The 1,095,835-nt window shown below is 45.2% G+C and overlaps 2 protein-coding genes across 3 annotated transcripts in view; one reads left to right on the forward strand and one right to left on the reverse strand.

Moving 5' to 3' along the window:
- Positions 1-248,717: 248,717 nt before the first annotated feature.
- Positions 248,718-964,057, reverse strand: COMMD1 (copper metabolism domain containing 1). Of its 2 annotated transcripts, XM_085612578.1 has the most exons (4): positions 963,741-964,015; positions 688,608-688,889; positions 448,820-448,912; positions 248,718-248,985 (listed from the first exon to the last, which is right to left on the reverse strand). In XM_085612578.1, exons 1-3 carry the CDS (start codon positions 963,912-963,914, stop codon positions 448,865-448,867), a joined length of 504 nt encoding a protein of 167 aa, XP_085468704.1. In that variant the 5' UTR covers positions 963,915-964,015; the 3' UTR covers positions 248,718-248,985; positions 448,820-448,864. The 2 variants fall into 2 exon arrangements, with proteins under 2 accessions (XP_085468704.1, XP_085468703.1); XM_085612577.1 differs by lacking the exon at positions 448,820-448,912 and having other exon boundaries at positions 963,741-964,057.
- Positions 964,058-1,054,335: 90,278 nt separating this feature from the next.
- CCT4 (chaperonin containing TCP1 subunit 4) overlaps positions 1,054,336-1,095,835 on the forward strand; it is a 114,250-nt gene continuing 72,750 nt past the window's right edge. The window contains exons 1-7 of the mRNA XM_085612579.1: positions 1,054,336-1,054,617; positions 1,076,055-1,076,107; positions 1,076,270-1,076,359; positions 1,078,083-1,078,191; positions 1,081,527-1,081,669; positions 1,089,870-1,089,991; positions 1,090,115-1,090,247. Of these exons, the coding sequence (XP_085468705.1) occupies positions 1,054,497-1,054,617; positions 1,076,055-1,076,107; positions 1,076,270-1,076,359; positions 1,078,083-1,078,191; positions 1,081,527-1,081,669; positions 1,089,870-1,089,991; positions 1,090,115-1,090,247 (771 nt within the window). The 5' untranslated portion in view covers positions 1,054,336-1,054,496. The remainder of the gene's footprint in view (positions 1,054,618-1,076,054; positions 1,076,108-1,076,269; positions 1,076,360-1,078,082; positions 1,078,192-1,081,526; positions 1,081,670-1,089,869; positions 1,089,992-1,090,114; positions 1,090,248-1,095,835) is intronic.

Here is a 1,095,835-nt window from a genome sequence, read left to right on the forward strand (position 1 = left end):
ACCTTTATTAATTCAACTGGAAAACGAGTTTCAAGAATTTGAAACAGTGCCTCACAATTAATCAAGTCTAAAGTTTTCTCAGCACCGAGAAAAATTATTGCTGCAGTAATTTCATTTTGGGTAAAGTAATCAATTGCCCGAATAAGATAATTTGGATTAGTTGATATAGACCTATTTCGTAAATAGGCAGTCTGATCAAAGGGTATTAGAGTGGAGCAACTTCTGTAATGCGGTTTGCCACAACTTTAGTGAAAAGCTTCTAATCCACATTTAATAAAGTTATTGGACGATATGAACTACAGTCTCTTGGTGGCATGCTAAATTTTACAACTTGAGCTTCAGAAAACTATATAGGAGCTCTTCTTACCTAAAGAATATTATTAAAAAGCTTCACTACTACCTGCTTTAGAACAGAATAAAATGACTAAAACCCTCAATAGTAATTCCATTGCTCCCTGTAACTTTGGCATTGGGTAAGCTATCTAATGCAGAGTTAACCTCTTCTGGGGAAATAGGTTTACTCACTGTAGCTCTGCTCTTCCCTGAGCTTAGACATCTGTAGCTCCCTTTAAATACTGTACAATTAAATCAACTTGAACTTCATCCTGACTTTGTCAACCTTCTTGTAATGTCCAAATAAATCTGTTGGGCAGAGCTTTGATCACAAAAAACTATGTTAATTTCAAGATCAACAACTTCTCTAATAAAAATCTTATTTGGCCTAGATTTCGTAGGCCATGACTGGAGTTTCCCAACATGCTAATTTTCTTCATAGCACTTCTGCTCAATTTGCCTCCGATTCAAGACCTCTGCTGTGCTGTAATAATCCCCTTTTGTTTTGCCTTTGCGCCTTTGCGCCTTTGCGCCTACTTCTGCCTTGGTGTCCTGGAACTCACTCACGGTGGCAGATAACAGGGTGCAGCAGGATAGGATGGCTGATCAACAGCTGTTAGCTGCTGAACCTGCCTCATTGCAAACTGGTGATCTTGAGATATTTGCAGACGTTTAGAGAACTGACTTGAAAACTGGCTCGCCGTTCAGTTATTGAGTCTTGCTGTGCTTGAGCTCCCACAGGGAGAGACTATTTGATACCTTGACTTTACCTTCTTCTTGACAGTCTTTTTGGGGAGCTGACAAGCTGCTCATGTTGAGGTAAGTGGCAGAGTTGAACCCAGAGTTAAAGGGAAGTTAATCAGGAACTGGAGGTTTCATGCCACTACAGGCCATTACAGGTGCAGGCCCAGGTCATCAGGCTTGGGGAATCCCATGGGTTACAGCAGGAGATGAAGGTGTAAGGATAAAAATCCATACTTAATTGTGTGTGTTTCTGTTATACTTATACCCTGTCATTCACTTTGCTTGGAAGGGATGTGGAACACTGCCTCACCTTGTGTTCCACATTCTACGGGCGATAGTTGTGTTCTATTTTGGTCAGTTAAAGATTGGCTGGCCGAAGGACAGTCACCTTTATGACGCAGGGCAAATCTGATCAATGAACCCTTCTTCCAACTTACCTGATTTGCTGTAAGTCTTCTTTCCAGCTTTCAAGAGTTTCATCTACTGCATTGATCAGCACTCCATTCATTGGTTTCTTTTGGCTGCTGCTGAGACCATGCTGTCTTTATCACCCCCACCTCTATTGCCATATGTTGATGAGACCGCACTTAAATAAGGACATATTTGTGAATCCAGTGGACTGTCTTTTTCTAACCCCTTGCTACTCTGAGTGTTAGTAACGCTAAGAGAACGAGATGGTTAGGTGTAAAATTCGAGAAAAGGTGGCGATGAGGCAGATAGTCAGGTCCGCAATTCAAATTTTAGCCCGAGAGTGTCTGATAATGCTCCCATGCAGTTGTCAGGAGGTGTGATGGGAGCCCATATCAGTATTTTCCATTTTATCACACCAGATTAGGGTGGATCTATGCCCAGTGTCTCTACTAGTATAATAACTAATACAATTAATACCACTAATATGATTAAGACTAGTAATTTGAGGTGAAATGAGGGAACAGTTGCAACTATATTAACAGGACCCCTAGATTCTGACACGTCAGTCAACATAGATCAGGCGTCTCCAACCTTTTATGCAATAAGAGCTACTTATCTTCAATGAAAATCCTCCAGAGCCACTAATATTATTAGAGCTGCAGTAGTAACCACATCAGACAAGATTACATTAGTGGCAACCAGATGCAAATTACTAGCAGTGATTACCTCGTATATTAGGCACGGTTACCAACAGTTATGTGAAAAATGCTTTGTCAATGTGCAATGGCTCTAAATGGGTAATACATAACAGCCATGCCTGAGAGCCTGTAGCGCCAACTTAATACTAATATTAATAGTCTTACACTGTTTGATTTTTATCACTCAAATATCAGCTTTAAAGTTAAATACATTTTGGAAATTCAGCCATTTTTCACCAAACATCAATTTATAAATTCTGTAAATCACACATTTTCATCTCAAGTACATACTTTTCAATATTGCTATTCATACATTATTTCAACAAAGCATAAGCTTCACACACAGGAGAGTCACTTACAGGTAGCTGGAGAGCTATCAGTTGCATTACAGGCTACTTGTTGGGAAAGCCTGACATGGATGATATAGGTAATGGCCATCTGATACACTGTAAAGACCCTAAAGGAAAAATGGGAGAGTTGGTGGCCTTAGAGAAATTGGCACTAACTGCTCAATGTCCAATATTTAACTCAAACACTCCACAGGATATCTCTATAATAGCAGAGCCACCAGGCCCCGTATTACTGAAAGGGTTCACATTCCCTGTTTGTGCCACGGCACACTTTTAAGTAGGTGTGCCGGTGCAAACAGGGAAAGTGTGCCCTATTATGAAGAATAAGCTGCCCTCCCTCTACCCCAGGGCAGCGCATTCAAGAAAAATACAGAGCAGCTGTTTAAAAGCAGATCCGTGTTTCTCTGGGCAGGCAGCAACACGCCTGTACTTTCAAAAGGGATTCGAGAACCCCTTGCAGCAGGTGCAGTGAGTGACTTCACCCGCCAGCAAGGTGATGTCTGGGAGTCCATGGGGCCCCTGTCCTCCCTTTCTGTGGTGCACTTTCAGTGCGTCTCCTAAGGGCATGTTTGCCTCTGCGCCCATGTTGGTAATACAGTGTGGGCGCAGAGGCAAAGTGATTCCCTCAATTGTATGAGGCCACGCCCCCTGAAAATGAGGCAACACTCTTCTTGAGATAGCGCTGGCGCTAAACGTGCACCAGTGCTATCTGTATTACAGAAGGGGACTCATAAACGCCTGTGGCCCCTTCTGTGATACCAAAGCGGGTGCACATGCTGGAGCAGGATTTTCTGATGAAAATCTATTGGGTTTTTAAGCTCTGGTTTGTCTATTTGTCATAATTAAAATTACTAATTATTAATCACTAATTATTTGTTTTGTGTATATGTTTAAACTTATCAACATGAACTAATGAGAAGAAAACTGACACGAGGGAATGCTTTCGTATTGCTATTTAATAAATGTGCATGTTTTATTAAATAAACGTTGCTGAGTGCTGTTTATTTTAAAGCACGAAACGCTTTTGAATTAATGCTTTTCTGTGTTGCAAAAGCTAGATAATTACATACACATAAGGGTATTAGTGGGGTTAACACTGTTTAATCACTATGCTGTGGTAACGTTGTTTTTGTCTCTTTTAATTAAGATGGTCCATTTTGGCCTAGCATAAAATGTCCGCCGTTTGCAGCCTGGCCTTGAGTGAGAGATTTGTGATGAGAGGGCCTTGCTGAATATGGTTGAATCATCTGACCACAGTCTTCGCCTGGTTAAAATTTTCCGTGAGGACAGCAGTAGTGCTGGGCAAGTCTCCAAGAACCAAGAAATGTCTGAATAACCTTGGAGGACAAAGGAGCCATAAAGAATGAACTGAATGGACTCTGAAGTCATTATGTTAGTTCTGAGGATATGTGGATGGTGAAAGATACATTTTTTAGTTCCTGTTCTGTCTTTTTATTTTTGTGATTTTTCCTGAGTGGAGATTTTCCAAATGTAGCGATGCTACATCCTTTCCTGCTCGCTCTGCTCAGCGGTTCGGCGGACGTGTAGAACATTTAATGTTTCTATAATATTGCAAGTTTCATTATAAATATTGTTAGCCTAGAGAGGGTGGGAGGCCACTTTGCCATTTCTTCCCAAACCTGCGTTGGTGAGGATCGATGCTGTGAGGACGGTGACTCGGGAGACTTCTACTGAGAGACTTGTCCTGATGACCCATTCTGACATTTAGCTAGAATAGGTAATTATGAGAAAATGATTTACTCTGATTAATTTCTTTTGACTAATTTTAGATAAAGAATCATAATTTTAAATACGGTGTTGGTGATTATTTCTTGTCAATTATTGAGTACTCTATTTGATTATTGTTGTATAGATTGTTTAGATTATGACTCAGGACAATTACAATAACTAGGTCTTTTCGACCTCAGTGTAGATGTGGGGTGTTTAGGAGATTTCTTTCCACAGGTTCAGTGCTGGTGGAGTATTTGAGTTTATGTTAGTGAAATGGGCCCTAGTGTATGGTGAGTGTATGTGCGTGTAACTGTGAAATTACTCTATCCGTGGAAGTAGGGAGATTTTGTACACCCCAATCTGCATCAATTTCCTGGTAGCAGAGTGAGGATGGTTATTGATGATTGTCTTGATCTGATTAGATTGCTTGTACATTAGCTTATTGATTATTGATTATTGATTGATGTTGATATATGTACTAATTCTATATGTTGGAGTCGTCATGTTGAGTTATATGTAGTGCTTCTGGAACTTGGGAGCTAGTAGCAGTTCCGTAGTAGGGCAGAGGAAAGTATATCCTGCTCTCGGGAAAGACGGGATTGTTGGTCCTGTATGTATGCAGGAAAAAGAAAACGTGTGACAATCGAAGTTGCGCGTCACATTGTCTGGGTTCGGAATCAGTGACATTGTCGTATGTTACTATTAGAAATATTTCTGGTATATAAGGAGTGCGTATGGTAGTGAAGGTTATCTGTGAAACTCTGATCTTAAGTCCCAGGGATCCGTAAGGTTCGCCGTTAAAGCTTATCGCGGGAGAAGTAATAGGTATTCTCTGAGCTTGTTTGAGAAACTGGGCAGAGGTAAGCTGCTTGGTTAACGTGTGTTATAATTCTGTAGTGGAGCAGATTGTTCGCTGTTCTCGGGAAAAGCAGGATTCTGTGTGTATGTACTATATATTTTCTTGTATGAATGTGCGTGAATGCTCATATTTAGTTGATTGTAAGACTCTTTGGACAAGTCCTAGAGGAAACAATTAATGAATGTATGTTAGAAGGGCAGAGTAGAGGGATGTGCTACTGTGTCAACGGGATTCTTGTGAAATAGATTTTCTTTACTATTCTGTGGTTAGCGAAGCAGACAATGGAGATGTTTATATGTTGTAACTAATAGGTTTTGTAAAATTTGACACGGAGTCTACTGAGAAATTTTGTAAAGGAGGGGTAGACGAGTGACAAGAGACAGGAGACAGAAGCGACTGCAGTGACTGCTGACGTCAAACAGACCGCGCTCTGATTGGATATTAGATCAGAATAGTGCTCGCGCTGAGATTGGTGCATTGGTGTGAGCCGCGCAAGGATTGGTAGAGCTATTCTAGTGACGTAAACGCTTCAGGATTGGTGCGTTAGTGTGAGTCGCGCTGTTATTGGTTGAAAAATCATATTGTGTAGTTGTATTACGGAAGGGATTAGAAAGTTTTGGTAAACGTTAAAATGTATTACCAAGAAGAGAAAAAGAAAAAATCTTTGTTCAGAAAGATTAAAAATTGGTTCGACAAGGATAAAGATGTTAAAACGAGAGAGGGTGAATTGTTACCTCCATCGAAAACGCCTGCATCCTTCATGGCTGCGAGATATGGGTATCATACCTGTATATGGTTGGAAAATTGGGTTAGGTATACCAAAGAAGATGGAGTTTTAGCATTTCCAGAACATGGTTCATTTAATCTGGCCGTGTTGAAAAATTTACGGGAAAAGATGTTATGTCTTGACCCAAGACCAAGGCCGACGCAGTTCGAGGCTTTAGTGGAATGGGAAGAGGAAGTGCATGAGCGAGAGAAACAGAGGTCTGGAGGCAACTATAGGTACATGTTCGGGAGGAGACATGGTCGTGAAACTCATCATGATCGAATGACGAGATGGCGAGATGCTAGTATGTCAGAGGGATTATATCCTATGAGAACAGTTGAAGAGGGAACAGAAAGGGTTCCTGAGGCAGAAGTGAGAAGATATGGAGTTAATGAATATGAGGATGAGGTTTTAAATGACATGATTTACAAAAGACCACCTCCATATAGACCGGAACCAGAAGACAGTACACCAGTTGTTTCTCCGATAAGAGATACAGTGTGTATCATTGAGAGAGAAAATGTGACACCTGAGTTAAGAAGTGGTAATCCTTTCAGGGAAAGAGAGAATAGAAGCAGTGGCGAAAATACAAGAGAATTAGCCAGAACTACATCGGAGTTGACTGAAAAGATTAAAGAGCTGACAAAGAATCTAGACGCTGTTACGGTGCCCGTAACCATAGGTCCGGTTATGCCTGTTTTTGATAAGCAGAGGACGGGTGAGAATGGTTTGGTGATTCCATATGTTGGGAATAGATTGACAAGTTTGGCTGGTCCTTCAGGAGATTCAGGAAAAAGGGCAGGAAAATTCAGACATGACACATGTAGTGAAGGATTAGAGGTAGAGTCTAATTCAGGACTGGATGCTGGTGAAGCTAGTTGTTCAGGGATGCCAATTTTAGAACCGCAGAAGAAAGTGGTTCCAGTGAGAAAATCTACTGAAATAACGGCTGAAGATTTGAATGAATGGATGAAAGTTCTTCAAAAGAGGGATAAAGATTCACAAGCAATTGATGTTGCTAGGTTACGTGTAGAATTAGAAGAGCTTGTTGCAGGGACAGTTCCAACAGAAATTCTTAAAAATCATCATGATGGTGAATTGTTGTTTATGTGTAAAAATATCACCTGGAGAGCGAGAAATACACATGACAGATTAAGAGCAATAGCAAATGACTATGGAGTTGACATTGATAAAGTGAAAGTTTTGCAGAAGTCTTACAGGATGGATTTCACAGATAAAGATATTGAAAATTTGAATGGTACTGGTAGAACAGGACAGATTAAAGAGATGATCGCTTTATTGCGAAAATGGGGTGATGTTGAGAAGTGGAAGGATAGGTGGTACAAGAAGAGAGAAGAATCAGGAGATAGGACTTATTCAGCATTTCCTGTGAGAGAAAAAGAGAAACCAGTGGATACTTATCCTATGAGAGAAATACCTGGAGGAGGATATGTACACGTTCCATGGACCAGACAGGATATTTTATCATTTACGAATGATTTCCCTCGATTGAGGGAAAAGCCCGTCGAGTGGTATAGGCAGGTAGACAGGTTTGTGAAATTGTCAAAAGTGCTGTGGATTGACCTGAATAGTCTGTTTGATATAATTGTTCCAGCAGACTTGTGGGCTGAGTGTAAAATAGTTGTGAGTTGGCCTACTGAGGAATATCCAAGAGATCAGAGAACAGGAGCACCAGATCCAGAAGTAATGAGAAAGTATGAGCAGGTGATCGTATACCTGAAAAATAAAGTACCTCCAAAAGAGACAGACTGGGTTAAAATAGATCGAACACATCAGGAAGCAAAAGAATCAGTTCATGCTTTTTACGAGAGGCTGATACTGGCATTTAAACAATTCAGTGGAGATGAACACCTGGGTGACAAGGATTTGAGTCATTTTGTATACAGATTTGTATATGGCCTGAGACCTGAGATTAGTGAAAGAATTCGTGAGCATACTGTGGATTGGCAGAGTAAGAAAATAGATGAGATTCTGAGACATGCAAAATACTTCAGTGATGAAATTGAAGCAAAACAGAGAAAGCTGAAAGAGAAAGCAATGTGGGCACAAGTGAAAGTTGCGGAAAGACAGGAAGCACAGTTGGTGGAACAGGCGAATAATGCAGGAAATAATGCAGGGAATAGACCTAGGTATGCAGGGAAAGGAAAGGGGAATCTTGAGGAAGCTAAAAAAAAGTTCCCATGTCACAACTGTGGCCAACTGGGACATTGGAGATCTGAGTGTACCAATCCACCATTAGTGAATAATGAGGGAAAATCCTTAAATCAACAGGTGCAGAACGAAGGGAATAATCAACAGCAGCAACAACAGAAAGTTGTGAGACAGCAGAGTCAAGAGCCAAAACCGCCCTTGCCGCAGAATAGAGGATCACAAAAGTATAATCCGGATTCGGGATTCTACAATGATGAGCAGGTAAACAAACCAAGGCGTTCTAACCAGGTACAACAGTACTTGTTAAAGAATGAAGGGAGTGAGTCTGAGGGTGATTATTGACGGTGCCAAAGAGAGGAGGAAGAAGAAATAGACCAGGCAGGACCATTTGTGGATGGAAAAATAAATGAAGAAGGTGTTACTTTTTTGGTAGACACAGGTGCGACAAGATCAACTGTCAGGTCAACAGATATTAGAAATCTTCCTCTCTTGGATGAAGCAATCCAAGTAGTTGGTGTAGCCAATACACAAATAAGGACACGTCTTACTGAACCAGTAAGAGTACAAATAGGGACATTTTCAGACATGCACAGATTTATCGTCTGTGACACAAGTCCAGTGAACCTGTTAGGTAGGGATCTACTTTGTAAGATGAATTGTACAATTTTTTGTACACCGGATGGAATAGCTTTTGAAATACCAGATGAGGATGTTTTGTACCGAATGACTCTAGAAAATAGAGAGAGTGAGTTAATTGGTGTATATGCTGTGTTTGATCCGGAGGATTTGCCTCAAGAGCTGAGAGACACAGTGAAAAGGACAGTTTGGGATTTTACTGGAGAGGATGTGGGATTGATGAATAATGTAGATCCTGTGAAAATTTCAGTGAAAGAGGGAATTACTTATCCTAACATTCCTCAGTACAAAATGACACCAGAAATAATTGAGGGAATAACTCCTATAATTGAGAAAATGATTCAGCAGGGAGTTCTGAGAGAACTACTGAGTAGTCCGTGTAATTCACCGATAATGGGGCTAAAGAAGCCTAATGGGAAGTTCAGGATTGTACAAGATTTGAGAAAAGTTAACCAAATTGTGGTGGCATGTTGTCCTATTGTGCCAAATCCATCAGTGATTTTGTATCAGATTCCACATGATGCTGAGTGGTATACAGTGATTGATTTGTGTCATGCTTTCTTTTCAATTCCATTGCATCATGACAGCCAGCCGATTTTTGCATTTAGATTTGGCCAGCGTATTTTAGCATGGTGTCGTATCCCACAGGGGTATACAGAGAGTCCTTCAATATTCAATCAGTTATTGAAAAAGTCATTGGAGAGTTTGATCATGCCTGAAAACTCAGTACTAGTGCAGTATATTGATGATCTACTTGTGGCATCAAAGACACGTGAAGCTTGTGAAGTAGATACTATAGCTTTACTGAATCATCTGGCAGATGGAGGGTTAAAAGTATCTCCAGCCAAATTGCAATTCTGCAAGAAAGAGGTGCATTATCTTGGACACAATATTGAAAAAGGTCTGAGAAAAGTGACTGATGACAGGATCAAAATTATCAGGGAAATGAAGGCCCCAAAGACCCAGAGGGAAGTGAGAATGTTCCTGGGAATGGTGGGTTATTGTCGTCAGTGGATAATTAATTTCTCGCTGATAGCAAAGCCACTGATTAAGCTGACAAAAAGTGAGATGACAGACCCATTGGAACTAGATGGAGAACAAATGGCAGCATTTGAAGAGTTGAAAAGCAGAATGTGTGAAGCCCCTGCTTTGGGTATGCCAGATTATGAAAAGGAATTTGAATTGTACTGCAGTGAGAGAAATGGATGTGCACTTTCAGTGTTAATTCAGAAGCATGGATTACTGAGAAGGCCTATTGCGTACTTCTCATCGACACTTGACCCTGTAGCTGTAGGTTTACCAGGTTGTCTGAAATCTGTGGCAGCAACATGCAGAAGCCTAGAACAGAGTGAGGGAATCATAATGGGATATCCTGTAAGGGTATTCGTACCTCATAATGTGGCAATTCTTTTGACAAGAAGCAGAACTCAGTACATGTCACATAGTCGGTTGACTAAATATGAGAAAGTCATTCTGGGAGCATCAAATGTGACTCTTGAGAGATGTGTGAATGTGAATCCAGCGACATTGTTGCCGGATATTGAAAATGTGGGTGTGAAAACAGAAGATGATCACAATTGTTTGGATGTGCTTGATTACTGTACAAAACCGAGACCAGATATAAGGGATCTTCCCTTGCATGAGAGTGATCATGTGTTGTTTGTGGATGGATCATGCCTGAGGAATGATGAGGGTGTGCTATGTGCAGCATATGCAGTGTGTAAGGTTTCAGAAGTAATGGAAGCATCATCATTGAAAGGAGTGAAATCTGCGCAAGTTGCTGAATTAGTGGCTTTGACAAAAGCTTGTGAAATTGGGAAAGATTTGAGAGTGACTGTGATGACTGATAGTCAGTATGGATTTGGAGTTGTGCATGACTTTGGCCAACTTTGGCTGCAAAGAGGTTTCTTGACGTCGAGTGGGACTCCAATAAAGAATGCTGAAGTGATTGGGAAATTACTTGAGGCGATACAGCTGCCTAAAGAATTAGCAGTTGTGAAATGTGCTGCTCATGGACAAGGAGATGATTTTGTGACAGTTGGCAACCGATATGCAAATGACATTGCTCAATATTGCGCCAAGAATAACCAATCAATTAATCGGGAACGAGAAGGTGAAATGTCTTTTTGTTCTGTGATGTTTACTAATGTCTTAGAGACGTGGGATGAAGTGAAACAGTTGCAGGATGAGGCAGAGGAGGAAGAAAAGAAAGATTGGATCAAGGCAGGTTGTGCCCCAAGAGAGACAGATCATGTTTGGGTCTATAGAGATGGCAGACCAGTAATGCCGAACTCCATACTGTCAGCAATGGCAAGGATGTATCATGGCCAGGGACATTTGGGAAGGGATGCGATGATCAGGTCTTTTAAACAAACCTGGTACAATGCAAAGTTCAGGACAATTGCAGAAAGTATCTGTCAAAGATGTTTGATTTGCCAGCAATTTAACACTGGGAAAAAGACAGTGGTGAGTCTGGGAACAATAGGCAGAGAAGGAGGTCCTTTTACAAGAATGCAGATTGATTTCATTGAAATGCCCCAAGTGAACAGACTGAGGTATGTACTAGTGGTAGTCTGTTTGTTTTCAAGATGGGTTGAGGCCTATCCGACTAGGAGAAATGATGGAGTAACAGTGGCAAAGTTACTGTTAAGAGAGTTGATTCCTAGGTACGGATTTCCGGTAACGATTGAGTCTGATAGAGGTGGACACTTCTATAATGAACTCATGAGTTTGATTTGTGAAGCATTAAGCATACAGCAGAAGCTACATTGTGCATACAGACCAGAGGCTTCTGGTGTTGTTGAGCAGATAAATGGCACAATCAAGAACAGGATTGGTAAGATGTGTTTAGCCACTGGTATGAAATGGCCGGATGTCTTGCCTCTAGTGCTAATGACTATTAGATCTACTCCAGATAGAACTACTGGTTTAAGTCCGCACGAAATCATAATGGGACGTGCAATGCGACATGCATATGTACCTGTCAATAAGTGGATGACAATAACTGATGACATGATTTTGGATTACTGTAAAGGCCTGGCTGACGCAGTTCATTCTGTGTTTCACCAGATTGGAGAAGAAGCTACCACACTTGAGAAGAAGCAAGCTCATGATCTGAGTCCAGGAGACTGGGTGAGGATTAAAGTTCACAGAAGAAGAAATTGCTTGGTTCCAAGGTGGGGAAGACCAAGACAAGTCATTCTAACTACGACAACTGCAGTGAAGTGTGCTGGTGTGAAAAACTGGGTAGATGCGAGTCATACTCTGAGAGTTCCAAACCCAAAGGATGGGACTGGTAGAGAGTATTTTGAAGAGTCAGATTCCAGTGATGATGAAGACCCAGAACCAGTGAGAAAAAGTCAAAGTTCAGGAAAAGAAGCAGAAAAGACTTCAAGAGAACCATTGAGAATCTCAGAAAAGAGATCAGATTCTGAAAGAGAGCCTGAAATTCCAAAAAGCAGTGGAGGAAAAAGAAAAAAAAAAGAGCAGTTCCACAGAAATTACTCCTGAATCAGAGGAGGAGGAGATTGAAGAACCACTTGAGATTATACCTGAAGAAGTAGGGTCAGAAGAAGATAGAGAGGGACAGATTGCGGAAGACCCCCGAGGAGGTGTAGGGAACGTTCTTGACAAGCTAGGTGAAGGGACAAGTAGACAGCAAGAAGATTGCGTGTCGGAGACCCGAGGAGGGACAGAAGTAGGGAAGTCTCAAATAGTGGTGAAAAAGACTGTGGAGCGAAAGAAAACTGCTGAAGAACAAGAGGCATTTGAAACAGAATCGGATGAAAGTGAGAATGGAAAATCAGAGGGTCGAGTTCTGAGAAAGAGAACTTGGATTGGAGAAAGAAATAATACAGAAACAAGACCGAAAAAGGTTGTGAGAGGAGATTTTTGGCCTAACAACAGAGTAAAGAGGCTGAGATACAGACTGATAAGAGGGAATACATCGAAAGCTGAACAAGTGAATGAAGTGTCGAGTCAAAACGAAGTAAAGAGGAAGGAGCAAAAGGAGTCAAGAGAACCTGAGGAAATAAAGAGAATTAGAAGACCCAACCAAAAGTACAGATCACCGGAATGGTCTTATGTGGCACTGTCTGAAGAAGGAGAAGAAGAAACAGTGAATCGAGACAATCCGGAAGGGATCTTGAGAAAAGTGGTTGAGGAAAAGGAAGAATCTGTTGGAATCTTAAAAGTTATCCTGACTGACATTGGAGAAGAGTCGGATGCACAGGATGTTGTTGATGATCTGATACAATTTGATGTTGCTGAAGAAGAAGGAGTGAAAAGTGATGAATATCCAAATTGAGTGAACTGAAGAAATCACTTGGAGAAAGTGATAAGGAGAAAGTCTGGAATTCAGCTGTCTGAAGTAATCCAAAGTTCGAGAAATTTCAGTAGTGGAGTAGTAGAGGCTAAGTCAAAAGACAAGGTCAAAGTAGTAAAATGGCTAACATAGAGAATAATCAAAGTAGATGTGCCTTCTTAAGAAGATGGTGTAGAATGTGCTGCTGCTGTACTGGATTATTAATGCTACTATGGGGTGTTTTAGCTTTATTAGTTACATTTAGAGTTTCAATAGGTACATTTGAAATAAATACTGAGAATGAGACTAATGTGGAGGAGAGTTCGCAAAAAGTATTCCAACTAGAATTAGTAATACTTACATGCATAAAGATAGGTCAATTAATGATTTTTCTAGTAATGTTTTTTCAAAGTTGTTATACGAATATGTGAAAACAATGGAAGTTAGGGATTGCTATGTTTGTATGCAATTACCTGCATCCGTTTCAGAGGGTGTTACTTATCACCATTTACCAGCTACGTATGGAATTTCTTGTAGTGTATTAAGTAGTGTTTTTTATTTGCTAGGGAAAATAGATTATAAGATGTCTAATAAAGATAGTATTTTTGGGCACTTGCCAATGAACAAAGAGCTGAATCCAGCTAAAGAAGCTAACATTTTTGGTGAGATTTTTATTGAGAAAGAAGAATTAACATTAGATTACATTTTTAAGAATAATTTAACTTGTAGTTTGGAAGAAGAGGAGAAAGCTTTCCTAAACATGGTGGAGGAAAGGAGATTGAGTATGCATGAAAAGGCAGGGAAATACAAAGTGAGTGAGACAATTTGGGACATTGAGATGGGAAAAGAATTGAGAAATGGAGCTAGTCCAACTTTAGCTTTAGATGCACCACAGAAGGGTAAGCTGTGCATTACAAGAGGGAAATCCCAATATGATACATATTTTGTTGGGACTAGTGAATGTCATGATACATACTTCATTGCAACAGGATGGGGTTTCAGAGGTGGAGAAGATACAATTTTTCCAGGAGTGTATTATGTTTGTGGGAACAAGGCTTATTACAGGTTGCCTGACCATTGGTATGGCACGTGTTATGTGGGCCTGGTTTTTCCAAAGATCTTTCATATAGATAGAATAGAAGATGTAGAACATATTAATTTACTAATGCGCTTCAAGAGGGAAACTTGGTCTGAAATAGTGGGTGACAATTTTGGAGCTTTAATTCCAGCAGTGGGAATTTCTTTGAATGCTTATGGGATTCGGAAACTGTCAACAGTGGTGGATCGCTTATCGACAAATACCGCTGGAGGGTTTCTTTTGGTGAATACGGAACTAATTGCCGTACGTGCCATGTCTATGCAAAATAGACTTGCTCTTGATATTCTATTGGCTAAGGAGGGTGGAGTTTGTGGAATGCTGAAAGTTCAACATTGTTGCACTTACATTCCAGACGAAAGCAAAGACCTGAAGGTCTATATCAAAAATATTACTGATTTGCATGAAGAATTAGTACCACTTGAAGCTGAAAGTATTTGGACTAAAATAGCTAATAAAATAGTTGCTGTTAAGAGTTTTATTGCAAAAATAGGTAGTACTATTATAGGTAAGATATTGTTTCCTTTAACTTGTATAATTGTTGCTTTATTGATATTGAGATTGGTGTGTTTGTGTAGTAAAAAAAGGGGAGGGAAAAAGAAATTAATTAAAAGAAACAATGAAAAGAGAAATAAAAGGTTGAAAAGAGAACCACAAGAAATTGAATTAGAAGAATTAAGGGAGAGTGTCTATTTAGAAACAAAGAGGGATGATGAAAGAGTGTCTGGTGTGTAGTGTTGTGTAAGGAGGAAAAAGACATTTCCAATTTCTCCTAAAATGGGACTAAATTTCACTAATTCTTTTTTTTTTTTTTTTTGGGTTATTTGGTGATAAAATCACCAAAGGGGGGATTGCTGGAGCAGGATTTTCTGATGAAAATCTATTGGGTTTTTAAGCTCTGGTTTGTCTATTTGTCATAGTTAAAATTACTAATTATTAATCACTAATTATTTGTTTTGTGTATATGTTTAAACTTATCAACATGAACTAATGAGAAGAAAACTGACACGAGGGAATGCTTTCGTATTGCTATTTAATAAATGTGCATGTTTTATTAAATAAACGTTGCTGAGTGCTGTTTATTTTAAAGCACGAAACGCTTTTGAATTAATGCTTTTCTGTGTTGCAAAAGCTAGATAATTACATACACATAAGGGTATTAGTGGGGTTAACACTGTTTAATCACTATGCTGTGGTAACGTTGTTTTTGTCTCTTTTAATTAAGATGGTCCATTTTGGCCTAGCATAAAATGTCCGCCGTTTGCAGCCTGGCCTCGAGTGAGAGATTTGTGATGAGAGGGCCTTGCTGAATATGGTTGAATCATCTGACCACATTCTTCGCCTGGTTAAAATTTTCCGTGAGGACAGCAGTAGTGCTGGGCAAGTCTCCAAGAACCAAGAAATGTCTGAATAACCTTGGAGGACAAAGGAGCCATAAAGAATGAACTGAATGGACTCTGAAGTCATTATGTTAGTTCCGAGGAAATGTGGATGTTGACAGATACATTTTTTAGTTCCTGTTCTGTCTTTTTATTTTTGTGATTTTTCCTGAGTGGAGATTTTCCAAATGTAGCGATGCTACATCCTTTCCTGCTCGCTCTGCTCAGCGGTTCGGCGGACATGTAGAACATTTAATGTTTCTATAATATTGCAAGTTTCATTATAAATATTGTTAGCCTAGAGAGGGTGGGAGGCCACTTTGCCATTTCTTCCCAAACCTGCGTTGGTGAGGATCGATGCTGTGAGGACGGTGACTCGGGAGACTTCTACTGAGAGACTTGTCCTGATGACCCATTCTGACATTTAGCTAGAATAGGTAATTATGAGAAAATGATTTACTCTGATTAATTTCTTTTGACTAATTTTAGATAAAGAATCATAATTTTAAATACGGTGTTGGTGATTATTTCTTGTCAATTATTGAGTACTCTATTTGATTATTGTTGTATAGATTGTTTAGATTATGACTCAGGACAATTACAATAACTAGGTCTGTGGGGTGTTTAGGAGTTTTCTTTCCACAGGTTCAGTGCTGGTGGAGTATTTGAGTGTATGTTAGTGAAATGGGCCCTAGTGTATGGTGAGTGTATGTGCGTGTAACTGTGAAATTACTCTATCCGTGGAAGTAGGGAGATTTTGTACACCCCAATCTGCATCACACATGCCTGTTGTGCCTCCGGGGCACTCTCTGTAATACGGCCACAGGTCTGTCTATCAATATAGATATGGATAAGAATGGAGACCCTTGATTAGCAGCTAACAACCAGGATGGCAGTATTACAGCCAGTCCAGTTTTTAGTTGTTTCTTCACTGTCTTTGAAGCTCTCTGACACTGAAGACAGCTCCCAGCTTCCATTAACCAGATTAGGTTGTATGAGTAAAGCGCCAAAAAGACTAATTGCTGAGCTATAAATGTATGTGTAAAAATACTGATTTGTAAAGCGAAGATTTGTGTGTTTTTATTTAACAGAAGGGGAGATGTACTGTGTCGGGAGTCACTGACCTCACGTCCCGATACGAGGTCTGACTCGCCTCCGAAAACAGGCTCTCTCTCTTTTCTCCAGTTGCCGACGCCGACTTAAACCTGGGAGACCAGGCTCACCGTTTCATCTTCCCGGACTGGCCCTTTAACTATTCTACGGATGAGGAAGACCACACCCCCAAGAAGACGGACGACTCCAGACTCTGGCAGCATAAGAGGGAAGAGACAGACGAGAAGGACGTCATCGACCGGAAGGTGGAAGTTGAAGGAGTCCGGACGACCGAAGACGTGAGAGGAGCTGTTGCAGAGGAATCCGAAAGCACCAGAGAACGACCGGAGGACACTGCGCCCCGCAACGGCCCCGGAGGGACGTGGCTTCAACAGGTGCGTGACAGATTGCGAGGAGTTGGGAGTGGGGAGGGAACGCTTGGGTCTACCGGCGAGGTCGGGAATCGAGCAGGGCTAGGCTAAACTGTTCTGTGAGGGACTGCACCTTGATTCGCACTCCTCTCTGTCCTGGTGTCGGTTCTACCCACCCCTTCCCACACTTACCTTGATTCGGGTGCGATTCCTTCACTCCCCATCCCCATAGCTGGTAGATACCCGGGTCTTACATTGGTTCCTTTCCTTTTGTTTATCGTCCCGGGAAGGAAATCCGAGGAGCGAGAGCGCCAAGGAGGAGACGTTAAATCCCCTGAAGAGGACGCCATTGGACAACCCCGGAAAACGTGCTAATTCTCTACCTGTCATTTGGAAACCAAATAAACCTCCCTAAGCAGTAAACTAACTGTGGTATTTTTTCTGAGTGGTCCCTTCCGCTACCGACATAGTGTCTTATGAGTTTTTATGATGGAACCTTTTTGGTACTCATTGGACTCTGTACAGCTGTGACGTAAGTGTTAGAGCGGATTGCACTGAAAGCTTGGTTTCGGCTGTTGAGTTTGCATTTACATGCAGAAGAATAAAGACGTGTAATATTAAGCTACATGTGTGGCATAATCATTGGCAGGTACCCAGGGTGGGGTAGACGCTACACTAGGCAGCATCGGATAGTCACTAGTTGGGTTTGGTGGAATCAGTCCAGCAGCAGTGGCAGGAATTGCTCGCGGGTGTGGGGGCGGGCACTAGGGGGAGGATTCGTAGGGGTGTCGTGGGCTGGGATTCACGGGGTGTCGCGAAAAAAAAATAAGAAATAACATTTTACTTTTCCGCAACGTCCCGCGTCTTCTCTGCTCCTGCTCTCCTGCCTCCGACAGAAAGCAGGCAGCCAGGCTCCCTCCCCTAAGCCAATCACAACACTGGACTGCAGCATTGTGATTGGTCAGGACAGCGCCCAGCCAGGGGCTAGTGGGGTGGGCATGTTTTGCAGCCTGCATGGAGAAGGGCAGAGTGCGCATGACTGCTTTGGGTGCCCGAGAGGGCCGACCAAACAGTCTTTGTGCACTCAGGAGTGGACAAACCACTCCTCCCCTGCCCTGCTCGGAGAGCAGAGCAACCCTGCCTGCAATGCCCAAAGCAAACATAAAATGGTAATAACTAAAAGTTATTACCATTTTATGTTTTGGCTTTCTCGCACTGCGAGAAAGCAGTGGGGCAAAGCTCCTCTGCCCTAGTGGAGGAGCTGCCCCTGCGGTCCAGTCTTCATTAATGCTTCGGTTAAAAGTATGTCACAGGGGATGGTAGGAGTTGCATCACTATCATTTAATTTACGAAATCCTTAACAGTTGGTGGTTGAAGTTAAGTAATTAAAAATATTGCAATTGCTTATTGCCTTTTAAATTGAAGCTAAATTGGAAATTATATATGGGAAGTTTTAGGCCTTAAATGAACAATGGGAAGAGCTGGGGGCTCCTGTATCAACTATAGAAGATAATTTTAAGTACACAGCAGAACACACATTCTTAGCTGCAAAATGATTTGAAGTTCAGTAAGGTCAAAAGTGGAGATTTGGAAAATGGACATTATTTGCTATACTAGAGACCTTTAGTGAGCAGACGGGGACGGCGGAGGTCATTATCAAACTGATTTGTAAGTATGTTATGGAATAACCTGAGTCAGATCTCTCAAGTGCAAGGGCACACAGAGTTCCCTTTGATAAACCAAAAGAAGGCTCGAGGCCAAGAGGCATTGTGGCACATTTTCAAAACTCCAGGATTAAGGAAAGAATTTTGAGAAAGGCAATACAAATAAAAACTGTGAAAACGGAAGGTTTCTCATTTAAGATTTTCCCAGATGTTCCTTTGAGACTTCTGGGCGGAGGTGGGTGTTTAAGCATCTTATGGGGAAGTTTCATGGTCTGGGGGTAAACTCACAGATGATGACTGCAGCCAGATTGAAAGATCTGTGGGCAGGAAGGTTCTACACTTTTTCGGCGCTCCTAGAAGCCAAGTCTCTCTTGACCACTATTTAGGACTCAGAGTACAGTCTAACCTAAAACTTGATCCTTTCCTATTTTAAGGAGTGAGTTCCAGGATTGTCATTGGCGAGGTTCAATGGTACCAGGGGAATGCTGAAGCATCACAGCTGTACGCAGCTTTTAGGGGCTAAGTACTTCGAATAGAAGGAGGAATCCAGGGTGGGAGGTGTGGGCCTGTTGGGGGGGGGGACAGGTTGAGCTCACTGGGGAGGAAAGTGTGGTATGGGCCAAAGACTAAATTGGCAGGGGTCATCTGTGTGGGCTGTTATTTTACTATATCTTGGATCTTTCCTTTTTTTCTATTTTTCTGTTCTTTAGGATATGGGAGCTCATTAAGATTATATTTTACAATGCAAATAGTATCAATAAGAAGAGGAAATATTGCACTATGTTAAACTAGATAACTACCCTTAAACCAAATGTTTTGTTTTGACAAGAGACCTGTTTGAAAAGCAATGATCTTAAGATATTTATTCTTAAATGGGTGTCCCATGCTATGTTTGCATCTGCTCCCGCAGCACATAAGGGGGGCAGCATATTATTTGAATGCACGGTAGACTGGGAACTGATCAGTACCCACTTAGATCCATCGGGGCGCTTGACCGCTTATACCAAATATTTGGACTTGATAAATTACAATGGGCGAATTGAGAATGAAACCCGGGTGTTGGAGGATATTTATGAAATGGCAATGGATTGTGAGGGCCCTATAATTATGGGAGAGGATTTTAATTGTATACAGGTCCCAGATTAGATGCTTCTAGCAGGGCTAAGAAACAGACTAAGTGCAAAACAGTGGCCATTATGGCAAGTCTTTTTTTTAAGTTTAAAAGCTTTATTGAAAATAAACAAAATATAGAAGAGACCAACAATACAGGATAAACACAATCAATGGAGAAGTAACGAAAGCATTGGTTAACATCATTAAGAAACAAAGCTTTTTTTATAGGGAATGAAGGGAAGAAGGGAGGTAGGGGAAGAGAAAAGGGAAAGTGAGAGGAGAACATTATATACATTGCTATACTAGAATAGAGCATATTACAAAGTAATGTGAAAGAGTAACTAAGTAAATAATTCCATACAATAAAATATCAAGATATAAGAAATAGAAAAAAAACTGAGAAAACATACATTCAAGGAGGTTTAAAATTCTCTGAATGTAGACGAGACTTACTCGTTAGGACTGTTTGATCTAAGTAATTAGTAAGGGGTAACCAAAAAAGATCTCTATCAATTCTTGGCTTACAAGCGGAGGCGAAAGCAGTGTCAAGATGATGAAATTGGCAAAGGCTATTCCACCAGTGTAATATAGATAATTTTGTAAGTGTTTTCCAGTTGAATGAGATATGTTGGAACGCTAAAGCAAGCATAAGGTCGTAAAGGCCATGAGAAGAGTGTCAGGAATCCCCTCCCGCACATGGATTCCCTCCCACAATGCCACTTCCGTGAACCTGGTGCGCATGGAGGAGAGCGGACTACAACTCCAAGAATGCCCTCCGGCAACAATTGCCTTATGCCACTCAAGAGTTCTGGTTACATAACACCAAGGGAAACGCCTAGTTTTCATGTTATGCAACTCAAGAGTTCTGGTTACATAACACCAAGGGTAACGCCTAGTTTTCATGTTATGCAACTCAAGAGGTCTGGTTGCATAACACCAAGGGGAACGCCTAGTTTTCATGTTATGCAACTCAAGAGTCATGGTTATACAACGCCGAGAGTACTACTTAAGGAGAAGATCACTGGGACTCGGCGTCGGATATTCTGATCTTTGCCGGAGTACCTGGTTGAGGTACACGGACCCGTTGGTGAGTTGAGCGGCGGAAGGAACATTCTAAGGAGCGGAGGAGAGGTGCTGGCGTGTGCTTCCTGCCCGTGTCCTGTCCCGTTCTGAGAGCCGTATTCAACGTCATTGGGCACAAGTCCCGTTGGTAGAGCCGAAGCTCCCAACGGCCTGACAATTTGGAGAAAACGAGGTTGGTGCGAGCCGAAGCTCCCAACCCTCGTTCCTTGGGTAAACACACGCTTAGAGCTAAGACGCTATCCCGGAGGTGTTTCCGCGTCTTAGCCATCGACACTCGTAGGAGAACTGGGATAGGTAGAGCGGCTGCTCCCCTTCATTCTCTGCGCCACCTTGGGTATCATCACTTAAACCCGGATACAAGAGACGCACACTAGGAGGTGTTCCCAGCGTCTTTGTGTTGTGGCAGTACTCTGGGGGATACTGGTAGAGCGGCTGTTCCCAGGTGGTAGAGAGCTCGGCCGGGTGACTCCCACGTGCCCCCCCGTAGATTCCACAACCTTGGAACAACCCTTCACAGCGGTCGAGTGGCATTGTCAGCTACTGCTTAGCACTGTGCCCTCCGTTGGAGCATACCGGGTCCGGTGTGCATGCGGAGGACGGTTAGACGAGCTGTGAATGGGTATCGTACTTTAACTGGTGATTCCAGTACCGGTATTCTTTGTTGTCTGTAGTTGTTTATCTGTTTATTAAATCATCCTTAAACCTCCATTTCTCTGGTCCGTCGTCTGTTTGTCCCAACCCCGAGAAAGCCAGGACGTTACATAATATCCGACCTCTTCCATAACTATCTCCTGGTTGGGCGAACGACATGGCCACGATTGAGGATGTGTTGGCCGTCTTAGCCGCGATGCAAATCGAGCTCACCGCTTCCAGACAGGAAACAGCAGACGTTAAGGCTAGAATGGACGCTCTGCAGAACGATCCGCTACAGGCGGGTGCCTCTCACACGGCCACGGCTCCTGCGGTTGTGGTAGAGATGCCCGTAGCCATTCCTTTGGCGACACCAGAGAGGTACAGCGGAGACCCCAACACAGTGCAGGTATTCCTCACTCAAGTAGCACTGCATCTGTCCTGCAAACCAAAGGCCTTTCCTACCAGCCAAGCCAGAGTGGCCTTTCTGATCTCGTATCTTGCTGGGAACGCGGCGCAATGGGCAGTCCCACTGGTGAGCAGGGACGACCCTATCCTATGTGATTGGGGAGCCTTCCGCGAGGAATTCTTGAAGGTGTTTGATCGAAGGGCGGACTCGTATACTGCCGACCGAGAGATGTTGGAGCTGAGGCAAGGCAACAATGATCTGGTGCAGTACCTTAATGCTTTTCGAAGGTTAGTGGCCGAAACCAAGTGGCCCATAGCCAAACAAACCGCGCTGTTTCACCAGGGCTTGAGCGAAGAGCTCAAAGATGTGGTAGCACAAATCGACCCCCAACCCAAGACATGTGAAGGCTTGATCAACCTGGTGCTACGGCTGGACCATAGATTGAACGAAAGAAAGGGCGATCACAAGAGGAAAGGGAAAGCGCTGCCATCGTATGTTTCGATGGGTGGCCCTGAGACCAACTCCTCCACCAGGACGGAACCCATGGACATAGGAGCTATAAGGGCGAGCCTTACAGCCACTGAAAAAGAATCACGCCGCAAGCAAGGCCTTTGCCTTTACTGCGGAAAAAAGGGGCACTATGTACGCGAGTGTCCAGCCAAGCCAAAAACCTCACGATACCGAGCGAACAAAACGGTGACAGCAGTGGTGGAAGCACCGGCGGAAAACTGAGGGACTCCGGGTCTAGGGAAGGGGCATCTTGGAGTCACACCCACATCCCTTCCATGTTGAGCCCGAATCAAAAAGGGCGAAGACATTTGTTTATTACCTTGCACGTAGGAGTGCAGGACCAGTGGATACCTATGGTAGCCATGATTGATTCAGGAGCCACGGGCATGTTCATGGACTACAATGAAGCACGGAGACTGGGTCTCACTCTCCTTCCCAAACAGATACCAGAGGAGGTGTATGCAGTGGATGGGAGAAGTCTGGTGACCGGACCTATCGGACAGCACACAGGAGAAATACCGGTGAGGTTCGGAAAACTGCATAACGAACGTATCGATTTTAGCATAATCAGAGCCCCGCAGTACGGGGTCATATTGGGTCTACCCTGGCTCCAAAAACATAACCCAACGGTGGATTGGCCTACGCATCACATTGAGATGACTTCCCGTTTTGTGAACAATGGTGCGGCATGCGGCAGGACCCCCACGAAGGTGAGGTAGGCGAAGGTCACACGGTCGCCACGGCAGCAGAAAAGGACGTAAAGCTGCCCAGAGTGTATCACAGTTTCGGGGACGTCTTCGATGAAATCCGAGCGGAGGTGCTCCCTCCACATAGACCGTTCGACTGCCAAATCGACCTGGTTCCGGGGGCTAGCATTCCCAGCGGCAGACTGTATGCGCTCACAGAACCCGAAAACGTACATCTACGGGGATATTTGGATAAGTTACTAGGGCTGGGGTTCATCAGGCCGTCGAAATCCCCTGCCTCATCGCCTCTCTTTTTCATTCCGAAAGCGAATGGCGAATTGAGGGCCTGCGTGGACTTTAGGGCCTTGAACGCGATAACCATAAAAAACCGGTACCCCCTGCCTCTCATAAGCGTTCTCCTGGAACAGGTAAAAAAGGCCCAAATATACACAAAGCTTGATCTCAAGGGGGCATACCATCTTGTGCGCATGAGGGACGGCGACGAATGGAAAACCGCCTTTAAGACCAGGTTCGGGCTCTTTGAGTACCTCGTCATGCCGTTCGGACTATGCAATGCCCCTGCCGCCTTCCAATACTTCCTCAATGAGGTGTTCCGGGAGGTATTGGATATCTACGTGGTCGTTTACATAGACGACATACTCATCTACTCCAACTCAGAGGAAGAACACGTACAGCACGTATCCGCAGTTCTCAAAAAACTGAGGGAAAACATGCTATACTGCAAACTCAGCAAATGTGACTTTCACGTCACATCAGTGGAATTCCTTGGGGTGATGCTGAGCCCCAACGGACAGGAGATGGCGGAACGCAAGATCAGAGCGGTGGAGGAGTGGCCGGTGCCCCGAGGAGTAAAGGAAGTCCAGAGCTTCATAGGCTTCGCCAACTTTTATAGGCGTTTTATTGAGGGGTTTTCAGGCTTGGTTGCCCCGATCACGCAACTACTAAGGAAGTCTCAGGAGTTCGTGTGGGGACCAGAAGCACAAAAAGCATTTGTGGCCCTCAAGAAGGCCTTCAGCACCGCCCCGGTGCTAGCTCACTCGAATCCGGAATTACCCTATGTGGTAGAAGCGGACGCCTCTGATGTGGCGCTGGGTGCCATTCTATCTCAGAGGAATGAGATGTCGGGTTTGCTCCATCCTGTGGCGTACATGTCTCGTAAATTGAACGACGCGGAACGCAATTACCATATTGCGGAGAAGGAACTACTCGCAATAAAGGACGCATTTGCTGAGTGGAGGCATTTGTTAATGGGGGCCAGACACGTGGTTACAGTGTATACGGACCACAGAAACCTCCAGTTTCTGACGGCGGCCCGGCATTTGTCTCCCCGTCAAATGAGGTGGATGATCTTTTTCTCCGGTTTCAATTTCCACATCACATACCGACCCGGTACGGAGAACAGGAAAGCGGACGCGCTTTCGAGGCAATCAAATGCCAGGGATCCGCAGCCGGTTGCCGAACATTCCATCATCCCTCCAGGAGTTGTGATAGGGGTGATTCAACCACAGACGTTCCTCAGGGGGGTCCAGAAGGGGACCCATACCTTCATGTGGCGGAGGTGGCTTCGCAGTCACAAGGAGTGGCAGATGAAGGACGGGATTCCGGTGAAAGGACGATGTATGTTGTTACCCACGCCTAGGCTTCGAAAACAGGCCTTCACCTGGTGCCACGTGTCTCCCTGTGCCGGCCATCTGGGTGTCGAAAAGACGGTAGCGAGCCTAGGACGGCAGTTCTGGTGGCCTGCCATGAGAACAGACGTCCGGAATTGGTGTTCATCATGTACCGTTTGCGCATCCATGAAATCGGACCACAGAAGATCGCAAGGACTCCTCCAACCCCTTCCTACACCCACCAAACCCTGGGAAAACATATCCTTAGACTTCATTGTCGGGCTACCAAAGGATCAAGGAAAGACGGCCATACTGGTGGTGGTGGACTATCTCACGAAGATGGGGCACTTCCTCGCTTGCAAACAGGTACCTTCGGCAGGAGAGCTGGCGTCGTTGTTATTGAAGAATGTAGTGAGACTACATGGCCTACCCAACGTGATCGTGTCGGACAGGGAGTCTCAGTTCACGTCGCACTTCTGGAAAACTTGGTGTTCGGCGTTACACGTCAAGTCTGCCATGTCCACGAGTTATCACCCGCAGACGGACGGCCAGACGGAGCGCCTGAACCAGTCGCTCAAACAATATCTACGTTGTTTTGTAGAGCAAGGGAAGGATGAGTGGGTGGACCTACTTTGGATCGCGGAAATCGCGTACAACAACGCCACACATTGTTCCACCAAGGCCTCCCCTTTTTATAGTAACTACGGCCATCATCCCCGGTTCTTGCCGTTTCTGCACCCGGTCAGGGAAGACAGATTGCCGACAACAGCCAAGAGGGTGGCCCGCATCAAGGAGGCCTTGATGAGTTCTCGAGTTGCCCTGGAGGGGGCTAAGGCCACGTATAAAGCCTTTTCTGATAGGAGGAGAAGGCCTGGACCGGTCTACAAACCTGGAGATTACGTCTGGGTCTCTACTCGGCACATGAGATTCAAGAAAAGTAGCGTGTTCCATCCCCGCTTCATGGGCCCATATAGGATCCTTCGATGCATCAGCCCGGTGAACGTGAAAGTGTGCCTGCCCCAGTCCCTGCGGATCCATCCCGTGTTCCACGTTTCTCTCTTGAAACCCGCGAACGCGGTGAGGCCTCGTACGCCGGTGTGGGTGACTGTGGATTCGGAGGTGGAGTACGAGGTGGCTGGTATCTTGGATTCCAAGTGGCGCAGGGGCAAACTATGGTATCTGGTGGCATGGAAGGGGTACGGACCCGAGGAGCAGTCATGGGAACCTGCGGCGGGGGTTCACGCTCCTCGTCTGGTATCGTCGTTCCATCGTCGATATCCTTCCTGTGCTGGTCCTGATGGGGGGCGCTGATGGGAGGGGGATGTACTGTCAGGAATCCCCTCCCGCACATGGATTCCATCCCACAATGCCACTTCCGTGAACCTGGTGCGCATGGAGGAGAGCGGACTACAACTCCCAGAATGCCCTCCGGCAACAATTGCCTTATGCCACTCAAGAGTTCTGGTTACATAACACCAAGGGAAACGCCTAGTTTTCATGTTATGCAACTCAAGAGTTCTGGTTACATAACACCAAGGGTAACGCCTAGTTTTCATGTTATGCAACTCAAGAGTTCTGGTTGCATAACACCAAGGGGAACGCCTAGTTTTCATGTTATGCAACTCAAGAGTCATGGTTATACAACGCCGAGAGTACTACTTAAGGAGAAGATCACTGGGACTCGGCGTCGGATATTCTGATCTTTGCCGGAGTACCTGGTTGAGGTACACGGACCCGTTGGTGAGTTGAGCGGCGGAAGGAACATTCTAAGGAGCGGAGGAGAGGTGCTGGCGTGTGCTTCCTGCCCGTGTCCTGTCCCGTTCTGAGAGCCGTATTCAACGTCATTGGGCACAAGTCCCGTTGGTAGAGCCGAAGCTCCCAACGGCCTGACAATTTGGAGAAAACGAGGTTGGTGCGAGCCGAAGCTCCCAACCCTCGTTCCTTGGGTAAACACACGCTTAGAGCTAAGACGCTATCCCGGAGGTGTTTCCGCGTCTTAGCCATCGACACTCGTAGGAGAACTGGGATAGGTAGAGCGGCTGCTCCCCTCCATTCTCTGCGCCACCTTGGGTATCATCACTTAAACCCGGATACAAGAGACGCACACTAGGAGGTGTTCCCAGCGTCTTTGTGTTGTGGCAGTACTCTGGGGGATACTGGTAGAGCGGCTGTTCCCAGGTGGTAGAGAGCCCGGCCGGGTGACTCCCACGTGCCCCCCCGTAGATTCCACAACCTTGGAACTACCCTTCACAGCGGTCGAGTGGCATTGTCGGCCACTGCTTAGCACTGTGCCCTCCGTTGGAGCATACCGGGTCCGGTGTGCATGCGGAGGACGGTTAGACGAGCTGTGAATGGGTATCGTACTTTAACTGGTGATTCCAGTACCGGTATTCTTTGTTGTCTGTAGTTGTTTATCTGTTTATTAAATCATCCTTAAACCTCCATTTCTCTGGTCCGTCGTCTGTTTGTCCCAACCCCGAGAAAGCCAGGACGTTACAAAGAGGGAGGAAGATCTATGGAGTCAGAAAGGCTTCCAGAGAAAAGAAGAGGAATAGTATAGGGGATGGAAATATGAAATAGACGAGAGATGTAGGACCAGACTTTCCCCCAAAAGATAGAAACAGCAGGGCAAAGAAAAAGAAGGTGCATGAAACCAGCATTAGGATAACCACAGGTCCAACAATTAGAATCAGATGAAGGTGAAAAATGCACAATAGATAAAGGAGTGAGATAAAGTCTGTGATAAAGGAAAAATAGAGATTGTGTAAGTGAGGCAGATCGAGATATTTTTAAGGAGCGGGACCAAAGCTTGTCCTAAAAGATAATATTCCATTCACATCTCAGGTCAGATTCCCACGAAAGTTCCAACTTGGATTTTACCCGAACTGGATTAGGGGCTAAGAAGTACTTATAAATAAGGGAAGCTTTAGGGAGAGAGAGGAGTATTAGAAGAAGAGAATTTTGAACAGTAGGAAGAGACGAAGAGGGAAGAGAGTAATAAACATTAAGAAGAACTTTCATTAAATTAGTGAACTTCTGTAAGAAAGATCGGGGCAGTGGAATAGAGATTGAAAATGAGGAAATGAGCATGGGGATAGTCCATCGAAAAGATGCTTGACCCAAATTAAACCCCTTGACCTCCAAGATTTCCAGAAAATGGGTCTATTATTAAGGAGGATAAGAGAGTTGTGCCAAATAGGAGAATCCAAAAAGGATTCTCTAGAGATAGGATCTGGATGAACTAGAGGTCTCAAAATGGAAGAAGTGTGTCTAAACAAAGGGAGAGTGGTATGGGGTTTTTTAGCTGAGAAGGCGATAACTTCCTTTAAAGAAAAGGGTAGTAATAAGATTTGTTCAATATACAGCCAAAGAGGGGTAAAGGGGGAAGGATCGGGAAGGAGCCATTTTGATGCTTGACGAAGAGAGAATGACTTATGATAGAGATGAAAATCAGGAAAATTCACACCACCATTGGATTTTGGTCTACGTAAGGAAGATAAGGAAATCCTAGCTCTTTTATCTTTCCAAAGAAATTTTGAAAGATACGAGTCAATCTTCCTAAAATAAAAAGCAGGAATATGAACAGGAAGCATAGATAGAGTATAAATCAAAATAGGGGTGATCATCCTTTTAATTGAGTCTAGCCGACCCCACCAGGAGAGAAAGAGGGGATTCCAAGAAGAAAGTAATTTATCAATTCTGGATAAAACTGCAGACATATTTAACTTAATAGAGGAAGCAATGGAATTGGAGATCCACATACCTAAATATTTAATTTTTGAATTGTCCCAGGCAAACCCAGTGGTAGAAAAATCATGAGGAAAACAAAATGATGTGAGGGGGAGAATTTCAGTTTTGTCTGAGTTAATTTTATAACCGGATACAAGGAAGAAAGAGGCAAATTCATGTAATAAAGGCGGAATAGAAGTTTCAGGTGCAGAAATAAAGAGTAAGATATCATCTGCGTAAGCAGAGAGTTTTAGTTGGTGGTCACCGTAAGAGAACCCAGAAATGGAGCCATTATTACGAATAGAAGATAGAAAGGGTTCAAGAGCTAAAATAAAAAGAAGAGGGGAAAGAGGGCAACCTTGGCGGACACCACGCTGGAGAGGGAAATAAGATGAAACACACCCATTAACTAAGACTGAGGCTCTAGGGGCAAAATACAATAAGGAGATAAGAGAAATCAGCTTAGGACCAAAACCATGCCACTTCAATGAAGCAAATAAGAAGGACCAATCTACTCTATCAAAAGCTTTCTCTGCATTGACAGAAATGGCCGCCAAGGATGTGGAAAGGGAAGGAATTTTATTTAAAACATTGAGGAAGAGGCGGGAGTTGTCAGAAGTCAGCCTGCCCTTAACGAAACCACACTGTTCTTTGCCAATTAAATGGGGCATAAGTGGGTCCAGGCGTAAAGCAAGTGATTTGGCAAATAGTTTATAATCAACATTGACCAAGGAAATTGGGCGATAATTCTTATAAAACAGGGGGTCACGACCTTCTTTATGTATGAGGCAAATTGTTGCTTCCTGAAAGGTACCTTCTGTCTTACCAGCTAGAAAAAATGATTGGAAAAGATTTAAGAGTTTAGGGAGGAGTTATTTGGAAAAGTGTAAATAGAATTCAACCGAGAAACCATCGGGGCCAGTAGTCTTTCCTTTGGTCAAAGTATTAAGGGCATTGGATAATTCAGGAAGGGATAGATCTGTTTCGAGGTCAGAAAAATGAAGATGAGAGTTGGATGGAGTTGGAAGCTTATTTAAATAGTCTTGGATAAGAGTACAAGAAGGAGGGGATTCAGGGGTATAAAGGTCATTATAAAAGAGTTTAAATTCATTAAGGATATCTTGATCTTTCTGTAAGAGAGAACCATTTGGGGAATAGATAGAATCAATTAGAGTACGGTCCTTGCGTGTTTTTAGATAATTTGCCAAAAGTTTGCCCGCTTTATTACGACCACCGTAATAGCGAGCGTTGCAGCGGAGAAGTATGGAGGATGCATTATCAGTAGTAGTTTTATTAAAATCTAATTTAGCGCGAATCAGTTCTGGAGGAATTGAATCCATTGAAGAAGTATAAAATGTATGTTCTAAGGATTTAATATTCGCCAAGGCAGTCTTCCGTTTTTGAAGGAAACATTTCTTTTTCTTTGAAACAAAATCTATAATGAATCCTCTTGCAGTAGCTTTAAAAGAGTCCCATACAATATGGGGAGAGGATTCGGGATCATTATTAAGGTCAAAAAACTCATTTGCAAAAGAGTGAAAAGAAGAGGAGAAAAGAGGGTCTAGAAGAAGAGTTATTAAAACGCCAACGAGAGGACCTGGGATGTGGGGGGGAGCAAATCAATATCAGTGATTATTGGAGCATGATCTGAAATAACTATAGGTTCAATAGAGGAAGATAAAAGATTCCGAGACAAAGATTGGGAGAGAAAGATATAATCAAGGCGGGAAAGGGAGAAGTGAGGAGGAGAGAAAAAAGAGAAGTCAAGAGTGTCTGGGTGGGAGAGTCTCCAGGAATCAACTAGGTGTGCTTGAGAAAGAATGCTAAGAAATTGTTTGTGAGTCTTATGAGGGACAAAACGAACTTGTGACTGGCGGTCAAGGAACGGATCTGCGATTTGGTTGCAATCGCCTCCTAAAATAAAGAAACCATCTCTAAATTGGATACATTTCTGCGTAATCAATGTCCAAAAGGAACCATCAGGATTTGTAGGACCATAAACATTAAAAACAGTTAAAGAAATATTATTAATTAACAACTTTGCTAATAACCATCTACCATCTGTATCAATTTCCTGTGAGACAACTTTACAGTTCAATTTTTTGTGGCACAAAATTATAACACCATTTTTCTTATTGGCAGACGGGGAGAATAAAACTGAGCCCACCCAGCCTCTTTTTAATTTTAACGCTTCAATTTCTGTAAGATGGGTCTCCTGCAAAAGAACCAGGTCAGGATTATAGGAGGCAAGGTGGGAAAGAATTCTCTGCCTTTTAATTGGATTACTAAAACCCTTCACATTCCAGGATATGACTCTGAATGTAAAATCATTAAAATTGTGTACATAGCAAAAAATGCAGTAATGAAAAACTGAAAGAAAGAACAAAAACAAAACAGGGAAAGAGAAAGGCAGGAAAGAGAGGAGGGAGAAAGAATGAAGAAGAAGAGACAGTACATGTCAACAATGAATACAAATTGGAGTGATGAGCAAAAAGAGAAACAAAGAAAGATTGACGACTGTAATACGTACCTTTAAAGGGGAGTAAATAGAGGTAACAGGTGGGAGGTGGCAACACAGAAAAGAAGACGACACAGCCAATCGGGGAGGAGGAAGCACCACAACGGGGACTAAATGAGATGATTGGGAAACGAAGAGAGAGAGAAATATCAAAGGAAACATCTGCAAAAGAACAAAGAGAAAAAGTTACATGGAGAATTAGAAACAACTCATTATTAAGAAGTCACCATTGATAACCTGTAAGAAGAAACATAAGAACAGGAAATAACCATGCATAATAATAAGTATGAAAGTCACGTTATGGGAGATATTGAAGAAGCATGAGGACTGGAAGTTTCCATAGAAGAGGAAGAATGTGAGTTGATAAATTTCTTCAGATCAGCTGGATCATCAAAAGAGGAAGTGTTGTTTTGGAAAGTAACCTTGAACGTGCAGGGATGAAAAAGTCCATAGCGTGCTCCGAGAGAACGTAAGGCTGGACGAACATCAAGGAACTCTTTCCGTCGTTTTGCAGTTGCCTGAGATACATCCTGCGAGATGAAAAGTTTATATCCGAGCCAAACTAGTTGCTTTTTGTGCTTGACTGCGTTTAAGACTAGTAACAGATCTGTGAATTTCAAAAATAAAAAGATCACACCCCTTGGCTTCGAGGGCGCAGCAGTGGAAGATAGACGAGGACCCAACCTGTGAGCGCGCTGTATGCTGAGTGCCGTAGCGAGAGGAATGTCCAAAAGCTTTATAAGAAAGGTGTTGAAGAACTGGCCTGGGTCAGACCCTTCCAAACCCTCCGGAAGGCCGTACAGGCGTAGATTATTGCGTCTGTTTCTGTTTTCAAGGTCCTCCGAAGATTTCTTGAGTGAAGAGACCTCCCTCTCTAAGATTGATACTTTAGTCGAAAGTTTCTGAAAGTCACCAACTTGATGCTCCACATTAGTGATACGGGATTCCATAGACGCCCATTTGGTGTCCAACAGTTGGAGACATGAGTTAGTCTCTACAACAAAGGGGCGTAAGGCGCGGATTTCCTCAAGAACTATATCTGAAGAAACAGGAGATGCCGGTTGCGGTGGAGAGGGAGGATCCTGCTTGAGGCGCTTGACAGTAGAAGCAGGAGACTGCATTTTGGTGGAAGGTACAGACGAGTTTGAAGATTTTGAAGAACCAGAAAGCGCCATTTTAAAAGCTCCACTGAGCGTAGGATCCAAATGAGGAGGTTGCAAAACAGGGGCGCGGAGCGGAAATCTCCTGCTGGTAACAAGTGGTCTCCTACTCCTACCCATACACCGGAGGAGAAGCACACTTCAGAAGAAACCACCAGCAACAACATCCCCAGTATCTAAAAAACTGCGCTGAACAAAAAAATGAAAACTAATAAAGTACTGTTGAAATAAAAAAAAGAAATACAATGGCGCTCAGAAGATTAGGTACCTCGTAAAAATAGCAAATTAAGGCCAAGGGGTGAATTCAGAATCATGAGGAAAAGCAGTGTAGGTGAGGTAAGTCCATATTTGAAGAATATTTGAATAGTCCTCAACGCACAAAGGCGCAATTAATCCAAAATAGCAGGATGTGCAATGGAAACAGTCATTGTGCGCGCCATATAGCTGAAAAGCATGAAATTTCAGTCATAGAAAAAAAACAAAATGGCGGCCGGAACCGAGTTTTCTGGAGATTAAGCCATTACAGAAGAAAGAAGCTCTAGAGGCGCGCAAATAAAGAAGAGAAACCTGCAGGAGCACTTCCGAATTGAGGAATTCCCCGTTTCATTGAAAAAAGGCAGCTGGAACCGCAATAATTAATGCGGCATTCCCCGCTGTGGTGCGGAGCTCCGGGGCTAAGCGGCCAACTTGAACAACGCCGCGCGCGCTCCCCTCCATTATGGCAAGTCTTAAGTCGGATTTTTGGCTGATCGACCCTTGGAGAGTATACCCGTTTTTTAAAGAGATTTAACTCTGCCTCTAGGATAGATTTTTTTTTTTCTAGGGATTAGTTAGAAACAGTTGTTCAATTGTAGCAAATAGCTTATGTCCCTGGATCTTAAGATAGGATTTAACCTTCCCTCTAAAAATATACATATTTTTAATAAGACCACATTGCAGGATGAGGTGTGGGTAACTAGGACTCAGGGGCATAAATTATCAAGGACGGCGTTAAAATTATCGCCGCTTTAGCGGCAGGAAACTGCCGCTAAAGCGGCGATAATGGGCTTGATAATATGCCGCAGAGAATTCCAATAGAAGCCCATGTTCACACCAGAAGCGGCGATAATTTTAACGCCGTGCTTGATAATATGCCCCTCAGATTTTTATCAGGGAGTGTTTTTTAATTGAATCTAGGGCCTGCATCACTGTCAGTAATCTGGTATACATTCGGAGCCAATTTAAGGGTGTCATGTTATTTCATGTTTCGCTACATTTTCAAGAGACAACAAAGAGAGGTGTGCTTCTCTTCAGCAAGCAGAATAGACTGCAGCTGCGAGAGTTGGTATCTCTAGTTCCCCAGAAAAAAATCATATAGTTTGCGGTATTATAGCTTTGTTTTCTGTGACGTTTGTTATTGTTATTATCTGGGTGCTATACAAAGAAACCGAAGTGTACAAAAAAGTGATGGGTATTCTCAGCCATATACAAATCAGTCTTGACACTGCTCCAATGGGAACAGTACAGCCAGAACTGCCGGGCCAGGTCCTCCCTGAACCAGAAGACAAGCAACCCAGGACTGGTTTCAAACAAATTAGATCTCATCATCCAGTTATAGCTTGGCTCCAGTAACACAGTGTGCACGGGACCCACGTCTGGGGATACCAGTCCCACTTAGGGTGACACACTATACAAAAAGTGATGGGTGGAATGCTTGAACTAATCCCAGCCAATGGTAATTACTTGGGACCGCATCCCATTCCATCATTCTTTTGCTCACCATTTCACCTCAGTTTGGACCCAGCCATATATTCATATCACTCTTGGTGCTGTTCAAATGGGAACAGTCCAGCTTGAACTGCCTCCCTGAAATGGAACACACTATGTCCAGGCTGGAATATTCCAATTTGTGCAGGGTCAAGACTGATTTTCATAAAGTTGGGTCCAAACTAAAGTTAAAAACTATAGATTTGGACACAGCCCTGAATTAAAATGTGATTCATATGCCATGGTGGGTGGTTTGTCTGCCCACTGAGTAAAGAGTATACTTGGAAAAAACCTAATAACCAGATTATTTGTTTGTGTCACATGTCTGCAAATATTTTGTCTCTAACATATCTGCTTGTAGTGCACGTAAGATTTTTGTATTAATGTCTCGCTTATTTTCAGAATAGCTGGGTGACATTAAATAGTATAAAGGCCTGATCCACTCAGCATAATAGGGCAGATAAGCCCTTCCAAGTTCAAAAATCCCTTCAGGGCCTGAATTTTCTTAATATGGTCAAAGGTTACAAAGTAGCACATTTCTGTAAGAAATCTGGTGTCAATCCTTTGCCTTCACTGGAAAAGTTCACACTGAATAAGGCAATCTTTGTTTTGCAGAAATACATTTTACATCTGTGCCAGGCTAAAACAGTCCGTATTCTGTCCACCCTTTCCATATGTTCATCATAGTCATTGTCAGTGAAATATATGTCATCCATATAGGACGACACATTAGGGAGCATCCTGTGGAATTTCTATTATTCTCATTGTGAATAAACTTGAACTGCTTGTATACCCTTATGATATTCTCATATAGGTACATTGAATACCACCAAATGTGAATGCCATCATGTGTTGTGATTTAAGAAACTATATTCTGATTAAAGAAACTATTAGCAATATCAAGAGCTATCTTGAACTTCACCATACTAGATTTGACATCAGCATAGTACTTCGAGCAATTCGCACTGTATTTGTACGTGTGAGAATCCAATTTTCGATAATCCAGTCCAATGCGGTTAGCATTGCCCATTATAACCACCAGAAAAAGACAAGTGTTCATGATTGAATGACAAGGTGCTATCTCTCCCTGATACTAATTGCGTCAGCATCATTTTTACATTGCGCTTCGCTTGTGGCTTCAATGAGTACTTAGCTTGTACTTGTGACTTACTCTGAAGAGGAATCACCTGTGGCCAAGAGCCTTTATCCCACCCCATTTCAATTCTATGCACTGCAGGAGATTGTTTTAACTCTCACTCGTGTGCATATCCCCACACTATCTGATGTTTCTATCTGAGTTTGATGAGCTATTCTTATTTTCACTGCACTGCCCAGAACTGCTGCTGCCCACATCCTTTTCCTCAAAGGGACTCTCATTCTGAAAGGCATGGGTTTCCTTTTAGTGGTCAAGTGTGCCACTTTCTTCTTTTTATAATAAACCTTTGAATCCAAACCATTCTTCGTCATAATGTGCTCAGTATTCCGATAACACCACTTCTCAACTTTCTAGTCTCTTCTATGATACTCACTCAGTTCAGCTGTTCCTTTCCTCTGTAGAGTATTTCTCTAAGCGCCTCCTATCCCCTGAGTCCTGTGAAGAATGACTATAAGTATACTAATACCAACTAAGCTCTTTTATTTTATTGCGGTCCCTCAAATTATATCCACTTCCTTTAAGCTCCTGTTGTTGTGGAGGTCTAATGTATGTTTTCTGTTTCCCCTTCTACTTCTTTTTTTTTTACCTCAGAAGGTTTATCTTTCTGCGCTCCCTTTACCTCTGCATTCGGTCTAAGTTGCTAGTTCGAAGGTTGAATACCTAAGATTACTCAACCTATAGAGATATTTCGAAAAACATTTTTAAGTGGTTCCTATTCCAGCTCATTGAGAGATGGATGCAGTAGCAGGATGCTGGTGTATGACCAGCAAAGCATATTCTCCTCAAATGTTACTGAGAAATATATAAAGAAACGTAATCAAATTTACAAATCAATATCACACCCAAAAGATCAGTTTCATGTTCATTTTGTACCTGATTTAGAACATCTAGAAATACTGCAATAGAGTATTTGCCGAAAATGTTATAATAGTACATATGGTAGCAAATATGCTTCCCCATTCTTCAGTGGGTGGTACTACTTACAGTGCTTCTCAAACTTTTTAGAAGGGGGACCCAATTTTTAGAATGACAGAGTTTAGTGACCCTCCTACCTTTAATGGACACGAGGCATGTGATTTTTCAATGCAACTAAAGCATTGTGCGTTAGCACATTTGTGTTTACAGACAGCACGTTTTCCACAAAAAAGGCAAAATTTGCACAGACACACAGTTTTACTGATAAAGCTATACAGTACACAAATGATAATGTTTGGAAATCAGGTTTCTATGATTATTTATAATTTCTGCATCATCAAGTAAAGTGTTCTACACATGGTGTACCAGTTATGGGAAAGTTTTTAAGGTCGAGGGGAACATGTGCATTTGTAACCTGTCAAACTTGGTTGGATGAAAGAGGTCCACAGAAGGGAAATGTATGTGAAGAGGGCAGGGAGGAAGATAAACATGGATGTAAAAGTTCTGAACATACTTAACTGGAACATTCGATGAATGGCAGGCCTGAAAAAATATATGGGGGGACACCATCTCTAGGCTACGTAAAAAATGGAGAGGGCAGCTATATGCTACCTCATATTCGGGCTTCGCGCGGGAGGCCTTGGATGGGTTGCGCCTGGGGTCCTCTTTCAACAGCTGCACCATGTGCTGGACCCTGAGGGGATATATGTAATCTTGCATGGGAAATGGGAGGGTAGAGAGCTATGTATTATTGACATTTATGCCCCTAATACAGACTGCCCTGATTTCTTCCCATCAATCCCGAAGGCGGCAACACCCTATATATTGGTGCAGAGATTATCCTCATGGGGGACTTTAACTGTGTCTTTGATGCGGTACTGGATAGGGAACCCCCAGAGACAACACTAAACCCTGAAAGAATTCGCAACTCACTTAGAGACAACATGCACAAATAACCTTCAGATTCCGCCGCACATATTGCAGGAATTCCTGGATAGCACTGTACTCCCTACTCTAGGGGAAGCAGAGGCAGAAGCCCTAGAAGCACCCATTTCAAAAGACGAAATTCTAGCAGCTATCAGGAAACTGAAGCCGGAGGAATGTCAGGGGGTGACGGGCTACCGGCAGAGTTCTATCAGAAATTTGCTCCACTACTAGCTGATCTCCTATTGGAAGTTTTTAACGAAGCCATAGTAAAAAAAGAGTTACCAAAAACTATGCTGGAGGCGGTGGAGACTATGTGTCCCAAGTCGGACAAAAATCCCTCTCTCCGAACTCCTATAGACTGAGTTCCCTGCTAAATATAGATGCCAAAATACTAAGTGGGATTCTGGCGTCACAATTGTTGCTTTATATACCCCAATCGATCCACCCGGACCAGGCTGGGTTCATTCCTAAACGGAATACTACATATAATCTGCGTATATTGGCACATGTGTGTCATGCACCGAGTATAGAAAAGGAGAGCTACATGCTGGCATTACTGGACATACAACAGGCATTCCATTCAGTAGAATGGAATTACATTTGGGCAGTACTCGAAAAGATGGGAATAGGAAGGCAATATATAAAATGGATGGAAATATTATACACTAAGCCAGCAGTTAGGGTGCGACTCCGGGGCCAAGTATCGGAAAGATTCACATTATGGAAAGGTGCCCGTCAGGGGTGCCCCCTATCCCCGCTCTTATTCGCCATTGCAATGGAACTCTTGGCAGTCACCCTGAGAAACAGAGGGGAGAGATAGGGAATTCAGTTGGGAGACAAGAATCATGTGGTCTCCATGTACGCCGACAATACTCTGGTGTACCTGCGTCAGCACGAAGAAGCAGTACCGGTGCTTCTCATAGAGCTTGAGATGTTCGGGGAGTTATCTGGCCTACACATTAATCCGGGGAAATCCAAACTGTACCCCAAGGGGAATCTGGTAGGCACAAGTGACGCTGAATTGCCTAGAGTGGGGATGAAGTGGGTACGAGACGAAGTCAGATATTTAGGGGTCAGACTGACACAGACACACACGGCATATCTAGATAACAACATAGGACGGAACGTGGAGAGCATTAAAAGATCAGTCACTTTCTGGAAAGAGCTCCCCCTGATGGGCAGAGTGCCGCTGACAAAAATGGTCATCCTACCACGATGCCTATATGCCCTTCAGAACTCCTTGTACAGAGTCTCACATAGGTATTTCACACAATTAGAGTGCCTGATAGTAGAACTGCTGTGGGGAACCAAAAAGAAATTAATAAAACTAAATACTTTGCAAAGAAAATGGGAATTGGGGAGAATGGAGGTCCCTCGATTAGAACTATATTATATGGCTACACAAGTCCAACATGCGGTACACTCGTTGGATGAACACGATAACTGGGAGAAAGAACTGTTGGCAGGTATGATCCAGCGAAATACCAGGATAAACTTTTCACAAATCAACGTATCACACAATGAGCCCATTATACACATTCAGATTTCCTGACCGTTTCGCTGGGGGTCAAGTTTTATTTCTCTTTGATCTGAATTAGTCAATGCTTAACTAATCTTCACAGGTCACCACTTTTCCTTTGGTCAATGGACCATTAGTCGAGTAGTTGATGGTGATATTAACAAATTCATTAATCTATCTTATAGCTTTTCAATAAAATGATCACAGACTCCAAGTAAGATTCAATGGATTTTATCTAATAATTCAATCAAAATGAACGCTCATTTGTACAGATTCACAGTGCAAACTCCATCAACTTTATTGGGAGAGAAAATTCATTTATCAAATAACATTCAAATACACAAATACATTCAACAACCCCAACGCATTAGGAGTGATAGATGAAGAGACAAAAGGCAAAATAATTCACACTTGGCAGAGAGTATGCAAAATTTAAGGTAAAATAATAATTACCAAGGTGAAAGAGGAAACCCAACCCCTGGCCAAAAGGATTGGTGGAGGTCACCTGATTAAGAATCAGGAGACAAAGACTATAGGACAGGTGCAGTATATCATTATATTTACTATACTTCTCTAGAACCCGACGCACCGGAGCACATCCCTCTCTTACACTCTCTCCCTCCTCGATATTCTTCCGCAAAATTTCAATCTAATCAGGCTATCTTAATTATTGAATCTTCTTGGTTTATTCTTCTGCAGTAGCAGCTCTCGTCCACTCCTCACTCAGCATCAGTGTCTCCTCGAATCAGCTCTCTCTCTTCCCTAATCTTAAGTCACTCAAGTTATACCCTTTCAATTTTGCATGTCCCACCCTCAAAGGTTGCAAGTATCTGTGAATCATGAACTGTGATTGGGCCGGGGCAGGGGAGTTGTCATCACCTCATGCGATCATCCCAGAATTCTTAACTAATTCTTTGTTTAGTAAACCCTTCCCACTTAATTTATTCCATTTTCAGGACACTTCCTTTCACATGCATTTCACAAAATAGATAGATACAATTTTTATATAATTTCTTCAGTTGAGGAACTTTCCCCAGCACACGTCCTTGGTTCTTGGCAGCCGATCAATGTCCCGGTCAGCAGGTCATTCCAGGACTCTAATGTGCAGACTCAACTTTTGTTACGTTTCACCCGCCATCTTTTCTTTTGGCTTAACACATCATGCCCAAACGCACACTATTGACAAAAGAATCATAAACAGAGGATAACTTTTCAAATATGTTATTATCATTGTTTACCACCCACTTCTACTCTATCCCATGTTATTTTTTTCTTTGTTAAGCGAAAGCATTGTCAGCGGCCGCTCTTTTACATTCAGGCAAGCGTATGCCAGGTACGCGGTACTTCAAGACCTACAGTTAGCAACTTTTTGTGCATGCGTGAGAGTTTTCCTCTCACGTGGGTTAATCACGTGGTCATTTACGGGGAACGAGTTTGCACATGCGCAAAGCGATTTTCGGTTTTAAGCGGGATATCAGTTACGTGGCACATTACTCTTTGTTAATTAAGCAAACAGAAAACCTTTTTCCCCATATGTGAATGTCGTGTGTATGTTAATTTTCCTTTCAAGTTAATATTTCTACTTGCTAGTACTTGTTAATGAGAGGTTGATTCGAGCAAGTTTCATTTCTTTGAATCCTTGCTCCATTAGGTACACACGGGGGACTTCTCTCCCAGAGCTTCTTATGCTAGGTTCCGGAGTGCCCCAATCCTTCCCATACATTTTAAGGCAAGTAGCTGCGGTCAGGGAGGCAGCGGTACAGAAAGAAGTTAGGCGAGCACCCTATGCCCCAGAAACACCACTATGGATTGTAAAACCCTCCAAAATGATATGGCAAACAATGGCAATTAATAAATGGATAGAGGGAGGTTGTCAAACAATGGGAGACTTATACAACAATGAACGGTTTATAATGAGGGAGGAGGCAGAGAACACATTTGAGCTGGGCAGAGGGAAGTACTTACAAGAGGCAAAAATCTCAGCAGTGGCCCAGGATATATGGCCTGCATTCCCACGGGAACCACCCATCACAATCGTCCTGCAGGTGATAACTACTCTAGCAGGAGGTCGTAGACTGGTCTCGCACATATATAGAGCACTGAGGGAGTATCTCCCCAGCAGCCCCCTCCCAATCTACACAAAATGGGACAGTGCAATTGTTGAACCCTTAACAGGGAAGGAATGGAGGAAAGTCCATGAAGGGGTTAAAAAGATAAGCTCTAACGCAAGATTCAAACTCATATAATTCAACATAATACATCAGGCATATTTAACCCCACGAGTAATACATAAAATACCTGGAGCGCAAATCAGCGCCCTAGATGCAGTTATCAGGACGCTCATTTTATACATATGGTGTGGGACTGCCCAAACTGAACTCAGTGTCCTCAATAAAGGTTTGGGCTTTGTGCCCACCCATCTGGGTGACCCATTTACTATGCGATGTGAGTTGGAGAATTTCTTTAGGAAGATTCGACTCCACACTCTTTTTTCGAAAATAGGGCACCAGAGGTTGACACTGAGTCTAGCCTTGATCCCAGTCTGGCCAATACAGGATTGCGCCTAAAAAGTAATTTTACACCCTTGGCACACCAGGTTCCGTCTCAAGTGTGCACTTTTGAAAAGGCGGTTACATTTGACGCAATGGCGCTATGTGACATCCAGTCTAAGAACTTTTTCAATTTTTCCAAAAAAGATAAATTAGCCCTCGAGAACCTAACCAAAGACATGTCCATTACTATCAAGCAAGCGGACAAGGGGGGCGCTACTGTCCTGCAAGATACTGTGGTCTATCGAACCGAGTGCCTCCGGCAACTCATGGACACCAAATCATATCGTGTCCTAGATACTGATCCTACGCCAAGGCTTTCCCTAGAGATAAAACATCTGGTCGAGGAAGGTGAGGCAGAAGGGTGGATCACGTCCCAGGAAGCCTGTTTCCTGGTGACTAATAGTCCGGTGATCCCCTACTTTTATTGCCTCCCTAAGATACACAAGAGCCAGCGGCCCCCTCCAGGACGTCCCATTATATCTGGGATTGGCTCACTGTTGGAGCCATTATCCAAATTCGTAGATGTCTTTCTACGACCTATGGTTTTGGAAATGCCCACCTACCTGAAAGATACGGCTGATGTCCTGCGGATGCTACCAGATATCGAGTTCGATAGTAGGACCGATATTTTGGCTAGTTTTGATGTAGAGTCCCTCTACACGTGCATACCGCAGATTGAAACTCTGGACTCCATCAAGATACTTCTTGAAGCACGTGACCTCAACAGTATAACTCCTGTTTCTTTCATCATGGAGTGTGCCAGGATAGCCATGACCGAGAATTTTTTCAAATTCGAGGATCAGATTTTTTTACAGACCTCTGGCACATCCATGGGGAGCGTTTTTGCGCCTAGCCTGGCCAATCTCTACGTTCATCTCTTTGAACAACAACATGTATTGAACCACAGTAACCCTTTTTTTGAACATCTGGTGCTGTGGAAGAGGTACATCGACGATGTACTGGTGGTATGGCGTGGCACGATCCAGGAGATTGAAGCTTTTCACACCTGGCTCAATCTACAAAACACCTTCCTTAAGTTCACCATCGAGCACAGCAAGGAGAGATTGTCTTTTCTAGACATTTCCATCTTTCCTGTTGAAGGGATTTTACAGAGTGAACTCTTCAAGAAAGCCATGTCTAGAAACTCGTTACTCTCATTTGACAGCTACCACCCAAGGGCTCTTAGAGATAATCTCCCTGTGGGCCAGTTCCTGCGCATTAGGAGGAACTGTTCCACCAGGGATCTCTTTGAGAAACACGCCAAGGCACTGGCATCTCAACTTCACTCACGACGATACCCCAAACGTCTGGTGCGGAGAGCGTGGAAGAGGGCTTCCAACAACAATCGGGATGCACTGTTGGACAACAGGATTCCCAAGACCACTAATGACAGATTGACCTTTGTAACTACTTTCTGTTCCCATTCCAATAGGTTACAGAAAATCGTTCGCAAACATTGGCATATTCTCAATGTAGCTTCAGGTAACATTCCTTCCCCTTTGTTTGCTTTCAAAAAGGGCCCGAGCCTACGTAACAGTCTAGTGCACACACGACCACCAACACGGCCAACACGTACTGACAACACCTTGTGGTCATTACCTCCAGTACGAGGCCATTATCCCTGTGGCTCTTGTAGCGTTTGCCCCCAGACAACTAAGGCCACTTCGGTTGACATAGGTACCAGTCGCCCCTGGATACTCAATAGTCATACAAACTGTAATTCTGAGGGCGTAATATACATGATCACATGCCCATGTTCTCTTCATTATATTGGGCATACGACGCGCAAAGTCAAGCTCCGCATTAGTGAGCATAAAAGCACGATCCGGTGCAAGAAACAGTCCACCTGCCTCACAGATCACTTCTTGGCTAAACAACATAAAGCCGATGAGCTAAGGTGGGTCGTGCTGGAACGACCGCTGATTCCCCAGCATGTAACTGACATCACTCGTTTTTTGTTTCTGAGAGAGCAGAGGATGATTTTCAGAATGGGCACAGACACACATGGTTTAAATGACAAAATTCCATGGACCTTGGTGTGAACTGTGTGTCCGCTATATTCGAGTATGGGTACCTTGAGACTCACACAATATAGTGGTGATTTCATGATGGCCTCTGACTGTTTTCGAAATTATGCAATAATGTAAGGTTCTGTTGGCTGCACGATAGTACATCTATGAAGAAGTGATTGTTGTATTATTTCCTGCAGTAATTTTATTCTGATATATTTACAAAGATATCGGAAGAATTATGCCAGTGTCACACACTTTAATCTCTTGGCAGCGTGCGATCTCCAGAGCTGTCTACCATATATAGTGGTTGTAGAAAGTGGTTGTAGTGAGTGGGCCCTCCCCGTCCCTTACACCTCGGCATACATAACGTTCTGGATGGCTCTTTTGGTCCTTGTGTCATTCAACGAACATCTCTTGAGTAGTTTACGAAAGAACCGTTCTATGCCATATTGAGCCTTTACCTGACTTGATTGTGCCGGTGCCATTTTTTCTGTTTGATCATGCACCATCTGTGCTGTTTGAGTAGTTCATTTGTATTTTCCCCTCTTGCCATCTTCAGGATGGCCAATTGTGTATGGGATCACTAAAAACATATTCGTCTTCACTTCGGGACGTCCAGATAGTGTGATTTTTATAATTGTATACTGTGTCGGGTGGTTATACTCATCCGTTCCTTGTATACAGCAAGCGCGGAGATCACTATCGCTTCACGCATTTATTTACTAGACCTCGGCCTGTATATAACGGGTCTTTTTTCCTTCGACTATAAGGAGTGATACATAATCATCTAACGACCTGAAACCCGGGTCGTAATGTTTGTTGTATCCCTAAGCGGTGGCATACATTGTCCCGCATTGATGAGGATTGCGCATGAGCGGGAGACTAGTGTTCCTTCGTTGCTCCTATCATGTGACCATTGAGTTTTTAAGTGTATGCTCATGGGCTATGGGGAAACGCTGCACATACTCTTGCGTAGGATTTTCCGACCTGCGTATGCGCTTGTGACTAGCGTTTCGTTGCTGGCTCATGCTCACCCAAGATTCTTGATGATGGACACCAGACGATTGCTCACACCTGTGAAGGATCGCTCCTATTAGAAGGGGTATTTAAAGAGCCCTCCCCTTCCTGCCGTCACCTCCCAGACTGCGCGGAGTCCGGCTCGAGGTATCAACGGATAGGTAAGGAGAGGGAGTTGTTTCATCTCGTTACGAGTAGATTTAGCTTCCTGACCCTAGTTTTGACATTCTGACTTGGGTTACAGTCAACGTGATGGTACCACTTCCGTTTAACAACTTAACCAAGGAGGGCCAGAACATTGTTGGGTCTTGTCTTTAGAAGATCTATAGAGTAAGACTGTGATTCTGGTATCAGAGGAAAGGTGCCCCTATCTGACTGTATAACTTTTATCTAAATATATAGGCATACTGGGATATAGACAGCTGTTTGGGGTTGGAGGTGACAGATTGCCAGTTTCCCAGACACCCGGCCTATTTTTGACTTTTTAGGGCGGATCTTTTAGAGTCATTACCTTGAATGGGGTTGTGGTGTTGAACGTAGAGTAGGGAACGTAGATGGACAAGTATCCATGTGCAACTTGTTGTGTCTTTTCCTACCTGTTAACAGAGCGGTGCCTCCTTCTCCGAGCAGTCAGCCGGGTGAGGTGAGGCTGTCCTCCCACAGAAAGCTGGGTGAGTTGAATCTTTATTATTTTGCTTTTTTAAGAAGTAACCACATTTTGGGTTTTATGAGTCCGACAGTGTCTAATAGTCACTGCGAAAGCTGGTTATGGAAGCTGTTTTTCATTGTGTGTTGTACCCTTCTTTTGTGTGTTTCAGGAAAGAGGACCAAGTTCCTATACCCGAGCAAAAAATTGCTTGCCTGGTAGGGTGGCTGTTGCCACAAACCTTATGATTTCCTGTTTTTCACATTGTCTCATTAGACATATCACTTTTTCGCAGTAGTTTTAGTTTTCATCGATATAGGTCCTGAAGAAAGCCGGGTCAGGTGACCACCTCGGCTGAAACATGTCGACCCTTTGAGACCAAACCCAGTTATAGTCTATTTTTTCAAGACTATTTGGTCCTTTTTAGATATGACACCTGGTCAATCTTTATTAAAGTCAATGTTTTGCCCACGTAGTCATTTTTAGCACACTATCACATTCCCTAGCACTGCACTTTTTCTCTTGAGTCCACACACTGTGTCAGGAGTTTCTACTATCGGGGATCATTAGGTCGGGCACTCAGTAGAGCCGGCTGATTCGACATTGTTGGCCCAGACTTTTGACCCCTTAGAGTCTCAAATGACGATGCTCCGCCAATAAGGGTGGGCTGATGGACTCTTTTCTCCTGACACAATGATGTATTTATTTTTCTGAGAGGTCCTTTCACTTTGTTCTTAGCTTCCTACTAGCTCCCCGTGTTTGACTTAGTACCTTCTCTTGTTGTTTCCATGTAGTTAGGGGTATTAGGGTACTCTAGTCGTTAAACTAATTCCCCTTGGACCCTTGTATATATGGTGTTTTCGACTGCCCAAACTAACACAATACTGGGGGAAGGTAATAGACAGCCTACAAACCGCTACTGGGTGGAGAATACCAATCATTAAAAAAGTGGTGGTGCTAGGACTCCTCCCCACACCAAAAACCAAAAAGCTCAGCAGAAAATTAGCTTTACTGTGTCTTGTATTAGCAAAAAAAGTTGATATCAATTAGGTGGTTGAGCCCAGATCCCCCCACCCCCACAGTCGAGAGATGGGTAAGAAATGTGAACGAATGGGCCACAGAGGAGCTATTCCGAATGAAAAAACTCAGACAAGACGATAATCTAGAAGAAGATGCGAGGGCCTGGTACTTTATGGCAGCAGATATACAAAAAAAATAAAAGACCCCCTGGCTGGGTAGAACTGATTCAGTCAGGACAGGAAGAGATAGACGCAGAGGTAATGACCAGAGGACCTCCAACAAACGAGCGGAGCATGGATGGATAATATATATTAAAAAGTAGGACAGACTTTTCTCTGCAGGTGTATGGTATAACCCAACCTTATGGGGGGAGGGGCATAAGTTAAATGTTGCTGTTATTCATGGTTGATAAAAAAGGAATATGCAAAATGTGAACACAAAGCATCTCAGAGGAGGCTCTGAGGACATGAGCTTGTGATACTTGAAATATGCATCTACGCAGATCGGAGACAAGTATTATGTAAATTGATCTGACAAACATGAATGAAAATGTACTGTTATTATGCAAAATGCCAAAAAATACATATAAAAAATCAAGTAAAGTGTTTTGATTTGTTTTGATCCCACAAACAAATGTGCTTCATTTTTGCTTTCCTAACAGCTGGATGCATATAGTTCATATACAGGTATTTTAATTTTGTTGTGAGTTGCAAAAAAGGACACCCTGTAGTCTTTCCTGTTACACTCCCTGTACCCCAGCAAGGTTGTTACACAGATCACCATAAAAACTCCTCTCGCTTTGCAGTCAGTGAAAGAAAAGTAAACACTAATCCCCATATTAAAAGAATAAACCACAATTTGTTAGAAGATATAGCCTGGAATTTGGCCCATGTCTTTAAAGCACTGGCAAATGTGACGAGATAAACACAGAATTTAAAGGCATTTTTATTTATTGTTTGGACTTTCCTAACCCACCAAAAATTGGTTCTCAACCCACCAGTGGTTCGTAACCCACAGTTTGAGAAATGCTGCAATGTTCTATGCTTGTTTTAGGACAGTGTAGAAGAATAGACCACCTCTAATTGATTAACCTTGCAAGCAATCCAAAATGGGATTTTGTCTCGCTTTGCTGTTACTTTCCCCATTACTGCATTTATGATCTATGGACTAACTGCCTGGCTAGATGGTTCAGGTTTTACTACTGGAGTCTTCCAACACTGGTCTCTGCTGTCTTTAATACTATATACAGTCACTCATTCCCGCAACAATTTCCTTAATGGGCTTGCAGTCAAGGTTTGTACTTGTGGTTGTGGTGTGCATCTCACTAACACTGCACTGGCCAAGTAGGTCCTGGAAGCCTTAATGGGCCCATTCAAACCAAACCCACTGCATGCCCTTTACCCCCCACCCCCCGCCCCCGAAAGAGGAAATCCTTGTGATGTCAAGTTATTAGTTTATGGACCACTAATCATTCACCCTTATTTACAGAGTCCCATCCACCATTTCAACATATTCAGAAAGGGATTCAAAGTGCTATCAAATGTCTAGCAAATGTTTTACTAGATAAGTGCTTCACAAACTCTCCAGAAGAATAGGGAATATCTACCTGAACTGGAGAAGGAATTTCTAATATTACAATGGACATCTCTTCATATTAGTAATAATTAGGGAATAAAGGGGAGAGGAGTTGGCCTAACAGCTAGGGCGCTCGACCTCGGACCTGGGGAACTGGGTTCGAGTATGGTAAAGACGCTGATCTTCCTGTGATTCTGGGCAAATCACTTAATCTCCCTGTGCCTAACAAAAAATGAATGTGTGTCCTCATGTAACGTAACTGGTGCTATGTAAAGCGCTCTGATACCTGATTGGATTCGAGTCAAGTTTGTGCTATATAAAACTCTGCCAAAAAAAATAAATGACAATTATATGTGTGACCCCTAGGGTACTCAGATAGCCTGATCCATGATTTTAGAACGATGTTTCATTTCCACAGTGTTTTGTGAACACTACCCATTAGAACCGTAATGACCCGTAAGCAAGAGCAGACATGGACCAACTTAACATCTGAGCACACTATCCTTCTAACAAGGACTGCCCTAGTCTGTGGATCCACAGGAACCAGATGTTTCTGCAACCACAATGAATATAAGAACCTTCTTTTTCAGGCTTTGGCTCTCAACCCGTAGCACTGGCAAGCACTCATGGAATATTCATGAAGGGCAGTGTAGGGTACATCTTCAGGTACAGGTAACACTAGAAATGTATGCAATAAAACAATTGTTCATCAGTGTTATCAATTAATACAAGAACAAGACTATTGTTCAAATGAAAAAAATCCAGTAGTTTAGCAAAATGATTTATATTTAGCTTGACAGTAAGTTACGTTGAGCACATATGACAGCTCTTCTGAATATGCGTTTGCACCTTTAGAACATTATTTGCATTAATAGTATCCATGGAAATGTAATTGCAAGCATACTGCTCATGCGGCACGTCGGCTGTCCAGAAAATGCAAAGGGGTGTTTTGCAATGTTTAATGTGTGTTTGTGCACTGATGGTCCAGTGCAATCACAGAGACTCTAGAACATGCGTCGAAAGAGCACCAGCTGGTGGCAGCAGGGTCACAGGTGTTAGTAGAGGGGCTCAATCTATGTAGCTATGCAGCAACTTGGAGTTGTAAAATCTGTGAGGTATGCAATCTCAGGGGGTGTTGCATCCTTCTGAGTCAGCATATTTGCACTCAAAGGGGGAAACCGAACTTGGCGCAGAGGACAAGCGGTCAGGAAAGCGGCACGGCAAGAGCAGTATAACCCTGAGTTTATTGATTTCTCCCCCTCCCCTCCTGGCTTCAAGACAAAGCATGACAAAGCATTCCTAATCTGTTAGGCAGAGAACGTATGAGAAAGTCTCTGTCGATGGTGTCATTCTTTTGTTCTGGCTAGACAGCAATGGCAAGACTCTGGTCTTGGGCAACTCCTTGCTTGGGCAAGTTCTCGGCATGCAGGGCAGTCTACCTCATAATCTATGAGATCACAGCAAGACCAACCCTGTTACTTTGTCTTTATACCCTGGTTCTCAACCTGATGCAAGTCAACCTTCTTGGCCTTCTTTCAGTCCTCCCTCTAATATTTGTGCAAATCTTCCACTTGAAGTCAAACGTGAACAGGATGAATACCTTCATTACAGGGCTAGCTTATATTCACAAGCCACAGGAATCGGGTGAGCCTGACCAACCATTCAAAAATGGGGTAGAACTTGATTTTTGGAGAGATTGAAATAGCTCACTAGCTCCTCCCCTAGCATACCCATTCCGAGCGTGCAACTCCATTGTCCAGAATCTCTTCCCACTGGGCACATTCAGTTGCCACCCGCCCTACTTTCCCCCGACTTCACTAGCTCTCTTCCACTCCAGGGTCCCCGGGACCTAGCCTTCCAATCCCATCCACACACCTCACTGGAAGGCCGCCTGAGCTAAATAGCACTCTGCCTACAACAACTTAAGTCAGAGGTCTGCAGTCTACTACATATCTCTGAGGCTTTGTCTGCTAACTCCAGACCAAGCTGTGCCACCACGAAAAATCACCATCTCCGCTCGCTCCCTGATTGTGGGTGTACCGGGCTGCCTCCCTCCCTGATGCCCCGAGGTCACCTTCTCATGTCTCCCACATACCTCATAGGTGGGCCTCCGCTCCCTAATGACCCTGCTCACCCCTCCTGATGCAGAGTCTCCCTGTCTGATACGGATATTCATTCTCTCCTACATTCTTATGTTCCAGCACATCCCCCCCCACCATAGCAAACTTGCAACAAATTGAATCCATCCCCACGGATCCCTTCAGGGAACCTAGGCCTAACACCAGAACCTTAAATGAGAACAACCTCACGTGAGTCACCACCACACTACCCGCTCCAACAGACAGCACCATTAGTCTCAAATGCGTGCTCCTAAACTGTAGATCGGCAACTAAACACGCTGTGGACATTGCCGACCTCACCGTGGCGCAGGATCTTGACCTTTTAATGTTGACAGAAACCTGGCTAAATGACTCAGCTGCCCCCTTCTTGGACCTCTTAATACCTCCCAACTATGATATCATTAGGTTGTACATATCCTGCGGGCAAGGTGGAGGCATTGCATGTTTACATTGGAGCAATCTTACAGTGAAGGTACTACAGACTGACCTACTGCCGTCCTGTGAACTCCTATGCATTGAAGTGACTGGTGGCAACAATCACTCCTGCAAACTGTACACGATTTACCACCCCCCTCGCGACAACCTTCCCTTCACTGAACAGATCATGGACATTATCTCAATGAAGACTTCCATGGCTCTCAGATCTTCCAGGGAGATTTCAACCTCCATTGGAATGATGTAAACGACGTGGTGGTCAATAGCCTTAAATCCTTCCTTCTTGACCTCAACCTAATCCAAATCTGTGACAGCCCAACGCACATCAAAGGAGCTACCTTAGATCTTGTCATTGGTAAACCCAAATCCATCCTCCTGGATTCGATCCTCCTATGTGATTGGACAGATTATTATTGCATCACCTTCCGTATCCTGTAATTGGTAAGAACAAGTAAAGCCCAGCTCAAGAACCCAAAACAGTTGAAAAGATGCCTACGGAACATCAACCCGCATGATCAGACTGCTCTCTGTGATAACATCCTGCCCCCCCACCGAACATGTCAGATATCCACGACCTCACGGCCCACTATAATCACACAATGCTGAATGTACTAGACTCGGTCGCTCCACTACAGCTTAAAAGAATCTCCTCTAAACTCTCCACACCATGGTTTACTGATAGTCTTAATTCAGAAAGAAGAAACCTAAGACTTGCTGAAAGGTTGTGGCGGTCCTATCCCTCCCTTGAGCATCTTTACCATTGAAGATCCCTGAGCAGCATATATAATAAATGCATCAGATGCTCGAAGGCCACCTTTTTCAGAACTCAGCTAGACCAAGCAAAAAAAGTCCAAAAAACTGTTCGAACTGATCAAGTCCCAAGCCACTAGTCATCCGAACTATGCATCACTGGGTCAAGGGACATTGCCTAATTGCGAAGAATTCACAGATTTCTTCACAGATAAGACCAGTAAGCCACCTGTCGATCAGTCCACTGACCTCCCTATGTCCACCTGGTAGGGATTTCACGGTCCCGGCACAACCACACCTACCAAAAAACAATGCATCCTGGAGTCTTTTCCAAACCTGGGATGAATGCACTATACGCAAAACGCTGTCGACTCTGAAACCTTCCAACCACTACAACGACGCTGCCATCGAACCTTTTCCCGAAAGTTAGATCCTCCTTACTAACATTGTGGACTACGATCATCAATGCATCACTTCGGCAAGGTGCTATTCCAGATTGCCTAAAATCGGGTCAAGTCACCTCGATTTTAAAGAAACCTACTGCTGATCCCACGGACCTTCATAACTTCGGCCCAATCTCTAACATCCCCACCTTAGCAAAGCTCCTGGAGAAATGTGTGCTTGCCCAACTCTGCAACCATATCGACCATTTCCAACTCCTGGACGAATGCCAATCTGTTTTCCGCTCGGGCCATAGCACAGAGTCGGCTCTAACGCACATTGTCAATGATGCCTTAAGAATGCTGGACCACAATGAGTCGTGCCTTCTGATCCTTCTTGACCTTTCGGTAGCATTTGACACTGTCAAACACGATAACCTAATTGACCTCCTGGAACACAGGATGGGGTTGTCTGGGCCTGTGCTTAATTGGTTCTCTTAGTTCCTCCTGAATAGATCCCAACGCTTCAAGGTGAACCAATCCCTGTCCCATCCTGCACCGGTTACGCTGGGGGTTCCCCAAGGTTCAGCACTCTCTCCCACACTGTTTAAATTGTTCATGGAGCCTCTAACAGAAATGCTGAAATCATCCAGCATTCACTATCACATGTATGCAGACGATACTCAACTATACCTGAAGATCGCCTCCCCTGAGGACATTCAGTCCCTCAACTCAGTCCTGCTGGCAACACAAAGCTGGCTGACACGTAACCACCTGAAACTAAATGCTCTAAAAACAGAATTCCTGCTAATCTCACCCGACAAGCAATCACTGGTCATGACACACAAAGCCATCTACCTCAAGACCCCAATGTACCTCGCTCAGAAATTGGAACTCTCATGTGGTTCACGAGCCTCCAGAAATGCCAGCACCCTCTTACTCAAACCACAAAAATTCAAGAAAAAAAAGACCTATAATCGAGGATTCTCAGGTATGGCGCCAAGGATCTTGAACTCTCTTCCCCCGAAGTCAGGTTGATCCCTTCCACTGTCCTCTTCAAAATAGAAGTTAAAGGGCTCTTGATGAAGAAATATCTGCCTCAGTCTGCCTTCCCCACTTGACTCCAGGGCTATCGACGCTGTTGTGTGTCCTAGAGGCTAGGCTCCCGAGAATGTTGGACATTTTAAGTCTATGTACTTTTTGCTATGTTGAATATTTGTGTTTGCACGTACACGTCCTACTGCACAATCTGTAAAGCGCTCTGATACCCTCGGTGGTCATGTTCAGCGGTATATAAAACTTTCTAAATAAATAAAATAATAAATAAAATATTACTAAACAAAGCGCCCTCCTGAGGTCAGCGCCCCCCCTCCACAGGTCAGCACCCAGTGCGGCTGCAACAGTGGCAATTCCCTAAAGCCGGCCCTCATGTAGATGCATAAATCATCGATGTAACAAAACACGTTGTAACAGCATCTTCCCCAACCTAGGATGCAAGTAAAAAGACCTGTATCGCACTCATGACTAACGACTGGTCCCAGCACGGCCAGGTCATTAGGACAATAGTCATCCATGCTACAGGAAGTTCATTTTGGTACGAATCCAGCAGAATGCAACCCTCTGCTCATGAGCAATTGTACCCCAAAAATATAGAGCATTAGCCAGTGGGCTTGGGACAAGGGGCTCTCCCATGAGGAGAAGCATACAAAGCCAGTCAGAAATGTTAAAGTGAGGAGCAGGGTATAAGAGAACTGCTGCACTGGGGGCGTGTGACCCTACACCGACATGCAGCTTCTGCCTCCTGTCACTATTGGCTCCTGGGAGAGGCGCTAAGTCTAGAAACCAATTGGGAGTGATTAAAGAAAACATATTATTTTAACAGGGAGAGCAGTAGCGCCGGTGAACGAGTTCCTGTACCCATTCTGTAGTCATTATTGTGCGTTCTGTTCAATGTTTAGGGAAAGGGAATAGAGTAATGGAACAAAGTCATAAAGCTATCGCGTGTTTTTATTTGTCTCGTTCGAGCCTGCCTATAGACAATACAATTATTATCGAACAAACCCAATGTTTGTCCTCAGTGAGCCATTTCGTAAATGCATTCTCCTCTGCTCCAAAGATACTTCCTGACATCTGGTTTCAATTTGCCTTCCTATCGTTTCCCCTTCTATCATATTACCCTGTCAACTCTACCCAACAATAAGAGAGAGGCCTGGGAGGATTTAAGGTTATTTGTGCTGCAATCAGACTCTGCCGCCGCCGTTAATCAGCTCGGGCCTGGAACACAGATCCCTGCTCTCGGCTGCTGCTTCCCTTTGTCCGGGTTTTTACAGCATACACCAGCCTCGGAAAAGAGAGGAGATAAGAAGCGAGCTTTAAGCTCCATTTAGTGTTACCATATACTCTGTTTGATCCCACCAGGCAGGGAAAATGGCGGCCTGTGTCCGTCCGCTGCCAAGTCTCCAAGCCTGGGCTGCACTCTTGAAGAGAATTGGAGATGTTGGGTGCAGGAGCAGTGTGAGGCTTTGCAGAAGTCTAGATTAAATAGCATGTTGCCTGATGGAGCACTCTTCATACTCTGATTCCCCTCCCCCTTTTTGTGTAATTTGGAATCACGGCTGGGGGGCACCTCAAAGCTACTGCTTTACTTTGCAATGCAGAAGTCCAGTCCTTGGCTTGACAATATGTATAATGCTAAAAACGGCCTCAACATTTCCAGACTACCTGTTTGCTTGGGCTTAGCCCACTTTCCCGCTTGATCGGAGCTTCTCCATTCTGTGCCCCCTCACACCACTGTCACACTTGCAATTGTACGCACTGCCCTGGTAATATGCTGTGCTTGCAGGGAGAGCCTGGAGCATTTTCCTGGGGCTTTTCCATGAGTCCTTTCTTTCATAGCGTCTGAATCAAAGGCATCCCTTGTTTTGAACCCAAAGACGTGACACAGGTTTGTGATACAACCAATCTGCTTCGTTGCACAATTCTTCACACTCCCCCAGAGAATGTTTCCAAGCCACCACCTTAATATTATTCCTTCTTTCCCACAAATTCAGAGCATTTAGTGTCACACTGCCCACTTCCATCTTTACCTCACTCAGTCCCAGTACTCTCATTATCAGCCCATTCCTTCATATCGCCTTCTCTCCTCACATCAATTTCCATTGGTCAATTGAGCATCCACTCCCTCTGTCATAAAGCTTTTTTCACCTTTTTCTCAATCTGAATGCTCAGTTTCTGAGTGACAGCTACCGCCTTTCAACACATGCCATGTCTCATGTTTTGGAAAGCAGCACCCTCTACCATCTATTTTGGATACTATTGTAGAAACTTACCCTCCATATCTAAAAACACCCCAAGTCCTGATACTCCATCACTGTCCTTACAATATTCTTGTATATTTATTAACATATTTTTATACGCACTGACATAACGTCTTCATCTCTACAGAGCACTGAAAAACTGTCTTGAGTGTTTTAGAACCCAAACGAATGTACTGGTCGGTCTTAAAACTGTGATTCACCAATTGTCCCTTGGGACTGGATGGTTCCAGTTGAATCATGCAAAAAAATGTTTTTTAAGGGTTCTTGAATTCAAGTTCATTCAGCTTGAAGGTGAACCTTGAGGGTATTGCAGAGTTTCAGGCCATGGACTCCTAGGGATCGTCAACCATGTTTTAGTCTCTTGATGGAGCACTTTTGGATCAGTCGAAAGAAAGAGGTTGTGGTCTTGTACACAGCGGCAAATCAGCTTCTGTAACCAGCCAGAAGTCAGACCCCAGAATGCTTTTGCATGGTGTAAAGTGTTTTCAATTTTATCCATTGAGCGCTAGATGTGTTTTTAAGGCTGGTTAGACCTAATCATATCTTCACAAGTGTAGACACTTTCTGGCTGGTTAGTTCTGCACTCTTTAAAGAGAATCAATTAGTCTTTGGCATAGACGCGTAGATACCACATTGTAATGTGTCCACTCCCTCATGGAATATTCTGTTACCCTCCAGAGCTGCGTAGTTTGCGTGATATCATCTCAAAATTTTGAGGCTGGTGCAGAGTTGAGAGTTGGGACTGAGCCGAAGACAGAGCAAGAGATAGACACCATATCACTTGAAGACCCTACTTGTAAGGTAGTGTTTTGTAAAGTTTTCAATTTAGAAACATACCTGGAACCCCTGTCCTGTTAGACAGTTCCCAAGCTCCTGGAGTTTGACCCAATCATGTAGAACTAAATACTTACATTAATATGGCCCTGAAGGTCAGGGCTGTATCCTGTGATCACAGGACCAGAGATGAACCATCAGCATTCTGACTTCAGCAACATTAATACAACATTTGCTGATTGATGAGGAGAAAGGCAGCCCTGTATGAATGAGGGAATGAATAGTGAAGCAAGTTTGTTCCTCAAAAAGCTTGACGCATACACTACCAACGAGTAGGGTGATCATGCGGCAACTGTTGTGTGTAATACCGATCTGGGGGAACCATGGAGTTGAAAAAGGTTAATGTTTAAACTACAGGCTACTCACTTTCAGACGAAAATTCTCATTTGTCCTCAGGAAAGAATTACTACAAAGTGCCTACCTTCACAAATTCACTATAAAAAGCACTGATATAGTCCCTGTCAACTGATTTTATTCTTATAAAAGATAACAGTATGCAAATAAGGTATTTATACATTAGAATAAGATACTGAATATGTTCTCATACCTCCAACATTCTAATACAAACTCATGGCATACATTTTGCTTGTACCTCTCCTAAATGCGGGTGGCGGGAACGCAGGCACCTCTAAGCACAAAAGGGATGTGGTCTAGAGGTGACGATGACTATCATCTATGTGTCAGAATGACTATTCTTCTTTCAGGAAACCCTGCAAAGTAGAATGGTGTAATTCATTTCTTCTAGTAACTTGTCATTTCTTCAGCTCTGAACATAATTAGTTCTGGAAGCAATCTCTAAGATGTATGCATTTGCTGGCGTCCTCCTTGATAGGATGCTTGTTGTTGGAACAAGTAATACTTTGCGGGATTGTACTGATATATTCTATTCAGCAAAATCTCAAGTATACAACACTGCATGTTTGTATATAGCTAAGGCTGTTAATAAACAGAAAGCTTTGCCCCAAAATGTAATGGTGTGAGTAAAGGGGCTAGTTTAACTGGCTATCTATGCATGCAACAGGCTACATATTATCCGAAATGTCTCAGTCTCAGGACTGAAAAAGTGAATTGAAAGTTTTTTTTTCATTAGAACCTAACATCCCTAAAGTATAAATGAGGAGCAGGGTCAAGACTGGTTTGCGTTAGTCGGTGTCCAAACTTGGGTGTCATAGTGAGCAGAAGAACGATTTTAGGGTGCTACCCCATGCGATTGCCAGTGGTTAGATTTATTGCAAGCAGCCACCCCACCCTAAGTGGCATGGGTATGCCCAGACGTGGGTCCCATGCCCACTGTGTTACTGGAACCAAGCTGTACTTGGCTGATGAGCCCATAACTAGGGCGAAACCAGTCCTAGGTTGCTTCTGTTTGGATCAGGGAGGACTTGGCTTGGCAGTTTGGGCTGGACTGTTCCCATAAGGGGCAGGGTCAAGACAACTTTGCATATGGCTGGGTCTAAACAGACATAGCATGGTGAGAAAAAGAACAATGGGTTGTAGTTCTACCCTGAGCAATTGCCAGTAGTTAGACTTATTGCAAGCATCCTCCCATTACCTTTTGTGTCCCTTGGCTAGATTAGATACTCTTGTTTCTGCGAAAATTGCCCGACTGTTCTTGGGCTCCTTTTTGGAAGGCTCTGTTTGGTGTAATATTGGACTGGGGTCTGAAATGCTTTTGCCCTCGTGATATGTCTTGTTGGCTGGCTTAAACAACTTTGAAGTCAAGAAGGATTGTGAGGACAACTTCTGGGTGTTCCTCAACATTACTGTAACAGGGTAGGATCTGGATTTGGAGAAAGTGGGAGTGAGTGGACATGTATGGCCATAATGCAAGTTTTCACCGGCCACTTATGAAAATTCTCCTAGAAAGAACTCAGATTTCTGTTGTTGGGTTGGATCGTAATAAGGCCGTTAACCTTGGCCTTCATTACATCATATGGTTGTCCCCTAGTTCTTCTCTTAGTCCCTCAACAGCATCCTAATTGATGCTTCTCCTAGACCTGGAGTCAGAAGGGCATTTAAAGGCACTGCAAGAGGAATGCAGAATCAGCAACTGTTACCCTTAATTGTCTTCCATGTGTCCTCTTTTGTATTTATCTTATTTTTGCAATTTTATATAGTGCAAACTTGGCCCAAGGGAATTAAGGCACATTACAGATATTGTATATGAGAAGCAGTTGTTGAACTTTTGTAAGGCATGGTGAGGGCATGTTATTTGCTCAGGATCACTGGATGTTGAGGCAATGCCTGGATTCGAACTAGCCTAGGTTCCCAGGTTCCAAATTCAGCAGCACTAGTCACTAGGCCACATCCTCTCTTCGCGTACAAAAGGTAATCAGCCTACTTCCTGTCTTTCCTCTCTTCATTGTAGACTAGGGAATCATACTTAACATTAATAGTGGTGCTACACGTGAGTCTTTCCCATGTTAATGCAGGTTTTTCAAGTGCCATTCCTCAAGTGGCGTAAGAGAATATATGCTTGAAGTCCCTGAGGGATGCTGCTCCACACTGGCTAGTTAAGGAACCATCCAGAGAGCATGTTTTATTATCTCAGCCAGTGCTGGACAGGTTCCGGGATCAAGTGCCGTCTGCTATAGAGGGTGCATGCTCAGCCCCCTCTAAGTGACAGGTATATCTTCTCTGCCAATGCACCTTTTTCTATAAATACACGCTAAGATCTGGTTGTGATGCAGATTGGGGTGTACAAAATCTCCCTACTTCCACAGATAGAGTAATTTCACAGTTACACGCACATACACTCACCATACACTAGGGCCCATTTCACTAACATACACTCTAATACTCTACCAGCATTGAACCTGTGGAAAGAAACCTTCATAAACTCCTAAACCCCACACCTACACCGAGGTCGATAAGACCTAGCTATTGCAATTGTCATAATCTAAACAATCTATACATTAATAATCAAATAGAGTACTCAATAATTGACAAGAAATAATCACCAACACCATATTTAAAATTATGATTCTTTATCTAAAATTAGTCAAAAGAAATTAATCAGAATAAATCATTTTCTCATAATTACCTATTCTAGCTAAATGTCAGAATGGGTCATCAGGACAAGTCTCTCAGTAGAAATCTCCCAAGTCACCGTCCACACAGCATCGATCCTCACCAACGCAGGTTTGGGAAGAGAATGGCAAAGTGGCCTCCCACCCTCTCTAGGCTAACAATATTTATAATGAAACTTGCAATATTAAAGAAACATTAATGTTGTACACGTCCGCCGATACCGCTGAGCAGAGCGAGCAGGAAAGGATGTAGCATCGCTACATTTGAAAAAATCTCCGCTCAGAAAAAGTCACAAAAATAAAAAGACAGAACAGGAACTAAATATTAAATGTATCTTCTCAACTTCCACACATTTCCTCTGGTGAGCTCAGAGTTTAGAGTCTTTCTTTAAAGCTCCTTTGTTTTCCAAGGCTGCCAAGGCTGTCCCAATGCATCTGGAGACTTGCCCAGATCTGCTGCTGTCCTCACGGAAAGTTTTAACCAGGCAAGGACTGTGGACAGATGACTCGCATCCATATTCAGCAAGGCCTTTTCCATCACAAATTCTCACTCGAAACCTGGCTTCAAAAGTCAGCCATCTTTGATTAGGCCACAATAGGCCACAATAGACCATCTTAATTAAAAGAGACAAAAACAACATTACCACAGCATAGTGATTAAACAGTGTTAACCCCACTAATACCCTTATGTGTATGTAATTATCTAGCCTCTGCAACACAGAAAAGCATTAATTCAAAAGCGTTTCGTGCTTTAAAATAAACAGCACTCAGCAACATTTAAACATGTAAACATGCACGTTATTATTAGTTAGCACACATATGCATTCCCACGTGTAATTCTCTCTTGTTAAAACACACATGTTGATCAGTATAAAAAACACTTACACAAAACAAATAATTAATAATTAATAATTAGTAGATTAAATTATGACAAATAGACAAGCCAGAGCTTCAAAACCCGCTAGATTTTCAAAAGAAAATCCTGCTCCAGCAATCCCCCCTTTGGTGATTTTATCACCAAATAACCCAAAAAAAAAAAAAAATTAGTGAAATTTAGTCCCATTTTAGGAGAAATTTGAAATGTCTTTTTCCTCCTTACACAACACTACACACCAGACACTCTTTCATCATCCCTCTTTGTTTCTAAATAGACACTCTCCCTTAATTCTTCTAATTCAATTTCTTGTGATTCTCTTTTCAACCTTTTATTTCTCTTTTCATTATTTCTTTTAATTAATTTCTTTTTCCCTCCCCTGTTTTTACAACACAAACACACTAATCTCAATATCAATAAAGCAACAATTATACAAGTTAAAGGAAACAATATCTTACCTATAATAGTACTACCTATTTTTGCAATAAAACTCTTAACAGCTATCACCTTATTAGCTATTTTAGTCCAGATACTTTCAGCTTCAAGTGGTACTAATTCTTCATGCAAATCAGTAATATTTTTGATATAGACCTTCAGGTCTTTGCTTTTGTCTGGAATGTAAGTGCAGCAATGTTGAACTTTCAGCATTCCACAAACTCCACCCTCCTTAGCCAATAGAATATCAAGAGCAAGTCTATTTTGCATAGACATAGCACGCACGGCAATTAATTCCGTATTCACCAAAAGAAACCCTCCAGCGGTATTTGTCGATAAGCGATCCACCACTGTTGACAGTTTCCGAATCCCATTAGCATTTAAAGAAATTCCCACTGCTGGAATTAAAGCTCCAAAAATGTCACCCACAATTTCAAACCAAGTTTCCCTCTTGAAGCGCATTAGTAAATTAATATGTTCTACATCTTCTATTCTATCTATATGAAAAATCTTTGGAAAAACCAGGCCCACATAACACGTGCCATACCAATGGTCAGGCAACTTGTAATAAGCCTTGTTCCCACAAACATAATACACTCCTGGAAAAATTGTATCTTCTCCACCTCTGAAACCCCATCCTGTTGCAATGAAGTATGTATCATGACATTCACTAGTCCCAACAAAATATGTATCATATTGGGATTTCCCTCTTGTAATGCACAGCTTACCCTTCTGTGGTGCATCTAAAGCTAAAGTTGGACTAGCTCCATTTCTCAATTCTTTTCCCATCTCAATGTCCCAAATTGTCTCACTCACTTTATATTTCCCTGCCTTTTCATGCATACTCAATCTCCTCTCCTCCACCATGTTCAGGAAAGCTTTCTCCTCTTCTTCCAAACTACAAGTTAAATTATTCTTAAAAATGTAATCTAATGTTAATTCTTCTTTCTCAATAAAAATCTCACCAAAAATGTTAGCTTCTTTAGCTGGATTCAGCTCTTTGTTCATTGGCAAGTGCCCAAAAATACTATCTTTGTTAGACATCTTATAATCTATTTTCCCTAACAGATAAAAAACACTACTTAATACACTACAAGAAATTCCATACGTAGCTGGTAAATGGTGATAAGTAACACCCTCTGAAACGGATGCAGGTAATTGCATACAAACGTAGCAATCCCTTACTTTCATTGTTTTCACATATTCGTATAGCAACTTTGAAAAAACATTACTAGAAAAATCATTAATTGACCTATCTTTATGCATATAAGTATTACTAATTCTAGTTGGAACTACTTTTTGCGAATTCTTTTCTACATTTGTCTCATTCTCAGTATGTATTTCAAATGTGCCTATTGAAACTCTAAATGTAACTAATAAAGCTAAAATACCCCATAGTAGCATTAATAATCCAGTACAGCAGCAGCACATTCTACACCATCTTTTTAAGAAGGCACACCTACTTTGATTATTCTCCATGTTAGCCATTTTACTACTTTGACCTTGTCTTTTGACTTAGCCTCTACTACTCCACTACTGTAATTTCTCAAACTTTGGATTACTTCAGACAGCTGAGTTTCAGACTTTCTCCTTTTCACTTTCTCCAAGTGATTTCTTCAGTTCACTCAATTTGGATATTCATCACTTTTCACTCCTTCTTCTTCAGCAACATCAAATTGTATCAGATCATCAACAACATCCTGTGCATCTGACTCTTCTCCAATGTCAGTCAGAATAACTTTTAAGATTCCAACAGATTCTTCCTTTTCCTCAACCACTTTTCTCAAGATCCCCTCCGGATTATCTCGAGTCACTGTTTCTTCTTTCCCTTCTTCAGACAGTGCCACATAAGACCATTCCGGTGATCTGTACTTTTGGTTGGGTCTTCTAATTCTTTTAATTTCCTCAGGTTCTCTTGACTCCTTTTGCTCCTTCCATTCCACTAAAGCCTCGAATTGTGTAGGCCTTGGTCTTGGGTCAAGACATAACATCTTTTCCCGTAAATTTTTCAACACGGCCAGATTAAATGAACCATGTTCTGGAAATGCTAAAACTCCATCAGAGCTTCAAAACCCGCTAGATTTTCAAAAGAAAATCCTGCTCCAGCAGTTGCACTGTCAACAGTTGTGGAAAGTGCGGTATTTCCGAGTAAGTTTCCATGTACTTGTGTACAGCAGAGTGCTGTTTTCCGTACTGCTGAAGACTGCTTGCATGATCTAAGTCTCTGGATGATGAGCAGTACATAGACCAGAAACTGAATATTCTAGCCCAATATGTGTCCTTTTCTAAAACCTTCAAACACAACATACCACGGGCAGAGGCCTGGAACAACCCCGCCTCGCACATTCAGGACAAGGGACCATAACACTAAGAGAAGTAAGTCACTTTCACTTCCGGTGCTCTGCCATTTCCTATCTCTATTTCCCGTGCCCGTACAATTGGACAGACCCCTTTTCTGGGCGTCAAACAAACGTAATCCTTCCATTCTTTCGAAGTTGCAAGAGAATTAAACGGTAGAGAGAATTTGGTGAATTGGTCAGTTCCGTTTTTTAAGTAATTCAATAAAGGGTCAGATTTATCAAACTTTTCACTGGTGCAAATGTCCTGCAGAGGGATGCAAACCAGTATCGCTTTAGTATCTACTTTGCAGCGTAACACTTGTTTTTTGTTTTAAAGTTGTCCTCAAAGTAACAAAAATAGAGCTTTGTGCTGCTTGGTGTCACTTTGCATCACTTTGCATTAAGGGTATATCCCATCAGCCGCCCATAGGTGTTTGCACACTACCACCCATGATTTTCAATGCAAAACCCTGTCTACTAAAATTGGCAGACAGCGCTTTGAGAAACCCCCCAAAAAACAAAGTTATAATGCACCCTTACATAATCGAATTTTTACAGGTTTATATATTGCCAACATATGGCCTACAGTAGACATTATGTGGGGACTCCATGTCAGGAGCAAATACCAATAGCCCCTATTATTAAAGCAAATTCCTAAATATACACAATCAGAGACAATGTCCAAATATTTATTGGTAAAGTAAAGTTTCTTTTTAGGGTTATAAGGTTTACCTGCAATCACGATTTTATATGCCCTCATTGGGCACCAGGGGGCCTAGTTACTAACATGTCACACAATGCAGAGCAGCAAGTTGCTGCACTGCATAGCGTGAAAGAGAGAGAGCAGAACAGCACCGTATTTTGAAAGGTATGGTGCAGTTCTGCTCTCTCCTAGCGCAGGGCCTGCCTGTGGCTGCCTAGCACCAAAGCAGGAACCCTTGTGTCTGGTGCAAAGGTTGCCTGCGTTGTGGTCAGGATAGTTTTTGTGCAGAAAGTTATCCTTTGGAACTATTTTCTCTGTGGATGTGTTCTGCAGAATGCAGCACACATGCAAAGAGTAAATAATGAGGAGAAATAAAGATATGTATTTTCATTATGCCAGCCTGAGGTAGGCACACCTTTTTGGCACAATCCCATTTTTACAAAACGTTGTAAATATGGGTTTGCCTTAAACTACATGGGTGGATGCATGGGAACGTGCATGCACCACCCTTGTAACGCCTACTTAATGCAAAGCAGCGGTATGTGATGTGTTGCATTACTTTTTTTTATTATTTGTTTTTACAAAACCAATCGGAAAGGGATTTGTGTGGCTTTGTAAATCCATAATGGATTTGGCATTGGGGCTGCGCCAAATAAGTGATGCAAACACAACACAAAATCTTAGCAAATCTGTGCCCACATTTTTCCAAGAACAGTATCCTTTAAATATTCCTGAAAGCCATTGGTCGGAGCGGCTCCCATCCCCCTGTTGGGGATAGGGATCCCGCCCGGCCGCGACAGATACTTCAGTGTTTTGAGGTGTAGGGTGGGGGGTTTGTTGGGGGGGGGAGTTGTTCATGGTTATAGATCGCGCGTCCGCAGTGGGTTCACACCTTTCCACATATGCACCGAAAAGTTCCCATGCTTGTCATAGTGATAGATGCCCGACCAGATAGCCAATACACCGGGCCCGATTCACAGAATTAACTTAAGACTAAATCCTAAACTTACTACTTTGTGGTATTCACAGAATGCACTTGCTACTTTTGTTATTCACAGAATGCACTTACTGCTTATGGTATTCACAGAATGGATTTACGACTACTAACTTTACGTCCGCACTCGGGCCGGAAATTCCGGCCCAGAGGCGGAGCTTCCGGCCCGGAGGCGGGACTTCCGACTCGGAGGCGGAGCTTCCGGCCCGGAGGCGGAGCTTCCGGGCTGGAGGTGGGGATTCCGGCCGGTGGCGGAGATTTAGCCATGGCCGAAATCTCCACCTCCGGCCCGGAAGCTTCTCCTCTGGCCCGGAAGCTCCGCCTCCGGGCCGGAAGTCCCGCCTCTGGGCCGGAAGCTCCGCCTCCGGGCCGGAATTTCCGGCCCGAGTGCGGACGTAAAGTTAGTAGTTGTAAATCCATTCTGTGAATACCATAAGTAGTAAGTGCATTCTGGGAATACCACAAAGTAGTAAGTTTAGGATTTAGTCTTAAGTTAATTCTGTGAATCGGGCCCACCGTGTAGGACATGGGTGACCCCTGGTACCCTCCTCATTGTTAGCTGGAATGTTCGCGGGGCCTTAGACAAGATTAAACGCGGGGCCATACTTCAACAGGCCAAACGGGCTGGGGCCGATGTGCTCCTGGTACAGGAAACGCATCTAATTGGCCCGAAGGCCCTATGATTGCAGAGATACCGGTTCCAGCAGGTCTTCCACTCTGTCTTTACGAGGGGCTCACGGGGGTGGCGATATTGATACACCGCAGGGTCCCTTATGTACATGAAAAACAGTGGTCAGACACACAGGGGCGATATATTTTCCTTCGGGGCAAGGTTGGGGATGATCTCCTGGAATTTGGCAGTGTTTATGCTCCCCCTCCCCTGCAATGGAATATGGTGGAGTGGATCATGACCCTCTGGGCGGACATGCCAGAGGCGCTCTCGGTGGTCGGGGGGATTGGAATGATGTCATGGAGTTGGGCCGGGATAGATGGTGGCGGTCTGGAGAGCAGTCGTCCCACGAAATTGCACTCCCTAGTGACAGGTCTTGATTGGGTGGATGTTTGTCGGCGTCACCATGGGATAGTCGGGAATTCACTTATTTATCTGCAGTGCATGATTCATACTCCAGGATTGACTATCTCTTTGTCCCCAGGGTGACGGTGAGTAGAGTGGTGTCAGCGGACATTCTGCCCCGGAGCCTGTCAGATCACTCCCCGGTGGCCCTTACGCTTCAGATAGGTCAAGGGCGTCAACCGTTCAGGTGGCATCTGTCTGTTTGGCATCTGCAGAATGATGATTATAAGGAGCGCATTAGTGAAGCCATCGATCACTACCTGACTGCTAACGTGGGGTCCGTTCCCTGGGCCGAGACACTATGGGAGGTGCTGAAACCCACGCTGAGGGGGGTGGATATTTCCTGGTGCGACGCAGCGCGTAGGGAGCGTAGGGAGGAGCTGCTGCGAGTGGAGGCAGGAATAGAAGCACTCGAACGCAGGAGCTGGGAGGTAGAGGGGGGCCAAATTAGGCGGCAATTGTTGCTGGCACAACAAAATTATGCGGCCCTTTTAATGGATGAGGCTCGCCAAGCCTGGCTGGCAACGCGCAGCAGGGAGTATCAATGGGGCGACAAGTCCAGCAAGATGCTGCATCGACTTTGCCAGGGTACCCTCGTTTCCCAGGCTTTACCGGGAGTCCTGGGCCCAGCGGGAGAACCAATAATCGACCCCCCCGGCTATTGTGGAAAGCTTCACCGTCTATTATGCTGATCTTTACGCTCCGAAAGAATGTCTATCGGCTGCCTTTATAGATAAATTTATTGATGATCTACCTCCCAAAGCCGTGTCAGATGAGGTGCGGGAACAATTGGAGCTACCACTGACAGATAAGGAGCTGGGCACGGCTCTGGGAGAACTCAACCCCGGGAAGGCGCCGGGACCCAACGGGTTCCCCAGTGAATTTTTTATACAATTTTTTATACAACTGGCCCCTCACTTTAGACCGGTGATAGAAGAGACTCGGGAGCGAGGCTCGCTCCCCCCGGACTGGAGGGAGGTGGTTGTATTCCACAAACCGGGCAGGCCGCCGGAGCAACATGCTTTGTATAATCCTTTTTCCCTTTTGAATGTGGAGGCGAAGGTTTTGGCCAAGGCGTTGGCCAACCATCTCCTGCCCCACATCTCCACCCTGGTGCACCCCAACCAGGCTGGGTTTATGCCCCGGAGGGCGACCAGGCACAATATCAGGCAGGCGCACGTGGCGGTGGCACCCATTAGGCAACTGGGGGAGCCGGTGGCACTGCTATAGGCCGATATGGATAGGGCGTTTGACTCCTTGAGCTGAGTGTACCTTTTTTCCTTGCTGCGAAGGCTCAACTTCGGCCCGCGCTTTCTTTCCTACCTAACGCTACTATACACAGATCTAACGGCATTGGTGCGGGTGGCAGGGGCACTTTCATCGTCCTTTCCTATTGGGCGGGGCACGCGGCAGGGCTGCCCCCTGTCCACATACTTATTTGCGCTAGCTATGGAGCCTCTGGCTGCATGAGTGCGCATTGACGCTCAGATTCGGAGATTTGAATGGGCGCCGGGGCTGTCAGATAGGATTGCATTATATGCGGACAATGTTCTTTTCTTTCTCACAGCTATGGATAGGACGGGGCCACGGCTATTATGCATTCTGCAAATTTTAGGGGAAAATTCGGGACTATATAGGAACCCCCATAAGTCAACACTATGGGTTCTAGGGGATCAGACGGGAGTAGGAGCGTGGGCGTCCCTCGGTCCAGCTGGCGGCGGGGGGGCTGAAATATCTGGGCGTGTTTTTATCGGATATACCTGCAGTTTCCTGGGAATGCAATCTGGTCCCCGTGTGGGAATGGACATGGGAAGATCTTAAGTCCTGGTCCCGTATGCCTCTGTCTCTATATGGCAGATCGGCGATATTTAAGATGGTGGCGCTTCCCCGGCTCCTCTACCAATTACAGAACCATCCATACCAGATCTCGCCCCAATAGTTTAGACAGGTGAACGCTGCACTGGGACAGTTCCTGAGGAAGGGGGGAAAGGTGCGGGTGGCTCTGCGCACATGTTTCCTGTCCACCTACTGCGGGGGGCTGACGTCCTCTGATGTCCTCTCGTATTATCAAGCCTCACACTTGCTGGTTCTTAACGAGTGGTGGTACGGTGACAGGGGAGACCTGACATATGCAGTTGAGCGGCAGCTCATGGGAAGCCATTCCCTGCATACCATATTATATTCGGTGCCGCTGCGGGGGTCGTTGCCATCGGCTACGCTGTGGTGTTTCTGATTTAGAGGCAGGCGCTATGCCGAATGGGGTGGTGTAACACTTTGACCCGTGAGAACCCCCTCTGGGACAACGGGCGTTTGCCTCAGCTGGCGGCCCTCCAGGGTTTCCGGGGTTGGGACGCGATAGGTATCTCAGTCCTTGGTGATGTCATGAAGGGCCGGACGCTCAAATCTTTTCAAGACCTGCAGAAAGAATACCTGATGCCGCGATCCCAGTTTTACAGTTTCCTTCAATTTAGACATGCCATGTCCCCTAGCTTAGAGGGCTTGGAGTCGCTGCCGAAATTCAGCCCGTTAGAGGCGAAGGTCTTCATGGGAGACCTAACTGACCGGAAAATCTCTCAAATCTATCAATCCCTATTCACTCACTGCTCCCCCACACTGCAGAGGCTTCGGAGGGCTTGGGAGGAGGATGTGGGCACACTGCAGGAGGAGCATTGGACTGAGGCCATAGCGATGCGCCTTCGTCTGGTGCAGTTCAAGTACTTACATAGGGTCTATTTTACCCGGGTGCACTTGTGGAGGGCAGGGCTGATCGCCGCCTCTGTGTGGCTTCGCTGTAATCGAGAGGAGGGTACATTTATTCACACCGTTTGGAGCTGCCCGTCTCTTGGTCGCTTTTGGAGTGGGGTATATTCCTGTCTTTCAGAGGGTCTGGGGTGGAAGCTACCCCGTACGCCACAGCTGGCCTTACTTCATGTTATGGAGGGGATAGGGAGCAACATCTATAAGTGACATCTCATGCAATTGGGCTTTACACTGGCGAAGAGAGATATTGCCAGGGCATGGAAGGTGCCAAGGGCCCCATCGGTGGCCGCATGGAAGAATGAGCTTGACTTCTGCATGGGGCTAGAACAACCTATTTTTGTTGCTAGGGGGGTGCCCACGCAAACACTACAAGATTTGGAAACGGTGGGCAGATTATCGGGGTCTGGTGTTGGACCCGCCACCGGTGGTAGAGGTCCATTTGTCGGGATAATACATATGCTTACTTTTAGACCGTGGGGGCATGTTGCGGGGAGCTTGGAGGGGCTTGCCCTTCCCGCTGTATTTCTATGTGGTGGACAGGATTATGTGGATCTGGTGCGATCAGGGGGGTGGGGGGAGGGGGGAGGTGTTGTTAATATGTGTTTGGATATTAAGTGCAAAAGTCAAAGTTGTCATAACTGTATAGTTAAATTGAGCAGTTGTCTCTGGGGTGCAGAGCCCTGCAATATATGTGCAACTTGACAAATAAAATTTGTTTAAAAAAAAAAATATTCCTGAAAGTCGATAAAGAACTTTTTCTATTCTAGCCAACCATACCATGTCATCAGCGTAAAGCAACTAGGGTAGGTGTGAAGGCCATTAATCAATGGTCCATCTTCTTTTTGCCCTATAGGTGCTACTCAAGGTCATTAATAAAGATATGAAATAGTGCTGTGACCTGAAGACACCTTTAACCACTCTAAATCGATGGGATACCGCTTCCCTGGTTTCCATAGTGACCTGGGCGGTATTGTTGGAGTACCTGGAGAAAATTGCATGAATCAGTATACATGGAATATGGTAATTGATTACAGTCTCCCTTAGTAAAACTGCATTTACAGCATCATAAGCTAGCTTCAAATCCAGAAAGGCTATAAATAAAGTTACTTTCTTTAAAGCATCATATTTGAAATTATGGTGATGAAACAGAGGCTGTTCTATGATACCAAACCTTCCTCCTGAAACCACTTAACAGTCAACTAGAATGGTGGCTTTATTTAATCTTGGGGAGTCTTAGACACACATCTCAGAAAACGCTTCAGACTCCATTCAGCAGCAGGATTTCACGGTAATGACTCGGTGGACTCGATATCACCTTTATTTCATAAGTGGGAAAAATTATTGCATTTAGCCATGAAGGGGTACTCTCTTCACCTGTAAAATTATATTCACGAACAGCTGAACCAACCATGTAGCCATCTCAGATTTATAGAAATCAGTAGGTATCATATCCAGCACAGGTCTCTTTCCATCCTTCTAGTCAATAATGGAAAGAGCAACCGCATCTTCACTAAAGAGAGGAGGTTGTGTTATAGCGGTTGTCGGATCTCTCTCATTTATCTGCACTGAGGCCAGGTCCCTTCATCTTCAGGTAACCTGTATGATATGACCACTGATATGAGTTTCAGTTACTTTTCAGGGCACGCTTTTCCATTCTGCCAGCAGCATCCAGAAATTTAACCATCTCTTTCCATGGACTGCGTTCTGGATTTTTCCATATCTTTAAATGGCGAAACCCCTTTTTGGGGCAATCAACTTTTTATATTCCGTTGCCCGGGCTATTCACAGGCTCTTCACCTCTCTGCAGTCTTTATCGAACCATGTATAAGTCTTTCGATTAATCACAGTTTTAGTGACTGACTTGGACAGAACTAGTGCCATAAAATTCAACATTGAGATCATAAGGTGCGTAAATAGGCATCCAATTTGGAATGACTAACAATTAAATAGTCTGCCTCCTGTCTAAGTGACCTTCCCCCATTAATAACCTTTGGGGACAAGACAGTATCCCCCCACTTTGAACAACATGGCACTAAAGAGCGAGCAAAGTGAGCTTTCCCACCTATTTCTATTAAAGCCTGTGGGAATTGTTAATCTTTTATTTCATTGATCATTCCTTCTTTTCTTCTTACTGTCCTTTACATCCTTCAGTCAGCCCTTCCTTCTTTCTCTTTCACACTTTCCATCGGTTTCGCCTCTTTTCCTTATTTCAGTTTGTTGTTAGTCCTATCTCTCATTCTTTTACCCCTGCATTCATTCTTTGTGGCCATCCTTTTTTACGTCTTTGCAATCTTATGTATTTCCTTCTTTTTCTCACTCCATTGCCCTCCCACTTTTGTTCTTTACTATTTATCATTTCTCCTTTGTTCTGTCAAGTGTTTGTGCCCTTTGGTACCCTTTTGTCCTACCCCAAAGATTTGTTATGTTAGCTTCTGTCCTGCAATATTTAGTAGCTTATATCTAGTGTCCTGGGTCACAGATCAAAGTTTATTATAGACAATCAAGAGCAAGTTATTCTAACCCCGCCCCCCCCACTGAAGCTGGTATAGCAGGTGCTTCACCACACCCTTGACCACCTCCGCGAGGGTGCGTGGTAAAGGCATTATCAATATGACTGAGCACTACACCTCTGTTGAAAGTAGCTTAAGCTAGCCTGTTCCTTCTAAACCTTCAATTCAAAGCTCTCATACTGGGCTTCAAAGTAAAGACAAGTAGCTTGCTTTTTTCGTATACCTGGATGTATTATTACTATCTTGTTCTAGGCTGCCTAGTGCTCTGTCACTGGCAAAAAAAAAATTCTGGTAAGGGCTTGCATGATCAAATGAGTAATTAAACCACCTACAATAAAAACAATTTCATCCTACTTAGACCAAAGCTTATCTTATTATAAAATCATCTAGGTCACTAAATGTAGCTAAATATTTATTTGGTACAATTATCTGTTATAAATATGATATTTGATACTCTGATGGTTTTTTAAACAGTTTAATTGGAGGTTATTATTTGTTCTATCTTTATGGTTATTCAAAAAAATATAGTAATCTTAGCACAGCTTATGAGTCCTTCTGAGTCTCTTACCCTACTACGTAGAATTGTATTGACTTCTCTATCTTTCTTGGAAACAATATCTTATTTTGGGATAAACTCCAGCTCATCTAAATCATTTATGTACGTCAATAAAGCCTTTACTGTAATACATATTTATGTGTACATGCCCTTATCATGCAGTTAGTCCACGTCACTCTCAACGACTTCTGATGCAATGGAGGTATACTATTACCGCAGCACCCATGGTATGATAACGGCTCAGCTGACTATTTGCAGTGGTTTTAGCATCATTTGTCGACATTTGTTGAGTTAAGAGTTATCTCTGTTGACTCGACTCTTCTTGGTTCTGGGTAACATATTTTACTTGACATAGAATGTTGAGTCCCTTGCACTATCCACATCTTTGATCTTCTGAAGTTAGCATGTACTTATTTGGATATCGGTGTGTGACCTGCAATATACCTATATTCCAGGTTAATTAAAGCCTGCACAAATGTCAGTATTTGCAATTCACAATCTAAGTATACTTCCTTTTAAATGAACCAGGAAACCTCCAACGTTAGATATTTGAACTGCAGGTTTGATGTTACTTGTAATTATGGAATAACAGCCCCTCACTGTAGGCACTTAGTGGATGACCTTATTACATAATGTATCCACATTCGACCTTCCCCACAATTTGGAGGCACCATTTCCAGATAAACAGTATGTAGCTCATCATCACAACTATTATTCCTATACATATATGTTCTGCTGTGTGCAGGTTGCTATACTTTGTTTGAACCTTTGTCTTCTTCCCTTGGAATAATTATCTTATTATTCACCTGGACAGAGATATTGCTGCTTAACTATTAACATTTTACAATATTAATTTGTGAGGTAGTTACCATTATATTTATCTGATCTTCAGAATTTGTTTCCAATTTTAGTTTCTTAAACATTTCTTACTCCACTATGCTTTGCTTAGAGCTTCTTCCAGATACAGGGTATGTGCTACTAATCCTACTAGGATCAGTTCCTCCAAATGCAAAGATTGGTAAATCAGACACTGTCGAGTTTAACTGATCCACATAGTATTTGAGTTGATCAGCATCTCTCTTGCAGTCTAAAGAGTCTCTTTGAACAACACTGTCAAGCATGCAGTTTGTTTCACAATAACACTCCCTGCTGGCTGCCATAATAGACAATAAAGGGTACAGAAACTCCTCTTTCTGAGGTGAATTGAAACAATACCACAAATCTATTATGATAGGGCTTACTGGTTGAAACCCCCCTTTCTCTTTAAATTGGCGCTCCAGCACTAGCTTCATACTTTCAGCAGAGCCCTGCCATATTAAACTCTTTTTTGTTGTAGCGGTGTCTTGCTAACAACAGTGCTTTATCTTAAAAATTATATTTGTATCTGTTTAACTTTACCAGCATGTACAGTGCCCCCTTTTTTGCTTTTACTGTTGTATCTGCCTTTACTCTGGTTGAACCTTTAATTAAGAAATTAAATTAATATTCTCCCCTAATTAGGAAATTTGGGGAGAACAGGACTCTCTGAGTCTCTCATACATTAAGTCCAATGCTATTATTAAAACCTGCATGTGACAAGATTCTAAAGTTAATAACCTTGTTGGTGTGTTCAAAATAGAATCATTACAGAAAGCAAAAAGGTTAATTAATACATCCAAAAAACTAGGCTAATTATAAGTCTCTAAATAAATCTGCAAATAAACTAACATTGACTCTCTCTCCAAAGAAAGCCAAAAGATCACTGGCTATCCTCCCAAATAACAAGCTTTAATAATGTTTTGAAACAGAAAGCGCACACATTTTCATAGCATGGCATTACGTAGAAGGGGCAGAGTAAAAATGTTTCATTCATGACCACCAAGCTATTTATTAGTTGGTACAACACCCCTTGTAACTTATACTTCCTAAAGCATCTTATTGGTTAAATCTGTACATATTTAGTTAAGGAGATCAAATCATACACTATGACACACAGTAATACAATAGCTTGTTTGACTACAGTGGAGCTCAGCTAAGTAACCGTCTTCATAATCGATTATACAATAGCAAGCCAAATGCTGTTTAATCAGATAGTCAACTACAGCATCGATCACCTCCCACGGAGCTACCACCAGTCACAAATTGTAAATTTAGCAACAAGCATAGTATCATTCCAAAACTCCAACATTTTACTCGATGATGCTCATACAGAGAACCTAAAGAGACTAAAGTGGTGATAAGATGAGGAACCAGAAATAACAGCTAGATGTATTCACCTGTTCTGAGAATACAACACCGTAGAGGAAAACCTCATCATCATCTGCGAAGAGTTTGTCAATAGGGTGCTAGCAGCCTGCCCCAACAAAGCACTGTCATTTCATCGTGCACCAGGGACACACTGTAAAACCCCTTGGCTTACAAAGGGACTCAAAACAGTGAGGTTGAATTTATACAAAGAATTTCACTGTTTAAAGATTTATCCTCATGATGATCAGAGTCAAATGGGCAAGGTACGATATTTCTGGAAACTTTACATAAGAGAAGTTTGGCTGGCTAGGAAATATCATCTTGACGACTTTTGGGCAAAACTGTGGTTTTCTAGCAAAATGAGGAACCACAACATTTCTGGAAAATAATCAATTCCATAGAAAAAGTTGTTGTCAGAACTTCCACCACAAACATAAGCAAATCTCCAAGGGTAAACTATATGTACTCTAATTACTCAATCACACGTCTCACTGTGTGTCAGGGACCTTTACGTATCTTAAATTCTAATTATCATAATATTGAGGATCCAACAGGTAGAAGAGTTGGCCTAATGGCTAGGGCGGTCGACCTCGAATCTGGGGAACCGGGTTCGAGTCTCGGCAATGAGCTGAACATCCTGTGATTCTGGGCAAATCACTTAATCTCCCCGTGCCTGGCAAACATTAATGTGTCCTCATGTAAGCAACTAGTGCTATGTAAAGAGCTCTGATACCCGATACCTTCGGGTCAAGTTTGAGCTATATAAAACTCCATTAAAAAAAAAACACCTGGCAATGATGCATCTAACTATACAGTAACAAAGAGTGATCACAAAAGCAAACAGAAGCATATCTCCCGTTCTCCTTCTTTGAAGAACAACTGCTGAAGGCGATCAGGAAGTCAAAGACTGATGGGGCCACAGGCTTTTTAAAATCCAACCTTGACGTCTAGGCAAAAGAATTAAGTACGTGTACATGGCTGTCTTAAACACACTTTAAGTCCCTACCTCATGGAGAGGGTCAATTATACATACTATCTACAGGGGGGTTAAAAAAAAAAATCCAGTGAATTATACCCCTTATGGATAACAAGACTAAGTACTTCACCTGCTTGCTATGTCAAGATCTTAATAATTCAGCAATTGACAAGAAAAGTGTCCCAAGGATTCAGACTCAGTTCCGCTCGAGATCAGGCACCCTGTCAAATTTAATAGTTATGGAAAACACCTTTGCAACTAATTCAGTATTCTACTTATGTTTCGTTGATTTGAAGGCTGTCCTTGACAGTATGCTGAGAGATATCTTGTAAAAAGAATAATTGATGGACAGAATACAGAACAATGTCATACATTCACCCCAGTACAGAGATCTGAGACTAAATCCATTGTTTATTTGCTCCCCATGCCATCCCAGTTTGAACCCAGCCGTATGCAAATCAGTCTTGACCCTGCGCATAGTGGGAACAGTCCAGCCCGAAATGTCAGGCCAGGTCCTCCCGGACTGGAAACAAGCATCCTAGGACCGGTTTCAGAGTTTCACCCTTTATCAGCCAGGATAGCTTGACTCAAGTGGCATGGAAAGCACCGGATCGATGTCTGGGCATATCCGTCCCCCTCGGGTGACTAATTCAAAAAGAATAATTAATGGACAGATTGCAGAGCAATGCAATACATTCAACCCAGTACAGAGATCTGGGCCTAAATCCATCCTTTTTTGCTCACCATGCCATTCTAGTTTGAACCCAGCCATGTGCAAATTAGTCTTGACACTGCGCCGAATGGGAACAGTCCAGCCCGAACTGCCAGGCCAGGTCCTCCCTGGACTGGACATAAGCATCCTAGGACCGGTCTCGGGGTTTCACCCCTCATCAGCCAGGATAGCTTGACTCCACTGGCATGGAAAGCACGTGACCCACGTCTGGGCATACCCGTCCCAATCAGGGTGACACATGCGAAAAGAATAATTGATGGACAGATTGCAGAGCAATGTCATAGATTCACCCCAGTCAGGGCCGGACTGGGAACCAAAACCGGCCCTGGCAAAGTGCTCGGCTGCCCCCCTTCCCCCCTCCTCCCCCCCCCCCCCCCGGGGGGTTGGGGGTGCCGCGGAGCTCTTTGCCAGGGCCGGTTTTCAGACGATTTTGTTACTGGGCCGATTTTGCAGCTATGCTTCAAAAACTGCCCTGTAACAAAAACGGACCCCAGGGGCCCAAACCGGCCCTCACCCGTGCGGCTCACCGGGGGATTGCCTGGTGCCCGCTACGGCCAGTCCGGCCCTGACCCAGTACAGAGATCTGGGCCTAAATCTATCCTTTTTTTGCTCCCCATGCCATTCCAGTTTGAACCCAGCCATATGCAAATAAGTCTTGAACCTGCACCGAATGGGAACAGTCCAGCCCGAACTGCCAGGCCAGGTCCTCCCTGGACTGGACATAAGCATCCTAGGACCGGTCTCAGGGTTTCACCCCTCATCAGCCAGGATAGCTTGACTCCAGTGGCATGGAGAGCACGGGACCCACGTCTGGGCATACCCGTCACACTCTGGGTGACAAATGCAAAAAGAATAATTGATGGACAGAATGCAGAACAATGTCATACATTCACCCCAGTACAGAGATCTCAGCCTAAATCCATCGTTTTTTGCTCCCCATGTCATTCCCGTTTGAACTTCCACTCACTTACCAGGAGCATAATCTCTGGTTTAAAGGTGCCCTAAAACATCACAAAAACATTACCAGGCTCGGTCCACTAGGTAGACCAGGAGCAACATGGCCGATTCTAGCCGGCTACAACCTTATCCTGACATCGAAGGGATGTCAGACGAGGAATTACTTACTCAACTACAAGAGTTAATTAAAAATATACAGACAATTAGTCCAATATGTCATGCGGACTTTCACAGTCCAACCACCAATAATTATTCCAAATCAAACCCCTTAACAAAGGTATACACTAAAAATTACTCCACAGACTTTACATGCAGTCATCGGCAAAATGCCCACAAACCGTGAACAAATTCCATTCTGGATAGCTCAAAAAATTACTCAAATCGAAGCAGTATTTCCAAATACTAGCCCTTATGAGAAACACAGAATCCTAACAAAATGTTTACCAATGGAGATCACACCACAACTGGAAGACTGCACCACTTGGGGAACAGTCTTTGCTGCCATCTATACTGAAACACATGGTGTTCCGTCAATTGCAGTAATACCAGATGTCCTGAAACAAATTCAAAACGAATACGGGGCAGAGCCTGCTCTGAATTTAGGTGTGAAATTACTGAAAAACTTCAACCAGGTCTCAACAAAAATATTATCTAATATTAAAGGGGAGGCAGCATCAGTGGCGATCCGCCAAAGCTTAAGGGAATTTGATGTAACAGAACATCAACATGAACTACCCAGAATAATAGAAAAATCGTATGCTGAATTAGGCAGAGACAGTTTGGGTGCAAAACCTTTGAAGCCAGAACTGTCTGAAGGTCCAGAGAAGGACTCTAATATTCAAAATCCTACATCTTCTAAAAAGAAGTGGGAAACTAATAAACAACATCAAAAAGAGACACGTTCTCAATCCCGAGGTAGATCTCCTCAAAAGGAGCCCTCTGAAAGGAGGTATAACCTCAGGAATAGGGATAATTTAAGAAAACCTGCCAGGTATCAAGATACTGATACACGTTCCTCTCGTACCTTTCAGATATCATCACAGACATCAGAAAGAAGAGGACCATCAGATCACAAAGAAGAACGCGTGAAGTCCAAAGACGATCAACACGTTCAGAAAAATAAAACAAAACCTCAATTCACAAAAAAGAAGGTAGCAGGTCTAAAGATCAGACATGCCGAGAATACTGAGAACACAGCTAAAGAACGGAGAATGGGCTCAAACAATTCTGGACAGTGCAGCAGAAGTAACAATAGCTCGCTAGAACCAGAAGGAACTTCTGGAGATAAGGACTTGAATGAGTACATCACAGTAGAGACTGTAGACAACAGTGTTAATACTCCACAAAAGTTATATGAAATAACACTCCGGATGGAGGGAGACATACCAAGAAAAGTGAAAGCACTCTTTTGGAAAAAACTTTCAAGGGGTTATGATATACTTCTAGCAGAACAGGACTGGCCACCAAAATGTGTCAGGGAGTGCCCACATGGAGAGTACTTAACTGCTATCTCAATAATGGGGATGCACCATCAATTTTGTAGACTCCCACAAGGGTTCAAAAACAGCCCAGGGTTATTCTCAGCAAGGGTAACAGAGCTACTGCAAATTTATGATAACAAGGCATTGTCATATGTCGATGACATCTATCTGACAGACGATGACCTAGATAGGCACTTGAACAGGGTGAATACCATTATACTGGGCTTCGTCTCTGAGGGCTATAAATTCAACTTTAAAAAATCCAGAATTTCCCATCTCAATGTCCTTTTCCTAGGATATGAGCTTTCAAGTGAAGGCAAAAGCCTGGCAGCTAACTTTTTAGAAAAGTGTGCACTGCTCCAACCTCCAAAAACGCTGAAAAATTTACAATTCATCTTGGGTTTCCTAAATTTTGGAAGAACTTACATTCTAAATTACGCAGAAAGGGTTAAACCTCTCTATGAATTTATCAAATCTGATTTTTCAACACAACATTGGACAAAGGAACACACAGACATCCTGCTTTCACTCCAAGCTAACATGTTAGCAACAAATCACTTACAAACACGCGTAAATAAACGCAATTTAGTGATCCGAATAATTTCGGGTGAATGCGGATTCACCTATTTAACATTTAATAAGGGTGAAAAAGTACCAATAGCATACAAATCACATTTGTATACACAAGCAAAAATGCACTTCACTTCAACAGAAAAGATACTGACAGCAGTTCAAACCGCTGTAGCAAAAGAAAGAGCACTAGCTCAGGGGAAACGCATTATTGTCGTGACTCCAGTACCAGCTTTAGAGGCGGTTACAAAAGCGAGCATTCCAAATGCAAAAGCTTTACATCCTGGATGGATACAATGGGTTTATTCTCTTGCTGCAACAGATGTTGAATATGTTTTTGATCCTGATTTAAAAACACAAGCGTTCCTGCAATATGAACATGAATGTCCTCTGCCCACTGAAATTCTGCCTCTCGATCAGTACGAATTTATAATTTATACTGACGGATCAGCACAACCTGCTACAGAGAGTAATCAAGCTTACAGTGCAGCGTGCGCAATCATTAAAGGTTGCATGCGCGATGGTAACTTCCGACCAATGGTCACTAAAACTCAATCTCTAGGAGATTGTACAGCTCAGCGAGCTGAACTACAAGCATTCAAACTGGCACTTGAAAGTACAAATCGCGAATTCCCCACACTTATAGTGTGCGATTCTTTTTACTGTGTTCAGTCATATAATTAATATTTACAGAATTGGCTACAAAACGGATTCAAAGATGCAAAAGGTGGCATAATAAAGCATAAAACGCTTTGGAAACAAGTAGTTCAGTTGAGAAACGAACTACCAAAAGCTCACGTGATACACACGCTGAGTCATCAATGTGATGGCGTTCACGTTACCGGGAATTCATTGGCTGATGAAGCCGCAAAGGGGGCTGTACAAACGGCTTCCGTAGCTGTGATCACTCCTTCAAAAACGAGAATAGACAGTGAGATATTGTTGGCTGTCAATGCTTCAAGCAAAGGCAGTGGTGCAGCGTTACCAAAGAAATTTCCACTCAAGTACTCTTATGTAACTGATGCGAACAACGTTCCTTTTGCTCGAATCCCTGGAGTGGGGGATAGGGTAATTCCAAACATGGAACGTAGATTAGGACTGATTCTAGCAGCACATGAAGGGATAGCGCTTCCTATGCAGGTGTTTCTGCAACAGTATCTTTACTAAAATAAGGATATTAGTGGCCTGGCATTAGGAAACAGACCAAAAACTGTGTTTTGTAATGTGAAATATGCCAACAGATTAAAGTCTCCACAGTGAAATGTCCTGCGCAGACACCCCTGTTGATTTCAGGCAAACCATTAGCTTGTGTTTACCTGGAACACTGTGGTTCCTTGCAAAGGGACGGTAACTATAAATATATAATGGTCACAGTAGATTCCTGCTCACGGTTCCTATTAATGTGGCCTCAGCGCTCGGCTGACGCTCGAACTGTTATAAAAGACTTGCAAGTCTTTATCGGCACATAGGCAATTGGCACACTACATACTGACCAGGGCCCTGCGTTTAGCTCTCGGGCTTACAAAGAAGCCATGGCCAGTTTGGGCATAGCATTGCGGTACTCCTCTCCGTTTCATCCTGAGGGAAATTCTGTAGTGGAAAGGAAAAACCGGGACATAATGCAGTCTATAACAGCCAGAGTATTAGGTTCGGGTGATGGGTGGGTCAAACATCTTTATGGGGTACAACGGTCATTAACCCCTTGCATGCCCTTGACGGAACCACTCCGTCATGAGCCACGGGCGGCGTGTGCTCATGACGGAGTGGTTCCGTCATGCTGCGGCCGTTGGCGGCCGCTCCTCCCACGCGGCGCTAATTCCCCGCCTGTGCGGGCGATTAGCGCAGTGGGTGGAGTCATGACGGAACCACGCCGTCATGAGCACAGCTCGCCCGTGACTCATGACGGCGTGGTTCCGTCATGAGCATAGCGGCGCCGTCAACCCCCCCAGCGCTGCGGCGGAATTCGCGCCGCAGCGAAGGGGTTAAATAATTTCTCTGGGGGAGTCACTCCATATGAGGTCCTATTTGGGACAAGAATGTGGGTTCTTGATCTCGAATGTAGCGGCACAGTGGTGAAAAATAAACCCTTTGATATCAAAGATCGTTTGGCTGTTTTACAGAACTAAATGAACTAAGATCGAAACAAAGCAACGTGCTCCTGAAGCCAACCATCACTGGGGAATAACCGGCTGTCCCAGCAAGGCCTGTCTGGGTCCCAAAAGTTGGGGATCTAGTCAGAGAGAAGATTGCGGACAAGAAGGAATTTGGACCTTCTTACAGACAACCAGCACCTGTCCTAGCCGTACACGGAACAAGAACCGTACTTCAGTCACCTCTTGCTGGAAAGAAGGAGAAAAGATTTGTGTCAATCTACCTCATCAAACAACACGATGTGGCTGATACTAAATAGTAGGCCTTGTGGACTCCGACCTAGTAGCAGACACCCTCCTCTCGCTACTATCCAAGAGGTTCAGACTAAAAGACTCATAACCATCGAGAATTCAGCATTAATAAATGAAGGACTAAGCAACAATGCTATGTAACTCATCCATCTTGAAACTCAAGTAACCGTTCATCTAGATACACATGTCTACACAAACGTAACACGTGATCAACTGGTTCCAGCGATTTTGACGAATCCTGATGCAATACCAACAATTGACCAAACTGCTTTTGGCTACTTCATTAACTTTGATATGTTTTCTGAGGATCCAAGTGAGCCTGAAATGGCGCCAGCCCTAAAAACATTCAAACAACAAGTACAAGATTTTTTTCATTTTCCGAAAGACACTTATCTGGTTAACAATGGATTGAAATATGGATTATTTCTGGAATATTTTTCTTTCTGCTTTGGCTAGCTTTGGTAATGACTCTTAGCGTGCTTATGAATGGCAGCTACATTAATTTGGACACTGAAAGTAAAAATGTGAACTTACTTTTAAAACCACAGCAATCTTCCCATTGTGAAGCAAGAGACTTCTCAGCTGTGAACATCACAGCCATTCCTATACAGCACGGGTACTCATAGTACGGCCCGCGGGCCGCCAGCAGCCCGGCAAGCCTTCCTTGGCGGCCCACTGACCTTGCAGACATCGTACCTGTACTTGTCAGCAAACACCGTCGAGCTATGGGGCCGGGCGATTCTTTTAAAGACCATTCACTTGTTAATGAGGCTTTGTTGTATTTCACCTCTTCTTAGCGCCCCTGCATCTCCCCTCTGATTGAGTGGAGATGCAGGGGCGCAAAGAAGAGGTGAAATACAACAAAGCCTTGTTAACAAGTGAATGGTTTTTAAAAGACCTTTGAAGTACTCGGTGCGTCAATGGCTGTGTGTGTCCAGGAAGCAGCCTGAGCCCAGGGTGACACACGCGCGGGGGTGAGGTGACAAAGGGTGAGGAGGACAGCAGGGTGTGACAGCAGCGGGTGAGGTGACGGAGGGTAGCAGGGAGTGACAGCAGCGGGTGAGGTGACAGAGGGAGACAGACAGAGGGAGACAGATGGGGACAGAGAGAGGGAGATGGAGGGAGGGAGACAGAGACAGACGGAGGGAGACAGAGAGAGAGGGGGACAGAGAGAGAGGGAAACAGAGAGAGGGAGGGAGACAGAGAGGGAGGGAGACAGAGAGGGAGGGAGACAGACAGAGGGAGACAGACAGAGAGAGGGAGACAGAGAGAGGGAGACAGAGAGAGGGAGACAGAGGGAGGGAGACAGAGGGAGGGAGACAGAGGGAGGGAGACAGAGGGAGGGAGACAGAGGGAGGGAGGGAGAGGGAGGGAGGGAGACAGAGGGAGGGAGACAGAGGGAGACAGACAGAGGGAGGAGGGCGACAGACAGAGGGAGGGAGTCAGACAGAGGGAGGCGGAGGGAGACAGACAGAGGGAGACAGAGGGAAGGAGGGAGAAAGAGGGAGGGAGGGAGAGGGAGATAGAGGGAGGGAGACAGAGGGAGGGAGACAGAGGGAGGGAGAGGGGGGAGACGGAGAGAGAGGGGGAGATGGAGAGAGGGAGAGAGGGGGAGAGGGAGAGAGGGAGACAGAGAGAGAGAGAGGGAGAGAGAGAGGGAGACAAGCAGAGTGAGTGAGAGAGGGAGAGAGAGAGAGAGAGAGAGAGGGAGGGAGGGAGACAGAGAGAGAGAGATAGAGAGAGGGAGGAGGGCGACAGACAGACAGAGGGAGACAGACAGAGAGAGGGAGACCGAGAGAGGGAGACTGAGAGAGGGAGACAGAGAGAGGGAAACAGAGAGAGGGAAACAGAGGGGGACGGACAGAGGGAGACTGACAGAGGGAGGGAGACAGACAGAGGGAGACAGAGGGAGGAGGGCGACAGAGAGGGAGGGAGACAGATAGAGGGAGACGGAGAGAGACAGACGGAGGGAGACAGACAGAGGGAGACAGACAGAGGGAGACAGACAGAGGGAGACAGAGGGAGGGAGACAGAGGGAGGGAGATAGAGGGAGGAAGACAGAGTGAGAGAGGGGGAGAGACAGAGAAAGAGGGAGACAGAGAGAGGGTGGGGGACAGAGAGGGGGAGACAAGCAGAGTGAGTGAGACAGAGGGTTGACAGAGAGAGGGAGACAGAGACAGAGAGAGGGAGACAGAGAAAGGGAGACAGAGAGAGGGAGGTAGACAGACAGCGGGAGACAGAGGGAGGAGGGTGACAGACAGCGGGAGGGAGACAGATAGAGGGAGACAGAGGGAGGGATACAGAGACAGAGAAAGGGAGACAGAGGGAGGGAGACAGATACAGCCAGAGGGAGACAGAGGGAGGGAGACAGAGACAGTCAGAGGGAGACAGAGGGAGGGAGACAGACAGACAGAGAGAGACAGAGGGAGGGAGACAGGGAGAGAGAGGGAGGGACACAGAGAGAGGGAGGGAGACAGAGAGAGAGAGAGAGAGAGAGAGGGAGACAAGCAGAGTGAGTGAGACAGAGGGAGACAGACAGAGGGAGACAGAAGGAGGGAGACAGAGACAGACAGAGGGAGGGAGACAGAGAGAGAGAGGGAGGGAGAGAGAGAGAGAGAGAGGGAGAGAGGGAGGGAGACAGAGAGAGAGAGGGAGACAATGAGAGTGAGTGAGATCGAGGGAGACAGAGAGAGAGGGAGGGAGAGAGGGAGAGAGAGAGTGATAGAGAGAGGGAGGGAAACAGAGAGAGAGAGAGAGAGATAGAGAGAAAAATAGAGAAAGAGATGTGTGTATACCGGGTCTGGTGGCTCAGTGGACGAAGGCGTCCGCTGCAGGGGCCTGTGTTCAACCTCATGGGCATAGTTATTTTTTTTTTGCTCTAGCCCCACCCCCACCGGCGCGGCCCTCGGCCATAAACCACACTGTAAATTTGGCCCCCGAGAGAAAGTTTGTGAGTACCCATCCTATACAGGATGGTATAGTTTGGGCCAAAACTGATTTTGACATATTTGGCCCTACGGAACTTCTGAAGATTCCACATTTATTTTAAATTTCATTAAGTGACTTTATTACCTCCAGTACCTATTCTGATGATTAGGACTTTGAGACTGTTAATTACACGATGTCTGATCTAGAAAGGTCTGCTGCATTGTCTAACAATGAAAACTTAGAGGGTTCATCAGACTACGAACAGCTTTATCGTTACAACCACTATGGTCATCATTTCTTGCATAAATCTGCACCACCTAGAAATGCGTTTATGTTTAACCAATGGGAACATTATCCTACACCACCCAAGGGTAGTTCTAAAACGTTTGCAAATAAGTTTCCATACTTTTCAGGGTACAATACATCTGATCCAGAAACTTTCTTCTATAGAAATGTAAACAAAACAGGACAGAAAAATATGTTAACGAATACAAAACAGAATTATTCTGCAGCCTTTATTGCCCAACTATCTAGACAAGGATTGGACTTTTGGAAAGACACAATCGACACAAAATCTGTCTGGGGTTTTAAAGATTGGCACGTGCAGGGGATCGAAGCTTTGTTTAGAGCCTGTATCATCCCACAGCAAATAATGTTTTTGAATGACACTGTGCAACAAACGTCTTGCCTTGGATTATCCAAGATCAAAGACATGAACAAACCTTCTGTACCAACACCTGCAAGTAATAGCACTACACAGGGAGCGGTCACAGTAGACACAATACTACAAACCAACAGATCAGATCCTGATTGGGAACAATGGTTGCTCTGGCCCACAGACACACACATCTGTCAAGAAAGACTCCTGAATAGAATACAGGGCTTTACTATCCATAGGCCAGACCCACGTTATGTTCAACGACAGCATCCGGGGGTAGTAACAACATACAGTGTAGGAAAATTGTGCCTCGACTGGCTACAAAAATCTACACTCAAGGATTTGAAACAACAATTATCTTTACTTAAAGAAGACGCAGACCTTAGGAATTTCTTGCTAGGACCAAGACATGCCGGCATTTATGCTGCTTATAATGAACTATGAAAGGTTTCAAAGTTAGAGGCCGCAGAATGAATACGTGAGCTTGATCGTATTAGAGAAATCTCTCACTGTGGTCGACAATGGGTTAACAACTTTGTCATCCAGAATATATTCACTGGACAACATTGTATCCTCTGCTATTGACATACTGGAACAAGATTTAGCCATGTTACAACAAGGCCAATCTCAGTTACGTTCTATTACGTTATTAGGCTGGACGCTGCAATCCTTGTGTGCAGGCTATGCGCCTTGGCGTTTTATCAACACGTCGTCTCTGTTTTCAGAATACAATCTCACGGATAAACAGGTCGAACTGGCACAAAGGGGAGCAAAGTATACAGTGCTGAGCATTGAAAAACTGGAAAAATTACTATTTACGGTAGCAGAAAAACCAGCTACAGAATGGCTTATCCATGGCAAAATAACTCTGCCTGTCACTACTTTTCATTTTCAGTATTGCCTCAAACAAATGCAAGCAGGCAAATATGAAAGGTTTGGTAAAGAATACATCCTGGGTTTTACCTTACGAATACAGATGTTGGAGTGGGGGTCGTGAAGTGGTTCTAAGCAGTACACACTGTGAAAATGCACTGAGCAGATCTCTCATATGTCAGGACATTTCTTTACACGGGGCTTGCAATGGTTCTGTGGCAAACTTGTCCTGCCACCTGCAGGGTACACCAGCTGCTGTGATTAATCCAGCATCTGGCCAACTTTCTAACGGGAGTTACCTCATATTGAATGATCAAAGTTGCTGTGGCATGTTGATAAACAACCGCAATGGAGCGCACACCGCTAGCCCCTCCTCCGGGTCGCCCTAAGGGAAGCTGGTACATGAAGTTCCCGAGTTTTTCACCCCAGTGGGTGCAAGTAAGTACTTGTTTGATCTCTAGACCCGATACATGTCCCGGGTTTTAAAATATCACCCGAGACATGGCTCGGGTTTCGGGATAACTTCCCTCCTCAGTAGAGAAAATAGTTAGGGGTGGAAGAGAGGGCCGCCAAGCAACCGTCAAAGGCCTCAGTGCCCGCACAGGCACGCAGGTGCGTCGTCCAGGAGCTCGTCAGCTCAAAGCTCGAGGGAGCCATTTTTATAAACAACCGCAATGGAGCGCACACCGCTAGCCCCTCCTCCGGGTCGCCCCAAGGGAAGCTGGTACATGAAGTTCCCGAGTTTTTCACCCCAGTGGGTGCAAGTAAGTACTTGTTTGATCTCTAGACCCGATACATGTCCCGGGTTTTAAAATATCACCCGAGACATGGCTCGGGTTTCGGGATAACTTCCCTCCTCAGTAGAGAAAATAGTTAGGGGTGGAAGAGAGGGCCGCCAAGCAACCGTCAAAGGCCTCAGTGCCCGCACAGGCACGCAGGTGCGTCGTCCAGGAGCTCGTCAGCTCAAAGCTCGAGGGAGCCATTTTTATAAACAACCGCAATGGAGCGCACACCGCTAGCCCCTCCTCCGGGTCGCCCCAAGGGAAGCTGGTACATGAAGTTCCCGAGTTTTTCACCCCAGTGGGTGCAAGTAAGTACTTGTTTGATCTCTAGACCCGATACATGTCCCGGGTTTTAAAATATCACCCGAGACTTGGCTCGGGTTTCGGGATAACTTCCCTCCTCAGTAGAGAAAATAGTTAGGGGTGGAAGAGAGGGCCGCCAAGCAACCGTCAAAGGCCTCAGTGCCCGCACAGGCACGCAGGTGCGTCGTCCAGGAGCTCGTCAGCTCAAAGCTCGAGGGAGCCATTTTTATAAACAACCGCAATGGAGCGCACACCGCTAGCCCCTCCTCCGGGTCGCCCCAAGGGAAGCTGGTACATGAAGTTCCCGAGTTTTTCACCCCAGTGGGTGCAAGTAAGTACTTGTTTGATCTCTAGACCCGATACATGTCCCGGCTTTTAAAATATCACCCGAGACATGGCTCGGGTTTCGGGATAACTTCCCTCCTCAGTAGAGAAAATAGTTAGGGGTGGAAGAGAGGGCCGCCAAGCAACCGTCAAAGGCCTCAGTGCCTGCACAGGCACGCAGGTGCGTCGTCCAGGAGCTCGTCAGCTCAAAGCTCGAGGGAGCCATTTTTATAAACAACCGCAATGGAGCGCACACCGCTAGCCCCTCCTCCGGGTCGCCCCAAGGGAAGCTGGTACATAAAGTTCCCGAGTTTTTCACCCCAGTGGGTGCAAGTAAGTACTTGTTTGATCTCTAGACCCGATACATGTCCCGGGTTTTAAAATATCACCCGAGACATGGCTCGGGTTTCGGGATAACTTCCCTCCTCAGTAGAGAAAATAGTTAGGGGTGGAAGAGAGGGCCGCCAAGCAACCGTCAAAGGCCTCAGTGCCCGCACAGGCACGCAGGTGCGTCGTCCAGGAGCTCGTCAGCTCAAAGCTCGAGGGAGCCATTTTTATAAACAACCGCAATGGAGCGCACACCGCTAGCCCCTCCTCCGGGTCGCCCCAAGGGAAGCTGGTACATGAAGTTCCCGAGTTTTTCACCCCAGTGGGTGCAAGTTAGTACTTGTTTGATCTCTAGACCCGATACATGTCCCGGGTTTTAAAATATCACCCGAGACATGGCTCGGGTTTCGGGATAACTTCCCTCCTCAGTAGAGAAAATAGTTAGGGGTGGAAGAGAGGGCCGCCAAGCAACCGTCAAAGGCCTCAGTGCCCGCACAGGCACGCAGGTGCGTCGTCCAGGAGCTCGTCAGCTCAAAGCTCGAGGGAGCCATTTTTATAAACAACCGCAATGGAGCGCACATCGCTAGCCCCTCCTCCGGGTCGCCCCAAGGGAAGCTGGTACATGAAGTTCCCGAGTTTTTCACCCCAGTGGGTGCAAGTAAGTACTTGTTTGATCTCTAGACCCGATACATGTCCCGGGTTTTAAAATATCACCCGAGACATGGCTCGGGTTTCGGGATAACTTCCCTCCTCAGTAGAGAAAATAGTTAGGGGTGGAAGAGAGGGCCGCCAAGCAACCGTCAAAGGCCTCAGTGCCTGCACAGGCACGCAGGTGCGTCGTCCAGGAGCTCGTCAGCTCAAAGCTCGAGGGAGCCATTTTTATAAACAACCGCAATGGAGCGCACACCGCTAGCCCCTCCTCCGGATGCTGTGGCATGTTGCCAGGAATCCCATATCTGGTAACGATTAGCTCCGGGGTTACTTGTTGTATGCAAGTATTGTTCCCCCAAATAGACACAGTCAGGGAGTCGCCTCTATGGCCTTCATTGAATGTTTCTTTTATACGTTTTGATACTTTAAGCAGGTTGAAAGCCATGCTTTTGCAGCAAACCGTGCCTTTGACCTCGGCCAAAGAAACCTATGATCTGCAAATTACAAGGACTTCAGCTGAGATAGAGGCTCTAATTTGTACAAACTGCCCTATACATTTCGTAGAAATGATGGGATGTATCTTAAACATGTCTGATACAAACCGGATTGTACATGTATTTAAGACCATGTGTACAGGACTGGTAACACCTTTTCAGGCAGTCCTTGGAATCATTCCAAACTTTGTGCATTCAGTGTTTGGTGGTCTGCCATTAGTTCTAGCATCCTTTCGGGAACACTGTTTCTATTCCTACTGCTACTCTATGGCAAGCCTATCCACCGGCGTCACTACCACCAACTTGGACAAAGCTCTCCTAGAACAGAAGTGCCGTGAGCGCATAGTGCAACTTTTGGGCATACCTCGTCTACGGGAACTTAATACAACATGGTTTCTGTCATTTAGACCAATCTGGCAAGATTGCATCTTACCTGTTCTACGCTGCCTGCTTTGCGGTGAAGAATGCGTGCTAGACATATGTCTAACACTCCCATAAGTCATGCCAAAGGATATCGATACTGTGCTGGACCCGATAACGGCCCATGCTCTGTGTTGTCCCCAGAGGCTACCAATCCTGATGACGGCATTCGTTGAGATCTCACAGACGCTTCCTGCTGCTGCTGAAGTACGAGATGGATCAACAGGCACACAGGTAACAATGGACGCGAACATTGCTGCGGCATCCCATGCTGAAGGCGATGCTTCACATCTCTGTGCAGCTAACCTTCTAAACGATGTGTTCCAACTGTCACCGACATCGGTAGACAATTTTTTTTCTACAAGAGTTGATGATTTCATATTTTCTCCAGGCCCATACACTGACTGTGATTCGGCTCACAGTGTACCAGGAAAGCAATGAATTTGGCCTCCATATTTTCACAACAGAGCAGATCTTGGAACTCTTCCTAAAATTGACTTTTTTCAAAATTTGAAAATACATGGCAAATCAATCTGCTTACAGTAGAACTATTCATATAGAACGGACTTCTTTGAATACTTCCAGAGACACATTATCACCATATTTACCACAATTTCATTTAGTACCATGTTATGAAATGGCTTTGATTTTTTTAATACTTTTTGACCATTTCGTCATATGCATATATTTCTATTCATTCCTATTGCATTTATATCCGATATATGCTTAGAATGAAAAACTGCTTTAAAAATGTACAGTACCTTTGCATTACATGTTTAGCAACGGTTTTTTAAAACTTATTTTAGTATGATTTTACAAATGTTTTTAGCAACATGTGGTACTAAGTTTAATGTTCAACATTTTATGTTTAGCATTTAGTATTATCGATCATTTGAAAGTAGAGTTGGTGTTGTATTCCCCTTTAGGTGTCTGTATATAGGTTTTCCTGATACATGTCCTTATATAGGCACAATTCGCATTGCCCTTATATCGGCATAACATCCCAGTCCTTATTTAGGCATTACCCATGCTATCCAAATACAGGCATGGTCACCTATATCCGTCCTCCCCAACATCATAACGAGTTCTTAGAAACCAGACCCTTACGTTCTTGGGAGTCCCCCTAGCACAGGATTATTCATTTCTCTAAGAACTCATTTATTATGCATGAACCGCTATTCCTTAAGGGTTCATTCCTGACGTCTTCCTCTGCCCGACTTTACGTCAATGCTAACATTCCAAGGCACCTACCAGGTATGAATGTACCTTTCCTTGCCCAAGCAACCTTCCATATTTCATTATGAGCAGCACAAATGCCTGCATAGATGAAACGTTTTTGACGCAGTTTTCTTGGTCCTAGCAAGAAATTCCTAAGATCTGCGTCTTCTTTAAGTAAAGATAAGTGTTGTTTCACACAGTCGAGGCACAATTTTCCTACAATGTATGTTGTTACTACCCCCGGATGCTGTCGTTGAACATAACGTGGGTCTGGCCTATGGCTAGTAAAGCCCTGTATTCTATTCAGGAATCTTTCTTGACAGATGTTTGTGTCTGTGGGCCAGAGCAACCATTGTTCCCAATCATGATCTGAGCTGTTGGTTTGTAGTATTGTGTCTACTGTGACCGCTCCCTGTGTAGTGCTATTACTTGCAGGTGTCGATACAGAAGGTGTGTTCATGTCTTTGATCTTGGCTAATTCAAGGCAAGGCGTTTTTTGCTCAGTGTCAGTCAAAACATTATTTGCTGTGGGACGATACAGGCTCTAAACAAAGCTTCGATCCCCTGTACTTGCCAATCTTTAGAACCCCAGACAGATTTTGTGTTGATTGTGTCTTTCCAAAAGTTAAATCCTTGTCTAGACAGTTGGGCAATAAGGCTGCAGAATAAATCTGTTTTGTATTCATTAACATATGTTTCCGTACTGTTTTGTTTATATTTCTATAGAAGAATGTTTCTGGATCAGATGTATCGTACCCTGAAGAATATGGAAACTTATTTGCAAACGTTTTTGAACTACCCTTTGGTGGTGTAGGACAATGTTCCCATTGGTTAAACATAAACACATTTCTAGGTGGTGCAGATTTATGCAAGAAATTATGACCACAGTGGTTGTAACAATAAAGCTGTTCGTAGTCTGATGAACCCTCTAAGTTTTCATTGTTAGAGAACGCAGCAGACCTTTTTAGATCAGACATCATGTTATTAACAGTCTCAAAGTCCCAATCATCAGAATAGGTACTGGAAGTAATAAAGTCACTTAATGAAATTTTAAATAAATGTGGAAACTTCAGAAGTTCCGTCTGGCCGAATATGTCGAAATCGGTTTTGTCCCAAACTATACCATCCTGTATAGGAACAGCTGTGATGTTCAATGCTGACAAGTCTCTTGCTTCACGATGGGAAGATTGCAGTGGTTTTAAAAGTAAGTTCACATTTTTACTTTCAGTGTTCAAACGAATGTATCTGCCATTCATAAGCACGCTAAGAGTCATTACCAAAGCTAGCCAAAGCAGAAAGAAAAATTTTCCAGAAATAATCCATAATTCAATCCATGGTGAAACCAGATAAGTGTCTTTCAGAAAACGAAAAAATTCTTGTACTTGTTGTTTGAAAGTTTTTAGGGCTGGCGTCGTTTCAGGCTCACTTGGATCCTCAGAAAACGTATCAAAGTTAATGAAGTAGCCAGAAGCAGTTCGGTCAATTGTTGGAATTGCATCAGGATTCGTCAAAATCGCTGGAACCAGTTGATCAAGTGTTATGTTTGTGTAGACAGGTGTATCTGGATGAACTTTTACTTGAGTTTCAAGCGGGATGAGTTCCATAGCATTATTGCTTAGTCCTTCATTTATTACTGCTGAATTCTCGATGGTTATGAGTCTTTCAGTCTGAACCTCTTGGATAGTTGTGAGAGGAGGACGTCTGCCACTAGATCGGAGTCCACGAGGCCTACTATTTAGTATCGGCCACATAGTGTGGTTTGATGAGGTCAATTGTCACAAATCTTTTCTACTTATTTCCAGCAAGGGGCGGCAGAAGTACTGTTCTTGTTCCGTGGATGGCTAGGACAGGTACTGGTTGTCTGTAAGTAGGTCCAAATTCCTTCTTGTCCGCAATCTTCTCTCTGACCAGATCCCCAACTTTTGGGATCCAGACAGGCCTTGCTGGGACTGCCGGTTTTTCCCCAGCGGTGGTTGGCTTCAGCAACACGTTGCATTGTTTCAGTCCTAGTTCATTTAGATCCTGTAAAACAGCCAAACGAGCTTTGATATCAAAAGATTTCTTTTCCACCACTGTGCCTTTACATTCGAGATCAGGAACCCACATTCTTGTCCCAAATAGGACCTCATATGGAGTGACCCCCCCCCCCCCGAGAACTTCTTGGCAAATTATTTATTGAGCATTGGACCCCATAAAGATGTTTGACCCACCCATCACCCGAACCTAATTCTCTAGCTGTTATAGACTGCTTTATGTCCCGGTTTTTCCTTTCCACTACAGAATTTCCCTCAGGATGAAACGGAGAGGAGTACCGCAATGCTATTCCCAAACTGGCCATGGCTTCTTTGTAAGGCCGAGAGCTAAACGCAGGGCCCTGGTCAAAATGTAGTGTGCCAATTACGTCTGTGCCAATAAAGACTCGCAAATCTTTTCTAACAGTTCGAGCGTCAGCCGAGCGCTGAGGCCACATCCATAGGAACCTTAAGCACGAATCTACTGTGACCGTTATGTATTTATAGTTACCGTCCCTTTGCAAGGGACCGCAGTGGTCCAGGTCCAGGTTGCAGCAAGAGAATTAACCCATTGTATCCATCTACGATGTAAAGCTTTTGCATTTGGAATGCTCGCTTTTGTAACCGCCTCTAAGGCTGGTACTGGAGTCACAACAATAATGAGTTTCCCCTGAGCTAGTGCTCTTTCTTTTGCTACAGCGGTTTGAACTGCTGTCAGTATCTTTTCTGTTGAAGTGAAGCTCATTTCTGCTTGTGTATACAAATGTGATTTGTATGCTATTGGTACTTTTTCACCCTTATTAAATGTTAAATAGGTGAATCCGCATTGACCCAAAATTATTCGGCTCACTAAATTGTGTTTATTTACACGTGTTTGTAAGTGATTTGTTGCTAACATGTTAGCTTGGAGTGAACGCAGGATGTCTGTGTGTTCCTGTGTCCAATGTTTTGTTGAAAAATCAGGTTTGATTAATTCGTATAGAGGTTTAACTGCGTAATTTAGAATGTAAGTTCTTCCAAGATTTAGGAAACTCAAGATGGATTGTAAAGTTTTTAGCGTTTTTGGAGGTTGGAGCAGCGCACACTTTTCTAAAAGGTTAGCTGCCAGGCTTTTGCCTTCACTTGAAAGTTCATATCCTAGGAAAAGTACATTGAGATGGGCAAGTCTGGATTTTTTAAAGTTTAATTTATAGCCCTCAGAGGCGAAGCCCAGTATAATGGTATTCACCCTGTTCAAGTGCCTATCTAGGTCATCGTCTGTCAGATAGATGTCATCGACCTATGACAATACCTCGTTATCATAAATTTGTAGTAACTCCGTTACCCTTACTGAGAATAACCCCAGGCTGTTTTTGAACCCTTGTGCGAGTCTACAAAATTGACGTTGGGACCCCATTATTGAGAAAGCTGTTAAGTACCTGCTTTCAGATGCTATGTTTTGACAAAAGAAATCATTTGAAATGTCCAATGTGGTTTTATACTTTTTACGCACAATGTTATTCATTAATGCTGTACTATGTGAATTTTGCACTACAAATGTTTTGGATCAAGTGTTCAAGTGTCTGTAATCCAAAAATAGACAATATGTATTGTCTGGTTTTGATACAGGAAACAAAGGATTGATCATTGAGGAGGTGCATGTTTCAATCACCTCTTGGTATTCAAGTTGATCTAAGATCTCCCTGACCTGTTTTTTTAGCTTCTTGCTTTATTGGGTACAGCCTTTGTGCAGTAGTTTGATTTTTTAGCTGTATTTTGTGGTGAGGTGAGTCCTCATCCCATCCTACATGATTTTTGTATAATGCTGGGGCCTGGGCTACTGCCCATTTCCTGGCATAGGTATATTTTAGGTGAATTGGAATATGGTTGGAGAAAGCTGGCATAATGTTGTCCTCGCCATGTGGGCACTCCCTAACAAACTTTGGTGGACAGTCCTGTTCTGCTAGAAGTATATCATAACCCCTTGAAAGTTTCTCCCAAAAGAGTGCTTTCACTTTTCTTGGTATGTCTCCCTCCATCCAGAGTGTTATTTCATATAACTTTTGTGGAGTACTAACCCTGGTGTCTACAGTCTCTACTATGATGTACTCATTCAAGTCCACTATCTCCAGAAGATCCTTCAGGTTCTGGCAAGCTACTGTTACTTCTGCTGCACTGTCCAGCATTGTTTGAGCCCATTCTCCGTTCTTGAGCTGTGTTCTCAGTATTCTCGGCATGACTGATCTTCAGATCTGCTACCTTCTTTTTGTGAATTGAGGTTTAGTTTTATTTTTCTGAATGTGTTGATCGTCTTTGGACTTCACGCGTTCTTCTTTGTGATCTGACTGTCCTCTTCTTTCTGATGTCTGTGACGATATCTGAAAGGTGCGAGAGAACATGTATCAGTATCCTGATACCTGTCAGGTTTTCTTGAATTATCCCTATTCCAGAGGTTGATGTTGTTTATTATTTTCCCACTTCTTTTTAGAAGATGTAGGATTTTGAATATTAGAGTCCTTCTCAGGACCTTTAGACAGTTTTGGCTTCAAAGGTTTTCCGACCAAACTGTCTCTGCCTGATTCTGCATAAGATTTTTCTATTATTCTGGGTAGTTCATGTTGATGTTCTGTTACATCAAATTCCCTTAAGCTTTGGCGGATCGCCACTGATGCTGCCTCCCCTTTAATATTAGATAATATTATTGTTGAGACCTGGTTGAAGTTTTTCAGTAATTTCATACCTAAATTCAGAGCAGGCTCTGCCCCGTATTCGTTTTGAATTTGTTTCAGGACATCTGGTATTACTGCAATTGATGGAACACCATGTGTAGTATAGATGGCAGCAAAGGCTGTGCCCCAAGTGGTGCAGTCTTCAATCTGTGGTGTGATCCCCATTGGTAAACAGAATGTTAGGATTCTGTGTTTCTCATAAGGGCTAGTATTTGGAAATACTGCTTCGATTTGAGTAATTTTTTGAGCTATCCAGAATGGAATTTGTTCACGTTTTGTGGGCATTTTACCCATGACTGCGTGTAAAGTCTGTGGAGTAATTTTTAGTGTATACCCTTGTTGAGGGCTTTGATTTGGAATGGTTATTGGTGGTTGGACTGTGAAAGTCCGCATGACATATTGGACTAATTATCTGTATACGTTTATTAACTCTTGTAGTTGAGTAAGTAATTCCTCGTCTAAACATCTCTTCGATGTCAGGATGAGGTGTGTAACCTGCTAAAATAGGCCATGTTGCTCCTGGTCTACCTAGTGAACCGAGTCTGGCAATGTTTTAGTGATGTTTTTGGGTGCCTTTAAACCAGATATTATGCTCCTGGTAAATGAGTGGAATTTCAATATCCTCGAAAGGAATATATTCCTCAGGTGGTTCATCTTCTTTAAAGTGAAATACTTTTGTTACTGGATTTGATAGTGGGAATACAATCAATGAATAGAATACCTCTGTCTGAAAGGATTTGTGTGCCTCTATCACGAAAACTGCTCTACCACCTCTTGGTGTTAGGCCGTATTTTATAAGCTTTAGAGTGATGGCTCTCCTTAAGTTTGGAGGGATGTTTATAACACCCTCATCGGTTTCATTTAAACCTGTAAAATTAAAAGCTGTTACGACTGGGTCAGCCGCAGCTACACTGTTCTCAGTGTTAGTATCCCCATTCAGGGACATTGTTTTTGAAAAATGTAGAACAAGTTTCAAGGAAACAAAGATAAGGTGCACAATATTTTTGGAACACTGTATCCTTCAACGTTTAACAAACCAAACAGCTAATATATAGGATTTTTTGTCCTATTCAGCTTTGGTGGATACTTATCCCTACCCACTCCAGACGTCTTATGGAGTATGTGAGTAAGGATCTCTGAGAAAAGCACGACTGAGTTACTCAGTATCTAGTGTTAAATTAGTGCCTTACCAAACGTTGGGCACCATGTAGTGTAGTTCCTATTTCCCTAATAGGCTCTGTGCATTGGAATAATATACCTTATAGATTTGGCATAGGACTGAGGTCAGTATGCCCCTATCGAGTATATTAAATAAATTAATGTGTACCAGCTAACTCAGAGGCCAATAGAAACTCCTTGTAAACAAGAAGGGATTCGTTTCTGGCAACTGCATAAACATGACAACTTTGTTTCCCTTTAGAATCGGAACACTCTCAGAATCGTGGAAACAATAGATAACAGTTTCACTCAGCTAATCGTGCATGCTTAGTTTCTTCAGAGTTACACAGAAATAATAGACAGGTGTTTCAATAAAAGGATTTATTGAACAGTCTTGAGATATGAGCTGTTACAATCACAAGACAGTATGCAAGATACATTATGTACAGCGTAAGCAGTCGAAATAAATAATACTGCGCTAACATTATCTTTTAGCTATGACACATATATTCATATACATAAATAACATAAGCTAAAAATGTGAGTACTCATGAGATGCTTCTCTAAATAGTTCTACCCCAGTGTACTTAACCTAAGTGTAGTACAAGGTAAGAAGTAGGTGCTATATGCTATAATATGGTAGGCTATAGTATGGTAAGCTAAGTCTGTTATGCCAAGAGTCCCTCTAGGTTCTAGTCAGCTCCGTACCTTGAGAATGAGAGAGGTGGGAATCTCTTTCCGGGTTTCGAACTCTAACACCCCACGAAGGGAGTCCGAACACTGGAAGCTGGATTCCCTGCGAACAGGGATGACAGCGTCTCTTGTAAGTGCCTCAGGCCGGGACACGTGGTCTCCTCCCACTTGCTTGGGCAAGGAAAGGTATATTTATACCCAGTAGGTGCCTTGGAATGTTAGCATTGACGTAAAGTAGGGCAGAGGAAGACAACAGGAATGAACCCATACAGAATAGCGGTTCTTGCATAATAAATGAGTTCTTGGAGAAATCAGTAATCCTGTGCTAGGGAAACTCCCAAGAGCTTAAGGGTCTGGTTTCTAAGAACTCGTTGTGACGTTGGGGTGGATGGATGTAGGTGACCATGCCTGTATTTGGATAGCATGGCTAATGCCTAAATAAGGACTGGGATCTTATGCCTATATAAGGGCAATGCGAATTGTGCCTATATAAGGACATGTATCACGAAAACCTATATACGGACACCTAAAGTGGAATACAACACTAGCCATATGCAAATCAGTCTTAACCCTGCTCCCAATGGGAACAATCCAGCCCGATCTGCCAGGCCAGGTCCACCCTGGACTGGAAACAAGCATCTTAGGACCAGTTTTGGGGTTTCACCCCTCATCAGTCAGGATAGCTTGACTCTAGTGACATGGAAAGCACGGGACCTACGTCTGGGCGTTACCGTCCCACTCGGGGTGACAAATGCAAAATGAATAATTGATGGGCAGAATACAGAACAATGTCATACATTGACCCCAGTACAGAGATTGGGGCCTAAATCCATCATTGTTTTGCTCCCCACACCATTACACTTTGAACCCACCCATATGCAAATCAGTGTTGACCCAGTGCTCATTGTGAACAGTCCAACCCGGACTGCCAGGCCAGGTCCTCTCTGGACTGTAAACAAGCATCCTAGGACCGGTTTCGGGGTTTCCCACCTCATCAGTCAGGAGAAATCTTGCAGCAGGAATTGGTCAAATGGGGCATCTCTGACAATCTGCTCCGAGCAATAGTCTCTGTACACGGAAACATACATGTTAAGTTAGGTGAAGGAAACAAGCTGTCCAGAAAAGTTTATACGTTCTCTGGCCTTTTTAACCTGTTCATCTCAGATGGTAAATGTAAATCTACCAAATCTAGTGGGCAAATTGATATGAAATCTGCTCTATGCCGACAATCTCCTGCTAATGAGCAAGATAAGAATAGGCCTCCAGAGACTGTAGGATAAACTGCACACTTTCTCCACAGCAAATAAATTAGACGATAACTTAAACAAAACATCAGTGCTTAAGATAAGAATAAACATAAAATAATCCAGCACCTGGTGCTTAAATGTTAAAACCAATTTAAACAAAAACAAAAGTACAAATATTTGGGGGTCATCATAGACAATCGGGGCTTCTTCATCCAAAATAAGCTTCAAATAAAGACAACACATGTGCCCTAACCTCTTCCTTCGTAACAGATCATTGAAGGGCCTGACATTTGGCACCCTACAAAAAAATCCTTTGTGCAAAATTGAGTCCCATTTTAATGTACAGGAGTAAAATAATGATTGGGAGAGGTGTTGAGCTCCTAGACCAGCTAAAAGCAAGAAGGTATCAAACAATCTTTTGCCTCCCAAAAGCTTCTTCCGGAGCCCAAGTGACCCTGGAGTTTGGCCTTCCAAAACAGAACCTGGCTAGTCAAGACTATTTCCTCAAGGCATGCCATCGGTCCAAAGCTGCACAGCCTGGCTCTCTGGACTGCAAAATCTGGGAAGAGATTAGTAATACTAGCTGTGCCTAGCTGTTTAGGAACTATTTAGAAATCTCTCCTCATCCAACCTGTGTGCAGCTCCTCTTTCAGGTAACAAATTCAAAAATATTTTAAATAAGTCAACTCAAAGGCTGGCCTAAATGCTGGGAAGGGAAAGCTGATTTCTTACATATGATGTGGTACTGTTCAACCTTGGTCTCCTTTTGGGTTCAGCCCAACTACAGATGGTGACAGGATGAGAGATTCCCCGTGCAGTTGAGAAGTGCTTATTGAGGCTCCTCCCAGAGAACTCGAAAAAGAAGCTCAGGAGGCGTTTCACCATCCGTCGCATAACAGTGGCAAAGAGACGGACATCAATACATCGGATGGTTGTACGGACCCCAACGATAAAGGCCTGGGTGACAGACATGTTAGAGCGGGAAGCAGCAGAAGAGGCTCACCTGAAGAAGACTAGGAGAGCTGAGGGAGCTCAGGAGGTCCTATTGGCGTGGGATGCAATTACATTGTCTTGGTTCAGACCCCTGACCCATGGGTTGATTTCCCGGAGGGAGGAGGGACTAAGGAACCCTGAGGTGATGTGATGGCCTTTGCAGGTCAATCCCCAGGTTTGCTCATTTTGGAAACTGGGTAGGAAGATCATGTGAAATACTAATTGATCTTAGTCCCTTTATCTGTGGGAACGTAAGGGGCGGGTCCGGGAGGGGGGTGGTGGACGATTTCTGACCAGTTGTCAGGTGCTTTTTTGGTTATACATACTGGATATGGTTTAATGTCTTTTATGTATGGAAATAGATGATCACTGATCAGGTATGTACTGATAATGAAAATGATAATAAAAAATAATATTTTCAAAAAAGTCAACTCGAAGGCTAGCAATGTTGAAGGATAAAATTGCCCATTCATGGAAAATCATGAACAGTTATGCCTTACATTTGGCGATGCAGCGCGCGCAACGAAATTCGTTTTTTTTTTTTGTAACTTACCTGAAATCGGCCGTATGCCGCATTTTGCAACCCCCCACCCTGCCCCTCCCCCGCCCCACGTCACCGCCCCGGTAGCACGCCCTATACGGTCCGTGGTTGGTTTTTGGCAGCGTGAATGGTCTGTTGGGTCCCACACCCCCAGGAGTACCATCCTTGGCGTCAGTTCCTAGGGCAATTCAGTTACTTCCTCAAGTAATTTCCCTACTGCTTCCCATAATGTTCTAATGTGGGGGCAGTGCTACAACGTGTGTAGTAAAGTACCCTCTAGACCACAGCCTCTTAGGCAGTCTGCAACAGTCGCTCTGCAAACCTTGCAGAGCGGGGTGCACCTATAATACACTCTATGTAGGATCTTGAGCTGAATCAATCTGAAACTTGCCTTTATTGCCACCGTCTCAGGGAAACCCAATGCTTCCCCTCAATCCCCCTCATTTAACTCCCCCAGGTCCTGTTCCCATTTGCCTTATAGCAGGGGCACCTGTGTATTTCTCATTATTGTACCATACGTCAGTGAGATCAGTTTCTTGTCTACCCTCCCGCCCAGGAGTCTGTTTTCTAACAGGGAATCTTCCTCAGTTTCATCATCTAATGACACCCTCATGGAGTGCGTGATGCAACCAACCATAGTGTAACAACTGCGTTTCCGCCATCTGGTATTCTTGCCTCAAGTAGGAGCAAGGGACCACCCCATTAGCATCCTAGACATACCCCATTGTAGATAAGCCAATGGTGTCCCAATCAGATAACCCTCACAAAGCTACTACCAGGCTACGTTTTGTACCCTATTTTTGGAGTCAATTGGTGTTCCCAACCCATTTGCCTGGACAATTTCTTCCAGCTATCCACTTCCGTTCTCGTTGCGGGGCACACATCTGGCGATAATCCATACAGTACATGGAAATAGTTGTTTTTCCCCATTTGAGCCATATTATGTTTAAACGGTGGGTCATCCCAGTCCACGTATGCCCATTCATTAACCACACTGACCTGTGCCTCCTCATAATATTTCCTCACGTTTGGCAGGGCAATGCCACCTTTGTATTTTGACCAGTGAAGGACCCTTAGGGCTATTCAAGGTTATCCCCCGCACATAGCAGTATCTGTATTAATGCATCTGTTGTAGTTAAAAATGTCTCTGGTACCTTACATGGGCTGTTCTGGAGTATATATATAAACCTCGAGAGCGCCGTCATCTTGAACACTGCCGCCGTTTCCCAACAAAGAGAGTGGTAGTGTTTGCCATTGTTTCACTCTTGAACATTGCATTTGCCAGTGTTTGACGCTTTCGTCAAATTCTTGATGCTGTTTGAAAAACGACTCAAAAGCATTTGTCTTGCTACACAATTTGGAATCGCATCAATGCAGGGTCCATCAAATTGTGTAGCATATGTTTTGCTAGACAATTTGGAATCGCATCAATGCAGAGTCCATCAAATTGTGTAGCATATGTCTTGCTAGACAATTTGGAATCGCATCAATGCAGGGTCCATCAAATTGTGTAGCATATGTCTTGCTACACAATTTGGAATCGCATCAATGCAGGGTCCATCAAATTGTGTAGCATATGTCTTGCTAGATAATTTGGAATTGCATGAATGCAGGGTTCATCAAGTAGAAACGTGCAAGCTTCAGCTGACTACACCTCATGACTTTACTACAGATCCCATGCAAGCTCAAAATCATGGACAGCCATTTCTATCTTTACTAAAAATGTATGCTGTTTGATTCGTGTCTTCATAGATCCTCCCAACAAGGGGATCATTTTGTGTGATACCAAACGATCAATGTCCCTGTTGAGCCAACAGTCAGCCAACCAAAGTCCCTAGGACCTAAATGCACTTTTAAATGACACCTATGAAGTGTAACGTGCGATGTATTGAAGCTCAGAATGGTTGCACAGTTATTAAATGCACTTTAAATGTATTTTGAGTAAAGTTCTCGGGGCAGTAATTCATTGTAAATAAAACCTTTAAAGCTCCTCTCACTATTTACTGGAGGTAAGCCTAATTGTACAAACACTAAATGCACATTAAATGAGTTTTATGTAATATAATCTACCCCCAACCTGGGGGCCGCTTCTGCTTCGGTAGAGATAAGCCATGAACTCTCACCATAAGTTTCTTGGACTCATGAAATGTAACATATCAATCAGTGGTGGTCATCTGTAATAAGGGTTGTTGCAGGGATTCTGCTTATACGCAGAACTATGCGCAGGAACCCAGGCCCTCAGTGAATTGTGGTGTACCAAAAACTCACCTCAGAACCCAGAACCCCTTATCCGGCCAGCATCAGTGTCCCATTCGTTATCCGAGGTTTAGCTCGGCGGTCCCAATGTATAGACAACCCAGAACAAGCGACTTAGTATATTTCTCAGGAATGGTGGGAATCAGAAACACCTTTTCGTAATTATTCTCGTACCAGTAACAGAATAAACAGAGACACGGTAAAAGTTTAAAGAGTTTATTTTATAAACCTCGTGTCCTAAGATGCAGCAGTTTGGCTAACATTAGCAGACAAACGATTAAAATCAAAACCATCAGCATAGTTACAATACCATAGATAATGAAAGGAGCAATCATACTAAAATGACAGTGGATCTAAGCCACCTTCCTTTCTCTAACACACTAATAGTATTATACGACTAATAAAAGGTCTCTAGGCCTGAATGGGGAACCCCATACCGTAAAGATCAGCTCAGAGAGTTCACATCACAGGATCAGCTATGCTCTGCTCCTAGGAACGCTCTTCTTCCGAATGTAATGAAAACATGTAACACTGCAATATTAAAAGCACCCGACTTTCAGGTATTTGCAGCTGCGTGCGTGTTATGGCTAAACTAGTGGGCCGATCAACCTGAACTCAACAACATGCACCGTCTAGCGACCCAGACTGTTTCTTTACACTGTGTACAGACCAAGGTCGCTGCTCACTGTTTGGGATGTTAACAACAGACAGTTCTCATGTGAAGCAAAGTCGAGTAAGCATTTCTCAATTTAATAACATGTGACTACGGTGTCGTGTGCAAAAGCAGCAAGATGGCTTTCTAACATCTAACGCGGTTGTGCTAACTTAGCATTGTACATATGTAGATAACGATCTTCACTACAGGGTGTTTTATTGAGCACTGTCACTATTTTATGTTTTTATATATGTATATGGGATGGATTTAATGAACTATGCATGTTAAATAAATACCATCTGAAATTGTAACAGAAACACATCCTTCTCTCAGGAGAGAAGAACAAAGCCAGACCATGACTGAGGCTGTATTTTTGTTGATTTTCTGAAATAAAGACACATGCACATGGAACACTTGTACACCTAAAATAAACATGCGTTTATCTGCAGCATTGTCAATTAAGCTTGGTGTGGCCTAGTTATGCTAACGGAACATTCCTAAATTAATCATTATTTTGTAGAAAACTAAAAGTCTTTAATACCCCTTAAAACTGAGGGGCACCATTTGTAAGATCATTCACAGAACCCATCAGCTTTTCAACTTTCCCATGTAACCTATCTCTGTATCCAGTTAACCTATATGGCCCGGTGTGCTCTTCCAATCCCCATGTAAATTTTCTGGCAAAGCAATTAAGTGGACTTCCAACCACCTTTCTTTTTTCTCCGAGGACACAGTTTGAAATCCAAACAGGTTACAAAAAAAAATCATAAATCAATTTTAAAGGGATAGAAAATGCACTTCAAAGGGCAATTGTTCATAAAAGTGTGCTTAAAAAGCACACAGGAGACAGCAGAGAAACGTGTCTGGATAGGGCGTTGGCTCACATAGTCCCAGCACTGCCAAGATTCCCATGTCCATGCATGATTAGCTGCTCAAGACCAGGGTTTTTACTTGAATTCTGGGACTTGTAGTCTATTTTATTCCATTATAAAACTAGGACTACACGCTCCAGAATGCAAAAGAAAAACCTAAACTGGAGCAGCTCATAAGGTATGGACATGAGCTGAGAAACTAGGCAGCTCTATAGGCCGAGACCGCACTCTCCTAACAAGTCCACAAATCCTTCCCATCCAATGTAGGGTTATAACTCTGGACCCCTAATCGGAATACAGGCAACATTCCAAATACAAGTTTGAAGAATCAGGACTTCGAGACAGAGCAGAGCCTCTTTCAGCTGCAGTGGGGCCACAGACCGCCCCCGTGACCCACGCTTTGCTCGGGCCGCGCCGGCAGAAGACCCATGCTCTGCATGAGCCTCTTCCTGTTTTATTTAATTTAGCCCCTGCCTCGGGCTAGAGAAAGAGACAGGAGTTGGTAGCCAGAAAACTCTGAGGGATCTTGGGTATTGTAGTCTTGAATCAAGTGCCGCCTTGAAGGTCATAAAGTGGTTGTAGGATCTTGTTGTGGAACAGGCATGTGGGTAACAACAGTGACAAAGCATGTATGACCCAAATCATCTGCATATTGGACAGTAACGGGAGTGGCCTGTGTTTGGTGGCAGGGGCCTCCCTCCCCCCGCTCTTACCTGCAGCATCACCAGCACCCCCTTGTCCCCCACTCTTACACATGGCCGCGGGGCAGCCGCCACCGGTATCGCCAGCACCACCCACCCGCGTTCTTACATATGGCCACAGGGTGGCCACCCCCAGGACTGCCACAGGCGGCAACTAGTCTAGCTACGCCACTGAGTAACAGTGAAACGGCATTCATAATCCAGCTGTGAACGGCCTGTTTTCGGTTTAATTTGAGTTTAAACCCTACACCTGGCTGGAGTCAGAGGCAGGGACTTGCATTATTGTGGCCTCAGTAGTCGTAGCAGCTTTCTGGAGAACAGTCAGCAAGGGTGAAAAGGCATGCATGACCCCCCAAATCATCTGCAGAAGAATAAAGAGGTAGCCATACAGAACATGCCTCCCTTCCATCTGCTCCTAAATATAAAAAGAACATAAGGCCCTCTGCTGTCCAACCTCACTTCCATGTACATTACCCTTGCTATCCCACCAAAACTGAAAAGTAACCCAGTGTGATACCACTCACCCACACCACCCTTTCTTCCACTCTTTACACCCCCCACTCAGTTATAAAAAATATACCTGGCCTTCTGACCCTCACCAACAACCTCGGTGCATTTTCTCATTTCGATACCGGAAGTCACATTCTGTGCTCTCACACTGAGATTGGAGAGCTGGCCCCATGCTGACAGGTTCTCTCTGGGAACAGCTAGTCAGTGTGTCATGTTTTCCCACCAGCACTGATGGGGAATGTGGTGGTTCGCACAGGTAGAGCACCACCCACATCCTTATGCCTCCACTGCATGTGTGGAGGCCCAAGAGAGAGAGAAGAAGGCAGGTGAGACCACAAGTCATCACAGCACTGCCTCACTCATGTCTGTGGAAACCAAAGAGAGTGGGCATAACACCAGGGAAGTGAGCATTTTGCCTGAAGAAGTCACAACAGTTTGTTTGAAACAACGTTTGTTTTCCACTGTTGCTATGTCATAGCAGTGAATGACCAGATTTAGATCCGGTTATAACGATTATTCACGGAAAAGTTCTGAGTTTCCAGTATGTCAGCTTATTATCAGGAGGAGAGCCACGGGTGAGTCAGAGTGTTGAGGAAGTCTGCCCAGTATCATGGTCAGAGCTCTGAGTGAGTCACTCATCAGAGGATGAGTTATAAAGGGCCCGTTTTGAGTGGGCTGGAAAACAGCCAGATGGCTACTGCCAGCCCCTTGAATTATTCTCCGATATGAATTTTTGGGGCATAAGATGCATAAATCTGTGTTTCTGTGCCAATTCCTTCATACTTTCCCCTGGTGTTTCATCTGGGCATGTTGCCTGCCTCTAGTATACAAAGGTTTGAATGAAAAACTCCGACCTGTTTTGTTGCCGCAAATCTTGCAAACCCAATGAAACTGGTAGCTCCAAATACCGGCCTGATTGGTATTACCAGGGCACTTGTAATGTGTACCAGAGTCTGCATATTATGTGTGAGTCTGTGTATTATGAACAGGAGATCTATGAGTAACTCTGTGTAATATCAATAGTGGAGCTCTAAGTGTGAGTTCTTACATACTATCGGATTTTTTGACAATGGATCCCCCGCAAGCCTGTATCTTCAGGAGACAAATTCTAAGTAACCGTGTTTTCAAGAGCACAGCTCTGAGTGACTCTTGTAGTACTAAGATAAGGGGTCGTAGGCATTGAATTCTAAGTGTATAATCAAGAGTAGATTCTGAGTGTGGGGGATTCAAAGGCAGAGTTTTGACTGGACCTTAATCAGGAGCAGAACTCTGAGTAAGTGTGTATACTACAAGTTGCAGAGCTCTGACTGAGTGGGTAATTGATAAGAGCAGAGTTGGGAGTGATTCAAGGCATTATCAACACCGAATTTTGTGTCATGAAATATGACAAGAAATCACCTACATCATACACTGGGCACTATCTAGAGCTGATGCCTAGCTATTGATAAAGTGAAGCTAGATGTTATCACAGTGTAAACTGTGTTTTGTTTTGTGGAAAGTAACAAAAGCAGATCTGTGAGTGAGCCTGGGATTTATCTAGAGGGGAACAGGACTCTGGGAATAATCAAGAATTCTCCGATGTACACTTGATTTCTATTAAGAGGTGATCACAGAGCATGCCAGTATTATGAAAATAAGAAACCTGATTACTGCTTTGTTATAAGGAGCAGACATCGTGCATGAACCTAGGACAGAGCCTTAAGTGAGTTTGCAACTGCCAAGAACACAGTTTGAAGTGACCGAGGAATTGCCTATACTAGAGTTCTGGGTCCCATGATTATTGGTAACATCAACAAGCCCCAAGTGATTCTGGGTACTATCAACAAAAAATCTGTGATAGATTCTTGGTAATTTTAGGAACAGAACTCTCAACATGTCAGTATTATAAGGAGAAGAGAAGGATTATTACCCAGATTGATGCAGCGTTTCAGGTTTATAACAGAAAAGAACAGCACGTCTATGCTCAGAGTGCTCAACCTTGGAAGAAATAACAATTTTACTTGAGCCTACTTAGATAAAATATAAATTAAAAAAACAAGCTTTTTGGTCCATTTTCAAATAATAGGCCATTTTTTAGTATTACCCTAAATCTTTTCAGGTAGCAATAAGGCTATATTGCTGTCATTCTTTGAAAACATTATTTTTTTCAGCAGACTCAATTCATCAACACAATATTTTGAGACTAGTTTCAGTGGTGTGTAACTGATGTGGACCCCGTATTCTGGTGGGCGCGGTAAACTGAAGGGCAGTATCCTGATTTTTTTAGTCTGCCCTGGTTACACGTTCAAGATGGAAGTGATGTGGCGGTCACGAAAACAATTTCCTAAGAGGTATCCAGGATTCCAATAGGGTGCAAGTTCCTCCTGATGGGTATATCAAATGTTTTTGTGCAGAAAAATAATAATATATTGTTGAAAAAGTTGAAAGTTCTCCTGAGATGAATTCTTGATGTCCTTTACTGATCTGATTTTCTGAGCCCATCAAAAGTTGTGAAAAGTATTAGAACCAGCTGTCGCCACCTATGACAGCGGTGGCTGGCTTCTGGTTGCATTCGGTGGTTAACTGTCAGCACCAACATCTACTTTTGATGTACAATGGAGTCCGTATAAATAACAATAAAATACTGTACTATAATATATTTATACCACACTTTAACCAAGTATTCACGAATATGTTGCAAATGGTGCATCACTGAACCCCGTTTTTGCAAATATATATCCGAGGACTTCCCTACTAAACCCGTCCTCAAAACCACACCCAAAATGACATATTCCAGCTTAGCAGTGCTTGCTTTCCTTGTTCGGTAACACTGAGATTTTTCGAAACCCCTATGATTTTACATAGCTGATGACAGCACCCTAAATCGAACAAGCATTGGCATAGCCAATAGGTCTCGCCTTTGGGACCTTATAAGTATTTAGTTAAGCAGCACAATATCCTTGGTGCAACAACATTTACTGTTGCATGGCTAAACACTTAAACGGTCCCAAAGGCGAGACCTATTGGTTATGCCAATGCTTGTTTATTTTAAGCATATGCTACAAAAGAACATGCCACGGATTAAATATGGTGGCCAAAGGTTTCTAATAAAAATTCAAATAAAAAAATAATGAAACCATTGTTTATAAGTTTTTTTATAGACCAGTATGGGTGCGTCCTGGCAGGCAGGTGTGTTTAGAACAGGTAAAGAAAACCTTCTTTCACAGGAAAATATTACTCTTATTGGCTTAAAGAAAAGATAAACCAGGGTTTGAGTTACTGACATAGCTTACATAAAGGACTTAAAAAAACGGTAACATGATAAGGAATGAAATACATAAGTATTTGCCAGTGCTGGGCCACCAGTACTGGTAATAAAGGGCACTTTTTTTAGACAGGTATGCATATGTGTTTAGGCAAAATGCCATCACTCAAAATGTGTGGGGCAACGGATGGAGTGAGCTGACCTACAGCCCCATGCTATGACGAAAGGAAGCAAAATGAGAACGACAGATGAGCAGGTCAAAGGATGAATTTTCATATTTATGAATGTTTAATTACACGAGGTCACCAAAAAGCTAAAGCTCTGTCTATGCCAGAAGGAATTAGAGTTTCTTAAAACCAAATAACCCGTGTCTCTACGTTACATAAGTGAGCCACATCTAACACAGCTAACAACAAACTTCCATATAATTAGTTAAGGTGCCATCACAAAGACGTCAATCAGGTTGTGTTTTTCCTGTATGACTAGCAAACAACTTCCTGTCTCAGCTCTCAGAGTGTTAATATTATTAACTAGCAGACTTCCCACGAGTTTATTTAAAACACTTGCCTTGAGCATGCGCATAGGAGACCAACTCAGGATATTTTGGGAAACTTTAATTAAATATAAAGAATTTCAATGTTATGTCTCAATTCGATTTTTATGAGTTTTTTCTTATTCTTTGGCATTTTCTGCCGCACTTTTTCTAGAGCAGTTTATGAACAAGATGGAATTATATTAACAGTGAAGAATTTAACGTAATTCATTGTGAGTGCAAATTTCAAATGTAGTTTATTTGTAAAACCCAATGTTATTAGGTCAGAGTGCATGTGCCAGAGATCTTTTGGAAATTAAGTGGAACGCCTAACATTATGTCCATGAAATTCAGATGTTTAAAGGTAATAAAATAAAAAATGAACAAAACAGCTGAAATTGTAAGCGTGTGTGTGTGCCTGATGCCAATCGTGATGTGACTTACGTTTGAAGAATACATCAGAGAGATACTGTTAGTTGAACTAAATACAGGTGATACAGGTCAGAGCAAGATGATAATTTTTTCGGGGTGTACATAGAGTTTACGTAGAGTATCTTGGTTTGGTGGTCATGCATATATGAGCATACAGTGTGGGGTCTACAGTTTTACGATAATGAGAGCAGAACAGCGGCAGAATCCAACGTAGACTCTTGAAAGCAAAAAGAAACAAGATGGAGAGGCGGAGCGAGGCGCGCGCGCTTGGGAGAGTTGCTCTTTTTCGAAGCACACACTTGTGCTTGTGGCGCGCCCCTTCGTGTTCACGCAAGGTGTATGCCGCCACAAGCAAGAGTATGTGCTTCGAAAAAGAGCTGCATGCCGGCTAAAGGTCTCCTAAGCGCCGCATGCGCGCTGCGTAGGCGAGACCTAAAATTGGCCTCAACACCATTGCCGAACACAGCCTCCATCTCAATAAGATGCTTACACTTTCTTGTAGGTTGCAAATTACACAAACATCCAAATCAAGTAGAGTACATAACATACTCCTAAACAGCTTGTAAGGAGATGGATTTAAATATAAAATAATCAATTGAGGAAATTTGAATATGGAAGATGTCTAATGCACTTTTAAAGAAAGATGTGCTTTTTTCAACTTGCTGGTCACTCTGGTCACTTGTTTGCTTTCTCAGGGTCCTGAAGATTTATTTACATGCATCTGTAGCAATGCTCCTTTGGCAATCATTTGCTCCATACCCTTCTCAAGCAAAATCATTTAGGTCAGGTGTACTGGGTGGAACACTGGCTCCCTGGCATCTTTGCGTTGGAACAGGATATGTGGACATACTATGGTGCTCCTTCAAACCCCTTCTCAGTCATTGGTGGTAATTGGGCAATTTCAGACACATCCCAAATTTTGGACCTTAGCGTGGGGTATAACACACAAATAAGTTCATGTTCCCTCATTCAAAGATGCAAAAACTCAAAAGTGTGCTATTTCCCCCAACATTTGTTGCCAGATTTTACCTAGAACAATTCATGAGGGCAAAATCCCAAAGTGTGCAATTTGTACACCAGTTATAGTCCGACATCAAGAAAGAGGAGATTGAGTTCAAAATTAGGGGTGGGAAATAAATTCTGCTAAGCTGGCGGAGTCCAATGAGTTTTGACCACTCCGCGTTACGCTTCGAGCGGAGTTTTTACTTGCGTTCGGCTCGTCAATGTTAAGTTGGCGAGCAAGAATTTGCATCCCCTCTCATGATTTTCAGACTGAAGAACGCCTCCCGGACAGATTTCTCTATGCAGGCAGTTGTGGCAGGTCATGACCATTCACGTTGAGAAAGCTGCTGCTCGAGTAGAAAATCTATTTGAGCAGCAGAAAGAAGCAGTGCCGTCTGGGGGCTAAGTGGTGTCATTTGCTCGGATTTCACAACACGTAACAAGCTCCCGGCGCTAAAGATCAGCACGAGCAGCCCGCTCTCAGAACTTTTCAGAATCTTGCAGAGTTTCTATGTAACTCCGCAGAATCACTAGGAGTGAAACTCTGCCAGTTCTGCCTACCCCTACTCACAATGTGAGTCATGGGCCAGCTGGATTGAGGGCTTTACCATATACTCATAGATCAGCAAAGTCACTCATGCAATCAACCTGGCCGTACAAATCTGCTTTTCACAAACTGTCAATTCTGCAATAAAAACTGAGCACTTATTTTACTATTGGCTTGGTGGCTTTTAGCTGTCCCGTTACATGATGTGCTTAAGAAATTGAATGCTTTTTTGCTCTTAAATGAGATTCCAATTCAAATATTTCAGTCCTAACACTCATAATGAATATAATAAAAAGGCTTGAATACAGCGGCGGCCAGTTCCTTGGGGTCGAAGGGCCACACCCCCCCACCTTTTGCCCCTCACCAACAGTGTCTGTCAGGCGGAACAAACATCAGCCTGACAGAAACTGTTAATGTTCAGGTCAGGCAGCCAGGAGCCAGACATGCGCTAAATGTGCAGGCTCCTGGCTGCCTGAGCTGAACTTTGCTGGGCTGAAAAAGTCACAGCTCCTGTGGGCGTGACCTTCTCAGCTCAGCAAAGATCCCGGTGGCCCTGCCCTCGGTGATGAGGGATAGTGTCACTGATTGCCTTGCACCTGGACGGTTCAGTTTTAAGCCCTGAAGCGCCCAGGGTTTAGTGTCAATCAGTGACACTTAATCACAGAGTGGGATAGGGTCAGCAGTTTCACTGACCCCATCTCACTCTGTGATGACGCTGGGACTGCTGCCTACCCTCATTGGCTGACTATAGGTCACCCAAGCCACTCTGGACCTCAGCGGCAGAGCTGCAGGTAAGTGGGTGTGTTTTTTTTTAAATTAATGTTTGGTGCGTGCGTGTATGTATGAATGTTTAGTAATAAATGTTGTGAATGCATGTGTTTAGTCCGACTTCAAGAAAGAGGAGATTAAGTTCAAAATTAGGGGTGGGAAATAATTCCGCTCCACTGGCGGAGTTCAATGAGTTTTGCCCACTCCGCTTTACGCTTCGAGCTGAGTTTTTTCTTGCGTGCGGCTCGCCAATGTTACGTTGGCGAGCAAGAATTTGCATCCCCTCTCATGATTTTCAGGCTGAAGAACGCCTCCCGGCCAGATTTCTCAATGCAGGCGGTTGCAGCAGGTCGAGACCGTTCGCGTTGAGAAAGTTGCTGCTCGAGTAGAAAATCTATTTGAGTAACAGAAAGAAGCAGTGCCGTCTGGGGGCTATGCGGTGCCATTTGCTCGGATTTTACAGCACGTAACAAGCTCCTGGTGCTAAAGATCAGCACGACGTGCCAAATTCTGCCCGCTCGCAGAATTCTGCAGAATCTTGCCGAGTTTTTATGTAACTCTGCAGAATTACGCGGAGTGAAACTCTGCCAGTTCCGCCAGCCCCTACTCATAATGTGATTCATGGGTCAGCTGGATTGAGGGCTTTAACATATACACATAGATCAGCAAAGTCACTCATGCAATCAACCTGGCTGTGCAAATCTGCCTTTCACCAACTGTTAATTCTGCAATAAAAGCTGAGCACTTATTTTACTACTGGCTTGGTGCCTTTTAGCAGTCCCGTTACATGATGTGCTTAAGAAATTGTATGCTTGTTCGCTCTAAAATGAGATTCCAATTCAAATAGTTCAGTCCTAACACTCATAATGAATATAACGAAAAGGCTTGAATACAGCGGCGGCCGGTTCCTTGGGGTTGAAGGGCCACACCCCCCCCACCTTTTGCCCCTCACCAACAGTGTCTGTCAGGCTGAACAGAGTTCAGCCTGACAGACACTGTTAATTTTCAGGTCAGGCAGCCAGGAGCCAGACATGCGCTAAATGTGCAGGCTCCTGGCTGCCTGAACTGAACTTTACTAGGCTGAGGAAGTCACAGGTCCGGTGGGCGAGGCCTCCTCAGCTCAGCTGGGACTGCTGCCTTCCCTCATTGGCTAATTTTAGGTCACCCAAACCTCCCTGGACCTACGAGGCAAAGCTGCAGGTAAGTGGGTGTGTTTTTTTTTATTAATGTTTGGTGCGTGCTTGTATGTATGAATGTTTGGTAATGAATGTTGTGAATGCATGTGTTTGTGTGTGTGTGCGCGCGTGTGAACGCATGGCCTGAAAGTGCGTGTGTGTCCCAACCGCCCCCTCCCTTCTTAACTTACTGGCATACACTGCTTGAATATAAAGGAGGAGCTCCACTCATAAGAGAATACAAAAAAGCTACACAACTGCAAATTATATACAAAAAGACACCTTGATATCTGCACTGTCACCAGCTATCTGCCACGCCAAAGTCGGTCAGAACCTCATGTGTGTATGTCCTATTATATATCCTCTAAACATTTTACTGATATTTTAATATGACGGCCCATCACAGAGGCATAGCAAGCATTTCAGAGAATGTAAAAAACATTTGTAATAAACATCAGCAGACAATATATTTCCAATGAACAAATATCCATTAAGTATTTTTTTAATGATGGGGCACTCTACAGAAAACACAGTAGGGACAAGCATTAGTAAAGCCAACATGTATGGCTTGATTTACATGTAAGTGTTCTTTGTTGTAAAGCGCACATGTTTTTGTGTGACTTGTTTAGATGTCAACACAAACAGAAAACAGACATCCATGGCTCCATATGCACACACACTGAAAACATAACACACATGCAGTCAGAGAAAAAACAAATGGGCACATAAGGTCACAGGGGTATATTGGTTGGATGGGTAAATGGACTGATGGCTGGGTGGCTGCATATAAGGATGAATGGACAGTTAGGTGACTATAGGTGCATACTACGGTGGGTGGGTAGTTGAATGGGTGAAAGTGAGGTTGGATGATTGAATAGTTGTGTGTTGATGGATGCTGGGGTTGGATATGTGTTTGGGTGAAAGTGGATTATGCATGGGGATGGATATGCATATATGTGTTCAGATATTTGCAAATGAGACAAAAATAGACGGCTGAATGGGTGGATATGTTCAAATAGAAGGCTGGAAGGACAGATGACGGGGGCTAGGTGGGTGCATAGGTGAGGTAAAAAGGATACATAGATGTCATTGCAAGGAATAAGTATGTAATTTCCAATAGCTCTAATCTGCTACAGAATAATAAGTATATTATGAATGAGAAGACCATATTTGCTCTGATACAGAGTATGACAAACATAAGCTACCCACATGACTCACCAAGTCCTGCAAAGTAAGCATTCCAAGCTTTATTGCCTGTGGACTGACTGTTCAGACTGCCAACTGTGTCCTTTACATTTTCCCTACTCCCACTCTCTACAGGCGCTCGTAACATACACAAAAGTGCTAGAAATGACATGGTAATCTAACAAGACTCCACCTCAGGACTTTACAGTGGCACATCTGTACAAGTCCTCTGAAGTAAATAAGCCCAACCACCTCCCAACTGTGGTGCCCATCTTTGTCTTGGCCAGAGCCTGATAATCTATCAAATCAGCCCCAATCCAAGGCCACTGAGAACCTATCAAGATCACATTAGGACAAGAGGAAAAAACACTGACAATTCAAACAAAGAAAGGCACCATCAAAATAGAGCTAATGACTGCTTTTTAGGAAAGCCTCCAACTAGGGAAGCTAACTGTAACCCATCACCTGTCTGTCCTCAAAAGGTGAGACCAGTGAGTGAACATAGCACAACAAACACGCCCAAACCATCAAGCCAAATCACTGTAGCACTACACCTCATCCAAAATGATCACCACTTATTAACCCTGATGCATTGTACCTCAAGCACCAATCCAGAGCCAGGTCACAAAGGGACTATGTGAAAGTATAACTGTAGCGCAACAGAAGGACACACAGACATTTACAATGCTTAGATTTCTGACTTTCAGGGGATACTCATGATTCCTCACTTCAAGTATTTCTTAAGACAAGCCCCAGATCCTTCTCTAAAACAAGACCCAGACCCCCAGGTGTTTGGGCAAAATATTGTGTTCAAAATTTTGGAACACAAAAATTTCAGAAAAATATTGTGATGCAAAAATATCAATAAAGTATTAATTGAAATTAAATAAATGAGTAATGATTCATATTTGTTATTTTTTGTAGTTAGTGAAGTGGATATATATAATTTTATTTTTTATTTTTTAACTTGTATTTAAACTTTTTTTTAGAAATATATTTATTTCTGTATACTGTAATTTAATAATGTTTTGTTGTAAGTGTTCTCAATTTTTAGATTCTAGATTAATAGGATCTCTATTCATGTATGTAATCCTTTTTAAATGAGATACTTTCTTTGCTGCTGCTTAGAATGGAGTGCGAATAGTATATCTATTTCCTCCAAAGTCTAACACTTTCCCTACTGTTGCTTAGACTTGAATGAAAATAGTATTGTTATAACCTCTGAGGTCTAACATTTAGCCTTCTGTTGGTTAGACTGGATTGGGAATAGCAAATGTATCCCCTCTGAAGTCTAACACTTTCCCTAATGTTGCTTAGACTGGAGTAGGAATAGTAAATCTAATCCCTCTGAAGTCAACACCTTCTTTACTGTTGCTTAGACTGGAGAGGGAATAGTAAATCTAAACTCTCCAAAGTCCCACACTTTCCCTATGTTTCTTTAGACTGAAGAGGGAATAGTATATTTGACCGTTCAGAATTCCAATGTTTTTCCTACTGTTGCATAAACTGGAGTGGAAATAGTATTTGTAATATTTCCAAAGTTCAACACTTTTCCTAATATTAGTTAAATAGATTTTATATTATTTGCTTATATATTTTTGTTTTCATTATTCATTTTTTTAATGTTTGCAATTTTACTAAAATGTGTTTTGGGGGTTTCAAATTATAAATATTTTATAATTTGGTAAAAATTAATTATTATATTTTGTTATTAAATCGTTTTAATTTGACTATATATATGTATTTATATCTATCTATATATATATATATATATCCACACGAAAAGCAAGTTAGTTGGTGCGCTCTCAGTAAGAAACAGGTAAACAGCGAGGTAGGTAATCCAAGTGTTTAATTCACACTACGCGTTTCGGCGACAAGCCTTGATCACGTGTGACAATGTGCGCTTCAAAACGTCCTTGATAAAGCATTGAAAATACGAGGTCATCACAATAAAGAAGGGACTACATACAACCACTGGTAGCGGCCATCTTTGAATGGTCAAAACAGTAAAAAGCATTAATACAGCATTAATACAGACGTAGACATTGCATACTGAAATGAATAAGATAATCAAGGATACAAATTATGAAAAAAGCAATGTGGACCGCCTACCCAAGTGTGGTCATGTTATTAACAGTCTACGGGCAAGTGCCCAGGCAACCTCCTAGTATGCTAATGTCTCATGTTAGACTAAAGTAGCTAGAAAGGTCAGCATAATACTCGAATAGTACTGCTCACAAACCTTAAATGTGCAGGTAATGACCTTAGTAAAAAACATTAATACAGAAGTAGACTTTGCATGCTGAAATGAATCAGATAAACAAGAATGCAAATTGTGATCAATGAAGCAATGTGGATCGCCTACCCAAGTGTGGGACATCCCTTAGGATACATTGCTCGACCAGAGAGTGGTACCCCTGAGCTTGCAAATCAGACATGCAGGGCTAACATTCAAAGTGAAGAGTAGTCGCCAGAGCAATATATTGAGTGAAATTACCACACACTAAAATCAAGAAAAATGCGTGAGCATACAAATAGGTCATGTTACTTACAGTCTACGGGCAAGTGCCCAGGCAGCCTCCTAGTGTACTAGTGTCTCAGGCTAGACTAAAGCAGCGAGACCGGTCGGCATAATACTCGAATAGTACTACTCACAAACCTTAAAAGTGCAGGTAATGACCTAAGGTCAAAAGGACTTATCTTAAATCAAAAAACGTGCTCGTATGCTTTAACAAGGAACCGTCAGTGGAGCAGATTGAAGTGATGAGCTAGTGAAGAGTGATACCATGGAGGAAAAGGGTAGGATGCCCGTGCCGGTGAGTCTAAGTGAAGGGCTCCTTCCTTCTCTCCTGTAAAAAATACAAGAAAGGTAAACATGTCAGTGCAATGAATAACATAGCTCATGAAAATTAACAAACTAGTGAAATACAACACATTCACATGGAACAAGAGACGGAATAGTTAAAATGCAAAGAAGCAAAATGCTAAAAGTACTGTGGACAGATGAGCATAAAGTCACCATATGCTGTGAAAATAAAGCAGAGACCAAGAAAATTACTTATAGTAATACTAATAATAGCCTGCTGCAGTCACATAGTTTTCCATTCATGTTATTTCAGGTGGATTGACATTTCTTCGTCCATGTTCAACCCACCTGGGCTCTTAGTTTGAAAATCTATAATGTACCTGGATTCACGCTGTCTGAGGTTTAGAGTTCTGTCCCACCTCTGGGATTCCTAGGTATATGTTCCAGAATACAATAGCTCATATCGTTTATATTGGAACCATGTTTTTCGTAAAAGTGACGGGCAACAGGGTATTTAGGGTCATTGTTGGTAATAGCTCTCAGATGCTCCATCACCCTCTTTTTGGCAGGACATGTAGTACTCCCAATATACCAGAGACTGCACGTACACTCAATGGCATAGATCACGAAACAGGTACTGCACGTAAGAAATTGTGTGATCCTCTTGGACACCCCTCCATATGTCAGATTGTCTTTAAATGTGCTGTTTCTGCAAGCTTTACAATGGCCACATGGGAAAAATCCCATGAGGCCATGTCCAGTACTGGTAGTACGATCAGTGATGTCATTTCTTACTACGATGTCCCGTATGTTCCTATCTCTCCTGTAGGTTATGCTGGGCCTGTCAGGAACCAGATTGCCAACCACCCCATCAGATTTCAAGATATCCCAATGTTTGGCAAAGATGCGTTGGATTCTGTGCGCATCAGAATTATATGTGAGAATCACACGGACCTCATCAGTGTTATCTTCAGTCGTTCTCTCAACTTTGTCTTTAAGGGTATCAGCCCTACTGATCTCTTCTGCGCGTTCTTTCGCTTTTTTGAGAACCCAGTTAGGATAACCTCTGGTTTGGAAACGACTGACAATGTTGTCCCTCTCAGCTAATTAGGCATCAGAATTGTTGCAGTTTCTCTTAGCCCTCAGCAGCTCCCCGTATGGTATGCTCCATTTGAGAGTGTCAGGGTGGCTGCTGAGGGCATGCAGGATGCTGTTGCCTGCTGTCGCTTTCCGAAAAAGAGTGGTACATATCTTGTTCTGTATTACTTCCAGTCCTACATCCAGAAAGTCAGTTTTGGTGGCATTAATACTCCCAGACAGAACGATATTATAGCTGTTGGTATTCAATTTCATGATAAATTCCTCAGCTTCACCTCTGGAACCATTCCAGACGATGAACAAGTCATCAATGTAGCGACGCCACATGACAACTTTGTGGAGATCGGTTTCCAGGGTCCTGCTAGCTGTTATTTCTTGCTCCCAGTAGCCCATGAATAAATTGGCGAAACTGGGAGCAAAGCAGGAACCCATGGCTGTACCGTTCACCTGCCTGTAGAGGGCGCCATTAAAGGAAAAAATATTATTTTTGAGACAAAACTCAATCATTTCCATTATCATTAGGCTATGTTCCCTATACCTGATCGGTCTTTGCATCAAAAAGTGCTCACAGGCTTCCATCCCCTGTTGATGGTTGATTATTGTGTACAGGGACTGGACATCCAGCACAATAAAAAGATAGGTAGGCTCCCAGGTCAATTCCTCAATTTTACAAAGAAAATCCTTAGTATCTCTCAAGTAGCTGGGAAGGGATATGACAAATTCCCTTAAAAAATGATCCACATACTTAGAGATGTGTTCACTTACACTCCCTATGGAAGAAACAATGGGGCGACCAGGAGGTCTGACTTTGTCTTTGTGGAGTTTGGGCAGTAAGTACAATATGGGAAGTTTCGGGTGGTCCCTTTTGAGATAACAAAATTCTTCCCAAACTAAGAGGCCCTTGTCCTTCCAATCAGTGAGTTTATCCCAGATGTACGTGATACTCAAGTTATAGATGTCCCAGGATATGGTTATGTAGAAGTTGGTGTCTTGGAGTTGTCTGAGGGCTTCACTAATGTAGTAGTCTCTGTCTAAGATAACCACGTTACCCCCCTTGTCTGCCGGGCGTATGACTAAAGTGGTGTCACTGGCTAAAGTTTTGAGTGCCTGTCTTTGAGTGTAAGATAAGTTGTTGGTACAACTGCCCGAGTGTTTTTTGCTGAATCTAAGATCAACCAAAGATTTTGCAATGCAGTCCTGGAAAGTGTCAATGCTATCGTGGGGAAGAGGAGGCACAAAAGTGGATTTAACTCTAAAATGAGTACACGCTGCAGCCCCTTGGGTGAGATCCATTTCGCTCAAAAACTGAGTGGTGTGGATTTCACTACCATTGGATATGTTGTCTTGTGCTAGTTCAGCCAAAACAAGAAGATTATCAATATCATTGATCATGAGATTACCCATAACATCAGAGTTGGTAATGTCCCTGCCCGGTACATGTTCTTGTCCTTTCAATTTGAACCATTTTTTCAGTTTCAGTTTCCTCACATACTTAAACAAATCAATACGTGTTTCAGTGTAGTTAAAAGGGGAGGACGGACTGAAGGAAAGACCCAAGCATAGGGTTCTCTTTTCTATGTCAGACATGGGCCTTTTGGATAGATTCACTACAGTTAAATTTACCATGTTCATATCCATTAGTAATTTCTGTTGGAGCGTGTTTTTCTGTTTCCCATGGCTCCCCTTCCTTTGTCTGTGTTCCCAACGTTGTTGTAATCTCTTTTTTCTGTTGCGGCGCTTCCCCTGCCTCGTCCTCTTCCTCGTCCCCGGGTTCTCGGTTGTGGAGATTGTCCCGTGTTGTTTGTCGGTCCCTCTGCAGGACCAGAAACTCCTCTAAAAAATTGACCTGTCTGATGTTACAATCCTCGCCCGATGTGTTGCCTTCAGACACATCCGATTCAACGTCACTTACAGTGGGGGTGTCTACCACCATGGTGTTATTAGTGGTAGGAATGGTTTTCGTGGAAGTTTCCTGCGTGGTGTACAGGTGGTCGTATTTCTTGCTAAACGTCAGGATCCTTCCCTTCTCATAATCTGAGTAATCTCTGTTCATCTTTCTTTGTTTTCTAGCCTTAATCTCTTCCTCGTACTTAGTGAGACGATCCTTCATGGGGTCCAGGATTTTCTTAAGGGCATCATTGTCCACCATCTGTTGCAAGTCTGCACTGAGGGCTTTGATCTGTTTCAGGAGCTCTTCCCTGTCCTGCCAAGCATACTTGATCAGTATGCCCATCATGCCTTTAGAGCTTGCAGCTGAGTGTTCCGACCATTCCTCCAGCATTTTGGGGTTGGGGGCCTCGTATGTGGGAGTGATAAAAATTCTTAGTCCTCTCGGCGCCATGTTTTGATCTACATAATTCTGTAGAGAAATCGCCTCCCACCATTTTGACACTTCATTTCTTTTGAGTTTCTCTAGTTTCTTTATTGTATCTTCCAATGGTTGTATCGAAGCGTCCCCTTTATGGGTATTGTCCCCTTTGTTATGCACCCCTGTTTTTCTACTGAATAGGGTTACTGCTGCTGCTCGTCGTTCCGCCTCTTCTTCCATGTTCCAATGTCACTGGGACTACTCCCCGCTGATTGTTCTCTGTTTTACCCCCCCCCCATACAATGGGGAGTTCCTCCTGCTGTCTGCTCAAAGTGATATTAGTTACTGGACAGATAACCGGAGCCAACTGTTGTAATAGTCCGTACGTTGTATGTGAACTCGAGCGAATAATGCTCGTAACAGTCCCGCTCCTAATATCGGATCAGACTGCGTAATGGTACGCTGATATCCGTATATCACTTTCTCACCGGGCTGTGGATCAAATGCGGATACACCATAGTTGAAAACAGCCCACCCGTGCTGATTGTCGCTGCCCCGAGGGACGAAATACTTCCTGCACCCTCCGATGCGAGAAAATAACCCCCCACTAGGGACGAACAAAAACAGCAAGCAGGCTTACCTTCATACGGGTGATTCAGCAGGTGCCAATTCCCATCCACAGAGTCACTGACTCTATCCCAGTAGTAGCAACACAGCCGGTCCAAGGTTGCAGTCCTCACGTAAAATCCACCAAATGAGAAGCTCCTTCCGGATCTGCTGGGACCCTTGAGAGGTGGCGCACACGCCGGCGGAGCACGCCGGCAAAGATAATATCCACACGAAAAGCAAGTTAGTTGGTGCGCTCTCAGTAAGAAACAGGTAAACAGCGAGGTAGGTAATCCAAGTGTTTAATTCACACTACGCGTTTCGGCGACAAGCCTTGATCACGTGTGACAATGTGCGCTTCAAAACGTCCTTGATAAAGCATTGAAAATACGAGGTCATCACAATAAAGAAGGGACTACATACAACCACTGGTAGCGGCCATCTTTGAATGGTCAAAACAGTAAAAAGCATTAATACAGCATTAATACAGACGTAGACATTGCATACTGAAATGAATAAGATAATCAAGGATACAAATTATGAAAAAAGCAATGTGGACCGCCTACCCAAGTGTGGTCATGTTATTAACAGTCTACGGGCAAGTGCCCAGGCAACCTCCTAGTATGCTAATGTCTCGTGTTAGACTAAAGTAGCTAGAAAGGTCAGCATAATACTCGAATAGTACTGCTCACAAACCTTAAATGTGCAGGTAATGACCTTAGTAAAAAACATTAATACAGAAGTAGACATTGCATGCTGAAATGAATCAGATAAACAAGAATGCAAATTGTGATCAATGAAGCAATGTGGATCGCCTACCCAAGTGTGGGACATCCCTTAGGATACATTGCTCGACCAGAGAGTGGTACCCCTGAGCTTGCAAATCAGACATGCAGGGCTAACATTCAAAGTGAAGAGTAGTCGCCAGAGCAATATATTGAGTGAAATTACCACACACTAAAATCACGAAAAATGCGTGAGCATACAAATAGGTCATGTTACTTACAGTCTACGGGCAAGTGCCCAGGCAGCCTCCTAGTGTACTAGTGTCTCAGGCTAGACTACAGCAGCGAGACCGGTCGGCATAATACTCGAATAGTACTACTCACAAACCTTAAAAGTGCAGGTAATGACCTAAGGTCAAAAGGACTTATCTTAAATCAAAAAACGTGCTCGTATGCTTTAACAAGGAACCGTCAGTGGAGCAGATTGAAGTGATGAGCTAGTGAAGAGTGATACCATGGAGGAAAAGGGTAGGATGCCCGTGCCGGTGAGTCTAAGTGAAGGGCTCCTTCCTTCTCTCCTGTAAAAAATACAAGAAAGGTAAACATGTCAGTGCAATGAATAACATAGCTCATGAAAATTAACAAACTAGTGAAATACAACACATTCACATGGAACAAGAGACGGAATAGTTAAAATGCAAAGAAGCAAAATGCTAAAAGTACTGTGGACAGATGAGCATAAAGTCACCATATGCTGTGAAAATAAAGCAGAGACTAAGAAAATTACTTATAGTAATACTAATAATAGCCTGCTGCAGTCAGTCGTTTCCAAACCAGAGGTTATCCTAACTGGGTTCTCAAAAAAGCGAAAGAACGCGCAGAAGGGATCAGTAGGGCTGATACCCTTAAAGACAAAGTTGAGAGAACGACTGAAGATAACACTGATGAGGTCCGTGTGATTCTCACATATAATTCTGATGCGCACAGAATCCAACGCATCTTTGCCAAACATTGGGATATCTTGAAATCTGATGGGGTGGTTGGCAATCTGGTTCCTGACAGGCCCAGCATAACCTACAGGAGAGATAGGAACATACGGGACATCGTAGTAAGAAATGACATCACTGATCGTACTACCAGTACTGGACAGGGCCTCATGGGATTTTTCCCATGTGGCCATTGTAAAGCTTGCAGAAACAGCACATTTAAAGACAATCTGACATATGGAGGGGTGTCCAAGAGGATCACACAATTTCTTACGTGCAGTACCTGTTTCGTGATCTATGCCATTTAGTGTACGTGCAGTCTCTGGTATATTGGGAGTACTACATGTCCTGCCAAAAAGAGGGTGATGGAGCATCTGAGAGCTATTACCAACAATGACCCTAAATACCCTGTTGCCCGTCACTTTTACGAAAAACATGGTTCCAATATAAACGATATGAGCTATTGTATTCTGGAACATATACCTAGGAATCCCAGAGGTGGGGACAGAACTCTAAACCTCAGACAGCGTGAATCCAGGTACATTATAGATTTTCAAACTAAGAGCCCAGGTGGGTTGAACATGAACGAAGAAATGTCAATCCACCTGAAATAAGATGAATGGAAAACTATGTGACTGCAGCAGGCTATTATTAGTATTACTATAAGTAATTTTCTTAGTCTCTGCTTTATTTTCACAGCATATGGTGACTTTATGCTCATCTGTCCACAGTACTTTTAGCATTTTGCTTCTTTGCATTTTAACTATTCCGTCTCTTGTTCCATGTGAATGTGTTGTATTTCACTAGTTTGTTAATTTTCATGAGCTATGTTATTCATTGCACTGACATGTTTACCTTTCTTGTATTTTTTACAGGAGAGAAGGAAGGAGCCCTTCACTTAGACTCACCGGCACGGGCATCCTACCCTTTTCCTCCATGGTATCACTCTTCACTAGCTCATCACTCCAATCTGCTCCACTGACGGTTCCTTGTTAAAGCATACGAGCACGTTTTTTGATTTAAGATAAGTGCTTTTGACCTTAGGTCATTACCTGCACTTTTAAGGTTTGTGAGTAGTACTATTCGAGTATTATGCCGACCGGTCTCGCTGCTTTAGTCTAGCCTGAGACACTAGTACACTAGGAGGCTGCCTGGGCACTTGCCCGTAGACTGTAAGTAACATGACCTATTTGTATGCTCACGCATTTTTCTTGATTTTAGTGTGTGGTAATTTCACTCAATATATTGCTCTGGCGACTACTCTTCACTTTGAATGTTAGCCCTGCATGTCTGATTTGCAAGCTCAGGGGTACCACTCTCTGGTCGAGCAATGTATCCTAAGGGATGTCCCACACTTGGGTAGGCGATCCATATTGCTTCATTGATCACAATTTGCATTCTTGTTTATCTGATTCATTTCAGCATGCAATGTCTACTTCTGTATTAATGTTTTTTACTAAGGTCATTACCTGCACATTTAAGGTTTGTGAGCAGTACTATTCGAGTATTATGCTGACCTTTCTAGCTACTTTAGTCTAACACGAGACATTAGCATCCTAGGAGGTTGCCTGGGCACTTGCCCGTAGACTGTTAATAACATGACCACACTTGGGTAGGCGGTCCACATTGCTTTTTTCATAATTTGTATCCTTGATTATCTTATTCATTTCAGTATGCAATGTCTACGTCTGTATTTGAGGTTGCCGAGTCGATCAGGTGGTCCTTAGATTCAGGGGCATCAGCCATGCTGGTGCTCCTGGATCTATCCGCTGCGTTTGACACGGTAGATCACAGCAGACTGCTGCGTCGACTTAGGGACATCGGCCTTGGAGATAAAGCACTTAACTGGCTACACTCCTATCTCACAGATCGGTCCCAGAAAGTGGCTCTGGGCCCCTTTTCTTCTGAACCTAAAGGCCTCTGGTGTGGTGTCCCACAGGGGTCGGCACTCAGCCCTCTGCTGTTCAATGTCTATCTGGCCCCTCTTTTCACTCTGATTGCTAAATGGGGGGTCAAGGCAATATCATACGCGGATGACACTCAATTAGTCTTTCCCTATTCAGATACGTCAGAGGCAGCTTTTAGTAAAATCAGGGGCTGTCTTCGAGATGTGGCCAAATGGATGAACACCAATAAACTCAAAATGAATGCTAGTAAAACAGAGGTGTTATTCTTTGGTAATCTCAAACACCCCCCTCCGGATCTGTGGTGGCCTACAGAAATGGGTCCTGCTCCATCTCCCGGTAACCATGTAAAAAATCTTGGAGTAAGATGGGATGAGAATTTGTCCTTCTTGCCACACATACAACAGCTTACCGCTGGCTGCCTGCATAAACTTAGAAATTTGCGAAATCTTCTGCCCCTGCTCCCAGTCGAGTGTAGAAAAACAGTCGTTCATGCAACAATCACATCTCGACTTGACTATTCTAATGGCCTCTTTCTTGGCCTGCCCAAATATGCGCTGCAACGCTTACAGATCGTGCAGAATGCGGCTGCGAGACTGATAAAACGTGTCCCTTTCAGGCAGCATATCTCTCCGCATCTGCACGAGCTGCACTGGTTGCCAGTGGCAAGCAGGATTAAGTTCAAGGTGCTCACCTTGGCTTTCAGAGCACTAAAAGGTACGTGCCCCAACTATCTAAAACTTCGACTTTCCCGCTATCACCAAACACGAGAGCTGCGCTCAAACTCTTTGCTCAAGCTTACTACTCCACGTGCGAGAAAAGCCAGACTTGGTGGCAGGTCCTTTTCTGTCGGCACGGCTAAATTATGGAATATTCTGCCCCCTGCCATTCAATCTGCCACGAAAGAAGCTAGTTTTAGGAAGCTCCTAAAAACTTGGCTCTTTAGGCAATATTCTTGATCCCCCCCTGACTACTCACCCTAGGCTGTAGGACTCGCTAGCGCCGGGACACCTCTCTGGAGGTAGCTGTTCGCGCTCTACAAATATCTGTATTATTATTATTATTAATGCTGTATTAATGCTTTTTACTGTTTTGACCATTCAAAGATGGCCGCTACCAGTGTTTGTATGTAGTCCCTTCTTTATTGTGATGACCTCGTATTTTCAATGCTTTATCAAGGACGTTTTGAAGCGCACATTGTCACACGTGATCAAGGCTTGTCGCCGAAACGCGTAGTGTGAATTAAACACTTGGATTACCTACCTCGCTGTTTACCTGTTTCTTACTGAGAGCGCACCAACTAACTTGCTTTTCGTGTGGATATTATCTTTGCCGGCGTGCTCCGCCGGCGTGTGCGCCACCTCTCAAGGGTCCCAGCAGATCCGGAAGGAGCTTCTCATTTGGTGGATTTTACGTGAGGACTGCAACCTTGGACCGGCTGTGTGGCTACTACTGGGATAGAGTCAGTGACTCTGTGGATGGGAATTGGCACCTGCTGAATCACCCGTATGAAGGTAAGCCTGCTTGCTGTTTTTGTTCGTCCCTAGTGGGGGGTTATTTTCTCGCATCGGAGGGTGCGGGCAGTATTTCGTCCCTCGGGGCAGCGACAATCAGCACGGGTGGGCTGTTTTCAACTATGGTGTATCCGCATTTGATCCACATCCCGGTGAGAAAGTGATATACGGATAAAAGCCTACCATTACGCAGTCTGATCCGATATTAGGAGCGGGACTGTTACGAGCATTATTCGCTCGAGTTCACATACAACGTACGGACTATTACAACAGTTGGCTCCGGTTATCTGTCCAGTAACTAATATCACTTTGAGCAGACAGCAGGAGGAACTCCCCATTGTATGGGGGGGGGTAAAACAGAGAACAATCAGCGGGGAGTAGTCCCAGTGACATTGGAACATGGAAGAAGAGGCGGAACGACGAGCAGCAGCAGTAACCCTATTCAGTAGAAAAACAGGGGTGCATAACAAAGGGGACAATACCCATAAAGGGGACGCTTCGATACAACCATTGGAAGATACAATAAAGAAACTAGAGAAACTCAAAAGAAATGAAGTGTCAAAATGGTGGGAGGCGATTTCTCTACAGAATTATGTAGATCAAAACATGGCGCCGAGAGGACTAAGAATTTTTATCACTCCCACATACGAGGCCCCCAACCCCAAAATGCTGGAGGAATGGTCGGAACACTCAGCTGCAAGCTCTAAAGGCATGATGGGCATACTGATCAAGTTTGCTTGGCAGGACAGGGAAGAGCTCCTGAAACAGATCAAAGCCCTTAGTGCAGACTTGCAACAGATGGTGGACAATGATGCCCTTAAGAAAATCCTGGACCCCATGAAGGATCGTCTCACTAAGTACGAGGAAGAGATTAAGGCTAGAAAACAAAGAAAGATGAACAGAGATTACTCAGATTATGAGAAGGGAAGGATCCTGACGTTTAGCAAGAAATACGACCACCTGTACACCACGCAGGAAACTTCCACGAAAACCATTCCTACCACTAATAACACCATGGTGGTAGACACCCCCACTGTAAGTGACGTTGAATCGGATGTGTCTGAAGGCAACACATCGGGCGAGGATTGTAACATCAGACAGGTCAATTTTTTAAAGGAGTTTCGGGTCCTGCAGAGGGACCGACAAACAACACGGGACAATCCACAACGAGAACCCGGGGACGAGGAAGAGGACGAGGCAGGGGAAGCGCCGCAACAGAAAAAAGAGATTACAACAACGTTGGGAACACAGACAAAGGAAGGGGAGCCATGGGAAACAGAAAAACACGCTCCAACAGAAATCACTAATGGATATGAACATGGTAAATTTAACTGTAGTGAATCTATCCAAAAGGCCCATGTCTGACATAGAAAAGAGAACCCTATGCTTGGGTCTTTCCTTCTGTCCGTCCTCCCCTTTTAACTACACTGAAACACGTATTGATTTGTTTAAGTATGTGAGGAAACTGAAACTGAAAAAATTGTTCAAATTGAAAGGACAAGAACATGTACCGGGCAGGGACATTACCAACTCTGATGTTATGGGTAATCTCATGATCAATGATATTGATAATCTTCTTGTTTTGGCTGAACTAGCACAAGACAACATATCCAATGGTAGTGAAATCCACACCACTCAGTTTTTGAGCGATATGGATCTCACCCAAGGGGCTGCAGCGTGTACTGATTTTAGAGTTAAATCCACTTTTGTGCCTCCTCTTCCCCACGATAGCATTGACACTTTCCAGGACTGCATTGCAAAATCTTTGGTTGATCTTAGATTCAGCAAAAAACACTCGGGCAGTTGTACCAACAACTTATCTTACACTCAAAGACAGGCACTCAAAACTTTAGCCAGTGACACCACTTTAGTCATACGCCCGGCAGACAAGGGGGGTAACGTGGTTATCTTAGACAGAGACTACTACATTAGTGAAGCCCTCAGACAACTCCAAGACACCAACTTCTACATAACCATATCCTGGGACATCTATAACTTGAGTATCACGTACATCTGGGATAAACTCACTGATTGGAAGGACAAGGGCCTCTTAGTTTGGGAAGAATTTTGTTATCTCAAAAGGGACCACCCGAAACTTCCCATATTGTACTTACTGCCCAAACTCCACAAAGACAAAGTCAGACCTCCTGCTCGCCCCATTGTTTCTTCCATAGGGAGTGTAAGTGAACACATCTCTAAGTATGTGGATCATTTTTTAAGGGAATTTGTCATATCCCTTCCCAGCTACTTGAGAGATACTAAGGATTTTCTTTGTAAAATTGAGGAATTGACCTGGGAGCCTACCTATCTTTTTATTGTGCTGGATGTCCAGTCCCTGTACACAATAATCAACCATCAACAGGGGATGGAAGCCTGTGAGCACTTTTTGATGCAAAGACCGATCAGGTATAGGGAACATAGCCAAATGATAATGGAAATGATTGAGTTTTGTCTCAAAAATAATATTTTTTCCTTTAATGGCGCCCTCTACAGGCAGGTGAACGGTACAGCCATGGGTTCCTGCTTTGCTCCCAGTTTCGCCAATTTATTCATGGGCTACTGGGAGCAAGAAATAACAGCTAGCAGGACCCTGGAAACCGATCTCCACAAAGTTGTCATGTGGCGTCGCTACATTGATGACTTGTTCATCATCTGGAATGGTTCCAGAGGTGAAGCTGAGGAATTTATCATGAAATTGAATACCAACAGCTATAATATCGTTCTGTCTGGGAGTATTAATGCCACCAAAACTGACTTTCTGGATGTAGGACTGGAAGTAATACAGAACAAGATATGTACCACTCTTTTTCGGAAAGCGACAGCAGGCAACAGCATCCTGCATGCCCTCAGCAGCCACCCTGACACTCTCAAATGGAGCATACCATACGGGGAGCTGCTGAGGGCTAAGAGAAACTGCAACAATTCTGATGCCTACTTAGCTGAGAGGGACAACATTGTCAGTCGTTTCCAAACCAGAGGTTATCCTAACTGGGTTCTCAAAAAAGCGAAAGAACGCGCAGAAGGGATCAGTAGGGCTGATACCCTTAAAGACAAAGTTGAGAGAACGACTGAAGATATCACTGATGAGGTCCGTGTGATTCTCACATATAATTCTGATGCGCATAGAATCCAACGCATCTTTGCCAAACATTGGGATATCTTGAAATCTGATGGGGTGGTTGGCAATCTGGTTCCTGACAGGCCCAGCATAACCTACAGGAGAGATAGGAACATACGGGACATCGTAGTAAGAAATGACATCACTGATCGTACTACCAGTACTGGACATGGCCTCATGGGATTTTTCCCATGTGGCCATTGTAAAGCTTGCAGAAACAGCACATTTAAAGACAATCTGACATATGGAGGGGTGTCCAAGAGGATCACACAATTTCTTACGTGCAGTACCTGTTTCGTGATCTATGCCATTGAGTGTACGTGCAGTCTCTGGTATATTGGGAGTACTACATGTCCTGCCAAAAAGAGGGTGATGGAGCATCTGAGAGCTATTACCAACAATGACCCTAAATACCCTGTTGCCCGTCACTTTTACGAAAAACATGGTTCCAATATAAACGATATGAGCTATTGTATTCTGGAACATATACCTAGGAATCCCAGAGGTGGGGACAGAACTCTAAACCTCAGACAGCGTGAATCCAGGTACATTATAGATTTTCAAACTAAGAGCCCAGGTGGGTTGAACATGGACGAAGAAATGCCAATCCACCTGAAATAAGATGAATGGAAAACTATGTGACTGCAGCAGGCTATTATTAGTATTACTATAAGTAATTTTCTTAGTCTCTGCTTTATTTTCACAGCATATGGTGACTTTATGCTCATCTGTCCACAGTACTTTTAGCATTTTGCTTCTTTGCATTTTAACTATTCCGTCTCTTGTTCCATGTGAATGTGTTGTATTTCACTAGTTTGTTAATTTTCATGAGCTATGTTATTCATTGCACTGACATGTTTACCTTTCTTGTATTTTTTACAGGAGAGAAGGAAGGAGCCCTTCACTTAGACTCACCGGCACGGGCATCCTACCCTTTTCCTCCATGGTATCACTCTTCACTAGCTCATCACTTCAATCTGCTCCACTGACGGTTCCTTGTTAAAGCATACGAGCACGTTTTTTGATTTAAGATAAGTCCTTTTGACCTTAGGTCATTACCTGCACTTTTAAGGTTTGTGAGTAGTACTATTCGAGTATTATGCCGACCGGTCTCGCTGCTTTAGTCTAGCCTGAGACACTAGTACACTAGGAGGCTGCCTGGGCACTTGCCCGTAGACTGTAAGTAACATGACCTATTTGTATGCTCACGCATTTTTCGTGATTTTAGTGTGTGGTAATTTCACTCAATATATTGCTCTGGCGACTACTCTTCACTTTGAATGTTAGCCCTGCATGTCTGATTTGCAAGCTCAGGGGTACCACTCTCTGGTCGAGCAATGTATCCTAAGGGATGTCCCACACTTGGGTAGGCGATCCACATTGCTTCATTGATCACAATTTGCATTCTTGTTTATCTGATTCATTTCAGCATGCAATGTCTACTTCTGTATGAATGTTTTTTACTAAGGTCATTACCTGCACATTTAAGGTTTGTGAGCAGTACTATTCGAGTATTATGCTGACCTTTCTAGCTACTTTAGTCTAACACGAGACATTAGCATACTAGGAGGTTGCCTGGGCACTTGCCCGTAGACTGTTAATAACATGACCACACTTGGGTAGGCGGTCCACATTGCTTTTTTCATAATTTGTATCCTTGATTATCTTATTCATTTCAGTATGCAATGTCTACGTCTGTATTAATGCTGTATTAATGCTTTTTACTGTTTTGACCATTCAAAGATGGCCGCTACCAGTGGTTGTATGTAGTCCCTTCTTTATTGTGATGACCTCGTATTTTCAATGCTTTATCAAGGACGTTTTGAAGCGCACATTGTCACACGTGATCAAGGCTTGTCGCCGAAACGCGTAGTGTGAATTAAACACTTGGATTACCTACCTCGCTGTTTACCTGTTTCTTACTGAGAGCGCACCAACTAACTTGCTTTTCGTGTGGATATTATCTTTGCCGGCGTGCTCCGCTGGCGTGTGCGCCACCTCTCAAGGGTCCCAGCAGATCCGGAAGGAGCTTCTCATTTGGTGGATATATATATATATATATATTCACTGAAAAAAACATAGGCTTCAGGCACGTTATAGTTCGAAATTAGCATTTAAAAAACCTTAGAAATTCACAGAAAAAAAATTGGTTTCTGGGACGTTATAGTTAGTTGGACATTTCACTCGTACAAAACCATAGCAATTCGGCCGTTATAGTTAGTTCAGCTAACTATAACTCGCGCCCTCGCAATGCACTGCTGATGATGTCACATATTACATCATTCATGACATGGTCAGTGACATTACTGATGACATCTCAAATGACATCACTGATGACATCATCCAGTGACTGTGTGTTTCTGTAAAGTTTAAATATGTTTTATATATATGCCAAGGTGTATTGAAAAATGAGTGGGTGTATAAGTGCCTGGATGGAGGATTTAGTATGTGCGTGACTGACTGTATAAGTGAGTGATTAAATGTGACTTACTGAATGCATGGGTTAGTGACTACACTGTGTGAATGTCTATATCAGTCTGTCTGTTGTTGTGTAAGCTGCTGCATGGGTTGGTCAGTAGCTACATGAGTTGCTATATGGGTTATTGATTGGTTGCCTGAGTATTTGTATGGGAGACTGAGTGTGTGTGTGGGTGGGTGGGTGGGAGGTGTGTGACTGTGCATAGATGTGTGAGTGGTTGATTCATTGGGTGTAGGGGTTTAAGAGTGCATGTGGAAACAGCTGTATGGGTGGATGAGTGTGTGTATGGGTGTGTTGGTGAGTGAATGGATGTCTCAGTGGTACATTTCCAAGTATTACATATGTAAAAGGCAGCGTATGTGAGAGTTGGGTAGATAAATGTCTATACGTGAGAGTCAGTGATTGTGAGAGTGGCTATATGGATGAGTGTGTACTTATATCAGTGATTGTATACGAGAGTATGTATGCATTAGTATCTCTATGAATAAGTGAGGTGGTGTGTGTATAACTGTATAGGTGAGTAAATGGGAGAGTGATTGATTCTTTGCATGACTGTTTAGGTGTGTGAGTAACTCCATGGATGAGTGGCGGTGTGTGAGTGTCTGTATAGGTGTATGAGCGCATATGATAGTGTTGTATTTATGAGTGACTGCATGTATGAGTGATTGTATGGGTGAATAAGAGGATGTGTGTGTAGACCTATGAATCAGTGAGTGCGTATGTAGAAACTGGTATTGGTGTGTCAATGGTTTTGAAAATGGTAGTCTGTATTTTACAGTGGGTATATATCAAACGTTATATTAGAGTGTGAGGAAGTGCGTCAGATTTTTACATGGACAATGTCATCAGTGATGTAATTTGAGATGTCATCAGTGATGTCATCAGATATGTCACTGACCATGTCATGAATGATGTAATATGTGACGTCATCAGCAGTGCATTGCGGAGGCGCGAGTTATAGTTCGCTGAACTAACTATAACGGCCGAATTTCTATGGTTTTGTACGAGTGAAATGTCCAACTAACTATAACGTCCCTGAAACCTATTGTTTTTTTCAGTGAATTTCAAAGGTTTTTTAAATGCTAATTTCTAACTATAACATACCAGTCATGTTTCCTCCGAAACACCTCTTAGCAATCCCACTGTGTGGGATTTACTGGAGGTAACAGGAGGAGTAGTTAGCTCCCAATGTCAACCTTGAGGGCCAACTACCCCTTTTATTACCACCAGTAAGTCCCACACAGCAAGATTGCTAACTTCTTATGTCACGCCCGCCCCCTCCCTGCACCACTTTGCAAACGCGCCCCCTAGCACGTTGTAAATTGGTGGAATAAGTCCCCTTGAATCCTAAGGGTCCCTGGGAGCCAACTAGCCCACCAGGTACCTCCAGTAAGCGCCACAGAGCTGCTTTGCAGAGAGGTGGACCGAGTCCACGCCCCTTTTTACACCTCTCTGCAACGCAACTCTGTTGCGCTTACTGGAGGTACCTGGTGGGCTAGTTGGACCCCAGGGACCCTCAGGATTCAAGGGGACTTAATCCCCCAACATACAATGCGCCAGAGGGTCTGTTTGCACAATGGTGAAGGGAGAGGGGGGGCCTGATGTGACAAGCGTGCAAACACCCCTTGCCGTGTTTTAAGTTGGGGGATTAAGTCCCCATGTTTCCTGAGGACCCCTGGGGCCATCTAGCCTACCAGGTACTTCCAGTAAGTGCCACAGAGCTGCAATGCACACTAGTCACATCAGGCCCCGCCCCCTGCCTTCAACACTGTGCAAACGCACCCGTGGCGCGTTTTAAGTTGGGGGATTAAGTTCCCTTGAATCCTGAGGGTCCCTGGGGTCCAACTATCCCACCAGGTATCTCCAGTAAGCGCCACAGAGCTGCATGGCAGAGAGGTGTAAAAAGGGGCGTGACCTCAGACCACCTCTCTGCAACGGGTTGTCAAAACATCTTTCCCGATATCTGAGAAAAATAGGGGGCTGTGAGGATCCTGTACTTATCCAGAACATCCAAGTCAGCGTTATGTTTCTTGAAATAGGGAGAATGTGGTACATCTTGACAGACTCTGGGAGAAGTTTTATAACATGTTTCCATTGTAGAAAGAGAACACTGCTATATTCCTCATCTAGACACTGGTGGCTGGTGCCCAATGGGTAATAGATTACCAATTACGTTTTTCAATGCAATTGAGGTAATGGGGGGGGGAAAGGCACCCCATTTTACAGAGTGATTTTTAGTGGTGAAATTACAACTTTCTGTATCCAAACAGGGTAGGAGTTTGGCTATTTGCTCCCTTATTCGCAAGATATTGTAGGGAAAAGGGAGTCTTAGTCATTATTCTCGGACACAATGATGGAATACAAACTCTCTAGATTGTTTTGATGCCAAATGTTTCAGTTTTAGGAAGGATTGTGTGTGGCCTATACTTTACTCATAAGCTTTTCTGATATGCAGATGTGAGGGATTTTCTCCAACACGTTCCAGAGATTCTTAGGGTTTTTGGTTTCTTGTTTATGTTACCATTGTCCCAATTTCAGATTTTCTTGGATCTTTTCGATTTGGGGGGCTACTGTGTTCAAGACGATTGAGATCTCATTGTTATAAAGCTCTACTTGCTTGACGGATGTTGTCATTGCTGCTGGTTGTTTTATGCAGTGGATCAATCATTTTTGTCTATTTATTGTTTTGAGGTCCCTAGGTTTTACCATTTTAGTATCTGGTTTATCCTAAGGAAAGTGCATTAAAGTCAGATGTTTAAAAGGAATAAAGATTAGAGATGAATATGTTGGTTTTCTTTACATCAGGTCCATGGAGCAATCCTGTTGGAGGTCTTTATCTTATAGGAAGGATTTGAGAAAAGATGTTGGGACGTGTTTCTAATTTTCCCAGTGGAAGTTAAACTCAAGAAACGGGTTGATCAGGGGTAGGCTGAAGCAATCAAGGCTGTTATCAAGGAAGCCACTGATAAAACACTTTTTGCTCGTAGGTGGGCATTATATGGTGTTTAGCCTCAGGGCTTTATGTATCGTATTTATAATCTCCACAGTGGGACATTGAAATGAGAAAACGTTTTGTTAATTAGTTTGTATTTAAGGAGCTCCTTCTGAATAAAGGCAACCCCCCACTACTAAAACAATTTTTTTTCATGTATCAAAGTTAAGGATTTATCCTACTGGTAGGATACTATCAAATAGTGGTAAGGAGGCAGAGCAGCACATGGCTACTGTCTTGTGGCCAGGTATGAAAGCTGCATTTGAGACCACAGACCTACAATTTCAGAAGGCAGGCTTTGATGTGATTTGCGGGAGAAGGCTCACCGAGCATCTTCTGAGGATGCTAGGGCAGACTTGCCTTTGTGTTCAGGACATTTATTATTGCAGATTGCAGCTTCTGATATAACAAATGATTTGGGTGTGTGAGGTGCGTTAGAGATCATATTCGAGGTGGGATTTTTCAAAGTGTTGATGTCAGCATCTATATTGGCCACTAAAGATGTAGGGCTCTAAACATGTGGGTTGAGTAACATGTAACAGGGGCAGGAGAGCAGTTCCTGTGAGCAGATTCCATATGGGTCAGAGAGATTGACACAGTGGTGATGAAGCATGATTTTTGCGAAATAATCTTGCTTGATCAAATCTGCTCATATGTGTGTTATTAAAAAAACAAATGACTAATAGTGTGAAAATTAATGACATGGGGTCTTAAAAGAATAAAATGGAAAATGTGCAAGAGGGAAATGGCACAGTCAGTAATCATAAGCTGCAATAGTTCCAATGCAGAGAGAGATTGAAAACATGAGATATTATGCATAAATGAGAAAGAGACTTTTTACGTGTAGTAGAACTTTCACAAGTAGAATAACGAAGTGCAAAACATTGAAAACGCTTTTGATGGAGCAAGGACTCGTAGAAAAGAGACTGGCTCGAAAGCAATCCACTCCTTTAACTCATTAACAAGTTATTAAAAAGGTTTCGTGTAAAACTAATGCTCACCACATGAACTTGCGGGTTAGTGAAGCTTGCTTATGTGTTTACTAATGTGGATAACATGAACGAAGGACTAAAACTACTTTAAAACGGGAAATATTTACTGCGCATGCGTCAACTACATCTACGTAGGATGGCGAGCTATCGCTTGGAGGGAAATTCTTGCGCATGAGCAGCAGACACTAAAATGGAGTCTTGAAGACTCGCATGCATGGCATCTGGGTAGCTGAAACGAAAACAAGCTATTGTACTAACGCTAATGCTGGAAAAGTATTAATAAGTAAAGGGGAATAGAGTAGAGGTGGGTGGTATGCAGTGCGACCACTTTATTTGTGAGATTAATATTTGTCTTTCTGACTTTAGCATTAGTGCACATTTGGGCCTCTCATGTGTAAATGAATGAAGCTGAGTCACGTGACGACTGCGCATGTCCTCTGAAAGTTAACCCGGAATGACGACTTAGATATTGAACAGGAGCCAAGGACACCAGTGATATACTCTGGGAACAGACGGTGAAGAGTTCAACGATGAGGACTTGCATTCAGAATGTGAATAAATTGTTGCAAGAGAAATGTGAATGCGTGTGAGAACTAAAATTATGAATGCAAATTAAGGGGATGGGTTTGCAAACAATAGTTAAATTGAATTTAATGACATATAAGCATGGTGTGATGGAGCTTCCCCCTTGCCTGACCAATCATAGTTACGATATTCACACTTTAGTGGGTGGGACATGGAAAACGAAAGGTATAATTAAGATAGCCTTAGTTAGTTAGATGAAGAGAGAGAGCGATGCTGAGAACCAGATGCTGCGAGGCGCGTTGAGAAGAGATGCTGATGCTGGGAGAGATGTTGTGAGATGCTGATGAAGAGCTGAATGCAGGACCTGAATCAAAACTTTCTATCCTAATTTAATTGGGTTAGATCAGAAGATCGCGGAAGAATCTCGAGGAGGAAGAGTTTCAGACAGGGGTGCGGAGCAATCATCGGTATTCTAGAGGGGTCAACTATATTGTCCTGAATCCTGTCCTGAAGTCTTTGTCGCCTGATCTATCCCGGGGGACCCTTACCAGCTCCTGGGCCAGGGTGTTGGTCTTTCACATCATTCTCGGTAATCATAATTTCACGTTATTTGCAGATGATATTTTCTCTCTGTCCTCTCCTTTTCTGAGCATTGATGTATGAGTCCGAAGTATGTGTTTGATATTTAATTAGTTGAATTTTCTCTCCTATGGATGATGGTGACTGTACTGTATTTTTGAAGTGGTTCACATGCATTTAATTTAGATAAAGATTTAAAACTTTCCTGAGTCTGTGGTTATTTAATCCACAGTATAGAAGAGTTAGAATTATGTTAATTATCACCATCAACTAGTTCAACTAATGGTCCATCGACAAGAGGAAAGAACTTTTTGATCTGTGAAAGGATTAATCAGACATAAGCATAAGTATTAATTAACTATTCCTAAACATTATGAAAATATAAAACTTTGACAACCAGCGGTTTACTCAATTGTGTGTTTATGGGCCCAGGTGAGTATATGGTAGTAGAGTATCTGTTGTTGGTACACCGCTGGATCACTTTCATGAAAAATATTTGCTTGAAAGTTTACTCTTTTCTTAATACTAAGGAAGCAATAATTATCACAGTTAGAAATAACATATTACGTGGGTTTAATTAGAATAATGAAAACTAAAATTATGATTTCTTATGTATTCCTTTGCAATCATTTAATTGAAGCATGTTTTATTTTCTCTAGAAGAGAAAATTATGATTTTACAGTTTCTTCAAAAAAAGACCTCAAAAGCTGCTGCTAAAAATTATTTCATTTCCTAATGTAGGCCTCTGAAGAATGTATTTGTCCTTCATTATTTCTAGAAGCTGATTTATTTGTTTAGTTTTGTATACCATGGTGCCGATTACGATCCGGTAAAAACCGGGTACGAACCGTCGGTCGGAGCGTTTTCCCCGTCCGACTCGTACCCGGTCGTAAAACTTTACAAACATGGAATTACGATTCGCACGTAAACACCATTTCCGTACGAATCGTAAGAAACACCGACCGACGAAAATATACATACGAATGTGATCCGGGAATGCTGCGACGTGACGTCGGGACGCTTTCAGGCAGCGTTTCACGACCCAGGAATTACGATTCGAACCGACAGCAGTCCGGACGGCAATATTTTCACGGCACCCAAAAAGTGCCGGAAAAGCTTAGTACGGCGCGAATCGACCCCCCCCGCCCCCGTACGTACGCGCCGACCCCCCCCAGCCCCCGTACGTACGCGCCGAACCCCCGTGTATGTACACCCGTGTACGTGTCGAACCCCCCGTGTACGTTCGAGTCGTACCCCCCCGTGTACGTTCGAGTCGAACCCCCCCGTGTACGTTCGAGTCGTACCCCCACCCGTGTACGTTCGAGTCGAACCCCCCGTGTACGTTCGAGTCGAACCCCCCGTGTACGTTCGAGTCGAACCCCCCCGTGTACGTTCGAGTCGTACCCCCACCCGTGTACGTTCGAGTCGAACCCCCCCGTGTACGTTCGAGTCGAACCCCCCGTGTACGTTCGAGTCATACCCCCACCCGTGTACGTTCAAGTCGAACCCCCCCTGTGTACGTTCGAGTCGAACCCCCCCATGTACGTTCGAGTCGTACCCCCACCCGTGTACGTTCGAGTCGAACCCCCTCATGTACGTTCGAGTCGAACCCCCCCGTGTACGTTCGAGTCGAACCCCCCCCGTGTACGTTCGAGTCGTACCCCCACCCGTGTACGTTCGAGTCAAACCCCCCGTGTACGTTCGAGTCGAACCCCCCCCGTGTAGGTTCGAGTCGTACCCCCACCCGTGTATGTACGGTGCGTACCCGCAGCGCTACGCGCTGGGGGTACGCACCGTACATACACGGGTGGGGGTACGACTCGAACGTACACGGGGGGTTCAACTCGAACGTACACGGGGGGGTTCGACTCGAACGTACACGGGGGGTTCGACTCGAACGTACACGGGGGGGTTCGACTCGAACGTACACGGGGGGTTCGACTCGAACGTACACGGGTGTACATACAGGGGGGTTCAGCGCGTACGTACGGGGGCTGGGGGGGGGGTCGGCGCGTACCTACGGGGGCTGGGGGGGGGTCGGCACGTATGCGGGCACGTCTCCATGGTTGCTATGGGAGTTCGGTGCCGACGGTGTTTTTTCCATCCGGTTGTAACCTCGGACGCACGGGATGGATCGTGATTCCTCGGTCGGACTTCACCTTTCTCATTTGTACGGTAAATCGTACGAGGACGTGTCGGACACATTTTCCGACCCGAGGACGTGTGGGGAATGATTCCCAATGCGGTTCGTATGGACTTTTTACCATGCGAATCGTGATTGCCAGTTCGTACGGCACTTGTACGATTCGTACGGTAAAAAGACCGGATACGAGTCGCATGGGGAAATTTTTTACCGGATCGTAATCGGCACCCATATCTTTAGGACATCCTTTCCGTATGGTTCATGTATTTTCTTCAGTGGATGAACTTTGTTGACAAATGTTGCAAGTTGATATGTGCGCGAAATCACCGGAAAGAAATAAAATGATTTCCTCCTGCTTCCGAAGAACGATGACGCCAATTACTTTAACAAAGAACCATTGAAAGACTCGGACAAACTGAATGGAATGATGATCACCATATAATATTTAGCCAATAGGAGTTGAAAGTTTAGTAGAGCGATCCCTAGGGAGGGTTGGACTTTTATATTTAGAGTATAATAATTACTGTATGAAAGACATTTTAGGAGTAGCTGTTTCTATAAGAGGAGAGCTTTTCAGCTGTTTTCTCTATGCTACTCTGGCTGGCTGCTACTGTCTTTGCAATACCTGACTGAGGCTGTCCGGATTACTTTGCACTTCATCGGCTGGTGAAACTGCCTGAAGCTATACCTTTCAGGCCGAAAGGTTAGTTCTTCCAAAAGTATTGCATATTATACATTAGTTCTCATTTGATCTAGGTTCGTATGAAATTCGATTTGCATATTGATATTGCAATGAACCCTTTCTTTTGTCTCTTCTTCTTTCCACCCATGCCTGTTATTGAAACAAATTCATTATAAACTGTATTTCTCTTATTTGTGATTTTCCTGCAGCATTGAACTAATGATTGATTCTGATGATGTTTCTTATTGTATTTGTGCATTGACCATTCATATTCTGAAATATTAGATAAAAATAACTTGAGTTTGTCTTTCTTGATGAGTTGTTGAGGTATTCAAAATTATGACTATGTTTGTTAGTTAGACATTTCCTTCATTATAGGTCCTCATGAAGGGATTGCATCCGTCTTTTCATTATCGAGTCCCCATTAGCTCTACAAAAAGGTCCATCGGTGGACCTGGTTTTGTAAGTGATTATTGAGTTCTCATGGGTCCGAACTCCTGGTTATAAAGAGATCCAGTATATTAAGTTTAGAGTTATTATAAATGGTTAGTGTCATTGGATGGTTACTTTAAACTAATCATACTGGGCAATGAAAAGGATGGAATTTGTAGGGACAGACATTTAATGACAACGTACCTTTATGTTATATGTTGTGGTCCGTCATTGACCGTAATAGAAGTAACGGGTCTGTCGTTGACCTAAGATCCCGGGATAAGCCTAAGAGCAGTCTTAGTATACACTAAGTGAAGTGCGTTGTCTGCTGTTGATGTAGTGCTGAGCAATGGTCTGTATTGCAAAGGGAATCTTGAAGTAGGAATAGTGGAGATTTATTTGGGTACCATCGGAAAGCGCATCTGGAGAAGGCCTGAGAGTTTTCACTTGAGTGAGGGTAAAACCGTGCTGGTCGAGATTTTGCTGGAAGCGAAAGAATTTTCTGAGTATATGTTTCTATCAACTTCTTTCTATTAGTGGAGCAGACAGGCTGTTTTTTATGTAGTCTGAAATGTTAAAAGATCTATTGAAAAGACGCTGACGCTGATTTGTAAAGTCGAGGGTCAGTCGCAGGAGTTCTACTGACGTCACAAAAGTGCCGCCCGGGTATTGGTCATTTGATGTGAAATCGTCACAGAAAGTGACGCCCTGGTATAGGTTGGTTAGTGTGAACCACGCTGGGATTGGACAGTGTGACTAACCAATTGTAGTAGAGAATCATAATATGGAAGAAGAATAGTTGAAGAATTACTTATATAATTTAGCGTTAGTGAAGAACAATCATGAAGTTACTAAAATTGCTGAAGACTTTATTTAGTAAAGATGAGCCTATACCCATTAGAGACGGAATTTCTGTAGCACCTGAAGGAACACCCGCTTCTTTTCTGTCATTAGAAAGAGGTTATCATACGTGTACTTGGATGGAAAATTGGGTGAAATACACTGAGCAAGAGGGTGTTTTAGCATTTCCAGAGAATTGTACTTTTAATACTAGAATTTTAGAGAATCTAAGGAGACAAATGAATGTTTTGAGATCTAATCCTAGACCTATGCCGTATGAAGCTCTTGAATAATGGGAACCTGAGGCATACAAAAGAGAAAGAGATAGGTATCAGAATAAATTAAAAAATACAGTGAGTAGATATTCAGAAACAAAGTGGGATAATCAAACGAAAATGTGGAGAAGAGATGCAGCAGAAGGAACAGGAATGTTTCCAGTTATTATAGCGGAGACTAAAGAAGGAGAAAAAGAAGAATGTTGAGGAACAAACATCTAAGAATACTGAATTTATTGAAGGTATTGATGACATAGATGGTGAGCTTTTAAACAAATTATTAATGAATAGACCTCCGCCATATGAGGAAGAACACGACAGGATAGAGATAAATCCTGTACCAAATGCCCCAAGTATTCAGAAAGAAGCCCCTCAAGAGAAAAATTCTGTAAGTGTGAGTCAGAACCAAAACCCAGTTAGTGAAGATTTGGTAAGGAAAATAACACAACTGAGTCTGAATCCAGATGTTTTGTTGGTACCAGTAACTATTGGTCCGATTGTTCCATTATACAATGATGTACACGGTATTTCTCAAGTGCATCAGAATCATTAATTAATATTTCAGATAGATCAGTAGAAACTCCAAAAGGAGGTATATATCTAGATCCAAAAAGAATGTTACAGAGTGGAAAAAGAGTAACACCTACAGCAGGAGGGTCAAGAAGTGAGTCAAGTGAAAATACTCAGAAATCATTAGTTCTTCGCCAGAAGATTTAGATGAATAGATAAGAGAAATAGTACCTGGTTGTAGAGTGCAGAATAATAATGATTTAGGAGTAGATGTGAATAAATTAGAAACAGATTTGGAAGCAATAATTCTTGGTACGATCAGCCAAGATAGATTAAGTAAATATCAGGAAGAAGAATTACTATTTAGGTGTAAAAATATTACAAAGAAAGCGAGAAATTTACATGAAAAATTTGCTGAGGTTGCACAAACATATGGAGTTGACATAGAGAGGTCTAAAGCCCTACAAAAGAGATATGATTAGATTTTAGTGATAAATATTTGGAGAGTTTGAATGCTTCAGGAAACGTTTACAAATAAAAGAGTTAATTAGCACACTAAAATGATGGGGAGAACTAGATTGTTGGAAAGGAAGATGGGCTAAAAAGAAAGAAGATACAGCGATGACTTCAGTGGCTTTACCATTATATCCGATGAGGGAGACAGGAGCAGAAATAGTTGATGTGACAATATATCCTATGAGAGAAGTACCAGGAGGTCGGTATGTTCATCTCTCATGGTCAAGGCAGGATCTATTCATCTCAGTCATACTTACTGCAAATATTAGCACCAAATTTTTACCATCAATGATCTATGGCTCAGAACTCCAGAAGGGCAAAGACGCAGCAATTCTCAATACTTTACAGTCAGTCCTGTTCAAAAGCATCTACCGTTTATCACAACACACCTGCGCCAAGCTCAAGTGCGCTTGGAATTTGGGCTCCAGCACCAGCTCCCGGTGAGAATGGCTTCCCTACTTAATCTGTGCTGGAAGTTGAGAGCTGCCATACTTGAGTCCTTGGCCGCCTTGTGTTGGTCTCACATGGAATGCCAGCACATGACCAAAAACAGCTGGCCAACTGGGCTCCGCCAAGCTTTGTCATCCCTCAAATCACACGAGGCTTGGGAGCTAAACATTAGCCACTCAGCATTTAAAAAAATCGCCAACAAAGCTGCCAAACTAAAATCGTGGTCAATAGATAAAGCGGAACTAGCAGGCAAAAAACAAAGCTGGTCAGTCTTACAATCTTACAGCAGCTGGGGGCCCCAACCATATCTTATGTGCCATATTGCCCAAACTATCCAGCATTTGTAACTAAAAATACAAATGGGAGCCTTTCCTTCAAAAGATCATGGCCACATTGGGAACAAAGATGGCTGAACCTTCTTTGCCGCCTTTGTGGTCAATTCAACAAAAGTTTACTACACTTTTTGTGCATCTGCCCAGCCGTGAACTTTTTAAGGCAAAAACTACTTTGCCCCACCGTTTGGGCACTCTATATAAGATCATGCCATTCTGCAGTGCTCACATACCTAAACAGTGAATCAAATCAGCTCTCCTGCAGGGCCGCAAAGTTCCTTCTAAAAGTGAACAATTTACTAACATCAGTTCGGTCACCCCATAAAAACAACAGCAGTCTTGGGGCAGGGATCCTCAAAGCAAAGATCTTGCCAACCACTACTTGTACTGTGCGCCAACTCTTTATTACTGTTAAACAAAAAATCCCCGTCATCAAATCTCACGGCTGTACCCACGCACAGAGCACTTGATGGACCACAGTTTTTTTACAATGTAAGGAAATTTTAACTATGAACCACTTTTAACGTATAATGCTTTCTTAACAAGATATTTTATTCAAATTGCAATGATTGTAACTAATCTGCAAATAAATATTCACTTAATCATCATTTACGAATGATTTTGCAAGGTTGAGAGAAAGAACAGTGGAATGGTACAAACAAGTAGAAAGGTTTGTGAAGGTTTGGAAAGTTTTGTGGAAAGATTTGGATAGCTTGTTTGATATTGTAGTTCCAGCTGATTTGTGGGTTGAATGTAAAATTGCTGTAGATTGGCCAAAAGAAGAATCTCCAAGAAATTAAAAAACAGGCGCACCATCTGAAGACGTTCTGAAAAAATATAATCAGGTTATTACCTACTTGAAAGGTAAGATTTCACCAAAAGAAATAGATTGGGTGAGAATAGACATAACTACTCAAGAATTGAAAGAGAGAGTGCATGCTTATTATGACGGGCTTCTACAGGTGTTTAAACAGTACAGTGGTATTGGACACATTACTGAAAAAGATATGGGACATTTTGTATATAGGTTTGTGTATGGATTAAGACCAGAAATTAGTGTTATGAATCAGCAGCATTTGATTTGTTGGCAAAGCAAGACTATTGATGAAATTCTTTGTTATGCAAAGTATTGCAGTGATGACATTGATACAAGACAAACAAAAGTTGAAAGAAAAACTAAGGAATTGGTCAGACTACAACTGGTATGAGAAGTGTAGTACAGAATGGAAATACTGTGACACAAATGATACCGATTCCACAAGGGAGAGGTAGAGGTAATAGAGATGAAACGAAAAAGAAGTTTCCTTGTCATGCGAGCGGCAAGTTGAGGCATTGGAAGCGCAAGTGTAGAAGTCTATTGGTAAATAATGCTGTTACAGGAGCAAATGAAATTATTCAGATGCAGATGAATCAACAGAACCAGAATCAGCAAATGTGAGTCGGAAGGGATCAGCAGATGCTTCAAGCTCCTATGCAAAACCAAAATGTGAATGGACAAGTACAGAAATACAATACAAATATGGGTTTCCATACAAATGATCAAGTGGGTTCAAATGTGCAGGTTGCTTCAAAATTTTTGAAGCAGTGGAAAGAAAATGATTTAGATACATCTTCATGACGGTGTCTGAGGGGGAGGAGGAGTGCGTGCTTGGCGCATCCTTAGAGTTAGATCAGTGTGGTCCCTATGTGGATGGCGAGGTTGACGGAAATTCAATTACCTTCCTCGTAGATACTGGTGCTACACATTCACTGTGAGGAACTCTGGAAATTCCCACCCTACCCCTTTCGGGAGAAAGTATCCAAGTTGTAGGAGTTTCAAACAAATTGATTAAAACCAATGAAAGTGCAGATTGGAGGATTCCAAGATTTACACCAATTTGTGGTGTGTGACACAAGTCCAGTTAACCTATTAGGAAGGAATTTACTGTGGAAGATGAATTTTTCCATCTATTGTACACCAAAAGATGAAGATGTGTCCTTAAAATGGCAAGGCAGGGAACAGAAGTGAATTATTTATATCCTCTATTTACAGCGAATGATTTGCCTGTTGAGTTGAAAGATACGGTGTTGACGAATGGATGGGATTTTTCAGGGAAAGACATTGGATTAATAAAAGGAGTAGCCCCAATTCAAATTACATTCAAAGAAAATACAGAATTTCCAAGAACACCACCCTACAAAATGAGTTCTGAAACGATTGCAGGACTAACACCTGTGATTGTAATGTTGATTCAGCAAGGTATCCTAAAAGAGATTCTAGGGAGTCCATGCAATTCACCCATTATGGGAATTCGCAAACTAAACAGAAAGTACAGGATTTGCGAAAAGTTAATCAGCTAGTAATACCTTGTTGTCCATTAGTACCTAATCCAGATGTAATTCTTTATCAAATTCCCTGTGAAGCAGAATGGTTACAGTGATTGATCTATGCCAAGCATTTTTCTCGATAACTTTGCATCCTGATAGTCAATATTTATTTGCATTCCGGTTCAGAAACTGTCTTTTGGCATGGTGCTGAATTCCTCGAGGGTATACAGAGAGCCACTCCATCTTCAATCAGATATTGAAGAAATGTTTGGAATCACTGGTAATGCCTAATAATTCATTTTTGGTGCAGTACATTGATGACCTATTGGTTGCATCAAAAACAAAAGAGGCTTGTGTGACAGATACAATTGCTCTACTGAACCATTTGGCAGTAGGTGGGCATAAAGTGTCACCAGCAAAATTAGAATTTTGTCAAAAAGAAGTTCTTTACTTGGGTCACAAAATTGAGAAAGAAATCAGGAAAGTGTCTCAAGATCAGATTATTGCAATTTGGCAAATGGATCCTCCAAAAACTCAGAAAGAAATTTAAATGTTTTTGGGAATGGTTGGATATTGCAGACAGTGGATTAACAGTTTTTCCTTAATAGCCAAGCCATTACAAAGACTGATGCACAAAGACGTGTCAGATCCAATATATCTTGATGACGAATGCATGAAAGCATTTGTTGAGCTGCGAGACAGTTTGTGTCGAGCACCTGTATTGGGAATGCCAGATTTAAATAAGGATTTTGCATTACTCTGCAGTGCGTGTGATGGATGTGCACTCTCAGTTCTAATACAAATTCATGGAACAGCACGCAGTCCAATGGCATATTTCTCTGCCACACTTGATCCTGTGGCTGCAGCTTTACCTGGTTGCTTAAAAGCAGTTGCTGCTACTTGTATGAGTTTGAAGCAGAGAGAAACAATTGTGATAGGAAATCCATTGAAAGTGTATGTGCCACATTCAGTTGAGATTTTGTTAACACAAACTCGCACACAGCATCTTACAAACAGTCGGTTAAAAAAATATGAAAAAGTGATTCTGGGAGCTGAAAATGTGACAGTGACAAGATGTAAAAATTTGAATCCAGCTACCTTGCTGCCAAATCCGAGTTATAACGTTGTGGTGGATGAGGCAGATCATGATTGTTTGGATGTTACTGAGCTATGTACAAAACCGAGACCAGACATACAGGACACTTCTTTGCCTGAATCCGATTCTGTACTGTTTGTGGGTGGATCATGTTTGAGAAATCAAGAAGGTACCTTGCAAGCTGCATATGCAATTTGTACAGTGGCGAGTGTCATTGAAGCATCATGGTTGAAAGGAGTGAGTTCAGCACAAGTAGCTTAACTGATCACTTTAACAAGGGCATGTTGTCTTGGAAAGCACATGAGAATAACCATATTTACTGATAGTCAATATGGTTTCAGAGTTGTGCATGATTTTGGGCAATGGTGGTCCATACGTCGATTTTAAACCTCTTCGGGTTCACCAATACGAAACGGAGAGTGTGTGAAGGATCTGTTAATGGCACTACAAATGTCAGCACAAATTGGGGTGGTGAAATGTCCAGACATAAATCTGGCTGTGATTATGTTACTGTTGGCAATAGATATGCTGAAGAAATTGCACGTTATTGTGCTCAAAATTCAATCACAATCAATGGGGAACAATTGAAAGAACGATCGGATCAAGCAGGATATAGTCTAATGTCTTCATCTGTTGAAACATGGGAAGAAATTAGACATTTACATGATGCAGCTAGTGATGAAGAAAGAGAAGGTTGGATCAAAGCAGGTAGTTTACGCAGAGCAGATGATGAAGTGTGGATATACACTGATGGAAGACCAATGTTGCCAGATAGTCTATTGTCCCAGATGGAACGAGTGTGTCATGGTCCTACACATGTGGGTAGAGATGCTAGGATTAGACTAAACAAACTTGGTTTAATCCCAAGTTTAGAGTCATCGCAGAAAGTCTCTGTCAAAGGTGTGTAACTTGTCAGCAACAAAATGCAGGGAGGAAAACAGTTGTCAGTTTGGGTCGAATTGAAAAAGCAGCAGGTCCATTGACGCGCATGCAAGTAGATTTCATCGAAATGCCTCCTTACCATGGTCTAAGATACGTTCTAGTGAATGTGTGTCTATTTTCTCTTTGGGTTGAAGCTTATCCAACAAGATGAAATGACAGCCTGAATGTTGCTAAATTGCTTTTTAGAGAGATAATTCCTAGATTCGGATTTCCAGTCTCATTAGAATCTGACAGAGGAACGCACTTTAATAATGAAATAATTCGGGTGATTTGTGCAGCATTACAAATTGAACAAAAATGACATTGTGCTTATCGACCTGAAGCATCAGGCGTGGTCGAACAAGTAAATGGCACAATAAAGTCTAGACTTGCTAAAATTTGTTCCTACACAACACTAAAATGTTCTGATCCATTACCATTGGTTTTGATGAGTCTGAGAAGTGTTCCTGAAAGAAGAACTGGACTGTCAGCTCATGAATTGTGATGGGAAAAGCTATGAGATGGCCAACAGTCCCAGCGAATCAAATGCTGACTATAACTGATGATTTAGTGCTTGATTATTGCAAAGGATGGGCTGATGTGGTGCGTTCTGAGTCTCATCAGGTTGGAGAAGTTGCAACTACAGTACAACAAGTACAAGCACACAATTTTAGTCCAGGAGAGTGGGTCCTCCTCAAGAAACACGTGAGCAAGTCGTGTTTGGAACCTCGTTAGCATGGGCCATATCCAGGGATGCTTGTGACAACAACAGCAGTTAAATGTTGTGGTTTGCCCAATTGGATATATGCCAGCCACACACGTAGAGTCCCATATCCACTTAAAAGCACAGAGTCATTTGAAGGTGAACAAGGAGAAAAGAAGAAACCTGAACAGACTGAGAATCAAGTAAAGTGGGAACAAGATACTGGGTCTCGTAACACAGTCATTGCTAAAGCTGGAAGAGAGCTGGTACCTGAAAGAAACAAAGAAAAAGAAAAAATGTAATCAGTTAAGAGAAGTCTTGAATCAGATGAAAGAATAAGAAAAGGTGACAAATGGCCAAAAGGAGTAAAGAAAGTGAAATATACACTGAATGAAAATGTTCCAAGAACAATAATTGAAATATCTAGCCAATCTGAACAAAGTGATACCGAAGAAAATACACTACGCAGAGCAAAAAGAGCAAAAACACCAAACAAGAAGTATTCAGCACCTGAATGGATATATTTGGCTGCTGCAACAAACGTTTGGGAAAAAGAAACCATTGAATCATGTTCCAGAAGCAACTTATCATATGAGCCACCCTAAACAAACTGTGCTAAAGAAAAAGGGTGCAGAAAAAGAGAGAGCAGATTTCAGAAAAAATCAAATTGTGATCTGAGGCTCGAAAAGTATGGGATACACAATTGTGTTTCAAACAGAAATGTTTGACTATTTTTGACTTTTGATTTTCATTTTTTCCTTACAAAATGGCTAGAAAAGAGACTGTTAATCAAAATCAGGGTTATTTAGGTGAAGATGTCTCAATGCTTGCTTTATATGTGTCCTTTTAATATTTTCCGTCTGGTTTATACAAATTTTAGTAGTGCCTTATTTAATGTATTATACTAAAGTTAATACTATTAATGACTATGTTGATAGAAAGATTAATGAAAAGAAAGATCTTAAAGAAGATCCAGAGACAAATATTAAAACATTAACAGAAAATGATATACATCAAGATAATTCTATTAATGATTTTTCATTAAATGTCTTTACAAAATTATTGTACGAATATGTAGATACTATGGATGCACGAGATTTTTATGTATGTATGCAATTACCCTTGTCTGCGTCAGAAGGAGTGACTTATCACCACCTTCCATTAAAGTATTTCGTGTAGTGAACTAAATAGCTTATTCTATGGCAAAGAACAGTTTCAATACTTTTATTCAAATTATGATTTAGTATTTTCAGAAGTTCCTCTTAAGAAGAACATGAATATAGTGAGTAGTGCAAAGCATGCAGAATATATGGGGGGATTTTTCTATACTACAAAAACTATAGATACTGTATATGCGCATCGAAATAATCTGACCTCTAGTTTACAAAGTGTAGAAATAGAATTTATAAATACTGTAGAAGATAGGCAACGAGATTTTAAGAGAAAAGCTGCTGAACAAAAGACTAATATGCCTCCTTGGGCTCACAGGGAGGGTGATTAAAAGAAGGGTGAGACATATGCTGCAATGACTCTAGATTTGCATCATAAAGGGAAGCTTTGCTTACTAAGACAAAAGACTGAATATAACAATTATTTCATTGGTTCTAGTGAATGTGAACATACCTCCCTAATTACAGGGGGTTGGAGACTAAGAGGTGGTACTGATCCCGTTTATCCTGGAGTTTATTATGTGTGTGGTAAGAATGCTTATTACAGATTGCCACAACATTGGTATGGGTCCTGTTACATGGGAATAGTGTTTCCCAAAATGTATCATGTGAGTGAAAACCATGGAACCAATTAAAAGAAACTAACATGGAGTAAAAGGGGAATAAGTGCTGCATAAATAGTGGGAGAGATTTTTGGTGCATTGATACCTTCAGTGGGAATAATTTAGAATTCACATAACATTAGAAAATTGTCTACAGTTGTGGATCGCTTATCAAAGGATACTGCTGGTGGGTTTTTGATGATTGATACAGAGATGGTGGCTATGAGATCTATGGTTTTGCAAAATCGACTTGCCCTAGATGTATTATTGGTAAAAGAGGGCAGAGTCTGTAGTATGCTGAAAATTCAACAATGTTGCACGTATATCCCTAATAAAAGTAGAGATCTAAAGGGGTTTTTCAGTAACATTACTCATTTGCGTAATGATCTAACTGAACTGAAGGTTGACGGTGCATGGGAAAAACGTGCTAAGGGGTTTTCCCCAGTAGGTAATTGGTTTTTAACCCTGAGTAATAGCTTGTTAGGGAGAATACTAACACCAATAATTGCTATTGCTGCTGCATACTAATGGTAATTGTTGGACCCGGCCTCGTAGAATGGCCCTCCGTGCCCCCGCACCACCGAAACCTGGTACCTGCAGCCCAAGCACACGGCCCAGCCGAACCTCCCCACCAGGACACACGCACCGACCCGGACATCCCCATCCCTGGCCTCTCTCCTTTCGGCCACCCCGGGCCCGCGTGCCCACTTCATGCACCAAGATGGCCGCCCGGCCCCAGCGCGACCCGGGCCTAGAGGCGCCACTCCGGCTGGAGGACATCGCGCTTCCAGGGGATGAGAGAGGGAGGAGCAGTTTCTATCGCACCTCTGAACTCCCCCGGGACGATGGGTTTCGATCGGCCCTCCGGCCTCCCTGAGGGCTGGCTCCATGCCTGCTGGGTGTCTGGGACTCCTCCCGACCCGGCCCTGAAAGGATCAAAAGACAATAGCAGGAAATCCCGACAAGCGACCCCCAGGTGACAAGACCCCTGCCTGCACAGACTCCGGACATCAAAGAGGGGTCGACCTATAACAAGGGGTGCTCTGGGTCTGTCCGGCAGATTCGACGCTGGAACAACGAGAGCCTGCCGACGTGGTCGCGGCTCCTGGAACTTGGACCCTCCTGAGCCCTGCTGAGTGACTCGCGGCTCCCGGAAGATCGTAAGACCTCCGAACTTGTACCTGAGCCCTGCTGAGTGACTCGCGGCTCCCTGAAGATCGTAAGACCTCCGAACTTGTACCTGAGCCCTGCTGAGTGACTCGCGGCTCCTTGAAACTCGTAAGACCTCCGAACTTGTACCTGAGCCTGCTGAGTGACTCGCGGCTCCTTGAAACTCATAAGACCTCCGAACCTGTACCTGAGCCCGCTGAGTGACTCGCGGCTCCAACAGACTCTCACGGTCCCGCCGGACCCCGACTACAACATCGTATCCCCCAGCTCGAGGATTGTGAGCTGTGCGCCGGATACGTCCCTGCTTTGAACCTTTACCAGAGACTGTCCCGCTACCCCCTACCCCTTCCGAGACTCTTGAGCCCGTGCTCACCTTGTACATATTTGCCGTGATAACCTACTTGATAAAGATTGTTTTCTCAGAATACCCGGTGTGGTCACTCTGTCGTGTGGTGCCAGAAGTACGATCCTAGATACGAGATTCCTCCCCTTGGGGAGTCTCCCGCCAGTGCCCGGCTACGACACTTTGAGGGTGGGTCTCAGGGTAGTCAGGACCCCTTCCAGGCTCCTCTGAGGTCGCCGTCTAACATTGGTGGCAAGCGACGGGATTCGGGCCCATCACCTAGAGATCGTACCGTGAACAACGGAAGCACTACCGACAAAGATGGCAGAAGGAAGCGCCGTGAGCCCCGCAGAAACCAACGCCAACAGGGTGTTCCAGGTGGAGCAGCTAGAAGAATACACACACAAAGAGCTAAAGCAATTTTGCAAAGAACTTAAAATCGCTACCACTGGTCTCAACACTAAAGAGGATTTGCAGAAAGCACTGAAAACTTGGGTGGAGACCGGGGCCTCCCGCCCGGAAGGCACGGGGGAGCGCCCCGACGAAGCCGAACCCCCCCAAAGTGAAAGCAGTAGCAATCAGGTGCGAGGCATCGTACCAGACGGGGGCCTATCCCCGGAAGAGCTCGCGGACAGAGAGAGAAGCCGCAATCATGAACTCGAGTTAGCCAAACTCAAAATCGAGGGCGAATTGAAGTTAGCGGAAAAAAAGCTAGCAGTAGAGCAAATGCGTGTACAAGGCGAACTAGAAGAAAAGAAGCTCCAACGGGAGCACGAAGGAAGGAAGCTCCAACTAGAGCACGAACGCAGCTTGAAAGAAATCGAGCTCAAGGCCAGAAGCGAGGAAGGAAGGCCCCCGGGAAACCGAGAGACGGCCTCCCCAGCGGAACAGAAGGTCCACATCCCCAAGGATGTGGTCAAGGAATATTATAAAAACGATGACATTCAGCAATGGTTCAGGGCCTACGAGGTCGCCATGACCTCCCATCGGATCCCGCAGAAGGACTGGGGGGCGGGGTTGTGGGGGCGGTTTCTGAGCGAAGGAAGGGACACCCTGCTCGACCTACCCCTCTCCCTGCAGACCTCCTACAGCCACATGAAAGAGGCTCTACTCACAAGATACGGCCTCACCCCAGAAATGTACCGTCAGCGGTTCCGGGACTGCAGGAAGATCCCGGGCACCACCTGGGTGGAGTATGTAAACTTTTTCAGTCGGGCCTTCGATGGGTGGATCAAGGGCAGCAAAGTCACCACCCTTGCCGAACTCACTGACCTCATGTTGTGGGAACATCTGGCGGCGAACTGCTTCATAGAACTACGTCAGCATCTGCTTGACAGCAAGCTCACAGATCCCCGGAGGCTGGCTGTGGAGGCCGACCGCTGGACCAACACCCGGGTCTCCCGGGGCATGGTAGGAGAGTACCCCCGAGCCAGTCAGGGACCACCCCGCCAGAGAGGGGGAGGGAACCAGGGAGGGCCGAGAGAGTCCCAGCCTAGCCCCCCGAAGACACAACCTCCACCTTTCCCGGTGCCCCCCCACCGGTGACAGGGCCCCCTGGGAGGCGGGGACACCGGGTGACCGTCACATGTTTCCGTTGCCAGAAACCCGGTCACTACGCCAATGACCCAGAGTGCCCCATGGCCACCCAAGTCTCCCCTACCACCCCTGCGAGACAGATAGCCAACGTAGCCCTGGGGGAGGAGGTTGAGAAAGCCGAGGAGTGGGAACCCGCAGCGATGGCCCTAGTATCCCTGGGAGATAGGGAGATGATCCCTGGTAGCCTCCTACCCTCCAACACACAGAAATACGGGCAGCTCGTCAAGATCAATGGCCACAAGGTAGAGGCCCTGCGGGACACCGGGGCCAGTATCACCGGTGTCCTCAGGCACCTAGTCCCCGAGGAGCAGATCCTCCCCAACGTCTTTTGCCCCGTCATATCCGCAGACAATAGAGAAAGTATGTGTCAGGTGGCCCTGGTGCCGTTTGAGTGGGGAGGGGTGATAGGTAAACTCAAGGTGGCCGTAAGAACCTCCCAGCCAGTCGACTGCCTCTTAGGGAACGACCTGGAGAGTTCTCCCTGGAAGCACGTCGAACGCAAGGCCCACCTAGGAATGATGGGACTCCCCGAGTGGGTGTGCGCCACCACCCGATCTATGTCAGCTCGACTCACTCCCCGGAAAGAAGTCGAGAGCACCCCGATCGAAGAGACCAGTACAGTCCCCACCGAGGGTCCTCCCGTCCTCCCATCAGAAGGGTCCGTCGCCCGCGACGAACCCGCACCATCCGACCCCGCCCCGGTCCCCGAGTTGGGAGATCTACCCGAGTTGGCCCATTGGCGCCACGAGGGCGGGCCCACTCGGGAAGAATTTTGCCGGGAGCAAGCCACTTGTCCTTCCCTGGTCGGGCTGCGGCGCCAGGCCGAGGGCCAAGCCGCAGGTGACCAGACCGGGACACACCGAATCTATTGGGAAAATAACATTTTGTACAGTGAGCAGAAGTCGGTGGAGCTGGGATCCGGACGGGTACTGGTGGTACCCCTCCGCTTCCGAGATTTCCTCCTGGGCTTAGCCCACGACGTCCCCCTCGCCGGCCACCTGGGTCAGGACAAGACCTACAGCCGTCTCGTGACCCATTTTTACTGGCCTAGAATGAGAGCAGCGGTAGAAGCCCACTGCAAGTCCTGCCCCACGTGCCAGGCTAGTGGGAAGAGTGGGGGGAAGTGCAAGGCTCCCCTCCAACCCTTCCCGGTCGTCAGTACCCCTTTTGAACGAGTCGGAATCGACATCGTGGGACCACTGGACCCCCCCACCTCCCACGGCCACCGTTTCATCTTGGTCCTAGTGGACCACGCCACCCGCTATCCTGAGGCTATTCCCCTATGCACCATTACGGCCCCCGTGGTGGGCCGGGCCCTGATGGGGATCTTTTCCAGGGTGGGTTTTCCCCGCGAGGTCGTGAGCGATCGCGGCACTAATTTCATCTCGAAGTATATGACGTCCCTGTGGCAACAATGTGGGGTGTCCTATAAGTTCACCACCCCGTACCATCCCCAAGGGAACGGCCTAGTAGAAAGGTTTAATAGGACTTTGAAAGGGATGATCGCTGGCCTAGAAGAGCCCCTCCGGCGTAAGTGGGACGTCCTGATCCCCTGCCTCTTGTTCGCTTACCGGGAGGTCCCCCAGAAGTCCTTAGGGTTCAGCCCGTTTGAATTACTCTATGGACACCCCGTCCGAGGTCCCCTCAGTTTGGTTAAGGAAGGGTGGGAGGCAGCACCCCAGACCACCCCCCGAGATGTGTTCCAATACGTCCTGGCCCTCCGGAACCAGACCAGGAAGTTCCGAGAACTGGCCGAGGCCAACCTGGAGGCAAGTCAAGAGGAGATGAAGCGCTGGTACGACCAGAATGCCACTCTGGTCGAGTTCCAGCCGGGCCAGCAGGTGTGGGTCATGGCCCCCGTGAAGCCTGGCGCCCTCCAGGACCGATGGACTGGGCCCTACAAAGTGGTTGAGCGGAAGAGTGAAGTCACATACTTGGTGGACGTCCAGTCACCTCGGGATCCCCTCCGGGTCCTGCACGTGAACCGCCTCAAGCCTCACTTCCAGCGGACAGAACTGAGCCTCCTGCTGGCCACCGATGACGGGGCCGAAGATGAGTCGGATCCCCTCCCGGACCTCCTGTGTGTCAAGGAGCAGGATGGCTCCGTGGAAGGAGTGAACCTCTCCCCAGCCCTCACTGCCCAGCAACAAGCGGACTGCCGCCAGCTCCTAAGACAATTTTCTGACCTCTTCTCCCTGACCCCCCGGGTCACCAACTGGTGTGTTCATGACGTGGACACCGGGGACAGCCCGCCGGTGAGACACCGAGCCTACCGGGTTCCTGACCGGGTCCGGTCCTGCATTCAAGCGGAAGTCTCGAAGATGTTGACCCTGGGGGTGATCGAGCCCTCTGACAGTCCCTGGGCCAGCCCCGTGGTCCTGGTCCCGAAGGCAGCGGCCCCCGGTGTCGCCACCGAGCTCCGATTCTGCGTGGACTACCGGGGGCTCAATGACGTTACCCGAGCCGATGCCCACCCCATTCCACGAGCCGACGAACTCATTGACCGACTAGGGGCAGCCCGGTTCCTCAGCACATTCGACCTCACCTGCGGATACTGGCAGATTGCGCTCACCGAAGGGGCCAAGGAGCGGTCCGCTTTCTCCACCCCCGATGGGCACTACCGCTTCCGCGTAATGCCCTTCGGGATGAAAAATGCCCCGGCCACTTTCCAGCGACTGGTGAATAGGGTCCTGGCCGGGCTAGAACAGTTCAGCGTGGCATATCTGGACGACATCGCTGTCTTCAGTTCAGAGTGGAGTGAGCACCTCCAGCACCTCCGGAGGGTGCTAACCGCCCTGCGCCAGGCAGGCCTCACAGTAAAAGCCAGCAAGTGCCAGATCGGGCAAGGATCCGTGGTCTACTTGGGGCACCAGGTCGGGAGTGGCCAGGTCGCCCCTCTACAGCCAAAGATCGACGCCATCCTGGCCTGGGAACCACCCATCACCCAGACGGAGGTCCGAGCCTTTCTGGGACTCACGGGCTACTACCGAAGATTCATTCGGGGGTATGGCAGCCTTGTCGGCCCTCTCACAGAACTCACGTCTAAAAGACAGCCAAAGAAAGTGCAGTGGACGGCTGCCTGCCAGGAAGCTTTCGATGCCCTAAAAAAGGCCATGTGTACTGCCCCCGTCCTCCAGGCTCCCGACTACGCCAAGGAGTTCATAGTCCAGACCGATGCCTCCGAGCATGGCATTGGGGCCGTCCTGTCCCAAGTAAATGACCAAGGCCTAGACCAGCCCGTCGCCTTCCTCAGTCGGCGGCTGTTGCCCCGAGAACAGAGATGGAGCACCATAGAGCGCGAAGCCTTTGCCGTGGTCTGAGCACTCAAAAAGCTACGACCCTACCTGTTCGGCACCCATTTCAGAGTCCAAACTGACCATCGGCCCTTGCGATGGCTCATGCAGATGCGAGGAGAAAACCCCAAGCTACTGCGGTGGTCAATCTCCCTCCAGGGGATGGATTTCACCGTGGAACACCGCCCTGGTACGGACCACGCCAATGCTGACGGCCTCTCCCGGTTCTTCCGCCTCAGCGAAGAGAACCCCCCAAGCTGATGGGCAGTTCTCTCCGGCTTTCAGCTGGGGGGGACGCGTGTTGGACCCGGCCTCGTGGAATGGCCCTCCGTGCCCCCGCACCACCGAAACCTGGTACCTGCAGCCCAAGCACACGGCCCAGCCGAACCTCCCCACCAGGACACACGCACCGACCCGGACATCCCCGTCCCTGGCCTCTCTCCTTTCGGCCACCCCGGGCCCGCGTGCCCACTTCATGCACCAAGATGGCCGCCCGGCCCCAGCGCGACCCGGGCCTAGAGGCGCCACTCCGGCTGGAGGACATCGCGCTTCCAGGGGATGAGAGAGGGAGGAGCAGTTTCTATCGCACCTCTGAACTCCCCCGGGACGATGGGTTTCGATCGGCCCTCCGGCCTCCCTGAGGGCTGGCTCCATGCCTGCTGGGTGTCTGGGACTCCTCCCGACCCGGCCCTGAAAGGATCAAAAGACAATAGCAGGAAATCCCGACAAGCGACCCCCAGGTGACAAGACCCCTGCCTGCACAGACTCCGGACATCAAAGAGGGGTCGACCTATAACAAGGGGTGCTCTGGGTCTGTCCGGCAGATTCGACGCTGGAACAACGAGAGCCTGCCGACGTGGTCGCGGCTCCTGGAACTTGGACCCTCCTGAGCCCTGCTGAGTGACTCGCGGCTCCCGGAAGATCGTAAGACCTCCGAACTTGTACCTGAGCCCTGCTGAGTGACTCGCGGCTCCCTGAAGATCGTAAGACCTCCGAACTTGTACCTGAGCCCTGCTGAGTGACTCGCGGCTCCTTGAAACTCGTAAGACCTCCGAACTTGTACCTGAGCCTGCTGAGTGACTCGCGGCTCCTTGAAACTCGTAAGACCTCCGAACCTGTACCTGAGCCCGCTGAGTGACTCGCGGCTCCAACAGACTCTCACGGTCCCGCCGGACCCCGACTACAACATCGTATCCCCCAGCTCGAGGATTGTGAGCTGTGCGCCGGATACGTCCCTGCTTTGAACCTTTACCAGAGACTGTCCCGCTACCCCCTACCCCTTCCGAGACTCTTGAGCCCGTGCTCACCTTGTACATATTTGCCGTGATAACCTACTTGATAAAGATTGTTTTCTCAGAATACCCGGTGTGGTCACTCTGTGTCGTGTGGTGCCAGAAGTACGATCCTAGATACGAGATTCCTCCCCCTGGGGAGTCTCCCGCCAGTGCCCGGCTACGATACTTTGAGGGTGGGTCTCAGGGTAGTCAGGACCCCTTCCAGGCTCCTCTGAGGTCGCCGTCTAACAGTAATCTTGATATATAAATGATGCAAATGCAAAACAAAAGAGAATAAACGTAGAGCTAGAAAAAGGAAAAGAGAAGAAATAGAAGACAGGAAAGGAGCTTATTATGAAGTAATGAGAGATGTAGAGGGTGTTAAATTGAAACAGATGAAAAAAACATAATTTTGAAACAAATCAGATAGTAATCAGATTTATAGATTATCTGATGGCTTAAGTCGCCATCAAATGAGGGATTGGTGAAGCATGATTTTTGTGAAATAATCTTGCTTAATCAAATCTGTTCATATGTGTGTTATTAACAAAACAAATGACTAATAGTCTGCAAATTAATGACGTGGGGGCTCTAAAAGAATACCACAGAAAATGGAAAATGTGCAAGAGGTAAATGGCACAGTCAGTAATCAAAAGTTGCAATAGTTTCTATGCAGAAAGAAAATGAAAACATGAGATATGCATAAATGAGACTTTTTACGTGTACTAGAATTTTCACAAGTAGAATAACAAAGTGCAAAATAAAGAAAAAGCTTTCATGAAAAATGTTTGCGTGAATGTTTACTTTTGTCTTAATACTGAGGAAGCAATAATCATCATAGTTAGAAATAACTTATAACATGGGTTTAATTAGAATAATGAAAACTAAAATTATGATTTCTTATGTATTCCTTTGTGATCATCTAATTGAAGCATGTTTTATTTTCTTTAGAAGAGGAAATTATGATTTTACAGTTTCTTTAAAAAAAAAAAGGCCTCACAAGCTGCTGCTAAAGTGATTTCCTTTCCTAATGTAGGCCTCAGAAGAAGTTATTTGTCCTTCATTATTTTTAGATTTGTAAAGCATATCTTTAGGACATCCTTTCCGTACGAGTAATGTTTTCTCTTCAGTAGATGAACTGTTTCGACAAATGTTGCAAGTTGATATGGAAGTGCGCCAAAGCATCGGAGACAAATACATTGATTTCTTCCTGCTTCCGAAGAACGATGATGTCAATTACTTTAACAAAGAACCGTTGAAAGACTCGGATAAACTGAATTGAATGATGATCACCATAAAATATTTAGCCAATAGGAGTTGAAAGTTTAGTAAAAAGATACATAGGGTGGATTGGACTTTTATATTTAGAGTATAATAATTACCGTATGAAATACATTTTAGGAGTAGCTGTTTCTATGAGAGGAGAGCTTTGCTGCTGTTTTCTCTATGCTACTCTGGCTGGCTGCTGCTATCTCTGCAATACCTAACTGAGGCTGTCCTGATTCCTTTGCACTTCATCGGCTGGTGATGTTGCCTTCAGCTATACCTTTTCGGTGGAAAGGCTAGCTCTTCCAAAACTATTGCATGTTGTGCATTAGTTCTCATTTGATCTAGGTTCGTATAAAATTGAAATTGCTTATTGATATTGCAATGAACCCTTTCTTTTGTCTCTTCTTCTTTCCACTCATGTCTGTTATTGATATTAATTCTTTATAAACTGTATTTGTGATTTACCTGTAACATTAAACTAATGATTGACTCTTATTGTATTCCTGTATTGACCCTTCATATTCTGATATATCTGATAAAAGTAACTTGATAAGTACTCAGAGTTGGTCTTTCTTGAAGAGTTATTGACAGTCATTGCAATATTATGATTATGTTTGTTAGTTAGGCATTTCCTTCAACATAGGTCCTCATGAAGGGATTGCATCAGTCTTTTCATTATCGAGTCCCTATTAGCTCTACAAAAAGGTCCATCGGAGGACCTGATATTGTAAGTGATTATTGAGTTCTCATTGACCCGAACTCCTGGTTATAAATAGATCCAGTATATTAAGTTTAGTGTTATTATAAATGGTTATAAAAATTTGCACCGCTTCCACTGGATCAGTGGTTATCAGTTTTTGTATCATCTAATGAATGTAATCCAACTTCACTTTCTTGTGTTGAAGTCAGTTTTTGGGAGCGGATAAGAGATTTGTGCTGTGATCAGCACTTGTGACTGTATAAGTTGAGTAGATTCACCTCTCATGGGAATCATGCCTCCAATTGTTCAAGTACGTGTGCTGTTCTTTTAGTCTAGGTGGACTGCACAGGGAGGACTGCTGAGAGAGGAAGTCTGTATTAACCCCTTCTGTGCCACGCCCTTTCCCCCTCCTGTGCCGGGCGTTGTATTAGTGGGTGGGGTTCATGACGAGATAGTCTCGTCATGGGCACAGCGCAACCGTGCTCCATGACGAGACTATCTCGTCATGGGCACTGAAGAGGTTAAGGGGTGGTGGAGGCCGGGAGGGCTGTGTACGTGGCGCATGACGTTATTTCATTCTGTGTAAATGAAGGAGTAGCTTTATTCCAGATTATGAGCCCCACTACATTTCTTTCTGTCTGGCTTCATTCCGGAGGGCTTTGTGGGTAGTAATGGAGCGGTGGGGGCATGTAAGAGCGTGAGCTAGAGGTTTTGTAGTCAGTAGAGATGGAAGGCATGATATCATTATTAGCATCTCCAGCCACAGTAAAATATTTTAGGGCATTCATGGTATGAAACAATGTGGTGAAGATATAAGGATTGATATTTATGGGCTGGATCACAACATTGCATTCTCATATGCGTAGATCACAATTTGACACAGTTATGTTTTTGTGCTCTTGTTGACCATGAAGTCGAGGATGTTATGCCCAATGTATGAAAAAAAAAGCAGGTCAGTTTTAATGGAGCTCAGTTTGAGACTATAGCATTTGAGACAGAATTCAGAAAGAAGCTAAAAACCTGGCTCTTTCCTAGGGACTAAGCTGACCCAGTTATCGCACTTTTACCTACAGGTTACGTTCATGCAGGATAATCTCTAGCGCCAGGATACCAGTAGGGTGACAGAGCGCTATATAAATCTCTATACAATACAATACAAGACAGATTAAGGTTTTCTTGTTTTAGGCTTGCTGCCCATAATAAGGTCACACAAAAAACGTATCAGGCATTGAGAGCTTGAGAAGCAGATTCAGTATGGGGCGACTGTATTATGCGGCCATTGGGTACTATTCTGTACCACTCTGTAAAGTGAATGCAGTAGTAAAATGTTGCATAGGTGTAAAAGGTGGGCATAAGCACGATATCACTTTTAGTTAGCAGCACATTAAAGTGCAAAACTGCTCTTGATTTAACATAAGCATAAGTATTGAAGAACGTTTATGAGCAAAAAAACACATTTATGTCCAAAACCATTTCAGTGTAAAAATACATTTAGATGCAAGATCATTATTGGTGTCACGTCAACAGGAGTGTGGAAAGATCTTTGGAAGCAAAAACACATTTGGATTTTCAAACTCTGGGGAAAAATCTGATTAGGTGCGATATCATCTGCAATGTGGTATCACATTTAGGTACAAACTCACTCAGTATAGAGAGCAAAGGTGGCATTAATGTGCCATATTATTATGAAAAGGGAACATCAGTATGACATAAAATTTGTTTGACAACATACTGAGTTACAAATCATCCTAAGTGATCATCAAGTGTGGAAACAATTTCGGAGAACAAATTATAGCTAGGAGGAAATACATAAATACATAATTAGGTGCAAAATCACATTTATGCCCAAAATCACCATCAGTGCAAAATCAACAGGAGTGCAAAAACTTTTTTCGGAGCACAGATTGCATTTAGGAGGAACAAAAACACATGTAGGTGCAAAGTCACATTTGTAGGTGAAAAGATAGATATAAGTGCAAAATCACATGTGGGTGCAAAATTACATTTAGGTCGAAAATTTCATTAATAGGACTGTGGAAACACTTTTAGGTATTTAAACTCACTTAGGTACATTGCTCGAGCAGCAAGTCAAAAAAAGTGTCAGAGACATTTTTAGCACTAGCGACAATGTTTTTGGTCAGGCAGTGAAATAGTGAATGAAGAAAATGTTTCTAAAGGAAGAGGAATGGTCTATGGAGCTGATCCAGGGTCACCAAAGCAACATTCATTTGTTTCAGAAAGGCTAAAGGGAGGTAAACAAGGCAATCCACAGAAAGTAAACAGCCTTAAAGAGAGGTTTACTTTCTGTCCTTGTTACAATCTTCATGACCTCTGTGACCAGGGGTCGCAAGGGCATCGCTAGGGGTTACCAAGGTGACAGCTAGTGATATCATCCGCTATCTCTGTCGACCCCTAAAGGACCATGAATTACACACCTCGAAAATTGATGAGTTCGTAAACAACTTTTGTCTTACCTTACCTGGCACAAAAAACCTCCTTTAATACTGTAGCAGAGCACAGCACTCCGTGCACTGTTACAGAGCGAAGGTATTGCACATCACTGGTAGAATATGTGCAAAAGGCCCCCAACCACAAGGACTTTTGAGGGGAGGTGTGCCGTGTGGGCCCTAGTTGCTCTGCTAGGTATTGAGTCAAAGAACACCTGAACTGATATTGAGAGGAGATCCTCCCCAGGGGAGTGCATGACTGAATCCCCTGAAAAAGTGCAGCATCAATGCTTGGATTGCATGGAGCAGTGTGTGCATAATTAAAACCTTTCCAAAGCGGGAGACAGGTGTGCCTCACTTGAACATAGTTACTTGGGAGGTAAGTGGGCTGCTCCAAATGATATAATACATTGACAACTGTACAAGTAACACTATTCAATACATGGGGGACTGAAGATTCAACAAAAGGTGCAGCATCTTCTAAATTACCCACAACTTCATGGTTTCTTTTCATAACTAGGAGACCAAAGTTTTGCACATCGACTCGTTTGCGGCTGCACCTTAATTTTTTTAATTGAATTACTGTTGCTTCACATCGCAAACTCCCATTCCGCAGGGAGTCGAAAACTGCCTAACTAACATTTAAGAGGCTAGAGCCCTTCTGTAACTCCATATGAGTGTCTGCCAATGTATGGATGGGGGCTTGCAAGTGACAGATGAACGGCTTACAACAATTACTGCAGTCACACATTATCTAGACATTGCACACCAACTCACAAAGGAGAGGGGCCATCTCTGAAAATACATAGTGGCCAGTTTGACCACCACTTTGATCCAGACTTAGGGGTTGATTATGACTTTGGTGGTGCGGGAGTGGGGCAGTGGCATGCCAAAGTCAACCGCCGCTACCAGATTAGGAGTTTTTTCCGGGTCTGGTGGGCAGTCCTTTGGCGTTTCTCTGGCGGTGCCTATAAAAAAAACAAGTTCCTGCATGTCATGGACTGTTTAGTCCATGCTGTGCAGGAACTGGGCGTGCATGCACACAGGAGGGTACAACATGTGCCCCCCTGCATGCATCCCTTTGTTTCCCCACTGCCAGCTTTACATGGCGGGCTCAGCACCATGAAAATGCTAGCAGTGGGGAAAATCAGAATATGCTTGGTAGTGCCGCAGTGGCAGCGCCAAACATTTTGCTGCCCCAGACCGGTTAGTCAACGCAGGAACTCGGTTCCCTGGCAGTTGCAGCGATCCCAAAACGGTCCGACATCCGTACTTGTAATACAGCGGTCGGACCACTGGTGCAACGGTCCCCAACCATTAACGCACATCCACCATAGGTTCGCGGTTGTGATGGACTGTCAAACTCGTAATCAGGCCCTTACTCCTGACTAGGACAGAACTGTGCACCAGTAGAGTTGAGGAGGTTTGAGTTGCAGGGACAGTCTGCCTTCTGCTACCATTTTCAGACGAGGACCAAGACCAGGAAAAGAATTGGGGGCACGTAATACCCAATAGCCGTAACTATTGTGAAAAAGAATGAGTGGAAACAGGCAATGGACTGGTGTGCGACACAGGAGAGTGGCGTATATGAGGCCTGGGGTTGTCTGCAAAAACATGCAAAGGTATGGGGTAGAAAATGGTTGGAATACGGTGGACTACCATGATGGATATGTGCAGGGGTGATACAGAGAAGTATTAATCCGCCCTTATGTTACTGTAATGTGCCTGGGCTCACATTATGTGTTGTTTATGCTTTAAAAAACAACACAATTCAGTCTATGAAAGAGGATGCTTGACTGCACCTCACAGAAGAGAGCCAGAATGGCAGACAGACCACCTGCATGTGAGAGTCTTTGGGAGCTGTCACGAGGTCCGCAGAGCTCAAGAACAGAACGTCGCCCAGCTGCAATGCAGGAGGAAAAGCTTATACCATCTGTCTGGGTTCCATGGGACCAGAAGGCGTGTTGTTGCCTATATTTCAGCAACTCACCTGAAATCAATGATTTCTATGGGAAAATGTCAGGACTGGAGACAGTGTCCCTCAGGTGGTTACCCTAGAAGTGCAGCAACCTGTGTTGGTGGCTGCAAACCCATCCAGTGAAAGATCATCTGGGTGCTATTGACAGTTGAGCAAATTCAAACTGAGTTCTCAGATCATAGCCCCAAGTATATAGAACCTGTCCATTGAATAACACCTTACAGATTCAGGGTTGAGGGAACTATAATGTGTAACACATAGTTGACATAATGTTTGGGGTTCTGGATTTCTTTGTGTAGCCTTATTTTTCAGTAGCACTTACCATATGTGCATTAAAGTATTTTTCTTTGTAGAAAGTAAAACACTGCCTGGAGTGGTAAACATACTTTGTGATATTGTTGTGTTTTTCTGTGTTCGGAGTGTCTAACCCACACACAACCTCTTTGAATAAACTGTCTGCTTCTCTACCACTGAGACTTAACTGATGCCGCAGAGGACTTGACAACTCAATGTGGCGGCCAATGGTATCAAGGGTCCCGGACCCCACTTATAGGCAACTCCAGTTGTCAAAATCAGAAGCCAGTTATCATTGAATGCTCTGGGACCTCCTGGGCCAGGCCTCACAGTAAGTGTTAGTGAAAGTGGGTAACATTGCTTTTCCTAGATGAATGCCAATCTAGTTGGCATTATCAGTGTTTGTTTTAGGCATGAAGAGGAAGAAAGAGTGGACTCCCACAAATATGTTTCATAACCCTCCAACGGCTCCATACAGGAAGCGATACATTCTGCTAATCCTAGTGTTTTTAGCTAACACTACAGCAATGTGCATGCTGAGATGTGTAAGCCCCTACTTCTAACAGGACTAGCAAAACTACAAGTCCTAGAATGCAAAACCTGGCTAGCGAAACATCTATAACTGAGTGAAAGTGTCAAATGTGACATGGGGCTTCCTTCCATCGTTTGGTTTTGCATGAGGAACAAGCAGTCAGATTTTCTGAAAAGCAAAACAAAGTTTCAGTTTGTGATCTTCTACCTTTTTTCCGAGGCAAACAATGGTTAATGGACCTAGTGGAGGAGAGGGAGGAGACTGCATTTCAAGTGCAGGTGTTCCCATCAAAATGCTAATGGACAAATGTTTACACCCTTCTAAAACAACGGGGCATGATAAGAACTCTTAGTTCCCGAAACAATACGAGCCACCTGTGGTTCAGAATAAACTAAAAGGACAGGAAAACAGTATCCGAGTCATTTAAACCACTAATGGAGAAAGGGTTTTAGGATAAAGAAAACCCATCCTTCCCCCCTCCCTATTCACCGCTCCCCCCCCCCTCCTCGGCCGCCTGTGATGTCCATGGTAAGGGCAGGAGTAGAGTATGTCTGGACACATAAGACCCACCGTACTCGCACCCCTGGTCCTGGCAAAGCCTCGTTATGCTGCCATTTCACAGGCCACACCTGCAGGACTCCTGTGGCATGCACCCTGCCTTGAAGTGGTGAGGCACAGGGAGAAGCTGAGGGAAGCACAAATGGGTTCTCATGGCCATTTTCGCCTCACTCTAGGTGACCATCTAGGAAAAGCAAAACAGTGTGTGCGGTCTGCATGTTGGGGTAAAGGGGAGGCCTGGCTAGGGTTCAATAATAGGAAATAAAATTGAGTTGCATAGAAATTCCCAATTTGTAGAGACTCCTTCACCACTGTAAGTGTGCAGCCACTGAAACAGCTTCTGCAGACCTTACTAACCAAAGGCAAAATAGTGTTTATACTGACAGATGTGGGCAGGGATTTCTAACTATACTTATAAAATCACAATAAATGGGAATGATAAAAAGGTGAAGACTGAAGAAGTAAATAGCCGGGCGGGTTTAAACACGTTAACCAAATAGAATATAGTTTTCCTGAGACTGTATAGAGACAACTGAGTTGTGAAGACCTGAGGCCTAAGCAAATGAGAGTTGAAGAAAAGCTTCTCAAACAGCACAACATGGGGATGCAGGAGGAAGCACCCTTGCAGTCGCTCAATTCAATATCGCCCCCCGTCCCCTCGCTGAATTACGTATCCTACGTCCCCTTCCCCTCAATATTGTGTCTGCCATCAGCAAACCTATGTACATTCATTAAACGTATGACTTTCCTATGGTTGTCTTCAGTGTTCCATTGTTACTGCAGTATAAATACTGTTGGGATGGAAATGTCTCCTGCATTGTAATACAGATGTGCAACCACATCCCCAACTAACCCTGGCAACAAGTTACCTGTCATCCTGACATTTTTGTCCCAGCACACGCAACAATCCTGCTTGTATCTTGAGGCTTAGGCCTTGAATTGACCATGAGACCCATGGCATAGCTCTGAGATATGCAGGGCAGGACCACTCTTTTTTCAACATGAGTCTACCGTACTCGCCCTGGGACATATACATTAACCAGTTGTGGCAGCAGATTGTTTTTCAGATTGATGATACTAAACAAACCTTTTTATTTGTTTAGGTATGGTGGTGTTTCTACAGGCCCCAATCGAGTAAAGTTCTGCTTGAATGTAATGTCCTGAACCTGCACTGACATCCCAAAGATTGTGTTATGTGCATGGCGTCTATATGGTGACTGGTTTCAGTATTGCAAGTTTATTGAGAATGTATGGTTGCAGAGACTAATGGGATCAATTTTGGAAGCCCCTTGTAAAACACAGCAACTGATGGCGGTTGTAGTAGTCTCCTCAGTCAGTTATAATGTATTGCTAGCATTTTCAAGTAGAAGGGGTAGCCCCAGTGGTGTAGCATGGGTTGCCAGTGCCCAGGGCAAGGCAAGTATTGCGCAGGGCAATTCAAGCGCCCAATTTTGCACCCCTAAGAATTTTCTGCCCGGGGCAATCGCCCCTGGGGCTCCCCTGTTACTTTTTTCTCTGATGTTTTGTCCAAACACCCTAAAGGGAACAACCTCTAATCTCTACCAGAACCCTAGCAGTGGGATCAGCATCTCCAGTCTGGAAAATGATTATATTGCCTGGGGTGTGGGAGCCTGCCTGTCTTGCTGAGAGAGAGGGGGGAGTTTTTACTGCCAGAAGAGGAGAACCACAGCTGCTGGGCCCACAGCATGGGGCTATCCAGAAGAGTGAACTGAATCAAGGGAGTGTAGGAGCAGGCCTCCCAGCTTCCTCATGTGTTTCCTGACCACGCCTCCTACGCCTAAACAGCCGACAGCTTCCCTGAGATTTAGGTGCAGAAGGGGTGTATTTGGCACCCAGCTTGCAGTGCCACAGTAGGTCAAGCCCCAGGACCTCAGTGGTAAAAGGCCCCCACCACCACAGTTGATGCCGGGTAACCGCTACATGCCCTGTGGCCCGAACAAGTTCTGACAAATACTCACTTATACAGCAACATACATAAAAGTTGGTTTGTCCTCAATGAGTCAAATTAAATGTTATAAAAGTGTCTGCTCACTGTTTTTCCTTGGCTAAAGTCTATTTGCACTTTCTAGTTTTGCAGGCATTCAAGCCTGTTTTACAGTCACCCAGTTCTCTTACCCAAAGAAAGCTAAGCATAGCAGCCTGGAGCCAGAAACCTGACTTTCCACATTGTCTCAGTTCTTGCCTTTACTGACAGATCAAGTGTAAAAATGTTGTCATACTGGCAAAGTTAGTTGTGTCTTCCGCGGGTAAGTACAAGTGAAGTTATGAAGACACAGGCGTGCAACTACGATTGGGGTGAGAGGTCTTTAGCCTCCCCCCACCCCCTTCAGGTTCCCTGGGCCAGGCTGGAGCTGCTGGCCTGACCCTCAGCCACAACAACAAGGTATTCCTGTGAGGACAGTTCCATCCCTGGCAGTCCTGTGTGTCTTATTGCTTGGACAATCAAAATACAAATCCATGTTATCTTTATATAACATAATTGTTTCTTTCCCTAATAAAGAGTTGTGATTGGCTATTTAAAATGAACAGGTGAAATAGGTCAAAGCTGCAATTATCGCATCCCACACTCACCAAAGAATAACAGCGGGAGCCCAGGGATACTTTTACTCCAACCAAAGAGCTAGAATAAGTGCCCATCAAAAGGCACTTAAAAGAAAGACAAGTTTTTGCCAGAAGAACTTTACCTTCCATAAAAGTCTATAAAGTCAGCCTCGTATATTAAAGTATAACATGCATTTTAATAGTATCTGATCTAATGTTCTCTTGGTGCTGTGAAGACTTCGATATTGTACAATACTAATTAAACATAAAGTGACAAAGTGCACAAATCAAGGAAAAAAGAATGTTCCATTCTGTTTAATGTACATCGTTGGCAACAGCATATCGGTAGTAATATGTACAATTATTGTACCATCTGCGGACATCTACACACAACTTGCATAAATGTTGAATTCCAGTAGGGGTGTCTCAAACTTTCATCTTTCTGGTATTAATAACATGCATATGACTTCATTTAGGTCAGCACACGTCATTTGCAGCAATGCAAAATTGGAGCAGGTCCCAGGCTGTTTTGCATATTGCTGGTTCCAGTCTGAGGTCACATGGTGGGCAAAAACACAATGGACTAGATGCGGCTCTAAGTAATTACCAGTGATGAGATTAATTCAAACATTCCATCCATCACTATTTTGCTTTCTGCGGTGTGACACTCAAAAAGCGATGGGTGTGCCCAGACCTGGGTCCTATGTTCAATGTGCTATAGCACTCAAGCTGTACCCTACTGCTGAGGCCCAAATAGGCCAAAATTGGTTTAGGGTTACTTGTGTTCCCATTCATAGGGTTCCTGGCCTGAAAGATTTTCCTAGGCCATTCCTATTTAAGCAGGACTAAGGCTGTTTTGCATATTTCTTGTACCTGTCTGAGATTGTATGATGGGCAAAAAACAAAACCAATGGACTGGAACATGGTCCCAAGTAATTACAAGTGTCTGATATAATTCAAGCATTCCACACATCACAATTTTATATATTTGAGAAATAAAAAAAAGATTCCACGAATGCTGCTGGAGTCGTGGTACTCATACTACGGCCCGCGGGCCACCAGCTGCCCGGCAGGCCTTCCTTGGCAGCCCGTGGACCTTGCAGGTAATGTACCCATGGCCTCCCAGAGAGAGAGAGTGGAAAGAGAGAAAGTGGAGAGGGAGTAGAGACACAGTGGAGAGACAGTGGAGAGAGTGGAGAGAGAAAGAGAGACAGTGGAGAGAGAGTGGAAAGAGTGGAGAGACTGACTGACAGACTGACTAACAGAGAGAAAGATTGACTGACTGACAGAGAGAGAGACTGACTGACAGAGAGAGAGAGACTGACTGACAGAGAGAGACTGACTGATTAAGAGAGAGACTGACAGAGAGACTGACAGAGAGACTGACTGAGAGAGTGACTGAGAGAGAGACTGACAGAGAGAGAGAGAGACTGACTGACAGAGAGAGACTGACTGACTGAGAGAGAGACTAGCTGACCGAGGGAGAGAGAGACTGACCGACTAACAGAGAGAGAGAGAGACTGACTGAAGGAGAGAGAGAGACTGACCGACTGAGAGAGAGAGACTGATTGAGAGAGAGACTGACTCACAGAGAGACTGATTGAGAGAGAGAGACTGACTCACAGAGAGACTGACTCACAGAGACTGAGAGAGACTGACTGAGCGAGAGAGACTGACTGACAGAGAGACTGACTGACAGAGAGACTGACTGACAGAGAGAGAGACTGACTGACAGAGAGAGCGAGAATGATAGAGAGAGACTGACTGAAAATCTTGTACTGCCCTAACTGGAACCCATCTCTGATAGCTACCTCCTCCCTTGGATAACGACAAGCCTCCTCCCAGTCTTCATCTTCAAGGGTACCACTTCACACTCCGACCTGTTCTTCAACGGAGTAATGGCAGGCTGAGTATTACCCACAAGTGGGAAATGGCGTTTTTGTGTAGTGGTGTTGCCAATATCCTAAATTCTAATGTTGTTTCCTCTGGCACATCCAGCAACCTGTCCCTATATCCCATCAGGATATGTTGAACCTGGGCATACATCCGTAATGATGTGTTTCCGACAGGGCGCACTGTTTCTTCAGTTCTATGAATGGGAGAACTCTCCTGGATTTCCAGATGTCTCGCAGCTTTGAAATGCCTAGTATGTCCCATTGTCTTCTGCTCTCTAGATCCAGTAGATTAGCCAGGACTAGAGTCCCATAAGAGGGTTTAAAGTGTCACTACTCCCTCCCATCACATTACTCATATGGCTTTACTCCATATGTTAACCATCTCCGTCGGAGTCATATTCCCCCTAAATCTGCCCCTACTGTAGTCCTGACATGGGTAGCCCCTTCTCCTATACTCTGTCTATCTGCCTGTAGTGCCGGCTCCTGTTGGGAGGCGAAGCCCATTTGTTGATTACTTGAAGCTGGGCTGCTCAGTAATACAGTTTCAGATCTGGGAGTGCTATGCCCTCGTCCTGGGTGTCCCTAGTCAGGGTTGGCAAAGCTATTATGGGACATACCCTGTTCCATAGCAGCTGTCACGCCACTATGCCCATTGCCCTGTAGAAAGACTTCAATATTTCGCACATTGTATTTTGCAACAAATACGTAAATTTGGAAAGGGTAATAATTTTATGAAGTGATGCTGTGTTCAGTAACAAGATCGTGAACTTCTGCCAATGACTCACATCCGATTTATAATTGTCTAGTACCCTTCCTATGTTACATTGTGCAACTCAGATGCATCCAGTGTCACATATATTCCCACAAACGAGAACCCCTCCTGTGCCCACCATATAGGGCACCCCCAATCCACCAGGAGGGGCACCATGCTGTAATCGGAAAGGCCATAGACTTGCCACAGTTAATATGCACCCCCAAAATTTCCCAAAACCTTTCAGAATCTCTAGGGCTCTAGATATGGAATGAAGTGGGTCTGACAAATTTTAGTATAATGTCTGCATAAAGTGATATAACAACGTTCCACCACGATGCCCATCAGTATCCATGAAGTTGTGCATCTACTCATACCCAGTTTCCAGAGGCTCAAGAGCCAGAGCAAACAGGAGGGAGAGTGGACGTCCCTGCCCCGTCCCCCGTTACAGCTCAAACTCTTTGGAAAGCACTCCATTGTCCGTAACCCTCGCATGAGGTTTAGCGTAGCGGAGCCTAATCCAAACCATACATTTTGGCCCAATCTCTCTAGTACCAGCAACAGATAGGGCCACACTGCATAATCAAGTGCTTTTTCGGCATCAAGGGCCAGGAGGATGGCTGGCTCTCTTAAAGTCTTACTTCCGACCAGGCAGTCGAACAGCCTTCTGAGGTTGTGCCTTTCGACCTTTGAGGCATGAAACCCAATTGATTGGGGGATATCAACTTCTTGGTTATTTATATTAGGTGGTTTGTCAGAAGTTTCACTTCTATGTTTAGGAGACTGATTGGCCTATAGCAGGCACATCACTCTACTGGCTTTCCAGCCTTGCGTATAAGAACAATCGAGGCAGTTCAGAGGTCCCTTGAGAGGGACCCCCCAACATTTTCCTTTAAATACGTCATCAGGCATGTGACCTTCAGTGCCAAACATTTGAAAATTCAGGTGGAAACACATTAGGACCAGGGGCCTTCTTCCCTGCAGCTGTTTAATGGCCGCTCTAACTTCATCAGCTCTGATTTCACCAGCTGGCATTTTTGGTCAACCTCACCTAACAGTGGGTTTGGGATATCGCTGAGAAACCTCTGCCACTCCTCTACTGTTTCCACTAGATTGGTTCTGTATAGTTGAGAGATATGCACTGTAAATGCCATTCTCTTCTTCAACTATCCACCAGGGAATCTCATCTCTGCGATATAGCCTTGCCAACAATTTCCCCGCTTTGGTTTCCATTTCACAGAGCTTATGCTGCCTGACCCTGCGCTATGCCTTCGCCTCCTCCTCCTCCAATATTGTCCTGTTTTCATCCCTCTCAAGTGTGATCTGGTGCATCAGAGTTCAGCTGGGGCTCATCAGAACATCTGCTTCCCACTGGCTTCATTTATATTTAAGGTCTGGGACTGCCTTGGTGCCTTCTGTTCTTTTACCTGCTACATGTGATATCAGGAGTCCCCTGACAACCGCCTCCAAGACACTGACCCTGGACTGAACTGATGTGCTATTGTCTCTAAAGTATTGTTCTGTTGCTGTTTCCAAGGAATTGCTTTGTGTGCCAGTCTGTTATTTCCCACGGTTATAACCTTCACTCATAGCCTTAGATTGCAATGTTTTCATCTGCAAATGTTTGCCCCAGTGGCTGATTTACAAAAAGTAATATGCTCTTACATCGGTCAAATACTAATGGTTGCTGCAACATTTATTGCTTATTGGTTGTCCAAAAACAGGTGATACCCAGAGCCAACAACTGAGCTGCAGCTTGTAATGATATTTCATGTGTACCAACCATACATCAATTCATAAGGTAAAATGGAATGAGTGAAAAATGAATATGCAGGAAATCTAGACAACTTTGAAATGTGCGCTAGGTACTGAGCTTAGGAATAGTAGTTATATGCACAACTCTATAATTACTATAATGTAATTCAGAGAGCTGTTTGCAAAATGTGTTCTCTCTTGCATATTGGTTTACATTTAGAGGCCATAAATGGAGAGAAAGTCAATTGTTATTAACATATGATTTACTATTCTGTGTTCCCACACGTTTCCCTATAGAAACGGTACGCCACTTGTGCAACTAGAAAGGTCAGAACGGCTGCAAAACGCAAGGCACCCAGGCGTGTCCAGGGTGGTCTGATTTGTGTGGTTCTCACTACGTTTTCATACCAAGAATGCACCGCCGACCTCAAATTATTAGTTAAAATCATGCATTTTCCTCCCCCGTTTGCGAGGGAAAGGTCTGAAATATGCAGGGATCCAAAAACGTCCTACCCCCAAAAGTACCCACACTTCTCCTGGTAAAAATAGCACCCCACTTGCTTTTTCAAGTATGAAATATGTATGCTTATGTTAAATATCATTGGCAGCATTGGGGAGAGGTGGTAGTGGAGAGTGACCTCCTAAAAGGCATCAGCAAGAACAGACCGGCGACAAGAACTTGGTGTTATAGCTCAGCAGGGCTTCAAGCGAGATGAAAAAAGGGGGTGGCCTATGTATTTATAGGCATGGGTTTGTCACATAAACTACATTTGTGATTCCCATAGTGTGCCAATTGACCGGTATTTTGGTGATTCTCTGATCTTTCTGTTATTGCATCCAGATATATAATACAACAACTGACATATACCTGAAACCAGCCAGGCTTTGTCAATGGATGTATGTGTGATCTGGAGAAAAGCCAAGGATTGGATGACCATGCATTCTGAACATGAAGAACAAACCCACTACCAACTCAACATTAGGTGTTTTCTGTTCCTTAGTCCTTGTGTAAAAAGAAACCATTAGGTTCTTTTAAAAGAACCTTCACTCACCAGCCTAGTTGGTGACATGTTTCATCATTGGGTTCCCACCCTGGGTGCCGAATGCCCCCAGGGTGTGCTTCGATGCCAGATTACAGCAGAGCTGTTTTTTTGGAAGTGCGTGAAGTGCAAGTGATTTAAAATTGTCTCAAGATCTACCACCTAGTATGGAGCTTTATTTAATGGTGACCTTTGGCAAGTTTAAAAACGTGGGAGATATCTTTTAGGACTTCAATGGTCTTTTATATCCCTTGCTGTGTGGTCAACCTGTTTCAGCCATTTGCCATGTGTCCTTTAGGGTCAGTATGGATTTCAACAGGACCAAAATGCATATTGTGTATGCACCCTAAGGCACGCACTGCAAGAATCAGTTATTGAACTTACTTATCAAGGATCACCTCTTGCGACTTTACCTGTTGGGATAAAGAGATTCAAATATAAATGAGAGAGACAATTTTAGTCATGTTTGCAGTATATTTTATGTTCATAGACATGGAAACCTGGCGTAACCTCTTGCGGGGCGCAAAACCGGGCATCCACTAGTTACCTTTTAGGAATTATCTTGGTTGCCTCGATATGAGTGCAAGGGCAGTTCAATTACCGAGTCAGAGGTCAACGCAATCTAGAATTTGATTCTTGGTGGGAATATGAACAATTTCCTGAAGTGAAACCCTAGAATGACCTGTATTCTATCCACACTTTTTCAGATGCCCAAGCCTCTGGTTGCACCTCTGTACATGCATTGTTAACTTCCTTTGCCATGGTCAGCTATCCTCCTTCTTAGGTTCTCTCTACACTTAACAATCCAGCTGGGACTCAAACTGCTTTCAATACCCCCAAGCAATTAAGCCTTCTGCCAAAATATCATTCACCCACATGGTGTCTTGGTTCTCCAGGATGCACATCAGCGGTCAGAGGTGATCCGGTGATTGTGGCTACTGACTGGCTAGAATGGGCTTCTTCAGCTTTTGCAGCCCTTGTGCTGTAATAGGAAGTCAGTCAACTAATTCTTGGAGTTCACTTCTTCTGTGTGTGGTTCAGGAGTGACCTTTTCACAATCCAGGCACCACATGCACAGTCCTCTCTTTGCTAGTCCAAGGATAAGCAGGTGCAGTCAAGTGGTTGGTGCAGCATCTCTTTCCAGGTCCAGGGAACAGCAGGGCAGTTTTTCATTGATCTTCTCTCCAGTACTGATATGACCTGAAGACTGGATGCTAGGGGTGTCATATTTATGCCCAGAAAGTGCCTTCGGGGATGTAGCGGCAAATGGGCTACCAGATCCCTTCCCATCTGATGATGACTTCCTGCAATGTGTGGCATCTAGCTGTCTCACAGTGCACTATTCTGCCCACTCCCAAAATGGTAGAACCCATCTCTCGGTGTGTGGAGCTTGGTAGCCCACTGTAGAGATGTAGCAATCTGAGAGCTACATGTCCATGGAAAAAACGGTTTGGCAACTAGTCTCCCCTTTATGTCTCTGACGCCAACCTGTTTACCTGAATAAAAGAGCAGCCCCTCTCTGGTTTGTCCACCATATGCCCTTAAAAGGCGACTTCCCATTTGAAGCTCGCCTTTTGGTCTCACACTCTGTGAGGATTCCTGCCAGGAAAAGGTGACACCACTTCCAATGGCAGGCCTCTACTGTTCTCACTCCTCGGCAGGAAGCTGTCTGGAGGCCAGCATCTGTGAATGGCCACTGGAAGACTTGGGCAACAGAGTGGCAGCTTTCTAATGTTGCCTTACACTTAAAAGTTACATTAAATTCGACTTGGGCATCAAGAGTTTAATGTTTTGTTTGTTTTGATACCATGAGTACCACTTTGGTAGTTCCATTCAGGAGTTGCCACAGCTGAGTTGTCAGCACATAACCCTGTATCTTCCAATGGGTCTACTAGCCTTTCCACAGTACAAACAACACTTTGGTGTCCCCATCATGCACAGTTTTCCCAGCAATAATTTTATAGCAAGTGTTGCAGTGATATCAAGGATGTCATAGAAGATGTCATAACTGATGAAATATGTGGGGTATTAACAGTGCATGGTGAGGGTGCGAGTTATAGTCACCTTAGGGCACATGTTATGGTTACTTGGTGGATCACGCACCTGGAGGCTCGAGTGTCAGATGCAGATGACTCCACTGCTGAAACCCAACAACGATTGCTCAAGATGGACAAGGTCCTGGACCTTATACGTGCCAAAAATGAACAATCTTCGCATTACGGGCATTCCAGAGTCCACACCGATGGGCAACATGGAGGACTAGCTGGAAACTATGCTGCAGGAACTATTTGGAACCGCCCTTTCTGAATGCTTCATAGTGGAGCATGCTCATCGCTTCCTGGGCACGGCGCTCCCCTCCAGGTGCTGCGGCAAGGCCGATCATTGCTCGTATCTTAAGTTACAGTGACGCCATCCTGAGAAAGGCGAGAGAGATGAGGGAAGTCAGGCACCAAGGGAGCACCCTCGCATTCTACCCTGACTTTACCATGACAGTCCAAAATGCCAGAAGGGACTTTCTACCTGCTAAGCGGATGCTCCAACAACTTAACATTACATATGCCCTTCTCTACCCCGCTAGGGTGCAGATTGACACCGAGGGTAAACCTCAATACTTCATGGACCCCAAAGAGGTCATGACCTTTGTGAAGCAACTGCAAAAGTCCCTGAACCGTGTCCCACCGACGAACGCTGAGAACAGCCAATTGAGTGATAATGACTAGAATCCTTTACTGCTTAATCCCGTAAATTCCACACGCTATTACATCCCTGCTGCTACACGAGCTCCAAACTGCAGCGAACCTTTACATATGACAGGTGAGCATCAGCCTGGCTACTGGGCTTTGTCTTTGTTTCTACACACCTTAGCCCCGTCACCCCACTGCCCGACTGGGGGGAGGTCTGGCTGAGCCCTCACTCCCAAATGGGGTGAATCCCATTTGTTTTTTGTTTCATACATATTGGGTGATTGTGGGAGGAGGGGGGTACGTATCTCAACCTAATTGGGGGGGGGTTGGAGTGGGAGGTGGAAGGTTCGAGTTTGATGTAACCAGGGGCCTGAATTTTCCCCATACCCATGGGTTTGTTTCGCTTTGACTAGCCTGATGTTTTCAGCACACAATGCACATTACCACAAACGACTATTGTATGATAACCGGCAATACACTACATTCCAGCGGCGGCCCGCATGATATCGTGGACACCTTAATACACATCATAGACTACCAACATGACTGAGGTAACGTTTATCACTTGGGACGTTAGAGGCATAAATGATCACTGCAAATCAAGATTTATCGATGCCTACTTAGCCAGGCATAACACTGACATATGTTTCATGCAGGAAACGCATCTTACCACCACCAATACCACTAGACTCATAGCACGCCACTGGGGGGGATGCCTACTCTTCGGCTTACTCAAATTACGCTAGAGGGGTCACTATTCTGATGAAACGAGGACTTCCGTGGCACAATGACCAAATGTACAATGATACAGCAGGCAGATATGTTATATTGACCGGCACACTTTACTCCCAACCCCTAATTTTGGCAGCCATTTATGGCCCAAACCTGGACGACCCGGGCTTCTTCCTTAATATATGGAGGCTGCTCACATCCCTCGGCTCATTTCCTATTATATGGGCCGGGGACTTCAACAGTGCACCGCTCAACGCAATAGATCGCTCAGGTGCTCGACTCCAACACCCTCAAGTCACAGCCACTTTTCACACATTAATGAAGGAGAATGCCCGGGTGGACCGCTAGCGACACACACACCCAACAGGCTCCGAAGACACTTGCATATCCACCACACATGGCTCTTGGTCACGTATTGACCTATGGCTAATGACCAGAGACGCGGCGAACATATGCCCCGCACCTTGTCTGACCATGCCCCCATATGCTTTACCCTAAAGATACCACAAACCTGGCAGAAAATGTTCTCATGGCGTTTACCCTCCCTTGCATTGCGCAACGCAGTAGTTAAGGAAGAACTGCGCAGCGCTATTGTTGAGTTTTTCGAAATCAATACTGGCTCGATCAAATCCCCCTCAACTCTTTGGGAATCTTTCAAGGTTGTGATTGGGGGATATGCATTGCAAAGCAGGCCGGGGCCTCCGGGCCAAACGGGGAACTCAGAGACGCTTAGAAAATGACATCAGAAACCTTGACCAGACATACTGCTCCAATCCTAACCCTGATATACTGGCTGACATCAGGGTCAAACTTACACAGTATTATTCAGAGGCTGAACGTGAAACAAGCTGCCTTGGTCGAGAGGCGTCGGCCCGCAGATATGGAGAGGGTGAGCGCCACGGAAAAACACTAGCAAATCTATTACGGAAACCCCATGCATCAGCATATATGATGGAACTGCACACTGAGACTGGCAAATGGATCACTGCCCCCGATGATATCACTGAGACAGTAACCACTTTCTTTTCCCGACTGTGCACTGCAGGGTCGGTACAGAACCCAGACTCCTTACAACAGTATTTTGATTTGATTGAGCTCCTGTGGCTTATTCCTGCCCATTGCGAATACCTTGATGCCCCATTTACAACTGAGGAAATTACGCAGGTCATTGCCAGCCTCCCAGCTGACAAGGCGCCGGGCACAGATGGACTTATCCCAGCGTTTTAGAAAGAGTATGCCCCTATTTTAATTCCCCACTAAGTAGACATGTACAATGAATCTATTGCAGTCGTCACCTCCCCCCATCACTGTGCGAGGCGCTCATCACACTCATTGAAACCGGATAAGACACCAACATCCTGCGACTCGTACCGCCCCCTCTCGCTCATAAACACAGACAACAAAATACTAGCCAATAGACTACTCCCACACATGCTGCTAATAATACGCCAGACCAATCTGGCTTCATTCCAGGTCGAACATGCAATTGAAAATAAAATTCCTAGGCAATATACAATTTGTCTAAATCACAGTGAAACAGTTTTCAAGAAAAGTGTACAGTGTATATTATATATAATAAATGTATTTTTAATGATAGAAAACAGATATGACATTCATATTCAAACAGTCGTTTAATAAAAAGACATCAAATTGATGACATTATATAGACAGTGTCATGACTAGCTCCATATACATGAAACATTAAACATACAATACAGTTTAAAATCAAGGTGGCAGAAATTTAATCTTCAACGCGCGTTTCGGCGCAAGTGGCGCCTTAGTCAGGAATTGCCACAGGTAAACTTCTTATATACTCTGATATTGTTCTACGTGGTGATGATGACACCGAAATATGGTAACTTTCTATTTTTTTTCAAAAATAAAAACAGGTCTCTCCAGTGGTAGTTGATATTTTTACAGGTATTGTTCAATGAAGAAACTTAGAGAAAAATGATCACCATTTCCTTAGATAATTGATTTGAGAGTAAGAACTGATAAGTTGCACAGGTCGCAGAACCTCCTGTAGTATTAACAACAATACGTTCCAATATGTTTATAAATGGTGAAAAGCGGCGAGAACTGCATTGATGGCAACCCTCTTGTGTTTAAAACCGTGATCTTTCTATGTCTCGTATTAGATCTTCCTTGGTAGTTACTAGCGTGGATATCGCTTTATGCAGTTCTCGCCGCTTTTCACCATTTATAAACATATTGGAACGTATTGTTGTTAATACAACAGGAAGTTCTGCGACCTGTGCAACTTATCAGTTCTTACTCTCAAATCAATTATCTAAGGAAATGGTGATCATTTTTCTCTAAGTTTCTTCATTGAACAATACCTGTAAAAACATCAACTACCACTGGAGAGACCTGTTTTTGTTTTGTTTTTTAAACGAGAACGTTCCCATATTTCGGTGTCATCACCACGTAGAACAATATCAGAGTATATAAGAAGTTTACCTGTGGCAATTCCTGACGAAGGCACTACTTGCGCCGAAATGCGCGAGGATTACATTTCTACCACCTTGATTTTAAACTGTATTGTATTTTTTAATGTTTCATGTATATGGAGCTAGTCATGACACTGTCTATATAATGTCATCAATTTGATGTCTTTTTATTAAACGATTGTTTGAATATGAATGTCATATCTGTTTTCCATTATTAAAAACAAATTTAGTATATATAATATACACTGTACTCTTTTCTTGAAAACTGTTTCACTGTGATTTAGACAAATTGTATATTGCCTAGGAATTTTATTTTCAATTGCATGTTAGCCCTGTCCTAGGAATCGAAATTTGCCTAGCAGAGTAACGGTAAGTTTCAATTCTATTAAGGACACGGAGGCGAGGATTATGCTATTCCTTCTTCGCTTTAACAACACATTTTACTCCACAGCAGCCAAAAAAAATAGAAACCGACAGCATTTCTATCTTTAAACAAGAAAAACGATCTGAGGAGAGTAACCACGAGCACCAACACAGTCCGCAAATTACAGCTCCCATCAGTCTCAGTCTTATCCCAACGTAGTCCTTCCTCAGTGTTAGCCTCCAGTAGAAGGTCTGCTACATCCGTTGTCCCTCCTCTTTCTTCGCGCGAACGCCTCCGCACTACTGGTCTTGTTTGGAACCATCATTCCCTAAAGGCAAAGCACAAGGCATAAGATCCTGAACTGCGGAACACATTATCACAGCATTGTGAAACAACGAGCAGTAAAGACAACCTCATAAAGAGTAACAAAACATCTTACTTACTGCCATACGGGAGGGTTCGCACCGATTGTGCCAAGGGAGGGATAATCCTCGCCTCCGTGTCCTTAATAGAATTGAAACTTACCGTTACTCTGCTAGGCAAATTTCGATTCTATGGCAGGACCGGAGGCTCCGATTATGCTAGTTCAAAGCTTACTTACCACCAAATGTGCCAAATTCACCACTGGTTTAAAATAAAACCATTTAAAAGTCGAATCTGAAGACCAGTCCGCCGCACGCATTAAATCCTCCAAGCGCGCCCCCAAGGCGAATGCTTTTGACGCCATCGCTCCTCTGGCCGAATGAGCACCAAACTGCTTTGTGTCTATCCCCGCCTCCTGCATGACCCACCGCACCCACCGAGCAATGGTGGGTGAGGAGACTGCATTGTGCGGTTTTCGTAAAGCAATAAGGAGTTGTCTTTCGCCCGGAGGGCGTAACTCAGAGGTTTTATCCTCATAAGCTTTCAAACAATTCACGACACAAAGTTTGGGCATCTCCAGAAAGGCCGGATACGAAACTGACCTTGAAGCCGACTTCGTTCGACGACCAATGGTAAAAGTCACTCCATCCGGAGAGAACACCCGCGCCGAAATGTCCAGCGCACGCACATCCGAGACCCTACGACAAGAGACTAGACATAGCAGCATGGCTAGCTTAGCCGAGAGTTCCTTCAAGGAGAGGTACTGATTTGATTGCCAAGACAGGAACAAGTTAAGAACCACATTGACATCCCACAAGACAGAGTAACGAGGCTCTGGGGGCAAAGACAAACAAATTCCCCTCAAAAGACGGCAAACAAAGGGGTGCTCACCCACCGGCACACCCTCTACAAGACAATGGGCCGCAGAGATAGCCGAGCGCATTGCGTTAATGATGCGATATGCCAGGCCGTCCGATGCCATTTCGGCTAAGAAATTCAGGATGGGAACAATGCCCGCGACCACGGGATCCAAACCCCGTCGAAGACACCAACGAAACCACTTCGTCCAGGCGGACCGATAGCGTTTGGAGGTGCTTGCGGCCCAGGCCTGTGACAAGAGGTTCTCAGCCGATCCCGAAAGGCCTGGGAGCGACCAGCGTCGCCGGAAAGCCGCCATGCCATCAGTAGGAGAGAACCCCGAGAGATCAGGTGGTGTTGCTCCCCGTTCGGATTCAGAAGAAGATGAGGAAACAGGGGGAGTGGGATTGGAAAATCCCAAGAAAGTTCCAGAAGAACTGGAAACCACACTTGGTACCTCCAAAAAGGCGTTACCACGACCATCTCCGCTTTCTGCCGGCGAACCCGCGCCGCCAACCTCACAATCATGGAGAACGGAGGAAACGCATAACTCCGTTCCTGACTCCACTCTTGCAGAAAAGCATCTGTGGCCTGCGCCAGAGGGTCCGGCCTCCAACTGAAAAACCTCGGAAGCTGATGGTCCAGACGGGACGCAAACAGATTCACCGAGAACGGGCCCCAAAGGGCGGCCAACCACTGAAAAACCTGAACGTTCAGCTTCCATTGGCTTGAATCCCGTACATGTCGGGAATGCCAGTCCGCCACCTGATTGGCCTGGCCCGGCAGATACTCTGCCGTCACAGATATGTGATGATCCAGACAAAACCCCCAAAAGTCCTTCGCTAGGTTTGCCAGAGCCTGCGACCGAGGGCCCCCCAGGCGGTTGATATAGCGACCCGCGGAGATATTGTCCATCCGCAAGAGGACGCAGGAGCGAACCCTGTCTCTGGTCCAACACTGGATCGCGAACGACCCTGCCAGAAGTTCCAGACAATTGATATGGAGCTTCTGCTCTTCTAATGACCAAGCGCCGCCAGTAGAGAAGTCACCGCAGCGAGCGCCCCACCCCGACCTGCTGGCGTCGGACTCTATCACTATGTCGGGAGCGGCTCCGAAAATGGCTCTGCCATTCCAGGCATCCATGTGGGCGAGCCACCAGGACATTTCGTCCTTGACCTCCTCTGACAGAGACACCCTCTGGTCGTACGACACGCCCCTCCGAAGATGTTGTGCCTTCAGGCGCTGCAGCGCAGGATAGTGCAGGGGACCCGGAAAGATTGCCAGGATGGATGAGGAGAGCAGACCCACCACCCGGGCAATCTGACAGAGGGAGGTGTGGGACTTAGAGATCGTCTGTCGCAACAGGTGTCGAATCTTGGACAACTTCCTCTGGGGAAGACTCAAAGACGCGTGAACCGAATCCACGACGAACCCTAGAAAGACTATACTCTGAGTCGGGCGCAAGAACGACTGGTCTGCGTTGATGATGAAGCCCAAGCTTTGCAAGAGTGACACCGCTTGATGAAGATGAGAAAGCAACCGCTGCGGGCATTGTGCCATGAGAAGAATGTCGTCCAGATATACGATCATCCGCACCCCTTGGCTCCGCAGAAACTCCACCACCGGATGGAGCACCTTTGTGAAGCACCAGGGCGCCGAGGACAGCCCGAACGGAAGGACGGTAAACTCGTACACGTGGCGCCTCCACTGAAATTGCAGGAAACGGCGATGAGGCGAATGGATCGGGACCACCAAATACGCGTCTTTTAAATCCAAGCGCGCCATCCAGTCTCCCTGAAGGAGTACATCCCGAAGGAGGTGGATCCCCTCCATCTTGAAATTGCGATATACCAGCCAGCCATTGAACTCTTTCAGATTGATAACCGGTCTGCGCCCCCCATCCGACTTCTCCACAAGGAAGATATTGCCCTGGGGGTGCAAAGTCGACCGACAGATCGCCCCTTTGCGGAGCAGCGCGGACACTTCCTCGTCTATCAGACTGGCATCGGCCACGGAAAAGCTTATAGGATGCGGAAGGCCTGCCTGGTGGGGTGAATCGTAAAACTCTATGTGGAACCCCTGAATGGTCTGCAGAACCCAAGCATCGCTCGTGAGGGCTCCCCAGGCCTCCCTGAAGTGCGCTAGCCGGCCCCCAATTTGAACTTGAGAAGGGGAAATTAGACTTACCACCACCTGCGGGTCCTCCGGCGGCGTTCTTGTAGCCTCCACGCCCCCGGAATTTCTGCCCTCTGGTCGGGTAGAAATTATTAAAGTTGGCAGAGGTGTTACATTGGCCTCGTCCGGAGCCTTGTCCCCTACCAGGGTTCTGCTGTCTGCCACGGCCGGTCGCGCGGCCCCTGCCACGACCGGCCCCGCCGGAAAAACGAGACTGGAAGACCCGCTTAATATTGGACTGGGCCTTGTCCAAACTCGTGAAGGTGGCCACAAACTTGCCCAATTCCTTCACAAAAGGCTCGCCAAAAAGCCCCCCTGCTGCGACCGCTCCTGCCTCGGACGAAGCCAAGTCGCCTAGCTTGGGGTCCAATTTAATCAGGAAAGAACGTCGATGCTCCGTCGAGAGGGCACAATTGGCGTTGCCCAGAAAGACTACCGCCCGCTGTGCCCAATTCGAAAGAACGTCGGGGGAGATGGTGGAACCTGTTGCCTTGGCCTCCTCGGCCATATCCAAAATCTTCGTCAAAGGCCCTATCACGTCTAGGAGCTTATCCTGACAGGAGCGCCAGGAGCGGTCTATACCCTTATGGGGATCCTTCATACACTTGGCCAGGAAGGTGGCCATCTTGAAATCTAACTCCGGTGTAAGGGCCACCTTCCCGTCCAACGACGGCCTAGGCCACTCTGCCCTCAGACAACCTCTAGCCTCTTTCTCTAAGGGCTTCCGGAGGCGACTCGCCACAAACTTCGCCACCTTGTCACCGGGTGCCCAGGCCGCTGACCGCGGATGAATGATGTCATCCGGGTTGAGCATGCCCGAGGCATCCTGCTGCAACTCCGCGACAGAGCCAGTAGGACGCCAGGACCGTGAAGACCCTTCCTCCTCGTCCGAATCACCCGGCGAACCCGCATCCGAATCCGGGACCACGGACGCTGCAGGAGTTGGGACCGGGGATGGCGCCGGGGGCGACAGGGGCGCCTTTGCTAGAATCGCACGCTTGAGACGATCAAACGCGTCCCTGTCTACCCCCTGCGGCTCCCCGGGGCCCCCCTCCGTGCGACTCTTTTTAAGGAAAGGCGGTCCCTCCCCCAAGGAAGGGGTGGAAATGGAACCCTGGGAAAAAAACAATTTTGCGCACTCCGCAATAATGCGGTTAGAGAGGCGCTCCTCCATAGGCCCCATCACATCACTCACACATTTATAGATGGAATCATCCACTGCCTCAAAGAATTGGTTGTCCAAGGGCAAGTACTGAACTTTCTCCTCCTCTACAAACTCCGAGTGACTCATGGCTAATCAGCACCACTTCGCAGCCCCACTGCCCAAGTAACCTGGCGGCAATCACTCCCAATGTGAACACAGGGCAAGCCTCCTTTGGAGTTCAACAATGGAGGGCAGCAACCCATAGTAATATTCGCGCAGCCTGGCAGACTGCTAAAGATTTGAGCAGTGCGAAGCACCGCAATAGAGGCCGCACCCGCCTCACGCGCGCAGCCCCCACAGAGTGACGGGGCCCAACCGCCACCCAGCGCACCCAAGCTCCAAGTGCGGATATAATAAAATATGCCCGCAGGCAATCTCCGCGGCACTGCCGCTATACAGACCCCCGCCGGGGCGTCCACGATAATCGCGGGAGATACAGACCCCCACCGGGGCGTTCAGGTGTGGCGGCGTTGGGGACAAGGCTCGACGGACCGCTGGTCTCGCCTCGCGCTCCGACAATCCAGGAGACGCAAAGCGGGACCAACGAGACGCGCGAGCCCCCCCTGGTGGCGGCAACAGTGTACCGCGGAGGTGGAGAGTCCGCGAAAGGAGCGAAGGCGCTCCCGCGGCACCGGGGAATCTAAAAGAAAGCTCACAAAGGAAACCCCGACAAGTGAACCTGAGAACCGCAATAACGGTCTCAAAAGTACAGAAGAAAATCCATAAAACACACCCAAACCCGGGAGAAACGAAAAACGACTTATCTGGTGCTGCGGAGCAGCGAAGAAAGAGGAGGGACAACGGATGTAGCAGACCTTCTACTGGAGGCTAACACTGAGGAAGGACTACGTTGGGATAAGACTGAGACTGATGGGAGCTGTAGTTTGCGGACTGTGTTGGTGCTCGTGGTTACTCTCCTCAGATCGTTTTTCCTGTTTAAAGATAGAAATGCTGTTGGTTTCTATTTTTTTGGGCTGCTGTGGAGTAAAATGTGTTATTAAAGCGAAGAAGGAATAGCATAATTGGAGCCTCCGGTCCTGCCATAGAATTACATTTAGTAATACAGGGGGTCCTTTTCATTCTAGGTCCAGCCACATCACATAATCTCAGAACAATCTTCTCCGTAATGCATCAAATTAATCCCACCCTACCCGCAGTAGCAGCGCTCCTAGACGCCACAAAGGCATTTGATTTCCTTGAATGGCCTTTTTTGTTCTCGCTCCTAGCCCGATTAGGCGTGAGTCAGGATTTTATCCGCAATATTAAGTTATTATACACCCTGCCTACGGCGCGCATTAAACTTAATGGGCAGATAACCAGACCCATAGCAATCACCAGGGGCACCCGGCAGGGATGCCCACTTCGCCACTGCTTTTTGCCATCGCTATGGAATCCCATGCAGCTCGATTACACCAACATCATACCCAGCGCAGCATTGGTTTCTCTGCCCACGCTTTGGTGACCTCTATGTATGCCGACAATGTCGAGTTATATATTCCAGAGCCACACATAAATGTATACCCCATGACCAGGGAGGCCGTACAATTCGGCGGATACTCTGGTATTCACATTAATTAGAGCAAATCCATCTTATTCACCCTCACTGATGCAACGATACCCTGCCCGACAGAATATCCACTTAAATGGGCTACTAAACCGATCAGATATCTAGGGATATGGCTCAGTACAAACACGGATGAACTCTGGACAGCGAACTACGGAAAGGTAATGGAATGGCTGGAAGCCAAAATACCAATATGGAACAAAAACTCCCGCTCTCTAGCTGGCCGCATCGCAATAGCTAGGATGATTGTCCTGCCGAAATTTCTCTATCTGTTTTTAAATATTCCACTCCCTCTTGCAACTCAATTTTTCAAAAGGCTGCGCTCCAATTTATTCATGCTCACATGGGCGGGCGATATCCACAAATTGCATATGATATCCTGACATTGCCCTTTTCACATGGAGGGCTGGGCACTCCAAAACTGAAATTATATGCATATTGTGCTCAGGTTAGTTTCCTACATTTCTGGCTTCATCTTACACCCTTTCAGCCACACACGGCGGTGGAAGCTGACCTGGCCTCTCCCTAGCCTCTAAGCACGGCACATTTCCTACCCTAGAATCCCAGGAAAGAAATAAACACGGTAGAATGCTTGTGCTGGGCCTGGGAGGGACTTCACAAGCTAACTGGCACTGACACCCTATATGCTCCATCAATGAAACTTGCTAAAAACGCAGACCTCTACCCGGAGGGTCAGTTTCTTCATTACTGGACAGCCTTCTGTATTATCAAATACGGGCTACTCGTAAAGACATAAACAGTACATTACCGACACCACCACCTACAAACATGGCACTAGAATATATTCACACAACTACTTCGCACCGGAAACTCATCACTAGGCTTTATTCGTTGACCTTGGCAGCCTCCCCCATAGACACAGAATGCGTGCGCTGCATCGCAGAGAGACCTGCTTGATGGCCTCACTCCAGAGCAGTGGCATTACTGCTGTAATCAGACTGAAAGACTATCCCCCAATTATAGGCTGAGACCGATACACTTTAAATTTCTTCACAGGCTCTACCGCACCCCTATGATGCTTCATAAAATGGGCTTAGCTGCAGACATATGATTCATACGTTGCTCGGCACTCGACGCCACATTTACTCACCTGGCTTGGTCATGCCCCAAAGTGGCTTCTTACTGACTAGAGATATGCGAAGCCATTAGCACTATTACTTCAGATCCCATTACACCAGATCCTCTCACTTGTCTGCTTGGCTATGTGAAAGAGATTCCTGATGCCAGTCGACGCCTCGGTGCGATGGTGCTGGTGCTGGCCAGGGATAGGGTGGCGATACACTCGGGGTGAAAACCTGCACCATCGATTAAATCCTGGCTTGTGGATGCCACACACTGCCGGACACAATTGACAGAATTCTGGAACCTTATGTCAACGGCAAGCTGGGCGCATGACATTTGGGGACCCTTGGTTACCTACCTCCAGGGCCTGTATGTCACTGGCCGGGCCGCAGCCCTCCAGCGACTGGCTCCCCACCCACACCAACATAAACGACAACATGCACACCAATGAGATTACTCTCCCCTAGATAATGTCAGTGCAGTGACACAACACTAACCTCCGTTTGTCTCACTCTCACTCTTGCTGCCTGGTGTACGATTTGATACTGTGGGTTGCTGCTGGTTACCTCTGTTTAAACATGCATCGATAGTCCACTATGCTCTGATGTATTAACTGCTGAATTGGCTGTACTAATGTGCTAATATCAGAAAATGTTTAATGAGATAACAAAATAAAACTATAACTGCTGAATTTCAATGGTTTTGTATGAGTGATATCTGAGCCTAACTATAACATCCCTGTAACCTTTTGTTTTTTTCAATGAATTTCTAGTTTTTCAAATTTTATTTTCTAACTATAACGTCCTTGTAACCTTTGTTTTTTCCAGTGAATTTAAATTTTCTTAAAGCTATTTCCGGACTATAACATCCTGGCAACCTGAGTGTGTGTGTGTAAGTAGGTATGACTCGATGTGTGGGTCTGCGTGTGGGAGTGGCTGTGTAGGTATGTGAGTGGTTTTGTGGGTCTGTGGGTGGGTATGTGGATGGTTGTATGGGTGTATGAGTGGCTGTATAAGTAGTTGTGTGGGTGTGTGAGTGGGTCTGTGAGTTTCTGTATGGGTCTGTGAGTGGTTGAGATGTGTGGAAGTGGTGTGTGAAAGCTCTGTGGGTCTGTGAGTCATTTTGAGGGTCTCTGAGTGGGTGTGTGAGTGGCTGCATTAGTGTGCATGGATGCGTGAGTGGGTGTGTGAGTGGCTAAATGGGTGTTTGAGTGGGTGTGTAAGTGGCTGTGTAAGTGGTTGTGTGAGTGGGAGGGTGTGTGAGTGGTTTCGTGGATATGTGAGTGGCTGTTTGGGTGGTTGGGTGTGTGAGTGGATGGGTGTGTGTGTGTGAGTGGGTGGATGGTTGTGTGGGTGTGTGAGTGGGTGTGTAGATCTGAGAGTGAGTATGGTTTGTTATTTTGGGGTCTGGATCCCCGGATCGTTCCCTGAATCCACCCAAATCCATGAGGATCCGCAACTCCTGGTGTGGTAAGTAAAAAAAGTTTTTTGATCAATTCCTTACCAATGAGGGATTCCTCATAGACCCCTCCATTAATCACATGGGTTCAGGGTACCTTTACCCTGATCCCTTCTATCACTTTTTAACGTAATTTGCCTTGCAAGAAACCGAGTCCCAATGAACAAAATGGCGGCTGCAACTTTCCTCTCAAGTTGTAGCCAGCCAAACACAGCATTGCTGTTGGCGCATGGATTCGCAAATCCGGGTCCCTATATGTACACATTTGGATTTTGGTTAATATCTCTAAAACTAATAAACAGATTTACATCAAATTAGAAAAAGGCACTCCTCTGGACCAATATCTTCCTTTCTGCCAAATTTGGTGTAATTCCGTTCAGCGATGCGGGCTGTAGCTATGTCTAAAGTCCCTATGGGAATTAACATAGGGCCACACTTGACGGATCACCACAAAACTTTCAAGACAGCAACTGCAGTGAGCATTGTATTCGTTTAGAACATTTCACTAGGATTTGTCAAACGACGGGAAAGATATTGGCAAAACCGAAAACACTCTTCCTATGGAAACTAGGTCCTAAATATAACTACCTACAGGCGACTGCCAGTAGGATATATATATATATATATATATATATATATATATATATATATATATATATATATATATATATATATATTGTCAAACAAATGAGCCCTTGAGCTCCAATGATTACCTTGAGTAGGCTCGGTCCCCCTGTCTTAATTGCACATATATTAAAACCTATAGTAGGCATGAGACAGTCCAGTTTGCGCGCTGTTTTCACCTGGGAGAGCGTACTTCACAGAAAGGAAACCGTTTCCCCTCCGAAGCCTTCCCATCCTGAACTCCGCTTCTAGTAAAGGACAGGAATGGTGCTCCTATTCACGGCCATGCACAAGGCATTTTTGTTGGATTCTAGCGGCCTGCTTGGTCACGAAGACGCCCTGCTGTAGTAAATGCGGACCTGCGTCATCCTGAAATGTGGGATGCTGAGAGGATGGAGAGGCCGTTATTGAGGGACGTGAACGGCACGGCTGGCAGTATTTCAGTCTTGGATCGACCCACTGGGATTTGTGAATTTTAATACGGCAAAATTGCGGGAGCACCCACTGTGGTGTCATAAGTGGAACTGCCGGTACCATAAAGCCATATGGCACACGCCCACTGGGACGGGACTTGGGACAATTAAATGGCGCTCCACTTTGCTGCCGTTCTTCTGTTTCCAGCCAGTGATCAAGGGCACAGGTTGCCCGAAACACGTTTGGCTACATTGGGATCGGAGTTGAAAGTTGTGAGCAGTGTCATCCCCATTAAAAGAAGGTGAACAACTCTCGTGTGCAGGCGTCCTTAATGCAAGGCATTTTTGTTGGATTCTAGCCGCCTGCCTGGTCGCGAGGACGCCCCTCTGCAGTAAATGCAGACCTGCGGCAACCTGAAATGTGGGATGCTGAGAGGACGGACAGGCCGATATTAAGGGACGTGAAAGGCACGGCTGGCAGTATTTCAGTCTTGGATCGACCCAGTGGGTACCATAAAGCCATACGGCACACGCCCACTGGGGCTGGACTTGGGACAATTAAATAGTGCTCCACTTGGCTGCCGTTCTTCTGTTTCCAGCCAGTGATCAAGGGCACGGGTTGCCCGAAACATGTTTGGCTACATTGGGATCGGAGTTGAAAGCTGTGAGCAGTGTCATCCCCATTAAAAGAAGGTGAACAACTCTCTTGTGTGCAGGTGTCCTTAATGCAAGGCATTTTTGTTGGATTCTAGCGGCCTGCCTGGTCACGAGGACGCCCCGCTGCAGTAAATGCGGACCTGCGTCAACCTGAAATACGGGATGCTGAGAGGACAGAGAGGCCGTTGTTGAGGGACGTGAAAGGCACAGCTGGCAGCATTTCAGTCTTGGATTGACCCACTGGGGTTTGTGATTTTTAATACGGCAAAATTGCGGCAGCACCCACTGTGGTGTCATAAGTGGAACTGCAAGTACCATAAAGCCATACGGCACATGCCCACTTGGGCGGGACTTGGGACAATTAAATAGTGCTCCACTTGGCTGCCGTTCTGCTGTTTCCAGCCAGTGATCAAGGGCACGGGCTGCCTGAAACGCGTTTGGCTACATTGGGATCGGAGTTGAAAGCTTTGAGCAGTGTCATCCCCATTAAAATAAGCATTGGCATAGCAAATATGTCTCGCTTTTGGGACCTTATAAGTATTTAGTTTTGCAGCACAATATCCTTGGTGCAACATCAGCTGTTGCATGGCCAAACCTTGTAACTTATAAGTGTTTAGCCATGCAACAGTTGATGTTGTTGCACCAAGGATATCATGCTGCATAACTAAATACTTATAAGTTCCCAAAAACGAGACCTATTGGCAATGCCAATGCTTGTTTATGGTCTGCTGGACCAGTTTTCCGGCCTATTTCCGCGAAGATAAAAAAAAATGACTGCAACAAGCTCAAATTCATGCAGTCTTCCAAATGTTGCAAAACACATAAAGAAAGCCTTTACGAGTTTAAAACTGCCCCAATTAGCAAACAAGGGCCACATTTTCAGCTAACTCACTAATTGAGGCCATTTTTGTTTTGTTGCCTAGGCCTATTTTCTGTCCAAGTGCGACCCGGACTCCATTGTGTGCCTCTCACCCTGCATTTATCTCCCAATCCCCATGTTGTTTTCTCCCTAGTATGCTTATCCTCCACCTCCACCGACTCCCCTCATAACTCCTCCTTTTTTCCCTCCAACCACCCTCCCAAGTCTTTGTTTCTCACTTTGCTCTTTGTGAAAAGCAAGCCAACATGAAATAATGATACGAAAACTGTACCAGAGAAGAACCAACCTCTATTCCAGGCTTACCCATACCAAATTGTGTGATCCTGGCGGCATCATATAATCTTCCTTTCTAAGCAATTCATCATCTGTAAATTGAGTATTTAGAGAGTGCAGCCCCAGATATAAGTGCTACACTGCTATATTAAAAGTAATGTGCATTTGCTTTGTAAACAATACGAGAGCATGATAAAAGGATAAGGTTTAATGGTGATTGAGCTCCAAAAATCATAAACCCAGCATGCTTGTTCACTTCGTGCCGATATGGTTTTGCATGTCAGATAGTTCAGCGGTTTAAGCGCCCACTGCGGAGGTCCGTGGTAGATCAATCGTCGGAATCTCGACAGGTCGACTCAGCCTTTCAGCCTCCCACCGACGATAACGCACGAGTACAGAATTTAGTAATAGCAACACTTCTTACGCACAGCCCAATAAAAACCTGCGTTAGCCAGCCATTGCTTAAAAACGTATATTAGTATTGGTACTTTTCCCATTAACGACGTCACAACTCAACTCCTCATTAACGGCTTCCAATGCTCAACACAAACAAGAAATAAGCTTGCTTTAGCTTGTAATCATTTGATAAAATTATATATTTTAGTCGAATAATTTGATTAAGGTGACGTGAACAGGAAAAATGTGTGTGACAAATTTTCAAAGAGGTCTCGAAAATTCATTTAAATTTGATACAGGTTGTATTATATAGTGCTTCATACTAGCTTGTAGTCTTTTGTAGACGCTTACAGTATTGATGGATGGCACACAGGGAGCTTAAATGTGCGAAGATCACACACTCAAGTGTGGTTAGTGGGGGTGCTAGGGTTAAATCCCAACAACCACACATTTTTAAACCGTCAATTCAGCCCCTAGATTTTATCCCCGAGTTGCTCCCCTGACAGCACAAGATCACACAATGCGGTATAGTGGGGCGTCAGGATGCCTCCATGGCGTAAGCAAAATTATCGCCCCCCCCACCATCCATAATATGATGATCCGAGCCTGTGAGATCTGGAAGGGTGCCATTGCAAACAGGATTTGATTTGATTCTTTTTTTTTTTAAAGTAAGATACTAAGATTTCTAGTTCAACAAATGCTGCTGTGTATTACAAGGAATGTGTATAGCGCTTACTTCCTTGACAAAGCTTATTACACGGAATCGGTGTTTGCCACATGGGCACACAGTAAAGATGCTGTTGGAGGTAGGACCCACCAACCCAACAATGGAAACTAAGACACCACTATACTGGCCTTGTACTCTTTGGACAATGTCCGTTAGCTGCATGCGCGAGAAAAATGAAAGCGATGGTCGGTGCTTTACAGACTGACATTTTAACCTTGAGAAGGTCGTTTGGCAGTACCAGTGGTCTGTAGAGCTCAAACTGTGGTCAGACCCCGAAGAATGCAAGTTATTTCCAAGTCGGGCACGTCAGAGATTTTTCCAACACTGTCTAGCTGGTAATAGGTTAAATTCTTTTTGTCATGCATTGGACAAATACATGAAGACACTTTGTCGCACTTTCATCGTGAAGAGTACGACTCATCATTTTCTTACTAAATATAGATAGAAGTGTTCTTACATTCAGAACATATTTATCTTGAGCCATGTACTAGAACATTCCAGATGCAAAAAGTAGTGCCCATCTAAACTAGCATTCTGATGTTAGAAGACTGAATGCCCCAGATTGCTTGAACGCAGTTTTGTAACTGCCCTGCAGGTAGCATATAGGTATAGTCATTAATCGAGGGTGATTCTGGAACGGCGGCCACTCTTCCCTTCAACAACAAGTATGGGCTTGTTGGCAAGATGCCTGAAAAGGAGGCAGATGGGGTGCTGCCAAAATACTAAACGCTGCAAAGCTTCAGGAAACAGGCACCGGTGACTTGACAGGGGCAAGGTATGCACACAACTTTAACCTTGTGACGGTGCCCAAGTCACACAGGTTCCCCGAACCATAGAGAGGAGGTGAACAAGAGCGACGCAGTACATGTAGGTAAGAGTGTTAGAAGTTTACAGAAGCTCATAAAAAGACTGGGGATTAAACTACTGCTTTTAGAAGGCTGTCTGCACACGCTTTCGCAGAGACTCTTAATCTGGCAGAAAATTGCGGATCAAAGAAAACAAAATAGATACAAAGAATGACAGGCTCTTTCGAATCAATAATGATGTCAAGAGTACTCTTGTGGACGGAAAATGAAATAAAAAATAGCAGGCATGCATGTCGACAGACGGAGCACGGGCTATTAGCACTTACAAATGTGGAGCAAGATGTTGATAACAGCAGAACGTGCTCCACATACGCAATAATAAATACTGGACTTTGGATATAATTGGCAACAACTTAAAGATACATTTAAACAAGATAAAGCTGGCAGAGAAAGCCACGCTAGCGAAAATGCGCGTGAGTGGACAGAAAATCGTAAACAAGACGTGCGTCCCTGAAGCCCGGAAGTTATGTGCGCGCGCCAAAAGAAAAAAAGCTGCCGGCTGCGCGCGTGTAACCACAAGCGCTAGGCCAGCAAAAGCGTGTGGCAGCACTTTTAAAAGCCACTTACTAAATGTCTCGCAGAGCAGGGTATGTGCTGGCTCAGGCGAGACCTAACAAAGGTGAACAACTCTCTTGTGTGCAGGCATCCTTAATGCAAGGCATTTTTGTTGGATATATATATATATATATATATATATATATATATATATATATATATATACACACAAAACTACCAAGATTGCCAAAGTCCGTGGCCCGTAGACAGGTGGCGAGTCAAACCGGCAAACCGGGCAGGTCTCCCGGTAATTTAAATCACGCACAACAATCTTCTTCATAGAAGGACTCGCGCTCAGAACAAAACCAGAAATGTATTCACCGAGGTTACGCGTTTCGACAGCCAAGCTGTCTTGATCACACAAAGTAATACACATTTCAAGTGAATCTATATAGGTACTGATACAAAGAAAGGACTATTGTTTGACAAGTGGTGATAGTAAACACGGCGGCCATTTTTGAGTGTTGTCAAAACATATATAACTGAAATAGATCACTTCTCCTAGTGTTATAATATATCATCTATTATTGTTATAGTAAACATGGTTAAAAAATCATATAATATGGTGCAGGCATACGAACAAGTTCAAAGTGCATAATTTGCCAACTGCAATATAACCAAAACATACGCGACAATGCGCGCGATGAATACAACGCTGCAGACACATAAAGTGTTTTTAGGATATAAAACAAGCAATAGTGCCTCCAATATTATAGCGTATGTTGTTGACAGACACAGAAAACATGTCCTAAATCCAAAGATATGCCTCTAGTGACAGTATATTACCTAAGGATACTGATATCTCAGATATGTACTCGGCAATAGTGCTGCAATAATCATAGCATATGAGATAATTAACCCACAATAACATGTGCCCAATAGAATCAGCGTAGTGCTGTAACACGGAAAAATTACTAGCGGCATAGTGCCCATGTAGTAGGCTATATATATAATTCAACTATATGTATACAGTCAGAGAACTTGAAAGATATGCATACAACGTTGCTACCATGATGTATCTTGAGAACACATAGCATATGAGAGATCATTACAATGTTAATCGGCCGACAACACGTCAAATGTATAAAAACCTGTTATCTAGCACCCTTAACGGATTCCTGAAACAAAGAAGGGAAAGAAAACACCCAAAATTAAATATACAATCTAACAAAATAGAAAATCTTATCTGGGATGGACCCACAGGACGGGGAAGAAAAGGGTAGGGTGACCGGAACGGATGAAACAGTCCGCAACTGAGGTCACCCTTCCTTTCTTACTGTATAAAGAAAAACTTAATATTAAAATCTGATAGTATAAACTATTACTGCATAGTTAATACCCATAATTAAAAATAGTTCAACAGTAAGAATACATGCAGTCACATCAAAATAGCTCTTGTCCCCAGGTTGAAACCAGTCTTAATCATAACGTAAATGTGAACTCAATTCTTCATCAAGATTGTGGCCCTTCGGGTACTTAGTTTCAAGTTCAATTATCCACCTGGATTCTCGCTTGCGTAACAGTAAAGTTCTGTTACCTCCTCTGGGACCGGTGTGAACTTGTTCCAACGCAAAATAACTGAGCAGGGAGCTGTTAGATAAGTGGAACAGCTCAAAATGTCTGGCAATAGGGTAATAAGTGTCGTTTTTATTTATGGCACACATGTGTTCCAGCACTCTCTTTTTAGCCATGAATGTCTTACTACCCACATACCACATTTGACATGGACATACCAGGACATATACACAGTATGTGGAACTGCATGTAAGAAATTGGTTAACAGTCTTGGATGAACCATGACCTGGAATTGGCACTGTTTTTTTCATACAACTGCTGCGGCAGGCTTTGCAATGCCCACAGGGATAAAAACCTTTTAGATTGTGTTCATTTATAGGTTTGCTAGATGTTATATCATTCCGTATGAGAATGTCCCTGATGCTGCGACCTTTTCTATAAGTTATTTTGGGTCTCCGCTGAAAAGTTTGGCCAATAATGGGATCACTAGTGAGTATGTCCCACTTGTCAGCAAGTATTTTGCGTATCTGTCCTGAGTTCCCATTTTAGGTGAGAATAATTCTACTTGTCTCCTGAGAGGTATTGACAATTTCAGTGTTCACATTATCTTTGGGACCTAATATTTGAGTACGATCAACTTGATTTACTCTGTTGATGGCTCTTTGAATTACCCACTCGGGGTATCCCCTGTCTCTAAATCTCTTGGTCATGGTCTCTCGTTCTCTTTCAAATGCGGTGATAGTACTACAATTTCTTCTCGCTCTCAGCAGCTCCCCATAAGTGATACTCCATTTAAGGGTATCTGGGTGGCTGCTGAGGGCGTGAAGAAGAGCATTACCGGCTGTTGTCTTACGAAACAGATTAGTTTGAAGTGTATTTGCTTGGGGTGTTATAAGTAAATCCAGAAATTCAATAGAATGTCTGCTCATATTACTGGTAAGAGTAATATTGCTGTTATTTACATTGAGTTTATCTATGAATTCTGTAGCTAGTCCCTCAGTATCTGACCAAATGAGAAAAAGGTCGTCAATATAACGGAGCCAAAGTTTAACTTTGGTAAAATATGGGTGAAGTGTTATATCCTGTCTAATGTCCTCCTCCCATTTTCCCAAGAAAAGATTAGCGAAACTAGGGGCAAAACATGTACCCATAGCAGTACCCGATGTTTGCTTGTATAGAGTGCCATTAAACATGAAAATATTGTTGGTGAGACAGTGACATCATCTCTAAAAGCATGTTTGTATGTTCAAGGTATTCAATAGGTCTAGCTTTCAAATAGTGATGACATGCCTTCAGTATGGTTTATAATAGTGTAAAGTGAATTTACATCTAAGGTTATCATAAGGTCATTGGGTTCCCAAGTAATTCTTTGAAGTTTAACCAAGAAATCTGTAGTGTCTTTGACATGAGAGGGGAGTTCTGTGACGTACTCCCGTAGAAAATGGTCTACATATTTAGATACGTTTTCTAAGGCACTCCCTATTGATGAGACAATAGGCCTACCAGGTGGTACTGTAGGATTTTTGTGGATTTTAGGCAAAAGGTATAAAATAGACAATTTGGGATAGTCCCGTTTGAGAAAGCAGTATTCTTCCCATGTTAAATAACCTTTTTGTTCCCATTCTTTTAGTCTGTCCCAAATGTCAAAAATGCTAACATTATACATGTCCATGTTGAGTTTCATATAGAAATGATGATCATCTAGTTGCCTTTGTGCCTCCAATAAATACTTGTCTTTTTCCCAAAGGACGATATTTCCTCCTTTATCCGCCGGGCGGATAATAATGTCGGTGTCATTAGCCAATGTTTTCAAAAAGTCTTTTTGTTTGGTAGATAGATTGAACTGAATGTTATTATTCGTTCTATGTTTCAGTTTAAGAAAGGCTTGAGTAACAACCTCCTGGAAAGTATCAATGTTGTCGTGGGGGAGGTTGGGGTAAAATATAGATCAAGGTTTGAATTTTGTAGATGTAATAGAGTCAGTAGGGATATCAAGCTCCCATTCTTCATTGCTTGTGGACAAATTAGGATCATATCCCATTGCTAAGTCATGCATCTCATGTAGCATTTGAGCATCAGCAATGTTTAAATTGGAGAAAGGACGATTTATGTTCTCAACTCTAGGCGGTTTGTTACCACTGTCATATTTGTACAAAGAATGCCATTTCTTTAATTTTACTTTCCTAACAAATTTATACAGGTCGATACGTGTGTCTGCATAATTGAAAATTTCCGAGGGGCAGAAAGTTAAACCCAGGCATAATGTACTTTTCTCAGAAAATGTTAACTGTCTTTTACTCAGATTAACAATAGTTTTGTTTACAGTGTCCGGATCCATAGTTATTTGCCTCTTGAGCCGCGTGTCTTGGTTCCCATGGGCTCTCTTGCATTGTTCTTTTGTTTCCCTTTGTTTTCTTCGTTTGCGTCTCTGTTTGCTCCTCCCCTCCCTCTTCCTCCTCCACGGCCTCTGCCTCGTGGTTTCCCTCTTCCCGGTGTTGATTGGGGTGTCGATCTTGGTATCTGGTGGCCTTTTCTCAAGACCCTGAACTCGTCTAAAAAAGTCGCCGTTTTTGCTGGAACGGGTCTTTCAGAAATTGAACTCACTGTGGAGATTGAAACATCAGTATCAGATCCACTTGCTTCTATTGTGGGATTCTCCGCTTCCATTGTTATGGGTTCTGTCGTTTCTTTTGATAGTGGTAAGTTTTCATATAAATAGTCATATTTATGACTGTATGTTAGAATACGACCGGATTCGGAGTCCACACAGTCTCTATGTAATTTCCGCTGTTTGCTATTTTTTATATCTTCCTCATGTTGTTCCAATTTAATTTTGAGATCTTTCATGACTTTACTAATTAGATCTTGCTCCTTATTTTTGGACAATTCATCTTCAAGTGCGCTTATTTCAGACAGGATTGTCTCTCTATCTTCCCAGGCGTACTTTATAAGTATATTCAGCATGGTTCTGGAGCTATTGGCTGAGTTCTCTTGCCAGTCTTGCAACATCTGGGGATTTAAAGATTCATATGAGGGCATAATATAAATGCGAAGACCCCTGGGTACCATTTGCTTGTCCACGTAGTCTTGTAATGAAATGGCTTCCCACCATTTTGCCGTTTCAGATTGTTTGAGTTTTTCTAATCGCCTTAGTTTGGCGTTAAGCGATGTATCTACTTGGTTAATACTGTTGATCGTACTGGTACCTGGTGCTCGTGCCAGCAGCGTCACTGCTGCCGCACGGCGCTCTGCTTCCGTATTCATACTGTGTAAAACTGTGAATCCTAATGTACTTATACGGAGTACATCTGGTTTGTGAACTTCTGTAGGGACACCTTCCCTGCGTTAATCTGGTTGTATTCCCCTCCACAGACTGGGGGTTCCTGTTGCCGCTCTGTATAGTAAATAATGGCTCAGGTTCCGTTTCTATAAAAACGCCATTATCGTAATGTCAACTGACAACAACATCAACTAAGGGGATCGTGTCTCCTAAAAGCGGTACGACGGGCGGGGGACCGGGCGCGTCTGTACCCAAACGTACTCCCGCTCCTCCTTTTATCTCCCCGTCTCGCGCTCCCCAAAGGCGGGCAAAGGAGACACTCACCTCTTGGATGTGTTTGTAGATAGCTCGGTCCTGAGCATTCAGCAGAGAATTTTTCCGTGTTACAGCACTACGCTGATTCTATTGGGCACATGTTATTGTGGGTTAATTATCTCATATGCTATGATTATTGCAGCACTATTGCCGAATACATATCTGAGATATCAGTATCCTTAGGTAATATACTGTCACTAGAGGCATATCTTTGGATTTAGGACATGTTTTCTGTGTCTGTCCACAACATACGCTATAATATTGGAGGCACTATTGCTTGTTTTATATCCTTAAAACACTTTATTATGTTTCTGCAGCGTTGTATTCATCGCGCGCATTGTCGCGTATGTTTTGGTTATATTGCAGTTGGCAAATTATGCACTTTCAACTTGTTCGTATGCCTGCACCATATTATATGATTTTTTAACCATGTTTACTATAACAATAATAGATGGTATATTATAACACTAGGAGAAGTGATCTATTTCAGTTATATATGTTTTGACTACACTCAAAAATGGCCGCCGTGTTTACTATCACCACTTGTCAAACAATAGTCCTTTCTTTGTATCAGTACCTATATAGATTCACTTGAAATGTGTATTACTTTGTGTGAGCAAGACAGCTTGGCTGTCGAAACGCGTAACCTTGGTGAATACTGTTATATTCTTGTATGGGGTTCTCTGATGTATTCCTGTTGTCATACTATCTATGTATCCTAGCAACGGAGCTTCACTGGGAATTCTAGATGGTTGAGACCAGTGAGAGACTGGGCTGTGGAGCTGGAAGGATACATCTGGGGGTCTATGCTCTTTACTGGAATAAACCTACATTTCAACCCTGTTGGAGGTGTCCTGTGATCCTTAAAAATGGCGACGAGGATGGGATCTAAATAATCATCTTACTAAGGATACACAGAAGAACCAGTTGGGCAACAATTTCTGAAGAAGACCTCCAGTTTGTAATTGAAGCTTTTAAGAAAGTGATTTACATGGAGTGACCCTCTCTACGCTGTAAACCTTCAGTGATTATTTTGTCTTCAAGGTGTAAAGACCACAGTGTGAGTAAATTCTTGTTTATTCAAAAGAAAAGGACTCACGAGCTACAGCACTTGAAGCGGATTGGAGAGTTATGCGTTGGAGGCTTGTACTACTAAATGTATAAATGAACTTCCGAATGGCTCTGTGTGTGACTCTAAGCAGATTTTGAGCTGCGATTACATTTCGTGATAGAAAGATGCCAACACACCGTCTCATGTTTGAGCTACGCTTGGAAAGTGAAGTTTGAGAAGTTATGTCCGAAGAGGTGCGTAGCGGTGAAAACGAGGATTAATTTACTCATAAAGACATTTGGACAGAATTCTGTCGGGTACGAACAGTTACCTGTTGATCTTCAAAACGAGGATTGTAACAGCTGGGAGCGCGGTCGTGAGCGCGAGTGCCGGTATTGTAGTTTTCGTTTAAAAAGATTTCTCGTGAGCGAGTGCATCGCGCATATTCCAGGATTCCAGCCTCCATTCAGGTCGTCTTGCACGGGAGAAGGCTTCTGACGTCGACAAAGCAACGAGCACCAGGATTGGTCGAGACTGTTTCATATCAATTGTTGTGGAACGAACGCTGCAATTGGTGAAGGATTTGTTGTTCTGTTACTAAGCTACGGCAATTTGTTGCGTGTCAACAACGAAGATCGAGGAACTCACAAGAATAACAGAACAGCGGCGGAGAGTGTGTAAAAGCTTAAACGTGGAGTTGTGTGAAAAGTGAAATGTTAACAGGCAATTATTAGTAATTGTGGGAAGGTATTTGAAATTGAAACAAGAATAGCAGAGTTATGTGTGTGGGTGACCATTTGGCTGTATATGTTAAATCATATAGCAAAATTATGTGTGAAGGTGACCATTAAGATACTACATATCAAATAAGTCCCATTATTGTAGGCTGCATACGTTAGATAATTTTTAGATAAAGTGTGGTTTTTTTTTCCAACCAACAATGGCCACACAGAACATTCCTCCACCTCCCACTTTCTTGCAAGAGCCAGGTCCCACGTGCATGGAATTGGAGGACTGGAAGGAGGCTTTTGTGACCTATCTGGAAGCTATTGGCGGCGATGTGTTTTTACCAAAGAGAAAATTTGCCATACTAAAATTGAGTTTAGGCATTGAAGGCAGGAAAGTCTTAAGCACGTTACCAAGCTTTTCTGAACAGGTAGAAAACAATAATTCCGAGTCTGAGGATGAGCAATTCGACATATATGAATGTGCAATATCTGCATTAGCTGAAAATTTTGGTAAAAAAATGAGTATTGTGGTAGAGAGACATAAGTTTTTTTCACGTATGCAAAAATAAGGGGAAAAAAATTGAACAGTATGTAGCGGCTTTGCGCAGATTAGCCATCACCTGTAAGTTCAAAGATCTAAGGGACGAAATTATTAGAGACCAATTAATTAACAGGACTAATAATTCCAAAATTCAAGAAAAACTTTTAGACTTAAAAGATCCTACTCTAGATAGGTCCTTAGAAATAGCTAAACGCATTGAGAACACGTCTCAATATGTTAAGGATTTATCAGATAACAAGTCGAAAGCCAACACAGACATATGTAAAGTATGCGCAGTACATGTTTCTAAAAAGAGTTACAAAACTAGCGGTGATGACAAAAAGGCACCAGTCGTAAAACACGATGGTGACAACAAAGGGAAGGTATGCTATAGGTGTGGTAGTAATAGACACACTGCTGAGGCTAACCACTGTCCGGCTGTGAAAACCCGTTGTTATAAATGCAAAATAATTGGACATTTTTCTAGGGTTTGTAAAGGTGTGAACTTTCATAATGGAAGGAAATCTGTAAACGTGGTAAACGAGGATGTTTCTACTCGTTCAGTGGTTGAAAACACAAGTGACATTGATTCTGACATTGAAGTGATGGTGGTTGGGGAGGATGCCACAAACAGTAAAACATCTGAAATGGAGAAATGTGTTAAGTATATACCTCCCAAGTGCATAATCAGCATAAACAATGTGGATACGGCTATGTGGGCTGATTCCTGTTCACCATTCACTATAATAGATAAACAGAAATGGAAAGACATGAAGGGGAAAGAATTAAAGGTGACTGATGTTGAGCCTCAGGGTTATTGTGGGACAAAATTACCTGTCATCGGTTATTTTGATGCGTTTTTGTCCTTCAAGGATAGGCAAACGGAAGCGAAAGTTTATGTGGTGGAAACTGGGAAGTGTCTTTTAGGATGGGTAGAAGAAAGGAATTTGGGAATTATTCTTGATCCAAATCATCCGCTACAAGTATTACTGACAGGTGGGGAGGACAACATGTGGACAAGGAAGTTTCCCAATTTATTCAAAGAAGATTTAGGTTGTCTTAAAAAATTTGAACACCAGATAATTTTAAAAGAAGGGGCCATTCCCAAAGTGCACAAGGTCCGAACGGTACCTTTTGCCTTGAGGGATAAATTGAAACAAGAATTAGAAAGGTTGTGTAAGGAGGGGATAATTCAAGAAATAGAAGCTTCAGAATGGTTAAGTCCCATCGTTATCGCACACAAACCCAACGGAAAAATTTGTATGTGTGTAGACTTGAGAGATCTTAATGGGTGTATATGGGTAGACAGACATCCACTACCACATATTAATGAGATGCTTGCTACAGTCTCTGGGGGAAAATGTTTCACGACATTAGATTTGTCCAGCGCGTATCATCAGGTACGTTTGAAGAAAGAATCCAGACATCTAACTTCTTTCATAACACCGGAAGGCGCTTATCAATTTTTAAGAATGCCTTTCGGGTTAGCGTCAGCGTCTGCTGTATTCCAGAGAGTAATGCAGACTATACTGAAGGGCATTGAGAGAGTTTTAGTATTCCAAGATGATGTACTTGTGTGGGGAAATGACAACAGTCAACATGACGTTACCCTATTGAATGTTCTAAAAAAGTTGGAATCAGCTGGTTTAACCATAAGTCTAGAGAAGTGTAAGTTTGCCCAGCCTTCTGTGGAGTATCTAGGACACACATTGTCATGTGAAGGCATTAAACCAAAATTGAATTTGGTAGCCGATTTAGAGAAAGCTCCATCTCCGTGTGACAAGGAACAATTGAGGTCATTTCTGGGATTGGCCGAATATTATTCCAAATTTGTGTATCATTTTTCTAATCTGGTACATCCTTTACGCTGTTTAATGAAAAAGGGGGCACCTTTTACATGGTCTGTGGAATGCCAATCTGCTTTTGTGAACATTAAGAAAGCGGTGGCTAATGCTACTGCGTTGAGTCCTTTCAATCCAGGACATGATACAATGATTGTAACGGATGATAGCGGATATGGTTTAGGCGCTGTGTTGATGCAGAGGCACAAAGGGAAGGAGAGAGTGGTAGCATTTGCATCACGGACTCTCAAAGGTGCGGAGCCATCTTATTCCACCATAGAGAAGGAGGCTCTAGCGTGTTGGTGGGGAGTCCAACATTTCAAAATTTATGTATGGGGTAGGAAGTTTGAATTGTATACGGATCATAAACCGTTGATAGATGTGTTTACTACATCAGGTGCTGGAAGAGCCACGCCACGAATAGCCAAATGGTTATATCGGTTGCAAGAATTCTCTTTCGAGATAAAATACATGCCGGGAGGAAGTAATGTCAATGCTGACTGCTTATCCCGTTTGCCTGTGACCAGAAATGAAATAGATTTGTATGTGGATGAGGAATGGATGGTAGCTAGTGTTGAAGAAGTGTGCAAAGCTATTACGAAGCAGGAATGGTTGGATGCGATTGTCTCTGATGCAGAAATGGTGGAGGTTGTAAAACAATTACCTGTGTCTTTTGGATGGAAGTTAGCTGAATCGGTGAAAAGTTATAAGGAGGTATGGGAAGAATTGTCTGTGGTTGATGGCATAGTGAGAAGGTGAGATAAATTGGTTGTTCCAGTTGCACTGAGAACACGGTTAATTGAGCTATTACATGAAGGTCATGGTGGCATGTCAGCTGTAAAAAGAAAAGCCAGGATGGATTTTTGGTGGCCAGGGATGGACAGAGAAATTGAAATGTTTGTAAAAGAATGCATATCGTGCACTTGCAGTGATAAATCTCATGTTCTGAGAGAAACTCCTATAACTCCCATTAAGCTACCGGTAAGACCTTGGGAGAGGTTAGGAATTGATATATGCAGCCCTTTCGATTGTTTGCCACCATCAGATAGGTATGCCATTGTCATGATGGATTATTTTTCAAATAGGCCGGAGGTAGCTTTTGTAAGAGAGATTAAAGCTAGTAATGTAGTTGCATTTTGTGAAGAGGTGTTTAGGAGAGAGGGTTGTCCGGCAGAGTTGTTATCAGACAATGGGCCACAATTTATTTCAGAAGAGTTCAGTGGCTATCTAAACAAAATGGGCATAAGGCACTTGAAAACTCCAGTATATCATCCCAGGGGTAACGGGTTGGTGGAGCGCTTTAACCGAGTCCTGGGTGATAGTATTCAGATGTGTTTTTCTTCTAACAAAAATTGGAAAATTGAAGTAAAAAATTTACTTTGGAATTACAGGACCACTCCTCATTCGGTGACAGGGGAGACCCCATTAAGACTACTCAAGGGGAGAGTGCCTAGTACTATATCTGTACCGGCGTGGATGGGGAGGTGTGGTAAAAAGGGTGCAAGGATCGCTGAGGTGCGAGCCAAAGTTGAGAGACATCAGAAGGCTTACCAAAAAAGGCATAATGACAGATTAACCAGGGGTGCAGTGGTCGTTAGAAAGGGGGATGTGGTGAGATCTTGTTCTGGAAACATATGCAAAAAAGGTGGGTCAAAGTTTTCTGATCCTAAAGAAGTGATTAATGTGAGAGGAAATGTAGTAGAGCTTTCTGATGGCAAGTGGTGGAATACGAGGAAAATCACAAAGTGCAATGAAGCGGAGGTAAAAGTGTGGTTGGATAAGACTGCTCATTGCGATAAAACACATGAAGTGCCTTTTAACTCAGATAGAGTCAAAAGTGCGTGTATCAAACATAAACCCAAGAAGTTGGATGATTATGTATGTGATTGAACTAGGAAGTTCAACTGTTCGTGTTCTTTCTGCCCAACATATTTGAGTCAATGAAATGTACGGGAATATTCAAATGTTTTTTTATGTATATAACAATAGTAAGTTAGGTTAATTTAGTTATTTTAAAAAAGGGAGATGTGTTATATTCTTGTATGGGGTTCTCTGATGTATTCCTGTTGTCATACAATCTATGTATCCTAGCAACGGAGCTTCACTGGGAATTCTAGATGGTTGAGACCAGTGAGAGACTGGGCTGTGGAGCTGGAAGGATACATCTGGGGGTCTATGCTCTTTACTGGAATAAACCTACATTTCAACCCTGTTGGAAGTGTCCTGTGATCCTTAAAAAATACATTTCTGGTTTTGTTCTGAGCGCGAGTCCTTCTATGAAGAAGATTGTTAGATTGTTGTGCGTGATATATATATATATTTTTTTTTTGGGGGGGGGGGGTGGTTGCTTATAACTTTGGTGCAGTTTGACGAATCTTCACAAAACTTTCCCAAAAAATGTACAGAGTTCATTCACCTACCTCTGGTTCTTCCTGGAAAGTTACAGAGTGATCCATTAAGCGGGCCATAGAAAAAGAGCGGGGTCCCACAACCCGTGTTTCCTATGCAATTTTCAGTATGAAAATTAGGCACAGCTACAGCTAAAATGGCTGAACGGAACGACACCATATTGGGCAGAAAGCTAGATCTTATTCCAGAAAGAGTGCTCTTTGTGATTTGGTGTAATTCTCCGTTCAGTAGTTGTTAAGAAATTAAAGTTCAAAATGCATGTTTATATCACGCTCTGGAGGATCCACTGAGCCAACAACTCTAATGGTTAATTCTGATTTGCTACCACCACATCAAGAAACATGAGCTGGTAGCCATTTTAGGACTCGGGTACTCCATTCCCTGTCCTGAAAATGTAAGTACATATAAAAATAGGGGGGCAGGATTTCCTTAGGGAATCCTAGGCCTGGTTGGGGGCAGGGAGTCATGGGGTGATATTCCCTCTGAGACAAAAACATATTTTTTTTGGGTACCGCAGATCCACTAGAGACCCACAGATCTGCGGCACTGAGATAAAAACTGATTTTGCCCCCTTTCAAAAGTTTACAGGCCGAAATGGGCCCGGGTTTAGAGGGTCAGTGGAATTTTGTTTTTTGTGGGGACCCGCATAACTCATATCCTAGCCATGCACTACTGATACCCTCAAATAATACCTCACTCGTGACATGTTCTATGATATAATTGATAACATCACTGCTGATATCTCAAATTACATCATTATTTATTTTCCATACGAGTGGTACTAAATCAAGGACTATGTTATTGGAGGTCTGGTGAAACTTGAACAGACTTGTGCTGCTGGACAATTGCAATAGGAATCCTACCTCATGTTTTTGTGGAATATACCATGGAGGTGCTGGTGCCCAAAAAATTGCTGAGTTCACAAAAGGGAGACCACTATTGGAATAGTTGTAAAACCTGAAATCTGCTTCCGTCAGAGAGAAAAGATGCTGGGAACAGAGGCTGTCTTCATTCTGAAGCAAGAAGGGAGGCAACAGTACAACAGCTCTGTGAGCCAAGACTGTGGCGCTGGAGAAGCTTTGTCTTCTCCTTTTCCCAGATGTGTTCTTTAATACCACCCAATAATGTTCTAACCAAGGCAAAACATTTTGAGAACTACTTTGTGCACTACCAATGCACAAGGTCAAATTCTAAAATGGATTGATTGAAAAAACCTGCACCTCAATTGTGAATAACCTTTCGTACTACTTCTAAAATGTTGTACAAATAGATAGGGAACAAAGGTTAAGCACTGCATAAACGTTTCTACCAATATATATACATTTTATTCAATTACTATAGATCCAAGAATCTTTCACCCAGTAATCATTTAAACTGTAAATAAGAATATAAATGTATTTACAAAATAAATCTTTCTGTATAAAACCAATAGACCCTAACCATTTCCAAGATTTTCCGTATAGGTTACAGCGTTAATTGTTTTTGGGAAACAATTGCAATTACAACTTTTATAGTTTGCTGATAAAACTATTGTCATCATAGATCCCCCCACTATGGAAAGATGCTATGGCAGTTACAACAGCTTTGCACTTGGTTAAGTCATTTTCCAGTATTTTAGTGTGTGGCCCCCTAACCACAAAGAATACAAATGTATCTTTATCTTGGTGTCATTTCGAAATTTTTTATCCTAATCTTTAAGTTTTTATGTATGTATGTATGTTTATGGAACTTCTATAGAGCAACCCTAGTCAAAAGGCAGCGAAGCGCTGTATAGGATCAAAGACAAGCATAAAGTCAATGAGTGAAAGGAGAGGTAGCTGGGTTGTGGATGGTTAATGCATTGTGATGTAACAGTCTTCAAAGAGGTGCATCTTCAATTCTTTCCTAAATCTGAGCAGTGTCTGGGCAGACCTGATGGCTACAACGATGCCGTTCCACAACCTGGATTCCCTGAAAAAATTCCAGCTGCCTGGTTTCTCTGTTTTACACTATTTAGTCTGCAGTTTGATGGTGTCCTGTATGAGAGTCTGCAGAGAACCAGTAATGATGGCGAGTTTATCTACAAGATAAGCCGGGATCTTCATAACGGTTTTGTTAATGATGCAGCTGGTTAGGAAGATGGTTCAGGTCTGCAAGGGGAGGCAGAGGAGTTCCATCAGTGATAATATTTCTTCAGGTCCTAGATGCAACATGTTGTGGCATGTAGGATGCTCTTATAGGGTGACAGAGTATCGTCTGGAAGACTAGACAGCAGAGGGTTACCACCATCCAGATGTAAAAGTACGAGGGCTTGAAGAGAGTTTTGAAGTCGCTTCCTGGAAGATGCATTTTTACTATAGAGTTGGTACTAGGCTGCCTTTGTGTCCAAGGTAAATCCAGTGACTTGACATCTGGTTAAAGTTGGGGTCCGAATCCATCAGGGTTCATGTCATTGAGCCAGGCTCGGCACATAAAATGAATTCTATCTTAGTTGGGTTGAGCTTCAGGAAGGGGCTGGACTGTGGGTTTTAATAATATGCATTGAATGTCTGAAGCATCGGAAACTTTTAAGTAGAGTTGTGCCGCGTCAGCATACTAGTGAATGTTGATGCTGTTATCCATGAGCGGAACACCAATCGGGTCCATCTAGCCGGGATCTTCATAACGGTTTTGTTAATGATGCAGCTGGTTAGAAAGATGGTTCAGGTCTGCAAGGGGAGGCAGAGGAGTTCCATTAGTGATAATATTTCTTCAGGTCCTAGATGCAACATGTTGTGGCATGTAGGATGCTCTTATAGGGTTACAGAGTATCGTCTGGAAGGCTAGACAGCAGAGGGTTACCACCATCCAGATGTAAAAGTACGAGGGCTTGAAGAGAGTTTTGAAGTCGCTTCCTGGAAGATGCATTTTTACTATAGAGTTGGTACTAGGCTGTCTTTGTGTCCAAGGTAAATCCAGTGACTTGACATCTGGTTAAAGTTGGGGTCCGAATCCATCAGGGTTCATGTCATTGAGCCAGGCTCGGCACATAAAATGAATTCTATCTTAGTTGGGTTGAGCTTCAGGAAGGGGCTGGACTGTGGGTTTTAATAATATGCATTGAATGTCTGAAGCAGCGGAAACTTTTAAGTAGAGTTGTGCAGCGTCAGCATACTAGTGAATGTTGATGCTGTTATCCATGAGCGGAACACCAATCGGGTCCATCTAGAGCTTCAAAATCATAGGTGATAGGGATTTTTAGGGATCTGGAGATGCCCACTTGAACAAACTGGTGTCATGAGAAGGCAAGAGAAGGAGTGAAGGGCCCTGCTCTGTAATGCCCCTACTTTTCTCTAAAGATCTTTCTGGCAACTAGAATAAAGTTGCAGCATAATCTCTCATTTAGTTTCCGGATTTGTTTCAATAACATACAGTCTTTTTTAATCTAAAACTCAAAACCAATATGAAATCCCCAACAGCAGCATTTCAGTGCACACCTTAAGATAGTATTTATATAACACTAGATAGTATTTATACAATGCTGTTATTAATATATTGTCTAGTGTGACCATCTTGCTGGGAGATGTGCCGTTCAGCAATCATTTAATGGACAAATAGTTAGGCTTATCTGAAGCTAATATTGAAGAAGCTAATCTAAATACAAATCTATTTCCAGTAGCTGATGTTTGACCATTTTCCCAGAACTTCGGGCACATATTCCTTGTGGTCCTTCTAGTGAGCCTACATCATTGAATTCAGAAGTATTGATGTAATTATTGTTTCTCTTAATTGTGAGTCTTTATGGTCATAAGGAGTCTATTGAGTTTTTGAATTTGATTACTATTTTGTCAATTGTTGCCTCCTTGTCCTGAAGAAGGCTGTTAGACTTTAGAAAAAAAAATAAAAAATAAACACTTTTGATTAAAAAAAATTATAAAATGTGTATGTTTAGCTGACTGTATTTTTTAGATGGACATTGTGTATCTTTACATTTTTTACTGTTGTTGTCTCCACACTTGTAACACTAATCAAAGGATAGTGAGGTTAATCCCACCTTCTCCCCTTAAAGGTGGTCCTACTCCTTGAATCACAATCCAAGAAAATATGGAGCACCTGGTTTAAAAAAGGAAGAGAGGTGAGGGACAGAGAGGTACTCATTTCCAGCAGGATGGTTCCAGTCAGCCTTTCATCTATCTGAGGTCAATACAATGAGTTCCACTGAGTTGGGTAACAATACACATCTGTTATTCAGCACATAGATGCCTACGCGTGAACGTGCGCTTTACAAATACACAATCTGTTATGGGTCAGTACAAGGAATAGGGATAAGGGAAACTGAGGGAAGTAGACACAGGGGAAAAACAACAAAGAGGAGGGAATGGAACTACAAGGGCAAACTATAACGTCAATCGAAAGAGTCGTATCGACCAATGTTTCCAGACACGTCTTGAGCGCTCACTAACTCTTTATAGATCTCTGATCTGGAAGTCAACTACCAGTCCTCTGGTGACTGAGGCGGTGTGTTCCAGAGCTGACCCTGGAAGTTATTATCCTCCATGACTGTAGTCTTTGTAGCCTCTTCCCAGCTGGGGTACCCGCCAATGATGATGCCACACACAGAGCTTAGTAATGCACGTCTTTATATGTATGTGTGTAACTGCGAACTCAACATTCTGAAGCAGCCTTCACTACAATTTACTCTATTCAATACATCATAGCTCTACGCCTACGGAGTTCATGAGGAGCCAAACGTGTTCCGTCATTGTTAACTTGTAAGACACTACACATCTCCCCCTCTGTTAAAAGAAAACGTGCCAATTTTACAAAAGATTCACACATATCTACATTTAAATATTTTCATGTAATCTCTTCTGCGCTGCAATGGTTCGCCCTCAATGTATCATGTGAAGTTGAGACCTGCCACCATCATGATCCAAGATCTGCTGGGATGGTAAAAAGGCATCAGCAGTCACTGGTGTTTCAGAATCAGTCTTTCCTTCACCATGGAGATCTGGTGAACTATAAATCAAATGCCAAAAGTGAGAAAAGTTTCTGGTAATAGAGTTCCCAGAGCACTGGGCAGTCACCATGTGTCCCTTTCTCAACACTACGTGGAAAGATTCTGAATCCAAGGGAGCATCAAATTTTCTTTTCCGTATCTGCTGTGCGAGCACTCTGTCTCCTCTCTGGAACATTATGTTTTTCGCATGTCATCTTCGGTCACCATATCTTTCCATTTTTTTACTTCTGAACCAAGTACCTAAGACAAGTGTCATTGTCATCTTTCTCTCCAATTGGTCCACTGGGGTATCTTGGTTGTCATTGTTCTTCTGAATATCAATGTTGCTGGACTTTCACCAGTGGTCAAGTGAGGTGCTGAACGGTAAACTCTCAATGCAGAGTTTAATACAGTTTGCAAATTGAGCTTTCCAAGTGTAGCACGCTGCACCGCTTTCTTTAGTGTACTCATAAATCTCTCAACCAGTCCATTGGTCTGCAGCCACAGACGAGTGCTCTTTTGATGCTTAATACTCAGGTGCTCTAAGAAATCTTTGAATTCCTGACTATTAAAAGATGGGCCATTGTCAGATTTTAGTATGGCTAGAACACCCCATGTTGCAAAGATGCCATCCAGTCTTTTAATGACTCATACTTGAGAGGTGGCTAAGATTCTCAATTAATGTACAACGAGAATATTCATCCACAATCACCATCAGGTGATATCCATTGTCGAGTGGATAGAAAAAGTCAGCGGCTATCCTCTACCAGGCATGCTGTAGTTCTGTCATGTTTAGGGTCTGCTGAGTAACTTTTTTAGATAGGCAGTGGCATAGATGACAAGCCTTTAATTCCTTCTCCACTCGGTCTCAGAAAGCTTCTTTTATGGCAATGATTCCCCTATGCTCTTCATGGAGCACTTCAACCATTTTCTGCTGTAATCAAGGTTCTCGACCCTTGCAATATAATTCCCTCTTAAGTTATGGATAGTCCATCTTTGACATTTCTGTATTTTTGATATTCACCCTCACTGGTGAGAGGTTGAGTGTGCTGGATCCACGACTGATGTGTAATTATTTCTTTCAACTTTGGCACGTCACTATCATGGCAATAGTAATCTGGGATAACGTAACGGCAGCTGGTGTGTTTGAATTTATGATGAAGTTGATAAAAGCTTCAGCTGAATTGGATGCAGTGCCATGACCTTGAGTGGGCACTCTGGAAAAATAATCAGCAGGGTTCTGATCCTTTCCTGGACAATGCACAATGTTATAATTGTACTCTTGTAGTCATAGTCTTACCATATATTGCTACTAGAGCCTGATGATCCGTCACTAGCGTAAAAGGTTTTCCATACAGGAATATATGGAAGTGTTCACACAACCATATCACAGCTAAACTTTCTTTCTCAGGTTGTGAGTAAGAACGATCTGGTTGAGACAAACTCCTATGTGCACATGTCAAAATATGCCTCCGAGCATATGGGTGTCCACTGTACTGTGCAAGGATAGCACCTAACCCAACTGGGCTAGCAACAACGACAACCTCTGCATGAAGTTTCAAATTGAAATAAGTCATTACTTCAGCATACTCTATAGCTTGTTTGATTTTCTTAAAACGTTTCTCACATTCATGTGACCACTGAAATGAAACATTCCTTTTCGTCAACTCTCCCAATCGAGGACTTACAAAGTCTTGCATATATCTAGAACAGTAGCTGGCCATGCCAAGAAATTAACGCACCATGGAAACATCTTGTGGGGGATCAGCATTTGACAGCGCTTGAACTTTAGCAGGATCTGGGGTCATACTATCATCAAAAAACATATGACCAAAGAATTTTAGCTTTGTCTTATGGAACTCATATTTATCTGCATTCAAAGCCAAATCTGCTCCAGCAAGTAAACAACATCCTTGAGTAAGAGCTTCATCTGTGATCACTAAAATTGAAAGCATTCATGACTGGTTGTATGATATGTCGAATGACATCTTGAAACAGTTCTACAGAGGATGACATACCAAAACACAGTCTTTTGTATCAAAACAGACCAACATGTGTAGAAAAGGTTGTAATGTACCTGCAATCTTCTCTAAGTTCCAACTGATGATAACCTTTATTTACATCAAGGCGTAAGAAGACCTTTGCACCATTTAGTTACGTTATCATATCAGCAATGTGAGTGCCTGATGTCATTCTATTTCAATTGCCATGTTTGCCTGGACATATATCAACACATTTGCGTACTACTCCTTCACTGTCCTTTTCCGTCATTGAATACACTAAACGAGAGGCAATAGAAATGTATATTTAGTGTAGATAGATGATCATAAGCCTGGAGTGTTGATGCAGAACTTTTCTTTAATATATATTTTCAAACAAGCGCAGCCAAAGCATTTCACCTTAAGAAAGGCTTCATTAGGGACAATGATCTGAAACACTGTCAGCGCCAGAAAAATTCTTGGTGCACCATAATCTGTATCGGCATTCTAAGAGGCACATGCAGTTCAAAATTAGTTTAGAGTCAAAAGATATTTGTTTAGGGGTTGTAACATCTAACTCCTGATCTGACCAAGTGCAGCATATGTCCAAATGCGTCATGCAATTCACAAACCAGTGGTTCTTGATTTCACACTGTCTTCTTTAAAACAGTAGCTCTGTTACCCCTGTCTATATGCATGAATGGAAAGGCCATTTACATCACAACATCCCAAACCTCTAAATGTATAATACCTCCTGACTGGCCACAGCTGCTGATCGGCCCTTTGGACATAAGAACATATACACCCCACACTCCCTCCGCTCCGTACATACCTGGTCGCTGTTGCAGTTTTAGGCATCGATATGTAGCGCATTCGACGTCAGGGGATACGGTACAACCAGCGCTCTTCACTAATGACTGGATGCAAGTGCAATATTGCTGCACCATTGCCACCCGGGGCTTCTCGAGCTGTATTGCACACTGGGGGACACCTGCGAGTGCAAGTGGGCCCTGCCTGCCATTGACTACTCCACTGCCTACACCTCATTGATGGCCTTCAAAACATTACTTCAGGGATTCCTGATTGGGGCTCTTGGCATTGCCATATTGCAACATCCACACCGGATGTCCTGTTCCCATGACATGCGTTAGCTGCCCTTAAAGCCCAGACACACTGAAAATACCACAGCCACTCCGCTGGACTTCAATCCCTTGCTTGTTTGTAATGTCACTTGCCTGTCGAATTGCTTCCTCTGAGAGGGGAGCGAGGGAGAGTGTCAGTCTCCGTGACGATTGGCTCATCTGGGGCTGCTCGTAGTGCATGTCCTGCAGTGCACAAGCGGGCACCTGGTGCTCCTTTTGGTCTTTTAGGGGGTGTAATCCGCCACCTCCTGTCATTGTGCTTCATACAGACACTCCTGCCTTGTGACCCTTGACGGGAGTGATGTCCTGGAAATGAATGTCTCTTACTGTCCCACGAATTACACAATGGGCGCCTGCCGGTGATTGTGGTGATGCTCTCCTTAGAGACAGGTTTGACACACTAGTGATGCAAACATCCCCTGTGTCATCCCGGAGAGCCTCTTGCAGTAGGAGAGAGAATTCCACCCAGCTAGGCCCATACACAGTGGATCGTAGACCCTGCAGGAGAGGGGTGGAGTGAGACTGACGAATGTGAAGAACTACAAGGCTTGGAGACTGTCAGTTATGGGCCCCGGCTCCGACACAAGGGTCTGACATCACTAGGCACAGTCACTCCAGCAGATTATCCACGATTGGTGGCTACCGTGCAATGAGACATGGCCAAGGATAAAGATCCCCAACTCCACAGACAGGGCAGACTGGAATGCTTATAAAGGTGGTGGCGCCACCACCGAAGATGGAACCGGATCCCCAACTATGCCAGATATTGCAGCCTTGTTATTAGCAATCCAATCCTCCCGAGAGGCCATAGAGGGATGAATCAGAGAGGTCTGATCCGAACTCTCCTTCCTACAGCAGGATCTACGGAATGAATCGGAGAGGGTCACCACAGCAAAGACTCGGATCTTGGAGGAAGAGGACACAACTCATGGACTACAGAGAGATGTATCGGAGATTGGCGCTGCAGTAAAAGACCTAAATTGGAGGGTGGATGATGCAGAAAACAGCACTAGAAGGAACAACCTATATTTTGTGGGCTTTCCAGGGGGTTGAGAGTTCCAATATGGGTGCCTTCAGGCCAAATGGCTATGGGCCTCCCTTCCTTCACCACAGTTCTCCACCTGCTTTATTATAGAGCCCTCGAATTGAGCTACATGGTGCTGTTTCCTACAAAGCTCAAGGTTTTATTCGAGGGAAAAAATAAATTCTTTCACTCCCCGGAAGAATGCTTAGAGCTCGCTAGAGGAACGCCCGTCCCTGCAAAATACTGGGGATAGAAGAATGAATGCAGGGAATAAATCTGAGGAGTGTCCCGGCGCTAAATGGAAAGCATGAAAGCACCCAAAGTCATAATTAGAGGGTAAAAGGACAAGTCTTTTCTGAAAGGCTGCTCACTTCCGATTTGGAGTAATTAGTCAGGCAAGCTGTTCCAGGCCAGGGAGCCCAGGTGGGAGGAAGATCTAACTCCAGTTCTTGCTCCCCTAACCCTGTGAACTTTAGCCAGGGAGCGCAAACTTCTAAAAGGAATGTAACATTGGATTCTGGAAGATAAACATTCAGGTCCAGAGTGGTTAAGAGCTCTGTGCATGAAGGATAAGTTTTAAACAGGGTCCTCTTTTGGACAGGGAGTCAGTGTAGTTTCTTCGAATGAGAAGAGATCGATGTTCGTCTGGGTAACCTAGGGACCAAGCGGGCAGCTGCATTTTGAACAGTTTGTAATTTCCTTATCAGGTATTATAGAAGACTGGAATAGAGGGCATTAGCATAATCCAGTCTGAATACAATCAGAGCCAGGATGACTGTAATCCTCACAGCCAAGGAAAAGAGATGCAGGAATTTTGTTGCCGTACACATCAGACCAAAGCAGGTGCCTACTACTGTATTAACTTGATTTTGCAGCGTAATTTGTTTCTCGAATTTGACTCCCAATTATTTTTTTTACTGTTTCTACTAGGGCTATGGACGGGGAATCCCCATCCAGGCAATGAGCTTGCAGGTTACAGTTATACCCAAAGCAGAGAACCTCTATCAAATCAGTGATGCATTTAAGTTGATTGGTAGAAAACCTCTGGAAGACAGCCGAAAGGCAGGGTTTAATGGCATTAGGTTCATCTGGATAGACACAGTGGAGGTGCTCCTTATCCTGAAAAAAAACCAATGGATTTAGGCCCAGATCTCTGCACTGGGGTGAATGTTTGACATTGTGCAGCATTCTGTCCATCTATTGTTCTTTTTACATTTGTCACCCCGGGTGGGACGGGAATGCCCAGACATGGGTCTTGTGCTCTCCATGACACTTGAGTCAAGATAACCTGGCTGATGACGGGTGATGCCCCACAACCGGTCCCAGGATGCTTGTTTCCAGTCCAGGGAGGACCTGGCCTGGCAGTCCGGGCTGGACTGTTCCCATGGGGAACAGGGTCGAGACTGATTGGCATATGGCTGGGTCTGAACTGGAAAGACATGGGAAGCAAAAAACAATGGCTTTAGGCCCAGAGCTCGGCACAGGATGAATGTTTGACATTGTGCAGCATTCTGTTCATCAATTGTTCTTTTTGCATTTGTTACCCCGAGTTGGACGGGGATGCCCAGACATGGTACCATGCTCTCCATGCTAGTGGAGTCAAGCTAGCCTGGCTGATAAGGGGTGATGCCATGAAAATGGTCCCAGGATGATTGTTTTCAGTCCAGGAAGGACCTGGTAGTTCGGGCTGGACTGTTCCCATGAGGAACAGGGTCAAGAATGATTGGCATATGGCTCATATGAACTGGAAAAGCATGGGAGTAAAACTACGATGGATTTAGGCCAGGATCTCTCTACTGGGGTGAATGTTTGACATTGTGCAGCATTCTGTCCATCAATTGTTCTTTTTGCCCTTATCCGGAGGGGGTGCGTCCTAAGACACACGAGTATGGCAGAAGGAGATAGAACCGGACAGATGGGCCTTAGTGCAAGGGGGCTCCGATGGTAATACACATAAGGGAGCGAGGCCAGGTATATCCTCTGACACTGAGGGTGACGCACCATCACTTCACAAAAAGTCAAAATCTGCTTGTGAACAAAGCTGCCCGACTCCGTATGCCTCAGGCGGAGACCTATTCTCGGACACGGATGACCTGCATCCAGTGGCTAAACAGATTGTACTTCTGGAAGAGGGACAGACGTGCGATGCCCCTCCAACCCCGTGCAAAATGACACAATGGACAGAGAGGGGCTTGGTAGCTAAATGGTGGTATGGAATTAAAATCATAGCTAATAAAGGTGACTGGAGCCTCTATCCCGCCCCTCCCAGGTTCTCAGAATCATCTGCGAGCTGGTGGTGTTAAACTTATTGCTATTGCTTTCAATATTTGGTAGTTATTTCCTTTTCCCTTTGGCTCGAGGTTAACACAATTAGAGGTGTGAGAGTGTATAAAAGTGAGCCCCAATTTGAGTGACTGACTACAGCTGTAGATGACTGAGAGGGATGGAAAGGTCTGTGAACCACAACAAAGTTCCTACTCTTTCGGAAGAGTGCATGAGGGACTGCTGTGAACGTGAGGCGAGCGAGTGGAGTGCATGGTTTTTAGATAATGTATAGTTATAAATATTTTTTGTTGAACTGTTTGAGTGGGAGGGCTACATACCGGTTATCTCTGTAGTGTGGTAGTCTAAATAGGCATGTGGGTGTTCGCACTCAGGGGAGGTTAGGCGAGGGCAGGGGGAGAAGTGTTAGATGTTAACTATTTTTTGTTCAGAGTTGTTTACTTTTCAGCCACAAGAGTCAACCCATGTTTAATGGCGGTATAACCTGTCGGTGTCCATGGAAGGTGGTCAGACATAATTAATATGCAGAGATTGCAGGCAGCGGAAGACTAGATCGGGGAATGATATCCATTCTGTCATAGAATGTGAACGAATTAGGCAATAAAGTGAAGAGAAGATTGGTAACCACCTCTATAAGGAGGTTGAAACTGGATGTAGTCTTGCTGCTGGAGACACATCTGATGGGATCCCAAAGCCACTTTTTAAGTAGAGGAGCTTTGGCGCAGGCCAGCCTTACCTCTGGCTCTCGGGTAGTAGCGATCCGGATTCAAAAATCGCCCCCTTCAGCATAAAAAGGTAATGGGTAGACCCTAATGGAAAATATGTGGCTCTGTGGGGTATAGGGGGTAGATGGGATGTCACATTCATAAGCTTATATACCCCCACGACTACATTAAAGCACGCTAGAGAAGGTCACAGAGATACTACTCAACACTGACTCTTCCTTAGACATAGTGGAGGGCTTTTTCAATGATGTTATGTGTCCTGATAGGTCAGGACCCTCTCCAAGTCCTTCCAGGGAGACACTGTTGGCTAGCTTTGCACACACCCTAGGACTAGGGAGACCGTGGATCCCTGCTACTGCAACGGACTGTTTTCTCAAACCAGCTACAAGGCCACTTTCCGATTGTGGAAATTAAGCAGTCTTGCAATTATAGGTCACCAGCAATCTTTCGACAAACAGATCGAGGCGCCCCGTGTTGGTGGACTCCGTAATCCCCAAGTTGCGCAGAGTATTGTGCCCTTATCACGCCTCCAAGTCCTCGTTCTTGATGGCCACAGATTTTAGCAGTTTATCCAAGCATCTAGTGGACTGCGCAGCCCCATCTTCCAGATCCAACACCCGCCTCTCTGTGGCATCCAGTCTGTTTTTGTGACAGTCAATTTGTTCGCCCATTGTGTTTAGTCTTCTGGCCAGGATGTCCAATCTACCATCAATGGCTCAGAAGCCTGCCCTAAGTTCAGCCATTATGGTGTCTTTGCCCTCCAGTTGCTCTGGGTTCGGACATCCTGTGGCCCTACCCTCCGCCATGGGTGTGGGATGTGCAAGGTCTGTTTGAGCTTATCGAAGTTGTGACGTCTTTGTTTGGGGTTCCAGCGCACCATATCCAGTGAAGTGGAGAGTGCTGTCCTGAGATGTGTTAAGCTTGTAGGCCATAGTGAATGGCCCTATAGGAGTTCAATAGAGAGGTGGCCAGTAATAGATTTGCCTGAAATTGGGCATGGAGGATTAAAGTGTAGGCAGGGAGAGGATCTCACGGGAGAGTTAGTGGCAATTGAAGGCTTAGCAGAGGCTAGCAGATATACGCTGTGTGCCCTATTTCTTGAAGGGAGGTTGCTTCAAAGAGAGGGGGTAACATCATCAGAGCATCCCCACGTGGGATCCGAGTCTTCGATGTCTGGGGGGCTCCAGGTGAGATGCAAGGGCAGTGCGGACAGGCCCCCACTGTTAGGTGTGTGATGCAGGGAGAAATACCCCGAAGTTGGCCATCAGGCCGCCCGTAGTCGTATCCTGAAATCTGAGGGGGGAAATAAATTGCATCCAGAGGGGCCCAGAGGCGCCGGTTCAGTGATCGGTCAGGGATGTGGCATGTGCCTTACAGGCAATTATTCCAAGTATGTGGCTGCAGGGCGACAAAGGGTATGGAAAGATCTCACCCCCCCCCCCCCCCCCCCCCCCCACTGCCGGTTCAAGCTTAGGGAGCATTATTGGCATGGATTTTGCAAAAATGTCTCTTGGTAGCCCAATAGTTGGTGCTGGTCCCCTGCGGAGAGCAGTGTAGTGCGTTCAATGAGGCACGTAGGGTAGGGCTGGGAGCCCGATGATTTAATTGGTAGTGCAGTGGGGCGCAGCTTTCAGGCCCAAACAGGAGGAGGAATATTGACAGACAATAGCCCATGGTAGGTGGTGGCCGTAGCAGTGCATGGGGCCAAGTTCAATAAGCGCTGCTGATAGGCTGCGTGTTGGGACTCTAACTCGCCCGCTGCTCCCGTTGAGATCTTGGGTGGCCCTGGGGATGCTGCCACTGCAGCTGCAGCTCCAGCCCCAGTGACTACCACATGCTAGGGGTGTGGTGTGCTAGCCGTTCCCCACCCTGCCGCTCTGCGGGTCTGGATTCTGCACTTGGCGCTGGCCTCGGTCGCAGCTGACTTCTTGGGTGTTGGTCACTGCGGCTGGCCAGCGTTTCTCGCAGCGTGGGCTCGTGGCTGCCCTGGAGCGTATTCATGCCTGCCCTGGCTGACATCTGGGGGCCCTGGTATGCTGTTGAGGCCTTCTCCTGCTGCCCTGAAAATCCGCCCAGAGACTGCCGGTGAGTGACTGCTGAAACATGCGGCTGGGGCGCGCTGATTGGGACTGCCGCCACTGACTGCTCTGTCATCAGCCCTTTTTCTGTTTTCTGGTTTTTCTCCTGATCTCTCTTTTTCCTCCTTTCATGTTTTCTGCTTTACTATCATTTTCTTTCACTTTCTGCATTTTTCTGCTCTTCTGTCACTTTCTGTTTGTTTTTCCACTTTTCCAACTTTTCCTCTTGTCACTTTTGTGCATTTTCCTTGCTGGGTCCATCCCACTGCTCGTCCCCGCTCCACTCCAGCGCCACTTTCTCGTTTCCCAATTCTCCCACCTCCCAGCTGTCCATCCTCCCCCTCACGTTACCTAATGGTGACCGAAGCACGTCCGCGCAGTGGGCTTGCCGCTAGTGTGCCAAAAGCACTTGCACCGCGCCCAGCGCCATGGATCCTGGTCCTCGGACTGTCCACTGCTATGACACCAGCACTCTCCAAGTCCTCAACAACGGGCGTCACACCGCCTGCTGCAGGGCACCGCAGAATGAGACCCAAGACCCTTTTTCGAAACTGCAGCTGCACCTTTGCCTGCCACTACACACCAGCCCTACCCACTGCACAACCGACATACACCAGACCCGACCACCTCAGCTGTATCCTGCTCAACAAGCGCTCCCTCCACAAACATTCTATTGAGATCTGGGACCTACTCAACTCTGTCGACCCTGAATCACCTTCCTCACGGAAACCTGGATGAACTCCACTTCTGCCCTGAACATCGCCACTGCCATCCCAGAGGGCTACAAGATCATTCACAAGGACCGCATAAACACACTGGGTGGAGGCATCGTACATAAATTAGGAGCCACGGACTTGACATTGTTTCCTATGCCGACGGCACCCTGCTGATCCTCTCCCTCACCAATGAACCCACAGTCGCCAAGAACAACTTCCACGACGGGATGAAGGCTGTGGCCACCTGGATGAAGGACAGTTGCCTCAAGCTCAACCCAGAGAAGACCGAGGTCCTCTCCTAGGCTCCACCCCCTCCACCTGGGATGACTCCTGGTGGCACGCAGATCTTGGATCCACCCACAGACAACGCACAAAGCCTCAGCATCATCCTGAACTCCTCGCTCACCATTAAGCGCCAGATCAATGCGTTCTCATTATCTTGGTCCACACGCTACGCCTGCTCTGAAAGATCTACAAGTGGATGCCCACTGAGTCCAGAAAGACTATCAGCCGCAGACTTGACTATGGCAATGTACTCTACGCCGGTATCACAGAGAAACTACTCAAGATACTGCAGAACATACAGAACGCCTCCGCAATATCCCCCGCCACAGCCACATCACTGGCCACCTGACAGACCGCAACTGGCTCCAAGTCAAAAGAATAACTTTCAAGCTCCTCACATATGCCTACAAAGCCCTACACGATGCAGGACCTGCATTCCTCAACCAACGCCTCGCATTCCACGCACCCACCAGAGGCCTCTGCTCCCCCCAACTGTCCCTGGCCACTATCTCACATATCCGCCAGACCCGGCTGGAGGAAAATCTTTCTCCTACCTCGCAGCAAAGACCTGGAACACCCTGCCTCTCCACCTCAGGTAATCACCGTCACTGCCTCAATTCAGAAAGCACCTCAAGACCTGGCTCTTTGACTGAACCACAGTTCCTTCAACAGATCGGCAGCTCCCCCCAAGCGCCTCGAGACCCTTATGGGTGAGTAGTTGCGCTTTACAAGTCACTCCTGCAGAAAAGGAACATGAGGTGGCAGGTGGCCTGGCCTCTCCTCCGAGGCCCCGCGATGACAGGGACACATGTGATCCTGAGGTGCAGAGGTCATTGGGCCTCACTGGTTCGCCCTCTTAGATCCGCTAACCGATCGCAACTGCTACACGCCTAGGCACTTAGCCTGGTCTGCTGGCCTGCAAGAGGCAATGCTGCCACCACTGCCTCTTGCAGGCCTCTCATGCGAAAACTGCCGGCAGGCCACACCCACAGCAGCTGGTTGGCTGGGTGTGTCTAGATTACCCTGCGGGTATAGAGCTTTCTCTTCCACGGTCAATCAGCCGCCGGCTACAGGTTCCCACGGGCCACCTTCCCTGTTGCTCTCGCTTCCGGCTGTTGCCTCCACAGTACTACGGGCCCCTGCCACTACACCACAAAGCCCACGGCCGTTTTGGCTTCGCGGCTCTCTGGCCTTCCCCTCCACTCTCTGGCTGCAGCGTAGGGTCCCAGGGCACTGAGGTACATCAGTACTAATCGCCCTCCGCTCATTGTCTGAGCCCTGTGGCACCTTATTTGAAGCAGGCTAACTTGCTCTGTGGGTGCTGGAGCACTCAGGTCACACGACTGGCTCAGTGAATCTCCAGGCCACGCTCCCCTGCCAGAATTCAATTCATGTTGTGCTACATAAATCACAAGGCATACATGAGCAAAATCAGCAGTATTTATTGTAGTGTCTTGTGAGTTAGAGATGACAGGACCCTTTTGGTCCATGATGGACTCCGTAAAACAGTGACATAAGTGCTTATGTGGGGGATAGAATTTATGCTGTGGTATGTTCAGTTAACGGTTACACGTTGAGGAATAAAGATGTATAAGACCAAGCTCCATGTGTGGTGTGATCATTTACAAGTACCCAGGCTGAGGGGATTAAGTAAACCTCGCAACTCAAAGAATCAAGAGTGCTCTCCGGAGGAGTTTGCTGTGGTCCAGCAAACTACTCATACGTGCCACGTGTGCCTCAGTCAAAGTACATTTTTTGATGGTTGGAGTATGTGGAATCAAAGCATCACTCCCGCTAGTAAAAGGTCTGAAGAAATGAAAGGCCTCACAGAAAGTTTGGTTGTCGTCAGCTAGACATTTTCTGATAAATTTGAGACAAGAGACACTGCACTACAGCATAACAGAGCCATCATTCATACAGTACAGAAAAGCTAAAGACAGGGACAACCAAGTAACAGAAAAGCTACAGAGGCAGAGATCGTCAAGTGCATGGAAGCATAAAAAGAGGAAAACATTTCTAACATAACAAAACGCTAAAGGCAGTAGAAACCAGGTAAAATGCAAAGAGGTGAGAGTGGTGAAGACCCCATGCAAGAAACAATACGCTTCTCATCGCCAAAGATGAAGACAGAGCCTCACCACCAGGGTGTGGGCATGACAATCCAAATGTTAGCACACGGGTAAAAGTGGGCAGCCAACGCTGACGAAACGAGCTCCGCTCTCGACAGCAGAAAGTTCCACAGGTTATGATGCAACTGCCTTCTTACAACCACAGCCTCCCTTCAATACCACCAAGAAACAGAATATTGGCGACAGTTGGACTGCCTAGATTGAAACCTTTGATGATTTCATTGATGCGCTGGAAGAAGCCAATGACAAAAAGATAATTAAGTATCTGAAGTATATGGCGTGTGAAGTAGTTAAAGAAGTAAAAAGATAATTAAGTATCTGAAGTATTTGGCGTGTGAAGTAGTAAAAGAAGTGATAAAGAAAACACCACACGGTGAATTGAGATACCGTCAAATCAAAGACGCGTTAAACACCAAGTTCAATCCAATGCCAAATGTCGACTACGAAAGGAACATCTTTTGTCAGGAAAGGCAGAGAACTGGTGAAACAATGGGTGAATTTGTAGAAAGACTTGATTCGTTCATCAAGTATTTAAAGTTTAACGAGTTCAATTATGAAAAGGCCATGTGATTCAGAGTAATAGATGGCTGTCTCTACGATTCCTTCGGACGAGGACTGCTGAAAGAGACACTCAGCTTAGAGCGAGTACTCCAAAGAGAAAGAATTTGTGTTTTCGATGTGGATTTTCCGTTCCACATGAAGGAAAATGTCCCACCATTAGACCCATATGTAAAGGCTGCAGGAAAGAGAACCATTTTGTAACGGTTTGCAAAGTGAGGGAAAGATCAAGTGCATCATGTTGAGAAAACAAAATGGAGGAAAGATCAAGTGCGTCCCTGCGAGAAAATAAAATGGATGCCAGAAAGTTCCAGAAATGCTCCAACCATGCCCGCAAGGCTAAGAAGCAATATCAGCTGAGGCAAATAGAAATTGAACAACGTTGATTGTCGTCAAACTCCTCATCTAAAGGTTCATCACCGTCATCGTCGAGTGAGGAAGATGGGTGTACCAGGTCAATGATAACCACTGAAGGACATGCACATGTAGGATTAACTTCTTACAAGGAAGAATTCCAGTCGAAGCTAGATTGACAAGTGAAAGTGAGAAATTCATTTGGACACTGTCCCAAAATCACACTGAAAGTGAACGGATAATCCAAACCTTTTATCATAGACAGTGGCATGTCAATAAATATTATGACAGTGGAAAAACACAATGAACTGAACTATGTCCAGTGCCCTGTTTAGGCCTGTCGAAAACCAAAGTGTGTACGGGGCCTGCTTCAACACCACTGCAAAGTCAAGGTTCAATTATAGCAACTGTGAAACACAAAAAGACGAAAGTACAAGCACCAATTCATGTCCTGCTAGGCACTTCGTCGAGGGCATGTTTATTCAGTTTCAGCACTGCTGCTGACACGGAACTGATTTCTGTAGACTACAAGGTCAATGACTATCATGAGATAGTGAATCAGTTTCCACATTGTTTCATTTACTAGAAATCTTAAGACAATGAAAGCGCAAATTCACATAAATTAGGACATCCGTCTTGTTGCTCAACGACATCGTAGAATTGCATTTAATTTACAAGAGGATGTTGAGAAAGAAATTATTGAAACATGACATTATTGAGTGATCCACTGGTCTTACGCCATGGGTGTCCCCCATATTGGTAGTGCCGAAGGATAGTGGAGGCGCCTTGCGCATCTGTGTTGATATGCACCAAGCGAACAAGGCGATTAAAAGAGAATGACATCCAGGTCTGCACAATGCTGACATGATTACACAGTTGAAAGAAGCCAAAGTATTTTCCCACCTCGATTCGAACAAAGGGCATCACCAACTTGAACTGGAAGAAAATTGCATGTACATTACTACCTTTTCGGCTCATGTTGGTTTGTTTTGATTTAAAAGACTAAGTTACAGAGTGCCCTCCGCTACAGAACTCTCTCAGGATGTCATTTGTCACATAATACAGCCAGTCTCAAATGCTTTCAATTACAGTGAGAGTGTTTTGGGACAAGAAGAAACAACATGATTAAGCTCTTACACGTGTCATATACTTGCTGATGCAGATCTCACTTCAAATGCACAAAAGTGTGAGTTTCATTAAACAAGACTCAAGTTTCTCAGCTAAATATTTTCTGATGGGGGAATGACTCCAGATCCAAGTAAAGTACAACCCTTGCAATCCACTTCTCTTCCACAACATGTAACTATGCTGTGATCCTTCCTTGGTATGCTAAGTTACTGTTCGAGGTATATACAAGATTTGCCACTGTGAGTGCCCCATTGAGAGACTTAACAAAATGAAATTTTACATTTCAATGGTCATGTGACTGTAAACAATGCTTCAAGAAAATCAACATGCAATGGAGAACGCCAGTGAAATGGCATACTTTGATCCGAAAATGCAGACGGAGGTTGTTGTTAATGCAAGCCCAGTGGGTTTGGGTGACATCCTTGCCCATCACACTGGATATCTCGAATCACCAAGACGCATTGTGGCTTATGCTAGCAGGAGTTTGTCATCAATAGAACATGCCTATACACAACCTGAAAAAGATAGCCTTGCTGTGGTGCGGGCTTGTGAACATTTTCATTTGTTCATGTACGGGAAGCAATTCACAGTTGTCACCGAAAACCAAGCATTGCTCACCATTTTTGGCAATCCTAAAGCCAAGCTACCCCCTTGCATTGAGAGGTGGTGGTTGAGACTGCAGGAATATGATTATCCGATTGCGCATTGCCCAGGAAAAGTTCAAAATCCTACTGAGTACTTCTGACGTACCATTACAGTGCCAAGGCACTACTTCTAAAACGGCTGATGCTTACGTTAACTTCATCGTGAAATCCAGTACGCCAGCTGCCATATCAGTAGAACAAATCTGTGTTGCCACGAGCACTGACAGAGATGTGCAAATACTCAAAGACATCATTGCATATCAATTGTACAGAAAGCATCCTCAACCTCTTCATGTTGACCTACAATACCAGAAATTCTAAAATGTGCAGGAAGAACTTTCAGTCACTCTAGAAGGCATCATTTTACGAGGAGCGAGAACTGTCATACCTGAGAGTCTGAGAAAAGTCATTGAACTGCCACATGAGGGACATCGAAGAATTGGTGCTACTAAACGAGCTCTACAGGACCAAGTGTGGTTCCCTCGTCTTGATGAAAGAGTTGAAAATTAATTAAGGGCCTGTCATTTGTGCAACTACTTGTCATCCAAAACCACCACGCATCCATTAAACATGTCTGATTTTCCCAAAGCATGCATGGGAGAAGACTGCAATTGATTTCTTTGGACCCCTTGACAATGGACATCATCTACTAGTCACTGTTGATGAAGACTCACATTTTCCCCTTGTAGAGGATCTGTCATCTGACAGAGTAATTGAGATATTGGAAAGTATTTTTGCAACATGGGGTGTTCCTTCGATTTCAAAATCTGACAATGGCCTGCCTTTCGATAGCCGAGAATTAAAAGAGTTTCTCACTCATCCGAATGTCAAGCATCAGAAAAACACCTCTCTGGCCACAGGTGAATGGTGTTGTCAAGAGGAGCACCCTTAAGAAGACTGTTCAGCATGCTGCGCTAGAAAAGCTTGACCTCAAATCAGTTCTTCAGTCTACACTTCGTGCATACAGGTCAACTTCCCATTCTAACACAGGTGAAAGCCCTTCCACCTTAATGTTTGAGAAAGCCATACGAACCAAGTTGCCACAATGGACCGTTGAAAGATCTATTAACAATGATAAACTTGGGGGTGTGTGGCCAAGATGGCGACGGGAGCGGACGCTGCCCAAGCAGCTCCGCGCCCGCCCGTGAAAGAATCATGCAAGATCCTACCCGTTCGGAGCCCCACGCGTCATATTTGCCCCCAATTGTTGCTGGGGGGGGCGGTGGCCAAGTATCTGGGGGTCCCGGTCGCTGTGGACTGCTCCGGGGGCGATATTTTGCGGCTGGGGCCGCTGGCGCAGTGCACACCAGGCCTGTGAGGAGCCCGGCCCCGGAGAAGACTGGTGCGCTGAGGGGTCGGGACCTTCCAGGCGGCAACCGCGGTCCCCCCACGGCGATCCTGAGACCCGCGGACAGAGGGCGGAGAGGAGAACCGGCGCCTGGATGCGGGTGCAGAGGTGAGCCCAAGGATCAGCCGGAGGTGGATTGAGGCCCGATTGGGGCATCCCCGACTTCGAGGCCGAGTCTTGCATACTAGGCCGTGCTGGTGCAGCATAGATCAGGCCTGAGAAGAGCCCTGGCCTCGGAGAGGACAGATACACTGGAGAGTCGAGGGCCTCTTGGAGACAGCCGCGGTCCCCTTCAGTGGCCCCGAAATCCATGGGTAGAGGGAGGACCAGTCGCCTGGATGCGGCTCCGGAGGCGAGCCCTGACAATGACCAGAGTCGAGTATAGGCCCAATCGGGGCATCCCCGCCCTTGAGGCCGCGCTGGAGTGATCGCCTCTCCTCCTGTCTCCCTTCTGCTGGCCTGCTCCGAGGAGGATGGAGGTTAACCGAGCTGACTGCTGCGGGTCACGGGAGAGACCCACACTGCCGTAAACGTGGCCCATGGATTGGGGCCTGCCTGCTCCCTCTCGCCCATCCTCCCCTCCGTTGTTGGAGGCGCCGTGTCTGGACTGCAGCACCGGCTCCACGAGCGGAGGTTGAGAGGATCCTGGCCCTTTGCACGTGCTCACTTCGCCCTACTCTGGAGCGCTGAAACGCGCAAAATTTACCGGGCCCCGTGGCGCCACTCGGACCTGACGAAAAGAAGGTTCAGAGGTCAGACCAGGCCTACAGTGCTGAATGGAGGTGAGGTGGTACCACTAGGGGGATAAAGTTGGACGCGCTTGGTTTGGAGAGAGGGAGACATAAAGGGAAGTGAACGCTGGGCCTCCACGTGGGTCGCAGATGAACACCTGAGAAGGACAAGGGCTATATCTGTGAGGCATTAGCTGGACCTGGGTACATTGCCTACCCTGCAGCACCTGACTGCAAGTATTTGGGATGACTGCCTGCCCTGGCTTAGACGAGCTGGCGGGGGGCCGCCATACTGGGTGCAAGGACATTTCACAAAGCAGATCGGTACTCCCAAACGTGCACGCCAGGTGACGCGACCTACTCCCTGTGTGCGGTTGGAAGGGCGCCAGAGCTGTGGACCGGTGGGTGCGCCAAGCAGCATACTAAGCAATGGGCAAGGATCATCTACCGAGGGCTGCCCAGCTAACAAAGATGAACCAATTTACAGCTCAGGGTGCACCCCCAAAGATGGCTGCGCTGCCAGTGATGTAGACGGGGGAGGTTCGGCACAACCTGAGCCCACGGGATCTCAAATCTTGGCTGCTATCGAATCCTCCAGTGCAAAAGTGCAGGCAAAAATAGACGCGGTCTCCCTGGACGTGGGGCTGCTGCGGGCGGACCTTCGCACGGTCGCAGATTGGTCACTAGCCACAGAGCAGTTAGTGAGCTGCGGGAAGAGTTCTCTGCCCTGAAGGTAACACTTACTGAGCTCTCACAAAAAGCGGTGTCCTTGGAGCGCCGAGGGGGGGATGCAGAAGGACTATCACGTAGATGTAACCTGCGTTTTGTTGGGTTCCTGGAGAGGGCTGAATGGAGGGAACCGGACCACTTCCTAGAAAAATGGATCAAGGAGGCACTGCCTATGGCCGAGCTTTTCTCAGTCTTCATAATAGAGCGTGCACACTGGGCGCTCAGTGCTTAATAAGAGGACACAGTGGTGAACAGAGTAACCCCGATACAGGTATTGTTGGGACTTGTCCCTTCACCCTCTTAGGGGAGCGTGGGTTTGGAATATGAGTATCATAATGGTGTGGGGAATCCGGATAGTCAATGCAATGGTGTGGGTGGGCATCGTCTCTTTCCCCCCTCTGTACCCTCTCTTTTTCTCTATACCCTCTCTCCTTACTCCTGTATCTCTACCATTCTCTTGATCTCTCAACTTTCTCTCTGGGAGGTGGTATTGCTTGACTGGGGACATAATATTGAGGGGATTGACTATGGATGACTGAGGTATGCATGGGAGTGAGTGTCGATTGGGCTACGGTGGGCTCAGCTGACGGACGCCCCGGTGGTCAGGGAGGGGCACAACCCTTTAACCTGATAGTGGAGATAAACAGAAGTGTCAATGGGTATTGGTTGCGGTGGTACGAGTGGCATGATGTCTGAGTGGAGTGTGTGTGTTTTTGATTTTGTTGTCATTTTCTATTGTACAGATGGAAACTGTGCTATTTTTAATGAGGTGTACAACTGGGGCGGGGGTGTGATGTTTGGGGATCATATGGGGATGCGCGTTGGTTTAAAGCAGTGTTTACCTGGGGGGTTGGGTGTTTTCAATGTTCAAGATATGGGGTTGTTTGGCAGCGACCGCAGCGGAAGGCAGGTCAGTAACATACAGGTTGGGACTGGTGGTTATTGTTGGTCATGGGGCACTGTGAGAAGTTGGCCTGGCATAAGCTGGTCACTAGTTATAATGGCCACCTTGCACCAGTCCAATTCGACTCTTATGGTACATAGGTTTAAGACCACCTTTTAAAGAAAGCTATCCTAGTGGTAGCTGTGGAGAGCAGCCTTCATGCTAAGTCTCAGAGGAATGTAAAGCAGCTTGTTTTACCTTATAATCTCTTGAATTACCAAATGAAAGGACACCACACAGGTATATATATAAAATATATATGTATTTATTTCTAGACACACTCTACTAATCTCTTTATGAGATTAGAAGTCAGGAACATGTGCAAATATCAACGTTTCACAATAAGTTAAGCACAAATATGGCTGGGGCCCTAGGGGCGTACCAGACCATATACTAAAAAAGAGGTTTAGGAAAGTCAACATGCAAGGGAAAAAGGCCTATGGCCTGTAGAATCGCTGGGGCTCCATTAATCCACCCAAGGCAGGTAAGTAAAGGACCCACGGGAGACGCGTGCAGTGTGAGAACACAGCAGCGGGTTCCCTATTGATTTCAATGGATCAAGTCGCGGTTGGATTTTTAAAGTTTAAGAGTACTTCTAGAGAGTCTGCAAGCAAGCCACTTACAAGGTAAGTAGTTCGAGGGCCAACACCCACAGGAGCACTGGAGTGCACGAGTTACCTCACCCAGGGAAGCCGGGTGCATAGGTGTCTTTTGGTGTCGGGTCACGTCGTCGTTTTCTATGGAAGCCGAAGAAGTTTTGCTGCTTGTGAAGACTGGAGAAGTGTCCGGTGGAATCCAGGGCTGGATTCAAGATGAAGAAGACCTGAAAGCAGAAGGGACAGTGTTCATAGTCACTTGCCAGTGACCCGGGGCCAGGAAGATGGATGCCCACGGAAGTCGGGTGATTTCAGGTGCTCAAGGGTGTTTTGACTCTTCAGCCATGAGGTCCAGGAGGCGTCGACGACGACCAGGAGCTGGATTCGGAGTGTCCCACGAAGTCTGCAGCTTACTGATGTGTCGGCAACCGGATTGGAGACAACAAGCCTTGGCAACAGCAAGTCTTGTGGAAATTGAAGAAAGTCAGCGGTGCAGACCAGCAAGGTCTGAGGGACTCACCCGATGAGGGTAAGTCAGGGCAGGCCTGGAGCAACCAGGGGAGCCCTTTGGTTCGATGAGAAAGTCTTCAGGGGACCCACAAGCCAGCCGGCAAGGGATCGCGAAGACGCCTCGTGAGGATTCGCTTCACAGGAGCTCACGGTCACTCGGGACGAAGTAGGCCTCTGATTTTCGAGGGAAATCCTGCTGGAGGCTTGGACCACACGTGGTCCAATGCACAAGTTCGTAGAACGTCGTGAAGGGGTTGCACTCGACAATAGTGCACGGTACCCGGGTATTGCTGTTCCTCGTCACTCGTGGGGTCCACTCGCCTCAGCTCTGCTGGGGACTCACGATGGCCGTCGAGAAGTCAGGAAATCCATTTCCGGGGCTGCAGGGACTTCGGACTCCGGTGGGAGCGGGAAAGTTTGCGACCGTTGATTCAAGTTTTTGGTGCCTGCTAAGCAGGGGAGTCACTCCTTGACTCCAAGGGAGATTCTTCAGTCTTCCAAAGGTAGTGGAACGTCGAATGGCCAGGATTTTTCTTGTAGAGCGTCGTCCAGGGATATCTGATTTGCAATGGCAAGGTTTCCCTATCTTATACTAAAGGAAAGGGAGGTACTAGCTCTATGACTACTCCTCTGGGAGGGTCAGGGGAGTGGGTGGTTACACCCACTTCCCTTTGTCCAGTTTTGCGCCAGAGCAGGGGCAGGTAGCCCCTGAACCGGTTTGAGCTGGCATATGCACAGAGGAGCCTACTGCTCCCCCAGTGCAGGACTTTAAAGCACTCTATGAGTGCACCCACCCAGCCCCAATACACTAAATCCTGTCTGGAAGGTGGTGACACCTCCCTGTGACAGGATGCCTATTGTTGGGCCTCCTCCACTGAGTTTCAGTCAGTAGCAGGAGGGCAGCCCAGTGTCTGTGCTGGTGGCATCCATTTTGTGATGCCAGGGCTCTTTCAGATTTCTACCGTGTTTCCACAGTAGGTACATGTCGTCCCCTCTAGAAGGGTGGGATCATACTCCCACACCAGTTACTGGTGTGGGGATATGATTCCAAGTTGTTTGACACCAAACACAACATGTTTTGATGCAGTCATTCCAAAGTTAGCATTTACCAGTAGGTTATAATGCACTTAAGAGTATATGGTTTAACCGCATCCACAAACAGCCACAGGGAATAGACTCTGCCAGCTGCAGAGGGGCCCTGCTCATGCAGGGGCACCCCCTCACATTGTAAACCAAGCACCCTGCCCTCAGGATTGATAGGGCCTGCCTTAGGGGTGACTGATAGGTTTATATGTGTGTGTATGGTGAGATATAGGAACCTATACCTGAGTGAGGAGTGCTAACACTACCTCACCCAGGCTGCAGTAGCAGGCCTGTGGTGTCAGATTTAGTCTGCTTCCGAGGGGTGGCATAATACATGCTTCAGCCCTGGTAGGCCTGTGAAGTACCTATGCCCATGGTACCTAAGGTACCATATACTAGGGGCTTATAAGGTACCACAGTATCCAATCACTAGTGCATCTAATATGCACTCCAAGTTTTTTAGAGAGAACAGAGAGACTGGGGCCCTGATTAGCAGGGACCCAGCCAGACTATAGCCAGAAACCAGTGTTAACATAAAAAAAAAAGTGGGGGCAACATAAGTGCAGATCCTACTCTCCTACACAACCCCCCCCCCCCAAACGCAGGGACACTAAACTAACCTTGACTAGTTGAGTCTTCGTGTTCTAAATGGAAATACCTTGAGAGTCCATCTGCATTGGCATGTTGGGTCCCAGGTCTATGTTCCACTGTAGAGTCCATCCCCTGTAGGGAACTGGACCACCTTAGCAGTTTAGGATTTTCACCTTTCATCTGTTTAAGCCATAGGAGGGGCTTGTGGTTAGTCTGAACTATGAAGTGAATCCCAAACAAGTATGGCCTCAGCTTCTTCAGGGCCCACACCACAGGAAAGGCCTCCCTCCCTATAGCTGACCAACGTTTCTCTCTAGGGGTCAGCCTTCTGCTTGTAAAAGCTACTGGCTGGTCTTGACCTTCGTCATTCAGTTGAGACAGTACAGCTCCCACACCCAGCTCAGAAGCATCTGTTTGGACAATTTACTTTTTTGTGTAGTCTGGACTCTGTAAGATGGGGGCAGTGCACATGGCCTGCTTTAGGTCATCATATGCCTTTTGACAGCTAGCTGTCCGCTGAACCTTCTTTGGCATTTTCTTAGAGGTAAGATCATTTAAGGGGGTCACTATAGATCCATATCCCTTAACAAACCTCCTATAGTACCCAGTCAGACCTAAAAAGGCTCTCACCTGTGTCTGGGTGGTTGGAGCTACCCATTCCGTTATGGTCTGGATTTTGCTCTGCAATGGTTGAACCTGGCCTCCACCTACAAGGTGACCCAGGTACACAACCTGACTCTGCCCTACCTGGCACTTAGTGGCCTTGATAGTGAGGCCTGCTTTTTGCAGGGCCTCCAAAACATTTCTGAGGTGGACCAGGTGATCCTGCCAGGTGGAACTAAAGACAGCAATATCATCTAGATAAGCTGAGCAATAAGTCTCCATACCTGTCAGAACTTTGTTCACCGACCTCTGAAAAGTGGCAGGTGCATTTTTCAAACCAAAGGGCATCACCACAAAGTGGTAGTGCCCACCAGGGGTTGAAAATGCTGTTTTGGCCTTGGCATCATCAGCTAACTTAATTTGCCAGTAGCCAGCTGTTAGGTCAAATGTACTCAGATATTTGGCTGAGGCCAAAGTATCAATGAGCTCATCTGCCCTGGGAATTGGATAGGCATCAGTCCTGGTTACTGCATTGAGGCCTCTGTAGTCTACACAAAACCTCATTTCTTTCTTACCACCCTGGGTATGAGGTTTAGGCACAAGGACTACTGGACTAGCCCAAGGGCTATCTGAAGGCTCAATTACACCTAGTTCCAACATTTTCTGGACTTCAGTCCTGATACAGTCCCTGACATGGTCAGGTTGCCTGTAGATTTTACTCTTGACAGGCAGACTGTCTCCAGTGTCCACCTCATGGGTGCACCAGGAAGTCTGACTAGGGGTCAGGCTAAACATATGTCTGAACTGCTGCAGAACTTGTCTGCATTCAGTTTGTGGATGATCAGTGAGGCTGCTTGCCAAAGCAACACCATCTACTGACCAATCATCAGGGTTCTGTGAGAGCAGGTCAGGGAGAGGGTCACTCTCCTCCTCCTGTTCCTCATCAGTTGCCATGAGCAAGCCCATGTCAGCCCTGTCAACATATGGTTTCAATCTGTTGACATGGAGCACCCTAAGGGGGCTTCTGGGAGTTCCAAGATTCACCAAGTAGGTGACTTCTTCCTTTTGCTCAACAATTGTATGGGGGCCACTCCACTTGTCTTGGAGATCTGCTGGGGCCACAGGCTCCAACACCCATACTTTCTGCCCTGGCTGGTATACAGTCAGCACAGCCTTTTGGTCATGCCAAGCTTTTTGTAGTTCTTGGCTTGCCTCCAGGTTTTTGGTTGACTTCTTCATGTATTCAGCCATCCGGGAGCGGAGACCAAGTACATAGTCCATCACATCCTGTTTGGGAGGTTTGAGAGGTAACTCCCAGCCCTCCTTCACCAAACATAATGGACCTCTTACAGGATGCCCAAACAGAAGTTCAAAAGGGCTGTAGCCAACCCCCTTCTGTGGAACCTCCCTATATGCAAACAGAAGGCAGGGAAGTAAAAGGTCCCATTTTCGCATAAGCTTTTCTGGGAGGCCTTTAATCATTCCCTTTAGGGTTTTGTTGAACCTTTCAAATAACCCATTGCATTGTGGGTGCTAGGGGGTAGTGAACTTGTAGTTTACACCACACACCGTCCACATTGCTTTTAGATACCCTGACATGAAGTTGGTACCTCTGTCAGATATAACCTCCTTGGGGAAACCCACTCTGGAGAAAACTCCAATTAGGGCTCTTGCCACCACAGGGGCTGTGGTGGTCCTGAGGGGAATTGCTTCTGGGTACCTGGTGGCATGATCCACTACCACCAGGATAAACCTGTGACCAGATGCTGTTGGAGGGTCAAGGGGACCAAAAGTGTCAATCCCTACCCTTTCAAAGCGTAACCCACCACAGGTAGTGGTATCAAGGGGGCCTTTGTTGTGCCACCTGACTTGCCACTGGCTTGGCAAGTGACATAGGATCGGCAAAACTCCTTTGTGTCCTCTGACATGTGTGGCCAATGAAAATGTGGAACAAGCCTGTCCCAGGTTTTGTTTTGGCCCAAGTGTCCTACTAAAGGGATGGCATGTGCTAGGCTCAACAGGAACCCCCTAAACGTCTGAGGTATTACCAACCTCCTGGTGGCTCCAGGGGTAGGATCTCTAGCCTCAGAATATAGGAGTCCCTCATCCCAATAAACTTTATGGGACCCACTAGCACTCTCAGCAGCCTCAGCAGCAGCCTGCTGTCTGAGGGGTTCAAGAGAGGGGCAGCACTGTTGCTCCTTACTCAGTTCTTCCCTGGAAGGTCCCCCTGCCCCCAAGAACTCAACCTGATCAGGCTCAAGTCCCTCTGGGGCAGTTCCTTCTTCAGGAACTGCTTCTCCTCCCTCAGGAGGGGAATCTGAGATCCGAGACAGAGGGAAAGGCACTGCCTTAACCCTACAGCTCCTCCTCTTGGGTAGCACCTGGTCCATACTTTCAGGATCCAGAGCTGGTTCAGTTTGATGCATTTTGGCTTGTGACCTGGTCACAGCAAATACCTCTGCAGGTATGCCCAACATCTCAGCATGAGTCCATAACTCTACTTCAGACCAGGCTGAAGCCTCTAGATCATTGCCCAATAGACATTCGACAGGGAGGTCTGCACTGACTACTACCTTCTTGAGGCCAGTTACCCCTCCCCAGGAGAAATTCACAACTGCCAGACTATGGTTGGTCCTGACATTGCTTGCATTGGTAACCTGGTACATTTCACCCAGGATGATCTGCCCAGGGTCCACAAGATCCTCTGCCACCATGATGACACTAGCACCTGTGTCCCTGAATGCCAAAGCCTGTTTGCCATTTATTACAGGCTGCTGTTTGTATTTGCCCAGATTACTGGGGCTCACTGGGAAGGACATATCAATGTCTCCATCACAAACCAGCAAAGCCTGAGTGGGTACTCTGACTAGGCCAGAGTCCACTTCAGAACCCAGGGTCAACCCTACTACACCCTTATTCGGAGTACCACCTCCACCAGTAGCTGAACTAGGGGGAACAGATGCTAGTGGTGGTGGTTTGGTCTTTGGACTTGTTACAATCAGAAGTCCAGTGCCCTTTCTGTTCACAGAATTTGCACCAGGGCTTCTTTTGGCCTTTTCCCTTTGTAGACTGTGAATCCCCACCAGATGCAGCTTTTTGGGGGCCCTTGTGAAGACTTCTGGTCTTTTGACTTATCCCCACCTTTCTCAGAGCCTTTAGGATCCTGCTTCTTAGTGTCACCCCCTTGGTTCTGGGTTTTCTGCCTCACCCTGGTTCTGACCCATTTGTCTGCCTTCTTTCCCAATTCTTGGGGAGAGGTCAGATCAGAGTCCACCAGGTACTGATGCAACAACTGGTTTTGGCAATTATTAAGGATCTGTTCTCTCATCATAAGATTATACAATCCCTTAAAATCAGTTACTCTACTACCAACCAGCCAACCCTCCAGAGCCTTGGTTGCACAATCTACAAAGTCTGTCCAGTCCTGATTCTGTGCTTTCTGGGTGTCTCTGAACTTCAACCTGTACTGCTCAGTGGTTAAGCCAAACCCATCTATTAATGCACTTTTCAGGACTTCATAGTCATCAGCATCCTCTTCTCTAACAGTGAGGAGCTTGTCTTTACCTTTATCTGAAAAGGAGAGCCACAAGATTGCTGCCCACTGTTTCTGGGGGGCCTGTTGTACTCTACAGGCCCTCTCCATAGCAGTTATCCATTTGTGGATATCATCCCCACTCTGGTAGGGAGGAACAGCCTTGGGCAGGTTCCTATGGTCTGGAATGTAATCTCTGACTCTAGGGACACTGTTGCTGCCACCAGGGGGTTCTACCCCTCTTTTCTATCAGCTCTCTGGAGCTCAAAGGCTTCTTTATCTAATGCCAACTACTTGGCCTTAAGTGCAAACCTTGCTTCCTCATACTGCAGCAGTTTGTCATTCTTTCAGTGGAGGTCTCTCTTCTATTAAAGTATGAGCTCCTCTGATGGACAGAGTCTCTGCCAGAGTGATATGAGTGGTCAGAGTCCCTAGAAAGGGACTTAGGCCTCTCCTCCACTCTGTCAGTTCTCTTAGGGAGAATTCCTCTGTCCTTTTCAGACCCATGTGGGTCTGGCCCTTCAATCACAGAGTCCTGGTCATCTTGATTTTCATCATCTGACCCAGACACTGTAATTGACCCACTCCCTTATTCAGATCTGTTAGCTCCTAGAGCCAACCTCAGATCATCTGCTGTCAGCAGATCTATCAGGCCTAGTGTGGAGGGACTCTGTCCTAGCTTCAGTTGTCTTGCAACACACATGGCTTTCAGGTCAAAGAAAGTCATGTCCTTATAGTGAGGCTGGGTGGAGCCACTGGCTCCATCCCTTGAGGACATTCTAGTGTTGTGCAGTGTTTTACTACCAACACTAGTTTGTGGCCTACTGATCTTAGCTTGAGCTGTAGCAAGGGTGTGCTATCCCTTCACAAACAGCTCTAAGTTCAGTAGAACTTATTGATACTAAGCTTGACTTTATATGTACCTTGAGTACCTTTAGTGGTTTTCAGTTAGTAATTCAAATAGAGATTTTCTGGTAAAACAATGGCAAGCTGGAATCCCACACGCTGCCCACCAATGTGAGAAGTTGGCCTGGCATATGCTGGTCACTAGTTATAGTGGCCACCTTGCACCAGTCCAATTCGACTCTTATGGTAGATAGGTTTAAGACAACCTTTTAAAGAAAGCTAACCTAGTGGTAGCTGTGGAGAGCTGCCTTCAGGCTAAGTCTCAGAGGAATGTAAAGCAGCTTGTTTTACCTTATAATCTCTTGAATTACCAAATGAAAGGACACCACACAGGTATATATATACAATATATATGTATTTATTTCTAGACACACTCTACTAATCTCTTTATGACATTAGAAGTCAGGAACATATGCAAATATCAACGTTTCACAATATGTTAAGCACAAATATGGCTGGGGCCCTAGAGGCGTACCAGACCATATACTAAAAAAGAAGTTTAGGAAAGTCTACTTGCAAGGGGACAAGGCCTAGGGCCTGTAGAATCGCTGGGGCTTCACTAATCCACCCAAGGCAGGTAAGTAAAGGACCCACGGGAGACGCGTGCAGTGTGAGAACACAGCCGCGGGTTCCCTATTGATTTCAATGGAGCAAGTCGCGGTTGGATTTTTAAAGTTTAAGGGTACTTCTAGAGAGTCTACAAGCAAGCCACTTACAAGGTAAGTAGTTCGAGGGCCAACACCCACAGGAGCACCAGAGTGCACAAGTTACCTCACCCAGGGAAGCCGGGTGCATAGGTGTCTTTTGTTGTCGGGTCGCGTCGTCGTTTTCTATGGAAGCCGAAGAAGTTTTGCTGCTTGTGAAGACTGGAGAAGTGTCCGGTGGAATCCAAGGCTGGATTCAAGATGAAGAAGACCTGAAAGCAGAAGGGAGTGTTCACAGTCACTTGCCAGTGACCCGGGGCCAGGAAGATGGATGCCCACGGAAGTCGGGTGATTTCAGTTGATCAAGGGTGTTTTGACTCTTCAGCCACGAGGTCCAGGAGGCGTCGACGACGACCAGGAGCTGGATTCGGAGTGTCCCACGAAGTCTGCAGTTTACTGAGGTGTCAGCAACCGGAGTGGAGCCAACAAGCCTTGGCAACAGCAAGTCTCGTGGAAATTGAAGAAAGTCAGCAGTGCAGACCAGCAAGGTCTGAGGGACTCACCCAACGAGGGTAAGTCAGGGCAGGCCTGGAGCAACCAGGGGAGCCCTTTGGTTCGATGAGAAAGTCTTCAGGGGACCCACAAGCCAGCCGGCAAGGGATCGCGAAGACGCCTCGTGAGGATTCGCTTCACAGAAGCCCACGGTCACTCGGGACGAGGTAGGCCTCTGATTTTCGAGGGAAATCCTGCTGGAGGCTTGGACCACACGTGGTCCAATGCACAAGGTAGTAGAACGTCGTGAAGGGGTTGCACTCGACAATAGTGCACGGTACCCGGGTATTGCTGTTCCTCGTCACTCGTGGGGTCCACTCGCCTCAGCTCTGCTGGGGACTCACAATGGCCATAGAGAAGTCAAGAAATCCACTTCCGGGGCTGCAGGGACTTCGGACTCCGGCGGGAGCGGGAAAGTTTGCGACCGTTGATTCAAGTTTTTGGTGCCTGCCAAGCAGGGGAGTCACTCCTTGACTCCAAGGGAGATTCTTCAGTCTTCCAAAGGTAGTGGAACGTCGAAGGGCCAGGATTCTTCTTGTAGAGCGTCGTCCAGGGATATCTGATTTGCAATGGCAAGGTTTCCCTATCTTATACTAAAGGAAAGGGAGGGACTAGCTCTATGACCACTCCTCTGGGAGGGTCAGGGGAGTGGGTGGTTATACCCACTTCCCTTTGTCCAGTTTCGTGCCAGAGCAGGGGCAGGTAGCCCCTGAACCGGTTTGAGCTGGCATATGCACAGAGGAGCCTACTGCTCCCCCAGTGCAGGACTTCAAAGCACTCTAAGAGTGCACCCACCCAGCCCCGATACACTAAATCCTGTCTGGAAGGTGGTGACACCTCCCTGTGACAGGATGCCTATTGTTGGGCCTCCTCCACTGCGAGTTTCAGTCAGCAGCAGGAGGGCAGCCCAGTGTCTGTGCTGGTGGCATCCATTTTGTGATGCCAGGGCTCTTTCAGATTTCTACCGTGTTTCCACAGTAGGTACATGTCGTCCCCTCTAGAAGGGTGGGATCATACTCCCGCACCAGTTAATGGTGTGGGGGTACGATTCCAAGTTGTTTGACACCAAACACAACATGTTTTGATGCAGTCATTCCAAAGTTAGCATTTACCGGTAGGTTATAATGCACTTAAGAGTATATGGTTTAACCGCATCCACAAGCAGCCACAGGGAATAGACTCTGCCAGCTGCAGAGTGGCCCTGCTCATGCAGAGGCACCCCCTCACATTGTAAACCAAGCACCCTGCCTTCAGAATTGATAGGGCCTGCCTTAGGGGTGACTGATTAGTTTATATGTGTGTGTATGGTGAGATATAGGAACCTATACCTCAGTGAGGTGTGCTAACACTATCTTACCCAGGCTGCAGTAGCAGGCCTGTGGTGTCAGATTTTGTCTGCTTCCCAGGGGTGGCATAATACATGCTTCAGCCCCTGGTAGGCCTGTGAAGTACCTATGCCCTTGGTACCTAAGGTACCATTTACTAGGTGCTCATAAGGTACCACAGTATGCAATCACTAGTGCATCTAATATGCACTCCAAGTTGTTTAGAGAGAACAGAGAGACTGGGGCCCTGATTAGCAGGGACCCAGCCAGATAAATAGCCAGAAACCAGTGTTAACATCAGAAAAAAAGTGGGGGCAACATAAGTGCAGATCCTACTCTCCTACAGACACTATAAAATCATAACATGGAATGTGAGAGGGCTAAACTCATTTGTGAAGCGTTATAGAGTGCAGACTTATTTGCGGCCGCAGGGCACACAGGTGGCTATGTTACAGGAGACTCACCTACTAGACACTGAAATATAGAAACTCCACAAAAAATGGAGGGGACAATTGTTCGCATCTACATTCTCTTCCCATGCCAGGGGGGTAGCTATATGGATAGCTACACTGGTCCCGTTTAAGTTCCACAGCTATGAAGCTGATGTAGTGGGTAGATACGTAATAGTGCATGGCAATATAGATCAGATGTTTATGCCCCATACATGGATGACGCAGACTTCTTTGGTGAGTTTGAGAATCGTTTACTACCATACAGTGGGATACCAGGGTTTACTTCACTTGCGTGCTAGATGGTACACTGGACAGACACCCCTTTAAACACCAAGCCAAATTTGTCGGCGGTCCTGAGAAGGGTGATGAACAGGCTTCACTGTATGGACATATGGCGTGAAACACACCTTGAAGAGCGGCAGTATACATGCTATACGCCGGCCAGCATGGTCTACAGTAGGCTCGACAGGTTTCTGCTCTCCTGTGAGTTTTGTCGCAGTGTGGGCGGGGCTACGGTACTGGGCCGCTTCCTATAGGATCATGCCCCAGTGCTGTTGGAAAGGGGACCTGAGAGGATTAGGCCGAGAGTCCCGATATGGCGATTGCAATCATCCACGCTAAAAAACCAAGGAGTCTATTAGAATGGCGGGCGGATCGCCGCTGCCGGTCTGGCGGTGGCAACCGCTGTACTGGCACCCGCGGTTGAAACCCGGATAACCGCCGCGGTGTGATTTTCCGCCCGCCACTTTTCCGCCAGTTGCAGTCCATCCGCTTGCCTGGCGGGCGGAGATGGACCGCTACAATTGTGGCAGATCAGGGCCAAGCACCGTTGGCACGATTATGATGCCGGCGGTAGCCAGCCTTTCCGTGGCAGTGAAACCGTCATGGAAAGGCATGCGGAGACATGTTCCGGGGCCCATTGCGGACCCCCAATGTGTTGGGGGGGTGGGTGCACTGGGGGTTACCCATGGTACCCTTCTACATTTCCCTGTGAAAGGTGACCGGCACTGTGCAGTGCCTGCCACGCAGTGCAGGGAGATGCAGGACATGCTCCTTTCCACATCGCGGCAGTGCTGCTGGCAGCAGCGACCGCCGCAATGTCAGTGGCCAGAATCCGACCGCCACGGTCGGATTTCGACTGCGGAGCATCATAATTGGACCGGCGGTTATGCCGCGGTCCTGGCGGGTGGTCTTTTACCGCTACCATGGTGGTCGGGGAGGCTTTCCGCCCGCCCTCCTAATAGACCCCCAAGTATTCAGAGAAGAACTTAGGCAAACCATAATAGATTATTTCAATGAGAATTGGTCTACTACTAAAACTAGCAATAATGAGTGGGATACATTCAAAGTGGTCACTAGAGGCGACTGCCTCTCCAGAGACGACTAGAGACGGAGCTGAGTGGGACGGAAGACACACTGGCTAGGCTACAACGCAAGGGATGTGCGATGGATCAGCCTTCAGATGCCCTCTTACAAGCATGTGTAGTGTGGGAGACCTGGGATAGATTGGATTGCTTGACCCGCAGGGAATATCGGCAGTTACTGCATAGAGAAGGGGACAGATCGGGAAGACTGCTCGTGTGGTTGATAAAACATGAAGGCCCACCCCCGATAATTCTTACACTGCATTGCCCCGAGGGAGGGACAGCTAACACACAGGTCGGTGTCAATGCCGTTCTATTTGCTCACCTGGCTGATACATGCCACAGGATCGCGGGTGACGAGAGTGAGGAACTTCGATTTCCGATCGCGATCGAAGCGACCCGCCATTTTGTGCTCCGCTGCCATTTTGTGTTGCCATCACTCAGGCAGCACGGCGAACAAAGTCTATTCTGCTCTTTCTGCAGCTTCGAGTTAAAAACAGCCTTTCTGCCTATATTCGCAAAGCTGGTGTTAGGACTGGCCGAGTACACTAATCCCCGTCTGGTTTTCTAATCCCCGTCTCAACTATCTGTTGATTCACACTATTCTTTTCTGACTTTATCTTATCGTCTGGCCTTCACTATCCTCTGTTAGCATTCTCTCGTTTCACAACTGTCCTCCAACACACACAAACGTATCTCGCCACCTGCAAGTTAATTACGAATCCGTTAATAAATTAGTTTGAGGGAGGGGTGACAAACATAGTTGGAGGAGAGGTTTCTTCGAGTCATCTGACACTTTGTTTTCTAATCTCTTCTATTGGTTCTGTCATGTTTTCCAACTTTCCTTATTGGCTCTTTCTTGTATTTTCTGGGTGTACATTTGGTTAATGTATATGTTTCTATATGGTATAAAAGATTGTGCGCCACAGAGTGAAGTGGCAGTCTCCTGAGAACCTACCTTGTGTACTTCTGGGATAACTGTACTAGCTGCAGCTAATACATCTGATCTTCTAACGCCGACAGAGTGTCCCGTGTCTCTGTGTAGCTGAGCAGGTGAATCCAGGAGATCAAGGCGTACCCTGCGCCGCCAGGCCCAAAAGGTTCTGGTTCTTCAAGAGGTCAGATGGGGGTGATTTCCTTCGAGGGTGTTTCGGATGAACAGCGGGAGGTACTGGAGGCAGCACTCCAACTGCAGGACCTACAGGAAGCCCTATGGGGGATGGCCAGGTGCAAGGCGCCGGGCCCAGACGGTCTGCCCATTGAACTTTATCAGGCGTATGCTGATATAATCCTTCCGCGTCTGTTAGATACCTTGCAGGAGGCTAAGCAGGCTGGAATCATTCCCCTGTCCATGTGTGAGGTGCAGATTTTCATGCTCCCCATGCTTGACAGGAACCCTGAGGACCCGGCTGCATATAGGCCCCTGTCCATGCTGGGAGTGGACGCTAAATTACTGGCCAAAGTTCTGGCTCTAAGACTACGTAGAGTAGTGAACTCATTGGTGCATGAGGACCAATGCGGTTTCATGCCAGGGAGAGGAACACATATGAATCTACGTAGATTAACACATGTCCTGCACTCAGTAGCAGACACACCTCGGGGCGGCAGTAGTCGCCCTGAATATTGAAAAAGCCTTTGATACTCTCCGGTGGGACTATCTATGGGAAGTACTGCGGAGAATGGGGTTTGGAAGTGAGTACATAGGCTGGGTCAAACTGGTATACCGCAAATAGATGGCCAGAGTGCGTAACGAGGAGGCAGATGTCGGACATTTTAAAGAGATTGGGGAGGGGTACAAGGCAGGGGTCCCCATTATCCCCGCTGCTGTTCGGTCTGGCCATGGAGCCTTTGGCGGTACATTTGCGTAGGGATATGGAACCATGGATATAGAGGTAGACGGTCGTCCACATGTGGTTTTCATGTATGCAGATGATGCCCTTCTCTATGGTGTGCGCTGGAAGGAGCGATCCCAGCGGTTCTGGAAATACTGAATTAATTTGGGACTTCCTCTGGACTCCATATCAACTGCCAGAAAACAATATTGTTCCCACTCGCTGCATTGGCTCAGGGAACATCTCACGATCTTCCCGTAGTTGGCATAGACTGGAAGTACGATTGTTTCCGTTACCTCGGAATGCAGATTGCTCATCAGCTGGAGTCCCAGTTTGAATTAAACATGGGGAGGGTCCCTGATGGACTGCGGGCAACGATAACGTTCTGGAACAGGTTACCACTGTCAGTTATGGGGAGAGTGGCGTATCAAAAATTTTACTTTTGCCCCGCTGTCTCTACGTGCTCCAGAACTCCTTTTGCAAAATCCCGAAGTCTACTTTCGACACATTGAAGGTCTCCTGACTTCCCTGGTCCGGGATGGAAAGCGAACCAAAGCCAAACTGGAAACACTCAAACTGGACATGGATGGGGGTGGCCTAGGTTTGCAAGACCTAAGGCTATATTATATGGCTGGTCTATTACAGTACGCCGCACAATGGTGCATGGGGGAACGCACAGTCAAGGCGGACCTACTAGGACGATGGAATGAGGGGACGCAACTACTGCAGCATCTAATGATGGGCTCTAGGGTCCCTAAAGATTGCCCGCACATAATTCGGCGGGTCACAGAAGTCTGGGAGCAGGCAGTGACCCTGGTTGTCGGAAAGGCCCCGTATGCTAGTGCATTTCCACTGCCTTGGTTGAAGGGTTTCCAGAATATCCAAGAGGCCATGGATATTTTGAAATGGTATGAGGGGGGCTGTTTGACCGCGGGAGATCTATACCAGATATCATGACCTTTCAGGAGGCTCAGGACGTGTTTCAGGTGCAACCGGGGCATTTCTGACAGTATGCCAAAATATCACTCACTGTGCATGAGATGTGGACCACACTCCCCGATGAACCGAAAGACTCCTGCACATTGGTAACACTGCTAGATCCACCATCTAGTCGAGGGCTCATTTCACACATATACAAGACATTGAAAGAGGACCGGGGGTCTAATCTTGACATGATCAGGGCGAGATGGGACAATGACATCCCCGTCCCGCTGACAGACGGCGAGTGGAGGAGAGCTTTGGCACAGGTAGCAGAGACTACAAGTAATGCTCGGTGCAAACGAATCCAGTTGTATTACTTACACCGCATATACCTAACTCCACAGCGACGTGCGTGGTTCACCCCAGGGTCGTCTTGTGCGTGGACCCCGCCGCATTCTTACACATGACCTGGAGTTGCCCGCCCCTACAATGGTTCTGGAACCAGGTGGTGCTGCCCTTAGTACAACAACAGCGGTGCGGATCGACATCTCCATAAAACACTGTATCCTGGGCGTACTTCCGACACCCAAGAAGGGGGCTAGGATGTGTTACAAGTTTGCGTTGCTAGGATTAGTCCTGTCAAAACGGCGGATAGCGATCCATTGGATACATCTAGCCCCACCCAAGAGGGAAATATGAAGGGATGATCTGCGGGAGTGGGGGGTAACTGAGGAATGCCGCGTCAGAGCAGTACGTTCAGATGAGAATGCGGAGAGGGATCTCTTGGATTGGGGACAAATGTTTACTGCAGTGTCTACAGTAACGAATCAGAGTGAGAATGAGAGCACGCATATTTCACAATTCGCCGGGCCCACTTCATCACCAACTAATGCAACACCACCACATGACTGTATCAATGTCTCTCAGCAGTTCCAGTCATGAACACTTCTCCTGTATTTCCGCAGCCTCACAGCACAGGATCTGGGTCAGTGACTCGAGAACCAAAACAACTTATTCAAAAGTTGTGATGTATATATCTATTATCTGTACTTTTTATTTAACTAAGGGGGAGACATAGTATCTTGTGAGCTTGAGATGAGGGAAGCCTTTTGGTCACTGATGGATTCCGTAGAACAGTGCTTGGGTGGGGGGATAGAATTCATGCTGTAGAATGTTCAGTTAACGGTTACAGGCTGAGGAATAAAGACTTGTAATACCAGGCTAGGTGTGTGGCGTGATCATTTACAAGTACCCAGGCTGGAGAGGACGCTACATTTAGCATAACCCCTGATTATCTCTGGTGGTTTAAGGGAAAGGAAGTAGTGGCACGCTCCTCCTGGAAATGCCTCAGCTCAAAACTAACTCATCCCAAAAACAATCCTCCTCAGGAGCTGGCATTTAGCATTACATTCTCTGCCATCTGAACTAAGAAAGATAACCTTTTTCACTACTTTCAAGAAGCAGCTAAAACTCATCTATCCTATGAACCAGAAACTACTTTATCTCTAACAACTTTTCAAGAACATTTTCTACTGCCCACCTAACCTTCCCAAACTTCTTGCTTCAACATCACTTTGTAAACCACCCAATTCCCTAGACAGTTCAACTTTCACACTGTGAAATGTTTATGTAACTTCTCAGTTGCTTAGTTATCCAGTTCAGATGTAAAGCACCCTAATACCACTCGGTCACAGTGCATGATATAAGTTCCAATACATAAATTAGATTATATAATTTCCTCTTATATCTCATTCCCGCACACTACAATGGTAATAGATTGCATATTATACTCTCGTCATCTGTATACTTGAAAAAAGAAAGAGATGAGCAGAGTAAGTTGGTGGGGGTTTGATCATATACCTCATCCGAAAGATCTGTGCACCCAACATTTCATGGGTGCCAAACCCCCACTGCACACAGTCTGGGCCATGCGCAGCGGGGGTCTGGTGCAGGGGCTGGCTGGTGGCAATGTCCTGTACTCAACCTTCCTCAGGCGGCCAACTCTTCCTGCTCATGGCCTTTGGTCTTAATGAATCAACATAAAATTGGGCAAACCTTTATTAGGTTTGATTTTTTTCTTAGTATGTCACGTTTTATGCAGCCTAATCAAAAGGGGGCAAATTTAAAGGGAGGTGGACACAATGTTTTTCAAACTATAACAACTCTGGTGCCTTAGCTAAAATCTGGAGGAAATTTAAGAGTCTTTTATTGTGTTCAGCTTACTCTTTAAATATTGAGTTTCATACAAATCCATAAAAAATGGCAATTAAAAAAAAAACGTTATATAGCGCGGCCAAGACCCACGGGGTATCAGAGCACTTCACAACAGAGCGAGAAAGAGGAGGCATATAAATCAAACAAAAAGTTTGTTCCAGGTGATATTTACAAACCATGATGACTTTGGCCTTGTGGTTTGAAAATAATACAAGAACCCCTTGAAGGTAATGTAGGTCCATATTACACATTACTCATTTTGTATATTTCTTGATTCATTGACTTCTATACTCTTAAGAAAACTGTTGATAATTTTAGCCTCATCCATTTACCTTTTCCCTATAAATGGCGTCCTAGTGCACAGATCTGCACCAAACTTTGAGATCGCGTGGTCAGCTTAAATTCAGCTTGCAATTTTTAGAGAAGATCCGTGGAGAGGGAAAAAGGTAAGGGTGTGAAAAAAATGTATTTATCCATTTTACTTTTCAGCCGAAATTTTGCTTGCACCTACAGCAAAAACTGTACAAACTGATTTGTTCCACTGTTGGCATAAAAGAAGAACCTTTCTCAGAAAGTGTGCTTTCATTAGTTTGGTGTAAATCTGTTAAGTAGTTTTTGAGACATAGGAATTTAAAGAACGTGTTTGATGAGATTGAAAGGATTAAGGCTTTTGTATATCTCTGCTGATTTAAATCATGGTTCAGAAAATCGCAAATTCTATCAATCTTATTTAATTTTTTTCTCCCATGTGACTGGCTAATTAAAGGGAATATAGATGGTACGAAAAATAATGGCCATAGACAGTTGAAGATTACACAGGACCCAATAATAGGGAATCCTCAATCCAAGAGACCTTACATCACCTTTAGAAAGTTAAATCCGTTCAGCATAATTTACTATGAGAAACCGCAGGATATGTGATTAAATGGAAAACCCGGATTTCATTGCTGTGTCAAATAAAAAGCACCTAAATATGTTATAGAAAACCCACACTAGGAGTATCCATTTACAGGTAAACTGATCAAAATAAATGTAAGTATGACATGTAAGAGTGATTATGTAGTTGATGTCCTAGTTTATCTATGCCCTAAAAACTGCATTGGTAGCGCTGTCCTGCCGGTAAACAATAACAAGAGTGAAGGTGAATCCCATCCTGCCTCGAGAGACTTCCATGAACATCATGGCGGGAAATGCAATGTTTTGAAATATTATACTATTGACACTGTACCATGTAATACTTGTGGTGGAGACAGGATAACATCTAAAACATTTAGAATCCATACATATTCTGGGATTAAATACCAAGGAAGCTGTAGGCCTAAATACTGAAGAAAAATTAGGCTGACAATTATCTTGTTCTGCTCTTTTCTCCATTGGTTGTCTGTTGTAAAAGATTGTGTTTTGAAAACCTTTTCAGTCCTTTACAGATTGTTGATTTACATGATGGCCATAGAATGAACTACTTACATTTTGTCTCTTCTTTTTCTGTGAAGGACTATTTTTCACAATGATTCTGGATCATGGTTGGGTAATTCTATTTTAGCATGTAAGGAAATGCCTCTTTTGTAGATCACCCCCACGTTTTTGGGGTAATTCTGCTGTTTTTTCAACTTTAAGAGCGCACTGAGACCTGCTAACCAGACCTCAGTGCCAGTGCTCTGACCGTAAAATGTGTAAGTTGCATTGGCTTATACCTAATTGCATAAGCTAGTTTACCTATAGGTCCCTAGTATACAGTACAAAGGGTACTCAAGGCATGTAAATTAGAGGGTAGTCCCAGGGATTGCAGCACTGGTTGTGCCACCTTGGGTATGACACGGGTAAAATGAGTCTCCCAGTCCACCATCACAAAATGCAAGAGCAATCCTAAAACTCTTGCCAGACTTTGCCATTTAAAGCAATGGTAAAGCCAAGCCTTCCCCTGCAATCTGAGTAAGTCACCCCTATGGCAGGCTTACCGAGCCCTAAAGCAAGGTGCAGCATATTTCATGGGCAGAATATGTATTTTATGTTTTCTGACAGTAAAAACACAAAACTGCCATTTTTCTTGTGGAAAGACTTGGTTACCCAATTGAGGGGTACATAGTTACAATGTTGACCCATCAGCTGTGTTAACTGCTGAAGGTGCAACCAAAGTTGCTACTCCAAGGTATCAAATAACTTTTTACACTGAGCCCGACTTGATGCTCAAGTAAAAATTAATGCAACTTGTTTCAGTGTGCAACTTTTACAAAGTTGCCACATTGTTGCCTTTAGCTCCCTGAGCCCTTAATGGGTGCACATGGGGTTTGTCCTCGAGGCAGCTTTCTGCTCTCCTCAGGAGATGTGATAAGGACTCCCCGGAAAATATAGAATAGGGGCCTTCATGGATGAGAGGTGTTACCTCCCTCCTGCAGGAAGCCACACAGGTGTTGGCCCAAACGGAGAGCTTCAAAGGAGAAGCCGCCTTTAAAGGGCAAACGGAAAACACTTGGGGGAAGGCTGCTCTATTCTTTACGTAGACAGGCCACCTCTCCCACATCCTCCTGTTCTGGCACAATCCCCCCTCTTGCTGGTTAATCTGTTTGTCCATCCACTGTGAAAGTGCTCCTTTGTAAAGAGAACATTAATCGTTCCCTTTTAGTTGCCATCACTATGGCCATTTTTATGAGCATGCACCGTTTTCCTTCCACCAGCTTTCAATCCAATTACAAATGTTGCAGGTATTTGTGTCTCTATTTCTTTTGTGCACACTTCACAAACACTTGGAGCCTCTCATAAGCATCAGCGAGACATAGCTGACAGATCGGAGTAGTAAGCATCGACATTAAATGTCTTCTTTGATGCCCATCATATAATATAAAACAACATTGTGTGCTTTAGCACATCCATGTGCAACCTCGCCTCAGCTTTTATCATGGGGGCTACATTTCCAGCCCTTTCCCACTGAACCTTGCTTTGCATTTGCAGAGATCATCCCATGTGGTCAGTGGTATCTGCTATCCTCATGTGGTGCCGGCCACAGACTTCATGAACTGACAACACCAAAGTAGACAACTCACTGGATAAGAACCTTCGATGATGATCTCAAAGATTGCTATTAATCGGAACTAATCTTCAACACATTGATAAGTAGCCAAAGGGGGTCACTGGGGCAATACAAAAAACCTAACAGCGAATCCTTTCACATCCATATTCGAAAGATTAACCATGGGGGGGGATGACCATCTAAAGTTATTAACGCAAACAGTGAACTTCTTGATCTAAATCACGAACATTTTGAAAGGAAATATTTGAAGTCCATGTTGCATATTATTGTGGTTAAAAGAAGTCCAAAGTGCAATGCACTAAATGCTATTCATCAACTGCAGAATTATAAACGTAATACTCATCTCTGCCTTAAATCTAAGAGAACAGCGTCATCACCGTGCACTTGCTTCATGAGTAGCAAGCATGTGGATGCCAGGTAGCAGGAATGGTGGGACTTGTGGGGTCTTATAATGGTTTCACGCTAGGAGCGGGAGGTTACGTGGAATAAGATGAGACATGTACATTACTAGAGTTCACACGAAGAAGACCAACTGAGAGGGGTTTCAGACTGCTAGACATGGTTGTTTTGTGGTTTGATTTCTCATAGAAATAAAACTTTGTGCTAACTTAGTCTAGACAATCTCAAATATTTCTTTAAAAACAAACGCGAAGAGCTCAAACATAAAGGTGCACAGAAAGTTCTACTCTGAACATCTGCCTTTATTGGTGGCATCACACTACATGACCTATGACATCACAGATGCTGCCTCTGAAACCACCTATACGTGTTCCAAAATCCCATGCAGTCTATGATGACAACTTCACAGCAAGAGTTAGTTGTAACGTAACACTGGTTTTATTGTGACTTCACTAGTCTTCCCTCTGTTGGTTGTTTTAAAAAATTTTACCCTGTTAGTATATAGTATTTTTAGTCAGCGCCACACAGCTCTGCGTGTGTGCGCTGCGTGTGTGCGCTTGAGGATAATTATAACATGCCAAAACAGGCATGTTATGTTGTGTTGCTATGTACGAGGCCTTATACTTGGTCTGAGCTTACAAATGCGTTATGACTGAATTTTAGAACCCTGTACCTGTACCGGTGTTTGATTGATGGGTAGAAACTGGAAAACCAGGAGGCGTTTGCCACAGGTCAGGAAAGTCATGGGCAGCAGAGCAGGTACCCAAATGCCAATTCTAAGATTTACCAAACTCCCTTGTAAATCTATGATCTATGTTTTTAGCAGAGAACAAGATAATCTAACCTAAATATATTGTAGATTGGCAGTTGGTCCCTTTGTGTTTCTGTATAGGAAATTGTAACAGTTTAACTATTGAATTATTTAGTAATAGGACTGAGTTTAGCATGTTATTGTTTGTGCCTGTGCAACACAAAAAGATGATGGCCGGAATGTTGAAACGTTTCAGCACTCCGTCCGTCACCTTGTTGTGTTTGCTATTGTTTCTGCCTGAACAGATCTAGAAAAAAATGAGTATAAAATAATAAATGAAAGGCACACAAGACTTGTCATCTGAGAAGTGTTGTCGCTCCGCTGCTTGCCTCACAGCGCCACCTGTCGGCACCCTTACACCGCCTGGGGTTCTGTGTCTCAACATCACCGACCCCCTCGACACATGATCCTCTTCCGGGTGCCGACTTGTTTGTTTTGTGTTTTGGTGCTGGACTATACCCCTGGTAATTGTGTTGTCGGTATTATGTGGGATTTGCCGCCGTGTGATCGTCTTCCGGAGTCAAGCTCTGGTAAACAATGCCTTGCATCACATCACCTGGGAGCTGTGTGGTCATATTTAGTGTAAGGTTACATCCTTCCTTCTGTGAGGTGCCTGCCGGCTGGGGCTCCCTCTATACACAGCTCTTGGACATTCACACTCATCATTCAAGAAACAGAACAGATAGTGACGAAGAGGACACTCAGAGGCAAAGCTCGCACAAAACGCTTCGGGCCTTTATGTTTGCATGAAGGTATGCTGCAGGCACAAACAGACGCCTGTGCAGGTCAATGAGCATCAACAGGCAGACATGCTGCTGTCTCTGGGCCGTTCAAGTCCATCCTTTGCAGGCAGGGAGGGGATCAGCTGCTGTGAGTCAGGGCACTCATGCTCGCCTCCACTTCGGACAGCCTCTTCAGCATCAGGCCGACGGTGGCCTCGTCAAACTCCAGGCACAGAAATTCAGAGGCCTACAGAAAAGGGCAAGAGAAGAAAGATGTTAAGCTTTAGCTCATGACGGTGCGTGGTATGGTTTTTTCAGTGCAATCTGTTTTTGACTAGTACTGATAAGACTATATTTAGATAAAGGTTATACATGAGTGGACCGGAAACGACATCAAATAAGTGTATGGACTCAGTAAAAGTGGATTGATTCTGTATAAATGCATAGACTCAATATAAGTGTATGGTGGACTCAAGGTAAGAGTATCGGTATAGGTGTATGGACTCAGTGTGGTGTATGGGCTCTGCATAAGTGAATAGACTTAGTATAAGTGCATGGACTCATAAGTGTATGGGCTCAGTATAAGTGTATAGACTCATAGGACTCAGTCTAATTGTAAGGACTCAATGTAAGTGTATGGACTCGTAAGTTTTTGGGCTTAGTAGAACTATATGGACTCAGTATAAGTGGATAGACTCAGTGTAAGGGTGTGGACTCATTGTAAGTATAAGGACTCAGTGTATGGGCTCAGAGTAAATGCATGGACTCAGTGGAAGTGCATAGACTCAATATAAATGTATAGACTCAGTATAAGTGCATAGACTCAGTATAAGTGGATGGACACAGTACAAGTGGTTGGAATTCCAGTATAAGTGGATGGAATTTCAGTATAAGTGTATGGACTCCAAGTCAAAAAACTTTATTCGACAATTAAGTCATAAAAGTAACATATAAAAACCATTTACATAAATGCAAGTTAAAATACAATTATCAATATAGGTTTGTACATATATGCCTAGGACAAGGTTATACTCCATTTATAATAAATAGACTAATGCCTTTACATCCAGGTATAAAACATGCACATTTCATATTTATGCAGTAATATGCCGTCCTCCCCTGGTTTAGATAATTAGACAGCAGAACATCCTAACCTAGAAGTTATATATTGACGCCTATTCGATGGGCACTTTGGGATTAATCTGTTTTGACCGAATTACCCAAGCCCATTTTAAGTATTTTGCCATGGCTATTGCAATTGTCGGGCTTGGGTCTGAACACAAAATTCTCATAGCCTCTTCGTGCCTTCGAGTTCCAATTAGACGGCAAATGGGTAATACCCATTTCTTACATGGGAGAATGTAAAGGGGACAAAAAAACACGAAGTGACTCAGAGATTCATTCTTGTCCCTACACTTTGGGCATTTATCTTGGGACCCTTCGACCCATTTGGATGTAAATGATCGCAGTGTATGGACTCAGTATAAGTGGATTGACTCAGTAAAAGTGTATGGACTCAGCGTAAGTGTATGGACTCAGCGTAAGTGTATGGACTCAGCGTAAGTGTATGGACTCAGCGTAAGTGTATAGACTCAGCGTAAGTGTATAGACTCAGCGTAAGTGTATAGACTCAGCGTAAGTGTATAGACTCAGCGTAAGTGTATAGACTCAGCGTAAGTGTATAGACTCAGTGTGCGTGTATGGATTCGGTGGGTGTATGGATTCAGTGTGTGTATGGATTCAGTGTGTGTATGGATTCAGTGTGTGTATGGATTCAGTGTAAGTGTATGGATTCTGTGTATGGATTCAGTGTGTGTATGGATTCAGTGTGTGTATGGATTCAGTGTAAGTGTATGGATTCAGTGTAAGTGTAAATGAAAGTACGCAGTGTAAGCGAATGGACACAGTGCTGCGTATAAGTTCTCAAGATAAATATATGTTCCTAGTGTAAGTACACAGTATAAGTGTATGGACTAAGTACAGCTGTATGAACTCAGTATAAGTGTATGGACTCAGTATTAATGTATGGACTCAGTATAAGCGTATGGACTCCGTGTTAGCGTAGGGACTCCGTGTTAGCGTAGGGACTCCGTGTTAGCGTAGGGACTCCGTGTTAGCGTAGGGGGCAAAGTATTAGCGTAGGGGCTCAGTATTAGTGTATGGAGTCAGTATTAGTGTATGGAGTCAGTGTAATCTGGTAACATGTATCATGTCCGTAAAATCGAATGTAATAATTTAAAGGCGCAGCGTTAGATTTGCTAAAGGGCCAGTAGTGTGGGTTAGTAACACAGATGCCTTTACACTGCGACTTTGACTAATGCCCCTAATCACTAAACTTCAGTTATTTACAAAGGTAATAGAAATTTCCCATCCACAATACAAGTGTATGCAACTAAACATACATTAAAAATAGTTCTACAAACGTCCGGAACAAGATGCATAATGCACACTATTTCAATCATTTTTTTTAAAGATATATACATCCTTTTGATTCATGATGTTAACTGCTAATAGGGTCTCAGAATACTAAAGGAGCTCTCATTGACAATGGACACCAAATGCAGGAGCTAGATCCGTGCACTCGGTGCCCATTAACACCGGGCACAACATTAAAGATGGCGCACATGGTCTTGGGCTTATGAGTTAACTTCTTCAGTATGGGGTGTCCTCGGTGTGCCAATCACACCACAAGACAACAGTGACGTCACACACATTCTCTCAGGGAGTGCCAGACATGCACTTCAATTCACCAAAATGCCAGGGGTAGCAGAAGTGATCTCATTGACCCTCCCCCCATGACGTCACAGGAAGTTGTGTCATGTGACCTTTATACCTGATGACCCTACAGGAGGTGACACATTTTAAGGTCTACAATAAAAGACTAATTAAATAATATATATATATATATACAAAAGTTGATAATACTAAGTTACTACCCATATTTTAGCTTAGGTTTAGCCATATTAAATCAGCTGTGCCATCATCACATTCCAGTGGCAAAGCCAAGCTAGGCTGGGGCACACCTCTCTCAGACCAGCACTGTAGCTGTCGCACAGCCAGGCACAGCCACGGTACTGCCACATGTACATTCAAATGCCAGGCACAGCCACGGTATTGCCACATGTACATTCAAATGCCAGGCACAGCCACGGTACTGCCACATGTACATTCAAATGCCAGGCACAGCCACGGTATTGCCACATGTACATTCAAATGCCAGGCACAGCCACGGTATTGCCACATGTACATTCAAATGCCCTACAAACAACCTCCACATGCCTAGAAGCACAATCATATCAAACCACCATCATTATTCGGAGACCAGCCTGGGTGGTGCATGTGTGGCGTTTTCCTGTTCAGAGCTAATCTGCACACAAGCTACAAAGATGTGTCTGTGTTCCACCCCTAACAACTGAGCGCGTGCTCTCGAAACTGGGCCTTTCCAGGAAATAAAATCACTTTAATCACTGATTTGTGTAGCTTATGTATAGAGCTGAAATATCACGATAACTATAGTCATTTGGTTTTTCAGATTATAAAGCACATCGCTTTATAATCTGCTAGTTGGTTTAGGAATGGCAGGTGCTAGGATTCAACATCTCAGCGGGGCTTATTTTACAGAGAGCAGAAGACGGAAGTTGAGTCCAGACATTTCACTGGTAACAGCACATTCTACACAGGGTTCAGCCGCCAGCATTCAATGGATCATTCTGACCTATTGCACGGGCTACATACACACTTCTAGAGCTATTAACGGAATAAAAGGCGTATGGAGAGCATGGCTTGCCGATAGGAAGGACCTTTTCTGACTCACACGTCATCAGTTTTGGAAAAATATATACATTGAATACATTCGTGTTGCCCAAAGTGAGTTACAGTTGTGTTTGAGACAGGTAGATATGTTTGTCAAAAGGATTTTACAACACATTAAAAAACGCTTTGTGATTTAAGAAAATCGATTAAGGAAAGTTTCTATGAATTGTATAAGGTTGATTTCTTCTTCTCATTAACTGTCCCCCTCCTATTATTTTGGATTTCATTTTTATTCAGGAGGCTACAGAAAAGATGTGTGCAATCTCTAATAGTGTACAACTCATTTTTGACAACATCACTTTCATTTTCAGTGTTTAGTTCTCTATATTGAGCTATGGAGGTAGATGGGATGATGTTCAACACCCTGTCAGTACCTTTATCCATAACGTACTCTGCACTCCCATGGATATTACCCCTCACATGCATGCCCTAGTTATATTGAATGTCTGTGGCCTTTGCCCCATGAAACCCAGAGCACACTGTTGGACCTGTCAGCCCTAGGGTGGTCTCCCCTTCCATTTTTGTATCGTGCCTCATTTTTTCCACCCTCATTTTTATGTTGGACTAGGTCTCCGGGCGCCTTTTCATTGCCAATCAGTGTTAAGGTGCAGGTGCTCCCTTCTCCCAAGATGGCTGCCACAGGCCCCTGCTACTGCAGAGTGGTCTTTCATAGTAGCACCCTAGCTGCCAGGAGCTGGCTGGAACCCCACAACAATGTTGCGACTCCAGCCCGCCTTTTTGTCCCATAGGTAGAGTGGGGAAGCTCCTGGAATGTGCTGGAACCTTCTAGAAGGGAGGTATGGTTTTTCTTTTGCCGCCTTGGCCAGAGGTCACCTGACCTAGGGCTACTTAAGTGAGGGAGGGAACTTTTTGTAGTGAGTTGGCCATTGGGGTGAAGCAGAGCTGGAAGAATCCACCAGGAGTGTAGGCGGTAGGGCCTAGCCAGGGACTTATGCCTCTGAGAGTGACAGGATCTAGGTGCTACCTCTTAAGTGAGTGAGGGACCCTGTGAAACCCACTGATCTTGCCCAGTAGTAGGAGGACCCAGAGAACCTCTGCCCAGCCTGACTAGGAAGGACCTAGTCGCCTTCTCCATCCCTACCCCCCTGCAACAGAACCCCTTAAGGGCGCCAGATACATCTGCGCCAACAAGACCTTATCTGACATCTAAGAACCGAAACTTACAAGCAAGCACTGAGACTGCGTGTCCAGACTGAACTTTAAACTTACAAGCCAAAGCACTGAGACTGCGTGTCCAGACTGAACTTTAAACTTACAAGCCAAAGCACTGAAACTGCGTGTCCAGACTGACCACTGAGCTCTGATGTGAAGCTGATTGGAGAACCACCGGGGATCGACCAGGTATTAGCGCTGTGATCCGTGCGCTCCCTGCCCTGGTCTAGAACCCCCGGCAGCGGGCTCCGCTGAACACAGAACCCCCATCCTTAACTTTAGCACCCCCCGTGTTGTGCAAGCCAGCGCACTCACCGCTGCGACCCTGAGGCCGGAAGAAGTACCCTGCCGTGTCGTGAGGCCCGTGGAGAAGCCCAGGACCCAGTCGCTGCCATCGCAGCTGTGAGGAGAAGTGCGCGAGGCCGAGAACGAGTGCCCCCATCATCGCGGGAACGGACGCCTTCCAGCGCGGAGATCGAGGTAAGCCCGAAGGCTGGGATCGCCCCCGGTGCGCCCCCTGCTGGTTGGGAGCCACACCGCACCCTGGGCCCGGGTTCCCTCTCCGTGGGAGTCCCCCCTGTCATCGCGACGGAGAGACCCCGCCGAGGGATCCCTTCCTGGTACCCCCCGTGTCTGCCCTGAAGCGCGGTGCCTACGAACTGCACCGGAGCAAGAGACTCGCTCCGCAAGTCCCGTGTGCTCCCTGCGGACAGCCCCGTGTTAGACACTGACTGCACCCGAGCACGAGTAGCGCCCTGTGATTCATATGCCATATTGAAGTGTTACGTGCTATTGATTCCGAGTAGCGCCCTGTGATGCATATGCCATATTGAAGTGTTAGGTGCTATTGATTCCGAGTAGCGCCCTGTGATTCATATGCCATATTGACGTGTTACGTGCTATTGATTCCGAGTAGCGCCCTGTGATGCATATGCCATATTGAAGTGTTACGTGCTATTGATTCCGAGTAGCGCTCTGTCATTCATATGCCATATTGAAGTGTTAGGTGCTATTGAGTACGAGTAGCGCTCTATTATTCATATGCCCTACTGAAATGTTACGCGCTATTGATTACGAGTAGCGCTCTGTTATACAGGTTTCCTACTGCAGTACTAGGTGCCAGAAGTTACGAGTAGCGCTCTGCTGCTCCTGTTCTACCTTGAAGTGCTAAATGTCCTTAGTTGCGAGTAGCTCTCCATGCTAGATGCCCCGTTCTGAGGTCGTCACCGGTTAGCGCGCACAACGCGACAGGAAGGTGAAGAGCACGTGTACAGATACGTGTTTGGTCGTTGTGCCCCAGGCAGTACTGTTATCTCATGAAATGCATATGTGGTATGAACAGCCTTTATAGCTCCTGACTGATATGTACATCGCTAGCTATTGTATTATCAGCATATGAAATGTACTGCTACCTCATGAACTGCATCTAACGTGATCTACTTGGATAAACTTGAATATTTACATAACTCCTACAGTGTGGCGTCACTTATTGTGTGTGTTCCTCGTCGCATGTGAGGTGCGTGTTGTATGGTTGCTTTACACACAGACCTTTGGTGGCCCGACCGCTCGTGTCACGTTACCGCCCCATAGGGCCTGGAAACCCCAGGTCTTACACACACTAATATTTGACATATCGTCACTGCACCATACCCATCCAGGAGGAGCCACGCTTACTGGGATCCGTGACCTTCCTCCCTCTCCCTCCTCGAATAGCATGATGACAAATGAGGACACCTCCTCCAAACCACGTTGAGAAGGCCCTAAAATGTCACTGCAACATGGTGCTGAGCTGGAGACCAAGTAAGGCCCATCTGACAGTGACAGGCTGGGAGAGCCAGTCAGTATCTGGGTTGGCCAACTGAATGTTTCTTCATTGTCACCAAATCAGGCAGAGAGTTTCAAGAAGTGGCTGTGCTGCACCAAAAAGAAACAGCCACTACCTTTCAAGTACCCTTCCCCCCCCCACCGCCCCCCAAAACAGTGCAATGTCTTTTACTCAATATATGGAAACGCCTCCTACAACATTAGGCAGTTAAAAAGGATGTGTTGGACCAGAAACAACGGCAGGTGAGCTAAAAACGAAGAACACAAAGCCAGGCCCTGAAGGGGTACTCAGGGCTCCTCTTGCTGGGATATTTTTTAGGGTCATCTAATGCAGTGCATGTGTCTGGCATGCAGATCAGCCTTAATATCACTATTGGCTTTGTAATTGATGGGGGTGCATTTGCAGCAATGACATACTGTCTCTTCATGCATTTCAAACTCTGCATGTGTCTGCACACAGCAGAAGGTGCTGTTTAATGTAGCAGGTTGGCAGATTTAAACCACGCAGAGTTCAGGTAGGATGTTAGACTGAAATCATAATAGAGAACAGCTGTTTAAACCCTGTAAAAAAAGTAATTGTAAGGATGCACATTAAAACATATGAGAAATTGAGTATTTCTGTCTACTGAAAAACAAAATTATTTGACAGAAATGTGTTAGCTACTGGTTTTAAAAATCATATGTCCACGCTAGTCCAGAAACTATTACTGATAACTCCAATGTATAGAAACGTTCTACTTCTGTTACCCTTTAATATTTCTGAGTCTAACAATAATCCACGCTTTCTTATTTTATTAAGGTGTTACATCTTTTCATAAACACACGTGCACTGTTTATTTCAGCCCTAAACAGACTGCATGCAAAAGCATTCCAAGCTTGCCAGACTATTTAATCATTTCAAAAACTGAAGGAGACAACAATCGCCTCAAATTTCATCTTTTTAGTCCATTCCAAGAAATGATGGCAGGAATAGACTGGAGAGACCGTTTCCTTCTACAGGTGCTGGGTCAGGGTGGTAGTGAGGCAATGAAAAGGCTCCTGGTCTGTTCAATGCCTGGCACTGGTCCATCTCCATGATATCATTACAGCTAGTGGCACACTCACGGGGCATGGTATGTATGGCAGGCGTCTGGGAAACGCCTCTCATGTTGCATCACACACACCACCCTGGCCTCAGAGAACTAGTCCCTTCAGCAGGGAAAGCCTTACACGTCTCCCCGGGTAACTCACACACTACGAAGGGAGGAGGAAGCGCCTTCTGTCTCCATAGATGACGCACCAGGCTCCTGGTTGTTTCCTGCATGAACGTGAGACCTGATTCTTGTCAGCTATTGCAATGCGGCTGGAATTTCTTATCTTTCTCAGATCCTGGTAATCCTACAGTACAAAAGTGAAAAACGTATAAACCTATTCACTGCTTTGTTTTAATGAAAAACACCTGCAGCCTTTTTAAAAAATGCACTTTTCCTCTTTGGAATGCAGCCTTGGTCACTTTCTGGTCTTGTTGCTTATATTATATTCCTACTGCGAGGTTGCAAGGGCTCTGCCAGGGGTCGCGGTAGGCAAACCGGGGGTGGCAGCTGCGACCTCGTTGGTGACCCCCAATTTACGTCCATGGTTCCAGAGGGCTGCATGATATAAGTCAGGGCTTTAAGTGGGCCGGGTCTCACCAGGTCTGAGCACCGGCAGTGTTTTAGGTCTCGCCTGACCCAGCGCATGCGCTGGTCTGGCGAGACTTTTTGTAAGGGCTTCAAAAAATGCTACCGCAGGCTACAGCTTGCAGTGCATGTGCGCGGGAGCGCGCTTGATCAGAGGCGCCCTATGGCATTCCTCATGCTCTTTAAGCACATCGCTCGCGCGCGCGCTTGATCGCGATCACTTTCACTTTTGCACGCACCACTTCCTTTATACTCTCCCTTCTTTTACATGGGGTTCTTGAACTGTGTACACTGCAATATGGTCTTGAGAGGAATTCACAAAAGCAAAACTGCTTGCTCTCCCAATCCGGCTGATAATGGGTAGCTATAGTGATCTACTGCTCTCATTTTGACGATAGTCCTGTTAAATGAAACGGAGTTTGTGGTGGGCACCCGTAGTAAACTGGAATTTTCTTGCTGCTTTGTTAATGTAAACGAATTCCTGACAAACCTTCAAAATATAAACTGAACCATACAATGGTGGGTTATTGCAGTGTCTTTCTAAAACCCGCAAATAAAGTGCATTTAAAGCAGCAAGAAAATTCCAGTTTACTACGGGTGCCCACCACAAACTCCGTTTCATTTAACAGGACTATCAAAAATGATTTGCTGAATTACCGTACTTGGCATCTAATGTATTTCTCTAGGTTGACCTTGGACTTCCTTGTCCACAACGAGTGGTACAGTTACCCGACATAGCTTGGGACCAATATACCACCAATCTCGGAAACGTTTTAAGAGAATTTCGAAACCCAAAACGCTCGAGCAGGAAAGTGAAATTGACCTTTGACAAAGGTAAATGGAAGAGTATGCATGTATGATCTCAACAGATCGATGGAATTGGATGTTGTTTTGTAACCTGTATTTTTTGGTTATCGTAGTCTTACCTGTAAGACCAAAAAGTCCAGTAAAACTTTTGAAGGATCGGGATTCCCCTACATACTCTGTTTTGCCTATTAGCGATGGTCCAGAAGGTTCGACTAGCAGTAACACTGAGGTAAATGCAGAGTTTTAAATAGTAGCCCTTCATTTGTGTGCGTGCGTGCACGCGCACACACATTCTTGCTAGAGTTTGGTGTTTCAAATATTAAAATAGCTTAGATGTTCGGAAGGCAGTTATCTTCCATTAGATAACACGTCCTTAGACTGGACTGCTTTGAGAAACAAAATTCCCATATGTCTTCCACATTGTCGTGTTTTAATGCCTGCGAGATCAGAGACTTTCTGTTACTTTTTATGTTGGACTTTGAGTGGAAATAAAGACCATTGTGTGGCAGTCACAAGGAGACTTGGCAAATTCATTCATATCGCCTGTTTCTCAAATGCACAGCATCTGATTTTCACTACCTTTTCTGCTCAAATACTAAGTCAAATGAGATGTCAAAGACCATCTGCAACCTTTGTTCACTTACATATTGAACTGCTTCTCCAGTGCTGGGGATTCCATGCTTAGGGTTGTTGAATAAATGATAAAAAAAGAATCCTTTTATTAACATTCAACTTTAATGTTCTTGATGCACCATTTTGTATCTCTACTGATAGCCGTTTTTTTTAATCTTCATGTGACTGATAGTTGTATAATGTTTTTTTTTTAGTTGCTCCTACTGGAAGGTTAAAATTTACCCAAATAGAAGAATGGATATCTGGCCACTCGAATCATGCAATTCAGGAATACACTAAAACCCAGAAAAAATATATACTTTTAAACAAATTCGACTGAAATAGTTGCATCATCTTCCAAAGGAGTCAGTTCTGATAGCTTCACTTTTATAGACTATTGGCTAACAAGTTATGTTTACCAGGGCTTAAGAAACTGATTTAATCAGGACCTTGCTAATTCTCTGCTCATTCAGGAATTTAATGTATGCAGGTCTATGCATTTAAAATGATCCAACATTGTGATGAAAATGTATCAAAAGAGCCTCTTTTATAATAATCGTCATTCAGATTTTCATCTATATTTTTGGGGACAATTTAAAGTTGTAGCGCCACTTTCCTGCAGAGACCATAGCAGAGGGAACTTGTTAGCTGAGTAGCATGAACTGTAAAAGAACAACTATCCTTTGAGCGTTATGAAAGCAGGGAGTTACGATTATCTATCACAGTTACATAAAACTCTGGAAGATTGGAAAGCGTGTACTTTTCCCTGTAGAAATGCAGGACGGTCGTGTAGGGAATGATGCACTAAGCAAAATATTTTAAATCTGATATGATTGCTTTGTCACCAAAAGCCAATCTATACTCTTTAAAACGAAGTGAAATGAGCTTGTAGGGCTGTATGTGAAACCGCTTTTGCAGCAGCAAAGCATCTTAACTGAGAGGCAAAAGTAAATGTCTATTTAGTCCAGCCTAGATCTCATGAGTACCTTTGTGTTATTTAACTTTCTAGGGCTACTTAAAGTTGGCAATGATCTTCACTAATGTGTTAAGATGGAAGAATCCAGTCTTACCCATGGTTACTTCTTAAAACACAATTATGAGATTACAGTCTGAGAGTATTCCAGTTCTTCACCACATTAGCCAGTGTAGATGATAAATCCAAATACACATTCTGGGGATATTTGGTTGTCAATCACTGACACATTGTTTTTAAAGATTTAGTTTAGTGCCATTTACATTGATCCAACTGTCAAGGGTAGGTATACATTGAGTAAACAAAGGCTTTGAGCCAAATGACGTGATGGGTGTACTTTGTTTTTAGAATAACCTTTTATGCATGTCAAACTGGAGAGACATTTGTTAAAATTGGCAAAGTGAAAAGGGCGGGGGAAATGGACTAATGATTAGAAAGAGGTAATTTAAAGTCTAAATTGGCTTAAGGCAAGACAGCGTTTTTTGGTAAACTCATTGGGGAATGGCTCGTAGCATCAATACTTTCTAGATGTTTAATGGCAAACAAAAGTGCTAGGTGACGTACCCTTCATCAAAAAGTAAATTCTGTCTTGTACATCCTATTAAATAGTTGATAAGAGGAAGACCTTGTGACGAGTCGAAACTGGAAACATTTAACCAGCTATGGTCAGTAGAAGAGCTGGTAAATGATTGAAATGTTCATTTCACATCCTAAATGTATCCTTTCTATTCTAACTGGAAACACTGCATGTTTTATTTGAAAATAACCTGTTTTGTATCCAGGTTCCAGCAGTTTGGGTATTTTGTGCATTCTTTAATTTTCTGATTTGTTTAAAATGAAAATGATGTTTTCTAGTTCCCTCATAATCTTTTAATTCCCTCTTTGTTGATCTGTTTCACAGTGGTGATTGGTCACTTGCAGTACATTTGATGTGCTAAATGAAAAAACATTGCAAAATTTACTTTACTCCACAGGTTGTGATGCTCCTAGAAAACTTCATTTGGCACGTATTTTGTTTTTTAGACATTAGTATTTTATAGAAGTTCCATTTCGCTCTCTGTCTCTGTTCTGCTAAGTGATGAGGAGGTACTAGTAACTGGTGAATTTCAGTGCTTTGACAAATTTGAGCCAGAACTCACGTTTAAACTTTTTTTCACTGAACTTCATTGTTTTTTTCTGATGTACTTTAGAAAAAAAATAGAGAATAACTTAATGAACAAATATCACCGAAACAACAAAATATACAATAAGGGGAACTGGAGAGAATAATTTTTAAAGTGTTTAAAATAAAAATAGTACCATAAAGCATTAAGCGCCAACCACAGTCATCTGGTTGCTCTTAACCAGAACTTAGTCCTAGGGGCTATTTAAGGCTGACGGCGATTAAGTGCAGGTTGAATACAGAAACCAGATTCATCCTTCTCTGAAGTTTAAAGGTCTGACCTAACCTCTGAAATGTAATTAAAATATCCACTGCGGGGCAAGGCAGCATGCTATTCAGAGAAGGGCTCAATAAGGCCAAATAGCAGTCGTGCGAGGTCCCTGTGAAGCCGGTGACTTTTGGTGGGAAAGCTCAGAGTGGGAGAGATTCAAAATTTGCGGCCATGGACGGCCCCTCACCTGCTGAATCCTTTTGGTTCCTTCACACAGTCAAAATTTCTACATTCGAGCTAAGTCACTTTTTTGAAGCTCTGATTCCTCCAGCAGGACAAGGCTGCAAGCTATAGCTGAAGAAAGGTCTAGAAGGCCGGATACCCTCAAAGCATCATCCTGCTGAAATGGATTTGCTGCTGCGGAAAGCTCAGAGTTGGAGCAACCTGGATCTTTAGCCCAGCAGCAATGCATTTTTGCAAAGTTTGACTTGGTTGGTTGGTCTCAGTCCCTTAGAGATCCCTTATTTTTTCTAAGACCCAGCTTTTCCGGCCGGTCTCGTTGGAACTGGTCAGCTGAGCTCTTCGGGTAAAGGGCTTCTAGCAGCTTTTTGTTTCCCTGTAGTGTAACAGGTCAGCCATCTGACCCATGGAGAACACTTATTTGTCCTCGGTACAAGTTAGAGCAGGTCCAGCCCTTCAGGTCTCCTCACAGATCTCAAAAGCAGGTGAAGTCCTCCTTCTCCCTTCCACAGGTCCAGTAATGGTCTCAGGAGGGTGCCCAGGGGTGCCACATTTAACTCACTAGCCTGTGGTTGGGGATAACTCCTGTCCCCTCCCTAACCAATATCGAAAAATTCCCAGTTATGGAACTACTCACTGTTGCAGCTGTTCCTTCCTGTGTACCCTACTGCAAACAATCCCACTGTGTTCCACTCTATCCAATTCTAAGATGGTGAAACCCTTCTGCCCTGGTGCAGGGCCTGTGGGCCTACCTCGGACGTGTAGCCAAGGAATTGAGAAACCCATCCTCTGTAGTCACTTCAAGCCTGTACTGGGGGCAGCTCTTCCTCACTGATTGGTGCCTGCCTGCCTGAAGAAACCAAGAGAGGCCCTGTCCAGGTGCCGGCTAACATATGCCTGTGACAGTGTAGACCTCTTTGAAGTTAATAAAGCTCCTGGGCACAGCCCAGATGGTCATCCTGCCAGAGGAACAGAACACCCACCCACCCGATAACCTAGCCGCTCCCCCTACATCCCTCCCCCTCCAAACCAAGTCCCTTGTCTCAGCTCTGGGAGCTGGGTCACATCTCGCGGGGCTACTCGGCTCATAGGTGACAGGTTAGAGCTCATTTAACTGGGAAAAAGTAACTTTTTAAACCTATCTTTTTCAAATATATTACAAATCTGACTTTCCCATGTGAATTGGAATTGTAATACAAATTTTAAAACTCAAACAATGACATTTGTAGAGGTTTCCTAGCCAGAGATAAGTGTTAAATGAAATATTGTATCCCAGTGCTTTCCTATGGAAGAGCCAATCCTGCTACAGTGAAAATAGCTTTTCTGGCATTTCACGGTAAGGACATGTTAAATGTTTACTTATCCTACCTTATAATGTCATGCACCCTGTCTTCTGGACAGTAAGGCCTTCCTAGGGGTGACTTATTATTATTTATGGTGACATCTAACTTACAGGCCGTGGGTACCCTTGTTACCATATACTAGGGACTTATAGATAACTTAAATACGCCAATTAGGAGCAGAATGAATACCAAATTATAAAAAGCAAATTTTCTGATGAAAGTTGTAACTTTTTGTCAAATGTGGTGTAATTCCATTTATCTGTTTTTGCTGAATTAGAGAGAAATGTTTCGTTTTGGAATTAACATAGGAAACAACACTTTTGGGGACCCCACTTTTTGTTGGAGACCTCTTGATGGATCACTGCAAAACACTCCATGAAGAAGGTGCAGTTTTTGCGAAAGCTTTGTGCTGATTTGTGGAATGGCGGAAAAAGTTATTAGGAAAATGTAAATTAGTTTTCCTATTGAAACTCCGACATTATAACTACACAGTGGCAGTTGCCACTGTGTATATATTCCACTGAAAAAAACAAAAGTTAAAGGGACTTTATATTTGGGTGAAAATGTCAACTAAAACATACTGTGTTAAACTAATAAAACCACTGAAATGCCCCAGAATAGTTATCTTAAGTAACTATAACCCATGCATAAAGTAACTAACGTGTGCCCTCTCCATGCACTTCTAATTATTTCCTGTATGACTTCCCATGTTACATCACTCATGACAATTTGTGGCACCATTGATATCACTGCAACATCTGAAAATAAATCATTGATAGCACACAAGGTTATGAGAACAAACTCTGTTGCTGCCCAAGGTCGTCTCACACTTTCATGTTAAATCCATCTTGCTGCCAGATTTCTTCCAGCAGCTGAAGAAGTACGCAGAAAGAGCATTGCAAACATTGGATGTACAGAAGAAAGTCATTTTCTACCTCCAGAACACTAAACCGATGAGGAAGAGACAGTTCTTTATTTCCTCTGCACCTACAAACTGATGCTCACCCATGTCCAAGGGGACCCTGTCATGATGAGTTGGACTGACAATACAGACATGCTATAAAAAAGCAGGAGTAGCACAAGAGGAGAAATCTAGAGCCATCTCCACAATCAACAAGCATTGGCATAGCCAATAGGTCTCGCCTGTGGGACCTTATAAGTGTTTAGTTATCCAGCACAATATCCTTGGTGCAACAACATCAAGTGTTGCATGGCTAAACACTTATAAGGTCCCAAAGGCGAGACCTTTCGGCCATGCCAATGCTTGTTTAAGAGGGCTTTGAAACGGATCTCTATCGGGCTTTGAAACGGATCTCTATCGGGCTCTGTTTTGTGCCCTGGCACAGACGGTCCGTTTTTTCCCCCGGACTGCAGTGACAGCAGGCACATCAATGTGCGCGTGGTGAGCGTTGTGGAGGAAGGGAAATCCCTTAAAGAGAGTCATTTTCTCTCTGGATTTCCCATCTCTTTTTGAAACTCAGGAGCAGCAACATTGTCGTGGGGTCACCAGGGCTTAAAGTGGAATTTGTTTTCAATACTATATACAAGCCATAGTTGCAGCTTATTTATCTTATGCAACTAGCAACCATTGACAAAGCCAATAGTCCTGACTTGTAGATATGATGTGACTTCTTGTATCATATATCTAAACACAGATTTTTAGCCACACCCTTAATTACACTGACCACACCCCTTTGAGAGACCCCCCCCCCCCAGTTTTTTCATCCCACATAAAGCCCTGATATAAGTCATTGTAGTGGTCCACCGGCTTCTTTACCACAAGGGTCGGCTGCACAGTTTGGCCGATGCAGATCCTCACTAAGAGACGTCAGCCGGGCTTCATGGCTTTGCAATAGGGAAAGACCAGTCTGCCTCCGAGAGCAGGTCAGTCCCCCCCACCTGTGGGGTGTTCAATTAAACACTTGCAGGGTGGTGCATTTCATAACTGTGTTTCCTTGTGGGGTCGCAGGGATCTGTGGGATCCACCTATCACAGCTCCTTTCAGGAAAGTCAAATCTGTATGCCACCCCCGAGTGGATTGCATTACTTGCATTTTTCAGAAGGACGTGCTCTGTAAATAGATGCCAACACAACAGGTTTTTCTCTCACTTTCTTTGAGAACACCCTCTAGGCAAGAGAGCGACTGCCCCTCAGGAAACACTCCTGCATTGCTCACTTATACCTACATGAAGAACCTGTTGAATATTAGATCCATTCCACCATAAGAGAAGCAATTTCGCCACTTGATGTGGCTTAATGTCTTCGATACGATGACCCCGGGTGTGTTACATTCAAACATTTTCTATCTCAGACTTCAACATTGTATCAGCAATATATCTGACTAAAATGCATTGGCCTGCCAATCTGCTGGGGCCATCTTGGCACCTCGAACTGTATGTGGCCAGTTTGGAGTCTAGTCTGTTCCCATGGACAGAGTCCATTAAAACCCCTCTTACTAAGCCATGGATCTTGGAAATGCAAGGTATGTCAGTCTCCCTAGTGAGCATTAGCTTAGTTCAGCTCCTCTTGCCACCAGTTAAGTTTCAGATGAGGTACTGGGCTTAAATCACAGAATCAGTGCAGACTACTAAGCTACTCTCTTGACCTCCAACAGGTGGACAAGCTAAGAAGAAGGGCAGTCACATTATTGCCCTACAAGGCACACTGTCAACCCCTATACTGGCCCGGTTAATAATGTGGAAACTAAAACTTGTAAAAAAAACCCAACAAAACCTGTAAGGAATCCAAAGTCTGATGCGTTTTAGCCACCTCGGTCAACAGAACAATAATGACCCTACAATCTCATGTTTGCCCAAGCATAAGGCCTTACGGTGTATGCTCCATACTTCGGTTCACATGGCTTTAGTTTATGCGATTACTGTTTCATACTGTAACTTAGCTCCAAACTTGACACCACTTCCTAGAGTAAGCTCCAAATGCTTCATTTTGCTACCACTGTACAGTCTAGTGTACAATGGGAATCTTGGCTATCCTATCGAGTGCAAGATCCGGGAAGCCCGTGGTGAACGTCAAGTAACCATCCTGTGGTTAACCATTTCTCACTAACGGAGAAATGCCCTCACCAATGCCAGGGCAGGGGGAATAAAATGATTTCCATCTTTCCAGGAGACAACTTCTTCAACATCTATGATACACACAACAGTGCACAACATATATATATATATATGCTTGGGGATGCACTGAGCATCATTCTTCTAGTGAGCCTAAAGACCGTTGAACCGTACATAGAGGAGTGATTTCTCTGCTCTGCATTATAAACTTCAATGAATTGGACAAACGGTGAATACTGCAAGCATATCTTTGCAAAGAAAAAGAAAATTAGAAGCTGCAGCAGAAAGAAAGCATCGTGTCAGTAGCAATGGGATTGCATTGCTCTGTCCTAGACACGCTAGATAATATACTGTTATTGAATAGAGGTGAATCAGCTCACGTGCATTTGAACTGCAGCTCATTACCAGGTTGGCCTAGTGATAGATAGATATGTATATATATCACTAGGCCAACCTGGTAATGAGATATATATATATATATATATATCTATATATCACTCCAACACCTGGCCTGCCAATCTCTCGACAGGACCACCATGCAGAGACCTCTTGAATGCCTCCAAGGAAAATTCAAACAACTCCAAGTTTGAAGTGCCTTGACTTATTGAAATTATTCACTCCATAGCTGTTCAGGCCTAGTGCCCGCGATGACGCGTTTCGCTCGCCTCACGCGAGCTTGATTACATGACGCGCCACATAACAAGGAACAATTAAATACAAAGTTTGCACTAATGGCTTTAGACAACTATATGCCACGTTAGTGAAACTCGAAAACAGACTGTAAAATGCATTCATACCGATTCCTAAATTGCAATCACAAATCAACAGTTCAGATGTTTGAAAAAGCTATATACAAGTTCCGACTAAAAAAGTTTAGACACAAGGTGCAAATACGCAAAACTGATAAAACACAGCACTTGATATATGCAATAAAAAATGACATATCGTACTAGTACCAATACAACAAGGAAAGAGTCAAATGCAAACGAAAGAATGGTCTCAAATTCTCATATCGGTCAGGATTGAACTTAAAGCTCTAGTGCTGTTAACTAACCCCCATTAAATATCCGAAATTACATCATATGTAAATACATTTAGGATAATAAGGTATCATAAAACACTGTTACCCGAGTTTAACAAATGATAAGAGATACAGACTGTATATAAGGTTCAAGTGCTTATTACACTAATTATTCTTCCATGTTATGCAAAAAATAAGTAAAAAGTGCTGATGCAAAATACCACATCCCAATTGAACTGTCGAACTGAAAAACAATAGAGCATCATCATTCAGTGCTGATTTGTTCATACTTCATTGCACATTATGTACACAACTCTGCACATAAAAAAGATATACAATTCAAATTCATTATTTACGTCTTCATAAAAGTCGATACTTGGATAATAGTCCACTAATTAAAACAGTCTAATATTATAAAGTGCCGTGCTGTGTGCAAATCAAACAAATAACCCGTGCAAAAAGTGCTGTGCAACTTATTGATTTAATAGCAGCATGTACTGATTATCCAAGCCCGAATAATACTAAAGTGCAAGTGCCAACAAAATATAAAGCACAGAGAGATAATAAAAACGTACTATTTACAGATAGACATGGTACAGGCAAATTCATAGGTACCTGAGAGACTAGGAGTCATTATTCCAAAGTACCACTTAAAAGCTTCCTGATTCAACATGCAACTACAGCTAAAGAAAGTTGTGCATATCTTCGCTAGTGTTAAGACCTTTGGGTATCTTTGTATTGAGAGCCAGGATAAAATGGGTTTCAAGTTGGCGCACGCTTTTTTTTCGGTTCCCACCCCAGCCAGAAATGGGAACAGCCCCTAACACAGAATACTCCAAAAATTCGAGTTTATTCTGGTGTACCATCTTAAAATGTCTGGCAACAGGATAATTCGGGTCAGAGTTGACGATTGCCCTCACATGTTGTAAAATCCGTTTGTGTACAGGGAGCTTAGTGCTCCCTATATATTCCAGGCCACAAATACAACGTAATTTATAGATTGCAAACTCGGTGTGACAAGTTAGATGTTCTTTAATTTGAATCTTTTTGTCACCAAATGCAGTCACTTAGCGTGTTGCATTGGTCGCGACACGAGTTGCACAAAAAAACAAACATTTTAGCCAGCCATGCACATTTTGGTGTTATCTATGGCTAGATTTACCTAGGGCATCCCTCATAGAGGGTGCCCTCCTGAATGTGATGGCTGGCAGGGTAGGCAATATTAGTTTTAACATTGTGTCAGTTAATATATATACATATATAAATATATACATAAATATATACATACATATATACACACACACATATCTATATATATATTCCTTTTTTTCACTGAAAAAACAAAGGTTAAAGGGACATTAGAGTTAAATGAAAATAATTTTAAGTTAAAATATACAGTTTTAAACATTATGAACTAAAAAAACCACTCAAAATCACCAGTTATAGTTATCTCAAGTAACTATAACTCGCGACCCCGCCATCCAAAGTGTTGTCATGAATGATGTCATTTCAGATGTTGCAGTGATGTTATCAATGATATTATAGAACACGTCGTGAGTGATGTAATATTTGAGGGAATTAGCCGAGAATGGCAATGGCAGTCACCACTTGGTAGTTATACTTAGAACCATGTTTCCACAGGGAATGGATTTTTTTGTTTGCTAATAACTTTAGCACCATTTGCCGAATCTTCACAAAACTTTCCACAAAAAAAATGTCTCATCCACCTCAGTCCTTCCTGGAAAGTTTCAGGATGATTCATCAAACGGAGGCAGAGAAAACATGGGGGTTCTAAAATGCATTTTCCCCATGCAATTTTCCAAAGGAAATTTACACAACTACAGCCAAAACGGCTGAACCCATTTACACCAAATGTGGCAGAAAGCTGCATCTTGGTCCAGAAAGCGTGCTTTTTGTGATTTGGTCTAAATTTATTAAGTAGTTTTTGAGACATGAAGGTGCTAAATATTTGTATATTTCACACCATGGATGAGTTGCAGATCCAACAGATCAAAAATATGATCTTTTTTTAATCATTTTTGGACCCCAGAAACCCAATCCACCAGGGCCAAGTTCTAAATTGTGAGGAAGGGGCAATCTCCCCCCCCCCCAAAGATTGGCCCCATGGACCTGATCCCCCAGGGCTGGAGGAGTATAGTGTCCCGGGAACCCTGTCCACCATGACACTGCTGTGTTCCCTGCCTATGAGAGTGTAGGCAGGGAATATAAACTTTATTCCCTACCTGCACTTTCCCAGACAAGGCACACAACTTTGTTCCTGCCCGGGCAGGAGCAAAACAACGGAGCTGGTTCCCGTGGGCACCACCATAAGCGATGGCCTGTGGAAGCCGGGGGCTTTCCCCGACAGCCCTTAACTTAAAAAAAAAAAGCACATTTGGATACCCACGGAAAAACTGCAAGGGGCACCCCATGATTCCCTGCGAGGGCTTTTTGAAATTACATTTTTCTTCACCTTCGAAGGGACAGTGCTACCACCAACCATTTTTTTTATATTGAGGAGGGCTGGAGGGAGCACAGCAGACCCCCAGCAACATTAAAATAAAACACAATAAGTCTCCAGGGTCATTGAACCCATGACCCAAAGAGAGCTTAGCATATTTTCAAGTGTTGCATTAGCCAAGACCTTTTGATGTTACTAAGTTATGCATAATTAGCTAACAAATAGGGGCTTTCAGCCACCTCTCTTCACCCACTGGTCTGTTGCTGTGTCATTCACATTTTGATTCCGCCCACTACAGCATAAAGCCTGGGGCAGTGGGCCAACCTACTTCTGCTCTCTCACAAGGCGCACATCTGCACACAAGCTGGTTCCCTTCAGTGCCAGTGTTTTTGTTTGTACTTTATAATTAGGGTTCCGATTTCCATTTTTACTGATTGTTACAAATAAATACAGACAGAAACATTTATTTTCGTGCCTGTATTTATTTTTAAATGTGGATAAAAACGGAAATTGGGTTGCTTTTTGAGGAATTCGAAATTCTGTCTGCCGAGTCAATAGCTGCATGGATTGATAGAAAACAGGGTTTCAAAAGAAAGGGATTTTTAGTAAGGAGGCTTTAACAGCAGTAGATATACACAAGGTTGATAATGAAATGTGCATATTTTCATATAAGAGCATTGATTCATCTTCAGCGGGTGTTCACAGCATTGAAACCTGGCAGGCATTCAAGCATGAGTGCATATTTATTGGTTAAATAAATGTGGAAATATACTAATTTCAGCTTTATTTTTTTCACAAAGACCAAAATAAATATGGATAAATACAGATAAAATTAGCAAAAAATAAATATGGATAAATACAGACGGAAATGTCAAAAAAAGAAATACCATAAAACCGGGAGAACTTTTAATAATTACTTTAGTGTTGCCTTTATGTTTGGAGCCTGATGTGATAGCACAACACTTCTGATGTACATTCCAGCTTTATCAGAACCCATCTACTGTTAATGCTGTTGTAAATACATTTTGGAGTATTTTGCTTTTCTGGCTGCTGCTATTTGACAGCATACCGGATTGTATCTATTTGAAACTGTTCTGTATTTTTGGTATATTATATAATCTCTTTTTATTTTGATTTCTCTCGTTCTTTCTTTCCTTATCATTCTCTTTCTTTCTTCTTCTCTATTTCTCTTTCTTAATTTCCGTTTTTCCTGCTGTTTCTTTCCTACTTTCTCTTGCCTTCTTTGCTTTTCACGTCTTCCCTTTCTTTCTCTCCATTCTTTTCTTTCTTTCTCCTCTTTCTTTCCTTTTTAATTCTCTTCCTTCTCCCTGCTCTTTCATTCTCTTACCTTCTTTTTCCTTTTCTCTTTCCTTCTTTTTCACTCTTTTTGCCCTTTCCTTTTATCCTTAGACCTTCTTACATTTTGACTTGATCCATTCTTAATTTCCTTCTTTTTTCTCTTTCCTTGTCTTTCTTTCTGTCTGTCTTTCCTCTTTGTTTCCCTCTCTCTTTCATTCTTTCGTTCTCCTGGCTTCCTTCCCTTCTCTCTAGCCTTTTTTCTTGCCTTCTTGCCCTTTTTTTCTTGCCCTCTTTTTTCATGGCTTTTCTTTCTTAAACGCTTTCTTTCTTTTTTTCTCTTTCTCTCGCTCTCTTAAAGGCAAGAGGATTGCAGCCAATGCCAGACTGATAGACTTTTTAAGCAGTTCCCATCAGTGTCAGGGAGTACTATGGTAATGTGTGTGATTTTTAGACCAAACAAAACTTTTTTGCCTGAAGCAAATGTTTTTTTTTTTACATTGGCCATATTTCCAAACAATAAACCTGTTCCACAATCAAAACAAAATAAGAATTGCCAGAAGGCTGGCGTACAACTACAGACCTATTGACTTTGCCAATGCTTGTTTTTAAAGCACGCAAAGCTGCAGCTGTATGTTTTTCAGCTGGAGTGCAGCAACCCCTTGTGCTGCCCTTTGTGACCTAAGATGTTTTTAAACACTCCACAACATGTTGAATGTTTTTTTAATGCTTTATTAAAAACATTGAGACAATCACTAATATTAACCCCTTCTGTGCCCATGACGAGCTGGACTCGTCATGGGCCCCGGTTGCGCTGTGCCCATGACGAGTCCAGCTCGTCATGAACCCCGCCCGCTAATGCAACGCCCGGCACAGGGCGGGGAAAGGGCGTGGCACACAAGGGGTTAAACATTGCAATGTGCACATTTATGACAAACATTTGCTTATAGTTATTGGTGACTTTTGGATGAAGCCAATATGTCTGCTTTACATATGCTGATGTACTGACCCTCTGATAAAGCCTATAGGCCCAGCCACTTTTATATTGTGGCATTTTGAGCCCTTGACAAAGCCAATAGGTTTGCCTTACTTAAAATGGCACTGTTTATATAGTCAAATGACAAACATGGTGGTTGGGCACCTGTGCTAGGCCAGGCCCTGCACCAAACCCCAAGCCCTGCACGGCACGGCAATGGACATCTTGCTTTATGTTAAAAAAACATTGAAATTCACAGGGGGGAATACGGTAATTTGAAGTTAGCTAGGAATTGTAATTACCTTCCACATTACATCACTCATGACATGTTCTATGACATCCTTCATAACATCACTTCAACATGTGAAATAACATAATTGTTAACAACAACTCATGGTGGGGACACGAGTTAAAGTTACTTTAGGACACAAGTCACCGTTAAACTTTATTTTTGTCAGTGATAGACAGACAGACAGACAGAAAGACAGACAGACAAAGACAGACAGACAGATAATCTGTCTCCCGGTGATATCACTAAGGCAGCAATGCTGAAATGTGACATCTCGGAATAAACACAAGGGTGTTATTAGCTTTGGTATTTTTTGTTCACAACACAAGGAGGACACAGAGACTTGCAAATAGTAACCTGATCCAACACAGTTTGGCAAGGAGCTGTTGCTGTAATTCCCCTTGCCTGGTCGGCTGTCAGCTGCTGCTCTGGCCGCAGGCTTCTGTCAGAGGAGGCCCAGACGTCGAAGATGTTGCTATGCAGGTTCCTGGAATCAAATGTGTGCTCTAGTAACCTCTCACTGCCCTTCCTGGAGCACTGAACACGAGGTGTGCTGGAGAAGACTCGTCTGTCCAGCTTGTCATCAGTTCGAGGAAGTGTTGGTGAAACTGAACACATTGCAGAGTGCGGGAAGTCCAACTGCCCAGGTGGGAGCATCTGTACTCCTCATGGCCCTTCGCTCAGTTGTGTGGCGGGAAGGATGTCCGTGGAGGTCAGAAGTACTGAGGACAGAGAGGAAGGGAAGATACTGACCAGACAGTGGACTAACCAAGGCATGCTGCACCAACAAACACTGAGCATTAGTCTAGGTAGCAGTAGTAGGGGTTCGGCCACATTCCTACAAAAGGTGGGGATGACCCTGCACATGTGCATTCCTCATACATGGAAGCACATGAAGGACGCGCGTCTACTCCAAACACTCAGATGTGGTGTGAGTGAAGAGGATCCGTATTATCAGCCGCTCTGAGAATCTCTCCTGTGACACCGTAGGAGGCGACCGACCACAAGCATGCTGTAGGTGCACGCAGGAGGGTGAAGCATGAGCCCCCTGATTTCAAGAAGAGAAGCACAAGCTTCTTCTGACACACAACATGAAGAGTGTGCATACATGTGCACGTCTAGGACTGTTCAGACACACATGCACAGCAGACGTCCCACTACATGTGGAGGGACTGAAAGCACTCTACAGGGTTGGCAGAGCAGGCAGTGACAGAAACAGGCATGCAATTACAGCAGAAGATATTAAAGGTAATCACAGACCATATGAATCTGGATATGTACAAGAATTACGAATTGCAATAACCTAATATTCTGGAAACACAGGTAATACTTCTGCATTTACAACTTTGTAACTCAGGAGGACTCCTTGAACCATCAGGATCTAAAGCCGTATGTCATCGAAAACACCAGCAGTGCGTAAAACAAACCAAAAATGAACCTAGCACAAAATGATGCCCTTTAAATAAAAGAAACCTATTTTTATCATTATTTATGATATATGGCTTAAGTGTTTCTTAAAATGAATTAAACACCAGTACATCTAAAATATTGTCCATCAGTAGTAGGACCATTGTTAAGAAGTTCAATCCAATCAGGTGCTGATATGGGAAGTTTGGTCAGCCACTTTTCTGTTCACAAAGTTAACATTCATTTTCCTTTTAATGCTCAATTCGTATGTTCCTCGATTGGAATATACTATACATTTCCAGTCGGTTTCTCCACTGAGGACAAACTCCTGCATTGCAATTCCCAAAAATAAATAGGTTAAATCTCTTATCATTTTCTATGGGTTCTTCCACATACTTTGGCATCTCAACAAAAGAAGGCCCCAGAATTCAATAGGTTTATGAATTGATTTACAATGCCATTGCCTTAACTCAGTCACGGTATGCATATTTCCATATGTTTAGAATGCCAAGTAGCAAGTAGTTTGATCCTGGACTGTACTGCCAGCTGAGACCAAAGTCACTTTTCTACAAAGTTTAGTATGCACAACAGTAACATATCAGGAGATAAACTTATCATCTTTGTTTTGATTTAAAGCTGTTAGGGAACAGATTTCAGACCGATCACTAAAGATCAATATGTCAAACTTCGAAAAGTAATATCTGCCAACGATAACACTGCAGATACAAGTTCCGAGGCACAAAAGAGAAAATAACTTAAGGAACCTAAAAAGAGAAAATAATATGGTAGCACTCAAATAGCCTAACGGAAAAGCATGATAAAACCCCAAAAAATCAAAATCGCAAATTGTCATTTTTGATTCAGCCCTATGATATTAGTAATGTTGCATTTAAAAGAATAAAGAAACACTGACTTATTCACACACGGGCAACTTGGCGAAAGAAATGGAAATGGCGGAGTCCAGTAGGGGCACCGCTTTGCAGTCCTACCGAGGTATCCAAAGATATTGGAATAGATGCCTCACTCACTTAATCGTGACATGCTTTATCATCGGCGCCTATCCACACCCTGGTAGGGAGGTACCACCAGGGCGGACTCAAAGAACAGAATGGGCGTTCTTAGATAATGTTTTTCTGGATAACACAGGGCCCAATGTGAGTGAAGGGGCGTGGCCACAGACACTGACAAAAGGTGACTGGGAGAGGTGGTCAGCAATTTGTCGCCTATGAAGATCTTTAAGCATTCAATACATCACATGCTGGCACCAACTATGCTAAAGATCAGATTAAGTTTAAATATCATATACTTTAACAGAACGTAACTGCATATTGTGGGCATGCAAGTCTGCATTCCTGTTCTATCTGCACACACAAGAAGGACTGGTGCTGTTTGCATTCAGGGCGTCAGTGTTGTAGGTCAACATTTTTTCTAAACACGCGGACTCCACCTACTACCTATTTTGTGCACATTTCGTAGTAAATGACTACAACGATACAACTACCTAGGAAGAGGGGATAAACTTAACACAGATTAGAAAATCAAAAAGAAAACCCTTGGGGGAAATGAAAAAGGCAGGTCTAAGGGAGAATAGAAATGAGAATTAGGCCCTCATTATGAGTGGCCTCTTAATTCCGACCGGGCCAGTGACAGCAATGCCCAGCCCCATCAGAGTTATGAGATCCGATGGAGAAAACCAGTTCTGTTTATTTTCACACTGAAATTTCTACTGATGAAAGTCGATTCATGCTGTGTGTGAAAACCTATGAATAGATTACCAATTACCTGGGGAATCGGACACAGAATTACCGATCCTCCAGATAATTCCTAATTTTTAAGGGGACCCTCAAGGTCCCACATGCCCGGTAACTCCAGAGCTACCGGTATCCCTCACATCGGTAACTCCAGAGTTACCGGTATCCCTCACACCGGTAACTCCAGGGAGCCGGAGTTACTGAGCAGATTCATGGAAAACTCGTACTGAGGGCCAACGTGGGCAAAGTAGCAAACGCCATTAAAAATACGAATTATTGAATCATGGCATCTGTATTACACCACTACCTAAATAGGGCCTCTTGGCGGTGGTCTTAAGTAAATGTTCTTAAAAGAGCATTTTATCCATGTCTGTACTTTTAATCCTTCAGCTTTCTCCATTTGCAACTTTTCTAGACAGCACCACCGATGCCGCCTTGCAGACTGGATCATAAAATGCATCCAAACTATGAGCGTTAAGGATAATGAAGATCCTGGTCCTAGGTAGCCCACCCCAGACCCATCTCATTAACAAATGCTTGCAAGTAGGAAAAAGTCCAGCTCTGGCAGTACTGTGAGGATGGGTCACTGTCGACTATCACCGCCAGGGTGTTCCAGATCCAAGCACCTTAAATGCAGATGAGCCATCCACTCACAGTCTCGCAGCACCTGGATACCCTCACGGGTGACAAAAAGCACTCTACAAATCTACTGGTTGATTGATTGATTGATATATCTAGCAAGCAAATGGAAAGTAGGAATTCCTAAGAAAGAAGATATGGCAGGGAATGACGAGGCCTGACAGGCAAAGGGTAGGTTGTTGGTATGGAGCCTTCTGTAGAAAAAGAGCAGGATCTGTAAGTTCCTGGAGTAGACAGAGTGCAAAAACATACCAGTGGAAATGAGATCTGAGCTAGGCATCAGTGTGTGGTTTTGTTCCCAATTTAGACACTGGTGCAAAAAAATAGACATGGGAAGTAATCAGTGATGAAAATGGAGAAAGAAATAATCCAGGACCCCATAAATCAGGGATCAAGGTGTGGAGCAGAAAGGTGGTGGAATCACAAGGTCCAGAGTCACGTGCAGGGATGTCTGAAGGTCACCTCAAACATTTATGTTATTAAAACTGTGGCCCAAGGAAGTTGGGAACAAGAACAAATGTGACAGTAAATCAGTTCTGGCGTACTTAACTTGTCACACACAAGCTGCATTTTAAAATATCTTACACTGGATATTTTGCGTAGGCAGCATTTTTCCAGCGTATAACTAAGCTAACTTGTGTGGTTAGTGCACATACTGGAGAGAACTAGGCAGAGGTCTGACTCATTATAAAATAGCATAGAGGGTTCATGTGCCTGTTCCAAAGCATAACGTAAAATGCAGGTCACTGTTGTGTATTTTAAGTAACAGTCCAGTGGGTTACTGTTTTTGTCACAAAGATCCTCATGTTGCCTGCAGGCCATAAGTTACAATCCTTGTGATATAGCACGATGAGTTATGAACCAGCATCAAGGAGTCGCATCAACTTTTGATCTTTTATTAATCTAAGATTGCTACAAAAGGGCCCTGTGTGGTAGTGATACAGACTAATTACTGGAGACAACCCCAACCACTGCATTCTGTAGGCCAGCCACGTTTCAAATCATGACTTTAGGTTTCTCCAGAACAAGCGCTCTTTAAATGTAATGTCTATGAGTTTGGGTGATACAGGACTCCTACACCTGGTACCCCTCATTGCCTTATGTAACATTTCCTATATAATGACTTACACACTTCTATGATTCATGGCACTGGTATAATATCTATGTGATGTAAAGCGCGCCAATACCCTACAATTGGCGAATAGAGCTATAAAAGAAATTAAAGGAAAATACATTAATAAGTGCTAAATAAATGGTTATGAGTGTAGTTATTACCACAGACACATTTGAGATGATTACAGCGCACACACGTGTGTTACATACAGAGGTTAAACATGTCAAAAACCTGCTTCCAAATCATAGACGGTCTCTTAGGGACTTATTAAGTGACAGCAAGCTGAGCATCTGCCTTTGTTTCTCTTCAAGGCATTTGTCATCGAAGTATTATGTTCCAGCAAGCTCCCACCCTGAATTGACAAAAGGAGTGCTGATGACCTGATAAGTGAAACATTTGTGTTGGGCCCAGCGTGGCTGAAATAAGAACCCTCCCTTACCTCCTGCTGCAATGGACGCAAAGACACCGACAAAGTGCCCCCCACAACGTGTCCCGATGTCAGCAAATTACACAAGGACAAACTCAAGATGCCTCACTGGATCCTGTTCAATAATAGATCACAGATCCCGTTGGATCCTCCTTATTTCCTTCACTGGGAGTAAAACATGCAAATATGTTTTGTGTACATCTTGCCCAACTACTGGCACTTTAAAAAAACTTTTTACAGGTGCTGTTAGCAACTACAAAACAGTGATGGGTCCATCATGTGTGTCCTCAGTAAAAAAACAACCAATTGCACCTATTTCTGCACTACCATTTGCACCAAAATGCCACTCCAATGCGTTTTAGATATTATTAATGAGGCTAATGGCAACCAATAAATGGCTTGATAGCCATCTCAAGGACTTTAGCAGGGAATGGGAGCAGAGAGATGCGGCGGTCCTTCTTCAGATCCCTCGGGTCAGTAGAGGGTTTCTTGAGGGGGGGGTCTGACCTCTGCGTGCTTCCATCCATTGGGGAAGGTGGCTATGGTAAAGGAATTGTTGAGAATGTCACTGAGTTTGCCACTGCGCTCCTTGCTCCCGAGACTGAAGAAGTTGTGGGGGCAAGGCTCTGTTGGTGCTCCAGAGTGGATGGAGTTCAAGGTGGCTGTGTTGCTCTGGGTGGTCAGCTTTCCCCATGCGATGAGCGGGTGGTTGTAGGTGACCTCAGTCGGTGTGAGGAGGTTGTAGAGATTGGTAGGTTGGGGTTCGAAGTTACTGTAGATGATTGATATCTTGCTATGGAAGTGGTCCACCAGTAGATTGCTGAGTTCCTGGGAAGGGGGGTTGTGTTCTCAATAGCAGATGGCATGAGAACTCAGATGAAGCTGAGGAGTTCCTTGCTGTGGTTGGAACTTGCTTCGATGTGGAGAGCCAGGGCGCCTCTTTTGTGTCTTTTGGGTGTACTTGGTATTTGTTGAGGGCTGGCTTGAAGGTGGCTTAGTCTGTGGGATCTCTGCTGGTGTGCCATCTTCTTTCTAGCCGTTTTTCGATTGTGTTTCATAAACTTTCATTGCCTTGAGTTCTGGTGTATATCAACTGGCTTGTTGGGTGGATTTGCTGGCCTTGGCTGGCTTGATGTTTAGCACCTCTGTTAGCACAGTTGTTGATCCAGACAGAGAAATTCTGGGAGGCCTGTCCAAGGTTAGTTGCTGTGTCAGGCCTAATGGTGTTAAGGACTTCCATCTGCCCATTGGGTCTCTTTCACTTTGTTCCAGCTGCGGTGGGAGGCGCTGGTGGACCTGGTGGTGGTGCATGGGGATCCTATCATGGTGAAGTAATGATGACATGGTCGGTCCAGGTGAGATCGGTGGCATGACTGTACTTGACTGTTGCTGGCAGTGAAGATCGGGTCAATGTGGGAGTTGAGATCAGCGAAGAAGATGTAGTCCTTGCAGTCAATAGTGAGTGAGGTGATGAATTTGGGGATGGCATTGTAGAAGCCTGGGCGTAGTCCTGGGGCTCTGTAGGCGAAAGTGCCTCTGATGGTAGTTTTGCTGTTGGTTTGGAGTTGGAAATTGAGGTGTTCCATGACAGGTGTGGTGTCTGGGATAACTCCTGGCTGTTAGAGTAGCCAGGGAGCCAAATGTACACAGGCGTAACTTGGTGCAACAGTAAACATCTAAGCCCCTGGAATATCAATGCATTCAATAGTCAGCACCACAGGCACAAGGTGTGCGCCAGGACAGCAAGTAGAGGCATAATACTCTCTGTTCTGTTGAGGGTCGTGTAAACACATTTAGGTGCACAGTTGATGACCAAGTGGAGACAGGTTGTTTATCCAGGTCAACTTATTGGATCTGAAATCAATCTTCCTTCCACTGAACTATAAGTGTGTGTAGGAAAGAGGCCCTCTTTGCATGGTTACTCCCTAACTTTTTGCCAGATACCTGATGCCAACTTGACTGTGTGCTAGGAACCTGCTAACCAGGCCCCAGCACCTGTGTTGTTTCTTAAAACTGTACCTTTGTACCCACAATTGACACACTTCGGGGCCACCTGTAAGTCCCTTGTAAAATGTACCCCTGGTAACATGGGCCTTGTGACCAGAGAATGCCTCTGAGGGCTGCAGCATGTATTATGCCACCCACTGAGACCCGTCACCTTAACACCCCCATCCTGCCAGTGCAGACTGGGTGTTTTGGTGCAGATCAAACTAAAGAGTTGACAAAGTACACATCCTGTGTGCCATGCCAACCAACACTGCCTGTTGCATGGGTAAATCGCCTCTCTAGCAGGCCTTACAGCAATAAAGGCAGGGTGCACCATGTCCTGAAGAGGGCATAGCTGCAGGCGCAATACGCCCCTACATTGCCTGTGCCATTCACAGACATTGTAAGTGCAGTGAAGACATTTTGAGTACATGGGCTTGGAGTTTGTCAACATAAACTCCATAGCTCCATGATGGCTTTGCTGAAGTCTATGAAGTTTGGTATCAAACTTCCCAGCACATTAAACCCACACTGATGCCAGTGTTGGATTTAATAAAAAATGTACTGAGAGGGCATCTTAGAGATGCCCCATGAAAAATGACCAACTCTGGTGTGATGTCTGACTGTCTCCGAGCCATCTGCCACCACCAGACAGTTTTCTGGGCCCCTGGGTAAAGATCCCTCCCCTCTCTAGGTCCGGGAACAAAGCACATCCTGGGCAGAGATGCTTCATGCCTCCTACCCCAGGATGGGCAGGGTCAGCAAGTAGCTCCCACAAGTTCTGACCCCCCCCCTCCCCGAAGAACCGGCGGAAAAACCTAGTCAGTATGGGAGGGGTGCCCACCTTTGCCAACCCCACCCCTCAGGTGGGGGAGGCAAGGTGAAGCACACATCCGAGTCCCTGCCATCTTGTAGATGGGGGAACCCTCCAATCAGGAAGAGGCTTAAGCCTCCCTCCCACTGGAGGGTGGCATACTAGTGGTTGTAGACACCCCAGGTAAGGGTCCCATTGGTCCCAACCTGCACACCCCTGTAACGCCCCTAATCTAGTATTATGGGGCACCCTTGAACCTTGCCTCTTCAGATTCAACGTGAAAAGAATGAGAAGGAACGAAGACCTGTGCTGCTTTGGTCCCATCCCTACCGGCCTGTCTCCTACTCTGAACCCCTGTGAGCTAAACCCAGCGTATCCTGCAGCCAGCAGCCTCCAAGAACCCGGGGAAAGTGCCCTGCCTTCTAAAAGAACTCCTATCTCCCGTGGACACCACATTTGTCCAACACCAAACCCAGCCAGGACTCCAGATCCAGACAGATCCGCAAGTCCTCACCACTCTGCACCCAAGACCCACGGCCCGTGTGGCCCAACACCCCAGCGACGTCCCCCGGCAATCCTGACCATGAGTGCCAGCATTGGATGACCTCCACCGACCTGCTCCTCGACACCTGCAGCCTCATCCTGAAAGGTCCCCCCAAACACGAGCAGAACCAGTGAGGAAACTCCAACATGAAAGGACATCCCTGCACCTGCAGCTCCTGAGGTGCCCGACCGACAGTGTCTTGATGTCCAGCAACTCTTCATCTTCATCCTCCAGTCGTTGGTTCCCTTAATCCAGTCTTCTGGCTCCAGCCTGCAATCCTTTTCCGTGACAGTCATTCTTCATTGAAAAGCATTGAGCTTCTGACACCTCCTGAGCACCCTGCACTCGGCCGCCCCTGCGATGCTGGTGGTGTAGACTCGGTGCCAACCTGGGACCCCCTTTTCTCTGACCTTAACCCTTGGAGCTTGGCTTCTGAGACCGAGTGGCCTGCCCGTGAGTAGTCCCCAACCAAGCTGTCCCTTAGCCCCATTGGCTAACACTGGCACCCTGCACCCAGCTCCCCTAGTGCCGCTGGTGGTGCCCCTTGAGTGCCAACCTGAACCTTGGGGAACCTTGGTTCTACCCCCCAAAACTCCAATCCTAAGACCTGTTTTACTCACCTGTAAACTTAACACTTCGTTTTTCCCTTGGGACTGAATGGTGTGTTCTCTCTGAAAATTCTTCCAAGGGGCCGATTTCGATGTCGGATAGACCGGAGTCCGTCTGACATCGTTCAGGAACTGTAACGACCGACCTACTGTCGTCGGTTACAAACCAGAAGTACGATGCGACTGAACCCTGTTTGGTCGCACTGGTATACTTCACAATGGGAGCATGCATTCCGAATGGAATGCATGCTCGCATTGTGAAATGCAGGGTGCAGTTCATCCCTGCATCCTGTGGCAGACACCCCAAGGTGCCTGCCACCAGGTGCAGGGATCAACAGGGGGCACCATTCAGCGGCCTCGCACCCACGGGGGCCCAACTGGGGTACCCCAAAGACAGTTTCCAACTGCCTTTTTGTGCCGGAAAGACCGGCACGAAAAGGCAGTGGGAAACTGCCATCGTACTCCCTCAGCCGGAAAGAGGCGGCCGGGGGAGTACTGAAGGGTGTCCGGCTGGCGGACGGGATCCATCCGGAAATCCGAGTCAGATTCCTTTCCAACCGAGCACATCGGAATGGCTCGGTCGGAAAGGAATCTGACCGGCACGTTCTGATGTGGGCTGAAGGGCTCCGACCATCGGTCGGAGCCCCTCCGTCCGACATCGGAATCGGCCCCTAAGTGTTGAACTGTCTTTTACTGCACAAAAAGTAACATATTGCTTGCACAAGAGTTAACCTGCTTACAAATGTTCTGTGTTGTGTAAACTGTGTTAGGAGTGGGTTTCATACCAACCTATAACAGTAATCTAAAAGTAATCAAAAAGTAATTACAAGCATTTTTTTTTTTAACGGTTTACAAATTGTTTTCTCAATTGAAAAAGTAATCTGAATGTTCCTGAAAAACCAGTGTTCACTGTATTTTGAAAAGTCACATTGTATGAAGAGTTTAACTTACCTGGTATTAAGTACATCTTGTTTCTAGAAATAAAACAATAAAATAACTTTTTGCACAAACAATTGGTCTGGATTCAGTCTTTGGGTGTGTGATATCATTTCTTGCCTGAGTGTGTACAACAAAAGCTTAACACTACCCTCCTGATAAGCCTGACTGCTCAACCATACTACCACAAAAGAGAGTAAGGTAATATCTACTTTACCTTCTATAATAATAATGATAATAATCCATATATGTAAAGCGCAAACGTATCACCCCTTAAGATTAAGGTGCTGGGGGCCGTCGGAGAGATTAAGTGAGCTATTGCCCAGAGTCACATGGTGCTGAGCTCCTGCCGTGAGCCCCGTGCTCGGGAAGCAGACGCTCTGGCCACTGTGCCATACCTCTGCCTTTGCTTCTGCTGTACCTCTGGGGATCCACAGGACTCTGTGCACACTACACCTTACTTTGGTATAGTATATACAGAGCCAACTTCCTACAGTGTGGTAAGTAATCATTATAATCATTAGCATTATTTATACAGCGTACACCACAAACAATGGCTTCCTAGCTCGAGAATTGGTGTTATTCTTACCAAAGTCAAGAGTACTCATTTTAATGAAAAGGCGAAAAGCTAAGTCTGCCCTGATGTTAACTTTACTTGTAGGTTACACATAGAATGTTCAAGGACACTGAGCTACCTTTTCTTCCAGACATGAAGGGCAATGCCACATTTGCACCACAAGTCTCCCTCTCTCCTTGGGAAAAGCAATGCAAATTAAATTCCTCAGACAAGGGAAGTACTTCCGGGGGTTAAAGAAAACGCGGCCCATCCTCAGGGCAGGAGAGTAGTAAAGGTACTGAGGGCCCTAATATACGCCAGGAAAAAAGGCTCTACTGCCCCCTGCAAAAAATCAGCTACAAGTGAGGTGGAGGGGGACCCTCGGACAACTGGGCCTCGGTACCGCTGCAACACCCCTAGCTCCGGACAGCAAGTGCACTATATCAGCAAGTGAACCAAAACTGCGTACTCAAAAAGTGCCACTCTCCCAGCAACCGTCCAAAGCAAATTGGGACTCGAGAAATATGCTGTTTTACAGTTTCAGTTTGTTCTTTGTTCAGATTTACTGAAGCGTGTAGTTTCTATGTGACTATAATTTATTTTAAACAACGTTTCGGCTACGATGTTTCCAAATGCCTTCGTGCTTTTGCTTCGATGAGGTTTCACTACATTATTTGCTACAAGGTCTATTTGTTGCTCGGCTGTTTGAAGAATAGGCCCAGAACATAAACGCAGGTACGCCAATGTTTGTCAACGTGTTAGAAGACAAGAATGGATTTTATATCCTTATTGAATAGCTTAAACTCTTTTTCAATAAAGATTTTACAAAATATACATGTAATGTAGAACAATATGAATGACTGTGTCCTTTTCGAATGAAGTTCATACACAAATGCAACAAAAATACCAAACAGCACAGCTCTGGTCCTCATGCACAACATCTACATTAGGTAACTCAACTCAGAGAAAACAGAAGTCCTCTTCCTTGGCTCCATCCTTTCTGCATGGGACAACAGCTGGTGGCTCACCGCCCTCTGAAATCCCCATCATCCCCATGGACCACGCACAAGACCTTGGCGTCGTACTAGACTCATCACTCACGATGAACCGCCAGATCAAGGCAGTGTCCTCGGCCTGCTTCAATACCCTCCGCATACCCCGAGAGACTTTCAGATGGATCCCACCCGAATCCAGAAAAACTGTCATGCATGCCCTCATCAGTAGCAGACTGGACTACGGCAACGCTCTCTACGTCGAAATCAGCAAAAAACTACTTCGCAAACTCCAGACTGTCCAAAACGCTGCAGCCAGACTGATCCTGGACATCCCCCGTCACAACCACATCACCCAACGCCTCCGCCATCTCCACTGGCTCCCCATCGAAAAAAGAATAACCTCCTCACTCACGCATACAAGGCTCTCGACAACATCGGACCAGCATACCTAAACAACTGCCGCTCCTTCCACGCACCCAATAGCCCCTCCGATCAGATTACCTCTCTCTGGTGACTGTCCCACGCATCTACAAAACCAGAACAAGAGGAAAGTCCTTCTCTTACCTCACAGCCACGGCCTTGAACAACCTCCCCTTCCACCTCCGGCAAGTCCCCACACTGCTCCAGTTTAAGAACGACCTCAAGACCTGGCTTTATGGATGGCTCCAGTACTCAACAAAGCCACTGCCGCCCCCCCCCCCCCCTTTCCCTCAGCACCTTGAGACCCTCGCAGGTGAGTAACTGCACTTTACCAACCCCTGATGGATGGAATATAAGCCATATGACAAACACTTAAATCGTTGGGACTCCAGCCTGCTACCCGTCCAAAAAAGTGCTTCTGCGCCTCGCCAGGGATGAAAGGCGCTATTTAAATACACTTACAATGCAGAATTAGTTGCATAAACAGTCAGTCCCATATATGACGAAATCTCTGTCATCAGGTTTCAGATAAATATCAGAAATGCATAATACATAGAACTAAGCACCTATACTCTTGATGTGCCTTTGACCCCTCATCCTTGCCCAGAGATTTCAAGTTTATATGGAATTACTGTATAACAATTATCTGCAACTGGGACAGTTGATCAAATCACAGCACACATCCGTTACAGAGGCAAATGAAGGCTTGGGTGGTGGGTCAAACACGTGTGAGTGGGAGAGCTGTGTGGCTCGAGGGTACACATTAGGAATGCAGTGGCATCAGGGGCCTAGACACCCCCACCCCCCTGTGGCTTTAGCAGCTTCAGCAGGGATGCCTGGGGTTCTTGATGGGCCTCTTCTGTCTGCAGCTCGCAGACAAAGGCTCATAACTAACGTTAGAGGGTAAGCGAGTGAATGAATTGCTTGATAGGTGCATGGATGGATGAATGGATGGATGGATGGTTGCAAGGATGGATGAGTTAAAGGGAGGGAGGACGGATGGATGAGCGAAAGGGTGGATGGATGGATGAGTCAAAGGGTGGATGGATGATGAGAGAAAGGCTATATGATGAGAAAGGATGGACGAGTGAGTGAAAGGATGGATGAGTGAATGGTTGGATGGAGTGAAAAGCTGGATGAATGGACAGAATGAAGGGGTAAATGGATGGCTGAGCAAAAGGATAGCTGGATGGATGTATGAGTGAAAGGGAGAGTAGTTGGTTGGCTGGATGAAGGGGTGGATGGATGAGTGGAAGGATGCCTTGATGGAAGGCTGAGTGAACGCATGGATGGATGAATAAAAGGGTAAATGGATGGATGAGTGAAAGGGTGGATGGAGTGAAAGGGTGGGTGGATGATTGAAAGGATGAATTGATGGATGGATGAAAGGCAGAGTGGGTAATTGAAAGGATGGATGACTGAGCGAAAAGGTTGGATATATGGATAGATATGGTTTGAAGATGAATAGATAGGTTTAGATATGGTTTGGTGGACAGACAGACAGAATGGTGACAGACTGACAGATGGATGAAAGATTGAACGGCTGTCAGAATGTAAAGAAGAAACTGTGGATATCAGCGGGTAGATGGAATGATGAAAGGTTGAACAGATCAATACTTGGATAGAAGAGACAAGCAAGCTCTTCTGGGGAGGGTTTCGACGACGTGCTTCGCCTGCTTGGTGCCATCACAGCTTTGGTTCAAAGTGGGGGTATTTTAATTTTCTGGTTACTCCCTTGAATGGCGTAACATAAAATGGTTTAGCCACCCTCATGGAGCGGACAGGGGGGCTGTGGAACTTCTATTCCTCATAGAAATGTGCAGGCCTTAGGCTGAATGCCCGCCGTGCCCCGTGCCACAGGGGCAGCACAGGGGCTGCATTAAGCCCCGGTAGAAATGGCGCGCTCTGCGAAGGCTCGTGTTTCTGATTTTCGAAGAGTACTCTGTGTTCAAACTGTGCTTCTGTTCAGCAGCCGGCGCCTTCTCTGGTGTCTGTGTCTATATCAGACAACTAGTGACCTAGTTTCGGCACTGCAGACGAATACCATTGAAGAGTCCGACACCCTGTGCCAACTTCCGACTGGAATCTTGAATACGGTGTTATATGCAGAAAACACGTGATCGCCCCGCCCCGCCACCTCCTAGGTACTGGTGTGGCGGGAAACCCTCGTCTTTTCAGAATAACAGGAATCCGCATCTGTGCTATGCTCTGCTGCTGACGCATCTCTCTGTCCTCTTGCCAACCATAAATACCAACAGAACACACCCTTTTCAGGCGGGAGACTAGCGAATTTTATAGCCAATAATGGTTTTCTTTTAGTTTCAAGCGTAAACTGCCTACGCTTCAATGTTAGTCATACGTGAAAATAAATACCCTGGATTTTTTCCCACCTACTCCCTCTTTCCTGTTTGGAAACACTGGCATGCATGTATCACCGTAATCTGATGACGTTCTAAAAAAACCCTTTCTGGGTGTGCTCCCGCCCCTTCCACTTCTGAGCATCCGGTAAAGGAGAGCTCCAGCTGAGGTCTCCAGCTGTTACTTCAACAGCACTTGTGCATCTTATAACAAAACATCTTCATCAACCAGCCACGTGCTGGCCATTTTAGAAAAGAGCACAGGCAAAGCCAATAAGTCTGACCTAGGAAAGGATGCCATGTATTTACTTTTTGTGGAAGCATATGCAATAGATATCAAAACTTTAAACGTAAAAAAACGAAACAATGCTTCAGTTGAAACTTCGTGAATACAAAAATGTATGAAAGGAATGCTTTTTTTGGAGGAAAAAAATAGTTTATTGCATTTTAAGTATTTACGTTTCACTGTATACATGTTTTGCATCAGATATAACGCTTGATATAGGGAGCAACGTGCTATGTATGTCCTGCTGAAATAATTTCCAGTCCATCCCCATGCAATCGTATTGTCCGTTCGTGCATAGGGCTGTTGAGTCAGACCCAACATATTCTACTGTATGCTTTTTTGTCATTCAAACAAGTTTTATAATTCAACATGAAAAGAAAGTTCGATCAATTCCACTTTCACAAGTTCCTCGCTATCCACCAGCTCCCCGTGTTGTCTCAATATATGCTCCCAGATACGTTATGCACTCCGACTGGTGCTACTCAGTGTGTCGGGGTTCTTGCTGTTCTTTTAATGTGTCATGGTGGTCTCGGGTGGGATGCTCAAAGGTGGTCATTATTGCACTCGAATGAAAAATTTCCTAGCTATCGAAACGGAAAGTTTCAATTCTATTAAGGACTTGGAGGCGAGGATTATGCCTTCTTTCTCCACTTTATTCTTACAGCAGCACAGAAAGAACAACAAAGACTACGTTTCCCATGAGTCATCGGGAAAAAACAGTAGTCAGCAACTTTGTGGTAACAACCAATCAAAACAACAAAGAGTGTCCAATCAGAGCTTCTCCAGTAGATGTAGTCCCTTGTTAGTGTCTAGATCTCCTCTTTCGGAGCGCGAAGACAGCCCGGCACTCAACTTCAGGCGTCCTGTTTGTGGGTATCAGAACCTGCAACAAACAAGGCAGTATTACCAAGGGGAAAACACAACCCTAGGTAGTTCAGAAAGGGAACGGAATCGTTAGGACATATCAAGCAACAACTTTCTTCAATATAAACATGAATGGAAAAAATTTTACTTACATCTATACGGGGAGGGATCTCCTCTGAGAACACAGGGCGGGATAATCCTCGCCTCCGAGTCCTTAATAGAATTGAAACTTTCCGTTACGATAGCTAGGACATTTTTCATTCTATGTCAGGACTGGAGGAGAGGATTATGCTTGTTTAAAGCTTGCCCACAACCAATTGCGCCATATTGATTATTGGCTTGAAGTAAAACCTCTTCAAGGTGGAATCCGAGGACCAGTCTGCCGCGTTGAGGATGTCCTCCAAGCGGGCACCCAAACCGAACGCCTTCGAGGCCATAGCTCCCCTTGCGGAGTGAGCTCCAAAATGTCGGAGGCTAATGCCAGCCTCCTGCATCACCCAACGCACCCATCTCGCAATGGTGGGCGAAGAGACGGCCTTAAAGGGTTTCCGGAGCGCAATGAGCAATTGACGCTCACCCGGAGGACGATAGTCCTCTGTCATTTCTTCATAGGCCTTGAGGCAACGGACCACACAAAGCTTCGGCGAATCCGTGAAGGCCGGGTAAGAGACAACTCTTGTATGACACTTTGTTCGGCGAGAGAGGGTAAATGTCACTCCATCCGGAGTGAACATCCGACTCGAGATATCCAGAGCGCGCACATCTGACATTCTACGGCAAGAGATCAAGCAAAGAAGCATTGCAAGCTTCGCCGACAACTCCTTACTGGATAAAAACCTATTGGGTTGCCAGGACAAGAAGAGATTCAAGACTTGATTAACATCCCACAGAGCCGAGTATCGCGGCTCCGGGGGTAAGGAAAGTCGAATGCCCCGTAGGAGCCTGCAAACCAAAGGGTGTTCAGCCACCGCCAAACCGCCAACCGGGACGTGACCCGAGGAAATGGCTGATCTGAAAGTGTTGATAGACCGGTACGCAAAGCCATTGGAGGCCAAATGCGCCAAGAAGTTTACCACGTGGACCACATCTGCGACCGCGGGATCGTAATTTCGTCGCAAACACCAACGGGACCATCTGCCCCACGCAGATTTGTATCGCTTAATGGTGCTATCCGCCCAGGCTTTAGCGATGAGCTCTTCAGCTGACTGCGAAAGGCCCGGGGCTTGCCATCTACCCCGGAAATCCTCCACGCCATGAGCCACAACGAGTTCGTTGCCACTAGAGGATGAGGAGCTCCGTACGGATCCTGGAGGAGATCCGGAGTCCGTGGGAGTAGGATTGGAAAATCCCATGAAAGTTCCAGCAGAACTGGAAACCACACTTGAGATCTCCACAGAGGTGTGATGAGGACCAAGTCCGCTTGCTGCCTGCGAACCTGAGCCGTCGCCCGGGTAATCATCGCAAAGGGAGGGAACGCGTAACCGCGCTCCACGCTCCAGTCCTGGAGAAACGCATCCATGGATGCTGCCCGAGGGTCGGGCCTCCAGCTGAAAAATTTCGGAAGCTGGTGGTCCAGGCGGGAGGCAAAGAGATCCACCGTAAACGGACCCCAAAGATCGCTGAGGGAGGCAAAAACCGAATGATCCAACTTCCAGAGGCTAGAGTCTCGGAAGTGACGAGATTGGTAATTGGCCTCCACGTTGTCTCGGCCCGGTAGATACTCCGCTGTGACCGATACCTGACTGTCTAGGCAATACTGCCAGAAGCTCACCGCCAGATCCGAGAGGGCTTTCGACTTGGTGCCCCCGAGATGGTTGATATAACGGACAGCTGACACGTTGTCCATTTTCAAGAGTACGCAAGACTGAACTGAGTCTTTGGTCCAACATTTCACTGCAAACGAGCCGGCCAGAAGCTCGAGACAATTTATATGTAATTTCCGTTCGGCGGGAGACCACAAGCCTCCCGTGGAAAGATCTCCACAGCGTGCGCCCCAACCCAGCCTGCTGGCGTCTGATTCGATGACCAAATCCGGAACGGAACCGAAAATTGCCCTGCCGTTCCATGCCTCCATGTGTGATAGCCACCACTGGATCTCGTTCCGAGCTTCGTCGGATAGGCGGATCTTGTGGGAGTATGGATACCCCTTCCGCAGAAAGTACGCCTTGAGGCGTTGAAGGGCCCTGTAGTGTAGCGGACCCGGAAAAATTGCCTGCATAGAAGCCGACAGAAGACCGACGACCCGGGCCAACTGGCGGAGGGACACGCGCTGTTGCACCAGAACGCGACGCAACTCGTGGCGGATCTTCGCAAGTTTCCTGGACGGCAGACTGAGAGTGGAGGACTTGGAGTCGACGACGAACCCCAAAAAGGTGACGGACTGCGCGGGCTGGAGAAGGGACTTCTTCCCATTGATCACAAACCCGAGGTCCTGAAGCAAGGACACTGTCATTTGTAGTTGGTTGGTCAAAAGGACGGGACAGGGAGCCATCAAGAGAAGGTCGTCTAAATAGACGATCAACCGGACTCCGCGAACTCTCAGGAATTCTACCACTGGTTTGAGCACCTTTGTGAAGCACCAGGGAGCGGAAGACAACCCGAAAGGGAGTGATGTGAACTCGTAAATCCGGTGCCGCCACTCGAACTGGAGGAAACGACGGTTAGGCCAAAAAATAGGAATCACCAGATAAGCGTCCTTCAAGTCCAAACGAACCATCCAGTCGTGAGGACGGAGAACATCCCGCAGGAGATGAATACCCTCCATTTTGAAATGGCGGTAAACCAACCACCCGTTGAATTCGCTGAGGTTTATGACTGGACGTTTGCCTCCGTCGGACTTGTCCACTAAAAAGAGATTGCTGAGGAAACCGCGTGGGTGGAGCGTCGCGAGAGAGATGGCGCCCTTGCGAAGCAAGGAAGCCACCTCCTCGTCCACTAGAAGAGCGTCGTGACTTGAAAACTGAATGGGGCGAGGGGGAACCCGTTGCACAGGCTTTCCAAAGTATTCTATATGAAACCCCCTTATCGTCTGAAGAACCCAGGCATCGCGGGTGAGATGTGACCATGCCCCGTAACAGCTTGCCAGGCGCCCCCCTATTCTTTGTGGGGAAAAAGGGATAACACTCACAGGAGTTTGCGTTAGATGGTCCTCCCCTGTGACCTCTGCCTTTGCCACGGTGTCCTCTCGTGGGGTAGAAGTTTCCAAACTTCGACAGGTCCTGATACTGACCGGAGCCTCTTTGATTGCCTTGGTGACCTTGGCGACCGGCTGAGCGGCCCCTCCCTCGACCGGCCCCGCGAAAAACACGAGGGAACACATTTTTAATAGTGGACTGCGCCCTGTCCAGTGATGTGAAGGTATTCATGAACTTGCCTAATTCATTAATGAAGGGTTCACCAAAGAGACCTCCTTGGGCGACTGCCCCTGCTTCCGAATCCGCTAAGTCGCCGAGTTTCGGGTCAATCTTAATCAGAAGGGACCTCCTCCGCTCGGTAGAGAGGGCACAGTTGGCGTTGCCTAAGAAGACCACCACCCGCTGAGCCCAGCCCGAGAGGGTTTCGGGAGAAATCATCGACCCGAAGCTTTTGCTTCCTCCGCCATATCCAGGATTTTCGTGGCGGGCCCCAAAGCGTCCAAGAGCTTATCTTGGCACGCCCTCCAAGACCTGTCAATGCCCTTTTTGGGGTCTCGGATACATTTCTGGAGAAACGTCAACATCCTTGGATCAATATCGGGGGTCAGGGCCACCTTACCCTCTAGCGAGGGGCGAGGACACTCCGCTCTGAGGCAGTTGCGGGCCTCTTTTTCGAGTGGGCGCCGGATATGTTCTGCGACGTACGTCGCAACCTTGTCAGCTGGGACCCAGTCTGAAGAGCGAGGATGTACAATGTCATTAGGGTCCAACATGTCGGAAGGAGTAGGAGGAGGTTGTAAATCAGAAGGCCCCAAAGGGGTCTGTGAGGGCCGGGCCGGAAGCCAAGACCTGGACGGGCTGGCATCGGGATCCCCAGAAGGACCTAGAGGCGAAGGGGGGGGGATTCAGATTAGGGGTTAGTGAATCACCCATACCCCCAGAGGCTGGCTATCAATAAAGGCCCGTTTGAGGCGCTCAAAAGCGTCCACATCCACCCCCGGGGCCCGGGGGCGTTTAGGAGGGGGAGGGCCCGGGAGTTCCTGGGCATTGGAAGGTAGAGACGATCTATGTTCAAGTCGCAAAAATGCTTGTTCAATTTTTTGCATCAGCCTGTCCTCCAAAGGAGAAATGGCCTGGTCCACCGCCCTGTAAATGGAGGTATCCACCGCCTCATAAAAGGCATCGCCCCACGGCATATCCGCCAGAGAATCCTCCTCTTCATCTTGATAATCCCCGTAAAAATCCATAATAGGGGAAGAGGGCGAAAAACCTTTGCGCTGCACACGCAAGAAGTATTTACAACTGGGTGTCAGTTGATAAACTTGAAGGTGGCAGAGCCACAATTTAATGACAGGGTGACTGGCCCTGAGGGGACACAAAAGCTGGTAGAAAGAAATTCGAAATTTCAAGTGCAGACGGTCTGGGCTGGAAAAAACGTCCCCTAAGCAAGCCTAACGGCGTATACAAGACCTCCAGGGAGGCGTCAGCACTATTGTGCACAATACCAGACTCGAGTTCCCCTTTGCAGAGCAAACATGGGGCCCGAGCGTGAGAAATGCAAGAATTAGGCCCGCGAGCAGAATATTAACTCGCGAGGCCGATACAGACCGCACACGACGTCAATCTCAGCCCAGGGCTCCGGAGGTAATCGAACGCGCGCGCGTCTCTGGAAACTTTGAAAAAACCAGAGACGCGTCGCGATCAGTCACCGCCTCTCGTGCCCTCAGGCGGCGGGAGGACCAGAGCGCACCAGCGTTGCCGCGTAGGAGCGAGAGCCGATCTCTCGGTCCCGCGGCCAAGGAAACAACACGAAATGGACAACAAAAACCCCCCTATCTAATAAGCGGGGAAAAAACCATTTCAAATATCCGTGGCAGGAAAAAACAACCTTGACGAAATAAGAGCCATACTGACGAGCAGTAACACAGAATACAATGAAACATAAGCAAAAGCTCTCAAATACAAATGGAGCACAATAGTTATGAAAAATGATCACAAAGCCCCCCAAACAGTATAACCCTAAGGGACTTAACTGGCTGCGCAGCAGCGAAGAAAGAGGAGATCTGGACACTAACAAGGGACTATATCTACTGGCGAAGCTCTGATTGGACACTCTTTGTTGTTTTGATTGGTTGTTACCACAAAGTTGCTGACTACTGTTTTTTCCCGATGACTCATGGGAAACGTAGTCTTTGTTGTTTTTTCTGTGCTGCTGTAAGAATAAAGTGGAGAAAGAAGGCATAATCCTCGCCTCCAGTCCTGACATAGAATTCTCAGCTATCGGGTATTTCCTAATACCTTTCCGGTCTTCCTGCAGTTCTAGTTGACTCTTGGCCCACTTACAGACCTCACGCTTCCAACGTGCCAATGGTGGCTGTTCATCTGATTTCCAGTACATGGTGATGCACCTTTTGGCCAATATAAAGACCAAGTCAATAACATTTACCGCTCTGCTTGCTTTACACCAATGAAACATCCCCAAGAGGCTCAATTATGGTGCGCAGGGAGTTCCCTGTGCACCCCTGAGTTCGATGGTTGCACTACTTGTTCCCAATAATATGTCAGCGGCCTACTTAGCCACACCATCTGTAATGCCACACCTCGGACACTACTTTGTATCAGTTCCAGGTATGTGGTTGAGGGGTCTAGGTGTTATCTATGTGGCGTCTAGGTAGTTAAATTGGATATATTTGACTCTTGCATTTTCAGAGACTCCGAGTGTATTCTTTGGTCTCTTCCCATTCATTATCCACGAGTGATGCAGGAATATTTGAATTAATCTCAGCAGCTGGTAATTACTCGCAGCCGCATCCCGGTCCATTGTTGCTTTGCCCACCATGCCACCTCAGATTATACACAGAACTGTTGAAAGCAGTCTCTGTCCCATAGCAGTAAGCACAGCCCAGGCCGAACAACCCAAAACAAGCCAGGTCCTCTCGGAACCACAACACAAGCAACCCAAGACCTGTTCAACCAATGTTGGTGAGCATCATTTTTCACATTCTATCAGGTAAAATGCATTCACTCGCAGTGCAAAACAGCCACTGGATGAAGTGGGCTGACCCACTGCGATATGCAGTATGGTATGGTGGGCATAAGCAAAAGGTGAATGACGCTTGAACAGCATAGCATGAAGAGTGCTGACCCAAAGCTGTTAGGCAGGGTTTGTGTGGGCCCACCACTGATATCTCGAGTTCTTCTGAGACAGTCCGATGCAGACGGGTGTGAAACAGTGAACAGAGACAAGCAAAGCTTGGATGAAATGTAGTTCAATAAGTGCATGAAAGAGCCTTCCTAGAAGTCGCAGTGACAACAGTACATGAGAAAAACAGGCACAAATGCAAGCTTCCTGGAGATTCAGAGAATAAGCAGAGCCAGCAGCAAGTGTAACATTCCCTCACACACACATACGAGGCACGTCATATGTACCAAAAAAGCAAGATGCAAACATAGAAAATGGGAAGAGTACGTACAAAAGCCATAGTAGCTGGCCTCGCACAGTGGACAAGTGTAGCCCAAATGTAATGAAGGATTGTAAACCTGCCTTGTCCAGCAGCTAGGAGCCATTGCATATTCTTCTGGCAGAGTTAGCACTTTAGTTTTTTTTTCTTCCCTATCGTAGTTGTCTTCATCTATAAATGAGTTGGATCCACAAATCGTTTGTAAGTAGCACACTGTACCACATGTATACTGGGGCAGAACGTGTTGCGTGGTGTAAAAAATGTATTGCAACACTGGAGAGTTGCTGATGGTTGAATATGGGGAAGAGGGTGGAGGCCTGAAGACCGCAGTGAGTCAAGTGCGGTCGCAGAGACATTTTGGGTCAGAGGGTTGGTGAGAGCCTGGAGATAGTCAAAGTGCTGCGCAAGTCCCCTGAAAGATGGAAAGGGCAGCTGACTGCGGTGTCATGGTAACCAGTACTGGCACCCATAGCAACCTAGTAAAAAGAGGATGAAAAATGCAAGTTAAGGCCTAACGATGAGGGAGGGCTAATCAGCATTAACGCCAGCAGAGCGCGCCAGCAAGACATAATGAAAGACAAATTGTGACTCTTAAGAGTTTATTCCTTTTTAAATGTCACGTCTGCCAGTGCTCCCCCTTGCTCTGAGAGGGATTCGTCAAGAGGAACAGACATTCAGTAGATAGGTTCCTGCCTTTCCAAAACCAGTCTTCTTGCATACAAGAACACCTCCCTCATGGTGGTAAACCTCAATAGCCACGTTTACATCTTCCTGGTGCGCTCAACTGACTTTGATGGTGATTAGTCCCTCGCATCATTACATTACAAACCTGCAAGGGGTTAGCATGATTTTTGGGTGCGTTCAATAATCTCTTTTCCTCCTGATGATGACCCATATAAAAGTAATTCTATGGGGTCGAAACATCGACAAGATACTAGTGGACTGTTTTAATTTGATTTGGAACATGATACTCTAATTCAAAATGGTATTCAACAATAATTGTATCAAATACTAGTCACAAGTTTTGTATATATGCTTTTTATGCAGCATTTGAACACATTAAACTCACATATTTCAGATTCACTGCCCCATTGTATTTTTAGGAGCACCGTACCACCATACAATATATGAAAAATAAAACTTTAACCTTATTGTTTTTAAATTAACTGAATACATTTGATTTGATTATTGTTCAAACCAATCTATTGATGGTTATACATGGTTGCCAAAGAAGCTGAGGATCACACTTCCCCCTTAGGGACCATTGTTTTCTTTATTAACTTGTAATTGCAGACATTCACAAATACTGTTTATAACTTTAAAGCCTGCCCTGTTAGCTTTACCAGCGATGGGGAACAAAAATGGCAAAAAATGAACAATTTCCTATACAGTGCACACAGAAGATAACAGATTGATTGTGACAGACAGCACAATGATCTAGGGTACTGTTCAGATGTATAATAGCCCTTCATGCAGTCCAAAAGAAGCTTTTCCTCGAAGGAGGAATGGATTGTCAATAGATAAGGTGATAGAGCCAAATCACACTCCATTTCTACTTGGAATAATTGTAATAACAACATAGCCACGCTATCAAGCCACAGCTACACCTAAAGTATCAGGGGGCTGTTCAGTCTGAAAAGGCAAAGCTAAATCTGGAGCCCATATGAGGTGTGTGGACGTACTGTCTCCCCACCAGTTCTTACCTACCCTTGCATGGAGACCACAGAGTGTGCTTGCTCCAGAAGAGCGTAAGGGGATGCACATGATGAGGTAATTTACTTCTTTGAGAGAACTCACCCTGGTACTTATTTATTTATCTTGAGTTTTATATAGCGCTGGCTAGACCCGTAGGTATCAGAGCGCTTTACATAAGGAACAGCGAGTTGCAAGTTATACATTTTACATAGGTTACACAATGAGGATCAGAGTTACAGGCTAACATGTTACATTTGTTAAAAGAAATCAAAACTTAGTAACCAAAGAAAAAGGGCAGAGTTACAGAAAATTTGTCATGGGAGGGGGAGGGGAAGGGAGAAACAGGGAGACTGGGAGAAACTGTGCCCAATGTTCGGCTGGGTAGGTGACGACCGAGGTGATGAACCAGGGCCGATCTCCTCAATAGCTGAACCAAGCAGCTACACAGGCGTCGGACATAATGCTCGGACTCCGCTGTCAAGATAGTGAACTGGTGAACTCAGAGAGTGTCAGAATAGCGTTGGGGGGGTGGGAAACCATGGAACAGGAACACAAGGAACGAGGCGGAGAGGTGGGAAGGGACAGATTCCAAGGTCGGAGCTCCTCGTGGTGAAAGTCTCCTCATACACTCCAGCCTCCAATAGGATAAAAAATGTTATCAAGAAACATTGGGGGATATTTAATACTGGAAGCATGACCCTTGAACAACCACGCTTTGCTTTCAAACAATCAAGGAATTTGAAAGACATACTGATCCACACCAGGCCTAAGACACGAACGGTTAACACACAAAGACAGTTGTGGGACCTTCCGCCTGTTCAGGGTCACTATCCGTGCAGCACTTGCAGAGTCTGCACCCTCATAACTGTGACTAAGAATATCACCTTCAATGCAACCTTCACATCGGAATTGCGCAAACACACCAATTGTAATACGACAAATTGCATTTATATGATTACGTGCCCTTGTAATCTCAGCTACATAGGGATGACCACACGTCCGGTCAAAGTGAGAATCAAGGAACATCGCAGTCATTTTCGGTGTCAAACAGTGAATACCAAAATGTGCACACACTTCTTTAACACCCAACATTCACCAGACTCTTTCCCGTGGGTCCTTCTATAGTGATCTCCAGGGCAGACCTAAACACAGATGACATAATTAAAGAAAACATACAGACACTAAAAGCCTCTGAGCTCTACTCACACCCAACTCGTGGTGACAACCTTTCTTCCTGAGTATGCATAACTTATCTGGCACAGCGAGGACACAATGCATGTTTTGTTGTCACAACTCCAAAGCCCTTTCTGACCGCTTGCTTGAAAAACGTATGCCTACTGACAGACACGCGCCTGCAACTGTCCTTACTGCATTTGATCAGTGTTAACTAGCTGTGGTGAAGCGCCAGACTGCATACATCAGTTGCACTGCCTTTTTGTATTTGATGGCGCTGTTTTCTCTGAAGCAAAAGCCATCAGCTGCACTACAAGTTCTTAGAGGCGGTCAAGACGTTTTTAACAGAAATGCTTTACCGAGTCAGTACATTTTGAGAAAAGTGACTGATCGGTTTACAGTGTTTGGGGATTGATGCTAGCACACAAGTACAATGTATGATCTATTTTCATTGCAGAGTTAGGGGCGATTTGTATTCTATAGTCGGGGTGGGAAGCAGGTGTAGCTTTCCTGTCTTATTGTCTCTTGGTTTGGGGGAGATGACTTTTCACACCAGCCCTGAACACAGGCAGAGGAAGAAAAACAATTAAAATGGCACTCCTTTGCCAGCGTATTTATTGTTGGGTTCGCTAAACTGCCCATGTACCTACGTTTTGCATAGACCCAAAGATGAAGCATAAACAAGGCCCTGGTGTCTAAGTACACTGAAACCTAGCTGTCTCTCGGTCTAATCTGTTAGTCACTGCAAGAAACCCTTTTTTTTGGTCTCTCCTGCGTTGCAGCTCATGCGCTGTCCGCCTTGGCGAGATCTATTGTCGTTGGTTTTCTGTCTGGTTTCTTTGGAAGTGGGGTTAGTGACAGCCCTGTCCCCCTTAGGCCCCGCCCACTCACCTAGCATTGCAGCGCATGCGCGCTGCGTCTCTTCACGTTGTGTCTTTGCCTCACGCTCGAGCCCCCCTTCTCTGAGGGGCTTGCTGTCTCTTCCTCTTGCTCGCCCGATTTTACTTTCACAAAGGCAGCACGTCGCACTAACATCAGCGGCCTTGTTTCTGGAGTTGCTCTACAGAGGCCTTTTAGCGCAGTCATATGAGTGCAGAAGGCTCAATTCTTATTGTTATTTGGCACAAATAGCGCTGCGCTACCGGCCATTTGTGTGGCAGGGCATTCGAGGGTAACGTTTCAAATAGTTGAGGTTTCCGTGACACGTGGTGGTTCCTACTGTCATCGGCGCAGTGCTCTGCACAGCCGTGTAGGGTAAAATGAGGCCCTCACCCCCTGCAGAATGTGGCGAGGGGCCACAGAGTCTCCCATAACTGACAGATATTCATGGATCTTGAGCTGAAAGACCCCCCCGCCCCTCCCCTGGAGGGTCCTCACCCTTCTACTGCTGCAGAGGCTTGTGGTAGGCCCTGGCTGTGCAGTGCACGCCTGTGTGCGCACGCTGTCTAGTGATGCGCTGTGACATGATTTTCCTCCAGAGAGTGCCGCGTGGTGCAGTTCTGTGGGTGAATCCAGTCAGTGAATAAGTGCAGTACTAAGTTATGTAGCGCTACTCTATTTGAAGTGGTCTGCAGCACTGTGCTGTGGTGTTTTCTAACTATAAGGGGAGTGTAGTGTAATACGGTCGGAGACTGGTGTTTATTTCGTGAGTGTGCCAGTACAGTTGTGTGTGTGTATGTGTCTGTGTGGGGGGGTGTTAGTAGTGGGTTGGGGAGAAGAGAGATGATTGGATAGGAGTACTAGTGTTGCAAGTGCTGTTCGTTAGTTAAGTCAAGGGGAAAAGCCATATATATCTGATGTGTCATCACTGAGTAACGAATGAAGCCTTCTGTGTGCATGTAGATACATCAATCCCGGGCAGTTTCGAATCGCAGTAGTGGCGGCTCTGCCTTTTGTTGTGTTTCAATTTAGATACCCGTATATAGGTTTCCCTTAATCATCTCCTTATATAGGCACAATTCGTATTGCCCCTATTTAGGCATAAGAATCCCAGTCCTTAGCCATGCTATCCAAATACAGGCATGGTCACCTACATCCGTCCATCCCACATCACAACGAGTTCTTAGAAACCAGACCCTTAAGCCGATGGGACTTTCCCTAGCTAGGATTATTGATTTCTCCAAGAACTCATCTATTATGCATGAACTACTATTCCTTAGGGGTTCATCCATGACGTCTTCCTCTGCCTGACTTTACGTCAATGCTAGCATTCCTAAGCACCTTCCAAGTATAAATATACTTTCCCTTACCATGGCAAACTACGGCACGACTCAGCACGACTTGACTGCACGGTTCGCCACGGCAAGTTTGGAAGAGACCATATCCCGGCCTGACGCACTGACCAGACGCTGTCATCTCTGCTCGCAGAGAATCCAGCTTCCAGTGTTCTGACTCCCTTCGCGGGGTGTTAGAGTTTGAGACCCGGAAAGAGATAGCCACCTCTCTCATTCTAAAGGTATGGAGCGGACTAGAACCTAGAGGGACTCTTGGCATACTAAACTTAGTATATACCATACTATAGAAAACAGCACCTACTTCTTACCTCGTACTTAGGTTAGGTTAGGTACACTGGGGTAGAACTATTTAGAAGCATCAGATGAATATTCACTTTTTAGCCTGTGTTATTTATGTATGTATATATGAATATATGTCATAGCTAAAAGACAATGCTGTTGCAGTATAATTTCTTCTTACTGCTTACGCTGTGCGTATTATATCTTGCTTACTGTCTAGTGATTGTAACAGCTCACATCTCTTACACGAGAAACAAGACTGTTCAATGAATCCTTTTATTGAAACGCCCGTCTATCTATTTCTGTGTACCTCTGGAGAAACTAAGCATGCACGATTGACTGAGTGAAACTGTTATCTATTGTTTCCACGATTCTGAGACGCATTCCGATTCTAAGGGAAACAAAGTTGTCATGTTTATGCGGCTGTCAGAAACTAGTCCCTTCTTGTTCATTCGAGAATTTTCTAGTGACCTCTGATTTAGCTGGCACACACAAAGTAATTAAGTTTAATGTACTCGATAGGAGCATACTGACCTTAGTCCTATACAAAAATGTATAGTGTATATTATTCCAATGCGCAGAGCCTATAAGTGAAATAGGAACTACAGTACACTTTCGTCCTCCCAAAATGAATAAAACGGTGGTAACCTAGATTATTCACAGCCCTTTGATAACAAACAACGTATCGCCAGACATCTATGTGTTGTATTTCACCAACTAATTGTAACCAGGATGGTGAAGGGCTATGTCACCTTCACATGACGCCAGAGCTCTGACGTGAAGTGCTAACCTGCTTGTGAACTGGAGTGAGGCACGGTGGCGTCAGATTCTGCAGCATGCTGTGTGACATCTGGTTTGTGAGTAAGGCCTCCACCAACCCCTTGTAAGATGTGCTTCCCCACTAGTTTAGGTTTTTTTTGTGGGGGGGTGCGCAAGGGATGTTTCTTGTGGCTAAAAGCATGCAGCCTGGGGCAGTCCACCGCCAGATTGCGGTGACGCGGCAGAGGCCCGCGTGCGGCTCTAACTGTTGGAGTTGCAGTGTTGTGTTGGTGAGGAATGAGGTGCATTGGAAGAGCCCTGTTCTGACTCTAGTGCTGGAACAGCAGTGTGCTGCAGATCAGGACTGATGTGGTTTGGCAGAGCTGCGCGTGAATCCCAGCGGAAGAGCAGCAGATTTGCAGATGATTTTATTTTTTAAAAGTTTTATATAAAGGTGAACGAGGGTGTGCGGGAAATATTTTTCCTTGTGGTTGAGTCGCCTGCTCCTCTCTACACACTGCCAGCCCCTGATGTGATGGCGCTTCGGTGACCCCGAGAACATCACCCTGCAGGATGTGCGTATACTCTGCCCTGCATGCTTTCCATCTGGGCATATTGAGCCCATATGCTGTGCCAGGCTTATACTTGTGCCCAGTGTTGCACATGAATAATGTGCTACTTTCTGCTTGCTGCCCTGCGTATACTGTGGGTTAGGTATAATTTGGTGCGAACCCTGAACTCAGGGCTGGGCAGGCAGCCTACACTAGGTCTCCACTTCGTGCCGTGGATGCACACAGTTGCCCAGCTCTGTACTCACCACGGAGAACATATATTCAGAGATGCACATGCACTCGGCGCCGCCCTACATTTAAGCACTGCTGCCGTCCAAGTTCCTTTTTCAATCATCTCTCATACTTCCCCCACCTTCACAGTTTTGCTCTGACTTCCGCCACTCTTTCGCTCAACCTCATCTCTCTGGTTCTCCACCTGCACCACTCATTCTTCCACCCACTCCAGCTTCACCAGTTCACTTTCTCACCACTAACTTTACCCCTCTCTTCCTTACCTCGCTCTCCCCTATCGTTCCTTCTCATGCACATTCCTCAGTGACTTACTCCGCGCACAGACAAAAGGGACAACAAATCGTCAATAAAAAAATATAAACAGTTAACCTCCACTGCTCGCTCTCACTTTCACCCCTATTTCCCAGTTTCCCTCTGCTCCACTTTTATTCCCTGGTTCTCTCCCACCTCCACTCTTCCACCGTCGCCTGGATATTATCCACATACCCTCATTCTCTCACCTGGGTCTCTGCCTTCTACTTCTATGTATTTCTTAACTGTTTCTCTGTCTCCCAGTTCCATTGTCCTCTCTTCCTCCTCGTCCTCCTTCAGTCAACCTCCCATGTCCACGTCCTACAGGGTCTCCCCATCATCTCCCACCTTTCTCTTACCTTCGCCTCTCCCACTCCCTCCCCCTCTAGCTCCACCAGTCTCCTTATAGATTCCACCTTTCTTCTATTTTTTTGCCCTCACCTTCTGCAATCGGCATAATTTCTATTTCTCACCGCTCCACCATCACCCTTCCCTTTTCCCTCTTATCTCTAGCGCTTATTCCCTCACACACTTCCACACCACACAATTCAACTCTTCATATTTCCATTCCACACCACATAATTCAACAGCAAACCACATCATTCAACTCAACAACAAAATTACACAACACACCACATACATTCAATCCATACCACAGAATTCCACATCATGACACAAAAGACAACAGCACACCACATAATTAAACTCCTGTACATACCACTCCTGAACACAAAATACCATTCCAAATAATTACACTCCATAATGCACAATGCCACTCCACATAATTCCAGTGCACTCAATACCACATCTTTACTATCCACAAAAAACCACTGCACACCATACCACATAATTCCACTACACTAATCCACTCCACACCACACAATTTTACCTCATAGAATTCCACAACTAACAATACCAATTCAATCCACACAATTCCACTCCACACCACCTACATCCACTGCACTCCAAACCAAAGCACATGGGTAAACATTTTTAGCATTTACAACGCCAATAGCTCTAACTCTCACAAATGCGAGACCTATTGCATTGCAAATGCTTGTCTGGAGTTTGGAGTTGAAACCTGAACCGGTTGTTTCCTGTGCACCCTCCCTTTAGCTCTGTTAAGCAATGTCCTGCGCGTCTGTGCGATAGGCGCAGTATCGGTGACATTCAGACTCTAGATTGGCTACTTTTTAAAGGAAGCCAGGAATTGCCGCATGCAATGGCCACCACGTGTCTTGAGAGGGCAAACACACCATCTGCTTTCTGCTTAAAATGTTCGAGCAGAAAACATTTGTATCTCATTTAACAGAATCAAGGTGAGATTATCCAAAGCAGGGGTGTTAGAGGCACAGCAGTCTTTATCCTGCCCCCCCCCCCCCCCCCCCCAAGAATTCTGCAGGCAGGAGAACTGATTGGGGTGGTTTTCTTTTCCAAATACCGCTCTATGCAGTTTTGCAGACACATTCTTTGTGTGGGGTCATGCTCTTCACAGCACGGTAGTCTCCAGCCTAGAGCACCCACGGTGAGGCACAAAGACGTGCTAACTATCTGCTCCTGGCTATGAACAGCCACAAAGACAGTAACCAAGAAAAAGATAAAATGTTGGTTTTACCTAAAAGACCCTTCTCACTCTGAACAATTGGCCTGCAGCCCACTTTTCCCCCATCATCTACCAAGTGGCAGTGCTACAGGAAGGACATGATCGAATGTCTATGGGAGCCTTGCCTCCTTTATTCCCACTTCACTAATGAGGTCTCCTGCATTTTTTGTGATACACTTCCATTGTGAGGGAAAAACAACAACACCGTCATCATGTGCGCAGGAACAGCCTCAAGACTTTCAAAACAGAACCCACAGGCCTTCATCACTTTGCTTCACTTATAAGTAGAATGCATATGCTACAATAGCCACATTCACAAATGCGCACAACATACACTTGGATGGGATTAGGTGACAAAACAGGGCATAACTCTGACTGTACATTGGCAAGACACTATCAGCCAGTGCCAAATAACTCATGTTTAGTGAGAGAAAAACCTTTAATTACAGAGTAGTGAGGAAAGATCTTTAAATGAGATCTTTTCTTTTTTCTGCGACAATTCTGTTGCTGCAGTGTACAGACCCCGTACCAAGGTTGGGATACTCCAGAGTATGTTTAAAAGGGCTGCCATAGGCCAATTTCAGAATTACAATAAGAAGGATTAAGGCATCCATGAGGCTGAGAGGTCAAGAGTTGACTGCATCATTGTGCTTTTTTCTTTTAACTTCAAGCCAAGTTGCACAGCAGCATGTGCTGCTGTGCAGCATATCTTAAAAAACATTGACAAAGCCAATAGATCCAGCATAGGCGAAACCTATTGGCTTTGCCAATGCTTGTTAAATGTATGTCAACAACACCTGGAGTTACAGTTGATTGTCAGTCTTGGGAGGCAACTAAACACAACAGATCCTACAGAAAGAAAGAGAGCCAAATCTCTTTGAAAAGAGGCAAACTGAGATTCCACAACTCGGTATTAAAGAACCCACGAGTCACCGGTGTACATGACTGCCAAAATCTAAAACAACCACCAGTAAATACTTAGAAAGCAGATTACATTGGAATAATTTTTTATGTACACCTTGCATTTTCCAAAAAGTGAAATTCTGTGATCTTAGGCATTAACCTACAACTTGTCCCTGCATCAAAATATCACCTTCTCCTTGTTTTTGCAAGTCATTTATATAGCGCTCAGCTACCCACACAGGGTTTTCCAGTGCTTTATTGTTAGGTAAGAACTAACCAGACCATGCGGACTCAAAACATCCTGGTCTTCAGCTGTTTTTGAAAAGTGGTCAGCGAGGTGCTTCTTTCCAAGGGTTCCGGTAGGGCATTCCAAAGCTTAGTGCCCTGGTATGTGAAGTACCGGCCTCCCATGTGTGTCCAGTTGACTCTGGGAACAGTGCATAGGGCAAGGTAATTGGAAAGTAGGGGAGGAGCCGACTGACGTGGTCTCACCATTTCATGAAGGTATCACGGGCCGACCCCTGATCGTGCTCTATGCACATAGCACAGGGATTTGAATTGAATCCATTCCTCCACCTTAAGCCAGTGAAGCTCGCGAAGGAGAGATAAGGCTCAACACTTTTCCTTTACTGCACTTTTCTTTCACACAGCCAATGGGTGGAGCTAATGAAGGTCCTAATTATGGAAGCGTTGTGACATAATGTACACGAATCCCTTAAACACTGACTAGTAAGTTATAAAGAATAAAAAAGAAGGTGGCCAGAACATGTGTAAACTTAGGCACCAGCAACCACATCATTAACTCACCAGATAGCCGCTCGCCCCCAAATTGGATCATATTTAAAAAAAAATTCCAGGATGTACAGGGCCTATTGGAACAGATGCCAAGAAAATGTGAAAACACTGGCACTTCACTATAAGCAAACCCCAAAACCAAAATCAGCAGCCACACATCTGACCCACCAAAAGGCATTTAAGCTACAAAACTGCTTAGACATATTCTGATCTGTGAAAGTTATTAAGTTTGGAAATATCATACACATAAAGAAAACTAAGGGGTCGATTCCGATGCCGTTTGGAAGGGCTCCGAATCGGATTCGGGTTTGCCGAATCCGATCCGGAACTCTTATTGCCGACTGAATCGTGCACAGTTCCCAATGACCAATTACGAGGCCCGGAAACCGGCAGGGCTGTCCAAATCGGTTCCGAAAGGCATTCGGACAGGTCACGTCTTTCGGAGCCGAATCATACAGCTCTATGGACTTGTTTTTCAAGCGAGTGATTACAATGACCGATTTGGACAGCCGTTCCGATTCGGTTTCTGCGGAGCGAATGGGCTGCCTGAATCTGTCTTTGGGGGCCCATAGCAGTCCCCCTACACCCGAGACCCTCCAAATCAGGCCCGTGGGGGTTCCAAGGGACCCCCCCTCTCCAACCATGCACAGTGTGGCAGGCACTATGGGGTGCCTGCCACAGGTTGCAAGGTTTTCCCCAGCCACCCCTGACTTCAACAGGAGCCTGTGTTCTCATTCGGAACACAGGCTCTCATTGAAGTTTATGGGAGTCTGGCCGAATTGTATCCGGAAGCATCCGGATACATCCAAATCGCTCAGTCTGACTCACCCGATCCGAGTCTTCTGGAAAGCGTTGCGGGACCGATTCAGTAGGAATGCTTTACATACGAGATCGTATTCGGCCCCTATGTGGTGAACTCTGGAATTACAAATTACACTGGGGGTACAGTGATTTTATTTTCAATTGAAAAGTGGCGCAATCTCATTGCTGACAGAAAAACAAGAAATAACAGATCCTGTATTAAAAGATAACTATGTACTTTAGACATAGAAGCAAATCCTTTATGCATAAATCAATCATTTTCTCTAACTTTGGAATGCAGTAATATGGATAACCTTTACTTTGAGCAAAAGAGATGTATTTCTACACACAATGGATCCTAACAATATCTAAAAATAAAACAAAACAGAATACATGCCATTTACCGATTCCTTATTAACTGCATATATCAAATCAACAATATCTTAATTGCAAATAAATGCTGTAGACATTATATCATTGGCAAGATATACAGTAACTCACATTGACAAGAGGAAAAACATATCAATGAAATGATTCGGATTAAATATTAGGCAATATTAAACTAAGTAACACTATGAAGAACTCCACTGTATATAAGTCTGCACCACCGAAGAAATGCAGAATTTATTGCAAAAATCAAAATGGTGTAGAATAAAAATACAATGCAGTTGAACATATCTGAGATTAAGGTAAAGTGCAAAATGTTTCCTAAAATAAGAGGAATATATTTCTGGTGGCAACATAAAAAAAATCAGCCGAATATCACAAGCTGGTATCCATGTGAAAATGAAAACTTGCATATCAGTGTACAGAACCTACAGAATCTGTTCAAAAAGCACCGTTTAAGGTCCTGTACCAAGACAAGGCCTTTTGCTAACATATTTTGCTAATCTGGTGTCCCAGTTCAGAAGAGAATCAATTTCTTTAGCAGGATTGTAAGTGTACTAACATAATGGAATTGTCAATTAAGTGTTACATGATTGCTGGACGAACCGAGATTTATTTAATGACACATGGTTTTACTTTTTGTGCCTGCTGCAGTGAGCTGCTATGAATCAGACTTTCTATTGCAATACTTTTACAAACCCGCCTCTTGTGGGCAAAGACAGAACAGACAACAGTGACAATAACAGGGGCTTAGTGGTGCCTTGAAATCAAGGCAGGAAAAACATACAGAATCAGCCAAGTAAACACCCTGCATGCCTTGAAATGTCCGCATTGATTTTGTTGTTCAGGACCTCCTTTCTTTTGAGGCTGCACGGAATCAGGGATACCGGATTATGGAACGCCATGAATCCAGATCTCCAAGTACAGCAAAACTACCTGCATTTTAAAAATCTCATTAAATTGGAGTTTCCAAAATGTCTAGGCTAGGGGCCTCCAACATTTTGTATAATAAGAGCTATTTCTATTTAACGAAAATTATACTGAGTTACTAATATTATTAGTGTAGCAATAGCGACTATGTCAAACCAAATTATATTAGTGGCCACAACATGCAAGATTACAAGCAGTGATAACCTCACTGCATCAGGTAAGGTTGCTAACGTAACAAGCATTGGAAATGCAATAGGTCTCATATTTGTTTCAGTTGGAGCTTCTGGCATTATAAATGCCAATGTTTTTTACCTATACAATAGATATCCCCTCCAAACCTTGATAAAAGTAAGAAATCCGTTGAGTTTATGTAGTACACCTGCAATGTGGCCATAGCGCTGGGAGTGAAAACGGCAGTTCCATCTCCACATTAAAACAAGCAATGTTGTGAGGGTGCAGTACCACAGGCTGTCACTAGGTGTCTCTCGGGACCTCTTTTGGCCACATATCGTTAATGCACGCTGCAACATGGCTAGACAAAGGATATGGCGCAAGGGTGTGAGTTGGGGATACGTGTTCAAGTCTGCTGTTAGGCTCAACATCCTGTGCTAATTGACTGATTGTTTAATTTCTCTGAGCCCATAGCTAGGTACGTTATAAAAATAAAAGCGTTTGTAAAGTAACAAAAAAACTAGAAAAATGGCAGTGGCCTCGGAGAGGTGGTGGGGGCGTGCATCGGCGTTGTGTGAGGGGAGACGCACGGAGACATTAAGGGACATGAAGTAACCAAAGAAATGTTGTGGGAGGGGTGAGTTGGAGGCACAGGAAGATAAAGCGAGGGCAAGCAAATGATGCCACTGAAGTTTCATTGCACAAGTAAACAGAACAGTTAACGAGCAAAGAGGCAGGCCAACTAAAAAAAGAGTTCTCTCTAAGTATGAAGAACCTGAACAGTAAGAACACATGTACGTGGGTGAGTCCTCATGGGAGAATACAAAATCCCAGAAGGAGGGACTACTAAGTGTATTCACAAATGAAAAGCCAGCATTTCTAAACAACAAAAACAGGAACCAATGAAAAAGATGGGTGTTTTTTCAAGCCCATATCCTAGATACAGCATGTCACGAAGACAGGCGAGACCTAAAAAAGACTATCATTGTGAAATGCCGCTATATGGGTAATACATGAGAGCCATATCTGCTATGCCTCTAGCAGCAATGTAATACTATTAAAGAAATACCTTGTGAATTATGGCTGGAATATCAGTTTTTAGTATATTTGTGAAATGCAACAATTATTTTCCAAATATCAGTTTAGGAGTTATGAAAATACACACATTTTTATCTAAAATATACGCTTTTCAATTCTGGGATACATATATTAATTCAGCGAAGCACCACTCGTTGCAGAAGCCTGATTTAGGCTATTGCTCTCATGGGATTCATAATGATGATGGTAGGGAGTGAGCAATGCCCTGTGCGTGGGCACACAGAGTATCCAGCTGGTTTTTAACTGCAGGTGATCTATCATGCTGATCTATCTTTACAAGACCAACCTGAAAGAGCAGGGTAACGCGCACTCTTTATGAAACTTCTAGGGGAATAACTAAAGCAGTGCAAGCTTCCCACCTCATCTACAAATCGGTCGCTCAGTGATTTACCAACCTGCAAAGGGCTCTGATTTTATTCAAGCAGCAAAGAATTCGGTTTCAGCTAAGATCTGCTCGGTCAACTTCGTAAACCCAGCCTGCTGCTATCTCCTGCCACATACCTGTTGGTGCTTTGAAAAAAACATGATGATTCAATAGAGAGCATCATGATCACGCCTCAGACACAAAATAATAGAAAATGATGGTGGAATACTCTTCCTTAGTCGCCAATATCACCTTCACCTCATGAGTTAAGAGTGGTCCAGTCATCGCAACCAGGCTACACGCAGCACAATACAGAACTGAAGACAACTTCAAGTTCCACTCTCACTACCCTATTAACTAATAATGCACTAGTCAAAATTAGTAGTGAAACCATGGCTGGGCCTTGTAGCAAAAAAGAACCATGAACTTTAGCCTAGTTTAAAACTCCTTCAATCATGGAAATTGAGCCATATTTGCATCTCTAATACATCGTAGCTTTCAACATTCAGTTTTGTTTTTGAGTTTCTGTATTATAGTTTGCAAAGTAAAGACATACATAAAAAGTCCTTTGGCTGGTACTGCACACCTTTCAGTTAAAAGCAGAAGGCTGTACTCTCTTGTGCCACAAAGACTGATAGCGTGTATGTTCCTACTAGGAACAAACCAAGTCGAGTGCAAATATAGCATTTTTAACAAAAGCGAGGTTAAGGTACAAAAAAAGTTAGACACTTTTAGCAATTAGGTTTCTGAAGGGGTGGTTAGGGGCGCGAAGTGACGATGGGAAGGTAAATGAAGATGGTGTGGGACTGGGGAGGCGAGAACACAGCAAAGAGGTGAAGGCAGAGTTCAGCAATGAATAGAAGCCAGGGAAGGAAACCAGTGCCAAATTTGAGCCATTGCTTTCCATTGCTCAGCACTGACACTTAATAATCCACACCGGCGCTTTTCATGAACACCACTTAAGGACACATTTATTTACGGGGAGATTAAGTGATTTCCCCAGAATCACAGGATGTTGAGGTGATGTCAGACTCGAGCCTGGTTTCCCAGCTCTGAAGTCAGCAGCTCTGGCCATTACGCCACATTCTCTCCCCACTCTCATGGTGAGTAGTTGCTTCTGTTTTAGGCGGCGCTAACTGGAGAAATAGACTGGAGCAAGCTGCCTCCTGACGAGAGCCCCAGCACTTAATGTTTTACAAATTAACCACTTAAGCCAACACACCACACAAAGAGAGATGGGCGGGAGGGAGGCAAACAAATGCTTACAGATGAAAGGAAGAGTACCTTCAAAGCAGCAATGGAAGGACGCAATTCATCCAATAAGAACACTTTGGCACTGAAATGCTCTTGGGTGTGAAAAATACAGGAATAGAAAGTAATGCCTCAAATCAATAACAGGCACCACAGAAAGACAACAAAGATATCCAACCATGAGAAGGGGCTGAGGCAAAGACCACTCTAAGCATATGGTATGTACTGGAAACAGTAGGCCAAAAGCGGTCTATAGCCAAAACCTAGATGGGCACCTTTGCTCACGAAAGTGCGTTAGCAGAGTTAACAAGTCTAATGAGAAGGAGTCAGAAGATGACATTTTCATTGCAAGTAGTAAACTAAAAAGGCATACAGTGTAAAATATTTTAAGGTAGATTATTTTGCCAAAGGATCAGTATTTCGTTGCAGCTTTAAGAAGAAAGCCTATATGTGTGCTCATCCTTATCTTGTGAATGAAAAAGGCTGAGAATCCAACAACATGTTATAATGACTGCAAATTAAATGTAATGAACGTGCAAGGCTGATTAATGAATAGATGTATGCCTTTATAACATTCTAAGGTATCCACAAAGCATGCACGTCCTAAACAAAAAAGCCTTACATTAGTCATTAAATTGTCGTTTTGTGAGCAAATTCAATACATCAAAACATGCACACAGGCTCTAAAATAAAAGCTACACATCATGTTGCTTCTGCAGTCTGACAAAAAAAAGTCTACGTAATTCTCATTACCAGAACATTATGGAAACACAAAAGGAAAACGTAACTATCCATAACATGTCATTGGTTTGATTGACAACCATTCCAGGCAATAGCAAACCATAAAAAACAGATGAAAGCCAGTGGTCTACTGGAGATGGCCCAAAGCCCACTCTGTGTACTTATAATTACACTTTTGAAGAATTGATTGCATGACGTTTACACAGCTAGACAGATCTATAGCCAGAAGCCATTTTATAGTCAGTCATTTGCAATAAGAGCATTTGAGAATATCCGAGATTTGGCTCACTAAAATGAGTCCTGGATTTCAAAGTATGTCAGCATAGTTCATCTTTTTCATACCCCAATTAGAATGATTAAATTATTTGGATCCTTCGTGTCCAAATGGAAAGACCTTGCATAGTTGAAGATTTTGAATGTTTTGAAAACAGAAAAAAAGAAAATGCATGAAATTGTCTACTTAATAAACAACAAACGCATTTTTGTGCGTGCACACTTACACTCTAGCCACCAATTTTGAACGTCATAGTAATAAATAGCAAACTGGTTTATTAAGAGAGCTGGACTTGCAATGTTATCAAATTAGAAACAGGTTTTCTTTTTACCAGCCAGATTAAACTAATAAATACTGAATGATTTATTGCTTAAATGTATGCATTTGTACCATACTCAGCACTTTAAAGTGAATTACACCCATCTTCAGTTGGCCTGTCAACTGGAAACAACATGACCACTTTTCAGGCAGTCACTCTGTCTCAAATGACACCTGTATCATTATGTTTTACCCACAAAAAAAGATTATGTTGCCCAAGGGCTTTAATGTATGGGGGTAGAAAGGCAGGAAATTAAATGCCTTTAATGCACATATAAATCACAGAAGGTGCAGACATGTTTCGACCGATATCTAAGCCCATACAGGTCAACAGTCTTCTTCACGGCTAAGGAGCACCCTGCCTAAACAGTGCACATATTCCGTGCAAATAACTGAAGCATGCAACTCTTATACCGCTCTACTGTAGTTCTATTTTACAGAACAAGGGAACCCAAAGGAATTAAGACAGGGACCTTGGGCAATTTCATGTTATAGAGAACAGTGGTCCCTATTCAGGAGGAATACAGTGTGATAGATAACCATACACTTAGAATAGAATGTATGTTTTTTGTCCAGCCGGACAAGAATTTATTTTCATAGTATTTTTCAAAAGTAGTATCAAATAAAACATTCAAATGACAAGTGGGCACAGCCGTGACCAACAGAACACAAGACAGAACAATGAACACAGAATTGGCCAAAAGGCAAGCCAAAATGGGTCTGTACAGTTGTTCTCAGTATAGACAGACACAAATTAATCATTTAACACCGTTGCACAATGTGTTATAGCTTGAGTCTAGTGCATAGGGTGTTTGGGTGTCGACGACGTTTCGTTGCCACATTAAATATAGGGCATCATCTTCAGGACAAACAAATAATGCACTCCATTGAAACTCCGAAGCAGATGCGGCGATACTGCCCACGCTCACTGAAGTAATGCGATCGTGCATTCTCCAACAGCTGGCAGACAGCACCCAACAGGACTTTCTGCCATAAAGCAAACAGAATTGATCCCGCTGGTGTCAGCAACCCCCAAAGCCCAGATGTTGAGCGCTCCTGCGCCTATAATGAACCGTTGACTCTCTGCCACCTTAGAATTGTAAAAAGTTGTGATATATTATCAAGACAGCAGTGCATTATTTGTTTGTCCTGAAGATGATGCCCTATATTTAATGTGGCAACGAAACGTCGTCGACACCCAAACACCCTATGCACTAGACTCAAGCTATAACACATTGTGCAACGGTGTTAAATGATTAATTTGTGTCTGTCTATACTGAGAACAACTGTACAGACCCATTTTGGCTTGCCTTTTGGCCAATTCTGTGTTCATTGTTCTGTCTTGTGTTCTGTTGGTCACGGCTGTGCCCACTTGTCATTTGAATGTTTTATTTGATACTACTTTTGAAAAATACTATGAAAATAAATTCTTGTCCGGCTGGACAAAAGACATACATTCTATTCTAAGTGTATGGTTATCTATCACACTGTATTCCTCCTGAATAGGGACCACTGTGCTCTACTGTAGTTCAGCAAAGACACGCTATTTATGGATGCTTAAGAACATCATGGTCAGGGTAGGCTGATGGGAGCTATCTAGGTTTGTCAGTTTGCACCTACTTCTTGACAATTTTGAGACTAAAGGGGAGGTGGCGCTTATCCTGTTCATGATGTCAATGAGAATAGTGACGGGAGCTCTCAAATATCGGGGCTTTTTTGTGACTTCCTTGTGATTTACACTACTGGCCATCAGTGGCGGCCACTTTGGAAATGTAGTGGTGGGGTGGGGGAGGGAGGGCCTCGATTTAAGAACTAAATTATAGTTCACTTACCTGAAGGGCTGCCGCCTCTCCTCCGCCCTCTTCTCGTCTCCTGGCAGCATAGAAGTACAGGCTCCCAGACTCCCCTAGCCAATCACAACTCTGCTTTCACCAGCATGCAAGCAGTGTCGTGATTGTTCTGAACAGCCTGATTTACCGTTCAGACGGGAAGTGCGATCCTATGCATGTTCTCCACCCGGCTGTGCAATACAGCCGGATGGAGAACATGCTAAGTGCGCATGATGGTTTGCCCGGCTTAGACAGCGGCTTAACCGCCATGTGCTCTTAAGTGCACATTATACCACTCCTCCTCTTTCTCCCTGAGACACAGCCCAGCCCAGCCCTACCCTGCCCTAACCTGACTCGGGTTCCTTACAGAAAATGAAATGATAATGACATAACGTTATAAAAGTTGCCTTATTATTATTTTATTTTTCCTTTTACAATCAGTGGGGCGACGCTCCGCTGCTGGCCATTCTTTACTCAAACACCTTTTGTGATGTAAATGTTAAGCTAGGAGGACATGCTTGGGTTCTTGTCCTATTTCTTATTCATTGTGATTGCGGGCATCTTTAATGTACACCTGAAATGCACATCATACTGTGCTCCTCAATCTCTGGCCGGAGCTTTAATTTATCAGCCCCCGTGTCAGCCAGGCCGTTTTCTCAACTCCCTGTCCAATGCCTTGGCCCATTTGACCTTGAGATATGCCCACTTTATACTATCAGGAGACTTTGACCTCCATATGGAAAAAAAGGAGGATAGAGAGGTGGCCTCCTTATATGACACTACATCCTCCCTGGGACTGTCACACTTTGTATCTAGCTCTACGCACCAGGCAGCGCATGTGTTGGACCAGATATTTTCGAATGAGTCTCTGGAAGTGGAAACCTACAGCCCACAAATCTGGACCGATAACTTTTAGATCATATTTCAATGGGCGTGGGCAGGGAAATCTCCCTGTGCTTCAATAGCGTTTTATAAGATCCAGTTAGAGTACTTGCTTAGAACATTGGAGGCAAGAAACCCGCCCTTGTCAGGTGACGTGAATCTTGACACTAGTATCCTGGTCAATTGGATTGGAGATTCAGCTAGGAAGCTAGTGCCAGAAATCAAGCGAGTCCCACATAGAGTCAAGCCTTCATGTCCTTGGTATACTGACACCCTCAAAGAAGGCAAGAAACAGTGTAAGGCTCTAGAAAGACAATGGAGGGAATCTTATAATCTCATCCCTAAAGCTCAGTTCAAGGCTGCTTTAAGCAAATACTATAGGGAGGTCTGCTTAGCAAAGGAAGCCTATTTGGGAGACAGAATAGAACTAGCCGGGAACAAGTCGCAAGAATATTTTTAAATTGTAAAAAGCTTTATGTCCCCGGAAGCAAGTTTCATATGTCAAGAACCATCAGCTGAATGGTGTGAGCAGCTGGCACAATTCTTTCATGACAAGATTAAGAACATCCAGGACAGTCTCCTTTCTAGCAGGTTGCCTGATGGTGTCAGCTTAGACAGTATCTATGTAGGTTTTCCCCTAAATTCCATAGGGTCTCTTTCCAAATTTGATCCTATTTCTCTGGAAGACTCTCTGATAGCTATCCAAAGCCTTAAGGCAGGCTCTACGGCTGACCTTTTTACCCACCTAATGTACTGGCACTGGGTGCAAGAGTGTTTAACTCTTTAGCCAATATACTCTAGATTGAATCGCTATCATCAGCATTGGTACCCCAGACCTGGAAGCAGGCTAAGATCCTGACCCTACTGAAAAAATCTCAAGCAGACCCAGCCGAATTATCTAATTACAGACTTATATCCTTATCCCAGCTCTGTCAAAAGTTTTGAAAAAACACGTGAACTCTCCCAATACCTGTAAATCAACAATTTATTACATCATACTCAGTCTGGCTTCTGCCCATGTTTCAGTACTGAGACGGTGCTATTGGAGGTGGTGGATTACATCAGGAGTATTTTAGACTGTGGGGGGGAGGGGGAGGCATTGCTGATAATGTTAGATCTTTCAGCTGCCTTAGAAACAGATCCCCATGGCGCTCTACTGGCCAGTCTCAAAGATATTGGAATTGGGAGTACAGCCTTATGCTAGATGACATTGTTCCATCAAGAAGTCGGCAAGAGGTCTGGATCCCTCCTTTCTCATCTGAACAGCGTGGATTGCAAGTTGAAGTACCTGAGGGCTCAGCTTTGAGCCCTACTTCATTCAACATCTGTTTTACTCCTCTTGCTCTACTTGTGGAGGCCCTGGGAGCAAAAATAATTTCATAAGCTGATGACACCCAGCTTCTGTTTTCATGGAATTGTAAGACAGGGTTCCCTGGTGCAAATATTACAACTTGCTTGGTAGCTGTCTTCCAGTGGCTAACTTCTCATCAGCTCTAATGTAATGCAGAAAAAAACAGAGCTGCTATTTTTTGGAAGTAAGGCCCATGAATCATGGCAATCTTTTTGGCCAGTTGAAATCCCCTTTCCAGGGCTCCAAGCAAACTCGGTGAAGAATTCAGGCATTAAAATCGATGAAGATCTTATATTCTTACGGAAGGTGGAAACATAAGTAGGGTCCTGCTTTGGATTTACTCCATATATTAAGGAAGTTTCTTCATTTTCTGTCCTCCTTAGCCACGAAATAGGTGATACAGGTGCTGGTGTCATCTAGGCTGAACTATGGCAATGTCTTGTATTTGGTCCTGCCGGACTACATTATTAACAAGTTACAGGTGGTCCAAAATGTGGCAGCACATACTCTCCTGGGTTTGCGTTTGAGAGCACATGTGTCTCCACATCTAAAGGCACTGCACTGGCCTCCTATAAAAACGAGAATCCCATTTAAGACTCTCGTACTGGTTCATAAAGCCCTTAATAAGACAGACGCTGAATATCTTAGGGCACGCATTAGTTTTTATGCGCCTTCCAGATGCCTTCGTTCAGCCAAAGCCTTCTTAGCCAAAACTCCTAAGATTAACCGCGCTAGGACTGGCCGCAGATCCTTCTTCTTAGGCCCGTCAGCTTGGAACAAACTTCCCTCTGAGATTCAGAGCATCACAGATTTGCCTCATTTCAGGAAAAGATTGAAAACATGTTTATTTAACCAAAGTCTAAACTGATTTCGCCTATGTGTGGGCTGGGGTGCAGAGCGCCAGGACACTCCGTGGAGTAACAGAGCGCTGTATAAATGCCCGTTCATTCATTCACTCTACTGATATAATAAGCATGTTATTCTCTGCAGCACATCATTCAATGTCACCATTAAGCACATCACCTAGTGTGCCAGTGAAGCACATCAACCAGAGCTCCATGAAGCACGCCACCCATTGCTTGCCTGATGCAAATCCCCGTCTTCTCTGCTGATGCACACCATTATATGCCAGTCTTCTCCATAACCAGGGCTGGTTCTAGGATTTTCGGGGCCCCGGGCAAAAGGGAATGAGCGAGGCCCCTCTAATTTAAATAAGTGACACCTTCTAGGCTTCAGAAGCTTCTTTGTGCAGACTCTTCAAGGGCCGCAGCTCCTCCTCTAAGCCACCTACAAGCATCTCTTTTACAGCCCATTTCAGGCTGAAGGTGTGAGAATTGCTTGGGGGCCGAGAGTTAAAACTGTGGGGATGCTAAAGTGCTGGACAATGGGCATCCGGCGGTGTCTCTGAATAGGTAGCCGGGTAGGAGGCCTAATAGCAGGACACACCTGCAAAATGTGTCTCCTTGCAACTGGGATAACATCCCTACGAGGCCCAGGGTGGGCCCCTTCCCCTCCCTCTCATGGGCCCAATTGCAAAGAGACGCCTTTCTTTCAATTGAGTACAAGAGGGCTGGTGGTGTGTTAAACTGGTGTGGGCCCCATGCTGGTGGGCTGAGTGCAAGGCCCTGGGCAGCTGCCCACACTGCCCATGCCTAGCACCAGCCCTGTCCATAACTATCCCACACAATTATATTGTACATCACTCTGTGCTCCACTTCTGCACATCACTTCTACTCTGTTCTTGCAAAGCACAGTGTTCCCAGCCACGGCCGTACATTAGACAGTTTCCTGCTGCAAAATGTTATGTATGATTGTTGATCTGAGTGCGTGGCTGTACATCACTTGGTCTGTGTGGACAGATGTCGCATCTGTGTTTGCGTGCACGGGAGCAAGTAGCTTTGTTGGTCTTTGTAAATGGGTGCCCATCTTTATGTCCTTATGCATGTGAGCCTCCGTGTTTATTGCTGTATGAAAATGGAGCCTGTGGCTGTGTTAGTCAACGAATACTATTTGTGTTCTGTGCATGAGTGTATTCTTCTCTGCCAAACAATACAAAGGCCAAAACTACTAGCTTTGTCCGTATTTGTTTCAGATGGCTTTGAATAATTTGATTTGGATCCTTTCATGCTGTGATTACAGCACAAGATCAGTCATTAATCTCAATATTGTCTTCATTACGTATTACAACTAAATAACAGCAACAGTGACATAAATCCGCTCATGTTTTTTATCATTTGCACTTCTAGCTACTGGTGTTTTTAAGTACCTGGCACAAATTGTCTTTTGCCCATCAGAACTGGAAGGAACAAACTGTTCTGATGGTTGGTAGCCAGGACAAAGAGGCCCAAAATTCTTTAAATGGACATAGTAAGCGCCGGGGCATTTATGCGCGTCACGCTGTGGTCTAATCACTGCTTGGCCCCTTTCAGACCTTAAAAAAACCCTCCAGCACAGAGCTGGAAAAGCCAGATTTCCTAGTCAATGGGCTGCAAGTTCCCCATAATGATCTTATGGGGCTGATAAACTACTTTTCTTCTTGCTAGAAATGGCACTCTCCCCTGGGTTACTGAGACAGGCGATGAATACCGAAGAGTGGTGTGTGAGTGCCTGCAAGGTATCAGAGTTCTGTACCAGGTAAATACTAAAACAGCCTCCTCCCACGTGTGGTGTTTGGCAGCCAGAGTACTCACGAGGAAGACTGACTCTTTCAAACTGGTAAGCTAGATAAGAAAAGAGGAGGGGTTTCATGATGAGCCTGGCATTTTCTCATGAACTGAAACGAACCCGAGATGAGTGAAAGGAACGAAAAATGAATTTAACAACCTTCTGCCGAACTACCGCTACCCACGCCTTCGAGGCAGCGAACATCCACAGCAATAATGAAACCTTGCAAGAATCCAGATCAAATCTAGAAAACCACATGGCACAAGCGATTACAAAGTCGATAGGTTTTGTACAGTTCATACACACCTCGACACACAGCCCAACACGCTGCTCAGAAATCCCATGGGTTGGGATCTGGTCCCATCCTCATGTAGGTCATGCAATCTGAAGTAAACAGCAACTCCGCCATGCTGGCCTCTCACACAATTCAATTCTGTCAGGACAAATCATTATTTACCATAATATTTCAAGGCCACCAGTCAAGACTCCCACATGGGTCGTTTCAAAAGAGAAATACTTCATCGAGTCATCCAGTCAAACTAATTGCAGATTAGGGGACCTCACTGATTTCTCGGCACCCCAGGGAAAATGGTCATAAGTGACCCATATTAAAATAAAGCAAGTCATCTTTAGTGCTACAAATAGGTCTCTTTTTTGGATCCACTACTCCTTCATTCTCCTCTTATTCACTTAAATATGGCGAGGGCGTATCATTTTCTAGGGAGGCAATATTCTTCGTGCATCCTGGTCTTGCCAAGGTGTACACCATGCAAACATTCCTCAGTTCTTGGTCACCAGCCACCTCTGTAACATCCACCCACTGCTTCCAAGAAGCAGCTGATGGACCTGCTATATTTACCTCACCATAACAGACCTGGGACCCTGGTGGCTTCCGGGGCAGACCTTGGGCAGGGATGTAACAGTCACAGTAGGCCGTGCTGCCCACTACAGACCACCCCCGCTCACAGCCTTCAATTGGTTGCTCATATGGGTGGAGATGTTGCTCAAGATCCCAGTTGCATACAACAAAAGCGCTTGCGATTGTTTTTCTGCCCGATAGGCTGATGCACCTGTCATTATTTTCATATAATAAAAAAAAGACAGACAGTGACCTGCTTAATAAACAGTCTCTCCTGTGATTGAGGAGAGTGAGGATGAAGGAAGGAGAAGAAAAAAAATTATAAACCGAGTGTGGTCAGGGAAACACAATAGGAAATAATTATATTTTTTTAAAGTGCCATTTATTTACGTTAGACCAAACATTTGGTTGGAGAGGGAAACGAGGAATACACTTCAGTTTGGTGCATTGCGTGCAAGACAAAGCAGAACATTTATCTGGACGTCAGTTACTGGCGAGTCACCCCTCTTGCCTTCACGTCAGAGGGAAGCTGGATGTGACCTGAAGACCAAGTCAGAGCAGCCATGAGCGAAATTCAGGGTCGAGACTCGAGCAGCCCGGAGGGTTCTTGCAACTAATGTGTGCCCTCGTATTCTCTGATCCTATATTAACAACACCCCCTGGCAGCCCACTGTGTCAGCAAGAAGCAGCAAAATGTTGATTTGTGTGTCTGGAGCAGGCGATGAGCAGCTCGGCGGGAAATGGTCGGATGTCCCTGTCTCTCGCAGAGCTGTGAGCACTGCACCGAGGGTTAAACACTCTTTGGGTGCCAGAGAGAGGAACAGTATTCAAAGTGTCTGCTTCCTAACAGGTCTCTCACACAGTGCTTTACAATAGGACAACATTTGATACCAGTCTATTCAAACCTCGACTATGCTCACCCTAAACCTGAACAAGTCGACTGCCCCACCCCATCACTCTCTTCCCAGCCCTGAGGAGATCTGTTTGCTCTACATCAACCGGACCATCAGAAGCCCGAAGCTCATTTGTAATTGTAAAAATAATCCAGCCATTAATATATCAATACATATTTAAAATGTCGATGTATGTATAAGAGATTGAGTGTCACCGAAGGTACAGGTTTATTTATTTATTTTGCAGAGTTTTATATAGCGCAAACTTGACCCGAATCCAATCAGGTATCAGAGCGCTTTACATAGCACCAGTTACGTTACATGAGGACACACATTCATTTTTTGTTAGGCACGAGGAGATTAAGTGATTTGCCCAGAATCACAGGATGTTTAGCGTCATTACCAAGACTCGAACCCAGTTACCTCAGGTCCGAGGTCGAGCGCCCTAACCGTTTATATTAGCACAACAAATCAATGACGGCAAATGAATGAGATACAATAAAAGTATATATAGTTTATTAATTCTAAAAGACCAGCTCCCAGGTGTCTCATGGTCATTTTTGCCCCTCGTCCCCTTATCTTTCAAAATCACAGCTTCCACCTCAAATAAATGACAACAAGCATTTGCAATGCAATAGGTCTCGCATTTGCAAGAGTTTGAGCTATTGGTATGTAAATGGCAAGACCTTTTATTTATGTGTTTTGAAAACCTGCAAGCAGTGCGTAAACACGCACTTTGTACTTATAGTCCATGCTTATGAGAAGTAAGGCTGGCAGTAAAAGAGGCGCAGGTACTGCCAGCCTTACTGCCAGTAAGCAACGACTATAAGTATAAAGTGCGTGTTTACGCACCGCTTGCAGGTTTTCAAATCACAGATTTATTTCAGTGAGTATTGTGCTTAAAAAATGTCACACTCACTCACTTGTGCTGTGCCTCCCTGCTCGCTCAAAGTGACGGATTAACACCGCACTCATGCCCCGTGTGACACAATATGTTCCACTTACTTTTCAGCCAACAGCACTTTGTTTCGGGAGATAGAAAAAAAACATTAAACTACAAGTGCCAAAAATGCAAAGTGCGGTTGGCCATACACAGGGTTCTCTGGGGTGGGAATGCTCCAGTTAGCTGATGTGTCGAGTGTCAAAAGGGGGCAGCCATTTAGAAGCTATCTTAGTTGCACGCGGCACACGTTCTTGGGAATGTCTGCCTACATCCTTTGTAATGCGTTACTTGTTTTTTTAAGGCAAGTGGCTACAAAAAAAGGTCGCTGTTTACATTGTAGCTACTAGGCCCTGATGTTTAATGTACTTTTTTCTTTCTTGAAATAGATCGACGATGTTCCATTAGGATGTATGGATTGCACCGCAGGGAAGGGGGGAGGAGGGGATTACGATACCAAAGCACCTTTACGTGGTAGTAATGCACTGTATTTGCATTTTGCTAGTCACTTTCTTTATGCGTGGAACTCAGTTGTCCTATGGCAGCTCTGTGACGCTCATTTAAGCCCAGGCGCCCAACGCCCATTGGGATCAAAGGGGTCCAGCCCCCCCCCCCCTCATGTGTTTCAGCCCGGACTGAGACAGCTTCCCGGGCACACACACAGACGCACCCGAGTACTTCACAGGTCTTTAAAATACCATTTACTTGCTAACGAGGCTTTGTTGTGTTTTCACACCTTCTTGAATCCCTGCATCTCCACTCTGCATATTGCTGGAAGAATCAGCCCCCTCCTGAAATTTTTAGTAGACCCCCCCTGAATTTTTTTTTAAAATAGTTGCGCCTCTGTTTAAGCCTGTTCTATTTTTGCGTACTGGTAGTTGTAGCTGTGAAATTCCTGTTCGAAAGCTGTACATTAAATTGACACATATACTTCGCATGGGGGGTCGGGGTGCCGGGACTTTACCATTATTCCGAATAGTGAGTACCTGCACTTCGACAGTCTTAGTTCAAGCACTGTACAAGTACCAGAATGCAAAGAGTAAAACAACACTTTGTTCAACCACATGGAACAATTTGTATTGTGTAAATTCATTATTAAATATTATTAAGGCACAAAGTTTGCAGTCGTCAACTTTATGTTATAGTCCAGTGCAATCAAATATTTTACTGCTACGGATTCAGTTAAAGTGAACCAAGACTGTAACTCCCAGAATGCATCAGCAAGTTAAAGTCCAAACCTGCCCCCATGATATACCCCTGGCGACGTGGAATCACATGCCAACAGTAATTTAAGTAATTTAAAAAACTGATATTGTCCATGAGCCTGAACGCGATACAAAGGAATTGTGTTCATACAACAAATAACCACATTTAAAACCAGTTGGCTGTAGAAAAGGGCCTAAATGTTCCCTCTCCAGATAACAACATGGAAGGACCAGTGCTTGATTTGTAAAATTTTAAGTGCCAGGGCTCTGACCAGGAGGCCACTGCAGCTTGCACTACCCATCGCCCTTGTCATCACTGCCAAAACAACTACTAACCATCTCTCTCTCATGTAAATACGACAGTTCAGATTATTCCAGGTCCCGAAAGCTAAAGGAATGGTTGTGGAGGCAGGTATTATCAATTCTAATGAGTATTGTTGTCCTAAATTACCGTTGTTCTGCTCATCTCTAAATTAGACGAGCAGCGCCACCATGTGGTGGACTGTTCTAAGTATAGTTTTGGCAATTAGGTGCCGAGCACCGGATACCAATTAAGTGCCGGTGCTGAGCACCGGAAAGCACTGGCTCAAATTAAGCACTGGGAAGGACGCTGCATTTGCACGTGATGGGAGAGGGTGTGTGAGTGAGGAGTCAGAAGATGACCAGAGCTGGCCAACCAAAAGAATCAATTGGTGATGTCCACTCGGAGGGCACCAAGCACCAAAGATGCACAACATTAACCAACCAGAGAAAAGGAATTTTAAAAAGCAGCCCAACTAATGAACCAAAAGGGGTGGGCGTGTCCAAAGTCCCCGATAACCTATATTCCAAATACAGCATGCTTTGTACAGCAGCGCATGCGCTGCCCAGGTTCGACCTAAAAAAGTGTCCACCACGTTTTTTTATGGACAGTGGGCTGGAAGATTTCCAATCTCGAGTCTAGCTGTGACTATTGAGATAAACCGGATAGGTAGATATAGGCCAGGTCTACTCAAGTCAATACCCACCATGATATTCTTAATATACAAAGTGAAATTGACCTAGACCCTACTAGATATATATCTAACAATTTCAGACCAAAAACTACAAAATTCTGGGCAAGTAGTGAATATATGTACAACATCTACAAACTCTAATGAAACCCTTGGATATGGTATCTGTCCTTTATCTTTTCATGTAGACATGTTATCCAGAGAATAATAAAGCAAGCAAGGCCGATCCTAATGACCCTAACAACCTCCGCCCCATGTCCAATCTCCCCCTTGTCTCCAAAGCCCTTGAAAAATGTGCCCTACTTCAATTGGATAAACACATTGACACTTACAACCTGCTCGACCCCCTACAATCCGACTTCCGCAAAGGCTGCAGCACAGAAACTGCTTTGCTTAATATTCTGGATGAGATCCACCATGCCCTGGATAAGGGAGAGACCTGCCTACTCATTCTTCTCGCCCTCACTGCTGCATTTGATAGTTAACCATTCAACCTTACTTAAAGCACTCAAAGATCGTATCGGCCTTAACGGCACTGTCTTAAACTGGTTCGCCTCCTACTTCCAACACAGAACCCAACAAATTAAAATTCATAACTGCCTCTCTTCCCCCACACCTTCCTCCCTCGGTGTCCCCCAAGGATCTATCCTCTCTCCCACTCTTTTCAACCTCTTTATGGAGCCCCTTACCCTCATACTTAAACAAGCAGTAATTAACTATCACCTGTATGCTGATGACACCCAACTGTACTATAAAATTAAATCCCACTCAAATATCTTACACTTCAACACAGCCCTATCTAAGATTCAATCCTGGTTCTACTCCAATCATCTCAAACTCAACCCAAACAAAACTGAAATCATTCTTTTCTCTCCTAAAAACGACCCTCTCCCCATTCAAACATGGATCGCGGACCTTAATGCCCTAAACTGTTCTCTCTCCCTCGCCGAATCAGTAAAATCTCTTGGCATCACCATCAACAGTAAGCTAACGCTCCACTCCTATATAAAAGATTCGGCAAAGAGAGCACTCTTCACACTCCGACATCTCAAAAAAATCAAACCTTTCATTCCAGCGGAAGATCTCAAATCAGTTGTCCAATCCCTAGTCCTCTCGAAAATTGACTACGGAAACGCTTTACTCTCCGGGACCCCCAAAGTTCACCTTGCCCCCCTCAAATCTGTTCTCAACCTAGCGGCCAGGCTAACAACCGACTGTAAACGTTTCCACCACTTCTCACCTGCCCTCAAGGACCTTAAATGGCTTCCTATTGAAGGCAGATCCTCCTATAAAATTGCCTGCATTACACACAAAGCCCTCTATCAAAAGACCCCGCTGTACCTCTCAAACAAACTCAACAAAGCAGGTTGCGCCCGCTGAGAAGCACCAACTCTCTTCTCCTCATCCCCACTCTCTTGCAAAAAAAGCCTCCAAATCCCACTCCTTCTCTGGTAAGGCCCCCAGCATCTGGAATGCCCTCCCTAAAGATGACCGAGGTAACCCCTCTTATGTCAGTTTAAAAAAAGACCTTAAAATACACCTGATCAACAAATATTGGGGTACATAATCCCTCTTTTACTGTACATGCGATACTCTCCCTCCTCCCTAATACCCCTACCTTCTCCCCCTTTCTCCGATACATCCCCTTCCCGACCCCTCTCCACCCTGCTTTCCCCCTCTCCCCATCCTAACATCACCCATCCCACCCTTCTCACGCGCTCAACCCCGCCAGCTTTATTCTGTCCATTGAGCCTACCCCATGTGTACTGTATTGTAATATGTTACGTCATCTTTTCCATGCTGTTTTTTTAAACTGCCCTTGCTGTCGTTTTTCTCGCCAATTAGCCTATAGCACTCAATATGCTCTTTTAGTCCACCATGTATGAATGCTGCATTTGAAACAACTTATGTATTCCTTTAAGATCATCATACTAATATTAAGCGCTTTGATACCCCTGGATGGAGCCAGCGCTATATAAAACTTCTTAAATAAAATAAACAAATAAATAAATAAAAACGTTTTACAGTGCTGAAAGTCTGGCAGATATTTAAATTATATTAGTCAGCAAAAAGGATTGCTCGATCATCTCCGGATATACAGTATGACCACTTCTAGATGTCCATTTAGCCACTAAGAGATCCAGATCACCTACTCTGTGGGATGAAAGGACGTTATAGAATTCTCAGATAGTAATTTTATTTGCTTCAGAGGACAGGAGACCTAGTAAATCAAATCTATCTGAACTAATGATGATGTTTTTCCCTTTCAAGCCACTTTGAAAATAATCAAGGATCTTTAGATATTTTGAAAAAAAGGGTGTTGCAGCAGATCAAATTTCTTTTGCAGTTTCAACCCAACAAGCCTCTATTCACGGTGCTGCTATTTTGTGAAACACGTTGGGCTCTGTCAAAAGAGGTTGGACCATCACCGATAAGAGTGGGAAGTGAGCAATAGCTCTGTTGGAGTTTGATCACGCCACATACAGTAAATGTGTCATATTTGGCCCTAATAACGATGACCCCCCAGATGTTTGATACTTTGGCAATGGAACTGGTTGCTTGGCCTGGATTGGTAATCATGGTTTGTGATTTTAACTGCGCAATGAATTATAAAATTGACTCCACAAATCAGCACCCATACCAATGTACGCCTAAAGTCAGGAAAGCAATACTAATTCTTTTGCAGGTTCATGTTCTCTCAGATGTATAGCGGGCTGTCAGAGGTACTGAGCCAAGATACACATACTAATCTGGGGTTCATAAACACTACTCTCTTATAGATCATGTCTTGGCTCCATCCCAGATACTGACCAACATATAGGTCGATATTTGACTCAAGAATCTGTCTAATCACAGTTCACCATTGCTTGAAATAAAAGACATCGCCTTCCCCTAAAAATGGGCCAAGACCGGTGCTCCTTACCCCATCATCTGATGCAAAAGTAGGCACTGGCAAGGAAGCTTTTGGTCCAGCAGATTGGGACCTTCTCATGTGCATATTTGCAATACAGCAGCTTACAAGAAATCGCGGTTGATAAGTGATTGTTGGATGTGTAGCATATTCGGTTTATTCATTAACAGGAATGCCTGGTAGGGTAGCTAAGGCATTTGACAGCAATGTCATAATAGAGAAGAATCCAACATCCGAGATGCCACCAGGATTTTTTTTAACCCCTTGAGTGCCCATGACGAGATGGTCTCGTCATGGGCCGCGGTTGCGCTGTGCCCATGACGAGACTATCTCGTCATGAGTCCCGCCCGCTAATGAAACGCCCGGCACAGGGCGTGGAAAGGGCAGGGCACTCAAGGGGTTAAATATCTGTAGAAATAAGACGGGTGTCTCAAGGTAGTTAGGCAGTCACTATTGTTTATGTACAAGCATGGGAAAACACTCTTACCTCCCTTACCCTTAGTTGGGTTTTAGCAGCTTGACGCTATAAGCCAACAAAGAACATGACTAGGGGTATTAGTGAAATTTAGATTAGGGAGCCCTATATAGAAAACTAGACACTTTATCATACAAGCCATGTCGAAGAAAATTATCAGGTGAACTGTGAGTAAGTAGAGAGACTTCAATATGGCAAATATTAATCTGATACTGTAAGCCGGCTGAGGGTCGGTCACCTTTGGTCTGAAGAGTGTTTAATCTATTAATATAGTTTGTAGGCATATGTAAAAGCCAATGTAAGGTTAAATTGGTATTAAGTTAATACCAAAGCATATTCAGAGAGAAAACAACAGGAAAGGAACGTGTGACCACGATTAAAGAAAGGTTGATATTTCTCGATCTGAAATTCACACTAAAATGTGGCAGGATACAAACCTAAGTGTTCACCAAACAAACAAATAAAGATGCCCTCCTCGGCTTTGAAAGTCATCATCATTACGCGGCAGTCTTCTAGTAGGACTTATCTTAGGGAAAACTGTTGCTCAGACCTAACATTCAATACACATGCAAGGGAACTAAGAAAAAAGAGCGTAATTGCCCAAAGAAACTGATACAAAAAGCAGACAAACATACAAGGAACATTAACAGGGAGGCTCACCTGGAAACACTAGAATTACTTTGGTAACTACTTTTCTAACTTTCCAATCAAGTAAAGAGGCTAACCAAACAAACACTGGTGCACTTTAAACATAGAATCCCTACAACCAGAGAAGTCACTTTTTGCGTTCCAAAGTGGTTGTAGTATAAATGACCAAATTATGCACACTAGCCCAAAAGCCTAAACAAATATAACATGCCACAAGTTATGGGGCACTTCCTATGTAGAACCTATAGTGTACGTAAACATACCATATATACAAAAGAAACTGGCCTGGGACAAGCAATCCCTTCGCAGCATAGATCCCACGTCAACTGTAACAGCCAATTGTCACTTCACAGGATCAAGTGTCGCTATAATATACATTACATAGGCACGACCACTCGTAAGTTTAGAACCAGGTATTATAACATATGTGCACCATCAGGAGTGCCAAAGTAACACTTAAACTTGTGACCCAATTTATTATAATTAAACATTCAATGGACCAAGTGAGCCAGATGATAACTGAACAATTAAAAATAACAGGGAATGACCAATTTTTATTACGGAAACTACTTTAGTTAAATGACCAAAAATGGGTGAATATATTATCCACTAATAACAAAGCTCTAAACGACTACGCTGATTGGCACTAATTATCTTACCAACATTACTAGAAATTCTTATAGAAAAATAATTAACTCTAATTGACGCACCAGGTCATATTGCGATTACCAGGTTCAATTAAGATAACAGTGACCGCGCAGGATGATAAACGACACATTCCATGATTTTACAGTTTTATAGAACAAAGAGCTATATTATTTCTCACATCTATACTCCCATTGCATACGGTATATATATATATATTAAGGTAAGATCACCATAACTACGGGGAAAATCCCGGGACTCTACAAGTCTACATATTAGTTGTATTGAGTAAAGCTGTACAATTCAAATATTGATGTTTCCTTTGACACCTACTATCATGATAATGTTGATATGAGAAATAAGAACTACATAGCCCAGAATTCTACATTACGATACAGTAGTAAGTAAAACATTTTATTTGCCATGCTCTCAATGTGTAAAAGATATAAATAGCAATCATGCTAAATTTTACAAAGGAATTCTCACTCCCCTAAACATTTATCATCAACAAGAGTGGAAACAGCGCCCATATCAGACATAAACAAGAAGCTACACATGACATACATATTACACTACGTAGGCAGAGTGTGGACTAGAAAAATGATGTGCGCCTCACTATCGACCGGATCCGATCCAATCCGATCTGGGAGAGCAGCGTCCGAGTGGAGGCACAAGCAAATTCAGTGGCAAGGAGGTGAGTGAAACACCTCATTGTGAGCTTCCTGTAGTAAAAATAGCAATCTTCTAAGGATACCCACAGCCGATAGAAATTCTACAGCAGACCACTTGGCTGATCATGATACAATAATTAACAACAGGTTAGTTGTGTGAAACACATCACAACAAATGGGCATGGTTCATGGTCCAATTTGTTGTCTGAACACATGTGGGGTGTGTATGATATTGGATAAATACCTACCTATGAATCAGTCATACACATGTAAACAGGAGTCCAAGTCTGTTTTCATATGAACTAAAGATTTAAATTATGTTCTGGCCAGATAAAGAATGTGCTTTGACAATGTTCCAAAACAGAAATTGCATAATAGACTGAGGGGAACCAGAAACATTGTCATATTTGCCTAAGACACCACTCTCACCTGACACACCAAGATAGGGTCAGGACAGGGAGAGGCTAGCTAGTGGGGTCAATATGGTCCTGAAAAATGTCCTTGACCATTCAGACATTTGAAGAGAAGGAGAAATATGTTGACCAACCGGGATAGACAAAGCAGGTCAAAACAACTCCACCCATGATTTTATTCTAATCTTTTGTTAGTAAGGGAATCAAAAAATAAGCCTATTATTGAAGCAGACCATACAAAATTTTGGCAGCAATAAGACAACAAGAGACTCAAAGAAAAGTCATAGTTACTCTACACAACAAAAGTAAATGTGGAGAATTTGCTTAGCAAAATTAGTTGGTGGTGAAGAGGAACCCCAACGATGAAGCATGAGGGAGAGGGTATGTTTTGTCCTTTTCAAGGAAGACAAAAATATCTAGAACCTTCCAACCAACTGGAAACATAAGAAATACCAAAAGGTTCTGTTGGCTGCAGTACCCTTTGATTTCACAAAGAGTGAGAAAGGCCAATAAATTGAATGTTTATGGTTTCATTATTTTATAGGACTCATCAACTTCATGCATTGTCCTCTATAATTCTGCTCCTCGAAAAACTCTGATTTCAGGTGACTTGAATTCTTTATATTTTGTCTGTTTCTGATTGATGCAAGACAGGTTTCTTCAAATCGAAAGGTCTATCCCTTCCCTCCTAAGTGCTGAAGTCTGTAATGTAACAAGTGAGAAAGGTAGGAAAATGTTTATTCTGAATAAAAAACCCACAAGCAAAAGAGGAACTACACAATGCAAGCTTAGCTTATATTTAGCTTGCCCCCCTTTCAGACCTCTTTTCTCACTTAGAGAAAGGGCAATAGGTTGCAGGGAGTCCAAAATACACAACCTGACCTAGGTACAGCACGAGGGAATCTCAGGAGCACAGGGACTGGAGCTTAGCCAGCAGCGTGAACCATCGTGAAGTGTTCAGGAGTGTTCACTTCGAATTGGAGGGCCTTGTTTTAGCTTCCCAGTTTTACAGTGCCAACTAGCTAGAAACACTTCTAAATTGGTCCGATAAGCCAACTCAAGGCATTTACATGTAGAAATCTTGCAAATGCCTTAATTGTATGATTACATTTTCTTTATCCAAAGTCTCACAGGAACCCCCAAAAGGAACATGTGGTCAAGTTGGTACCACCACAAGGAAGCGCCATCTCTTTTAGGTACAACAGATATTTCATGTCATTCTTTTTTAATACACGTAAATATGGTTTTCCATCATTTTGCTTTCTTCCTTTTCTTAGTGAACAGAAAATTAGATGCACCATTTAGAAATACATTCACACTTTGAAATCCTACATACTGAAAGAGATGGGAATGGCACACCATTAGATATTTGCACAAAGTATTGATACAGCTAATTCTGGACTGAATCAGGATTGAGATCTATCACTTATTCTGGTGGTTATATTCCGCCATTTGACATTATAAAAACTTAGATACACCAGTCCTAGATCATAGAAGGATCGTTTAATCGCCATTGATGTATAGTAACTAATCTTTCAATATTTAATAGCGCAAAACGGACATTTCTCTGAATAAATAGCTGCTGACCTGAACACGATTAAACTGGAATCTAGCTGCACATCTTGCAGTAATACCTTCCTAAAACTATTAAAGATTTTGCACAACATACTTATATGGATTTCATTAAGGAAAACATGCACATGCTACAAGCACGAGGAATGGACTTCTGGGACACTCTCCCTGTTCACCGTTCCATTTGGTAATTAATACAGGGCTATAATAGAACGTTACATTTTGTATTGCTGCAAAATATACTTTGTAGCCATTGAAGCATAGTATACATTCACCAAGCACTTATGACATCATACTGGCATACAGAGTTGTATAAATCTTGAATAACATGGAGTCCAATAACTTCAACGTGAATAGATGCATCACTCAGGTATTTGAACAGTGGATTTCATTAAAAGAAATGTCTAACTTGATGGAACTTAATTTCTGAGTCAGTCGTTGGAAAGTCACAGGCATCACAAGGAAGAGTGATTTCAGCACTTACAATTGCAGCCATGGAACATTAAGAGGGTTAGGGAGTTGTCCCCAGATTACCAACGCCCCATGCAGGGTTTTGTAGAAATGTCAGCATCTTAGTCATAACAAAAAAATGCCAGAAGTGTTTTGAATAAAATGGCTTTAAGGAAGGTAGTGCCCTCAGCTTTCACAAAGGCTTCCCAGGAGCACAGAATATATAGAAGAAAGAACCTGAGTCTTACCTAAATACCTAAGGACACTTTGAAGATATTGTTAGTTTTTAGGTTGAGCCTAGCGCAGCGCGCATGCGCTGCACGACTTTATGTAGGGGCTTTTAAAATCTCACCACACGCTCGCACACGCTCGCGCGTGTGCTTTTGGTTTTGTCCTAGGCTACTGGGATTTGCGTGCATCTTTTTAACAAAGACAGCACGCAATTGGGCAAAGGCGGGCGCATGTTCTCCCTTTGCTCCGCCCATGGCCTATTGCTTGCTGTTACCCGCACAGGCCACATCTGTTTTCAATTATCGTGCCCAGACACGGGTGGGATAATTGAAAACAGATCGCTTGCAGTGGTGCGCGCGCGCGCACCACTCGCGTCCTTGAATTCCTTGTTAAGGGCTTGAGCACGGAAAGGTGTGAGGGACTCCCGAAGCATCTTGTTAACTCTTATTAGGCCTTAGGGCGTTGCTTGCTTCAAGTGTGCTAATAAGGCACTCCAAAAGAGTGACCATAGACGTCCACGAGGGATAAAGGTATTGTTATTATAAACTTCACAACATAGTGGATCGCACATCATGCCCAATGGATGACAATACAGACTACAGATGTAGCACACTTGCCACTGGTATTACACAAAAGCAAACGGAGCCAAACGCGCCGAAAAGTTGTTCATGCAGCGGAGACAGTTTACAGCAAACGCATGCGTGCCTAGCATGGTTGTAGTTCTGGTTGAAGCCTCCCCTCCCGCCTGTTGCCCTGGAAGCGCTGAAGGTTAGGGAGAGTGCAGCTGCGGCACAGGCCGCTGATGGAAAGTTATTTCCAGTGTCCTGCGCACATGCTTTAGGACCCCCAAGCTGAGTGTCGTGCACGGTGTGAGCATGCGTGCTGCGCTGCTTGCCCCAGGACCGCAGCGGTCCAGGGAGTGGCTGTCGAGGCCCCGGGCGGAGAGGGGCTTTAGGGGTGGTGTTCCACCCTAGAGTGCGTGCTACCACCGCAGGGCAATGGCAGGGCCCACGCCGCGGCTAGAGTGAGTTTTGTCCGAGTCTCCTGTGTGTCACTGCTGCCCCTGCACCCGCTGTGCAGGTCCTGGAGTCTTTAGAACAAATCATTTCACCCGTGCCAACCCCCTTTCTTGCTGCCAGAACCTGCAGGTAAGATATGACCTCATGGGACTGTGTGTGACGTAGGTCGAAGTGAATGGGAACTAACGGACCCACGTACTGTTAAATTGTACTACTTTCTATAACTATGGGCCCTTTTACGACACTTATTTCAGCTTGCCTCTTTATTGTACTGTTTCCACTTCTCTCTTGGCCGTTAGTTATTAATACATGATTTATTGTTTGCTGTGTCTCTCCTAGGTGGGCTCACACTTTCCCTCTGGGTGCTTGTAAACCACATTGTGCCGTGTGTACAGGTAACCTACCAAGCCAAAAGGTTAATAAGGGGCGGGGGTCCAGACCACAGCTATGGGTATGACTTAAACTTAAGCGCACGAGCTTAGATGTCAAAAACATTGCCATGTAAATCATGCCGCAACTGTCAGGTGGAAAGCAATTAAGATTCTTCAAAATCGAGGACAGTGTATTTTTTTAACCTTTGGTAGTGTTTAACTTCAGTACACTAAATGGCGTCGCTGCTTTTAGTATCATTAATTAGAAATAATAGTTGCTAAACATGAACTTAGAAACATCCATGAACTGCCCCCTCTACCCTGATGATGCTATTAGTGGATTAAAAGGCAAGTCCTTTGCCACGTGCCACCCATACTTGAACTGTAATGTTATTGCAGATGGAGCAGCATAGTAGTTTTAAACCACATTCTGCAGAGCCCCAAGTAGAAGTATTTCAAAGTACTTCACGTGTCGAGGATATTCTAGCCTTTAGACTAGCCTTTAAGACCTGGCTTTTTAGAGAAGCTTATCCTTAGACGTTCTAAGTTGTCCTCCTGTTGTTGTGTTATGCTCTGAAAACCTCCTACAGCGCCATGAAGCCTACGGGCGTACGTGCGCTTTATAAGCTAAATTTAACATAACATAACATAACATAACAGTACTTCACGTGTCGTGATCAAAGAAAAGGAGGACCAGGAATGTAATTACTTTAGGATTACACAATGTGGTCAGACGAGGAAGCAGGTGTTCATCCCAATTTGTTTTCTGAGGAATAACTTGTGCAATTCTGCCACTGGATGACTATCGCTCTCTCTCCTGTTTAACACCAAAGAGCAATACCTGCGTTTAATTATTTTGGTTACTAAACCACTAGATGTACTACTTACATGTTAAATCAAAGTAACTGCAATAATTCTTTCTAGAATAAGCAAAAAGTTAAGGGAAGGCAGGGCAATCTGTTTTATATTGATTTCATCCACTTCCCCCGAGTTGAGAAAGAGCCCACACTTAAAAGATTTCAATGATTCACGAGCGAAGACAGGTTTTCACCTGCATGTTCTGCATTTGAATTAAGAGTGGAATGACCCAACTCACTCCAGGTCACTACGGACAAGGTCTCCAGTCCTGAACTTTCAGCTTACAAATCATTGATTTCAGGTGTTTTTGTCTAATTAGTTCAATGGAAGCAAAACAAGATTACGCCTAAGATTAGGTTGGCACACAGACAAGTCCTGAACTGGAATCAGTATCCTCATGACCTGGAGGGGGGGTGGTCATGTTAACTCCTGAAAAAAAAAATTGAAGCAGAAAAGCCTGATTTCAGATTTGATGAATGCGTTCATCTGTCCTGGATTTATAATTTTTTCCTTTTAAGATACGGCATTAGCCTGGCCTGCCCACCTATATTTGTGTTTCTAACACAGGGGCACCAGCAGCCACTCCATCACTCAGAGCAGAGTTCACATTGACACTTGTGATACCTAGGCTCATCAGCTGCCTCTTCCAGAACAGGAAGTAGAGACGGTAGCAAGTGTTTCATAGAATCACCAGTGTTGATAAGGTTGAGATGAGAGTGTGTGTGTGTGTGGGGGGGGGGGGGGGCTGTCTCTTTATCATTGCATTACTTTCATGTCATATATCAGATCTATTTTTTCCCAGAGCCCACTTTGGGGAGATGAGGCACAGAGTAGCGCCTGACAGCACTAGTGAACACTATGGGCCACCATGAGAGCCATTGCGAATCACCTAACAATGAACGATGATCCGTACTTCAATTTTTGGTGTGCTTCTGATGCGACACCTTTCATAGGTGTACCTCATGCATAGATGTGGTGTATTTGTACGTGGAAATTATAAATCAGCACAGCAGCAGACGAGATGCCGTCCTTCTCTGTGCCACTAGATTTTTGCATGTTTGATTATCCCCCAAGAACAGATCCTAAAAAACAAACAGTGGAGTGGTGTCAACGTGCTTGGTAGGAGGAGATGAGTTTCTCACCTTTGTGGAGGCGCAGGACCAGTGTGATGTACCCTGAAGGCAGTTTTCATAATATGCAAAACTAACCAAAACTGACAGATTTGGCTGGAGTTCCAGTGTGCCCCATCTACTACAGCAACACTGGACATGTTGCTGGAAATGGGACAGTGTTGTAGATTAATGACACATATTTATAGAGCCCTGAAAAGAGATAGATGTAAAATTCCATTGAAAGCATGTCAGCTGTGGGAGACAGGCTTAGAGGTGCTGCTCACAGACACAGAATGGAACACGGCATGTGTACTGGTTCTTGGACTATCCAGTAATGCATGGTTTAAATAGACACATTTCAATTTCCTCCTCTGCACTTTCATGACGCCCCTTAAATTACATAAAATGTATCTGGACAGATCCACTCTGTCCCCCAAGTGCAAGTAATATTAGGCCACATTTGCACATATGACGTGGGCATGTGAGAAGGTCACTGAATACTGACTTTGGGTGTCAGCCAGGCTGAGGACAATAACAAACCTAGCTATAACTGTTGTATGTTGAGGTGTACACCAGACCCAAGAGAGTGAGAATACAGCACCCTGCTGGGGTTAGCATTGGTGAAAAGATGCAGAGCAATCAGATGGATCCAAGCAGAAGGACCAACAGTGGCTTCCTGGGAAAGAGAGTTGCTGGAATGGTCACTGGCAGAGGAACTTGGGGTCACAACAGCGATGGGGTACCCTGTCTGCCAAATATATCCTCCGGAATAATAGAAGAGCTGACCGTCAGGCTTACATTGACAGAGTAAAATTTACTCCATCATCATAAACCTTCCGTTTACAGCCTGAAGGAGTACACGTCTTCAGAGGTAAGCAGCTGACCATCTACCCAAATTAGAGTGGGCCATCGGATGTCTTTCTCTTAGTGTCTGTCACCATCAGGAATATCTTGGCAGTGAGGGCCAGTCAAAATAATTTAAATTACCTGCCACACCATGAGAAAATAATCCCATGGTATCTGGGCCATTAGCCTTTTCTTTTCCAACTACAAACTTCCACTTTGGGAGTCTTATAAGGTCCCAAAGGCGAGACCTATTGGCTATGCCAATGCTTGTTCTATCCTCCCATGGAAATATACCCCAGCTATACATGGCACACCTTTAACAGCCACTGTAAATAGCACTACAATGGCACATCACAAAATGATGAAGTCTATTCTAATAAACAGTTCTTCACGTTTTCATCCCATATATTTTGAAGTTATGTATCTCTATAGCCCTTAAATGTGTTAATTCTTGAATCAGCCCATCCCCTCATCTAAGTCTTCAAACGTCCAAAAAAAATCTCAAAGTAGTTCATGTGGACGCAACAGTGTCCACACACACTTTGCTTCCATGAGCCTATCTACGTCTCCCGCCTTCTGGCCTTTCCAGCTCCCTGCTCTATAATTTACAGTCTTTCGAGCTTGACTGGCTCCTTCACATCCTCTCAAGGTTTAAGAGGCGTGATATAGGTGCAGGAGTACCCCTGAAGTGATCAAGGGGTCGGCCACACAGGGGCAGGGGTGAGGATTTGTTTTTTTTCAAGTGTACTTGTTCAAGGGACAAAATGCTACAATATTCTTCTAGCCCTGTAAAGAAATCTACTTGTCCCATCAACTCTGTAAAACAGTTAAACCTATTGGTTCACACTAAAGAAATTGAAATCTATACATCAATACATACACACACTACCTACTCCCACTCACTAACCTTACATAACAGCTCCTCAGGCTCTGTGCCCCTTGCCCACTTTTACTACAGGTTGTCCTCATCCTCTCTCAGCAGAGGTATATTCCCCTCTAGTCTCTGGAGCCCCATATCCAGCGCTAAGGGATCAGGGTATTCTTTTTTTAAACATTTTTTTCTGGGACTCAGCTGAAGCCGAGTCCCAAGATGGCTGCCCACACTTGCTTGAAGTGTTAACAGCCGATCAGATCTCAGCACGAGATCAGGAGGGTTTGCAGGGCCTTCTCGTCCCTAAATATCAAAGAAAAAAAATCTTTAATATATCCCAAACTACTGAATGGATTTACACCAATTTACACAAAGGTCACTTTCTGGATCAACAGCTACCTTTCTGTCACATTTGGTGCAATTCAGTTCAGCACTTCGGCTGTAGTTGTGTCTAAAATTCCTATGAAAATTAACATGGGAAACATATTTTTTGACCCTCTCCTCCCTTTTTCTGGGCCCTGCTTGACGGATCACCCCAAAACTTTCCACGTAGAACAATAATCACCGGGGCAATTTTGGGGGATAACTTCATGAAAATTTGTAAAATGGCGCCAAAGATATATGCAAATTAAGAAAAGTTTCCATAGGAAAAGCGTTTTTTGATTTGCCAATAACTTTGGCACCGTTTGACAAATCTTCACAAATTTTCAAAACGAATGGCCCGCTCAGGTCAGCTACTGTCGTGAAAGTTTCAGGGTGATTTATCAAGCGGGGGCTGAGAAAAAAGGGGGGTCCCAAAACGTGTTTTCTCCTTGTTAATTTCCATAGGAAACTTTAGACACGGCTACAGCCTGAACTGCTGGACAGAATTACACCAAGATAGATCTTTGTCCAGAAAGCACGCTTTTCTTTAAATGGTGTAAATCCATTCAGTAGTTTCTTTTTAGATATTTAAAGATTTACCGATATCGATATCTGAGAATTGTGAGATCTGATTGGCTGAACCCTCCCGATCATGAGCTAGTTTCTGATTGGCTGCCAACACTTAAACCAGGAGGTGTTGGCAGCCATCTGGTAAAAAAAGGTGAAAAAACAAGATAAGGGGGCAGGGTAGAAACACCCTGACCCCCCACAGGGACCCCCAGGTCCAATACAAGCATTTGCAATGCAATAGGACTCGCATTTACACGAGACCTATTGCAATGAAAATGGGAGTGCGGGCGGGCAAGAAAGCACGAACGGGAGGGGGGGCAGGGGGGCAGAGAAGTCACATACTGAGGCGGGGAGGCACGGGAAGAAAATAGTGTTTGAAGTAAAGGGGTCAGAAGCCATGGAAGGACACAAATGATGACATGGCAGTCATGAGGAGGGACTAACAAGGCTAAAAACCAATCGGAAGGCAGCATTTAGGACCTGAGCCATTGAAAAAGATGGGCGGAGAGTGGGCGGAGCTTACATAGAGCTTCCACGCTATACTGAGTACTGCATGCCTCGCAAAGCGAGCAGCGCATGCACGGTGCCGCTATAGGCTCGACCTAAAAAGCATTTTTGTTAAAATAATTTCGGCAGGATTCGCAAATCCTGCCGTAAAAAAACAAAGCACAGTGTCCTGCGCTTCGTTTTAATGAGCCCCGGGTGGGCCAAGTCCCGGGGGCAATATGCAAATATATGCGAGGGCCGCGCGGGCCCCCGCAGCCCCGGAGACTGCCACCTCCCTGGGGCTTTATTCATTATGCGCGGGGGCACGTGGCCCCCCCGCAGACCCGGGGACTGCCACCTTCCCCGGCTAGGTTCACGTTGGGAGGGGGGCCGCGTGGCCCCGCTCCTGGAGCCCTCCATGGCCCTGGGGACAGCCACACCCCAGGGCCGGCTCCAGCAATGTCCCGGGGAGCCCACCCCCGGAACATTGCAATTTGCAATGACAGGGCGGGAGCTTTGAAGCGTAGCAGAATTGCTTTTGGATAAGAGGAACTGCATGTCAGCAGCTCCCCTTATCCAAAAGTAATGCTGGCTTCCGCAGGAGACAGGGAGCCGGCTGGGACCCCGGGGGCATTGGTCTTCTCCCACGGTCCCCTACATGAGGCTAGGCCCCAGGGGATGGGTCCCCGGGCCAAAAGTGGGCCAGGAGAGGGGCCATTCGGCCCCCTCCCTTCTAATTTATTATTATTTTTTTTTTTAAACAGAAGGCTGGCCCCGGGGGATGGGGTCCCCGGGGCCATAATTGACCTCAGGAGGAAGGCCACGTGGCCCTCTTCTAAAAAAAAAGAAAAAAAAAAAACTAAAGGCTGGCTAGGCCCCGGGGATGGAGTCCCCTGGAGGATGCGGTCTCTGGGGCCGAAATTGGCCTGGGGAGGGGGGCCCCACGGCACCCCCCCTTTAAAAGATAAAAAAAAGGAAAGGCCTAGCCCCGGGGGATGGAGTCCCAGGGGCCGTAATTGGCCTTAGGATGGGGGCCTCGCGCTCCCTCCTTTTCACTAAAAAAAAATGGAACAGGTCCCAAAAGGCTAATAATTTTTTTTTTAGAAAACTGCAACTGCCCCGCCCCCTCCCTGCATGACTCTGCAAACGCGCCTCCTGGCGCGCTCTGCTTTGGGGGATTAAGTCCATGTTGCTACTGAGGGTCCCTGGGGGCCAACTAGACCACCAGGTACCTCCAGTAAGCCTCACAAAGTGGGATTGCTGAGAGGTGGTCCGAGGCCACGCCCCTTTTTACACCACTCTGCAAACGCGCCTCTTGGCGCATTGCTAGTGGGGCAATAAGGCCCTCTTGTGTCCTGAGGACCTCAGGACTAAATTGGACTTCATCCCCGGAGCAGCAGTGCGCCAGGAGACCCGTTTGCAGAGTGGTGTAAAAAGGGGGCATGGCCTCAGACCACTCTCAGCAATCCAGCGGTGCAGGGCTGACTAGAGGTAGCAGGAGAGCTAGTTGGCCCCCAGGGACCCTCAGGAGGCACGGGGACTTCATTCGCCAACCAAGAGCGCGCCAGGAGGCATGTAAGCAGAGTGGTGGAGAAAGGGGGCGTGGCCTGTGTCCACCTCCCAGCAATCCCACTATCTGGGGCTTACTGGAGGTGTCAGGTAGGCTAGTCGGCCCCTAACGACCCCCAGCAACGAAGGGGACTTCAATCCCCATCCAAGAGCGTGCCAGAGAGCGCATTTGCAGACTGGTGGGCAAAGGGGGCGTGGCCTGCTTTGAGAACTTAGCAATCCTGCTATATAATGTCAGATGTAAATACAATAGTCTAATGCGGAAAATAAAAACATGCATCTATATGCACACACAAGACACGGGAGAAGTAAGTATCTCTGGGTATGGACATAAGTGGCCTATCCTCACAGCACTTTTAGTTCTCAACCGTAAATGATCAAAGATTTCAAGAGTGCACCCAGTGCTTATTTTACAAAAAGGTTTTCTCAGGAACTCATACCATGCGCCCCCGAATACCAAGGCTACTAAGTCTAGACTCGACATCATGCATCTTTCTTTCACCGCCCCACGCTTCCTTTCTATTTAGGTCACATTAGCAGGTTATTTTTCATCCCTGTCATCTCCCCTTGACGCAGTTACTTTATTTCTGGTCATCCACTGTTCTTTCTTTTCTGCGTTTCTCTCTCCTGCTCTAGGTCAAAGTTTGATGATTAACTAAATAAATCCTGGTCCCCAAACATTAGGTCAAGATAACACCATCTGCAAACGACAGGGACACATTAAGCACTAGCATACCACCATAGTGTCTCAAATTTTCATCCTGAAGAGCTGTGGACTGCAACATGTTATGTGACTAAAATGGATGCTTTGAAAAATGGAAGCCCCATCATGGGCATAAGGAGTGCATCTCTCCCATTGGAGAAACAGAAGGTGGTAAGAGTTTGTATGCAGTGTTGCAGCTACAGCCAGGCAATACTAAGACACCATCATCAAGGGGGCGGCAGATTGTCCCGGGTTGGATTGCCAGGGGCAGGGTGGTAATATACCACTTTGCTAGGGAGTTACTTTCCTTTTATAGACTGCCTGGGTGGTATGCTGCTGCACACTAAGCAGTGAGGGTTCAGTGCAGGTGGCAACAGACTACGAACATGACTCAAAAGCAACCGAGCGCCCCCGCTGAAACCTTGTTCCAGCTGTGACTCAATGCCACTTAACAGCACACCTCTAAACAGAAAAGCGCATTTTTTTGTTCGGAGAAAAGGCCCACTATGTGTATTTGGAATTCCCCTACAGTAGTACACAGCAGACGTTAGTAAGTGCAGCTTGCGGCGCGCATGTTGCCGAAAGGAAAACTATGACCACAGGACAGGGATCCCGCATCTTTAATTTTGACTATGTATCAGTGAACAATTTGCTTAATTTTTACAAACACGTTCAGTTCTTAAATTGGGGGATTTTTAAATGAAATAATGTGCTCATAAACAAAAGCCCAGTTATTTTAGCGAAGGCCAATTTGACAAGGATGTTGCAAATTCTGAGCAATAAAAGCCTACTGCAGTCTGTAGAGTGCCCTCCGACCTGTACGCACCGTAATGACGCACACCCTGTGGGCGCGGCCAAAGGGTATAAATAAACACGCAGCAGCCCGCTCGTGGCCACACCCAGATGGGTTACTCCTGTGCACGTTTGACTGTATAATTCCTCTCGAGACCCCGGGGGCTTCTTAGCGGACCTCGGTACTCTACACAGTCTTCCCGCCTACGGCAAGCCACTGATGCCAGAATGACTTGGGCCAGCATATGCACAGAATGGCTTCTTATGGTTTAGTCAAAATCTTTCTTGCATTACATACCTTTATCAAGAGAAAGACTTCACATACAGGCGCTTGATGGACATTGAATATTACTGCATAATATAAAACCAGCAATTTAGCTATTTAGTGCTCCCTGTTGTAGCAGGTAAGTTGTACTTAACTTATGCAGGTGGTTGTGGGCACAGACATTCACTTTGGGGACTGGAACTTATATTTCCGCATCAGTATTTGATCCAGTGAAAGAGAAACAAAGGTAGAAAGAAGGAGGGAGAGAACGATAGGAAAACAGGTAAAAGGAGAAAGCAGGGATGAAAAATGTATTCCCATCGATCTTCAAGCTACAGTGGTGATCTCCCTGGGGCTTTCGCGCCTGGATTACTGTATTGCCATCTATTTAGCCGCCCAACAAGGTTTGTTGAAAGAGCTTCAGAGGCTGTAATTTGCAGCAGTCCGGCTGAAGAAAATCTTAAAAAACATGAGTCTGCCAGTTGTGGATTTAAAGAGCTCCGCTGGCGGAACGATTAAGAGCAGAATCGCCTTCAAATCGCTTTGTGTGGCACATAAAGACCTTCATGGAACTGGCCCTGAATACTTACAGAATAAAATGAGATGGTACTCTCCTAATCGATGTTTGCGTTCAGCTTTATCTATGACTATGGTAGTGCCTAGGATTCATAAAGTTACTTGGGGCAGTAGAAGCTTTAAACATGCAGCGGCTATACTGTGGAGTCAACTGCCACTGAATCTCATGTCTCAGCCGAACCTTAGTAGATGTAGAAAAAAGCTAAAAACCTGGCTCTTCTCCTCCCCTTGCCAATATTTTCCTTGCTTATTTGTCTTTTGCTTTGGTGACTAGCGCCAAGACGCCCTTTGGGCAATCATTGTGCTTTATAAATGTAATCTAATCTAAATTTCATCTAACATTCAAGAATGAAATGAAGAGGAAGTACGGGGGATGGAAGAAAGAGGCCTAACATGGAATCAAACCAAGGCATTTAGTATATGGAAGACATCTTGTGAAAAAGTAAAGAGCCTGGTTCCACTGGCAGCATCTGAACCACTTGCTCACATCATCTCTAATCTTTAAGGTATGGCCTGAAGATAGGTTTATGTTTCCCAAACAAATCACAACAAAAATACATACATATATAGGGGCTTTCAATCAACACTCTTTTGCCAAAAGCACTCAACTTAGGCTACCTCCTACCACAGCACAAAGTATAGGTTAGTGGGTCATATCACTTCAGCCATCGGATACTTTCACTTTCAGTGACTGCATTTTCCCATTGCACATGTACATATCCGCCTAAAAATAGTTCCCCCAAGAGTAGCAATTTTAAAACACTTGCAAACAAGTGATTGATAGTGTCTACACACAGTAGGATGTAATTAACTACTTACATAGCAATCAAGGCATTTATTGAAAGTTGTAATGTTGACTCATCATCATAAACCAGCTTTGGAACATGGATTTATTCTATAGAAAACGAGCACAAATCATTAGAATAGCAATAGTGTATATGCAAATTTCCAGGTTGAGCTCTATGAATGACATTTCAAGCAATTGCACCTATGGCTAGAGGGACACGTAGTAATGACTTGAGAAACTACAGTTTTGTGAAGTCTTGAAGCCATTAGATCGGATTCAAAACGGATGTTGAGTAACCGCTTGAAGTACTGAAGCCTTTTAAAAAACGTTATACTTTTACACATCACTCAAGAGGGACTTCTGTAAAAACTTGCCAAACTCAAGTTTTCTAAAATAAAATTACCTTTACTTTTATTTTTAGGTCAGACCTTTGAGAAAGCTCTAGCTGTCTCGTCAGACTATAGGCTTTCCACATAGACACATAATATGTAAACAGAGAGGAGATTTTAGGCAGAGGTATTTATCCCCATGTATGTTAAATGGTCACTCATTTTGCTTCTGCTCACCACAGCATGGAGAAACTGGTAGGTCTACTTTACCCAATGGTTTCCTTCCTTTACTTTGACTGACTGCACAGAGCCTGTGCACCATTTGTTCACATCCACCAAAAAATAGTCCCTGTCTATTCAGTGACTACGTAGGCCTCAAAATATGTTCTTTTAGTTTATTTACTTTGTATGTTAACACTAAATACTGGCTATTTATTTTGCCTGCCCACTTGGATGGTGCTTTATTTTCTGCCTCTTTTTAAAGTTATAAAATGTTTAAACAACATTGCAACTTCCTGTGATTTGGTGTTTGGTTAGGTGGCAATGTACTCTTCTGCCCTTCACAACTAATAATATAGAAAAGGCATGGCACAACAGAATGGCTTATTATTTAAAAAACATGACTCGCAAAATGGCCACATCAGTGATTTTTTTAACGTTTTAAACACAGGCACACAGTATCCATGCTTAGGTTGCCCTGTTTTTTTTTCCCCTTCAATTTTGCAGCATATACTCGCAAGAAAAATACATTACCCGCTGACCTGACAGCCTGCCAAGGCCAGACCTATTGGCTTTGCCAATGCTCGTTTTAGGATGGTGAGTAAATAAGATGCTGATTTAACATACGACTTTTCCAGGATTGTGCCCTTAGATCTCTTTGTTACCAATCATTTACATTCCTTTTTCATAAATATTTGTATTAGTTTATATTAAGTACACCACACCACACAGTAAACCTCACTGCCACCAGAAAGGGGTCTTCTGAACCGAACAGACAACCATTATTTGTCATCCTTTTAGCAACAATCAATAGATCAACACAAGGACATCTAAACCCCGAGCAGGAATAGTGTCTCCATATCGAATACAAGTTACATGACAATCTGGGACACCAATATTATAATGTAAATCACAACAGTGAATGTTCATAAGGCTGGCAAGCAAACTGCAGCAGTTTAGAAGTAGCATAAACACAGTGTGCCAATGAAATCTCAGTTTATGACTGCATTACCATAAAGTTTTATTCCTTGGAGTGACAAAAAAACATTATTGTTGGCTACGAGAACGTATAAAATATGACATAGCAGACAGAAGAATTGGATTGACACTCTGGCATGCTAGGCGCAAGGATAGTTCATTTATCCAAGTCTAGTGAGAACGACCAAATCTGCTCTCATCACTTGAAAACAAATGTAAGATGTTCAACTTATACCTGTAAAACAATAAACAATAAGTGTTGCATCCTCGAGAAGCTGCACCACATGCAAGAGAGATTTCACAAAGACGTGACTGTGCCTGGGTTCTGAAGAAACATTGATACTTTGGGAACACTTGTGCATGAGACATTTGGTTGGGAGATGAGCCTACTGAAAGCAGAGAACATTAAAAGAAATTGTATGGACTACATAATAGACGCCATCTTTGAGCCTTCTGGATGTTCGTGCAGCCCCCATCACAGGATAGTGAGGGGAATGTGAGTGAGGCATGCCAGCTCTCAGCCAGTGGTAGCCCAAAGCCTCTGCCTTCCCCAGGGCTCATGAAGATGTGTCACATTATCCACTGTCTCTTCTCGTCTGTCATTGATATATGTACCTCGACTGATCCTGCTCATCTACATAGTGATTGCATTCATCTATTATACACTGTATATGTTATTGTATTCTTAATGTGCCGTCTCCAACAGGCGGGTCCTGGTGGTCCGCCCCATAGTTCAATTACCTCCGCAATGATAACTGTAAATGTCTTCTCCTATGGTGGTTCAGCAGTCTAATACTGTAGGTCTTCGCATAATTAGCTGGAATGTGCAGGGGGCTCTTGACAAAATCAAAAGGGGTGCCTTTTGACACTTTGGGAGGAAATCCCCCCCGGTACGGCTGTTATTGGTGGTGACTGGAATGATGTGATGGATGTGTCCCGAGACCGCTGAAGACGGGGCGGCTTGCCCATGGCCTGCCTCCCAACTAAATTGTACTCCCTTGCGACTGGTATGGGGTGGACAGATACCTGGCGTGCATTACACGGCCTGGACCGGGGCTACACTTATTTTTCCTCTGTTTATGAGTCCTTCTCCCGCCTAGATTATTTATTTGTCCCGAGTGGTGCTATCCATAGGGTACAGGGGGTAGACATTCACCTCCCCCCCCCACCCACACACCCTGAATTTTCGCACCCCCCGCCGCACGCTCTCCGCTGTCTGTGCCTTTCCAGCCCCCTCTTGCCCCCCTCCACCGCCACTTCAAATGCTTGCTAGAAGTTGCGTTGGTCGCTTCTGTATAGGAGCCCTTAAGTTGGTCCGAGGAACCATTATTTCACCCAGCCTCACACACGGAAACATGAATGTGTGTGTTTGCCTGTGTGTTTGTGTCCTTGTGTGTGCCATCTGTGTGTGTGCCTGTGTGTGTGTGCGCGCATGGGTATGTGTGCATCTGTGTGCGTGTGCATCTGTGTGTGCGCGTATGTCTGCATCTGTGTGCATGCCTGTGTATATGAATGCATCTGTGTGTGTGTGTGCGTGCGTGCCTGCGTGTGTAGTGGAAACATGCCTTCTATTTCCCTTCTTATGGGACAGTGTTTTCTAGTGTCCTCGGTCACATACTGTTAATATTTCATAAAAATGCACATGATTTGCAAAACAAATCTGTAAACCTGCACCAGTAGGTTTATACCTACGCGTGGAAGTATACGTATACATTTTTGGTAATTCTCAAACAATTCAGTAACCCCTTCGCCGCGCGGCAAATTCCGCCGCGGTGCGAGGGGGGGGCGGGGCTGGGCGTGGTGCTCGGGTACCCAGGACGGCTCCCGGCCATCATAAATCACGGTGGGCGTGTGCTCATGATGGCCGGGAGCCGTCCGAACTCCGCCCACTAATTATTTCGCCCGCACAGGCGGGGAATTTGACGCGCATGGGCGGAGCGGCAACGGTCGGACGGCTCCCGGCCGTCATGAGCACACGACTACCGTGACTCATGACGGCCGGGAGCCGTCCTGAGCACCCATGTGGTTAAGTACTGGTGGGACGCTGCGAAAGGTGAAGCTTTCCCATGGTGCTTGCAAGCGTAAACTGTTTTGCACACATAATTGTGTATAGTTTACAATTATGTGTGTGCATATGTTTATCAATGGCATTCACAATTGCTATTTTGTTTAATCGTCACTGAAAAAAACATTATTCCTACGATGAAAAATCCCTGTCCTTACTGCTAACAATTGTTTTTTACTTCCACTTTGAAACGAACTCATCCCTGCCCTAGACTAGAGTCAATTTCTGAAAGTTTTCAGTGTGGAAATAAGCACAGAAAATATTTGTGTACATCCACAACCTCACAACTTTGTGGATGTGCACAGTATTTCAACAACTTCATCACCTTAGAGCACCCACTCAACTCCCACAAGAGCAGACTTACTGCTGCGTAACATTGTAAAATATTGAGGTAACATCACTTGTGAGCTAATGGAGGGACCAATGTAAATTCATATATCGTGAATACTAAACAACGATGTGCACTCTGCATGTGTACGCTGAGTTTATACGTCCAAAGCGTTGTAAGGATGTACCTAAAATTATAACTAATAAATTAAGGTCCACGGTAAAACACTCAAAACAAATCGCCCGCAACTGTAAAAAAATACAAAAATGTCTTCACATACGCTTAACACATAGCTTTAAAGTAATTTCTAAAGTCCGTAACTTTTTATTTCTTGTTATAGTTAAAGATACACTGCAATAATATTTCCTACAACAACAAAAAAAAAATCCGCCATTTTCAATGAATTTCAGGAATACTCCTGGGAAACTACAACTGTCTCAGATTACCAAGAGGGTTTGCCGTGGATATCTGATTAGGTACACAAACTGTGCAAATGTGCATTCCCTCTCTCAGAAACGGGAAAGAGCTTGTATACATCTTCCTGTGGTTGAACTGGATCTGGGCACCCATCACATTTGTGGTTGTACACAGACAACAGTTAGGGGCACACGTGCCAACCAGGGCATGGCCCGTGGTGGCCCTGACACTGGCTTTTCTAACCCTTCTCTTGAGGGTCATGAAGCTGCGACAGGAACAAATATTAAGCAGAGCTCTGGTAGTCCAGGCTACTTTTTGTAGTGTACACTCCTTCCATTTCTATGGCACCTCAGCTGCAAATATGAGGCAGCTTTGGGACTAAAGGTTGCAAAAGGGGGTCATCTATGTAATGGTATCAAGACCAGAGGTTGTATTGTCACTTCCACTGCGCCTGGCATTTTGCTGCAGTGACGTCTGAGGGGTTGTCTCCTTCCGTTCCATCCTAAAACAAGCATTGAAAATGCAATAGGTCTCGCCTTTGATTAAGTTACAGCCATTTGCTTTGCTAATGGTATTGTATAGCAAAGCAAATGGCTTTTTTACTTTTAGCGCGAGGCGCGCGCGCTAATTGCAACGTAGACAAAATTGCCTGTCTTCTATTTTTACAAATATTGAAGCTCCTTAAACAGGTCTGACATTAGTCTTGCGACGGAATGTTGCCATTGGTAAAGCTATTTAGCAGTTTTGACGATATTTCGTACGAGGTTTGTCTACATTTTCCATATTTTGCTTTTTTGATTCTTATGGACTGGGGGATCACGTTTTTTCTAGGCTGTAAAGCATGGGGTGATTTTTGGCTTGTCTCTTCCAGCACACAATAAATTGGTGTTGAGATCGCCTCTGCATGGGATGAGGTGCTATGTCGATACCCAAAATATTACTGAAGGCTGCCTCTACTTCAACGGCTCATGATTCACACAAAAAAATCAACAAACTAAAAAGACGGATGCACCATAAAATTAGGCTGCCACAAATCCCAGCATGCCCCTTTACCTTCCACTTATCCCTAACACAATCAACAGAATTTCAAGTCAAACACTCAGACAGGAACCAAATACTCGCTCTCTACTACTCACTGTCTACTACTCTCTCTGTACTACTCACTCTCTACTACTCTATTACTCACTTTCTGTTACTCTGTACTACTCTCTCTCTACTACTCTCTGCTACTCACTCTCTACTACTCTACTACTCTCTACTACTCACTCTACTACTCTCTACTTTTTACTACTCACGCTCTACTACTCACTCTCTACTACTCTCTACTACTCACTCTACTACTCAACTACTCTCTACTACTCACTCTACTACTCACTCTCTCCTACTCTCTACTACTCACTCTCCACTACTCAATCTCTACTACTCTACTACTCTCTCTCTACCACTCTCTACTCTACTATTCACTCTCCACTACTCACTCTCTACTACTCTCTCTCTATTCTCTCTCTATTACTCTCTCTCTCTCTACTACTCACTCTACTACTCTCTCTACTAGTCACTCTACTACTCTACTACTCACTCTCTACTACTCTCTGCTACTCACGCTCTACTACTCTCTACTACTCACTCTCTACTACTCAATATCTACTCACTGTCTACTACTCACTCTCTACTACTCTACTACTCACTCTCTACTACTCTACTACTCACTTTCTACTACTCTCTACTACTCTCTACTATTCACTTTCTATTACTCACTCTCTACTATTCTCTCTTTACTACTCTACTATTCAATCTCTACTACTCACTCTCTACTACTCTCTGCTACTCACTCTCTACTACTCTAAACTACTCTCTCTCTACTAGTCACTCTCTACTACTCTCTACTACTCACTCTCTACTTTCTACTACTCACTCTCTACTACTCACGCTCTACTACTCTACTCCTCACTCTCTACTACTCTCTACTACTCACTCTCTCCTACTCTCTACTACTCACTCTCTACTCTCTACTACTCGCTCTCTACTCTCTACCACTCTCTCTCTACTACTCTCTACCTCTCTATGTGCATACATATGCACATATATATGTATATATGCATATGCATTTATATATATGTATGTGTATATATACATATATAAACATATATACATCTGCATATCTATATAAATACAAATATAAATGCATGCATACATATACATACATATGCATGTTATGTACATGAAAGGTTTAAAAACACTAATAAAAGCAAAGCTAAAAAGCCACCTAATTACAAACAGAATTGCTTTAACTTTAACGAGGGCGAGACCTATTGAATTTCACTGCGTGTTTTATCTGGTTTGGGTCTCAAAGTTGGCCACATTTGTGCAGACATGAGTTGGTTGGAATTAGGCTCATTCTTGAGTTGTTGTCATCAATGGTTGGTCATCATTAGTTGTAATACAATGACGCTACACCCATGACGCTAGGGATGAGAAAGCTATTCTTTCATCGCTTATGGCTATATCTCAGCGAAACTTGCTCCACTCTTGTGACGTCAAGCAGACAGTGCACTATCCTGCTGTTCATCCGCTTCTTCATCAAATACACTGATAGAGATATTTCAAAAGATAGTGCTGTCAACAGGCTGTTGTTAGTGTTTGTGTGTTAATTATACCAGTAGCTGTTGCTCCGCAGGCAGTTTTGCAACGCCCTGATTCCTAATGAAGTAGAAAAGGGCTAGGGAACTGGTCAACTCTCTCTCTTGTGGGTGACGCCAGAACTTGAATAACCTGTCCAGTGACACAAAAGATGTGAGCTCATCACTGTTGATTCAGTCAAATGTGCACTTTCATCCTGTATGTGTCACTTGTAATCTGCCTCACACGTCTGCTGCTACAACAAATTCCCACTCTGGTGGCACTTCAGAGGGCTTGTGGGTGGAAGTAACAGCCTGCTATTCACCGGCCTACCAGCATCCTTTTGTGCAAAACCATGCTATCACCATACCTTTCTGTGTCTGTTCCCCAAGATCTGTTTCATCAATTACAAGTCTACCGTGTGTCAATTGTTTTAGCTTAGACCTCGGGCATTTAGACAAGACCACCTAGGAACCCGCTGTACCTCCGCTACATGTGCTGATCTGGTCTAGAACATGCAGATGCTAATGGCTGTTTCAGTCCATTAAAGGTATCTGCCGAATCTTTGGCAAACATCCTTTGCAACGCAGTTGTAAATACGCAGCCATTACAATGCAAATCTTTACCATGTTTACACCTTTACCGTGCATAGTACGTATAGTTAAGGTAAATTTGTGTGTGTATGTACACACAGACACACACACATATATATATGTGTGTGGGGGGGGTTAGGGGGAGGTATGGGTATAGGGAGCGTATAGGGTGATAAGACGTGGTTTAGGGATGGGTAAGGGTATTGGTTGTAAAGGTGTTTTAGTGTAAAGGGGTTGGTAGTGGTATAGAACGGAAAGGGTATTTTAAGGTTTACAGGTAGGAAAGGGCATAGGGTAGTAAGGGATTTTTTTTTTTACAGTTTAGGGGTGGGTAGGAATAGGGTGGTAAGAGTATCTTTAGGGTTTAGAGGTGGGTGAGGGTATTGGGTTGTAAGGGTGTTTTTAGGGTTTAGGAGTGGGTAAAGGTTTTGGGTGATGAGGGTATTTATAAGGGTTCAGGGGTGGGTAGGGGCATAGGGTAGTAAAAGATTTTTTTAGTTGGCTTCCCCCCTTCTGCCCCACCTACCCCCATGTAGAAAATGTGACGTCTACTAATATTACTGTTCTTTACCCGCACCTGCTGCGGATGCCCAATGACGCTGGAAATGCACTGTTTATTTTGTTGTATTTGTGTTTCTTTTTCTAATTCACGGTCATGGGCTGATTGGCACAGCATGACTCTTCACAGACCCCTCTACTCAAGAGTACTATATCACTATATTCCATTGAATGATATTGTGGAAATGTACCCCCGTGAGGGCACACTGGTACAAGGTCACCCTCTCGTCCACGGGTCCGAAGACTAACAAAGAGAGATCGGCACTGGAGTTGACGTAAAACAAGCCAAGTTTATTAAACACTCATGAGTGGGACTGCGTCCGGACAACACTCTAAAATGTTGTGGGAGGAACTAGAGTGAATACAAAAACCATCACCCTTCTATACAGTTTGCTGCATTGTAATTGCATGGGAAGGAAAACTGGAGGAAACAGGTTTAAGCACGGAAATAGCTACAGGCAAACAAGAGCAGATGGGTGACCAGGTGGTCAGGAGATGAGGAGGGGGAGTAAGGAATGTTTATGGCGGCAATAAGCAATCAATTGATAACATCTGAGACCAGGTGCACCGTTAGCTGCAGCCCCCCAGCACGTACATCAGATTGACCATGTCAGAGAGGTCAGCTAAAGTTAAGAACACAGGCTGGGTGAAAAGGCTAACAGCAGAGAGTAAAATGAACACGACAGAAATGAAATGGATGCGACAGTCAAAAATGGCTGCCGCTTATGCGAACATAGAATTTACACTTTTCCACAGACGACCCTTTTAGCATAAGCTAAGAAAGTTTTTGTTCCTTCTAAGGGGCATAGCGTACATCCTCAACGTCTATAATCATTAGCCTATGTATTTCTCGTTCCACTGCTAAGCGGGCATTTACATTTTGGACATTTGCTTTAGACGGTATGCAGGCAGTACAGGCAGAAGTACAGAGTGAACAGAGCATTGGTCCACAATGAACACACAATCAACAAGAGAAGATAATAGCTACTAATATGAACAGGACTGATAATACTTTCAAACCCCAAACTGAAAGTAAGTTCCAAAACCACCCAGTCCAAGTCCATGTTCCTGGGTCTTGATGTATTTCGGTAGCTATCTTGTGTAGTTTGGAGATGGCCGCATAGACAGATGGTGAATTGTCCGGTATGAAAACACAGCAGCTAGATCCGATGACACGGCATGCTCCACCACGGTCAGCTAGAATAACATCTAGAACAAGTCTATTCTGTAAAGTGACCATGCGGATTGATGCTTGTTCTTCCGTCAAGTTTCCTAACACCGCAGTTGTCTGATTAATCACTGCCTCCATTGTACGAGTGAGGCAACGGACCAGCTTGCTGTTTTGTACTGGGCCAACGAAGAAAAAGAATCCTTTATTAAAGTATGTATATTGTTCCCATGTGGTCTCTGTCTGATCGACTACAGAGACATCGATGGCACGTTTTCTCCTAATACCAATGTGGTGATTGAACAATTGCAAATCTTGGTGGTATATTGGGGGAGCTGGAAATACAGGTGGCAAAAGGAAGGCTATGTAACCGTTACCAGACCAGCCTGAAGGTAAGAAGTAGTATGCCTTAGCTCCACAAATGAAATAAGTATGACGTGATGCGAGGAAGCTGCTTTGGCCCCTCGTGGACATTTACAACACTGTAGTACAGTTACTGTGACCCACTAGCACATTGCCTGTACTCTGTACACAGAGGGGGCCAGTAGCCAGAAAAACAGAGATAACAGATGGCCCATTGCCTTTAGCCGATCTAGAGTTTGGAGACACATATTTTGTTTCTGCATTTCCTCTACTATATTCTTCCATCTCTAAGATGGTCCCCTTGTCTTGTGGGTCCCCACCTACGTTGGGATAGCATACTTTGTTCAGTTTGGCGTTGAGGTCGCACACATCTCATGTTTCTGAGAGGTTAAATTTGTAGGAAGCATATAGAAGCACAAACCATGCCCGGCATGAGCCATTGTGAGAAAATGGCAGTGGTGGCAACGGGATTCCTTTTATATTCTGTTGAGGAGGAATCTTGCCACAAACCCAACAGTTAAGTAGCATTGCTTAGCTGGTGCACCATCTGAAGAAATTAGTTGTTTCTCAGATTTTGCCGATACCCCTGTTCATGTTGCAGCAAATCGAAATAATGGTGTTCCTTTGTGCCCAAGGTGTGTTTGCAACAAGCCCAGAGTGTGTTTGCGGTATTGATCTGATGGAAAGCCGTGCTAAGGGCAATGCATCAGGCCATTTTAAAGAAGTGGAAGCCTGTATTTTTGCCAATTTCAGTTTCAATATAGAGTTATAACGTTCCACCAAGCCTGCTGACTGTGGGTGAAAAGCAGCATGAAACTTCTGCTTGACCCCTAGCCCTTTCATAACATACTCTACAACCTGTCCAATGAAATGAAGCCCATTATCACTCCATAAAACTCGGCAAACACCGAATCGAGGAAAGAATTGCTTCAGGAGTATTTTTGCAGTTGTGAGGGCTGTATTGTCTTTCGTAGCATATGCCTACACCCATTTGCTGAAGGCGCAAACTACTACTAAGACGTATTTGAGGTTATTGCAGCGCTCAAACTGGATATAGTCCATCTGAAGGGCCTCAAAGGGTGCAGTTGGTGTCGAACCCTCCTACTGGAGTTTGTGTTCCCTTCCCAGGATTGTACTGGAGGCAAACTAGGCAAGACTGGACTGGTTTTTTAGAGGTAGCAGCAATTTCAGGATGGTCCCAGGTTTGCATAAGCTGCTTTGCTACTGAAGATGCGCCACCATGGGCTGGACCATGTGCCATATGGATCGATCAGAGGGTAGAGATATGCAGTGGGCAACTTCCATTTAGTCATATCTTTGCTCCTCCAACAGCCCTCATCGTCCAATGCTCCCTCCTTAGATCATTGGTCTAATTCATAAAAAAAGGCACCTCGAGAACAACAACGACACCAACACCACCGCCCTGATCGACAACCTCGCCAACCTTGGACTCAGACAGCTCGTCACAACACCCACCCACTCCGCCGGCCATACGCTTGACCCCATCTTCTCCGCAAGCTCCCACAACTCCTTTAGCCACACCACCGAACTCCACTGGACCGACCATCGCTGCACTCACTTCACTTCAGGAAACCCACCAGGCACCAACGCACCCAACAGATACCCCGCCGCAGCTGGAGCAAAATCAGGGAAGACCAGCTAAACATCGCCCTCGCACAAAGCCCACACGCCGAACCCACCAACCCCGCAGCCAGCAACCTCAGGCGTTGGATCGACGACTGCGCCAAAACTCTCTCCCCGATCAAGAAACCCTCCAACAGACGCACCAACAAGAATGCCAGCTGGTTCTCCGCAGACCTCCAGGCCTCCAATCAAACTTGCCGAAAACTAGAGAAGAAATGGCACCGCGAACAGACACCGGAGAACCACGCAGCCCACAAGAACACCATGCCCCAACACCACCACCTCATCAGATCCGCCAAAAGGACCTCCTTCAAGGACCGCCTCGACAACAACGCACACAACAGCAAAGAGCTCTTCAACATTGTGAAGGAACTCTCCAACCCCAGCTCCAACACTAACGACATCCCACCATCGCAAGGTTTGTGCAACTCCCTTGCCACCTACTTCCATCCCAAGATCACAAACATCCACGACAGCTTCGACAACCTGACCACCCCGACAGCCAACGCACCTCAGACCCCACGGCCAGTACCCACAGCGACCCACTGCTCACCTGGACTAACATCAACGACGACGACACCATCAAAATCATGAACGCCATCCACTCCAGCTCCCCATCAGACCCGTGCCCACATCACATCTTCAACAAAGCCAGCGCCACCATCGCACCCCATCTCCGCAAGGCCATCAACATCTCCTTCGAGACCGCGACCTTCCCAGAGAGCTGGAAGCACGCCGAGATCAACGCCTTGCTCAAGAAACCCGAGGCAGATCCGAGAGACCTCAAGAACTTCCGGCCCATCTCACTACTCTCAATCCCGGCGAAGGTCATCGAGAAAACAGTCAACAAACAACTGACCCGCTACCTTGAGGAGAACAACATCCTGGACCCGTCCCAGTCCAGGTTCCGCAGCAACCGCAGCATCGAAACTGCCCTAATCGCCGCCACCGATGACATCAGGGCCCTGCTGGACAACGGCAAAACCACGGCCCTCATCCCCCTGTACCTGTCAGCCGCCTTCGACACGGTCTGCCACCGCACCCTACACACACGCATCCACAACGCAGGGATCCGAGACAAGGCTCTGGAATGGACCACCTCCTTCCTCTCCGACAGAACCCAGAGCACCCGCCTCCCTCCTTTCCGCTCCGAAGCCTCCAAGATCATCTGTGGCGTACCCCAAGGATCATCCCTCAGCCCGACACTGTTCAACATCTACATGGCCCTGCTCGCCCACGTCGCCAGAATGCACGACCTCAACATCATCTCCTACGCCGACGATACACAGCTGATCCTCTCCCTTACCAAGGACCCCCTCACCGCCAAAACCAACCTCCACAAAGGAATGAAAGCCGTCGCCGAATGGATGAAGAACAGCCGCCTGAAGCTGAACTCGGACAAGACAGAGGTCCTCTTCCTCGGCTCCACCCCCTCAGCCTGGGAAGACTTCTGGTTGCCGACCGCCTTGGGAACAGCACCGACACCCACACAACCTGGGGTTCATCCTCGACTCAATGCGCTCCATGACCAAGCAAGTCAGCGTCGTCTCATCCTCCTGCTTCAACACCTTTTGCATGCTCCGCAAGATCTACAAATGGATCCCCACCGACACCAGAAGATCAGTCACCCAGGCCCTCGTCAGTAGCAGGATGGACTACGGAAACGCCCTCTACGCGGGAGCCCCGGCCAAACTGCTGAGACACCTTCAACGCATACAGAATGCCTCTGCCCGCCTGATCCTTGACATCCCTCGACACAGCCACATCACACCCCACCTGAGGGACCTGCACTGGCTGCCCGTCAACCAGAGGATCACCTTCAAACTCCTCACCCACGCACACAAGGCACTCCTCGACACCGGACCAGCATACCTCAACAGACGACTCAGCTTCTATATCCCGAACCGCCAGCTCTGCTCCGCCGACTGCGCCCTCGCTACCGTCCCCCGCATCCGAAGAGCAACCTCCGGCGGTAGATCGTTCTCCTACAAGGCCGCCAAGACCTGGAACACCCTCCCCATCCTCCTACGGCAGCTGAAGACCTACTAACCTTCAGGAGGCTACTCAAAACCTGGCTTTTCAAGCAGTAGCAGCACCTCCCACCCCCTTCAGACCCTCACGGGTGAGTAGCACGCTCTACAAATGAACTGATTGATTGATTTATAAAATAATCCCTCATGTAGTTCAATGCAATCACTCAAAGAAGGCGGAATGATACATTGCAAGTAAGAGAGAATACACACTAAACTTCAATAGCATCAGATGAAAGAAAATAGTCCTGTGGGCTGAGCCAAAACATAACTAACAAATTCTCAATCCCAGAGGTGGCGCATCGCCCTACTATCCTAAAACAAGAGAGGCAAAAACAGGAGACGAAACCCCAAGCAGCTGGAAAATAATAGCTACTTGCTGCTCTGTGACGTATTTCTCAGAATCTATGTTTTTTTCTGGTGAGAAAGGGGTTGAATTTGATTGTGGCTTGTTGCGCATGTGCAGGCTGAGCGAGGGCTTCTCCGTCCTGGAGTCACAAGCTATTCCAGTGACTTCATAGCGGAGGTCGTGTTAGATTACAATGGCAGGTACAGGGTTCCAATTGGGGCGTTTCTTTCTATGGCCTAGGATGGAGTTCATAGAGCTCCATTCATTTAAATTGCCAGGGGCAGGGCAGGCCGGTGTAGTGGGTGGGAACCACTGCAGGGCATCACGAGGGGAGTGGCAGACCGGAGACTGACAAATTAGCACGTGTGCGTGTTTTGAATTCTGCAGCATCAGGGAGGCCGTATTGTGGAGATATACCCTGCCGCTCGTTTGAGTGTACTCGAATCAGAAAGGGGGAAAAGCGGTTCCACTGCTGGAACAAGAAAGAACACAGGCACACAGTCTGCCCATGACCGAAACAGTTACAGTAACCTCATGCGCACTATAATGACATTTTCAGGAGCAGAGAAGGACTCGGTGAAAAGAACTGAAGCCCAGGGACATGAAATAAAAATGTCAGATGTGATTAACTTCTCCTTTGAGGAAATGCAAGGTAAGGCAGTCGTGCAAGCGAGGCGATGGGTGGAATACATGGGCTCCAGGCACTAAAATCTATTTTAGTTAGAGGTGGGCGACCCACACAAAACTGGAGCCAGGCTTGAATGTGATGTCTGGCTCACCTCGAGGTACTCTTGACATCTTGAGCCCAAGACAAGTCAAACATTCACATGAGGCTATGTAGCCTACTTTCTAATGTTGCTGAGTGTGTTACCTGTGAGTATCAGGGTCGAATCCCGGCCTCCCCTCACAGCATCTTGTGAATCGCAGCAAATTTCCCGGACTAAAAAGAAATACAAATGTGTAACGTAGTATGTGTTTGTTGTGCAGTGCACTTTGGTCCCTGGCGAAGTTCGCACTTCGTAAAACTGTAAAAAATTAAAAATGGATTCTATCACTCACCTGCTCTCCTCTTGGTCTCAAAACATTAAGGACAAAGCATTAATCTTTGAAGTCAGAAAGTGAAACCCATCTAGTAGTTGAATTGTATAGTGTGAAACTTGAAAATCTGAGCTCAATCCCGGCTTCCCTGTGTGAACAAATTTTGCGATCCTAGGCAAATTCTTTATTGCACCAAGCTTCCTTTTTGTTCATTGCAACATATGAAAGCACCTTCAAATATGTGAGTTTGTAAAGTATGGTTGTTAGACCTGGCATCTTAGGCGTGTTTATCCCCTGTCTTTTCTGCTTCTGACCTCCTGTTTTATACTGTGTGCTTCATTTTGATTTGCTGGATTTAGAACTCTGGGCAGTTGACCACTGCCGATCAATGCTAAAGTGCAAGTGCTTCCTGTGCAAATTGTATTTGTAATTGGTTATCCCTGATTGGCATATTTGATTTACTGGTAAGTCCCTAGTAGAGTAAACTGTGCTTGCCCAGGGCCTGTAAACTAGTGGGCCTGCAGCACTGATTGAGCCACCCACATAAGTAGCGTACCTAAAGCACCCAGTCACATTAAAAAGTGAAGATTCAAACATTGTTCTCTAGTCCCCAAGCCTTGACTGAACAAATACTGTTCCTCAGAAAGTGCGCCTACCTCAGTAGCCCAAAACCTCCTGTCGGCCTAGCAGAATTCTGCCCAGCATTTTGGTGGTAGAATCAATGAGGGAAATGAGGCGACAGAAACAGGGGTCTGTTCGCTCCTCCTTCTGAAAGATGGTGATGATGATTGAGTTGGACCATGATAAAGAGGGGCCAACAAGTGTTATCCCTAAACAAATCAATCGGGACCCCATCTAGATCCAGTGCTTTATTTCGCGGACACCGATCAACTGCCAGGATTACCTCCTTTAGGGTGATTAACGGAAAATCTGTTTTTAGCTAAAAAGGGTCGTTCAGAACATTATTAACCAGCATGTCTGGCAACATATAGCTGTTGTAACCCTAGAGAAGTATGTCACCCACAAGTGTTGCGGAATGATTGTATTCATTCTTGTATGATGGCTCTATTAACATTGGCCCACCAAAATGCGTCGACGCAGAATATCTTTGTTAAATTTGAGGAGAGTCAGTGGCCTCAAATAAGACATGGAAGCCCTTTCCCCTGCAGGGTGTTGTCTACAATAGTCTCGAATTAACAGTTCCAAGACAAATGTTATTGTCTCTTGTAGTTTTCTTGTCCAGGGAAGTTGTTTTTTGATGAATTGGGGTCTATTGGAGAGCCCAGGTTTTTTTAACAGGTTTTATTGCATTGTTGTTCACGATATGTATTTTTATTGTATACATTTTATTTGTTTTGATATGATTTATTAAATATGCACATAAGTGCTTACACAGTCTGAGTACAGCTTCTAATTGTAAATCTGGGGTACAGGTGGAACATTAGATATCCATTGGTATGATTGTAGTATGAATGAATAAGAGTGGAAAAGGAGTTCCAAATGGAAAGGTAAATGCTACTTACCAGTATGCATCTGTTCTTGGCATGTAGAGCTGCAGATCCACACACTTAGCATAGATCGCCATCTGGTGCTGGGCCCGGATGTTTGCACTTGTTTCGTCCTGGAAAGTCTTTGGAAGTCACGAGATAGGTGACTCCTCCTTTGGATCATAGTGCGCATGGGCATCGGCTCCATCCTCAGATTGTTTTTCGCCAGCAGGGAAATGATGGAGCTTTGTAAGAAAACAGGAAAGATGCTCATGTATGCTGTATCTAAATAAGATAGTACTGGAACAGATAAAGGTAGCCGGGGAGGCGGGTGGATCTGCAGCTCTACATGCCAAGAATAGATGCATACTGGTAAGTAGCATTTGCCGTTCGAGGCATATGAGCTGCAGATCACACACTTTGCATAGATTGTATAGCAGTACCCATCCCTAGCGGCGACCACCGGTATCTGCTGCAGTAGTTTGAAATAGTGTTTTGAGGACAGCCTGGCCCACACTAGCTTGTTTTGTTTGCACATCCACACAATAGTGTTTTGTGAATGTGTGCGGTGTAGACCATGTAGCTGCCCTGCAGATCTCATCTAAGGGAATGTTCCCTAAAAATGCCATAGAAGCCCCTATCTTTCGTGTAGAGTGTGCTTTAGGAGGAACAGATAAAATGCGTTTTGCTTTGTGGTAGCAAATTTGTTTGAATTTAACGATCCATCTAGCTATCCCAGACTTTGATATGGGGTTGCCTTTGTGTGGTGGAGAGAAAGACACAAAAAGTCGTTTTGTTTTACAAAAAGGTTGTGTTCTCTTGATGTAATAAAGCAATGCTCTTTTAACATCTAAAGTATGAAGAGCTCTTTCTGCGACTGTTTGTGGTTGCGAGAAAAATGCGGGCAACTCCACAGACTGATTGAGGTGGAAGGGAGAAATTACTTTTCGAAGGAATTTAGGATTAGTTTGTAGACCAACCTTATTATGATGGATTTGCAAGAAAGGTTCCTGGATAGTTAGTGCTTGTAGCTCACTAACTCTCCTAAGAGAAGTAATGGCTACTAGGAAAGCTACTTTCCATGTTAAGAATTGTAGCTCACATTTATATAGAGGTTCAAAAGGAGGGCCCATTATTCTTGTGAGAACGATGTTTAAATTCCACACAGGTGAGGGTGGAACTCTGGGAGGAATTATCCTTTTAAGACCTTCCATAAAGGCTTTGATGGCAGGTACCCTGAAAGGTGATAAGTGTTGTCTATTTTGTAGGTATGCTGCTATGGCAGCAAGGTACAGTCTAATAGACGTATAGGCTAAGTTGCACCTTTGGAGGTGTAAAAGGTACCCTATGATGTGTTGGATAGACACGTCTAGGGGATTGATGGTGTTGTTAGGACAATATGTCACAAATCGCTTCCACTTGGCTGCATAGCAGGCTCTAGTGGTGGGACGTTTAGCTTCTCTAATGACGTTCATACAGTCAGGGGGAAGATTAAGGTAACCAAACTCTAAGACCTCAAAAGCCATATCGCAAGGTTGAGCTGAGCTGGGTCCGGGTGTCTGATCTCTCCACGGTTCTGGGTTAAGAGGCGTGGTGAGAGGTGTAATTTTTGGTTCGGAACTACGGACAGTTCCAGTAATGTGGTGTACCACGGTTGTCTGGCCCAAGTTGGAGCAACTAGAATGAGAGTCAGTGAGTGTTGCTGTAGTTTGCGCACCACCAGTGGAATGAGTGGGAGAGGCGGAAAAGCGTACGCAAATCTGCCTGACCAATTCATCCATATCGCATTGCCTTTGGACAATGGGTGTGGTTATCTGGCGGCAAAGCTTGGGCACTTGGCGTTTTCGTGGGTGGCGAAGAGGTCTATCTGTGGTTGCCCCCACATTTGAAAAACGGCTGAAGAACTTGTGGATGAAGTTCCCACTCGTGGATCTGTTGTGTTTGACGACTTAACAGATCGGCTATAGTGTTTTGGACTCCCGGGACATTTTGGGCTAGGAGAAAAATATTCTGAGATATAGCCCATCTCCATATGCTCTGTGCTAGCTGAGAGAGCTGCAGAGATTGTGTCCCGCCTTGTTTCTGTATGTAGTACATGGCTGTCATGTTGTTCGTGCGGACTAAGCCAGCTTTGCCTGATATTTGCTTTTGGAATGCTTTTAAGGCTAGGAATATGGCTAGTAACTCCAGGTGGTTGATGTGGAGTAACTTTTGTTGAGGTGTCCACCTGCCCTGCATGGTGTGATGTAATAGGTGAGCTCCCCAGCCGGAGAGCGATGCGTCTGCTGTCATGACAATTTGAGGAACTGACTCTAGGAACGGTCGCCCTTTGTAAAGGTTCTTGGTGTTCCACCACTGCAGAGAGCGATGAGTGCGACCGTCTACCAACACCAGATCTGTTCGCTGACCTTGAGCCTGGTTCCATTGGCGTGCTAAGCACTTCTGTAGCGGACGCATCTGGAGTCTTGTGTGAGGCACTATAAATATGCAAGAGGCCATCATCCCTATGAGCTGCATGAAACTCGAGCTGGAAGAGAGTGTTGAGGTTGAAATTTGGGGAGGAGAGCCTGCATGCTTGCTATCCTGGCTGGAGTGGGATAGGCTAGCGCTCTTGAGGTGTTTATCGTGGCACCGGGGTACTGTTGTATGTGGGACGGTTGCAAATGAGACTTGGTGTGGTTTACTGTGAACCCTAGGTCGTGGAGTAGTTGGATAGTCGCGTGAGTGTGATGTACACACTGGTTGTATGAGCTGGCTTTTATGAGCCAGTCGTCCAGATATGGGAAGACGTGAATGTGTTGTCGTTTTAAGTGGGCTGCTACTACCGCTAGGCACTTGGTGAATACCCTTGGTGCTGTTGTGACTCCGAACGGGAGTACTTTGAATTGATAGTGCTGCCCATTCACTATAAACCTGAGATACTTCCTGTGAGCTGCGTGAATGGGAATATGGAAGTAGGCGTCCTTGAGATCTAGAGTAGCAAGGAAGTCGCCCTGTGAAAGAAGGGGAAGGACCTGCTGAAGTGTGACCATGTGGAAATGGTTTGAGTGTATGTATAGGTTTAGGGGTCTGAGGTCTAAAATAGGTCTCAGAGAGCCGTCCTTCTTTGGTATGAGAAAATACAGGAAGTAAACTCCTGTGTTTTGTTGGCGCAGGGGAACCAGTTCTGATGCATTTTTTTGTAGGAGGGAGATTACCTCCTGCTTTAGCAGTGATAGATGTTCTTGTGACATTGGACGCTGTTTGGGTGGTATGTTTGGGGGGGTAGAGGTGAGTTTGAGACAGAAACCCGATTGAACTATTTGTCGCACCCACCTCTCTGTGGTGATGTTGGTCCAGACAGGAAGGAACTGTTGTAGTCTTCCCCCGACCGGAGTGGAATGGTCCGGGGGAAGCGGAGGGAAATCATTGGGTAGGGGTGGAGGCAGAGCAGGTGTTAGTCTTGCCTCTGCCCTTGTTACTGTTGCGTCTGTAACCTCCTCTCTAGTAACCTCTGGTGAAGGTGGACTGGGTGGGAGCCTTGTAAGATGTGGAGGGGTTGTCTGATGAGTAGCCTCTGGATTTGCCTTTGTAGGAGGAGCGACGAAAAGAACGTCTGGGAGATTGCGACTGCAAGGCTCCCATTGACTTGGCTGTGTCCGTGTCCCTTTTCATTTTCTCCAGGGATGAGTCTACATTAGGGCCAAAGAGGTGCTCTTGGTCGAATGGTTGGTTCAGGATTGAGCTTTGTACCTCAGGCTTAAAGCCTGAAATGTGTAGCCAAGCATGCCTACGCAAAAAGACACTTGTATTTACAGCTCTGGAGGCGGTATCTGCCACATCGAGACCGCAACAGATGGAGGTATTATAGGTAATTAGTTTACCCTCCTGTATGAGGTCGTTGGCTTTGTTTTTGTATTTGTCAGGGAGGTGTTGCAAAAGGGACTCTAACTCATCATAGTGTGCCCTATCGTATCTGGCTAGCAGGGCCTGAGTGTTGGCGATGCGCCATATGTTAGCTGCTTGTGAGCCTGTTCTCTTGCCGGAGGCGTCCAAGAGTTTAGACCAGAGCTTTCCAAACTGTGTGTCGCGACACAGTACTGTGTCGCCTCCCATGTGTGGGTGTGTCGCAGGACCATGACGTCTGCAGGCAGATTAGGGCGAATGCTCTCTTGGACGTTTGCATTCAGTGACGCAGTACGCCGAGGAAGAAGAAGCGTTAGACGAGCGTGAGCTGAGCACGAAGCCTTGTTTACTTTGCGACGCAGTGACCACCTCTGCTCCCCATCCCAGGCGCTCAGTAAGTTTTTCGGCCTGTTACTTCGTTTTCTGTTGTGCGTTCATAACAGTTTGTTGTTTTCTGCCCTCGGGTTTGAGGAACAAAGCTCTTTTGTTTGCGTTGTGAGAGACGGAGCATTTGTCAGCATCCTGTTCAGTGCGGGATGGTTTGCATGCCGGCTGCAGAGTCACAGATTTGAATTCTGCAAAGACAGACTCAGTTTTGATACATTAGGAGCCGTGGAGGTGGTTATTAAATCTGTAAGAGTAAATTCATTCTTTCTGTTTAAATGCTTGCAATTCTCGATAGCACCGCGGTGTTTATTTTCTTGCACTCCTTATTTCCTTCAAACTTCCAGTCCCTTTCTATCGCTTGCCCTTTTCTCTCCTTTGCGCCCCCTATTTTATCTGGCCCCCTTGTAGATTATATACAGATCTCGCCAACAGGAACGGTAACCACTTAAGCAAAGAAGCAGTGACAGGTCAAGTGCACACGCGATTTACAGTGCTTCTAACTGAAGCACTGTGAGGAAAAAAAAGACTTACCAACATCAAATAGAAGGGAAGTACAGAGCCACAACTGGAATCTTAGGGAGCAGGTCACTCCATTATCTTCCTGTTCTGTGCATCGTTCAGTCAAGCACCTCACAGCATACGCCATTTCACAGACTATAAAAATCATCTATAAAAACCCTGTAAAAATTACATACAAACTTGAACCTATAAATTCCCTTTTCTAACTTTGTTGGTTCCGTTGCACAGGCGGTGTTCATGCTTTATGTACCTGCACCTCTGCAAATTACAATGTTGATATTGGAGAGCGGTTTTGAATTAGCACGTGTTTCTTTTAACCACTGGGTGAATTACCTTGGTAAATAGACCCTGCGAGTTGCATTGGTCCTTGTGAATAGTTGCAGAAAAGATTAATGAGTCGTCTGTTGAGCAAACTTATGCTCACTCATACAAGGACTGCCAGAAGCTTCCTTCTTTGCTGTACTGAAGGAAACCTGGGGGTGCAGAAATCAATTATAGAATACTGGAAACATTTTGATGTTCAATTTTGAACTCAGTTTAGCTGGGAGGTATAGAAGAAAACAAACACTGAGAAAGGTATTTAGTCTGTGTTGCGTTTGCTGTAATAATTGACGTCCGGCCAGCCTTCTTTTTATTTCACAGCACTGGGCTGTGCCTACAGCCACACAAGTCCTTGTAAAGGAAATGGGTAGTAAGTGAGAACCAGCTAAGCTTTACCCGATCTTAGGTTCAAAAGAAAGAGGCACGAATGAAGGTCGCCATGCGTTTAAGGCCACTCTTTGGATCAACTTGTACCTGACTTTGAGATCTCAATCAACCTGTCAGCTAAACAGAAAGAAATTGAAAACACAACTCAAAGAAATCTGTTTCTGCTTGCATGAAAAAACCTAACACCACCACCTTTCCTGTTAAAAGAACCGGGACCTTTCTAGAAAGCTAACAAACCCCTCAGAATATATGCCACGCTTTATAAACCACCCATAAAAATAATTGTGAAGACAGTGTAAGTGCAGCGCTGTGGTGAAAGTACAGCAATGCCTGGTAGTGGTATGTGATGCTAATGAAGCATAGTAGGGTGCATGTTATGCTATCTAGAGAGGTAGAGTGGCACCGAAGGTGGTAGTGTAGCAATGTAGGGAGATAGGAATTGATGTTAGTGCGCTGAGGAAAGCGGACCCACCTGAGTTCAATGGCAGAGACCGGCTGATAAGTTGCATGATTGTTTTACCACTCACAATTCCCCCTTCCTGAACGGATTTTTGTATAACTCTTATTCAGCAAGGCAGCAGGCGGACTTTGTGCATGGTTGAAAGGGTTGGCAGTGCGTGCACCCGCCCTTTTTGTGCTGTAAATCACTGGGGCATGTGTCAATGTGTGCGTGATTATATTCTTGTTTGCAGGCAGAAACCTAACCTTGCTTACACCCAGTATTGCCAGTCACTGTCTTTGTTAGAACAGATTCACAATTTCTTTATCAACCTTCCTGCTTTCTCACATTTCCTTGAAAATGCACCATTTGCCCACTATTTTTTCAAAATTTTCTCGGGGTGGGGGGGGGGGGGAGGTGGTTTGGGCTCGCTCGTTACGCTCACTCACATTACCGTGTCGCAAAATGAAGATTGTCTAAAAGGTGTGTCACCAACATGAAAAGTTTGGAAAGCTGTGGTTTAGACTCTTTGTCGGGTGGGGCTGCGTTACCTGATGTCTGAGAGTTAGCCCTCTTTTTGGCATTGGATACCACCATGGAGTCTAATGGAACAGGGCCCTTAATGTAAGCTGGGTCTGTAGGGGCAGCTTTGTATTTTTTCTCTATGCGAGGGTTGATGACTCGAGCCCTAACAGGATCTTTAAATACATCAGGAGCATGCTTAATAACTCCTTTGAGCACGGGTAAAGTAGATATGGACCTTTGGGTGTTGTCGAAAGTGTCCAACAAGAAATCATCCTCCACGGGGTCTATGTGTAGGTCGACCCCGTGGTAAGGGGCAGCTCGGTGTACGAGCTGATTGAAGCCCATGGTGTCCTCTGGTGGGGAAGGCCTAGAGGGGTAGATGTCATCTTGCGGGAGAGTAGGAACATCAGGTGTATTATAGTCATCCCAGGGGTCAGGAGAATCAGGTGGACTGGGATCCCCTAGTGGCACATCATCCACACCCCCCCTGTGTCATCAGAGGTGTCATCATCGTCTACTGGTGTAGGAGATGGTGTAGAAGAACGAGGTGGTGGAGGAGGTGGTGGAGGAGGAGGAGGTGGAGAAGGGACTCTAAGAGGGGATGTAGCAATGTCACTCTTCTTAGGTGGTAGAGCAGGTGTAGGCTTGTCCAGTGGTCTTTTCCTGGAACTTAGTGTCAATTGACCAATCTTTAGGGTCTTTAACAAGAGTTTTTTGTGCAGAATCTGTTCGAAAAAGCTCTTCTGATGAAGGTTGGTTTTTCGGCACTGACCCTTTCAGTTCCGGGGGCTTTTTCGGCACCGGACCCGGAGTGTCTTTGGGTTTGGACCCGTGTTGTTTTGCAGCCCCTGTACGCTTTTTCGGTTCCGATGATTTTTTCAGGTCCGAAGAGTGTGAGTCCGAACTCTTGGGTAGTGGCCTCTTGGTCGGTTCAGAGTATTTTTTCGGTGCCGGCGAGTCGGTGCTCGTTGTTTACGGTGTCGAGGGCTTTGAGGTGGAAGCAGCGGTCGCCACAGAGGAGGAGGGCGGTTTCTTTTTCGGTGCCGAAGATTGAGTTTCGGCACCGGTGGCAGGCTGACTCGAGCCCGAGTCACCTGAAGGCTTGGTAGGCTTCTTTGCCGGGCCATAGAGCAAGGCGTGGGAAGCGGTGTGTCGGTGTGCACCTGGGCCCGAAGGTGAAGGTGTGACCGAAGCCTTTTTTGCATGGAGGGGGTCGGGGTCGACGTCTTTACTTACGACCCTCTGCGCCGGAGTGAGTTCTTCGATGACGGAGTCATCGGCTTCGATGCGCTGACGAGGCTATCTTCGACCCGCTCCCGCTCCAGTACAACGACGCCCTCTTAGAAGATGTCGTCGGGGATGGAGGTCGACGAGCGAGCCATGGTCCTCTGAGCTCGCCGATCCCGAATGGTCTTTTTGGAGCAGAAAGAGGCACAAGCTGGACAGTCTCTGGCCTCGGGCTTCGGTGACAAGCAGAGGTTACACACCTAATGCAGATCAGTGTTGGGAATCTTTGACCCATATTGAGGACACTTCTTAAATGGCGTCCTTTCCATGAGCCAGAAGCTAAGGCCCAGGTAGGCCCGAAGGCCTTCATCGACGACCGGAATCGAAGACTTCGAGTTGGAGAGATGCGCGAAAAAAAACAATCTGAGGATGGAGCCGATGCCCATGCGCACTATGATCCAAAGGAGGAGTCACCTATCTCGTGACTTCCAAAGACTTTCCAGGACAAAACAAGTGCAAACATCCGGGCCCAACACCAGATGGCGATCTATGCTAAGTGTGTGATCTGCAGCTCATATGCCTCGAACATTTGGTTTTAACTATTAACCATTGATTTGAAACAGCGATAAAATCAATCAAACCTCTCTTAGTGAAGGTAACTTGATGCAAGGCTGTAGCTGGAACTACATTTAGGGTGAGTACTAAGTTCAGCCTACTCATAATCTTATTTAAAAGATCCCCACAAAGATTATGCTCAAAATGAAGATGCTTCGCATCCTTATGACCCAGTTTACTGGAACACAGCATTCCTTGAAATGAACAAAGTCTACTGTCAACCCCCCTCTCTCCCAAATTACAACAAAATCCCCATTTATCTCTCCAAGTACAGCACTTACGGTCACATTCAATGGGTTTGCTATATCAACATTCTTACAATTTGAATTATTATGATAAAAATTGATAAGAAGAATGGTTGAGCTAGCACAAAGGGAGAAGCATATAATTTGAAAACAAGGCGAGTTAAGGTAAATTTTGCTTCTCTTGCCCGCTAAAGAGACAGACACTAAAGTTAGCAGACCTCCCATATGGTGTCCAGTTCTAGAAGCAATAGCAGGTGTCTCAAGGGAGTGGAACCCATTAGTATGAACATTATCATGCGCCCAGGTTATCTGTAGGCATGCAATATGATAATCCCTTAACAGGCTGCTCCCATTGTCATCCTTCAATTTACTAGTAATACTGGTCACATGCCACCACAGAACATATTTTGGAAATTAACACTGCCTCAGTTTCCAAAGATGGAACGGCTAAATCAAAATCTGTGGTAATTGTGTCTTTAACCAGCTGCAAGGCATGATCTTCAACATAGACATGATTTCGCAAAGGATGTGTACAAAATTCTACAGACCCTTGATCGGCCCATTTTTTACCTTAGGGCATTTACTGCCTTTCCTCGGATACTGGGCCCCTAAATGCTGCCCTAGTCTCACCATCAATAACATGTAGCACTGGATTCCTTATCCCAACTGAGTCCTTTATACTAGTGAATCAATCAACCTGCTCCAGCGGGGTAAATCGATTGTGTGTTGCAATGGATGGCAGCATAAAAAGTGATGTTGATGAGACAGCTGGTCCATTGGGCAAAAAGTTGTTGGGCCTGCAGAAGTAGCCAAGAGGAATTACCTTAATGTTGCTCTGCAGAGCTCCTCCCCTGAATATATCAGTCTCTGGAGTAAAAAAACAACCAACTGCCGATGCCTGAAATTGATTACAACACAATCCTGCATCTCCCTTTTGGGGCCATCACCCACACAGAATACTCGCAGTAAAGCAATTATCACTTTGTACAAGACATCACAGCTGAGGTTTCTAAGTTCTTTGCCCTTCTGGGAAGTCACTTTGTGTTTTTTAGTTGCTATTCATCTTCAGTTTCATTTGATTGTAAAGTTGGACACTTCTTTAGCACAATCACTAAGGGCGTGGCTTCTGGTTGGAGTTGCAGCTCTCTAGGATGTTGTCTATTACTGGTATCCACATGGAAAGAATTAACATAACGGGCATTGTTGTTTCTGGATCTGAAGAAGGCAGTATGACCTCTGTATTTGGCACTTGACTAGTATGCCTTGGGATCATTGTGAAATTGGTGTTACCACGAGGATCCTTTGGCATACTGGTTTCCACTGCGGATTTTATAATGATTGGTTCCTGGAACTCACCCCTTGTCTTTTTTTCACCACTTATACTACGAGTGCCCTCATGCGTCCTAAAAACGGTCGGTGATTTACAAACTCTAGTAGTTTCTTTAGTGTCAAGTCTATATAGGGTCGATCAATGTGGTAGGCACACCCTCAAGGACCTTGATTAGTTCATTTTCCACCTTACTTCCAGTGCACTCAGGATTTAATACTTGGCATGGGGTGGATCCTGGCTCATGTTGCCTGTTGTGGGCTAATGGGCTAGCCACTGATTTAGGAGGCAATTTAATTCCAATAGGCATTTTCCTTGGGTGAATTTTTGCGTGGTGCAGTGTGCCATATTTTTTTCTTTTTGAAATGTGGAGAGCACAAGGGATCATTACTATCAATTGGAGTATTGTTGCTTGTGACTGGCAAATTGCCAGTGAAAAAGCAGTAAATAGTGCCTTGTCCACCTGTACATTACAATAGACAAATGGACTCATTGACTGAATGCTCACTGATAGTAGTTGGGGCGAACCGATTCTCCTTAACCTTGGATAGTGCTTTTTTAGTTGTCCTCAGTATTTCTTCCACACACTTAATCTCGGAATTAATTGCACCCATATATTAGTTAGAAAGCTAGTTATTGAAGTTGTACTTGGGAGTTCCTTAAAGGACATAGGTAAGGCAACATATTTTCTCTTACCCATAGATTCTGTTCGCAGGTGGTCGTGGCATCACCAAAATAGGCAGTTGTTAGATCTAAGGGTGGTGGCCTAGCCCAGCCTCGTTCGTCTGCAGATGGGCAGACCGGTCCGTTCATGGCCCAGTCTTCACCGGGAATGTGCCCAGAAGCAGAATCCTCAGCAGTTTTTAAAGCACCCGCCTGACGCAGGAAATTAAGTAGCCACATCTCAGCCACAGGGAGATCTGGGACAGGTAGTCCACGCCCCCACAAACAAGCAGTGAAGCGGTAGAGCGTTTTGCACCGCAAAGATCCTCCGCAGTTATTAAAGCACCCACCCGGTACCAGTAGCGGCCAATCCCATTGCAAAGTGGTGAGGCAGGGGGAATATAAACATAAAACATCACAGAAGACAAAATTAAAAATAAATTAAATTACACTTACCTGCTGCTCCAATAGCTTTGCCTTCCTCCCGATCCTCACCTCCTGGACATCCTAGAACTGCTGCACACTGCGCAGGCTCCCAGATGCTAATCTCAGCGCTGCTCTCATGCGATTGGTCTGAGCGCCATGGTATGGTACTGACACAGGGACTGGGAGCCTGTGTGTTGGCTCTCCACCCAGCTGTACAAGACAGATCGGATTGGAGAAAGGCTAAGTGCACATGACGGTTTGGCTGGCCCCAGACAGCCGGCCAAATCGTCAAGTGCACTTAGCAGTGCCCACCACTCCCCATCCTCCCTGTTGCTGCAGCGTCAGTAGGGATGTGTCCGCCCTTCCCTCGTCTCAGCTGCAGACTGAAGGACGAAAACAAAATGATAATAAAATTGTTTTATTATCATTTTATTTTTCTTGTTTTCCTCTGCTGAATTTCAGCAGGGGGGCGATGCTCTTCCACCATAACAGAGGAGCCGCCCATTCCCGGTTCATGAAATACAGTGGCCACCTCCCAGTCTTGGAGGGAGATTTGGGATAGGTAGTCCGGGCCCCCACAAACAGTGCGAAGAGGTAGAGATTCCCTCGACATGGGAATCGTCAACAGTTTTTCAAATGCCCGCCTGGTGCAGGAAATGATTAGCCGCCTCCAAGCCACAGGGAGATCTGGGACAGGTAGTCCGGGCCCCCACACCAAGCAGTGAAGTGGTCGAGCATCCAGCGCTCCGAGAATACTTTTTAGAGCGGGCCCCCACCACGCAGAAAATGATGCAGCTGCCTCCCAGGCACATTGAGATCTGGGACAGGTAGTCCGGGCCCCAAAAAACAAGTGGCAAAGTGGTGGAGTTTCACTTTCGTTTTTGGTGAATCAGATGGGTTTCATTTTGACAACTGTTGAAGTCTTACTTGTACCACTGGCAGTTTTCACATTATAAACCTGTGTTTTGGCAAATGCCTACTCTTTATAGTTCTGACTGTCGAATTGCCAAGCTGGCTTGGCTTTGCAGATCACAACAGCTCTACTTTTCGAACTATTCGTCTGAGAGGCGGCTTTCTCATTTTAACATTTATAGTTGAACACACAAATGAATGGAGAAGGCTGACCGAAACCCATTCTATGCATGTATGCATGTATGTATATGTTTTTATTTATGATGAATTTAATTACCTGAGGCTAACGAGACAGGTGAAGCTGTCACTGGGTCAGGCCTAAAAAAGGAATAAAAACTGTAAAGGAAGCACCTGGAAAAGCATCAAAGTTCTCTTCTCCATTGTTTGCTACTTCTGTAAAGACGCGAAGACTGGGCCTGAGGTGAAGCTGCAACTCAAGTCACTACCAATAACACACACTCTATTGATTTATGGCCTAACTTCATACGCTGAGGTTCTTATGGTTAGCTTCACATATCTTCTATGCTACAAGGTATATGCCATCTTATGTTTGGAGAAACTAGTAGCCCATGATTACAAATTAACGGTTAATCAACACCATGCACAATTACAGCCACAGGTTTTTAGGTCTAGACTGACAGCACAGGCATCTGTCTGCAAGGCATGTCATTACCAATTAATTAAAATCAGGGGCGGCTTCTCCATTACGGCGGAGGAGCGTCGCCCCACTGCTTTCTCGCAGTATTTTAAATACCATTTTATGTTTCTGCTTCACGCGCTGCAACAAAGCAGAACGGTATGCCTGGTTGGGGGCGGGCAGGGTGGGAGGAGTGCCTTGCCCAATGCTTTGGGCCCTGACTGTTTGGTTGGCCCTCTGGGGCAAACCAAACCAGTCATGCGCACTCTACATTTTCTCTTTGTAGGCTGCATGCAGCCTTCATAGAAAAAATGGCCTCTCCATGGGTGCCTGGCTTGACGCCGTCCGTACCAATCACAACGTTGCCATTGCAGCGTTGTGATTGGGTTAGGGGATGGGAGGGAGGCTGCCTGCTTCCTGGTGGAGGCAGGAGAGCAGGAAACAGCAGGAAAACGCAGGACCTGGCCAAGAGAGGATGTGTCGCGCACCCAGTAAGTTAAGTCTTATTTTTAAAGTACCCCCGTGCGAACACCAGCGCGACCCCCACCCCACCCGCCCCAAATCCGCGAGTCATGCCGGCCGCGACCAATTAAAATATAAATAGAGTGGATTTGATTCCAATCATGCTACTGGGTGTTTGGTTTGTTCATGGTGTATCATTCCACCTTCAAGAACTGCTTCCATTGGAACCCAGGAGAGTCTATTTCACATCGGAAACGGCACACAGAATTATCACGCTGTTTTTACATTCAATTCTTTGCCTATGTACAAAATACATTGGGGACAATCTGTTTTTTGATGTTTTTCCCACGGCATTGGCAAAGCAAACAGGGCCGACTGTAATGTGATAAACAGCATTGGTGCACATAAACAGCATTTCTGAATGCCTGTTTACATATGTTGGCAAATTATGGGCAGTGATATTTTTGTTTTCTACTGCCTGTCAATTTTTGTTCTCCATTATTCTATTTTTTACATTGTTTATATTTTAATCAAATCATCTTGTCGTTGAAAATCCCAGTTTTTCATTGTTGACCACGATAATAGAGTGATCCACCAAATTCATACTATAAAGCATAAACTATCATGCATGTCACCACTCACATTAAATAAAAACGTTTCCCATAGCTGGTCATTCATCATTATCCATACATAATACCAAAATATAATAAATGATGCCGGTGCTTCTGTCACTCAAATCCTATCTCTGAACCATGCATGATATTCCAAAATGTTCTCAGGCATACGTCTGGTAATAGGAAATGTTTAAAAACACATTGAGAGAGCTTTTTTTTTAGGCGAACATCCAAAACAGGCACCTTCCTTAGGACATCTGTGTACAAAAAATACATTAATACAGCTATTCGTGGATTGCAAGTCGGTTAGCACTGAAAATGAAAACCTGTGGTGAGTCAGGATCCCTACACAGCTCAAAAACACTTCTTTTGGAACTCCCAGTTTTTAAATTGGAGCGTATATTGGCACAATCCTTCACTCGCAGTGGGACTATAATTTGGGACTCTCCCCCCTCAGAACTATGAACCACTGCCTCTCTGGACACATTTAACTTGGAGCTGAAACTTCTCCTCTTTCAAAGATACTGATCCTGTGCTCCCAAATAAACACTGTTGTACGTCATCTTTCTTGCTTGTTGCACTCTTTCTTTTTTCTCTCAATTCATATTCCTAGCAGATGCTCTCGTCCCTGCGGCCCACCCCCACTTTGCTTACTTCTGTGCTTCTTTTGTTCCCTACACCTTCTCTATGACTATATTCTTGTCCTTAGGTTTGCATCACACACCTACTTCGCTGGTCTATGCTGACATGTGCGCCCCCTATTGGATTGTTACTCACGGCGAGGACTGGAATATACTTCTGGTTCATAACATACTCCCTGCCTCCCCTGCTTCCTTTCTTATAGTACTCCTTCCATACATGCACAGTTTCTAATTTATTTTGCAGATGACTAATTCTTATGGATCACTAGTTCTTATTCTGTCAAGAGAGAAAACCTCTTCAGGCCATGTTTTCACTATGTAAAACTGTATAAATACATATATGAAGAGTGGTTGGGACTGTGGAGCTGAAGGGGACCCCCTTGGAGAAATGCCCTCCAGCTGGTACCCCGTAGTCGCCAGATATAGATTTGTTACAAGAGATTCACATGCTTGTAGTTTTATAGGCGGAGGTAAATCATACTGTTGCCCCATGTAGGATATACTGCGGAATCTCGCAGGGAAGTAGCTCTTAGAAAACCAACCCCTTGGTTGTGCACTTTGCGCATAGACCCCTTTGGCTGCTTTGCTGCAGGTACAAGGATGTGGAATGGGCCACTCATGGCTGCGGCCTCACTATATTTTCCCTGTAGTCTTTAGACGCACACTGGAAAGGGTGGGGGCTTTATTTCTAAATTTCTTTAAAACTATTTTGATACTGGGAGAGACTTTAATGTAGTCACGGACAAAGAATTGGACAAGTCTTCTCTTGTTCCCCAGAGTTGACTATGGATTAAGGCAAAGTGGCTCTGATACCACACATGGACTTGTAGACTTATGGAGAGAGAGCCAAGGTTATGGTAGGTGCCTCTCCTTCTATCAAAATGTACATTATTAGTTTGCACAGCTGAACTATTTGTTAGCACCCCGCAATGAGTGATATTTTCTGGCACACCTACCTTCTGCCATTATTGTATTTATTTATAAACCATGGAAGCCTCTTGATGATTGTGCCCGTTACAGGATGAAATCCCTATTGAACTATGAAACTAAAACCCTAGCAAAGATTTTTGTCAGCCTTTTGCTTACTACAAAAGTAATTTTGGCTTATCATGACCAGGCAGGATTTTTGTCCACAACATACGCAAAACTGAATTGGAGCCGACTGCACTGCACACTTAGACTGGAGAAATCTGCAGTGATGCTGTCCTTGGATGCTGAGAAGGCATTTGATTCAGTCAAATGGTTGTTTATCTTTGCCATACTAGAAAAGATGGGCATGGGCCCGATGTTTAAAATGAGTGTTAATGGGTTGTTTTCCATGCTATTTGATTTAGAAAGCAGTAACATGAAGGACTACATCCTCTACCAGCTGGCCTTGTGGAACCCCTGGCTTGTTGGTTTAGGAATGATGCTCTTGTAAGGAACTTAGATGTCACTCTGGGAAGACAGTATATCACTGTATACAGATGATATTCGTTTCTATATTGCAGACCTGGTGGATACCATAGATAGGCATCTATATATTTTCAGAATGTATGGGTTATGCTTGTGGTTTAGAATAAAATGGGCTAAGTCAACCTTCTTTCCACTAAAAAAAATGGCCCCCTTTACCTGGCTTCCTTTACCGCTTTCAGTTATCCAAAAATGACTTAAAGTACTTAGGAATCTGGGAGCCTTGGGACCGGGAAGCTGTGATAAAGGCACTCTCCCAATTTCAGGAAAAAATGAAGCACTAGAGCACTACTAGGTCATACAGCACTATTTGCAATGATGTCCTGTCCTCCCAGTATTTAAGAGGAGGCTTGGTCTTCTGGCACCTCCATTCTCATTCTACAGCAATGTCCTCTGCATGTGATAGTCTGAGACAAGACTACAAGTCATCAGTCAGCCATCCTTTAGTGTCGATTGGGACAAATGGCCAAAACATTTCTATTTGGAAATTGGGGCAATGAACCACATGTAAAGATATTTAAAAGTGTTCTGTGCTACTGGTCTGAAGGCATCTACATGTGATACAGCCAAACTTGAGGAAAACAGAAGCCCTCTGGATTTGCTGCTCTGTTGGACAAAAAGGACTGATGTATGTTTGCTGAGAAAGTCATCTATGCCGACCGCGACTCTCCCTGGGTGCAACTAGTTATTTCTAGATAATAGGGAATAGACTACTTTTATCTTTACCTCAAGTTGAAGACTTCTACACACAGGGGAATTATTAGCTGATATCTTTATTTCTAAGAGCTTTTATAAAGTGTTGGATGTCTCCTTTTGGGTTCCGCAGAGTGTTTGAATGAAAAGTAAAGGATACAACGATATCTAAGACCGGGGAGGTTAGAGTCTAGATCTGACCAATCCTCAAATTCTGATAATGTTATACCTTCTAGCACAACATCGATCCTACAATAATCCATGTATGTGTACATCACCAGTAACTAAAGGGTGGGAGTTCTTATTTAATAGAAGATCTGCTGTAATTACAGCCACAAAAACACCCATCTCAGTACTTAGCAATAGCTTAAGCTGACACAAATATAACCAGTTTTTCTATGTCATCTTGCACAAGCCTCCAATTCCTCAATCATTCCTTTCCAAAATCAACCCAAATACCACATCCAGCAAACATAAGCTTTATGTCTGCATCCTCCGTGTCACACACTAAGCAGCAGGGGTCTAAACCTTCACCACAATTTCTGTGTTGTAGAACAGAACTCATGGGTCAAGTGGAAGTGTTTTATTTTAGGGTTCACTGTAGTCCCCAAACCATAATCCGTTAGAATGCTTTCGATCTCCCCAGCCCTGCCGACCATGTCATTGCCTTCTGTTCCAAACCATCATTCAGATTTCCAACAAGCATTGTATAAAACAGTCTATATGTGCAACCTTCTCAACCTGAATCTTCATTTCAACAAGTGTCAGATTATCTAAATTAATTTCTCCAACCCTCACTGGAGTAGTGTGGCTCACTGGTTAGAGGCGGCAGACCCGGAAGCAGAGGACGGCCCGGGACCAGGGTTCAATTCCTGACGCGGCAGGGTCGTGGACCAGGGCCAGCGGACCGATAATTCTCGCCTCGGTGCCTACTCTAACCAGGGATCACACTCGGCAACTCTGGGCATTAGCTTGCCTCATCTCCACAACGGACCCCACATTCGCCAGGGATGCCTGGTTTCACCTTGGAGATACCCAGGAGGGACCATCTCACAGGGATAGCCAGGACGGGTTCCCCAGCGGTCTACAGCGCCACGACGCCTCGGCAGCAGTGCGCTTTACAAAAAACACTTACATTTACATTTACATTACTTGCGCCAGAACGTCGTCGGTCTGAAGGTACTTAAAGAACCCCCGCCATAGGGATGTCATATTCCCCCTGTACATCCTTAAATATGCACAGCATCTCATCACTATACAGCTGCCCTAAATATTCAAATGGAGGTTTGCACTGCAAAAACCCTGGAGTGGCCAAGCAGCTTAGACCACTGCCGCCAAAGAGAGAACAATACTTTTAGTCTCTTAAATTGCAACTTTTTTAAATACTAAGATTTCAAATAGGAAAGCAGAGCTCTATCTTTATAAGGCACGAGAAAGTGATCAAAGACAGAGGGCCCTGGACCTTTTCTCTACATCAATTCACCCAGTCTTCTTCTTATGGCAGAGGAGAAATAAGAGAATCATGACATGTTCACCCACCCCATGGACTGGTAGTTTACAATCCCATAGTGCTCACCTAGGCTTTTTTACGATGACACACGACGCTTCCAATAGCTAGGTCTGTAGAGCCTTAGTGGCTCTGTTCCTAATTTGTTGAAAGAGACATGTACTAACTGCCTGCAGCAATTCATGTACTTTTAACTCACTAGCAAAAGGTGGATACCCTCAAGCAAGAAACCATTTTTCAGCTCCAAATCAACCACCAATCACCAAACAAACATCAGGCTCAACACTGGCCTCTTTACTACTCGGGATCATGACACTACGGGCCTTATTCAGAGTCTGGCGGACAGGATACTCTGTTGAGAAAGAGTTTTTATTCATTAGTAATAATGTTTATTTAGCTGTGTTTAGGTTAGCATAACTAGGCCGCAAATTGACATTAATGGGCCTCAGGCTACATGCACTGACATCCATTTTAAAGATGCTGAAGGAAAAGTGTTGCTTTTATTTTCCATGAATTAGAGTTCATGTTCGTGTTTGTAACTTGTTTTTTCCTTTTTGAGAAAAAACATTAGATTCATTTCCATGTGCTGTAAGAAGTTGCAAATCAAATGGGTTACTCTGTCTTCCCCCAGAAGGGAGCTATGTGCTGAATGTAACTGCAATTTGTAACATATTCAAGGTCCCTTGTCAGTCTGCTTTAGGAGTTATTCAGAATGCTCCTCAACAGTATATTCAGAAATGAAAAACTATACTTAGACATTACAAACAATACTTCTCACGGTGTGGGAAAGAACTATCCTTATACAAGTACACATCATTGCACTTTTAACTATGCCGCCTGTTATAAGTAAGATGTATTTGTACAAGGAGAAAATTAAATATTGAACCACAAGATGCATATGTATATCAGGTCATGTCAAAATGTGCTGCTTCTATATACATTTAGGAGCGTAATTAGAGGGTTATGCCTGCTACTAATAATTTCAATAAATGCATGTGTATATTTTTGCGTATATAAGTAAATGACAATTATTTGAAACCATAAAAAAGTACTTTGTATTGTTTCCACTCATTGCATAAATGCCATGTTATTTTTCTTCATTTCCTATTCAAAGTAGGTGTTCCTAAAGTTGTTTCAAATTTGATGTAACATATTTTCTTGTTTTATTATTGGTTATTGTTATGCATCATTGTTACTACATCCCTATGATGCTGAATCTCAACATATCGAGTGTATGGTTATCCACACTGCCTGAAATCCATCAAAGGTGCCCTTTCTGAGATGTGTGGTAGATTTTCTTTGCCTTTCGAATCGAGCAGTCTATATGTCAGACGGTTATCTTGTTCTATAGACTTTTTGCTTTCATATTTGAAGGCTAAGTCCGCGTTAGACAGTCTGCTGGTTTATACTTAGACCTTTTATCTCTTGCCTCAGGGACAGACTTCATGTCATCCTCTCGCTGATTTATATTTGGACTTTCACTGAGTTATGAAATGAGTACATTTAAGCCGATTCTTTGCTGAACTATATTTTGGTTTTGGCTCTTAACTTGCTTTGGAGTAGAACCTTATTTAATGACCTCTCGTAATATAAATTGTTTATGCCCTGCTAATGCTGATTTAAATCGAACTACTTTTTGCCTTCTGTAATGATTCTAAATTTTTAATAAACATTTATGGTTTTGGCTCTGAATTTTGGGAAGGTTTTCTTTATTTGCACAGGAGACTGCGTCTTTTGGGACTCGTACAGTCCTGATTCTGTGCATCAACCCTTTAAATGTATTAGTTAAAACCCTTAACAGCATCACAATCGTAGCTGATGTCCCATCCACTGAATTACGCAGGCATTGTAGCCTACGGCATTTGTAATATGACAGAAGAGGTGCCTGTCATGTTTTGATGAGGTAAACATCTGCTGCATAAGGCCCTGACCACCTTGAGGGGGTCCCAGAGAGTGGCTATTAGAGCTGTATCCCAGTTAATTTCAATAAATTCTCGTATAGCCTGGGATAATCACTTCCTAAATTCCATATTCAAACGTTGGGGTGATCAAAAGCCCACCTTCAGGCACCTTCACTAAACAGCATTCAGAATCGTTTCACATCGAAAGGCTGAATGTGTATCTTGATATTTTGAGGCTGAATATGTATATGGGCATGCTTTAACAATGCCTGAAAGCATAATACCCAACCGGAGTAATGTGGATGAGAGGTGAATACTGCCATCATCATAAAGCTTTATTTTGGCAATTTCCCTACACGTAAACACAACAGCTTAAAACTGTAAAGGCATGCATAAAAGCACTTATAAACGTAAGATAAAATAAAAAGAATAGTTGAAATATTGATAAAAACCCACAGTTAAAATATTTACAATGCCCACAATTAAGACTAGCAGCATAAAGGGGGGGACATCACAACAAGTTTAAGATGAAAGAGGATTGCATCTAACATCTCCTATACTGGTTATCTACTGTACACAGTTTAAGAAATAAATCCTAGATGACAGCAGAGTGCAACTCAGACTCAAAAGATCCTTAGGTGCTAGATACTGGGCAGCAATGTGGCAATCTTTTTCTCTCTGTGTCTCCACATATATTTACAAGAAACCAGGAGACAAGAAAGACAATTAATTGAGCTGTGTCTGCCCTATATAACCTAATTGCAATGTTGCAGTCCCTAATGCCCAAGTTGCGGCATAACGGAAGAATCCATTTCCTCCTGTGTGTATGATACTGTGAGCAAAAGTACAGGACATGATCTACAGTTTCCTTGACCTCTGGGTAAAATGGGCAGCTTAGGCCAGGTTCAACATAAACGAGGGTGCGCCGCCTCTTCGCAGTAAATGATCAAAGTGGCAAAGTCCCAATTCGGAACTTAATGTAGAGTGTCTTAACACCCGGAGGATCGATTGTGTCCCTATACCTTTTCAAGAGATGGGTCTTTAAATTCCAGAAAGGTAGAAGTTAGGGTACCTTCCCCCCCCCCCTTATACTGATGCAATCTACCATCTATGTATGTCCAATACCGCTCCATGAGCGCAGACTTGGAAATGCCACTAGACCTTTTTGGGTGAGCTCACATCTCACGGCACCCGATCTCCTCAAGTGATTTCCTGATGTACCCCAACCATGGAATCTGGTGGTCCATGGGAGTTCTGTGATCTCTTCCAAGCCCAGCCGATGAAATAGTAGGTCTGCTTTCGGATCAGATCCTCCCCTAGTACTTTAAAGGTCTGAGTTTTACTTTATAGGTAAGTGGACGAATGCCAATATCTAAGCAGAGTGGCACTAGTGAAGCGCTAGGGGGAAGATTGGTGAGGAGTCGGAGGAAACGATTTTCCATCAGCTCTAAGTCGTTGGCATTAACTTGCCCCCAGAGCTCCCTACTATATAGGGACCACCTCCCCCCCCCCCCACACCACCCAACGGGCTTGCCAGTTGGAAATTTGCAAAGCAGGTGTCATCTGACGAAAGATGAATCCCTTCAAGGCTCCCTGTAGGCCACCACAATAATGTTCTAATCTAAGTTTGGACTTGTGAATCTGAGGTGACCAGCCAAATTGCTCATTGAGAATAAGCCACAGGTATTACAAGGTGCGGACCCTCTCAAATTGGGTACCATTAAGGAACGGGTGCGATCTGGCATCTTGCAAGGGTTCAATACCATGTATTTGGTCTCACTTGTATTGATTTCCAGCTCTCTCTGTCTGCAGAAGAATCCAAACTGGTCCAGAAGATTTTGGATACTCATTGGGCATCTCGAGACCGGTTCGGTAATGTGTCATCTGCAAACAGGAGGTCTGTGACCTTCCTGTTAGCCAGACACAGGGCGTCATGCTTGTACTGTTCCAGCATGTTAATCAAGTTGTTAGTATATAACGAAAACAAAGTCGGGGCTAATATGCACCCCTGTCTCACCCCAAATCAGTGGAATTGGAATCTGTCAATTCCCCTGCAGGGCCATACCTAATTTGGAAATTGCTATCCAGGTGAAGCCTCCTAAACACATCAATTAGGTATTTCCGGACCCCCATGTTGCTTAGAGCTGCCCACAGGCCCATAATGGTAACCAAATCAAAAACTGACCATAAGACGACAAAAATGACAAAAAGACCTCCCCTCCCTAATGATATACTTTCAGTAAATTAATAGTAGTTGTAACAATTGATCAATCGTGATTGTCCCAGCCCTAAAACATGGTTGGAGGGGTGTCAGCACATCCACTTCCTCAATCCAGGTTTACAATCTACTCAATAGAATTCAGCAAAAAAAGCTTCTGTGAGCTGTCGATAAGGCCACTAGGACAATAATTTGACGGGGCCGACCTCATGCCCTTCTTATATAGCACGGGGACACTCCTCCGAGTAACCAGACGCTTTACAAACCCTTTAACATAACATATATTGGGACAATTTGAGCTCCTTCCTACGTCCATGGCACAGTAAACCCATTTATGATATTGTTGAATAGAAGCTCAAAATAGGGGCACCAAATCTCCTTCTCAGCTTTAAACACCTTCAGCTTTAAACACCTTTATACACCTTGTCAAGCCCCAGTGTAATTCAGTCTATTTCCGCATCAACTTCATTCAATGTGATGGGACTAGGAGCATAGTCAATCCAGAGGATGAGCCATCAACAGGGAAAACGCTGGATGATTGAGACTCATTTTCCCACACCCCCATGATAGTCGGATATTTAGCATGGGTTGCCAAAATCAGTCCCTCATTTACCCCTCCAGTCAGGCTCAATGTCGGGCCAGCAGCAAGGCCCCCTCATTCCTTCACCCATCTTGGGCATAAAGGCTTGTAGAATGTTCCACCCAAACATCAGCCGCTATATTACCACATAGCAGGGACGTACAATCTGAGCTCTTGTCGGCCACTAATTGCCAGAAGGAGCAATGGTCTTTCCCCTTTGTTGCTGCCAATAGATCTTCCCATTTGGCCTTTTCGTGGTCTCTTTCAGCCCTGCCCAGTGCAACTTTGTACGAAGCTCTGGCTCCCTGAATGGTTGCTCTGATCTCCCCCTGAGAGCAGCCGTTAGAACCCCCTGGCTGATCGACATGCTTTGTTAAAACATTTTGCCACATGGACCAGTTTGGGCAGACCAATGAAAGCTCCTTTATAGTGCGGCACAGGGTGCTATGAATATCATAAAGGATCCCCCATACCGAAGCTGCAAATACCTTCCCACCTTGTGCCAACACTGCTTCCTAAGCTATTGAAATGGTCTTGTACAGCTGGACCTGTGGGCAGGAGTAGCAGCGATAACGCACTATCTCGGCCTGCGTCTATTACTAGATGGGAGAAGCCTCCTATCGAGGGGTTCTAGGTCATATATGATGCAATACTAGGGCCCAGTGGGGTGAGGGAGCGGTTTAAGGCATTGTGGCCGCTGTCCTTCCTGGATACCTCCTCAATGTCAATTACCAGTGACTACAGACTGACATCTATCAAGATTTAATCAATACGACTAACCCCCACCTTGCCAATTAAAAGTAACATTCCCTTCCCTGTCTGATGGTGTCCCTCGATTGCAGGCTCAAAGGCCGTTGATGAAGGTAAGAGTATTAAATTGCAAGGCCATTTTTTTTATAGTTAATAGTGTGAGCTCCGGAATTGCCCCCATTTTTTCCTCTTCTACCCCAAGTGCTTCAGTGGTAATAACAAGAGGTTCAAAATTGCAATTAAAACCCCCTACCACAATTCTATAGGCATCTACCGTGAGGGATGAAAGGTGCTTGTTAATTACATCAATAACAGGTATACCAGACATCTTGCCCTCATGTCGACAATAGACATTGTACAACCATAATGAAAAATCATCTGAGAATTGCAAATGCACACACAGCACGTCGGGGGACCCAAGATCAGTCAACTCTGAAGTACAAGCTAAGATAGTTCCTACCCGAGTTGCAAGCCTCCCCCCCCCCCCCCCCCTGCAACCCCCCGATTGCCTACCCTTTCCTGAAAACTGAGCAGGTTGATCATAACATACAAACCCAGGCCGAGATTGTGGCAGGACAGCCCATGTTCCCTGAATACTACCAATACACAGCCAATTCCCCTTTCAAAGATAGCAAGCCATCCCCCAAAATTCAAAACCTCTGGTAAATGGAGTCCTGCAGCACAAAACTTGACCATCCTATTTTTCCCAGTTTATTAAAAACGATCACTGGCAGGATTAACAAGTACATTAAAATCACTACAGTACAGACAACATAAAAAAAACACTTGGTCTGGTAGTTCTACTAAAAGCTCTGTTCATTTCCCAGAATCATCTCCATTATGCCCATTTACTTAGTAAGCCACTCAATGCTTCTCACCCTTCATCAGACTTGCAATGGCCCACAGCCTCTTATCTGTCTTGAGGTGTACACTCTGCCACATTTACTGATCATACAAAATTTCACACCCAACAGATGACCTTTGGAAGCAGACACAACATGGAACCAAAGCTAATTCAGAAACTCCACCTTAATTGTCCCACGTTTTTAGGTGTGAAAGAAAGTCATATTGTAGAAACACTGATGTTCTATCGAAATATATACTAATATCCTAACCTGGGCCATTGAAATGAAAAAAGCACTAGTCCTATCATATATATTGAGACAGCTGTGTAACCTGCAGAAAACTACTTTTTACCATTTTTGGCACATCCTCAGGGGCGTAACACAGGCCACCGCAGCCCCCGCGGTGCGGGGAGCCGCAAACTCCAGGGGGCCCCCTCAGCACAGTAATTCGGCTGTAGAGCTCCTGATTGAGCTCAGAGGGGGCCCCTCCACGTACCCTGCAGGGGAGCCCCCTCAAGTTTCGTTACGCCACTGCACATCATCTTCCCATGCCCACACGCACAGCGACCTTACAGATCAGTCACCAGCTTCCTTGCTGTCCAACCAACAGCCATATGGATCTCACTTTTGGACTTTTACTGACCACCAGGCATAGCCAAAGTGTGAAAGGCAGCAGAATATATATTCAGTGAAGAGAAAAACCCACCCAACTCAAAATCACCTTTTGAACTCAACTCATCGCCTAAAGAAAATAAGAATAAAGCTGGAAGCATTTATCAGTATGCATCAGGGACTATTCTTCCGTGTCTGTCCAAACAACCCTGGAGGAGGAGAAATATCACATCTCCACATGCAAAGACTCCACCTTCCACACGCTGAAATATTCCTGTGCCTTTATTGCTGAGTTGTAAAATAAAGTATATTTATTATAAAGTATCTTGCACCTAGTGTCTGAAGAGGGGCAATCATCTCCTGCAGCTGCCATCTTCTCTGCTACAGTGAGCAACTTAGGGGGAAGGAGGAACGATTAATGCCACATAATTAAATTAATTTCTAACAAATACGCGTAAGGGACTTGGCTTTCCCTTTCCTTGCGATACCCTAGGAACCCAGCAGACAACTCCATATCCCAGTCTGCGATGACCCTAAATGCTTTTTGAAATAGCTCCATGACAAATGAGAGCACGTCAGTCCCATCTATTCTCATTTCCCAATGATATCTGTATGCAAATGCATACATTCTTGGGGAACTCGTGAAGTTTAAGCCTTATAGCTTCCACAGGATGCTGATTAATTTTGTCCCTTGATTATCAAGGCGGTTGGTAATGTGCCCATTGATGCATTTAGTACTATTATTCTTTGATCCACCTTCCAAGCCCTTAAGTATATACTGCAGCTTGCATTTTTTAATTTTGCTGCCTTCACAACTATATGTTCCCTGAGGTTCTCCTCTCAGAGCATCATTATGAGACTGAAAATCACATAATGGGAGATCTTGCACCTGCTGCTCTTTCACAATTGGTGCATTGAAGATTAGTAACATTAAACGGTCTACTTACAGAAGGCAGTTTCTTTTTTTTTTTTTTTTTTTTTTTTGTAAAAACCTTTATTTTCAAAAGTCTGGACACAGCTATTCAGCCGACAACCCGGAGGTTCGGCAGCTTCGATAAAGAGGAACAGAGACGCGTCCACAGTACAGTGAAAGGAGGAGTGCAAAGGTTCCATTTTTAAGTAAACACAAAACACACAACAACCCCCAGCAAGGCAAGAACACTGAAAGCCCATGGTGAAAGCCCCCCAGGGGAGGCAGGACCCCAATCATCTACCAGTTACAGTACAATGAAAGGAGGAAGAAGGGGGACAGCAGAGGCCAAAGAAGTCCATTAACCATACTGAGCTGGAAAGAAGGTTAGGAGGAAAGCTGTTCCTCGGGGGGATCCAAATCAGGGGCAAGACATATTCCCCCCCTGTATTGATTCCACCGCCCCCAGATGGCGTGCCACTTCCGAGGGCGGCCTCTAGCGCAATATACCGTCTTCTCCCTTAGCATACTCCAGTCCATATTTTCTTTCCACGCGGTCAATGTGGGGGGCCCCGCGGAGCCCCACAATCGCGCGATATCTCTCTTGGCAACCATGTTACCCAGAGTCACCCATTGGGTCTGTGCCTCATCGTGGTCAGTGGGCCCCCAGACATTCAGGAGGCAACACCGCGCTTCCGGCTGCATAGCAATGCCCGTCACCTCCCCCATCACTGCATGGACTCTCCTTTAGCGGCATTCGTCACCAGGTCCTTATACTCGGTTTGCTTCAAGCACAGCTCATGCAGTGAGGCCTCTGTAACCTCCTCCTCCAGCACTCCCTCCAAAGCCGCGATCTCCTCCTCAACCTGCAAAACCTCGCCATCTCTCCGCCGCTTGGCAGCCACTACAAGGGAGAGGGCTTCCCCTCGCAGCACGGTCTTAAATGCTTCCCACAGCGACACTGCCGAGTCCACGGATCCCTGATTGTCCTTGAAAAAATTATCTACTTTCTTTACCAGCGCGCTGCGCATCTTGGGGTCTCGGAAATACCACGGGTTGATAGGGGCCACCCTTCCTCCTCCCTCCCGACCTAGATCCAGCCGGACCCACACTGGCGAATGGTCAGATATACCACGCGCCATGTGCCTGGCCTCGGACACCAATGAGGCATGCGCAGCCAGAGTGAGTAGGTAATCAATCCTGGAAAGGCTACCATGCGCCCCGGAGTGGAAAGTGTATTGGCTCTGTGTGGGGTGCCGGAGCCTCCAGCAGTCTATCAGGCCAAGCGTGTCTAGAAAGTCTGGAAGCCACTTCTGAGCCCCCCCTGTGTCTCTGGGCGGGTATCTATCCAGCAGACCGGAGCCAACAGCGTTGAAATCACCTCCCACCACAAGCATACCCCCCGGGAGATCCAGCAAGGCCCTACCCAGATCTGTGAACGTGGAGGCCTGCAGGGCCGGCGGGACATAAACCGAAACTAAAACCAAAGTTCTTCCTTCCCACCGCCCCGCCACCGCCACAAACCTCCCCCTATCATCAACAATGGTGGAGTCCACCTCAAATGGTAGCGAGGCTCTGACTAGGATGCCCACACCCCTGGACCCAGAGGAGAATCCCGAATGTGCTATGAATTTATAACCCTTCCTATTCAGAGCATAGCACGTATTACCTATAAGATGCGTCTCCTGCAGCAGGGCAATATCCGGCAATGACCGTTTCAAGAATTGCAACACAATCCCACGCTTAATGCGATCCCCCAAACCATTAACATTCCAGCTTATAATACTTAAACCCCTACCCCCCATCCTCAAACGTAAAGAGGCCCACCCCACACCCGAAGAGCCACCATGGAACAGTCCTGGAAATAATCACTATGCCTTGCAGAAACAAACCCCCCAGCAACAAACCCAAAATCCCGGAAACCCCCCCCCACCCTGCACCCCTGCTGCAGCTTACAAAGCCCCCCCAACTTGCAGTGTGCCTGTCGCCCTACCAAACCCAAAATCTACAAAAAGTACCCTAAGGGAGGAAAGAGCTCCCCTCGTCCTCCCACAACCTCCGTATTCACTGCAAGTCATTGTCTAGAGTCAGTCCGAGTCAGTCCGGGTCCGAAGACATCAACCTTGTTCATCCCGGCCACTGTCCCCGTCTACAGCAGTGTCCTCTTCCGGGCGTCGTCGAGGCAGAGCGTCCAGCCATTCATCCGCCATGGCAGGCGACTCAAAGAAGAATGTTCGATCTCCATACACAACACGTAGTCTGGCAGGGAAGAGCATGGCGTATTTCAGTTCCCTCTCCCGAAGCCTCCTCTTCACCCCCAGGAAGCCCTGCCGCTGCCTCTGCACCTGCTGGGTGAAGTCAGGATAGAAATTCACCGACGCGTTCTGGAAGGGGACCGGGCCCGTTACCCTCGAGGCCTGCAGGATAGTGTCCCGGTCTCGAAAATGAAAGAGCCGGGCGACAATCGGCCTCGGCGGGGCTCCCACCTTGGGCCGCCCACCCGGCACTCTATGGGCCCTCTCAACTGCGAAGAACTTCCCTAGACCCTTAGGCCGCAGATGGTTGAGCACCAAGTCCTCCACGAGCAGGTCCACGGAGGTCTCGTCCGAGGACTCCGGGACCCCGATAACGCGCACGTTGTTGCGCCTGGCCCGGCTCTCGAAGTCCTCCAGCCGACGGGCGGCGAGATCACTCTCGGTCCGCAACTTACGGACCTCGGTTTGCAGGTCCGAGACTTCATCGGCGAGGCCCGTGGTCTTGATGTCCAGGGATTTGACCCGTTCATTTGTTTTGCCCAAATCCGCGCGGATCAGATTAACATCCACCAAAATGGTATCCACCTTATGCGCCAGGGCATCAAACTGCCTCCCAATCGAAGTCTGCAGCCCGTCGAGCGCGCCCATGACATCCTGCAGTGAGAGCTCCGGGGCCAAGGGTGAGGCAGTCTTCTGTGTGTCCGGGGACTGGCTCGGTGCACCCGGTGACCCCCTCTGCTGGGCATAGCGGTCCATATTATTGGCTTGAGTATAGGCTCCCCGCCTGGTGGCCTTAGGCTTCGGCCGGTCCACCTCTGCTTTGCCCGACATGGCGGGCTCAAGCAAGTCGGTTCAAACAGGACTGCCCTCTCTCAGCGAGAGAGATCAGGAGTGCTCCGTCTTGCGATGGGTCGCCAGTGTGGCATGCAGAGCGTCCAAACGAAAATGAAGCAGACGTAAGCACTCCCTGGGCTGGGCAGACAAAGGGCGAGAAAGCGAAAGTGAAAGGATAGGGACCTCCGTCCGGCAGTTCACACCTCGCCTATCCGCTGTTGTTCAATTAGAGATCGGGCATCCTGCCAACTCGAGCCCCTGGCATCCCTCGGAGATAGGCCTCAATCTTCCGCCATGCATAACTCCGGTTCCCGGTGAGCGATTCGACCTCGGGTGGCATCAATCGCCTCCCTGACAAGTCATCTACACGTTGCCATGCATACAAACAGGATTTTAGACAGGATAGACGACGGAGGGCACGAGGGTCTCGGGAGCTCAAAGCTCACGCGGCCATCTTGGTCAAGCGCTAGGCTCCTCCCCACAGAAGGCAGTTTCAAGATTATATGTGAACATGAGGTCCATTGTGCGCCGAGCTATGTGTGCAGGGCCTCAAGCAACTTGGCTTTAGCTGAGAAGGTCAACAGCAGGTTTGGGATCAGAACTGTCTGTCCACAAATTGAAGCTCCTCCTCACCCTCCAAAAATCTGATTTTTTTTCCCCTTCTGTATGTAGGTGAAGAGTGAGTTCAAGGCATTATTCAAGGAAGGAAGGGTTATCACCAGGGTGTGGTAAACGACTACTATCACTGAGGAGTTATTGGAGTTATGGTACAGTGGCTGCTATGCGCTCAGGTACAGGATGCAAAGGAAGTAACTAGATGTCGGCTCAAGGAAGGAAGGGAGTGCACAGCAACACAGCTTCATGGAGTAAACTAGCATTACACCTCCCCCTCATTGCTTCCCATCTCAATTCTTCAGTACGTTTTTGTGGATAGAAGGGAGGATATGAGGAGATCATTTAAGGTTGTGACTAAGGTGCCGCCAAACAAAGCTTCTGTGAGGCTTCCTAGGGGGTGTTGGAATTCAAATAGGAGGTTGCTGATGTCAAGGATGTCTCTCAGAACTTAAGAAATGTAATTAGGTCAAGTTTAATGTAGAGTAATGGGTTTGGAGGTCGGCATAGGGAAGTATCTTAGAAGGTGGAATAGCTGGATTGGAGAGAGGCAGAAGGCGGGCTTGTAGATGGCATGGAGTGTCATTAGGATGCTGGTTGGTGGATAGTTGACATTGGGCTTTAGGGACCACAGAGGTATTACGGTGGTGGTAAGCAAGTACAGAGTCGGTGGCTATAGGCAGGGCAGTCAATTGAGGTGGGATTGAGAAGTGTGGAACTGGCTTAAGAAGAATTTTGTTGGCCTGGGACATGAATGTGGTGAGACCTGAAATTCTTATTTTTGCATTTCTAAGGCTCTGGGAGGTTTCTTCATAATCCCACTGGTTCCTATTGTTGGCTGAATCATGATAATGCCATAAGTGGAAACATGGAGGCGTGCTTCCTGGGAATGGTGGAAAATGATGCACCCCAAAACTAGTCCTAGGATGCATGTTTCCAGTCCTGGGAGGCTCTGGCTTTGTAGTTTGTGCTGGACTGTTCCCATGAGGCACAGGGTAAGACTGATTTGCATATGGCCAGGTCTAAACTGGGGTGGCATGGTGAGCAAAAGAATGATGGATTTAACCCAGATCTCTTGACTGGGGGTGAATGTTTTGATTTGTTCAGCATTCCGTCCATCAATTGTGTGTCTTTTGCTTTCTCGCCCTAAGTGCGCCGGGTATGCCCAGACGTGGGTCCCGGGCTCACTGTGCCACTGGATTCAAGCTAACCTGGCTGATGAGGGATGAAACCCCGAAACCGGTCCTAGGATGCTTGTTTCTGGTCCAAGGAGGACCTGACTTGGCAGTTCGGGCTGGACTTTTTCCATGAGGCACAAGGTCAAAACTGATTTGCATATAGCCAGGTCTAAACTGGGGTGGCATGGTGAGCAAAAGAATGATGGATTTAACCCAGATCTCTTGACTGGCTGTAAATGTTTTGATTTGTTCTGCATTCCGTCCTTCAATTGTGTGACTTTTGCACCATTGAGTCTGGGGCACCTTGGATTTCTGAAAGCTGAGCTTGTTCCTAATGAAAGTAGAATATCAGTTAAGAATGGTGGGTGAGTGGTAAAGAGGCAGTCAGTCTTGGTGGTTTCTGTCTTCAGACTTGTTTAGATATTCAAAATAAGGGTTTCTGTGTTTAATCTCAAAATATCATTGTTAAATGACGTTTTAAGTGACTTGGATTGTAGGGGCCAGCATAGAACAAATCTCAGCACCTATGCATAGTAATTGGGACATGTCGCTTTTGCTGTTACTCATTGTACTTTCCAAGGTGGGAAGGGTGGATGGTGTCCTGTTCACAGGGTGGAGCGAGTTTGGTCCTGCTCACAGACAAATAGGCAAAAGAATGCAGCACTGACCCCGTCTCAAGGAGGTGAGGTGACCAAACATCTGTAGATAGCGCTTTGAGGGGAGAAGAGTTAGATTTTCCTTGTCAATGTTGGTGTCCTAATTTAAGCACACGATGTTGAAGGTGACTTCAGAGCTAGCATGGAAGAGGGTGTAGGTTGAGAGGTTGCTTAAGTATGGTTATTCAGTGCTTAATTTGTAGTACAATGAATCCGGTGCCAAGGCTCTGCTCAGAAACCAGCAGCCGGTGCTTTTAAATGCCCATGCACAGAATGCCAAGGCTGCATATTCTTGAATCAACCTAATGGTTCTTTAATCCGCTACGAGATGCTCCCTGCCCCTCTACCTCATTCGTGCAAGTTCCTAATTTCTCCCTCTGCAGCGCTTGTTTTCCATCTGTGTGTTTTTTGCTTGCAGTCAATATCTGGCTCCCACTGCAGTCAATCACCGGCTCAAATTAAGCTCTGTGGTTAACTGTCCCACCCATTATGTGGAATGTGGTTTGGGTTTGTGAGGAGAAATCCTGTGGCTTTTGCACATCTGGCTTGATTAGGTTCTTCTTGTGATGTTTTGGTGCCTCTGGAATGGACAAATTCAGTCCTAATTTGAAGTGTGTTGAGAATAGCTAGGCCCTCATCCAACATGGCTTTGCATATTCTTGCAAGCCTCTGTGAGAAGCTCTGATGGTAGCTTTCTTCCTCCGTATGGTCTACTCTAGTCTTCAGTGCTGAAACAACACCACAGCTGCTATAGTCTAGTCTTTAGTGTTAAAAATCAAATACTGCTGCTACTATGTCAAGCTCGGACATGACTTAGGATTCCTTGTGTTGGAGAGTGATAGAGAAAACTGCATCTTTTTCTTCTGGCCCCTTGGAAGTTACTGGATGTCAGCTAAGGCCGGACTGGCCGGACTGGGCATCAGGTTTTTCCCCAGGAGGCTGATAGGATGGGGGCTGGTTTTGCAGCGGTGGGAGCCGGTTTTGTTTCTGAGGGCCAGTTTTGCATCGGTGCTTCAATATCAACCCCCAGTAACAAAAGCGGCAGTGCCTCACACTTAAAACCCCCCTGTGGGTCCGACAAAATTGCAAGGGCTGGTTTGAGTTCCCAGTCCAGCCCTGATGTCAGCTCAAGGCTGGAACGGTATGAAAAGCAGGGCAGGCCTGTTCGTACTAATTAGCCATTAGCTGCAACAACAGAGTCTGAATAAAGTAACCAAGAAAAATAATTCATGTTTGCAAAAAACAAAAGAGTGAAAGCAATTATACAGAAATGAGTGTCATAATTGCTTTCTAAATACACACTGTACTTTGGCAATATTATTAACTATAAGTCATGCTGTCTCCTGTAAAGCTTTTATGGGTTGTCGCTGAATGTTTATAGGCTTCATACATCTTTATGGGAAAGGAGAAATAATGCACTCATGTCAATTAGTTAAAGCACCTCGTAATTTTAGGTAAACTTTTGCAACCACAAAACTCTTATTCTTTTAAGTGTTGCACTACTCAAATTTATTTAGTTGTAATCCACTTTAACAAACTTTTAGAAATTATTAAGAAGATGGTAGGAGTGGCGAAAGAAAAAAAGTGGATTACAACTAAGGAGGCCGAGTTCCTGGTTAATAATAAACCTAGGACTCCGGCCTTCTATATTTTGCCAAATATCCATAAACCACAGCGGCCCCCTCCTGGTAGACCGATCGTTTCCGGGATCCAGTCGGTGCTAGAACCCTTGTCGCAATTTGCCGACTTTTTTCTGAGGGAGTCGGTTGTTAATCAACAATCGTTTGTTAAAGACACCATGGAAATCCTGAATATCTTGGAGGATCTTCATTTTGACCCTTGTAATGAATTTATGGTGACCATTGACATAGAGTCACTGTATACTTGTATACCTCAAGATGCTGCGTTGGTGGCAGCAGCGCATGCTCTTGAGGGGCAAGAGTGGTTCTATGACGCCCCCCAGTCCTTCGTGCTACAATGCATTGAGCTGGCTTTGACCCGGAACTATTTCTGCTATAAAGATAAAATGTACCTCCAAACAACGGGCACGTCGATGGGCGCTACAATGGCGCCCAGTCTGGCCTGCATTTATGTGGGCCAGTTCGAGGAACACGTCTTATACCATCCGTCTAACCCCTTCCAGAAGAGTATCCGTCTCTGGAAGAGGTATATAGACGACGTGTTCTGTATCTGGTCCGGACAAGAAGACGGGTTACTGGAGTTCCTCAATTGGCTTAACCTCCAAGACCCAAGCCTTAGGTTCACATGGAACTACAGTAGCCATACAGCGGTGTACCTGGATTTGGACATCTACGAAGAAGGGGACTGATTGTGCTCCAAAGTTCACCAAAAGGTAACTGATAAGAACTCACTCCTGTGTTACAACTCATACCATCCTAGAGCACTTAGGGATAGTCTACCCGTGGGACAGTTTCTTCGATATCGTAGGAACTGCTCATCCACCGCCACTTTTTTGGACCAATCAGAAGAACTATGTGCCAAATTGGAGAGGAGACACTATCCACGGAAGATCATCAGACATGCCAGAAAAAGAGCAATGAATACTCCCCGTAGTGTTCTACTCCAGAAGAACGAAAAAGCAAGAGATGATTGTTTACCTGTGGTCATGACATTTGACCCTTTGGCCACCAAAATTCGCCAGTCAATACGTAAACATTGGACATTGTTGTCCACCAAGGATTTTACCATGCCCCCACCCAGGTTTGCGTTTAGAAGATCGAGCAACCTAGGAGATAAACTAGTGCACACCCGTGTAAAAATGGCATCTAGGTTGACAGAGTCGACTATTCTCTCAGGACACTATCCATGCGGATCTTGTTCCGTATGTAGTTTGACAAAGAAAACACAGAGTGTCACTCTAACTTCAGGTAAAACATGGTATTTGAAATATTTCAGTAACTGGAATACCGCATATGTGGTGTACAGACTGACCTGCCAATGTAACCTACAATACATAGGGCTCACAACGAGGAAGGTAAAAGTGAGAATGCAAGAGCATCTCAGTACGATTAGAGCCGGTAAACTTACGACCAAGCTTGTACAACACTGTCACGAATCCAAACACGCCTTTACATGGGTAGTCCTTGAGAGAATAATGGACACATCCCAAAATATTGAGGATATATTGGCCTCAAAAGAAGCCAAATGGATTTTTCAGGAGAAATCTGACCAATTTGGACTGAACGACCAAATTGAGTGGGGAAGGGCAAGATTCTAAAGTGGTTGAGGACATTCTGCAATTGAAGAACATTGTGGGCTCTAACTGTAACAGAGTTTCTTTGGCTTGAGGTTTGCCTCCTGTGGGCAGTTATTTCGGGTCGTATACATAACCCCCCAATTTAGCTCTATTTATGAACCCAGTGTAACATAGGAACGCGATCTCCACTTGGCTATGGGGGACATATGTAGATTATAACATAGTCTATACTTATAGGCTAGGATAAGTTTCCATCATAGACTACAGATAGAACCACATTGAAAAAGAAAACTATTATTAGGTATCTATAAGCACTGAGCCTTTCAAAATAAACACTATGGGCCCGATTCACAGAACTAACTTAAGACAAAATCCTAAACTTACTACCATTTTGGTATTCACAGAAGGCACTTACTCATTTTGGTATTCACAGAACGCACTTACTCATTTCGGTATTCACAGAAGTTAGGAGTCCTAACTTTAGGACTCCTAAATGCCTTCTGTGAATACCGAAAGCCTTAAAATTAGGATTTTTCTCAGTTTAGTAGTAGTATAGTTAGGACTCCTAACTTTAGGACTCCTAAATGCCTTCTGTGAATACCGAAAGTCTTAAAATTAGGATTTTTCTCAATTTAGTAGTCCTAAGTCTAAATTTAGGACTACTAAATTGAGAAAAATCCTAATTTTAAGACTTTCGGTATTCACAGAAGGCATTTAGGAGTCCTAAAGTTAGGAGTCCTAACTATACTACTACTAAACTGAGAAAAATCCTAATTTTAAGGCTTTCGGTATTCACAGAAGGCATTTAGGAGTCCTAAAGTTAGGAGTCCTACACTTAGGACTACTAAATTGAGAAAAATCCTCATTTTAAGACTTTCGGTATTCACAGAAGGCATTTAGGAGTCCTAAAGTTAGGAGTCCTAACTATACTACTACTAAACTGAGAAAAATCCTAATTTTAAGACGTTCGGTATTCACAGAAGGCATTTAGGAGTCCTAAAGTTAGGACTCCTAACTTCTGTGAATACCGAAATGAGGAAGTGCTTTCTGTGAATACCAAAATGAGTAAGTGCCTTCTGTGAATACCAAAATGGTAGTAAGTTTAGGATTTTGTCTTAAGTTAGTTCTGTGAATCGGGCCCTATCTTTTGAAATAAACACCATCTTCTTGATATCCACAGTAAGATGGTGCTCATCGTGATATTAGACTGGGACAGGAATATGCAGGAACCTAAACCCATTATGAACCACTTCTGTGCCCACATTACTTTTTCTGAAATGACATCAACGATATAAGAACGCTTGAAGGGGATAGTACCATTTTGAGTATATTCCAGTATGAATACTAACCCTATCTAAGATGGCGCCCAATGCTATGCTCCACAACGCAGGGGTTGTATATATGTAAACAGGATACCTATGACTCCACCAGTGAGGTCCTTCATTATTCTCACAAACAGGCATCATTGAGACAATAAATTATGAATAGACGCTTGGTTTCGTATCAGTTACAACTAGATCGAAAATTAGGAACCTCCCTTAAAACCCTATCTAAGATGGCGCCCAAAGTTATGCTCTACAACGGAGGGGGTATATATATAATCAGGATACCTATGATTCCACCCGTGAGGTTCTTCTCACATTATTTTCACAAACAGGCGCCATTGATACAAAAAATTACGAATAGACGCTCATTTGTTTATTAGTTACAAATAGATCGAAAATAAAGAACCTCCCCATTCCAAGATGGTGCGTATTATTGACGCGCAAGTGAGCGGGTGGTTTCTGTATAAAAGGAGCGTGGGGAGGATCCCACGAGTGACCGGCGGAGAGAAGGAGCTCTGTGAGGCTTTGGGTGGTAAGGAGGCGTTACTGAGAGGGAGTGGGGACATAGACGTGAGGCTGAACTCCCAGTGTTGTTAGGACTCCGTGGTGTAGTTTTGGACTAGTGATCTTCCTTTTATGAATAATAGGAAGGTGAAGGTGGTAGAGAGTCCAACATTGCACTTAAGGTAACAGAAGTAAGGGTTGTCACCCCGATATATATATATGAGACCAACAGGGATTCATAAGCAGCCTAGACATCGCTAAAAGCAGAGTCCCTTTGTGTTCTGTATGTGCTGGTGTGTACCACTGGAGATAATACAGTGAGTTTGAATATAGAACATGTATTTTGTCTCCAAGGTGAAATTGTAGCAGGGATGAACAGGCAGCTGGGTCTCCTTAAAAAGAGCCATCAAATAAGGGGTTCATGGTTTTTAGTTGGCTTTCACATTGAACACAAGAGTGTGTGTGTTTTTTACATCCAATACAAGATTGGGATTTGAATATATCAAAAATACTCTCATTGTAGATTCGCATTACAGCGGAGTGCGGAATCACTGCGAGGACTCACTTAAGGAGCCCGCGCAAGACCTATTGGAGTGAGCTGGTACGCGAGGCCATGGCTCACTAAGGGTAATGGATATATTCAAATGAAAAGCAGAGACTTGTATATGTAACAGGGGTAGTGGAATGAGCTGAAAGTTGTGTGTGTTTTTATTCCCTTTTACCTCTGGCAGTCCCCAAGAGAGAAAACTTTAACAGTGTCCTGTGTCTGTGCCAAGCGACTGGAGCAGCCCTGACGAAATCGCCAAAAAAAGATTGGGCGATGAAACATGTTGGCACTATTTAATGGTATGCATATTAAGCAACCTTTTTAATTGTTGATTTGGGTGCACATCAAAGGAGTAATAAAGTTTGAACCTATTGAGGGTGTATCCTCCTCAACCTTTTACTTTCACTATTCAGTCGTTTTTGGTATGTGATTTCTTCACCACGTACCTTAACAGCTTTGGTTTATTTTTGGACACTTTCTTGATTATTTTCTGGAACGTGATGGCAACCAATGATGATAAAAGTGGGCAGAGCTGATGAGTACCAATCAGCAGGCTCAATTGGTGTTGCGCACGTGAGGTGCCATCTCGTTTCTTTCACATTTTTTCATATTTCTTTTACTAATTGTATTTGAAATAACACCCGGTGTAGTCTATGTGTATTCATGCACCTTGAGGTTTGTCAAGGGGATTGCCACAGGTAAAAATCTCATTTTAAAATTGAAGGTGGCTAGCGTAGTGGATGACTACCCCTTTTTCAAAAAAGTGGGGAGTAGCACATACCTAAAGTAATAGGATTTAATCCACAGCTAAGAAGAAAGCATTCTACCTCCCAAGCCCTAGGCCTTTGTTGATAGATATAGATTGAGAGGAGGGCGGCCTAGGTTCTTTTTCCCTCTGAAGCTTCTTATTGTGTATATGTATGCAGTTCAGTGCCTTCTCAACTGTTCGAGATGGGTGGTGTTTGGGCCCTTCCTCCAAATTCTTTCCAAATGTCTTAATTTTCTTTCATTGAACCATGGTACTGCAGTTTTTTTGTGTGCCTTTTTAGACGTAACAGAGTAGCCTTCTGGACTATGTAGGTCATACTGTTGTTTTAGAGGTATATCAGTTCATGAACTGATGTTTGGTCAGTCCTAGGTTCCAAAGAGGTTTGGCAGAGTACTACCAGTTCTGTTCTGTTTATGCAGCTGTAGTCCCTCATCCACATTTTCTCCGTTCTCGTTTGACCCTTTTTTAGTTTCTTGTGTGTATATTTGAAAAATAATTTGGTAGTGGTCAGACCAGTCAGTGATGTCTAGCACATTTATTGATCCCGGTTTTGTGATGATGAGGACAAGTGTGGCACCTTTGTTGTGAGTTGGTTCATTGCATGCTTGAATCATGTTGAGATCATACAGCAGGTTACTGAGTGCAGTCACTGTGGGGTCTTTGTCGTTGTTCCAATGCAGGTTGAAATCTCCTAAAAGTATTGTATTCGAGCCTTAGGTAGCATTGATTGTGATCGTTTTCATGAGTTGCTCCTGGAAGACTGTGTTGTTCCCGGGTGGATGGTATTGCCAGCAATCTCTTTCCAAGCTTGCTTTCTTCTCCCAACTGCTCAAATGATGATGTATCTCCAAGAGAGAGTGAGTTTAGGGCAAGGGATTTTCTTTGGATTATAGAGAGACCTCCCCCTGCTTTAGTGTGCGGTCTAGACGTAAGATGGCGAAATCCAGGCTTGGGGTAATAGAGTTCGAGCTACAGAAAAAATAAAATAACATTAAAGATAACCCATGACATGAAAAAGGGCAGTTTAGAAGGATCCTTTGTGCTATCAGGTGTGGCTGTCCCTTAAACAACGGAACTACTCTAAGTCCGATATAACCTTCCCTCTTTTACCTTTAATTACATTCCACCAATTGGTGGAAAGAGGAGAAGTAAGAAGATTGGTGTTGCTGGTGGAATGAATCAGAAGGGTTGAAGAGTAGGATTCTGGAATGGGTCATAGGATTACCTCTTTCAACATTACAAAATCTGCTTTTATACTCCTCAAGCCAAACAAAGCATGACTTTGTTTTTATAAAACACTCATAGACCATATGTTGTCAACAAAGGGGGAGGCACAAACCTAACATTGAACTCTGCTAGGTCAAGGACAGACCTCAGAGGCTGTATTACAATTAGTGACCCTGGGCGCAATGAGCCTGTGTGCCAGTTTTCTGCATCCCTGATCCACTGTAGTATTACAGAATAAGGTACAAACTTGTGTGTGCCCTCTTCTGTAGTACAGATAGTGTGGGGGCACATAGAGCACCAGAGCTTTTTCCAGGATCATAAGCATAGGACATGGCCTGATACTAATGAGGGAAACACTTTGCCTCTGCACCTGCAGCCTATTATGGACTGGGGATCAGAGGCAGAGACCATAAGGAGGGGCACTGACTGCATGCCACTAAAAGGTGATGCACAGTGTGCCCCTGGTGAGCAAACCCTGCTTCCCCCATGGAACCCCCTATCAAGGCATCCCCCTGCAGGTGGGTGCAGTCACTCACTGCATCTGCCTACATGATTGCTTGAAGTGCAGGCCGGTGCCGCCTGCACAGAAGAAGACAAACCAGCTGCTTCAGTCAACCAATCTATCATCCACTATTGTGCGGCCCCCAAGGCAGCGCAAGTTCAAAGCTGCCCTGAGGCAGTGCTTTACTTGCAATAGGGCACACTGTCCCTCTTTGCACCCGACGGACCCATTTAATGGTACGTCGTGGTGGAAAAGGGTCTATGCACCAGGTATGTAATATGGGCATAAAAGTTCTTTGCTGGTGTGACCGGAGGATGGCTCACTGTCTTTAACAAACATATCTGGGGCACACACATTTCTTAATAGAAATTGCAATAGATAATACTTCTCATTCACTCTTTAAGCGGGCTTCTACTTCATTCATGGTTAATCCACTACTTCTAAAGATGTCCAACATCTATCACAAGCCTTGGTCATGTTCTTCATCTTTTACACAAGGCATGCAGTGTCACTGAAATAATTACAGAGGTCAACAATAATCATCTTCTTGAAAACGAATGACTGCTCAAGAGGGATAAAGCATGATAAATAGCGGGGTTTCCAATTGTAACTTTATTTGGCGCAAAGCAGAGAACAGGTTTTATAAGGAATTGCCTGCCCCTTTAAGCAATGTCAACATTTCCCTGCTATAAGGCATGGCGTGCCATGTGCTCAATGGGCCAAATCACTTTAAACTGTCTATATTTTCAATGATAGCCGTGTCACATATTTTCTTCAACTCCTTCCTCAACACTCCCTCGGTTGACAATGAAACATGTGTGCACATTGTGTTATACACATTTTCTTTTTTTAGTAAATTTTTGGATACAAGCTTCTTTAATTTTTTGAAATCTTCTTTAAAGACAAGACATATTTGTAAAAAGCTCTGACCACACTGGCTGCCAAGTGCTAAGCACTAGATCTTGGTAATTAGGTTCCAGTGCTTTCCTTAGATTATGTTGTTCTGAACATCTCAATGAACAAGTTACTTACTTTCGGTAACAATATATCTGTAAGAAACATAGGTTAGTTATAGATTCCTTACCTTAGAATTACACCCAAGTGTCAGACTGGATCCGGAAAGTTTTTTCGTCAGCTGTACCCATGCATGTCGGAAGGTGGCGCTGGTCGACTCCGCGTATGTCGGCATCACCGGGATGACGCCGCAGTAGCTTCTTAGATGCCGCCCTCGCGCGCTGACGTCAGTTCTGTACACAACTTTCCACTCCAGAAGCGCAGAGCCATGCAAGACCCTGACCACTGGTGTACAAAACTAGGGCCCTGAAAGGAAATCCTTAACCCTAGAAGTCAGTTCGCAGAACGGGGAGGATGGGTGGGGCGGTATAACTAACCTATGTTTACTACAGATATATCGTTACCGAAGGTAAGTAACTTGTTCATCTGAAAGAAACAGTTAGTTATAGATTCCTTACCGTAGAATAGATTCCCCAGCAATACCAACCCCGGAGGTGGGTCTGCGAACCAAGTTCACACCAGAAAGTCCTGGGGAACAGAATGACCAAAGAAGCCGTCTCTCCGGACTTGGCTGTCTAGGCAGTAGTGTTTGGTGAACGTGTGCAGCGATGCCCATGTAGCTGCCTGACAGATGTCATTTAAGAGGACTCATTGTCCCAAAGCACTGGTAACTGCCGTCGCCCTGGTGGAATGGGCGCACAGTCCCACTGGAGGCTCCTTCTTTGCCAAAGAATAGCAGGCTTTGATGCACAAAACGACCCACCTGGAGATGGTCCGTTTGTGCACGGCCCGAACATTCTTAGCGCCCACGTAACCAACAGAGAGCTGGTCGTCCACCCGGATTGGTTTGGTGCGATCCAAGTAGAAAGAAAGCACACCTTTTGGATGCAGACGGTGGAGCCTCTCTTCCTCTTTCGAAGGATGCGGAGGCAGAAAGAAGGTGGGCAAAGTGATGGGTTGGCCAATGCGGAAAGAAGTAACCGCCTTGGGAAGAAAGGAAGTTCTAGTTCTAAGGATGACCTTGTCCGGATGGACAGCCAGAAAAGGAGGCTTGGAAGAAAGAGCTTGTAGCTCACTCATCCTGCATGCAGAGGTGATGGCCACCAGAAAGGAAATTTTCAAAGTGAGAAGTCTGAGAGGACTGTTATGCAGCGGCTCAAAGGGAACTCTCATAAGATATGTAAGGACCAAGTTCAAGTCCCACTGGGGCATTACGAAGCGGACAGGAGGAAAAAGATGAGTAATGCTTTAAGGAATCTATTTAAAACAGAGGACTTGAAAAGAGAGGGCTGATCAGGAAGTCTAAGGAAGGCTGAAATGGCCGAGAGGTAGCCCTTTAGAGTGCCCAGAGCAGAGCCCTGCTGGTCCAAAGAAAGGAGGAACAAGAGAACCCCAGAAAGAGTGGCGGAAAGGGGATCCACAGCCTTTGCTGTGCACCATGCCACAAATTTGTTCCATTTGCAGGCGTATACCGTCTTAGTAGTGGGACGCCTGGCTGCAAAGATAACTTATTAGACTTCGGGAGGCAGGTCAAACAACGTCAACTGCCGCCGCTCAATCTCCACGCAGGGAGGTGGAGGCTGGACAGGTTCAGGTGGAGGACCATTCCCTGCTGCTGCGACAGAAGATCCTCCTGAAGAGGCAGTCTGATGCCGGAGACCAGAGGCCTCGGATCACTGCCTCCCCCATGTGGCCGCCCCATCCCAGAAGTGATGCATCTGTCACCACTGTGAACTCTGGTTGAGGAAGGGAGAGGGATCTGCCTTTGACCCAATCCCGGTTAGTTAGCCACCACTGCAACTGGTGTGCAGTGCACTCCGAGATCTGGACGCAATCGGACATGTTCCCCTCATGTTGAGTCGAAGAGCGACGCTGCTTCTTCGACTTCAGCTTGTGCTTCAACTTTCCTGACCCCGAGTGCGAAGACTTGGATGAAGAATGGTGTTAGCTCCGCGACCAGTCCCTCAACCTCCTACGTGACCCGGACCTCGAACGGCGTGGAACCGATTGCCGGGCCTCGAGTAGCTTTCGGGAGCGCTCCCGCAAAGACTTTGGGGCCATGGTCCGGCAGTTGGAGCACGACTTGGAGTCGTGGTCGCGCTCCAGGCAGTAGAGGCACACGCGGTGCGGATCCGTCACCAACATCAGTCAGTTACAGGAACCGCAAGCCTTGAAGCCGGGCATCCCTCGTACACCAAGAGTCGAAGACTAAAAAAAAAACGAAGTCGACAAAAGTCGAGAAAAAGTCAGTCAAAAAGTGACTGGAGGTACCGCTCTCTCCGGATCTGCGCTTGCTGGTGCGGAAAAAAAGAACTAACATCAGCACGCAAGGGCAGCGTCTAAGTAGCTACCGTGAAGTCATACCACCAACCACGATGCCGACGACGAACGTGGAGTCGACCGACGCCACCTTCCGACACGCTGGGGTACTGCTGATGAAGAAACTTTACGGATCAAGTCTGACGCCAGGGGGTAATTCTAAGGTAAGGTATCTATAACTAACTGTTTCTTTCAGATAAGCACAACAATTCTCTGCCACATACACAGTATTAATTATTTTACCCTTAAATAGGAAGTCTGTAACAAATTCCCAACCACATTCATAGGCCTCCTTGCATATGCCTGTGGTTGGATACTGGCTTTTGTTAGGTTATCCGAGGACTATGTAGCAAGTCCATTCCCCTTTCAGGATATAGGGAGAGCCTGAAACTGCCAACATAGAAAAGTCCAATCCATCTAGCAATATTTTACAATAAGGACACCCCCTCTCTTCTACTTGCACTTATATGCAATGTCTTCCATTTCCTCTTAGTTTACCACAACCATGTCCTACTTCCATATGCTGGATTCAATATAACCTTGGGAAGTGTCCCCTAACTATTATAATTGTTGCAAGTCTCACACAGCTGGACAGCTCTTTATCTTACTGTAGGCAATTTCCTACAATAACAATAGCTCATATTCAACTCAAGGGGCCTTTCTGTACCTTTAACCGTATTCTATTTTCTTTCATTACCACCCTGATGCTCTCACTATGCTGGACACAGTGTCTTTCCCCACCCTGCACCTTGCTACTCGTAGTATTTCCCTTGTGATTTCCAGAGCTTGGCGGTATTAAGTAGACAGTAACTTTTCATCAACATTTTTAGGTCTGCCCTAAAGACGGCTTTGGTTGTCTTATCAGCAATGTGTTTTCCAAAAAATATTATGTAAAAAATACATGCATTTATAGAGGCTCCGAGTCAATACCCTTTCGCCATTGTTCTGTTCAAGTGTCACTAAAATAAGGCTCCCTCCACCACAGCACAAAATATAGGTAGATGGACCAGTCCACTTCAACCGTTGGATACCTTCACTTTGAGTGACTGCATTTTACCTATGCATTCATACACCTAAAAATAGTTCTCATGAATAAAACTGTTTAGGCATTTTACTCTTATAACTGAAAAACGTTATGTATAGTGAGGTGTCCTCAACTATTTTGATAACACTCAAAACATTTATGGTAAGTCGCAATGTTGATTCATCACTATCAACCAGCGTTGGTATATGTATTTATCCTTTTGGAAAATGACAAGGCACTAGAGTAGCAAGAGTGTAGCTTGAACCCCAAGTTTCTTTCTTGAAGCCACACCTCCTCAGTTTTCCATCTCAATAGCACTCTTCTGTGAGGACCTCTATTGGTGGTACATTGCAACTATCGCTTTCTCTCTCCATCACACTATTCTGAGGACCTCTACTGGCAGTATAGCGCAACTGTTGCTTTCCTCCTCCCTTGTACTCTTCTGTGAGGACTTCTATTGGTAGTAGAACAGCGCATGTATACATACACCTAAAAGATAGTTCCCCACAATAAAACTTTTAAGATAATTTTACTCCCCAGTGTCTGCTACTCCCTATGCGTAGTAGAATGTCATAGACTATTTTCATAACACTCAAGACATTTAATGTAAGTTGCAATGTTTACTTATCACTAGCAATCAACTTTGATATATTTATTTATTCTTAAAAAATAAAGTGGCAAGAGTGTATATGAACTAGGTTAAAGCCACACCGCTTCAGCTTTGTCACTGACAAAAATTTTCTGACAAGTTAAACTTTAGAGACACGTGTACTGCCCAGTGACTGGTAGTCCCTATGTATAGTAGGTGTTATCAACTATTTCCAAAACACTCAAGACATATATTGCAAGTTGCAATGTTGACTCATCACTATAAACCAGCTTTGGTATATTTATTTATCCTTTGGGAAAATGACCATAAGGCATTAGAACAGGAAGAGTATTTGTGAATGTCTAGGTTGAATCCATACCCCCTCAGTGATGTCAATAACATTTCAAGCAATTGTATCTGACGTGAGAGAGACATCTAGTAACAACTTGAGGAACTAGAGCAGCTTTGTAGCCCTTGCACTTCTTTCCAGTACACTGGTGTTGCCATTCATTGTGTGTAAAAATTCCAGGATGTTAGAGTCATCTTGGAATAGTTGTGCAGTTGTCATTCTCCATTAGGGTGCAGGAAAAGTAAAATGGTGGAAGTAAGTTCATGGCAAATTGTTTGAGGAAATCCAAAATGTATGTAAACACCCAGGAAGGGCTATGACACCACTGCACTCATCACTGAGTAAGCTTTTCATCTCCACTGCACGCTTCTGTGAGGACCATTATTGGTAGTATACCGCAACTGCAGCTTTCCATCTCCATGTATTCTTCTGTGAGGCCATCTTTTGGCTATGTAGTGAAACTTCAGATTTAACATCACTGTATTCTCTTTAGAAGACATCTGTTAGCAGTAGAGTAAAATTGCATCTTTCCTGGTCCTAGCTTGGTTGCCACTCGAGGCCCTCCGAGTAAAAAGAGGAACAGCCTTTTACATCTCTGGGTTGTGTGGAGACTTAAGTCTCCTAGTCCGTCAAAGACAAAAGCAAATAAAAAAAATCCTTCTGCAGTGCAAAACAAAAAGAAATGCTTTGTATATAAAATCCATGAAAGAGATAAAGAATTAAATGTGTATCCAAAAAACAGAAAAGAACACATCTAAGCTAACAAAAAGACATGAGAAAAAAGTGCTAGTGTGGGATGTTCCAAGAAGTGTTCAGAAATGTCTCAAGCCAATCGTGGAAGAAGACTGTCTTGAAGTCCCTCTCTATATGTATGGAGAATGTATTGAAAACAATATGTTTGACAAAATGGTGCAAGCACCATTATATGTCAAACCTAACACTGGTGCAAGCACCATTACGCATGAAACCTAAAAACATACAAAACAGTCTAATTCTTTTACTAAATTTATCACGCATTCAAAATAGCCATATAAAATACACAGTTGAGGCCAAAACCTCTTGGCTTTGCTAATGCTTGTTAATATTTATTTTCTTTGGTTGGTGTGCTCACCATCTTACCTTGGAAATATGTAATCGCACCTGGCAACTAGATTCAGCAGTGCATCCTTACAATATTCTACCCCTTCTCTCAGACATTTTTCCTCTTTAATAAACCCTGTGCCTTTCCACGCCAAGTTCTGCCTAGGATTACCTCTGGAATCAAATATCCTCACCACACATTCAACTACTTCACCGTCACTGTCCGTGTCAATTTTTACTGGCAAATGCTTGAACGCCTTCTGTCTTTATCCTGTGCTTTAATAAAGAAAGCTTCCTGTAGCTGGTATACACATCCCCACCTAAAGTCACTAAAAAGTTCTCAAACCCCTCATCCTTCTGTTCTGAGTTCAGCATAGGGCCTCCAGGCAAATGCAAAAACTGAGCTGGAGGCGTGATGATCTGCATGTCTGATTCTGTACACCTTCATTGTCCTAAAAGCATGCACCCACTGTGGGCATATTCAGAGGTACTGTGGTACACATGTGAGCAACGAGTGGTCAGTTCTACCTGGCTCATGATGCACATGATAAGCTGTTCCTTGACTTTCACCACAAAATGACCTTCCTGCTTAAGGTTCTAAGGAATGTTTCTCCCCGTTCTGACTAAACCAGTCCATTAAGTGGTGATCCTGGCGTCCATATTGAATTGGCTGGAGGTCTCTTGAGGAAGCTACATAGTGTACAAAATGTGGCAGCTCATCTGGCATTTGGAGGTCCACTTTTCTCCTCTGCCCCAGAGGCATTAAAAACTCTGCACTGGTTGCCAGTTGGCAAGAGAATTACCTTCAAAGCTCTATGTTTAGTGTACAAACCGGTCCACCAATACGGTCCAGTGTAACTAAGGCAGAAGTTCTACAACTATATTCCACCTCATCATCTGCATTCCTCAGAGGCTAAACTGTTGCTAGCGCCTAGATACAAACGAGTGCGAGCTGGAGGAACAGCCTGTGCGGTCTCAGCCGCGATCCGACTGCCTCCCACTCTCATTCAGTTTAGGAAGGCCTTTAAGACATGTCTTTTTAAGATCAGGTGTTACTAAATTGATGGAGCGCAAATCCTTCTCACAATAAGGCCCTTCAATCTGATCTGTTTCCTTTTACTGTTCTCTGCTCTTCATGTTTCTTTATTTTTACAGCCAGGACACATCGATGGGTGATCGCAGCGCTCCATGAACTCAATAACATAACTTTCACCAGGCTCATTATCACAATCCTTTTCTCCCTCAGCCTTACAGACTAGACTGTAACTCTTAGGTGAGTGTTACTCCTTTCTTAAATTTTCCTTTAACTACATGTTTGGCTTCTGCCATCAAGAAAGGTCTGTAGGAAAAAATGTCCAAAGTACCTGATGAAAAGATCTCCTGAGACTTTTCCCTGCCTCTAACATGAAAACGAAGGTGCTTGCAAATAGGGCTGAAAGGTGACCTTCGGCAGCTCAATTCAGGAACCTGCTCTCAGAGAAAAAGCATTTGAGAGGGGGCAGTGACTTGCCACTGAAAGAAGGGATAGGATGCTGGAGTATTTTTCTGTCGCTCCTGGAAGAAGGGAGGGCTGCAGGTTAATCAACATGGGAGCAATCAGTTCCAATTTACTGCCAGTAGTTAGGACAATTTTTAAATGGTGTGTGTGTGGGAATTTTTATCAAAGGTCATGAGATTATGGATGGGGTGGTTCGGATTCATGGAACAACAAGAGTTCTAGAAGAATACACATTTGCAGACAACATGCACATAATTCGCATGCCACACTCTACATGTTTTATGACCCCTTCGAAATTTGGAGAAAATGACTCAGTGACATCAGCAGCAAAGCCTCCTTCACTTGACACAGAACAATATGAGGCCTAGTTTTTGCAATTTGTCATTTTAATGCCACATTATTTGGAGCATACTTTAATGTGAGAATCATACACACAGACCACAAGGAAGAGATGAATGCCTGGTTTAGAAACAATACAATGAAGCCCTATACAGGTAAGGAAGTGGGTGGGGGGGGGGGGGGTTATTAAGTGATACAAAACACAAACGAGTGTTGCCAAAGTCAATAGGTCCAGGTTTAATGCCCTAACCTATGGAAAATACTGTGCTAGCACAATAAAGTCAAACGCGTGTCACAAATGTGAGCCTATCTCTATTGAAGACTCCTTTGCCTTCATTGCAGTCCTGTTTTTGTTATTATGTGAAATGAAGGTCGTATGGCACGGGAGCATTCATTGTACTCTGTCGATCATTTCTGTGACATAGAAATAAACAAAGGACAATCCTAAATGGTCTGTTGACTCCAGAGTTACATTTGACATAGAAAAAAGAGGACAGTAAAATAGAAGGCTGGAAAGGCAAGAAAATCTTTAATCCGTAATTAAAACTCCTGCCACTCACTTCAAGTTAAAAACAAGCATTGAAAATGCAATAGGTCTTGCCTTTGATTAAGTTAAAGTCATTTGCTTTGCTAACTGTATTGTATAGCAAAGCAAATGGCTTTAACTTAATGAAAGGCGAGACCTATTGCATTTTTAATGCTTGTTTAATCAGCTACTTCACTCGCTTGGGTGGCCGGGGGTCCCCGCTGATTCTGGTATGTGTGAGTGCGCTTGCAACATTCTGGGCTGCTGAGCAAGCCACCCGAGAGGGAACATTTTATTAAAGCATGGCGCCTGTGTTGATAATATGAAAGCGGGCACCGTGGTGAAGTATAAAGTTATGAAATTTTATGCTACAGCATGGCGCCTGCTTTCATGTTATCAACAAGCGCGCCACGCTTTATTAAAGAGTGGCGCCTGTGTTGATAATATGCAAGCGGCCCTGTGCTGAAGACTAAACTTTATTCTGCAGCACGGCGCACGCTTTCATATTATCAATAAGGGCGCTGTGCTTTATGAAAGCGTGGCACTCATGTTCATAATATGAAAGTGGGAGCCGTGCTGCAGGATAAAGCGCTGCCCATAGTGATAATAATTTTTAATTCTCATACACCGGATTGTCAGCTGGCCTCATCCACGGCTCCTACCCAGGCGAGGGAGGGCCGGGTGCTATATGGGTGCCCTGACACCATGCCCTGCAGCAGGCAGCGGATGCACACACATAGGACTCCGACACCCCCACATGAGCCTCGCATTTTGCGGCAGCTTCCAACCCAAACAAGCGGGGTGTGTGATGGAACAGGGCCCCTCCTGCCAGTGGGGTGTGCCGTCACTGGGCAAGGGTAGGGATAATACGGCGAGAGGCCACAAGCTCGCTTACATGCCAGCGCTCAGTTGTATGCTGGGTATGCGCCCGGGAGGGGAGGTGGGGGGGGAGGGGAGGTGGGGGGGGAGAGGCGGTGGAGGGGGGTGAGCTATGCCTGATCATTCACTCGTCAGCAGCGAAAGAAAGGTCCTGCTGGGGTAAAGAATGTGCTTCAAAACAGAGCTCCGCTGCAGCCCCGCGTAATAACAAACCACTTTCCATACTCGGCTATGAACATTATTGTTTCTCCATGTTGCTTGCAAAACTCCAATAGAAACGAGCTCCTATTTCTGTACCAATACAGGGTTGGTCACGTTATGGTAGAAGTAGCACAGCCTGGCATATTTTCTCGTGAATTGGTGAAGCCTGCTGAAAATAATTAGGGGGTAGAAAAACAAGCAGTCGCGAGTGTTGCAAACAGTCCGGAAGTGAAAGCGCAGTGTGCGTGCTGAATCTAAACAAAGCACGTCATCCGGTCCTGCTTCAAGTAGGACAAACGCAATAAAGACCAAATTGCTGAAAATAATTAGGGGGTAGGAAAACAAGTGGTCGCGAGTGTCCCAGTCCGAAAGTGAAAGCGCGGTGCGCGCCCTGAATCTAAACAAAGCACGTCGTCCGGTCCTGCTTCAAGTAGGACAAACGCAATAAAGACCAAATTGCTGAAAATAATTAGGGGGTAGGAAAATAAGTGGTCGCGAGTGTCCCAAACATTCTGAAAGTGAAAGCACAGTGCGCGCGCTGAATCTAAAAGCACGTCGTCCGGCTTCAAGTAGGACAAATGCTATAAAGAACAAATTGCTGAAAATAATTAGGGGGTAGGAAAACAAGTAGTCGCGAGTGTCCCAAACAGTCCGAAAGTGAATTACAGCAAAGGTAGAGACTGGCTGATGGTGGTGTGGAGAGGGGAGGGCACGGCGAGCAGAGGCAAAATAAGCGCAGCCGCTTGTTATTGCAACGCATTACACAAATGGGAAAAAAAAGTGCTTAGCTAATAATTAAAAGAGTCTGTGTACTGCCGCCAGTAAATGATCCAGTCCGGGTGCGCAGGGCCAATAGTGGACAGGGCGGCAACAAGGAGGGACTAAAAAGCCTCCTTAACAATAGAATGCCAGCATTTAGCCTACGCTATGACGCAAGCCAATGGCAAGAGGGGGCGTGGCTTCAAGTCCCCTTCCGAAACTGAATTGATTACAAGAAGCCCTCGCATGGCAAGAGCAACGTATGCGCGCTGCTAACGCCAGGCGAGACCTAAAAAAGGAAACAAAAATGAATGCCCGGACTTAGCACCTGATGGCACTGAGAAGAGAAAGGGATGGGGTGAGGAGCATCAAGGGGGAAGGATATGAGGTATGAAGAGCGGTGCTAGACAGAAGAAATAAGGAGCGAAAGATACATAAAAGCAGAGCTCAAGTCCTAAAAAAGGAAGTGGGGGGGCTCACCAAGTTAGGCAGAACGGTTGTGACATCACTGCTTGTGAATCACAGGAAGTGATCTCGCATGTGGCATCACAGGAAATAGCATCACAGCCTATGACCTCACAGGAAGTGACATCAGATTTTAAGACCTCACATGTTTAGCAGGTCTACCATGAGTATATTTGAGCGCATTACAATATTTAACAAATTAGATTTTACATTGAGGTTGTGCCAAAAAATTGACACAACCCCGATGCAAAATCTGGGCCTCAATTTGTACTTTTTTTTTTTTTTTAACCCTGCCACAAGGAAATTGGCAACAAGGAGAAACATGGCAGTAAATCTGTTCTGCTTAGTTGGCTGTAATGTCTGTATTTTAAAATATCTTATGGGGTTAAGGTACCTGCTGCAGAGATCTTTGTGTGCTAGCTAAATCTCGATGAATAATGGTAAGATAACTCTGGAGGAGAGGATAACGTATTTGCTGTGTCCTAGTTTTGGATCAAAGTAGCATGTTAATATGTCTCCTACAAAGCACATTATGTAACACCCAGATGGAAGATTTGTATTCTATGTAAATGGGTAAGTGGGTTACTGCTTTTAAGACCGAGATCTTTTGTCACTTGTGGTTCATAATTTGTAATCCTTCTAATATAGGACAGTGAGGTATGATGGACATGTGGCTCCTACACCTTGTAACCCTCACCGTCTTATGTAACACACCCTTTATACTTATGTACACACATGATTTACTGTTAATGTATAATCTGCACGTGTGATGTAAAGTGCTCTGACACCCTGCATTGGGATGAGTACTGGCACTACTCATCCCAATGCAGAGTGCCTGAGCACTTTTCATCATACGCACACAAATAAATTAAATACCACTGTTTTGTTTTATTTCTTTTATAGAGCTTTAGAGCTACTGTATTGCAAACGCGCTATAAAAGAAATTAAACAAAATAGTGATATTTCAAGATAACTACAAGGTGTGGGGTGACTGTGTACAAACATATTAGGATAATAGTAATGATGCCATCCCGGAAACGGATGGGACTACGTGTTGACACGGGGTGGGTGGGGTGGGTGTGGGAGTCTGATGTTTGCAGACTAGGGTTTGGGGGCGGTAAATCAGCACAATGTGTACCCTGGGGGATGTACTTGCACCATAATCTCTGGATAACTGTGCTGGTTGTTCGTTTAATAAAATCAATAAAATATGTTGTTAAAAAAAATAGTGATATTTCAATTATTTGTGTAAATAATGGGGTGAACAACACATCTGACATTCTTACAGTATATGCTTATTTATCTCTTATACACAGTGACTGAATAAAGTCAAAACCATAGTTTCTCTGAAGTACCCGTGAAGTGATAAGATGTGAGGCTTTGTTTCCCATCCATCGCATCCAAGTGTGAGGCTCCTGATGGCTCCTAGCCAGGATAGTCCAACAAAAAGAGTACTGATGGCCCTTAACTCTGGCTTTTGTTATGGGCGAAGCTGGAATCTGATAAGCCTCCATCCCCGCCTGCACTTTGCTGCTGGGAACAAAAGCAGACAACCTGCAGGTGCTGCTGAAAGTGTCCTGGTGTAAGGAAATTACACTGGGGCGAGTTCAGCATATTTCTGTGAATTCCGGGAGAAGTAGGAAAGGAACGTGGCACTCCGCTGAAAGTGGCCGTCTTTGCAGCTGTCTACCCTCTGAAAATAGGTGGCAGAGGGCGCCTACCCGTGTGTCCCCTCGACTCGAGCCCTGCTTTAACAGAATCGGGCTGAGAGGGCCGAGCGAATGGGGAGCAACAAGATACACACTGGTGTAACGAAACAAGAGGGGGCCCCCCTGCAAGGTCCATGGAGGGCCCCCCTCCGGACACAATCAGGAGCTCTCCGGCCACTGTACTATGCTGAGGGGACCCCCCCTGCACCGCGGGGGCCTGTGTTATGCCATTGAAGACACACCAGAAAGTGGCAGTGGGTTGGAAGGAAAAAGGAGAAGCGACCGACACACGTGGAAACAAGCATTGGCATAGCCAATAGGTCTCGCCTTTGGGACCTTATAAGTGTTTAGCCATGCAACAGTTGCATAACTAAATACTTTTAAGTTCCCAAAAGCGAGACCTATTGGCCGCGAAAGTGAAAGTGATCGCGATCAAACATCAAACCGGCCGTGCGACCACGAAAGTGAAAGTAATCGCGGTCAAGTGCGGCGCGCGCGCCCGGGCACATGCACTGTAGCTCTAGGCTGGCCTGGTAGCACTTTTGAAGCCCTCTCAATAAGTCTCACCAGACCAGTGCATGCGCTGGGTCAGGCGAGACCTAAAAATCGAAGGGGCTGGAACGAGCACCAAGGATCCGACGGAGTGTCTTATAGTAGTAAAAAATCAATAAAAAAGTCCACCATAGACTTCAATGCAAGCACTCCACTGGAGGCAGATAGCTACACCCTAACGGCAACAGTATCGGGTGAGAGAGTTAAATGATCCTCTTGCTGTGCCAATCGCTGAAAGAACCCGGAAGAAATAGCCATTAGGGGAGAAGAAACCTCACTCTCCTAGAGAGAAAGGTCTGAGCTGACAAAACACAGACCTGAGCAACAGACTTTTTTGCTTCTTTGTTCACTCCTCTGTCCTCCTTTCCTCGCTGTTATCTACAGTTTATGGAACTGAATTCATAATTTCCAAAGAAAGAGCTAAACTGAACAAAAGCGCAACGAAAGGTAAAATAGAGCATAACACAAACGTAAGCGAACATGGTTAGAATTGATATATTTTTTTAATTATAAACAAATAATTTATAGAAGCACTTGGGGCCATAAAGCTGTTGGCTCAAACGAACAGGCTTTGAACTTTTCCAAAGTGCCACTCTTCCTCCTGCGTGTGTGTGCGCTTCTTTGTTTTATAAGGGGCCATTTTCTGTGTCCTTGCGTCTGAAGGCGTCCTGAATGGGATTCGAACTGCCACTCCCAAAGGTGTTCAGGGGCGCTGTCACCTCCCCTTCAGGGCCCTGCAGGTAAGGCGAGCTCAGAGAGCTCGAGTGACGGAAGTCGCCCCTCTAGAGCCCCAGACAAGTGTTGAGCGCCCGCATTCGGAGCCCTACAAGCAGGGCACAAGTCCTAAAAAAAGAAGTGGGGGGACGCTGTCACCGGAAGTGACGTCACAACAGGAATCTCATGAAAAGAAGTGGGGGGACGCTGTCACCAGAAGTGACGTCACAACAGGAATCTCATGAGTATTCATATGTCTTTAGATGACGGGGCATTTCACAGCACTGCTACCCCTGGTCTGTTCCTCGATGTCCTTTGCAACCCCCCCTCCCCCCCACTCCCCCGAGGGGGTGCCCCAGTTGCACAACGAAGTGCTCAAAAGTGCACAAGATACAGAAGGACACACATTCCAAGCGTTAACCGCCAACGCCTGCTCGCTCCGCCTCCCAATCACTCCAGCCTGCACACACCACCGGTGCCTCTTAAAGTCTCCAATTACAAATATTAGCATATCTTTGGTAATTTACGGGAAAATTCCCTCCCACCCGGGCTCTCTGCTCACACAATGCTGTCCAGCTTTTGAGCAGGGGGGACGGCGTCCACCCGGAAAAACCTGGTAAAATAAGTGGGGGGACGCCGTCCACCCGCGTGGTACCCCGACTCGAGCCCTGCCTACAAGGCCGATTGTGTGGCCACGGTCAGATGAGAGTGCCGTAAGGGATAATGTGGCGCCGGCACTCGGAGAACAATGGAGGCAGGCCTGGGTAAAAAAAGTTGAGCCTGGGGTTTATTAGAAACGTCTCCGTTATCAGCAACACTCGCTGCCGAGGGCATGTTTTCATTCTTAGCAGCCTCTGTGCTTTTTATTTCCAACAGGAAGTCATTCACAGTGGAACAGTCAGATATGACATTTTTTTCTGCTATGATTCTGGCTGCTAACTTGTACTATTTGTTGACATGACGGCGCCCGTTTGCCACCTGACCCGGTATTAGTAAAAGCGGCATGGGCGTGAGTATGGCACGTGTGCTCGTTTTCTGCACCCTAGGACACCATGGTTTCACAGAAAGAGGTGCAGGCTCGTGTGCGCCCTCCTTTGTAATTCAGATCGCGCCAAGGACGTTTTAATGCATGAGACAAAGTGGGCAATTGCCCAGGGCCCCAATTCCAAGGTGCCTCCTGGGGATGGAAATTCCTCTCTCCCTCACATCTGTCTATTTATCCAACTTAACCTTTACTGCTAGATGTACACAGTATTTTTGCAGTCACAAACGGCCCGATTTGCAGAATCGGGCCATTTCCGAACGCAAAAATGCATTTTGGTATGTATTAATGCGAAATTGCGATTCTGTTGCATGTTACCAAATCGTAACTTGGAATTGCTAATACATACCGATTTGGTATTAGGAAGGGGCGCGCAACTAGGTAGTCCCTTCCAAATACCACATCAGAATAGGGTGTTTGAATGTTTTGTGACCAAAATGTGGTTGCAAAACTCATTTAGCAGTAACCCATTCGAAAATGATGGGACGAGGTACCCTTGGGACCCCTTCCTCTTTGAGAAGGTTTAAAAATATATATTTTTAAGTGCCAGTAGAGGTCCCAGGGACCTATGCCTACTTTTAGAAAATTAAAATTAAACTTTTAATTTTCAACACACCCCTTTTCCTCATAAGGAAAACAGGCTGCATTTAAAAATATATATTTCTTTATTTAAAAGCAATGACGGACATGGAGGTCTGCTGACCCCAGCAGGCCACCATCCCTTTGATGACAGCGAATCCTAGTGGGTTTCAAATTGCGACTCACCTACCTCATTAATGTTCATGAGGTAAGTCTATTTGTGACCCACTACAAATCGCTAATGAGACAGATATTACTTTCGTAAATTGGTAATAGAGATTACCAAATAGAGATTCACAAAAAAATTGCCATCACTAATCTTTGTCCATCTAGCTCTTAATGTATTATTTAATTTTGTTTGATTTCATGGGGCTTGAATTAACAAAAAATGGGTTATAAAATACAAAGTTGTTCTGGACAGGGGCCCCGAAAGTATGCTTTTAACAGGAACCCCAAATTCTTAAGATGACACTGAATAGCGCCAGGCACGTAAATCTCTGGTGCTCACTAGGCCTGGGCGAAAATTTCGTTCCGTTCGTGGAAATTGCGATAATTTGACATTTTTGCGTTCCGCGGAAAGCGCGAAAATGTCAAAATTTCCGCATTCCGCAGCTTAGCGATAATTTGGTTCTTGCTCGCGCTGTAAAATAATACATTCTCGCGCGCGCACGATCGCCTTACCTGAATCCCTGCGTTCGCCGACAAGTTTTCTTGATCCGGTCGCGTTCTCCATGAGATGTTGTATTGTTTTTAGCCATTTGCGCTGTCTCGCGACAGTTCGCGCCCGCAGGGACGTCATGCGTCGCGCGATCACGTCTTTCTTCTCGCGATCATGCACCGCGAGACAACTGAAAACAAGATGGCCGCGCCGGCGAGCAACCACATGGGTAAGTTGGCGAGCCGCAACCATGCAGAAAATCTCGCGAACATGCGGGAAAAAATCTTCCGCATCTTCGCGATATTTCCGCGTGTTTGCGATAATTTTTAACATTTTCGCGATAATTTACGAAAGTGGATTTCGCAAATTCCGCCCACCCCTAGTGCTCACCCGCCCTATGCTAATGAGGGAAACTCTTTGCCTTTAAGCCTGTGCCCTGTTATGGACAGTCGCTCACTGCACCTGCCTGCAGAGGGATCTCTGTTCTCTCCTTAAAGTACAAGCAGGTGACGCCAGCAAAGAGAAAGACGGAGCCACTGATTCAAAAAGCTGCTCCATATTTTACTAATGCAGTGCCCTCGAGGAAGCATAGTAGTTGTAATAGGAGGCACTGCCCCTGATTGTTTAAAGGTGTGTCGTGGCGCATACAGGGACTGTTCCGTAATATGGAACCAGGTGGAAAACTCTACATGCATATATATAATGGAAACTGAAGGATACGTTTGGTTAATAGAATCCATAGACTGGCGCAAAAGACCCCTGACAGCAGTAGCCCGCTGGTGGGATTAACTACAGAGGCTATTAATTGTCCATTGACTCACACAAATCACATTTGTTTCTTTTCTTGTGTTTGTTTTAATAATTACTTGCATTCACAACTTGCTTTGCATACATCTTATTTTCAATAGTCACCTCAAAAATTTTTCACTTTTTCCATACTTAACAATAAATCCGACTAACTCCTATAACCCTACAAGTGTAGGAAACATTGTCTAACCTAACACCCCCAAATCCACAGCACATATCAAGAAATAACTTCCTGTATGTCATTGGTCATATTATTAAGTATAACCAAACTTCAATTAAAACTGACGAACTGCACTCTTACCGAATTGCTTCCCAATTTTGGTAATCTTTTAATAGTAGGCATAAACTGCCAAGTGCTCTTTGGAAACGTATACTAGAAAGACAAAAAATAGAGTTTATTGCATTTAATTAAATGTTCCAGAGGGTCCCCCAATCCTGGTTTTGCTTAGCACAACCTGGAGATGCAAGGTACCACTCGTCATTCTGATGCATGAACTGCAATGACACACATAGGAATGTGTTTAGATCCAAAATGTATCTACAAAAACTACATGATTTACAAAGTATACTTAAATATAGGATTGCAACAAAAAGAAGGTGCACAAATTAATGGTATTATTATGTTGTATACTCTTACTGCCATGAATTTGTTCAGCGGCGTCACTATGGGGGTGCGGGGGGTGCGGACCGCACCGGGTGACACCCTCACATGGGGTGACACCAACAGGACCGGTGTGTAGAGCAATCTAACCTTTCAGGAGGAGGAGGTGCCTGTGCGCACTGTGCTCTGTCTCCTCTCCTTTCTTTTATTTGCTCCCCTGTGAAATGGATCCAAAAAAGAAAATCACTTTTGCTGGAAATCAATGTCGTATTTTTCTGACATTTATTTCCAAAATGCAGCATCGGAAATAAAAGTTTAAAAATATGAAAAATAAATAACTTAATAAAGTAAGACAGAGTGGTAGCAAACTGTCCAGATTGATTTTATTCACACCCAAACACATTAGCGCCACTTTTACAGAGTTTGCCAGTGAAGCGCTATTTTTGTTGTTTTGGCTTTGTTCTCCCTGGGTTTGGAACTAGTGCACCAATCCTGGAGGTACTGCAATGTGAGAATTGAAAAACAAAATTTGTACTGCGGCTCTGCGTCCAGGGATGTGGTCTTTTTACCATACTGCTTACGTTTTGTAAGGATATCAGCAATGGCTATTGAAATGGGTCCATTCAGGGCCCTGTTGTCATGTCCTTAACTTGTCAGGCAAAAGCACTCACTGATTTCTGAACAGTGAGTGTAATAGCGCTAAGGTAACCATGTTGTTCCTGCTTACATTTCACAAGGTTTGCAAAATTTTGCATTCCCTATGATTGTTTGCTTTTTCCAGGATGCTGTCACTTTTTTTTGTAGGCCACATAGTGCTCTTGCCCAGTGTGTAATTTAAATTGAGCCGCATCCAGGTGTTTATAGCTGGCAACAATTGGGTTGTAGCTGAAGGCAGTCTGAGTTTTTCTCAGTGGGGCAGTATGGTGTTCAGTGGGGGAGAGGATGTGGCACTATGGCCAGAGCTGCTAAATTTGGAACTGGGGAACCAGGTTCAGCCTTAATAACCAGTCCGCCAGACCACTCTCCTGAGAGAGCACTATCTCATGCTAGACCTTAGAAGGCTTCACAAGACATTAGAAGCCCCGGTGTCGTAGCACCAGCAGGTGGACCCTAGCATGACAAGTGTAGGTTAACCCTTAAGGCTTGTCCACCACTATTCATACTGAAGTTCACCTTCAGTCTTGCGGGCAGGCCTATGAAGCAGTACACCCTAGAACAGTGACCCTGTCACTGAGATCACAGGACCCTTGAGAAGGGCCAGCTCTAGGGCGGTGCAACCGGTGTGACCGCACCAGGTGCTCACTTTAGGTGGAGGCATCATATTTGCAAGTATATTATGGTTTTAAAAGCGCTTGCTGCCTCCTTCCTGGCCTCCAGTAATTTTCGGTAACAATAAAAATGTCATGATGATTCTGGTGATTAATGTTCTTCCTAGAGAGAGATCGGAATTTTGTCTAAAGGAAGATTTGACTCATGGAAAGGTAGCTCAGAGGGTTAATGTACCTGCTGCAAAGAACATGTACCATGCAGATCACAAAGTGCATATAATGTAAATAGGCCAGTGGGCTACTGCTTTTGTCAGAGATCCTTTTGTTACTTGCAGTTTATAAGTTAAAATCCTAACATAGAACAGTGAGCTATTAACTGTCCTCTACTCCGCAGCAACACAAGTCACATTTTTTATTAACTTTTGATACGTTTGAGCTACAAACAATTTATTAGTTTAAATGGTCAGATCATGCTGCAGATCTTGCATTATGAGGCAAATATGGCAGAGCCATTATTATTTAGAAAACATTTGCAAACTAGTATTTTTAGCCATTCATGTTTGAACTGTTGTTGTGTAAAAGGGAGAAGTGCTGATGACAGAAACTCCATGGCTCGGAGACAAATGGCTTGTGCTTCCACATTTTATTGTATTTGGGGACATTCTATGATTAGAAGCATATCCCACTTTGTGAACACATTTTACTGTCAATAACTCATTATAACGGGGCGTGGCTTGGCGCCCGCGAGTGATGGCGGCGCCCGAGTAAGGCTCCGAAGCGACACCGTGAGACCAGCCGGTTCCTGCTTTCTACTCCTGGGGGCGAACGGATGAGAATGCGTCGGATTATGTCCTGATCACACCCGACGGCGAATGAAGCTCTTTCGCGTCTTCGCGACGCTGAAATTGCCGCTTGAACGCTCCCTCAGGATTTTCTCGTTGCGGCGGCCATCTTAGTTCTGCAGACTAATGCGTGTTATCCTGAGGTAACTGCTTCGTCAGCCCAGCGCTGTGAGCGCTCGATATTACACATTCCTTGTGGCTCACAATTCACTTTCATGACTATTCTTCACCTCTACACTGATTTTTGCAATGCCTGCCTTCTATTTGGAGCACTAGTCACGTATACTGTATTTTAACAATGTTCCTTCACGAAGCGCCCTTCTCTCCCATATTTACCGCTGAGCTCTTTTTCAAGTTATGACATTATCAACGTCCTACTGGGATCTTCTCATGCCTTCATCACGGTTGCACGCCTGGCTGTTTCTATATCATCAATGTTATTAGTTGTTGTAGGCTTCTGTGAGGTACATGAGAAGCCATTTCGCTTCATATCTCGCTGATTTGCTTGAGAACACCTTGCACTACGCAAAGCGATGATACTGACATTCTGCAAAACAATGCCACACTAACAGCATCCTGATACCATCACAGTTGGTTCTCCTGTTTTTCCTCATGAGCCCTGGCAACTGATTGCGCCTGAGTATTATGGAGATGGTTGCTTTCTTTGCCTGACGTACTTATCACCCTGGAACGCCTGCTGTGTCTTCTCCTGAGCTCTCTTTGTTCTAGCTTTTTGAGACCTTTAACGAGTCAACCATTCCACGGCTCTGTCATATGGGTAGACTCAAGTCAATGTCGCATTCATCTCGCCCGCTCAAACCTCAGATTCTGAAGAATTCAAAGGTTTTCTCTGCTCTTTCTCAACTGGAAGACTCTCTTAATTTGTCTGGCTCTGTTACGCCAATGCATCCTTCCAGGCACTCGCCGGATAACTCTAAATCCAACACGAAGAGGCTTAAGTCGAACTCCCTCTCGCCTCCAAAGCACTCTGGTCCAGTGTCCATGGAATTATTGTTAGAAGAAATAAGATCCTTGCGTCCTTTCATGGAAGAGACAAACAGTAAGCTCCAGGTTCTCACGGACAATTGGTCGCAAATGGAGACGAGGGTCACATCAATCGAAAAATCTGTTCAGTCGTTCCAAGAAACATCCTCTGTTGTCTCGAACCTGAAATCTCAAGGTTCAGATCTCCAACAACAAGTAGAGCAGTTGGAAAACAGAAACAGACGCGATAATCTTCGTATTTATGGCCTAGTTGAAGGACTCGAAGGGTCTGACCCAATTACTTTCCTCAAGACGTTTCTTCCCAAGCTCTTGCATCTGCCACAGGACAAGGCTCTCAATATTCAGCGTGCTCACAGACTGGGTCGGCCACCTTCTTCTGCTTCTCCCTCACAGAGACCCAGAGGGGTCATCATCTATTTTTTGGAATACTTAGATCTCTTGATGGTTTTGACGGCGGCCAAATCCTCTCCGAATCTGTCTTGGTCTGGCTCATCCCTATTCTTTGCACAAGACTATGCTAAGGCCACCGCCAATCGTCGCAAGGTTTTTCTGAGCCTAAGAGAAGATCTGCGCGCGATGGGAGCACGATATGGCCTTTATCACCCATGTTTTTTCAAAGTTACCTATAATAATAAGACTACAACCTATGAAGACCCTGTGCGTTTACAAAGCTTCATCAATGCGCACAAATCATCTACCATGGATGTCTCCGGACCATCATCCTCTGCTCCTGGTTGACTAGTGCTTATATGACTATTTGAAGGCTCTCTCTATCTTGTTCTTGTTTAAAGACCCTCGTTGGACTGCAGTTACCCTAAGTTCTTCTGATTATTTAAATATCCACTTTGCCGATGTTCTATTGTTTATGCATGATGCTGTCCCCTGTTCTATTTGTTAGTCACGATCTCATCATAGTCCCCTAGCATGCTTTAACTCCTTGTTCTTCTTTTTTCGCCTTACAGGAATTTTTTCGTGTTCAATGGTGTCTCCCGGTCCCTGCTTCGTTGCTCGTGGATGTGCTGCCTCACCCATGTGGTTCCTACCCTCCCCCACCCTTTCTCGCACCCTTCCTCTGTAGGTATGTTCTTTCATTATTCCCTCAATTGTTCTCCCCGTGCATCCACTGTTCTTTCCTTCTGTCTCTTCCTATTCTCTCTTCCCTTGTTCTCATTTTTGTCCATTTGTATCCATCTTGTCTTCCTACATCTGATCGGAACCTTTAGATTGTGTAAGAGATGTATCCTTTGTCTCCTTACATACATTTGTTTCTCCACTGTTTTCTTACTTTTGACTTTCTGCTTAAATTTCTGTACTCCTCCCTTACACTTGTCCTTTCTTGATAACAAGTATGCTCTTATTTGCCCTCTTTTCCTCCTTCTCTTCAACATTTTCACGTTATTTTCTCCTCTTTCTTTAGGTCTTTTCTTCTTTTCATGGGTTTTTTATTCACTACTCATGTTTTCCACATTTTTTGTGGGAATATTATTCTCATGTCATTAAATGTATTGTCATGGAATGTGAAGGGTATTAATTCTCTGATTAAGCGTCAAAGGATTTTGTCACACCTAGCCAAATTGAACGTTGACATTGCATTCCTTCAAGAAACGCATCTAACTGATACAGAATCTGTTAAACTCAAACGTGGATGGGTGGGCGAACTCTTTTATTCCCAGGGTGACGGTAAACGGAATGGTGTGGCAGTTCTTTGTCGTAAATCTCTCCCCTTTCAGGTCCTCACCCAAGAATCTGACGCTTCTGGTAGATGGGTCTACGTCAAGCAATCACTTAGGGGTGTTCCAATCTCTCTCCTTAACGTTTACGGCCCAACCACGGGCGAACCCTCTTTTTGGGCCAATTTCTCTCCACTTCTAACTAAATTTATGGACCACAATTTTATTCTGGCGGGAGACTGTAACCAACCGCTAGATCCCTTTATTGATAGGACATCCAAGACCCCCTATACTCCCAACAAGCCCCACAAGCTGTTTAGTCATGCTATTTCGCATCATAAGTTAGTAGATTCTTGGCGCCTATGTAATCCAAAATTACGGGAATACACTTTTTATTCTCCCTGTCACCACTCCCAATCACGATTAGATTACATTTTTGTTTCCCATAATCTCGCCCAATCACTTTTACACTCCGAGATTGGCCCGATACTGCTTTCAGATCATGCTCCTGTTCTCACATGTGTTGATGTATTCCCTAAGATTGTTGGTCCCAGAAGATGGCGTTTTAATAACTCCCTCCTTGCCGATTCCAAGTTTACAGCTACCTTCAACTCCTTTTTTGCCGATTTTTTTTTGATTAACGATAACGCCGCCCTCCCGGAGCATACAATTTGGGATGCCTTTAAAGCAGCGGCACGTGACTTTATCATTAGTTACGTCGCAAACAAACGTAAAACTGCTCGATGGTCCACCAAAAGCCTCCTTTCAGATATTAAGAGATTGGAACATGCCTATTTTACATCCCACTCTGCTGATAGCTTGACGGCCCTTGTTGCAGCAAAAATGAAATTTAATGAGAAATCTACAGAAGATGCCTCCCTGTATTTGCTGAAGTCGACTGCTAAATTTCATGGGGGTAGGAACAAAGCAGGGAAGCTCTTAGCTAACTATTTGAAGATTAAGCATAATAAGTTAAATATTGAATCTATTTATGACTCTGATGATAGTTTGAAACATGTAGATGCTGACATTCTTGCTGGGTTTTCACGTTTCTATGAGACTTTGTACACACCTGGGACTCAACCCTCTCCCAGTTCCCTTGCCCGCTTTTTCTCTACCATCCACACACCAGCCAATTTCCCCCTTGACCTTTCTTCCTTAGAATCTGACGTTACACAAAAGGAATTGCTCATTGCTTTGCAACTTCTCAAACTCAACAAGGCTCCTGGTCCAGACGGGTTTACCGTTGAATTTTACCTTCATTTTTCTAAGTTGTTGATTCCAAGATTGCATTCCCTTCTTCACACTTTTATTGCCCAAGGCGCTTCCTCAGGGACGTTTTCAGATGCTCATATTTGTTTGATACCCAAACCTGGGAAGGACGTTAAGTATTGCAAAAATTACAGGCCTATATCCTTAGTCAATATTGACTACAAACTTTTCGCTAAAGCATTGGCGATTCGACTAGACCACCTTCTCCCTGATCTTCTGGGCGAAGAGCAGTCCGGATTTGTCAAAGGCCGACATATTACGGACAACACCAGACTCCTATTTAATATATTGTCAAAATCTTCCCGCTGTCAGCAATCCCTTGCAGCAGTAGCCCTTGACGCCGAAAAGGCGTTTGATCGGGTCGAATGGCGCTATCTTTTTCACACCCTCACTTGGTTTGGCTTTGGACCTAGATTTATTTCTTTAGTCTCCCTGCTGTACTCACACCCCAGAGCTGCAGTATTTGCAAATGGTCAAATCTCTTCTTATTTTGATTTAGGCAGGGGCGTCCGTCAGGGTTGCCCCCTTTCCCCCTTTCTTTTCAACCTCGCTTTAGAACCTTTTCTGTCCAAACTACGTCAGAATCCCGCTATCCATGGATTCCAGATTGCAGATTCTCAAATTAAGCTCGCTGCTTATGCAGACGATATTTTACTTTTTCTTTCTAATCCTGCAGAATCCATCCCCGCTTTTCTAGACGAAGTCCGAAATTATTCCTCCATTTCCGGATATAAGCTTAATTATGATAAATGTGAGATCCTACCCTTGACTAAATTCACTTTCAAACAAGAATTTAGTGTCTCCCAGTTTACTTGGTGTCCCTCCCATATTAAATATCTGGGGTTATATATCACTTCTTCCATTCCAGACACTGTCTCTTTATTCATGTCCAAGTGCGCACAAAAGATTGCAGACCTCACTGCAAGGTGGCATCCTTTATACCTGTCCTGGTGGGGTCGCCTGGAGACTATTAAAATGATGATTTCCCCCATTATTCTTTATACATTGTCCAACATTCCAGTATCAATCCCATCGCGATTCTTTAAAAAGTTTAACTCAATATTATCCTCATTTTTATGGAACTCAAAAAAATCCAGAATGTCTCTTGCCAGATTAATTCGCCCTGCTTCTGAAGGGCGTGTCAACTTTCCTGACTTTCCTGCATATCAGAAGGCCTTTTTGTTACGTCAAGCTTCCCTCTGGCTGCAAGATCCCACCTCTCCCTGTCCTTTGTGGGTTAAGGTTGAACGCAATCTCCTATCTCCGTTTTCTTTTGCAGAATATCTTGCTTTCTCCCGTAAACCCTCTTCGCTTCCCACTCCTATCCACAAGTACACTCTCAAGCTCTTATTGTCTGCTGCCCCTAATCCCCCTCTGACCATTGATGACTTCCTCTCCTCCACCATTTGGCATAATAAATATCTCTTAATTAGTCGTAAGCCCTTTTACTGGAAATCTTGGAGAACCCGAGGTTTGATTTGGATCGCGCAACTTTTTTCTGGTCCCACCTTTCTTTCTTTCTCTGATCTCTGTTCTTCCTTTGGTCTACCCTTATCCTTTTTCCCCAAGTATCTTTTACTCAAAGCTGCTGTTCTCGAGACTTATGAGCGGATCTCGAACTCTTCGCCTCCCCTTGTTTCACCCATCCCTATCCCTCAACTCCACTCTCTCCTACGCAGCACCCCCAAGGCATCTCTGATCTATAAATACCTCCATACGCATGAGTTGCCTAGACCTAAATCCAAGGTTGAATATCAATGGGAATCAGATCTCGGAATAAGCTGGCCGATATCTATATGGGATAAGATATGGGCAAAACTCTGTAAAACCTCCAGAGCGGCCTCCCTGACACAATCCTTATTTTTTCATTTATAACAGATTGCTTCTTACGCCTTCTACACTAAATAAGCGTTTTTCAAATACCCCAGATTTATGCTAGTCATGTGGTACCCCTAATGCTACCTTACTCCACATGCTATTTCTTTGTAAACATGTGCATGACTTTTGGTTACAGGTGTGGGCTCAAGTTAATGTTATTTTCCATACTTGTATTCCTTTTTCTCTCTCTCATCTCTTCTTAGGTAGCTTATCTCCTTGCTGGGATAATGTAGATATGCATGTCCGCATTGTTGATTTATTATTGGCTGTAGCTTTTCAACAAATTACTGTTAACTGGAAAAATGCATCCAATGTTTCCCTCAAAGCGTGGTGGTATAATGTCTGCCATAATCATAGACTTGATACTGCCTTTGTTTTTCCTGTTCACTTAGCAGCTAAACGTGCAGACTTATGGCTCCCCATTACGCTGTATTTAAATAACTGTGCTGCCCGTTCTTTTAGTCCAATGCCTGTTCAACAATAAGTTTCTAAACCTCCATGATACCCTTTTCACATTCACGTTTTTCTAGCATATTGTTTTGTTTTTATTCTTCTAACGATTTGTTGTTTAACTTATAACGGTTATGCCTTTTATGATTCTTTTCTATTGCCCATGATTACTGTTTCACTGTAGTTTTCTTATCTCTTACATTTTGCATATGTTAACCCTTCCTCCCCCTTTCTTCCCCTCTTCCCTCCTCCCTCCCTTTTATAGCGGATATTGTGTATTGATTATTCCCTTTTCATTCCTTAATAAAATTTCATTGAACTTAAAAAAAATAACTCATTATAACCGTAAATAATCATGTGTATCCATTGGCCGATTAAACTGGGCAGTGAAACCAAACAAATACAAAAAATTGGGATGTTTGCGCATTCTGGCCACGCCTCTGGCTCTGCCCACTGATCCAATCCTTGGGTTATTCCTGCCCTCTGATTCTCCGCCCACAGTTCCCCTACTTTTTTTCCCCCACTTCGACCACTGATATGTCGTGTTGCTGGATAGTGGGAACACCACACCAGTAAAAAGTACCATACCTATGATATTATAAATTCCAATAAACTGTTGACTAGCAGGTAGCCCACTGTACAACCTGATTAATGAATCATTATCACACTGTTGTTAACAGGCACATTTTGTAAATATAGGACCTACATTTATAAACGTTACTAAGGATTCTGTATGGTCCCGTTATTTGCCAACTGTGTCCACTGGCGGACTCTGGGCGGAGGAGGTCAATGCGGTAAGTCGTGAGGGGGTGACACCATGAGTTACCCGCACCGGGTGACACCAAACCTAGTGACGCCACTGAATTTGTTTTATCTAGAAGTTGTTCCATGTTGCTAATGTTTTTAACTAATTTCAATGTTGTTTTACTAATGATGTAAAGGCACAATATCATTTTTGACTTCTTCATTGGGAAATCCCTTTCATTGCACACATATTTAATGCGAGAGCGCTCCTCCTCCTTCTCCCTATTCATACTCTGCATAAGCATTTGCTGCAAGCCATGACAGGAGTCAATTTTGAGGAGTTTACCTATGAGGACATTACATGTAATGGTAAAGGAGGTTTGTGGATGTGTAACACAGGTTTGAGCACTCCTGAACCCCCTGCTATGCAAAAAGCATGGTCCTGGGCGCTACCTATGGAAACAAGAAAGGGAGACTCACTTTTTCAACCCGTTGAGGATAATGTGACCTGGATCTGTTGGTCTAAAAATACATCTTCATAAATAAACTTCAGCTTTAAGAGGCCAGCGCCACTGTTCTGTGCGTTTTGATTAATAGCGCCTCTCCTGCCTCACTCCTTCACAAGCAGCCTTTCCCCTTCAGTGTGACTGTTACTGATTATATTTGCAGTCTCCACCCCAACACTTTATCAGGTACTGTGGTACGCTGCAGGGGCGGCTCCGATGTAGTGGAGGAGCGTTGCCCCACCTAAATGCCACCGAGCCCGAGATAAAAAATAAAATGATAAATCATCAGCATTACCATTTTATTTTCCATTCTAACATCATCCAGTCCTGATTGAGTGTCAGAACGGGGGAGGGGCTGCTGCTAAATTACAGCAGCAGGGACTGGGAAGGAGAAAGGTGGGTTGTAAGTGCACTTTTCAAAGAGTGCATGTCTGTTTGGCCGGCTGTCTTGCGATGGCCAGCCAGACATGCGCACTTTGAAACCTGAGTGCTATGCAACTGCAGGCCTCCATAGCGCTATGGAGAACCGAGACAGGCCGCTCCCCCCAATCAGGGCTCTGCTCTCATGCTAGTGAGAGCAGCGCCCTGATTGGTCAAGGGAGTTTCCTGATGGACGGGCTGCAGCGCACTGAGGTCCGGAGCAGGAGGTCCTGTTGTTAGGTAAATGTTTCTTTTAGTATATATTAAGTTTATATTTGCACACACGTGGCCGTTTATTTAGGTTTTTAAATTTTCTTTGAGAACGCGCATCCATCCCTGTTGATGCCAGCCGCCACTGGTAAGCTGCTACCTAACAGGACACACACACTCTTCTTTCACACCTCCGACCAACTGCTGCCAATCACCTGGAGCACAGTGGAGCTCCCTCAATCAGTAGATGCGGATAAATAATCTAGAGTCCCAGGCTTCGGGGGTAGGGTGTGCCTCTTACCAGAAGAAATTCGCTACCCAAGGAGCAGCACTACTAGTTTGAGCCACAAGGAGGAGCCTCACACCCCTCTCACCCTAGAAGAGTCCAGGATAGCTTCTTGAGGCAGGAACAACCCTCAACCTAATTTGTGACGCCTTCTCCGAACAGCTTTTGACAAGACCACTTCCTGTCACTCTGTTTCAACTTGTCCCAGAATCCCCACAATCACTTGCTCCACAGTGAAACCAGGTGAATCTAGCCTCAATAATCCACTGTGGCATTTGTGTCTGGATCACACAAAACACTTCACTCAGATACAGCACTATGCTCCAGCACATTCACAAAGACTCACTTCTTCACAAAGAAAACAAAGCATTCAGGGCACATACTAGCATTCCTTAAATTAAAACAATACAAAACCAAACTGATCCTGGGTAAGAGATCTAATTTACAAGCAGGTTCAACCGAAAACACCCACAAACCGTCTCTAACACTCGCTTTACACAGAATTCCCAAAACCGCACGTCACAAGTGAAAGAATAAAATCCCGACAATACTAATTCGTGGAAACAGGATTGGCAGGTAAGTCTCAAATGGACTTAGAGCACACACGTTCAATTTGGATGGACAAAAATATCGCTTTGTGAATTTTGCCCACGGGGAAATCCTCCATTATAAGCAGCGCTGGCTCAGCGCCTGTTATTTCTGCATCTCATGCGTCTAAAGTTCATACTATAAACTCGGAATTTCTCCGAGTTAATATTAAGACAGAACAAGTCGGGAACAGAGGAAGGTAATCTTTACTCAACGTTTCCGGCTTGTTCTGCATAAAATTCATGCATTAACTCAGAGAAAGTGTCAGAAACGGAAACGGTCGACAGCACTAGAATACATGGCTAGTGCAAAGGGCAAAGATAGGGCCGAATACCACACCTGCTGAGATCGTAAGATTTGTATCATGCTTTTGAACATGTGATGTTTCTCTGACTCAAAATCTTCACTATTTAGCGGGGCTGACTTCGTTTTCTTCATATTTTTGGGAATGACATAATTCCATCACGTGAAGCTGTGAAATAGCTTTCCAGAATTATCGCTTTCCTCCTCTTTGGTAGTTTCATGTAGAAAAGATGTAGCCCGGCCTACTGGCACGAGGACGAGTCCTGAGGTGAACTCGCAGCCAAGGTCTTTGGAAGAAAGATTACTAGCCAATCACAAGCCTGCTCTAGCTCTGTGACAAACTGTGGCCGCCTGTCAATCGCCTTGGAACCCCGCAACCAGGGCTGGTGCTCGGCAGGGGCAGCTACCCAGGGCCCCGCAGCCTTTTAACTACAACAGGGCCCTCCACGAGCCCTTCATCCTGTTGAGAAAGTGCCATTGTACGAGTCAGGGCCGGTCCTAGAACTTCTGGGGCCCCGGGCGAAAGGGAAGATGTGAGGCCCCTCTAATTCGCATGTAACATCCAGTCGTGGCCGGCATGACTCGCGGGTGGGGGGTCTCGCGGGGGTTTGGGAGGGGGGGCGGGGGGGGGTTAATTTAAAAATAAAAGAAACTTACCTTTCCGGAACAGGAAGCAGGCAGCCTCCCTCCCCTCCCCTAAGCCAATCACAACGCTGCAATGGGAGCGTTGTGATTGGTCAGGACGCCGACCAGCCAGGCGCCTATGGGGAGGCCATTTTCTCCATGTAGGCTGCAAAGGCCAGAGTGTGCATGACTGGTTTGGTCGGCCCCAGAGGGCCGACCAAACAGTCAGCGCCATTGGCAGTGGGCAAGGCACTCCTCCCCTGCCCTAAAGCAGACCCGCCCGCCCCCAACCCAACACTTCTGCTTTCTCGCAGTGCGAGAAGCAGAAACATAAAATGGTAGTTTTAGCATTTTGTGTTTCAGCTTCTCGCACTGCGAGAAAGCAGTAGGGAGAGGCTCCTCCGCCCTAGTGGAGGAGCCGCCCTTGGTAACATCACAAAGTGACATCACATAAAGTGACATCGCAGGGCTATTGATCTTATTTGGCATCACTAAAGAGACCCAACGTGGATATCAATAACTTGGACAAAAAGATAAATATACAAATGAAATAAGTCCATATATTTTAAAACTGTATTAAATGGATTACATTTGTCACAATTGATGGAAAATCTAGGTTAAGGTCTCACAAAGATGTCTATTAATTTACTCCTCGTTAACTGATTTTTTCCAGATGAGTGCATGATACAATTTCCAGTTCTGCCTCATAAAGAGGGGAGATCCTGTTGAGGTAATGGGGGGTGGGATCATTCAAAATATAAAATTACACAAGAGAAAACCTCGCACACCATGGATTTAATTGCAAATTTAAAAAGGATCCCGTATCTTTGTGTGCCATTATTGTGCTACCTTAGGATGACATTAATACTTCGTAATTTGTTGTAACATAAATCCTCTCACCAGTATCCCACACGCACATGCTAAGAACGTAGGACCATCTTTTTTGTGTGTGGGCTCTTTACTCGCCAGAATTATGTTAAGAGCAAAAACACAACACATAAAGTACAAAATTACAAGACACCATTGTAAACAAATAAATATTGTACAAAAATAAAAAAAAGACTTCGAGACCACTGCTAAATCATACATTGACTTGAAGGTATGCTTCAGATTCAGGGGGTTTTCAAATCGTTTTTGATTTGGTGTTAGAACTGTAGGAAGTAGAAGTGCCCAGCTTTAGCGCTGGTGGAGCCCTGTGCGACAATGTTGGTGCCCCCCAATGACTCGCTATGCCACGGATTCTCTAACTACCACCCTTTAACAGTGCCCCTCAAGTCTCCATAATCGCATTCTCGCTCAGATGCATTTAATTTGATTTACAGCACCACTGATACCAGTGTAGGGTGTCAGAGAACTTTATATCACACATTACACAGAGACAATCAACCATACGTGTGTAAATCACAATAGGGAATGTTACATAAGACAAAGGACTGGGAGTCACATGACAATCATACTAGTAGGCAGTATAGTTTAATAGTGATTGATCTGGAGAAACACAAACTCTGAATTTAGAACCTAATACCATGGTTGGGGTTCTCTTTAATAACCAGAATTGATTTCTGTCCAAATGAACCCTTTTTGCAACATTAGGATAATCAAAGACTGGGGAAAAAACCATAACGCTGTAATTTATACCTTGCAGTTTGCATGCAGCTCTTAGATGACAGTTAATAGCTCATTTTTTTATGTTAGGATTTTGACTTATAAACTGCAAGTAACAATAAGATCTCTCTGACAAAAGCAGTAACCCACTGGCCTATTTACATTATTTGGACTTAGTGATCTGTATGGAACATGTTCTTTGCAGCAGGAACATTAACCCTCTGCGCTACCTTTCCACAAGTCAAAACTTCCACTTGACAAAACTCCATCTCTCTCTAGGAAGAACATTAATCACCGGAATTATCATGACATTTTTATTGTTGCCGGAAATTGCTGGAGGCCAGGAAGGAGGCAGCAAGTGCTTTTAGAAACATAATATACTCGCAAACATGACGCCCCCACCCGAAGTTAGCGCTCAGTGCGATCTTACCGGTCGGACCGCTCTAGAGCCTCCCTGCTCAAGGATCCTGTGACCTCAATGACAGAGTCACTGTTGCTCTAGGGTTTGCTGCTTCGTAGGCCTGCCCAAAAGACTCGAGGTGAGCTTCAATAGGGGTTGTAGTGGACAGGCCTTCAAGGTTAACCCACACTTGCCACCGCTATGGTCCACCTGCTGGTGCTCAGACACCATTCTTCGAAGGTCTTTCGGGGCCTTCTAAGGTCTCGCATGGAAATGTGCTCTCTCAGGAGAGTGGTCTGGTGGACTGTTCATGAAGGCTGAACCTGGTTCCCCAGTTCCAAAATCGGCAGCTCTAACCATAGTGCCACATCCTCTCCCCCACTGAACACCATACTGCCCCACTGAGAGAAACTTGCACTGCCTTCAACTACAGTCCGATTGCGCCTCGCTATTAACAGCTAGAGGCGACTCAATTCAAATTACGCACTAGACAAGAACAATATGCTGCCTAAAAAAAAAAGTGACAACATCCTGGAAAAAGGAAACATACATAAGGAATGTAAGATTAAGTAAAGCATGTAAAATGTAAGCAGGAACAACATGTTTACCTTAACGCTTTTGCATTTATTATTCAGAAATCAATGAGTGCTTTTGCATGAAAAGTTAAGGCCATGACTACAGGGCCGGAAGGGACCAGTTTCAATGTCCATTGCTTATATCCTTACAAAACGTAAGCAATATGGTTTAAAAAGACCACATTCGTGAATACAGAGTCGCGGTATGCATTTTGGTGTCTAATCCGCCTATCAAGCAGGTATTGCAGTACATCCAGGAATGGTGCACTTCCCCATCCAGGGAAAAGAATGCTGTTCAGAGAAAGACAAGAAAACAAAAGTAGCTTCACTGGCAAACTCTTTAAAGTGGCACTAATGTGTTTTGGGTGTGAATAAAATCAATCTGGCCCCTTTTTGACCCACTCGGTCTTGCTTTAGTTATTTTTTTACACTTTTAACCTTTTATTTCTCTCCATCCCAAGGCTGCACTTTAAAAGTGAAAAATGTTAGAAAAATGACGATCTTTCCAGCAAAAGTGTTTTTTTTTGTTTTTATTCATTTCACAGGGGAACAAATAAAGGAAAGGAAAGAGGGAGTAATGGCTACACGCCCAGAGAAGGGGGTCCCCACACCTGGACCTTGCAGCTTGCTCTAGTGCTTAGAGGCCCAGGGAAAGAGGGCCCCCTCCCCTGGGCCTCGAAGCAGTAACAAGGCATTTCGTAAAACATTGCTCTAGGGCAGTTCTACATATATTTTAAATACACATTCCCATAAAAACAAGCATTTGCAATGCAATAGGTCTCGCATTTACGTGAGTTTGAGCTATTGACATTGCAAATAACTATACCTTTTATTTTTGTTTTTGTTTTAAAAACATAAATAAAAGGCATTGTCATTTACAATGCCAATAGCTTATACTCGTTTAACTGCGAGACCAAATGCTTGTTTGCAGTGGAGTGATTATTTAAAAGTAAAAAAGTGTTCCAAAGCCATACATACTCCACGTGGTGGTGGTGTGGCTCTCTCAAAGGCTTCAGACGGTATGTAAATAGTTCTTCAAGTGGGATACTATCCATTCAAATTGAATAACTTGTGATCGCCATGGCATCTCACCAGCGAGTATCTAGGTAAATTAATAAAAATACCCTTAAGACATGTTTTCTCAGTAAACCACGAGCGAAATTCATGTGAGTGACCACACTGCTGTTTTTGCTACACCTAGAAAAAACCACCACCTCATCACAGAAATGTTGATATCATTTTGAAGTGCGTCCTAGGGCTCCTATTCCAACTGCAGAGGTATGATCAGTCCCTACGATGCAATAGTCGGAATCCTGTATGTGCGAGTGTCAGACGGGAAGTGAGAAACCCAGCACTCGCGGCTAATTAGTTAAACTACGTGCGTCTAACCTGCACGCCGTGGGATGATAGACGTGGCACGGCCGAATAACGGCGGCATCATATGCATGGAGAAAAGGCTATCCTAACTGGAAAAATGCAATGAATGCATTTCAGACTGTGAAAAATAAAGAATACATCACCATTCTATATTCTTGAGTACAAGGGGACAAGTCCAATACTAAAAAGATGGCAGTAACTCAAAAGACAACATTAAACCGTGCGTCCTAAAGTGTTCTATTTAAACACGCTTTCACGTGAAACAAGGATGTGATAACAAGCAGGAAGTGGGATAAGGGAGGGGCTGGCAAATGGTGAGCACTTTCGCGGCCGCTTTGATGTCCTCAGTGGCCGCGGCTCACTGAGGACATCAAAGCGGCCGTGAAAGTGATCAGGCAGTGCTTTTCAGGCTGCCAAATGGTGCACGCGCCCGGCGCACATGCACTGTATTTGGAGGCCTGAAAAGCACTAGTTTGCACTTCCAGATCCCCCTTTTACAAAAGCTCTCGCGAGAGTAGCGCTAAAGCACTGGCTCAGGCGAGACCTAAAAATGGATGATGCAAAAGTTAACAAAAGCCAGTTGATCTGGGTGCTCCCTCCTCCCCTCACCCACCTAACCTTACCTGTGTCTGGCTGGTCCTAAAACAAAGGGGCCTTCTGTCACCTAGTAACAAAATGCAGAAAGGGAATGGCCGGTACTTAACAGAGGTGCTGCCCCGCCCCTGACACTGTGAGCCATAATTGCTGGCCTGGCTGTTGTGCCATCCCCACTCTGTTTGTCCCTTCCCCAAACCCCTGCACCCCCAGGAATGTCAACACGTCCTGACCAGCAAGGTCGACTCGAGACATCTCACATATGTATTGTGACTGTGTGGGGAGGGGGCCCTGGAGGACCAGGTGGGCAATATGTGAAAGTGTGGCATTTCACAGTGATGCGGGCCCCCTCTCTTTTAGCTGAGCGCGAGGCCCTGGGCAGCTGCCCATACTGCCCATGCCTAACGGCAGCCCTGGTAAGAGTTCCAGGTGGGCGGCCCTCTCCCTTGGGGGTTGCAGTCATGTGAAGCCTGAAAGACCCAAGGCGGGGCGCCCCTCTCCTGGGCCATGCTGCCATGGGCTGAAAGGGTAATATGATTACTGCATCCATTTCAGCTGCTGCAGACTGGGCAGGGCTGGGTTTATGGCCGTCCTTTACTGACACCTCTTTCTCTTAGCCTAATCGCTGCATCTGCATGATAACAGCGGTTAGGCCGATGCTTGAACTCTCCTGAGGTGTGAAGTGAGCCCTGCCCCTGCATGAAGGAAAAGAATAGCATCCTGCAGGGCTCGCAACAAAAACAAGCATTTGCACTGCAACACGTCTCGCGTTTTTAAGATTTAGAGCTATTGGCGTTGTATAAAATAACCTGGTCAAGCAAAACATGACTGTTTAGTGCGAGTTAGGCTACTTGCTGATTTACCATGTGCGTGAAGTTTAGAATGCATATGGCCTTCAGGAGTGGATGCAGAAAAGCAGCCTTAGTAGCAAGAAGGGAGCAAGTGATCGGAGATAAAAAAATAAAGCTGGTGGGGCTGAGGGTGAGTGGAAGGAGGTGGGGGTGGGAGTTGGGAAAGCAGCGGAGGACATGGTGGATTATGGGAACAAAAGGAAGCAATGATGGAGCTAAGGCAAGGAACAAAAAAATGGCATTTGACTGGAGTTGTAGAGGTGTGAATTGGGCTGTGGGGCAGGGAGATCAGGGCACTGGTGGGGGGCAGGAAGACAACTTCAGAGGGTGGAAGGATAATGTGAGAAAGAGTAGGAGCAAGAAATAAGAGAAAGGAGGGTACAGGAGAATGGAGAAAGAACAGAGGAATAGAAGAAACAGGAGAGGTAAGGCAGGAAGAGGTGCATGGGCGTTGAAGTGGAGTTATGGAGCATTATGTTTAGGAGCAGCAACACTCATTAGTATACAAACTCATACATGCCAATAGTCCCAATTCAGGCAGGAGACTACCGATTTTTCAAGCCAAAAATGGCTTTATTTGAGCGGTCTCCTGCTTGAAATTGCATTTTCTACAATAGAAGTCACTGGGGAATTTTCATTCTCTCGATTTATTATTTTAAATCTCCCACGTCCCGTTTCTAAAATGTTGGCATGTATGCAAACTGGTTGTCACTCTCCGTAAACCCATGCGCTTCGACCATGCAATAAAGCCGAGGCGATCGTCTGTGAAGCACCGGAAAGCAACCATCTCTATCCCGCAGTTTCGCTCTCCACTTTCTCGCAGCAGGGAGGAGTTGGAGGCTGTGGCAAGGGGGCGGGGAAATAAAGTACGATCGTCTGAGTCAGCTGAGAAAGGCCCTTCCTGTGAAGCAGGTTTAAATGAGCACTCTGTACTCTGCTTGGATTAGTGACACATTCACAATAGAGCCCTATATATTCTATTTTATTTATGACTACGGTGGCATCCTTTGCTGGAGAGGAGCATGGCTACTGTTACGGGCATCACGCTGGGCTGATGGTATACCCAGTTTAGTAGGCACATGCCAGAACGGAACAGACACCAATGACTAGCATGCATTGAAGACTCAGCGCACTTCTCGCTCTTAGGGGTTGTAGTCCACAGGACAATTCATCTTACTGGCAATATACCTCATTAGGACTACAATCCCCAGAGGGGCTTCTAAAGCTAATTTTACAGATGGGACACGTTGGACGCAGTGAAGCATAGTGGTGTTAAAACTAACAAGTGGTGGTTATGCTGCTAGCAAACCGCAATAATAGCTGCCCAAATGGTAGCCATCTCTGCGATATCCACTTCTTGCAAAGGTGCTTCAACACTTCAGCCCCCCCCCCCCCTCACTCCCATCGTGTGAGTCAGCCTTGGCTGAGACAGCTTCACGGGCTGGCGACCGTCTAATTGCAGCCGCACCCGAGCACTTCACAGGTCTTTAATTTATTTAATTTATTTATTTAATGAGTTTTATATAGCGCTGACTAGACCCGTAGGTATCAGAGCGCTTTACATAAGGTTCAACAATGTTACAACAATGATAATAATTACACGTTACATACACATTAAAGAGCGAGAAGGGGAGACAAGTAGAGCAGATAGGGGGAGAGGGGGAGTGAGAAGGGAGAGGAAGAGGGGGTAGACGGTATGAGAGACAAAGGGAAAGTCTGCCCAATGATCGACTGGGTAGGTGACGGCCGAGGATGGAATCCACAGCCGGTCTACTCTTTAGCTCTCAAGGTAGCTCCATCGGGCATTGGTCAGATAGCTAGGTCTCAACAGACGAGGGAGAAATCGTAGAAGAATGTCCAGATGTGAAACAGGATGGGAACTCAAAACCAAGTGGGTGAGGGCAAAGGTCAGGAACTGGAAAGGAGATAAGTAGAGTGGAAAGGGGTAGGGGGTAGTATGAGGGGGGAGGAGGGAGATAAGGTCAGGAGAGACGAAGGAGAGTTTGCTCAGCTGGGTAGGAGACTGCCAAGGAGGGAATCCACAGCCCATCTCCCCAATAGCTATCGGGGTAGCTCCACCGGGCATCAGTCAGAATAGCTAGGTCTCAACAGTCGAGGGAGGGTACCCAGAGTAAATGTCCTGGTGGGAGTGCAGGAACAGGCTTGGGTGATGGCTGAGATAGAACACCAAGGAGGGTCCCACTGAGGTGGCCATCATGAGGTCAGGCAAAGGGGGGATGAGTTTTTGAAGTTCGAATTCCAACGGTCACCAAAAATCTCTATAACCCAGAGGGATAGAGCCAAGGACCGCCAGTCTTCAATGGGGGCATGTGATGTCAAGAAATAACCGCCAGCGGGAGAGACAGCCGCCATTGGTGGGGCGGGCAGGGCGCCTCTGGTGTCAATCAGGATTGTCCCTCAAGATCACAACAGTAGTTGCGGATCCAGCTCGATGTTGTGGCCTTTACGCTGTAGCTGAAGACGGGGGGAAACCCTAGGAAGTTGTTTTGGCCCCTCCCGTCGATTGAAATACGGGCGCCATTTTGGAGTCAGGCGCGATACACAAGAGGCGTCTCACTCGAGTAAATACATTTTGTCCAAAATGTCTTAAAGAGGACATGGACAGGCACCACAGCCTCCCGGGCTCACCGTCTGGACTCCAATGCTCCCAATGAAGTTTTTGATGCCCCAGCATTAATGAGGCTTCTATTGTGTTTTCACCCCTTCTTAGAGCCACTCTGCCTATGGCTGGAAGAATTACCCCCCCCCCCCCCACCCCCTCCCCCTCCCCCCGAAATCTTTTTCAGCCGAAATTTAGCTTTGATTGCCCGCCTGATGTGGCGTGACAACCCGAGCTGCCGATTTTGGAACTGGGGAATCCGTTAAGAGTCTCGGCGTCGGCTCAACATCTTGTGATTTTGGGCAAATCACATAATCACCCCTTGACTACATGAATGTGTCCTTGTGTGATGTAGCTGGTGCTTATGTAAAGCGCTCCAATACCTTTCAAATCGTGTTCGCGCTATATAAAACTGCAAACAAGGTGCAAATGCAGCTCCTTGTGGCTGCCTACCACTATGACAGCATTTGTTCCCCTAACTCATCTGAAGTGTGCCAGTGGCTAACTGAAAAGGATGGGCCCACCTGCAGAATTATGGAAATATCACAGACATTTATGATTGGGTCCCCGCTGCGGTACAGGGGCTTTAAGGGCCTGTGTTACACCCCACCCCCGACTCTCAGAAGGACGTGTGCGTTTTAAACCAGTCCTCATTCAATGAAGGAGCAAGGATAGCTCCACAGTAAATCATTCGACTCCTCTTTGGCGCTTTCAGGGTCAGCGAGCTAGTGGCTAAGTCTAAGGAAGACTTGTCGGATCGCGCGCTGGGGATTACGGATGTGACCCTCAACACAGCACTGGAGCTGCGCATCCGCAGATCTAAAACAGATCAGGTGGGGAAGGGGAAGACGGTGGTGTTACAGACCCTAGGGGATAACAGGTATTGCCCGGTCCACCTGGTTAGGGATTACCTTGCACTGCGTCCAGCATTTCCCGGTCCTTTTCTGGTTCATGCGGACGGTTCCCCCCTGACCAAATTTCAGTTTGAGCGCCTACTTGGGGCTTCACTGGCTAGAGCCGGTCTAGCGGGGTGTGGGCGCCGGTTCTCCTCGCACTCCTTTAGGATTGGTGCGGCCACATCGGCGGCCAAAGCCGGCCTGGGCCCTGAAGGTGTAAAAGGGGTAGGCCGCTGGGAATCGGACTGTTTCAAGAAGTATGTCCGTCCGTGATGCTGTGATACAACCCGGAGCTTGTCACCGCTCCATGTTCTTGGTCCATTGTCATGAACGCATTGAATTTTGTGTGTTTAATAAAGTCACGCTTACCTAAAAGCCGTTTCATCGCTTTATTGACAGGTGCCCGGGTCTGGTTGGTAGGCCATTCCTACATCTCGAGGATGGAACGCTGGGCAGCACACAGGAACTGGTCGCAGAACTTTGCTACTACACAGCTTGTGTGGTTGGGTTCCCCGGGCATGAAATGGAGTGAAGCTCGCGGCAGGATTGAGCAGCGCCTGGCAGTTGTAGGGGTCCAGCCCACTGTTATCATCTTGCACTTAGGGGGTAATGACCTGGTTGCCAGGGGGAGGAGGGCACTGCTACTGTCAATGCAATCCGACTTGCAGGCCATCAGCCAAACAGTGGGGTCATGCGAGGTCTGGTGGTCTGAAATCGTCCCTCGCAGAGTGTGGAGAGGGGCTAGGTCTCCGGCGGCGGTAGAGCGGTCCCGTAGGAGGGTTAATAGGTCCATGCAGAAATTCATGGAGCGCAGGGGCATGGGCTTCATTAGACACGCTTTGATCCAAGAGAAGGTTGAAGGGTATTATGAGGCTGATGGGGTGCACCTGTCCAGGGTAGGGATGGACATGTTCCTGCTTGACGTACAAGAGGCACTGGCTAGCAAGGGACATCAGTAGCACTCGTTAGGAGGGGGGGCTCTGGCAGCGACGGGAGCCTCCCCAGAGCTGTGGCGGAGTTACAGGGCGATCTGGATGCAGACGGGTACAGTAAGGGTACCCCTGCGACAGGCGGTACAGTAAGGGTACCCCTGTCCGGCACAGTAAGGGTGCCCGAGCCAAGGTCCACGAGCCGAAGGGGGTTCTGGGAAGACCGCGACGGCGCCCCGTTAGTCCTTCGGGCGGTTGGGGGGCCTGACCAACCGGGGGTGTGCCACAACACGCTCCGCCCCTGTCCGAAGGGGCGGGAGTAAGGAGACAGATCACGTGACCCCGTGGATGATCTGTAAACAATTATGTGCCACACTGCCGGGCATCGACCCACCGTGTGTGCGGGCTCACCAGGCGGGTGGAGCAGCAAGGGGCTGCCTGCCCTGGATCGCCCGTAAGATAACCCAATTTTATTATCATACTGTGTTGTATGAAAATAAACCTGCAGCAGTTTTCACCCACAAATAAAGTGTCAGTGTAATCTTTGGGTGACGTCTGTGTATGCGTGTTGTCTGAAGCGGATGACGGTGTGGTCACTAGGACGTGTGCGTTTTAAACCAGTCCTCATTCAATGAAGGAGCAAGGATAGCTCCACAGTAAATCATTCGACTCCTCTCAAGTCTGACATTCTTCCATTGCTCAGTAATATAAAAACAACACAGACGGCTGATTATAGTCCAAGACGCAAAATGAACCGTCTCCTGGCACCTTAAAACTGGGTTTATTATTAACCTCTCAAAGGCACTCCTCGTCAACGGCCTCGACGCTGCGTGTGACCTGCGGGTACAGCCAAGTCTGAACACGTGCAGTCATAACTGTACACAACACGAGAGTGTGTAATCAAGGAGGGGGGACACGAGAGCTGGATATTTAGAGAGGTCCTGTTCTAATGCTCCCAGTGGTCTACGTAGGAAAAGACAGGTAAGAGCAGTTCCTCTAATTGGCCAATTTGGAAGTATAGTAGTAGTTACTATGATCTGAGAAGGGAAATTTCAAATTCAGATCTTGTTGCCCTCACACACCTGTTAGGGTGTCATGCTTCATCATTGGGCGTGCTCCTCGTCGGACCGGCGGTGCAATGTCCGACGGGCCTGGTGGCTTCTTTTTCGGAGGTCTTTTGATCTGAGTACGCCTGGATAGGTGAGGAGTAGACACGTCCTGTTGTGGCCTGCCCCCGTCAACGTTCGGAGGGACCGTTCCAGTGGTCCGGTTACTACTCCCTTACCTATGAAGCTTTGAACCCCTCACTCTGAGGCGGAGCCTTTTATTCTGAACCATACTTAGGTCCAGTTGGTATGTGGTTGACCTGTAATACCCCGTTATAAGGAAACTGAGGTATACGAATTCTTTACTGGTCCCACGGTCCTGAAGAAGTGTCGCTCAATCTTGAGCACCGTGACACGAAACATGTTGACCCTTGTCAACTATAGGCTACCCTGATACCTTGCATCACATAAGTAGCCTCCCTGGTTTTATTTAGTCCCAGCCCTATTTAACCTTATTAAAACTATTGAGGGGCCAGGGCCTATTTTAATTTCTCTTGAATCCCCACATTCTTAGGAGCTATTACCCTCCATAATCATTCACATGGTCTTCATACAAAACGGCGTACTCAGATCAAAAGACCTCCGAAAAAGAAGCCACCAGGCCCGTCGGACATTGCACCGCCGGTCCGACGAGGAGCACGCCCAATGATGAAGCATGACACCCTAACAGGTGTGTGAGGGCAACAAGATCTGAATTTGAAATTTCCCTTCTCAGATCATAGTAACTACTACTATACTTCCAAATTGGCCAATTAGAGGAACTGCTCTTACCTGTCTTTTCCTACACAACACGAGAGTGCCACGTGACTCAACCGGAGCTACAAAATGGCGTAAGCATGCGCCGAGAGTGCTCAGGGCTCGCGCGGGATTTGCTTCAGTTGGCCTCTTTTCATACAAGCACACAACGAGGTAAGCGGACACCCGAGAAGGGACCTAAAAACCTAGATCACAGCTAAACATTTCATCCAGCAAATATGAGGTTTACTAGTAGAAACGCATACGAGCGGTGACTAGCAGTGAAATAATACATCAAACTGGAATGACATAAGCCGAGTCACGCCATTGTAAGGAGGGAGCCCAGTCGCTGTATATGTAGCAAAAGGAGATGAATGGCTAGTCCCATTAACAAATATTTATGTGTTCTTTAGCGTCAGCGTTTCTTATGTTTGATGGGCCTACAATTTGCTTAGGAAACAAATATTTGTTGACGGCACTCTCCATTCATCTCCTTTTGCTACTGTTCTCTGATGCAAAACCAGCAACACATGTCACAAAACACAAGTGCCAAAATAAACACCTGTGAGAAGGCATGAAGCTATCACTTTATTTATTTTAAACCGATAGCAACCAATCGTCTGTTGCACTTCCACATATCACCTAACATTTACCACTACCCTCTATGTCTGTTGGATCAGACTCTCGCTATCAGTTCTCAACCCCAGCCCAAAAACATTTACAAAATTGATATAGGCCAACGAGTACCATGCTTTAGACTCACCTCACACATTCTAACAGGTACTTTTATTGTAATTTCATTTATATAGCCCTTACTACCCTGACGAGTCGAGTACTGGTGCCAAGTGGACCAAACATAATATTTCAGATTCTTTTTCCCCAATACTAGGACTCTGACAATCCAAGGTGTGTGCTTTTCATTCAACATTTTCTTAACCATAAGTCAACCAATTCAATATTGAGCCCATTTCTATACATTGTATCATAGGATGCCAATAGGGGAGTCGATTAAGATTAGTTTCTCTCTGACTTTGTTCACTGACAATTAACGTTGTGACGTTTGCTGGAATACAATTCACAAGAATGCAGCAAACACAACACTAATGAAAAGCGCGACATCGCCTCTGCTTATACCTGTAAACTTCTTTTCTTCAATCGTACATGCTTGGCTTTATTGTCGTGTGTCCACATCATTAGAGAGGCAACCTATTGCTAACATACAGAATTCCTAGATCATGACATCCCCCTTACACATGCCCTCCCCTAGGAAGTACCCTAAAGGAGCTTCCACTAACTAATGTCTCTTGTATGACTACTCTGGCACACCTGAGACGGAGGCCCAAGAACATCTCTGCGGAGGATGGTTATGACCCAAACGAAGAAGGGAGATCTGTATAGAGAAGATCACTGGGATGGAATTAAAATGTTACGGTCTCAATACCTCCCTCTATTCAACTCTTTAGTCATTGAAAATCCTGATGCTATACAACATGTCTTCGCCCCATCCCAGCATCTGAACAAAAGACTGCCCTTATATCAGGGCACGTGCACATTTTATCTCATATATTCCAATGGAAAAGATAAAGACACCGCTGGTATGCATACAGAGAAGACAGTAGCACCATACACTTGCAACACCTTTTGCACTCGTCATGATGGAGACCTGACCAAACACTGTGACTGTCTTCCAGGTGAACAAGAATTAAAGTCCTCCATCTGCGCCAAAGAAGGTCCAGTTCTTCAAGTAGACCCCTCTTCACGAATGTGACAGAACCCACATTGTCCGCAAATTAAGTACAAAAGATGTCCAGCTTAACTTGCACATTCATGGTTAAAAGGACAGTCCAATTTCATACTTGTCAGACAGCTACAAAAAAAAAGGTGAAAAAGTGCATGTTCCCTACCACAACAACATTGGTGGGACAAAGCCTAGAGGTATCCCTTCAAACCAAGTTGATAGGAAGATAGACCTCACACGTACTGCACTACTACTGAAGGACGCGAGAGTGCACACACATGAAGAGCTGCAGGTCTTGTTGATTACTGGCCTGTACAGAGACTCTTCAGCAAGGGATTCATATATGAGGGTGTCCTTCTACAACAAGCGTCAAAGCATTTCCTCCATTAATAGCACCCAAAGCACAAAAACCTGAGCCATTCCCCACGAGGAAGCACATAATGAGATCCGATAAAAAAGTCAATGGACTAACTGCAACCTGAAACATAATCCTGGTCGGTGGAGAGGAAAACCTCTTTAACCACAACAACCCAATCAAGGTACTTTGTCGTTAGCCTCAAGAAAGAAAGATTGTCAGCGTGACAAAGATAACCAGAGTCCTGATGCCTGTGTAGCCACCCACTCGGCTCCATCATCCATAAATCAAAGATCCAAAACAAGAAACAAATTCCAGGGAAGAAATATGAATATTGACTCCTGTAACTATTGAAGCTGCTGAAACATGAAGCGAAGTGTGGCTATTGCACACAGTAAAAAAATTGGATTTCTGGTTGAGGGGGGTGAAGTCCTTCTCAAACAGCAACCACACTTCTCAGGGAGGCTTAGTTCAGAGGCAATGTGTAAAGTATTTGTGCAACACTTCTAACAGTAACACATTGAAAGCACACATCAAAAGGACTCCACACTAGTTTAGAAAACTAGAATAATATTTGATAAATAAAACAAGACCAAAATCCAACATGAATTTTTAAACCGTTTAGTGTAAATAGCGCCAAAAAGCCCAATACTCCACTCGCGACTATCTGTTCATGCAAGTCCAGGAGAGAGTCACAAGTTCCGGCTGACTGCAATGAAGCACAGGTCGGATGCAGGGACCAGGTTAGTCCCGCTGAAGGGTTACCTTCTCAGTCTAGCGCAAAGAGTACCTTTTGCGGTTCCAAGGAGCAGGGAAGCGTTGCGGACAGTCGTCGATGTTGCATGAAGAGCAGGCCTGGAGTCGCAGATGGGAGTCGCTGTAGCGCAAAGATTCTATTGCCATCTCGAGAGAAATATGCTGTAGCTCGAAAGGTCGCCGGAAGGAAACTTCACGCTGGTGGGCTGTGCGAGTGACACAGTTTTGGCGCCAATGGGCCCGTTCAGGGTCCCATAAAGCCCAGAAACTTCAATTCAGCCTCTCTGAGGCCTCATCAAGGGTACACTTGTGGGTCAGGGGCTTTCTCCACCTAGTTCTGGCTGCTGGTTCAGGTGGTGGTGAGCCTGTTATGTATCTGTCGCTCTGAATAGGAGGCCAGCAGACTAGCCCTTTGGGTCACTCTGGGAGTCCTGGGTTCAGGTGCAGGTTCAATTCCTCTGACTCAGACAGGAGGGCAGCAATCCAGCAGGACAGCAGTCCAGCAGAGTGGCATTCCTTTCAGCAGCACAGCAGTCCTTCTTCCTGGCAGAGTATCCTCAGGTCCAGAAATGTACCAGAGGTGGTGTCTGAGGTCCAATATTTATACCTGGTACCCTTCCTCTGGAAGGTGTAAGAAGCTTCTAAAATTCCCTTTGAAGTCTCCAGGCATCATGCCTTCCCTGTCCTGGCACAAGACTAACTACAGGGAATGTGCAGCCCTTTGTGTAGAGACAGGACACCAGATCCACCCTCCCATCTTGCCAGTGATGGCTCATCAAGGAATACCTAAGCTCTTTATTGTGTGAGGAATACACAAATCCCAACAGTCATCTACACCCAGTCATGTGACCAGAGACAGGCTACAGGTACTAAATGGCTAAGGCACGAAATTGGCAACTTTCTAGAAGTGGCATTTTCAAAATTGTAATTTAAAATGTGACTTCACCATAAATTAGGATTTTTCAATACAATTCCAAAGACACCAAACATGACCCATTTGGAAATTACAGCTTATTAAAAGTAAAGCCTTGCAGTAGTGAAAAACTAATTTAAGAGTTTTTTACTACCAATACATATAAAACTTAAAAGTACATGTGCTACTTTTTAACTACACTGCACCCTGCACTATGGGCTGTTTAAGGCCTATGCTAGGGGTGACGTATATGTATTACAAAGCAAGGTTTGGGTTTGATAAAAGGTTTATTTTGCCAGGTTGAAAGCACACTTTTAAACCACACACACAGGCTGCAATGACAGGTCTGAGATGTGTTTAAATGGCTACTTAATTGGGTGGCACAATAAGTGCTGCAGGCCCGCTTGTAGCATTTAATTTACAGGCCCCTTGGTACACATACTACCAGTTTACTAGGGCTTATAAGTAAATTAAATATGTCAATTGGGGATGAGCTAATGTTACTATGTGCTAAGGAGAGAAGAGCACATGCACCTTAGTAATAGTAATCAGGGGTAAAGTGTGCAAAGTCCTAAGGCCAGCAAACAAGATCAGCAAAAATGGAGGAGGCAGGCAAAAGGTTTAGGGAAGACCACCCTAAGGCTGGCAGGTCAGACACACATTATATCCAATATCTTGCAGGAGAAAAATTAAACTCATTTGCAACCCTTAGTAAAAAATACAACCTCCCTGGTCAAAGTTTTGGCCTTCTTGATTTGAACATTTGTATAGCGCACGAATGCCCGAGGGCATTCGTGTGTCTTTACCTTGAGACAGAAAACCTCTCATCTTAATGGCCCATAGGAGTGTAAGCAACACCAGACACACTTAAATCCTGGAAATCCTTAAATCACAAGAGTGGAACTGGTACTCTGTGACATTTACTGCCCTGAAGTTGCATGCATCCACCAAATGTCCAGATATTCTAACCTTTCTCTGACCAACAACCCAAACAAGAGTTGGAGGAGACAGAAGCAAAAAACGAGAGCCTGAAATTGTATTATATTCCTTCGAACACGGATCTCCAACAACTGTTGTTACCCTGATCAGATCTGTGCAGGTGTTTGAATCATGCCAATGATTTGCCTTTGTTGCTCATGCCAGGAATCATCAAAAGGCCGCTGAGCTGCACTAACTAAAACCAAACCAGTTGACCTCAGGTTTCCGATTAAATGGTAGTATCCTTAAGAACACTATTACACTCCAGCTAAGGACACAAGGTTTCCTTCACACCAACACACATTTCCTATACAACAGTCTTTACCATCCCAGGCCTAGAAGTCATGGAGATGGGAAAAGGGAAGGCAAAGATGTCCTAACAAGTTTTCTGCACCATACTAGCTGAGATGGACCCTATCATTTCCAGAGCTCCTCCAGCAGCCAGTCCAGAGGCTAATAGGACCATAGAGGAGATAAATGCTATGGTCCACCATAGGGAAAGATGGGGCATTTCCTTTGTTTCTTTTCTGGAAGGAATAGCCTGGGACCAACATTATCTGACTAGAAAAGAAAGATTCTACATTCTGCGTATAAAAAGTGACAGACTGTTTCAGAATTAGAATCCCATCCCTCACTAACAATTCTTCCGAGATCTAGTGGCCCTGAAAGCTTCTCTATAGCTCGTAGTTACTCTGATTTTTGAGCCTACAGTTGCCATCATTCCCTGCAGTGTCAGGGTATCCTATCCATCAAAGGCAACAACAAATGAATCCTGCATGGATATCTGCCTCTGTATTAGGGAGACAACGGCAGTCCTGAAATATATTAGAATGGAGATAAGATGGGCGGGAGATAAGATGGGGGTGTGTAGCATGAAAGCTCCTCCTAAACCTGTGACACTGTCCAACCAAATTGACTGAAAAACAAGTGGGACGGGCCATCCACTGTTGCAGAACCCTTTCCAGCAATTCAGTGAGTTTGGGAGTGGAATGGTGAACGAACTAGCAAAATCAGAAGTCATAATAAGGCTGAACATCCACAAGAAGCAAAGGCTTAGTTGAAGCTCAGTTTCCCGAATTATAGCTTCCTGCAGGGTAAACAAAAATCTCAGGAACATATCCAGTATTACAATGTTCAGAAAATAAGGACCTCGCTAAATTGAATAAGGAACCACATAGGAGGGAGGCAGGAGATGACACCGAACAGGTAACAAAGTTCTCCTTTTTCTGGACATTACAGAGCTCCATGAGAGACTGAAAACACGTTAGGACATCTAGCTGTAAGTAACTGTAATGACAGTGCCCCGATGTACCTGAAGATATTTATTTCCTGTTTTTAGAAGGTGATTAGAGGTGGTAAACAAGGGAGACTGGTGTGGGTAAATAGGGAGAAGTGGTTAGTGATCTTGGTAAAATTGGGAGGGTGCCAAGTAAGAAGTATGATGGTTGTTGACGGGGCTTAGTGGCGGTGATAATTTGGTGGTGATAATAACTGAACTGATGCTGGAAAGGGATTGTGGAGCCAGGTGATTAACTGAGGGACAAGTTGTGGCAATGTAGGGAGATTAGGTTTATCTAGGCGTGCTGAACTCAGGAGATGGCGGTGGTGAACTGGGAATCATGGTAGACTGTGGGCAACTTAATGGTGATCTTGAACTGTTGTGTGCTGATGCTAGGGCGATACTGGTGATCCTGGTGTTGATCTTGGGTTTATGTCAAATGCAGGGGTGGCTCCTCCGTGTGGGCGGAGGAGCGTCGCCCCACTGCTTTCTTGCAGTGCAAGAAGCAGAAACATAACATATTATAGATACCATTTTATGTTTCTGCTTCTCGTACTGCGAGAAAGCAGAAGGGTTTGGTTGGGGGCGGGTGGGTGGCCAGTCCTGCTCAAGGGCAGGGGAGGAGTGGCTTGCCCACTCTGAGGGCGCGGACTGTTTGGTCCGCCTCAGGGTCGACCAAACCAGTCATACGCCTTCTGCCTTTTCTCCGTGCAGCCTACATGGAGAAAATGGCCTCCCCATAGACTGCTGTGTGGTTGGCGCTCCAACTAATCACAACGCTGCCATTGCAGCATTGTGATTGTCTTAGGGGAGGGGAGTGAGGCTGCCTGCTTCCTGTGAGGATCAGAGAAGCAGAGACGACGCCGGACCAGACCGGGAAGGTAAGTTAACTTTAAAAATTTTTATTTTAAATTAAACCCCCCAACAAACCCCTCCCTGTGCGACTCCCCGCCCCCCACCCCCCACAACCTCCGGCCCCCCACCCCCAAGTCATGCCAGCCACGACTGGTCAACAGTGGTGGACCAGGAGGGTTAACAGTTAACTGAGAATCAAGTTAGTTGGTGTGTGGAATGGGCACAGAAGCAGGGTTGAACCAATGGAGGTAGGCTTCAGTTGCCTTGGACTTCCTCCTCAACTAAAGGCAGAATTGTATCTCCATTACATAAATAAACTCATTCAGGATGTTACAACTGAGCTCCACAAATATGTGGAGCAAAATAACTTGCACTGAGATTGCTAGTTAGGATGAAGAGAGTGACTGAAACTATAATAGCAAACAAAACTAACAACTTCTTCAACACTCTGGATGGACAGTAGGCAGCCCTGCCATTCATCTTAGCTCCGTTGCCTTTGTTACAGTAGATCTTGGCATCCTCCTAAAATGACTGTGGATGAGACTCATAAAAACTGCTAAGGAGTGGATCCAATTAGTTCTTCTCAACCACACAGGCCATGTGATCAGTGTTTGCCCTTCAAAACCTCCATGTTTAATGCCTCATGGATAGCAGGCCAGGCTTCCTCCCGGTCACTCTTAACTGTTCAACATACGCCAGTGTCCACTAGCTCAACTAATCGTATAACATCTGTTTGAATTTCAAATACATCACTGTTGGGGAAATGGAGCTGCAAGATCACATGTATAAATGAAAGAATGGAGAGAGACTTCTCTATGTTAACAATGTCAAACAAACATTGGCAAAACTAATAGGTCTCACTATTTTTAAATCAACAGCATTCACATTTTCACGACCTTCTAAAGTTATAAACACTACTTTCCTAAAGCAGGCTGCAGTACCTTAGGCCATTACTATGAGCTCCTTCCAATTAGACACAAATGCTTTTAGAGTCACTTCAGGTACCACGCAAATAAAGAACCCCTTTTTCACAAAACATCACATCAGGTGAAGCGTGAGATATTCATGCTGGAGATCTGGTGGTAGGCTAGGCGGGAGACGTTATTTATGTTAGGTGTGACTGGCATGGTGGATTCGGACTGGTAGGGCTGATAGGTTAGTTATGGAAGGCTGATTATGTAAAGTAATGCTTGAATTGCACTCAGCCGCTGGTGAAGGTTCAAAGCGGCATTCTAGTCCACTTTCTAAAATTTATTTTAAGACAGGCTTAGGCATTCAAACTGCAGTGAAGCCATAGGTCAGCAATTTAAATGTTGTTTCTGTAAATACATTAAAGAATACAAACTGATACTCAATTTCAAGCTACATGTAATGTTGCATCTACAGTTTTACAACAAGACTACTTGATCCTATCACCAGCCTCTATAGGGAACACAAATGAGACAATGTAAATATACTCAAAATGCCACCGCCTTGACGGACAGGCCATCCAAGCAAAGGCAAACGACGAAGAACACAGGAAAGCCAAAGCCATTCCCTCTCTATAATCAGTCTTGATGCATTGATAATGAGGACTCTTGCAGCGTTAGCTGTCTGTAGTGAGATGTAAGAATAGAATGTAGTGCTAGACAGCTTAGAGGACAAAACAGACTCAGTCAGACGCTTTCAGATCCAGAACTCCAGCTTCTCCTCACAAATTAGGCCCAACGTTCCTAAATATGTCTGGGGTTGCCTGTGTTCGCATACACAGAAGATGCATCATAGTGGGTCGCACTGAACTGCCACTTATGGGGCGGGAGCAAGTGTAGTTTCAACAGGGGCAGCTCCTTCGCTATGACGGAGGAGCGTCACCCCACTGGTGCTACCCAACAGAGGCAAAAGAGAGAAAAAAAATAATTTTTATTATCTTTTTCACCGTTTGCCTCTGCTGGGTAGCTGAGCGGCAAGGCGGGGCCATCCTGAGCCTCAGGAGGAGGAGTTGTGGGCACTACTAAAGGCGCATGCCGGCCTGAGTGACTGTCTTAGGCCGCCCAATCTGATGTGCGCACTGAGCATTTATCCACCCGGCTGTGTTGCACAGGCTGGTAGAGAACAGTCCCAGGGTCCCAGGCACTGCCTGAGTGGCAAACCCGGCCACTCAGACCTATCCCAGCGCTTCTCTTATGCCGGGAATAGTATTCCCACCATGAGAGAAGCGCTGGGATTGGCACCTGGGAGCCTGCGCAGTGCGCACCAATCGAGGATCGGGAGAGGAGCAAGACAGTAAGTCGTAATTTATTTATTTAAAAATCTTTTTCTTAGTTTTTGTATTTAGGTACTACTCCACCCCCCGCTGTCGCCCTACCACGTCGCATCCGGAGCAGCCGCCACTGAGTTTCAATATGTCTGGTCTGTGACTGCAGAGATAAAGGAAGTTGAAAAATGATGGACAGGAATGCAGCCCTTGTGGTGACGGTGGGGTTATAGCGCCAATTAAAATTGTGAACACACTGTGATTTGGCGCTGTGCCCTGATACTTGTGCATTTCCCATCACAGCAAAATCAGTACCACAACTAGTAGATGTCAAGATACAGGCACCTTATCCATTATAGCACCCTCAGGGCATATGGTCCTACTATTTTACTTAACATCCCCATCGGAAATACAGATACCCGTTGAGCTCTTAGCTTAACACTGAATTCCAGGGAACAGGACTTTGTCCCTACATGGTAGAGAAGTCGTACTGAACAACTTAACCAACCGGGAGACAATTGAGAATTTCATTAACCAGAGCAGCTCTGTAAGCCCTGATCACTTTAGAACTGACCTGAGCTTCAACATACCAGGCCAAGCGTTCGAGGCACTGCTCAACACAAATGTAGACTTGAAACAAAAATAAAAGTTAACAAACTAAGTATTACTTTTTAGAAGACAGTTCTCGGTAAAGCTGGGTTCATTGCATAAACCCATGTCATCTACTCAGTGATAAATATTCAGCAATCAATATAATTTCCATCATTATCAGAAAAATGCCCATTTTGCAACAACAAGCCATTACATTTGTTTAACCATCTGTTCCTAATGGAACACTCAGCATGACAGTAAAAGCAGAAAATGGCATATGTAAGAGCAGATGCAACCCGTTCCCATGATACACAGAAGGTGCAATCCATAGACAGCAATTAATTCTCATTAGCTCAGTCTCTGGCTTCAAATGAAGTACTCATGTAGGCTAATGACCCAGAAAGAACATTAGAAAGAGTCCGCGTAGGTGTGACAGCGGAGCACTGATACTACTTTGGGCAGGTAGATAAGCCTGAGCCAAATATGGAAGGTGTACCTGCCAATTGAGACTTCACTCCTGGCACTGAGGTATCTGGAAAGGTCAAAAGTGCCTCCTTACCCGCGAGGGATGGGCTATGAGTGCTGCGGCCTACAAAAGACATCAAACCACAAAATTCATGTGCACGAAGAAGGTTATCAATGTAGTAGTCAATTTCTCTAATGGCCTTCTTCATTAACATTACATTGTTTTTAATTTCTTACAATCTTTTCAAGTACTAAAAGTAGCAATTTATGTAACACTACTAATAGAAGTAACCGATTGAAACTTCACACTTAACATAAAAACAACTAAGCCTTTATGAAAATAATTCATAGTGTTACCTGTAAACTTTAACATCAACTTATGTTTTTAAGGTCTGTCTTCAAAGTACAGCTGTCTGCAAGACTGTTAGGATAGAATGCCTCCTGGATGGTACAAAGGCATGCACCCCTGCCCTGAAAGTCCACCTGCATGTCAAACCTTTATTCTGACCTTTTGTTTGTCCCTTTCGCCGAGCTAATCTTCTAGCATGAACGCAGAGAACTAGCCCTTTCCCTCATAACACAAGGTCCAGACCCTGTTCTGTGATCTGGAGGGGCCCAAAAATATTTCCTCATAGCACACATGGGACTATTTCCATGCCCTGGGTAAGTCACACAATACAGTGGTGGCAAGATACCAACTTTGTATGAATCATTAGTGGGTCCATACCATTTTCTGTGTGTCCTGTGCGTCAAGGAAAGTTAGTCTATTGATCCCTTGTATGTAAACTTTCACTGTTATGTGAATCTCAGGACTTGCACTGACATTCCATGTGTGTGTCGAGTGAATGTGTGTGCAGCATGTGTATGGGTTATCTGAATACTGGGACCAGTGGGATCCATTTTGGATGGCTCCTGGTTTAGCATGGCCCAAGAAGGACGGTGGATGCATTTTTCCGAGACAGTGGAAGTGCAAAGACTGCATTCCTGTGACTGGAGAGGGGCGATCCAGACACTGCAGCTAGGTAGAATGGAAAAAAGGCTACCCTTAAACATTCAATGATCAACTTGTTAGCAAAATTTGCTGATAAGTTCTTCCTGAGGACTGCCATTTGGTATATTAAAAAAGGGGGTGAGGCTGCAGTTTCTGCTGTTCAAGGTAAGGAAGTTTGTAGGCAGGGCCGGCCATTTTGTCTGTTTCTGATTACTACTACAGGAAGGTTGTTGACAGCCAGGTGCAGAAATCTTACACATCATTGTGCCCTTATTTTGGGTGCTCCTACTTGGAGCCTGTGTCATATTAACTGCTGTCAGAGCATCACCTTGCACAAAGGCTGAGTCTGAGGAACATCTGAGAGAGAACCAACCCAAACCGATTCTAAAACCTAGGACACTGGATTCACATCCACTGTATGGAAAATGTCCTCAAATGTGGGGTCCAAACCATCCAACTTTGTTCCAGTTCAAATTTAATGATGACGGAAAGGTGTGCTCCACAGCATACTCAAAGGCCTATTGTGTTTCCATGGCTAGCCTACCTAACAACCAGTCTCCCAGAGGTGATGGGAATGCACTTAAAAGTCTGCACGTTTTGCTCGAGGAGCTAAGGGCCTGCCTAGAGCCTACTGAGAGAGCAAAGGAGTATGTCTGGCCCTGCAGCAGGAGAGAATGTCTAAGAGGAGAAGACCCAGAATGTTCCTGGTGTGAGAAACAACCAAAGGAAGTAGACACCTAAGAGGGAGCGAAGCCAGGCACAACCTGTGTGTGAAGGGCCCCAGGGGCGCCCAAGCTGTTTTTGCTGAGAACTGCAAACAGACCCGATTGGGCGAGACGGGGCTGAAACATATCAACCTCATTAAAAAAAAAATTTACATTCAGTGCATAAGATCCAGTAACATGATCGATAAATGCACACCTATTATTTTAATTTCTTGAACACCCCACTGACTTTTTTTCAATAAATAATCGCGCACAATTGAGGTTGTTCAAAGAATTTTAACCCACTTCACTGTGAGCACTTAATTCTACTTTTTCTCTGGACACTACTGCGAACCCAGTGGTTACCTCCAGGTGGAGGTTAGCATACCAGAAAACAAAACCCTATGATGATGCATTAACGCTACGTTAAAGCGGAGAATCAAGATATACCGCTTTACTATCTACGTGCGTGTATGAGGGTTTTTTTGAAAGGCACTAAGAACCCTGGCAACGTAGTTACAAGTGGTCCATTCTCCCCCCATTTTGATTTTTGTACCATGCCAGGAAGCTGAATGGATCTTGATCTAACTTCTTTCTCCCCCCCGTCCCATTTGATTAAAACTATCAATAATGTCTGACATGCCATGAAAATGACTTCCTTCAGTGTTCATGCAAATTTTTGATACATTACTGACCTGGTTCTCAAACAACATTTATTTCAGGATGGCACTCGAAGTAGAAAAATATCCCACATATTGTACTTCTCCTTTTAAGGTTTGGTGTCTTAAATAGTCTTGATCCTTGTGAAGGAGGAGGTGGTTCCTTGGGACACGGAGGGTTGGGCCACTAATTATGATAAACAGCCTAAAAGGATGCCACCCATGACAATCAGTTACAGAACCATACACTAAGCATAGAGAGGGGAAAAGTCACTAATAATCAGACAAGCCAGACCTAAGGAACTTACGTCGTGCCTTCACCAAGCAAATCTATGAGACAAAAGCAGACTTGATCTGAGGTCCTCAGGAACAGACTTGATCTTTTTATAGTAGAATACGCATTTCAATAATTTCTTAGAGACAAATATTTGCAGTTTATCTCAGATTTATTTCCAGGACAAAAACGAAGCCTTTGAGTTGATCAACCCAAAAGAAAAATGGCTAACGCATGTTTTGTGACATTCAAGTCACTTCTTCGGGGCCAATCTTAAGTTTTTGAACAGTAGAAAAGCACATACAATTTGCCACATGTTATACACAGACAGTAAAAAAAAATCAGTATAGATAAAAAAAAAAAAATATAACGATTTACAGGGCAAATAAAGAAATAAAAAAATCTATCAACAAATATAATCCACTTATTTTCAATACATAAAGGTAGGAACATAAAATGTCTTGTAAAAAAAGTACATGCCAAATCATGCATGATTTACACATACATTATACAAAGTAGTGACAAACAACTATATCAATGGGGAATGATCCCTTTTCAGTCCTTCTTTCGGAAAACATTAACTGATGTATAAAAGAGACCAAACAGCACTTTGAGCAAATTTAAGTGTTAAAATAAAACTCCAATAGGTGTGAATGAGTAAAATAAGGTCTGAATTAAGGAGAATGAATAAAAGCGGCTCCCCAAGGAAAGACAGGAAAAGGTGACTCAAGAGACTTGTAGTTGATGAATAGAAAGTTGAATTCTGGATTTACAGCCATAACAGCAGTGCTTAATTTGTTTTTTTTTAAAAAAATTAAGTACAGTGCACTGTTCAGGAGCCCACTGCAGCTTGCACCGCCCATTGTCTGTGCCAACACTGCCAAGTACAGTACCAGAGCAAGTACTAACCATCACACTCCTACAAGTGTGATAATTCTGGCTATTCCAGGCCACCCAAAGATATAATAATGGCTTGGGTGGCAGGTATGAGTAATTTCTTATCGTGTATTATATTATAAAACAACTGTTGTTGTGCTCATTTCAAAATTAGACAGACAACGCCACCATGTGGTGAACTTTCATAAGTACCGCTGTTGATACTTAAGTTCTGTGCTGAGCACTGGAAACCACCGGCTCAAATTAAGCACTGGGTAGCAGGGAGCACGTCCTTGCAGTACAGGCATCATGCAGCTGGAGCACAGCAGGTATTTATTTGTACTCACACTTTGTGCCCCTTGGGGCACTTTATTATTACAGAAGGGGTCACAGATGCTTATGCATAGCATTTTTGACTATTGTTCGCATTGGTGTGCACCTGCCCTATCAAAAGACGAAGTCTCTTCATTTGCTTGGGGCCATTGCTTGATACAAATTAGGGAACATCCATGCTCACTCGTTTTTGTGCTCCCTGTTTTACCTTTTTCTGCTTGCTTCTTCCCTCTTATCGCGGTTTCCTCAAGACCTGGCTTTTCGACGGAGACCTCGCACCCCAGAGCACCGATACCCCAAGAGGTGACAGTGCTGTACTCTACAAATGCTGATTGATTGACTGAAGTCCAGGACTGTAAACTGTCCGGAAAGACCTGGAGGATGGTGGTTACTCAAGGTCTACCACAAACTGCCCCTCTTTTCCTCCCCCACAGAGCGGTTTCCCTTTTCACACATTTTTCCCCGCTCCCGCCATTCCGCCCACCCCCATCCTCCACGCCTCATCGCCTCTTCCCTGGTCTGTAGTGCATTTTCAGTAAAAAGCTACGCAGCAGACTGACTGATGAGCATTAGCAGGCAGCAGGAACATTGAGATGATGTACAAGGAAATAACAAGATTATTTTCTAAATCAAACATTACTCTCTTATTACAGGTCAGTAATGATTACAGATGTAACATTCGACGAGGAAATTACAAGCGGAAAATGGTACCTCCATTAGTTTACTGTGATTACAGCTGGAGAAGAAAGCTAGAGGCTTAATATAATATCTTGTTTTCACAAATTAGCAGTGGTGCTGAGGAGAAGAAAACACACATTGTTCCGACCTCAAAAACACTGCCCACAACAAGTACATCCTGTGGATGGTGTACACTAAAGTGCACCATTTAAGCGGATCAGCACACAAAAAGGCTTAATACAAAACTGGCGCTTCCAGGTTTGCGGCTTAACCGATTTCCTCCCATGGCATTCTTTAGCACAAAATCTGCCACACAGTGTGAAACTAAATTGGAACACTTGCCAGTCCAGAAATCTATTTACTTCCATTTGCGCTGGGTTTATGTTAGACAGACGAGTCCCAACAAGCAGGCAGAGGCGAGGCCTACTGGTATTATGGTGCAGTAAACAGGCTCTTAATACCCTTTGAGGTCACAGGAGCTCCCCAGGACCCAATCCTGAGCCCAAAAGCCATGCACAAACCGTGCAGGATTAAAAGCAGCATTTTGTGGGAAAATGGATGCAAATGGGGCACCTTTCGTTAATCAACAAGATTAATAGGGTTTGACTGAGAGTACGCTTAGTCAGCAAAAAGGGCTTACAATTAAGATGTGAAAGCCTTTAGCATCAATGCTCTGCAGCTGGGTATGTGAATGGGAGAATAGGGATTCTTCTTAATGTGTATCCGAGACTCAGAGTGAGGTCGCATGAACCAATGAATGAAAATGTATTTTTTATTATTAAAACACCATTACAGTAGAAATAATGCACAAAACCATCGCATCCCTAAACCATAGCATCACAAGCAGTCCTAACCAGTTGATATCTGCCCTAAATCCATTATCTGACCACGCTGTGATAGGCACTGTAAGCAATAAACAAGACTTATTCCGATTATTTACCTTCTTTGCTCTGTTTTTTGCCAATGAATAAAATATGACAAACCTGTGTTTTTCAAAAAACGGTTGACAGAGTGCACACCAATTCTGCCATGTTTAATCGTTGTACTCTGTTTAGCGTGCAAGCCCGGTATCGTGGTCTGTCCAACCACGTGAATTATAACAACACTGGAAATGTGGGGCTGGTTGATATCCCACTCCGGACGCACAGCGTTAAGATGCATAAATAATGTTGCAGAGTTAATCAAGTTCAAAATGTTTATTTGGTTTAGCCATGTTCATACATTGCGTTGTTCGAAGTTTATTCAGTCGCATGTCGGACACTATGTTCACTTTAAAATCCTTAATGCTGTAAATGTGCCATTACGTGCCTCCTTCTATAGCATGGAACGCTACATAGATACTCTTTAATTCAATCGATTTTTACATCCTCTTTGAAATGATCATAACAGACTATTTTTTTAGAGCTAACATTGGATGAATTTTGGCTGATACCATGGCTGTATTCGAGATACGATATGTTTATCTTTTTGCACAGGATATCATTTACCTGAGGATGATTTGTTACTTGGTGTAATCAACATTGACAACAATTGTTGTGGGAGGGCGGGGAATTTGCTGTTGTAATGTCCTGGATATTGCGTTAAAGATGGGGTGCCTTAAAATCGGTTCTGACCGAAGTTATATCATTATAGATTGAATAAGCGCATTCAGCAAAGAAATCACATTGATGTGAAATTATGAGATCTCACATTACATTCCTTATTTTTTAACAACAGCAAAGGTGCATTATGGGCCGAGCAGTTTGATTAGAAAGGGGGAGTAAACAGGAAGGATAAGGATGGGCGGGAACAAGACACAGGTGTTGTTAATAGGAGGAGGAAGTGTGGTATTCAGTACCGGTTTGAAAATAAATGGAGGCAGTCATCAGAGCACTCGAGGTATGGGCTTGTTCAATCTATTTTGAAGGGAGATTCACGAAGGTTGGACAAGGTGGTTTTGGTGAGAGAGACAGGTCAAAAAGATGTTGAGGATTATCGAGGGTCATAGAAAGAATGGGGCATTTAACAGGTGTAATTAACAGCATGAATTCTGCGGGCAAAAATGTTGAACACGGGGTGAACTCAAGGATGTTTTATCTGATATGGTGTATATTAGGTGTAAAATTGTTAATTACAAGGCAGTCATCTAATGGTTATGTTTTAAATTTGTAGAATAACCCCTGACGAAGTGCCAGGAAAGGCACGAAATGCATTGGGTAATGGAATCGATTGAATTAAAGAGTATCTATGTAGCGTTCCATGCTATAGAAGGAGGCACGTAATGGCACATTTACAGCATTAAGGATTTTAAAGTGAACATAGTGTCCGACATGCGACTGAATAAACTTCGAACAACGCAATGTATGAACATGGCTAAACCAAATAAACATTTTGAACTTGATTAACTCTGCAACATTATTTATGCATCTTAAACCTGTGTTTCTCACACATTTCACTTAAAGCTAAAACATAACGCGTTCTTTATTCGATTATCAGCATCATCAACTATTTACATTTGTAAAAGAGCTTATCTATAAACTTCCAAAAACAGATGGGTTGACGGTATGTTCTTCCTTTTCACCGCTTTATTATTTTATTAAAGGTAGTACTATTTATATTTTTTGCGATACTTGAACTTATGGTCTCATTCCGAGTGTTCCAGAGCAAAAGGGTTTTAATTCTGAACCCTCGGAGCTCACCATACCGCAGGTCCCATTAATTTCGGGAATGTAGAATTAATAGGACCGCCATTTTGAACCCGAGAATTCTCTGAGAAAACGGGGATTATCAAAAGAATCGGTAATGCCGGGGTCGAATCCCAAGCAAGTCCTCATTTTCTGCAGCAGTTTCCCACCCAAAATAAATTGGATGCTTTAAGAAGCCAAAATGCCCAGAGGAACATGACAGGTCTATGGTGTTTCTGCACCCTGCAACTCCTGATGGAGTTGATAACGTCATGAAAGAACATAACTACAATGAATTTGCCAGAAAGTTAGACCTTTACTCAGAAAGCGTGCATTTCGTTTTTTTTTTGTAAAACTGTTAATCTGTTTGAGAAATGTGCATTTAAAGAGGAGTGCAGGGTGGACATGAAGATGTTAAAAAATAGGTATATCTGAATGGTTGGTCCTGCAGTACAAAAAAATAGGAAGTAAGGCCTTCTGATTCGCCGAGGGAGCTTTTACTCCTGTCTACTATTTCTGTATAGCAGGACCAGTACCTGTCCCGCAATACCGAGAGCTGTGATTGGATGGCTGTAACCCAAGGAAAAATGTTGCGGCCGCCATTACAGGACTCGGGGACTCATTTCTTGTGTCATGAAGTTAGAAAAAAAACATTTAAGGGGGCAGCGTAGAGACACCAGTGAACCACTGGCACGTGTGCGGCAGAACGCATTTATAACATTTTCGGAGGGGGCTTTAAAGGGTTAACATATTTGTACAGATCTGCTGTTTGGGATTCTCAAATTATACGCTAGTCCAGGAATTTAATATTTTATAAAAAAAAAAAATCTGAAAAAAAGAGATCTAATTGCACCAGAGAGTCTTCTCGGTTGTTACTTTCGGAACCACAGTTCCAAATGTTGTCCTTAAGTGACAGGATAGGCACACCCTGACCCCAAAGCTATAAAGGGGGAGGGGGGACCCTAATGAGTCTCCCTTTAGCTTAAATTAAAAAAAATATCACAGGATTCAAGAGTCTTTTTTTTTTTACATGCAAATCCTGGACACGTAAAATGGAGGCAGCCGTCTAGGTACCACAGTCCCATGGTCACCGTTTTAGATATTAGGGAGTCCAGAGCTGGAAATAGGCATTCAGTTCAGAGGCAAGCTTCAGAGTATGAAGTTTGCATTAATGGGCCAAAAATGTACATTGGATGAGTGAATCCACGGCGCCGATTAAAAAAAACAAAAAAAACACGACCTCCAGCACTTTTTAAATATGAGGGTTCCACTCCCTCCTTTCAAAATGGCCTTCGGGCCCCAACTGGACCCACTCCTTGCAACACTATTTAACTCATTTGGAGACACAGGCATGCTCCCACCCACCACGAGCGAGGCAGTGATCACAGTAATCCTCAAACCTAGGAAGGACCCAACTCAATGCTCGGCCTACCAGCCTATCTCACTCCTTAATGTCGACGCCAAGATTTTTACCAGTATCCTAGCAGCTAGACTTAACCCATACACGAAGGGCCTTATTGAGCCCGATCAAACCTGGTTCATCCCTGAATGGAGTTGTAGAAACAACACCAAATGCGTACTACACCTGATAGATGCAGTCTTAAAGGCCCCCACCCCTGTGCTACTGGTTTCCATTGATACTGAGAAGGCGTTTGACCGTGTCCACTGGTCATTCCTGTAAAGCGTACTAGCCAAGATGGGTCTGGGACAGTTCCAGACAGGGATAGGGAGCAGCTACTGGCAGCCCACGGCTTGAGTCAAGGTCAATGGCACCATCCCTCGGCCTTTTACAATCCACAGGGTAAATCCTCCTGTCCCTACTCCATTTTGCAAGGTATATGGAGCGACTAGCAGAACGCATCAGGGGAACCAGCAAATTGCGGGCATCAACATGGGGGGCCAGCCTCATAATCTGGCCTTATAGGCAGATGATGTTGTGGTGACTCTCACAGATCCACACAATTCGATCCCAGCGCTCCTGCAGGAACTGACAGCCTTCAAACGAATCTCTGTTTTTTGTAGTCAATCTGGCCTGTGACAGAGCACAGCTGGAATTCTCCCACCCCCTCCCCTGGTCTACACAATGGGTGCCTTATCTTGGATTAATGATCTGTTCCTCCCTACCCAAGACAGTGGATCATAATTATGCTGACTTGTTGAACATGACACGCCCTGAACTGCAGGGCTGGAGACCTGCCGGCTTTACCTAGATGGGGAAGATAGCAGCGATAATAATGACACTGTTACCCCAATTCTCTAAATCATGCAGACCTTCCCTCTCCAACCCACCCCAATGCACTCCATATACTCCAGCAACTTCTTAAAAAGCTTCAAATGGGAGAGGAAGAAGCCGCGAATTGCAGGGAAGAGGGCATGTGCAACAACCTCAAATGGTGGCCTCGGGATCCTGAGCTTAACCAAGTACTACCTCGCTGCACAACTTCGCTAGATGGTTGAATGGGCCAGGCCCCTTACGGAGAAACACTGGTGCTTTCAAAATGAGCCAGTTGCTGGCATCCACATCTGGAAGATACTCTGGCTCCCAAGGAAAAATATATACCGCCTGGGGGTATATATCTCCCTGGTAACACAAGCCACAGTGGCAGCCTGGGATACAGTGTATGTCAGGAAGGATCTCTCCTCACCCGTATCTCCACTCACACCACTTATTGGCAACCCTGACTTTCCACCAGCTCATTCTGGAAAAGACTTACCAGGCCTGGCAGGTGGCGGGCTGCATGAGATTGGGTGATTTGTTTGGCCACACCGGCTCCAGACCTTTGCCAAACTGCAAGATTACTATGGCGTTACAGTTCAAGAAGAATGGCGGTACACAACAGTCCGACATGGGTCACCCGACCCCAGGTCTATCCTCAAGCTAGTCATAAACTGACGCTGTTCGAAAAGTAGATGATCACTCATGCTAGTGACAAGTGACTGCTCTCTGACATTTATGCAGAGGCAGCTGATACAAGATAAATGTGGTGGGGTGGGGTGGGCAGCGCAGAGGGGGAATCGTAGGGGGGAGCGCGGGGGGAGGGGGCAGTGCAAGGGGGCTAAAATAATTAAAAAACAAGAAAACTTACCTGCCGGTCTTCCGCTCGCCATGCTGCTACCCGGGCTTCTCCTCTTGGCACAGGCTGAAGCTCCCAGCTTCCCCTGCGATCTGAGACGCATTTGGTCATGAACGATGTCAATAAAAGGGGATGTTACTGGTGGTTATTGCTTGCTGATCTTTGTTTGAACTGCCCAGGAAGAAGGGCTAGTGCCCAAACCGGGTATGCAGAAACCTGGAACTGCGTGTTTTGCAGCGGTGCTTGTGCTTTTCCAACGGAGTCCCCCTGTGAGTGCATCTCAAGAAAAGGCAACTTTTGAATTTGGTATTAAGTGGCCCTGCCTGTGGCCACGAGATTGCATGGCCACAATAACCTTGTGGGTCAGAGCTGACTTACTGGGGCAGCGTGAATCGGAACAGAGTGTTGTTGGGTGATTTTCAAGTAGTTGGCAGAGCTAACTATAAGTTGCACCCCCCCCATGCACTGCTTATGATTTCACAGATATTATCACTCATGATATATTCTATGACATCAGTGATGACATAACTGATGACACCATTCAAGCTTCTATTGTACACATTGCTCTATAAACTGTTATGGCATTAGAGCTATGAAAGCAAGTGCTGCCAGACCCTGTGTCCAAACACCAAGCAGGCTGCCAACCCCACAACACGCACAGCCTTTGGTGTGCAGGGCGTAGGGTTGGCCTTCAGGCACCAGGGCCTCCATCCCCCCGAGGCCAAAACCTATCTGTTAAGGGAAGAGGATGCCAATTCCCGAGCCTTAATTGGCCCCAGGGATCCATCCCATAGGTCAGTTCCAATAAAAAGGGGGGGTGCCTTAAAAGGCCCCTGGGACCCCATCCCCTGGGGCCAAATACATGTAAACGATGGGTTTGCGGACCCCCTTCTTGGGCCCCAGAGACCTCATTCCCCGGGCCCAAAATCTAAGTGGAGGAAGGGGACATGCAGCCCCTCTGCCAGAGCCTCAATACGCCCTGGGCACCCCATTGCCTGGGGACACCATCCCCTGGGACTAAATACAATAACAACAGGTAGGGGGTCACGTGGCAACACTCACTGGGCCTTATTAGACACAGGGACCCCATCCCCCCGGGGGCCGTGCGTTTTGCAAAAGGGAAGGGGGGATACGTAGCCCTCCTCCCTGAACTTTATCAGGCCCTGGGGTCGCATTACATTATAAAGAGGAGGTGGGGACGAGTGGCCTGTCTCCCCGAGCCTTACTAGGCCCCAGGGATCCCATTCGCCCAGGGATGCATTACATTATAAAGGGGAGGAGGCCGTGTGGTCCCCCTCCCTGAGCCTTATTAGGCCCAGGGCATCCCATCCTCTGGGGAAAAATATAATTAAAGAGAGGAGGGGGCTTTAGGCCCCTCTTCCCAAGCCTTATTAGGCCCCATGTTGCTGAAAGCCAACCAGAGCGCTCGTTCCTGCGGGAATCTGACTCCTGAGGGAGCAAGATGGTCCAAGACAAAACAAATTTCCCTGGGCAAATCAGAACACTCTATTTTTAAATGGGCGCTTCCGTGAGACTCTCAAGAACCTCTTAAGGACCCAACCATCCAGATATGCAAATATTTTTAAACCTTAATTTGTCAAAAACTACTGAATGGATTTACACCAAACGACAAAAAGCACTCTCTACTGAGCAAGATTTAGTTTCCTGACAAATTTGGTGTACTTATGTTTAATAGTTTTTGCTGTAGTGTTTCTTACAGAACTATGTAAACAGAGAGTCACCCAAATTAAGCCAAGAAGGGACTGGGTAGTTAGCCAAACTCAAAAACAAAAGGATCCCTTTTGTGCTATATATTACTAGGTCACCTATGTTCAAACAGAGTGCACTGAACAAAAATTATTCTAAGGAATGTATAAATCTAAATCTGACAAACAAAAGTTTTAGATTCTTTATGTGGTAGAGATCCATATGGAAAGGGAAAAATGTTTTTAATGTGTGTTATGTGAATTGATTTTACAAATGTATTTGTGTATATGTATATTTTAGATAAATTAGGACACTGTATAAATAATTTTGGAATTTATGTAATTCCTTCTCATATGGATCATTATGAAATATGTATTTCATAAATGCAGTGAAACAATTTTATAATCAATTATTTTTAATATACATAGAGGAAACAATATTTTGTTTGTCTGATTTGGATTTATACATTCCTTGGTATAATTTCGGTTCAGTGGACTCTGTTTGATCATAGGTGACCTAGTAATATATAGCACAAAAGGGATCCTTTTGATTTTGAGTTTGTGCTTCTTAAAGAAGACCATGGAAAATGCATGAGGATTTTACGTTTTGGGCCCCCCTTTTTTCTCGGCCCCCACCTGAGGGATCACCCTGTAATTTTCCATGCACAAACTAGGCAAAAAGAGCACTTTTTTGGAAAGTTTCATCAAATGATGCCAAAGTTCTTAGCAACACAGAAAATGCATTTCCTATGGAAATACTGACCTAACTATAACGACCGCTACTGGGTAAGATATCTCAATTTCATTTTGATTTTATTATAGAGGTTTCACTGCAGATTCAGAATCACTGCCTCCAGCATTCTGTAAATGGATTTTAGTAATGATTTACTTTAGCAAATGTAGAAATTGTATTTCCCTTGAGCCATTACATTAAGGATATTAACAATGTGATCAGTGATGCAGGAATGTGCCACACAGATCCGATTTGGCAGTACCTGTTGATCCTGTCTGTATAGTTCACAGGTTGCCACCTTATGCTGGGCAGTGCACTGGTGTGGGAACAAAACATGGGCCACTCTGATAATATCAGGTCTGTCTAATAGCGATCCGGGTTTATGCACAGAAGTGGAGGATTACTGGTATCACTTTAATCTGCGTGACAAAGAAATGGCAATTATCAATCCATTGTCTCTATTGCTGTTGCTAATGCGTTTTTGGATCAATTTATTGTATTTACTGAACTCAAGAGTGTATACTATCTCTGGTAGCGTGGGTCAGAAGAGAATCTCAATTCTTAAAGGTCTAGCAACAGCAAATAAAAGTAAAAAGGGGGCCCACTGAGTTCAACTATTTGGAGTTGTATTTTAATTTGAGCTGTATTGAGCATTATTCCAGGTGTACTGATCAGCATTTTATAATTAGTGGAAGCGCCTTCACATATTGTTTAACAACTCAGCTGCATTGGTAGGACCACATAATTCACCACCTCTCTGGAATCACTGTCACCATAGTGCGGTATTGACCATCATCATGATGTTAGATGTAGAACCCTGGAACACTGATAAGAATACATTTATACATTAACAGTCCCATATAATATGATGGAAGCCATTCTGATAGGATTTTACTTTCATTCACAGCCATTCTGAAAGTATATTTGACTGGAAAAAACACTGTAAAGTGAAATCTTGCTGCCAATGAGGGTTCAGTTCAATTCTTTACCTCAAGAAATTATCATATCACAAACTCTGAAAGACATCACTAGCCCCTCCACCCCTCTCACTTCTGTGGTGACCGGCCAGTTCCCTAATTTATTCCTCTCAATACATTTGGTTTTGCACTGACGCTCCCGCTTATCCGTATAACTGTGCAGTCCTAGGGGGCAATCTGAACCTATGGATTTACAACCCTCTTGACTCCATAGTCAAGAGTACAGCAGCAGACATAGGCTTTCTACATGGGGTTCACATAATGAACCTCCACCCATGAAATGGATCACAACCATGTCCTCTTGTTCCCACTAAACAGAATATCCTGTCTTCAAATTCCTCCTTCTCTCATGGTTTAGCCATCTATGTATGAACTTCAAGCTACCTGAGGAACCCTGCACTGCACAGCAACTGTGTCCACCAAATGATGTGGGAGAAACCTTCTAATAAACAGGCTAGCCCAGACATTCAAAACACTGACTTCACTAAAAATTATCTAAACAAAATTGTTCAGAGCTAGGTTTAATCCATTGCACTTTGATGGTGTACAAGGACTTAAAAATGAGTCGAAGTCTAGGAATGGCTTAAATCTAAATCACCTGATGATAGACTCATATGCCATTTCAAAGCGAACATCACTCCCAAGGCACTAGTCACTTATTTTCCAAAAGATAACATACTACCTCGCAACTTCCTCCACACTACCCATTCACAGCCACTGTGCAAAAGCATGCTTGATAAAACCTACATTGTACAATCAACTAATATAACACCTACTCCTTAATTACACTACACAGCTGGCACAGTTCTTTAGAAACTTGCAGAGTAACTTCTATCAGGATAGCTCTTGATTCTGACGAGTGGGTATCCATTTTATCAACTCACTCAAAAAGCCTTCTTCACCCACCAATGTCTGTGCTGTAAAAATCAAGTCATTTCTCTTTTCATTACAAGACTAATCACTGCATCTTCTTGAGAGGGATACTTTCTAATGTGCCATGGCTAGATACTAGAAATTACAGACACATTCTTGACCTGCCTAGCGTTTTCATGGTAGTTAAACCAAAATAAGTAAACAAATATTCTACCTGGAGCAGAACACTCTTCAAAGATTCTGCCAATCAGGGAAGAGCCCCAGATAAGCAACAGGACCGATTACCACAAACATAACCATCCACAATTCATTGTCTTCCTCTCAGCAACCTTAACACCATTGACCACTGATTTCTTGTTCCAGGTCTACTTTAGCATTATGGGAAGGGGAGGATTGTTTTAATCCTTCCCAATGTTTTGCACCCACCAAGTCAAACTGTCCAGTCCCACGTTCCCCTACCGAGTATCACAGGGCTCAGGCTCCTCACCGATCCAGCTGAATGCATACATGGCTCTGATAGACTGAATCACTGAATGTCTTTCGCATTGTGCTTACAACATACAGATATACCTCAATCTATAGAAAGACACTGGAGATCATTGTGACACTGCAAAAGAATCAGCATCATGAAATAGACTTTAGGAAATACGGGAAAGTTGTGAAGACCCACCTTTTCTGATCAGTGGATGAAGGTTTATATTCCATGGAATTGGTCATAAACAAGCAGAACATGCTACAATTTAACTAGTCATTCATCTTATGGAGCAACGTTATGCTGCAGTTGAAGCAAGACATTAATGCTGTGCAAGGGAACAAAGATAAAATAAAATAAATAAATATGTGTTTCAGAAAACTCCAATTTTAGGTGGGGTGAATATTGTTATTTATGTATTATTTAAATATATTCATATATCACGTACTAAACTCTGTGGGAAGCAGAGCACCTATCAAATACCTATAGCAAAAGTAACATCTCAGCGGGGAAAGAGAGAAGAGGTAACAGATAACTTGAACAGAAGAACAAAATAGTCTACAAGGTAGATTCTTTAAAGTATAGAAGCCTTTCTGGAAGGACATCAAGTTAAGATTGAGTATGATGGTTTCAAGACGGCTGTTTCGCAGACTTGACAACTAGCAGGAGAAAGCTTCGTTTGTTTCTGTTTTCTATGATTTCTAGGTGGTGGGATTTGTTTCTTATACTTCTTTGATCTCCAGTAGTTCATAGTTTATCCCTTCAGAAGATAGGAAACCCAATATGCAGGGCATGTATGTGGTACAGGCCATTCTAAAGACGATTTATGCAACACGGCAAAGGCAGTGAAGTTCATTTAGAATGGGGGTTACGTGTTCTGATTTGTTTCTTTCTTGTGTGTGGTGCCTCTTTCCTTGCGATCTGCCCTAGACTCTGTAGAATATGATGCTCTGTGTGTGTTCTGTGTAGATTGTGTGTTGTGGCTGTGAGAGGTAGAGGCACAGGCTGAGAGGTCACTTCGATAAATAACAATTTTGTTATGCCTTCTTTTACACATATGTTGCCTGATTAAGTATATTTCTTTTCTCCACCTCTGTGTCTTATCTCCATACATACCCATGGAGCCAACCCGCTCTCTTATGAACCCTAAGAACATTTTCATGCTAACCCTTTGTGTTTTTATGCTGTTCTTGTCATATAGTAATGTATATATAACATTCTGGGTAACTTGACGGCCTGGATACAGCTTTGCTCACTTCAGCAAGGGTGAGAAAGGGCATTTCATTTGGAAAGTAGGTGGTTGCCAAGAGAAACAGACATGAGATGGTACCTATATTTACTTCAGGGTGACTTTAAACTGTCTAGTCGAGGCATTACAACACCACTGATGTTTAGTTTTAAAATGAGTTTTGCAGGACAGTCTACTCATTTACACCCTTTACGTAAACCTTTTCACTCAAGGCAACTGGGCTACACATAGAGGAATCCAGACCAAAACCTTCTATGGTACTGTGGCTGAACATACAATGTTTGGTGGTCTGTCAATTCATGGTGGACCAATCAAGGCATATACCTTGGCACGGTGTACCATGCCCATTCTTATGGTCTGCTCCCTGTTGCTCCTGAGTGAGCTCCACTTAGAAAATACCATGGATGATTTTACAAGTGCACCATGCCACTCCTGAATGGACTCTTCGGGCTTATGCTGTAGCTCATGACACAATGGTTGCTCCTCTGTCGCATCCCAATGATCCATCACAAGACAAACTACGTCTTGTTGTATAATGCCCATTCCTATGGGTTTACTCCTTGCCACACCATTTTGAAATATTTAATAATTTAATATGGCTGGACTTTTACGAAATGTGCCTGTGTTGCGCCAAGGTGAACCCATCAGAACATCTAATATGGTTGGATGCATAATGCCCATTCCAATGCTGTTCTGAATGCTGCTCCTGGGTGGATACATCAGAGCATATACCACGGCAGACTCCATAACTCTCTACAGTATGGGTTGTTGCTCAGCATGCAATAAGTACTATAGAGCACTTACTACAGTTGATGCAAGATTGCTTCTCCTTCATCTTTGGGCACTTTCCAATGCTAAAATTCAATATGGTTTAAACTGTATATTGCAGACCAATCCAAGTGATAATCATCTGATCCATCAACAACCACGTTTTTTATACAAAATTGCTGCAACGCAGTTTGAGCAGTCTATACCATCCACACACAACACTAAAATGTGGTTGGGGTTTCAAGAGATAATAACAGTTCACTAATGTATTCCTTGTCTTATCTTTCAGAAGGACTTGTTTCAGGATGGCGTTGTGAAATTCTTGACTTCCAGTGGATCTTCACGATGTCTGACCTGATGTGTACCACCGCTGTTCCATAACACCTTAGCTGCAGGGGATTTTCCACCATCAGTGCTGAAACCTTTTTTGATATGGGAGGTGCTTTGTCTTAATAAATGTTTTCCCACATAAGGTATTCACCCCGCATTTGGTGCCTTTCTTTCTAACATCCTGAGGATTCTAAAGGTAGCAAGTGTTTGTAGAGTCCCTTTTAGTGCATTCTAAGAGGTAGTCCATTTTTCCTAATTTTTGCGGTTTATAACCTACTTGTAGGTTGTGGTACAAACAGGGGCAAAACCCATGGATGATCCCAGAAAGCTTTACATTTCTCAAAAGAGCAGATAGACCTTTTTAGTCTCGGAGAGATATAGGGTTTGTAAGTTCTTCAAAAACACGCACTACACAGAGTCAAAAACTGAGCTGTACCTTACAATGGTTTTTTTCACTATGTACCAACTATAAAGCAATTCATATGATAAAATAAGAGGAATGATAAATAAGTATACCGATGTATTTCTGAAATGTACACCAGATACTGAGTTTAGAAAGAGTGGTTAATTGTACACCTCTGAATTTGTGATTACCTGTACTATCATGTGATGTAGTGGGCATTTTGCAAAATGTCTTCTTTCTTGCACACTGGCTTACATTTGGGAGCCACAAATGCAGAGAAATCTAATTGGTAGTTACAAATGTTTTACTTTTCTGTATTTCTACATTTTTACTGATATAAACGGTGCCTTTCTCCCCCACTTGTGTGAGTGGGCATAGCGACAGCAAGAGGTCCAAACCGCAACATGAACAGATTACATTTTTCCACTCAAAACCAACTCTTTTTTTACAATGTGGGTAGCTGTGGATTTTAGGTCTGGGCTTACCTGCCACCCAGGGATAGCTACCAAACCCAGACATTTCTGAAAACTAAACACCTGAGAGAGTCCAGAGTGGTGAGACTTGCGTGGATCCCACAAGGAGTTTTTACCCAGTAGCCCTTGCAAACCTCAACTTTGGCTAAAAACACATTTTTCCTCACATATTTGTGAGGGAAATATCTGGAATCTGCAGAGGTCAACATATTTCCTTCCAACCACTTCTCACATGTCTCCCCATAAAAGGAGTGCCACACTTGTGTGGGTGGACCTAGTGATGACAACAAGAAAAGTAACATTGACAGATCAAATATTTCATCTCAAAACCGACCCCAGTTTTCTGGTTTTTTTTTACAATGTGGGTGGCTGTGGAATTACGACCATAGGTCATCTGCTACCCAGGGAAACCTACCACAACTCATATTTCTGAAATCTATACACCCGAGGGAGTCCAGGGTGGTGTGACTTGTGTGGATCACACAAGGTTTTATTACCCAGAAGCCCTTGAAAACTTCAAACTTTGGCAAAAAAAAAAACATTTTTTCCTCACATATTTGTGAGGGAAAGTACAGGAATCTGTGGGGATACATACATGTTTTACCACCTAGCATTCACACATGTTTTCCGATTAAAACAGTACGCCACTTGTGTGGGTAGGCCCTGTGCCTGGAACAGGGAAGGCCCCAAAACACAATGTGGAAATATCAACATTTTCTATAAAAAAATGTACCTGATTTGGCATTGTCATAGCTGCAGTATTTGGGTCTGGGCTCGGCAGCCTCACATGGAATCCTACCAATCCCAGACACTTCTGAAAAGCAGACACCCAGGGGGTTTCCAAGGTCGTGTGCCCAGTGTGGATCTCAAGTCGTTTTTCTTACCCACAATGACCTGCAAACCTCAAACTTTGCTTACAATCATGCATTTTCCTTGCATTTATGTGACGGAACATCTGGAATCTGCAGGGCTCCACAACATTCCTACCATTCTTTTGTGGCTTGGCCTAGCACCTGTGACAGGCGGCCACCCATTGTGCTTGGTCTGATCAGTTCTTGGAACAGCCACATTTTTCCCTGGTGTCTAGTAGGCTTTCTGCCGCATGGGAGGGCAGATAGTGGGTAACGACCCCAATCTGCCCCCTCGGATGGGCATTAAGACTAATATGGCCAGGCACGGGGTAAACACCGGTCCATATCCAGGAGGGGCACCGCCCACTCACCCCCCCCCCCCCCCACCTGGGGGTATGGTCAACACAGGTCAATGCCCTTGGGGGGGGACACTTTTCCCTTAAATTACTAATCAATCAATAATCTCTGGTGATTAGTGAGCTTTATCATCCCACCACTCCCAAGGTCCAGACTGAATAAACACGGCATATATGTCCCCCAGGAGGGGCAGAAAGACTAATAAACTGATGGGTCGGAGGAAGCATGGGCCCATGTCCGTGGGAGGCTGCTCTCTCCCCCCAAATCACTCGTAAATCAATTATCCTTTCTGTCTAGTGTGCATTTTGCCCCTTGGGATGGGCAGATCCAATAAGGAAAGCTAGCACTAGAAACTTTTTCAATGTTGCATCATCTGTGTTGACTGTGCTCAGGAGCAGAGTTATGCCCCTTGGTATCAATCAAAAATGAAAGCTGATCGTGCCATTAGCATGGTCTGCATTCACTTGTCTTCTGCTGTGACATCAGTGCTCTGTGTATTCTGGCTTTACAGCAAAACAAAGAACAGTCAAAATTAGGACGAGAAAGAAGCGGTTCCCTTACATCTAGAGTTTGAGTTATGAAAAGAAAATGCTTTTGATGTTTTTTCAGAAACATTTTCTATTCCTGTGTAGAGGGCAACTAGTTGGCCTCATACTTGCTATGAAGGTAGTGCTGAGAACATCAACGTGTGATCTTCAGTACTTAGGAGGTTAATCAACTATGTAAATATTAAGCAAGATGGGATTTTACTTGTCAAGTGTTCTTCGCTTTCAGAGAGAGAGAGCGTGTGTGTGAGTTTGTATGTATGTGTGTATATATATATATATATATTCACTTAAAAAACCATAGGTTTCACACATGTTATAGTTAGCTGGACATTTCACTTGTGAAAAACCATTGAAATTCCCACGTTATAGTTAGTGCAGGCAACTATAACTCACACGACCGCAATCCTCTGCTGATGACGTCAGATATTACATCACTGTATTTAGACACTTATTTACCCATGTCTTCTTCCATTAATTTTTAGCTATACATATATTACAAATATTTTTTTTTCAGAAAGACACATATGTCATCAGTGATGTAATATCTGACGTCATCAGCAGAGGATTGCGGTCGCGTGAGTTATTCGAACTTATCCGAAACGCGTATGGCAGACATGGTGGTACTTTATGCTGTGAGGACGTGTCTTAGCCTGCTGCTGCCTCCCAGACAATAAAAGGTTAAAGCGAACGTTGTGTGTGGTGTCTTCAACTGGGAGCAATTTCGAATGGAATATTTTGTGGTCCGCTCTGACCACGAGGAACACCCCACTGTGTGAAAAGCAGGTCCGTGTGCTCAAAGCACAGAAAACGGAACAACGTACCTGTTTGGAATAGGCGTCACGAAAGCAGCAAGCGGGATTCTTCCGCACAACGACCCAACGGGATCATATTTGGGGAGGTGAAGGTAAAGCGACATCCACTATGGACAGCACAATGCCAAGGACTACGTCACCCAGAGTGCCTAGCAAGCACACGCCCAGTGGGGCGGGAACATTACTTGAAATCATCTGTGATAAATCAGCAAAGCTGCTCCTTTCCCCCTTACACGCCAGCCAGTGAACAAGGAACTTATCCGAAACGCGTATGGCAGACATGGTGGTACTTTATGCTGTGAGGACGTGTCTTAGCCTGCTGCTGCCTCCCAGACAATAAAAGGTTAAAGCGAACGTTGTGTGTGGTGTCTTCAACTGGGAGCAATTTCGAATGGAATATTTTGTGGTCCGCTCTGACCACGAGGAACACCCCACTGTGTGAAAAGCAGGTCCGTGTGCTCAAAGCACAGAAAACGGAACAACGTACCTGTTTGGAATAGGCGTCACGAAAGCAGCAAGCGGGATTCTTCCGCACAACGACCCAACGGGATCATATTTGGGGAGGTGAAGGTAAAGCGACATCCACTATGGACAGCACAATGCCAAGGACTACGTCACCCAGAGTGCCTAGCAAGCACACGCCCAGTGGGGCGGGAACATTACTTGAAATCATCTGTGATAAATCAGCAAAGCTGCTCCTTTCCCCCTTACACGCCAGCCAGTGAACAAGGAACTTATCCGAAACGCGTATGGCAGACATGGTGGTACTTTATGCTGTGAGGACGTGTCTTAGCCTGCTGCTGCCTCCCAGACAATAAAAGGTTAAAGCGAACGTTGTGTGTGGTGTCTTCAACTGGGAGCAATTTCGAATGGAATATATATATATATATATATATATATACACACATATATATATATATATATATATATTGCATGGAGGGCTGCTCCGATTTCCTTATTATACATGAGTTGTGGAGTCTTTGGTCACCTGTAGCAAAGAAATTATATAGCTGATCAACAGTAATAAGTTATTACAGTTGAGTTCTGATGTCACAATAACTCCTGCAAGGGCTAGCAACCAAAGTGAAAGGCAGGTCATAAAGCATAACTACAGCTGCAATTCAAACAAGGCAAACAGGAACATGCTTTTCCTTGTAGTATATTTCTCTAAAAAGAAAAAAATGGTCAGCAGAAAAAAAGATATTTAAGGTAACTTGTTTATTTTTGTCCACACTATTGGGCATCGCACGGAAGATAGAATCTCCACATTGCACTACAAAATATGAGCCACAACTTTTTAAAAAGAAAATCTGGCTTGGAATAAAGGGCTTCTAATATCTTTTTGCAAAAATAACTGCTTTTTGGATGTTTAATTCTCAGTACAGGTGCCGCATTTATTATTCTGGTCTACAATGAAAATGAAAGCGCAACATAGATGTAGGGCAGAAAGTACTTTATTTTATTGCTTATGATCCATAGTCACAAATCCCCTTTCACATAAACCGATTTAAGCAGTTCTGCCCTACATTAAAAAGATAGTAAGTCACTTTGGAGTTCCAGGACTTATGAAGGAACATAGCTTTCGACCTTGTTCCTCTATATGGTGATAGAACTCCTCTGTGACTTTCAATATCCCTATAATGTACAAAAATGGCTACTTTATACCGCATATATTTTATATGGAATCCATTCGATACCTAAGGTTTATCAGCGCTGTACTTTTCAAGGTTCATAAGGTTAGTATTAAGGTTCATTAGTCCTACATCCTGCTATACTTTCCAAAGTTAGTTAGTGTGGTTACTGCCGAGGAATCTCTCTGCACATCTTAAGAAATCCTTAATCTGCCACTTGGTCATCTGGTCCTTCCACCTGTGTCTTTTTTGTAAACTAATAGGTCTAATAACAGAAAACTGGTTTAAACATAAACACAACTCCAGTCCCACTTGGAGTATCCCTCATAAACCCAGTCCTCCTGTGTTCCGTTCTCCCGATCTGCCTAACCAGTTTCTTAGGGTTTTAGAATCTTGCTGTCAAAAGTGCCTCTGTATTTCAGTGTCTCAAACCTTACATCCTGGCCAAGTTTTCTCTTCCTAGTTGCATTGTACGTGATTTATCTTTGGGTCATGGTTTAGGCCAGTGGCACGTATACCTTGGTCTATAGGTTATTCTTCATACTCATATTCTTCATGGCTCCACTACATCCACGTGGTCTCCTCGCAGGGCAGACTTCCTCATCTTGTCAGCAAAAGAGGATCCTCTATGTTGCACCTTAGTCTTCTACTTAGTGGATCACAGATTCATAACCCCCAACAGACATCTTCTTAGTCCCACCTTGTTTGCCATGGAAGTTGGACTTTTACAGGGTTCTCATCCTTTACTTCTTGCTCATCCTGGCTTTGAAGCGTCAGATCCTTCTTGATCCCCAGGACGATCAAAGATTTGGAATATTGGTGAAGCTTTATTTGGTGGCACGCACTCTTCAAGTCTAACTTTGAGAAGTATCTCCCACCCTTCAGCACTGAAACAAGTTCTCAATATTGGGTATGGGAAAAGTGCCAGCTACAACAAATTGATTTAGGGACCTGAAGTCAACGCAAACTGTTAGCCTACCATCAGACTTCCTCAAATGACGACAGCTGACACCCAACTTGAAGCCTCTACAGGTTCTATGACGCCTTTGTCTCACATTTCCTGGATTAACATTTTGACCTCTTTCCTGAACCACAATAGGTACTCTCCTGAGTTTGTGTTGCACCAATACAGCTTTTCTCTCTAAAACAATTTTATGAGTGTACCCTCCGAGTTGGCCCAATTTGTCCTCAAAAACTTGTTTCACACTGCCCAGAATCTCAGACAAATATTTGTCAATCATGGCCATAACTTGTGTCGAAGCCCTAGGGTTAACTATTACATGGATGTTGTACTGTTGCAACCACCCTAAAATTGGGGATCTCTGCTCGGCAACGTACACTTTGCCCTGTATAGATTTATTCACAAAAACTATGTTAGCATCCATGTAACCTAATTAATCAATAGATTGTCCCTGATATCCACCTGGGGAAATGTATTTGGGTTTTCAATTTTACTCCATTCCACTCATGCTCAAATATAGATTTAGGAATTATAGTATACATCGAACCGGTATCCACCATGAGCTGGATAAGATGCCCATATATTTCAAAACAAGCACTGGCATAGCCAATGGGTCTCGCTTTTGGGACCATAGAAGTATTTAGTTATGCAGCACAATATCCTTGGTGCAACAACTTCAACTGTTGCATGGCTAAACACTTATAAGGTCCCAAAGGGGAGACATATTGGCTATGCCAATGCTTGTTTGTTTTTGTTGCTGTTTTGTTTAAGTTGTCAGATCTACAATAGCTGGACATTGTTTTTGTTAACAGTTCCTTGCATCAAATGAACTTGTTTTCATAGCTCTGAATGTTGTTTCCATTCTGGTTGTAGGTAGCAGTCATTCCCGGGAGGTGGGGGAGGCCTAGCTGTGTGCATGCACAGAACTTTGCACATTAGAAAATGCCTGGTGCAGGCACAATTTGCAAGTGTGGAGTGAGTGAGTCCCAGGGAGCGTGACTCACTCACACAGGAGGTCACGCACTGCACCTGCATACTCTGCATGTTTTAAGGAAACGCGACCTACTCCCACCCAAGCATCGAATACATATTTGCAGAGAAACTCTGAGTAGAGCCTGCCTGCTGCACTGACTGCTGGTGGTGTGTGTGCCTGGTGGAAGCGTGCACTGACGGCTGGTGGTGTGTGTGCCTGGTGAAAGCGTGCACTGATGATACCAGTACTGCGCCTGTGTTTGTGAGAAGCAGGGGGTCGCTGCTGGAGCTACATTCCAACACCGCTTGCCCTGTGGCTGGTGGGCCCTGGGGAGGGTGCATGGCTGGGCCTCTTTTCCAAATGTTCTCCTTTCATATGCAGACTGTGGCCAGGCACTTAAACGCTGTCACACGCAAACAAAAATACGTAAATTGTAACTGAAAGCAAAAGAGACACCCCATAAAGCAATTACCACTGCCCTGGGGATTTACCTGGCCCTGCCCCCGCCTGATAAACAATCTAAACATCTCACCTCTGCATCTGCTGCGGCTGTTAGCATACATTAGCTGCTGTGAACGTATACCTAGCAGAAGGAGCCCAGTGTGTTTGTACAAGAGAAGACATACGCAAAACAGTAATTACGGACAACGGTGTCTGTGAAGAGCGACAATATAACCACCAGCGTCACGCATTTCACCCCCGAGCGCGCCGTGGCCGTGGAAATAAACATCACAGAATAATGCATGCTATTGAGAGCAATTGGACATACCAACGCACATTCACAGATTTATTACAACAGTGGGAAGGTCAGATTCCCGTTTATCACCACAGTTCATCGACATCAACATGAGAAAACAAGCGAGCGCGGCCGAGACAAGTGGGAGAGGTGGGGGGAGTGTGGCCGAGAGCAGCGACACGCAGCGTTTACCTTGCGCGATAATTGCTAACACATGGCGCCGCTGCTCGCTCCCGCAAGGGAAACGCCAAACGTACACACGTTGCAATTGAAAGCAATGCAAAACGTGCACGTTTTTGGGCGAAAAAGCAAATCGATTCCAAGAGGTCCCCTCCTATGAAGCGCATGCACGCTGCGTAGGTGAGACCTAAACAGCTTTGGGCCTGTTCCTTCTCTTGTCTTCCTCCACAATTTCTTCCTCACCACCAACACTAAGTATTCTGTCATGGAATTCAGATTCCATTGTCGCAACTTCTGAGACAGCAGCCACTTTGCCACACCCCTTAGATTTGCACACTCTTGCAAAATTGGCAATGCATCAACACTTACTGCAATCTTTATTACTGGCAAAGCAAAACTTTGAGTCTGCCATTTGACTCGTACTCCCACAACGGTTGCAAGTTTTGACAACAGGTTATCTTATACAAAACCTTTACCGGGGGGGCGTGGCCAGGAGCGTCAAGATGGCGGTCGCACTTTAGAAGTGCTCCGGACCCTTCCGTCATACGCTCCTAATCTGCCACCATCGGGGAGTCCTTCAACCCGAAATCCGACTGCCTGGCTGTCCCAGACTCCGGAGCCCTACCTGGCGGCGGTATTGGAGGCATATGGGCGGCACAGTCAGTCTTGCTGAAGGAGCCCTGCCTCGCGGCGAACCTAAGATGGCGGCCCTGCGGCGGGAATCTCCTGATCTGTTCTGAGCCCTGAGCTCTGGGGCTGCTTGCAGTGTGGTGCGGAGGAGTGGGTCCCGGGGAGCTGCTGGCACCATCCCGGCTGGACTCGTGGTGCTGACACCCCCTTAGCGCCAGACAGTGCCTGACGGACCTGGGGGCGCTGGGGAGGCCCTGCTTACCGCGCATCGGTGGAGGACCCTGCGGTGCTGGCGTCCTGAGGCGTACAAATGTCTGTCGGTCAGACGGTAGCGCAGAGTGGTGCTTCTGCCCCGGCGCCCCAATGGTGCTCTGATCAAGCGGTGCTTGCCTTGGTTCCTGGCTGGGTGCCGGACTTGAGCCCTAGGTCTGGAGCTGGCGGCTCCGGGGGCTGGGCTCGTGCACCGGCTGAGTGTGGCGGAGTCTGCGGTGTCCTCGGCTGTCATTCAGGCAGCGGCGGGGGGGTGTGAGACCCTTTCCCCCGCGACATTTCACCGCGCATCGGTGACAGACCCTGCGGTGCTGGTGTCTTGAGGTGCGTGATCGGCCGTCGGTCAGGCGGCAGCACGGAAAGGTGCTTCTGCCCCGGCGCCCCTCTGATGCTTCGGTCGAGCAGAGCTCGCCTTGGCTCCTGGCTGGGTGCCGGACCTGAGCCCGGGGTCTGGAACTGGTGGCCCGGGCCCGTGCGCCGGCTGGGTGCTGTAAAGTCCACAGTGTCCTCGGCTGTCGGTCGGACAGCGGCGAAGGGGGTGTGAGGCCCTTTCCCCACCTGCGGCATCTCATAACGATTGGGCTGGATGTGGGGCCCTCTCCCGGCAACAAGGTCTTCTTGAGGACTGCCGTGCTACGGCACACAGTGGGTTGTGGAGGTGGGGCGCGGGGTTGGCCACTGACTCAGACCTGCTGCCGTGGTTGGCCTGCCCTGGGTGGTAGAGGTTTGGCCGTCAATCCGGGCGGCAGGGGGTACGTCTCCTTGCAAGCTGGAGCCCCCCACCCCCATTGTGACCTGGGGCTCTGGATGTACGAGATTCCTTCTAGATAGGGGCAGTGGTCCAGGACCAGTAGATACTGTGGGGCGCAACCTTATAACGCATGCTCCCCTCCCTGGCGCACTGGTGGAGTGCGAAGGGCACCTCAGCTGCTAACTCGAGCGGCGGTGGCGTGCTGAGTGACCGCTTCTAATCTTGTGGGCCGCTGTGGATCCGGCAGCCGGGGGTGGACGGAGCCACTTTGGGGGAGTTTCAGCCACCACATCGGATGGCGTCAGCGAGAAGCCTTGTCTGTTTTCTGCCCCCGCCCTCCGGCTGGCCCTCTGCCTGCACTGTGACCTGTTCCCTCACCTGAGTTGTCCCTCGAGACCTGGTCCTGACATTGATCCCGCTCCACCTGTGGGACCCCACACATCCGAATTCTCAAGTGGGGGCACGGGGGGGCCTGCCGGGGAGAAGTCTCGGCCGTTGATCGGGCGGTGGGGAGACGCAGAGCGGCCCGGGTCCTCCCTCCTCGCACTCCTCCTCCGTTCTTCCTTCCTCCCACTTGATCACCAAGGACACGTCTAGACCTCGTACCTTGCTGGGCGGCGGCCATGGGTAGAGACAAGCCAACAAAAACCCCCGTCACCCAGACTAAAATAGACCGGTTCACTACCACGGACTCTGGGGCAACTTTTGGGACCGCGGACAAAGACGCCTCACCCGCTGCGGACCTATCCACTATCCTTCAGGCTATTCATGCCTCACAATCTTCGGTGGAAGGCAAGATTGCTGAAGTTCGGGTCGATGTGACCCTTATCCGGCAAGACCTTCTAAATCCCACGGCCTGGATTAAAGAAACCGAATCCCGTATATCCACCGTGGAGGATGAGGTCCAGCAGCTCAAAGGTCAAGTTGCTCGTCTCCAGTCTCACACCCAGGAGCTTCACTGGCGGGCTGAGGATGCAGAAAACAGATCCCATAACAACAACCTTCGCTTGGTGGGATTTCCGGAGGGTGCAAAACAGGGCCGGTCGGCGGACTTCGTGGAGCGCTGGTTACACTCATGGATGCCCGAGGGCTCCCTCTCCCCATGTTTCGCGATCGAGCACACCGCTCACTTGCACCTAAGCCGCCAACGGGAGCACCTCACAGACCGATCAAAATACGGATCCTCAATTTTAAAGACTGCAACTCTGTTCTGGGCCAGGATCAGCGCCGCTCGTTTGGGGAAGTCAAGCAGAAGCTGCGCGCTCTCAACATACAATACAGGCTCCTCTTCCCGGCTCGCCTGCGAGTTGTGTTTCAAAATAGAACCCTCTTCTTTGACACCCCTGAGGAGGCATGGACATGGGCAACAGAGGAGCGCCCCTTACAGACCAGCGGAATCCGTCACCCGCAGGCACCGCTGGAGGTGCCCGTCGGGAAGTCCCTGCCCCCCGGCTGCAACGCAACCACTCGCGCAGGCCGCGGCGTCAGAGGTGGGCCCGTTCAGACTCACCACTGGGCCCCTCTTGTCAGCTGACGCCTGGGACTCTCCCCGCGGGCCCCCTAGTGGTGCGGTGATCTGGTTCCTCCGGCCGCTCGGACCCTGGGAGCGCCTCACCTCGCCCATCACTGTTGGACCTGCCTGATACGGATTTTTCTAGTAGCCCGACACTTCTCACGGGTCCCGCTTGAGCCCACCTTTACCTTCTGGCTGCAACCGGCTCCGCAACCGGGTGTGGGGCGTCAGCTCATCACTACTTCAATTGTCCGATGGACACAGCTATGCACATCCTACTATGAGGAGGGGTCTTCCACGATTCCCCATTCCCAAGCGTTCTAGTTTGGTTCTCTCGTAGTTCTCCACTGTTAGGGCAAAAGATGCTTCCGTTCCTGAAGTATAGGGTGGGGGGGATGGGGTGGGGTTGGGGGGGGGGGGGACTGTTGTCCCGAGTTGTATTGGTTGCTTCCTTTGTTTATTGTACCACCACTTCTCTTCAGCTGTGAAGCAAACACGCAGAGCCTGACACAGTAGACTTACACCCGCTACCCCGCACAAACGTACCACTTCACCCGCAATCACTGCCGAAGCCGGGTGTCTGACCCTTTACTCAGTCTCCCCATGTCTGACAGCTATACCGGGATGGCGTCGCTCCACATCATGTCCTGGAATGTTTTTTTTTTTTTTTTTTATAAATTTTATTGTGCAGAGAAAAAGGGTACAAACACGGGCCTACAACCACCTGGGCCGGCCGCTAGTATTCAGAAATGTTCAAGCAGTTCAAAAACAATGACTGGCCCGCAGGGGCCCCGCTAAATGACAGGAGATCAGGCTGCACATAAGGGAAGTCAGGATACACCCTATTTTACATAAATATCAACAAAAGTAAAGAAAAACAAAAAGCAAGGCGAAAAACATTAAAAGGGCGTCTAACCACAGCAGAGGAACTCCACATAGGACCACCCTAGGGTGGTCAATAAAAAGGGGGTCTGAGAGGGAGGGGGGGGGCCACGGGAAAACCAAATCTATACTCAGATGAACAAATTAAGCAAGGAACCCTCAAGGATCAGGGGGACAAGGCAACATCAGACGTATCCACCAGGGGGGGAGAACAGATAGTCCCTCGATACACATTCCACTGACCCCAGATTCTACCCCACGCCCCCGGTTTACCACGAGCCACATACACAGTCTTCTCCCTGAACATGCACCAGTCCATGTTCTCCTTCCATACGGACACGGTGGGAGGCCGTTGGGAACCCCAAAGCTGCGCAATATCTCTCTTTGCGATCATGTTCCCAAGGGCCGCCCACCGAGCCTGGGCCGCATTATAGTCATTGGGCTCCCACACATTCAGAACACATCGGCGCACCTCCGGCAACAGAGCGACCCCAGTGACTCGTTTCATAACATCATGCACCTGGCGCCAATATTCCGCCACCTCGCGGCACTCCCAGAGGATGTGGAGAAAGGTGGCACTGAGCCCGCAGCCACGCTTACAGAGCCCGTCGTCAGAAAACCCCATCGAGACCAAACGGGGACCCGTCACATAGACACGATGGAGAATCTTAAGCTGGACCAGACGGAGACGGGCCGGGATGGCAACCTCCTTAGGGGATGACAGCGCAGACTGCCAGTCCTCGTCGTCCAACTCAACCCCATCTCCCGTCCATGCCTCCCGAAGACGCACCAAGAGATCAGCCCGATTATTTATTAGGTTTTTATAAATCAGGGAGATAGTACTGTCGGGGACGTGTCCGTCGAGTATACGGTCCTCGAGAGGCGAAGAAACAGGGACCGTGGTCCCCTCCCCAAAGACCGAGAGTAGGGCGTGCCGAACCTGGGCATAGCGGAAGAACTCCCTACGCCGCGAAGGATTTAACCGCGCCTTTATCCCATAGGTCCCCCACTCTGCTAATGCCGATCGTATCCCAGTGCTCAAAGCCTTTCGTTGTCCAGAGGCTTCCCAAGCGCTCTGAGGCGAATAGAGGAGTAGCACACGTTAACCGCTCACTCCAGCCCACAGCTACATTCGCCGCCTTCCACACACGTACCGCAATCCTAGTAGGGCCCGTGAGGGTCCTTCCGGCAGATCGAGAGTAGAGCGCTCTGTTGTAGTTACCGCTGGGAAGCAGGAATTTATCCATCTCATATGCCGGGTTCGAGCCAGGAGCGTAGGTAGCATGGTTAATGGCAGACAGCTGGGAGGCCCAATAGTACCTTCTAATGTCAGGAAGCGCGATGCCCCCGTCATACCAGGGAAGAGTCAGCTTTGCCAAAGCGATACGCGCACGACCGTCCCAAACCAGTCTCCTCTGCAAACTCTCCACTTCCCTAAAGTAGGCCGCCGGAATGGTATCGAAGGAGTTCTGGAGTGCGTAAAGAAATCTGGGAAGGGACATCATTTTAAACAGTGCTGCGCGACCAAGTGGAGACAAGGGCAACTTACACCACCGAGCCGTATCCGCCCTCAAACGCCGGAGGGGAGACAGGAGATTCTGCTCGTAGCGGACCGCCGGATCCAACGAAACGTATACCCCCAAGTATTTAAAGCCGGATTGAGATGTTTGGATCGGAAGCCGAGGCGGCAAGAGAGGGAGGCCACCGGAGATAGGATACACGCAAGATTTGGACCAGTTAATTATCAAACCCGAATTTCTCCCGAAGGAAGTAAGGACATCAAAAAGCACATTGAGCGACTTCCGCGGCGAGGTGAGGTACAGAAGAATATCATCCGCGTACAACGAGACCCGATCCTCGAAGCCCGGGGCCCACCGGATCCCTCTGATCGAGGGCTCCCAGCGGAGCCAGGCAGCGAGCGGTTCCAAGGCGAGAGCAAAGAGCAGAGGGGACAACGGGCACCCCTGCCTAGTACCCCTCCCGAGAGCGAAGGGCCGAGAAACCCGCCCATTGACAACAACCTGAGCCATTGGACCAGCATAGAGGAGCTTCACCCAACTAATAAATCCCTCCCCAAAGCCAAACTTCGCCAATACGGCCCAAAGGAATGGCCACTCGATGGTATCAAAGGCCATCGTGGCGTCTAAGGAAACCAATATGGCCGGTTCAGAGAAGTACTCCGCCCTAGCGAGGACGCCATGTAGACGCCGCAAGTTGAGAGCGGTATTACGATGAGGGATAAAGCCGCATTGATCCGGATGTATCAAATCACATATAACTTTCAGCAAGCGATTAGCGAGGACCTTGGCAAGGATTTTCGGTTCGGCATTTAGTAGGGAAATAGGCCTATATGAGGCACAGCGGTCTCTTGGCTTACCGTCCTTGGGAATAACAACTATAGTAGCCAGACGCTGGTCGTCGGGAAGGGAACCCCGCTCGAGCGACTCCAGAAACATACGACGGAGGAAGGGCGCGATTTTATCCGGGCATAGTTTATACAGTTCAATCGGCAGTCCGTTGGGGCCCATAGCCTTGCCCGAGCGAAGGGAACAAATCGCGGTAGCAATCTCGTCGACAGACAGGGAGGCATCCATCTGCTCACGGTCCTCGACGGATAGGCCGGGCAAGGCAATATCCCGCAGCAAGAGACGAGAGTCATCCTCATCTCTATCAGACACCGGGGAGTACACCGCCCGGAGGTGGTCAGCAAAACACTCCACAATCTCACCAGGGTCAGTCACACACACTCCATCCGAAACCCGAAGCTCCGGGACCACACGATTCACTCTCTCCTTCTTATCCAACCAAGCAATCAGTTTACCCGCCTTGTCCCCGGCATCATACAACCTACCCTGTTGCTCCCTATACATGGTCTTGGCAGCGTCAGTGACAAGAGACTTATATTCAAACTGCTTCAAGCTGAGGGCATGAAGCCCATCCTGAGTGACACCCGTCTCCAAAGCCGCCTCCAGCCCCGATATTTCAGTCTCCAGCTTCACCACCACCTCATTCTTAACCCTCTTAGCCTCCACTATCTGGGATAGGGCATGCCCGCGGAGCACTGTTTGAAGGCTTCCCACAGGGACACTGAGGACAACACCGACCCCTCATTCTCGAGAAAATACTGATCAATCGACTTAACAAGGCTATCACGAATCTTGGGGTCTCGCAAGTACCAAGGGTTAATAGGGGCGATCCGCCCAGCGGACCGCATCCCGGTGTCGAAAAGAAACCACAGTGGGGAATGATCAGAGATACCCCGGGCCAAGTGCTTTACCTCTCGAATCCGGGCAGTCTGGGCCGCGGGCATAAGAAAATAATCCAATCTGGAGAGACTCCCATGGGCCCCAGAGTGAAATGTGTACGGACACTGTGTCGGATGCATTAACCTCCAACAATCCACCAGACCGAAGTTATCCAAGAGTCCGTCGAGCCACGCCTGGGCAGCAGGGAGGGCTCTGGGCGGGTGGCGATCCAACTCACCCGAAACAACCGAATTAAAATCCCCACCCATAAGCAAAAGACTGTCAGGAAGCTCAAGCAGCATACGACCCAAGTCTGAGAAAGTGGAGTTCTGGAGGCCCGGGGGAACATAAACCGAAACCAAGGAAAGGGACTGTCCCTCCCACCTCCCAGTCAGAGCCACATAGCGCCCTCTATCGTCTAGGACAACCCTGGTGATCTCTAGCGGAAGTGAAGATCGTAGGAGAATGCCCACCCCTCTAGAGCCAGTGGTGAAACCGGAATGGGCCACGAGTCGGTATCCCCCCCTGTTCATGGCATGACAAACATTACCAACCAGATGCGTCTCCTGTAAGAATACCACATCAGGAGTCAAACGACGCAAATACTGCAGCACAACACCCCGCTTGATACGATCCCCCAATCCGTTGACGTTCCAAGACATCAGTCTCAACCCGTCCCCCCCCATCCCCTCCAGTAGATCAAGGGTCCCCCAGCAAATAGCGCGACACCTGAAACTGAAACAGAGCCAATACCTCGCCTTGAAAACAAAAAACACAAATCCAAACAACCCCTCCCACCCACCAACCCCCCCCCCCAAATTCAACTCCCCCCACCCTGCACCCCTGCGGTCCAGAAAACCACCCCAACTTGCAGTGTGCCTGTCGCCCTAAAAACCCCATTCTACGAAAAGACCCCGGAGGAGGAAAGGGACCCGTCCCCGCCCGCCCCCAACACAGATCATAATTAAACAAAATGTACAAAAGAAGTAGAACCCAGCCGAACAAAACAAAATATCAAAGTCAAGGACCAAAAGTCACTACGAAGGAGGCCCGCCACCCTCGGTACCACCAGAAGGCCCAGGCCGGTCACCCCGGTCCGGCAGAGAATCCAGCCAGTCACTCACGGTCGCAGGACAGTCAAAAAAGGTAGTCCGGTCTTCGTATTCCACTCGGAGCCTGGCAGGAAAAAGCATCGAGTACTTAAAACCCAGGTCCTGGAGACGGCTCTTCACCCCCTGGAAACCCATCCGCTGTTTCTGGACAAGTTGGGTGAAGTCCGGGAAAAAGTTAACGGATGAGTTCTCATATCGGACCGGGCCATGTACTCGTGAGGCCTGCAGAATCGCATCTCGGTCTCTGTAGTGAAAAAGTTTTGCGACAATAGGCCTCGGGGGAGCTCCCGGTCGCGGCCGACCGCCTGGGACTCGATGGGCCCGCTCCACGGCAAAGAACTTACTCAGGCCAGCGGGGGCAAGCTGTTTGAGGATGAGTTCCTCAACCATAAGATCCACCGGGCGATTGTCGGAGGTCTCCGGAACACCTATGACGCGGATGTTATTGCGTCGAGCCCGTCCCTCGAAGTCCTCCAGCCGCCGGGCCATCAGGTCGTTGGCCGACTTGAGGTCGCCGAGAGCAGTCTGCAGGTCCGACACATCCGTACCAAGGGTGGACGTCCGCAAATCCAGCGATTGAACTCTCTCATTGGTCTTAGAGAGATCCGCCCGAATTAGCGTCACATCAATGGCCACCGTGTCGATTTTACGGGCCAAGGCCTCGTACTGCTGAGCGATGGTCTCCTTGATGCCGTTAATGGCGCCCATGATGTCCTGCAGTGACAAATCCGGAGGGGCGGACGGAACACCCCCAGCGTCCTCCGGGAGAACACCGGCCGTCCCAGGGGACCCCCTACCATGAGTGTAGCGGTCCATGTTGTTGGTCTGGACCGGTCCCCCACGCAGGGATGTCTTGGTCTTACGCCTCTCGGGATCCCCTCTGCCTCCCATGTGGAACCACGCTCGCCGAAGGGGACCACCGAGCAAGCGTCAAAGTGGCACAGGCGAAGCCGACACGAGCCGTACCAGGGACCGCAATGTGGCGGTGCGAGAGGATCAAAGTCAATGGGCACACTGGTTTCAGGCGGAGGCAAAGGCACGAAGCGAAGGCCGAGTGAAAACCCAGCCGCACAAAGCAACTCCGCTGTCCAGCCACTCAGAGATCCAAAAGTGAAACCGAAAGTGATGAGACGGCCGCTGGCACAGCCCCGATGCCGTTGTTGTTCAACTATGCCCCGGCTCCACAGTTCACCTTCGCACCGGGCACAGCTATCAGTTGGGCCTCAAAAGTTCAAACCACCATAGATCAGGTCTCCCAGGTCCGATTTGGTTTCTGAAAAGAGTTTAGGGTTCAGCCAACGTTCATCTTCCAGAATCCGTCAACCAAGTCAGGATAAAGTCAGGATAAGTTCCGAGGAGCAGCGAGGGTCCGGGGAGCCCTGTGCTCACGCGACCATCTTGGATGCGTGCTAGGCTCCTCCCATGTCCTGGAATGTTAATGGCCTCTTGGATAAGGTCAAGCGCACAGCGGTCCTGCGATATGCCCAGCGTCACACTGTAGACATATTGTTGCTCCAAGAGACCCGCCTGGTAGGCAATCACTGCCCCTTCCTGGCACGATATGGTTATGGCGGAGTCTGGCACTCTGGCTTTACCCGAGGATCACGAGGGGTGGCTGTCCTGATGCGCCGCACTCTTCCATTTGTGGTGCGTAAAGCAATCCATGACCCTGAGAGCTGCTTCGTCATCTTGGAAGGGAACATTAGGGACCGGCCTCTGAACCTGCTCACTGTATACCCCCTCCTCCCTGCTGTCCCCCACACTTCAGCATCTCGCCACACTAGTAGCTGCCCTGCCCCCGGGAACGACTCATTGGGGGAGACTTCAATGCAGTTATGGACCCCGGCTTTGACACTGCTGCGGCCCCTTCCATCTCCAGAGCTGTTCAATCTAACCTCCTGTGGAATTGGGCTGCTTCTTTAGGCCTCGGATATGCCTGGAGGCTCTGGCAACCAACAACTCGAATGTACACACACACACATCGGCTTCCAATCACACACATGCCCGGCTGCCCGGCTAGATTATGTCTTACTGCCGGCCTTGGACTGTCGAACAATTTAGGCCATCACAATCCTTCCCAGGGGTTTATCGGACCACTCCCTAGTGACGATACAGATGGGCAACCGCCCGGCATCTTCGCGCCTTATCTGGCGGTTAAACGCCTGGTTTCTCCAGGACAAGGAACTCAGGGAGCAGGTAAGGGATGAGCTTCGTCATTACGTCTCCACTAATCAGGGATCGGTTTCCTCTCCTGGCACCCCATGGGAGGCCTGTAAGGCCACCATTCAGGGGTTTGCCAAAGGCCAACTCAAACTTAAGCGTGCAAAGCAGGACTCCTGGCTCACGCTTCTGGAGGCCCAGGCTGTCCTAATCGAGTCCCAACCTCCTGAGGAGAGAACTGAAGCCCAGGATGGGAGACTAGCATTTCTGAGGGACGAGATTAAGCAGACCTCCCTGGAGGCCGCTAAGCTGTTGTGGAGGTCCTGTGTAGCACGAGTGTATGGGTGGGGGGACAAAAATGGGAAGCTCCAGCATCGTTTGGCCACCTATCCTATGGCCAACTGTTTCATCCCTGAGGTGATTAACTCAGATGAGGCGATCCAGCGGACCCCCGTGGCGGTGGCCCAATGCTTCGCCACATATTACGCTACTCTCTACTCTGAAGAGCCTCACAATCTCTCACTTCCGGAACTCCTCTAGCGTGAACAGCTCCCCCTTCCACGACTCCGTGAATCCGAGGCGGAAGAGTTAGACCGTTTGGTCACCCCAGAAGAGATCAATGATGCCATTTCACGCATGGCCGCGGGTAAGACACCAGGGCCAGACGGACTCCCGCAGGAATTCTAGGCGTCCTATCGAGACATTGTGGTTCACCACCTTTTAGAGGTGTATCATGAAGCGGCTGACCGCGTCTCTTTCTGTCCCGAGACGGACTTGGCCACCATTGTGGTGATTCCTAAGTCTCAGCCTCCCTCGAAGCATTGCTCTGACTACCACCCTATCCCTCTCATTTATTCGGAGCTCAAAATATTCGCCTCTGTCCTAGCTAACCGCATACGTCCATATCTGGACAAGCTGGTCCACCCTGACCAGTGCGGATTCATGCCCTCCCAGGGAACCAGACACTGCCTCAGACGTCTCCAACTCACTCTCGCGAATCGGCAACAATTGACCCCCTATTTATCTATTCTTCTCGTGGATTTCGAGAAAGCATTCGATTTGGTGGACTGGCGATACCTAGAGGCAGTGTTGGTCAGGACGCTATATTGTAAACCACGGGCCCAGGTACTGGTCAATGGAGCTCTGTCATGCCCCTTCTCCGTCAGGAGAGGCACGAGGCAAGGATGCCCCCTTTCGCCCCTCCTTTTTGCGTTAGCGATGGAGCCCCTTGCATGTCTTGTCCGAACTGATATGCTTCTCACGGGATGGAGATGGCCCGGCTTGGAGGAGGACAAGATCGCCCTCTACGGTGACGACGTTCTGATATTCTTGTCAGATCCAGCTCGAGCGGGACCTCGGTGCCTCCGAGCCCTGCATTTCTTTGAACGAATCTCTGACCTCCGATTGAACTCAGCCAAATCTGTTCTGGTCCCCCTCCACCTTTTGAGAGAGTGCTTTGATTGGCAGTCGTCGATACCCCTTCGGCGACAGACATTCAAATACCTGGGGATCTGGGTGGCCCTCCTCCCCGACCTCGCTTGGTCACTCAATGGAACCCCACTAGTGAAACAGGTTCGTGCTGACCTCCTCAAATGGCAAACGTTGCCATTGAATCCTATTGGAAGAATAGCTCTTTTTAAAATGATGATTCTGCGCAGATTCCTTTATATGCTTCAGAACACGCCCCTCTCCTTCTCACGGTCATGGTTCCGGGAGATGGACAGCTTAGCCACCAAGTTCTTATGGGGAGGTCAGAGGCCGAGGCTGGCCTTCACCCAGTGCCGGATCCCACCCTTTGATGGCGGCCTGGGAATGACGAATCTATACCTTTATTATTTAGCGACTCGGCTGCTTACCGTACATGATTGGTTTGATGGCGGCTGGACGGACCCGGCATACCGCTTGGAGCAACATAACTTGGGTTTGTCTAACATTCAGGGGATGCTGTACGGGAACACCATCTCCTAAACTTTACCTGAGGTCACGCACGGGGTGCTTCTGGCCTGGCGAGCCTATCTGCGTCACACCCACTCGTCGGATAAACTGACCCGGTATACCCCATTGTGGTGCAGTACATGGCTCCGGGAAGTCGCCAGTCTCTCAGGCTTTAGAGCATGGGATCTCATTGGGATTTCACAACGGGGGGATGTCTGGGGCGGGAACATATACGCACCTTTCAAGACTTGCAGACCCGGTACTCCCTCCACGCCTCCCAGTTTTACCGATACCTGCAGTTACGCCATGCCCTCCACTCTCATATCTCAGAGGACACCTCCCTGCCCGAATATAGTCGGCCGGAAGCCCAGGTCATGACCGGCAACCTGGGGAAGGCTGGGATGTCCCACATCTCTCGTTCCCTCACAAATAACACCCCCAACTCCCTATCCCAACTCAGGGGCAAATGGGAGGGTTGGCTTGGGTTCCTGGATGACGCTGATTGGAGAGACACATTGATGGCTCCTAAAACAGTCACAGCCTCAGCAAGGCTTCGACTAGTTCAAATATACTAAGTGCATGCTGCTTACCTCACGCCGCTGCGTCTTCATCGTGCTGGGCTCCGATTTGATGCATCTTGTCCCCACTGCAAATACCCCCAGGCTGACTTTTATCACATGGTATGGCTTTGTCCCGCAATCACGCTCTATTAGGAGTCAATAACTGGAGAGCTCACTGAGATCCTGGGCTGGGAGGTCCCCCTTAGTCCAATGAATGTGCTCCTGGGTATTACTGAGGGAATGGATGGTTCCAGAGCTGAAAAGCTCTTTCTAAACACTGCTATGATAGTGGCCAAAAGAAGCATTGTGGCCAACTAGCTGAACTCGGCTGCACCCACCATGGAGCGTTGGCGCAGGGCGGAGGATTGGTGCGCTGCACAGGAGCGGCCAATGTATGAGGTCAGAGGCTGCCCGAAGAAGTTTCGTAGAATGTGGGGCAAATAGGTCGGGGTGGTACAGGATTGATAATCTCAGAGGATCACTTATGGACTGGGACGAGTACGATGCTATCTTCTTCTTGCCTGTCAGGTTCTGCATGCTGGTGTAATATTCTCCTGTCTTTGTTTTGCACTGATAACTGTACTAATGGCTGGTATTTTTTTTCTTTTGTTGGCCTTCATAAAGTCAATAAAATTGATTATCAAAAACAAAAAAAAACATTACCAGGTTTTGCCGAAGACCTCTCCAATGCAGCTATAGTTCCTGACTCAGTCCTATTGATCTTCCCACTTCAAACACCTCAGACACATCATGATCCTGGTTCTGTTTTTTTACAATTCCTGCATACACAAATCTGACTGTTCTACAACCTTCGCCAAATCTATTGCATCCTTCAAGGTGGGGTTTTTGGTTGCCCATAACCTTTCCGGAATTTTCTTACTCTTGCACTGGACTATTAGCTGGTAACGGATGAGTTCATCGGTCATACCACTATATTGACATTTGGTCAACAGTTTTCTTAACTTAGTCACAAACTCATCAATTGACTCCTTCCCTCTTTGATGTTGAGTATAACATTTATATCTGGTCATGACCAAGTTCTCTTTTGCGTATCTAGTTTTCAATCTATGTATAGCCTCTTTATATACATCCTGAATAGGTTGACCATTGGGTTCAAGAGCCTGTGGTGAATATCTAAATACACACTGCCCCTCTTTGCCGAAGGTGCTTAAAAGTTTCAATTCTCCATGCTTTTTTCTGTGCCAAATAGAAATGCTGGCTGTCTAAGGCCTCCAAATAATTCTTGAACAAAAAGCTCTAATCCTCCCATGAAATTGGTGGAGCACCAGCCTGGGCTAAAAAACATGGTGGTAACACCACAGAAACATGAGGAGCTGCCATGTTTTACAAGCAATGACACACTAGATCATAAATAGTTGTATAACACCATACAAGTCCCATAAGGTCCACAGCAAATATAACTTAAAAATATATGAAAGGTGTGCCTTTCCAACCAATGTGAATAATGTTACTGCAACACGCAAGATGTAAATAATGCAAAGAGTTCAGCCACCAAAGGTGTGCGTATCACCGGTATGCAACATCCAACTTTAAAATCTTGGAGAGAACATTACCTTTTTATGTTTTTAAGTATTACGCAATTTTAAGGTGTGCACATCACCGCTACGTAATACGCCACTTTGCATAAATGTTGAGCATATCACAGTAGAACAGATGCAGCTCAGAGCCAAAATCCCAAGTGAGAAAATGACAAATACTATGAAATACAAATTTTCTAGTGTGCATATTACCGTTGTCTATGCGCGTTGTCGGTGACCATGGAACACCGTAATACTGGCAGTGTGAAGGTGAACACCTCCGTTTGTCAGTGTGCGCATCACCATTCCAAGATGTGCGTTGCCCAGACAACAGTATTAATATTTCCCCCATTTAAGATGGCTGCCTTATGCGTCACGCCGTCCACTCAAACGAAGATGGCCGCTGACAGTGGTGACGCGCATGCACCACACGTCACTGCGACCAGTACTGAGCAGGCCCACTGAGGGGCTTGCAGTCTACATGCCAAAATGGGGGCACCTCCGCCCTCCAAATACACCAAAATTACTTGCCGCACAGGTCTGCCGAACAAGAGGTTGCTTCCTTTTGCTTGTGTTTCCCCATGGCCTTCGCGTCTTCATGTACACCAGGGTCCTGTTTGCTGCTGCTGCTCCGGCACTCAAATCAGCTCGTACCTTATCCCTCTGGCCAGCTCATCAGCAAAATTGTAGTACAGAAAGTACGAGTCACACACCAACACGTATGTTTCACGAGAAAGGTTTATATCAGGAGCAAAGGGAAAACAGCAAACGCTTCATAGCTGGCCAGAGAGTAACTGTCACAACCAAGAACATTCCAACATTCCCTTTCAAACAAACACATGGAATCTGACGTATCTTAGATTCCATGTCCCAAGACGGCACAAGGCCTGCGTGAGACGCAGGAGCATTACAACAGCCACATGGCAGACACAGAAGCTTCCATCCATAGCACTCTTACAGAGTAGCATGTTACCTATCCGTAAATGCATTTAGTTCCTCATTAGTTATAGTAACTTCTATATAAATACAACTACAATGCAGTACATCTGTGTATCTATCTTATGTATACTTGTTGGGCAAATCAGATATTCTCTAGCAGTTTATTCCAAAACAGTGGGCTACTAAGGTGGGGGCAGCACGTGTCAGCCTAAATCACAACAGAACCAAATAATGGCTACCTGCAGATTATAGGCTCTCAAAAGGATGTAAAACTTAACCCACCTGTTGAATTTGGGGCCGGGATGCTCATTTTCATATGTCTATATCTGTGAAGTGGACATGTGCTTTCACGATAAGCAAGTGTGTTTTTTCTAAGACCGGTGAGATGTACTCTTAGTTTAACATAAAAGTTGCTGATGTGGCTACCAAGTTTTACAGAGCTTGGAAGCAATGTATGAAAAATTCAGCTGAGCCATTGTAATTAGAATTGAAACTGTTGATTGTGGGCCCATTAAAGGCCACGTGATGACACCGAAGGTGTTTCTGTGAGAGGAAAGGCTGGGGCTTGCCACAGCCGTCTTAGGTAGCAGCTGGAGCATCTGACTACCTCATAGAGCTATAGGTACATGGACGTTCTGAACGACTGAAAAACTAACAGTGCAGATATCTGTTGGTACTTATCCAAAGTTCCTCTCGACTTATGCTTTCAGCTATGAAGAAACTTTTCATTGTAGCTCATATGTGTGTGGATTTGATGTAATAAGACAGCACAAATGCAAACTGCCCTGCCAGCGAGCTTGAAAATTACTTGACATGGTTCCACAGGAGTTACTTCCTCGCAACACTAACTCAGGGAGAAGTTGAGCACAAATACCAACGGAATATGAGAGACCTTCTTGATGCCTGGAAGGACTCAAGTAATGACACTCTTCTGCGTCTTTGCTGATCCAGAAACCAGAGGCACGTAGGTCAATATATCAATCGCAATAAACTGAAAAGGGATATTGAATGTGCCACAGGCACTGTGCAGCGTAAGGCAGCCACAATTTTCGAAAGTGCATCTTGGACAGTCTATGTTCCCCTTGAAGCTATAATCCCAGTCTCCCATTCACCTAGGACTCCATGCTTCTCTGTTAATGTCTGAAGCTGAAGATAGCCTACCCAGCCCAGTATCTTTCAACAGAAGAAGCACTTTGCCTATCCCGAGATCTGATGAAGTTTTGCTGGCGAGAAGGGCGATTCATGATTTTCATACCATCTCTGGAACAGCGAAAGCAGAAAAGTAGGGTTGAGTAAAGTCAGTCACTACAGAGATCAGAACTGAAATACATTCTTTAATTATAGGCAAGGAATTATGACTTGAAGGTGGTGAAGCAGCCTTCACACTGAAATCAAGATCAAGGGTTAGCTCTACCGAGTCTGAATAAACCCTGCAGCAAGATTAGTCAGATGAGGGCACTATTCTAAGGAGACGACATGGAGCCCTGCGCATAGTCATCATGCCATTTTTCCTATGTAAAGCACTATGCTCTTCAAACGCTTCTCAGTAGAATTAGGTAATACATCTATCTGCACCCTGTAGAGCTAGTTCTTACCAATATTGATAGCTTGTATGGGCACTGTGTAGGCCTGGCCTGGAGACAGCTTTAGCTGCTTAGCCTGCCTAACATTAAAAAGAAATCATAAATAAAATATAATATCTACCTAATCAGAAGGACTATGGGTCAGGTTTCTTCTTTCATCGGTGCTTCCAAAGAATACAGCATGGGGCAAAGGATCAGCCTACTTCCACCATTGGCCGTCTTGCACTAAAGGTGACAGTGTTTTGTTTGACACACACATGCACTGCTACCTATAAAGAAGTGTACTTCGGTGCAATGGCTAGTGTGAAAAATGCATTTTTCTTTCCAGTTTTTATCTCTTATTTTTTTTATCATCCGTATGTGTTTAAATTACGTCTTCAGATTACGATAATTCAATGCCAATAGGACCATTTCATTGCCCCAATAAGAATCATATTTTCCTCTTACATACATTAAAACTAAAACGAGTTTCTATACCTACACAAGGCTCCTGAGGCTTGAGCCGGGAGTGCACAAGAGTGTTTACTGGTACTCTTGTTTTAAATTCGTAATTTTTTATATTTTCTGAGCGCGTCGCTATCTCTTGCAAAACACAAACTTACTTGTTCTCTTAGCTCTTTTGGGGAACTGCGGGAGGAATTGTGCTGCAGTGGGCGGTGGGTGAGGCACGGGGCTGTCGCTCTCCGACAGGGCGGTTAGAGTGTTTCCGCCATCTTGGAGGAAGTGGAGGTTGGCGGGACAGTTGTGTGGGCCGGATTGCCCAGGATTGTACAAATGCAGACACAGCTGCGACCGCGCAGTGGGCGCGCCGCTGGCGCGCCTAAAGCGCGCCTAAGGCAAGCCCGTCTGCGCCCGTCCGCCGCCAGGAGCCCTGCATATTGCGCTGCGGATGGTATCAGGTACTCGCGGGAGGAGCTCCTGGCCTTGGCCTCCAATTGCCCGTCCCTGCCTTGGTCCTTCCAGGATCAATCCTTCCATTGTGACTTTTGTTCGCTTAGACTGACCTCGGCAGAGAGGGACCCATGCCCATCAGACCATAAGGAGTACAAGTTCCTCAGCCTGAATTGCTGCTTGCTGGCAAAGCATCACGCAGAGGTGTTCGACCTCTTGGCTGACGAGTCCCCTGATGCCCTTTTTCTAACAGAGACTTGGCTTAACCAAGACTCTGCGGCAGAGCCTTGGATGGCCCTTCCTTCAGTTTATATGTTGGAGACTATAAATCGAGAGGGGCGGAGAGGAGGTGGTATTGCAGTAGTGGTTAAGGAAGCATATATCCTCAACCTGTGTAAGGAGAACATAGTGGGCTGTGAAAGTGCTTCATTTAAAATCAGGTTAACCCATAATTTCACAATATCCGGCCTTCTAATCTATAGGCCCCCCGGGCCCACTAGTGGTTTCAGGGAGGACCTACTAAGTAAAGTAGGACACTTTGCCAGAAAGGCGGCAAATTTTACTATTCTAGGGGATCTTAATCTCCACCTCGAGAACGGCGAGAAAGCTGAGATTGTCAGCTTCTTGGCCGATTTAGAGGCCTTCCAGCTGATGCAACACATTCTCGAAGGTACTCACGTGGCCGGCCATCTGCTGGACCCTATTTTTTCCAATCTTAACCCTATAAAAATGTATCTGCCGATCCCGCAGGCTTGGACAGACCATTTTTTGGTTTCATTCTCTTTGCAGTTGCAGGGCAAGGCTGATATTACTTGTTCAGCCCAAGTTCTCAAAAGCCCATGGCACAGGTTAGACCTGGAGCTTTCCTCTGCCTGGCTATCTAGATATAGGCCTCAGCTACCATCAGACGTGGACGTGGCAAATTCATGTTTCCATGAATGGCTGATTGCCGGCCTGGATAGATGTATTCCAGCTAAATGGAGAGGAAAGGGACGTGGGCCATCGAACCCATGGTTCAATGATGCTCTATCCCTAGCTAAGAAGGGCTGCAAGCAGCTGGAGCGTGCCTGGAGACGCTCATATGATGCGGCAGCAAAGTTAGAATACCGGGCGGCCATCAAGCAGTACCATAAGTGTATTCGGAGAGCACGAGCAGAGTTTGTGGCAAGTAAAATCATGGGCAGTTCTAATCCCGCCAAGCCTATCTTCTCCCTGTGTGATGGCATGAAGAGCGCAGGTGTCACTAGGGCTTCCCCTATCGCCTCCAACCATCAGTGCGATGAGCTGGCTCAGTATTTTGTCAACAAGGTGGAGCAGATTTATCTTGCTCTACCAAGAGCATCTCTGTCTGGGGAGGGGGGGGGGCCCAAGAGGGGGTGATATATCGGGGGCAACAGCTTGGCTTCATTTCCTCTTTTAACGCCCCTGGAATTTGAGTCCTTGTGCTTAAAAATCAAATCTGGCTCCCCGGGCGACCCTGTGACCCCCACCCTCTTTCGCCAGTTTCACCCTCTGATCTCCGATGTGAGCTTAGAATTAGCTAATCTATCTTTGTTGTCAGCCTCTGTACCACGGGCGTGGAAACACGCGAAAGTTATTCCTTTGTTAAAAAAGCCCTCCTTGGACTCGGCCGATCCTAGTAATTATCGGCCCATTTCCCAGCTGCCTTTCTTGGCTAAGGTGGTGGAAGCACATGTGAACTCCACTCTGTCTAAATTCATCGAGCAGTTTGCCATCCTTGATCCATCACAAAATGGCTTCCGGCCTAGGCACAGCACCGAGTCAGCGCTATTGGTCGTGTCGGAAGCCATTAGGGGCAGTTTGGACGCAGGGGACTCTGCGGCCTTGGTCCTTTTGGACCTAAGTGCCGCTTTTGACACTGTGTCCCATAAGATACTGCTCAAACGCCTACAGGATATTGGGATCAGGGATTCGGCTCTGGCTTGGATTCGGTCTTTTCTAGAGGAGAGATCTTTTCAGGTCTTAGTACCTCCTTTCTCCTCTAAGGAGTTTGCGTTGCATCAGGGGGTGCCACAGGGCTCCATACTAAGCCCACTTCTGTTCAATCTATATGTCAGCCCCCTGGCGGAGGTGGCTAAGGGTAGGGGGTTGTCTTTGGTGTCATATGCTGACGACACCCAATTGGTGATAGCTTTCTCGAAGAAATGCAACACCAATTTGGACAAGTTTAGAGAAGATCTTCTGGCTATCTCCGATTGGATGACAGCAAACTGTTTACAGCTAAATGCCAGTAAATCGGAGATTCTGTTGTTTGGGAAGGACCGGGAGCTATGGTCCGAGCAATATTGGCCGGACCGCCTCATACCCGCCCCACTCCCTAAGGAGGCTGTAAAAAATCTGTGTGTGTGGTTTGATAATGGCTTGACTTTCGAGAAACAAACGAAAGTCGTTGCGGGGGTCTATTTCGGGCTCCTGCGTGGCCTAAAACCTTTGCTCGGGTTCTTCCCTCCCAAGGTGCGCCAGACCATTGTCCAGGCATCGGTCTTGTCAAGATTGGACTACGGAAATTCCCTCTATTTGGGAGCTAAGAAGGCTAGTATTAAGCGCCTGCAGAGGGTACAGAATGCGGCAGCACGGAGTCTGGTTGCATTGCCCAGATCTTGCTCAGAGGTGCACGTCGTCCCCAAACTCCATTGGCTGCCGGTTGACAAGCGTATTCAATTCAAGGCGCTGTGTATTTCACATAAGATCTTGTCACGACAGGCTCCACCGGGGCTATCCCATCTGATAGAGTCCTATGTGCCCAAGCGCTCGCTGCGATCCGCTGACCTTGCCCAGGTTTGTATTCCCCGAGTCTGGAGAGCAAGGGCCGGGTGGCGTTCCTTTCGCTGCATGGCGGCGAAACTCTGGAACTTGCTCCCGACCCCTATCAGAACTATTCCGAATCATTTGGCATTTCGCAAGGCCTTGAAGACATGGCGTTTTCCTACTTCTACTGTCTAACCACTCTGTCTCTCTCCGTGGCTCTCGTCTATTGGACCTTGGTTTGCGCTGTGACGCCTCGTCGCTGAGGCAGCCATGCGCATTATAAATTCGAAATAAATAAATATTACCAGTTCACCTGCCTGCTAGGAAGCGCACGTGCTGTTCTAATAAAATGATAGGCAATTTAAAGATTTTTTTTTATTGCAAGCATATGGCTGCCATGTTCAGGCAGTGCCATGTTTTCTTTTTTTCCCCCCCGTCTTCATTTTATTTTTGTGGCACATGCTTGTATTAAATAAAAAAAACATTTACCCATAGCAAAGGCTTACGGAGGCCAGATCTATTGGCTTTGCCAAAGTTTATTAGGCTTTGCTAAGAACCATTTATCAATTCAGTAGTTCCTACCTTGCATTTGTCATGGTGGAGGTGAACCAATTCTAAATAAGACCTGGTTTAGCTATCTGGGCCTTTATTATGTAACCTTTAAACAGGCGAGCCAGGCACAAAAACGAATTTTGCACACTATTAAAATCAACTTGCTGACCAAGGGAAGCAGCAGCTGCTTGAAGCAGCCGCTCTTTCTTTGACTCAGCAGGAGACAGGTCAGTCCTTGTTTTACCTTTTAAACATTGGTCAACTCGCTTAGAAATCACAGCAATTCTATCCGCTGACTGTATCTGATGGAGCCGCCGACTGCTTCTCGCGCACACCTCCCATCCAAGCCGCGTCTTTCTTGGTGAAGCGGATTAGAGACATTTTTTCCGGCTGAAGGGTTATGCACGTGAATTTGTTGGCTGACATTTACCTTTGGCTAATACCCTCTGCAAGAACTTTCATTTCATAACAGTGACTCTGTGTTTCCCTGAAAATTCATCGAGCAGACAGCTATAGCCACTGAAAGCATGCTAAAGAGAGAAATGGGCAGGAAACCACAAGGCTGATTCCAGTAAAAACCAACCAATTCACAAAACGCAACCAGAGCAGAAGAACTAAGTCATTTGGAAACCCAGGCTAAGCAGAACATGAGGCCTTTGAGTGATCACAGGCCTTTGATACAGCAGAATCTCCTTTTAAGATCAGAATCCTGGGTGGGGAAACGCGAAGATGCCACTAAAAGCTCTAAAATGTATATTAGCCTAAGCAAAGGTATCGACCACCAAAGGCCACCTGACACCGAGAAAGGGCTTACATAGCTTGGTGTACACACACCCACGACGTTTGTGCTTACTCTGTTTGTCGAGCACACACTGGATGGTTCCATGGCTTCTAGAAAAGGGATACACTGAGAGAAGGTTACTTACACTCTTCTTGGTTGTAGCAAGGGGCATAGTACTCTGAAACGGTTGTTTGTTTGTTATGCATGGTTCTCACTGACGGCCACTAGCATGATCTAAATCTGGATATTCACTGCTGAGACAAAGCAACCTGTAGGCAACAAAAGTCGATACCCACTTTTGCTACCTCGTGAAGGAATGTCAGGCTGCTCCGAGAGGCCTCTCTGGCAAACTGTCAGGTCGGCCCTGCTCATTCTCCTCTGATGGAGGGCAGAGGGCACAACTTCGGGAGAGGAGGGTATGGAATGGTACAGAGGGTGGTGGGTTTTGGTGGCATCTCTGTTTTTCTCACCCCAGATTTTGATCCAAGATAGAAATTCTTCTGTATCCAAAGAGAGGCTTTTAATGACTCCAAGGTCTCATCTTCCGCTTAGTCGGTTTTTCAGATAACATGGTTCCTTCGGCTCTAGGTATGTACTTAGTGGCTTGACACCAGCTGTTTTTTAAATATTTTGGGCAAGGAGGAGAGGCCACGGTATATATGGCTCAACATTATTCTCTAACCGGCTTAGCAGTAAAAGCAGGGACAAATTGTTTTGGCCCATTGTAATGTATATTGTATTACACACATGGCGTAGAATTGTATTTGGTAATAGAATGAGGTAGGCAGGGTGCGTGTGCGTGGACTGTAGAACGGGAGGTGACAGAGCTCCAAGTGTGACAGTTAGCGGAGTACTTGAAGAGCCACAGAGATGCTCTGTTCATGTACCTGCCTGCTCTTTGTTACAAATGAAGTAATCTCCTATACCAGGGCCAGACTGGGAACCCAGAGTAGCCCTGGCAAATTTGTCGAAGCAGCCTCCCTTACCCACAACCCCCCCACCCCTCCCGGGGGCAAGGGGGTGCAAGAGTGAAGCACTGCTGCTTTCGTTTCTGGGGGGTCGATATTGCAGTACCACTGCAAAACAGGCCCCCAGTAACAAAACCGGCCCCACCCTTCCAGTCTCCTGGGGAAACCCCGATACCCGCTGCGGCCAGTCCAGCACTGTTCAATACTACATTTCGCCCTGGACTTTATCTTAACAGCCTTTTATGCAACATAAAATTACACATGAATAAAAACTGAATAACAGATGTTTTTCATCTTGGGGCTCTGAATGACCACATAGACCTCACCTCAGGGAACCGAAAGGTATCTTCGTTAACTCGCACTTCCCTCTTGTTGTCTATTTGATGTCACTTAGAACCCCTTGGTGAAAAACATCCCCATTACACACTGTTACTAATCTGTAATTCTATATGTTGTTCATTCATTTTTACACATCACAACAGTGAAAAACAAGTTATTTTTCACTGGAATTACATCACTCAGGAAGCGCTAGCTTCCCTGATCATCTCCTTCCCCTTCTGGAACATCTCCGCTACCCATACTCACAGTCCTAGGGTAGGAGTGGGAAGATGGGTGACGATACTACATCACAAACTGCTGTTACCCCTATCAGCCGCGGGTCTGAGCAAATCGGCAGTTGATAGGACTGGTCGCTAATTTATGTTCTCACAAGGGCAGCATGAAATCAAAAAACTGTATTGTCACTGGGAAAAGAAGAACAAATGGTGCATATCAACCGAAATACAAAAATGACTTTTTTACTGTAATAGTATACCAATTTCTTCAGTACTTTATTGGAAAACAAATTAATAAGTAGGTTACAAACCTGGTAGACAGTGCATGGATGTTAAAAGCTGTATTATCAAAGACAGTATCTATAGATGCACTCACAAAAATTAAGTAGCGAGAACAATGTGAAGTTGCACTGATGTTGCCACTGATGGAGCCGAAACTTCATTTAACAAATTTAGTGACAAAAGAAATGATTTTGACAACATTTTACACAAATGATGACAAACGTGTGTTAAAGTTCCACGTCACTGAAAAATGACACACAACAGTGATTCAGATACTGCATCGTAAAGCATGCAGATGGGAAGATAGTTTGAGATATTTCGTACTTAAATTCAATAGATGTGGTCATTAAACAAGTACTAACGGGTTTGTTTTTTATGATTATGAATGTGATATAAAGACTAAAAGACACTAAATGCGTAACAGATCGATTTCCATGGGAAAATGCAAAATTATTACCTCATGTTATCACTTGTGCACCGAAAATGACAAAAGAAAAGTAGGTGCTACACGGCTTTGTTAAGTGTTTTCGGGACACTCTAAATGCGTATATATGTAAACCCTGAATAACATTCATATGGTGAGATAATAACTATTTTTCAATATGCGAAATGTTGATATTTACAAACATTTTATGAGTACCCTATACTTACATGTGTTAATTTTGCTCAGTACTGAAATGTTATTGTTTTCTGAAGTTATATGTTAGTATCTTATTAAGGGTTGATTCACAATTTAACATGGTTATTGTTGTATGTTTGCTAAGTTTCATGTAGGCCTTATATTTTACTTCCCCTTCTTCCAGTGAAGTCATAGACTGAATGCTTCAAAGCCCATGGGAAAACTCACCAGAACTGCAAAATGTATTTGAACCAATAACTGTTTCCTTCGACATACTTTGGGTAGAATGGTACGATTGATACAAATTAGCAGCATCCTAGAGCAGCTGCTTGGTAAAGTGAGTTGTCAAACTCTATCCCTATTCTTCTGAAATATTTAATTGTTCGATGTGTCTTATGCCTACATGTCTTAATGAAACTGCATAATCGATTTACTTAATTTTTCGGGATTTGTATCTTCTTTCCTGCTACATCTCCCATGTCTCATTTTTGACAGTCCAAAGGAAACCAAGTGTTCTGACATTTTTGGTGATGCCAGGGGGTGTCACACCAGAAACTTATGGAGTTTAATTGCTCAACTTTTGGAGTGAGAGGGTGTGCGAGAGCGAGCAAAAGGGTGATGGTGACAGCTCGAACATCTGAAGACTTGTGACGTAATACTGCGATTTGCTGCCGACCAGTGTGCCAGCACAGTTTGAACCTTTTGGCTGAAGGGTTCACGTCATGCTGCTGTGATTTGCCGTAGCAGCGATAGACTGAGACATATTGCTGTCTTTAATGAACTGGAATTGGTCAAGTGGAACTTTGCTCAACTTTCCTGAGGGATTGTATGAGGCTCGACTGATTTCCCTATCAACACATATACCATATGAGTCCAAACCTGCCTTGGCTAAGGAAGGTTTCGCCTTGTAATTTCAGAGGCCTGATAGTACTTCATTAAATCCCTTACTAGCTTGATATTAGGGCTGTATGTTATCTCATTTTTAAATGTTCATGCTCTTAATTTACAAAATAACTAAACTCGTAAGAATTTAGACTAAATTCTGCTGATTCGGTCTCATGTTTTGTGGGTAAATCATTGAGGTTTGAATCATTTAACAATTGCTGTTGAGTATTATTGACTGTAAGGTATTAGAGAAAGGGATGGCAATTATCCTATTCCTGGTCATCATTGGATAATGGCTCATCCTCCGAATATCCAGTCCCTATGAGCTCAGCACAAGATCCATCGGAGGACCAAGTTGAGAGTAACAGGTAGCAAGAGGTTCAAGATAGAATATATGAACAAATTGTCAAAAGATATATATTTGGACCCAGTGGACGCTACAACAACACACACAATGCAATAAGAATACAGCCTAAATGATTAATGTGTCAGGAACTGATAAATTCCATACCTGCTAACATTTCACTGGCCCACAGTCTCCCAGATATCCTGAAATATTCAGTACTGAGATTTGCACCACCATGGCATAGATCAACAGGAAAAAGGTAAGATATGTAAAAGAGGCTTGGGTGCTGGAGACCTCATCAGCTCTAGATAAGGAAAAGGTACTGTTAGAAACAACATTGATATATTTTGCAAAAATAAAAGAATTAACTTGTTCAATATTTCGCAGGATAGAGAATGTCTTTTGGTCAGGTTGACACTCCAGAATTCCACAAACAGCCCATCACCAGAACTCAGAGAAGAGTAACACAAGGGCACAAAATAGAACAAAAGTAAGTATTAAAAAGCTCCCCAAAGTGAAGCATCCAAAACAAATAGCATGTGCAATGAACTGGGAACCAGGCATGAACTGTACTCAAGTGAGAAACCCACCAACACAAACTGTTGTCATGCATTGTGCATTTATGTCAGGGTACTTTTACATAGTCTGTCATAGGTCTGATCCAAAAGAAGAAATCCTAACCTTGCTTGTGTTCCTGAATTCACGCTTCCCTAATCTAACTTGCCTATCAAGTTTTGTATGAGTGTGAAAAGGTTTTTGCATTAACCCGAAGATCTGAGAAATGTCAGGGTGCCAGAGATGCCAAAACACACGACCAAGCAGTGGAGTGCATTGAGGTAGTAAAGCAACGAAAGCCGGGATTACGTGCAAGTAATTATCACAGTCTCTGAAACATAGTATGTGGATTAGACACACTGTTAAAAACGAGCATTGTCAACGCCAATAGGTCCCGCCTATGTGAGAGCTATTAGCTTTGCCAATGTTTTTTAGCCATGTTATACACCAGCTTGGTTGTTGTTCAGTATAGCTAACAGTGGGTGGAGTACAGAGGCATAGAGGAGAGTGGCATGGAGTGAAGTTTCAAATAGTAAAGTAGAGCAGAGTAGCGTAAAGTAGAGAAGCATAGAGTAGAGAGGCATAGAGTAGAGTGGCGTAGAGTGTGACACAATAGAGTGGCGTGAGGTGGAGTGTCCTTGAGTGGCGTAGAGAAGAGTGTTGTAGAAGAGAGTGGAGTGGCGTACAGTAGAGTGCTATAGCGTAGTGCGGCATGGCACAGAGTTGTGTAGAGAGGTAATCCCAAAAAAGAGAAGTATTGACTAACTGACCGCACAGGCGTTTTGTATTGTTGATATGCATGCAATAGCACTCAACGTTCTAATGGTCCTACTGGTCCGAAATCCTAAATCAAAGTGAAAAACAATATATAAAAAGGAGTGCTTAGGAAGTCCAATATTTTTACAGAAAGTTCACTTAATCACATATTTATCCAGATTATTCAAACATATGAATTCTTCTTGTAGATCCAATATAACGTAGGAGCCACAATATGATATTCTCAAAACGATTTACTTTATTCTTCACAACATCAAACTGCAGCCCAGCCAACACGTACATATATTTCTGTACATACACAAAATACATATTCATAAACCAAACCAACATGTGTATATTCAAGTTACATGCTAAAACATACAATGGCTCTTACAACCATTCGTAATACAACAAATAAATCCATAAAACATGTAGATATTACTACATCAAGAGAAAAAAGCCAAAAGCACATATACCACATAATAATATAACAACATCATATCCCTTTCTTAGAAATACATCTATAGCATCACCCAAGAAAATATATAATATTGTGTTTCTTCTGCTAAGAGTGATATAAAGAAAAGACAATCCTCCATTTATAATGTATGATTAATTTATGAAAAAGAATAAAAGGCTAATGCAGTTACACTCACTAGTGACAGATGTCTTCATAGACATTCAATACATGTTTAAAACTGCAGTAGTACTGTTGTCAAAGGGATAACATAGAGACAAGCTACACTGATCTGAAAAATAAATTGTGCATCGCTTCAATTAGGTCAATGATCACTGTAAAACATTGGAGAATTAGTGGAGAGGGGTAGTTACCCACCTAATAACCACAATCCTTGGTAATGTGAATCACTAAAGTCACTAAATTAGTCTGAGCTCAACCCATCGGTAGCTATCGCACAGAGCAGACAGGCTTAAGTTAAAGGGAATGTAAAGTTTTTATGCAGATAGGTAGTAATACAGTCAAAACACAACAAGTAATAAAACGACACCAAAATGACCAAAAATCAGATAAGGGAAACCAAAGTTATGGATTTTTAAAACATAAATATAAAATTAACGCTAAAAAGCTTTGAGCGCCAACTGCTGTTATCTGGTTGCTCTTGACCGGTACCTAAGTGCAAGTTAAGGCTGCCACAATCGAGCACGGATTGGATACAGAAACCAAATTCGACCCGGCATGAAATTTTAGCTTCAGATTTAGTCTCTTAAATGGAAGTCAAAACTCCTCAGTGGGCAAGGCTTCATGTTATCAGATAGCTGCTGGAAGAGGTCTCAGTGAAGCTGCTGACTTTTAGCGGGAAAGTTCTGAGCGGAAAAAAAATTCATGGACAAATGAAGGTCCCTCATCGGCCAGATACATCCACCCGTGACCTTGTCACTTTTTGGAAATTTGATTCTTCCAGCGAGAAAGGCTGCAGGCTGAAGTCGGAGAGGGCTCCATGAAGCCCCTACTCCGCGATGTCCTGCTGAATCACACTTGCTGTTACGAAAAAGCTCTGATCAGGAGCAACCTGACTTTTTGGCCCAGTGGCAATGCATCTTTGTCGGACTGGCTTGGCAGGTTGGTCCAGGTCCGCCTGATGTTCTTGGAGCCAAAAAGTTTCTAAGTCCCGTGTTTCAGTAGATAAGAGTAGTATATTTTGATACCATGAAAAAACTAGGACCTTGGGGCAGCACTAGGATGTCAAGACTCACTTCAGCAGAGGCTGGCAGAGGGTCCAGGGCAGTTCCCATTGGAACTGGTCAGCTGGGTAGCTGCAGGAGAAGGCCACTTGTAGCTTTTTGTGTCCCTATAGCTTGAACAGGAGGACAGACTTATGACCCTTGGAGTCCATTTATTTGTTCTGAGTGCAATAGGGCGAGCAGATCCAGTCTTCTGGGCCCACAGGCCATCTTGTCAAGAAGACCCAAGTCCCCACACTCAAGTCCTTTTATCCCTGCTCTGGAAGCAAGTTCACACCTCCTCAAGGGCGCTATTCAGCTGCCAGATAGAAGTGGCGCTTCTTGTAAATGGGCCCCAGAGGCTTTAGGTAAGGAAAAGGTGACTTTTTAAAGGTCCTTGTTCCAAAATATTTATTTGAAAAATCTGACTTCACTACTGAATTGGGCTTTTAATAAATATATTGACAAAGTCTAAGAATGAAATCTGTAGCTGTTTCCTAGCAGGAGATAGCCATATTAACTAGAATATTGCACACCAATGCATTTCTACAGAACAGGCATCCTTTCAACAGTGAAAAGAGCTTTTGAGGCTTTTTCACTACAAGGACATTTGTAACACTAAACTTTTACATGTCCTACTTTTAAATACCATGCACCTTGTCTTATAGGCAATAAGGCCTATATAGGGTGCCTTATTAATATCTGAAAGGAAGGTTTTGATCTCTCAAAAAGGGGTTATTTTGACAGGTCGAATTTGCAGTTTAAAACTGCACAGCCAGCCTACTAAAAGATAGGCCTACAGTCATGTTTGCACTGACACTGCAGTGGGTGGCACAATGGATGCTGCAGTTCACTGGTAACATTTAACTTATAGGCCCAGGTAAACTTTGTACCATATGCTAGGAACGTATAGGTTAGTTAAATAGGCCAACTGGTGATATGCCAATTTCATCATGTTAAAAAAGAGAGTACAGGCACTTTACCCTTGGCTAGCAGAGGAAAAGTGCACAGAGTTCTAGAGCCATCAAAACAAGGCAAGAGAAAAATTAGAGTAATCTCACAAAAGATGCTCATTTCCAAAAATCATATCATATTGATGTCACCAACAAAGTCAGCGGTGAGATCATCTGTAATGTTATCTGTGAGGTTTAGAGGTGCGGTTGAGAGTCAAAGTGAAAGTGGGGAATTTCAGTGGTCTTTAGATTTTGGACTATAAACACACCTTCCCTCCAAATGAAGTCCACAGAGATGTGAACACCATACACATAGCACCCCTGTGTACAGACAAGTTGGTCAACATGAAAAGTAATTTTGGTTTGCTAATAACTTTGCCACTGTTTTACCATTCTGCATGAATTAAAAAATATATTTTACTTCGGCTTAATCATTTAAAGTTGTGCACTGATTGGTGATGGGCTGAAAGTTCTAGTAAGGGCCAACAATACGAATGTCCCAGTTTGACTTCCATAGAGAGCTTTGACATGAGTCACACAAAAACGGATAAGTTAAATGACTCAAAATGTAGCATGTGCATTGAGGCTAGTTTCTTCAGTGTGTTTTTCCAAATGTGCTGTTAAATCTATGTGGTAGATTTTTAATAGTTTTAAAACTGAAATTTGATAGCGATTTGGGCGGTCTTCACAATTCTATAAAATGGATATGGATGGTCGGAACTGACCATAATGTTTCTTGAAACATTTTGGGATGTCTGTGGAGGGAAGTCTGCAGACATTGTTTTAGAAACTATGTTCCTGGAGCCATGGAGGACAGAGTGGGCACAGCCCAAACCTAAAGAGTGATTTAGCATTCTGCAAGGAGGTGGAAAACATCCTTCACCATCCAAAAAACACCTCTATTTAGCCAGCAGAGTCCACTAACTATATTCAGATATTTTATTTCAAATCAACTTTAGCGTGTGATGCCATTGATGCTTCCTTTCACGAGAACCAAAACCCTACCACTAAACCTGAAATATGTACAGGGGTCAATATATACAGTACACAGGACCATGAATTGTCATTTGCTTCACCTTGTCCCATATGAAGATGTAGGACTGTCCTTTAATTGCTTATAATTTTGCCATAGGCACCATGGGCTCTACTGCAAAATAGGCAAATCGCCCCATGACTACTATAGAGGTAATAAAATACAGCAAAACCTAGGTTTCAGTGGGCCCCTTAGGCTCCTGTGCCACTGTACCTGCAGCAGCATTTACCGTTGTGCCCTTGAATTCTGGCATTGAATCTGCCCAAAACGTTTTAAACATGGAATAGGTCAGCAAAATACTAACCAAAATTATTGCTTTGAGGCTCCAGCCTTATATTAAACAACTGGTCCTGCTAGATCAAGGTGGCTTCACACTCTGACATGCTACTGCTAATAACCTCCGTAATTTCTATGCCATGCCTCACTAGACTAAGCCTGACCTCTCAGCAGTCGCTATCCTATGCGGCGAGGAGAGGGTATTTGATTTGCTGGACTAGCCTTTTGTTTTCATGACTCTGAGCAGAATGGGGCAGGGAGAGGGTGTCTTGGGGTGGATAACCCTGCTTTACACTGTTCCCAAGGCCCAAAACTTAAAAGAGAAATATCACCAAACATTGGAATTAAAAAAGGGGCACAAAGTAGGGATTCCTGCTGTTTCCGCTTTTAGTGTCCATTAGCTACTGAGGCAGTGGCTTGAAGCCTGCAGGAATACCCATTGCATAGAGTACTATAAAGGAGAGGTTGGCCTTTTTTTAATATCATTGTACACTAATGATATATTACTGTACATACATAATCCGATACATAACCGCTGCCACATAATTCCTCACCTCATGGTTGCTGCTGTTTCCACAGTCTAGAGACACTCAGAGGAGTTTTCCAAAATAAGGATGAAGAGTCCGAAGAGTTGAGCAGCGACAGGATGGCAGAGTTCTGCATTGGGCAAAGTAGGTTACACTTGAGCTTTGACGTCGCCGCTTAGGCCGATGACATGAAATCCATGAGCAAGCCATGAACAAGCTTTATGAACTTTTCTAAGATGGTGGTCTGTTCAGGGAACTCTGCCTGAGGCTCGCAATCTAAGAAGAAGTTGAATCTTCTCCTGTGCTGTCAGTTCCTGCATGAATAATATATAAAGAGACATTTATGAGTGATGGATGCTTCGCAACATGTTTTATTTTTCCTTCAGTTCATCTCTTCGTTGCTGCTATTATTGTCCAGGGGCAGGATGTTTGCTCCTTACAGTTGGAATCTTCCTTCAGATCTCCTGCGGGCTGTCTTTTCTTGAGTCTTTTCTATTCACTGAAATCAGGAAGAGTTTGACAACTTCCTAATTCCTTCTGCATTATTATTTATCTTCAATGGAGAGGTAATGTCCAAGATTGCCAAGGAAGCTTTGTTTGCCCAGTGTGGCTCTTACCTCCTTCCTACAACCTTCTGAAGGAGAAATGCGACACCTTTGATGTGAACAATTCAAACCAGTGTGGCACTACTGCTAGTGTCAGGAGATGCTCTTTTTGAAGGCAACCAATAACAAAACCTAACAGACCTTCTTAGCATCCCATCCATAACAATGAGAAAGGTCTAAGGCAGCAGGAAAAGGGATGACGCCAGCTGCATCCCAGCAACTGACTTTTAAAAAAATGATCTATATAGAGGACATGATGAAAACAATTTATTTTATGCTGCATACAGTTTGGAAACTGCTGAAGTGGAACACCCGCGGTGCTCAATCACAAGCCACTGCAGCCAGAGAGAACATGGCTGCACAGAGCAGCAGAGACCAAAGAAAAGCGTAAAATGAACTGGCTCCCTAAACGCACTTGCTTATTCTTATTCCAGTCCAAAAGCTGCAGCAATGGTTAGTTATCTATTTAGCTTAAACATTTATCTGCTAAAATCTGTATGTAGATTCCAAAACAAGGTACATAGGATGTGGTGGAGGCGTGCAAAACAGCACAGGAAGCGTAAAGGCTCAGCAGTTGCTTGGTGAGCAGGATTTGTATACAGTGACAATACCTGGTAGTTAAGAGAACCTTCCTTTTGGAGAAAGTAGTTTCAGGTCATGTTCAAAGCTATTTACATAGATGGCGGATTTAAGCACAAGGGGTTGGCATACAAGTGATGCAGTGAAAGGAGTGTAAATGAATAAAACTGAGCTGGACTGCAATATCCTTTGTGGTGGAGAGAGCAGTCAGTTTGCCGCAGCAAGTAGTGTAGAAGGAGATAGTGGAGAAATCTTTTTCTTGCCAGGAGACGGAGGCCTCCCTGACATACCACCTGGAATTAAATTTTAGCACATCGTGGATAGTAGAACCGATACCATCCCTACCTTGCTCAGCCTTATAAACATTAACAGAAATGCTCTAGTCAGGACTAGTCTTGATTTTGGGTACCAAACATCACTTGCTGGCAATTGGATACGGAGAAATTGGATGGACCAAATTTCACAGTCAAAGGGGAAGACTCTGGAGGGAGGAGACAGACTACATGCATATGCCAGTTATTGTTGGAATAGAATTTAGACCTAGGGGCTTACTCCAGTAATCAATTTTTGGTCACTGAGTTTTTCAGAAGAGAATCTGGTCACATCACAGGAGTGGGCACTGCAGTGATGAAGCTCCAAGGCAGCGTACACACTAAAGCAAGAGGCAGCAGTGGTTTCCATTTAGTGGTCAAGCACCTAGGCCAGTGCGCTGCTGATCATCTCAAATGGATGGATTTGCTCCTTCTGCGTCGTCTGTGTCATATCTGACTCAATCAGTGAGAATGGACTGGCAAACACAAGAAGCTTTGTTTCTGTGCAACTTACGGCAGAGCCCCTGTTATGAATGAAATGGAGTTCAAAGATTCAGGGACAAGCTTAGGAAAAGAGCAGCCATCTTTGTTGACTTGGGATACGCTCCAGCAACCATGTCTCAATAGGAATGTAATCTCCTTTGAATTCAGCTTCAGTGCTGAGAACGGAGATAGGTGCGATACATTCGTGGGCTAGTGCACAAGTGAAGTACTCTGCGTGTACCCTCACTCAGAGTGACTATTGTGGGTCAAATGCATTCCACAGTTCTCAAAACAAAAAGGTTTTTTATATTAACGATTGATTTACTGATGTACAATTGTTAACGTGCTTTTTTATCTGTTTTATTGTAAAGGACAATTTCTCTTTTAATCATTTGTTACTGTTTTAATTAACTAAACAATAAACGTTTACTTACTTACTTACATTCCACAGTTAGCAAGTTACACGAAAGGAGTGGAATTGTATGTTACCTAAAATCCTTCTCTAAAGAGAGCAAACAAAAAGGTGGAGGGAGATATTTAAAGTATTAAAACTGAATTATCGTAATGATATTATATTTTTAACTGGATGATGGATGTAAGTGACTAGGCCCTCCTTCTAAGGTAAGTGCAAAGTTGTATTCTAACATTTATTTAGGAGTATTATACATTTAACACTGCCATCTATACAAAACACTTTTCAGAGACCCACCAACCCCTCAAATTTAATGGAAAACACCAGCTCCCTGACACCATTAGTTCCATACAGGAAGTCACCTGTGCTGCTACACACATGCCTGATTGGGTGTGACTAACATGTCCTTAATGAATATTAACTACAGACATTTATTCAAAGAAGGTTCTCGGCCTAAATGGTTTAACCTGTGAATTTTAGAATGTTTTCGATTGACATTAATCCCAAAAACAATGGAGTCATTAAAATAGATATTGATCAACGTTCGGATCATGGCAGGAACATTTTAATTGGTTTAAGCGCTGTCGTTCAGGGAGCAGGAGCCTTCAGCCATGCAGTGCATACATGCTTATTTTTTTAACTTAATATTAATTTTGAATTTTTTGCTAATGCAGCCGAGATAATGTACCTCCACCTGAAGATGCCGTTCATCAAAATGCATTAAACGAGGCCAGAGTTTATTTTCGAGACCCAGTTTACAGAAATAACTACATAATGGAAATGTCCATAAACTATGTGTTGTTCCTTTTTCGATGTTGATAAGGCATCTAATTTTGACAAATGAAAGTTTAGTTAAGTGCTTAATAAAAGAAATAGCAGCGGGGGGCCCACAGTTTTTCCACGAGTGCTGCCAAATTCAGGGCTTGATGAGTGGAAAGGCTGCATTGCCTTCATTTCAATGCAAGCACCTTTTCTCCACTCCACTACTATTCTTTTTCTTTATGTCATTCTCACAGGTTCTTTTTCATCTCTGCTTTTTAGGTCTGGACTTTGAGACAGTTTCAACTTTATCGTCAGACTGGTGTTTTCCAAAAACATGTGCACACAAAATACATACATAGATGGCTTTTGGCAAGCAGCCTTCATCTACTGGTCTTTAATTTATCATTAACATTTTGCTTCCTCCCACAACATCATACAGTGCGTCATCCCACTTTACCCATGTGCTCCTTTTACTTTGAATGACTGCAAAAAGTCTATGAACCTAAAAATAGTTCCCTTCTCTTTAGTGACAAACCTACTTCAGACTGTGTTATACTTTATATTGTTATAATTTAACTTGAAATTCCAGCTGGTGATTTTGTCTGTTCTTTGGAAGCAATGTTAGATTGGTTATTAATTTTCTATCTCCTTTTGAATGTTGCTGTTAGGTAGGTACTAAATGATATTGTGACATAGTAGCTGCCTTGCTAGTTGAGTGCTTCGATAGATGGTGATTTATCGTTGTTATTCTCCTTCGAAAATAACAATAATAATTATAATAACATGCTTGGTGCAACCAAAAGTCTTCTATTTGAAAAACATCGCACAAAAACAACAAACTCATCAGTGATTTTTTTTCTTCTTCAATTTGTATTCCATGCATATGGCAGATGAATTGATATGGCTGCATAATTTCCTTTTTAGGTCTCGCCTGGCGTTAGCAGCGCGCATGCGCTGCTCTCGCCATGCGAGGGCTTCTTGGAATCGATACGATTCCAGAAGCTCGCTTTCTGCTCCGCCCGTGTTTTGCATTGGTGTGCGTCATTTTGCATCATCAATTATGCAAAACCGGGTGTTATGATTGTCCAGGAGGCTTTTTAGCCCCTCCTGGTTACCACCCTGTCCGCTTTTGGCCCTGCCCACCGGGATTGCATCTTTTACTGGCTGCGGGAGACAGTGTCTCCTAATTAGCCGCTATGCACTTTTTTGTTCTCATTGGGCTTTGGCAAAGGCAGCCGCGTGTTTATTTTTGCATCGCGCTTACACTTAAAGTGAAAGCGCGATGCAATTATAAACAAGTGGCTGCCTTTGCGCAATGCCGAGAGCTTGTTATTTATTTTAGTTAACTCGCTTGTCCAGGGGCGGCTGGTGACATTTGAAAGTGGTGGGGCGCAAAGTTTGTGGTGAGTGCGCGGTGGCGAGCGAGCGTAGCGAGCGAGCTCCAATGTTATAGGGAGGGTTGAGTATAATACTGTACTCCGTCCTGGTCACCCATTGGCACTATACAGAACGCTTTGCATAGTTTTGATGCATTTCTTTCAGGTGACATTTAGTTGCGGACGGTGCATCCATCAGAACAATAAATGACAGAGAGGGGAAACGTGTTAAAACGTCGGGTGGGCAGTGGGTAAGTATTGTGTTTTAGTAGCATGAATTGTACTAGGGTACTTGCATTTAAATTGGCAAAACAGACATATTCTTTCGGCAGATTCTGTCGATTAACCGCTAGCGCCGAGACACCTTCGGGTAAATGCGCGCTTTATAAAATACAGTTAAAAAATCAAAATGTAGTTATTTGAAGAAACAAAATTATTATTTATAAGTTTCTTGCATTTCTTACTCCCACCCCTGCATATAAAATCCAGTAGACCTGCTCAAATAGAACCTTTCAAGTGTAAGCCTCCCAGTTGTAACATACAGACAGGTCGAACACAATACACACATAGATGTAGGGTGAAAGAAAATGCATTTTTGGACGTTTTCGCACTTTTTTATTTCGACATGAAAAACATTTTTCCATATGGATAAACAGTGCTTGAAATGGAACAAGAGAAGTGCAGGTACTCTGTACCAGAGTACCTGCTTGTTTCTGAGAAGTGCTGGTACTCTCCAATTAAAAGTATACCATTCTCTTGAGAAGTGCCGGTACTCTCTCTTCCAAAACAAAAAAGTGCTGGTACTCCGTACCGGATACTAGTACCGGCCCATTTAAAGCACTGTGGATAAATCCATTCACGTACACCTTTTCCATACACTTTCCCTTTTTGAAAAACACCACTAACTTCACTGCCAATGCTACCGAATAACTTTGTGGATGTTAACCACTTTCACAATAGATACTCCAGTGGCACTCGTATGGGAATATCCATTTTCACTATGACTACACACACTTACGACATTTATTTTCAAACATCTACTACCCTCAAAGCAGGAATCCCACCTTTCATTTAGAATTCCTCAACTTCACTTCCACTCTTTTTACTACATGAACATGAAAGATGTCCTCAAGGGTAACTAAAACTAGAAACAAGGTCCTTAACAAAGTTAACACCACATGCACAAAGGCAGAATGACCACTGCAGACAGCTCGTTCGGAGTTCTGCAAGAATAAAAACAAAACTGTCTTGAGAGCAGCAAAAACGTTCACTCCTAGGCAGAGTTCGTCTTTGTATAGTTGCAGAAATCCCATGGTTTGGTCGAAACCGAGACTGCTTGCTTTGAAATAAAAGGATCGCGCCTTTAATTCTGACACATTTACAACTTTTAAATTCTGAGACGAGGTATTCCGCGCCTCCAGACGGTCTCCTTATCCGTGTTTCAATCAGGTATTTTACGGGACAGGACAGCGCAGAACGGAGGTGCTCAATAGCACAGGGCCCTTTTGTTAAAATCTTCAATTAATCTGTCATGGTCGGTTTTGAGTCACTCCGTTCTGCATGATTTGAGCCAGGCCACTGAGGCCAGGAATATTAATGCTCACTGCATTACCCCCGAATAGGTGAATTTTTTACCGGTGCTTAATTTAGACAGGAATGTGAACGGTCAGGTGCCCAAAGTTTTTCACAGAAGTGCAGCAGAGCAGTTGTGGAATGTAACGGTTACCGTATCACAAGGGTGTCTAATAAGCAATTGACCCTCCCAACCAAAAAAAAAGGAATGTCCGTCTGCCCCAAATGCAACTACCGGCTCGAATTAAACACTCATCACCCAGCTCATGGTTGGTACGTTTTAGGAGTTTGTTTCTCGTTCTAAACTGCATTTATTATAATTGCATTTATATAGCACGTACTATCCCTGATGAGGCTACAAACACTTACACACTGCTAATAGTTCAAATCAAACGTGCACAGAAGGAACCACGTGACATACACCAGCGGCGGCCCGGGTCACAGTCAGGAAACCTTAACCACCCTAAAATAAATTAAAAAACACTTACCTGACCGGTGACCGCCTCGCCTTCTCCTGGCCCGCGTTGGCGCCTCTCTGCTCCTTCAAACGGTCCGGAACACCGTGACGCGCAAGTGACTGGCAACCCGGCCCTCAGCCAATCCTGGCGTTGCAGCAGCGCCAGGATTGGCTGACGGCACCGCCTACTCCTCGCCCGCCGCCTGCCCATTAGGAGACCGAGGGGCTCCTAATGGGCATGCGCAAGGCAGCAAAAACACAAGTACGCATGACTGGGCACGGAGTAAAATAATAAGCTCCATGCCCACTCATGCGCACTTGTGCTGCCTTTCCCATATGTGTCTGACAATGATGTCAGTCAACATGACGCGGACCGCCCACGGTCCGACGTCATGCTGACTGACATTCACAGAGGAGGGAGAGCTGCGGGCGCGAGGCGCGGGCTTCAGAGGAGAGGGAGAGCTGCGGGCGCGAGGCGCGGGCGGGGGGGCTACGCCCCCACGCCCCAATGGACGCACCGCGCCTCGCGCAAATCAGTCTGACCCTGTGCCTCATGGGAACAGTCCAGCCCGAACTGCCAAGCCATGCCTTCCCTGGACCGGAAACAAGCTTCCTAGGACCGGTTTCTGGCATTTCAGCCGTCTTCAGCCAGGCTTGCTTGAATCCAGTGGCAAAGTGAGCAAGGGACTCAACGTCTGAGCATACCCTGCCAACTTATGGCGAACACAGTGGTACAAAAGGGGGTGGTGATGGACGGAGCATCAGAACCAATCAAACACTCACACCCAGTCAAGAGATCTGAGTTTGATCCATCACCGTTCTTTAGCCCACTCTGCCACCCCAGTTCAGACATGGCCATATGCAAATCAGTCTGACTCTGTGCCTCATGGGAACAGTCCAGCCCGAACTGCCAAGCCATTCCTTCCCTTGACTGGAAACAAGCTTCCTAGGACCGGTTTCTGACATTTCAGCCGTCTTCAGCCAGGCTTGCTTGAATCCAGTGGCAAAGTGAGCAAGGGACTCAATGTCTGAGCATACCCTGCTCAGAGATAAGTGCTCGATTTTTTTGTCTTGCTCTTCTCTGGTTAATTAGTGCTTTATTGTGCATTTATTTGCCTGTGGTTAGCAGTTAACTTTTTGTATTGCAGCCTATTGGGGTGTGTGCAGTGTTTGTAGTGTTGCCTTGTTGCCGATACGCGTGTGGTGCATGCAGCACGCGAAGCCGCCGCGCAGTCACTTAAGCTCTCGGAAGGTGAGAGATCTGCTTTGCGAGCGCTCCTCACCTTCCGACTGCAGTTTCCTCCGTTTCCATACTCCCGGCAATTTTTGCCGCGTTGGCAGCGGCTGGCGGTGCCTTCCCTCCTACGGGCCCGCATTTCCTGGAGCCTCACAACGCGTAGCCCAATTGGGCTCGTTTTGGGCTACGCGACTCCCAATCTGATTTTCTCCTCGCTCCCCGTGCTTTTTCATTGCATGTCGGAGCTGCTGGTTGTTCTTCTTGTGCCCTTGAGTAGACGCCTTACTTTGGCTGCATAAAAGTATCTGGTCCAAGCTGTGTGCAGGCTTGTATATTTTGCAGAGGCTCTTGATGCCTTCGGGCTGCTTATGATTACAGCTTTGCTGAGGAGCACTTTTGTTATCATCATAATTAATATTTGCACCAGGGTTGCTCCCCCTTGATTAATCCCTTTGGGATTCTTGATACTTAGTCTTGGGTTTCACCTACTACTCGGTGGACATGGAAGACTGGGCCTACTTTGAGGAGGACGAATATGGGTACTTTGAGGAGGAATATGCCCTCCTCCTCGAAGACAACCTTGTGCATGCTTTGGATGCCTCTGTTCAGGACTCCGTTACTAAGGCGGTGGAGGTGGCGGTCCCCAAGACCATGAATAAGACTTTGGTGTCGGCTTTGAAGCCTATTACGGCGCAACTGGAAAGTTTTGCGAAATGCCATGGCTTATTACAACAGGATAATGCGCCTGCTTCTACGTCTTCTGGGGATAAATCTGCATCTTCCAAGACATCCAATTGGCTGCATGCACAGGCCATCACCAAGTTGCCGCCCCCGGCAGCTAGGGATCATCCATACTCCGGGTCCCCGAACCCTTTGCCCGCAGCTCCCAAGGTGGTTACTGATACAGATACTGACACGGACACTGACTCCACCAGCCACACCATGTCCCCTAAGAAGAAGAAGGCCAAGAAATCGGTGGTACGCCCTCAATACCCCCCTATTTATCAGCCCTCTACCCTCTTTGATTTCAACCCCCAAGATATAGTGCACCCCAGGTCTTCTGATTGGGCCCCTCCTTCTGAGGTGGCAGATAATATCCATCAGAACCTGCGGCGCAGTTTCGACAGAGATGTGAGGAATCGTCGGGGGTCGGAATGCCCAAGTCCCGATGTGCCGGATAAGGTCACGGAGACCCCGGATATTGACCCTAATATGTTGGCCTTCCTGAAAAAATTCCAGAAGGATCCCAAAAAAAGCTTCGATAGGGCCTGGCGCGGGTGTCAGGATAAGTTGTTAGACACCATTCACCCCTTGTCTAAAATCTTTGAAATGTCCCTGGTGGCCAAAGAGACAGGTGATCTGATCGACCTGGACATTCTCGCGGGCAGGACCCAACGCGCAATTTGCTTTTTAGGCAATGCAAACTGCACCATCTCCGCAGAGCGCAGGAAGTCTCTCTTGATGCACATGGATACTAATTTGACTGAGTTGGCTGCAGCTGAGCCGGGTCCCTTGGCAGATGGATTGCTGTTCGGGGACCGTTTTGTGAAGGACGTTTCTAAATACGTGGGGACCTTCACCAGTCTAGACAAAGCGCAGTCTAATATCAAAAGAGTGTTCAACGCGGGCCTTTTTGGACGGGCCGGGAGAGGCAGGGGCCGCTCGCCAGGCCGCCAGTACTACCAAGGTCCCGCGAGAGGTGGTTACGGGCGGGGAGACTTTCATGACTCCACCAGAGGCGGGACCTTCTACCCAACCAGACGCTCCAACCGTCGTGGTTTCCACTGGGGTGGCCAAAGAGGGAATTCCCGTCCTCAAATTACAGCGAGAAAGCCCACTGTCTCAGTCTGTTTTTCCACTGGGGGGTCGGATTTGCCATTTCCTTCACAATTGGCAGGCCATTACTCAGGACGCTTGGGTTCTTCAAACAGTGCAAGGCTTCCACATAGACTTTTATCAAACTCCCTTTCAAGGGTTCCCTCCTCCCCCTCTATATTTTTCCCAAGAAGACTAGCGTTTTATAGATCAAGAATTAGACGAGTTGCGGCAGAAGCGCGTGGTTGCCTATTGCGAGGACGGCGGACCGCCGGGCTTCTGCAGTGCCGTCTTCCTGGTGCAAAAGAGGGGTGGAGGTTTTCGGCTGGTTCTCAACATGAAGGGGTTCAATTGCTTTGTTCTTTATCGTCACTTCAAGATGGAGGGTATCCATCTTCTGGCGGATCTCTTGAGGCAGGCGGACTGGCTAGTCTGCCTCGACCTCAATGACGCATACCTTACAGTGCCCATTTTTCCTCCCCATCGCAGATTTCTACAATTTCTGTGGCGCGGCAAACGCCTGGAATACTTGGTCCTGCCTTTTGGTCTTTCTTCGGCTCCGTGGTGCTTTACCAAACTCCTGAAGCCGGTGGTAGCGCATCTCCGGGAGCAGAGTATACGTCTCATAATCTATCTCGACGATATCCTGATTATGGCTCCCTCGGCACATCTAGCATCCCTTCATCTTCAGATAACGATGTCCCTCCTGGAGAATCTAGGCTTTGTAGTGAACAAGGAGGAATCGGTACTCACTCCGACGCAATCCCTGGAGTTCTTGGGGTTTGTGATCAATACGCAATCAGCACAGTTACTACTGCCCAAGCAGAAACTCAGGGACCTGAAGAAGGAACTGAGAAAGACTCTGGACACGGAAGTGATGTCACTGAGGGCGATCGCTCGTTTGGTGGGCCTACTGGCCTCGTCCATACAAGCAATATTCCTGGGTCCTTTACACTATCGAGCCCTACAGCGTCTAAAAATCAGATACCTCCAGAAGGGCCTCTCTTATTCAGACCTAGTTCCGCTCATGGAGGAAGCCTGAGTGGAAATTCAATGGTGGTTGACCCACATGGATGAATGGAACGGTCGGGCGATCTTCGGATCTCACCCCGAGTTGATCATAGAGTTGGATGCCAGCAGGTTGGGCTGGGAAGCCCACTGTGGAGAGGTGACTACGGGGGGCAGGTGGTCTCTCCAAGAGTTGAAACTTCATAACAATTGTCTCAAGCTCCTGGCGGGTTCATTTGCAATTCACACTCTCTCCCCCAGGAAGGTTTCATGTTGTATTCTGTTACGAATGGACAACATATCAGCTGTACGCTATATCAACAAACTGGGGGGTACCAGATCCCCGATGTTGGCGGAGATTGCCAAAGACTTTTGGCATTGTTGCCTAGCGCATCAGATATCGGTGATAGCGGAATACCTTCCGGGGCGAGACAATGCTGTTGCAGATTGGCACTCACACCATTTGAAGGATTACAGCGATTGGAAGCTTCACCCACCCCTGTTTCACCAGATTCAATCTCTGTGGGGTCCATTCAACACGGACCTTTTTGCCTCCAGACTAAACTTTCAGTTGGAGGCGTTCTTCAGCTGGAGGCCGGACCCCTTAGCGAAGGCAACGGATGAATTCACTCAGGATTGGTCCCTGAGTCTTCATTACGCATTTCCCCCATTTGTCCTGATACCCAGAGTGGCGAATCAGGTTTCTCGGCAAGAAGCGGAGATTGTGCTTTCTCGGCAAGAAGCGGAGATTGTGCTGATTACTCCGATTTGGAAATCGCAGCCGTGGTTCCCAGTTCTCCTGGAAATGACATGCGATTGCCCGCTTCGCATCCCGTGCTTCCCACTGATGCTCCAGGGCACTCAGGGAGAGCTCCACCCATTAGTCCTGGCAGGTCAGCTATTCCTGATGGCCTGGAGGCTTTCCAGCAACAGTGGTGTTGCCAGGAATTTCGGAGCAAGCTTCCAGTTTTATACAACAAGCCTGGGCTCCTTCAACCAGAAAGCGATACGGGTCTGCCTGGAAGGCTTGGTTGGGTTAGTGCTTGGAGAAACACCTGGATCCCGTGGAAGCAGATCTCTCTCACATATTGAATTTTCTCTATCAGAAGGCCGCTGAGGGTTTATCATATAGATCAGTGAATAACTTTCGTTCAGCCATTTCAGCAGGTCATTCTCAACTGGATGGCAAGCCTGTGGGCATGCATCCGGTGGTGTGCAAGCTTTTAAAAGGAATTTGTGTAGCCAATCCACCTAAGGCTAAGTATACTTCCTTATGGGATGTTTCAAAAGTTTTGAATCTGTTTGATGCTTGGCCTAATAATGAGTTACTGTCTCATAAGCAATTGTCGGCTAAATTAGCTATGTTATTATGTTTATCCTCCTGCCGCAGGGTTTCGGATGTTAAAGTACTTGATTTAGAGGGTAGGATTTTTTCCCCTGAAGGTGTGTCTTTTGTTATTACTGCTCGTATCAAGACCTTTTCCAGATCTATTGATTATAATGCGTTTCCTTTAAATGAGAAACTTTGTGTGGTCAGATGTCTCAAGGCATATGAGGATTGTACTCGACCACTCCGCCCGGCTGGTTGTTCCAGGTTACTTATTGCTTTACAGAAACCGTTTAAACCTGTTACTTCCCCTACTATTGCCAGGTGGCTGAGATTTGTCATGTCAGAAGCAGGCATTGACATTAATTTGTTTGGTGCACATTCAGTGAGAGGTGCTATGGCCTCCAAATTATTCATGCTTGGTACCAGTTTACACGATATCTTGAAAGCTGCAGACTGGTCGTCCAGTTCTACTTTCAAACAATTTTATTATAAACCTGTGGGCGATGTAGCTTCTGTTGTGTTAGAGAGGCGTTAAACTAGCATAATCTGATGCCTTTGGTCCTGTAATAGAATAAAAAATTAGCTAGCATTCGGGCCAAGAATTTTCTATTCTATTAAGGACACGGAGGCGAAGATTATCCCGCCCAGGTGAAACAAAACAGCTATTATGTATCATAATGTCTTGTTTGCCCACCCTGCTTTACCAGTTGATGACAATTAGTACGGGTATGCAATTTTTTTGTTTCAGGCGCTGACCAGAAAGGGGAATAGACCATGGTCCTAAGAGATGTTGGTTCTGCGATCTTCAGTTTCAAGTTCTACAGTTCCTGTTGGTTCAGCATTCTACGTGGTGATGGATGCATTACCGTTTTTTCTTGGACTGTTAATTATAGACTTGGACTCTGCTCGTTGGGCAAAGAAAGAGGAGGTATTCCGGTTTAAGGACTGTTATATAGGGCTAGTCTCTATGGTTATTGCTCTTCCACACTAAGCATTCTGGAAATGTGTTTATAAATGTTATAAATGATCTTATTGGCTGCTGTTTGTTTGCAGTAAATGAAAGAGAAAGCATAATCTGCGCCGCCGTGTCCTTGATAGAATTGAAAATTCGTGGCGCGAATGCTAGCTAATTTTTTATTCACCTTGACTCAGATAAAAGCAGAATATTATCACAATTAATTAAAATTCCCTCAAACAAGATACAGTAGTATGTATACGATTTTGCCTTGCCACAACCACACGCAGGATGTCTCATCATTACTGATTGATGTGAGTCACAAAGTCTCGAAACCCTTTGGTTGGCGTCAGCATGCAGACTGCTTCACTAAGTCAAAGCTCATTTCTTAAAACGTGCACGGAATCCTGACAGTCATAAATATTTCTATTTCTTTTATTTTCATTTTACAAGGTGGTGTCTCTGTCTCTGACCCCGAGTGCCACTGCTGCCTTTCGTCCTGCGGGGTCAGGTCAGCAGCTCCAAGATGGAAAGTTTTACAGCTCGTCTGGTCTGTCTCCCACCGCCGTCTCCCTCGTGCGCAATGACGTTACTGGCGCAGCACACAAAGAGGGAGGAAGGGAGCAAGAAACAGAAATGGTGAATCACTGAATGGCTTCAAAATAAAGCCGTGCAGTGATTGGCCACTGTTCCGTGGACCTGAATCTCCCCACCCGATTGCTGCCTCATGTGCGGGACCACTAGACCAGAGGCCCAACGCATGTGGTAAGCCAATCCAGATGCTGCGCTCTTATTGTTATGGTAACAAAACAACATGAGAGCAGCGTTAGGATTGGCTTGGTCAGGCGAGACTTAGTAGTCCGGAGGTTGTGGCTGTGATCCCCTGGCTCACTTATTGCGCTGGTGGTGAGCGGCCTCTGGTGCGCATGTCATGCTGGTTGTAGAAAGGCAGCCGGCCAACTTGAAATGCGCACTTTGACAGTGTATATGTTGACGACCCATGTAAGCCTGCCTTGCAATCATGCCTTGCTGACGTCAATCGTAAGTCCCACTCCTCATGCTCTATCTCAGTCACTCATCCGATCCTGCAACCCCGCCTGCGGTTAAAAAAAATTACGCTGCAGCTAAATAAAAACATTTTTATTTATAATTATCTATTTACATTTAATATGGAGCAAAAGGGGGGGCACTCTGAGAGAGGACAACACCAACAGAAGGGCAAAGCCCCCAACACTCCTATTGAAGGAACTACATTTTTCTTTTTGGCTCAGCACTGCATGAAAGTGCATGTGTTTTCCAGCTCTTTTCCTCTTGCGCTTCTGCCCCGTAAATATCTACCCCACACACTACTGTTTCCCTTGTGTGCTGCAAGCTCTGTCTCATGTTCTTTCCCTTGCCACCTTGTTCAGTTTTGCGGTCTCCCTACTGTGCTTCTACCCCACCCTCCATGTTGCTTCTCCCTTGTATGCTGCTGTCTCCCACCCCCACCAAGTTTCTTCCTACCCCGCCGGTTCCCTGTCCACACAGGACATAAAAATATATATAATTTATAATTCGAACATCGCCCAAGGTCTAATTTCCTTCATTGCACAAAAGCCCATAAACTGCTTGCTGAGCCTGAAAAATGACGTAGCCAGATGCGTCATCGTGCTTTTCCTGTACTTATTTTGCTTTTGACGATGTTGCACAGCATCTTGCGGATACCTACTGGCTTTGCCAATACTTGCTTTTTTTCCTGGTACCTCATAAAACCTCGTTACGGGAGCAGAAAACACGTGAGCATGTCATCTTGCCCACTTAATGGCAGCAGAAATCTAAGATAAACACGTTGCTGATGTTCCGTTAGAAATGCCAAGACCCCTAAATCCATCCGCATGGCCCACACAAAAAACCTAAGTGCGGGATCGCAAGCCAAAGGAGCTCTAAGTGCTTGTTCAAAGCTTTCCTTAGCCAGCAGACCACACATTACGGCTCCTAAATGAGCCTTTTGAGAACCGCGCGGGCGGGGTTGTCTTCAGCAAGTAAATGCAATTAGAGACAGGAGAGACAAAACTAAAGTAGGCCTGAAAATCGAAGCAGGCAACATCTGACGGACACAGTAGGGATACTGCCTGTGCAGTCTACAACGTATTGCTTATTAAATCCCCAAGCCAACGGCTTGCCTCCCTCAGAAGCTCCTAGAAGCAACTGAATTCTATATTGTGTACACACAAAATAATAGACACAAATAAACATTCCCAGGAGAGTCCTTCAATTGAAACAAAACAAGACTACAACTTCAAGTGTGTAGGACTGAAAGTGTATTGGTCTAGTTTCATTGAGTTTATATGGTCATCCAACCTATATAGGAAAGCTGTCACGTGGCAGCAGACACCGTATCACAAGGTTTGCCATCACTCAGTCTTAGTATTTTACCCACCAACACATTGGATGGTGGGACTTGTAATTCTGCCTTCACCTTCCTAATCATGGACATAAAAAACCCCACAAGCTAAATGCTCGGTGCTGTAAATCCGGAAATGGGTGAAGGTGACGATTGTGACAGAAGGCAGCAGTATGCAGCCGGGCATATCGCCCTTGAGAGCATATAAGGAATGATTTTAAAAAAAAAATATTCGGATGCAAATACACACAGCAAAAGATGCGGTATGCTGCAAAACCAAGCACGAGATTAATCGGGACGCATTAGGGCATTCGAGTGGCAGATTGTATCTACTGCGTCATCCGTTCTTCCGAGGGCGGTCTTTTAAGGGATGAAGGGCTCTCCACTGAAGAACCCTGAAAGTGCAGCCGCGCGCTAAAAGCAGCAACGCATTAAAGCCAGTGTTAACGCTTCGGATTGGATTACACCCCCGCCCGCCTGAAGGATGTTGTTCATCATTAAAGTGCTTCTCTTTTTAGTCACTTGGTTTTAGAGTGGGTGCACTATCTCATCTGTTAAAAATGTTTTCCAACACTTGCGTTTTTAACTTATATTGCAACCATAAGTAGAGTGCGGTTATTTATCTGGAAAACAATGCGGTAGGGTCAATGTTTATGTGGAATTATAAGTTTGTTGATTTGTGTCGAGTTACATTAGATAAAATAAAAATGTAGGAGAAAGAATGACAGAGTATGGCACTCAGTTAGACAAGTGTGTTTTGTACATGACCAGCTCTCAGTATATGCAGCTCTCTTATTTTCTCGTCTGAGAAAAACTCAAGATGTTGGGCTCAGAAGCGAAGGAGTAAAAGCCGCCTCTGTGGGATCCTCTTAAAACTGGAGCAGTGGGGCTCAGCCCAGAGGTAAGAGTATGTTATGGTGGGTATCGGTGGGGGACTTCTGGGCACGGACCAGTGGACACCCTGAAGAATTCCCTCCCTCGCAGCTTACTTGCTAACTAAAGTTTGGACTGGACTGTTCCCATTGTGCGCAGGGTCAAGACTGATTTGCATATGGCTGGGTTCAAACTGGAATGGCATGGGGGGCTAAAAAAACGATGGATTTAGGCCCAGATCTCTGTACTGGGGTGAATGTAGGACATTGTTCTGCATTCTGTCCATCAATTTTTCTTTTTGCATTTGTCACCCTGAGTGGGACGGGTATGCCTAGACGTGGATCCCGTGCTCTCCATGCCACTGGAGTCAAGCTATCCTGGTTGATGAGGGCTGAAAGCCCGATACCGATCCTAGGATGCTTGTTTCTAGTCCAGGGAGGACCTGGCCTGGCAGTTTGGGCTGGACTGTTCCCATAAGGCGCAGGGCCAAGACTGATTTGCATATGGCTGGGTTCAAAGTGGAATGGCAAGGGGAGCAAAATAACGAAGGATGAAGGCCCAGATCTCTGTACTGGGGTCATTTCTCTGCATGCTGTCCATCAATTGTTCTTATTGTACTTGCTAACTGGGACATAGGAGATGCACTCAGTTCAGGTTGTCAGGATCCCCATTACATCCCAAAGAGATCAAGTTGTTACTTTTCAACAGATCCCAACTTTACAAGAAACGTATTAGCCACAGCCTATCATGACCATGAGATTGTGACTACCATGTAGCTGCCCTGTGCACACCTCCACTCAGCTTAACCCCAACTCTCATTCCTGTAGAGTGCCACCCAGCCTCTACGTGGCTTGATGACTATGCAATACCAGCCTGGAGTCCGGGCTCGGCCGAAGGGTATTAACAAAGGGGCTGTGGACCACTCATGGCCACACCCACTGCAACCATATATCTGTGTGCGGTGTGTCTTTGTAAAGTAAGGTCCGCAGCCCGTGCCCACGGGGCCTGCGCACCTCCACATTGGCAACAAGGGTGGGTTCCTGCCCGCATTCTTGAATTGTTTCGGTGACATCACATCCCCGCTACGGTTGACTGCGGCCTCAGCTCTCTGGACCGACCTGCCTCCCAGCTGCTGCCACGTCACTCCCACCAGCCTCCAAAGTGTCATCCTGATCGGCACTAGCTCCTGGCAGTGACGTGCCCGTGGGGAAGGTCTGCTTGCAACTGGCTGCAACCGCTTTATAGCAAAGCGTTTACCCACTGTCTGGCCAAGGATGTCTGTGGACTGAGGGAGCTGACTTGCTGGCTGTCCCAGGTGAGTAGTGTTCGGAATCCTCGTCATGAGAAGATGCGCCACCTGGTGGTCTGTTGAGAGTACTGCCCCTGCTGCCTACAACCACCAATCCACTAACCAACACTGGGTCCTGGCTCAAAACAACTCAGTAGGACTGAGCCCAATTAACCGAAAAAACAAAACATATTGTCCTAACTGAGAATGACTAAACATTTCACTTTGAAACTCCTATCATGAAGAATAAAACATGAGAGGAGAGCTTTATGAATTTCCTTATTACTCAGGAGAATATTTATTATTTATTTCACATTTCTCTCATATTGTGCGCTTAATAATAATTCATTGCGCGTTTATCTTATATACAAAACAACAATACAATACATTTCACAACAAAACATAATAATCTTAATCCCCTGAATGAAAAATGCATACTACATTCACTCTTAAAGCATTCATGGCCAATATACTCTTACATACAATACACATGCACTGAACAAAAGAGGTCCTAATGACACCTTTCCTTTTTTTTGGTAGAATGACTCCCAATAACTAAATGAGTCAAAGTACTTTCTCTCTTTTTGGTACAATAAAGGTACAGAAGAACGTTGTTAATAGGAAAATCACAGATGGGTGCAAAAAGGACCAAACTGGTCGACGCGTTTCGAACCCCTATCTTTTTGGGTTCTCTTCAGGACCAACCAATTTCTGTAACAAAAAGACAACAAGTCCGTTTTAGATATTTTAACACAACTCAGAATTACTAAAAAACCACCAGCAACTAAGCAAACCCACCTTCAATAAGTGCGTCAAAAATGGAATCTTAACTGTCTGTCACCGATTCAACTTGCCCTAGGGCTGTGGAACACAAATGAAAACCACTTATATTATCGTTTTTCATCCACAGAACAGAAGAGACATACACACAAGACAAACAAAAAGGTTGTTGAACGCGTCCGTTTAACTCACCATTCGAGATCGAACTGTTATCTCTAGGGGGCGGCTCAAACACTGAAATAGAAGTTGATTGAAATCAATCGGAGAATGGATGGGTGCTGCCAACCACTCTAATTAAAAATAAATAAAAAATAAATCCCATATTGGCTTACCGGATTCGGGGAAGGCTACCTTCTTCACCGGCTAACAATCAAATGATTAATTTTTCTTTCTAAGAGCAAAAGGACACACTGATCGGTAACCTCCTAATGATCTCGAAGGGCTACAGTGAAACACTAGTACGACCCGGGGAAAGGGTGCTTACCTAAGTGAGTTCGCTTGCTCGTCTCACGTTGGAATCCCGTGCCGGCATCTGAAAACCAAAGGCGGTAGAAGTCGTCGTTAATACTGCTCCGCTAGCCAAAACTAAGTTGAAAAAGTCTGTGTGAAACTTCCTGGAGGGGGAGACGGCTTACCGAGATTCCTCCTCCAGCTTCTCGTGGCTGCATCAGTCCATTGGTAACACTCCTATGGAGTCTGGGGGCGAGTAACGACTAAATGCTACCGGGTCAAGAAATCCCGTTGACTGATGGGAAATGTAGTTTTCTGTGCCAATAGTTGAGCGAATAATGGGATATGGAGTTTTTTGGATGGAATGCTAGTCAATCGCCTTGTTGGTGTCTCTATGCTTTCTCTGCATTTAAAATACGAACGACAAAAAAAGAAGAAGGGCACCCTTAATTGAACATCTTCAATCTGATATGATCTAATCAAACAGAAATACCACCACGAGGTCTTATGCGGTGGCCATCGCAGTATTAGACCAATGGTCTGAAGATCTCCGCTATTTCATTTAGACCATTAATTGCCGTGTTAAATTTCATGATAAGCAATGCTTCACGTTGACTTAAATGGCCTTCCAAATCGCCCCCGCGGGGGTCTCTCTCAATTTTGGACAGAACTGTCCATTTGAAGTCTTCCTCACTATGTGTCATTGTGACCCAGTGGCTGACTAGTGGGGCATTTTCCACTCGTCGTCGAATCCTCGACTTATGCTGGGTAATGCGCTGCCGCGCCTCCTGGGTGGTCTTCCCGATGTAAAGCTTTGGACATGGGCAGGTGACTGCATAAACAACATTCCTCGTTTTACAGTTTGTGAACGTATTATGTCTCCAATAAATATTGTTAAACGTGAAGACATCTCCTTCTGTAGTTTGCTCACAGCATGTGCAGGTTCCGCATTTGTGGTGTCCTACAATTGGTGGCATATCAAACATACTTCTCAAAGTCGGAGGTTGCTGTTTCGGTAAAGCCGCTCGCACAATATAGTTGGCTATACTTTTCTCTTTTTTGTATGCAAACAAAGGAGGGATGGAAAATTCCTCATGAAGGTCCTTGATCAAATGCCAGTTAGCGAGGATGAGTTTTCGGAGTTGGTGTGTATTAGGGCAAAATGTTGTGACACAGACTGGTCTATTGCCCATTTTCTTTGTTCTTTGCTCCAACAATGTTTCCCTTGGTGTCCACCAAGCTCTCTTGAGGGAATGTTTGAGTAATCTTTTGGGGTATCCCCTCGCCAATAGACGATCTCTTAGTTTGTTCGCATGCACAAAATACTCCTCTTTTTTTGTGCAGTTCCTGCGAATCCGCAGGAACTGGCCATATGGTAGGTTTTGTCTCAGACTTCGAGGATGGTTGCTAGTATAATGTAGCGCCTTATTCCTATCCGTCGGTTTCCTAAAAAGTGTATTTTCTAGATGTCCATCTGATACCTCCACTTTAACATCCAAAAATGTGATCGATTCATTTGATGATGAACAGCTGAACTTAATGTCATTTGACCTTTCATTGAGCCAACCAACAAACTCATCGAGTGATTGCTGTGTGCCTGTCCAGATTTAAAAAATGTCGTCAATGTAACGCATATAGCTGGAGATGTTTGCCAGAAAGGGGTTGTTATTGTATATGAAATTATTTTCATATAGACCCATATATAACACCGCTAATTCAGGGGCAAAGGGACAGCCCATAGCCACGCCTCTTGTTTGGAAGAAGAACACGGCACGGGATTCCAACGTGAGACAAGCAAGCGAACTCACTTAGGTAAGCACCCTTTCCCCGGGTCGTACTAGTGTTTCACTGTAGCCCTTCGAGATCATTAGGAGGTTACCGATCAGTGTGTCCTTTTGCTCTTAGAAAGAAAAATTAATCATTTGATTGTTAGCCGGTGAAGAAGGTAGCCTTCCCCGAATCCGGTAAGCCAATATGGGATTTATTTTTTTATTATTTTTAATTAGAGTGGTTGGCAGCACCCATCCATTCTCCGATTGATTTCAATCAACTTCTATTTCAGTGTTTGAGCCGCCCCCTAGAGATAACAGTTCGATCTCGAATGGTGAGTTAAACGGACGCGTTCAACAGCCTTTTTGTTTGTCTTGTGTGTATGTCTCTTCTGTTCTGTGGATGAAAAACGATAATATAAGTGGTTTTCATTTGTGTTCCACAGCCCTAGGGCAAGTTGAATCGGTGACAGACAGTTAAGATTCCATTTTTGACGCACTTATTGAAGGTGGGTTTGCTTAGTTGCTGTTGGTTTTTTAGTAATTCTGAGTTGTGTTAAAATATCTAAAACGGACTTGTTGTCTTTTTGTTACAGAAATTGGTTGGTCCTGAAGAGAACCCAAAAAGATAGGGGTACGAAACGCGTCGACCAGTTTGGTCCTTTTTGCACCCATCTGTGATTTTCCTATTAACAACGTTCTTCTGTACCTTTATTGTACCAAAAAGAGAGAAAGTACTTTGACTCATTTAGTTATTGGGAGTCATTCTACCAAAAAAAAGGAAAGGTGTCATTAGGACCTCTTTTGTTCAGTGCATGTGTATTGTATGTAAGAGTATATTGGCCATGAATGCTTGAAGAGTGAATGTAGTATGCATTTTTCATTCAGGGGATTAAGATTATTATGTTTTGTTGTGAAATGTATTGTATTGTTGTTTTGTATATAAGATAAACGCGCAATGAATTATTATTAAGCGCACAATATGAGAGAAATGTGAAATAAATAATAAATATTCTCCTGAGTAATAAGGAAATTCATAAAGCTCTCCTCTCATGTTTTATTCTTCATGATAGGAGTTTCAAAGTGAAATGTTTAGTCATTCTCAGTTAGGACAATATGTTTTGTTTTTTCGTACAACCACCAATCCAGCACCATCCTTGGCCCTGAGCAGGCCTGCTTCACCATACTTGCATCTGTACTCTGCCATGCATGGGAAGTTGCACCCACTACCTCCGACACCTCTATTACACCCAAGGGACCCCCAGTACAGTGCCCTGTCCATGTGCTTGACATGCCTGATTAACAGAACGCTGCTCCCCCCACAACCACCACACGGTCAGAGCTCCCACACCTCCCTGACAGCACTACCTCCCTTCAGCACCCTGGCCGTCCCAGCCATAGCAGCACCACAATGGCACTACCACCGGACGACTGAGCAACTGCTCCCACACGAGGTGGGAGACAGATGGCACAGTGAAAAGGTCTCTCTCTTGCACTTTGGAGGTGGGGACATTTTCAAGCTCTTTGAGAGCCTACCAGGGTGTAAGCGGACGACAACTATGATGAGCTATGCAGGCCCTGAACACATACTTCGAAGTGCAACTAAATCCAAACTTTGACAGAGTGTAACTGCATGAGGCCCACCAGAGAGAAGCCGAAAACATCAACGCTTTTCACGCCTGCCTGCGACACCTTGCCAGCATATGCGATAATGATCTTCAAGCAAAAGAAGTTTGCGTGCAGCTCATTCACGGCTGCCGGTCATCCACCCTGAGGTGCTTCATCCTTGACAGGCTGGTATGACCCTGGAAGCAATCCTCGTGCTTGCACAGACTCTTAAATAGCCTAGTAAAGGAGATGGAGCTAGCCCTCACCAAAGTTTTAAAGGAAGCGGGTTCCTGCGACACCTGTTCCATACAGCTCAAAGAGGAAACAGTAGACGCTGTCTACAGACAGCCACGGCATGTGCAGACAACAGCAGATCACCCCAACTCCACCTGAGTGTGAAAACTGCAACCTGTAATTCACACCAAAAGGGACGCCTGCCCAGCAAGATGCAAGACATGCTCCAGGTGAGGAAAAGAGAACAAATACGCCCATGTCTGCGGGAGCGTGGAGAAAAAGCACAAACTTCTGGGCAAATCACGATCACTGGCGTTGATAAACTGCCACATGGTAGACGATAACACCTCAGTTGATGGAGGTGTGGCTGCGTGCTCTGGTAGGAGCACCATGGACAGTGAGGAAGACTTTGTTTTCACCATCTCCGTGACTCAGCCGGAGAATGGAAAGAGAGAGCTGGTCCCAATGTACACCATAATGATAGGAGAGGTAACAATATCAGCCCTGATCAACACTGTGGCATCAGTGAACATTATGGACTTTCAACAATTTGAAAAGCTGAGCCCACGAAATCCCCGTTTTTCGCATTTTGAAGCAGGTGCCTACTGCTATTATCTGGAGTCATTGAGCAAGTAGTGGTAAGAGGCGACCGGAGAGTACGTACCGGCTTCCATGTCCCCAAGAAAGGAACAGGCACTCTACTCCAGAGTTTACATGGAGCACCATTGCGGTATCTGAGGGGAACCGATTGGTGAGAAACTCTGTAGATAGTTGAGTTGGAATAACTATATTGACTTCTAGAGCCCTCTGACCTAAAACTACTGACTGTTACATGCATATGATGGTCAAGAATTGAGGCTTAAGTACCACTTTCATTATGATTTATGCACCTTAGCAGAGTGACGGTATAGATCTAGATCCTGATGAATGCCCTGAACTTGATTGTCAACTAGGCAGAAACATGTTGATCATTAGAGAGGGTATATATCTATAACCCTACTCCCACTCGCTTTTTACTTACTACCACATAGGATGGAAAAATAAAGTTGTCGCCCCTATGTAGGTAGTTTTTAACACACGTTCACACCTTATATGCACTCTTCCCCTCCTTGCCTTATTGAGTTGGTAGATCCAACATGTGCTTTGCACTCCTGCTCCTTCCCATTTGGGTGAGTCATAGCCCACACGGGGTGCCTTGCGGTCCCCGTGCGTTTGGAGGAACCCAATGATGAAGCATGGTTGTGCCCCCTTCCCTTCTGCTTTCACATTACTCTTTTTAGTGCTACCCTATATATTGTGTGGGTATTATGATTACGGGAGTAGTATAGGATAGATTTTCTATTTTGTAGCATAGTCCTCCTCCAGACCCTCTTGTGTGTGATATATATACTCTACTTAGTTGCCACACTGCTGAAGAACTATGGCATGTATTCTTTGCCCATCAAATTCACAACAACCATGCAGATATCCTAAACAACTTTCCACGCCTCATCCAAAGCCTTGCCTGCCTGAAGGACACGCATGTGAAGCTCCACACTGACCTAACAGTCTGCCCAGTGGCCTTGCAGCACCGAGTCCCTTTCTTCTTGAGGATCCTAGTGGAGGAAGAATTGTTAAAACTGGAGCAGCGCAACGTTATAGAGAAAGTATTGGGGCCTACCCGGTGGGTGTCCCCATTGGTAGGCACGCACAAGCCACGAGAACTAGGAGCCACCCACCTCTGTGTGGACATGAACCTCCCAAACGCGGGAGTCTGCCATGAACGTCATCTAAGGCCCACCATGGACGATATAATAACGGATTTGAACAGGGCACAGTAGTTTTCAAAGCTGGACCTTAATACACAACTTTCTCTACTCACCTTGGCCTGAGGAGGTACAAGCACCTAAAATTTGGCATCTCATCAGCAGCTGAGGTCTTCCCAAACACTATCAGGGAAGTACTAACCGGCCTAGCTGGTGTCAATATCAGCTATGATATCTGGATATACTCCCGAATTCTGGATGGCCACATTGACCTAGCTCATTGAGCATGGTCTCAAGCTTTACAAGAAAAAGTACTCCTTTTTCGAACAGTCCATCAAATTCTTCCGATATATCTTCTCCAAGAATATCCTGCAAATAGACCCAAAGAAACCAGATGCAATCTGTGGAGCACTGGTGCTGAAGAGTGCAGCAGAGGTAAAGAGCTTCCTCAGCTTGGCTACGCGCTGCAGGAACTTTATCCTGAACCTGGTTACCCTGTTGGAGTCCATATGGGCCCTCACAAAAGCAGATGCCAAAATGACAGTGGAACAATTGTGGATGACGCATTCCTGCAGGTGGAGGGGTCCCTCATAAGCGATGCAACTGTGGCGAACTACGATCCACACGCAACACTGAACTGGTGCAACACTGAACTGGTGGTTGATGCCAACCCCGTTGGTTTAGGAGCTGTGCTGCTACAATAAAAGGCCCAGAGGTATGGGTCCCAGTCGCCTGTGCTAACGGGGCCTTCACGGGGACTGAAGCCATGTATGCTCAGACTGAAGGGGAAGTCCTGGCCATCCAGTGGGGCTGCCACCAGTTCCTTTACCTACAGATGGCGGTTCTGTGTCATCATGGACCACAAGTTACTGTTCTCGGTCTTCGTAGACATGTCACAAAACCACCCACCTAGAATTGAGAGGCGGGCTGTTCAGTTGCAGAGGTATGATTTAGAGGTCACATACCAGCCTACTGCCCACATTTCAACTGACTTCTTGTCATGGCACCCACAGACTAGAGGTACGAAAGTCAAGGACAAGAGTTCTGAAGAATTCATCAGCTTGGTATTATAGAATGGCTGCCCCGTGATGATAACAGTAGAAGAGGTCAGGACAGCGACTGACTCAGATGCCTGCTCACAAAAGGCAATTGAGGCCCCACGATGCAGCACATGGAATTGTTTCCTGGACAGCACCCACTGATGGTGTGCAGCGGACAAGGCTACCCTGACCCAGTTTTGGTGTGTCTGCCACCGACACAGCTACACCATGGATGGACTCCTGCTGCAAGAGCTTCACATTTTTATTCTGAGAGCAATTTTGAAAACGTTGATTGACATGTCACTCCAAGGGAGAGCCAAGACCAAATCTGAGCTGAGTAGGAAAGTATGGTTCCCTGGGATGGAGGAGTTAGTCCACAATACCATCCAACAGTGCATCACCTGTCAGATCACTGGAGGAGCGACACCTACCCTCGTTGTGACTGAAGACTACCCCACTCACCCATTGACTCACTCAAGTGTGGACTTTGGTAGCTTTCCAGACGGGAGGTCTACTGTTATCATCATGGACAATCACTCCACATATTCAGTGGTCTGGGTAATACATTCCAATGTCCCAATCATTGAAGCCAGTAATGGATAGGACATTCGCCCTGTTCAGACTACCTGAAGAGGTCAGAATGGACAATGGTTCCCCCGTTCCTAGGCCAAGACTTTGGAAGCTAGCTCTAGAACTTCAGGGTCAGGCACAGGAATGTCATGCCGCAATTGCCCTAAGTGAATGGGGAGGTCGAGAATTTATGAGGACAATCAACACGATGCTATGGATCTGGGGTCAACCAAGCAGAAGACCTAGAAGTTTGCCTACAAAGATTTCTGGTGGCATACTGGCAAACACCACACAGCACAACAGGGTTCCCCCCGGTGGACCTTCTGGTGATGTGCGTCACCCGTGACACCATCCCTGGCAGCCGTTGCTGGCGCCTGGCTGCTTTGGACGTCGAAGCTGTGCAAGGAAAACACAGGGAGACCATTGAGAAAGCCACTAAAGAAAGGAGGGCTGCAACACTAATGCTTTGAGTGGGTGACCAAGTGTTCATCAAGGACAGTCATCCCGGCAACAAATTCCTGACATCATTCCACAGAGAACACTGGCTTCAAATTCAAGAGACAATGGTCATCACAGCGTGACATGGAATGTGTCCTGGCTCATGGCAACCAGTAGCATAGAGAGTCCTGATCCACCACATCAGCTGGGACCGAGAAGAGAGAGAGAAAGTAGTGAATACCCTGACAACACATTATCTAGCCTGGCGGCATCAGGTATGAACAGTCATGAGCGAGCTAACAGTACCCCAACCACGCCTCCCCAATGAGGGGTGCTGTAACCAGCCCTGAGTGGATCCAGCCTAGAATCATGGATGCACTCAGAGGTGCAGCCCAAGGACGACACAGCTGTACATATGCGGCCTCTTCTTGAACCAAGCAGAATCCTCAGACACTATGTATGGAACCTGGAAGAGGTCAGCGAGTCCACCCGACTGAAGGTTACCTCTGTGAACTAACTTGAGGAGGGATGCAGAGTGCTACCCGGCCCGTACGTGACTTGATGGCTACGCAAAAAGCACCTCAGAGGCTGGCTTGGCTAAAGTATCAATAAAGAGGCTATGGAACAGTCATGATCACACCCACTGTGAGCATATCTGTGTCCGGCATGTCTTTGCAAAGTGTGGTGCTCGGCACCTACCCAAGAGGCCTGCGCACCTCCACAATTCCTTCCCTCTCTATAATCTGGCTATGTCCTGTTCTACTCCTACAACGTTGTTGGCCGGTGGAGATGGGAGCTCTACCCACGCCAATCAAGGTAAAAAATCTGGGAATCTTGATTGACGATAAACTGAGTTTCAGGGACCAGGTTAATTACGTTGCCTCTTCTACTTCATTCATCCTTAAATCCTGCAAAAAAAATAATGCCTCTTCTGCCGAAGGATGCACAACAAACAGTAGTTTCGGCCCTTATCATGTCCAGATTAGGCTATTGTAATAGTCTGTATCTCACGATCCATAAAGGGTTGATGAATAAACTACAGATGCTGCAGAATGCTGCAGCCAGACTACTTACAGCTACACCAAAGTACAAGTCTATTTCTGATAAAATCAAACAACTTCATTGGCTTACAGTCAGTAAACGTACTCAATTTAAATCTCTGTGTCTGGTATTCAGAGCACTCCATGGAATCGGACCAGAGTTTTTACAAAAACGCTTTCACTGGTACCTTCCCAAGAGAGCACTGCAGTCAGCTGACGCAAAACTCATTAATGTCCCTCGGATAAAAAAAGCCACCTGGGGCGGTAGGAGCTTTACGGTCAATGCGGCTAAATCATGGAATGCTCTACCATTAGCCCTTAGACATATACCTAACCTTCTGCCTTTTAGAAAGGCTTTAAAAACATGGCTATTCTCCAACTGATCAGGTGCTCCAGCTCCCACCTTTCTAGTCTACAGTAGGTCTTCTCATAGCGCCAGGACACCTTCGGGTATCAGTTTGCGCTCTATAAGCATAACTAACATTAACATACACCCAGCTTATTTTATTTATCCTCTTTACTCTCTCTTCCCCCACCCTGAAGATGGATCCCAGAAGTACTTCTGGCTTAATCACCAATGTCTGCCTACTCTCCCTTATATCCTGGTTCATATATACATACACTTTTCCATATGACAGTAGCCTATTGCCTTTCCTTACTAGCCGTTCGCGTTCTTCTCTTGAGGACATGCACCTATCGTATTCCCATATTAAATGCAGAAACTGCTTAGTCTCCCCTGTGCTCCAGTACTTGCTTGTTCCACTTACACGGATGGTCCAAGGCTTTGCATCATTTTTCATGGCCTCACTGCCTCCTCACTCTTTCCGATACAACCCCTAAATTGTTCCTCACTCCTTCCTCTATAAGTGTATTTCTCACTGGCGTAACAAAGCTTGAGGGGACCCCCATGCAAAGTACATTAAGGGCCCCCTCTATACTCAAGCAGGAGCTCTCAGGCCATGGTACTGTGCTGAGGGCCCCTCCCACTCTAACTGTGGGGGCTGCGTTACGCCAATAGGTACTTCTTTGACCTTCTTAGACAATTTTGCCATGACTAGACTCTTGTCTACTGCCATCAAACCCAGAAAACTTCACTGGTAGCATTCCAGGTACAGGAAGCCTCACTTTGGCACAAATTCTTAAGAAAGCGCTCTTCCTTTTCAATCAAGCACCCATGAGTTATCTATGCACCCAGTGTGAAGCACCCATGTAATTATGAATTTCTGCTGCATTTATTATTCTGATTCACTGTTGCCTAGACTAAAGGATTTCCACTATTTCCTCTCATATTGCTACCCCATCTCTTCTACTTGATATCCTGTAAACACTGCTTCTTGTAATTTACCTCTGTTGAAACTAAGCCTGGGCAAAGCACTACGCTACGCTCGCTTTTCGTTTGCGCTACTTCGCACTACGCGAATTGCACGTAGAGCAGTGCAAACACGCATAGCGTAGCGCAGTGCAGCGGTCATCTTTTGCTTGCTCGCGGTCCTCAACGTCAAGTTGGCGACCGCGAGCAAGCAAAATGACATCCTAGCAAGACGTTTTCCTCGTTCGCGATCAGCAACATCAAGTTGCCGATCGCGAGCGTGGAAAATAAACCTCCCGGCGAGCTTCTCAACGTGGGGAGGACAGGTTTCTCATTGAGAGTGGTCGCGTATGCTCGCGACCGCTCGCGATGAGAAACTACCAGTCCGCGTTGAGAAAGCTGCCGCTCAAGTAGAAATCTACTCGAGCGGCAGAAAACGACAGCATGCACTGTGCAAGATGCAGTTTGCACTGATTGCACAGTGCGGACAAGCATCCGGCACTGTGCAATCAGTGCGAACAGCATCTTGCACAGTGCACTACGCAGTTTGCGAAGCTACGCGTAGCTCACGTAGTGCGAAGTGCACTTCGCGTAGCTACGCGTAGCGCTACTCCGCAAACTACACCCAGGGTTAGTTGAAACCCAGTCTTTTAGACCCCTTCACACAGTATGCCCTACACCTCTCTACTAGCCCTCTGTTCACAACTGTCATGGATATTCTGGTACAGATCCTACTTTCTATACTTCTTGTCCAAATTTTTATTACAACTGTCAAATTTGCCTTGTGATCCAGCACTTCAAGAAAGTTAGCATTGCTACATCTGTTTTATAGCCGGTCTCTTGGCTATTTTTGCTGCCACATGACTTGCATCCTATCTTCAGTGCCCTCAGGCCTTCAATAGGCAGGGATGCACTATGCAAAACAGTAAACATTTATGAAAGAAGTATTTTGATCAAGGCTTTATACCTGTCTGGCACAAGTCCATGTGGAGCTACCAACCCTTACAGTCTAGATAAACAGCTATCCCAGATTAATTTATCCACCCTACAGGGCCACCAATCTTAATTGGTGATTTCAACATCTTACCCACTCACATATTTTTTTCCGGTTTTCCCATACACTGTGTACGCAGCGGAAAAGTCCAGCCCTCATCTGTCCATTCAGAGGTGATGGGTCAAGTTCTTCACAGTTTACAACTGCCAGTGGCTCAGGACCTGTATAATGTCTTGACCATCTTTTAGTTGCACTTGAGCCTTCCAAGGAACCATTGATACACATGTTGGGTGTGCGGTGTGCTCGTAGATTCCACTGCGACTTAGGCACCTGCAAATCCCGTGCTTCCCCAGCCGGACAAATACCTTTCCAAGCACAGACTCAGATCATACATACTCCTATCCAGTTTGTCTCAGGCAGTTTCAGCTTCCTCTATAACTCACTCTGTTGCCAGGGAATACCTAAAGTTATCTAACCACTGGCAAGTGTGATTAAAGCACTGTTAACCTCAGGATAACCAGACAACATTTATACTAAGTACTCACCCTGCTAAACTAATATACATGCATCCACCACTTCAAATTATTCACCCTCACCTGTCATTGTTTTAAACAGCCATGTACAGTGCTACTCAGTAAGGTTGTGCCCTCTTCCCCCATCATATTTGATTTAATACTGAACCTCCTAACATCAGCATGTAGGATGTAGATCATGAGAAAGATGTGTTCTCAAGTGAATATAGTCCTCACATGAGGAGGACGCTCAAGACCGGTGGCCACAGCACCGGCACAAAGACATTTTCAACCAGGACAGTCGTCATCTCCTGAAGTCATGTCAATGGATTCCTTATGAGAAAGTGGTCCTCTAGACACAGAACAGGATTAGAAAATGAATTAATAAGAAAGAGCGCAACCACCTAAGAGCGGAGAGGCCTATGCCCACAGGGAACAGCAGGTTGTTTCAGACCCCCAATCTAGATCAAAGATGGCAACATTCTTAGGTAAATTAACAAAATAAATACCCTAAGCATGTATTGATTGTGAATGACCTTCATGCAATGAGAAACTGTTGGACCTTAGGGGCCATGTAACAAATATAACAGACATGGCTGAATGTGCCATGGATGCCATCATAGATCCTGAAGTTCTATCGGGATTGATTCAAAGAGCGATTATTCTGCATGATGGGCAATATGGATTTTGTAAACAATTTGTCAGGGCTGGTGGAGGAAAGACTGGATTATAGAATAGTTGATTCTTTTCATTCAACTTTTTCTGAGGGTGATTAAAGGTAGATGGTTTACTTACTGAGGGACACCATTTTATTTTCAAATTTTAGAACGGTATAAGATTGTCTTCCCCACAAGATCCAGTGTACTTCCACCTGTTGAACATCAACAGGGGTCTGCCCCTCTACAATAGCTGGGCAGCTGCAAACAAGGATTTGCCTACGATGGAGAGCTCTGAAATTAAGACATGACCACAGAGATTAGACCCAGGAGTACTTGACAATTTAGTGGGGTGTCCTCTCCTTCTCTTACACAGTAGATTAACTGAATATTTCATGAGGTATCACAGATATAGCAGTTTTTAGATCACACTTGGTTAGTGGAGCCATGGAATGTTTACTCAAATTAAGGTTGGAGGATATCAGGAGAGCAGCAGTTTGGTCTTCAGACTGCATTTAAGCAGGTTTATTTTAAAACCTGTACCACATACAGCATCAATGGCCTCGCCTCCAGTCCTGACATAGAATAGAACATGTTGTAGCTGTTGGGAAGGGCAGTTTAAATGCTAAGGAAAAGTTTTCCCTATCGTTGACTGAAATACTTTAATATCAATGTGACCCCCTTGCCATGGTAGGGCAAGCTAATTGATACTCATTGTTGAAATTGTCAATTTATTATTTAATGTACTTTGAGTGCATCTTTCCTGAAAGGAAGTTATTAATTTGATACGGATGGATAGCATCTTCATAATTAAAATTTGATATCTTCTTGAGTAGGACCGGAGTGTAAACAGGAGTAGCACAGACGGAATGGTGGAAGGAGCAACATCGATGATTTGCTAAAAAGAAAGAGGTTGATATGGATGCTTGCAAGGATTTTGATGGGACTCTTGATACACAATTGGCTTCTTTAGGTCATGTGTTTTTCTTAATTTTACTTTTGAGTTCCTGGTTCTGGGAAGCATAGCTTTGGTGTTAAGTTCTTTATAATGGCTTTGAGTTGAAAGTAAACAAAGGAAATGCATATGTTCGCCTCTCTAACATTAACCCCTTCGCCGCGGCGGGAATTCCGCCGCGGCGCGGGGGGGTGCGGGGGGGCAGCGCGGCGGGCCTGTGCTCATGACGGAGCCGCTCCGTCATGAGCCACAGTTGAGCTGTGCTCATGACGGAACGGTTCCGTCATGACTCCGCCCATTTGCGTTGTCGCCCCGCACAGGCGGGGAAACAGCGCCGCGCAGGCGGAGCGGCCGCCGACAGGATTGCCATGACGGAACCGTTCCGTCATGAGCACACGGCAACCGTGGCTCATGACGGAACGGTTCCGTCATGAGCAGGGAAGGGGTTAAAAGAAAAAATATATATTTTCCGATTGAAAGGAAATTCTTTGTTTAGCACAATATTGTAAATCTTGTGCACCTCATCAAGTATGCCTTCACTATAAAAGTGCCACACCCATTGGAGAAACAGAAAGATACTCAAATTGTATTTCTGTTGGAATCACATTCAGATATTACAAGGCAAAGTACAGAACAGGCTGCCATTTCAGATGTCCCGTTTCAGAGGCAGAGACAGATGATGCCTTCAAGACTACAAAAAGAGCTCCCATAGATAGATTCAATGGAGTAGAGAATCCACCATGCTGACTGCAATGCAGGCGTAGCAACTGTAATGTCGCCTTAGTTGTCCTCCAGCTAGTACCAGGCCTCGAGCTAACACTTTCCACACAGCATCACCTCCTTTGACGCTGTTCGGTGTATCAGTATACAGGAGAGGGGACAGCAATTGGTCCTCTGGGAGTAGGAAATATCCAAAGCCCCAGTGTTTCTGTGTCGCTGCACTCCTACTGGGAAGGGAGCAGTTCAGGTTCAGATCTCAATCGCCTGAAACCAGTAAATGAAGTGCCTCCAATCCAGTGTGAGTCTGAAGCATGATCCACTGGCGGCCCAGGCTCCCTAAACCAAACAAGGAAGGGATATGGCCGGTGAACCAATATTCCATGAGCTAGGCGTAGCAAGAGCTTGTGCGAGGAATACCCTGGAGGAGAACGCCATCATTTGGTGGTTGGACAGTAGGAGACCTCGGCGTTAGGTAAAAGTATAGGGAAGCTGAACTTGCAAAATTTCAGCAGTGAATCATGTGGAACTAATCTCCTTCCACTGAGCCAGCAATAGACATGAGTTTTCCATGTTTGGGTAATCAAGAAACAACAGAGTTACACCAATAAAACAGACACCTGAGACCATTGAGTGAGAGACACACAACCACACATGCACGCACACACACATACGCACACTCCCCCCTTCCTTTCCTCACCTCCGTACCAGTTAACCCGCACAGACTCCACTCTTATATCCCAGATGGCATAATCCTCTCCCTTCATCACAGATAATCTTTCCCAGAGAATGTCAAAGAAGATGCAAGCAGGGACCCACACCCTTTCCTGGACTGGGCACATGATCTGCGTCTCCCAAGACAATCAGAAATAGGCATGACAGTAATTTTACATTTTGCAAATGTAAACGAGCAGGCGGCTACCTGAATCCTTTATGTATTAGGAAAAAAACATGAGCCCACGACAGAGAAGACAGGAACATCCGAGAAAATGTATAATCCTGAAATACTGTGCTTAGGGAGCTCATCAGTGAGGCCACTGCATTGAACTAATCAGGAAAAGGTAACTCCTCTAGCGAAAATAAATTCCAGGGGAATTCAGCTGTTTACGTTTTCGAACAAGATAAAAAAGTGAAAAACAAACCTGTCAACTCAGTGGTTACACATGCGGGTAAGAACACAAGATGAACAAGAGAGAAACCAGTGCTTTCAGATTGATTAAAAATATGAGATGGAGGGGGGCGTGGCTTGGACGCCGAACAAGATGGCCGCCTGACTCCGGAGCTCCGCTGCGCCGAGACGGACTTCTCTTCCGTTTCTGCTGTTTTTCAGCACGTTCCTGTGGGTTTCTTTCGGCTGCCGCCTACGGACCGTGGTGTGCCTCAGATGTGACCGCCAGACCCGTCCTATATGCGGTAATGCTCCGTTTTTCGTCTGGAACTGTAGGTGCCTCAGCGCGTCCGCCATTTTGAGGCTGGCGCGTCTTTCGCGCGCGGCCAAATCTGTGTAAACTCTCCTCACAGGAGAACAGTTGATAGCGCATGATGGCTCCTCCTATACCTGCCCGCTGCTTCTGATCATCTGCACCTTCCTTTGCCTCTATTTTTTGACAGCTGCTTCCTACTCTCCCTCATGTTATGCTGCAGCTTTTCCTCCTCACCAGCCATTACTCCTGCCTCATGGGTGACTTATGCCTCTCTACCTCAAGTATGAATAAGAAGTTTTAGACTTCCCATTTTCCTTAACAAATAAATATACTCTGCATGGCTCCTGGATGCCCGCAGGTCATTTTTGCTACTCTTTTGAAAGTCAACTCATCGTTAGTTGGGACTACCTTTGATACCTGGTGTGCTGCTGCCCCTTAGTAAACGTCTCTGCTGGTTTTCCACACATCTCTATGGACCGTTATTGAGCTTTACCACGCATAGTTGAACACGGTTGCCTCATTTTTTGAACTTTGTTATTTGTGGTACACGACGCTCGCCAGGGTCCTTCTCATTCTGTTTTCTGCTCGTTTGGGCTCTATGGGCAAGCTACGCAATCCAAAGTTCGTCTTTGTGCCCTCGAAGTCTTCTCCTACGCCCTCTTCCTCTTCTTCCTCAACAGCAGATCATTCCTCACTCACAGATACAATGGCGGCAGCGGCTCCCACTCGCCCTTCCCCATCATCATCAGCCTCTAATAAAGCGTCTCCTCCTACTACTTCTTCTAAGCGCTTGAAGCAAGATTCTCCTCCTCCCGATAAACCACCGTCTCCTATCTCTATGGAGCTACTGCTGGAGGAAATTCGCGCTTTACGCCCGTTTGTGGAAGAGACCAATACAAAAATGCAAATGTTTGAGGCAAGATGGGCGACTATGGACACCCGAGTATCCTCCGTGGAGCAGCAGATTACAGATATCCACACTAACTCTCAACGTATTTCCTCGCTGGAAAAGTCTGTTCTCACACTTCAACAGCACACTGAGGACTTGGAAAATAGAAACAGGAGGAATAACCTACGGATTTATGGTCTGCCGGAATCTTTGGAGGGAGATGACCCTGTTGCATTTTTCTCTTCTTTTCTTTTGAAACTTTTGGACATCCCCTCCACTACTTCTCTTAGTATCCAGAGAGCACATAGACTTGGTCCTCGCTCCTCAACCTCAGCTAAACCACGAGGAGTCATCATCCTATTTCTGAAGTTCACTGATCTCCTTCTGGTCCTTTCGGCAGCCCGATCCAAACGCCAAGTCTCCTGGATGGGCCAGAGGGTGTTCCTCTCGCAAGATGTCTCTAATGTTACTGCTGCGAGAAGAAAGGAATTTTTGAGTCTTCGACCTTCTCTACGCTCTCTGGGTGCTAGGTATGGTTTATTCCATCCCTGCCTCTTCAAGGTGACCCATCAGAATCAAACGTGGACTTTTCATGATCCTGCCGAACTTAAAAATTTCATTCATACTCAGACTAATGCTGGCATGGATACCTCCAATGCTGCCAATGGTTGACTATCTTAACCTCTTTTCTTCTCTTGCAGGTTTTCTCGGTTAATGTTTTGGTGTGGGCTTCACTTTGTCGCCTTTGTCATTGTTTTTTATTAGTTGTTGGATTGTGTTTCCGTTTCCTATGTATATTCTCTGCTTTTATATTGTCGTTTTTTAGTCTAATTGTTTGCATTATCTTTTTCCTTCCCTAGATTGGCTGGTGTATTATTATTATTCTCCATCCCATGTGGTTCGTTTTGTTCCTTTCCGTCCTGGTGCAGTTGGCTCTCCTGGCTTTGGGTGGTCATTCTTGTCGAATCCTTCCATAACCCCATTATCTCCCCTTTCTCCCTCTCAGGTATGTCTTTTTCAGTCGTCCTTTTTGGATATGTACTGTCTCTTCTTGTACTTCCTTCCTCCTGTCCTTCCTCTTCTTCCCCTTCCTCTTCGCTTCTTCTGTTATTTATTCCTATCTTTTCTCTGCCTACTCTGTTATTACATCTTTTTTCTCATCCCCTTTTAACTGCACCTTCCATTCTTCTTTTTCCTTCTCCTCTTCATATGTATTTATTGGCATCTTTTTCTTATTTTCTGTTATTGTGGCTTTCTTTCCATGTTCAACATTTACTGTTTTTGCCTTCAAAGTTATTTCATGGAATGTAAAAGGTTTTATTAACCCGATTAAGAGACAGAGAGTCCTTTCCCACCTAGCTTCTTACAACCCCGATGTAGTACTTTTACAAGAAACTCATCTTACTGAAGCGGAATCGCTTAAGTTGAAAAGAAGCTGGGTGGGCACGGTTTTATTCTCTCCCTCTTCTAATAAAAAGAATGGTGTTGCTATTTTATGCCATAAAAGGTTAAAATGTAAAGTTGTTTCTCAAGATACTGACACTGATGGTCGATGGGTATTAGCTAAGTTGTTAATCAATTCTGTATCCCTAACTGTTCTTAATGTTTATGGCCCTACTCACCCTGATTGTAATTTTTGGCCTGTAATTACCTCGAAATGTTTTCAGCATAAAGATACCATGTTTGTTTTAGGAGGTGACTGCAATCAGATTGTTGACCCATTTCTTGACCGCAAATCTTCTGTCCGTTTTAATCCTCACAAATCACACAAACAATTTCTCGACACCATTTCACAGTCACATCTCATTGATTCATGGAGACTTTCACACCCTGACACCCTTGATTACTCCTTCTTCTCGCCTCCTCATGCCTCCCTCTCCCGCCTTGATTACATCTTTCTTTCTCAATCCCTTTCTCAGAATCTTTTATCCTCTTCTATCGAACCCATAGTTATTTCTGATCATGCACCTATTGTCACTACCTTCGATCTTCTCCCTGCATCTCCTAAACCTTCCCGCTGGCGATTTAATAATTCCCTCCTCACAGATCCTCTTTTCTCTTCCTCTTTTCTTTCCTTTACTAATGAATTCTTCTTACTTAATTCCGACCCCTCTTTGGCCCCTCATGTTATTTGGGATTCTTTTAAGGCGACTGCACGGGGCTTTGTTATTGATTTTGTTTCTAAAAAGAAGAAACATTTTCTTAAAAAGCAGAAAAGTGTGTTGGCTCATATTAAATCTTTAGAGCATAAATTCTATACTTCCTCTAGCAAGTCTGTTTTGCCAGATCTTATATGTGCTAAAATGGATTTTAACAAAACCACGACTGACAATGCCTCTTCAATTTTGCTTCGGAGCAGTGCTCGTTACTATGGGGGTCGCAATAAATCAGGTAAGCTTTTAGCTAACTATCTTAAAACCCGCAAAGAGCGTACTTCTATAGACTCCATATACTCTTCGGATAATCTACTTCTTCACAAGGAACAAGAGATTCTTAACCAATTCCAACTTTTTTATCAGTCCCTCTACACACCCGAATCTCCTCCTTCCTCTTCTCTTCTCCAATCCTACTTTGAAAAGCTCCCTACCCCCTCCACCTCCCATCTTAATTTCCCTGATCTTGAGCACGACCTTTCTATCACTGAACTGGATAGTGCCTTAAGGACTCTCACCAAAGGCAAAGCGCCGGGCCCCGATGGCTTCTCTGTTGAGTTTTACAGGCATTTCTCTGATATTTTGCTCCCTAAACTTCTGTCACTTTTTCAATCCTTCTTTCTCTCCGGCTCTGCAGCTGGCTCTTTCCATGAGGCCACGATCTGCCTTATTCCCAAGGAAGGTCGTGATCCTCAACTATGTAAAAATTACCGTCCGATATCTTTAGTCAACGTAGATTATAAATTATTCGCCAAACTCCTTGCCTTACGTCTGGATCCTCTTATGCCCCATCTCATTGGGAAAGAACAGTGTGGTTTTGTCAAGGGTAGACTCACTTCAGACAATTCTCGCCTCTTCCTTAACGTTCTAAATAAAGTCACGTCTCTTTCCATTCCTCTTGCTGCCATCTCTGTTGATGCTGAGAAAGCTTTCGACAGGGTGGACTGGTCCTTTTTGTTCGCTGCTTTACGTTGGCATGGCTTTGGTCCTAAATTTATTTCCCTTATCTCCTTGCTTTACTCAGCCCCTAAGGCATCTGTTCTTGTCAACGGCCATCTCTCTTCGTATTTCCCTCTCCAACGTGGTGTCCGTCAAGGTTGTCCCTTATCCCCACTTCTTTTTGTTCTTGCCCTTGAACCTTTTTTGACGTCTATTCGAAATAATGTTTCTATTTCTGGCTTTCTGTATGGCAAGACACATCTGAAACTCTCTGCATATGCTGATGACATCCTTTTATTTATCTCTGCCCCTGAACAATCTATTCCAGCTCTACTATCTGAGTTTACCTCCTTCTCACAAGTCTCTGGGTATAAGATCAACTCTGATAAAACTGAGATTCTTCCCCTTACAAAATATTGCCTCCCACATCAATTCTCTTCCACTGGTTTTGCATGGAACTCCTCTAAAATTAAATATCTCGGAGTATGGTTCTCAAATTCCATCGCCACGTCCATTCAATTGAATATGTCTATAGTTCTCTCCCGTATTGATAAATTATTATCCTCTTGGAACCCTCTTTATCTTTCATGGTGGGGTCGACTTGACTCGATTAAGATGATGGTATCTCCCATTCTCATATATACTTTATCCATGCTCCCTGTGCACATTCCGGATGTCCATTTTAAACGCATTGATTCCTGCCTTTCTAAGTTTCTGTGGAGGAATAAGAGGTCCAGGATTGCATTAGCCATCCTTCGTAAACCTAAACCGAACGGTGGAGTCAACTTTCCAGATTTCCGTCTCTATCATAAGGCTTTCTCTCTGCGTCAGGCCTCTAGGTGGCTTATCTCACAACCCTCTCCTTTTGATCCTCTTTGGCTTTCTATTGAGCGTTCACTACTCTCTCCGTTTTCTCCTCTTGAAGCCGTACATTTCTCTGTCAAAAACCCATTCACTTCTCTTCCTTTATTCAAACATACCTCCTCCCTTCTGCATTCTCTAGTCTGTTCTACTCCTATCACTCGTGAATCCTTTTTAGAATCCCCTATTTGGTATAACTCACTTATCCTCTTAAATAACAGGCCTATTTATTGGTCTTCTTGGAGGTCAAAGGGTCTCGTATGGGTTAAGCAGCTCTTTGACGGACTTATCCCATGCTCCTTTCCTAGCTTTCGCCTTGTATTTCACTGTCCTCAGTCTTTCTTTCGCAAATTCACTGTTCTCATGACTCTCCTTCTCGATGTTTACTATTCCCTCCCTCCTTCATCATCTCCTATCTCCCAGCCTCCTCTCCTTCAAATTTTGCTCAATCTGCCCAAGGCATCTCTTATTTATAAATCTTTCTCGTCCCCTCCTCTGAATCGTTCTAAATCTAAGCTGGAGAACGCTTGGGAGTTAGATCTAGGTTGTGACTGGTCGACTATTCTTTGGGATAAAATCTGGTCCAGATCATTGAAAATATCTCGCTCTGCTTCCCTGACTCAGTCTTTGTTTTTTCTTTATCACAGATTATATCTCTCCCCGGTTTCGATTTCTCGTTTCTCCCCTACTCATGGTTCTAATTGTTGGACCTGTGGTGCCTCTGATGCTGATCTTCTTCACCTTCTCTTTCTTTGCCCCCCTGTTGCTACTCTGTGGCGTGAGGTTTGGTCTTATGTTTCTCGACTATTTTCCATATCTCTCCCCTACTCTATTCCTCTTCTTTTCTTAGGCAGCCTTTCTGATTCCTTAGGTATCCCCTCAGACTGCTCTGGTCTATTCGACCTTATGCTTGCCCTGGCATTCCAACACATAGCCTTTAACTGGAAATCTCTCACTAATCTATCCATAAAATGCTGGTGGAACTCCCTTTGTCATCATCATAGGCTTGATGTGCGCTTTGCTGCCTCCTCCACTCCCTCTCTTAATAGAGACTTGTTTTGGTTGCCCCTCACATCATACCTTGATCGCATGGCGTCGAGGCGTACTTCACATTGCTCTTCTGAGAATTTCAAACCCCCATGAATGATTGTTTCTGCTCTGTCCTCCTTATCATATCTCCTATACTGTTTATTCTCTCCTTTACTCAACTGACAATCACTTTTTGACTTCTTATCTACTTCTTCTATTTTTTTTTTTTTTTTTTTTTTTTTTTGCCATGTTTGCTTCCTACCCTCTTCATATTGTTTCCCTCTCTTCTTTTCTTCTGTTCTCCTTCCTCCTCTTTTCTTTTTCTTTTCTTTCTTTCTTTCCCTCTTCGGTTCCCTCCCCTCTCACCCATAAAACCTTATAAAATGCTTTTTGTTTACTTATTAGATAGTATTGGCCTACTGTCTCTTTCATTCATCATTGTTAAGATCATAAGTATTGGTCAGTATTTCTGTATTCTTTCAAGTTATCTCAATAAAGCATTTTAAACTGAAAAAAAAATATGAGATGGAAGCCAGAAAGTAAGGAGAACAAGGGAGGTGTGGAGTACCATACATCTAATAGTAAAAAATGTCATGTTTTTGAGACCGCTGAGTTCAAATCCAGTTCAAATGCACATAATTCTGAATCCTGTAGAAGGTGGCATGTGAGAATGCATATCAAACCTCGCCCATCAAAGTTAAGGAGCAGAAAGTCACTGGATCAAGTGCTCCAAGGTCAACTGGAGCCATCTTGAAAGAAACATGCTCTCTTGCCTACCAAGAAAGACTGGAGCCAAGCCATGAATGTACTCTTGCCCCAAGCTCATCAAAGCAGCCTTCCATGTTTAGGGTGTCAGAGGAAGCCATCAAAGAAACTGCAGATGTGTCCAGAAAGTCGAAGGACTAGTCCCATGAGTCAATCAGAATATGAAGTGAAACCAATGGATCGTGGCATTGTGTCCAACACAGACATATAACTGTGTTATTATACCTCACTGTTATGGAAAGTTGGAGATTCACTGGAAAGGGCTTGAAGCATAGGCCTTCTTTAAAGAATGAGTTCGGGAGAGCCCCTGTGGTAATGTCCTCGATTATATGTGAATGTGTAGAACTACATTAGCACAGTTTCATGCCTCCAGGGAGCCATTAATAGACAGAGTATAATATTTAGTGACGGAAAAAAGTAAAATAAAAATGGTGACAAACCTAATCATAGGAAGTTCATAGGATTAAGACTGAAGTGAATGGATTAGTGAATTAATATCTGCTGATTTCAATTTTGGAGGAGACAAAGTGTGCGCTTGGGCACATTGAACAGAGGAGGTGGTGAGAGGCTACAAATCCCCAAAGAGTGGTAGTATGCTCCTTGGCCCATAAAAGCAGTGACTAGTAAGAACAAGAGGCAGATTCTGATTGTGTAATCCAATCCCATCAGGTTATTTTATGCATAGCCAATCACCTTTCCCTATTCATTTGTGCTTTGACCTTGCTGGGAGGATATTTGGATCCCTGGCCTTTTGCAATGCATGAGGAACCAGGAGTCTGATCCTTCTCCGGAATCACCAGCCAAATATACAACACGCAGAACTTGAAATCTGATGGAAACCAGCAAACCCTTCATGTCTGTCCATTTTTACCAATCCCTTAATCACAGACCATAAATAACTTCAAGCTTTACCCTTCTTTCCTTAAATCTGTTGGTGTTCTGTTTTTGCCTATGAGCTATTCCTCAATTTATATACTGTTTTGCTTCAACTAATTCTGCTGGGATGTACATTGCACTGACAACCAGAGCTGTCAAAATATCTACTCTAACCTTACACTTAGCACACCTTAGGTAACCTATAATAAAGTGTGTTAGAAAGACAGAGAACAAGTGTGTGCCTAGGGGCTTCTGTGGTGAGTGTGTAAAAGTGAGAGTCTATGCGAGTGTGTGGTAGAGTGAATGCGACTTGATGTTTTTGAGTGTAATTGGGCAGCAGGAGGTACACTGCATCCTACTCCACACACACTGTTACTGCAAGGCAAGCATGCTAAAGGAACTCAATCAATCCCCAGACTCTTTGCTATCTGGTGACACTGCCAGGTTTGTTGACATAAAAATAATCCCTTCCTTGAGTTCTTGCTTTTTCACAAAACTTTAAGTAACTCTTCTATAAAGTCCCTTTCTTTTCCTATCAAATGCAACATCATATTAGTAAACCTTGGCATGCCTGAAAAGGCAGGTCAAGCAACTGCTCAGTATCAGGAATACATCTCTCTAATCTGTCCCAGTAAAAGCACACTGCATATTTTAGAGGCCAATAACCGCCACTCACGTTTGCCCAATCGCTACATTGCTTGGAGTGTACTGTATTTTCCACCATTTTGGTGAGACAGTGCAGCAATGCAGAGAGAAGGTACGGTCTCCAGTTACCTCTGATAAAATCACACATTATATTTAGGCATTCATGAGGTAACCCCTCTATTCTCTTTCTGGCAGAAGGAGAGCACAGCACTCGGAAAATACATCAGCCTTCACCTGAAGACCGTATGAGGCCTGTGTGCCTGAGGACTTGAACCTTCTTGAACGTCAAAATAACATAGTCAAACAGGGCTTCCGACACAGAAGGGGGGGGCAGGGGGTATTCTTCCGGGCGGTTCACAGAGTGGCTCGGTGCTTGCACAACCGCGCACTAGAAGCCAAACAGTTGAAACCCTTCATTTAAGGCTCATATCTTATCAAGATACAAGTCAGCAATGCTGTGAGAAGATCCACTTCCGTTGCAACAGAGGTGCTTATCCCCTTAGAAAGGGAATCTTTTATCTTGCACTGAAATCCTATATACACACCCTGAACCTCACCCACTGTACCGAAGAAACCTGCAAAGGAACCCCAAAAGAATGTACTGTGCTTTGGGGTGTTAATGCAGGAGCTGTTATCTGTGAATTATTCTGATCTGTTTACTCAGTTGTAAGCAGCTCAGCTGCCATGCAGCTCTTTGCTTTGTGACACAATAAACGTAGAAATAGAACAATAACCGCTGACCACGCTTCTCAACTGAAAAGGAGGGTGAATGTTGTGGGAAGCTTGTTGGGGGGTCATGAAAACAGAAAAAGGCACTAAAACAACCAATTCAATGACTTACCTCACGTTAGAGCAACATCGAGTTCATTTGTGTAAAAGGCAATCCTTGAACAAGTACTTATAGGTGGACACGACCAACAGGGGTGGAGTTGAAGGGGCAGCCGAGCCAAATGTTATTTTTATGTAGAACCAAATCTTTAACTATTTAGGACAAATAAACATTAGCATACTAGAGAGTATAGAAGTAAAGGAAATTATAAGCTCAGCGTGCAGGACTTAAAAGCCTGGTGCAATTATGTAAAAGGAAGGAGAAAGATAAGCATGCTACTGTATTGTAGTTACATGTGGTGCAATCGAAGGGTGCGGGACCGAGGGTTTAGTACTTTAGAATAAGATGAAGAATACTGCTGGGAAACTCCCTTCATGCAAAAGACTGATTGAGAGGGTTTAGGATGTGTGCCAATAAGGTTGTAGGTACAAGGGACTACAAAGGGTCTTTAAAGATGGCAGTTCACTACTCTATCTGAAGGAGACCCTTGCAAGTTAAGGTGAGGGCTGGATCCATCCCAACACCAGTAAAACAAAAGTATTGATATTTGGGAAACTGAAGGGATAAGGCAAGAACGTGTGGAATCTCGGCCCGGCGAAGATCAGTTACACCAATACTTACAACTACCCGGGAATACGGCTAACAGATACAACTAAACCACAATTTCACCTGAGATTACTGAAAAACAATATTTTAAAATATTTTTTAATGAATGGTTACAAGCCACCAGATGTGCCTAGGACTTACTGCGCAATCACTTCCTGAGACTGGCATTAAGACTAATATAATATGAATTTTATAGGCAGAGCTCTAAATCTTGAATTCATTACAAATGATTTACTGGTGGTCATTTTTGTAATTTTTTTAGGTAATCGTATACAATATAATTTGCCATACATATATTTTGAAACGCCAGACTTTGTCCAACGGCAGCAGTTGCGTCAAAGGCTCTTTGCAAGGGTGGCAAAAAGCTGCTTTAATATCTCGTTGCCAGTTCCTGGTCCAAAGCTTTTTGGGCTCAACTCAGTACTAGAAAAAGGTTCAATCAATGGCAAAACGCCATTAACAGCGTCAGATTAGGGCAGAAAGTAGGCCCGAGCGCCAAAGCACCAAAATAAAAGTGGCACCAATTGGTGAATTAGCTGGGGGGAAAAGTGGCCCATGTGCGCAAATTGAGGCAGTTTGAAACTTGCAAAGACACGCTGTATAGGTGTTTAACAAGATATGGACGACTGCATGGATTTGAGCTTGCTGCAGGCAATGTTTGTTTTAATATCAGGGAAATTAACCAAAAAGCTGGCACAGCAGACTATAAAACAGGCCCACTAACAGCCAACAAAACAGCCCACAGATAAACCGGTCATCACCAGCCACTGACTGATTGCCCTATAGGCCAGTCATACCCTAGCCATTAAGATATGCGCTTCAAGCAATGGTCAAGGAAATTAAGTCATGCCACATATGTATGAGAGCAGTAAGTGACAAAATGTAAACAAAAGTAATGTATATACAACGCATGTAAACGGAAATCAGTTGGAGGTTATCTTGGAAAAAATGTGGCATTGCTTCAGCTCTGATGGATCAATGTTGGACACCCATGAAATAAGGGTTTAGCCACTTGGCTTGAAGAGGGTTCCATATCCATCAGGCATGAATTTCCATCATGACTTGAGCATAACAAGACGTTCACGGTGTGCCTTAACGAGTCATTGTATAAATAATATGTCTCCTCTATTGGAATTAACTAATCAGTTAATTATTTGAGATTATTAAGTTGAATACCTAGAATCCTGACAGATGCTGTAACAGAAAGAACATCTTGAGCAAAATAGCTACTTCCTCTTAAAAGGTGACCAAATGGACTGCTTTCAGCCACCTGCAGGACTCCAAGGTAGTTCAGGGACCAATTCAGACTGGTATAAGCAAGAACTCTAGGGATGGGAAATCCACCATCCTCTTTGAGAGGAGAGGCCTCTCTTAAATAGTTTTGATGATTGGAATTTTGTGCTTTAGTAGTGTTTGGCACTTCTGATGCCACGGTGTGTGGAGAGTAGTGTTGTTTTCTGCTGTGTGGCATGTGGTAGTGTGCGGTGGTATCTGGTGCAGCAAAGTGCTACATTGATAATCATGTACTGACAACTGCGGATTCATTAAATTGACTTCAACCTAATCCCTACCGTCAGGACTAATGAGACCTGTTTTCATTCAGTGGCGGTTCCTCTGCTGAGGAGCGTCGCCCCACTGCTTTTTGGCAGTGTAAATAAAGGAAACATAAAATTATAATAACAGTTTGTTATTATCATCTTATGTCCCTGCTGAAGCAGCTCTGTGGGCGGGGGGAGGCTGCTCTGCTCTCAGAGCAGGGCAGGGGAGGAGTGGTTTGCCCACTCCAAGTGCGCATGAATGCTTGGATGGCCGTCTCGGGCCAGCCAAACATTTATGTGCACTTTGCATGTTCCCCACGCAGGCTGCAGCATAGCCTGGGTGGAGAACATGCCCAGGCCCCCCGTCCCTGGCTGAGCGCTGAACCACAGCACTCAGACCAACCACAATGTTGCATTGCAGCGTTGTGATTGGCTATGGGCAGCCTGGAAGCCGGGTGCTTCCTGCTTCCATATTCCGGCCTGAAGAGACGACGGATGAGAGACGAGGAGGGACGTGGCAATCAAGTACATTTGTTTGTTTTTATTAAAGCCCCCTCCTGCCACCTCCCTCCCCGCCCCTGATCCGTGCCGCCCGCCACCGTTTTCATTACTTCACTCACCTATTTCTTTTGGGTATCTAGATAGAAAAAATTTAAATAATTTAGTTGGGACTACCCAATGAACACTCAACAGTTTCTTGAATTTGTGCAGAATTTTTCATATGCTATAAACTGGAAAATATTTTGCATGTGATATTATTGATCAGTAGGATCAGCAACGTCATATAACAACAACAACAAAAACAATAGAGGAACAAGTATTAATTATTCCACCATTTCAAGGATAAGAATAATTGCCTCTTACTCATCCAAATTTTAATTCACTGTATGCCTATATCTAGATCTCATTCTTGAAAGGGGGTCCTGACAATGCAGAGATTCAATAAGGTACTACAGGAGCTTGATTTGAATGGCAGCCCAACACTATAGACTAGGGAGGATATTAGAATTTCACAAATGGTAAACAAACAGATGAGAACATCCCTTTGGGGAAGAAGCCAGTTGAAACATTTTAACACGTCTCTTAATATTAATAATACTAGGTCCATTTAAGCAAGTTTTCAATGCTTTTGTCGCGTGGTCAATGCAAGCTGGAGATAGTGTTTACAGTGTGTTGCTAAATGATGATGTATGATATTTTGAGTTGTGAGATACTGTATTATGGTAAGTGGTGGTATACAGAGGATGGCAGATTTTGATATGTATGGGTTGCGGTGATATCACTTGCGGTGACGTGCAAAAGTAAAAGGGTAGATGAAAGAGAAATGATGGGCCTTTTTTATGGTTAGCTGCCATAACACCTTAAATAAATATTTATAAATGCAACAGGTTTTGACTTGCCCCACTTTCTCCAAAACCAGGGCATTGGCAAAGATGTATCTGCCCTAGATTGGCTAAGCGTATACAGTAGCGTGCACAGCACATATGTTCTGTTGGGTTCATTCATCCTTTTTCTGGGCCTGCACGAACATTAAGGAATTCAAAATTATTTACATTCAGTGCCAGGATACCCTCATGGGTGATAGTGAGCTCTACAAATCTGCATAACGTAACATTTACCTTGGTAGCATTGTACCATGATGGTAACTCCTCGAATGTTCTAGACATGTGGCTGCCCACAGCTTTCCAGGAATTACCATCATTAAGTCAGGGCCAGTATTAAAGCAGGTGCCTTTGATTCCTACATATCAACAAGTAATACCACCATTGTGCAATGAATTACCATCATTGTGTCAGAACCACAATTATTCTTTGGGTGGATTTCACAGTGCCGTGAATGCGTATAACATGTCAAGAATGACCACCATTCAGTCAGGACCAGCACTGTGGCAGAGACAGGTCACGATGAATGCCTTCAATGTACAATAAATGCCCACACTATGACAGGAAATACCACCAGGGCCTGCATTTTATGAGCTATGGCATTATGACACAGATGCCAACCACTTGCAAGAAACACCACCATTATGTGAAGGCCAACATTTTATCTAGGATAAGCAATGATCAGCATCCCATGGATGCCTGTAAGTTGCTAAGAATAGCCACTATTGTGCCAAAGCCTGAAACTTACCAGGGTGGGCAGTGGCAACAACAGAAACAGGTTACAACAGCACTTCAGTGACTTAAGGCCTAGTGACACACTGGTCCTCTATCAGGCTGCTCATGCAAGGCTGAAATTACCTTCCAGTGCTCTAGATGATAATGGGGAAAGGAGAAGCCGTGAGAAACGGGAGAAGGGCGACAGGTAAGTGATGAGGAATGAAAAAGGAGAAGACTGATGAGACAGAGTAGGGAAAGTGGGACATAGGAAACCTGCCTGCTGATATTAGCACATGCAGCCAGTTGGAGGATCTGCCATCTTGTTTGCGCAAGAGTCCCTACTGCAGGTCATGTGAGGCTGCTGTTAAAGGCGGGAGCACCATGGTCGAGTGTGTCCTGCTGCCATCCTATGACATCCTGTAGAATAGGTAGCAAGGGATACAGAGTTAAGAGAGAGAGACGTGGGGAAGGGGAGGTTGGCAAGCAGGCTGTGGTCTGAGAGCCCTTCCTTGACAGCTGAATGTTAATGCTTTTATATTCCAGATAGGAAGTGCTCAGATGCTACCCTGACCTAGCTTGGTCAGTGAGATTGTGGGGGAGGCTTCAGATTTTCCCACAATCACGCTGGCATACCATGTTAAAATACATTATACGACAAGCAGTTTGCGCATGAGAGGAGCTTAAGAGGCTGCAGAAGGAGAGGCAAATACGGACTGGTAGAGGTTCGAAGTGAAAGAAAACAATATTTTTTAAACTAACCAACATTATTTTAAACTTTCATAACAGAGAGGGAGGAAGTGTGTGTGCGTTTTTGTCTGTGTGTGTGTACAAATTCCTGGCATACAATGAATCGCTCACAATGAACCGCCAGATCAACGCTGTATCCTCATCCTGCTTTCACACGCTCCGCCTGCTTCGACAGACATTCAGATAGATCCCCACGGAATCCAGAAAGACGGTCACCCACGCACTTATCACCAGCAGACTCAACTACGGCAACTCACTCTACGCCGGCGTCACCCAGAAATAGCTCAGGAAACTACAAAACGTCCTAAACACCACAGCCAGACTGGTCCTTGACATTTGCCGCTGCAGCCACATCTCAGAACGCGTTTGACAACTCTACTGGCTCCCAGTCAACAAGAGAACACCTTCAAGCTCTTCACACATGCATACAAAGATCTCCATGACGTCAGCCCAGCAAACCTGGACCACCGCCTCTCATTCCACGTACATTCAACTACTAACTTTAACCCACCATGCTCTCCATGGTTGTGGTCCTCTCTACTTGCAGAGGCGTCTCTCCCTCTATGTTCCCGCGCGCTCCCTGCGATCCACGTCTCTCTGTTATGCTCAGGTCCCTCGATTCAAGAGACAGAGGATAGGGGGTAGTTCATTTGCAGTGAAAGCGGCAGCTGCGTGGAATGCTCTTCCTCTTGCCCTGTGTACCATCCAGGACCCAGTCGTGTTCAAGAGGAAGTTGAAAACACATCTATTCCCCTTAAGTTTTCTGCTCATACCCCGTTAGTCTCTGTGCCGGGACACTCATGAGTAACCGCACGCGTTACAAATTCATATAACATAACACATTCCCCCCCAGACAACTTCACTCCACCCAACTTGCCCTGGCCACCGTCCAACAAATTCACAAGACAAGAACCAGAGGAAGATCCTTCTCCTACCTCGCAGTCAAGACCTGGAACACCCTGCCCCTCCACCTCAGACAATCCCCGTCGCTGACCCAATTCAGGAAGGATCTCAAGACCTGGCTCTTCTACTGAAACTCCACACCCAGACGGATCAGTAGCCCCCCCACCCCCTTCAGCGTCTTAAGACCGTCACGGGTGAGTAGCCGCGCTATACAAAATACTGATTGATTGTTGGTAAAATCCAACCAACACCTCCCCATACCCGAGTGAAAGCACCTGAACCCAACTATTTACCAGAAAAACGTTTATAAGGGGGATGTAACACCATTCCCTGAAGCTACACTCTTGTCCGCGATGGAGACAAGCAGCCAGAGGGTCCAGCACTAGAGGGAGAAAAAGTACCTTGTATGCCCGACCCAACAAATACCAACTGAAGTCTGGGAAAAAAGAGCAACAATGATGCTTTCATGTGGGTGTGATTATGCAATAACTTTGGGACGGCCACCCCCTAAAAAGGATGCCGGTATGGATTGAAGATCAGGACTTGCAATGAGGTTCTCACAAAAACATAAAAGAGTCTGCTTTAGGCATAAAATGATTGAAAGACGAAGAATTTTGCGAGTGATCACTGGATATCAGATTGCAAAGATTCCTTCAATGAAGTGAGTGTACTTATCTGGGTGAATTATTAACATACTTGCTGCTGTGGCGTGTTTTCACAAAGTTGCTGCAAGGATGCTCAATATGACTTTAGAGCTAGGAAAAGGGTGATAAAATTAATGAGGTCTCTTAGAAGGAATTAAAAACCAACATAGGAGCCTCACTAAGAGAAATACCTTACACTGGGAAGCAAAGAACAAACATTTGTCGAGGATAAAAGGGCTGAACTAATGCAATGTATTATAAAGTACGACTATACTCTTCATAAGGTAGAGAAATCATAAAGAATGATGTCAAGTGAAAACAAGCAATGTCAAAGCCAGTAGCTCTCGCCTTGGCAAGCTGGTGCAATGCTGAAATGTGGTTTTTTATTGCCAGCAAAAGAAAAATATGTATGTTGCCATCTAACCGTGGCTACCACATGCATACATGTTACATTTAAAAACTGCATTCACCGATGAAGCTCTTTTGCTACTAGTGTTTTATTTTAAATAACAAGCCGCACAATCGTGCCCAGCACTTTAGTACTATTTTTTGAAAGACACCCGACTACATCACCACATTAGCGAAGCACTCAAATTGCAGGCAGCTACAATGTTTCAATGCCACTTTATAACTCCAAACTTAACAAGCACTGGCAAAGCCAATAGGTCTGGGCAATGCCAGAGCAATTGTCTTTTGGCCATGTTGTCTAGCAGCACATCTGCTGTTCAGCGTGGCTAACACTCACTTAAAAAAGCGCTAGGATGCGGCCAGCGCAGGCGACGTCATAATGTTTTTCTGTATGTGAGGGGACAGGACAATGAACTAGTCATGGGGTGCGAAAATGATTAATTGTTGGCTCAACATCCTGTGATTCTTGGCGAATCACTTACTCTTTCCCCAGCCTACGACAATTAATGTGTTATTGTGTAATCTAAATGTTGGGCACGTAATGCGGTCCAATACCTTTGGATCGTGTTCTTGCTATGGAAAACTGCAAAGCCAAAAAAAGAAAAATATTAAAAGCAGTAGTGACGAGGGAGGTAGTGGGGGGACGGGTGAAGCAGGGAAGCAGAAGGGGATGGGGATGGGGAGACGGGCAAGTAATGACAGGGGAGGGTGGGTGGAAGCAGCAATAGAGGTGAAAACAAAATAAACAAGCCATAATGGCTCCTTGGTAGAGATCTTAAATAACAGGAGAAAAAACAGATCTCTTCTGCATGCTTCATATGACTAACTTGGAAGAGGATTTTGCTGTGTGCTTCATACATATGGAACAGAAAGTTGGACGCCCATTTAAGAGTGGTATCCGTTACTCATTGCACCCTATATTGTGGCACACAACGGAGCTCCTTTTGTCATATGCAAGACCAACCGGCTGCTAAAGTAAGTAGGCCAGGGAACAAAAGAGCTAGAGAGAAAGGTACAATCTGTCTTAAAATGAGAAATATGTGTGCCTGAAACATCAAATCTAGCAGCTTTCCTTAGGACTGACTGCCTTAGTGCTTAAAACTCTGAATGGCTATTGTTTTATACTGTTCGACATGAATAAAGCGTTCAAACAGTAGCAGTTTGATTACCTTGTTAAAATGGAACGGAAGTGGCTCATGCTTGCGAAACGTAATATAGCCCAGAAGTGGGGATCGGGGCAGGTGCCTACCCTGACGCAGTGGATCCGAGATATGGACCTTGTAATGGTGACTGAAAAAACTGTGTATGTTCATAGAGGGTGCCCCAGGAAATGGTCCCAGGTCTGGGGTGGATGGAATGTTTACAGGGGGAATATCTGTGAGCCCCCACCGGATGCAGCAGACTCGGATCTCAGTGACCAGGACTAGTGGCTCCACCGCTGGAGATGGGCGGGGAAGGGAACGATGGTATGATATCATTGGGCTGTTTATTCCTCTCTGTGACACCTGTACTGTCATTGCCGCGATACCTCGTAACCTTTGTATGCCATGCCTTGCACTAAATGAGTGGTGTTTGTTTTCTGTGTTGTTGATAAACTCAATAAAAATATTTTAAAAAAAAAAAATGGAACGGAAGTAATCTGCCACTTACAATACACATGAAGAGAGAGCACAGTGCTGTAAAACTGTCATACATATAAAAAAAATGCTATTTTTTAAATAAAATGCAAATCTCTTCATGTGTTAAACATGTAGATTTATATATTGGCGCTGCAGTCTTCGATCCACCAGAAATTGTGTTGTTTGTTTTCTTTTTTACAAGGTCGTTTTCAGTTGGGATGTCATTTAGTATACATCCACTAGATGGTGTCAGAGGCCATGCAGGAAATATACGCCATCAGCAGAGGTTAATGAAAGAAATAAGCAATGTCAGGGGTGGGGCGTGACCGGCGACAGGGGCAAGCAGCGAAGCAGGGAGGGTGTTGAGGGACGGGCAAGCAACACTGGTCATTAAAAAAAATCCTATCACTTTGAAATCAGAGAAAGAAAAGTAAACAGGCACCCGAGGAAAACAGCATCCGACATTTGACCTCGGTCTCTGAATGCATAGCAAATGAGACGAGATAAGAACAAGATTTACAGGCCTGTTTACAGAAACTGAGCTCTTGGAACAATACTGAAAAGGGCAACAGCAAACAGAGAATGGAGCGAGTGAAACACGAGCGCTCGTGTGAAGTGCTCAAAAACAAAGAAGGTCTTAAAATGGTCCTAAAATTAGAGCAGTGGATGGATACTAGTACTTGGTCCATGCTCTTGTGGAAGGCTAAACACAAGAAGAGGCATAACGCATGAATGCCATTGTTGTGTTTCGATTTAGATGTCCGTGCATAGGTTTTCCTAAATCATGTCCTTATATACGCACAAATCGCATTGCCCTTATTTAGGCATAGAATCCCAGTCCTTATTTAGGCATTAGCCATGCTATCCAAATACAGGCATGGTCACCTTCATCCGTCCATCCCCACGTCACAACGAGTTCTTAGAAACCAGACCCTTAAGCCATTGGGACTTTCCCTAGCTAGGATTATTGATTTCTCTAAGAACTCATCTATTATGCATGAACTACTATTCCTTAAGGGTTCATTCATGACGTCTTCCTCTGCCCTACTTTACGTCAATGCTAACATTCCTAAGCACCTTCCAGGTATAAATATACCTTCCCTTACCATGGCAAACCATGGCTCGGCTGCACAGCTCAATACGGCTCGCCACGGCAAGTTCGGAAGAATTTGAGTCCCCGCCTGACGCACTGACCAGATGCTGTCATCCCTGCTCGCAGAGAATCCAGCTTCCAGTGTTCTGACTCCCTTCAAGGAGTGTTAGAGTTTGAGACCCGGAAAGAGATTTCCACCTCTCTCATTCTAAGGTATGGAGCGGACTAGAACATAGAGGGACTCTTGGCATATGCAAAACTATAGCTCACCATACTATAGAATACGGCACCTACTTCTTACCGTGTACTACACTTAGGTTAGTTACACTGGGGCAGAACAATTTAGAAGCATCAAACGAGTATCAACTTTTTAGCCTATGTTATTTATGTATGTGTATATGAATATATGTCATAGCTAGAAGACAAAGCTGTTGCAGTATTATTTCTTCTTACTGCTTATGCTGTACGTATTATATCTCGCATACTGCCTTGCGATTGTAACAGCTCATATCTCTTACACGAGAAACAAGACTGTTCAATAAATCCTTTTATTGAAACGCCCGTCTATCTATTTCTGTGCAACTCTGAAGAAACTAAGCATGCACGATTGACTGAGAGAAACGGTTATCTGTTGTTTCCACGATTCTGAGACATGTTCCGATTCCAAGGGAAACAAAGTTGTCATGTTTATGCGGTTGCCAGAAACTACGCCCTTCTTGTTTATTCAAGGAGTTTCTAGTGGCCTCTGAGTTAGCTGGCACACAAAGTAATTAAGTTTAATGTATTCTATAGAGACATACTGACCTAAGTCCTATGCCACAACTATAGTGTATATTATTCCAATGCGCAGAGCCTATAAGGGAAATAGGAACTACACTACACCATGGGCACATGGAGAGAAATACCTTGAGAGCAACAATGGAGTCAGCAAATGGCAAGCCTATGGGTGGGCTGAAGCCCACATATTGAATACAATAGTTGCTTCTAGACAGCGCATGTCTAACCAAGACCTGAAAAGGAAATGCAGAAATAAATCTCCAATTCACTGGGAACGGCAGCGGCGGCTGCTGCCGATCCCGCCTTGGGGGGCGTTGTGGAGAAAAAAAATAATAATAAAAAAATACACTTACCTTTTGCGGCCAGCCACCGTGATCTTCTGCTCCCACGCCGCGCTGCTCCCGGCACTCCAATTACCAGGAGCAGAGGTTCCCAGACTCACCACGCAATACCAACGCTGCTCTCATGCTATCACTCCCAGCATGAAAGCAACACTGAGATTATGCAAAGCGGGCTGGTCTCACAGTCCAGCAGGGAATGGGAGCCTGTGCCATGAGCACTGAGGATATCTCCAAGAGAACAGCCTGGAGATATTCAAGTGTGCATGTCAGTTTGATCGACATACGCACTTTAAGTACATGGCCCCGCCCTAGACTAGTGCATTAGAATTAAAAAATAAAATGAAAATAAAATAGTTTTATTGCCATTTTCTTTTTCTTCTGCCTGCTGCGTTTGAGCAGTGGGGCAACGCTGCTTTGTCATAGCGGAGGGGCTGCCCCTGGGGTACGGTATGTGCAGACAAAATGACAAGCCAGTATTTAAAGATAATATTTAAAAAATTTAAAATAAAAAAACCTCACTTTGAACCAGCTTACTAAAGAGTAAGGAACAATGTTTATACTGATGGGAACAATTTGCACATGCTTTGTGCGAAGGGGCTGACTCAAAAATTCTTGGGACCCTACACAATATATCAGAGAGATATTGTAAATTACATGGAGGCCAAAAGAGTTCAAAATGCACAGAGAGAGCAAAGTCAGCAATTAAAAAAAAGAGAGAAGGTACTTTGGTAAGCACAGATATTACAATAATCCAGCCAAGAAACAAATGTGAGGAATTCAGGAAGAATTCAAGAGACATTTGGAGACATCGCGAAGTAAAACAGCAGAATTTAGCAGTAGCCTCAGTCTGATGGGAAAACTGAGATCATCAAAATATATTTTACAAACTATTGGGATGAGAACCAGGCAACTAATGAGGTGGTTATGTTATTAAAGTAAGGATCCATTCACTGATGAACAACTACTATGCAGCCATGCCGGCTTATATACTGGTTGGGGAACTTCTCATAAAGATGAAAGATCTTCAGTGAACCATTCATTCTCCTAGATAACAAAATCACAACCAGAAGTTGACAATATGTGACTTTTTTTTTTACGAAGTGGATGTAGAGTTAGAAATCTGATTGGAAGCTGCACAGTTCATGCTTAATTTGAAACCAATAAGTACAATAGGTAAAAGGCCCAATGTTTTTCTTAGTATCTTGCCTTGTGTACCAATTTGCTAACAATTGTTTTGCCATCAATTTGCTAAAAAGATAATACTTGTCCTGACCTATTCCCCCCCTCGATATTCCTATGGATCGGCGGGGTCCCCCCCCTAGGGGAGCACATGCTGTTATTTCCGATTGTGGGTTGCCTTGTGGACTTGTTTTTTGTTGATTATTTATATAAAAATGAAGCCGTTGTGTGGGGTCCGGATGGTGTGGCTACCAACGCCTCTTTTAACTCCTGTGATTTCCCTTCTGCCGCAGCGTGCGTTCTACTGTCTGTATTATATGCTCCTTCTGTTTGCTAGCGGCCGGCCTGAAGGTTGTAGGCCCATCTTTGTATATTTTTTGGATTCTGTAATAAACGGCTTCAAAAAAAAAAAAAAAAAAAAAAAGATAATACTTCAGAAAACGTTGTAAAGTTAGACATGTTTTGAAAGACTAAGTGGAATTTACTAAGAGAAATCCTTTAAAAAATATATATATATTTTCTCAATCAAGCCCTGTGAGGTGCCACGAGGGTTTTACCTGCACTATATAAACAACTCTAAAAAGCATATCTGCCCTGTTTCTAAGCTCATCTGATCTTCTGGATGCAAAGAGTTTTCATATGTTGCTGTTACGCAGTTTATCATTCACCGAGACCACCAATGCCTTGACTCACTGTACCTTTCTCACAATTGCTTGCTGGCAGTTCTACAGTACAGGCCTCAGGATTTTTATGTTGAATGCTTGCAAGGCTGGAATTATGATCATTGGCTGGAACAAAGAGCAATGGGATGGTGCCGTCTGGCAACCATGGGTGCAGCACCAATAACTCTATACAAGGTCAAGTCATATGGCACCATTTTGGATGAGTATCCCTATCTTAATGAGACGGGCTCTCCCCTTTGGCTGTCCGCTTTCTTCTAAGAGATCTCTATGTGGGTCTCCAAGGTGAAACATGCAAGTCTGGGGAGAGCTTCACTATGTTATTTATTGCGTCCCACATTAGGAAAATATTTGCTTCTCCATCAAAGCCAGAATAGCTCACATATCACCTACAGGAAGACCATGAAGACATATCTATTCTGCTAGGTTATGATGTGAAGTTTCTTCGCATTTTGCATAACCCACTTTTTTTGGGCACATCTTGTTAGATTGCCCAAGCTTCCAAAGATGTGGGTGTCGCGTTATTTCTGCAGGCTAAGGAGAAATCAATATTTTCCGGCCCCACATTGAGCTATTGGGTCTAAAAAGCGTGCCTGTAGAACAGACCTGCTCGAAACTTGCAGAAAATATTAGGAAACAACCCTGTTCCAGACCCACCAATTCAGTACACACATTATAGGAAATTATGATAATAGGGATTGATTATACTCAAACTATTGTAGCAAACATGGATTTCAAGAGGCAAGATAATAACAAATATTAGAAAAGTGTAAATGAGGTTAGGAAAAAAGAATATAAATACCAAGCACTATATTTCAGTGGTTCTTAACCTTTGGTCCGAGGATTCCTGGGGGTCCGCAAGGCCTACTCAGGGGGTTTGTGGCTGTTTCACAAAATTTAATAATATCAAAATTAAGAAATCAAAATTGGTAGCGCAATAAATTAAAATTAGGTACATGCAAATAAAGAAGCAAAACTGAAAATTTGAACACGTCTGTATTTGATTTTGAATTAAACACAATATTTGAGAGGCCAGGTGTTCCCGGCTTCAAATAATGGCTTAGTGAGGGTCACTGGAATCAAGTATCTAGTCACTGGGTCTCCACAGAAGTCAGAATGTTAAGAATGTCTGCTATATCTTATTAGTCTGTGAAAATCCTGCCCTGCTATTATTGTCTGATCGGCCAAGCTTTGTAAAATAGCTCTTCATACCTTGTTACTGCCCTCGTGCCTGAGCTGAGCTGGCCTTTTGGCAAGAATATCTTTGGGAAGGGCCTGGTTCCAAGGCCAGTGGATGGTTCTTCCCTCTCTCACTGGGAGACACAGGTTGGTACAGTGGTTCTGCTTGAGTTAGCCGGCTGCTTGATGAGGGTGGCATGGCTAACCATTCCTTTGAGAAAACACATAGTAACCTGTTACCACTCCCCGCTGCTAGTGAGCCTTTGGGCAAGGTGACATGGCATCCAATATATCAAACAGAGACCCCAGCACAAGCACCTTTAGTGAATAGCTCACACCATTATGGTCAGAAAACAAAATGTGTACACAGCTCTGGAAAACAATACATCCTAGTACAAAATGCGTACAACCAAATACCATTAGGCCCTAAAGGCTTATACCATAAGAGGTTGTTATTACAGTCAATTAGTAAGGCACTATACCCTAGAACACAGGTCACTTTGTATCAAATAGGAATGACATAAAAAGGTGTATCTTCCGTAATAAGGAAAAGGAACATAAAAAAGATTTCTCTCACACCCACTGTTGATTTTATTCTTAGAGCTAAGAAGCCTTCTAGGGATATGTTGTGCCTTAATAGTATTCAAATAAAATCAGAGAAAGTCACTCTTTTTCACTTTTCCAGGGTGCCTTCTCCTGGATATACACTTATCACGAGGCCTAATCCTAGTTCTAACACTACTAATATAGTCCAGTATCGAAGAAGGAGAGTTCTGTTCATGCTTCACACGGCACTCACTCTAAGGTTAGCTCTGCCATTCAGAATAGCTCAGTCCTGAGATCAAGCAAATGACCTATTGGTATACACTCTGGGAGGCCACAGAAAAACAGATGATTCCCTTTATATAGAGCTGGGATTTAATGAGAGAATGTAGACACACGATAACAATACAAAGTGTGTTTGAACTGTAAGTGAAAACATGGTCTATGTAGTTACACTGTAGTTTATGTATAGTTACATAGGGCCACATGCTGACCATTTTAGTGAATTTGCACAAATATAAAGCAACAGACACAACACCGTAATGGATCAATGCCTCTTGTAAACCCATGAAAAAGGTTAAACTGCACAGTTGAGGCCAAAACCTGTTAAGACCAAACAGGAAAAGGGAAAATGCTCCATAAAGTACTAGTTGCTCACGACAAAGTGGTCACTGTTTCTGCGGGAAAGCTATAAATGGTTCATATATTTCAAAAGGAAAAAACTTGTTTTAGTTGACTAAATCCACAAAGCAATTTCACTGCACTGCCTCCCCCTCTCAAGTGAGGACATGAACAGGTGCCTTGACATTTACATTGATGCAATGAGACAGGGAATCTTTCTCCATCGCTGAACACCTCACCAGTGAAGCCTTGCAGGAACTTAAGTTCTCAGACTGTTGCAAAGCAGAATTACCGTCCACATCTGCTCATCTCGGATCCAGTCAGAATCAATTAGTCCACTCATCTCTAGGAAAGTGATAACTTTCCACAGGTGGCCAGTGAGGAACACAGCCCCTCGCTGGTCTTCTCGATCAATCCACAACATTTGATGATGAGGAGCTGAAGAGTCTGCCTCAGGTGTCCAATCAATTCTGACAGCAATCAAATAGTTTGGATCATTCCTTTTCTATTAAACAACGAAGGATCCAACTGGACACACCCCGTTTGAACACAGGTAGCTTCATCTGCGGGTATCCGACTCCTCTTACTCATCCTAATGGGTTTGACAGTTTAGTCTTTGAAAATGAAAGGATCTTTCCTTGTCCGAAACTAAAACTCTGAGGGTGGGAGGTGGAGGAGCTCTGCCTCAAACCTATTCATATTCACCATATACACTCAATGCACCATAATGGTGTCAGGGCATACATGAACATTCCTCTAGCACGCTCCCTTATTCTACAGCCCAGCTCTGTTCCCCCCTAACATAAGGGGCTTCCTAAAAAATGTAGGTTTCACCTTGGATGCAACTCTGGCTCCATGAATCATTTGTCCATCAAAGGATTTAGCTCTATAAACTACAAACCATCCAGAAATCAGCAGCCAGGCTCATTCTCAACCTTCCACACTGAACTCACATTACACAACACCTCAGGGAGCTCCAGTGGGTCCTAATACACAAACCGGCTCATTTCAAACTTCTCACATACAAATTCAAGGCAATACACAACTGAGGCCCCACCTGCCTGAACAGTCGCATCTCCTTCCTGCCACAACCCAGAAAACCTCCACTCCGCAGGACTCCTACTTGCACGCATCCCATGCATACACAGAAACATAATAGGAGGACAAGCGTTCTCCTACATTACTACTGGAGTGTGGAAAGGCCTCCCATTTCACATCAGAGCCTCCTCCTTTCTTGTTTTTTTTTTTAACTTCTTTTTATTGTATCATAAATGGCACACTTAAATCATTCATTAGCATTATGACTTTGCATACAGTTGCTCTTATACAATATCTGCAGCCTTTCTTTAAAACGTTACATTGTTGCTCATGTGTTGCATCATTGTAGTTTCGTCTCATTACAACTTTAATATCCATCCCTTATACTACTACTTGTTCTTGAAGCATTGTTGGTAAAGCACATATACCTCCTCTATAGGTGTTCCATCCCCCCACAGTCGTATCCACTTTATAGGGCAGCCTCTACACACATATACAGCCTTTTCTGCCACCATGGCCATGTCCATATCCATATCTTTGCACCATTTTGTGAGTGTGGGAGTGGTGGATGCTCCCCAATGTTTAGCGATGTCCCTCTTGGCCAACATCATTCCCAGTGTTGCCCATATCTGCCTTGTGGAGTTAAGTTCTGTTGCTTCCTATATGTTTAGCAAAAAGCGTTTGGGCTCTGGCGGGACTGGGTTCCCACTTATTCTTGTGATAGTGGCCATAATGGACGTCCAGTATGTCGTTATTGCGGGGCAGGCCCAAATGGTACATTAGAAGGTACCGACCGCACAACACTTTCTCAGGCAAAGCTGGGTGTCAGTTTTCCCTATTTATAAAGAGTCGTACTTGTGTAGTAAATTCTATGTAGTATCTTAAGCTGTACTAGGCGCAGTCTGGATGTAATCGCTACTTTCCTTGGTGATGCTAGTGCTTCCTGCCAGTCAGTGTCATCTAGGTCTCTTACCTCTCCGCTCCATTTGTCTCGGAGTTTTTGCATGGGGTCGGGCATGTTATTGATAATTTTCCAGTATGTCATAGAAATTGCTCTTTTGTCCATATGTTCCATCAGTAACCTATCTTCTAATGGCGAGGCCTCAGGTGGAGTACTGTCAGGGGGGATTGCTGTCCCTAGGGCGTGTTTTATTTGGCGTTATCGGAATTGCTTCATCTGTGCCATCTCATACTGACATTGGAGTTGTGCAAAGGTGAGCATCTTTCCCTGCACCCAGAGATCCCCAACTTTGGATATCCCTATATTATCCCAATGCTTAAAGCCTTTACTCTTGCCCAACCTGCCTACTGTATCCGTGACCCAGAGTGGCGTTGCCTGTATGATCGTATTTTGCCATCCCAGTTTTTTACGTGCCGTCTGCCATACCTGGAGTGTGTGGTTTGTCGGGCCCATCAGGGCCCTAGGTTTGCTATATAGGGCGTGGTACAGGCCCTTCTCTCCCAATTCTACTCTGTCTGGACTGTAGGCCGGGTCCGTGTGGGGGACGTGGAGCCAATGGTTAATTGCAGTTAATTGGGACGCCCAGTAATACGTTTGGATACTCGGGAGAGCTATTCCACCATCGTACCATGATCTGTATCATTTTGTCATAGCTATGCGATAGCTATGTGGGATGGTTTGTTATTCCAGAGGCGTTTGGTGATTTCTGCTTCTATGGCTCGGAAGTAGGACTGGGGAACTGGGAAGGGCGTATTTTGAAGGACGTAGAGGAACCTTGGGAGCGCCATCATTTTAAAAAGCACCGCTTATCCCAGGAGCGTCAGCGGCAGTGATTGCCAGTGTTTGGTGTCTCTTTGTAGCCGTTGCAGGGAGGCTTGGAGATTTAGAGTCGTGAAGACCTCTGGATCATGTGTGACGTGGATTCCTAAGTATTTGAAATGTCCTTCCGCAATTGTTACGTTGCACCCAGCTGGTAGTCTTGGCGGTGGTCCCTGCAAGACATACAGCAAGGATTTAGTCCAATTTATCATGTAGCCTGAGTGTTTCCCGTATGAGCTATGGATGTCCAATAAACAGGACAGGGATCGTCTGGGAGAGGCCATATGGCCATATATAGGAGAACATCGTCTGCGTATAGGGAAATATGATCCTCGCAGTCGGCAGTCCAGCGGAGCCCGCGAGTGACTGGGTCTTGTCGTACCCATGGCCGCCAGAGGCTCTAATATAAGGGCGAAGAGCAGCGGTGATAATGGGCAGCCCTGTCGCGTGCCCCGATGCAGGGGAAACTCTCCGGATATGTGCCCATTAGCCACTACATGGGCTAGGGGATTGGTATACAGTAATCTAATCCAGGAATTAAATGTTGGTCCGAACCCCATTGTTTTGAGGACAGCAAAAAGGAAGGGCCATTCGACCATATCGAAGGCCATTCGCGAGGCTAAGGACAGCACGATGGCTTCTTCTTGTATTGTGTGTTTACGTCCCAGGAAGTTATGGAGGCGTCTCAGATTTATGGCCATATTTCTCCCTGGCATGAATCCTGATTGGTCTGGGTGTATCCACCTCTCTTCTTGAATTCCGCAAGAAGCTGAAAACCTGGCTTCTCAATTAACCAACCAATAATTGGCAGGGCTAGGCACATACACCAGCTCAGCGCTAGGATACCCTCTCAGGTGATAGCGCGCTTTACAAATTACAAATACACACAACCTAAAGAGGACTATGTGGTATTAGCAGAGCCTTCATAATGGGTCCTGTTATTAAGGCCTCATAAGAGTATTGCAGCGTCATCTGCACTGGTCAACTTACTCCATAGGCCAACTGTTCTTAACCTGGATTTTGCTACACTGACTGTTTAGACAATTAAATAATATTAGTTAGCATTCTATATATACACACACACAAATAACATCTACAACTGAAATGTTTTGAATGCTCTCTGAAATAATTTTAAACTGGTGGCTAAAAATTAAGTTGGCTTGATTCATGGGAGCAGCACAAGTACAGCAAAGAGAGTTTAAATGGCCTCAAATGAAACACTGTTACGCGACGGTGAAAAGAGAGCATGCATTAAGACCAAAAAATAAGCAGGAATGAGCTAGAGCCAAGCACATGGTTTCATCTGGTAGAAATTAAACCAAATTTTATAAAGCTTAAACTTTCCCATTACCATTTTGACTTGTGTGTATTTGTTTTGAGAAATATTTTACAATTTGATTGTGCTTGTGGTATACTTGTTTCTGTATTTTTGTGTATTGTTTGGAGGATGGAATCACAGAAATTGCTAAGATAAGGTCCTCTGCTCCCAGCAGTGAGTCACTGGAGGTCTATAGAAGTCAAAGAGTTAAGAGCCGCTGCCATAGACTTTAGGAGACACCACTGCTCTTTAGGTAATTGAAGGGATTAAGAACATTGCTAAATCCTAAAAGCCTGAAGGGCTCTACATTGGTGATGCAACAAGGAGAGTAGTAGCATAAAGTGACTTGCTTGGTCACTTTCTTCACTTCTCGGTGCCTTGTCAATTAAATGTAAAGTTAAAGTCTGCATCCCTGGGGGGCGTGGCCTGAGGTATCAAGATGGCAGTCGCACTCTAAGAGTGCTCCGGAACCCTCCGTCATCCGCCTCGTATCCCGTTGTCTGCGGCTGTCATCCGCACTCCATACCTGCTCGTTAGGATCACCCAGAGGGCACACGCTGCACCGGTGCCTCCGGGCGGTTAATTCCGGGCAGCAGGCGCCTGCTTGGGTCCCGGACGTGGCGAGGCCTTGGGGCCGCAATATGGCGGACGCCACCAAGATCCGTGAGTAACCACAGCGCAGTCTACTGGGAGGCGTAGGTCGGCGCTGCACCTCCTGTTCCATAAGACTCCACAAGACGCACTACCTGGCATCCGTGATCTACCCTGGACATCCGCCGGCCTGTTTGCTGTTCTGGCTCCGGCGTCCCACACATGCAAGATGGCGGCCTCCGGCGCCCGTGGGCGGTGACTTGCGGGGTGTGATATCCGCCTTGGTGCTCTGCACGCAGTGGCCTGGCCTGTGAGGAAATGGCTGAGATGTGGGCGGCAATGTGCTGAAGAGCTGCATCCCTGGGGCTGAGTCACCACGCCGACTAACAACTGAGACCGGCGCGGAGCCTGAGGCAGAGGGATCACCCGGTGAGTGGGGACGGGACCGGGGATCGGCTGCCGAATCAGGCAGCGGCGCACTCAGGCCTCTCCGCCCCCCCGCCGTTTCATTGTTATCTCCCGTACTGCGGTGTCCCACTGCCCATCTGAACTGTGGACCATGAATCTTTCCGGTGTCTGAGGCCCAGCTAAGTTGGGTGTGATGGGCTCTCCTAGCGGGGTGGTGTGGGTGCCGTTCGGCTGCATGCTTCGGGAAGCAGGCCCCCCCCCCAGGTAAATCACACCGGCCTCCTTTCGCCCCCGACCTGGGCTCCCTTTGTCCCCTACACTAGGTGTGCGGGGGCTGGGAGGCCTGCGAATGAGGAGCGACAGGCCCTGCCAGGGCCTGTAAGCAACATCTAGACTGGGAAGAGCTAACCCCCAGGACCCTGTGCTGACATTCGTGGGGCAGGGTGCCCATTCTTTCTCCTTCGGCTGCCCATTTGGGCGGCGGCGCGGGGTTCGGCCGGTGCGCCCCTGGTCCATCCTTATTTCCTGCAACCGCCTCTCCTGGGCACACTCTTTAAGGCGACCGCCACATCCCTCCGAGGGGTGCCCTCTCTGCGTGGGCTATCTCCCGGCGCCCGGTCGCATCCAACTGCAGGTCACCACGTACCATTGGTGGCAGCACACGATGCGGGACATTGGCCTTTCGGGCGGAGGGTGGGATCGGCTGCAGTGATCGGGCACCGGGAGATTCCGGGATTGGGACCCCCTCCATCCACGTGATTTTGAGATGTCACCCACAGGCAATTCCGGCCTCCTAACTTTGGCCTTCAAGAAGGCCTCATCGTGTCTCTACCCAGAATTGGGAGCATCACAGTGGGTGCCTGTCTCCTCGTTCACGGCCCCACACTTAATCTCCCACATTGGAGGGCTTCACCGACAACCTGAGTGACTGAATCCATCCTCATCTGCCTCTCGTATAGTGGCCTCAAACCCTGCCTTACGGCCTCAATCCCGGGGAGGTCGCATACTCCTCATTGGGGCGTTTGACTGTATTTGATCTCCTCCTTCTGGCTCCTGGAGCTCGTACTGGAGCGCATCCCGACATCGAGCATGGGGAGAGATAAGGCCTCTAAATCCGCAACCGCCCCTACACAAATGAAGATGGACCGGTTCACCACTTCCGAACATGACCTCTCTGGGCAGCCTGATGGAGCCCCCCCCCTTCCGGGCAAAGACTTGGCAACCATCCTACAGGCGATCAGCACCTCCCAGGCTTCGGTGGAGGGGAAGATCGGGGAGGTCAAGGTGGATGTGTCCCTCCTTCGGTAGGACCTCCGCAATGCCACGGCCCACATAGCGGAGGTTAAATCTCGCATCACAACGGCGGAGGATGATATCCTTCAACTGAAAGACCAGATGTCTACTCTACGCTCACATACTAAGGAACTGCATCGACGTGCCGAAGATGCGGAGAACCGGGGACACCGCAGCACCCTCAGCCTTGTGGGGTTTCACGAGGGGTCGAGACGATCCAGGTCGCCGCCTTCGTAGAGACCTGGTTCACGTCATGGATGCCCAAGGACGCGTTCTCCGCGTGGTTCGTGGTGGAGAGAACGCATCGGTCCCTCACACCGAAACCGCCAATCGGGGCTCCACCTCGCCCTATTATACTAAATATCCTCAACTTCAAGGACCGAGACGCTACCCGGCACAAGGCGCGCTCTCAGGGACCTCTCAGGTACCAGAATCACACTATCATGGTTTTCCCAGACTACACCAAGGAAGTGCAAGACCAACGCCGCTCCTATACAGATGTTAAAAAGAAAATGCAATCCTTCGGTTTGCAATACCAACTACAGTTCCCCGCACGCCTTCGCGTCATTGTCCAAGGAAAAGTGCAGTTCTTTGACTCTCCCCAGGTGGTCTGGACCTGGTTAACGGAGGAACGACCCCTCCGCCAGCAGCAAAACCTGTCCCCCATGCCGTCGGGCTCTCAATCCACGAGGCCTCGGTCGCCAGGGCGCCAGCGCCAGAGGCGCACGCAATCTCGCAGGAGGCGCCAGTCACAAGCAGCGGTTTCCAGATCATCGAGCCTGGCCGCCCACAGAACCTGAGACTCCTCAAGCCCATCAGGCTCTCCTCCCCGCACCACTCATCTGGCGCGCCTTCCATGGCTCCTCCTTCACCAGCCCATCGGGGCTCACCGAAGGTGGATTCGCACCTTTCTCGCAGCCCAGCTCTCTGAGAATCCAAGGGGCGCTGCCTGAGGTGCGGTCTCTCTGGGAACATGCTCTGACCCCATGGGGGCGCGGAGCATCAGCAGACTTTCTGCTCTAATTCACCGTCTTTCTGCCGAGACACTGTTCATCCATCTACATGGAGGGGTCCTCCACGCAACTCAAGTTTGGTTCCTGTTCCACTACGGGGGCTGACAGATGCTTCTGTTCTCGAAGTATAGGGTGGGGGGAGGGGGTGAGGGGAGGGACTGGGATTGTTTTTCCCACTGTTGTAGTTTATTGTTTTTTTTGTTTCTTATTGTTTTGTTGTACCAGTCATCACAAGACATTCTCTGTTAATCCCTCACGGGGTATACAAGGCCCCTTCACAAGCGTCCTTCCACATAGGCGTGAGCCCCGCGTGTACCCACAACTTTTTGTGAAGCTGCACACCACCACTACGACCACCAACCACCATGACTGACATACCCGTTCCAAGGGCCTCCCTTCACATTCTATCATGGAATGTTAACGGCCTCCTAGATCGATTTAAACGTATGGCTGTCCTATGCTATGCGCAACGCCTCGGTATAGAGGTCCTCCTGCTTCAAGAGACGCACTTTCTTGGTAATCACTGCCCCTTCCTGGCCCGCTATGGATTTGACAGAGTGTGGCACTCTGGCTTTGCCCAGGGTTCCCGTGGGGTGGCTATCCTGATGAAACGCACCCTTTCCTTTGGGCTTACGCGGGTTATTCACGATTCCCAGGGGATGTCAGTGGCCCTTTGTGGCTCGCTGGGTGATAATCCCCTTAATCTCGTATCCATATACTGACCTCCCTCGATGCTCGTGGCGACCCTGAAACATTCCACTGCCTTGGGCTCCACTATCATCGGGGGGACTTCAATGCGGTCTCCTCTCCGGCCCTTGACACGACATGCCCCCCATCCACCACTACACTTGCACAAACATAGCAATTAACAAACTGGTCTGAGTCTCTGGGCCTCTGCGATGCATGGCGTACCTGGCACCCTCACACCAAACAGTTTACTCACAACTCGGCAGCTCACCACACGCAAGCGCGCACAGATGCGATTTTTGTCCCTTCGACTGCTTGCATCATGATTCAAGATGTCCGTATTCTCCCCAGGGGTAGCTCGGACCATTCTCCAGTGCTTCTTAGCACAGGGTTCCCCCTCCATCGGCACACCCGATATGGAGAATGAACGCCTGGTTCCTTCAAGATAAAGAATTTAAAAAGGTGGAGGGGAGGGAGCTTAAGCAGTACTTTCTGACCAATGATGGGTCGGTGTCCTCTCCAGGCACCCTGTGGGAGGCGAGCAAAGCCACCATCCGGGGCTTCGCTAAGGGCCAGCTCAAGTATCAGCGACAGGTGCAGGCTTTACGCCTCGAGCAATCCCCGCCAGCTGCCGATAACACTCGCCGAGAGCGACAACTAGCTCATCTTCGGGCTGAGATCCGGCAGCTCTCGTTAGATGCCACCAAGCTCATTTGGAGATCATCAGTAGCTAGGGTATACGGCTGGAGCGACAAGAATGGCTCGATTCTCCACAGACTAGCCACTTATCCTAGGGCAAATCGCATTGTTCCTGAAATAATAGACGTGGATGGGTCGTCACACCGATCCCCGGTGGCGATGGCTCACACCTTCGCCTCCTATCGCCAGCTCTACGCTGGAAGGACCCCGGTAATGTCGCTCCCTGCTCTACTAGCTACAGGAGGCGCTCGCCTTCCTCAGCTGGATCCGGCCGCCCAGGCGGACTTAGACCGCCCGATCTCCTGAGAAGAGATTAGCGCTGCAATAACCCTTACGGCGTCGGGTAAGACCCCAGGTCCTGACGGCCTTCCCCAGGAATAATATGCCCTCTACCGTGAGATGTGAGACTCTCGTCCCACGTCTCGCTGACCTGTTCGACGAGGCTTTGGAGAAGGGTTCCTTCCCTCCCGAGACGGCCGTGGCCACCATCGTGGTCCTTCTAAAATCTCAACCGCCATCTCCTCGCTGTGTGGATTACCGTGCCATCTCTCTTATCAACACTGTAGTGAAACTATATGCCACTATTCTTGCCCAGCGGCTGAAGCCCTACCTGTCCATATTGGTTCACCCCGACCAGTGCGGCTTCATGCCCACGCACGGTACTCGGCACTGTCTCCAGAGGCTGCATCTGGTCTTGGCTCACCGTCACTTGCTCACCCCCTATTTGGCGATCCTTCTCGTGGATTTTGAGAAGGTCTTTGATTCGTGGATTGGAGGTATCTCGAGGATGTGCTGGCTGACATGGGTTTCCGTCCGCACTTTTGAGATCTGGTACGCGTCCTGTATGCCCAGGCACGAGTCCTAGTAAATGGAGTCTTGTCGGAGACCTTCCCTATTCAAAGGGGAATGAGACAGGCAGGCCCCCTTTCGCCCCGGCGATGGAGCCCCTGGTGTCCCTGATACAGTCCGAGGGTCGCGTTCGAGGATGGGAATGGCCCAACACGGAGGTAGACCAGATCGCTCTCTACGCGGACGATGTCCTAATTTTTCTAGCTGATCCCGCCAAGTCCGGTCCTCAATGCCTCCAGATCCTGCGATCCTTTGGGCAGGCTTCCAGCCTCCGGATGAATCCAGACAAGTCAGACCTAGTCCCCTCATACTTGTCTAGAGACTGCTACGATTGGCAGTCCGCCATACCGATTCGGCGGCAGTCCTTCAAATACTTAGGGATATGGGTGGCTCTCCTCCCCAAACTGGGCTGGTCCCTCAATGTTACCCTGCTGGTGAGGAAAGCCAAGGCAGACCTTCAGAAGTGGCAGACGTTACCTCTAAATCCCCTGGGGAGAGTCGCCCTGTTTAAAATGATGTTTCTCTTGGCAGGCGGAGATAGGTGAGATGGACGAGCAAGATTGGCAGGAGGCGCTTGCGTCCCCACGAGAGGTTGCGACCCCCTCCAGGCTAAAGCTTGTGTAGCTTAAAATACTGCACAGAACATACTTCACAAGATCGACACTTCACAAAATAGGGAAGGCAGACACGCCACTTTGCCTTAGGGGCTGTGGGTCCATAGGTACATTCTACCACACCATCTGGGACTGTCCCAGCATTCAACAAAATTGGAGGGCGGTGTTGGCCACGGTGACCCAGGTCTGCGGAGTTGATGTCCCCCCTGAGCCACGGAGATGCATACTTAATGTGTGGGAGCCAACGGATCTTGGCCACGCATCGCAGGAATGGGTGACACTGACCATAGCATTAGCCAAGCGAAACATTGCACAACACTGGGGAGCACCGACGGTCCCCACCCATCAGCAATGGTGCCGAGACCTTGATAGCGCTATGGTGGTGGAAAAGGCAGTTTTTATTAATAGGGGATGCCCCTGAAAATGGACACGTGTATGGGGAAACTGGAACACCTTTCGGGGAAACATATGTGCTCCACCCCCCGAGGACTCAGAACCGGACTTGACCGACTAAATGTTGGCGATGTGATACCCATTGGGGGTCCCTTTGGGGGGGGGAAGGCTACGTTGTGCAAATTGTATTTTAAGAGATCTGATCTGAACATATTTCAATTTACAACTTGGAATGTACATGGATAGCGCGAGGTGAACAAGTTACTTACCTTCGGTAACGATGTATCTGTAAGAAACAGTAGTTAGTTAGATTCCTCACCTTAGAATATCCCCAGGCGTCAGACTGGATCCGGAAGATTTTTCGTCAGCAATACCCCTTGCGCGTCGCTAGGCGTCGTCTAAGGCTCCGCGTCCGTCGTCGGCGTCGTGCGCCGGAATGACGTCGTCGGAGTACTTAGACGCCGCCCTCGCTCGCTGACGTCAGTTCTTGTACATAGCTTTCCGCGCCAGGAACGCAGAGCCATGCAAAGACCGACACTGGTGCCAAAAATAAAATCTAGGGGCCTGAAAAGGATAACCTTAACCCTAGATGTCAGTTCACAGAACGGGGAGGATGGGTGGGTCGGTAAGGAATCTAACTAACTACTGTTTCTTACAGATACATCGTTACCGAAGGTAAGTAACTTGTTCATCTGAAAGAAACACGTTAGTTAGATTCCTCACCTTAGAATAGATACCCAAGCAATACCATCCCCGGTGATGGGTCTGCGAACCAAGATCACACCAGAAAGTCCTGGAGGACAGAACGGCCAAAGAAGCCATCCCTCCGGACTTGGCTGTCAAGGCAATAATGCCTGGCAAACGTGTGTAGCGAAGCCCACGTTGCCACCTGACAGATGTCCTGCAAAGGGACACCCCGTCCTAAAGCAGTAGTAGCCGCTGTGGCCCGAGTAGAATGGGCGCGCAGCCCAACAGGAGGGTCCTTTTTTGCCAAGGAGTAACAAATTTTGATGCACAAAACGACCCACCGAGAGATGGTCCGTTTGTGCACGGCTTTCCCCTTCTTAGCACCCACGTATCCAACGAAAAGTTGGTCGTCCACCCGGAACTGCTTTGTGCGGTCCAAATAAAAGGAGAGCGCACGTTTTGGGTCCAGACGGTGGAGCCTCTCCTCCTCTTTGGAAGGATCCGGAGGCGGAAAGAAGGTGGGCAAGGTGACAGACTGCCCAAGATGAAATGGAGTCACCACTTTCGGAAGAAAGGAGGGACGAGGCCGAAGGACAACCTTGTCCGGATGAACAGAGAGAAAAGGAGGCTTTGAAGGTAAAGCCTGAAGCTCACTCACCCGTCTAGCCGAGGTGATGGCTACCAGAAAAGCAGTCTTAAGCGTCAGCAGACGAAGAGGACAATTATGAAGAGGCTCAAAGGGAGCACACATTAGAAATGTGAGAACAAGATTCAAGTCCCACTGAGGCATTACAAAAGGGACAGGAGGGAACGTGTGAGTAATGCCTTTTAGAAAGCGTGTAACTACAGGGGACTTGAAAAGAGAAGGCTGATCAGGAAGCCGCAAGAAGGCAGAGATGGCAGCAAGATAACCTTTCAGGGTGCCCAGGGCAGAGCCCTGCCGGGCCAAAGAAAGAAGAAACAGTAGAACCTCAGAAAGAGGGGCGGAAAGGGGATCCACAGCCTTTGCTGTGCACCATGCCACAAATTTGTTCCACCGGCAGGCGTATACCGACTTTGTGGAGGGACGCCTGGCTGCCAGAATGATATCACAGACTTCAGGAGGCAAGTCAAATGGCATCAACTGCCGCCGCTCAATCTCCACGCATGGAGGTGGAGGCTGGACAGGTTCGGGTGGAGGACCGTCCCCTGCTGCTGCGACAGAAGATCCTCCCGAAGGGGCAGACGTATCGGAGGATCGGTCAACATACTGAGTAGCTCGGGATACCAGTACCTTCGTGCCCAATCCGGAGCCACCAAGATGACTTGGGCCCGGTCGTGCCTGATCTTCTTCAGCACTCTGGGCAGAAGTGGTATAGGCGGAAAGGTGTACAACAGACCGCAACTCCACTCGTGACGAAAAGCGTCGCCGAGCGAGTGCCGCCTTGGAAATTCCAACGCGCAGAACTGCTGACATTGCGCGTTCTCTTCGGTGTCGAATAGATCTAACCAAGGCTCTCCCCACTGCTGAAAGAGACCTTGCGCCACTTCGGAGTTCAGACGCCATTCGTGATCCATCATGCACCGGCGGCTGAGTTCGTCTGCTCTGGCGTTCAGAGAGCCCGCCAGATGGTGAACCACTAGGGTGACGCCCTGGTGTTCCAGCCATGTCCAGAGGCGCAGAGCCTCCTGACAAAGGGTCCACGACCCCACCCCGCCCTGTTTGTTGCAATACCACATGGCGGTGGTGTTGTCCGTGAACACCTGCACGACACTTCCCCTGACAGAGGGAAGGAAGGCCTTCAGTGCAAGTCGGATCGCTCTCAACTCCAACAGGTTGATGTGGAGACGAGACTCCGCCGGAGACCAGAGGCCTCTGATCTCCGCCTCTCCCATATGGCCACCCCATCCCAGGAGGGACGCATCCGTCACTACGACATGCTCCGGTTGGGGAAGGGAGAGGCTCTTGCCCTTGACCCAATCGCGGTCCGTGAGCCACCACTGCAACTGCTGTGCAGTGCCCTCCGAGATCAAGACATGGTCGGACAGGTTGCCGTGATGCTGGGCCCACTGAAACTTCAGGTCCCACTGCAGAGCCCGCATGCGCCGCCTGGCGTGATGCACTAGTAGGATGCAGGAGGCCAACAGCCCCAGAAGCCGCAACACTAGCCTGACCGAAACCCAGGATAGAGGCCGAAAGATGGGAATCAGGGCCTGTATATCCCGGACCCGCTGTTCCGGTGGATAGACCCGGAACTGCGCCGAACGCGAACCGCTCCGATGAAGAGGAGCTTCTGAGAGGGACTCAGGTGTGACTTCGGCACGTTGATGGAAAATCCCAGCAAATGCAGGAGATCCGCCGTAGTCTGGAGGTGGGAGACGACTGTCTGGGGCGAGCCCGCCTTCAACAACCAGTCGTCGAGATAGGGGAAGACTGGAACCCCTGATCTGCGCAGATGAGCTGCGACCACCGCCATCACTTTCGTGAACACCCGAGGGGCACTGGTGAGGCCGAAGGGGAGCACGGTAAACTGAAAGTGCTCTTGGCCCACCGTGAACCGCAGGTAACGCCGGTGGGCCGGCAGGACGGGGATGTGGAAATATGCGTCCTGCAAGTCCAACGCTACCATCCAGTCTCCGGGGTCTAGGGCAGCTAGAACCTGAGCGAAAGTTAACATCTTGAACCTTTCCTTCCGGAGGAAGGCATTGACGTTCCGGAGGTCCAAGATAGGGCGTAGGCCCCCTTTGCCCTTCTTGGGAACCAGAAAGTAGTGGGAATAACAACCACGACCTACTTCTGGGCTCGGAACGCGCTCGACGGCCCCCTTGGCCAAGAGGGCCGAAACTTCCTCGTGGAGAAGATTCAAATGATCCCCCGAGATACAGTGGTGCTGCGGTGGCATGGCTGGAGGGGTCGTCTCGAAGGGGAGGGAGTAGCCCCTTCGGACGATTTGCAGAACCCACCTGTCCGATGTGATGGACCGCCAGTGGAGCAGGTGATGGCGAACTCTGCCGCCCACTGGCGTGGAATGGGCCTGAAAGCTCGGACTAGGAAGGCTTTGAGGCGGATGCTGCCGGGGTGGATGTGGGCTGACCTCGTCGTCCTCCAGAACCGCCTCGGCGGAAACCACGTCCGCGACCGCGCGCAGGTTGGTTCTGCGGCTGGTGGCTAGGCGCACGTGAGGAGGCACCCCTTCCTTGGCCACAAAAGGGGCAAAAGGCGGAAGTTTGCGACCGCGGTGCCGAGAGGCCCAAGGACTTGGCCGTAGCCCGGGAGTCCTTAAAGCGATTCAGCGCACTGTCCGCTTTCTCGCCAAAAAGGCGAGTGCCATCAAAGGGCATGTCCATGAGAGTGCTCTGGACATCGCCCGAAAATGACGTGGACCACAGCCAGGCGTGACGTCTAAGCGCCACTGTGGTAGAAATGGCCCTACCCAGCGAGTCCGTGGTGTCAAGCCCACATCGTATAGCATGTCGCGCGGCATCCCTCCCATCGGCCAGAGCCTGGGTAAGTCGTGTCCGGACCTCCTCCGGACACAGGGGCAGCGCGTCCTCCACCGCATCCCACAGAGAGTGGGAATAACGGTCCAAGAGACAAGCGGTGTTCAAAGACCGCAGGCCCAAACTAAGGGAGGAGAACAGCTTCTTGCCAAACTGTTCCAGTCTCTTGGAATTCCGGTCCGGCGGGGCGGTCGGGAAAGAGGATTGGGAGGTAGAGGCCTGGATAACCAGGCTCTCAGGGGTAGGGTGTTGGGACAGAAAACTGGGGTCGCCCGGAGCAGGGCGGTGGCGCCTGGCGACGTTCCTGTCCACAGGAGGAACTGTGGAGGGCTTGGACCAGGTGCCCTGCAGAACGTCAATGAGGGCCTCATTGAATTTCAGCAGAGTCTCAGTGGAGCTTGCTGCAGACTGAAGCACCTCAGTAAGGACGTTAGTCCTCACAGCCACGGCAGGCAGCTCGAGCCCAAGGGCTGCGGCCGCCTTGCGCAGCACCACAGAGAAAGCAGCGCCCTCCTCCGAAGCCACAGTCGGAGGAGAGACAAATCCAGTGTCTGGAGAGGTATCCAGGCCACTGGCCTCCCCCAGTTCATCTGCCCAGTCCTGGGACAGTTGAGCCTGAACGGCCATAGGATCCTCGGATCCCTCCCAGTTGTCCCCATCATCCGATTCCTGGTATACAGGAGAAAGTAACGGAGCCGGGTGATAGACATAATGTGTCTCTAGCGGCGCCGAACGCGGCGTCCATCGACGCCGTACTGGCGCCGGGCACGGAGTGGGACTGAACCGGGGCTCGACGTCGAGCGGAGTCGACGTCGGCGTCGGGGGTGGTACCGGTGTCGACGCCGGCGGAGGAGGCGTGACGAGGTCGACCGGCGTCGGCGGGGACTCGGGAACGGGTCCCTCGGGCGCTTGCGGCGTCGAGGCCGGAGCCGTCAATGGCGCCGGGGCCGGAGCCACCGGCAGGCAAGGCAGCCCAGTCGGGTCCGCGGGGCCCGAAGGCGCTCCAGCGGGCGCCGACGGCGGAGCCAGGTTCCTCATGGCCGAGAGGAAGGCACTGACCTCCGCCGGCGTCGCGTCAGTCCCAGGGACCGGAGGGTATGGGGACTTGCGCGGCACCTGCGGCTCCGCCGGAGCCGCGGGGGTGGAACCACCCTGACCCTCGGCCGAGTCGCGCGACCGGCGAGGGGAGTCCGAAGAGCGGTGTCGCCTCTTGGACTTCTTGGAATGCTTCGACTTACCCGAAGACTTGGATCCCGACGACCGATGGTGACGTCGGCTGCGGATCCGCGACCGATCCTTGGACCTCCTCCTGGACCGGGATCGAGAGGCGCGCGGAGCCGAGTGGCGAATCTCGAGAAGCTTACGGGACCGCTCCCGTCTAGCCTTCGAGGTCAGGGCCTTGCAGTCCGAGCACGACTCCGCGTCGTGATCGAGGCCCAAGCAGTAAAGGCACCGGCGGTGATGGTCCGTAACTGACATCAAGCGGTTACAGTCAGCACAGGCTTTAAAACCAGGCATCCTACCGGCACCTGAGTCGAGACAAGATCAAAAAGGATCAAAAAAGTTAGTCAAAAATTGACTAAAGGGGTAGCTCTCCCGGATCTGCGCTTACTGGCGCGGAAAAAAGAAGAACTGACGTCAGCGCGCGAGGGCGGCGTCTAAGTACTCCGACGACGTCATTCCGGCGCACGACGCCGACGACGGACGCGGAGCCGCAGACGACGCCTAGCGACGCGCAAGGGGTATTGCTGACGAAAAATCTTCCGGATCCAGTCTGACGCCTGGGGATATTCTTTTTTTTTTTTTTTATAAATATGTTTATTGGCATTTTTGGTGTACAGCTACACACAAAGTAAAACAACCAAACAGACAAGTCAGTATTGAGCACCACCCCCACCTCGCCCGCCCTCCACCCCCACCCCTCTCTCATGCCTGGGGATTTTCTAAGGTGAGGAATCTAACTAACGTGTTTCTTTCAGATATGTGATGTTAACCAATGACTGTATTAATCATGATGATGTATTGCTCGATTTTTTGTCCTTATTAATGATATTAAAGAAAAACAAATAAATTAAAAAAATTATGTTTCTCCCCAGGTTCCTCTATGTCCTCCAAAACACCCCCTTTTGCTTTCCGAGGGCCTGTTTCCGAGAGCTAGACAGTAGGGCCACCAAGTTCCTATAGGGGAGGGGAATGGCACGCTTGGCCCTGACCCTATCCCGGATTCCTACATTTGATGGGGGCATGGGGATGACACACTTATACTTGTACTATTTGGCTACACACCTATTGTCCATACATGACTGGTTTAATGGGGGTTGGTCCGACCCGGCCTACAGGTTGGAATTGAGCGAACTAGGACTGTCCAAAATCCAATCTCTGATGTATGGGGAGTCCATTCCGTCCAGCTTACCAGATGTAACGAGCTCTGCGCTGTTGGCCTGGCAGGCAGCACTGCGTCATACTCAATGGACACACAAGCTGACTCAGTGCACGCCTCTCTGGCATGGCACTTGGCTCCGAGAGGTCAGCGGCCTGCAGAGCTTTAGATCATGGGACCTTATAGGGATCTCGCAATTGGGGGATGTGTGGGCGAGCGGCCATATGCGCTCAATTCAAGACCTCCGAACCTGATATTCCCTGCATCCAACACAATTCTACAAATATTTGTAGCTGTGACATGCGTTTCACTTACACATACCAGATGACACACAGATCCCGGAGTACAGCCCTCCCGAAGTGCAGACTATGTTGGGTGACCTGGGGAAAGAGGGTATCTCCTGCATTTACCGGACACTGGTTAACAGCACCCCGGCCTCACTAGACCGGCTTAGAAGCCAGTGGGAAGAATGGGTGGGTACTCTGGATGAAGAGGAATGGCGCGATGCCCTCATGGCACCCAAGACGGTTACTGCATCAGCCAAACTCCGATTGGTCCAACGATACTATTTGCACGCTGCCTACCTGACCCCAGTACGCCTCCATCGGGCGTTTTGTACCCGAGCGCTTCCTGTATGAGGTGTGGCCATGACCCGGCTGACTTTTTCAACATGGTGTGGGCATGCCCCTAGTTGGCAAGGTTCTGGGGGGGGACATCGAGGAAGAACTCACAGAGATATTGGGGTGGGAGGTCCCTCATGACCCACGACACTCTCACTCCTGGGGGTTACGGAGGGGCTGGATGGGTCTCGAAATGAAAAACTGTTTTTCAACACAGCAATGGTAGTGGCTTAACGAGATGTAGCTGCATCTTGGAAGTGTCCAGATCCGCCTTGTTCTGGGAGGTGGCGAATGGGGGTGGATTGGTGCGCTACACAAGAAAAATCCATGTATGAAGCGCAAGGCTGTCCCAAAAAGTATCGCAGGGTATGGGGCAAATGGTTGGGTGCTATGGGATAGTCAAGCTGTGGGTGTTATTTACATATCTGTTTGCACCTTAGGGGATCCGAAATCATGGAAGGCTCATGTATTTGACTGTGATCTGTCAGTTTCAGTGTCCAATGCTGATATGCTGCTGTTGTTTATTGTTAAAACAATAAAATTGCTTATAAATAAAAAGTCTGCATCCCTACGTGAACTCTCAAATAACAGGGCCTCCTGGTGATCAACAATTTCTACCTAACGATGTAACAAAAGCCACCCTGATGTGATGATGAGAGCTTTGTCCCAGATTTATACCCATTGACATCATGAGCTCGGACACTGGAAACCATCAAATGAATTTAAATTGCACAAATGGGACACTGAAGATTAGGGATGTGTGTTCCTTAAGAGACACATTTTACAGGATAGTTGTTTTTTTTTCTGGAAGTTGAGCGAGTCTCCCACCTTCCAGTTATATATTCTCAATAGCAAAAATCTGCCACACCGTGGCCCATGATTTTTGCTATATCAGTACTTGTCTACTTTTTTGGCATATCCTTACAAACCTCTTCTTCTAGTCCTCATAGTACCCTTGAACAATGGTATTTCTATATGTAGACCATATATGCTCTTACCTATGGTGCACCCCCTTCAGGATGATGCCAGAGCAACCAGTAATGCTGCAGTGGTCTGTGGCAGCTCCGGAAAGCTGCACATGAGAATTTGAGCAGACAATGAATGGCATAAAAACCATACAAACCTTAGACCAGCAAATATATTGAAATAATCCTGCCCTAGACAGATATTGAATGTAATGTTTTGTACAGCTTAGATGTACAGTGCACTATGTAGATCTTAATGCTTGCGCAAAAATGATACGCGGAAGTGATGGAGTTAGTAAATTTTAAAATCCAACATATCCCTGGACAGATTGCATGGGAAAAAAATTGGATCTGTTATGATGCCCAATGTACCCCAATATAGGCCTGGGTAGTCTCCTAACCTTTTACCCTGCCATTGTACTACATAACGGTTTTGGTGTTGACCCTTTACCTAGTTAGGTGTTGCATAAATGTTGTGTATTTTTCTCCGAAAACTAGCCTCCTTTATTATGCATGAGGATTTTCAGAACCACAACAGGATTATCATCTTCTGCATAATAACAGTGTATTATGTTCATCACTATAGTCATCCTCAACCGAAATGACACAGGAAGGTAGAACCCCTGAGGTTATCTTTTGGGTATATAAGCACCACATCTTTACTGAGCCAGACAGAGGAGAAAGACTTCCATGCTGACACGAGACCCTGAGGTCCATGCACGCAGATACTCCAGCACGCAGATACTCCAGCACGCAGTGGTCTGACACCCCTTGCTGGGTGTCCAACTCGAGACCAAGACGGGGTCCATCACTCTCTCACATCAGGTAATAGGGTTGGCTCTTTCCTAGGGGGATTCTTGGCTATACACCTACATACATGCTAGGTTCATTTAGGTACATCTAGTTAGGGTTAGCATCGTAGGAGTATGCATTTTTACTGTTATGTATTTATATGCCTGCATATATTCATTGATTTAGCACTATGGTAGAATTCTGCCATCTATTTACTCTGTTGGTGCTTATAACCATATATATCTGTTTCTGTCTTATGGTTGTTGCAGCACATGTTTTTTACACTAGAATGACGCTGGTTCAATAAATGCTTATTGAAAACGTCCCCATCGTTAATTCTGTGTATGTCTCTGAGACAAAGTGAGCCAGAGTGGCTGAGCGAAAAGTACTGCACTGTTTCCACAATCCCTGAGGGGTCAGGGTTGTCATGTTCGATAGTTGCCAGAAACGATTCACTCCTTGGTAAAAGGGGCACATAGTGGCACTGTGAGCTAGCTGGTCTACAGGCAAACATATGTGGTGGAGGTGTCTGGAATCAGTCTGGACACCAATCCCACAGTTTATGCTGTCTAAATGTGCAGATCCTATATAGATTTATAGGAACTACATAACAGATCTTCTGAGGAGGATTGAAAACAAGATATACTACTTAATTAGATATATTTATAATATCAAGCATAACTTAGGAAACCCTACAGCACTGATAATCACCAAACATTTCTGAAGAGCCACAAAGTATAGTCTGTGATGAGCCCGAGGGCCGCACTGAAGCTAGCAGGATGGTAGTGGGGCTTTCTGGGTGGTTAAATGTTGCAGGATGCTTCATTAGATTCGGTCCCTTTACTTCAGTTAGCTTGTAACTAAAAGCTTCCCTATATATTTAACATCTTTCTGAATGTTAGTGCTCTCTGAAGTAAACAGCAGCCCAGTGCTGCTGTTAACTCGGAGGCTGCATGTGAAGGTCAGGAGGGCCACGAGCGCCCCCGGGATGGACTTTGAGTATCACCGCCCTGGAGCAACTCCTGCATTTCTTCAATGTAGCAGTGATATTTTGTACTGCAAGAAAATTGGATAATCTTTGTACGTATTACTTTTAGTTATGATCTTACGTGACAATCTGCACTGGAATTTGCATGTAGATGGAATCGCATCCTTTACGTTCATCAGTGGTCCACGCGCTTCACTAAGGATGAGCCCCAGGTTGTTTCTTGAGTTTGTGACTTTCCTCTGTAACTATTAAAGTAAGATCTAACTTTAGAATTGTAGGTCTTTGTAGATTGTTTGCTGTAGACACTTCTGCCATCTTTAACTTCCCTTTTATTTTTTTTCAGAGAATTAAATTGTTTTTATTAGATGCATGGCTCTTATAAACTTATAAAAGTGAAGGCAGGCATAGGGCTATGTAGTGTGTGCGACTCACTCTGGGCTCAGCGGTCAACAGTGCATCACACATATTGCTTAAGGTGGCAGTGTTGTGTCTGCAGTTTTAAGGAGCAGCTCTACTTTGATGTGTCAGAACGTGCAGTGTCAGAGTCTGCCCTGTCAGGGCGGGCAGTGCCAGGGTCTACAGTATCATTGTGCCCTCTCAGTATTAGAGGGTGCAGTGTCTCAGTGTGCAGTGTCAGGGTCTGGACTGGTATGGACTGCACTGCCCAGATCTGTATAGGCTGTGGGCAGTCTCATTGTGGACAGTGCTGAGACTGAGGTGTCACGATGAGCCCTGGGGGGATAGATAGTGTGCAACATCACTGATCAGTGATAGTGGACACTATCAGCAGTATCAGCGTCTGCATGTGGTGTCAAGGGAGTTAGAGTGTGGCGCGGAGTCGCATATTTTAAACGTTTCAATGGACAGTCATAAAGGCCAGTGCCTCAACGTGCAATGTCATTGTCTACAGTGTCAATGGACCGTGTCAAGATGAGTGTGTATTGAGAGGGTTGGATGATTCACGGATGAGAGCAACATAGTGGCATATGTCATGGTGGCCATGTCTTACCCTGCAGTGTCTTACTGTGAAGTGTACATTTCTGCATTATCAGTGGACACTGCCATCCCAGGTACCGTTCTTCCAGGGCAGTGTCAATATCTGCAGTACGAGGGTGCGGGGTATGAGTCTGCAGAGTGTGAGCAGTGCCATTAGGATATCTCAGGATAGTGGAGAATGTCAAGATGTACTCTCCGAGTCTGTAGTGCCAGGGTATGCAGTGCCACCTAATGGAGTGACCTGACTTGCAGCGTTAGGGTGAGTAGTGTTATCGTGCTGACTTTTATTTAGGAAACCCACAATTATTTGGGGGTTTTAATGTACAAGTATGGGAGCTTACAAATAATTACTGGTCCATTGAGTAATATGGTACCCTTACAGTATTCTGTCTTATTTAGCATGTAAAACTTCTGCAGAGAATTATTAGCTCCCATGCAGTAGTAGCTTCCTGTTCACAGGCCATCTGTTCATGATCTCTTTCAAGGAAAAAAGCAGTGATTGATGGGAGCGCCCTCGCAATCCACCAAGTCTCTTGACTTTTACACAGGACGGGTTTAATGCTTTTATAAACACCGAATAAGGACCACCCGTTTCTGGGTAGGTCAGTATAAGATGGGTATTGCTGAAGTGTATGCAAGTTAGACCTGAAAATTTATGTGTTTTTCGTTGGTCTGTTCTGGTCATAGACGATGGAAGGAGGTGGTTTGGGGGTGCTGCAGCCCCCCCTAAAACATGCTGCAATTCAGAAGGTGATTGAGCAATAAAGATGCCTTTACATTATGTTTTTATCTTGCCTATTTGTTTTGCATTCAAATGCAGAGGTCAAATGTCAGACTTTGTCTTTAACAAATTGCTGTGTTTTCTTCCAACATGTAGACTGGTGTTTACTTTTTTTTTCTCTGACTTCAAAGTTAGAGGATTTGTAAAGTGAACTAACTATATGGCAATCGAGCTGGGGTTCAAGGAGTGTGTAGGGAAAGCCTGAAGGATGACATTTTATTCTAACGCACAACATTTAAATACCCGTAAACAAACTGTACAAAATTTCAAAACATATGAGCAGTTAGGGAGGCACAAGTGAAGCACTCTTTTTTGTAATTCTGAAGTGTGAAGGAAAGGAAGATTATAATAGGATCAAATCAAGACACTTTACTTGGGGAGGTGCAAATGATAACAGTTTGCTGAAACCCGATTTTCACAAATTATTCTTTGAGCGCTATATAGTTTTAGCTGTAAAACGACGTCAGTTTTAATTCTGTTGCCCTTTCAGTGGAAAACGTGCTGCTTGTGAATGACCGCATGCCACCGCACCATGCTTCGGTAAGATATTTCCAGAGTGCTCTAAAATGCACCGCCAGCTACATACCCCACCATTACCCCTCTCCTGGAGAATGGGCGTGGCTCACTTGCTTTGCTGGTTCATTGTGGGACACCAGGTTTATTCACAATCCCCATGGCTTCAGAGAGGTAACATTGACGGCAGCAACTGTTACAGCCCCACTGACAGAGCGAGCACGTCTCAGAGAACAAACTACATATTTTGGATCTTTCCTTATTACTGGCTCTAGCCATTTCTATAGAATGTTCTGGCCCCAACTTGAAGGCTAGGCCTGAATACTCATCAATGGGAATGCTGCACTATTATAAATAAAGCCGGCATTTTAGTTTCTTTTTTTATTATCATTCCATCGAGGTCTTTATTAGAGTAAGATGAGGGAATCACCCAAACCGGTAACTTGCACAGAGCCGCGACAGCTCGTGGAATGCTTTAAAGTTTAAAGGGTCACGTTTAAATCGGGTCGGTGCAGAGGGCGTGGCGTGCTCGCTCACTTGGCCAGTGTCTACTGGCGCGGGGCATGTGCTCTTTCGTTTGTCCTCTGAATGAGCCGTCACGTGACAAGCAGCAGGTGTGGGGGAGCCGCGATAGCTCGTGCAATGCTTTAAAGGGTCACTTTACTCTGTGCAGAGGGCCTGTTCGCTCCCTTGGCCAGTGGCTGCTGGCGCGGGGCCTGTGCTCTTTCGTTTGTCCTCGGAATGAGCCGGTCACGTGACAAGCAGCAGGTGTGGGTGAGCCGAGATAAGCGCGTGCTAACCTGGTGTTCGCTGAGACAAAGTACGTCACTGCCAGCTTTAACCAAGCATACCAAACTGCATTTAGTCGTTTAATACAAGTCTGTATTTATCTTTGTCCCCGCCGCCCTCGGGACAATCGGCAGGGAAAATAAACAGATTTAAAAGCACGCTCTATGGGTTATATATCAGAATAGCGGACACAAATATTGACCAGAATATCATGAATGTATGTATATATGGGTAAGTATGCACTTACTGTCTTGTCAAATTACCTATGTGTGAAGTTAAGTATAGTGAACCTATATTCACAATATTCTAAAAGTCGATATTCGGGCCATACTATTTTGGTACGTCAATATTCAAAACCCAATATTCTGGTAGTAAACTCCCTCTTTCAGATGCTGACTGACTCAACCAATCAAAAGGCTTAGAATGTAGAGATGAACAACTGCTGCTTCACTCGACTGATGGTTTTATGGAAGTATGAAGCCCAGACCTCAAGTAGATCTGTATAGTGGACTTATGCTGCATTTGCCTGTGCGGGATGCGATTGGGTGACAGCTTCTAATAGCCACATAACTAACATGGCAACTGGGCCACTGGTGGCTGCTTTCATCCACAATGTATGTCGCCTTTGGCCACTCCATGCTCTATTCTCCTTTATGGGCACTAATGGGTCCCAGTGCCCATCAGAATGATACCTTCTATATTCTTCACATACAGATTTCAGCTGCTGACAGTTGCCTCAGTCTTCATATGGAAATCATGAGTGTATTGGCGAGGAATCATCGATTCCCGCATGCTATTCTCCAGAATCTCACAATCCCCGTCAATTCACCCACTGACGGAATTACAGAGCCCCTGGTAATGGCGATTCCCACGCAGAGGAGTTTGAATGGGACACTCATAATGTGGGCCCTAGAAGTGGAATTATGCAAAGCAAGAAAGGGGGACAGCAATGAGGGTGATGCACTAAAAAAAATAAAAAAATAAAAATGAAAAACAAAATATGGCTGACAGAAACCCCATTCTACAGGTTGCAGTCAAAGAGTCTGACACGTCAGTGTAAAGATGAATTTATGTTTGGCTACAATTGTCAGGTCAGATCCTGTAAAACAGCAATACGTCTTGCTGACATGTTCAGCATAACACAGAACAGTTCAATAACATGGGTGCAATATGACAAGTCCATAAATCAACTAAAATTGTCCCAGAAAAACCCACAGAATCTTGGTACGTCCCACTACTTGTCAAAGTTTTTAAACGTATTCAAACGAGGAATAAAAAAGGTATACATAAGAGAAAGCACTACTGAGGGCACACAAAGCTCAATCACATACTTGTACATCCATGGAATGATTAGCAAAGCAAATCCGGAGATGAGAACTATTTATTCTATATAAAGTGTGAATCGAAATTGGGTCGGCTAGCCATTTGTTTGTTGACAGTCATCAACTTCCATTTACTAGGAATAGTCTGCACCACAGAGAACACACCTACAATAAACTACTGATCTTCTGATGACTTACTGATGGAGAGGTTTGCAATAGCTTTTCTTACTGGCATATAGGTAGTTATTTTAAACAATATCAGTTTGGGTTCAGGATTAAATTAGTGATCTGACATAGGCTCCTGATATTACCGCTTAGTAGTCCCTCTACATGGGGCTGAAAAGCAGGATTATGCTGAATCATTTGATCAGTATCGCCAACACCCAGATGCCTTGGTATTGCAAATTGATTAAATTGTTTTAAGAGCCTGGTACAAAAGACGTACAGTCATATAGTGGGCTTGGGGTTTAGCATGAATAAGAAATCTAGCATGAGTTAATGATTCTGCTAAACGTTCAGAAGTTAGATCACTGATTTCTTCTCTCCATTGCTCACTGAAATAATCTGGTACTATTAGTAATAGGGCATTTAATACCGGGTAATCCAAGTTTGGGGTGCGAAAATTTGCATTATGTAATGCCTTCCATGATACAAAGTGGGATTCAACAATGGTATAACTGCAGAAGATAATGGATTACCAACTTCAAGGCTGGTGCAAACACATTCTGCCACAATAACATAAACTAAAACAAAAGGGCCTTAAACTTATTTTCTTTATTCTTTTCGTCTCTTGTTAGGTTCTAATAAAAATAAAAAAAGAACTGAACAAGAGACAAACAGAAGAAAAGAAAAAAAATCCCGAGCACGGCAAAAACATAAGGTTTAACGTGCAATTATTGACTGCTTAATGTAATTTATTTACTTCAACCAGCGTGTGCTAGAGATGTGCTTGATCCCACCAGAGCATGTTCAGACCATATTCAGGAAACCCAGATGCAAAATGTATTCTTTCATGAATCATGACATTTACACAGTGCTCACTACTTACAAAGGAGTTCTTTTTTTTTTTTTTTTAAACTTATTTTTATTGCCATTTTCACATTTCATACATTGTACATCATTCATATTCTTCAAGTGGTCGTGTTCGATCATACATCCTGTAAGGATACTTAACAATTGTATTGATTGATGATGCGTTACCAAGAGGCATAAACAGTGTATACAGTTATCGTGACGTTCACATCCTACGATCTCGGGTTCCATATATGGCAAAGGAACTGGGGTTTAACAGAGGTATAAACTAGGGAATGAATATGGAAGAATATATCCAATTGCACTAGGGGGGGAATGCAGCGTCGTGATGGTGAGGCACCTCTGATACTCATGTTTGCCTATCCTAGTCGTTACGACCGAAAATCGTAATAGTGTGCCTGGAGCTAGGGTTTGTCAAGACCTCGCGCGGCTGGGAGCCTACGGATTCAGGTGGGCAGAGCCTGTGACTGTGTACTCCGGATTAGTTGTGTAGATGCGTCATCTGGTGGGTCCGCCCCCGGGGAGAGCTGCCTAAACTGGTATAATAACATGGCCCATTCCATTGATATAGGGTGCTTGCGGGTCCCTTTCACCTCCTCCTCCCGTAATGTCTCCTCCTCCGCCGCCGCCCATTTGTGTGTAGCTCCCACCCACGCTGCCACCGGAGGGCCGGTGGGGGAACGCCAATGCATGGCTATGCTGCGTTTGGCCAAGAGCACCGCTAAGGAGAGGAAGCGAGTCTGCACCTTGTGCTGCTTACTGACGCGAAAGATGCCTATGGCGCTGGCCTCCCAAGTGTTCATGCAAGTGAGCCCAGTGAGGGTACCCAAAGCGGTGTGAATGTGGTGCCAGAAGATTTGAATGACGGAGCAGCTCCAAAACATATGCCGAAAGTCTGCATTTTGTTCGTGACATCTGGGGCATAGGAACTGAGTGTCAGGGTAGAATCGTTGGAGGCGTGCAGGTGTGAGATAGGCCCTGTGTAGGATATAATATTGGATGTTTTTAAATCGGCGTTTCTGGAGACTTTCTTAGGGTATCTCAAAGCCTTCTCCCACTCCCCTTCATGGAGCACCCGCCCGATTTCTGCCTCCCAGGTGGCCCGGAGGGTCGCCAATGGTTTATTAGTCAATTCCCATATGGCTTTGTAAAGCCATGTAGTTAGATGGCGTCCTGCTCCCATATGTAGGATCGTGTGTAGCACTGGGTGTGGGTGTGGTTCCCCGCTACTTAGGTCCTGATGCGGTCGGTAGCTATCTAGGAGTTGGCGGTGAAGCAGGAACTGCCCTGGGGGAAGCCCGTATTCCTCCACCAAACTAAGGAACGGTCTTAGTTGCCCGTCCTCGAAAAGGGACGCTGCCTCCGTTAAGCCACACCCCGTCCATGTGCGAAGCGCGCTATTCGTGTAGTAGTGTTCCCGGTTGGGCCATCCTACCAGAGTGAGTAAAGGGGAGTACAACGGGGTCCCCGGGGACATGCGGTGTATCCGCAGCATGCACTTACGTACGACCAACACCTGTAAGGGGTACGTGGGCTTTGGGTGTGTGCCAGGGAGGAGCAAGCGACGGATCTCCGGAACCGATACCTGTCCTGCGATGGTATGAGTTTCCACAGTGTACCTGTCTGCTGTCCAATGAGACAGCCATTGCAGTTGTGCTGCTAAGAAGTAGGCTTCGAATGATGGGGCTCCCAAGCCACCCTGCGTGGTGGGCAGTTGTAGTTTTGTCAGGGCTATTCTGTGTCTGTTGGACCCCCAGATGAGCGCACTAAGAAGGGAGTCTAGGTCCTGGAAAAAGGTCCTGGGCGGGATTACGGGCAGGTTGGTAAAAAAATACAGCAATCTCGGAACTATGATCATTTTGGCCAACGCTACTCTCCCAATTGGAGCCAATGGGAGGCTCTTCCAAAATCCGATCGTAGCCCTAATGCTCGCCAGTGCCTTGCAATGGTTACCCTTGAACATATCTGTGGAGGAGTGGTAGAGACGAATACCAAGGTACCGGGGGGCCTCCGCGCTCCAAGGCACTCGCTGGGTTCCTATGTGAACCTCCTGCGGAGGTAGTCCCGGATGCAGCGGATAAATTGTGGATTTATCCCAATTTACTCGTAGTCCTGAGGCCACGGTAAATTCCTGCAAAGTTTCCCAGAGGGGTGTCAGATCGTCCGCAATGTCCCGCACATAGATCAGCAGGTCATCCGCGTATAAGGAAACACTATGCACCGTGCCTGCTATCGGGATGCCCCAGCCCTCTCCTTCCCGCCGGAGTCGTATGGCTAGAGGCTCCACCGCCAGGGCAAAAAGCAGAGGGGATAGCGGGCAGCCTTGTCGCGTGCCTCTCTGAACCGCAAACTCCGTCGATATGTATCGGCCTAGGCGCACCCGCGAGGTCAGTCCGGTGTACAGTAAGCGCGTATAGGCGAGGAGGGTGGGCCCTATGCCTACTCGCTGCAGCACCGAGAACAGAAACTGCCATGTGAGGGAATCGAAGGCCTTCTCGAGATCTAAGATGAGACAGGCCGCTCGAGGGTATATCCCCTGTACCTGATCCTGAATGTGGAAGACTCGACGTATGTTCTGGGACGTACATCTGCCGGGTATAAATCCGCACTGATCCGGGTGAACCAGAGAGCGTATAATTTGGACATATCTATCCGCCAAGGTCTTCCCGAAGAGTTTGCAATCGGCTGACAATAGCGATATCGGACGGTAGGAGGCCATTCGCTGTGGGTCCCTATGCGGTTTCAGGAATGTCACGATTACGGATTCTCGCATGGATTTCGGCAGTTCTCCTTTCTTCAACGCCGCCGCAAACACCTCCACTAACCGAGGGACTAGGTGCACTGAAAACGTTGTGTAATATTCTAGGGGGAACCCATCCAGCCCCGGAGCTTTATTTCGGGCCAGGGCACGCAGGGCCCGCGTCACATCCGCCGAAACTAGTATGGTATCTAGGGCCTCTTGCTCTGTCCTCGTGATTGTTGGGAGAGGTAAAGGATCGAGAAAGCGATCCACTACATCCTGCGGGGTAGAGGTGGGGTCGCTATACGTCTCGGCATAGTAGTCGCGGAAGGCCCCCAGAATCTCCGCTTGGGAGTGCACTAACACCCCCCCAGGGTCCAGTATCTCGGTGATGGGTTTGACTTCCGTGTCTTGCCTGGCTAACCACGCCAGTAGAGTGCCCGTCTTGTCCCTCTCTTTATGCATCCGTGTAGCATATGATCGGAAGTTGCACCTTCGCAGATCCGCGGAGGCCGAGTGATAGGCCGTTTTGGCTTCTGCTATACGCCGCGTCTCCTCTTCGGACGTAGCATCCCGTTTGGTGAGGGTCGCCAGGCGGTGTTCCGCGGTGGTGAGGGCCTGTTCCAACACGCGTCTAACACCCGTTATTTGCCTCCGGCACTCTCCCCGGGCCACCACCTTAAACGCATCCCATTCCACCAACCTAGAGGACGCCGTCCCCGAGTTGCGCGTGAAATACTCCTAGATGCTACCCTCCTTATCGTGACGAAAGATCTGGTCCGATAGACAGTCCCGCGGCAAGCGCCACGTGGGGACCGGTGGGTGTGGGGGCCGCCAGTGTAACTGGAGAATGTGAGCATCGTGATCGGATATAATCCTGCCCAGGTAGTCTGTGTGGGCGATCCTGGGTAGGATAGTCGCCGTACATAAGAAGCGGTCAAGTCGGACGCGCAAGTTGTGTGGGATGGAATGAAAGGAATACAAGCGGACCAGGGGGTGGCGCAGCCGCCAGGCATCAGTTAGCGACCAGTGTGAAATCCATGCCCGGAATCTAGTGGTTTGCTTATGTGCCGGGGAGTGCAGTGGAGGTGGGTGCGATCGGTCAAGGTTCAGGTCAAGTGAGCAATTATAGTCTCCTCCCAGAACCCAGGGTATAGAAGCAAATGGGGCAAGGACCCCTGTGAGATGGTCCCAAAACTTGTCTTGGTCAACATTAGGGGCGTAAATGCTACCGAGAAGTACTACCTGTCCGTCTAAAAGACCCAAAAACCAAAGGAAATGATGGACGGAGTGTTGAACATTGCAAGCACTCACCCCCAGTCAACTGATCTGGGTTTAATCCATCACCGTTCTTTAGCACACTCTGCCACCCCAGTTCAGACATGGCCATATGCAAATCAGTCTGACCCTGTGCCTCATGGGAACAGTCCAGCCCGAACTGCCAAGCCATGTCTTCCCTGGACCGGAAACAAGCTTCCTAGGACCGGTTTCTGGCATTTCAGCCGTCTTCAGCCAGGCTTGCTTGAATCCAGAGGCAAAGTGAGCAAGGGACTCACGTCTGAGCATACCCTGCCAACTTATGGCGAAAAAAGCAAAAACCAAAGGAAATGATGGACGGAGTGTTGAACATTGCAAGCACTCACCCCCAGTCAACTGATCTGGGTTTAATCCATCACCGTTCTTTAGCACACTCTGCCACCCCAGTTCAGACATGGCCATATGCAAATCAGTCTGACCCTGTGCCTCATGGGAACAGTCCAGCCCGAACTGCCAAGCCATGTCTTCCCTGGACCGGAAACAAGCTTCCTAGGACCGGTTTCTGGCATTTCAGCCGTCTTCAGCCAGGCTTGCTTGAATCCAGAGGCAAAGTGAGCAAGGGACTCACGTCTGAGCATACCCTGCCAACTTATGGCGAAAAAAGCAAAAACCAAAGGAAATGATGGACGGAGTGTTGAACATTGCAAGCACTCACCCCCAGTCAACTGATCTGGGTTTAATCCATCACCGTTCTTTAGCACACTCTGCCACCCCAGTTCAGACATGGCCATATGCAAATCAGTCTGACCCTGTGCCTCATGGGAACAGTCCAGCCCGAACTGCCAAGCCATGTCTTCCCTGGACCGGAAACAAGCTTCCTAGGACCGGTTTCTGGCATTTCAGCCGTCTTCAGCCAGGCTTGCTTGAATCCAGAGGCAAAGTGAGCAAGGGACTCACGTCTGAGCATACCCTGCCAACTTATGGCGAAAAAAGCAAAAACCAAAGGAAATGATGGACGGAGTGTTGAACATTGCAAGCACTCACCCCCAGTCAACTGATCTGGGTTTAATCCATCACCGTTCTTTAGCACACTCTGCCACCCCAGTTCAGACATGGCCATATGCAAATCAGTCTGACCCTGTGCCTCATGGGAACAGTCCAGCCCGAACTGCCAAGCCATGTCTTCCCTGGACCGGAAACAAGCTTCCTAGGACCGGTTTCTGGCATTTCAGCCGTCTTCAGCCAGGCTTGCTTGAATCCAGAGGCAAAGTGAGCAAGGGACTCACGTCTGAGCATACCCTGCCAACTTATGGCGAAAAAAGCAAAAACCAAAGGAAATGATGGACGGAGTGTTGAACATTGCAAGCACTCACCCCCAGTCAACTGATCTGGGTTTAATCCATCACCGTTCTTTAGCACACTCTGCCACCCCAGTTCAGACATGGCCATATGCAAATCAGTCTGACCCTGTGCCTCATGGGAACAGTCCAGCCCGAACTGCCAAGCCATGTCTTCCCTGGACCGGAAACAAGCTTCCTAGGACCGGTTTCTGGCATTTCAGCCGTCTTCAGCCAGGCTTGCTTGAATCCAGAGGCAAAGTGAGCAAGGGACTCACGTCTGAGCATACCCTGCCAACTTATGGCGAAAAAAGCAAAAACCAAAGGAAATGATGGACGGAGTGTTGAACATTGCAAGCACTCACCCCCAGTCAACTGATCTGGGTTTAATCCATCACCGTTCTTTAGCACACTCTGCCACCCCAGTTCAGACATGGCCATATGCAAATCAGTCTGACCCTGTGCCTCATGGGAACAGTCCAGCCCGAACTGCCAAGCCATGTCTTCCCTGGACCGGAAACAAGCTTCCTAGGACCGGTTTCTGGCAATTCAGCCGTCTTCAGCCAGGCTTGCTTGAATCCAGAGGCAAAGTGAGCAAGGGACTCACGTCTGAGCATACCCTGCCAACTTATGGCGAAAAAAGCAAAAACCAAAGGAAATGATGGACGGAGTGTTGAACATTGCAAGCACTCACCCCCAGTCAACTGATCTGGGTTTAATCCATCACCGTTCTTTAGCACACTCTGCCACCCCAGTTCAGACATGGCCATATGCAAATCAGTCTGACCCTGTGCCTCATGGGAACAGTCCAGCCCGAACTGCCAAGCCATGTCTTCCCTGGACCGGAAACAAGCTTCCTAGGACCGGTTTCTGGCATTTCAGCCGTCTTCAGCCAGGCTTGCTTGAATCCAGAGGCAAAGTGAGCAAGGGACTCACGTCTGAGCATACCCTGCCAACTTATGGCGAAAAAAGCAAAAACCAAAGGAAATGATGGACGGAGTGTTGAACATTGCAAGCACTCACCCCCAGTCAACTGATCTAGGTTTAATCCATCACCGTTCTTTAGCACACTCTGCCACCCCAGTTCAGACATGGCCATATGCAAATCAGTCTGACCCTGTGCCTCATGGCAGTTCGGGCTGGACTGTTACCATGAGGCACAGGGTCAGACTGATTTGCACATGGCCATGTCGGAACTGGGGTGGCAGAGTGGGCTAAAGAACGGTGATGGATTAAACCCAGATCAGTTGACTGGGGGTGAGTGCTTGCAATGTTCAACACTCCGTCCATCATTTCCTTTGGTTTTGCTTTGTTCGCCATAAGTTGGCAGGGTATGCTCAGACGTGAGTCCCTTGCTCACTTTGCCACTGGATTCAAGCAAGCCTGGCTGAAGACGGCTGAAATGCCAGAAACCGGTCCTAGGAAGCTTGTTTCCGGTCCAGGGAAGACATGGCTTGGCAGTTCGGGCTGGACTGTTACCATGAGGCACAGGGTCAGACTGATTTGCATATGGCCATGTCGGAACTGGGGTGGCAGAGTGGGCTAAAGAACGGTGATGGATTAAACCCAGATCAGTTGACTGGGGGTGAGTGCTTGCAATGTTCAACACTCCGTCCATCATTTCCTTTGGTTTTGCTTTGTTCGCCATAAGTTGGCAGGGTATGCTCAGACGTGAGTCCCTTGCTCACTTTGCCACTGGATTCAAGCAAGCCTGGCTAAAGACGGCTGAAATGCCAGAAACCGGTCCTAGGAAGCTTGTTTCCGGTCCAGGGAAGACATGGCTTGGCAGTTCGGGCTGGACTGTTACCATGAGGCACAGGGTCAGACTGATTTGCATATGGCCATGTCGGAACTGGGGTGGCAGAGTGGGCTAAAGAACGGTGATGGATTAAACCCAGATCAGTTGACTGGGGGTGAGTGCTTGCAATGTTCAACACTCCGTCCATCATTTCCTTTGGTTTTGCTTCGTCTAAAAGACCCTCCAGTAGTGCATATCTACCTTCTTTGTCGACTACTCTCCGAAGCTCCCGGAAGGGAGTTCCCGGTCGCACCCAGACCAGCGCCCCGCGCGCATACGCAGAGTAGGTTGTGGCACACAGGAGGCCCCTCCATTTCAACTGTAGTTTCCCGACCTCTTTTGCAATGAGGTGCGTCTCTTGCAAAAAGACTATCGGGGTGTTGTGACGCTTTGCGTAGGAATACACCGCATATCGTTTGCGTGGAGTGTGAAGCCCCCTAACATTCAGGGTGAGGATGGTGACATCAGTGTGTGGCGTGTGATGCGTCATGGTCTGTGTCTGTTCGCCAAGCGCAGGGACTACGCCTATTGAGGTGCGCATACCTCGGTCGCTCCAGGTGGCTAAGGGTGCCTGCGTCCCCCGACGCCGCGTAAGCATATGTGGGAGATGGCTGGATCGGTTTCATTCCATATGAGGGGTGGGAAAGGTGTGCAACTGGGGTATACAACTGAACCAAAGGGGTCGGGGAACATCCCCAATGCCTAGGACCCATCATCAAGGACGGTGCGTCCAAACCTGTTTACCCACTTAAGGGGAAATACAACAATATATGAAGGGGGCGGCGGTGCATGCGTACTGGGCCAGAAACGAATCGGGCCAGTAGTAGGAGAAATGGACGTTGCACCTGCTATAGCAGGCTACGAGATTAGGGCCGAAGTTCAATAGGCGGGGAAGAAAGTACATTTGGCTCAATGGTAGGTACAAGAGTCCCCTTTCATTTCGCATGGGAGCCAGATTGTCCATCTAGAATGAGGTCCGCCGTCTGCGGAGTGACCATGGGGGGTGTCACGGAGTTCTCCCCCGTCCCTGTTCCATCACTGTCATTCTCCTCCTCCGAGGTAAAGATATGCGGTGGCCGATCAATGTCATCCGGTAGAGGAGATGCCTGCAGGTCGATCACCGCTTGCAAGGCCTCCCTCCGTTCTTTCACGATTTGCTCGAGGTCAGGAGAGTCTTGGGTGCGTGCACGTGCTCTGCCACTCACGCCCTCGCGTGGGCGCCATTGCGACCGCCTTCCGGATCGTGGAGGCTTAGGATGCGGGTCTCTTGCGATCTCCGCCCTAGATTGTCGTGTGCAGTGCTGGTCTGCCCAATCTTGAGCTTCCGTGGCGTTCGTGAAAAACACAGTAGAGTCGGCATAGACCACCCTGAGACGGGCCGGGAAAAGCAAGGAGTAGTGGATATTGTTCTCGCGCAGACGTCTCTTTACATTCAGAAAGGAGGCACGTTGTTGTTGAACTGCTCGTGCATAGTCGGGGACCACCATAACACGTTGGTTGTCGACCCGCAGGGGGCCCGCCACTCGTGCCGCGCGTAGCACCGCATCCCTGTCGCGGAAGTGGAGGAATTTTGCTAGCAGCGGCCTCGGGGGCGCCCCTGGGGGCGGTCGGCGGGCCGGGACCCTGTGGGCTCGTTCCAGAGAGAAGAATGCGGAGCGATCCTTATCCGGGGTGAAGGATTTCACCCAAGTCTCTAAGTATTGCAGGGGGTCTGTGCCTTTGATTCCTTCAGGTAGCCCTATTACGCGAATGTTGCAGCGTCGTGAGCGCCCTTCTAAATCGTCCGCCCGCTCCTCCATGATGGTTAGGCGATGCAGCACCTCCTGGAGCGTCTGCTGGTGTTTATCGAGCGTTGGCTGTACGTCTTCCATCTTCTTCTCTCCGTCCTTCACTCTATCCACCAGCTTCCGATGGTCATCCCGGATAAGGCTAATGTCCGTCGCTAGTGTCCCGAGCCGCTCCTCCATGGAGACCCTGGAGTGCTCTATGGCGGCCAGAACCTGGTCCAACTTGACAGATACCGAGGAGTCAGGCAGCGGCTCCGCCGCGCCCACCCACGTCCGGGCTCTGGGCATCTTCTCTGGGGCCGTCTCGGGAACCGCCGTCTGTTGGGTCCCCCGGGGCTTCCCCATGGTTGCGATCGAGGTACGTCCGCTGGGGGACACGGGCTCCCTCTCCTCCCGAGGAGGCAGGGGGGTCGTCTCGTCGCCGGTTTCGCTCTCACCAATGGTTTGTGTCCCCACCGGGGCTCCTCGTACTCCGCCACCGGCTTCCTCAGCTCCGCGTGATCCTCCGCGCCCGTCTGCTGGGGGACGCGGGCTCCCTCTCCTCCCGAGGAGGCAGGGGGGGGCGCGCTTCGGCTCTGATCTCGCTCTCACCAAGGATTAGTGCCCCCACCAGGGCTCTTCGTGCTCCGCCACAGGCCTCCGTAGCTCCACGAGATCCTCCGCTATCCTGCCCCTGTCTGTGCGCTATGAGGAGGCCGCCGTCCGTCGATCTCGGGGATCGTTATTCACAGCATATGGGAGGCGTCATCCCGTCTCGTGTCTTCCCTCAAAGCGAGCCCCCGCAAGGCACTCCACCGCTCGGCACTCTTCGATAGATCCCCAGGGTGGCCACCCCCATCGGTGATGTTCGAGTTCTGGGTGCCGTCCGGGTTTATGCCGTCCCGCAGGGTGGGGTATCCTGGGTATGATCCGGGAGGAATGAAGGCCGCTCTCCCTCAATACCGGCGCCCTCCGCTCTCAGTGATGGGCTCCAGGCCTTAATGTGGTGACGTCCCGTCGGGCGCCATCTTAGGGTCAGGCGTCCCGATCCTGCCTCCAGACTCACCAGGGCTCCCCCCGCAGCTCCGCACTCACCGCGGGCGTCGTAGCCTCCAGGCGCCCCCAGGGAAGGCGTCGGTTCTTATCCGGTGTGCCTCGTCCTCTCAGCTGCGGGGCCGATTGCTGCGTGGGACGTGCTCTGCAGGTGTCATGGCCGCTCTCTCTCTTCGCGCCAGGACAGGGAAGGGGACGCTCACGCTTACAGCCTGTCTCCGGGGCTCCACCATCCCTCAGCAGCATGCAGGTACCGGTCTAGGCTCAGTGGGGGTCACAGGGTAGGTTTGCCAACTGTACCCGTTGTCCAGTGGTCCTCCGGTCCCTCGATCGCGGACTTCAGGGTCCGCTCGCCGCCATCTTGCGATCCCGGGTCCCGGTCCGGAGCTGTATCGCGCCGCCACTCCGCTTCTCCCCTTCAGCGTTGCACCGCAACGGAGCAGCAGATGCCCGGGACCCTCCGATGCCCAGAGGTGCGTTTTCCGAGGGGGTGCAACGTCTGGAAGGGACCACTTGTCCGGCCCGATCGTGGAGCCCTAGCAAGATGCAGCCGCCATGGTAGCCGGCTTGGCCACGCCCCCCTTACTGACTTACAAAGGAGTTCTTATTGCTGGTCCTACTTGCACCACTCTAAGAATAAACGTTTATTTTATTCCTCATTTAAAGCTGAAAATGGAGGAAATGAGTCTGAGTTACTCTAGTAATGAGTTTCGCTGTATGGGGTCCACAAGAGAGATAGCTCCAGTCCCTAGAGGCTCAAGATTAAAATAAGGGGTGCTAAAATATATTTTTCCAGTAATGAATTCTGGCATTTACTGACATTCCAACCAGAAGTGCTTTTTGTTTATCAAATAATAGCAGGAGGTCAGGTTTATTCATTTGATTGAAACAGAATTTCTTAATTGATAGCACTCAACATCATACAGAAAGAACACAAACAGTCAGTCACTAAGGGGAATTAATTGCAACTCATACTCAAATAATCAATTTTATTAATTAAAATCCTTTCTCATAGGGCTCCTACCTAATCCTGCACTGGAATACAAGAAAACATGTCTCCTTCAGTGTTCAGACAACGTTCTTTAAAACCAGGACTTGTGCTAAATTTATTGAAATTTACCCGGGTGAGATGGTGAAAAATCAGTACTGTGCCAACAAATTCAGGATACTCGATCACCCGATATTAAGACCTTTGCATAACTCTACCAGTGGGGTAACTTATGGATAGCTTTGGATTGGAGACATTTAAGAGACAATTATATTGAACACTGTTGGAGACTTTTGCATATGTTCTGTTCAATAGTTGTTTTTTTAAAGTTTTTGTGATTGCCATTTTCTAGGCAATAATAGCCTTGGCATAACCTAGACAGTCACAGGATCCGACATCCTCCTCCACCTTGTGTGCAACCTGCAACTGATCCACTCAATAGGATTAAGGGTTAAGTTACACAATGGGACAGTAGTCAGGATTTCTGGTCTGTTAACATAACTGTGAGAAGATTTTGTTAGACTAACCAAAAGAATGGCAACTCTCTCTATTGGAGAAGGTGGTAAATCTCTCTACAGGACTCTTGTGGTTTAAGTTCAAGATGCAAGAGATGTGTTAAAAGGGCAGTAAACAAAGAGAGCGTTTTATAGTTAGGAATCCACAAGTAAATGATCTGGAAAAAAATCATAGGAATAGGATTCTGAATGAAAATATTAATCTTTTCCCCCAATTACGGGATCCAGGGTATGATACCTTCTGTGTTCTGCTCACTAAATCATTTGAGTAAAACCAATTCCTAAAAGTAAAGGGGAAGAATCAGAAACTACATTATGGTTACTCCCTCCAAACACAGGTTGAAATGTTGTCAACATGAATACTAAAGAAACGGAAGCCGACCAAATCTTTCAAGTTATGTATTGGATATGCATTTCTGCCAGGACGACAGTAGCGCAGCAACCACGTTCTGGTGTTTTTGGGGACGCAGCCAAACTGAACAACACATTTTCATTACCTTTGTGAAACTTTGCTATGCAGAGAATAGTAAGGGGCAGCTAGCCAATGAACAAGACTGGTACTTCCCCCATCTTGGCCATGGACTTTGTTGAGGTGCAAAATGAGATAGCCTTATAGAAGCAAGTTGGAGATGGCTACACAGTTACTCTGGATAAGCTATAATCCACATAGCAGCAAATGCCCAGCGATTTATCTGGGATGAAGTCATGTAATTCCAATAGCACTCTGGCACTGAAAAGAAAGCAATGTAAATAATGTAACTTCAACATGCTGTTGTGAGATCTTCATGCTGGAAATAGGTAGCAGGAGCAATGGGCGGGTTAGAAGCCATAGTGTCAAATGAATCGAGTCAGTGCACCAGAGAAACGGGGTTGTAAGTACAGGTAGCAATCTACAGCAAACGTCCGCTATTGGCACAATGTCCTTAACTGCCACCAATTGCTGAGCACCTAGGGTTAACATATAAATACATTAAGGGAAGGAAGAGGCATACCCCAGTCCACGCCACATGATGCGAGAACGCCAGTGTGTGCAGTGTGGAACAGATTTCCATGCCTTCCCTTTTCCTCCCATTCAGAGCACTATAGTCAAATCATCCTCCCACCATTATATTCCTATATACTAAGCAATACTCTTACTTCATAGTTGCCAACATTTAACAAAACTTTCCTGGGACACTTTGCAGCACGGGGCTGCTGCAGATAGAAAGTTCTTGTTTGCGTACCTGTGGGTAATAAAGAGGGACCGTTTCGGCAACAGTATTACCCGAGTCAGTCTCCAACTTGCCGACTGTCCCTGCAAAAACGTGACAGTTGGCAGCTATGTTAGTTATGATGGAAGATTTCTCAGGGATGATGTTCACTGACATAGTTTCATGTCTATTCCTTTACTATGCTTTGCTTCACTGACCAGCACACATGACCTTTGGGAATGGCCTGCTCTCACCAACACAGTAAAGTAAATACATAGGATCAAAGCAGAAAAACCAAGGTCTGAAAAGTAGTCTACATAACCTGAAGCTTTAGATGTCGCTTGTGGGGACGTGAGGTTTTGTCAGATGACTGCCCCGTTGTTCGTCAGCTCCACACACTAGGACACCCACAAAGAGTTTACATCATTATGGCATCGAGGGTCAGGAGCCTCCACTCATGCAGAAATTGAAGGGAAGCTTCAGAAGTCAGAAATATTGCTCTTGGCATCAGCAGGTTGACGTGCATGTCTACTCTAAGTGCAGTTCCACAACCATTCACCAAATGGGGACCGGATGGTTTCCATGGTCTTGCTCAGTGGCACAGATTATCATCGCCTCTTGCACCAGAAGGTCTATATTGAGCCAAATTTAAAGACTAGAAAGAGTTTCTGTGACCCTATTAGGGGCATGGCTTATGTTTTTTCTTTTACCACACAAATGGCAAAGTTCTCCTGTAATTAACTAATAATTGTTCTTTGCACACCATTTCTAAAGGGATGTGGATGTTCAAATGTACCCCAATGATGATTCTTTATCTACTGTGGGTGCTGATCAGTTTTGAGGATTACCTTTGTCTAAAAAAACTGTGACAGTAGGACACTGAACTGATGAGAAACAATGATTTTTAAGACATGAAAGAACAACTACATGGAGTCAGAAATCTATGACTAAGTACAAATCTATCGCGATTACATATTTTAACAAACAAAAAAAGAAGGCCTAAAGAATTAGAAAACAAAATAAAGCCAGCAAAGGAAACGGCATAAATATATTCTTGTGTGAACAGTGCTACACACACAGACCAGCAGGAGGGCAGAGCTATCACCAAGCAGACCACTCTTAATTTAGACAAAAAACCTGAGGAGATGTACGCTCTTGCTGTGAACAGGGGTGCAGAGTGAGCAAATGCAGACTGGGACGAGGCTGTCAAAGGCGATCTCAAATACTGCAAGGGTACACGTGAACATGCACCCTCAAATACTGCAAGGGTACACATCAGCATCCGCCCTCAAATACTGCAAGGGTACACATCAGCACGAGTCCTCAAATACTGCAAGGGTACGCTACGCATCCATGCGCCCTCAAATACTGCAAGGGTACACGTCAGCATGCCCCCTCAAATACTGCAAGGGTACACGTCAGCATGCGCCCTCAAATACTGCAAGGGCACACGTCAGCATGCGCCCTCAAATATTGCAATTGCACACATCAGCTTGCGCCCTCAAATACTGCATGGGTACACGTCAGCATGTGCCCTCAAATACTGCAAGGGTATGCGTCAGCATGTGCCCTCAAATACTGCAAGGGTACGCGTCAGAATGTGCCCTCAAATACAGCAATGGTACGTGTTAGCATGCGCCCTCAAATACTGCAAGGGTACGCGTCCATGTGCCCTCATATACAGCAAGGGTGCACGTCAGCATGCGCCCTCAAATACTGCAAGGGTACGCATCAGCATGAGTCCTCAAATACTGCAAGGGTACACGTGAGCATGTGCCCTCAAATACTGCAAGGGTACGCGTCAGCATGTGCCCTCAAATACTGCAAGAGTACACATCAGCATGTGCCCTCAAATACTGCAAGGGTACGCATCAGCAGGTGCCCTCAAATACTGCAAGGGTACGCGTCAGCAGGTGCCCTCAAATACTGCAAGGGTACGCGTCAGCAGGTGCCCTCAAATACTGCAAGGGTACGCATCAGCAGGTGCCCTCAAATACTGCAAGGGTACGCATCAGCAGGTGCCCTCAAATACTGCAAGGGTACGCGTCAGCAGGTGCCCTCAAATACTGCAAGGGTACGCGTCAGCAGGTGCCCTCAAATACTGCAAGGGTACGCGTCAGCATGTGCCCTCAAATACTGCAAGGCTACACGTCAGCATGCGCCCTCAAATACTGCAAAGGGTACACGTCAGCATGAGTCCTCAAATACTGCAAGGGTACACGTCAGCATGAGTCCTCAAATACTGCAAGGGTACACGTTAGCATTCCGCTCTATCTGTTCTTATGAATAAAACTTTGTGACAGGCACACATCTTCAGCCCTTAACTGAAACAGATTATTAATTGACAACATTGCGACCAGGGCCTCGTTTAAGAGTTGCTGTGAATTCTAGTGATACTGTCTGGCAGTCACATGGACACCGTTGCACTTTTGCACTAGCCATTTGTCAATATTAAACCATGCAGTGTCACAGTAATGGCCGTCAGTGTTAATTTACAACAAAGAAGTAAAAATATCCATTATTCTCTTACCAGACATTTTATTTGACCACCCTGTCTATTGATTTTGACAAACATTGAATTGCTTAAGTATTCACAAAGCAAACCTCTGCCTGGGAAAGAAAGTACCTGCGCGAATACAATCAAAGAAAAAAGAAAGTTGATTGCAATAATCACCTGCTGAGGTCAGAAAGTTTCTTCCCTCAAACTCCATGAAACACTCGAGTTATTAATCTCAGGATCTCGACCAAGATATTGCAACAATGTTTGCTAAGAAGGCGGCTTGAACAGCAAGCTTTTACAGACTGACAAAAACCAGAGTAACAGCAACACCCACGGACGTCATTTGAGGGTCGCCTGGGGTCAGAGGCGCAACTAGAGCCAAATTTCGGGGGGGGGGGGGGGGGGGGGGGCTAAGAAAAAATTTCGGGGGGGGGGCTGAATCTTTAAGCAATAGGCCGAGTGGAGCTGATATCCGGGGGGGGGGGGCTGAATCTTTAAACAATAGGTAGAGTGGAGCTGATTTCGGGGGGTGGGGGGGCTGAATCTTTAAGCAATAGGCAGAGTGGAGCTGATTTCGGGGGTGGGGGGGCTGAATCTTTAAGCAATAGGCAGAGTGGAGCTGCAGGGGCTCTTAGAAGGGGTGACACAACAGCGAGGCCTCATTAACATGCAAATGGTCTTTTTAATCCCTTGCGTGCCCATGACGGAACCACTCCGTCATGAGCCTCGGGCGGCGTGTGCTCATGACGGAGGGGTTCCGTCATGCTGCGGCCGCTCCGCCCACGCATCGCTGATTCCCCGCCTGTGCGGGCGAATTAACGAGTGGGAGGAGTCGTGACGGAACCACTCCGTCATGAGCACAGCTCGCCCGTGACTCATGACGGAGTGGTTCCGTCGCGAGCATGGCGGCGCCGAGCTCACCCCGCACCCCCCCAGCGCCGCGGCAGAATTCGCGCCGCTGCAAAGGGGTTAAAGACCTGTGAAGTGCTCGGGTGCGGCTATGTGTGTGCCCGGGAAGCTGTCTCAGTCCGGGCTGCCACACACGAGTCCAATGGGTGTTGCGCGCCTGCCTGGGGTCGCTACTACGACCCCGGACTAGCCCCTTGCGACCCCTGATTTCACAGGTCGCACAGGCAGTATGAGTCACAAGGGAGTTGGACTCTCTGAGGGCAGGAAACAAATAGAAAAATATAAACTCGCCTCTTTTCTTTCTCGTTTGTGTAAAAAACATAGGCAGGTGCTCGAGGCAGCTGCTGGCTGTAGGGCAGGGAACAGGTGAAACTTGCTATCGTTTCAATTTGTCAACCACCAATACTCCTTTCGAGGCCTTGCAGGCCCCAAATTCCCATAAACACTGTCTATGTTTGTCCTGCAGACAAGGGATTTTGACGTTTTCTACACTCCTCTTAAGTAGAAAAGTTATGAATTAGAAGACGTTTATCTTAAGGGGGTTTCCTGGTTTACCAGTTCTCTGGAGCCTAGCTTCTTCCATTGTGGGTCTGTGAGCTATGCTGCTAAAAGTATAGGCATGCACCATTATGCAATGTGGTTGACTAAATTATGCGGCAACAAAAATCCAAATTACTATTCATAATGTGTACACATTCTGTGGTAGGGTTATAACTCCATTTTGCAATTTTAAAACAGGTTAAGCAATATTTTATTGTAATTGCAATTACATAGCGCTTCATAGACCTGATGAGGAGTCGAAGAACATTAGTGGATGGATGCTACACAGTGTTGGAGTACCTAATTGAAACAGTAGTCAATTGCCATGTGCCTTATATGGGACATGTTTTTGTGTTCCTTGGGTGTGACCAGAGTGGTGCTCTCTCTGTGGTGTGTGAAATTCAGTGTTAAAAGTGTCAACAGTCACATGATGTCACTATCGCTACCCCTCACATTTTTTGTGAATTGACGTCCATGGCAACACCTCAACAGTATGCATCAGTACCACCGAAAATAACAGTTGCTAAGATGTTCTCACCAACTTCACAAAAATATTGGCTGGAAAGTTAGTCCAGTTTCCTTGCTACCATCAAATCCACGTAATCAGTGATTCAAACTCCAATAGGAGTTTGTTAATTGATCCATGGACGAGATCTATAGGTGGGTAGCTGTGAATAAACAGGAGGTTTTCCCTGAAGAGGTTCTGAGTGACATCAGCGAGAGGGAAGCTCAAGCTGTCTATGATGTTAGTCAGAATGCCAAGGTGGAAAGGGGTAATGTGGAAAGGATATATATATCATACGAAAAAAGCACCCAGAGTGGAGGCCCACAACAACGTGTTAATTTGGATTTATTCCACCAAGCGGCACAGTTAAAACACCTTCGTGAACACGAGCAAGTTCAGCCATGCAATTCCTACGTGTTTCGAGCGTCTCTCGCTCTTCATCACGGAAAATGGCATACTTGGAAAGGCAGCTAAGCAGGGAGGTTTAAATAATCACATAGTCCCGCCTCTGGGTGTGTCAGCATATTGCATTGTGGTGTTAGCAGTTCTTTAGTAGATCCTGCCGCCCATTTTCCTAGTTGAATATTAAAAACCACAGTGAGTCGCTCCATGCACTCGGCAGATTTACAGTGCTGTTCTTGTCCTGGGGGAACGACACGTAGTCCCTTTACGGCTGTCTCAGTGACAACGTCGGACCCGCTCTTCCACGGGGAGGGGCTCTCCACGACCTGGGCAGGTCGCATTTACATTCCATACGAAAAAAGCACCCACAGTGGAGGCCCAATATTCAACTAGGAAAATGGGTGGCAGGATCTACTAAAGAACTGCTAACACCACAATGTGATCAAGGCTTCTTTGAAGCCGAAACGCGTCATGGCGGCAGTGCCGGTTTAAAGAAAATAAAAGAATTAGCACGAAAATCTGGGTCCGTACCGTCTTTTATGCAGCGTCTGGGAAGTGGAGTACTGCGACGGATTGCTTGTATATATGTATGTATATATGTATATATATATCAGAAACACTTTCCCAACTCTTCCCGCTTCCCATCCGGCAAACAGCGAAGAGAGAGTCACGGACACCAGTTTTCTTCGTGGCAAGGTCAGGTCTTTATTTGAGTTTGCAGCTTTCGACACGTTTCGGATAACACAGTATCCTTGTTCATATATATATTCACTGAAAAAACCATAGGTTTCAGGGGTGTTATAGTTAGCTGGACTTTTCACTTGTACAAAACCATTGAAATTCCCCCGTTATAGTTAGTTCAGCTAACTATAACTCGCGCGCCCGCAATGCACTGCTGAAGACGTCACATATTACATCACTCATGACATGGTCAGTGACATCACTCATGACATCACTGATGACATCTCAAATGACATCACTGATGACATCATCCAGTGAATGTGTGTTATTCTCAAAATTAAATATGTTTTATATATGTATATCTCAAGGTCGATGGAAGAATAAATGGGTATATAAGTGTCTAAATGGATGATTTGTTTTTGAAAAATTGATTGTGTAACTGACTGATTAAGTGTATCATAGTGAATACATGGCTTAGTGAGTAATGTTTAAATATGTAAATATCTGTATCAGTCTCTCACTTTGTGTATAAGTGGCTGCATGGGTTGGTGAGTAGCTACATGGGTGTCTATATAGGTTATTAGTTGGTTTTTTGAGTATCAGTCTGAGGGTCTGCATGGTTCGGTGGGGGGTATTACGTAGTGCATAGGTGCATGAATGAGTGACTCACTGTTTGTATGTGTTGAACACAGTATGTGTGCAGGACTGTATGGGTGGATGAGTGTGTGTATGGGTGTGTTAGTGAGTGAATGACTGTCTCAATAGTGTCTTTATGAGTAACTACATATGTTTTAAACTAGTATATGTGACTATTGGTGTATATATGTGAGTATATGTGAGAGTGAGAGATTGAAAGAGTTCCTGTATGAATAAGTATGTGTTTCTATAAGTGATTGTTTAAAAGACTAAGTATGTGTAAGTTTCCGTAGAAGTAAGTGTGGTGGTGTGTGTATAACTGTATATGCAAGTAAATGTATGTTTGATTCTTTATTAGCATGAGTGACTATGTGTGTGAGTAACTCTATGGATGAGTGGCATTGTGTAACAGGATGTATAGGTGTATGAGTACATATGATGAGTGAGTACATGTATGAGTGACTGTATTGGACTGTTGGTGAATGAGTGGATGTGTATGTGGATCTTAGAATTACTGAAGAGGTTGTTGTAACTGGTATTGGTATGTCCATTGTTTTGAACATTTTAGTCTCTATTTTTGAATGTGTGTATCAAAGGTTATATTAGGGTGAGAGGAGGTCTGCCACTCTATCACAAGGATGATGTCATCAGTGATGTCATCAGTGATGTCATTTGAGATGTCATCAGTGATGTCATGAGTGATGTCACTGACCATGTCATGAGTGATGTAATATGTGACGTCATCAGCAGTGCATTGCGGGCGCGCGAGTTATAGTTAGCTGAACTAACTATAACGGGGGAATTTCAATGGTTTTGTACAAGTGAAAAGTCCAGCTAACTATAACACCCCTGAAACCTATGGTTTTTTCAGTGAATTTCTGAGGTTTTTTAAATGCTAATTCCTAACTATAACGTGCCTGAAACCTATGGTTTTTTCTGTTAATTTCAAAGGTTTTTTAAATGCTAATTTCTAACTATGCCTACAGAGATAGGACATGTGAAGAAAGAAGAAAAAATGCACAGAAAGAAACAAAAGAAGTGCAGAAAGAAGCAACAGAAGTCCTCAAAGACGAAGAAAAGTGCAGAAAGAAGGATAACGTGCAGAAAGAACAAAAAGAAGAGCAGAAAGAAGCCTTGTTGCAAAATCATCCTGTACCCTCAACTTTTTCAGACGGATACTGGTGGTAACTGAGTCTGACTAACCAGTCCTAGAGCCAGTGCTATGTTAAAAGACACTTAGAATACAGTGAAAACACCTACATACACTAGGGAACATTATGCGTTGGGGTCCCCCTGTGATTAGCCTTACCTCCTCTATAAGCCCCTAGTATATAATAGGGCATGGGGATTAAAACTACCTCTTAAAACAGGCCACAGGGCGTTTTTGCACACGTTAACTCAGGCCCCGTCCCCTCCTTTCACCATTGTGTAAACACGCCCTGTGTCCGTTTTTAGTTGGGAGATTAAGTTCATTTGAGTCCTGAGGGTCCCTAGGGTCCAACTAGCCCACTATGTACCTCCAGTAAGTGCCACAGAGCTGCGTTGCAGAGAGGTGTAAAAAGTGGCACGGCCTGGACCACCTCTCTGCAATGCAGCTCAGTGGCGCTTACTGGAAGCACTTGGTGGGCTAGTTAGCCCCCAGGGGCCCTCAGTATTGAAGGGAAATTATATCCCCAATTTAAAACGTGCCATGGTGCGTGTTTGCACACGTCACCTCAGGCCCCGTCCCCTCCCTTCACCACTGTGTAAACGCGCCCTGTGGCTGTTCTAAGTTGAGAGATTAAGTCCCCTTGAATCCTAAGGGTCCCTAGGGTCACACTAGACCACTAGGTACCTCCAGTAAGCGCCACAGAGCTGCGTTGCAGAGAGGTGTAAAAAGGGGCTTGGCCTCAGAACACCTGTCTGCAGCGCAGCTCCCTGGCGCATACTGGAGATGCCTGTTGGGGGCGCGTTTGCAGAGTGCTGCATGGAGGGGGCATGGCCTCCGGGACGATGCCAGTCTTTTATTTATTTTATTTTTTTAAGAAGGGGGGCTGTGTGGTTCCCCTTCTTATTCTAATTTATTGGCCCTGATGACCCCATCCCCCAGGGCCTGTCTCCTAATTATATTTTTTTGACCCCAATCCCCAGGGCCGGCCACTGTTTTTTATTATTTTTAAAAAATATATATTTATAGACACACCTAGGACATGCTGGACAAACCGTACGTACCTATCACCATGACGATTTGCGTGATATTCATTAAAAGGCGACTATGCATGCAATTAATCCACGTGGAATGTATTTACACCACTAGTGAAGCTCTGACATGTCTGATGCTCTACCGTGCCTAATCCCGGTAGACACCCTTGTCGTTTATTTATACAAACATGGGTAGCTATTGACGGGCACATTTAATACACATGCACACCAAGCCATTCAAAGGGGATTCGACAAAAATTCGACCAAAACTATGCAAGAAACCCCCCTCACAGTTAATAAAACACACATCCACTGCCGGATGTGTAATACTTTTTATTTTACTCTCTGGAAAGGGGACGAACATCACTTGCGAGTCACAGCGCGCTCCTGACATAGCCCAATGCTGTGTTACACCAACCATTGCCTGCCGAGTGCCACACACCTCTGTATTGTATTCCACTAGCTAGTGCATATGCTATGACACTCTCTAGCCCATGTGCACTGTAACACCACCCCGTGAAAATGTCATGCCACACTTGTCTTCGCACGGGTTATATTGCCCCATCTAACGTGCCTTCCTCGATGCCTATGTTATAACGCACAGTGCTATGCCATACATATTACAATTTGGGATCCATATCTTTGTCACAGTGCATATGCAACGTTACACTCCCCAGCACATATTTTATATTACAACTTTAGAGACTAGTTAGGTTACACAACACTGCCCTGTGCATATTACACTCCAAGGCGCATATCGCATAGCACGCGCTAGTGCCTGTGCTATCTCGCGCTCTCCAATGAATCTGTCATTGCGCACAATGTATTGCATATTATATTTCACGCCTGGTTCATCTTATATCACACTTTTTGGTGCATAGTTTATACCATACACTATATCTAGTTTTCATTTTCAATCGTGCTCTCAGGACTATGTTCTATATAACACTGTGTTCACCTACCCTTTTCACGGGCATTACATTTTGCGATAGGGGGTGGAGGGTCAGGGGGTGTTTTTGCCAAGTGAGCCCGGAGTCACAGTCACTAACGTCTTCTTCTTCCTGAATAAAAGTGAGATTATGCTGCATACTTGTTCATATTTTAAGTAGTTTGCACAGACAAAATGTTTTAAAAACAATAAAGTTTCTAATACCCGCCTTCTCTGAACAGTTAGCTTGCTGCCCCATCCCCCTCCTCCCTATCCTCTGTTGTGTGAATCCATGGACTAGCCTCCTCCCTCCTGCCATGCATGGTCTGATGTGCTGCCACTGCCCTCAATTTAGTATGATGTACCAGTCCACTCCTCCTGCCCTCCATTGCCCAATTCTATGCCCCATCATTGACCTCCTGCTTAAACTCTGTGCTTAGCTTGCTGCCCCTATTCTCCTTCCCCCTGCCCTCCGATGTCTTTGTGCATGCCCCTGCTCCATCCTTTTTGCCCACCATGTCCCATGGACCTGCCACTCCTATCTACTCTGAGTGTTCTGTTGAGCTGCCACTCCCCTCCCACCTGCCTAGCATTGTCAGATGACTGTAACCTGTCCCTGCCACCTCCACCCTGCCTGTCCACATGCCATGCCTCTATCCTCTTCCTCCTGTCCTACATGGTCCATTGTACTGCCACACCCTTCTGCCCTCCCTGGTCTGTTGTGCTGCAACTGCTCCTCCTGCCTGCCCCGTGTGGTCTGTTGTGAGGCCCCTTCCCCTGAACTTTCTTGTCTGTGCACAGGTCCTGACCCTCCCTTCTATCCTCCATCGTCCTTTGTGCATGCCCCTGCACCCTCCTTCTTGCCCATCATAGCCATTGTGCTGCCACTAACCCTCCCACTTGCCATGCATGGTCTTCTGTGCTGCCATGGCCCCTCCCACCTTCCCTGTGTGGTCAGTTAGCTGCCCCTGACCCCCTCCCACCTTCCCTCCATGGTCTGTGTGTATGCCATCACAGTCTCACTGTTGCTCTTCATGTTGTGTCTTGCTTCTAGTGCCCATCCTGCCTGACCTCCATGGCTATCTTGCTGCTCCTGCCCTGCCCCCTTGCCCCCAGCCCTCTGTTTACATGTGCAGACCCCTACTCCCTCCCTCCTGGCTTGTCTGTTCCATTGTAATCCCGCTGATCCGTCCCTCCTGCCCTTTATGGTCTGTTATGCTGCAGCCTTCTCTCCTGTCTGTCCATTATGGTCAGCTAGCTACCATTGCCTCTTGCCCCTCTGTTCTCTGTTGTCCATGTGCATGGTCCTGTCCCCTCCCTCTTGCTTTCTATGGATTGTTGTGCTGCACTCCCGTCCTGCATGCCCTGTGTGGTGTATTGTGCTGCTGCAAACCCTGATGCCTGCCCTGCAGGGTCAGTTTGGTGCACCTCTCCATGTCTCTCCTGTCCTCTGTTATCCAAGTCCATGTCCCTATCCAATTTCCTTTCATGATCCAATGTACCATACTTGCGAACATTTTGAACTTGGTAAGAGGGAGATTTTGAAAAAAAACTGGGGTATTGATTTTCCCCTTTGAGTTACATTGAAAAAGAGGATATTGTAGACAGGAGACAGATCAAATAAAGCCCATTTGAGCTTAAAAACATTGGACGTTTCCTGGCTGTATCGGGTCTGTTGGCATGTATGGTTGTACTACCATTGCCTCTTCCTTCTGCCCACAATGGTCTATTACATTGCCACAGCCTTGAAGGAGGGTAGATTTTGTATCACAGGGGGCCCCTGGCCCGTTCTGTCCACACCTGAAGTATGAGACCCTTGTCCTTGCCCTGCCAGCGGCATTTGTAGGCCGTATTAAATTGACCAGCGGGTCCTGTGTTGCTATATAATTATCCTGAGACATCCTTACCACTCAGCCAGCATAAAACCCCTGTGTAGGCCCTTCTGTTCAATATGTAGGCCTCTTTGTTAAATTGACCATAGCTCTGCAATTTTAGTGTATAGCAGTCTGAAGGCAGGTCTGCGAGGCCTTCTGCTCCAAACTAGTAGCCCCCACCCTACCCGAGTGCTCCGTGCTCGGTATCAAAGTTCAACATCCCCCTGAAGCTGTCGACATACAGTAGGCTGCATCCTGGACTGGTACTTGCTTCCTGGGCAGGTTTCCCGCTTTTAAGGAAGTGGCAACCGCAGAGCGTCTAGTTAGGAGAACTGAGGAGATTTTATACATGAATATATTGAATTCCTGTAGAATACCCATTATTTTCTGCTTGCTCTATGGAACTTACGATAAGCGATTGGCCTGAGAGACTGACCTTTTCACCCAGTCCATTGTCAGCATTAAGTGGGTAAATGACGAAATGTCTGGTAAAATCTGCAGACGAAGCTTTTGGGTAGCATACGTAGGTAGATGTAGCGTGCAAAGGAGCCCACAAAATGATATAAAAAGGGAGCACCCACAGATATCGACGGACAACCTCGTCGTCTGTATGTAGGTTAACAGGCTGTGCAGGTTTTCCCCAAGAACTGGGAGCTCTTGTCTTCCTTTGCTTAAAATGTCTTGCTCTGCTTTGCTTGAAGTATCTTATTCTATTTTACCTATATGAAATGTCATGTTATTTTTTAACCATTGTTCTCTTTACTTTTGCATTTAAAAGATGTTGTATTGTAATTGCAGGAATGCTTGCTCTAAGAGTAAATGTGAGTGTCCCTAGGTAACATTTTCCTTGGTGTAACTTGTTTCTCATGATGCATTTATAGATGTGTTTTCTCTCTCTCTCTGTCAGTCCATTAATTGAGATACAGAGAATATCATGACAGCTGTATGATTATCTGGATTCTGTATTTTGTACTTTATGTCTCTATTCTGCGGTTTCTTTGAAGTTGCATCTTCTCATTAAACTGCCATTGTATTCTGCCTCCAATTCCATGTCTCATATGTCTGTTTTCTTCATTTTTGGAGCAAGCGTTCCTAGGCACCCCGGTTCAAATTAAGGTGCCCCTTTTGTCCCTGACTCACTCTCCTGCTCAGTTCTGTGGTGGCTCCCGGGGCTCTGGGGACCGCCCCTAGCTTCCTTGACCCGTAATAGATCTTCCCTCCAACAGCCTCTCTTGCAAGTCCTGTATTGTTGGTTTGTTGCCCCTGCCCCCCTTTCCACTGCCCTCCATAGTCTGTTGTGCTTCCACGGCCCTTCCTGCCTGCTCAGTGTGGTTAAATTGTTGCCTTTGCACCCTCCTACCTGCCTTCAATTTTCAGAGTCCGTGCCCCTGGCCTCTGCCTCTCAACAGTATCCTAATGAACAACTAGATTGCTAACATTCTATATTTATTACAAAAGTGTGGAACGCCTGACATCATCTTAATGTAATCAAAACTGTAATACCTAGAGCATTCATTTAGAAATTACATATATGAGAGGGTCTTATTGGCTTCAAAATTATGGTTAGTGCTCTAAAAGACTAAAATAAGGACATATTTTCTGAGTTTTCAAATAGCGACAAAGCACTTTTAAATTATTTGTTATCTTTATGTTTTTTTATCTAGTTGACAACTTGATTAAATGTTGCACTTAGGGGAGAGGATGTGGTGTTACTTCCAGAACTGCAGACTTTGCAACTGGGGAACCAGGTTGAAGTTTCTGCTTCAGCTCGACATTCTGTGATTCTGGTCAAATCACTTAGTCTCCCCATGTCTACAACCAAAATGAATTTGTTCTTGTGTGATGTAACCAATGCTCATGTAAAGCACTCCAATACCTGACAAGTCTGCACTATATAACACTGCAAAAACACAAAATAATAAGTGTTTTGCACACTTCTGTCATTGGGCTATATTTGGGCTATATCTGGGTGATTTTGGGCTACATTTGGGCTCTTTTGTCTCCGGTGGCCATCTTGGGAGATTTATTTGTTATGAAGTTTCCTAATTTCCTCATGTACTGCAGTCTCCTCAGTCGGAAATGCTTTCAGTTTTTTACTTTGATTCCATCATGAAGGTATTCAGATATGTCACACATTTGCCATAAATTCTGAATGTTAGCACTCTAGTTGCTCATTAGATCACTGTAGTAAAACTACTGTTCACCATGGAAGTCTGCTTCTGGTATTAAAAGTGCATGTTTCAGTCTGCATGTCAGAATTTTTTAATGAAATAGAAGAGGATTTGAGAAGTCACTCAAAATGTGCCCTCATTTTCTTTCTTCAGCATTAATCATAATTTCTATGGCAAAATGAACCCCCTCATTGTGTTCCTTTTTAAATTAAATGTTTTAAGTGTTACCAGTTTATTCCAATCAAGATGGCTTCAGGTGTGCCATACTTTTGTCATAATGAAGACAGTAAGTGCTCTAGTTGTTTTTAAGAACATTCTTGGACATTCTGTCATTGGGCTATACTTGGGCTACATCTGGGTGATATTTGGGCTACATTTGGGCTCTTTTGTCTCTGGTGGCCATCTTGGGAGACTTATTTGTTATGAAGTTTCCCAATTTCCTCATTTACTGCAGTCTCCTCAGTAGGAAATACTTTCAGTTTTTTACTTTGATTCCATCAAGAAGGCATTCAAATGTGTCACACATTTGCCATAAAATCAGAATGTTAGCACTGTTTTTGCTCATTAGATCACTGTAGTAAAGCTACTGCTCACCAGGGAAAACTGCTGCTGGTATTGAAAGTGCATGTTTCAGTCTGCATGTCAGAATTTTTTAATGAAATAGAAGAGGATTTGAGAAGTCACTCAAAATGTGCCCTAATTTTTCTTTCTGCAGCACTAATCATACTTTTTATGGAAAAATGAACCCCCTCATTTTGTTCCTTTTTAAATTAAATGTTTTAAGAGTTACCACTTTAATCCAAGCAAGATGGCTTCAGGTGTGCCATACATTTATCATAAGTAGGACGGTTAGCGCTCTAGTAGTTCTTTGGAACACTCTGGAAAGCTGCAGTAGAACACAAAGGAATCAACTGACATTCTCTGCCCTTGTTGGATGTACATGTTTTACTGAGAATGTCAGACTTCATTCTCACATGACTGAGAAAGATAATGTGAATTTACAGAAAATAAGCTCTCAGTTTAGCTTATAGATCACCTTCCAAACCTCTGTGGTAAAAGCATGAGAAAATATTTTTCTCTCAATCATGATATCCCAGCAGAAGGCTTTTTCACATGGTGAAATCACCTTAGAACATATCACAATTCCTAAAATGAGTATGGTACCATCAACAAATGATTTATAATGTAACTAAAGTCTTAAAACCTTCTATTAACTGCAATGCTTTTTAATGAGGTGCTATCATGTATATTGGCCCCAAGATGGCTGCCAACACTTCTTGGATGAAGTGCTGACAGCCAATCAGATCTCAGGATGAGATGTGTGGTTAGGCTCCGCCCACATATATATATTGATTTAAATGCTATTTTCTCAGGAACTACTGAACAGATTTACACCAGACCTACAAAAGGCACTTCCTTGACCTGAGGACTACCTCTCTGCCAAATTTCAAGTAACTCTGTTTAGCCGTTCGGGCTGTAGCTGTGTCTAAAGGTCCTATGGAAAAATGCATGGGAAAAACGCGTTTTGGGACCCCCCTTTTTTCTCAGCCCCCGCTTGACGAATCCCCCCGAGACTTTCAGGGTAGGAGCGGAGCGTAGCGCCCCACCTATTTTGAAAATTTCGCGAGGATTCATCGACCGGCGCCAAAGTTATTCCATATAGAATGTGGCGGATTTCCTATGGAAACAGGGTCCTAACTATAACTATCTACTGGTGACCGCCAGTAGATAATGTATATATATATATATATATATATTTATTTGTAACTTTCTTAAGTAATTTGTGTATATATATATACACACACCTTTCCTCTCCGTTTACCCTTTTCTCCCATTCCCTTCTTATGCTTTCTCTGCTTTGCCAGTAATGAACTGACAGGCTCTTTGAGATCCCTTCCAAAGCAGCCTGAAATAGTGGGTAACAGTTTTTGCTAACCTCTATTGCTAAATCGTAGCAGTGAACTATCAGATTTAGAATCTGGAAATCACGTTAGTGGCTCTCAGTGACAGCCATGCATAACAATAAAATACATTAAAAAAATACTTGTGAAATACATTTCTTCAGATGCTGGTCATACTTTTGGACATCCATGGATTGTAGGTTATGGACTAAGAGTGTCTGATCTGGAAGACATCACCAACACATAGCCTTGTTAAAGCACTTTTTCTTGCTTTTACTTCTGTTTGCTATCTGTCGTTCTGTATTGTTTTTCGCAGTATTTGCTGTTCTTAAGCCCCCCCCACCGCCAACTCACTTGCCGCAGTTTCTATCTCCCCCGCTTTCCACCAGCTATACCCACCACCTCCCAGCGACCCTTCCACCTCCCGGGATCTACTTAATGGAGGTCGCAGTGCAACCACACCGCTGGCATGTCAAAGGCAAGCCAGTCTCCACCCTTCCATGCCTCAACCTCACCCAGCGCCAGGAACCCTGGCCGTCCGGCCACCCACAGGTACTCTGCTGCAGATCTCCAAAACCTGGACCCCAGATGCCGCAACAACGAATGCTGCATTGCATCTCCTCAATAAAGGTAGGACCGTTTACCTGCTGCTGCTGTCTTTTCACCTGCAATGCAGGACCTCCCACCCTCACAAAAATCCACGCCACTCCCACTTTTTTGACCGTGACCGCGCCAGAACCACTCTGATGCCTACTGCTCAACGCCCGATCTCTCTGCAAACCCGCAAGCAAAGTCTTCAAAACCATCTCCACCTTCGCACCTGACATGATTTTCATCACAGAGACCTGGCTCAACCCCTCCTCCACCCATTATCGCCACCACAACAAACAACGGCTACAAGATGACAAATTGGGCCTGCACCAACAAACACTGAGGGGTCATCGCCATCATCCACTAAGAAACAGTCCGCTGCACCACCACCGTAGATGGCACATAGATCATGGAACACCTCAACTTCCAACTCCACACTGATGGAATGACCATCAGAGGCACCCATGCCTACAAATCCCCAGGACCACACACCGGCTTCTGCGAGGCCATCATCAACTTCATCGTCCCACTAGCAATCGAGTCCAAGCACTACATCTTCCTCGGAGACCTCAACTTCCACCTGGTCAACCCCACTTACAAAAACTCTACTAACCTCCTGGAATGCATGGGCAACATCAGCCTCATCCAGCTGGCCACGGACCTCACACACAGAGCAGGACACACTGGACATATTCTTCACAGCCAGCGACAGAGTCAAATACAGTCATTCCACAGGACTTACCTGGACTGAACACTACATCGTCCACTTCATCATCACATGATCACCGTGCACTGCCACCAGCCCCCCCAAAGCCCTCCTTCATAGCTGGAACAAAAAGACACAGACCCAATGGATAGACGCCCTCAACACCAACCAGTCCAACCCCGCAACCAACCTGGAAGATGTTGTCCAGAACTGCTGGATCACTAACATAGCCAACCTAGTGGCCCCCATCAAACCAGCCAAGACCTAAAAATCTGCCAAACAAGCCAGCTGGTACACACCAGAACTCAGGACATTAAAACTCAGCTGCAAACAACTGGAGAGGAGATAGCGCACCAGCAGAGACACCACAGACCGAGCCACCTTCAGGTCAATCCTGAACAATTACTTTCAACAACTCAAAGACGCAAAAAACGATGCCCTAACAAACTGCATCGAAGCAAGTGCCAACCACACCAAGGAACTCTTCAGCATTGTCAGAGAGTTCTCCTGCCCAACGGCCATAAAGGACACAATCCCTAGGCGAGGATATCAACTGCCAACTTACCACCATCCTCAACGCATCCATCGCCACAGCCACCTTTCCTAATATATGGAAACATGCAGAAGTCAGACCTCTTCTCAAGAAACCCTCTGCCGACCCCAGCGAACTCTGAAAATACAGCCCCATTTCGCTGCCCCCTTTCCCCACCAAAGTCCTCAAGAAGGCCATCAACCAGCAGCTCAACGAACAACTGGAGAGAAACAACCTGCTCAACGCCTTCCAATCTGGTTTCTGCAAAAACCACAGCACTAAGACCATCCTGATCACCACTAGTGACGACATCCGCACCCTCCTCAACAAAGGAGATTTGGCGACCTCTCCGCAGCGATCTACACCATATCCCACCACACACTTATTAAAGACTGTACCACATCGGGATCCAGGGAGACGGTCTCAGATGGATCGCATTGTTCCTCATGGGATGAACTCAGAGAATATGCCTACCTCCCTTTGCCTCAGAACCCAAGAGCACCATCTGTGGCATCCCTCAAGGTTCATCCCTCAAACCCACCCTCTGCAACACCTACATGACACCCCTTACCAACATCGTCAGAACCCACAATCTCAACATCATATCCTACGCAGATGTCAACCAGTTCATCCCCTTGCTCTACACAGACCCAACCACCATGAAGACCAACTTCCACATCTGCATGAAGAATGTCACTGACTGGATGAAGGACAACTGCCTGAAGCTCAACACTGACAAGACCAAAGTGCTGATCTTTGGCAACAGCGCCTCCCATTAAAACGACACCTGGTGGTCTGCCGAACTCGAACCCCCTCCCACACCAACAGACCATGCCCTCAACTTCGGCATCATCCTGAATTGCAAACTCACCATGAAGCGACAGATCAACGCAGTCTTCTCCGCCTGCTTCCACACTCTCCACATGCTCTGAAGAATCTTCAAATGGCTCTCTATCGGCACGAGGAAAACCGCCACTCAAGCCCTAGTCACCAGCCGGCTGGACTATGGCAACGCACTGTACGCAGGAACCACCACCAAACTCATGAGGAGAATCCAGATGATACAGCAGCCGAACTCATCCTCAACCTGCCCAAATGGACTCACATCACCGCACACCTTAGGAACCTCCACTGGCTAAAGGTCCAGAAAAGATAGCTATTCAAGATACTGACTTATGCCTATAAAGCCCTCCATGATCTAGGACCAGTATGTATCAACCAACACCTGAATTTCCACCAACCATCCAGAGACCTTCGCTCCAACTTCCTCACTCTCGCACAGACACCACGCATCCGCCGAAGCCACAATGGAGGCTGTGCCTTCTCCTACCTCGCCACCAAGTCCTTGAACGGCCTCCACCTCCGGACATCACCCTTACTGGCAGAATTCAGGAAGAAACTCAGATCTGGCTTTTCAACTGAACCCAGAAACCTAGCGCCTGGACAAATGCTGATGATTGATTGACCATTCCAGTATTAAGTATATATTGACTAAGGTTCCATAGAAAACAAGGTATCCCTATATTTTTTCCTTTCACAATAAATAAGACTGACTTACTGCCAGTCATTACTTTTCATAATAAATAGGTCAGAGTTATGGCATCGGACAATAACCATTCCCATTGAATCAATACAGCCTTTATTATTGGCTTATCACCATAACAAATTCAGGCCTACTGTATTGTGCATAAGCATTCCCACAATACAACCATCAAACATACAGACATAAAATGATAAATACATACAAAATTACAGGTGGAAAACCAAACTACTGTCTCTTCTGAAAGGGTCCAAAAGTGATTATCACAGTCCAATTCTTCTATCCCCATGGTTTGTCACAGGGGATAAACAACACTAAAATTCTTCAGTTTCCTTCCACAAGGTCTGTCTAATATGTAGCAGCCTTCTTGGACAACGTTTGTCTTCAAATAATCAATTCTATCCATCTTCGAGGTTTAGTCTGATCTATTGTTCAACTGCAACACAGACTAAAAAAATGCTTCTTGCCATCATCGCTTGCTTTGGTCCTTAAATATTATTCATATGGAATTTCTTCAAAGCTAGAAGCAATTAAAAACATATATAAAAAATGTTTGTGGAAATCCCCAGGACCAGAGTTATAATAACAATAGGATTCCTTTTCTTGATACTGTTCTATAGCGACAGAATGGAAAAGTTGAAAGTAAAATGTACCAGAAAGAAACATCATGCAATGTGGTCTTGTGGTCTTGCATGCATCTAGCGGCAATCCCCAGTTTCAGATGAAGGCAATTGTTTTTGATGAAATTGTAAGAGCCAGATGTAATTGGTGTCATAAACAGGAATTCAGTTTTGTTTTTAAATATACAATTGAGATTTCATAAGAGAGGCAATGGTGATCAATGCATTCAAACTGCTTTTAAGAAAATCATAAAATGGTAAGTAACTGAACCTTAGTTCCTATCCGGAAAGAAAATAAGGAAGGAAATCAGGTGGTTAGACTTATAACCACTTTTAAAATAAATACAACCTGTGTGAATCGATCAACAGTAGGAGAGGGATGACATTAAAGAACTTACTGAGTCCCAACCCCATATGACCAAATGACAAATATCTTCAAAGTCAAAGGAAAAACGTTCCATAAGTGTGGCCAATGTGCAATGTGTAGGTACATGATAAACTGAATGAATGTTCAGCTATAACATCAAATGAGAATTTCAGATTATGAGTTACATTTCATGTTACAATAAGTATGTGGTGTGTATACAAATATGTGAATATAAAAAAATCTATGTGTGAAGGACTATTAGACTTAAATTTGAAAGGAAAGCAGAACATGCTAGAGTCATTAGGAAAAATGAGAGATCAACCTTGGCCCACCACTGTACGGATAAAGTATGCAAGTCAGTAAAATGTGGTCTGAAACGTATTGCATTGATATTTGTCCCTTATGATATGCGTGGACGTAATAAAGAGTTTCAATTACGTAGAACGGAGGCAACCTGGATCATGAAATTAATAACTTGGATCATAGTTTGAACATCGATCATAAGCTCCACTAGTTTATGGGCCTTTTCTGTGAAAGCTATGAGTAATGTGGTACACAACATTTTGTACCCTAATTGACAGTGCATCTTTATAAGCATGACATCTGATATTATGTACATCAGAATGCCTTTGTAATGCTACCAATTATCTATGCTTTGAGCACCATGAGCTACACTATAATATTTTAGGCTGATTGCGCCTATGTTTACAAAAAGATGATGATTCGATATTAGGTACGTGCTAATGTCTTTGTAATACTACCTTTTATCTTTAGCTGTGGATTAAGGCCAGCAGTGTTGAGAAGGTGGGTAAGGTCATCTTACTTACAGAATTCGTTTGACAATTTGTTTATCCAGTCAATTATTCTGAACTTTCTGATGGATATTTAGAGAATGTTTACTCATATAAATGAGAGTAAAAGTTATCTTATGGAAAGCACATTAGGTTATGCATATGTATAAAGATTCCAGTTTTTCATTTTGTGGTTCTTGTCTGTAGTCATTATTATAGATGAGTATTTATACATTTATAACATAAATCATTTCAATTCAAGTATCTTTACAACCTCTTTAGATTCTAGCATTTGTATGCATATACATGTAGTTATATGTAGCATTGCTAACGGATGGCTGTGGATTTAAAATTTAGAATTATAATTGTATGAATGAGATAATGTAAAGGGTGATTAGCATAAACTGATATTATGAAACTGGATTGTTGTTCAGAAATTGGATTGGAAATATATTAAGGTGTTTACATGCATCTACTAATTCTCTTTTCACCACTATTGGGTTTGAAGGGAAAGAGTTCAGAGGTTAATAACTACTAGATGAGTGGATCCATCTACATATGGAGTCCCTGATGAGCAAGGGCCAGATTTAAACTTTGAAAGAGTACAGTCTGTAAAGGTGGCGAGGGACATTATATGCGCCACCCTGACATTCACCAAATTTAGCAATCACTGCTGGCCCAGCAGTGGTCTCTGTACCTTAACAGAAACCACAGTCATGGTGGTTCCTGTCAAGGTACAAAAAGTTTGGTGGACGGCCACTTCCCGCTTTGATGGCAGTTCCCCAAACAAACAATGTTTAAAAAAAAAGCTCCCAAAGTGTTACTGAAAAAAACACTAATGACCCCCACAACAAGGAAGTTTTTCCCCCAGGGTTTGAGAGATAATTGTTTGTTTTTTGTGACAGAATGAAAAAAAAGGACATCACGCCTTCTATCCTAAATAGGGAGGACAGAATAATGCCCCTTATCTGACAGCCCCTATTCCGAAACGCAATTTGAGAAAGCATTCCTCGAAGGAGCCAATGAGTGCTCCGCCAACAGGAAGCTGATACTGCCCATCTCAAAATGAGGTGAGTGGATTGAGATTTTATCGGAGTATATTGTCCGTCAAACTGTGGATCTTGCCCTAATTCTTCTGTACTATATTGGGCCACTATAAATTAGGGCATTATTTTTTTAGATAAAAATTAATTGATTCCTACATAATGTACTAAAGAGACATGACACGGTTTGAACTGATTGGTGCAGTTTTGTTTAGATACTTGTCTTGGGACAATTTTCATTAGACTCCGTTGCGTTGTATTTTTTAATTATTACTTATTGAATTAAGCAACGTGTATGCGATGAAAAGGGATTGAGTGATGTGCATGTGGTACATATTGGATTTAATACTGTGGTAGTAATAATTTGTATTCTTGACAAAGCCATGAAAAGTTGTGGTTGATATGCTCTTCTGTTTTGAGACATACATTACAGGACTGTGCCTATCTTTGGGGAAACATTATTATTCGCTTGAGTATAACTAAATTGTTTCCTATTGAACACAACAAGATGAGGATGGAGTGCTGAAACCTTTCAACTACTCATTCCCAACCAAGAGATTTGGGTTGAATCTATAGTTCCTTTCCTCACATTCTCCAAGACGTGGGTCCCTTGCTTTCTGTGCCACTGGATTTTAGCTAGACTGGCTGATAAGGAGTCATACCCCGAAACAGGTCCCAGGATGATTGCTTCTGGTCCAGGGAGGACCTGGCCTGGCACTTCAGGCTGGACTGTTCACATGGGGAGCAGGGTCAAGACAGATTTGCATATGGCTGGCTCCAAACTGGGGTGAAATGGTGAGCAAAAGAACGATGGAATTAACCCAGATCTGTGACTGGGGGTTAGAGTTTGAAAAGTTTCAGCACTCCGACCATCATCTTGTTGTGTTGTTTCATATTGAAACATCTCAGATACAAAAGTTCTGATTAGGATCTTTTGAGTAGGAACTGATATATATATATATATATACATATATATATATATACACACACACAGACAGATATATATATATCTATCTCTATCTCTATATATACATATATATGCAGATATTTTTGTCTGTTGGGTAACTGTGAAATCTTTATAATATTAGGGATGTGATAGTCAGAATATTTGTTTTAACTGAACAGTTATTTAATATTAGAATATAGAGCTAGCTAATCTGTTTACTGTTTTAGACTCTCACTGATTATTTGTATCAAGTTTGGAACCAGAGTGTAACAAGATGGTACCCGATTTTCATGATTTAAAACTAGGCGCAAATTCTTGGATGTGACGTCATATGTGGACAAGAGATATTTATAATAAGAGTTTTAGTTCAGAACTAGTGTGTTACAGAATGGCACCCATTTTCCATGAATAATAACCAGTTGCACAGTCTTGATTGTGATGCCATACGCGGAAATGTGACATAATATTTTCTTTAGTTCAAACTGTGACTTGTGGTAATAACAGAAACACTATTAGTTAGTTTGGGAGTTCATGTTGGTTTTGACTGTGATATTGCACGGCATTACATGACTGTACATGCTAATGGATTATACTTAAACTTTGGAATTAGACCGTTACAAGATGGCGCCCAAATATTGGAATTGGTAAAATGACATCATTTTGAAAGTGATGTCACATGTATCGGGCAACCACCCCATAGGATGTTTAGGATTAATACTAAAAGGGCGCAGCTATTGAACATCATGATACATGTGGACGCTAGGCAGGGTACTGCCCCCAGGTAATCGGAATTTCTAAATATGATTTGTAATATAATTGCCTTACAATTTATCATGTCAAGCGGTACTTTTGGAGATGCAAGTTTTGAATTTTAAGACAGAACAGGCCCACATAGGGATTATATTTTATTGTATTGTATTGTTGCATCCTATGTGAATTGCAGTAACACGGGTAGATGGGTTTGTGTGAGCGGGGATATCATCTAGTCTGTTGTAAGCCTCATGCACTCTGTCAGAATCTTGCAAACGTCATTTTTAATTTGTACGGTCTGCACTTTTGATAATTAGATTTGGACTAATGAGGACTGTTTGCAAAGTCACATGAATATGTGGTTATGTTACAAATGGAGGAGTTCATATATAGGTCAGGATGGTGAATTTATTACTGTTGATTATTCTGGGTTTGTTTGTAGCTACACTGAAGTTCTAAGCTGCTAAACGAGCAATGAACATTTTGGCATGAGAATAATGTTGGATAAAGAAAGACAATTATGCTGTGGTAAAGTAAAATGGATTGGAATATAGAATATTTATTAAAAGCTGGTAAGAGTATGAACTTGTTGTGACGCTGTCCTGTTTTATTTTGTGCAGCCATACCAGATGAAACAATAGTGGTATAAAAATGGGCTTTAGTATCTGTTTACTTTTAGAATTGTTTTCTTAATACCAGGCAACAACATGAAAGTGCTTACTGCGAGCAGATGGTAAGATTAGTATGCCATCACCACAAAATAAACATCTGACCCTTTTATTATTTTCTCGATCTCACTTTCCCTGCACTCTGCATGATAGTAAACATAGTAGGCACCAAATACCTATAACTAATGGAAATTAAATAGCAAAATGGCATGTGAAAACATGGTGATATTTGTTTTGATTAAGTACAACATGGTATATATTAGTAACTGGGGTGTTTTCTTGAATGATATGATGTCACAAATATTACGTTGATTGCATCTTTCACCAGTTATAGGTGTTGAATTATGATGCCAGCATTTCTAAAAACTAGAGGTGGGCTAACAATGACATAACATGCCATGGTCTAAATCTTTTATTTAGCCCCCTTACTTTTTTCTTTTTTACTTCTGGTCCCATGGATTACCACAAAGTGTTTATATAGGTTTCCAACTGCTTCTAGCCCTGAGGAAGTTCCATGTGAATAATCTTTCAGGAACGAAACACGTGTTGATGTCAAGAAGTACATTTAGAGCCTGTGTTGCAACTCAACAATAGATCTGATTGCATCTTTAAGGATATAGAGAATATTTGAAGACAAACTGTGTCCAAGAGGTCTTTTGCGTATTACATGGAACTTGTCAAAGGAAATTGATTGTGTGCGTACAGACTTGTTTACTTTGATTTATGAACAGTTCAGTAAGTTCTTGGATGCTTAGCAACTCAGTATCCCTTCCTATTCAAGTATCCAAAGTATAAGAGAAAGATTTTTTGTTTGTTGTGGAGATTATATTGGTACTGTAAACAATGTGCATGCCCTGAGAGCGGTTAGACTGTTTTATTGTGAGCACCAAAATACTTGCCTACTATAGTAATATATGAGATGACATGTAATAAAATTAATGTATTCAGGCTTTAGAACAGAGTAATAACAATCCACCCGTACCACCTATTTACTTTAAAATGTATTTTTCACAATAAATATGTCAGGCCTACTACCTTAATCATAACTTTTCATAATAAACAGATCAGGCCTGTAGCCTTGATCATTGGCCCGCTACCATAACCAAGACAGACCTGCTTTGTATAGCATAAGCCTTCCGAGAAAGCAAAAAGTGCGAATCAAGCTGCACTGTTAAGATAGACCGAGAAAGTATACAATCTAAAGATATTCCGGATATTTGTTTTACGTCTACAAGGGACACATGGGTGTGGTTGTCCATTCATCTTCTGCCAAAATGTTCTGGTATCTTATGGACAGTCAAGATGTGTTGGCCAGAATTATGTCTAAGGAACCAAACATTTTTTAATTCAGATTTTGAACATTTTTGAAATCTCCTAAAGAATCTCAAAATTGCCTTCAGATTTTATATTTCTAGCTAAATTTCCAGCCATGGAAAAATATGCAAAAGCATCAGAAGAGAGAGAAGAATGACGTGGTGAAGGAGGTAGCGTTGAAACGGTGGCTATGAACACAGGCTGGCAAAAACGATAGCACTGGCTACGGTAATACATTAATGGCATCTCACACAGCAGGTTGGGGCGAACAGGGAACCTGCATTGGGAATCTTTACCGGGAAGCCACACATTCAAACTTGCTGAGTTGTCCAGAAGAGGCCATTACCTCTATGAGTGGATGCGTCACGTGTGTTTTCAAAGTGAGGCCAAAACAAAAGGGAGGCGAGGGCAGGATGAGTGAGAGATATCTTGATATCAGAACACAGATAGTATAGTAGACGTTCATGATGGGGACAAACATAGGAGGGCCGGCAGGAATGCAGGAGGGGGTTTTGAGCCCTATATATTTCAATTTGCTTGCTTTATAAACTACTGAAAATACATATAAATGCTTAGTAACTGACTATTGCATGCTATTTGAATTAGCTTAATTACTTTTAAAATGACATTAAGAAACATTAATATACATTTTCACTATAGTTTTGGGAGATTTCATAGGTGTTCCCCAAAGAACCTACTATATTTGCGGTAGAAAGTTCTTTTATTTGAACATTTTCACATATTTCTCCTAATATTTAGACTGCCTTCAGTGATAATCCGAAATAAATATACATGACAACTACCTTTAGTTCCACTTGTAGATACTAAAAAAGCTTTATACGGTCATAAAAGACGATCAAAAACATCTAAAATATTACATTGTCAAAAGTTTTGAAGTGTTTACCTCTGTGCCTAAAGATGTAGTGAAAGGTACTGTGTCAATTTGAAAGATGAAAGCTGCAGATAAGGTGACTTGCATAGACGATCTCTTAATATATTTTTAATACTTTTAAATATAATTTTAATGACTCTGCTTTTACTTCTTTTGGGCATTTCTCATTGATGCTTTTCAGGCAGCTACATGACATATCCGCATGGGCTATTTATCTCTATTTTGCTTCCGGTCCACCGCAGCACTTGCGTGGTGATTGAGTGAAGGGAGGATAAGTAAGTTTACTCGCTTCCTTTTTGCCATTTTTAGACGCCATCTATGGAGAGAGACGGTCTAGTTTCTGTCTCAGGCTCATTTCCTCTGTAAAAACAGAGGATGGCACCGACGCGCAGCGGACGCGCCGATGGCGCGCCTGAGGCACACCAAAGGCAAGCCCGTCTGCGTCCGTCCCCCTGGTTGGACAACCCCAGACTTAGTCTGGAATATTAGCTATTCACAAGAAGCCCTATTAGTGCTAAGACCAATTGATAAATGCCCCCTGCATACTATGCCGAATGCTTCTTCCTTAATCTCTCCTCACTATTTTGGACCTATTCATACACATTTTAGATACTTGAGATCCAAACCGGTAAAGAATTTAGTACAAACTGAGATACCTGAGCAGGTCAGCAAAAAAAGGCCTGTTTTACATACATGAATATTACTTGCATACTTTTAAATGCTAGGTTCTTAGTGAAGCACCACTTAGAGTTTTACGATTTAGTTCAGGCGCAACGCGCAGATATTGTGTTCCTAACCGAACAATGGGCAGATTCGAACTCAGGCCCAGAAATAATGGTGGTTACTCACCCCAGGATATGCTGTCTATCAGCTTGACAGGCAAACAAAAAAGGGAGGTGGGCTGGCTGTTTTTTATCGAAATCATTTCAAAGCTACCTTTGAGCCTTCAACATGTCCTGACTTTGAGGCTTTAGTATTCTCGGTGCAACTGTCCAACATGCAGCCCTATAAGGGCTTGTTAATCTACCGCCCACAGGGACCTAGATGCGGCTTTGTGGATAAGCTAAGTGCAATCCTCGAATCATCCATCCTCAATTCCAGCTTCTCAGTACTGGGTGATTTTAACTTCAATTTGGAAAATGAGACTGACTCGGATTCCACAAAGCTGATCAACTCTATTAACGGGCTTGGATTATCTCTAATATCCGGAGGTCTGACGCATAGGGCTAGACATAGGTTAGATGGGGCTTTTTCCAATCATCCATCTATTAACATACTACCTTCTCTTACTCTCACGTGGTCCAACCACTGGACAGTTAATTGGCAGCTAAAAATTAATCGCATAGACGTGGAGTTCAAAAAACTCCTGGTAGAGCCTGGCATAAAATACAGCCGACTAAGCTGGAAGTAATCCTTATAACCTCCTGAATTGGAACCCCTCCCAGAACCAGTAACTAAAGTAAAAAAAACTAGGTTTTCAGCTATGTAAAGTACTGAAGCTTAAAGATCAAGTGAATAAAGTTACATCTGCCTTGTTTTGCTCTCTGAGGCTCTTAAATGTTTTTTTACTGTTTTTTGCCATCAGATCTTTTGAAAACAGTAATCTTCTTGCTTGTACTTTCAAGGCTCGACAACTGTAATAGTTTATATCTCAATCTCTCATCAGGATCGCTGAATAAACTTCAGACATTGCAGAATGCGGCAGCTCGATTTCTTTATAAAATTCCTAAATTTGAATCAGTCGGAGGAGCTATCAGGAAACGTCATTGGCTCCCAGTCATACAATGTGTTAGGTTCAAGGCACTCTGCTTGGAGTACAAATCATTGCAGAGGCCGGGGCCAGCTCGGTTCAAGGATAAGTTCAAATGGTATATCCCAGGGAGGACGCTACGATCAGGCTCAGCCATGAACCTTGTAGTTTCTCCCTTCAGGAGAACAACCTGGGGTGGGAAGAGCTTTTTCAGGACTACAGCTCTGATCTGTAATAGCCTACCTTTGTAATCAAAGCTGCTCCTTCGCCATCTATTCTTAGAAAGGCCTTGAAAACTTGGTTTTTCTCTAAGGATTAGGAGATATCAGAGTATCTGTAAGGGCTACCAATTTTGTAGCTGCACCTGTGGTTTGTAGCGTCAAAACGCCCCTTGGGCAGGATTTTGCACTTTATAAATCTCTTATTCATTCATTCATTCATTCAATGTCAACTCCATATGTCTGTTTGTGAGTCTGTATGTGAACCATCTTTATGACCTGTGAGAATTTTACACTCTGCTCTCACTGATTATGCAGTAGATAATTTACAGCACCATGAAACCATCAGTCATAGGGTGTTTAAAAGATCTAGTTAGTAAATTAATTACCACTCCCTTTGTGTGAGCGTGCACCAGTCAATCTCAGAATTCTACCTTTCAGTGGCATTAAAGTTAAATGTCACATGTGGGCTGGAGTGTAGATTTACACCGCCCAAAATAGTGACATTAAAAGAATAATTTCAGACCCGTCATTGCAGCTCTGAACGGTTGTGTGGAAAGATGTATGGAAAACTGTTGTGTGGAAAGTTGCTGCAAGAATGTGTCAAAGACTAAGTCCAGGGTGAACATGGATGTTTATTACTTGTTGGAAAGTGCTTTTCTCTGCATGAAAGCCTAGACTGCAATGAATTCTGTTCTTCCAGGCTCTCAATGCTCCAATAGGCTTGGCCTGCCAGCGGTCTGCTGGCAGGAAGGTGGAGGGAAAGATGAACTATAGACAACCAAAAATAGGTATCTTGGAATGTGGGACAGTGGAGTAGACCGGAACTGCAGATGGTATCCCAAAAAACAGACTGGAATCATGATAATATGCTTTCTTGTAGTCAATCGGGTTCTAGGATAATTGAGGTCTCTGATGGTGTCCATTCCCAGCCAAACTATCATTGCTCTGAGAGATCAGACCTGGCTTCAATACCAGTCAGGGTTAGTTTTCTAGGGAAGCAGCCTTATTTAAACAGAACATCCCATGGTTGGGAAGTCAGAGCTCCACAAACAAACTGGGCTCCTACCCCAGGGCAAAGATTCCTTGGCTTTGGATACAGTAGAACAGCAGGAAATACTGCAAAAGAAGCCTGGATTAGCTGTGGGAATTTTCTTAGGACTGAATGAAGAGTCATCGTCAGTCACCTCAATAGCGAGCACTATTAAAAAGCCTCTGAGGGGGCATGACTGTACCTTGGAGCAATATGGCCACTTGCATGATGGGCTCCAAGATCTGGAGGGATTCTCCTAAGGCTTGGCTGAAATAAATAGCAGCTGCCATGATCCAATCAACCCCTCCTTACTGCCAATGAAAGCCCTATGGACATCCCTGTGCCACCTGCTGTTGCAGCACCCCTCTGGCAGTCTCTTTCTTGTTGGGCTGAGCACTGATACTGGCAGGGTCCAAAGAGCAGAATCACTGATATCCTCCGTGTGCATCACCTGCAGTGGGCACGGAGGGATCCTAGAGAGATCAGGCTGATGCAATTTCAGGGTCAGGTAGCCTGCCCCCTGTTCAGTGGTGGATTGTGGGGATGCCATTCTACAGTATACCGTCAATGCATTCACTGTGGAGTTCGCAAGGGCCATTTTGAAGTCAGGCAGCCTGCACATAAAGTTGTGGAATGCTGAAGAAAGTTGTTTGGAGAAGGGCAGGATCATACGGAGCATTTCAGCTTTGGACAGCAAAGTTGAGGGCACAATCCAGGCATCGTTCCGGTAGTGCCTATTAATACTTGCCCAAGTGAAGACTTGCAATGAAGCCTACCCATGTCTGGAGGTGCTGATAGAGAGAGTCAACTGCATGATAGGGGGCCACTGCATGGTTCAGACTGGCTGTTGCTCCCCGGATACACCTCTGTCCCACAGATATCTCTAAGCCCAAGAAGAACAATGGTGGTTGGGGCAGCTCTGCCTTTTTCATTCAAGAGGCAGCAACAATGGGAGAACTCTAAGAGAACTCCCAGACACTCCTCACCTGCATTACAGGTGCTTTTGGAAATACTGCTGCATATTGGAAGCACTGGTGACACCAAAATAAACAGATAATATTAACAAACCTTTTGGGGAATTGCATAAAGGATTAAAGATATACAGGATAGCAGAGGCCACGGTGTACAAGCCTGGTTATGGAGTAATGGAGGTGAGGAAAGTTAAGGAGGTTAACTGTGGCCTGATTAAAAAAAACGTAACACTGTTGAACTGATTGGAGCATATTGAGAATCAAATGAAAGTGAGCCTATTACCAGTAATTGTTTTCAGGTCTGGAACTGGCGGTGCAGTACACATGGACTTTATGGAAGGTTTGCTGAAGGACCACTTTGGCCTGCCAGGTTTAAGACTCCTTTGGAATTTAGTCATATGCCTGTGTCTCAGCTGTGATGGCTCAAAGAGCACAAGTTGGTTATATGATCTTAATGTGGTTGAATACCTCCTTTCCATAGTACCTCAGAACAAGTCAGAGAGGAAGACGTGTTGATTGCATCTTCCTAGGGAATGATTGAGAACTTTGCTCTAACTTGCTTTAGTATCTTAACTTTGAAAGTGCTTCTTAAGGGTCAAACCAGCTGGCCTCCTGTGGTCCCAGGGACATAAAGGGAAAGAAGAGTATTTTCTACAGAAGATCCAGAAATAATTGGGCATCAGGGCCTGTGCTGCAGCCCTGCTGGAGTGAGTGTTTGAGTCTGTTTCCAACTGCAATCTGTGACTTGGTACTCTAGAAGCTGGCTCTTGCAGTGTGAGCTTTTGGAGTGGTGAGAGTGAAGATATTCGGCATATAAAGAATTAGAGACTTAGCTGTGGCCCTAATGATACAGGAAGTAACATCTGACTTGTCATTGAATTGCGGCAGGTGGCCTTCACCCCACTTCCAGAAGCCTTGCCATTGAACTGTGGCAGGACCCCGCCCCTCCCAGAAGCTGATTGGTAATATTGAGACATTTGAGTGAAGTAGCCTAAAAGGCAACCAACTCAGTTTCTGCCCTCCCATAAGACAGAATAGTGCTCTAATGCCTTTTGTGGCCACATTTGGTAATGGGCGCAGACTTGTATTTATAATTTCTTTTATTTTTGCTTTAATCGTATCATTTTTTCCCTCTAGCTAAATTAGCTGGGGAGTTTTATTGTTTTGTCTTATGACTTTAATCTTGTTTTAGTGCTATATACTTAACAAATGTCTCAGTAGAAAAGTGGTCTGCTTAGAGCTGTTGCTGCTGGGGGTTAAGCCAACGTTTTTTCTCTGTGAAGCTGTGTTTTACCTAAGAATGCACTAGATTAATTTTTTGTGTGCATTTTTCCTAAGTATTAATCCAGGATTCCACTATATACACAAACAAATTTTACATCTCTATATACGTATATACACATATGTGTACATATCATGTTTGGGTACTTTTAGTGTACAGGATGCAGAGGTATAAAAACCCACATTTCACAGAGAACAATAGAATATGAAATATATTTCAAAGTTGGCTGTGAAATAATGGTTTCATCATCATGACAACCACCTCACCATCGTTGTTTCAACCTCTTCCCAACCCAGAAACACGATGTTGTATAAAACATATGGTATGTGTTATGTATGGTGTACTACTAGGATATCAAGCTTTCACGTCACCCTCTAAAAATACAATCTCTAGGATATCGATGGCTACTAGTTTTGTTATGTGCATTTGTGAAGTGCACTATCAAACGTGAGGGTATCCTGGTGCTGCGATGATGTGTTTTCCTAGCCCTGCCTAGGATAGGTTGCTTAACTGAAGCACCTTGAATGTGTGTGTGATGATTATGAAATGAGTGTGTTTGTGTATTGTGAGCCAAAGGAGCTTACTGTGGTGTGCTGTGATTTGAGGTTTGTGTGAGAGTTTGAGGATGATTCTGGCTGTCGGGTTCTTGTTGGTTTCTAGTCATCTGGTAAGTTACTTGGTGAACCCGGCGTAGAGGGTGTTCCCGTAGTCCAACTTGCTGGTGAATAGGGCGTGAGTGAAATTCTTTCTAGTGTTGCTAGGGATCCACTTGAAGATCTTTCTCAGCATCTTCAGGGTGTGGAAGCAGGATGCAGTTATGGTGTCGCTTTGTGCGGTCATATCCAGTTTGCTGTTGGTGATGATTCTAAGGTTTCTGGTATGAGTGCTGCATGTAGGTCAGAGGTCAGCCGCACACCAGTTGGAGTCCCATGGCAAGGTGTTATTGCCAAAAATCACTACTTCTGTATTGTAGGCATTGAGCTTGAGACAGTTGGCTTTCATCCAGTTAGTGACTTAGTTGATGCAGGCAATGTACTTGTTTCTTGTGGTGGGGGTTCTTGACCAAGAAGGAAAGTATAAGTTGAGTATCTTCAGCGTAAGAAAGATTGTTGATGTTGTGTGTGCGTATGATGTTGGCCAGAGGGATCATGTATGCATTCAAGAGGGTAGGGCTGAGCGATTAACCTTTAGGCACCACGCACAATGATTTTGCGGGCTTCTTAGGACTAAGGTGCCAGGCTGCCAGCTTGTGTTCCATCCATTAAAAAGGCACAGACCCAGCAGAGAGTAGGTGCATGGATGCTAATCTCATACAAGCTCTTGATGAGGATGGGGTATAAGACAATTTCAAAAGCTGCAGAGAGGTCCAAAAGAATGGGGACTGATGTGTCACCTCCGTCAAGGATCACATGGATGTTGTCTAAGGCACGGATGAGGCCTGTTTCTCTACTGCAGATAGGCCAGAATCCGGACTGTGAGCTGGAAGGATGCTGAGGTGGTCTGTGAGCCATTGGTTGATTAGTGTCTCTAAGAGCTTTGCTGGGCATGGTAGCAGGGAGAGAGGTTTGTAGTTGGAGAGAATGGCTGGATCAGCGTGTGGTTTCTTGAGCAGGAATGTGACAGTGGTGTGTTTTCAGGTGTCCTAGAAGTGGCTGAATCGATGGAGATGTTGAGGATGGGTTAATGTTTTGCTGAAAGGTAGGAAGCCTTTGGAGAAGGCGTGGTGGGGCAAGGGTCAGATGGGGCCCTCAAGTGGATGGTCTTCATCGTAATGGCAGTTCAGATAGTGGTGGTGATGGGCCACGAGGTCAGGGTTTGTTCTTTGGCCATACTAGGAAGTTGAGTTGCGATGGTGACTCAGTGTGGCTGAGGATTGAAGGTGCCATACATGAAGATGATTTTGTTACCAACAAATGACAAGATATTAAAGCAAAGGTCTTGCGAGGGGGTGAAATTACTAGAGGTTGCAGGAGGCGTGGTGAAATCTTTTCTGATGAAGATTTTCTTGCTGCTGTTTGTGGCAGCTTTGATGCAGTCTTCAAGAGTTGTGGACTTGGTGTTCCATATCTGCTGTTGGCAGAGTTTTAAGGTGGATTTGAAGATGTCATTATTCGTGATGTCTTGAATTGCTCTCCATTTGTACTCCAGTTGCTTGCAGTTACAGTGCATCAGCCTGAGTTCTCCTGTGTACCAGCTGGCATGTCGTAGGGCTCTTGTCATTGAGCTGCAATTGAGGAAAGGCAGGGTGTTGGTGCATGCAGTAATCCAGCTGTTGAGATGCTTGATGGCTTTCAGCAAATTGCTCGTGTGTTCAGACTGATGCGCAGAGAGGGCGGATTCACAGTTTTCTTCTGTAATGCTTTTCTAGCTGTGGCAGGCGGGTCCAAAGGGTGGTAGGTTTGTCGTGGTGCAGGATAGGTATGCTGATTGGGGAGACAATCTGGTCCAGGAGATGTCCTACAGTGTAGGTAGGTTTGGTAATAGGTTAGTGAAGGCCACCATATATGAGGTTTTTTTAGGTGTGGTCTTCTAGATAAAATTTTAGGCCCTTGAGAAGGATGAAGTTTCTGGAGTTGATGGTGAGGAGTGCAACGGAGTCCCTGGCAAAAAACAGGTGCAGGGTTCTGGTGGTTGGTATACATGGGTTCAACCTAGGGAGAAGTTGACCGTAAAGCGCATCTTGAACAGGAGGTGTTCCATGTAGCTGGTGGTGGGTGTCCATGTAGGTTCTGCAGCTGATGGGGTCTTTGAATAAGTTGGTGACTCCTTCTCTGGCCTTGTGCTCATGGTCTTGCTTTGCGATCTTGTAGCGGGTAGGGATGGCTATAGCAATGTCTGGTGCAGAAGATGGGTGTAGTCATGTTTCCATGAGCAAAAGAAGGCCTGGAGCGTGGGTGCAGTAGGTTCCATACCTCTGTGGCATGTTTGGTATGCAAGCAGGTGTTGAGGAACATGCATGCAAGTGTTGCATGTGTGATGGTTGATCTGAATGAGCGTGAGGGGATGGCTGGTTTGTATGAGGTAGTGGGATGCTGGGTGCTCTCAGCGTGGGAGTGGTGGATGTCGGGTGTGGGAGCGAGCATGAGAACTTGCAAGAGGTGCATGTGAACTCAACCTCCATGTTGTGTGGTGAGATGGGGCAGAAGTGTGGCGAGCGGCGGCTGGGCTTGGGAGCGCAGAGGAGCATGACAGGGTAGATGTGGGTAGGGGATAACCAGGGATCCTGATGTTGGGCGGTGTCCAAGCACAGACGGGCTAGCCTTTGGCATGCCGCTGCGCATGTCCATGCTGCAGTCGCCATTGAGTAGATCCTAGGGAGGATAGGACCGCAAGGAGCGGTGTGAAGCTGGATGATGGGAAAAGCAATTATGTCACTTCTTATGCAGATAGATGATGGGAAATGCAGTGCTGTCACTTCCTGTGCAGATGGATAAGGGGAAATTAAATCCTCTTACTTGGCTTCATCTATTAAAGGTTGTTTTGGTGGGAAACCAGTAATGTCACTTCCTGTGCAGATATTCAACATTTGATATTATTGGAGCTCAAAATCTGCGACCTCAAAATTCTGACATACAACTATTATATATATATACAAAATAAATAAAAATACAAATTTGGATAGTTTAGATGCCTCAAATATTCAAATATTTATAGAATTGATTATTCATATATTTATTTATTTTATTTAAATATTTATGAATGGCACTTAGCAATAATTCTGATAATAACAACAAGATTAGCAGCATGAATACTTTTTTATTTAAAACTGTATTTTGAACTCATCGCTGACATACATACTTGTTTACATACTTAGTCTGTTTTCCAGCTCTATGAAAGCAATGGGAGGAGTTTTGTATGCTTGAAACTTTACAATCACAATGAGGTCTTGACATGTCATGTGATCAAGCCCGGTTGAACCCGGGCGAAACGCGTCATGTTGCTGTGAAGGGGAAATAAAACGCACCTTGAAGAAACCTTATCAGCGTGGTGGTCCGTTCCTGGTTGTGTTTTGCACAACTTTTGAGAATTAAGGATTGTGGTTGTAATCGTTAGCTGGCAGTTTGGCAGTTACCGCTATTTCAACGGACCTGTTCTTCAAACGCGGCTGGTTTGGCTGACAGCTGATATCGTCTTGGCGATTGGTGTTCAACTCAGAAGGAGTATTTTGAGCCAGCCCCCCGTGGTCGTATGATGACTACAAGTCTATAGCTACTTTACTTTTCGGCGTATCCAGAGGAGTGGTTTTGAACGGGTCAAGGAGTCGGAGGACGCCGAGAGCGATCGAGCCATCCCGAGGTGAGCCGTTGGGTTTAGCTTAAGCACAAAACGACTGTTACGGGTGAAGAGAATAGCATTAGCACTAGCCTGAGAAGCATTAATATTCGGGCGTAGTGTGTGTAAGTGCACAACAAGTTCCCAAAATCCCGCTATAATGGCGGCAGCAGCGGACGTGCTTCGAGACCGCAAAGCAGTGGCAGACGCATTATTTTTAAATCTGCCAGAAGTTAAAGATAAAAAGTGATAAACAACAGTACTACAGGGGAGAAGAACGATGTAAAAAGTATGTTAAAGAAACTGGAAAAACTACAGCATACTGAATTAACCAAATGGTGGGAAAAGAAGTCCCTTGAAAAATACAAGGAAGCAGGCAGAGTCCCAAGGGGACTACGGATCCTGATTGCACCATCCTTTGAGAATCCCAATCCCCTCATGTTAAAAGAATGGGCTACCAATAACCTCGATGCCTCCATGAACATGGTCTGTATTCTAATAAAATACGCTGAAATTGATCGGGCAGAGATTGTCAAGCAGATTGATATACTTAATAGTGAATTAAATGCCTTAAAACAACAAGAGACAGTCAATAAAGGAAAAGAAGACATTAAAAAGCGTTTAGAGAAACACAAAGGCATTATAAAACAGAGAAAAGTGTTCAAATTTGCGAGAGATAAAAAAGACTACGAGGCTGGTAGAATTTTTACTTTTTCAAAGAAGTTTGAATCAGTTAAACGACAAGCCTTGGTCTCCAAAACACCGCCTGTCCATGTTCAAAATCAGGAAGAGAACATAACTTCTGACACAGACCTGAGTTCAGCGATCAGCAGCATTGATTCAGATGAGGGTTGTTCAACATTAGATCAGTTACAACCCATGCATAATTTCACTCCGTCAGAGGAATTGGGGTTTATGATAGAAGATCTGAGCCACACTTTAAGGCCGAGAGTACCCCAAAAAACAGCAGGCAAAACTACCATCGCAAACAGAGGCGCAAGAGGAGGAGGCAACAGGAGAGGAAAGAGGGGGAGAGGCAAGTTCCACCCAGACCTATAAATTCAGATGTTGATAACATTAACAACACAGTTGTCAATTTAACTACCATAGACTTAAATACCGCAGAACTCCAACTTTTGTCCTTGGGACTTTCTTTTTGCCCTAAAAATGGTTTTAAATATGTCCAATCACGAATAGACATCTTCAAGTTCATACGCAAACTAAAGTTAATTAAATATCATAAACTAAACAAAGCAAGCGTCATGGCTACTTCGAGTAATATAGAAAATCAACCGAGTGTACAATTACAAGTATTGGATGTTTCTATGCTTAAAATCATGTACTCTTTGGCAGGACATACTGATGAGGACTCAATAAATACCCAGCAAGAACTTCATCAAATGGGAGTTACTAGCACTAGTCCAGCAGTGAGTCCGTTTCGTCCACCTTCTTCGTTTTGTCCTATGTTGCCAAGAGATGCCATAGACATTTTTAGCGATTGTGTCATTGAAGACTTACAAGAGTTAAACAGAACAGTCATACAGAGGAACAAACACCGAAGTTATTTGGAACAACAATATTCCAAACTAATGCGAAAAATTAAGGACAATAACAATGTTATAGTCAATAAAGCCAACAAAGGTGGTAACATTGTGCTTTGGCCTCATGAAGCGTATTTGAAGGAGGCCACCAAAGATCTAAGTGATCCTTTATGTTATAAAAAAGCAACATTTAATGAAGTTAAAATGATAAAGGATCAAGTGTTTAAGGAACTATCACAATGGAAGGTCTAATCAATAAAGATGAATATAACTTTTTGAGAACAGATCATCCAATCATCCCGACTTTGTATTTTATTCCTAAAATACATAAACAAACTAGTCCTGTGCCGGGTCAAAATATGTGGATTTTTTTCTACATGAACATGTGGAAGCACTTCCCTCTTACATCAAAGACACGGGCCACTTTCTAAGCAAAATAAGAGAAGTTTCTTGGAATACTGAATACTGTTTTATAATCATGGATATTTGTTCCCTATATACCAGTATCAATCACACTGATGGGTTAAATGCCATACGTTGTTTTCTTTCTAGTAGAGAAGTACAATTTAACCAACATAACAAAATGTTATTGAGAATGATTGAAATATGTTTGACTAACAATTTATTTTTATTTAACAAAGAGATATATCAACAACTTCGAGGTGTGGCTATGGGGGCATGTTTTTCTCCCAGCTACGCGTGTTCGCACGTTGGCTGGTGGGAGAAGCATGTCATCGGCCACACCTACAATGACACATTTGCAAATAATATTGTCAGATGGTGGCGTTTTATAGACAACGTGTGTGTGATTTGCAAGGGATCTAAAGAATCCGCACAAAAGTTTGTCGATGAAATCAATAGCAATAGTTTGAACTTGGAATTTACAGCTACTATTAGCAATGAGAGGGTTGAATTTTTGGATGTCGAATTATATGTGAGTAATAACATCATTCATTCTAAACTCCATAGAAAGGCCACGGCCGGTAATTCGACTTTACATGCTAGTAGCACACATCCTAGACATCTTGTTAAGAGCATCCCCTATGGGGAGTTTTTAAGGATAAAAAGGATTTGCAGTAATGAGAAGGATCTGAGAGATTGCCTAAATGATTCAGTGCAAAGATTTTTGGCACGGGGCTACAAGATGAAGGATTTGCAGTTAGCTCTGACGAAAATGAATAACATAGACAGAGACATAACAATACTAAACAATGAAATTAATGAAGCATCTATTGAAACCAACAACTCAAAAACTAAAAAGTCAGTGGTCAGGCTTATCACTACATTTAATTGTCAAGAGAACAAGTAAGAAGAATTATCAACAAAAGCTGGCCGATTCTTAAATCTGACATTACTCTTGCACCTGAATTGAATGTCCTGCCAGCTATCACGTTTAGAAGGGCACCCTCCATGAGGGATGCCCTAGTAAAAACCAGTCCAGAAGTATGCAATACCAGTCACTGGCTATCTAATAGAAAAGGTATTTATAAATGTAGCTCATGCAGGGCTTGCAAATTTGGAATCAACAAACAAGAATTTTTAGATGCTTTTTCCCTTACCCCTTTTAAAATCCAGGGGTTATTTACTTGTAAAACCGATTATGCCATCTATGTGTTGGAATGCACATGCCATTTGAAATACATAGGTAGCACTAAACTCCAGGTATTTAATCGTATTTTACAACACTTACGTGCCATTGTTAATTCGGATTCCACTTATCCAGTCGCGCGTCATTTTAAATTAGTACATCATAATAACTTGAATGATCTTAGTTATTTTGTAATTGACGCAGTGCCAAAATCGATAAGAGGAGGCAACAGAGAGAAAAAACTACGACAATTGGAGAGCCAATACATCTTACAATTAGACACTAAGATGCCAAATGGTTGAAACACTGGAGAAGACTTATACAATTTCTTATAAATAAGCTTTTTATCTTTAAATGATCATTTTTGTCACTCGAATTATAATAGATATTGTTTACATTAGGGATTGATGTTTATCGGAATTTTAGCCTTGCATTTTATCGGATTTCTTACTGGTTTTACTAATACTTGGTTTTACTGGTTTTTTATCTGGCATTTGTGAGATATGAGGTTCCGATTTTTATTGATCTTGGGTGTATTTTTTTATACATTTATCTAATATCTCAGCTTTTAGCACGATGTACTAATGATGTTTTATGAATTGTTGATGATTTCCATCTTGAATATCTGTTTGGCACATATTTATTACACATTAGCAATGTATATACTCTGCTCAATTTTGCACGTTCAATTCCTTTAGTAAATTGTTTTTTCATGAAGTAGAAAAACCATTCTGGCAATATCTAATAATATTGCATTAGCATTTAATAATAAGTTGACTGATTAACGGTCAAACTTAGGCGTCTTTTCACTTTGCTTCAAATTTGCACATATACTATGCAGGTGATCTATGGTTTTAATAGTGAACAAGCATTTGTATTTATTTATATATATATATATATATATATATATATATATATATATATATATATATATATACATATATATATATATATATATATATATATATATATATGTGTGATGTTTAATTTGCACAAGTTTTGCACTAAGCACTTTACTCCTTTTTCATAGATACGTATGTTTGATAGATTCATGATAAGGTGATGATATGAATGCCAATAGTCAATGGGCACTTGCCCTGCATTCTGAATATTTTGAGAAAAAAAATAATAATAATTTGGGATAGTTTAGATGCCTCAAATATTCATAGAATTGATTATTCATATATTTATTTAAATATTTATGAATGGCACTTAGCAATAATACTGATAATAACAACAAGATTAGCAGCATGAACACTTTTTTATTTAAAACTGTATTTTGAACTCATACTTGTTTACATACTTAGTCTGTTTTCCAGCTCTATGAAAGCAATGGGAGGAGTTTTGTATGCTTGAAACTTTACTTAATCACAATGAGGTCTTGACATGTCATGTGATCAAGCCCGGTTGAACCCCGGCGAAACGCGTCATGTTGCTGTGAAGGGGAAATAAAACGCACCTTGAAGAAACCTTATCTGCGTGGTGGTCCGTTCCTGGTTGTGTTTTGCACAACTTTTGAGAATTAAGGATTGTGATATTGATATATATATATAACAGCATTATCTACTTCGGCCTCTGAGCTCAGTTCGGCTGCGGAAAGTGATCCTGAAGGGGATGCCACTAGAGCACAACAATTGGGGTTTATCAAACTATCCCTCGCTCAGGAGGTCGACTGCCTATGTCAAGACAGACAAGAGACTCTAAGACCTCGTGGACCTTTGGCAGCAAAGAACAAAGACACAATCACAAACGAAATCAGAGAAGAAAATGTGCCAAAAGAAAACAAAAACAAAAATGTGGGCAGAAAAGCGTCAAGGGGGAGATGGGATCGCTTTCAAAACAAAAATTAAATATCAGTAACAATCCAAATGCAGTAATCAATCTAACTAATGTACAGTTATCTTCTGCTGAAGAGAAAATGTTGGGTTTGGGATTATCATTCTGTCCACCATGTGACTTCAACTATGTGGATACTAGAATGGATACCTATCGTTTTGTGAGAAAGCTTAAGTTACATAAATTCCATACACTCCAACCCAAAAAGGCCTTAGTCCCTTCCACCTCTAACACGATTAGTCCTCATTTACTCACAGCGGGGGATGCAGATGCCTGGTCTCTAGTTGCAGAGCAAGAGGAAGGAATAACAACAAGGGAACCAGGATTAATTGGCAATAGAGGAACTTGTGAAACTCCATTTAAACCTAAATCTACCTTTCAACCCCTTTTTTTTGCACGATAATTTGGAGGTTTACCACGAGCTGGTGACCCAAGATCAGAAAAAGCTATATACATCATCTAATAGGACTTTTCGCAGCAGAAATAAACAGAACCTTAATTATCAGAATCTTATAAAAAACTGGGATCTGATACCAATGTAATTGTGAGACAAGCAGACAAGGGCGGAAATGTAGTCCTGTGGCCACGCCAGTTATATATGGATGAAGCGAAATTACAACTTGATGATATAGCTGGTTATCGGAAGAGCAATATTAATGTGGTTAAAGCGGCATGGCAAGAACATTACCTTAAACTCCTTGCTTGGAAGAGTGGAGGATTATTGACAGAGGCTGAATATCGGTTCTTAAAGAAGGAATACCCAGTTATCCCTACATTGTATCTTATTCCCAAAGTGCATAAGAGCACCACAATTCCACCAGGCAGACCGATAATTTCAGCCATCAACAGCATAATGGAAAATACCTCCAAGTACATAGACTTTTTCTTACAGGACTGGGTTCGCAATTTAGCCTCATATGTACAAGATACTTCGGACTTTCTCCGCAAAATTGATCATTTAACGTGGGGTGAAGATATGTTCTTGATGACTTTGGATGTGACATCCTTGTATACTTCGATAAGGCAATGTGATGGTCTCAAAGCAACAGAACATTATTTAAACTTGAGACCTATGAACTGCGCAGCACATAACAAAATGCTTATGTCGATGGTATCTGCATGTTTGGAACAGAATTTTTTCCTGTTTGATAATCAGATTTATCATCAGATTAGAGGTGTTGCGATGGGGGCCTGCTTCTCCCCCAGCTACGCATGTTTACACATGGGGCTGTGGGAGGAGCAGGTCCTGAAGGGTGACCACTTGGCTATCATTAAGGAACATGCAGTGATTTATTTGAGATATATTGATGATTGTTTTTTTGTTTGGAGGGGCACAGAGCAGAGTGCAAAGGATTTTGTAAACTTACTCAATGTTAATTGTTTCAATCTCGAATTTACGTCCTCAATCAGCAAACAAGCAATATGTTTCTCAGATGTTGAGATTTTTGTAGACAACAGTGCATTAGCCATCAGACTTTACAGGAAGTTGACTGCAGGCAACACTATCTTGCATGCCTCAAGTCATCACCCTCAACACCTCATTCGGAGCATCCCCTATGGGGAGATGCTCCGCATCAGGCGTATTTGCAGTTCTGATTCAGAATGTGACATTGCCCAGGAGGCAAGCAAACTAAGATTTCTTGCTAGGGGTTACTCTCTCAAATCAGTTGACTATGCTATTCAGAAAACAAGACTCATTTCTAGAACAGAAGCACTGTCACCAAAGGTTAGATCAGAGAGGTTATTGGAAATGACTCCTAGTTTTCAATCGAGAGTAATTCTGACATTTAGCAGGCAACATCAAGAACTAAGAAAGATTTTTAACCGCAATTGGAATTTGATCCAGGGCGACCCAATCATTGGGGGTACCATTAACAGTAAACTGGCTATAACATTCAGAAAAGCATTGTCAATGAGAGATGGGCTAGTAAAAAATAATAGTACTGAGTCTGTCCCCGCAGCTACTTGGATGTCCCAAATGAAAGGCTTCAGGAAATGCTCCAGCTGCAAAGCATGAAAATTTGGTTGCAGCAAAACTCACTTTTCAAGTCCATTCAAATCGACACCTATTGAGATCAATAAAAGACTAACGTGCAAAACCGAATTTGCAATTTATGTGCTTGAATGTCCCTGCAGGCTTAAATATGTGGGCAGCACTAAGCTGCCGGCTCACAAAAGAATATTGCAGCACATTAGGGCCATCTCTAACAAGGATCAGGCCTACCCCGTGGCCAGACATTTTGAACAAAAGCATAATGGCAACCCCAGTTTCCTCCTATATTATGTCATGGACACAGTATTACCTATGAAACGGGGCGGTAATTGGGAGGCTAAACTTCGATTACTAGAAACAAGATATATTTTAGAACTTGACACGAAGAATCCGATAGGCCTGAATTCGAGTGAGGATTTTTATACCTGTTTATAGCTCTTTTAACCTTAATCCATTCTTTGGAGGCTATACAATGTGGGCTCATGTTGTAATCCTGTAAGGAATTTGGAGACTTTTTGTTCTATAACATCATGAATAATAGGAGTTCCTTCCATCTTTTCCTATAGTTAATAGAAGAAGCAAGCATGGATTTTTTCTGTAGCTTCTTTTCGGTTCCATAATGAGAAGAGATACATTACGAATTTGAGTGGGCATAACTATGTATTTCATGGAACTCATAATTTAATATCATATGAAGAAAGGAACATCAATAAAGACATAAAGAAAAGTAAACAAAAATGGAAAATAACAATAAGAACTCCAATCTAGATTGTAACAACTTATGGATAGTTTTTTAGATGACATTTTTTTGTCATACTCTTGGTGTGGGAATTGCAACGAGACAGGGTAGATATTCCTTACCTTGATTGTCATTGGGTGTTTTTTAATATATACAATCACATTTTGTTTTATTTACACCCAATAAGTTTTAGCAGGAAACTTTGGGATTATATTGTAAGGTGATTTTATGACCATTATGGCATATATTAGCCCACTTGGGCATGATCTATTGAACAGAAGGACAGCATGCATTTTAACACCTGGCATTGCATGTGGGTAAAACGGTTATGAAATCATCACATTGCACAATTAATTATTAATTTATTCTTCATATATATAGACATATTTGGCTCAATTTTTACAGCTGTGGTATTTTATGGATATTGCTGTATTTATGTGGTTTTTTATATATCTTAAATATTTATTTTAATACAAATATTTATACATATATATATTTATATATTTATATGTCTGTAGATGTATGAAAGAGTCATGTTATATTTTGTTCTATAATGTGCAAAGTACCTCATTTAATAGTATTATAATGAGGAGAGAAAATTTGTGTGGATGATTTCAATAAGTAACTTTTCGCTGTCCATGACAACATCGCACTAAGGTCATATCCGGATGTATTTCCCTTTAAAAGCTGCTACTTCCCTTTGCAACGCGTCATGTGATCAAGGCCCGAGTGGGGGCTGAAACGCGTCAGGTCGGACAGGCTTGATGAAATTCCAATAAACTAAACTTGATTGGCACTGATCCTTGGGTCCGTTCTTCGTCTTTTCAACAAAGGCAGATATATATATATATATATATATATATATAAAATATATATATATATATATACATACATACATACATATATATATATATATATACATATATTACCTACTGGCGGTCGCCAGTAGGTAGTTATAGTTAGGACCCTGTTTCCATAGGAAATCCGCAACATTCTATTTGGAATAACTTTGGCGCCGGTCGACGAATCCTGGCGAAATTTTCAAAACTAATGGGGCGCTACGCTCCGCTCCTACCCTGAAAGTCTCGGGGGGGATTCGTCAAGCGGGAGCTGAGAAAAAAGGGGGGGTCCCAAAACGCGTTTTCCCCATGCATTTTTCCATAGGACCTTTAGACACAACTACAGCCCGAACGGCTGAACAGAATTACTTGTAATTTGGCAGAGAGGTAGTCCTCAGGTCAAGGAAGTGCCTTTTGTAGGTCTGGTGTAAATCTGTTCAGTAGTTCCTGAGAAAATAGCATTTAAATCAATATATATATCTGTAAGCGCGCTCCGAGCGCGCACCGTAAGCTTACCGTACGCGTACGGTGCCGTGCGCGAGCGCGATTCTGATTGGCTGTTAGATTTTTGTAAACATTTGAATCGGTCGAAACCAGGAAGTGTCGGCCGCCATCTTCTCTCTCGCACTCGGAGTGGTGGAGGAAAAACAAAGTTGGATATCATAAAAAGGGGGCAGGCTAGACAGCTCCTAACCACCTAGCCTTGGTTATGGTGTGCCAGAAGGCCATCCAAGGCCAAAAAATATATTTTTTTTTTTTTGAAAAAACGCCGAATACGCTTACCGTACGCGTACGGTAAAAAATTAATTAAAAAAAAACAAAATCCATATTCACCCCCCCCCCCCGTGTGCAAAAGGTTCCCTGCAGGGCACCTTTTGTGCACGGCATATAACACCTCAATGAACATTTAACAGAAAACCTTTCAGAACGAAGCGCATAATATGTCCTCCGTGGGCGCGCGGTGCGCGAAGCGCACCGTGCGCGCACGGAACGAACTGCGTGAAGTGGGCGCGCACGAACGGCGTAAAGTAACTTAGCATTTAAAAAACCGTACAAATTCACTGAAAAAACCATAGGTTTCACACACGTTATAGTTAGGAATTAGCATTTAAAAAACCTTGCAAATTCACTGAAAAAACCATAGGTTTCACACAAGTTATAGTTAGCTGTACATTTCACTCGTAAAAAACCAATGAAATTAAACGTTTTAGTTAGTGCAGGCAACTATAACTCACGCGACCGCAATCCTCTGCTAATGACATATGTGTCTTTATGAAAAAAAAATATTTGTAATATATGTATAGCTAAAATTTAATGGAAGAAGACATGGGCAAATAAGTGTCTAAATACAGTATTAGCATCAGCAGAGGATTGCGGTCGCGTGAGTTATAGTTGCCTGCACTAACTATAACGTGGAATTTGATTGGTTTTTTAACGAGTGAAATGTACAGCTAACTATAACTTGTGTGAAACCTATGGTTTTTTCAGTGAATTTGCAAGGTTTTTTAAATGCTAATTCCTAACTATAACGTGTGTGAAACCTATGGTTTTTTCAGTGAATATACATATATATATATATATATATATATATATATACATACATATACATATATATACATATATATCTTCCGACTGCTACGGGACCCGCCGGAGGTGGCGCACACACCGGCGGAGCACGCCGGAACGTAGTCCTCTGTTAAACGAAATCAATATTGTGCGCTCTCAGTAACCAAAGATTCCAACAGATCGGATGATGCAAAAAAAGGGTGTTTATTCACAACGCGTTTCGACTACAAGAGTCTTGATCACGTGAATAATTGTGCTTACACTGATGTCGAGATAAAGTGTTAGACTGTGGACATAGAGGAAGGCCAACATCAGTGTGCATGGTGCAAACATGGCAGACATCTTGGAACAGTCTACACCAGTAATGCTGAGAGACGTATGTGGCTGCGTGTGCATTCATGGTCCTATTGACAGGCATTTTAAACCAACAATATAAAATATATATAGATGTTATAATGTTGTAAGCCCGACTTCTTGTGTATCATGCGTTTTATAACATGCTGTGCACATTCTTACAAAAACAAAATGAAAATTTGTTCGCATATAAACACGGCAACATGCAAAATACAAAGATTTGTATAAATCCGCATATGCTTAATTGAATTGTATTACATGATGAATCACACAATTGTTTAGAAGAATATCGCCATCTGCGCTGGAGCAGGCGGACAACGAAGGAGACTCCGGCATTGAACACACAAGGACGAAGGGGACGGGGAAGAGGCAGCGGACGGGGAAACACAGAAATAGAGGCAAAAGACTCCAGCAACGATGGGAGAAGAGGCAGAGCAAGGGGTGGCATGGGAAATTACAGAACCCGCTCCAGAAGAATGCGCTGATGGATTCTGAAATGGTAAACAGGACTATTATCAATCTGTCAAATAGCGTGATGACTGATATGGAAAAAAGGACTTTATGTTTGGGTCTCTCTTTTTGTCCATCAAAATCTTTCAACTATACTGATGCCAGAATAGATCTATTTAAATTTGTTAGAAAGTTGAAATTAAAAAAATGGCATACTTTGAAAAGATTAGGGGACAATAGAAGAACTAGATTCCCTGTTCCCAGACAACAGGACAATGTCACCATTGGCGACATTGACACTCTTATCAATTTGGTAGAGTTGGAGCAAGAGAGTTTTGGGGAGAGAATAGAAGGTTTGAGCGATCCATCTGAGCCTTATGCTGAGAATAATGGGCAGAGCAGCAATACTAAAGTATTGGATAACGTAGGACTGATTACTGATGACAGTGCTCCTCTCAGGTTTTAAACCCAAATCTACGTTTCTGCCCTCTCTTCCACATGACAGTATTGACACTTTTCACGAGTGTGTCACGAAAGCCTTATGTAATTTCAGACATAAAAAGAAGAATTTCAAGAACAATCACAATAATCTATCCTATGATCTGAGACAGGCTCTCAAGTCTCTCTCGGAGGATATGAATATTGTTATACGCCCCGCAGACAAAGGAGGCAACGTGGTCATATTAAACAGAGACAAATACATAGCCGAAGCTTTGAAACAACTGGATGATCCCAAAAGCTACATTCCTGTTACCACAGAAGTGTAAAACAATAGTGTCATTGACCTCTGGGACAAGCTCGTTATGTGGAAGGATAAATGCATTTTAGAATGGGAGGAGTACAGGTATCTTAAGAATGACCATCCTATACTTCCTCTACTCTACCTTTTGCCCAAATTACATAAAAATCCCATTGATCCACCAGGACGCCCTATAGTGTCATCAAGAGGGAGTGTGTCAGAGCATGTATCAAAATATGTGGACCACTTCCTCAGGGACTATGTTATGAGCCTACCCAGTTACATTTAAGGACACTAAAGATTTTCTTAAAAAGATCCAAGACATCAAGTGGAGTGAGGATTCGTTCCTCATCACACTTGATGTACAATCATTGTACACCATCATTGATCACAAACAAGGGTTGGAAGCGTGTGGTCATTTTCTTAATAACAGACCCCTCAGGCTCAGAGAACACAGCAAGATGATATTAGAGATGATAGACTATTGCCTCTCTAATAATATCTGTTTGTTCAATGGGGTTCTGTACAGACAAGTAATCGGCACTGCGATGGGTTCATGCTTCGCCTCAAGTTTTGCTAATCTCTTTATGGGACGTTGGGAGGAGGAGGTATTTGCGAACCTGGAGTATGTGCACCATCTAGAACATGTAACCACATGGATGCGTTACATTGATGATCTGTTTATCATCTGGAGGGGCAATGAACGAGAGGCATACAAATTTATTGAAGATCTCACTACCAACAACAATAATATTGTCCTCACAGGCCACGTCAGCAAAGAGCAAGCAGAATATCTAGATGTCAGGATTGACATCAAAAATAACAAAATGCGGACTACTCTTTTCAGAAAGACACCTGCAGGCAACAGTATCCTTCACGCCCTCAGCAGTCATCCAGAGACTCTGAAGTGGAGCATTCCGTTTGGAGAGCTGCTGAGGGCCAAGAGGAACTGTAATACTGACGATGCCTACCAACAAGTTAGCAAGGAAATGCTGGACCGTTTCAAGATCAGAGGTTACCCAAATTGGGTATTACTTAGAGCCAAAGACAGAGCCAATGGTATATCCAGATCCCTTACTTTAACGGACAAACCTGTACAGTCCACAACAGAGGATGACAATAACACCCGCATCATTATGACATATAATGCTGATTCCGGTAATATTAATAAAATCTTGGTTAAGAACTGGGACATTCTTAAAAGTGATAATACTATTGGCACCAGCATTCCCAATTGACCGAGTATCATGTACAGGAAAGGGAGAAACATCAGAGAGACGGTGGTACACATTGATTTGACCACATATCCCATGAGACATGAACATGGCCTTAAGGGATTTTTTCCCTGCGGCCATTGCAAGGTTTGCAGGAACAGTACTTTTCTCAAGAGGACCACCTACAATGGGGTGGACAAGGTAATTAATCAATTTCTCACATGCAGTACCACGTTTGTAATGTACGTAATTGAGTGTCCATGTAAACTCTGGTACATAGGCAATACCACTCTTCCGGCGAAAAAACGGGTACTAGAACACAGCCGGGTCATTACGCATGCAGATGAAAAGTATCCAGTTGCACGCCACTTCAGAGACCAACACTATTTCGACCCCACATTGCTCAGATTTTTCATTTTGGAACAAATCATGAACAACCCTAGGGGAGGGAACAGGGTGTTGAGATTGAGGCAAAGGGAATCCAAATATATTGTGGAATTCCAGACCAATGATCCTGGGGGCCTTAATCAAGACGAAGAACTGGCCATACATCTCAGAGAATAATGTGTCTACAATTTGGTATTCTACCTATTTATAGTAGGTGCTCTTGATTTGAGCTCTTTTGTGCTGTTTTCTTCCCTTTTCTTTTCTTGTCTCTTCTCTCCACTCCGTCCATTTTTAGTAGTGTGCACTAGAGTAAGCTGTTATAAGAATTTTTAAACGAATGTGTAAATTGTTTTTCATAATGGTTTTTGATTTATGTTACAGGAGGAAAGGAAGGGGCCTGGACAACAGCAATCACTCCTCACGGGCAACCTACCCTTTTCTCCTCATTATCACCTCTATCACTGATAGTCGGGTACTGTGAGACGTGGCACATAAGTGTATTGGACTACAGTTCCTCATTGGATACGGTCAGTCACTGTACATTACAATTCCAAACAGCATTTGGTCCATGCAGACTTTTGGACTGGTGAGAACATGTTCTTGAAGGTACTGCAAGGCATTTATGAATCATAGGGGATACCCATCTTTCTTAATGCAGTAGGATGGGGTCATGTCATCTCTGGGCACTTGCCCATTCATTGTGTATTCATCATGTAATACAATTCAATTAAGCATTTGCGGATTTATACAAATCTTTGTATTTTGCATGTTGCCGTGTTTATATGCGAACAAATTTTCATTCTGTTTTTGTAAGAATGTGCACAGAATGTTATAAAACGCATGATACACAAGAAGTCGAGCTTACAACATTATAACATCTATATATATTTTATATTGTTGGTTTAAGATGCCTGTCAACGGACCATGAATGCACACGCAGCCACATACGTCTCTCAGCATTACTGGTGTAGACTGTTCCAAGATGTCTGCCATGTTTGCACCATGCACACTGATGTTGCCCTTCCTCTATGTCCACAGTCTAACACTTTATCTCGACATCAGTGTAAGCACAATTACTCATGTGATCAAGACTCTTGTAGTTGAAACACGTTGTGAATAAACACCCTTTTTTGCATCATCCGATCTGTTGGAATCTTTGGTTACTGAGAGTGCACGATATTGATTTCGTTTAACGGGGGATATATATATATATATATATATCCAAATGAAAGCACACCACAGTTGAGGCGCCACACACAGTCGTTAAAATCACCTTCTTTATTGGCAAGACAGCAGGGAGAAGAAAGGCACTCTGCTAGTTGGAAATTCCCCAAACGCGTTTCAGGCTCTCATAGCCCTTGCTCACTGGGATCTTCGTTCAGGCATCAGCGACAAACAGTTCTTTCTGCCGCATTAGCGGCTTTTCAATTGTTGACCCCGCCCCAATGGGCATGTCATCCGACAGCATTCTGGTCTTTGAAGTTTTTAGAGTCCATGTGGCATGCCGCTATTGTCCTGTCTCGACTCAATCTTCCTATAGTAGGTAACTATGCAGGTTACTGTCGAGTCCCTGCTAGTAATGATCTTGCCACAATGGTTACGACGTTCCTCTCGCGCTCTCTGTCATCAGCGCTAAGGAGCTGCACGTCCGCAGCGGGGCGCCTCGCGATCCGGCATCGACCGCTATAATATCCAAATGAAAGCACACCACAGTTGAGGCGCCACACACAGTCGTTAAAATCACCTTCTTTATTGGCAAGACAGCAGGGAGAAGAAAGGCACTCTGCTAGTTGGAAATTCCCCAAACGCGTTTCAGGCTCTCATAGCCCTTGCTCACTGGGATCTTCGTTCAGGCATCAGCGACAAACAGTTCTTTCTGCCGCATTAGCGGCTTTTCAATTGTTGACCCCGCCCCAATGGGCATGTCATCCGACAGCATTCTGGTCTTTGAAGTTTTTAGAGTCCATGTGGCATGCCGCTATTGTCCTGTCTCGACTCAATCTTCCTATAGTAGGTAACTATGCAGGTTACTGTCGAGTCCCTGCTAGTAATGATCTTGCCACAATGGTTACGACGTTCCTCTCGCGCTCTCTGTCATCAGCGCTAAGGAGCTGCACGTCCGCAGCGGGGCGCCTCGCGATCCGGCATCGACCGCTATAATATCCAAATGAAAGCACACCACAGTTGAGGCGCCACACACAGTCGTTAAAATCACCTTCTTTATTGGCAAGACAGCAGGGAGAAGAAAGGCACTCTGCTAGTTGGAAATTCCCCAAACGCGTTTCAGGCTCTCATAGCCCTTGCTCACTGGGATCTTCGTTCAGGCATCAGCGACAAACAGTTCTTTCTGCCGCATTAGCGGCTTTTCAATTGTTGACCCCGCCCCAATGGGCATGTCATCCGACAGCATTCTGGTCTTTGAAGTTTTTAGAGTCCATGTGGCATGCCGCTATTGTCCTGTCTCGACTCAATCTTCCTATAGTAGGTAACTATGCAGGTTACTGTCGAGTCCCTGCTAGTAATGATCTTGCCACAATGGTTACGACGTTCCTCTCGCGCTCTCTGTCATCAGCGCTAAGGAGCTGCACGTCCGCAGCGGGGCGCCTCGCGATCCGGCATCGACCGCTATAATATCCAAATGAAAGCACACCACAGTTGAGGCGCCACACACAGTCGTTAAAATCACCTTCTTTATTGGCAAGACAGCAGGGAGAAGAAAGGCACTCTGCTAGTTGGAAATTCCCCAAACGCGTTTCAGGCTCTCATAGCCCTTGCTCACTGGGATCTTCGTTCAGGCATCAGCGACAAACAGTTCTTTCTGCCGCATTAGCGGCTTTTCAATTGTTGACCCCGCCCCAATGGGCATGTCATCCGACAGCATTCTGGTCTTTGAAGTTTTTAGAGTCCATGTGGCATGCCGCTATTGTCCTGTCTCGACTCAATCTTCCTATAGTAGGTAACTATGCAGGTTACTGTCGAGTCCCTGCTAGTAATGATCTTGCCACAATGGTTACGACGTTCCTCTCGCGCTCTCTGTCATCAGCGCTAAGGAGCTGCACGTCCGCAGCGGGGCGCCTCGCGATCCGGCATCGACCGCTATAATATCCAAATGAAAGCACACCACAGTTGAGGCGCCACACACAGTCGTTAAAATCACCTTCTTTATTGGCAAGACAGCAGGGAGAAGAAAGGCACTCTGCTAGTTGGAAATTCCCCAAACGCGTTTCAGGCTCTCATAGCCCTTGCTCACTGGGATCTTCGTTCAGGCATCAGCGACAAACAGTTCTTTCTGCCGCATTAGCGGCTTTTCAATTGTTGACCCCGCCCCAATGGGCATGTCATCCGACAGCATTCTGGTCTTTGAAGTTTTTAGAGTCCATGTGGCATGCCGCTATTGTCCTGTCTCGACTCAATCTTCCTATAGTAGGTAACTATGCAGGTTACTGTCGAGTCCCTGCTAGTAATGATCTTGCCACAATGGTTACGACGTTCCTCTCGCGCTCTCTGTCATCAGCGCTAAGGAGCTGCACGTCCGCAGCGGGGCGCCTCGCGATCCGGCATCGACCGCTATAATATCCAAATGAAAGCACACCACAGTTGAGGCGCCACACACAGTCGTTAAAATCACCTTCTTTATTGGCAAGACAGCAGGGAGAAGAAAGGCACTCTGCTAGTTGGAAATTCCCCAAACGCGTTTCAGGCTCTCATAGCCCTTGCTCACTGGGATCTTCGTTCAGGCATCAGCGACAAACAGTTCTTTCTGCCGCATTAGCGGCTTTTCAATTGTTGACCTGTGATTTTAACGACTGTGTGTGGCGCCTCAACTGTGGTGTGCTTTCATTTGGATATTATAGCGGTCGATGCCGGATCGCGAGGCGCCCCGCTGCGGACGTGCAGCTCCTTAGCGCTGATGACAGAGAGCGCGAGAGGAACGTCGTAACCATTGTGGCAAGATCATTACTAGCAGGGACTCGACAGTAACCTGCATAGTTACCTACTATAGGAAGATTGAGTCGAGACAGGACAATAGCGGCATGCCACATGGACTCTAAAAACTTCAAAGACCAGAATGCTGTCGGATGACATGCCCATTGGGGCGGGGTCAACAATTGAAAAGCCGCTAATGCGGCAGAAAGAACTGTTTGTCGCTGATGCCTGAACGAAGATCCCAGTGAGCAAGGGCTATGAGAGCCTGAAACGCGTTTGGGGAATTTCCAACTAGCAGAGTGCCTTTCTTCTCCCTGCTGTCTTGCCAATAAAGAAGGTGATTTTAACGACTGTGTGTGGCGCCTCAACTGTGGTGTGCTTTCATTTGGATATTATAGCGGTCGATGCCGGATCGCGAGGCGCCCCGCTGCGGACGTGCAGCTCCTTAGCGCTGATGACAGAGAGCGCGAGAGGAACGTCGTAACCATTGTGGCAAGATCATTACTAGCAGGGACTCGACAGTAACCTGCATAGTTACCTACTATAGGAAGATTGAGTCGAGACAGGACAATAGCGGCATGCCACATGGACTCTAAAAACTTCAAAGACCAGAATGCTGTCGGATGACATGCCCATTGGGGCGGGGTCAACAATTGAAAAGCCGCTAATGCGGCAGAAAGAACTGTTTGTCGCTGATGCCTGAACGAAGATCCCAGTGAGCAAGGGCTATGAGAGCCTGAAACGCGTTTGGGGAATTTCCAACTAGCAGAGTGCCTTTCTTCTCCCTGCTGTCTTGCCAATAAAGAAGGTGATTTTAACGACTGTGTGTGGCGCCTCAACTGTGGTGTGCTTTCATTTGGATATATATATATATATATATATATATATATATATATATATATATATATTGCTGATCACTACGTATAGTGTTTCCTAATAGAACTGTTTAAACTCAATTGAATATGTAAACTCAACTGAATGGATAAACAAACTGAGTGTGGCACTTAACTTATGCCACCAAATCTACTGAAGATTAAAACATGGTGCAATGCTAGAGCTGCCCAGAATAGCAATTTAACTATCAGCTGTAGGATATATGCACAGAGAACGTTCGTTAAGACTCTTAATACAAGTTAACAAGCCCTAATTAGGTCAAGGCTAATGAGCTACTGATTATATGGAAGTTATGACTGGTGTCAAACTTCACAGATTAAAAAAACATCGCACAAAGCACTTTCAAAAAATAATTGCTACCTTGGCGTTTAGCTATACAATTCCCTTAACTACTATACAATAGAGCAGCCAATCTGAACCATAAATAATTTAGGAGCCCTGCAGGACAAAATGTTTGTTTACAGAAAACATTACCTACAACCAAATGATAGAACTGTGAGTAGAATGCGGACTTCTACACTGTCCAGTGAACTTTACCCAAGTCTGTGACTAAATGTGATAAAAGGGGAGCCTGCCACCATCTCCAGAAGGGGCACACAAGGGTGTTTGTTTGACTGTTGTGCAAGGACAGGTTTGTGATCAGTGTTGCACCCACACAATAGAAAGGTCCATCCCCTAATATTTTCGCATGTCACTGGAAACTACAGCCCACTGTGCCCTCCTTCTGCAATGTTCTTATCTACCCCAACCCCCTTTGCTTTGGAAGCTTCCTAATGGGGTTTTCTCTTTATTGCAGGGTCTAGCACCACATGAGTATATCCTATTTTGAATTCCAGACATAACCCTTGCCCAGCTCATATTTTTAGTTGTCTCCAAGAAACAAACCAATAGAAGCAAGGATGAAGGCTTAGACAATACAGGTTCTGTGATCCCCGCCCAACCCTCCTCCCCGGAAAATACAGCGGCATGTGTCCCAGGTATGTTTACCACTGGAGGGAGGGTTTAGAATGTTCTGAAAGAATTTATAAGATAACTGAGGCATTGAAATCCCAGAATACCACCATGGCTGTATGTTGGAGATTGGATTTGAAGGGAATGCGCACTATGTATATTTTCAACCTAGCACGTTAGAGCTTTGGTGACGGGGCATTAAGTAATCCTTTTGTGAGACTCCATTTGCAAAATTATGTTCAACCATGTGCGATCGTTGATGTATTCATTTGGCGGACAGAAAATGCTGTTGTCTTTGGTTTAGGAAGTGTGGCTGTCTGGATGCCTTAGCTTTTCAAAGACACAGTGCCTTTAAGCAATCTCCCTTGTGCATTCTTATGTGTCAGGAATCCAGGCCAGATTGTCCTAGGGCAGACAGGAGGTACTGGGCCCCAATTGAAACAAATGGGATCTTTTGCCACTGGTGTTCTAGGGCCCTGAACTGCAAAGTGCTATAATGGGAACCAACTACCCTTTTCTAGCACTTGACTTTTAGGACAGAAAGGCAGGTGGTGCTGTGGGTTAGAGACTCAGTTATCAGAAAAGCCACAAACACTGTCCAGTATAAAAGAAAAGTACTTACTGCTCCCACTACTAAATACTATGCACAATTTAAACAAACATAAACATGGCTGTCGTAATACCTATGAAGAAATTCTGGGAAAGGGCATCAAAACCAACATGAGGAGCACATTAAAGACATATCCCACAGATCAGGTAACCCTCTTCATGCAGTGTGTAACCCCTGCATTGGAAATATCGCCACCAGGGTGCGCACCAGTAATCCTTCACCTTAAAACTACAATAGCCTCTCCCCCATGTGGTTAAAGCATATCAGGCCTACTGATTTTCTCAGGGTGTCACCAGAATGGTAAATGGCAGAACTATAATCTCAAAACTCAATGCAATCAATATTGAAGCATTTCAGGGTGGTACTACCTTCCTAGAACATTCAATCACATGTGTAATAAGTCGCTGTTAATACTGTTATTGTCCAAAAAGATTTTAAAGTTCAGTATAATGCTATGTATGAATAGAAACTAGAAACAAAGACCCCCTCACTCCAGAGCCATTAGTCTAAAAGTGTCAGCCCCAGGTGTGCTTGATAGGGCATCAAACTCTCCTGGAGGTCATTCTTTTGGCAAACCAGGAGACTTGGGGCAGAAACAAAAACATGAAGGGCCACATCTGGGGATGCACTGTTTCTCCTTGGCTGCCCCAAACTACCAACAACACTTTATGATGCCTGCAACTATACCTTTCCTTCTTTAAAATGTTTGTTTTACCTTTTTGGGTTGATGCATTCTGGGCTCTTCTTTTTAGGACAGGAGTGCTTGCTCTTCCCTTTAAGTTTCTGTCCAGCACGCGTCAAGAAGTCCCCCTTTAAGGGCCATTAGCCATTCAGAGATGTATGTCAGTACAACACATGCTTTTACCACCCATGCCCCTTATCCATGCATGGTACATATTAGAAGGTAAATGAAACATAATAGATATATATATATATACATACATACACACACATACATATATATATATATATATATATATATATATGTACTGCAATGCGGCTTGGATTCGGATCGCTCAGCAGCGGGTGCGAGTGTTGGGCCAAGCCAGCGGCCAAGAGTCAATTTTACAGCAAATGACACTCGCACTCAGGAACCTTGCAGATATTTTATTCTTTTAACAGAGTACCCTTCTGTTGGTGTAACAGAAGGGTACACGAGTGTCATTTGCTGTAAAAATAAAAAATAAAAATAAAAAAAAAAAAATATATATATATATATATATATATATATATATATATATATATTTATTTCATTTACTTTCTAATATATACCATATACAAATGTTTCATTACTTTCTAATTATACCATATATGTTTCATTTACCTTCTAATATTTACTATATATATATATATAGATATATACATATATATACACACACACACACATAAATATATATTTTTTATGTCTTATTAGACTTTTTATTATTATTACACCATGGTACAATGATTGAGCTGCCCAGAATAGCAATTTAACTAGCTTGGCTATCAGCTGTAAGATATATAAACAGAGAACATTTGTTAAGACTCTTAGTACAAGTTAACGTGCCCTGATTAGGTCAAGGCTAATGAGCTATTGATTATATGGAATTTATGACTGGTGCCAAACTTGCACTTTCAAACTTATTTGATACCTTGGCGTTTATAGATGTAGATATATAGATATTACCTACTCGCAGTCACCAGTAAGAAGTTATAATTAGGACCAGGTTTCCACAGTGAAAGCATTTTTTTACTTGCTTATATCTTTGGTGCCGTTTGACGAATCTTCAAGACTTTTACCAAAAAAGGGCCAAGTCAGGTCTTGTTGTGCATGGAAAGATTCGGGGTGATCCACCAGGCAGGGGTCTAGAAAGGGGGGGGGTGGGGGGGGGGGGGGGGCGTTTAAACAAAAAGCACGTTTCCCATGTTAATTCCCATAAACTCTTTAAACATGCCAGCAGCCCGAACCTCAAAACGGAATTACACGAGGGAGGAGCCTAGCGCTTGACCAAGATGGCCGCGTGAGCTTAGAGCTCCCGAGACCCTCGCGCCCTCCGTCGACTATCCTGTCTCTAATCCTGATGGTATGCATGGCACCGTGTTGCTGAGTTGTCAGGGAGGCGATTGATGCTACCCGCAGTCGGATCGCCCATCGGGAACCGGACTTACGACTGGCGGAAGATTGCGGCCTAACTCCCGGGGATGCCAGGGGCTAGAGTTGGCAGGATGCCCGACTCCTAGTTGATCAACAACGGCCTGGCGAGGTGTGAACTGTCGGACGGAGGTCCTCGCACTTTCACTTTCGATTTCGTTCCCTTTGTCTGCCCGGACACTGTAGAGCTCTGGGTGGCTTTATTACCCCAAGGACGCTCGGCGGGCTGCTCACTCCTTATCCCTCTCTCTGAGAGGGAACAGTCTTAACTGCACTGGACTGCCCGGAGTCCATTATGTCGGGCAAAGCAGAAGGGGATCGGCTGAAGACTAAGTCCACCAGGCGGGGAACGTATTCCCAAGTCAACAGTATGGACCACTACGCCCTCCTGAAAGCATCGCCGAGTGGATCGAGCCAGGCGCCGGATGCCCAGAAGGAGGACTCGCCTGGGACACCGGAGCTCTCCCTACAGGATGTCATGGGCGCGCTCGACGGGATGCAGACCTCGATGGGGAGACAGTTCGAGGCCCTGGCGCATAAGGTGGATGCCATCCTGGTAGATGTCAATCTGATCCGCTCGGACCTGGGCAAGACGAACGAGCGCGTTAGGAACCTGGACCACAAGACCACGGGCCTCACTGATGATGTTGCGGATCTGCAGACCGAGGTTCGGAAGCTGAGGGCCGAGAGTGACCTCGCCGCCCGCCGGCTGGAGGACTTCGAGAGCCGGGCCAGGCGCAACAATGTGCGCGTCATCGGGGTCCCGGAGTCCTCGGATGAGGCTTCGGCGGACCTGCTTGTGGAGGATTTGGTCCTCAATCATCTGAAGCCTAAGGGCCTTGGAAAGTTTTTTGCGGTGGAAAGGGCCCATAGGGTGCCGGGCGGGCGGCCTAAGGCGGGTGCCCCGCCGCGGCCGATTGTCGCCCGGCTCTTTCATTTTCGAGATCGGGACGCTATCCTGCAAGCTTCGAGGGTGACGGGCCCAGTCCCCTTCCAGAATGCGTCGGTGAATTTTTATCCGGACTTCACCCAGCAGGTGCAGAGACAGAGACAGAGCTTCCTGGGGGTGAAGCGGAGACTTCGGGAACTGGATCTGAAGTATGCCATGCTTTTCCCTGCCAGACTACGGGTGGTGCATGAAGATCGTACATTCTTTTTTGACTCTCCTGTTATGGCCGACGAATGGCTGGACGCTTTGCCCCGGCGACGGACGGGGGATGACACAGCCGAGCATGGAGACAGTGGCCGGGATGGACAGGGCTGAGATCTCAGAGCCGGCCTGACTTGATTTGACCATACTTGAAAATTCGAACAGAGTGCAGTAACTGTGGAGGGTTGCGGGAGGACGAGGGGTGCTCTTTTCCTCCCTTAGGGTACTTTTTGTAGAATTTTTGTTTTTGTAGGGCGACAGGCACACTGCAAGTTGGGGGGGCTTTGTAAGCTGCAGCAGGGGTGCAGGGTGGGGGGAGTTTGGGGGATTTTGAGTTTGTTGTTGGGGGGTTTATTTCCGCAAGGCATGATGATTATCCTCAGGGCTGTTCCATGGTGGCTCCCCGGGTGTGGGATGGGCCTCTTTCCGTTTGAGGATGGGGGGTAGGGGCTTAAGTGTTATAAGCTGGAATGTTAATGGTTTGGGGGATCGCATCAAGAGGGGGATTGTTTTGCAATTTTTGAAACGCTCAATGCCAGATGTTGTCCTGCTGCAGGAGACGCATCTCATAGGTAATATGTGCTATGCCTTGAATAGGAAGGGGTATAAATTCATTGCACACTCGGGATTCTCTTCTGGGTCCAGGGGTGCGGGCATCCTTGTTAGAGCATCGTTGCCTTTTGAGGTGGACTCCACCATTGTTGACGATAGGGGGAGGTTTGTGGCGGTGGCGGGGCGGTGGGAAGGAAGAACTTTGGTTTTGGTTTCGGTTTATGTCCCGCCGGCCCTGCAGGCCTCCACACTTGCTGAACTGGGCAGGGCTTTGCTGACTCTCCCGGGGGGAATGCTGGTAGTGGGAGGGGATTTCAACGCTGTGGGCTCCGGACTGTTGGATAGATACCCGCCCAGGGACACAGGGGGGGCTCAGAAATGGCTTCCAGACTTCCTGGATACGTTTGGTCTGATAGACTGCTGGAGGCTCCGGCACCCCACACAGAGTCAATACACGTTTCACTCCGGGGCGCATGGTAGCCTCTCCAGGATTGATTACCTGCTCACTCTGGCCGCACATGCCTCGTTGATATCCGAGGCGAGGCACATGGCACGCGGTATCTCTGACCACTCGCCAGTGTGGATCCGGCTGGATCTAGGTCGGGAGGGAGGAGGGAGGGTGGCCCCCATCAACCCATGGTATTTCCGAGACCCCAAGATGCGCAGCGCCCTGGTAAAGAAGGTGGATAATTACTTTAAGGACAATCTGGGAACCGTGGACTCGGCGGTGTCGTTGTGGGAAGCCTTTAAGACCGTGCTTCGGGGGGAAGCCCTCTCCCTGGTGGTGGCTGCCAAGAATCGGAGGGATGGCGAGGTGCGGCAAGTGGAGGAGGAGATCGCGGCCCTTGAGGGGGCTATGGAGGAGGAGGTTACAGAGTCCTCAGTGCATGAGCTTTGCTTGAAGCAGGCGGAGTATAGGGACCTGGTTACGAACGCCGCTAAGACCCTCAGTAGGGAACAACAGGGCCGCCTGTATGACGTTGGTGATAAGGCAGGGAAACTCCTGGCGTGGTTGGACAGGAAAGAACGGGTCAATAGAGTGGTGCCAGAGTTGACGGGAGAGTGGGGAGAGGCGATTGTGGAACCTGAGGGGATTGTGAAGTGTTTCGCCGAGTATTTTCGTAGGGTTTATACCTCTGTGTCGGACAGGCCGCCCGAGGACTCGTCTGAGCTCCTCCGTGATATCGAGTTGCCCTGCCTCTCTGACGTAGATAGGGATGATTTGGATGGTGACATAACGGTTGACGAGGTGGCGGGGGCGATTCGCGCGTTAAACTCGGGTAAGGCCTCTGGACCGAATGGACTGACGATCGACCTGTACAAACTGTTCCCGGATAGGGTCGCCCCTCACCTGCGCGCCATGTTTTTGGAGGCGCGGGGGGATGGGATCCTTCCGTTGGATCAGCGGCTGGCGTCGATCGTGGTCATACATAAAGAGGGTAAACCCCGAGATAGGTGCGCCTCCTATCGACCCATTTCACTCCTCAACGCTGAGCCGAAAATTCTGGCCAAACTCCTGGCTGTCCGTTTGAGTAGGGTGCTTGGCGATTTGGTCCACCCGGATCAATCTGGCTTCATCCCGCACCGAAACACAGCATTAAACCTTAGGCGTCTTCATGGCGTCATCGCCAGGGCGGGCACGCTGCGTGAACCGGCTATTGTGGCATCTCTTGATGCCACGATGGCCTTTGACACGGTGGAGTGGGCATACTTATGGGCCGTGCTGGCCAAGTTTGGTTTCGGTCGCGGTTTTGTGAGTTGGGTTCGGTTGCTGTACGAGGGGCCACTAGCGAATGTTGTGGTGAATGGTCGGGCATCTACTCCGTTTCAGCTTGGTAGGGGTACTCGGCAGGGTTGCCCCCTGTCGCCTCTGTTGTTCGCCCTCGCCCTTGAACCGTTGGCTGCGTGGATACGTTGGCACCCGGATATACGGGGCCTTCGGTGGTCGCCTGATCACGAGGACCGTATTTCGCTTTATGCCGATGATATCCTACTGTATCTTGCCTCACCTAAGAAGTCACTTATAGTGGTCTGTGACGTACTCGCATCGTTCGGTAGGAACTCGGGGCTTGTGATTAATTGGGGCAAATCGTACTTGTACGTTCTTAGTGGAGAGGTCCCACCGATCCCTAGAACATGTTCGATACAGGTTGCCCAGCAGGGTTTCGTGTATTTGGGGATTTTTATATCCATGGATCCTGCTGTGCGCTATGAGAGGAATCTGCTCCCCCCCTTGGCGCGCTTGAGGCGAGATGTTGAAGGTTGACGGAGGCTGCCGCTCTCCCTTGTTGGGCGTGCGGCCCTGTTCAAAATGATGTCTCTTTCCCGCTTCCTCTATGCCCTCCAGAACACCTTGGACTGGGTACCGGCCAAATACTTTCGGGAGGTCGAAGGCCTCCAACGGACGTTGCTGTGGGATGGGCGGCCGCGAATAGCTATTTCAAAGTTGACGCTCCCATGGTACGATGGGGGCATTGCGCTCCCAGACATCCGACGGTACTATTGGGCCACGCAGCTGAGCGCGATCAACCATGGGTTTTACGGCCCTGCCCTCAGCCCTGGGTATGCCCTGGATAGGTGGCTGCTTCGTGGCGGCAACTACTACAGGGCGTTGTATTCGCGGTCCTTAGACTCGTCCCTCACGGGGCCCACAGGTGTGGCGGTGCGTGTATGGAAGATGGCGACTGATTCGTTGGGCTGGAAGGATAGGCTCACCCTCGCTACCCCATTGTTTGAATCGGAGAGATTGGGAAGACTCTGGCATACGAAGGGCTTTGATAAGTGGGACCTGATAGGTATATCCAAGGTGGGAGATGTGCTGCATAAGGGGAGGGTGAAGTCCTTTGAGGAGTTGCAGACTGAGTATGAGCTAGGGCCCTCAGAGTATTTCAGGTATATCCAGCTGCGTCACGCCCTCCGATCAGTCCTCGTGGAGGGTGAGAAGGTGCCGGAGTCCTCTCCCCTTGAGGACCGAGTCCTTGATGGTCATATGCCCGAGAGCACGATCTCGCTCATATATAAGAAGTTGATTAACGTCCGGGCAGATATGCTTTTGGGGCTGAGAGAACAGTGGACTAGGGATGGCCTTGAGTTGGATAATGAGGACTGGCAGTCAGCGGTTTCTTCTCCTAAGGAGGTTGCGATCCCGTCGCGTCTGCGGCTGGTGCAGCTTAAAATACTGCACCGGGTGTATGTGACGGGGCCAAGGCTGATCCACATGGGATTCTCGGAGGACGGCCTGTGCAGAAGGGGATGTGGTATGGTGGGTACTTTCCTGCACATCATTTGGGAATGTGGTGTCATTGTGGAGTTCTGGAGGAGAGTCCATGCAGTTATGGGGGAGGTGACGGGCACTGCGGTACAGCCGGAGGCGCGGTGTTGCCTCCTGAACGTCTGGGGGCCCACTGACCTCGATGAGGCGCAGACCCAATGGGTGACTCTGGGTAACATGGTAGCTAAAAGGGATATCGCGCGATTGTGGGGCTCCTCGGGACCCCCTACACTGACCGCGTGGAAGGAGAACATGGACTGGAGCATGTTTAGGGAGAAGACGGTCTACTGCTCTAGAGGTCGCCCCCGGAAGTGGCACGCCATCTGGGGGCGGTGGAACCAATACAGGGGGGGAATATGTCTTGCCCCGGATCTGGAACCTCCTGAGGAACAGCTTTCCCCCTGACCTACTTTCCAGCACAGTTTGGTTTTAGGAACCATTTTGGGCCTCTGCTGTCCCCCTTCTTCCTCCGTACACAGTCTTGTAACTAGTAGATGAGTGGGGTCCGGCCTCCCCTGGGGGCTTTCACCATGGGCTTTCAATGTTCTGCCTTGCTGGGGTTTGTTGTGAGTTTTTTCTGTGTTTATTTAAAATTGGACCTTTGCATTACTCTTTCAACTGTATTGGGGACACATCACTGTATCTAACTCTCAATGCTGCCGAACCTTCGGGCTGTCGGCTGAATAGCTGTGTCCTGAATTTTGAAATAAATGTTTTAAAAAAAAAAAACGGAATTACACTAAATTCGGCAGAAACCTAGCTTTTGGTCTTGAGCTTTTTGTTATTTGGATTTAAATTCGTAAAGTGTTTTTGGGGAAATTAAAATTAATCTAAATTTTTATACCTGTGGCAGTGAAGTATTCGCACGTAAATGCGTGCCAACACGAATGCTGCAATTAGCTGACCGCAATCTGGGCAGAGAGATGCAGCCACCATTTTATTTCACCTTAAGAGTCCCAGGGGATCACATGAAATGGGAGAAAGTGGCATAGGGGATCAGGTTGGATGTCACCCGACCCTATGAAATCAATACAGGGGTCTTTGAGGAAACCATGATGTGTCAAATCTGTCGAGAAACAGTTTTGTGAGAATTTACCGCAACAGTCAGTGTGCCCCCGTTTAACTTCACAACGAAATCGCGAATTTAAACGAAAAGTTATTTAAAGAAATACATTCACAGACGCACTCAAACACGTATGTACACACTCACACACTCACTCAGAGACTCAGGCACCCACTGACAGACCCACTCAATCTCATGTGCTCCCTCTCACACCCTCTCACTCATGCACTCACTCTCACACCCACTGAGAGACTCATGCAGCCACTCACAGTCCCATTAAGGCACTCATGCATCCATTCAGAGACCCAGACTTATGCACACACTCACACATCCACTTACAGTGTCATGCATCCACTCATAGACCCACTCACAGTCTCATGCACCTACTCCCGGATGCACTCAAACACTCATACAGTTGCTCATGGACCAAGTCAGATACTCATGCATGCAGTCACAGACCCAATCAGACAATCACACACCCACTCACAGACTCCCTCAGACACTCATAAACCCACTGACACACCCACTCAGAGACCCACTCACATACCCTCTCAGAGACTCATACCTGCTCACACACCCACTCAAAGACTTATGCACCCACTGACACTCACGTGGAAACTCATGCACCCACTCACAGACTCACTCACACACACACACACACTCACATACCCACTCAGAAACTCACACCCAATTACAGGCCCACTCAGAGGACTCATGCACCCACTCACAAACCCACACACATTCACTAATAGACCCACTCAGACTCATGCACCCACTCAGAGGCTCATGCATCCAGTCGCAAACCCACTCAGACTCATGAACCAACTCACATACCCACTCACATACCCACTAAGATACTCACACACCCAGTGAGACACTCATGCTCTCACACACTCACTTTCAAAGTTTACAGGTTACAGTTAGGAAATAACATTAAAAAACTTAGAAATTCAGTGGAAAAAACAAAGGTTACAAGGACGTTATAGTTAGGAAATAAAATTAAAAAATGTAGAAATTCACTTGAAAAACCAAATGTTACAAGGATGTAATAGTTAGGTAAAAACTAGGCCTGGGGGGCGTTTACAGAGTTCCGGAATGCATAACTTCTTGAAGGGATCAAAAAACTCTTCCGCGCTACGTGGAGTTGCGCAAGCGGCAGAGTGCATTTAGTCATGCCGTTCATGTTGATTTTCAGCACTGGGTGTTTGTCCTTCACTGTGAAATCAGCATGAACGGCACCATGCAAGAGGGCACTGCTTCTTTTCTTGCAGCTGAAGGTGATTTTCTACCTGAGCGGCAGCTTTCTCAACACAAATGGAAGGTTTCTCAACATGAGTGGTTGCGACCACCCGCATTGAGAAATCTCCTTGGGAGGTGGATTTTACTCACTCACCAACTTGACGTTGGGGAACGTAAGCGTGCAGGAAACTCCGCAAACCGAGCAGAGTTCTCCACCCAGGCCTGAAAATCACATCAAACAAGCATTTACAATGCAATAGGTCTCACATTACCGATAGTTTGAGGTATTGGCATTGCAAATAATAATGCAACATCAATAGCTCATACTTTCAGTAATGTTCGACCTGGTGCATTGCAAATGCTTGCTTAGTGAGCCAGGAACCAGCATTGTATGCCTCAGTGCAGTACCGCAAGCTGCTCCTAGAGGTCCCTAGTGAGCAAGGCACCAGCACTGCATGTTTAGGTGCAGTACCGCAAGCTTCTCCTAGAGGTCCCTAGTGAGCAAGGAACCAGCACTGCATGTCTCGGTGTAGTACCGCAAGCTGCTCCTAGAGTTCCAGGTGAGCAAGGCACTGGCACTGCATGTCTAGGTGCAGTACCGCAAGCTGCTCCTAGAAGTCTCTAGTGAGCAAGGCACCGGCACTGTATGTCAAGGTGCAGTACCGCAAGCTGCTCCTAGAGGTCTCTAGTGAGCAAGACACCATGCACTGCATGTCTACAAAGTTGGGGTTATAGGCATTATAAATGGCAATGTTTTTTTACCTAGCCATGTTGCCAAGAGGGGACCTCTTTTGGTCACATATGGTGCTGCAATCTGCAGACAATATGATAAATCTACCCTACCTATACATGCAATGCATAATGCATTGCATGGAAGACAGTACTACGAGTACATTCAAATAGCTATGTCCATATATACAGTTAGTAGCTTTGAAATGTGACAAAAAAATTATTACATTAATTTCGGATTAGGTTGTACTCTGTATCGAGCTGATGAAGGAAAATGTATAGATGGTCTCATATAAATGTGAGATGTTCTAGTGAGGGAAGTAACCACTGCCAGGCTAGTTTATGACCAATTGTGTGTCCTGCCTGAAGCCTTTTAAGAAAATAGAGCCTTGAGGCTGTAATTAAAACCTAGGGAGTAACAACACATGTAACAGGGGGTGTCCTCAAGGGAGGATACAAGAAGAGACAAGGCGGTACTAAGGAGGGACTACTTAGCCTATTGACCAATGAAAAGACACCATTTACAAAGGACAGGGACAGGAGCCAATTAAAAAGATAGGCGGAAAGTGGGCGGAGCTTTATACCCATATCCTGAATACAGCACGTCTCGAAGAGATTGTGCAAGTGCTGCCTAGGCGAGACCTAAAAAATGTAACAATTCACTGGCAAAAAACTGTTTGTGGTTGTATGGGTGAGTGGCTGTGTGAGTGTCTGTATGGATGAGTGAGTGTGTTAGTGTCGCAATGGATGAGTGCGTGTGTGAGTGGTCGTATGGGTCTGTGAATGGGTATGTGATTGGTTGTGTAGGTGTGTTAGTGGGTGTCTGAGAGATTCTGTGTGGGTGTGGGTGGGAGTGTGAGGGGTTCTGTGGATGATGGCAAAACCAAAGGGGATGATGGACAGAGTGTTGAACAATGCAAGCACTCACCCCCAGTCAACTGATCTGGGTTCAATCCATCATCATTCTTTAGCTCACTCCGCCACCCCAGTTCAGACATGGCCATATGCAAATTACTCTGACCCTGTGCCTCTGTGGATGATGTCATCAGTGATGTCATTTGAGATGTCCATCTGTCGTGAGCAATGTAATATTTGACGTCATAAGCAGTGCATTGCTGGGGCGCAAGTTATAGTTAGCTCAGTTAACTATACCTGCAGAATTTTAATGGTTTTGTATGAGTGAAATGTGAGCCTAAAAATAACGACCCTGTAACCTTTGTTTTTTCCAGTGAATATAAATATATATCCAAAGTCTCTCCGCTCGTCATTCCCAATTTCGCTGAACAACACGGGCATGGATCACAATTTAGTGCAATTATAATTTTATTTGGAAGAGTCCGGTATATATATATATATATATATATATATATATATATATATATATATATATATACACACACACATACATATTATCTACTGGCAGTCGCCAGTAGATAGTTATAGTTAGGACCGTGTTTCCATAGGAAATCTGAAAATTCTATTTTGAATAACTTTGGCGCCGGTTGACGAATCCTCGCGAAATTTTCAAAACTAATGGGGCGCTCCGTTTAGCTCCTACCCTGAAAGTCTCGGGGTGATTCGTCAAGCGGGGGCCGAGAAAAAAGGGGGGTCCCAAAACACGTTTTCCCCATGCATTTTCCCATAGGATCTTTAGTCGAAGGTACAGCCCGAACGGCTGAACAGAATTACTTGAAATTTGGCAGAGAGGTAGTCCTCAGGTCAGGGAAGTGCCTTTTGCATATATGTTGTCAATCTGTTCAGTAGTTCCTGAGAAAAGTGCATTTAAAAGCACATACATATCTATAGCCGCGCACGGTGCGCGCACCCTAACGTGCGCGAGCGTAATTCTGATTGGTGGTTACATGTCAGTCAACGTTTAAATCGGTCGAAATCAGGAAGTGTCGGCCGCCATTTTGTTTGTGGTGGGTGCGAGAGCGAAAAAGAGAGGTGGCGAACGTGAAAAGGGGGCAGGGTAGAGAGTTACTGACCCCCTAGCCTTTGTCAGGGGGTCCCTAAAGGACCCCTAAGGGTGAAAAAACATTTTATTTTTATTTGAAAAAAATCGCGGGGTGCGCGCACTGTGCGCGCACGGTGAAAAACCATAAAAAAAATATGTATATATATATATTAGCATTTAAAAAACCGTACAAATTCACTTAAAAAACCATAGGTTTCACACACGTTATAGTTAGGAATTAGCATTTAAAAAACCTTGCAAATTCACTTAAAAAACCATAGGTTTCACACATGTTATAGTTAGGTGGACATTTCACTCGTAACAAACCAATGAAATTCCACCGTTATAGTTAGTTCAGATAACTATAACTCGCGCGACCGCCACTCTATCACAAGGATGATGTCATCAGTGATGTCATGAGTGATGCCAATGACCATGTCATGAGTGATGAAATATGTGACGTCATGAGCACTGGATTGCGGGCGCGCGAGTTATAGTTATCTGAACTAACTATAACGGTGGAATTTCATTGTTTTTTTACGAGTGAAATGTCCACCTAACTATAACATGTGTGAAACCTATGGTTTAAGTGAATATATATATACATACACACACATATATCATCACCAAGTGCACACTTACTGGTATAAAGTAGGCAGGACACAGCTCCGGGATTCAAACGGTTTTAATTGCAGCAATTGAAACGTACAGCAAAGTTTGTGAAACGCAGAGGCAGACGCGTTTCTAGCCGGGTCACGGCTTTCATCAGTGCCGGAATCACAGGTATGATTTAAATCGCCTGGAGTTCTTTTGAAGCTTTTGGAGACCACTCCCAATGTAATAGTCTCTTAGCTCCTCCTCTTAATGCCAGGTGTGTACCTCCTCACACAGCGTTCCAAAGCAAGCTGCACGCTGGGTAATGTAGTCAATCGAGGAAACTTAATCCAGTGATTAAGAAAGTCCAAAACACACAGTGGTGTCCCCAAACTTGGCGATATTCCACATATTCCGCCACAGCTTGCCTAAACGAAGATTTGTCTGATTCCTGCTGCTCGCTTCCCTTAATCAGGCATTGAAGTAATGCCTCCTCTCTCCCCTCGCAGACGATACTGCTCCGTGGCATTTACCCGCTTGGGGGGGGCTCTGCGTTTGCAATTTCATTGCGCCATCCAAGAAAGTTTAGTTGACTCATGCAGAGCACCAAACCGAGAGTGCGTGTCCTATACCGGTGTCAACAATACCGGCTATATCTCATCACCAAGTGCACACTTACTGGTATAAAGTAGGCAGGACACAGCTCCGGGATTCAAACGGTTTTAATTGCAGCAATTGAAACGTACAGCAAAGTTCGTGAAACGCAGAGGCAGACGCGTTTCTAGCCGGGTCACGGCTTTCATCAGTGCTGGAATACACATATATATATATATATATATATATATATATACATACACACATATATATATATACATACACACACATATTATCTACTGGCGGTCGCCAGTAGATAGTTAAAGTTAGGACCTATTTTCCATAGGAAATCCGCAACATTCTATTGGGAATATCTTTGGCGCCAGTTGATGAATCTTCGCGAAATTTTCCAAACTTTTGGCCAGCTCTGCTCCTACCCTGAAAGTTTCGTGGTGATTCGTCAAGCGGGGGCCGAGAAAAAAGGGGGGTTCCAAAACGCGTTTTCCCCATGCAATTTCCCATAGGACCTGTTGTCGCAGCTACAGCCCCAACTGCTGAACGGAATTACACCAAATTTGGCAAGGAGGTAGTCCTCAGTTCAGACTCGTGCCTTTTGTTTAAATGGTGTAAATCCGTTCAGTAGTTCCTGAGAAAATTAGAGTTAAAAGTTAGTGATATCTATGGCCGGGGAGGATCCGCGGATCCTCCCCGCACCCTCCCCGAGCACGAGCTGAATGCTAATTGGCTGCCAACACTCTGAATCCGGAAGTGTTGGCAGCCATCTTGTGCCTCGGTAGAACCGAGGCACAAGAAAGCACAGAAACAAAGGCACAAAACGCGACAAGGGGCGGCGAGATTCGCGCACCCAGCGCGAATTTCGGCCGAAAATTTTAAAAAAAGAAGCGCGAGGCTCCCGCGCTTCTTTGGTACTTGGCCCCCGGGGGAGCCAAATCCCGGGGCAGAAATAAAAAAGTGGGGGGGGTCCCAATCCCCCCCACACTGCCCCGGGGACCGCCACCCCCGGGGCTCAGATATACTATATGGGGGGGCTCACGGCCCCCCCCCCAGCCTCAGGGACCACCACCCCCCGGGGCTTATAGAAAATGGGTGGGGGGGCTCGCAGCCCCCCCCCAGCCCCGGGGACCGCCACTCCCGGGGCTTCAAAGCATTTGCGATGGGGGGCTCTCAGGCCCCCCCAGCCCCGGGGACCGCCACCCCCGGGGCAACTTGTCCATGTGAGAGGGGGGCCTTGCGGCTCCCCTCCTGGAGCCAATGATGGCCCTGGGGACCGCCACCCCCACAGGGCCGGCTCCTGCAGTGTCCTGGAGTGCCCACCCCCGGGATACTGCTGTTTGCAATGACAGGGCGGGAGCCTCTCGGCTCCCACCCTGTCATTGCAAGCTGCTTTGCCTCATTGAAGCGAGAGCAGGGAAACCTCGCCCCCTCCTTACACCACTCGGCAAACGCACCCCCTGGCGCGTTTGCAGGGGGGAACTAATTCCCCTTGAATACTGGGGGTCCCTGGAGGCCAACTAGCCCACCAGGAACCTCCAGTATGCGCCAGGGGGCTGCGTTGCAGAGAGGTGTAATGAGGCCACACCCCTTTTTACACCTCTCTGCAACGCAGCTCCGTGGCGCTTACTGGAGGTACCTGGTGGCCTAGTTGGCCGCTAGGGGACCTCAGGATTCAAGGGGACTTAATCCCCCAACTTAAAACACGCCACAGGGCGCGTTTGCACAGTGGTGAAGGTAGGGGGCGGGGCCTGAGGTGATACTGTGCAAACACGCCCTGTGGCGCATTTTAAGTTGGGGAATTCATTCCTCTTCAATCGAGTGGTCCCCTAGGGGTCAACTAGCCCACCAGGTACATCCAGTAAGCGCCACGGAGCTGCTTTGCAGAGTGTTGTAAAAAGGGGCGTGGCCTCTGAACACCTCTCTGCAATGCAGTTCCCTGGAGCATACTGGAGGTACCTGGTGGGCAAGTTGGCCGCCAGGGGACCTCAGGATTCAAGGGGACTTAATCCCCCAACTTAAAACACGCCACAGGGCGCGTTTGCACAGTGGTGAAGGTAGGGGGCGGGGCCTGAGGTGATATGTGTGCAAACATGCCCTGTGGCGCGTTGTAATTTAGGGAATTAATTCCTCTTCAATCCAGAGGTCCCCTAGGGGCCAACTAGCCCACCAGGTACCTCCAGGAAGCGCCACAGAGCTGCGTTGCAGAGTGTTGTAAAAAGGGGCATGGCCTCTGAACACCGCTCTGCAACGCAGCTCCCGGACGCATACTGGAGGTAACTGGTGGGCTAGTTGGCCCCCAGGGGACCGCAGGATTGAAGAGGAATTAATTCCCCAACTTAAAACGCGCCACAGGGCGTGTTTGCACAAGTCACCTCAGGCCCCGCCCCCTTCCTTTACCATTGTACAAATATTCCTCTAAAATCAGCCGAACTACGAATTCCGATTTACTCACCTGTAATCAGGAGAGAACCCAGTGCTGCATCTTTTAGCCCAGCACTGACCCTGAAAAGTAATTCTAAGCGTACTTACCAGTAACTTGTATTTCCTTCCATAGGAATCCATTGTGTGGTTTTCACCAGAAAAGTTTCTAAGTGTCTATTTTCACAAACTAAAAATATTCCTAAAAAATAGTCTGTATGACTTAAACGCATTCTTTCAACTGTTTACAGGAGGTTGGCCAGTGCTGGATCCAGGATCCACCACTGAGTAAGAAAAAGTAATGATAACACTACTTACCTGCTAAGTGAATTTTCTGCCATAGATTACATTGGTGATTCTATGTGAAAACATTTCTAAGTGTCAACTTTTAAAATACAATAATATTCCTTAAAAATAGCTACTGCCACCAAAAAGCTTTTACTCAACTGTTTACAGGAGATGTCCAAGGACTGAATCTAGGATCCAGTCCTGTGGTTAGAAAAGTAATCCATAAAGTAACTAATTGCATTTGACTAGAAATTCACATTGAGCTCAATGTTGCATTGTGTTTGAAATTGTGTTGCCCATTGCAACAACTGTAACTACTGTACTTAAAAGTCTATTGCCTATTTGCAAAGTATTTAAACTAAAGTAATTCATTCTGAGAAAGTATCCTTTGTATTGTAATGTATAATGTAATTAAAAATAAAATATCTAAAAATAAATAGTTTAAAAATGTAGTAAATCAGTATAAAAAAAATCTGTATAAAAATTAATACATTAAACATTGTCATTTACAAAACCTTTGAAATTCACTGAAAAAAGTCATAGGTTTCAGGCCTTATATAGTTAGGAATTAGCATTTAAAAAACCTTTGAAATTCACTGAAAAAAACATAGGTTTCAGGCCTGATATAGTTAGGAATTAGCATTTAAAAAACCTTTAGAAATTCACTGAAAAAAACATAGGTTTTAGGGGTGTTATAGTTAGCTGGACACTTCACTCGTACAAAACCATTGAAATTCCTCTGATATATTTAGTTGTACTAACTACATCTCGCGCGCCCGCAATCCACTGCTGATGATGTCACATATTACATCATTCATGACATGGTCAGTGACATCACTGATGACATCTCAAATGACAGAATATTTTTGTGTAAAGTAACTTCCGGTATTGTCCTCTGTGGAAGGGGGATTCTAGCACCAACAGGCATGTATGTGAAGCACAAGGAATAAAAGGCAATATCCGGGTCAACGCACATCTGCAAGCACGTCGGAAGCTGTTTCCATGCCCCGCCCTTCTATTTGATTTCGGCTGCTTTCATAATTGGTCACCTCAGGCACATCCCTCTTTCTCCCAATTAAAGCACTTTCAAAAAACAGCTGGACCATGTTCTAATATTTTAAGCTTTCTTTCCAACAATGAAAGAGCAAGTTTCAATAGAAGGCCGGCGCGCAAAGCCCATAGGGCTAAAAAGGCTTTAGCCCCCTCCCCCCCAACGTCATGTGTCTCAGCCCAGGCTGGCGCAGCTTGAGCTGCTGTTCCAGTGACTAGGCAGTATCTGGATTCTTCTCGCTACCTCACACAAGTTTTTCACTGGTCTTTAAATGACCATTTACATGCCTTTGTACACAGGGTAACAAGGCTTTGTTTTCCCACTGGTTCTAGTACCCCCTGGAATCCCACTCTGCCTATTCCTTACATTTGTATTTTACTTTTACTGCCACATTGGGAGAATGCATTTCATGAAAAAGGATCTCAAAAGTAGGGATGCCACCTTTCCAAAAGAGAAATACTGGCAATTTGTTGTCTAAAGAGCCTGTACAGCCTCCCTTGAAACTAAATAGGGTTGTAAATAAATTCCGTCTTTTTTTCCTTTAATTATTAGTCAGGGATGATTCAGGCAGCTCTAGAACACATTAAAAGGGCTTTCTATTTATATTTGCTGTTTGAAGTATGCACAGATAAGTGTTAAAAATACCGGCTTTAGGTGATTTTGATCATTAGGGTGAGCCTAGCGGCAGCATGCATGCGCTGCTCGCTCTGCGAGGCATGCTGTATTAGGGTATGCACTGGAAACCCTGCCCACTCTCTGCCCATATTTGTCATTGGCTTGTGTCATTGTCCTTCATAAATGCTGGCTTCTGATTTGTAAATAGGCTTATTAGTCCCTCCTTGGTCCGCCTTGTCTACAATTGTTACCTCCCATAACGACTGGACCTTTTACTTGGCTTGTTACACGGTCTGCATTATAAGTGGGTGAGCACTAGTTTGTTTATTGACACTGGCGGCCGCTTTTCTTATGGAGCGCTATGCCGCTCTCACTTGCATGCTGAGCGCAGTGCCCACTTCAGGGACACCTCGTTCCATTTATATATTTATTTATTTTAACTTTAATATTGAGCGCAGGGCCCGCTTCAAGGACATATTGCTGAGTGTCATTTTTTTTCCTTCAAACTATAAAAATGAGCGCGGGCCCGCTTCAGGGACACAGAGCTCCGTTTTCTTTTTTTTTTTTACTTTAATAGTGAGTGCGGCGCCCGCTTCACGGGCACCGCGCTCTGCAATACAATAGGTATTGCCTTTGCAAAACTTTGAACTATTGGCATTTTAAATGACAATGCCTTTTAATATTATAAAAGGCATTGCCATTTACAATGCCAATAGCTCAAAAACTCGCAATTGCAAGACCTATTGTATTGTAAATGCTTCTTTTTCTACTGGCTAGGACATCAAACAACGTAGCTGACAACCCTGATCACGAGATTGCAAGTTTGTTGCAGTATCAGCATATTATTTATTTCCTCCACCCTCCATCCCTGATTGATGCCATAATAGCAGGTTATTGACAGCTGACATAGGGTTACAGCTATGTTAAACTATTGCTGAGTTACTCCAAATGTCTGGAAATACAGCCTGCATTCAGTCAACCCACTCCTCATGCTCACCCTTCACTTTCACCCTCACTCTGCACTCAGCGATCACACTGCTCACAATGCACTCACGCCATTCACCCTCCTCCTACCTTGCACTCACACGAGCACACCGCTCACCCTGCATGCACGACACTCCACTCACCTGTCACTTTCACTGCTCACCCTACACTCACAGCGATCACACTGCACTCACACCATTTATCCTCCTCTTACCCTGTGCTCATACAAGCCCATCACTCACCCTGAACTCACAGCAACCACACTGCACTTATGCCACTCACCATACACTTAGGCTGATCACCCTGCAACTTGAGCTGATCTAGTACTAACCATGCATGAATTTGTCCTACTCTGCACTTTCACCCGCACCCAAACTCATATGGTCTCATCACTCACCTTGCAGTCATTCCTCTCATCCTACTCTCATACCGTTGCATCGCTACCCGTGCACTCACAATAGGCACTCCTGTCACTCACACAGCTCACCTTTACTCACATGGGCACAGCATTCACCCTGCATTCATCCTGCATTAATCCCACGTAAACAAACATATCACCCACCCGGGCATCACACCACTCACTCTGCACTCCCTCCTCTCACCCTGCACTCACACTGTTGCATCGCTCACCGTGCACTCCCAATAGGCAGTCCTATCACTCACACAGCTCACCTTTACTCACATAGGCACAGCATTCACCCTGCATTCACACCACGTAAAAAAGCACATCACCCACACAGGCATCACACCACTCGCTCTGCACTCCCTCCTCTCACCCTGTACTTTCACTGACAAACCTCTCAGCCTTCACTCATACAGGTACTCCGTTCATCCTTCCTACACATAGGGACAGTAGTCTACCGGAATTCATAGGAGCACACCATCACCTTGCACTAACTCCTCTCACCAGCCACTCTCACAGATAAACTAAAACTGTCCTTTCAGCCCACAATGGCTGAGGACATTTTTTCTGGACTTGCAATGAGTTGAAGCCTAGGAACAGTGCCAAATCTACACAAAATATGTTGGTTATATCTTGGCAGAGGCTAAAGTTAGATATAACCTTACTCTCTAAAGTGGTAGCTTGGTCGAGCAGTAAGGCAGAATCAGAGGACAGTGTAAAGCATTTGTTGTACACACTCAGTCAGCAAATGGTCTCACACACTCAAGAACTGAACTCTAGGCCAATTATTTTGTATATAAAAATATATAGTTATTTTTTTTTAGAACCACAAGTAGGTATCAAAATACTTTCTCAGAATGAAATGCTCTAGTTGAGAACTTTCAATAAGCAATAGACTTTTAAATGTTACAGTAGGCAACACAATTCAAACACAATTATAACATTGAGCTCAATTGGAGTTTTTAAGTAAATGCAATTTTAATTACTTTGCGTATGATTTTCTTACTCAGGGTTGGAGTTTTTAAGTAAATGCAATTTTAATTACTTTGCGTATGATTTTCTTACTCAGGGTTGGATCCTTGATTCAACCCTGGTGCATTTCCTGTAAACAGTTGAAAGAACACATTTTTGTTACATAGGTGATTTTTAAGGAACATTTGTATGTTTCAAAAATCGACACTTGGAAGAATTTCTGGCAAAAACCAGGCAATGTTATCCTATGGAGGAAAATCAAGTTATCGGTAAGTACATTTGTAATTACTTGTCAGGGTCAGTGCTGGGCACCAAGATCCAGCACTGGTATCTCTCCTATTTACAGGTGAGTAATTTTGTTTTCGTTGATCGGCTGATTTTTTGTGAATATTTTAAAGTTTCAAAACTCGACACTTAGAAGAATTTCTAAGTGAAACCAATCAATGTTACCCTATGGAGAAAATGTAGGTTATCGGCTTTCAGGTAAGTACTCGACTGGCAGAGTTAAGGTTCTGGGCTTAGACTCGGGGGTCTCCCAGGGTCAGGTAGGTACAGTTGTTACACCCTCAGCGGCACAGGGGCAGCCGGGTGCAGAGAGAGTTAGGCCCAATGTTAGCCTATGGCGGGCAGGGGGCCTTTGGTTGGTGGCTGCTAGCAGGCAGGCCACGCAGCTGTGGGAGCTGGGCTCCTGAACACTCACACAGGGCAAGTGGGGAAGTAGAATAGGATAGAGGTTGCACTTCCAGGGGCACTCGGGCGGCTGGGTGCAGAGTGCTTTTGAGCCGTCGGGCGCTCCGATCCCATGCTTGTCCTGCCCCATTGCTGGGTGCAGGGCTGGCTTTAGGGAGGTGCGACCAGTACAGCCACACCTGCTGCTGACTTTGGAGGGCAGTGCTGTGTTTAAAAATAACTTTTGGTTTAAAAGCACGTATACTCACTTCGTGCATCCAGCAGTTTTCAGGCAACAATAAAAATGTCAAGAAAACTCAGGTGATTAATGTTTCTATTGAGAGAGAGAGAGCGGATATTTGTCTTGTAGCAGTTTAGACTCATGGTAATGCAGTGTGGAGGGTTAATGTGCCTGCTGCAAAGAACGTGTACCATGCAGATCCCAGAACTGAGTGTGTAAACTATAAGTAGCACTGAATAAAAATGAAATGTATGTCTGAGAAAGGCTGTGGAGAGAGGAGGTGCACTGTTAGAGAGTGGTAGTGAGAACATTCATGGAGAAAGAGTTCATGGGGGTAGGGGATGCTAAAAAAGACTGGTACACTGGACGCCACCAGGGCTGGAGCCGGCCCTGGCTGGGAGTGTTAGCAGCAACCCACCTAACCCCTGAAGTTTCGGTATAGTTGCATCCCTGATGAAAGGAAAAGTTCTGAGAAGATAATTTGCAAAGCTGGTCACAGTTTTATGACTTCATCATTTGCAGAAAGGCTTGTTGAAAAGTAAATGTACTTTTCTTACTTTGGTGATAGACAAATATTTCTTCAGGTGCTTGGTCACTCTAAATACATAATGTGAAATATGTTCCAGTTTAGAAGCTGCATGTTTCACAATCCAAGTATTTAATGAAAGGATGGAGGGACTTCGGTGTCACCAGATTTAAAGAAAACATCCTTTGGAGAAAAAAAAAATCCATCTCTTTAACCTTACAAGTCACCACCAACAACCAATTTATACTCTTCAGAACGGCTCAGGGAGTTGAATATTCGACACAGAGCATGCGGTGATCTGCAGGTCATGAGTGTGAAACCAAGGAAGTCAAGTTCCGCCTTCAATCTTTCTGAGTTTGGGAAATGGAGTACTATTAAACTATGTACAGCGCTTAGAGGCAGCATAGGTACGCTATAAAATACATAATTACCAACAGTAAGAAGGATTCTTCCATTCATTCCAGTTGACTTGAGGAAACTATTGGTTTCAGCGCTTGTATTGTCCAGAGCAGATATTTGTAATGGGCTTTCTATGAACCTCCGCAAAAACTGTCTCACAAGTTGCAGATTGTGCAAAACGTGGCAGCACCTCTATTGCTAAACATCCCAGAATATAAATCGGTCTCTACGGCGCTCAAAGAGCTGCACTGGCTGCCATTGAAAAGGCGGATAGAATTTAAGGCTCTCTGCATTGCCTTTAAGGCCAATCACGATGCGGGGCCAGTATTTTTAAAAAAGAACCTGCATCTTTATGTTCCTGCCCGCCAGCTCCGCTCAGCACACTCTCCCAACCTGGTAGTTCCCAGGTTTAAAAAGTGTGCTTGGGGAGGGGAAGGAGCTTTCTGGCCAGTATGACCCGACTTTGGAATACACTTCCGGTACAGATTAAGAAAGAAAATCACCTGTTGCCATTTAGGAAGGCTTTAAAGACGTGGCTTTTTAATCTTTGAGCTGTCTCCATCGCTCTTTTCTCTTTTCTGCGGAGCTAGCGCCATGATACCTTTGGGTGAATGTTTTGCGCTCTATAAGTCTCTTTTTCATTTCATTTTTCATAAGGATGTGAGAATGCCAGTTGTCTGCTTCTTGCATGGCTGGGTTTGAGATCTTTGGGACAGCTTTGGGTGGGTGGTCGTTTAGGTCCTAGCTATCATCCTGAGAGCTATCAGACAGGACTAGTCCCAAGGCTCTCTCACGGCTCCTCATGGTGTTTAATATGACCGCTCAACCTGTTAGCCGCTTCAGTAGCAGCGTGATCATAAACCAATGTTTATAGTAACCTTGACACAAAACATAAGGAAAACAGACAGGCAGTGTTTTGCCAACAAGAGTTCTAAACACGGGGAGGACTCACTTGCAATCGCAACGGCATTAGTGATATGTAGTTACAATCGTGTGCCTCTGCCTGGTTATTACATGCTTTCCTTGTGCCAAATGAGGAATGAAAAAAATTAGCTGGCAATGTACATCAACTGATATAAGCTTACTATTCAAATGTAAAAGTATTCAAGCTTTCTTCACGGCCGAAGTGAGACAGAAAATAGGCCAGTGCCCCGAAATAACATTCTGGACTTGTAAAGACACGCTGTATAAGTGTTTTGCAAGGTATGGGAGACCAAATAGATTGGAGCTTCTTGCAAGCAATGTCTCTGGTAATATCAAAGAAATCAACTGTGAAAACAGGCCCACTAGACCTTAAACCGGCCCACAAAGAGCCAAAAATCTAGCCCACACACGGACATGTCAGACCAGTCCTTCTGGCACTGCCAGACTCTGATATAGTCGAGTCGGACCTTGGCTTACATTGAATTTAAGTGGCAAGAAAAATACAACTGTATCCTTTTTGAAGAACAGCACATACAATGCTTTAAATCTCATAACTCTACGGATAAATTCGACAATTTCACTTGTCGGCATAAGAAATGTAAACCAGATGGAGACTCGCTCTATACACTCTATACAAAATATATTTTGGGGATTAGTTCACTGTTTAAAATAACAAAGATGTCTGCAAGATCGCTCAGCGATGTACGTGTTTGTTGCTGTCATCTGTGTGTGACATGCAGATTACAACATTAACTTGCTTGAATGATTCAATCCTTTAACCTCTCAGAGTTGATAAATTCAGTATTAGTTAGTCATTTACAATGCAACAAAATTTAAAAGCTGTGCTAAGGACCGGACAGGCATTTTTTTCCACCAGGCATTTCCCCGGTGGACTGGACCCCTTGGAGGAAGGTTTTGAAAGGCCAGGACAGCTCTTGGTGCCTCTGTCACTATCCCCAGCTCTCCAAGGTCAACTGCAACAGGCATGGGGAGGTTTCCAGACAATGACAGAGAGTGGGAGGGGGAAGGAAGAGAGAAAGCAAGAAGCGAGAATAGAGAGAAAGAATGGATGGATAGATTGAGTGAGACTACACTAGGAGATGACAAGAGCAGGCTGGTTTGAATATTTGTTTCCAGGGCGACTTCTGGTTCCCCAGTTTGGCCTTGACTGTGCTAGTAATTACTGTGGATAATACAAATTATATTACATGTCCAAAGAGACAAATTAATTTGAATTCTGCACTAAAGTAGTTCAGTAAAAAGAGTCAATCTGCATTGTGGAAGTATCTTTGGCCTGATCAGGGATGTCCAATGCAATATAGGTCTAGGAGGGCTGAATCCACATAAAAACTGATTTCAGATCCGAGTCACTGTATATAAATGTATCTTACTTAGATATCTGGAAATTCTGGCATGGATCCGTCTCCTGGAGATGCACTTGATTCCCAAGGCCTACATGAACAAGGCCTTCATGGAATAAGATAGATCTTTGGCATTGACCAACACATGATTTGACTGATCTGCTAAATGAAAGTTAAGTAAGGATATAAGGTGCATTGTGCATTGCACGTAACACTCAAGAAAAAAACCACATATACAATGAACACATAATGCAGCCCGACAAAGAACGTGGAGATGGAAAAATAGAACGTTGCTGCCCACGCCAACTTAAAAATGTTCACGCATCTAATGTTAAACCAATGTGACGTTGTGGGAGAAGAAGCAATTTCGTCACAACACCACTAGGCAGTGACGTAGTAAGAATGCCATGAGTCCTGATGCAAGCAAGGAAATTGCCACCTCCCCCATTGCCTCGTGTGGTAGTGTTGTACCTTTATGAATTGTGATCCCATTTTAGTATTTGGAACAATGTGTGTTTTGTAATTCCCTTTAGCATGTAGAACATTTGTGTATTCTATATGTAGAGGTTTCAAGAGCTTATTTTTGACCTGGGTTCCATGGTCTCGTATGTGCGGCTGTGGCTGTTTGGCCAGACTGGCTGAACGGCTGAGGCAGCGGACCCACTGGTTGTGGGATCCCTTTTAATTATGTGAATTTAATGCAATAAAGCTGTTATTTACAAGTACTTCATGGATGATACCTACTTACAACATTTGGGACGATTTGAAGTAAATCTGTATTGTTATCTGGTAAAGGATGTAAGAGTAGGAGGGATGTCAACAAAGTTACTCATGTTCAAGCTGCTAAAATTCAGTCAGTAAAAGGTAATGATGAAGCAAATGATTCAAATTCCAGTTTTTGGTGGAAAGTTCCTGTAACTCTTTGCAATTCCAGCAATGAAATCCATAATGAAGATAATGGAATACATGATGATATTTCTGAGCCTCCCTGCCCGTCAGGCAATGTCATGCATAATGAGGACAATGCTGTTCAGGGAGAAAGGGCAAATACTGAGATATGGAGAATGTGATCCATTATCCATATGTAATTAATTGTTCAAGAAATGTTGGCATGCCTTCAAAAATGTATGGGATACAGAAATGTTGGGATACCTTCAATATTTAGGGATTTCTACATGAGTTGATATGGTGCTTTCAATTTTATTATCTTATTAGTAGGTAGATTTATGAATTTAGTCAATTTTTTAATTTCTATTGTTTGTAACTTTATTTTCCAAAAGGGGGAAGGTGTTGTGCCTTTATGAATTGTGATTCCATTTTAGTGTTTGTCATATTGTATGTTTTGTAATTCCTTTTAGCGTGTGGAACATTTGTGTATTCTATATGTTGAACTTTCAAGTGTTTATTTTTGACCTGGGTTCCATGATCACGTGTGCGCTACTGTGGCTATTGGGTCAGACTGGTTGCACGGCTGAGGCAGCGGATGCTCTGGTTTTGGGCTCCATTTTCATAATTTGAAATTATTGCAATAAAGCAGCTCTTTACAAGTACAGCATGGAGTGATACTTACTTACAACGTTTAGCAACGATTAGGAGTAAATCTGTATTGTTATCTGGTAAAGGATGGAGGAGCAAGATCGATGTCATCAAAGTTACTCCTGTTCATAATTGGGGTTCAGTGGGCCCCTTGGCTCCCCTCGGCCCCAGTGCTACTGCACTTAGTGCACTGTTGAGAGCTACACTCCTCCAGCCTGGGCCCTGCCACCCATGCCTGACCGCCTGTGTTAACATGACACTAGTCCAATGATGGTTGAACAGCTACATTGGTTAATACATCCGAATTTCCAAGTATCTTGAGGTCCTGCTGCCCTTGGTCCAACCCTGGAAGCCTCTAGATAGCTGATGCCCAACCCATTACATAGCCCACTTCAAGTGAACAAGCACTTTGTCACAGAAACTCAGGGCCACTTCTAATTTTGTTTTAAAATACAGTCACGTGTGAATCCTGGCATGTTCTGAAATTATCTGTGACACTTGAACAAGAACGCCAAAATGTGTTGAATACATCAGCTCAAGTCCAGCCTTAACTGCTCACCCTGGTGTGCATTATTGATGCTGTCACACAATTACCTTCTCAGAGAACAGAACAGATGAGGCTTCTAATTACTGAAGGTCATCGCAGTGAATACCCCTTTGTCTAACTTTAGGCATTAAGAATGATATTCTGTTTTGCCATCAGTGATTCTAAATACATGTATCTTCTCTCTCAACAGCACATGCCCTGCTCCCCGTCTCCTCTTACCTAGGATCCTTGCTGCCCAAATCGCTTCCTTCACACCAACCCTTCCCGCGAAATTAACTGGTAAACTTTATACCGAAATACCACCTTTGCTTCCTAAAAGCTACGCTTTCCTCAAAATGTCTGCCCTCAGCCCTACCCTCCTGCTTTACCTATCTCACCCTCTCTTAAGGCGCATGTTTCGCTCCAGAATCAGCCCAGAATGTCCTACCGCAGGCTTTAAAGATTGTCCTACTCCTGCTATAAAAATAAAATAATACACTTTGGGGGGGCTGTCTGGGCTCATGCAGGGGTGCAGGGAGGGGGGAGTTCTGTTGGGATGGGTGGGTGGGGGTGGAGTGTTGTTTGTTTGCACCGCAAGGCGAACCCTTTACTGTATTGTTGTTTTTGAGATGCTCTTTGGGGGACGATTGATGGCTTCCATGTATGATGGGGGGTAGGGACCTGACTGTGTTATCATGGAACGTTAACGGACTGGGGGATAGGATTAAGCGTGGTGTGGTCCTGCAGTATCTGAAACGAATTTCACCAGATGTGATTTTCCTGCAGGAGACACACCTTATAGGTAATTCCTTTCATGCCATGAATCGGAGAGGCTATCGCTTGGTGGCCCATTCGGGCTTCACCTCGGGCTCACGGGGGGTGAGCATCATGATTAAGAACTCGCTCCCATTGGAGGTCGATGAGGTGCGCCATGATGAGAGGGGACGTTACACTGTCTTGGTGGGTAGAATGGAGGGCAGAGTAGTCGTTTTTGTATCAGTGTACGTTCCGCCGGGGTTGCAATCTACCACGTTTGCGGACCTGGGGCGCCTCCTCCTTGACCTCCCGGATGGGCTTCTGGTAGTTGGGGGGGACTTCAATGCGGTGGCTTCAGGGTCTATGGATCGTCATCCCCCCAGGGACCTCCCCCGGGCACAGGCGTGGCTGTCCGGCCTCTTAGATACACTAGGATTGGTGGGTTGCTGGCGACTAAAGCACCCCGCTCAGCTGCAATACACCTTCCACTCGGGTGCCCATGGTAGCCTCTCGCGGCTTGATTATATCCTTGTTCCTGCGGCCTATGCTGGGAGGGTGGGAGAGGTGCGCCATTTGGCGCGGGGTATTTCAGATCACTCCCCACTACTGCTGCATCTGGATGTCTTCCCGAGGGGGGAGGGCAGGGTGGCCCCAATTAATGCCTGGTACCTGCGCGACCCCACTATTCGAGCCGAATTGATCAAATCCTTGCAGCGGTACTTTGAGGAGAATGTGGGGTCTGTCCCTTCTGCCATCTCCCTTTGGGAGGCTTTTAAGGTAGTTCTTAGGGGGGAGGCCCTCTCCTTTATCTCCCATGCCCGGAGGCGCGAGCGGGAGGAGGTAACCCGGGTGGAGGCCGAAATTACTGAACTAGAGGGTGACCTGGGGAGCGGGGTGACGGATGCCACATTGCATGTTCTACACCTCAAGCAGGCGGCCTATAGGGCCCTCGTCACGGAGGCGGCCAGGGGCCTCAATAGAGAGCAACAGGGGCGACTGTATGATGTGGGTGATAAGGCTGGTAAATTGATAGCGTGGTTGGATAAAAAGGAGAGAGCGAGTCGTGTGGTTCCGTTGATCGAGAGGATGGATGGTGTATGTGTCACCGAGCCGGACGCCATTGTCTCCTGCTTCGCGGATTATTTCCGCGAGGTATATTCCCCGGTTTCTCCCTGCTCGGAGGAGGATTCCCATGCCCTGCTTCGGGACATCGCGCTGCCCTCCCTTTCGGTGGAGGACAGGGATTCGCTGGACGCTCCTCCCACCTCGGACGAAATTGCCCTTGCTATCCGCTCGGTCGCATCTGGCAAGGCCATGGGCCCCAATGGCATTCCTATCGAGCTGTACAAGCTGCGACCGGATGTGCTGGCGCCCCACCTGCGCGCGATGTTCCTGGCGGCCTGCTCGCGGGGTTCCCTTCTGCCGGACCAGCGTCTGGCCACGATCGTGGTGATCCACAAGGAGGGGAGGCTCCGTGAGCGGGTCACATCCTATAGGCCTATCTCGCTCTTGAATGCGGAGCCCAAAATCCTCGCCAAGGTGCTGGCCAACCGGCTGGTCGGCGTGGTGGGCGACTTGGTCCACCAAGACCAGTCCGGCTTCATACCCCATCGTAACACGGCCCTTAATCTGCGACGCTTGCACGGGGTGCTCGCGCGTGTTCCGTTCGTGCGGGAACCGGCCATCTTGGCGTCCTTGGATGCCACCATGGCGTTTGATACGCTTGAGTGGCCATACATTTGGGCGATGCTGGCGAAGTTTGGCTTCGGACCGGGCTTCATCAGCTGGGTCAAATTGTTGTATTCCGGCCCATTGGCGCAGGTGGTGGTGAATGGACGAGTTTCGGCCCCATTCGCACTGGGACAGGGTACGCGACAGGGCTGCCCCCTGTCGCCTCTCCTGTTTGCACTGGCCCTGGAGCCCCTGGCGGAGTGGCTGCGGTGGCACCCTTCCATCCGTGGTCTCCGTTGGACCCCCGAGCATGAGGACCGTGTGTCCCTCTACGCTGATGATATCCTTCTATATCTTGCCTCCCCGCGTAAATCACTGATCGTCCTAGTTGATGTTTTGCGCTCATTCGGTCGCAACTCAGGCCTCGTCATCAACTGGGCGAAATCCTGTGTATATGTGCTTGCCGGGGAGGCTCCGGTCCTACCACGGGACTGTCCGATCCAGATCGCCTCCCAGGGGTTTCGGTACCTGGGTATATATATTACTCTGGACCCGGAGGCCCGCTACGAGCGGAATTTGCTGCCCCCCCCTCCAGCGCTTGAAGGAGGACGTGGTGCGTTGGCGGCGTCTGCCGCTTTCGCCGCTTGGCCGAGCGGCCTTGTTTAAAATGATGTCGTTGCCGCGCTTTCTGTACGCTCTCCAGAACACTATGGATTTGGTCCCGGCGCGCTACTTCCGAGAGGTGGAGAGTTTGCAGCGTCGCCTGTTCTGGGACGGGAGGCCACGTATCGCCTTGGCTAAATTGACGCTCCCGTGGTACGATGGGGGGGTTGCCCTCCCGGATATTAAACGGTATTACTGGGCCTCCCAGCTAGCTGCGATTAATCATGGCCTTTACGGGCCCGCCCTGAACCCGGCATTTGAAATGGATAAGATGCTCCTGCCCGGTGGCGACTACAATCGGGCGCTTTACTCTGGCGCGCCGGACCCTCGCCTGACGGGACCGACGCATGTCATGGTGCGTGTATGGCACGCGGCTAACGCAGCTATGGGGTGGAAGGACCGTTTGACCCGGGCGTCACCGCTATATGCATCGGCGAGGTTGGGCTCCTTGTGGACCTCGAAGGGCTTCGAGAAATGGGACACGATCGGCATCAGCACAGTGGGAGATCTCTGGACGAGGGGGGGATTCAAAACTTTCGAGATGCTGCAGACGGAGTTTCAGTTGCAAGGCAGTGAGTGCTTCCGGTACTTACAAGTCCGCCACGCGCTGGGCTCCGTCTTCCCGGATGTCGCGTCCATTCCGGAGTCTTCCCCCCTGGAGGACAGAGTGCTGGATGGCCATGTCCCAGACAGCACGATCTCCCTCATATACAAAAAACTGATTAACGACCGATCGGGCCTGCTGACTGGCCTCCGCGAGGCCTGGGTTGCCGATGGGCTGGAATTGGACGACGAGGACTGGATGTCCGCGGTGGCTTCTCCGAAGGAGGTGGCCATCCCGGCTCGCCTTCGCTTCGTCCAGCTTAAGATCCTCCACCGGGTCTATGTGACGGGGCCAAGGCTTCTACGTATGGGCCTAGCTGAGGATGGACTGTGTAAGCGTGGCTGTGGTGCTTTGGCAACTTTCTTGCATATTCTGTGGGAATGCCCAAAGGTGGAGCGATTATGGCGTGGTGTGCATGAGGTCCTGCGAGTGGTTACGCGTGTCGTGCTGTTGCCTGAAGCGAGGAGATGCTTGCTGAATGTGTGGGAGCCAACTGACTACTCGGTTCCGCAGACGCGGTGGGTGACTCTGGGATACATGATCGCTAAGCGTGACATTGCTCAATTGTGGGGATCCCAGAGGCCTCCGGCGGTGTCGGCCTGGAAAGAACACATGGATTGGTGTATGTTTCATGAAAAGGTGGTGTATGTTGCGAGGGGTAAGCCTGGGGCGTGGGTGAAAATCTGGGGCCCCTGGAACGCCTATCGCGGGGGTATTTGCGAGCCGCCGCTGCTGCCGGCTGCTTCACCAGCTCCGTCCCCCTAGCCGACCCCCTCCCCCAGCCATGGGCACGTGGTTCCCCAGTCCCTGATCTGTTCTCATTCCCCTCTTCAGAGTTTGGCGATTGGTTGGGGTCCCCCATTTAAGGAGCGCGTGCTGTCACTTGGGATTGCGGGTTGCCTTGCGGGTGTGGTTGTTTTTGTGTTGTTGTGTTTTGACAAAAGGAAACCGTATTGTTGGTTCGGAGTTATGTGGCCTGCACTACTGATATCTCCTGATTTACTCTTTTCGCACCGCCAAGAGATTTTTCTGTATGTATGTCAAATGCTACTGCTACTCTAGCGGCCGGCCAGAAGGTTGTAGGCCCATACTTGTAACTATTTGAGATTGTAATAAACGGTTTCAAAAAAAAAAAAAAAAAAAAAATAATACAACAGCCTATCGTTCCTGCATACCTGTCTGATGCTGTGGATGGACTACTGTAATAAATATATATATTTTTTATTTATTTTTCTATTTTGGGTTTTTGTCAAGCACTAATAGCTACCCAATTAGAGTCATCAGAGCGCTCACATGGGAGCAAACAGGTGAACAAGAGGAGTCATATATGTAAATGTGTCCCACTGAGGTGACTGTAATCCCACTATAGACTGATGTCAGAGCCTGGACCATGCAGAAGTCTAAAGCCTGTTTTTACAAGGGTGATCCGGTTTTAAGTGTCTGTTTATGTGCCTCCTTCAGCCTGAGTAAGGTATTACATAAAACAAGATGAAAAATGTAAAATGTGATATAAAATAAGTTCCAGAAAATACCAGAAGGCAATATCAACACTTCAAAATATTAAAATGTAAAGATTTTGAATATGAAAATCTTGAACACTTGGCACCACCTGTTTCCGCTTACCTGCCCATTTTTACCCAGTTCCATCTCCACTATGGCCACAGGAGCGTTGACTTGATCCGCGAGCCGGGACTGGGACTTTAAGTCGACTCTCCAGTTCATGGCCCTCAGGCTGTTATCCCACCGGCTTTGAGTGATAAGGCTCTCCCGGATTTTTGCCTTGTGGTTCTTCCAGAATTTTGCAATGACTGCGGCCTGCTCTGATGTGATGCCTCCCTGCTTTTTGGTCTGAGCAGTGAGGAATGCTTCAAGCTGGTTCAGATCCATGTCAGCTGACACAACAGACTGCAAAAAAGAGGCACATTTTTGAGTTAGGAATTCTTAGAAGCTTTACCAACCAACCAACCCCTACCCCTCATAGATATTGTTGCCAACCCCACATGATGTGAGTAAATGCAATTCACCAAAAACTTTCATCGACAAACATCTCTGAATTGAGCAGATATAGCAATTTTATCTCAAAGGAGAAAGATGCACAGTATGTAGGCTTTCTCTGTTCAACCGTTTCTGTGGAAAACATTTAATTTTGAGCTCGGCTGAAGACAAAAATCTAAGCTAAAAGAACACATAGGAGACAACACCTCCTTTCACTACATCATACGCTTTTAAATAGAGGTCTTCCCATCTACAGGCTGGTTATCTGTATTATTATGTTGATTGGCAGGAGCGAGAGTGGGTTGCAGCTGGGTAGTGCTTTGATTTTCACACTAGGATGAGGTTGCATGCAGGCCAGATGCCGTTTTGCACCCTTGGGATGTGTGCTTTTGGACTAGAGATGCCTCATGTTAGTGCAGAACGTTAGGCTGGATTGACTCATCGCTGCGTGTGATAGAGCAGGTTGAGGGCAGCTGACAAGAATGGAGATCTAAAAGAAGCTGTAGATCAGGTCTCCCAAGAAACCTTCATGGAGGTGGTCTTGGGAGACAGCTATTGTATTAGAAACCTGCCTGGGAGTCCCTCTGTCATTCAATTTGAGACAGTCCCAAGTCTCATAATGTTGACTCAAATTCACTGAAACCCTTAAATTAAAACAGGGCTGTTGAGGTGAGGGATGGACCATGTGATCAATAGACTTACCAGTGAACCACCAGGATCCCACATTGAGCAGATTAAAAGGAAGGTATAAACCAAGTGGTTCGACAGAATAGTCGTAGGGTGCACTGAATGACTGGTAGATTAAATATATGAAGCTCTTTCGTTATCGGACATTCCATGTCCGCTTCTACTGAATAGATTAGGGTGGATCTGGTTTTCTAACCATATGGGAAAATTATAGTTATAATAACTTGTCCACTAGGAGGCACAGCAGCAACATAAAGAGATGCAGAAGAATTTTGATGAACATTTGGAAGTGCTTTTTTAAGGCGGGTGGGCCAGCAGCAATTTTCTGTCTGCCTCACCCCCCCAAAAAAACAAGAATTGGCTAAGCTAATAGGTTTCAAATTCTACTGACTTTGTCAATGTTGTGTTACATATTGCATAGCAGTTGAACAAAAAAAGCGCTATGAAACAGAAAATGCTGGTCCCTCCATAGCGCTTTTTAAAAATGTGAAGCCATGTTGCACAGCAGCTCAACTGCTGTACGACATGTATAAATACATTGACACAAAGTCAATAGAATTTGCATAGGTGAAACCTTTTGGCTTTGCCAACTTTTTTATTATTGACACCGTTTTTCTGCTGTTGGGTGTAAATTAAACTGTAGTGTAGTTCATATATCCCCGTTAGGCTCTGCGCATTGGAATAACATACACTATAGATTTGCCATAGAACTAAGGTCAGTATGTCTCTATCGAGTATATTAAACTTAATTACTTGCGTGCGCCAGCTAACTCAGAGGTCACTAGAAACTTCTCGAATATACAAGAAGGGATTAGTCTCTGACAACCGCATAAACATGACAACTTTGTTTCCCTTTAGAATCGGAACAGTCCCAGAATCGTGGAAACAATAGATAACAATTTCACTCAGTCAATCGTGCATGCTTCGTTTCTACAGAGTTGCACAGAAATAGAGAGACGGGCGTTTCAATAAAAGGGTTTATTGAACAGTCTTATTTCTCATGCAAGAGATATGAATTGCTACAATCGTAAGACAGACTGCGAAGTACAATATGTACGAGGTTAGCAGTAAGATAAAATAATACTGCAATAGCATGGTTTGTAGCTATGACATATATTAATCAAATTACATACATAACTAACATAATGCAAAAATGTGATACTCATCTGATGCTTCTAAATTGTTCTACCCCAGTGTACCTAACCTAAGTGCAGTACAAGGTTTGAAGTAGGTGCTGTTTCTAAAGTATAGCTGGCTACATTTTAGTTTAGCCAAGAGTTGCCAAAGGTTTCTCTAAGTTCTAGTCAGCTCCATACTGGAGAATGAGAGAGTTTGGAATCTCTTTTCTGGACTCAATAGTCTAACCCCCCGCAAGGCAAGTCAGAGAGCACTGGAGCTGGATTCTCTGCGAGGAGGATGGCAGCGTCAGGTCAGTGCATCAGGCTGGAACTCGATCTCCTTCTGAACTTGCCGTGGCGAACTGCGTCTGGGTTGGATCGAATCCTCCGGGAACTGCAATTTGCCAGGGCAAGTGCTGGTATATTTATACCTTGAAGGTGTTTAGGAATGCCAGTATTGACGTAAAAGTCGGGCAGAGGAACGTCAAGAATGCACCCCTAAGGAAAAGATGTTCATGCATACTTAATGAGTTCTTGGAGAAATCAATATTCAAGCTGAGGGAAATTCCTAAAGGCTTAAGGGTCTGGTTTTCCAAGAATTTGTTGTCACGTGGGTGGACAGATGTAGGTGGCCATGCCTAGATTTGGTTTGTACGGACAATGTCTAAATAAGGGCCGGATTTCTATGTCCAAATAAGGGCAATGTGAATTGTACCTATGTAAGGGCATAAATCGGGAAACCTATATACAGAATCTAAATCTGCACACAACAAAACAGCCCTCTCTTTGGATTTCATGGTTGCCAAATGTTTTTGGCTAATGGACAAAATTCTCCAACTTCTGTTCTGGCCCCGGAATGCGCCTTGTTGCTTGCTCATGGAGCTTGCGGTACTACTGAAAAAACAAATCAATCAATCAGGTTACTTGTAAAGCACGATTACTCACCCATAAGGGTCTCAAGACGCTGGAAGGGCGGGAGCAGCTGGCCCGCCGGAGGCGCCATGGTTCAGTTGAAGAGCCATGTCTTAGGGTCCTTCCTGAATTGAGGAAGTGAATGTGATTGCCTGAGGTGGTGAAGCAGGGTGTTCCAGGTCTTTACTGTGAGGTAGGAGAAGGATCTTCCTCAGGCCGTGGTCTTGGGGATACGAGGGATGGTAGCCAGGAGTAGATGGGTGGAGCGGAGGTCTCCGGTGGGTGTGTGGAATGCGAGGCAGTGGTTAAGGTACGCAGATTTCGCGTCATGTAGAGCTTTGTAGGCGTGCGTGAGGAGCTAGAAGGTGATTCTTTTGTTGACTGGGAGCCAGTGGAGCCGTCTCAGATGGCCGGTGATGTGGTTGTGGCGGGGGGTGTTAAGTATCAGGGGCGGCTGCCCCTAGAGGGAGCTGGAGCGGCGCCTCCCCTGTTTATTTTGTTGTGGTTTCAAGTGTCACACTGCTGTCCCAAGTTGGGGGAAAACGTAATAGGGATTAAAGGCACAAAGGCACACACACAAGATTACCATCTTACTCACACTGTGACTCGTAGCAACACGCACGCACAACACTCACCATCTGTACAGTCAGTCCCTAAAAATCAACAGATGGAACGCATGCGCACTTTGCACGGACTACTAGCCTTGCCGGGCTGACGATCTCAGAGCCCTGACACCCGTGAGGTCATCAGCCTGGCAAAGCACCATCCATTTGCGCTAGGCTCCTCCTCTTGATGATGCTATGTAAAAGTATGCCCTGGGTGCTTCAGGTTAAAGCCCTGAAGCACCAGAGCTTCACATCAGTCAAGGACTGAACCCTCGCCACTCCACCCTTCCCTAATTTGTCATAGATTGGGGTGGAGGACCGGGATACTCACCCACCCCACCCCACTCTCTGCGTAGTTGGGCATGGGTGGGGTTAGAGGACAGAAGCAAGAAGATGATCACTGGATTCTGCGCAGTGTGTCCACCTGAGTTTCATGAAATCCCCTGCGCAGAAACAAGTTCACAGATTCCCTCGTTATTAATCAAGCTGCCTCGACAGATCGCGCAGCACAGTTTAACTTTCACTCCAGCGTCCGTCGTATGACTCTTCCTAGACACCGGGAATGAAGTGCAGGCCAGTGTCACTGAAATAAACATAAGCGGCATCTCAGGCAAGGCTATTTATAAGGGTTGGCATTTCCTTGCAGAAGGGCAAGGACACGCCATTCCGAGCACAAGGACTGGTTCTAGGGGGTTGTATGACATTCCTTTGTAACGCATGCTTTTACCACGCATGCGTTACAACGCGAATGCCATCACCACGCATATCCTTTACCACGAAAATGCCTTTTACACGCATACTTTTACAACGATTTTTGCTGTTAAATTATGCATGTTAATGGCATTTTCATGTTAACCCCTTCAGTGCCCGCCCCTTTCCCCGCCCTGTGCCGGCCGTTGCATTAGCGGGCGGGGTCTATGACGAGCTGGACTCGTCATGGGCACAGCGCAACCGCGGCCCATGACGAGTCCAGCTCGTCATGGGCACTGAAGGGGTTAAAGGATATCACACTAACAACGTACCCTTTAAATTTACCCCTGTGCGACACCACCCCCTCATTCCCTTTTACCTCTCCTCTCCACGATCTTCCTTCGTGATGTTGCACATCGTTAAGCGGACGCGGAAGTGTCATTCCGTTTCTCCTAACGACGCCGATTGCCTCCACAACTCTTTCTTTAATTGACGTACAGGTGAGTTTTTTTATATTTTATTTTGGGGGTGCCCCCCCAAACTCCCTTTTTTAATCCCACGCTTTTTTTTGGGGGGGGGGGGGGGGGAGACCCCCCAACCCCCATTTTTTTTCTTTTAACTTTAGCACACATGCCTTTACTACTAATCTCGTAGTAAAGGTATGCGTGGTAAAGGCTTTTCGTTGTAACCACGCATGCGTTGTAATGCATACGTGGTTATGGTCATGCGTTTCCCGTTCTAGGGGAGGGACACATAGGATACTGCAAGACTGCACCTATTGCTCAGCCCGAGCGCGCTGTGTTATGCTTAGCAGGCTTGGGTTCCATTTATACATTTTTGTATAAATTAAGCACCGCAATCCCCCATGCAATGCCAGTGCGATCTGGTAAAATTAATAAAGAAAAACAATTTCTGCCACTTGGCCACAGCCAGCTCTGTGGGGTACACTAGACGATGAGCAGAAATGCTGTGTGCAGGCACCCGTTCCTTACTTTGTAACTGAGCCTTTGATGTGAGGGAGGAGACGAGACAGAAGTAGGCGGACAGAAATAATAAACATAGCGCTGCTACCTCTAGCCCATTTTTTCCCCACTTAATTCGACCTGAAATAGCAAAACTGTACTGGAGCCACCTTGTAACAAAACACAAGCGCAGTAACAAACAAAAACACGAAATTAAACAAAATGGGGCACATCTAAAGCAAAGAAGGACACTAGGCAGAGTGCTGAACTAATTCCTCTGTATCAGGCAGGTGTCACAAGTTCCCTTGAGATTGTGTAAATTTACTTCAGGAATCTAGATGCACTACTGCACTGAAGCATGAGGACTGCGAACAATATTATTTGGGAGCATTTTGAGTCCCTAATTTCTTAAGGGCAAGGCAAATGGGAACCAGAAGCAATAAGAAAACATTTATTCTCAGGTAATGAGAAAGTATTTATTGTCAGGCACTAGACAGACGTTATTTTTGTGCTTACATGATAGTCACTATCATCATGTCTGGCCTCAGTTTTACATTCTGGGCTCACATCAGTACATGAAAAGTGATCTGTTCTTGCGTTTTGAAGGCCCTTCACAAGCCCCTCCCAGGTCTGTCATTTTCCAGCTTATGAGAAAGTTCTTGATTTTGGTTGGTAACAATAACATACCTTACAAACAGGCCTTCAAACCACACTGCCAGTTAGAAAACATTTCACATAACATCTAATATTATTGCCAAGCTTAAAGATATTCCATTTTCTGGCCTCATAAAGATGGAAGGATTTGCTGGGATTCAAACTATTGCCCTGAAGCTCACCAGATGTCAACAGCCAGCATTTAACTCAACTGATCAGCTTCAAACCATTTTGTTTACCACAACTTAGGATGTAACTGGAGTGCAGTAAATATATGGCATAATCATTTGAAAAACATTTGCATTTCTTGCAGAAATATTACAGCAAGATACTAAAGTGTGTGGTTTGGTTCAGACATTTTCTATATTCCATTTTAAATTTCTTTATCACCCACCTGCACTGATGGGGATCTGGTTAAATGTGGTCTGTATTTGTATTTTGTAACCCATCAGCATACAATCCGAGGCAACATGGCGGTACTGATTATGTGTGCTGATCAAGTACCATAAGAGAGAGAGGATACTACAAAAAGCCACAAGTGACAGGGAGGAGAGAGAGTTACAAGTGGTAGGAAGTGTTTCATTTGTAAAGGTATATTAAGAAGTAAGGAAATCATTATCTGTGAGGTACTCAGCATTGTTATCTTAAATTCTGTTATCAAGTTATGAGGTTATACAGAATAAGCAACTACTTATGCCATTATCATATGAAATATCTTTATTGAAGTCATAACTGCACTTTCGCAATGGCCCCATTACCCTTCTTGCTTTCTCAAATGTGTTTGAAAATGCACCATTTGCCCACCCTATTTTCAAAATTTTCCCGGGGGAGAACGCCTCTGTACTCCTTTTATGGCAGTCTGACTTGCTCACCCACTACAGGTCACCGATCCTAAGCTTTTCCGCCACACCACTTTCAAATGTCACCGGCCGCCACTGTTGAGTAGGAGTCTGGTGAAGACGTTCTGAATATTCTGCAGTTTCTTGAGGAGTTTCTGGGTGATGCCGGCATAGGGTGCGTTGCCATAGTCAATTCCGCTACTGATGAGCTGCAGATGGTTCACCTGAGCACCTACCTGCTTGTATTCCCTCAGGCAAAGTTCTTGATGTACAGAAAACGCTACTTAAATACTTTGCACTGTAGTATCTGGATACGTAGGTTGGCCGAAATAGGCTATGTCATTTAGGGGTCGCGAGCTGTGACCCCTAGCTTGCTCCCTGTTACCCGTCACTTCCTTTGCGACCCCAGGCCTCGGAGATGGCATAAGAAGTCCCAAGAAAGAAGGCACACCGTTACGTTCTGCTGCTCCCACGGGGATCCAATTCTCTCAGTAAATTCAGCAGAGGAATGCCACTCTTCTGAATTAACAAAAACGTGAAAGAAAAGCACACTTTGTTGAATAACTTACATTTCTATATTATGAATATGTGAAAACATTCGGTCACAAACACATCTTCCCCTTGATGTCATTTCCTGTGATGCACTGAGGTCAAAGAATGTGTGATGTCACTTCTACTAACCCTAGCATTTTGGTAAATCGACGTCTATGGCTATGTTGAGGGTTGTGAGCTCTCCAAGTTATAGCTCAGTGAGTTAAACTCTATTAGTAACCCATAGGTCAGAATCCCCGCAAGGGTAAATCAAAATTTCTTATTTCTAGGTAGCATTTAGGTGGCTGATCTTAACACTTCTTATTTACATTTAGTGGTACTAATGACATTCTGCAGCAGAAGGCATTTTATATATAAAAACATTATGACTTTTTCCTTCATAAAAGAATGTTTCTTATTGTGTTTGCACTGGTGAAAGGGGTTGTCCAACATGTGCTAAGGGATCTGGTGGCTGTGAAACGTACCCTTGTTACTCGGTCGATGGATAAGGAAAGTAAGCAAAAGTGAGTCTAGTGTTTCTCTGAGGAAGTTAACTGACAATTGAGACTGATCAGCTAATCACCCAGGTTACAAAAAGCAGAACTGTAGAGCAGGCAGGACTGATTTCTCCTTTCCATGTGACTGTGGGGCAGTGAATATGTGGTGCTCAGTGGAGGGTGAGTGCTGTCAGTCTGGCAGCAGAAGAGAGATCAAATTTGAGCCCACTGCTTAGGGCTGCAGACTGCACCTAAGAGTCTGCACATGCTGGGGGAGCTCAGTGACAGCTCCTGTGTGTTTTTGTTGGCATTTTGCTCAGATGCCGGTTCACAGTCCGAGACATATGCCAGAGCTGCAGATGAATTGCAGAGAAAAACAAGCATTGAAAATGCAATAGGTCTCACCTTTGATTAAGTTAAAGCCATTTGCTTTGCTAATGGTATTGTATAGCAAAGCAAATGGCTTTAACTTAATAAGAGGTGAGACCTATTGCATTTTTAATGCTAGTTCCTATTCCTTTCTTTATCTTGTCCTCTCCATACATCTATATATCATTTAATAATAAATGCTTCTCACTTGTAATCTGTTCTCTTTCCTTACACCTCAGTTGTTCTGGATTGCCCTATCATCTTCCGGTATCCTTTTCCTTTAGCCGTCTCTACCAGCTTTCCTCCAGTCAGTTCCACCATCTCTTTGTTTTTCTTCCTTCTTCAGTATAATTTTCAGTAGTATCCCTTTTTGTCTTTCATACACCGATTCTTCCCTCGTTTTCCTCTCATTTAAAGTCCCTTTGTACTTAGTCTCTGTCTCTGAGAATGGTACTGATGAAGTGGGTTAGGCGGGGTGGGTAGGGAGCATTGGTGCAGGAGTTCTAGTTAAACTGTACATAAAGTGTGTGAGCTTGCACATTTACCACAGCGAGTAGATAAAGGAGGCCTGTTCTGCAGATACATCTGATACTGCATTTGCAACTCCTCCAGCCTCACTGTCAATGACCATGGCTCTAGAAAGTATCACCCATAAGGAATGTAGTCCTATCAGTACACTGATGGAGTGCAGAGCTGTGAATCCTTGATGCGTGATATGGGGACAGGGGTTTTATTATGCAGCCCAAAAAAGAGTGTGTGACATATCTTAATGGTATAATATTAAAGAATTGACTTGAATGGCTCAGTTAGCTCATGCAAAAAGACGGCGGCCGTGTTTTAACGATAATGAGTGGTGGGGTTATTGCACGGGGCATTTATGTGCACAAAAGACTGAGGGGAGAGGATGGGGGAGGACGCGTCGCATGGATGTCTGTTAAAAGGAAGCTGCATTTACCGCTCCCCGCGGCTATGAAGCCGGCATTAAAATAGTTCGTGCAGGAACTTCCTAAACAATGCAAATCCTGTATCCTGTCGGAGTAGGCAAATAAAGGGATGTGAACCAGTCGTCGACGTGCGCTCAAGTCACAGTCTTTAAAAAGCATAAACACAATCTCTGGTTGCAACCCTAAAAATAAACAACGGCAATGCAAAAAAAAGAATCTGTCTCATTTCTGATAAATTTGCGTGATTTTAGTCTCGGTTTTATGATAATGTGAAAAGGCATGCTAAGATGCTATTACCCTTTCACCCCCAAACACTTTCCAGGCAGCTGCATTAAACCGGTACAAAAAAAGCGGGATTCTTCACTTGACGGAATCAAATTACAAGTAAAACAACGGCAAAAAAAACTACACAAGCCAAACTTTTGATACTCTCGAGGAATCTTGAGATAAAAGGTATCTACTTCCACACTGCTGACTACCAGCCAGCAGCGGCTCACAAACCAACAGCGAAATACAAACAAAAACTTTCCTGTACTTTTGTTGGCTTGAAAGTAATTATGGTTTTAACGGGCGCGGGCAACTTTAGAAGTTCTTACCCCCGGTCTCACGTTCAAGCACAGAAGAAACCTCTGGAAATGCCCAGACATGGCGAGCACACAGCAAACGGAAAGAAAATGTTTGTCCTCCCAAGTGCTAAAATAAACTCACAACAGCATCGTTCGCCAGGTCAGTTCTTGGGAGAAAACGTCACAACACACAGCACATCAGATAGTATACAACAGCATCCTTGCTTGGCCGGTCGGTTGTTGTGAGACACGTCATAGCACACAGGACATTGTGTAGAATTTAACAGTAAAACACAGAGCATCACACAGAAACAGCATTCTTCGCAAGGTCAGCTGTCACAACGTACACAGCACAGGACATCACACAGAATAAAAGAGTAAAACACAGGATGTCACACATAACACAACAGCATCATTCCCCGGTCAGCTGTTGGGAGAATACGAGCCACAACACACAGGACATCACACAGAACACAACAATAACACACTTAACACAACAGTAACACACACACTACATCGCACAAAACACAACAGCACAGTCCGCTTGGTCGGTTGTTGGGTGAATTTGACAGGGTAAAAGGATCGCGAAAGTGAAAGCGATCTAGATTGTAAAAAAAACAACCAGCCGTGAAAGTGATCACGAGAGCGATCGCGTGAAGTCCACGCTAATTAAAAGCACACGCTAAGCGGTATTTTCGTTGCTATGGCAACAAAATGGCATCGGACTGTCCACAGTACCTACGGACACGCGCATGCTGTTTGCTATGGACAAATGGCTAGAGCAGCCATGTTTGTCCATGCAGACGCATGCATGAAAGCCCTCGGCAGAATTGATTCCAAAAGGTACTCGCAATAGCGTGAGCAGCGCATACGCTGCTTTTGCCAGGCGAGACCTAACAAGTATTTGTTAAACAAGCACAGCAAGGGCATGGGCAATAAATGATACAGGAAGGGGACAGCAAGCAGCCTGCGAGGGGGAAACAACGAGGAGTGGCCAAGGAAGAGGCTGCAGTATTTATTAAATGAGCACTGCCGATATAGGAAGGGGACAGCGAACGACGCGCAAGGGGTGGAAGTAGTTTAGTTTAGTTTATTCCATTTGTAGAGCGCTTGGTTACACCGGACGGTGTGTCCCCGCGCTGAGACATAGGAGAGGGAAAAGCTGCTACAAACTAGAAAAGGTACTTGCAGACATCTATGAATTTTCCGTAATGCTGATCAGCCAGGTTTTTATTTGTTTGCGGAAATTGTTCTCACATGTCTCTGTTCTTAAGGCTATTGGCAGAGTGTTCCACGTTTTAGCTGCCAGGTACCTGAAAGAACGAGCTCCCAGTCTGGCTTTGTATATCCTTTAGTACGTCTGGGAAGACAGATCAGCATATGTACTAGGTGACAAGCCAAGAAGGGAGGTTGCAAAACTACGAAAGCATATGCTTGCCCCAGATACTATCAGAACGTCCAAATCAAAAGTTATTTGAATGGAAAGGCTAGAAACTATATTATGGAAAAGCATACATGATATGTATCTCCTAGAATGGGGGAGGTACATACAGGAAACACAACTTTGGACAATGTATTGTTTCCTTCTATTGAAATCCGTATCTAATGTAAGAGCTGATCATTAAACCCATTACAAAAACCTCATATTTTAAGGCAATGAGTAGAAGTCACACAGCATCACGTAGACAACCGAGGAAAATCATGCAGGAAAGAAAGTCTTCTAGATAGGTGGAAGAAGGGTTTTTATGCAACAGGTAGCAATCAGTGTGCATCAGAGTATCGGTTCAGATTTGCACTCCCCTCTAACTTTACAAAATCTTATGATGAAGAACAAATTCCACCAGAATAATTATTTCAGCACCACTGAACCTACCAGATACCCCTTCAGCCAGGAAAGCTTGAAGGCAGAGAAAGTGAACATTAACTTAAGATATGCAGGCAACAGAATCATGGACCCACTATACCTGGGGCTCTTAACCACTTCTTATGTTCACCTTTTATGGCCTGTGCTCTCTAAGGGGGCACCTGGTTTGCCAGGTTCCGCAAACACTAAATGTGGTCTGCGTACACATTGTATGTAGCACCTTCTGGTATTATGAAATGAGGCCGCAAGAAGATTTATGGTAAATCATTTGATATTTGTAATTTTCACCGATGTTAAACTATATTTTCCTAGCCTTCAACAGTGCACAATACACATTTCAAAATATTTTGTTTCATTAACAAATAGAGAACAAATGGACATAGGAACCAGAACAGCAAAACCAGAAACATCAAAAAAGACAAGAGATCAGATGCAGGATTGTCCACAGGTGAGGGGATTTCCAGTTAACTTAGCATTATAGAAGAGATGTGATGTCTGCTTCATATGGATGCCAAATGACGATGGACAGGAAATGGGCAGAGGAGGAATACGTTCCACAGAGGAGAAATAAAAAGAAGTAATAAACAGAAGAGAAAGTCTACACGTAAGGAAATAAATCACAAAGACAGGAGCAAGGAACCCAAGAAATAATGAACCACAATGACATAAAAGTTAATGACTATGGATATCAAACTTCAAAACGTAGAAAGAACTACTGGAAATTGCTTTGGAAGATTCTTTAATTATGTGGTTCGAGCTTTCCGAATATACACTTAAATTACAATTCCATACATTATTCAGGTTGCCCCCAAAGAAGTCAAGGAAGAACAAGGCAAGAGCAATGCTGACTTTACCTACCAGGCATATGAAAGCGCAACAAACACTTCAAATTGGTGGAGGAAACAACTATGAGAACGCCACTTGTCACTAGGCATACAGTTTTGTAAGATCAATAACTGTACCTGAAGTAGTCAAGTGAGAAGATGCTACAACAATGCTTATGTATCCACTAGAGGAATAAAAACATTACAGGCATTCATAGAAATGGAGGATGTTATCCGAATCTCACATGCCTTCACATAAGCTTTAATGGAAGATCAGCCAGGGACAAAAGGACAGGAACAGAATGGCACAGACTAGGTTCCATGAGAAAGCTTGGCTGAATGAAAGAGAAAGAGGCATGAAGTCGCAACAGAAGATTTGAAGCAACAATCAGTAAGTAAAGTAAGTAATAAAAAAGCGATTAACACCATGACCAAGTGATGGACAAATAATAAAACGTTTGACAAAATTGCATGAAGGACACCACAAGATATGCATGCAAATATAGGAACAAGCTTGCTAACAAACAGGAATACAATAATAAATCTGGAATTGAACCCAAATATAATGATCAAACCTTCAGACAATGGTGGCAAAGCAGTAATCAGTATCAGAAAACAAATTGTAGCAGAAATTAAGAGATAACTTAAGGACAATAGCGGCCATCAGAAGCTGGACAAGGATTCAAGACTACAAACAGATGATCCATCTGTGGGATATTAGCATCCTTTTGCAATATGATATGAAGCAGTAGGGAGCCGGCTTACAGCATAACACGTCGGTCCACCAATTTGCTTTATTCCAAAATTTCACAAATATCTGGTCAACTGTAGTAGACCATTTGTTTTAAGTGCTGCATAGTAAAGAGTCAACAGGACTAACAATGCCTTTTTTTATTAGGATTTAGCATTTGCATTACAAATACATACATTCAAAACATATTATTCATGCACCAACAGTAAATACAGTGATAATAAATACCTATTCCATAACCTAATGTAGCCAGGGTAAGTTAAAGATAGCGATGACTAAAACACTCCTGAACAAATAGCTCCCAACAAGGAGAATAAAAGAATAAATACAGCTGACTTTTGGGATGAGCACATATAAGTTTGTAAAGTGCCCTAAGGGCGTAGTGTGCAAAGGATAGTAACAATACCTCATCAAAACATCAGGTAAAAAACCAACCCCCTAGGATTTTTTCACCCCCCTCCATTTCGTATTGCGTATAACTGATCACTGTTTTTAACTTGCCCCATTTTTCGCAGCAAGTCCCTCATTGTAGAGACCAGCTGTGTTAGACATTTTTTGAGAAGAAGGGAAAGGGCAACAGCCGTAGCTATATATAATAACTTTATCCATTTATTATTTAGACTGAGGGCAAGATCATATCGTATAACTTTCTACCAGATGCTATGGGCTAAGCTGGTCTGCCATTCAGCTTCCAGATACTGAAATATTTCATTCCTGAATCCCTGGATAAAAGAACAGTGACCAATTGTGTGGGCCCAATTGGCAACTGATCCATCAGAACATCAAAAACAGTGGCCCGGAAGACTAGGGTTGACGTGTGCTAAAAAATGCGTGGGTCTATATAGTAATCATTTAAAAAATAACATTCTATGCCAATTAGCTTCTCTCAATACACAAAAATTCTATATATTAACTTCCTCCCACATCCTGTTTGTCAATTCCAAACTTTCATATTTCGATTTTTTTAAATTATTTTTTAGTAAGAACCTTTAATAGTGGCAAACAATCTTTTCCATTCCCCTGGCCTTTCATATTCACCGACGTCAACTAATGCGGAAACCACCTTTCTGCTGCTATTAACCAGGCCAAGATCCAAGTTACTAAAAACTTTACTCAACATTCTATACGAACCAAGGAGCAGAAAATCGCCTTGGACTAACTCACAGATTTCCGCTATATTTAGCCATCTCTCCCCACAAAAAAGTCAGATAGTTTCCTGAACCCCACTTCGCTGATTTTTGGATAATTTCAGATGCAAGATTTACACCCGATTCCTTGACTAATTTTGACAGAGGTGTCACCGCATTAATGTAGGGAAAGGAATATCTCCTATTGAGGTCCCCACGTTTCCGAAGAAACCACTTTAAACTCTCATATCAGACTTTTTTTTACTGACTTTACAGACCTTAACACATCCCATATATGATACTCTTTAAAAATGAGTTGCATAAAATAATTCATAAATATACCCTTGTGAAGCTTTATATTAAACCTGGACATATATTGTGCAAAATAAGAAAAATAGTCATCCTTGAGATTAGGAAGCGCCAGCCCTCCTTCTTCCCTCCATTCATATAAAGTGCTTAATTTGGCTATTTCATTTTTTGCCTCTCTACGGTTTTAAAAAACAGGTAGTTAAAACACATGGAATAGCTGAAAACCGAAAATTGAACAATGGAAGAATCAACATTTTAATCAGGGAAACTCTCCTTAGAATAGTCAACGGGAGAGGGTTCCATAGTGAAAATAATTCTTGTTTTTAAAAGAAGAGGGGAAATGTTAAGATCATATAGATCCTCAATCCATGATGAAAACCTGATACACAGATATCGTTAAGGCTGCGAGTTTGAATTACACCCACATAATATTTCAGTTTTCATTTTATTAATTCTGTAGCCTCCTAGTTTCTCATATGGCGTAAAAATCTCCAAATCCTTTTCCTAGGTATCCTTACTACTATCCAGAATTAACATAATGTCATCGGCATAGAGTTTTATCTTCTCCATCTGTGACAGAGGGGGGACGGATATTGCCATTTTCTCTGATCGCTATAGCTAATGGCTCGATGAAGAAGGCGAATAAGATGGGGGATAATGGGCACCCCTGCCGTGTTCCACACAAAACTTCTATTTTCCCCACCTCTGTTGCGTTAACAATAATGCTGGCTTCCGCATTACAATACATCTTATGTATCAACCCTGTGATCTGGGAAGGAATACTGAATCAGCACTAAATAAAGTTTCCCAGACCACGAGGTCGAATGCTTTCTCGGAGTCAAGCAGAAGCACTAAAGCCGGGATATCATTAAGCGCAAAATAAGTTAAAAAAATTGGCCAGATAATGTGTATTTGTCACTAACTCTCACCTGGCTATAAATGCCTTCCAATCTAAATGAATTTACCTTGATGCCATTAGATTAAATCTAAAATAGCTAAAACATCTACAAAAAAATCAAACAAATTCTGCTGCGAATCCATCTGGCCCACCGGTCTTACAATTTGGGAGGTTAATGATAACTTCGATCAATTCTTCTTTAGATAAGGGCCGAGTGATATTGGCCCCTTCTTCTTCAGTTAGCTTTGGAATATTACAATCCTCTAGAACCGTAGCCAGGGAGTCTTTATCTACGGACTGATTTTGTGTGTAAATCAGTCTATAGTGATCTAGCATGATTTCCCCTACCTTCTCCAGTTCCCTACTCCTAATTCCAGAGACTGGACATTTCAGTGCATCTATCCTATTGTAGGTTGATTGTTCACATGCATGCCATGCTAAAAATCTCCCAGTAAAATTGCTCTCTTTGTAGACGTTTTGCATATAGGCCCAATTTAAAACTTCACATTTTGTGTAATATGCCTCACTCAGTACCCGTCTAGCATTAACAAATAATTTTTTCTTGAACATGGATGAATTTCTTAAAAATCTATCATAGCTTTGCTGCACATTACGTTCTAAAATGTGCTTTTATAATTTAGCTTTTTTGCTATTTTCTGCATCCTTACCTATCAATCGCCCTCTAATAAATGCCTTTAGAGCATGCCATACTACAATTGGTGCAGCGGTCTCATGATTAATTTAAACAAATTCCTTTATCTCCTCTTTACGTATTTGCACCCACCTATCCTCCTGTATATATCAAAAACCCAGCGTGGCATCTAATCTTTTGTCTGCATCAGCACAACTGCGGTTTGGACAGAAACAACATCACAAACCCCAACAGTAAAACAGCCCCTAAAGAGGGAGAGAATGGGCAGAAAAGAAGCAGAAGTAGAATTAACAGAACAAACCTTAGGACTATAGGGTATCAAAATTCAAAGTCATTCTAAAGTATTTGGTGTTTCAACCAATATGGATACATCTGCTATGACTCAAACGGTTAAAAACGAGTAGGCCAGTCAACTGCTTGGGCAAATCGTACTGCCTCCTCGCAGAAGGATCTTGCAATGCCATTGGATGTAGCAGATCAGGAAGAGAATGCGACTGCTCCAGAACATTGTCAGGCGCAAGAGTCAGAAGAATTAGATATATGTCACAGCTGTGACGCTAATGGCTTAGTAATTGGGGCAGCTTCACCCAACCAGATAGTTATGAAAAATACAGGGAGGACATCTGCGGACAGAAAGCTGATACTACAAAACCTAAGGAATACCCTTTATTTACGATAGCAAACCCTGGTATGAGCTCTTGGGTAGATACTTTGGGGAACTTTCAGTTTGTTGCTCCACAATCTCCACTCGCAATATTGGATGCTCCTTCTAGGAGTGATCCCAATACAATGCGGCAACTATTGATGCCTCTTACACAGATGACTCAGAGGCTGTTTCCTGAAGGAAGGGAAGAGGTGTAAGCAGGACAAAACGAGCCACTCATTATGCAATAGGATGCCAAGAGCATGCCTAATCTGATTTTGGAGTAAATAAGGGATCTTAACGCCTCACAAACCATAACGATAGCAGCTGTACATGCCCGGCTCTCAAACATGGAAGATAACATGGCCCATATCCCTGAGAGGCTAAAAGAAGCGGAGGAGAGCATTTCGCAGCTAGAGGACCAGGTTGCTACAATGCAGGAAAGGTAGCTACATTTCAAAAACAAAAATCTTCAATGGAATTTAATCTAAAGGAATTTCAAAATCAGTCGCGGTGTACCAATGTTCGTATCGTAGGTGTCCCGGAGAGAATCGAGGGACAGCAAACACTCCAATGGGTATTAAAAAGCATGTTCTTCCTGAATATGATGGGGATGTGGTACTTATGAGATCCCATTGCGTGCCGGCACACCAACCTTCAAACTCAAAATCTCCTCGAACAATATTGGTTAACTTCGGAGACTCTTGTGTAAAAGAGCAAGTGTTAACCAAAGCAATTATCAGCAACAGTTTAATACATCAGAAGTCCCATTATGCTGTATATTGACAATTTCATATCTTTGTGATGTCCTCCTCCTCCTCCTCCTCCCCCCACCCCCACCGATCCCATCAGGTTGGCGTCACTCGGATGCTGCAGTAGCACTGAAAATATATATATATATATATCCATCCCTCCATCCTACTGGCAACTAGTTATAGGAAAGACCTACTTTCCATAGGAATATTTTTTTTTGACTTACCTATAACTTTGGCGTCGTTTCACCAACCTTCGTGCAATTTCCCCAACAAAGTGTCAAAGTAGGTTCGGTGGGTCATGGAAGGTTTGGGGGTAGTCTGTGAATGGGGGACCAAGAAATAGGGGTGCAAAAAAAGGGTGCGTTTGTTATGTTAATTTCCATAGGCACGCATTGTCAAGCCTACAGCCCGAACCACTGAATGGAATTACACCAAATTTGGCAGAAAGTTAGATGTTGCTATACAGATTGTGCTTTTTGTTATTTGGTGCAAATCCGTCCAGTAGATTTTGAGAAATTTAAGCTGAAAATTATAGATATCTCTCTGGCCGCAGATATTTCCTGGTGGTTTCGCGATTAATTGTGGATGTGCACGCCATCGGGAATGCAGTGATTGGCTGGATATAACATGAACAGAAAATTGTGGCCACCATTTTATCATTTGGAAATGGTTCTCGGGGCTGGAAATTTGGTGAAAGCTAACATAAGGGGTCAGGGTGGAGATACTCTGACCCAATGTTTGAGAAATGTGTGTTTTAGTGACACAAGTTATGTGTCCAAAATTGATTTTTTTTAATCGTGTGCGAAATTCGCAGTGACGGCATGGCTGCCAGTATGACCCCCATGTACCATCACGGGGACATTACGAATATCGCAAAGTCATCGCGAACATTAGTGAAAATATATTAAAATATATATATATATATTTGTACACACTCGCCGGTCACTGTCACATACTCATTTACGCACTCACGTACACCCATTCACACACTTATACATCCAGTCACATACCCACTCAGATACTCATGCACTCACTCACATACCCATTCAGGTACTTATGCACCCACTTACAGACTCACTTGGAGAGTGACGCACCCATGTAAAGACCCACGCACAGACTCATGCACCTTCTTAGAGCCTAAGTCATAGACTCATGCGTACAGTCTCATACCTACTTAGAGACTCCTACACCCACTCACAGACCCACCTGGGCACTCATGCACCCACTGACAGACCAACTCAGATACTCATGCATCCACTTACAGACTCACTCGGAGAGTCACACACCCATATACAGACCCACTCAGAGACTCACGCACCAACCTACAGACTCATTCACATATGTTCTCACAGACCCACTGTGACACTCATACATCCACTTACCGATCCACTCAGACACTCATACACCCACTCACACACCCATACAGTCACTCCCACACTCAGTCACAGACCCTCTTAAAAGACTTATGGACTCAGTCATTCACTAATACACTCAGAAATTCACACACCCATTAACAAACTCAGTCAGATATACATGCACCCACTCACTCACCCAGTCACGGCTCATGCATCCACTCACAGACCCACCCAGACACTTACCCTCCTAGTCACAGTCCCACTGAGACACTCATGCATGCACCCATTCACTCACCCACTGAGACTTACGCTCTCACTCACAGACCCATTGAGACATTCATACACCCACTCAACGATCCACTCAGACACTCATACATCCACTCACAGACCCATTTAGACACTCACACACCCATACAGTCATACAGCTACTCAGACCCTCTCAGAGACTTATACACCCAGTCAGTTAAACACTTAGAGACTCATGTTTCCACTCACAGTCGCATTCAGACCCACGCACCCAATGACAGAACAGCTCAGACACTCACACTGCCAGTCATAGACCCACTGCTAGACTCATGTACTCACTCACAGATCCACTCAGAAACTCACTCACCCACTCAGACACCCACTTAGTCGCTCATGTATCCACTCACAGATCCAGTAAGACAGTCATATACTAACTTACAAAGGCACAGATTGAGAGAGAGACTTACGCAACCAATCACAGACCCATTGTGACACTGATGTGCCCATTCATAGATGTACTGAGGCAGTCATGAGTTTTTGTTACAGAAGTATTGATAGACTGATGCACCCCCTAAAAAAAGACGCAATCGTCACGGTTACCAGAGTCATTGTGACTCTTGATGTAATCGCAAAAAGGAGAAGTAGGGTTTAAACAGTTTCTTAAAAAGCCTACTAGAAAAATATGTGTACAAATATATTTTTAAACCAGTGATGTGGTTTGTAATGTGTGTATTGTAATAGAATGCAATTTTTAAGTTAAAAATATTTGAATGTGGTGGTGGTCATTGAATGAGTTTGAAAACTACACTAATAAAGCTCTACTGTTAAATATACTGTAGAATGTGTCTATATATATGTTTTACGTTTTGTACAGACCACACGCTCTTCATGACTACCGACATCACCATGACAACTTGGTAACAGCAAATATAAACCTTTTTTGGAAAGGTGGTTTTCTTCTAAATTGATCCCAGAAAGAAAAGTTAAAACAATATCTTGGACTTAAACTTTGTTTAAAAAAATGTCATTTGCTGATCACAGATTCCCCACAGTAAATGTGACAGTGTTGAGCGGCCTCCAAAAATTCTTTAGATTAAAACCAGTTATTAATGAACTCTCTGATAAACACAAACCACATCAAAAAATTGTTGTATAAAATATAAATATAATATACAATATAATTATAGAAAGAAAAAACTAAAATCTTAGATGTACACTTAAAAATAAATGAAAGTTACAATTTAGACACTTAGAAATTCACTGAAAAAAAACCAAAGATTACATGGATGTTATATAGTTAGGAATTACCATTTAAAAAACCTTAGAAATTCACTGAAAAAAATCAAAGGTTACAGGGCCATTATAGTTAGGAAATAGAATTTTTTTAAACTTAGAAATTGACTGCGGGTTTGAGTGGGTGCCTCGGTCAGTCGGTGGATGATGTCTTCAGTGATGCTACTGACCATGTCATGACTGATGTAATATGTGAGGTCATAAGGAGTGCATTGCGGGGGCACGAGTTATAGTTAGCTCAGCTATATATATATTTGTTTGCAGTTTTATAAAGCACGAACTTGACCCGAAGGTATCAGAGTGCTTTACAAGAGCATCAGTTTTATTACAGACAAACACATTTTCATAAAATTTTATTTAGGCACGGGAAGATTAAGTTATTTGCCCAGAGTCACAGGATGCTCCAGGATACTAATAAGTGTATGGTCTTAACAAGTTAATATATTTACTAATACGTGTAGGGTCTTAACAAGATAATATATTGACTTCAAATGCTTTTAATTCAACCAAAGAAACCACCACTGCAAGACATTGTTAAGCAAGGTATAAAACTCCGATTTGTCATCCGATCATTTTTAAATTTACCTTGTTAATCCTGCAACAACGCTGATCAATAGATTAATGTCTGCGCCCCACCAAAATTAATGATACCATGACGTTTACATTATTGTTGATTGTTCTTGGCTTGAAATTGGTTTGAAAAGCTCTGGAGCTAAATATTGCATCGGAATTTTGAATCAATATACACATTAAAGTGCTCTAACATCCTGGGCAGTACGGAGGTGGAGAACTAAATAAATAAACACAACCTTATGAGTGCTTCTCACTTGAACTCCCAGGTTTCCACAAGGCCTCATCTGTGCAAGTATGCTGAAGGGAGATGTTCCATTGAAGAGCGGGCATCTGAGCACCACTGTGCAAGAAGTTGTTTTCATTGAGATGTAATCTGGAGAAAGAAAGCTGTGTTGGTCTATTCAATGAGAGGTTTATTGACAGAGTATTTGGCCTTCAGAGACGATTTGTGCCGGGTGGGTTTAGAAGGTTTCTTGTCTCTAATTTGTTTTCAATATTCTATTGCTGGATATTTTTTATGAATATAAAATTTCAATTTACTGAGATATTATTTTCAATCTGCATTGCGGCCGAAAGTAGAGGAGGAAAACGAAAAGGTGAGGGTGGATTGCTTGAATTAAATAAACTCAGTCACTGGTAATTACTCTGGACCATCATCCAGTTGATCATTTTTTGCTCACCATGCCACATCAGACAAGAGCCAGCCTTATGCAAATCAGCCATGATCTGAGAACTGCCAGGCCAAGAGCTCTATGAGAAGCAGAACAAGCAACCCCAGTGCAGGATCGGCCTATGTGAGCCTTGTCAAAAGGGTGCAGCTTGAGTCCTTTACACAATGAGCACGGGACCCAAGTCTGTGCATACGTGTCAAACTAAGGAAAATAAAAATGTGAAGGCAGATTGTTTGAATTAGTCTCTGCTACTGGTAGTTTTTTTTTTTTTTGAAAATATCTTTATTGAGCACCAGACAAAAGCAATCACATTTACATCCGGTATCCATGTGTCATCTGTGCATTTTACGGTAAACAAAAACCAAAAGGTCTACAATCTGATAACCAAGTGACAAAGATCCACCACCTCAGCAATGCGCCACTGCATTTCCAACATTGTCAATTAGTGTAAGCAAACGAGACTAGTAGCCTGCACCCTGAGTGGTTTGTCCTGCACCTACAGAGAGCAGAACAATACAATACTCAATATAGCCCTACCCCACAACCACCCCCCTCCCCTCAACTCTGCTACTGGTAGTTACTGTGGGCCGCAACCCCATCCATCTTTTTCTGGTCCACCATGGCACCCGGAACAGGACCTAAACATATGGAAGTCAGCCTTAGCCCTGCTCAAATACGAGAGCTCCATTAAAAACAATGTCTAAAGCAGCTCCTTTGACAGTGCTTTTGGTTCATTGTGTATGACCAATCTTAGGGACGAAGCGCCTCCCCTGTAAACTTTGAACATATGCTGTCAACTTTTTTTTAATGACTTATTGTTCAGGTCACTATTTTTTCCAATAAAAGTTTATTTGCATTTAAAGAAAGCATCAACAAGAAAGAGGAAATACTTGTCTCAACCTCACAGAGACAGAAGCAGCTGGACATGATCATTGTAATGTAATGTAACTTATAAAGCGCGACTTCCTGCTCTGGGGCGTCTTGGCGCTATCTAAATCTGATTAGGCTGAAACAGTGACTTAGTTGGAGTAAGACAGATGCGCAGAAAAACTTCTAATCCTGAGTGAAAAGCCAGGTCGTTAAGGCTTTTCTAAAGTAGAGTAAGGAGTGAGCAGTTTTTTATGTGAATGGGAGATTGTTCCAAAGTATGGCAGTGGCCTTAAAAAGCTCTTCCCACCCCAGGTGGCTTTTCTAAATGGGGGGGCAATCAGGTTCCTTGCGAAGCCCGATCAGAGTGTCCTTGCTGGGACGTATCATTTCAGTTTCTTTTTTAAATGGTCTGGCCCAAGTCCATGCAAAGATTTATATACCATACAGAGAGCTTTGAAACCCATCGTTGTTTGACTGACAGCCAGTGCCATTTCCTAATTGCTCCTCTGGCGGACTCGTACTTTCGAATTTTGCAAAGGAAACGAGCTGCCGTGTTTTGCAACACCTGAAGCCTCTTGACGAGTCCCATTGCAAGCGTGAGGTACAAACTGTTGCAGTAATCAATCCTCGTAATTATGGGTGCCATTGTTACTGTTTTAATACACACAAGGGCGTGTTTAAGTTGGAAATACTTATGTCATTGTGAGTTTTGAAGGACGAATTGTCAGTGAACGATTTGATATGATTGCTCTCCCATACCTCCCAAACACTAGCAATGCCAATCACATCCAAGGGAGACAGAGCAGTTTGTTCAAACACCTGGGAAAACCAGTTCCCCTCCCACAATGATGTTTCTTTAGTCACTTTAGGCACCCAGCCTATTCTCTTCAGTGCCCTGTGCCAGATTTAAAATCCTACTTTGAAATAGCAGGGCCAGCAAAAAGGTTCCTTGAAACTCTTTGAGCTCCAGCTGGAAGGCTGGCTCATTCCGTATACTGAACATTTGTTCACGATCACGTGGCAATGGGCCAAATAGTCAGCAATTCCCAGCCCACCCTCATAAGTGGATTGACAGTATTCATGCAGTGCAACTAGTGGCACCCCATCCCGCCAGAAGGAGCGCACCATATCTGGCATGGATGTATGACATTACAACGCATACCTTTACAACACGATTTTTACAATGCAACGTCCATCACAACACATGCTATTACAACGCAAGTCATTACAAGGCATGTTCTATTACAATGAAAATTACTATTCCAACACCGCCGGGTGATTACCTCAGGGAAGGTGCTGGTCAGTGAGGGATATGCGTTTTAATGGCATGCGTTGTAATGGAAGTTGCGTTGTATTGACTGCATAGTAAAGGTATTGCATTGTAATGTCGGTGTTGCAATGGATGTTTCCCCTCTGGTATCGTCTTAAAGAGCCTCTCAGGGGTCTCAAAATGCTAATTCAGCAGTATATTTAGGATCTGGGGTAGCGCCGCTACTCTGAAAATGTGCAGCCCCTTCAAGTCAACTCAATGACTTTGAACTAGTGAATGTATGTATGCTACGGGGTCTCATGTAATCATAATTCCCAGGTATTTAAATTGCACGGGCTCACAGTGCATGCTGGCCTACCAGACTGTCGCCGTCTCCCCGTCCTGTACTGGGAAAAGGATGGATTTTTCTCAATTCATCTTAATGCCTGTGACTCTCCCTTATATATGTAGTATTTTGCATCAGTCTGCAGACCACTTCAGATACTGCTTAAGTGCGAGGAGAACTTCCAGATACAAGAACACTTTATCTTCTTGAATTCCCTCCCAGCTGAATCCGTGGACCAGCAAATCTCGCTGGATCCCCTAAGCTGAGTCTCAATAGCAAAGCAAAAAGACGAGAGAAGGTATCCTTGATAGGTTCACTCGGAATTAAAAATGAGGAGGACAGTGTACCATTTACACCCCTTCGGTTCCCCCCCCCCACTTAAGACCAAAAATGTCAATTTAAATGAGCCTCTGGTCATGCCTAGCATCTGAATATTCAATGCCTACCAATGCCTTTGTGATTCCTGCACTGATGGGCGTCCACGAAGGACCATCCTTCTTTATACCGCATTGCATGATTTCTGAGTGGTGCCAGAGAAAAGTCCAGGTTTGATAGCAGATTGTGTTCCATCCCTGTGCAGCACCCATGCCAAGCATCATACCTACCTCTACTGATTTAGAAAATCGATGTTGCTCTACACTCTTTCCATGAACTGTGGCAAGAACCTTCTAACAACATTGACTACTTTTGATTTTACCACAATCTGACTTCAGAAACCAATTGTCACTTATTTAAGCAGACTATAAAAGACTGAACAGTGATCCTTTCATTTCACAAAGTTCGTTTTGCTGTATATATTAAACTAAGTGCTAAACACCTTTTTGAATCATATGCACCTCTGGAATCCACGGTTGTATTTGATATCTCCATCCCCTAGACAGCTTCCTAGGTTCCCATTCACTCCCATTAAAGCCTTGAGACGCTTTTGGGTGGACTATCAAGTCAACTGTGACTTCTGCAGTTTCTGTGGCTGTGAAAGTGAAGATAGTCCTTCCTTAATTTGGCTGTACCCTGGTTTTAAATCAGGACATAATCTCCTAACGCGTCAACGTTTCGAAAGCGAGAGATGAGTGACACGCCAGAATGCGCTGATCTTTGCCTAAACTATCTCATCACAAAGCGTCGTGTGAGGATTGTCGATTTCCCTGATATCACCTGTGCCTGTCTGATGCTCTGCTTGCGATTAACTTGTTTTTTTGCCATTGGCTATGACAGCCGGCTAGCTCTTTTTTAAGTGAATTATGTTTTTTGCTGTCCAATTGTATATGATAATTATTCTTTGAAATTCGCTTATTTTTTTGCTTGTTCTTTTCTTGGGGGGGGTGGGGGGGGGGTCATTTTCCGCTGTGAAAATGTACTACTAATCCTTATTTATACTGGGTAACCAGTTTTGACCCGAGTGAATTAGCTCTTCGGTTTCAATTTGTTTTATGTAAAGTCTTTCAATGCCTCCTTCACCAGGTTCATTTTTTTATTAATTAAATTATCCGAATTAAACAAAGTGAATAATAGGGAAAATAAAAACTGAGAGGCAGGATCTGTGATAAATCCACCTATAACCCCAAACTGCCAAACGTAGGTGGCATGGATAACTACACAGTCTAGCTTTTTAATCTACAGGGAAACAGAACATTTTTATTATACTAACTAAATCGACAACTTTCTACACCTTTTACCTCCAACTTAGAGGAAAAGGGCTAACTCCATTAACCGCCTGTATCAGGCCTTCCATTATAAATGCCTTCGTACATTATGCTGGAGTTACATTCTCAGTTAATTAACGTTACCTTAATTAACATGCCACTCCTGTTTGGTTGCCTTTTTTTGACTGTGTCAGAAAAACGAATAATCTCCAAAGTGGAAAGTGAGCACGACCTTTAGTACAAAATGTGAAGGTGACAGAAGGCAGGCTTGGCTGCTGGCAGCTCGCAGGCGTGTTTCCAATACAGGGCAGAACGGAAGTGGGTGTTTTCTGTGTACCAAACAAGTTTAACTAAGGGCCAGTGTTTTTCACTTGGAAAGACGGAGGCTACTTAATTAAAGTGAAGTCCTTCCATGGGCCGGATATTTAGTTGCCAAGTTAATTCGGAAAATGTACGGCCCAGAGCATCATCAAATGGGGAAAGTGTGCTTTAGATTTACACAGAAGGCGTTTTCCCTTTTTTTCCAAAATGCCTTTCCGGTGGGACTGTATTATGTGTTTGCTCCCCAAGCAATGAATGTATGCTAGAGTTTCCACACAGCCCACTGTACGTCACAGCTAAACCCTGGGCTGAGATGCCGTTTGCTTCCATAGACGTAACAAGCACTGGCAAACCTAACTGGTCTCAAGCTAAATGCCAGCCTTCTGTATTTGTCAATTCCTGTGTTGTTTTGCCATTTTTGAAAATGTATTGTTGTGGAGCTGCTGGACCCGCGCCATTATATATATAAAAATATTTTTGGGGGTCTCAAAAAGCACAAATTGCCATAATTCACACTGGAACTGAAGGGAAATACTTTATGTGCGGATGTGCTCATGTGAAAGAGCTCATGACCACTCACAGTAAAGTTAGTTGAACTCTGAAGTGGGCTGACCCACTGCCTTAAGCTGTATACTGTAGTTGGCGGAAGAAAAATATAAACAACATAACAGACCAAAGAGGGCTGGCTGAGCCCCCTATAAATTTACTCAATAACATTTTAGAAGAATCAAAAGGTATTGGCTAATCAGACTTAAACAAGTATTGGCTAAACCAAAAGGTCTCACCCATGCTAGAACTACTCTCTTTGGCAATGTGATTTAGCCATTATGTACACCAGTGTGGCTGCTGTTCAGCATGGCTAAAAGTTAGTGGTGTGGAGTGTGGTTGGGTAGATTGGAGTGGGGTAGATTGGCGTAGAGTGGGGTGCATTGGGATAGATTGGAGTGGGGGAGTTGGGTAGATTAGCATGGTAGATTGGAGTGCCATACATTGAATTGGGGTAGATTGGGGTAGAGTGGAACAGATTGGGGTAGATTAGATTGGAGGGGTAGATAGGAGTAGGTTAGATCGGGTAGACTGGGGTAAAGTGGAGTGGGATATATTGGGGTAGATTGGAGTGGGGTAGACTGCCGAAGAGTGGTGTGCATTTGGGTAGAGAGGAGAGAAGTGGGGCAGAGTGGAGTCAGATAGAGTGGAGTGGGGTAGATCGGAGTGGGGTAGATTGTGTGGATTATAGTAGAGAAGAACGGGGATTGTTTGGAGTGGGGGAGTGGGGTAGATTGAAGTGGTATTGGGTAGATTGGAGGGGCAGATTGGAGTGGGGGGTTGAATTTGGGTAGTTTGGGGTGAATTGGAGTAGAGTGGGGTGAAGAGGGGTAGATTGGAGTGGGGCGGGGTACACTGGAGTGGGGTAGATAGGAGAGGAGTGGAGTGGGTAGATTAGGGTGGAATGGGGAAGATTGGACCGGGATATATTGGGTAGATTATGGGAGGGTAGAATGAAGGGAAGTGAGGTAGATTGGAGTAGGGTGGATATGAGCGAGATAGGAGTGGGGTAGTTTGGAGTGGGGTTGATTAGAGTGGGGTAGATTAGAGTGGAGAAAATTGGAGAGGAATAGAATAGAGTGGAATGGGGTGGGGTAGATTGGAGTGGAGTATACTGGGGTGGATTGGAGTGGGGTGGGGTGGATGAGGTAGAGTGTAGTGGGATGGATTGAAGTGGGGTGAATTGGGGTGGAGTGGATTAGACTGAACTGAGTGGGGTAGATTTGGGTGGCATGTGGTAGAGTGAAGTGGAGTGGGGTAGATTGGATAGACTGGAATGGAGTGTGGTAGATTGGGGTGGAGTTGAGTAGGGTAGACTGGGTGACCTGGAGTGTGGTATATTGAGGTAGAGAGGAGTGGGGTAGATTGAAGTGTGGGGTGGAGTTTAGTTGGATAGATTGGAGTGGAGTCGAGAGTGGAGTGAGAGCTTGGATAAGAGTGGAGTGGGGAATAGTGGAGTGGGGTAGACTGGGGAGGGGTAGATTGATTGGAGTGGAGAATATTGTAGCAAAGTAGTGTAGGGTGGATTAGACTGGAGTGGGAAAGATTGGAGTGGAGTGAGAAAGATTGGAGAGGAGTGGGATATATTTGAATGGAGTGACGTAAAGTGGAGTGGAGTAGAGTGAAGTGGGGTAGATTGGAGTGGGTTAAGTGGTGTGGAGTGGAGGAGCGTAGAGTGGAGTGGTGCATCATGGAGTGAGTGGCGTAGATTGGACTGGCGTGCAGTAGAGTGGCGTGTCTTAAAATGGAGGCAGTGGAGTGACATGGCATAGAGTGGCGTGGAATGGCAAAGTAGGGTTGGTGTGGACACCTATAATTATTTATGAGCTTGCTCTGTCTGCAGAAAAATGCTCATAAAAAAGAAAGGGAAAACCATAACAGAGGTCAGGGGTGGGAAGCCAATAACAGTAAAGTTGGCCTAAAAGGAGAAATGATGAGAGAAAGAGAATGAAAGTGTATGCAGGGGTGTAGCTTCAATTGGTGCAGCAGGTGCAGTGGCACCAGGACACAAAGTCTTAAACACTTCACTGAACCCTGTTAACTGCTGTATTTTAGCAATCAAATAGTAGCTGTGGGAGCCATTTACTTCCTTACAGTGCGTCCCACAATGCACTGACTACAGTACTGAAAGTGTGAAAGAGATAAGAAGAATGAAATGAAGAACATATGAAAAGAAGAAAGAAACCATGACAAGTAGGAAGGGCAAAAAGCATGAAGAGATGGATGCAAGGGTGAAAGAATTGATGGACGAAATGTAAAACAACATTGCATTGGTGGGTGAAAAAGAATGGCTGGAATGATGAATGGGTAGATGGATGAATAAAAGTGTGGATGGATGGGTGAATTGATAAATAGAGAGTGAAATGTTGGATGGATGAAAAAGAAAGGATGTATGGATGGGAAAATGATGAATGAATGACTGGGAGTGTGTGTGGAAGGATTGAAAGATGGGTGGAAGAGTGATGATTAAAGGGTGGATAGACCAAATGATAAAGGAAGGAAGGAAGGATGATAGATGGATGAGATGTGGGATGAAGGGACTAACTATAGTGTGAGTAAGGCTTACTTGCTTCTCTCAACCCTGGACATTGGAGATAGGGTTCAGCTGGGGGCTATTTTAATTTTCTGGCTACTCCCTGTGGCATACTGTGGAGTTCGCATGGTGTGGTAGCGCACTGCCAGTACAGACGACACATTTTCAATTGAAATGACCATTGCATTTTTATCAAAATACGGTTTACTGCACACAAACGATAATGTGTGAACGTTTTGATCATATTCAAATATTTGTTTCCACTGCACTTGAGAATTACAAAAAAATGTGGTTCATTTGTACTAATTCTGATATATTCTGAAACATCAGCACTGTTCTTTTTTTGTTTGTGTGCTAGAAAAAAAATCATCCTACACCCTCTCCTCTTACTTGGATACTCAACAGGATTGTCACATAAATTCTCTCACTTTGAAGTCAGAGAAAGAAAAGTAAACATCAAGCTCTCTCAGAAGAGAGAGCTTGACATCCGACCTCTGGTTTTGAAAGCGCAGCAAATGTGACAAGATAAGACCAAGTTTTAAAGGCCCGTTTACAGAAAGCGAGTTTGTGGAAGAAAACAGTAAACAAGATCTGGACAAAGGGTGGGAAAAACTCAAGCAGGAAAGCCTAAAGCAAATAAAGCCAGCAAATAGAAAGCCAGAAAATGTGAGTTACAAACCACAAAGCTAACGGTAAGCAACGGGTGGAATTCATTCTTAGGTCAGCTTTCTGAATGTCCCCAAGATGTACCAGACAGCTGTGCTGTCTGGTAGGCCTACAAACCTAAACATCTACTAACCAAAAAACAGATTACACTGAGTAAATGGACATTCAGACTGATGGTTGTGTATGATCTACTCAAAGCATTTTTGATCAATTGCTAGGTCGCAACCTATGATTGTCTTTGCTACAAAAAATGGCTTTTATTCCACACAATCATATATATATCATTTCTATATCAAATAGCTCGCTATAATCTTTGAAAAACTGTGCCCCAATGGAAATCTTAAACTGGCTGCTTTATCAAATTTCCTCTTACAAGGAGACAAATCAGGCCAACCCATGTCCTTAAACAATGAGAGTATCTAATGAAAATATTTAGGAAATTCAGGGGCGGTGAGGTACATGGCGGATGACTAGGTGTTGGTTGTGGGTGCTGCTCTCCCGCCTTCTGGATGGTAAATAGGAAAGTGTAGTAATTACCCCCCCGCACACACCTGCGTACCCTCCCTGGGTGAAATTGGTGAGAAGCAGATTGCCTTGTGCAGCAGTCAAACATGACCGCCTCCCCCCTAGCGTGAAAGCAGCGGTCTGAAGCCGAGCAGCGGAAGCAGCTGCAGCTGTGGGGAAGGACAGGGAGGCAGCCTGGAGGATTGTCTTCCAAGGTTTTTGCAGCAGTGCCAGCACTAGTCGAGTGTAGCTAGAACCCAACCCTAGCAGATGTGAAAGGGCGGGGGATCTGGTGGTGAGGTCCATTTCCCTCCCCAGAGCTGGAGTCAGAAAGGAGAAAGTGAATTGGGATCCAGGTAATAGCTTTTCCCTAACTTTGAATATAGCTAAGAGTTTGCTTAAAAATATCGAATGTTGGGGGGAGAAGGTACATCTTAAATAAACCTATAGACTTGGATAAGACTCATAAAACTGCACAAGTGAATTTGGCAACGTCTCTCTTACTTGTAAAGATCGGTCCTACATAAGCTGGTTCAGAAATACAGAGGGTAGTAAGCTGTTACCAACTGAGCTCTATCCTTTTGAACCTGCGTGAGTCCATGTCTAGCGTAACTACCAAGCTCCTTCAACTGCGCCTCAAAATAAAGAGCGCAGACAAACTCTCTCTGGTACAGATAGAATTATATCTGCTCTGGCTCTACCAACAAAGTCGAAGGGTGCTTTGCAAGCCAAACTCAGTTGCAACAATAAAGCTGGAAGTAGAACAGAGACAGGTCCAATACAAACCCCAAAAAATGGAAAAGCGGCAAACCACCGTTAAGACTCTGAAAACGACTCCATCAATAAGGTCCTTATTCAGACTCTCTATTGGCTGTCTTGGCACGGTAGAGAGAGTGCTTTGCAACACTGTCTACACACAGGCTCAATCAGTAACATCAGTAGCTCCGGTAGTCTGCCCAACCCCCCCCTCCCGGGCACTATACCAGCAGCCCCCCCAGATGAGCCTATGTATGGTGAAATGGACAACAAGCCCCACCCGACAAAGGTAGAAAGCGAATGCCACCCTTGAATCCCCCTATCTAATTAATATTCTTGATTAGGCAATATGAAAGGAGAGTTCACGGTGGGCACAATGGCACATCTAATGCACTCAGCTGAAGAAGAAGCGCCTTCTGTGGAGCATAGACCATTTGAAGCTGTGTCATCTCTGTCGCTGGCTTTGGTAGCCTCATCAGAGGTGCGTCCTAATCCCTCAGCTCTTCTGCCAGCAGTAGGTCACAGCTTGGAGGCCATATTATTAGATTTAACCAGGGAGATGAAGAGAAGGTTCACCACATCAGAAGGAAATCAAAGAGAAAGTCAGTCTGCTTGTCAAAAGCTGGCAGATAAAATGAAGGATTTGACTCTCTAGAATACTGCGTTAGAAGATGCATTGGCGAAGACTACAGCTGGTTTCCCTCAAAGCCCAGGATATAGTTATAGAGACAACTCTAGAAAGACTGGAAAACCAGGCAAGAGGAAACATAAAAATCACAAGTGTACCAGAAGGAGCAGAAGGGGCAGATGTCAAAAGGTTTATCAGCAAACTGATCATAGAGGGTTTTTTTCAGGGCGATTTTCAGGGAGACCTTTGCTCCGAAATTCAAAGAGTACATAGGAACCCTTTTCGGCTAAACCCAAACAGAGGGAAATCTTGCCTAACTTTAATACTTGTCGAACAAAATCCATACTTTCCAAAGAAATAAGAACCAAGCAGATTGAGTTTCAACCAAGGAGAGGCAATTGGTACTTAAGGAACAAAATAAGTATTTTCAACGGTCTGGGGGCCAAAGCACAACTACATTTCCCAGCTACAAAGTGAAAAAACAAGATTCACTTTGCGAAAAATAAGTAAGCAGCAGGTGATTTACTACAGAAACAAATGTGGGAAAACCACCTGGGCAGGCAAAGTAGATTGAGGGAGATGGAGTGTATATATGGAGAGTTAGTAAAAAGGCGGGTTGGAAGAATATAGTCTGCCATAGATTAACAGAGAGGCAGAGTGATGGTAGGAGAGGGATCACACTCAAAAGGCCAGTAAGTATTATGCAGGGTTCTTCAGAGTGGGTTCACTTTGGTTGTGGAGAATCTGGGATAAAACGAAAGAATGAGTTCTCATTCACTTTATGTATAGAGGCATAGGGAGAATACTAAACAAGAGCTGAAATAAAGAGGAATTGGCTACAAGTGAAGATGGAGAGGAGTTCGTTTTTTATCAAGGAACATACATGGGATGATATCAAGGAAAAGGCATAGTGGAGTTCTTCAGCTCCTGAAGGAGTCAGAGGCGGATTTGAATATTTTGTAGAAAACGTGCATAACCGCATTAGAATTGAGGACCTTAACCACACAACAGGGGTGGATCCAGGTGGCCACATGGACAACACAAACATGTATAACTAAAATTGTCACAATTTAATAGAGCCAACTCGGGTATGCAAGGTTTGCAGTTTGAGGTAGATGACAAAGGAAGATGGGTTGTTGTTGCTGTAATAAGTATTGGGATACTGCGTTCAACGTGTACTGGCTTTTACAGGCCTAATGTAGCTGACCCATAGCCACTGAGGGCACTATTTCAAAAATTACTTGAGTATAATGCTCAAATTATGTCAGGTGGAGACTTCACCGTCTTAAAGAATAATTCTCTAGATAGGACTGATTAGCGATCCCAAGTTAGCTCTCTTAAAATGATATGGTGCCTAAAGAAGATCTTACATGACTTAGGGCTCAGGGATGTGTGCGGAGAGAGGATGAGTCTCCGGAGAGTATACTCCTTTTATAGCAAGAAATGTGGGCACAGATAAACAATAGATTACTGATTTGCAGAGCAGAGATGCCTCCAGCAAATAAAGGATATAAAGTATTCACCAGGGATTTTATCAGACCATAACTCAATGTTGATTTTCTTAGATGTAAGAGGGAGCCTGCCGAAGCAGATCTGGTCATCGAGAGATGTCTACCTAGAAATAGTGATTTAAACCATATGATAATGACAAATATATCTGAGTTTTTCATGCATAATTTAGCGAGTTGCCCCCTGAAAGTAGTTTAGGATGCTTTCAATATTTATATGTGAAGGATGATCTCTTAATGTTCATGGGAACTTGTAGGTAGTGAGAGGAAAGAGGAGGTGACCATGCAGAGGGAAATGGAATGGCTTGAGATACATTGTGATAGCAATTACTCCAAGATTAGCTTGGAATTAGAAGGATGTAAACAGAAATGCAGGAAACTATTAGAGGGGAAAATGAAGGAGAAATTGGAGGCTAGTTGCTTCAAGCACTTGAAATATGGGGAGAAAAAGCAAGAAATAATTTGCCTGAAAAGCGAAAACTAGATCACTGCACAATAAGGTTCAATGTACTCACATCACACAGACAGGTATTGAGTCTACGAGGCCTAAACGTTCTTAAGGCATTTCAAACATTTTATGAAGATCTTTATAAGGAAACAAGTATAACATCTGGGAATATTATTGAAGAGTGGTTAGAGGTATTCCAACTGCCCTCGCTAAAAACTGACCAACAATAATCCCTGATCTGAGGGATAACGGTAGAAGAAATTCATTAGGCAATTGCTAAAATAAAAGATGGGAAAGCAGTTGGCCCAGATGGGCTACCAGGGGAATTATATAGGATGGTAGGCACAGAAGTGAATCCAGTTTTGTGTTCGCTTTACAATAACATTCTGTTAAATGGCTCGAAACGTCCATCGACTTGGAGTGAGGCAACAGTAATAGCTATACAACTGAGTATTTGCAGCACTCTGAGTCCTATCTCCCTATCTCTTTAATAATCTTTGAATATAAGATTTTTGGAGGGATCTTAGCTAGGAGACTGGCAGCTGTATTAGGAGAAAAGGTATATAGTGATCAGCAGGGCTTTATACAAGGTAGGCACTGGCAAGATTTAATGCACACTGATTGGTTCAATTGACCTTGCAATAAATTATGATACTCCACTCACAATCCTGATGTTTGACGCAGCCAAATCCTTCGACCAGGTTAAATTATGCTATTTATGGGCTTGATTGCAAACGTTCGGCATTCCAAGGTCTTTTATAGATCAAAGCCCTATGTAATGAATCATTTGCAAAGATTGTGGTAAATGGTCTTCTAAGAGTATAACTACTGAAAGAGGTACTCTACAAGGGTACCCCCGATCTCTCCTTTTTAATTTATGCATTGAGTCGCTCGCTCAGCAGATGAGGGCAGATGAAATGATTCCACCATTTAAGGTATCGGGGTTCACAAAGAAATTGGACCTTTATGCGGACGACTTCATACTTTACACACCACTAATCTCCAATTGACATTACAGAGATTTGAACACTTGGCTAAAATATATGGTGAACTCTCAGGTTATGCTATAGAGACAAATGAAGATTATGGTATGGAATCAGTTTTTCCTTTCTTGTGAAAGATGAGTTGAGATATTTGGGAATCTTGCTAAACCATAACTTAGCTATCATACCTAAGCATAACATAGTGAGGAGGTCAAGAAGGTACTTAAGAAATGGGAGAACCTCCAACTAACCATCTATGGGAGAGTAAATCTAATCAAGATGAGCATCCTCCCTAAAGTGACTTTTCTATTTGATTGCATTACTTTGGTATTCAATGATAAGGGGAATAAAATGTGACGTGAACACTTTTCTATCGACAACAAATGGAGTAAGAACAGCATGGAAGAAACTTCATAGAAAGCTTCAGAAGAGAGGGATGCAGCTGCCTGTCCTCCATTTGAATTGTCTGGCATTCCATTTTGAAGCAAAAAGGTATTTTGTCGAAGTACTCACCAAAGTAAACAGGGTAGGTATGTGGTTAGCAATGTCAGTGGCTAATGGAACCTCGGCTGGGTTCTTACATAAGTTCGGAGACCCGAAATTCTTGAAAAAGATATTAAAGTGTTTAGTAACAGCGGTTTAAATGTGGCCCAGGCTGAAGTCAAAATGGGGGATCTCTATTATTCAGTATTGGCCCATCAGGGATTTGCCTGGGATTCCTAAGGGCTAAAGGATGCTCTCTCTGCTCAAAGAGGCTTAGATAGAAAAATGGGGCGACCTGCTGGTTGGTAACTGTCTAAAGACTTGGTCTGACCTACTGGGAATCACCAATGGAAGGTTCTCAAAGTTTAAGTATCTCCAGTTGTCATTGTGGGCCGCTACAAACTTTTAGAAAGTGGACATCGAAATAAGTCAGCATTCCTGGTCCCTAAAGTACAAGGTCTCGAAAAGGGTGGTGCTTTGTGGGACACAGAAGATCAAAGGTTCTCCTCCTCCTTCGGGATCTGGAAAAGATGCTTGTCAAATAAACCGCAGGAAGATTTTTAACAAATATCTTTTAACATGCTATACAAGATAGTAAAAACTGCTGCACTTAAGAGGAATCACCTGTTCACTCTCCACAGGTTGTATTGGACCAGTGTTCCCTGTAGGGTGCGGCCATGCGCACCCGACCTTTCCAGAGCGCTCGGAGGTTACTTCTAAGCGCGCATGTCACTCCCACACCACTACCTGTATCAGACAAGAGTTTAAAACTATTCATCAGAGTGGCATTTAAAAACACAAAGAAGGCGAACAAAGCAGACCCACACCCGCATTGACAGCCCATGCAAAGGAGCAGAGTACCCAAGAGAGCACCAGGACATTGCAGCAGAGAAGTGTTAATCCAGGCCTCTGAGTTTCAGAAGGGTCACGGAGTTCAGAGCAGGTGGCTCCCACATATATTGCTTGCTTTGTTATTTTCCAGGTTGACTGGGGGCAGTCCAAGGGAGTGTGTTTTACAGAGACAATGAATCATTGCTAATCACCTCTTATCTTGCCAGCAGATACTTGCTGGCGTGGCTTCTTTTACTGGGGAAGGGGGGGGTCTTTAATTTAGTAACAAATGTGGCATCTTTTTTTACCATTACTTTTCTGTCTTTTTTTACTTTAATGATTAGTCAGAATTCTATGACTGCGTTAGGTTTTAACATTCATTTTCTCCCTTTGTTTTCTTTAAGTATTACTGGGGGATCATTAATGCAGCTCTAGAACACATGTATTTAAATGTGCTTTCCCCTTATATGTCTTCTTATTATTCTAGGGCTACATTAATAACAACTGACTTATAATTAAAGTTAACACAGACAGAAAGCCATTGTTCCAAATGATTTGCGACAGTTTTATATGCAGTCTTATTTAAGTATTGTCTGGGCCTTCGCAAACAAAAGGCCTGTATTTTTACCCCAGAAAGATGACAAACCTATGTGTTAACTGTCTCCTTCTCTTGCAACTGGTGTTTTTGCATGTTCCTCTTTCCTATTGAAAGGTTGGGTTGCCACCTTTCCAAATGAAAGAAATAGTAGCCATTTGATTATGTTTTAGCAGTACGCAAAGGCCTAGAAGTAATACCTAAAGAGGACTTTATATTAAAAAAGACTGTAATCATTTGTAACATGACTTTCTGTCTTCAAATACTTTAGTTATTCAGGCACTGCCACAGCAAATGCCACTGCTTTTGGTAGTGGCGCTGTGCACTCGCGTGAATGGTCAGCTTGTTGGTGCACGTACCCTTGGCTGCAGCGCAGAGACCTTATACTGCCGCACACAGAGGGAAAAAATTAGAGGGAACATTGTGTTGGACACTGTAGAGACGAGGAGAGAGGCAGAATAAACGGTGTCTAAATGTAAACCGAGAGGGCAGGATGTAAGAAATGTGGTTTCTCAGATGCTGATGACCTACATTTGTTCATGGAATGCCTGGTGTTGGGATCTTCTGGAGAGATGTAGGTCAGGTCATGAAAGAAATGTTAAAACTGGATATCGAGGTAAGCCCTGTTTTGATCTTCTTCGGAATGCCAGGTACGGGGACAGGAGCACTATCAAAATCCACTGACTACCTCTTGTTTTACTCGGTGCTGATGGCTGACATCAGATAATGGATCGATCCTAATCCGCCGACCTGGAAGGATTGGATCATGCAGATCTAAAACACAAGCAAGCAGGACCACAGATGCAGCCACTGTGTAAAAGATGAGATTTGGTCTCCTATGATTGAATAACTTGTGGCAAACGATCATGCGTCTAATGATTAAAACATGCTTAACTCATTCAGTTGACTTTGAGGCTTAAACAGTCTCGTCCCTGCTCTATTATCGAAAACGGAATTGCGCATGGCTGAGCAGCCTCGGCGCACGATTTGCGGCATAGCAAGAGATGACCTTCTTGGTAAGCATTTAAGGAATCAAGCATAGATTTGTTAAAGGTGATAAGAACTTAAACATAAAAAAAGGAAATTCACAATCATAATTGCACATAATTCATCTGTTATTTGTATTTATGTCTCCCAACTGATATTCAAATTGCATTAAACACACCCATTCCAAAATGATGAATATTCAATATTTCTAAGAAAAGTGGCCATTTTCAATAGCAATTAGTATCTACAACTTTTTCTCCAGAATGAACAGCTGATACTTATTTGAAAATAAATGCCTTTGTTCAGAACAGTGGAGTCCTGCCACATAGAGCCATAAAATTACTAACTACATTGTTTTTAATTGCGTACAGTAAAAGAGAAAGCTTTTAGGATTGAACACCTAACAATCCATCGATAGCTGGGCAATAACTACAATTCTCTATCAATTGACTTGCAAACTCACTCTGATTTGACTTCTGCTATGCAAACATCTGTAAAACTTCACTCAACACCTATTCAGACATACACAGCTATTACATTGACCCACAGTTTAACACAATGCAAATCAATGCTGACATGCAACATGCACAGCTACACCACTCCTAAAACAGTTCTCAACACAATGCATCTCTGCCTGACCTGCAATATGCACTGATATCTCCGTACGGTTCAAAGACAACCCAAAAACCTAGAACAAAGCTCTTCAAGTCAAAACACATGAACACGCACAATGAAGGTACTTATCTGTTAAGGAGCAGCCAATAAAAGAGAGGATGAAGACTATGTGCACTGAATGCTTATACGTTTTGAACATTCTATGGTTTATGATGAAGTAATGTTCTTTAAAGGGCTATATGTTGGGGCAGCAATTGAGGTTATTGCATAATGTTAGCCTCCGTAGTCTTTAATGAAATCAAGATTCTCTTTGTATGTTAATTGGAGAATCGCCATTCTTTACAATTTACCTTCATACTACTAAACTCTACAATGTACTACAACTCCACCACTGAACCGTCCGCAGAGGTATGAAAACGCAGCTTTATTTTGCTGGCACCATACACTGCTATCCCAATACTGATACATTTGCATAGCTCTTAGAATACAGATCTCTTCTGAACAGGCACAGCTACCCCCCTGCAGAAACATCCACAGCTTTTACAATGCACCTCATTCATTACTAGCACCATCCACAGCATGTACTGGTTGGTAAGCATGGCAACATCTGATGTCTTCTACCTTGGCCCACAGTATGCATTTGTATCCCATTACTGATTACATCCCACCTATGTTCTGTATTTCCCATGCATCACAATCACCTGAGCACTGCCACGTCACTTTACATGAAGTATACTTGTGAAATATGTTAAATACACTTCCAGAAATGTATTCTAATTTGAAGTAATTAGACTGTACAAAATAATTAATTATTTGTAGAGACACAAATGCCTGAAGACCAGGATTGTCATAAGCTGTATTTACATTGGACCTCAATATCGTGGTTTAATAAAGTTCCTACATGTATCCCAAGAGCAATGTTCCTCTTTGAGACTGAGCTGGACCCCTCTCCCTTACCGTGGATCAGTGGTGCTACGGCTAGTCCCAGGTGGAGTGCTGTCCCAAAACTATTGTCTGCAACGGATTCACATTAAGTTTTTACCCAGACTGTACTGCACGCCTATTTCCTTACATGGAATGGCCCTGGTTAGTAGCCCTATCTGCGTGACTCACTGGCATGAGGTGCTGACTTTTTACATATGGTTCGGGGATGCTCTGATGTTGCTAGATTCTGGTCATGTGTGTTTGACGCTATTGACTCCATCATTGACTTCTCCCTGCAGCGGTCTCCACTAATTGCCTTGTTAGGCTACGTGAAGGATGTCCCGGTTTGGGTTAGGCATCTCACTGCTATGCTGCTTATACTGGCCAATCCGAAGAGGCCGGGGAGGGGGGGGCGCAATTCATTTGAGCGGCTATTCCACTCCCGTCCTTGGGTGTAGGCTTCGGGATGCTGTCTATTGCCAGGAGCAACTTGAGGGGTTTCAGGAGATGATGCATGCTAGATGGCGCCCTAAAGATATATGGGGCCCAATCACAATCTATTTAGCACTCTGGACAGACCTGGGGTCAACGATTCCTCATCCGGAGCTGGGAGATCAGAAGCCCCTAGCCACACCTGGACTGCCAGAATTGGAACACAATATGTTACTTGATGTTGATTCGTACAGTACCCACGCCGTTGTACCATGAGCATGTATACCGAGTGTTACTGCCATGTGCATTTGTTCGTCCTATAGCCGGACTTACCTTAACAACTGTTCATGATTTTTTGACTGGGGATACATATGTACTTCGACCATGATGTGATACAAAGCTGCGCTGTGCATGGTTTATCTGGCTGTAAAACTAATAATATATATATATTTTTAAAACAATATTGTGGTTCAGATTGACTAAAGGATAATTATTCATACAAGCTCAGAAATACAAGCTGGCACGGCGGGCAGGGACTACAGCTGGACTGGGCGCTTTTGAAGGTTTACTGAGCAGTCCATCTATCTCTGAAGGCAGCCTACAGGTCAGCAGCCCCCAAATGACTATGAGACATTCCGGTCCTACCACTAAGGTTCAAAAGCGTGTTACTATATATATTTGCTATAGTGGTAGAGTGAGGCAGGAAGCAAAGACACAATCGGCACAAGTGATGCTGACACATCCAAATTGTATGGGTGACCTTATATACATTTTCTCGTTTTAGGTTCCCCCTTTCATATGGCGAGACCGTTGTCCCATAACACACGTGGCAGGTAACTATTGTACTCCCCACGATAGTGTAGATAGTCGACAGTTTACTAGGTCCTGAAGAATTGCCATGGATCATCAGACCACTAGGCATGAAACATGTTGACCACCACAGAAGAGCATAGCTAAACTGAACCCTAACGTCAGCCAGCTGCCACTCTGTTCTCTTATTTTTAATCAAGTGGATAGCAATTTCTAATAAAATCTATTTTGAACTATCCAACTTGTTTTAATCACATGCATTCACATCTACACTACTAGACCCCTCACACACAACTTGACATCATACGGCCAGGAACAAAAGATCTCCGAAAAAGAGCCCCTTTTTAGGATGCCCGTCGGGGATTGCAGTGCCGCCCCGACGAGGAGCAGGTCCATATGATGAAGCATGACACCTAGCTTGCTTGGTGTGTGAGTACCCTAGTTCCGACAAGAGGAATTCCCCTTCCTCTTCTACACGGTCTCTTTCCTACACTCTCTCCCTCCCTTGACTTTGAGGAACTGCATACCCATTCTCCTGAAACGATTTATGGGCCTGTATGCTGGACCTCTTTCCAAAGCCCACTAGTCCCCCCTGCCTTTGATAATACATCCAAACTGTTGCAGTCACATAGGGCACTACCATTGCAAGACATGCCCTCAAAGATGCAAAGGAAACCAGGGCATCATCAGAGAACCACTGGTGGTCAGATAATACCTGACATAGGGCACCAAGCTTTTGTATGAGTGCACGTATGAGAGGCACAAAAAAATGGTTAAGGAATATCAAGGTTTGTATGCAAATGACAACATCTACTACTTCTAGTGACTTATTTCATGTTTCTTATTAACTTACAATCCTGAAGATGTCGAGTAGGATGTTAGACGTAAAGGAAAATAAACTAAGCTGCTTCTATGTAGTAGCTTCTCTTCATATCTCAGAGGGTGAGCTGAACCAGAATCTAAAGGCTGAAAGCACATGGGGGGGGGGGGGGGTATGGAGAACGCAACCATTTTCAAAGGAGGGGGGGAGTCATAAACCCTAGTTCAGAACACTAGCCCAGTAACTACTAAATTATTTGAATTTCAAAAAAAGATCAAAATACAAATGACTAATGCACATATAAAGACTGGTCGTCTCTCAAAGAGTCAACAGGTTTCGGCTCTCTTGATTGTACATCTGCACATGCTCTTTACATTCTTTCTCTCACTCATTCTGCCTTCTGCCATAAGCAGACACACCAGTGGAATGTACTTCACCCTGAGAAGGAAGACCTCCTTGGAGCCCAAACGCACCGTTTTTACCCCCCTGGCATGCAATGTTACCCGCTTTAAAACTTTACATTGTTCTAATCGTTTGTTTGGGATGTTAAACTTTAAAAAAAATGTAGTGTTCCTAGTTGAGAATGGTCGTATAGATACCGTTAATTTGCGCCTTAATATTTGGGGTAGCAACAGAATAAATGTTTTTTTCTGGGGGCGTTTATGGAGGTCTTGTGTGTGTGTCTTTCAGAACCTTCTGCTTCACCTTTTGATGCATGTGATGGCACTTCGAAATGGGGCCCATTGTGTACCTACTAACAGTGCCTGCATTTCTTATGTTTTCTCATTCCCTCTAAACCAGCATTTGTATGGTCAACACTGCATTGTTCTTTGTTTTACTATCTGCTCAATTCTACTAAATATTTTCTCTACACATTTAATTACTTGTCTATTTATTTTGTCTACTGCCTGTCTATTTATAATGTCCAGCTATCAGAAACTCTCCCTATTCATGTTACCCTACCATTACAACCAATAAGCAACCTATAGGTTTTCTTTTGGTTATATTTATTTTTGTTTGGTCTTATTGTCTAGAGCGTTCCATATTGACCTAGCTGATGTTTTACCGGATGTAGATGCGATGGCCATCACGGACACTTGTCCCTCCTCTTGTTTCCCTGTTTCAAACAAAATCCATATCGAACTCTCTCCAGAAAGTTATCCTGCCACATTTTAAGACTGGGGCTACATCTCTGCAACACCATCAGTGCAACTCATGCTGCCACTAATGAAAACAATGTGTAGGACCAGCTGCCTTAAATTTCCACTCTCAAAAGATGGACACTAAAAAAAACGTACAGTATTACAAGAAATGGCATCGCGTGTACGCCATCGACAAGAGAATGGTTATAAAAGAGGATGTATGTGGTGGGAGAATCATTTGACTGCATCACCAAAGTGGACTTTTGTAACTGTTCTGATATTCTTTATTTAAGCTACAAGAGTTCCCAGTAGTGCTTCAGACTATTTTAGCAGAATGCAAAAGAAGTATAAATAATCACCAAAAAGTCCCATCAAATGAATTGTCACTTTATGAATCACATGGCATGAAGCCAAGGAGGATGTGGCATTCATGCAAAAAACTCAAACGTCTAGACAATAAATCAGCAGAGGGAAAAAGAAGCAAAACAAAAAAACAAATGGCAAGAAGTCATTGATACTTTATCGCCACCACAAGGACCTCAGGATGATACATTCAATAAGGCTAGATACGAATAAGAGAATAATAAAAGTGGGGTACTATAACACAAAAACGGAAAATGACATACCCATATTCAATGTATTCTGACTGCAGATAGATTGCCAATAACCACGATTCAACAAAACACTTTCAGCAGGCCCTGTCATACGAATGCTACCCATCAGAACCTTGTAACAAACCCCAGAAGGGGGATCACTGGAGAGAACTGGAAAAACCTCCACTGTCCGGAGGCCAATACCAAATCAATAAAATGATCTGCAGATTAAAAACCTGTAGCAATGAAGACTGAGCTACAGAGGACAAGTGTATCAAATCCTTGTAATTATCAAGGCAGAGTCCATCAATCTTAGCCGACTTTTATCTGAAATCATGGGATGAAATAACCAACCGCCTAGGTGTGTGGATAATTGAGTTCTTTGAAGAATATCCAGAATAAACAAAATGGAGCTATTCTGGCCATTGAAAAAGAATCTACTCGTCAGCCACTAAAGAATATGTACTTATGTAACTGTAGTTATTATGTTTAGTGATGAAAACGTAATGTTTTAATATTCATACAATTGTATTTTACCTTGTATTATGAAATGTTTTTTAATATGTCATTAAATGAATGTTTTTAAATTTAGTAAGTGTTAGTTGAATTTATATAGTGTTGCACTCCATTTTTTCTGAGATCTAAATTGCACTAGTAGGGCATATGTATACCAACTGATTACAGATATTTGAATCATATTGCCTAGGGATTTATACCTTACTTTACGCTATTCTGGCCATTCACAGACCTTGTGCAGGAACCAGCACATAAGGCCAATACTCGCCTTGTAATATACAAAGTAAAGAAACAGGCTGACGAACAGCCAAGGAATGAAGATCACAACCAAGTAACATACCCCACACAGATGATTACCTTGTACAATCTGTTCAATGATGAAGAACTGATACTATCTACTTTACACCATTTTACTCATCCAGGGGGCACCATGACATCCTTGCTAGAGTCAACTTGCTGAAATTAATCAAGCCCTTCGTGGTCTACACAAGGTGACCTCAAATAATGTCATATCAGCATACCTTTTGGAGCCTAAGAAAGCTTTAAAGATAGAATCCACTGACACCATATGGTCCTCCCAAGCACTAGCAAAAGCCATACATGCCCAAGATCATCTTATGATAAAATGGGTTATTAAAGTTACAATGCTCACCCCACTATACTATAGGTGTTGACAAATAAAAACACCAAATCCAAAAGACCCACGTTGCATTCAGAACTATATGGGGCCCTAAAAGGTATATGCACTGGCCAAACAGAACTAATGAAGACTGGCTAAACTTGAAGGTTAAAGTACATCAGGTTAAAGTTCATTGTCGGAACGGGGGAAAGCAGTCTATGCCCCATGCAATGACAGTGATAACGCTCAGGCTTGGCACAGCCAAGCTAACAAAGACTGAGGATAGCTACCTTCTGTGCTAACAAACAGTGAGGTAAATCTGCCATAGGCTCGAAAGACCAGTAGTCCACTTAATAGACACTCAACCTGAACCATATCATTTTGTGGCTCGCATGAACCACAAAGGCTAATTTCTGTGCTACTGAAACATAGCTGGCCAGAAACAGAAAATCTATGTCAAGAATTTTCTAGCATTCATTAAATCTTATGACATCTGCTGCTTTCAGGAAACATGGGCCACAGAAGAAATTCCATCTGATGGATACACAACATGTAGTGTTTCTGGCATTAAATGCTGTCTCCCTTAAGAAAGAGCACAAGAGAGCAATTCATAAAACACTAATATGCAACATGTTTCCCTTGAAAGTGAAAGACTGACCTTAAATATTTTCAATCAATACTTACTGCATGGCCAACATAAAAGTAGATATCAAACACTCGAGAACCTTGAAAATTCTGTAGCTGAGTTTAGATTATCTAGTAATGAAAATTAACGCAAACAGGAGACTGCAATGAAAAACCCCATGATAGGATGCCTGACACAGTGATTACCACTCTGCGCCCCTCCGTACACCCCTCCGATGAGAGAATATGGGGGCTCCTGATGGAGCAAGGTTTCGTAAAGAAGAAACTTGCTCGGATGTAATCCTCTCAAATAACGCGTAACACTTTAATCAACCGGTTTGTAAATACTAATATTGCATTGCATACAATATATCGCATCTAGGGGAAGCTCTCCTATGTGTATTACTAACCAGTAACCCGAGTGTCTTAAAATGGCCGACAAAACGCTGGACTTTCACTGCGCATGCTTCTACTGCATCTACGTAGTATGACCTTTTCTATGCTTGGAGGGAATCTTCTGCAGCTGCACAATAGCATTTAAAATGGCCGCTTGAAACTCACATGTTAGTGCGCATGCTACTGCTTAAACCAAACCTTGCAAGTTCTACTAATTGCTAATGCGAAAGATTATTATAAGTAAATGGGATTAGAGTAGTGATAAGTGGAATACAGTCAATTCATTTATTTTCGTATTCTAACATGTCATTTTCGGACTTTACTATTAGTTCGTATTTGGGCCTTGGAGGGTGACTGAAATCCCTACCCCACCTGATCTGAGCGCACGCGCACTAAACTTTGAAGAGGTCACCTTCCCAGTTCTGAACTTGTCCTGATCCTCTGTCTTCCACCTGTCCCAGTGGACCCTGTCCGGCCCATCTTCAAGGAGTTGGGTTCATCTATCACCTTAGGTAAATATAAATCTGTGAGATCTGTCCTTGTACCTGCTCTCTTCTTCTCCCTTTACAGGTACTGTCATCATAATATTGTATTGAGACTTATTATTTGAACTAAACTTGATTCCTTTCCTGAATGAAACTCAATGTTAATATGTATTTGATCTTTGACTCACAAAATTATTGATTAGATGAAACTCTTAAAACTCTTTACGAGTCTGTGGTTATTTGGAAAAAGAACTTTAATGTTATTTTCTACTTAATATAACTCAGCAACTAGATTCATTGACCAGAGGAAATTTATTATCAAGGAGATCGAGTTGGTAAGAATTTGGTAAAGGTAAACAATCTCGCAGGTAAATCAAAATTGACCCCAACGGAACTACTAGCTTTTTGTATGAATGTTTATGGGCCCAGGTGAGTATAAGGTGTGTGAGTAACACAAGCTGGTAATCTGCTAGATCCGTTTTTCTTGGTAGCAGAGCTATGGTTAGGGTTCTAGTTAGTTAGGTAGAGAATATTGTGGATTGAATTATTGATTTATGTATTATCACCGTTATTCGTTTGTATCACGTTATATGTTGTCTGGAAATTCCCGGGAATATTGAATAGCGGTTGGCGAATGGAAGCCACACTGCAGTAAGGTTACTTGTCTGGATCAGGAAGGTGCTGAAAAGTTATCCAGGACTAGAAGCTCTGATTTGGGATTTTTATTTTTTTCGTATAAAAGTGAGAGTAATTGGTAGCAAAGGAGTTCGCTGGTGAAACTTTGGTCTTATATCACCTAGAAAGGGTAATACCGAAGGAGTAGCAGGTTCGCTGATGCTGGAGTGAAGACTAAGCAGAAAGGTTTTACTCGTAGTGTGTGAAGAGTAAGCGGAAAGGTTTTACTCGCAGCAAAAGAAATAGACTATTCTTTGAATTTAGAGGATCAGATTTAGTAGCAAATGTTTCTATGTTGTTAATTAATGAAAATTGCACGTAAATTAAAGAAAATACGTTTTCGTATTACCTTGTAAAGGAGGGGTCAGTTGCGAGTGCTGCACTGACGTCACAGAGAGCCGCCCTGGGATTGGTTGAAATAGCGTGTGTGTGTGACTTACGTGAAACATTGTAAAGGAGGGGTCAGTAGTGAGGAGCAATACTGACTTCACTGAGAGTCGCGCTAGTATTGGCTAAACGAATAGCGAAACAGAATCGGATTGGTTAGGAGAATAAAAAGCCGCATAGGTATTGGAGAATCATTAAAGTAAGAGCAGATATTTTATAGGTCCTAACCATAGAATCCCCAAGAATAATAATAGACACTGGAACTTGTATGTAAGATCCGACTTTAATAGGGACCCGTCCAGATAGTAGGTTTATTGGATTTGCTTACGAACAGTATCTTAACCAGAATTCACATGCAATGTATGGAGAAAAGAGAAAAATTCCATTTATGCAGAAAATTAAAAATTATTTTAAGAAGGACAACCCCATAAAAACTAGAGAATTAATTCTTATCCCTCCCCTGAAAACGCCCACATCATACATGATGGTGGAAAGAGGCTTTCATACCTGTGTATGGTTATAAAACTGGATAGAGTACACAAAAGACAATGGAATATTAACTTTCCCTGAATTTGGAACATTTAACGGAAGAGTCTTACATAACTTACGCACTAGAAAGAATGAATTAGAACCTAGCCCTAGATTGTCCCGGTACGAAGCATTAGAAGAATGGGAAACAGAACCATTTGAGCGCAATAGATCACGAAGTAACAGAAACCTAAGTAGGTATTACCTAAAATTTCCATGAGAAACCCGAGATAGTCAGATGAAACAGTGGAGACACGGGATCTCCTCTTATGCCCATAAATTATAGGCCAATAAGCCTGATTGATGTAACGCAAAAGTTGTTCGCCAGGATCATTCTAGATCGTCTCCAGATCTGGATGGAAGAGCATGAAACACTGAGTGCATACCAGGCAGGCTTCCGAAAAAACATTTCCACCATTGACCAAATCTTAAGGCTGAAATTACTATACTGGAAGACGGTGACGATAGATGGTGGGAGCCTCTATCTGATCTTTGTTGACCTCAGATCAGCGTTCGATTTGGTACTTCGCCATAAACTTTGGGTAGTTTTGGAGGAACTGGGCATTCCACCTTATTTGCTCACCCTGATCAAGCAATTACATACTGGAAATTTCGCAGAGGTTATGGGAAGCACGGGGAATTGACTTCACGCTTCCCAGTGAATAGGGGTGGAAGGCAGGGGTGTGTTTTGGCCCCCACACTGTTTTGTCTTTATATAAACGCTTTGGTGGAACAACTGAACCAAATCGCCAATATTGATGCCCCAAAGCTTGCCCGCAACAAGGTACCAGCAATGATGTTTGCTGACGATACCTTGTTAATTTCTAAATCACCTATGGGCCTCCAAAGGATTCTTGACACCTTTTTTATATTTTGCAAAGACAGGGGGCTAGAGATTAACACAGCAAAAACCAAGTATATGGTATTTAATCCTAGCAGAACTTCTCGTTCCACCCCACCCTAAATGGCACCTAGCTGGAGAGGGTGGCAGTCTTTGACTACCTGGGTGTCACGTTAACGGAAACCTTTGGGTGGGGCCCGCACCAAGAAAAGGCAGGCCTGAGGCTAGCTCAGATGACTGGGAGCCTAGCAAAATATATAGGAACATAACATCAAGACAACTGGACCCGTTAACAGAGATTTACAAAGTTCAAATTAGGAGCGCAATCATGTATGGGGCTGAACTCTGGGGACATCGCCCTGTTGGTGCACTGCTCAGAACTGAGAATAATTTTATAAGACAACTCTTGGGCCTACCGCTAAGTACTCTTCTCATCCCCTTACGCATGGACGTTGGTCTTAGACCCATAAATGAGGAAATTGAGTTGCGACCCATTGACTTTTTGGCGCCGAATATGGGCGACACCTAAACTACTAGTTTACCAGTCGGAACTCAAGGCGATCCTGGGGCTTCCAGGGGTGGGAAAAATATCTTGGCTGGCACATATCAAAGATCTGTGCTTTGGACTGGGCTGGCCAAACTTATGGACCCACCCGGAGGAAGCGTCTCGGTTTATTTCACGCCTCGAGCTAGTTAAAGCTTACAGACTTTTTAGATTGGGGGAACTCTATAGGAATGCTAAAAATGGTTGTTTAACTTCAGATTTTTTTTACTTTAAAGACCAATATTTATTTGAGACTTTTCTCGATGACGTCTATCCACTTGTGGCAAGGAAACTTTATGTCCAGTTTAGATGGGGCTGTCTGCCAGTTCATGCATTTACAAACAAATGGACCAAAGCCTCCCCATCTGCCTGTCCGGCCTGTGAGAATCAGGAAGTCCCTTATACATGTTTTCTTTTTGTGCCCAGGTTATATTGCAACTAGAAGATACTGGCTCCTACCAATATGCAGGAACTTGGGGTTCAGACAGACGCGGGAGGCTCTTAGAGTCCTGCGAACTGGAACGCACCCCCGATTGTTTTTGCAGTGTCCCGCTTCTTTAACTCCATGTGGCTTAGGCGTCACAAGTTTTTAAATTCCACTAGTGCAGTCTAAACGTACCTTTTCCGTCTTCCACAGCTTTGAACTTATTAAATATGAACTCATTGTTTTAAATACTTTTTAAATTTTAATACCTTTTTAACTTGTCATTAAGGTTGTATAATGAACTGTTATCGGTTATATCCTGTGATGCTCAATTTTTTTTTAATGTATTATATGCTTTTTTATCTTCTGCTTTTATGGTCTCTAATGATCGAAATAAAGCATGGAAATTGGAAAATTGGAATTGGATTTGCTTATGAACAGTATCTTAACCAGAATGCACATGCAATGTATGGAGAAAAGAGAAAAATGTCATTTATGCAGAAAATTAAAAATAATTTTAATAAGGATAACCCCATTAAAACTAGAGAAGGAATTCTTATCCCTCCCCTGAAAACGCCCACATCATACATGATGGTGGAAAGAGGCTACCATACCTGTGTATGGTTACAAAACTGGATAGAGTACACAAAAGACGATGGAATATTAGCTTTCCCTGAATTTGGAACATTTAACGGTAGAGTCTTACATAACTTACGCACTAGAATGAATGAATTAGAACCTAGACCTAGATTGACCCAGTACGAATCATTAGAAGAGTGGGAAACTGAAGCATTTGAGCACAATAGATCACAAAGTAACAGAAACCTAAGTAGGTATTACCTAAAATTTCCATGAGAAACCCGAGATAGTCAGATGAAACAGTGGAGACAAGCCATGGTGGCTGAAGGATTATATCCTGTACTAGCAACTGAGGAACAGTTGAGGAAAATGCACTGAGAAAACAAAGCACTTAACAATGGCAGGCAGTGGAGACTCAGAAGATGATTATTTAGAAGATATTTTAATGAAAAATCCTCCGCCTTATCAAGAAGGACCAAATAGAACCACCCCGAGTGCCCCAGTTTTAGATACCCCTTTAATTCCACAGGTGTACATGACAAAACAATGGAAAGGGTACTTCAAGAAAGAGAAAGGGAAGAGATAAATAAAAATAGAAGTGAATTAATACAGAAAATTACCTGGTTAAACACTCATCCTGAAGCTTTGACTATACCAGTGACCATAGGTCCTGTTGTCCCATTGTATGGGGATAAAACAAATTGTCCTAAAACACCTGTCATGACTACTCCCATTATTGAACCGAGAAAAGAGAAAATAATAATCGATGACCAAGCAAGTGAATTTGAGTTAGTGATTTCATTAATGGACTTACCGATAAGAGGGCAAATAAATGACACACCTAGAAGAGTCACCCCAGGTTGCTCGAAAGAAGTACGAATAAAGACATCCACAGGGACGAAGAGTGTCACAATAGTAACCCCAGAAGAAATAGAAAGATGGGCACAAGAAATAGAAAAAACAAACCCACCACTGAAAATATTAGATATTTTCAAAGTAAGGGTTGAATTAGAAGAATTGATAGCTGGGAATGTAGGGCTGGATAGGTTAAACACCTATAGTGAGGAAGAATTGCTGTTCATTTGCAGAAGCATAACCAGAAACACGAAAATATTTCATGAAAAATTGACAAATTTGGCCTCTGAAATGGGAATAGAGATAGAAAGATCCAAGGTATTGCAGAAACCCTATAGAGCAGAATTTTCTGATAAAGATTTGGAAAACATGAATATGTCGGGAAGAAAATTGCAGATAAAGGAGTTGATGACAATATTACAAAAGTGGGGAGATTTAGACAGATGGAAAGTTAGATGGACAAAGGAAAAAGAGGAAGCACAGACAAATCGATCGACATCTGAATATTTGATGCAAGAAACAGAGAAGGCTGAAAGATTGTACCCAATGAGAGAGGTTCCAGGAGGGGGATATGTACATGTCCCATGGAACAGACAGGATATTTTATCGTTTACAAATGATTTCCCTAAATTGAGGGAAAAACCAGTGGAATGGTACAGACAAGTTGAGAGGTTTTTGAAGGCTTCAAAGGTTTTGTTGAAAGATTTGGATGATTTATTTAGTGGTGCCTGTTGATTTGTGGACCGAATGTAAAATTACAGTTGATTGTCCTAGCGATGAATACCCGAGAAATGAGAAAACGGGAACTCCGTCAGAGGAGGTTATGAAGAAATATAACCAAGTAATCACTTTCTTAAAAGGTAAAATTCCCCCCAAAGAAACAGGTTGGATAAAGATAGATAGAACAACTCAAGAAAAGGATGAGTCTGTACATGCTTACTATGAACACCTTTTACAGGTGTTCAAGCAGTATAGTGGATTTGAAAATATCGGAGATAAGGACATGACTCATTTTGTGTATAGGTTTGTGTCAGGGTTAAGACAAGAAATATCCCAAATGATTAAGCAGCACAATTTGTGCTGGCAAGCGAAACCCATAGATGAGATCCTAAAATATGCAAAATACTGCGGAGATTAAATTGACAATAGAAAAAAGAATTTAGAGGAGAAAGTGATGTGGGCTCAAGTGAAATTAGCAGAACAGCAAGAACTCCAGGAAATACAGGAAGGGGGCAAGGTCATGGTGAGAATAGTGGGGGTAAACCAAAAGGGCGATTGAGTAGAGAGGAAGCAAAGAAAACGTTTCCTTGTCATGGGTGCGGGAAGTTGGGGCACTGGAAAAACAAGTGTCAAAATATATAGAATAATAATGGCCCAAATCAAAATTTAAATCCACAAACACAGAATGAGGGGATAATGAGTCAACCGCAGCAGGTTGTAAACCTTCAGCGTAAATTGCCACCTGCCCCTATGCCAAATTTTGTGAGTCAAGCCAAGTGCAGTACGGACACGGGATTTTAAGATGGAAGTGGTAAGAAAAATATTGTAACATCGCAATTTCTTTTGCAGGATTCTTATTTTGATGACAGCACCTTATGACGGAGCCTGAGGGGGGAGGAAGAGGAGTGCGTACTTGGTGCATCCTTGCCGGTAGATCAGTCAGGTCGATATATTGATGGTAAGGTAGAAGGAAATGACATTACCTTTTTATTGGACACTGGCACTAGCCGTTTTACTTTGAGAACAGCAGACATCCCAAACCTACCCCTCTCGGGAGAAGCGATCCAAGTAGTGGGAGTTTCTAATAAACAAATTAGGATCCCTATTACAAAACCAATGGAGGTATGTATTGGAAAATTCAAAGAAATGCATATGTTCGTAATGTGTGATTCCAGTCCTTTGAACTTATTATGCAGAGATCTATTGTGCAAGATGAATTGCACCATATTTTGCACGCCGGATGGTGTTGCTATTCAGACTCCAGACGAAGACGGAGTGTACAAAATCATGCTAGCAAAACAAGGAACAGAAGTTGATGAATTATATTCTGTGATGACCAAAGATGACTTAACAGATGAGGTCAAAACAACAGTAAATCCTGAAGTGTGGGATTTTACAGGAAAAGAGGTGGGATTAATGAAAAATGTAGATCCCGTAAAAGTGACTGTAAAAGAAGGTGCAGTTTATCCAAATACACGACAATACAAAACGAGTCCTGAAATAAAAGCTGGTGTGGCAGCAGAAATCGATCGAATAGTTGAACAAGGCATTTTAAAAGAAATAATGAGTAGTCCTTGTAATTCACCTATAATTGGCATCAAGAAACCCAACGGAAAATATAGAGTAGTGCAAGATTTACGAAATATAAACAAGATTGTTGTGCCATGTTGCCCTCTAGTATCTAACCCTGCAGTGATTTTGTACCAGATACCATGGAAGGCAGCATAGTTTACAGTAATTGATTGTGCCATGCCTTATTCTCCATTCCATTGCATCCTGATAGTCAGTTTTTATTTTCTTTCAAATTTGAGGATCGAATTTATGTTTGGAATCGCGTTCCTTAAGGGTATACTGAAAGTCCTTCGATTTTTAACCAAATATTGAAAAAGTGTTGCGAAACATAAGTGTTGCCTAGGGTGTCAGTCCTGGTACAGTATATTGATGACCGGTTGGTCGCATCGAAAACAAGGGATGACTGTGTTACTGATTCCATTGCTTTATTGAACCATCTAGCCATAGGTGGACATAAGGTGTCCCCAGAGAAATTACAATTTTGCCAAACAACAGTTAGATATTTGGGACATCAGATACAGCGAGGACTAAGAAAAGTGACCGCTGAGAGAATAAAAATAATAAGTCAAATGAAATTGCCACAAACACAAAAAGAAATAAGGATGTTTCTTGGTGTTGTAGGATATTGCAGACAATGGATTGTAGTGTTTTCCCTATTGCAAAACCCCTGATACAAATGACAAAAAAGCAAGCAAAAGACCCAATAGAGTGGGACGATCAAAGCATGGAAGCCTTCGTAAAATTACGAAAATGTTTGCGTGAAGCATCTGCTTTAGGTATGCCTGACTATTCGCACTCTCAGTCTTAACGCAGAGACATGTTCTAATGCGATGTCCCGTGGCATATTTTTCTGCTACTTTGGACCCTGTAGCATCTGCATTGCCTGGTTGTCTAAAATCAGCAGCTGCAACGTGCATTAGTTTGGAACAGAGCAAATCCATTGTGATGGGACAACCTGTAAAAGTGTACGTCCCACATGCAGTTGAAATTCTTTTAACAAGAACCCGAACTCAGTATCTTGCCCCTAGTAGAATGACAAAGTACAAAATAATTATACTAGGGGCTGAAAACCTGACCAGAGTCAGATGTACTGTTCTTAACCCAGCTACCTTGTTACCAGATCCATACAATGAGGAGGTGAAAGATGAAGTCGAACATGAATGTCTTGACGTGACAGAACTCAGTACCAAACCTCGTCCAGACATACAGGAGGAGCCTTTGGTGAATGCTGAACATGAGCTCTTTGTAGATGGCTTGTGTATGCGCCATGAGGAAGGTGGACTAAGTGCTGCTTATGCTGTGTGTACATTGGCAGGAATAGTCGAAGCATCCTATTTACCAGGAGTCAAGTCTGCACAAGTAGCCGAATTGATAGCTTTAATTAAAGCTTGCAAAAATGGGAAAAATTGGAGAGTAACCATTTACACTGATAGTCAGTATGGTTGTGGGGGTGTGCATGACTTTGGCCAGCTCTGGATGCAGAGAGATTTCCTGACTTCTTCAGGGTCTCCCATTAAAAATGGAAATTTTGTGAAAGAATTGTTTGAGGCAATACAATTGCCAAAAGAAGTGGCAGTGGTCAAGTGTGCTGCACATCAGTCAGGAAATGACCATGTGATGGCAGGTAACAGATATGCTGACCAGGTTGCCCAACACTGCGCCAAATTTAAAATAACAGTGAACAAGAAAATTAAAACATGTGGATTCAGCTGAAACATGAAAAGAAGTAACAGAACTACAAGATGAGGTGGAAACAAGAGAAAGAGAGGAGTGGGAAAAAGTTGGTTGTCAGAGAAGGGCAGAAGATGGTTTATGGGTCTATTTGGATGGCAGACCAGTAATGCCAGATTGTATGCTTGCACCAATGGCTAGGATGCATCATGGAGACATCCATATAGGCAGAGATGCAAAGATAAGACTTTTCAGACAAAATTGGTTTAATACAAAGTTCAGGAATGTTGCAGAGAGTCTTCGCCAGAGATGCTTAACCTGCCAACAAATGAATCCAGGCAAGAAAACAATAGCTAGTATGGGAAAAATTGGAAAGGCAGAAGGTCCATTTGTAAGACTTCAAATAGATTTCATTCAGTTACCTGTTTGTAGAAGTTTGAAATATGTACTTGTCATAGTTTGTTTATTTTCAAAGTGGTTGGAAGCATACCCAACCCGAAGAAACGACAGCTTGACAGTGGCCACACTCCTATTGAGAGAGCTCATTCCTCAATTCGGGTTTCCAGTAACTATTGAATCAGACAGAGGGTCTCATTTTAAAAATGAAATAATTCAGTTAATTTGTGAAGCATTCAAAATTGAACAAAAGCTGCACTACGCATACCGCCCAGAGGCTTCTGGGGTGGTAGAACAAGTAAATGGCACAATTAAGTCAAGATTGGGAAAAGTGTGTGCATCCACACCACTGGACTGGCCTGATGCTTTACCTCTTGTTCTGATGGGATTCAGAAGTTCTCCAGACAAGAATACCGGATTGAGTCGCCAGGCAGCCGAACCACGCACATGATCTGAACCCTGGCGACTGGGTAGTGGTGAAAAATCACACTCGAGAACCGTGCCTAGCACCAAGGTGGGAAACACCACATCAGGTTATATTGGTTACCACAACAGCAGTAAAGTGTGCAGGTTTGCCAAATTGGATTCATGCAAGCCATACCAAAAGAGTACCAGCACAAGATGAAGAAGGACCACAACTGACTCAAGCAGTTGGGAATGCTGAAGGTTGTACAGCTTATGGGTCAAGAATAACAGACCCTGAAGTAGCTGGCCAGGAACAACCGAGCACCAGTCAGTATGATTGGATCCCAATAGTAGACATACCTGAAGTAAATATATGAACCAGAAGCCAAACCAGATTAGTAAGTCAGGACAAGACTGAGAACCAGATAGGAGTAGAAGAACACACTCAGGAGAGTGAAAATACAACTGTTGGGGAACCTGAGCATGACCAGTCAAGGAGAGAACAATCTACTCAGACGGAAGAAACGGAAACCACAGCTCCTGAGTCTGAGGAAGGACAGATAGGCTTTGAAGAACACGTTCAGGCGGGAGAAAGCCAAGGTGCAGTAAGACCTGACCAGGACCAGACAGGAAAAGAAAAACAAGTTCAGATAGAAGAAGAAGAAAGGCAAATTGAAATAAAGCCTGAACAGGGTCAGATTAAGAAAGAAGAACGCATCCAGGCAGGGGACACTAAAGAAATAAGCCCTGGACAAGGTAAGATAGGGAGAGATTCCAAAAACGAGCATAACCAAGTTCTGCCACAAACTAAGGAAAACAAAAGAACACTTGAAGAAAGTGAAAGTGCAGTACAAGCCAAAAGAGTCCAAAAAGGCGATAATAGGCCTAGTGTTATCAAGAGAGTAAGATACTGCCTCAAAACAATAAATGAGGAACCGGATCAAGTAAACGAGGTTTCAAGTCAGACTGAACAATTAAATGAAAATTCCAAACGAATAAGCCCAAGATTGAAAAGACTGAATAATAAATTAAAGGGTCCTGAATGGACGTATGTTATTATTGAAGACTTAGAGAATTTGGAAATAAATGAAGGAAGTGATGAAGAATTAAATGCAGAGCAAATTGACGAAGAAGTGAGACCAACTTGAAAGAAAGGGAAATGCAACTTACCAGTCAGTATGCATCTGTTCTTGGCATGTAGAGCTGCAGATCCACACACTAGCATAGTAGAACGCCATCTGGTGTTGGGCTCGGATGCTTGCACCTTGTTGTTGTCTTGGAATAAGTATTTGTAGTCACGAGATAGGTGACTCCTCCCTTGGATGATAGTGCGCATGGGCATCGACTCCATCCTTAAATTGTTTTTCGCCATGATGGGAAATTATGTAGTTAGTAGAAGAAAAGAGATGTCCATGTGTGTATCTCTAAGTAAGATAGAACTGGAACAGATACAGGTTACGGGAAGGTGGGTTGGCGTGTGTGGGTCTGCAGTTCTACATGCCCAAGAACAGATGCATACTGGTAAGTAGCATTTCCCGTTCGAGGCATATGAGCTGCAGATCACACACTAGCATGACTATGCAGCAGTATCTCCCCTAGCGGTGGTCACCTGTATCGGTTGCAGTAGTTTGAAATAAAGTTTTAAGGACAGCTTGGCTCACAGAAGCTTGTTGCTTCGCGTGCACATCAACACAATAGTGTTTAGTGAAGGTGTGTGTTGTAGACCATGTGGCTGCCTTACAAATGTCTTCTAAGGGAATGTTCCCTAAGAATTCCATGGAATCCCCTAGTTTGCTTGTGGAATGCGCTCTAGGGGGAACTGTTAATGTAGGTTTAGCTTTTTGGTAGCATATTTGGATACATTTAACTATCCACCTTGCAATCCCAGATTTGGAGATTGGGTTACCCTTATGTGGTGGAGAGAAAGCTACAAACACTTGATTTGTTTTGCGAAAAGATTTAGTTCTGTCAATGTAATAAAGATGGGCTCTTTTAACATCTAAGGTGTGAAGAGCCCTCTCCGCTATGGAGTCAGGGTTTGGAAAGAACACTGGTAACTCCACTGACTGGTTAAGATGAAAAGGAGATATGACTTTTGGAAGGAATTTTGGATTTGTCCTGAGAACCACTTTGTTACGATGTAATTGTAGGATTGGTTAAAGCCTGGATCACACTTACTCTTCTGAGAGATGTGATTGCAATAAGGAAAACTACTTTCCAAGTAAGGAACTGCAGTTCGCATTTATGTAGAGGTTCAAATGGGGGTCCCATGAGCCTAGTAAGAACAATGTTTAGATTCCACACCGGAGAGGGTGGTAATCTGGGAGGAATAATTATTTTAAGTCCTTCCATGAAGGCTTTGATTGCAGGTACTCTAAAAAGTGACAAGTGTTGTTGGTTTTGTAAGTAAGCTGAAAGTGCTGCTAGATGCAGACATATGGATGAGTATGCTAAGTTACATATTTGCAAATGTAGTAAGTAGCAACTGATGTTCTGGATGGAGGCATCCAGTGGATGAATATGATTGTTAGTGCAGTAAATGGCAAATCTTTTCCATTTTGCAGCATAGCAAGCTGTAGTAGTAGGTCTTCTGGCTTCTTTGATAATGTTCATGGAGTCCGGTGGAAGGTTAAGGTAACTGAACTCTAGGACTTCAGGAGCCAGATCGCCAGATTCAGTTGACCTGGATCTGGATGTCTGATCTCTCCATGGTTCTGGGTTATTAAGGACGGGGAGAGAAGTAGTTTTTGGTGTGGAACTAGTGAGAGTTCCAATAGGGTTGTGTACCACGGTTGGCGTGCCCATGTGGGAGCTACTAGGATCAGTTTGAGAGATTGTTGCTTGAGCTTGCGTACCACTAGTGGAATCAGTGGGAGTGACGGAAAAGCGTACGCAAATCTGCCTGACCAGTTCACCCATATCGCATTGCCTTTCGACTGCGGATATGGAAACCTGGCGGCGAAGTTTGGGCATTTTGCGTTTTCGTGTGTGGCGAACATATCTATGTCTGGTTGGCCCCACATTTGGAAAAAGGGTAATAGAACTTGGGGATGTAATTCCCACTCGTGAATCTGTTGTGTCTGTCGACTTAACAGATCCGCAATCTGATTGTGAACTCCTGGTAGATGTTCTGCAAGTAGGTAAATGTTCTGAGGAATGGCCCATCTCCAAATGTTCTGTGTGAGCTGGGACAGCTGCAGAGAATGTGTGCCTCCTTGGTTTTGTATGTAATACATGGCTGTCATGTTGTCCGTCCGGATGAGGACAGCCTTGTTCTGTACATGTAGTTGGAAGGATTTTAGTGCTAGGAATACTGCCAGCAGTTCTAGGTGATTGATATGGAGAACTTTTTGTTGAGTGGTCCATTTGCCCTGAGTTGTGTGTCCGAGGAGATGGGCTCCCCATCCTGTGAGTGATGCGTCTGTCATCAGCACTATCTGTGGAAGAGGCTCGAGGAACGGCCGCCCTTTGGCCAAGTTTGTTATGTTCCACCAATGTAGAGAGCGATGTGTGTGGCCGTCCACCAACACCAGATCTGTAAGTTGTCCTTGAGCCTGGTTCCACTGACTTGCTAGACATTCCTGTAAGGGACGCATTTGGAGTCTCGCATAAGGCACAACGAAGATGCAAGATGCCATCATGCCTATGAGTTGCATGAACACTCTGGCTGGACGAGAGTTTTGGTCTTGAAATTTTGTGATAAGAGTTTGTATACTGGCTATCCTGGCTGGACTGGGATATGCTAGTGCTGTGGAGGTGTTTATTGTGGCTCCTAGATATTGATGTATTTGAGAGGGCTGGAGATGCGACTTGGTGTAGTTGATCGTGAACCCCAAGTTGTGTAACATTTGGATGGTTTGGTGAGTGTGTAGAACACATTGTTGCAATGACTTGGCTTTTATTAGCCATTCGTCTAGATATGGGAAGACATGAATTTGTTGTCTTCTGAGATGTGCTGCTACTACCGGAAGACATTTCGTGAATACTCTGGGTGCAGTGGTCACTCCGAATGGAAGGACTCTGAACTGGTAGTGTTCTCCGTCCACTACACACCTTAGGTACTTCCTGTGAGCAGGATGTATGGGAATGTGGAAGTAGGCGTCCTTGAGATCTAGTGTGGCAAGGAAATCGCCTTGTTGCAGCAGTGGGAGCACTTGTTGAAGAGTAATCATATGGAAATGATCTGTGTGTATATACAGATTTAGGGGTCTGAGGTCGAGTATTGGTCTCAGAGTCCCTTCCTTTTTGGGTATTAAGAAGTACAGTGAGTAGATCCCTGTTCCTTGATGCTCTAAGGGAACTGGTTCTATTGCGTGCTTATGAAGCAGTGAGAGAACCTCTTGTTTGAGGAGCGTAAGATGGTCTGCGGACATTGGACACTGTTTGGTATGTGTGGTGGGGTAGTTGTAAGTTCTAGGCAGTAACCATCCTGGATAATTTGTCTTACCCACCTGTCTGATGTGATGGAATTCCAGACAGGTAGGAACTGTGTTAATCTGCCCCCGACCGGAGTGGAATGGTCTGGGAAGGGGCGGAGGGATGTCACTGTTTTGTGGCGGGGAGGTGCGAGTGTTATTACCTCGACCTCTTCCTTTATTGTTGTTTCCTCTGTATCCGCCTCTAAAATATCCTCTACTGGGGGATGTTTGTGTAGTGGCTTTAAACGAAGATGAGGTGTCTGCGCCCATGTTTTTGGAGGCTCCTCTAAAGAAGGAGCGACGAAAGGAGCAACGTGTTTGTGGAGACTGTAACGCTCCCATTGACTTAGCAGTCTCTATGTCCTTTTTCATTTTTTCAAGTGCAGTGTCCACAGCCGGGCCAAAAAGCTGTTCTTGGTTGAACGGCTCACTGAGTACGGTAGTCTGGTCCTCCTGCTTAAAGCCTGAAATGCGTAGCCAGGAATGTCGTCTAAGGAGCACACTGGTGTTGATTTGATCTAGAGGCAGGGTCTGCTGCGTCAAGTGCACATTTAATTGACGCATTTGAAATTAGCTTGCCCTCTTGGATAAGGTCATTTGCCTGGGTTTTATACTGGTCAGGCAGATGCTGCAATGGGTTTTCCAGCTGGTCATAATGTGCCCTGTCATATCGTGCCAGCAGTGCTTGTGTGTTGGCAATAGGCCAGTGATTGGCTGCCTGTGCCGCTACCCTTTTGCCAGAAGCTTCTAGCAATTTGGATTCCTTATAGAGGTGGTGGCGCATCCCCGGAGGTCTGGGAGTTGGAGCGCTTTCTAGCATTGGAAACGACTAGAGAATCCAAAGGCAACTGTCCTTTGATGTAAATAGGATCTTCAGGGGCAGGCCTTTTCGCCAACAGGCACCTTGTGCTGTCTGGTATGCGCCACATAAAATAGAAGCCATGTGTAATAAAATACGCCATTTATTTCAGCACACATGATAGCCAGGAGGAGGTGCTCTCTAATGTATAGCTTGTAAACTTCGCAATCAGCAACACCTGCTTTAAATCCTAGCTCTTTTGGTTGAGCGAATTGTGTGATCCTGCGCACACCATGAAATAAGCCTGTACTTTGATTATCCAAACTGGCAATAACATCAGAATACCTAGCAGCGACTCAGCGGAGAGTGTTCTACACCACACAGTGGTGACAGCAATTTTGGTACCTGGCATCACTGGTGCTGTATTTTGCAGGTCATCACTATAGTAAAAAAATGTCAAGACTAAGGTCGAAGTGGGAATATTATTTTAGCAATTATTAATTTATTTAGTCGTCCATTTGATTACATGTTTATTTATTGTTTTTCGTCTTCATTCATCATGCTTGCTCTCCAACTTGAATGGCCTTCAATAAATAAATGGATATTTGTAATTAAATATTTCATGCCTCTCTCCCGCTTAAATGATTAGCTTAAAACACGCACACCGTATGGAACCGTCGTTTACCGCAACACAGGATTTACGTGTCTCAGGGCGCATTGCGCCTGCAAGGTGGTCCGGACAATCCATAACACCACACACCTGTGATAAAGGAACGGCCCTTTTCACAGCAGGAGAGCAGACAAACTCAGCATTCTAGCTGGCATGTGGCATGGGATAAGGAGAAGCAATAAGGGGATAAGCAACGGGAAAGGCGAGAAGCAGTGGGAGGAGAGCAAACTGAGAAAGATGGGAATGTGGAGAGAAAGAACACGGGCAGCAAGCATGGCAGACAACGAGACATACACGAGGAGACCTCAGAAAAATACACGCACTCAGCTACAGTGCTTAAACAAAATCAAACTAGAATAAAAAAAAAAGGCTATAAAGGGAGCAGCAGGCAGGGGTAAAGAGAGAGGGAAACAAAATAGTACCTGAATCACGTCGGGAGCAGTGGGTGGGCACTAAATTGAGCTGAATCAATCTGTGCTTGGTCCCTGCTCCACAGAAATTATCGAAAGTGAAGTTGGGCCAGCCATGGCCAATTAAGGAGGCTTTAAAGAATAGTGAGGTGAAACCAACAAATGGCAAGCAATGGGCGGGATCCAAGCCCTTTTTTGTATACAATAGTGTCTCGCAAGCAAGACATATGTGTCAGCGCATGCTCAACCCTAAAAACATCTGAGTAACCTACTCCGTGCGTGTTTTTCACTGAGGGACTTAGTTGCACATGGTTGCCAATTCACTAACACTAACATTTCAGTAAGTGAGTCATTAATGCATTGCATACGGATGCTTAGGGAATCTTAAGGGGTTTACATATACAAAGACCATATTTGCAAATGCTGGGAACTAGCAAACACAAAGTGTAATATGAAACAATCACTTACAAAGCTTATTGTTCTGGCGTTGGCTGCCAGCCTTTTGGCTTTGTTAATACTCTTTTGCCATGGTTTTAATAAAACATTGTTGGTAGAGTTGCTGGGCCCTCAGCAACATAAAAAACAACACAAAAACATGTTTTTAAGCTCAAAAAGCACACACTGCCATAGTAGCCCCCGGTACTATTACTCCGTGTGAATAAGCTTTTTGTGAAAGAGCAGAGAGTGTCTTCACTCACAGTGAAGTTAGGAAATTGCTGAAGGGGGCTGACACCCCGCCAAATACTGTAGCAAACTGAAGGAAAATGTGAATGGCACAACTATGGACCAATGGATGAAAAGGGCTAGCTTAAAGCCCCAATAGGAAATAATATTACATAAATTGTTTTGGTAAAATCAAAAGGTCACCTAAAAATAAATGTAAAAAATATATATATATATATATATTCCAAAATTCGTCAAAGGTAACGACGCACTGTCAGTGGTCAGGTTACTTCACCAAAAGTTTTATTCTTGTTAAACCGCTACGCGTTTCGACACCAACAATGTGTCTTGATCGTGTGAACAAGGCGAAAGCTGAAACGCGTTGTGTTTGCAGTTCAATAAACCAACTTTAAAACTGCAAATCTCCCTGGTGTCCATGAATACTTTTGGATTGGAAAGTGTGGTTATATATATATATATATATATATATATATATATATATATATATATATATATATATATATATTCACTGAAAAAACCATAGGTTTCACACATGTTATAGTTAGCTGGACATTTTATTGATAAAAAACCAATGAAATTCCCCCGTTATAGTTAGTGCAGGCAACTATAACTCACGCGACCGCAATCCTCTGCTGATGCTAATACTGTATTTAGACACTTATTTGCCCATGTCTTCTTCCATTAAATTTTAGCTATACATATATTACAAATATTTTTTTTTCATAAAGACACATATGTCATCAGCAGAAGATTGCGGTCGCGTGAGTTATAGTTGCCTGCACTAACTATAACGGGGGAATTTCATTGGTTTTTTATCAATAAAATGTCCAGCTAACTATAACATGTGTGAAACCTATGGTTTTTTCAGTTAATTTGCAAGGTTTTTTAAATGCTAATTCCTAACTATAACGTGTGTGAAACCTATGGTTTTTTCAGTGAATTTGTACGGTTTTTTAAATGCTAAGTTACTTTACGCCATTCGTGGCGTGCGCGCCCAGTTAACGCAGTTAGTTTCGTGCGCGCACGCGCACCGCGCGCCCACTTTACGCAGTTAGTGCCGTGCACGCACGGTGGTCACGCGGTGCGCTGCGCGCACCGCGTGCCCACGTTATGCGGGATGGGCCATGTACGCACGATGCGCTTCGCGCACCGTGCGCACATGGGGGACATATTATGCGCATCTTTGTGAAATTTATTCTTTGTTTATTTCTTACCTGGAATACGCCATGCACAAATGGTGCCCTTCGGGCACCATTTGCACACGGGGTGGGGAGGGTGTGGATAATTTATTTTTTTAAAAATTTTTACCGTACGCGTACGGTAAGCGCAATCGGCGATTTTCCGAAAAAAAAATTTTGGGGGTTGTTTGGGGACCCCTATATCAATGCTGGGTGGTTAGGATCTCAAGAAACTGCCTCTTTAGACATTTTTTGGCATCGTTTTTGCTGCCCAACTCAGAGAGCGAGAGAGAAAATGGCGGCCGCCGCTTCCTGGTTTCGACCGATTCGAATGTTTACTAAGATCTAACAGCCAATCAAAATCGCGCTCGCGCACGCCACCGTACGCGTACGGTAAGCGCACCGTAAGCGCACCGTAAGCTGGCTCAGATATATATATTGATTTAAAGGCTATTTTCTCTGAATCTACTGAACAGATTTACACCAAACCTACAAAAGGCACTTCCTTGACCTGAGGACTACCTCTCTGCCAAATTTCAAGTAATTCTGTTCAGCCGTTCGGGCTGTAGCTGTGTCTAAAGGTCCTATGGAAAAATGCATGGGAAAAACGCGTTTTGGGACCCCCCTTTTATCTCAACCCCCGCTTGACGAATCCCCCCGAGACTTTCAGGGTAGGAGCGGAGCGTAGCGCCACACCTATTTTGAAAAATTCGCGAGGATTCGTCAACCGGCGCCAAAGTTATTCAAAATAGAATGTTGCGGTTTTCCTATGGAAACAGCGACCGCCAGTAGGTAATATATATATATATAGCCATGGGGGCTAGCTTTTCACCAAGTTATGCTTGCCTCCATATGGGCTATTGGGAAGAGACTGTTTTAAAAACCACACATGCTATAACAATGACTAATCATGTGATAAAATGGATGCGTTACATTGACGATCTTTTCATAATTTGGTGTGGCAGTGAAAGTGAAGCTCTGAGGTTTATAGATGACATTAACGACAATAATCTCAATTTGCATTTTACCAGTACTATTGACACTACTGAGGTTTGTTTTCTTGATGTGAAGGTATATGTAGCGAATAACCAGCTTCAGACAAAACTGTATCGCAAACCCACTGCAGGCAACACCACGCTACATTCCTCAAGCTTTCACCCTAAACACACTATTCACAGCATCCCATATGGTGAGATGCTAAGGATTAGAAGAATCTGCAGTACTGAAAATGACCTAGCAATTGCACAACAAGAAAGCAAAAATAGATTCATACAAAGAGGATATAGCAATAAAACTATTGAGGAGGCTATACAAAAGACTAGGTCCATGAGTAGGGAGGATTTACTATTCAAACCATCAAACAGTAAAACTAAATCTATGAGCAGTCAAACTGGTACCAACAAAATAGATGAGATAAGACTAATCCTAACGTATAACAAACAAAAAGACAGCCTCAGCAAAATCATTAAGAACAACTGGTATTTGCTACACCTAGACACACAATTGAATGAGATTATTCCATCCAACCCGACCATTACTTTCAGAAGGGCACCATCCACTAGCGATTTCTTGGTTAACAGCAGTCCAGAAATTAAATCTATAACAAACTGGCTAACTAAACGTAGAGTTTTTTTTAAGTGCCCAACCTGTAAAGCTTGTAGACACGCAATAAACAAAACATCATTCATCACTCCTTTTGAGGAAAAACCACACATGATCACCAAAAACATGTCTTGCAAAACGGAATTTGCCATTTACGTGTTGGAGTGCTCTTGTGGACTGCAGTATGTGGGATCCACAAAGCTGCAGGTCCACAAGAGAATTCTCCAACACCTACGTGCAATTACCAATATAGACACCTCATATCCGGTGGCCCGACATTTCAGGGATTGCCACGCAAGCAACATACAATTCCTTAAATATTTTGCAATTGACTGCATTCCGCCTCTCAGAAGAGGCGGTGATCGTGAGGCTCTCCTCAGAAAACTGGAGACTAAATACATATTGGAATTGGACAGCAAAAGCCCACAGGGGCTTAACACCACGGAAGATCTCTATACGTGGCTGTAAGAAATCTATAGCTAACTGAGCAAACAAGAAACTTAAATAATATAGATTTCTTCGTCCAAGGCTCTCCACTGAAAGATAATGTTATCTACACACAACACAGATATTTTTAAACATATTTGTAATTTTCCTTCCGCCACTTCTCTCTCCCCCTCTTTTCCCCGTTTTTATCTTTTCCCTTGACCTACATTCCATTCCTATGAATCACGCATTATAGGGAAAAAATTCTTTGAAAACAATTGGACAAATGCACAGGTGATTCCATTGCACTATTTTGCACAACTATGCACTTTACTTGCCGTTTTGCACAATTAGAATAATACCATGCTGCTCAGCAATTGCTTAAAATGAATTTTTTTAACAAACCTTGTTTTTAACATGCTTTTTACCATTTGTATTGCTCTGGTTTTATATGTGCAGTTTATTTATGTATTTATACATTCACAAATGCACTGAGCGTTATATGAGCCAATAGCTCAAGCCTCACATTATATTACTGTATAAATCATGAGCAATGAGGAACAAGTCTAGTATTGTATTTTACAATTACAAGAAGTAACCATGACTAGATTTAGTATGTTGAAAGCATCTACACCATGGTAAAATCTTTCTTCTATGTCAATGGCAAACAATTATGCACTGTCACTTTAAAAGGGACTTTCACGAGGGGTTCGTCATGTGATCAAGGGCTGTTGAGCCCGAAACGCGTCATGGCGGCAGAGCGCACAAACAAAAAATAAATTGAATTGGGTACAACTTACTGGAGTCCGTCCCCTTCTTGATCCAGGACTAAGCGGATCGTTCAAGGAAAGGTTGACTGCTATATATATATATATATATATATATATATATATATATATATATATATATATATATATATATATATATATATATATATATATATATTCACTGAAAAAACCATAGGTTTCACACATGTTATAGTTAGTGGAAATTTTACTGATAAAAAACCAATGAAATTGCCCCGTTATAGTTAGCGCAGGCAACTATAACTCACGCGACCACAATCCTCTGCTGATGCTAATACTGTATTTAGACACTTATTTGCCCATGTCTTCTTCCATACATTTTTAGCTATACATATATTACAAATATTTTTTTTTCATAAAGACACATATGTCATCAGCAGAGGATTGCGGTCGCGTGAGTTATAGTTGCCTGCGCTAACTATAACGGGGCAATTTCATTGGTTTTTTATCAGTAAAATTTCCACTAACTATAACATGTGTGAAACCTATGGTTTTTTCAGTGAATTTGCAAGGTTTTTTAAATGCTAATTCCTAACTATAACGTGTGTGAAACCTATGGTTTTTTCAGTGAATTAGTACGGTTTTTTAAATGCTAAGTTTTTTTCCCTTATAATAAGCCCTGTACATTTGGTGGCCTACGGCCACCAAAAGCACAGGGGGTGGGGTAAGTGTGGATAGTGTTTTTTTCCATTGTAATAAGCCCAGCACATTTGGTGGCCTTCGGCCACCAAAAGCACAGGGGGTGGGGTAAGTGTGGATAGTGTTTTTTTTATTTTTATTTTTTTACCGTACGCTTACCGTAAGCGTACGGTAAGCGTACCCCGCGAAATTGCCGAAAAAAAAATAAAACCGTTTTTGCACTTGGGGGATGTTTGGGGACTCCCTCCACATGACTATGTGGGAGGGAGTTGTCAAAACAGCCCCTTTACATGTTTTTGGGCTTCCGATTTTAAAAATCTCTCTCAGTGCGAGAGACAAAATGGCGGCCGCCGCTTCCTGGTTTCGGCCGATTCGAATGTTTACTAAGATCTAAGAGCCAATCAGAATCGCGCTCGCGCACGCCACCGTACGCTTACCGTAAGCGTACGGTAAGCGTACCGTAAGCTGGCTCAGATATATATATTGATTTAAAGGCTATTTTCTCAGAATCTACTGAACAGATTTACACCAAACCTACAAAAGGCACTTCCTTGACCTAGGGACTACCTCTCTGCCAAATTTTGAGTAATTCTGTTCAGCCATTCGGGCTGTAGCTCGTTCTAAAGGTCCTATGAAAAAATGCATGGGAAAAACGCGTTTTGGGACCCCCCTTTTATCTCAGCCCCCGCTTGACGAATCCCCCCGAGACTTTCAGGGTAGGAGCGGAGCGTAGCGCCCCACCTATTTTGAGAAATTCGCGAGGATTCGTCGACCGGCGCCAAAGTTATTCAAAATAGAATGTTGAGGTTTTCCTATGGAAACGTGGTCCTAACTATAACTACCTACTGGCTATCGCCAGTAGGTAATATATATATATATATATATACACATACAGTCCTGCCAAAAACAAATGATGACGGGCGTAGACTCCGTGAGGATAAAGCATATATATATATATATCTCTCTAGCCATGGAATTTACCTGTGTACTCGTCTTCAGTGGTATATGGACGTCGAAGGACAGGCTCTCTCTTTTAAGCAATAAAAAAGATGAAAACTAGAAAAAATGTAAACATGTCTTGGAATTTGTGAAGCATCAAGCCTGCCGCTGAGTTTTCTTCCTTTGGGGAGTAGACCAACTTAACAGCCTACGCCTGGGCAGTAGCTTGACAGTCACACTCATTCATAAGATACATGTGCCCAAGTTTCCAAGTCACAGGGAGCATTAGGCACTCTTAGCACACTCAAGAAAAACTTGAGTTTTTCTTTTCTTAAAGGGGTTAATTTTATTTGTTTATGGTGGGTGCTAGCCCATTTGGAACTAACATACATTTGTAAGCAGGTACCAAAACCTCGGTATCATTTGTCCTAGTTATAGCATTCTGATGCTAATAAAATACTCTGGTAATTATGACTGATATTCCGGCCATACAACTAATGTGGTTGTAAGAAAACAATGCAAACACAAGGAGATGATGGATGGAGCGCTTACACTTTTCAGACACTCACTGTTCTTTGCTCACTTCAGCACCCCAGTTCAGATCCAGCCGTATGCAAATCAGTCTTGGCCCTGTTCTTCATGGGAACAGTCAAGCTCGAACTGCCAAGCCAGGTCTTCCCTGGACCAGAAACAAGCATCCTGGGACCAGTTTTGGGGTAACACCCCTGATCAGCCAGGCTAGCTCGAATCCAGTGGCAAAGTGAGCAAGGGAACCACATCTGGAACAAAGCAAACACAAGAGGATGATGGGCAGAGTGCTTAAACTTTTCAGACACCCACCCCAAGTCACTATTAGTTCAAGGTTGCATCAATCATCGTTCTTTAGCTCACTACGCCACCCCAGTTCAGACCTAGCCATATGCAAATCAGTCTTGACCCTGTTCCTTATGGGAACAGTCCAGCCCGAACTGCCAAGCCAGGTCTTCCCTGCACCGAGAACAAGCATCCGTTGACCGATTTCAGGGTAACACCTCTCATAAGCTAGGCTAGCTTGAATCCAGTGCCAAAGTGAGCAAGGGACCCATGTCTGGGCATATCCTGCCAACTTAGGGAGAACAAAGCAAACACAAATAGATGATGGAGGGAGCGCTTAAACGTTTCGGACACTCACCCCCAGTCACTATTAGATTTGGTTTGACTCAATCATCGATCTTTAGCTCACTTTGCCACCCCAGTACAGACCCATCCATATTCAAATCAGTCATGAGGAACTGTAACAAGACTGATTTGCATATGGCTGGGTCTGAACTGGGGCAGCAAAGTGAGCAAAAGAATGATGATGGATTCAACCCTTGTTTTTGCGTGGTATGCCTGTATAGACTAAAAGTGCTGGACAACAGGAATTAATTCAATCTAGAAATTGTGGTGCACACAGCTATAATGCTGTAGTGGCTGTGATAATGCTGTTGCTCGGTTGCAGCCACCAAGATAGCTCAGAGTGGAACGCTTTCTGCTGCGATCTTTAGTTTATAAGTTCCAATCCTTACAAGGCCAAACCGCCCATTAAATAAGAAGGGTACTGGCCAGTTCTACTCCATATACTCCCAACAGACGGAAATCGGGTATATCAAATATATAAAACAGTGTGCACAAGCTTCAAACTGCACTGCCATCTAGTGGTATGTCCAGCTAAGTTGAAAGTGAGTTTTGCTGCACAAAATGGTCTAGTAACTAGCTCATACTCGGACTACGTTACTAGGTGACAAAACAGGGGCGGCTCCTCCACTAAGGTGGAGAAGCGTCACCCCACTGCCTTTCAGCACAGCAAAAAAGGAAAAATAAAATGATAATAACGCAATGTTATTATAATTTTATTTTTCTGTGCTGGGGCAGTTTCGTGGGGCGGGGCTAGGCTGCGCAGGGAGGAGGAGTGGTGGCACCTCGTAAGTGCGCATGAAGGTTTGGCCGGCCATCTGGGGCCAGCCAAACATTCATGAGCACTATGCATGTTCTCCAGACAGGCTGCATTACAGCCTAGGTGGAAACATGCCCAGGCTCCCATTCCCCATTTCGTTCAGACCAATCACAACGCTGCTTTGCAGCGTTATAATTGGTTTAGGGGAGCCTATCCTGCTTCCTTGAACAGAAGCCAGGAAGAGGACGGAGATGAATGAAGTGAGGCGACAGCCGGCAGGTAAGTGATTTAAAAAAAAAAGTTTCTCCCCCAGTTCACCCCACTGCTGCTTCGCAGGAACAGCCGCTACTTTGACAAATACAACTATTATACTGGTCCATTACCAATGACCTATTTGCTCTTTCTTTCCATTGATGTTGCCATTATGACTCACAAAGCAATGACTTTATATTCATAATAATGCGCTTTGAAAAAGCTCTTGGCGTACCTGCCCAAGCGATAGAATTGTCAACTGGAACAACAGGGACCTACACATTCTTCTGTAATAAACAAGAGCTTGAATACACATGGACATTGATTCAGATATACTGAGCATAGAACGTCTCTGTAATCGAAGTGTGGATTCGACCACAGGTAAACTTTCATTGTGTCAGAGGTTATTTATACACCACTCATACCAAATTGTTTCTTCTTAGATAACTTGGGAATGAATGCCTAACCTGTTTACTATTTTAGCCAGAAGTCCTCCGCAATTCTCGGAAAACAAAGCAACCCTTCTGTTGCATCCATTTGTCAGCTGCTTTTGTCAGTGCTCGCTCTACAATCTATTCACTGAAAAGTTTTTATTAACCCAAATCCTCGGGCAAACATTTTTAGTACAATGGAACTTGTGTGCCAGAAAATAGAAGCCACACAGGTGAGTGGCCTAGTAGGATAAAAATGAACAGTATTGCCTCAAGACATTTACCTTTTAGCAATAGGTGAGAAATGGAAACCTTTTATTACCATGGCATGACAAAGAGTTTTCTGTAATGTGCTGCCAGCTAGAAGAGACCCAGTACTCCTCGAGACACCACCCACATCGCCTTTACCTTTGATCACTGGCATGCAATCTTATACTACAGAAGATATGAAACTTTACACACATTAAGACTACCCGACATAACAGCGGGGTCCAGAGTTCCTTCAGGAGGACCAGATCCATGCATGCTTTTCAAGATAACCAATTACTATGTTAAGTAAGTTCCAATAAGATTACATGCCACCCAAATACATCCGAAAATCTGGTGTAGATCCCATCTTCCTGGACTAAACCTAGACACCACTAAGGCCGGACTGGTCATAGCGGCCACGGGGCATTTTCCCAGTGGGACAGAAGTGTGGGGACCAGTTTTTGACCCATGGGGCGGTTTTGTTACTGCGGCCGGTTTTGCAGCAGTGCTGCAATATCAGCCCCGTAACAGAAGCGGCAGCAGTGCTTGACACTAGCACCCCCCCAACCTCCTCCCTCACCCAGGGCCGGTCAAGTAGAATTGCCAGGGCTGGTTTCTGTTCTCAGTCCGGCCGTGGGCACCACTGCAGTATGAGAGATCAGCTCCTATGGTAAAAGAAGAAGCCACTTCAAGTGTCTCAAAACAAGAAATGACCAACACTAGTGCTGGCTGGGAAATGAATGATCTAGGTGAAAAGTGCTTCTAAAGGCTGACTACTGTTAAAAGAAGACAGAGGAAGCAAACAACTAAGGGAAACAATTTATTCACTAAAACATTTTAGAAACTGGTATTTTGTCATAAGCAAGAAAAGCCTGTGGCCAGCAGGCCACCGGTATAGAAAGCGACTGCTGCTGCTGTTCCTTTGACTGCCCATGTTTTTTTTTTTTTAAACAATTTTTAGTAGCACAAACAAAAACAAAAACACACCTTTAGTCATTACATAGCACATCTGTGCAATACCATTGCTGACACATTGGTAATTCCTGACAGTTATCAAGGCTATCACGCATGCCCACCCCGGCCTCCATATTCACCACCCGCCGCCCGCCGCTCGCACACCTACTCTTCATCGAGTCGCTCCCCAAGTGAAGAGGATGGCTCAGCTTCAGTCGCTCAGGTCGGACTCTGAGTCCGTTACCGGGGGTTCACAGATATTGCCTCTAAATGCATTCCACTTTCCCCAGATTCTGTGCCACCTCCTGGGGCAGCCTCTGTTCGTGCACACCACCCCCTCTGTCGTCATGGCACTATCCATGTCTCGACCCCACCTCACGTGGGAGGGGGCTGCCTGCGCCCCCCAGTATTGCGCAATGGACCTCTTCGCCAATGCTAGACCGACGGTCACCCAGGTTTTAGCAGCCTGGTCAAGGTCAGTAGTATCCCACACATTCAGTAAACACATTCGGGGTTCTAGCGGGACAGCATGACCGTTGACTGCCCATGTTGCACTTACTAAGTGAACCATGGAGTGATATCTCTTGTTCCATGAGACATCACACACGCAGCTAGCTGCACATTGTATCTCATAAAGGACATCTCATAATTTAGAATATTTCACACAATGCCTATTAAATGAACGAGTTTAAGGTGAGATTTTCCAACTCAAAAGTTCTTACACTGGCCACATCCCCAACTGAAATAACACTCGACAACTAACATTAAGCTGTGAGAGCATAACTAGTCCATAAAAACAACACAAGTGTTGATCCCCAGAAAAAAATCAGCTCTTCAATGTCATAAGATGTTGCAGGCAGCACCTAAGACCAGACATGTTATGGCATAAGACCGCTTCATGTGGCTGATCGGCTACAGCGGCCGACTTTGAAGCTTGGGAACCAGTTTTGAGTCTGGTGGGAGGCTCAAACATCCTGTGATTCTGGGCAAATCACTTAATCTCCCCGTGCCAACAAATGAATGTGTCCGTCTGTAATGCAACTGATGCTCATGTAAAGCGCTCTGATACCTTTGAGTCGAGTTCGCTCTTTATAAAACTGAAAAAAAAACCAAAAAAAACGTTTGCCTTCTTTAACGTCCCAGCACACAAGGCTGACCCCAACACACTCATTTTGACAGGAAACGTGTGTTCACTTCCTTCTTCAAAAACAAGAGCCATGGCAGTTTCCTTCCAGGCGAAAGATACGTCTTTGGCACGCGTACCTTGTGCAGTTACATAAATATGGAATGGGCAGCACCCAATTTTATAAATCTATGTACACATTACTTCCCTTTGTCTGGCCCAAGCGTCTTATTGCCCCTCAGCTGACTTTTGAGATATCTGGCAGACAACAGTCACTGTGGCAGACATCACTGTGATGTTTGAGTGAAGGTGAACCTGCTCACTGACGAGTCCGCTAGGTGTAAATGAAGGACCATCATGTGGCGCAAACTGGGGTCTTCGGGTGTATTTTTGTCTCACGCTTTGTGAAAAGGTTTTTGCCATTCATCTCTTTTCACCAAGCTGATTGTTGGGTTGTGTGATTAGGACGACGCCTATTGCAATAGACATGCTGTTAGTGAGTATTGGAGCCGGGTGCTCTAACTAATGCTCACCGGCCACTCCCTCCAGTTCTCCCCTGGGATTCTAGGTGTATGGCTCAGTATCCCGTAGCTGGTGCTTACCTGCCCCTCTCGCCTGTTGTCCCACTGTGTGTGATCCTTTCAGCCTTGCAGTCCCAAAGTAATCATGCCCGTTCTAATATTTAGGGGTTGTTTTCCAATGAGAGATGGTAGGATGGTTCGTGGAGGTTCATGTGCCTGTGAAACATGTGGGGATTGACCCATCATGAATTTGAATTCTAACAAAATCAACTCAGCCTTCAGATTTCCCAGGTAATATTGTGGGAGCAAAATGGTACCCATAACAATTTCGACACCCCAAAATGTTACCTAACTCAATACTCCTACATTTACTGGATCAGAGACAGTGTTACATCTCAATTTCATGAGGCAATGTGTCTCTGTGTTAAAGCACCTCCCAAAACACCAAAATCAGCACAGTAATACAACTCATTAGGCAAAGGGATCCACTCAATAACTGAGTTCTAGATCAATGAAAAGTTCAAGGGTTTTACTATAACAATTGAAATTAAGCAGGACAGGGTCAATATGCCATGAAAGCTTTCAAATGCAATGTTACACAGAGTAGGCAAAAAAAAAAAATCTAACTCCCAAATGAGCAGCATAATCACAATGAAACCGAAAAGCTCCCTAGTTGAATATTAAATTTGTCATACTCACTCCCAAAGTCAAGGGTTTTTATACAAAATTCTTGCAAATTAAATCATCAGTTCTACAGAAGCAAAAGTATAATTTCTTCTGCAAATCATAGCACAGAAAATAAACATCATATTGACTTAGACCTTAAACGCTAACCCATTTTATGAATAATTATTCAGCATCCTGTATGCTAATGTCAAAGAAGATGTCCAAACAAAATACTCAACATTGACAATAAAGCTTTCTTCAAGTAAAAAAGATCCAGTGAAGAAACAGAAGATGTAGTTACAAGTAACAATTTTACATCCGAATCTTTGAAAGTTCAATGTGAGCCAACCAATAAACCAATGAGAATAAACTAATATGACCTCAGTTTGACTGTGTGCTGTGGAGCCTGTGGGGAGAGGAGATGTGCAAGGTGGGAAGCATGAATGAGTGACAAATTGTTCAAGATGGCATCTGCAAAGAAATGAGGCATAACTGAAACACATAATTAAATGCACCTCTACACATCATAGGATCCTCATTTCAAAAGCAATCATATTAAATCAGTGCAGATACAAAATTGTGTGCACATTTGCACAGTTAATGATAAACAAAAAATATAAATCTTTAAAACAATTCTACAATAGTAACACTTGCTCTTCGCAGTGCTTAGAAGCTGCAATATCACTGTGTATTCAAAATGAATTATAATTTATAATGTAATTATATTTGTAAATTACACAATGTACGAGCTGATAGCTATGTGTTTTGCCTGGGGAAAGGTGAGATGGCAAGATCTATACTTCTTAGTGGGAGTAGTGGCATAGAGTGCAGTGTTGCAGGGTAGAGTGTCGGAATGCAGTGGTGTAGAATGCGGTAGAGTGGTGTAGAGAGCAATGGCATAGAGTGCAGTGGTTAAGAGTAGAGTGGCCTAGAGTGGAGTAGTTCCACTCTGACCACCAGCTTCAAAGCCTCCCATTAAGAGAACAAAGGTATCTCCCCGGTGTCATAGTTTCGATTACTTTTTGCAGCGCTTCTATTGTGGATTTGAACTGAAGGAGACTATCCCAGAGTCTCCAGTGAGAGGACCAACTATGTCACAGATCCACCCGCTGCACTAGGGAGAGAGGGGAACGATCAGATAGAGAAATGGGGGCAATGCCGACCTCATGGACAAGGGCCTGTACCGCAGAGGACGCTAGATAGTGGTCGATGCAGGCATAGGTTTTGTGGGCTGCGGAGTAATATGTATACTCCCACGAGTTATTGTGGCAAAGACGCCAGACGTCCCTAAGTCACAGTCATCCAACCACTGAAGACCCTGTGTCAAAAAGGCACCAGATTGGCCAAGGCATTGGCTGGAACTGACCAGGTTGGTGTTCATAACTAAGTACAAGTCCCCTCCCACCAGTACAGCAGCATCCAGGGATTGCAACACAGATGAGAGGTCTCCCTTGATAAACGTCTCTTGACGCTCGTTGGGTGTGTAGATGGAAGCAAGTGTAAAGGGAAGGTTGCTCAGTTGTAACTGATAGGCAATGAGTCACCCCTTGATCTCCGCCACCTTAGTCAGGACTTATCTCTAGAGAGTAAGATCGCCACCATCCCCTCCTCCTTTCTTCGCAGGACCGGAGGACCAGTACTGCAGTGAAAACCACAGGGATTTCATCCTATGTTCATCTTTGGGGAGTAGGTGAGTCTCCTGTATGAGGCATATGTCACTGCCCGAGCGCTACAGGAGTGACAGGACTGCCACACATTTAGTCAGGTTATTGGGGCCTCGTACACTGGGGCATGCCACTTTAATTTCAAGCAAAATGGAAGAGGGTAGGGGTCTGGAATTTGCCACCTGGGGTGACTGCTGTGGCATGGGGAACATAAGACTGTCAAAGGCGGGCAGCCCATCCCCTGAGCCTGCATAGAGGTATAAGTAGGTCTTGTGGCTTGAAGGAGTAAAAACGAGTAGTAACGCTTTTCGCAACAACATTATTATCAGAACAATAACAAGTCTGTTAATAATAGAAGGTCGCACAGCGGGTATGAACCGGGCGGACAAGCAAGGCACGCCTTTCAGCGAGTGTAGTTATTGAGTGGCTATTCCACCACCACAAACCATAGTGAGAAGGCTGATCCTTGGCATGATACGTTTAGAGTTGGTGCATATTATGGATAGAGTAAAAAATCTTATATTAGACTTGCAAGCGGGGGTTCTTACGTTTGCCAGATCTTTGCCATTGCGAAGGTCTCGTGGGGGAGCCAGGCATGGAGTCTCCTGGCAGTTCTAGAATACGGCAGGCTTCTCAGAGTGTCTTACGTTCGTAGAGTTGACCCTCCCAGCTGAAAGCACGTCGAAAGGGGTGGCCCAACCCATAGGACACCTCCTTGGTGCGCAGGAACGGATTTGATGTCCCCGGAAGTGGACAGGTTGCTTGGCCATGGCTTTCTTCATTATGTCTTTCTTGGTTTGAAAGTTGTGTACGCATGCCGGAATGTCCGTGGTCTGGCGTTGGAGGCCCCAGGATGGCTGACTCGATGTACCCTATCCAGCCGTAGTTCAGAGTCCTCAGTCCAGCCCAGGATCGAGTGTAATAGGGCCTGTATGTATCCCTCGATGTCAGAGCCTTCGGGGCCCACAGGAATCTCCCTAAGGTGGACGTTATTACGACAGGATCTATTATCAAGGTCCCTTGTCTGTACCCAGAGTTTATCATGTTGTTCATGAGGAAGGATGCCCTCCTGTCGCAGCCTTTCCACTTCTTCACCTCTCGCCAGTTCATTGTCTTCCAGGGAGGAGACCCATTCACCCATCGAGGACAGTCCTGTCGCACTTCACATAGATGCTGAGAGAGGTCTCTTTTGCGGTCTTGAATGTCTATCTTGAGAGCGTCAAACAGGGAGGCTAGGAAGGCCCGGGTCACTGGGACTTGTTCTCAGGAGCCTCATCTGAGTCCATCAGCGGAGGCTGCGGCGAAGCTGGGTTCCTGGAGGAAGCCAGTGTGGAGCAGATGAGCATGTCCTGTACTGATTGGTCACGTTTGCCTTTTTCTGCAGCCATGCCCTGGAAAGTGGGGTATGAATTAGAAGTCTCTGGCCTTCGTGGCGCAATGTCCTGCTAGATTCGCCTCCCAGTTGGCCTATCCAGTGGTAAGTCTTCCTTCAAGATGTCCCTCAGAAGGCCTGGGGGGACCACACTCACCGCAAACAGGAGGATCACTTGTGGGGGCAAAAATACGGCGTGAGAGTGGGGAAGCAGCAGGGCCCGCAGAATGCTCAGCAAGTCCGCCCCATAGAGTCCCACTTCTGGGAGCTCCTTTCAGTCCCTTAGTCACTCTACTCACTGCATCGTGCGGTGTAGGCCAGTGACTGCTGTGGATGAGGAAGAGTGACTCAGGAATCATCCCAGACGTCACAACAGAAACTCCCTCGTCGGTGAGGGAGGGGGATCCAACTCCATCGCTGTCTCCAGCAGTGCTATATGCCCGGCCGATCCCACATATTATTGGCCCCAGTTCTCAGGCCTGCTCTTCTGCCTTAATGCCAGTCTTCAGGCAGCAGCAGCTAGCAAAAATAGGCTGTCCCCCGCTCAGGATCTTTCGCCCAGTTGAACTCACGGTTCGTCTCCCCCAGGCCTCTGATGACACTCTAGTCTCTGTGCCTGGTTCCATACATCAGAGGTCCCAGGAACATGCCGGGGCCCATGCTGCCCCCCCCCCCCCAGGTGGGAGGGATCACCCCCAGGGCCCCTCTGGTCAAGCGTCACAGCTGACGATGTATGGGCATGTCCTCCCTGCTGCTCCAGCCCGGGGCCACCAGCCACCTCCCATCCACTGCCCAGGAATTTAGATGCGGTTATCTTGGTGCGGCGTGCAGCAGGGAGGCATAGTCTATAGGCAAGGAGGTGCAATCTTGTTTCTCCCAATCTCGTCGCCCTTGTGTAATGAGAGCTGGCCCGTGGCCCACGAGGCCAGAGTGCCGGATGGTACCAGCCTGACCTTTAGACTTCAGCACCGCAGGAGGCGGCGATGCGACACAGTCGGCCGCCCTGCTATTCAGGTGGCCACCATCTTGTGAAGCTCACGGCTGGTCGCCCTGATCGCCGCATCGCAGGCAAGATACCCCCAGGGCCAACCACAGCCCACCAGTGAGGCCCCGGTTGTCACCACAGCAGTGGAGAAGGCCTGCTCAGAGTTTAAAAGTTCTGGAAACCGCAAGCTGCCTGGGCGGCGGAGAAGAGGAAAGCACGTTCTACTCGGCAGCCATCTTAGCCATGCCCCTCCTGATTGTTTCTTTTAAAGTGTTGAGTGTAGACTAGTGAATCGCGTCTCTGTTTTTTTTCCTCACAGCCTGAGAGCGTGATAATACAGACTGCTTAGACACTCTTAGTAGGTGCACAACTATATATTATAGCTGTCTTTCTCTTAATAGGTTCTATTTTCACACTAGGTGAATATATATATATATATATACACACACACACACACACACACACACACACACACACACACTTCCACTTCGTTTATCATTTTTAATTCCTTTATATTCAATCTTTGGATTGTCGGTGTGTATTAAGGAATCCCTTAAGCTATGTCCTTTATACTTAGTAGCGACAATCATAGCTGACCCCATACTACATCATCATTAAGACCAAGTTTGGCGCTTCCCAAGCAATATATCCACTTTTGTTCATAGTGCAGATGGCGTTACTGTATCGTGGTAGGATTCCTTTTTATCTCAACTACTACTACCCAACTCAGTGTGTTCTCAGACTGTCCTTTTTAGGTCTCGCCTGCGAACGCAGCGCGGAGCGCTGCTTTCGGTGAGATCTATTGTTGCTGACTTGCCTCGGAAGTGGGACAGGAGATGGGCACGCGCATGGTCTCGGCGGATTTGAGTTGGTGTACGCGCCTACAGCCACGCGGCGTGCACATCTCCTGTCTCCCTTCCCTCAGCAAGCCAGTATGCAGTTTCACTTTCGTCCTCATTGTAGAAGTTGTTGCATCTCAGCTCATCCCCTGTCTGTCTGTCTGGGTCCCTCTCTCTTCAGTATGTCTCCTCCCTTTATATCAGTGTGTCCTTCTCTCTCCTCCTGCCCGCTCGTTCCCGGCCCTCTCTCTTCACCTGCCTCCCCAGTCTTGCCTCTCTCAAACCTCTCCTCGGTGTCTTAGCCTCTGTCTTCGGCGCTCCTGCTTCAGGGCCAGTCCGTTTTCATGTTCTCTGTAATTTTCCTTTTCCGTCTGTGCGCCCCCGACACCCGGCCCTGACTCTCTCTTGCCCACCCGTGTGCTCTGGTCTCCTTCGCCCCCTCACGGACCGCTCGGTGCGCAGCTTCTGCTGTCTTCTTACCTTCACTCCCCGGCCCAACAACAGCTACTATTGCCCCGCTCTCTCCGGTGTCTTCTGCCCGCTTCCCATCACACGCATTCTCTCCAAACTCCCGTCTCCCCTCATTTCCCCGCCCGTCCCCATCCCCCCACGGCCGCGGGCGCAGCTCACCTGTCTCGGCGGCTCGCGCTCGGCCCCGCGCGCAGGGCTCTGGCTATTGGCTCCCTCCTCGCCTGGCCCATGCCGCCCGCGGGATGCCGGGCATTGGGGGGTCTGCTCCCAACGGCCTGTGCGGTGGGCGCTGCAGGCAGGTGCCTCGCCCCCGTGGCTCGAGACTGGTGGGTTCTGAAGTGACAGCGCTCGCCATCTTATCTGCCGATGCATGCTCCCATTGCACTCGCCTGGACACCCGACAGGAGATGTGCACTTTCCCCCCGGACAGTCCATGTGCACGCTCACGCCGTCTGTTCTCTGCCAATGCGCGCTCACACCACGCTCGCCTATACAGTCCAACGCCACACGGACACGCTCGCACCACTTGCGGGACGCAGCATTTGGTTTGCTTTAACATAAAAGCCAAGCACAAGGTGTGAATACATTTAAAACAGACTGAACTGATAGAATAGCCTAAAGGCAGCATTACGTTTTTATCCAATTACAACGCAGCTTTCTAAAAAAAGCATTTGCAAAGCAATATGTATTGCATTTGCGAGAGTTTAAGCTTTTAGCATTGTAAATGGCAATGCTTTTATTTATGTTTTAAATGCCAAAAAATAAATAAGAGGCATTTTCATATACAATGCCAAGAGCTCAAACTTGCGTAAGTGCGAGACCTATTGCATTGCAAATGCTTGTTCTAAATAGTGTCTGGTAAGTTTGGTGTTCTCTTTTTTTTTATATGTGAGGGTACTTCGGTGTTCAATGATCCTTATTTTCACCTTTCTAGTGGCCATGCCTTAAGTCCCGGTAATTTAATTACCGGGACTTAATTTGATACAGAAACATAATAAAAATAGCTCAGTAAAATAAGAGGCAGAATCCGTGGTATTAGAGGTTCGGAATGGGCTTTATTCCAATGGACGATTCGAATCGTTGACTCCAAGTTCCATCACCACGGAGGTTCAGGAAGTGGAGTACTTACTTTATTGATACGTAATCACTTTTATACAATAGGCATTACAGTGAAGCAAATGCAGGAGGCGTAACAATTGACAGTGAAGATAAAACATACATGCGTAGCAAAAGTAGGCGTAACTGGGTGTAACTAAAGAACGTCATCAGGTGTGATGTCATAATAGGGTGGTTCCATGAAAGAATTTCGCAATGTCAGCAGAAATACTTGGCAGAAATGCGCGCACAGCAGCATGACGTGTGATTGACGTGCAACTAGGGGGTGAAGGGGACTTGACATTTAGCTCTACATGTGGCGACAGATGTCTGGAGGGTCAAGTCAACCTAATCCCAAATCATATCTAACATCCTATGTTTAAAGAACTATGTTATCCAAAAGAGAGGTCTCTTAGAGTAGAATCTTATTCTATACTGACTATACTGACTGTTAGTGCGTGTACAAGCGTCTAAGTGTCTACACTAGATGCGAGGGCAGAAGTCTTCCATAATAATAAGGCTATGAATTACTTGCATAAAGACAGAGAAGCCGGGCCTTTGCTCGGTAACTGGAAGAATGTTTACTTAAACTACTAGACAGGAATGCATTGGGCAGGGAGCGGAGCAGATAATTTCGAAGGTGAAATACAGTTTTTGGCAGGCAACAGGCTGATGTCAGGCATCGTGAGCCGCGCAGGGAATGAGACAAAGTTCATGGTCACAGATGCAGGCTCAGACTGGAGCTTTCAGAGGCAGAAGGCAAGAAAAGCTTGATGACAGAATCAGGGCCTACTTGCCTGGACTGTAAAATGGCATAAGTGAACCATATAAAGCCGGTGGCCTTTCATACTTAGGAATGGAATATCCAGCCTATTCATGGCGGATCTGAAAGAGGACATGTTGACGGTGGACGCACATGTGTTTGCGTCTTCATAACTGGAACTGGAGGGAACATACATGTACTTGTGATTCATACATGAAACCGTTGGGGTCCAAGATAGGGGACATAACTGATCAGAAAAATCCATATTTCCACAGTAGGTTACATGGGCATGTGAAACTGTAGAAAACATTGTCTGAATTCCAATTCGTATGTGGCTTTAAAATCCTTGGAGTCAAAGTTCAACTCCTTTCTTTTCAAAATTAATGGATACACAGTGCAACCACCACATGGGTAGTTCTCTGTAATTACGGGTAGATTCCACATTGCTCGTATTTCCATTACTAGTTTTCCTAATATTGTCTTTGGTCTAGTATGGACTACAGTGTCTCTAATTGATTTTCCTTTTCTGAAGGCAAACATTTGTAGTTCATAAGTCAAAGATGCGGAGGTGAGTATCTTCCAGTGATTATTAAGAATTTTCTTCATCATGTTTGAAAATGGATTGTAGGTTGTTACACACAGCAGTCTATCTTGCTGTTTCTTTTCTTTGTGATTTGAGAATACCGCACAGGGAACAGTCAAAGCTTGTCTGTTTGCCTCTCTAATTAGTCTCATTGGGTATTCCTGTTCTCTTGATTTCGTATTTAATTCTCTTGCATGTTTTAGATAGTAATCATTTTCAGTACAATTTATTCTTAAATGTAAGACTTGCCCTAATGGTAAATTTTCTTTGAAAGGTCTTGGGTGAAAGCTTTCAAACTGCAATAAATGATTGCGGTCTGCCAGTGTCACGACCCCACAAGTCTTACCTTCTGCTTGCGGAGTAATCTCGCAGGGAAGACATGAACAACCTCCACCGTCTCCCACCTTTCCCTACAAATTATATACTGACCAGGGTGAAGATGGGGATCGGGGGGGGGAAAAAATCCTAGCTGTGTGGCGAGGTATCCGTACTGAAGACTTGGTTGGCTACACCCACTGATGACGACGGAACTCCTCTAGGAAACACTGTCTGTAGGGATAAACCGTATGGGAAAGTACTTATCACCACTGGGTCGCGCTCATACAGATGCACACACAGTCAATACTTGTATAATCACCTGGAGTGTGGTACCATGTCAGGCAGAAATGAGAAGTCCTCACACACCAGCATGGGTTTGGAAATGAAACAAGGCGCTCCTGCACGTGCTGCCAAAGGAAAGGTAACAAAGCACTCCTGCGCGTGCTGCCAAAGGAAAGGTAACAAAGTGCTATTGCGCATGCTGCCAAATGAAATGCAAACAAGCGCTAACTAAGAAGACAATTGTTGTGGCTATGCGCTCCTGAGCGAGCCGCAACAATAGCCCAAGCGCTCCTGTGCTAGACTATAGGCAAAGATAGTGGCTATGCGCTCCAGCGCAAGCCAAAAGCCAAAAGCAACAAAGTCTACAGCAAAGCCAAAAGCAACGAAGTCCAAGTGCTCCTGCGCTTGTCCTCAACACACAAGTTAGTGGCTACGCACTCCTGAATGAGCCAGAAGGAATAAAGTAGTGCAAGCACTCCAGCGTTAAACAAACGTTGGTATACCTGATCACGATCTAGGAAGTGCTGTAGAAGCACGGAGATCCAATGAGGAGCAGCTAAGGCGAAAACTGGAATCCAAAGCACTGCCGGGCCGAGCAACGGGGGCTATTATGCCGTCTCACCCGGAAGTGCAATACTGGCTGCTCAGAGGTCCCTTCCGGAAGGGAAGCTGGACCGCTAACCGGTCCATTCACTTCCTGGTGCAGCCGAGAGGCTGAAACGAAGTGGACCATAGACGCGCACCACACAGATCCCGCCAGGCATGCCCACAGGACCGGAACCATAACAGCACCCCCTCCCAAGACAGAACTTCCCTCCTGTTAAACAGGGGTGGCAGGACGAGGCTTCAGGGGCTGTTGAACATGGAAGGCACGAACCAACTGAGCGGCATGGCATACATGGGACAAGGGCTCACAGGACCTCTCCTCCGTACCATACCCTTTCCAGTCTACCAGGTAAAAGAGCCTCCCCTAGTCCTACAGGAATCAAGAATAGCCCAAACCTCATATTCCTTGTGATCATCTCTGAGCACAGGAGGCGGAGGGGAAGCGGATTGACATTCTGAGTGAACTGGCCGTAGGAGTGATACATGGAACACAGGGTGTATCTTCATTTGTGGTGGCAAAGTGAGGCTCATGGATACTCGGTTGATCACTTTATCAATGGTGTAGGGAACTACGTAACGGGGCAACAGTTTTTTGGGACCATGCACATTAAGGTTTTTTATGGACACCCACACCTTATCTCCTACTTTGTAGTCGGGTTCTGCCTGTCTGTGTTTGTCGGTGTATTGTTTATAGGTTTCCTTGGCTTTAGCTAGCTCCTATCAAGCTTGTTGCCAGAGGTTGTGTAGTAGGGTGTGGTATTCCTGTACAGTGGGCATGTGACTGGTTTGAGGTTCTTCCCAGGGCACTGTTCGTGGATGGCGACCTTGGAGACAGTAGAAAGGCGACATTCCTATGGAAGTATGCTTATTGTTGTTATAGGCATACTCCACTACCCAGAACACTTCTGACCATTCTTTCTCCACGGACAGCAGCAAACATTGGAGGTACTGTTCCATGGTTTGATTGGTTATTTCCACCTGCCCATCGGTTTGTGGATGATACGTCAAGGACAGACGTACCTCCATTTCCAAAGCGTTGCACACCTCGTTCTAAAATCTAGATATGAACTGGGAACCCCTGTCCGTAATCAGCACAGATGGCACCCCGTGCAACCGCACCACGTTGTACATGAAGATCACAGCCAGTTCAGCCGCTGATGGTAGCTTTCTTAATGGAAAGAAGTGTGCCATTTTAGTCAGGTGGTCCACAATGATGAGGACGGTGGTATAACCTGTCTTGGTCCTGGGCAGTTTGATGGCGAAATCCATCAATATGGTATACCAAGGATATGGAGGCACTGGGATAGGGTTCAATACCCAACTGTGGGTTGGGACAGGGTCTTTTCTTGGGAGCAGATGGAAAAACGAGCTATGTAGGCGTGAGCGTCGGTGTCTATGGATGGCCACCAGGAATGTCTCTGTAGTAGGCCCATGGTTTTATGGTATCCAGGATGATTAGACAAGGGGTGGTCGTTTCACATATATAGCGCTTGTTGCTGATGGTCTGCAAAAGGGAGGTAGTAACAGTTTCTTTTATACAAGAATCTGTCTCGTGAAGTAATCCCTTTCAGGTAACCGATCCAAACCACCGGATCTTTTTGTTTCATGTCATCGTGTAACTGAAAGGATTACGCCTTGATAACAGCGTTCGGGAATGATGAACACAGGTTCTACTTTGGCTGTTTCTTCTTGATTTCTTCTAGTCAGGACAAGGCATCTGCCTTAGCGTTCTCCCTTCCAGGTCGATATAGGATTAGGAAGTCGTATTCATTGAAAAACAAGGTCCATCGCAACTGCCTGGATGTGAGAGCCCTGACCGAGCGGAGAAACTGCAGGTTTCTATGATGTGTAGATGATAATTTGATGTTGAGCGTCCTTCAGGTAAAGGCGCCATTCTTCCAACGCTGCTTTAATGGCTAGGAGTTTCGATCGGAAATCATGTAGTTGTGTTCTGCTGGCTGTAGTTTCCGGAATTAGAAAGCCACAGGATGTAACAGGCCCATCTTGGTGTCTCTTTGTGACAGTACACCCCCCAGGGCGTTTTGTGAGGCATCGCCCTCCTCTATGTACAGCTGCTCAGGGTTGGGGTGTATCAGGATGGGGGCACTTGTGAACTGGGTTTTCAGTTCCTGAAAATCTTTTTCAGCCTTGGGATCCCATAAATACTTTATGCCTTTGCGTAGTAAACTAGTAATGGGAGTAATGAAACTGGAAAATCCTGCGATAAAGCGTCAATAGTAGTTTGCAAACCCCAGGAATCTCTGGATTTGTTTAACGGAGCAAGGTGACGGCAATCGCACTATGGTTTCAACCTTTCTAGTGTCCATTTAAATTCCTGCAGTGGTCAAGATATGACCCAGGAACGCAACTGTGTTGGTGTGGAACACGCTTTTCTCAAGCTTGACGTACAGGCAGTGTTGTTGTAGCTGCTGAAGGATGGTACGTACATGTTGGATGTGTTCTGGGACATCCTTAGAATAAATCAGTATATCATCGATGTAGACGATGCAGAACAGATCGATATATTCTCTTAGTACTTCATCGATAAAATACTGGAAGGCAGCAGGGTCGTTACAAAGTCCGAAAGGCATGACCTGGTACTCAAACAGACCATATTTTGTTCGGAACGCAGTCTTCCACTCATCTCCCTTCCGGATCCTGACGAGATGATAGGCCCCGGGTAGATCCAGTTTGGTGTATATGGCTGCATCTTTTACCTGATCCAAAAGGTTGGATATCAGGTGCAAGGAGTTTCGTTTTTTTATTGTTATGGTATTCATGGCCCTGTAATCGATACACGTTCTCAGGTCCCCCTCTTTCTTTGCCACGAAAAAGAGGGGAGACGAAACAGGTGACTTAGAATGGATTATGAATCCGTTCTTCAGATATTCATCCAGCTAGACGCCGAGGTGGTAGTTTTCTTTTTCCGTAAGGGAGTAGACACGGCTAGATGGGACCTTGGATCCCGGAATCAGGTCTATCCTGCAATCGAAACAACGATGAGGAGGTGGAGTATTGGCACCTTTCTTGTCGAACACACCGTGACCAAATCAATATATGCCTCAGGTACAACCTCCTATGTAACCATACCCATCCCAGTCAGGGGTAGCGCATGGGCTTGTATTGCCCTTCCACTGAAGGTTTTTCCCTGCGGATAGCAGGAGTCGTTGCAGTGAGCGGAATCCAATGTCATAATCCTGGACACCCAATCGATGTGTGGGTTGTGGGTTACTAACCACGGGAGGCCCAAAATGAGTCTGAATTGAGGTGCATCAATAACGTCAAAGGCAATGGACTCTGTTTGATCATTCCTGCATGTCATCTTCATGACTTCTGTTTGAAAACTGATTAGTCCAGAGGTTAAATCCGTGCCGTCCACTGCCTTCACGGTTTCTGGTTATTCTTTGGTCACTCTGGTTATGCCCAAGCCCGCCATGTACTGGGTGTCTATGAAGTTCCCGGTGGCACCTGCATCGATGAGAGCTGTGACCTGCCATGACTGGCCTATCTGTGACTGCAACGTCACAGCTATGCCCACCTGTTGGTTGCTGCCATAGGAGGCAAAGGTCGGAGTCTTGATGGACAAAGAACCCAGTAGACGGACCCCGTTTTCTACTGAGTTAAATTGTTTCCCACCCAGTCTCCTCGGGTTATCGGAAGGGCAAACGGTTTATTCAATCTCGGTTTGGCTGGTTTCACTGGACATTCCCTGACAAAGTGTCCACGTTTGCCACAGTACAAGCATTGGTTCTGTCTACACCTTTTTTCTTTCTCTTCTCTGGGTAATGGACCACGGATTCCGCCTATTTGTATGGGTTCTGGGGCATCATGGGTTTTTGCTGACTCGTTTCTAGGTTTTTCTCTGAACGCAAGGAACTTGGAATCATTGCCCTTGGTGATTTCGGTTTTCCGTTCTTGCATCCTATAGTTCAGGTTGACCACCAGATCGATGAATGGTCCAATCTCCTCCGGGGGTTCTGACATTTGGGTGATAAGTTCCTTCAATTCATCACGTAAACCCCGGTAGAATACGGAAACCTTTTTTCACTCCGGCCAGCGTGCTTCAATCCCCAATCTGTTGAAGGGGTTATGTAGTGTAACAGATCAGCGTTACCCTGTTTCAGGTTAAGGAGTTTGTTGTCAGCAGCTTGTACAAACGTGGGACGGGCGAACATTCTTCGCATGTTCTCTTTGAAAACTAGAAGGCTGTACAGCATGGGGTTGTCATTCTCAACCAAGGATATGGACCACTAGGCAGCGCGCCCTCACAGATAGGAAAGGATAAAAGCCACCTTGGAAGCATCATCCGGGAAGGCAGGTGCACGAGCCATGAAGTGCAGATGGCATTGGTTGAGGAAGATACTGTACTTAGAACTATCGCCATAAAAGCGTTCTGGGGCTGCTAGTTGGACAGAGTGTGGGGCTATCAATGTTATGGGAGGGGTGGAGTGTCGAGAGGACGGTGAGGAACCCCCGGGATTGAATAAAGGAGGCCTTAACAACCCTTCCTGTCTGACCCCAAGCATAGGAGATGGACCCCAAGCACCAGTCTGGCCAATAGCCGATTGACCTCGTAAGGCCGATATATTCTGTCGTAAACTAAGATTCTCCACCTGAATGCAGGTTAGCATGGCTGCCATATACTGAACGGAGATTTCGGGGTTGCTCATGTCGCCCGGGTGAGATAAACGACTTGGGCTTCGGATTCTGTCAGGACCCCACAAGTCTTACCTTCTGCTTGTGGAGTAATCTCACAGGGAAGACATGAACAACCTCCACCGTCTCCCACCTTTCCCTAGAAATGGTATATATACTGACCAGGTTGAAGATGGGGATCAGGGGAAAAAATTCTAGCGGTGTGGAGAGGTATCCTTACTGAAGACTTGGTTGACTACACCCACTGATGACGACGGAACCCCTCTAGGAAACACCTTCTGTAGGGACAAACCGTATGGGTAAGTACTCATCACCACGGGGTCGCACTCATACAGACGCACACACAGTCAATACTTGAACTCTAAGGAATTGTATAATCACCTGGGGTGTGGTACCATGTCAGGCATAAATGAGAAATCCTCACACACCAGGATGGGTTTGGAAATTAAACAAAGCGCTCCGGCGCGTGCTGCCAAAGGAAAGGTAACAAAGTGCTCCTGCGCATGCTGCCAAATGAAATGTAAACAAGCAGTCCTGCGCTAACTAAGAAGACAATTGTTGTGGCTAAGCCCTCCTGGGCGAGCCGCAACAAGTATAGCACAAGCGGTCCTGCGTTAGACTATAGGCAAAGATAGTGGCTATGCGCTCCAGCGAAGCCAAATGCAACAAAGTCTAAGCGCTCCTGCGCTTGTCCACAACACACAAGTTAATGGCTACGAGCTTCTGCACGAGCCACAAGGAAAGCAGTGCAAGCGCTCCAACGCTAAACAAATGTTAGTATACCTGATCACGATCTAGGAAGTGCTGTAGAAGCACGGAGATCCAATGAGGAGCAGCTAAGGCGAAAACTGAAATCCGAAGCACTGCCGGGCCGAACATCGTGGGCTATTATGCAGTCTCACCCGGAAGTGCAATACTGGCTGCTCAGAGTTCGCTTCCGGAAGGGAAGCTGGACCGCTAACCAGTCCACTCACTTCCTGGTGCAACCGAGAAGCTGAAACAAAGCGGACCATAGACGTGGACAACACAGACCCCGCCAGGCATGCCCACAGGACTGGAACCATGAAAGCCAGTTTATAAAAGACCTTGCATGTTAGTGTGTCTCGCTTTGCCTTTATTCTTAAATCTAAGAAGGTTTGTTCCTACTATGTGAAACAGTAAATGTCAGGTATTTATTGGTGGCGTTAATCCCATTACTAAAGGATACTAGGAGGCTCTTGTCTCCTTTCCAAATTATAAAGATATCATCAATTAATCGTTTCCATAGTTTTATATGGTCTCGGTATGGATTGTCCTCACTAAAAATATATCTGTTCTCAAAATTATGTATGTGGAGACATGCTACACTAGGCGCACATGCCCTTCCATAGATGTTCCATGGGTTTGGACAATGACTTCACCCTTGAATTAAAAGTAATTTCTTGTTACTGCCATGTGTGCACAGACGAGGACAAATTATTTAGGTGTAATGTACTCCCATGCCTCATCCCTTCGCAATGAAACTAACACTTTCAATGACTCCTCTTGCGGGGTGCTAGTGTACAAGGCCTCCATGTCCACTGTCCCCAGTATTTCACTTTCTGGGTTGAATGATATGCCTTCAAACAGATTTAACATATATATTTAATATCACAAAGATATGTCGGCATCTTCCTCACTAAAGATTAAGGGGAAAAAAATCCAGTTAATTTTAACATTGGTTCCGAGACTGGACCAATACTTGACACTGTGGGTCGACCTGGTACTGGTATTTTCTGTATGTACATCTTTGGGAGGATATAAAAGCATGGTATCTTTGGTTGTTTTTGACATAGATATTCTACTTTGTGTTGTGTGATCCAACTATTTTCTTTTGCTTCATTTATTTTACAGGTAATATCCTCTACATTATCAACGGTGGTATCCTTGTGTAGTCTTTTGTAATTTTAGTCTTTTGTAATTTTTTTGTCATTTAGGAGCTTCAGACACTCTTACCTGTGCAGATCCTTAAGTAATATTACAGTGGCTCCCCCCTTATCTGCTGGCTTTATAATAACCGTGTTGAGATTGGCTAGCTCTGGTTATCCTTTTTGTTCTTCTTTTGCGAGGTCGTGGTAAATTTTGCAATCCTCTTTTTCAAGATTGTCAAAGTTTTTTTTTACAGCCTGTTCAAAGGCAAGTACGTCTGCTGGCATAAATGATGACAAGGGTGTAAATGTGAATTTTACTTTTAGACCAGTGTTCTGCTTTGGTGTCTCCCTTCCCTCATTTCCTTTTGAAAAATACATATTCTGCCTTATCTTTCTAAAGAATTCTGAAAATTCTACTTGGAGTTTGAATATATCCGGTTTTGTAATAGGAACATTCCTAAACCCTTATCCGTTTCAGTATCTGCTTGCTCAAATTAATGTGGCATAGTGTGACAGATAGGGAGAGTGTGCAAAGCCCATCAATAATTTCAGTCATTTCCCTTATGTGTGAATACAGTTGCTGACTGTCCTCTCTTCATTACGCATTAAGCAGTCGAACCGCTAGCAGTCTTCCTGAGATGGCTTCAATGTTATTGAGCGGTCAACTTTTTGGGGGATATCCAAGTCCCCTAACTTTATGTCGATAACATTCTATTCTCTAGGAATAAGTATAGAGGAATGCTTCTAAAAATACTGCTAAAGTAGTAGGGTTGATATATCCATTACTTGTACTTATACAAGTGCTTGGTAGCACATAACACTATTTGAGCATATAGGTCAATGCCAACTTTGGCCAAGTAACAAGCAAAATGTCTTCCTGTTTCAGTCGCTTGACCAGATTTATGCAGTTTGAGCACGTGGCCTAAACCTCCCGTGGTATATTTACATCTTTCAAGCAAAACCAGTGAAGCCCACACATGGGAGGAGATGTTCCATGACACCTAGGTTTCTGATTTGGAATCTGGAGACATGAGTTCTAATATCAGCATTGCCAATGAACTCAAAATCATGTGATTTAGGTAAATCACATAACTTTCCTCTACCTAAAAAAATGTAAATATGTGAAAGATAATGCAGTTATAAACATGTGAAATGTAACGGCAAAATTCAAAAGTTATGAACACAATCTTGTATTGACTTCCAATCCCCCAGTGCTGGAAAGGGTGCGGGATCTCGCCGGATACTAGTTCCAGCAGCTATTTTGGGGAATGCACTATAAGAATACCAGATTTATCTGTCTGTATGAGTATAGAAATATTGATTTAAATGGCACCCGCTATTTTTTATTTAAATCTTTTATACCACTTATGACTCATCCCAGTGTCAGAGAGATTTACATCACACGCAGAGGCATAATAAATCATATAAGTGTATAAATCAATGTACAGGAAATGTTACATAAGTCAATGAGGGTTATAAGGCGTAGGAATCATATCATCCATACTTGTAGATATTACATGTTAAGAGTGAATATAACTGATAAACACAAAGTCAGGACATAAAATGTAATGCTGGGATTGTACTAACTAGGCTTTATTACTTCTCAAATAAACCTTTCTTTTCAATCTTAGAATTACAACAGATTTAGAAAAAACAAAGGATCTAATCCCATGATTTACAGTTTGCATGCAGCTCCTTGATGCCGATAAATAGATCATGGAGCTATTTTAGAAGGCTTGCAACTTATGAACTGGAAGTAACAAAATGACCTCAGTGTCAAAAGCAGTAACCCACTTACCTCTCTAAATAAAACATAAATCTCTGATCTGCATGTTACTCAATGTGCAGAGTTATCAACCCTCTATGCTGCTTTATGAGTCAAAACTGTGACTGGACAAAACAGAATTCTCCCAGAACTGTGAGTTATATTACCGCTATTATCATAACACCCCTCAAAATTGATGAGCACACAATCTCTACAGCAGGTGAGTTAACCCTGTCAATTATTTTAAAATGCAGCCTCTTTGTGACCAATTAAGTAATGTAGAAGAGTGCTGTCACATATGTCCTTGTTGCCAATTTCTTTGCAGATTTATTTTTTAAATAATAATAGTTGACTGTCAGACAGCTTTTCAAGCGCTGCTCCTCATAACTCCACCCCTTTTCTCTGCCACACCTTGATCTCCCAATTCATGGTTTCTTGGAATGGTTGTTTTCCAATTCCAGTTCAGCAATCCACACAGAAATTTGCAGCGGTTTTTCTCCAGCTAGGTTTGTGCCGCACGAATACACGTTCTTTTCAAAAGTTTAAGACTGTCTTATGACTCTTGATCTGGCACTGCTCAACTTTGCATTATTATTTTTTAGGTCTCGCCTGAGCCAGCGTGTTTAGCGCTGCTCTGGCGAGAGTTTTAGTAAGCGGGTTTTGGAAGTGCTAACTAGTGGCTTTTTCAGGCCTCCAGCTACAGTGCATGTGCGCCGGGCGCGCGCACCATTTGTCAGCCTGCTGATCACTTTCGCGGCCGCTTTGATGTTCTCAGTGAGCCGTGGAGCCACTGAGAACATCAAAGCGGCCTTGAAAGTGCACACCATTTGCCAGCCTGTGTGCCTCTCTCCGCCTTAGTGCACGCAACGTGCCCTACCCCCCTCCCTTATCCCACTTCCTGCTTGTTTCACTTTACTGACTGTCACTTTCTTCCCTTTGTTGTTATTCCCCTTTCTCTTTCCATTTCTGTCTCTCTCCCTGCCACGTTTTACCCAATATCTGTTTCTCTCTTGTTAGCTCTACCACTTAAAGTCCCTTGTGTGGGCAAATCCTACTCCCTCTGCACCATCTCAATTATATGTGGTCACAGTCCCTCTGAGCGTTCACTTAGATATCGTCTCTACCAGTCCTTAAGCAAGGGATTCCTACCTCGACCTCAGGCATTCTTTACCCATTCACATCCTCTAAATACTTGGTAGCAGCCTCTTGCACAAAGATAAAGCCTGGCACTGTCACACTTTGTGATCACTTTCGCGGCCACTGAGAACATCAAAGCAGCTGCGAAAGTGCACACCATTTGCCAGCCTGCGTGCCTCTCTCCGCCTTAGTGCGCGCGACGTGCCCTACCCCCCTCCCTTATCCCACTTCCTGCTTGTTTGTTCGTGGGAGTTGCTTGCCATTAGGCAGTCTCACTATGTCAGTGTAGCACAACCTGCAGTGCTGGGGTCATCCACGCCCACCCCCTCAATTACCTCATGACATCCAACCTCAGTTGTTTACTTTTCACGCAGACCCTGCTGCTCTTGGGATGGGTACCTCCTTAGCGCCTCGAGGGATGCATCAATATAGCGCAATGTCACCAGCGTGCCTTCTGTAAGCGCTACATCTGCCTCTCCCAGCAGGGAACCCCGCCAACAGCCGCAGGTAATTACAGGCTAATGCCATCTTACTGATAGTAGTAACCACGAGTTAGTTTACCCCCCCACCCCCACCCATCCCCATTCGGCTTCCGTGTTGAAACCTGAGCATTAAAGGGGGGTTCCATAGCTGCCCTGGCACCGGTCTGAACAGAGTGCACCATCACCAGCCACTCCTGAAAACTACACCAAGCTCACTGGTGCAGTCACTGCTTTCCATATAGGGAGTGATTAATTGTATTGTAGTGTATTTGCATTTATATAGCGCTTACTACCCCTGACAAGGCTTCTAATTCATTTCTTTAAACCATACAGAAGGCAAGAGGGATCAGCGAGTTAACCGCTCTCAGCTGACACCTGCTGCAAGTTCAAATCTGGGCAAGGCCAAACCAGTCATCCATCCTTCCAAGGTTGATACACTGATTTGGCTTACAGTCACACGTATTATATGTAGTGCGCATAAAGAGGCATATGTAGTACGAAGTGTGACATAAATAATTTGACTCCCAACAGACCACGCTGTACTGGGGGATGCGTGTGGGTTTCTGCAAGTTTACTGTCCGCTTGAGGATCCGTTAAAAGTTCCCACAAATTATACATTAACGAATGATACATTAACGCGCTAAAAAGATGCTAATAAGTACGAACCGCTCAGGCACTAAATATTTTGGTGACAATGAGCATTAGGCAGTCTCACTATGTCAGTGTAGCACAACCTGCAGTGCTGGGGTCGTCCACGCCCACCCCCTCAATTACCTCATGACATCTAACCTCAGTTGTTTACTTTTCACGCAGACCCTGCTGCTCTTGTGAAGGGTACCTGCTTAGCGCTTCGAGGATGCATCAATATAGCGCAATGCCACGAGCGTGCCTGTTGCTTTACGTGCGCTTTTGCCTCAAGTGCAACCATCCTCCACATGTGCCAATAGCTATGGCTAAACACTTATAAGGTCCCAAAGGCGAGACCTATTGGCTATGTTAATGCTTGTTGCTTACTGGGCCACTGTACATAGAAACACGCTACACACAAATTAATTCTGTTTCAATCCCATAAGCTCGTGCGCATCAGATCGACAGCTACCACGAATGCAGAGTGGGGAAATGTCATATCAACGTGAACAACAGAAAGACGTGACATTTAAACGCACATGATTTGTAAGTTTGGCTCAATGCTAAAAGGCCCCTGGATGATGTTGAAGGGCCTAAAACTGCTTAAATGTTAAACGCATTCGCTGCGTTTAACATACAGCAAGACCTGTGCTGTATAATATCACATACATATTAGGAAAATGTCCATTTGGCATGGGAATATGTTTTAAGATCTTTACAGGGTGTTTAAAGCAATCTACCCTCAGTAAACAAGAAACAAGATTTCCGTCAAAATTGAAAAAAAAAACTATCCTAGCCAGCTCTGGGCGGTGCCCCCTAGGCGCGCGCCGGATGCTAGCAGTCGAATGCATCTTGGCTCGCGACCAAGAATGTTCTCTGTGCGCTCGTGCACCGGGCTTAACCTTATTTCTTGGAGCAGAGATGTGTGCTCAGCCACGTGAACCGGGATCCGGAGCTTGTTTCGGTTTCAAAATATTTTCCTAGATTAGACAATGCATGCCAAAACAAAACAAGCAGATTTAAGAAACGGAAAGCATCCAATGTGGGCCTGAGAAACATCACAAAGAAAAAGTGAGTGTTCGCCCAATCAACGCCTAACATCCTCGTTGACCTACTTCCTACCTTTGTTACACGAGATATTTCTGTACCCAGACTCGCAGCCACTTCCATCACGCATCGACAAGCGCGCTTTTCCTCCACAGCACAAATAATGCGTTACCTTCGCTCCAGCGGGCAAGCTAGTTGCTTATTACCTGGCACGGCTGCCTTGAAAACCACCAGACCACCACCCAATCCACTATTAACATAAAAGGAGAGCAGGCGAAAACAAGAACTACAAAAACACAAATAAGGAAGGGCAGGCTATAGGTAGAATGGTTAGGGTGAGCAGTCACAGCAAAACAAAACATGTACACAAAACAAGAATTGGCAAAGTCAATAGGTCTGCCTTGACATGCTGGTACATTCTTTTTTAAAGCATTTTTATTGCAATCGTCTGCCAAAAAATAATAATAATAAACGAAAACTGGAAAGGAAATGCCACTTTTTGCATGATCACCCCCAAAGTTTGGACTGACACTGATTTTTTGCCATAGAGTGCACTGAGAAATGCTAACCAGACCTCAGTGCCAGTGTTGTGACTCTCCAAAGTGTATGTTTTCAATTGACTTATGCTCAACTGGCATAAGTTAACTTGCTTATAAGTCCCTAGTTATATGGTACAAGGGGTAGTTGGGGCCTCTACGTTAAAGTGTCTGTCAGGGACTGCAGCTCTTCTTGTGCCACCCTAAGTGCGACACAGTAAATATGTCTCCCAGCATGCCACAGCAGACAGACTGACAGCAGTTTGCAACTGTTAACTTGAATTTGCCATTACAAAGTAATGGCAAGGCCCACACCTTCCTTTGTCATATATATGTCACCCATAAGGTAGGCTTATCGAGCCCTGAGGGAGGGTGCTTTGTATTAAAAAAGTAGGGCATGTGCTTTTATATGTCCTGACAGTAAAAACCCCAAATTCTCATTTTTACTGGGGAAAGGCTAGTATCCCCCATCAATGAGTGCAGGGTTACACACGGACTACTTGGAATGGAACTACTGAAGTTAGTACTTCAAAGAATCAAAAGAATAGTTACATGAAACCAGACTTGATGTCCAAGTCTAATTTAATGATACTTTAGAGTAAAAGGCAACTTTAGGAAGTTGCTAGGGGGCGCTAGGTGGCGCACATACAAGATGGCCGCACACCTATGAGGCTCGGGACGCTTGGTGAACTAATCCGACATTTATTCTCACTTCTACCAGCTGAAACTATGCTCTACCACTATCTACGTGATCCTTAGACCACCCGACTGTGCTGGTGAAAAAACAGAGGCTCTACTGTGTTCCGGTGACTGCCTGCGGGACACTGCCTGTGGCGGCGCCTCAGGGGCTGTCGCGGCTGGAGACCTGATCGGCAGCCGTCTGCACTCGAGCTCCGGGGATCCCATGTGTTGCCAGGCCGGACAGGGATGGGTGCGTGCCTGAGCCTTCATGGTGCGCGCCGGCCTCGGTTTGCGCATTGAGGCTTTCTGCTGAGCTGCTGCCGTCTTCAACATCACACGACTACAAGCTCCACTGGCAGAGAGGCGGGTGAGCGCGAGCACATTGCGGGACGTGCATCCTCTGTGCGCGTTGCGACATCTTCCCGCAGCGCAGCACTGTGAAAGGCGCGAGAGTGGAGGTGGGTGGGACGCGCTACCTGGCTGCGATACAGCGGAACAGTTGCGGCTCTGGGGATCTCCGGTAATCTTATGTGAGGCACTAACTGCAGTGGGCGCGGTTGCTGGGACTGCAGCGGTGGATCTGGTCGGCTGCCGCCATCACCAGAGCTCCGGGATCCCACGAGGTGGTAGGCCGCAATTGGGGTGAATCTGCGTTGAGGCCTCTCTACGGCGCGCCCGTCTCCTCCACATCGGGGGGTCCCCCGGTCACACTACTGATTCCTACAACTTCACAGCACCTCTATGACCAAACAGCGGCGCGACACGTGGGCATAAAACCAATGCATGGCTGGTACCCCCGTTACGAGACGCGCCATTTTTGCCCGCCCCACAGCACTGTCACAAGAGCGTGAGGTCCGCTACTGATCACTTGAACTACTGTCGCCTGATACGAAGCTGTGGTTATCATTGTGACTTTCTGCAGGTACCACCAACGCGGCCATAAGATGCCCATATTGTTGGAGGCCGGACCAGAGTTTTTCCTCCCCCACTAGCCTTGGCATGGCCGGCCTGCACAGCCTGTATCCTGCGATGGCAACAGTGTTTAGCCGACGGTCCACTACACCATAACTTCTATACCACCGTTCCTTACGACCCCTATTGTATTTCAACCCATGTCTACCTGACATGCGGCATTTGCGAGCAAGGTAAGTACGCCACAGCACGTCTGACTTCGCTGGTTACTGGCTCCCTGATACTTGCTCACCACCCCTTGTGCCACACTGCCCATTGGAACTTTATTGGATGGTGGGGGCCCCAACTGCTGCTCGCTGAAGCGCACTGAATGTGTTTAGGAACTGTCTGGTGCCATCTACTCCTGGGTAGAGGCCACCATACTCTTACCACTACCCTGCTTTACGTTGCCCCCTCCTCCCAGGGATATTCCGCGTTCTTGTCCAGTTGTGCAGACACCCGCACTTGCAACACCTACACTGTACCCACCTTAGCAGCCGCGCAAAGTCTGGTCACTCACACTGTGTTCTCGCCTGAGCGGGGAAAAGAGAGGCATGGGGAAGCCTGATTGGTGTCAGTCGAGACTGACTTTCGACACCAAAAAAGCTGCAACGCGCTCGACCGTTGCAGACCCTGAACCTGCCAATATGGACCAAACGCAACCGCCCTCACAATCCTCTGCAGACGATGTCAAGACACTACTCCTGGCTGTCCAGCAGAGTCCGTCCGACCTGTCTGGGAAGATGGACACTATGAACAATCGCCTGGATTTCCTGGTACAAAAAGTGGACAATCATGATGGGCAATTGAAGGAGGCTGAGCGCCATATCTCCGAGAACGAGGATGTCACTTCACAGGTACAAGCTCAGGTGACACAAATGGACAAACTGTTGAAAGTTATTGCGGCTAAAAGTGAAGATATTGAAGCCAGAAGCCGTCGCAATAATATTCGCATAACAGGAATACCTGAGAGCACGAATACAGGGCGCATGCAGGAGTATATTGAGCGCCTTCTACAAGTCTCGTTTGGTGCGGACTCATTTTCACCACACTTAGTGGTCGAACGTGCACACCATTCCCTGGGCCCGCGCCCCCCGCCTGTCGAAACCCCGAGACCCATCATTGCCAGACTTCTTAATTATCGGGACCGGGACGTTGCACTCCAAAAGGCCCGTAAACTAAAGCCACTGCAATTCGAAGGGAATACCTTTACCATCTACCCAGATTTCACGCTGGCGGTACAGGAGGCACGCTGTAAGTTCCTCAATGTCAAACAAAAACTTTGCAAGGCTCAAATAGAGTATGCTCTCCTGTACCCCGCAAGGCTTCGAATCACGCACAATGGCAAACAGATTTTCTGCACGAATCCGCAGCAAGTTGAGGATTTCTTAAAGAATGCCTCGAAGCTTTCGCCACGCCGAGATCGCCCCGCCAGGTCTCCTTCACCGTCTGTTGGCTGAGTGGGAATTGTGCGCTCCTCACTGGGACCGCTCGTTGCAAGTAACATTCACCCCAGATAGACTTCACCATGATGAAACGGGTCGCGGCAGGCCCGTATATCACTCTTCGGTTCCTGATATGCCTTGCAGACATTGCCTCTGGATGGAACTGTCTTCCGGCTGGGTAGTCACAGACAGATAAGTGCCATGGCTGCTTTGACTACTGACTGTGGTTCGTGTTACATTCCAATATTTCCCTGTCTGTACTGCTGGTAGATCTCCCTGCCACGTTGCTAAACACCTTCCCCCCCATAACGCTCTATTAACCCACATGGGTTGACACCCAGGGTCTGCACTGCAGTTAGAGTTGGGACATGGGAAGGGATTACTGCCCCTTGCGCCCCCCCCCCCCCCATGGGAGATCCCCCATACTATTTCTATTTGTGTGTTTTTTCTTTTCTTTTATGCTGCAGGCCTCGTCTGATTAGACTAGACTGGCCCCGATGTTGGGTGGCATTGGGAGGGCAACCAAATGCCGGCACGATTGGGGTGCCGTTGTGGGAGGGGGAGGCATTGATGTTGGTGGGTTGTTCTGATATTTTTTCATTGCGGTTTCTTTCTTCTTTTGGGGGAGGTGGGAGGGGATGGGAATTTTTTTCCACTGTTTTGTCACATATTGGACAATTACAGCTCGACATGACAGTCATCTTATGAGAAGACGTGCTACATTTAGGCAGCCATATACTCGCCATCATGCCCCACCATTCCTGTAATGGCAACACAAACTGAACAGCTCTGCATCAAATTAATCACGTGGAATGTCAGAGGCCTCGGTAATCCCCATAAACGGAGACAAATATTGGCGTATTTAGATAGGCACCACATACAAATAGCCATGCTCCAAGAAACGCACATGGACCCCCGCCGTCCTTCTTGCTTTGGCAGTAAATGGGCCTCTGCAAGAGTGTTCTTTTCATACTCAACATATTCACGGGGTACGCTTATATTGGTCAAAAGAAACACACCGTTCATATTGGGTGGTATGCACAGCGACCCCTCCGGCCGCAGCTGCATTCTCTGGGCATGCAATCGATCACTCTCGCCTGTAGTTATGTTCTGAACACAGACAAATCTAATTATTTCACCTCCCTCTGGGGCCGCATATTTCAAATAGGCTCCACACATGTCGTATGGGGTAGGGACTTCAACACTGCTCTATGCCCATCAATGGACCGTTCCAGCCCTCTTCCGCACCATTATACCAATGCACATGAAGCCTTGTCGGGACTGCTTATGGAGCAGGGTCTCGTGGACATGTGGCGCTATATACACCCCGCGGACAGGGAAGGCACCTATTATACAGCAGGGCACACAACCTGGTCCCGCTTAGACTACTGGATCTGCTCTCGAGGAGTGACCCCTTGGATCCAAACTGCTAAACATCTGGCCCGCACGTACTTCGATCATGCGCCGGTGTACCTAGAACTGACCCTCCCTAACTCCATTGCCAGCCCACGCTGCTGGAGGCTAGTGCCGGAGGCGCTTCTAGACAGTCTTCCAAGTTGAGCTGGGGGAGGACATTGCGGATTTTCTTACTAGAAATAAAGGCTGTGTTGAACATATGGGCACGTTTTGGGAGGCTTTTAAAGTCACTGTCAGGGGTATATGCATCTCCAAAAGCTTTGGAGTTCTCCGTGATATTAGGAGAAACCTGAGACGCCGAGAAGCTGAAATCAAACAACTCGAAACGGACATGTGGAATACCACTTCTGGTACCCAGGCTGCCGAGCTTCGCTAAAAACTCACGGATTATACTGCTACTGCAGAACGTGAAGTGAAGTTCCGGGACAAATATTTCACCACTCGTAGATATGAGGAGGGCGAGAGGACTGGTTGAGTTCTGGCGAATACTATCGGACAACCTCGCTTGGCTAACTACGTCCTAAATGTCATAGACAGTGATGGGACACGCCGTAGAGATAGTCTGGACATTTTGAACACATTTGCTACATACTATGAAGACCTATACAGCTCAAAAAGCACATCCCCTCCTGATTTAACTCCCTATCTCGAAGACATAGCACTCGGGTGGTTGGGTGATTCTCAGTGTGAATTTTTAGCAGCGCCATTTGAAGATGATGAGCTGCATGAAGCCATCATGCAAATTAAGTCGGGGAAGACGCCGGGATCCGATGGCCTCCCCATCGAATTCTACAAAACCTACATTGACCAACTGCTTCCAGTATTGAAAGAGGTTTTTTTAGAAGCCCAAGAAACACAGATTCTGCCAGCCTCGATGAGGGAGGCGCTAATTACATCCCTACTAAAACCGGGCAAACCTGCAGATCGGCGCGAGTCTTATAGGCCACTCTCCCTCATAAACACGGATTCAAAAATCCTTGTTAAACTGGTGGCGAATCGTCTCAGCCTGCTGATGAACAAGCTGGTACTCCCAGACCAGTCTGGCTTTATCCCCACCAGAGCTACTTCCCGCAATCTTAGAACGCTGTTCTCTATCCTACAGACTGTAGACCCACAGTTAGCGCTTGTAGCAGTGTTCCTCGATGCCTCTAAAGCCTTCGACTCGGTGGAGTGGGATTACCTCTTCACTGTCCTGCAGTGTATGAGTCTTCCCAGAAGCTTCATATCATGGATTCGGCTTTTATATACTTCTCCAATGGCGAAAGTTTTGATCAATGGTCATACTTCGTCACCGATATCTCTCTCGCGGGGCACTCATCAAGGGTATCCACTTTACCCAATCCTTTTTGCTCTGGTCATGGAACCCTACGTCCACTATCATCATGTGGGTCTCCGTTATCTCCTCCGCCCAATACTTATTTCCCTTTACGCCGATGTCACCTTATACGTTAAAGAACCTCTTCAAAATCTTAATCCGCTGCTCTGCGAATTTGTTAAATTCGGAGGTCAATCTGGAATTCATATTAACTGGTCCAAATCACAGATCTTCCCGTTGACCAGCTCCGTCACTCGGTTTGACACAGACTTTCCCCATTGCCTGGTGCGATGGTGAAGTTAAATATTTGGGGATCCGAGTTACGACAGACAGGGATGAGTTAATGAGACTCAACTATGGGTGTACAATTGAGCACATTAAAGGATGCATTAATCGATGGATCACCCTCCCCTTGACCATGGCTGGACACTTATTCCTCAATATCCCCTATGACCCTGGACGACATTTCTTCGCCTCCCTCCGCTCTGAATTGATCCGACTGGTGTGGGGTGGTAAACAACCGCGCATACAGTGAGACGCACTCATGCGGCCTTACTCACATGGAGGCTTTGATAAACCTAACCTTGAGCTCTACTACATATGCGACCAGGCATATTACGCCCACTTTTGGTTCCATCCACCTCGCTATACCCCCCATGTCGCCACAGAACACTGGCTCGCAGATCCTATTCCACTTAATGGCATCCTCCTTTCTAAGGCTGAACCTCGAGGGCGTTGCCCATCTTCCATAGACTGTACGATACAGGCCTGGTCCCGCATACTTGCTCGTACACATGCTCCCTGCCTCTATTCTCCCCTCCTTCCGCACACCTATCACCCAAAGATGACATTATTGCAAGAAGGACTATTTAAGAAAGTTGCGTGCGCACGCATCATCCAATGCTGGGGAGACTTATATATATATATAAACGGTAAATTTCGTACCCTCCCTCAACTCTGCCCTGATCCCCCACCCACCACCATGGAAACTTTCTTATACGCTCACCTTCGACATGGCGTTCAGGCCTGCAACCCCACATACCCATCTGAGCCCACGACATTGGTCCCTCTGCATCAAGTTTTGCGCGCACCCACTGCCTCACACTTAGTCTCCACACTCTACCGCACCTTATTTGTAGATATGGACTACCCTCCATGTGCAGCCCAAACTAAATGGGTGGCGGAATTGAGACAGGACATCACTGACGCGCAGTGGCTTTTCTGCTGCAAACAGACAGAACAGGTTTCCTACAATAGCACTATAGATTCTTACATCTTACCTACCACACCCCGACTAGGCTTCACAACTTTGGTTTGCGTGACACAAGTAGATGTGACAGGTGGAAAACGGACCATGCTGACTTCCTGCACCTTGCTTGGGAGTGTCCGGAGATACATAATTACTGGCACCGGGTCCTCTCGGCTATGGACTGTATGATTGCCATGCCCATCTCCAAGACCCCACTTGTAGCCATTCTGAGGTACACCGAACAAATTCCTGCTAAGCACCGTAAATTTGTCTCACTTTGTCTGGTCCTGGCGAAAAGACGAGTTGCCTGCAGATGGGGTAGGGGGTAAGTAACCAAATTTAAAAAATGGCTAAGAGATATGATACTATGGCAAGATCAACTTTGTACTTGCGTTGAATTACTCCTTAACTCCTCACGCACTCGTGACATTTGGAGCCCACTACAGACATATCTGCTGGAACACCCTGCCGATACTGCAGATACACCCTGAAGCCAGGACTCACATCCCTATGAACACACCAGTCAATGTAAGACGGAGTCCTCCCCTTTCCCAGTTCCCCTGACGAACTATGCGCACCTCATGGATATGCGTAGAACCCTGTGTTCCACGCTTGCTGTAATAGGTAATGGTGACTTAAAGTGAATCCCATTTTTATGGTTCAAAAACTCTTTAAGGAGAGAGACTTTTGTTGTAATCGCACCCAAAAACACAAGGTCCCTCAAATCACACACAAAATGAAATGAGAACTGACTGAAAATGAACTGCCAGGTCAGCATCTGTGCCACAAAGAATTTCCAACCCAGTCCACAACTTAATTTTAGCTGATGAAAAAGCCAGTCATCCTAGAGCCCTAGCACACCTTTACCAATCGTATACTGGTGCAAACACACTATTCAGACAAGATCCATCCTTCTGGTCTGGCCGTCTCACCCCTCTGTTCACACACATTCTAGAGACTAATACGATTACTGACTCCTTGCGAGGAAGCATCCTACACCGAATATATAAATCGGGTGCTCGCTCCGATCCGTCCAACTACAGATTGATAGCACTCATTGATGTTGAGGCAAAAATGTATGCATCAAACCTGTTGGCAGACTTGGAGGACTGGGTCAGCCAAACAAACCTCATTCCAAATACACAAACAGTATTCCGGGCAGGGATGGGCACCCTCACGAACATATCTGCAGTTACTCTTTTAGTCAACCAAGCCTGCGCAAAATCAAGCACTCTGTACGCGTGCTTTGTAGACCTTAAAGCAGCATTCGACAAAGTACCGAGAACCAAGCTATGGGCAAAAATTAAAAGATGGGGAGCCCCAACCAAACTCCAGGAGGCAATCATCAACCTCTACTCACAAACATGGGTTCAAATAAGGAAAGGAGACGGGTGAAGCATAACAAGCATAGCGGTAGTTAAGCGAAAAAATCAAAGGTCTTAAACAGCATAAGGAAAGAGGCTTTTATACTGATATAATGGGAACGCTGCCCTAATCGGGCTACTCAGTGCATGGCGGTGAAAGGGCAAAGTGGATGAATTGGAAGCATCTTATTCCTTGTACAAGAAGATATTGTATAAACGTAGCAGGAATTAAGCGGAAAATCAAAGGTCTTAAACAGGGGCCGCTATCGCAGACATAATGGGACAGAACTCTTCAGGAACAGGGGCTTGACCAGTAGTACATCATTGTTACGTGCCTCTCATGTGCGGTACAAACAAGTAGTGAAATGAGGTTCGGTTCTCCCAAAAACTCTCCTGCACTAGTGGCTGTTTTCAAGACTGCAGTTGCTTCACCTTTCCACGTTAATTAAGGCCCTCTATGCGGAGGGCTTCTGATGCACGTCTAGGTTGCCCTACTTTGTTTCATTAGCACAAGTACTCGTAATGGATTTTAAAATGGTGCAGGGAGATGCGGGAACCGCGGCTGTGGCAGCCGAAGGTGTATTGGCCCCGTTACATGAATCTGGGAAAAAACTGGAGCAAGTTTGGGTCGTACATAGCGCCTTAGTAGCAGCTGGGCTAAAATAGCAGCACATAGTGCTGGCAAGCATTGGCCTGTTTAAACGAGCCACCGGGCTTAAGAATCAAAAGAGTATCCATCCATCGTGGCAACCAATTGACATCACGAAAAGTCACTAAGTTATAGGTTTGTGTTTAGCTAATAACACAAATTGTTTATTGTACATATATAACAGTCTTAACAGGGTTCACAGACGACTTTTCGTATGAAAATGTGGAAATCCATATGCCCAACGAAAAAATTTGGGCTGCAGAGCAGTAGACGGTTAACACAGTGGGCTGCTTTCAAGCGCAGCATTTGGCTGAATCCCTTCAGCAGTACGGATTAATGCAGCCAAAAGAGATTCTTTTTTTATGGGTGGGCTGGACTTCTTTGCATTATCACTGGGTACTGAGTCACCTCCTCGACTTCGCCGCAGTTGAAATCTCGCAAGCAGCAAAGATACAGGGAAAGCAACACATTAAATAAGGCATCCACCTCAACGCAGGCCAACAGAGCAAAGGTACTGGTTCATAAACCGTGCCAGGACAAGCGGTTATGGGAAGCGGTTAGGCCTCGCGGTTTCTGCGTTAGTCACACTTTAAATTTCCAGGCTTCTCTGTCGGGGCATGTTAGAAACTGAAAAGCGCAGGGGCGCAGATCCCCGCAAAGGATTGTAACGGACTGTAACGGGTACGAACCCCACCAGCATCAATTAATTATGTTTATTAATTAATATGGTACATGAATCCTCTTTGACCACAGGGACCTTGTTTAGGCACCACATGATCAAGGTGAGGAAAATGAATTAGTCAGGGCCCTGTGAGGAATGCAGGTGTCACAAGGGAATACGAACTCTGCTCAGGGCAGACCCCAAGCGGTACTATACGCTCAGTTGTCATGAGTTCATAGAGTAATATAAGGTCGAGACAGCGTTTGGCGAGTATTGTCATGCCAAGAGGAAGGATAAGGGGTTTGTCTGGCAGGGGTTTGAAGGAGGAAGGAACGTCTCAGAAGGTTAATACGACTGCACCAAAGACTAAATCGCCAGGCAGATCACAAAGATATTACAGGGGCTACGGCCTTGGCGAAGAGATATGGGGCAACTGGCAGTTAGAGCATGAGGGCCAAGTAAGAATGGTGAGCTAGCGCCGACAGCAGAGAGCTGCATGCAACAATAAGGTATGGTTAGAGCATACGGTTCCCCTAGTCCTGCATTATCCGACGGATGCATAAAAGACTTGGGGGAGAAATCAGTGCTTACGGCAAAGGAAATCCCCCCCTCCCCCGCCCCCCAACACGGGAATACGTTCATATCCTGAGCGGGTACTTATCCGGACTGCATACCAGTATGGGAAGCTGGTGACCACTACCGCTGAAAACTGGCTGTCCTGGATAACTTCGACAAATAAACAGAGGATTGATATTACCAGTGTACGGGGGTGGGGCAGGAGGTACCAGCCTCACAATTGGGTAACTATTGTCAGAGATGGATTGAGGCATAACCCAAAGAATTATGGAAAGCGTAAATTTCGGGAGAGCAAATTAGGCTCCAGTACCCACAAGTCGGGAGGCAGGGAGACCACAAAGAGTTTGAATGGGGAAAATGCAGCTGAAAATCACTACATAAGATGGTAATAATGGTGTAGCTACGCTGCCGATTATAGGACGGCCTCCTATGGGTATCCCGCCAGGGGCCGGGGAGTAATAGTTGAAATATTAGTTAGCATTCACAGTTTCAAAATCCCACCAATCTTCCGATACGAGGAAGCGAGCGGAATAGCGTGGCCCATTGTTTGGCAGTACCACACAAGTAACAGGGGTTCTAGACGGTGGCTGGCTCCAAGGAACTGGGGCTAAGCTGCGTAGCGAACGATAGCGCTGGTTTCCAGAGGGCTTGCCAAGATAGGGGGATAACCTGAATCCCTGGGGCATGTCGCACCTCTGCTGGCGGGGCGGCGACGGCCCTGGGGCTGCTGGGAGGACGACTCTTATCCCCCCCCCTACTTGCCCCTGCTTGCCCCCGATGCCCTGGGGATGCTGGTGGGCGGGTGCGGACACGGACACTAGGGAATCCCAGCCTCCTTGAAAGCCCTCTTTTCCTTTTGTTCCCCTCTCCTAGCTTGCGACTCCCCGCGCACACCACGCGGTCCTGCCGTGCCCAGTCTGACAGTCGATGACCCTCCTGCTCTGCCGCAGACTGATCTCCCCCCCCCTTCTTTCCCCCTCTCCCCCTCAGCCCTACTTGAGTTCACGACCTTAACCCTAGCACATACTATTGCTATGCATAAACGGGATAGATAAGGACTATGATGCTGCATACCAGGCTCGCCAGATCTATGCGCTGCCATATGGGTAGCTGTGAGCTATACTGCGTTATCCTTGCCGCGCTTCGGCCCACACTCTGAGCGCGCTGCTGGCGCTCGACCACCCGGAGGCCTCTACATTCTAGGGAAACGGAGACATCCGCTGGGTCACTGGCTCGGGGCTTGGGTGGCAGCCGGCGTGGCCGTGGAGTGGGCTAGATCACAGCGCCATCCTCCACCGTTGATAGCATGCACCTGGGACACCACTAAAATTAAAAAGCACATACGTAACATTACGCACCTACTCCCTTCCCAACGCACGCACCTCCCTTCTGTGCGCATGTTACCCTGTATGATGCCGCCGGACCCCCGGGTTGTCGGCTAAATGGCTGTGTTCTCATATCTGGAGATGTACACTTTACTTAACGGCTTTACCACCTGGACGGTGACTGTGCGTTGTAAGATGACATAAATGTGCACAATAAAGGTTTACAAAAAAAAAAAAAAAAGCGAACGATAGCGCTGGTACTTGTTGGGGCGTGCATGGTCAGGAGAGGGTGGCCCCCGCAGCAGATAACTCAGGATCGGCCCGGAGACACCGGGCAGACGTGGAATTAAAGACAGGTTATGGGAGGATCCTCCTGCGGTCAAAACAGGGGTTTCTGCCAAGGAAGGGAGAGCAGGGGGAGCTCCCTCTGATCGTGAAACCATAGGTAGCGTGGCGGAAAGAACACAAGAAAGGTAGGAAAAAGAAAGAATTACTAGAAGGTAGATGGAAGGCTCACACAGTGTCCTTGGGATGCCTCACGCCAGGGGCACTGAGGGAGCCAAGGAGTAGATTTGATGCTCCCGCCGGACCCTTGGGATGCCTCACGGCAGGGGTACAGAGGGAGCTAAACGGAAAGACTCAGCCTTATGATAGATACAGTAGATGCTCAAGCAAGGCCCTTGGGATGCCACACGGCAGGGACCCCTGGGAGCAGGGAGGGCCCACGAAAGGAAGGTAAGGGCAAGTGGGACGGCACTTGCAGCCCAGGCAGGTCCCGATGGACACCCTCCAAATCGGTAGCAAGTTGAAGCCTTGACCCGTGAATCAGAGGTCCAGACAGGTGGCCCCTCCCTTCCCTGAAACTTGAGGAGGCTGGGTCCACGCAGCAACAAAATAATTGCAAAGAAAAAGAATTATATTTGCATGAATATTAAGAGAGCAATAGGATAACCATGACTTTGCAAATGTATAAACATATTATGTTGAATAAACTGCAACCTTTTTTGGCACCAAAGCACATTGTCAGTGGCTTGATTTGATGGGCATGAGGGACGCAGTTGTTCGAAGTAAGGGAGGGGGGGGACAACTTGACCCCTGGAAAGGGTTTTAAATGTATTTATTTAGAAGATCATTCCGCCATTATATAAATTTTGATCTGTTTTTATTCTTCGTCTTAACCAAATGACTGCTTGATGTTTAATGTACGTCGGTGGTTGTCCCACCCTTTTATGATTTTAATGAAATCAAATAAAAGTATTATTGACTTGACTTGATGCGCAGAATGTGGTGCAGACTGTAGTGTTTATACAAATCTCTTGCTAACACGTCTAGGTTCCTTGTCACACTGCCCTGCCACAATTGTGGTTAAATACATTTTTAAGGTACCAATGTAAACTCTCCAGGATTTCTAAACCTAAGAAAGAAAAAATAATGCACACTAAATTCATATCCTGGCGCTGAACATCAGCCTGCCAACCATAACTGTAGGGATAGAATTAAAAGAAACAGGCTTTTTTCAGCAATAACCTACATTTAACATGGCTAGTCTAGCAGTGCAAACCCCTGCATCAGAATTCCTCAGGTCTCAAAAATATAGACTAGTCTACTTTCCAGAGGTGGCCCATCCATAGGGCCACTGAGAGTGGTACCTTATCACATTTGGAGGAGACGCAGGGAGATTGACAGCCTTATCCTCTGCGCTCCCATTTTAATGTTTGGCTATGGAAGAGAAGCAGAGCAGCAAGTGCACACAGTGGCATACAATAAGGGCGACTTCATTATCGCTCAAATGTCACATGTGCAGTGTCAATCTGTAGGGCATCAACAAGGGCACCAGACAGCCGCTGCCAAAAGCAGTAATTATGTCACTAGCTAAGCCAAGCGATCAACTCGCTATGAACAATGACATCTGCTAATAAACCTGCCGTCCAATTCCTTTACCTCTCACTGTCTGACCATTCAAAGTGCCAGCCAATGAGGGGAGAGGGCTGAACCTGTGGGAGACAGAGCGCGAGGCTGTCATTGCTTCATATGAGCGCCTATGTCTTTGCTGTCTTTGTCTTTCTCTGCACTCTACCTTGAGCCCAAGATTGCACCCCTGTGGGTGCTCATTGTCAGCATGGTACATGAGGCATAGAGCTATAAACAGGAGCTGTGTGTCTACTGAACCACGCTGAGGCCTCTCACTACATGCCTGTTGGCACGAGGGCCTGCCGCTCTCTTCTTAGATTATCTAATACTGCCACCTGCACCACAGGACGATGTGGGCCAAGAGGGAACAGATCAGAAGGTAAGGATCCACTGGGTAGTAAGGGAGGTGGGGGAGCAGTGCTCAGTGTCCAAGGGTGAATGTGTTCCCATGTGTGAATGTGTGTGGATGAGTGAGCGAATGTGAATGATCGCGTTCATTATTTGCGTTTCTGCCCGCTGGTGTGGCGGAAAAGGCAGGCCGGCCACTCGTGGCCCACCACTTTAAAAGCTCACCAGAAGCCATAACTGCTACCCAAAGTTTTATTTGTGACTTTCAGGGCGAGTTGCAAGTTTCCTGCAGGGGAATATAAGGGCCTGGTGGCGAGGAATTGTGTGCAAGGTAAAGAGGGGAATCATCTTGCATGGCTTTATTAAGGAGGGATAGCATCTAGAACAGGCATCTCCAACGGGTAGCTCATGAGCTACTGGTAATTCTCCAGCTACCTGTCAGTAGTTTACTGTGTGGCATCACCGCCTTCCAAACTGTAGCTTTTTGCAAGGTTAAATTAACGTACGTATGGCAAAACTGTGTAGTCCATGACCAAAATATGTGTATTTTCATAACTCGTAATCTGATGTTTGGAGAAAAATGGCCCGAATTTACAAAATATATTTAATGGTGATGGTTTAGTGATAACTCATGTCCAGAGACTTATTCCTAATATGATTACTTTTGTGACCGGTGCACTGCAGTGGTTTCTGGCATCTATTACCCAAGTATAGACATTCCAAATTGACAAAGCATTTTTTACAGTACTGCTTGCACCCAACTGATGCACTGAGGTGATCACTCATGGTAATCTTGGGCATGGTGGTCAGTAATGTAATCTTGCCTGATGTGGTCACTATTACAACATTAATAATAATAGTAGCTCAAGATGATTTTTGTTTTAACCTAAGTAGCTCTTATTACTCAAAAGGTTGGAGATCCCTGATCTAGAACTTGGAATACATTGTGTGTGAACCAGTAACATTCTTCATTGCGATATACAGGAAAAAAGAGCAAGCTTCCTTTTTGTTTTTTCAGTCATATCACGCAAGCATGAGGTACTTTTTGTTCAAGGTTAGTATTGTGGGATGAGAAAGCAGGTTCGTCCATCCGATCTCTATCAATAGCATATCCAGTCTTCAGTGTTAAAAATCACATGCGGTCACCGTTCATGGACAGGGTACGTCCACCTAAACTCTAGTGGGAATTCACAGGTCCTAGCTCTGGTGTCACCACCAGCCAATGTAATGATCTTCCAGCTGCAGGCATATGGTCCCATTTTTTTAAAGAGGAAACTGAAGCAGAATAGCAGTGCTATGAACAGTCCAGAGTTTCTGAAAACGGAAACTGCAAATGCGTTAACATAGACTGAGCGGGAGCTTAGCAATAACCGCACAACAAGGTGACGCATTCTAGGAGGCATGAGCGGAAGAAGGAGTTTTAGCAGGAATAGCTGAAAAAAATGGCCGACTTAGTGACTGCTTTAATTTGAGAAGCATCTTCAAGGCTGGGTCAAAGAGGATGCACAGACTGCAGCCAAGGTTATTCACCAGAGTAGCAGGGATACAGAAGGCTAGAAGAGCTAAAGCCCTAAGGCCATACCCATTTGTACTCAATAAGAGTATCTAATTTGTGCTCTGGTTTAGCAGTAGTCAATCCAAAATGTCATTTCTTGGAGACTTTGGTCACGGGTGGCTAGTTCGTACTTTGCATCAGATAGGTAGACAGCCCTGTGCGAGACGTTGTTAGAAAGGACTTGAGCTTCATGATGGAGGAAAACTGACAAAGGTCTGTGAATTAAATATTAAAGAGAAAAGGTGACAGTTGTTACCCTTGCGGAACATCATACGGAACAGGCAGAGAAAGATCTTAATCAAACAAGCTTGTGTATACTTGGATCACCTTCTGAGGCAATCCTGAAACCAGATACTCCCACTATTGTAACCATGCTCTGCAACAGGTAATTAAAGTACACTGTGCCAAAAGTGTACAATAAATCAAGTCATCTCCAATGGAGCGCTGGCTGTGATTTCTGAAGAGCTGGACTGCTAAAATAATCGATAGAATTGATTATATTTTAGTGTTAAATACAGAGAGAGGCGTTAAAAAAGGGTCCATATTATTTATTTGTGGTATTTGGTGCAGACTAGACCTTTTAGGGTGACAGGTAGATGTACAAATGAAAATTACCACGTGTGAAAAAGAAGCTGCGGAAATAGCATAGAAATTAAGTCACCAGATAGTTTTACTCTGTCTCTCAAGGTTTTTTAAAATTTATTTTTTAATCTTTTTATTAACAAAATCCCGAGAAACCTCATCGTACAGAGACACTATCATGAGAGCATCAGTTGTCATATACAGAGAATCATGACTAACACATTCTTGGGTGGGGACGGCCCCCTTGTAGCCCCCCATTGTGTTGTTAATCCACCTCCCCTAGTCCTCTGTAGCGTCTCCACGGCATCCACACCCTTTCCCATTTCTTGATACACCCCCTGCTCTTATACAATGTTTCCTCCGCCCTCTGGCACCAATCAAGGTCTCGCTTCCAGTCTTCGATTGTGGGGGGCGCCGACCCCCCCCCCCCAGTTTTTGGCAATGTTGCGCTTCGCCACCCCCGCCGCTAAAGCCAGCCATATGCCCACATATCTAGACCAGTCCGTCTCACCTCGAATCATTAAAAGAAGCCATTTCGGGCCTGGCGGTACAGGCTCGCCCACCACCTCCGACATAACCTCCGTGGCTTTCCTCCAGAACACGCGTACCTCAGGACACTCCCACAGTATGTGTATAAAGGTACCCTCCTCCCCACACCCCCTAACGCACAGCACTGACTGGATACAGCCCCACCAAAACAGGTGAGTGCGAGGATAGTAGACCTGGTGTAATACCTTTAGCTATACCAATCTGAATCTGACATGCATAGCCACTTCCAGTGGGCTCTGGAGTGCCTCCTGCCAGTCCTCGTCATCCAGAACCCTAAGGTCTCCAATCCAAGCCTCTCTAAGAGATATCAAGGGATCTGGAAGATTATTGATCAGTTTGCGGTATATCGTGGAGGGTGGCTTCCCCTGTATGGGGTCCAGCAGTAGCCAATCTTCAAGCGTAGAGTATTCTGGAATGGAGACCCCCTGTTGGATGTGAGTGCACAGAGCATGTAGGAGCCGCAGGTGCATGTATCGCTGCGAGTCGTGCATGTCTTATTCTTTCTGCAGATATTCAAACGTGCGAGGGGCCTCCCCCCTCCACACGTCCCCCAGGTATTCGATGCCAATCAGGCGCCAGCCCTTAAGGCCCGACAGCGTAGCCACTTCCCTTAGAGGATCACCCGCCCAAAGCGGCATCCTGCCAGTCAGCCTCCCAGTCCAACCAAGAAGTTTATTGGCGTCTTTCCAACACTGAACCACCACCTTAGTATGCTCAGGCCAGTCTGGGTGCATCCACCGGGAGTATAGAAGGGATTCACAGTTGCCCTGTGACATCGACGCCCTATCCACCCTGTAAGCCGGCTTCTCCATTCCTACATAGACCCAATCATTGATCACCTGCATTTGGGAGGCCCAATAGTACAGCCTGACATCTGGTACTGCGATCCCCGCATCGAAGACTCCCCTATGCAGCTTATGTAGGGCAATTCTCGGCGCTCTCCCCCCCCCACAGCAGGGGCCGCACTTCCTGTGCTATGCGCTTGAAAGTCATTTGTGGTATCTGGAAGGGAGTGTTTTGCATTACATAGAGGAGCCGTGGTAGCGTCAACATCTTGTAGAGGACCTCCCGTCCCATAAGCGTGAGCGGTAGCGTGCGCCAGTGACTAACATCTCAAGGGGTTTTCAATTCTCGGTCTTACTCAAAACATTTATCATGCTATCCTAAAGCAAGTTAACTTTGAAAAAACTTTTGACCGTGTGCAGGGGTGTTACACCCACCCCCCATAAATGTATTATCTAGTAATTCGTTGGGTGCAGGTGCTTTCAGTCGGGTATGGTGAGGGGTCAGTCGGATTTTACCTGGGACTTTTGCAGACAAAAAAAACACACACATGCACGCTCTCTCGTGTCTCTGTTTTGAAGGACTTAAAAAATGTAGCTTATTTAGCAAAATATTGTGTTTAAATACACCTAACAGTCTGAGCTCCTCCGCCCTGCCCCTTAAGCCCCCGTCTCATGCCCTGCTTCTCATATAATATATTTTTTAATATATGACATCATGACTGTTGGGAAATCTGAAGCTTACATCCACCCCAATATTGATAAGCTACACCTGTGACTGTGTGAAAGGTGGTGAAGGGACCTTGAAGGGAGCAGTGCCTGGCGAGGAGGCGGGGCACTGAGTCCTTTTGTGTCTGAGTAGTCATGGATAGGGCGGGACCACGGAGGGAGCTTGGCTTTATGCCAGGCACTATCTTGAGTGACACTCCCAACCTCCCTGAAGAACAAAACAAAAGCTTCTAAAGCTGCTGCTGATTTCCTGAGGTGGATGCAAAACCCCTGATGGACATTAACTGGACAGAGCCTCCATGCATGAAATGGAAACCTATTCTGTGCAGGAGTTTCCAGCTTGTTTTGTCTTCCACCGTGTGTTATCGGGTCTTCACTGGATGACCGTGTCAAGGGAGTCAATATCATGTGCCATGTGGTGATACGGTAAGAGTTCACAGGTGTGTGCGCATACTGGACAAATCTGAGAATGTTGGGATAATTAATTAATGTCATGTACACAGCACATTGTTCCGGGTTCGTTTTGTTTTGTGCTTTTTGACCAGAAACAACAATTGTGACTTTTGGCTCAGCAACTAGGTCTGTAAAACAGGGAACAGCCAGTTGAACAGTCACAACAATGTCCTCCACGTCGCTCTGCAGTGTGATTATTTTCCATCTGCTACATCTAGACAGTGTGACCATGGGAGGCTTCTTCTCTCTAAAACAACCGGAAATGGCACATTTCCATGGTCCATTCATAAGAAGCTAGCCCATGCAAAGTTTGTTTTTCTATATGTTAATACTTGTAGTCCAGATTCTATTGTGATTAAAACAGAACTTCAAATACCACAATGCACACCATTAACTCTCAAGCTACCGAAGTTACCTGTGCACTTTCCAGCAGCCATTCTCTACGTTTGCGCTCTCTTCCTGAAACTAGCTCTCAGCATTATACAAATATGTCTTGCAAGCACTTTAAATTTTTTTAAAGATATCTTTTTTTGTGACAACTTTTTCTTTTCAAAATACATATAATTACAGATGGTTGCACGTTGAGATAGGACTTCAAAGAACATTCGTAATCCTTTTTAGGTCGAGTCTGGGCAGCGCATGCGCTGCTCTGCGAGGCATGTGTATTAGAGTATGTACTTGAATTCCCACCCACTCTCAGCCCATATTTTTCATTGGCTTGTGTCATTGTCCTTCGTAAATGCTAGCTTCTGATTCATTAATATGCTTGTTAGTCCATCCTTAGTACCACCTTGTCTTCATTTGTAACCTCCCATGAGGACTGGCCCTTTTACTTCTGTTGTTACACGGTATGTTTATTTACACAGTAAGCATTATTTTCTTTAATGAGTTTCTAGTACTGCAGGCACAATGTGCTTTCCTGCAAAATTCAGCGTGCCATGCGCGCTTTCACTTTCAAAGCAGCCCAGGACAATCACAGCCGCTTCTTTGCAATGAAATAGGTCTCGCATTTACAAGAATTTGAGGAGACCTATTGCATTGCAATTATTTTTTTGTAAAAGCGCCCCATACTGCGCTTTTAGTTTAATGTCGGCCACGCCCCTTTCTTTTTAAACGAGCCACGTCTAAAGAAAGGTGTGCGGCCGCTACTAAAGTGAAACTGCGGCATGGAGCACTTTTACAAAAAAAAAAAGCATTTGTTTGTCAACTTGACAAACAGATGCTTTTTTTTGTAAAATCGCCCCATGCGGCACTTTCACTTTAATAACTGACGCGCCCCTTCCTTTAGACGCGGCTCGTCTAAAGAGAGGGGCATGGCCAACATTAACGTAAAATCACAGCATGGGGCGCTTTCCTGAAAATTGCATTTGCAATGCAACAGGTCTCGCTTTTACGAGAGTTTAAGCTATTGGCATTGCATTTACAATGCCATTAGCTCAATCTCTTGTAAATGCGAGACCTATTGCATTGCAAATGCTTGCTAAATGGAGTAGGCAGCCGCAGAAGCTGTTACTGCCCCAACATCACTCACATTAGTGAAGCAACAAGGCATGACTAAGGCTTGTGTAGTTTGGTGTATTCTTCAAAAACTCCACATATGCTAATGGAAACAACTAAAATACAATCAAGGGCTGAATTAGCATTAGAATAATCTATCCCTCTTCTTCTGACAGTCCCACAGACAGATTGTTTAAAATAACACATCCTTATTCATAAATATATGTGAATGCGCAAGTAGACACCATCCAATGAGGACATCCATCACTCCCCAGCACCACTCATAACCTGTCAAGGTGTGCCTTGCAGCAACTGAATAAGCATTGCTGCATTACACACTATTCTTCCTTTATTCCTTCACTTACAATGCACGTGGTTTGGACCGAGGAGAAGACACAGTGAGGCCAATTGCCACAAAGTGATCTCCTGGACACACCATCCTGCATCTTGGTTTGCTGGGAGCAGTATCACGGTGGACAGCCAACATACCTCTACGCCCAAGGATGCGTCTAGGCCTCACCCAGAACAAAAGTCCAAAAAGGTAAATCGACTTACTGAGCTATTATAAACACAGTGCTTGTGAAGACATGTTAGAGAGGTAATTAAGGCCGTTAACAGTTCTCAATTTCACTTATTTCATTTAATTTCTTAGGATGTCATGTGAAGCAATAGTCCCACGGTCAATTATTGCGACTAGATTTAAGGTATCACGTTATGCTATTTCCTGTGGTGACCTACTTAACAATTCGTACTTCATATGATGTCGTGTTCTGTGCTGTCATCGTTAAGCTAATGATCTTTTTTTTAATCCTGAAAAATCCTTCCTTTTTTGGCCACAGGATGAAGGCAGGTACGCACACGGTTTTTCAATTCATGAAACTTTCAGAATACAACCTTGTTTCCTTTCATGGGCACTACAGACGGGATGCTCCGAGGCCCTCCTGCCTGCACCCTGACTGGCTGAACAATGTGCTTGAAGGACTGCAGGCATGTGTTTTATGGAAGTGTTCCAAGGGGATTTTCCCTTGAGCAGAAACTGGTTTGACGTTGAGGATTAGGTCTGCTTTTATTCTAAAACTGTCTCACAGAAATGACTTCTGCTGACAAGAAATCACGCTGTTCTTAGTATACTGAGGTAATCAACCCTGAAAGGAGAGTATAAACAGCACTGCAAAAGAAAGAACATGCTATCCATATTTGGTCACTGTAAAATCAGTGAAACCATCACTAGGAAAAAAAAAATGCACCTGGTGCAGTAAGAGTATAACAACCAGATCAAATATCCTACAACCTCAAAGGGGCAACTTGCACATTTAAAATAAAAAGGGTGCAGGGTAAGCAACTAAAAATGTAGGCAAAAGTAGCGAACGTCCTGAAATCTGCCATTACATGACGGAGTGGCCCAAATTGGCGGTCGATTGGTCAAAATTAAATCCATTCCGTTGGTATAGCTTAGGAACAATATCAACTGTAGTATTTTCAACAGTCCACACACTACCTAACTTTAGCAATGGCTTCTCCTTGCAGGGTCAAAACGTCATCCTAAAAGCACTTAAAATCAATAAGGACTGCAAACGCTATACCACTGATGCAAGACCCCAATGAACGGATGATGAGCTTTCATAACAAGAAGGTGCCTGTGGACAGACGATCACCTCACAACCAGAACGCGGCACATTCCTGTTGAGCTGACCCAGCTGACAGCCATCTCCTAACATCAAGACTGCCGTTCAACAGGCGACCTGCTCACATGGAGTTTGCGGATCATCCTGACAATCAACACTCACTGATCGCCCTTCCATCCACACAGCCCACATGTGCCACCCCAGACCTGCATGGCCCACAGAAAAGATCTGTAAGCCCACCCCCCATTAAGACTTCTTTCCAGCCCATAAGTGTTTGAGAGCATTTCTGCTTTCCTCTAAACCCGCCACGAACTACTGCTACCTTCCTGATTAAACCCCATGCCTTCTGGACTCAGGGCTCTCCCTGAGGAAATGCAAGCAACCCTGATCAACACTATGCAACCTCCGTCTAAGTAATTCGGACAACTAACATCCAAGCGGGCTTCACATCTCTCTAAGATCCTACCTTCCACTACATAGCTAAGCCTCCTTGACCCAGTGAATTGTGCCCATAACCATTAGGGTCCCTACTCAAACAGTGCTCTTAGCCCTTTGTATAGCCACCTGCACTTCACCTTACAAAGATTGTTAGGGCCCCAGAGCACCATATACAAGTCTAATGCTTCTTGAATCGCCATTCAAATATTTAGGCCACTATATCTACAAGTCTAAAGCATCCCAAACCTACCATACCATGGGCCTTCATTAGAGCACCTGAGCCAGTAAGTTACTATATGCCGCGGACTGCCTGGCTAATACTAAACCAGATAGCAGACAGCACGGAACAACCCTTGACAAGCAGCAGGCCTGCTGTGAGGACAATATATGCAAGCATATCCGTGAACCCACAGCCACTAACCAGCGTTTTACAGACCTCTTTATCTGCCTTAATCTAATACAGCGGATCCACAGACGTAATGACCTTCTTCCAGTTCAACCTACACTTTCACAACCCAAGATCCCTACCCAGCAGCCTGCCAGTCTGTCCAGCCCACTGTTCTCATCACAGTGCCCACTAGCATGTACTTTTCTCCACCAGTCACATGCCTCCACACAAATCACTTCCCCAGCCACGTTATCAGATGCAAGAAATCAAACATAATCACCAACACATCACCTCAGAGGCATTCACCAAAACAATCTCATACGCACATACTAATAACTCAGCTTTATCTGCAACAAAACTTCATTTGTCCTGCACTCGTAAAATCCAGATAAACCAATCCACATTCAACAAAATATTTAGTCTAATAACAGACCATAAGCTATACAAAATCCGCAGTCCGGGCTAAATGAACACTCATCATCTGTCCTTGGCCTCCTTGTCTCCAAAAACTACAAACTCATCAGGACCTGCGGCTAAGTCGAAGTTTCAGCGAGACTAAAATCATTCTAATTAACTCACTCAATTCCAAAGTCATCCCCACCCCCTTACACCACACTTTTGAATGCCAAGTTAGACATCTACCTTAAACTCCTGGTCAACTACAAGCAAGATCTCACCCACACAAGCATTACTCCAAATGTAACAGATCAGACTACACATCCGAGACCCGCATGCTCTCTCCCAACAACTTTTTTATAGTGCGACATCCACAGTGAGGGCGGCAATCCCAACAATACCCATGCTGCAACAGCTGATAATCTTGTAAAACTGAACAACATAGCTCTATAAACCCAAGCAAAATACTGGACTTGATCTGTGATGACTTCAACAGAGTTAAATGCCTACCCCTAGAAGCATCCACTGGTCTAATCACTCTCCTGTCCCGTTACACAGTCAACCACAGTCAACCACACCATCACACTGCAAAACTTCATCCCATGAAAAGCCACATAAAAGCATGGAAGCAATTCACTCGATCCAACACCTAAAAGAGCATCACTCACCATGCTCAAACAGCTAGGCCCCACAAAAGACATGGAAATAATAGCTGACGATTATGTTAATAAGTTCACAAAGATTCTGGACCAGATAGCTCCATCACAATTCAAAAAACTCTAACCAATGCACTGCCAACCCTGATTCAATTGCACCATTTAGAATGATATTCTGTAGTAACTGACTCCAGGCAGATTGTAGTGTTTCAGGAGTATTTATTTTAGTAGCTACAATTCCAGTAGTTCAGCCCCACCAGGAGCAGCCAGCATGCTGCTCAGCCCTTCTCAACTATAGCCTCTCACTCCCAACATTCCATATTACATAATTCCGGGAGAATTCCACTAGCATAGCACGAACCACATTAGAACCAGGATACTACACATTCAGAGGGAAAAAAGGACAAAAAAAGGAATCTGCCCTACTGCTATCAAAGTTGATCTTCCTTTTCGGCACGCTACCACCCTGACCTGTGTGCACCATTCCCTGCAAAGGAAACAACACCCAAAAACTGTGATCAAACAACTAAATACAATCACCACCAAAGAGGGTCAACTGGCCAGCTATGGATTTGGGTTCAGGGCTGGTTTCAGCAAAAATGGCTATCTTAAAAGTTTTCAAAGATGTACATGACATCCTCGATAAAGGTGACAAATGCCCAATTGAATTACATGTCCCCCCATAGGCCACTTTAAGTGCAATAAATATACGACCTTCAGAAACTCAACAGTTAAAAGGTGAATATGGGCCCAACAGAACCTGGTAACAACACACCAGTGGTAAACAACTCTCATTGAAACAGAAACAGAAATTGAATGTGTCCTCGTGTAACACAACTGGTGCTCATGCAAAGCGCTCTGATACCCGATTTCGGGTCAAGCTTGCGCTATATAAAAGTTGACTGCTCTCGGACTCCATGAACTATTTCTCACAGTCGCACTCATTATGGTCTTTTCACATTTCAAAAGTACTTCAATGCTTTTAATTAGCAAGCCTAAACCTTTTCAGCAGGGCTGTTATGGTTTTAATGGAACAGCAAAAGCATTTATCAGCATGGCAGCCACGCCTTTAAGTGGATTGAACCAGCATTTCTCAGGATGGCTGCCATTCCTTTAAGGACGCAACAATTTTCAAAAAGAGCTGCTGTAGGTTTAATGGGCAGTAATTACTTTCCTAACTGGAGCTGGTGTTACTTTCCAAGGACAGTACCAGCATTTCTCAGCAGGGCTGCTTCATTTGTTGTGGAGTAGTAATATTTCTCAGCAGAGCTGCCATATTTTCATTGGGGTATATCAATACGTCTTAGTAGGATGGATGTAATTTGAATGAGACAGGAGAAGCGGGTCTTCACATGACTGTTCTGCTTTTATTGGAATGTGTGTAAGTGTCTAGCCATTCTTAAACACCGGAGGATCATTAATAACTCAGTTTCTGTTTGGTTTAATTTAAACAATCTGGTAAAAAAAACTCATTAGGTAGATAGCTCGCAGATGAGGTTTGCATTGAATCGGAAGGGCGCATTTAGGCCCCAGCAAGCAATGGCGTAGCAAGGTCAGGTGGTACCCGGTGCGGAAAATTTCTTGTCAGCCCCCCCCCCCCCCAAACATTGAAATTATTAAAAGAAGGAAAAATAAGATACGTAAAGCTTTGCCTTTATGGTTTTTCCTTTGCTGCACACCACTCGTTTTAAATAATAATATATATATTTTTTTAAAGTGTTGTGAGACCAATTTTTTTAATTTATTTTAAAAACATATTTTTGCCATTTTATCACCCCCCCCCTCAGTGATGACACCCGGGGCGGCCCGCACCCACCGCACCCCCCTTCCTACGTCGCTGACAGCAAGGTCAACTCAGCCTCTCAGCTTTTCATGACCGACAGAACGAATGCCCGCTGTGACGGAGTAGTAATAATGGTATATAAGGAAGTTGTGCGTGTCGCACTGTATTTATAACTTTATTATTCCTCCTCTTTTTTATCAGTTTTAAAGAGATTAGTAAACTGCTGGCTCCTCTCTCCACTGTCACTGGAGCCCATCTCCTGCAAGGCACAAGCAGAAGACGAACTGGGAAAGAACATGTGCAGGCCACGTGCAACGCGCCAACTCATACTGCTAGCAGCTTAAATAATCATGCATGGGGGCACCTAATCTACGAGAAAATGCTTTCGGTTCATGGTTCAGTGATTTCTGGGACCTGAGATTTCTCTCGTTTGACTATAAGTTTACAGTGGCAGCTCCTCCGCTATGGCGGAGCAGCATCACCCCACTGCTTTCAAGCAGTGCAAGAAGTAGAAACATAAAATGCTAATAACTGTCAGTTATTATAATTTTAGGTTTGTGCTGCTTTGCAGGTGGGCGGGCGGCGGTGCTCTGCTCTCGGAGCAGGGCAGAAGTGGTTTGCCCACTCCTAATTGTGCGATGACTGTTTGGGCGGCCCGAGACTTATGCGCACTTTCCCTGTTCTCCATGCAGGCTACATTACAGCCTGCATAGAGAACATGCCCAGGCCCCCATTCCTTGGTTGAGCGTCAAACCAGGATGCTCAAAATCAATCGCAATGCCACATTGCAGCGTTGTGATTGGTCAGGGGAGCCTGGGTACCTACCAATCACAACGCTCCATTGCAGCGTTGTGATTGGTCAGTGGGGCCTGGCTGTGCTTCCTGTTCCTCGGGGAGAGCATGAGCAGAGACGTGGGACCCGGCGGCAAGGTAAGTAAACTTTTTAATTTTTCATTATGCGCACCCCCCTCCCGCGAGCCATGCCAACCACCACTGTTTATATACGTTTCTGCATGGAAATTGCAGTTGGCTAAAACCCTGGACTTGCTAAAGTTAACCGTCGTGGTATGGACCCGTGGCGGTTGGTCTGAACAGGGTGATAGAAAAAGGTTGATTTACCTATGGGGCAGCAGGATCTATTGGGTGAGATTTACCTATAGGGACCTGTGAAGACACGATGTCGAGCCCAGTGCTTAATTTGTGTAAACAAAATGTTTTAAATAAGTGCATGGGCTCACGTCAGGAGGCCACTGCAGCATGCACCACATATTGACCCTGCTATGCTGCCAATGATAGCAACAACACAACTACTAACCATAACACTCCTACAAGTGTGACAATTCGGACTATTTCAGGCTCCCAAACCTATAAGAATGGCTTGGGCGGCAGGAATTCGTTCTTTGTAATGTTTATTGAATTAATAATTCACTGTTGTTGTGGTTATCTCTAAATTAGCCAGAAAACCCCACCTTGTGGCAGATGTCACAAGCAAGGGTGCTGACATTAAAGGGCTGGTGCTGAGCTCCGAAAACCACCAGCTCAAATTAAGCACTGGTCCAGCCAGTAGAATGGTTACTCCAGCTCGTCGCCAATCTGTGAAGACACTATGCCCAGACAGGAGAATGGTTTTTACTTGTATTTATTAATTCAGCTCAGAAGCCAACAGTTACAGGTATAAAGGGCCCAGGAGATCAGCTCCAACTGCTCCACATTCCACAACCTACGTCATCACATTCTACCCACTACATCCTCTACAGCACTGTCTTATATAAGCCCATCCACATTATCTAACATAAGCGCAAGACACCACAGGACACACGCTACAGGAGAATCACAGCATGGCATGAACACAAACCCCCCTCAGGCTGCTGTGCTTTAGGGTTGAGAGGTGTACTCTAAAAAAACATATGTCGCTGTTATGCGGTCTACATGCAGTCCTTTTATTGACTCACTTGTTCAAATCTGTCTCTCTTCACTGATGCTTTATTTACGCTCCAGGAAAAGTCTGCTGACCTGGAACTGTGGCAGGTCTTTTCTTGAATCCTATCTTGCATGCTTCACAATGAGAATGATGCTTGGACCTCAGCTAAGCAGCTCAAACAAAAGCACCCGTGATAACCAAGCCTTTTCGGACATAAGCCATTATTCTAAATTTGACATAATGACAACATGAACAAATAGACGATGGCGAGTAGGAATATTCTTTTTCCAGAATCTTTGTACATTCATTTAGTACTATTATAATTAGGGCTCCTGGTTTTATGGTATTTATATTTTTGCCATTTCCGTCTGTATTCACCATATTTATTTTTTGCACATTTTATCTGCATTTATCCATATTTATTTTGGGTGTTGTGGAGAACCTAAGCTGAAATTAGTATATTTCCACATTTATTTAACCTATAAATATGCACTCATGCTTGAATGTCTGCCAAGTTTCCATGCTGTGACCACCCGCAGAAGATAAATCAGTGGACGTATATGAAAATATGCAAATTTCAGTATCAACCATGTGCATATCTACTACTGTTAAAACCTCTTTACTAAAATTCCTTTTTTTAACCCCCTTAGCTATCAATCTATACATCTATTGGCCTGGCAGTCATGGCAGGCAGTATTTAGAATTACTCAAAAAGCAAGCCAATTTCCGTTTTTATCCACATTAAAAAATAAATACAGACAAGATAATTAATTTTGAATGTCTGTATTTATCAGTAAAAATCTGTAAAAACGGAAAACAGGGAGCCTTAATTATAATGCATGGAAGGCTGCAATACCTGTATAGACACCCATCTCTGATTTTTAGGTCTCGCCTAGCTATTGCGTTTATGCAATCGCTATGCGAGACTCTAGTAGGAGGGGCATTTCAAAGTGCTCCCCAAAGTGGATTGCATGGCGAGCACGCGCACAATCACGTGCATCGTGCCGCCATGCAATCCGTTTGGGGAAGCGCTTCAGCCCACTGGCGCGTGCACATGTAGCCACAGCCTCGGCATCATACTTCAAAGGGTCCGCTCCCCCGCCTGGAATGCGCTCCCCCGCCCCCGCCACAGCATGCCGAGAGATTGTTTCCTCATGGCGCCTCTCACAACTGTCCCTCCCCCACCACAGGGCTAGTCTCACGGACGCATTGCCATCCATCGATTTCACTTTCATGCCCGTGTTCTCTTTGCCTTTCAGCACAAAGCCCGCCCTCCCCCCTCCGTGTTTTCTTGCAGCTTTGCCCAGATCTGAGTCTCAAACAACCAAAATAATAAGTTTACCCTGCACGCTTTCTGCGCTTACAAAGTTAACATATGCCGCGCTCATTCCCTTTTCATCCTTCTAAGGTCGATAACATTAGCTCCATTAATTCTGCTTCTAAGGATTTAAATAACCATATGTTTTCTTGCAACTTTGGGCACTTCACACACACAGCCCCACTGCTCACACACACAGGCATCAAGGCAGCAACAGATTGCTTTGAGCCCCACCAGTGTTTGCCACACACACATGCCTCTCACATCTCGTGTTTTCTTCCAGCTTTGGCCCGTGTGCTCTTTGCCTTTCAGCACTCAGCTTCCCCGTAGCCACCATTTAACTAACACCCTGCCACACTCATTCCATTTTCATCCTCGCTTTCACTTTCATGCCCGTGTTCTCTTTGCCTTTCAGCACACAGCTTCTCCGTAGCCACCATTTAACGACCATCCTGCCACACTCATTCCATTTTCATCCTCGCTTTCACTTTCATGCCCGTGTTCTCTTTGCCTTTCAGCACACAGCTTCTCCGTAGCCACCATTTAACGACCATCCTGCCGTAAACACCATTGAACTACCATCCTTTAGTTAAAATAAAAGAATTGCCTCTAAGGGTTTAAGGAACCAAAGAAATACAAGGCAAGGCAACATTCACTCCGAATGCCACTCAGAGCCACATAATTACATGCCACATAACTACAATGCACTCAATACAACAGACACTTCAAATACCACTCAGCGCCACATAATTACACACCACATAATTACACTACACTCAATGCCACATGCACTCCAAATAACACTCAGTGCCAATTAATTACAATGCAAACAATGCAAGATACACTCAAAATAACACTCAATGCCACATAATTACACGCCACTAAAATCAACAAACACTCCACACAAAACCACTCAGTGCCACATAATTATATTCTACATAATTACACTCTATCTATCTATCGCCCTCAATCTCTATCTATCTATCTATCTTATCTATCTATCGGACTATTGCACTCTATCTATCGCATCACCACAGCATCACTCAAGGGCACCACTACATCACTATGCGCTACCACAGCATCAATTAACGCCACAGCATCACTCGACACCACCACAACATCACTCACCGCCACCACAGTATCAATCTGTACAACCATTCAACAACAACTGGCTCTAATATGTTCTCCAATATTTAGGCTTTATTACAAATGGCACACAAAAAATGATAATATTTAACTTCTGTTCTTGGATTTTAGGCGCAATTAAATACACTAAACATAATCTTCACAAGAGTTATTAACAAAAATTTTAAACGATTGCCATTATAATTTACATTAACTTTTAAGTATTAATTATTTGCAAAAATTAAAAGCCATTGTTATTTGTAATATCAGTACATCTAAGTCACGTAAATACAACACATATTGCATTACAAATGCTATAGGTGTCACATTTGCAACAGTTAAAACTATTGACATTGTACATGAGAAAGCTAGTAATTTCAATATTTTCAATACCAGCACATAAATAAAAAAATAGTCAATTTACAATACAAAAAGCTCAAACTTTCCTAATGCGAGACCTATTGCATTGCAAATGCTTGTTTCAGATCTGTTTCTATAGAATGAAGAGTGATCAAAGAAAGGAAATATATATATATGGCAACATGTTTATTTGCACACTATAGGGCATTACAAGAAACATAGAAAGATATCATCTCTGCAAGTTTCTATACATGCTGAGCTTCAGATTTTGGTCTGTTTCACTTACATTGATCTAATTGTAAAATTCCTAAGCAACAAATGACTAACAACTCTTTGGTGTGTTTAAATATGCACTACAGATTCTGATTTTATTCTTCATGTCCGTAACCATATTATCTCTTTCAAGTGAAAGAGCAAGACACCAAAGGTTTAGGCGGTTTGCAGAAATGATGACATTGTGCCTATGTAATATAATGAATAAAATACCCTCTGCCATATGTTAAAATGATGCTGCAAGCACCCTCAGAGTTCCTGAACCTTATAAATGAACTCCACTTTCAGCCTCATTCTTCTATATAGTCACATAATTTTTCAGCTACTTTCAATATTTGTCCCATTTACTATAACTAAATCTTGACAAACCTCAATGACATGGCTAAAAAGTTACTCATGAATGGTTTCGCCCACCCTCTTCTTCACTTGTGCACTTTACACTTTCGAAGAATAATGTTTGTTTGTTGGCATCAAATGATTTATTTGTGAAACGTATGGGCCATTGAGTGTTGCCTATAATTGAAAGATTACCATCCGCAGCCTGCTTTAATATGTAATCATCACCACCCAGTTCTTCAAAATATGTGCTGCCGGATACATTTAATCCATAAGTTCTCCTACAACAGAGTAAGCAAAGACTATCGAAAATTCAAAATGGCAAACACCTGCTGTTTGACATGCATTTCAGTAGGGGGAGATTTTCTCAGTAATACAGATTCTCCTTCTATAAACACCAAGTAGCCATTTTCAGGGTAATTGTGAGAAACTGGATTGTTGGTTGAGGAGGATGTAAGCCCTTCTCAAGCAACAGCCACAATCCCCATCAGGGTGAACACAAAAGTCACTAAATTAACCTGTGCTCAACCCTCTGGTTGCCTGGCACAAAAGCAGTCAGGCTTAACTTAGAAGCAACGTGTAAACTATTTATGCAGCACACAAAGAGTAATAACGTGAAAACAACACAAGAAAAATCCCACACCAATTTATTAAACTAGAGTAAATTGTAATAAATGATTTGCACCCAAAATGATAAAAATCCAAATTAGTTGAACCAGAGATATGCACTTGTTATCTTTCATATACGCACCCTAATATAGGCCCGGTTAATATCATACACCTTCACCTATATTATCTCCCTTATACTACACAGTAACGAGCCTTTAGCATTGAACCTTTACCTAGTTCTAGTCCTGGGCACAGAAGGAGGGTTTTTCTCGGAACAATAGCGTCCTATAATTTCATCAATGGACTCATACAGTATGAATGAATATTCACGAGGGTTCTTGGAAACCAGGCAGGGGCTACACCACCTGCATTATATCTACGTACAAGTTCATCCCATACATCATCTTCAAATCCAACTGTGGCTAATACAAGAAACAAGAGACAAAGAAACCCTAGATACTTTTTGTATAAATACAGCACTTCTTGCTAGGGTTGGCAGAGGGAACAGAGACTTCCAGGCTGACACACTGAGCAGTGACACTGAGGCTCCTGCATGCAGATGCTCCAGCTGACAGTGGTCTAACACATCCCTCACAGGGTGTCCAACTCGAGACCAGGACGGGGTCCCACACTCTCTCACTTCAGGTAATGGGGTTAGACTAAAGGAGAGATTCTTGGCTTCACACCTACTCACATGCTAGGTACATCTAGACATGCATCGTAGGAGTATGTGCACTTTTATCATGCATTTTATATTCATGTATGTATTCATGATTATTGCAAGATGGTAGAACTGTACTATCCTTTTATTTTCACTGTACTGTTAATCATATATATATGCTACTTTCTTACGGTTGTTGCAGAACATCTATTCTACACTAGAAGAACAACTGTGCAACAAATTCTTTATTGTAACATGCCCAACTGTTTCTTCTGTGTAACTCTCTGAGACCGAATAAGTGAACACGCGTGACTGAGCGAAAGGTAGAACATTGTTTCCACGATTCTGAGGGATCAGGGTTGTCATGTTCTGAGGTTGCCAGAAACTATTCTCTCCCCGATAAGAGGAGATTCTAGTGGCATTGTGAGCTAGCTAGTGCAAACAGGTGGGGGTGCTCAGAGTCAGTCTGCCACCAATCCTACAGTTTATGGTATCCAAACGTGCAGATCCTGTATGGGTAAAATAGGAACTACGCAACACACTTTTAAAGGTTTAGGTAAACATAGTGTTTAAAAGCATAAGGCACCAACTGTGGTTATATGGTCGTGATAGGACGAAGTCAGAAGTTCACGCCGACAGCAAATAGGCACAGCTAGATACAGGCACTAGACTGTCCTTGATGCGGGGCGTTGTGCGCATCTGAGGTGCGATGCGGGGATCCTGAATCGAGTTGAATCAGGCTCCGTCGGTTTTGATGTTGATCTGTGAGGGCTGCAAGTTGAGGACCGCACTGGGTTGCATCGCACTGGGTTGATTCCGAAGAAGAGCTGCAAGGCTGCGATGCCAGGTCCTGCATCAGGTTGCGTCACCCTGCATTGGTTCAGATTGTGACCACAGCTGGGCTGACAGAACACTTTCAGTCTCACTTCCAAGGGAACAGGACGGATGAGGCACCATTTGGAGAGGAGGGGAGAGTGGGGTCAGGACTCACAGCAGGCAGAGTCCAGGTTCAAGGGGGTTGGAGCCTTTTCTGTCTCTGAAGCTTTGATTGGGATGCCAGCTAACTAACCCTTGGAGTCACATTGGTAGCCCTAGGTTAAAGGTACAGGTCCAGTCCTTCTTAATCAGGCAACAGAGCAGCAGGACATCAGAGTAGTCCTTCTTGCAGCAGAACAGTTCTTCTTCTGAGCCTTCCACTAGTTCAGAAGTGTTCTGAAAAGTGGGTCTGAAGGTCCAATATTTATACCTGGTGCCCACTTTAAAGTGGGAGAAGCTTCTGGAGTTTCCATCTATAGAGTTGCATGGAATATCCTGCCTCCCTGCCCTGGTTCAAGTCTGTCTGGGGCAGAATAGGCTAGTGTGAAGTCCCCTGTGTGTGTGACCTGAGCTATTGTCTTTGAAGTGCTAGTGTGGTAGGGATCAACGTTGCCACCCTGTCAATTCAGAGATGGTCCATCCTGCCAACACCCAGACCCTCTATTGTGATGTTGTCTGTGAGGAATACGCAAAGGCCAGCTTTCAACTACACCTAGTCATGTGACCCAGAAAGATGCTGCAGACGGTTAGAATAGGAAAACGCCAACTTTCTAAAAGTAACTTTACTTCAAACTAATTGCGAAGAAGAGCGCTTGGCCTAGAAATAAAAGAATAGACGCAAGATAAAAACAGATCGCACCAAGTCAAAGCCCTGAAGAGAGCCCCATGAGCACTAATGGGACTCGCAACGCTTCGGGATTGCTGCATTTATGAAATGACTGACTGATGTAATATTTTGATGTCTTGTTCATTTATTGTTGATTATCACTTTTTACATGTCTTGTTTGTTTTTTATACTCGTCGAAACAAAAAAAAATTCTCTGTCTCTGTCACATATGATAACAGAAAAAATTTAAAAATGAAATAATGGTTTAATAAATAACCAGGACCAATGAAATCAGGTATTGGTTTTAGTCTGTTTAAGTAGATAACAGCAGAGGAAGTAGTAGCTAGGTATTTTATGTTACTTTAATTAGGCCCTATCTAGCTACCTATATTTGGGCCTACCCTCCTTCAACTGAACTTTCTAAAAGTGGCATGTTCAGAATTGTGACATAAAATCAGACTTCGCCATTAAAGAGGAAATTACAATTTCCCGGACACCAAACTTGACTTTCCTACCTGCTCCCAATCAAAACTTAGCACTTAATAAATCTAATAAGGTAACTCAATGTTATCCTGAGATAGAGGTGGGCCTCATAGTAGCGAAAAACAAATTAGTGAGATTTTAGATACCAAGGCATGTAAAACTTACAAGTACATGTCCAACTTATTACTTACGATGCACCCGGCCCTGTGGACTGCCTAGGGCTTATCTCAGGGGGGAAAGGGATTTTTATTCTTGGCATCAGAGGTTGTCTTGCCAAGTCGAATTGGCAGTTTGAAACCGTGAACAGTCCATCATTCTGGGCCTGGACACAAATGTGCCGATACCTTCGTTTCGACCTTCTATACTCCCTGCACATACCACTGCATGATAGCACATGGCTTTTTCCAACTATGGAAGCTCTAATAGAACTCTATCCCAGTGTAGGCTACACAAGCTCGGCCAATTTTTTCAAAACACTCAAATACGATCTACCCATAACTTAATAGGGGAACGGGAAGTAACATATATGGACAGGTTTCTAATACACAGAACACGCAATGCATTGATAGCTGCACTCGGTACATCCACCACAGAACTAATGAACTTCGTCTCGCTTTCGCTCGTTTTTACCTCTCCCTCTGGCGCCCATCTGGTTTCCAGGCTCTACCATCTGGCTCTAATACACAGACCACAAGCAGACACTGGAGCTCAAACTGCTTGGGAAAATGACTTGGGTCAACCCTTACCCGATAAAACATGGGCTTATTGATGTGAACAGATCAGATACATCTCACTTAACCATCGTGACAATTTACAGCATTTTAAGAATCTACTCAGAGTGTACATCACACCCAAACTATTGGCTAACATCGACCCCACCAATCCTCACACCTGCCCTAGATGTGCTACGGAAGCTGCTGACGTCTCCCATATGGAATGGAACTGCGCACCAGTACTCGCGTACTGGACCGAAATCTTCCGCTACTTCGCAGAGATGATGGAGACTGACTTGAAACCTTCCCCATTAATGGGGTTACTGGATTATGTAAAGCCGTTTCAGCCTGGTGTGCATCATTTTTCAGCTATCCCCTTGCTCCTAGCCAAACAACAGATCTCTAGACAGTAGTGCAGTCCCATAGTCCCGGCTGTTAAAGCCTGGCTGAAGGACCTAATGTATTGTGACACCACTAGCGACACAAACGCCTCAATGCAACCGCCGACTTCTAGGCCCAAAAATATTCGGCAACCACTCTGTTCCTATCTGCTTTTATACCCTGAAGAGACAGCTTTAATGTTACTCTCAGTATGTTGCGGAAAACAAACCACATTGTGTGCCCTGCAATTTGATGCCATACCTGGAATGTAGCTGAATGGCGCTTGTACTAATATTAACTTAAAATGTCTTTGACTATCATTTGCTCATTTGAACGCTTCCGCCTACCACTGGACAATATATCCCTGTACATAAGTTCTGTTAGTTCTGACTTTCATTTGTCTTCAATGTTTTTATCGAAAATGCAATAAATAAAGCTTTTTTTAAAAAAAATAACTGCAAATAGGCTGCAATGACAGACCCGGGGTAGGTTTTAAGGGCTACTTAAGAGGGTGACACAATAGGTGCTGCAGGCCCACTAGTAGCATTAAATTTACCAGCCCTGGTTATATGGTATACAACTGTACTAGGGGCTTATAAGTAAATTAAATTTGCCAATCAGATGTAAGCCAATTTTACCGTTTTAGAGAGTGAGCAAAAACCCTTAAGTACTGGTTAGGAGTGGTAAAGTCAATGAGTCTTAAGGCCAACAAAAACGAATTAAAAAAATGAGGAGGGCTGAAGGCAAAACGGTTGGGGATGATCTTGTAGAGAAAGGCAGGTCCAACAGTAATGTTTAGATTAATGAATATCATGTATATGGATAGACAAAGCTCAGTGAAAAGCCCATTGTAAATCAACACACAAAAAAAAGTGTTGATTTAAGTAACATGGCATACTTTATCAAAATGTATCTACGGTGAAAGACTTAATTTTCAAACCGTTTAAAGCACATACAGATCTGGATTTACAAAATCTAAATATGTGCATATTAATGGACACGAAAATCACTTACAAGTGTGAGATGTCAACAGGTGGAGGGATTGCCCACAATAAAAAGTTATGTGGAAGTATCCTCTACAAACCTGATTAGTCACAACTTGTGGGTATTCACAAACTTTGAAATGCATTTCCAACCCCAAGGGCACAAGTAAACCTACATGTATGAAAACAGAAGTAGGTAGTGAAGTCAAAAGGCGAAAGCAAGGAACTTCCCCATATTTTGCGGGAGTATTGAGGAAGGGATTTCAACACGTTATTTACTATGCAAATTTTCCATAGCTCGCCACTTTTTTTTTTATTGGCATTTTGCATAATGGCTACATTTTCATTCAGATGCGACACATCAGCATACACAATCCTCGTCTCTGTGGTGCGGAGATGCAAATTTCACATATCACAAGCTTCTGTTCCCAGAGCCTCCTCGGAGACATTTACATCATACTTTTTGCATATACCATTTTTTCAACCATGTATAACAATAACGTTTTAGCTCGCCACTTAATATACAAGGTAGAGTTCTAGGTTTTCCTTTTTCGCGTCTCTGGATTTAAAAATCTGGAAAAATGCAGACATCTATACCAGTCACACGTACTGCCTAAATCTAGGTATTTTTTGTTTTGAAATGTATTTCTTCTTTCCTAAGGGGTAAGTTTAAAAAAAATGTTTCCTGTTCCCAGAATTGGATATGGATGCTAAATATACTCTCCATCTATATCCCTGAGATCAGACCTGCAAGGAAGCATTCTGGAATCCTACAAGAAGTGTGAGGCAGACAACACCCAGATGATGAGTTTGTCACTACAAACGTATGGGATGTAGCTTAAGTGGGCGCGTTCATGCAATAGGTGACCTACGTAAGCGGAACATGTTTGTGGGAAATGTAAACCATCCACATCTGTTGCGGCAGCACAAATACAAGTCTGATTTCAGGCCTCAGATTGGTAGTATGCCGTGAGGGGCAGTTGCAGTCCTGTCTGGGGATAACTAAGGCTCCACTAGGTATACACACAGTCTCTGCAGGACTTCTCAACAGCCGCTCTCAAGGGAGTGTTTGGAGTATTTTAAGAGCCTGAAGGTCTGTTCTCTGAGTGTCCATCCCAGTGCTTTTGCCTTTTGAGTAATACCTGATCATCGGTTTGAGAACTGTGCATGTTGTAGGACCAACTTCTGCAGGTGTCAAGGTATCTTGCCCCAGAAACCTGTGTGCATGTTGCAGAGTACATTAAATTTAAAACAGATTCCCACTCTAAGAACAATGCAGTGCTTCCATATGTGCTGGATTGTTCACGGGAAGGTACGTGTTTTATACCTGTTGTTGTGGATGAATCTGTTTTTTGTGGTTGTCGGAGTCGATCATGTTTTAACAGTCCAGATCTGACAGACCAGGGGCCCTATAAACTCTGCTCAATGGTCGGTTTATAAGAGTGCTCTAGTTAGGAGCCAAGGATCGCCATGATTCTTTAGGTCTAGGATACCCCAAATTTCTTTAAGACATTAAAATATGGCTGTCGGAAGCCACCTCTCCTCCAAGAACCACAGAAAGTCAATCCAATCCCCGAGTGGTAGCTATGGAATAAACAATTAGATTGTTCACAAAGTGACCAAAATGTTCATCTATGTTTTGGAGGCAATGCAATAATATCAGGCTCATTTATCACACTCAAACCCTCATAATACCTCTAAAAAAGCCATAAGGATACGCAGCCCTTTTCTGTCACATATACGAAGGGAAATAGTTCGTATTTTCAATTATAAAAGTTTTGATCTAGCATTTCTCACTTGTTCTGCAGGTGTAAGTCTTTTATGGAGCCATTTCTGATTTATTATACAAGTTATACGAACACACGGTGGAAAAAGCTAGTTGCTCAATTTTTTTTTCTATTTGATCTTGTGAGCCGACATATATACTTAAATATATTAAGGCTAATTTATGAATTATGTATACACAAGAGGCTTATTGAAAGACATTTTTCAATTGTGCCAAAAAGGGGTTGGAGAGGATTCTAGGTCAGAGTAATACCTCCCTATATAATCAGTGTCACTACAATTTTACTCCAACTGACCAGAGGAACCGGTCAAACATCTAAGAGCGTAGACGGAATATTATGATGAAGTTACTGTGGGGGAGTGTTAACTTCACCGATAGGTGAGCAAGGAAACAATTCCTTTTGATTTAGGTACCCTCACACACCCTAGTGGTGTCATGCTTCATCATCGGGTCACCCCGACGCCTAAAAATCGGGGTGGGCTCAACCACAATGTTGGGAGCTCTTTGAAGATGTTACAGACCAGGGGGGCTAGAATTTTTTTTTTAAAAACCTCAGACAGATCCCCAGTATCCCTTTATTTACGGGTCTGTCTGGGATACTAAAATACTTCAAATAGGGTCTTTGTAGGATAATTATGGTCCTAAGACCCTTGTGCCAACATGTTTCAGTCCTAGAAATGGCCGTAAAGGTCCAGGACTTTCATCAGGGCTAATCAAAAGCCACCCAGGATAACAGTGAAAGGGATTCCCTAACCTGTTTATTGATGCAAGGGCAGAGTAGCTGCTCCTTGAAAGAGTGACCGATTTATTAATCCGTCATACTTCGTATTCCATCTGAAAAGAGAATAAGAGAAAACAAACAGCAACCAACTTGTATTTGTGCGCTTTCTTAGTGGCCATTCCCATTGTTTGCCACGAGTAATACCTACATGTGTTTAGGTGATCATTAGGCCAGGTGGTGTACAACTCACTCCATCCATGTGCCACTCATACCTGTATCTGTACACTTAGTCAGTGTGCCAGGTATATTGTGCGGTGGCGAAATCACTCGCATTCTAACTGTAATTCTATGCCAGTTAGTATACACTATCAATATAAAAACACTCTCTTATGTACCACTCACACTCATCACTCTTGTAGCATCCGTGATCGAACATGGTATTGTCTTAACCATGCGTGATTCATAACAAAACACTGTGTGGTTTTTTGTGATATTTCACACACATGCATACTCTCTTACCCGATTTTCAAACGGGATCCGTTTCTCAGGGGATCGTAGGACTGTGTAGGGGTAGCTCTGTAGTCACACTCTTTTGTAGGGACCCCCGAGTATGAGGGAGAGAGGAGATATATGGAAGTAATATAAGGATACTCTAATGATAAACATCTCTCTCGATGGGGACGGTAATCTCTACACGCGAAAATATATTCTCCCGCTCTGTCACCCCACTTACTTCATCAAGAGTCCTGCCCCGTTTGTCCACCTACTTGGTCTCGATCCCCGGCGTTTCGCGCCGTGTATCGTTTAGATGGTGAGTTTATACTTCCGCATGTGATGTAGCTTGACGGGATTGGTCAATACGCTCACGTGATGTTTCACGTCAGCATGTCATCCCGTCTACGCTGGTAAAAAGATTCTGGCAGATTATTTAAATGTTTGGCTAAAACCAGAGTTAGGCATTCACTTATCCAAACCCAGATTTACACCCGATCCCATTCTAAAGGAAGAACAGTCTGCTGATTCTCTTCCGTATACGCGAGACACGTGAACGTATCCTAATCCAATCAGGTTAAAATGGAATTTGTAGTCCCAAATGTCAGTGAACGAAGGGAAATGTAGTTTAAAACGCTTCAGGTCTTAGCTTTTAGCGAGAGCTGGATTTCCTATTTCTATTTGTAATTAATTCTTCAAGGTATCATTAATCATAAATGGGGACTTCAAATACTGACTCAAGGTCGGGCGTGTATTAACACTGTTCTAAAGAGCACACATATCGTCAGGTATACTTTGAGGGTGTATTGTATTTCACAACATTAGGGTATGGTCTAAAGGAATTGTAAAATCTTCTCTGGGGTTCATTATGTGTGTTTCACAACTGCCAGATTTTTTCTATAGCACATTCATATCCCCTAACTTCTAGGATACTCTAGTTGATTTGTATTGGGTCTAGTTCATACCAATTTAAAGTGTGCCCCCTAGTTTTACTGATACTACACAACTTTTAGGGGTGAATACAAGATCTCTATTTGTTTAATTGATTCCAAGGTATGGAATCATTGAGACCCGTTTCATGAGTTTTCAAATGATAAACCCATCGCTGCTCTCTTTCTAAGAGTTTTTTTTGGGGATTGCCGGTGCTCTTTACTTTTTCGAGTACAGTCCATTTTAATTCAGTATCCTTATGATTTTTCTCGTTATAGTGTGCTGTCAGTTTAGTAGCTGTAATCGCTCTCCTTATAGTGCTCCTGTGTTCGCTAATGCGGACCTTGACTTTCCGAGTGGTCATCCCAATATATTTTAATCCACATGGGCAATTTATCATGTAGATGACTGAATCGGAATTACAATTGGTATGTGACCTTTGCTCCCATGGTGAATGTAGGCCCAGGTCTAAGGTCTTGGTGTGTTCTGTGAAAGGACAAGCGACACATGAGCCGCACGGGTAATGTCCCACGACAGGGGATGTACCCCAGAGTGTCGTCTGATTTGCACTACTAGATGCCGAGGTGTTGGTGTGTACTAGGGCATCTTTTAAACTACAGTTTTCTTTAAAAGAAAACATTGGTTTCTCAAAGGCCAATCTGTTTGATGTCAATATGGGCCATTTCTTGTTTATTATTTTCTTCAATTCATTTGATGATGAATTGTACGTGGTTACGCAAATCAACTGGTCCGGTTCATTTTTCACATGTGTTTCCAAAAGAGCCTCTCGTGGAGTGTTTCGTGCTTGTCCACGATCTTAGTTGGATATTTCTTCTGTTTTAGCTTGTTTGTCAAAATTGCTGCTTCTTTTTTGTAAGTCTGGATGTTGGAACAATTCCTGCGGACTCTAAGGAATTGTCCTACTGGGAGATTTTCTCTAAGGGAGCGAGGGTGAGCACTGTCAAATCTTAGTAGGCTATTCCTATCCGTTGGTTTGGTATACAGGGAACTTTCAAGTGTCCCGTCTTTTGCTGTGAATGTGATATCCAGGAAGGAAATTTTCTCCCTGTCCATGTTCATTGTAAATTGAAGGTGGGGGTTCAGGGAATTAATCCAGGTCTTAAAATTGTCAAGGCTCGTTAGATCACCCTTCAAGACCATGAAGACATCGTCTATATATCTGTACCATTTGTGGATGTTCTCACTAAATGGGTTGTGTGTCCATATATGTTGGTCTTCGAAGACGCTGACATACAAACAGGCCAGACTAGGGGCGAATGTGCTGCCCATAGAAGTACCGTGTACTTGTAAATACATTTGGTCCTCAAAAATAAAGAAGTTTTCCGTAAGGGCTAGATGTATAAGGGTGACCACCCATTCAACAGGAGCTGCCCATTCCCAATCTCCTTGTGTCAAAATCTCTTGTGCTGATCTAATACTCTCCGTCTGTGGTATATTTGTATAAAGAGCTTCCACGTCCAGGCATACCAGGAAGTTCTCCGTAGGGTTATATTCAACCTGTGTGAGAAGGTTAAAAATGTGCTTAGTATCTTGGACGTACGATTTGATGATCTTTACCAAGGGACGTAAAAACCAGTCTGTGTATTTAGACAATGGCTCCAAAATGGACCCAATCCCGGATACGATGGGTCTGCCGTCGGGGGAGGAATCTTACCCTTATGTATCTTGGGGATAGTATAAAATAGTGGGGTTCTGGGATCTTCCTGATTCAAAAATGCATGTTCCTTTTTAGTGATCCACTCTTGGGTAAGGGCATCTGTTGTGAGTGCCAGGATGGATGTTTTTAGACGTTGTGTTGGATCCCTGTTGATCTTTTTGTAATATCTGGTATCCGCTAGTAGATTTAAACATGCCGTTCTATACGCATTTGTGCTCTGAATCACGGTAGCTCCTCCCTTGTCAGCCGGTTTTATTACTATATCCGATCTGGTTTGAAGGGATGTCAACGCCTTGCGTTCTCTGTTACTTAGGTTATTGAACCCATCTCTCTTAGGTTGTAGTGACTCCACTTCCTTAGTGACAGACTCTTCAAACGCTAGTACGTCCAAGATACTAAGCACATCTTGTATTCACCCCTAAAAGTTGTGTAGTATCAGTAAAACTAGGGGGCACACTTTAAATTGGTATGAACTAGACCCAATACAAATCAACTAGAGTATCCTAGAAGTTAGGGGATATGAATGTGCTATAGAAAAAATCGGGCAGTTGTGAAACACACATAATGAACCCCAGAGAAGATTTTACAATTCCTTTAGACCATACCCTAATGTTGTGAAATACAATACACCCTCAAAGTATACCTGACGATATGTGTGCTCTTTAGAACAGTGTTAATACACGCCCGACCTTGAGTCAGTATTTGAAGTCCCCATTTATGATTAATGATACCTTGAAGAATTAATTACAAATAGAAATAGGAAATCCAGCTCTCGCTAAAAGCTAAGACCTGAAGCGTTTTAAACTACATTTCCCTTCGTTCACTGACATTTGGGACTACAAATTCCATTTTAACCTGATTGGATTAGGATACGTTCACGTGTCTCGCGTATACGGAAGAGAATCAGCAGACTGTTCTTCCTTTAGAATGGGATCGGGTGTAAATCTGGGTTTGGATAAGTGAATGCCTAACTCTGGTTTTAGCCAAACATTTAAATAATCTGCCAGAATCTTTTTACCAGCGTAGACGGGATGACATGCTGACGTGAAACATCACGTGAGCGTATTGACCAATCCCGTCAAGCTACATCACATGCGGAAGTATAAACTCACCATCTAAACGATACACGGCGCGAAACGCCGGGGATCGAGACCAAGTAGGTGGACAAACGGGGCAGGACTCTTGATGAAGTAAGTGGGGTGACAGAGCGGGAGAATATATTTTCGTGTGTAGAGATCACCATCCCCATCGAGAGAGATGTTTATCATTAGAGTATCCTTATATTACTTCCATATATCTCCTCTCTCCCTCATACTCGGGGGTCCCTACAAAAGAGTGTGACTACAGAGCTACCCCTACACAGTCCTACGATCCCCTGAGAAACGGATCCCGTTCGAAAATCGGGTAAGAGAGTATGCATGTGTGTGAAATATCACAAAAAACCACACAGTGTTTTGTTATGAATCACGCATGGTTAAGACAATACCATGTTCGATCACGGATGCTACAAGAGTGATGAGTGTGAGTGGTACATAAGAGAGTGTTTTTATATTGATAGTGTATACTAACTGGCATGGAATTACAGTTAGAATGCAAGCGATTTCGCCACCGCACAATATACCTGGCACACTGACTAAGTGTACAGATACAGGTATGAGTGGCACATGGATGGAGTGAGTTGTACACCACCTGGCCTAATGATCACCTAAACACATGTAGGTACTACTCGTGGCAAACAATGGGAATGGCCACTAAGAAAACGCACAAATACAAGTTGGTTGCTGTTTGTTTTCTTTTATTCTCTTTTCAGATGGAATACGAAGTATGACGGATTAATAAATCGGTCACTCTTTCAAGGAGCAGCTACTCTGCCCTTGCATCAATAAACAGGTTAGGGAATCCCTTGCACTGTTTTCCTGGGTGGCTTTTGATTAGCCCTGATGAAAGTCCTGGACCTTTACGGCCATTTCTAGGACTGAAACATGTTGGCACTAGGGTCTTAGGACCATAATTATCCTACAAAGACCCTATTTGAAGTATTTTAGTATCCCAGACAGACCCGTAAATAAAGGGATACTGGGGATCTGTCTGAGGTTTTTAAAAAAAAATTCTAGCCCCCCTGGTCTGTAACATCTTCAAAGAGCTCCCAACATTGTGGTTGAGCCCACCCCGACTTTTAGGCGTCGGGGTGACCCGATGATGAAGCATGACACCACTGGGGTGTGTGAGGGTACCTAAATCAAAAGGAATTGTTTCCTTGCTCACCTATCGGTGAAGTTAACACTCCCCCACAGTAACTTCATCATAATATTCCGTCTACGCACTTAGATGTTTGACCGGTTCTTCTGGTCAGTTGAAGTAAAATTGTAGTGACACTAATTTATGAATTAATCAGAGGTTAAAATTGCAATTAAATTGCCGAAATTACATTGGGAGGCTGGCAGCTTCCAGGTGATTGAATCATTGGAGCTTGTTTTAAGACTTACCCTAATAATCAATTACATGTGGTTCTGTAAATTTAATCTCAGTTTAGCCTCTGTATATGTAATTATAAATGATCAAGGTTATCGTTTACATCCTGTTTTTGTATGGGGTCATTTTAATATTCCATTAACCGTAGCGGTCTTGAGGATGTTCTTGCGTACTACTGACACTAGAGACCGAAACGTCAACGCAAAGTGCACTTCTTTTTTCCCTGGATCTTCATCCGTGAATCGATTAATCTTTATGTTGGACTGATAATCATCAAGGAAGGGACTTGGCAAACATTGACCTATAGATCTGCGGTATTGACTCTTCATTGTATTTAGACGCACAAGGTTAATGTATGATGTGTTTTTTTTTTTATTTATCCACCCTTTGACGTTAGTAAGGAATACAGAAATATTTTTGATAACTTGCTTATTGTGCACACCGGTTTCATTTGATTACGTTTTATTACAGATTGTGGATGTATGCCTCATGTTTAACTCGAACTGTCACCATAGGGATAAACAATCTACATTAAATTTGAAGAAGTATATGTCTAAATGACTCCCTTGTTGGCATATTACCCTTAATTTACTTTAAAAAAATTGGAATTGTACTTCCCTAAACTTTGAGGCATTCTAGGTGTGTCCAGCTGCTTGGGCCTCTTAATTGCTTCCCCATCAGGAATGCGTTTTGGCCCAGACAGTGAACAATAGGCCCTTGGTGTAGCTGGGAGAGGGCCAGGATGGGAGGGGCAGAGCTGTTCCCTGCCCCACTTACATTTTGCTGAGAGTTTTGAACTCTGTGCTCAGCAAGACTAAGTTGGTTCCTTGTATCAGGCCCTCACTCCATCGCAGTCAGTCTGATCGTGTGACTGTCCAGTTTAGGTCGACCAGATACAATTAGCACTTTCTGCTTCTTGGCGCTATTTTCGCTTAAACCTTTACAATTGCATATCTCTGGTTCTACAGAAGGGATTTTTGTTGCTTTGGTCTCATTTTATTTATTTAATGTTTCTCTGTGTTTCTGAATTTGTGTAGGATTTTTCTTGTGTTGTGTTTTCATTTTATTCCTTTTTGTGTGCTGCATGAGTAATTTACACACTGTCTCCAAGTTAAGCCTGACTGCTTTTGTTACCAGAGGTCTAATCACAGGTTATTTTAGTGACTTTCGTGATTCACCCTGGCCTGGATTGTGGTTGTTGCTTGAAAAGGGTTTTCACCTCCCTTAATCAAAAACCCAATTTCTCACAACACTACCATCCCCTACACCACCAGTGCCAAGCACCAATATACTTGCGTATACCCTAAGCATCACACCATGCCATATCAGCACATCCCAATCATACCCCAAAACGTACTACCACCACATAATAACTTCGCATGTCAGAAGCACACTACCGATGCCCAACTTACTGACTTACCACCCACCTCACACTGCACTACTAAACTTCAACCCTGTTTAAACATTGCTGGCACCAGACTACCTCTCCCAGGGCTGCTGTCATTCCCAGCACTGTATTACCAGTCCATCCTGTGGTATTATCACTCTTCCACATCAAGTGTACCTCACACTACCACTCCACACTATCACATTACCAATCCGCACCACACAAAAACAATCACAATCCACCCATCCCTCAATCCATTTGTTCCCCCATCACGTGCTTCCATCAAGCAAGAAACATCTCTTGCAGTACGCTACCAAGTGTGCTCCTGATTGCTAACTTCCCTATCTCTTGCTCCTTTTTAGGACGGACTGAACAGCGTATGCGCTGCTGCGAGGCATGCAGTAGTGGAGTATTGCTTTGAAGCACCCCCCCCCACTCTCCTCCCATTCACGCAGGTAACTTCCATGCAACTATCTATCCACCCCTTGACAAACCCCCCTTCCAGCCATTCCTCCTATTGTTCTTGCAGCGGAGTAGTAGTACAGTGGCAGGCGAGAAGTAAAGTACACTATAAGCACACTGCCTTTATTGCTAACACCCGCCCCATCTCACTTCTTTTTCACGTTTCCGCCCAGCGCCCATGTGGCGCACACCTGCGAATCTCTCCTTAAAAAATATCAACTGCAGCTCAGAGGGATTGTGTGCCAGAAGTCTGCAAACATGTGCTCCTTTGCAGAGGGAACTACCATGGTTACGCAAGAAGCAGTGCTTTATTTGGCAGGTTTGAACGGTGTGTCTGTGTTAATCTAGAGTGAGTTGCGCTTACATGCACACAAGGCAAGTTTTGTGCCTATGAGCGTAGGGGTGAGCGTTGTGTATGAATGCAGGGTGAGTGGTCTACCCAGTTGTGTGTGCTTACTAATGTAGAATAAATTGAACTTGTGTGAGTGCAGAATGTGCCTTGTGCCTGTCTGCACGTAGAGTGAGGGAAGTGCTTGTGTGAGTGCAGGATGGACTGTGTGAGTGCAGAGTTTACCAGAGTCAATGCAGGGTGTGCTTGTGTGCATGCAGGGAGATGTGTGTCTGAGTACAAGCAGGGTGAGGGAAGTTCTTGTGTGAGTGCAGGATGGGTCTGTGTGAGTGCAGACGTTACCCGAGTTAGTGCAGGGTTACAGGTGTGTAAATGTTGACACAGAGTGTGATGTGTATCTGAGACTGAGTACATTCAGGGTGACGGGTGTGCCCAGGTGAAAGCTGTGACTGAGTGTAGGCTTGAATGGTGCGAGTATAAAGGGAGTTGTGTCTGTGTGTTTGTGCAGGGTGAGTCTTGTGCCTGCAAGGCTGCCCGGGGGGGGTTGCGCAGCAGCCCCCCTTAAAAGGGCGGCCGCCTTAGTGCCACAGGAAGGCACTGGAGTCGCCGGTCTTGTCCCTGGGGTCTAGTCCCTGGGCCACGGCCAGGGAAGACGTCAGGCCGACCCACTTCCGGGGAGGGGGGAGGGGACAGGGGTATTTAGGCTGTCCCCGCCCATCCTTCGCCCTCTTGTCCCTCGACGTCTCGCCTTGCGCCGTTCGCTCCTCCGGGTCTTGCGGCGGGTTGTTTCGGGATCTCGGTTATCCCGGTGAGTGTTGGTGGTTGTTGAGAGTGAGAGTCTTTGTGGAGCCGCGGGGTGATGCACTTGGTGTGGTTGCGTGGCCGGGCGGGCCCTGTGCGGTGCTGTTCATCAAGGCATACGTGGTGGGGAGCTCGGTCGTCATTATGCCAGGGGGTGTAGCTCAGTGGTAGAGCTCATGGATTGCGTGTGGGAGGCCCCGGCAGGGCCGGATTTAGGGCGGTGCGACCGGGGCCATCGCACCGAGTGCTGGCTTCTTGGGGGCGCCGGGTCTGGAAGTTTATTATGCTTTTGAAGCACCGGATGCTGCGTTTCTTTCCGCGGCAATTACCAGGCCTCACATAAATGTCAAGATAACTCGTGTGATTCATTATCTTCCTGGAGAGCGAGCAGGATTTTGTATAGTTGAGGTTTTGACTTCAGGGAAGTTCGTGCAGAGGGTTAATATGCCTGCTGGAAAGAACATGTGCCAAGTAGATTACAGAGTGCGTATGATGTAAATAGGTCAGCAGGTTGCTGTTTTCAAAAGAGGCATCCTTTTGTTACTTGCAATTTATAACTTAAAGTCCTAATATTCAACAGTGAGCTACAAACGTTCATCCTAGAACTGCATACACACCGCAAAGCATACATTATTAGAACATTGATTAATGTTGCAAAAGGGTTATTTTGGCTAGAAATCGAATCTGAGCTTGTGATTCTCCTCACCAAGCAACCTTAAACTATACTGCCTACCAGTAGGGATGACATGAGACTCCTACACTTTGAGTCCTTTGGGCTTAGGTAACATTTCCGATACACTGATTCACACGCATATGATTGATTGGCTCTGTGTAATTTGTGTGCGATGCAAAGTGTTCGGACAACCTACACTGGTAGGAGAGGCGCTATATACTAATTCAATGCATCTGAGAGCGTGGTTATGGAGACTTGGTCACTGTTAAAGGGGGCTAGTGAGAGAATCCGTGGTGGAGGTGGCATTGGAGGGGCGCCAACAAACATTGTTGCACAGGGCGCCACCAACACCAAGGCCGGCCCCGGGTTCAACCCCCTGCATCTCCAGTTGGTTTTATCCGGTTGAGGGGAGGCAGGTCGCAGCTTGCTCATCGTCACCCAGCTGCTTCTGTACATCCGTTGCGGTGAGTGTGCCGGTGACCACCCCCCCGCCCCGGCCCTGTCCCTGGGCAGTACCAGGCGATGGGGCCCTGTGGTCAGAGTAACACGGGCGGGGGGGGGGACCGTGCGCGGAGCCAGGCTCAAGGCGTCGGCCATGCGTTTGCGGATGTGGTGGGGGGCGCAAGGTTTTAATGTTTCGCCCAGGTCCTCTTCATCCCTCCCCCCGGGACGCTGTCCCCGTGTCTCGGGTGGGCGGTTGGGCCGACGGCAGCGACTCGGTCAATTGCGCTTCGCACTGTGCTCCGTGTAGCCTCGAGGGCTGGGTACGGTGCTTCAGCGTTGCCAGGCAGTGTTTAGTTCCCTCCGCTGCCGACACTGCATGTAAAAAAAAAAAAAAAGAAAAAAAAGTTTCATTCCTCCGTGCACTTTTGGTCGGGTTGGAGCCTGGGGTCGCCCCGTGTCTTCGCACTCATGGGGGAACCCTCTCCCCCCGCATCGCGACCCCGCTGGGGGGGCGAGGTGCGGCACTGAGGTGGTGCCAGCGTTAGGCCCCACGCGATTGCGGGTGCCCGCGCCCCGCGTGGCTCTGTAGTGGGATTTAGTTGCCCCTCGCTGCGCCCTCTGGTACCCCAAGCGTTGCTCGGACCTCCCGGTCTGCGCTTCGGCAGGCGACTACGGTAGCCTCAGTGGCGAGGACCCTCTGTTCGAGCCCCGTGGTCGAGTCCACAGCCGGGGATCCGTGGCACATCCGCACCCGCCCTCCCCGCCCCCGCGCCTGGTATGGTATTATTGGGTGCCGCCGTCTCCATTACTCCGGGGGGATCGAGGTCCGCCGGCTGCGCTGCCGCTTATGGTGCGGGAAACCAGGGTTCGAGCCGCGAGGCCGCGTTTTCACCCTGTGATCCTGGGCAAATCACTTAATCTCCGCGTGCCGGTGTTATGCAGTTCCGGCGCCATGTCCTTTACCTTCTGGGCGAGTTCGCGCAATAGAAATAAATAAAAAAAAAAAAAAAAAAACAGTTGCGCGATAGGACTAGTCCAATACCCTGGCCCTGAGGTTCGTGGGCGATACAATCATACGCAGAACTCACTTACGGTGTTATTTCGGGGGCTGCCATGCGCTCCTACACCTTCGGGTCGGGCCGACGCTTCCATTGAGGCAACTAAGAGAACCCGGCCCCCCCGAGAACGAGGCTTGGGAGCAGACCGGCGGAACCAGAGCGCCACCTATTGCCGGGAACGGGAATTGCGGTCGGTTTCGTGCGCGAGGCCACCGTCTCCCTCCCAGCTTTTCCGGGCTACCCCCACTCGTAAACGCGGGATTGAGAGCACGCTGTGAGGCCAGTCTGGCTCAGTCCACAATTTGTGGGCAACCTGATTGCTACCACTGCCACTTGTAGAATAACATGCACTGTGTCACAATAGGGGAAAAGGTATATATTGTTATCTCACCCCCCCCCCCCCGCCCGAGTCTACCGGCAGGGGGTCTGTGGTGCCCCATGAAACCATCGGCAGAGGCGGTGGAGCAGCAGGTTGGGGGAGGGGGGTAGCCCGCTCAGATGATCCAGCCGAGCGGCGTAGGCGGGCGTACTCGCAGGGGGTACCGGTTAGAGCTCTGCTGGGGGAGCGGTACGCCTTAGGTTTTGGGGCTAATGGCTGACTGGCCACGTGTACACCTTTAATGACGATGTTCTTCTAGGTTCCCATGATGCTTTGAAATGCAGCAGGTGCACTCCAGAGATTTCTAGGGAATTAAAAAAAATAATAATTTTAATTAAATTAAATTTGAATTTGCGAAGGCAGGCAATGTGCACACCGGAGCATGTGCGAGCCCTCCCGGTACCATGGAGAGGAATTTTCTGCCCACCCTGGGGAACGGCTCCGCCCACGAGCGTTCCCGCCACACAATTTGGATTCCAGCCTTTCCCCCTCCCTAGGCCATGGGATTGGTGCTTGCTGCACGACAGTTTACCCCATTTGACCTGCATCCCCACGTGACCTGCTGCACGGGTGTATATGGCAGATTAGCGAGGTAATCGTAGGACAACAGGGGGTGGGTGCACAAAGCCCCGTTCGGAATGTGTGGGGCGTTCTTGTCCCTTCGGGAGGCCTTGTAACCGGGGAGCCATTTCGAGCCTGGGATTGGCTTGCAGCCTGCGATGCGGGGCAAATCAAACAATCTCCCGGTGCGTTATCTGCATGAGATTGCCATCATTTGCGCAGAGACAGAGCGGCTGACATCACATTTTGGGCTTTCAATTAGAAAAGAGACAAGCAGTGCTACTGCGTAGGGAGGCTTGCCCATGTCCAAGTTGATGGTGTTGCTTCAATGTGGCACAAAATTGGGAGCAGCTACATTAGCTTTAGTGTTGGTTGTAAAACCTTCATTTCCAGTCAGTTGCAGATTTTGAAAGTTGGAGCGTATGTGCAAGTTAAGGACTGCCTTTCATGCACCGGTTTTCACAATCGCTGATCGCTACATGATTTCATCTCCTTTACTCATTATGCTCACGAAAAAGTGTCTCTCATATCGTTGCGTGCTTTGTCACATTAGGGCTGCCAGCTAGGTGTGTCGACGGTGGCTCGCGCTTGGGCGTGCATTGGAGCAATGCAGTGATAAAGTGTAGTTTGGTAGACAGTTGTAATGGGGATGTAACTTCAAAGTGACTGATTAGGATTTACACAGCCTCATCATTCCAGAACCATTACATGTACAACGGAGCTACAGTTGTGGCTTAAGTTCCTGAGGCAACTATCTCCCAAAAAAAAAAAAAAAAAAGGCAGTGACAGGGGCCGCAACTTGCCACACATAGGCATTATGTTGTTAAGAGTGGGAGGTTAAGGTAAAAGCCCAACAGGTTACGATGATTATGGAATTATATCGTTATTGGCGTTGAGAATGAGGATTCGGCGGTGCTCACGGTTTGCCTCTAACGGAAAGGGAAGAGCTGGGTGGGCCTTCCTTCGGAGGAGGTCACTGTATAGCCTGTGCATTTCTTTCTTCCTCGCCTTTTATTAAGGGCTCCTCCGGATGTTGTGTAGAATTGGCTGTTTGCTGGTGTGGGGATGCCAGCCAAGCTTTCGTATTGGCCACCAGTCTGACATGAGGTAGAATAGCCCTCGGTTGGCCATGCAACTGAGCTATAATGGGGAATTAGTTCACTATAGGATTTAAAAGCACTGATTATACAATAGATGGGCTTGGTGTATGTAGTGCTTCTCGCGTAGCAGATGCTGAAAGGATGTCCGTTGTTATTTATTCGATCATAAACTTTTAGTTACTTGCGGTGTTTACCCCGGGTGTAGAGTGTGAGATTCCTGTTGTCTTTCCATCGTGTCTGATGATGCGGGATGGTTGTTATTTGGGCACGGCCATTTGGGGGGTCGTTATACACGAAATGGGGTGTAGCCTATCTGGAATCTCCCGGTTTGTCACACTTGGTTTAATGCGGGGGGGTGTCAACAAGCCCGGTGGTCGGGTCAATTGACTGAAGAGAGCCAGTATCGCTTGGGATAGCTGGGCACGTAGGGATGCCAGGCAGGATTCTAGCGAAGGCAGGTAGTAGTACACATCGTGTATTGGAGGTTTGTCTCACCGGCAGGCCAACATGCAAGGGGACCATGTACATAGGTCACACATCAGGCAGTGCCAGGTTAACAGGGACGATGTGTACTAGATTAGACAGGAGTGGTTCCCACCACTATTGGTTAGATGGGATGCTGTCATAAATTTCCTGTCTTTGGACCCCTTTTATCCAACATTCCTGAGGTAAGCTGAGGATGCCTGTTGTGGCTGTCAGGCCTGCTATTAGTTACTAATAACCCCAGGTACTATGAATTATTCAGTTGTACTCAATTCATAGGTATTTACAGGACGCATATGGGTCAATACATGCGCCTTTGGACAGGACTGCCCCTTCTTGTTCTAGGGGAAGTAAACATATGGGTAGGCAAACTTTGGCAGAACATCGGTGTTTAGCTCGCACACATGGGGGTTCTGGGAGTTTGGGGGCAGGGTAGCAGGCATCATCCTGCCACTGCTCTGCCAGAGCCAGCAGACCCCTAAGGTTTCAGCGCGCTCATTTACACATCATGTTGGAAGTAGGTCCAGGAGGAAAGGGTTGTGCTAAGTGATGCTCAAATCCAAAGCAATTGTGGTAGCCTCCGAGGGGCACATCTGGTTGGGCAGTAGGAAATGTTAAAGTACACCAGGGAGCCCCTTCCCTTATGTCATATCCTTGTTATTGGTCGTGGCAGCAGAGTTTGGGGGCAGGTTATGTGGCCCAAACTGGTGGGTTTGGATGTTTGGTCAGGACGAATACAGCAATTCTGCTGGGTACATCGGGGAAGGATGGTCAGGCAAGAATTTAGCAAAATCGCAAAGGCAGGTAGGGTACTTATGGGGTATGTGATGTAATTTTCACTGACAGGCCGCCAGGCAGGGAGACATTGTACCTAAGTCACTTACATCAGGCAGAGATGCCCAGTGGAAGCATGTGGGGGACTGCACAGAACAGGATACTGCTCAGATCAGATGCCGGCGAATTTATGGCTGCACTACTGCAGTTGGCAGGTAACTCGCATGTGGAGTATGGTGGTGGTCATACCTTTCTATGCTCAGGAACACTCCCGGTCTACTTTAGCGGTGCTACTTGTACCTCATTAGCACCAGCAGCGGCTCACAGGGGTAGCAGCAAAGCTTCTTTCATTTCGCCGGGATGGGAGCTGGCAATGTCATAATGCTTTGCAGCAAGAAACTGACGAGGACAAGTCGTACCTGGGACGGGGCTCGGGCACTAAACTGTAGAACCAGCTAGTCTCAACATATTCCAGGTGTACCGTCGGTGATTAACGGGAGGCCGTGGGCGACACACGAATAGGCACTTTCTGTCAGCAGGTGCGGGTGGGTGCCATTCTCAACAGAGTGCGGGTTGCCTTGTTAGTGCTGAGTTGGAGGGGATGGAGCACCATACGGACAATTCCAGAGCACATGTGGCAGCCATAGTGAAGGTTATATTAATTTATTGTTGGCATGTTACCAGTTGCTTCAGTGAGGCCAAGTTACCGTGGGAGTCGTCAGTGAACACTTGGACTGCAACGTTGGTGTTTTGCCGGTTGTCATGCCTTTTTCAGAAGTGTTTAGGCAGGCATGGCCACGCATGGGTTAGATGCCTGAGGTCTGCCCTGGGATTCATGTTCACAGGCAGGTGGAGCGGCAGAACTTAGAGGGGCTTGGGTCCGACCTCTGGTTGCAGGTGCAGATCCTGGTAGGTTCACTTAGTATCCCGTCCTGGAGTTCGATGAAACAGGTACCATTTATTTGAGTAACAGGTAATTTCTCCCGCCCCCCAGCACTGGCTGGCAGCTGTGCAGGTGTGGAAGTTGCCTTCCAATGGGGGCGATTTGGCTCATATGATTGGGGGGAAACCCCTGGGGAACACAATTGGGCTACAAAGTATCAGGAGAACTGTTGGCATTCCCAGTATAAAAAAAAAAAAAAATTAATAGAGATGTAATTTCTACTTTCGTTCCCCTCTGGGTCACTCGGTCCTGTCTGCTCCCTGGTAGACTAGTAGAAGTTGGGGAGGGCAAGGCTTCACAGAGGGTGGTGACTGACGGAATGCAATGGAAATACTCCGTCTAGTGCGAGACTCAGACAACGGAGTAAAAGAGGAAGTAAGGCGGGCTTGTCAACTCTTACCTCCCCCGCATTGGCACTTTTTATTCAGCCATGCAAAGGTATCATTGGACCAACGCCTATTTATAGGTTTCAGGTCATATCAGTCATAAATCCATGGGGAGTTTAGAAAGGATGGGGGCACCTGTCGTGATGGGGCAGGCTGGCCTCCGGTCCTATATGGGCTAAGATTTGTCTGGGCTGGACCTGGGAGAAGCCAGGTAATCAGCGTGTTGTAAGTAATAAGGCCTACCTTGGTGGGGGCCCTGGTAGTGACGGTGGCCACTCCCAAGGCTGTGGAGGAGTTACAGGGCGATCCAGAGTCTGCAGATACCAAGGGGTACTTCATGCAGCAGCACAGCGTGGTGCTAAGCCAGGATACCCAGGGATGTCTTAGCGTTATCCCCTGGAAGAACTACGGCGCCCCGTTAGTCCTACGGGCGGTTGTGGGTCTCAGCAACCGGGTGTTGCCATAATACGCTCCGCCCACCTCTTTCGGGGTGGGCGTGAGTAAGCAAGTGGACTGGTGGTCCACGGATGGGAGGGGTGGCCCCTCCCAAGATTTGGTATGCACTAATTGGCGACTGCCATGGTGTAATTTAGGCTTATCAGACGGGCAGGCGGCATAAGGGCTGGCCTGCCCTGGGATCGCCCGCAAGATAACCCACCATGTTTGCATATTGGTTATGCTAATAAACCTGCAGCAATATTTCTCCACAAAAGTGTTGTGTGGTTTATTGAATTTTTATGTGTGTTATGTGACTACAGTTGCCGATATTGGCACTATGAGTTGTGCCTGTGTGAGTGTATGGTGAGACTTTGTGAGCACAAGGTGAGAGGTGTGCCTGCGAGAGGGGAGCCTCCTTGAGTGCAAAGTGAGACATAAGCCTGAGAGCGCAAGGTGAGCGAGTGGTGTGCTTGCAACACCGGTTACGGCATATTATGGCCAGACATACTAATATTGCAAAAGCTTGTTTTTTTATTTTAAAAGAGGAAGAACGTTTTGTTTGTTTTGTCTCTATAGGTTTGAGGAGACGTCCCTTGCATGAGAGTAAAGAAGAACAACACCGGAGGCGTTTTGAAAGGAAGTTTTAAATGAGGACACACTATTCATTGAGGAATACAGCAAGTTTCCTAGTATAGGGGCTCATCACTTTCCGGGGCGGGGTCAGAGAGAGGCCACGCCCTTGAAGTTGCGCGAGCCTTCCACTGGCTCTGACTAAATGAGGAAACAGCTGTGGCTTCCACCTTCTACATTAGGACATGAATCATTGAAGAGGAAACCCAGAGCTTCTGCTTTTCCACTCAAATATTAAAATGCACGGCTCCCTCCTCACACTCCACCCCTTCCCGACAGGGCAGTGAGATCACATTTCTATATTGAAAATACAAGTGGCAGGTGAAATCTAACTTGCGAGAACAGGAATTGCAAAGTGAATTTTACACAAATTCAAAAGATAGGACTATGAATCCACTTGGGAAATTAGGGCGGCCTAAGGGAATATCGCAGCATGAAATGGAAACCGTGTTTACACAAATAAAATGAAGTGCGTGAGTTCAGTACACACGGAGTCTAGGTAGCCCTGTCAACTGCTTTCCTGCTTTTTTTTTTATCACTCTTCTGAGATGCACGCGAACATCTCCCCACGTCATACTAGAGATGTACGCCTCACTGCAGAGCTTCAAATGGAAATACAGAAGTGCAGGTACTCACTATTCAGAGCAGTGCTTTAAGTGGGGAAAAAAAACTGGGGGTGCTCTAAAAGGGGCGTGGTTAATGTCTTGAAGGGGCGTGGCCTATCCGAGTAGGGGCGTGGTCTAAATCAAAATAACTAGCACTGTGTGCTTAAGAAAATCATGAGTACCGGCACTTCTCCGTGTTCTCCCATTGAGTACCGGGACTTCTCCTTGTGTTAAGAGAGTACCGGTACTCCTAGTGGCATGCTGTGGTCAGTCTCTAGGTTATGGGTGCTTGACAGTTAATGTCGAGTGGATTCCGGCGCTAGGTTGCGGCTGCAGCCCTACACTCCGAGCCGGCATTTGATAAGATAGCGCCTTAGGCGGAGAGAAATTTGGCGCCCTTGCTAATAGAGACTGAAATGCGGCAGCAGGGGGTCCTTTTTGAGTTGAGCTAAGCAGTGACTGCCCCCTGAACCCAAACGCCTCGGGACCTCCCCAGCTCACCTAAATCACCGATAGTTTAGCTGCCTCACGGTGATGGGTCTGTTGGTGTGTGTATCAGCAGGGGTGAGACGGTGAAAGGAGCGCGAAGAAAGGGACAATGAGGTGTTAAAACAGGCCGGCCCTGCTCACACCCTGACAGCGCAACAGGACAGGAAGACACCTGTGTTTTTCTAAGCTAGAGGTCTCGACATTGGAACTGTCGCGCTGTGAGTTATAGGGAAAGTTTGCAGATCCGTTGTCTGTCAGAGTGCCTTGAAAAAAAAAAAAAGTCTGCTTTCGCGTAAAACTTCTGCTTCTCATGTTAATGCCCTCGGGCTAAGTTCACGCTATGTATAGTTACAACAAACGCTAATTACACCCTGCATCTATGGGCAGAACTTGGTCAAAGGCACTTTGAACTTTGAAGAAGAAAATGCTGATAGTGTACAAGGCTGCCTTGAAGCCACGCCCCCAGACACGCACCTCCCAGGCTCACCCCTATCAATTTGGTGACTAGCGGCACTTATCTTTTTCCATTTAAAGCACTGCCTAACAGTGCAGCAACAGTGGGCAGAGTCTGAGCACCGGCAGTTTTTTTTTGGGCCCTCAAAACGGGTCAGAAAAAAAAAAAATAAAGAACGGACTACCTTTAGTAGCCACGAAAATAGAGCCCGATAGAGACCCGTTTCGAGGGCCCCAAAAAAAAACTGCCGGTGCTCAGACCCGGACAGACCCGGCCCACTTAAAGCCCTGATTCAGAGTAATACGTACTCTCTCATTAAATGTAATAAAGCATTGCTGAGACGTGTAGATACTCTCTTTCAAATTAAAGAAGTGCTGGGAGCCAGTACCGGTCAGCACCTGCCCATTTAAAGCAGTGCCTCATTGGATAGTCACATTCACTCTCTGGACAAGGCATCCATGACGTGGTGAATTCATACAATTCAAATCACTCAAGTAAACCTTCCAAGAACGACACTGAGATCTGTCACGAAAGTGAATCCCCGTAATTAATCCAAGCGGTGACTTCCTCGGCCCATTGCTGTAAGCACATACTTGAACTCTCACTACCATCCAATGTCTCTCCCTATCCAGGATGGAGCATACATTAGCCACATTCAGCAGCAGCCAGAGCCACCTTTAGCTCTAGTGCACTGTATTTACGCATGTCAGGTAAAATTAGGTTTCGCTTTTTTGGTCCCTTCCTTTCCCATACACCATCTTCGGCCATTTATTGCAATTTGTTAACCTCTTGTTGCCAGGGGTGGTGCCACAGTAAGACCGCTGCTTACAATGGTGTTAACGCACTCTTGGCACCGGCTACTCCGCCAGTGATCCTTAGCCCATGATAAAGTCACTGCACTCAAATCCCACCCTGCAGCCTCGTTGCCATAACAGACCTTCGACATTCAGACAAATGTAATGATGCACCTCCATTTTGACCGGTCCCATTCCTGTCCTGTTAGCTTTCCTGTCAATTGAACAGAATATAAAGCGAAATATGACCTGGAACAATTCAGCAATTTTAGTTCTTGGACCCAAACATAGTCTGTGAACTCTAACCAGGATTTACAGCATCCTTTACTATTCCAGTACTGAGAGCAACACACTGGTCTGCGAGCACACCTAGGCCCGGATATGCAGCACCTTGAAATTCCATTCGAGAGACCCACACACAACTCTGACAATGCACCTCACATGACAAGAAGTATCTAAAGTTACTGTATTAATTAATTAGTGACACAGCTGTGCCAATGTGGCTAATTCAGAGCAACAATGAAACATACAGGGATCCCAGTAGGTAACAATAACAGTTTGTGGAACTACGGAGTCGGAGGCTGGGACTGATGACCCGGTTGGCGACATCAAATCGATCATAGCCTCCATGCAGAAGGGTTTAACCGCTATAGACACAAAAATTGACACCCTGGCCTATAGGATGGATCGAATGTCTGAGAGGGTAGACAAGCACGCAGAACATTTTGAAATGGCAGAGCGACGAATCACTGAAACCGAAGAGGACCAGACTGACTCCAACAATGCCCAGAAACAGATGGAGAGGACCATGGTGGCCTTGCAGGACAGAGCCGAGGACTTGGAAGCAAGATCGCAGCGTAGTAATTTGTGCATCACAGGCCTTCCCGAATCTACCGCAACGGGCAACATGGAGTCCTTTATAGAGAAGTTACTCACCACATTGCTGGGCGCTGATACCTTTTCTCATATGTTTGTCGTGGAGCGGGCGCACCAGTCGTTGGGCCCTAAACCTCCTCTTGGTGCCCCTCCTCGTCCTATTATTGCAAAACTGTTGAACTACAGGGACAGAGAGGCAGCTCTTCGACGGGCCTCAAGAACTGGGCAACTTGACATACGAAGGATCTTCTCTCTCTTTGTTCCCAGATTTCACTCTCAGGGTCCAGGAGGCCAGGACACAGTTTGCGCTGCTGAAACGCAAGCTGAGAGATCAGAGCATTGAATAAGAAATGTTATATCCGGCAAGACTGAGAGTGATCCTCAATGGAAAGGCCAAGATTTTTACTGATCCTCAGTCCCTCCAGAAAGCCCTCAAAGACCGGGACACACTTGACAAACGCAGGAGGGGCTCGAAGGAGGGCGACCGGGCGGATGGTGCTAGCGGCAGCCTGGATGATAATGATTGAAGAGTAATCCTTGACTCTGCACCTCAATGAGTATTCACCCCTATGTGTTGAACATATTGCTAGTATCTGGGGGATGGAGAGTGGGTGCTTTAGTGCGTGCATCACTAACAGACTACACTGTCTCATGATCCAATTGTTAGTTTGTGTTTTGTATTTTTCACAGTAATCCTCATTCTGCTCAGTCGGGTGGGGCCGGGCGAGGTTGCTGTGCTCTCTGTAGGTGGGAGTTTCAATCATACTGGAATTGTTCAGGTATTATCTTTGGAAACCAGTTTTCTCCTAATGGTAGCTACATTTCAGAAGCTTAGTGGTGGAGCGGGACCATGGTATAGAACTGTTCAGGCAGGCAACATCCGCTCCAATGCGTTTCACGTCCGTTTATTGTGTGTTAATCAATGTAAATTGTTGCATAATCGTAGTTTTTCCTCTATGCACCAAACCAAAAAAGGCTTGGCACCCAGAGGATTCACAATTTTACTTAGGACCTACACCTCGAGTGGGAATAATTATTTCCCCTCAGTTTCTGGTATTACATCCAAATTAATGTAGTCCTAGCCATCTTTAATTTCAGAAAAAAACCAGTATAGCAACCCTCCACTACCTGACAATCACTCCTCCACAGTAAACAGGTCAAGAAACCTCAGAAAATGAAAGTGAAAGTGAGAGGGCACCTCACGTACGCAACACCAGGGAGGCTACCAGCCGGTTCTCGCCAGTATGCCCACGTTTTATCATCATTGGTTGCGCACTCACAAGAGTCAGGAAACTAGTGTCCAGTGAAAAGAAAAGGAAACAGATCAAGAAAGAATATTTTTTACTGTCCCCATCAAAGAAAGAAAGAAGCCCGTGTATTGCGAAGAACCAGATGTCCCAAGCAATATTTAAAATTGAGTTAGAAACTCACTTAAAGTAACCCTCTTTATTCAAACTGGTGAGTCTACTCAAAATAAAAGCACTCTATGTTGCTAACCTTTATAAGGAAGGCCAACATCTTTCATTGCCACTTATCATTGTTCTGGCAAATTCATCAGGGCATAGGGTTTCAATTAAGCGCCTCACTGGACAAATGCTTTTATGTTGCGGAAGGGCTGTTAAAAACAGAAAAGAAAACAGAATAGCCAATTTCTATTCCATCATCAATAAAAACGGACCAACCACATATATTCATAGTCAAGTCTATTACACACCAATTACTCATTTCAATTGGAGGTATTTACCAGGTAGAGGCCGAGGGCATTCGTACCAGCCTCCATTATACCAAAAGGGGTTGTGTTGAGTACTCTTTCCCCGATTTTTAGAGCTGCACTATCGCTAACTCGTGATCCACCTGTGGAAAAAAAAAGTTTTAAAACTCTTTTTGTCAGTCTACTTCAGACTTCGTATCTCACTCTATTTCGTATTGTATATTATGGATACCCCTATTTTATCCACACTGATACTCTCACCAATTGTGTGAAACTACCATTTTGCATATTTCAAGGATCAGATACCACATTCAACCTTCAACAATGGAGTGCTCATATGTCAATTTCCGACCTTCGAATGGCCTGTGCCCAGCACCCATACAGCAATATGCCGGTAGCGTTTCTGCTTTCCACAATGGCCCTCATGCAGCTATGTCTAAAGTCCACATTCAGCCAGCGCATCTATTCACCGTAACAGCGCACGGTATTGCCCATGATAACACAGAGCCCTTGCAAAAGCTACCGGCACTCAACCGCTGATACATTTTCTCACCGCAACCAATCTCTGGAAGGGCCGTCTCTCGTCCCCGCTTCACTTTACAGCTGAATCGTGACTACTAATACAATCCTCCATGGGCTCCGCCCCTCTGCTTCCGCCTCACGTGTTCCGGGGCCGGAGCTCACAACACTTAGACCTTTTACCCGCCAGCGGCGGCCTTCTTAAAATGTCTAACGGTCCATACAAGCCACATTAAATCAGGACCTCAGACAGTACAAAAAGCTAAATGCGGACCATTCACAGCAACATAAACACGTCCACCAAATAAACGTGAATTCAGCAATATTCTCCTCTTATAATCCTTGAACAGATTCTAAATTTTAAACTACTCGTGTCATCTTAGATTGTTGGCTGGCACTGCTCGGTCTATACATGAAAGGGGCATCACACTCTTTTTCCACCTACCCCCGGTGTGTCCCACATCAACTTAAATCAGGAGAACCTAAATAGAATATATTATAAGTTACTCCACCCAAACTGCATCAATTCTGAAGGGGTTCTTATTAGTTTTACTTCTTACACATCTAATGCATATCTCCTGAGCGTTTCTGCAGTGAGACCCAATGAATTCTTAACATCACTATCCAGGGTTCTACTGTCTACTTACTTTGTTCCACTCAATGTGGTCGTTTAAACCTACTTGATCCACTTTTTCAGAAAAAATCCAACGAGCTTCTCTGGTTGCCAGCACTTTCTCTATACAATCATTGCTGGCCACCACCTTCTCCAAAACCACCCACTTCAGGGCCTGCAAATCATGTTTAGATTCACAAAAGTGTTGTACCAAACGAGTGGTAAATTTCCTGGTTTTAATAGTGCTTAAATGTTCTTGAATCCGAATCTTTATTTTCCTTGTTGTCAAGCCAATATACTGTAACCCACACTGACATGTAAGTCTATAGATAACATTTGTTGTGTTACAATTTGAAAATTTATTCAGGTACCAAATTTTGCCACTGTTTAGGCTTACACACTTGGTCTTCTCCGTCAAATTACAGACCGAACAACTGCCACAAGGATAATGACCGGCCGGGACTGATGACATCCTTTGTGTCACCTGTGGTCGTGAGTGCACTAATTTATCTTTTTAATTAGTTGCACGCTTGAACGCAAATCTAGGTTGAGGCATTTTAAAATCTGCAATGGACAGCAATGGCCAATGTTTCCTCATCATTTGTCTCATCTTAGAGGCCAGGGGGTCATATGTCATAACCACAGTCAGACAATCACCTACTTCTCTTGTGTTCCTTTCTAAAAGTGCCTCCCGTGGTGTATTCCGGGCCCCTTTTCATGCTCTATTAATGATCTTCTTAGGATAAGCTCTTTGTATCAATTTACCTGAGAGCTCTTCTGCTTGCTGAGAGAAAGTCTCTAGGGTAGAGCAATTACGGCGATACCTAAAAAATTGACCTACCGGTAAATTATCCCGTTAAGCTCTCGGGTGATATGACTGATAGTGTAGCAATGAATTTCCATCAGACCCTTTTTGGTGGACCATTGTGTTCAGTTTGTTACCCTGCACCTTAATATCAAGATCTAGATATACCGCGTGCTCATTACTCAGTGTCCAGGTGAATTTAAGACAGGGGTCAAGGTTATTTAGCCAATTCAAAAATTGTAAAAGGGTGTTCTCATTCTCCTCCCAAATGCACAACACATCGTCAATATACCTCTTCCAGAGGCAAATATGCCCCTGGAAGGGGTTTGACGCCTGGTACAGGAATGTTCCTCAAACTGGCCTACATAAATGCAGGCCAGACTCGGCACAAAAGTTGCGCCCATAGATGTACCAGACACCTGTAAATACAGGTCGTCCTTATAACAGAAATAGTTGCGAATGAGAGCAAGCTCAATACATTGGAGCACAAATGACTGGGGCGTGTCATAAAACCTTTCCTGTTCCCCCAGGGCCCTCGCTGCTGCCACCAACGTGGCTTCCTGGGGGATACTTGTATACAGGGACTCGATGTCAATGGTGAGCAAAAATTGTTGCGAAGCGTCGAATTCCAAAGCATTCAAGATATTCAAGATATCTGTCGTATCCTGCACATATGATTGTTGTCTCAGGACCGATTCTCTTAAGAAAAAGTCCGCAAATTGAGAAAGTGGCTCAAGGACAGAGGAAATACCCGAGACTATCGGGCGTCCCGGGGGCGGCCGTTGTGCTTTATGCACTTTCGGGAGTATATAGAAAGCTGGTGTTCTAGGTTTGTTATTCACTAAAAACTCTGCCTCTTTTCTCGTGATCCAGTTCCTGCTCCTTGCTTCCACAACCATTTTGGTAATCTGATCCTGTAGCTCATGTATAGGGTCTCTAGGGAGGGGATGATAATTTTTCCGCTCACCTAGCAGTCTCAGTACTTCATGGTCATAATCTGAAGTGTTCATAACCACAATGGCCCCGCCCTTATCAGCACTCTTTATGGTTATTTCTGCATTATTCTGAAGAGTCTTCACTGCCTCCCAGTCATCATGGCTCATATTGCTAAAAGCCCGCCCTTGCTGCTCTAGTTGTTCCAATTTGGAGATCTCCTCCAATACCTTCTGTTCAAATACTATAACCTATGGGCCCACCACCGAGCTAGGGGGGCAGAACTGAGATGGACGTCGTAGATTTTTTGAAAAAATAGACTGTGGTTCTGATTATCTGTTTGCAAAGAACTTTTTCAGTTTAATTTTCCTCATTGTTTCAAAAAATTCCGTCCTGCATTTAAAAGCATCATGGTGTGGGGTAGGGACATATCCTAGCCCTTTATTGAGGACTCGCAAGTCACTAGATGTTAATACACAGTCAGATAGATTCATCACTATGTTATTCAAAGCGGGGTCCTGCCCCGACTGAGGGTTATCCGTGGGGAGAACATAGGCCATTGCTGTCCTTGGCTGTGACCCTGTCTTGCATGGCCTCTGCCTCTCTGTCCGCCCCCTCTGTTGCCCCTGTTGGTATGTCCTAAAAAAGAGCGTAACAAAGCCCCCAGATCCTCGTTGGATTTATACTGTGGATCAAACCTTACTCCCCCTGATTAGATGATGGTGCACTCTCTTCCTCTTCACTAGAGGTATTCTCAAAAGTCCAATTCTGTGGGGTCCTTCTCTGTTGTTGTTTACCACCCCTCCCCCGGTGACTAACCTGTGGTGCCACTTCGCTTCCCTGCTGGTAATACTTATCATCTACATAGGGGAAGGCCCATTCGTGAGTATATCTCTCGAGATTCATCTTTAAGCCCTTAATTTTGTGATTCACCATGTAATGTTTATAATCTGCTAGATCTTCTTGAATTCGCAATAGTTGCTCTTTTGTGTCTGTGATAGTTGTGTCTTTCTTCAGAGTTTCTTCTAATTCTAAAATCTCCACCAGTAATTCATCACTCAATCTCTTTGCGGTGTTTATAATTAATATCAACCAGTCTCTTGTGCATTTGTTAGCAATACAACTCTAATCTAGTCTGAACTTCTTGTCCTCCAAAAAAATCCGTGGTTCAATTCTTACTAATAAACTCGCAGGGGCTGCTCCAGCACGGAGATACTCTGTCATCAGAGCCCCATGAAGGGCCACTCTCACATGACGCTTCTTAGTATTGCTCAATTTCTCCCACTCCTCCCTTGCTGAGCTTACATTAGCAAAAGAGGAATCTGGAAACAGGGATGGACCCGATGAAAATCGCAGCAATCTGGTCTTCAGAAAACGCCAGACAATTCCTATCCATCGCTATCACAAGTGATCGTGATCACAGACAATTCCACAGGTGCACACCCAGCTAGGAAGTGCCTTTTAATGACTATGTACTAAACTCAAGTGGTTGGTCCGTCCAAATAAAAAAGAATTTCAATTCAAGCTCTCACGGCTGATCCGCCGTTCAATACCTCATCACAATATGGAGCTATAGAGGGTATGTGCCAAGCCGCCCTCCTCTCAACATTCATCAAACCAAAAAAGGCTTGGCACCCAGAGGATTCACAATTTTACTTAGGACCTACACCTCGAGTGGGAATAATTATTTCCCCTCAGTTTCTGGTATTACATCCAAATTAATGTAGTCCTAGCCCTCTTTAATTTCAGAAAAAAACAGTATAGCAACCCTCCACTACCTGACAATCACTCCTCCACAGTAAACAGGTCAAGAAACCTCTAAAAAATGAAAGTGAAAGTTAGAGGGCACCTCACGTACGCAACACCAGGGAGGCTACCAGCCGGTTCTCGCCAGTATGCCCACGTTTTATTATCATTGGTTGCCCACTCACAAGAGTCAGGACACTAGTGTCCAGTGAAAAGAAAAGGAAACAGATCAAGAAAGAATTTTTTTTACTGTCCCCATCAAAGAAAGAAAGAAGTCAGGACACAGTTTGCGCTGCTGAAACGCAAGCTGAGAGATCAGAGCATTAAATAAGAAATGTTATAACTGGCTAGACTGAGAGTGATCCTCAATGGGAAGGCCAAGATTTTTACTGATCCTCAGTCCCTCCAGAAAGCCCTCAAAGACCGGGACAAACTTGACAAACGCAGGAGGGGCTCGAAGGAGGGCGACCAGGCGGATGGTGCTAGCGGCAGCCTGGATGATAATGATTGAAGAGTAATCCTTGACTCTGCACCTCAATGAGTATTCACCCCTATGTGTTGAATATATTGCTAGTATCTGGGGGATGGAGAGTGGGTGCTTTAGTGCGTGCATCACTAACAGACTACACTGTCTCATGATCCAATTGTTAGTTTGTGTTTTGTATTTTTCACAGTAATCCTCATTCTGCTCAGTCGGGTGGGGCCGGGCGAGGTTGCTGTGCTCTCTGTAGGCGGGAGTTTCAATCATACTGGAATTGCTCAGGTATTATCTTTGGAAACCATTTTTCTCCTAATGGTAGCTACATTTCAGAAGCTTAGTGGTGGAGCGGGACCATGGTATTGAACTGTTCAGGCAGGCAACTTTCGCTCCAATGCGTTTCACGCCCGTTTATTGTGTGTTAATCAATGTAAATTGTTGCATAATCGTAGTTTTTCTTCTATGCACATCAGGGTCTTTTGGTAGGGAGGGCGACAGTTCACTGATGCCCAGTTGGGGATGGCACGGCGTGGGTGGGGAGGTTTTTTTCTTATGTTTTTAATGATCACATGCATTTCAGGGTCATCAAAGAACAGGGTAAGACACTTCACACTGCAGTAGGGGTACGTAGAATGTGAGAGGTCTTAATGACCACAGAAAGGTGCATAAAATTCTGTCATATCTTAAGAGACAGGAGGTTGACATCCCCCTGCTCCAAAAGACGCATCTTGCTTCTAATTGTGCGTTGCTCACAGGGCGTAATCTTTTAAGCTCGACTCATGCTGCTCAGTTTACCTCGCACTCCAGGGGCGTGTTAACATGGGTGAACCCTAGATCGGGTCTTCAGCTGGAGAGTCGTGCAACAGACCCAGCTGGAAGATTTGTAGTATCAAGATGCCATGGGGGGGCTGTTCAGTTCTGAATTGTCAATTCGTACGGGCCGAATTATGATGATCCCCAGTGTTATTACTCTATATTCTCACTTATCAGAGACAGTACTGCACTGCCGTTGCTCTGGGGAGGGGACTTCAACTGCGTTATGGAGCCGGCACTTGATCGCTCAAAGGGCCCGCCTCTGCCCCCGTCGGCTGCCGCCAGAGCTGTGGCGGATATAGCTTTACAGATGCACCTAGTGGAAGTGTGGAGAGCTAGGACCTCTGTTAGGGGCGGGTTTACACACTATTCAGCCTATCATGATATTCATACTCGCATGGACTATTGGTTCATTTCAGGGACGTTAATGACCAGGGTGCAGGACTGCGCAGTATTGGCTCACTCTCTCTCAGGTCATTCTCATGTGTTGTTGACGCTTGAGGTTTCCCCCAAAGCCCTTCCCCTTTTCAGTGGCGATTCCCGCCATACTCCCTGCTAGATACGGTCTTTAAAGCTGACTTAGCTGCTGCCATTGAGGAATTTTTTGCAATTAATGTTGGGTCGGTTGACTCCTTTGCCACAGTGTGGAAGACCTTTGAGGTCTTCATTCGTGGGGTCGCTAGCAGTAAGCATGCTGGGGTGCTCCGCTCCATTAGAGGTAGACTCGCCCTGCTCGAAGGCCGATTGGGGGAGCTAGAGGCTGCTTTGGTTAATATTAATGATTCACAGATTCTAGAACAACTTAAAACCACACTAGATGAGTACCACGAGGAAGCGGATAGCGAGATCAAACATATGGGGAAATATGCTCTGGCCCGAACCTACGGAGAAGGGGACAGACCGGGCTCGGTACTTGCGATGCTGGCACGCCGTAGATTTGAATCTAGGGTCATCAGTGAGATCCTTGGTGAGGATGGCTCCGTCTTAACATAACAAAGGGATATAGCTTTTTTGTAGGTACTACCAGGATTTATTCAGCTCTAAAATTGCCCCAGGGGATGACAATATATTGAATTACCTGGAATACATCAAGCTGCCGTGGTTGACTGATAGTCACCGAGAATACCTGATGCGACCCCTTGACGCTGCTGAGATTCGGATTGCGTTGACCTCCATGCGGGGTGGGAGTGCGCCGGGTCAGGACAGGCTCACGGTGCCCTTTTATAAGGCTTTTAGCGACAAGCTGATTCCCTACCTGAGCACACCGTTTCAGGAGATGGGTGAAACTGGTATCATTCCTCCTTCTATGCACGAGGCGCTGATAGTAACGCTTTTAAAACCCGGCAAGGCTCCTCAAGAGTGCTCATCCTAAAGACCCCTGTCACTCATAAACGTCGACACTAACATTTTTGCCGAGATACTGGCTAATCGCTTATCCCCTCTTTTACCCCTGCTGGTTGGCCCGGAGCAAGGTGGCTTTATTCCGGGCCGCTCATTATCTAGGAATCTGAGAACAGTCTTTGGAGCTCTTCAGCATGTGCGACCAGAGGTTAAGGCGGCTGCTGTGTTTTTGGACGCCGAGAAAGCCTTCGATTCAATCGAATGTAAATACATGCTGTCGGTTCTGCGACGCCTGGGTGTGGGTGAGCTTTTTCTTCAACTGATATCGGTGCTATACAATTCTCCCTCGGCATGAGTGCGCATTGGAGATATGGTCTCTTCGCCTAGCCGGATATCCAGGGGCACCAGACAAGGGTGGCCCCTGTCCCCACTACTTTACGCGGTTGCTGCTGAACCTTTGTGAGGGCTCTGCGCGAGTATCACGGCCACAGGGGTCTCCGTTTTCCCAGCTACAACCTAATTGTCTCAGCATACACAGATGACATGCTCCTATACACTCGGAACCCGGACTCTAATCTCTCCCCAATAATACGTGAAGTGCTGCGATTCGGCGGCCTTTCATGACTTAAAATCAATTGGAACAAGTCAATAATTTTCTCACTCACTCCGACTACAGTACCGACTCCATTAGACTATCCTCTTCAGTGGACATCCGGTTAGATACTTGGGAATCCAAGTCCACTCTGATGAGGAGCAAGTGATCAGGGCAAATTACAGCAGGGCCATTGCTAAGCTGGCGGAAGATATAGATAGGTGGATTCGGCTTCTCCTCTCGCTGGTTGGGCGGGTCTCTTTGATGAAAATGATTGTACTCCCCCGTTTCCTCTTTCTCTTTGCCAATATACCTATAGTGGTACCCCAACAGATGTTTAGAGAGCTGCGAACATTGATGTGCAAACTGGCTTGGGCAGGCAAAACTCCGCGCGTTAAGCTGGACATACTCACTCTGTCCTACACTGCGGGCGGATTAGGCGTGCCTGATTTAGAATTATATTACAGGGTGGCGCAAGGTTCGCATGCTCATAGCTGGGTTCACGGGCCGCAAGATCTCCCCCATCTTCAGATAGAACGGGTTGCCACTAGCCCTGACCCTCTCCCACGTTAGTTGACCCAGGCACCAGTCAGGCGCTGCGGAGTTCTTGACTTTGTTAACTCTATAGTCCATGCTTGGCAAGTGTTGCTGAAAAAGCAGGCAGGGGCCCAGTTATATTCTCCTCTCTTGCCAGTAAACTGGTGTCAATGGTTCGCCCTCAGCTCAGAAGGTGGTGCACTACGCTCACTGGACACCCTGTGTCTGAATGTAATGGGCGATTTCTTTCAGGAAGGGAGGGTACGCACGTGGGAGGAGGTGCTGGCAGGTTTATCTAACCATACGACTTTAACACAATTCAATTTTTTTAGAGCTCACCACGCACTGAGAGCTCTGCTTGGTGATGATCTCCAAGAACCCTAGGAGCTTCCTGCCTTCTCCATACTCTTGCACTCAGAGTCCCCGGTTAAACAAATTTCGAAACTCTACGCCTCATCATAAATAGTGAATAACACACACTATTCTAAAGCGCGGCTCGAGTGGCAGCACGACCTTGGTACACCCCTGGCCGACGATATATGGTCCTACTGTTGCCGTTACACAAACGGTTTCACTCAATGGCAGGCCTAGATTGGCGCACATCAAGTTTCTAAATAGAGTCCACCACTGAGGCTGTTTCGCTATGGGCTAAGGGACACACATCGCTGTGTAAGGTGCGGGATGTGTGAGGCGGATTTTATACATGTTGCATGGGTGTGCCCTCCAGTGGCAGCCTTTTGGAAACACATTTTACAAACATTGAATGATATAGTTGGTCAGTCCCTCACTCCTGATCCCCTCCTTGCGCTTCTAGGTTACACGAAGCCCCTCAGCAACAGTGTTCGAAAACTGGTACCTATAGGTTTACTATTGGCTAAACGCAGGATCGCAATACGATGGATGCGGGGGCCTGTCCCAACTATTGCTGAGTGGGAGGGAGACATGGTATATTGTAATACTCAATCTGATGTTTATAATGAGTTACAGCCCCCTCGCAGTCGACCTAATAGCTTTTGGGGACTGTTTGCAAAATACCTAGTGATGAAGCAGGGGAGTGATACTGATAATGCATGCGCATAAGCTGTCCTGTGTCGATCCGGTATATATGTGTAGAGGGGCACAAGCATTGTTTCAGGGACTGCGGACCACCTATAACTTTCATAAGTCGATTCGTCTGGGAGTCATGGTTTGATTAGTTCGTACTATGATTGCTTGACAATGCATCGATCTGCTGCTTGTTCCTTTCTAGAAGTACCTACTGTCAGTGTGTTCCACATTAACGATTTGTAATCTACTGCTTGATGACTCATGTGATCCTATATCTGTGATGTATGCGATAACGTGATCTGTTTCTTTTGCTTTTCTTCCCTGTTACAAAACCGAATTTAAACAAATAAAAGAAGTTTGTGGTACTAGACACAGAATTGATTTTTTTAAACTACAAGTACGAGTAACTGGCAACTTGTGCACATTTTGCACAATGCTCTCTGCAGGGAATGGCCACTTAAACTTGCTTGACAGGCTCCAGCAAAATACCTTTCGTTATGTAAATTGAAATCACGAGGTTGCTACCAGGAATTGTCTTACTTTTATCGTGAACCATTCATCCACTAATCTTTTGGCTGTGAGATGAAGTGCCAGACCATGTTGAGAGTGGGAGCCAAATCACGTAGCTTCCTTATGACGGTAGGGCAATCGGGCTACTCAATAACATGTTTAGACTTGAAGGGAAAACCAGGTGAAGGTTCCATCCGATACAAACCTCTGAAAAACTATTCATTTCCTCCTTCCAATACTTGCCTATCGAGGTGAAAACCTCTGAATGAACACCTACTTTTTTCCACATCATTTGCCATCTTCCAGGAGACAATTCATTATTTCTTGAAGAGTTAATAGATCTCTTAGCATGCAGAACAACTCTTTTGCAAATATCTCCTTAAGGGATTTGAACATTCATCATGGAGCTACTATAGAAGGGGATGTATCACAGTTGGCCCTTTTATAAACCAAGAACGGCATTGTCCAACTTTGTTCGTCACCAACCCAATTTAAAAGGCTTGATTCTATACCTCCTTATTTCCAAAAAAGGCATCATAAAGATGGAAATAACAATCCCAGTGGACTGGTTGGATCACTTCATAGTCTTTCGTTCTCCACTGCAACAAAACCTTGCACTTTGGGTCAAGCAGAGAAACTAAAGGTACAGATCAGACTTTAAGGAAATTAAAACCTCTGTAATGGAAACTAAGGTTTATGTAAAGCTGATGAACTTCAACATGGAACCTGAAAATTGCAATGGTAACCTACTACAACTCTGTCATGATGAAGGCAGTGGACGGTCTTGCTTCACTTAAATTAAAAAAATACAGAAGAGGATCAAATCTACACAACTGATACCACAGAACTGCATAAAGCGAAAATGCTGAAAAGGAACTGGGAGAACTTTACTTTAAAACCCATCTGTACACATATATGACTCAAGAGGAAAGTATGCAAAAAAAACATTTTCAATGCCAACATCTGCCAAATTAGAGATCAAACTGTCAAAAAATGGGATAGAAAATGTTTTGAAATAAAAAAAAAAAAATCAAATTACTCACCACCCAATTTTCTTGATATCAAAGTAAAAATAGCTGTAAGAAATGCTCTTACTTCTTCTCAGCCATAATACGAAACATTAAACTGAGGTCTGGGACTACCAGGATGTTTCACACTCAGAAATGGCACCCACCCTTGCCGATCTAGAACATCTTCCCATTTACCAGACTCAATTCCAGTCAGGATGGTGAAGTATATGAATGGACCCCGTGTCCAATAAACAACGGATGTGATAACCCCACTTATCACCTGAGTATCCCTGCAACGTAAAAATTGGCTATGTGACTCCTGTCCTAAAAAAAAGCTGGGGGAGCTAGAGGCTGCTTTGGTTAATATTAATGATTCACAGATTCTAGAACAACTTAAAACCACACTAGATGAGTACCACGAGGAAGCGGATAGCGAGATCAAACATATGGGGAAATAAGCTCTGGCCCGAACCTACGGAGAAGGGGACAGACCGGGCTCGGTACTTGCAATGCTGGCACGCCGTAGATTTGAATCTAGGGTCATCAGTGAGATCCTTGGTGAGGATGGATCCGTCTTAACATAACAAAGGGATATAGCTAGTCGGTTTTGTAGGTACTACCAGGATTTATACAGCTCTAAAATTGCCCCAGGGATGACAATATATTGAATTACCTGGAATATATCAAGCTGCCGTGGTCACCGAGAATACCTGATGCGACCCCTTGACGCTGCTGAGATTCGGATTGCGTTGACCTCCATGCGGGGTGGGGGTGCGCCGGGTCAGGACAGGCTCACGGTGCCCTTTTATAAGGCTTTTAGCGACAAGCTGATTCCCTACCTGAGCACACTGTTTCAGGAGATGGGTGAAACTGGTATCATGCCTCCTTCCATGCACGAGGCGCTGATAGTAACGCTTTTAAAACCCGGCAAGGCTCCTCAAGAGTGCTCATCCTAAAGACCCCTGTCACTCATAAACGTCGACACTAACATTTTTGCCGAGATACTGGCTAATCGCTTATCCCCTCTTTTACCCCTGCTGGTTGGCCCGGAGCAAGGTGGCTTTATTCCGGGCCGCTCATTATCTAGGAATCTGAGAACAGTCTTTGGAGCTCTTCAGCATGAACGACCAGAGGTTAAGGCGGCTGCTGTGTTTTTGGACGCCGAGAAAGCCTTCGATTCAATCGAATGGAAATACATGCTGTCGGTTCTGCGATGCCTGGGTGTGGGTGAGGTTTTTCTTCAACTGATATCGGTGCTATACAATTCTCCCTCGGCACGAGTGCGCATTGGAGATATGGTCTCTTCGCCTATCCGGATATCCAGGGGCACCAGACAAGGGTGGCCCCTGTCCCCACTACTTTACGCGGTTGCTGCTGAACCTTTGTTGAGGGCTCTGCGCGAGTATCACGGCCACAGGGGTTTCCGTTTTCCCAGCTACAACCTAATTGTCTCAGCATACACAGATGACATGCTCCTATACACTCGGAACCCGGACTCTAATCTCTCCCCCATAATACGTGAAGTGCTGCGATTCGGCGGCCTTTCATGACTTAAAATCAATTGGAACAAGTCAATAATTTTCTCACTCACTCCGACTACAGTACCGACTCCATTAGACTATCCTCTTCAGTGGACATCCGGTTAGATACTTGGGAATCCAAGTCCACTCTGATGAGGAGCAAGTGCTCAGGGCAAATTACAGCAGGGCCATTGCTAAGCTGGCGGAAGATATAGATAGGTGGATTCGGCTTCCCCTCTCGCTGGTTGGGCGGGTCTCTTTGATGAAAATGATTGTACTCCCCCGTTTCCTCTTTCTCTTTGCCAATATACCTATAGTGGTACCCCAACACGTGTTTAGAGAGCTGCGAACATTGATGTGCAAACTGGCTTGGGCAGGCAAAACTCCGCGCGTTAAGCTGGACATACTCACTCTGTCCTACACTGCGGGCGGATTAGGCGTGCCTGATTAAGAATTATATTACAGGGTGGCGCAAGGTTCGCATGCTCATAGCTGGGTTCACGGGCCGCAAGATCTCCCCCATCTTCAGATAGAACGGGTTGCCACTAGCCCTGACCCTCTCCCACGTTAGTTGACCCAGGCACCAGTCAGGCGCTGCGGAGTTCTTGACTTTGTTAACTCTATAGTCCATGCTTGGCAAGTGTTGCTGAAAAAGCAGGCAGGGGCCCAGTTATATTCTCCTCTCTTGCCAGTAAACTGGTGTCAATGGTTCGCCCTCAGCTCAGAACGTGGTGCACTTCGCTCACTGGACACCCTGTGTCTGAATGTAATGGGCGATTTCTTTCAGGAAGGGAGGGTACGCACGTGGGAGGAGGTGCTGGCAGGTTTATCTAACCATACGACTTTAACACAATTCAATTTTTTTAGAGCTCACCACGCACTGAGAGCTCTGCTTGGTGATGATCTCCAAGAACCCTAGGAGCTTCCATACTCTTGCACTCAGAGTCCCCGGTTAAACAAATTTCGAAACTCTACGCCTCATCATAAACAGTGAATAACACACACTATTCCAAAGCGCGGATCGAGTGGCAGCACGACCTTGGTACACCCCTGGCCGACGATATATGGTCCTACTGTTGCGCCGTTACACAAACGGTTTCACTCAATGGCAGGCCTAGATTGGCGCACTTCAAGTTTCTAAATAGAGTCCACCACTGAGGCTGTTTCGCTATGGGCTAAGGGACACACATCGCTGTGTGAGGTGCGGGATGTGTGAGGCGGATTTTATACATGTTGCATGGGTGTGCCCTCCAGTGGCAGCCTTTTGGAAACACATTTTACAAACATTGAATGATATAGTTGGTCAGTCCCTCACTCCTGATCCCCTCCTTGCGCTTCTAGGTTACACGAAGCCCCTCAGCAACAGTGTTCGAAAACTGGTACCTATAGGTTTACTATTGGCTAAACGCAGGATCGCGATACGATGGATGCGGGGGCCTGTCCCAACTATTGCTGAGTGGGAGGGAGACATGGTATATTGTAATACTCAATCTGATGTTTATAATGAGTTACAGCCCCCTCGCAGTCGACCTAAAAGCTTTTGGGGACTGTTTGCAAAATACCTAGTGATGAAGCAGGGGAGTGATACGGATAATGCATGCGCATAAGCTGTCCTGTGTCGATCCGGTATATATGTGTAGAGGGGCACAAGCATTGTTTCAGGGACTGCGGACCACCTATAACTTTCATAAGTCGATTCGTCTGGGAGTCATGGTTTGATTAGTTCGTACTATGATTGCTTGACAATGCATCGATCTGCTGCTTGTTTCTTTCTAGAAGTACCTACTGTCAGTGTGTTCCACATTAACGATTTGTAATCTACTGCTTGATGACTCATGTGATCCTATATCTGTGATGTATGCGATAACGTGATCTGTTTCTTTTGCTTTTCTTCCCTGTTACAAAACCGAATATAAACAAATAACAGCAGTTTGTGGTACTAGACACAGAATTGATTTTTTTAAACTAGAAGTACGAGTAACAACTGGCAACTTGTGCACATTTTGCACAATGCTCTCTGCAGGGAATGGCCACTTAAACTTGCTTGACAGGCTCCAGCAAAATACCTTTCGATATGTAAATTGAAATCACGAGGTTGCTACCAGGAATTGTCTTACTTTTATCGTGGACCATTCATCCACTAATCTTTTGGCTGTGAGATGAAGTGCCAGACCATGTTGAGAGTGGGACCCAAATCATGTAGCTTCGGTATGACGGTAGTGCAATCGGGCTACTCAATAACATGTTTAGACTTGAAGGGAAAACCAGGTGAAGGTTCCATCCGATACAAACCTCTGAAAAACTATTAATTTCCTCCTTCCAATGCTTGCCTATCGAGGTGAAAACCTCTGAATGAACACCTACTTTTTTCCACATCATTTGCCATCTTCCAGGAGACAATTCATTATTTCTTGAAGAGTTAATAGATCTCTTAGCATGCAGAACAACTCTTCTGCAAATATCTCCTTAAGGGATTTGAACATTCATCATGGAGCTACTATAGAAGGGGATGCATCACAGTTGGCCCTTTTTTAAACCAAGAACGGCATTGTCCAACTTTGTTCGTCACCAACCCAATTTAAAAGGCTTGATTCTATACCTCCTTATTTCCAAAAAAGGCATCATAAAGATGGAAATAACAAGCCCAGTGGACTGGTTGGATCACTTCATAGTCTTTCGTTCTCCACTGCAACAAAACCTTGCACTTTGGGTCAAGCAAAGAAACTAAAGGTACAGATCAGACTTTAAGGAAATTAACACCTCTGTAATGGAAACTAAGGTTTAAGTAAAGCTGATGAACTTCAACATGGAACCTGAAAATTGCAATGGTAACCTACTGCAACTCTGTCATGATGAAGGCAGTGGACGGTCTTGCTTCACTTAAATTAAAAAAAGACAGAAGAGGATCAAATCTACACAACTGATACCACAGAACTGCATAAAGCGAAAATGCTGAAAAGGAACTGGGAGAACTTTACGTTAAAACCCATCTGTACACATGTATGACTCAGGAGGAAAGTATGCAAAAAAACATTTTCAATGCCAACATCTGCCAAATTAGAGATCAAACTGTCAAAAAATGGGATAGAAAATGTTTTGAAATTAAAAAAAAAGTCAAATTACTCACCACCCAATTTTCTTGATATCAAAGTAAAAATAGCTGTAAGAAATGCTCTTACTTCTTCTCAGCCATAATACAACACATTAAACTGAGGTCTGGGACTACCAGGATGTTTCACACTCAGAAATGGCTCCCACCCTTGCCGATCTAGAACATCTTCCCATTTACCAGACTCAATTCCAGTCAGGATGGTGAAGTATATGAATGGACCCCGTGTCCAATAAACAACGGATGTGATTAACCCCACGTATCACCTGAGTATCCCTGCAACGTAAAAATTGGCTATGTGACTCCTGTCTTAAAAAAAGCTGGCAGAGGACCCAGAAGATCTGATTAACTACCGTCACATTTCCAATCTTTCTTTCCTAGCCAGAGTCATACAGAGCTGTGTTGCGAACAAAAGTAATTCACTTTGTCATAGAAAATGATATCCTTGAGGATTTCCAGTTGGGTATCAGATCCAGCTTCAGCACAGAGACCGTTATAAATAATAAATGTTGAACTGTGCATCCATTGACAAAGGTGAATATTGTTTTCTAGACATATCAGCAACATCTGACACGCGGTTTTGTTTTACGCTTAAACACTCAGCAGAATAGAGAATGACTGTCAATGGCAAGGTCCTGAAGTTGAATGAACCATATCTGACCAATTACTCCCAGCAAATTCAAGTGAGTACTAGTGAGACTGGCTGCTCCATCAGCAAAGAGTTCCTCAACACTGGTTCAAACCTGGCTAAGTGCGAAAGAAAGCTGTAATGCAAACCAACCAGTGCTGGAAATGCTAAGAGTTTAGGTTTCACTCTCGACAAAAAAACTGAGATCCCAAGCTTTTGCCAAAGGGGCACATTACTATATCATACTCCTTTGAGGAACGAAGTCCTTAATCCCATCTGATGACCTTAAATCTGCGATGCAATCTCTAGTCCTCTCAGGAAAGGACTACGGCAAGTACCAACTGACTAGCATCCCAAAACTCACCTTGCTCCTTAAAAAGAGGCTATTAATCCTGCTTCTCGTCCAATATCTGAATTCAGATGATCTGACCATATAAACCCAATTCTGATCTCTCTTACATGGCTTCTGTTAGCCCTGGCATATTTTGGCATGGTTTTCTGCCTTTTTGCTTCTCACCTCCTGTTTTTGACAGTGTGCTGAATTTTTTTTTTGTTGGCTTTAGGACTCTTGAGCACTTTGCCACTGCTGACCAGTGCTAACGTGCTCTGTGTCTAAAACCTGAAGGTAATTGGTTTCTCAATGATTAGTGTATTTGATTTATTAGTAAGTCCCTAGTACAGTGCACCATGTGTGCCCCAGGCATGTAACTCGAATGCTACTAGTGGGCCTGCAGCACTGATTGGGCCACCCACATGAGTAACTCAGATACACATTGGCTATTTTTCCTACCTGGTTTGTAGTACTTTTGTGGTGTTTTCACTGTGTTACTGTGTGTACAAAATAAGGTAATTGCCTCTGTGGATAAGCGTGACTGCTTTTGCCAAGCTACCAAGTGGGTGGGCATAGGTTATTCTTAGTGTGTACATTACTTACCCTGATTAGAGCTAGGTTCCTTACTTGGACAGGGTGCAACCTGTCTCAGACCTGCCATTGCAGCGACTGTTGGGGCTGTTTTAAATTGCCATTTGACCTGGCAGGCACAAACCTTGCCTTTTATTACATTTAAGGCACCCCTAAGGTAGGACCTGGGTAGCCCAATCGGCCGGGTGCAGTGTATTTAAGAGGTAAGATATGTACTTATGAGTTTGACATGTCCTGGTAGTGAAAAACTGCTAAATTCGGTGTTTGCTACAGCAAGGTTTATCTCTCTCATAGGTTAGTATTGGAGCTACCAGGTAACAGCGTACCAGTGTATCTTCCAATTGGGAGTAGATAGAAAATTGGAGTTTGGTGTCTCTGGACTCTCAATTTAAAAACACATCTTTTAGTGAAGGTCGTTTTTACATTGTAGGTCTGAAAATGCCACTTTTAGAAAGTTCGCATTTTCTTACTTAACCATTCTGTGCCGCTGCCTGTCCCTGGAATTTACATTTGGATTGGATGACAGTTTGGCTTTGTAAATTCACTACAGACAGTCACACAGAGAAAAGGCTGAGTCCTGCATATCCTGATGGTGCATTACCAGGCTGATGAGCCTTCCTGAGCTAGAGTGGTGGGAGGAGCTGACACTTGCACCTGAATAGGGCTGTGCCTGTCCCCTCACAAAGAAGTCTCTATACCCTGTAGTGTGTCTGGAGCCAGGGCCAGTAAGGTCAGGGTATTGTGCCCTACAAAGACCTTTCTTTGAAGTCTCCCTACTTCAAGGGTTAGAATGGGTATACGAACTGAGCCTCAGAAACCCTACACTCGGAACACTTCTGACCTGAGGACATTCTGTCAGGAAGAAGATCTGTTGGGTTGCCAGGAGGGACTGCTTTGCTGTTTGATTTGCTGTGCTGGCCTGCTGTTTCTGTCCTGGGAGTGAGAGGACTGGACCTTGCTCTCTACATCCTGCTTTCTAAAGTTTCTCAAAGGGATTGAGTTGAGCTTGCCTCCTGTTGGAAGTCTCGTGGCCATCAAAAACTTTGCCTGTAGTCCCTGGGCTCATCTGCTGAGCGCTCTATTTGCCAAGTGGTGCAATTTTCCAGTTCCTGGGCACTTGAGAATGAGTTTCCATGCTACAAGAAGAAACCGATGCTGAGCAATTTCCGAAACAGCGCCTGTCTGCAATTCTGACGCCGTGCCGCTGCTTGCACCAAAGCTGTGGTCCCCGCTCGATGCAACAACCGCGACTTCCAATGCAGCCTCTGACAATACCGCAGCGCCTCCAAAGAATGGCCATTACAGGAGTTCCGAGAACCACACCACCCAACGTCCATGACACACCGCTCCGATGCCGCAGCTGTGGCTCAATGCTTCAACCTCAATGCCAACTTCATCATCGATACTGCACAGCAGTAAGGAACCGAGGCATCACCTCCCCAGCGCCTCGCATTGTCCCCGGGCGTTAGCAGCTCAATAACCCTGCACTGCCTCCAGGAACTGATGCTCACTTGCTACAGTGACGCCTCATCTCCTTTACGCAACGCATCGTCCCGAGCGCCAACGACCCTCCACAGCAGTAAGGAACCAACACATCACCTGCTTTTGTTGCGCCTCACCTCCCCTGCATCGCGCATCATTGTTGATTTTTTACATATCCAAGGTACTGTGCTGGGGTCTGCCTGACTCCAGTATCCGGCCCGCATTGCCTCGCGGTTGGATTGAACTTGTGGATATGTCCTGGTCAAGCGATCCGATGGCCACAGTCGTAGCTATTGTTTTCCAAGACCTACAACTTTACTTAATACTGAATACGCCATAACATGATTTGTGTATGTTAGATTTTTGTTGTTATGGTCTTATTTTACTCAGATACACATTGGCTATGTTTCCCAACTGGTTTGTAGTACTTTTGTGGTGTTTTCACTGTATTACTGTGTGTACAAATACGTTACACATTGCCACTGTGGATAAGCCTGACTGCTTTTGCCAAGCTACCATGGGGGTGAGCATGGGTTATTCTTAGTGTGTACATTACTTGCCCTGACTTGAGCTAGGGTCCTTACTTGGACAGGGTGCAAACCACTACCAACTAGAGACCCTGTTTCTAACAGTTTCCAGTAGTAGAGATGACAAGCATATTCAAACTGGCAAGGATAGTCCATAAGGCTATGGACAAGGGCTCTCGCTGAGTGTCATAAAACAATGTTGATTGATCGCTGAAGCATTACAAGCTCATCTCCAGAAACCTTCATCCAAAGCCATTTTACAGATTAAGACCTGTTGAGGTGGTAGTGTCAATCTCATTCTACCCCAAACTGCAAGGCACAGACCTGCTTGGTTGGGAAACGTGCACTCTTCCTGACTCACTGCCTGCAGTGTTGTTAGACGTGGCTGAGCATCAATGACCAATTGAACTACTAGCTTATTGAAATAGAATATTGGATGAGTAATCAATCACCAACTTAGAGGTCAGATGATCATGCCTTTCTCTTTCAGCTCATGTGTTAATCTTTCAGTTTCAAAATACTCTGGGTCAGGTGTTAAGGGTGGCAGGTGGCATGCACCTCTGCAGGGGAACCCTCTGCAGAGCACTGAGGTACTCACAGATCCGCTCTAGCAAAATGGTTGATTCTGATCTTTACAGTGTAAACTGGTCGGTAAGACACACAACGACAGCATGGGGAAAGATTTAGATTTGGCTGGCCTCTTCGAGGGAGGTGAGCGGACACTCGCCAGTTTATGGGCCCCGCTGACCATAGTGTAATACATCCAACAGACCCTCACAAAAGTCCAACATTGTAAAATACAGGAGCTGGCACTCATTTTCATTCAGGGCTTTCTATTCTGGTCATCTGTTATCATAGGCATGGGGCACGCGAGCCCTGCTGCCTGGCAGAGAATACACAGAGTGATCTTTTCCCTCAATGTCAGGCCTGCTATTGTTTAACCATGTCTTGTTGCAAATGTGCTCTGTCTGCATCGTTCCATGATGACCTTTGTTAGGCAGCTTAACCATTCCCTGAACAATGAGCTGGCCAATGCGATGGTGTTTCATGCCATCTTCCAGTACAGGCTACTGTTCAGAATCATTTAAGAGCTAGCTTTCGTGTTTGTTGTCCATCAAATACCTTTACCTGTCATCAGCGTAGTGAGCTCTGGTTTATGGGTAGCCTTTGCAATCTTCTGGATGCTTAAGGCTTTTAGACTAGAGTACTTCACCACCAGCCTTGCATGCGTATCCGTTTACTGAACATCTCACCAAACAGCTAATGTTGTGGGCCTTTACTGTTGTGATGGAACCCATGGAAGTCTCAGCAGGAGGAGGAAACCCAGCCTTAAACTGTCAACAGTGAAGTTATATGATCCATCTTTTAAAAGTCCTGGGCTTTGTAGTTGGGTATCTATGCAGAGTCAGCCAAGTACAGATAGAAGTGATGACAACCCCAGAAGATGGCGACCTCCTCACTATATAAGCATACACCTGTTCTGTGGAGGTCAGCACCTGGTTCATAAACCTAAGGGCATGTGGTGGCTTGGTTTACTTTCTCATAGAATTACTACCTCAAGCCCAAATGATACCCACTGACTAGTTCTGTTATTCGCATGGGCTGATGATGTTGCCTGACAGGAATCCATCTCTAGATGCTAAGAAGCTTGTTTGTGTGCAAATATCGAGTTGGTCTCAGTTTTAGATTGCCTAAGATTCCTTGGGGGTTCTGTACGGAATGAAAGTCGCAGTGATTCATCACTGCCAGGAAGTTTTTCACCTCTGGAGGATTCTGAAAGATGTCTTAGACTTTCTGGAGTCTGGAAAGCTCAAGGCTAGACTTGATAAAACCACACTTTTGTTGCTGTATGGCAGCACCACTGTCAGCCAACGAAGCAGCAATTCTTCAGTATGTTTGGTGTTGCTTCTAGTCCCTTGCACCGATCGAGATAGCATTGCTGACGTCGAGCACACGTGGGATACCAGTTGTCACTGTCCTGGATGCATTCCAAAAAACTTGAACAGCAAAGAAAATCAGAAAATTAACTTTTCATTGGTGGAGAGTTTTTGCGGGGATGTCGAGAAGATGGAATTGTGCCAAAGTCCAGGTGCAGGGACAGCTGGTGATACAGAGACATTTTAAGGAATGGGCAAAGTGGGCAATTGCCCAGGGCCCCCACCTTCCATAACTCTCTCTCAAAACCAGTGTCATGTTAAGAATTTCGGGGATCCAAGGCAAGACATATTTCAATAGATTCTGTATGACCTTGTTCAAATTTAACATATTCTTTAGTATTGCTTAGCATCATGTGGGCTTGAAATGGGTATTAAAATTCAACTTTGTTCCATACAGGGGGTCCCAAAATATGTTTTGCCCAGGCCCCCAAAAATCCTTAAGATGACAATGTGGTCATAACCTGCAATTAGGCAGAATAAAAAAAATGGAAGACAATTGAAGACTCTAGGCCAGACCTAAAAAGATACATCTTTCACACATTCAACCAAAAAACATCAATGGCACTGAGAAAAGTTTGTCACAGTGTGTTATACTCAAGGCTTTAATGGTTCTAATAAGCAAGTTCCGAGACAGGTCCCTATCGGGCTCTCCATTTTTGCCCTCACCCTCAGGGTGAAATTTAATTTAGTTTTTAACTCTGCAGCAGTGCCACGCTTCACTGCCTTTGATGTAATTTCAAAGAGACTCGTTTTGATTCTTTAACAGTCTCGTCTCATCCTTTCAGAACTAAGGCATTTTCAATATTAGATACAACTAAGCCATAGCTGTTGCCTATTTATCTTATAAGACTAACAACCATTGACAAAGCCAATAGTCCTGGCTTGTCGTATGTGTAATGTTACTTGTTGTATTATATATCTGGATGTAATGAAAGAAGCAGCCAAATACCAGGCAGCCGGCATACTTTGCTACGCAAAGATTTTTAGCTTAACTGTTTTCAAGCCACGCCCGATATAACATCGGCCACGCCCCTTTGAGAAACCCCCACCCCCAACACACACACAATTTTTTCATCCCACTTAAAGTAGGGTGACCAGATCTTGAGAACCACAAACCGTGACATTTCGCAAAAATAGAAGGACTACAATTTGACAGCAAAGGTGCTGTGCAGAATTACAACTCTTATCAACATAGGAACACAGAAGAAGCACTAAGAAAATAAATAAAATGTAATTTCTAAAGCCAGCATCACTTCTGTTAATTAAATTGCTTTCTTATAACAGCTTTACAACAAACAAATGATGGACGGAATGCTGACAATGCAGACATTCTCCCCCAGTCAAGAGATCTGGGTTAAATCCATCGTTCTTTTGCCCACTACGCCACCCCAGTTTAGACATGGCCATATGCAAATCAGTCTTGACCCTGTGCCTCATGGGAACAGTCCAGCCCGAACTGCCAAGCCATGTCTTCCCTGGACTGGAATCAAGCATCCTAGGACCGGTTTCTGGCTATCAGCGGTCATCAGCCAGGATAGCTTGACTCCAGTGGCGTAGTGAGCACGGGTCCCACGTCTGGGAATACCCATCCCACTTAGGGCGAAAAGCGTTACAACAAACAAATGATGGACGGAATGCTGACAATGCAGACATTCTCCCCCAGTCAAGAGATCTGGGTTAAATCCATCGTTCTTTTGCCCACTACGCCACCCCAGTTTAGACAGGGCCATATGCAAATCAGTCTTGACCCTGTGCCTCATGGGAACAGTCCAGCCCGAACTGCCAAGCCATGTCTTCCCTGGACCGGAATCAAGCATCCTAGGACCGGTTTCTGGCTATCAGCCGTCATCAGCCAGGATAGCTTGACTCCAGTGGCGTAGTGAGCACAGGTCCCACGTCTGGGAATACCCATCCCACTTAGGGCGAAAAGCGTTACAACAAACAAATGATGGACGGAATGCACACACTGCAGACATTCTCCCCCAGTCAAGAGATCTGGGTTAAATCCATCGTTCTTTTGCCCACTACGCCACCCCAGTTTAGACATGGCCATCTGCAAATCAGTCTTGACCCTGTGCCTCATGGGAACAGTCCAGCCCGAACTGCCAAGCCATGTCTTCCCTGGACCGGAATCAAGCATCCTAGGACCGGTTTCTGGCTATCAGCCGTCATCAGCCAGGATAGCTTGACTCCAGTGGCGTAGTGAGCACGGGTCCCACGTCTGGGAATACCCATCCCACTTAGGGCGAAAAGCGTTACAACAAACAAATGATGGACGGAATGCTGACAATACAGACGTGGGACCCGTGCTCACTACGCCACTGGAGTCAAGCTATCCTGGCTGATGACGGCTGATAGCCAGAAACCGGTCCTAGGATGCTTGATTCCGGTCCAGGGAAGACATGGCTTGGCAGTTCGGGCTGGACTGTTCCCATGAGGCACAGGGTCAAGACTGATTTGCATATGGCCATGTCTAAACTGGGGTGACGTAGTGGGCAAAAGAACGATGGATTTAACCCAGATCTCTTGACTGGGGGAGAATGTCTGCATTGTCACCATTCCGTCCATCAATTGTTTGTTGTAACGCTTTTCGCCCTAAGTGGGATGGGTATTCCCAGACGTGGGACCCGTGCTCACTACGCCACTGGAGTCAAGCTATCCTGGCTGATGACGGCTGATAGCCAGAAACCGGTCCTAGGATGCTTGATTCTGGTCCAGGGATGACATGGCTTGGCACTTCGGGCTGGACTGTTCCCATGAGGCACAGGGTCAAGACTGATTTGCATATGGCCATGTCTAAACTGGGGTGACGTAGTGGGCAAAAGAACAATGGATTTAACCCAGATCTCTTGACTGGGGGAGAATGTCTGCATTGTCACCATTCCGTCCATCAATTGTTTGTTGTAACGTTCTTATAACAGCTGCAAAACTAGCAAAACTTTAGAACACCCAATAAGTGATTTTCACTGGTTTCAGTTGACCCCCTCTAAAACCCGGAACATGAGCCAAAATTGCCGAATTCTGCTGGGACAGCAGGTGAAAACCCGGAACTGTCCGCGCAAATCCGGGACGCCTCGTTACCCTACACTTAAAGCGCTAGTTCTACTCACGAATACATTTACAGTGGGCACACGGCCAAATAATGCCGAACCTATTCATTATAAATAATTAGGACTCCAGGTCTAACTCCAACTGATAACTTGTGTTTGTTCACATAAAAAACAGAGGCGTTGCACGTTTCTTTACAGAGATTACAAAATGGAGAGGCGTGTACTCAATTAACAGTCGCTTTCTACTTAAGGACATCGGGACCTCAAAGGAAATCACCGACACACCTGCCCTCCAGGTTGTAATGTATTTTATTGGATCAAAAATAGACGCAGGAACTAGGAAGATTGCAAATGACATGTACATTAGGTACCTGCAGCACACGTCTTTCTTCAACACTAAATAGCGAAGACTGGGAATTTTGCATGTAGAAACATGCAGTGCTGCACTGCCACCTAGCGGAGAATTCTTGGACTACAGCAGGTTTAATAATTCACAATATATGATGATGATGCCATCTACAAGCAGTCAGCTCCCAACTCAAGATTCGCCAAATCACTTAACCAGGCAGACGGTAATAACGATCACATGGGCATAGAGGACCTATCTGAAGCAGAGGACAAGAAGAAGGTGCTGGTGGCAAAGTAGGAAACCCCATAGAACGGCTTCTTCCGCGTTCCCTTCTATACTGTATAGCACCGAGAGGCTGGGAAAGATGCCTTTGCATAGTTTGTGTGGGATAGATCTAACTAGCCGGTGGTAGCATGGTCGGGTCTTCGAGTATTGCTATCCCTTTAACACGAGAAGGCCTGAGACAATGCTTCCTTGCAAATAATTGTGATAAGGATACTTCTTGCTTTTTTTCGGCCCACCCTTGCATTTTGACTTTCTTTCTTGCCCGACGACTAGTGAACCGATTGCATATTTGTGCAGGTGCAGCGAAAAATATACTGAAAAATAAACTACTGTCAAACATGGAAGCCCGTGCAAGCTTTGGGTACTGTAGTACCAGCCTGAGCCCATCCCTTGCGCTGCAGGAAAGGATGCGTGCAGCACTTCGCAGGGGTTATAAGAGAGCTCCTCAAGTCTAAAGAGAAGCGAAGCACAGCCTCGTACCACTAGTGTAGGTTAGTCTATGTAAGTCTTACACACTCCATGCTACGACTTCACGTGCCTAGGTGTGGTTACTGACATAACCAGCACAGTTTGCAAATTTCTAGGCCAATACTCCTGCTGCACCAACAGGGAGATAAAAAAAAGGCTGCTGCATACTGCTGAAGACCGCACTGAGGGGCAGAGGCAGAACCAGCGAGTTCTCAAATGATGATACTACCGAGGTCAGCAACTAGCACATCAGCAGCACAAGGGTGCCGCACACTTAGTTTGTGAAGTGTGCCAAGGGCAAGGTTATATTGTCGCCAGCTGGTGGCCAGAAGGGCGGAGAGCTGTAACCGCAGATAGTTTGATTTTACAATGGACGTCATTTTTAGGTGGGTAGGGAAGGTCTGATAAATGGATATTTGGTCCATATTCCAACTTTTGGTCCGAGTAATAAATATGGGCCCAACATGGAGCTTGCTATTCTGATGTCAGGTTGAGTCGCAGAACAGAAAAAGGTGCATAAACACGCTAGCTGCAAGGGCATTCATAAAAGCTCACCTCTATTAATCCCACATAATTAACCTAGTCCCAACCAAGCCCGGCCCCCGGACTCCCTTTGCCACCACCATCACAAACTTCATCGCACCCCACGCCATCGCATCAATGACCTACATACTCATTGGAGACCTTAATTTCTACCTCATCAACCCCAGCGACCCCAACTCCACCACCCTACGTGGCAACCTCGCCAGCATTGGACTCAACCAACTCGTCACCACACCGACACACAGAGCAGGACACACCCTCGACCCCATCTTCACTGCAGGCAACAGCACCAAAACCAGCCCCCCCTCCCACCATGAAGAAACTGGAGCAAGGTTACCGACGAGTAACTGAACTCCACCCTCAACCGAGACAACCACACCTGGGCATCCAACGCAAACACCACAGCCAGAAGACTCCACACCTCGATCTCCAACTGCGCAGACAAGCTCGCTTCTCTACGCAACCCCGGCAAACAATACCCCAGAAAAGCTGCCTGGTTCGCCATCGACCTCCAAGAAGCCAGGTGCACCTGCAAATGCCTGAAAAAGAACTGGAGGAACACTAAGACAACCGATAACTACTCCACCTACAAGGACGCCATGACAGACTACCACAACAAAATTAGAACAACCAAAAGGAACTTCATCCACAACAAAATCCTCACCAACTCCAAGGAACTCTTCAGTGTTATTCAGGAATTCACCAACCCACACAGCGAAGCCAGACATCACCCCCATCCCAAGACCTCTGCGACAAACTTGAAACCTACTTCCACCTCAAGATCAGAAAACTCTACGACAACTTCATCGACCTCACACAGGATGCCACAGCCAGCCCCCCGCCTCACCAAGACACCAGCAAGCCCACCATCTCCAACTGGACACCAATCATGACCGAGGACACCACAACAACCACGAAAGGCATCCACTCAGGGGCCTCCACCCACCCCTGCCCCCCACACATCTACCACAGAGCCGCTTACACCATCGCACCTGAACTGCAACAGACTATCAACACCACCTTCAAAACAGGCACCTTCCCAGACGACTGGAAGCGCGCTGAAGTCAGGCCCTTGCTCAAAAAGCCCACGGCCAACCTCAACATCCTCAAAAACTACCAGCCCATCTCGCTTTTCCCCTTCGCAGTCAAAGTGGCAGGGAAAACAGTCAACAAGGAACTGACATGATTCATCGAAGAGCACACTGTCCTCGACCCGTCCAAATCCAGATTCCGAAGCAACCACAGCACTGAGACCGCCCTACGCGCCGCCACGGACGACATCCGCACCCTCCTGGACCAAGGCCACTCCGCAGCTCTCATCCCCCTTGACCTGTCTGCGGCTTTCAACACAGTCTCTCACCACACACTAGTCACCAGAATACACGACGCCGGCATACAAGGAACTGCCCTGTACTGGATCCGCTCGTTCCTCACCAGAAGAAGCCAAAGGATCAGGCTACCACCCTTCCTCTCCGCCCCCACAGATATCACCTGCGGAGTCCCTCAGAGGTCATCTCTGAGCCCAACCCTCTTCAACATCTACTTGGCCCTCCTCGCAGCCATCGTCCGACAACACTGCCTTAACATTGTGTCCTACGATGAAGACACCCAGATCATCCTCTCCCTCACCAAAGACCCCGCCACCGCAAAACTCAACTTCCAAAGAGGAATGCAAGAAGTCGCAGTCTGGATGACCAACAGCTGCCTTAAACTCAACGCCGAGAAGACAGAAGTCCTTGGACCCACCCCTTCAGCATGGGACAACACCTGGTGGCCCACAGCCCTCGGAAGCCCTCCTACACCCTCAGACCACGCCAAAAACCTCGGCATCATACTCAACTCTTGGCTCGCCATGAACCGACAGATCAACGCCGTCACCTCCAGCTGCTCAACACCCTCTGCATGACCTTCAAATGGTTGCCCCCCACCCCCGAGACAAGGAAGACAATCACCCACGCACTCATCACTAGCAGACTGGACTATGGCAACGCACTCTACGCCGGCATCAACAAATCCGTACTCCGCAAGCTCCAAACAATACAGAACACGACGGCCAGACTCGTCCTCGGCATCCCCTGGCACGAACACATCAGCCAACTCCTGCAGACACTCCACTGGCTCCCCGTGGAGAAGAGAATCATCTACAAAATCCTCACACACGCCTACAAATGCCTACACAACAACGGACCCAAGTACCTCAATGACAGAATAAACTTCCACGTACCCAAAAGAAATCTGCGCTCGTCCAAGCTCGCACTGGCTGAAACTCCGCGCATCCACAGAGCCAGAGCAGGTGGAAGATCTTACGTACACATCGCAGCCAAGACCTGGAATGAGTTACCGGCAGTCATCAGACGAGCTCCCTCCCTGAACACCTTCAGGAAGACTCTCAAGATCTGGCTCTTTGGTTGAACGGAGCCGCGACCCTCCCCCTCCCTGATCGGCTTGAGACCTTCACAGATGAGTAGTGCGCTTACAATTCCCTGATTGACTGATTGATTGTAAAGGTGTCTCTCCATTCAAAATCTGACAGATAAGAACCGAATCATAATTGCTCTAACTTTTCCGAGGAGGGATCAATTAGTAAGTTTGACAATTCCTTAGACCCGTGGTGATATTGTAAACAAAGACCCTTGCCCTAATTTAACAGGGCAGTTAGCGTGGCCTAAGCAATCAGCAGCAAAAGAGACTAGATCAGTCCATGCTGAGACGTGGGAGGTCGGATGCGAGCAAAGGACTGCAGCTTAAAGGCATTCCCACACTGCAAAAACCACAGCAGGAACAAGGATAAACCACAAAATGTAAAGCATGAGTGAACTGGAGGAAGATGTAACCAAGGAGGTGAAATCAGATCTGACAGATCTGGAATAGGATTTAAACTAACTAGAAGACTTCATTAGAAATGGAATTATATAACGAGGTGATAGGGAGGCATCTGAGTGCACGAGATTATGCTGCAGGTGTGCCACTTCCAACAATTTAGGACTCTTAAGATTGCCCAGTTATCCATATGCGTTTGATAGGAAACAAGGGAACCCCAATATACGAACCTGGGGTGGTACAATGTGAAGAGAGACACAATGGTTCTAAATGGCCTAAAATGGTCCAGGAGGGGCTGATGTAGAATAACCCTTTTTCATGTTGGTTCACGGACTATTTGGCTGATCTGTATTCTCTTGTCCTCCTTTAAGATTAGAAATTATGCCAGTACTTTGAACCCAATTAATCTTTTACTTATGTAGATATAATAATTCTGTGTTATGTTTTTTCAAATCATTTATGCACAGCATCACCCTATAGAGAGCAATGGATTATTTTTCTGAATGTGATGCTACTCTCAGGGACTAGATTATGGTTTACTTATACTTTGTATTCTTGCTTTCTAGATTATAGATGCTCATTTTTGTCCTGAAGATGAACTCAACTAACTGAGTTCGAAACGTCGTCGACCGCTTACAACATGAACCCCTCATATTAAGTTTAAAAGAAAGTGGTTCAACCCTTGTTGTCAATGCGATGTCTTCTTTTAAAGTTCACTTTCACTTTTTATGTCACGCTTACTGTCACTGAATATGTGAGCATCTGAATTTACTTAACTGTATAATAAATATCTGTTATACCTTGACCTTCTTGTCCCTGTTCTATATTAACTATCGCTCTCTCTCTTCAAAATTAAGTTAAAAAAACCTTTATTTAAACGTTTACCCTTTTTAAGGTTTTTCTATCCTGGACCTTTTTAGGCCATTTAGAACCATTGTGTCTCTCTTCACAGTTATCCATATGCAGCATAGTTTGTGTTGCAACACGGACCACTTTGACTAGCACAACAATTCCCATCAGGTGGCAGTTTTGAGAGGGCAGTGCAGGGGTCTTGTTTGGCAGTCCAAGATAGAGAACTCACACGTTTGTAAGTGAAAAGGATCCAAAAGTTCCCTTTCACATAGTAAGAGAGATGTGGAAGAAACAGCAGAGGTGCAACTCACCAAGTTCCTTGAAGGACAAGTGCACTTATTTAATTATGGCGTAAGATGAGAGGAAATCATTACACCTCCAGGAAACTGGTGTTTACTTCACTTTGGACCTTTTGGTTTCTTACCATTGTGTGCTACTGCATTTACATGGATGGGATTTTACTGGGATTTTACTGCACTCATCAGGAGCTCTGTTCCAAACAGTGATGCACAGAGAGTTCTAATGTGCCTAAGAATGGAATGTGTAGATTTTATTTTGGTATTTGGGAGAGAGAGGGCAGACACTGAAGCTAAGCATAGGAACATACTGGAGATCTTGCAAGATGGTGGGTTAACATTGAAGAAAGAGAAATGTCACACTATTTGTGAGTTCCTAGAGTGTATATTCCACACACTGAAAGGTGAGGGCCTCAGCTCTGGGATGTTTTAAAATAACATCCACCCAGGATTCAAAGCCAAGTAACAAAGACGAGAGGATCTCAGTCTTAGGAATCGGTGAGTTTCATACCAGATTCATGAAAAAACTTAATTATTATCCATTCGTGAATCAATATTTTAAAGTATTTCACATCATTACGTGGGGCATGATACAACTTCTACTTTAGCTCAAATTCACACAAACTTGCAATGCATCTGGGTAAAGTTGATCAAGAAGCAACTGCAGCTTTTGCCATGAGAGTAATGAAGTGGGCGGACACACGGAATCCCATAACTTCGAATGTATAAGGATTAGCTCGGTGGTGAAAGAGGTGAGGACGTTTATCTAAGATGAGGACCGTCTTCAAGCCCTTTGGAGGAAGTTGTTACCAAGAGCTGGACAGGGTCAATCAAAAGACATCAGTGGGTCACTTCATGCAGACATGTTATGGCAGACTCCCTGTCAAGACTGCCAACAGAGGAAATGGAAGTGTTAGTGGGGTCCCAATGAATGTTTTTGTCACTATGGGGAGCATTTGAGGCTACTGTGTGAAGACAGAATCTCAGATAACAGCTAGATACAGAGGACAGCTGTCAATCAGACAATGACTGAAGGAACAAAAACAAAAGGATAGGCACATTAATGAAGTGGTACTACTAACTTTTTATGATTTTGTCTCCAAAAACGTCAAACTAATTTTAAGAGAAATGGAAAAAAAGCAACTGAGTCCCAAGTATAAAACACTAATAAATAAAAAGATACAGTGTCAGAGAACATTTGTTACAACCTAAATGTGCACCTTCCTGGGAGCACGGATACAGATTAGATTTTTCGATATTTAAACACTTAGGGCAAATGGGTGGTTTGGATGGAATTTTGGATCAAGGGGAATTTTTGGTAATTATTTAGTTTGGCCAAATAGATGTGCAGTAAACATATACATGCATCTCTTAATAAAACGTTTAGTGGCTATAGATGAATAGGAGACTGATGCTCTACAGATTACAAATATAGTATTATAGGTAAATTAGCTCTTACATTTTATAACGCTGTGAATATAGTAATGCGGGCCTGCTTATACAATGTAAGATATGTACATCCCCAATCCTTTCATTTTTGAAACAATAAAATATACAGATGCTTTATCGTATAAAAGGAGATTTAGTTTATAAACATAAAAAAAAATGGACTTATACATATGTGTATATATGAATGCGATACATTTATACATTTATAATTTCAATATTATGCCCTAGTCCATACCAACATTTTCTTAGGAGAGGTATTTATTTTGTTAGGTTTCATTTAGGACTTCCGCTGCTAGCTCAAATAATACGGCACTTGCCAAAACATTTTATCCATGTATATAATATTGAATTTGAATTGAATGTTTACTACTTTAACACCGTGCACTTTATTTAAATTTTTTGTAATATGTTTATTAGTTTCAACAAGCATGGTGACAAACAGATAAATACGAGTCAAATAGCAAATATCGAGAAATGAACAACACCCCTTCTCACCCCCCAGCAGAGCAGGCGACAATACATTGTGCATTTGGAGAAATCTTGTACATCATGGACAAACATGAATGGAGTAGCATAAACAAATTCAATGGTAGGACTCTCGTAGTAAGGCAACTATCACAGACATTAGGAGGCATATATAATACAGGTTATATCAAATCTGGGCGGGTCAGCAAGTATACAGTAAGAGGGGCCCAGAAATCCTTGGGGCGTGAAGCTTCAGGTAATTCTTCCGCATAGACCCCCAGCTGATCCCTACAGTAAAGTAAATCACGGATCCATTTTTTCACAGTTTGAGTAGTTTTCGCTCCCCAACACTGCGCGACAGCCCTTTTGGCAAACAGAGTGGAAACTGCAACTATGCGTCTATTACAGGGCTTAAGGCTTTCCACATATCCAAGGAGGCAGATTTCAGGAGTGCAATGCACCGGTTCCAGCACGATATCAGTGAGCACACTCACCACCTTGGACCAAAATGCAAATATACCTGCACACATCCATGCTACATGCAGGAAGTCAGCGTCAGCCTGCCCACACCTCACACAGCTACCAGACTCGCGCAAACCATACCTACAGAGTTGTAGAGGGGTATAATATAGCTGGTGTAGTTATTTAAAGTGGATGATGCGAAGATTACTCGCAGCAAGCCTTCCAAAGATCTGGTGTGAGGACGGACCCCAGCGTAGCGTGTCATATGAGATATAAGGGGTGTTCCCCCAATTCCCACTCTTGCAGGGAGGCGTTATATAGTTTGGTGATTAGACCCTTTCGCTCCTCCCCCGCCAGCATCGCCTGCAGAGTCGTAGGTTCATCTGGATAATTCGGGTAAATGGTTCTAACAGCTTGCCGTACTCTGACATAAGTAAAACTCAACATGACCTGAACCGGTCCTGCTTATACAGGTCCCCCATCGGGGAGATACCTATAGCCGCCAACTCCCGCAGTGGGGGCTTCTCCCTTGCCGCAGAAATGTCCGGATGCAAGGCCAATGGCAGCAGTGGGGCATATAAGTACGGGAGCTGCGCCCTTTTAGCCAGCATCTTCCAAGCCCATGCAGTGCATTGCACAGGGCTAATTTCAGTCCTAGGGTCTCCCGAACCTCCAGAAAGAGTTGCTGCCTGCAGGGGCATTGGAAGGACAGCGTCGGATTCAATAGCAATAGGAGGTTGAAACCGTTGCAGAAAGTACCAATAGTATAGTCGGAGGTCAGGAGCCTCAAACTCACCCCGGTTAAATGGCTGCACCAGGACATCCGAACTGCATTTGGGTTTCTTTCTGCCCCATACAAATGTGAGTATTGCCGATTGGAGCGTCTGAAACATCACAATATTCAACTTAATTGGGATATTAACAAAAAAATAGAGCAGCTTAGGTAGGAAAGCCATTTTTATAACTGCTATCTGATCTGCGAGGGAGAGGGGCAAGCGTGCCCACCGCTCTGTCTGCTCAGTGATTCGCGCAATGGCTTGGCCATAATTCTCAGATATCACCTTATCTGGATCTCTGTGCAGCCATACCTCCAGATATCGTACAGGATCATGAGTCCACGTTAGCGGAAAATCCAGCTCCACCTCCCTCGTACCAGCCGTCAGCGGAAACACCACTGACTTTGCCCAGTTAATTATGAGGCCCGAATACTGCTCAAATTTGACATACTCCCGGAGCAATTCTGGCAAGAAAGTGGCAGGATCACGAACGTATAATAGTATGTCGTCTGCATACAAGGAGACTGTTGGAATCCAGAGCCTAAAGGGACCCGAAAGAGGATCCGTCTCCCTAGCGGTCTCCTCTTTTCTCCGCAGTTTCCGGATTCTCCAGACGAGAGTAAGCAGGATTTCAAAATCAGCTGGCCCTTTAAGGAATCGTACCCTGAGACAAGACCCGCCCTTTGGAGGACAGGCGACCCAATCACGGAACCCCATATTACCTGCGAGGAGGAGAGAGGCGTCGTCATCGACCCGAAGAGGGAGAGTCTTCGTGACGGAAGCCCCGACAAGATCGAGGAGCAGAAGCCAGTGCAGTCCCGGAGAGGAGGACCCGACGAGCATCTGCCGGAGAAGCCTCGTGAGCGTAAGGAGGACGTACCGCTGTGCCATGGCCCCGGAGGGTCGTGGCTACAACAGGTGCGTAACCGTCTTCGGGGATCCGGGTGCCGGGTGGGTTTGACGACCGTAGAAGAGAGCGAGGGAGAAAACACGGCGGCAGGTCAGTAACTACCGAAGACCAGCTACGTGTATACTCATGCCTCTATTCTGCTAAGATATCCTGGTGACGGTTTCCCCACCCCGCACTCTACTTGATAAGCGGTGTTGAGTCTCTCACTCCTTTCCCCTCACCTGGAACATTTCGATTGCACTGACAGTGCTCCTGTCTTTCTTTTGAGTCATACGGGCGTCCTGTGCCCTGGAGACGTGGTAGTGTGGTGAAATCGAAGACGGGCCCTGAAGATTGCAACTAAGGGATACGACCTCACCCTCCCCTCAGTACCTTTAAGAGTGTACAATAAACAAGAAATCAGTTGAACATTAAGTTTCTTGTGAAGGCTCGTTTGTGCTTCGCGACACGTGGTGTTTCTGCCCGGTCAGTACCCTCCATTGGGAGCCGAAAATGGAGAACCTGATTCAACACATGGTTGTAGGCCAAAAAAAACTTGAGTGAGTTGTAGAACGGCAACTCACGTCTGCGCAGGCGGACCGCGAGATGTTTAAAGACCTCATGAAGGGTCAAATGGATGCCATACTCCGAGTTGGGGAGGAGGCGGCTCATTCCCCTACCGAGGAGAGATCTAATAAAACCATGGCCTCTGTCCCCACAGTGGCACTACAGAAATATCTGACTGGAGAAGACCCCGACGCATTCCTCTTGAACTTCGAAAGAGCAGCCCGGGCATCAGGATGGCCTGTAGCCAAGTGGCCCTTTTTCCTTGCACCGCTCCTGACTGGGGATGCCCAGGCAGCCTACCAGGTGGGCAATCCCGCGGGCGTCACCCCATACGAAGAAGTTAAGGCGATAATACTTGACCACCTCGGTTTAGATGCAGAGACCTATCGTTTACGATTTCGGAAGGAGAGGGAGACTCCCGGAGACTCCGTAAACACCCTGTACTTTAAGCTAAAGTTAGCTACAGACAAATGGCTGAAGCCCGAGACCAGCACAAAAGAACAGGTTATGAACGCTATCTACCTTGAACAATTCATAGAAGCGTTGCCATACCCCACTCAACGCTGGCTCCGCCAACATACCAATCTAAGCCCCGAACAAGCCGTCGAGATGGCCGCTTCCTTCTCTCGGGCCCAGTCTAGGGGATCCTCTTGGGAAAGTGAGAAACCTACAAAAGCCCTACCCATGCCCCAGAAGCCGCTTCGTCCTATAAAGGAGCCTGACAGAGCAAGACAACCCAGATACGAGACACCTACGAACCGTGGTCCCCAGTGTTTCGAGTGTGGGGACTGGGGACACATCTCCCGTTACTGTCCAAAGAAGCGAACGGAAGAGCCGATGGATGTTAGTTACCTGCCCCGTCCTCTATTGTACACAGAAGAAATGAGCACCTGTTTCTATGTAAGTCTTTACGTGAACCATAAACTCGTTACCGCCCTGCTTGATTCAGGATGTAGACAATCCGTAGTCAGAGGGGAGTTAGTACAACCAGAACAGTTGTGTCAAGGGAAGAGGGTTTTTATAAGGTGAGTTCATGGGTATGTAAAAGCCTACCCCTCAGCCACTTTACCCCTTCGCTGTCCAGACGGATCAGTCTCCGAAGTAAACGTTGGGGTTCTCCCGTCCCTTCCTGAGGAACTCATATTAGGCACAGATAATCCCCGGATCCTTTCCTTATTGTGGACACAAGTCAGGAACCAGTCTCCTGAGAGAAATAGAACAAACAAACGCATTCCCAGAGCTCTCTTAACTCAGGAACCATGGGAGGGGGACAAGGGTTTTCGCTGGGCACAAAACAATGATCCTACTTTAGGCCAGGCCTGGCAGCAGGCCCGCATACCACAAGACCCCAACCAGCCCCGATATCCTCAATTCTTGATAAATAATGGCTTGATATATCGGGTAGGGAGTGCACAAGAGGAACCCCAACTCCTCGTACCAAAACAATATCGCGAACAAATCTGTTTCTTTGCCCACTCCCACCTCCTGGCAGGGCACTCAGGAGCCGAAAAAACCACCCAAACGTTGTTAAGATATTTTTACTGGCCGGGCATATATGCCCAATAAAACGATATTGCCAGGAATGTGCAATATGTCAAAGAAAGAATCCGTATAAGCCCCCTGGTGTTCCTCTGCAGCCCCTCCCAATCATAGGAAAGCCTTTTGAGAGGGTGGGTATGTATCTAATAGGACCCTGCCTAAATCTGGAAAAGGTTATCAGTATATTCTGGTGCTGGTGGATTATTGTACGCGGTTCCCGGAAGCCTTCCCCTTAAAATCCCCTACCACAACCAATATTGCTGACAAGCTCTTAGAGTATTTTTCACGAGTAGGTTTCCCCCGTCAGATACTAACTGACCAGGGGACCCCGTTTATCTCTCGTTTAATGGCCCAGGTTTGTAAACTGTTGGACGTTCATCAGTTGCGCACCTCGGTATACCATCCCCAGACTGATGGTCTAGTCGAGAGGTACAACATGACCTTGAAACTAACACTAAAAAAAAATGCTGTCAGGCAAGAGGAAACATTGGGATCGACTTCTACCGTTGGCCCTATTCGTTATTCGGGGACAGGTACAAAGCAGCCTGGGTTGCTCCTCATTTGAGATGCTGTACGGGAGACAACCTAGGACGCTGCTAGAAATGACGAGGGAAGCCTGGGGAAAAAGACCCTACCGATTCTAGCGAGGTGCTCGAGTACACTCAGGGACTAAAAACCCGCCTAGGTAAACTAAGGGAATTGGCCCTGACCAACCTCGAAAAAGCACAATACCAAACCAAACAACAATATGATAAAGGGAAGAAGTGGTGGTCCCTCAGAACAGGTGACTGGGCCTTGGTGTTATTACCCCTAGCTCTGGGTAAAGCTAAAACTGAGTGGAAGGGACCCTACCGGGTGGTAGAAACGATTGGAAACACCACTTACCGTTTACAGGTCACGCCACAGCGCAACCAGTCCTATCACATCAATCTTTTAAAAAAAATGGTTAGACCCTCCTCCCTCCACTACTCACCTGGTCACCTTTCACCCAACCACCTTAGAGCATCTGGTCGTTAACGAAGACCTAGCGACCTATCAACAAAAGGGTCTGCTAGACACATTGATATCCTTTGCATCACTTTTTTCAGACCTTCCAGGACGCACCTCTTTGGTAGAGCATCACATAGATACCCCCCCCGGCCAAACAATTTGACAACGGTCTTACCGGCTCCCTGCAGGACGAAGGGAGGCTGTATCCATCGAAATCCAAACCATGCTACAAATGGGAGTGATATAGCCATCCCATAGTTGTTGGGCCTCCCCAATCGTCCTGGTGCCTAAGCCTGATGGTAGCATCAGGTTTTGTATTGACTTTCGCCAGGTCAACGCAATCTCTAAACTAGACGCCTACCCTTTGCCTCGGGTGGATGAATTGATCGAACAACTCGGGGACGCTCAATATATATCCACCCTTGATTTAACGAAGGGGTATTGGCAGGTACCATTACGCAAGTGTGATCAAGAGAAGACCGCCTTTATCACCCCAGACGGTCTTTTGAGTTCACTGTCTTGCCTTTCGGACTCCACGGTTCCCCAGCAACCTTCCAACGTCTGATGAACAAAACATTACAACCCCTCAGGTCCTTTTCCTCTGCATATCTGGATGATATCATCATCTTCAGCTCTTCCTGGGAAGAGCACTTAGAACACTGCCAACAAATGTGTCTGGCGTTACAAAAGGCAGGGCTACACATAACCTCCCGGAAGTCCAGAATGGGGTACTCTAAAGTCAGGTATCTGGGGTATCTGTTAGGGAACGGTTGCATCGAGCCCCAACATGAAAAAATCAAAGCCATCACCCAAGTCCCTTTTCCCACCACCAAAAAGGAGTTCAGAGCCTTTTTGGGGCTCCTAGGCTACTATCGAAGGTTCATTCCCCTTTATGCGAAATTAGCTGCCCCTCTTACGGACCTTTTAAAGAAAGGGGTACCCAACCGTTTCCTGACACAACCCTCTACAGCCGCCTTAAATGCTTTTTGAAGATTGAAAGAAGCCATCACTCAAGGGCCGGTACTTGTCTCCCCTAATCACAACCGCCCTTTTCTCCTACAAACCGATGCTTCAGATGTTGGCATCGGTGCAGTCCTGTCCCAGATCTCGAAAGACGGTCTTGAGCGTCCTGTGCTTTTCATCAGCCGAAGGCTTTTTCCCCGAGGAGAATCGTACCCAGTCATCGAAAAGGAGTGCCTTGCCATTAAATGGGCGATAGAAAAACTAAAGTATTATCTGGAAGGACGTCGGTTCATCCTTTATACAGACCATGCCCCGCTTGTGTGGATGTGCAAAAATAAGGGCAACAACCCTCGCATTATGCGATGGTTCCTTTCTCTCCAACCCTATTCTTTCGACGTCCTCCATCGAAAGGGTTCCCAAAACGCTAACGCTGACTTTTTGTCCCGCTATCCTCTCTTCCCCGATCGGGAAGATTCTGGGGGGGAGGTATGTCGGAATCCAGAGCCTAAAGGGACCCGAAAGAGGATCCGTCTCCCTAGCGGTCTCCTCTTTTCTCCGCAATTTCCAGATTCCCCAGACGAGAGTAAGCAGGATTTCAAAATCAGCTGGCCCTTTAAGGAATCGTACCCTGAGACAAGACCCACCCTTTGGAGGACAGACGACCCAATCACGGAACCCCATATTACCTGCGAGGAGGAGAGAGGTGTCGTCATCGACCCGAAGAGGGAGAGTCTTCGTGACGGAAGCTCCGACAAGATCGAGGAGCGGAAGCCAGTGCAGTCCCGGAGAGGAGGACCCGACGAGCATCTGCCGGAGAAGCCTCGTGAGCGGAAGGAGGACGTACCGCCGTGCCGCGGCCCCGGAGGGTCGTGGCTACAACAGGTGCGTAACCGTCTTCGGGGATCCGGGTGCCGGGTGGGTTTGACGACCGTAGAAGAGAGCGAGGGAGAAAACACGGCAGCAGGTCAATAACTACCGAAGACCGGCTACGTGTATACTCACGCCTCTATTCTGCTAAGATATCCTGGTGATGGCTTCCCCACCCCGCACTCTACTTGATAGGCGGTGTTGTGTCTCTCACTCCTTTCCCCTCGCCTGGAACATTTCAATTGCCCTGACAGTGCTCCTTTCTGTCTTTTTCTTTTGAGTCATACGGGAGTCCTGTGCCCTGGAGACGTGGTGGTGTGGTGAAATCGAAGACGGGCCCTGAAGATTGCAACCAAGGGATACAACCTCACCCTCCCCTCAGTACCTTTAAGACTGTACAATAAACAAGAAATCAGTTGAACATTACGTTTCTTGTGAAGGCTAATTTGTGCTTCGCGACAGAGACCACAAGGGATCTCTGCCAAAAGGATAGTGCGGCTGCTGCATGCCTCTGTCGAAGTTTACAGGCCAGAGGCTCCAGCGCCAGCGAGAAAAGCATTGGCGACAAGGGGCATCCCTGCTGCATGCCTCTCTCTATGGGAAACGCCAAAGACACCCATCCATTGACACGCACACGAGCGACCGGTTCTGTGTATAGCAGTTTGATCCATTGAAGAAAAAACGGGGGAAGGCTCATTCTAGTTAAAACCGTGAACACGAAATCCCATTGTAGGGAATCAAAAGCTTTTGCTGCATCACGCAGCACCGCCACTGCATGAAAATCTTAATCAAAATAATGCAATGTAGAGAACACGGTGCGCAGGTTATCTGTCGTAGAGCGCGCAGACATAAATCCCGACTGGTCTGGTAAGACCAGGAGAGGGACCAGCGGTTGAAGCCTGTTGGCTATCATCTTTGCCAGGATCTTGGCGTCTATATTAATGATTGAGAGAGGTCTAAAGGATTCGCACCGATTGGCAGACTTATCTGGTTTCAACAAGGTCACCAGTAAGGCCTCTTTGAGGGTAGGTGGAAGTCTCCCCTCCTCATAGGCCTCCGCATAGACAGCAAGGAGCCTAGGGGCAAGATCGTCCACATAGGCCTCATAAAACTCGCTGGGAGCCTGTCCATCCCTGCGGCCTTACAGGTAGGCAATGACATGATAGCTAATTTCACGTCTTCAATATCAAAGGGCTGCATTAGATATTCCTGGTGTGCATTTAAGAGCCACCCCAGTGCAACGTCTTCAAGATAGGAATCTATCTCTGCAATTGGTGGGGCACCCCTAGCCGCGTAAAGTTTAGTGTAAAATTGTAGGACTATAATACAAATTTTGGGAGTCGAGTAGTGTGCAACCCCATCATCATCTAAGAGTTCCTTAATACACTCCTGACTACGCGGTGCTGCTAGCTTCTGCACCAAGGAACGGCTTGGACAGGCCCCCTCCCCATATAATAGCAGGCAGTTCTGCATCTAGAGCGGTGTAACAGCTCCCGATCAGCTGTTTCATTATGGTCAGTGACAAGGTCTCTTATTGCAGCTAACGTCTGTGGAGAGGGATTTCTCTCGTAGTCGCGCTCGAGTGTGGAGATATCCGACGCCAGGTTATGTAATGTGCTTCGAAGGTCCCGCAACACTCCCGGTTGCGCTCCTATGCAAGCCCCACGGATAGTCACCTTGTCGCCTCCCACAGCACTCCGGCACTCTCAACGGATACCACATTTTCTCGAAAAAAATTACGAATCGCCTCGCCGATAGTTTGTTTAAAAACCGGGTCGGTCAACTCAGTCGGCTGAAGTCGCTATGTAAAGGGCGGCCGCTCACATGTGGGTATCTGCAGCTCAAGAACCACAGTGGAATGATCAGCGAGTGTACGAGCCATATGCCCGACCTTCACTGCCCAAGAGCAAATGACCTCGGAAACAAGCCAGAAATCTATGCAGGACCATGTCCCATGTACCGAGGATACAAATGTGCTCTATCGACCCACCGGATGTTGAAGACGCCGATATCATGTAGTTGGCCAGCATCCATTATTCCCAATAGCGTCTCCGCTGACAGCTTAAGCCTCACTGTTCCACTGCTGACCCTATCTAAGGTAACATCTAGACAGACATCGAAGTCACCACCCCAAATTAGCTCAGCCGGAGGGACCCCAGAAATTCGGTGCCATACATTCGCAAAGAAGGACGGATCATCAGTGTTTGGCTCATACACGTTAACTAACAGCACACTCATGCCACCCAGTTGTCCATGTATGACTGCCACTCGCCCATGCTCATCCGTGTCAGTCCGAACCATAGTAAAGGTGACCCTTTTTTAACAAGGGTCATCACACCCCTAGAATAGGTAGAATAAGAAGACACAATTCTCGCACCTGCCCAGCGTGCACCCACTCTTTGCGCTGATTCTTTAGTGAGGTGCGTCTCTTGGAGTAAGGCTACTTGCACCTCCATTCTATCCAAGTACGCCAGAACAGATCGCGTTTTTTTAGGGGTGTTAAGTCCACGCACGTTCCAAGTGAGGAACTTAACCATACCACTCATACCGTTCATCCAGCGTTGAATTGATACCAGCACTATATAGCACACCATGCATGTCATCCCTCTCCCCCCACCCACTTCAGCATCCCAAACTTGCCAAACCCATCCTAATTCAATAAAACCCACCCACAACAAAACCAAACATGAGAAATGTGCATTTGGGGTACACCCATTTGGGTGGCGCAGAGTGCTACTAGCCTCCCAGCCAGTAGGAGGTGGCCAAGCAGATCTAGTAATTGTGCCAAAGTGTCGAACCTCATCCACCACAACACACAATATAACTTGAGCATACTGTCACCAGGAAGTGTGGGCTGTCCCACTTGTAAACATACACTAATATGACTTGCAAAATTGTGTGCATAGTACAACCCTGAATTAAAGAGTGAAGCTATAAGATAGGTAACAATTAACACATCTCCATATTAGTCCTCTTCTTCTCGAGCCGTGCTGGACTCACGTCGCCTGCGTTTCAACTGTTTAGCATGCTCGAGGGCAGCCTTGGGTTTGGAGAAGAATTTAGAGTTACCATATGGACCTATGCGTAGACGAGCGGGATATAACATCGCATATGGGACCCCTTCAGATTGCAAAAATGTTTTCACTGCACTAAATTCCCTTCTAGCAGACTGCACAGCCACAGTGAAATCAGGAAAGAAGGCCAAAGTGTTACCCTGGTGCTCAATATTCCCCTTGTCTCTGGCTAATCGCAAAATGGTGTCATGGTCTCTGTAATTTAAAAGTCTTGCTATGATGGGGTGAGGAGGGGCGCCCGGAACAGGTCTCGCTGCAAGAGAGCGATGAGCCCGCTCGACGATAAACATGTTGGATAGGTGCTCAGTTCCAATGATGTCTTTAATGAGGTTCTCCATGAAAGTCTCAATTTTCCCTACATTCGTGGACTCCGGCAGCCCTGTGAGCCTGATGTTTTTGCGCCGGGACTGCACTTCCAAATCCTCATTCTTGGCTTGAATGAGGGACAACACCTTCTCCATGTTGAGCGCCATTCCAGAAACTTCACTCAACCCATCTTCCGTCGCAGAGACTCGTTGTTCAACTTCCCCCTTCTCTAACTGCGCAGACAGATGATCTAGACCAGTGGTTCCCAAACTGGGGTCCGCGGACCCACAGGGGTCCGTGACACATTCCTAGGGGGTCCGCAGGCAGCAGTTTTAAAAGCACTGCAAAGTTCATTGTATAATCAGCAGTTTTTGGGCAGCAATAAAAGTGTCAAGATAACTCCGGTGATTTATGTACCTGCTGTAGAGAGATGGAGGTTTTTTCCAGTGGCAGCTTTGACTCCTGGGAAGCTTGGTGGTTAATATGCCTGCTGTAAAGAAGGTCTACCACGCATTTTTTTTAAAAACAGTATTTTGTTTTGTGCATAGCTCAGTGGGTTCCTGCTTTTGCCACAGAGATTCTTTTGTTATTCAGTTCACAAGTTCCAATCGTAGCCAGCACAGTGAGCTATGAACTGCCATCAAAGAGCTGCATGCAAACTGCATGGTACGTGTTAGTAAGTTATGCTTTTTCCAAGTCTTTCATTATCCCGATGCTGCTAAAAAGGTTTGTTTGGGTAGAAATAAATCCTTATTATTAAAGTCAATGCTAACCCCTGTGTTATGTTCTGAATCCTGAGTTTGTGCTTCTCCAGACCAAGCACTCTTAAAAAATGCCTACCAGTATGGATGACATGTGAATCCTACACCTTGTAGTTCCCTTTGCCGTATGTATTTCTTTTCACTGATTTACACACATATGATTCATTGTCTCTCTAAATGTGTGATGTAAAGTGCTCCTACACCCTACAGTGGTATGAGGGGTGCTATAAAACAAATAAAATACATGTGTCAGTGGGGCTATTGAGAGATGAGAGGCACTGTTGGAGGGTAGTAGTGAGGGAATCATGGAAGATTGTCAATCATTGAAGATTGACAAAAGATTGATGTGTCCTGGTGCATAGTAAGGTCATTGTTTACTATGCTTTAAAAGCTATTACAATTTAATATATAATGACAAATGTGCTGTAAAATGCACCATTTCCCCCCCAAATGTTCTTGGGGGAGAGCTCCCCAAAGTCCCCTTTGTAGTGGTCAGGCTCACTCGCTGTACTTGGTGTGCACTGTATGGGGCCTGGTCTGACAACATTTGCCAGAGAAGCTTTAGGCTTCCAGTTCAGCCTTGGCAGGAGCAGGAGATTCGGGCTGCGAAATAAAACCAAACATTGAAAAGTACAGCACCAACCGTCCCATTAGGATTTTTCAATTTTTGCAAATATTTTTAATATAAAAATGCTAAAATCTTTAGTAATTCAAGTCTAATCTTTGTTTGATGTGCACATGTGTGTGTTTTTTTTCCTTCGAATTAGTTTTAATGTTTGAGATTTAAATCATACAAATTGCTTGGGGGTCCCTGGATGCCAGTAGTGACTCAATGGGGGTCCTCAGGAGTGAAAAGTTTGGGAACCACTGATCTAGACGATGGTTCACAGCCGCCATCGTACCCTCTATGGATTGAAGGCTGCGCTGCTTTGCCAATAGAGTGGTTTCCAGTGTGGTGGGGGGGGGGGGGGCATCTCTGTGGGCCTCCGCCTCCAAGTCCGAGGCAGCCTTTTGTGATGATTTAGCAGGTTTTCGAGCCTCAAACGTGAGGCGAGGCTGTGTTTTGTCAGTTCTACCCATTGCAGACACAATTAGGTGCACCCCCTATGTCGGTGAGGCGAAGCACAAACGTAATGAAGTGCGCACTGAACAGTCCAGAAATCGATCGTAGGCTAGTGTGGCAGGGGGTCCCCAGAAGGAGCTTCTCAGCACGCTAAGATCAGGGAGGGCACACCGGACAAGCGCCAGAGAGAGAAGGCCCAGCGCAGACCAGAGGCACTTAGAGGTCCACCACTGAGCAACGCCCAGTCCCAGGAACCACACAGCACACTACCAAAAGCACATGGAAGGGGGGGGGACACCAGATAATCCCGCTACACGGGGGAACAGCGTGAAGCACCAGGCACAGTAGGTAATCTAGTGCCAGTATGCACAGTCAATACGGTGACACAAACACTCAGCCAGACAGCCTAAGAAGATCGAGCTTGTCATGTACCTCCCTAGACAATGACAATAGCCAGGTGCATGTACAATAAGGCAATGGCCAGCCAGGCGATGATCTAGAACGGCTGCTCCCGAACACAGCAGGCCTGAAGGGGACCCAGCACTCCAGCATAAATATAAGTCCCAGCGATGCTCCTAGCAGCTGGGCAGCATTGGGCAACGTGGCAGCCCAGACCCACGCGGTACACAGAGCCAGCAGCATAGCCGAGCGCACGCTCACACCGGCCCCCGCAGCAGCTCGCAGAGTGCGGCACCGACCCAGGGCGCCCACCCACCACTGCAGCTATGGGCCCTGAAAGCGCCGCACCCCACTCACCACCGCCAGCACCAGGGACGACAGGATAAGCAGCCAGTCGCTCAAAGCCCAGTCCAGAGCGCAGGAGATGTAATCGGGCGGCCGCTTCCCTTCGCTCGCCGCTCCACAGTCAGGAATCTCACTGCTGGCTGCGGTGTAAGCACGCCCGCCTCCGCCTCGAGCGTGTGCCGCCGCCTCGGAGACAGCCCAGCCGTTCAGGGCACCGCGGCAATATTTAGCTCACTCGGTAAGGCTCCAGCAGGTGCGCCGCATCTCAAGAGCGCTCGGCTGTCGCCATTTTGCAAGCGCACGCCAAAACAGTCAGCAGGTCCGAGTTTGAGCGCTGCAGTAGTCAAAGGCTCCACAAATCACCCCCAGCACCTGCAGGAGGACAACACAACACTGCCCAGTCCAGGTAGGGGTGCAGATGCGACGATTTGAGGCAGATTATGGTCGGAGTGTGGTTCGGCCGGGCAGAGCAGCACTAGGGTGCGGCCATCTTGCAGTGCGCCCTCTATTGGGTATTTAAAGGAATTCAAATGCATATATTATATGTGTGAAAGTTTTCTGTGGCACTTGCCACATGAATTCATTTAATTTAAGTGTAAAATACTGACTTTGTATCTCAAGCCTGCACTGTGCACTTTATAGCAGTTTTCTTCAATAGCCAATATAGATCAGTACATGTATTAAGTGAAAGCTTTTATAAAGCAACCGTGTTAAAAGATGGCAACCTCGTTAGTGAAACTCCTGTAACAGCACTTTAGTTTTCCATTATTAATGTCTATTGTGTAAACAAAAGTATATAAAGTAAAAACAAGATGGTGCTCGAAGTCGTGAACAAGGCTGTGTGTGGCAGCCAGAACGTGTGGACGCTTTCATTTGACTGTGCTTTAAATATATTCTTACATGAAGGATTGAAGTGCCAGTGTTGTTTTGTATATATGCGAAACAAACTATGATATATATGTGTGCCGTGAAGCCTTCTCAGGGGATCTGCAGCTGCTTAGATAATTACATATTATTAAAAGATTAATAAAGTGTATATAAATAAAGAAGCAGAATGTAAAATTACAATTTTCAAAACGTTCAGTAAATGTAAATTAAAGGTCAAAAATTAAGTTAGTATCCTCAGATTGATTTGTGGGAGCAGTGCAAATACATCAAACAGAATATAGTATGGATGATAAGTGACCTCAATTAAATTTAGAAAAGCTCCAACCTTCCAATTAGAATTTAGAACTTTTTTTTAGATTTGTTTGTGAGTAAATAAAATATTTCATAATTTGCGTATTTGTTAGATGAATGCTTGGTTCTGTATTTTTTGTGTTTGTTTTGAGGTGCAAATCATCAAAAATGCTTAGCTTGGCTTGGGTCCCTCCCTGCCAATAATTACTCAGGGAGGGTCCCTGCATTCCAAAAATGATTCAGTAGAGGCCCCCGTGATCCAGTAATGAATAAGTTGGGGTCCACAGATGTCCAAAGGTTAAGAATCATTGTGCTAGAAAATTCCCTGCTGTTACACTTAGCTCCAATCCCAGGGCTTGTAGCAAGTTGCAAGACAGCGGAAACAATGTTCCCAAACAATAATTCTCTTTATTTTCATCCGGGGACATCTTTCCTCAAAACCTAATAATTTGGCTCCGTAGAGCATGAAAAATGATTTTGACCCTAATTGCTTTAATCACAGGCACCAAAGAATACCCTCCACATTTCATATCAAAACGCCTAAGATAGCTTGTTGTTGTTAAAACTTTAGTGGCTACTTTTGAGAAAAGATTATTACAATAGCACTTGTTCAAGCATTGCATTTGCTTGCTACCAAGACCCTCTTTTAGCTTTCTTTGCAAAAATCATAATTTTTTCTCTTTCAGTATTAATTACTAATTTATTTGTACTCCACTATTTTTCTAAATAGATTCACTTCCATTGTAGACCCACCGATCCATAATGGCCAAGTCATCCCTGCACAAAAGGCATGCTACGTGTCTAGATAGACCATCGTTTTAGAAAAGAAGACGCAAACGGTTGATAAATAATCAGGAAGGTCTCCTAAATATAGATCAAAGAGCACCGGTGACAGGGTAAAGTCCTGCTTTAATTCATTATAAACGACTGTTTGGGGCGTGACGTCTATAGTCAACAAAGTCAAACGCAGAGTGAAAGTCCATGAAACAAGAACTTAACAAACCTATCACCTCTATACATCAGTGCACATGGGCCTAAATGACAAACCAATGGTCTAAAGTAGAATAATTGTGCTTCTTCATATGGTAGTGCATTGACCTTTTTTTTTTTCAACATTGAAGTATTTTTAGTACTACTCGTAATTATCACCAAATACAATAACTAGCTGAATAAAAATTAACAACCGGGTACTGTCACCTACGCAGAGAGTATTTTGTGCTTCAATTTTGCACATGGTAAATTGATTACCTGGGCATAAATCCATTTTTCTTATACTGCAAGCAGCTCTGACTCAGCAACATGACACTTGTGAGACACCGCATAATGTCCCAGGCCTCTGCACATGTCACATCCAGTTATTTATTAAAATAGCTTTCTGTTTTCAGGAAACCTGCCAGTATTCAGATAAGCTCTCTTGGCTTTTCCAGGCTCTGCAGCTAATGATAAAAGATGTGTGCCTTAGTAAGGTGAAGGAGACCGGGTAGGTCGCTGTGTGAATGTCGCCGGGACAACTACGCTAAAGCGTGCCTCTCTAGACGCCCTTGAGGAGGAATACACGTAGCCCTAATAATGTCTGCCTCATTAGGTTTTAAAGGTCAGTCTAATCAGGTTTATATGATGTATTTTCAAGTATACCCCACCGCTTGGATCACGTGCTCTACACTTATGGTTCCAAGCATTGTGTAGATTAAATGACCCTTTTCTTTGGTCCTGAAGAATTGCCCCAGATCATATATTGACAACTCCTGGCAAGAAACAGGTCAACCTCTTGATACTAAAAAGCCACCAGAGATCATTGCCTCCATTTGGGGCGCACATGATTTTCACCAGACAGGCGGACTCACTAAATTAAAAGATATGTAGTCTAGAGATTTGCCTAATCTCTTTTTATTCCCTATCACTCACCAGTCCAACACTCACTTTTCACTTATCTGCACCTAGGGCCCTATAATGGCACTTCACAAACGGCTTTGGAAAAAGATCTCTGTCAAAGAGCCCCGTAGAGGGTGCCTGTCGAGCATTGCAGCACCGGCTTGACGAGAAGCAACGAGCTATGATGAAGCATGACACTCGCAAGAGTGTGTGAGGACAATATTTCCAAAAAGGAATCATCCTTCAGGTTCCAATATACCTGGCCTGTTAAAACACCACATAGTCTCCTCCCTTCTCTCAACTCAATAGGAACTGCATATACCCACCTGCCTATTTGCTTTAGCGGGCAACCACAATCCATCTACAGAGAATGATTTAAAACCAAGGCACTCTATAGGTGGATGTCTGGATTGCATTTTGGTGAGGGTGTGCTTCAACTACGTCTTCTAGCACAGGCGCAATCCATTTTATTTACTAGATGTTATACAAATGCCTCAGGCAGCACAGCGTATCTGCAAAACAAAGAGTGTATGGACACTAATCAGCACATTGCTGTCCCTGGTTAGGATCTATAGAGCACAAGAGAGGCGGGATCCTAAGCCCTGTTCTAGAGTCTGATACGGCTGCACTTTCAGCCCTATCATAAGCTAGGAGAGAGCTTCAACGAGATCTTAAGTTATAACCTTTCCCTCTTACTCTTTATGGCTTATCGTTTGCACTGCTGGGTTCCTGACCTGCTCCTTCCTGCCACGGAAGAGTCCTCAATATTGGATTCAAGGAAAGTTAACACTAATTCCACTGCTACTCTGTGCATGCGTGAGTCAGAATGAGAGTAAGTGAGAGTGAAAGACTGATAGTGAGTATGCGTGAGTGCAAGTAAATGAGCATGAGCGACTGAGAATGAGTAAGTAGAGGAATAGTGACTGTGAGTGACAGAGCGAGAGGAACTGAATGAGAGTGAATAACAGCATGTGAGGGAAAGTAACTGCATGAGAGAGTGGCTTAATGTCAGTGTGAATGAGTGAGCATTATTGCCTGAGAGGAAGAGGGAGTGTGAGGAAAAATGGTCATGAGAATGAATGAATGGAGAGAGTGTGGGGGTGTCCATGGCAACATACTAGTGATGGCATATTGGGTTTAACTCTTGCATAGACAAGAGTATACATAGCAAAATGCAGGCCCTTGCATACCGGAGATAATTCTTGGCATGAGAGAGGCACTTATGGCTAAATGCCCAGGCTTCCAGGTACATTTTGGCATAAGGGAGGAGAAACCTGGCATAAGGTAGTTGGTGGCAACCATGAAAACGAATGCTGGGCCTGAAATACTGGATGTATTTTTTGACATATGCGGCACCCATAGTCAATGAGCAGCATGAACTGCAAAATTCTGGCACTTGTATATTATAGGTAATTCTTTACATAAGGTGGCACCCATAACAAATTAATGGCTCTAGCACACTGAAGAAAATTCTTGACATGCATGGGATAACCGAGGGAAATTCTGAAAAGAGAAAAAAAAGACTTCTGGGGAGTGTCAAGCTCCATTATATTATAAGTACTCTTTAATAGCCTTTTGCTTTTTAGAAAATCTATATGAAAAGTGTGCTTTACATGTGCTATTTAACCCAACCTCGTTCACAAATTTATCAATGAGTCCCCAACGAGCTCTCCTAAAAGAAGGCAGGTGTGCTCACTCCATGCACTTGAATATGGGGCAAGTATTATGGCTACACACTTTCAAAATTCAGCAAGAGCCTCTTACAGCAAGTACAAGTAAAATGATATGGTATAATGTAAAGAAATCCTTAATGAATTGGTCTTGTAGCGCTGATTTATTATCACTCCAAACCAGAACAGCTTGCAGAAATTATTGCTTAAAATATTAAAATGTGTAATACAAGCCATCACGCATGATTGTAGCACTCATTTCTGTTGCCATTAGTACTAAGTACATATATTACATCTCAAATTATATATTGATTAACTATTGTTGGTGTTTGTGTGGTACAGGACTTAAAGTAATTAATTCGGTTGGGTTACAATTCAGGAATTTCCTAATATTCAAGATGTCAGATAAATTACTTTCATTGCATAATATATCTAATGCGAACTGTCACATCACTTTTCATTACTTCTTTACAGATCCTCTTCAGAAGATGTTTAAGAAAATAAGGCTTTACAATACACCCACATTGTGTATATACCATAATTCTTTTGAGATTTTTCCTATTATTAAGTATTGTAAAGTACTTTTATAACAAGTTTGTTTTAACAATACATGTGACTGGGTAACTGTCTTTCAGCCGTTCCAACATCTTTCATTCCTGTTATTAAAACTTCGTCCAACAGTTCAATACAAAAGACCGATAAAGCATCAACGGGCATGAGCAGAAAAGTATTCCAAATTAGCCTGGTTAAAATACCGGTGTCCTGCCTTTGCAGATTCACCTTCCAATATGCAGCCTCCCCTAAGTACAATGAGGTAAAACCCATCCATAGTAATTGTTACACTTACCCCAGACAAATTCCTACGGGCATCCTTAACTAACCTGCAGTGTACTTTCTGCAAGAATGCACCAGTCCATATTTTTACATCAAGCTTTGAATTGTGGTTGCAGTCAGCCTCCCAGTACTCTGGCTATATGTCGACTGGCAACCATAAGATCTATAGTACCGTACATATTAGCATATGTACCGGGAGTCAGGTCTTCCCAGCAACCTAATCTTCGCTCCCTTCAGAACAAAGGTATGTAGAGCAGTGGGTCTTAACCTGGGGTCATGGAGTACTGGGGGTCAGTGACACTTACTCAGGGGGCCAGCGGCGGTTCAGAAAATTAAATTATATTAGCAGATTAATAAAGTATAAATACAGTTAAACAACTTTCAATTTTCTTTTTAAAACTCTATAAATGTGAAGGCCTTTGAAATTGGAGGTATCTTTAGCTTGATTTGTGGAAGCACAGCAACTGCAGCAAACACAATCTAGTGTAGATGGTTAGCAGCCTCAAGTAAAGAACTGGTTTGCACTGGCAAAAAGAGAGCAATCGTTTGGAACAAAAAAGACAGTGACATTTTAGAGTTTGGAATATTGCGTTGCCTTTTAGAAATAAAACCAAATATGAAAAAGCTCCAACCTTACAAATAAAATTAAAATTTTCATTTTTGTGAAGTTTTTTGTATTTGATTTAAATTTAAAGAATGAATAATTGTTGTTTGTTTTGAGGTTCAGAGAATTGAACTTACCATGCACCGTGTCCTTACAAATCATGTAATTTCAGATGTTATAAGTTTTGTTATGAATGTTCTGATTTCACATGCTATAAGCTGCTGTAAGTTATGTAATATGCAAGGGTATAACTAGTAAAATGACATGAGGTAGGTTATAATAAATGTAGTGTAGGGACCAGACTGTAGACTGTGCACGGAGGAGCGCGACTTATAGTAATTTGAAGGTTGTGCGTAAATTATGAATTTAAGTTATAACTATACATTTTCTAATGTTTGAGTAGTTTAAGTTGGGTATGTACAGAAAGAAGAAATAACGTTTTCATAACTATAACTTATCCTTAACCTTTGGGTTTTTCATTTTAAATATATATATTTTAGTGTTAAAAGATATTTTTAATTTAATTTTGAATTTAAATATTAGGTTTTTAGTTTAAAATTAAATAACACATTGTCAATAAAAAAATACAATTAATTAACATAGACGTTTTAATAAACAAGTGCAACATTACATAAAAATGACAGCAAGGGTTTGATTTTTAAGTTAGTTTGAAAATTAATAATAAATGTCATTATTATATTTATTAAACATTTAGTTTGAGTTATTGCACTAGAAGAATATGATTTGCTCTGGTTCTAGGTTAATAATAATTATTTTATGTTGATTTACATTTTTATTTTACCTAAAATATTTTAATATTTTGAAACATGAAAAACATAGTCCAATATGTGCATGGTATGGAAGGAAGAAGAGCCGAGAGAAAGGAACAGATGAAAGAATGACTAAGGATAAAAACAACAAATAGAAAATAATAATAATAAAAAAACAGATTAAAATATGTGTCAGTGAACTTTCCAACAGATTTATTTCAGCAAAACTATTTAACAAAGTAATTGAGCACAATATGATAATGTTGTAGTGGTGGGCTCTTCCCCCATGGGTCCAGTGGAACGGCACCTATAAATTGGTGAAGAGTCTACATCCCAGTCAAATCTGCATAGTAGCAAAGGAACAAAGGAAAGTAAAAGAATGCAGGATGGAGGAAGAAGGTGGAGGTGAAGCATTGTGCCATTGCATATAATGAACTTTAATGACACAAAATGGATGTTAAGGGAAATTTAGTGCCTATAACAAGCACTTTGTAACATGTCTCCATCTAGGGTGGCATACATGCTCTATCCACAGCTGGCTGTTTACAGACACAACTGGTCTTCAACACAATTAGTAATCAAAAGAAAAAAAATACTCTCATACCTTATTTTAGAAAAAAAAGTGAAACAAATGATAATCTCTCTAACAAACATATACCAACATAATAGATCCCATGAAGATTGGGTGGAAAATGTCATTTATTTCTTGACAAGTCAAAGCATGTGACAAGCAACAGTGCCCAATTCTCCATGTTGTTCTGGGTATCACCAATGAAAAGAGAGAACCGACCTGGTGTTTCTAACCAGCCTATTCTTTTTTTTTAAAGACAGATTGTATTATTTTTCACTGATACGAGAAACAACAGATATAACATCAACAGCCATCGTCAACCATGTCACAGATATGGTAGGTTTATACATTAGGGGCAAATCCAGACCATAGCAATAACATGGCCAAAATCGCACATACACACAGTAGAAAACTTCAGGTTAGCGGCGGAGACATTCAACATGGATCGTGGTCAGCCCTCATCTGTGCCAATATTCCCCTCCTCGTCCATTGAGGAGTGCGATCAAGACCATTCAGGGTCCATGAATCTTGCCAGGAGTCATCCCACAACCCCAGGTCCTCCTCAGCCTTATCATCCGTCTACACAACTTCTACTGTACTTCCTCTGCCACCACCCATTCCACCACGTCCACCACCTATTGCTCCACACTTAATCCTGCTGACCCATCCATGTGATTGCCACTGGTCGCTTGGCCAGGAGCAGAACCAAGTGTAAGAATTTATAGTGGGTGCCACAGGGCCCATGGATCCCCTAGTGATATGAAAAAACAGGGAAGATATTTTCTGCTATACAAGTCAGTCAACTGTAGTACCCCTCGGATGTACCACTTCAAACCTAGAGCTGTTAGGTGCTTTGAAAGACACATTGACTGCAGAGGTCTGTTAAGAAAAATCTGGTCTCTGATGAATGGTGTCCAGTGGCTCAATGTCAGGTGACTTTTGAAACACAGCTCAAACAACTTCTGGGAAACGCTTACAGGTACCCTAAACCTTTCCTTGTTGGTGGTATCCCATTTTAATTTTGGACTGATTCTAAGCCATCTGTGCTTAATCTACTTAGTTGTCTATTTTGCACGAGGACATTGAGAAATTGGGGCAAAAGCAGTAGCATCATAGCAAACTTGATACATTGCAACTTGCTATAGCCACACTGACAAGAACTTGTAAACACTGCAAAAGTAAAAGAGTTTTGCACCAAGCGATTCTCATTGTAACTGAGCAGTCCAACACATTTTTCCCTAAAATTACATTGGCTGTTATATTTCAATGTAACCTTTGCTATTTTGGTTCACTGAAAGACTGCTATGAATGTGTTTGGTGCCTTACCTTGGTCAGATAATCTGCTTGGACTATCTGCTGTTTTATATTCTTTAGTTTGACAGTCCTATCAGATGGACCATGCTTGAGCTCTAAAACCCTCAGAATTAGGACTTTTAAGACTTGAATGCTTGCCATTCCTATCTTTGGAGAATCAAGTATACAAAAGTACTAACAGTGCCTGATTCATCAGAATACTAATGGTAAATGACACTGAATAGCACAAACCAATCAGTAACCCGATTGACAAAGAAACAATAACAAAAAATACTCAGGAATGCCAAATTGTAAGTACCCTAGTAATGAAAGACCATGTCATCTTCATGTTCATTTTTTGCTGACAGTTATGGTTAAGCCTTAATTGGAGAACACCCATCTTTAAAGTGGTTACCCCTAGGCCCTTGTGTCTGGGTCAACATAGCAATGTGTAATTTAATACCTCGCATCTATTTTCTTGACAAGATCTAAGATTAGACTTTAGTGAAGGAAAAAAATGCCTTACCCACCTAGGAGGGCTGGCACCTGTGGTCATGGTCTGAAGCTGTCGACCAAACAGAAGTTTGTAAACATGTGTGCGCATGAGTTTGATTGAAGGCATGAATGTGATATATTCATCTCTGGCATAATATTGGCTCTAGTCACCGGATGGTCTACAAAAATAATGACTGTAAAAGTGGGGAAAATTATTATTGTAAAGACGAGAGCCCTCACTCACCCAAAGGTGACATGCTTCATCATTGGGTTCCCTCTTACACACTGCGACCGCAAGGTGCACAGTGTGGGCTACAACTCTCCCACAGGAGAGGAGCGAGAGGTGTTTTAATCATCCAATGGTGGTGAGAGTGAGGGGCAGAGTGCAAAATACTAAAGTGGTGAATTAAAACCATCTCATAAGAGGACAAAAACGTTCCACGTCCGAAGCTCAATCTTCCTGGTCATCTTGTGTGCGCTATCAATGCGGAGTGATTTACGTAGAAATTTGCAATGATACTCTCGGTAATGTTGTGCCCTGCCAACTTGAATTCTCTAGAACATACTCTCTGTACTTGAAATATCGTCTTAATCCCTACCACTCGACCACCCATCACATTCCCAACTGTGCATAGTCGACCCCACAACCGCCACCCCCCCAAACTTGTATCATTAACAATACTTTAAAACAATCTAGAACAGTAACAAACCTAAGAGCTTCAAGTGGATTACACAGTGAGCCAGATGTCGCCTGCACTCTGACTAGAGCTGGGCTCCTTGAGCCTATTCCCTTCTTTGCTTCTCTGATCTTAGTCACTTGTGACTCTCCGATAGCCCCCATGCCTGTGGGACCATCCGCGCACCACATCAATTTGGCTCCCTACTGCGGAATTGCGCCAACCCCGGGAAAGCGGTAATGAGCGGTAATGAGGGTGAAACAGCACTATCCAGACAAAGTTCTTATGAGATGTAGTTTACTGTTCATCGGGATCCGGGTTGTTGTCGCCCTGTATAGCTCGAGCCTTCGGGGAACCACCTCTGGGTTAATCGCCTTCTCTTTCTTTCAAGAATTTTAGTGCCTGCCTAGGGTAATTGAAAATGTGCGCCTTCCTAGCCGCATGTACTCTCAGTTTAGCTGGGTAAATCATGTTGTAGTCCAAATTGAGATCTCACAGCTTGCACTTTACTGGAAGGAACTGATGTGCTTCTTGCACCTGCTGCATGGAATCTGGGTAATAGATATCTCCCATACCCCCGTACCTCAGTGTTTAGAGCTCCCTTGCTTTTCTGAGTGCTGCATCGCTGTTTCTATAGTTAAGCACTCGTGCAATAATGGGACGCGGTGGGACGCCTGGCCCCGGTCTAGGGGCCAGGGAGCGACGTGCACGCTCTATGATGAACATCTTCGAGAAAGTTTCTTTGCCTAAGAGCGTTACGAGCAATTGTTCAATGAAGAGTTCCATGTTCTGTATATTTGTGGATTCTTCAATGCCCACAATGCGCACATTGTTTCTCCTTAAATGTGCCTCCAAATCTTCAGCCTTGGCTTGGACGGAAAGTAGGAGTTTATCGATTTTCACGGTAGTACTCAGAGTTGAATTCAGGGTGTTCTCTGCGTCCTATACTCTTCTCTCAACAGTGTCTAGTCTCTCCGACTGCTTGTTCAGCCTCTCAGACATTCTGTCCAGCCTGAAAGTGAGGGCGTCAATCTTTCTGTCGATTTTCAGTAAACTTCTACATTGCTGTCAAAATCTTACGGAATTCACTTTCCTTGAACAGGTCCCCCGTTTCAGTGATGTTTACGCTGCGCAATGCTGTGGATACCTCTCTCTCTTTGCCTGTTGGGAGCCAGGTGCACCAATCTAGGGGAGTCAGAGGGGAGTATAATAACGCACCCACCTGCCTGTCAAGCAGGTTGTGCCAGGCGTGTGTTGTGGAATTGAGGGAGTCCAGTATGCAGTGTTTTCTAGCTGGCATCCTAAACAGTACCTGTGGGAGAGTGTCTGAATCAGCTGCTATTTTCTCAAAATGTATGAGTGGAAGGGACTCAGGGCTGTGTATCCATGCGCTGCTCTGTAATATAAATCTAGGTCTGGGGCATTAAGACCCTCCATGGAATATGGCATGGTGAGAGTGTCCCATTTTACCTGGGGCTATTTACCCGCCCAGGCTAGCTTAATCAGGCGAGACCTCATCCTAGAGAATACGTGCGCAGGGAGAACCATGGGGATGTTTTGGAATAAGAATAGCAGTTTAGGAAGGACAACCATCTTCATTAGTGAGATCCGCCCCTGTATGTGCGATAAGTATTCTTCCGTGGCCTTACCATCCTGAGTTATGCGAGATCTAAAGAGCTCAGCATAGTATCTGTGGAATCTGTCAGCCATACCTGATGAGTCGTATATCATTCTGCCATCGTCCCCCAGAATCTCGACTATGGTGCTAGTGTCCCTGGGAGATCGTTGCAAGTTGGCTAGAAGGGCCCCAGTGCATTTGCCTTCTCCATACACACGTGCTGTAGCATATTTACCTAAATGTTTAACTTCACTTTCTGCCGTATCCTTATACTCTTCTAGAGTTTTTTTGATGCTATCTAATTTTTTAATGTCGCCGATACTTTGGTGCTCCCGCTTCAGGCACGCGATTTCTGCCTCTAATCTTGTGAGCCTATTCAGAATAGACCGCAGGACCCCTGCATGTTTTGCTATTGTCTCCCCCCTGATGAACACCTTAAAGGCTTCCGAGACCGTGGAGAAGGAGGAGACTGAGCCAATGTTTTCCCTGAAGAAGGTTTCAATGACTGTAGCCATTCCTGAGGGAAACACCTGATCAAGCAAAGAATGGTGAATGGTGCATAGCGTTCTACTGAAATGTTCAATTCCAGTTGGACCAGCGAGTGGTCTGAGTAGGTCCTGGGAAGGGACTCACAGTTCAAGACCTGGGGAAGAGGGCTTCTGCACACTAACCAGTAGTCAATCCTTGTATGAGTGTCGTGTGGGGCTGAGTAGTGGGTGTACCCCTGAGATGTGTTAGGGCACTGCCTCCAGACATCTGCCAGGCCTAGTTGTTGCATCAACTCTATGATAGCGCTTGCGGCCGCTGCTGATCTCCTATGCGGGCCCTGTGACGTGTCTCAACTGGGGTCTAGTATACAATTAAAATCTCCCCCCCACACTTGGGAGGGGTTATCTACCTTAAGCAGACGCGCCCCAATTGCATGAAAGTATTGCGGGTCATCATAATTAGGCCTGTATATGTTCACAAGTCTGGCTCCAAATCCCTCTGCATGCCACCTGACTACCACAAACCTGCAATTGGGGTCGATCTCCTCATCGTGTAAGGTTAGACCTGATCTGGGGTTTACCCATGTAAGTACGCCTCTTGGTGTGATGTGAAGCCTACTGCGCGTAATTGGCCCTGCAATCTCTTCGGGGACAGCATCTTACTTTGGGGTGCTAAATGTGTCTCCTGTATCATAGCCACGTCAACTTGGTGCCTCTTCAGGGAGGCCATTACCCTACAGAGCTTCCTATAATCATTTAAGCCTCGGACGTTCCATGCCCAAAGCTTAATCTTCGTGGTCATCTTGTGTGCGCTATCAATGCGAAGTGATTTACGTAAACATTTGCAATGATACTCTCGGTAATGTTGTGCCCTGCCAACTTGAATTCTCTCGAACATACCCTCTGTACTTGAAAAATCGTCTGAATCCCTCCCCCACCCATGCCATTCCCAACTGTGCATAGACGACCCCACAACTGCCACCCCCCCAACTTGTATCATTAACAATACTTTAAAACAATCTATACCAGTAACAAACCTAAGAGCTTCAAGTGGATTACACAAAGGGGCAGATGTCACCTGCGCTCTGACTAGAGCTGGGTTCCTTGAGCCTATCCCCTTCTCTGCTTCTCTGATCTTAATAGCTTGTGACCCTCCGATAGCCCCCATGCCTGTGGGACCATCCGCACCACATCAATTTGGCTCCCTATTGTGGAATTGCGCCAGCCCCGGGATAGCGGTAACGGGATAATGAGTGGTAATGAGGGCGAAACTGCACTATCCAGACAAAGTTCTTATGAGATGAGGTTTACTGTTCATCGGGATCCGGGTTGTTGTCGCCCTGTATAGCTCGAGCCTTCGGGGAACCACCTCTGGGTTAATCGCCTTCTCTTTTTTTCAAGAATTGTAGTGCCTGCTTAGGGTCATTGAAAATGTGCGCCTTCCCATCCGCATGTACTCTCGGTTTTGCTGGGTAAATCATGTTGTAGTCCAGATTGATATCTCGCAGTTTGCACTTTACTGGAAGGAACTGATGTTGTGCTTCTTGCACCTGCTGCATGGAATCTCGATAAATGGATATCTCCATACCCTCGAACCTCAGTGTTTAGAGTTCCCTTGCTTTTCTGAGTGCTGCATCACTGTCTCTATAGTTAAGTACTCGTGCAATGATGGGACGCGGTGGGACGCCTGGCACCGGCCTAGGGGCCAGGGAGCGATGTGCACGCTCTATAATGAACATATTTGAGAACGTTTCTTTGCCCAAGAACGTTTCCAGCAATTGTTCAACAAAGAGTTCCATGTTCTGTATATTTTTGGATTTCACAATGCCCACATTGTTTCTCCACGAATGTGCCTCCAAATCTTCAGCCTTGGCTTGGACGGAAAGTAGGAATTTATCTATTTTCATGGTTGTACTCAAAGTTGAATTCAGGGTGTCCTCTGCGTCCTATACTCTTCTCTCAACAGTGTCCAGTCTCTCCAACTGCTTGTCCAACCTCTCACACATCCTGTCCATCCTGAAAGTGAGGGCGTCAATCTTTCCGTCGATTTTCAGTAAACTGTTACATCGCTGTCAAAATCTGCTTTAGGTCATAGTCCCGCGCAGTATCCCCTATCTCTGACCCCGACTGCGAGGCATTTTTCTCTAAGTCCTGCTGCCTGGGAGTTCTGTGTGGCTCGAAGTGGGGTATAGATTGGGATTTGTCCGTCTGCCCCATGACCTCCCTGGCAGCGGAATCATGGGCCCTCTGTCGCTCCTCCCCAGACTCCAGCTTGTGTGCTCTTACTGGCGATATTGCCCTGGTCTGCACCCGTGCATGAGAGAGACCTCCTCCGCCAGCCTGTATCTAGTACAGAGTGAAGTCTGAATCCAATGCTTTGCTGTGGTATTAATGTGCTATGGAGATTATGCCAGCACACTCTTCCAGCATTTATCTAAAGCACACCTGCAAGCCCTCTCCTTGGAGCAGCAAGGGTGAGCGACACACCTCCCAATGGGCCCGTTTGATCTCCTATGCTGCTCGACCACCGTGTCCGCTCTGATGGGTATGCACTGGTCTGTCGGCCGATGAAGAGTTCGCTCCACGCACTCCGCCGCAATTGCAGCCTCAGGCCTCACCTTAATCCAACTGCGCCTCGGGCCTCTACGCTCTTCGTGTCACTTGGGGCAGGTCTTCCAGGGGGTCCGCAGGAGCGGGCCTCCCTATCACTTTGAGGATGGATCTGTGGGCCTCCCCAGCATTTCGTATTGCGCCGCCTCGGGCTCTCACTGACTGCGTCTAGTTGGCTCTCTGCAAAGTGGTCCTGCTAGCAGGGCGTGGGACACTCGGGTCTCCAAACTGTAACAGGGCATACTAACTGCTTCGTCCGGCCCTTTGGGGAAACTGCCGTCCAGAGGGAACTCACCACAGGTCGTTGCCGCCCAGGGCCTCCGGTTGCCCCGCTTCCCCGCGGTGCTGGGAGGGAGCTCGCTCGTCCAGAGTTCAACACGCATCCTAGAACTGCTCACAATCTGTAGTCCCCAGCGCGGAGGTCATACAGGCTTCCGAGGCACTTATCCAGGACTGCAGGATCTACGGCCAGGGTACGCCACCTCATCAGCCCAGGAAGAGTGCTCCTTATCGGCACCACAGACAAATCGAGCCGGCGTGCATGCTCCGTCCCCACACTACGATGTAAACCGAGGCCCCAGGCCGCGCTGCACTGCACTCAATAGGTCTCAGAAGCGTCTTTTTGCTCCGGGGTTACGGCTACCAGCTATGCCTGTTGCGTTCACTGGGTCATTGAAGGGGTAAGGAAGTACAATACTTGAGGAGAGAAGCAGGATCATTGAGGATAATATTCAAGGCTCACGGAGCTACCTTAGCGCGTGGCCATCTTGAGGCCAGGCAAGATCCACCCCCCCCAAAGTTGGAGGTATTGGAATTATAAATGACAATGTTTTTAGGTCGAGCCTAATCAGCGCACAAGTGCTGCTTAGGAGTGACCTCTTGGAATCGGTCTGTACTTTTTGGAAAACTCGTGCATGTACTGCACTGTTTCCAATGAGCGCTCGTGCATGTATGGCATACACCTTGAGGGAGCGAGCAGTGGCGCCATCTGTTTGCAATTATCGCGGCCGCGCTTTTGGAAACAGATGGCGCCGCTGCTCGCTCCCGCAAGGTAAACGCAGTACATGGAATGAGCCTCGAAGCCGCGCCCCCTGTTCCCCACCATGGCGTTGCCCGCCCCACTCCACTCAAACCCCCTTGAGTGGTGCCCTGTACACAGGCATCTAGACCCCTCCACTCCTTTTGTTACTGTGGCCACAATGCCCTCCTTATCCACGGATGGCAGGCAGGAGCAAAGACTCAGACCACTTGGTTCAGGCGCGCAACGCCCATTGGGCTGTAAAAGACGCTGCACTGCCACGCACGCACCCCTCCCACTGCTCTCTGCCCGGGCTAGCCCCAGCAGCTTCCAGAGATAAATCCAGCACAGTGGAGGCCGACACATTTTGACTCCCCGACGAACAATTCCCTGGGCTCCATATATCAGGGCCTCCCCTGGCTGTCTTTTGCTTTTTGAAAGCTAGATCCTCCTCTCCACAACCCTGACCCCGGGGTCAAAGCACACGCTCAGTTTCAACTAATCTAATCCCTGATACACAGGCTCACTGATCCTGGACATACCAGGCAACCCTCGAACTAAGATGGTACCTGCGAGCGGGAAGTGTTGATTACTGGACGGAGGCGGCACACGTGAACAAGTCCCCCCAGCCGGAACGAGCTCAGCCGTGTGCGCACAACTCCAGCAGAGACTAGGCGTCCACTGCGGGACCTGCAGGGAGCACAGACCTGCAGCGCGGGTCAAGAGACTAGGTGGGTCTGTCGAAACGAGACACCCAGCCTGACAGAATTACAGCGCCTTGGGCTGGACGCAGAGACTCGAGGCACCTTTGTCAGTCAGCGAGAAGAGAACCCCGTTGCGGTACAGCGCCGAGTAAACCTACAATGGGGCTAGAAGTTGAAAATCCCAACAGAGGGGGCTCCACTGAACCCACAAGCAAGGGCTGCAGTCGCAGGTACGGGGCTGTACTAGAACAGTGGGGGGGCTGGGTCGGTTAGGGTACACTCGTGCTCTGGAGGCAATGGTTACCAGATGACTCCATGTCACTAGTGACCGTGCTCCAGTCCAGGACTTTTCTTTTAGTATCACTGTTTTCAGGTGTGTTAGTAAAGTTACTTGAGAGGAAACGCTTTCCCAAAATGCATTAAGGTGTTCTAGGAGTAGGAAATGGTGTTAATAATGGCATGGACTCAGCCGAAAAAGAGGTCTACAAATCTAGAGCCTGTCCTAAGTCCTAAGAAATGGGACAAAAAATGGGGAGCCTGGAATGTATATCGGGGAGAATTGTGGATCTCACCAACAGTAGAACTGGAAATGTCAAAAAGGGGGGCCACAGAAATGTAATGTTTGATCAAAATACTATGCACGGAATTGCTTACTTTTAATTCTGTAAAGGAATGGGTATTGCTGTGATTATGCAAGTGACAAATGTCAAGTTAATAAAATTATTATTGTTAAAAAAATAATGGCATGGACTCACCTGGTAACCGAAGAGAAGGTGTCTGCGACGGCGTGCATGTGTGTGCTGGCGCATGTACTTGGAACTCCGCTGCTTCTACAGGGGGTGGTGGTGGACTCAAGAGGTCTGTGTTGGATACATGATGTACATTGAGAGTTCCTGGCCTGTCAATACGTGGTGACGGCAGCGGGGACAATCAAGGCGATTACATGTCTCTATAGGCGGATCACACATGACTTGCGGCAGCCATTGGTAGACTTACGCAGTAAATGGGAGGAAGACTTGGGGGAGGCCATTGGGGAGAAGCCATGGGGAGAGATATTAAAACTGGCCTGGAAGGGCACCAGGAACGTGCGCTTTCAGCTAATTCACTTCTATGTGCTACACAGGGCTTACCTTACATCAGGGAAAATCAACGAGTACTTTGGGGTATCGTCCACCTGTCCAAGATGTAACCTGGAGGGGGCAGGATTTTTACATATGTTTTGGAAGTGCCCATGCCTGGGAGATTACTGGAGAGGGGTGACGACTGGACTGGCCACAGTGAATGAGAGAGAAGTAGCATGGGCGCCTGGTTGTTGCCTGTTGCATTGGTTCCCACATACTGCTAAGACAAAAGTTACTAGTAAATTTATCGATTTGGGGTTAGTGCTGGCTAAGAGGGAGCTTACTACCCATTTGAAGTCAAAGAACACTCCCAACCTCCAGAGATGGAATATGGAATTAGTGAAATGGGCGGAGAATGAAGGGACTTGTAGGTTACGAATGGCTACGCACACGGGGAATGAAAGGTCGATGGAAATGGCGCATGCCTGGATGGCATTGGTGGACCTAATGAAGCACCCGCTTGAGGATGTAGACGACGCGGTGGGGGAGGGGGGCGACGCACTGCGTGACTAGGTCCAGCGATACCCCATGTGCTTGGACATGCTATGGGGTCTGGGAGGGTGCAACTACGGGCTTCCTTTCAATCTCTCCATGATATTGACCCCGGAGGTCCGGGAAGTAAGGGACATGGAACATGGTGGATGCACTAGGTGGCCATGAACGAACATTTTCTTGAGGGAGTGGCATGCCTGTGGAGGCGGTTGGCAGGGGGGCGTTTCCTGGGGAGCTTGGGAAGAGGGGGAGGGGGGAAGCAGGGCGGTGGGTGGTGTAATAGGGGGTCTTTAGAATTCAAGGTCATGTGTATTGAGTCCTCTTTACAGGTGACATTGGCACAGGAAATGCCACTGGGACTTTCGCTACAGGAGGCGCCCTGGGACAATCATACATAACTGGATACGGGGAGGGAAGGCGGTCCAGCGAGCAGACATACCTGTCGCCTAGCCGATGGGAGGCTCGACGCTGAGAAGGGAAGGGGAACCTTACCAAGCAAATGGGGGGGGGGGGAGGGAGACACCTGTATTGGACTTTAATTGAATTGTTTGATCAACTGTTGTGTGCTCTCTGGGCTGTTTTACCTATGATGTCACTCTGAAAAATCAATAAAAATCTGTTAAAAAAAAAAAAAGATGTACATTGAGAGGGGGCGTGAGTTTTAGACTCGGACGCTTGCTCTGGGGGCTATCATGGCTGAAGGGGTCTGTGCAGAATATGTGCACTGTACTCTGATGCTTATGGTGGGCTGAAGGGGTCTGTGATGGCATACACAGGAGTGACGGATCATGTACTGGGGCTGTGGTGAGCTGAAGTTGTCTGTGGTATGCGTCTGTGATCGGACATGTACTTGGAACTGCATATGCTGTAAATTTAATATGCACATCATTCAAAAGGAATCTGGAGATATCATTAGTGTGTTTTAATCGATACAAAAAGGGGTCCAGGGCAAGAATAAATAACAGGGGAGATAAGGGGCAACCTTGTCGCGTTCCGCAATATAAAGGAAAGTATAAAGACTAGACTCCATTAACAATGACAGATAAACAGGGCAAAGAGTAGTGTTAGGAGATTAGTTGTAAAAAGCATTGGCATATCCAATAAGTCTCGCTTTTGGGACCTTATAAGTATTTAGTTATGCAGCACAATATCCTTGGTGCAACAACATCAACTATTGCATGGCTAAACACTTATAAGGTCCCAAAGGCGAGACCTATTGGCTATGCCAATGCTTGTTTACATAGCCATGTTGCAGGGCGCAGTACCATATGTGGCTAAAAGAGATCCCATGGGACCTCTTTTGGCCACATATTGTAATTGCATTTATATAGTGCTTACTTCCCCTGATGAGGCGTTGAAGCACTTTTTTCGGAGAGTAGCATGCTACTCTGGAACCCATAAAGAATTAGGGGTGAAATTAGTATAGTGAAATATGGAATTAATTTGAGCTTGGATATGTTAGTCTATTATTTGGATTGAAAAGAATATTGGAGGGATAGAGGAGGGAAAATGTTTGCATTTATTTAGTACATGCCACCCCTGATGGGGTGTCTAAGTGCTTCTAGGCGAGCACCACGCTACTCCGGAATTAAAAACGATTAGTGGGGGAGGAGCCTAGCGCGCAACCAAGATGGCCGCGTAGGCTTGTGGCTCCCGGGGGCCTCCGCAACCTCCCACGTCTATCCTGTCATAATCCTGGTTTTCTAGACGGGCTTTTGTCTATGATCTTGCGCTAGGGTGCCACTCGTTTTCCAAATCGAAATCGGACTCCGGGAACCGGACTGGTGGCAATCTGAAGTTTGCGGCCTTCTCCGGCCTTGGTCCCGTACTCGAGTTGGTGAGGTGCCCGGGCGCGAAGTGAACAACAGCGGCATGCCAGTCTGGGCCTGCCCCGGACCCCGTGCTTTCACTTTCGGTTTCGAGTTGATCTGCGGAAACTGACGTCGGGACTTCGGGTAAGCAGCGCCGAGGACGGAGTGCATGGCCTGATTCTCGAACTGTAAACGGGCCTATTTCAGTTGGTGGCCCGGATCTCCTGCAGTGGTCGCCTGGCCTTCCTCCGGGTGCTGGAGGGTGCTGACCTTGGTGGTCGCTGATGATGGCGGCGAGAGTGGACGGCGACAAGCTGAAACCCAAGTCTACCCGGAGGGGAGCTTATACCCAGGCCAACAACATGGACCGCTATGCGCAGCCAAAGGGATCCCCTAGTGGATCACATAAAATCGCCTGAGCGGCCCAAGGAGGCCTCGGGCGCATCGTCCGAATTGACTCTGCTGGATGTCATGGGGGCCATTGAGGAGATGAAGGCGACTGTGAACCAGCAATTTGATACCCTGGCTAATAAATTGGACTCGGTGTTGATTGATGTGAATTTGGTCAGAGCGGACCTGTCCAAAACAAATGACCGGGTCGACTCATTGACTCAAGCGGCGTCGAGCCTAACTGTGGATGTGGCTGCTTTGCAGACGGAGGTGCGAAGGTTGCGGCTCGCCAGTGACCTGACTGATCGTCGCCTTGAGGATTCCGAAAGCAGGGCCAGGCGGAATAATGTCCGTATTATTGGGGTGCCCGAACGATCAGAGGAGTCTGCTGCGGATCTTTTTGTGGAGGATCTAGTGGTGACTCATCTAGCACCCAAGGGACTGAGCAAGTTCTTCGCTGTGGAACGGGCCCACAGGATTCCGGGTGGTGCGCCCAAGGTGGGTGCTCCCCCGCGGCCTATCATTGCCCGACTTTTTAATTTTCGGGATAGAGATGCTATCCTTCAGGCATCGAGGGTGGCTGGGCCATTAAAGTTTGAGAACTCTAATGTTAGCTTTTACCCAGACTTCACGCAAGCGGTTCAAAAGCAACGGTTGGGTTTTTTGGCCATCAAACGGCGCTTGAGGGACATGGAGCTGAAATATGCGATGCTATTCCCGGCTAGGCTGCGGGTTGAGTTAGAGGGTCGCTCGCATTTCTTTGACCGGCCGGAGGCGGTTGGAGAATGGCTGGATGCCCTACCTAGGGGTCGAGGTCGGGAAGGTCGGATGGCGGAAAACGGAGAGTGCTCGACGGAGTAGGAATAGAACTGGGATCCTGGCTATGGACCGGACTGGTAACGTTTTGCACCTGTGGCTGCACTGGACTCCAGTTTGTAACACTTTGCCCTTTGGTATTTGGAGGTTGCGGGGGGCTTGCTGGGGCCCTTTCCTCCTTCTGGGGTTTTTTTTGTCTTCTTTGTAGTGAGTTTCATATTGGGGCGACAGGCACACTGCACGTTGGGGGGGGCTGTTTGGGCTCACGCAGGGGTGCAGGGAGGGGGGAGTTTTGTTGGTGTTGATGGGGTGGGGTTGGGGTTTGTTTGTTTGCATCACAAGGCGGGGTAATGTTTTCTGTTGTGTTATTATGATTGTGCTCTCCGGGAGGGGGATATTTTGTGCTGGGGGGGATGGGGGGGTAAGGGGTTGAGACTTCTTTCATGGAATGTGAATGGGCTGGGGGACAGGATAAAGCGGGGGGTGGTCCTGCAGTTCTTGAAACGTATTTCGCCTGACATTGTGTTTCTGCAGGAGACGCACCTCATAGGGAACTCTTTCCATGCCATGAACAGGCGAGGATATCGCCTTCTGGCCCATTCTGGTTTCACCTCTGGCTCGAGGGGAGTGGGCATTTTAGTTAGGACCTCTCTCCCGTTGGAGGTGGATGAGGTGCTCCACGACGACAGAGGGCGCTACACTGCGCTGGTGGGGAGATGGGAGGGTAAGTTGATTTCGCTGGTTGCTGTCTACGTGCCGCCGGGCCTGCAGACGGCCACCTTTGCTGATTTGGGGCGCCTGCTACTTGGGCTTCCGGGGGGGGGTTTTGGTCTTGGGGGGGGATTTTAACGCAGTGGTTTCCGGAGTTGAAGATCGACACCCCCCTAGAGACCTCCCTCGGGCCCAGAACTGGCTGGGGGGCTTTCTGGATACCCTGGGACTGATAGATTGTTGGCGGTTGAAACACCCTGGACAAGCACAATATACTTTCCACTCCGGGGCCCACGGTAGTCTTTCGAGGCTTGACTATATGCTAGTGCCTGCGGCCCAAGCTGGGATGATTGGGGAGGTGCGACACTTGGCCCGCGGTATTTCTGATCACTCCCCTCTTTTGCTACACTTAGATATCGCCATGGGGGCGGTGGGGAGGGTGGCGCCGATCAACCCCTGGTACCTACGAAACCCCACGATCCGTGCAGACCTGGTTAGGTCCCTGGAACACTATTTTAACGACAACGTGGGGTCGGTGTCCTCCGCCGTCTCCCTTTGGGAGGCCTTTAAGACGGTGCTCCGGGGCCAGGCCCTGTCTCTCATCTCCCATACCAAAAAATGCGAGGCGAAAGAGGTGGTTCGACTAGAAAATGAGATCACCGAGTTAGAGATCGATTTGGAGCAAGGTGTTACGGATGACAGACTGCATGTGCTGGGGCTTAAACAGGCCGACTACAAGGCGCTGGTTACTGAATCTGCTAAGAGTATGAGCAGGGAGCAACAGGGGCGTTTGTACGATATGGGTGATAAGGCGGGGAAGTTGATTGCCTGGTTGGATAAGAAGGAGAGAGCGAGTCGAGTGGTGCCGGTTGTTGAGAGGGTGGATGGTGTGCGTGTGACGGACCCCGGTGATATTGTTGATTGCTTTGCGGAGTATTTTCACGGGGTTTACTCTCCGGTCTCTGAACGATCGGAGGAAGACTCTCGCCTGCTGCTTAAAGACATTGCTTTGCCATCTCTATCTGATGAGGATAAATTATTGATGGACGCTGCCCCGTCGCCGGATGAGATTGCTTTGGCCATTCGCTCTATTGCTTCTGGCAAGGCCATGGGTCCTAATGGCCTTCCCATCGAATTATATAAGTTGCGCCCAGATAAGATTGCGCCGTATCTCCGGGACATGTTCCTCGAGGCACAGGCGGCGGGCTCCCTCCCCCCTGACCAATGTCTTGCTACTATTGTTGTTATCCATAAGGAAGGGAAGCCGCGGGATCGGTGTACTTCTTACAGGCCTATCTCTTTGTTGAACGCGGAGCCCAAAATCCTTGCCAAGGTACTGGCCAATCGCCTGATCCGGGTCGTGGGCGACCTGATCCATCAGGATCAATCCGGTTTTATACCCCACCGCAATACCGCTTTGAACCTGCGGCGACTGCATGGCGTCCTCGCTAGAGCGCCATTCATGCGTGAGCCGGCCATTTTGGCGTCCCTGGACGCTACCATGGCGTTTGACACCTTGGAATGGCCGTATATTTGGGCAGCATTGGCGAAGTTTGGGTTCGGCCCGGGGTTCATCGGTTGGGTGAAATTGCTTTATGATAACCCACTGGCACAGGTGGTGGTCAACGGACGGGTGTCGGCTCCTTTTGCTTTGGGTAGGGGCACGCGACAGGGCTGTCCGTTGTCGCCTCTTCTCTTTGCGCTTTGTTTGGAGCCCCTTGCGGAGTGGCTGCGGTGGCACCCTTCGATGCGTGGCCTTAGATGGACGCCGGAGTACGAGGATCGTGTCTCCCTATATGCGGACGATATCCTCTTGTATCTTGCATCTCCGCGCAAATCGCTCATTGTATTGGTGGATGTGTTGAGCTCCTTTGGTCGCAACTCCGGATTGGTCATTAACTGGGCTAAGTCTTGTGTGTACGTTCTCTCCGGGGAGGCCCCCCCCCCTTCCGCGGGGGTGCCCTATCCAGGTTGCGCAGTCGGGGTTTAAGTATTTGGGAATCTTTATAACCCTAGACCCGGTGGCCCGGTATGAGCGGAATCTTCTCCCCCCCCTTCAGCGCCTAAGGGCGGATGTGGCGGGTTGGCGGCGGCTGCCGCTCTCGCCGCTCGGCCGGGCGGCGTTGTTCAAAATGATGTCGCTGCCACGCTTTTTGTACGCCCTACAGAACACTGTGGACGTAGTACCGGCCCGCTATTTTCGGGAGGTGGAGTGTCTTCAGCGTCGATTGTTTTGGGATGGGCGGCCGCGGATCGCTCTCGCCAAACTAACCCTACCGTGGTACGATGGGGGGGTCGCTCTCCCTGATATTAAACGATATTACTGGGCCTCCCAGTTTGCTGCTGTCAATCACGGGATGTATGGGCCTGCTTTGAACCCGGCTTTTGAGATGGACAAATTGTTATTGTCAAGCGGGGATTATAATCGAGCACTATACTCGGGGTCCCTTGATGCACTATTGACAGGCCCGACGCGGGTCGCGGTGCAGGTGTGGCATGCAGCCAATGCGGCGATGGGGTGGAGGGATCGCTTGACTCGGGCAACGCCATTGTACGCTTCCCGGCGTTTGGGTTATCTGTGTACTACGAAAGGCTTTGAGAAATGGGATATGATTGGTATCAGCAAGGTAGGGGATCTCTGGACGAAAGGGGAATTTAAGACGTTCGACATGCTGAAAACCGAATATCAGTTGAACGATAGGGAATACTTTCGGTACGCTCAGGTTCATCACGCTTTGTGTTCCGTATTCCCGGACGTTGCGGCTATTCCGGAGTCCTCCCCGTTGGAAGATAGAGTATTGGACGGCTATGTGCCGGATAGCACCATTTCGCTGATTTATAAGAAGCTTATCAATGATCGAATGGGTTTGCTGACCTCATTGCGAGAGACATGGACTGCCGACGGCTTGGAACTTGACGACGAGGATTGGGTGTCAGCGGTGGCCTCCCCGAAAGAGGTGGCTATCCCGGCCCGCTTGCGTTTCGTCCAGCTTAAGATACTTCATAAAGTGTACGTCACGGGGCCTGGTTTGATGCGTATGGGGTATTCGGTGGATGGTCTGTGTAAGCGAGGCTGTGGACTACTGGGGACTTTCCTCCATATCCTGTGGGAGTGTCCGGAAGTGACTCGGTTTTGGTGTAGAGTGCATGCGGTGTTAGAAGAAGTCACGCATGTTGCCTTGTTGCCGGAGGCACGGAGATGTTTGCTGAATGTCTGGGAGCCGACTGATTACAATGTGATGCAGACGCAGTGGGTGACTCTGGGCTATATGGTAGCGAAGCGTGACATTGCACAACTGTGGGGCTCCCAGAGGCCACCAACGGTCTCAGCGTGGAAGGAACACATGGACTGGTGTATGTTCAGAGAGAAAACGGTGTATGTGGCGAGAGGCAAGCCTGGGAAGTGGATTAAGGTGTGGGGTCCCTGGAATTCCTATCGTGGAGGTATTTGCGCCCCGCCCCAGACGCGAGAGATGGATGCTGCTCTGTCTCCCTAGCCCGCGCATTCCTCTATGCTCCTGCGACATGTGCATTTGGTTTCTTCTGCCTGCCCCCCCCCCTCTTTCTCCCTGGGTTTGTTTACCCCTTCGATACGGGGAGCACATGTTACTACTATTGACCTCCTCTGCCTTGTGTGTGTGATGTTTTTCGTTTTCTTTAAAAATATGAAACCTTTCTTTGTTTGTCTATGGACTGCGGCTGCGGCTGGCTGAGTTGATTAGCACTCCAGTAGCTCTCTTATTGCTTCACCGATGTGGCTGTTAAGATGTGTCTATGCTTATAGTGTGCATTAGCGGCCGGCCTGTTGATTGTAGGCCCATACTTGTATGTCTCTGAAACTGTAATAAAGGTTTTAAAAAAAAAAAAAACGATTAGTGGTGAATTAGACTAGGGGGAATATTAAATTAATATGGGTGGTGGACATGTAAGTGTTATTTGGATTGAAATATGGACATGCCTATTTGAATGTACTCGTAGTGCTGTCTTGCATGCCATGCATTATGGGTAGGGTAGATTTACATATCTTCTGCAGAGTGAAGTACCATATGTGACCTCTTTTGGCCACATATGGTACTGCACCCTGCAAAGTTGGAGTCATTGGCATTATAAATGGCAATGTTTTTTACCTAGCCATGTTGCAGGGAGCAGGACAATATGTGGCCAAAAGAGGTCACATAGGGTACCGCACCCGGCAGAAGATATGAGAAATCCACCATTCCTGTAATCCACTGCATGCAAGACAGTACCACAAGTACATTCAAATAGCTATGTCCATATATACAATTAGTAGCTTTGAAATGTGACAAAAGAATTACTATATTAATTCCGGATTAGGCTGTACTCTGTGTGGAGCTGATGAAGGGAAATTTATAGACGGTCTCATATAAATGTGAGATGTGCTAGTAAGTAAAGTAAGCATTGCCAGCATTGCTTAGGACCAAGTGTGTGTCCTGCCTGAAGCCCGTTAAGAAAATAGTACTCTGAGGCTGTAATTAAAACCGAGGGTGAAACATCACATGTATCAGGGGGTGTTCTCATGGGAGGTTACAAACAGAGACAAGACGGGACTAAGGAGGGACTACTAAGCCTACTGACCAATGAAAAACTACCGTTTACAAAGGACAGGGACAGGAACCAATTAAAAAGATGGATGGAAAGTGGGTGGAGCTTTATGCCATATCCTGAATACAGCATGTCTCGAAGAGACAGTGCAAGCGCTACCTAGGGAGACCTAAAAAGGTGCAGTACTATCACTGTACACAGTATCCTGTCATTTATAGCAAGTGGGTATGGCCAGAAATAAATAAATGAATCAGATTTCCGTTACTATTTCAAAAACAACCTTCTGTAGAAAGTATGAGAAGAAATGCAGGTTGGTGATTATCACTGCAGTATCACATGCTCTGCAAGCAGTTTTGCAAAAACATTTTAGCCTTGGAAAGAGATTTCTTCAAATGCAAAGGTGAATCCCAGGATCTTAGGTTAAATGAGCAACAGGTTGCATCAGAGGATAATCTGAATTTATCTGAACATGAAGGACTCCTCACCAACCCATTTTCTTCCTGCTCTCAAATGGGACCCTAAAATGTCACTAGCTTTACTTTGGAGAACTAAGTTGCATGTCTCTAAAATGTTTTCACAGTTTCTGGATCAATATGCTATTTTGTCTCTTCCTACCACACTTCTGTACCGGACACTGTACTCTAGCATGAGTGTGCACTCAGAAAACCCACCGGGGGTTCACGTGCAAACACCACACTGCTGCAGAACAGGAGTGTGGTCTGTTAAAGTTTGTAGATTTATATAGCGTGGCTTATCACCCGTGAGGGTATCCATGGGCGGGGGAAATTTGGGATATGCCCAAAATCACAAGATGTTGCGCCGACACAGAGACTCGAACTCGGATCCCCAGCTCCCGAGAAGGCAGCTTTGGCCATTGCATCATTTCCTCTGTAGTTGCTCCTGCAACAGGGCTTTGGCATTTGACTGAGAGGTTACTGGCAGCGGTTAAATGAAGGGGAGCAGACTCTGAAGGGAGTGTGGCTATCAGGGGAGACATCATACAGGAAACCACTATATGGCCAACTGCTTTCCAAACACTGCCCTTTTTTTCCTGGAAGCTCCATTCAGACTATTAGGCGGTACTGTAGAGGTGAGGCCTGGTCTTCTCATCCCTATCCAACATTGCTTGGCTGGCATACCAGTGGGAAAATGCCTTGGTAGCAGCAGGAGCAATGACCAATTCTCCATTCTTTCTCTAGGCCAGCAAGGATGACAACTAAGAAACGTAGGACAAACGTTGAAAAACAATACTGCTACAGCCAATGCTAATCTGAAGTATAGAAGGATACCGGCTGTAATTTTACGGGTCCCTCTTTTGCTACACGGCCTTGAAATAGGAAAGACTCCTCCACTCTTACTTGGAACTTGTTTCAGACATTCAAAACCTGACCAGAACCCGCTTTCTGATGTTACTTCTAGCCATCAACCTTACTCTTGTAATGTTACCTTTCTTTACCCATAGAAATAATCTTCAACTGAAACACAGGGTTAGATGTTAGACATGCAATCCAGATAAACTGTGGTTGCAAGATCTGTGCCTAGACAAGAACAGAAGGATAAACGTCTGTACTGCAACCGAATATGTATCAAAGGAAACATCCGTCTCAAAGGAAACATCATCTGTCTCAAAGGAAACATCTGTCTCACAGTGGGGTCATGCCCAAGGTCATGCAAGCTATATTTATTGGTATACTTGTGACTCTCGATAAGGTCTTGACATTTGTTATGTTCTACGTTTGGAAAATGAGTGAAGGGAGAAAACTATGAAACTCATTTCTGATCTGCGTATTTTTATGTTTAAAAAGTTTTATTGGTTTTTGTTTTTCCAAAACATCAAAAATCTATGGATTCCTCATGCACGAAATAGACAGACCAAAATAGCTCTACCAAATAGTACGGGGAAACGAGCTTCTCCAAACATATGGAGACAAAACTTGGACTGCCCACTGGCAAGCACTCTGCAAAAACGTTAAAAGCCTGCAGCAGGGAGAGGTGGAATACAAACTACTTAGGAGATGGTATTTGACTCCTTGCAAACTTTGAACTATGGACCCAAATACAGCAGGCTGCTGCTGGAGATGTGGGCGGATAGAGACACATTTATTCACAGTTGGTGCACTTGCCCAACGATCCAGGGTTTTTGGCAGGAAACCCTAAACCACATATACTCAATACTGGGGATTCAAATTAAGAGAGAGCTTACATTGATTGTGTGTGATAATGCACAGGAGCAGAGTAACAGGGGCAAATTACTACTGGGTCACCTTCCAGGAACAGGCAAGCGATTGATAACTTCCTTTTGAAAGCATAGGGAGATGCCACCACTGGACCCATGGGTGCACAATCTGTGGCATACTATGGCTATGGAGAAATTGACATATAGCCTGAGGGAGGATACAAAAAAAATTGAGATATGGTCCCCTCGTCTGATCTATCTTACCTCCATGTCAATGTTAAGATCGGTACCAGGATGTGCCCAGCCGGTGGGGTTGGGACCTAATCAAGCGCCAGAATAATAAACTGAGCGAGAAGGGCCCCAGATGATGACGAGGGATGAACCCCAACACAGAGCTTGATCATACAACGCCCGAGTTTTTTGTGCAGGAGGAAGGTATTGGAATGTTTATAATGTTTTCTAATGTTTACACTTTATATTGGATTCCTCTATGGCGCTAAGAGCAACTGGTCAAAGGAAATAGGAGTCCCTAGGGTAGGCCATAGGCCAGAAATGCACTATACAATGTACACACAGATTCATCCTAGATTTTTAAAAATAAAATAGGTTATAGAAAAAAACAGCACAAATCTATTCTACAGATATCACCTCCCTGGACATACAAAATAGCAATGTCTTTGAAGATACACAAGCTGAGGAGTACAGGACCAGGTTGTCACCCTTCTTTCGGAAATGTTTGGCGCATAGGTGCAGCCGTCCCCCAAACTGGCCCTCCTAGAATGCACCTTCAATAAACAGAGTGAGCTGCAGCGCTTTTTATTTCTTGTGCTACTCCTGGCGAAGTATCAGGTGACCAGCATCTGGGGCAGAGAAAACATTCCCAAGGTCCGAAAATGGCTGGATGACATGTTATATTGTAATGACCAATTGGAACAATACTGTTCCACTGTTCCCGCGGCTAGTTGGCCGAAAGAGTTTTGGAGCCCACTGCGGACCTACTTACGGAGCACGACCACACGGGTCATCTGAATGACGATGGGCTTAGCCATGTGTCACGGCCCTGGGCCGCCTGTTGTTTACTTGTCCCACTACTTTTGTGTGTGTACAAGCATTCGTGTACTACTACCAAGCGGGGGAGGGGGCTTGTGTTCTAATCGCTTAATGAAAATCTTACTGCCAGTTTCTAAGGGCCCAGTCAACAGTCCACTCTGTGCTGTCTTGAGGTTGTGTTTTGTAACGCCTTTTTTTTCTCTAAAACCAATACATTTCTAATCAACAAATGCTGCTGACTAGGATGAAAGAGCTACATTAATGAACCCGGGTAGAATCGAGACTAGCCACCGGGAAAGGGATTACGGAGAAGGTAAAACACCTACCAGTAAGGAATGAACTTGAGCTGCTCTCTGGATCAGCGACTCTCTAAAATGGAGCAGGGTTTCAGAAGGTAGAAAACGAGTTGTGTTGTTTCCATAAAACATCTGGAATCAAAGGTGGAGATCCTGAAAATTCCAGCAAGGCCTTTATTTATTTATTTATTTATTTTATGCAATTTTTAAAGCGCGCAAATACCCGTGCGGGTGTCTCGGCGCTATCGTTACAGAACACACTTCTTGCGATGAGGGGGAATTAGGCAGAGAACAGCCATGTTTTAAGGCTCTTTCTGAACTTGAGCAGCGTAGGGGCCGTTTTAATGTGGAATGGTAGTGTATTCCACAGCTTGGCAGTAGCGATAGTAAAACATTTATCTCCCCAGCTGGCCTTTCTTGTCCGTGGGACTTTCAACAAGTAGGCTGAGGACGATCGTAAGGTCCTAGGTTGTTCCACTGGGCAGAGGGCTTTTTTTAGGAACTGTGGTCCGGAGGCGTTCAGAGTTTTGTAGGCTATACACAGAGCCTTAAATTTGATTCGGCTCCTAATAGGGAGCCAATGTAGCTCTTTGATGTAAGGAGACGTGGAGGTGAATTTGGGAATGTGTAGTAAGGTTCTGGCCGCGGCGTTTTGCACCGTCTGGAGTTTATTGAGTACCCTTTCCTGAGCGTTCAGAAGAAGGGAGTTACAATAATCGGTTCTTGAGAACACTAAGGTGCTGATAAGTGTTTTGCCCGCGGACTGTGGTAAGTAAGGAAGTAGTTTTTTTATTTTTTTTAGGGTGTAGAAGGCAGATGATACCACAGCGTTGGCGTGATGGAGGAAAGTCAACTTATTGTCAAAAGTGACTCCCAAATTGCGGACCTTGACTACCGGTTGGGGGGGGGGACCCAACTGAGATGGCCACCACTGTGGGGACCATGCCGGCTGCAAGTTCCCGAATGTCATCACCTCCGTTTTGTCAGAGTTTAGTTTGAGGCAATTTGATGACATCCAGGAGCTTATCGCCTTCATTCCCTCTTGGAAATTGGCTGCGACAGATGTTCCGTTATTGTGCACCGATAATACTAATTGAGTATCGTCGGCGTACGTTGTAAGGGCAATTCCATGCGATTTTATCACCCTCGCCAAGTCCGATACATAGATATTAAAAAGCGTCGGACTTAGCGAGGAGCCTTGTGGGACTCCGCATGGGAGGGAGAAGGTCTGGGAGGTGAAATTACCCATCTTGACTGTCTGAGGGCGATTGGCCAAGAATGAAGCAATAAGATCTTTGGCCTTGCCTCTTATTCCTAACGCCGAGACACGGTCGATCAGAGTGACATGATCGACCGTGTCAAATGCAGCGGAAAGGTCCAGAAGTATTAGGACCGCCGCTCCACCCTTGTCCATCGTTGCTCTGATTTCGTCTGCAGCTTTAAGCAGTGCTGTCTCCGTTCCGTGTCCCTGTCTGAAGCCAAACTGGGTGTCATCAAGTAGATCGTTGTCATTAATGAATTTCGAAAGCTGGATGTTCATTGTTTTTTCGAAAATCTTGGCTGGAAAGGGGAGACAGGCGATAGGTCTATAACTGGCGGGGAGAAGAGGGTCCAGAGTTGGCTTTTTTAGAAGAGGCTTAATAATAGCCTCCTTCCAAACCGATGGATAGATGCCTGTTGAAAACATGGCATTGCAGATAGTAGACAACACGGGAGAAATCGCTTCTGGGATGAGATTCAGGATAGCAGGGGGACATGGGTCGAGGGGGGATCCAGATTTGGTGCTGGCTACCAGATGTTGAATGTGTTCCTGATTGATGGTGTCGAAAGATGAAAAGGTGGGAGGAGTATTGATGGGAAGTGCCACAGGGGAAGGGGAAGGGGAGGAATGAGAGAAGGTGAGGAAAATGGAACTAACCTTCTCCTCAAAGTAGCTGGCCAGAGCGTCCGATAGAGACTGAGAGCCTTCTAGGCGCGGGGCGGGGCAATTGGACAAAGTTGTAACCACCTGAAATAGTTCTCCTACCGAGTTTTTCGCCTGGTTGATTTGTGACGTATAGTAGTGACTTTTTTCAGAAACTATAAGTCTTTTGTAGATGGAAAGGGCGTTTTTATAGGTCATTTTGTCTGCAGGGCTATAGTGGCGGCGCCACTGCCTTTCAAGGTTCCTGCAATACTGTCTCTGAATCCGAAGGGGCTCTGTAAACCACTGAGCTGATGGTATTTTCCTGTTGCGGTGGGAAATTTTGATCGGGGCTAGTTTGTTACAGGCCGTGTTTAGGTTTGTCAAGTAATTCGAAGACGCTATAGTGGGATCCTGTTCGTTGGGGATATGACCTTCCTGCATCATCTCTGTTAAATGAGCTAGATTGATGTTTTTCCAATCTCTGTAAGAAAATTGAGAGGAGGTTGTAGTAGGAGGTTTGGTAGGATTAATTTCAACAGAGAAACAGATCGCTGCATGGTCTGTCCAGATCAGGGGGATTACTTGGGTAACGGTTATAAAGGGACTGTTGGTGAATAGACCATCTAGTGTGTGGCCTGCTTGGTGCGTGGGAGATTTTATCAATTGCAGCAGGCCGGCAGCTGCTAAGTCTGTAGTTAGCTGCGTGGTATCGTGGTCGTTGAAGGCTTCTAAGTGAAAGTTAAAGTCACCTAGTATGGTGAAGTGAGGGGAGCCTGCAGCTGCTTCAATCATATTGCCTATGTTGGCTAGAAACTTGGATCTTGACCCAGGAGGGCGATAGATTAGCATGCCCTTAGACGATGACTTGGCCGAGAGGCCTAGTGTGAAAAAGAAAGCCTCGTATTCAGGACAATTAGATTGCGTCGTTGTGAGCTTAAACTCGTTTTTATAGATTATTGCTATGCCTCCACCTTTTTTATTTTTAGGCCTGTCTAGTCTGCATACATTGTAGTTGATAGGGGTGGCAGCTCTGAAGTCTGGGCCGGAGGCTTCATCCCCCCATGTCTCTGTAATGAATAAGAGATCCAGTTTATGCGTGTCAATCAAGTCGGCAATTTCTAGCTTGTGCTTGGGGAGGGATCTGGCATTTATTAGCGCTGCTTGAACCAGTAGTGGAACAGTTGTTGCGGGTTTAGGGGTTTCCTTTCTGCAAATAGGACATTGGTATGGGCCTAGGATGGGATTGGTATACCATAGATGTGGTAGAGCATGAGGAAAATTGGCTGTGTGCCTGAGGTCAAGTAGTTCGGCAGAGGTGTAGATGAGTCTCACCGAATTGGTAGCTGATCGTGGGACTGGAGCAGCAGGGGGGGTAGCCCTTGGCCCGTCCTCGGCGCGGACGAGCGCAGACGAGCTTGCCTTATGCGCGCCTTCGGCGCGCAATCGTCGCGCCCGCTGCGCTCGTCCGCTGCGCTTCCGGTGGGGACACATGCTTTATGGCAGAGAGGAGGGTCCAGGGGGGGCATGAGGGGGCGTGGCTACGGAGGTGGGCGTGGCCTAGCAACCGGCCAATCCCGCCGCTTCTGCAGGGAAGTTGAACCTACGTCAGCAAACACTCTGCTGAGTAGGAGGGGATTCAATACGGCGCAAATTAAAACAATGCAGTACAGTTATTAACTCAAGAAGCTTTAAAAAATGAGCTCTCAGTGCCCTGCTCCCGGCTGTGCCTCAAGAGCTGTGCATAGTGCAATCAGACGCGGCGCTCGTGATCAGCGCGGGTTATGTCCGAGGGGGCGTGGCTACGGAGGTGGGCGTGGCCTAGCAACCGGCCAATCCCGCCGCTTCTGCAGGGAAGTTGAACCTACGTCAGCAAACACTCTGCTGAGTAGGAGGGGATTCAATACGGCGCAAATTAAAACAATGCAGTACAGTTATTAACTCAAGAAGCTTTAAAAAATGAGCTCTCAGTGCCCTGCTCCCGGCTGTGCCTCAAGAGCTGTGCATAGTGCAATCAGACGCGGCGCTCGTGATCAGCGCGGGTTATGTCCGAGGGGGCGTGGCTACGGAGGTGGGCGTGGCCTAGCAACCGGCCAATCCCGCCGCTTCTGCAGGGAAGTTGAACCTACGTCAGCAAACACTCTGCTGAGTAGGAGGGGATTCAATACGGCGCAAATTAAAACAATGCAGTACAGTTATTAACTCAAGAAGCTTTAAAAAATGAGCTCTCAGTGCCCTGCTCCCGGCTGTGCCTCAAGAGCTGTGCATAGTGCAATCAGTGCAATTTCGTGTCAGAGTCCTGGAGGGCTCACTTCCCTCAGATGTGGGAGATATTCGCTTGGAGGTCCTTGTTTTGATGAAGAATGAGGTACTGATGCCTGGATCTCCAGTGTCAGTGGGAAAGACTATGGGATTACCCAAGAGGGGAGCTGGTAGACTGCAGAGGGCACGCTCATGAGGGAGACTGCAGATCCCGGCGGTTGGTAGTCACGGCAGTGGATGGGAGGAAAAACCTAAGTATGCTGGTAAAATTCATACCTTTACTGACCTCTCCCACACCACACAAGTAAGGAGGAAGCAGCTGCACTAAGGGAAACCAGGCGCTCCTGTGGAATAATACAGTGATAAAAGAAAGTCTCCCTCGTCTCATCAGTGCAATGGTACAACTCATCCAATCCAAAATGATGCAAAAAAAATAATTTAAAAAGTTCCAGTGGCCGAACAAACACAATAACAGAGAGGAAAGCCACTGATTGCTCAACAGAGAAGCTAGCTAGTCAAGAAAGCCATCCAGTCAAGAGCTAAGCGCTGGCTCAAAGCCCACTCTATGGATATGTGAGGTCACAAAATAACAATGCAAACGATGTCTGTAGGCAATACCTAAAAGTTTTGATAATTGGCTCAGATCTATTTGCCTTCTTTCTCATGATCACTAGATGGCGCTAAAACCTTAGTCTTTGAGTCGACAACACACTTTCGTGCACTTGGTTATCTGCTTAGGTTCTGCTGTAATAGTGCATGAGTAAGAAGACAAAACTATTGCCACTGGGTAGAAAAAAAAACACATAAAGCAGAATCTCCACATTGCAGTTTTCTTTAGCTTCAAAGCTTGGCCGCCGCGGAAAGGAGCAGAGGTAAAAAGTTAATGTCCAGTTGGCCATCTGAGAAAATGTGCCTAGGGATGCTGAGCTTCATGCCTTGCAAGACACACGCACAAGCACTTGCGGCCCTCAACATTTTGAACAGGTGCAGCAGTGGGGCTGGGACTCCACAGCGCCTAGTGTGTGCACATTCAAAACCTTTCAGAGGGGATGGCACCTGTGTGCCCGCCTAAAGCACAGTTACTTAGGCTGTGGCCGAGCTTCTCTAAATAACAACGACCTAGTAGGTAACAGCTACTTTTCAATCAATGGAACACCAAAGAACCCATATAACACAGGTCTCCAAGGGACGACAACAGGACTTTCAGAATGCTCAACTGGAATGTCACCTAAGGGAGAATGGTGTAAGAACTCGCATATTCACTAATTTATTCACCAATACATTCCTCTCATGGAGTGCAGCACCAGCTCCAGAGATCTGTCTGTAACCTACATGTCACTCATACCTTTACTGTGCATGTTTTGGGAGGGATAAAAGCTTCTACTAGTCTGCCCTGATGGATTTGCTTTGTGAGAAACAGAAGATAGCTCTTGTTGCGTTCTGTGAAATATGGAAGATTGCTTTGCTATTGCCATGCTGTCTCGGTCCTGTGATAAAGTAAAGTTTAAACTGCTTCTGCCCAACTTGTACCTGTCCCATGATTGAAAAGCTTGTGCTGATGGTACCCTAGCTATACCGGTCCTCTGAAGAAGGATGCTTGCACTGTTTCTGCCCAAGGTGTAGCTGTTTCTATGAAGAGGGGTGTTTCCACTGCTGTTGCCCTACCTTATAAAACAACAAAGGATATTTTGACTGTACTTGCATGCCTAGCCAGTCAGAAGATTTTGTTAGACGCAGGACAAATACTGGTTGCAGAGCCCAGATCCAGTCACTCTGGTTTCAATCACAGCTTCCCAGCTTGACCCTGGACAGTTACTTTTCTTTCCTCTGCCTCTTGTTCTGTAATCATCATAATTGCAAACACCTTGAAATAATTCAGTTCAGGATGCACACTGTACAACACACTTTTTTATATGTGTTTTAATAAGCCATAAGTGCAGTGAAATAATCTAAGGTCCTGCAATGGAACAATCCAAAATACACTTTTTATGTATATACCTCAGCTATAAAGTGGTAGTAAGCGAAACTTGCACTAGGTTTAGACTGAGCTAAGAGCTGTTAGCTTCAGCCTCCTCTGTGCTGCTTTTCCTCACAGTTTGCAGTTCATGGTTATAAGGCCCATACATTCCCACTGGCTACACCAGTCAGTTGCAAGAGTGGCTTGGCAGTGTCAGCATGTCCCATTTCATAGCACATGATATTATTTACAGTGACTTGCCATGTGAAACATTCTGATGGATCCACCAATAGCATATCAGGAGGCCTCTTCAAGGAATGAGGCCTGAGAAAATCTGCCAAATCTCTCCCATCCCTTTTGAGGCCGGTGAACATGCTACAGGAAGCTGGGATTGTTTCACAATATTTGATGAGAGATTCTTATATTTCTGGGGGAGATGCCAGATCCCCATAAGGGGAAATATTCAATAACTAAAACAAGTTGATGGAAAAGAGAATTTGAGTTAGTTGCTGGGCTCTCTTGTCTTTAATTGTGTGGTAGGGAGAAACCGGTAAAACATTTTTAGCTCACGACATACAACTTTAATCTAGGTCTGAGTTTAACGAAGGGAGAACTTAAATGTAAACATAAGTGACATAATCTCACCCAAACTAGGGAACCCATAACTAGGACACTGTAAAACCAATGAGGAATAGTGTATACACAAGCGGAAATGCGATTCACTTCGACAGAAAAAATTCTGACAGCAGTTCAAACCGCAGTAGCAAAAGAAAGAGCTCTAGCTCAGAGCAAACGCATTATTGTCGTGACTCCGGTACCAGCCTTATAGGCAGTTACAAAAGCGAGCATTCCAAATGCAAAGGCTTTACATCCAAGATGGATACAATGGGTTAATTCTCTTGCTGCAATGTATGTTGAATATGTTTTTGATCCTTATTTAAATACACAAGCATTCCTGCAATATGAACATGAATGTCCTCTGCCTATTGAGATTCTCCCTCTTGATCAGTACGAATTTATAATTTATACTGACGGATCAGCACAACCCGCTAATGGAAGTAGGCTTACAGTGCAGCATGCGCAATCGTTAAAGGTCGCATGCGCGATGGTAAATTCTGACCAATGGTCACTAAAACACAATCTCTAGGAGATTGTACAGCTCAGCGAGCTGAACTACAAGCATTCAAATTGGCACTTGAAAATACGGATCGCGAATTCCCCACACTTATAGTGTGCGATTCTTTTTACTGTGTTCAATCATACAATGAATATTTACAGAACTGGCTTCAAAATGGTTTCAAAGATGCAAAAGGTGGCACAATCAAGCATAAAACGCTTTGGGAACAAGTAGTTCCGTTGCGAAACGGACTACAAAATACTCACGTGATACACACGCTGAGTATTCAACGTGATGGCGTTCACGTTGCAGGGAATTAATTGGCTGACGAAGCCGCCAAGGGAGCTGTGCAAACGGCTTCCGTAGCTGCGATCACTCGTTCAAAAACGAGAATAGACAGTGAGATATTATTGGCTGTCAATGCTTCAAGCAAAGGCAGTGGTGCAGCGCTGCCTAAAATTTTTTCACTCAAATACTCGTATATTATTGATGCGAACAAAGTTCCGTTTGCTCGAATCCCTGGAGTGGGGGACAGGGTAATTCCAAACATGGAACGTAGATTAGGACTAATCCTAGCAGCACATGAAGGGATAGCCTCTGCCCATGCAGGTGTTTCTGCCACAGTATCGTTATTAAAACAGAGATATTGGTGGCCCGGCATTAGGAAACAGACCAAAACCTATGTTTTGGAATGTGAAATATGCCAACAGATGAAAGTCTCTACAGTGAAACGTCCTGCGCAGACACCCCTGTTAATTTCAGATAAACCATTAGCTTGTGTTTACCTGGATCACTGCGGTCCCTTGCAAAGGGATGGTAACTATAAATATATCATGGTTGCAGTGGATTTGTGTTCAAGGTTCCTATGGATGTGGCCTCAGTGCTCGGCTGACGCTCAAACTGTTATATAAGATTTGTGAGTCTTTATCGGCACATGTGCAATTGGGACACTACATTCTGACCAGGGCCCTGAGTTTGGCTCTCGGGCTTACAAAGAAGCCATGGCCAGTTTGGGCGTAGTATTGCGGTATTAGTCTTCATTCCATCCTGAGGGAAATTCTGTTGTGGAAAGGAAAAACCGGGACATAAAGCAGTCTATAACAGCTAGGGTATTAGGTTCGGGTGATGCGTGGGTCAAACATCTTTATGGGGTCCAACGCTCATTAAACAATTTGCCAAGAAGTTCTCTAGGGGGGGTCACTCCATATGAGGTCCTATTTTGGACAAGAATGTGGGTTCCAGATCTCGAATGTAAAGGCACAGTGGTGAAAAATAAACCATTTGATATCAAAGATCGTTTGGCTGTTTTACAGGACTTAACTGAACTAAGATCGAAACAAAGCAACATGTTCCTGAAGCCATCCACCACTGGGGAAATTCCAGCCATCCCAGCAAGGCCTGTCTGGATCCCAAAGCTTGGCGATCTAGTCAGAGAGAAGATCGCGGACAAGAAGGAATTTGGGTTTTCTTACAGACAACCAGTACCTGTCCTAGCCATCCACGGAACAAGAACAGTACTTCTGTCACCCCTTGCTGGAAAAAAGGAGAAAAGATTTGTGTCAATCAACCTCATCAAACCACACTATGTGGCCAATACTAAGCAGTAGGCCTTGTGGACTCCAACCAAGTAGCAGACGCACTCCTCTAGCTACCATCCAAGAGGTTCAGACTGAAAGACTCATCACCATCGAGAATTCAGCAGTAAGAAATGAAGGACTAAGCAACCATGCTATGAAACTCAAATAACAGTTCGTCCTGAAACACCTGTCTACACCAACGTAACACGTGATCAACTGGTGCCAGCGATTTCAACAAATCCTGATGCAATTCCATCCATTGACAGAACTACCTCTGGCTATTTCATTAACTTTGATACGTTTTCTGAGGATCCAAGCGAACCGGAAACTATGCCAGCCAAAAGAATTTTCAAAGAACGAGCACAAGACTTTTTTCATCTCCTGAAAAAGACTTATCTGGTTTCACCATGGATTGAACTATGGATTATTTCTCAAATACTTTTCTTTCTGCTTTGGCTAGCTTTAGTAATGACTCTGAGCATGCTGATAAATGGAAGATATATTCACTTGGACACAGAAAGTAAAAATGTGAACTTAATTTTGAAACCACACAAATCATCCCATCGTGAAGCAAGAGACTTGTCAGCAGTGAACATCACAGCCGTTCCTATACAAGATGGTATAGTTTGGGACAAAACGGATTATGATATATTCGGCCCGTCAGAACTTTTGAAGATTCCACACTTATTTAAGATTTTATTAAGTGACTTTATTACCTCCAGTACCTATTCTGATGATTGGGACTTTGCGACTGTTAATAACATGATGTCTGATCTAGAAAGGTCTGCTGCATTCTCTAACCATGAATACTTAGAGGGTTCAACAGACTATGAACAGCTTTATTGTTACAACCACTATGGTAATCATTTCTTGCATAAATCTGCAACACTTAGAAATATATTTAGGTATAAGCAATCGGAACATTGTCCTACACCACCAAGGGGTAGCTCAAAAACGTTTGCAATGAAGTTTCCATATTTTTCCTGGTACAATACATCCAATCCAGAAACGTTTTACTTAAGAAATGTGAACAAAACAGGAACGAAAAATATGTTATCTAATACAAAACAGATTTATTCTGCAGCCTCTATTGCCCAACTGTCTAGACAGACTTTTGGAAAGACACAATTAACACAAAATCTGTCTGGGGTACAAAAGATTGGCAAGTGCAGGGGATAGAAGCTTTGTTTAGAGCCTGCATCATCCCACAGCAAATAATGTTTTTGAATGATATAGAACAAAGTCCTGTGCACACGTATATAGCTAGTGGTTTTCGTGTTAAAACCAAAATTAGAGCTTTCTTGTTGCTGAAATTAGGAGCATCGACATCAGAAGTATCTTAGATGGGGATTTTAATATCAATCCAGATCAATACCAAGTGAAACAAACCAGCCGACACGTGTTTCGTCACAACGTGGTACAATTGTGACTCTTCAGGGCTGTATTAGTGGCAATTACATGGCAGATCTGACTGCCATGTAATTGCCACTAATACAGCCCTATATACGTGTGCACAGGACTTTGTTCTAGATCTACTGTGTAGTGCTTCGCCTACACATTTGCAGGGGTTTTTTCATTTGGGTTTGTTCCCCCTGACCTGTTTTTGCACCGTGCATTTCCATTCTCATCACACATTTCTAGCGTACATGCAAGAGCGCCATTGTTTCCTGTTCTCAATCTAAACCCTTCACCGATACGTTTACAATGTTTTTGAATGACACTGTTCAACAAATGTCTTGCCTTGGGTAAGCCAAGATCAAAGACATGAACACACCGTCCATACCTGCACCTGCAAGTAATAGCACTACACAGGGGGAGGTCGACGTACATACTATTTTACAAAACAACAGATCAGATCCTGAATGGGAAAAATGGTTGCTCTGGCCCACAAACACAAACATCTGTCAAGAAAGATTCCTGAACAGAATACAGGGTTTTACAATCAATAGGCCAGACCCATGTTATGTTCAAAGACAGCATCCAGGGGTAGTAACAACATACAGTGTAGGAAAATTACGCCTTGATTGGCTACAGAACTCTACACTAGAGGATGTGAAACAACACTTATCTTTACCTAAAGAAAGTGCAGACCTTAGGGATTTCTTGCTATTTCCAAGAAAACCGCGTCAAAAACGTTTCATATATGCCAGCATCTATGCTGCTTATAATGAAATATGGAAGGCTACCCAAGCAGACGCCGCAGAAAGAATAAGAGAAATTGATCGTATTAATTTAGAGAAATCTATTGCTGTGGTCGACAATGGGTTAACGACGCTGTCCAGGATATATTCACTGGGCAACATTGTATCCTCTGCTATAGACATTATGGAACAAGATTTGGTCCTGCTGCGACAAGGCCAGTCTCAATTACGTTCTATTCTGTTATGAGGCTGGCCGCTACAAAACTTGCATGCAGGCTATGTGCCTTGGCGTTTCATCAACACGTCGTCTCTGTTTTCAGAATACAATCTCACTGATAAACAGATCGAACTGGCACAAAGGGGAGCAAAGTATACAGTGCTGAGCATTGAAAAACTGGAAAATTGCCATTTACAGTAGCAGAAAAACCAGCTACAGAATGGATCATTCATGGCAAAATAACTCTGCCTGTTACAGCTTTCCATTTTCAGTATTGCCTAAAACAAATGCAAGCAGGCAAATATGAAAGGCTGGGTAAAGAATACATCAAGACATCCTGGGATTTACCTTACGCACATATAGATGTTGGAGTGGGGGGCGTGAAGTGTTTCTTAGCAGTACACACTATGAAAATGCACTGAGCGGTTCACTCATATGTCGGGATATTAGTTTACACGGGGCCTGTAGCGGTTCTACTGCAAATGTATCCTGCCACCTGCAAGGTTCACCAGCCGCTGTGATTAATCCAACGTTTGGCCAACTTTCAAATGGGAGTTACCTCATGTTGAATGATCAGAGCTGTTGTGGCATGTTGCCAGGTATCCCATATCTAGTAACGGTTGGCTCCAGGGTCACTTGCTGTATGCAAGTTTTGTTCCCCCAAATAGACACAGCCAGGGAGTCATCTTTATGGCCTTCACTGAACATCTCTTCTATACGAATTAATACTTTAAGCAGAATGAAAGCCATTCTTTTACAACAAACCGTGCCTTTGACCTCGGCCAAAGAAACCTATGATCTACAAGTTGCAAGGACTTCGGCTGAGATACAGGCTCTGTCACAAACTGCCCTACACATTTCACAGAAATATTGGGACGTATCTTAAACATGCCTGATACGAGCGGTATTGTGCATGTATTTAAGACCATATGTTCAGGACTGTTAACACCTTTTCAAGCAGTCCTTGGAATCATTCCAAAGTTCGTGCTCTTGGTGTTTGGTGGTCTGCCTCTAATTCTAGCACTCGTTGCAGGAATCCTGTTTTTATTCCTACCACTACGCTATGGCAAGCCAATCCACCAGCGTCACTCCCAGCACCTTGGAGAAAGCTCTCCTGGAAAGGAAGTGTCGTGAGCGCATAGTACAACTTTTGGGCTTACCTCGTCCACGAGAATTAAATACCACATGGTTTCTGTCATTCAGACCAATCTGGTAAGATTGCATCTTACCTGTCCTACGCTGCCATCCTTTGCAGTGAAGAATGCGCGCTAGACATCTGTCTAACACTCCCATCAGTCATGCCAACGGATATCGATGCTCTGCTGGACCCGATAACAGCTGCTCTGTGTTGTCCCCAGAGGCTACCAATCCTGATGACGGCATTCGTTGAGATCTCACAGACGCAACATGCTACTGCTGAGGTACGAGATGGATCAACAGGCACACAGGTAACATCGGAAACGAACATTGCTACTGGCGATGCTTCATATCTATGTGGAGTTAATCTTCTAAACGAGGTATTCCAACTATCACCGACATCGGTAGACGATCTTTTGTCTACAGGAATAGAGGATTTCATGTTTTCACCAGCCCCTTACACTGACTTTTGATTCAGCTCACAGTGTAACGGGAAAGTTACGAATTTGGCCATCATTTTTCAAAACAAAGACAAAACCTTGGAACTTTTTCATACACATTTTTTTTTCTTTCTACATTTGAATTTTTCTTTTTATGGCAAAGTAATATGCTTAAAGTAGAACTATTCATAGACAACAGACTTCTTTGAACACTTTCAGGGACACATTGTCACATTTATTCACCACAATTTCGTTTATGTACCATGACATAAAATGGGTTTGACCTTTTATTCTGTAATCGTGAGCCATTTCATCATATGTATATATTTATGTTCCTTCATTTAGCATTCACTGTAAACATATGCTTAGAATAAAACATTGCTTTAATATGTACAGCACCTTTGCATTTCATGTCTAGCAAAAGCTTTTAACAAAGACTTATTTTAGTATGCTTTTACAAATGTTTTTAGCAACATGTGGTACTCGATTTTAAATGTTTAACATTTCCTGTTTAGCATTTAGTATTATCGTTCATTTGAAAGTGGAGTGGGTGTTGTGTTTCGATTTAGATGTCCGTATATAGGTTTTCCTAAATCATGTCCTTATATAGGCACAATTCGTATTGCCCTTATTTAGGCATAGAATCCCAGTCCTTATTTAGGCATTAGCCATGCTATCCAAATACAGGCATGGTCACCTACATCCGTCCATCCCAACGTCACAACGAGTTCTTAGAAACCAGACCCTTAAGCTTTTAGGACTTTCCCTAGCTAGGATTATTGATTTCTCCAAGAACTCATCTATTATGCATGAACTACACTTTTCCTTAGGGGTTCATTCATGACGTCTTCCTCTGCCCGACTTTATGTCAATGCTAACATTCCTAAGCACTTTCCAGGTATAAATATACCTTCCCTTACCATGGCAAACCACGGCTCGGCTACACAGCTCGATACAGCTCGCCACTGCAAGTTCGGAAGAATTTGAGTCCCCATCTGAGGCACTGACCAGACGCTGTCATCCCTGCTCGCAGAGAATCCAGCTTCCAGTGTTCTGACTCCCTTCGCGGGGTGTTAAAGTTTGAGACCCGAAAAGAGATTCCCACCTCTCTCATTCTAAGGTATGGAGCTGACTAGAAGCTAGAGGGAGTCTTGGCATATGCAAAACTATAGCATACCATACTATAGAATACAGCACCTACTTCTTACCTTGTACTACACTTAGGTTAGGTACACTGGGGTAGAACTATTTAGAAGCATCAAACGAGTATCCACTTTTTAGTCTATGTTATTTATGTATGTGTATATGAATATATGTCACAGCTAGAAGACAATGCTGTTGCAGTATTATTTCTTCTTACTGCATACGCTGTACGTATTATATCTCGCATACTGTCTTGCGATTGTAACAGCTCATATATCTTACACGAGAAACAAGACTGTTCAATAAATCCTTTTTATTGAAACGCCCGTCTATCTATTTCTGTGTAACTCTGAAGAAACTAAGCATGCACGATTGACTGATTGAAACTGTTATCTGTTGCTTCCACGATTCTGAGACGTGTTTCGATTCTAAGGGAAACAAAGTTGTCATGTTTATGCGGTTGCCAGAAACTACTCCCTTCTTGTTTATTCAAGGAGTTTCTAGTGGCCTCTGAGTTAGCTGGCACACAAAGTAATTAAGTTTAATGTACTCGATAGAGGCATACTGACCTCAGTCCTATGCCACAACTATAGTGTATATTAGTCCAATGTGCAGAGCCTATAAGCGAAATAGGAACAACACTACTGAATGTTTTTTATTTTAAAATACAATACCATCTAGTACAAGATTCTTATGGACTTGAAATGCTCTACAGACTGTATGGGATCTATCTAAAACTATTTCTAAGTAGTCTAGAGCATTGAGAGCTGTCAAAACAAGGCTTGTAAGAGATTTTCGACTATCATTACCGATGTGTTCGTTAATTCCTCAAAAGAGTAGATTGTTTCGTCTTGAGCAATTCTCTTGGTCATCAATTTGTTATAAAGTTTTGCCTTAAAGCTGTTGATATGTTTGAAAAATTCAGTGATTAGCAGCTCAATATCATCTTTTGTTGAAGGAGCAGACATGTCAATCCCAGATTTTTGAAGTTTAAGACATTTGTGAGTTCGCAATCATGTCAGAGCTCATGTTGGTGGACTGCTGTGCTGGGTGTAGCATGTAAATGTTGGTTCTTCTCCTTCTACTTAGTTTTGTGATCGTCATAAGTCTGTTAAACGGTTTCTTAGTGTCACAGGAAAAGATACCTAGACAAGTCAGCCTTTCATAATAGGCAATTTAGCTTTTAGTACAGTGAATCAGGGCAAGTAATGAGTCTTCAGAGAAAAGGTGTTACGAGTTCCTAATTTTGTGACGTCCAGAATTTTTAGGGGGATTAGGTCATGAACCAAGTTCAATGAAAAGGATAGCGTCAGTAAGATCTCTAGTTTGTAGACTAGTGCAAAGTTCATATGGACTTCTACCTCATGCATGTTAGGCGAAAGAGAATAGGGTAACTTAACTTAGCATGGTCTGTCCTTGATACTTTACTGTCACTGGATGATGCAGGTCTTCTATTTCTGTTTTACATACTGACCTGGGAGCAGTCCATCCTGTGGTTGCTAATGCAACTCCGCCTCTTTGGCCACTGAACACGTAGAGATGTGTGCTGCGTTAACTTGACTGCCTCTTCCTGACATAGATTGTCTGAAGTATGATCTATTCTCTGTCTTCACTGTAATTATTTACTTTCCTGATTCCTCTGCCATGATCACCCTACCAGACCCAATCTTGTTTCCCCCAGACACTAGCTCCAACCTCTCTGCCAGGAATCTCCATGTGCTCTTTCATTCCTTCATGCTGCTACTGAACTTTATCTCCACCTTTCGCTCAGTAACCACACACAAGGGTGTCAACATAAGAAAGATTTACCCTCACCTCCAAATTCAGATAATCAAATGTTTCAATAATTCCTTGGTAATTATTATTATTATAATAGACTATTTAGCCCACTACTCCACACTGTGTCCCACCTGGACAATGTAATCAACTTTGCTACACATGCCTCTTTAATATTTCCAGTCACACTCCCTCCTCTCCCAACTACCACCAAACTGGATGAACACTACCAAAACACTGGGCCCAATACAGATTCCCAAGGTTGATTAAGAAGGTCATCATTCCACCTATCCACCATACTTCTTCCAAAACACTACCTGCTACACTCCTTCCAGACATCTTTTCTCTGGCAACCATAATTTCTTCACTGTCCTCAATCTGTCTTCTGCTTAGTTCAGGCTTATTTCTGTGAAAGAAATCAATATCTTCATGCTTACTTGAAGTCTAAAATATGTTTATTAAATATTAAAAAGTAAGCACTCAGTGAAATTGCTTTTCATTTACCCAAGTCAAGGACCATAGATTGCTAAACCATCCCACAGTTCAAATTTGTTATGCATTCTCGCTCCATAGAGAGTCATGGAAAAGATACACGTGACAGAAACGGAAACCAGACACTAGGAGTTTTGGCAAATGGTGGGCTTTCTCATGAGAAGGATTGAGGTTCTTGAAAAGCTACAGATAAAATACATTTCTCGAAAGCTGAGCTAGTCATTTGTGAATCCTAGCTTATAAGTGCCAATATAAACAAGCATTTGCAATGCAATAGGTCTCGCAGTTACACGAGTTTAAGCTATTGGCATTGTAAATGACAATGCCTTTTATTTATGTTTTAAAAACAAAAACAAAAATAAAAGGCATTCTTAATTGCAATGTCAATAGCTGAAACTTGCATAAATGCGAGACCTATTGCATTGCAAATGCCACTACGTTCTTGACTACACAGTAGGTATGTATGTATGTATGTATGTATTAAGTTCTTATTAAGCGCTACTGCCACCCCAAGGGTATCCTGGCGCTTGACCTTATGTAAGTCATCAGATCAAATACACTACATTGCTCTTGGAAAGAGATAGGTCTTCAACTCTTTTTTAAAGGAGATTAGTTCTTGCTCACTCCTTAGCAACAGAGGGAGGGTGTTCCACAGCTTAGCTGCTGCAAAACCAAAAGCACGTCCGCCCATCCTCACTCTAAAAAATTTAGGGACTGTAATCAAAAAAGCCGAGGAGGATCTTAAGGGTCTAGCAGCCTGGTACCAGGAAAAGAGATGTTGGAGTGGCAGCGGTCCCAGCCCATGCAGCGCTCTAAACACAATGCAGGCAGCTTTAAAAAGAATACGCTGCTGGACAGGTAGCCAATGAAGGTCAGATAATGCTTCTGAGGATGACGCGGAGCGAGGTCAGGCTAATGCCAACTTGGCTGCCATGTTTTGAACCCTCTGCAGCCTAGATACTAAAGACTTAGGTGCCCCCAGAAGTAGTGCGTTGCAGTAGTCTAATCTACTGAGTATAGTACTACGCACCACCTCTACTCGAGCCTCTGGGGGAAGCAACGGCAAGATTTTACGTAGGGCTCGAAGCAGGCCCATGCACGTTGCTATAGTCTTATTTACCGAGGCATCCAGCTGCAGATTAGGCTCAAACATGATCCCCAAGTTACGAGCCGACTCAGCAGCTGTTACAGTACCCAAGATGGATGCTGGCCAGAAGTCTTCTGGCAACGGGCGAGAGGGCTGATCCAATGAGCAGTGAAGCACCTCGGTCTTTGCCCCATTAAATTGGAGCGAATTGAGGCGAAGCCACTCTGCTGTTTCCGACATACACTGATGGAAAATATCCCTCGAGACCGCCTCCTTACCCTCAAAGGAAAAAATCAGTTGCGTATTATCGGCATAATTGATGACTGAAATGCCGAAGGATTTTATCAAACTGATTAGGGGTCGGAGGTAAAGGTTGAAAAGGATCGGGCTAATCGCAGACCCCTGTGGTACACCCTGCTTCACCTGGCGTATGTCTGACCGAAACGGCGGTAATGCAACTGCTTGTTGCCTATTGTCCAAGTAAGATTCAAGCCAGCCCAGCGCCAGACCACCCACGCCCGCTTTCTGGAGACGATCCAGCAGGACAACATGATCCACCGTGTCGAACGCGGCCGACATGTCCAGCAGCACTAAAAATGCTGCCTTACCTGTGTCGACACGCGTTCGCAGATCGTCCAACACGGTGATCAGGGCGGTCTCAGTCCCATGTGCCGGCCTGAATCCAAACTGGAATGCGTCCAGACACGCGTTAAATTCCAGAAAGTTTGATAAAGTTCTTGTAACCAACTTCTCTAGAATTTTTATAGGGAATGGAAGCAGCGAGATAGGCCTATAACTGGCTGGACATAACGGGTCCAGTGAGGCCTTTTTTAGCAAAGGTGTCACAATTGCAAGCTTCCAGCTATCAGGAACCGACGCTGAGGCCAATGACTGGCAACAGATGGTATACAGCGGAGGTAGCAGTTCTGTCTGGAAGGCCTTCCATAACCTATGTGGCAAAGGATCAAGTGGGGAACCCGACGACACACCATTAGCCACTGTACAGAATTCCTCCAAGGAAGGGATAGGAAAGCACGATAATTGCTGTTGTTCCCCCTTAACCTCCACAGCACCCAGGGGGTGAGGAGGTTGCCGTGGAGAAGACTCTATCGGGACCAAATGGCTAGAGATCGAGAGGCCACTCAAAATAAGCCTGATTTTTTCCTCAAATGCAGAGGCCAAGGAATTGCACAGCTCCTGAGAAGCTATGCTGACTGGAACTGCGCAGGCCGGATTTGCCAAATTGTTGACCAGCTTAAAAAGGGTCTGTGATTTATTGGTAGCTTTGGCCAGAGAGTCTTCCAGAAACTTCGCCTTAGCCATCTTTAAGTGGGCTTTATATTCCCGCAGAGCCTGTCTGTACTCTGCTCGATTCGAATCCGCGTACCCTCTCCTCCAAGCACGCTCCGCCTGTTTACAGCGGAGTTTCTGTTGGCTAAGATCACCGGTGAACCAGGCGTTGGCTCTCCGAGGCTTGTTCTTCACCCTTTTTAGAGGGATCAGTTCATCCAGTGATGTTAGAATCTGTTTACTAAGGGCAGCTTAGCTTTTATCCACAGTTTCCTGCAGCGCAAAGGTTGTAGGCAGCAAAGAAGGTAAACTTGACCCCCGTAACAGACGGGACCACTGTCTACTAAATTTATGCCCAACCGAGCTGTCACTGCGCTGCTCTCCTGACACAAAAATAGACATGAGAACCAGAGCATGGTCTGTCCAACATTGATCCAGGACCTCATTAATAGCAACCAACTTTTTATCCGCAAAGACCAAATCCAAGATGTTCCCCTTCACATGTGTGGAACATTGCACAAGCTGTTCCAACTGTATGTTGTTGCATGCTTGGCAGATTTCTCTGTAGGCTAGATCTTGTGGGCCCGTCGGTCGTAAATTAAAATCACCCAACACTATAAAATTGGAGTGTGAGTTAGATAAATCGTAAACAAGGTCAATAAATTGCTGGAAAGGGGAGGCTATTCTGGAGGGTGGTCTGTAACACAAAAGACCTGCCAAAACTATACCACCTTGAGCCACTAGAGAGAAGCCCAAAAGTTCGAAGCCTACCACCTGTTTAACTGTAAACTGTGCGAGGGAGAGTGTATCTTTACAAATAAACCCCACTCCGCCACCCCTACCCGTAGTTCGAGGAATGTGTCTGATGAAATATCCTGGGGGACATGCCCAGGCCAACTCCGCTCCACTATCCGGTGTAGTCCAAGTCTCTGTTAGGAACAAAATATCCAATTTGGCTGACTCAACTAACAGAGAGATTTCGTCGTAGTGCTTTACAAGGGAGCGGACATTAAGAAGACCACAGGAAATGGAGGGCGGGGACACTGGCCGCGAGGTAGATCCTTTATTTGAGGCCGAGTGGGGGTTCAGAGCACACAGTTGTTCTCGGGAATATACTAAGTGTGCCCTCGTTGGTTCTGTGGAACCAGGAGCAACCGGGACGCGAACGGGCGCAAACGGGCTTACCTCTGGCGCACCTCCGGCGCACCTCCGGCGCGCCCGCTGCGCGCGAACGCTGCGCGCCCGTATCTCCATTCAATTTATAGTATTACGCCGCGGGGGTACCGCCTCGTAGGCGACTGACCCACCCAATATGGCGCCTACAATGTCCCAAGCCTCACTCACCCACTCAAAGATGGCGATCAAGTGCCGCTAAACCGGAGCCCCCGCTAACTGAATCCCGCCAAATGCGGGTGATAGAACAGTTTTAATATGCAGGTAAGCCTGACTGTCTCCCCCCGCGGCAAAGCAGCGTAGCAGCAAATTTAAAAATCTCTACTCCAATAGAGTTGTATTAAGTTTTAAAATAATCCAATGCGCGCGATGACAAGGTCTGCCTTACCGTGTTAGAGGAGCTGTTTATATAGCTCTCCAGTGCGCGGGTACCGCCTCGTAGGCGACTGACCCACCCAATATGGCGCCTACAATGTCCCAAGCCTCACTCACCCACTCAAAGATGGCGATCAAGCGCCGCTAAACCAGAGCCCCCGCTAACTGAATCCCGCCAAATGCGGGTGATAGAACAGTTTTAATATGCAGGTAAGCCTGACTGTCTCCCCCCGCGGCAAAGCAGCGTAGCAGCAAATTTAAAAATCTCTATTCCAAAAGAGTTGTATTAAGTTTTAAAATAATCCAATGCGCGCGATGACAAGGTCTGCCTTACCGTGTTAGAGGAGCTGTTTATATAGCTCTCCAGTGCGCGGGTACCGCCTCGTAGGCGACTGACCCACCCAATATGGCGCCTACAATGTCCCAAGCCTCACTCACCCACTCAAAGATGGCGATCAAGCGCCGCTAAACCGGAGCCCCCGCTAACTGAATCCCGCCAATTGCGTGTGATAGAACAGTTTTAATATGCAGGTAAGCCTGACTGTCTCCCCCCGCGGCAAAGCAGCGTAGCAGCAAATTTAAAAATCTCTACTCCAATAGAGTTGTATTAAGTTTTAAAATAATCCAATGCGCGCGATGACAAGGTCTGCCTTACCGTGTTAGAGGAGCTGTTTATATAGCTCTCCAGTGCGCGGGTACCGCCTCGTAGGCGACTGACCCACCCAATATGGCGCCTACAATGTCCCAAGCCTCACTCACCCACTCAAAGATGGCGATCAAGCGCCGCTAAACCGGAGCCCCCGCTAACTGAATCCCGCCAAATGCGGGTGATAGAACAGTTTTAATATGCAGGTAAGCCTGACTGTCTCCCCCCGCGGCAAAGCAGCGTAGCAGCAAATTTAAAAATCTCTATTCCAATAGAGTTGTATTAAGTTTTAAAATAATCCAATGCGCGCGATGACAAGGTCTTTTGCAACAAGACAGATTGTGGTGTCTGGTAGGCTCAGTCTGAATTTTCTTTTTTTTTTTTTTTAAGTGTGTGTGTGTGTGTGTGTGTATCGTTAAATATTACAAAACATGAGTTGTCAATTCAAAGTGAAAACTATACAGAATCTAATAACAGTAGTTAAGGTAGCTATGCATCCTCGACTCCTTCCCAACGATGCGGTCAGTAATTTTTCTTTTGAAGGTGTCTTTTGTTGATTGTTAGTGGAAGGGAGACATTCACAAGCTGTATCACCATCAGCATATTTTTGCAGCTTCATTAATCTTGGTTTATAAATGGTGAAGTCGTATGAAAAATATATAGAAAGATAGAGAGATTCTTGAACAGTTATCTACGGAGTGACTTCAATTTAATATTTACCTTTAATCCGATGGCAGCAACTCACAGACGGTTATGTACTTGAGATGTTTCCTCCGCGGCCTCAAACAGTAAGGATAGCACTTCGATGTTGCTGAGCTCGTCGCTGAGCAGGCAACGTAGATTCATGAAAGAGGTCGGGTAGCCCACGATCTTTTCGGCGTCTGACACCACTTTACTCCAGTGTGAAGCGGAGCCCTGGGATCAGGAGAAAAAGCTGAGGCTGCAGCGACCTGTCAACCCTGGGAATAGCCCAGGCCGGAAAAGGCTAAGCCGAGACATGGCCGTAACGACCGAAGCTGCAGCTGAGAGAATGTCACCGCTCTTCTTCTCCGATCAGTGTTGTGGTGCCGCTGTGGATATTGATGTCTTTGGAAAGTGAAAGTTGGCTAATGGCTCCGCTGCAGATTCGATCTCGCTTTTGTCTGCTCCCAGCGGGCTTTCTCTGTTGGAGAGGGGGTTTATTCCTCCTGTTCGGGATGACCCCGTTTAATGTCACAGACTGGGCAAGGAATGCAACAGGGTTACTGCTCTAAATCCTAGCGATGCATATCAGAGGAAACTCTGGTGCCTGCCATGGGAGCTGCAATCTTGGGAGAAGCGAAATACGGCAGTGTCGCAAAACAAAGAGAGCAGCTGAAAAGAAACTGACAGGTCTCTGCAAGCGTAGCGGAAAGCGTTAGTTTCAAGTCATTCTGGGTCACACGCTTTATCGTCCCACTAACTCTGGGCTTTACTCTTGTCAGCTTAGTGCTGCTCTATGTCCTTTGTATGTTCTAGTATGGATTGGGCAAGATAGTATTAGTGCCCAACTTTGTATGTTTTTGTTCCCTATGACAGAATCTCGATTTTCTACGCTAGTGTCTAGTGTGCGACGCTTTCAGCCAGTTGTAGGTTTTCAGCCAACAGCACTGTTAACACTTGGATTTTTAAGCAAACGCGTGCATATCTCTTATCCTGCGTGCGCGCAGACAGGGAGAGAGGGAGCGACCGCGCGTGCATATCTCTTGTCCTGTAGCGGCATTTAATGGAAGCAAACGCGTGCATATCTCTTGTCCTACGTGCGCGCAGTCCGGGAGGGAGGGAGAGAGAGAGAGAGAGGGATTGACCACGCATGCATATCTCTTGTCCTGTAGCGGCATTTAATAGCAGCAAACGCGGGCATATCTCTTGTCCTGCGAGCGTGCATACAGGGAGGGAGAGAGAGAGGGGGAGGGACCGATCCGAGTGGTACGCGAGCACATCTCCTGTCCCCCGTATTCGCACATCTGCTCTCTCTTCTGCTAAGCCATCAGACGTACGCGTGCACATGTCCTGTCTTCCACACACGTGCACATGTCCTGTCCCCCTTCGGCCAAGAAACCGACAACTATAGATCTCGCCAAGGCGAGCAGCGAATGCGCTGCATCGATAGGCGAGACCTAAAAAGGCTGAATACATCAGAAGTGTGGGCCCAAGCATAAGATTAGTATATGAACTGGGTGCAATGAAATAACATAGCGCTATTTTAGTTAAATGCAATATAAATCAACAAAATCATTAAAAAGGTAAACAGATTTACAGTTCCATCTACTACACTGAACTTCAAAATGAGGCCTTTTCCTTCCCTCTAAAAATTCAAGACCGCTCTGAAATAACATGGTTGACAAGATACATCATTAAGCTTGTTTTACAACCTGCACTGCTGACTATCAAACACGCCACAGCTCCTCTCATGTAAATATGTATAAACACTCAAGATGTAGGTACTATGTTTGCAGTCACTTGTCTAATACAATTGCATCACTGAATTTATTACTCCTCCACACATCTTTTCATTAAATAACAGGAATTCCAGATTACCATTGAGAAAGGATGTCTTACGTGCACCTATGCGACATATACGAACAGTAGCCTAATTGTCTTTAATGACCATTTACTCTTACGCCGGCCCACGTAAAAAGCTTTCAGAACCAAACTTGCCAAAGGTAACATGGGGGTATACATCAGAAGAAGTATGTTATTCAATCATATATATATCATTACAGTGTCAATATTAATATGTTTCCTTAATTCATCTTTGAAAGTCCCACCATTCAAATGAATCACACAAACCCCATGGGATGGTGTGACATAAGCACCCTACCCAACAAAAGAAGATTCTACACAAACGTCTTGCTAAACCTGCCATCATCACATTCAGCAGAATCCACGCAGCAGTGGTTGAGAAAGTCCACCTACAAAACAAGTGGCAGACTGAGGAAACATCTTATAAGAAACCATATAATAGATCTCCTGAGTTATGTCACAATAGAAGTAAAAGCAATGTTCTCAAATGCCACAACTTAACGTTTTAAGTTCCTAAAAGTCTTAGCCCCCATCCAGGCAGAAGTGCAGAGGTCTTTCTGAAATAGTGCATATGCTGAAGTCATTAACCATTGAATGAAGCATGATGAAGAGCACCAAGTTACAAACTGATTGAAGTGTAAAGACACCATTTTAGGCATGTAAATGTGAGATTGGGTGCATACTTTGAAGTAGAAAATCCAATGCAACACTAACATTGAGCAGTATAGTTATTGTTCTGTTGTTCCGCGTGAGAATATTATTCATTAAAATAGCAGGACATATATGACATTAAGATCTAATAGCACATTAAACTCATCCTGATGCAACTTCATTGGCTCCCTTCACCAGCACACACCACTTTGACAACATCTGCATTGCATAGAATGCTATCACAAAGTCAACCAAAATACCTGTCTGACCACCAGTTCCACACAGAAGCCCGTCTAGCATATTGGCAGGTAATAATAATAATAATAATAATAATCCACATTTGTAAAGCGCGAACAATCACCCATAAGTGTCTCCAGGTGCTGGGGGCCGTCGGGAAGATTAAGCAAGCTATTGCCCAGAGTCACATGGTGCTGGGCTAATCTGCCTCCGGCGCCGGGGATCGAACCGTGATCCCCAGATTCTGGAGTCAGTCGCCTTGCCGCGGCGCCACACCTCTACACTTGCAAGTATCCCTAATGAGGAAGGTACATTGTGACAGCAGACGGGATATATTTGACGATAGCAGCTGATGCATTTGAAAGCACTAAATATGTTATCTTTCTCTGCTAGATAACTGTTAACTAAACACACAGTGCTGTCTTATTTGCACTTACGTCTTTGGTTTTAAACTACTTTGATATGCACATGGCCATACATGGGTTTGGCAGGCAGTCATCAGATGTGTCCTGACCGTTTTTAATGTAATAATAAACACTACAACTATCACACAAGAAAATCAGCCATAAAGATATATATCGCAGACCCACTGGAGTTCCAGTTACTTGTCTAAGTGTATGACCTGTGGTGCCAAAACCCCTAGGGAAGCAACTGGGAAATGGGTATCCCACTGAACCCCACCTGCCACCTCCTAACAAAGGTGGACTTGAGAAAGAGGATTCTTAACTTGAATTCGGGCTGCACAAAAACTAAAAATTGTCAATAACGAGACTTGGAGCAATAATGTGATTCTTGGAGTGAAAATCACTTTGCTTCATTTTATATTTCATAAATGTCAGTGAAAGGTAAGAGTAGTTGATAATGATTGAGCAGCCAACAAGTGTTTCCTCTTAAAGACTTTATCAACACCGAGAAGTCCTAGAAAAGAATGGTCAGCGTGATGCATAAACACCAAAAGCACCTTAAATGAGGAAAAAGATGAGAAAACTGTAGGGAGACTAAAGGGACTGTGATTTTTACTTTTACCAAACAAACATGGCCTGATAATCACAGATAGAAATAAAAACAAAGCAAGTTAAGAGAGTAGATTTTTTTCCACACAGTCCAGTAGTAGCCAAACACAAAAAAAAAAAGAAGTGGAAGAAGATTCTAAAGTGGAGAAAAAGGCATGCATCACTTCCTGTTTTTAAGTAGAGCTTCACTGGGAACAAAAAAACCCTACTAGGGACCAGCAAGGCACAGGAAAATCAGAAGGGACAAAAAAGCATCAACCTGCAATATATAACAGGAGGAGGTAAAAACTAGGTCCAGTAGAAAATGAATGGGTGATCAGCTATAGGGACTGAGGCAATTCACAATGATAACACTATCTTTGACGGAGTGAGGAAGTACAAAATTCACCAACTAATGCAAATATTGGTACTGTACCTCTGACAAGAATTTAACTGCAATTCATATTAAATTATTAAGAAAAGGATTGCATTTTTGTGGAAGTGAATCTTGTGGCTTTACCCATTTATAATCTGATAATGTAAATTCATCAAAAAATGTAAGCCAGTTAAATTAATTCATGAAAACAAAGATGTACAACAAGTACAGATAATAGGTTGCCATCCCAAACAATGCAAGACACTGAGGATATTCACATCTTGTGGGAGCATGAATGCTGGAGAGAATGATCCTTTACCAATGGCTGGACTCTTAGCCCGCCTTGATATCATCACCAACTTGTGAGGTAGAAGCCTGGAACCACCATCCAAATCTACATATCGCCTATGCAGTGGTATCAGCATAGATGTTTTGCATAACATGGTGCTTAAGAAGATGTAGAAGCAGGAACTTATGAATTTTCAAACAAAATGTTAGCAGAATAAAAAAAAGCACTGAATGAGTTCATGCCAGATCTATCTTTGATGATTAAGGAAGCCCATAAAGGCAGGAATGGTGTTTTTAAGAATCGAGAGGATTATCTAAGAGAAACGAAACAACAAACTTAGTGATGGCACTTGTTCTGAAAAACTCAGCCAGGTCATCAATACTTTAAAAAGTGTAAGCCTGGAGAAAGAGAGATCACACAGACAAGGAGCGTAGCTTTTATTTGTGCCAAATCCAAGATTGTCATACATTTATTTCTTGCCAAAGATATTCAAAACAAGGCAATTTCCTTCTGGTCACTGAAATTATTTTAGCCATAAGATGCCCCCCACAAATGCAATCTCCCAGTATATTCACAATTTTCTATTCAAATTTACCCTTTCCGAATAGTACACAAAAGGTGTACTGAACAAACAAAGTAACTTAACTTGCCTGCTAGGAATGCTCTTCACCTTTGATGAGTGGTCCTTACCTAATAGTGTACCAACTGAATTTGGTATGAACGCGATACCGCACTTTTGGAGCAAATGAGGAGCCACCTGTTCTGACCCCACTATGAGACACACAATGACAAATTTACCCTGAATAAAATGCCTTTCTATTCAAGGACAAATGGTGTAGGCAGACACAAGGCATTGTTATGGGTTCCAAAAATGCACCTTCATACTCGAACCTTCACATAGGCTAATGGACACATACTAACTTGATATGGACGGAAACATCCTTGTATTGGGGTTGATACAATGAAGCTGTTTTGGCTTTAAGGACTGGCACCAACAACAGTCTAGGAGGTTCCTTGATTATGTTAACGCCACCTTTTTTTTAAACAAATTGTATTCATTTTATTCAGTATTTTCAGTTACAGTACATGAAAAAGCAGTTTCCGAAAAAACATTTTCTGCAACAAAGCAGGATTATACATATATCCATGATAATGACATAAATCAAATACACTCTTCACATAACAGAGCCTTGTACCGTAATAATAGTCCCAACTCCTTGGGATCTAGTTGAACAGTTGTCATCCTACTATATTATCTCTTTCCATCCTGCGTTTAAAATAATTATTCTAGCCTCTTGGATCAAGATCTAGTCAGTAATATACATTTGTATTAACTCCCCTCTCCCCACCCTTGCTGACGAGTCGGCACAGACCACCAAAGTTTCCAACTAGTGAGGCTATATCAAGATCCTAGCTAATAAACACTAATAGTATGATTTTCGCCTAGTTATGTAGGATCTTTATATTCTGGGGATGAAGGCAATTAGAAAAGGGAATCATGATACTGGCATTTGCGAAGTCTCAGCTGCGAAAACAGGATCTCCTATTTGGGTAGGGGGCCTAATAATTAAGTATAGTGGTACTTACTAAGGCTTATGGGGTAAGAATGTCGGTAGTTTTGAAGGTTTTCAGCAATTGATCCCAGCTCAAAGCGATTAGTTCCTTTCTTAGGCCTCTTTTTTCCTCTCTACGGATAGCTATGTACTCTGTCAACCTCCATTTTTCCACTTCTTTCTTCCAATGGAGTAGTGTGGGGGACATATGGGATTTCCATCTCCTGTTCAAACCTTGTTTGGCAAGTAATAAAGCCAATCCCAGACCACAAGTTAGGGGCACACCCCTGGTGAAACAACTAGAGTTAGTATAAACTGTAGTTAAGAGAAAGTTTTAGAGACACATCTAACTGAGGCACAAGGCATAAGTGTTTAGAAATTCAGACAGGAACATTTTAAGTCAAGGACCACCAGACAATCCAAGAAAAGAAGGTTGCCACTCATCACCTTCTTCAACAGAAACAGACACAAAACATGAATGTGCAAACAATAAGGAGCTACAGAGGGAAATAAACCCAAGTCGCCCTCCTCTCAATCAATACTCATATACACTGGACTGGGTCTAGGAAGGTATAGTCACAATAAACTGTGGTTCAAACCCCTATGTCTTTCGGTATTTTGTACTCCTCTCCTTTCTTAATCTGAGGTAGTCACCAACAGCCATTCACCTTCAATTTTTTAATTTTTATAAACCAACTTACTAAAAAGTTTTACTTATGGCAATCCCCACTAATGATCTTCTCAGTGTAAAAACCCCCACGTCAATTACACCGGGTGTTTTTTACAATCCTCTGAAAAAATGTGAGAGGACAAGATGACACCTCACGTGCGCAACACCAATTGAGCTTGCTGATTGGTACTCACCAGCTCTGCCCTCTGCCCACTTTTATCATCATCGGTTGTCATCTTGCCCCAAAAAATAAGTAAATACAGTGTCCACAAAGTTAAACCCAAAATGTGAAGGTAAATAGTGAAATAATCACATACCAAGATGCGACTGAAATGTGAAGTTAAAAAATGAAAGGGATGCACTTTCTATAGGACCAACTTTATTCCTCCTTATATGTGCACCCAATTCAAAACTTAAAAAAGGTTGCTTAATATGCATACCATTGTATTATTCCAACATGTTTCATCGCCAAAATATTTGTAGCGATTTCTTCAGGGCAAATACAATCGCTTGGCACCAGTCGGGGACACCTCTTCGCCTTTCATTCGGGGACCTTATTGAGCCATAGATCCGTGTACCAGCTCCTTTATACAGGAGAGGGAGGGGTTGCATCTGAGGACTCCAGGGAGAGCGTTCCACATCCTGGGAGCGTTTCCAGAGAACGATCGGTATTGTGTGGTTTTCTTTTTCAGTTTCGGAGGAATAAGGAGTGAGTTGGAGCTTCTCAGTGTTCTGGATTGACCTGCTCTTACCAGTTTGTTGTTCAGGTAGTTGGGGGCCGGAGAGTGAAGGGTTTTGTGTGTGATGCAGGCCAGCTTGTAAATACACCTCCCTTCCATGGGAAGCCAATTGAGGGAGTTGAGAGCTGGAGTGATGTGTTCAAAGCTTTTTATTCCGGATACGATTCGAGCGGCCATGTTCAGCACAGCCCTTAGAGGGGCTAGGTGAGCTTTTGGAGTCCCTGTTAGGATGGCGTTCCCATATTGTCTTGAGGTCATCATGGGAAAGAAAAGGTTTCAATTTCTTGAGGTGTTTTAGAGAGAAAAGTGCACTTTTTGCAGAGTTTTTGATGTGGGCCTCCATTGATAAGTTCTTGTCAAGGGTGATGCCTAGAGACTTAACTGAGTCGGACAGGACGAGGGGGCAGTTTAGGACAACCAGATTCTTGAGCCACTCTTGGATTGGACGATGGTTGCTTTTTGGAGAGAATACGATTAGTTCCGTTTTATCTGGGTTGAGCTTTAAGTGGTTTTTTCTGGGTTGAGCTTTAAGTGGTTAACGTTGAACCAAGATTGGATCTCGGTTAGAGTGGCATTGAGGTGTTGGATGTCGCTGGGAGACTAGATTTTGAAATAGATTTAGGTGTCATCCGCGTGGTAATTCACTCCAGCTTTTTTTCCAAGATGATTGTGAGGGGCTCCATGAAGAGATTGAAGAGGGATGGGGAGAGGATCGAGCCTTGTGGGACCCCAAGTGTGACTTTTGTTGGCTTCGAGAGACAGGAGTTGATTTTAATTTGTTGCGCTGGTGCTGCACCGCCGCCATCATAACAGGGGCATGCTTCCGTTCAGTAAGACTTCACAGCATCCCATCAAATAACCGGCGTGGTAATAATGGCATTAAAACACTTCAGATTACTAGTGTATTAGCCACTCAGTTGCACATTTTATCGACCTCGGAAGGATGCAAGGCTTGCCAAACACACACTGCATCGGCTTTGGAAGGATGAAAGGCTCGCCCCACCCATTAAGAGTTAACAGTAAGGGCCAATTGTACGCTTCACTGTATGAAAATATTGACAACACCTCACCCGGGGTAGCAAGCACTATATAATTGCAAACCTTTTCCCTCCACTCTCCTTCCCAATCCAAACAACTGACCAACATATCGACCGCCCAAACCACCTCCATATTTCACCATACCAACTCACCACCAATCACTTATGGGTGCCGGAGTAGAGCGCCACTCACTGAAAAAGCGCTTCAACACATTATCAGGGGTAGCAAGCGCCACACAAACGCAAACCCTTTCCCTCTTCTATCCCTCCACCATCCCTCTCAATCCAAACAACCGACCAACATAATCACCACTCAAATCACTTTAATATTTCACCGTACCAACCCAACAACAATCCCTTATGGGTTCCGGAGTAGCGTGCCACTCGCTGAAAAAAGAGCCTCACCGCCTCGTCAGAGGTAGTAAGCACTACATCAATGCAAATACAATAGAATACACCACAGTAGAGAGGTGTGGTGCAGCGGCCAGGGCATCTGACTTCGGAGCACAGGGTTCACGGTTCGATCCCTGGCTCCGGCGGCAGCTCAGCTCAGCACCATGTGACTCTGGGCAATAGCTCACTTCATTTCCACGACGGCCCCCAGCGCCTTGAGACCCGTTAGGGTGAGTAGTTTGCGCTTTACAAATACGGCTTTCACAGTAGCTACTTCGACAGCTGGCGGTTATTATTAGCATTTGTAACATAACTCCTCTTTTCTGGCAAGCCGCTAAATCTGGGGTGCACAACAAAGGTCCAAGAGAGCTGCAAAGATGCCCCCCTTTCAAGCTAACCACGACATACATTTACAAACCATGAATGCCAATGAACATCATTTGCATACCCAATTGTTATCTCGGAAGTTGTTGGACATGTCTGCTCTAAAAACAACATTTCGCTTTCTCTGACTTTCTTAATACTCGGATCATCCACTTTTTCCAGTCAGCTCACCCCCCTCTTCACATTACAATTTCAAGACCGCTCAGGAATATGTTGCAGCAGTTTTCCAAAGCTGGTGGCCAGTTGAATTTAAGTACATACGAAGGTAGTAAAAAAAAAAAAACCTTACTTCAAATAACAAAAGGATAGTACATGGCACCAGTGACTATGCGAGTGAGCAAGAGTTAGAATGCGGATGTTCTCCTGTCTGCAAAGTAAGTGTGAACGCACTCTTGCGAGAGAGAATGAAAGGGTTGTCTGGAAAGGGCACAAATAGTGCTTAGGTGGAATGTTTTCGTCCTGCTTCAAAGAGAATGATAATGCAAGCGTTGAATAGAAGGCGACGCCGATAACAAGGACACTTCCTGCAGCGCAAAGTAGGTGTAAATGTGACAGCATATGTCTGAAAGCACAGACTGCTTTGCGTTAGGCGGCAAATTTTACCTAACAAAAGATGGTCCATAGACACTTTGGCAACACTTGCTTAGACGCTAGGAAACCGCCAGGCTGCAGCGCGTGTGGGCACCGAAGCCCGGGGGCACCGCTGTCACCACCCCCGCCGCCGGCAGAACACACGCCGGGTTCTGGGCCTTCAGAATCGGGAGGGGTGGAACGCGATGTGGTCTGGAAATCAGCAGAGCAAGAAAAAGCAAAACTAATCCAGGCAACGGAGAAAAGCCGCATCAAATTCATCTACAATGCTGCCTAATGCGATCTACGGTGTGAGGTGGGTTCAAAGTGCACTGGGTGAGAGCGCCCAAGTGCAGCTTACATGTAACAAGCGGCAGTGAAAGCGATCGCTTTTTCGTTGCTATGACAACGAAAGCATCTCAAGATGGCGTTGGACTGTCCACAGTCCGTAGGGACACGCGAATGCTGTCTGCTTTGGACAGATGGCGAGAGCAGCCATCTTTGTCCATGCAGGTGCGTGCATGAGCCCACGGGAAGAATCGATTCCAAAAGGTCCTCTCTGGAGAGAGCAGCACATGCGCTGCTTTGTCCAGGCGAGACCTAATGACTAAGCTTTGGGGTTTCTGGTATAGTCTGACTTTTCACACATTTAGGAGTGTGATGGTTAATAGTTTTGTTCTGGCAGCACTGGGAGGGGCAATTGGTGGTAAAAGCTGTAGTGGCATCCTGATAAGGACCCTGGCACTTTTTTTTTTACAAATTGAGCACTTCTGACGACACACAGAATCCTTTAGCGGAACACTTCAGAACACATCACATATGTTAACACTTGTCAATCACCTGTCATGGCAGAGAAAAGGTTCCTCCGAATAAAAAAAGCGGAGAAAGAATCTTGAATCTGAGATAATCTCAAGTATGGTTGATTGATAATAGTTCCTGGGTTTTTTAAATGTCCTTGCTGCACAGAGCTTTGCCAACTACCTGTTCGTGGATATTGTGGCTATAGCATGTGGAACTGTAGCTACTGACTTGATATTATGTAAATGACTAATAATCAAGCATAAACGGGATACTGCAAATCGAATATGTATAGCTACGTCAGAAAATGTCCCATCTTCCCACCCACTATGTTTTCTTCCCATGATCTTTGCGGTTAGTCTACTACTTTTATTACTTTAAATAATAAAACAAGATTTTTGAACATTGATGACAAGGAGATGTGATGAGCATAATATCCCTGCTCTAGGGCTCTCTTCTGCATGTTTTCACTTTATGTGTGGTAACATGTGCCTTTGGAGCTGCTAAGTCAGATTTACAGACTCCATCCTCAGGGGCCCATCTCGGACCACAACACGAGACTAGACAAGACAATACAAAAAAGTCCACTTATTAAACTTCCACTCATCCACGCACAAACCTCACCCAAACATATATTTGCTCTTTCACGCATCCAACTATTTGCCCACTCACCCGCTATTTTAACTCACTCAGTCATTCACCCACTCCCCCAGACTGCCAATCATGCATGCATTTGACCACTTATCAACCCACTCATCCATTTACCAACTGTCCCATACATTCATTCACGTAGCCATTCAACCAAACCACACAGGGACACAAACTCACCCTTGAATAAGTAAACGCTTCTCCACACTCCTTCAAATGGACTTTCAGACCTAGCCATACTATGGCAGATGAGAGGAGAGCCCTGAACCTCGATGCATTACACCAGAGATAACATCCTGACTTGGAAACCGTAGGCCAGAAGTAGGATCCAGAACGGCACCTTATTCCAAATGAGGTTTCTTGAACTTGACAATACAGTGGTATGAGCCCTACAAAACTGTACCAAATACTTCTAATGAGGCCCTCCATAGCTGGACACAACTCTCTAGATGTGGCCTTTCCAGTGACGTGGGCACCGTACAGCAGTGTTTCCCAAACTGTGGTCCGGGGACCCCCAGGGGTCCCTGACACTTTCCCAGGGGGTCCGCAGGCAGCAGTTTAAAAAGCACTGCACTTGTATAATTAGCAGTTTTCCAGCAACAATAAAAGTGCCAAGATAACCCCAGTGATTAATGTACCTGCTGGAGAGAGATGAGAGTTTTGTCCTGTGGCAGCTTTGAGTTACCTAATGGAGCACAGAGGGTTAATATGCCTATTGCAAAGAACGTGTACTGTGCATTTTAAATAACAGTATTTTATGTGCATAGGCGAGTGGGTTACTGCTTTTGTCACAAAGATTATTTTGTTACTGTGCAGTACATAAGTGACAACCGTAATCTAGCACAGTGACCTATAAACTGTCATCAAAGAGCTGCTTGCAAACTGCATGGTACAAGTTAGTAACTTATGTTTTTTCCCTGTCTTTCATTATCCCGATGCTGCTAAAAAGGTTTATTAGGGTGGAAATACATTTTTATTGTTAAAGTCAATGCTAACCACTATCTTATGTTCTGAATCCCGAGTTTTTTGTGCTTCTCCAGATCAAGCACTCTTTAAAAATACCTACCAGTATAAATGACATGTGAATCCTACACCTTGTAGTCCCCTTTGCCTTATGTAACATTTTCTATGCACTGATTTACACTTATGATTAATTGTCTCTATATGTGTGTGATGTAAAATGATAAACGTGTTGTAGACTGCACCATTGTTTCCTAAATTTCTTTGGGGCGAGAGCCTCCCAAAGCACCCTTTGTAGTGTACAGGCATACTCAATGCACTTGGTGTGCACCGTATGGGGACTGGTCTGAAAACATTTGCCAGGGCTGCTTTGGGTTTCCAGTCTGGCCCTGGCAGGAGTAGGAGCCTCGTACTGCGAAATAAAACCAACCATTTAAAAGTTAGTCACAGAGATGCAACACCAACCTTCCCATAAAAATTTTAGTTTGCAAATTCTTCCAATATAAAATACTAAGGGGAATATTTACAAAAGAAGTGGTGGAGCGTGTCATTAGCCTCTGTGGCTTAACGACACGCACCGCCACTTCAGAAACGCAGGGCTGCACCATATTTACAAGAATATGGTGCAGCCCTACATTTTGCCCTGTGCTGGTGCTACACTTAGCAGTGTAGCGCCAACGCAGGCACCCTTGCAACACAGTGCAAGGGTGTCTGTGTGCAGGGGAAGATTGTTTATGTAAAGGAAGGTCCCCCCTTCCTGCACATAAACAATCTTGAAATGGGGTTTTGTCACTTGTGTGTGTGCTGCTTAATGCAGCACACATGGAAGTTACAAAATGCCATTTTTTTAATGATTGTTTATGTGCAGGAAGGGTCACCTTCCTGAACATAAACAATCCAAGGCGTTTTGCTTTTTCCATGTGTGCTGCACAAGGCAGCACACATGAAAAAAGCAAAAATGAGGAGAAATAAAGCATTCCTCCTCGTTTCGCCAAGTTAAGACCTGGTTTTCCTGGTGTTAATTTTGGCGTTGGCTCCTATTTACGCTGCCCCTGTGAATAGGGGGCAGCATCAAAATCAATGGGTTTTGCGGTGGAATGCCCACTGCAAAACCCACTACCCACTCCTTTCACGCTACGCATTGTGCAAAAGGGGGCCTTATTTACAAGGCAGCGTTAAGCCATATTAAGTGGCTTACCGCTGCCTTGTAAATAAGGCGAAGCCCCTATCGACACGCTACAAAAAGTGATGTTTCCATGGTGGTAGGGGTTTGTAAATATGCGCCTAAAATCCTTAGTATTTTGAGTATTTGTTTTGTGTGCACACGTGTTTATTTTATTCGAATTACTGTTTTAACGTTTGAAATTTAAATCATACAAATTGCTTGGGGGTCCCCGAGTTCCAGTGGTGCCTCAGTGGGGTCCTCAGGAGTCAAAAGTTTGGGAACCACTGCCGTACAGTATTAACACAGGTTCTATTTTCTCCTGGTTGTATTACACCACGCACCCAAAGAGTATTCTTGCTTTAGACAGGAGGAGGAAAGAGGAGAAAGTGATAGAAGAGGAGATAGGGGAGAAAGGGGAAAAGGAAAAACTGAAAGAGGAGAAAGGAAGAGGATAAACAGGATGAGGAGAATGTAGAAGTGAAAGAGAAAAAAAGGACAGAAAGGAAAAGAGAAGAAAGAACCAGGAGAAAAAAATAAAAGAAAGAGAAAGAGACTAAAGAAAGAATAGAAAGAAGAAAAAGAAAAAGAACAAGAAAGAGAAAGAGAAGAAAGAAATAACAGAAAGAGAAAGAAGAAAGGGAGGAAAGAGGAGGGAGGGGAGTCTCTCCACATTGATATTGAGGGACACTGTCAGAATGGTGTGTATTTTGTGCAAGGTGCTGTGCTGCTAAACGTATCAGTGTAACTGGCAACATGGGAAACCATGAGGGGACTGCACGATCTGGCAGCGCAGAAAAAGTGCAGAGGCTGAAAACACCAGGTAAAGCCGTCAGCACAGGGATGGCAGCTGAGAAAGGCAACAGTGCAATGTTGTTCTGTCCGTCATTTCCATGCCATGCTGACGTCACTGTGCATCCGCTTCCTGCCCATCCACCTTTCAACCTTCCTCTAAATACCATAACATCTTTATCCAGAATGTCACTTACTACCTGCTCAATAGTGCCTTTGCAAAGAGCTTCCATTGCACACCTTTCACAATGCTGCTTTTAAAATGGGTACTGCCTTACAGCTTACTATGGTGTCCTTTCGTGTGTCTGCAGTGTGATCTGAGCATTTGTGTAAACAGTGTAAGAAATCCATACATACTGGCTTTGCCACAGGTTGTTATGAGATCTAGCATACAAATCTGGAACTCTGCAGTGTCAACAGTCGGAGATGGTGCTGTGGAGGTCTCTCCAGATAAACCTATAAGGACATTTTCAGGAGAGACTTTATCAGTTAATAGGACTTCAGTCATAGCAAAGCCTCAGATTGAGATGTTATTTCAGATTAGCACCCCTCATTTACCAAACTGTCACATTGCTCCAGGTCCCTCAAGGGAGCCCAGGCTTTTTAGCAGTATCAATTTGCATTCTGGGTTGAAAGCTTCACTCTCTACTTCTGTATGAAAGTTTCCAAGACCTAGACTGCAGAGCATATTCTTGGCTTTAAATTTAAGAATAGCTCAAAGTTTGCAAACTGGGCCTCTATGTGACAATTTCTATTTTATTAAAATATCTTCGCCACGTGGTGATGAGCTGGTGCTCTGTCATTTCATCATTTTACATCCACCCTCACCAAAACATTTGTCCAGCCACCGGTGTCTAAACATTTATCCAACCACCTACCGGTCCATCCATCTACCACTCCATGCACTGAAAGCAATCCAACCATCTGTTTACCCATATATAAAGCCACATAGCCATCAGCCCTCCCATGCATCTATCATAGGTCGATGTCTATCTGTGCCTGCATGCACTCATATGCCTCCTGCCTCCTGCTGTACTATGTGTGTATATGTGTCTGTTTCTGGCTAAATAAGCCTTATCAGTTGTCTTTACCAATGTGTCAGATCCCATTCGAGGTGCTGAAGGGCATCGCGCAAGCTGGAGCTACTGGGCCACAGCTGTGGTATCTGGGATTATTTGCCTCCGACAGACCCTGAGCCTCCTGGGGTCTGTCCTAATATGGCTATTCAAACTGAGCACAGAGAAACTTCTTCAGCTCTAGAGTGTCAACAGTAGTGATGGTAGGCAGTCACAAGCTTCTCAGGGAGGGAGTGTAGGGTGCATCAAGCTCAAAACTCAATAATTACCCAGCAGCACAATAACTAATCATTCAACCTAGTGCTTATCTTTTTAGAAAATAAAGTACTTTAACACACTCCAAAACAAGATAATACACACTACAATATACAGCCACAACTCAAATGGCGTAGGGCCACTGCACTTGAGATTACAGGTCCCTTTTCTCCCCCAACTTCCTCCTTAACACTGTGTAAGGATAGTGTGCCGGGTTTCAGGCACAGGGGCAGAGCTACCCCTCTGGCATATGGAGTTTGGGGGCTAGCTTTTAGATTTTCTAGTCGCAATGCCACTCTAACCAATGTTATTGTTTTAGTCCATCTAACAGCACGTATCTCTCCCTCTACATGCTTGCTGCGAGAATGGCAGCACACCGGCTCAAAACTAGGATGCAGAAGCTGCTCTCTATTGTTGCATGCCCTCTTCCAGGAACGGTGTGCGACGGGCGGTGTTCGAGGTCATAGGTCAGCCGTTTGAACTTCTCAGGTGACAAGGAGGCTCCGACTACTTTCTATCTGGTGACACAGCAGCTTGGTCTACTTTAGGGGCAAATGTTCATGATCACAAAGGTGCAGTCCACTCAGGCACACTTCGGCAAAGCCACAGTACCGCTGCTTTGAAAGCACAGGTGCAGTCTGTTTCAGGCACACTTTACGACAAAGCCACGCCTCTGGTCATGTTCCGGGTCAGGGGCGTAACAAAGGCCCTCGCAGCCCCCGCGTTGGGGGGGGGGGGGGGGGGGCCTGAGCTCGAGGGGCCCCCTCAGCACACAGTAATCGCTGCATTGGTTTGACTGTACTCAAATAGCATTTGTTAAATAAAACAACGTTTTTTTTTTAACTGAAACTCGAAAGCATGCAGTAGATTGTATCACCAGTAGTTATTGAGAGCAGGGACGTAGACGTAGTTTAAATGTTACGCCACCGCGCGCAGCCCTCCGGTCCAAGAACGCCCACCCGGAGTACATCGAGCTCCTCTTTTGCACTGTTGTGCGTGCTGCTGGCTGAGACCCCTCACAATGGATGTTCCACTTGCTGCGTACTTTGTAAAACAGCCTCGAAGCTACAAAACATGCCATGTCAGATGGGCTTGGCGTGGACCGACCACGGAGTGCTTAAAGGAAAAATCTTGGCGTTGCAAATAAGGCACGTGAATCCCTACAGAAGCAGCAGGGACCAGGCAGATAAGAAACACAGCACTAAACTAGCAAGGGGAGCTGCCAAACCCTTTAATGCAGCCTCTGCCATTAAATCACAGTGTCCTTAACTTTCATGAGCTACGCAAACAAGAGCAAGAAACTCGAGCTCAACAGGCAAGGCAGGAGAAGCGGCAGGAGAAGCGACAGGCGAGCTCGGGGTGGGAGGAGGCAAGCGAGGCCCAATTGTTGTGCCCCGGCCAGTGTCGAGCGGAGATGGAGCCAGTTTGTTATGATAGGTCAAAAGATAAATCCCTCTGTTTATATTAACGGACTCGGTTGTTAACGTTATTTATTCCAAACGTGCAAACTCCTTTCAGGAGATGTGAGTGGCTGTTTGCGATGTATCCGGGCAGACGATCCCCTACTCCATCCATCCCTAAACCCCATGACTGCAAACCCTCGCTGTCCTCCCCTCTTCCAGACATCACAAATGTAATGCCCGGAGTAGCACCAGAATTTAAGAACCACGCTCCAGCGAGGTAGGCAGATGCTTGCTTTTTTGTGTGCTTGTTTTTGCATAAAACAAGTTGGTCCCACATTGACTGATTCCCAAAAAATCCCACCCCTTGCCTACGACCAGGCTATATTGTGGACTTGATCTTTCCTTTAAATGTTTATGCTGTCGCTTATTCTGTTTTGTTGCTGCTGCTGGCATGGTTCATCAAATGTATGGTTTCCGTGTAGATACACTACAGTTATCAGTGACCAGATCATGTCAAGTCTCAGCCGACTTTAGTAGGCGCAGTGGTAGCATGGACGCCTGTTTACTGTGTTGTGAAAGCCGATCATGTTAGATAATAATACGTGTTTCATCACACTGCTCAGAGCTCAAGGCAAATCGTGCAGCTATTGTTAATTGATGGATGCTAAAGAAAGGCACCAATTACATTTTTAAAATTGTCTATTTAAGTATATCGTGTATACTTTGGTTACTGTAGCAGAGAGCCTTCCAAACTGTTTTGCAAAATGCACGATGGAACTAAACATGGTATAACATATAGTGGTTTTAAATGGCTGCAGGTAGAACTCATGCAATAATGTTCACAGTTGTGTGTGCGTGATGTGGCGACGAGGTTCGTAGATTGCAAGTTCCCAGATGACTCAATGTTATCAAGAACGCTGGGTTTTAGTTGAGTGCCTAATGTCTTCTTGGTGTTGTGGTCCTGGTGCTTTTCAGTTGATCCAGTTTTATTAACAAACCTGAATATAATGATTTGTAAAATAAAGAAAAGAATTGTCTCACTTTGTTGATGTGGAGTCACACTTTGCAAGGATATGCCAAGAGAAAGATATAAGCAATACAGGTGCATATTGTTTCTCTTCAATTAACACCGTGCTGTATAAATGGAAACATACCTAAGGGAATACCATAGAAAAAGGAAGACCCTGGGAGATACCAACACTGGAAAACACAGACAAAGGAAGACACTGGGATACACGAAAACCGAGCGGCACAAACATGGGAAAACATTGGGAGATACAGATAAGGGAAGACCATGAGAGACACGAAAACGGAGAGATACAGACACTGGGAGACACAAACACTGGGAGACACAAACACTGGAAGACATAGACACAGTGACACACAGACAGACACTGGAAGACACCTACATTAGGATTCATGGATTGACACAAACAAGGGAAAACACTGGGAGACACAGACAAGTGACCCTGGGAGACAAGAACAATGAGCGACACAGACAAAGGAAGACACTGGGAGACATGAACACTGAGGGACTGGGAGATACAGGCACTAGGAGACACAGACAAGGTAAGACACTAAGGGACGTGAATACTGAAAGACACAGGGCGATACCTATACTAGGATTCATGGATAGACACAAACATGGGAAAACACTGGGAGACACAGAGAAGGGAAGACCCTGGGAGAGACAAACACTGAAAGACACATACACTGGGAGACACAAAGAGACACTGGGAGACACGAAGACTGGGATTTACAGACAGAGGAAGACACTGGGAGACACGAACACTGAGAGACACCGACAAAGGAAGACACTGTAAGACATACAAAGAGGAAGACCCTTAGAGACATGAATACTGCAATACACAGCCACTGGGAGACACCTACACCAGGATTCCTAGAAAGACACAAACCTGGGAAAACACTGGGAGACACAAGCACAGGAAGACACAGACTCTGGAGACTCGAAGAAACACTGGGAGACACGAAGACTAGGAGATACAGACAAGGGAAGACACTGGAAGACATAGACACTGTGCAACATAAACGGACACTGGGAGACACCTGCACTAGGATTCATGGATTGACACAAACCTGGGAAAACGCTGGAGATACAGACAAGGAAAGACCCTGGGTCACTTTGATGCAAGAAGAAATAGGGATGGTTTAACAAAACATGCTTTATTTTTTTTGTATATTGCTGGACTGTGATTGCTTTATTATGCACTTTAAAAGTATTTGCACTTTTTCCTTTGCTTTGCCAACTACTGTTTGTATAGATTCTGTAATTAGGTACTTGCTGATATGTTTTTTTTTTATTCCGCATTCTGTGCTATTTATGGTGCTGATTGCACTTGCTTGTAATACGTAGGCCTTCAATCTTGTAATTAGAATTGCTTACAATAGAAATAACTTCAAACTGAAAAACACCTGCATCAATGTTCTGAAACATCTAAGCAGTTTTTATCCTCAGCCTCTTGCTTGCCTGTTTTTGTCCTGCTTACTCATAAAGACATGATGGTAGAAATTGAAATTGCCTCAGTTGACGTTATTATCATGCACAACGCTTGACAGTCACAAGTGTGTGGCATGCAGATAATTTGCGTTTATTTCTCTTGGAGTTGGCAGGATACTGTTTTATAGCTTGTGTGCTCATGTATATTGTCAGTCGAGTCTGTGTAATTGCAGGTTTAGGTTAGACTTTCAAAGTTTCAAGATTTGTCCATCAATATAAATTCTAACTTTGACCCTTCATGGTTGTTCTTTAGCAAAAGGCAGTTCCTGAGACAATAGGCTCGCTCCTTGGCATTGCTCTGATTGCTGTCTCAGTTAAATAGTCTACTCTTGGCAATGTTACAAATGGGGTATTTTATATGTTAAGAGTGTTTCCCACTTTCTTATTAGAACTGTGATCAAGACAATATAGAAGAATTTCATTAAATGTTGGAGGTTTCAAATCAAAATAGATCAGATTTTTGGGCTGGGGTGCGAAGTGGTGGGCCAAGCCGCCGGGTGGGGGGGGGGGGCCCTCTATGGACTTCGCAGGGGGGCCCCCTCAAGTTTTGTTACACCACTGTTCCGGGTCACAGCAGCATCACCCGCTTGGCACACCAGCAGTGCCATGGTCCCACCGCTTCAGAATCATAGCGACACAGTCAGATTTTGTCATACTTCAGGAGAGTGCAATAGCACAACACACTGTAGGCAAGACAGACAACGCTCTAGTTCAGGAGTATGGCAGGCAATCTCTCGCTTGACTCTCTTCTGGGCAGATGGACTCACAGCTCCAGGGCCAGATGCTTATTGCTAGCCCTGGTAGTCAGTATCGCCTGCAAAAGTAAGAAAAGTCAGCTTCCAAGGGCTTCAGGAGAGGGAGACAGCTCGCCCTTCCAGGTTAGACTCCAGGTGATGTCCACCCACCTCTGGGAAGCCAGCTGTGAGCATGACACTAAATCTAGCTGCACAGCAGTCCTTGGGTACTTTGCAAAGCATCCACTTCCTTCATCAAAGAAAACTGGGCACAACAAGGAGGTCAGCTGCTACCAATTTTGTACAGATAAAGCCGAGTGAGCATGTGTATTCTCAGTCTGCACTTTCAGAACCTGTGTGGGTTGGTTCTTTTTTCATATGCCCTTTCCAGCCTGTCTTCCAAACTCTGAATTTACAGTGCTGCTTCTCACAGCAGGGTTGTTTCCAGGTTAGAGCACCCACAACAGAGGCACAAAGACGTGTGAGCATTCTGCACCTGGCTAACGAAAGACACACTTAACGGTATTCGGGAAAAGAGACTGAAAAGCTGGCTTTATCTAACAAGCCCTATACACTGTGAAAAACAGAGATTGCAGTCCCACCCTTTGTCCCCAGCATCTACCAAATGGCAGTGCTTTAATTCTAAATGTAAGCCGGTCTACATTTTTCCCCACTTCGGTGTCTAGGTTTCCTCTTATCAGCTTCACAAATGTCAGCAATACAATTCCACTGTCTAGGAAAACACCTTTCCTCCAACTAGTGCACATAAGCAGGTCAGGGGCTCCCAAACTGAAACCCACAGACCTCCATTACACTGATTCGCTCATAGACACAATGTATGCACCATGCAGATCATAAAAAGACACACACAAACAAACATGCACAGGGATATTAATGCTAAGACCTGGGTCAGACTGTGGCAATGGAACATTACACAAGTGAACTATTAAGCTTCTTCTCCTGTGATGCTGGTCACAAATACAGTTTCATAAAACATGTTAGGTTTCCACCCATGCACTAGATACTGAACCCATGTCAGGGACAGCAGCCAACTTCCTGACCAATGGAAGCATACTTTGCGAGTCCCGCCAACTCCAGGACTGCTTATGAGTAAAAGGACAGGCCTAGGCCTTCGTTCTCAAGCTGGAGTAACAAGAGGCTGTGGTCAAAATAAAAAAGACAGGATTTTATTTTTTAATATTTGTTTTATTGTATTTTAACATTACCAGAGCATGGTACAGCATGAGGCAGAGATAACTGCACATCTGTTGAGACGTTTTTCTATTATCACTTTGAGAACTTCTTAATGGCATAATATCTTAAAGCAAGTTACATGTTAGGATTATATATGCATATGACAAGTCCTACATGTTTAGAATAGCATCACACATGCTCAAGCAACTGCGAAAAATAAACAGTGGCCATATGCAAATCAGTCTGACCCTGTGCCTCATGGGAACAGTCCAGCCCAAACTGCCAAGCCATGTCTTCCCTGGACCCTGAACTGGGGTGGCAGAGTGGGCTAAAGAACGGTGATGGATTAAACCCAGATCAGTTGACTGGGGGTGAGTGCTTGCAATGTTCAACACTCCGTCCATCATTTCCTTTGGTTTTTGCTTTGTTCGCCATAAGTTGGCAGGGTATGCTCAGACGTGAGTCCCTTGCTCACTTTGCCACTGGATTCAAGCAAGCCTGGCTGAAGACGGCTGAAATGCCACAAACCGGTCCTAGGAAGCTTGTTTCCGGTCCAGGGAAGACATGGCTTGGCAGTTCGGGCTGGACTGTTCCCATGAGGCACAGGGTCAGACTGATTTGCATATGGCGATGTCTGAACTGGGGTGGCAGAGTGGGCTAAAGAACGGTGATGGATCAAACCCAGATCAGTTGACTGGGGGTGAGTGCTTGCAATGTTCAACACTCCGTCCATCATTTCCTTTGGTTTTTGCATTATTAATCTAACGCCATTAATGACCAGTTGGACTTTGTGTGCTGACGGAATTTAATAGAATAGTGAATGCACAGTTCACAACCTAACGTAATCATACTTTACTTTTCATTTTGGAAGTAAGGTTGCCACCTGACCAGCAAAATTTAGGAAAATCACCTAAAGCTGCTATTTTTAGGTCGAAGGTTCCTAAAGAATTCTTGGTGACATTTGAAAGCTTAACTGGGAATTCATTCCACCCATTTCTTACCATTGGATTTGTAACTCACAGTTGTTTGCTTTGAATTTGCTGGCTTTATTCTTTTAGGCTGCCCAACAGGCCTTTGTCCCTCATGAAGAGCATAGCCTGTTTATTGTATTCTTTCACAAGTGCTTGCTTTCTGTATACAGCCCTTTAAATTATTTTCTCATCTTGTCACATTTGCTGTGCATTCAAAGACTGGGGTCAAATGTCAGACTCTACCTTCCGAAGGAGCCTAGTATTTACTTTTCTTTCTCTGACTTCAAAGTGAGAGGATTTATCTTACAATCTGGGGATGTGAAAGGAAAGGCTTACTTCTAGCACACAACAAAATTTAAATATCTGTAAATGAACTGGGCAAATATTTCAGAATTAGGAAAACACAAATGAATCAATTGTTTTTGTAATTCTGAAGTGTGGTGGAAGCAAATATTTTAATACGATCAAAATTCAATACGCTCGGTGATGGCATTTCTGTACATTATCGTTTGTGTGTAAAACTGTATGTATATTTAAATGTAATGATCATTTCCACTCTACAACATTTCACTCTACTCCACTTCAGTCTATTCCTCTCTATGGCACTCCATCATACTTTATGCAAGCCTAAGATGCTACACCATCCAACTCTATGACATTTTAGCCGACTCTACGTTACACCACTCAACTCTATGCCACTTAACTGTATGGTACTCTACAACACTGCATCCTTCGCCTCTCCATGTCACTCTACTCCACTCTACAACACTATGCCACTCTACTCTACAACACTCCACTCGATCCCACTCCACGACACACCATGCCACCCTACTCTACAACACTCCACGATATTCTATGCCACTCTACTACACTCCATGCCACTTTATTGCAGTCTCTGTCACTCCACTCTATGACATCTTCCTCCACTCTACACTATGCCACTCCACTCTACGACATTCCACTCTATGCCACGCTACTCTACTCCAATCTATGCCCCTCCACTCCATGACACTCTATTCCACCCCACCACACTCCACACTACACAACTACACTGTCATTTAAGCCCACTCTATGCTATGCCACTCAACTCTACGCCACTTTATGGTACTCTACAACACTCCATCCTTCGCCTCTCAGCATCACTCTACTCTACACCAATATTCCACTCCACGACACTATGCCACTCTACTCTACAACAGTCCACTCTGACACTCTACGACACTCTATGCCACCCTACTCTAAAATACTTCACGATATTCTATGCCATTCTACTACACTCCACGCCACTTTACTGCACTCTGTGACACTCCACGCTGACACTTTCCTCCACAACACACTATGCCACTCAACGACATTCCACTCTAAGCTACCCTACTCTACTCCAATCTACGCCCCTCCACTCCATGACACTCTACTGTACGACAAGTCACTCTCCTCCACTAACTTTTAGACATATTGAAAAGCAGCCACGCTGGTGTACAACATGGCTAACACTTTGCCAAAGCCAATAGCTCTTGCATTGTCGAGACCTATTGGCTTTGCCAGTGCTCGTTTCCCCTTATTAGTACATAATTAAAACAGTAAATATAGGAAGAAAACACTTCTAAAGTGTTCTAGATCTGGCTTTCTGATCCCTGATTGCTAATTAAACAAAAACCGAAAGACCATGTTAGAAATGAAAACAAATAAAGTTCTATTTATGTATCATGTCCGGGCTATTGAAAAATCTTAAAAAGCGAACACATGGTCGTTGTCTTTCTACGTGAAAGATGGCAAGCCTACTTGTAAGGTTTATACAGTCCTGATTATAAATCCTAAAAATGACACTAGGTTATCTACCTATTCAGTACCAGAAATAGAATACATATCCCATATGATATACATGTGCTCCTGCTGTCCTGGTGTGTGATGCGAGTGGGCGTGGCACACCTAGTACAGAAACAAACGGAATGAGGAATACCAAGGCTATTTATCAGACGCACACTACCGGTTTTACCTTCAGCAGGCCTCGCATTCTGTCCAGCAAGGAGCGGAAGTCTTGCTCCGGCATCTCGGGGTACAGCTCCCGGTGGAGCAGCTCCTCGGTGATATCCGGGTTCCTGTAGAAGGTGCACTGGGCGATACCGTTCAACAGCGCGCTCAGAGACTTGCTGCTCTCCAGCTCAGCCATGGTGCCGCTGACAGTCGAAAGTACAGTCACGTGACGAGTGAGCGTCACGTGATCACTCCTTGTTTGCACTGGAAAACTGCCAGGGCTCGAAAGACTTCTGCACAGGAAGCGGTCACGTACAACTGCTTTCTTTTCTGTTCCACTGCCCTGGAGTTGAGTCGCGGGACAGAATTTTATATAGCACCAATATTGTTTTAACATGTTAGTGTCGGCACTTTTGTGCGTTTTAGGCAACGTAGTACATGGTATTTTAATACGTGCACATTAATGCGTGTCTCACTTTTGTTTGCACTCGCTGGTAAGCTTTTAAACGGAGTTAATGATGGCACATGCCTATACAGGGTTCCAGGGAATTATAATTAGGAATGCTAATAACTAATTTTTCATGTTTATGTCCATCTGGAGGTAAAGGCTATGTGACTAACGAACGAAATGTGGGATAGCAACTGCTTTTGTCCTTTATCTGCCGAGGAGCTGGGCAGATAAACCATGATAGTTGGTTATTTGGAAAAAAGTGTTTATCACACATTTTATACAAATTTGTTCTGTCTTGTAGAGAAGTTCGCATTTGTATAGATACGTTTTAAGTGTGCTCCTGCGCGGCATATCAGTGACAGTTGAGTAATGCTTTATCATTGAGTTGAACAAGGCAAGCCACGTGATATGCACCAGTGGCGGCTGGTGAAGTTTGAGAGTGGTGAGCTGTGGGGGGGGGGGGGGGGAGAGGGTTTTGGAGTTCACTTTAGGGGGACACAGCATTTTTTGGGAGGCTGGTCACAATTTCCTGTTGTACCAAATGAAATACTGTGCCAAATTATGGAATTCATTACAGATGCAAACACAAGGAGATGATGGACGGAGTGTTGAAACTTTTTAAGCACTCATCCCCAGTCACAGATCTGGGTTGAATCCATCATCATTCTTTAGCTCACTTTGTCACCCCAGTTCAGACACAGCTATATGCAAATCAGTCTTGACCCTGTGCCTCATGGGAACAGTCCAGCCTGAACTGCCAAGCCATGTCTTCACTGGACCGGAAACAAGCATCCTGGGACCGGTTTCGGGCTAACAGCCCTCTTCAGCCAGGCTAGCTTGAATCCAGTGGCAAAGTGAGCATGGGACCCACGTCTGGGCATACCCTGCCAACTTAGGGCGAACAAAGCAAACACAAGGAGATTATGGACGGAGTGCAGAAACTTTTTAAACACTCACCCCTAGCCATGTCTGAACTGGGGTGGCGGAGTGAGCTAAAGAATGATGATGGATTAAACCCAGATCAGTTGACTGGGGGTGAGTGCTTGCATTGTTCAACACTCTGTCCATCATCCCCATTGGTTTTGCTTTGTTCACCCTAAGTTGGCAGGGTATGTCCAGCCGCGGGTCCCTTGCTCACTTTGCCACAAGATTTAAGCTAGCCTGGCTGAGTATGGCTGATTAGCCAGAAATCGGTCCCAGGATGCTTGTTTCCGGTCCAGGGAAGACATGGCTTGGCAGTTCGGGCCGGACTGTTCCCATGAGGCACAGGGTCAGACTGATTTGCATATGGCCATGTCTGAACTGGGGTGGCAGAGTGAGCTAAAGAATGATGATGGATTAAATCCAGATCAGTTGACTGGGGGTGAGTGCTTGCATTGTTCAACACTCCATCCATCATCCCCTTTGGTTTTGAGTCATTACAGAAGACCTACTTCACTCAAACAAACAAACAAAAAGACATCAACACAGTTGCATTATTTTAAAGTTTAGAATGAATAGAAGTTTTCATTGTTTCATCTATATATCCAGCACAGAGCAGGGCTAACCAATCAATTATGGGGCACCATTTGTTTATGCTTTCACAGCCAAGGTTTGTTTTGTGTGATTTAAAACTGTAATCCACACAGAAAAACAAATTCCCACCACCAAAGTCTAGAAGGCTCTAAGAGTAACACAAATAGATCAAGAGTAGCCTGGAGTCACCAGCATGCTAAGGGCAGGTTCCCAAAGCAAGATGGTCGAGAAATGCTAGCATCTTTGCATTCAAGCATCACTATGGCATGTGCAGTACTGTAGGCAGGCTGCACAGCACACTAACCTTCCACCTAATTGTACTGCACTTATGGCAAGGGCTGCAGACAGGCACATGCAGTCGCTGTTGGGCCCGACATTTCATCATGAATAGTGAGCCGCATGTGTTGGAGCCTACATAAATCAGTGTTCTGCCTACAGGCTGCCTGGTCATTGGTCAACAACTGCTCTGCAAGCGGATTTAGGGCCAGACATATGCACATGCAGCCAGTTTTCACTGTTCTCCGCATTATTACATTTCAGGCTGACACAAACATAAAGCCACCAGCCAGTGAAAAGAAAAGAAAGAGATACATTGCACCAGAGTCCACAAAGAGCCAGCGCGCAAAGTGTTCAAATTTCACCCTTTCCTGCCAAAGCAACTAATGGCACCCCAGTGTGACAAAGTAAGGTAACGGGCAGTATCGGTCCCTAGCTGCATTAATTAAGCATGCAACAACTCGGGCACACTTGCACAAGTCATTCCGACCCATGCCTGGGATAATTTTCAGGTAATGTCTGTAAGGCGTCTTTCACAACCTCGGAGGACATTTCAAATAAATAAAGCTCGGCCACTTGACAGAAACAAAAATCCTATCACACGTGTTAAAAAACACTCCGTGCACCAATTATCTGTTTAACATTGTTTCTCGTGATTTATTTTGAAGTGGCATGCTGAATTAACTAATGAAATTCTGTAAAGCAAGCGATACACTTCACGTGTATTACTGGCTTTACAGAATTTAATTAGTGAATTCAGCATGCTGGTGACTGGATACTTACTAAACTTTTTTTTTCCTCACCGAGTTGCTTGGTGCTATGCCATGGCCCACTCACAGGGTTTGGGGCTGCTCTAGGGAACTACCAGGCCTGTCACTTCTGCTCAAATAATGGTGTCCCCACACGGAACTGCCATTAACAGTAGCGTGGGAAGCAGACAATTCGAGTGTGCACAGTTTGTCTTCAAAAGTCAAGATGACAAACTGCACAGACTCGAATTCTCGGCTTCCCACTGGCCAACAGCCTTTACCCCACCCTTTCCCTACTAGTCCCAGGACAGGACCAACCCTCCTCGGACGAGTTGGGAAAGGGTGGGGTGACCATCCTCTCCACTCTCTGACTGACACGAGGGCCCAGAAATACAGGGCTTAAGTGTAAAACGCCCTGGGCTTTTTTTTAACCCCACGTCGTCAGGGTGTGTAGACTGGTCCTTTAGGCTATGTGTTTGCTGAGATGATGACCTCACAATTTTCAGGGCAGCGAGCTCGTCAGCCCAGCAAATACATCAGGCCACAGACAACAGGTTTAGAAATCGTTGCTTGCTGGATGGCAGGCAATGCGTCACTGTTAGGAAAGTCTCTCTGAGACTAATCACGGTAAAAAGAGCCCCGACCTCAAAGGTCAAGAAAGATGTGTGTGCACATTTTTAAAATCATAAATATGAAAGAGTTTGTTTTATAATTTTGGCAATGCTGGGCTGGTGGTGAACGTGAAGGGGCGGAGCCCCGACGCCCTAGCTCAGAAACCGCCACTGGAAATAACCAACATCTTGTGCTAAGTAAAGGTATAAAAACAGCTTTAAATGCCTGCAATGTCCCTGAATTGCTTATGTAAACCTCCTCGTCCTCAAAAAGTGTACCTCCAATTAGTTCAATTAGACAATTACCCATGAAAAAACAGGACATTATTCCAACCAACGTAAAACAGAAATACATGTCCGTTGTTACATGCCCATGAAGAGGGCCCACGCCGTAGTGATGGCTGTCAGCCTTGTCTCTGTTACCAATGGTCCTTTCAGGTGTGCTGAAGAATGCCAGGCTCTCCGGTTTTGAACGGCCTGTACTTTTATTAGCTGCATAGCGCATGGGGCAGTGTGAAAGTCTGTAACAGCAGTGTGCTTCCAAACAGCAGCATAGGTAATATTTAGCCAAAAATAAATAGCAAAAACAAGAATTTCAGCTAGAATGGTAAAACCGATATTATGGCATGCTACAAAGCTTAGTCACACTGGGTCACTGAAGGTTTAGGCAAAGCCTGAGATGTTCTTGCAAGTTGCACCCTACTTCTCTTCTGAAGGTCCTCCGTTTGTTGGGCATATTTTCTGCAGTCCTAGGGATAAACATTGCCTCCTCATCTTGGCCGTTATTTCTAAAGCGATCATTGCCAGTTTCATCTGGGCTTACATCTTCTTCCTCCTCCTCTTTGTGACTTCCTGCATCTCCAAATCAAATAATTGCTATGAGGGGCCCATCTCTACGGGTCTTCCTGACTACTCCCCTTGAATTACTCGAAAAATAATTTGTTATGGACAATGGTAAGGTCGTTGATGTATGCTGTATTTATTGTAACACAGCTACAACATATTACAACCAAGTATTGATTTTGGTCAGCAAAATTGAAATTGACCCCCCTGTATGATGGTCACCTTCTTGTGTGCTCCTCTTACCATGCTCGTGCGATCATTGTTGGTCCTTCTTGTATTCTGCACTGCCACTTCTTCAAGACAGGGGGCGGTCATGTCCAAGAGCAGCGGTAGTGCTAGCTGTGGCCCACTCTAATGGTCATAGAGTTGCCAATAAGAAGCTATTGGACCAGTATTTTGAAATTCCGATCGCCCAACACCCAGGATATATTCTTTGGGCTAAAGGGCACCAAGTTTTCAGGCTTATTTTGTCCACTGACAAATAGGCCCAGCCTCCTTAATCAGCAGAAGGGAATTGTTCTCCTAGCTAGGGTTATTTTACCACACGTACATTTTTTTAATTTATTATAAATTTAGAATTTTGCCTCTTTCTTCAATTTCTCGCTTTTAATTTCTTTTGGGAGAATACAGAGAAACATATATAAACATGTTTGAACTTTGATGATACAGGTAACCATCGATATGCCTCTGTCCAGTAAAGTGTGAAGAAAGGGAAGGCCGTCAAAGGGAGATATATAGACAAGGGGTAAGAAAAAGTTAGAGTAACGTAGCCAATCTGTAGGGCTAGCAATAAAACCCATCTTTAAAGGGTATGGAGATATCTCGTCTGCATGATTTTGTAGCAGTCTCTGTAATCTCAGTAAATTATACTGGTGAGATAGCTAATTTGAAGACTGTATCTTGGCATTGAAGGCTGGGACATTATAAGTAGAAGCCTCCCATTCCTAGGTGAAAGATTTCTGGGCCCGGTCTACTGTTTTGGTTTGGCAGTTCGGGCTGGACTGTTCCCACAAAGAACAGGGTCAAGACTGATTTACATATGGCTGGGTCCAAACTGGGGTGGTGTGGGGATTAAAAGAATGATGGATTTAACCAAGATCCTTGTGACTGGGGGTGAATTTTGCATTGTCAAGCAGCCCGTCCATCAATTGTTTATTTTGCATATGCGGCCCTAAGTGGGAAGGGTATGTCCAGACGTGGGTCCCGTGCTCACTACACCACTGGATTCAAGCTATCCTGGCTGATGAAGGGTGATACCCTGAAACCGGTCCCAGGATGCTTGTTGCCGGTCCAGGGAGGACCTGGCTTGGCAGTTCGGGCTGGACTGTTCACACAAGGAACAGGGTCAAGACTGATTTGCATATGGCTTGGTCCAAACTGGGGTGGTGTGGTGAGCAAAATAATGATGGATTAAACCCAGATCCTTGTGACTGGGGGTGAATGTTTGCATTGTTCAGCATTCCGTCCATCAATTGTTTCTTCTGGATTACAATTATGGCATTTCCATTTGATCACACTGTGATTCTGGACAGCATACATTGTCTTCTTGTGCCTTCATTGTTACATCAAAAACCCGAAACAATCAGGCATTATATGTTATATAAACCACGTTTCTTGTTGGTAGTCTTAATAAAGAGGGCAATAAATGAATGATCAAATAATCTGAACTCCACCTGCACCCTTCTGAGCAAGTGAAATGCACGCAGTTGGGCAGCAGGGATGACGGAAAGCACAGCACATCTTAATCGGCTTCAAATGCTGGTAATAGCATAGTCCCAGAGCTAATCAGTAGGGGTGTAGTACTCTAATGACATTGTACCACGGTTCCCCAGAAGGACGATTACATTTGTTTAATGGGATAGTGTCTGCACTTCTTAGCAGAGCTGCTATTCTTTTACTAGGACAATACCAGCACTTTCCAGCATGAATGCTAAACCTTTATTGTTGGCAGTCGCGGTTTTGAGTTCAACAAGCAAATACCAAAGTCTAAATTCCCCTCCCACCCTCCACTTTAGGTTTGATGCACAATAGTGTGCAGTGCCAAATACATGCAATGCTATTTAGGAATGATGGTAGATTGTTTTCAAGTTGCCACCTTTCATCATCTCTGCCATTTATTATAAGCAAATGGTTGACACTGCACAGGCCCTACTTTTCTGTTAGAGGCTCTTATCCATCAGATAGTCCACAAATCTCCAGAGTTCTATATAGGATTGTCCTTTTAATGTTGAGTAGGGTTAAGCCAGGTCCATTCAGAATTCTTTCATTTGACTGACCTTGCTTCCGCTCTAAAATGTTTCCAGCCACTTGTCTGTTGCAGTGGCGGCTGGTGACATTTGAAAATGGTGAGGCGTAAATGTGCTGGATGAGTGCCTGGTGTCGAGTGAGCAAGCAAAGTCGCAAAGAAAGAATGAAGTTTTAAAATATATTAACACGTATGATGGAAAATCTAGGTAACAATAGCACTTTAAGACAGAGGGCCTTTAGCACAACAAACTGTGCATACAGGCAACAATTAACTCCAATGTCTTTGAAAACGAGGTGTAGGGCCCCTGGAGTGCAGCTGTTGTGTGAGCAGCCAGTGCGGAACACTGTGTGACAAGAATAAATCTATGAGTGCTCTGTGCTGGAAACATACAGCAGGCAGACGGACCGGAGATTCTAGCAATGATTTCTAGTTCAAAGAAAACCACCAGCCAGTTGGAGATCACACACAATAAAGTTGGTATATGTAAAAAAAAATCACATGCCCCAAGGATGTCATTAACGAGTAACTAAAACACTGGTAATTGCTACGTCCACATTTCTGCGCACAACCCCTTGGATTTGTTCATGCTATTAAGTATTTCAAATGCGGCAACCTGATCCAACACATTCTAAAAAATATCACAAAATATGCAATGGCCTATGGCTGTGCGGTGCCATCGCTGGTCAAGAGCCCTCTTCTATCTGGAAGGAAGGAGCTCATTGGAGATGCATGGGCATTCATGGGGGACTTGCCTTTATTCATATACTATCTGGATAAAGTATCCACTGTCTTAGACTGTATCCATATTTTAGGTCATCGAGGCGTTCCAGGCCCAAACGAAGGAACAAGGCTCATGACATAAAAAACCCGGGTGCTTTTGTGATATAATTTAAGTGTTAGACAAATGGTTTTTTTTTCTCATAAAATTAGTGCACTCTATCGGCTTTCTCAATCCTCTCTGTACACCCCGCGCTGCAGCTAATAATTAGTTGTAAGCACATACCTTGTAGCGCTGCTGCGGCCTGCTATGCCCCTTGGAGGAGGAATGGGGTGTACACCTAGTCCACAATGATAAGCAGTTCCAGTTACCAGTGTGTTCCCTTGGCCCCGGAGAGAAGGGGCTTCAGCAGCACGTGCCTAGCCCAAACTCTCCTGCAAGGCAATCCCATGCCCGGTACCAGTGCTGCACTTTCACATGGGCCAGGTGCTCTGATGAAGGTGGCGGGGGCCTTAACGAGACGACTAGGAGGCAGGGGTGTTGCCAGCACTTACCGGAGATCTCCAGGAGCAGCAAGGGCCGGCCTGCCCCACTGGGATCGGGCATTCTTTGGTCGCACTCAGGGGCCTCGCCCTTGGGCTGAATGGCGGAGTTGGTGCCAGCGTCCACAAAGGTGTCTTGCATGCCACAAGTCTTGTTCGCAACCCTCGGACCTGTTTTCTAGCTGCTCTCACACACATGGGTCCCAGGTACGGAGGCTCGGCCACCGCCTTGGTCTTGGCGGAATCCTGGGAGTCGCTTTGGCCAGAGAAAGACGCCCTGGAAATGTTGTTGTGCTGGGAATGGATTGGAGCAACACAGGCACGGTTGGTCACGCCTGCATCACAATCTTTTGAAAGTCACCGCCCGCGGCACCTCAGCTCCTGGCTCCGACTCCCGCAGTTCCGCGTACTCTGCTCTCCACAGGAAGGAAAGCCACCCACAGGCAGCCTCCCTCCCCTCCAGCAATCACAATGCTGCAATGGCAGCGTTGTGATTGGTGAGGCGCAGCGGAGAGCGCCCCATCCGGGCCATTTTCTCTATGTAGGCTGCTGCATGCAAACGGGGAGTGCGCATGACTGCTTTGTTCGGCCCTGGGACCGACCAAACAGTCACTACCCACAACAGTGGGCAAGCCACTCCCCCCTGCCCTCTAGCCAGATCGCCTACCCGCCCGCCCTCAACCAAGCACCAGGCACTTCTGCTTTCTCGCAGTGCGAGAAGCAGAAACATAAAATGGTAGTTTTACCATTTGATGTTTCTGCCTTCTCGCACTGCGAAAAAGCAGTGGGGCGACGCCCCCATGGAGGAGCCGCCACTGGGCTGTTGCCTTTTTCAGTTGTCTGTTTATAACCTGCTTGTCACAAGCTCGAATCATGGCTGCTTTGCCCATAGCCTTCGTCTTTTCTTTTTTTTTTTTTTTTCTTTTTTTTTTTTTTTTTTATTGAAGTTGAATGATGGCATACATATACAGAATATGAGTTATAATATATATACAATGAGGACTAAGATAAAGCATGAACATCTTCTCAAAAAGCATATCCTGCTGTCATCACTAAACAAATACAAATAATAAATATTACAGTTACCCATACTGATCAATCGAACAAAGTATTTAAAAAAATTAATCGAAAAAAGTCCCCCAAATTTTTTCGAATTTCCCCCCCCCCCAATCCTCAGAACGTAACTTCGTTCACTCCTCTTTACTCTACGCATTTTGAAAAGCCATTCGTAAAAAGATGGAATTTGATTTGTACGCCAATTTTGAAGTAACAAAGATCTAGCAACGGCCATGCAAATAAAGACTAGTTTAACGAATGATACAGATAAATTAAGATGCGAATCAAAGCCATAAAGCATCAGATTTATATTTAAAGATATATGAATATGGCAATTAGAGCTTAAAAAAGCAAAAATGTCATCCCAGAATATTTTAACCAAACTGCAATCGGCGATTACATGAGTCCAGTTGGCAGGGGAGAAATTTGAGCATCGAAAGCAATTTGATGGATAGCTACTATACAATTTGGCTATTCCCGCCGGGGTGCGGTACAAAAGCCACTTTCCAAAAAATATCATTCTACGCCAGTTGGCGCCCCTTAATGTAGAAAAATTCAGTTTATTAATAGTTCGCCATGTAGATAGTGTCAAAATGTGGTTTTCTTGTTCCCTCCATTTTTTTACAGCTTTAACCCACAGATCCCTTTGTCTTGATTGAGCAAGACAACGTTTCCACTCTCCAGGTTTTCTTACCAGGTTATTATTAAAGAAAAGATCATTGTTTAAAGAGGAAATCTGAGTTAATGCTGTGGGGGCGTGTCGCTGCAAAAGTTGATAAATGTACGTATAGGAGCCAATTAACAAAAAATTTCTGGGGATAGCTAATCGCATCTCCATTGGAGTAATCCATCTCGTATTTTGTAAAAAATCGCCCACTTTACTAAATCCAGCACTTTTCCATTGACCAATTAACTCAGAGTCAAACGGCTGTCCATCAGATAAAAGTAAGTTAAACAGTGGGGACGAAGAATGAAAGAGAGATAGAGAATATCTTTTTACCATAGCCGTGCGTTTCCTAAAAAACCAAGCAAATATTTTGTACCTAACCAATTTAGGGGATTTAGTAATTTGAAGGGGGGGAAAGATTTGACTTTCTGACAAAATTAAATCGACAAAAAAACTAATAAATACATTGGGGTTTAACATTGGAAATTTAAAGCGAGTCAAATACTGAGCAAAATAAGCATTGTAGTAATCTCTAACATTGGGTAGTGCCAGACCACCATTGTCCAAATCCTCATAAAGAGTATTCAGCGCGATACGAGGCGTTTTGTGTGCCCACAGAAAACGCAAAAATAAAGATTCGACTTTAGAAAAAAAGCTACCCGAGAGGAAGCAAGGAATCGTTGAAAACAAAAAGTTAAACAGCGGTAAAATAGACATTTTGATCAAAGCGACCCGGCCCAGGATTGATATTGGTAGTTTATTCCAACGAGTAAGCATGGAGCCAACTTTCTGAAGGAGGGGGTCGAAATTAAGACTAAAAAGATCTTTAACTGTGGTTGAGAAAAAAATCCCTAAATATCTTTTGGGTTTATTATTAATACAGCTCCTTAGATCCGGATATAATTCAGGTTTGTAGTTGCCACAGATCATTATTTCAGTCTTTTTTTTGTTAATACGATATCCCCCGAAAGTCTCAAATTCCTCAAAAAGCTGGAATACACAAACTTGAGACTGCAAATCTGGTTTAATAAGGAGCATAATGTCGTCAGCGTAAAGTTTTATTTTTGGCATTAATGGAATTGGAGGCGAAATCTCAGCACATTGTCGAATTGCAATTGCAAGGGGTTCAATAAAAAAAGCAAAAAGAATCGGTGATAAGGGGCAACCCTGGCGTGTACCCCGGTTGACTGATACTGATCCCACTGTTGAAGAATTAATAATAATATTAGCTTTAGCACCCGTGTAAAGATTACGAATAAAATTAATAATAATTAATGGGATTTGAAAATATTGCAAAATAATAAAAAGAGTTTCCCAAACCACCAAATCAAAAGCTTTTTCCGCATCGAATAACATGATTAGGGCTGGAATCGTCAGTGTCTGAAAATAATCCAAAGCTTCTGCTAGAAAATGAGTGTTAGTCATCAATTGTCTGCCAGCGATAAACCCATTTTGATCTTCATGGATCAGATCGGAAGCGATATAATTGAACCGGATAGCAAGTAGTTTAGTAACGATCTTATAGTCAGAATTTAGAAGAGTAATGGGGCGATATGAATTAGGATCCTTAGCGTCCTTCCCTTTCTTCAGAAAGCTGACCACCGTGCCCTCATGAAATGAATCTGGAGTAGACGCTCCAGTGAGCATCGAGTTGACGAGTTGTAAAAAAAGATCAGAGAAGGCGGGAAAAAAAACTTTAAAGAATTCAGCAGGTAGTCCGTCTGGGCCGGGAGCCTTACCTGAAGGGAGTTCTTTCACTACCAATTGTACTTCTTGAAGGGAAAATTCCCTAACCATGTTTGATTGTTCGGATACGGAGAGGGAGGGAATCTCCTCTTGTCTCAAAAATGCATTTAATTTTGAGTGATCAATTTCATGCTGATGACTATATATTTCGTGATAATGAGAATACATTATCTTACCTATCCCCTCTGAATCAGTCACATATTGATCAGTGACGGGACAGATTAGGCCAGAAATTAAATTAGAAGCAGCTTGTTCTTTAGCCTGCCAGGCCAGAAATCTGCCCGTAAAGTTGCTCTCTTCGTAGATTTTCTGATATTGACTACAAAAAGACGCCTCTCCTTGCTCAAATAAGTATGTACGATATTCCCGTTTAGCCTCATCTAGTTGATTTTTAATATTTCTAGAAGAATGTTGTTGCCGTAACTCACTAAGAGCCTGAATACGTTGTTCAAAAGAGTTCTTTATAGCCCTAGCGGCAATGGACATAGCAGCATCTTTTGTAATGATTAAACCACGAATAAAAGCTTTTAAGGCGTCCCAAATAATACTAATAGGGGCAGTGCCAGTGTTACGACTTATAAATTCTCTAATCAAATCTTTTAGTTCACGGACCCATATTTCGTCATTGAGATATGATTTATTAAATACCCATCTTTTGGGAGATCTCACAGTATCCCCCAAAATAAATTCCCTGATAAGCATAACGTGGTCGGAAAAAACATTATGAACCGTATTAGAGTGACCTAACCTAAGATTACGTGAAGCAAGGACAAAATCTATCCGAGATGAGGACTTAAATCTACTCGACCAACAAGTATATTCTCTTTTAGAGGGATTATCTTGACGCCAATGATCCAAAAGATCTAATAATTTTTTATAGTTGGAAATAGTCTGAAAGACTTTAGGTTTAAGTTGTTTTTTTTGTTGGAACGATGAGTCCAAATTGGGATTCATTAGGACATTAAAGTCACCGGCAATTACAATATCCCCTGACACGGTCAATAGGGATTGAAACATCTCTTCAAAAACATTGCAATCATCATTTAATGGGCCGTAGCAACTGAGAAAAGTAAGAGGTCGAAGTCTATTTTTAACTTTACAAGAAACCCAGCACCACCGCCCTGACCCCCCAATTTCTGAGTGGATAACTTCCGCTTGTATATTCTTGTTTATAAATATCGCCACCCCCCGTTTAGATTCATTACATGAAGCAAGGCACCGATATGAGGCCCATGACTTAAACATTGAAAATTGATCTATCTTAGAAGATGAAATATGGGTCTCCTGAAATAAAACTACAGACGGATTTTTTGCCTTAATCCAGATTTCAACCGCTCGCCTTTTCTTAATATTGTTTAAGCCATTAACGTTCAGAGAGAACAATTTCAAACTTTCCTTATTTGGCATTAACATCTTAAATTAACGGGGTATAAGTAATCATCTTCAGACCTCGTCCTACCCATCCATAATAACCAAAAAAAAACCTGACATCTTCGTCTTTTCATAAGGGTGGCATTGCTTTTCTTGAGGCCACATAGACATTTTTCAGCATGCTTCTACACTGTTAACATAACAGGGCAGCAAGCACATGGACCTATGAGTAGAGTTGCAATGGATTTAAGGAACAAAAGCAACACTTCATTACCGGATTAGGCGCTTGCTTTATTTTGTATTAGTGCAGACACTTCTCAGTAAGGATGTTGTGCATGTGTTCAGCTAGCACTGACGTTTATCAGCAACGTTAATGTTGGTTTCACAAAACAGCACAACGTTTATATTAAGACTTGTTTCTCAACGGGACTGGGAGTCTTGTGTTAAACATCTTAACACGTACTGAAGCTAAAAGGGTAAAATTTCAAAGGATATTACAAACATTTCTAAACCTGTAAGTCCAGTGCCATCTTCAGTGATCTTCAGGTCCCACATTTGAATCTGGGGATGACAGACTCATCTTTCACTCAGCTGTCATTGGGACATTCTATGCCATTAAAAATAGTAATAGTAACATTCGTTAGAAAGAGGTGTATTACCTCTATATTAAAGCAGGTTATTATCCGTATACATTCAGTTTAAGGGTACTGACACTTCTGCACATTATCTTATTGGCAACTACTGGCCCTTCTTGGCAGGACTGCTGTGCTTTTAGCAGTACCACAAACTCACAGTAGGACTGCCATATATCTCCAAGAGACAAATCAAATGCATGTTTGTGCCTGTCCCTGTGCTGGGCAACTTGGGAATACATATTACAAATGAAGGTAAAATGAATTCAGGATTAGGTATGTCCCCCAAACTCAGCATCTCTCCTTTATAAAGTAATGCTATATGGCTTTATGTGTCTCCCCTTTAAGATCCTATTCGCTATTGAGAAGTGGTTTCAAGCTCAAGTTGTCACTACAGTTAACACCTCTCCTGGATAAAGAGGGGCTAAATTGTTGGATATATCTCTACCAGGACCTCTTTTTATGGTGTCATGTAGATATATTTGGAAAGAAGAAGATATCTATGATTCATCTAATTTATTTGTTTATTTATATATTTATATAGCGCAGCTAATACCCTGGGGCGTCTAGGTGCTTGTCATCCAACATCATGCCAGCACTGAGAATATATAAAGACTAGAGTCTAAAAATAACAGAATTATGCAGTAAATAACCTGGTTTTTAAACTCTTTCTAAAATAGAGCAGGTCAGGTGGAAATTTGAGTTTGTAAGGTAGACAATTCCACAGTCTGGTTGTGATATTTATAAAGCTTTTGCCACCTCAGTTTGATAGTCGTGGTTTGAGGACCTCCACCAACATGTGTGAGGAGGACCGCAGGTATCTGATCGGGGTATGCCAGCAGAAACGGTCAATCAGATAAGGGGGTCCCTGATTATGCAGTGCCTTAAAGGTGCTGCAGAGGCCTTAAAATTAATCTGTTTTTTCACAGGTAACCAGTGTAGAGCATTGAGGGCCAGCTTGGCGGAGGAGTATTTTGTGATTTCAAAAAGCAAACGGGCTGCAGGGTTCTGTAGAAGCTGCAGTTTCAGAAGAAGTGCCTCGTTTATGCCGATCAGAAGTCCGTTACAGTAGGCCAGCCTCAACAAGACTAAGGCAGAAACCACAGGTTTCTGAAGGTCTGGCGGCATAAAAGGAAAGATTTTCCTCAGAATCTTCAATGTGTAACAGATGGATGAAGTGATCGCTTTCACATGATGGGAGAAGGACAAGGTGTTGTCAAAAATGACTCCCAGATTTTTCACCTTAGTGGCTAGAATGGGGGGGGGGGGCAACTCCAAGGGCCACCAATCAGCCAATCAGAGGACCAGATGGATGGATCTCTGCCAAAAAGAAGAACTTCGGTCTTATTAGAGTTCAGCTTAAGGCAGTTCTCTGACATCCATATACTCACCTTTTGCATACAGGCGTGAAAGTTGTGAGCTGTGTCCCGAGTATAATTTAAAATAGAAACTATAATCTGGGTGTTGTCTGCATACGACACCATGGCAAAACTGTCAGATTTGATCAGTCTAGCCAGGGGGACCACATATACATCAAAAAGGGTCGGGCTCAGGGACGAGCCCTGTGGGACCCCACATGGGAGTTTAAAGCTCTGGGACCTAAAGCCATCCACTTCCACAAATTGTTCCCAGTCTGTAAGGAAAGATTTGAAAAGAGATAGGGCAGCACCTGCTATGCCTAGTTCTTGTAGGCGATTTATAAGGAGGCTGTGATCTACCGTATCAAACGCCGCCGAAAGATCCAGTAACATCAAAGCCGCCATGCCTCCATTTTCCATAGAGCACCTGATTTCTTCTGACGCCCTGATCAAAGCAAGTTCGGTGCTATGTTCACTCTGGAAACCATACTGCGATGGGTCCAGAATATGATTGTGATTAATGAATGTGGCCAATACTTGGTTCATATATTTTTCCAGAAGTTTGGGTGGTAAAGGCAGACAGTGATTGGATGGTAGTTGCCTGGATCTGTTTCTTCTAAGTTAGTTTTTTTTAGAAGTGGTAGAATGGAGGTCTTTTTCCACATTATGGGAAAGATTCCAGTTTTAATGGCAAGGTTAAATATCTCAGTAAGATGGTAGGCTACTAAATCTGTCACAGAGTGTATTATCTTGGGAGGGCACGGGTCCAATGGTGAACCGGAATTGGTAGCAGAAAGAAGTTTGGTTACTTGCTCGTATGTTAAAGACGGAAACTCTGAGAGATGTGAGGTGTGGAAGATGCAAAAACTATTGTGGTCATGTAAATCCACTCTTTCTGCATCAAGGAGTGAAGACTGAGAGTGGGGGATGCAGGGAATGCTGGAGTCCTGTAAATCTCCTCTTCCAGCATCAGAGAGTATGGTCTGGGTGATATTATCAAATACAGGTCGCACTGCAAACAAATCATAGATACTCAAAACCTTACTACAAAAGGTAGAATCTAAGGAATTACAAAAGGCTTGGTCTGGTACATTGTGTCTAGATTTTTGTACTCGGCTGAGTTTTTGGGCCGTAACGAACAATTCTTTGGAGTTATTCTTCGCTTTTTCAATTTTCTCCGGGAAATAGTTGATATTAGTGTTATGGATCCTTCCTTTGTAATGAGTTAATAATTCCTTATATCGTTCTTTTTCCTTTATGTCATACGAATGTCTCCAGCGCCTTTCTTGTCTGCGACAATGCCTCTTAAGAAGCCTAAGTTCTTCTGAAAACCAAGGTTCGGTGGGGGCCGTCCTTGTAATTGTCCCTGCTTTTTGAGGAATGATTGCTTGAACTGATGACCCAATCCAGTTATGATAATCTAAGGATGCTATCTCCGGGTCCTGGGATAAGGTGGGTCTGCTCATGCCTAGTTGAATGTTAAACTTGGTTTTACCCAGAGAATGCCATTGGTATCGCCTAAGAATTCTAGTTGGAGGATGTCTATTGCCGGCTGTAGAGGGCATATTGAGTGCTAGCATAACTGCTGTATGGTCAGACCAGGGTAGTTGCAGCATATTTTTGAATTTCAAAAAGGACAGTCGGAAAAAGCAGCGTCCAGAAGGTGTCCAGCTCTAATGTCCGGAGAGATTACCTCTACAGTTTGTTTTTCAATCAAGTTGTTGTTCTTTGAAAGCCCAGTCTATTTATTATACCTGTATAAAGACTGCTGTTTCCTTTATAGTTTCCATTCATATAGCAACACATACCAGGCTAGCGACAAAACTGCTTAAGAGATGGTGAAGGGAGTAACTTCCCGTTTAAAATAAGTATTGAAGCCAATGGATCCTAGAAACTAACTTGGTTGATGGTTATAGCTGCTGGATATGCCCTTTTGAGACATTCCCTTTGAATTAACTATGTATTATTTACTATGGTGCCATAATGTTGAAACTCTCTTCAGCTAAGCCTAAATAAGTAGGGAGAGAGGGTTTCAGGCGGGGAGCAGTTCATAGAAAGAGGCAAAGAGAAAACGAGACACAGAGGAGTAAGATGAGGAGAAAGGCAATAGACATAGAGAGAAAGTTGTGTCTGTGAGTGAAAGGGAGCGAGAGAAAGAGGGGGCTAGATAGAGAAAGAAGATGAGAGAGGAAGAAGTGAGAGAAGGAAAGAGCCAAGATACAGAAAGAGAGAATATTGAGGGGAAGAATTAATAGCGAATGAAGGGAGTGACAAGAGGGGAATAGACAAATGAAGAGACAGTATATATATCGAGATTTACCGATAAAGGGGCCTATTCCCAACCTGTATTTTGTATTATGGAAACTAGTACTACTCACATACTGCAAAATGCTACTCACAAATCTAATGCCTGAGACCTCTGCTTTCACCTCTCCTGTTTTCTCTGTGAGGAGATCTCTTTTAAGGTGGCGGATATATCTGCATATGCAGGTATACATTTTAGTAGTAATTTGATAGGGATAAAGGGTCGTTTTTGGAAAATAGGGGAGACTTGGGAGGGGTTTTAAGAAATTTAAGAAGGGGTTTAGGGATGGACATTCCAATACAAAGGCACCCACAAATAGGTCTGACCATTTGTATGCACAAACTACACTACAAAAGTTGGTACAGCCCTAAAGGTATCAAAATAGGTGTAAATATACTCAAGCCCAGCCTTGGGGTAAGTCGAGCACCACACATGGCTAGTCACAGGTACTGCAACAGACTTTATATTTTTAAGGTATATTTTATAATTTTTTTCTGCTCATCTTTTCAAACAAAAAGAAAAGTAACAAAAATAATGTGCCATTGGTCATTGAAAAGTAGCAAATACTCATATTTGCATAGTATACCGTAATATTCAGTCCTAGTTCCCACAGCTTAGATGCATCACAATTGTTTCTGTTTATCTTATAGGCAGTTTGATACCACAAGTAACTGTTTACGGGGGACTCACATCAAGAGGATGCCTTACTTTTCTGGATAGAGCCTTCCTGTAGTTTTTCATTGAGTTTGATTAGTTTTGTCCATATCCCCACAGCCAGGGACTATTCTATGACATCTTTGATCCACCTCTCTACTGTTGGTTCCTTGGGTGTTAGCCATTGTGCCTCTTAGCTAGTAAGAGAGTAAACTGCACAAATCCGTCTTAGTTTTATTCTTTTAACGGGTTGGGTTGATGTTTAGAAGGCATTGGTATTGTGAGCTGTAGATGAGCGGCATATTTATCAACATTCTGCTCCAGCAGTGAAATATGTGTGTGCAGTCCAAATGATAATATGTGATCTCTTGTACATCACACCTAGGGAAGGCTGTTACCTTACTGAGGTCTATTTTATGCAGCATTGCTGGGGTCTCATAAGTTCTGTGTATAAAATTGAAATGCAAGAGGCACAATCTAGCTTTGCTGGAGGCCTCTCATATAATTTGTCCATTGTTTATCAGTGTACTACACTCCACAATCAGTTTCCTACTTTCCTCTAGGTTTCAGCTCCTGTTTGGGTGTATCCTCTCTGAGGGACATATACAGTTGTGTGATACATCCTCTTCCCTGATCTGCACCCACCAGCAGGCTTAACACATTTGACTCACATGTTGTGTTTATGGTGACTCCTCAGAGTTCACTCACTACCCGTTGCAAAGCGTGAAAGTGGAGCAATAGTTCTCTGTCTACCAGAAATGCATTCATTGCACTCTCCTGAGAACTCAGTGCGACAGTTCAAATAGATCTCCCACTATTCTACAATTTCCTGTTTTCCAATTAGACATATTCATGTCTAAGTCAAGTCGTGTAAATTCAGGGAGCCACTAGAGTGATAACACTGTAACACAATTCCATATAAAACACTGGATGCTCAGAAATAAAAAAAAATCCAATAGAAGCTAATGTTAAAATATGTAAATTATGTTGACCTTTAAATTATATATGCATTCATGTTCAAAAAAGTATATCCAATTATTATTTGATTACTGTAAACTTTAATAATAAAGTTAATTAAACTTTTTTTAAAGCATAAAACTAATTTAAATAAACACAAGGTTTAACAAAATGTATTACATATTAATTACAAATAAAAAGTTAGGGATGGTTTATTTTTTTGTTTAGACATTTTTATTTGCAAAGTAAATATATTTAAAAGTATTCATTATTTAATACACGTTTAATTTGATGGGGTAATGTGCTGTAAAAATGTATTTTATTAGTTCCAGGTAAAAACAAATATTTAAGTGTAATTTACATTTATATTTTTATCAAAGTATATTTTTAAAGAATATTAAATCTTAAGAATTTTCTCTGTACTTTTCTAGTGGGAGATGTCTGCCATGGTGCAATAATAAATACAATATGCAGACCAATAAAACTCTAATTGATTTAAATAACTGAACATTGCTCTATTAACTATACATATATTGTAACATAGTAAAAAAGAATATTAGTACATAATAACACAAATTAAATAACATAAAAAAATCAACATTTTCCTCCCAATAAAATAAAGATATAAATTAAAATTATACTTCCGATTTAATTACAGACGTCCTTGTAAATGAAATCTTTTGTGACCCAAGAATTCAATTCCAAAAACATATCCATAAAATAAAGCCCCCAAAAAATACAAAATAAAACCACAAAAAAATAAAACATCCAGTAGGACTTAATTAATCCTGGAAATTCATCCAAAACCCCAAATTATGTAAAACATTCATAAATGCTATAGGAAACCCCCCAAAACAAATCAAGGAGACAGATAAAAATTATTTGCTCTTAAAAATACCTACTCTTACAAAAAACCTGACCTGTAAAACAAAAAATATAGATTCACTCAAACAACATTTATATCCCGTTATAAAACACAGTTTAGTAGAAAATCATTAGACCCAATCTTACATTCTTAGAAAACGTATGCAATATACATACAAATACCAAAAATTACAATATGGCCTACCACTTTAATCTGAAAGAACTAATACAGATGACGCTAAGAAACAATGGGCAAAAGTAACATTCAATACCAAACACTATACTAATTAACTCTTGGCACTTCCCTCCAAACACTGAACCTTTATAAAGCAACTGTAAATTACTCTTACCTGAACCAGAATGCAGGAAAAGGAAACTATGACCGCAAACTCCACGAACAGAGCAAAATGATGAAGACACTCTACAACATGAAGAAAATGGCAAAAAAGCCAAAAAAGGATACATCATTGTTTTCTGTATTTATCTGTAAAAATCAGTAAAACGGAAAACCGGAAACCTTAATTACAATCACACATTCACTTCAAACAATAATAATAATTATAATAATCACAATCCTTGTCAGGGTGAACCACTAAAGTCACTAAATAAATCTGTGCTTAACCCTCTAGTAGCTTGGCAGTCAGGCATAACTTAGAGGCAATGTGTAAATTATTTTATGCAGTGCTCAAACAGTAATAAAGTGAAAACATAACACAAGAAAAAGTTCAAACTAATTTTGAAAAATGGAATACATTCAAATTTTTAAAAAATTGCACTTCTTGGAAGGACTGCTGGGCACAAGAGATATGAATTTTGTAAAGTCTGAATTAAAAATAGCAACAAAAAGCACAAAGCGCCAACCACGGGTATCTGGTTACGCTGGACCATGTCAAAGCCAAAAGTTAAGGCCACGATGGAACGCCAGTCATATACAGGGACCAGGTTCATCCTGGTGGAAAGTTTTCTTTACGACTAAGAAACTATTATGGAGAAAAAGCAGTCGTCGGTGAGCTATCAGCAGGGACAGCTGCAAGCTGCATCCAAAGATAGACTCTATGACGTCGAGCTGCTGACGAGCGGGATCCCTGTGTGATCACTGATGAAAGTGGGAAAGCTCAGAGCTGGCTAAGTCCGTGCCTGGGAAAACCTCAGCGTTGATCAGATGCTGTTGAGCGTCGGTCACAATGAAGCCATCCATATTCAAACGTAGAGATTTTTCTGGAAGTCAGATCTCCTTCAGCACGGCAAACTTGCAAGCTGAGACAAACTGCTGGTTCCAACTTTACGGCTGTGGCTTCAACTGCAAGACTGGTCTCCATCTGTTCTCCTGGTGGAAAGTTGGTGTTCTTCCCTTCCCACTGGGTTTAATTCCAGCATGACAATTGGGAGAAAAGGGGGACAGGCCCAGATGTGAGTTTCATCTGCCAGTGTCAATGTAGGCATCCCCTGAAGCTCAAGAAGGGCTGATCTCAGCCCTCAGGCCACCCTGTCAAGGGAGGAGTCCATCTCCCCACACCCATAGCCCTTTGTCCACTGCCTGGGAGCAATACACTTCTCACCACAGGTAGCCATCAGGGGTTAGGTGACAGCTGGACACAGGCAAGAAAGCCTTTTGGTTTTTGTCAGGAAAATGACAGCTTTCTAAAAGTGTAATTTTCAAAATAGCAATATAAAATTCGACTTGACCATTATTTTGAATCTTAAACTGTTATTAAAATGTATCCTTGAACCAGCTTTTTAGCTGTTCTCAAACTTTATTAACATATATTAAACATTATAGTGTAAACCAGTGCTAACCTACAGGAGAACCAGCTTTGCCATAGTGAAAAACAACGTTGGGGGGTTTTCATGGCCAGGAGATTTTTCAGCGTTAAGAATACATGTCACAGTTTTTAAATACCATGCACCCTGCCTGTGGCATTTTTAGGCCTGCCGCAAGGTGTTGCTTAAAAGTATTAAACAGGATGGTTGAGGCTTGGCAAAAAGTTTGCTTTGACAAGTCAAAATGGCAGTTTTAAAACTACACACCCAGGCTGCAGTGGCAGTCCTGAACACATGTTTTCCAGTGCTATTTTAGTGGGTGGCACAGTGGGTGCTACAGCCCACTAGTGGCATTTAATTTACAGACCTTGGGTACAAGTGGTACCATATGCTAGGGACTTACAAATAAATTAAATGTCTCATTTAGGAGTCTGCTAATTCTAACATGGTTAGAGAGGAGAGCACAAGTACCTTACCTCTGGTTAGCAGAAGGAAAGTGTGCAGAGTCCTATGGCCATCCAAAATGGTTTCTGTAAAAGAAGGCAAACATCTAGGGCAGTATCACTTACATTTCTTTTCATTTTTAACATTTATTATATGAAGAAAAAATAATTTGCACTAAAAACAAACTATTACTTAATGTTTATATAATGAAATGTTACAATAAAGTTGTGAATATTAAAAAATATTATTAAAAAGTTGTACTTACTAAAAGATGCGTTTATAGAATGTTCACAATTACATTTTGTAAACAATTATAGTTAATAAAAATATGGCATTGAATAAAAAATACTTTATATTTATAGTAAAAATGATTTTAAGTATATAAATGACAAAACAAACAAGTTATAAAGGTCAGATTTACTATTCCCACTCCAAAGTAAGCTACAGTGGACTTGGGGAGGGTCGGGGTTACTATTTCTATTCTACATTACAACATTGGGGAAAGTGTTGGACTTTGGAGGGGGGAGAGGGAGCCACACTTACTATACCCACTCCAAACACAGCCACATTGAAAAAGTGTTGGACTTTACAGGGGGTCATATTTACTATTCCCGCTCCAACTTAAATACATTGGGGAAAGTGTTGGACTTTGGGAGTATCAGGTTTACTATTCCAACTCCAAACTTAACCACACTGGGGAAAGTGTTAGCCTGTGAGGGAAACAGATTTACTATTCCTACTCAAAACGTAGCCCCATTGGGGAAAGTGTTGCACTTAGGAGGGATCAAATTTACTGTTCGCACTCCAAATCTAGTCACATTTGGGAAAGTGTTGGACTTTGCAAGGGTTTACATTTACTATTGCCACTCCAAACTTAGCCCTATTACTATTCCCACACCAACTTAAACATCCTAAAAAATACTTATTAAACACATCAAACTATCAATAAAATACACAAAAAGCTTCACCCAAAACGTTACAAAGCAAAATAATGCATAGAAACAATTGCATATAATATATATATATATATTTTTTTTGTAGAGTTTTATATAGCGCGACCTTGACTCGAATCCAACCAGGTATCAGAGCGCTTTACATAGCACCAGTTACGTTACATTAGAACACACATTCATTTTTTTATTAGGCACGGGGAGATTAAGTGATTTGCCCAGAATCACAGGATGATTAGTGTCGTTACCGAGACTCGAACCCAGTTCCCCCAGGTCCGAGGTCGAGCGCCCTAACCGTTAGGCCAACTCCTCTCCCCATATATCATATAAATTAAGCTCCATATTTGCAAAAATAATCACAAATTCACAAAAACAAAGGTTTTAAAAACTAAACTTTTTAAACAGAACATGATTACAAAATAGATCAATTTTCACATTAATGTTGTAGTTTTTAAAAAAATTACATTGAAACATGCAATCAATTTGTAAAAAGTTAATTAATTTTAAGAAATAACTAAGAATTTTAATCCTAAAAAAGATTTTTCAAAACTAATGTGTGTGTATATGTGTGTGTGTGTGTGTGTGTGTATGTGTGTGTGTGTATAACATTTTTATATTTAAATAAAACATTCTTCTTTCCATAAACTACTAATTATGACATTGTTGAACATGTCCCTCTTTGCAGGGTCACCCCCAAACATTTTGCCTTCACCCCTCCTGTTTTCTGAACCCATTTCTGTTGGCTTTTAGTACTCTCTGCATTTTACCACTGCTAACCAGTGCTTGAGTGCTTTTGCTCTTTCATTTAAACATGGTAAAATTGACTTTCTCCGAATCGGGACCTTTCATTTACTTATAAGTCCCTAGTAACTTGTGTTTCAGGTACCCAGGGCCTGTAAATTAAATGATACTAGTGAACCTGCATCCCTTTTTGTGCCACCCACTTAAGTAGCCCTTTAAAACATGTCTCAGGCCTGCCATTGCAGCCTTTGTGTGCTGTTTTAAACTGACACTTCAACCTGGTTAAGTATCCCTTTTGCCAGGCCTATACTTTCTTTTTTAATTCATATAATTAACCTCTACGGTAGGCCTTAAATAGTCCACAGGGCAGGATGCATTGAATTAAAAAGTTGGACATGTACTTTGGACTTGTACTTTTAAGTTTTACATTTACTATTGCAAGTCCCACCTCTCCCATAGGTTAACATTGGGTTGCCTTATTACATTTAATAAGTGATAACTTTTGTTTGGGAGCAGGTGGACGTATCATGTTTGGTATCTGAGGAATTTTAATTTAGAATCCTTTTTAATGGTAAAGTCGGATTTTAAGTCACAATTCTGAAAATGACACTATTAAAAGTTGGGATTTTCTTGTCTTATCACAATAAGGAGCTATAGAGGGAAAAATGATCAGTTCGCCCTCCACTCAAAGCAACCATCAATAACAATCAAACCTGATCAAAATGGGCACTAAATTCTGTCAACTTTATGAGTGGGAATGGGAATTCATTTTATATACCCCACCACCAACCCTTCATATTTCACAGGTATTGTCCCAACTTATTCGCAGTAGAGGGTCTGGGGGCAGAGCTGTCACCTACCACACCTGCACTTCAAAAGCACTGGCCCAGCACATGCACAAAAACTTCCCACTAGCCTATTTTCCCCTGAAACAGACTGCCACCAGGGCAGGGAGACAGGAAATTCAACACTCCAGAAGCTTCTCCCACTTCAAAAGGGTATAAGAAGCATTGGCATAGTCAATTGGTCTCAGCAATGGGAGTGCTTAATTAGGGCTATGCAAGAAGCACTTTATTATTGACACTACTTGAGTTTGGTTGTACTATAAAAATTGCTCCCTGCATAAAGCGCTGTGCATTGGTGCCACTTCATTTATGAAAAGCGCCTTTATGTTGCAACATATATGTTTAAACATTGACTACTGTAATGCCTACTTTGAAGAGAATGGCTTCAAAGCCCAGGACTAAAGCCTGGTGGCTTTGGTTAAGTAGAGTCAACGTGCAACTTTAAACAACTAGACCCCTGACCCCCTCGACATAGAAGGCAGACTTCAAGTTACTATGCCAGGAAGCGCGAACAGCTCCTCTTTGGAGAAGAGGTACCGTGGCCAAAGCACTCTTGACCGCATTCATTAGAAGCTTCTTTCAAACGACAGGTGGTTTACGGCAGTAGGAGTTATATGTGTGTTGTCCAATATGTGCTAATACTGAATCTTGTAATACAGGTTATCCGTATATGTTCCATGTTAATATTATAAACTCAAGCAAAACAGTTGTGTCATAACCCTTCTCTCCCACACAAAGACACCGTGGTAAACCAGTTGTACATTACTTCTGTGTGTGTAACTGCGCTAACAGTGCATGGTCAGTTCAATTACTACAAATCAAATTATTATTGACTGTTCACAAAGTATCACAAACTCGATACCTAGGATCTCCGTCTTATAAGAGAAACTCGTCTCTTGGCCGTTGTTTGAGCTCCAAAATGGAATCAGGGAGCAGCGATATCGCCCAGCTACACAAGAGTGTAAGAAACAATAATGTAAGCAACACATGACCCCTTACCTAAGATATGTTTAGAGAGGTTGGCGGAAAGAACTGAAAAAGACAAATTGACTGTTGGACATAGTGGTACAAAAAAGTTGAAAGAATGTAAAATAAACAAACTGGGGAACGAGTTTGTATACTGGAACTTATGATCCAGTGGGTGCCCTCCAAGAAGAACGAAGCAAGTTTGGGATTTAGTTTTAGTTCTGATAAGTTTGGTTATTTTCTGAAATTCCCTAATGTGACTGAAGGGGAGGGCGTGCCTGCACTACGGTGAAGAATACTCACCCAGGATCACGCCCAGAAGGGAGTTGCCGAGGCACAGCGTCTCGAAGCAGGGCGCCACGATGCAGCAGCCCAGGATGAGCTGCAGCATGCCAAGTGAAAGCGGCGGCATTGCTGGCAGCAGCCATGCAGAAGCGCGGTGCGGGGAGGATCAGAGGGGACACTGCTGGAGGCTGGAGGTCCAGGCCAGCACAGGAGGAGGAAGCAGTGGCTGCAGCCATGTGGGCACACCCATGGGACAAACAGGAGGCAGGCAGCAGCAAAGGATTAAAAAAATTAAAACGGCACTTGTCACAAGTCAAAACACCAGTACTCTTAACCTGTGGCCGGACCGGTCACCCATTTAAAAAAATTAAAAAGTTGTCATGAAACAATGGATGAAAATGACCGCTACGTACGTTTAAAAGTAGTTGGTCGGGGCTCTCGGGGAGTGCTAAAAGTAGTTGGTTGGGGCTCTCGGGGAGGACTCCCCGAGAGCCCCGACCAACTACTTTTAAACATAAAGGTAGAGGGAAGACGTATGCATGCCCTTGACAAATGGGGAGAACGAAAAATGGAGCGACGATGGTGCCAGCAAATGGGAAGCCTATGGGAGGGCTGTAAACCCACAAAGTAGATACAGCATGCCATCTAGAACCGAGACCTACAAAGGGAACACTCAAATTCACTCTTCAGTACACTCCTAGACCTGTGGATACTACAGAAAAAGGGAGCTCTTGTGCTTGAGGTCTGCCCAACTTGCTGTTAGGAAAAAAGGACCTGCACTCTTCATTTCAGGCATGAAGTTAATCCGAGGGTCAGTCGACAGACCTCCTGTTCTGAGCTACAGGGACACAACAAGCTCCAAAGGCCTCTCTGCAACTGCTCAGCTAACCTGCTACAACTGGACCTGCCTGAGCCCTGCTGGCCTCTTTTGGAGTGAGTTCCTGACCCCCCAAGACGTGCCTCCCGGGTCTTTGACATTTGGTGGGGTATCAGTTCAGCTCCATCTTCAACAAAAAGAGAAATCCTGAAGTTTTGGGCTCTTTGCAACTGCGTTTGGGCCAGTTCGCACCAAGATCTTGCCGCCTGTGCTGACCGCCAACGTGGAGCTCCAGTAAAGAAGACTCTTTTTGCGCTACAGCCACTGCCAGCATTGACCCGGCAATGCAAGATCTGCACTTCGCGTAGCAGCATCAGCAGCCCGCACTGAACGCCAATGCGAATCTCCAGCACAACCGTCTGCGAGGCTGGCCAGGATCTTCATGCTACAACAACGACTGTCTGCAATGCCTGGCCTGCTCTACGCGCTATAGCAACGTCCATCCACGACGCTCTCCTTGCTCCTCCTGGCCTCCTCCCCAGCGAATGGAACTTTTCTTGCTGGACTTTAGAAGGTACCTTTTTCAGCTGAACTAACATGCTCCCTGTATCAGGCGTGTGCTTCATCGCAGATGGACTGAATGTGTGACTTTCACCCAGTCTGGCACTACCAGATAACCGCGAGTGGCGCTTTGTACTTTTAGGTGCTATACGTACCTTCAATATTTAAAACTGCATATTTCGGGTTCTACTGATTGGATTTTTGTGTCAAATAATGTATGAAATTTCACTCTATTTGGTTAAATTGGTGTGTGATTTTTCTCTTTTTATTACTGTTTGTGTGCTGCATAAATACTTTACACATTGCCTCTAAATTAAGCTTGACTGTTTTTGTGCCAAGCTACCAGGGGGTTCCGCACAGGGTAATTTAGTGACTTTTTGGGGTTCACTCTGACAAGGGTTGTGGCTGTTGCTTGAGGAGGGTTTCCCCCCCCCCCCCTTCAACCAATAACCTATTTGCAGAGACATTAATTACAACCAAAAACAAAAAAACTAAATTCTTCATCCAAATAAAATCATATGTTTCAAATAATTATCTAAAAAATAAAATATAACATTATATTCTGTACAGTACCAAGGGGCCCCATGGACGGGCAATAGTATACTTCATTGATGTTTTAATAATAATATCTGTACACGGATTCTGATTTGCATACTACTAATAAAAACATTTTAAAAAAATATATATATAACATTATAATATAAACACTATACATATGTTTATAATTTCTAAATAAACCCCCCAAGTCCAGCATACCTTGCAATTTATAAATGTTTAAATTGTTCACCTATTTCTAAAATAATTATATATATATATATATATAAATTATATATTTAATAATTATTCCCCACCCTATTCCTTTACAAACCCACTACTCCACTCCTAAAATTATTTAAAAATAACTTACATTACAAAAATTAAAACAATGACAACATTTAATAAATACAAATAAAACAACAATATACATTATGATGTTAAAAACAACAATAGTTTTATAAAATGTAATAATACTTGCAAAAACAATGTTCCTTTTCTGCAATATTCTATACAACGATATTCTTCATATCAGGATATTTATGACACCATATTTGTGACTGACAATATTTTGGAATCAATATTATGGTGGAACACTATTTCCAGGGCAGTTTGCAAGATATTTCATCAGAAACTAAAGTAAGAAAGAGAGGAATGATACAATTAGAACAAGTGATATAGCCAGAACTTGGTATTATCAGATTTCCAGCATAGTGAAAATGCTAGCATATTCAGAGCTCTACCGTGACCAAACAGCTGGCCTAAACCAATCCAATGTATAAACAAAGCATGTGATTCAAAGATATGACATGAATAGAAGTCTAGTGCATTCAGAACCCTGTATAATTAGAAATGTGCATATTCATAACCCTTTTAGGATCCAAACTATGACATAATATGAATGGTAGAGCTCTGATATAATGAGAATGCTGCTGTAATTTGTCATGTCACTGCATTGCACCAAAAGGGGCAAGTGGATTTTTATATAGGATATGTAGATTTCTGAAGCACCCTGTCCTGTGGCAAGTAGATGTTTAATAAAATTCCACCCCCCTGTGAACGCATTAGAAGTGACCAAATGTTTTTGCAAGACCTGGTGAAAACTAATGTTATATTCATTGCCTCCTTTTCAATGATGAAGTATGTTTGAGGTTCCATTAATCACTAAATGTCCCTGTTAGCATACAGTCCTTATAAAGTGAACAAGCAGTGTTTGATTCTAAACCTGTGCAGGTTCCCTTGGAACACTTTCTCTTGGAACATTAGAACTGTGTTTGGTTTGGTTTCCTCGTATTACCCATGTGTGGTCAGCATCTTTTCTATGAGGCAACATAATCTCTGCTGCTGTTGTGCGCCCAAACTGTAGTTCTGCAAATCTTGAGAACTCTTCCAACACAACTAGTAGGTGTTATCTTTCTATTGTGCTATTAATGCCAACAGTAATTTTGCCTCATGCTATCTGGGTGTGCTCTGCTGATATTATCAGGAATTTATATTCTCCTCACCCTGTTGCTTGGAAGACAATACACTGTATTATTTCTTCTTCTATAAGAAGATTATTACCAAAGAACCATATATTTTGCTCCATCCTGGTTTTTGATGCACAAGTCTCTTATTTGTTTTCATGTGCCAGTTCAGCAGGTTCTTTAGCTACAAACATGGGACGACTTAATTTGCCTTTCAGCAGCAATTCAACATTGATAAAGTAGGTGAAAAGTCAAGAGAGGTTTCACAGATTTCTTGAGTTCTGGGGATTTGTAGTTTTTCTGGCCATATGATTTTTGTAACTATTGGTTTGACATGTAGGGATCGAGGGCGGGTGAGAGAGAGTGTGTGTTTGTGTGCATGTATGTGTGTATTTGTCAAGGCTGTCTCTGTAGCCCATCTCACCACCATCACCGGTCCCAGGTGGTTATGGGGGCGAGCGCCTGTAACCCTTACTATATTAAGTGCTATATACCCTGCAGTACAGGTCTTCTTATTGGAGCAATGTGTTTAGTGGCAGTTGATTAAAACATGACCCACGGTGTGAGAACTGCGTCAGTAAAAGACAGTGTTACTAAAGGAATTCATAGACTCCAAGAATATGTTAAGTTAAACAAAAGCGAAAACTCTGCCACTGCATAGAATATAGATCAATCTTGTATCAGGGATACACATTTCTTGTAGTCGCATTTATTCTCTGATGGAAAGTGGAAATAACAACCTACCGGATTACTTGGATAAATGTCTAAAGAATGTATTTATAAGACCTTTAAAGTCTGTGGCAGCGTTCCCTTTGTTTTTGATTCCAAATGCTAATGGATAACTTAGAATATGTATACAGTACAAGACTTTAAACATAACAGCCAGAAATCAATACCTTCTTCTGCTCATACCAGAACTGTTAGACCAAGTGATATTAGCTAAGACATACACCAAACTTGATCTTCAAGGAGTCTAGTGCTTGATTCATAGTGGGGAGAGAGATGAGTGTAAGACAACTTTCCCTCACATAATACGGGCTGTTGAGTACTGTGTAATGCCCTATGATCTGTGTTTTCCTCCAGTGGCATTTCAGTTCTTTAACAATATCCTGAATACATTTCTACACTACTTTTTTATTGTCTACATCAATGATATCCTTACCTATTCTGATTCAAGAGAACACCATGTGTGTGTTATGTTCCACTTTCTGTCAACATGGGTTATATTGCAAGCTTCCAAAGTGTGAATATCATGTGGCAAAAGTAGAGTTTTGGGTATACATATGGTGGAAAGAAAGATTAAGGTGGTGGGGTATTGGCTTTTACTTCAGAGGGGACAAAATAAGTGGATACAGCTTTTCAGGCCCTCAAAATGGTCTATACTAGAGCTCCTGTCCTAGCACATTCAGATACCACCAGGTCATTTGTTGGAAAAGTTGATGCTTCTTACTCCTGCCATCAGAGCCATTCTGTCGCTACACCATGGAAAAACCAGACAGTGGAAAAAAGTTGAACCAGGCAGAACAACAGCACACCATAGCTTGAAAGAATCTACTGCCAGTTTGTGCAGCCTTCAAGGGTATGAGGCATCCAGTTACAGTCTTCACTGATCATTACAAATCTTGAATGTGTGCATTCTGCTCAAGCACTTATCTCGGACAGCTGAATTTAATTTTAGAATCACATATCGACCAGAAGCAGACAATGTTAGAAAAGATAACTTTGTCTTAATATAAAGAACCTGAGCAAGTTTAACTGCCAACTACAATTCAAGATTGTTAACTTATGGGTACCATGATGGGTCACATGTTTCTGAATGAAGTTTGTTCTGCTCTGCCACCCCAAAACCTTTTTGATTATCTACAAATTCCACAAGAACTTTAAAACAGGAACTATCTTTTCACAAGTCTACTCCTTATGTATCATTCCATTTTAAACTTTGGTGTTAGACAGATGCCACGATTCGTCCTTGATGGGTCACGTCAGAAATGCAAAAACTCTGGTGTTTGGATATATTTTTGGTGGGCAAGCTAAAACCAAGATGCGGCTCAATATGTGAAAAGAAGTGATGCCTGTGCCTCAGACAAATCAGATCAGTTGAAACCTATGGCTTGTTACTACCATTACTTACCCCAACTCAACCCTGGGAGCCTGTTTCTGTGGATTTTATTGCCAGCTTACCCATAAACCACAAAAGAAATGTCACAGCAAAAAAAGTGTACCTTAAGTTCCCTGTGGAAATATAATTGATATCACAATGAGATTTTCACACGTCTTCTCATAAGACCCAGCACCCCATAAATATAGTTAGAGTAGAGAAAGCTCTGGGGAAAAAGAGAATTGGGAATAGAGACGGCAAGCAGACCATAGTTGAGCCTCGGTGTTCTTTATACCGTTAAATAGATATTGGTATGGAAATGTGTAGGAACTGTATTCATTTCATGCATCTCCTTCATTATCTTCCTAGCTACCTGTCTTCATTTTCCTGACAGCTCACAGATCTGCCTATAAGGAAAGAGGGGTTTTGCAACATAAAAAATATCACATTCATGCTATTAATACAGACTTTTTAGGCTTACTATGATAACGCTAACCCTCTTTATACCTTGTATCTTTCTTCATTCATGGAAGATTCACTTCTGAGAAACAGATAAAACTTTAGAAACAAGCAGCCATTCTTACTGCCAGGAAAGAATGATCAACAGTTTTAGTTAAAAAAAAAAAATTCCTAAATCAAGTGTTCTGCAAGAATTCGTCTACACTATTACCACCCAGTGGTAGAGTCTTCAATCCAATGTTCATGCTCCAAATGAAGGAAAACGTGTAGAGGACATATTCTCCAAGAACCTAGTTTCAAAACATCCAAAGACCGATCCTGGCTGGGATAGGTTCACATGCAACAAACAATATCCGGTGTATTACGAAGATTAAAGTCCACTAGGTATGTGACGCAGTGGTGGCGTGATTGCATAGCATTGGCTCCAGGAATCGGGCTGCATCTCTAAAAAGACCTACCCAATGCAATCCCATTTTGAGCACAGATAAGTGTGGGAGTCCCTCCTATTGTTTATGTTCTGGAATATTGGAGACGTGTTGCCCCTGTGAGGATTGAGTCCTGTGATTCTGGTTGTACTGAGGAAACAAAGGTTGGTGAACTTGTGAAAAGTTTACTGCGTTGCTGTAAACAGTCGAGACTGCATGAGTAAGAGCTCCTCAGTACAGATATCAGACTGGAGTACTACAGGTAAGTCCGCTAGTAAGTAATGTCCCAGGTGGTGTAGCCAATATATGCCTCTCATGATTACTGTAAGGAGAAGTAGTAATCTAATGTGCCTTTGTTTCAGACAGATGGTTTGTCTCACAGCTAGAAACTCTTAAACACTCAGTTCGTGAGAGTCACTCCTAAGTATAAGAAATTCTTTAATACAATATATGTGATGGAGTGAGAAACTAAAAATGTACAAAAGAGGTAACTCAACATCTCATTGTCTTGTTGCAGATTGCAGATCACCTTCCCCGTAGCACCCCCTTTAATCCCTTCCCCTCAGTTGGCCACTCTGATTTTATGTGCCATCAGCAGAGTTGGTGCTGCTGAATGGTGAAGTTCTCACGGAGAGGAGAGAGAGAGACCATGCTATTTTGTTGCCTGGCTTTAGCTCTCAAAGGTGATTGGTCCTGCCTAGTAGGATGAGAGAGAGAAAGAGAGAGAGAGAGAGAGAGAGAGAGAGAGAGAGAGAGAGAGAGAGGGAGAGAGAGAGAGAGAGAGAGAGAGAGAGATGGCAGTCACCAGTCACTCAGCAGGGCAGGACACACCTTTGACAGAATTTTCAATAACACACCACCTCCAATCCTCTAATTCTAACCACATCCAACCATCTTGAATCCCTTTCAACATAACGATCACAGACCATCACAATTCCAAAAGGCAACCCAGGGCCGCAGCTAGCCATGGCAGTAGGGGTAACTGCCCATGCCAAATCACCCCCATGGGGCACAGTACCATTCTTTGGCATCCCATTAACTGCATTCTGTAGCAGGGTGTTGTGGGATTTCCTGGGAGGGGGGAGGTTGTGAGTCCCAGGAGGGCCAGCGCCTCGTTTGGCCTTTCAGTGCTGGGCCAAGGCTTGAAGGCCTAAGGGAAGAGATCTATCTCTAAGATATAATTATCATCAGTACAGCATGTGCAGTAGCACCATGGCCCAGTTGTTTTAAGAGCCACTCTCACCCACACTATGGCTTTATTTTGTTGTCCAGCTAGTGGACGGTTTAGGGAGCATTTACCTGAGAAGTGTGGCTCAGGGGTTAGAGGCGGCAGACCTGGAAGCTAAGATCGGTCCTGGACCAGGGTTCAATTCCCCGCCTCGGCGGGTCTTGGGCTAAAAATTCCACGGACTCGATAATTCTCGCCCCGGTGCCTTCTTGACTCATGGGTTCACACTCTGCGACTCTGGGCAATAGCTTGCTTAATCTCCACAACGGCCCCTCGCGGCGGGATGCCTGACTTTCACCTTGTGGATACCCTGCTATCTCACAGGGGAATACCAGGACGGGTTCCCTAAGCAAGCGCCGGGAAACCCACAGCGGGTAGCTGTGCGCTATATAAGCTCAACTACATTTACATTTACATACCTTGTTTGCAACAGAGCCCATTGCGCCACTGCTACACCAGAAGCCCCTCTACCATGGGCCTTGAAACCATGATCCAGGCCCCCCTTCCCCTGGGTTTGCAGCCCTTTGCTACAATGTGGTGCGAAGCATGCACTGATCTTGATTAATGAGATGCAGAAAGCTGGTGCTGGAACCCTGGTGGGGAGTTTCATAGAGAAGAAGAACAAGCATTTGCAATGCAATCGGTCTCGCCTTTGGAACCTTATATGTATTTAGCTAGGCAGCACATTAGCCCGAATGCTGAAACATCTACTGTTCTTTAACATGGAGGGAAAGTAAGCACCAAACTGCGTGACACGCCAGGTATGGGAACACATGGAGAGAAATATTGGCTTTCAGTGGTAAATGGTATATTCCAAAGCTCTATTTTTTATATCAAATCAGGGCCTTCGGTGGTCATATCACTGAAAATATAGGATTTGAAAAAAATATTATTGTTGTCAATGCCAAATGATTCTGGTATTTTACTGACCTCTGCTGGTCGTTTTCTTTCAAGAAAGTTAAGTAGAGGAAGTTGCCAGAAAAATAAAAAAAGAAAGTCCCTAAGCAGAAAGCAATTCTGGTATTTTACTGACCTCTACTGGTCGTTTTCTTTCAAGCCAGTTAAAGAGAGGCAGTTGAGCAGTAAAAAGTCCCTGAGCAGAAGCAGACAAGTCTTAGGTCTGATCTCGAGAGCCCACAAAGTACATACACATATAAGTATATACTAAAGTATATACAAGAGGTCTTGACTACTCGACCTAATAAAAAGCCCCCTTCTGAAATTTCCCCTGTAATCCTGGAATCACTTAAACACATATTCTATTTGATTACAAAAATTGCCCATGAGCACCATGAAAGGTTACTATAATGCTCGGATAATCGTGGTATATTCACATTGCACTCAGAGTAAATGTGCACACATGTTAAAAGCAAATGTCTATCATTTTAGTATACGGCACAGGGCAAGATTTGGTAAGAGAAAAAAGAGGACTAAGGAAATTCTATATTATTAGAATGCTTCAGAGCACAGCTGCATCCCAAATATGGAATCAGTGTGGCGCATAGGCATTGCAAACAATAAGGCTCTCTTGGGATTGAGAATAAAATGCTGCATACATTTTGGCATATAAAACTGAACGCGATTTATGTCACGAAAAAAGAAAGTGTATCACCCATTAGACGGGGGAAAGTGCAAGCAAATACAAACAGATCAATAAACATGCGTCTCCAGTGTCACCTCCAATGGTTCTGAGCTATGCTTCACGTTAACGCCCTGGGACTCCAGGGGCTCATCAGCGGCTGTGTTGGCCACAACGAAAGGCGGGAGCCTTCGTCACCGCAGGCCACGCATTGTAAAATCCGAAGGGCACAGGGGGGCGCAGAGGACATGTGGCCGCGTGCCGAACAGCAAGCACGTGCCTCAGTCAAGTCAATTAATCTTTATTCGGGCATAAAAATATCCACAAAACAACATGACATTTAACAAGATCAAACATTTCATCATTAAAACAAATTAGACATAGATAAAACATTTAAAATATTTCATATCAACAGAAGTTGGCCAAAGCAACAGCATTAAAACATGAAAAACGTGGGTCGCTTAGTTGACAAATACCCCTACAATAGCAGCAAAATATGATATTATCAAGTGCAAAATTTTAGCAAATTTAAAATAGAGTGATACAACATGGACCAGATCTTTGTAAACATCATGACACGCCCTAAAAACAATATGCCAGCCCTTGCATAATGTGGGTGAATCCTTGGCTAGGTCAATGTTAAAAAAAAAAAAAAGGAAACTGCATAAAAACAACTACATTTATAAGGCCCGACCATCCCTACCCTCTGAGACAAAGGTATCTACGCCTCATTTCTAGTCTTCCTTAATTTTGCGGCTAATCTTAAAAAATTCACGGTACAGAACAACGTGAGAGGGTCAGAAGAAAGTTTCAAGAACAAGAGTGCCACCCTAACCTGGGTAAATGTATTCTTTCTTAAAATGGTTTTTAAAAATAATGCCCTCGGGTACTCATAGAAGGGGCAACAAAAGACAAAATGAAGGGTATCCTACGGAGATCCCAGATCGCAGCCGCAAGGACCCTTTGTTTCAACATCTGTTGTGTACCCTGCGAGAACAGATAAAATGTGGTGCAAAAGATCCAATCTGAATCTGGTCATTAAAAATCTATCATTTTTGTTATAAAAATACGCCAGGTAGGGTTCTAAGCCCAATGATGACTTCGTTAACATGTGGCCTCGCACTGAAACTTTCAATAATTCACTGTCTTCCCTTGTACAAGCAAAACGCCGAAGGCATTCGGACTTTATGACCCCCTTAACTCGGGGCGTCAATGTCAAGGGCTCATCAAAATAGTTTACAAATCCCAACCATTTCAGGGTGTCCTTTACATATTTAATCCAGGGTATTCGGTGACCTTTCTCTCGGTTAATACAATCCTCGAGTATTTGTCTGCTTAGGCTAGCCTCTGGGTTGGTCCAAATTTTGATCCAACACATGATTGGTTGAATCCTTAACCTGTCACTAATATAAGGGAGGCCTAGCTCCTCATGGACAATATAAGCAGGTGTGTTTTGGGGCACTTGCAAAATCCTTCTGAGGAACTTATTTTCTTCCGTTTGTATCAAAGAGGTGTTTCTGAAGCCCCATACCTCACTCCCGTAGAGGGTTTTAGCACAGCATATCGAACTATACAAATGCAGAATTTCGTTTGGTGACCAACAACCTAATCTCGTAGCCCGATTCATTATTGAACCCATCGTACTCGTTTGTTGACAACATTTGTCTGAGATTAGTGTTTTAAAATTGAGGTGTTTATCAAATATTATCCCTAAATAGTTAAAAACCTCAACCTTTTTCTAATTTATGCGCCCCAATTTTAAAAATAAAGTTCTTTGTCAGTCTTTTCCCTGTTTCCATTATATATGATTTGGTAAGATTGGGAGATAAATCTAAATCCGCCATGAACCTACCAAAACCATCAATGAGAGACTGGAGTCCCCTTCCTGTGCGGGACAAAAGGACCGCATCGTCCGCATATAAGAGGACAGGTATACTTCTCTTACCTACGCGTGGGCAGTCTACCCCCAGCTCTATGAGTGCTTTGTCTAAACCATTTATATATAATGTAAATAGAAAAGGCGCCAGAATGCAACCTTGTCTTACACCCCTAGTACACGAGAAATGTTCAGTGAGATTCCCCTCATTGCTATATCTGACCTGTGCGGTTGTATTCAGGTGTAGCATTTTTAGGATATATATCAGTCCTGAATCAACACCGAGAAGCCCTAAAATTTCCCACAGTTTCTCATGGTTTACCCGGTCAAAAGCCGCGGTCAGGTCCATGAAGGCCAGGAAGACCGTCCCCTCACCTGCCAAGGTGTACTTGGCCACCAGGTGGTAAAGATTAAGGCACTGGTCCGTTGTGGAACGGCCATTTCTAAAACCATACTGAGAGGCAGTAATAATCTCATTTTCCTCAGCCCAAACCATCAGACGGTTTAGAATGACCTTTCCTAGTACTTTCACTGTCACATCTATTAGCGAGATCGGGCGATAACATTGTGGGTCACTCCTATTACCCTTTTTAAACAAAGGTACAATACTAGCCGTTGACCAAGACCTGGGCATTCCTAGTTCCGCTGCAGTATTAAAAACTCTGGTGAGTATAGGAGCCCATAGATCAACCTGAGATTTAAATAGATCTGGGGGAATCCCGTCCAGGCCTGGCGCCTTGTTTCGTGTCAGGGCGTATATTCCTTCCTTAATCTCACCCACCGAAAAACACATCCATGTACTAGGTAAAACACCAACATCTGGTATTTGTCGATCAACAGGGCTGCCATGATTATACAAGTTCTTGAAATGTAATACCCAAGCTTCAGGCAAGATGTGACAGGCCACCTTCACGTTATTCGGTGCCTGAAAACAGGGATCATTAATCACCCTCCAGAAACTACTCATATCCCTACGCTCGGCTGCCTCCCTCAAGTTCTCCCATGCCTCACGTTGAAGGGTATATTTCCTCTGTTTTGTGGCCAATTTGTATTGGGCCCTACATTCCGCAATCCTACTCCTGTCCTTGGGGACCATTTTAAGTGCCAACTTCAGGTCCTTTTGAGCCCCAGAGCAAGCTTTATCAAACCATTTTGGGGATAGGTTGGACATGGGCATTGTTTTGCCCCTCAATAACCTATCAATGTCCATTGCCATGCTCTCGAACGCGCTAATCAATTCTCTACCCTCCACTGCATAATCTAGGCACTTCCATATCCCACTTTCCGAGTTTGTAATAAGCATTCTATAAAACGCTTCCCCGTCTACATTACTCCATCTTATTCACCTGCCCTGGTCTACTGCTTTCAATACGCCCCTAGTCATCCTATTCCCTGGCTGGGTGAGTTGATTAGCATCCCTCAAGGACAATACTAGAGGGTTGTGATCACTAAAAGCACTAATCATTATACTAAAATCTATAACCCTACATTTAAATGCGTATGAGACAAAAATAAAATCAATAATTGTGTCCTTACCCCTACCCTTAAAAGAAGGATTAATTATGTTAGACATCGCAACCTGAATTAAATCCATCGTAGAGGTTAAGTCATGAATGCTCAGGATCTTACTTAGTTCACCACCTTCTCTGGTGTGCTCTAAGTGCAAGTCCTTTGTAGATGGACAGGAATCCCATTTTCCCCCGCCCCATTTCAAATATGGACATTGATGGCAATTAAAGTCGCCCACTAAAATCAACTGGGGGCGTGTGTCTTCTAACTCTTGTACGCCTGCCAATTTTTCATTAAGCTCGTACAACCTCTGCGTCGATTGGCCCGCATTATAGAAATTTATCAGGGTGAATTTTAGGCCCTTCTTATAATACCTAATGCCTTGAATGTGGTCCGAACTCCAACCCAAGTCCTCCCAGGACCCTTGGGTAGACAGCGACACATAGGTTATTAGACCGCCCTTGGCTCGACCCATAGTTGTTTTACGAGCAGGGACAAAAAACATTTTGTATCCCTCTAAGTGTGAGACGCTACTATCAGTTTCCCACGTTTCCTGAAGGCAGATAATGTGGAATTGTCTAATGAAATCTAGCCATTCCTTATTTTTTATTTTGGCTGAAATCCCTGCAATATTCCACAAGACCACTCTAATCTCTTTAGGTGCTGGATCTTCCACACTTCTATCTAAATTAACCTGCCTTAATGGTGATTTCACTACTGACCTACTTACGACTGATACCTTACCATTCCCCCCTATTTCTCGCAGAACAGCCTTATGATGTATAATGCCTGAAATTGGATCCCCTACCGGGCTATCAGCTTTGATCAACGATGAACTCTCTGGTGTTGTAACGTTCGTCATACTCACACCTGGGCCCAGTCAGTCCAGTTCGTCCATTACTGCTACATCAGAGAGCAGGGTGAATCTATTTGTTACTAATCCGGGTCTATTTGCCCATCCATGAGTAATTTCCCCGCTCCTGTGAACCACTGAGCCTGCCTCTTTCAATTTATCCCTATAAAAGATATTCAAGGGTAGCATTTTTATACTGGTCACCCTATCAAAGTCCCCATAACGGGAAATAAGTAGATCTTTTACCAGCTCTGGGTACCTGAAACTTTTTCTTGGAGGCCCCAACCCAGGCCACTATCCTTGCCATAAGGATGTGTCTACTCTGCGGACTGCTCACCTTTGCATTATTATGCATCCAGTGTGTAACCTTGTTAATCAGGGATCTTGTTGTCTCTTCTCTGTCCTGAGTAAGTGCTGGAACCCCTGCTAATACTATCGTATAGGGACAAGAGGCCGGAGGTAAATCCAACGTCTGAAGACCCGGGGTACTTTCTACCTGATCCGCTGTAATTCTAGTGGGGGCTTTAACAGATTTTTTGCTTCCTTCACTATGTGACCTGTAAGTGGCAGGGACGGAGGTTTTGCTTAAGCCCTTACTGTCATTGGGCTTAGTACCCCTTAAGGTTCCTTCCTCCGTCCTCTTGTTGGCACATGATAAATCTGGACATGGGGCAGGCCTTGTCCCTTCCTCTCTCATAAAAAGTGAGGGCCCTGGTATTCCCCCCCTGTCCTGTTCTAACAATCTACTTACTTTCCCTTCCACTCTATTTATTTGTTCCATTACAGGCCCCAAATATTTAGATATAAGCGCTTCCAGTTTAGCCTCTAATGCCTTAATTATCTCCTGTGACCAATCTGCCCCGTTCGGTGTTAAGCAATTTTTGCAATTTTGACATGCTGTACTGTTGACCCCTTCCTCTACAACTATGGGCGCTTTTCTAGTCCCTCCACTTTTGGGTTTGCTGACGGGTCTTGTTGTGCGAGCCCCACTATTGTGTGAGATCCCGGTAGCCCTTATTGCATCTAAAGCACCTTCAGCGATGGGCGTCACTGAAACTAATAAAGATTTTTTCGAGCGTGTGACCACCTCCCTGCCCCGCCTCAATGAAGAGTCTAGCTCGCTCTCTGCTCCTAGCGGGGCACCCCCCTGGTCCAAACCTCCCGTCGCCCTGATCATGATCATGTCAACCACCGATCCTTCCTCTCTTCTTAGAGGAAGTTGATCGGGATGAGGCGTGGTGTTTTCCACCCCCGTGGAGTTAATTAACTCCATATACCCATATGCTGGAATGTTAGCATGAACTTGTGCTTCAGTGAGGCAAGGGGTTAAGGTATGAGCTGAGTGGCCCTGATCTAATGGGGTATCAACTCGGGGCGTAGAACATTTAGATATTTTACCCAGCGACGAGCGTTTCTGTGCTATGAGGGAGTTAAGTGACAGTCTCTGTTCAGTCAGCTGAATTTCATGGGTTAACAGGGATTCTGCTCTCGTGATAAAGGCATCTAGAGTTCCCTTGATTCCTCCCCCCGCCCTATTAGGAGTTTTTTTGGTTTTGACCATGTTAGGTAAGTGAACAAAAAGTAATACTGTGATATGCGCCCCCTTCCTTAGCCCCACTAAATTCGGAAGGTTTTAGTACGAACAAACTGGGCTTAAACACAGTGTAAATCACTACAAACCCAGCAATAAAACCATAAGCAGGGCCCTCTAGAGTTTCCTTAGTACCTTTAAAGGGTCTCTTCGAGCTGAACTACAAGCAATGCTCACACCTCACTCAATTTCACACTATATGCCTACTAACATAACAACCCTATGGGTTACAACTGGAAACAAGCCAAGAGGTACGGCCCAGCCCGGCCTCCTTCGGCCCCTGACGGGCACGGACGGGCCCGCCCTTGGCCCGGGCATCGCCCGCGCGCCTCCCGAGCAGCGGGAGGCGCTTGTCGTATTTATGGGCCTTGGCGCCCACTTGTGACGCTCTACGTGAGCCTCGCACAGCCCCCTGGGAGATGCAGTCCAAGTTCGAGCCGTTCCCCTCACGGCGCTGTCGCAAGAAGCAGGAAACACGAAGACCACAACAACAGGGCAGATCTCCAGCCGTTCCCCTCACGGCGTGTTCAGATGCAGGTAAAGCACGTGCCTCAGTCATGGTAAATTTCAAACACACATCTATTAAGGTTTTTATAAATATATTTGCAGCTGAAACTATGCTCCGGAAGAATGTCAGATTTGATCGGGACCTACAGCATCCCATTTTGTAGTTATTTCTGTTTATTTTACATACTTCGTAGGAGATTTACTAAGATTTTGCGCTGTGTTTTTGCGTCACAAAAGAAACACAAAACGGCACAAAATCTTTTTTTCCTAATTTATTTTCCCGTGCTAAACTTGTTTAGCGCTGGAAATAATGTAACAGCAATGCGAAGCAGCTCATAGCGCTGCTTTGCATTACTTTGCGCCAGTAGCGGCTCCTCGAGGGAGTGCTGCGGGATGGTGAGCCGGGGCAGGGGAGGGGCAGGGTGGTGGGTAGTAAACTCTGGCATGCGGCCGACCGGAGTTGAGTAAATAAATGAGTAAATAAAACAAATTACATTGCGCGCGCTGCAACGCCAAATCGGGGATGCAGCGCACAATGTAATTCGTTTTATTTATTAATTTACTCAACTCTGGTCGGCCGTATGCTGAAGTTTACTACCCCCCACCCTGCCCCTCCCCCGCCCGCAGCACTCCCTCGAGGAGCCGCTACTGCTTTGCGCCTTCGGGGCGTACCAAGGGTGGAGCACGGGCGTTCCCATGCAACCACCCATGGTTTCTCACATTGAACCCAATTTACTAAATACAGTAGATTGAGTTTAGCGTGAGAAAACTACGCCCTTTTAAACTAGGCACAAGGAAGGAGAAATGCTCTCTCCTTCCTTTTCTGACTTTGCATGCGTGCTGCAATGTGCAGTACGCATAGAAAGAGGGAAAAGTTTTCCCTCGTGTCTAGGCCTAGTATTTTGTACAGGAAGGGTACCCTTCCTGTACAAAACCTATGCTGTACTCATGCACACACCCTAGCACTGCGGCGCTAAGGTGTTGCATGCCGCACGGCAGCTGTAAACAGCGCTGGTGCAAAGGAATGGGGAGGAGGGAGCCATATCTTTTCAAATATGGCGCTCTCCTGCTCCATCCCTGCTGCGCAAGGCTGTGCTGCGTTGCGTGGAAATTTGGTAAATCTCCCCCTGAATGCTCTTGCTTAACAATTTCAATAACAATTAACTGATATTCTTTATTAGTTTTTTAGTTTTTTCTACAGGGCCAAACCATAATTTAGCAGACTTTTCATTGTCTGATAAGTGTTTTCTTCTCTATACTGCTTCACATTTTCACAACTTACTCCTCACCTCTCTTTTGCTTTAGCATATTTTCCTTCCTCTACTCACTTCTGTCTAACAAATTTAGTTTTTCCTTGACCCACCTCTACCCCTCCTTCCTAACCCTATACGTTTCGGCCAGGAAATCAGCTTTCTATTTGCTTGTCAACTTTTGCCATCTTAAACCCCGGTGCCCGGCTGCAGCTGCAAAGCATTGTGAGTATTAGTTGGCTTTTCAGACAGGGATACGTGCAGTCCAATCTTTGCTTCTAGTGTTGAATGTACATGGCTGCAAGTCCCCTGATCAGGGAAGGGTCTCCCCATGTAACTTCAATACACAGGATGTGGAAGCACCTGAGAAAATGACATTGTCCCCCCCCCCCACCCTACCCCGGTGTAGTGTCCTGCGAGACACGTTCTAGTGTCCCGCAGGAAGTTGCACTTCCAGCCACTCCCTTGAGGGCTGGTCACACTGCACCCCACACCCATCCATCACGGGCGTCACGAGTGACGTGGCCCCGTCAATAAAAGAGCCCGAGTGCACGTGCTCGCGGCCAGTTACTACACCATACACCCTTGTGCCCGTGTCAGTGCTTGAGCATCATGTGGGCTTGAGGCCCAACATCACACTGGCGACGAGGCGGGTCTGTCCCCGCGTGCCTGCTGCGCGGCGCAGCATCGTCCTTCAGGAGGAGAGAATGAGCCGAAACGGCGACACCGCAAAATCAGCGTAGCCTGCTGGAACACTTACACGGGCAGATCGTCGGCTGAAGCGAGAGGTCACTCGGTGAGCGTTTCCAACACCGCAACCGCCGACATACCACCGCCGCCGCAGCCCCGACACCAGGCAGCCCCACTGAGAGGTCGGTGAGGGTAACCGGGAAGTGGCGCCACTGCTAGCGCCGCGGGGGAGGCAGCCGTATGTCTGGCCTGCGAAGCACACAACCCGGAGGTATCCTGAGGCTGCCCACTTGTCGATTCATGCACAGAGAAAGCAAAGGGAGTGTCCCGGTGCCCCTAGGAGGGAGGCAGAGACCTCCACTCAAGCTCAGCACAGCCGCAAGTCTCCCGAGGAGTCCACCGGCAGCCGCCTGCGTGCGTGTACCGACCAGAGACTGACTAAAGGTACCTGTACGAGTGAGGAAGTTGCTGCCACCGCGAAGCGGGTAAAACACAAACAACTCCCCGAACTACGCGCCATGCCAGCCCAGCACGGAGAGGCCCACAAGGACAATCCCTGCCCAATACTGCCTGGCGGATCACCCCCATCGCAGTAAAAGACAAGAAGAAAGTACTGCACACGCAAGAGGGTTGGGGGGCAAGGATCGCTTCCTGCATCCAGAGCGTGATGAGAAAATAAAGGACAGCGCGCCAACCGGCACTCACCTTCACGTTTTCCCTGGTGAGTTGATCCGGCGCAACACGGGGCCATTGTCTAGCAGGGGCGGGAAGTGCTCTGGCCCGCTGCCCTCCTACCACAGCAGGCCATCGTCGCAGGACACGCGAAGCGGCTGCAGCGCCCCTAGCGGCTGCCTATTGTATCGCACCCCCAGCAGCAATGGAAAAAATGCCCAGGAGAAAGAGCGCATCCAGCCGCACTCGCAGGACCAGCTCCGGTCCTCATGCTCAATTACGGTAACTCCAGAGAAGGATCACCAAACCACCGGCAGCGCCACCTGGCTGCCAGGGACAGCAGCTTGACTGCTTTAACAGGGAGGGGAGAACACCGGCAAGCCAACCTCCAACTGATAACAGCGCCACCTAGCGGCTGAATCACAGCACCGCACCAAAGCAGCTCTGGTAGAAGCATTTCCCCGTGAGGCACCACGGCCGCCAGTCCCAACCTGCGGGCAGTGTTTGAACCCATGACGTGAAGCACTCACATACACAGAGGGAACAGAGACCATACAAGCAGTGAGTGCAGCCAACTTTACCTCAGCACGAACGGGAACACACAACGGCTCCCAGCTCCCACACTGAGGCTAACAAGACAGTCACTCATGGTAAGAGGGAATTGACCACAAAAAAAAAAAACACAAGCACCTGCACTACGTGGCATGGCAAGGGGTACAAGGAGGAGTGCAGCCCCCATTCTACATCACTGAACTTAGCAAGCGTTAGCACAGGCCACTGCTGGCCACCTCTGCAACAATTGGCAACAAGCGAGACCGGCTGCATAAGGACCGCATCCCGTGCGCTCCTGCCCAGTCAGCTACACATGGAAATGGGGAGAAATCAAGAACCCCATAAGAAGCCACATCACACACACTGACTTCCCAACCGTGACTGACATCAGCAGGCAGGAGTGGCAGGCCAGCGACAGGTGTGGCTGCATTACACCCCACAGACCAGCAGTGCTAGAGCACAGCACAACATCCTGCGAACCGGCCAGCAACAGCAGTCAACAAGTCCCAGAGTGAGCCCTGCCACCTCCAGGACGACTGCCTACTCATGCCCAGCTGCTAAGACGGACTGCACTAGACGCAGCAAGACAGGCCATTCCGCGAAGAATGCCCAGGAAACGGCCCTCTGCACCCTGCAAGTGAGCGCGGCAAGGACACCTTCTAAAACAGCACTCCGTCATGAGCCACGGTTGCGCTGTGCTCATGACGGAGTGGTTCCGTCATGCTGCGGCCGTTGCCCGCCGCTCCCCCCACGCGGCGCTAATTCCCCGCCTGTGCGGGCGATTAGCGCAGTGGGCGGAGACGTGACGGAACCACTCCGTCATGAGCACAGCTCAACTGTGGCTCGTGACGGAGCGGTTCCGTCACAAGCACAGCGCCACCGCGCTGCCCCCAAACCCCCCCCAGCGACGCGGCGGAATTCCTGCCGCGGCGAAGGGGTTAAAGGTGGGTGTGGCACCGTCCTTGGCCGCCATAGGGAGCACACAGAGGACCGGTGCCTCACGAGCTGATGATGCAATGCGCAAGCCAGGGTTGCTCGACACATCTCCGTGCTCAGAGCTCCACATGCGCAGGGTGGGGGTGTAACTTCACAGAAACTCTGTTCACGACATACGCCGCGAAAAGGGCCCGGGCAGTTCCGCTGCCACAGCCATCCGAAATGTATGATGAAAAGAACATGACCACCAGGTCAGCCTTGTCACGCGCCTCAGCGCTTCGAGTCACCCATCCCTAAGGCAAGCAGTCGTGATTATCTATCCTATGAAATAATATTTCAAAGAAAAAAGTTAGCGCTGCTTTTATTTGATCACTACTTTTAACTTCCTGATTACGTCCTTTATGCTCACCAATCACTGGGCCTGTGTTGTTCTGTCTCATGCACAGCTGTTCATTGCCCCCAGTGCACGGTGGGGCCAGGTCAGTCTGGTTCACATTTTTCTGTTTGGATATGCATGTATTTAATTTTTTTAAATTATTATTTCTTTTTATTTTGCAGGTTTTTTTACATATTTGTATCCTAAAACCAACTCATAACACCAGCTACAGAGGAAATATTACATACTGTCACACAATATCTTATTCAGCAAAAACAACACTTTAACAAGCGCGGTCCCTAAAGTGAAAGAGGACCGCGCTGCAGCCGGAGCATGGGGATCTCTTGTCTTTATCGGGCCATGTGTTTCTAATTAGAAACACATGGCCCCATAAAGATAAGAAAGTGCTTTGCGACAGCAGCAAAGCGGGCGACTCAGTCCGGCTTGGAGGCGAAAGGGCGTCCACCAAATCCCTCATTTCCAATGGCAGGCCACCGTTTAGCATAAACGGTGACGCCAGCCAATGGAAATGAGGGGCGGGGCTTCAAGCCCCCTTCTGAAACTCCTCAGTCACAATAAATCTCTAAAAGACCTAAAAAGGTGAAGTGTGAAATGCTTGAATTAATTTCAACCACTGGTATTTAGAACTGTTGCCACATTCCTCAGAAACAAATACAATCCATGTGTGCATTTTTTGAAGTTAAGGGTCTGAGCTTGCACTGGAACATCTCTTAGTGTAAATTTGTCTGTGTTGCTTTGTCACATAGTAATTCTGCCTCTATTTGCCTTAGAAGGCGTTTAGGAATAGTCACTCGCATAACAAAACTCGAGGGGGCCTCCCTGCAAGGCATGTGGAGGGGCCCCCTCCGGGCTCAATCAGGAGCTCTGCAGCCAGAGTGCTGGTCTGAGGGGGACCCCTGGAGCTTGGAGCCCCCGCACCGCGGGGGCTGTGAGGGCCTGTGTTACGCCCCTGGGAATAGTCTAGACAGCATTACTGTTCTGTTGACTATTTTCATCTTATATTTGTTGCTTTCTTTTTATATTTCCAGACAATAGAACTTTAAAACATATCTACTTCTTTATTCAGTGTTATTACATATGTTTGTATCATTTTACTGATATCAGCAACAGGGAGGTTGCTTCTTGCAAAGTTATTTCAACAAAGCCAGGAGATTAATGAACAAGTGATGTCATGTCATATGCAGATTAGATAGGTCCCTTTCTGCCCTGGGCCCCAAAAATCCTAGAACTGGTCCTCAGGCAAACTGAGCCAAAAACCCTAGAACATGCCTGGAAAAAGCTTAAACTGGACACCTTGGAAACGCCAGTGAGAAACACAAAACCAACCCTGAAACCTTCAGCGGCTTGACATCAGCAGTCCCAAGATTCAATGAATGGCTGTCAGAAGACTTTGTCACAACCAAACCTCGAAGGGAACTATCACACTTGACTCACACAAGAGCATGCCTAAAATACCCCTCTCTTCAAGAGTAGTGCAGAGTATGAAGTGGTCTATGGTGTTGAATGCTGCAGAAAAATCTAAAGGCAGCAGTGCACCATCAACAGTGTCTATCAATCTTCGGAGATCATCAAATAGAGACAGCACCACTGATTCTGTTCTGGGATTATGTCAGAAACCTGCTTGGAAGGTGTCAAATAACACATTATTTTCACAGAACATCTGCAGTTGCTGAAAAATACGTTTTTCGAGCAGTTTTCCCACATGGGGGAGCAGGGAGATAGGTCAAACGCTGGCTGGCCACTCCAGAATGACAGCGGGGTCTTTCAATAAAGGTCTAATGAGTGTTTCCATTTGTTGGAGACAACATCCCATGTTAGGGAGCTGTTGAAAATTAGAAGGTTGTTAATCAAACAGTGGCAGGGCAACTTCATAATTTTTGCAGAGCAGAGATCATTAGGAGAGCCCGATGAGATGATGGTCTGTAACTCAGAAGTAGTAATGGGAAGAAAGGCAGAAAGAGATACTAGGCTAGGTGGAAAGACATAGTCCAGCATGATATTTTCCCAGGAGTGGGAGAGAATAGCCTCTTTGCTTTCTGGCCTGCCTTTGTAACCATGCACTAGTTCCCGATGTCTTTATAGATGACGTTTAAATCACTCTGTTTAACACATTGAGCAATTTAAACCAGTTTGACTCTCAGTTTAACACACTGAATAGTTTAACACACTGAGCACTTAATTTACTAGGACCGTAATTCCTACAACCCATTGCCCTACATGTAGCCTCCATTCCTACAACTGAAAGTCCCTCGCTTTTAGCGAAGCCTGGCCCGGAGGGCACACCTTCTTAGTCCAAGCTGTGGAATTTCTCCCTGCCCAGTTGAGGAGATTAAAAAGCCACCTTACCTTACCTTCCGAAATGCGCTGTGCGTCCATTGGGGTGTTGGGGCGTTGCCCCCCCGCTCACGCCCGCAGCTCCCTCTGCGTCTCTGAACTTTGTTTTTCTTAAGTTCAGAGACGCCGAGGCAGAACTGACAATGCATGTCAGTCAGCATGACGTCGGACCGTGGGCGGTCCGGTGTCATGTTGACTGACATGCATTGTCAGACCAGGCAGGGACAGGCAGCACAAGTGCGCATGAGTGGGGACGGTGCGCACATTTTTCGCCCGTGCCCAGTCATACGCACTTGTGTTTTCACTGCCTTGCGCATGCCCATTAGGAGCCCCTTGGTCTCCTAATGGGCAGGCGGCGGGCGAAGAGTAAGCTGTGCCCTCAGCCAATCCCGCGCTGCAGCAGCGCCAGGATTGGCTGAGGGGTTGCCACTCCAGTGCTGTTGAACTCATGAGGCGCCATTGCCAATGCGGAGCAGAGGCGGTCAGGTAAGTTTTTGTCTTAATTTTATTCTTCCTCGGACTGACTTTTCTCTCTTGCTCTGGGGGTGAAGGCCGATGATAAGAAATATGCCCCGGACCGGACGCCGGACCTTAAAAGAGTGGCAGCGCTAAGCGCCCACCACCTGCAATCACCGGTACATATTAGGCGCTATGGTAGGGTCTAGAGATAGTTATTCCGATTCTTGTGTGAGATGTGCTCTGTCGTAACTACTTGTCATTTGCTATGACGGGGGAATGGAGGTGCGGAGACAGAGAAAGAGACGAGGGAGGAAGGGATACTGAGATGTAGGGAGGGATTGCAAGCAAGATGGATGTGACAGCAACAAGATAGGAAGAGGTAGCAAGATAGGGAGAGGAGAGCATGGGGGGTTGCGAGACAATGGAAGGGGCAGCAAGAGACAGTTACCGGGCAGTGTCAGCAGCACCCAGCCAGCGACAGAGGATGGGAGATGCTGAGATAGCGAAAGAGATAAGGTAGGAAGGGATACTTAGATGATGGGAAAGTGAGAGTGTCACTGGAAGAGAGTGACGCCGATAGACCAGCTCGCAGCCACTTACAGGTGAAGGTGGTGAATTCTTGGAGAGAGATAGGTAAAGAGAAAAGTGACAGTTCACAGAGGCACTTTCACAATTGCTTTATTAACCTTCCTGCTTTCTCAAATTTGCTTGAAAATGCTCAATTTTTCTTCTATTTTTTCACGGGAAGAGAATCGCAACAAACCCCCCTTATGGTGGTTTGGGCTCGCTCGCTACGCTCGCTCGCAACGGTGCAGTATGCGAATAATTTCACGTCTCACCACTTTCAAATGTCACCAGCCGCCCCTGCCCTAAGTGATACCCAGGCAGCCACCAAGAAAAACCACCAATCTACTAATCAACAACTAAAAAATACATCTACCAAAGAAGAACTCAACAATTTCAGGTTCAAACAGGCAGGACTTCCTAAAGTCTGATCTATCCCTCTCACATACCTTTTAACCATGAGCAAAGCTTATGAGCAGTACCACGTTTACCACAACACGCACTGACCACATGTAGGCTCTCACACTCCTCACCAACTCTTTCCACATAGGGCATACTACAACCATATATTTTTGCAATTAAACATACAGGTCAGCCGGTAGTTGGTCTGGACAGTTAGAATACCATGATCCCACACTAGTGGCATTGGGGACTAAACAAGTACTAGATAATATAACATTCCTGCATTCAAAGGGTGCTTTATTATATGCATCCACATGGTCACAATGGGTCGGTTTCTACTGCTAAGTCCTGTCTTTGTGCAAACTAAGAGGGATCTAGTTGTTTGGTACTTTAATGTATCCACTCCAGGAGTGTTTGTTTGACCTCATAGTTACAGGTTTGAATTCTGGTGGGTCCATTTAGCCATTCATCATAACGAAGTTGATAAAATGAGAGCCAGTGAGCTGGGTAATAGAAAACTTCTTTAAACTGACCTGTTTTGCTTGACTTTAAACCAGTGGTTCTTAGCCTTTTGACTTCTGTGGACCCCCCACTTAATCATTACTGGTATCCGTGGACCCCTGCTGAATAATTATTGGACTGCGGGGACCCCAGCAAAGCAATTTAATTGATTTGAACCACAAAATAATACACAAATGATAACATATTTAATTTAATTCACAAACAAATGTAAAAATGTACATCTTTTATTTTAATGGGTAAGTAGGAGCTTTTCTAAATTTAATTAAGGTGCATAACTACTTTGTTATGTTTGATGCATATGCACTGTCCCATGAATCAATCTGATGATACCAACTAAATCTTTGCCACTGATTTCAGATTCCTTCACATCTACAGAACGTTTTAACATTTTCAATTTTACATTTTGATTCTTTATTTATATCCACTTAATTAATCTACTAATATTTTTAATTATCTGTTTATTCGTGGAGCCCTGAGTAGGCTTCTTGGACCTCTAATGGTCCCTGGACCACAGAACTTCTGTTCTAAACTAACTCCTTCTAGTTTGAAGATTGTTATCCTAAACCCATATCTATTTTACTGTTGTTATGTATACCTCGATGCTCTCTAAAACGCATTGTACTCTATGTTTAATGTTTCTTTTGCTATGGACTAATGTATGTAAAAATTAATCTTCTGCAAAGCAACCCAATCCCGTTTGGTTTAGGTGAGCTGCATAAGAAAGTTAAATAAACTGAATCAAATCATCCTGTTACTGGCAGAACCACTTGCTGCACCCTGATATCACTGGCAACACTCACTGGCAGAATCAACCAAATGTGATTTCCAACACTCACTATGAAACCACTTAATGTTACTAACATTGCACATTGTGTATCACTCTAAGGCTAGAGAACACCAAATAAGTATCACCCTGATGTATAGTGGCCACTAAACAGTACCCAGTAAAAACAATCCTAATATTACCTTTAAACACTAACTAAGCATCACATGACTCTTTTTGCAGTTCTTTATTGGTAGCATCATGAATGAGGGGGAGCACAACACCCCAATCCATTCATCAGAGCACTCATTCTTCTGCACCCGCATATTACATACAACAGAGAGGAACACACGCAGTGAACTTCTGCAATAATTTATTGATTTGAGGGTGACTGCTTGTGACCATTGCACAGTAAAGCTATGGATCATGGGTGGTGATGGGGTGACGTGATGACTGCATAGTAAACTGTCTGATGTAGAGCTTACTGAATTACCTTATGTAACTTTCTTCTATTGTAAAGTGCTCTGACACCTTTGGGTAATGTTTGCGCTATATAATATTGCATTAAATAACTACATAAATAAATACATAAATGAAGATGGCTATACTTTCTTCTATCATTTTTCAGAACTTTTGTATATATTTTCCACAGTAATCTCTTCTCAGTTGAAGAATAGGAATAGCTGAAAATGGCCATCTGTGCATTCTTTACCTAAGGATGTTTGAGATTTTGGTGTATTTTGTATTTTTGTGCATTATTAAAAATGTGTAGAACATGGATTCACTTTCAAATTTACATGTATAGACTGACTGCTATGTCTTGGTAAAGTATTTTTTTATGGATTATGTTTACTAAGCCTCAATTCGGCCATGACACAATCTTGTTCAAAATGGATGCCTGGTCTTGCATGTTCACTGTTCATTATTTCTGCAGCACACAGCCAAGCAGAGTCATATTTATTTCCATTGACATTGTTCTAGCTGATTTTAAAGAAAACTTTCACACATGGACATAATAATATTGCTTTTTCAAGATCCTTCCGCTAGCTCATTGTACTGCATTCACTCACAATAGTTAGGGCCAGTGGAATTATGCAATTGTGCGCCCCCCGCAAATTTCACATATAGATTTCCCGCATTTGCTACATAATCCATCATCTGCTGCATAACCTGCAGTTATTAACAAAAACTCATTGTGTTTCTAGCGGAAAAGGTTCAAAGGTTACTAAAAATGCAGTGAAACAGATTACTGTGCAGTGGAAGGCCTTTGCAAATGTTGACTGGTCACCTTTCTATTGCTTATTGCTATATTTGTGTATTAAACTGGTACTAATGAGGTGCACCCAACAGTGTTAAAAAGTGTTAAAAGTACAAAATAATGAAGTAATACTATAAAAGAAATGCCACATTGTGCTGCATAATTTGCTTGTACTTGCCACATAATTTACTCAACCCAGCTGCATAATTTGGCCTTCTCTTGCCACATAATTTCAGTGGCCCTAACAATAGTTTTCTCATTTTGTCGCACCATCTCTGGGATTAAATCAGCATAGACTGGGCAGAATCAATATTCCTGTAGTGGGATAGTGCTTCGATAGTAAGGCAATATGGTGTTTTCAAGAACTGTGTTCTAATTTGCTGAAAGTATAATTATTTTCCTCACATCATAATGATTCTGCAGAAACTAAGCAAACACAAGGAGATGATGGACGGAGCGCTGAAACTTTTCAGACTCTCACCGCCAGTCACAGATCTGGGTTGAATCCATCATCATTCTGCAGCTCACTTCGCCAGCTCAGTTCAAACCCAGCTATATGCAAATCAGTCTTGACCCTGTGCCTCATGGGAACAGTCCAATGCAAAAACAACAGTTGATGGACAGAATGCAGAACAATGTCATACATTCACCACAGTACAGAGATCTGGGCCTAAATCCATCGTTATTTTGCTCACCACGCCACCCCAGCTCAGACATGGCAGTATGCAAATCAGTCTTGACCCTGTGCCTTATGGGAACAGTCCAGCCCAAACTGCCAAGCCATGTCTTCCCTGGACTGGAATCAAGCATCCTAGGACCGGTTTCGGGGTTTCACCCCTCTTCAGCCAGGATAGCTTGATTCTAGTGGCATGGAGAGCACGGGACTCACGTCTGAGCATACCTGTCCCACTCGGGGTGACAAATGCAAAAACAACAGTTGATGGACAGAATGCAGAACAATGTCATACATTCACCCCAGTACAGAGATCTGGGCCTAAATCCATCGTTTTTTTGCTCACCATGCCATTCCAGTTTGAACCCAGCCATATGCAAATCAGTCTTGAAACATTCCAGCCCAGATCTCTGTACATGGACTGTTCCCATGAGGCACAGGGTCAAGACTGATTTGCATACGGCCATGTCTGAACTGGGGTGGCGTGGTGAGCAAAATAACGATGGATTTAGGCCCAGATCTCTGTACTGGGGTGAATGTATGACATTGTTCTGCATTCTGTCCATCAACTGTTGTTTTTGCATTTGTCACCCCGAGTGGGACGGGTATGCTCAGACGTGAGTCCCGTGCTCTCCATGCCCCTGGAATCAAGCTATCCTGGCTGAAGAGGGGTGAAACCCTGAAACCGGTCCTAGGATGCTTGATTCCGGTCCAGGGAAGACATGGCTTGGCAGTTCGAGCTGGACTGTTCCCATAAGGCACAGGGTCAAGACTGATTTGCATACGGCCATGTCTGAACTGGGGTGGCGTGGTGAGCAAAATAACAATGGAATAAGGCCCAGATCTCTGTACTGGGGTGAATGTATGACATTGTTCTGCATTCTGTCCATCAACTGTTGTTTTTGCATTTGTCACCCCGAGTGGGACGAGTATGCTCAGACGTGAGTCCCGTGCTCTCCATGCCCCTGGAATCAAGCTATCCTGGCTGAAGAGGGGTGAAACCCTGAAACCGGTCCTAGGATGCTTGATTCCGGTCCAGGGAAGACATGGCTTGGCAGTTCGAGCTGGACTGTTCCCATGAGGCACAGGGTCAAGACTGATTTGCATACGGCCATGTCTGAACTGGGGTGGCGTGGTGAGCAAAATAACGATGGATTTAGGCCCAGATCTCTGTACTGGGGTGAATGTATGACATTGTTCTGCATTCTGTCCATCAACTGTTGTTTTTGCATTTGTCACCCCGAGTGGGACGGGTATGCTCAGATGTGAGTCCCGTGCTCTCCATGCCACTAGAATCAAGCTATCCTGGCTGAAGAGGGGTGAATCCCCGAAACTGGTCCTAGGATGCTTGATTCCGGTCCAGGGAAGACATGGCTTGGCAGTTCGGGCTGGGCTGTTCCCATGAGGCACAGGGTCAAGACTGATTTGCATACGGCCATGTCTGAACTGGGGTGGCGTGGTGAGCAAAATAATGATGGATTTAGACCCAGATCTCTGTACTGGGGTGAATGTATGACATTGTTCTGCATTCTGGCCATCAACTGTTGTTTTTGCATTTGTCACCCTGAGTAGGACAGGTGTGCTCAGATGTGAGTCCCGTGCTCTCCATGCCACTAGAATCAAGCTATCCTGGCTGAAGAGGGGTGAATCCCTGAAACTGGTCCTAGGATGCTTGATTCCGGTCCAGAGAAGACATGGCTTGGCAGTTCGGGCTGGACTGTTCCCATGAGGCACAGGGTCAAGACTGATTTGTATATGGCCATGTCTGAACTGGAGTGGTGTGGTGAGCAAAATAACAATGGATTTAGGCCCAGATCTCTGTACTGGGGTGAATGTATGACATTGTTCTGCATTCTGTCCATCAACTGTTGTTTTTGCATTTGTCACCCCGAGTGGGACGGGTATGCTCAGACGTGAGTCCCATGCTCTCCATGCCACTGGAATCAAGCTATCCTGGCTGAAGAGGGGTGAAACCCCGAAACCGGTCCTAGGATGTTTGATTCCGGTCCAGGGAAGACATGACTTGGCAGTTTGGGCTGGACTGTTCCCATGAGGCACAGGGTCAAGACTGATTTGCATACGGCCATGTCTGAACTGGGGTGGCGTGGTGAGCAAAATAACGATGGATTTAGGCCCAGATCTCTGTACTGGGTTGAATGTATGACATTGTTCTGCATTCTGTCCATCAACTGTTGTTTTTGCATTTGTCACCCCGAGTGGGACGGGTATGCTCAGACGTGAGTCCCGTGCTCTCCATGCCACTGGAATCAAGCTATCCTGGCTGAAGAGGGGTGAAACCCCAAAACCGGTCCTAGGATGCTTGATTCCGGTCCAGGGAAGACATGGCTTGGCAGTTCGGGCTGGACTGTTCCCATGAGGCACATGGTCAAGACTGATTTGCATACGGCCATGTCTGAACTGGGGTGGCGTGGTGAGCAAAATAACGATGGATTTAGGCCCAGATCTCTGTACTGGGGTGAATTTATGACATTGTTCTGCATTCTGTCCATCAACTGTTGTTTTTGCATCATGGGAACAGTCCAGCCACTGCCAAGCCAGGTCTTCGCTGAACCGTAAACAAGCAACCTGGGACAGGTTTATGGGTAACCCCCTTCATTAGCCAGGCTAGCTTGATTCCATTGGCAAAGTGAGCAAGGGACCCACGTCTGGGCATACCCTGCCAACTTAGAGTGAACAAAACAAACACAAGGAGATGATGGACGGAGCTCAGAAACTTTTCAGACACCCCCAGTCACAGATCTGGGTTGAATCCATCATCGTTGTTTGGCTTACTGCGCCACCCCAGTTCAGATCCGTCCATCTACAGAAACTAACCATTTCCTATGCAAGAAAACGGTCTATGAAGCCAGATTTTGAGGGTGAGCCAGAGCTTTCCTGATGGTTTCAAAGGTTACTATTTTCTTATTGTTTTTGCTGCTCACTTTGGACTTAGAATCTTTCTGATTTGCACATTATTATGTATTGTTCTATTTACTGAGAGCCTTCATGGCATTAATTTGTTATGCTTCTAAACCTTATAATTTATGTTTCATACCTTTTGAATTTTTGTAATACATTTTTTTATCTACTTCTGCTCTAGAACTCAATTATTGAGTCTAGTTTTCTGTAATCCCGCGCTGTCCCCGGGCCGGATTTCAAACATGACGGTGGAACCGCGGTGCCAGGAGAGCAAATGCGGCACGTTAGACGGTTCAGCAGATGGGACGCGGGCGCATCACAAAGTGGGCAGAACACTGGCGGAGCATTTGCGGAAGTTGGGAGAGAAGGAGGAGGACGCGGCGGACCACGAGAAAACAGAGTCAAGCGCCGAGTCAAGAGGAGAGACGCCAACACCGCAGGAGAAAACTAGAGGCCCCAGGGAGCAGACAGGAAGCGCCGAAGAGGACGGACTTGCGGAGCCCAAAGAATTGATGCCAGGAGACACTGTGCAGCAGTCAAGCCGCCCCGGAAGAGAGAAGGTTGGTGTAACTCCATCGGCCTCGACCCCGGAGGGCTGTGGCTCAGGCAAGTACCCCTCCTAAACTTCTTTATATTGGCTAGGTGGAGGAATGGACACAACTAGGTTGTTTTTCCACTCACTGGTGTGCTGAGCATGCCTTACTGACAGGAAGCATGAGAGCACCCTGGGTGACGGTGAAGGGTTAAAGTGTGATGTAGAATACGACACAGACACCTGACTTTATCTTGTATTTGCTTGCCTTGAGGAACACTTGTCAAACCCCTTATTCTGATGGACCTCCGGTTGTAGCTTTTCTACCACCCGGGGTACAGACAGAGAGAGCAGTGCCCCGCCCCTGAGCTGTTGCCAAGCTGAGGTGAGGCCTCTTATCCGTAAAGAACGGGTGCGACCACTAAATCAAGTACACCAAAAGTGGGATTACTGGTTTTGTATTTACTTCATATTATTTTTCACTTCTTCACTCTTTCCTTCACAGTAGCACTTTGTCTTAAGGTCCTGACGAAAGCCGCAACACCTTTTTGGGTCTATTAGGCTTTAACATATAGACCTGGTTTCTTCCGTCACATGCAGTTACATATTTCTCATACTGCAAGTGCACTGTTTTTAATCCTGACTCTAGGAACGAGCCAATAAAGTTTTTTTTCACACCTGGTAGTTAGTTTTAGCATCACTATCCCCACTTTTTGCATCTAATTTGTCTGCACTGCACCCTTTACCCAACCAGCCTAGTGTCTTCTCATCTGCACGATTTAGTATATCGTTCACAGAGTAGGAATAAAAACATCCCTGAGCTCCTCCCTCACAGTGAGAGGGTTGTAGCCCTTGGTGGGGCTAGGAGTTCCCACCAAGAGGAGAATCCCAAATGATGAAGCATGCCACCTCAGTGGGTGATGGGATTTCGTCCTACTTAAAGGACTCCCCCACTAGCTCCAGGGTATCATCGCTGCTGTCTCTTTTCTTTGTAGTTTGGCATCTAAGACATGAGGATTTCTTTTGTGTATTCGGTGACTGACCAGTGATGGAGCTTAGATTTCACATAGATTAGGCATTGCTCTGTTTTAAGTTTCAGACAGACTGCATTTCAAAAATGGCACACAGAATTTTGGTGCATGTGGAAAACCCATGAATGAGGCCTGGTCAAGATGCTTTCAGTCTAAAGTGCTTTCATGTAAAAACATGCTCAATTAATTGAACAGCCATGTTTAATTGTGATTAATTGGGATTTAATCTCACTATAGAATGTACATTTAATTTAGAAAATATGTTTTGCACTTTCTGAATTAACATGTGTTTTTGCAGTGTAGAAAGAACTTGTGACTTCAGTTTCCTTTGGAAGGCTTATTGTGGCCTCTTTAGCCTTGAAGATAAAAATGGAATGTTTGTTCTCTCTTCCCAGCTCCTTTTTTCTTGTAGTCTACACCCTCTGTTCCCAGTCTCAAGAGACCTTGGCTTTGTTGCATATTTAGACAATGCATATTCAGTTCATAACACATCTTTCTTATAATATGTATTAATTAATCAACCATGCACCAACACTACACGTGGGGCAAACGCAATTTGTATGAAAAGCTATCTAAAACATTAGAGCATGTTGCTATGAGCATATATTAACTGTTTGGGCTTTGAAAATTTGCACTGGTGCATGTTTATGCTATGTTGTACATTGCACATTTTGCATGTTGTGCACTAATAATAGAAAAGCTGCTTTAAATTAATAGCTTTCCCTAGGTAATAATTAATACAGGGTATTAGAATGGTGGGAGGTGAACATAATGAGTTTTACTTCATAAATTAATATTCTTTTGTGTTTGTTTTACTTTACTATACATTTGGGCCCATAATGAAGTGTCTGCCTAAGAATCCACCATGGCTTAGAATTGTTAGCAGTGTGCTGAATAAGAGACGCATGCGCAGAATAATGTGCCAGCTGCATGAACTGCCAAGTGCCTCAAATGAAGACACATAGGTCAAGGCCACAATGATCTGTACACTCCTGGCACCCTGCCAACTTACCAGTGATCATGGGAAAGTGTCATCCCTGCGTGAAAGCGAGACGGAAATGGATTGATAAAGTTTGTCGCTTAAGATGTTGCAAGAGATCTTCTTATTGATACATGTTATGTATATTGTTCTTAGCATCAAGCCCCTATTGTCAGAACCGGTATGGGTTGGATTTGTAACGAGAACTGAATGGTGAAACCCCCATGTCCCGTGTGTTAGCAAATCACAGTGTGAGTTTCTATTGAAACTGCAACATTTTTAGTGTAGTCAGCCAAGAATTAGTGTATACACAATGAACTCTTAAGGGGCGTGTTAGGGAAGATCTGACCAGACATCATTTGGGTTAGGTACGTGAACGTCGCGGGTGCAGACTGGGTGGAGATTGCGTCCGAGGACACACTGAGGGAGGAGGGGGCCTTGTTCACATATTTTAGGGAGGTGTAGGCTGGCCTTGCTTTTTGGCAGATCACAGCGTCTGTGGTCTTGTGAAGGGAGGGGGCTGCTCGTATGTTTTTTTTAGCAGGACACGAGGCAGAACAGACAGTTTTGTAAAGATTCTGCGAAGCCTCAGAGAAGGGTGGGGGCTGTGCCCAGCCTCTGTGTCAGACACAGAGAGAGAGAGAGAGAGAGAGAGAGAGAGAGAGAGACAGATGAACAGACCAGGGAAGAGAGAGCAGCTGAGAGATCAGGACAGGTTTTTGTCTTATGCATTTATTTCTCTTTATGGGAGATTTTTTCTATTAATTATTGATTCGCCTTGCAAAACTCACTCTTGAATTATATTTTTTCCTGAAACTCTTTAAAGAGTTCTGACTGACATAGAATTAGGGGTTTCCCTTCCTTTATGGAGTGCTTTGTATGCAATCTATAATATGTTCTGTATTAATTCTATTTTTCCTATATTTTCAATTCTGTAACCTGATTGATATTTGACTAATGAATAAAGGGTCAGAGAACCTTAACTTTTGACTAGAAAATAAAACCCTTTAAAACTACTCACTACTCTCTTTATTGCCTTAAATATTATTTGCATTTGATTTGTCATGTTCATGTAAAGTTTCCTGATGATGATACACGGTAGCCAAGATCCGTCACCTTAAAGCGGTGTACAAGAGGTAAATGAGGTTTTGCATTGAGAAATTACCGTGAAATTACTGCTGGATCAGTTTCTGGTAGCAGAGGTAAGGTTAACACCATCACCAAAAGGAGCATAGTTTAGTGTAAAGCCTAAATAGCGCTAGAAAATAATTGCCCAAATTAGATAAATGTCCAGATTCTCAAAAAGTCCTGATTCCTGATTCCAATACTCAGAACCTGAAGACTGGGAAAGCAGTAGTGGAAGGTAACGCAAGAAGGCGATTGCTGGAGTGGTGTGTGTATCAATAGGGTTGTGGCATGTTGTTAATGTGCTATAAGGTTGTTTTCTTTTTTTTTTAAGTGTTGAAAAAATAGTAAGGGTTTTGACTGTTGGTGAAATTTTGCTCATTTAGACTTGATGGTTTTATTGATTATATTGGTAATTTCATAGGACAGAATGTTTGATTTTTGAATATATGTTCTTAACATGAAAAGTTAGTGTCCTGTTTTATGTCGCCTAGAAGCACAGGTACAGGGGTTACCTGGGCATCCCGGGAATGGAATTTTGAATAGCGGGTGGTGAAAGAAGCCACACTGCAGAAGGTTACTCGTCTGTTGTCATAATACTGAGAAGCTAGGCAGGGCTGGCAGTGTTACATCAGGGACTATATCGTATAAAAGTAGAGGGAGAGTGATAGCATAAGGGTTTTGCCTGAGAAGTCACTGGCTCTACCAGAAGGGGTATCCAAGTAACAGGTTCCTCCCCGAGCTTAAGTGAAGGGTAAACAGTGTTTTTTACTCATAGTGACAGGAAGGAATTTTCTCTTTGTAGCGAGTGAAGAAACTATCTTTGGTTTAGTACAGCAGGCAGAGTAGTGCTGTTTTTATGTTGTTACTAACAGAATTTTGATTAAGAAAACTCAGAAAAATATTGCAGTAAGATTTTGTTTGAGAGGGTCAGTAGTAGGAGTTAAACTGACTGAAATTGAAACTGACAGCATTGGAGAAAAGGAATTGCATTGAACTATTGCAGAAATGAAATTGTTTGAAGGTTTAAAGAAACTGATGGGAGGTAAAGTGAAAAGTTCATTTTTAATTGGTGATGCTCCTGAAGGAACACCCGTGCATTTTATGTCTACCAATTTGGGACAAAATTCATGTATGTGGGTTCACCAATGGTGCAAGTATACTGAAAAAGAGGGTCCTTTGAGGTTTCCAAAAGATGGTACTTTTGAATTGCAGATTATTGACAAATTAAGGGAAGTGTTGTGTGAAATAAAGACACCATCTAGAGCGGCACAATTTGAGGCTTTAAGCATGTGGGAAAAGGCAGCAAGAGACAAAGCAAGTGAGGATAAAAAGGTAAATCATCAGATACAGGAGAAGGAAATTATAGTTTGCCAAAAAGCTTCAAATAAATAATGATTCTGGGGATGAAATAATGGATGCATTGTTAACTAAGTGTCCACCAACTTATTTGGTTCCCATTAAAAATACTGATAATATATTACCAGTAAGTACTACAGTGGCTACTACTTCTGTTAAACAGAGAGAAACACAGATTGAGAGAACTGAGCAGACATTTCAGATTGACCCACTATCTGTTGATTCAGCACTGACAGTGATATCTCCAGGTGTTACTGCTTCAAATGTGACTGATTCAGTACAAATATTACAAACTGCAGATGCACAGGCAGTGCCTAGACAAATTGTGACTGTCCCAATCAATATGGTCCCTACTCAAAAAGTGCAAAGAGCTGCAGAAGGAGTAATTTTGTCATGGTTTATTTCAGAAACTCAGAATTCACAGATTATTGAACAGAAATTACCAAAGACAGTCCAAGCACTGAAAGGTGGGGGAAATGGTCTTTACAACATCTGCAGCCCAGGTTAAAAGGAATATATTTGAAGATGGGATTTGTCAAACCTGCTTTGAGGTGGGGGGGGAAAGGTCTTTACAACATCTGCAGCCCAGGATAAAATGAATATATTTGAAGATGGGATTTTTCAAACCTGCTTTGAGGAAGCAGCAGTGATTAAACAGATAGAGAGGGTGGACAAATCAACCCAGACCCTGAAAAAGAGAAACAGCTTTGTGCTTTAAAATCAACATTTGAACATGAAGAAATGAACAGTCCCTGCTGTTTAAATCATGAAAATGTGAACCAGTGTCAGGAGAAATAATTAATTTCCCTGAGTAAGGAAATAGCTACATGTGCAGTAACTACACATGATAGACTGACTGATTTGGCTCAAAAATATGAAATTGATGTTTCAGGAAGTTCTCCATTTCAGAAACGTTTCAGTGTACATATGAATGATGAAGCAAATGAGAAAATGTGTTCTTCAGGAATGCAATTGCACATTGCAGAAATAATAAAATATATTTTCAAATGCAATGGGTTTGATAAATTAGGAGACAAGTGGGCAGGAAAACATGAGAAGAAAAAGAAACCACCAGACCTAGCAAGTAAACTGGATAAGAAAAAGAAACCACCAGACCTTGTTGAGGAAAATAATAAACAGGATGAGGGAGAAGCTTTTGCTTACTCATTGAGAGAAAAGGTGGGAGAAGTGCATGTTCATGTGCCATGGAACAAAAGTGAACTTGCAGCATTTCTGAACACATTCCCACAATTGAGAGACAAACCTATGCTGCTGTACCCACAAATTGATGGATTTGTTGTAATTTTAAAGGAGTTGTGTATTAATTTGGAAATTTTCTTTGACATTGCCATGCAAACTGAATTGTGGTTTGAATCTAAAGTTGTTGTGCAAGGCCAGGTGAGGAGACAATGAAAAAGGTTTGCATGAATGCACCATCATTTTCTGTTGTTATGGAGAAAAACGTAGCAGTGATTACTTTCCTGAAGGGCAGAGTGCCAGCAAAGGATGTTAATTGGGTACAGATTAAAAGAACACAGGATGGAAGTAAAGGTGTTCCAGAACCAAAATCAGAACCATTTCAACAGGTTGCTGTATTTGAAAATGAGAGTTTTAACCCTAACAATTCTGAATTTACCAAGTCAATTGTGAAAACAGTGGAAGGTTCAGACTTAGTTGAGGGAGTTTTAAAAAGAGAAATTACAAACCCAGTTTTAGAAGATTTTGCAGCAAATATAGGCCCATTTTAGGAAAGTTACCAATTTGCTGTTTGTGATACAGGCCTGGCAGGAAAACAATTGTTTTGCAAATTGAACAGCACAGATTACTGTTAATTATCAGATTTCTGATGAGGATGTACAGTTTAAAATGGCCCAACAAGAGACAGCTGTAGCATTGTTTTCAGAAAGGACAGCTGAAAAATTACCTTCTGATTTTAAAGAAATAATAAACACAGAAATAAGAGAGTTCACTGAGAAGGATGTCAGATTAATAAAATGCGCAGAACATGTCTTATTCAAATTAGAACCAGATGACATGTACTCAAGAACACCATCAGTTGCAGACATTTTACCCATAATTGGGAATAAACTGATTAAAGGGTTTTTGATGGAATTGATTGGAAGTTTATGTAACTCTCTGATCACAGGTTCACAGAAACTAAATGAAAAGAACAGAATAATGCAGGAGATTAGAAGCATAACTTTTCCATGTTGTCCTATGGTACCGAATCCAGCCAACATATTTTTTCACATTCCATGTGCTGAAGAATGGCTTACTGGTATTGATTTTTGTCAAGTTCATGTCACAGTACCATTGCATAAAGATAGTCAGGAGTACTGTCAAAAAGAAGATGAATGCCTGGGACACATAATTGGAAAAGGAGCTAGAAAGGTGTCACCAGAGAGAGTGGAAATAATTCACCAGATGAATCCACCTCAAATTCAGAAAGAAGTTAGGATGTTTTTGGGAATGGTCGGTTGCTATAGTGACTGGTTACCAAACCTTTCCCTAGTGGCCAAGCCTTTACTGAGGCTGACACACAAGGATGTGTCTGATCCACAATTGCACAAAAGCATTCCTAGGGTTGAAAGAGAAAAAGTGTGGCGCCCCGGCACTAGGAATGAAAGTTTATTTAAAAGAAAATACACCAATTTGCAGTGAGAGGGAGGGCTGCGCTCTCTCAGTGACTGTTCAAAAACATGAATGTGTTCAAAGGTCTGTGACGTATTTCCTAATGACCTTTGACCCCAACATCACAGAAATGCCAGCAAATGAAATTGTATGTGATGAAACTGAATATGAGTGTCTAGATGTCATGAATATATGTATGAAGCCAGGATTAGACTTTAATGATGAACGTCTGATTGAGCCCAACAATGTCCATTTTGTAGATGGCCCGTGTTTGAAAGGTAACAATGACACATTAGGAGCAGCACATGCTGTGCTCCCTATAGATTATGTTGTCAAAGCTTCATGGCTTTCAGTAGTTACCTCAGCCCAAAAATCAAAATTGATTGCCCTTACCATAACATGCAGTATAACTACTCAAATGGGAGTCACTATTGTCATGGGAGAGAGAAATGCTAATTCAGTTGCACGATATTGTGTTCGGTTAGCCTATACATTCAATGGAATTTTCACAGGTGAATCTGAAAAGGATACTGTTTATCTAATGCTAATTGACTTACACTTGTAAAGAATTAATAGAGGCTCAAGAAAATGTTTTGGAAGCAGAACAACAGGGTTGTATCAGAACAGAATTTGAGAAAAATGACACCTGCATAGTAGCAAATGTGTTATTGCAAAGTCTGATGCCCAGGTATAGATTGCCAGTTTCTCTGAAATCAGATCATAATGAGGTCTCAAAGATGATGTGTGCAGAGCCACAGATTGGACAAAGATTGGATTGTAGCTATCTGCCTATTCCAAGAATAATAAAGCAACACAAAGACAGCACACTTTGCAAAAGACTGTTTCAGCATCACTGAAGTGCCTTGAATATGTACATGCAAATGCACTTGTGAAAAACACTGATGAAAAGACTAGCCATTGCTGTGAAGGTCTGGCTGATGTGGAGCGTGCAGTTTCTCACCAGATTGCAGCTGCTACACAGGATCTGCATAATGGATGGTGCCAAAACTTTGATCTGAGAGATGCTGTGAAATGGAAAGGCCTGTTCCAAATGATCCTGGCAAAGACTGTTGTGAAATGTGGTGGCCTTGCAAATAGGGTGCATGCCTCTCACACACGTATGATCCTGTGTCCCCCTTGTAAAACAACTTCTCTTCAAGAAAAGATGCCAGCAGTGGTCAAAAGCCCACAGAAGAGGGTCAGTAAAGCTGTAAGGGAACACACAGAGTCTGAAGCAGCGCTAAAGCAAACTGCACTGGAAAAGCAAAAAGTGTAAACTGACTCAGATGAAAACGGTGTCAAAGGGGTGAATGAGTCAGGTGCAGCCTCTGAAGAAGAAATTATTGCTGTTTGCCTACGAGTGGAGGTAGAAAAAAGCTGTCTGAAAGGGTATCCAAAACGATTGCAGTGGTCCCTTGAAAAATTATTTGCACCCATAGCTGAAAAGTCTGAATCTGATCAAAGTGAAAATAAAAGTGAAAGGCTTGAATTGAAAACGTGCAAAGAATTGATGGTGCTTTGTCAGAGTTTCTCAGCACATGAGTGGTCAAATTGCATGGAAAAAGTACAGAATGCCACATTGAAAGAGCTGTGTAATGCTAGGCTTTAACTGCATGAGCCACCCTAATAGATGGCAAGCTGATGACAAAGAGCAAAGAAATGCTGAAACAAATTACAGAACTGTCAAGAGCTGAAGAGAAAAAGAATCTTTGAATGATGAAAGAAAAAGAAGAAAAGATGAAGAAAGAAATAGAAGGAAAAAAAGAGAACTGTCCTGTTGAATTTTCCTTTTATTATTTTAGTTACTTATTTTAGAGAAGACTAACTGTTCTAAGAAGCAACTTACAGAACTCTGAACTAACATTTTGAGCTTGGCTATATATATGATCTGATTACAGACAAAACTTGTGTTGCCTAGGAAATAGATGTAAAATTGTTACATGCTCAGCTTTTGTAATAATAACTAATTTTAGTAAGAGTTTTTGCTTATATACCTGTGTGAAATAATTGTGCTAATGAAATTATCATGTCTACATATAGTAAAGATAAGTAGTAATATTTTATGGTTTAAATGTTTTTATTGAAAGACAGCTCAAAAGACATCAGCTCAGAGAACATACAGTGAGACCCAAGTACCCCTGACATTGCTAGAACCATCAACTGGGCCTTTGTCATTCTTCCTAGAACCAAAGTGTGCTCCAGCTGAACAATCATATACGTAACCCCAACTTCCAAAAATAAAAAAAAAATTAAAAAACCACCCAGCCCCCTGAAAAACTCCCGCTAAGTCCCTCAGCCCTCCCGCCGACCCTCAAGTCCCCTCCCTGTTCCTGAGCCCCATAACTCACCCAGGACTCTGCCAGATTTAATGTCCGTTGCCCTCTGTAGTCTCTACGGTACGTAACAGTCTTAGATATCGGGGACACGTGACCTCCCTAAATTCTGAGGATAAGAGTGACAAAAAGGGTATCCACAGCTCCCTGCATCTGTCCCCCTCCCCCGCCAAGGTAAGTGCTAACTTTTCCATACCCAGGACATACCACAATCAGTGGAGCCAGCCCACGAAGGTCGGTAGCTGAGGTGTGCGCCAGTGTGCAAGTACATTTTGTATAGCAGACCCCAACGCGATGGCCATCAACCTGCCTCGGCGTGAGCGTAATGGGTATGTCAGAGGATTGGGCAAACCCAGGAGCACATAAGCGGGAAAACACGGTATCTCTGTTTCGAAGTGCTTATCCACTTCATCCAAGACTAGCTTCCAGTAGGATTGGAGGTGCGTACATTCCCACAATATGTGCGTAAGACTACCTAAGTGACCGCAACCCCTCCAGCACGTCGCTTCCCGAGAGTGATCCATCGCGTGTAAGCGCTCCGGCGTATAATACCAATATGTCATGACTTTCGTTAGCGTCTCCGTGAGCCCCATGTGATATGCCGAGTGTCGTGCCCTGTAGTAGACGCCCTCCCATTCTTTATGAGTCAGCGTTCTTCCCAGTTCGCGTTCCCATCTGAGCCTGCTCGCGTTATATGTGTGTTTGTGTTTAATCTGCAATTGTTTGTAAAGATCTGAAACTAAGTGTTTGTCTGATGTGCGGGTGATAAGCCAGCGCTCGTAAGGGAGAAGGCGCCTCTCCGCCCCCAAGCGGACCTGCGGCTGAAGCGCCCAGTGCCTTATCTGCATGTACCGCAACCTCTCCGTCTCCGGCAACCCAAAATTCCTCCGCATGGTAGCGAACAAATTCACCCCCTCTTCTCCGTAAACGTGACACAGGGACCTACAGCCCGCCGCCTTCCAGCACGAAAAGGCAGCCTCTTCCAGCCCTGGAGTGAAATCGGGATTGCCGGTCAGCGGGGTAAGCGGGGACAGGAACGATGTGAGCTCATGTGTAAGATTGGTGGTATCCCAAACCGCCAGGGGGACCCGCGTAATATAGGAGGCATATAGGTTAGACGGTCGGTGCGCCTTACGCAGGAAAGGAACGTCCTGTAACGGTCGCGCAGCCACCGCTTGATCCTGGAATAGCCAGTGCTTCTCAGACTCCCATCGGCTCCACTCCACTAGGTATCTCATCTGAGCCGCTTGAAAGTAGAGGCCCAGATCTGGGATACCCAATCCGCCCGCCTCCGGAGCCAGTGCCCCCAGTGCCCGCCGCATCCGCGGCTTCCGCCCGTTCCAGATAAACCGAGCCAGGTCCGACTGTGTCGCTCGAATCCAACCCACCGGTGGGCGAAGAGATATTGCGCGAAAAGAATAGAGAATCTGTGGGAGGATGGTCATTTTGACCGCCGCAATCCTACCCAACCAGGAGAGGGGGTAATGCCGCCACCGGTCAAGGTCTCGGCGGACCCTGTCGCGTAGCTGTGCGTAATTCGTCTGCACTATCTTAGAAAGTGATGGGGCTAGCTGAATCCCTAGGTAAGGTATCGTATCCGTCGCCCACCGAATGGGGAGCCGGGCCTGCAACCGCTCACGAGTGGACCGGGACAGCGACAGATCCAGGGCTAAAGATTTCTCAGCGTTCACTTTGAACCCGGCCGCTCGAGCGAAAGCCTCCAGTTCGGCCCAGCATGCTGGAAGGGCAGGGCCCGGATCGGATAAAGCTAATAATACATTGTCCGCATATAGGCTGATCGTGTGGACGAAGCCCCCAAACCGGATGCCTGTGATATCTGGGTTTTGTCGCACCCTCTGAGCCAGGGGCTCCATATAGAGGGCAAAGAGAAGGGGGGACAACAGACACCCTTGTCTCGTGCCCCGCTCAATGCTGAACCCGGAAGAGGTGCAACCGTTCACCCTGACAGTAGCTGTGGGGTATCTATAACAGTTAAGGACATGCGTGCGAAATCGGTCGCCCACTCCGGCCATCCCCAAGACTTGCTCTAAGAATGGCCAGTGCACCCGGTCAAACGCCTTTTCGGCATCAATGGCGAGCATCATGAATTCCCCCGGTACCCTAGTGGCCTTCTCGATAAGATGCAATATTCGCTTGGTGTTATCAGACGTCTGTCTCTCGGGGATGAAGCCTGTCTGATCCGGGTTCCTGAGTCCCGGCATAAGAGGGCAGAGGCAGGAGGCCAGAATCCCCGTATATAGCTTAAGATCTATGTTAAGGAGTGATATCGGGTGGTAGGAGCCGCACCGTGTGCTGTCCTTGCCCGGCTTAGGAATCACCGCTATCGACGCCTCAAAGAGCTCGCCTGGGATAGCACCTTGATCGGCAAATGAATTGAACAGCTTGGTGAGGATCGGGGCCAACAGGGAGCCAAATTTCTTGTAAAAGAGGGCGGGATAACCGTCGGGACCCGGGGCCTTTCCCAATTTAAGCCGCGAAATAGCAGACACGACTTCATCCGTATGAATGCTTCTGTCGAGATGGTCGGCCTGCTCAGGTGATAAAGCCGGCAAGTCGACCGAAGCCAAGAAAGCCTCCCCCTCCGAGCGGGCCAGCGGGGCCGCTGCGTACAGAGGTGCATAATAGTCGCGAAATGCCTCTGCAATATCGCCGTCATCGGTCGCTATCGAGCCATCGGCCCGAGAAATCGATTTAACATTCTGTCGTTGACGAACCTCTCTGAGTTTATGAGCCAAAAGACGCCCACACCTGTCTCCTCCCGCATAGTACGCGTGCCTCAGCCTCAACGCCGTGTACCCCGCCCTGTCCTTATCGAGCGCAGTTAACTGTTGGCGAGCCGCTTTAAGTTGCCGCCAAACTCTCGGAGCTCCCGTCCTCTGGTGTATGCGCTCCAGCTCTCTCACCTGTTGCGTAAGCTCTTCCCGTTTACAAGCGCGATCCCTATTGTCTGCTGCCGAGATCGAAATGAACTCCCCTCTAAGGACCGCCTTTAGCGCTGCCCATTGCGTAGCCGGCGAGGTATCTGTGTTGTCATTATGTGTACGATACTCATGGATGGTGCGCTGAATGCGTTGTACGACCTCTTCTCGGTGTAGGAGAGCGTCTCTGAGACGCCACACCCTAGAAGGGCGTGATGTGGATGGGAGGGTGAAAGTGGCGGACACCGGAGCGTGATCCGATAACGACACCACCCCTATGTCAGCTGTTGTCGAGAGCGCTCGCATCGGTGCCGAGACTAATAGATAATCTAACCGGGCGTAGGTCTTGTGCGCATTAGAGTAAAAGGAGTACTCCCTATCACGGGGATGCTGGGAACGCCAGAGGTCATCCAGCCCTAAATCCTGCAAACGCGCTAGCCCCTCCGCGGAAATGGCCCCAGTTTGGTGTGAGAGCTGACTGGAGCGGTCCTGAACGTTGTTGAACACCAAGTTAAGGTCCCCCCCTATAATGATATGGCGGTCTGGTGTAGTCGTGGCTTCTGTAAGCGCAGAGTGTAGTAATCGCTCAGGGCTCTCATTCGGGGCATAGACGGAGCTAATAGTGAATGGCAACCCCCCCCCCAGCGCGAGTCGATAGGTCAGCAGGCGTCCCCTGATCTCGGCCACCTTATGGAGGACCTCCCCCTTAAATCGCTGCGCCACTAGTATCGCCTCCCCAGCTGTCTTGGTGGGGCCAGAAGAGAAGAACTGGGTGGGAAACCTCCGGGACCTAAGCCGGTGACAATCGCGCGCCAGCAGGTGGGTTTCCTGCAGGAGGCAGAGATCCGCCTGGGAGTTTTCTAGGTACGACAGAACAGTCTTACGCTTAACTGGGTTGTTAAGACCCCGGACATTCAGGGTCAGTATTTTAAGTGTAGCGGGTGGCATGATGTGTAACACATGGGGGACTCTGCAGCAGTATAGTAACACTCATCGCAGCTCTAGGCCGACGGCTTGTCAGTGAGTCAGGGACACAGGAGTGCAAATGATGATTCAGGCAGGCCGGGGGCGACGGGCATGAAACTCCAGACCCTCTCCCACCCCAACAAACCCCCTCAAATGCATAAAAAGGAAAGAAAAAAAAACATGAAACCTGTAAACATATAGTCCATCGCACGCCTGCGACTGGGAAAGAGTCTGTGGGGAACGTCCATCAATCATGGAAGGAAGCCTCCCTCCCGCCGAGGATACAGATGCAAGAGGAGAATTATAGCAGGCACCATGCATGCCCAGTTCAGCCACTCTGCGAGCTCGAAAGATCTGTTGACACAGCCTCAAATGCCGCCAAACGGCCCTTCGTGATCTCTGCGGCCGGCGGTTTGCTAGGACGACGTCTACAGCCCTGCTGCCGCCAACGAGGCCCAACGTGTCCCGTGTCCGGTGCGGAGGCCCCCCCTCCTCCTTCTTCTTCCTCTGGGAGGTCCACCCCTAGCAGTTTGGCGGCCTCAGTCAGAGAGCGCAGCTGGTACTGTTTATCGTCCTTACGAAAGACCAGGCGAAAGGGGTGACCCCAGCTATAAGGGATGTTGTTTTGTTGGAGGTGCGCCGTGATAGGTCGGAACAGGCGCCGTTTTTGCAGCGTGAGCGCGGAGAGGTCCTGATACAACACTGGCCTGTGATTTCGAAATTGTAAAGGGTGCAGGCGGCGTGCCTTTTGCATGATCATCTCCTTGGTACGGAAGTCCAGCACACACACCAGGATATCGGACGGGGAGGCTGACGGTGCTCTGGGGGGACCCACTCTGTGTACCCGGTCTATCCCCAGACTCGTGTCCAGCGGGCACTCTAAAATGTGGTTGAATAGCTCCCTCGTGTAGACGAAAAGGTCCCTGGAGTCCTCGTCCACCCCCACTCCCCTTATTCGGATGTTATGGCGACGAGAGCGGTTCTCGAGGTCATCAAGATGTACCTGAAGGTCCACCTGTTGGTCATGCAGTCGGATGATCTCCTGTTGTAGATTTGCGATTTCCACATCCTTCCCGTCACTCTTGCCCTCCAGGTCAGCCACTCGCTCGCCAATACTGTCTACGTCGCGGTGGACTTCTTTGAGCTCAGACGTGAACTCTTGTTTAAAAGTTTGGATGACGTCCCGCAACGCGGCGAACATGGACTCCAGGAAGGCCTTAGTGATATGCTCCGAGCTCCCAGCGTCCGGTCTCCCCTTACCAGGGCCCGCGGCCTCCGCTGTCGCAACCATCTGAGCCCCGGGGGACTAGGAGAACAGATCCTTAATGCTTTTATCCTGTCGTTTTCTGTGCGTGGTCATGGCGCAGCTCGCAAATCCCTGTGTAGATCCCGCGGAGAGCCCCCCCCCCCGGGGCCGCAACTCAGTCGAGGCCCGCCAGGAGGCCCAAGGTCGGAGGATCCCTCCCCTGCCCAGGGGAGTCCGACGAGGTCGCTGGGTGGCGGCGGCGCTAACCCCTGTCCCTGTGGGGGCGTCGGTGGAAGGCGATCAGTCCGCGTCTCCAGGCCACCGTCATAAGCTCCGGGCCGCGTGACCCCCCCCACTGGCAGCCACGAAAGTCGTGTCGTCTCTAGGCCCAACTCGCTCCCAATGTCTCAAAACGCCTCACTCACCGTGGGCGGAGGCCCGGTCCCGCACCGCCGACCAGGAGACCCGATCGGGCCCAAGGACACTGTTCGCCGGGCCCCAGGTGCGCTCCCACTGCCACCAGGGGGAGGCAAGGCTCACCGCTGCCCCAGACACGGACACCGAAACCCGGGAGGCAAGGTCTCCCCGTCGCCTCCCTCCGTCGCGCTCTTCCGCGGTCAGCTGCACCAGGGCCCGCTCCGCCAGTCGCGACCTCCTCCAGCCATCCAGGCCCACTTCCGAAGTCAGCCTGAAACGTTCGTCTGCTGCGATCCCGTGGGACCCACCAGCCTACTCCAAGTGTCCGCTGCTCCAAGGGCTGGGGCCTCACCGTCGGGACCGGGGCAGAACCAGGCACCCCAGGCCGCACCCCTGCGCTCGTAGGGCCAGCCGTGCGATCCTCCCCCACAGCACCGAGCCGCTCGGCCCTCCGTATTCCCTGAGGCCTCTCCAGCAAGCAATGTTCATGGGGGTCGGTCTCACCCCGGTCCCTCTGCCCCGTGGGGAAGCTGTGGGGTAGCTCCCTGCTCTCTGGGCACCAACGAGCTCTCCGTGGTCTGCCCCCTCTCCGGCAAGGCTCTCACCTCGAGGTCGGTGGGCCAGGTCCCCGTGGCCGCCGTTCTGCACCGCAGGCTCCCGGAGGCTCTCGCCCCACGCCGGAGGTCGCGTCCGCTGCAACCCGCGTGCCTCAGCCTCCGGGACTGCCGTCGCCACCACCACCGGTCAGCAGGCTGCTCGCCGGCACTGCGCTCTCTCCAGCGCGGCCTCCGCCCCACTGCTCTCGGCCGCCGCCGCCGTCTCGCGGCCGAACAAGCTCTCGGCCTCCGGACACCGCCCCACTCTCGGCGAGTCGAGGCCGCGGGTCTCCAGAGGTCAAAATCTGGGCGCCTGCTGTGCTTCAAACGGCCCAACGGCCGGTGCTGTATCCGTCCCCGGCGGGAGCTCCAGAGCAGCACGTCCGCTCACGCCGCCATCTTGGCTCCGCCCCCAGTAGTAATATTTTAGGTAGAGAAAATATATTAGACTGAACTAATGATGAGTGTACTATTTGCTCAAATGTCACCAGCAAAATTAAATAAGTGCGATGATTTACAAATCATTTGAGGTATCATGATTTGTTATCATCAAAGGGCGGATTGATGGAGCTTAGATTTCACCTATATTAGGCATTGCTCTGTTTTAAGTTCAGACAGACTGCATTTCAAAAATGGCACGCAGAATTTTGGTGCAAGTGAAAAACACATGAATGAGGCCTGGTCAAGATGCGTTCAGTCTAAGGAGCTTTCATGTAAAAACATGCTCAATTAATTGAACAGCCATGTTTAATTGTGATTAATTGGGGTTTAATCTCACTATAGAATGTACATTTAATTTAGAAAATGTGTTTTGCACTTTCTGAATTAACATGTGTTTTTGCAGTGTAGAAAAAAACTGTGATTTCAGTTTCCTTTGGAAGGCTAACTGTGGCCTCTTTAGCCTTGAAGATAAGAATGGAATGTGTGTTCTCTCCTCCCAGCTCCTTTTTTTCTAGTAGTCTACACCCTCTGTTCCCAGTCTCAAGAGACCTTGGCTTTGTTTCATATTTAGACAATGCATATTCAGTTCATAACACATCTTTCTTATAATATGTATTAATTAATCAACCATGCACCAACACTACACGTGGGGCAAACTCAATTTGCATGAAAAGCTATCTAAAACATTAGAGCATGTTGCTATGAGCATGTATTAACTGTTTGCGCTTTGAAAATTTGCACTGGTGCATGTTTGTGCTTTGTTGTTTGTTGCACATTTTGCATGTTGTGCACTAATAATAGAAAAACTGCTTTAAATTAATAGCTTTCACTAGGTAATAATTAAGTGAGGCACTGTGCACCCACCTCCTTCCTATTTGAAAAGGCTCCCTTGAGCTAACGAGCTGACGAGCTCTGGTTGATGCACCTGCGCCCAGCGAGTGGTACTGAGACCGGAGAAGACTTTGGGCAGCATCTTCAGCACCACCCAAAAAAGTGTTGCTCTCTACTGAAGAAGGACAATTATCCTGAAACACGTGTCTAGAGATACACAGCACTGGCTGCACCTACAAGGGTGAAAAACTAAAGCCTGACACCGCAGAAAGTGTTAATATGCACTGCATTTACTATGATGCATCGGGGCAAACTGAGTGCTGGAGTGTGAGGCAGAGTGCGCCCACCCCCTCCAATTTGAAAAGGCTCCCTTGAGCTAACGAGCTGACGAGCTCTGGTTGATGCACCTGCGCCCAGCGAGTGGTACTGAGACCTGAGAAGAGTTTGGGCAGCATCTCCAGCACCCCAAAAAAAAGTGTTGCTCTCTACTGAAGAAGACCAATTATCCTGAAACACGTGTCTAGAGATACACAGCGCTAGCTGCACCACAAGGGTGAAAAAGCTAAAGCCTGACACTGCAGAAAGTGTTATTATGCACTGCATTTATTATGATGCATCGGGGCAAACTGAGTGCTGGAGTGTGAGGCAGTGTGCGCCCACCCCCCTCCTATTTGAAAAGGCTCCCTTGAGCTAACGAGCTGAAAAGCTCTGTTTGATGCACCTGTGCCCAGCGAGTGATAATGAGACCTGAGAAGACTTTGGGCAGCATCTCCAGCACCCCCAAAAAAATTGTTGCTCTCTACTAAAGAAGGACAATTATCCTGAAACACGTTTCTAGAGATAAACAGCACTGGCTGCACCAAAAAGGGTGAAAAACTAAAGCCTGACACCACGGAAAGTGTTATTATGCACTGCATTTATTATGATGCATCGGGGCAAACTGAGTGCTGGAGTGTGAGGCAGTGTGCGCCCACCCCCCTCCTAGGTAATAATTAATACAGGGTATTAGAACGGTGGGAGGTGAACATAATGGGTTTTACTTCATAAATTAATATTCTTTTGTGTTTGTTTTATTTTACTATACATTTGGGCCCACAATGAAATGGCTGCCTAAGAATCCAGCATGGCTGAGAGTTGTTAGCAGTGTGCTGAATGAGAGACGCATGCACAGAAGAATGTGCCAGCTGCATGAACTGCCAAGTGCCTCAAGTGAAGACACATAGGTCAAGGCCACAATGATCTGTACACTCCTGTCACCGTGACAACGTACCAGTGATCATGGGAAAGTGTCATCCCTGCGTGAAAGCGAGACGGAAATGGATTGATACATCTTGTCGCTTAAGATGTCGCAAGAGATCTTCTTATTGATACATGTTATGTATATTGTTCTTAGCATTAAGCCCCTATTGTCAGAACCGGTATGGGTTGGATTTGTAATGAGACCTGAATGGTGAAACCCCCATGTCCTCTGTGTTAGCAAATCACAGTGCGAGTTTCTACTGAAACTGCAACATTTTTAGTGTAGTCAGCCAAGAATTAGGGTATAAATAATGAACTCTTAAGGGACGTGTTAGGGAAGATCTGACCAGACATGATTTGGGTTAGGTACGTGAATGTCGCGGGTGCAGACTGGGTGGAGATTGCGTCCGAGGAGACACAGAGGGAGGAGGGGGCCTTGTTCACATATTTTAGGGAGGTGTAGGCTGGCCTTGCTTTTTGGCAGAACACAGCGTCTGTGGTCTCTTGAAGAGAGGGGGCTGCTCATGTGTTTTTTAGCAGGACACGAGTCAGAACAGACAGTTTTTATAAGATTCTGCAAAGCCTCAGAGAAGGGTGGGGGCTATGCCCAGACTCTGTGTCAGACAGAGAGAGAGAGAGAGAGACAGATGAACAGACAAGGGAAGAGAGAGCAGCTGAGAGATCAGGACAGGTTTTTGTCTTATGCATTTATTTCTCTTTATGGGAGATTTTTGTTAATTATTAACTATTGATTAGCCTTGCAAAACTCTCTCTTGAATTATATTTTTCCTGAAACTCTTTAAAGAGTTCTGACTGACATAGAATTAGGGGTTTTCCTTCCTTTATGGAGTGCTTTGTATGCAATATATAATATATTTTGTATTAATTCTATTTTTTCCTATTATTTCAATACTGTAATCTGATTGATATTTGACTAATGAATAAAGGGTCAGAGAACCTGCACTTTTGACTGGAAAATAAATCCCTTTAAAACTACTCACTACTCTCTTTATTGCCTTAAATATTATTTGCATTTGATTTGTCATGTTCATGTAAAGTCTCCTGATGATGATACACGGTGGCCAAGATCCATCACCTTAAAGCAGTGTACAAGAGGTAAATGAGATTTTGCATTGAGAAATTACTGTGAAATTTCTGCTGGATCACCAAGACCTTAGGAGAAAGGAACGATCTCCATTTTACAGTCAGGAAACGGGCACTGCTAAGACTGTTATTTTCCCATCTCTTATGCCAAGACTGCCTATGTCCCATTTATGCTTAAGACATATCCCTCCCAGGACTATCCTTCCTTTCCTTTTCATTTAAACCATTAAAACTATACAGTAACACCACTGTACGCTTGACTGTCCTATATGACCGAGTGACCACACCATTTCCTTAATTTACAGTATTTTTAGATACTGTAAGGTGCCTTATCTCGGGGTCAGAATACATCATGAAGCAGAGTTTTAACTCCGTCTCTGATTCATCCATCCGCTGTAGTGTTGTTGAGTTAATATTTTGTGGTCTGCAATTTTAGGGGTTCCCCACACCCACAAAGACAACAAAATCCGGTAACTGAATCTGCGTTTTTTTTTATCATGTCGCTCTCTTTAGGACAATTTCAGTGAGATTTGTCTGTGAATGTGCACTTGTAAAGTTCATTACATGGAAAAGGGGTTATGTTATATTACATAACATGTTTACTATGCCCTAAAATCATTAAGAGCTATTCACTGATGTGATATATTTTAAGTAAATTGTGCATCGAGTGAGATTTGAGCTACTGTGCCTATTTTTGTGTGCCTCTGAAGTTATTAATTTTGTCATTTTAGGAGTACTTTGTATCCATTTCTCTGATGTTACTTTGAATAATACAACTTTGAGTCATGTAACTTGCTATGATGTCATCAGCGTACTAGACCATGTGAAATTACTTTCTACAATGTCATTGTTACATTGTTGGCTTTGGGATCCCCTTGGTGTCATGTGTTTTACAATATCCAGCTAGCTAGATGCAAGTTTGTGCCATACAAGTTGCTTTTTTTCACATAATTTCGCTTATCTTGCCATTTTATTCTCTCTTGTTGCATTTGCTGGTTACAGAGACCTCAAGTCTGACTCATTGTGAGTGAGACAAACGTATTTCGTGGTCAGGTTGAGCTCACTCACAGTATGCTAGAAGTGAGACCTGATGACATGGCTAGAAGCTGAGCCCAAAATCTATTTTCTTTCAGAGATCTGCACTGTGCCCAACAGCACCTTGGCCCTATAGAGGCTTCCAGAAGCCATCCCACCACAGTTAAAGCACTCCTACAGATTTCTTCATTTTATAGAAAGAGCTGCTCTGGAAAGTGTTTTTTAAGTCTCGCCTAGCGAAAGCAGCGCATGCGCTGCTCTCGCTATTGCGAGTACCTTTTGGAATCAATTCTGCGGAGGGCTTGCATGTGCACGTCTGCATGGACAAACATGGCTGCTGTTGCCATTTGTCCATAGCAAACAGCATGCGCGTGTCAGTAGTCCATAGGGACTGTGGACAGCCCGATGCCATTTTGCATTTTGGTGTCCTAGCAACAAGAAGCGTGGAAGGTGTCCTAGCAACGTAACTGCTGTTTCCCGTGGAACTTGAAAATGACGCTTTTAGTACGCAGCTTGCTGTTATTATTTATAGCAACAAAAATGCTGTTTCCCGTGGAACTTGGTGCGTGCCGCTTTCACTACACAGCTGGATGTTATTATTTATTCTTACGGTTACCTGTTGTTATTTAAAAATGCCACTTTCAGTACGCTGCTTGCCTTTTCTTAAAAATGCTCCCCATGGATTCATAACCTGATCTATCTGACTATCATCCAACATATTCCATCATATGTTAGCCTACTGAACTAGCCAGTGCGATTCACATCCAAACAGTAGGAAACACAAGCAACTACAATACCAACAGACGCTTTCCATCCAGTAAACAAGAATTCCCGACCCATACAGAGCGCTCAGATTCCAAAAGCAGTTTGAGACCATGCAAATTATGGGAGAGTGCCTAATAAATGCATTTCACACTACATGGTCTGAAGCACGGAAGCTTTGCCCAGCAGAGTGTTGTAAATTTGAGGACACCACTAGAAGGATTCCGCCACTATCCCTGGAGGAGAGGCCAAGCCAGGCGTAAGGGCACAAGTTCTGAATCTAGCAAAGTGTGCTGCGTTTCCATGTATGTACACTCATTCACTTTTCTTTGCTGTGTTTCAGAGTACCTATACTCAGCACAGGAAACTGCACAACGAGTTTCCATGTATGCATAATCAGGTCAGTCAATAAAAAGTGTACATTTTGATTCACACAGAATTGATTTTCAATGGTTCTAATATCCGTGGAACTCGTGGGGAGTTTTAAAACTGAGAGTCAGTCTTGCAGAAACCCCTTCGTGGAGATCCGAGTCCGTTCGTGTCTTTAGGACAGCATGTCGGAGTCGAAGGCTTTTGTTTAATGAACAGATTCACCTAGAGTCCAGCAGTCTTGGCTGACGTCAAATTAACCGATAGGGCTTGAGCATCAGTTAATATCAGCCACTCTATGCCTGTTTACATAAAACTAATGGCAACCTATTGACAACGTGTGATCTTATGAAGTTTCGTTTTATCTGTATCCTGAGCAAAACAAATGTATGTATCATGTTAGTGGTATCGAGTGACTACTGACGTAAACCGAAGTGCAGTAGAACACTCGATCCGTACTGCACGTAATCTGCAGCTGTCCCAGTTTAATTAAAATACAGAAGTTTGGGGCGTGGCCGGGCAAGATGGCCGAACGGACGTAGCCCGTCTCGGCTCCCGGTCCGCGCGCTGTCTCGGCGAGGAAAGAAGCGGCTGCGACAGCATAGACACACCGCAAACGAAGTCTACAGGCGCATGAAGGTGTGAGGCATCGGCGATGATGACCCGTATACCTTGATCGTCGCGAGTACTGCCGCATTGGATTTCGCCGCCTTGGTGGGGGAAGGCACTGCTGGTCAAGATGCCGGCGCAAATCGACTCTACATCGGAGGTGAGGTCGCTGCAACCCTCCTATGAGGAGCGGAATGCTGTTTACAGTAGCGGACGGCCCGGGGCACCAGCGGCGGCACAATTAGTTCCCTAACCCGGCTGAAATTCTTCGTTCCTGCGTGTGCCTGACGTTAAAATGGCGGCGCTTTTTCGCGCTTGCAGCTTGCTGCTTGGCACTGCTTGTTTTCTCCACTTCAGAGGGCTCCTTAAGCGCTGCAAGTAGAGCCTCTTCTACACTGGCCTTCGCGGGGCTGGGGCATATCGGCAAACGTGCTGAAGACTTGAGGGACAGCTTCTCACCACTGCTGGATACCGCCCGGCTTGCACATCTCCCCCTACTTGTAGACATCATAAGTGCCAGTTAACCAGTGCCTACGATCCATGTACTGACAACCCTCTCCGCCGCAGGCCGGCATTTTGCTGTTGCCGCTGCAGTGCCTCCTTACTGGCTCCTCCTGGCTGCGGGAGCATTGTCTCAGGGCTCTTCTACCTATCAAGGGTATTGCCACTCACCTGAGCGCCACGCTTTCATGTAACAACGGTAGCCTCCCCTGTACGCCGGGGAACTGAATAGCTGAGCCCCTAAGCGGAATCATCTGTAGGCTCCAGGGTACGTACTCTTACGACACGGAGATCAACAATTCAGGCACCACCTCATGACGCTTCTCGGCTGGAACTTTACATTCTACATTCTGGAAACGCCTGCACGCTTCTGAGGATTTCAGCCCTATGCCACCTAAGAAGACAGCGAGCAAGACACCAAAAAAGGTCTCAGATTTCTTTTCGACCGCGGAAAAAAGATCTGCGCTACGGGGAGATGCAAGCTCTGCAGTGGAAGGCCCTTACGAAGGCGGAACTCTTAGCCATGTTCAAGGACTTCAAATCTGAGCTGCGCGGTGACATCAGCCAAGACATCAAATCCTCCATGGACCAACTGCGATCGGACTTGACGGAGCGTTTGTCCTCCTTGCATCAAGATGTGGACTCCGTAGGCAATAGAGTCCTTGACCTCGAGGCACACCACCAGGAACAGGAGCAACTTTCTACTGAGCTTCAGGATTGAGCACGAACCTTGCAGACTTTATAAGTAAGACTGATGTTGCTTCCTTTTGCCTATAGCACAGTGGGCTTAACAGTTGAGGACTCTACTGCTTTTTGATATAGACTGTGATCCACATAGTTGTTAAATGTTTTAGTTGCCATTGTAGATGACTTTTAGATGCATCTCTCTAGACGTGTGCTTTTTTCCCATGAGCCGCACAAATTTGCTTCTGATTGAACTTTCCGCCGGGACAGGCGTGGACGGGGTCCTCGGACCTGCTGTCTCCCATGGTCTCTAGGGGGTCTCCTCAGCCCCACAGGGGGACCAAAAGTAATGTTCGTATTGTATATTCGTTTATATTTGTTCTTTTTCTTTCTAGGGTTCTCAGGGTGGGTCTGGGAGGGTTGTGGTGGTGGCTTTTTAACAATTGCTTTTGGGGGGACCTCTATTTTCTGGGACGTGCAGCTGACGTGCTCTGGTCCTACACTATCACAAGGGGACAGGTTGGGAGCGGTGCCAAGTTGGGGCCTTCGGAGCTTGTGGAGAGATGTAGTTTTTTCCCTGTGATATAATGCCGATTACTATCGGAACTTAGAATGTTAAAGGTCTTAATTCCCCCCAAAAATGCCACAAAGTCTGGAAATACATTACTGACCATCACCTTGACATAGTGGCTTTACAAGAGACACACTTAGCTAGAGCCGAAGACACGAGTCTCAGACACAATCAGTTTTCACTAATTTATAGGTCATCGGCCCATACGAAACATAGGGGGGGTGGCTATTATGTTTCGCTCTTCCATACAATTTCAACCTCTGGGGGTTCAGAGTGACAAAGATGGCTGCTGGGTTATGATCAAGGGGCGCTTGAGAGGGAAGGTCTGCACTCTGGCGGCAGTATATGCCCCCAACACTGGACAGACGGTTTTCTTACACACTTTTTTGAGGAAGTTAACAGGCTTTGCAGAAGGTCCGCTGATCCTCATGGGCGATTTTAATCTGATTTGGCAGAAGGACTTGGACAGCACGTATTCACAGCATTCGGGCATGGGCTCCTTTTCTGCGGAGACACAACAGCGCATCCATGACTTGGGCCTTCTGGACACCTGGCGCACTCTTTTCCCACAGACCCGAGACTACACGTTCTACTCACACGTCCATCGTACATACTCCCGGATAGATTACATCTTTATTAGTCAGTCTCTACAAGGAGCATTGCGGGACGCCAAGATCTTTCCCCTTTCGGTATCCGACCATAGCCTACTCTCTGTTTGTCTCACTGGGTTTGGGAACGCTTCGACTACCCCTAGGTGGTATTTTCCTCCGTCGCTTGTTCGCTACAAGGAATCCTGTACCAAATTAAGAGAAACCGTTACTGAATTCTTTGCTACTAATAAGACAGAAGACACCTCGGAATTTACCACCTGGGATACGCTGAGGCCGTTCTTCGGGGGGAGTGTATTGCCCTCATTGCGGCACTGAATAGGCAGCGCGCTAGCGAGAGAGAGCTATTGGAAACCGAACTGACTTCTCTTGAACGCAATCATAAAGCGAATCCCACCAGGCAAACGCTATGCAATATCACAGCGCTCCGAGGTAAACTCAGGGCCATTTACAGGGCGTAGTTCATGCTCCTCAAACTACGACACCTATCATACACCCAGGGCAATAAAATTGGTAAACATCTTGCCAGACAATTTAAAGCAAAAAGAGAGAGAGAATACATAGGTGGTGTGCGGGGTCCCTCGGGGGAACTTACACATAGAGATGTGGACAAAGCTGAGATCTTTGGCTCTTTTTATGGGAACCTATACACTGGGGAAACCTTAGATTCGAACGCCCAGCAGGAATATCTCCAATCAATGCCCCTGCCCCAGGTGTCCGATGCCTGGAATGAATTGCTCACCGCTCTTATTACCATGGAGGACGTCACCATGGCCATTAAAGGCCTGAAGTCTCATAAGCTCCCGGGTCGGACGGCTATACCGCCCTTTTTTATAAGACGTTTGCCCCCGACATTACTCCCGTCCTTACACGTCTCTTTAACAAAATGGCGGAGGAAGGCGTGACCTCCGGCACCATGTCCGAAGCTGTGATCTCAGTGATTCCCAAACCAGGGAAAGATCCCCAGCGCTGCGCCTCATATAGGCCGATTGCCCTATTGAACCCTGACGCTAAACTGTATTCTTCAATTATTGCCTAAATGATCTCATGCCCGTCCTCATACACCCGGACCAGTCGGGATTTATCAAAGGACGTCAAACACACGACAATACATGCAGAATCATACACTTGATAGAAAAGTCCAACAGATGCCGATTCCCAGCGGTCTTAGTAGGTTTAGATGCCGAAAAGGCCTTCGACAGGGTTGATTGGGTATGTAATGTTCCACTGCGACTCCTTAGGATCCGGGCGATGCACAAAGGGGTCCACCTCCAGACGTCCCCAACTCTGGACTAAACCAACACAGAGTAATAGGGCAATCAGGCGAGGGAAAGGAATTAGGGAGGGAGCAGCGGGGATGAGGATACCTGTAACAAAAGAATACAAGGTTACCGCAAGTATAACAAGACTGCTACGCTCATATGATCTTACTACAACCGCCTATTACCTGCAGCCCTCTCTTAGTATGCCGCTGTGTTCTTGTATGTCAACAAGAGATGCGTCTCTCCATTAGTGCCACTGCGTACCTAGTACAATAAAGCAAAAACAAATCAGACCTTCCATGCATTCCCCTACCAGACCAAGATTAATCACACGCACACATACATACCCTACTACTCCCTTCAGTCATAGCAGAAGCGCAAAGGTTTTTAGAAAGCCAGTGTTCCTCACAAGCGGCTTGTACTTCAGCCTTAGCAGGATGTGACAAAATAAAGGCGGCCCAAAACGTAAGTCTTTCCTCTCCCCTAAATCACGAAAACATAAGAACTAAACCAAAGGTTCCAGGATGCACTGTTCCCCTTGAGTCTCTGAGTCCTGAACAGAAAAGGATAACACAGTACCTAATCGGCAATCTTGCCTGCACTGTTTCTGCTTTCTCAGTACCACTACTCGAGCCTGAGTAGCGCTGAAGACCAGGCTCCTTTTCTCCCGCTGGAGTCTCCCTAAAGATTGCCACACCTACTCCGGTTGGCGAAAAGGAATCCTCCGCGTTCCCGCAGACGCGCGGAACGAAGCAGGGCAAAGTTCGGCGGCGCTTACGTCAGCGCCCCGTTGAGTATGGAGGCCGCCTCCCTGAAGACGCCACACCAGACGCAGTTGGCGCAAGGCTTCTACACTGTAAGCCGAGAGTCCACCCGGCTCCAAACAAACAAACAGTATTACGTGCGCCGGCTTGGTCGCGTTACCGTGATTTAATGCAGCGACCCACCCCTTCCAGCCGCCGGGTTTCTGGGGGATGTAGTTCTTATCCCTCCAAGTTCCCGGTAGGCGCCCATGCTCAGCACCTTGACAGGGTATTCCTATTCCACACACTCACAGCATTCGGATTTTCGCCTAAATTCCTTAATACGATTAGAGCTAACTACTGTCACCCCAGCTCTAGGGGGGTGATTAACGGGATACAATCATCCTCCTTCTGCCACTCTAGAGGCACACGTCAGGGGTGTCCCCTTTCACCTTTACTTTTTGCTCTCAGCATAGAACCGTTAGCCCTAGCGATCAGGACTAACCCCGATATTCAGGGATTACCATTCACGGGGGAATCCTATAAAATATCCTTGTTCGCGGACGATGTCCTTATGTCCCTGTCTGAGCCTGCCACGTCCCTTCCGCACTTACAGTCGGAACTTGAGCGTTTTGAACTAGTGTCAGGGTTTAAAATCAATTTAGGCAAATCGTATATACTCAACCGTACTCTCCTGCCTACAGAAGTCCTCAGGCTCCAGTCTCTTACTCCACTACCATGGGCTACCTCTTCCATCCAATATCTAGGGGTTCAACTAACGCCGAGAATTTAGGGGCTATATTCTGCCAATTTCCCCCCCACCCTTGCACGCATTCAGGCAGAACTCACGAAATGGAAACCTCTCTTCCTGTCATGGTTAGGCCGTATCCACGCCGTGAAAATGACCCTCTTGCCCAAGCTCCTCCATCTATTTCAGGCCTTGCCTATCGAGTTGGAGAGAGATTTCTTTCGAAGAGTGAAAACCATGATCCTACGCTTTATCTGGCAGGGGGGACGTGCTCGCTTTTCTTACTCTCTTCTGCGCCGCTCTCGCACAGATGGGGGAGTTGGACTACCGGACATTCTCTTATACTACAAAGCGGCGCAGCTGAGAGTCCTGGTTGAATGGTCACAACAGGCATCCGAGAAACATTGGCTACATATGGATCGTAGTCTGAAGGGGAGGACTATTTGGGACTTGGTGTGGCGCCCTCGAAAGGACAGACCGCAGAATACCTATATTAGTACTCCCACATGCACCACCCTCAGAGTATGGGACTCAGTCGCGGGAGACGATAGGTGGACTTCGTTCCCCTCCCCATTTACTCTGATCCACTTCAATCCAGCATTTCCCCCGGCCCTGCATGAGGGACCCTTTGATGCCTGGAGAAAGGGAGGTTGCTTAGCTCTGACACACTTGTTCCATAACTTCGACCCTCTCACTTTCGTTAACTGTAAGCGGGACTATGAACTAGAGAACACAGAAAGATACCATTATACTCAATTGATGCATTGGGCCCTTACTCCTCAGGTCCGAGAGGCAGCCACCCGGCCTCTTACAAAATTTGAGACCTTCCTTACCAAGACTACTTCTATGAAAGGAGTGATTTCGTTTATATATAGCTTCCTGCTTAAACCCACCCTATCCCCATGCCCCCGATATATGTCCATGTGGGAAGGCTTGATTCATCGTCCTATTTCTGACGAGGAATGGGCACACTTATGGACTGATATTGCGCGATGCAACCACTCCACGGAACTCAGGGAAGCGCACCTGAAGACCATGATGGACTGGTATCTGCATCCATCCAAACTTCGGCAGATCTTCTCCGCCACCTCCAATAGATGTTGGAGAGGGTGTGGCTTACTTGGGGATTTCCAACACATACCCATATGGTGGGATTGCCCGACTATCCGCTTCTTCTGGGAAGAAATTCTGGCACACATAAAAGACATGCTGGGTTATCCCATCCCTACTACCATGGCGGGTGTCCTTTTGGGACTGCGTGACTCCTCTCTAGAGCACCAGACTCGAGCTGATAAAATGATCATGTGGCTTTGCATTGGGGCGGCTAAGATTACTTTGGCAGTGGCCTGGAAGAGGAGGGAGGCTCTGTCTATTTCCCTCTGGCACTCTCGCTTATGGAAACTGCTGAGCCTAGAGCGTATGGCTGACATTTTCAGGGATAACTATAAGAACTTTGAATAAAAGGGGACCCCTAGTCTCCTTCCTTTCAAGAGGTCTCCCATCGGCTGTGCGTCCTTCCTCCTTACGAGCTCTTCATCTCTTTCAATTTTGATTGGAGTCCCGGGGTCATATGACTCCTCTATCGTATGAGTGTTGCCGCCACCACGGGTAGGGTGGGGGGAGGGTTTTAGGGGGGGGTATTTTGTCCTTTATTACTGTTATCTCACGTTCGGGATAAGTTGGTACATGATTTAGGTTTCACTTCATGTAACGCACTCCAATTGGACGGCTTGGGGAAGTAATCATCGCAGACGGAAGTTGAGCTTTCTGTGGTACCGCGTGCTCGCATCTTGCCCCAGAAAGGACTCATTTCAAGCTCCTTTACGTTTAGAAACTGTTTCCACCACTCGGGCCACTCGACAAGGAAAGGAGCTGGTTTATATTGAGCAAGGCACCCTGTGCAGCTGTTATAGTCCTACTGAAGCTTTCTGTTCCCCTGCGAGGGATGATGTGATGGTACTATCTCTGATTGTAAGCTCTTAAAAACTCAATAAACATATCTTTGAGAAAAAAAACACGGAAGTTGTCATCGCGGCCGGCATTCCGCACTATGAACATTCGATCGACCAGTCCCGCTTTGTGAGCGTTTCAGGGCACTTGCGATCTGCTATGTGTCCTGTGGTAAAACAGACGCCCAACAGCTGAGAAACGCAGCATGACATACCACTAACATTTTTAGCCATACGTTTTTACTGCGAATGTATCAATGCCATCATTTTCTGCCACATTTAATTATCTTAAATGATTTATAATAACGAAATTGGCATTAGAGTAGTGTATTTAGCGCCAATGCCGCACATGCTGTGGAGCCAGGGAATGTGGTAATGTTTACCTAGCACTGGTGGGGGCAATTACAATTCATGTAGCAAAGGGGAGGGAGGGGGAGAGATTAGTCCAGTCGAAGAAGGAAGACAAGATATTTATGAAATTACACGAATGCACAGAGCAGAGCAAGTGTAGGCCACTGCACACCTGAAGTTGGGAGGGAAACCCATCATTGGGCTGAAGGTGCAGACCGAAGAGGTGAGTGCTGAGGCCACACGACTGCAGGAGAACCACTGCTGACCTAAGGTGTGCTGAGAGCATGGACGTCAATTCACCAAAATGCCAGGGTAGCGTTAGTGGCATCGCACGCCATTTGACCTTTACTTTAACTCCCACACGTTTACACATATTAACACATTCACAGACTTTCGCGCACTTAAACACACTCTCACTTGCAAGCATGCACACAACTTACATTTAACAGCATTTTTTACTTATCTTAGCTTCCAGATAGAGTCATATTCCATCTAATATACTCCATTTACTTACCTTAGCTTCCAGATAGGGTCTTTTCCAGCTAATGTACTCCATTTACTTATCTTAGCTTCCAGATAGGGTCTTTTCCAGCTAATGTACTCCATTTACTTATCTTAGCTTCCAGATAGGGTCTTTTCCAGTTAAAGTACTCCATTTACTTATCTTAGCTTCCAGATAGGGTCTTTTCCAGCTAATTTACTCCATTTACTTACCTTAGCTTCCAGATAGGGTCTTTTCCAACTAATGTACTCCATTTTTATTACACTTATAATGAATAATATTATTCACTATTTGTATAATAAAAGAAAATTGACAGAAACCAGGCAAGTGGAGCTCCAACTAGCGTCCAATAGGAAGAGCCAACCCTGTGTCCAGGCATTGATTTTGCCACCTCTGAGGTCAGGGGTCACAAAAGTAGTGCCAGGGTTAGCAAGGGGAAAAGCCAGGGGTCGCAGTTGCGACTCCTGGCTACCTCTAAATGACATCCCTGGTTGAGAGGTCGATCCATGGTCTCAGACCATAAGCAAAGGCCTATTCCCTGAGGCATTCAGGTTCACCCAGTTATCCATAAGACCGAGGTCACATGAGCTGCCCAGTCAGGGTCAGATCCTGTGCCGCACCTGCGGGATACCCTGTGTCCCATGAAAAAGACCCTGTAAAGACCACACGTCCTAAACTTCTGAATCATGCATAAACCAGCGATAGTGGTATTTTTTTTATATTGTGCTACCTGAACACAGCAGTACACTCAAGATGCCCTTCCTTGAACATGAAAAGCAAGGAACAAGTCTCACAGTGGAACCTAGAAGGGCACTAACCAGCACAGGGAAAGCACACTCACATCAACGTGACAGGAAATGATGTCACAAATCCATCATTCTCTTCACTTGATGCACATGCAGCTATTCTATTCTCTAGTCAAAGCAGGGGTAAAAACGTGCTATGTGTATCACATAAGCAAGAGGATAAATGGCACAGTTCCCTATGTGTGGAGGGGCGTCATGGCCTACTCAAGGCTTGGCCTCTTGTGACTCAAAGCCCCTCTCCAGACTCGGCAACGGTAATACCAGGGCTTTAAGTGGGATGAAATAACTGGGGGGTCTCTCAAAGGAGCGTGGCCGATATAATTAAGGGCGTGGCTTAAGACATTCATACTAAAAATCTGTGCTCACCATAATGTGCCGCTCGACTATTGGCTTTGGCAAAGGTTGTTAGTTGCATAAGATAAATATACTACATACATACATACAAACATGGCTTTGTTGTATATATTATTGAAAATGCTTTAGTTCTTGTGCAAGAGCTTGTGGCCTGATGGCTAGAGCTGCCAACTTTGGAGCTGAGGACGCAGGTTTGAGTCTCAGCGTCGGCTCAACATCCTGTTTCTGGGCAAATCACTTAATCATCCGTGCCTACCAAAAAATAAATAAAGATGTCCTTGTTTGTGCTCTTGTAAAGCACTTAGAGTTTAGCAATACAGAACAGCAAAAAAGTAAAAGTTTCATCAAAACAGTCATCTGCTGCAGAGTTAACACTTTGTTCCCCATTCTGAGTGTGAGGGTGAAAATGAAGAGCCCCATAGGGACCCGTCTGGGTGCCTGCTTTTAAGAACTGCCGGTGATGAGCACCGGCAGGACCCGGCCCACTTAAAGCCCTGGTGAATACATAGCATATTACACTGTGCATCTGCAATTATACTGTGTATGCCTTAGCTGTGAAAATGGAATTTAGAGCAGCTCTACTAATGAACACACATTCACACATTTATTAGTAGAGTGCAAGGGTCAAATTCCATTTTAGTATCACATCGCAGCAACAAAACATAAAAAAACTGTTTGTAGCCTCACAGATTGCCTCTTACAATGACTTAACACAGGGAAACAACGATCCTAATAGTCAGTAGACCCTTCAGTTTGACTTCGCCTCAGTACGTCTTGGTTTCAATTAAATACCTTTTAAAAAAACTAACTCATTTGAAAGAATGCCACTGTATAAACTATCTGTGTCGACGTGAAGAGTGTAATATGCTATTTATTAACGATGTTGAGAGAAGGGAGGAGCATTATGACCCTCTGGAGGCTTCGCTCTCGGGAGTCATGCTTCCTCCTGGCACTCAAAAATGATTAAAAGCAGCACAATACAGCCTGCACATCTGTAGATACACTATATGCATTACATGTCTGTCTGCTCTTATTGCACAAAGTGCAGTGGTATAAAAGCGCCATTTTTCCCAGAGAACCGTGAAATATGGAGGAAAGGAGCAATCCTGAATCACACCCTGATCACCCCCTACCATCCCAATAGGCAGCTGAGGTCGACCCTCGCCTTCCAAGTCATCAATCCCAGGTTCAAAAGAGAAATAAGTGGAGGAAGAATGTTCTCAACAAACGCGGCAAGGCTCTGGAACTCCCTTCCACTCTCTATCCGCTCAGAACCTAACATCCGTCTCTTCCGAAAAAAACTAAAAACCCTTTTCTTCAGCCGATAACCTCGACCCGCTTCACCCACCTGTATTCTGCTAAAGCGCTGGGACGCCTGCGGGTAGCTATCGCGCTATATAAAAACCTATTCCATTCCATTCCATTCCATTTCCCTGTGAAATACTTGTTTTAGCAATATAATGGACAGCCCCACAAATCACTTGGCAGAGAATTACTTTGACAAGGCTTCTAGAATTATGCAGTGAGGGGATCTAAATTAGGCAACAAGAAGATCTATAATATACAGGAAAAGTTCAAATTATGTGGCATATTCTCTGGTAGTAGTATTTTCAATCATTAGAGCTAGAAACATTTTTGTGACACTCCAACTTGTGTAGCAAATGCGCTAAATCCATAATTATGCAGTACACATTGCAGCCACGTTATCATACACCCACTGGCCGCCCCCATTGTCCATTGTTTTATCTACAGTTTATTAATAAAAAGTAAACACAGCCTAAATATTCTAATTGAAAACACTTCTCATTGTTAGCTGCACTTAGAAGAAAACCGCTTTACGAAGCTAAGTACCCCCCCCCCCCCCCCTACCGGTATATAACAAATACATAATGTTTTATATATCAAATAAGGTTATATATTGCCACCTCGCGGTTGTGGCCTAAAAATAAATAATAAAAAACAACACACACACGCACGCCCCCCCCCCCCCCCCCCCCACCTTTTGAAGAATGCATGCTTGGGGACGTAAGAGAGGTTTGTGGTCATGATTATTTTTATAGGCGCTTTTAAGTGGTCTCCTGACTGTGTGAGTACCATAGAATAACAACCAATATAACCGTTATTAACAAACACAGAAAGGTGAACATTTAACAATAGGTTTACCTAATGTGAATCACATGTACATTGCTGTGGTATCTTGTATTCGTTGCCATGCATCTTTCCTGCTTCTCTGCCATAACAATTGCCACACATCAACGGGTAGTTAAGTAAATACAACTAACAACATTTCGAAACAAAGGGGAGGTAAGCTCGGTGAACGCATTTAAAACAGACTTGTGAGTAAATCCAATGTTTTGGTGTATTTTGTAAACAAGATATGGCTTGGTGATAATTCTTTAACAAGCATTGGCATAGCCAATAGGTCTCGCCTTTGGGACCTTATAAGTGTTTAGCCATGCAACAGTTGATGCTGTTGTACCCATGATATTGTGCTGCATAACGAAATACTTATAAGGTCCCGAAGGCGAGACCTATTGGCTATGCCAATGCTTGTTTTTTGTTGAAGTTTTATATAGCACTAACTCGACCGCTTTACATGGGCACCAGTTGCATTACAGAGGAACACATTCATTTTTTAGGCACGGAGGATTAAGTGATTTGCCCAGATTCACAGAATGTTTGAGCTTCCCACCAGACTCGAACCCGAATCCCTAGGTTTAAAGCCAGCAGCTCTAGCCCTTAAACCACATCCTCTTTAATTCGACCTTTGGTTTTACATTTAGTTTATTCAACGTTCGTTTTTTACATTTCAATGATAGCGCTATCTTTATCGTCATTGATGTCAAAGATTGTGTGATACCACTTCCTCTAATGTCGGAAAGTATGCCATTAGTTTTCCTCCTGAGCATTTTCAAACTTGAAAGCTCTCCGCGGATCCCTGAGTAGGCTTGCTATTTAATTCCAGTGGCAATGACGACATGTACAGTTACACATGTGTTGTTGCAAATTTTGTAAGGACGTGAATGACTTTCTTCAATAGACGGGATCTACATATAAAATGTAAATTGTCTGCGTGAAGACACGGTGTCAAGTCCGTATGTAGTTCTTTTGCGCACCTGCTCTTCTCCTACCCAAGAAAGATATTGACCAGATCTCCCAGTTGCGCTGACAGTGACAACAACTCCCTGTAAGGTAATATACGTGAGACAAAAGATCCATATACAAAGAAAGAGGACACGTTTAACGGCCGACTGTGCGCCAAAATAGAGTCGCCATATTGCAGTATTAATAAGTAGAAATAACCACGGAGAAGAAAATGATTTTGTTGGGGGTAATGTATTTCACGGATGCCAGTGTCTTCAGGAGGACTTATAAAAGTGTTGAAAAACCACTTAATATGCTGTCTTTAGATATGGTTTCGACTGTCTTTCGTAACGTTTACATTCAACGTGTACCATTACTGTGTGGCCGCCGAATTGGCGTGTTTTCTGTTGCCGCGCCCCTGTCTGTAGTCCTTTTTTTGTTGCTCTTAGAGGTTGTGCCTTAGATGCAGTTTCTAACGTCACCCAAGAGGCGTCAGAGACGCCCCGCCTGTCTAACCGGCGTTTCACTGGAAGCTTCCTTTTCCTTTCACTGAGGGCTGCTGGCTGGAGAAGGGGGCGCTCAGTATCTGCATCCATCCGCCGCACGCACAGCAGCCAGTACCATGCCCGAATACGCCACCCCACGGGTGCTGACCGCCGGCACCGGCGCCAGGATCAAGGGCGCTTACAAGGACCGAGACAAGCCGGCGCAGATCCGATTCAGCAACATTTCAGCCGGGAAAGGTATGAACATTGGCGTACAGTGGCAGGGCCTGTAGTGTTATCTGCCAGGACCTTTCCGTGCTGTTTGCGACCAGGCCATAGAGGCTGGGAGCTCACACACTTTGTGTGCGATTCATCTGCGCGAGGTGTCATTCTGCAGCCGTTGTACTTAAGGCGTGGTTTTTGTCTGCATGACCAGCAAATCACCTGCCCCTAACGGCTGGGGTGGCGTGTAGTCATAACAGACTTTGATGCCACGATAGAATTGCCTTCCTTTGATTCGTTGTCGTGCTTGCCGTTTAGGCAGTTCGTACTGTTTAGCTAATAGCACTTTGGATTCTGGGACTTGAAGTTTCACTTTCTCCTTTATGATAATAGTCGTACTAACCCCACCAGGCAAAGTTGTTATACAAACCTACATGGACAATGGGAAGAGGTCTTGCTGTATGTAGGTCGTGCAATCACGACAGAGCCCGAGATCAAAGAAGGGCGAAACGAGTATGTTTATTCCACCAAGTTAACGGAGGCCACCACCATCCCACAGAGTGAATCTGCAAGATGCAAGTCGGCTTTTGGGGAAAACTATAACACTCAAAGGCGAACATTCCAAAACACATCACAAAGTAACATTATATAGAAATCAGTAAAGCAAGTGGCGTGCATAGCACGTTCAACATATGTTAATCCTCCATAACAAAGTAAATGTATTAACTACATATGAAACCAACTAATCGATACATTACATAATTATTATGCTTTTTTGTTAGTCTGACAAGTATTTTTACACCCTCTTTTCTAGAAGTTTCCTCGGTACTACACTCTTCAGCATATTCCTTAATATCATACAGTTGGAGAGACACCCAATGGATTCTTTTTATCAACAGTATTATCTCCATCAATTATGTTATCTTCGTTACTCGCGTCTTAACCTGTTTCCATTACCAGAACCATTGTCCTCACTACACCGTACAGCCTCCCAATGTTGGGGCATACTCTCAACATCACTTGCCCAAGATGATACATCCGTACACATTTCTGAAGACCAATCGTAGCAAGAAGACCTATCTTTGGATCATATGATAGTCACCTGTTCCTACACCAAAATCACACATTCTTTATACCGTTATCCTTTATTTTATTCTATGGTATTGTCACAAAAAGTGACATTCTGGTTCTATTAGCATGTCCACTTAATACTGTAGTGAAGATGCCAAAGAAAGTGATCCAAGTAACTGCTTTATTTTCCTGAACAGTCACAATGTCCCGTTCTCACAGCCTTACAACCACTGCTACTAAAAAAAACATTCCAAGAAACACTATATACCACACAGAACTATAAATATTGAATGTTCTATAAACAAAACAGAAAATAGACTACTTATAGTAGTAACTTCTCTGTCCCAGTCTATAAACAAAACGTATATGTAGTTAGTATTTAGAAAATAGTAAGCAAGGTAAATTGATACTTTTAAATGAAATATGTTAAGGACAATCACATAGCTTCCTAGGAAACTTTATGCATTTACCAAAAGTGCTCACTCTTTGTTCTCAATTGGCAACCCGTCCTGCACTGCAGCTCTCCAGCACGTTGTGTACACTACCAGAATCACTCCCACAATTATTTCCTACAAACATGTCATTCAAATAACTGCATCAGAAGCAGCCAAAGAATGTTTCGGAACACAACTTCAATATCAAAGGCTACTTGGAACTCATCCGACCATTCAAACTTAATTTTGTTTTTGAGCAGTAGTCTTGTGTGTTGTCCTTTTCGAAATCTTTAAAACAAATTTAAAATAGAAATCTTTCGGGTCCAAAAATAATGATCCTTGGATTGGCTTTCGCGAATATTTCCTTGGGTCTAATTACTTTGATCATTAATTTTGTGATCTGAATATATATCATATGCAACACATCATCCTGCAAATATACTATTTGTTTATTTCTGCGGTTGTCATATGTTCCCAAAACCTTATTCAAACGCATTTCATGCTCCTTACTATACCGAATTTCCAGGATACCCTTAAAACGCACCATAACCGGCATATTGCCAAATAATTGGGTCATAAGCTTCTAGAATACAGCAGCTTTTGAGGATCATCAGAAGGCGTAAAACGAAATTGGAGACAACCGCAGGCCAAGACCAACAGAAATCATTTCAGATGACACTACATGTAACCTTTTAAGCTCTGCTTTATCCCCCGCCAATGAACCAAATATTACTTACCTTATCTGTTTTCAGTAGAGTATTGTACTTCAGAATAATTTTGTGTGGAAATTCCTTAAGCTTTTCGACCTTACTTTCAGAAACCTTTGAAACTTTCTTTTTTTTAACCTCACAATTTGGTATCTTCACTACTGCAAGCTACAAGGACATGCTCTGTACTGTCCAGATCAAGAATAAAATGTAATGAACGCCCGCCAGTCTTTCCAACCTAATACCGAAGAGCTGTCTTAGAAATGGCATTTCAGTTTTTTATATTTAAAAACTAATGATCTAAATAAATCCAAACATTTCAGTAGTGTCGCTATTATTGCTCCTTAGGTGAATATCGGTTTGCTTCAAATTTAGTCTGGTTTTATTCACATTTTTTTTTTCCATGTCTGTGCTACAATCATATATGATGACCCGCAAATCGGCCGCTACATGTAAAGAAATCTCCCCCAAATGTCATCCAGCATATGTTTGTTATACCTATTGCTAATAATATTCAACATAACTTCTTTCTTAGATTTTGTGAGGTTGGTTTTGGAACCAGACTCACTTAAACCCCTCTCAGCAACACAAAATATTTGTTTACAGACGTACGCAAAATGTCCCAACAATATATTTCTTGCAAGACATTTCATAAATTTAGTAGAATGCTGAAAGCTCCCACATAGATAACAACATGGTTGAAAGCTTTGACATCCCTTGATATCCCTTTTTATTTCATACAATTTCGAACCTCTTGCCTTCTGAAATCTTACCTATTGTCCTGTGCACAGTAGCTTTGGCACACTTCAGTTAGTTCAGCCTTTTTTTCACTGTGGCTATCACGTCTCTAAGAGGTGCCTCACCACTAATCCATTGGTTTCTCGTGTTCATAACCACCTGGTTTAGAATGATTTCCTTGTTCTACCCATGTTTACTATTTATTGCTAATATTTTTAGCTCCGAAACATTCTAGTCCTTAATTGTCTCACCTTTTTCTTGTTTCATTTGGAAAACAGAGGCCTTGTTATTGCTGTGTCCACTGTGGGTGCAAAGTGCTCATAAAGATCCTTAATAGCTTTTGTAAATGCTGCACTAACTTCTGCACCTAGTCTTTTGCATCTGATTGTACACTATCGCTTTCGGGATCCAATCAATGCAAAACAATTTTCTTTGACCTTTCGGCAGATACTGTCATCAACATGAGGTATGCTGGTTAGACCTTGGAAGGTCTGGATTCATGAATAATAGTTTTTATGCCACACAGATATTCAAAATGAAGTACTTGCTGGGAAAAAAATCTGGGTTCCAGTACAGGAAGGCAAGGGGTATGTACCTCACAGTAGTTTCCTTCGTACGTATGGATATAATTAGGCTGTTTAGATGCTTGCGCCAAAAGCTTTAGTGAAGACACCAAAGACAGTGATCTAAGTAACTTCCTTATCTTTCGTTACAGACAATGGCAAAAGACACTTCACCCCCACTTCCTCTCAAATTCAGCCTCCTTTCAACCACTGCTAATAACGCTTTATTTCAAAGAACACTATATACATTAGAAAACACATTAAATGTTCTATAAACAAAATATAAAACAGGCTATCAAAGACTACTTGTATTAACCCTACTACAAATATCACAGAAGATACCCTATTAGTAGAGTAGGGTTTATTCTCGTAATAATCGCACTCATGTAGGTATGTTTTCACATCAAAGCATGCTGCTGAAGTAGTCTGCCTACCATCCTTTACAAATGTATTAGCTCTCTCAACTAATCCATCGGAAGAAGTACTATAAACTGCAACTTTCAGTTTCTTAACACCTTTTAACTCTTTATATTTTATTTTTTCGTTTTTTTCTGGGAATTTTGTAATGCAAACTCTTATGGTTAAAAAGTTTAAAACCACCCATGTGGCTGTAGTTGCCACAAAAGACTAATACATCTATTTTGAAAATTGGTCACATGAACCGAAAGATCACCTGTGAGCAGAAAGTAGATTAAATGGTCCTGAAAAGTCAATTGCAACTTTCTCATCAGGATTGCCGGGCAATGGAACAGTATGTGAAGGGTTTTCCCTAAACTTCCAATGCTTATCTGAATGTGAGCATACCTTCTCGATACAATTTGCTTAACAATTTTGTGTAGCTGTGGCTCCATAATGTCCACAGCGTGCAACACATTACATTTTCATGAATGCTCTCTCTCGGCACACATCCTGTCTTGGCACTATATCTTCACCCACTGTCGTTTTCTGAAGCTGCATGCACAAGAGACTTCAACCCATTCTTTAAATTGTGCCAGATGAGTATCCTCTCACATGTTGCTTCTTAACCTCCCTCCACGCTGCATCATTCAAGTAGCCTGTATTTACTCCTTACTTGTTACAACTCCGTCACATCCCCTGAACTGCGTTTACGGGCACAGCAACGCACTCTACTTTTGCTCAGCTTCAGCAGCTGCTATTTCACACGGTGGCTTTGTCAAACCTTCGCCTCTGTCATTACTTACAAATGATCTATATTTGATGGTAAAATTATACTCCTGCAATCTCGAAATTAGATGCACTGGTCTTAAATGCTTTTGCCACGCTATTGCCATCCATCACATGGAAGGCTTGTGCTCAATGCAAAGATCAAAACCTGATCCCCAGAGGTAGGTCTTCTGTCTCTCAACAGCCCAGCTTCTGTCTACTACTTCACGCTTTGTGGTACTGTAATGCCTCAGAGCATATGATATTAAAAGGACCGTGTTCACATCCACTAACACTATTCACAAATAGCTTTAACGCAGTTGCACTCAAAATAAGTTCTTTGAAATAACTGAAAGCTTTGCTGTGCTCTTGCCTCCACACACATTTTGTCCCTTTTTTAACGCTTTAAACCCACGAAATGCTAGCAGCTCTGGGTGAAACCAAGTAGTCTTACATTATTGATTTAAGGCCTGCGTATCGCCAATTACACCAACTAGTCACAGTGTACTACTACTTTACTGTTATCATTCGGTTTTTTAGCTTGCTCCCATCCAGCATGATACTGGTAGATCATCTGTGTAATTCCAGGTTCATTGTTATGTTTTTCACATCTTGTAATCATAACTATACCAAACTCCCTTAATGTATTCATCCAACTAGCTGTTTCTCTGTTTCCATACCTGATACAGTGCATAACATGTCTGATAGATATGCTTGATCTAAATAAATTTATACAAATCAACCCCTGGTGAAGTAGTACATCCAGCGAGCTCTCTTGCGAGCACGAAGATGAGGAATTTACAGTTGATTAACCAGTGATATCCATCAAGATCTTGGTCACAACATGCTCTGTTGCGAACAGAAGTGTAGGTGCAAGTTTGATTGCATGCCAGGTTCCTGGCAAACCTATTTTTCATCTTTGTAAAGATTTGATATTTTTGTGTCGGGGTGCAACAAGATGTATAGAAGTGAAGAAAAATGTTGCGATTACCAAGCATGTGTTCAGCGAGTATGTCCCCAAGTGCTCATCTTCATCAGATGTCTCACCATGGTAGTGGTTCACCTTTGCATGGAATGCATTTTTCTTTATTTGATTAGGTAATTGAGTCCTATATCTGTTGTTGCAAAACAAATTTTCTTATGCAGCTTTTTCACTAGCCGATGTTATGTTGCGGCAAACATAGTAATGTGGAGTTCCGCTGCAAGGGATCAAGTCCTTTAGGCAGCTGTTGGACATGGAGTTCAGGCCCTTTTTAGGGCATTTGTTTCACCTTGTGCTTACCTCTTTGCAGGGGTCCCTTAGTGCTCCATGAACACGGTGGCCAGTAAGAATATAGTTGGTGTCTTTTTGTGAAATAGTGCCCGCCACAAAGGTTCTCATGTACGAAAATCTTTAAGAAAAGCACTTTCTGATGGGATAGTCCTCATACTGGGGGACTTTAAACTTCTTGGTTTTTTGGTTACTGGGAGAACTATGCTTTCATTAAGGCACAACAATGTGGTGCAAACCGGCAAACAATTTCTTCCAAGAGCTTTATAGAACTCTGTGGTTTAACAACCATTGCATAGCCACAAACAAATCTTGTATAATATTCACTAATTCCTAAGAATGATTTAAGAGCTTATTTCTTTTGCATCTGTTACATTTTTGATAGCATAAAATCAAAAGCGGATTTAATAGCTGCTATGAACTGTAATTGTTTGTCATTTATTATTAATTTAAATCTTTTATAATTTTTTTTCCTAACAGTCTTAACCTGTTTAGCAGGATTTGTAACACCACAGGCAATGTTTCATAATACTCTTGAGCATAAAATACAATGGCAGCTTACTAGAAAAAACAATTATGATCTGTAACTGGAAAAGTGTGATTTCCTCTGTAAGGAAATGAGGACCAAGATTCCACACCTCCTAAGAATCTCAGTGCTTCTTATTTTGGTGCACTGACCATATTTTCTCCGCCATATTGTCTTTAGATGGATGTTATGTGAAGTTGTAGTCAAACCTACAAATTTTAGAAGATCGTTTGCTTTCTTCTGCCCCCTTATACAGTCAACTGTTTTTGTTGTAGAAAATAAAAAATCTAGATCTGAGGATCTGGATTAACTGAAAGATATGCAAGGAATTATCATTCATTAAACTAAAATTGTGGCACCTCTTTTTCAAGCCCGTCCCACCATTCAACGCAGTCCATTTTGAGTAATTTTGTTTCTGCTTTTGTCCATAGGGTTCATCACTGTTGTGTGATAGAGCGTAGCTCCACTTGTACACAGGGAAAATAGTGCCTGTCAATTGGAAAATAAATATTTAATGGTAATTTTGCCTTTGAATTGGGGGCGTGGCTTTGCTGTGCAGCTTAATGGCCGCACACTAGCGCGGCTCCGCCGACCGAGCTTAAAACATACGTCATAAATTCGATATTCGATATAGCTGCCTGGAACTGGGTGCCAACCGAGAGAGAACATAACCGGCGACAGCGAGTGTACCCGGGTGCTGGTGGGGCTGTCGACAGGCGGTGCCGCTGCAGAGAGCGTGGGCCTACCAGCGGAGGAGCTACGCTGAAGCCGGGAACTAACGTGCACGTCCAGTCCGTCGGCGCTGCTTGGGAGCTGGGACCGGGGTGCAGGTGTGAGCGGTCCTGTCCAGATTCTCGCGGCGCCCTGCTGAATCATATCGCGGTGGGTGCATGCGCTGACGAGCTGTGGCCCGAGTCTCGATGGATGCCTGAAGACAACGTGGGCAGTTTATGCGGGTGTCCGGAGGCTGATTCATGTGCCGGCTACCGCCGGAGCGGCACCTGTGAGTTCGCGCCACACTAATTTGCACCCCTGTTTGCCGGCTGCCACTAGGACGACCCTGTAATTACCGGATTGGCAGCAGAGAGCAATTATTGTACCCCGGGCAGTCTCATGATACGCTGGGCCTCACAGTCGAGGCCCCATCTGTTGGGTACTGACTGGGTATGCTGGCCTGTATACCGTGCGACTCATGGCTGCTGAGGCGATATGAGTAGTCATACTACGGAACTGCTGTGCAATTGGGGCCTTGCGCCTCGGCTCGGATACCCTCGCACTGACTTGTGAGCTGCGGAGGCGAGATAGGTGGCCTTGGTGTAAGGGGCAGCTGTTGCGGACGCTGACTCTAGGTCAGACCACGTGATGCTGTAGCCGTAGACACCCGAAGTGAATACCTCCTATGCGGAATTGCAGTGGGGCCTCTTGACGATGTTCATTCGATGATGGCAGGTGAGAGCTAGCGGCGAGAGGCGACAGCTAGCGGCGAGAGGCGACGTGTTGCGCCATTGGACAGAGGCAGCGGCTCCTCATGCACACGCCATATTGTCTGTGGATCCCCGCCTGGAATTATTAACTTTGGCATAGCGGTGTCGTTTGATGCGCCTGCCTGCGGACGTGCAGCTGGGACGACTGGTGGAACTGTTGAGGGCTCGCTTACTGGTGCTGGCCCCTGGGCGCCGCCGGGCAGAGGGTCTCGTGGCTCCGGCGCTCATACTCCCGGAGCGGGGCTCATACAGGTGGTGGTGTCGGTGAGGAGCTCCCGGATAGCGGCGGGGTGTAAAGCGGCCCCAGCAGCGAGGTGTCAGACACAAGTGCACAGCGTAACGCAATAAGACATCTGCCACCAGCTCCTCGTTGAGGGCATCGCGGATTGCGGAGATGGGGAAGCCGGACACACGCCAACCCAGGATACCATTTGACAAAAAGTCCACTAAAGCAGCTGACACGGACACTGTTCAGCAAGAGTCTACCGAGGAGGGGGCGGCTGCCCACCCACCTGCAGAGGACATCCGTGAGATGTTTCGGGACCTGAAAACAAGCCTTCAAGGATTGGATTCGAAAATGGACTCGCTAGCGGAGAGAATGGACAGGACAACACAGCGCATGGACAAACAAGAGGGTCGCTTGGGTTCTGGAAACTAGAGTGACTGAGACGGAAGAGGGTCAAACGGAGATGGACAAGAAGATTGGGGACATGGATGGAGTACTGCACGTGATAAGGCAAAAGAATGAGCATTTAGAAGCCCGGTCGAGGAGGAACAATATCAGAATTACGGGTGTTGCGGAATCAACAGACATCCAGAATATGGAGAAGTACATAGAGCCAATAATGTCCGATCTCTTTGGCTCCGACCTGTCCGCGATGTTTCTGATCGAGCGCACCGGACACTGGGGCCCAGGCCACGTCCGGGTGCACCGGCAAGACCAATACTGGCGAGAGTTTTATACTATAGAGACCGGGACACGATACTCCGATTGGCGAGAGAGAAAGGTGAAATTCAATATAAAGGAAATAACATCGCATTCTATCCGGACTTTACACTGCAGGTTCAGGCAGCCAGAAGAGAATTCATGCCTGCAAAGAAAATCTTCCAACAAATAGGCACCAAATATGCCCTGATCTACCCCGCCAAGCTGCGAGTTCAGGGAAATGGAAAACCCATGTTTTTCACAGACGCTAAAGCAGCTCTATCATACGCGAAGTAGTTGGCAAAGGAGCATAAACAGCGTTCACTGGCCGGCGATGCTCAAACCGAGAACAATCTGAGCGATTAATGACTGAAGGCCCACGACCAGCACTCTGGTTACTCGCCTCTTTGGGCTCTCAAATTTCTGTTGTTTGAATATTATACAAGACTGTTTGTGTTAGATGCTTGGGGATTTGTCAATATATTTTCCTGCTCTGTAATTATTGTGCCGTGGTGATGGAGGGCTCACTGTTTCAGGTTAGCGCATTGTCATCTCGGCCACCCTGCCATGAGTGCAGGGGTGTATTGCCGACGGACCTACATGCCCCCATGGGATGATTCCCTCATGTTCACTACTGTGGACGGTTTGTTTACAGTTAACTGGTAAGGGGGGGTAATGACAACCTAATTGGGGGGGTTGGTGGGGGAGGGGGGAGTTTAAGTCTTGTTGTTTAAACCTGTCATGGCCTGCACTCTATTACACAAGTCCACTGGGCGGTATGACCTACTGGTATAGGATGAACGTCTGTCTAAATATGCCAGCGCAGTGTTCTACGAATGGCATTTTCACGATTTGCTTTGTACTATTGTTGTATTCCATGTATACATCACACATCAGCTGTGGTCCCAGTACCTGGGCTTATCTCTCTACCATCCCACTGTAATGGCAGCCCTCACATGTCTTTCATGGAATGTTAGAGGTATAAATGATCGCAGGAAGACTAGATTCATCTAGTCTTTTTATAATTTTTTTTTTTTTTTAATTTCTGTTTTTCAGATCCAAGAAAAAACATCTTGCAATCAAGCAGATTATGGCATTGGCTCAGCATGCATGATACCTATAAACTCCTTGCATAATTCAGTGTTGCAGAATACGTCGTCAAGGGCACAAATACATACAGACAGGGCAATAGCAGTAAGCATGTTATTGGGCAGGAGTAGGCAGGGCAATATTGCAAGGCACACCCGACAGTCCTAGACTATAGCATTGGCATAGCATGCAGGATACATATAAACTTAGTGCTTACATTAGTGTTGCAGTATGCGTCATCAAGGGCACAAATGCATACGGACATGACATTAGTAGGGAGCATATTATGAGGCAGGAATAGGCAGGGCAATATTGCAATGCACACCTGACAGTCCTCAAATATCAGCAATTGACAACAGATAGGGCGTGAGCGGCCTCCAAATATCTCGTGGCTTGGATGCAGTCGGTAGTTCCTCCGCATAACAGGTGAGCTGGTCCCGGCAGTAAGTCCGCTCCTGCAACCATTGCTTAGTAGTGGGCACAACCCTGCTTTCCAAGCAGACGGAGACCCTGCGCTTAGCCATAAATAACGCGATGGACACGAATTTCCTGTTGAATGATTTCACTCTAGCGCCAACCCCCAGCAAGCACACCCCTGGACTGCACTCAACAGATTCCTCAACCATTGGGCTTACAATTCGTATGACTGAGCCCCAGTATTCATGCACTTTGGGACATTCCCAGGCCAGATGATAGAAATTAGCCCCTGATGTACCGCAGCGTTTGCAGGTGTCAGTTTGTCGCAGCCCGTACCTTTTGAAGTTGTGCAGGAGTGTAATAAAGTTGATGGAGATATTTGAAGTGTACCAACCGCAAGTTGCCATTTGCCGTCAGTTTGCTCGTCAGGGAGCAGCTACGCAACCAATCATCCTCAGAGAGCGGCTCTGGCAGCACAGCATTCCATCTAGCCATCGCACCCCCATATGGCAGCTCACCCTGCGACACTTTGTAAAGTCGAGTGACGAGTTTAGCCTTAGATTTAGCGGTGTAGAGAAGTTGCAACGCCTCTAGGGCCGGTGGCTCTGCGGGAAAGTGTGAGTAAAGTGCTCGCATAGTCTAGTATAGACGAAGAGATGCATGGCGAGAACCTCGCCCCGGGTATCTATACTTTCGGAGGTTAGGAACTGGCCTCCAGGGAACACATCCGTCATTGTGGACAGTCCCATATCTTTCAGGATTTTTATTGTGCCAGCTTCCCTGGTGACCGAGAGGTCCGAGTGGTGCAGTAGCGGCATGCTCGGTGCATATAATGGCAACTTAGGCGCTCGTCGACCAAGATCACGCCAGGCCCCAGATGTGATCTGCACCGTATCAAACTCCCCTTTTCCAAACCGTATGTTTGTTAACTATCATGGCCTTGAGTGGTATGGGGTGCACTGCGCCCGCCTCCACTGCCACATGCGGAATGAATGCTGGATCATGCTGCCAGTAGTAGGTGTAATGCGCCTGTGCACAGAGATAATAAAGATGAAAGTCTGGTGCAGCGAATCCACCCTGGTCATATGGAAGGGTAAGTGTCTCCCACTTAAGCCGAGGTTTCCTACCACCCCATGCAAGTGTGATCAAAAGAGCGAAGCATGTTGAAGAAATGTCGCGTCAGGCGCACCAGGACGTTTTAAAAAAGATATAGAAAGCGCGGAAGGACCACCATTTTCATCAATGCTATTCGATCCGCAAAGGTCAGAGGCAACTTGATCCAACGGTGCACCTGACCCTCAAGTTGTGCGATGGCGGTGCCAAAATTAGACTGCACAACAGTTTGCAAGTCCCTATGCAACCATATTCCTAAATATTTTACAGGATCTGCACACCACACTATGGGATATTCCGTGTCAAACTGCTGGGTACAGTCCGTAAGGGGCAGAATAATCGATTTGGGCCAGTTGATTCCCAGGCCTGAGAAACGTTCAAATCGGACATATTCACGTATAAGTTGCGCAAGAAATCGCGCCTGCTCCCGGACATACAACACCATGTCGTCCGCCTACATGGAGTCGGCAAGCGACGCTGCAAAAATCGCAAGGGTGTTTCAGCATGGCGCTTTCTCAGAATACATGCCAGAGGCTCAAGTACAAGGGCAAATAACAGGGGCGACAACGGACAGCCCTGCCGCGTGCCACGTTGTATAGGAATCGTCTCTGACAACTGCCCATCGACTCGGACCCGATCCACTGGATTGGTATATAATCGCTTTTTCCAATTGGCAAACACAAATGGTACTCCCATGCGATGAAGGACCGAAATCATGTAGGACTAGGAGATCGAATCAAACGCCTTTGCCGCGTCAAGCAGCACCGCCACCGCCGGCAACGTGGGCTCCAGCACATGCATTGTTGTGAAAATGGTGCACAAATTATGTGACGTAGAACGGGTGGGGACAAATCCCGACTGATCCGGGAGTACCATAACAGAGAGGCAGAGTTGCAGCCTGGTAGCCAACACTTTCGCTAAAACTTTAACATCCGTATTTAAGAGAGATAACGGACGGTAGGAATCGCATTTGTCAGGCGGCTTGTCAGGCTTTAAAAGCGCAACCACGAGCATCTCACGCAGGGTCGGCGGCAAACACTGGGTTTCGTACGCCTCTTCATATAGCTGAAGGAGACATGGAGCCAATTGATCGACATATTCTTTATAAAACTCCGCCGGCAGCCCATCTGTATCCACAGCTTTCCCATTGGGCAGTGCGGCTATGGTATTCCTGCACTTCGCCCAACGTGAGCGGATGCATCAAAAAGTCTTGCTGCCTCCGTGATAGCCACACCAAAGCGATATCATCAAGATATTGTTCAAGCTCAGCAGTGTCACCCGTGGGTGGGCCTGTGAGCATTCATCCTGGCATAGTACTCCGTGAACGCATTGAGGATTGTCGGCGTGTCATAGTGTGTACTATCTGCGACCGTGATTGCTTGTATCGTGTGTGCCTGAGCCTGGGGCTCCAGTATACGGCTAGCCAGAGTTTTGCCCAGCCGGCCGCCCTCACCGTAATACCTTGCTTTGTACCGGCGTGACAGGTGCTTGATCTCTTGATCAGCCATTTCATTATAGTCTACAATTTTTTTATTTTATGAGTGCCAGTGTACTGGGATCTGCTCCCGTACTATTTATTTACGCTCCAAGTCGCCCAACTCGTGCTCCAGCGCTGTTATGGAGCGACGTAGTGACTTCAAGACCGCAGCTTAAAGGCTTATACATGTCCCCCGAATAGTTACTTTAAAGGCTTCCCATAGCATTCCCATAGTTTGGTCTGACCCAGTATTTAGTAAGAAATAATCCGATATGGCCTCGCGCACACCCTCTTTAAAGACCTGATCTAGCAACGAAGACTATTGTAATCGCCATTGAAAGGGGGGAGGGATGCAAGATGGCAGAACCATGTCCAGAGCTACCGGGGAATGATCTGAGAGTGTGCGAGGTAGATGTCTTTTCTGCGTAGTCCATGTACAGACATCCTGTGCCCAGCCAATAATCTATGCGGGACCAGGACTGTCGGGCATATGAGTGGCATGTACCTTCCTTGGCATGTGGGTGCCGCAATCGCCAGATGTCAGTGATGCTCAACGACCACATCCCTTCACGTACGGCTCCAGCAGCCCGTCGGAGGGGGGGGGGGGGGGGGTCCGCCGTTGGCACCCGATCCATTACAGGATCCAAGACCACATTGAAGTCACTGCCACAGATGAGTGGGATAATTTACAGAGTTTGCACCATATTGCATCACAGAATGCGGGATCGTCCACATTAGGACCATATAGATTGACAATTGTCAACTGAGTATTATATGGCATACCATGCACTATGATGTATCGCCCGCCTTCATCCTCATCTACATGTGTGGGCACAAACGGAACCCCCTTCCGTACAATAATCATGACCCCCCCCCCCCGTGCATAAGAGGAATATGGAGCGGCCATTCTCACACCCGCTCACCTAGTAGCAACATGCAAGGCTGCCTGCTTTGTAAGGTGTGTCTCCTGCAACAGGGCAATGTGAATATGGTGCCTGTCAAGGTATGATCGCACCTGGTGCACTTTCCTAGCATTGTTAAGTCTCCGTACATTCCAGCTCACCCAAGAAATGCCAAAGTGTTTGCATTCAGCCATTTCTGTAAAAGCTACCCCTAAAGATCACAACACATTACAGTAGGTATGAGACATACAGATCTGTCCTTGCTGGATCGTCACGCTCATTGCCATTATAGTACAACAGTGTTCCCCAACCACCCCTTCCCCCCCCCCCCCCCCTCGCCCCCTCCCCATTTAACTCCACAAGAAAAAGGCAGAGATGTTCTCAACGTGCCAAACAGCCGAACAGCGTGAGAGCGCAATACCCCACTAAAGGCACCCAAAGGGCCCCACCCAGAAACCACAACTTTTTGGGGAATTCCCATACTGTGGGTCGCTAGTAGCCCACGGCCCCCCGCGTAAGCAGGGTGGGTCGAGCAAAGTATAGTTAGGCAAACCAGACCACGACTTATGACCAATCAACAGAGTTATACAGCTTTGAAATCAATACCTGGCGTAAAGTACTCCACCCAGTTGATAACTAAAGCATCGCATATGACCTTACGAACAAAGTTTCCCAAACTGAACAGGCATAGAAATGCGTATTACATGGCAGGAGTTCCTCACGAACCAGAAACCATCATACCACATTATATAGAATAGACCAGGGACACCTGTCCAACATTACAGTCAGAAAGATTATCAGCAATGTCTCACATGCTCAACCTTCGGAGTCCGAGTTACCACCTCTCTCTCACTGCGTCTCCTGCCGCTCAAGTCGTCGGATATATTGCAAGGCCTCCTTCGGTGTCGTGAAAATTCGCGTCTTCCCATTATGTTGTATCCGTAGACGGGCAGGAAAGAGCATAGCATACTGAATCTGAAGTGCCCGCAACCTCTTGACTGCTTGATATTCTCGGCGAGCCTGTTGCACTGCAACAGTGAAGTCGGGGAATAGCTCCACCTTCATCCCTTGATATTCGAGTTTCCCTTTCTCTCTCGCCAGACAGAGCGCAGTGTCTATACCCCTATAGTTCAATAGTATGGCAATTATAGGGCGAGGCGGGGCCCCTGGGATTGGTTGTGCAGCCAACAAACTGAGCTCTCTCAACTATTAACACCTTCGAGAAGTGTTTCGCCCCCAGCAGCGTGGTGAGCAATGTTTCAACAAATGTCTCCATTGGCCCAGTGTTGGTGGTTTCCGAAATTCCGGTTATACGGAGGTTGTTTCTGCGGGCGCGGGCTTCTATGTCCTCGTTCTTGGCCCTGAAGACCTCCAATATTTTTTCCATGGCAGCACAAGATGCACCAACTGCCTCTACACGATCTTCCGTGGTGGAGATGCGCTGCTCCGCCTCCGCAATCTGCGAGCCATGCTTGTCTAGTCTCGATGGCCATAGTGTCCATACACAGGTTAAGGTGGTCAATTTTGACGTCAATAGTATGCAGGCTTTGCTGCATGCTAAGCATCATATGCTCCAACTTGGTAGTCGCGCCAGTCTCAGGGTCAGGATCTGTGTCCGAGGCATTGGGTGTTGGAGGCTTGGCGGACTTCTTAGCCTCATAAGTTAGTTTACTCTGCTGCCTATCCGTCCGGCCCATGCTGAGATGTTTTTAGTGTTCAAATCGGTGATCTCAAGTGCCACTAGAGGCCAGACCACAGCGGGTAGGCCTGCTCCAAAGCAGAGAAGTAGCAGTGTAGGCAGCCGTGACCAGACGCTGTGCGCTTGCTGCGCACCAGCAGCTAAACCAGCTACGAAAATACAGGAGCTAGCCTCGTGCCCAAACTGCCCACAGCAGCGGCAGATAGGTCACAGAAGCGATAGGTCGCAGCACCACAGGGTATGTTAAGATGGCTGACACTGGGACAGAGACAGAGCAGTTCGCAGCGCAAGCTGGCAAGACCAGCTATATCTGGACAGAGATAGTTACAGCAACAGCTCTGGAAGGCTTGACACCTGCCTCAGAGTGATGTTGTCTTAGAAATACTCCCACAACTAGCGCCCTCGAGCTGACGTGCGGAGCAGGTGGACCGGGAGTATACGACACAGATTGCCTCCCTGACAGTCCCAAAAGTTCCAAGAGCAATGAAGTAAGGTAGTTAGTGGCCGCTATGGGTATTTTCCCCAGGGAGCGCTGTGCTGCCGGAGGCCGGTAACCGGCGCCTATATGTGCGCCGAATCTGCAGCCAGTGCCAAAGCCCACTCACCAGCCGAGACGATTTAGCAGGGCAACCGCTGAATACTGGCGCTGTATCTGCCGCCGTACGCCAACAAGCCTCATGCCGTGGGATGTCAGGCCGCGTTCTCAGGCACAACAGCGGTGGATGCCACGGATTGATAGCGGGCCCACCAACCGGGACGCCCTGCAGCAGTCCACACCGCCGATCGGCACCCTGATGCTCCGCAGCCCTGCAGCTCCTCCGTCGCGTCAGGGCAGGTCAATCGCCAGATCGCCTTCCACAAGCACCAGGGCACGATAGGACACCGGAGCCGCCACCGCAGGCGAAAGCCGTGCAGCGAGTAAGCTCCTGCAGCCCCAGGATCAGGAAATTGCGGCCACCCAGCGTGCCTCACACTCCGCCGAGCGCACCACAGAGCCGCTCACCATGCACCGGAGAGCAGACATCCAGAGTTGAACGCAGCAGCACCGGCAGGACCCCAGCAGCGGAGCAAGAACCTCAGGGCAGGGAGATCAAGAGCTTACACTTCCTCTTGCCGCCATCTTATGTCCAGCGAGGCCTGGCAAGGGGCAGCGGGGCTGGAGCTTGGAGATGCGGCCAATCGTCAAATGAAGCACAGCAGTGCACTCCTCAATACTTCAGAAGCAACCAACGATCAGGTACAGCCATGGATGGCGCCAGGGATTACGGATATTAGGCGGATGTTTAACTCGACCAGCGAAGCAGCACTAAAGCGCAGCCATCTTGCTCCGGGCTCTCTAGCGCCCCCCCTAGATTTATCCACTCTTACCTGTCAAGACATGGGGTTGACATTTGTCTGCTCCAAGAAACCCATTTAACTTCTGCAGCTGTGGGTCTACTTAGAAATGACAGATGGGGCGAGGTGGTGGAAGCTGGGTACTCTATCTACTCCAGGAGTGTCACGATCCTTGTACGTAGGGGACTACATTGGAAAACACATCACACTATAGCGGACACGGATGGGCGGTTTATTATATTGCAGGGCACCTTATACAACACCCCAGTAGTGCTGATTAACACGTATGGCCCAAATACAGACTGTCCTGAATTTTTTCATCTTCTCTGGCAGAAAATACAGACCATGGGCAAAGTGGCGGTGATGTGGGGGGGTGATTTCAATGTTGTACTCTCAGTCACGGCAGATACACAGGGGGCGTCTTGTGACCATCACCCAAAAGCTGCGGGGATGTTGTCCGACATTATAACGGACCTTTAACTGGTGGACACCTGGAGAACATTCCATCCAACGGCTAGGGTGGGTAAATGTGTGACGCACCATCGGAACGCTTGTTCCAGACTGGATTACTGGCCAGTATCCAAGGACCTACATTTTGGGTTCTAGACGCTGGGCATCACCCACGTACATTCTCTGATCACGCACCCACTTATATAAAGTTGCAAATACCTGAGCCGTATAAACAACCATTTACCTGGAGATTCCCTTCAGGTGCACTGTTGGATTAGGTTTTTCGTGAGGAGCTGCGTGAAAAATTGGTGGATTATTTCACACTGAATGAGGGCACGGTGGACTCTCCAGGGGTACTTTGGGAAGCATTCAAAGTGGTTACGAGGGGGAACTGCATTGCGCTCAGAACAGGGGTACTCAAAGATATTCGCAATACCCTTCACAGGGTGGAGCGTGAACTTAAGGAACTTGAAAGTTTGCTATTAACAAATCCTGCTCCGGGTGTCGCGGCCCAGTTCAGGTCCAAATTGACTGAATTTCAGCAGGAGGCGGAAAGGGAAACGAAATTTCTGCACAAATATACTCAGGCAAGGCGCTATGGGGGGGGGGGGGGGGGGGACGAACGTGCAGGGAAAACACTGGCGGGTTTACTCAGATCCCCTAGGGGCACCGACTAACTTACTGAACTTCACACAGACGAAGGGGTGGTGGTCAGATCACCGTTGGATATATTGCAAACGATGACCAGTTTTTACCAACACCTATACACATCCCAAACTAACCCATCTCAGACGGATATTTCAGAATACCTAAACACTGTTGCACTAGCATGGTTCAACGATAGGGCCCGAGAATACATGGAACTGCCAATATCTGCAGAGGATATACGGCAAGTAATCCATGGCATGCCGGCGGACAAAGCCCCAGGTGCGGACGGTCTGACCGCCGCTTTTTATAAGGAATATGTTGATATTATTGCCCCCCGGCTCTTACAGGTATATCTAGAGGCCATGGAAACAGGCACGCTTCCTCCTTCCTTATGTTAGGCAATTATAATTACCATACTGAAAACCTGATAAAGATCCTACTCGGCTGGAGTCCTACCGCCCCCTTTCGCTAATTAACTTAGATGCTAAGATATATGCCAAATTGATAGCGAATAGACTGCAACCGATGCTCCCGCAGATTGCATTACCGGATCAATCCGGGTTCATACCCGGGTGCTCGACCGCTCACAATCTAAGAACTCTCTTTGGACTCCTGCACTATCTGGCCCCCCATGTTCAGGCAGTTGCCGCGTTGCTTGATGCGACTAAAGCTTTTGCTTCCCTAGAATGGAAATTCCTCTTCACTTTATTGCCCAAAATGGGTGTCAGCCCCTTGTTTATCAAGCAGATGCAAATAATATACACAAGACCGATGGCGAGAGTTAGGGTGAACGGGCAGATATCGCAATCTTTTGAAATCACAAGAGGGACACGACAGGGCTGCCCTCTTTCGCCCCTATTATTTGCTATAGCCACGGAACCATTGAAGGCCAGACTTCGTCAACACCACACGCATAGAAGTATAGGATTTACCTCTAGGGGCTTCCTGATATCCATATACGCCGACGATATGGCTATCTATTTGGTTAATCCAAATGTTAATTTTGATGTGGTCATGAGGGAATTGGTTCGATATGGGGGACTGACAGGTATTCAGATTAATTGGACTAAATCCGTGTTGTTCCCACTAACTGACACCACTCCATTTGACACGGAATTCCTGATACACTGGGCCGAGGATCCAACAAGGTATTTGGGTATCAGAGTAAGTAGGTCTCTACAAGAAGTTTGGTCGGCTAACTATGTCTGCGTGATTGATTGGATAGAAAGCAAAATTCATAGGTGGAAACTACTACTGTTTTCCTTGACAGGGCACATTGCGATTACAAAAATGGTGATCCTACCCAAATTATATTTGTTTGTAAACATCCCGATGCCACTGAACTCTCACTTTTTTAAACGGCTTTGCTCTCTCATCCTTTAATTGGTTTGGGCGGGCAAACAACCTAGGGTATCATGGAATTTAGACACTGGCGCAGGGAGGCTTGGATGCTCCAGATTTTGAGCTCTATGCCTATAGTGCGCAGGCGCAGTATCTGCACTTCTGGCATCACCCGACCCCATTTCAACCCCATGTGGCAATAGAAATAGATCGAGTTGCTCCTATACCGTTGAACAAGCCATACAGGCGGCCTCATCTAGAAATAGACACGGTGGGGGCAACCTGCTGGACATGGAAAGGTGTTGCGAAGAGGGCCGGCCAGGGGGAATTGTACGCACCATCTATGCCCCTGGGGGGGAAATCCACTATTGGCACCACTTATGGACAAGGCCACCACTAAGAGGGCAACAGCACATGATTTGTTGAAAGGGGCACCTTTACCCAGAGGCAACATTCATATCACTTCAGCAGATGTGTGGGACTCAGACACCCACAGCATTAGACGTGCTATTGTATTATCTACTCAGAGCTGCATGCAAGGCTAGGTATACGGACTTCCCAAGGGAACCCCCTACATTGCCAGCGCTAGAAAATGTATTTTCAAAACCATCTCCTCGCAAACTGATAACGCGAATATATAGTTTAACACAAAAGCACTCTCCCATTATTCTCACTACAACCAAAGCAGATTGGGAAACAGAGGCAGGCATATCTATTACAGATCGACAATGGCAGTCCTGCTGCTCCCAGCTGGAGCATCTGTCGCCGAATTACAGATTGCGGCTTGTGCATTTTAATTTCATAAAGTCTATCGCACACCACCACAACTATACCGTATGGGCCTACACCCAGATACGAACTGCTGGCGATGCGGTGCACCTGCAGCCACATTTATGCATATGGCATGGCATTGTGGGGTAATAGCACAATACTGGGCGTCAATTTTCTTACACATCGGACAAATCACCGGATTTCACCTTCGGGCCTCACCACTGATAGCATTGCTGGGTTTCGTACTGCAGGTCCCGAAGGGCTCTCGTAAACTTACGGCTATGCTGCTGTTACTAGCAAAACGTCAGGTGGCTATGCACTGGAAAAAACCACACCCTCCTACAGTTTCAGAGTGGCTTACAGCCGCCATATACGGCAAAGATCAACTAACGTGCTACTGGGAACTAATGCAAAGCAGATCTATGCCTAAAGACCTATTGGCTCCACTTGTGAGCTGGTTGGCGGCCGGCGGGGCAGACCTTCAGAGAAATAGTGCTGCTTGAGGGCTACTGCGCTAAACGGGTCTATTAGTCCGTACCACATTTCTGGGCAGTTTGGGATATGCCTAATGCTATAGGAAATTGTCCAATGCAGGCGGGTTTGGGGACCCGTGCAACAATGGTACACTCCACGAGCACCAGGGACGTCGTCAGGTGGGCAGATATTTAGTTAGTGTGGACATGAAAAAATAAAAAAAATATATATATTTTGCCTTGGAATTTGTATGAGAAATCAAACGATTTTTCTTTAGTTGCTTAGTTTGACAAATTTTAGGTAAACAAATATAATAAGTTATAGGAAAACATACTCCATAATGGATCGTAAAATACGTATGGTCTTCAGCAAAAGCAAGAAAAGCGGTATTTTTTACATGGAACCCAATTTTGCTAGAACAGGTTGTTGTTCATTACTTATAGCTGATGCTTTGCTGTCTGTTGCATGTGAATATTTACACTGTAGGTGGTAAATTCCATCTTGAACACACCACTGAGGGTGATGGTCATTGTTTATGTAGGTTGGGTAATTTCGCTTGGCATTTCAGAGCTAACAGTAAGATGTGCCTTACTTGCCTAATTCTGGAGATGGTGCCCGTCTGGCAAGTCTCCCTAAGACTTGTCTGGGTTTGGGGGATAGTGTATGCACTTGTAGGTTGACAGCGATGTGGTGGCAAGTAGGAGTATGTACTAGTTGCATAAATATATTGAATAATGGATATCTTTGTTTGAGAAAGGAGGGCATTGCATCCTGCACCTTTTCTCATATTTCCTGACACTTGCGAAATTGGACAATTTTACAATTGCCTACATTTGCTTTACCTGATCTTTAAAATAACTTTGCCTCTTTTTCAGCCGTCGCTGATGCTATAAGAACTAGTCTTGGACCAAAAGGCATGGATAAAATGGTAAGAGGATCTTTGACATATTCCCCCTTTTCCACTATAATTGCCAAATGATGACGACCCTGTTCAGAAAAAGTTTGGATCAACATCTGTGATGCTTGAATTAGCGTTGTGTATCAAATTGTTTCCCCCCCTAAAGCATTTGTCTGAATTTTCTTTCGTAAGATTCAAGATGGGAAAGGAGATGTGACTATCACTAATGATGGAGCTACTATTCTGAAGCAGATGCAGGTCATGCACCCAGCAGCCAAAATGGTAAGTAGTCCTTCAGAGTTTTCACCAAATCCATTCAAATGGTAAAACAAATGGATGGAGGGGAATGAAAGAAATTGAATAGTCTGCTTTGAAATAGTAGCCAAGATACCCATAGCATAGAGTTTAAGTAAAGTGGGCATCAAACATAGTGGAACCTCCACAAACTGGAAAAAGGACCGATGGTATAACGAGTGTGGTACATATTCGGAGAAACTGTATTTATCAGTCTTTGTGGAGTGCCACGGACAGAACCTAGACTTCACTGGAAGTTGAAGGTTGAGTGATGAAGGTTGACCAAGCATTCTAGGATTTTAGACAGATATTGAAATAAAGAAATAGGACAGTTTTTTGACAGAAGGAGAGAATTGAGTAGCAAGCTGACAGTAGAATTCCGAATGGAAAAATACTCCAGTGTGTAGGGAAAAGCTTAGGAAATGGCCTAGCTAACAAAGTGGATCGTAAGTAGATTTAATCGCATAAGTAGGCAGCAAAGTTGTGTGCACCTCTGCAGCATGATAAAGTGGCATCTTCTGTTGTGGGACAATACAAAACTAGCAACTTAAGGAGTGAAAATGGGTGAAATTAAGGATACAATAAAAACAGGGTAACTAACAGTGTAGAATGTCTGAGAACTCTTGTGTTTTGAGATTATTTGGTTATTTCTCACGATGCGCTTTCTGGCAATGTGTAAGGCTACTATGAAAACACACTTGCTCCTTTTATGCATGGTGAACATGTGTTGTAAGAATGGGAGAAGGGAGCCCTGGAAAGAACCAGCGAGCAGCGTTAAGGACTTCATCATTAGTTATGGAAGTTCAGCAGATGTTGTATAAGTTAAAGGGTGTGCAGTCAGCTGTGTGTGGTAGAAGATGCTCATCATAAATAAAGTAATTGTTGATCAGACACTCATATGAATTTGATAGAGGAGGCTGATTAGAGCAACATATCCAGAAGAAAATGATCAGCTGGCGTTATTGGAGGAGCTACAGGCAAAACTGGATAAGGGGTTACTTATTGAATCGGATGAAGCTCTAAAGATGCGCAGGGTTGAAAATGGAAAAAAATGTAGGTCATGAGGCCAGACCAACAATTTGAGGAAACAGAGGTAAATGTTAGTTTATTAAGATTGGGTGAGGGACTGTGAACATGTAAGTGAAATAGGTGTTGGGATCCTCTATAGGTGAATTAATGGGGTTAAGTGGCTGGTTAAATAGTGAGGATAAACGGGATGTTTTGAGAAGGAGCGGAACTGGACAATTAACTAGAAACTATTGCAAGTGGTGTCAGCAGCACCACTGTTCTGACTGTGGTGGGATGTGGATACAATGCAGTAGATCAAGCAGCTAAGACAAAGCACTAACTGAGATAATGCAAATGTTCATAATGCAATTGGTTTTTAACAGTAAAGTGAGGAGACATCCATGTGAGGATGGTGCATTTTTTAGAGGTAGCATGCATTCTATAGATCTCTCTTAATTGAAGAGGGAACGGGAGTGCGCTTCGAGCCACTGCTTTACGACTCATGAAGAGTATATACCAAGTTATCAAAGTTGCGAGGTCACTTTCAGCATGGTTTCTCTCTCATACCAAACAAAAACAGTTCGCTGTCGGAGGCAAACCTATGACCTAATGTAGAATTCGATTTTCCTCCTGCCTGTTTTTGTACCAGTTGATCTATGCCTTTTAACGAAAATAAACCCTGCTTTCCTTTCGTTTTTTCAAGTTGGTAGAATTGTCCAAAGCTCAAGACATCGAAGCTGGTGACGGCACAACATCTGTTGTTATTATTGCAGGTGCCCTCTTGGATTCCTGCTCAAGGCTTCTTCAAAAAGGTAAGATTTAAAACTTGTGCTCATTAAAAAATATTTTTATTTTGGCAACACTGCAAACATTTTTAATTGAAATTATGTAAGTAACGGAAAATGTCATATGTGTAATGCATGTCCAAAATAGATTGTTGCAAAAAGAGGATCTAACTTTATATTCCAGTTGCTTTGCATAAGTTAATAAAGTCACCAGTTATGGTTTGGCACAAGTACTTTTTATGTGGACTGTGGTCAGAAGTTGCATACATTGTTTGAAAATAGTGATTGGTAAGTATCTTCTGTTCTTCATTATGGGGAATGCTTCCTGTTGAGCCACGTGCAACGCTGAGAAAAGCACCACATACAAGGGGATGGATGTGTCTCTTATCTATCAGATAGCAATATTGGACTTGTCCACATATGACTGAGGAGCAAACTTTTCGATAACTAAGCTTTGAATTCCGTCAGGGCCAGAGGCTTCTCTGCTTTAATGCTAACCAATTTTTCCTGGTGACTTTTAACTAAATATGGTCATGAACTTAGTCATGACTGGCTTCTGCCAGAGCTGCAGAAGCATTGTGTAGCTGCACCAGATCTTGAACAAGGGAAAAAAAGTCAAACTTATCTTGAATATTAACAACCCTTACAGCTAACAGCATTCAGAATTTTAGGAGTATTGCCAGACCCAGTTTATTTTGCATTTACGGCCTTCCTCGGAGGTTAGCTTTCCTTGAAGCTGAAACAGGCTTTCTTAGTGTCTTCCCACAAACTTGTAGCTAGCAAATGCATCTTTCCTCGTAAACCGCAGATATGATCACAACTAACTTCTCAGCTTAGGTATTGCCGCATGCATTCTTTTTCATACTATGAGTTCTTCTGCGCCTTACATTTTTTCCTTTACCCAGACACCGGTTGGATTTAGCAGCGCATCTATCAGTTGCAGGCAATCCAACAGCATTATTTCTTTCTGAAACTCTGGCTTTTCAGTTCAGACCACACGTTTTTCAGATTTAGTAAGGGATAATCACATCTTTAAATATTAACGTTTTGAATGACGTGTCCATTATATGGTACATAGTTTGCTTATCCATATTTGGCTTCAGCAGGATGTTCACTGACCTAAAGTCTTTCGAGATGCGCTAAAGGAGAAATTTTGGTAAATTGCTAAAGCAATTGTACTTTCCAGGAGTAATGCAACAATCTCCTCTCAGATTTTAGTTGATGGTGGCAATGTGATTCTGGTTTTACTTGCAATTTTGATTCGGGACTGCCCACTCACTTCACTCTTTCTGATAGTAGGTTCTCTCATTTCCTTTGAAGAGGGGTCCCTTGCTTTAATCATGTCTAGAACGTGTACGAGGTGGGCTTGTTGCATATTTGGGACTGCGAGTTGTCAGTGGACTAGAAAGTGCTTTGTTCAGTTTGACCCTGTGTGCTGCCCAAAAATGCTGTTTGTGAGGGGGCGTGGTGTCTATCTGTTACGTCTATCTAGTATGTACATACTCTTGGTCCTTTTCTACTCTATCGGTGTCTGGTGGTTGAGGAGCTCTTCAGCCTATTCCATTTGACCTCGGAGTTAATTTACTCCTGCTTGAGTGAAACTTACCCATGCCCCCATTTCCTGAGATTTGGCTGTCTCCTCATCAGGTGCCTTCAAGTGGAGGTGCATAGACTGTGCACATGAGCTAGCACTATCTGATCTCATTGCTGACACTGGGCAGAGTTTCTCAGAATGTGGCAACCTACTGCAGGAAGGTGCTCATTCAGGATTGGGAGCCCCTAGACTTTCCAATATGGTAGATCCTCCATTTTGGTTGTGAGGAGTATATGATTGACTCATGAGCTGGTACTTAGTTCATCTCGACTCAGCCAGACACAAGGCTTACACTTCATTCAAGAAAAAGTGACCGGAGTGGCAACTCTGGTAGGCTGCTATTTTAAATCCAGACGTGACCTACGTCTGGGAAAACCTGCAAGGTCACTTTGCCTTGTGACCAGTGAAAGAAGGAAGTTCTACCTGCCTGCAAAGTTTTCTGGATTTTGCTTGTCTAGAGCAGTGACCTTTTCGCGAAGCCCAGCTGTCAGAACAAACTGTGAGGTTGAGAACATGAATCTGCTCTGGAGCCACATGGTCATCTAGGCCCAGCTGCCATGAAAGAAGAAAGATCATCAAATGGGTTGAGGGCGTGCTCCATTGTCTTTGAGGAAGGTGAGCCTGCATTCTCTTATGCCATCTGTCCGTACAGTACTTATACCCACCTTGTCTCAGTCACAGTGGGGCTTTGCACTTCTTGCTTGGAATACGGTTCTTCTGGCTGGGGGGAGGTTTTTCCTGAACTGTGTGAACCATTTATATTTCTGGACATACTGCCCTCAACCCTCTCTTCTTTACAGCAGGCCAGTGGCTACTGGTACCATCTTGGCTTGCTGTGGGCGAGATTCGGGCCCTGTAGGAGAGGCACCATTGGGATGCTATTTTCGTAGTATCCAATCACTAGCAAATGCAACAACAAACCAGACCATAATCCCAGAACTCAAGAATTGTGTCCCTCGACAGTACACTTGTGCCCAGGCACATAGTCACAAAGGGCCCCCAGATTGTGGGTTGGGCTTTTGTTTCGATGGTGGGTTTTTGAGAGCGGATATTTTTTGTTTTTAGAGATCTCTTTGAATCAAGGGCTTAGGCTGTAAAAAGGGGTACGCCTTTCACTCGTGGGCATCCTTCGGCACCATGATATTTGATTAAAGGGAGGTTGGTGAATCTGTATCCTGCCAGTCAACCTCCATACGTTTCTAAAAGACCTGACTACTTCCAGAAAGGCCAGAGTTACCTAAAGTATTTTCCCTAGGCTAAAATCGGCCATTAACTTTAATGTTGGCAAAATTCTAGAATCTTATGTCAAGGAAGTACGATTTTGTTGTTTTATAACTTGTGCCAAGAAGGTGTGAGGACCTTCTAGTTTATTATAATTTAGAATTAACTTTTTGCTTACTTACTAATAAGTTATTTTCTGTTTGCGACTTCAAACCAGTCTCTAAGTCCCTCCACCGCTTGGAGTAAACTCTGGCTTCTCCTCCTCACAACCCTGACAGTCAAGTGCCTAAAGTGATACTCGTTGGCTTTCTAATTTTCAATGTACCAATATTGTGACACTTTGAGACGTGGCAAAGGACAGTACCCATACGGCATACTGCAGAGTAACAAGTGACTGCCTCGGGCCTCAAGAACTGACTTTCTACTTGGCTTACTAGAACGCCTTGAAAAACTTTGAAAAAGTGTTATTGGAAGCATATTTTATAATACCACAGTAATTGGGCAATTTGTGTCATTCACATGCATTTCCTTTATATATTTTTTTAAGGAATCCATCCTACTATTATCTCCGAATCGTTCCAGAAGGCTGTTGACAAAGGGATTGAAGTCTTGACCAACATGTCTCAACCAGTTCTGTTGAGTGACAGAGAAACGTTGCTAAACAGTGCAACTACTTCTTTGAACTCAAAGGTAGTGTATTTCTTCATTATTTAAATGTGTACGATTTCCAACCTTTGTAGTTCTTCTATTTCGGAAATGTAAGATCTCTATAACACGGGTACTGCAAATAAGAATTGCTGTAAAGAAAAAAAAAAAAAGTAAGATGGTGAGCTTGCATATGTATGCACCATTTTGTGTGAATCCAATCCAGTTTTTATCCCTTTCATTATACACACTTTCTTTATACACACTTTCTTTACTCACAAGTTGGGACCTTAACTCGTCTGAGTTCCTAATGTTCTGATGAGTATTCAGTTTACATGCAGAGAAGATACTTGGCTCTTGAGGTATGCTCTCTTAAACCCACACCTTTACATTTTAATAAAATGTTCCAAAATAAACAAATGTAGTTCTGTGGCCACAGAATTAGTCCAGTAAAGTAACAGCTGAAAGATAGTCTTCTGTAGTGTCATCAGGAATTGTATTAGTGAAACGATTTAGATGATTTGAGCTTAGCTATGGTTTTCATCAACTCACATTGGGTGATTTCTTTGAATTGTAGCAAGTTTCCCTGGATCTGCTATTAATGACGTGGAAGAAGTAGCAAAGCATTTGCTAGATTTAACTTCTCATCAAAGACGTGAGCAGGAGGATTAGCCACTTGAGCAACTACAAAGAGTTGTCTGTGGGTGGGTAACTGTTTAGAGTTTTAATATGAGAAGCATTCATGTTAGGCATGCTTCTTACAGATTATTTTAACAGACAGTTGATTATCAACGTTTGAGAGTGGATGTCTCCTTTTTTTCAACCACTCTTAAAGTTTCTATAGGGTTTCAATTCCCCACAGACCTTTCAGCTCCGGATCATCTAGGCAGAAGGATATAAAGCATGCAATTGATTAGAGTGCTCTTCGTTTGATGAATACTTATGAAAAGGTTCTTTGCCCGCTCTGCAGCACAGAAACCTATTTCCCAGTAATGATTCGGACAAGCCAGTGCTTGCAGGTTCCAGATTGGAGTGCACTAATCAAACTGATTAAAGTATTTGGCTCACCCCCAGACTTTGGACTGTTAATTTGGGTCCATAGTCAACTACTCAGTTGTTGAGTTCCTCTTCCGCTTACCCCTTCGTATTTATCACTTCATGGAAGCGCCCTTTAGTTTCCCCAAGCCTACTGAAAGGAGTGAATATACCTGTGCCATAGAGAGAGTGAGTGGCATACCCAGCTCAGGACAACCGTAAATCTGCATGACTTAATCGCCATTTGTTGAAGTGAAGTTTAAGTTAGTAATGCTATCTCAATTCTTTAATATTGCTTGCTGTGAGGTGTTGTTAGTCGGGGTTGGGGAACAGAACCACAGAGGGTAAGGCAAGCAGGCTTGCTTTGTGCTATAAGCGAATAGGATTCATATGTTCGAGGCATGTGGGCTGCTGAATTCATATCTGTGCATAGATCGCCGCCTAGTGTTGGGTCCGGATGATTGCACGTTGTTGTCCTGGAAGAGTCTTTGAAGTATCCTGGGATAGGTGACTCCTCCCCTGGACTACAGTGCGCATGGGCATCCTCTCCATCCTCAGATTGTTTTTTTCCGCCATTGGGTTCGGATGTGCTTATCTTGACTCAAGTTAGGAAAAACTTTTTCTAGGCCAAAAGGCCTTTAGTTCGCGTCGGTACTGTTCCCGATCGGTATCGATAGTATCTTGTTAGTTTACTAACTTCCAGAACCAACTTTTTCGCTTCCTACCCGACCATCGACCCGTCATCGACGATGGAATCGAGGACACCATTCAAGCGGTGTCCGGTATGTAATGCGAAATATCCCCACATCGACGTCCATCCGGTGTGCAACAAATGCCTTTCACCGGATCACGACGAATCTACATGTATGGCCTGTGCCCAATTCCGATCCAAGAAGACTCTCCGGAATCGACTAGCAGCGAGACTCGAAGCGCAGCAAGCGGCACCGGCTGACATCTTCAGCGCTGAGACCGAAGATGTCGAAGACGTGGAGAACCTACCCTCCAGCCCCGTTTCCGAACACGACTCCGGCTCGGAAGACGTCGAAGAAAGCCTCTTTCGCAGAGACGAAGACGACACCGAGGTAGGAGACTACAATGAGGCCTTGGGGGCCGAAGAGAGTAGCTCCGATGACGAGCAAGGCCTACCCGTACAGACTGAGGACATCCCAGTGCGCCAGTCTATGGCTCCGGTCGAGGGATCGCCTTCGGGCCTTACCCAAGACCTATCCCGCAGTTCTTCGGCCCCGCCCTCTGGCCCGGCCTCAGACATTCAGCGGCAGCCATTAATACCCAAACCGGCTGGTTTCCCTTCTTCGAAACCGAAAGCTGTATTGGTTCAACTGAAACCGAAACCGAAAGTAACGCTGGTCGGATCGAGGCCCACCACACCTTCGACGCCAGCAAAACCCATCGGCACCGAGCGCACCAAACGAGACTTCGGTGCCGAGCTTGCAACGGCCGACGTCGGCGTCGACATATGGAAGAAGACCTTCGGTGCCACCAAACCTACTCGGCTCCCGGCACCGACGCAATCGACTCCGACCCCAAAGGTCAAACTGCCTGCTGCGTCTCACACCGCTTCGACAGCACCACCAAAGGCACACTCATCGAAGACTTCGACGGCCATTACCGCCCCTCGACTCGATGACTCACCGGCGCCGAAAAAGTCCACGCCCGCTTCTACGGAACCGGTCGGCGCAAAGGAATCGATGGCGCTCCAGGTGCGGCCCGTTGCTGCGCAACGCACCAAACACAAAACAGTCCTCCAGGACACATCGGGCTCCGAGCCAATAAAAGCTCCAACAGCCTCTTCGGCACCGGCCAACATTACTTTTGGCCTGCCGCCATCCACGGCCCCGAAACTGTTCCAAATCAGGACACGGGTCACCCACACCACGATCACGCCTGCCGAACGTTCTCCTGCGGAGACGTCTCCGTCACATATCATCGACGCCGACACCGGCAGGATGCTGCTCCACAAAAGGACAATAACTTCAGAGCCAGCTTTGGACTCCTTCCGGATCCCACTTAAAAGAAAGCTGCCAGTGGTTTCGGAACCGGTTCTTTACGAACCTCTCCATTCCCCCTACCAGGATCCACAGTCCTTCTCTCCCACACACTCCGACACAGATGTTTTGGAGGACTACATGGGTGACCACGTCCCCTACCCCGGAGAGATGGACCCTGAAGGCCAACAGGACCCTGATCAAGCTTGGGATGACCCTGTCGACTCCGGTGCACCTATAGATGCACAGGACCCGCAACTCTATGGAGCAAAAACATCTCCCACAGAGGACACTGCCGCGTTCAACGCCTTAATTGAACGTGCTGCGGCCAATCATGGGGTGCAACTTCACTGACACCGTAGAGGACGACTTTCTCATGGACACTTTCGCATCCTCAGAAAGGAACATAAAAACTCTACCCATGTTGAAGGGTGTCCTCAAACCAGCAAAGGACATCTTCAAGGAACCCACCAGGGCAAGAGTAATAAACCCCAGGATCGACAAAAAATACAGATCGGCGCCTGGGGACCCCACCTACATTAGAGGCCAGTTACCTCTGGATTCAATTGTAGTTGCGAATGCTCGCAAGAGGGCACACTCTCAAACAACAGGTGATGCTCCTCCCCCGGACAAAGAGTGCAAGGTGCTAGAGACCTCCGGCAAACGGGTTGCCGCATAGGCGGCTAACATATGGCGTATTGCCAATACTCAGGCGCTCCTCGCTCGCTACGATCGAGCACACTACGACACATTAGAACAACTACTCCAACATCTCCCTGACCAATACAAAGAAGGTGCAGAGATCCTCATCAGGGAGGGACAGCTCCTCACAAATGCATCCATTAAGTGTGCACTGGATGCCGCGGATACAGCTGCCAGAGCCATAAACACTAGCGTCATGTTGCGACGACATGCCTGGTTGCGAATCTCCGGATTCAAACCTGAGGTACAAAATAACATCCTCAACCAACCTGTCAACCCCGACTACTTATTCGGGCCGGAGGTTGACACCACCCTAGAGAAAATAAAAAAAGACACGGACACTGCAAAGTCCATGGGGGCTCTACAAACGCAGTCCTTTCGGAGCGGCTCCTTTCGTCGCCCCGGAAATAGAGGAGCAGGTAGAGGACAGGGGTCACAGCAAACATACAACAAAGGCAACACACAGAGCACCTACGACAAAAACACCCGGGGTGGATATCGTGGCTCCAGCACAAAGGGCAGAGGACGCGGCTACGGCAACACCAGGTCCTCCCCCAAGAACAAGCAGTGACGCCCTCTCCCGACCACATAACACCTGTCGGGGGAAGGCTACAAAGGTTCCTGTCCACGTGGAACTCCATCACCACGGACAGGTGGGTCAAAGATATTGTCAAATACGGTTACTGCCTAGAATTAACCTCAACTCCACCCACAATACCTCCAAAAAACCGTCCTATGTCCTCAGAGCACTTAACGCTCTTACAGCAGGAGGTGCAAAGTATGCTACTAAAAGGTGCAATAGAGGTCGTACCCGTCCACGAGCAAGGTACGGGGGTGTACTCCCTGTACTTTTTAATACCAAAAAAGGACGGGTCGCTCAGACCTATATTAGACCGGAGACCCCTGAACCGGTACATTCTCTCCGAGCATTTTCACATGCTCACTTTACAGCAAGTCCTCCCGCTGCTCAAGCAGGGAGACTTCCTGGCCACACTGGACCTCAAAGATGCGTATTTCCACATACCCATTCACCCCTCACACAAAAAATACCTCAGGTTCACTGTTCAGGGGCAGCACTACCAGTTCAAAGTCCTTCCCTTCGGTGTGACAACAGCACCCAGGGTTTTCACAAAGTGCCTAGCTACTGTAGCGGCACATCTGCGGAGGCAGCACATACACGTCTACCCTTACCTGGACGACTGGCTCATTCAAGCAAAGTCAGCCCAACAATGTGCCAGCCACATGTCCCGCACCATTCACCTCCTTCACAGTTTGGGGTTCTCACTAAATTACCCAAAGTCCCATCTCCAGCCTGCACACGTACAACAGTACCTAGGTGCGACCATAGACACTCTGGCGGCCACAGCTCAGCCAAATTTAGTGAGAATCAACAGCATACAGATGCTAATTTCCAAGTTCAAACCACAACACTCCCTGCCCGCGCGAGTGTTCATGCAGTTGATAGGCATGATGGCCTCTTGCATTTTCATAGTCCCACACGCGAGACTACATATGCGCCCGCTCCAGGAGTGCTTAGCACGTCAGTGGAATCAGGCTCAAGGACCGTTGAAAGACCTAGTGTTGGTGAGCGGTCGGGCATACAACTCTCTGCATTGGTGGAATCCACAAAACCTTTGCAAGGGCTGACCGTTCCAAGAGCCTGTTCCACAAATAATACTGACAGCAGACGCGTCTCTCCAGGGATGGGGAGCTCATGTACTCAATTACACAGTGCAGGGACTATGGACAACACAACAAAGGAAGAGGCACATCAACATTCTGGAATTGATGGCGATCTTCCTCGCGATAAAAGCGTTCAAAGTACACTTGTGCAACAAAGTCGTGTTGATCCGGACGGACAACATGACTGCCATGTACTACATACAGAAGCAGGGAGGAACACTCTCTCCACAGTTGTCTCATCTGGCTCAGAGCATGTGGAAGTGGGCCATTCAGAGGAACATGTTCCTCATGGCAGAACACCTCCCCGGCAAGGACAACCAGATGGCGGATCTGCTCAGCAGACACAGCCACCAGATGCACGAGTGGGAGTTACACCCATCAGTACTCCAACCGTACTTCCAGCAGTGGGGTCATCCAGAGATAGACCTATTCGCCACAAGCGAAAACGCAAAATGCCAAAGCTTTGCCGCCAGGTTCCCACATCCGCAGTCGCAGGGCAATGCGATATGGATGAACTGGTCCGGCAGATTTGCGTACGCTTTTCCCCCAGCACCACTAATACCGCTGGTGGCACGCAAACTCAGACAACACTCACTGACACTCATCCTGGTTGCTCCAACGTGGGCACGCCAGCCGTGGTACACCACCTTTCTCGAACTCTCCGTGGTGCCGCATCAACGGCTGCGGGTCAAACCCGAGCATTTGACGCAGAACCATGGAGAGGTTCAGCACCCAGATCCGCAACAGCTGAACCTGGCAATCTGGCTCCTGAAGTCCTAGAGTTTGGCTACCTCAACCTGCCACCTGACTGTATGGACATCATTAAGGAGGCCAGGAGACCCACTACCAGAGCTTGCTATGCAGCCAAATGGAAGAGGTTCGTCATTTATTGCAATAATAATATCAACCCGCTAGACGCATCCATCCAAAACATTATTTGTTACCTATTACACCTCTACCGATGCAATCTGGCGTACACCTCTATACGTGTCCATTTGACCGCAATATCAGCCTATCTACAGACCAGGCAGCACCTCTCTCTATTCAGAGTGCCTGCCATCAAAGCATTCTAGGAAGGACTCAAACGAGTCATTCCTCCTAGCCACCCACCAGCCCCAATGTGGAACCTCAACTTGGTCCTCACATGCCTGATGAGTCCACCCTTTGAACCTCTACACTCATGCGAGATTCAATTCCTTACCTGGAAAGTAGCTTTCCTAGTAGCGATAACTTCTTTACGAAGAGTTAGTGAACTCCAGGCACTGACCGTCCAAGAGCCTTTTATACAAGTTCACGCCAACAGGGTTGTACTACGTACCAACCCCAAGTTCATGCCCAAGGTGGTATCGCAGTTCCACATGAATCAGACTATTGAACTGCCGGTTTTCTTTCAAAACCCACAGACTGTCGCTGAAAGGGCACTCCATACCCTAGATGTAAAGAGGGCCCTCATGTATTATATCGACAGGACCAAACCCTTTAGGAAAACACAACTTTTCGTTACCTTTGCCCCACACCACAAAGGTGACGCTATCTCCAAAGCAGGTATAGCCAGATGGATCGTTAAATGTATTCAAATTTGCTATCAAAAGGCTAAACGCACTTTAACGATTCCCCCACGAGCCCACTCAACACGTAAGTTAGGGGCCTCCATGGCTTTCCTAGGAAACATTCCTTTGCATGATATATGTAGAGCAGCCACCTGGTCCACTACACATACATTTACCAAACACTATTGTGTAGATGTACAATCAAAACAGCAGGCAGCTGTAGGACAGGCTGTTCTCAACTCTTTTTCAGACCGCTGCAGCTGGCACTGGTAGCCGCCGCTAATAGAGGGCACTGCTATGTATTCTATGCACAGATATGAATTCAGCAGCCCACATGCCTCAAACTGAATATGCTACTTACCAGTATGCATCTGTTCTTGGCATGTAGGGCTGCTGACATTCATATCGCCCTCCCTCCTCCCCGGCGCCTGTAGCAGCTGCAGCTCTCAGAATTACTGTAAAGCATGGTCATCACTTTCTGTATCTACTCCATCACTGCCACAATGGCGAAAAACAATCTGAGGATGGAGAGGATGCCCATGCGCACTGTAGTCCAGGGGAGGAGTCACCTATCCCAGGATACTTCAAAGACTCTTCCAGGACAACAACGTGCAATCATCCGGACCCAACACTAGGCGGCGATCTATGCACAGATATGAATGTCAGCAGCCCTACATGCCAAGAACAGATGCATACTGGTAAGTAGCATATTCATTCTGCATCTTTGATTAGAGGCAGGGACTGTGCAGGTAGTCTAGTCGGTGACTAGGTTTTTCCCTTGTAATCAGCACACATTTACAAAAGCCTCATTGATGGTATCTCATCCTAAGCTGTAATAGAATAAGTCCCTAAAGAGCATACACACTGTATTTAAAATAGTTGTGTAGGTATGAAACATCCTTTCATTCCTTGGAGCACGCCTTCAGAATGCATGATGTACACTTTACTTACCTTAAGAATATTTGTTTTCTTTTAAACAATTCAGTATTTCAGTGATGTATCTGATATAGTCCCTTTGAGAATGACGGTAGATAAAGTAGAGATCTGTTTTAAATTGGTTGAAAATCAATTACACGACACCCAAATAGCAGGTATAGCTTTAGGATGTGACTTTCTTCTTATGTGGAATACACTTCTAAAAGATTTCTCGTTGTAACACAGGAAGCATGCCTTTCCTACTCCTTTCAGAAAGAGGTCAAAATCCTTCTTTTTTTTTTTTTGGGCTAAAGCATACACATGATGCTTCCTTTCTTCTTTTGGTACTTTTAGGTGGTTTCTCAATATTCTAGTCTGCTTTCTCCAATGAGCGTGGATGCAGTGATGAAAGTGATTGACCCAGCTACAGCTACTGGTGTGGATCTTAGAGATATAAAAATTGTCAAGAAGCTGGGGTAGGTAGCACTTTCCTCTTTTAACACACATGAAGTTGAAGGAAGTGGTTGATGAATGTGTTGTGCTGAAAAATAAAGTAGTTTGTTGAATGAGTCATGTTCCTCTTTCTCACTCTTATCCAGTGGAACAATTGATGATTGCGAAATGGTTGAAGGTTTGGTGTTGACTCAGAAGTTGGCCAGTACTGGAGTATCTCGTGTGGAGAAGGCAAAGATCGGTCTCATTCAGTTCTGCTTGTCTGCGCCAAAGACTGATGTGAGTATATTATTCATCATCTCATACTGATGCTAAAATTAAAACAAATAGTTTATGAAGCAAGAGGTTTAAAACTGTTTTAATTGATTTACTATCAAAGGCAGTGAATTGAAATGGAACATTATCATGCAGACATACTAACTGCCATTGAGATTACTTTTTGTTTTTTAATGAAAGCAAATTGTCCTTTAAGTAGGGAACCAAGGCTAACTATTGGTATCTTTTAATGTGTATTGCCATTCTGAAGAGAAAAACGAAGTCTGCAGACGTGTGGGGTTCCCCATGCCACTTTCACTCACATGCAAGTGTCCCAGAACCCCTAAAAGACAATCTTTTCAGATTTCCAGCATGTAGTTAGTTCCATTTTTTGACTCTTGCTTGGTGCCAAAAGGGCCTGGGTAAAAACCCAAATGTGACATTTCATTCTAACAAATAGTGTTGAATAATAGGCGCTGTGATGAGCTTTAGAAGCTTATGCTACTTGTAGTAAGTGTGTCTGCCCACTCGCACGCTGTGTTACCTTGGTACTCCTCAGCCCTGTCACCTCTATTCTCGTTTTCAGTGTGTGACATGGACTGTTATGGTCTTCTCTGGGGTACAGTATGCTTTCTAAAGATGTCTCTTCGATTATTTATTTTTCCCCAGTTTTTTCATTGTCTGCCCTTTGTATTCGTTCTTTATTGAGGCGCTCTTATATTGGTGGCCGCTAAAGAGATCTCTATTCTATTGGCAAAATGACATGAGGTGAAAAAGGAAAACCAATGCAGCGACCCTCCTTCCCGGAGAGGAAGTCCAAACTTGAAAACTTTGCTCTAGAAATTAGATCCTCTTAGGGGAGGGAGAGTTTGAGGGGCATCTACTTCTAGAGGGTGGAAAAACTAAAGTAAGCAGATGACCACTTTCTGTTTTTCAAAACATCCCCGGTCCAGTGACAAAGAATATTTAGCTGGCTGGCTGCTGGCTCGGTCTCTGTGCAGGAAGTGGTGTTGTGGTAACATCACTGGAGACATATAGCACCCACCTCCAAATTAATTTGAAGGCCATTCACGAGTGGAAAGCAAAGCTCTTTATGGCCAGTGCTAGGAAGGAGCATTGTGTCAGACAGTCCAAGAGCTAGAATCAGGAAAAGGTCCATACCTCCATCTCACTCCTCCCTGTCCTCAAAGGAAAAATAGAGACTCCATAAGAAGAAAAAGAAACTCCTATTCTCCCATAAGCACAGGGGCAAGTCTTCACCCTGTGCTTCTCCCCCGCTCTTTTCTCTTAGAACCTGAGTTAGACACTATCTCTCCCAGTGCCCAGGATGATACCCACACCTGCATACCAGGAGGTCCTGGGGCGGATTCTGTCTTCTTCCTACAGGCCGTGCTGAACATGTTCCAGGGAGTGGTAGTGCTCTTTGGTGCACCAGGTGGCCCCATTAGACCAATTGGGGATCCACTTCACCTCCTGGTGTAGGAAGCTGACTCTTTATATAGTGTACCAAAGGAAAATTGTTTAAAGCTTTCAGTCAAACCCCAAAATAATTACAGAAGCACAAATGACATTCCAAATGCTCTTTTGTGGTAGTCTGGGCTTACCGGCATTATTGCACACACAAAGGCAGTAAGTGAGACCACAATAAAATAAAGCAATCTGACCCGGATTTTTCCAAAATGACACGTACTTCTATATGAATTTAGATACCAAGATCGGAATCCGGTAAGTACTTTTTGAGTTATGAATATTTCGTTTTTAAAAATAGACAGTGCAGTTTCTGAAGCGTAATGTTATCCTATTGAGGAAAAACATGCACTTCATACGGGTACTTCCCAGTATGTGACAAGGTCCAAGGCAGCGCCACAGGTCACCGCGGGCAGCACTGGGTCGGCTGGGTACAGAGGTGCTTTTCAGCGTTGGGTGCCCAATGTTATCCTATAGAGAAAAACATGTACTGTATTCAGGCACTTAACAGCAACTTACAGGACCATTCTCCAGGACTTGAGGTGAGTGTGGGGCATGATCCAAGGCCACACCAACCGGTCACCTTGGGAGGCTGTAGGGCGTCGGGGTGCAGAGGTATTACGGTCCGGTTGCAAAGGGGCTGCAAGCTGGGACTGGGAGACCAATCCGGCTGAACCAACAAGGGGACTCAAGTCTCATGAAGTTTGGGGATGTGGGTCACCTTTGGTTCCCTTTGGGCCAGAGCGGCCAGTGCAAAGGTGTTATGAGGCATCAGGTTTTCGTCACCAAAGCCACTCGCAGTAGAGGGAGCCTGCACAAAGATGCTGCAGGCAGGGTCGGTGAGTTCAGTGTGGGCAAACCCAAGGTGGACTTTAGCGTAGTCTGGCAGGTCGGCATGGTTAGGGCCAATTTAGTTGCTTCCCCTCTGTCCTCGCAGCTCTTCGATGCCCTTCTTAGGTCGGCAGGAATCTGATTTCTTGTGCCCCCTTAAATACTAGATTTTAGGACATTAGGAGAGTACAGGATTGTAGCCAATGGACCACTTACCCCTGGAGTCACTACGCCCCCTATATGGCCCCTTCCTGTGGGAAGTAGGCATAACCCTGTCCCAGAGTCCATAATTCTGCCATCACCAAGATGGCAGACTTTTAAATTTCGTATCCACATCAGATAGCCCACCTTATAGGTGGAACTAGTCTGAGGGTGGGCACGCCTCTTTGACTACTAATGTTCCCTCATATCCTGACTCCAAATGGGCCCTGGTCAGAGGAGGAGGGGGGGAGGGTGGGGGGGGGGGTCGGCATCCCCTCACCTCTGAGGGAAACCAGATGTGCACACGAAGGCAGTGGGCTCTTTGAAGCTCGCTGCCTTAACATGCTAGTTTACCAGCCTTCCTGGACAAGACGTAACCCCCTAACCCCCCCCCCCCCCCCCCCCCCCCCCCAGAGCAGGCATTGTTCCTGAGAGCATGGACTCTCACCCCTGGGGGTCAGAAACTTGTCTGCGATGGCAGGCTGGACTAGACCAGTCAGCCAGCACTCTAGAGGGCTGGTAGGTTTGAGGCGGTACTGTGTGTATTAATAAATTCATCACTGGAGTCAGTGTAGGTTTATTAATATGAGATGTTTGATACCAAATACCCATAGGTTTCAGTGAAGCCATTATATAGCTGGGGAACTTGTTTTGATTGGTGCCCAGTAAATACCTTAAGATGGCTTTCCTGCTCACTTGTAATGTCAAGTAATAGAACTAGCCATCATAGGGGCATATCTGCTCATGCATATATGTCCTCACATAAAATATAATGCACCCTGCCGTAGTGCTCAGGGGCCTGCTGTAGGGGGAGCGACCCTTGACCCTTCTTGCTCTGTGCCGGTTTCTTTGCCTCGCTGCCCCGCGTCTTTGTGCCCGTTCCCGCCTCGTTTCTCCTCACTGCCCCGCGTCTCTGCGCCCGTTCCCGCCTCGTTTCCCCTTGCTGCCCTGTACCTCTTAACTGCCTTGCCTTCAGTTCCTTCGTTGCCCCCCTTACCTGTGCCTCTTTGCCTTCTGTACCCTTCGTCGTCTCGCTCTGCTCTCGCCACTGCCCATTCGCTGCCCCACCTCCCAGCTGCTCCTCCCTCCCACCTCCCCATATATGCCGCTGGCGCGCCTAAGGCAAGCCTGTCTGCGCCTGGACCGTGCCAGCGCCAGAGCCCGAACCCCTGGTCGCCGCACCCGCTACTTTGAACGCCGTCACTACGATGCCAGCACTCTGCATGCTCTCAACCCCGGACGGACCCACACCTGCTTCAAGGCTGCCCCGAAACGCACACACGGCCCCTTCACCTGCCGAAACTGCACCTACACCAGCTTCAGAACCGACGAACCACCGGCCAAACAAGACCACCTCCAATGCATACTTCTGAATACCCGCTGCGCATGCAAACACGCCGTCGAGCTCTGGGACCTGCTCGACACAACATCCCCGGACATCGCCTTCCTGACAGAGACGTGGATGAACGACTCCTCCGCACCTGACATCGCCATAGCCATCCCAGACGGCTACAAGATCACCTACAGAGACCGCACCAACGGAGTCGGAGGAGGAATCGCCATCGTCCACAAGAACAGCATCAGGATCTCGACTAGCACCGACGACACTCTCCGCGCCGCTGAACACATGCATTTCCAGATCCACACAGACGCCAACTCCACTCTCAGAGGCACCCTCGTCTACCGACCGCCCGGACCACGCCCCCAGTTCAGCGACTCAAATCACAGACTTCATCAGCACGCACGCCCTGACCTCCACCGACTACATCCTCCTCGGAGACCTGAACTTTCACCTTGAGAACAACGACGGCCGCAACACCACAACCCTGATCGACAACCTCGGCAGCCTCGGACTGAGGCAACTCGTCACTACGCCCACCCACTTCGCCGGCCACACGCTCGACCCCATCTTCTCCTCAAGCCCGCACGTCTCCTTCAACCACACCACCGAACTCCCCTGGACCGACCACCGCTGCATCCACTTCCCCTTCCAGAAACCCCCCCACACATCACCGCACCCAACTGGTCCCCCGCCGCTGCTGGAGCAAAATCACCGAAGATCAACTTCATGCAAACCTCGCTCTCAGCCCACCCTCCAACGCAGACGACGGTGCCCACGGCTTCAGACGCTAGAACGAGGACTGCGCCAACACCCTCACCCTACTGAAGAACCCCCCCCCCCCCCAAACGGAGACACCAGCAAGAGGGCCAGCTGGTTAACCCCAGAACTCCAAGCATGCCTGCTGGAAGCTAGAGAAGAAACAGCACAGCAAACAGACCCCGGACAGCCTCGCAGCACACAAGAACACCATCCGCAACCACCACCACCTCATCAGGGATGCCAAAAGGACTCCTTCAAAAACCGCCTCGACGACAACGCACACGACAGCAAGGAGCTTTTCAACGTCGTGAAGGAACTCTCCAACCCCAGCTCCAACACCGACATCCCGCCGTCACAAGCCCTGTGCGACTCCCTCTCCACCTTCTTCCACCGAAAGATAGCAGACATCCACGACAGCTTCAACACCCAGACCGCCCCAACACACAGCAACACAGACGCTCCTCACATCATCGACTACGACCCCCTGCTAGCCTGGGCCAGCGTGAGCATCAATGACACCATCAAGACCATGAGCACAATCCACTCCGGATCTCCGTCAGACCCATTCCCGCACCACGTCTTCAACAAAGCAAGCAGCTCCATTGCACCCCACCTGCGCAACATCATCAACCTCTCCGTCGAGACCGCGACCTTCCCAGAGAGCTGGAAACACGCCGAGATCAACGCTCTTCTCAAAAAACCCAAGAGACCTCAAGAACTTCCGGCCCATCTCTCTGCTCCCGTTCCCAGCCAAGGTCATCGAAGATCATCAACAAACAGCTAACCCAATACCTCAAAGAAAACCGAATCCTGGACCCTTCTCAGTCAGGGTTCCGCAGCAACCACAGCACCGAGACCGCCCTCATCGCCGCCACCAACAGGATCCTGCTGGACAACGGTGAGACCGCGGCACTCCGCCTTCCTAGACCTCTCCGCTGCCTTCGACACAGTCTGCCACAGCACACGACTCCACGCCGCAGGGATCCGAGACCAGGCTCTGGAATGGACCACA

The sequence above is a fragment of the Triturus cristatus genome, chromosome 6, assembly GCF_964204655.1.
Source record: "Triturus cristatus chromosome 6, aTriCri1.1, whole genome shotgun sequence".
Taxonomy (NCBI): domain Eukaryota; kingdom Metazoa; phylum Chordata; class Amphibia; order Caudata; family Salamandridae; genus Triturus; species Triturus cristatus.

Excerpts from the sequence above, each read along its gene's own strand:
- COMMD1 (XM_085612577.1), bottom strand. The coding sequence starts at position 963,914 with ATGGCTGAGCTGGAGAGCAGCAAGTCTCTGAGCGCGCTGTTGAACGGT. Across the intron at positions 688,890-963,740 it reads GAATGCGAGGCCTGCTGAAG|TCTGTTGTGTCAGCTGACAT; the intron begins GTAAAACCGGTA and ends TCTTTTTTGCAG. Across the intron at positions 248,986-688,607 it reads AACTGGGTAAAAATGGGCAG|GCCTCTGAATTTCTGTGCCT; the intron begins GTAAGCGGAAAC and ends CCTTTTCTGTAG.